The sequence below is a fragment of the Anticarsia gemmatalis genome, chromosome 12, assembly GCF_050436995.1.
Source record: "Anticarsia gemmatalis isolate Benzon Research Colony breed Stoneville strain chromosome 12, ilAntGemm2 primary, whole genome shotgun sequence".
Classification (NCBI taxonomy): domain Eukaryota; kingdom Metazoa; phylum Arthropoda; class Insecta; order Lepidoptera; family Erebidae; genus Anticarsia; species Anticarsia gemmatalis.
In genome coordinates, this window is record NC_134756.1 from 3,346,936 (window position 1) to 4,500,368 (window position 1,153,433).

Genomic DNA, 1,153,433 nt, shown 5'->3' on the forward strand with positions numbered 1-1,153,433 from the left:
TGGGCTTCACCAGAGAAAAAAATATAGTCATATTAAAACATATCAAATATTTACGTATAATGCAAATTATATGCTTTCTTCCACAGATGTACTGAAGCACAAAGTTTTCCTACTTCTAAATAATCGATTTTATACTTCTATCCCCACCGTCTTCTTAACGTCACCAGTAACTTATCTGCTTGGACATCTGTTCTTCCCTCAAGATACGCGACAATACACACGTTAGCCCTCTGAAACCATGCAAAAATAATACAAGCAAATACGTGTCCCGGTTTACAACACACAAGGAATTTTACCAATCCCATACAAAAGAGGAAAATTGCTCTAAAAATATCTAAAAATGGGTGTTAGAAAATTTATTCTCAATTTTTGATATTGCCATATTTATTGTGCTGTTTATTGCGTTGCCGTGTTTTACCAAAGCGTTTTTGAGAAGCCGTTTTCCTGTTACAATTCCTAGTATTGCTGAGAGCTAATTTTAAAAAGTGGCTGATTTGTAAAAAGGCATTTGACGCGGTAGGGTTGTAAAATGTCACTCCCGGTTTTTGTCAACTAAATGGTAAGCTTTTTCAAAGGCCTTTGACCAGTTTAACTTTTTGATTGCCGCTATACCGTATTACAATTCGCGTAGATCTACTTGTACGGAGTTTAAACAATATTGTTACTACAATGACTACTAATCATAATATCAATTAAATATGACCATTGAAATTCCACAAAGCCCCAAGTTAGTAATTTATACATAGCAAAAATAAGAGGAAGGCCCAAACAGAGGTGGCGAGATGATTTGTATGTGTTCCTAAATGGATTCCTACGGGATATGAATGAACGAAGAGACTGAAAATTTGAAGAAGAAAGCATTAAGGCATGTAATCCTAATTACATTTAATTTTATTAAAGAAGCTGCGATAGTAAGCTAACGTAAAATGGTATCAAATATTTTAGTAATAACGACTGCAAAATGCACTCATTAAAACCTTAAAACAAGTCTCACAATTACTTTATTCCATTTGCAATTATTTTCTTCATCCCATTACGCGAGGTCTCTCATTAAAACGCGATACTACAAGGTATGGAATTTCTGCTACTTCCTAGTAGTTGAGGGTCGAAAGTAATGGAATTTAAGGAAGAAGTGTCTTGAATATCTAAAACACAACGAATTTACATAATTTGCAATCGTTGTGAATACTGATTAAGGTGGTTTACACACGGCACCGCTGATCGCTGCGGTGTACGGTTAAGTAGACTGATGTTATATCGATATGATTACTAAGAATACTGTTGACGTCCCAAACACACGTACACCGCTTAACCGCGCGATCAAGCGGTATTCTCATCGCCCGCGCCCCTCTACGCTGCCGGCGGCGCCGCTACGTACTTTAGCGTCCATTCTTGCCAGTACTTACTTTTCTTTTTCGAGTGGTTAACTCTGTGTCAAATTGTTCAAGCCTCCCGAAGGCCTTTGACGTGGCTTAGCGACTGTTATTGTGGTAAATAACAACCAGGTAGTAAATAACGACTTTTTACGTGTCCTCCGAAGCACGGAGACGCCCATTTCAAATACTATTATGCGGACACCTATCTATGGAATGACCGCGTCAAGTATAATTTAAGCACAGATCGTTTACCGACTGGTGAGCGCGACTGGCTATGGGCGCTTCAAATTCTTGGTAGTATTTGTAATTGGCTGGCCGAAACCACGTTCAATCTACACGGGCGGACCCGCGCTTCAACCGCCTGACCGCGCGGATCCCCGTTAAGAAATCCACTTCAACCTTGCGATGGTGCCGCGTGTTAATATCCTAACAGGTTGCAGTACAAAGGGAGAAATGTAAGGCATTTACACAAATTACTTAGTTTGTTTGAACATCCAATTTGGTTTTATTGCGTTGAAGAAATCTTGTTGGGAAGTAACGTGATTCATCAGATAATCTGTGCGGTCTTACTTAGGAAAAGGACTGCATAAGCCACGCAAATTAAATGTTGTTAATTGAATTCTAATGTGCTCATATAATTTATACTTATGTTTGTTTTGACAGACTGGTTTGAAAGAAAAATAGGGTCCACGCGACGCAAGAGCAATTCTGTGAGCGAAAGTTGTCTTTTCAAAATAATAAAATTTAATATCTCTTACAGAATATGTATGTAATTCAAGCCACAATTTCAACAGGAAATAAAATGTCATATCTCTTTCGGGTTCCATTTAGTCTGTGGGCAAGTTGAATAGATTTCAATTAAACGGTTCTGACGTCCGCAGCCGTGCTGGTAATCACGGAGCAGGCTCTGAAACAATGAGTCGAGAACTTTTCAATACATATTGTGGACCGTAATAGCTGAACGTGAAATTGATATCTGTTGAAATACTTCGTCGAATTTCGGTCCTTGTTACTTTGTGGAAGGATTGTGGAATAGTGTTTTATTCGTGTATTATGAGTGAATGGAATGTACGCTTGTTCGTTTTATTTGGTAGCTCTTGCCCGTGACACTGTTCGCGAGGTCTATAGTTATATGCTCAATTACGCAGAGCTCCTGTTCTGGAATTTTTGAGATAAATACAATATTTTATCTCGGGCCTGATACTATTTCTTAAAATATTTGAAATCGGTTCTTTGTAAACTGATTTATAATTAGGTGAGCATGAAAAACAGACGGAAATACTGACTTTCACAATAATTAGTAGGAACAATTTGCGTTGCCAAATAAAGTAGAGGAAGTTATACCAGCAAAGAGTAGGTCTTTCAATAAAAAGTAGTCTTTATTTGGATCAAAATGTCATCAATAACAGATCAACGTTACAGCTCAGCTGTCTGTTTCATAACCATACAACTAATTACAACAAGAATATTGAAATGAATTAACGTCAGTTACTTGGGCTATGAACAACTACGACAATCTTCCACCTTAATATAATGCCTATATTTTGGCTGTTAGCCTATACCCGTAATAACCAGTATTCATAAATCGCGTGACCTATTTAAATAAACACAGGTTCGATCGCTCACGTTTAGAGTTCCCAATGGTGCCTATACTTTATTTAATCAATTTGCGTGACTCGATTACTTATCAATCTTAGATTAGATTGGAAAATAAGAATTTAATCAAATATATAGTTCAAGCACGCGGCTGAATGTCGTAAAAATATAACTTTTTATGAGTAAAATCTACTTGGAGGCAATCACGAATTATTTTCTACGCTGAAGACATGTTATTGAGTGACTTTTGTAAGAAATATTTGTTAAAGAGGCTATTTATTTCCACAACAAACCTAAATATGAAACTTAAAACAGTGTCGGCCTCCGTGGCACAGTAAGTCGCCATGTCACACTGCATTGGAAGATAGAGGCTTTCATTCCCACACAGAACCAATATTTGTTTCAGGTCTGGTTCTATTTTGTGTCCATTGTTTCTATATTAGTAAAGGTCTCCGCGGAATGACGAGTTGTCTTTTTAAAAATCAAGTCAGTGAGACTTTTCAAATTGAAAATTCCTCCTTAATAAATATAATTAATTTATATCAAAGAAATAAATACGGTCTCAAAATTTTAATACTAGTCATTATAATCCTAAAATCAATATTCAAGGAAACCTTTAAATAACTGACACGTATTTAAGTATGAATGAAACGAAATCAATCTTTCTTGAACTTATTTAAATAGGTTTTATAATTCATGGTTCAATCTGAAGAGTCAATAAGAAGTTCGCTTTTAATTTACCCCTTCCTTTAAAGTGTTCAAGGGCTGCTAACTGTTGGTTATGAAGAAAAATAGTACTATTTTAAGGAACAAAAATGTGTCTGCTTAATTAATATCACCGCCATTACAATGATTAATTTAAAAATAGCTAAAAAATTATTTGGTGTTTTGCTTCAGGTTCAACCTACTTTTTTAAGCTATAATAAGCTCTTTCACACGTCAAGTGAGTAAATGAGACAACACGACAAGTGGCTCGATTCTCTGCTGGCTGGATTTTGGTGCCAAAGAAAAACACCTGACCAATGATGTACCATAGCTATTGAAAGGTGGGACCAAATTTCAATTCTCCTTCAATAAATAAACGATTATTTTCTTAGTGAAATTTTTTGTGCATTTGTGTATTTTCATCCTTTAAAGAAATCTCAATAAAAAGAACAAAACTATTGCAACAGTGTAACATGAAATGGTGATTAAAATAGTGCAGCCATCCGGGGAAAAATACCGCAAAGAGTTGAGGCTGTGTACTGTGCACGCGAATGAAAAGTGCTCAAATGAAAAATTTTAACATGAGGGGAAACTTAAAAGAAACAATCCTCTTTTTCATTCTTTGACAGGATTTTATAGGATTTGACTGCAGAAATAAAAACTACTATAACTTATAGTTTTAATATTAAAAATCTATGCCACTGGTAACGAACGCGCAATTTTTTTAACTGTTTTCTTCACAATGTTTTTTATTCTATTAAAACCTCCTCTCTAAGGGAGGAACATAAGGACATTAAAGAATGTGTGGTATAAAGAATTATTCGGATTGGTCGGGTCGAGAATAAAATCGCCTAATGTGCTCCTAACAAGATTGTTAGCAAAACATTTGGCGATTCTTTTTTACTTAAATACTTAAGTAGATAAAAAATCGCCAAATGTTGTATGCCAATGTAGATAGCATAATCATTTTTAATATAAGTAGTATAGTGAATATCGTGAGGAAACCTTGCATGCCTAAATACATTTATTAAGGGCGTGCGGAGTCCCCGCACTTGGCCAGCGTGGTGGACTCATGGCCTTACCCCTCCCTCATTACGGGAGGAGACGCCTGCCCAGCAGTGGGACAATAATGGGTTAAATTTATTTTTATTTATAAAGTGAAAAGTAATTATGATTTTTAAAACATCAACTGCATAAGTCTCAACCCTATTTGAATCATGGGTCAACTGATTTAACTTGAGTCTGCAATTTTATTTACTCTTTAGCTCGTTTCTCGTGGTTCGCTGAGAGACCGGCCAACTTTTTGTTTCTTAAGATGAAACTACACTGCTTACTGAACTTTTGTAAAAGGAGATTGCGACTTGCACTCTGGAGTTAAATATTAACTATCGTAAAGTTTGATACAGGCCAACAAAGTGTATTAAAAAGAAAAAGAACAACCTACTCTAAATAAAAAAGTACAGTTACTAAGAGAACTAACGTGTTTTGGTTGAACATCAGCATTTTTTTAAAGCCGTAATTTAACTAACATTAGTCAGAATAAAATGAAAAGAAGCAAAGGTTTTTGTAAGGTTCCTTCTCCATTCAAAACAGCTATGCGTTTACAATAAGAATAACTTTTATTCTAGAATATATAAGTACAATATATGTATTTGTAGAGACAAACGAGGAAAGGTGTTTTATTATCCAAAACGACGCGAGATGTAAAACAGTTTGTACCAAAATTTCATCTTCAAGGAATTATTTTTGGCTATCAGAATTTAACTCTTAAACGAGTTTGAAGTTAGGCTTATTTTAAGTACATTGACTTATTGGAGCCACGTTTTCAGACACCTGATACAATTTAGCAAGTTTTGAAGGATTCCTGTTGCGTTGTTAGAAGTTCAAATGTAGACTATTTGAAATGAATCAACTGTACTTTCTACGTTATTACTGTTTTATGTATTCCGAAATATGTATATGTTGAGATGAAGATAGCTATTTTTACAGCAGTCTACGCTTACACAACGATAAAAACAAAAAGATTATACAACACACATTTCCAAAATAACTCGTCTAGTACCATAACTCCATAAATTGTCATTTATACGTAACTCACGTCCAAAACTCAGATTTAATTCTCAAATAACGACCGATGCAACACTCCCTTTCCCGGCTTAATTGGATTATACGGGATTAAAAGGCTCTGGACTGAAACGTGAATTTTCCATTTTTTTAGCCACCCAATCCTATGTCGACAAAGGGCTACAGTTTCAAACTACAAATCTGCTACTAACTGGATTAAAAGATAAGTTGAGTTTACGCTTTTTACCTTTTAAAACGGCAGCACGTTTTTAGTTTTATGTTTTGAGAATAATGTTGTTATTTAGTATCTGTGTACCTATCCTTGCTAGATTCTGATGCATACCTACCGTTGAATATGTCTGTGTATGTTGTTATAACTAAAATACAGTTTTAAGTTCGCTTGTTATCAGGCACCAGGAACTATAGATGAAATATGTATAAGCACACAGAAACGTGCATGCAATTAGGATAAATACTCCGCTAGCATGTAATTAGGATAAATAAATATTTTGAAAAAGGTATCAAATGTTTGACTCGAATATTTATACATCTTCATGCTACATATCATAAAAATGTGTTCAGCTGTTTTTCACGTTAAAGTGTAACCAACAGACTGACATACTTTTCCATTTCTTATATTAATTATTGATGTCTAACATGTTTCTTCACTCTGCCAATCAGATTTTCTTAGTATCTTGTTGTGGAAGGCATTGTCTTTCCCAATTGTTTAATGCTACAGAAAATTGTAACAAAAATCTTTGTAACCCATTATTTTTAAGAAGTATTGAATGAAAAATCCGTTCTGAAACCGTAACATGAACCTGCTAATTAAGTTAATTAAGGATTAGGGTCTCAAGAAAAAATAATTAATTTCCTTTTCAATAGCGCTCTTCAATGAAAAACGTCTTGTTTTATTTTAACGAGAAATTTTACATTCATATTGCGCCTGCAGGATTTAAAATATTGTACTAAAGGATTTTCGAAGATTTAGGTTTAATAAAAATAGTTGATGACTGTAAAGGAAGCATTCCTATACAGTCATCAATATTTTTTATGCTAAAAGGAAGCAAAGTTTTAATAATAATGTATTTTATTAAGATACATACCGATTAATTTAATTACGTGAAGTCGAATAACTTTAAAAAATATATTTCTATTTTAGTATTACATAAATCTCACATCATTTTTGCGCCAAAAGCTTTTTGCGAGATTTGGTTTTTTTACAACTTATGTCTTTGATAAAAATACAAAATAGTACTTTTTGATAAATACACTATCTTGCTTTTTGCATACCTATTTTTTTAGGGGTCAGTTCTGCTTTGTATGGCACAAGTGGCTGTGGACCGGAAAACGTGGCGTAATGAAAGGGATGTCTTTATTCCATAGCGGGTAGGTACAGTCTGATTAAATTGATACTGTGTTGGACCCTTCTCACATGAGGAAACGTTTCAAAATTTGATTAGATCGCCGTGCAACCAGAAATGTGATGCCCAGGATACCTAGCGATTGGTTTTTGATGCCCAATACCTTACTATAATTTTACTGGGCCACTAAAGAAGTATCTTTTACATAAAGTCAGACTTTTTCTCAAAGAGGAATGCTCAGACCAAAGAACACCACTTGCTGCAATCCTTACAAAGTTCTATTGCTTCATTTCGATCCATACATCAAGTCTTAGTTATCCAGGACCGCCAATTACGAGTACCTACCATTCTCCTGGTCATTTTGTATGGCCTCATTGATTATAAAAGGTGTAACTACATCTTATAATAGATGAGTAATAATGCGTACTTGCATCATCAAGTTCATATTTATAGAAAAAATATATAAATATGAACTTAAACATACCGCAAAAAGGCCGAAAAGCCTCCAAAATTTTTTGATTACATTTTTATCATACGTTACAAGAAAAATCAAATCAAATACATCATGAGCCCTATATTCGGTACAGAGACTCTGTATATTAAATTTCTCGGTACCGGTTTTCGGGACAATGGGTGCATACATAAGTAGGTTATTGTTGCCCTTTCGTATTTACATAATATTTTGTTCACGACCCGTTAATAATTATTTGTATGGATACAATAGAATAGAATCTGTTTATCTTTTTTCTGTTGCGAATATTTTTTCTATATTATTTTCTTGCAAACTTGCGTGCGTGACAGATCTTTAGAACAGTTCTCGAAGGTATGCCAAGTCCCCAACCCAGTATTGACCAGCGTGATGGACTCAATTCTCCCTCCTAGACCTCCCGTATTGCGGGAGGAGATCTTTCCCCAGCAATAAGACTTGATTTTTTTATTTACTTTCTCATATTATAAATTCTAAAGTAACTACCTGTCTCTCTCGTTCGTACCTAAACCACTAAACCGATTTGGATGAAATTGTACTGTTGTATTGTTGTACTTACATAGTTTGAGACGCGAAAAAAGACATAAGACAGTTCATATCACAAAAATCCGAGATCAGAAATGACTTATAACAGTAGCCAGTATTGAATAAAATCATCTCCCAATAGGCTAAATAGAGGTCCATAAGAATTTAAATGTATAGTATAGGTATAGTCGATTGGATAAAAGGCAAATGTAAGGTTTAAATGTAAAGCGATTCATTAACATACTCATTCTCGCAAGCGGATAATGTCGACTGTTCAAAATTAGTATTAGCATATCTAATTATGAGCTTTACTTACCTAATTTTACGTCTGGAAATGCTATGAATAGAATTAAGGTTCCAGATTATAGCAGCTAGAATATAATAGTCTGAGTACCTTTTGGAAAAATAATAGTTTCATCTTCTTTAACTCATTTAGAAAATAAATAACGGTAGAGAGAAGAATAACTTGGCCTTTCAAATCTTATCAAATAAATAAAAATGATTTATTGAGATACAGATTATACGATAAGTATTTTGATCAATTTTCGAATGCAGGTGAAGCCGTCGAATCAGTAGCTGAATTAACGCTGGTCTTCCAGATATTATAAAGCGTTTATTTATATTATAATCACACTGAAACCGACATTCTGCTCAGTTGGCTAGTTTCGATAAAATTGACCGCCCTGGGGGGCTATCACGTATTTCAGCTGATAACTATTTTAAAGACACTGTGCTGTACATTGTTATCTCGCTAAGAATATAGTGATCAACACGTTACGTCAAAGCAGCAATGTACTAAATAGTGACCATCAATTTGACATACACTAGCTGTCAACTGAGATACGTGATAACCGTGAGGGTATATGGTCGAATATCGGGTATGTAGGAGAACGACAGTATTTGAAAATAATCTTTCAGCGAAAGTTCTTCTTTAAAACGCGTTCGACGTCCCCCTTAACAAGATTCGTTGTATAACCACAATGAAAGCAGTTGTTATTGATGATGAGAAGATTAGTACGTTGATTAACGAGCTTCGATTTGCTTTAGCTCCAACCAGTATCCGTAGCCAACTAGTATAGCGTAGGCGAAAATAACTGCAACAAATAAAATTCATATATTTCTATTAAAACGTTAAAGCAAGCTAGTTGCGCTCACTGGACGGTAAACAATATAGTAAGAGATGCAAAGTGGTATTTAAGTTGAGTGTGCTTTGCAGGACACGTAAAAAGTCTGTCCTGCCACATCGGTTCTCATAAACGATCGATCGATTGATTATTTTAGTGTAAGACTACCCTAAGCTAACTAAATCCACCATAAATCCATTTAAAACTACATACAAGTGAACATCTGCCATCACTAAGTACAGAATATCCGTTTAGATAAATATTTCTATCTTCGGCATCCCTTTTTTCCGTTTCGATGACAATGTATCCTTTATTCACTAAGATTTATATATAATCCGCTCAGTCTGTGTGACCGTTGTCACAATTCAAGCAAATATATTCCCGTCTCAAAGAAATGTGAGATACAAAACATTTTATTATAGGTATCTTATAATATTTACTGGAGCGATAACACTCATATTTTTTATATAACTTTAATTTAGTTAGATTCGAACATTTTATTTAGGACTGTTTACTAATATTTTACACTATCTATTATTTATATTGTGTCTATTATTATCGGAACCCACACTTGGTCAGCGCGGTGGACTCAAGGATAACCCCTCCCTCATTTCAAGGGGAGACCTTGCCCAGCAGCAGGACACTAATGGGTTACATTTATTTATCCGTTCTATTTCACTATGGCGTTGTCGCAAGATCGGACAACAGACATGACTAATCTCCATACTTCACGTTTTAATAGAGATAATTAAATAAATTGAGCACTAAGGAAAGATTTATAAGTTTTTGTTCGTATTTTCAGATCAGATTCCACGCGGGCAGAACTGTGGGTAACAGCTAATCTGCTAAAAATGCTCTCGCAGTTGGTTCAGCGAAGATATTCTTTGAAATTCTTAAGAACATTTAAGCACTTTATTCCTGCCTGTCGGAGTGCATTTACCACGAACAGATTTTTCGTTTAGCTTAATTGAAATTTTCTTCGAAAGATATTTAAAGCTAGATTGTTTCAGATTAAGATAAAACCCCTGTCCAAAACTAAATACATTATCGTTGTTTTATAAGTACCGCCTTGTTGTAAGAGGTAGCTATACTAAAACAGAATTCAACTCATTATCATCAGCCTAGCTTTTCTTCTAACTATGTTGGAGTCGGTTTCCAGTCTAACCAAATGTAGACTGAATACCAGTATTTTACCAGTAAAACAGAATTTTTACAAAACATTAATAGTTGATTATCTAACACATTTGTATTATTTTTATTCAATAGGAGGCAATATACGTCACAACCTGCAGCATTCATTCAATCTAAATCCCCTTTACTCACTTTACTCCACTCCCTATATATTTTTAGTTTCTAGCTATCATTTTCAAATCACAACGAACATCAAACGCTCTTAACCTAGTTTACAATGTTCAGATTGCGTATAAATGCTAATTTACAGTAGCTTTGTGAGACGAGGCGCCGATTTAAACCTGAATTAACTGTAATTTACAGGTTTCGTTCCTATCTTGCTTATTCCAATTTGATAGAAATTCAGGAGGTCTACTCTAATTTGTATAAGAACGACAATTTGTTGAAATAGGAGCAATAATCACGATATCACTCTTGGTGAAAGGAAGTTTTAGAAAAATAATTTAGCTTTTCCTAAACCTACTAAAAATCCTTACACGTACGCGGATTTCTTCACAATAATGAGCTAGTACTATATAGTTACTACTATTTATATAGTATTTACAATGTGTGCATTTACTACTATTAGAACATGTAAACTCATAAACCTTTTTAATGTTCGGGGAACAGTGGTAGGCCTCCAGTTATCAGAATCGAGACGTTAGAATTAGAGCTTAATATTGGTATAAAATCAAGTAATTTTAAGCGTTACCGAACCGAAGAATGATTATATGACTAGTCTTACTCTAATCCACCAAAAAAATATAGTTCCCAAAAGTTTTTCGCATGGCTCAACGAATGTTATCTTTAACAAAAATTGGTACAAATTTATAATTATAACGTACTCTCTGAAGCACGAGCGAAACGCTCAGTTTAAATAACACTAACGGTCACCCATCAATGGAATATCCGCGCTTAATTAACCCGCTGATCGTTTACCAACCAGTGAGCGCAACTGACTATAAACGACTAATATATTCTATTAAAGTATACTTACAAAATAAAATGAGAGCGAATATGATAGCAAATATCCATCCAATGTTGAAGTTCGAAGAAGTATTGATGCACAATAGAATTAATACGTAGCATGAGCCTTGAAGCAACCACATTGTGGAAATCACCACCCAACTGAGAACCACTGAAGATTTTTGCTGTAACAAAAATGCTTTATTACATAAGCACATTGAATCACACCTTTTTCTAATGGGCAGAACCAAACGATGCCATTTGCTAGCATTCCTATAGTCTTATTTTGCTTCGTTGACGTTGATGCATTTTGTCATAAAGGTCCGCAAAATAACTGCCTCCGTGGCGCAGTGGTTTAGGTCGCCACGCCGCAACCATTGCGTCGGGAGGTCGTGGGTTCGATTCCCACACGGGACAATTATTTGTGCGATCCACAAATAATTGTTTAGGGTCTGGTTGTGCTTTGTGTCCGTAGTTTGATGTTTGTAAAAGTCCCCGCGACACAAGAGCAATTCTTATATCAAACCAATAAAAAATCACACAAAAATACTCACTTTCTTAATTCCCAAAAGGAACCACAAATTGACAAAGATCATGCAGATGCAGTAAACAGCGGCATTGATACTGAAGCTGTACACATGCAAGACGGTGGAGCTGCAGCCGCTGCAAGAGGCCACAGTGGTGCCCGAAGTGGAGTTGTCGCTAGGAGCTATGAGGGTACAGTTGATGCACTTCTGATAGACAAACAACTGGACGAGAAGAGCTGTTACGCAGACCACGTTGATGCACTGGAAATAGAAGAACGTATTGTTTGAATAAAATATTGTAAATTGAGGGAAAACCGCTACAGATAAGTAATTTTTGGAGTCGCTGTCATCCAGGGAATTACAATAAAGGTGTACTTTGGTTGAGCCTATATAGAATATACATGATGACCCATGGAAGTCTAGACAGCGGCGATGACTTTTTTATACTCTGATTTTTCTATGTAATACGCAATTGACATTGCACTCGGCCAATGTACACGACCGATTCGGATAAAATCAAAATCTTACACCATTTATTGCCGGTACTTACACACATAATAATGCCAATGCATTTTGCACCAGTTTGTAAAGGCAGTCCGAGGAAGCTCCTCGGTGCAATCCACTCTAAGAAAGACATTTAGATAATTTGTTTTAAACGTTCACATTTATTTACGTAAAATGGTTGTGCTAAAGCCAACCTGATTTAATGTCAATGATAGTTGCTAAAAAAACTATTTTGTGCATACATTTATATTATTAGATTTTTTTATATCGAAGTCTTCAAAAAGGCCAGATTCACCTCTTCTGCATATTGGTGCAATTTTGCCAGTTTTTATAGATGCTCTCATACGTGTATAAGTAATCCCATACTTTTTTACGTCTGAAAACTTTCGAATTTTAATGTTAACTTTTCTAATTACGGCAAACATACAATTTTGATATACATATTTGAAAAAGTAATATTTCCCAAGTGATTTTTAAATGTAATTAAGAATTAAATATTTGGCACGTTTTGACACACATTCGAAGTTCATTTTCAAAAACGAAAATATTGTACTACCCACCTTCTTAATATATTTCTTGAAGAAAGTAGTGTGTGCCCCGTGGGAAATTAAAAACTCAAACGGTATAAACTGAAAAGAAAATTACTTTGAAAAACGAGAAAATAGCATTCCAAGTAAAAAAACAATACATTTAAAATTACTTTGAGAGAGTAGGCGTTATAAATTCATTAATTTGAATTTTAGTCATTTTAAAACTGTATAGCAATATTTAATTGATCTCCCGTACAAAAGATATTTACTATTTTAATGTAAGCAAATCATTAATTTGTAGTTAATTTTTTTAACTCCTAAATCTCGAAAGATTTCCTGCAAAGGAATTTATTGAGTTTTTCGCTAAAATTTCATATTCTACACCCAAAGTTATTTATTTTGTCCAGTCGAAACCAACAAATCTCAACTTCAACATATTTAACATCGCCAAAGCTGTGATTCTAAATAAATAGTGCCTGATACGAACGTGTTGGCAACAGTCCAAACCAGATACCTGTTTCGTAAAGACAACGGTCTGCCTAACATCCTGTATAATTAGGTCATGCAAAGAGCTTGCAACCTAATATTATAATGCAACGGGTCTTATACGCGATTGAAAATTTAAAGGTTTGGATACCTTATTTGCTGCCCGACGTTTCGATCGCATTACAACGACCGTGGTCACGAGCTGACTGATGTGGCTGCTAAGCGTCGTCTTCTTGCGGCGCGAGTTTCGACGCCTACCCTCACTTGGTTTTCACTTAATGTAGATTGTTCGGAATTGTCGGTACTTCGACACACAACACTAACGACGTCTTTACACTGGCGCGTTACGTCATGCCGGCGACGGCTGCACTTGCTGATGACAGGATTCCACGTAGATGATAAACGGTATCCCTCTTCACGGTTGAAATTGGGATGTTTTTTGATTTCAACCGCTTCTCGTACTATCCTGGAGTAATAGTGACGATCTGTGGAGAGGACCCGGGGTTGATGTAGCTCGATCCAGTGATTGGTTCCTGCTTCCAACAAGTGCTCAGCTATCGCGGATTTGTTGACTTGCCGGTTCTTGACAGCTGCGATATGTTCCTTGACCCTTTCAGCTATTGTTCTTTTGGTCTGTCCGATGTATGAACTACCGCAGCTACAATCCACCTTGTAAACGCCAGGTGTCTGAAGAGGAATTACATCCTTTGGTGTGCGCAAATGGTTAGCTACTTTGGAGAACGGACTATATACAGTCTTTATGGAGTATTTCTTCAGTACTGTTCCAACTTTATCCGTTACTCCTTTTATGTAGGGCATAAAAGCTGGTACTCTGCTAACACCAGTCTGACATTCTTGCCTCTTCAGACGTCGTTCGGTTCTCCTGTATCCGTTTCGCTTAAGTACCTCCTGAACGTGTGAGAGTTCACCGTCTAGGTGTTCAGGGTCACAAAGGTCGTATGCTCTAGTTGTCAGCGAAGCCACCACGGATTGCAGGTGTCGCGGATGATGATGCGAATTCGCGTGGAGATACCTATCGGTGTGTGTCGGTTTTCGGTAAACAGTGTGGCCCAAGGTACCATCTGTTCTCACCTTTACTTCGACATCGAGAAAGGCCAACGATCTGTCTGTCTCCATTTCATATGTGAAGTTGATGTTAGTATGAATGGAGTTCAGGGTGTTCAACAGCCGTTCTACGTCCTGTTTATCTCCTCTCATGATACAATACACATCGTCGACATATCTTTTCCATAGCTTCACATTTGATGCCTGCATATCTATGGATTGCTCAAAATGTTCCATCCAGATGTTGGCCATAACCGGTGCCACTGGGCTACCCATGGCCACTCCGTCGATCTGGAGGTAGTATTGTCCACGATAGAGAAAGTAGTTACCTTCTAAACAGTTCTTCAGTAAAACGACGTACTCACTAGACAGACCGTTTTCCCTCAACTTCATCTCGACGACATCAAGACAGTCCTGTATGGGAACGTTGGTGAACAGTGACTCCACATCAAAACTCACCATAACCTCATCCGGTTCCACTCTCATGGTCTTGATGATATCGACAAAGTGACGAGAGTCCTTCACGAAGGATGCAGTCTTACCTGTTAACGGTTGCAGCACTGACGCGATGTGTTTCGCCAAATCATAGGTGGGAGAATCGATTTGACTCACTATAGGGCGCAGCGGTACACTCTCCTTATGTACTTTAGGCAAACCGTATAACTTAGGCGGCTGAACGCACTTGGGTCTTGCGAGACGTTGAAACACATCCTCCGCGAAAAGGTCTTCATGGTCCTTGATCAGTGAACGTATACGTTTCGTCACTCTGGCAGTAGGGTTATACGACACTGGTTTGTAAACCGAAGTGTCACTCAACAGATTCCGTATTCTTCTGTCATAGTCTTCTGAGTCCATTACTACGGTGGCGTTTCCTTTATCAGCCTTAAGCACTAAGATATCACGATTAGCCCGCAGTTTCGATAGTGCTTGACGCTCTTCCATAGTAACGTTCGATTTCGGCGGCTTGGATTTTCGTAGAATAACGGCAACATCCTGTCTAAGTGTATCCGCATCGTTAGACGGCACCTTGTTACGCGTTATTACTTCCTCAACACCACTTATGACATTTTCATACGGAATCCGGTTCGGAGTTACTGCGAAATTTAACCCCTTGCTCAGTACACTGTGTGTGGCATTATCAATCGGCGAACGTGACAAATTAATTACCGTATCACGCTGAGACGTGGCCGGTGTTCGGGTTGTACCGTTTACCTTCCCGCGACGGTTATATAATCTGTCAAACTTTGCATCGTGACGGGCAATGCACAAATCGTAAATACGAGATGCCTGGTTGTATGTTACACGATCACAAAGGTCAAAGTCACTTACTGATAATACCGCACTGCACTCCGTATGTAGGTCATAAAGTTCACTCACCACACTATTTACATTGTACCGACAATTCCGTATTAATTGTCTTAAGAGACGAACACTTGCATTTTGTAGAATTCCATCCGAGTGTGGAATGTCCTTACGCGGCTTGATACGCACTCCCGAGGGTACTAAGTCCGCGTCACGACACTTTACTAGAAACCTGAGCGATGTTTCCAAACGCACACGTTTTACTCGAAGGAATTCAAGATGTTTGATTTTTGTTACAAACTCCGGCCCGTAGCGGTTTGCAATTAATGTTTTTAAACTCTCGCGACTAGTACACATAATATTATAATGCAACGGGTCTTATACGCGATTGAAAATTTAAAGGTTTGGATACCTTATTTGCTGCCCGACGTTTCGATCGCATTACAACGACCGTGGTCACGAGCTGACTGATGTGGCTGCTAAGCGTCGTCTTCTTGCGGCGCGAGTTTCGACGCCTACCCTCACTTGGTTTTCACTTAATGTAGATTGTTCGGAATTGTCGGTACTTCGACACACAACACTAACGACGTCTTTACACTGGCGCGTTACGTCATGCCGGCGACGGCTGCACTTGCTGATGACAGGATTCCACGTAGATGATAAACGGTATCCCTCTTCACGGTTGAAATTGGGATGTTTTTTGATTTCAACCGCTTCTCGTACTATCCTGGAGTAATAGTGACGATCTGTGGAGAGGACCCGGGGTTGATGTAGCTCGATCCAGTGATTGGTTCCTGCTTCCAACAAGTGCTCAGCTATCGCGGATTTGTTGACTTGCCGGTTCTTGACAGCTGCGATATGTTCCTTGACCCTTTCAGCTATTGTTCTTTTGGTCTGTCCACGGTCGTTGTAATGCGATCGAAACGTCGGGCAGCAAATAAGGTATCCAAACCTTTAAATTTTCAATCGCGTATAAGACCCGTTGCATTATAATATTATGTGTACTAGTCGCGAGAGTTTAAAAACATTAATTAGCTTGCAACCTGTCATACTATAGTCAGACAACGTAGTGGAGAGCCTTGTAGGCAGGGTTCAACTGGCGGACCCTAAATTAAGCATTTAGAACGTCACCCGCAGACTTATGCTACAGACGATTTTCTGTTTGCTATGGCCATTTTGGACATAAACCTAAGTAACAATTATGCTTCAAGTAAACCGTGCATTCCAAGGCTCTCTACTAGTTGTCGGAAATTACAAACAAATTCGCGTCCACAATCCATTAATGCCCGGTTTTTGAGTACATTTAGCGGTAGTTTATCTATTCAATTGCGTTTTTTATATGAGTTTTAACGCTATTGACTAGATAAACTAACGTATTATCTCTGAAACCGGGGTTAAGTCCACTTATTTATACTCGGCTTCAATAAATGCGAAAATTTCATATTCCAGTTACTCCCACATGCATTTCATAAGCTCAAACTTCAATGGCTGACACAACCTACACGTGTAGATAAAAATAAAACAGTAATATACAAATCTTGTATATTCACCACTTTTGGAGAAAGGTCAGATATAACGAATGGTGGACAATGAGTTCACACTCCTGTTAGTACGTCCAGATTTTATGAAGGCACACTTGAAGATGTTGGGTCACTTTTATTATAGTGCCGAGTTTTGCGGACGAATTTGGGGCACAATAGTTAAGGAATTCGGTGTGGAATTTCATAATAGAGTTGGGTTAACTTGTAAATACTTGCCTCAGTCACTTCTCAATTTATACACCTCTACCGCCTTTGTATTTGATATTTAAAAATTATTAACAAAAATAGTTCTCTAAATTTCCGCTAGGGGCGCTGATCAATTTTTGCATTATAAAAAAAATCTGTGACTACTCAGTAGCCATGGTCGAGATTGGAATACTATTTCCTACAAAGGTTAGAAACGAGTAGCATAGTCACATTGCATTTTGTTAATACACAGCCCTGATGTTCGAAACTATTAAAACTCAATGTGATTCTTAGCTCGCACACGCAACGCTAATTGTTTAGGAAACAATAACCACCACAGATATTAAATAGACTAGATATGGCACTACACTTTACTATATCTGTCAATTTAATTTCCTTTTGAGAAGCTTACCTATAATTATTCAGAAGTGTTGAAATTGGTTATAAATAGTTTGAAACTTATAGTATAATATTATACTGTTCTCAGTAATGTGTAGTAGAAACATTTGCTTTTGGTTTCAAGCAGAAAAATTCCATTATGCTACTTTGCATGCACGATAGTTTTTGTAAGCTCCCTATTAAGGCCTTGCCTACTTCTTCTTACGAGAGGAGACCTGCGATTTATTACAGTCGGGCGGGTAGTATCGAGTAGTTTTACATTTAAAATGTACTGTAAAAAGAGTTCTTAGTGCGCCCGCTAGAGGCATTAAACAATATTTCAACCAAATTTATAGGTAGCTAGCCGGTAGTCAATAGTCAACAGTGGTAGAGTATCGCGCTACAGCGCTCGGTGGTGCATTTATAGCTTAATTTTATTATTTACAGTATATTTTATGACTCTCGTTTGCGGTATCTAGCGTGAACAAAACATCTGCGAATCAACTTTAATGATATGAAAACATTTTCACTCACCTGTCGTGAAAGCAAAAGCATCAGGATATTTGCATTCCATTACCCTCTGAAAATAATACCGTATTTGGTACACTTTTAAATAGCACCCAGATGGAAGTTTGTAATTTTCTTCAGCTAAATAGATTTGTAAATGGTCTTTGTTAGGGAATATCCGATAAGGATATCCTTTCGATAGGATTTAATGTAAAAAGTTCTTCTATCTGTTTGTACGACTGCTACTTGATGATTTTAATATGGATACTTTAGTTTGAACTAAAACAAAAACCATGGAAAGAATGCACCAGTATAAATATCACAAACCCGTGTTATTAGGATGATTACATTCACGATTTCGATTAAAAAATGTCGCAGAAAAAGTCTAGTTAGTAAGTTGCTTGAAAATACTTAACTACAGTCCTGGGAGCTTATTGAGTGTTCGAACACTATAAGGAACTGAATGAAGAAAATTAGCATTTTCTCTTTGTGAGTAAAGTTTCAGTTCACAATAAACCAGGTTTCAAAAGCTGTAGCGCAATTTACTTTCGACTAATTTACTATCGAGTATCAAGCCTTTTAAATTTAATATTTATTGAAAAGTAGTTCCTACCGCGCCCGCTAGAGGCGCTGATCAGATTTTCATACAATTTTTTTCTATAGTTGGTCGATATTGATGGGAAATCACCCTTCTTGAGAAAATAGATAGCCAAAAATGTAAACAACTGTACCATTATATAAATTGTTGTTTTTATTAAACCCTTAAACTTTGTAAAGCAACAGCCTTTTCGATAATATTTATACCTCATTAATAACGTTTGTTTAAACAGTACCTGCTATGGTTTAGTTACGCTACTTGATTCAAGAGGAGCGGTCGTTTTATTTATCATAATTATTTTAGACACTTTATGTAAAACTGATAATCACACATTTCGGGTAAGTGCTTGCAATTAACCTAGGACTCATTTATGTTTTGGCGCAGGTAACATACGATGTGCTAGCAAGCGGACTGCTGTAAATTGCATGCTGAAACGTCAAGAAAATTAAAATACATGTTTGTTTTAATTCCAGTGTAATATTAGGTAGTAATATCTCACGTGAAAGTTTACAATTGCAATTTCTTTACTGCTGGAAATCCAAAGGCTCCTTTGGATTTCCAGCCGTTTCAATAAGTATACTACGTCTGGTCATCCAGGAACACGACCAAGCCAAATATGGGTGAAATAAATCCCTCGAGGTCTTTTTCAAGATTTGCTCTACAAACAAAAATTAATAAATATTCAACTGGTTTTATGAGCATCATGCGAAGCGGTCAACGTCCGTACTCGTATTATTATATTTGCTAGGCCTTTGTTTAATGTTGAATCATCTGACCTGGAAAATTAATTACCATTTCGCGGGTAGAATTGTATTTCTGAAAAGTATTTTTTTTGTCAACAATGTAATTATAACTCTTTTTATTTATTTTTGTTTTTACGTTAAACCACAGATATAAATAGCCGTATAATTTGTACTCACAAAGATTTGATATCAAAATACTCATACATAGTCGACACATAGCTTACGTCATTTAATCAGGAAAAGCGTTAATTTATCAAATTAAGTGAGAAAAATAAATATCGTTAAATGAAAAAAGTCTACAAATCTTGCTATTTAAAAATCGAATTTAAGCGTACCTACATTTTGCTCTACTTTTTTATTTTTAAAATAAAAAGCTTATCGGAAAGCTTGTGGCTAGTTTGCAAAAAATCTGACTATTATTTGAATTAGCTCTGCATACAGGATATAAAATTCAACGTTTACAATTTTAGTTATAAATTACTAGTGATATATAGACTATATTCAGACATATTCTATTGCAATATCATCATTTATTTATTCATTTATTATCATTGCCCACCTATAATGTAGTATTTATATTATACCTACAAATCTACCGATTCTCAGCAGATCTATTTTCATATTCTGGGCACAACTTGGGAAACTTTCTGCACCATTTATTTTATGTTTTGGAACTAATCTTTGACATATTAGGTTCTACGCCATTCATTCAGGTTCAATTTACCGAAGGAAAATTTGTCTTTGGTCGGGTTTCATCGTAAAAATAGGCAAAGATATATTAATAGATATCGGTATTGATGATAAATGGTTCAAGACCGATTTTTCCATTGACAGAGATCTACGATACCTTAATTCGAGGCATCACTGAAGTTTTGTGATAATGTTTGAAAAATATGAAATTTAGGTTCGTGTCGTTATTATAATGATTACAATTACATTAAAAATACAGTAGCTTTTGCTTCTTCTCGCTATTTTATCTGCGGGAAAACGTCTCCTATAAACTATCTGTGTATCAAATTTCATCAAATTCCGTTGAGTTGTTTTAACGTTTGTTATGTTTAAATTTTTGTTACTCTATCAGTGTATTAAACATCCAAACTTTCGCATTTATAAGATAAGAAGCAATCGAGGCTAAGTAAATATAATAAAAACTAGAACTCGAGGCTAGTTCAAAATTTAAGACTCAAAACAGCAATATCAAACTTAGCAAAACAAAAGAATACATTACAAACCATACATTCTCACAACAAATTTTAAATTTCTCGCTTACAGCATATCTCTGAACAGTTTGAACTCAATTTCAAACTTCATCGCAACAATTTCTCAAGCAATATGAAATATTGTATCGTTGCTTTTGTTTACGTATCTTGTATCTTGTGTATGATATTGTAACAACAGATACAAATACATCAATTGTTTGAGAAACTTTAAACTCTTTATCAAGCTTTCTTTTTCAGTTCAAAAATTGGAGCTCTTTTAAACAACTGTGACACAAATTTACCTAAAGAAGAGAAAAATTAATTGATAACTGAGAGGCGATATCCTTCGTTTAACGACTATTGACAGCCGGCCAGCCATTGTCAATTTAGTGCGAAGAAATGATCAGCGTCCCTAGCGTCTTCTGCAAGAACTATTTTACTTTAAGTAATTAAATATCAAAATCTCGTTACTCAATAGTACCGACTGCAGGAAATTGCAATACAGATTAACTTCCATCCATAAAGAACAATACATCTTGAACTGTAAATAACTGCAAGGAATCTCTCAATTCTGAGGTAATAATGTGGGAGCCAATCAACGCAACGTTTAGAGTAGCATCACTTTACGATTGTGATGATCTAAGCAAGTATTGTGGAAAAGTGAACAGATTTGACCCGGTATGGAGGCAGACTGTATCTGGGTGCAAGATTCTTCAAGTTCTGAGGGATATGTATAAGTTCAAGTAAGTTCTTTTTTATTTTATTTAATACTAGCGGTATATTTAAGCGTTTTTCTTACGATAGGATTGTCTCTCTAGGGGTCCTATAATCACTGTTTTTTGGTGTATGGAATACATGTCAGTAGAGAAGCGGTCTTAAACAATTTCAATTCTAAATTACATCAAAAATATTTACTCACAAATTGTTCATAACGATCTTTGAAACTACGGTCTAATTTTATGTTTGTGCTGCCTTTACTTGGAAAGTTTAAATGAGAATTGAAGCGTAATTTGTCAAAATACCTAGGAGTATTTTACTACACGTTTAAAATAACAAAGGGTTATAAGAAGAAGTAATGTTACCTGGAAACCAATTATGCAAGGTCTGTTCAATGTCTTAAAATTTCCAATGAATATCGACATGGAAAAATTTGGCTACAAGAATCGCACGTTGTTCGCAACGTAGCAACAGGCAGTTAATTTAAAGAAACAATCATGTTGAAAAACGACTCCACTTCACTCGATCCTTTATTGAATCTTGAAAAATGAGAACACGTCAATACTTTGATTCGCGTTTTTAACTTTCTTGAAACACATTGAGAGCTTTAATCTTAAGACGATGTCCAGGATAGAGCGAAGTGGAGGAGAAAGACCAGGAAGGCTGACCCCACTACCATATGGGATTCATAACACGGAAGAGAGAGAGAGATTGAGAGCTTTAATCTGGTTCAAAAACTATTTTTTTATTAGTGCCGCAATTTGATACATCCTGTTTTTTTTAAATAACTGTGTACAAATATGTGCTTATTAGAAACGACAGAAGGAGGCCTGTGTCCAATAGTTGGTAGAAGAAGGTTTAATGATTATTAAAAGCGTATAATACATGTACACTATGTATATAAACAATTTTGTTTGTTAATAACACAATAACAGGTTATCTCCCATTGCAACATCACATTACAAAGTAAAGCCGTTCTATACAGACAGAACGTAATATTTTCCTATTTTGCAGCCCTCAATAGGTACTAATATATTTATTTCAGCGTCACCTACATCTACGAAGATAGTGGAATGAATTCGTCAGCTATAGGAGAGATAGGAAGGATAGCGTATTTCAATAATAAATCCATTGACATATACCTCAGGCCTATGAACTTTGGAGTTGAACATTTGAAACACTTTTGTCCAGTACATGCTGCTTATAATTGGAGGTAAGATTGTCGAGAAATATTTCCACAAATTGCACAGAATAAAATTGAATTAGACGATTTGAGTGTTCCTTCAGAATTCCATCATGTCACGATAGCCTTTTATAAATTTATGATTTTGTCCCTGACTCATAAATATCACGTAAAAAACTCGAGGCATTTTTTAAAATAAATATAAGGAATATGAGATTCACTTATCACGCTATTGACAAGCAAAACTATCTTTATACACTAAAAAAAAAATGGCAGACCCTTTGTCAATTATGCACTTTAGTACCCAGAGTTTGACGAGTCAAGGGTGCATAAATTGAAATAATAAGGCTGTGTCTTAGCCGGTATTAATATGCCAACATAATTCTTACTGATTCAATTCAACCTATTCATATTTAATGTATAACAGAATACGGGAATTAACGCGAACACGCATTTTACCTTAAAATGCCTAACGTTTCGGCGCAGGTTGCACTCGCCGTGGCCGCAGGCCGATACATGCAACGAAAGAGTTTAAAAGTTATTCATATTATGTTCAAATCAATCTAACCTATTTCAAAATATTTTCAACAATGTTAATTTCAGATTCGGCTTCATCCTTCGTCTTCAAGACGATATTCTGTACCGCATGTTCTACAGTAAGCCTTTCTCCCGCCCAGTCTGGAACTGTCTCTATTTCATAGCTTTTGTGGTCAGTGCATTGTTCTATGTGCTGAAGCGGTGGGAGTATAAGGTGATTGGAGGGTGGGAGTGCAGCTATGCATATGAGATTCTTATGGTTATTGGGGCTTATTGTCAGCATAGTAAGTATGGGTTACTCACTCATAGTTGTAAATTTTTTAAGAAAATGACTGCTGTATCGTGTACGTTATACAAAATAATAAGTAATGCACAAAAATAACAGCTAGAACTGTAACTATTACATGCAATATTCCTCATTATTATGAGATTTTTTGATAATGTGGCTAATCGAAAACAATAGTATCATGTTTCGTCTTTTTCGTGCTAAACCTAAGCTTAAGTTTGACAAAAAGATTTGATAAGATTTATAAGGTCTATTAGACGACTATAAAAACCAAAAGACTGTTTATATAGCGATACCTACTAAATTCATGCATGACTCCATGCAAAAAACGCAGTTTATCTAAAAATTATTTGCCGATCATACAAAAATGTAGCCAAACCGAGAGAAAGCTGAAAATGTTTCAAGATTTCCTCAATCTGTTGCATAATTTTAACCAAATTCCATCGTTCTGTAAGCACTCGTCTTATGCCAGACAAATACAAGATTAGCAAAACAAATTAGATACATAGATCCATTAAAATATGATTTACTTTCTGTCCGTGGTCGCCATTGTACATTTTACGAGCGCACTCAGAAGATAAGCAATGGTCTCACTTTATTGCTCTCCCAGACACTTGCAGACTTGCTTGGGCTAATGTAGCTTTATACAAAGTTAGTGTGCCTGTAGAGAATATGGATTTTAAGTGAAAGGAAGGAAACTAGTTTTGGTCCAAGAATTTTAATTTTGAAATACTTAGTATTTTCGTTTGCAGTAACAATACTTGACAATTACTAATTATAAGTAAAGTACGTTTTATAATAATGATAAAAAGTATTAATTGTATATTATTTAACATTGTAACAATATCCAGAGCGATACTTTGCATATCGTCATTCAATTTTCACCCCATATCCAAACAGTGGTCCCTGCAGTTGAAGTATAAAGAAGAAACTGATTTGATATCTATCTTAAGTGTCGGTATCAATGCTTCTAGATAAGTATAAAATAGCTAATCAGACGGGATTTTAACAGTTATTTTCATATACTTGATACTTCTTTATCTAGCTAATAAGTAAGTGACACTTATTCATAAGCTTTGGAACTGGATCTAAATCTTTTTTTTGTTTGCAGTACCACCAATAGACGCTACACTACCGTCTCGCAGAATCGCTTACTTTATATTCTTTCTATTCACTTACATTGTGTATACATTCTACACGTCCAACTTGCTCTCCCACCTTGTGAATGATAGGAACCAGGAAATAACACTGCGGGACTTAGCGTCAACCAGTATGGAGCGTGTTATTGTGAATTATATGACGCTTACAGTATCTGAAAATGTAAGTTGAAGACTACTACTTTTAGATTAAGTTTCAAAATGAATAATATGTAGGAGGTAAGTATATAAATTATTATTGAAGTTCGTTACTACGGGGTTGTAATTACCAGTAACATATGTATATTATAGAGCAATCCTCGAATTAGAATACAGATCAAAAATACTTTAAGATATCGTGTGTCACGCTACGGGCCTTTTAACTTTGAGTCTTTGAATATAATGTGCATACATGGCAATAACCAAGGGATGTTCTTGATAGTCTTTTTAGGGTTCCCTACCCAAAGTGTAAAACGGCAACCTATTTCTTAGACTGTACTTTTAGACGTTGTGTTCTTTTATCACCAGACTGGATCTAAACCTTGATAGTTAGATAATTTAAATTTCATAGATGATTTATAATGACGTAATATAGCCCTGAACAAAATTTTGCTGTCAGAGACAAAATAATGCAATGCCCGACGACCTTAACATTCAAATCGTTGCCATAAATATTTTATGCCGAGTTAATTTCTAGGTAAAATGGTCACGAACTTAGCGAAAAGCTTATGCAAATTTAACGTTATCTAATTTCCACGATCGTGTAGAGGAAGAAAATGTTTAAATTTCCATACAACGGTTCATGCTAATGAAACAAGGTCTTAGTAAATTTACTGGAACGTATTTGCACAAATATCGGACTTGTGTAAGTGTAACTCAGAGGAAATCACAAGTATGTGACACAGTTTACAAACATTTAATGATGAAGCTCTTCACGAAACTATTTTTCTGTAACATGTAGCGTGATTTTGTACAGTCGGTATTATCGAGTAACGAGAGTTTCACATTTAAATGTACGGCAAAAATAGTTCCTACAGCGCCCGCTAGAGGCTGATTCAGATTTCAGACATAATTTCTCGATAGCTAGCCGGTTATCGATAGTTGACAGTGGCAGAGAATTGCACTACTGTTTCGTATTGTCTTCATACTAAGTCTTGACATTCAAAATTATTGTTTTCAAAAATCTTTTCTCTTTATATACGCTAAGGGTGATGACAACTATTTTTTATGTAATTTTTTTCGATCGGAACTTGATAGTTGGTTCAATTCTCCAACTTTTTATTTACGATGTAAGTATTTGAAATTTCGAATGCCTATTCAATTAATAATGTTTGTAATCTTTCACAGGTGCCGACAAATAATCAAAACTACTCAAGAATAGTTGAGAGGCTTCGACAGTTGCGATCTGTTTCCATAGCCGAAGGAATAGAAGGAGTGAAGGCGGGAAAAATGGCCCTTCTGTCAGACTATACCAGCCTTTTTCCGTTTATAAAGAGATGTAAGTAGCTGCATTAGTTAATTTGTCCCTTACTAACGTTTTAACATTACCAGATAACTTTTACAAACTGATAATAAAAACATGGGATTGATTTTGTAGATTAGGAGTTACACATAATAATATTTTGAATGACCAGAACCTATTTATTTTTTTAATTTATTCCATCTTTTGGCTTTTTATCACTAACCTACCAGCGAGGTTTCCTCCTGGAAGCAGGAAAAGGTTAGAGTCTAATGTATTTCGGTAGAGAACCTTCGACAGCTTCCTTCGAAGGCGAATGCTCAGACCACCCCTCTATTACTCTAATTCTACACAATTATTTATACCTTTTAGTAACGAGTAGTAACATCAACACGAGCAAACAAAAACATATTTGATCCCTTTACACTAACCGTGTCATACATCAAAAGTAAATTGATATTTTCCGCATCCTTAAGTCTACACGAATAACACACTTTTTCCTTCCGGGTTCTGGCAATCACTCAATACTTATGCTTTGCTAGACGTGACCCGGGGCGTTACGCGCAGATTGCAGCAAAACATGCCGTGAAAAGTATGTCTCCACCAATCTCTTCAATATTATTCTGTTTTGATGTAATTAGGAAACAAACAAAAATAATTTTAGTATCGACAACGTTGATATGTTTTACTCTCATAATACTCATAATACTTTTCGACTTCATTAACAATTTCATTCACATGAAAATTATTTAATTATTTAAGAGCTATTTAATACTAGCTCCGCCCTAAAAAATATATCATGTCTATGAATTAAAACAAATCACTCTGCCAGTGAAAACCACATGAAAATAACCCCAATAATTTTTGAGCTGTATTGAAAACAGACCGACAGACGAGTTGGAGAACTCTTTTTATAATATATAGGTAGTGGTAGAATGACGGCAAACAACATAAAGATAATTGGAATGCCCATAATGGAGGGGGGAGGGGTAGAAAAACACTTGTGACGTAATAACAATAAAAGCAAAAACAAAATAAAACCGCTTCATGTTTTTGTTTTGCATATAAAGTTGTGAATCCACGGACATTTATTGCACGATGACAATTTTGTGGGATTCTGATTTGATTTTTAAGAGATTTCCTTTTTATTATCAAGCTCCTTTTGATTGGTTTTTCTTTTATTTATTTGAATACTGTACTTTTTGAATGTGCGAAATAATTTGATGAATAGGAACATGATGTTGCTTGTCATAATAGTTTGAAAACGGTTTTAAATGTGAGTTTGGATAAAATATGCAATGTTGTTTCTTTGTGTTTTTAGCCTTTAGCAGTCCTGAAATATGTGAGTTAACGTCGGTAGATTTATTTACAAACATCAAGAAGTATTTCTTCACTGCGAAGGAATTTCCTTACAGGGAACAATTTAAAATCGGGTAAGTGTGCCTTAGGAATATTTTTATTACTTATTTTATGTCCTAATCACCACACTTAGTCTCAGCGTTCGAACTTTTGATTCTTCAACACTGTAAAGAAAAGAAGCCACAAAGTAATGAGAAATATAGCCGAATATCAGCATACAGGTGTAACAATCTGTTTGGCGTTATCTAGTACCTAAGTAGCAACCATAATAAATCCGGGTAGAAACTATTTCCCTACAAATGAATATTCTGAATGAAATTTATAAAAATTCTCTTTAACTCAACAGATAAAATAGACTGGAATATGATTTGATAACAATTGCTGGCAACAATCAATCAACCCCTTAACCAAATTACAGGCGAAAATAACCTTGTGGTAAATAAATAATACATATTTTATTATACTTCGCAGTGCACTTCGGGCCAAAGAAACCGGTATATTCAGGCGCTTGAAGAAATCAGAATGGGAGGTTCCGTCTTGCGGCGCTCCACATTTAGTACAAACTCAATTCCTTCAGATATCTACCCCGGTACTCGTTTTATTTGGCACTTATATGCTCAGTGTTGTTATATTGGTTATAGAGAGGGTGTATTACCAGAGGACTAGGGTCTGGCCTTATGTTAATTGATTGTATTGTAGAGTTTGCGTGTGATATAGCCGTCCTTCTGGCGGGAGAGTCCCACATAACCTTGCACTCCACCCAGAGTGCAGGTGTAATGTGTATGCGTTAAAAAAGGGTTTGCGTGTGATTCTTTGATTTGTTGTCTTGCAATTTAATAAGTATTAAACAATATAAATAGGTATGTTTGCATGAAATAAAAAATAACTGTGATTAATTTGTTTTTTTATCTCCTTTTTCTTCCAATTTTAGTCACATATAATTTCAGTTCTAACAGGTAATATTATACCTTTAAGATCTATCTGTTTAAAAGATGTACTATTAACTTACATTGTTTAAAACAAATCAATTATATTTTGTACATATCCAGATAAGGTTGAACGCTTTATGGCTATATAAATAGTTTTTATTATAATTTAGTTTTTATTTATTTCACTCCCACTAGCGCCTACTGGGTTAATTTTTATTCATAATACAACGAAAAATATTTCCATTGAAGTAAATATAACTCTCCCTCGGGACCCGTAAATTATTAAGAATTAAAATTTTCTTAAAAGCAATAAAAATACTAAAATACTAGTAAAGCGTTGGTTCATAATCTTATCTTGAGTTCTTCGAAACACTCAAGTCCTCAGTGAATTGATAAGAAAATATGTTAATCCAAAAAACGTGGTCCGAATTTGTCTCAACCCAGTATTAAAAAAATAAAAATATTTGAAATGAAAAAGGCATTCCCGAAATTGTCGGCGGAAAGCTGGCGGTAAAAATGAAGGCTAGTGGCTAGTGAAAGATAATTAATTTGGAAATTTTTAACACACTATCATTACTAATCATTTTGTTTACAGACGTAGGCACAATACTAAACGATGTTAAATAAATTACAGCTATTTAAATCAGTGTCTTATTAATTTTTAAACTTTAATGTTTTTTTTTCTTTACTACGTAGGAATTTTAATTCGTTCTACTCATCTCAGCACGTATTACTGAGTAACTATTAAAGAATAAAAAAATAAGTAATTCGTTACGTTATTATTTTGAATTCTCGAAACTCAATCGTTTAATTTGTCAAATTGCTTCAGGTATTATTTTTCCATCTGCACGTGGATCTACATAATATATTATCGTTCAATGTAAAAATAATATCACCTTCAACAGCATCCCACCATTTCTTAAAAACCACACGTGTAAAAACGTAATATTTTGAAGATTTGGGGAAAAAATCTGGGAAATACTCCCCTCGTTATTTTTCTTGGGAAAATTTTGTTCCCTATATTTCTTGAAAACCAGTCTGAGTTTTTAACGATGCGTTAAAAGGGTTCTTTTGTTATGATTCTGGCCATTAGACTTTAGAATTTTGAAAGAAAAGTTGAGAAAAGGTAGGCTCACGGCTTCAGACTCGTGCGTGTTTCGTGCCTGTACCTATAGGTATAACTTGGTTTACCTGAGGTTTATATTTTGCATTTATTTGCATTTGATTCCTAGTTTTCTTAGTTATCAGGCTTAATACTTCATTTTTGACATCCTTCAAGCGACGATTCAATATAATTCTACGGTCACAAAGTTTTTCCAAAAAAAAAAAAACTAAAACATTGTTTAAACTTTCAAATAAGTATTTAGTACTATCATAGCATATAAAACTTGATGCATAACTTGATTCGTGTAGTCTGAAATTGCTACGTTTTTTTGTTTCAATATTATTTCTTTTTACTTCATAATTTGTAAGAAATTTCCGAAGAAGTAAAAGTGCTGTTCGTAACAGTTTTTACTTCTTGAAATAATAGTAAAAAGTTCCATTTTCTCCGAATACTCGTGAATTCAGTTTCCATAATATCGGTTTCTTTTTTAATAAAACGAACTTATAAAATATAATTAAATACAAGGAATACGAGGGAACTTCACAGACATTGGAACAATATTTCAGTTCCTAAATTACTTTTGTTCTTTATTAAAAAGTTAGTTGATAAAATTGTGTCTATTGTATAAATTATGCTTTCAATATGTTTCGTTTTTGTGTTACTACTTGCAAGTTTAGTTACTCTTTTTTTTAGTGCTGATAATATAAGTAAAATATCAAAAAAGTTAAATAATAAATTTAATGTTTTGTTTTTAAACCTTAAAGTATTACATAAAACTGCAATTTTTGACGAAACAGTTTTGAATTTCTGTAGACACGCACTGATTTTATTATATAATTATTTATTTACTAACATAATAAATTAAACCATCCCTTCAAAAAAAATAGAGACTTATAAATAAAAAAATCAAGTTCGACTAACCCTTTCTTTTAAATTTTACTATTCCTTTTGATCCAAAAATCTCTGTTGGGTCTCATAATGAAATAACAAGTACAAGTTTATATTATTATCATAATTCTATAAGGCCCTAATTTTATAAAATTTATTCCATATCATCTGGATTTCAGTGGAAAATTCCGATTGCCAATATTCGGTTGATATTGTCTTGCTCTACAAATAGACCGTTTTTATTGAATTCCTAATCGTAAGTCAACTTGGATATTGTTTTAAGAAAGTCAATCGGAAAAAGAGTTTCTGAACTATATGTTTTTATTCTGTCGGTGAACTTTGAAAAAGTCTGATGGAATATTCTAGGTCGACGTTAAATGTCTTGTTCCAGGAAATGTCTGAAAAACAAAAAGAATTTTATAAGAAAAGTACCGCAAGGACAAGTCTAAAGGAAATATTTTTTTTAAATTTAATAAGGATCTGCAAAATACAATTGTTTTGTTACTAACTTGAGCATGAAGGTGATAATAACATGTTGACAAGAAAGTATAACTAATAGTACCAAATATATCTTTCAACAAAGACGGGGATAGCAGTGTTTTAGTTACTTTTGAATTTATCGCATTAATTATTACTGTATTTTTCGAAAAGGAGATCAAAGTGTTTTGCTGACTATTTGATTTATCACATTAGTTTTTTTACGAGTAGCTTGTATTTAAACTCCAAAATCTTGGCTTGCAAATGTGACAGTTAATTGAACGCTACACTAAGGCGCTTTACTTTGGCATCTCCGCTGCGCATAAGTTCGTCGAAAGCCAACAATCAAAATAACAAATAACCGGCCAAGTAAGAGTCGTCTGGTTCCGTACGAAAAAATACGAAAAAAACCATGTTTATTTTATGGGGACACCCTTTAATATTATATTTTATTCATCGTTTGGCATTTGTTGTTATAGTGGCGACGGAAATACATAATTTCTGAAAATTTCAGCTTTCTACCTATGACGGTTTATGAGCTACTGCCTGGAGACAGATAGACAGACAACGAAGGCTTAATAATAGGGTTCCGTTTTACCCTTTGGGACCCTACAAAAACTTCAAATCAATCAAATAAAACTTCAAATCTAAGGTTAAATAAATATATTTCCATTCATCCACTGCCTGCAGAGCCCATGCCATACGGAGCAGAGTTCTTGGTAGTGAGGAAGTAGAAGCCAGGACCTCCGCCTTGAGACTCGATGCCCATGTATGAGATGTCGTTCTTTGAACAGGCGCCTTGACCAAACATTGTCCAGTTGTCGCATTTACGAGCTTAAAGAAAAAAAAATTGTTAAATAAATGAGATGGACTTGTAATAACAACTAAAGTATTTATAATGAGAAGTAAGCATATCAGTGTGGATGGTTACGGTTTAATTTGTAGTAAATCAGTAAATTATTTTATGAAGGTGTATCATTTCAATCGCCCATCATAATTATGATCGCAATTTAAAAGGTCGTTTTCAAAATTGAACAGAGTGAAATAAGGTCGATTACGATGCAGGGGTTGATTAAACATCCGTTCTATTTGAACCGTAATTTTATCCTTATCATATAAAGCTTTTCAAAACTTAAACAATTTCTGAAAATGTATTTTAAAATATACAAACGAATGAAATAACCATAGACCGTAACCAGAGCCAAAAAAAAACCAGGCACAAAAATCGATATACTATCTAATACTGTAAATTTTCCAGTGTCATATATTATTCCGCTATCAAAACACTATTCACACTGTACTCTCCACCAAAGATACGATAATATAAAATATCAGATAGGAACCTAATTTATTCCGACTTGCGATGGTCAAGGGTACCCATGAGAATTATGGCGGATCTCTGCTTGTATAGTTTATTTCTACCGCAGTAAACTAAATCTATGCGTTAAGTTACTGTTAGTAAGTAGAATATATTTCGCTTATCTTAAGCAAAGTTACTAGAGTCTAGGAGTATAGGAGATAAAAAACCGATTTGTAGAATCTGAGTAATGTATAATGATAAAGTTATGTCAATTACTTCCCCAAAATCAAGTACGAATATTTTTGTCTAAAAATAGAATACAATACTGTCAAGTGAAACCTCTGTATATCATATTTTGTATCGGACACACATTCAAATGAAGCATATTTATATCACAGTCACTTTAAATTACATTTCTGAAGGCACCTAAATATCCATGTTTACAAGTAAAAAAATCATATTATATACAGTTCCATCGGAAAATGGAGGACTTGATAAATATTGTTTTTATTAACAGAAACCAAATAAAGGGATGTAAAAAATAGATTATGGAAAACTACCGTTTTAATATAAATTGACTTGAAGCCATTTCACATTATATAAAATTTCTTTTATATTTTTATTTGAGGAAGTAATTTGGTGCGTTGTCATATCGCATGTTGCAGAAGACAGTGATGGATTGATCGTTCAGGTTTGTGCTGTCATAAATCTTTTGTTAGTAAATACTTTTTGATACCTACAATTTAGTTTATCTCTATATTGTTGAAACTGACAACGTTCCGTGGGGACAGCTGGGATTTATATTTATTCAGGAAACTTGGTCTGAATTTACAGTCGCCAACAAACGCTAATTTGAGTTTAGTTACTATCAAAATGCATTAAAAACAACATACATTCAACATTATGTAATATAGAATAAGAATAGCAAAAACTGCGGTTGATAGCATTATAACTCATTTGTGTTTATTTTGTCAGATAATCCCTTTTGCGCAACATTTTTTTTTTAATTACGTAGATATTAAAGTTTAAGATCCTTTTTTTGTACATAAATATTTTACCTGGAAAATGCTTGGGTGAATTGATAGATTCTGCAAAGTACTCCCAAGCTCGGCTGTGATCACAGAAAGAAATGTAGCACCCAGGCTGTGACGAACCTCCATTTGGGTAGAAATCTTTATGGCCTGCGAAATATATAAGACATGGAGAATAAACCAACATGATAAAGCGCGATTCTCTGGCGCTGTCGAGTATTCCGGCTAGCTATTGACAAATTTTGTATGGATACGTAATCAGTGCCCCTAGCGGTTGCCGAAGAAACTAACTAAATTACAATTTTAATGTCAAACTCGCAGTACCTATAGTGAAAAGTCTACACTACAAGTAGAAAATCTATAGAATTTTAACTTAACATTAAATTTGATACCGTTCGACTGTTTGGCATTCAGATTACCACACTAAATTAGTTTTAAAGTACGCTAAAGATGTTCTTGATATATTTTTAGCCACCCCTCCGATCATTTACATGGATTCCCGAATGAAATACTTGCCTCTACTCTCACTTCTCAGATAAGTATTCAAATTCTTCAATTTTATTCCACGAATTCATTCCAGAAAATTCCACTGTAGGTACTACGGATTTTAGGCATTTAAAGATCGTTAATCCTCCTTTAAAACAATGCCTGGTGGCTTTTATGACTTTTTCGATGGGAATTACAGGCTTACTGTGTCGGAGTACTTTGTCACTAAGAGTTGAAAGTAGGTACTCTTGGGCTGTGTAAATGGCGATTAAATCTATTATTTTCCCCGTAGCGACCACGGTTTTAAAGTAAAGTTCTTGGTTAAATAATAAAATAAGCCTAGCTGGGTCCGTTCATGAAATAAATTTTACGATCTACGTGGCTGAGTAATTTTTAACTGAGTCGCTGCTTGGACGATTATTTTCGAATCACTTAGAACTATATTATGACATACAGATTTTTAAGACGTGATTATTGTGTCGTATTCTTTTCGCAATACAAAATTTCGATCACGTAATCCCGCATCATCACCAAAATAATAAACAACAAAGTAGATATTACAACGATACAAAGAGTCATGATAATAATATTGTTAAGCAACAACCGTTAACATGTACCCCTATGGCCTGAAAAGCGGAATCCTAACTTTTCGGGCAAATAATGTTCGTATTGTCAAGCTAATCATGTTTAAGTGCAGAATAAAATTAGTAGAGGCATCACAGAAAGAGAGTTTTTTACCTACAGGTTCTTTAATGCCCAACATCCCAGCATTACTATGTATCACGTCGACATATTCAGCATCAGTCCTGTCCAGTCTCCCACTGGCACTCACGTTGCTGAAGCAAGGTCCTGCTGGATCTAAAGCTGTAATTCTTCCGAGGAGTTGACCTGTCAGTTCGTGGACTTTCTTGCCAGCTACTCCAGCTATATGGGACCCTAAGCTGTGACCGACGATGTAGATCTTTGAAGGGTCTTGGCCATCTGCAATGAGGGAATATATAATAACCATTAAAATCATCATTTTTGCGAATAGTTTAATTCGCAAACACCTGCAATAGGTTTACTTTGATGACGTTTCTGAGTCAAAATACGAGGGATGGAGATTATGCAATAGTTTTCTCTGATTAAAATCATTCACCTCGTATAATCTAAGCTGATAGGTTGGATTTAAGAGCATTTTAACTTAACTTACTTTTAACAAGATCACCCAGAAAAGACCCAAGCAGCTCTCCCATAAATCTGACATAAGTAGACGATCTGAAGTACTCCAGATTGATAATTTTCCTTCCATCAAGCGCAAAGATCTTGAGATCAGATTTCTTTAGCAGCACAGGAGCGAGACCATGGACCATCCATCCATCAGAGCTCTCCATAAAACCATGGATGAGAATGACAATCGTTTTAGCGTTAGCCATCAATCGATTGATGCGTTTGTTTGCTGTCAGATTGTACTTAACATTTCCATCTTCAGTTATCAGATCTATGTTTAATACTTCGTGAAAATTCGTTTTGTTCTTCTCTTGCATTTGTTCGTACGTTAGGCCGAAGAAGCTTTTGAAGGCTTCACCTGGAATTGATGATGTAAGAGGTTTAGTTTCATTTATTTCGGTGTGATTTTATAAAGGCTTGAAAAATTTGAGCTATTTGATAGCATAGTTTTATCTTTTTTTTTGTATAAGATACATATGTCAGTTTGTTAAGCCGGCAGAAAAATTCTTTTAAATTAATTCCGGAATGTTTACTATAAAAATATTTCGCTTTTATATTTATTTGTATTGAGTAAGTATATGAAATTTAGTTTTGTTTATTCATCTGTTGTAAATTGGTAAACGTGATATCGAAAATTGATAATCATCAAAATAAACAACTAACTGGTAGGCATTGTAAAGTTAACACGTTTTTCCTGTTGTACCTATGTGTTTCAGTTGTTCAAATACTATTTAGTAATATTTGGAATTTTTTTTCAATTGCGTTTCCTTTTCCATTTGTGTAAATATTGTTTCTAAAACAAAAACTAATTAATATTGAATTATAAAGTACGTGAGTACGTTTTAGGCTTAAAGAGATTTTAAAATGTATCGTTTGTTATTTAGATCGAATTGATGACTTTGCCTTTTTCTATGAATAGCTTAATAATAACGGTTCTATAAAATCAGATACTGAAACGTGCTCAGCTTTTAATTATAGAATATTGTTTGATAGTTTTTTTTCTTTCATGTCAATTTTCGTTTTAAGTTCATTCCATGTCAACAGAGTTTAATAAATTTTTGATAACTTCACGCGACACGAAATCAAAAATATCATTGAACAATAAACTCAGTAATTTAACTTTTTTGATAGCAATAAAAGTTTTGACCCAAGAGACTGACGCCAATATGTGGCTAGCAATTATTGAATTACTTTAATTCAACTTTTGTGATAAAAGTTTTAAATGCAGACTCCGCCGGGAAATCGAACACGCGGCCAGTGCCGGTCAGTAACAGATGAATTCTTGTAACTGGTGAAAACTAGTTATTTTTCTCGTAACTCTATTGTTTTAGAGAGCTAAAAGTTCTTGGGAAAAATACTTGAGGAAATGAAACATCGGCTTTGACTATAACCCTCATAAAAAGATTCCGAGTATAAAATCCCATGAGATACCTAAAAGTTATATTACTCATACACGTGCTTCCAAAACCGAAATATTTAGTTTTTTATCTTTTGCTTAAAATCGTTTTGAAATATGTACTAACTACATATTTATATGATATGAATAGGTAGTATCTAAATAATACTTAACTTATAATTCATATTCACGGCCTGTTACACATGCACAAACAATATACCGATTTATTTTGAAAAGTTATCAGCTAAATCGAAATTATTATGTACGTCTGTTTCATATCTCGGGACTACAGAGTCCCGGACATTTGGAAAGCGTGCTTGAGGCCGAAGCCAACACGTAGAGGCCCTTTTTAAACGGCTTTAAATCTTTCAATAATGTATTATTACTTATTATGAATATTTTGCGTCAAGATAGTACTTACGTACATAATATTAGGTCGGGGAAAAAGTCTTTTCGCATTATAGTATGTACGAACTTGTAATAAAAACATTCTCTACACAAAAAAGCTCGATATTTGGTTACTTCACGAGCTCACTGAAACAAACCTAATGAACCGTGTACTCATTTGTAATTCTTGAAGCCAAGGAGATTTTATTACAAGTTCATACATACTATAATGCGAAAAGACTTATTCCACGACCTAATATATTGAAGAAGAGAAGTTACGTTCACGAGGTTCGATCAGCAAGAATATAAGAAAGTACTCACATCTATTAGAGCCTGCGGCAACAACAGGGTGTATCATCGACATAGTTGCATCGAACAGTGAGTTCACGGAGAACTTAGCAGGACTGGGGTGAGGTAGGCTGGCTGCGTACAACCCTACCAGCAGGAGTAGACTGAAGAAGTGGAGAATCTCTATGTGTTGCGCTGGAAATTAATTGATTTAATGTTAAATATTGAACAAAAATTTTATATGAAATACTTTATATTATAGAAGAAAATTTTTTGAAGTGTTGGATACTCATAAGTTGTAAATATCGCTATACGGTCTACTGTCATTACGAGTCGAGACTAAGCATAATTATGTACGGAATATAGAAATTTTGATGCACCAATACCAATGCAACGTTTAGAATCCGACATACATTCAATTATGTGTACCTACATTATTGTGCATATAACATACCAACAAACATTTTCAGAATTTGATAAATTTTTCATTCATAGTTGCAATAAAGCGTGGAAACCTAATACCTTTCGTGGCTGTTAGGTAATATTGTGTTACGTAATCTGTCCACGAAAAATATCAAACGTTTTAGCACAATATCATTATTGTCCCTTGAACAAATACATTAGGTAAAAAATAACACATATTACAAAATAAAAATAACAATAAAAATACGGTAATTTATAATAAAACGTTAAATAAAATATTGTATGTACTTACTACTAATCATTTCAGTACACAAGAGGAAAATACTATTATAAAAAATATACCACACGAAATAATAACTATTGATGTGACTCCGACTACTAAATATAATGTAATAGGCCAATTTTTATTGTTCAGTGGCCATAAAATTATACTATCTTTAATAAAAATAATCTAGATTAATCGGTTTTTATATAACTAGTCTTCTGTAAGTGTAGTTATAAAAATAAATGATAAATCCTATGATTATAAAATGGTTTTACTAGGTGTCGTATGTGAGTATAGTGTACTTATGACTCTTGATGAAAAGATTGACTTCAATTTTCAAAAGACTTAAGTAATTAGGTAATCGTTTTTAGCCGCCAATTATCATATTATGTTGCACGAATCTCTACCACTTTCGGCTAGCTATCGATCGATTATTGTATAACAATCTGATTGTAATTTATTATTATGTATTAATAAAATACGAGCATTACGTGTTTGATATATTTATTGACAGAGAATGCCAAATCGTTATATGATTAATATATGGCATCTACCATAGAGTAGAAGGAGTTTAGGTGGAGTTGGTGGAGTTTAGGTTCACCACATTTATAAATAACGGAAATAAAATTATCCAAAAATATTTCTCAGAGGCCATTTTCTAGCATGTTCGAGTATCTAGTAGATTATCGATTTGCGATAGATAGAAATTTGATTTGTGCCTTAAGTTTATTTTGAAAGTTCTTTTTAATAGGTAGAACATTGTAATAATCAAAATCTTATTTTTAATAATATCAAGCGTTCGATTAATTGGCAACATTGTTATATAAAAAAATCCAGAAAACACTATGGCATAGTTTACATACCGAAATAATGCCAAAAAATTCTAAAGTCTTTCACTATTTTCAACTTTTTCCCATATTCACATACACCGTAGTCAGCACGTCAATGAGATGTTTATCTTGTCTGAACGCCTCACTTAGTTCCGCTAGCGTGATGCCATCGGTCGTTACGACACATTCCCCGGGACAACACATGTATATAGAACAAAGCCTATTCGATATCGACAGAAACATCGGCTATAAAAATGTATTGTTGATTCTGGAATAATTATTAGCCTGACTTAGTGCTCAGTGTTCAATATTTGTCAAACACAAACAAATTATTTCAATGGTTAAGGAAAATGTCGTTACGAAAAATTAGCATGACAATTTTTTTTAACGTATTTCTTGATGCAATGTCCCCAACTCACACTTGACTAGCGTTGTGGCCTCAAAGTCAAGTCGATCATTACTGAGGCTCTTGCCCCGATATGGGAAAAATATGGCAACATTTCTGTGCTGCGCTGAAAATTAAACTCCAAAAAGAAAAACATAGTTCATTATTTCCAAACCTTACCCTCTTACCGTACTTAGATCTGCAGTTTCATATTAATTGTATTGCAAATGTAAACAGTCGCCAAAAGGCCGGGGCACATACAATACCAGCAATGACTATCATATTTTGTAATGACCAATCACTCAAATCCACCTGAAGCACGATTCTCTACAATTAGAATCAACGAGTATTTGACATTTAAAATGTACTGCCAAAATTGTTTCTACGACGCCCACTAGAGGCGCTGATCCGACTGTCATACAATTTTTTTCGACAGCTAGTCGAGAGAGAGAGAGAGAGAGAATCGGGCTACTGTATACGTAACTTTCGCTTGTTACTTGTTACAACAACATCTCACTATTGAACTCTACCATGACCAAACAAATTAGTTTTCACAGGCCCTGTATTCATCTTCCATAATAATAACATTATTATCTAGTTATCCACATATTACATACACAAGCCGAAATGTAATCATCTCTTAATGCGTTTTTAATGAATGCATACAATTATTACAAAAGATTCTACTAACGGAAATAATTTCATGTTTGTCAACTAATATTTTGCAGTTTGACATTGGTTTATGTAATAAAGGTCTAGTTAGTCTGTAGTTATGATAACTTAAATCCAATTTTCAGCATTTATGATTAAGTACTTGATTAAACCAGCGTTTGCGTCTGCCTGGAAATGTATCTTGGATTAAAAGGAAACCTAGTTATAAGCTGCAAAATTTCGTTGAATTCCTATGAATAGTTTCTGCGTAAAAAACTTTTAAATGTTCATACATCCTTCCGAAAAAACTCTCACATTTATAGTATCAGTTAGTATATTATTAAAATATTGCAAGTAACAAGCTAGGCTTAATTTATCATTCGAACCCAATAAAAAAGTTCTAACAAAACATTTAAATACGTATTGAAAATGTAAAGTTACGTTGAAATAAAAAGACAATATCGATTCAGAAGACATTGCATAAAAGGACACATTGTCTTTCAAAATATACTTTATAGGCTACAAACGAGCTAACTAAAATACTTCTCGTGCCTCAGATTTCAAGAAACAAGAATCCGAATAATTTACATTACATACACATCTTTATTTCACATTTTAGAAGTTAATGCACAGTGTGAACAAATAATTAGGTACAGTAATTGATATTTTTATTTTAGCTGACCGACATTTGAGGTCAAATTAGACCATTACTATTTTAAACTCTAACGAGCAATTCTCATCTATTAACTTCATACACAAATTGAATTTGATCGAAATTTCTCGGAACAGCTCAATGTCTATTGCAGTTCCGAAACCACAACTAGCAGTAGTGCGAATTCGACGATCAATTTATATCTTCATGTCAATAAAGGCTGCCCGCTCAAGTGTGATACCCCGTTCTATTTCGAGCTTGGTGGCTTGACCTATATCTAAGAATTGAATCCTAGACGTTTTGCCATCAACGTCATAAGACTGAAAAGGGAAGATACGAGGTTATTTGAATGAACGTGCCTTGTATTATGGCTTTAACTTACATATTACATGGGACTGACATTGTATATGACAAAACGAGCATGTATTTCTTCCATCTCTACAAAGTATATATTAATAAGCAGAGTTATGTATGTAAGTCTGTTAAAATGAACTCTAATAACAATGAACCAATTATTATTTATTTATTATTAACTATTTTGGTACAAACATTTACACATATTCCTACAAAACCATTTTATAGTGTGACTGTAGGCGTCTCGAACTAAATTTATCTAAAAACACATGTAAAAAATACTAACTAACTACGTAATACTAACTAAATAATAAAGAGCTCTAATAATAAAATAATAATTAGTACAAAGTAATTAACAACGTTATGAATATCTACCCTGAATTTTCTGACGTTTCAAACAAGTTGCACTAGCTTGGTTGCAATATACTTGAAACAAAACGTCAAACATATGAAATAATTTATAGCATGATCACGTTTATCTTCATGTAATAGTTAACAATAGTCATGTAACACGGAACTTAGCAAGTAATTAAAACAACCATAAACATTTGTAATACAGTTGGTGAACAATCAACAAAAGACAATTACATCTATTTCGTAAATAGGCCTAATTAAAGGTGCCCATTCATACAAAGTCACACGTAAAACTGTTATCTTCAAATCAAGGCTTATATTTTTCCACGCACCTCGTAAATAACTTGAACTATTCAAGTAATTTGTACTCTGGTGAACAAAGTAAACTAGCTGACCCGCGCAAATTCGCTTGCGTCGCATAAGAGAGAATGGGTCATAATTTTTGCGGTTTTTGTAACATTTTTCCTTGTTACTTCTATCCTAATGGTTGTAGCGTAATGTTGTATAGCTTATAGCCTTCCTCAATAAACAGGCTATCCAATAAATAGTAACGATTTTTTTTATTTCGCATCGAGGTAGTTCCTAAGATGCTAGATGCTAAGATGCGTTCAAACAAACACACAAGCTCTACAATTTTATAATATTAGTACTGATTGTAATCTTGACAGCTGAGGGTCATGTACTCTTCAATTATATTGCAATATTCAATGTAGGTTTTTTCTTAGAAGTAGACGCAGAAAAAATAATAATTAGGAAGGCATATGTTTTTATTCAGATCGGAATTATGGACAAGGTTACATAGGTGAAGTTAGGTAAGACTTGGACTCAAAGTCTAACCATTCTCTAACTTCGGAAGGAGACCCTTGCCCAGCAGTGGGACAGGAATGGGTTAAAAAACCGACAGGAAGGTAGAATGTTCATGGTGTTGCTGTTAGTATTTTAACACAATGCATTTCTGTTCAAGTTTATAGAACTGATAATGATACCGTTTCTTATATACCATTAACAGATAAATTACAATTTAAAATGTCTATAGCAGCCATAGTAGTTGCAGTCATTATCCAGATACTATATTAGCTTGTATGTGCAAGATAATGAATTACGTTTGTTTATAAATGAATCTATATATTTTTGGAAATTGAGTTTATATAGAGAGTTTAAAAAAACAAATTTCAAAGTAAGCGTTCTGTTCGCGATTACCTTCTTCACATGCATTTTAAATCATGATGAACCCAACTATAAATTACATCGTTTGTCACAATACAAGCAATAATAAACGAGTGCTTGTAAATTATTACTTGACACATCACTTCATCAACGCTATGACGTATGTATACAGTACACTACTAATTTTCTAATCATAAGAAGTTCAAGAGCTAAGATGCAATTTTTATGGAGAGTAGATATTAAAAATAAGCCGTTCTGTATGAAATATAGACATTTCAGGGATTGATAGAAGCCTAATAATAATTTATTTATATTTCAAACCTGTTTCCAAGAAGACGAATTCTTACGAATCTTTTTTTCAAGGAACGCAGAACGCAAGGGTCTTTCCTTGAGTTGTCTCCGGGAATGATAGGGAGGTAAGAGACCTGTCATATAATTTTGGAAAAAATATAGCGTAATCTTTTTTTTGGATGAACATGATTATCTAACTCATGTAAATGTAAATATTTTTCTGATGATAACCGAAATGTAGACCAGTAATATAAAAAGTCTTCAAATTAAATAGGAATAAGGATGAGCAGTGATAGCCGAGTCAGCCGAGTGGTTTAGGCATGCATGTACTACGTAAATAGTCTATGAGGTATGAAATCAAGGCAACACACCAATTACTTTGCGAAGTTACGTGTGTATTACTAATAAAAATCACTTGTTTTTCCGATGGTGAAGGAAAATGTCGCGATGATAACTAGCCTAATGAAATTGTAACTGAGTAGCCATGTTAAAATAACCGCACGAGGAGATCTGCGTTAAAAACTAGATTGTTATCTTTACGCCATATGCTACTTTTGCTAGTAGGCTATAGTTTATTATGCGTGTTTAAAGAAGAAAACAATAAAAAATGCATATGTCATTGTTGTAGTACCTACGACTTAATATTTAATTATTTACACAGTTTGTAGTATTCTCCCTTTAATAATGTTATATCAACAATGACTAGGCAATTAAACTGCATACAATCGGCCCGATAAAAGGAAAAGCTGACTTTACTGGGTCATATCTTAATGTACTGGCGAAGCCGCTGCAACTAGCAACTTGAATATCTGAAGATTGTATTATCTAGGTAAGTGAACAAAAAAGTTTGGGGTTTGATTCCCGGCTCGGCAAAGTACTATTTTTATTTAACCCGTTACTGTCCCACTGCAGGGCAAGGGTCTCCTGCCAAGCCAGGGGTTAGGCCTTGAGTCCGCCACGCTGGCCAAGTACGGGTTGGGGACTTTGCATGCCCTCAATAAATATATTAAACAAATTTTAGGCATGCAAGGTTACCTCACGATGTTTTCCTTCACCGTTAGAGCAAGTGATAATTATTCCTAATAAACAAATAACTTGGAAAAGTCATTGGTGTGTCGCCTCGGGTTCGAACCTGCAACCACTTGCATGGGAGGTGCCAACTTTTTGCTATTGGTCGTTTTTAATTTATATAAGAAATATTACTCAATAGAAGCTCGAAGTTACAGTGCCCTATGTATGGCAATAGGCTCGCTCTCTATTACACGGGACAAATATTGTAAGCCAGCCAGAGATATGTATGTTTCATACAAATTTGCTTGTATGCAAGCTTATTTCATAAAATTATCGTTGACTATGTACATACATAATATAAATAAAAACGTTTACCGTTTTTATGACACAGCACTAATCTATAGGTACTAATGACATAATTCCGGCAAAAATACTTGAAGATTATAATGAGTATGTCTAATAGCAATGTCGTGAACTTAATTGATGTAAACTGGCTAAGTACTTTGCAGCTAAAATTATATAAATTACTACCAAGTATAGACCACTAAGGTAGTATAGGTTTACTGCATCCATACATAATTTTATAAGGTAATACTTAAATTTATTTAACTCTATCTGAATCTAGATATTTTCTACAAGTCCTGCAATGGCTAATGGTTGCGATACGCTTAGTATATTTTATTCATCGTGTGATGGTGGTGGAATATTTTCTCTAGATTTTCTGTACGTACACAATGTACTGTGGTTGATCAAAATATTATCATAATCACTACCGTAGTTATCTATATATTAATACATGAAGCAAAAACTTTGGACCCCTTTTTACGAAAAACGTGCGGACGCAGAAGTATGAAATTTGGCACACACATAGAGCACTGACAAAGACATAGAGTACTGCCTTATATGTTTGCTGAGGTCTTACTGAATGTCATAAATTTTGATATTAAATAACCTATAATTTGATTTAATTATTGTCGAATTTCGACTACGGGGCGACCACTAGTATTAATAAACATGTCGTACTTTCAATAAAGGGACAAAAAATGTGTGAAAACATTCGTCAAAATTACACCTGTTATCCTTTATATATGTATAATCAGAAGTGATGAAGTCGGAGGTAAGCCTTGAAATTAACCAAAGGCTCATCTCTCGGATATCTATGGTTACGTCAAAGGTCAGTCATGATGAACAATGGTGCCTAACCCATTGTCTCCAGCGATTAGATTCACGCGTTCAATATTATGTCGCCCTCCATTCATTGTGTACACAAGTGATAATAGTATATATGTAACAAATATTTACGCAATATTGTGCAATTAATACGTGATAAAATAGTGTTAAAAAATAACAAGATTGTTTTTTTTTTATTTATGATTTTAAGTCAACATGCTATGCTCGTTAAAAAATTGTAAGAGATTTTTTCTAGATTTCTCAAACACTAGATTTAACAATACCGTTACTTTTCACAGTTTTTTTGCGTACAGTATAGTACTTTTTTTTAAATGTACGTGAAATCCACACACTTCAAATCGCTAAAATAAGTCGTTAATGTAAAATAATAGTTTTTTGGAATGCTAAAGGTAACAACGCCCATGCAGTCTCGGATTAGTAAAATTTTTTGATTACGTGAGCATGAAAAAAATACTTGTTTTTTACCATTTTTAGCATATTATCAATGCATGCCTCATGTCAAATTTAAGAAAATTACTTCTACCAAATCGATACACCCGTATCAAATAAGTTGTTAATAAAATGAATTGTTATACTGTTTAAAATCCAACTATTTTTTTACAATTAAATTAATCTCCTTAGACATCTACTACGAGGCTTTCAAAAAAATCCCGCTAACTTTCATTAGCAGTTCCGAAAAAAACAAAAATGAAAGTCAAAACCAAGTAGTAATAAATTTAATAAAAAGAAATGACTGGCTCTCAATACCTCTTGTTTGTTTTTTATACGTTTCGTTCATACGTATAGAACATTATTCACTGTTAGATTAACGAGTTCTCAGTTACTGGTGATCGGTTTTCATAAAGTGACGTGTAGATGAACGTTGTGCCGTAGATTAGAAAGGAACGATATCTTTTTGTAAGCAGATTTGAAATTGGAATTGCACGTAAGATTTCTTTTTTTTTTATTTTTGGGATTTCAATTTTGGAGTTTTTTAATGTATATTTTTTCTGGATTTTTGTTTAAATCAATAAGTCTATTTCTTTAGTTATAGGCAGTACAAAAAAATATTAAATATTTTAATAAGACAAAATAGTTTAATAAAATATTAAATATGGTGCTTATTATAACATTATTAGCTGTTTTTATGTCAGTAAAAAAAAACTGTAAAATTCAAAACTTTGTGATTCTCTTTATAATACTTCCCCCTTTTTTCATAGATATGACAGAAAAAGCATTCAAATCAATTATTTATCAAGATTTATCAACAAATATTTTTTTATCAAGCGGATATTTGAGAAAACAGTGGATAGTACCTAATTAACTAAAACATTTGACATTATAAGATGGCCTATGGCCGTGATTTACTACAGAGTAGTTAAACGATCTCTGAATAGCACTATTTGTTAGAGGTCAACCACAATCCTTTAATTGCTCAATTACCTCCAAGATTTTTTAGAAAATTACACTAATGGCTTGTTTATTCACTTCTGAAAAAGTATCGGTTAGCTTATTAATAAGAATATTGGCAGATTTTTGCAAACACTGTTTGTTGCTTTATTAAAAAAAAACATATATTTCAGTCCAGTATTACGAATTTTACTTATAACTAAGACAACTCCACTAGGCCCAGCCTGTATCAGGGCTATCAGTATCAAAGCCTGTATCGGGCTATCTATTGGATAGGTTATCCCATACATTACATATCCATGCGTCGTCAAACTGGCCCTTAGTACAATATTAAAGCAAGCAAAGTTATTGTTTGTAGAATAACAACGTAATTTATACGTGCGTCACATAAAATATATCCACGAAATACGTCACAAAACAAAAACTCTACTATCCCGAACAAAATCAAAGGAATTACAAGGAAAACAACAACCGAAGAAATGTTCTACAAAATCGGGCGCCTTGAATGAAATTACTATACCAAGATGGCCGAATAAAACAATGTTAGCTAAACATTGAATGAATACGCAGAATACCCCACGTTCACCTTTGAATTCATTCATTCCGTCATTGTTTCCCAAGCGTGGGCCTGTAGCCGTCGGCTAGTTACCGTTCGTCCCACGGTTGGGTCTACAGACTCATAATTGGGAATTGCGCGTAAGCCCTAGGCTTGCATCTCTTTGAATTAGGTTACGTTCGTAGACGTATATTTAATAAAATACAAGTATAATTTGCTACGAATCCAGTACTAGGTATTTAGTTACGGCTACGAGTTTTCTTTGCGTAATTCATTTTCAATCTTGTGACGCAGGGAGTTTTGGAAATAGTAGCGTGAAATAAATTATTTTCAGATTACACAAACGAGTACTTGTTCTGTGTTGATATTGAATCTACTACGCATGCGCGCTATTGCAGCGGCATGTTTACTATTGCTCTAAAGTAAATTTTTGTTGTAACAGTTTTTTTTAACCCTTAATTATTACTTTTTTGCCTAATATTCGATATTGACATTTCTATTTATCTTTTATTTACTCATATTTTATTTAGGTAGGTACTTAATGTATATTTAACCTAAGTATAATAAGTTCTTTAAAGAGTGATAATACGACTAAGAATAGTTATTTAGAACAGTTCTTGAAGTTGTGCAAAGTCTCCAACCCGCACTTGACCAGCGTGGTGGACTCAACGCCTAACCCCTCCCTCATTACCGGAGGAGACCCTTGCCCAGCAGTGGGACATTAATGGGCTAAATTTATATTTATTTATTGCCTTTGCATGTTCACAAAGCAAGCAACCTACTGCTAATGCTTCCAAGCTTTACTTCAAGACTATTTTTGCACTGTATTTTTAACCAACAGATATTTAACAATTTCCTTATACTTCTTAAGATATAAATTCTATTTATATTGTGCCCACGTCAGTTTGTTTGCAATTTGACTTTGAACTACGTAACCTTATGTTGAGGCATAATTATTTATTAGTCGTGATATTATTATATTGTTAGATAATTATCTTCTTGTTTATTTAAAGCTTCTCACCCACTGGAGCTTTTGAAATGTCTGGTTTCGATCCCACGGTATATCGTGATCTATGTTTGTAACTTTGTTAATACAATTTAAGATTCATGCTATAAATGATGATTGTTATATTATGTTCTTGTAAGGTATTGACTTATTTTTATCTGCGATATAAAATTCCCTGTGGTCCAAAATGTCCTATGTCTAAGTTATAAACTGTGTGTACGAAATTTCGTCTAAATTCGTTCAGTATTTTTGATCCGATTGAGTGACGAACATGGTTACAAATATCAAGTTTCATTAGGTTTATTTCCCAAAAAATCCTCTTTTACCTAAATGATATTAAAATGATCGATAAGTTTGTATTTAGTTGCTATATTTATCGAAATAGAATTATCTCGATACGAAGGCTATACATTTTCGTGTACCTATTTAATATCCAAGCGGTAATTAAGTCCTATATAGTACATTACTGCAATACGACGAATGTAGTATATATACATAATGTATTACAGTGCAATGGGTTGAAGGTTTTAAAAAGCGTTGATGCATTCGGTGTGAGGTTATTTCTTGTTTTATTTTTTATGTGCTAATAATTGATCGATAACTCTTAGTCAGTTTTCAAAGGTCAATGCAGGTCTGCGTCGCAATAGTAGCATTTTTCCTCATCTATAAATTTTGTTTTAAGTAGGTATTGAAGGTACATTTTGTTGGTTCTTATTTTTTTAAATGGTTATCTTTTGTCATCCAGGTAATACTTACTGCATGAAAAATGGTGAAAATAAAGTTCAAAATCAACGGAAAAACATACGAAGGTAATATAAACATTCCTTACTTATTTAAATGGCAAAAATAATATACTTTTTACAAAACAAAGTCCTTTTCGAAATACTCGTATATTCGTAATAAAAAAGTAATAACGCGTTAAAAAAGAGTTTTTAACGACTTGAGCTAAAGTTTATTACTGGCCACATAGAAAACGGCAGGTTAAAGAAAACATAAAAAATATTTGCATTCATTTGTTTTTTTTTATTGCCGCCAAATTAGCTAAATAAAAAAAATATATAATGTAAATTAATTACGGGGTGCTCTGTTTTCGGAAAGCTCATTTGAGATTGTCTCTATCTATTGTTTTTTTATTCATTAAAAAAATGGTAAGTAGGTACAACAACTATTGACATATTTACTCGCCTATTGGCGAGACATAATAAATTGATAATATAGAATCATTATATTATTATATGACTTCAATTCTTATATAGAAAATGTTGGCAACTAAGTGTCAAATTCGAATCATGCGGAAGAAATATTCATATTAATCGAACTTTTATTTTCAGTGGGTGGCAAGTACGGTCCAGACGTATCATTGAACGAGTACATTCGCAATGTGGCTGAGCTCCGTGGTACAAAGGCTATGTGCCATGAAGGAGGCTGTGGCGCTTGCATCGTCACTGTCCGAGCTCCTATGCCACCTAACAATGCAATTAAGACGTTTGCTGTTAATTCTGTAAGTAGTTTATTGTTCATTGTCGTACATAAGGGACGAAATTTTTTAAGGTTTGTCTTTGTCATTGCGTCTTGTATTGAACGGATATAAAGATTCTACAGTTATACGGAACAGGTCAGATAGTCTTCTTCTGTCGTGTCAACGACTCACCATAATGCATAAATACAATAGTACATTTATTTATATACATAATGTACTTATACAGTTGTTGACCAGAACTTGGCGACTTCAATTGCATTATCCGTCGCCAAGTTAAGGTCTTCAGTTGTGCAGGTTGTGGGATAGTATGTACATTGGACAGTTGCAATTAATTTTGTACGGTAGCGTGATTCTCTACAGTCGGTACTATTGTAAACTGTACTATAAACATGGCTCTCACGTCATCCGCTAGGATCTCTGATCCGATTTTTATATAGAATTTCTCTATAGACAAACTTTTGTCGATAGTCGACATTGATAGAGAATAGCGCTACTGATTTGGTAATATTCAGCACTCTGAAGTGAAATTCGTTAGAATTAATTACATTCGTAGTAAAGGGTAGCTAAACGAGCCTTCAATTGCATATGAATTGTCGAATATAATATATCTTAAATCTTATTTATTTCCGCTTAATATTATGAAATCAACAACTAAGCCTAAGACCTCATAACCAATCTTACTAACTAAAGTTTTTGCAACATTACGTAATACGTAATTTCATTAAATCCTATAGATGTTGTGCAATAATGCAAAAAAAATAGACGAGCTTATAGCTAAATTAGCAGCCACTCATACCTATCTCAACATGATTAGGCACTTGATTCGAAAGTAAATGTAAACACCACATGATAAAAAGTGGCCTGAATATTGGTACCGCCTATTTTTGTATGACTGTTATAATAACTTGGCTGGTAACTTGTTAATTAATAGTTTAGTCACTTACTTTAAAGATTCCATATAAAAAGCACTAAATTATCACTTAGCCGCTGCAATCATGTTACCTGTAAATATGATAAACAACGTACGTCTTTGTAGCTTTATCAGTGTCCCGCGTTTTTATATTAATCTATGCTTGGTATTATTGACGATTATTCCGTTTATTTTTAGCAGATGCAGTCGTTATTACAACAAATTAAATTACTAGTAGGTTTCAATTCATAAACTACAAATCGGTACGTCATTCTGATTTCAATAACACAAACTTTGGGTACTGTAAATAAGCGTGTTTAATTTTTTCATAATTAATTCGTATCTAAAGTTGATGCATAAAGCCCTTTTTTAATTTAAATAAATATTACTACGTCAGAGAGCATACATATAAGCTTAGAAAACATCCCTTAAAAATCTTCACCCTCTTCCTTATCACATGTTTTTTGGGGTCATTAAACTTTGCCCGTAACCTTACAATTTGCTCTTTGAACCATACTACCCCTGTGTAACGTATGGAACATCTTCCGTTTTCCCGGAAACGGTAAATACTCGTAGAAAAAAGTGGCCATTGTCTCCTTCAAATGGCAGTTATGTATTAGGCTACTTTCCCACAAGTTCTTGGTAGTAAAGTGCGCGCGTTATAGTATTGATGGTATAACAATAATATTATTTTCATGTAGTCGACGTTAGGGCGAAGTCTACTGCATCTGGATAAGTTTTGGTTTTATGAAAGAAGACATTGTGGCAGATTTTCCCACACTTTTGCTGCACTTTGTATACAGAATAGTGAATGAATGACTCGCTAAGGAGAAATTGATCTTTGATTTCGTTAAAATTACTAATTACACAATACATAAGTTTACAAGTTTACCTATTGGAAGTTTCATCAACTAAACGTATACTAGTTTTCTATCAAAATAAATTCTAGATTAAAAGTCTTTGCTGCCTTACTAGGGTAGAACAAACTGTCCAATAAGAAAAGAGCATTAGTGAAATAATTTGTTACGGCGAAAAAGTGTACGAAAAATAAACCGACTAGTCTAAAAATAGCTACCATTAATCAAAACTAAGCCTTTCTTGACTTAGAATAATCTCAGCGAGTTTTCAGTTCAGATTTTTTTACGAAATTCTTCAAGAACTTGGTGACATTGTTGAAATGATAAGGGTAATCGTCTTGTGTTTTGGAAATCGTCGGTTGTCTGAAGGTTTTAGAATCACGCCCTAGGGAAAACAATGTTTTTTCATACAGACGTGTAGTTAATGGTTTAGTTCTAGTTGTCAATACATTTTTTTTGTTTATAAACAATCTGAAATTCAAGAGAAAATACCGACTATAGCGCAATTCTCTACCAATACCGACAACCGGCTAGCTATCGAAAAGTATTTTATGAAAATCTGATCAGCGCCTCACGTGGGCGCTGTAAAAAAAATTTGCAGTACATTTTGATATCAAACTCTCGATACCCGATCCTCCCTCCTGTTATAGTAGCCTCAGAATGTCTACTAACTAGTATCATCACAGAATTTAGTTTCGTTAACAATTTTTTTTCTGTTTTGTCATAGATTATGCCTGCTTTTGCGATAATGAAGATAACTCTCATGTAATGTACATTATATTATTATATTCTTACATTTCATGAGACTGTTACATGAGGCCGCTTTGTTGTTAGCTAGATCAGCTTCAATAATTCATTAATTTCAAAGTCATAGAAACTAAACAAACAGGATATATTGTTAGTAAAAAGTCAAGAACGTTCAACGTTTTTATCCACACAATATGTTTTTACGATTTGTTGTTTATTTGATTGCAACTAGTAAAAAGTTACCCTTGACCTTTGTACAATACACTAGTTATTCTATACTAGCTGACATGCGCAACTTTGCTTGCTTCACATATGAGAGAATGGGTCATAATTTTCCCCGTGTTTGTAACATTTTTTACTGGTACTCTGCTCCTATTAGTCATAGCGTGATGATATATAGCCTATAGCCTTCCTCGATAAATGGGCTATCTAATGCTGAAAGAATTTTTCAAATTGGACCAGTAGTTCCTGAGATTAGCGCATTCAAACAAACAAACAACTCTTCAGCTTTATAATATTAGTATAGATGTGGTAAAAATAATACCAAAGCCATTACCGAGAAAAGGAACATTGAATTTATCCAAAACTGTTATTCGATTTTTATACAAATGCTGCAGAACTCACAGTGAGAATAAACGAGGAGATTGTAGAATCTGTGCATTGGATGAATAAGATACGCAATCTTTATATCCATTTTGGGACGGCTATGATATGAAACATAATTATAAGTTGAAATATAACGCTTCTCCATTAGTTCGATTTAGTTATTTTAAGATTCTTGCTGTAATTTTATTTATTGCATAGGTTTTCTGACACTTAAACTGGGTAAAAAAGTTATATATGAGTGCTTCGAAATCAATTAATATACGTTTAACAATATACAAGTAGAATTTTATTTAAAAATACGCAATTTTTTTCACATGAATATGTAAAAAATACAGTTTATTCATCCAAATCCATACACCTTGATCGTATTATACGAGCGGAAAGGCGTTTTACAGACCGTCGTCACAATCAACACGTATAGGGATCGGGCTTACAAAAGATTAGGGAGCTATTTTTAGCTTGCCTCAAACGGGAATAACTTTGATACCTAACGATACAATTAATATTGTTGTATAGAGTATACATTAAATAATGTACACATCATTCAGAAAAATATAAAGGTAAAGTTTGTAATACATAAAGAACTCAATTTTAGTACTATAGTTATATAAAGATCTTATGAATTGTATGCGATGCTTACGTATCAAAGTTTTTGAGTGTAAAGATAATATTGCACAATATTTTTAAAACAATTTTTGCAAGATGTATGAATATGAATGAAGCAAACTAAGTTTGTACGGATCGTAGCAAGTGACGCCTATTGGTCTTTGTCAACCCTTATGGAAAAATGGCGTGATCATTATGTATGTATTATTTTCTAAATGCCACAATTATTTACAGTGCCTAGTATCAGTGCTATCCTGCCATGGCTGGGAGGTGACTACAGTGGAAGGGATTGGCAACAAGATCAAAGGCTACCACGACATTCAGACCAGACTGGCCAAGTTTAACGGCACCCAGTGTGGCTACTGCACTCCGGGATGGGTTATGAACATGTACAGGTAAAAGTTAATCATTTAAATTAATCGTAGGTACCAATAATATTGTTATGATACAAAAAGTATACTCCAGTACAACAGACATTGCAGCTTAGTTTGTTTCTTAAATAAAAACGGCAATACTAACAAAGGACTTTAAATAAATCTTCATGCTTAACGTTTTCTAATATTATTATCTGTACTAATATTATAAAGCTGAATACTATACTATACTAATATTATAAAGCTGAAGAGTTTGTTTGTTTGTTTGAACGCGCAAATCTCGGGAACTACTGGTCCGATTTGAAAAATTCTTTCAGTGTTAGATAGCCCATTTATCGATGAAGGCTATATACTAATATTATAAAGCTGGAGAGTTTGTTTGTTTGTTTGTTTGAACGCGCAAATCTCGGGAACTACTGGTTCGATTTGAAAAATTCTTTCAGTGTTAGATAGCCCATTTATCGAGGAAGGCTGTAGGCTATATGTCATCACGCTACGACCAATAGGAGCAGAGTACCAGTGAAAAATGTTACAAAAACGGGGAAAATTATGATTCTCTTATGTGACGCAAGCGAAGTTGCGCGGGTCAGCTAGTTATATATAAACGCAAAAGTAGACTAGCTCTCATGGTTAAACAAACAACAGATTTTAGTGAATTAGATATGGAAGTTAGAATTTGTCGACTTCTACGTAAACGAAGCCTACTAATATTTTATATTCAATGTTTTTCTTTTGCATCACAAAAACAAGTTCAATCGTTTATTAGATTAATAGTGTTATGAGTAGTTGTATTACAAAAACAGTTGAGAATTGCAACATGACGTGAAAAACATAGTAACAAAAAGCGCAACTATAAAAACTAATACTACTTACGTAATAGTAAAAATTTTGTACAAAAATATATAAAAAAATGGGCCGTCATTTCAATGCTCGAATTGAATATTTCAGATAAAGGGATGAACGGAAATGAAGTAAATTTATCTAGTATTCTAGTCTATTGGCCGAAAGTATTAGGATATTGGATTAGTCCCTCGTGAGGGAATCGTTTTAAGCAAACGGATACGCGTGTCACTCAATCAAATTATTATAATGTAAGTACTTATGTTAAAGTGTTATCGTAAGGTTTATGTAATAGACATGAGGTAAAGTCTAATGTTTTCTTTTATAACACAGCAAAAATAATTTATAGATTATATTATGATACGATTCAAAAATACTGAATGTTCTGTGAACGACTTCAGGGTTAAATTCTCGGGTAATTCAAAGTACTATCGGGTTAACTTCTCCTTAAGTAATAACTGCATAAACCAAGTAATATTGTAATAAACTCGTTCCAGTTTAATAAAATATATGATGTGGTATTAAATGTCCTTGCTTCAGCTTCGTGTGTTAAGAAGCGTGAGAAGCAAAATAAATAGGTATAGTACGATAAAAGATTATTTCACTATTATCAGTCTGATAAAAAGTGCCAAATTTTTCTTATAAGTATATATTTTTTTATTCTAATGAATGACTAAACTACTTGAAACGCCTGCAAAATAAGTTATACATTATAATTTTGGAACAGCTAGTATTCGCATTTTACTAGGCACCGCACTTCCAAATGTAGTGTAACTTGTTTTCTCTCATTAAAATCGAAAACTTATAATGATTACTAATTAAAACTGGACTCAGACTCCAAATATATACCTACAACAATTATATACTAAACTTTTAAATAAATAAATAACTAAAACGAACTACGAAAGTATTTTTAATCCTTTTTTCACGTTGAATCTTCCTTATGTAAGTAACTTAGAATTATCTTGACTAAACTAATCGTTTCGCAAATACATATAACATATTATTATATGCCCCGTGAGTCTTACGGATACTTTCAATGTATCAATGCTTGGTTCCTCCTACTGATCTAGGTCAAAAACATAAAAATCATTTTCCAAATCGTAAGTGTACCAAAAATATATTTCCTCACAACATTCACATAGTTTTAGTGCCAATAACTATCTACTATCGAATAACAAACGAGGTTTTGCTACAACACGACAATTTGTATCGGTTTTCCCTTTAGTAACGCGTTGAGAGCATACTAATAATTTACAATGTCATAAAAGTAAGAACTGTACCGAGTTTCCTATTCCCTAAGATACAATATTCAGAAATATGAATTTAGTGCCCAAAATTTCCTTTATAGTGAGCTTTTCTTCTTATTTGAACGTGAGAAGTGTAGGGAGAGTGGATAAGAATTTTTATTCTTCTTTTGAGGTTTAATAAAGTCTGATTCCGATAAACGAATATTTGAGTAAAACTTATATTACGTAATGTCACATTTTGTAATGGTTCTAATCGTTTAACATGTTTTGTTACAGGAGATAAATCTGTGTTCTTGGCTTGTCAATATTATCAACTATAAATACCTATATTTAGATTTACCTCACACGTTCAGCATACGTATAATTGTAAACAAAAAATATTATTGAATTAAAGTAGCAGGAGTCGGCAACGTCTACAACAAAATAGCAGTGATTACTCTTCCATTACCTTCCATGCAACGTTTTATAAAGTTCAGTAGTCTAACCATGAATGTGTAACAAACAAAAAAATAGACGTACGTATTTTGTATTTTTTTATTAGTATAGCATCTTGGTTATTTACTTTAGCGTACAATTACAAACATTTCACTTTAGTCCAATTAGTAATTCGGTCATTAGGTCATTTGATACAAAGCAAAACATGTTGTGACACTATCGCAATATGCTGATTTATTAAATAAACAACTTTCAACCTTATTACGGTATAGATAAGGCCCGAAATTCAATGTCCTTCATGAAGTATAAAAATATAATCTGTTCAGTCGTCACGTTTAAAACGCGCTGCCCGGCGCTGCTATTGGCCAGTTCATTGTCACGTGGTCATTAAATTAAAACTGGATTATCTTGGCAATTATGACATACACTGTTAATAAATTTCATATCAATCGATAGAGAATTTAATTTCCTATAAATATTCATACAATACTTACAAAGAAGAAGTACATAATTGTAGAAAACTCGGTAAAACAGATAAAGTTCTGAATCGCGCAAGCAGAGTTTTTACGTCACTTAGTGTATATAGAAATTTCGATGAGCGTTGGTCGGACATCTACGAGTTAGTCCGGCCCACGGCCTACGAACTGTCACACCGGACACCCACACATGCTATGGTGACACGGAACCACCACCCTAGCCTGTGATGTCAGGTCTAGTCCCTGACAGTCGTGGCGCCGTGGAAACCGGAAGAACTCTAGCTGGCCCGCTGGTGTACAACAGCGTTAACAAAAATATGTTATTAAATGAGACCGTTTGCTAAATTTTACAATTTTTTTATTGATATGTTCATACTTATTTAGTATCGTATTTTGAGATAACGAATGGTAAAAACAATCTTCTACACGATTTAGCCAATTAATATTATTTTTATATTTTGCTTTTTTATCTATATTATTTGTATATACACCACATTTTTTAAGTACCCAAGCTAAAAGCTTAGGTACTTTGAAAAATGTTGTAAATAATACATATATTGTTAATATTCTTTTAGTAAAATAAAAAAATACATATAAGTGCGTTTTATATAATACTTTTAGGCATTAATTTGTATAGGGTTAAATCTAGCTCACTTTTAATACAACCTCTTTATTCCAGTCTTTACCAATCGAAGAACAAAAACATGACATCAAAAGAGGTAGAAAATTCCTTCGCTGGAAATATGTGCCGGTGTACAGGATACAGACCTATAGCAGATGCGTTTAAAACATTTGCAAAAGACGCAGATGAAAGACTTTTGAACAAACTGGTTGACTTAGAAGATTTAGATATTATGAAGCCTTGTGGACTCGAGTGTGTTAACAAATGCACTCATAGAGACAAATGTTTCAATGATAATAAGATTGAAGGTGAATCGAGTAAGAGTGAGGAAGACAGTGATGAATTCATTCATGTGAATGAAGAACGAATGTTCATGGTTAAAGCTGACACTCACAAATGGTACAAGGCTTACAATTTAGCTGATGCTTTCAAAATTATGAGTCAGGGGAATTATAAATTGATTGCTGGAAATACAGGACAAGGTAAGTTTTGTCGTTCATATTAATATTTGTTCTGGAATAAACAAAATTTAGGATTCAATATTTCAACTAAGAATTTAGTGAAATACTTTGCCAACGATCTTCTACAAGATTCTTAGCATAAATCCTTCAAAAATATTTCACGATTTAGCATGGATTTAAATTTTATAGATAAAGTATTGTAGATTGTATTCATGATCTTTATCTTACCTCAATTTGATTACCCTAATGTGATTCACTAAAGACGGGAGTGCTTATATAATAAGAAGAATATTTTCTTTACTCTTAAACTTATTTACTTACTCGCAGGTGTATACCACGTAACAGAGTATCCTCCAAACGTAATAGACATATTCAACGTAGCTGAACTTAAAGGTTTCACAATAGATGTGAACCTGATTCTCGGAGCTGGTATGCCTTTATCTGAAATGATGGAACTGTTCATAAAACTATCGAATCAGAGAGAGGAGTTCGCGTATTTGAAGCAGCTATACGACCATATGGACTTGGTGGCACATATTCCTGTTAGAAACGTAAGTTGTTAAATTCATTTGGTAAATACGATATTATTGTCATATGATGATGTTAGTATACGCTCTCTTCTTTTCAAATAATGTCAAACGAAAAATCATATAAAATTTTGTTTTGCGTAGAAAATCATAGTTATCGATACAAACCCATACAAACAATATATTAGGATCTTGGGTAATCTATTCTGACTACCATTACTCCGGCCCACCCATATAACGTTAACTTTATAATAATTCAGGTAAGTAGGTAAGGTATCTATTCAGTAAACCACGTAGCGGAAGCTATTGCTCCGCATCGAACTGTTTGCTCTTGATAAGAACTAATTCACTATTATATTCTGCGATAAATGCTTGAAAAAGCCAATAACTATGAACGTGTAAACGAGTGAATCCGTCGTAAAAACTAATGATAATCGTGTGGATTATATTGACAACTATTATTATATTCATTTACATACATTACTAGTAGCTACGCAAAGTTTATGCTCGGGTGATAATAAAATTGACCGGTATATAAAGTTAAATCGAATCTGGGAAGGTTTCCGTAGTTCAGTAAAACAATTTTACGGCTAATGTGGAGTACATTTTAGCCGATAAACTTTTTCTATAAGGATATTTATTCTATTTAACAGTTTATGAAACTAAAAGTTTATATGATACAATTTCTTTTAAAATTCAAAATAACAATACTAACAAAATAACAAAACAGTATATTTTGGTTTGTTTTCTTCAAGTACGCCCAGTTTTCTTCCTCTTCGTAAGGAATATTATTTTAAAGAGCTTCCTCCAACCTTGTAGCAAATATAAGTTAATAGCTGTTTACAAAATGTAATACACATTTCACAAATAAATATTTACAGCTTGACTTTACTTAATTTCACCCGGAAACTTCTACGGGAACATTTGGCCAGGGTATTGTGGTTTTAACGCTTCAGCCAATTCTCGTGTTGAGTCCAATTTGTGCGGAAATTCTGGGACCGTTTAAATTTAACACTGAGAAAGTTTCAATCGTTCTCACCGTATGAAAATAATTTATAGTGTTTGTTTCGTGTTCTAGTTTAATATTATTCACTAGTTTTGGTGGAATTGCAGACATGTTTTTAGTATTGCGTTGAATTCGATAAATTAGTTTTTACTTGTGCCATTTGCATATGAAACATAAAGTAGTTCTCCACTTATAAATGTTTCTGTTTAGTAGTTAAGTGAGTTATGTTTTTGGTTTTGTAACCATCCATTACAATCCTTAACAGCCAAAAAATATGTTTAAAACTTATAAACCTAACTCAGTTCAAACATATTCAGCGCCTGTGAAAATTTTAATTGCAACTTTACCAACTGATTAAAATGGATTCTATCTTGCCGTCAGGCGCTGTAATTTTGCATAAACTATTTATTTAACTTTCAAAACAGACAAGTATAGAAAAGTTTTAATACTAAGCAAAACAATATAATACTTTATATTATAACCTAAAACAATTCGAAACGAACAAATTAGCATCTTCAATATCGTTGAATACAAAATAAATGGCTTCTACCTTCTACTATTCAGATTCGCACTTCTTAAATAAGCAAATTTGTCTACAAACAAGTGGCTAAATTAATGTATAAATAATATTGCTTGGCAGACTCTTGTCTTCAGTAAAACTAGGCAATGATTTAAAATTGCTTTCGCTGGTTTTGATTTGACAATTTTGTTAGAATACATTTGTAGTAGTGACCATACGCTTGGTAGACAACATTTGAACGATTGGTCGGTGGGTTCCGCTATGATGATATTGGGTCTAAACATTTCCACATTAAAAAAAACCCATAGAACCGTAAATAGTTATTTGTCAACAATATTGTTTTCATCTGATCTTTCTTAAAATTTTTTTTCCTCAGTAATTATATTATTCTAAAACACTTACTTAAGCAACACTTTAAAATGGGATAAACATCTTATTCGTTTTTACAGATTGGAACTATTGGAGGCAACCTGTTTCTTAAATACGCTAACAACGAGTTCCAGTCCGACGTATTCTTACTGTGTGAGACCGTTGGAGCCATGATAACTATTGGTAAGAGTCATAATAAAGTTATTCTTCTTTGTCTTTATATATTCACATATAATAGAGCATTTCTTACTTTTTCACTCACTTTAATTAATAATCAATCATGTATTTGGCTGTCATCGTCTCAATCTTACTTAGTATTGTTTCGTAAGAAAATGTGATATTTTAATAATGAAATGTTTATACAGCTGAAGGAGTGAATAGAGATAGAAGAATGACGATGCCCGAGTTCTTAAGGATTGACATGCGAGGAAGGGTTATAAAGAACATATTGTTGCCGCCTTTATCTCGGAACTGTGCTCTCAAAACTTACAAGGTAGGTTCTTATATTTTCATGAATAATTCATTTCCAAAATAACAAAATTACCTTTGTAATAAACATCTCACATGTTAACCACTTAAATAATAAAATTATATTACAGATTATGCCTCGGTCCCAAAACGCTCACGCGGTAGTCAACGCAGGCTTCCTCTTCAAATTCAGACCGAATTCAAACTTCTTAGAAAAAGTTAGGATCGTATATGGAAGCATTTCTCCATCGTTTATACACGCAAACAGAACTGAACAAATTTTGATTGGAAAAGACCCGTATACCGATGAAACCTTGCAACTCGCTTTGCAATCTTTGTATAGAGAAATTAATCCGGTAGAGGCTCCTCCTGAACCTTCGGCTGCTTATAGAAAAATGTTAGCAGTTGCGTTGTATTATAAGGTAAGTAAACATTTTGTCTTTTAGAATGCAATACTACGAATTTACGAAAGTCTTGTAATTTAAGGACAAGATTATGGAAGGCTGATTATTATATCTTTGGGGTCAATGTTGAGTCTTAATTGCTACAACTGTATTCTTTTATCAATATAATCAAAACGGGCAAATTCAAAGTAATAGCTATTTTTTTATCACCATACACAGGATCCAAGCAGTAACATATCTTATTTCCCAATTTCAGGCAATCCTAAGCCTCTGTCCTAGCAACAGAATGAATTCAACCTACAAATCTGGAGCTGAGGCGATAAAACGTAGCACATCCCATGGTACTCAGACCTTCGAGACAGACGTGAGTGTCTGGCCCCTGAACCAGCCGATACCGAAGCTGGAGGCTTTAGTCCAATGCAGTGGAGAAGCGACCTTCGCCAATGATCTCCCAGGACAGAATGATGAAGTCTTTGCTGCGTTTGTCACCGCTGATGTTGTTCCTGGCAGTGTGATCAAAGATTTTGATACTACTGAAGCTTTTGTAAGTAGAAACTTAACATATGTCAATAATGTTATACTTTTGTTATCTGCACCAGTGCGCAGTGCTGCAAAATGTTGAGTTTATTCATATAAAAAATCAGAGAGTCAGTTAAAGAGTCTTTGAGACATAAAACAAAAATCGTTAATATTGCATATAATGTCATTAGTTTTAAGTGGAAATCGAAGTTATTGCGATCCCACTATATAAAAGACCAACATTAATAAAATATTATTTACATTTCAGAAAATACCTGGAGTCATAGCATTTTACACAGCAAAAGATTTTCCCGGAGAGAACGTATTCACTCCGAACAACATTCCGTTCATGAGTGATAAAGAAGAAATACTCTGCGACAACAAAGTGAAATTCTACGGACAACCAGCTGCCATCATTGTAGCAGATAGGGACAAAACAGCAAACAAAGCGGCTAAGCTTGTCAAAATTGAATATTCTTCTATAAGTAGAAACAGACCTTTGATAACAATAGACCAGGTCTTGAGATCACCAGAAAAAAGTACAAGAGTACGAATGGATCAGACTGTAGAACCGACGGACATGGGGAATGATGTGAAAACTGTTGTGAAAGGAGAAATAACTATGGAGGAACAGTATCATTATTATATGGAACCTCAGACTTGTGTGACGAAGCCCAGTGAGGATGGTATGGAAGTGTATTCGTCGACTCAGTGGCTGGATCTGACGAATGTTGCTGTCGCTACGTGCTTGAAAGTTCCTGTAAATAGGTAAAGGAGCCAGTATATATTTTATATCATAATATTAAAATAAATAAAAAATATTATTGGACAACTCACACACGGTCATTTGATTCCAAACTAAGCAAAGCTTGTACTATGGTAACCAAATAACTGATAAACATACTTATATACTTCTAAATACATACTTATATAGATACATTAACATCTATTATCTATTATTAACATTCATTATTATCTCCATACATATTAGTTCACAGTTAGCCTTTCTGCGGCACCGAATCTTTACTTCCATGACCAAAATGGAAATAGAGGTTGATATATTTCATTTCCGAGTCACAGCAAATAGAATTTGGATTGGAAAGAAATTAGCGCCGGCACAGAGTCCGACAAAGCGCTTAGCAATAGAATCATAAACATTTATTTTACAAAGAACTCTATACTCATCATTATATGTCCACTCCTGGCGAACCTTCAAGACCTTTAAAGATACCTCAGTCAAGATTGTTTAAAACTGCTATTTGAGGAACAACACACTAAAATGTGTTTTTGCACCACTTCACTGCACTGCACACATCCACTTCAATTAAACCCTAGGTATCTTTTTGTTCCAGTATCACCGTAATAGTCCGTCGTTTAGGAGGTGCATACGGCGGCAAGATCTCCCGCGCCTCGCAGGTGGCCTGCTCATCTGCCTTAGTGACACATTTGCTCGGCAAAACTTGCAGAATGGTGCTACCTTTGATAGTTAATATGAAGTCTGTTGGAAAAAGAGTTCCTACTAAGTGTACTTTTGAGGTAAGTTTAATGGTATAATAGCTATTTATGTTCTTTCCACGTTCTAGAAAGGCTTCTGGTTGTTGGAGAAATAGCAGGTGTATTATCAGCATCATTACACTACCTTCATTGAGTGAACTAAAAGTTTAAATTATTATAATCGACACTTATCCAAAAAAAATACATTAACTTGTTTAAACAGTCTTTGAAAATCATAATACTGAGATATTTTTCATAGAAAAACAAGCCGATACATTTGCATATACACTGACAAATTGAAATTGGTGGAATAAAATAACGACTCCCTTCCCACCTATAAAAAGTTCCCACAAATAACACGGTATTACAGTTCCCATTTTCGAGGCGGAAGTAAGAATTGTTTCACAAGAATCTTTACGTGCAAAGAAAAACTTTGGAATATTTCTATTGCCTATGATTCAAATCATAATGTGCATGGAATCTGAAAATTATTTCCTTCCGTGTTTCAATCCTTATGAAGATTTTAATAAATTGTATGCATATGAAGTTTTATTTTGAGCTCAGTTCGTGCCATACTTATTTTTAATTGGAATTCTCAATTGTTCTTGAAATTTGGGGTATCCAAATTAAAATATTGAAATTAACTAAGTTCAATAACAGTTATAAAAAACAGATCTTTCAAATAGAATCATGTGACATTATTATATTTTTCAATTAAAAAACTTACAGCTATTTTTAATTATGTATTACGGAAAATTGCCTAAATTCTAATAAAATCTTGATAATTTTACTACAAGATAGCATATAATTTCACATGCCCAATAATAACCGATACTAAATGAAAAAAATCATACTCCAGGTAGCTTCAGACGCTCAAGGTGAGATTCAGTACTTGAAGAACACGTTCTACCAGGACGCAGGGTGTTCCTACAACGAGTGCCTCACGCCTCTGTCTGTGATGCACTCACACAACTGCTATGACTCCAAGAGATGGTACATCCAAGCTAATAGCGTGCTTACTGATAAATATTCTAATACCTGGTGCAGAGCTCCTTGTAAGTATATCTTTTTATTTTATGGTTAGAATAGTAGGTAGGTATCGTAAACCTAAAAAGTCTCATAGCATTTAAAACCCGTTGGCAATTTTGTATCATGTTTACAAACCGCGATAGTTTGAACACTTTAACTATTCTTTCTAGTTTGGGATGTGGGTAATTGATCACATTGCTTCATCGATTTTTATTGAATTTGTCTGAGCTTTATTGATCTGAAACGACATGCAAATAAGCATTACGTAAATACGGGTTCGGGAAACTATACATTCATAAAGCTGCTCGGACACTCAGTTCTGCTAAACTAGACCGTACCTTTACCGCAAAACGTTACAATCGAATCTATTATATTATTCCAATCAACCTACTTATTTTGATTTACAGATTTCCATTATTTATTAAATACATCATGCTCAATACCAATATTTCCAAGTGTGGCAAAGTCCCGATAAATAATTTTAAATGTATATAGGTTACTTGTGATATCAATATTTGCATGCTTAGAAGTTTGGTTCGTAAATATGCGAGTATTGGGGACAAAGGGCCAAAAATACCCAAACGCTTAAAATAAATTAGCTTTGGAATTTCAATATTCAAACCAATGTAGGTCAACAAGCTCCAATGGTGTAGATATAGTTTAAACAAGCCTTAAATATGCACGAATTCTATTGTTGAAATATTCGGATCGATTCAATCCATAGCAGGTAGAATTTCCAGTGAAATCAATTGAATCACTCAAGCGAATTAATCTAAGGTTGACTATGGACCGCTTTCAAACTCATTGTTTTGTTGTTATTGATAAATATACGAAGGGATTATTACATGGCCGTAAATTTTGAAACGTAAATATTGATCTTTTGAATCATCCAGTTTACGCTTTGCTTACTAGGAAATTAGCCGTATTATAGTAGGGCTGCTGAATTATTACCGATTTGACACATGACAAAATGACAATACTAGTGAAGTGACTGAACCAGTGACCCTAATATCATTTTGGAACAGTTTGTTTTTAAATATTCTAGTATAGAGTGTAATTAAATAAAATCAAAACCAATAATAGTTAAAGACACAAGTTCTTCATTAGGTGGAGTATCCTTGATGAAATAAAATAAATATCCATATTCCTTATTCCTATATTCCATCAATATTCCTTGAAATAAAAATCATACCTATTCCAATGAATTCGGACCGAATACTTTTAGGCACATCACTATGAAAACTAGACGCACGAATCCGCACGATGTAACTTTGTACAAGCGCGCCAAAGAACAAAAAATAAATGTTTTCATATTACTTACAAACTGTTTTAAGTTTTGAAACAGTGTTTATTGGAAAATGATATTTTGAGATAAAGTTTTATATTAAAGAGGTATTCTAAATCATTCGGCAAATGTGTCGCTCGTGCAAGGTTATATCGATTAATTTAAAGAATAATCTGTCAAATCGGTAATTACTCAGCGGCCGTACTATAGTTAACAATATTGCCCATTTGGTAGGGGTAAGCATGAGCTATTGACAAAGAAAACGTGGTAAGGGCCAAGTTATGTTGGGAGTATATTCGTTATAGATAAACACAAATCACAATTATTTTTCCAGTTTCGGCCGAAGGCGTAGCCATGACAGAATACATGATGGAGAAACTAGCATTTACTCTAAGAAAAGACCCAATAGAAGTACGTCTCATGAACATGGCAAAAGAAAACAATCCGATACCAGAAATGATAACACAGATAAGAAAAGACGCGAATTTTGACGAGAGGAGGCAACAAGTACGAGAATTTAACAGAAACAATCGATGGAGGAAGCGTGCTATAAAACTGATTCCACTAACAGTTGATATATTCTATACTGGGAACTTCAATTCTCTGATATCTATCTATCACGGTGATGGTTCAGTGACTATCACTCATGCTGGTATCGAGATGGGTCAAGGTATTAATACGAAAGCTGCTCAAGTTTGTGCATACATGCTAGGCATACCTTTAGACAAGATCAGTGTGAAACCAAGTAGCAGTGTCACTTCACCAAATGCTATAGTAACTGGTGGGAGTATTGGGAGTGAATGTGTAGTGTTTGCTACTATGAAAGCTTGTGAGATTTTGAATAAGAGACTTCAACCTATTAGAGATAAAATGGGCAAGCCTGCATGGGATGATCTTATTTCTGAAGCTTTCGCCGGCGGAGTAGACCTACATGCAAGTTACATGTTTTCAAATCTGACTGATGGTAAACCCTACGATGTGTATGCTATAGGCATTCTAGAATTGGAAATAGATGTGTTGACTGGCAACCATGACGTTAGAAGAGTTGATATTCTTGAAGATACTGGAAGGAGTTTGAGTCCTGAAATTGATGTTGCACAGGTAAAATTTGTTTTTTTTTTAATTTTGTGATTTTGAAATCTTGATATCGGTTTATTTTATGTCTTTAACTGTATAGGGAGTTTTTTTTCAACTATGAGTTCTTTACATAATTAATCCTAATTTTTTTGTAACATAATAATATAAAACTTTGTCTGGAGATAATACTCAGGTACAACTGTGATATTTATATCCTGAAACATTTTTTTTATTTGCACATAGGCAACATGATATCATGACTTCAGAAAAAACAAAAAAAAATACAACTAATGTAAAAATATCCATAGTTCCTCGATTTGCGTTTAGCTTTAATAAAATAAAATTGATAACAGTTTAGTCCCAAATCTTTTCTCTTAGCATAACGAGTTCCTAATCGATTCACCGATAATTGTGTTCTTCAGATTGAAGGAGCGTTTATCATGGGTCTTGGATACTGGACTTCGGAGAAACTGGTCTATGATGGTGCTACTGGGAAGCTGTTGACTGATAGAACTTGGACTTATAAGATTCCGGGCATTAAGGATATTCCAGCTGACATGAGGATTTACTTCAAACGTGGATCTAGGAACCAATCTGGAGTGCTACAGTCAAAAGGTATGAATGATATTTAACATTTACTGTGTTAATATGTAGAAAACTAAGTAGTTAATCCTTGTCTTAACTTTCTTACTGGCACGTGTCTTTCAAACTTGATTGAAAGTGACAAATGTTCAATGCTTTGTGGGGACTAACTACTCGTTTAAAGGGTTCCTCATCGTACATTTGACTTCGTCCGTGGTCACTACACCACTATTACATATAAATAGGTTGTGGGTTCGATTTCCACTTAACGCAAATATCAAAAAAATGGTTTGTTTTTCGAATCTGGCTCCGTTTTTTGTATGTTTGTAAAATCCTTGCGATACAAAATTGCTTAATGTAATTTATATGATGAATCATGTCAATATACTAAATATTTCTTGGATACAGCGCGCACATAATATTTTTCAGTACATATAAGATTTTGTAGGCACATAATTTATACGGCCTAGATTAATGTACTATCTGATAAATGTGTTTATATTTAGATCATAACCACGATCATAATACGAGCAAACATAAACAGTCTTATGTACCGTAATAATTGCATAGATTCGTCCTTCATAAAGTAGAAAGTCCCTTTATTCTCCCTTTAGACAGTCAGATTATGCTCAAAGCACTTTTCTATTATAACTTCCAGAATATAAGCACTACTCACTTTATAGGATAAGCCTGCCTTTATTAACATAATCCTTGTTAAGTAATATTTATTAAATTTAATATCGCTCTACTGAATAGACTTGTAACGAATATTATATTATGAAGCTAGAAGTAAGAGATATTAATGAAACTAACTTCACAAACTAAAATACTTAACAAAGATTTGTAGGAGGAACAAATTAGAAAATGTGATAGATTTATGAACTATCTTTTTTGTAATTTTGATTTATAAATAGTAAGTGTTTCTTTTCTTTGGTACTTAATTGATGTTTCAAATAAAAGAATATTAAACTACCTCTGCAACCTGGGAGGTATTGTATACGACTGTTATTTACGAATCTCGTGTTCGTTTCTCGGGTCGGGCCAAGAGCTATTAATATTTTCTCATTTATATTAGACTAGTAGCCCGAAGTTAGATAAGCTGTATGATGTCATATTAATTTATAGTATTACTAAAACATTGTATTAATTGTTTCATAGAATCTTAGTGTTTTGAGACCTAAATTGTGACTGTTACTTACTTTTAAACTGCCACTATTTCAGTAAATTAACCAATAAAGCAGCCTAACTAATATACTTTTTTAATTCTTAGTATTGATTTTGAAATAAAAATATTGGTCTAATATTGAAAATGTAAATAAAATTTTCTTCACGATTAAATTGGTTTGAGCCGCCTTCCACATTTTGAGAATCTATTAAACGAAATCGCTGGTCGACGAAAAAATTAGATTACTTTTTTACGACATTAGAGTTTGGAAGTAATCAATGTTTATATTATTTGAAGTGAATTTTAATGAAACCCCATAATCTTAATATCATTATTTTCATACTAGCGTACGACAGACGGTTAGTGTAGATGAGAGTATGTCATTATAAAATTAGAGATTTTTGTTTGATTTGTTTAATAAAAGTAAAGCGTACGAATATGTAACGAATTCGGTTTTTATTGGTAAATAAATAAGCTTTTTTTAATATCACTTGATAAGCAATACAAAGTCTTTGAAATATAGACGTGCCTTTTAATTAGGGTGAACATGAAAAGGACTTCATTTTTTGATATATATAATACATATTTCAAAGACGTTAGGTTTAGGTCTGTTACGATATACGCTATTTTAGATGTCGTATTGAGATACGATTTATGGTTCTACAGCAAAGTTATTTTTTCAATTTGCAGCAACGGGTGAGCCATCGTTCTGTCTCTCTACGGTATTCATGCATGCAGTCAGAGACGCGCTCCGCTCCGCTCGCATGGACGCCGGATATGACGACGATTGGTTTGATATAGGTAATATACAATCAACTTTATCATTCATTCTTATTATCTAATATATAAAATTGTCGCGTCACAGTTTTCGTTACCGTACTCCTCCGAAACGGCTTGACCGATTCTCATGAAACTTTGTGAGCATATTGAGTAGGTCTAAGAATCGGCCAACATCTATTTTTCATGCCCCTAAGTGACACTTTTTTTTAAATTTTATGGCAAAACAACGTTTGCCGGGTCAGCTAGTTTGCTTATAAATTTAAGACACCATCTATAAAGATGTTTAAGTATGTGTATCTAGTATACTCAGTATATTAGTTAAGCCATGTCAAAAGCCTTTTACGCTGAGTAACCCACTAACGGCACGGTAAAACAAAACAAAATAAAAAATATGTCAAAAATAAGTTAATATAAACTAATTTTTGACATATTTTTTATTTTGTTTAAAATAAGGTCTCTAAAGATATTACAAATGTCTGTAGAATATTAAGTAAGGCATAATACAATTAACATTTAATTTCATCTATTTCTTATAATAATATAATACTGCTAGATTAAACACTTAATGAATTATAACACTTTGTTTAGAGAAAATAATTAAATTTAGACTAAATCCTCTGAAGTCTTAGGATTAGTAAGATAATTTCAACAAGAATGTATTGTTCTATGTTTAAGCTATAATTATTGTTTTATATTTATTGTTTCAGAACATCCTTGCACCGTTGAGAACATATTCATGGCGGCCGGACACAAACTCGAACATTTCACATTGAAATAGAAATAAGTGTTAAATGTACTTAGGTTATAAGAATTACAATAATTAACAGAACTTAGATAACAATAAAGATTACTATAATAAAGCAGATCCTTTAAAATAATTAAAACTATTATCTTTGAACTGCAAATGACTGATAGCAAAGTTGGCTGGAGAGTATCGTCGGCTTAAAACTGTTCTACTTTTATCATCAGATTTTTTTCTCGGTGGTATTTTAAAGTTATGAATGTGACAAGCGCTACATCATAAAAAAATCAATTAAAAAATGAAATTCTTAGTGCGGGAGTGGTCTTTTTAGTCAAAAATTGCAGATAGATCCTGTAATTTGATAGCATACCTATTATTACATGCTTAGTCGCGAGTTAAGAAAGGATAAAAGCGCGTGTAATGTTATAAATAAAGATAAAACAAACATATCAACTTCAAACCACAGTGAAGTCTTCCCTTCTAAGTTTAGTCGTTTAATATAACTCCTATAGTAATATCAGCGAGTAATTTATAGCGACAAGTACGCCATAAATAGGGTCAATGCATGAAATATTGCCGAGTTGATACAAAATGATGTTTACGTGTACAAAGATATATTGAGCCCTACCTTTTACGTTGTCAATATCGAAATGTAAAACAAATAGGTGATATTTTTGATGTTGAATTTGTTGCCAACATCGAGATGGTTTTTGAAAACCATAAAATACGTTGTCCATTTTAATAAAAACATAAAAATTGATCACATTTAAAAGAAATACAACAATTTTTATGATACATTTTTGAAAATAATATATCAATGTGCCACCGGGTAAAAGTAGCCTACGTGTTAATCCAGGTTATATACTAACTTACTATGTGTGAACCCTACATAGCTAACCTATCATAATTCTTTCAGTAGTTATGAAATGTGGAGTAACAAACAACCATACTAACACTCAAACTTCTACATTTATAATACTAGTAAGAGACATACCTAATATAGATACATTGTAAAGATCCATCACTCAATTTAGACTTACCTAACGTACTCTAATGATCAGGTAAGTTCGATAGGTACTACATACATACATAAAAGCATATTGGTACGTACATACAATCCATAGCAACGAGCTCGAAAACCATATCCAAGACTATTATTAGACGCATGCATTAGTCTTAGTATTAAATCATTATCAAACGTTTAACACAGCATTTAACTTAGGATACAGTAATAAGAGTGCATGTAAAACAAAGATGTTATTACCGGCTGTCCCAAGGAAGTTAACAAATAACTATCCATTACTTACTCGTGTCATACTGTGTTGTGCAATCATACTGTGAATAAATGTTTCGTAATGTTTTGTAAATTTATGAAATACATGCAAATACTAGTATAAGTTGGAAGAAAAATTATAGTCTACATTATTTGATTGAAAAAACTATCGCATCCAATAGCTAGTTCTATCGATGGATACCACATTTTTGAAAGCAGAATGGCCCTGATTGGATCTCTTTTAGTGTCAAGTTTTTACAATCAATATATAAATAATCGTTAAATTATGTTTACAGATCAGTGCCAAAAAAATCTTTCAGGCATTTCCTACTTAAAGAATCTATGGCGTACCATCGTCAGATAGATACAGTTAGAAACACAAGCCATAGTTACTAAATAGTTTCAAGATTAATAAAGTACGTAAGAGCTATCGTGAGCCTTGAAAACAAAACACCTACAACAGTGTTATGTACTCTACCATAACCAAACTCATGGCAAAACTTTCACAGTGATAGGTGTCAAAATGTTACATTACCACAAGACAATTAATATGAAGACTTTAACACGATATTAATGAAAGTTCACAACTTGTTACTAAGTTCTCGTTAGTCCTAGATTCGAAGCTAACATAAAGGCATATGTAAAGCCTAAAACTTTGTTACAACTCTTCATTAAAATTTGCTTGAAACCTCGCTGTCTGAAACAAGTTGTGTAATGTTCACATAAGAATACGCTCTAGTATTTACAAGCGGCGTTTAAAGCCTCATGTGAAAAAGTTATTACTAAGTTTTTGTATTAAAAAAATACTACCAATTTCTGGGAGTCGGAGGGGTAAATACTGAATGTGTTAGTCAAATACCCAAGGTCTCCGGTCAAAGGACTTCCCCTCCTAACAGAGCCACGTAGGCTAGGGTGGTCCAAGCTAGTATGAAAAAAAATTTTTTTTTTTCGTGCTCCACAAGTCTCATTTTGTTCGATTGTTTATAAATCGGATATATACCAAAATTTAGCCTTCTACGACGATGTTTAGAGGTCGCTATGATTGGCCAAAAATTCGTCGAGTTCATACTAACTCTCAAACAAAAATTCAATTCCAGTATCACGAAAAACGAAGAACAAAAACAATATGTCTTATGTGTCGTCGATCTTCACCGAAAGAAGTATTCGGTAGCCTCAAAATCGAATATCCTGAAAATGATAATTTAAAATAAGGAATAATTTGCATAATCATAATAAAGCATTTACTTTATTTTCTGTCACATTGAAACTTGTAAGATCATTTATGTTCATTAAAAAGACATTTTACTAAAATCAGCGATTTGTCTTAATATAAAAATCGACAAATCATAGCGACCCCTAAATATTGTTTGATTGAGCTGAAATTTTTCATGTATGAGTTTAATGCCTGAACAAACAAAAATAACTATGTGGAGAATGAAATTAAATTTTAAAAAAAAATTTGGGCCACCCTAATAGGCCCATAGTAGATCCACAGTATTCCACAGGCTGTAAAGCCAGTGATAATAGTAATAGAATCGAAAATGTCAAAGTGAGTATTATGCCCTCACTTAAGTACTATTAAACTCATAGACAGCTGATTGGTTCCAATAAAACTAACCACTTATCGGATTGGAAGATATCATAGATTAACTTAAATGAGTAGTTGAAAACGATTCTAATCTAAACTTTTCTTTGCTAATGCTAGGAAAATTAATTTCAGGCTTGAGAAAGTTGGAACTTGCAAAAATAGCTTGACTAGACAAGGTCAAGAGTGTTGTTGAAAGTTTCTGACATGCCGGGGTCATAATATCAATACAACTGTCATTTCAATAACATTACGTTACGTAAAACTTACTATTTACTGTTATCTTCTCAAAGATTACAATCACTAAGCGAGTTAGACATATAACTAAGAGATTGTGCATACATTTTTTTTTTCAAAATCAAGCCTCAATCCAACCAGTGACGGTGCTCAAAAAAATACGGATTTTAATTGAAATAATACCGTCTTCAGTTTCATTCACAAATAATCAAAAATGAGAATATTGAATAGGTATTGCAACTATATTTCTATCTTAGAAAAAGTGCATTTCAATGCATAGTTCAAAGGCTAATAGACGGCATAAATTAAAAACATATTTTATCCATAAGTACTGTGAAATGCAGAATACATTATCTAGTTATACAGTGAACCATTAACGAAGGCTTAAGCTTTCCAAGTATGCTTTGACAAGAGTATGACGAGTCATTAAGCGGATTTGTCGTACTAGAGAATTATGACAGACGTTCATAGTATTTCCATTCTAAAAGAAAAAATACGTAGTTAAATTGCACTTTAAACCATTTTCCAACAAATTCCAAATTACGTGAAATCGTATATTGAATGTATTTTAACATAATCAATTTTCCATTCGATTTCAACTACTTACGTTATATATTTCTGAATAAAATATTTTTTTAAGCTACCTTTATCATTTATTATGATTTTGATTTGATTCAAATTTAAATCCCTCAAAGAATAATAAGTATATTTTATTATATTATTAAATTCTTTGGCCTCGAACGAAAGCTGCAATCATTAAATTTAAACTGAAATAGTCTATTCAAATAAAATGTCTTCATTCAAAGAAAAATCCTTTGTAAAGCACTTTAAATTTCAATCAAACTTAAGCACTTTAAATATGGGAATATTTACTTATAAGATTATTATTTTGTCTATTCGTCACTTTATTTAAACAGAAAACATATTTAAACGTAAATAAATTTAAACCTTGGCATTCTCAAATTTTAAATCAACTCAAATCATAATGAAAAGAATGCTTCTAGCATTTTCCTCATTTCAACACTTCGCAATCAAATTCATAATATTTCTATCTAACTAATGTCACAAAGCAAAGTTTCTAGGAAGACATACAATTAAGGTATTAACAACGTTCCCTTTTACGATCTCATATTCTTGCTAGGTGTTCAGACTAGGCTAATTATCTATGCTAAAGTATTCATTCAATTTAATAAGGTGCCGAAAACCTTTAGAACATTATTATTAAGAAGTCTAGACGGACAATATAAGTAGTTATGTATAGTTCTGACTTTTGGAATAAACCTTATAAAGATGTACTAGGTCAGACATAATTTAAGCATGAAAATACGTAAGAAATTTAAAAATATGATGTTGTTGAATGCATTTGTAGCGCAATGGTTAAGGTCACCACGCTGTTACCATTGCATCGGGAGGTCGTGGGTTCAATACCCACACTATTTGTGGACCGCACAAATAATTATTCGTGCGGTCCACAAATAGTTGTTTCGGGTCTGGTTGTACTTTGTGTCCGTTGCTGGTATATTTGATAAAGTCCCTTCGATACAAGAATAGAACCTAGAACGTTATCAAATTAAAGAAAAAAAAGAGTTTCCTTTAAGTACCTACGATAACGAAGTGAACTGTACTACGATAGCAGCTTTGAGCTGTCTTATATACAGGTAGCCTACCTTGTCTATATTTAAATATCACGATACTCAACAATGAAAGTCACTTCTACCACATTTAATAAAATGACATGCAACTTTGCATTATAATTCAATAAACTACACATTTCTATAATATCTCAATCCGATATAAAACAGCTTATTATGGTTTACCCTTGAAGACGTATGACCACGTCCTGTAACCAATACTTACTAATATTACTGAAAGGTGCTTATAAATTTAAGCATTCACTCTTAGGAAAATTGAGCAATCGCTGTTTTCTAGCACCGAACAAATTAATCAAATGGAATATTTATTACTAATAAATAAGATTAAAAAATAATAATATTCAAATGGAATTGTATTGGTACGAACATTTCGATTTTGCTAAAGCTGAAAGCTGAATGCTATTTCAAGAATTCATTATCCTATTGGTCGTCATAAAGAGTAAAAATGACAGATTTGAAAATACTTTAGTCGCTACCAGTTTTGTAAATTGAGGTGCAGGATGGTTACAATAACTTGACCAAAACAGAGTAGCTATTATTGTTGATTTCTAGAAATATTAACTTCGTTAATTTTACATAAGATCCTACAAACTCAGAGAAAAGCATTATCAAGAAAGAAACTCACCTTGCTTTTGCTTGACGTTTCTTTACAGCTTGTGATTCTAGTATGACACACTTGTCTAAGTTTAAAAGCCTTAAATATTTGCGAAAGGGCTTGTTGTACTTCAATGCTCTAGTTTACAATCGCCTTTACGTGGTGTTACATAGCAAGGTATGAAGTCGATAAAAATGCATGATTCAATCGACCGTCACGACACCTGCAAATTCACATCACTAAAAATACTGGAAATCTATACACCACCTGCTATTTTATTGCGTCGTTTTCTGCGAAAAGAAAAATATAGAATCGATTCGTTTTCCTTTAAGCTTCATAGTTAAGTTAGTTTCAAAAGTTTCTGGATTCTATGAATTTGCTCTGCATTCAACGTACTTTTCAACTTTGTTGCTGTGGTAAGTATTTGTATACTTCATAATCTTGGTATATTATTGTTTTAAGATTTTTTAAGGAATACTTGTTATAGCAATACAGTCGTTTATTAGGGGTACATAATTTCATTTTATTATCATTTGTCTGGTATGCAGAAGGTTAACTAACCGATACTCTCCATTTTCCTAAATTTTAAATAGAGGGCTATTTATTTCAAAAATCGCTAATTTTAAGTAGCTACACTTTATTAGCTGTATTTTAAAAGGTGATAGTTATGAACAAATTAAGGTTTTTTGTCATAAATGTTGTGTTGAGAGTTATACATATGTACATACTTAGGTACACACCGTTGTAATTTCTTTACCTATTCTAAAAATAAAACACAATTTGTGTTAATAATATCGTAAACTAAACGAAAGCGGAATCCATAATAAAAGTTGATTGAATTAAGAGGAAAGCAATTTGACTGAATCACAACAATTTTATATTGTAAATGTCACGTAATGTACCGGAAGTAATTATGTTTTATTTCATGAAATATTGAATTGTGAATGATTTTGGCTTCATTTCAATTTGTGATCTAAATACAAGAATCAATTTGTGTAATAAAGGTCTTGTTGAACAATCAAATTATTTTCTTTACGATTTGACTTACATTAAAACTCGCTTAAAGTACGGTAGTGCGCTTACAACCTTTTGATACCATTCAAATTTATCGATATCAAATACAAAATTGAATAAGCAAATATCTAGGCATCATGATTTAATTTCTGTACTGGCCAAACTGACTTATACAATCATTATAAAAGTAACGTTTAGTACTTGCCCTTTCTGTTCGACACACACTGTGCTAGGAGGCAATTCTATATACTTCTAAGTGTTGTAAAAAACAAAAATACATATCAGAAACAATCTTTTGCATTTTATTTAACACATCCATAACCTTACTTTCAACATATCAATGCTGCCTTCTAATCAAAATCAAATACAAAGAGCTGAGGTGTCATTAATTAGCTAATATATTATTAATCATTCAGTTAATCTTACCAAAAATAGCAATCTGAGAACAGAGAAATGTACTGATAAAAAAAAATGTAATTATATTACCAGTTGTTTGATCAAAATGGTTGATACGATTGGCACAAGTATCTGTCACATGACATACAGCAAGGGTGAATTCGTGTTATTTCTTGTTCAATGAGCAAAGGGTTGCAGATGGGAATTTAAAATGAATACCAATTGGTTCGAGATTACCAAAAACATGTGACCCGAAAGACATGTATTACTTTCCCATAGATGACATAAATCCGTATGAAACCTTTGGTTTTGATGAGGTTAAAAACATACGTATGAATTTATATACTTTCATATATTTATATTTTTTGTGGGGTTCTAACGAAGAAACCTACATTCACAATTCCATTATACGCAGTGATGATGTACTTCATAGATTTGACCTACTAATTTATAATTTTGTCGTTGCCATAGACCTGTAAATAAATAAATATTTTTACAAAACTCACACACGGTCATCTGATCCCAAACTAAGCAGATGACCGTGAGTGAGTTGTCCAAAAATGTTGTTGTTTTTTACTTATGTATTGAGAATCTGTCAAAATAATTCCTAAACTAACATAATCTAAGGATATTTTTTTTTTCAGAAGTCTTAGAGCAGTAAGTAACTACTCTAAAATCATTCAGCATTACAAAAAACATAGTCTTGTGACTTCTTTTACAATATGCAAATCTAAAGTGCAGTATAAAACTGCCGTCTCACCGCAAAAGTTCAGCATTTAATTCAAAGTGCACCTGCAGTAAACTTATTTAATAGGAGCTTTAAGATGTGTAAAGTTTTCAAACTTCAGCAAATTAATTTAAACTCTCTCAATCTCAGAGGCTACGACTGTTTGGATTCAACCACGGTTAGACACTAACAATTATTATGATAATGCAGTTCAGAGTTTCAGACCCTATGAAATAATACGGTCAAAACAAAATAATTGAAGACTTTTGAACAATAGCAAAAAGAGTTTATAAAACGTTATTAGGTGTGGTACACACTACGCACCTGTAGTAGTCGGCAAATATGATAATAAAATGATATATGATACTAGCTGACCCGCGCATCTTCTCTTGCGTCACATAAGAGAGAATGGGTCAGAATTTTCCACGTTTTTATAACACTTTTTACTGTTACTCTGCTCCTATTGGTCGTAGCGTGATGATATAAAATATGCTTTTTTTTTCACAAAAAATATTCTCAAAATTATTTATATCTCCTAATATAACGAAGTCGCGCTAAGGCATATCCGCCATTAAAACAGTTGCCATGACAACGGAATTTTGTTAATTCAATGTCATTATAAATTGATTATTCGCGACTTAGTTCGCCACCTGAATTTTCCCGGGAAATGGGTCATTTTCCCGGGGTAAAAAGTAGCCTATGTCCTTTCTCGGGTATCAAAATATCTCTATACCAAATTTCATGCAAATTGGTTCAGTAGTTTAGGCGTGATTGAGTAGCAGACAGACAGACAGACAGAGTTACTTTCGCATTTATAATATTAGTATGGATGATATATAAATAGATGACGAAAAATATCTTAAGCAAAGAAAGCACATTAAAAGCTTTAGCTTATGTATAGCTTTATATAATGTTTAGCTTTATATTATATAAGCTTTCAAGAAGTACGAAGTTTTCAAACAAACGATTGAAATCGTTTCTCTCATTTACCTCGTTGTGCAAATCTGCAGGTCCCGACAGGCGATCCGCAGTGCCTTCAGTTATGTGAGCAAAAAAAATGGATATTCATTAGTTTGAAAGCATGTATATTAAAGGTACATTAGCTAAGTTGTTAAAACAAATCTGATAAACAGAAATTATGTATAGCAGCCCTTACACAACGATGTCCGTTGACAGCCCTATACTTATTAAATTACATACTGCGATATTAAAACGTTCTGTATATTATACAGCAAAGGCAAAATTAACACTAAACACATACTGTTCATTACCTCAGAGTTACCTACAATTGGACTTATCATTATTTCCGCTAGAAAAACAACAATAACTTCTATTCTTCGTTTTCGTATCATATGAAATGATTATTAGTTGACAACGAACGGTGAGGTCGAATACATCTGTACATGGGTAAAAAAATATATTCGAATAGAGAACATCCTCCTTTTTAAAGTCGGTTAAATATGGCCAAAATTGTGTTCAAGATTAATGGGAAACAGTATGAAGGTATGTATTTACGACTCGATCCTAAAAAGTTAGATTTATTTATTTTTAGAAGAATTTTCAAAGATCTGAAGTTTATTTAATAACCTAATCTGTCTATAAGATAGTCTTTAAATTTACTCACGTCAAACGCTTAAAATAGCTCGCAATTGGTGTTATAATCTTACTCCTAAAATTATATAAAATGAATATTTATTTTCTGAAGAAATAGAAGACTAAAATTAAAGTAAAAGTCTATAAAGGTCAAGGAATGTGTAGTGAACCTTTCAAAATGTTGTAAAGACGAAAAATTTGTTTCTAAAGTAGAGAATAATAAGAACTCAAATTTTTTTTCTAAACTATTTACCTATAACGTATATATGTATGTATATTTAGCTCAAAAGTCGAGTTTACTTTGTTACTAATTATAATTATCATACGTGGCAAAAATCTCTTGGAACTGGTCGTTAGTCTGTAGAACTGTGATGGCGAGTCCATTAGTTCGATTACGCGGTAAGGCATAGTGATTTTGGTCTTTTCTAAATAGTATTAAAAAATATTTGTAATTAATATTATTACAATAATATAAATACAAATATTAATAATATTGCTATTATTAATATTTGTAATATTTGTATTTGTTTATTTGTTATTAGAAAGAAATTAGAAAATAAATAAAGATAAACGCTATTTAAAAAAAAAATGTTATTAGTAGTCCAGAGTTTAGTAACGAGCCCAGTATACAGCAATAAGTGTTGTAGTACATTGTACACATACTGTAACATTACCTGCACCTTCGGGTATAACAGGCGTAATGTATGACAAAAACTAAACACGATCAAAAATATTCTGTAGTTATTAGTTTTCAGCTTGGACTCTTTTTGTGTTCATAATAAGAAGTTCTTAAATAATAATTAATTGCAGCTGACGGTAAATTCGGTCCAGACGTATCATTGAACGAGTACATTCGCAATGTGGCAGAGCTCCGTGGTACGAAGGCTATGTGCCATGAAGGAGGCTGTGGCGCTTGCATCGTGGCTGTAAGAGCTGCACTACCACCTACCAATGAAGTTAAATTGTTTTCTGTCAATTCTGTAAGTTTGAACCTGTAGCTCGATTCTCTACTACTATCGACTACCGGCAATTGGCTACCCATCGAGATTTTTTGCATTAAAATCTGATGAGCGCCTCTGACGGGCGATGTAGGAACTATTTTGGCAGTACATTTTAAATGTCAAACTTTCGATACTCGATAGAAACGACAGTACAAAATCACGCTACTGCGCTGTATACTTTAATTAAAGTAAGCTGACAACAACAATTTTAAAAATTAGATGAACTAATAATATCCTTATTACCGTTGAATGAGTAAAACATAAACAAAATATTGGTAATTATAAAATTTTGTAGTATACGGGATTAACGTGAACATGCGACAGTTTAAAACTAATAATTTTGGCCATAATAAAAAATTACTTTTACATTGTATACTGCGGACGCGACATTAAAAACTACATATTTAAACCTCCCTATTTGCATGAAGATTATCCGTGCCTTTAAAAATAAAAGAGAACATTCTACGATTATTATAATCTACACAAAATACAAATGTTCAATTCTAATCACGTTATTTCAGTGTCTAGTATCAGTTTTATCTTGCCACGGCTGGGAGATAATAACGGTGGAAGGGGTTGGTAACAGACTCACCAGCTATCACGAGATACAAAGCAGATTAGCCAAGTTTAATGGCACTCAATGCGGGTACTGTACACCCGGCTGGATTATGAATATGTACAGGTAAACTGACAATATGACATCTATTCATACCATAGATATTTTGCATTATAGGCCAAAGATGTATTTATGAAACTGGCCAAACTTCTGTTTTTTTACAAAACCCCATAACCAATATCGAAGAAACCCGCGAATCACAATAGTTCGATTCTACAGAAAGGTTTTATATTGCAGCAATAAGTATTGAAATAATAAAAAAATACTTTAAATTACTTGTCTTTTCCAGTATTTACGAATCGAAAAAGAACAGCATAACACAAAACGAAATCGAGAATTCGTTTGCTGGAAACATTTGTAGGTGCACCGGCTACCGACCTATAGCAGATGCATTCAAAACATTTGCTAACAATCCTGACCAAGAACTAATTAATAAGCTCATTGATGTTGAAGACTTATCTGTCTTGAGGTCTTGTGGTAAAAGATGCAGTAAAAACTGTCATCATAAAGCTAAGAACGATAAAGAAACAAATATAAATAACGATAATTCTTGGTGTGTTATTGAGAGAAGTGATAATAAAATGATCGTAGTAGATTGCGGCAAAAGGAAATGGTTTAAAACTTATGTCTTAGATGACGTTTTTAAGATAATGAGCAAGAATAACGACTATAAATTGATTGCTGGGAATACAGGACAGGGTAAGATAATATTTTATACAAATACCTATTTTATTTACTTTTGATTTATATATAATCAAAAGTGATTATATATAAATCCAAAGCAATTTCACCCAGATATCTGAGGTTTGAGTCCATAGTTTATGAAGTCTATCCACCCACTAAAATAGCCGACCCGTCAATGCATGTATTCGGCTTAAAATGGGCAATATATTTCTCCAAATTGCTGACATGATTGCCTCTGTAATGAAGTCGTCAACATTTTTCAGCAAGTCGCGGATTTTGATGTATAAGATAATAATTGTTCTATTTTAGGTGTTTATCACGTCGATGACTATCCATTAAACGTGATAGACATTTTCAACGTATCTGAACTAAAAGGGCACACGTTAGATGTAAACCTAGTGCTCGGAGCTGGTATGCCTTTATCTGAGATGATGGAACTGTTTCTAAAAATATCATCTGAAAATGAAGATTTTGCTTATTTGAAAGCTTTTTATGATCATATGGATTTAGTTGCACATATACCTGTAAGAAACGTGAGTAAATGTTGCCATTAAATGACATTCTGCAGAAGAAAAAGTAAAAAGTCTAGAAATACTTGCAAATGACTTGTTTTCAGATTGGAACTATTGGTGGGAATTTATATCTGAAATACATGAACAATGATTTTCAGTCCGATTTGTTTCTTTTATTTGAAACTGTTGGTGCAATGATGACGATAGGTAAGTGATATAAGATTTAAGTACAAAACCCACTGTTTACAGTCTTCTTGTACTCATAATTATATGTAATGTGTTGCAGCTGAAAGTGTGATAGATATGAAAGCAGTGTCTTGCACAAATTTCTTGAAGACGGACATGAAGCGAAAAGTTATAATAAATATTATGTTGCCACCGTTATCTTCTAAGAACACAAAGATCAAGACGTACAAGGTATAAATAAAAGTAATAAAAAAGAATTAAAATAATAAAATTCAATACATGCGATAAAATATTTATCTTAATTTTTAGATTATGCCAAGATCACAAAACGCTCACGCCGTTGTCAACGCAGGTTTCTTATTTCGTTTCAAAAGAAATTCAAATCTCTTGGAAAAAGCTACAATAGTATACGGCAGTATATCACCGAAATTCGTTCATGCGACAAAAACTGAAGGAATTTTAGCCGGAAAAGATCCGTTTATAGACGAAACCCTACAGTTAGCTTTGAAAAGTTTAGATAAAGAGATTTCGCCCGAAGAAGCACCTCCAGAGCCCTCGGCTGCTTATAGAAAAATGTTGGCAATTTCCTTGTATTATAAGGTAAGAAAAAGTTTTCTAACTTCCGCCTTCTATGTGGATTACTTATAACGTAGAAATACCGAATTTTTCCAAGGATAGCAAAGTGATATTTGAAAATTCAGAGAAACGATGTAAGTCTAATTTAATTACTTATATTTAACAGAAAGTTTGTTTTCCTGTAGTATGCTTATTTTTACTGACTATAGTGTTTTGCGAATAATTGCTTGCTTTAACAATATTATTGGTAAATATTCAAAAGGAATAAGTCTATATCTAAAATGATGATAATCATTGAAAGGGCGTCACAGTAACATTTACAACACAGTTGGTTCGTGCGGTAGGTCTAGACGGCGATTAACTGAGTCAATAATAAATTTCCAGGCAATTTTAAATCTCTGTCCTGACGACAAAATAGATCCAAAGTTCAAATCTGGAGGCGAAGCAATAAAAAGACTGACTTCACGTGGCACTGAGACATACGACACAGACAAATCTGTGTGGCCTTTGAACCAACCCATACCGAAGATAGAAGCATTAGTACAATGTTCTGGTGAAGCGACCTTCAGTAACGACCTGCCGAGTCAGCCAGATGAAGTGTTCGCTGCTTTTGTTACGGCTGATGTTATAGCAGGCAGTGTCATTAGTGATTTTGATACTAGTGAAGCGTTTGTAAGTATTTAAAATGAATAAAATATGTTCATCTTATTAAACTAAGTGAGAGTAACATTGTAAAGTAAACACGAAAAAGAAAATTCTGTTTTAATTGAACGCCGTATCTGTAAATTGATAGTGTAAAGCGATCTGTCATCGGTGATCATCAGATTTCCGAGCATCATTACTCTACTAAGCATTCAATATTATTTTCTTCGTACGACCTGAGTCTTTTTCTACGATTCCAGAAACTACCCGGAGTACTAGCATTCTACACAGCCAAAGATATACCTGGTGATAATTCATTTACACCAGTCAATTGTACTCTCCTAAACTTCCACGAAGAAATACTATGTACCAAAGAAGTAAAATTTTACGGAGATCCTGCAGGCATAATAGTCGCAACTAGAGAAAAGATAGCCAACAAAGCTGCGAAACTTGTTAAAATTAATTACGAATCTATTGCCAAAAGTAAACCTTTACTTACTACAGAAGATGTATTGAAATCTTCAGAAAAAGATAAAAGAATAACTATGAATAGAACTATGAAGCCAGAAGAAGTGGGTAACGATGTGAAATACGTTGTCAACGGAGAGTTTAAACTTGAATCACAACATCATTTTTATATGGAACCACAGACTTGTGTCGTCAGACCCACTGAGGATGGCCTAGAAGTTATATCATCAACTCAGTGGCTCGATCTTACAAATGTAGCCATTGCTCAAAGCCTAAACGTTCCTGCAAATAGGTGCGTACAAAATAATAATTTTGGATAATGTAAATTCAACATTTTCCCAAACGGTAGAAACGTGAAATAACGCACATTGTGATAAAATGAAATGTTAATTGAATTCAATTAATATAATGAAGTGAATTGCTGGAAATTACGCTTTATTACATTATGAATCACATAATTATTCTCACGGCCGAAATTTAAGGAACATTTTTGTTTTCAGTGTAACTGTCGTTGTGAGACGAGTGGGAGGGGGGTATGGGGGGAAAATAACAAGGTCCTGTCAAATTGCATGTGCTACAGCCTTAGTAACACACCTTTTAGGCAGAACATGCAGATTCATAATGCCTTTAGAAACGAATATGAAAACTATTGGTAAACGACTGCCGACTAGTTGTAATTTTGAGGTAATGTCGCTAATTTGATAGTTATACTGCAATTTATTTATGATAATAGCTAGAAATTGCAAATGATGGGTATAATGCCTCAATTTGATCCGAGCAAATTAACTGTGAACGTGATGATCTCTTTGCATTGTGTCATTAAACCTTATTAGTCGGTACTCCAAATGAAAAAACTTTTTGCTAGCGATTCACACAATTAACTGAACTTACTCGTTCAATAGGTAACAGAATAAAACAAATCTATACTATATTGTGTTATAAATGCTTGTTTGTCATCTTTTAGTATCAAAATCGCTGTGCTTTAGTTTAAATAAAATATGGGATAAGTTTAAATAAAAATAACAAGAGAAGAGCACAGGCTTGTTTATAAAAATGTACATACTTATCACAAGATTTGAGACAGGTATTGAATTTCAGGTAGGTGTGAACGACGAGGGCGAGATACAATACCTAAAAAACATTATCTATCAAGAGAACGGATGTTCCTGGAACGAGTCTATGGGATACACAACAGTGAATCATTTTCGTAACTGCTATGACACGAAGAGATGGTACATAGAAGCTAACGCTGTGATGACTGATACAGCTTCGAATACTTGGTGTAGGGCACCTTGTAAGTATAAAAACATTTATTTTAATTGTCCCACTGCTGGGCAAGGGTATCCTGCCAAATGAGAGAGGGGTTAGGCCTTGAGACCACCACGCTGGCCAAGTGCAGGTTAGGGACTTTGCATGCCTTCAATAAGTGTCTTAAGCAGATTTTAGGCATAAAACCTTATCTACCGTAAAAATATAAAAACAGTCGTACATATTTCATTCTTTAGGTGCAGACAGAACTTATGCCATTAAATGCAGTAACGCACACAACGCGCAAAAAGTCCGGCGCGTTACTACATATAATTGCGTAAGTTCTATTTTCACAGACTAAAAAGTGCGTCACGGATAGTCTGTCATCTGCGTTGCACCTTCAACATTACATTTAGGAAAGCCAAATTAATATCAAAAAGATGAGGAACAAGACTCTCAAAACACAAAGACGTAAAAAAGACTAAAGACGCTTTGAAACTAGTATTTTCTATTCGTAGCCTTGTAAAATCATTAACATTGGTTTCAGCTTCAACTGAAGGTGTAGCAATGATAGAATACATAATGGAGAAAATAGCCCACAGAATAGGCAAGGACCCACTGCACGTGAGAAACGTTAACATGGTCAAAGAAGACAACCCAGTCCCAGACCTAATGCATCAACTCATGAAAGATTCAAATTACAACAACAGACTTGAAGAAGTCAAACAGTTCAACGAACAAAACCGCTGGAGAAAAAGGGGACTAAAAATTATACCAATGACTTACGATCTATTCTATATAGGTCCATACAATTCTCTTATATCGGTATATCACGGAGATGGATCAGTCATCATCACTCATGGAGGTATAGAAATGGGGCAAGGAATAAACACGAAAGCAGCTCAAGTATGTGCATACATGTTTGGTATTCCTGTCGAAAAGATAAGCGTAAAACCAAGTTCTAGTATCACTTCACCCAATTCCATGGCAACTGGCGCAAGTGTTGGTAGTGAATGTGTTTCATTTGCTACTATGAAAGCTTGTGAGATTATTCTAGAAAGACTAGCCCCTGTAAGAGAAATGATGAATAACCCGCCGTGGGAAGAATTGATTGAAAAGGCCTTTCAAATAGGCGTTGATTTACAAGCGTCTTATATGTATTCAGCTAAAGATGATGTTAAACCGTATGATATTTACGGAGCATGTGCTTTAGAAGTTGAAGTAGATATTTTGACAGGCAATTTGGATATAAGAAGAGTTGATCTACTTGAAGATACTGGAAGGAGTTTAAGTCCGAAAATTGATGTTGCTCAAGTAAGTATACACAATTTGAAAAACCATCACCACCGTCACATAATCACTATAAATTGTCTTTAACTCAAAGATAACTAAAGACAGCCTTTCTACTTAAATTACTTATGCCCAATTTCTGAGTTCATTTAGCGGTAGTTTATCTATTCAATAGCGTTTTTTTATACGAGTTATTACTCTATTGAATAGATAAACTATAGAAACTACCTCAGAAACCGGGGGTTAGACTTGAAAATAAAATTATTTTTCAGATAGAAGGAGCATTTGTTATGGGCATAGGATACTGGACATCTGAAAAATTAATGTATGACTCAGACACTGGCAAAATACTCACAGATCGCACTTGGACTTACAAACCACCAGGCATCAAGGACATACCAGCAGATTTCAGAGTATATTTTCGAAGAAATTCCAAGAACCCGTTCGGTGTTTTACAATCAAAAGGTGAGAAAGTTATTTAATTCTTAGTAGTATAATTCGAAGCTAAGGAACTTTGTTGAAATTTTAATATGCTACGAACGATAGATACTAAGCGCTTGGATTTAATTTTATTTTGTAAAATTATAACTTTATAAGCGAATCTCATAAATCAATCCACGGTTTAGAAACTTTATCCATCAGTATTTTGTTTTATTTTTAATGAGAAATACATGAAACTTTTGTTATTTAGTACAATCGTTTTTCTTTTACGTGTCATCGATATTAATTTACTTGAATAAAATCACGCCTTGTTCGGGGTATGCAGAGACCCAAGAACGCCACTTGGTACAATCCTTACAAACTTCCCTTACTTCATTCACATCCATACATCTTGCCAAGTAATTTTTTCATTCCCGCACTAAGAAATGCTTTTGTGTCACATACAAACAACGGACACACGGTACAACTAGACCCGAAACAACAATTTGTGTATATCACAAATAATTATTCTGTGTGGGAATTAAACCCACGACCTCCTGACGCAATGGTATCCGCGTGGCTCCCTTAACCACTGCGCCATGAAGGCAGTGGAGTATCAAATCGATAAATAATAGAGAATCAAATGTTATACTTACTTATCTCATCCTATTAACCTTGAATTATTATTTCTTTGTTCTCCACTACAAGCTGTCAGTGACTTTGAATTGTCTTTTCTCTAGCTACTGGTGAACCAGCTCTATGTCTCGCATCAGTCGTGACCCACGCTTTGAGAGAAGCTGTAAGAGCTGCTCGCTTGGATGCAGGCTACGAAGACCAGTGGGTGGATATACGTAAGATTCTTCATTTAAATACATACATATCTATACCTATATATAAAACTCAAAGGTGACTGACTGACTGACATTGTGATCTATCAACGCACAGCCCAAAACACAGGACGGATCGGGCTGAAATTTGGCATGTAGTAGATGTTATGACGTAGGCATCGACTAAGAAAAGATTTTGATCAATTTTACAGTCAAAGAGCATGAATCTCTGGACCATGCAATACATAATTTTTTTGACTACGCAAAGCGTGAGAAAATGAAAATGAACATATATCAACAATGAATAACATAGTATTTAAAAAAAAGTATTGTTGAGGTACTTACTCAATCATTTTCTATTTCAGAAAATCCGTGCACAGTGGAAAATATCTTCTCAGCCGTGGGACATAAAGTGGAACATTTTATCTTAAAATAATTACTCCAACACTGCGCCACTTCAGGTCATAAATTTTAATTAGGGTCTGTTAGAAACGTCTTAATAAAAGCTGAGCAATAAAAGTATTCTTGAAGATAACGAGAGAAACTATTTTTTTGCTTTTATTCCTGAAATCCTTTAGGTTTTATATTCGCCTACTTTTTGTGAGTCTTGTAGCGAATGCTGTATTATGTAACGGTTTAGATGATCATAGTAATAATGTTTAAGATAGCTGATTATCACGCATTTCACTATTTCAGAGTGGTCAAATTTAGAACAAGTTAAGCTACGCCGCAATACGCATACGCAAGCCTACTACTGCGTATTTTACATCATATTATTATATGTACTATCGAACCAACTGAATCATGACCCATTTTGCCGATAATTCGCTTGACACCGTCAAAACAGTAAAGCCCTTCTCCCATTACGATACGCCCGCGCGACTCTAGTCTCGGAGACTAGTCGCCACGAAGTATCTCACATACATTTGTATGGAGACTAAGGCCCTTCTCCCATTACGATACTTGTAGGGTACGATACTCGAGTATAATACTAGTTGGATACATGTTCGCTACCCGATGCTCGCATATTATGCAACTTAAAAGTTACTAAATTCATCATTTGTGCAAACTCGTTTTTTGTAGACTGACGTTATGACGTTATGTGAAGCTCTTGCAGTTTTTTTGTTTTATAGAAATAGAAGACGTCAACGCAAGAGTAGAAAATACTGGATTCATCCATATATTGAAAGAAACATAAATTGTAGAGTTTTTGTAGCCGCACAAGAACTACAACACGATGATAAGAAATTTTTATCTTTTTACCGAATGTCTAAAGAGTCTTGCATCTTGAGCCGTTTTCAATCTATACATATTATTATCTATAATATAAAAATGAATCGCAAAATGTGTTGGTAAGCGCATAACTCAACAACGCCTCGACCAATTTGGCCAAATCTTTTTTTTAAATGTTCGTTGAAGTTTAAGGATGGTTTTTACGGCGAGAAAAATTAGAATTATCGCTGGAAAAATCCTAAAAATAACCCTTTTCTTTTTCTCATACAAATGATTTGTAACTAAAACGTAGTCAATTTGAGCTTTATTGCTATGGTATAAAGTTCATATCAAAATTACATGCACTCACTGTTGTCTAAGCAATGTAGGTGTGTTCCTAAAGTCAAAGATCGTATCTGTCAAAACAATGTGCGTGTGTTCGTTGGAGCACAGAATACATAGTTGGAGGAGTTTAAATGTCGCGTTCCGAAACTCGCGTTTCTTTTGTATTAGTTTCGGCACGCGAGATAAAATGCATCAGTTTCCACGTCATTACATTAGTCAAACAAAAATCGCGTTACCAACAGTGTATTATTATTTTTAATATCCAAATTTTACGTAAACAAAATAATTCGTACGGCTTAAAAGGATTTGACTTCAAGTCATATCAAATTTAAAAAAAAAAAGTTGTCTGTGACCTAACCTATTGAGTTTGCTTTTGTCAACTAATACACGAAACAAATTCGTATATCGTGGTGACATTCAAAGCAATTATACAGCACATGAAAATGAAAAAGAGAAAATGGACAAAGAGTGTATTTTACAGCACAGAACGCAGTACAAAGAGCTGCTCAGCCACCATCTACTACATTAACCAGTTTTAGTTCAGGAGATTTTTTTTAAATACGTAGGCAAAAAAACATTTACAAATCTTTTTGACAGGACGAAGTCTGTCGGGTCAGCTAGAAAATGGACAAAGAGTGTATTTTACAGCACAGAACGCAGTACAAAGAGCTGCTCAGCCACCATTTACTACATTAACCAGTTTTTTTGAGACATGCCAAAACGATGATTTCGCACAAACATTGCTATATACTGAAATGCCAAAATATTATACCTGGAATCAATCCTCAAGGAGATTTATACGACGGAAACAAGGAAAACCAGTTCCAGGATATACAGATGTATATTCCACCGATGCGATTGGCCGGATTTATTCAGTACATCCAAGCAATGATGAATGTTTTTATTTACGACTGCTATTAGTCAATGTACGTGGCCCAACATCATTCCAACAGTTACGAACTATTGATGGTGAATTGTGCGGATCCTACAGAGAAGCCTGTCAACGTTTGCAATTGCTTGAAAATGACGCTCATTGGGATCAAACTCTCAATGATGCTGTAATATCATCACACGCTCATCAAATACGAACATTGTTTTCTATAATCATATCCACATGCTTCCCATCAAACCCAATTGATTTGTGGATCAAGTACAAAGATTATATGTGTGATGATATTTTGTATCAAATACGGAATAGAATGGGAAATCCAAATATACAAATCAGTGAAGAAATTTACAATGAAGCATTGATTTCAATTGAGAACATGTGCTTGATAATGTCAAACAAACTATTAATTCAATTAGGCCTGACCGCGCCCAATCGTCCAATGCATGATGCTTTTAACCAAGAGTTGCCTCGAGAAAAACTGTATGATCTCAACGCTTTGAAAGAATTAATTCAAACAAATCTTCCACTGTTAAATGAACAACAGAAGTATGTATTTGAAACTCTTATGAAAGTAACAAATAATGAAACTGGAGGGATTTACTTCTTAGATGCACCTGGTGGTACAGGAAAAACTTTTTTGATTTCATTAATATTAGCAACAATTCGCTCACAAAATAAAATTGCACTTGCACTCGCTTCGTCGGGAATCGCAGCAACTTTGCTTGAAGGTGGTCGAACAGCCCATTCAGCACTGAAATTGCCATTAAATATGCAAAGCAATGAAACTCCAACCTGCAACGTTTCGAAGAACTCTGCAATGGCAAAGGTTTTGCAGCAATGTAAATTGATTGTTTGGGATGACCGATTTGGTGGTGCAATGATTTTATTAGCAGGAGATTTTCGTCAAACATTGCCAGTGATTCCACGATCAACGCCAGCTGATGAACTCAATGCATGTCTAAAGTCCTCCAATTTGTGGAAACATGTTAAAGTACTACATTTAAGCAAGAATATGCGCGTCGAGTTGCAAAATGACCAATCTGGAAACATATTCTCTAAACAACTCATTGACATTGGTAATGGCAAATTTCCTATAGACATGTTGACTGGCTGCATTAACTTTCCTCAAAGTTTTTGTCAGTTAACTCAATCAAAAGATGAACTTATTCAAAAGGTGTTTCCAGATGTTTCTCAAAATTACAGAAACTATATACTGGCTGCAAAAAACATAGATGTAAATGAATTAAATTTCAAAATTCAAGAACAAATTACAGGCGAATTGAGGATATATAAATCAGTTGATTCGGCTACTAATCAAGATGATGTAGTCAACTATCCACCGGAATTTTTAAACTCGCTGGATTTGCCAGGATTGCCACCTCACAATCTTCAATTAAAGGTTGGATCGGTGGTTATAATGTTGCGAAATATCAACCAACCGCGTCTTTGCAACGGTACACGGTTAGCGATAAAAAAATTACTAAACAATGTGATAGAAGCAACTATACTCAAAGGAAAGTATGAAGGAGAAGATGTTCTCATACCGCGCATCCCAATGATTCCGACTGATGTGCCATTTGAGTTTAAACGACTACAGTTTCCAGTGCGGCTTGCTTTTGCTATGACTATAAACAAGTCCCAGGGGCAATCATTAAGTGTTTGTGGTATTAATCTAGAAAACCCATGTTTCTCACATGGTCAATTGTATGTTGCCTGTTCCCGTGTTGGAAAACCATCAGATTTGTTTATCTATGCGCCAGGTAATTAAACAAAAAACATCGTATACCACAAAGCACTACAATGATAATAATAATAATTATGATTCACATGATTAACAATAAAGCGATTACTTACTTTTAAATCCTTATATATGTTGTATTTAATTATTTTTTATTCACAACGTCCTATCACCAGGGTGGGTTCTGTTCAGGAGATTTTTTTTAAATACGTAGGCAAAAAAACATTTACAAATCTTTTTGACAGGACGAAGTCTGTCGGGTCAGCTAGTAGGTAATAAAATCGTAGGAAAGTCAAAACTGTAGATTGCATATTTTTTTATATTTTATCTCTTGGTTGACAGTCCTAAGCCTGTGTAAAGTATGAAGGTAAATCAAGGGATATTTTTGTCTACATTTATACAGTAACAAATAATGTATAAACTATAAAGCAGTTCTCAATTTCTCACAGTTTCTATAGCACCTAGGAGCTGTGAGGAACTGAGGAACTACCTATATTATCAAATGTTAGATTCTGTCAAACTTGAAACGTGGTGGAACTATATAGTTCCGCGAACATGTTTCCTGAACATAGTTCCAATTAGGAAATGAATGATTCCATGTTCAATCCGCTCCCGAACATGTTAAGCGCATGTCTACGCGAGACGCGACGCACAAGCGACCAACACGGCGGGTATCGCGAGACTAGTCGCGAACGCGTAGAATACCAGTATCGTAATGTGAGAGTCTCCATACAAATGTATGTGAGATACTTCGTGGCGACTAGTCTCCGAGACTAGAGTCGCGCGGGCGTATCGTAATGGGAGAAGGGCTGAGAATTTGAGAACAAAAAAACTGCAAGAGCTTCATCGTCACTGGAGTCGCTCGACATAACGTCAGTCTACAAAAAACGAGTTTGCACAAATGATGAATTTAGTAACTTTTAAGTTGCATAATATGCGAGCATCGGGTAGCGAACATGTATCCAACTAGTATTATACTCGAGTATCGTACCCTACAAGTATCGTAATGGGAGAAGGGCCTACCAGTATCGTAATGTGAGAGTCTCCATACAAATGTATGTGAGATACTTCGTGGCGACTAGTCTCCGAGACTAGAGTCGCGCGGGCGTATCGTAATGGGAGAAGGGCTTAAGAATTTCATCTCTATCGTCAAAGTTCCACTTAGGACATTTTAAACATGCACACGACTGTGTTATGATGTATCTACGACTACAGACAACTTTGACCTTTGTTATTACAGTACGAAGATACGTTTTCGATAAATCACTCTTAATTTGAATCTAGAATGTAAATAGTCTAAACTCTTTTCACTACGAAAAAACCTATTTGTGTCAAATGTCAAATAGGTAGCACGTCATTTAGAAATCTGTGAAACGATTAGGGTAACCACTATAGTCATTGCCCATCATACAGTGATTGCCAATGTTAAGGAATAATACGTTTATTTTAATATCTAAATTAACCAGTTCAAATTAATTGCGATATATGTCACTTTTAGAATATTGGTAACATTTTTAATTTATAGAACTCATGTCCGACGTTTGTGCGACAGGTGTGTAGTTCGAAAAGAAAAAGTAAGTTTGTTGCAATATTTATTAAGGATAACACATTTGAATTAACAGTATTCGCTAGTATTTCTGGTTTTTAAGTGTTTTATATTGAATTAGTATAAAGTTATTGAAACAAAGGACTGATGTTCTTTTAGAAAGAATATTTAAGTTACGTTTATAATAGAGTTTATGTCAATGTTTTACTAAATAAAGATACTATTGACCAAAATTGTGTATCAATTCCTTAACCGGGTAATAACTATGCTGGTTACCCTATATTATTTTAATTTTGATAGTTACATTATTTCCTATATTGTCCGAATAAACCATGTCCTGAGTGGGTATCGAACCCACTCCTGACGCATCGCAGTCGTAACATCAACCCACTAGGCCACGGAGCCTGTTGAAAACGGTAGCAAAGCATTATTGTATTGGCGCACAAAGATTTGTCGCAATAATGACAGATAACAAATTCATTACCAAGGAAACGTAGGTTCAAGCCAATTTCGACCTACGCATATATAGACGTGTTTTAGAAAATGAGCACATGGTGGGTCATGATTCAGTTTGTTCGATAGTACATACAAACACACGTAAAATCACGCCCATTTCCCAAGGGGTAGGTAAAGTCCAAAGAACGCCATTATCCCTTCTAATTTCTTGCGAATCATTAACACTCATACTAGCAATGGGCCAACATTTTATAAATCTTGTCATTTAGGAATTTGTTATTTACACAGAATACTTCTTGCCATTAATTATATCAGTAAAACTAATTTCTATTGGAATGAAAATGTTTACTTTTATAATAACTAAATAAACCAATTATTGTCTAGACATATAACACACGATTAAATAAATAGGACACGTTACATAAACCAATAAAATTGGGACAAATTACAATTTTTTTTTACCTTTCTAATATTATTTCTAAGAAACTATAATTTTTACTGTTAGGAATATAGCTGTCATTTTAAATAAAATCTTCAGAAAACGTATGCTTGTATTCCGTGCAAAGTACAAAAGAAGAATAACTCGTAAGCTGGACGGTATCTATATACTAATATTATAAAGCTAAAGAGTTTGTTTGTTTGATTGTTTGCTTGTTTGAACGCGCTAATCTCAGGAACTACTGGTCCGATTTGAAAAAATCTTTCACTGTTAGATAGCCCATTTATCGAGGAAGGCTATAATAATATATCATCATCATCATCATAAAAAAAAAAAAAACCTGCTACGACCATTAGGAGCGGAGTAGTAACGAAAAATGTTACAAAAACGGGGAAAATTATGACCCATTCTCTCTACGTGACGCAAGCGAAGTTGCGCGGGTCAGCTAGTACAAGTATAAAGTGCCGCGCGAGCCATAATATAAGACACATTTGTGTGCAGCACTAAAATAAATGTAGGCGCTTTGCATAAAACGGTAGTTGACTACCAGTCAAATCAGCAACTCTTTATGAAATGTCAAAAACACATTTTTGGTATAGAATTACAACATAGTGACGTCATAGTATTTTAATTCCGTTGGTATCAAATGAATACAATTGTTTCAGTCTGAAATAATTACAAATTCAACAATATTTACAAAAAAAATGAATGAACATTGTAAGGGTACAAGTTAAATATTTTTTCGTTAACTACCCAATTATCTTAAAATATGCCCTTTTTTCTGTTCACTAAAGAGCGCCACGTCCTTTAAAACACTATAGACACATTTAAATAAGTAAAAGTGTAAAATATTCAAGAGTTTTACTGGAACTAACTTAAGTTGTACTGTCGACTATAATTTTACTTACAAATTGTACCAGTGGGTGTTTTGATTACACCCTTTGACGCGTAGATATTTTAAAAAGATTTTTCTGTTTTAAATTTCTAATGAGATGTGCTATTAACCTGATTTGGTTAATCTAGTCGTAAATAAGTTTAAATGTAAAATAAATATTACAGAAATTCCTTTAATGTTATAGTTTTTTTTTATAAGTTCTTTCCGAGTAAATATAGGTATAAGACAGATTTCACGGACTTTTAATGAATAACCCTTGTTTTAAAAAAGATTGCAGGAAAGCGTTAGTTAAGGTGTAGCTAAGGGCCTAGGCATTGTGGAATTTTATGGGGGAGTACGATGTTCAACAGCGGAAATCTTTTGGCTGATGTAATATTGATGATGGGACCAATTTATATGAACCAGCCGAAAAAATCTCCCTAAAAAATCTATCCTAGAGAACCTTCAATGCACTTCTTCGATAGGTAGGTATATTTCTAACAGACATAAGTAAGTTACAGAACAATAGAAAGAACCCTGACTCAAGGTAAGTACTAAATAAGATATGAGTTGTAAAAACCGACAGTTAGTTTGAAAAAAACTTCAAAGTGAAAAAAATCATGGGCCATACTCGTCAGGTTATCGTTAACTTGACAGGATAATTTCATGGTTTACGAACACTCACACTTTTTTAAATAAAGGTGGTGTTCGGAGAATGCGATTTGTCGCAGGCGAAGTACAGGTTGTCGCATAATATAGCGTTGGTTAGTCGCAAAATATGACGGCCTTTTTGTTAAAAGGAACATTGCAGAAATTTAAAATATTACATTTCTATTTTAAAAATTAAAAACACACAGTTTCTATTACCGCAAATTCTTCACAGTATTCTTTTTACATGTTTTTACAAACGACCACTACAATTTAAAATAAATATCGTGAAAATACTAAAAAGCTACAAATTCTTCAGGTAATTAGAAAAAGTAAATTTCAACCAAAATGTTTTTTACTATAAATTTTAAACGGAGTTTTCAAAACAGATATTGTTAAAATTCAAGAAAAAAAGCTGCACTAATAGGCAATTCCTGAAATCTATTAAATAGAAGAAACTCAAGGTTTTATAAAATAATACCTCCTCGTTAGTTTGGAAGTCCAGACAGACAACTCAATTAGGTTTTATTCCAAACTGTTCTATTCAAAATATTTCGGAAAACTATTCTAAGTTACTTTAAAATAAGCAAATTGAATAGTGAAGAAGTATTAATCTTTATAAATAAAAATGAATCACCGATATGTATATACATATGTACGCGAATAACTTTTGAACAACTAAACCAAAGTAGATATTATTATTTTGATATGTTTGCAACTGTCAGGGCGATATTTTGTGAATTTTCTGATCGACGGGATCAAAATTCACAACACGGAAATGGAGTCGGAAGCCGGTCTACTAGTAAAAGTCGGTTAGAAACGTATATTTTATAACAAAATTCTATAAGTAGGAATAAATATATCCAACAATATAAGAGACAACTTCTTAAGTTCTAGGTTACACTACATGTTTTTTTTTAGAATGAGGGAAATAACGCGAACACGCATTTTTTACCTTGAAATGCCTGACGTTTCGACGCAGGTTACACTAATTGTGGTTGTAGGCTGACTGACAGCAAAATGCGTATCCACGTTAATTATTCCTGTATTCTATTATTTAATAAAGAAAACGGTTGTTCATTTATCTATATAAGTGTATATTTAGAAGTAATTAAGTATGTTTATCAGTTATTTGGTTATCATAGTACAAGCTCTGCTTAGTTTGGAATCAAATGACCGTGTGTAAGTCGTCCAAATTTTTTTTTTTATAAAGTTATATAAATATCATCGGAGCGTTCTATAAGTAACCTATACTTTATATTATAAATGCGAGAGTTTGGATGTGTAGTACTTACTGGATTAACTCACAGGATACTCACCTCCGAAACACCTTCCACGTCGACGGAACCGCGAGTAAAAGCTAGTGTACTTGTAATATTACGTAGTCATAAAATATTAAACTTTAAATTGTTATAATAACTATGCAGCTTGTAAAACGTAATGAGTGTCAGTATTGCATCTATTAATACAGCGAGTACTGTAGTTCAATCCTCTACAGTCGGTGCCGTCGAGTATCGAAAGTTTGACATTTAAAGTGTAATGCCAAAATAGTTTCTACGACGTCCGTTAGAGGAGCAGTACCTCGATTTTCTACCACTATCGACTACCGACTACCGGCAAGCTGACGGAATTTTGACATTTAAAATGTAGTACCAATATAGTTCCTACGACGTCCGTTAAAGGCGCTGAACCGATTGTCATACAAGATTTCCCGATAGCTAGCCGGTTTTGGATATTTGATAGTGGTAGAGAATTGAGCTACAGTAACCCACGGTTTCTGAGGCACACTTAGCGGTAGTTTATATTTTCTATAGCGGTGAAACTCATATAAAAAAACGCTATTAAATTGATAAACTACCGCTAAATGTACTCAGAACCCGGAGTAAGACTTTTATTCGTCGCGTCGGAACGACACCTTAAATTTGACGTCTGTCGATTGTCCCACAGTCGAGCAGGAGGTGTTGTTAGTACACTTGAATGACAAACTGGAATCGTACTAAAAACCTTTTCAGTACTTAAGCTTTGAATGCTTCAACTCAACAAATATTATAAATTGAAATCTTCTAGACTCGTCTGCCTGTATGTTTACAAGAGACTGACTTGCGTATAGATTGATTCCTAAGGAAAGTTTAAGTGTACAGTTATAAGTTTTCTTTTTGTAAAATAGCTTTTTAAGCCTAAGCGAAGCCGGAATGGATCGCTAGTTATGCATTGATACAGCGTGAATTGAAAATACATTTATCATAGCTTTTCGTGACGCTTGGGTAAAGTTGGTAATATGTGCTTTATTTGCATTATTTTCCCTTTTTATGCTTCTTACTTTGTAGTAGTCTAGTTTCTTATACAATTTTCATGAAATATTATGTTCTGTAATATGTAGATTTATTTAGGAGCTGGTACTCTTCTATAAATGGGACCCAAAAATGCTTAAAACAATTTTTGGATCCCATTCATAGAAGAGACCAATAACTAATGCCTAAAGGCCTTACTTCAAAAGGAAAGAAAGAACCGACACCTAATTAGTCGTCACGGACCAGTTTTTCCAGCGAGTGTACACCAGCCCGCCCACTGATTGAAAGCAGTGCAGCGCCGTAAGTATACTTCCGACCTTCTTCACCTACGGACTACACGTACGTACTTGACCATTATTTTATATAATACACTAACTGACCCGGCAAACCTTGCTTTGCCATAAAGATTATATTACAATGGGTATAAAATAGGGGTTGGTAATAAAAGGGTAAAAATTTAGGGATGTATGTTTATTTAATGCGACGCAATAGAAAAAAATTAAAAACAATTTTAATTTCTTACAACCTTTATCACTAAAGGGTAGGAAAAATAGATGTTGGCCGATTCTCAGACCTATTCAATATACTCTCAAAATTTCATGAGAATCAGTCAAGCCGTTTCGGAGGAGTACGGGAACGAGCATTGTGACATGATAATTTTATATTTAAGATAGACGCCGTCCCATTACTTGGCATAAGTAACCTCTCTATAGGAGAATTTATTTACGTTAATTAATATGATTGGTGTAATGCCGGGCAAAGATCTCTAACGCATTTAAGCTACAATTTTATTGGTAATCAAAGTTTTTTATACCTTCTAGAACTATGAAGATAATTCTGAATAGTAGTTAAAATAAATATGATTTATTTCCTTATTAGTTCTGTTTTATATAAATATGGCTATTTTACAGCAAACCAAATAATTCAAGAGGATAGAAATAAGTCAAGGCTATATAAAAATCTTTCTTATTGAATACCAATGTAAAATAAATAAAAGAGGATGATGCTGTCCCCAAAAGTCTGCTCAATATCCTGATCCGATTAGGGAATCGTGAAAATTCTAGACAAGACCTAGATAATTTTGAAACCCGATTAGATACTTCCAGGCTAAGAATTGCGCAATAAAATTAAATGTTTTTCAAACGTTTTCATTGTGATACCGACGCATTCTATACGCAATGTGCACTTCAAGTTAAACGTAAATAATATAAAATATTTGCTTACTTTCGGGTATAAATAACACCTTTCTAAACCCTACATTAAGGCCATTGATAAATCCTAACTAATAATAATTTATCTTATTTATTCTGAGACATAGATCTACATAAAGATACTTTATTGATACAAATCTTTATGATATAATTCCTAGGGCCCATATATCAGAGAGATATCATAAGACAAATCCTTGGTCTGTCATATCGCGTCCGCGCTATTTCTATGCCAAGACTGAATGTTACATAAGATATATAAAAGTAAACTAATAAAACAACAAAAGTAAGATTTATTACGAACATTTTTGGAAAACATATCCGCTCCTCTTCAGTGGTTTAATCCTATTGAAAAACGGCATTACAGCCTGTTTCATAATCAAAGAAACGCTTCTTATCTTTTTTATAAAATTAGAAGTGCATTTGACATCTGAAATAACTGGGAAAAATAATTCCTGCGCACCTAGCATATTGCATGCTAGGTACGCAGTAGCGCGAAATCTCCCTTCCGATATTTTTTTCGTAGAACTCGGTAGATGAGGTGGCTTAAAGTCTATATCATAGTATCAATTAGTTTAGCTTTATTATACAAACCGACCAAAAAAAAAAGATTTTACAATTATTGTAGTTCTTTTGCTTAGCTCATAACTATTTAGATTTGGAAATACGGCCTAAGTATAAAATTTGAGAAAAAGGGGAAATAATAGCTCTAAATTACCAATTTCAAACACCACGAGAAAATAATAACCGATAACCGAACTAAAATTATGTTTATTACCAATACCGACAATAAATTATACTAATATACCTACAATTCATTTATAATGGGCTTTTTGTTTCGTATTTCCCATTCAAATACACTGTACAAGTATTTACAGTCAACACAAATCATTCGTGACATAACAGGCCCTTGGGTTACATTACACCCCTTTTTGTGATTGCGCCATATTTGCACATTCAAATTAAGGTCTATTTATTGAGTTATAGTGGTACTATATTGTTCTTATAACAATGGTAAGGGAAGATGTAATGTCGAGTTGATTTAGGATACGTCTTGATGTTTTGTTGCGCGGAAAAGCGCATGAGTCGAAGGATTTCAGCTTGTGAAAATTTTACTGCCGTATGCAGAATCAATATTTATTTCAAAGATACTCAGAAGTACATATTTCTGTCGAAATTATGCTCGACAACATGATACTTAAGAATAACTTGAATGTTATTGCCCTAAGAAAAATGTTCTTATATTTTAGACTTTCAGAATGCCCAATATCTAACACAAGTCATATAAACATAGATCACTTGCGACAATCCACGGCAATTGGTAGAGAAAAAAATACAATGCATTACGAACCGGTGTATCTTAAAATCTAAATTAAACAACAAGACAGTAAGCCTGTTTTAAAAAAATACGTACAAACCCTTTTAAAGCTTAAACATACGAATAGGAGTAACTAATTAATAGAAGATTAAAAGCTTACTACAAGTACTTTCAATCTTTTTAAGTCTACATTTTATATTCACAAACGGCTAGAAGTAAAATCTACTTTTCTGTTTGAAATTAATTCAATTCTTGCCCGGAGGCGAGTAAAATTAAATCTAGAATATAAATGTTATTGTATCAAAACAGTTGGTACTAAAGATATATGGATGAAAAGACTACGTTAAGAAGAATTAAGTTGTAAAAAAGTACGTGAAACATACTAATCACAATTTTAGTTTGATGAGCAAAAACATAAATCTATAATTATTTCGTTAAACAGCATATGGTTCATATATAATAATATATATATGGATAGAAAAATCATACATTCCCTACTAATGCTAAATTAAAAGAATCATAAAAATGTGATAACGTTATAACAATCGAGATCGAACGATCGATAATGAGCGAGAGACTCCGAAAAAATGAGGTGACGAAGTTCGCACGTTTGTTATAGCCCGATTACAGATATATTTCTTACTCCAATAAAAATACTTTAAAAACTTAACAAAATTAAAAGCACTATAATTTTATGAAAAGTACACCGTATGCTGTAATAGTCGAAACCAAGGATAAAGTTGCACCTTCAAAAAGTCTTCAGCAAAAAGGAATAAATCGATGATTGATTGCCATGTTCATATTAGATTCTTTTTGCCGTGAACTTGTGAAGTCTAAGGTTAGCGTTTAAGTATAATGGCTATAAGCATCGTGTGAACACCCGCACACTTGCCATTCAGCCTATAATAAAGCTATCAGCGGCATAATTGATTAAAACCGCCCAGTTCAAAGAAATACTGCTAATTGATAACTTGTGACGGCAAGTTATGACATGATGAAAGGTTAAATGGTACTCAATATCTCTATTAACTTTAGCCTGCGACTTCCATGCAAAATATTTTAGAGAGTAAATGTACTCTACGTGTTAATCCAGTTTATAAAATGTCTATATCAGCTTAGCTTCGAAAATTACAGCCGGGACCCAATTCAACGTGCCTTCCGAAATAGGGAGGAGCTCGATAGGTATAAGATCGCCTATCCACAGAACAACCTCGGCAACCGTGGCTTATCATCAGAGATCGAACCGCTCGGCTGTTGTTAACTTAGTCACGAGCTCCGAGAATTTATAAACTATCTGTGTAGGTACTAAAATCTGTTTAACAGTATGTCATGATTGAGTAAGAAACATTCGGACTTTCGTATAAATATAAATACACTTTTACCCCCGTTCAAGGTTGTGCTTTTTTCTGTGTACATTGCAATTCGGCAGCTAAAAAGTAATAAACGTAGAATATTTAACAGGAATCTAAGTACAAAGAAGTTTCACTCATCAACATTTGTTTCAGTAACAACGGTCCATCATGTTGATGCCAAAGCCGTTGAAGTATGCCACAATATCTGGTGGAGTCGCTCTCTTCGGTCTTTTATTTGGATGGGTCCTGTTCCCAACTATATTGAAGAGTCAGCTGAAAAAGGTAAGAAAACTTGCACTTATTTAAGTGATGATAAACATAACGTTTTCCCGTACGGTTTTGTAGGTATTGCCTATATAATAGAGCGTCATATCGTGTAAAATAAGATATCTTCTTTACTTATTTTCTTAGTCTACCTGACTGCTTCTTCTTTAAGTAATCCTTGATAAAATAATACTAATTCGGCTCTCGTATGAGATTACAAATTCTCATGAAATATATTCATTCTTTTACGATTTTGCTTATTGTTCACTGTTCATGTCTAAAAACTTTGACCAATTTCGTTAAATTTTATGAAAATAACATCTTTATTCTACCAAAAATTTATGCAAAATACACACCGATCAACGTCAAAACTTTTTTCATACGAAAGTGCTCAAAGCAATGATCATTTCCCAAAGTTCACAAGTCGTATTAAGCCAAAACTATAGCAGGTTTCTAAGAATACGTGATTCTATCAAAATTGATAAAAAATGTCCAAACTATAACAAAAAGTAAATTTTCTCTTGTTTTAATATTCAGGGCTCTTTCAATTCAATTTTCTTTGAACAAAATGTATTTATTTTCCTTTGGAGTTTAGTTTTATCAATCTAAAGTAAAGAAGTGATTATATTTACATTATTATTTAATTCAAAAGCATTCTTTTAGAGTTAATTTTATTTGCTTTGGAAAAATGTAACTGCTTTTTATTATATCTTTTTTTATTTTAATATTGTTTTCGTGCATGTTCAGCCTTATGTAAAAAAACTTTGTCCAGAGATTAGTAATTTCGCTTTCATTTTTAAAAATATAAGTAGAGGACATGTACTCCATATTTTAAATATAATAATATTTGATTATAAATGGTCAATAACACACAATATCATGCACATGTTAACAATGTTATAATATTGAAAAGAACAGTGTAAATAGAAAAAAAAAATTCAACGTTATTTTAACCAAAACCACTTCGTATCCTAAAGCAAAACCTTTGTAGGCATAACAATATCTTTTCCGCTATGATTATTTTGCCTCGTGTCAGTGCGAACACTCCTTCAATTTCCGGATTTAACAGTGTGTTGGGATGCTACATAAATTGTTTTAAAACTTACATAATATTGTGAGAGACAACTATTTCAACGGCGTGGAACATTTAACAGATTTGAACACATAAAATGATGAACGACATAATACGTGTTAAATATATAAATACGTTACATAGATTTTTTACCATATAACTATCTAACCCAGCGACTTTCCTCCCATGTAATTTGGATAAAAATGAAAATCAAGTTCATCTTCTCACCTCATTATTTATCTGACTCTGGGTTTTCAACTATCGCTATGTTAAATTTCGTGCAAATCGGTTTAGTAGTTTACACGTAAAAGCACACACGTAACAGACACACAAACTTTTCATGCTTGTTAAAACTATTGGTTAAATATGTATTTGTAAATGTATCTATGCTGAAACAAACAACATTGGAAAAATCACAAGCTGTAGCTCGATTCTCGACTACTATCGATTACCGACCACCGGATTGTCTCCGACAAAGTTTGTATGAAAATCTAATCAGCGCCTCTGACGGGCGTCGTAGGAACTATTTTGGCAGTACATTTGAAATGTCAAACTTTCGATACTCGACAGTACCGACTGTACAGAATCGCGCTACAGTAACTATTACACAAACCTTCAGTCAAAACTCATTTCATTGATTAAGGTCAATTGTTCCTCAGGAAATGGCTCTATCTAAGAAAACGGACGTTCGCAAGATGTGGGAGAAGATTCCTTTTGCGTTAGACTTCAAGGTGTATCTGTTCAACTATACGAATTATGAAGAAGTACAGAAAGGTGCCATACCTATCGTAAAGGAAATCGGACCTTATTATTTTGAGTGAGTAGAAGTTTAATTTTTGATATTTAATTAATTATTAATTAGCCCAACCCGTAATTGGCCAGCGTGGTGGACTCAAGGCCTAACCCCTCCCTTATTACGGGAGGAGACCCTTGCCTAGCAGTGGGACAGAAATTGGTTAAATTTAATTATGATATTGAATAATATTTTAATATAATTAAAAATGAATTTTTATATGACGCTGAGAAATAATAAGAAATTTGTAATTTATGACCGATTTTTGAATAACGGCTATAATAAAAAATAATCTATACTAATATTATAAAGCTGAAGAGTTTGTTTGTTTGATTGTTTGTTTGTTTGAACGCGCTAATCTCAGGAACTATTGGTATGATTTGAGAAATTCTTTCAGTGTTAGATAGCTCATTTATTGAGGAAGGTATAGGCTATATAATATCACGCTACGGTCATTAGGAGCGGAGTAGCAACGAAAAATGTTATAAAAACGGGGAAAGTTTTGACCCATTCTCTTAGGTGACGCAAGTGAAGTTGCGTGGGTCAGCTAGTCTTAAATACGTACCAACTAAAGTTTCGAGGCAACATTTTTAAAATACAAGAATGGTACCGAAGATAATTTTCTACGATAGATCGTTAGTTGACATACCTGTCATAGGTACAAATTCAATGCACCAAACTTGCATAGCATACGAGTAGCTCTTATAAGTTTAGCAAATACATAGCGCATGTGTAAACGCGCTTCAGTAAAAAGTCCTAAAGCATATTTTTAACAAAGAGTATTGAAATACTTTCTTTAAACTGAAAACGTAAAAAGATTCAATTATTTCGTAAATAACGGACAAGTAACTTAATTACTATTTTCTTGAGCCTACTTTATAGGTATAATTACAAGCCTACTTATTAGGAAACTAATTTCCAACGACATTATCAATTATGAATCCAAATTACCCTGTAATTATAGAAATGATTACAAAAGCCTTTTTTGATTGTTTTTTGCCGCATGTCTTTTTTTAAACTATTTTAACAGAGAATAAACTTTACGTGATTAATATTGACTTTGACTTAAACATAACTTGCAAGATTTCTGTGTGTGATGTCTTGCTAACAAACACCGGGATTGGTGAAACTTAACTTGATAAAGTACATTGAATTTCATAGAATGCTATGTCAAAGAGAATTTTTATTAGTTCATATTATTACCTTCATAATATCACGCCCGTTATACTCGAAGGTGAAGGCGAAATGTATGTGTATGAAATACACACTTTTCGCCATAAATATTGTAGACTCGGTGTGCGAGGATACGAGCCTTTTGCTATATACCAGTCACGTTACCAAACTTCGACTATTGAAAATATTTTAATACACATCAGAAAAGCCCAATAGCACTTTGACCAACCGGGGACCCGACTTCGTGATCAGACGTAGATAGTTCATCTCATGCACTAACAACAAACCTTAAGCCATCATATTCTACACGAGTCTCTCAAATGGTAGACTACATAGAAGTTCTAGTTTTTTCAGTCCGTAGCCGAGGCTAAATCATTCCACACCTCGTTTCTCTCCTGCATTATTAAAGGAACCAATGAACCGTGTAATAAATCCCAACATCTCATCTTAGGGTACAGTCAGCGGCAAAAATGTATACACAGTTCCACATTTTTTATCAAAATACTAACGTACTTGTGTTTCTCTGATCGCGTTTATCGTATATTCAGTCTCGTATACACAGTTTCGAAGTTAGTAAGAAGAAATAGTTACCTATTTTTGGTTACAGATCTTTGAATATTGTTAACGATCGGTCCAGATATTTAATTGTAAACCGTCACGGACAGATAGACTTGCCTTTTTAATATTAGTATGAATACAGTAATATTTAAAAACTTCTTAAAATAATTTCAATCCAAAAATGTTTTTGATTCAACTGATTGTTTTATAAAATCAATTAAACAATTTTCTATCTGTATACCTAATACACAATGGATGTATTCGATTATAAAGCTGCATTTGAAAGTAAGATTTTATACCTTTTTAAGCTAATGACTGTACAATGTACATTCGATGTTGATTTTTCTCACAATTTTGGGTATTCCGCTCCTTTCCCTCAAGTATTTCGTGGAAACAACGTGCGTAGTAATTTAAAACATAATATCATGAACCTTTTGTATGAAGATAAGAAAAGATAATATTATCATTACAAATTTGTTTCAAACATCTGAAACGCTAATAAAGAATACTTTGGAAAGTACTCCAAATATTTTGGATAAAACGTATTAGCATTCTCAAAAGCTTCATCTCTCTTTCATCCAGTTATAAGAATGGTTTAGTTGGTAACTTATGAGAATATTATTACTACTATTCAAGTAAAATTAAATCAAATTTATAGTTTATTTGTCGCTATTAACTGGCATAATTAATCTCTATAATGTCATTAAAAAAATAATTCGAAAGCAATCAATCTGTGTCATGACAGATGCATAAGGTGGCTAGGCCTGTATCACTAAGTGTAGTATAAACATAGAATCAACTTGGTGTGGTGTCAACAATTTGTTACAAACATAAGCATTTTCAAAAACCCTCCACTCCCTAATAAGACCTTAAATTTAGTAGACCTATAACAGCTCCATACAAACACGCAAAACCTTTAAACAAACACCGTGCGAACTGTACACGTGTACCTATCGCCTTGATATTTCAAACCAAGGTAAATATTCCCTTGTATTTTGCAACACCGTATAATCATCGCGAAAACAACAAAAGATTTTTATTTCCTTTCTATTGAATTATTTATTTAATCAATATGGACGCCACAGCCCTTGCAGTTAGCTTGTTAAATTACAGTTTTGTTGTATCTCTCTTTAATTAAAGGATTGTAGTTGTTTGCTAGTCAATAGTTAAATTACTTATTTTTACTTAAGCTTGTTAAATTATAGTTTTGTGTGGACTTTGCATTCTTTAATCAAAGGATTGTATCAGGATTGTAGTTTTTTAACTTAAATGAATGGTTATTTTTAACTGAACTACTTGTTAATCTTTTTACTTTACTGTACTTAGTAAAATTAGTGGGATATTATGAAACGGCTGATATTTTGTTCTTGTGGGTGTATTTTATCTTTAAGAATAATTACGATTTACGCGGAGGTAGAGATTATAGAACGCTACTTTCTACTTACTATTTTGAACTAAACAAGTATTTTGCCGTTGCCTATATTTATTTGCATTAGGAACTTGTATACATATTTTCTATTTAGTAATACCTGAAGAGTGTGAAAAGACGTATCATTATAAGGAAAAAATAATTTGAAAACACCCTCCCTAAAATGAAATATTGAATGAGCGGTCCTTAATGAAGTAAATGCTATTCAAATGAGACTCACGGTCTGCCGAATTTAATTTGTTAAACGAGCCATTAAAACACCCAGCGGGTATGCATCAATGAAATTCTTTATTGAAAGCCTATGGTTTTGGTGTACATTATTATTTTAATGACAAATTAACGTGTTGGCGGCATTCATGGAACGACGGCTTTTATGGAAATATTTATAGTAAAAACAAAGCTTGCACAGTTTGATTTATTTGTTGTTATTTCGATTCTTTTTAATTTCGACAATACTAGGATGTGTTTTTATGGTTTTGAAGACTTCAACTAAATTACTTTCATTTTTGTTTGCATAATAATCAGGAAAAGATTTTAGCAAAAAAAATATTTGCAAAAAAAGCAATGCACACTAGGAACAAATTCGGTGCTTGGTATTTTTTTTTTTTAATAACCCATATCTGTCCCACTGCAGGGCAAGGGTCTCCTCCCAAACGAGGGGGAGGGGTTAGGCCTTGAGTCCACAAGCCAAGTGCGGGTGGGGGACTTTGCATGCCCTCAATAAATGTATTAAAGAAATTTTAGGCATGCAAGGTTTCCTCACGATGTTTTCCTTCACCGTTAGAGCAAGTGATAATTATTTCTAATACACACATAACTTCGAAAAGTCATTGGTGTGTTGCCTCGGATTCGAACCTGCGACCACTTGCGTGGGAGGTGCCAACTTAAACCATTCGGCTATCACTGCTCACTATTGCTATATACATATATGCTGCTTGGTATAAATAAATGTATTCTTTTTCTTAGAGAATGGAAGGAGAAGGTAGAAGTAGAAGACCACGATGAAGACGACACTATCACTTACAAGAAACTAGACGTGTTCTACTTCAGAGAAGACTTGTCAGGTCCTGGACTGACTGGTGAAGAGGTGATCGTTATGCCTCATATGTTCATGGTGGTAAGTTAGAACAGTTCTTCCTTATTACAAATGTAATTACAGAGACGCTAATATGTCTGCCAGTGGAGTTGGCAAAAAATACACTAGGTAATTTCTACATTGACCTTGAATTTTATCATCTCTGTACCTGAAGGCAAGTCTATTACCACATTTCCAAAATGACTATTATTGGGCATATATTTTAACATTTTTAGTAAGAAATTCAAATAGAAAGAATTTTTTTGTCATTTAGAATGTACTGCCAAAATAGTTTCTACGACGTCCAACAGAGGCGCAGATCAGAATTTCATACAAAATTTCTCGATGACAAGCCGATTGTCGGTAGTCGATAGTAGTAGAGAATCAAGCTACATCAGTCAAGTTTAAGGAATTAACACACAAGTTAATTGTATTAAACATCATTTTAAATATATATTTCTTATCAGGGTATGGCTGTAGCCGTATCTCGTGACAAGCCAGTGATGCTGAACGTCGTCGGAAAAGCACTGAACGGACTCTTCGACACACCCAAGGATCTGTTTCTAAGAGTCAAAGCTCTGGACATTTTGTTCCGGGGCATTATTATCAATTGTGCAAGAACTGAGTTCGCTCCCAAAGCAGTCTGTACCCAGTTGAAGAAGGAACCTGTTAGTGGATTGGTGTTTGAACCTAATAACCAGATTAGGTTCTCGCTTTTTGGAACTGTAAGGGAGTATCAATGTATCATTCATTTGTTAAGTGATAACGCCAAAAATCTTTTTATTCAGGCATTTTTTTATTGACAGACCTTCTGAACAAAATGAGCATCATAACAAAATCAAAGAATTGCTTTTTTTCCCCTTCGTTTAATAACTTGTTATAAAGGCAGGTTTTAGGTATCACTTTCTTCTTCAAGTTTATATTTTTAAACGAGTTCTTAATTTTTTAATATAGTCTTTTTGTGTACCTATTATGAGAATGCAGTGACTGTGAGAAAGAACAAAGCTTGTTCTTAAGTAGCGCTATCAAAATAATATTAAAAAAATGGTCCTTGCCTTCCAGCGTAACAACACAATAGACCCTCACGTGGTGACCGTTAAGAGAGGTAAAAAGAACGTGATGGAAGTAGGCTCTGTGATCGCAGTAGACGGCAACCCAGAGCAGACCATCTGGAGAGAACACTGCAATAACTATGAAGGGACTGACGGTACCGTGTTTCCTCCGTTCTTGAAGGAGACTGATAGACTGCAGTCTTTCTCCGGAGATTTATGCAGGTATGTAGATAAAAAAAAACGTTAGGCCACCATTTCTTTCAGTTGTTTTTCTGTGCCTAATATCTATAATTTAATGTATTTTGAGCATGCAACTGTGTCTGTAATACATTCTTTATATCCTAACTAGCTTTCGAAGCTATGATATTATAATTGTTTTAATTTTTCCTTTGAGCCGATAATCTTACTAGCACGTTACTGGGAATTATGACGTCATCGGATCATGTTTTACCTTTAAATAAGTTAAGCTTGCTACACACATATTCGGTTCGGCAATATTTATCGAACAAAAAATACCGACTTTACTCAGTTGTTCAGCTTGTGCCGATTGGGTTCATTTACTCTAGACATATGCGGTTTGCCACCTGGTTAGGACCATTGATGCCGAACGGTATATATGTGTAGCAAGCCCAACTAAACATTACTAGCAGAAGTTACTACCACTACCGTGTTATAGAATGGCACGTGTATGTACGACGGTCGTCCTCCAAAAATACATTCTAGAAGCATGTATGGTGTAGTCCCAATTAACTTAGCTACAAGTTTGATCTTCAAACTACAACTAAAGATACGGTGAAATAAAGCCTACCTGTGGTACGATTTCCTGTACAAATTGTAAGTCGGTCAAAATATATCAGGCGCAGTTCGCATGAACAATTTCGTTCACACAATTTTAAACGTCAAACACTCGCAAGACTGGACACAAGCGCGATACTATAGATTATCTTAGGTAGAGTTTGACATTTTAAATGTACTAAATAATAGTTTCTACGGCACTCGCTAGAGGCGCTGAATAAGTTTTCAAAATTTCTCTTCAGCTACGCGGTTGTCAATAGTCAATAGTAGAAAAAATTTGCGCTACTGTATTTCGCGAAAAATACTAATTTGTAGAGGTTACTTTACGTCATTGATACTATGTGGGTGTTAAAACAATAGTCTGTAAAATATTGTTAAAATAATTAGAAAATTGGAAGGTACAATGTTCTTCACGTAATTAATTAGGTGCCTATTGTTTTCCTTACTTGGTATCGAAATTGGTAGTATCTTTAGATTTAATTAAAATAATGAACACAGTTTTTTCTGTCAAAGTAGATCAGACACGGCAGGTATAGATATTTTTTTTAAAAGTTTCTTCACTTTTATATTTTGAACTCAACTCAAATTTATAAGCAAAACTATTTTTATTGAAGGTATCCCTTTTTTACCAAGTAATTCTAGCAATAATTATTGTCCGCTCATCCATCACAGACTTAACTTTTCGACCAATTTACAAGCTGACTCACATTTCTCTCGTCAGAACTTTCAGGCCCTGGTATCAAAAGAAAACCTCCTACCGCGGGATCAAGACAAACAGATACATTGCCAACATCGGTGACTTAGCCAACGACCCAGAGTTACAGTGTCTCTGCGATGCACCAGACAAATGCCCTCCGAAAGGCCTCATGGACATGAACAAATGCATCAAAGCTCCGATGTATGCGTCCATGCCACATTTCTTGGACTCCGATCCTGCATTACTTGAGAACGTAAAAGGACTCAGTCCGGATGTGGAACAACATGGGATTGAGATTGATTTTGAACCGGTATTTAAGACATTTTTATTCATATTATTATTCTGGACTAACATGATACCCAACCCGCACTTGGCCAGTGTGATGGACTCATGGCTTAACCCCTCCCTCATTGCGGGAGTACACCCAGCAGTGGGATATCAAAGGGTTAAATTTATTTATTATTTATTTAAAACATATTTTCAAAGAAGGACTGTGATTTTGCTGTAATATATAAATTTTTCATCAGTAAATAATAGAAAGACTTTATTATATACATGTATCTGGAAACTTGTCTTTTAGTATAAATAATTACGATACCTTGTTCATAACAAATAATATGACGACCTCTTTATGTGTCTTTTTCAGATAACCGGCACCCCAATGGTAGCAAAACAACGAGTGCAATTCAATATACAGCTAATTCAAACTGATAAGATTGAACTTTTCAAACAGTTTCCCAATACTATTGCACCCTTATTTTGGATCGAAGAAGTAAGTAGCCGAACTTCAAAGATTTTTTTCTGTGTATAAAAGTAGGAAGAAAATCCCAGTTGTCACCCCGGGCTGGCAGTTTAGAGGGAACAACTGGAGAATATACCATTTTTTGACGCGAACACAAAAATAGCCCATACAATATGACCTTTAGCTTCACATGTATTATTCGCCATATGAAGTAAAAATAACATCAATATTTAATTATTTTCCACATAAAAATAAAATCCACTGCAATATTCACTAACTTTATTAATAAAACTCTACTAACTAGTTTAAAAAAGGGTAAAAAAATCCACGAACTACTAACACAATTCACAGGTCGCTTCGCCGTGGCGGAATTAAATTAAACAAAATGTTCCACGATATAACATAGGTGCGCTTTGATGTCACATAAAGCTTTTTTAAGCCACCAACCACGTTATGTTTTACTCAGCACTAATTGCTTTTATACATGAATTGAATTTTAATGAATCATTAAGTTCCCACACTGGTGATACAAATCCCGTTAATGACAACATTTTGATGAAATAAAGCCGTCATATTTAAATTTATAAAATTATTTTGCCAATGAGTTGAGTTCCTGTTGATACAAATTCAGCGGAGATTTTTGTTCATATGTTTGCCTTAGACGTTTAGACATTTTTACTAATTTCTTTCCTTTCCTTCAAAGCTTTGCCTAAAACATTATTCAATGTTAAGTGACGCTCTGATTTTTTTTTACCTCAACCATACTTATTGCATATTAAAATTTATCGTAGTAGCATGTATGTGTTAACTGCACATTGGCGCAGTGGTTTAAGCGGTCACCTCGCCGCAACAACCGTAGCGCCGCGTGTGGTGGGTTCGAATCCCACCCGGGACAAATCTTTGTGTGATGAGCACGAGTATTTGTTCTGAGCCTGGACGTCAATTTATCTATATAAGTATGTATTTAGAAGTATATAAGTATGTTTATCAGTTATTTGGTTACCATAGTACAAGCTCTGCTTAGTTTGGAATCAAATGACCGTGTGTGAAGTTGTCCAACGATATTTATTTATTTATTTATTTATTTATTGCGATAAATAAGACATGATACTTAAAAGTTCCTTTAAGTTGATGGATATTAATGTCATTCCAACAGAAATATAAAGGTTTAAAAAGTAGGCACTTGCATATTTGAACTCTTTTTCATCCATCAATAAAATAATCTTCTACCTGCAACACCAACCAAACCACGTGATGACAGTCGTCAAAAGGCATAAGAATCAGAAAGCGTGTGTTATTTTTTTAATTCCCAGGGTCTTGCCCTCAACAAAACCTTCGTGAACATGCTGAAGCATCAGCTCTTTATACCTAAACGTGTTGTGGGAGTGCTTCGCTGGTGGATGGTCTCTTTCGGCAGTCTGGGTGTCTTGATCGGCATCGTCTTTCATTTCAGAAGTAAGATATCTTTTCATTGCTTGCAAAAAATTTGCGGCAAGAAAATTATCCTATATTTTAGAAAATATTTTTTTTATCGTATTCAATATAGTACAGTAGCTCGATTCTCTACTACCATTGATTGCCGATAACCGGCTAGCTATCGATTTTTTTTTTATGACATGCGGTTCAACACCTCGAGCTGGCGTCGTAGAAACTATTTTGGCAGTACATTTTAAATGTCAAACTCTCGATACTCGATGATTCCTTTTGTAAAGAATCGGGCTACAGCACTTTTGTTTATTCGATACAATAACACATCTTTTACATTTGTTTTCTGTTGAAAATAGTTATCTACGTCCCTTCCTCAAAATCTGTCACCCTGAAATGTAAATTTTATCTAAATGGGAAAGAAAAGCAAATAAACACACTTCCAGACTTTCCACAAATATCAATTTCAAACTTAGCAACACTTTAGTTTCTTCAACACGAAAACAAACATAAACTGACTAAAGTGTTTAATTATAGGTAAAACTCGTCTTTAAACCTACCTAGTAGACTCCCTATCCAATTAGATGCATTAGAAATAACCCATTTCCCCTTCCTTAGACGACATTATGCGTCTGGCTGTTTCTGGAGACACGAAGGTCACGAAAGTAACTCCCGAAGACGAACAGCAGCAAAAGGACGTAAGCGTCATTGGAAAAGTTGAAGAGCCAGCTAAAGTGAACATGTAATCCACTATCAGACGACTCTTAGGATTCATGATCACTTTGAGTCGTCGTTACGCGGTAGTGCGAGGCGGAATGTGGCTGCAAGTCTATAGGTACCTAGTCAGACGAAGAGGGGCTTAAATGCTTTTAGTGGTTATAGAAATATGGACGCTAATGTGTACGATTAAGAATCAATATTAGTTGCACCTCCTAAAAAATCTAGTGACTTAAAATAATTTATTTGAGAAGTATTTTAATTACCTTAGTATTATGTTTCATTAGGTAATTTAGTTTTTAGTTGTAAAGATGATTATTTTGAAGAGATAGAATAGTTTGAATACGTTATGTTAAATTGTTTTTGTATTCTGTTCTCTTATTAATGTAGTATTTTGTCTGTTAATACATTTTGTTCATGTTGTAACAATAATCTAAGTAATCAGACTAGTTATTACTATTACTATTTATATTCTAGTTTCTAGGTTTCTATTTAAGGTTGCTTTATTTAAAACCTGCTCTGATAGAATATTAGTCAATCAATTCCTTAGTTTTAAGCAACGCACAGAATTATTTCTTACTGTAACTGTTATGTTAAGCTTATTTAAACGCTCTACGATAATTTTACCTCTTAAATTAGATGTTCATTATGCTTAATAGTTTTGTCATACTCAAAGAAAAATCCTATTACTGTGCACATGTATTGTGTAGATATTAGAAATAATAAACTTCTAGGTTAGAAACTGCGTTTCATTTACCCGTTTAAACTTGCGGTATGATTCTCTACGATTATAAACAAATCAAAAACCGGCTAGTCATCAAGACATTTTCTATGAAAATCTCATCAGCGCCTCTAGCGGGTATCGTAGAAACTATATTGCAGTACATTTCAAATGTCAGACTCTCGAAACTCGCTAGCACTGGTTGAAAAAAAATGCGCTGCTGCTGTACAGAATTTTTGAGACCCGGATATCAAGCCAAACTGCATGTAAATATATTTTTTGACGTAAAGAAACAATACAAGAACAGTTCATAGTCTTTATTTTAAATTAAAACTAACATAAGTTATATAGATGAGCAATCACATATTTAATATAACTTACACATTAACTTTACTTTACACTTATATATTTACAAACTTTACATAAACCCAACTTAATATACATAATAATATTGGTAACAAACGGTAACTTTTATTACGGTGGTCAATTTTTCAAAAAGAAAAATTTTACACATATCACATTTTGTCAGTACAGTCAATAGCAAAAATAAATATACTCGGTCGCACTTTCAAACAAATTTATTTAATGGTTTCTATAAGTCAGCAATTAATACAGAGATCTTGAAATGACTTTGAATTTAAAAAACATTTTTTAAACACTATTTCTATTGATTAAAAATGCATTTGAAAATGTGACACTGGAGAAATATTTTTAACACTTTGACTGTACATATTTTACGTTATTTGTTGTTTTTGAATAAATATATACCCTGAAATATTCAGACTTCGCAATTATTAAAAAATTTAGACTTTCAGTAAGTATATTCCCTTTTAGGCTTCAATTCATTAACAATTTTAATGGTAGTCCAGTATCATATTTTTTATTTATTATTAGGTACTAAACTCTGATTACTCAATATCTCTTTGTCTACACCACGTCTTTCAAAGACTTGGTTATTATTATCACTGGGCTTAGATATAAAACTACATACTAACTGCTAAATACTTAAAATATCTCAGCAGTCAAAAAAAAATTATCAATCAAATTTTTACAGTCAATTTCTTTAAGTTATGGAAAGTCACCTTTTCAATAACTGTTCTTAAGCTTACTTCACACATATTCAGTTCGGCACGTTTGATTCGGCAATTTTTAACAAACAACATAATCGACTTGAAGCAATTACTGCACTTGTTCGGCTTGTGTTTAGAATAGAATCCTTCGGGTCTGATGGTCATAATTCGGTTTAAGGATCAGGCGCGGCGATGTCGAGTGGCATTACTCCCGAACATTCAACGTTTAATGCTGAACCAAATATAAACATGTGTGTAGAAAGCCCTACTTCGACTAATTCATTTCCATAACAAATATTTATTCATTTTAATTTCCTTTTAAATCGCATATCACTGTACATACTAAAACAATTTTATCACCAATTATTACAAATTCTTCTTTGATATCGTAGCTTGACTCAACAAATTTGAATTCAACAAATTGTTAGAACTGCCGAACAATTTCTTCAACTGCTTCCTCTGTACATAACTCACTAGTCTATTGAAACTTAACCTTAAGACGTACGACATAAGAGCGTAAATGATTAGCAGTGTACTTACGACTAAAAGGATTGCATCAAGGCAGTAATATTGGAAGAAGTTCAAGTCTTTTGCGGGAGACTGGAGATGATAAGCTCCTTTGTGTCTAATGACGTACTCTGTCCAATAAATAGCTCTTTCAAGAGGAGTTTCTTTCTGGTCTCTAAGTAAAACCTGTCTTTTCTTAACTTCAGTCTTGTATCTCGGTTCTCGGATTACTTCTTGAATGGCTTTGTATAAACTGTCTGAGTTGAGATGTCTTAGGTCCAGTTTTTTGGCGTAACCGTCGATTTCTGCTTTGGCCGCGTTGACGTCATGGTCGCAGAAGACCGGGATGCTGACGATGGGGACGCCGTGGTAGACCGTCTCGAACATGCTGAGAAGACCTCCGTGTGTGATGAATGCTTTAATTTTGGGATGGCCTGGAACAAACATAAAGAACATAAGAACCAGTACACTTTTATATTAAAATAATAACTATATTATTTAAATATCCATTAAATTTTGATGTAAGCTTAAAGTTAACAGTATTGCGAGACCTGTACATATTGAACACTTAAGTTAACCTATTACGATAACTGTAGTAGTAAACAAAGGAGAATACATTTTCAATAATCTAGTGAAAATAACACACATTTAAATAAACATATTATTATAATTAAAACCCAACCACAAGTTTCCACACGATGAAAAACACACATAAATCCATTAAAACGTTAATCTGTCTCTAAAATATTCTAAAGTCTATTAAGACCTAGACACTAGACTGTAAACTATTTCGTAAAGCTTAGGCTTCCATTACTCGCTGTGTAAGTTGAGTCTATTACCACCAACTTTGAAAAAGCATTATGCTTAGTTTGTATTATTAGATTGCATTTAAGCCATGCGCTTAGTGGTTAAAGGAAAAATATTAAACTGTTTAATTTACCTAATCAGAGCATCTCTGAAATAAATAATATTAGTTTTTTACAATTGCAGTTTGTAGAATACGTTTATTCCTCTTAATGAACGTATGAACAGAGTGATTGTTAAAGAGTCAATGGTATTTAAAGAACAAAAATTTAACAACATCAGAATATTCTCTCCTTTAACATCTAAAAGTGACTTAAAAAATATTCGATATAAAATCGAATGCCTCCTCAGGATATGAAAAAAAACATTTGCTTTCTTAATTTCTTCGTATTTTATTATTTCCTCGTACGAATTTCTATTATACCAGCACTACGTCGCACTGATTACAGTTAAAACAAAGAAATAATTTCCGATTTATAATTTCCGTGTTCCTCTTTAAACCTTTCTAAACCTTTTGTTATCTGTATACCTTTATACACATACAGTAGAATAAATAGGAGCCTATATAAAGGGCTATATTATCTACAAACTAGCAAAGATAAGCGTCTAACACGATACAAACATTTCACATTAGGTAAGGTTTAATTTCCATCCGTTCAGAGGGTTCAGAACAGAATTTAGGTACAGTCAGCTCCAAAAGGCGCTTCACAACTTAAAATGTGCGGAACCTCTTTGTAAAAAAAAAAATATATTGGGTCGGGGAAAAAATCTTTTCGCATTATCAAGAACATACTTCAAGAACCACAAGTACACGGTTCATTAGGTTTCTTTCAGTGAGCTCGTGAGGTACCCAAATATCGAGTTTTTTTGTGTAGAGAAAAGATTTTATTATAAGTTCATATATACTATAATGCGAAAAGACTTTTTCCCCAAACTAATTAATACCAGAACAAAAATAGGTAGAATATAGAGAATCGAACATTTTAATTAATGGCAAATGTTTTCTTGATGGAATAATGTGTTTGCTTCAGAATATAGGGTTTCAAAAGATTGAGTACGCTCCGCGACTTTTGGAGCTGACTGTACAAATGCTTAGTAATCCTTGGAATAATTATTGTAGTATTCAAAGGTTGTTTCATTAACATTGACGTCTAGACTAATGCAGCTCACAAACAATGATTGAGAGAGAATATTCAAAGGATTTGAACAGTCTGCAGTATTCATATTGCAATTATGAGTTACTGAAGTATAAACACTTATCTATATTAGTTATTGTATCAAAAATAAAGATTTACCCTCTTATTCATGAACACACAATAAACCTATTTTAGTTCAAAAGCGAATATAATGTGTTTTCTCTTTTTCATTTAAGAGTGAAAGAAACAAAACGCTTTTTAGGCCTTTCATAACTTCATATATTTTATGAATAAAAGGATATATTTGTTACTTATTTTAAACGGGGATTTAAAAATGACAGTACGACACTTGAACAGTGTCGCTTTATAAACGACTGTTAGGTCCGCTTGGAAAGAATTGCGGTGCGCGATAGCGAGGTCTATTGCGCTTCGATTGCTCGATTTATAGATCAATCTACTGACTCTACGTACAGTTTGCTTTTCAAAATATCTTCTTGTGTTCAACTTATATCAAAATCAATGCGTATCATTACATCATAAACTACTAGGGGCCGCCCGCGACATCGTCCGCGTGGAAACCCCTCCCGTGTAAATCCCGATCCCTCGGGAACTGCGGTATAAAAAGTAGCCCATTCCAGGTCTTTTCCTACATATATACCAAATTTCATCGTAATCGGTTCAGTAATATTTGCGTGAAAGAGTAACAAACATCTATACATACATACGTACATACATTCTCACAAACTTTCGCATTTGTAATATTAGTAGGATTTTTTGTAATAAACTGTTATATTTTCCTTTATATAAAATGCAATAGGTACCTATGTAGTTAACATTGTTTTCTCATAGCAGGATTTCATAATCCACCTTAATATTGTTACGTTAACTAGAACATGTAATACGTGTTAATGTTTGTAGTAATTATCTCATTACAACAGTCTAAACAGATTTTATCAACATAATAATATCCGTCCTGTTACACCGCTCTATTCAGCTTATACAATCTGAAGCTTGCTTGTTTAAAACCTTCCTTTTAACCGACTTCAATAAAGAGAAGGTTTTCAAGTCGATCGTATTTTTCAATAAAAACTGACTGTTTTCTTACGCATTGACATAGATTTCCCTGGAGAAATAACAAGATAGTATATTTTAAAATCTATGAATAAACACCGAAACTTAAATCGTAGACATGGGGAAAGGTTGAAAATAAAGCCAAGACATGGGGACACGCCAAAAAAATAACAGACTAAAAGTCTTGCACGAACCGTACAATCTGTTGGTCTGACAAGTGGCGTACACGCAACACAATGAATAGATAAGATAATCTTAGAATTCAAGGTATGGAATTGACATATATTTTATTAATCTACGAGAAAGACATTAATATTATTTATTTCTTTTTCTATTCAACTATCATTTTAATCACTTCTCTAGCCAATTATTCCATATATAATTAAATATGCATAAACTATCTAGCAACGCAATTCATTTTCAACCAAACCAATCGTAACAAAGAACTCTTACCAAGCAAATCCTGCTGGGGCAGCCATTTATAAAGTCTAATATTCGAAGGTATATCAGTCATGTTTTGCTCCGCGTCTTGCTTCCACAGCACTCGTTGAGGCAGTCTTCCTAACGCTTCGACGAACAGGCGGTGAGCAGCTAGAGGCATGTTGGTCGTTCTTACTGAGGAACCCATGGAGACGTATACGAAACCCGTCTCGCCGGCGCCGGAGATCCATTCCTCAATTTCCTGGAATTTGTAAAGATTTCTGTTTAGTAAGGCTAAATGTATGAGCTCTAAATCTAAATTTATGTAAATAAATATTAATCACCAAAATGTAAGTACGCGCATACCTTTTGAACAGCTAACCTAATTTGGATAATATTTTTAAATGTAAATAAAATTTGTAAATGTCGGGACAAGGTTTGTATGAGATCGGTTAGCAATCGAAAAAATCATTAATATACAAATATATCTTATCAATATATTTTGGACAGCTTACAGTCACTCAATAAAAATAAAAATTAATTAAAAGTTATAGTTAATATCAAAAATTAAATCTTGTATGTCCAATTTCGCTTTTTATACTCGACTTAATTAAAGGTCAAAAGAGTTCGAACAAGTTAAAAGTTCACTCGAATATTAAATGTAAAGCCATACAAGAATAACAACATGTCAGCCATCAGAAAGAGAAATTTCGCATCTGACATGAAAGTTAACGAATAAACTTATAAAACACATTACTCAGAAGAGTTAAGTAGGTACCTCCAGGCATCGAATTCAGGATGACTCACTCACTCAAGTCTTCCCTCCCGGAGGACATTTTCAACTATGTTACTTTGAAATTTGATACATGGACGGATTAGACTCGAAACACGTGTAACTGTCCTTCAAGTTCTAAGAATATTGTCCTAATTATTTCGATAGAAAACTGTTAAATACATTAATTAAAGTGGACATTAATTAGTTCCTTTATACATAATCTTCATGATAACAAAATGATTTAATCCTTATTCTACTAATTTTACGTTAAATTTCGAATAATACAGAAGCAAAACCCGAACAAAAATACGTCTAATTGGTATTTGCAATATAAAAAAATGGGATACATTATACTAATTGTACGACATTGCTTTCCTGTAAAGCCAAGAGAACAAAACAAAAAATACTGTAAAATGTTGTTCAAAATAAGCTACAGATTTGGCCTCAATTAAATAACTATGAAAAATACTCACAGGATCCAAAATCTTCGGCTCCCGACAATGTATACAGGCGACCTCCGCTACATTGGGCAAATAGGGCCTGGGATACGACACAGAATAATGTCCATTCTGTAGTATAAAACTGACATTCTTCGCCATATCGTAGACATGAGGCACTTGGGGGCCGAAGTTTCTTCTTAAAACACTCTGAAGTAACTGCATACTGACAGCATGGACGGCTGAACTTCCAATTTGAATTAAAGTATTCAAAGTTCTGTCAATCAGTCCCATGTTATCAGTAAAGCCATATCCGAAGAAAGGCGTGACAGAATAAGGTGTGGGTGATCCGGATATACTGAAGGCTGATGAGTAAAAGCCTACAGTGTTGATGTACATGAAGGGAACTTTGAATTTGTGAGCTATTCCCAATGCGCACTCAGGATATGCGCCGTCTAGGACGATAAGATCGAAGCTCCTTCCGGATCTTAGGAAGGATCTCGTCTCCGGGTCGCTTAGGAAGGCGTCACAAGCCTGTGGACAAACAAGATTTATTCATATTATTTATTTTATATATCGGTCGGGTAAAAAGTCTTTTCGTATTATAGTATGTATGAACTTGTAATAAAATCTCTTTGGTTTCAAGAATAACAAATGAGTACACGGCTTATTAGGTTTCTTTCAGTGAACTTGGAGGTACCCAAATATCGAGCTTGTTTGTGTACAGAAAAGATTTTATTACAAGTTCACACATTCTGTAATGCGAAAAGATTTTTTCCCCGACCTAATGTTTGGAAAACTTACAGATAACACATTCATGCATAATTCTAAACAGTAGAAGACGCTATTATCTAATTTTACAAATACTAGATTTGAAAAACAGAAGGCACTAGAAAGTATTATCAGGGTAAATTAAGTAGATTTCCTAAATGGAATGTCATTCGATAGCCGATAATATTCGAAGCAACAAACATTGTCTCTAATTGATCTATTGGAATAACCAATCCTTTTATTGCTTGACTTTGCTATTGCACACCAGATATCGCTTTGTAGGTTGATCTCAATTATTACTTGTTTAAACATTTATTTTAAAATATTTTTTAATGTAGAAATTAGCATTTTGTTAGCGGTAAAGGTGCTTAGAACGCTAACGCCAGTATACTTTACACTTCTTAACACAAATCTTTGACTAATTTACGAAACCTACGTAACTAGGTGAAGTATTGTTAAGTAATACTACCAAAGAAACTCCATGTTCCGCTAAGTTCACGCAAAATTACCTAATAATAAGTATTATCATAAATAAACAAGTTTCTTAATAAAACCCTGTAATAAGACTAAACAAAGCACCTTATGAAAAGGTTGAAATATCTTTAACATTAATTAAACATAAGCAGGGATATTAATTAGTAGGCAGATTTGTATAAGCTGTATTTATCTCGTTGAAGTCCTAATTACATGAATCTTTAAAGGAAATCGTATCGTAATCCTTTTAGATACTATCATAATTAAACGTTGTTTTCTCTCAAACAAAAGGATTTATTCCTTCTGATAAAATTTATGACTCTTTACATAGAAAATTTTGTGAGGTGATTAAATAAGTAAATAGTACCAAAGGTGAATTAAAAAAATGTCCTTTATATTACGTTTTATGGTACTATTTGTTAACACATGTTTTTAAGTTTATTACGGTCTGACACATGAACTATTATTATATTTAAAAAAATAGCACGATTAAATGGCTTTTGATATTGTTGCACCTGTAGATTTGACGGAATCATCTCAAAGTCGCAAGTCAGTTTACCAATAACGTATGATTTTAAATAAAAAAAAAACTATTCTAAAAAGCTTTAATCTCTACGAAATGGTCGTCTTGATAGCACTTTCAATACACATCTCGTGATTGAACTGCGTCTTGCTGTCCACTTTTCATCTTAATCTGTAAATCCCTTGCCATTTGGTTGAGAGGTGCATGTTCCTAACCTATAACCGTAGAGATACATCAAGTGCGTTCAACCACGGTGAGATGAAAGGCCCTGCCTTCGCAACATAACTCCGGATTACTACCCACAGATGATATTTCTAGGAAGTATTTCGCTTTATCGAAAAATGCAAATTTCGAAAATACTGTTCATCCGAATTTACGTACACGCATCCGCATGTAAAAGTTAATAAAAATGCAAAAATTCGCTGAATAATGCAACAAAATTACGGGGTGATAGGTTTATGGACAGAAATTATACCAGATTCCTTTGGAAGTATTTAAGAGCGTCACGAAAAAATCTCACACACTTCCTTATCTTTTTATTAAACTAAACCTAATACATCGACAGCGCTGTGACTTATTAACTTAATGCAATAACTACCGCTGTTCTGCAACCTAATACATTTTTTCAATCTCTGTGTTTAACAGCGCGGTTAAAGGTTTACATAATATCGTCTTCGTATCGAAAATATAAATGAAAAATACTTTTACTACATGAAATAACTACGTACAAAATATTTTCAAGACGACATTGTCATTAGCTAATCTATAGCTCGCTCTGAATTATTTAATAGAAATGTCTCACTGAAACCTACAATCGCGAAGAAACAACAAAAAAACGTCTAACTTCAAGTACCTCATAACCATATCTGACGATATCCTGCAACGTCAGCTGGATCTCTCCCCTCATCCTCGCGCCGACCAGGTCGAAGGACATGAACTGTCGCACGTAGGAGACCAGACCCTCGGGCGCTATCTCCTCCATGCCGGGCACGTGGAAGTCTGCTGGGAATGCACTGATGAATGTTATGTTGTGGCCTCTGGAACAAGACAATGGAATTAGTGAGCAATTGATATAATTATGTAACTTCTTCTTTTCGTATGGTTAGTGGTCAACTTATTGTCAATGTTGTTCAAGCCGCCCGAAGACCTTTGACATGGCTTTACGACTGTTATCTTAATAGACAACAACCGGCTTTCTACGACGACTTTTTACGTGCCCTCCGAAGCACGGAGCCCAGTTCAAATACAACTATGTGATTAGCGACTGATATAGAAATAATAACATTTATTCGACCTTAGTTCTGTTTTTACGGCAAGCGGATCATATCGAAGCAGTTATGATCTCTCCTGAATACATTGCCTTTCGTTATTTAAACTGAGAATATTGGATGAAATCCTCAAGAACAATTATTTGGCATGCATCGTATATTGAGCACCCAGCACAATATGACAAAGAATCCTTTTTCACCTGACTCCTGTCTATAAAATCTCCTACAATGCTTAGACGTCGTTTAATAAATGTATAAATAGTCTGATTGATTTATGGAGGTTTGAACTTACCTCCTAATAAGTCCCCTGGAGAGTTCCCAGAAGGGCATCTTATGTGACTTGGTGCCGCCCATAGTGATCATGAGGATGTCGCTGCCGCACGCCGACGCAGCCAGCAGGATCGGCAGGCACAGGTACGGCCATCGCGACCTATGCTGATAACAAAAATATACCATTTAGTAAAACAATCCTTTCTACATTAGAGTAAGATTTTTAAACTAAGTATTAGGTATTCTTAGTTAACATTCCCGTCGGTAAATAATTTATGGGTTAAGCCGCCTATGGTACGGACATTTATTGGATGGTTAGGCGTTTAATGATTTTTCAGCATAAGGTCTGTTTTAGGAAGCCACTTGATAATGCGGTTCTGGATAATTGTAAGCAAAGATTTTTCTGGATTTCTCTCACATCAAAATTGGCAAATAATTAATTTTATTTCGCTCTACAAACATATAAACAACAGACAGAGTACAATCAGAATTGAACCATTCTAAATCGATAGTTCTCTTACAACCAATATTTCAGTAACTAGTATGTTTCTATCCATATTTTATACAAGCTCTGCCTTCCTAGAATCAAGCAAGATCTTAGTAATTTCAATAAAAGCTATAGACATGATGTTCTTAGAAACATCACAGTCTGTTCATTACTATTTGCAGTTCAATTTCTAATTGGGTATGACTTTAACGTTCTGTGTATTGCAAATACAATACAATTGAAACGTTGCGATTGTTCAAGTCCTTTATTGGAGCTAATAACATAGGACAAATCAAACAATTTCAACATTTCTCAAGAGGTATTTTACAGAAAACCAAGTTCTGCCCTCGACGGCATCATCGCATACAAGTTTCTACGGAACTAAGTATTTCTTATTTCATGTTAATCAAAGGTATAATAGATAAGGCTATTAACTATTTACATATTCGAATCCATAAGATTAAGTTCGTAAAATATTTTTCTGTTAGACTAGTTTCTGCCTGTGACAGCATTTACGCCAAAGAATTTCCTTAGATATCCTATGCGCTAATCCTGGGTATAAACTATCTGTGTTTCATTAAACCAAACATAATTAAACTTTCACATTCTAATGTTAGTAAAATATCGAACAAAATAAAGGTCAATTACTCTAAAATGTTTATAAACTCGTTACGTCATCATTGCCACAACGTGGACACGTAATAATGTAAACAATTTTCTAATAGATTTCTTTAGTATTGGTTCATAGTACGCGTATCAATATTGATCAAATTGGCCAACAGTAACAAAGTAAGATTGCTATTACGAGTACCTACTATGTAGGTATTATCTATTGTATGGTACGAGAATGTACTTATATTATCTATACTTCTATACTAATATTATAAAGCTGAAGAGTTTGTTTGTTTGTAACGCGCTAATCTCAGGAACTACTGATCCGATTTGAAAAATTCTTTCAATGTTAGATAACCCATTTATTGAGAAAGGCTATGGGCTATAAGTACATCATCACGCTACGACCTATAGGATCGGAGTAGCAACGACAAATGTTACAAAAACGGGGATAATTATAATGCATTCTCTGTTATGTTAGGTAAACGAAGAAGCGCGGGTCAGCTAGTATTATCTATGTTTTTTTATGTAGTATTGAAAGTACATAAAATGTGTTACAAGCTATTGCTGAATTCCTTCTTAGAGTTACCAATGATTAATATCCACGTTACTTACCCCCGGTTTCTGAGGTACATTTAATGGTAGTTTATCTATTCAATAGCGTTAAAACTCATATAAAAAAAACGCTATTGAATAGATAAACTACCGCTAAATGTACTGAGAAACCGGAGGTTAAACATTTTGCCGATAGTCCGTCAGCAAAATAGCATCGCATATAAGTAAGTACAAGAAAATGCCTATAAAGTACCCCTCAATGGTTCGTGAGTAGGTAACACAGTATACACATGTAAAAACAGCATCAAACATGTAATTATGTCATGAACAACAATTGTTCTCACGCTATCAACATACGCATAACATAAAACTATTCAAGAAATTAGAAAATGTCTACCCTTGAACTTGGCCAAGATTACAAAACACACATTCTATTGTCGTTCAAGATTATTGTACTCAAATATTTATTCAGTCTTTGATGTTTGTTTCTCGTTCTTGTAGTCGCTATTTGGTTCCTATTTATTTATATTTCTGTTCCTGTATGTTATAGACTCTCTATTTTAGGCAATTACGGCTTTTCTATTACATTCTTATGTCGTCAATAAGATTTTAAATGTTTTTTTCATTGATACCTATTATTATATGAACACGTCTATTAGCATTTTTCTCGCACATATTAGGAAAAACTACACTTTAATTGCCGTTGTGGGTAAAAATAATGTCGTCTTTATTAACCTTCTAATTTTAAATATTTGCGAGATATTATTTATCCTTGTGACAAGATATAATTATATGGATGTGAATTGGCGTGGCGTTCTCTGATCTCTGCCTGCCCGTATTGGGAGAAGGCGTGATTTTATTTATGTTCTATAAATATTAGTTACCAGCAATTATTTCTAAAAAGATCCCAATTAAAAATACGAGAGTTGTTAGTAAATAAGTTTAGAAATATTAGCAGGAAGTTACTCAAGTGTGATCCAATGTGGCTGGTGTCGCAAGTGGTATGCGGTGAAATGATCACTTGCTCACTTGTTACATACTTGCTATTTATTACGACACGGCCTGTTTACTATATACTAATAGATTTGGTTAGATTTTTGGATAGTATCTATACTAATATTATAAAGCTGAAGAGTTTGTTTGTTTGAACGCGCTAATCTCAAAAACTACTGGTCCGATTTGAAAAATTATTTCAGTTTTAGATAGTCCATTTATCGAGAAAGGCTATAGGCTATATATCATCACGCTACGACCAATAGGAGCAGAGTAGCCATAAAAAATGTTACAGAAACGGGGAAAATTTTGACCCATTCTCTCATATGTGACGCAAGCGAAGTTGCGCGAATGTTATAATATACAGTGTAACTTTATATAAAATGTATAATTAGGAGGTAAACCAGGGACTCAGATTTAAGCTTTAACTATTTTGCTATAACTATCTAACTTTTATACAACGGCAATTACGTAAATAAAAGAAACAAGTACCAAATAATTCACAGGTATATTGACGTAAATAATTATTATACGTCAATTATACAGGTTCATGAATAAACATGCACCTTAGTCATAACTTTAATTGCATCAACACACTGACCACTAACCCGAAGTTTAAAGAACAAACGACTATCACAACACGCCCGTGATGATACATACATTAAGCGTTAAGATATGCAGTTACAAAATGTCATATGTTTCATTATAAATGCATAAGACATGTGCCGTTTTCGATATTGCATATTCAGAGAGGTTTATTGTAGGTTTGAATAAAACAAAAGTAGAAATAACTCTTCTATTGATGGTATATTGGACTCCCACGGAGAAGGTACGAATTCTAAACCAAGGCACGCACTTCCCATTTTCTGAAATTATGGAAAGGTACTTATTTATCGACTCGTGCTTGAGCACTAAAATAAATGATTTCCCTGATAGTTTTCTGTAAGTGATATTCATTTTCAGATGGAGTTCGCAAAATTGGCCAAGCAAAGTTTTAGATATCATCGGAGTTTTCCCACCCATGTTTAAAACCAAGCAGTGTCGCTTGCAATTCAACAGTATAAAAAAAGGTTACCTATTCATTAAGATCAAAATATATATAATCGGTGGTCCTGTAAGACGAAATGTATGTATAAGAATAAGGCAAGGGAAGTTTGTAAGGATCATACCAAGTGGCATTCTTTCGTCTGCACCATGTGGGGAAACGCCGTGATTCGGCGTAGGTATGTTTGTTTCTATCAAAATAACTGATGTTTTGGCAAATTTTAGTTCTAGCACAAGAAAGAAGGACAAGCATTACCGTAACTCGGATAAAAGTAAAAAAAAAACTGTATTTAATGGCGCATCTCAGGGATAAACGGTTGTAATTCATTCTTACGTTTTATGTAATATCAATGAAAGTACATGTAGCATCTGACCTTTGTCTCATAGGTCAATAACCTAGGCCTAGACCGGTTGTTCAAAACTTGAAGTGCAGGCCGAGAGGATAATCTTGTGGTTATGAAGCTCAGCTATTAAGCTATTGAGTTGCACTTCGACCGCAAGTGTTTAACTTTGAAGTGGTTACTTGTGGATAATAATAGAACTAGTAATTCGCTTGTCGTGTTTCAGTGTTGCATCTGTGTTTATTAGTACATAGCCTTGTGATTTGATACTGCAAATAATTAGGGATTTGTCTGTTTTTTTTTTTGACAGACAGTCTCTCATAATATGCCTATAAACGTGACCTAGAACATTTCCCTTTATTTTTGTTAACACGTTCTAACATATTTTAATTGACTTTTGCTTGAGATTTCGGCGCTTGTTTGAACTGACCTCAGTTACGCTCATTAGTAACTAAACCCCATCTAATTTAGTCCAATATAAATAAGATTTTAGTTCTTCAGATAGGAACTACTTATAATAATTTTCCAGTTCATGAAATATTTTATCTAATTTGTGTCTGATTAAGTGATTTCTTTATATTGCAAAATTTTCTAAGAAATGATTGAAATTATTATTAGTAGTTCCCGTACTAATAATAATTTATCTAATAATTACCTTTACTACTAATAAGATAAAATATTTTTCCCTCAGTCATTTCTTAGAAAATTTTGCAATATAAAGAAATCAGGAGAGAATAACTATATCAGAAAATCTTGCTTATTCTTCAGATCTTAAATCAAAATTTACTAGTGTAATATCTCCAAAAAATACATATTAACGTTGACTCGAACTATAAGTGCTTACTATCTACTGCTTGATAACTGATACGTACACTTGTTCTATAGTAACAGTTATACGAACAGTATGACACGCGACAACAGCTGTTATGGTAATATCGAATAATAACATTAGTTACGCCGTCACAAACAATTATCATTTCACAACGCTTGTCATACGATATTCAATTTCAAGGATTATTAGTAAGCTTAGGTGAAAATTGTAATAGATACCAAATGTGTGGGTAATCGACTGCATGTTATTGCAATCCAGTACATTGTAACGTTTGAAAGAGTTTGCGATTAGGGACTTGTATGAATAAAGAGTAATGCTTTCAGCGTATCAAATAACTATCGACTATCACTTTAATTTGATAAATAAATAAATAAAGTGACTCTTGGACTGATTGGGAACATCTTCACATTGGTGTAATGATCCAAAAAAATGGGTGAATTAGTTAGAAAATCTTTGGTATTCAATCCATCTATGCAAATTAGGTTGCCTACCACAAATAAATTGCAATTCTGGAACTTATCAAAAAAAAATATTTTGACAAATTGTATTGATATTTTAAGCCCAAACTTCAAAATATCAACCGAAACTAAACCTAAAATAAAATATTTTGGAAACCACACAAAAAAAACTTGATGTACTTTATCATACATAGTAATAATTTATTTTGAAGTGAAAGTGGTAAGATGACGGATGATATACGGTTATTAAGTCGTATCTTTGTACAGACGGTTTATTTTAATAAGTAACATGTTTTTTTTATACTCCAACAACTTAGTAAAGAATCTTATACGCGATGTTCGCGGCTGGCAGAGATATACAACACTTAGAACCAGGCTCAGAGCAGATACTCGTGCTCACCACACTAATATTTGTCCTTGGTGGGACTCGAACCCACGCGGCGCCGGCGTTATGGTTATTGCGGCGAGGTGACCAAGTTAACCACTTCGCCAAACGTGCAGTCAAATATTTTTTATTTTACTTTATTTATTATTAAGGACAACATACACAAATAAACAGATCACAAACATTATTTACAATAATTATTGGTATGTGCTTTTTTATTTACAAATTACCACTGCATGCAAAGAGACAGTGTCATCTAAAAGTAATATTACTTGGACGGGGAAAAAGTCTCATAAAACTCGATATTTGGGTGCCTCACAAGCTTATTGAAAGAAACCTAATGTACCGTATATTTGTGATTCTTGAAGCCAAAGAGATTTTATTATAAGTTCATACATACTATAATGCGAAAAGACTTTTTTCCCCGACCTAATACTTTTTTATAAAACAATAAATTGCCGAAATATAGTAATACTAATTCCTTTTGGAAACATCAATTATAACATAAACTGCTTATAAAAGCTCAATCAATCGATCAATTCTACTAACATCTACTAACATTATGACGTAATCAACATAAGGTTATTATAGAAAGTGGGTAGAGTTCACGTTGCACTTCCTAAGTTGACATAACGTTAGCAAGTGCTTAGTTGCACGTAACACGTCTAGACTAACCTTTAGTACTGTCATTGTGAATAATAAATCGTAATACTAAATGTGGTAATTAATTTTATTTATTATTATTTAATTTTTAGTTTTGTTGTTAATATTTATTATTTTCTTTTAAATTCCCTGATTATTGTTTGTTTAGTTATTTAAGTATGTCATGTTAGTCAATAAGAGCGCATTCTCGCCGTTAAACTAATAAGTTTGGCGAGTATAAACTAGTTACTAGATTAAGGTAAATTTTAAAAGTACAATAAAACAAATAAATAAATACTGGTAATTTATAATTTAGTATAATTTGCTTGACGTTTCAGCTCTGTGATACCACTTCTGAAGCGCGTTTTTCTACAGTCAAAATTTAAAATGCAACGCGCATTCCTACGCTATTGGTGCCAATTGGAGTTAACAAAAGTTTTCGATAGCTTGTCGTCTAAATATTTAGAAGCTTTTGATGTTAAAAACTAATGAGCACCTCTCGCTTATTTTGCAAGTACTATGTTTTTCAAGTAGTTTTATATGTAAAATGCTTGATAGATGATAAATACTGACTATAGAAAATCGCGCTGCTGCACAGTAGAGTCATAATTATCTCATGGTTAGACTACATTATTTTTTTTATAAATATTTTCTAGCAAACCAAAATTAAATAACTACTTACAGGTAATTTTGCTGTCAAAATGTAATCCACTCTTATTTTTAAAACCATAAATAATTATCAACAAAATACATGAAAGTTCTATGCTGTTCTCATTAAACTTAACTTTCCCACGTAATCGAAAATGATATATTCAACATCTACCTACGATTGAACTACATATAGTACCCTTTTAAACAGTATTCATAAAACAACCTTTTGATAAAATTATTTAAATATCTTTTCACAAGGTTTATTTCTATGGAAACGAATGGTAAATCCTTTACATTAAGTTTTATAAAAGGTACCTTATATGTTTATGTCTAGTTTTAGCCTTAGGTCTTAGCTTATAAAATTAGCCTATAAAAGAGACTAATATTTTAGGCACTCATGTCTGATTTTTAGATACTTAATTTTACTGTGTACTGTATTTTTTCAACATACGTTTTTCATTTTCATTCGCTCTAACGGGCGCCGCAGAAACTATTTTTTCAGATAATTTGTAAATTTTGAAATGTCGAACCCTCGGTACTTGAAAATGCCGACTCTAGAGAATCGCGTGACTGAAATCAGACCAACAAAATCTTGTTTTCTATGTTGTCGAAATTTTACACTTAAAAAAAAATATATGTACATACAAAAGTATGTTCATATTATAATTTGATCACAAACTGATTGTTCTTTTATAAAGGAAGAAAATAAGCTTCATAGCCCTTAAATTTTCTACAAACATAACTATAACTATCACATTCTCAAACTAATTTCCACCAATTAAAACTATTAAACGACTTATCTTCAATTAATCTTTAACCACCGCCAATTAAATCTCAAGCACGGTTCTATACAAATAACATAGACTACCTTCACTATGTTACCTCAGCGATCTGTCACTGGATAATCTCGTTACGGTACGTCGAAGCAGAGAGGATTAGTTAGCGCCCAGCCTTTAAGCTTTCACAGTTCACTCCAATAGAACCTAACAAGAACTGGATCAAAGGACAGTTTCATACAGCTCGTTTTGTTTTTCGATAGTGTGTCTATTAAAGGTAGTGAAGGTACGAGTGGCTATGAGATTTTGCAGTGTAACGGTTTATAGAGTCTGTTTTACTGTCGTCATATGAATTGAGAAATACGTAACGTGTTTTGACAGATAATGTACAAAGAATTATGTTAAAAACATTGGTATTACTCCTAATAATTTCTTACTGAAAATAATTTCTTTAGTCTATCTAGGTATTGGAAAGGATACAATCAATCATATTCCCTGTTATAATAGCTTTCATCTAAATGCAAAATCATTTGGATTGCTGAAACACTAAACTTTAAAAGTTATTATTATTTGTTACAGTTAAGTCAACAAGCTAAAAGATTTATACGAGTATGGTACTTAGAAAGAAGGTAGTGTTGAGAACACCTCAAGTTTTTCACCAAACAATATAAATGTGAACCTAAACCTCTACAAAATATTATGTAGATCATATTCAGAGCAACGGAACCACATTATGCTTGTAGGTTAAGTACATTCTAAGCTAAAAATATCTTCGTTTACTAAAGGGAACATGCCTGCGATCAACACATTTCACCATTTTCAGGGCATACGAAATCTCAATAACAATAAGGCACTTCCATCTAGGGCATAAATGTATGGAAAATATTATGTTAATAAGGCTTTACGATATATTTCTCGATCGTTTTGTGTGATAACCTGACGTGAATGTGAGTGAATTGATAAGGGAGTCTCGTTGTATAGACTTACTCTTACCCGCCACTCCGTCCGTATTGACTTTATTTATATTGGCTTATGTTATATTACTGTAACGTATCAGGTACAGGGCAATAAACCACCATCATTCTGTCGCCAGAGTACCCACGTCACGTCACGTACAAAACCACAGCCAATAACTAGTGTTTGAATAGCTAATATATTATTTTGGTACATAAGCTACAATAGGAGCAAGTTTCATCAAAATCTGTTCGGCAGTTTTTGTGTGATTGAGTAACAAACATCCAAACTTTCGAATTGATACCATCTATACGTAGAACAAAATCAGTTCCCCTGAATAGGGCGAAATAAGGTTTGAAAATGATGGTCTTTATATTGCAAGGTATACGAAACCCTTGCGTAACGTTTACTTCATGGGAAATGATATGAATCTATACTGATATAGGTCTCCCATAATATGGGGTAGAATATGAGGTGTGCATGGCACGGTAAAAGAGAATCATAATAATACCTATTATATTGTACGAGGTACATATGTTTTCACTACGCGAATAGTAAATTAGATACAGACCTATGTTGTCCCATTTTCTTCCAGTTATTTATTCGGCCGATAAAAAAATGGTAGCATATTAAATACTAGTATTATGTTTGAGTGTCTTTCTTCTACATAATATCGCAAGGCAAATAATAGCCAAATAAACATAGCACCAAACGTCGAAAAAAAGTGCGATGTATTGCGTTTCGACAATTATATGAGATTATAAAAAATATTTACAACGATAACACTTTTCCATTCACATATTATTTGTAAAGATAAATCTATTAAGAAAAGCTATAGGCATTATCTAATTTGTATTACAGTTAGGGATTGCAATCCGGTATCATTTTCAATCCGGCCGGATTTTACCGGATTAACGCCAATCCGGCCGGATCCGGTCGGATCCGGCCGGATTAGAGACTGCTTAGTGCTTATACATAGTTCGCCATTTTTGATGAATGGAAGGTATGGGCAAATGTATTTGAGGGTAAATGTACTTTGATTTTAAAAAAATAATAGATATAAAACATTTTATCATAAAGAATAATATCATCTTTAATTATAACATTTTAGTATTCATTGAAATAAAGAAATTGAGTTAAAACTACATATTCTATATAATTAATTATCAGTCTTAGTTATTAATGTAATTATCTGTAAGTACTTACTACCTCTAGACTAGAGCAATAATAACTTTATATTTTTTGGATTTTACTAAACGAAAAAATGAAACGATTTTAAATAAGAGAACAATCAGTTTAATTATAGACAACAATCAAAAACATGATAATTAGTTTATGAGACTTAAGAATCAAACATTTCTAATATGATTTTATAAAATCAACTTTAGTCATTCATAGAAAAAGCATTTATTTGCTGCAGTGCAGTGTCAAGTTCAAGTACTTGAATCAGTAAAACAATAGTTTTTGTGTCTGAAAAAAAGATCTAAGGTAACATAATATTGATAGTTCTATCCCCTAATCTGCTTCTGATGAAACTACAGATATGACCCGTGGCTGAGAAGGCTCTTTCTGCCTTAGAATATGATATTATGGATTATCTTTTCGCGATTTTGAGGTTTACCGGATCCGGCACCGGATCCGTTGCGTCAGTGCCGGATCCGGTAGGTCTAGAAACACGCCGGATCCGCCGGATCCCCGGATCCGCCGGACCGGATTGCAGTCCCTAATTACAGTTTTCTCAATAGTAGTGAGTGGTATAAAACAAGCTCGCCTTATATTACACTAGCTGACCCGCGCAACTTCGCTTGCGTCACATAAAAGAATCATAATTTTCCCCGGTTTTGTAACATGTTTCACTGGTACTCTGCTCCTATTAGTCGTAGCGTGATGATATATAGCCTATTGCCTTCCTCGATAAATGGGCTATCTAATCGGCTATTTTTTCTAATCGGACCAGTAGTTCCGCAGATAAGCGCGTTCAAACAAACAAACAAACCATCAAAGAAACTCTTCAGCTTTATAATATTAGTATAGATAGGACTAACTTGACAAAACGAGGGTGTATTTCACTGACCTCTGCCTACACCGTAAGTCATAACAAGCGTATCGTTATGTATATATATGTAAATGTGTAAGAATGAACTACACAAACAGACAAACACGTCACATAAAGCACATCGCTACATTTTTAACCGATGACCTCAAATGTCAAAGCAACTATTTACTTTAACGATTACTTCATACAATTTGCGTCCAAACGACTGTATGCTAATGTAAAACAAATAATTGAGTTCATTGAACTCCTAAGCACTGATTGTATTAATTACTTAGAAGCTTATTAACGCGTAGAATGTGACGGTAATGTAATAAAACGAGTAATTAGAGTAACATTGTGTTTTGATAAAGGGTATATGATTGCTGCTCGAATCTATGTTTAGTATCCTACTAATATTACAAATTCGAAAGTTTGTGACAATGTATGGATTTTTGTTACTCTTTCACGCAAATACTACCGAACCAATTACGATGAAATTTAGTAAATAGGTAGCTAAGACCCAGAATAACACATAGGCTATCCCGGAGTTCCCGAGGGAACGGGATTTACACGGGAAGGGTTTCCACGCAGACGAAGTCGCGGGCGGCCTCTAGTATTTTATAAGTAAAACCACGCCTTGTACTAAGGGAGGTATGCAGAGATCGAATAATGTAAACCAACCTTTAGCCAACTTCCTTTAAGGAAAGCATAAATGTTAACAACAAAATACATGTAAGAAATTAGACAAATTGTTGTTAAAATTATTTTATTACATTCATAGGTACAAACTTGCTTCATTCAGAAGCATTAAGCTCTTATCTAAACCGCATAGAGCTTGCATTTTTAAAAATATTGTAAGACTATTAGCCTGGATCTTCAACCCATACCCAAGCTGAAATTCATCAAAATAAGCGGTTTAGTTGCGAAGATGAAACAGATGAACAGTCTTTCAAAGAACATCTTCTAAAAATATTAATACTATAGTCTCATCGTACCCTTTGCAAAATACAGGCATATATTTACGTAATGCTATAATATGATAATGTGTTGGATGTAGCGTATTTTCTTTCAAACATTCATAATGATATCTCGAAGAAACCTTTGAGACGCTTCATTCTTAAGAATTCATGCTTAAATATTTGTGTTGTGTTTCGAAATTCATATGAAAATGACTCTCAACATGTCTTCTGCGAAGAATTAGACAGGCATACAATAAAATGTTATTCGAGGAATCATTGTGACAGTTTTTTATTGGTTGTGAGATCTTGAAAACTTAACAAAAAAAATATTTGTATTTAAATTACACACCAATTTTGTTCTACGTATTAGCCTAGTGTTTTATACCTAACGATGACATGATAGTAACTAGTAAGTAGTATGTTGTGATATAATATGGGTAAAGCGCTAGATGAATGTGACATTCATCCACCTTTTACCCATAATTTACAATCATGTTATTATGTCAACGCCTTTCTTACTTGAGAATCGAATTAATGATATGATCCGTCGATCGTATCATTAATTCGATTCTCAAGTAAAAAAACTAGAATTAGAATAAGAATTATTTTATTTTGCTTAACTACTTCACCGTGAGTTGGGAGAAACTTGTTACCAGTCTACTTGTTTGCTTATTTTATGCAGTAATTTGAATGGCAGCGGAAATAGCGAGCATTGTTACCTTTGTGATGGACTATCAAAAGGTTTCGATGTGCGTTTCAAAGTGGAGAAAGTTTCAGATGACATTAGTTCCCATTCAATCTCCATAGACGACGTATGAAAGTAGAACTACCGAATTACAAATTGTATTATTGTTATTTGACGACAACAGTGATTGAAAGCCTTTTTGTGTAGTCTTAAAACTTTGTAAAAATACTTTGTAAAAAGTTTACGAAATAATATATTTTGAATTTCAATTTGAAGTTAGTGATTTAAAAGAAAAACCTACAATATTAGCTACTCGATAAAAACTTAAAAACATTAAGTATTTGGCTTATTTGTGAATAGAAAGTCGCTAAGCTGCAGCAGTTGTAAAAATACCTAAGCAGTTTTGCCAGAGGATGCAGCTTCTAAGTGCGCATGGGTCCATTTTACTGTCGTATTCTTTCTAAACGAAGTATAACGCAACGATTAGAACCTATTTTTTTGCAGTTCCATATATGTCCGTACGGCCCACATGCGTTAGAGGGATATGCGTGATAGGTAAGTAAGGGTGTACCATTCCATAACGATGTATAGCTAAGACAATGCAATCTATTCAAGATACATTATTTTCTTTCTATATTTAAACAGTATAACGTCATACCCACCCAAAGTCTGACTAATTACGTTGTTTGTAAACTGATAGATTAGCATTAGAATAAGTCATACATGTTCCATACAAATGTATGAGTTTATGAGATCGTTAGCGACCGCCGTGTATGGGAGACCACCACCATTAAGCTATTGTTCGAGCGAGGAATTCATAGTACTTCCTTATATATAATAGTATTATTTGAAGTGTAATGAAATGTTGAATGCATTTTGTTTATGTATCTACATACATACATATATTGAATTGCAGTGAACTGCGTTCTATCTCGCAATGCGTGTGGTGATCGTACATAGTTCTTCTTTTTTTTTTTGATAATGTTATGTACGGAAAATTTATTCTTAATATTTAGGATTACTTGTTTTTTAAACAAAATACTTAATACTCCTTATCGTGATTCAACTTGGCATGTCTAAAAGCTGTTTAATACAGCAATACATTCTTAAATTCACGAACAGTGCACGCATTTATCAGCTTCACTTGCGGTCTAGTTACCTTGATTATTATTTCCAAAAATGAAAATATCTAGTATGGTAATAATAAGAAATAATGTAGCTTTTTCTAGCTAAAGCGTTATTGGAATTAGTTAGAAACATTGCAGTACCTCAAAACACCTTCACCCGATATTTCTTTCGTACATTTTTCCACGAAACGTCGACAGAGTTGTACCAAAAATAACATTTTGCATTATATTATCCGCGAATCTTAAAAGATTAAAGTAATAACCAAAACCAACTGATGTGTATATCAAAGAACGTATTAAAACATTAATTTTGAACACATTTTGAAGATGAACATTACTTTGAGATACAGATGAATACTGTTTATCCACCTCATTAACGACAAAAGGGAAATACTAATAGCTATTTGAAGAAGCTTGCACTCACCAGTAGGTTTATGATCAGTGAATTAAGCAAGCCTGTAGCAAATCTCTCTACCCCCGCTTTCTGAGTAACTTTAACGGTAGTTTATCTATTCAATAGTGTCAAAACTCATACAAAAAAAATGCTATTGAATAGATAAACTACCGCTAAATGTACCTCAGAAACCGGGGGCTAGTATTTTAACTAAGTTTCTCTGTGTTTGGTAAGGCAGTCCTCGGGGGCTATTGTGTATTTCAGTTGACAACCGTTTGATAGGTACTATTCTGTACATTGTTTCCTTCCTTAGATTATAGTCATCAACACGTAACGTTACAGCAGCAATGTACTGAAGTGACAATCAATATGACGTACACTAGTTTTCAACTGAAATACGTGATACGCGTACTGGACTGAAATTGAAATATTAGTGATCATTTTAGGGACCCTGTCAATACTCTTTGGAATGGAATTGTACTTTTATAGAATGTTAGGCCATCAGAAAAACATCTACTAAAAAAAATTGATAATAAAATCTGGATAGAGAAGTTTGCAGGCTTACTTTTGACAGAACCGATTTCAGTTGAATCAGATTCAAGGTATTGTCAAATTTCCAACTAGCATATGATTGAACGCTGATTTAAAGTGAAACTAATTGGATTTTTTGATTTGATTATTTAATTTTAAACCAGTGTTTAATCACGCGATAGTTTTGAATTTAAAAGTATGATTTGACATGAGCTCGAATCTACTACAATCGAATTCGAATTTGATTCTGTTGAAGCCCACCAGTTATCAGATAACACCTATTATTTGTATCTAGATCAAAACATCAATATTAATCAGACAAAATCTTTAATTAAAACTAACTTAACTACTTAAATTTTTGACTCTCTTTGACACAATAATTAATCTCATGAGATAAAAAGGACTCAAAAGTAAACTCGAAAATTTGCCGAATCCGAAACCATTTTTATTTTTTGAAAAACTGGTGTCCTTAAGGTCAAGCGAATGCAATACAGGTTTAATTCTCACTCATTAATGCTTATCAAGGGCAGGTTTAATAAATGTTGCGCAAACTCAGCTATTTTGAGTACAATCTGATATTTACAATCAGTTTTTTTCAACTTTCCTTTTGTGGCACAAATGTTGTGTATTTTGAGCGTATTCAGGTTGTTTTATATAACAGTTTAATATGTAAATCGTATGATAAAGTGATTATAGTTTCACTTGACAAGTTGTCATAATTATATGACCGACAAAGATATTTACAAATCCAAATATCGTAAAATCTTAGCTCTTTTTAATCAATCCAATCACTATTAACACACAAACTTTTGTACGTGTATTAAGAACTGGTAGAACTCAATTGAGAATACACCACCCCTTACCTAATTTAAATATACCTATTCTCAGAAAAATTTTACTTTCTATCCAAAGAAAGAAAGTGCTTATTGACTGCTAATAACTTAAGTGAAGTAAATAGTATCAAAATAGTTTTTATTTCGTACATAAGCTACGTATAGATTAATTCATATTGATTTAAAAGAGAGAGAGTTTTATTTCGATATCATCCGAAAAACAAAACAAAATCTACAATCGACATAACACGTAACGACAATCATTTGTTATCCGAAAACTGTATCTTTTTAAACTGGAATATTCGCGATTTGATATTATCTAAATATGGTCGCTACGTGCTCTCGTATCTCTGAAGGATTTTCCTAAACGCTTACCGACATTTTCACGAGTTTTCACTGTGTAAGGCTTTATTTTCTTCACATATTCGTACTTTGTCATCGAAACTGGGGGAACTATTAAGGAGGTAAGTTTTTGAAGATATTTAGATAAAAAGGCAGGGATAAAAACCTTTCTTGTTAAGTTTAAGGCTAAACGATTGAACTCTCGTCAACTGAGATGGACTTTAACGTTCCATTTGAAGAACGGAAAAGCTTAAAACTTAGATGTGATTCTTAGTAGCTATTTCATAGATAAAAGGCCGCTATATCATTTATCGTATTTGCCCATTACTAATTAGGAGGTGCTGTTGTCGCAAACGTTACTAGTAGTATTTACTTAGATATTGAAATATTTCAAAACATCTTAACGTTTCTTAACTAAGCGTTTTCTTCTACACACATGAATATTTTCTAAGAAAATAAGGAAATGTTTGAAACAGCTTCTAAGCTGTGTTTGTATTTACGTATTCGCCTTATTACAGGAATAATTAGCTATCAGTTTAATAATAGACTTTACTAACACATAACCAAATAACAATATTATACAGAGTACAAGCTTATAACAGTTTCAATCACTACGAGATTGCGCCACGCTCCAAAGAAATGTCTCCGCCAATAATTTGCAAAGTAAGCCTTTAAAAGGTGGCTCGGTGCATCCAGTATGTTATAATTTACGCTACATCAATTTGGTCAGTCAGTCTACTGACATCAGATAAGATAAACTTGTAAGAACCATGCAACACTTACACAGCTGAAGACGCACGTTTGTATATTTTTGTCCAAACATCAAAACTTGTAAAATCTTTAAGGATTACTTACAGGTCTGGTCAATATAATTAAAATCAATACCTAGAAATGTGCCCAATATCCAAACAGAAAATATTTTATAAAAATGAAACATCAAAATCGAGTCATGCCATAATCTGACTGCTCGAAATAATACAAGCTTGCCACCTATAAGCCGTGTAGTAACAGAACCGCAGTCCAAACAAACTAAAACTAGGTCTACTGGCAGTTTCCTGTATCGATTGAATAACGGACCGGTTGAGAATATCTTCCTAACGTTACGTGAACGCTCTCTCGGACCACTTACATTACGTACACTGTATTGTTTGTGTTTTGTGTGTATACTGATATACTGATATCAAACCTTATGTGGGTGCTTGTGGAAGTTTCAATGAATTGCAATCGTAGTTTGAGCAAATATGGGGATGAGGTATCGTAATAATGCAGTTTTCTTATTTGTGATTGGTTCTCTTGATTGATATTAGTCTAGCAGTATAAGCATTTTTAAGCGACTTTAGTGTTTGAATTCGTTTTTTCTTTCGGAAGCCTGTAGGTATGCCTCTATTACTATACCTCTATATATGTATATACAATATTGTGGAAGCCTGTAGGTATGCCTAATATTACTGTAAATCTATTATCTGTAATCTAATCTACGCATTTCGCGTAGAATTATGAAAAACTTTTATGACTTAATCGATTTTGTTAATAAACACTGAGGATAAACATTAATTTTGATAGAGCGAAGTAGAGGAGAAAGATTAGGAAGGCTGACCCCACTATGGAATCTAGATCTACCTAGACTTTACCAAGTAAAAGTTGAATAAGTCCAGTTACCAAAATTAGGATTTCAGTGCAGATGTCTCGGTATCAATTTCGTGTTACACACTCCACTTCTAGCGAAGCAATGTGAATAATTGCTGTCAGCTTTAAGCAATTATTTAAATTATTTAGTTTCTACTAAATTTATGAATAAAATGTTCGTATACCAAACCTTTTTTAATGTTGGTTGTTCGAAATATTTTAAAGTCATCGGATTTTTTGTTGTTGATCTAAAACCTTTTCTCGGTCTACCCACGCATTCCGTTTCAATTATTTATTATTTTTGCGCAAAAAAGGTACTTAAACCTGTCTCACAAGGAATTCAAAATAACAAATTCATGATGATTCATCTATTTCTTTCTTTTGTCTTTTGTTTTACTTTTGTCAGAATGTATAAACAGGCGTAATGTATTCATGTTTTTAAGTTTATGAAATGTACACTTTTAAAACTGAAGTGCTCTTTTGCAAGTTTGTTTGAACAAATTCAAATTATTTTTATTTGCAGAAAATATGGTACAAGAGTTGGTTATCAAAACAATACAGTATCACATATTTTGTCATTAAGACATGCAAATATTAGGCATTAAACATTATATAAAACTTAAACTTAAATTAAATATATTCTAAACATTTGAAACTTATTTTTTATACATATAACACCTACACAAATCGAGGGTATAAAGAATAATATTTTTCCTTACAAAGTGTTAGTAAAATGGTAAGATTGAGTGGCGTATTTCTTTAGAAAATCATTTATAGAGTAGAAACATTCCTGTACCAGCCATTTGTGCAGTGAAATACAAAATTTATTATACGGTAATTCCGTTATACTTTTTGATATAGAATTATATATTAATGGCGCCATATATACACAACTATGTCGGATCATTTCAAGTCTGGGCACTGGTAATTTTAAATATGAATGCGTGACTGTTCGTTTATTGTTGTTATTTTTCACTTCAAAAAGGTGAGTGTTATATTTTACAAATTTAGCTGTTTCATAAATATAAATACTAGGTACTGTTAAAAGATTGTGTGTTTTAAATATAGGCTTACAAGATTCATGCCATTCCAAGTTAAATATTGCACGTACACATTTCTTTTGTGCTACAAATATCCTTGTACTATCTATTGAATGTCCCCACACAACTATACAATAGCGAATTATAGAACAAACATATGCATGATAAGCCATCAGTGAAGCATGCATGGAAGTGGTTTCTTTTACTTTTTTCAATGCGAAGACAAATTTGTTAATTTTCTTACAGATGCTGGCAATGTGTTCAGTCCATTTTAAGTGTTGGTCGATAATAATACCCAAGAATGTAGTACTTTGTAATTGATTGATATTTTGATTATTGTATGTTATATTTAGCTCTTTGTTGCTACTTTTTTGTGTTTTGAAGTTAATTATGTTAGTTTTTCCTATGTTAATTTTTAAATTATTTAAGTCTAACCATGTTATTATATCTTTTAATGCATTATTAATATTAGTTTCAAATTTTTCTTCATCTTTGGAAGTGATGATTATTGAGGTATCATCCGCAAACAAGATCGCAATAATCTATAAAAATACAAGCCAGGTTTTGAAACCAATTAGATAAGGCGAATAAAAAAAGGGAAATGACTGCAAAAGAAAGGGGATAATGGTGAGCAAGGGGGTTAGCTTTTGCCCAACAACAAAACGCCGCAAGGTAGCAATATCTGTACCAATAAAATTGCAACAATAAAATAGTGTAAAGGACTACAGAGGCCCTTAGACCCTTGAAAGTAGAGGAATCACCGTAAACGCAAGTTAAACTGCAGGACCCATCTACATCTGTTGTTAAAGTCTGATTAAATTAAATAAGGAAAAATGAAATAATAACAAATTTCATGTGTTGTTTCACGCATGTAATGTGTTATACGTGGGACCAATCCCCTGAGGGCCAGCGCTGAGAAACCTTCACGAGCCTCGTGCTCGCCGACGTCATTGATATCAAAATGAAAAATATTTAAGAATTCCTACGAAAAGATTTGTGGAACACGTGTATTAACACCTCATATGTCGCAAAATTTAGTTCTTTTCTTGTGACATCACAAACCCTTGAGTTTCTGATTAGTCCGTTGTTACACTAATTATAAGACGTAAGTAAGCTGGCGAACCCTTGAAAATATTTAGAAATTCAACATAATTCGGAAACTGTATCTGCAACCTTTGAATTGCTAGTTCTTCTCGTCATCGTTAGAACTAAAGAGTCTGATTAAATTAAAACGTTATCCTGACTGACGCAAAAATGCTTTAAATTCTAACACTCCATAAGAACTGTATTAACAAACACAACCTTAATTAAGGTCTGAGTGCATTATACACTCAAAATGTTTACCTCCAAAAAAACAAAATTATCAACAAAACTACTCAACAAAGTTTCGCACAGGAACATAAACAACGTCGTTTTTACCAAATCGTTGGACCTTAAGACTTAACAAGGCTATGACAGTTCAAGACTAACCGGTAAGAATTGACATGGCTGGCAGTTAATTTTAACTGACGTTTAAATTATGAGAAAGTTTGGAGACCATCATTGATGATGTTAATGTGCTACTGTTCACGCCTTATCAATGGGGGAGGTTAAGGTCAAGGATGACCTCAAGATCACCACGAGAGATCATAAAATATTTCGGTAGTGAGTTTCTGAGTACATTTAGTAGGTTTTCTATTCAATAGTGTTTTTTATATGATTTTAAACGCTATTGAATAGATAAACTATCGCTAAATGTACCTCAAAAACCGGGGGTAAGTCTATATTACAGTAGAATTTGTGTATCGATTTCTTCGTTTCCAAACATAGCAGATAGATTGCTATTTTAAATTATAACGACAAAATGATCTATAGTTATCTATTTCTCTTTGAAAAACACAACTTTAGAGTTGAGTAATATTATATCGTAACCATAATTTCAGATGGATTACTATTCATTAATGGATTTTAGAAAACGAAATAACGATAAACTAGGCAAAGATAGATTACGCTTTTCTTTAGTAAGTACATATTGGATGGATAGCGTATTGAAAACGAGCGTTAGTTAGTTTAGTGACTGTTAAATTTATTAGTAGTTTCTGAAGTATCAAAAACACGAGAATTATTTAAACGAACAATCCTCATGCAAACTATATTTTTCTTCACAACTAATTACACTGAATTCAAATTCCTCCTTCAAACCTCTGTTATCAGTTACAAAAGGACTTAAAATCAAGAATTAGCGACTGTTCTCAACAGTCTAAGGACATTTTAAAAGCACAGATTACGTCAGTCGTATACCTATTAATAATTTAGTAGATATTTATAAGGCGAGATTACGCTAATGACCGAAGCTAATTTGGCAATTTGTTATGTTAATGGCTGCGAATAAAAAAGAAAATATTTATGTCCTTAACATTCTACCTTCCGTTTGTCCTTATGTACTCTGAATGCAGGAAAAGGACGCTAGCCATGATATTTTTTATTCACATTTTTGCACAAAAGGTGTTTCAAATAGGCATTGTGGATATAACTTTATCACATTAAAGCCACATTTTTGGGATTTTCCTTCCTAAAACTAATTGAATTTCTTTAGAGTAAAAAACAATACACATTCATGCAAGAGCACACTGTCACCAACAATATTTCGACGTTTACGTTGCGTTATGATCGCATTTCTACGGCGTTGTCACTGCGTTCGCGTTACGAAGACTTTTGTCGCGAACAATGCTGACAAAAAAACTCTTACGTGAACGGGTCCTAAGAGGTTTCATTGCGACAATCTACAGTAATACCACAAACACATAACTATTACCCGAGTTTAAATTCGCAAACATCAACGCTTAATGAATGCAATTTATCATTAAACTAGAAAGTGAGTTTTTATCGCTGCTCCACTCACCACTTTCTATCTTTTTCTTTTATTATGAAGAGGTAAGGGACAAAAATAGACTACTAGGTGAAATTCCGTAGTGTGATACAAAAGTTGCGTGTGTTATGTAATACGCAATTGTCGGTTACTAGGAAAAGTTATTACGCATATCGGGCGCAGACATTGTTTACCTTTCTTTTTCCTATTATGGGTGGGGTACCGGTTATGGGCTTTACGCGATTTACGTCACAAATGCCTTATGACATTATGAACATACAAAATACTTACGATAGTAACTGAGATATATCCAAGCACATCTATAATGTAACAAGTTAATTCAGTAGAGCAATGCTCTACAGACCGTACCGTCGAGTATCGAGAGTTTGACATTTAAATTGTACTGCCAAAATAGTTCTTACAGAGCCCGGTAGAGGCGCTATAGAGATGTTCGTGTTAAATTTCTCGATAACTAGCCGGATGCCGGTAATCGATAGTAATAAAGAATCGAGCTGCAGTTAATTCCTTTTACCTGAACACACAGAATATTTAAAGTGCTTAATTTAATATCAAGGTGCCAAACGCAGACCGTTATACACTTACAAAGTGATCAAAGCGTAAAATTTAATCCCCAAAAAAAGTACTTAAAATAATATTTTTACAGTAACCATTAAGATATTTCAATTAAAATACTACGGAGCGTAGGCATCGAAATGTTAATTACTTTCTCTTGTAATTAATGCAAAAATATTACTGGTGGCTAGCGGGATAATTAATATATACCGAGAATACAAACAAATATACAGTGAGCTAAATACCTAGTTCTGAAAGTTGAAAGAAAGATATTTTATAATGAATTGTACGTATGTGTATGATGTAGGGTATAAAGTAGCTCTTAAAACGCATATTAACAAATTATATTGAAACTTGATTATTTTTCGAAGGTAGAACATTCTCATTATTCTGAGAAAAGTTTCAGTACAGTTTCGTTGCAGGCAATAGTCGGGGGAATACCAAAATTATGTCCTTGCTTGTATGTTTGTAAAACCCCGCGACACAAGAGCAATTCTTAGTGTGGGAATAGTCTTAAAAAAAAGTTACAGTCGTTTTCTAGCAATATAACATAATATGCACGAATGTGCATGAAGCAAGTTGTGTAAATATGAATGACAGAAGTTAGTAAGTATTGTACCAAGTGGCGTTCTCTGGTCTATGCATACCCCTAAGGGAAAAAGGCATGATTTTATGCATATACGTATACTGCATTCCCGCTATCGCTCATGACTTAGATTCAATAAGTAATAACCATCAATAAAAGTACTTTACAACTATCATTACTGTACTGTGATACGATCATTCAATCGTTTATTTCCTCTACTTTCCATTAAATCTTAGAATTGAAGTTAAAATATGTCATAGTGATATTCAATTTGCAAGATCGTAATATTATTCACTTAAATTATTTTTACTTTCTAATCAATCGGAAATAGATAAAAAAGATAACTCCGGCACTAAAAATTGCTCTAGTGTGGATGGTACTTTAAGAAACATGCAAACAACGGACGCAAAGTACAACCAGACCAGAAAAACAACTATTTGTGGATACACAAATAATTATTCCGTCTGGGAATCCAACCCACGACCTCCCGATGCAATGGTGGCGGATTAACTACTGCGCCAAGGAGGCAGTCAAATAAACAAGATAAGTAACTCGAATTATTTTAGCAACACGGTTAAAAACTACACTAGAACCTTCCGCGAGAAACACTTCATGTATCCATACTAATATTATAAATGTGAAAGTAACTCTGTCTGTCTGCTACTTAATCACGCCTAAACTACTGAACCAATAGATTATAAGTTTATCGCGAACTGAAATAGACAGTGTACTGAAAAGTCTTTATTTTATAAAACCTAGTAATAATTCAAAATCTGACTGACAAAAATAGATCGACCTATATAAAAGCTAAAAAATGATCTTATAAAGTAATAGGATCGCTTTAGGAAACCTTTGGTAAGTCGTGCAGAAAGTTTGTTCTAGGAACAGAATTAGTCTTCAAAGAATCCTGTTTACTGCGACTAATAATATTCTGTACATACTTATAAAGAAAGTGCCGTTCTAATAAAGTATTTAATTTGCCTGTATTTAGTTATTTTAATTAAAAGATTGTAGGTATTTAAAATAAAGGTTTTTTTTAATTTATCAAATTTTATAAAGCTTACACCCGAATTCAGAAAGTCCTTATATTTTTAAGCTGTGTTTTTTAAATGCGCCACTTTCAGGGTTTTTCTATAAAATTTTACCTAAAGCATATCTATAAAGTCTAAACGGTACATTCAAATATACCTTTACACTTGTTAAGAATAGTGCAGGCAGCGATTTTAAGATTGACACGACAGTCATTTAGAAATACAAACCCAATTTTTTCAAAAACTTCTTCACACGAACAAAGCCGTAAACAAAAGCTGGTATCCTACAATAATATATCAGAGGGTTTACGCACAGAATAAAAACGTAAAAGCCAGTTCCGACAGTTCATCAAGTAAGATTTTCACAAATCCTTCAGAAGGTTCCCGGAATCTTCTCCGGGTATATACCCACGTGCAAACAGCTGTAATATTAACTATGTAAATATTTGCGACAAGGATACAACAGGAAGCTTTGTTATATACACGACAATCTTATCCGGTTTGCGTACTTTGGTAAGTACGTAATGGGTAACTGTAGCGTGACTTGTATTTATTACTGAATTTAATGTAAAGTAAGTATAGTTGGTTTGATAGCGTATCAAATATAGCGTTTTTACTGTAAACTAACCGTAAATATTTTTGTTTTAAGATGATGGTGTAGGAATCTGTTCTAATAAGTCTCTTATAATAAAAATACATCTATGTTTTTGCAATATAATTTGAATGATGACAGAAAATGATATCAAGAAATAATGCTACAATTATGTTCCTTAAAGTCTTAAGAAAGGAAATCTTGTGGATATCAATCATACTGAAGGGTAAATAGTTGGTTAAACAATAACTAAATCGTTCTTGGACTTCATTTATCGCTATCTTAAACAAAACTCAAAACACCACATAAAATTACACTAAACACTAGTATCTCACTCAAGAATTCTTTAAAGCATCTTGTAATTAGCTAATCTAATAGCAACAGACATAATTAATTCGTGGCCTCACGTCCAGTTCCTTACTAAATTAACACTAATATTGGCCTAGGTATTACATCATAATCACTTCGACAAGAAACCTGTTCTTTTGATTAATATTTGTAATGACAACGTAGTCTTTAAACTTGATTAGGAAGATGTAGAATTTAATATAGTGTTATGACAGTGTTTTAAATTGTATACGCATTACCATCTTTTTTGAAGTTCGGTACCCAAAGGGTAAAACGGGACTCTATTACTAAGCCTCCGCTGTCTGTTTGTCTCTACACAGTATCTCATAAAACGTGATAGCTATAAAGCTGAAATTTTCACAAATAATGTATTTCCTTTGCCTCTATAACAACATATATATAAGAACCCTACGAACGGAATCCTTCGTACGCGAGTCCGACTCGCACTTGGCCGGTTTTTTATCGTATGATTAGTGAAAGACCTTTCACATGACTTAACACCAATGCTATCTTAGTTGAGGAATACAAATACTCTCAGAAGTTTAAATAAAAAAAAAGTTATAAATGCATAGAAATCAAGAGTGTCAGAAAAATCTCTTTTCTTGAATAAATAATGTCTTGTCCTAAAGCATGAATTAGAATAACTGATAAAATAACCACGAAAATGGAGCATCGTTAAAAACAAGGTTTAGTATAAGCTATTTGCTTTCCTTTAAGCGAAAACATTCCTCAGTACCGTCATTCTTTAACCACGATTTAAAGGCCTGACCTAGGCCGGATTGCAAGGGTCAGTATCTCTAGGGGCACCGTAGCAAATACAAATAAATATATAAACACATCGGAACCGCACGTGTTTTGGATTTAATTTTAAATTATTCCGAGATACACTAAAGTTCGGAATGCATAGTTTACCTACTGATTTCTCAGGGATCATTCTATTGAATATAAATTTTGAGTTGTCATTGAACCTTGCTATATTTATATCTATACTAATATTATAAAGCTGAAGAGTTTGTTTGTTTGTTTGTTTGTTTGTTTGAACGCGCTAATCTCGAGAACTACTGGTCCTATTTGAAAAATTATTTCAGTGTTAGATAGCCCATTTATCGAGGAAGGCTATAGGCTATATATCATCACGCTACGACCAATAGGAGCAGAGTAACAGTGAAAATTGTTACAACAACGGGGAAAATTATAATTATCTTAAGTGACGCCAGCGAAGTTGCGCGGGTCAGCTAGTATTTTATAAAAGTTATAATGTCACTATTGCGTATTGTAGTATTCACAACGCATGAGTTATTTTAGAGCTGAGTTGAAGATCTTTTTAATTCATTTCTTGAGGGCATGAAAAATCTTTTGGCAATATGGGCAAGGGTCTCCTCCCGAAATGGTGAGGGGTTAGGCATTAAGTCTACCACGCTGGCCAAGAGCGGGACTTTACATGCCCTCAAGAAATTCATCAAAATATATATTTGAACACATAATTTCTTTAATAATAAAAACTCCATTACCCAGCATTATTATCGTATTTACCACTTTTACATCGCTTCGATTTCCTCACAACACATTATTGTTTTATTACACAGTACACAATGTTTGTTTCCGTGATACATTTCCCGCTACATATAATATCTATAATATACAACTGTCACCTGTCACACGCATTTCTTACACCGGAAGTTTGACAATTTCAACGTAATTTGATGGATTATAATAGTAATATACTAGTTTGATATAATACTAACGGCCGTCCGTGATTTCGTCCGCGTGGACTTCAGTTTTCCTGTTTTTTATTTCTGCTCCACTCCTGTTTGTCACAGCGAGGGGATATATGGGCTATAAGCCTTCCTCGATGAATGGGAAATTCAATTTGATTTTCTTTTTTTATTTGAATCAGCAGTTCCTCAGATAAACGCGTTCAGACAAACAATCTCTTTGGCTTTAACGATTTTAAACTGTCGCGACTTGTACACATAATATTATAATGTAACGTGTCTTAATCGCGATTGAAAATTAAAGGTTAGAATACCTTATATGTTCCGAACAATGTACACTCAGTGAAAACCAAGTGAGGGTAGGCATCGAAACTCGGGCCGCAAGGAGACGACGCTTAGCAGCCACATCAGTCAGCTCGTGACCACGGTCGTTGTAATGCGATCGAAACGTCGGGTGAACATATAAGGTATTCTAACCTCTAATTTTCAATCGCGATTAAGACCCGTTACATTATAATATAATCTCTTTGGCTTTAAATCCTTATAAGTATAGATTTGGAAAGCTATTGTTACCATTACAACATAGTAAAAAAGTTTCGTATGTTAAATTGTACATAAAAAATGCAATTATGACTCTAGCCGTAAATGCCACAAGGAAAGCCTTTAAAATAAAGTCAACCATTAATCATTAGTCGTGTAATTGCATCAAATTTATGAAGACAAGAGCCCCATTTCCACAGATATATTGCAAATGAACTGTTTACAACGATAAATTGCTTTCCATTGCTTCACCACTCAACAATAGACCAAAACAAATTAGTTCTGACGCCACAATGAAACAAAAAGTTACTGACCTACGATAATTCGTATTTTGTTTTCATAATAAGTAACATTAGGTTTTGACTTATGCCGATCTGGTAATTTCTTCGGGTCCGAACGCTGCAATCCGGTTTTTATTTAGACGCGGCGTTTTTCCTACACATTTTCACTAAGAATTATTGCTCTTGTGTCGCGGGGACTTTTACAAACATACAAACAACGGACACAAAGTACAATCAGACCCCAAACAATTATTTGTGGATCGCACAAATAATTGTCCCGTGTGGGAATCGAACCCACGACTTCCCGACGCAGTGATCGCGGCGTGGCGACATAAACCACTGCGCCATGGAGGCAATCAAGTTCATTCATCTACATTAATATATTAGATTTTACCGAACGCCTGGGCAGATTCATGTTGAACCAAATATGTTTGCAAGCCACATACAAAATGACAGATTACTTATTTCAAAACATATTACGAGTTATTGTATTAGAAAGTGTTTGCTAATAACTGCAGTACCGAGTGTTGTCTTTAACTTAAATTATGGTCAATTACTGTACATTTCAATTAGTCGGCCAGACACCAGGATTTCTCACGAACTCTAATTTTAACACTTTCTACTGCCCGTTCGGTTGTGTAAAGAATAATTACTGCAGCTTAAACGCTTAAAATGTTTCTGTATTTAATTTGATATAAACTTTGGACATCACGCGAAACAGATGTTTGTGTGGTGTCGGTTCTTTGGATGGATGTAAATTTATCTATAACTTTTTTAACCATGCTTGTACAATTTAAAAGTAAGAAACTAATTAATTATTTTTAAATGTCAATCTTAATATTTGTTTTTTATGTATGGTCTGAACCTTCCGACTGACAGCTCCTTTAAATTATGTCACGGAGCAGCATACGCCTTCCACGGTACCTACGCTTCTTCTATGTTGGAATATATAAAAACAATTTAAATGTTCAGTGAATATGATTCCCGGACGTTGGCCCATCTTCCAAGAGTAAAACCTCATCGACTCGTACTATATTTTTTTTTGCAAATCCAATTTCAATTCATGTGAAACCACGTGGGTTAACTAGTCGAATTTACTATAGCTCGGACTATATAAACAATATCGAGGAAGCTATCTTAATAAATCTGATACGAAGCAAGTAAGGAAGTAATCGCCATGGCTCCACGGTTCAGTCACGGTAAGAGTCTACGTGTAGAAAGTGTTTAATTACGAATTATGAGCCGTGTCAATTGATGGAAGACAACAGTACTCTGTTTCATTGGCTTTATGATCCGTTGCATACAGGAACAATGACAAAATAATAAATATTTTTCAAAAGTGGGAATGTCAAATTATTCATTAAATCTAATATATAAAATTCTCGCGTCACAGTTTTCGTTACCGTACTCCTCCGAAACGGCTTGACCGATTCTCATGAAACTTTGTGAGCATATTGAGTAGGTCTGAGAATCGGCCAACATCTATTTTTGATGCCCCTAAGTGACACTTTTTTTTATAGCAAAACAACGTTTGCCGGGTCAGCTAGTATCTTTAGAATATTGGCTATGATTTTTAACGAAGGCAATAGATTACATCAATGTATTAAGTAGAAAAGTAACACAATCCCACGTTTTATAGAAATTTAATTAGCTCCCTAACTCTAATAGTTTTCTTTTGTATATAAAAATTTGTAAAAACTAAATACCTACTTAGTAACAGGCGCCTAATTCTACTTCCTTTTTGTACCAATAAACTAATTAGAATTGATTTATCATTGATCTGTCAATCAAGAAAGCTTATTTATAACAAAACGTACTGTCATGCATTGCGTAAGTATTGTATGAAAACTCACGGTGACGTATCCAGAATCCGTATAAATGTGTCACTGTAAATACATTTATTTAGCTACCTCCTACGCTCTTTTGTCAGGACACAATGTGTATTTAATTACGATGAATGAGATAAATTGATTAAGCAATCTAAATATACTTTTACTAGATGTCGTAAAAGAATTTCAATGTCACCTTACCGGAAAAATCTTTCTTGCGAAATAAAACTTCACCTAGAAAGTAATTGACTAACAATATGAACAAACAATATAATATAGTATCTATTGTATGTAGCTTCCTGAAATATCGTATCGTGTAATTCTTTTGCACCATAACCTAACGATAAAAAATACCGATGAGCGAATGTAGAGAAAAGTGAAATGCATTCAATATTCAAACTCAACAAAAGCCTAAAGACACAACAATAACATAAAAAGCTTAAGGAAATTGCTTCCGAAATAAAATAACCATGAACTTCATACAGTTCATACGACGTTTTCGAAGTACACACATTAACGCGAGCCAAAATTACCTATCCATTGTCACTCTCGTTCCATAGCCTACGTAAGACACCGACCATGACCGAGAGATAGTGAGAGTAAAAAAATATATATAAACCACTTTCGCTACACCTTTCAACATAATACAAACTTTATCACCCAATAATTAAAGATTAAAATTCCTTGGATTAACACCATCCGGATATCCTACAACTGATATCCTAAATTATACCTTAATTTAATCGTGTTTAGAGTGGTTTTTCTCGAGCAGGAAGTGTTTATTGTATAACCGATACAGTTGTCTGATCTTAACGATATTAAAAATTATGCTGATGGTCAAGTTATATCACGCGATGTGTGATTACGTTTAGCGAGCTTGCCTTTGATTGTTACTAGCAAAATAGACGAGATGTATTGTACGGAAGAGTATCAAAGATTCAACGAATGTAAGATTTTTGGTTTGCTCTTTTAGCATAAAAACATATAAAAAAATCACTTTCTTTGAAAACGCAAAGTTCTTTCTAATACACTCTTACTCGTGACTTTGTCACCTTTAAAGGATTTCTGGAAAACTTGAAGTTATTCTGTGAGTATTTTACTTCAAAATGTTGAAATATTTTTGAAAGGAATATGCCTAGCTTTCGTGTTTCTATTGATAAAACATATTTTTATCCGATTTGCTTGAAGAATGAAAGTTTATATCTTTATTATCCATACTAATATTATAAATGCGAAAGTAACTCTGTCTGTCTGTCTGTCTGTCTGTCTGTCTGTCTGTCTGTCTGTCTGCTACTCAATCACGCCTAAACTACTGAACCAATTTGCATGAAATTTGGTATGGAGATATTTTGATACTCGAGAAAGGACATAGGCTACTTTTTACCCCGGGAAAATGACGCATTTCCCGGGAAAATTCAGGTGGCGAACGAAGTCGCGAATAATCAATATTATAATGACACCGAATTAACAAAATTCAGTTGTCATGGCAACTGTTTTAATGGCGGATATGCCTTAGCACGATTTCGTTATATTAAGAGATATAAATAATTTTGAGAATATCTTTCGTGAAAAAAAAAGCATATGTTATATCATCACGCTACGACCAATAGGAGCAGAGTAACAGTAAAAAGTGTTACAAAAACGTTTGTAACACTCTCTCCCAATTCTGACCCATTCTCTCTTATGTGACGCAAGCGAAGTTGCGCGGGTCAGCTAGTAATATATAGTTATTATTTCATGTATTTATTGACGAGTAACATTCCGCTAAAAGAATACAATGTGTTAATAAAATTATATAGTTTCTTAACACATAAAGTTTTCGATACAATCGTAAAACAAACAAACCATTCTTATATCTAACATTATGATTAAAAACGTGCTTGGCCATCGATTTGTCTTTTTAACAATGTATTAAAACTTTACTTTATGATCAATAAAAAACTGAATCAATAATTATGTTTCAAGTAATTAATAAATATTGAACACTTAGTAACACTAACTAGTGGGAAAATACTAATAGTCTGTAAACAATTAGTGAGGTTAAGGTGGCTTTTCAAGGTCAAACCTTGGATGGAATACCGGTCAGTGTTATTTACAGCTGTTTTAAGGTGCAACAGTGCGCTAGGATTATGATACATTTTTAAAAGATTCCACGTTCAGTGTATTCGGAAACTATCTTTTGATTTTCTACAATACTTTTAATTGCGATAAAAAAGACCGAAGAAGAAAATTACCGCCTATTGCTGGGCATGGATTTCCTTCTAGATTGAATTAGGGACTGACAAAGGGAGGATTTGTGACTTCGCATGCGTTCTAAATGTGTCATTAATGTTTTGGTGAGGCAAAAGAGTAAATAAAAACGACCAAATTTTTTACATCTTCAAAACAGTTTCTACAAAAACATAACACATTACCTCACAAAAAAGAACTTATTTCTAACATTTCTAAGAAAACCAGCCATGAAACGTGTAGAGCCAAATTGACATACAAGTTAGTAGTCAATAAAGTTTTATACACAGGGTTATTGAAATGAGACGTTGTGCGAATTGGCTGGAAATAAAATGCTAGCTTTTATTCCCTCTTCCAGTCGTTTAGGTCGTTCCTATGAGCTCTTGATGTACTAATAAATAATGTATGTAGATCTATCGTGTAAGGTAGGTTTGTTTGTAAGAGGTTTTCTTTGATACTACTGAACAGATTTTTGAAATCGTTTTATGGATCATAGCTGACCCGCGCAACTTCGCTTGCGTCACATAAGAGAGAATGGGTCAAAATTTTCCCCGTTTTTGTAACATTTTTTACTCGTACTCTGCTTTTATTGATCGTAGCATGATGATATATAACCTATAGCCTTCCTCGATAAATGGGCTATCTAACACTGAAAGAATTTTTCAAATCGGACCAGTAGTTCCTGAGATTAGCGCGTTCAAACAAACAAACCAAGAAACAAACTCTTCAGCTTTATGATATTAGTATAGATGTATCGTAATTTTATTGTTTTAAAGTAATCATACGAAAGTAACTAATGCTAATAATTGCTGCATTAGACTTCAAATGACTTTAAAAATATATTAAAGTATTGTAGACAAACATAGCACACTTTTTACTAAGGTAATAAAAAAAAGCCTATGCAAATGAAAACAGCAGTTTTTGACAATTCTTGATCACAAGAGCAAGTCCAATACAAAATTGACTTTTTTCTAAGCCTAGAATTGCGAAAGGTTGTTAAAAGCCAGGCAAAAACGCAGGCAGAAATTAGTGTTTTCAATAGTGTTGAAGTTTATCTGTTCTTATTAGTCCCAAGTTGTCGGTAATCGACTGTACTGAATTATTTCACCTAAGAGAAGACTGAACTTTATTGCGATTGGATAATAAGTACACTTATATATTTTAGTAGGAGAATATAACAATAAGTATTTCGTAAAGTATTTTGGTTCTATTTTTTTTATTATTAGTAGAATAATATTATTCTTTCAGAAAGTCAACAAGTGTTTGTCTGTGTATGGTAAATCTCGTACGGACGATTTTGATATTGTTATTAATATTATTTAAACATTATTGTGAGTTCGAGTCCCACTTCAGGAAAATATTTATCAGAAATCTTTGAATGCATTCTTTTCATATTTCTAAATCAAGCCTTCGTCATTTACGATCTTTAAAAAAAAAAAATTACGTTCCTATTCCTAAAAATTAAGTATAAAAATAAAATTAATTTCTTAATAAACCATTTCAATCGCAATGCTTTGATCAATGCATAAATATTTTCCGTTCAACAGATTTCTGTTCATTCATTGCATTCAAATCGTTTTAAACAAGTTCCGCTAAAATGCATTCAGTTACGATTAAGTTTTGCACGAATAAGGAAACTGAAGCATTTAGAAAGAATGACTTGTAAGGTCATTGAACTTGAACTGTCAACTTATTTTCTTTTAACAATGACAGTTTAACAAAAGCACAATAGCAGCTGCATTGAAAATCTTCTACCATCATTCTTATATTGTTCCCTAAAAGTAGCATTTGCGTCTCTACCTACCTCCTCAGGTAAGTTTTAATCATTTATTTTACTATTATTATGAGACTGTATCATCCTACTGCTGGGCAAAAGTCTCCCCAATAGCTCCTCCTTGTCTGTATCTATTATGATGTGATTTTGTAAAAAAAACTAGCCTTTATACATTATGTTATGCAGGTTTATGACGTTTTTGAAATACCACGGCTTGTAATACACTTATATAAGTGTTAGTATTATGTATTAGTAATAGTGTATTAGTAAATTTTTACCGCATAAGACTTGTTGTGCATATCAGAACAAGTCAAATGCGGTGAAAATAAGTTACGATACTTTATTTATTACCCGATGTTTCGATCGAGTTACATTCAAACTGTACTAGTTTTGTTAAGAATAATAGTCTATTAGAAGTATACTTGTATAGCTAGTTATAAAACTATGTCCGTTTGTCCGTTTACCTTGCAACCTTGACCCAAGTTCCTAAGAGAGTAATAAAACATTAATGTTGATTGTTTCTCAACAAAGTAGGATAAGACAGATTAATTAAAACGGACATTAAGTGGCGATCCTTAACTTTACAGACGAACCTTCGAGAGATTAACTGATTATTTAGTTAATTATTTATTTTATGTATTTAGAAAGAAAGAGAGAGATAGAGAGAGAGAGAGAGTACTACAGTTTTCCCTCCAGAAGATCCAGAGGATAGTCCAAGACAAGATGGGAAAGTATAGCGCCAAAAGACATAAGCAAGGTTACCGAAGACGATGTCCAGGATAGACGAAGTGGAAGAGAAAGATAAGGAAGACTACCATTAGGGATAGAGAGAGAGAGAGAGAGAATTGTATTATATTAATTTACTTTACATTTTGAGCACTTGCTTGTGGGCTCAAGGCCTAATCCCTTCCTCCACCGTTTCCTCCTCTGAGGAAACCCGTACCCAGCAGTAGAACATGAATGGGTTTTATTTATTTGTTGTTTTTTTTTATTTTACCTCTAAAACGCTATGTGGCAGTTATATTCAATCTATAATTATAATAATACGACCTTTTGTTACCGTAAAAGTAGTATCCAATTAATATTTTTACTAAGAAATGTTTAATCGGAAATATCAATCACGTTTTCCGCATTTCATTTCAACAAACCGAAATCAATCCGACCTCAGTTGTAACAGGAAAAAATAATTAGAACAATTTGCAATCAATACAGTTCCTTAATTTTTATCCTTATGTCTTCCGAGCGTAAGACATTATGTGCTAGTATGTTATAAGCACCTATTGTGATGTTGATAAATAATAGAATAATGAGCCATTTTGGCGCCAAATAGATTTATGACGAGGAAGCTTTGTTATTGTTTTTTTTTTCTTTGATGACACGAGCTAAGGTCAATGTTGTGTTTATGGAAAGAGTTTTGTACTTGAAATTGTTTTTGGTAAGTAAGAAATGAAACTAGGAAGTTTAGTATAACTATGTGCTTTGTCCAAATTCTCTTCTACCTTTTTTGTAGGTCCCCTCACAATATTCACAAAATACTATAGAGTCAGTAATTCTTCTGAATTTAATATTTTATTATTATTTAGTAAATTAAACGAGAGACAAAAATAAAGTTGGATCTAACATTTCACCAATTAAAGAAAACGAAATAAGTGTCACAAAAACTGGCAGGAAACACGTAGAAAACTTTTTTAAATTATTTATAATTATATATATTTAGATTTTCTAACATTAAATACGAGTGTTTGTTTTAAATTAGTTTATATTTTGTGCCTACCATCTCTCAAAGTTATATTAAATTACCTATACAGAATTAAACATACTGACAAAACTTTTCTAATGAATTTAAAGGCGTAGGAGGCTTTCATAAGTATAAATAGATTATATATAACTCAAACATATTATAAACTTCCATATTAAGTTAATAATATCAGATACCGAAAAGTTAAAAATAGAAACAATCTAATTTTAAAATTAAACGCGCCAAAATATTTAACGTCAATATTATGTTTTTTTTCTTAATGGCATCGGAAAATCATTCATACAAATTCATACAAATAGACAAACTAAAATTAGAACTTACCATTTTTCCAGTTGATTGTTGTAAACGTAACAATATTTATAATGCACAATATCACTAAACTCACTAAATCAACGGTCATTCACTTTAATTCACAACACTGTCTGATTCGAATGCACCGAATGGTCTCACTTCCTCGCCTTTGCCTGCAAAAAAAAATCGCGAGTTAGTGAAAGTGAGTGTCTGTTTGGTTTTTGCCCCGTTCTGAGATGATTTCGATAGCAACCGATAGTTTTGGTGGGTTATTGGTAAATGATTAAGTTGACGGTCTACTGGTCACGTTATGTAAATGTTTTGCAACATTTCTGTTTCTGGTTGGCAATGGTGGCTGTTTGAAAGTTCACGTGGTTTAAAAAATAAACACCTTTTTTATAGCTAAAGCGGCGGTTTTGTGTTTTCATGCCTTGTTTGGTTTTAATGCCGTTTGAGTGAGTAATCATGATGTTTTTCGCTTATTAGTGTCGCATTTCATGAAGTGATTAATTGAAGCTGATTAGAAACTCGGACTTATAACAATGATAATGTTTTATTTTTATAGCAGAACTTTTCATTTTATTTGTCAAATTTTTTTTTGGTATTTATTTTTTTTTACTTTTCTTATGACAGTCGTGATTGAATAGACAGAATCGCACGGATCTTCATTGAAAATTAACATTTGACAGACAATTTCATGTCGCAGATCAGAAACAGTTAAAATCATAAAGTCGAAAGCCAAAAAGGTATACATTGACTCAAAGACTGATGTCGCTACTTTGTTACTTAAATAACCTAAAAAAAACATACATAGATAACGTGTTTCAACTTGCTCTTTTATGCAAAGAAAATAGTCAAGTCTACAATCTCATGTAAATATGCAAATGACTTTACCACGAGCGTACTTTAAAAGCTTTACACAAAGACCACCTCAACTTAATTTATAAAACCTAGGACAACACTGTCTTTAATGTAAATTTCTAGACTGCCATCTACAATAGTGATAGCGACACAAAAACTTACTTTAGAGAATAAACAATTTATAAACATTCTCTTTGCACTGAAACGGAATATGAAAATGTCTCAGACTATTTTCATGGTTCTTTATCGTCAACTCTGTAAAAAGTTTTCGTGTAAAAAGTCTCGTTATTGCTTTATTTTTTTATTTTTCTAGTAGGTAAAGGTAGGGATTTATACAGCCAGGATTTTATCACGTACAGCCGCTAGCCGTAAACCCAGACTAGTGATCAGCAAAAAGTTTAGTGTTTTCTCGGAATCAATACGTATGAGAACCATTAGGACAGCTCAAAATATTCCCTAAATAAAATTTTATTTTCTCTTTTATCATACTCTTGAGAAATCTTTTAATGGCGGGTATTGTTAAAAAGTACAAACTAGTAACTTTAGATTTTGCTGTTTGTGACCAAAGAAAAATTCCATTATATAAATACCAATAGTTTGTTGTTAAGGACTAGACAACAAACTAGGTAAATTGTTAGGCATAGAGCGAAAATATATTTACAAATATAACATCACTAGCTGACTCGGCCAACTTCGCTTGCGTCACATAAGAGAGAATGGATCTTAATTTTCCCGGTTTTGTAACATTTTTTACTGGTACTTTGCTCCTATTGGTCGTAGCGTGATGATAAATGGGCTATCTAGTATCTAACACTGAAAGAAGTTTTAAAATCGGACCAGTAGTTCTGGAGATTAGCGCGTTCAAACAAACAAACTCTTCAGCTTTATAATATTAGTATAGATGAGCATCATTCCCATACATAAGTTTTGTCACCTCATTGCACGGTATAAGTCGTCATACATTTATGTTATCCTTATAAATCCAAATAATTGTATCTGACTGCTAATCGATATCACGCAGTTTTGCGTCGTACACTTATAGGAAAGCGATTGTTATTACGAGCCTGCGACTCATCGACTATCATGGTAGTAAAGCGAACATCGACCCGCCGAATTGCGAGTAAACCTTAGCGTGTACAGGAAACGTTAACCAATGTATTCTCCCATTATTCTAATGAAGTTTATTGATTAATATAAAATTATACGCATACTACATATATACAAAAGTTTAGGTCAAGTTATCTTTGTGTAAACAGAAGAGCCATACTCTACCTCTATCAACTATCAATAAATCTTCTAGCTATCGAAAAATGGTCATGAAAATCAGATCAGGAGCTATTTTAACTATACTAAACTTCAAAAGATTTTTTTAAATTAATTTATAGATTGGCTGGCTCCTTTACACAAGTTAAGTTGTTACTTAAAATACTTATATTAATAAACAAAAAGGTAGAGCAACAAGCGGATATAATAATTATATCCCTAAAACAAATGCTGTCAGCTTTTATCCTACACAGTAACTTCATAAAAATACGACGTTGTTTCAATTTCATATAGTTCGAGTTGCTAGGAAAGTTTGTGATTAGTTACAAAGCCAACCAATCAACACTCGTTGTTTCGCGTCTAAACGTCAAAAAACAAAAAAAGAACAATGTTACGTAACAATATTTTATTACTTTAAAAAGTTTTTATGTCAGCCAGCGTCATCCTCTTTCGTTTGCGTAACTTAATCCTTACATTATGGCTATAAAACTTTTTTAACGTTCCGTGTCTGGGTAGCGGCGGATTGTTTTTGTTTTTTTGGCGCTAATTTGCTTTCTACTGTCTTTTGGTTTGCTTTGTTGTTGCTAAACGAATTATGGAATAGTAACGTGAGTTTATTTTATAAAGTTTTATCCTGATGTTTCTAGTTTCCTTTTCAGTGCTTACTATTGCGTATTTTGTTTAGCCTAATAAAGAAATTCTAAGAAATCTAATAACCAACAGTCGAAGGCCTAGATTCCTTTGGCTTGATTTCATTTTAAAACTTTAAAAAGGAAATTTTGTAAAGGCCACGTTAAGAATTACTTAACTAAAAGCCCTCGTAGAAGAAGAATACCCTCCCTCAATTATCGACATGATGGTATAATAATAAGTACGCGTAAAACAATAAAAAGTGAGAAACAATTCAAATACACTTATGACGTTTAGTATAAGTATAACAAAAGTATTGCTGTAAAAAGGGATATACGCATTTATTATTGACGTTTACACTTAGAACCGACATTAGCATCCACAATCGGCATAATTGATCCTAATTCTTAAGTGCTCAGATTTGTGGGAGCTTTTAGCCCTCTAACCTGATATTAACAGGCCTTGAATCCCATAAATCTATACTAATATTATAAAGTTGAAGAGTTTGTTTGTTTGTTTGAACGTGCTAATCTCAGGAACTACTGGTTCGAATTGAAAAATAATTTTGTGTTGAATAGACGATTTATCGAGGAAGGCTTAAGGCTATATAACGTCACGCTACGGCCATTAGGAGCGGAGTAGCAACGAAAAATGTTACAAAAACCGGGAAATTTCTCTCTTATGTGACGCGAGCGAAGTTGCGCGGGTCAGCTAGTTTAGTACTATTTGTAAACCGTAAATAGAAGGCACATGTGAAAAAAGGATAAGTAATAAATAGTTTTTTCATAATAAAACACGATCTGGTTTTCTTTTTTGGACTATTCTAAAAAAAGAAAAGCTAAATTTAGACGTATCGAAAGTTATGAATAAGATAATATAGTCGATACAATTGACTGGACTGTACTTACTAGGATTTGTGAAACAGAAAAATAGAATTTGTGACAAAATTCTGTTATGAATTTATTTATGCTCTTGCCTTTTATAGTAAACTAGCGGCTATATTCTTTCGCTAAAGTTCTTAGTCGATAAGAACATATGATTACATCTTGCAAGATGCAATTTTTCTGCCTCCCTATCTCACTACGAGGTCTGTCTGCTTACTTCTTTGATAAACGTTTTCGTATTACGATAATATTTTAACAACTCTACTAACTTTAATGAATAATATTATATATCCAATATGTAATACAGATACATAATCAACATACAACACCACAAAATTATCGCTCGCTCTTTAAAAACACGAACGTACGAAACACGTACGAAGAAATTGATCTTAACAGTAATCTGAAACGAAATTCGGGACCTAAAATTACCCGTTACATTTTACCACTACATGTAATTTTAATTCGTCAAGGCAATGTAACACGGTCAAGGAGTCGTCGTACATTTTACTGGGATTATAAACGTAGAGGCGAGCCACTTTCCCCTGTCGCTTGCCAAAAAATAACGATATATATGATTGAGGACAGGGTCCCCTTAATTCGCTTGGATTAACTACTTTGTTTTATAGGTATGACTAATTTGACGCTTTTTGTGTTAATAAAACAACACTGCGATTCTGTAAAACTATCGAGTACCGACAACCGGCCAGTCATCGAGAAATTTTGTAAGAAAATCTGATCAGCACCTTTGACGGGCATTGTAGGAACTATTTTGGCAGCCAAAATTTCGATACTCGATGGTACTGACTATGCAGAATCGCGCTACAGGTTACTTGTTTTGAATCACTTTTCTGCCAATTATTGTCATGTAAATAATCATGCAATATAAGCTGTATGTCTTTAATAATAGTCTTTGAGACGACTGTGACATGATAAAAAATATTGTTGTTTAATTTCATATAAATTATTTTACTCATTTTAAGCTTATACTGTGGCGTAATCTTCATCCCCCGCTAAACAATGGTCGATATAAAATTCAGTCAATCACAATTATTTAATCAATAAAGTCACACAATTTACAGCTTGGCTCACTATTTATCAAGATTCGCTATCAAATAAAAACATTCAATATAATCTCCCTACAATTTCCTTATGTTCAAACTAATAAATAAATACTAATAGGCACGTATTAAATTGTGCCTTTCTATAACATTCTTGTATGAGTACCTACTCTATAAGCTTACGTTACGCAAACCTTTACACTATGAGTGACATCGATTGCCTAACGTAATCGCCATTTTCTAAATAAGTTTGAAAACAAACGTCAATATGACATCATAATATCTTGAAAAGTTTATGTCAATTTCTTAAGAAATCTGCTGCTACATTTCGGCCATTTTATTTTCGTTTATTTAGGATTTTTCTATGATGATAATGCGTATGACTTTATTTTGTTTTGCAAGTTCATGGCCGCCGAGAGTTTAACTCAACAACATAATAGAGCTGTATTATTTTCATCTTTATGTCCTTAGTACATTATTCTGTGGTAAAATTTACAGTTTACAGAGTTAAATTAAATCAAATCATTCATTAGTTTAGGACAAATGCTAACACTTATGATAGTCAATGATACAGAGAGTGAATTTACCGACAGTTCGGAAGGTAGGGCCAATTAGAGGGACTGACAAGATACTCTAGGCCACTAATATTTTTAATCTCCAAATGGTCTTAACAAACCGTTACATAGCTACACCCTACTTTGTGACCCTAATAATTTACTACTAGGTCAGGATAGAAAGTGAGTAATTAATAAGACCCATTTAAGTTCATGCAGAGTTTACAACGATATCAATCCATATCCTTTCGTTAATAATTTTTTTCCTATCAAAACCAAAACAGAAATGTCTCATAACTGCAGAAAACTAAATAAGAAAGAATGTACAATGAATTAAACAGCCAGTATCACGCTACCAAAATTGAATATCATAAAAAGAACTAAACACAAAATGTCACTTTAATTCTACTTTCAAATTCAGAGGCCGAGATAATTTCACAGCTGTTTAAGAGTTTTTGATAAACGTACAATGAAAGATGGCGTCTCTTTCTCGTTTAACTTAGTTTCTAGAGTGAAACAAGTTATAACTGAGATATAAGGAAGGCCGAACAGTTTAAAAACTTCGCAACGCATATTTTGTATAGAAATCGTTTTGGATCTTTGCCAAGTATTTAAAAGAAACTGAGAATTAGGCAATTTGATGTCGTAATGTAACTTTTTTTGGTAGAGATTAACTTAATTTCCTTCTACGGTAATATAATTATAATTCAACTGCCTGCGATTTAGATCCACCAAAAAGATTACTAGGTAGATTTTTAGACATTCCATATATTCATACAGGTTGTAAATTATCTGTGCGCTATATTTTACCTTAATAGGTTCGGTCGTTTGTGCGTGAAAGAGTAACAAACAAGCAAACAAACTTTCGCGTTTATAATATTACTAGGATTATAGATTGATTGTAGCGATTGTTTCACTCTTATTTCCTCAAAGTATCATGTGACATAAATTCAAATTACTTCATTAGATATTCAAGTGAAATTATGTTGCCAAAAGTCACGCTCAAGACCTTGCAAAACGATGTGGATCAGAACCTCCTTATTATCATACGAATGATTTATTTATAGACTTTTACTATCAACAGTGATTTAAATATATCATAATATACATTTATATAAGAAAAAAGAAAGAAACATGATTAAGGAGCAAAGAGACGGCACGGCATTATACATTTTATCAACACTTTTTTTTATTATTTTAAACATGGTATAAATACTTTTTCGTTAAGTGCCAAGGCAAAATATCTTCATACCACACTTCATATACACACTAAGCATAATACTGCCAAGGGTATTGTATTATACTCCAGGTATTACAGGGTTGTGGAGGTCCGATAGGCAGTCGCTCCATGTAAAATACTAGTATTCAGCTTCAACCGGTGAGTCTGGAAGCCGACTCTAACATAGTTGGAAGAAAGGCTAGCCTGATGATGGTTATGAATGAGTCTGTCACAGGCCGTATACAAAAAAGTAGGCTTAAAAATATCAAATTTCTCTTTCCGAAATTAGCATAGACAAGCTATCAAAAATTTGAGTAGCAACTTAACAGCGGTCACGAGAATACATCGCGAAATGAGTTAATCAAATTCGTCAATCTCCATATAATCTCCACACCTAACATACTTTCACGCAACTCGATAGTGAACTCACGATGTGTGTAAACAAACGTAATACTCTGACAATTTAGTAGCCTTGGGTTTTACAATTTGTCTAGCTTATCCTACTAATATTATAAATGCGAAAGTTTGCGAGCATAGATGGTTGACTGGAAAAAATTTTTCACGAAAAATTTTCTGGATAGATTAGGATGAAACTTTACAGTAATATAGGTTTTTACATCAGAATAACATATAGGCTTCAATACAAAATATGCCCCGGGCAAGAGCTGGTATCTGACAGTTATGTGTACTTTTAGAATAAACTAGCTGCATCAAACAGGCAAACGCAGCGTGGGACGTCCTCTCACAAGATGGAAAGATGACCTGAGGAGGGTCGCAGGTGGATACAGGCCGCATCAGATCAGTCACTCTAGAAATCTATGGGGGAGGCCTATGTTCAGCAGTGGACGTCCCACGGCTGAGGTGACGATAATGATGATAATCAAACAGGCCAACATTAGGTGGATAAGCCTGCATATCATAAATGTTGCAAATTCAGAATTTTGTATACCTTCGGCAACTGCGAATCTTGCATACAAGGCTCTTTACTAAGGTGTTGGAGTATAAAACATAGGTAACTGGTTATATTACGTGAGAACCAGTGATAGCGGTCACGCGAGCTCGGAAACTGTGTTAAATATGTATAAAAATATTAAATTTCCTAATGCAAATTTTTGTTGTTGTATAATTTTGATATACTGGTTTTACACGTAACCAAGTGATTCGACTTACTTTTGAATCTCTCTATAGGATCTCGACTTTGTATTTTATTTTAGACAGTGTTGTTTGTGGTTAAGGTTGAGGAGTAGGTACTAGATTACTGAAAGACGAGTAACAAACTTGTGACAAGTTAACCTTACATTCCATTTCTTAGCACATCTGCAAATTCAAACTATTGGTAATATTATAAAAGCGAAAGTTTGTGCGTCTGTTATGCTTTTACATCGAATCTGCTTGACAGATTTTGATGAAATATAGCATTGATGTATTGAAGACCCGAGGTTAAACTTAAGTTACTTCTTAAAATCTTCCCCTTAGCGATTTAAAATAGGGGTTGAAATTGTGTTGCAAGCGAAGCTGCCACCTTCATAATCAGCTTTGAAAATATCAACGTATTTAAGGAAATATAACATAATTTATTATAACGCTTACAAAGGCATTCAACATTGTTAGATATCAAAGACAAACTTTTAATTAATCCGATATAAACCTTTATAAATGTAATATTACGATTGTTCTCCTGTGCCGCCATTATCCGTCTGTAATGACTATTACAATTTAATGTAATTTATCACGAATTTAAATGCCTTGCTGCTGTATTTTGGCATTGTAGATAATTATAATTAGCTTAATACAATTCAACATTAATTTGTCGCTTTTAAGCTACATACTATCGAAAGTTTAAACGATTTTTTAAAACAAATAAATATCATTTCACTCTTGAACTTTTTTTTTAACCAAATGCTCTATGTGGGGGTTTAATCATCTGCAATAGAAGTATTCTGGCCAATGATGATGATGATGTGTAACACAAGAAGGTATTTATTTATTAAATTTTAGGATCCCTTTTACGGGACTGTGTAAAATAAACTTGTAATTGTATAACTATGTCAAATTTTACGGATGGAGATTCCATTCTGTTTTCTTTATAGAGCTAGAATGTTTTTAAAAACAAGCCTATGAAACTTATCAAACGAATCTTAAAAACATGTTAAAAAATAAACATAATAAAAAATCAAAACGTGATAAGTATTAATTAGCACATTTAAAAAACCTTGACACCAACCTGATCGTTCAAAGCGATCGCTAAGTGAACCTCTAATATTTAGACACACATACTTTCTTACATTTGTATAAGAAATATTTGAAAATTCACAACTTTACAATGAATAGGCATATAAGCTTATATTCTTAACAATCAAAATTAGGTGAAGTAAGGCCACATACACTAGCAACAGGTAGCAAATATTACGTTTACCAAAAAAATAGGTTTTTTGCTTTCGTATGGTTTGTGGTCAACCTATTGTCAAAGTTGTTCACGACATCCAAAGTTCTTTGACATGACTTAACGACTGCTACGAATAAACAACTCCTAAAACCGAGTTTAATGTTTAATCGTAAGAATGGAGCATCAACTTCCATTCTTAAGGGAAACCTGCTTACGTAATAGCCACGCCCACACAAAACTTATTATTTACTGATTATTTATTATATTAGTTAAGTAATATAGAATGTTGCGCCTCCGTTGCGCAGTGGCGTAGGTCGCCACGCTACCATTGCTTCGGGAGGTCGTGGGTTCCATTCCCACACGGAACAATTATTTGTGCGATCCACAAATAATTGTTTCGGGTCTGGTTCTTGTACTTTGTGTCCGTTGTTTGTTTGTAAAAATGCCCGTGACACAAGAGCAATATTAAATGCAGGAGTTGTGTTTACCAAGAAAAATCTTGCGGATTTCAAAGCTATCTGCTTCACTTCTTTATAACCCAGTTATTTCTTTCAAATCACAAATCGCACGTGTTGCCCGCATCAACACGTGAATTTTACTACGACATATCATATTCTGTGATAATCAGTTGCGAAAAGACTTCAACACTACGTTACATCATTAACACCAAGTAAATAAAATGTTTTGGCTTATACATCAGGGAAATCTCGACGATAAATACAATAGTATATATTCCTAAGTGTTTGTAAACGTTAGAAAGTAACTTAATGATTACAGTAAAATCTTTTCATCGTTACATTACGTTATTGGCAATATAGCAATTAGGTTTATTCAGATGATGTATGGAGAATCTTTGTATTTTAGGGTTTATTGCTTTTGCTAATTAGTTAAATAGAGTTTTTTTTCTTATGTATGAACACAGTTTTCATATAGATTTTCGTCCGAGAACAGAAAATTATGTAACAACAATCATATAACCGGGTTATGCCAATAATATGTTCAAACTATATTCTAAAGTTCCCTAGTGGAAAGCAAACTAAAGTTGCTGTATTAATATCGTTCCTATTAACAGGTCTTCGTTAAACTTCCACGTAAATGTTATCTAATTCAAAGATGCTGTTGTATTTATAGAATTTCCTGCAACTACTATCTATAAGAGGTTTATAAATAGCGTAGAACTGCAGGATCTACCTACATATTTCTAAGTTAGTGGGTGTTTCAGGAACTAGTGCATAAAACTGGCAATCAATGGTTTCTGGGGTCCTGAGAATAAATTATAAATAAATTTTAGTGGAAAATTCTTAGTAGCAGCCTATATGTTATTATTATGTTAAATAGATAATAGTCTCTAATAGACTTGCCAGAATGCAAGAGTTTCAAACAAACTCATTATATTATTTTTAGCACATTCATATATAGAATTGCTTACTAGCTTAGTATGAGAGAGTAACTCTTAATAATCGTTGCTTTTAAATAATGATTATTCACATGAGTGAGTACTAAAATGACAAAGTTAGTAATTTGATAGATATTAGTAAGTCAAAACTCCCTTTTTTGTATCCTAATTGTCAACCATTACTATCCATCTATACTAATCTATACTAATATTATAAAGCTGGAGAGTTTGTTTGTTTGTTTGAACGCGCTAATCTCAGGAACCACTGGCCCGATTTGAAAAATTCTTTCAATGTTAGATAGTATATCATCACGCTACGACCAATAGGAGCTGAGTACCAGTAAAAAATGTTACAAAAACCGGGATAATTATGACCCATTCTCTCTTATGTGACGCTAGCGAAGTTGCGCGGGTCAGCTAGTCGTTTTATAATGATGTCTTGAAATTAAAATTTCAAGTACTTAGACGTGAACAAGGAACCGCTTTACTCATTGCTCAAGATCCGTGCCTCAGACGGCACATATAGCTTCAACCGTAACTTTAAAACGACTCGAGAAATATGCATGTATTCTCGATCATGTTTACACATAACAAGCGAACATCGTGGCGAAATATATTACGTATGAGATTTTATCTATAAACTTGCTTTTGCCCGCGACTTCATCCGCGTGTAAAGATTTCCCGTAGTAAAAAGTATCTTGTGTGTGAATCAAGGTTAATTTAAATCAATCGAAAATCCAAGAAGATTATACAAACTTTCGCCCCCTATTTTATCCCGTTAGGGGTAGAATTCATCAATATCCTTTCTTAGCGGATGCTTACGTCATAACATCCACCTGCATGCCAAATTGTAGCCCGATCCGTTCAGTGGTTTGAGCTGTGCGTTGACAAATCACTATGTCAGTCAGTCAGTCACCTTTGAGTTTTATATAAGATAGATTGCAGAAATTAGTTCTCAACTTACTGAGAAATTATCTCGAGGTGTTACGAACGACTACCGAGAAATTCAGTTCATATTCTGAATATTGCGTTTTACCTGTTACTGAGAAGTAGTGTGTGCTCATAATATCTCAAAGGACATGTATTTTCGAAGAACACTTACTGCATGAACGTATTGTAGAGGCAATATTGCGACTTCTAGTTCAGATGGTATACTCTTCAGAAATTGACATACACGTACTCAAAATTCTCTGTTCGATTGTGGCACTTACTTTTTTTCTACAACTTAGCCAATGGTTCCCAAACTGTGTTTGACCACCAGTGGTCCGCGGATTTCAAAATATGGTCCGCGAATGATTTTAAAATTTTAAATTTTCCGTATGATTATTACACTTTATTTTTATTATACCTATGTACATAGTGGTCCCTGTCAACAAGAATAATATAAATGTGGTCCCCGACTAAGAAAAGGTTGGGAGCCCCTGTTAAGCATATTCTTACCTCGTCACTCACGTTTTGTGAGACGTAATTACGACGATTTTAATTCTTTACGATCAATTCAATAATAGACTATACACACATGTTCCATTTCCGAGAATCAGGTCGTTTCCTACCGATTGATAGGTTTGGTCGAAATCTTCGTATGTTGATGTTACGATGGTGTCGTTTCCTACGGCATTAGCCAATTAAGTAATTATGTCATATTACCGAAATGTAGTAGTCATCACTCGTTTACTACGAAACTACTAACTTGTTTCGGCACTTATGTACGTAACATGAGGTCAGTGTGACTTGACATTATTAGTGTCAACTTTGTTTACTCAATAAAAGCACGTTTACAAGAAATTGTTGCTCACACGTTGAAATACTCGCAAAGATTTTGAGTTTTCTTACTTCTAGAGTGCAAAATATTACAAGATTCTACTGATATTTTAATTAAAACGCTCCTTTTTCTTATTTACTAGCTGACCCGCGCAACTTCGCTTGCGTCACAGAGAGAATGGGTCATAATTTTCCCCGTTTTTGTAACATGTTTTACTGTTACTCTGCTCCCATTGGTCGTAGCGTGATGATATATAGCCCATAGCCTTCCTCGATAAATGGGCTATCTAACACTGAAATATTTTTTCAAATTGGATCAGTAGTTCCTGAGATTAGCGCGTTCAAACAAACAAACAAACTCTTCAGCTTTATAATATTAGTATAGATATGGCTTTATAGCATCTGCATTAAGAAATAAACAGTTTGGATTTAACCACAACTATACCAAGAACGAATTACCGCAGATAAACCAAGTCGAAAGTTGTCAAAAATTATAGTAATAAACCACTATGATGGTTAATTCAGCCCAAATACAGTAACGTACGACAATTTTGACTTAATGTAGACCACAAAGTACCAGAATTTTAAGCCTTTCAAAGTAGCTAGCAAAAAACAAAAACATACCGCTTATTACACGACAAACTGAGACAGACACACCTCTTTTAAAGCCTAGTGCCCACTATCGACACGAATGGCATACCTTAAGACGCTCTGCTATGCTTCACAGTGGCAGTCTTCAGATTTATTGCTTTAGCATACTCAGGACGCCTACACTACAAAGGTCTTCGGTATCGTAAGGCATACCTGAGGATGTCTCAGTATACTCCGGAGGTCCTCGATAGCGTACGTTGTCAAAAGGATGTGTTGTTATCTTTTGCTTTACCTAGGGATAGCTGCCCCCTATATACCTAGGGAGTACTTTGCTAATAAAGTTACGACTTTTCTCTTTATAAGCTTGCACTTTTATTAATTCTGTGATTGAAGCTAGAGCATAATTAAGCATACCTCGTCTTGACTCCTCAACGATAATTGGTGTCTGGGACTAAGTATGCCAAAGGATTGCTTGACATACCTTGCCGCAAGTGGACGCCGAGCTTAAGGCACGCAGCCAAAAGTTCAGATTGGCCGTGATAGGGCTTTAGAAAGGCCACGGGAACAAGATCATAAATACAGCAGCCTGTTGTACTAAAGCACTGGTTACGTAATAATATTGTTTTATATGTTACTATGTATATATTATTTTGTCTGTTGCCAGCTGGTGGTTTTACTTTCAGTAAGGTTTTAAGAACGTGTTGTATTCGTGGTTACAGATTTAAAATTACATAACGCGTAACGTTCTTCACTGCAAATTTTGGCTTGGCAATTTTTGGTAATTATTAATTTTTTAAGATTTAGGTTTTAAGGATACATTAAAAAACATTCCCGGCATATTTTATACCAATATTTTATTATACCTAAACGGAACTTGGGCTCGATAAATACGTAGATGAATTTATATGTAGAATTTACAAATAACTTGTAACATTTGCAGAGCTGACTACTTTTTCAGTTAGAAATATTTATGTTGTGTTTATTGTTCGTCTGGACTTCAGTTATCTTCGTTTATTACTTTACGAAGAATTCGCTCGATTTTTGTTCGCGAATTCATGGCAAAATAAATATTATATCGGACACAACTAATAGACTTAAGCACTAAGTTCAATATTGACATTTATTTTAAGTAATTACGAAATAATCTCGTTTTACCGACGCGTGTTCATTCACGTGGGTTTGTTTGAGTTTATTGTTTGTTCTGTTCTTCTATAAAGATAATTTCGTCCATTCATAGAATGTTACTAAGCTAGAATTCGGCGATGTAAACTACTACTTCACTTGCAGTCACGGCTGATATTAATGTGTGATAACTTTATTGAAATTATTATCTAGGCATCATCAAAATATTAATAAAATAAAATTGACAATAGCTCCAAATTTTTTTTCAGGCACTATATTTTTGGTGTCGATCGATCAAATATCATTGCATCCATAATTTTAGCTACACGTCACCAGTAGGAATTACAAACCACATTTTGTTTGTTGACAATATCTCAACATTAGCAACGAATAAATATTTCGATTCTAACCAGTTACGTACACAATTCTTACTGGCTCAAATAATTTATACGATTCTCGAGTATTACCACACAATTCTCTTCCTACCGACGAAAATGGACCATAGCATCAATAATCTCTGTCATACTTAATAATACAGAGGCAATTTCAAGAATTGTACCTTGCGATACACCACAGCCGTTTTTTGTCTTACGTGAGGGAAATTTGTGAAGAAAACCGACTCCTAAGGGATCTTAGAATATCTTGGGTCCTTTTCAACGGCTGAGTTTCGCTTGTCACGTCTTTTTCAAAAATACTTCTTGGCATAACAAGTTTGTTACTGCTTGAATTTTAGGTATTTGGATGATAACAAAATGTTTCACAAATCATAGTAAATCTTACCAATATTAAAGTGCAAAAGCTTGGATGTTTGGACAGTTGTTTCTTACTCGATCACGCCAAAACGACTGAATGAATTTTGATGAAATTTGGTACACAGATAGTTTATTATCTAAATTAACACATAAAACAGGACCTGTAAGGCTTTATCATCGGGAAATCTTTTTAAGTGGACTAGGTACGAACAGAAACTAGCTTGTTATATCAGAGTGTAGACATCTGTGATTTGGATCGTAGTTCTCTTGACACATTTATATTTGCAATCATTCATATATTAGTTCGAGTACGTCAATGTTAAATGATGTTTTAGTTATTTGCTGCATTCAATCTCTGTTCGAAATTGCTTGTTCTAGTAACTGTATCCATTCTACATTGCGTTCTAAGTTTGATTGAAATCGCGTGCTTCATCGACTTGCTATTAGTATACCGAAACACGCACCAGTATCCGTCTATACATATTGTCTATGTATATTTATGTTTGTAGTTTGTACCGAAATTACATCTATGCAGCGAAAAGTGCCGAAAGCATTATTTGTTCGCGCTAACGCTGCCTCGATTGCTCATCTAATGTGAGTGCCGGATTGTACTTAATCTTGGATTGAATTCAAAGTGTTAGTGGATTTTTTGGTAGTTAATATTTATTACCTTACTATTACACAGTTGTTTAGGAAGTTCTCGGATTATCTGTAGTATAATAACATCAAGCTGAAGAGTTTCTTTGATTGAATCGCTATCGCATTCATCGCATAATCGCAATCTGAGGTACTTGAGGTTCTAATTGAAAAATAATATTCAATATTCTGGCTATTGTGGAAGGGTGCTGGCTGTATAAGATCATTCTACGGCTAATAAACGGCAACCAGAAATAAAAAATGTTGTAAAAACGGAAAAACTAAAGTGCCTACGAAGTCGCGGGCGACTACTAGTATCATATAAATGCTAAATTCGGACGTCGACAATAATATATGATTCTCGAATTCGATGGATTTCCAAAATAGTTTGACCGTTATTATTACACTTTAAAACACATTCCGAGCTAGCGAAACTAAAAACAATTTCATAAAACCGAAAATACTTTATACGGGTACAATATCGAAAATTTCAATATAAAACTGTGGAGTCAACAATTTAAATGTTTCCGATATTAAAACGTGGAGTATTGAAATGGATACTGATATTACGGCTTGCCGTCCGAGTTCCGATACATTCTGCTTCACGTGTTCCGGTAATAAGGAAGCGATACTACCGGCCATTCATAACGCCTTAGTAGTATTTCTTTTAACAATTTCTGACGTGAAGAAACATTTTGTTTTAATAGTAGTTTATGTAGCGTAAAATGTGTAATTATTTTTTGTGACATACTTTACATAGGCAATGAAAATTCAAGGTGATTTCTAACCACTAAGTAGTGACAACTGAGATATTGATAAATTTTGTAAGAGAATCTGATCGATGCCTCGAGCGTATTTAGAAAGAACTTTATTTTGGTAATTTTCAATTAATGTCAAACTTAATGTATAATAGAATACGGGAATTAACGCGAACACGCATTTTACCTTAAAATGCCTAAAAAATATGAGGGTGGATGGACATTCGTCCGCCTCATATACACGAAGTCCTGTCATCGCTGCTCCAGTCTGCCTGGGACCACGGCGAGTGCAACCTGCGCCGAAACGTTAGGCATTTTAAGGTAAAATGCGTGTTCGCGTTAATTCCCGTATTCTATTATACATTAAACATGCAACGCGAGAGTTTAAAAGTTATAATGTCAAACTTTCTTGACTATACTTGACTATATATTCTGTTATGAGGTGCACAACAGAATAGATAGGTACTATCGAACCAACTGATTCATGACCCATTTTGCCGATAATTCGTTTGACACCGTCAAAACAGTAAGAATTTCGTCTCTATCGTCAAAGTTGCACTTAGGACATTTTAAACATGCATACGACTGTGTTATGATGTATCTACGACTACGTACAACTTTGACCTTTGTTATTACAGTGCGTTTTCGAGATACGTTTTCGATAAATCACTCTTAATTTGAATGTAGATTGTAAGTAGTCTAAACTCTTTTCACTACCAAAAAACCTATTTGTGTCAAATATCAAATAGCACGTCATTTAGAAATCTGTGAAACGATTAGGGTAACCATTACAGTCATTGCCCATCATACAGTGATTGCCAATGTTAAGGAATAATACTTTTATTTTAATTTCTAAAGTAACCAGTTCAAATAAATTGCGATATATGTCATTTTTAGAATATTGGTAACATTTTTAATTTATAGAACTCATGTCCGACGTTTGCGCGACAGGCGTGTAGTTCGAAAAGAAAAAGTAAAAGTTTGTTGCAATATTTGTTAAGGATAACACATTTGAATTAACAGTATTCGCTAGTTTTTATAGTTTTTAAGTGTTTTATATTGAATTAGTATAAAGTTATTGAAACAAAGGACTGATGTTCTTTTAGAAAGAATATTTAAGTTGCGTTTATAATAGAGTTTATGTCAATGTTTTACTAAATAAAGACACTATTGACCAAAATTGTGTATCAATTCCTTAACCGGGTAATAACTATGCTGGTTACCCTATATTATTTAATTTTTATAGTTACATTATTTCCTATAATGGCCGAATAAACCATGCCCTGAGTGGGTATCGAACCCACTCCTGACGCGTCGCAGTCGTAACATCAACCCACTACGCCACGGAGCCTGTTGAAAACGGCAGCAAAGCATTATTGTATTGGCGCACAAAGATTTGTCGCAATAATGACAGATAACAAATTCATTACCAAGGAAACGAAGGTTCAAGCCAATTTCGACCTACGCGTATATAGACGCGTTTTAGAAAATGAGCACATGGTGGGTCATGATTCAGTTTGTTCGATAGTACATGTATTGTGTTTTTATAGCGTACGTTCTGTAAAATACTAAGCATTTTACTTCCAAAGAAAAAGCACTTTCTTTTAAAAATGTATTCACATATGAGCTGTGGTATGTAGATTATGAGATCCAAATTCCATGAGGCGATTTCATTAGTAGGTAGCTGTTATTAAAGCTAATATAGGATTGCAATCACAAACTAGCCTAGAAGAATATGACTTTACTATTAAATAATGTGTATCGTGCTGTAACTATAACTACTAAAATTAAAACCGTATAACAAGTATGCAGCCTGTAATATACTTAATAGAATAATTTACAAGTCTTCTTAAAATAAGTGGCGTTTTAGTTGTAAAAAGGTTTCAAATGTTTTACTTAAACGGACACGATTTCTATTTTCAAGGCATATGTAATTCTATAATAGGTCATTTAGTTCTTATACTAGTATTTTATTACAGTTTTAAAAACATGCAATTAAGAATTGCGTGTATATCATTACTCATCATTATGTACGTTATAGTAATAATGTGGAGATACTTTTGTACCTGTGTGGTCGATTTCTTAACGAAAATTTGCGTGTTATACAATTATGTTATCCTTTGTTTATTAATGTTGTTTACTATGTATATGGTGTTATACTAATATACTTATACTACCTGACGAGGAATACCCACGAAAGTTTTGGTTTTGAAGATTTCTGCTTTTCTTGCCTCAAAAATTGACAGATTAAGCCCAAAATTTTTTTTCTCACCTTTAATTTGCAAAGTTCACCCTTCGTATCGAAAATTCGTATTGTGTTATGTATGTATCATACATAAGTATACATTTTTATTTTAACAATATACTATTTCCGAACGATACTTTAGTGAACAGCTAATATACATATATCTCAAAATCTCAATAATCAGCCACGCTATAACAACAATACTCACTCAATTTAAAAGATAGTAACTTACGTTTTGAACTTTTCAATAAAACTTATGACTTTTACGATTTTCACCTGTGATTTTTACAGCCAGTGTTTCCCAACAAACCTTTAAATTGCAAAGTAAAAGCATAATTCGTCAAAGATTATCTAGGACAGATTGTGTTGAAACGTAGGTAAATAGTCACTGTGATTTGAAACAATTTGGCAATTTGAAACTAACTTCAAGGTTTAAGATTTAGATCTTAGTTTTATTTTGAGCTAGACTTTACCGCATTTAATTGTCGTAACGGTTTGTCAAGATCAATTAGAGCCGCGGTAAATTATTAGGTGTCTTAAGATTTTGGAAGCGTGAAAACTCTAATTTTTAAGGTTAAATGTCTATTTTTAGTGACATAAATTTTAATTTTTGTTTTCTAAAACACTATCTTGATTTTTCTTTAGTGATGAATTAGCAATTGAAATAGGTTCCTATTGTTATACACTCAGCGGCAGAAAAAGTGGCCCAAAGTGAAACTACGATAAAACTTTTTATCATAACAATACATGGTTATTATTTTGGCTATAACTATTAGTTAAACAGTTTATACACAAGTTTAGTTATAATTTACACTAAATAGTCGTAATTTTTTATCAAAAATGGGAAAAAATAAAAAATACAGGTTTTTTCGTAATCGTTTATTAAAAGTTTTCGCAAAAATCTAATTCTGCACCAAAGAAAAAATCAAGTTTATACCGCGTGTTAACTTCTCTAGCATTTATGGTGACCTGCATGCGTTCTGGCATGCTTTGGAGGATGTTTTAATTACTTCTTGAAGAATTTTATCCCACACTCTGACTAGAGCGGATCTTAGCTCACCAAGTGATTCTGGTGGGTTGGGCAGTGCACGTACACTGTTTTTTAGCATGTGCCAGACATGTTCTACGGGGCTGATGTCTGAGCTACGAGCAGGCTAAGCCAGTTTTTGAATCCCGATATCAGCAAGGTACGACTCCACAACGCGGGCGCTACGAGCGCGCGCATTAAACTGCATTAGAGTTAATCCTCCCGACCAATGAAATCCATAAGTGGTACAACATGGTCTTGGAGGATTTCTTCAATGTACTTGGCTGCTGTTAGGCTCTGATCTACGATGACAAGCTCCGTACGTGCCTCCAAACATACACCTCCCCACACCATAACAGACCCACCTTTGTAACTGACCGTCTGACGTGTTGTGTTGGGAAGAAACCGTTCTTAGTGGCGCTTGTACACTCTCTCACGACCATTTGGTGCTCTTAATGCTATTCAGCACTCATAGGTAAACAAGAACTTGCTCCATTGGTCGATGGACCAATTCACATGTTTACGAGCAAATCGTAATCGCGCAACTTGATGGTGTCTCTCGAGTTCTGGTACTCGGGCTGGTCTTCCTGCCCGTAAATTACGTTCTCTTATCCTTTGCCTTATCTTCCGTTCACTAAGAATGACTCCGCGTTCCGCTTGAAGCCTCTAGTGAATCTCAAACGCTGTCGGAAAGCTGTTTCTCAACACCTCGAGGTTAACAAATCGGTCATCTCTTGCGGATGTACATCGTGTTCGTCCACTTCCTGGTCGCCGCGTGTAGAGAACAGTCTCACGATACCTCCTAATCGCAGACCTTATAGTGGTACGCGATACATTGAAAAATGCAGCCACCTCTCAATGGTAATGGCCCTGATCGGACAACAAGACCACCTAAGCCACTTGTTCAGCAGTAAGTGGCATCTTCAAATCTTTTCTAAAATCTAAATAGACCAGTCATCAATAAAAATCATACAAAAAATCGTTTCCGTGCAGCAATATTTCAAAATACAGAATTCAACTGACCTCTCGAATCATCACCGAATTCAGTTCTAACACACATTGTTAGAAAAAGTCATCCGTCACTTAAATTAATCTCAAATTAAACACTTTATAACACTAAACAGATCACTTCGCAACTACTTACAACAATATATCTTTCATATATTACTTAATTTGTTTACAAATTCAGGATAAGCGCTTGGGCCACTTTTTCTGCCGCTGAGTGTATTTGTAAGAGGTTTAGAAATCATCATGTAATAAGATCAAGTGATGTTTTAATTGCGTGACTGAAGGTCTTAGTTTCTTACGTAGATTTCATCCTAAATTTTATAATATTTTTTATAAAACGATATAACTTTTTGGATATTATCACAAAGTTATTTATTATTTATTTTTTAGTAGATTGAACTTCTTTTGAAAAATGTTGTAAATAATACACATTGTAAAAACTTGTATATTATTATTACCTTTTTACCAACCGAGAACGGTTACTATTACTTATTTCTTACTAAAAACCATATTTAAATCCTAAATTGTTATTATAAAGATACCCAAAAAAATGCACTCAAAACTACTTCATTTTGTATTAAAAAACGTCTCAACTCTCAAAAACTTACCTTCACAAAATAAAAATCCAGTTTCAAAAATCACAAAAACCGTTAACAAAATCGACGTTCAATATTTAAGATTCGAGTAGCGACGCGTGCGCGTGCATTGAACGCGCGTATTCGCAACTGACAGTGCCCTACCACGTTCTACGGGCACCCCTCTACGAAGCCTACGTTATGATCACGTTGTAGTACTAGATGAATGTAATTCTTTAGACTGTTTGTCTGCTCATAGCCTATCTTTACTCAAATACTGATCAAATACTTATGTTGGGCTTCCTAATCTGTCTTTCGGTATTCTTATCTTTAGCATATCTCATATAATTATTTATTCTATGTTTTTAAATAACTCGTTTCTGTCCTACTGCAGGGCAAGGGTCTCCATCCAAACGAGGGGGAAGGATTAGGCCTTGAGTCCACCAACTGGCCAAGTGCGGGTGGGGACTTCCTCATATTATTATAATGATCTATTCATTGACAGTGACTGTTACCCTGTTTATAAAAAAATATTCACTGAATTAGCGCTGAGCAATCTGCGGAGGTCAGTTTTTGAATTACTGAACTCGACTGCTGCTAAACTATACTTAAGTACGAGCGAGTCTTCAAGAAAGAGATTAAAAAAAACTAGTCTGAATGACTTACAAATAAATAATGCGACTTTATCAGAATCGACAAAATCTTTATACAGTGCGTTTTTTTTAGAAAATACTTATCATATTCTATATTTTCGAATATTTCCATAACCTTGGTCTTATTTTTAACTAGCCAAACCGAGTAGGTATTCGGCGAAATTATGAGATTATCAGTAAGTAACCAACTCCCAGAGCCAAAAAATAAGGAGCACAATTGTCGTTAAAAGCACATTTTTCACTTACGTAAAGACTATAATTAAAGTATACCGTTTCGGATATTGAAAGGTCTTTCGGACGATAAATTACGCCGCCACATGTAAGTAATTACATACATATAATGTCAAAACCATGTGGTACATGTATGTGCAATTATATTTCAATTTTTAAGAAACTGGTGTAAAAATATGAAAGTACTTAATGACAGCTAATATGAAAGTGTTTAAGAATCATAAAGTCTATAAAACAGAAGTATACAGATGTGATTGCAAATTAAAATAATTGTGGTGAAAATCTCGAAAATACTTTTAATACATTTTTAACTAAGATAAAGCACGTACAGTAATATTTTACAATGTGTATTGACAACAGAAAGGTATAACTTAAGTATTAGCTTTCCTTGCAAAACAAGTGTTCAAAACATCAACACTTTTCGGAGTCATTGTGTTTGTTACTTACCTACAAGTAATTATCACTCAAGGTAATAATGAAGACGGATTCACATGTGTTTTATGTCAAATTTCTTTGAGGAACTCTATGTCCTCACCCTGCACTTAAACTCTATATTAACACTAAAAGCCATACACCTAAAGCCTAAACCCTTAGGTAACCCCTCTTTTACTCAGACAGTTATAGGCCTAACTTACTTTTTTTTACTGTTACTGTCTGCAATATTAACATCTTACTTATTATCTGCCATTAAATACAAATCTTTATGAACCAAATTGCTACCAGGTGTGCGGACTTTGGTCATGTTGGGTTATTCATACAAATATCTTCATTTGCTTGCATTTATACCACTAAATGGAATTCCAATAATACGGATAGATTGACGAATTACCCAGACAATTTGCATGAGCATTGCCACGCGACCACACGTATTTATTCGGAGTTTATGGTTATATAGCGCCTATAAACTAAATGCAATGGTGAATTTAATTCTAGCCACACACGTTGCATCTTAAAATAAAGCTATACACAACTTTACTCGTATGTATGATCATCTGACGGAAGGCTGTTTTATACTATAGGCTATAGGCCGATGAGCCTCAAAGAGGCAGTGCAGGTGGAGGGCATTATAGAGTCTTTCAGGTCCCAGAGCCTTTCCGTTCACGCACCAAATGGTTGGCTACCGGGATGGTTTTTAGTGTAAAAACACCACATATCCCAACATTTCACCCCAAAGAAAGCTGGGCCTCTGAAGGGATTTCTCCCCGCGGAAAAAAAAAGCTGTAGCCCGATAAAATATTCTTATAATTCATATCTTTTTCCATTATATTGGATAAAAATATAGGTATTGTAATGCTGAATAAATGTAAGTAGATATGTGCATTCTGAAAACTTAATTAAAATTAAAGATAACTTTCTTCAACTGCACATTTCAATTTCTACTTTTATATCGCTATACTTAATATTCATACAATGCTGAATATTTAATTATTTTACATGAAGAAAAATAATATAATAAACATCGGGTTTGTTAAACGAAATACAAAATAAAAACCACCGGCCAACGACCTCGTCTAGACTGATAAGAGCAAAAGTACTTTAAAGACTTCTTTACATCAACAGATAAAAGTGTCAGCTTTGTAAAATTACAAATATTATTGAAATTGCTTTTGTACCTTTGTAAAATATTCTAATTTGTTTCTCGAAGGATCAAACTGTCGGCGAACTGGAGATTCTTTGCTTCGTGACTATTTACTTACTTAGGTGCCCACTTACTCCCAGTTGAATGACTTGTGGCGCTTCGACTTTTCATTATTAATTATCTGTATCGTTAAAGCATTTTCTACTTATTAGATAGCTCTAGAAAGCTAATCTAGCCTTCAGTATTAAGTTGATTGAAACGTAATCTTCGAATTCGAACCCTAAAAATTCGAACGTTTAGCAACTAAGGTTAGCCTTTTTAGACCTGTAATTTGATTCTCTACCACTATCGGCAACCGGCTATATATCTGAAGAAATTTGGTATAAAATCTGATCAGCGCCTCTCACGGACGACGTAGGAACTATTTTCACGATACTTTTTAAATGTCAAGCTTTCGATACTCAAAAGAACCGAATGTAGAGAATAGCGCTGAACTAGCGCTATACTTACTGTAATACTTCAGATTAAAATTAAAAAGCTAACAAACGTAACGCAACACAAACGTAGTCTTAGCAGCGTATACGATTAGTTTCGTAAGTTTTCAAAGTTAGTCTGTTTTCAAATAATATGCTGAAATTAGGAACAGTGTCTCAATCAGCGTCAAGGCTGTCCTCTTAAACTTAATTACCTGTTAGTTTCAATTATTGAATTTCAAAATCTTTGTCCTGAATTTCGCATTAACAAACTTATTGTCAATAGCGCCACCTAAATAATATAAAGAATTCTATTTTTTACATAAAAAAACCTGATGTCATAAGAATGTGATTTTTATGGGCGTAATTAGAATGTAAATAGCACATAAGCTAAATATTGATCTTAAGATTATATACTCAACAAAGGTGGCAAATCAACCACAAGTCACGCTCTACCAGCCAGAACGGTCTCATGTCGTCAACCTAAAGATCCATGAACACCCTAAATCAAAGTTACGTTACCGAGGCATATGTTATTGCTGGAAGAGAAATACTTCCGTAAGGTACGATGGTACATATTTTGCTGTCAGAAGTCAAGTGAATAAGATTTGAAACTTATAGTGGTACCAGGTGATAGTATATGTATTATGTTTCTTAATTTTCCAGACTGTGTTTATGTCATCAATTGAGCTGTTTACAAATTCAAATCTAAAATTTTTACACATCTTGTTATAGAAAACCTTAAACTGTCTTTCTACACACTTCAACTCACTACCTACTTACATGATATCTTTACTATCGTCTATGAAAAATATTCTAATACTATAAATAACAGTACCGCATCGTCTGCACTCTAACGTACAAGTCACGTCCATACAAAGGTCTATTTTATTTTATAGTCAAACCTTCAAACGCTAGACTGATTTATTGAGTCAGACCCGAAGTTTGACAGTACACAGTACGTGTATGAGGTCTCAATTGGATATTTTGAGTATTTGAATTGTTATTTAATTTAACTTATACTAAACTTAAACATTTACTTTACAATAACAATATTAAACGGGTACCTACTTAAGTTTTAAGGTTTTCTATCGAGAAATCACCGGTTCGAGTGCTACACATTACATTAGCTTAACTAGACTGAGATAAGCAGTATTGTTTGCTATTGTGTAACATACAGATGCTAGTAACTCTTATTCATAAAAATATATTATTATGAAATTATGAAAGGCTTATACAGTGTTTTGTTTCTTTCACTCCTTAGCGAAATGAAAAAAAGAAAACATATTACAGTAACTTTTTTACTAAAACAGGTTTATAGTGTGTTTATGAATAAGAGGAAAAGAATATATAATAAATAAATAAATAAATAAATAATAGTATAAACTTAAGTTACTGTTACTGTTTTAACTACCAATATAACTTACCGCACTGACACGCAACCGTGGTACCTACCTAGTTAAACAACCATAAATTTGATAATCAGTCCAAAACTTTACAATTATAGTAGACAATTTCGTTAAATAATGGCACAATTTACCTCCATTTTCCAGTATAAAGATGATATCGCTAACATTATATTGCATTATTATAATATGTAGAAATAGAGGTTGCATTGCCTACAATAATAATATTGCTCAATGCGTACATACGGTGGAAAACTACCTCGTATAGAGTTTCTTGACATTTTCCGTATACACGCAATCACGAATATTATGGATTATGGAATAAGGTATATGGAACATACGGTGAGGTATCGCAATATGAATTAATACATAGGTATAGGCAGAGACCAAAGAACGCCTTTTGGAACGATCCTTCTTATCTTATCTTATCTTAGGGGTGGGGGTGCCAGTTAATGCCTGGCTGACACTTCGACCATTCCTGATCCTTTGTGTCACCCCCTCCTTTGCTACTCTAGACGTTGGAGGGCAGGGCAAAACTTATCAGTTTTGCTATGCACCCCACCGGAAGCAGCCTAGAAGATCCATTCTTTTTCTTCCTAAAGCATCACACTCGCACAGTATGTGTTTCATGGTTTCTCCTTCTTCATTGCAGTGCCTGCATTTAGGGTCATCTACGGCTCCTATCTTATTTAACATGTAGTTCGTGCCGTAGTGTCCTGTGAAAGCACCAAGTATTTTCTTGATGCTGTCTTTGCTGAGGTTTATTAGTTTATTACTCCAGCTTTTGGTACGATCCTTACAATCATCCCTAGCTTAACTCACATGCATCATCTTGTCACAAAGGACCGCCGGTTTTTGCAAGACATACACGATTCATTAATGCTGATTATGTTCATAAGTTTAACTGGTACAAAAGTGAAGGAATGTATCTTGATGATACCTTGCAGGCTTTACTTTAGAGTTAGAGTTCTTTAAATTTTTCTTCAGGAATTGTTTAAAGAACTCTCATTGTACTTACAATGTCACTCACACTTCGTCAGTGACAAAGTAACGAACTTTATGCTTAACCTTTCTCATTACGGGAGGCCATCACCTTAAGTCGTAACCATAAACATCTACCAGTATTTAACCAGTGCATAAATAAGGAAAATCCGTCATATTAGCCGCTTAATACCGTTAGTTAATAGCACATAACCGCACATTACTATCGTTAGCGATACGATGTGTTGTAAGCTTACCACAACGATTACTGCCACGGGTCACAGCTCACGGATCAAGCACAGCCCTGCCCATCTTTGGTTATATTTGTATGCAATTTCTTGATTCCAACACTGTGCCTGCTTCAGATACAATTTCTTTGTATGTATGTGTTTCTATTGGTGGATCCAAGATTTTAATACTTATGAATTACTCTGCACTGGGATTATGGGAAAAAGATGCGAATTGGATGATTTTCGGTAAGGCATAAGTGATTTTGACTGCTTCTTTATTTTGGTAACACACAATTCTTACTACTACTATTACGACTTACTTCTCCACATAAATCTATATAAATTGTGCGTATCAAAGCTTTCTATTAAACTATCAAACTATACTTATAGATAACTTCAATTCTCCTTAGTTGAACTTACGCCAGCTTTCGCCAGTTCATTATTGTTACACATCAACACAAATATTTAATTTTCTCTTGCGGTTGATATTATAATTTTATTTTATTGCTCACACAACTTGAATATTTCGCACAACTTGAAGTCCCTCATACAAAAAGACATTCGTGCAAATGAACCCAATTTCTTTTGCAATCTAATTAAAAAATTACACGTACCTAAATGTATCACAAATTCTACTGGAGATATCATTATTATTCTAAAACTAGCTGACCCGTAGTACCTACTTAGTACCGCCTAATAATAGCCAGATTTATTGATTTTCTTTTTCTGATTTTTTTATTTTTTTTCTCCGTAAGAACCATCCTCGTATTTCAAAGGATGTTATCTATACTAATCTATACTAATATTATAAAGCTGAAGAGTTTGTTTGTTTGTTTGTTTGAACGCGCTAATCTCAGGAACTACTGGTCCGATTTGAAAAATTCTTTCAGTGTTAGATAGCCCATTTATCGAGGAAGGCTATAGGCTATATTTCATCACGCTACGGCCAATAGGAGCGGAGTAGCAACGAAAAATGTTACAAAAACGGGGAAAATTTTGACCCGTTCTCTCTTATGTGACGCAAGTGAAGTTGCGCGGGTCAGCTAGTAAAAAATACTTAATCTGCGACATCGCCATACATCGGTAACATAGTAGGTAAATAGCATTTAAACAGTAGCATATTTAAGACTAAGGGCGCGTTCCCACTATGTCGTAACGATTAATTTATCGTTGGACGACTGTCGTCTCTAGCTGTTCCCATTATAACATTTGTTTGTCGTCAAAAAAAAATATCGTTTAGTGACTGTCGTATCTAGCCGTCCCCACTGTCACGATAATCTGTCGTCACTGCAAAAAATGTCGTAGACGACAGTAAGTCGTGTCGTTCTATATGTAAACACCTCCATTTAAACATTAAGCCACGACACTTAAAACTACACGATAATTATCTGTCGTCACGACATAACGGGAACGCGCCCTAAAGAGGGCTTTTGTAAACATGTAGATACTACACATTGTATATGTAATGTATATTAGCTGACCCGCGCAACTTCGCTTGCGTTACATAAGCGTTAAAATTTTTCCCCTTTTTTGTAACATTTTTACTGGCACTCTGCTCCTATTGGTAGTAGCGTTATGATATATAGCCTATAACCTTCCTCGATAAATGGACTATCTAACACAGAAATAATTTCTCAAATCGGACCAGTAGTTCCTGAGATTAGCGCGTCCAAACAAACAAACAAACAAACTCTTCAGCTTTATAATATTAGTATAGATAATTTTCCCCGTTTTTGTAACATTTTTACTGGCACTCTGCTCCTATTGGTAGTAGCGTTATGATATATAGCCTATAACCTTCCTCGATAAATGGGCTATCTAACACTGAAAGAATTTTTCAAATCGGACCAGTAGTTCCTGTGATTAGCGCGTTCAAACAAACAATCAAACAAACAAACTCTTCGGCTTTATAATATTAGTATAGATATCACCTACTAATTATGCCCCAAGGCACATTACAATGTTATTTACTTTACCCTGCAATTGCTTGAGAGTTATAGATTGTTGAGCCGAAGTCTGGTGTATAGAAATAGTATCGACACGAATAAAAAACAGGCATAATCTTCATAAAATAAACTTCAATATATTTTTTTTAAATTATAATGACTTTCGTATTACATACAAAAAAGGTAATGTTATACTAAACAGATAAAGTTAAAATATAGTTATTTAATTTCATTTGACTTGTAAAACATATATTATATTAATAACATATTTGAAATGAAAATTTAATTTATATTTCCTAATTCATCAACGTAAATTGGTAAATTTAAGCGGTCACCTCGCCGCGACAACCGTAGCGCCGCGTGTGGTGGGTTCGAATCCCACCCGGGACATATCTTTGTGTGATGAGCACGAGTATATGTCCTGAGCCTGGTTGTGAATTTATCTATATAAGTATGTATTTAGAAGTATATAAGTATGTTTATCAGTTATTTGGTTACCATAGTACAAGCTCTGCTTAGTTTGGAATCAAATGACCGTGTGTGAATTGTCCCACTATATAAAAAAAAAAAAAAAAAAAAAAAAAAAAAAAAAATAGAATTTATGTACAGACACCTGAATAAGTACTTTAAAAATAAGAATGTAGTAGATACTTCAACAAAAATTGGTATTAACGCAAGAATTTATATGTACGTATGGTAAGTTAGTTTTTTTTAATATAATCTATGTAAAATATGAAACAATAAAGAGATCGTTATTAAGTATAGAAATTACGGTGACTTTTCGAATAAACTTTAAGCCTATTTAAATTATCTTGACTGGGTTACTTTCGCATTTCATTTATGGCCTGGGAGACCAATGATATTGCACAAAGTATATCCTTGTAACACTTGACTATTTCGATAAAAAAAATACATTTAATTTTATACTTCAAAACCTGTGTGCAATTCATAGGGGCCTTAACCCATATTTCTGCAAAACTTTAGGTACATGTAAATACTAAAGATGAACTTCTTATTACAAAACACAGAACAACGCCTTGTAACAAGGGTAGGCATAAAACGAAATCTTCAACAAGTACTTAAAATAATCGGACTTTCAGTATTACTAAGTTCATATTGATTTGTTGGTACATTTGTTGTTTCTATTGTTCCGGCTTGTCTGTCGATCTTGTTTTCGCGTTTAATTGCTAAGTAATGTTCTGTTATGTGCTGTCGTAGCTCTATCTTCAGTCTAAAACTTTGGTCGCAGTTCTCACACCTGTGGAAATAAAAATATATACCTATTATTTTATAATGGCTTTACAAAACAAAACAAAGTTAACTTAGTAACTAAGCTTTATTGAGTCTAAAACCACAGTTTCTTAGAAAATTAAACATAAACCTAAAAGAGACGTAGACAAGGAGTGCAGTGACGGAACGAAAGGACGTCGTTACGTTGGTCACACTACGTCTCTGGTATCTTTGAATCGCTTTGTTTATATATTATATCAAGAGCAAAGAGCAAGAGCAATAGGTTTATAAAATATAATATATCCTTAGTTACAGACAAAGTTACTGGTTCACAAGATTACCACGCCCTTACCATTGCGCAGAGAAGTCAGATTCGATCTCACATAGAACTAATAGCTACAAAATTACCTCAACAATATTAAATCTGTGATGCAAGACTAACATACTCAGTACAAAATTATTTTTATACTGAGAAAGTTATATTGCTAAAAGTAATGACTTTTAACAAAATACTCCGTTATGTATGTATGCAATACTTACTTGTACATATTATTTCCTAGATGCGTTCTCTTATGTTTGACTAAACCACCGCTCTGTGTAAATGCTCGATCGCAGATATCACAACGATACGGCTTCTCACCCGTATGACTCCTGAAGTGACGCTTCAAATGATTCTTGTCTGAAAACCTCGAATTGTAATATTAAAATAATGAGTATGTTTGTTATTTTAAAGAGTCATTTAGAGTGTATTTTTGCTTATAACTTCTTACTTTCATGATCAAGCTAATGTCATTGTTTCAGCCATGAAGAGTAATTTCACTTGGCTTAATGGCTTTGACATGTCTGCAATTCTAACCGCAGGCATGTCAAAGCTACTCACCAGACATTTATCTATAAAATATCTGTTCTAAAGGTTGCTTATCCTATATTTTTGACTACTGACACAGCTGGCTATGAAAACGTCAAATTGCTACCACAAAAACTAAGCAAACTAGACAAACATAGCCAGTAATTGCCATCATTATTTGAAACTAACAATGCCTTCCTTATGCCTTATGTCTAATTGTTTAAACATTTATTTAGGTGCATATCTCAGTCCTAATACTTACTTCATATTACATACATCACACTGATGTGGTTTCAGACCTAAGTGTGAGAACTTGTGTTTCTCCAAAGAGCTGCGTTTGCGGAATGAACTATTGCACTGTTCACAAGTGAAGGCTTTCTCTCCTGTGTGCGTCATACTATGTGATTTTAACTCGCCTGGAATTAGAAATATAATTTATTATTAGCTTTTATATTCGATAGTATTATTATTTAACTAAATATTATTGTATGCCTAATTTATTTTAAGCATGATTTGAAAACTGCAATACAACTTCATTTAGAAATTAATTTTGTAACAAATGTCAACAAAGTCTTAAATCCCAGGTGCCTCTTATTATATGTTATGCACATTACATTCATTAAGATATTGATGGTTTTTTATGATAAATCTTATTTATTTATCATGATACCTGTTCCATAAATAAAGTATAAACAAACAGCTCTAAATAATTAAATACAAATTCTTAAATACAACAAAATCTTACTCACCTTTACTGACAAACTTTCCAGGACACAAATTACATTCAAACAACTTCAACCCAGCATGCCGTTTCATATGTTGATTCAAATTCGTACTAGATTCAAAAGTCTTTCCACAAGTCGGACACAAATACGGTCTCTCTCTAGCATGTAACAACATATGGTTCTTCAATGTCCTTACATGGCTAAAGAACCTTAAGCATATTGGACAACGATGTTTCTTAACACCATTGTGTTTATTCATATGGTCTGCTAAAGAACTCTCTGTAGGGTAACCTTTTGAACATACCGTACATTTAAACGGTCGGTTTACCCCATGAGTAAGTTCATGACGTTTCAAATGGCTTACTTTCTTAAATATTCTGCCACAAATCTTGCATGACAGTACTCTGTCTTTGGCTGTGTGTCTCTTTTGGTGAGCTGATAAAGAATTTATTGATTTAAAAGGTAAGGAACAAATTTCACATACTATATTTGGGATGTTATTTACTTCATTTGTTACGGTTTCTAGACTTGAATCTTGGTTGTGTTTAGCTAAATGTTTAGTATACTCATATTGGTCTTTGAATGTTACAGTACAAACACTACAGTTGTACGTCTCCTTATGCAGTTGTATGTGCCGCTCATAATTGGATTGCTTCCTAAACTTTCTATGGCATATTTCACATTCTAATTTCAAAGTGTTTTTGGAATGTTTCTTTGTATTATTATTTTCTACGATTTCTGTGTCCGTTTCCAACTTTACTGGTACTTCGTATTTGTATTCACTGCCATTATCGTCAGTATCATTGTAGTTATTGAGTTCTTCTTTGACATCTAAATAATTTAAATCCGTTAATGTCTCTCGTAGCTTTGAATCTACATTTAAGGCAACTTGTTTAAAGTTATGAAAGCTCACTAAGCAGTTGAAACACTTGCTGCATATTTTCTTTGGTAGATGGTCATCTAATAGGACCTGGAATAGGATAAATCAAGACACATAATCAAAAGAATAAAAGGGTCTTTTGTAATAGCAAAATAAATTCTACAATCATTTTCTTAGGAACAATGTTTTGACCATGAAGTAAGATTTTAATCAAAACACTCTCATAACACTTAATAAAATATTTAAAAAGATATTGTGATATCTTGATATACATTATGTATTATTAATTTTGTATTAATTTAGCGCAATCTATTTACTAAGTTAGTAAGTCTACCAAACCAACCAAACTACCAATGTTAGTAGTGAAAAACTGTACGTAAAGGAACTCTTACCTGTATTGTAGTATAAGCGGTCAACATTTCAGCAATTTCTAATAAATCTTTACCGGAATTATCCAAAATATCATACATTTCATTTGACCCATCGTCCAGGCAAGTGCGGCACCGACTATCAAAGTTCTTTACACTGGTATCCATTGAGGTTATATAGAACTATTTATAGAGTTTACAATTATTTTATTAAATCATGAAGTTACTTTCTACGTATTAGTCTCAAAAGTTTCAAACTTATTTTGAGATTTTTACGTGCAAAGTTATAAACAAACAGTTGACAATTTGACATGACAAGTGACAATTGACTGTTGACATAACACTGAACCGAGCAAAGACAAGAACTCTATAAAACTAAAGAAAAGTCCTTCGTAAATATTTTGAAATTATTTTATTTGGCCTGTCTAATAGGTACGCATTTTGAGATTAAGTTAATTAAGTAAAAGATCTCTGTCGGAAAAATCTAGTTATTACCTAAGAATCATAGCAAAATAGTAGCTCAAATTCATAAGAGCCAAGCTGAGAAAAAATAAATCAAGACCATTGAGAACAGATAAGAATATGTTAAGTCAATGTCAATACTGTCAGTCTGTCACTCACCTTGCGGTCAAACTTCAGTTCACCTGTCAATTCTTTAAGTTCAGCTTGTGTAATCACTTTAAAATTTACGCGTGTATATTTTTTTAAATTATACGCGAAGTAGAATAAAATAACTGTAAGTGGTGTTATTTTAATTTAGCGGTAAGTGTCTTTTATTGTTTAACATATATATCTAGAGGTCGTGATTTATAGAAATAATAATACTTTGTAATTTAATACCTGCGCAATTATTTTGAGTAGGTATAATTTTTCGGTCATGATTTAACATTATTGTTTAATGTTTACTTCCAACAATTGTATTTTTAAGCAATTTATCTGATATATTTTCGAAAAGTGCTTACTTTAAGAATACCGGGTTTTTTAATACTTTAAGTAAATACCTCTTGAAAAATACATTTTAAGTACGTACCTACCTAGGTACCTACAGAATTTTAATTGAATATGAAAAATAATGCTCTGCCTTCGTACTAAATTACTTTGTCTCTTAATTTTCAAAATTTATTTAGAAAGAAGGTAGTTTAAGTGAATTTACTGCCTAGTACTTGCATTAAAATAATATTTTATCACATTCAATTATTGTTAAAGTGTACCTACAATCAAATTTATAAAAGTTTATCAAATCAGATGTAACTCCAATAAGAAACACACTACCTTCAAAGGGTCTTGAACATCCTTGAAAACTTAATCATTTAAATTAACACACACAATAAACATACATACACCAACCATATAAGGTCTAAATTCCATTGCATGATAGTGTATTACTGTGGTTAAAAGTGTGCGAGAGTAGACACAGATAATAAATAAAATACTGACTGCAACTGCCAGTGTTTGTTTAATTGTAAGTAGACCAAGGTCTGTAAGTTTTATTGAGCCTATGTGGTACTTTTACCTTTACCTTAAAAAATCATTCATACAGTCTTTGATAGAATTAAGAATTTGATTTGTTTTTGATTTGATTGTCTGTTTAACAGTAACATTTTTATCTTGTGAATTGTTTATAAATAATAGTACCTACCTATGTTTTTACATTTGCTATTTAATTATATTCCCAGTATGCTCATTAATACTCTGAATTCTTTTATGTAATTATAGATACAATGTACTGAATGTACTTACCCACAATAAATATTATGCATTGAATTTACATGATCAATTAGGACACATTTATTTTTCAACTAAAATCTAAGTTAATCCAAAATTACTTTCCTATTTTTTTGCTCATAAAATACCTATTACCTACATGACTTGTAAAGTTGATTGACTAATATTTATTGGGTAATCAAAAACAATAACATACATCAAAAGTAAAATAGAAAAAAACACTTTAAAAATATAATATTATTCTTTACTCATAACATTATAGTATCCCTCCCTCTCCCTAGCCTAGCCGTAGGTCATTTCGCGTCCTACCTAATAAATTTTCGGCATCTGCGTACGCGCAATCTATACCTATAACTACAAAACTTATCAAACAAACAAATCAATCTTACTATTTCTGTTCATAACATTTGTATATCATTTACATACTCATTATGCAGGGCATATGTGTACAGTTAGTTAGTGCAGTAGCTGTAGGCCAAAATTACGCCGCAATGCATGACTACATAATTTTATAGCCGTATGTATATGTAACCTTGGCTTGCCCTTGCTTTTGTGGTGGTATTTGCTTAAATTATGGTATAATTAATTATTGATATACTTGCAATGAAACTACCTAGTGTCGTATGTGTAGCATAGAATAGCTCTTTATTTGAGACGTTTGGTTTATTAGTAGTCTAAACTTTAAACTGTATACTAAAACTAGTAAATAAATAAACTGAAAACCGACAGACGCTGGTCACGGCAATCGCACATAAACGGTTCCACTTCGCACGGGAGCTGATTAATATTGTAATAGCAATTTTAATAGGCATAACTTTAATGAAAGATTCCAGGATCCACTATTCGTCGCCTATTCAGCTTAAAAATTTCTGAGGGATAGACGAAAGGGCTTACGCAAAAACCTTGGTAATGGGGTCCTATTTGGGCACTGAACTTGCCGAAATGTCAAACTTCAGCGTATTATTCGATTATAATTCTGTCTAGTATTGAAAACGAACGCAATTAATTTATGAACCGTCTATTCATGTAGGTACCGTGACGATGTTTATCAACAATGTATTGTGTTAGTTAAACCAAAAACTAGATTTAATTAGGCACTCGATCGATTAGTTTAATAGTCGAAATTGGCAGTATTAGGTGTCGTTTGAATTGTCATAAATACTTTTTTATATCCTAAAGTATTCTAAACTGTTTACCAAGTCTCGTGATTTTTTCATAAATGATTACGGGCAGGATGCCAGATCATGGTAAATTATCAAGATGTTTAGAATTTTTCATCGAGACATCCAAATAATATCGTTATGTTTATGTAACATATAACATTATACGCATAGTTGGTCATAGACAGTTTTGAGATCTTTTCGTTTAAATAACTAGGTGCTGTCTACAGAATATTAAAAACATATTCCCATTTTCGCTATCATCTATTCGAAAAATGACCGAATGACTTTCCTTTCGTACACGAGAGAAATAAAGATGAAATGTTTTCTATGTAAATCTACTTCTGTATGAATACTCATTGCAGGAGTCCAGAATGACATCCAGAACGAAAGGCATTGATATAGGTTGGCCGAAAACTAAGCTACCTTCAAATCCATTCTAACGATCTATAGCTACTAATACTTATTTCTGGCATCGCGAACGCGACACACCTCATGCAAACAAAAAAGAAGTAAACTTGGGACTGTTCAGAAACTGCTAAATAGCAATTAACTACTTTGTGTTCACAACTAAAGGGCGATTATAATAAAAGAAAGCTCTATTGCCAAACTTTACACATGTCTGATGTCCCTACAGAAATACATTCATGCATCCACATGTGATCGTGACTTGTATGTGTACGTTTTTCTATATTTAACCCCATTCTCTTGGCACTGTCCTCGGCAATAACATTCTTTTAATACTCCCATAAGATTCTTCAATGAAAATGCTCTGAAATTAGAATTAAATGCATCCTATTTTGATAATCAAGTGACAATATTGGCACCGTAGTAGCTTTTATACTCATTTATGCAGCAGACATGTGTAGGTGATCCTGTAATCGGCTCACGTAATAATGATTTATGGTAAATACAACGATTAATCTAATTCTATAGTAGTTCGTCTAGTCCTCTAGTAAGTCAATGTAATTATTAGCCAGCTATGACTAACATTGTGTTGGTAACTTACACCTTTATAAGTGAAAAAACGGTAGCTGACGTTTCCTTCTGTAAGTACCTTAGTTCTGTATGTCGGCTAGCAAAGTTGCGTTGACGATGTTGTATAAAGAACTAGAAATAGCATCCCTTAATAGAGATAGATAATAATAAATCTTAGCAAACATAACTTCCATTTCCACCCAACACCACCAAATATGTCAACCGATTAGAAAGTTAGTTTCAGCAGTTTTCAGTAGCACGTCTAAGTTTGACGTGATCACGCTCTAAGTGTCCAATTACGTAACAGATAAAAGCCAGCAGCTTATTGCCATTGAACCTAACTGATAAGCCTCATTAGAGGTCGGTGTGACCTGTCGGTATAGTTTCACAAAACCACACAAATCTTTAGTTGCGTGCCGGCCTCCGGATCGTGCGGACGTATCAGTCTTCCACACATTTGTTTATATTTCGGTTGCGTTTCTCTAAAGGTAATTTGTTTTTTTACTACTTTTTTATTCCTTCCTTCATTTTATTTTTATGACCTGTTTTATTAGACTTTGTGAAAATAAAACAAATTGTTACATATGTTTCTTATGACCTTCGTCCATTAGTATCATTCAAAGTTATCTTATACATGAGAACGGGTCGTAGTAATTGCTCCTCTAATTATACATATCATCGTGTGTATTCAAGTGCATATTATTTAGTTAATGGAAAACTGTCCTACATTACACACTTCGATTCATTTGTAAAGGTTAATTTTCGTAATCGAGTAATGCAATTTTAAGTGACCAGTTTTGAATGAACCTTTGACTCATAAAGGCATTTCGTGATGCTTATCAGAGTGTAGAACCTCTACGCGTTAAAAAAAACAGTTTTCTCCTATGGTTCTGAAAAAGAAGCGTTTGTTCATATTTTAAATTGTTTCAGCCAGTTTTTTTTTGTCTTACATCTTCATAACTTCCTGTTTTTTAACTGACAATCAAAAGGTCATATTCGTCCCTTGAGCCTTTATAAACAATATTTGTGATAAACAAACAGATTACGTATGTTATCTTTATTTGATAATGTGCGTGTCCTCGTGGCGATGTTCAAAGAGGTTAAAGTCCGTAAGTAACCGGTATCTTATGCAGTTACCGGTTTTTTGGGAAATTAAAACTTGTTTTTTATAGCTGAAAGTAACTGGACTGGTATTTAATTAAATAATATATTTACATTATTTTTTTGTCGGATTATAAATTTCGCTCATAACGGGAATAAAATTACTGAAATGAACATTAGATCCTAGTAATTTGTTAGATGCTTATCAAAACAATTTAGTAATGAAAGATTCTCTCGCCTCCGTCGAAATCTATTATTATTTTTTGTATTTCCAGTTTCAGGTTTATTTTTATTTTTACCTAGGTCTTTTGCAAAATACTGATAAAAACAGCAGACGACAGGGTTTGTTTTTATTTGGTCGCCTCGGTGATTATCTCCGAGCTCATCAAAACAGACGAAATAAAAAACTAAAAATATTATGTAAAATCATAAAACTCGTTCTTTGATCATTTTGCATAATGTCAACAAACAGGTACGGGTTCAACGGCCGCCGTTGGCACTGACTGTTGCCAAACAACCACACATTCAAATAAAGATTTTATTCTAATAACATCTTCAAACTAGAGCCAAAGTAACCCGTTGTTTTTTACAGGCTGAAACCAACTGTTGTTGTTGCAACGTTACCGTTTATGAGAAAAAAAAAGTAAATAACATCAACTTTTGTTTTTTTAATTTAAAGAAATAGATATTTGCCGCCAAATTAGCTGTCAAAAATATTTAGTACTTACCTATAAGGTGTGCGGAGAAAACTGAAAGATTTTAACAATCACATTAAGGAAAAGTTTGGATAAAAGAAATATTTCGTTTTTATAGAACTAAAGTGACTATCAGCTTAAACTAAGAATTCAAAGTAGGTCATCGTACCTACTAGAAACTAAAACTTCTTAATTAGACATAGTCGTATTAGTAAACTATGTTTATTAAATCTAATAATTTGAGTTATTAGTCCAAAAGTCCTTGAGTCTACGGCTTCACGTCTAGACCAGTATTGTAAAGATTTAGTACAATTTCAGCAACTATTGATCGTCCAAAGAGGTTGCGCATGTAAACTCGAACGCGATACGTAATCGGTCATGCAAATATTTTTCTGTACTCTGTACCTACGATCTGCGATCAAATATTGTTACGTTTTATCGCAATGTCGTTTGTTTATTTAAATAACCATTTATTTATCTTTTTAAATCTTGGAGAAAATGGCGTTTAAATTACATCAGTCATTTACGAGTGCAAAAAAGCCTAGTCGAGGGACTTTCGCAAATAATACTGGAGATCTCATTTGATAAAATGTGGTATTTCATGATTAAGTATTTATTTTGTGAATAATAAATATACTTAAGTCACCTTTAATACAAAAAAAAACTAAATTGAAATCACTGCATCTCTTCGGGAGTTATAATGCCACAGACAGACATGCCAAACTTATACTTACTTACACCCCTCTTTTTGCGTCGGGGGTTAAAAATAAAGGTAAATTAAATTGAGTTCTTGTCTCACTTTTGGGTGGGTAATAAGTTCCCCTCCCAGCATGAGTCAGAGAGAAAGAGAGAAAATAATTTTCTTGTGAACATTTTAAATTAAAACAAAAACTATATTCGTATATATTCGTATTACGTGAATAAAACTTTATCTACTTGTATAAATAGGTTTCATCTGTTAACTTTAGTGCAAAGATTTTGTTGGTCCATTTAAAAGGTCATTGACACTAGTGTCCGCTGGAGTGCGAATAGGCTCACTCGCAACCGGCAAATAACTGAGTTAACACTATGAGTCGTTAACGTACCTAGCACACAATAGAAATTCCGGAAAAGCGGTTTCATAAACCATCATCTTTACCTATGGTTATCTTTATATTTTACCTAGTAGCATTGAAAGCTTGGTGCCGGCTTTTTTCGTGTCATCTTCTTCAGGGGAACATAATTTCATTTCTATATTTTACAATTAGTCAGTCATCATTCAGTTATAATTATTATGTGTCGAGTCAAATTATGCCTCAAAGAGTTTGGAAAATTGAGTACTGAATATTACTTTTCATTTTGTTAAACTGCCGCTAGTGTTATCTATACTAATATTAAAAAGCTGAAGAGTTTGTTTGTTTGAACGCGCTAATATCAGGAACTTCTGATCCGATTTGAAAAATTCTTTCAATGTTAGATAGTCTATTTATCGAGGAAGGCTATTATAGGCTATAAATCGTCACGTTACAAAAACGGGGAAAATTATGACCCATTCTCTCTTGTGACGCAAGCGAAGTTGCGCGGGTCAGCTAGTTTATAATACAATTATTTTAACTGTGGACTTTATACCCATTGTGGACATCACTATCGGAGCACATTCTTGCCCAATTATAAAAAAATAATGATAAGAAGACCTACACAAGATGAGTGACATGGCAGTATACAAATTAATCACAAAACTGAATGGTTTCATTTCATTGCCTGAAACCAATGAAACAATCGTAGGAAGCCTGTACAATGCTATCTGTATCAAGCAGTTTGTGTACAGTGATTCTTTTAACTGGAACAGTTAGGAGAGTAGTGTAAAATCTTTTATGTTTCTTGCTAAACTTATGCTTTAGTACCAATGCCAAAGCTAATTCATCTAAGGCTGAAAATTAGGATTGCTGCTTCTAATCTAAATCGGAAATCTAAGATTCAAGAATACGCTTTATTGAGCCGTAAAGAAAATTGTCTTTGAAAGCAAGTAAAATGTTTTTACTAGAAAACATCAGTTACGACTATAGTCTCAAAAGCCGCAACACAAGAAGCTGGCCATTTTAACATAATTTTGAAAACTATTTCTGATATTAGCAAAATACATTCCAGTCCATCAAAATGTGACCACTTTAACTTCGTCCAAGTGGTTTTTGCAATAGTTCTATAAAACCTCATGCTGTACAATTTAAAACAACACACTGTATACCGCAATGTGATTTGTTAGCCAGTATATAGGTTTATTGACATCCAGATAAGCGTGGAATGTATTGTACCTGTGCTTATCAATGGCGGAGTGATATGAAACTGTTTGTTTTCTATTACATTTCATTTTTAATTAAATTTACAAGTGATACTTGATATTCATTAAGTATTTATTGATTTTTGAAATAGAAAAAACGGTATATTCTAGACTAACGTAGTTTTTGTTTTTAATATTACAACAATTTTTGCCCGTGACGTTAATTGCATAAAAAGTTAATCCGGAGGGCCAACTATGGTCCGTGGAAACAAAACTTCGTCACATACTGACGGCAATATCTGGTAAGCTTGCCCTATATAATTGTTACCCTCTTATTCTGAAGTTATGAAGGGCTTATAAAGAGTTTTGTTTCTTTCACTCCTTAGCGAAATGAAAAAGAGAAAACATATTTTAGTAGTTTTTTTGACTAAAATAGGTTTATAGTGGGTTTATGAATAAGAGGGTTGTAATATAGTTCAACATTTTATAACAGATCGAATTGTCATAAGAAACAAACGAAATTTCGACAAATATTAGTTTTTTGTTGATTGTAGTAAGGCATCCGGGTACTTATAAGCTTTCTGTATCAAATTTTACCAAATCTAGTCTGTAGCTGTCTTGTAGTTTAACTTTCTGCATTTGTCACTTGTAGGATATTTTACGAAACAAATTAGACTCACATCTGTATAATTTAGTAAACATTTGCGCAAACGCCGTCTGCGGTACACGTGTTACACAAAAATTACATTCTTATAATATAATACATTCTTAACAAAAAACATATAAATTTCCTTTAGTATGAATGTTTCAACACACACAGTGTACTTATTTACTTATGTCGATGTTTTTATTAATTTCCTTTGTTTCCCAATTAAATTAAAACGGATATATACCTAGGTATGAAATATACACATATGTTTTTATCAGAAAACAGAAAATTGGTTGTTTACTTTTTTGCCGACTAATTATACAAGTTTTCAGCCGTTATAATTATTGATCATGATCCATATCGTTTTGCAATTGTGTCAATATGCACAATTTACTTTATGAATGCATCTAGCTGATTAAAATACTCGGCACTAACTCTATTTGCCCACTAGAAACGAATACGAATTCTCATAGCTTGTCGCGGAATAACAGGTGTTAACTGATATTTGATATACCAGATAATTACATTATTGATGATAATTTATCATAATTATGTACGATAATAAAAATAAAGCAATGTGTTATTTTACTGAACTAGGTATCTTTTGGAAGACTAAGAAATTGTTAATTTGTATAGCGCCGACAGAAAGTGCCAATAACACATAATATTATGACGGATAACAATGGCCTGACACAAAACTGAAACCCAAAAAAATACAACAAACACAACATAACAACATATTGTCAAAATTTTAATCAACCATAACAGAGCAATAGACGTCAAACGTCAGTCAGTAAGCTTTTCTAAATGATGCGGAACAAACCCATTTGTAATCTTCACTCGAATCGATGTACCATACATTACATGCATCCGGCAGTACATGCAGGCAGATCATAGGACCGCTGTATTGTTTTCTTGCGCTGATTGATGCACTTATCCTATTATCGCAGCTGTGGACAGCTCTATAAATGGAACGAGGTGTTGCGTGATTTATATTAAAATGACTAGTGGTAGGTACATACTGATTGATCTACGATTTCATAGATTTGAGTAAATAACCATTCTCGCATTTTCATAGCCACATTTCTCACAATTGTTGTTTCACACAATTCTCGTAGCCACAAACTGCGGCTTTATATTTATGAGCTTTTGGAAAAAGAGTTTATGATCTTTCAGCTTTTTCCCGTAGGTAACCGTTAATAATAGCCATGATAGAAAAAGTCTTCCTGCCTTACACAGGCATTAAAATTGTTCTCTTTTTCTTGTAAACCATTTTTTGAATTTGTAATTACGAAGATTACCCCCAATAATAATCTCTACAAACAAACAATCGATTAGTAGATAGTAAAAAATTAAGATTAATGAAGATAATAGTAGATAATAATTAAATTATCATTGCATATTTAAAAAGATACAAACGGTATCTTTTTTTGTTAACACATGGACTACTGCAAATTCATGATGATTCGGCAAGAACTATGAAAATAATATAAGATAAAAAAGATAATTTAATTATCATTGCGTAAGTGATGCTAATGAATGTAGGCAGGTGCTTTTTTATGACTGTATGAAAAAAAAAATTCGTTATTACTTTCGTGGCCATCAAAAAAATTATAACAAGACTATAGTCTTTCTACATCTTCGCCATTATCCCAGAAGAACTCCACCAGAGAACACTTATGGCCCAAAAATTATTCAAGTTCCATCTTCAGAAAGGGATAAAGGCTATATAGCTATCTCTTTCTCATCTTAAAATTTAGACCGCTATAAGTTGTTCAAACTGTTTTATGACAATAAATAAACAAACATACACGTTGCTTAGGTAATTCATTCTTCAACTTGAGATGGCAAGTTAAATCTACATAATAATAACAATAGTAGTTACTAGTTAGTTTTCTCAGTTCTCTTGTGCTCTGTATTTATTAACATAATTATGCGCTCATACAAAAACATTAGAGTGAAGCGTGATTCAAATCGTGATGGGACTTATATGTATGTAGAGAACGTGTTTGTACAGCTACAAACAAAAAACATTTTATCATCGAACTATTATACTACTAAACTGCGTGTTTCGGTAGGCAAAATTGTGGGTATTTTCAAAGATTTTTGACAGTCGTTACCACAGTTCTGACCAGCAGTCAGAAGCTTGAAAGTCTAACAACCCGTCAAACAAGGGCTAGCGTATTATAACCCAGGTAACTGGGGTGTGGAGGTCCGATAGGCAGGCGCTCCATGTAAAATAATGGTATTCAGCGGCACCCGCTGAGGCTGGAAGCCGACTCCAACATAGTTGGAAGAAAAAATAGGCTGATGAATATTATACTGCTAAAATATTAATTAAAACTTAAAAAAACAAAAATGACAGCTTCTATTGGATTCTGTTTCATATTTTATTTTTCGTCCGCTCTGCAAGTATTCGTGTTTTTCTAACTATTCGAGCAAAACATCCAAACAAAACGTTTTAGAACCAAAATAATATCCTTTTATTTTACATAAAAACTATAGATTTTTTGCTAATCTTGCTATTATGGCATTATGGTGATACGTTGGTCGTCTTAAAGATCAGATTTGCTTGAACAAATCGTTGTTTTTGAAGGCCATTTGCTACTTCCATTATATGTGTGCTGTTTTTTCATAGTGTCTTGTTATAGCGCACCTAATTTGCTTAGACTGGCCGGCTTATACTGCGACGATAAACAAAACAACAGCTCATATTAGGATTTATTTTTGATCTCGGTGCTTGCTTGGTTGTACATGAAAATGATCAGATCGCAAAAATTTCGAACAAGTTAGATGGTTTTTTTTTATGTACATATTAAAATAATCTTTTTCTACTTCGTATTACTACCACGATTTAAGTCGTTATGATGGTACTGGCCCCTTGACTGTGAAGGAGGGGTAGGTACAGGGGTTCGTTTCTACGTTATTTTGGACATCACCAAAGTCTGCTTTAAGAGCTCCCTGGCGTTTTGTACTGCAGAAATATATGTACTTAGGCCTTACCTCCAAGAGGCTGAAAAACTTGATTTTGAAAACACCAAAAGAAAGATAAAGTACTGCAGCCAGGAAGTAAACGTTATCATTCAAGATGTTCTAATCATGTAAGGGCAAAGATCACGAATGCTTATATGATGATCAGTTGCTATCGGTTACATATATGACCTACATCGTATGACGTCTTCAGGTCACAGAAACATTGTAATGAACCCATTAGTATTCTATTTTAGCATTTATTCCAGCCAATTTGCTTTCAATTATTGCCACGAAGGTTTACGTGCTCATAATGCTAAGTTTTTTAGTCATTCATTCACGCTTATATTGCAGGTTATGTAAGGTTCAATGACCTTATAATATCCTCAGACTAAAACAATATGTGAGGTAACAATACCTTGAAACATTTTAAAGATTCGATAATTTTGGGGATTGACTAAATTTGGGACACCTTTTGTACAAATTACTTTAAATCATAATTATGGAAGCAGACCCAGGAATAAGTTTAATATTGTTCCAGTACTGAACTAAAATATACGAAAACATGCTTTTTCTCATGATATTAGCTATAGGATTATAGCCTGAGACCTAAATGCAACCAAAAAACACAATATTTTTCCCATTTAGTGGTAATATTTTTCCCAATCTTCTGGGATCTTTTTAGCAGTACTAGCCCAGATTCACTTAGTTAAACTTCTGCATATAACATTATTGTTGTATTATGTACATCTTAAAAACTTAAAGGATTTGATAGAGATCATCTAAAACTTAAGATAAACATCACAAAATAAAATCAAATAAAACATGCGATGAAGTAATGTCCACTCCACTTAGATCAACTTTGTTTATTATACAGTAAAATAAACTTAATAGAATGTTATCCAAAGGTGATTCCTCAATGTCAATGAGGTCGATTCGGTCGTTTGTGTCACCAATGGATTGCTAACAACTTAGATTGTGCATTTTCTATAATCCGTTTACTTGGTCAAGGTGCTTAAAGATTAATGTGATATACCTAACTAGAAAGGGACCTATTCTTTTCTTAATTACTATTTAATTATTTGTCAATTACTTATATAATCAGCATTATAATGATTAAAATGTTTTTTTTTTTCTATAGAAAGACCATTTTTTATTAAAAATACCGAAGCTGCATAAAATGCACTTTTTTGTATATTTTTATTTACCAAATCCTTCATACATTGACTAGTCTTCGTTATTTATTGTCTTGTAGTAAAAAACGCGATTATTTTTTATTTTTGGTAGACATCTAGTCAGCAGCAAGCCGGCAACAGTTGTGTTTTTCGGTATAATCTCTTTATATTTCCGAAATTAACAGCGAAACTCTCTTAAAAAAAGGATTTCATTTTTGTTCCTAATAGAGGCAGTTATAACGAGAATAATAAGATCAAAGTGCATAATATACTCCCACCACAGATTTAGTAGGAAATCAAAGTTTGCAACAACAATTCTCTGTAAATACAAACATGGCTATTGTTCAAAGGTGTAAAGGCATTACATTAGTCTTAAATTTACCGTATAGGGGAAAATATTTACGACTATGAGTGTATTTTTTTGGGCCTGCATAGCGTCACTGGTAATTTAAGCGCGGGAGAAGACATTTAGGTAACAAAATGGACCCAAAATATATTTGTCTTTATCTATCAACCTTGCCTTTCTTCCAACGTTGTTGCCGTCAGCTTCCAATCCCACCATACCTTCATGATTCCATAATGATGGATACCAGTATCTTACATGGAGCTACTGCCTATCGGACTTCCACAGCCCAGTTACCTGGGTTATAACTCAGGCAACTGGGTTACGATACTCCTCGATATGAATGCTTGTCAGACTTTTCTGGATACTGGTAACGTACGGCAAAGATGTTTATGCATATTAAGTGCATTTTTCTATACAACTATTTATATATTTTATATGTTAGTTTATAAATTGTTACGCGTGCACTCTGTAATTTACAGCGTATTCTAAGCCAATTAACTCTTGTTGAACAAATTGACATTGCTATTTATGCAGTGCACTATTCATAGCGACTAATAATAAACACGTTTATCATCTATCATTTATCACTATAACATATCGATATGTCACTTATCAATAATATGCATGTATTGATAGACTAGTTGCACTTACTGGTCGGTAGATGATTATTGAAGATAGCAAATGGTTGCAGCAGTTCCATATGCTCAATTGTACATAAGAGGCAGAAAAGTTAAACTGCCAAGATTGATCTTTCCCAATGTCAAAAGATCCCTAAGTCCAAAGTAATCCCTGTAACAAATCCATGACTGAATACAATTATTATCAACGCTACTGAACTACAAAAAGACCTTTTAATAAGTACTGGTGATAAAAAAAACTACATTTATTGTGACAAGAGCTCCTCTAACAGACGTGAGTGAATTTGTTCAAAAAGCTATTTTAGCTTGTGTTGAGGACACAGTCGGGGGTCTTAACAATTTCTAAACATTGCTGACCACTTATGTATTAAGTGCACGAAAGTAAAACTGTCTAAAAAGGAAACTATGTTACTTTTCACCCACGACACTACTTATTTCAAGTATTTGTACGTAGGTACCTGTTTTTACAATGTATTTTTCTTTTTGTTCCAGATATAAACCGAAACGCCGACAGTGCAACCGAAACGAGAAGTAAATCTAGTCATTTTTTACAAAATAATTAAACAATGAAATAAACCGCTGTGTTATTAAAGTAGTTTAAGATTGTACTTATTTTATTCGGTTATAAGTTTGTTAGTTAAGTGCAAACATGCAGATCTTGAAGGCTCGTTTCGCTCTCAGAGCGAGTGCCAGCCAGTTCCAAGCATGGAGCAACGCGAGGACACGACCTGCATCTTCGGTGAGTTACTCATACATTTAATCTTATAATTAGTATTATACGTATTATCACATCTCTGATCAACTTTCCCTACTTTTAATCTCGGAAAATAGTTTAGAGACAGTTAACACAGTCCCGTTTTTAGAAAATAAAAATGTTAAGAGACATTTTTATTTTGACAGGTCTAAAATACAAAATGTAATCAGGGACAAAACTATATTATTTGATGTGTAGTGCAGGTAGTTGGATTAGAGATCAGAGCCGCATAGTTACCATAATTTTAAAATTCTGATCACATTAATTCATAACCACTGTAGGTCAAACCTGCAATAGCTTGACAACATACCATCAATAAGACGGCCTTACATAATATCCTGTATAAATGAATACATTTTATCACCATTGTTATTTTTCTAAAAATGTTAGAAAATAACAAGTGTGCTTAAACATGCGTGAAATAGAAAATCTATAATTTCCTCATGAATAGTAAAATGGATTTTACGCACGTGCTTCGAATAGCAACCGTAAAATTATGAAAACTATTAACTTATTGGTCTTGGTCAACTTTGTAGTAGTCGATCTAATCGGTTAAAAACTGTTATTACTAAGATAACATTAATTAACAAATGAGTAAACCAACTATTACAGATCTAGCATACTCAGATTTATATAGGGCCGACTGTTCTAGTCAGACTCATAAATGTTAGAAAAAAATTTCGCGTTTTTGACAAATACATGAATGTAGTTCAAGCATTTTTAACCCTCGGTTTCTGAGGTACATTTAACGGTAGGTTATCTATTCTATAGCGTTTAAACGTATAAAGTTATAGTTGTTTATTTACTTACCTTTAGCGTTCTACTGTTATACCTAGGGCAGAGTGTCCTAAGGACAGATTAACACAGTCTTCGCCAGTAGCATCTCAGTAACATAAAAAATCCTACAACAATATTTCTTCAAAGATTGCCGGACCACATTTTATTGTAGTGCATTGATAAAACCATTATCTGATCAAGTATTTGTTAATCCTATCATCTTTCAAGATAAGCTGTCAAACTTTGACTGAGTGCTATCTAACTATCCTTCAACGAGTACGTTTGTACGATAAATTGTTTACCAACTCGTTTCTCAAAAGTTTGCCGGCGAGATCTGCTCTCTTCTACCCGCCCGCGTCACTTGTTCCTTTGATTTTCTACTGTTACAGAGATTGTGACGTCACCAAGCCACCGGCATATGTCTTTCGAACGTGTAGAATTATTGTATTGTACACAACATTATCTTATCGTACAATTACTCAGCTTATTTGTTGTAATAAATAAAGTCTGTTAATCCTTTTGGATTGTCGAGTTTGATAAATTATTTGTTTAGGCATTGCATAGCATACTTTTGAGCGTCGCGTGGTTAGTAAATTACCCTCGTGCGGTTAAACTGTGTGCAATTTTCCTACGGACTTCGGACTGTACACAAATTCATGTGTTATTCACATAAACCGCAAGCAAACATATTAGGACACTAGCTGACCCGCGCAACTTCGCTTGCGTCACATAAGAGAGAATGGGTCAAAATTTTTCCCGTTTTCGTAACATTTTTTACTGTTTCTCTGCTCCTATTGGTCGCAGCGTGATGATATATAGCCTATAACCTTCCTCGATAAATGGACTATCTAACACTGAAAGAATTTTTCAAATCGGACCAGTAGTTCCTGAGATTAGCGCGTTCAAACAAACAAACAAACAAACAAACTCTTCAGCTTTATAATATTAGTATAGATTAGTATAGATAAGACTATAATGCATAATACCATTGTGGGCTATGGACTCACATGATTTTGGCTTTTTCACTATGCCATAATAACTGCGTCAAGCCCCAAAAACTTGGATTCGTACTGTGATTAGGTACGGCTCGAATAAGAAAAGTATGCTTACCTAAGTGATCTTAAAGACTGCAAGCTCTGAGCCATCTGAGGGCTACACACAGTACACACTCTACTCAATACAGTCTACCTAATACACACTGGCTCTTCCTGACTCTTTTCAAGCTGATGCTTAAAGGTTTGTGTTGTTAGGAGTTGGTTCATTAAATGAACTTCATTTCCGATGTCAACTTGTAGTGCGATAGGTAAACATCCAATCGTGGTCCCTCAGTATACAAAATCCAACCGCTTTATCACCTCAACTTGCGCTGTTTTAATTCCCGAAATAAACGCAATGTAGCCATCGTTTAAATTTTCACGAACATTATATTATAATCTTCGTTCTTCTGACATCATATCGATATCCTAGTAAACAGAACACGCCCCCGTTTGTTTATCGTTGGGCATTTCACAAATCACACCTACTTGACACTATTTATGACAATACCAAGTAATGATGAAACACGGGAAATAACTGGCAATCAAGGCAAGGCGCCGTTGAGGAAAAACATTGATTTTAAGTGTTTGAAATATTTGTTTTATTAGTTTACTGTTTGTAATTAGTATAGTCTGAAGAAGAATCTAGGTTAATGGTTTTTAATAACTAGCTGCTACTGAAACTCTTGCGCTAAATGTTTTCGGTATTTTTAGATTATTCTACGCCATTTATAGTATCAAAATAAGTTTTAAACGAGATTATAAACTTCCTACGAACTATGTGCTAACAACCAAGTTGCACTTTTCCTAAAACATTGAAAATATTTTTTGTATTGATTTCAAATATACCTATGATATTGTAGTCCTCCTCGTGATCTGTCTCTAGACATTTATCTATGCAACGTTTCCCCGTTCGAAACTAATTAACACATAATTCGTTTTTAAATAATAACAGGACTAAGTTATTAAATCAAAGTAAAAAACGGTTTGAACAAGTATCATTGTTGTTATGATGGATAAGTTCTTGTTAAATTTGACCAAACTTGCATAATTCATTTATCAGTATTCTGTGACTTATACGTACGTATGACGATTCAAATATAAAACAAGAAAATCCGTGTTTTTAATAAGATTAAGTTAAAATAACTTTTTTGTATTGAAATGTAAACATTTTCACAATTGTATCAGTTACGTACGTAATACAATAACTCGATAACAGTTATCAGGAGTGATGTAAAAAGATGTGCCAATATTACTATGTTTGTGTGTACGAAGTAATCTACAAAACCGCTAGACCGATACTGATGAAATTTTGCCGGTGATAAGCGCTGATGAGAATATGTAAACATACTGTTCGAATTAATTAAATCAGAGTTACTATTAATTCAAAATAAATTATGGTGAGTTGTAAATTGAAAGTGTTGTAATATATATTAATATGCGATAGTAATCATGCTAACAATGTCTATGTCAAATAGCCACAAGCTGAGTGATGCATTTCTACTATATCTAAATAACGTAGATTTTCCAAAATCACTCGGGATAGGAGGAAAATGAATGTTAATCCAGCTTATTACTAAACTGTATTCCAAATGTCAAAAAAATCAATGAGTAGTAGTTTTTGTTTGAAAGAGTAACAAAACATACATACATTCATTAGGTATATCCTTAGAAAATTTTGCTACTTAAGGCGGGTCCACGAACACACCCTTTTTCCCTTAACAAATGTCATCATTACGTTTTATCATAGTAATAGTATAATCATCATTATATTAGATAAACAATATCGCAAGGATTCATCTTTTCACTTATCGTATTTGGCATCTTCATAACAAACCTGTTGTTTGATGCTATCGCTGTGTTTGTGAACGAAAATAGTTCACTCTGTGAATTGTTTACCTTTTGTTGTTTACTCAGAGTCAAATAAATTTACTTTGACTGCCAAATTATTCCTTTGTAAAGGGGTCTTTTGGAAAGAAAATTAGTCTGTGTTTGATCTGGAATTTAACACTTTTAATCTCGAGTTTTTCAACAAAACTGCGTATTGTTGAATAATTTGAGAGGCAGACAGAATTTGGCACTTATCTAATCATGTACAGATAAACAGACCTTTAATATCTAATTATAAAATTCTCGCGTCACAGTTTTCGTTACCGTACTCCTCCGAAACGGCTTGACCGATTCTCATTAAACTATGTGAGCATATTGAGTAGGTCTGAGAATCGGCCAACATCTATTTTTCATGCCCCTAAGTGACACTTTTTTTTAATTTTTATGGCAAAACAACGTTTGCCGGGTCAGCTAGTAATATTATATTTATTTATGATGGGTTCTAGTTTTGACCGTACGTTTGAGTTGCCCTTTTATTAAGGTACACTCTTGCTGTAGTTAGCGGCGACAGACTGGCTCAATTACATTACAGACTCTTAAGTAATTCATTATGAATGTATCGTCGGATAAAACAAGGAGCTGATTATACGATCTCTATCAAAGTACAATAACCGATAGATGAGCGTTTGATCGTCGCGTTGGCCTAGGGCTGACAAACACAACAAAATGTATGGCAATGTGGTATGGCAAGTTTAAAAAGAAAGACAACTCTCGCACTGAGAATTGCTCGTGTAGCGGGGACGTTTTACAAACAACGGACACCAAGTACACACAGACCCGTAAACAATTATCTGTGTGTGGGAATCGAAGCCACGACAACCGAACGCAATGGTAGTGGCGTGGCCATCTTACCCACTACGCCACCGAGACAGTAAAAAAAATAAAACTACTACACGAATTATCGTTAATTCTGAATGAAACACTTATTTAATTTTCACATGTTGCGTATGCAATTTACTGACCAGGGGGGCTATCACGTATCTCAGTTGTCAAATATTTGAAAGACACTACCCTGTACATTGTTTTCTCCCTTAGAATACTGTGGTTAGCACGTTACGTCAAAGCAGCAATGTACTGAATAATGACCATCAATGTGACGTACACTAGCTGTCAACTGAGATACGTGATAAGCCCGCAGGACCAGTTTTTGTAAACTCATCGATTTATCTACATGTTCATAATTCATTGTCAAATAAGTCAAAAGCCTGCACTATCATAACTTGCAAATATTTGGCTTAACAAAGACCGGCTTTATCTAGCTACCAGCGGCTACTGGCAACCCTATCTATATCAACGATTCATAGTTCACTAAATGTTGATAACCGATAAACAATGTGCGAATTTATGTTTATTACTGTACCTACTTATATTATATCTAAACTTTACCGTACTAATATTATAAATGCGAAAGTTTGGATGTTTGTCACTCAATGTCGCCAAAACTACTGAACGGATTTTCATAGGCAGATTAATTTATTACCTTTGATTTCCGGAAAATCTTTTAATGAGGGCAAAGTCGCGTACAAACGCCTGTTGAACATAGTAAAGTTTCGATGTTTGGATATATGTTTGTTACTACATCACGCTAAAACTTCTGAACGGATTTTGATAGAACTTAGCAGGGTTGTAGCTTATGTTCCAGCACAACATAGACTATAGAAATATTAATTGTTGCCTGTTATTTTGACCGTGACAAATCAGATAAGTATATACTATACTATAAGTATATACTATACTTATCTCAGGGTGTGTCAATTTATTCGTAAGTCCGAAGTTGTAAACGAAAATATGTTATCAAATAAACACAAATAATCCTTATGATAAGCATTGTTTGTGTGTTAAGGACAATGTCCGTGGACTTTGATGTTATCCTCAAAAACTAATAACTAATACATAGTGTGTAGGTAACAGAAAAATTCAACGTTTGCGTGTGCAAAATTTGTGTCCGGTATGGGTATCGAGTAGCTACACTAAATTGAATGATATTATTCTATAACCTTTACTAAAATTCTGAAAACCAACTAATAGGTAAGCTAACGAAAAGGCTAAATGGTGTCGAGTGTACATAGCTAAGGACATTAATTGAAACGATATAATCTAATTACCATGTTTAAAAAGTTGTAGAACTTACTAATAAGAAAATCAAACAGTATAATAATATTATATGTAGGTAGGTGTGTGTCGTTGACCGCAGAATATTTAGCAAATCATTTTGGATTTGTCCAAAACATCCTCAAAGTTGTCGATAGGTATATTTTTATTTCCATTTCGACCGTTATCCTACTCCTCTTGATTTAAGTAAAAACAATATAGGTACCTACACTGTGGTAGAAGTTCTAAGTTATTAGTTTTACACAAACTGCGTTTTTCCATCTTAATTCCACTACTCATTTTATTTATCTACCAATCATTTCAGTTTTCTATCTACGGTAAATTTTAGCGTGTCAAAGCAAAAATAATCTTTCGTCTAAGTGATGTTATTTCTCTAAACCATATTCTATCTTGTTCCAGGACTCGAAGGTGGAATACAAGCCGATCAGGAGCGTGCTGGTGGCCAACAGAGGAGAGATCGCGATCAGAGTGTTCCGAGCATGTACCGAGCTGGGCATCCGGTCCGTCGCCATTTACAGCGAACAGGACAAATTGCAGATGCACAGGTAAACTATGTAGAACTACTAATATTTATTCGTTGACTTATAAAATAAACGTGTATGGAAAATCAATCCCGAAGAGGAATGAAGTGAGAAAAGTCGGTTATAATAACGTCAGCCACATCTTTTGACAGCATGTTTACGAGAAAGAAAACATGCTGTGCCGACTACACTTAATTTGTGATAGAGACAAGGCAAAGAAAAAGAAAACATCTGAAAGACTGATGTCATTGAACCATTACTCCTAAAAATGCTTTCCTAAAAGGATTACCCCCAAAGGGTTATGAACCGGATTTTGCATAAAATAAGTGGTTTTATGTTAATTTGCAGATCAGAGCCTTAGTTAATAAAATATTTTTCTTGTAACAATGAAGCCTTTTCAAAAAGTAGTGTGACTTCATATTTTATTTGTTTCTTCAACAAACTACTTAATAATTACATAGCATAACGCCCTGGAGATAAAATACCTTAAGTAAAGCAGAGCACATCGTTCATCTAAATTGCGTATTAGTTTTATAATGAAATAGTCTACGTAAGAATTGTGTTCCTTCGAGCGTTTCTAAGAACTTCGCCAGATGAGGGTACAAAGACCTGCTTTGAAAGGTTTTTATTTTATTCATTCGTTATTGAAAAAAAAGAAGAGTGTTGAATGAAAATTATTATCTGTACGTATACTTTCCTTAGAAATCACTGCGTTGAAGCATTAAACGTAGATACCTTTCCGATACAGATAGTTATATTACGTCTTTTCAATTACCTCCTACTAAACTCCTGGTTGCAATTTAAAACTAGAGCGAAAATCTCATATCTATCGTAGTACTTATTGGCCGACGATATCAAATAAACACCATATAAATTAATGTCATAGAGTTCTTAATTTTTCTTCCTATGTTTATAAATGCATACCAATGTTTGTTTACAGACAAAAGGCTGATGAATCATACATGGTCGGTAAAGGATTACCTCCAGTTGAAGCGTACCTCAGCATTCCAGAAATCATCAGAGTAGCTAAAGAAAATGACGTCGACGCCGTGCATCCTGGTTATGGTCTATTGTCTGAAAGGTAAGAAATCTATCTATTACCTACCTAATTAAACTATAAGTAACACGGGGGGATACGGTAAGAACGAATGCGGTGCCAATGCCAAAAGCTGAAATATAAAGAAGAACTTTAAACTATTGTGCTCTAGGATGGCCAAACGTCAAAATTCTATTTACCAAATGCGTAGACCAGTTATTGGAGAGTCGCAGCGAAGACATGTTTCTACTTCGATAATCATTAACTTCCAAAATAATTTTCGTAGTGACACATAGTATATCGTTTTGTTGCTTAGATTCGTCTCAATAAAAAGTTTTATTTAAGAATTTAGTGACTAATATTTTGTTATTCTTTCAGGTCAGACTTCGCACAAGCCATCATCAATGCGGGTCTCAGATTCATCGGTCCGTCTCCCTTCGTGGTACAACAGATGGGTGACAAAGTTGCCGCCAGGAAGGCTGCTATTGAAGCTAGTAAGTTACTCTTATTTTCAAACAAAGAAAAAGGGCATTTAGAACTTTTCTTATATTTTTATTTACTGTATGATTAATAGTTAACCTGGTGTCAAAGTTCTTCAAGTTTCGACTTTTTAAATAGTTTTACACGGTCACCCATCTCTGGAATGTACACGCAAAAGCTCCTTAACATCCTGATCCTTTACCAACCGACGAGCGCAAGGATCTATGAACGTTTTAAAACGTCTTTACTTATGATAAAATACTGAAATGTAATTTTCTTATAGAGGTGCCAATCGTCCCCGGTACTGACGGACCGGTGACGACGAAAGAAGAGGCTATGGAATTCTGCAAACAACATGGTCTTCCAGTTATATTCAAGGTAAACTATATTTTAAAATAAATGTTTTTTTTTTTATATAAAATATGTAATAATGATCATTTCGAAGTTATGAGCTAGTCACAATAAATTTTCTACGGGATTTTATATCATACAGTCTACTTACAAAGACCATATCTTCTAGACTGTCCCCAAGTCCCTGAAGTCTAGTTCAATGTTTCGCTTGTGGTTATAGAAGGTTATTCCAACTAATAGGTACCATACGACATTCTCTATCACATATATATGATATAACGCCTTTTTCCCATAGCGGTAGGCCAAACGTACGTAACAAATAACGTACGATCCTTACAAACTCCCTTTGCCTCACTCACATCCATACATTACATTCTCTATTTTTCTATTTACTTTTGTAACAATATATAATTTCTTTATGTCTAGGCTGCGTACGGCGGTGGCGGTCGCGGTATGCGTGTGGTGCGTGAGATGAGTGAGGTGGAGTCATCGTTCGAGCGCGCCTCGTCTGAAGCGCTGGGTGCTTTCGGCAACGGCTCCATGTTCATTGAGAGGTTTATTGAACGACCGAGACATATTGAAGTGCAGCTGTTGGGTAAGTTAAATGTACTATTATTGAAGTTGAAAGAGATTTCTTCTAGATTCGTTCTTCTAGAGTTTGGCTAAACAGTCACCTACAGAAGTTTTTAAAAAGTAAACGGTCTTAATCTGAGGTGATAATACTACAGTAATAATTAATTCCAATTTCCAATATTTAGTTCCAATCATTGTTAAATTATTGATCACTTTAAAATTGAACTTACAATAAGTATCAATCAAAGGATAAATAATTCTGTTCTTCTGAACTTTTGTTTTTATTTTAAATCTTCTCAGTCCGTTAGAGCACTCCATGACCTTCTTAAGTGCTATAAAAAAACGAATAACGCTTCAAATTAAATAAGTATTGATATCTTAAAATATTTCTAATTACAGGTGACAAGGCCGGTAATGTAGTACACTTGTACGAACGTGACTGTTCCGTACAGAGACGGCACCAGAAAGTCGTGGAGATTGCTCCTGCACCACACTTGGCTCCCGAGGTAAGGGTTTCTATTTGATCTTAAAGTCATACAAAAACCATTAGAGGCGATGCAGTGAAAACTCGTTATTCAGCTAAAAACCTAAAAATCTTTTATATTAAAATATATTATAATTTCTATTTGTACAGCTTTTCTTTGTGGAAATAGAAAGTATGGGTCTAAAACACATTTCGGGTGGTACGTAGTTCTCAGTAAGCCACCATATAGAGTAGCTGTTTCATAAACATATTTATATTCTGACTCGATTTCTCAGTCTTCAACACAATAAAATTTTAACAAAACCTGTTGAGTTTATAGGAATCACCAATATTGAATGAAGTTTGTAACCTAATCCATTCCTTAATTGTTTACAGACGAGACAAAAGATGGTGGACTGTGCGGTACATCTAGCGAAACACGTGGGCTATGAGAACGCTGGTACCGTGGAGTTCTTGCTCGATGACAAAGGCAACTTTTTCTTCATTGAAGTTAATGCTAGGTATGTACAATTGTAGATATAAACAATCCAAGCTGGATTAAAAAAGTGCTGAGTAGTGTAAGCGGTTCATTAGACTGCTTTTTCGTTATTTTTTTTATATCATAACGATTTAATAAAACATATTATATACAAATTTTGGATTTGTGGGTATTTGCGAATTTACGCTGTAAACTGACACGCATTACAAAGTGGTTTGTACAAAAAAAGATCAAAATATTTTATGCGAAATGGTCCTCTAAAAGTCACCATATTACCTACATGTACCAATATGTTTCTTTTACAAATTAGCGGTCGCTGTTATATTCCTACACCAGTAATTAAATCACAATATCTCTTTAAATGGCTCTTAATTACAAAAAATCTAAATGCAATCGAAAAAGGCATATAAATTACAACATTTTCAAACTATTTATCCCTCTCCCAGGTTACAAGTAGAACACACAATCACAGAGGAAGTAACAGGCATAGATCTAGTACAGTCTCAGATCCGGGTGGCTGAAGGTATGACGCTGCCGGAGATGGGACTGACGCAAGACAAGATCAACGCGCAAGGGTACGCGATACAGTGCCGAGTTACTACTGAGGACCCCGCTAATAACTTCCAGCCGAGTACCGGCAGGATTGAGGTGTTCAGGTAATTTACACTTTATATTCATGGTTGTTAAGTTTATAGTAGTGTGGTACTGTAATTATTGGAAGGTGTTGTTTTTTTCTTTCTTAATCGGGTAGAAGTTGAAAGTTAGTAAATAATGGCTTGAGTGGCAATTCTGTGCCATCATCGAGATTTTGAATATAGAAAAATGCGCTTCTGGTGTAAACACCTCATATTTGAAGGAACTTTTAAATCTCGAAACCAAAGAAGGAATGGAAACCAAGGAATTATTTTAACATTATTCACTAGCGTTAAAATAAATTTTGTGATATATTATGCAAAAAAAAAAACTAAAACACGTGTATGTGTTCTAAAAACATATAATATTCTTTTAGATCTGGTGAGGGTATGGGTATTCGTCTCGACTCTGCTTCCACATATGCTGGCGCTGTCATCTCTCCGTACTACGACTCGCTTCTCGTTAAGGCAAGTATTTATTTAACAATACAATAAGTTCTAAAGCTGACGTTATTTAGAATTTGAGAAAATATTTTATGTTTAAAAAGGTTAATAATAACCACTTGCACTCAAAGGTAAACGATTGGTTTAAGTAAGCAATCTTTACTGCGTGTAGTTTTTAGATGGACGACCCCTTATTAGTAACGCAAATACTACTTAGAAGATATTGAATCCCTAAAAGTGGAATGGAAGAAATGCAAAATACTTTTCGATTATTATTACTACAATATTTCAGTTATATCAACTTTTGAAGTGGCTTAAACAATTTTTTCGGTAGTTTAACAAGGACTACTTATAATAATAAGAATTATTATGTCAACTTGCAATTTTTTAGGTTATCTCGCACGCACACGATCTGCCATCGTCAGCCGCTAAAATGAACCGTGCGCTGCGTGAATTCCGTATCCGTGGTGTGAAGACTAACATTCCATTCCTGCTCAACGTATTGGAGAACCAGAAGTTCCTTAATGGTAAGAATTCGTTTAAATTAATACGTTTTCATATTCATCAAAGCAAGAAGATAATGTAGTAAATAAAACCCGTAATTATTGCAATAATAATTGCATTGCCATTGCGGGGCAGTTTAAGTTTAAAATGTCAATTTTTGACTTCATAACTCATAAGTGGAGGAGCCAATTTTGCTTTGTGTGTGTCTATGTTGGGGTGTTACCAAATCAATTAAACAACGGTTGAACAAAGGTCAACCGACCTTTCAGTTTTATACACCGCACGACATTGGATGGACATTGGATGCAAAAAAATACTAATCATTGACTGCATTTTACTTGGACAGGTGCCGTAGACACATACTTCATCGACGAGAACCCACAACTTTTCATGTTCAAGGCTTCCCAAAACCGTGCCCAAAAGATTCTCAACTACTTAGGACAGGTCATTGTGAATGGCCCTGCAACACCTTTGGCCACTAAAATACCGCCTGCAGACGTCAAACCTTATATCCCACCTGTACCACTGGGTAAGTTGTATTACAATTTATTGGAGTCTGTGTATAGGTTGTGCTACATTTTAGGTACCCTCCGTATTTCGTAACGATGAAAAATTCATGTTGATGTTTATAAGAGGAGTGATTCTGTAACAAAATATGGGACTTCTCAATCGATGTGCTTTAAAAAGCTTGCATGATTGTGTTCGTCAATCAATTGCAATTAATAAAACTGGCAATTATTAACACTATATGGCAACACTTAACACATAAATAATCTGTGGATCCCAGTTTTTTAGGAGCTCAATGGAGGATGAAATTTTACAGGCGTTGTTTTAAACATGAAATAAAAAGGCGAATTTATTTTTTACAGTCAAACGACATGGGTATGGTAGGTTTTGAAATGTTTAAGATCTTCTAATTTTTATTTTGCAATTTTATGTATTTGCAATATATCTATTAGTACAGCTTTCGCCTCTAATACACTATTATGATAATTAAACTATATTATTATGTGTACGCAGTATTTTATGTTAGAACAATATTGTGTGTGATTTCGATGCTTATTTAACTTTAATAACCCGCTTTTTCGTACTCTTTGGGATACTATAGCCATTCAAAATGTTATTCAGTTATTAGCTTTCGAAATATCCTGGTTATATTGCACTGAAAAGTACCAAAAAACGTACAAAAGTTATATAAGTTTCGAAATATTACTACCAAGCTTTTCCTTCCAAATAATAATTGGGAACACGACTCATGCCATTGGAGCACGGGATATCGAAACAAAATAAATTCTATGTTAATAATTTATATACATTATGACTAAAATTTCATACTTCACCTTCAAAATTATGGTAAAAAAATTACCGTTCTATGTTAAATCCTGTATTGAAACTCACAGGAGTAGTACAATCGATGTTTTTTTTTCTCTTTTTTTGGAATTCATGCCATTTTTTTTATTTAATTTGCACGTCATGCATTCCCGCACTTTCATTATTCACTTAACATATTTTTCAGACCTTTCCCCAGAGGCTATTAAACGACAAGAACTAACAGGGGAAAATACAGGTGAGGTTATTTTTTAAATTTATTTATCGATTTTTTTAAGCTTTTTTTTCCGAAACGGTAGCGGTTTTTTTCAAATTGTTCTAATATACAAATGTGATTAATAATTTTTATATTTATGTCCGCTTTTTATTTGTTCTGGTAACAAAATATTTTATTTATTTATTTCAATTTAAATTACGATGACGACGAAATAATAATATGACGCAACGGTCGTAAAGTCTAGCTTTAAGTTTTTGATAGACGAGTGCTAGTTTTTTTAGAATAAATTAGTTTAGACTGAAAAAATACACATTCTTAACTGAATTCTGAAAGTGACCCTAACTAAAGGCTTTTAACAAAAATACTAAAAGATCAGTATCTCCACATACATTTTAACTTTTGGATTTACAATTAATTCATAAACCAATGTGTTGAATAAAATTCTAACAAATTAAAATTTGTTGCCTTTGCATGTTGCATTACATGTCGCAACAAAGTCGAAAACAAAACTTTTCATTGGATTTAACCCATACCCCCCAAAACCAGTTGCCCATTTTACTAAGAATAATTCAATTTAGGATACTAATTAGTTCCTTACTAGTGGAAAAGGGTTCCCCCGGGGACTGGGGAGACAGGCTAGGGCTTCGAGCTTACCGCTCTAGTTGTATGTGGGTACTAAGAAGCCAATCACAAACACGGAATTACAAATTTTATTGTACCCAACACTTAAACGCGAAAGACAAATTTAAGTAAATTAATTCGCGTGAAAAACTTACAACGTATTTGGGTATCAATTTTTACTTAACCAAAATCACAATATATCACTCCAATCACTCGCTTAACCCCATTTCACCGCTGAATCTATAACAAAGGATTAATTTACAGCCGTACAACCACCAAGAGGTTTCAAGCAGATTCTAAACGAGGGAGGACCTGAGGCTTTCGCTAAAGCAGTCCGTCAGAACAAGGGTCTACTTCTCATGGACACTACTTACAGAGATGCTCACCAGTCCCTGTTAGCTACCAGGGTTAGGACCCATGATCTGCTGGCTGTGAGCCCGTATGTGGCACATAACTTTAGTAACCTGTATTCGCTGGAGAACTGGGGAGGAGCTACTTTTGATGTTGCTTTGAGGTGAGCAAGGATTTCTTCTTTTTATAAAAAGTAAATTAATAAATTGAAGATGAGAAACATGTCAGTGATAGGATAAATACATGTTATTTTCATGTATTTGTCCTATCACTGACATGTTTTTGTGTTCAAAATATATTTTTATTAATGGTAAAAACTAATCATGTTGATATATGAAGAAAAGATATTAAAATCTACAACTATTTTTTCTAGACATAAAAACAAAAGAATCACAGAACAACATTATTGCATGACATCAGACTATAGAAGTAATAAAAAACTTACATTTTGTATAAAGAACGCACGTATACGCACATTAGACGTATACGCAAATACGTATACCCACGTATCCGTAATACGTAACACAAAATACTTATTTATTTATACTCATTGTAGGTTCTTGCACGAGTGCCCATGGGAGCGGCTCCGCGACATGCGTGCGATGATCCCCAACATCCCGTTCCAGATGTTGTTGCGTGGCGCCAACGCGGTCGGATACACCAACTACCCTGACAATGTTGTCTTCAAGTTCTGTGATATGGCTGTGAGTATACGAGTTTATTGTACCTGTACCTAATGAAATAATCTCTGTAGGACGGGTGGTATGTAAGCGATTATCAATCAGTGTCTAGGATTTGACTTCCAATTTAGGCAGTTTCTAAATTTTGTACGTGTATTCTTGAGAGAGCATTATTAAGAATATTAACTTATGTAAATGAATGATTATCAGTCAATCATTTTATTTCCTGGGTAAATGCGGGACTTATACGTGGAAAAAAATCTGTGAGTTACGAATAATGTCTAGAAAACACAGTACCGGCTTTATGTCAATATGATAGTAAGGGACGTATTATGAGAGACACAAACAGATTGATTATAGTGTTGTTAAAGAGCGTATGTACGAGCGTTAACACACTTCGTGTACGCCATAAAATTTAAATTTAATAATATTTATCTCAAAATATGTGTAACTCTTTCTCATCTTAGGTACAAGCCGGTATGGACGTCTTCCGTGTGTTCGACTCACTGAACTACCTGCCCAACTTGATCCTCGGTATGGAAGCCGCTGGCAAGGCCGGTGGTGTCGTCGAAGCCGCTATCTCTTACACCGGCGATGTGTCAGACCCTAACAAGAAGAAGTACGACCTCAAATACTACACCAACTTGGCTGATGAGCTGGTGAAGGCTGGTACCCATGTGCTCGGAATTAAAGATATGGCTGGATTGTTGAAGCCTCAGGCTGCTAAGTAAGTTATTTCGAATTGTGTTATTAAATATTATTTGGCACACAGGTACCCATTCTTTAGTCGTATTAAGGTGTCCTCTTTGACTTTGCTGGATATTTTTATACTTCCATAAAACTTATTTTATTAGTAATATGACGGCGTCCTCCGTGGCGCAGTGGTTAAGGTAGTCACTACCAGTGCATCGAGAGGTCGTGGGTTCGATTCCTACACGGAATAAATATTTGCGCGATCTACAAATAGCTGTTTAAAAAAAAGGGAATGATTCTGTCATTACATTTTTTTAAATAATTAATTAAAGTTACGTATACAAGTTTTGTGTCCCATCTTAAATTTTATTTTAAAGAGATAAATATTTAAGCAAAAGTAAGGTGATATACAAAACTGACCAAGATAAAAAAGTCAACTTTCTAGTACTATCTAAGTATCTACCTCATGTAATAATACATTTTCCCTTAAACTGCATCAAGATCACATTTTAATTCACTTACTTACCTTTAACAATTTGTCAGGATGTTAATCAGCGCGATCCGCGACAAGCACCCGGACGTGCCCATCCACGTGCACACGCACGACACGTCGGGCGCCGGCGTGGCCGCCATGCTGGCGTGCGCCGAGGCCGGGGCTGACGTCGTGGACGTCGCCGTCGACTCCATGTCGGGGCTCACCAGTCAGCCCAGCATGGGAGCGCTCGTCGCTTCGCTGCAAGGAACTAAGTTGGATACTAGTGAGTACGAATTAATAATATAATTTTTGGAGTGATTTAAATAGTAGAAGACAGTACATGAGTTGTTGTTAGTTACATCTTATTGAAAAATGTATGCAAGTTTAAGGTTCTTTGATGCTAAGGTGGCTAAACAAAAGCTCGCATGAATTATGATTATACTTAAATGAGCTTGAAAATTAAATTTATACTTTATAATTTACAGCTTATTTTGCTACTTTACAATACAATGCATAGTAAATAAATAAATAAATAATTACATTGCTACGTTACTCAACATCATGCAACGAATACGTTTACGTACAACACAAACATAATTAGCAGGACTCTGAAATATTTTATCAATTTATAACTATTAAGTAACCGAATTAACTTTAATACAATGGAGATTTTCATAAGATAATGATACTTTTGGATTTAATTTTAAAACTACATTTTGTCTATCAAGTGTTAAAAATACGTTAAACACACTAAAATCCTCTATTTTCCACAGACATTCCCCTCCAGAAAGTATCAGAATACTCGGCCTACTGGGAGCAGGCACGTACCCTGTACGGTCCGTTCGAAGCCACGGCCACCATGAAGTCGGGCAACGCGGACGTGTACCTCAACGAGATCCCCGGAGGACAGTACACTAATCTACAGTTCCAGGCGTTCTCGCTCGGACTGGGCAGCCAGTTTGAAGAGGTTAAGAAGGCTTACAGGTAAACATCCAGTCATAATGCATCAGATCTTTAAAAGATATTTTTTTTTGTGAAACTTACCTTATTACTATTCTATCTCGTGGCTTTATGAAATAAGGTGCCAGAACACACAAAACTGCTGTTAAGTGTTTTATTTAATTTTAGGTACCAGTGACTCTAAGTTTTTTCGTTTTATAGACAGTAAACCTTTAAATATTATTGATATCACAAAATTTTCATCACTACATAGTATAAAACAAAGTCGCCCATTTTGTCTGTAGTCCCTTCGTATGCATAAAACTTTAAAACTACGCAACGGATTTTGATGCGGTTTTCACTAATAGAAAGAGTATTTTCTCCGACAGGTTTTTATATATAATTGAAATACATTGAAACTATATTAGCTGAGTTATAGCGATTTATGTCCAAGAAGTCAGAAAAAAAATCTAATTGAAGATTGCATTTGTGCGTGCGCCGCTTATACCGTTGGATACAAGTAAGAACAATGTATAGCAAAAACATTGGTCTTTATTAGTTCTACAAAAAAGTCCGCGATGACATATATCCAGCTTTTTTATTTAAGTCACAAAAACTACTTTTCTGTATTAAAAAAACATTTAATTCGTTGGGTGATGTTTAACTGGTGATATAACCAATAATACATATATCCTTATCAAAATAAGTAAGTTCATCATCACGAGCATTTAATTTAGATTATTTTTGCAGTTTACAGTGTGTTATTTAGACATATAGTTTAGGAGATATCACGATATTAGTATTGCGGCACGGTACGGGCCGGCCACGGCGGCGGGGGCAGCGTCCCTATAAATAGCTTTGTTTGAAACCGTATAGTAATGTAGTAGCTACCTTTGTTTTAGCCGAATGGAGTATGTTTCTTATGATATTAAAACTAATGGAGGTTTGTAGGTAAATTGTAAAGGTCGATAGAAATATGGAATTTATAAGGTTATAAAAAAGTGTTATTTGAAAGAAAAATCTGGAGAAAAAATAATCATGTTTTGAATCAAATTCATTAAATAAAAAAAAATCGAATGCGTATCTATACTAATATTATAAAGCTGAAGAGTTTTTTTGTTTGATTGTTTGTTTGTTTGTTTGAACGTGCTAATCTCGGGAACTACTGGTCCGATTTGGAAAATTCTTTCAGTGTTAGATAGCCCATTTATCGAGGAAGACTATAGGCTATATATCATCACGCTACGGCCAATAGGAGCAGAGTACCAGTGAAAAATGTTACAAAAACGGGGAAAATTATGATTCTCTAATGTGACGCAAGCGAAGTTGCGCGGGTCAGCTAATATATTTGCTATATGCCTTTACAAAGCTAATTAGGTTTTAAAAACAATATCTAAGCAAGGTTTCCTTGACGTTTCGGTCGATTTTCTCATGATCATTATAATAATGCAATGTATCTAATAGTTGAACTGCATTTATCTCTGACAATTTTAGAACACCATCTTCAACGTACTAAAATATCTTTCTTTATTTTCTAGGGAAGCCAACTTACTCCTGGGCGACATCATCAAGGTGACTCCATCCTCGAAGGTGGTGGGTGACCTGGCGCAGTTCATGGTGCAGAACAAGCTCACGGCTGATGACATCCGCGAGAGGGCTGAGGACCTGTCCTTCCCCAAGTCTGTGGTGGAATACCTGCAGGGAGCTATCGGAATACCTTATGGAGGCTTCCCTGAACCACTCAGGTAAATAGAATAGATTTTTGATTGACGCTACATTTAACGATAAACTTGTTTTAGACAGAAGAAGTAAATTGACATTATTTGTTTCGTCAACTTACGATAGAGTTTTTTTTTTGTCTTTCGATTGAGTTACTATAATTACTCAATGACGTAGGTAAGTACTATCAAATAAAGTATAAGGATTTTATTAGGTTCTCCTGAGTATGAAATTAATTAATCTCAGCCATCGTACATATATTTACAACTATTAACATTACCCAACTACAGGAAAAGCATTATGTCATTTTAAATAACAAAGCGCCTTATATATCAATATTTGTTTTTTCTAGATCTCAAGTGCTGAAGGACATGCCAAGAATCGAGGACAGACCCGGCAAGCAACTGCCTCCACTAGACTTCGACAAACTAAAGAATGATCTGGTTGAGACCTACCCTGGCGTAAGTAAAACATTTATTTCCCTTGAGAAGAGTGAGGGATTAACTAATATATTCTAAACCTTAACTCGTTATAATTTAATGTAAGAACCATAAAGTAAAAAACCGTTTATTGTGAATTTTATGTCGCCAATTTTTTTTTTATTATTTTCCAATTATTGCACTGGGTGCCATTATTATTGCAATTCTACAAATTCTTAATGTCATTATCATTAATAGCTTAATGGGCTACATTCTTAGTTCAACTACACTTATAACGTATAATTAAAAGTACTTACTAAAGTTTAAATTATTATTTTCTCTCGTTACAGCTATCAGACCAAGACGTTATGTCTGCAGCTATGTACCCACAAGTGGCAAACGACTTCTTCCGCATCCGCGACAAGTACGGACCTGTCAAACATCTCGACACCAAGACCTTCTTAGTCGGACCCTCGGTAAGTATTAGATACTATTAAGTACTTCACTTTTAAACGTAATATTTAAGAGAATCACTTCATAAGCAGATAACGGCGCGGCGGCGGCGGTTCTAGCTTCTGATATTTTATACCATATTTTTAATGGAACTATATTTCCATCGTCAGATAATTTTATGCAAACAAATGTTATGATTATTGTAAAACACATCAAAGCATTGTACAAAGCCAGTCAATGACAGAATAAAATAGTAGTCCGTAGTCCGTAACAAAATGATCAGCAAATCGGACATAAAAATAGAGAATAAAATTACAACAATTTTGTGGCATAATTAAATATGAATTCGCCAAGTGCGAGTTTAATTTAAAAGGTGATGCTGTTTTCTCAAGGACATTTTGTTCATTGATTTTAAATATTGTCTATAGTCTCTGGAAACTGTAGCTAATGTTAATTGTAATTTCCAGGTTGGCGACACGATAGAAGTAAAGATCGAGCGCGGAAAGACGCTGGACATCAAGACCCTGGCCATCTCTGAGGAGATGACCGCGGCGGGAGAACGCGAGGTGTTCTTCGAACTTAACGGACAGCTGCGCTCTGTGTTCATTCGCGATGAGAACGCTAGCAAGGTAATACAAATAAAATATAATTATAATGTTCATGATACAACTAAAAAAAATATTGTTACGTGCTTTGCAGAGCAGTAGAATAGTATTTAACCATAGGCTTTAACAAACACGGTTGTAGGCTGTAAAAACAATAAAGTTGCAACCGGATATTATAATGTCGTATAATTGCGTTATAAAACCTCTTTCTCTTTTGCTGATTTTCTATTACATTCGCTATTCAATATTTATTTTCTAGGAAATGAAAATCCACCCTAAGGCTGTGAAGGGTGACAAGAACCAAGTTGGAGCGCCCATGCCCGGAACTGTACTTAGTAAGTATTCCTTTTATTCACTTATCTTTAAAAATATTTCTTACATTCTCGCAACATTTAAACTGGTCAAAATTAAATGAAAAATTTACTGATTTAAAAAAAAATCCACTAATTTCTACTATTCTCATCTTAGTCCAAATAATTCGCTTATTCCCGTTTATCAAGGCGAAGATTATAGAATTTTAAAAATAAAAGCTCTCATTCTTAAAATATATCTTTACGCATGTAAAGTTCTCGATTACAAAAAGTGTTTTCTCTTTCCAGCAATCAAAGTGAAAGAAGGCGACAAAGTAGAGAAAGGCCAGCCCATCGCGGTCCTATCAGCGATGAAGATGGAGATGATCGTCCAGGCGCCTAAAGCGGGCACCGTCTCCTCCGTGTCCATCACCAACGGACAGAAGCTCGAGGGCGACGACCTGATCTGTACCATTGAAGACTAGATGTAAGCAACAACGGGATTTTGTTTATTATGACTATAGGTACACGTGCACGGGCGTATACGCAAGCTGTGCAAATGTTTGTGTAATTTTGAAAAGGGCGTATGTTATATGAAGAAGATGGATGATATATTACCTGTTGGAATTAAGCTCTATTGTCTCCCAAATATCATTGTTTGAGAAGAAATTTGTTTGTTTACAAGCTCATAAAGTGTTGTTATGAAAATAAAAATGTGACAGTTTAGTGAAGAATTTGGGAACATTTGTAAGTTTGATGTTTGCCGTGACAGTGCGTTAGTTTTCCTCATGGTCATAATAAATTATAATTCCCGTGAATCTGTCAAAACGTGATAAGACTTTTATTATTCGGCACAAAAATATTTTAATTTTTTTAATTTGTTACAATCGAGCAATTTTGTTATTTAAGTAATTTTAATAATACGTGAGATTTTATTGTGAATGTTTTTGTTGAATCAAAAATATTGAGGATTTTTTAAAAGACATTTTATTACGAATCGGTTATATTAATTTGTAAATATGTGATAATATAACACTATATGATAGTGTCAATTTCAAGTGACTTAAATTCGCATCACAGTACAAAAAGTGAATGAAAAATTAGATTATAACGGTCAAAAGAACACTCAAATAAGATTTGCCGTCTCTTTCTTTTATCAAGAAATAGAAAAGGAAAGTCTTTGGGTAAATGACCCTTAGCATAATATGGAAATGTATCGATAATCGAATAGCTGTATAAGTTATGAAATATATGATATTTAAGTGTGAGATGGAGTTGTTACGTGAATGCATTATCAGGGTTTAATGTTAGAAGCTTCGCAGGGATACATTATGCAAAGATTTTTTTACCTTCCGGATAGGTACAGGGTCTCAAGTAATTGCAATTTTTTTAATCACCTGTTTTGTTGAATGCTTATAGCATACCGACTTTATAATTATTGATCATAACATAATTTTTAGTTTCAAAATAAAAAAAAAAAAAATCTATGTCTGAAAACTAATCCGAAGAAATGTTGGTACTATTATGCCTTATTTCTTAATATAAAACTTTGTGTATGTATAATGTTTATCTGCGAAGCGTTAGGAAGGTATACAGTCATCACAATATGGTGACCCTTCATTTGGCCATTTGAGCTTGCAGTAGTAGTACCTCATAACATATGAGTAATTATTGCGTGAAATAGTCAAGTGAATTCTCACCATTATTCCTATTGGTTTGTACCTGTGAAAGTTTAACTTATTGTTTTTTTTATATTTGCTTTATCGTAAAACGATTCGTGTGTACGGTGCTCATTTGTTATTCATTTTATTGTTAATTCTCCATCACTTTGTTTTTATAAAATAAAATTATTTTTATTTCTTATCCTGTTTTGTTTTTTTTTTCTCTCTCTAAGACTGAATTGGTGATATTATATTGAAGAGATTTGGAAAGTAAGGGTTTGGTGTGAGACACTTATATGAATATATTTCTGAAAAATTACAACTTATTTTATAGAAATTGGTGTATTTACATCAGTAGTAAAGAGTAGTACCTAGTAACTATTTCTAGGTGTTTGGTGAGAATCAGACCAACTTAAAATTCCTTTCGGTAGTAAATTATTGAACACTTCTTATTGTATCGTGTACAATGTGTATGTGTTATCACAATAAATATTATTTCCATGTTATTATTATTTTAGTCTGTTTTTTAACACCTAATGATCATATTTACGTGTTCTATCTATCCTATGGTATGTTTAAGACAGTAACTTGAAAGTTATTCATAATGATAACGTATTTTTATTATGGTATCTTCTTCAACCATAGTCGAATGGGCCTTCTTGGTCTCTCTAAAGGATAGTAATCTTATGAAACTTTAAGCACTTACTTATCCTAATTCCATGTATTTTCAAAAAGGTGTTACAATAAAACCAAATATATAATTCAAAAGTATATTCTTGTATTAATCCATAATACAATAATTCGCCCCAATATTAACATTGATTCATATTCTACAAATAACTTTATATAACGTTAGAAACGATACAATTACTTCCACGATAATATATTACAACTAAATAGTCTTGAAACTTCGATTTTATTAAGACGAGTTCGAAACACCCTTACACATAGATAAAACCTTATAGACGAAAGAATTGAATAATTTTGTTGTTGTTGCTTTTAATAGAAATCCTTTTCCTCCTTTTGGCTTTGCACGTTCGCTGCCCCCGACGCGTATATGCGTCTTACGAAACGCACATACGCGTCGGGGGGCAGCGAACGTGTTAACGCCTTTATGAATATTATATGAGATTTGAATAAGTGGCAAATTAAACATATTTCAATACAGGTTCGGAGCTAATTGCTAATTTCATGATGCTTGTAGGGTCTGCATTTGGCTTGCAAAGTGCACATTCTATTGATTTACGCAATTGTTTCCATGTACATTTCGTTGTTCATAACTTCTTTTAATTCAATCCTTTCGTCTATAAAGTGTAAACACAAAAGACTTATGGCATCAATTTACCTCAATATGCACTTTGGCAACCCATTTTGTTTCGTTACAAATAATTGAAGAGTAATCTGGGTTTCATACATTTTGACTACTGGAAACATCTCAATGCCCTTATTTAACTTTTCGTATTCGTATTTTCTCAAACGCCAATTGGATATTTCAATGGATACATACAGAAACATCTAAATCTTTTCAAATCGTGTACAAATTGCTTACAAATGTTAAAACAGTTTACATGTGAAAATGTCTTATTTTCTACGTATTTTAAATATAGTTACAAATATTTTATTAACATGGCTAAATCTCTTAACAATATAGGATTGTGTAGGTTAGAAACAAAACAGCAGCGCGATTCTCTACAGTCCGTACTATATACTGAAAGTTTGACACTTAAAATGTACACCTTAAATAATTCTTATGACGCCCGCTAGAGGCGCTGATCAGATTTTCATACAATATTTCTCGACAACCAGCCTTTTGTCGATTATCAATAGTGGTAGAGAATTGCGCTACAGTTTTGAGTTACTACATGACAAAGGGATACGAAAATAATGGATCAAAATAAATATGTTGTATTGATAAGATTTGGGATTATTTTTAGAACAGGGACTGTTTCAAAACAGTTACAGTTTCTTAGATAGAAATGATGGGGAGTCTTAAAATCTATTTTTTATATTTAGGTAAACTGTGTTTTAAATTACGATTATCATTTATCAAAATCATGTTGTTTGTTAGTGAATATTTACAGTAATTGGAACATTACATATACATTCTGAATTATATTATATTTCAAGTATCAAGACAGTTGTATTTTTTACACGGGCAACATCGTTATGCAAAATCGTATGTCACTATTTGCTGCAAATAATCATATACCTACTAAATTCAATACACATTTGTTGTTAAAAGTAAAAGGGTTTATTTCAGTACACCCCTTACTGCAATTACAAAAGGACAATGTTATATAATTACTGTTATGTATGCACATTTGTAGTTAATATAATTAAACCATATTTACTACAAAAAAAAAGTAAAAAAGATGTACATATTTCAGTACACTTTTGACTACATTTACAGATATAAGAGTCGTTAAGTTCAAAGAGGTTTGATGCTTAAAAACCGTTGTTTAAAATGCACTGTAATTATGCCAAATGAATATTGTAAAATTATGCCATTTTGTTGCATATTGCGACAAAGTTACCGTATCTTAGAACATTTTAAAACTACCTACATTATTACAAACTTTATATTTCCGAATAATTTGAATGCGAGACATTACAATTACAATATACCAATATTAGCTCACTAGAGCTTAGATCCCCGACCAGCGGGATTTAAATCGAAATTTAGATAATAATTATTATTAGGCTGGCAATACATACCAAGTTTTCTGTGGATTTAGTAACTCCAATAACATAATATGTATTGTTATCGTTTTAGAATCAAATACATAGCTAGGCAATTCCATGCCTCTAAGCGGTTAGATGAATTCTGGCCAGTATCGTGGTACACCTCTAACCGGTTAGATAAATTCTGACCAGTTTCGCGGCACGCCTCTAGCCGGTTAGTTACTTCCTGACCAGCTTATGCCATAAATATCGGAGAACTTATTCAATAGATAAAGTGACAACGAATGTATAAAACATCAGACATTTTTTTTCCTGATGAGCTATCCAGTACTTATTCAGAAGTTGTGGCCATAAAAATTAACTGAAATACCAGTGAAGGAATTAGACGTCTTTTTGCGAAATCGCGAATCAAACAATTGGGGGTTGGTCCCTAAACTAAAACTTATACTTAAATATAAAATAAACACCTTTAAGAATAAAACACGAAGTAATTAAAGCCATTAATAACTAAATTAAAGAGAGGAATGAGCAAATAAGAAGATATGTAACTTAATTATTATCTACGCGAGACGTTTATTATAAAAGTTAGGTGCAGAAGTATCAGTCGAGGGGATTGGAGTATCTTCATAACTGTCCAGAGATTAAGATTTAAGATACTTTAAAATTTTAATCATTTATACCAGCTTATGATATGAGCTATGAGCTTCTAGTAACTCAAATTAGGCCCTGTTTCCAAAGGCAGAGACCAAAGAACGTCCTTATAATTGCGAAGTTAATTACATATTTATAGTAGGTATTTAATGTCGAGACTGTATTGAGATTGTATTCATTCAGCGTAATAATGTATATTAACAGGTGCATTTAGCTTAATCTCTGTACAGATATTGACATTCAACTTTTTGTTGTATTGTTTTACAAAACCAAAGATATTTTTTTTTTACGACAACATTATATTATTATTACTATCGCATTTATAAAGTTTATAGACTGAGCACTAATTTTTCCATCGTCAAAATAAATCGCAGAATAATTTATCGTTTAGGTGGACGTCAAACCACATATCTCAAATCTAGTAATATGACAATCGAACAAACAGCCGTAATGGAAAATAGAAAAGACAAACAAAACACGCTCAACATGTTTTTAGAAAATTCATACGAAGTACTAGTGGGACGAAATTACATTAAACTTATATACTAATATGCGTCTTACATACTAGCGCTTGTTTAACCCACAATCGCTAGTATTTCAATGCCTTTATACAAATCACACACTTATTTCACGATATTGATGTTACAAAAAAAGTAATAATATAAAAAAATCTTATTAACTTACTCGAACAGCTTTTCTGTAGGATTTTACGTATTTAAAAGATTGTCTGCCAACAATATCATATCTACAAACGCTAAATATATTAATATTTTATTCCAAAAATACATTAGAGCCTGTTCAACAAAATATGTAGATAGCTACTGTCAGATATAATCGTGCTAACTACAGTTTAACCGCTTAGAAAGCCTCGAATATAAGATGGCGGAGGTATACAAAATCCAGAATGCTGCTGGTAGTGGCTGTTTGATACAATAACTTATTTTGAATATACTCATAAATATAAATGAAAATGCAGATAAATCGCGCATGCCAAGGCTCTCAACTAATTTGTCGGGCTATAGTTTCCTTGTTTCTTCGAAATAACAGGCTTTAATTAACCAAGCAAGTTTATCAAACCTGTGTCTGGAGATATGATATTGAAACCGACTTTCAGAGGACATCTTATAGGGAATAGTAATAAAACATTCTGGACTGAAACACATCACTTAAATAACACTGTTTGCACACTTCAACACTTTAATCCTATATTGCTTGTGTGCACACTTATACACTCACACATTCACAATAAAGTTCAATGACCTCAGTCAATTTCCCCTGGATGTAATAATGACTTATCAACCACATGGGAGAAGGTTTCCACTAGATCATGTGGGATCATGTCAGATTGTCTTTGCGGTACATCCTGTGACTCTTCAAGGTCGTTTATGGAGTTCACAGAGTTCTGATCGCTTAGAGAAAGGCTGGTATCTGTTTCGTCGCCATAGCAACGCCGTTTGTGATCCGATGGAAAGTTGTGGTAGGAATGTTCTACGCGTATAGCTTGCATTGTATTCCTGAAAATGTAAAATAGGAATTGTTATTTTTGTTTTAAAATAGTTTTAGTTCTTTTTGGGTTAGCTGTTATTGTTTGGGGAGTAAATTTTCTTGGAACTCTCTAAGAAATAATTAATGATTAATTTTGTAAAGTTTAATTCTGGGATTGGGAAAGATTTATTGTAGGAATAGTAATTGTGAGATGAATAGATAAAGAAACATTTTGTTACTAGCACTCCACAACGACTTGGTTTGAAAAACAGTTAATAATAATTCAAATTAAGATTTGCTTTACTTCTAACTTATTTATGCTTACAGTTTTGATTAAATGGACATTTTTTATATATTTTTTCAGTAATTACCTACCCAGACTGAATGTTAGCATTACTATAACATGAATGTACTAATTAAATCAGAAAATGTGTAAGAATAAACAAACCTACATTCAGATAATTACTACAATAAGTTTTAATTTGATAACTGAAGTGTATTACGCACATTACGATTTGTTTACATTGATATCAGTGCTATCTTATCATTTTAATGGCATAGAAACAGCATCACGTGTGACCTTTTACTTTGTGAGAAATATTTTAAAACGTGAATAATTTATTTTCTTTTAAATAAGAAAGAAATTATAGTTATAATATCCTCCTGGGTAACAACAACGATCGTCGACTATGACTAGAGACTAAATAGTAATTAAATCCAAAGCTTTAGTATACATTTTGATCACTTAAACAAATAATTACAAAAGTATACTCAATTAGTTCGTTAAAAAACCATATTTATGTAATAAGGTATCTTTAATTATAATTTTATTATTCATAAATTTTCCTCTTGAAAGGAATTCTAGTATTAACCTTATATGGATGCGACGAGGTAATGCGTTTTATACTGTTACGCATTACGCCTACGTGCCATTCGTTGTGCTTTATTGAATGAGACATCATTAAAACCCTTTCGTCATAATAATATTTGTATGTATTATGATATTATGTCCTACCTTAACAGGATAGAACAACAGGGAGGCGCTCATAGCCAGTTGTGCTCACCGGTCAGTAAACGATCTGTGGCTTAAGCAACCGTTGGCGCGGTCATTCCATAGATGGGTGACCGCATAGTGGTATTTGAACTGAGCGTCTCCGTGCTTCGGAGGGCACGTAAAAAGTTGGTCCCGGTTGTTGTCAATTAAGATAACAGTCGTTAAGCCATGTCAAAGGCCTTTCGGGCGGCTTGAACAACTTTGACACCAGGTTGACCACTAACCATACGATAGAATAGAATAGAACCTTAACAGGTATATGGAGAAAACAGTCAATCGTATTAAAAAGTTGATTCATAAGGTTGAACTGTTTGTCATTTGTTTACTCGTAAACTTCTGATGAACACGACTTATACAGAATATCTGGCAAAGAGACGTAATGGAGTGCTAGTTCATGAATATAGATATGAATTGCTTATAAAAACATTCAATGAATGGTTAATAACATACAATTATAAATAAAAAGCGAGTTAATTGGTAAATACACATACCTATTGCAAATAAAATGGGTATAATCACCTGGTTTTCCTCAAAACAGGTCGACCCATTTCCACTTGCAGTTCTAGAGAATACAACTTCGCTAATGACTCGAGCTTCTCCTTTTCCTCAGGGTCGTGGAAACTTGGCAGTTTTAATTCAGTCTGGCAAGAGTCCTGGAGAAATTTTGACAGCTGTTCGTTTGCAGCACTAAGTATTAAAAACCCCGGCCTTTCATTCCTTATTCTTCTACAGCCAGCCCTTATCTCTCTCACTTCGGTAACGACCGCGTTCCCCATCGAATGCTCGCTATAATAATGATCGCTCTGCGGCGACTTTTCACTCAAGTTTAAATCACTCGACGATGTTTTTTGTAACGAAAAATTTGTTCGCGGCGTCTGGTTAAACGACTCATCCTGTTGAGCCGATTTCTCCTGAAACGCCTGAAATGACTGAAAAAACGACTCGTTAGCGTTTTGTCCGGACACACCAGCGTTTTTTATGTCGCTGAAACTGCTGAAGGAGGAATGGGGCTGGAGTATATCTCTGTTCTCCTTACATATAATTTCTTCCTCGACGTCGACTACTGTTTTCGAGTCTGACATCATAGCATCATCATCGTTTCCCGAATCTACTTTAGGTCGTTTCTTCTTGAATCTATTTTTGCAACTTGCCCATCCACTTTTGACCAGTGATTTCTCCTTTTTCAAGCGTTTTGGAGGCGGCATATTACTTGTGGACTTTGGAGAATTATTATTCACAGTTTTGGAAGTTTTAAAGGTGAGACTCTTGTTGAACACTTTGAGTTCTTCGATACCAGGCCAGTCTGTCAGTTCGTCATCTCCTTCACGATCACTATCATTCGTGACTACTCCATCTGAATCGCTACTGCTTAGCGAGCTAGATTCGTTGCCAGCACAGTCCATTCCACTGTTAGAATCGTCAAACTGCAGCGGATTCCTTAAAGAACTCTGTGGATGGGTCTTATTTAACATCTTGAACTTCCTATGGTATTTACTGTCGAAGCAATTCTTGCCAGACCCTGAAGGATTGAAAAACGGTGGGAGATCTGTGGCTATTTTGTACCCGGTCATTTTGGAGAGGGTGGGAGTGCCATTTTTTGAGGATTTGTATACGAAATTGAAGCTTGAACTGCCTGGTAAAGAAGGGGTGTTGGTGATAGTTGCTGGTTTGGCTCCTTCAGCATTCTGCGACTTAAGTACAATTTTCCCTGGTTGTATTACAAGCTCTTTCTTAGGCAGGTCCGTGTCATATTTTCTCGACTTAAAGTCTGTTTTAGAGAAGTAAGCTGATTTGGATGAGCAGCCCCCGCTGAAGGAACGCTCCCTCATTTCACAACCATCCCCCTTGTCCCGATGTGACCATTTCCTTTTGCCGCAGAACGCGTTTCTGAAAAAGCAACTATTTGCACACGTAATATTAGTAGTTGCATTCAATTGTACACATTTTTGTTGGGAAAGTATTTTTGAACGATTATTATTACGGATTGCTCTCGTCCAGCAAGATTCATGTGTTTCTTCAAAGGCGTGTTAAGTAAGTTGACGCAGTGCCTACTAGTTAATAAGGTGGCTGCGAAATCGCTAAGTGACGTGAGTTCGATTTCAACAAGGAAATACTACATGTTTCGGTTAGTAGATTATTTTACTGTGTGTCTGTAATTTACATATTATGTTTTGCTTTTACTTTTCCAGTAATAAAATGTATTTTTAAAAGTTTAATTTCAATTCTAAACAGACGAATACTCTCGATTTTGTTGCTTTCTTACAATTTTAAGTTATTCCGTGAAAGAGCGTCGATTATATCACGATGATTCAGCCGCTGCGTTTCCGACGAAACGAAAGTATTCTCAATAACAATGAACACAATACTGGGAACTATATTCATACAACAGTTCTCAAATGGAGACATAAACAAAAACATATTATGTTAGGTATATGAACTACTTTGTATTTAAAACCTTTATTGAAGGCCGGCTGATAAAAAAACTAGATTAAGACCAAAATAACACACTTAGTATCTGATAATATTGTTTTTAACAAGGAATCATTCCTGTAGATAACTTTCAAACATTACAGTTCAAGAACTCAAAATCTCGAAAGCGAACTCACAATAAAGTATAACACTTTTTTAAAGGCAATAAGGAAAATTAAATTGTGTCTTACTGGACGTTAAGTATAATCAGAATGGAAATATCTATCTGAGGATCACTATTTGCGAGGAAATCGAACCTATGCGCCCTTCACTAAATATTAAAGAGGCGAATATTTCAACCACAGCGCCACAAACATTACGACACACAAAAGTTTTCAATATCGAAAATTAAAGTCTATGCCTTAATATAAGAATGTAAACTCACCCTTCAGGTTTCAAATGTGTTTTGTGCTTGTTCACGTGGATCATCGGAGACAAGACTTGACCCTGAATGATTATCGTAGCGGGCAGTGCGTTCGGCTGTAAACAAAATATACACAAACATTATTAAAATACTCTAGAAACTTAAAACTCAGAAATATTTTTCAGGTAAATGCAAGATTTTTGAGAAAATAAAACGGTTAAATTTGATTTCTGCATAAAATCAATTTTAAGGAAATCGAAACTACAAATTAATTTAGCCGAACTGGCAGAATACTTTACTTTGACAATCATAAGTGAATGCAATTGACCTAGACGAATAAATAAATACCTAGTTCGATTTATTTATTTTTATTTAGAAGATTACAGGATATGAACAATTAAAGAATACACCCAAGTCATATTTGAGAATATTAAAAATATTATTTTTCGATTTTTAATTAGTACAAGTATTTTTCACGATCGAATTGTTTAACAAAACTATGAACTGGATAGACATTATTTTTCGCAAAGTTAAACAGTAGTCGTGTTAAAAGGACACAAAGACAAGGTTAGCAAAAGGACATTCCCGGGCCTAATCGACGATGTCCTTCAGACCTTCGGAAAGGTTAACCTGCAAACTGTATTGCGGATTATTATACAAATGAGGAGATAGGTAAGCGTCTGCAATGAACTAACTAATTTTCGTTCGTGTGTGTTTATTATTTATGTACTTAAGACAAAATTTTTAGTGACGTTGTATTATTAGGTGTAGGCAGTACTGTATCGATACATTTACTTTTCAACAAATATGTTTCACATTTTCATTGAATAAAGAGAAAGTTTGTGTAATACGAATAAGGTAAAAATGTCTGGGATGTTTATGTTAGAGAATTTTCAACTGGTAATCTAATGCTCACACCAAAAGTTATGTGCGTATATACTGCATATAATACGAATAAATTCTCCATTCCCTCAATCTCAAACCCTAATGTGACAATAGAATTTCTTGACAAAAATATCAGGAATAACTGTTAGCACCAGCCGGGGATTCGAACCCTGCACGTCAGTTGCATACACAACCAATACGATACAGAAACATTAAAAATAAATAATTGGTCTGTATAAGTAGGTACGAATGCAATAAATACATAAGTTTATAAAAATAGGCATAAAACACTATACTTTTTTATCAAGGCTAAGGTTCAGTGTTTCTTATGTAAGAGATAAAAAACAGATAAGTACATCTGCACGTGTTACGTTATATTATTTGTTTTTACGTAGTTTTTAGGGTTCCATACCCATAGGGTAAAAACCGGACAATATTACTGTGACTTCGATGTCTGTATGTCTGTCATCAGGCTGTATCTCATGAACTATGATAGTAAGATAGTTGAAATTGTCACAGATAATGTATTCATGTTGTCACTATAACAAATACAAAAAAAAACAGAATAAACTAAATATTAAAGAAGGTTCCCAATGTTTTTTTGCCATTTTTATAAATAATGGTATAGTAGCCTTCGTGCGCGACTCCATCTTGCACTTGGTCAGTTTTTATAGTTCGTATAACAATTACAGCTGATTACTTAATTAAATATTTAATTAATACAACTTGCAGTAATATGGAAAGCGTGAGAGATGCGATTTCTTGCTATCCATTATTACATATTAATTACAAGTCATTATAAACATGAATAGTGGAATTTAGCAGCGAGATTTCATTAACTATATAAGACGACCAATTTTAAAATGTTTCCATACTTATTCTTGATTAAATTATTTTTATTCAAATGAAAAAACTTGTAACTTGAAATCATCGTAAATTAATAAAAAATAAGACAAACTTCTAAACTCTCAAACGAACATATAAACTTAAAAAAACTAATAGTTTAAATCATGCTAAAACTCATAAACATATGAAAAATCTTTAAAAACTCACCTCAGTAGTAACACTTAAGATCTCCACAGGAGGCGATCTCTTCCCATCTGCATATTCCACGGGCATTTTCTTATACTTTCGTTTCCTCCTAGCATTGGCCGGTCGTGTCGGTGAGAAGTTTTCATTAAATGAGTCCGATTCAAAGTTGCCAATCTGACAGTAATGCCTGGATTTAAGACTGGACTTGTGCAGATTGAGGTGTGGATCATCTGAGTCAGATAACGGCTGGGTGATGAGCGGAGCTTGCGGTGGACTGCTGGAACTGCCATCTTCGACCAGGCTTACTGTGACGGCAGCTGCTGTGAAAATTTGAGGGATCTCAGGACCATATTATATGGATTTTTAATTCATTTTTCACTTAGCGTGCAAGTGAAAAACTAATAGGCATAGGCTTGCTTAGGAGACATAGCTTAGGGGAGTTTTTAAATGTGACTAGTTCTATAATTCTTTTTATTTTATTTCTCACTATGTTGTAGGCCAAGATAGTGTTTTAATGACTTTGGCAAGTTTTTTGTAACAAAACCTTCAAATATGTATTGTAATAATACTACATTGAGATGTACATTAGGACTTCCAAACCATTCCTCATGTTAAGAAAATAAAACTTTACCCTCTGCCTCTGAAGTTGTAAATTTGACTGAAGTTAATTTTAATTACACATAATAAAAATTTAAAGTGTTTTATTTTTTATAAACCTGTAGTAAAAATATTACAAGTTTCTAACTGTTGCGTTTCTTACATCATTTGTATGGTTGGCTCATTTGCAGTTAACTAATCATATTAGCACTTTCACTGCTGAAAACAATATTGACTGTAGTAATGTAACAACATAATTGAATGTCTATAGTTACATTACAAATGAATAAACTTCAGTAGTCGCGTACAGACAGACCAAGCAGTCTTGCGAGGCAATATCTCGGTCCCACTCATTTCGATCAGAAAGAAAAGAGACCTAGATATGCTTGATCAGTCAGTACGCACCTATTCAGTTTAGTTTTAATAAGAATCCAGCAAATCAAATAAAAATAAGTGAAGCCTGCATTGTTCTAATATAATATATTATGTTTTCAGTCTGAAAAGAACCTGTATACTTGTATAGTGGCATAAAACTCATCAGTCTTTCATTTTATCTGCATATCTGCCTGCTATGCACCTATGTGATGATATTTCTTTTTTTCATTAGGGTAATAAAAATCCCATCTTGATATAGTAAAATAGAGTGAAATTATCATTGAATTACACAGTCCATATTTCAGAATAGGTACTATGTAATACACTTATTAATGGTAATGAAGTTTTGAATTTCAAAACAGTTTATTATTAAGTCAGTAATGATATGCTTGAATAAAGTATTTATGTCGCACCAAAGTACATATAGGTATAAATGTATGTAAATTTGTGAATTAATTTCTGGAAGACTTTAGATTTTGCACAAAACCTTGGCAAGAATTCAAATGTTTGACACATTTTTAAAATAAATCTATTGGATCAGAAACTAATTGCTCGGAGAACATTTATAGCAAACAACAATGAGTCCTAAATATTTATGTTTTTATTTCGATCTCCAATGATTAAGAGGCTATTTTAAAATGCAGATTTTTGTGCTGCTTTATTTACCCACTCATCCTTGTATTAATAGTCCAATGGATTTAGTGAATCATACCTGTGCTTTAGGATGTAAGAAGGGTAAGTAATATTTTTCTAAGCATGGAAAATCATTAACTTAGTCACGGAAACACAAGCAGGGTTTTTTTATGATTCATTAAATGACAGTCCTCAACATGCCAGCAACAACCAAAAAGACCATTTAACACTAAATCATATCATACTGAAGGCTATTTTGTCAATACTAGCATGAATTAAATAATTGTGGTAATTTTAATAGTAAGTGCAACACTAACGCAGGTTTCCAGCAGACCTGGTCCGTCTGCGGAGCCCCAGCTTCCTCCTCTCCTGCCGTCCGCAGTTACTCTCCTCTAGAGCCAGGTTTAAGTCATGCGAGAGTCTCTCCATGATCACTAATGACCCTGCACTGATCTCATCGTTCTCGTACTTTGATCTAGAACATACGATGCACCGGCACACTAACTTTACGCCACTTTGTCTTATTTGACCTACTTCCCACTGCCCTTTCACTAATACCAACAATTAATCACATTTACAAATACCAAGCACTAAATATCACCTCTAATCAAAACAGAAACTTGTGTCACAGGACAACAACAAAAACTACTTTACATTTCGCAAGTTCTTCCTGAAACTAACGGAATGTTTATTTTTAATATTAATAGACACGTTCACAGTAAAACACTTTCTATAGTGCAAGTACTAAACACAGAATTTCAGTCAATTAAAATTATAACATCAACTTTCTTTTATCGAATTTTTTGCAGTGCATGATTTTGACAAAAAATAATAATATCGCATTCACGACACGATGAATGAATGGAATTAATTACCCTGACTGGTCTTTCCACAGATATAATAATGTAACTATAATATAGCAACGAAGAGTGAACTAAACTACATATGTGCACCTCACGTAAAAAAAAATTAATAACCAATTATGCAAGGCTTACAAGCTGTTTTTATAAGTAAATGTTATTTTTATATTATTTTAATATCACTTTAAATAGGAATTGGTAGGTATTTCATGTTTAATTATTTATGTTAATTTGAACTGACATGAAAACATTTAATGGAGGGATCTGGAACGCCAACCAAAATAACCGTTGTGCTTGTAGATGCAGTTGTCAATTTTTGCGCCAATTTCGTTATTATTTTTTTGTGTTTATTCGCTTTGATCTTGTGTTTTGCACGTGAAACTTTTATCTCGAATATCACAAAACGTATTGGGAATAAGGTAATGTAAAGAATTGTTGATTTCGTCGTGTAATTTTAATATACAGCACTAACGATAGTGTCTTCGGTACGCTTGCTTTTTAGCGAAACTTATTTTACAAATTTTAGAGAAAAATAGTAATAATCATATGCAAACGTCTCTATTTACATAACTGCTTTGCGTTCACGAGCTTTTACTTACGATAAACTGTGTACTTATGTTGTAACGAACGTTATAACGATCAATGAAAGCTGATACACAACTCGGCTTATTGTTTACTAATACTTGATTGATCGGTATTATTTTTAGTCATGCAGCTGAAGGTCGAATAGTAATACGTAATAACAGAGCTTTAGTCGTTGTTGTGACTTCATAAAATAGTCAGAAAGTTATTAAAATTATTCATTCTAGCGCCAATGGAGGGCGCGGTGACACCAGACGGGGGGCGGCGTACCCGCGCTGCACTCGCTGAGATCCCGGTGCGGCTCGATCGTCTACGTGTCACCCCTCTGCAGCCCGTCACTAACTTGAGAGAAAGGTCTCCAGCACTGCCTGCTGGTTACCTCAGTCCTGCGCCGTCTCCTGACGAACTGCTGATCCAGCAGAGAGGTATAATGCCCTACTATTTGCTCTTAAAAACTTAAAAGCTTCTGAAGATAGATGTGTGAATGTTCATAACATAATATTGCTGGCAGAATTTTAACACATAGCCCTGCAAGTATTTAATACTTGTAATTTTTCCCTGCAACTGTGTTGGTGTGAAAAAAATCTGGGGGTAAGAGTACCTTACATGTTAATATAAGTAATGAGATATATTTCAACAAATCTATTCAGAACATGCATAGATACATCAATCTTCGCAAACTTTGGCATTTATATTATTTGTAGCATGTTGTCAGATAGAAGGAATGCTAATACAAGCTTAATATTGCATTTAGACATGAAAATAAACCAGTCTGTTTTGTTTCTTGACCTATAGATGACAAATACCAGTTCTATTTTCTATAGAACAAGTTTGTTAGTGGCTCTTAAGAGTCACTAAATTGAATAACATGTTTAAATTATGTAGATTTTTATTTGAGATTTTGCACAGTTGCAAATTGAGAGTAAAATTACCAGACATCTTTGAATATCCTATAATGAACTGATCCTACTTTAAATTAAACATTTCATATAAAATAATTTTATATATTGGTATTTAAATTCCTGATATTGTAATCTGAGCAAATCAAACTCAATTAAAATGTACTTAAATATACCATAAGGGACTACAGTGAACAACTTATCACATGTAATTATTCAAAATCCCTTTAGTTGGGTTTAAGGCTCTTTTGGGGTGTTTTAAATAAATCTCTTGGATTTTGTGTATGAAAAAATACCTGATTTGGTTTCAAAAGTTTTAGTTTTACTGGTATATATCTTTATGCAAAGACCCTCAGACATCCAACGTCTTTTTTGCCTTGTTCTTTTACTTTCAAGTGAAAATTTAATTTTTAGGCCGCAAAAGACTGCCAGTGACATGGTCACCAGACATCGAACTGAAGAGGAACTCTTCATTTCATTCTACTGTCCGCACTCCGCCGAAAGACAACTCACCTCTCAAACTCGGAGTCACCCTCCGTTCTACGCCGCGTAAGCGCCTTCTACTCGACACAGAGCGTATACCACTTACTCCCGAAAAAATCGACTTTGGCGACATCACTACACCACAAAAATTCAAAATCACAAGCCCTGTAAAAAGTACTCCTCCCATCAAAAGATCAAAGATCGAAAGGACTTTGAATTCAGAGTTCAAAGGACCTATTGATGCCGCTCTCAAAGGTCTAAGCCCCACACAACTCATCAACATCATAAAATCAATTACATACAAGCACCCTGAAGTGGAACAGGAGCTTAGGAATGAAATGCCGATGCCTGACTTGACTCCACTTGAGGAGAGGTTGTGTTACTTGAAGAGTAACATTTTCAAAAGCTTGCCTACATCTCGTTTGACATCTAAAACTGATTCTTCCGCGTTTTCAAGGGTTTCTACGCATTTAGCTGCATTTAAAAAGTGTGTAATTGAACAGGGTAAGCTACTGGTTGAATCACAGCACTGGGAGTCAGTTCTCCAATATGTTTTCCTAGCTTGGAACTATGTGAAGGCTACTCCTGTGTGGGATAATCAACCACATAATGCACAACGAAAACAATGTTTTAAGGCCTTAACAACTTTCTGCCTGACTGCTTTGAAGAAAGGTAATTTGGCTAAAGATGTGTTGGCTGATGTACAAGACAAATTGCAAGGGATGATTGCAGACAGTGATGAAATTCAGTCTTGTTTGAAGTTCATTCAAGGCCAGTTACAAATGTAACATTTTCTATCATAATGTTAGTTTGTTTTTCTTAGTTTAGGCTAAAGTTGTAGATTCTATAATTGTTATAAGACTGATAAAGATATGCACATGTTGAAAACGATTATATCACGGTATTTTTCTTCTGCTTAACTGTTTTTATAAAAAAAATCTGAATTGAATCAACTGATGTCAATATTTCATCCAAAAAATGTTTTTTAACTAGTTTTAACTCAAATGTCTTTCAGTTTTTTTATTTGCAAACGAATGAAATTGTACAAAGCTTAACTTTTTGCATCTTTCCCTATCAAATATCTATTTTAATTTAGTATATTATAATTTTCCACAAGGTTATTTTGAAGACAATTATGGAATCTAATTATTTTTTAGTTAATGCCTCATTTTGTTAGATTGTAAGTTGCAATCTTTCGATTTATTTTAATTGTAATTTTCAATTAAATGTATCTACTTATTTAGTATAATTGTTCTTTGATATTCAAAATATGTATTCCCAGTAATAAAAGTGCCTCATTGCATTTAAGAAAATATTTTTGATATGAAATATGAAATGTTTATCATTTTATTCATCTTTCTTTAGTTTTAACTTAGTTCAATAAAGGAATGATTTTTGTTTTACTTTGGTAAAATTGAAAAGAATCAGATGTGTTTATTTTTCTATTAAATAAGTATTTTTATAGAATGTTTGTCTTCCATAATGTTATGGAAAGCTTTGATTCTTTTCAATAAAGCTGTGAAAATACCAAAGTAATTTTAATGTAAGTGTATAAGTATCTACTTTTAATGTAATTTTTGTGTTTAATATTTTGTCATTTACAAATTCAAAATATTCACTAATTGTGTAATTTAAGAATGGTTTGTAATCAATATCACAATATACATACACTTTAAAAACCCAGTTCAATTTGTTGCAATTTGAGTGATGATATGATGTTCCAATGATATATCAAGGAATCCTGTATTATTATTAATAGAAAAAGTAGCCACAAAATTAAAAAAATCCTTGTGATCATTGGTTTTTTTTCGTTATGACTGGATTTCTTAGTGACTAAGAACATTCACTATTGTGCCTTAAGCTCTCGCTGGTGATTGACAAAATATCACTTGATATTGTTAGGCTTAATAAATGCATTTTGTAATATTTATTTGGTTTTATTTCGTACATGATCAAAAATGGCGTCACTAATTTTGAACATAAAAGTAACTTGGTGAATTATGATAATTATGTTGAGACCTAAATCTTTTCCAAGACTAGTTAAATTAGTTGTTTACTAACATGTTTAATAAGTAGGTAGGTACTTACCTTACCCCTAATTACTGGTAATTAGAATATAATTTAAAATTAGTAGATACTTTGTTATTTAAACCTACCACCAACGTAATTCGTCTGTGTTAGGATATTCCTTAATGACTGTAGATTATCTGTATCAATTAACTAATATCCCAAAAAAAAAAGAGTGAATTAGCTAATTACTCTTAGATTTCGGTATAAATAAACCGTGATTTATTTTTTAAGTCAGTTGCAATTTGGTAGTCAACTAGTGCAGTAAGAGGCTCTCTGAAAATTTCCTAGCTCCCAACTTTAAAAAATTAAAAAGTTAACAAAAGCAAAATGGAAGAAGTAATTTATTACATTTCTGTCGAGCTCCTAAATAATGTCAACGGCAAGAAAGTGGGCGTAACTCGTAAAGGTGAGAACAATCGATTAAATTTTTAATAAAGGCGCTTGTTCATTAATTTTTAAACAAATTAAAATTGATTATAATAAAAAAATGCATAATAAAACATAATTTAGAGGAGTAGGTAATATTTTTGAACACGCATTCTGCATGTCAACGTAATCTTTATTTCAACTGATTAATAAAATTATGCACAGTTATTATTTTTCGTCATTGTGTTATTTGTCCAATAAATATTTTAATATAATATTGCGTAGATTTGTGTATTATCTACCTATAAAATTATTTGTTTTATCTATTTGGCAGATATAAAAGCGACACCATTTGTGAGAAAGATGGAGTTCCTTACTCCCGATAGTCCGGATTCCGAATCTGAATCCTGCGTTCGACCAGCTCATAACGCAGAAGAGGATAACCAGGACGGGACGCCAAAAATGCATCGCAAAAAAGGCGTTGATTTTCCAACAAGCAGGCGGATTAATTTTGATTTAAATGAAAACGAAAACAATTGAACGGATATTTATGAATTTCGGAACTAAATAGTTCATAGAAATATGGAATTTGTCAAACAAACATTTCGGCATCAGCACAAGATAATGATGCCACCGATGACCGAAGTAATGATTGTAAATAATGTAAAATTAATTTGTCAACTTCCTAGTTCACATAACTTAGGTATCTGCGCGGACATAATATTTCGAATTGAAGCGCGCCATTTTGGCGCCATTTCTAAACTTCCTTAATGTGAGATGATATAACGGAAGCAGTGCGTATTGTTTCTATTAATTTGTAGAATAAGATTTGTTATCGTTTGATTTGATTTATAAATAATTGGTAAAGTGTTATGTTGTTGGACTTTAATTGTCTTTAGTTTATCTTCTAAGTAGTTACTTAAAAGCTAATTACCCCTACCTATAGCATGTCAATGATTAATATTGTTTTGAATAAACCTGATTACAAATAAAAATACTTATTTTTAAAATAAAGCTTGTTCTTATTTTTTGTACCTGAATATTATAAACTAACGATGTGGGTTAAGTTCTTACTACTGTACCGAAAGAGCCTCAACCAAGTAGGTATACATTATAATAGGTACCTACCTACTTACTACATTACATTAACATTATACTTATTTATATCCCATTTTTCTAGATATAGTAGGTACCTACTTAGATGTTGTAAAAAAATAAGGTACCGGTCGATAGTTCGATAAATTATTTATTTATTATTATCACAACAAGCCGGTACCTATGTAAATAGGCTATCGTGTTGTTTCGAGTAGACATAGCTCACGTATTTTTTCTAGGGGAGGGAGAGACCAAAGAGCCCCACTTTGTAAGAACCTTACAAACTTCCCTTGTCTTATTCACATCAATACACCTTTTCGTACAGGATCGCCGTTTACGAGTACTACGCATCTGATATTTCTACAAGCCATCGCTGACGTAGCTACACAACACTGGGACCTATAGATATGAATGCTAAGGAGAACATTTCATCAAAGATCAAGATTGTCCTGAAAAATTTTAAGGTGAGTGTCTCTTTCCAAAATCAAAATCAAATCATTTATTCATTTAGGTCAAATATTGACACTTATGATAGTCGTTTCAATTACTGAATCTATCACTAGCTCGGAAAGGGGATAGAGCCTGATGAGAAGAGCTAGCAAGAAATTCACGGCCACTCTTTTCAATCGCCAAAAGTTTTACAATGTGCTTGATACAATAATTGAACATTCCCTATTTGGTATCGAGTCTGCACATTATACAAATACTTATTTATTATGTTCATTGTTTTTTCTTTTTCATCTAATAAAATAAATTCCAGTAATATAGTTCTGATAATATGAATAGGTCTTAAAAAGTGCAAGTCATATTTATTGTTTCAGCTGGCATTGATGTACCTACGTGGTGCAAATTATTTTGACGTAAATATTTCTTGCTCATAACAATATCTGGATAAATTACTGAAAGTATTTATGGTTATTAACATATGTAAAAGTTAGTCTGCCAAACAACAAAACAAAACACCTGTGTGCATAATTTTTTTGGAACTTGCCTTAAATGACGGCGTATAAAAATGTGTTGCCGTTTAAATTAACATGTAATTAAGTAATAATGGTCCCAGAGAGCCTAGCCTTTCTTCTCACTATGGGACTAGGGTCGGCTTCCAGTTTTACCGAATAAAGCTGTAGGTATACTTACCAGTATTTTACATTAAGCGACGGTCTATCGGACCTCCACAACCTAGTTAGGTACCAACCTGGGTTATAACACGATTCTCTTTATTAAGACTGGTTGTCAGACTCCCAAGCATCTGATTACTGGTCTTACCAAGGGGAAGGGGACTCCGTGGCGCAGTGGTTTAGGTCGCCATGCCGCTACAATTGCGTCGGGAGGTCGTTAGTTCGATTCCCATACGGAACAATTGTTTGTACGATCCACAAATAAATTTGTTAGCGATTCTGCTGCGACTGCATGTCTACTTAGATTCTAGGTAGATATATTGCATGAAAATTTATGGGTGCCAAGTAGCGCCTCTAAGGGCTTTCTCGAGCCTCTTTAAGACGTACTGAGTAGGAAATTGCTTCTCTGATGTTTTCAGTAAATTATGGTTATGACATATACCTAAACTTCTTGCAAATAACACAGTGATGATGCACTACTTATTTATTGCGTTCAAGCAACTGTTGGCAAAATTGTAACATCATTGTGTATATTTTTATGAATTTAGTGAGTTCCAATATCAATATCTTCTCTTATATACCTAAATCTCCAACTGTTTAAATTATTTATCTAGGTATTACTTAACAGTTTTTTGTTATTATTAATTAGTTTATTGCATAAAAGTTGTTTAGTACTTTCTAGATTTATGTAACTAAAAATGTATGTGCGTTACTTGTTTAGTTAAGGGCATTGCTACTGCATAAGTAGGTATGTACTAAAATACTTTATGGGTTTGTTGTTAGTTTTGGGCACATCAGTTAGTTCGGTATATCTTATCTAAGATAACGACACTTTTTCCCGACGATGGAGCTTATCCTGGGCTAAGAACCTACATACTATACATATTATTATGTATACAATACAAAGGAAGGAACTACTATCCGCTACGTCTGTAAGCTACGTAATGTGTAAGCTCTACCTACCCATCTCTACTTGATAGATATGCGTGCGTTGTAAGGTGTTGAAATATCCAGCCGTATGGAAATATGGGTAGATGCTGAGATTAAGAGTTTTATAAGTTGCTAAAGACTGTATCCCGACATCTCTTTGTTGCGTAGGATTATGGAAACTAAATAAAGTTCATGCAACCTTTCAATAAGCGTCTTAAGTCCACATGCACGTTAAAAGCGTAGGGTAGAACTGAACACCTCCTTCCTTGTTTGTAGGTTAGTTGTTAGTTTTAATTGTTTTTGGTCTAGATAGGTATCTTCTAAAAGTAATCAACTTAAATAGTTTACCCTCCTTGTTCTACTAGTGCCTACATTTAATACTTTTTTGGTTCACAGAATCAATGGCATACGTGACTTTCGGCTGTGACGTAGATGCTGTGCTTCAAATAAAACAGATGTTCCATCGAACGATTGAATATTGTTGCGACGGTTTCCATAAGTGCAAGTCATGACTACTGTTGAGTTTACTGTAAACGGGACAAAATGTACAGGTGAGATTTCAACAATTAAGAAGAAAATTGTGCTATCTTTTGATTTATTGAGAGATAAATGAGAACTTGTTTTTGAAATCGCGTGGCGGCAATTTTATGTGACAACGAAGTACGTATTCGCAATAGGTACAAAGTAGATTCAGGATCAGAAGAAGTATTAAAAAATATATATATATTTAACTCTTCACCAGCCGGTAAATGATTAGCTTAGAAGAATACTAGATACTACCCGCGACATCATCGCCGCGACGCGACATCCGCGTGAAAAGATTTCCCAGGGGTAAAAAGTATCCTGTGTAAATCCAGGTTATAAACTATCTGTGAACTCGTCCAATCCGTACAGCAGTTCTCACAAAGTTTCGCAATTATAGGATTGTAGGATAGGATCTCTCTGTCTGTCGTAGCTACCCTTATCGGTTATTAATTTATTTGTAAAAGAAAACTAATCATAGTATGTTCTAGGACTGGAGTAACAGGGTTAATTTTTCTTTCATTCTTAAGGATCGTGAATAGGATGTTATTGATAACAGCAGTGCGTGAATCAGTGTGTTACAAGTTAAGTGCATTCAACTTCAGTCAAACTGTTGCACAATGCATTGTGATATAATCATTAAAGCCTAAAAGTATTCTTATGTTTTTCTCAGTAATTAAACATTTTATGAAACTGCATAATGCTTAAATTGCCTGATGTTTTATTCAACAGCGGATTTTCATTCGTGTGAAATTGAGATTTGCTTGTGGTTTAAGTGTCTGGTTTCGATATTTTGATTTAGAGCCCCATACAATATTTTAAATATAATTAAAGGCCTTGAGTTAATTACAGCAGCAAAATTCTGGTTTGGGATATTGTGTATCTTGAAGAAGTGAGATAAAGGACTCTTAGGCATGCATATTTTCATCACGAGGTTTTGCGTCGCAGAAAAAAAATATACGTATAATACCTATTATACATACGTATATAATGTTCCTATATTGTTTTGTTACTTAGGACCTACTCAATTGACGCGAATTGTCATGGCATTTATTCGCTGATTTGCGCGCTATAATATCAATTAGATATACCTGACTGAGTCACGTTTTACAGAAAAGTTCCTTCACTCGATATGATTGTCTTTTCTTAATTTTGAACAATAAGTGGACAGCTGTATTCTTGAATGTTTTATTAAGTGAGACGTGGTGTGCAAAACACCAATATCAGCAACTGTTATGACGAAATGTGAGCTGTTCGATTTAACAACATTTCAACGTCAAAAAAAACTAATTTAATTCAGTTTACGCGAACAGAAAATGTTATATTAAAATTCTTTAGAAATGTCAAAACATCCTCTTCAAATTACTTTTACTGAAAACCTAATTTTAAGTAATACTACGCTACATGTTGTAGAATTCCTTCATAAGATTGACATTTAAGATTGATTTCATACTTCAGTAAATAATCAATTTAGCGCTCAATATTTTGTTCCACGGGGTACCTAATTGCAGAAACGGGCTAAGTTGAAATCTTTCAAATCGCAACGTGAAAGGCAATCCTTTTAGAAACTCTTTTCCAAAAACACTACATAGGTTCCCTATTCATAAGACTATTGAGTAGGTATTGAGTTTGTCGAGCAAAGGAAATGTTCCTAGTCTAATAAATACGTTCCGTAGGTACGACAATTAAATATTCTTTATCATTGACACAGTCATAAAATTATATGCAATAACGTCACATCTAAGTAATGTCTGAAAATGCCATTTCATTTCGTTCATGCACTCAGTAAATAAACAAAACAAATGAGAGGCTCGAAACATACCTACGTCAAAACTTTAGTCATTCAGTCAGGCAGAAGGCTTTGCAAGTGATAGACATGGCGTGTAAGATCGAGTTCACTGTTAACGGACAGAAATGTAGAGGTAGGAAATCTATTTATTTCAAATCTGTGTTATCTGTTGTCAATTTAGAACCTCTTCCTGTTTAATTAGACACCGGCAGCCTTTTTTCACAAAATATGACGAACGCATACCTATTTAAAATTTGAAAATTGAATTAGGGCTTAAAAAATATAGGTTTTTATTTTTATTTCCAGCCAGACGACATAATGGATTGATCAACTATTCTAGATTTATGAGATAGTTTATTAATAACACAGTCTGTTTATTTATGCGAATGTTTTCTTTTTAATTCGACTCTTCATTGTTAAGAGATCTGTGGGCGTATTTTTTTACAATTTTAAGATTTTAGGTTGCTAGAAATTAACGAGATACAATTATTACAATATGATACCTGCCTAGATAAGCAAGCACGTAATACCTTTATTAAAAGTAAACCTAAAATATATCGCTTACGAGCATCGTATTCAGGTGTTCAGTCTTTGGGTACACATCCCTTGTAGAAAAAAGTCTTTGTATGATGTACCTATGTAAAAAATTTAAAGATGAAACATGGACGTTAGATACTGGCCACGACTTTGTCTATGTATATCAGCCGTGGCTTTTAAATCTTAGATTACAAGTTATCTAATATAGAAATTATATATCTGGTAGCTATCGACAACGCTTTTGCGTGATTTAATGGTAAACATACAAACTTTAGTATGGATAATGGTATAAATGTACAATTTACCACTAAGTTTTTATAACACATTTAAAAGTTTAAACACATTAACTTTTTACATATCAATAAAAATCTTTATTAGTTGCCTCTGACCTTTATGCTCAAGCAATTAAAAAAAAAACTAATATCTATTTAGACGTTCCATTTACGAGGGAACGCTGTTTTCCTGTTTCATTTTAGTTTAACACTTTTTATTTGGCTTTTAATGCAATATTTAATGTCTCCTTAAATACATCTAGTGATAATGTCGTAACAATATTGCAAATATTTGCAACGGCATTAACAGTATTAATTTCGTGTGCATTTAGCTTTACTTATCTTGAAATGTGCTTTTCGTGAAAACCATTAGGTAAACTATTTTTATATTTTTGTTATCATTGAGTGCATTACTTACAAGTGTATTTATATCAAAAGGTAATATTTACGATTTCTTAAATCTTTTATCTATGTTCTTATCTTTTACCTAAGGCCTATAAACTACGTGATTTTAATGGCCGCCGGCGCCGGTCGGTTTTACCAATTCAGAATAAGTATCATAATGTTGTTCATTGCTGTCACACTTAAAACTACTTTATCTGTCAGATAGGATATCCGACACTTGTCTAAGCTGTGGAACTGGCCCTTAGTCAGCCAAACACAACGCATGTCACAGATTTCACATGAACTCATCAAATCATTTCATTCAACTTTTGCAACATAATTGGCTTAGTAAATAGCGAAAAATGCATACACAATCCGTAGGACGATTACTAAACAACCCACTGTTCATTAAGTTGTTACCTTAGGTTTGTTATGGCATGCATTTACTATGTACTTATGGCATAACTATGGGTATATTGTTGTTATGTATTATGATGTTCTTGTCAGACGTAAGTACTAACATTTATTATATGGGAATTGTTCTGCACGGGTACGTAATCGTATTTTCAGCTAGATTGTTAGATATTTATTTTACAGACTAACTGTGGCGTAACCACAGTCTCGTTGGTCCATGGCTCTTTGGGTCTTTGTGACTCTCACAGATTAGGGGCCTTCTCTCTAGGGGCTCGGAAAATCAACTCGAATTTGCCTTCAGTTATGTCACTACGTTTCTTTAGTAGTCCAGTACCTCGATTCTCTACCACTATCGAAAAAATTAAATGTTGTAAGTATAACAATCGGTTCAGCGCCTCTAGTGGAAGTCGTAGAAACTTTTTGCAGTACATTTTAAATGTCAAACTCTCGATTCACGAAAGTGTCGAATGTACAGAATCGTGCTATAGAATGGTTGATACTATCGTCATATTATATCACTATATTCAATTATGCACGATCCCCGTATAACTTAGGTATAGTTTACTGTTTACAAAATAGATTATAGATAAAGTCGGAAGATTGCAGCTCTTGTTTGTTTAAATTACAGGCTGTAAGTTTTATTAGTTCAAGAGCAGAGATAAAACAACTGCACTAATACCTACTTAGCTTAAGTACAAACATAATCTATCTTTTGCGTATTACCTATCTACATCTACGGCTCACTGACGGCTCGTTTCAATGCCGTACCTACTGTTTTCACTTATGATGTACCAGCTACCTATAAGCCTAGGTAGATTATGAACTTTAAAAGGTTTTAATAGATGTAACACTAACTAGAATAGATTTCCATCTCTTACTAACGATAGGTAATACTGAAACAGGCCATAAAATGAGGTCGGGAATTGCCGTAATATCACTCGTTTAATTATTTTGTAACTTTAATAACACCCTCGCAAAACCAAATGAATTGTTTATGTATGATTTATACTCGTCATCAGCTTGGGTCTGGAAATTAACCTACGGGTATAAAAATAGATTGTTGATTTTCTTACATTTTGTATCAACATCTTGACTTTATTCTTTTGTTCAACAGCGGACGACTCCCTGCCTCGAGACACGAGTCTGAACGCGTACCTGCGGTACACGCTGGGTCTGACGGGCACGAAGGCGATGTGTCATGAAGGAGGCTGTGGCTCTTGTATCGTCATGGTGCGCGCTAAACGTTGCACCAGTGGACAAGTTGAGGTCTTCTCTGTAAATTCGGTAAGTGATGGAAATTTATGATAGTCTGGTGAAAAAACTACGACGCCATTGAGAGTTCATTATTTATTCAAAATAATATGATTTGGCAGACTCTGCAATTATTTGTAAAATTATGGTTCCTAGAGAACAAGACTACGTATTCCGGTAGTCTCTTTGAATATCTGTATACACAAAAAGTTAAACTTTCGAATAACTTGCCAGCTATACTTAAGTTTCAAAAGCGCCTTACAAAATTATCATGGAATCCATTCAGAATGAATACAACTATTATAGGTTCTTCTTAGGTTGCTCGCGGCTAGCTACCAAAAAAATAATCCTAACGCAATTCTTCCTTCTTCTAGTGCCTAGTGCTGGTATTCTCATGCCATGGTTGGGAGATCACGACGGTGGAAGGAGTGGGCAACCGCAAGGACGGGTACAGTGAGGTGCAGAAGCGTCTGGTGGCGTTCAACGGCACTCAGTGTGGATACTGTACTCCGGGATGGGTGATGCATTTGTCCAGGTAAGAAATACTTTTATGTTTTTGATTAACTTTTATTTTATATTGCTGGATACAATTGTCTGTGTGACAAATGTTAAAGATATTTCAATTGAGCAAATTAACAATATGATATCATTTTTTCTTCATTTTGTGTCGAAATTAAAGCATGCGATTATTTTATTTTGTGTTAAAAATGCATTGTATGTTCCACTTTTTTAATGATAATTATTACGTTGTCGAGCGATAATGCTTTTTATTTATTGACGTAGTCTGGTTTTCAAAATAATTACTGTAATATCAACTACCTACGTAGGTACTTAATATGTAAATATATAATTGCTAGTGCAACAATATAATTTTCTATATCCTTAAATGTAGATTAAGCTATTTCGAATAATTAATAGAAAGCAAATGATAGCATACTTTATTATTTTCAATACAAACTTTCACATTCAGTAAACAAAATGGTTCTCAAATCGCAAATAGTCAGGTATATTCTTCCTTTCCAGTTTAAGAGACAAAAACCTCACAATGGAGGAACTAGAAAAGTCTTTTGCCTGCAACACATGCAGATGTACAGGCTTCAGACCAATCATGGAGACAATCCATTCATTTGCCACCGACGCTACCCCAGAACTTTGTCAGAAAGTCCGTGATATCGAAGAACTAAGCTTATGTGCGAAGAACCCCGGCAAAATCTGCGATAGAAAGTGTTCTATCAAGAGTGAGGGTAGTGACTGGAGTGTGATTGAAGAGGCTAGAGCTGAGAAATCCATCGCTTTGGACTTTGGAAAGTATAAGTTCTTCAAAGTGTTCGATCAGCCTGAAATATTTGATATCTTGAACAAACATGGCGTTGATTCTTATATGTTTGTAGATGGAAATACTGGAAAAGGTAAGGCAAGAAAAAGTCTAGTACACTAGGTCCAGATTAAATCATAATGACACACAGCCAAATAATAATTACATAATTCAATGCATTACATGCATCTAAATTATCGTTTTGTTCATCTTCTTCTTCATATTTATTTCAATACTAGTCATATCCAAGTCATCTTGGATCTGACTAACGTTTGTTCGAACTGATATTGCGGAAAAGCTACTACTCCACAGATCAATACATTTAAGATTCAGTTTCCTTTAATTTTTCACTCATGTTTAAGGTATCGTCGAAAACTTTGAATACCCCAGAATATTGATAGACATCAGTGAAGTAAAGTCCCTAAAGACCGTTGAATTTGACCAGAATATGGTTCTGGGTGCTAATGTGTCCTTGGAAGATGCCATGAAGATCTTCAAAGAGACAGCTAAGACTAAGAGCGAATTCGCTTATTTGGCTGAGTTCGTGAAACATATTGAAGTGGTTGCTAACATGCCTGTTAGAAAGGTTGGTATAATAATCGATTTTATTAGAAAATTTTAGTTTAGGCTGTCCAACTGCTTACAAACGGCTTCTTCCCGTTGCATTGGGTTACACGTAGGCTAAATACGAGTTGGAGACTGCATGAGGATCTTCAAGAACTGGTAATTTGCAAATCATCATACCGGAACGGTTATTATTTTGTCATTTAATTTCACTTTTTCATTTCAAAGTTTTCATTCACAGATTGGTTCAATAGCTGGTAATCTAATGTACAAGCGAGCTGTACCTACCTACCACTCAGATTTGTTCCTCATTCTTGAATGCGTTGGCGCCGTCGTTACTGTTCGTAAGTAGCCTTTAAACTTGATACCTAAATTCCTTTGAAACTCATTTAGCAGCTGGTTGTATCATAAACTTGATTTAGCTTGAATCGTTTGTTTTTTCGAAGAAAGAGACATTTGCGTCGATTTCCTTTAATTTTTGAGTCTGTACTAAAGTTAGTAGTGCTTCTCTAAAACGGTTTCTTGTTTTCTTTCCAAAGGTAACAGCCAAGGACAGATGACAACTTTGAAATTAACGGAATTCCTCAATTATGACATGATGGGTAGTCTAATGGTGAATATTGAAATTCCACCGCTAAGTAGCTCACATTACTACAGGAGTTATAAGGTATTATTTTTATATTATCTATCTTAGAGAAAAACACAAAATTTTATAAAATATTTTGTAGTACGTAAATTTTCTTTTGTGCAATTTTTTATTTAAAAAAATAGCATTATCTTGTTTTCTAATAATGCACTCGTATATATTTCAAATAATCCTACTTTAATTTTTTTTTTAAAAAGATAAAACATTTTACTAAATACGACCACGAAAATTTTACACGTGCAATTTTTCTGTTATACATATTTTCAACACCTTATATTATGACGTCATTTCAGATTATGCCGCGAAACCAAAACGCATTAGCCGTGGTAAACGCGGCTTTCTTAGTCGAACTAAATGCTAACAATGAGATCGTAAGTGCCCGCATAGTGTACGGGAATATAGACCCTAAGTTCATCCACGCTACTAATTTGGAGAATTTCTTGATTGGCAAGAATGTGTTCAATGATGATGTTCTTCAACAAGCTATTAAGGTGTTGGATGATGAGCTGATCGCTATTGAGATAGCTGGTGAACAGAGCCCAGCTGCTAGGAAGAAGTTGGGACTTGGATTGTTTTATAAGGTAAGGAGTTGCTATCAGTTTTCAAAATCGAAAATTATACGTAGATAAATGAAAACTTCGGTTATCTTCATCAAACAGTTTTTTGTCGGATTAATAGGTATACACACATTATGTTTAAAATATTATGTAGTGACCTTAAATTTTATATTCTACATGTTTGTTAACCGTTGATAAAGCTCGGCAACTGTTTTTGACGACAATATTACATACTTACCCATTTCTGAATTTACATTTTCTTTTTACATATTTTTCTAAATATCGTCAACGGTAACAGCATATATTTTTAAAGTCACCATCCTAATAATAATCTATTCATATCCTTTTCTAAATAACCGATCAAAAACCATTATTATTTCATTTACAGCACTACAACAATTTTTAACCAACAATTTAATCTCCACAGTTCATCCTCAACATCTGCCCAACCGGCATAGCACTAAGCAAGTACACTTCTGGAGGAGAACTGGTCAATCGTACAGTTTCTAAAGGAACTCCGGACTTCCAATCAGACCCATCACTATATCCGTTAAACCAGCCGATATCTAAGCTGGAGGCTGAAATCCAGGCGGCTGGAGAGGCGAGGTTCGTGAACGACCTCCCCGCACACCCTGGACAAGTGTTCGGTGCTTTTGTACTCTCCACTGTACATGGAGGAGAAGTTGATACTATTGATGTTGATGATATTATGGTAAGTGGATTCTCTTTAATACTTACTACATTTGTTTGAAAACCTTCCAATTGAGACACGTTGTCTCCACTTATAAAGTTAGTGTAGTGTAGTAGTGTAGTTAGCTAGGTACATATTTTGTTTTTCATTCATTAGGTTGTTTGAGTGGAATTCATTAAGAGCTTTTGAATTAAGGCCCTTTATCTCCTGGCTCCACATTTCGTTGATTTTATCATAGCTTTTTCGCATTTTAAGATTTTTATATCCCGTTAGGGGCATTTATTGTCACTACATTACTTGGTATAACGCCGATGGTCCGTTGCGACGCATCGTCCAAGCCGAGCCGATGCGAATGGAATTAATAACACCCGGTCCTTATTTCGCAGACATAAAGGCTTTTTAACCCACGTTAGCTGACACCACGTCGATAAATGTGGGGAGGATCTCCCCACATTATTTTATCGACGTGGAATTATTGTCCCACTGCCGGGCATAGGTCTCACCCGAAAGAAGAAAGGGTTAGGCCCTGAGTCCACCACGCTGGCCATGTCCGAGTGTTCATTTAAGTTTTAACATGCATATTTCTTAATTAGAAAGTTTTTGAACTACTAACACATATTACGTTGCTCAATCATTTTAGATACTTTTTTGCGTCTAGATCCATTAGAACGTCAAGTTTTTATGAAATCATTCTCAAATCAAAAAATCTTTATTAGTATGCAATCCGTTAGGCAAGTTATTTTATTTTGGATCGCAATATCATGACTTGAAGAAGCATGTTTCAAAATTTCTTATGCAATCATAACCTGACCTAATTCAGTAGTTTTATCTAAACCTAGCGTCTTCCCGTGACTTCGTTTACGTACTTCGAAAAAGTGTCATATAAATAAAATGTTAGTAGTGTTTTTATTTATGAATTTATTAAAGAGATTCTCTATCCCGAGACCTTTTACAAACTAGAAATGAAGGACATCAATAATTATTATAACTGCCGAGATTCAAAGAATTCTCGGGGCAACTATTTTTCCGATGAAGACCTCGTGCAGTTAATTATTAGTTATCGATAATATCGACATTTTAACTTATTATTAAAGAGACACAGGAAAAAATACTCCAATGACTTGCATTTTAAAAGTACATTACGCAAAAACGTGTCGATATAATTTATTCATTCTGTATAAATGACGAATAAAAGAATAGCAGCTGTTAAAACTCCATGAAAACGAAATAAATTGCCATATCTATTGTATTAATTCTTTATTTTCTCTCAAACATATGGTTTTTAGTCTCAAAAACTTTTGAAGGAAAATTAGTTGCCTTCAGGAATTTTGCGATTGATTCTGCATTAATATTTCCAATATTTCATCGGAAAAACTGCAACTAAAATACTTTTTCCGTCTCTCTTTGTTAAAAACTAGATTATAAGTCAAGTAACTAAGTGAGTTAGTGTTAGATGTACCTACTGGTAATTTTTCTATCTCTTATTTTTTCATACGTTTTTCTTTTCGTATTCTGCCTGTTACTATAAATACGCAAATTTATTTGGGTTGAAAGGATAGATGTATAATAATTGCTACTCCGTCACACAAAACATCTGCGTCGATTTTGATGAAATTAACCACTCAGACTTTTTACTCTTGGATGCAGTCGCCAGTTCAATTAGTTCGAGTTAGTTCCTATAAATGGAAAGTATTTCGTGTTCCCAAAATGTGCCATGACAAGGCACTATTTATAAATTAGATACTTGGTTTAATTAGTGACCACCTTTTCAAACACTGCTGTTAACAAAGTCATTCCAATTTTCCACGCAATTGAATCAACATGTAGGTACTTAAAAACATAATTGTTATTATAATATTGTGACCTCTCTATGTACTTAGTTCCAAAAATAGTAAATAAATAGTTGAGTTATACTTTATGGTTGATACACAAAACTTGAATCCTAAACACATTCGAGACACAAAGTGTGTTAACATCCTACAAATATTTTAAGCGTAAGAATTTGTGACCACGTTTGTTATTCTTTCATGCAAAAACCAATATACTAATTTACACATCGGAATAAACTCGTGCTACTGTTTTTGAAAATCACGGCTCATTTATTTCACTCTAATTTGAAGCGTGTAGAGCTGTTGCTCCACACGCTTCATATTAGAGGATTGGAGCTGTTTCTCCACACATTGCACGCACGAAAAATCTAGTTCCTCATGGTCGACTCGAGGCCTAACCCTTTCTCATTCCGGCAGGAGACCTTTGCCCTGTTGCGGGACAAGCCTAAAATTGATTTTCTGTTTTTTTTTTTATTTTAGTCGATAGAAGGCGTTCTAGCCATATTCACGGCGAAAGACATTCCCGGCGTAAATTCCTTCGCCTTCCCAGGAATTCAACTACAAACTGCTGAGGAAGAAATCCTAGCAACTAAAATCCGTTTCTACGGTCAACCTATCGCTATACTTGTAGCAACGTCTGAAAGGCTCGCTGCAAACTGTGCTAAGAAAGTTAAAGTGACTTATAAAAATGTTAGTACTGTGGCTCCAGTGTTAACAATTGACGCAGCTAAGAAAGATAGTAGTAGGTACATACCTGGAGATGCAAAAATTGAGCCAAAAACTAGAGGCACTGATGTGAAGAAAGTGATCAAAGGTGTGTTCGAAATGGGAGCTCAGTACCATTATTATTTGGAGCCAATGAGCTGTGTTGTCGTACCAGTAGATAATACCCTTGAAGTATATGATTCTACTCAATGGATGGATTTGGTGCAGATTGCTGTGGCGCGATCTTTGGCTATTCATGAAAGCGAGTAAGTAAAAACATTAATTACTTTAATATTAATACATGTTAAATAAAGTTTTTCATATTTTACCTTCTTGAAACACGCTAAGAATTAAATGTTTCATTTCATTATCTCTAGTTAATTCCGAAAAGGAAGGAAATAACGTGTCTGTTCAATACAAAAGATTGAAATCCATTGATTATGTTTGAAAGCTTGAAAAACGTCGCGTGCAAAAAGTTTTACTGTGTGATTCAGGACTGTTATATCTCTCGAATTTAGCACTACGAGGACGACATGGTCGCTTCTTATAGGTACCAAGTCCTCTCTGAATAGAATACAGATTTTAAATAAATAAAATATCTCAAATAATTTCTAGTCAACACTGCTAGATGGCGGGCGTAGTAATTTATTATAACTAAACTAGTGCCCTTCTTTAATTTCTTAGCCTATTCATATTTAATTTCTTAGCCTAATCATACTTCAATATTCCAGGGTGGTAGTAAAAGTCCGTCGTATCGGAGGTGGTTTCGGCGGTAAGATCAGTCGTAACGCACAATGTGCCACTGCCTGTGCCTTGGTGGCTAAGAAGATGGACCGTCCGTGCAGGATGATCCTACCGCTGCAGACCAACTTGACTATGGCTGGCAGGAGATACCCGGCTCAATGTGAATACGAGGTAAATACTTGTGTGTACTATGTTATTATTTACTACACGCTCAGACCCTTACACGGAGTCACAAACAATTTTTGGGTGAGGCTTCCTTTGACACGTAATATCACAGATAAGTAAATAGTGGTTGGATAACCTATTCGTTAGAAAAGTGACAACGAATGTATGGAAACCACTGTCAAAATTATACCAGTATTTCCATTATCGAATTTCGCCAACCGGCTAGCGATCGAGAAATTACCTTCGAAACTAATTTTCAGTACATCTTAAAGATCAAAGCTTTGATACTCGATAGTACCGACTGTAGGAAAGTGCTTTTACTGGAAAAATATCCCATAAACCGCTGTAGTCTGAACTTGTTAATGTTTTTCAAGGTGGGTGTAGACGACAACGGTAAGATCCAATACTTAGACGCGATGATGGTAGAAGACTCTGGTTGTACGAGCAACGAGAGTATCCTGGACTTCACGGCCGGCGGGTTCGCTAACTGCTACAACACTGAGACCTGGAGCCTCAAGACTGCCAATGTTATCACTGACCTACCCTCCAACACCTTCGCTAGGGCACCAGGTAATTTATATGTCTGAATGTGCTATTCGAAAAGGTAATTGAAATGACTGCATTAGTGATAGCCACATTCATAATGTGGAAATAGGAACATCCGCAAAAACCACAGATTATTTTGCATTGCAACTTTACGATTCTATTACGTCTTATATCATTCAGAATATCCTAGTAAAGAGAATATGTATTTACAGGAACTTGTGAAGGCATCACGAGCATTGAACATATAATGGCTCACATTGCACACGATTTGGGAAAAGATCCAGGCGACGTCAGGGCACAGAACATGAGAACTGAAGACAATGACCTTCCCGAACTCATCGAAGTTCTAAAGAAAGACTGCAACCACGCAGCCCGCGTCAAAGAAGTGGAAAACTTCAACAAAAGCAACAGATGGATGAAGAAAGCCATTTCTGTGAACGTCATGTGCTTCCCTGTAGTCTTTTACGGGAACTATTCAGCTCTAGTAAGCGTGTACCGAGGTGATGGTACCGTCACTGTGTCCACAGGAGGTATAGAAATGGGACAAGGCATCAATACCAAAGCGGCCCAAGTCTGTGCTTACGAATTGGGAATTCCTTTAGAATCAGTCAAAGTTGTTCCTCATTACTCCTTTGTGTCTGCGAATAACGTGTTCTCTGGCTCCAGTATTACTACTGAGAGTGTTTGCTATTCGATCATCAAGGCTTGTGAGACATTGAAGTCAAGATTAGCTCCGGTCCGAAGAGATATGCCAACAGCTACTTGGAAAGAAATCATTAAAAAGGCTGGAGACGATGAAATAGATCTATGTGCGTTGTACATGATGGCTGATACTGATCCAGCTCTGAAGGGCTACAGTGCGTTTGCTGTGTCGATTGTAGAAGTCCAAATGGATATTTTGACTGGAAGGTTCCAGATTCTAAAGGCAAATATTTTGGAGGATGTCGGTGTTAGCGCTAATCCTAAGTTGGATGTTGGGCAGGTGAGTCTTGAGTCTTTTATTGTATTTTTTTGTAGGATACTCCACCAGTCCTCCAGAACCATTTTACGTAGTAGAGAGACAGAAGCTCAGTATATCTTAAATATTATTTGAACTTCGGAAAAATTCTCAAATCTCATGATCAACTGAGACTATTATACGTTGGTATCTCCCATTATTAAAGTAACTTAACACAATTTCTATAAAAATATCATCCTCTATGTATTAATTTCACATCGCATTTACAAAATACGCATACAAAACTTTAATTAAAAATGTATGGTCGCACTATTTGCACTCTAAACGATTTCTCCTTTTATTTGCAAGGTGGAAGGTGCTTACATCCAAGGTGTGGGCTACTTCACATGTGAGGCCCTGCACTACGACAAGCAGACCGGCAAGCTGTTGTCTAACCGCTCGCTCAACTACCACGTACCGCTCTGTCTGGACATACCTATAGACTTCACAGTTAAACTACGGTATAACCATAAGAACGAAAATGGAGTGCTCGGCTCTAAGAGTGAGTATTTTAAGCAGTATTCTAGTTTTTAGTCGCTAAATAACGTCTGCACATGGCAAGAAAAAAATCATTGCTGACCTTCGCTGCCATACCCCTGTGAATATCAATATAAAATAAGTACTCTTTAAAATTATCCTCTCTAAATTTTAATGGTTAAATTAACTATAAACACTCTACATACCTTTAGTCCAACATTGCTTAAATCAAAAAAAAAATTTTTTTTGCTCTATCAAAGTTTTGGATCTCGTACAATGAACTGTGAAGGCAGTCAGGGATCGAATTCCTACGTTAAAACAAATAAATTATTTTGTAGATAGACTCAATCTACTTTTTGATTTCAGCTTGCGGTGAGATGGGTATCTGTTCGTCCCACGGTGTATTACACGCTCTAAGATCTTGTATCATGGAGTCCAGGAAAGATTCGGGATACGATGACGAATGGCTTTATATGGGTGAGTAGTTTTATATTCTTTCAATATCATGCAAAGATTACAAAATAAATAAGAAATAATTTGATTCAAAAGAAAATCGATTTCGATCTGCGTATAAATATTTTCTAACTGACTTCATATTTTTCTAATTTTGTTATGTAGCTTAAACATTTTAAATTAAAAATCGTTATCGTATTTGCCAAAAAAATTGGATTTATTTTATCTATTCTATTTTTTTTTAATAATTTGACTTCTAGGCAATATACCATTTACAAAATCGATCTTATAATGTTTAGAATAACACATAATATATCTGTGTTTGTTTACAGAGGTACCGTTCGAGACTGAAGTGATACTGAAAGCATTAAACGTGAAGCTTGAAGAGTTCGTGTTGACCAAATAGATTGATTGTAACGAAGATATATTGTGATAGAAAAGTATGATACATACTTTTAAACGACATTGTAGGTTTTCTGTGTAACTCTATATTGATAGCAAGATCCGTTAATATAGCAATTGCTGCAAAATTGCGAAGAACATGCTAGGTATCTTCTTATTAGCTAAATCTTCTTCAACGGAAAAGAAAAATCGTTGTTTCGTATATAACTACAATTTCTTTTGAACCGTGGTATAAGAATAGGAATGCTTATCCGATACTGCTTGTCGGGTGTTCATTTATTCGTTTCGATTTTTCTGACCAAAAGATATAAGGCTGTATTAACAATTGTTCTTTTATATATTTCTATCACAGTTTACATAACTACTTGTAAATTATTTGCTATCAAATATAGACACAGTAAACCTAAATTTTAAGCACGTTGCTCGCAAAAACGCGTTTTTCTTCAGTTACTTTTTCTTCCTTTAAATGAAGATGTATTGTATCACTCTCTTCCTAAAAAATATTTGGAATCAATTGACAGAAGCATACTTAAATAATTTTATATTTGGGTATGGTATTCTATAGATATACAGATTTTTTTAAACATTTGGTGCTAATTCCCATTTCTGTTTTTTTTTTGGTTAGTGGCAATGGTCGCTATGTATTGTGCCTGGGATTTTTTAACGCGCGTGCGTAGTTACGAAATTATAAAGACATTATGTTACTTAAAAAAAAGGCATTTTGAAAAATAGCGTGTAGCGGCTCTAGCTAAGGGCGTATAACTAAGTAAATAAGTGAAATTGTGTTTTGCCGGTTTATTTTAACCTCATATAAATTAGTAACCGCGGAAAATTAACTTGCGCACTTTTTACCTCTGTTCAAATAAAATACATTTAATTTGTTTTTTTTTTTCACTTGTATTCGGGGCTTATTTCTTTTTTTAACTTTTAATGGATTTGGATGATTGTTTTTGGCTTGCGTTATTGTTTGAATATTATTATTAATAAAGTTTGTGATCATATTGTTATTTAGTTGTAAGTTTAACATTGTATTATTTTTATAAGTGTTTACAATTAAATGATTTATACTGATAATTAAATCTTATAATAAGGAACCTTCGGTTTTTGCTTATCACCAGAAATTATTGCTAAGTCCATATACGACACTTGGCCAGCGTCCAAAGACCCTTTCCTGTCAGTGGGGCAGTAATGGGTTAAATGAAATAAGCCGGATCTTGGAAGTTACTGTAAATGACATTAATGCTATGAAATAAAACTCATTTAAACTGGAAAATCAATAGTGATCACGGAGATGAGTGCTCTTACAGACGGTTATATAATTTCATAGGAAGGGCTCCGAAATACATTGTTGAACTTTTTTGCCCATTACTGTTTCACGGCTACGAGATACTCCTTTATAAGAGAAATGTTAGCATGAAATTCACAATTAATATATTACACAAAATATATTATAAAAAGAGAATTGTTTTAGTATCTGTCCAATTATAAAATAATAGAAAAATGCTACAAAATGAAACGAAAGGTCTGAACGTAAAGCCGTATAGAGTACCCGTATCGTCAAAATTATTGGTGTCAGTCGTAGCTAGATAATTATAATTGCATATAATTATGTATTTTGTAATACATAAACCTACTTTAGCTGAACAATCTACTATTAGTAAACCATAAAGATTATATCTATAGCTGCAATAGATTACTATTTTTTTACTAGACTGGAACTTTGTTTTGTTTACATATTACAGTATATTTTTCAGCGCACAATGTTTCTACAGGCGTTTTCTTTACGTCGATTTCAGTGCTATAAATTTTATAATTTCAGCAATTTTGAACATTTTATATTATCGTATTGTAATTGGTTCTGCTAGTGTCAAATTTGTTCAAGCCTTTGACATGGCTAAACAATTTTCGTAGTCCATCACCTTACAGCTTACCTCACTTGAGCGCAACTGGCTATAGGCGCATCAATTCATCTATATTATTAATATAATAAAGCTGAAGAGTTTGTTTGTTTGTTTGTTTGTTTATTTGTTTGTTTGAACGCGCTAATCTCAGGAACTACTGGTCCGATTTGAAAAATTCTTTCAGTGTTAGATAGTCCATTTATCGAGGAAGGCTATAGGCTATATAACATCACGCTACGGTCATTAGGAGCGGAGTAGCAACGAAAAATGTTACAAAAACGGGGAAAATTTTGACCCCTTCTCTTAGGTGACGCAAGCGAAGTTGCGCGGGTCAGCTAGTAATTTCTATTAGTAAAGAAAAAAAAACAAATTTATGGTAAACTAGCTGACCCGCGCAACTTCGCTTGCGTCACATAAGAGAGAATTATGGGTCAGAATTTTCCACGTAACACTTTTTTCTGTTACTCTGCTCCTATTGGTGGTAGCGAGATGATATAATTTTTTTTTTTCACGAAAAGTATTCTCAGTATTATTTATATCTTTTAATATAACTAAGTCGCGCTAAGGCATATCCGCCATTAAAACGGTTGCCATGACAACGGAATTTTGTTAATTCAATGTCATTATAATATTGATTATTCGCGACTTCGATCGCCACCTGAGTTTTCCCGGGAAATGCGTCATTTTCCCGGGGTAAAAAGTAGCCTATGTCCTTTCTCGGGTATCAAAGTATCTCCATACCAAATTTCATGCAAATTGGTTCAGTAGTTTAGGCGTGATTGAGTAGCAGACAGACAGACAGACAGACAGACAGACAGACAGAGTTACTTTCGCATTTATAATATTAGTATGGATCGCTTGTTTAGACGGGCTATTTACCATCACTATCAAACCTAAATTAATTTATTATTAGACTATTAAAGAATTGGAAAGTATAGACTCCGTTTATAAATAGTTTTACAATCATGACACACAAGGGAAGCATAAAAAGAATTTATTCCAAAACAACAGTATTTAGATAACTCAAATACTTTTTCGGAGTGGTAGTCAAACAAAAGACGTGACGGCAGCGCTCAGTACCTACCTGGTATCAATATAACAACGTGAAAAATCACTGAAGTTTAGAAAGTTTCCCCTAATGTATTAACGTAACGTTACGTTTACTATGAAAGCCAGTAAACCAAACTGTTGTTATAAATATCACACTGTTAAACTCGACAGACACCTAAATTTTATTTCTTCTTATAATTACTCGGGAACTTTTTGGTCCTATTTCAGATTCATACCGAGTCCTTTGATCCACACGACCAATGTAGCAGAGGAATGAGAGTTTAGAATGCTAAATGCTAAGATTATTTATTTCCTAAGGTTTATAGTCTTAAAAGTTGTTCGATCGATTTCGCCGTTTGTTATGTTGTACTATAAGATGCATCAAGTGAATGCAAGTAGCATTCACTCGATGCATCTGATAGGTGACTGTCAAAAAATGCTTTATACTATGTAAATTGACTGCGTGTTACTTTCAAACAGAAGGGTAATTAATGCTTATATGACGCTTGACACGATGCTTCGTAATAAATGTAGTGTTATCAGTACATTAGTACTTTGGTGACAGTGCCTTAAACAGCTAGTCATGTCTCTAATAGAATTTACCGTCAACGGGGAAAAATGTACAGGTGAGATTGGCAATTTAAAACATCTATTTTTTTTCTTTATGTAGATTAATTTATACATATATTTACTTCGATAAATTACTGATCTGAACATTTAAGGACCCATTTATAGTCTTAATATTATAACAGATCATTTTATTCTTGTTCTCATCAAAGCTGCCTCGATAATGTGTATTGTTTTGGCATATTTTTTCTGTATTAGCAAGATCATCTCATTCTTCAACGTGTAAGCGAATCTTGGAACAAATTCCCGAAGCATGAAATTGTTGCATATAATTATAGGTTTTTCTCTCCAAACTTACCTTACATCCTCTACAACAGGGATCTTCTAGTGGACGCTTTGAAATACTTAGGGAACTGGAGATGAACAATTGGGGCAAAATATATTGCATGTTTATTAATTCAATGATTATTTTGTTAAGTGGACAACTGTCTGCCTCGAGACACGAGTCTGAACGCGTACCTGCGCTACACGCTGGGTCTGACGGGCACGAAGGCGATGTGCCATGAGGGAGGATGTGGCTCTTGTATCGTCATGGTGCGCGCTAAACGATATACCAGCTCCAAAATTGAAACATTTTCAGTCAACTCGGTAAGAATATAATATCTATAACACACTTAAAAATCAATAAATATCACCTTTTCTTAACCAAACCTAATTTCAAGAACTTTAGTCATCTCGTAGACAACATAGCTTCATGCCCAATCTTAGTACCCACAATTTGAATAATCCAACCCACAATTTGAATCAATTAATATTCAATGTACCTATGTTTTATTTAATATTTCATCGAGCTGTTCATTCTTTACCGGAGGCAAGTCAATAATAAGATAATAGATCAGAAAGGAGAATACCAATATATCCTTCAGAATTAAGATAATTATAGCCGATTGATCTAATGCGGTTTTACAATGTCTGTTCCTCTAGTGTTTAGTGCTGGTATTCTCATGTCATGGGTGGGAGATCACGACGGTGGAAGGAGTGGGCAACCGCAAGGACGGATACAGTGAGGTGCAGAAGCGTCTGGTGGCGTTCAACGGCACTCAGTGTGGATACTGTACTCCGGGATGGGTGATGCAGTTGACGAGGTAAGTGATCCCTCCTTTCTGAGTTTAAAGTGGAAGAAATCGCAAAACAGCATATTTTTTTTATTAAACACCAGATAAGTTGGTTTAAGCTCTTTCATTTCTTTATTTAGGTATATTGTCATCAAAATTTAAGTATCTTTCTTTAAGACACAAAGTAGAACGGTTTTTTAGGAGCAGCAGCTTATTAATTCATTCAATTCCAAAAAAAATGTTTAAAAAAATTTTACGGACATTAATCGACATAGGTAGGTAAAAGTAGTAGTAGTAAGCCTGTTTTTACCTTATACTAAGGATAAGTTGAGATATCACATGGAATTATATCTATCAGATGGGATACTTATGACACTTGCTAGCTCTGTAATTTGTCCTAAAGCTAATTAAAAATATTTCTTGCAGTTTGCAAGACAAGAATCTAACGATGGCGGAACTTGAGAAGTCTTTCGCCAGCAACACATGCAGGTGTACTGGCTTCAGACCTATCGTGGAGACAATCCACTCATTTGGTTGCGACGCTACTCCAGAACTGTGTCAAAAAGTTAGAGAAATCGAAGATATAGGAAAATGTAATAGGAAAGAAAACGGGTCTTGTGAAAGGAGATGTTCAATCCAAAGTGAAAACAGTGATTGGAGTGTTATTGAAGATATAAAAGCTGATAGTACCATTGCTCTGAACTTCGGCAAGTACAAGTTCTTCAAAGTGAGCGAACAGGCTGAAATATTTGATATCTTGGATAAACATGGCGTCGATTCTTATATGTTTGTGGATGGAAATACTGGGAAAGGTAAGTTAAAAGTGCATTGCTTATTTTTACAGTCGTTCCTATAATGAGGTTTTAAAATAAATATCATTATTTGGTTATCTCTGTTCACTACGAAGCATAGACCACGATCCATTTACGCAGTTTAAGAATCAATCAAATAAAAATCAATCCTATGCCTACTTATGTTCTTGGTGTTTTTCCACAAATGTTTATATTTATGTAAGTACTTACCTACAAGATACGAAAAGGCTATAAATACAACTACACATAATTTAGGTACAATGCTTGAAATTAGTCTATGTAAAAGTAACAGGAAAAACTATTAATTATTTCAAATTACATACCTGACAGGAAATAGAGGGCTGCTATTCTGATAACGTTTATATAAGTGCCTAATAAATATTCAATAATTAATCTAACCTACTAAACGAATATGCTGTAAAATTTATTTTAGTATCAATTATACAATGTTTACTTGAATATAAATAAGAATATAATGTGAAAATGGCTTTCCAACCGATTTTTTTAAAGTATAATAATATCGATTGCTTCTTGAGATTATTAACATATTATTACTTAGATGGAACAGACATTAATTGTTTCGTCTGCGTGATTTTCTCGACATTAATTCTGTCCAAAATTGTGGAGCTTTCGTTGCAAACTTTATATTTAACTGCATTATGAACTGCATATTGAAATTCGTTAGAATATTAATGAAGATGCCTTTTTAATTTATATGATTTTTTTATTATTCTAGGTATAGTTGAGACATTCGAATATCCTCGAGTTCTGATAGACATAAGCGGAGTATCGTCTCTCAAGAGTTACAAATACGATCAGAATTTAGTAATTGGTGCTAACGTGTCGTTAGAGGATGCTATCAAGATATTCAAGGAGGCTTCGAAGAATAAGAGCGAATTCGCTTACTTGTCTGAGTTTGTAAAACATGTGGAGCTCGTCGCTAATGTGCCTGTTCGAAAGGTTGGTAATGTAAAGAAACATTAAATTAATTTCATCTGATTAGTACAGTCATGAGCATCCTCTCGACTTGATGTTCGACTTTGTTTCTTTAGTGTACATAAAGTATATTCTATTTCGTACCCTTCATGATTTGACAGTATGTTATCCATATACCTACTCAACCGAAACTTAAGCACAGGTGCCATCGTACTTAAAACATGCTCTTCGAAGCACTTCTGCTTCCATACTTACTCAAGACACAGAATTTCTTATGAGAAAATCTCGTGATTTCTCAACTCGACCCATCGATGTTTGAAGTTAATTTGAAGTTATTTGTTCTTGTTAAATCCGTTAATATTCTAAGTTTTCTCCCAGATCGGCTCCATAGCTGGTAATTTAATGTACAGACGAGCTGTACCAACATATCAATCAGATCTGTTTCTGTTATTGGAATCTGTTGGAGCAACCATTACTGTCCGTAAGTACACCGTCATAGACTAATTGTATGATGAAATTATATTTATATATTTATTTATTTTGTTGTTGCTTGTTTTTTCGTTATTTATTCCTTGGCGTTGTCATGGGAAATGTGAAAGTAATTATAATTTGAGAAATATATCTAGGTATAATTGAAATATATGAATCACGTGAAATTGTTTCGAATTTCACGCGAGCGTGATTCTTGAGACGAGTACTTAATAGATTACTGTTCCTATTCGTGTAATCAAGACGTTATTAATGTTTCCCGACCGGAAGAAAACTTCTTCTTTTCTGACTCCAAGGAACACGTTATGGGAATAAGATCTAACGTTTTGTATGCCTTTTTAGGAGGTTCAAGAGGAAGGAAAACGATACTGAAAGTCCGTGAGCTCCTCCGTTATGACATGACGGGTAAACTGATGCTGAATGTGGAACTACCTCCTATGAGTGACAAGCATGTGTTCAGGAGTTATAAGGTATTCATAACCGCCAATAATAAAACAGATTACTTAATTTTCTCACTTTTAGCTATCAGACCTATTAGTTAGTTTTATGTTTAAGAATCAAAATAATATAGTTCTGTAGCTATTGAGAATTTCAGCAGTCTAGCGTCATAATGGAGGATATTCTCTCATTCTTCTTATTGTAAGTAAATAAGCTATAAGTTCCAAAACCTTATGTGGCTAGCTCGTTTCTACGAAACTTAAACTGTATTTGGTACAGAAGTTTCATCGGCTTCATGATTTCAGATAATGCCGCGAAACCAAAACGCGCTGGCGATCGTCAACGCTGCATTTTTGTTCAAAATCAAAACTAGGAGAGGACAAAAAATAATAGATGATGTCAGCATAGTATACGGCAATATTGATCCTAATTTCATACACGCCTCGAAGACTGAGAAGTTCTTAGACGGAAAGAATGTATTTTCTGACGATGTTCTTCAGAAAGCTATCAAAGTACTGAGATCTGAATTACAGCCTGTTGAAATACCTGGAGAACCGTCTATCGAGTGCAGGAAGAAGTTGGCACTTGGATTGTTTTATAAGGTTAGAATGTAGTTTATAGACAAAGCGAATACTGTTTCTCAAAACCAATTTAAGTTCTAGAGGATTTTTCTTCAGTTTTGGAAACTCTTTTGCATTTTTTTCTGCTCTATCTGCTGCGTTTCCAGTGTTGAGTATTGAATCAGTTTCTTCTTTCAGGATGCTCTTGCAATTATGTTTTTTTTCTTTTTATATTACAGACCATCATAAACCTCTCCCCACCGGGTACAGTCTTAAGCAAATACGTTTCTGGTGGCGAAATCTTTAACCGCCCAGTGTCATCTGGAAAACCAGACTTCCAGACTCATCCAGAACTATTTCCATTGAACCAGCCGATATCAAAGCTGGAAGCTGATATCCAGGCGGCTGGAGAGGCGAAGTTTGTGAACGACTTGCCCGCACAGCCAGGACAAGTTTTCGGTGCGTTTGTACTCTCCACTGTACATAGTGGAGAAGTCGATACCATTGATGTAGACGATGTTATGGTGAGTATCTTTTTTTAAAATTGTTATTGTCTTCCACCGATACTTGGGCGGTCAGTTTCATCTAGACTTTCCAAATATGCAAGAGTTTGTTCTAAGTGTCCAAGTGTGCGCAGAGTGTAGAAGTACACACTGTTTTTTCGCACGCTCATAACTCTGTAAGACATTCCTAGCGACCGGTAACCGGTCATAAGGAACATCGGCGGCTTTACGTAGTCTCTGAGACCAGAGGTCTGGCTACATCAACTTCCTAACGCCCGTAGATAGGAATTATTGTTGCAGTCTTCCGGCCATTCTCTGAATTTCTTGTCAGAATAATCAGTCTGATTGTTCACGAGTTCATAATAATGACGTGCCTCCAAATATGATCGCTATTTCTGTCAAGAACATTGTTACAAGAGACAATGCAGATTTTAAAAATACCCAACTAGCATGACTTAGCATTTTTTATTAATGTTTATTTAGAAACACATTTGGAACAAAATTAACGTGACATACTTTTATTGTTGATATTCGTAGAAACAGATGCTTCTGAAAAATAACCATGACTTACGATTTTTTATTACTATCTAAAACATCTGTTTGAAGATAAACACAGCTCGAATTGTTATAAATTGAAACATTTTGGATAATAGTAGCTTGATGTAGTAATGACTATGATAATAATGTTTGCGTACTAAAATTATACGTTACTATTTTTAGGCAATAGAAGGAGTAGTAGCTCTATACACAGCTAAAGATATACCTGGCGTGAACTCATTCACTTTACCTGGATTTCAATTAGAAACAGCTGATGAGGAAATTCTCGCATCAAAAATCTTATTCTATGGTCAACCTATAGCTATAGTTGTGGCTCAATCTGAAAGATTGGCTGCAAACGTAGCTAAAAAAGTTAAAGTAACGTACAAAAATGTTAGCAAAAGACCACCAGTTTTGACTATTGATGAAGCAAAGAAAGATAGCAAAAGATACATAGTATCGCCTAATAAAATTGAACCAAAATCTCGAGGGACTGATGTAAAGAAAGTGATCAAAGGAGTGTACGATATAGAGGCGCAGTATCATTATTACATGGAGCCGTTAAGTTGTGTGGTGGTGCCGGTGGATGAAATGCTTGAAGTCTATGATTCGACACAGTGGATGGATTTGACACAAGCTTGCGTTGCACGGTCTTTGGGTATCCAGGAGAGCGAGTAGGTTTCCATAGATGTTTTTCAATTTAAGCTTCATGTGTAACAGCTGTGTTCTTATGCGGAACTAGTTTTTTTCCGTAGCACGTGTTATGAAAACTGTTTACATATTCGAATAGCATGCACTCAACACGTGCCTCTTTTATTGACTGAGCGCGGTAACAACACGGATATATTCGAAAATCTTTCAGTAAATGAAGAAAATCTGACTGATCAAATTATTTCCTCAGGTCAGCGGCTTTTAGTACTTGTATACCTGACTTTACTGCTAGCATATTTAAATCAATGAGTATTAAATATGTTCCATCAAACAACCCTTTCTTTCGTTGTTTTTAAAACTATAATCCCGCACTAAGAATTGCTCTTGTGACTCGGAGACTATAAAAAACATAATATACCTATAACGAGCACAAAGTACAAGAAGTTTCTTATATTTTCCAGGGTAATGGTAAAACTTCGTCGTGTCGGCGGTGCCTTCGGAGGTAAAGTGAGTCGTAACGTGCAAGTGGCAACTGCCTGTGCTCTGGTCGCCAAGAAACTGAATGTGGCATGTAGATTCATACTGCCACTGCAAACTAACTTGACTATCGCGGGGAGAAGACTGCCAACCCAGTGTGATTATGAGGTGAGATTACATTGATATGCTAATAGGAGGTTGATTTCTGATAATAGTATTGATGTTAATCGAAAGGATTTTCCTTCTCTCTCATCTGTGGGATGACAAAATTAAACACATCCCCTCGTCTGTGGCGACCGGCTCCCGGTCGCTCCACAGACAGGGGTTCTAAAGGGTATTTATTTCATTCTTATAAAAATTTCTCAGACTTGACATAAAAAACATATATTTTTTTCATAATATAATAGGTTGGAGTGGACGACAATGGTAAAATTCAATACATGGACGCCACAATCCTTGAAGACAAGGGCTGTTCGAGCAACGAGAGTATTTTGGAGTTTACCGTTGCCAGTTTCCCTAGCTGTTACAATTCAGATTCTTGGTCACTGAAGGCTGTCGACGTACTCACTGATTTACCAGCTAATACTTACGCTAGAGCTCCAGGTACCGTGTTTGACATACATATTCAGTTGATATTCCGGAGCAATATGACATGTATGGTTTAAATGTGTATATTCAATGTAAAATGTTATTTTCAGGCACTTGCGAGGCTATCTCATGCATTGAACATATTATGGCTCACATCGCACACGTTGTCAACAAAGATCCAATCGAAGTACGCAAACTAAACATGAGAACGGAGGACAATGACATACCAGAACTAATCGAGGTGTTGAAAAAAGACGCCAAACACGCTGAGAGACTCCAGGCGGTTGAAAATTTTAACAAAAATAATAGATGGATGAAGAGAGCTATCACTGTAAATGTCATGCTTTTCCCAGTTTTCTATTATGGGAATTATTCGGCTCTTGTCAGTATTTATCGAGGAGACGGTACAGTCACTCTCTGTACTGGTGGAATAGAGATGGGACAGGGAGTCAATACGAAAGCGGCTCAAGTTTGTGCTTATACATTAGGAGTTCCATTAGAATATGTGAAACTTACTCCGTATTACTCCTTCGTGGCTGCGAATAACGTATTTTCTGGATCTAGTATAACAACTGAGAGTGTTTGTTATTCGATTATAAAGGCTTGTGAGCAGATTAAGGAGAGATTGGCTCCAGTGAAGGAAAGAATGCCGACGGCAAGTTGGGAAGAACTTATAAAGGCAGCTGGTGAAGAGCAAATAGAACTGACAAGTCTGTACATGATGCAGGACACTGACCCAGCTTTGAAAGGATACAGTGCGTTTGCTGTGTCAATCATAGAGACCGAATTAGATGTGCTGACTGGGAGATTCCAGATTTTAAGAGCAGATGTTTTGGAAGATGTGGGTGTCAGTGCCAATCCCAAGTTAGATGTTGGGCAGGTAAGTTTCTACATTCTTCGCTACTTGGTACCTTATTTTATGAGGTACTGTCAGCCAGTTTTATATATTCATTGACAAGCGATGGGTGATTTAAGCAAATTCTGATGCGAACCAAGAAAAAGAAGGTATGTTTTTGAATGTATAATTATATGTATTGTTTCAAGGTGGAAGGTGCGTACGTGCAAGCGTTAGGTTACTACACGTGCGAGAAGTTCCACTATGACAAAGAGACGGGGAGACTGCTGTCCAATCGTTCACTAAACTACCACGTACCTCTGGCTCTGGATATTCCTATTGAGTTTAACGTCAAGTTGAGGTACAACTACAAGAACCCTAACGGAGTATTGGGAGCTAAGAGTAAGTAAAACAGGATTTTTGTTGGAGATATTGCTGAGATTAGTAATACATTGTTTTTATGTTGCACGAAAAAGGATCTATCTTATGGACGATGGGCCTAAACAACGGCGAAAGTGGTCATCGCGATACTTATAGATTGTAGCCCTGGCTTATTTTTGAAATATTCTTATAACACAAAAGTGTACCGAGCTTGCATTCTCACATTACGAGAAACGCCCTATACGATACTAATGCCTATTTATTTATTTATTTATTTATTTTCTATTATTTCCAGCATGCGGTGAGATGGGTATATGTTCTGGGCACGGAGTCACACATGCACTGAGAGCCTGCATCTTGGAGTCGAGAAAGGAATCTGGTTATGATATTACCGACTGGGATTATATTCGTAAGTTTTGCAAAGAATTCACTGCCGCGAAATTAATCGCAATTAAAAAAACATTTCTTTTTAACAAGCAGATTTACATTAATGTGATATTTTTTAAATATTTTTTTGCAGCGGTTCCGTATGACACTGAAGTGATATTGAAGGCGCTATGCGTGAAAGAAGAAGAGTTCCTGTTGTCTAAATAATCGTTGAATTGATACTTTGTTTTATTCTATCATCATTTTGTTAAACTGTTACTGTTTATTGTTGGGTTTAAATTGGTTATTGTTTTTATTTTATTCTACATTTCTTCATCTGTTACTTTTATTTGTTTTGTTACCTTCTTGTTTTGTTTTTACTACAGTTAAACTGTAAGGCCTTCCTCACATTGGGCGTGTACGTTTCTCGAGCGCGTGTAAAGCATGGGTGCCGCGTTTTCATCGCGAGTGCGCTGCATGAGCTTTGCGTTTTCATGTCCTGAGGCGTATGTAGAGACCGCATGATCGCCCGAAAAACGTGCACGGTTAATTCTGCCGTCGTAAATGTAAACACAGTAACTTAAGTTACTGTGTTTATAGTTTGTTTAGTTCTTTGGAATCAGGAGACCGCGGGCTATTTGAGAAAGTTTTCGGTTTGTTTGTACGATGGATATTTACCGAAATACATTAAATAAAAACACAGTATTTTTACAAAAAAAAACATTTTTTTTAATAAAAAATACAGTATCTGTGTTATTTTAAATTAAATAACAGTATCTCACTACTAACTGTGTTTTTTAACGTGAATAGATTTTAATTTTACTTTTTTTGCTTGATTATAACACGGCTTCTTCAGTTACTGTGATTGCGTATAAAATATTGTTCAAAGATAAACAACAAATACTTGAATAAATCACAGTATCTCATTTACTGTATTACTGATTTTCTACGTATTTCTAAGAAACATAGTTATAACACAGTATGTACATACTTACTGTGTCGTAATTCCCCTAATGTTAATATCTTTACAAAGTTACAACACAGTAATAGGTAAAACTTGGTTACAACACAGTAACCGTTGAGTTACCGTGTTGTAACTTAAAAAAGAAAAAAATATTATATTATTACCCTAGCTTAAAACACATTATCTAATTTTATTATTTATACAATAATAATATACTAGATATATAATACAGAATCAAAGATTTAACTATATACTAACATTAAAAGTTGCATGAAATAATATACAATAATTAGTATCTTCATGAGAGCAAAAATTAACCATTAAACTTCAACCGCGTTTTTCTCAAAACGCATATTTTGAAGTTACTGTGTTTAGATTTACGACGGCAGAATTTGAGGTCAGCTATATTAACTTTTTAATGCTTATTTTCTGATGCTTTTTTCTCTATTGTACTGAATATGCATAATTCTGTTGTCGAAGGAAATAAATATATTGACTCGTTACGCTTAAATGTTTGTCTATATTTTTATACCTAGAAGGTTTTTCAATGTTTTTATATATAAAAATCTATTACTTAGTAATTTTAGTTTACTCCCACATCAGCAATCTAGCGCTGCGCGTCAAAACAATAGTATGAATATTGAATACAGATGAAATTTGTTGAAATAGTCACATACTACCTGAAAACATTTTACAGCTAATATATTTACTGTAGGCGTTTTTGTATTGTAATACATGGTAACATTGAACCATCCAAAACATCCGGGACGGATTTTTGATGGTTTATCAAACTTAATTTTTACTATGTCTTCAATATTGACCATTGAACCAGATCTGAATTTACCTATTGTATGTAGACTACACGGATATTTGATGTAGCGTGGTAATCAATCCCCTCGGACATCGGTAGCGAGGTATAAAAACTTGTGTAAGATAGACGAATTAATTCCCAATGTATCGGAGGACATTTGTTTAGTTCTAGGTCACAACATTGTGTTGCGTTTCCGCATCGCTAATATTAAGACTATGAGAAAAGTAAGCTTTACAACACTGCCTTGCCATAGATTAATAAATAGTTACTCGTACTTGCGTTGCGTCGACGCATCGCAACATTACAACGGTGTCACACAATAATACAAGATTCATAGACAAGTGACGCAAAATTTAGCGATGCTCCGACGCAATGCAGTATTGTGCACTTACCTACTTGGTGCATCTTAAAAAATACTGCAGAGTGCATTTTTTTTCTATATAAATTAATAGCATTTTACTTTCAAACGGAAGAGTAATAATATGTTGGCGCGATGTTTCGTCAAGTATGAGGTGTTATCAGTTAATTAGTACTTTGGTGACAGTGCTAGTCATGTCTCTAATAGAATTTACCGTCAACGGGAAAAAACGTACAGGTGAGATTTGATATTTAAATTATATAGGTTTTTTTCTTCTATGTGGGTAGATTTATCATTATAATTTATCCAAATGTAGGTAATGGTTTGAATAATAAGTGTTTGAACTGAATATTCTAGCTACTTGCAGGGTAGTTGAAAAAGTTTAGACAGTTAAAACATTCAAAATCTATTTAGGATTTTTTAACAGTCCATTTTACCATGCGTATGGATTTTAATTAAGGAGAACGTTATTTTATTTTTGTACACGCTAAACTTCATTTCTATGGTGTATTGTTTTGCCCAGTTTGTACGGTATTTGAGAATACCATCTCAATTTTTCCGGGACAAAAACACGTATGGAAAGTAATTATCGTAATTTACCCATTGTTAGAATTTACCTAGGGATCTGGAGATCAGGATCAGGGATTAAACTATAGTACTGGTAAGGTAAACAAATCTATCCTTATTTTGTTAAGTGGACAATTGTCTGCCTCGAGACACGAGTCTGAACGCGTACCTGCGCTACACGCTGGGTCTGACGGGCACGAAGGTGATGTGCCATGAAGGAGGATGTGGCTCTTGTCATGGTGCGCGCTAAACGTTGCACCAGTGGACAAGTTGAGGTCTTCTCTGTAAACTCGGTAAGTAGACCATTTTTCAATTATACATACTCATTTTCTTAAGCTGTGCAATCACTGTGTTGGAATCGGAGCGCACGGACCATAAAGATCTGTCATTGTATTTATTTATTGTATATCCCTATGAAACTACAAAACAACAAATCCTTACCGTTCGTATGCTCTGATTATGAGTATGATTAAAATATGAATCCATAATATCCTCCTCTTCCTCTGCTCTTTTCAAATGATGGAAAAAAATTCGTTGGAAAATCTTGACCTGAATGAATCTATACTGAAAAATATTTATCTACTTGATTGACTTGATATTGTATTAATGTATTGTAATATTTTTCTACAGTGTCTAGTACTAGTATTCTCCTGTCATGGGTGGGATATTGCGACAGTGGAAGGAGTGTGCAACCGCAAGGACGGATACAGTGAGGTGCAGAAGCGTTTGGTGGCGTTCAACGGTACTCAGTGTGGATACTGTACTCCGGGATGGGTGATGCAGTTGACGAGGTAAAAAGGTCTTGATGACCATTCTTCATTTATTGAAGAAAGAGTCGTGATATAACAATATTTTGTTATGTTTATCATAGTTCAGTTTCCACATTTTTATCATAATTTAAATAGATATCTCTTTATTACAAAAAAGTAGAGTAATAGATTAATGGTGACCATAAAACTAATTTGCTAAAACACTTAAAAAAACACGTTCCCATAAAAATGTTTGTGACAAAATTCAAGACAAATTATCTAAAGTAGTAAAATAACAAATAGCAAGAATTTTTTATTCTCTTTTTTATTTGTTGTTTCTGACATACTTTTATCCAAAACTTACAAATTGCAGTTTGCAAGACAAGAATCTAACGATGGCGGAACTTGAGAAGTCTTTCGCCAGCAACACATGCAGGTGTACTGGCTTCAGACCTATCGTGGAGACGATCCACTCATTTGGATGTGACGCTACTCCAGAACTGTGTCAAAAAGTTAGAGAAATCGAAGATTTAGGGAAGTGTAGAAAAGAAAACGGGTCTTGCGGAAGAAAATGTTCCATTCAGAGTGAGAGCAGTGATTGGAGCGTTATTGAAGATATAAAAGCTGATAGTACTATTGCTCTGAACTTCGGCAAGTACAAGTTCTTCAAAGTGAGCGAACAGGCTGAAATATTTGATATCTTGGACAAACATGGCGTCGATTCTTATATGTTTGTGGATGGAAATACTGGGAAAGGTAAGTTACAAACTATTAACAACACCAATATTTTTCTTAGACAAAATTTGTAGACTAGTCTAAGGTTTTGCAGTGTTTGTTACAATTGTAATTGGACAGGTAAGCTACACGCTCTTCATTCTTTGGTATTTTCTTTCAAGACACGCTACTAAGCAGTACCGAACATTGATTAGTCAGAGATCTTACTCAACCTCAAGACTTAAGAAACTTTTGCAGCAGCCTTAAAGATGTTTGTAGAATGTTTTGCAAGGCTCGTTTAAATTCTGTTTATTGTGAGGAACTAAAGTAACATTTATAAAATAAAAAACGTATTAAAGAACTCCCATAGCATTTATGACTTTGACAGATGAACATATGCACATATTTTTACCAAGCGATTGTGTTTCAAGATGGAAGGTGCATACGTGCAAGCGTTAGGTTACTACACGTGCGAGAAGTTCCACTATGACAAAGAGACGGGGAGACTGCTGTCCAATCGTTCACTGAACTACCACGTACCTCTGGCTCTGGATATTCCTATTGAGTTTAACGTCAAGTTGAGGTACAACTACAAGAACCCTAACGGGGTGTTAGGAGCTAAGAGTAAGTTTTGCAAAATTAACAGTATTTTTAGATATCCGTCTGAGATAAGATGGACGTTGTTCTCGTGCTTTGCTGTGAAGGTACTATTTAATTAAGCAGTGGCGAAAGTCGTAGCCATGTTGCGTATCGAAGTCACGAGTGTTGCTTATTTTCTAAATATTCTTACACAAGATTTCAGTGCGATTCATCTTCGTAAAGTGCAAAAATAAGTGGATTTGTAGGCAGAGCGTAAGAAAGTCGCCGGCTCAAAATATAGATAAAGACTTATATAAACTGTAATTTATTTCCAGCATGCGGTGAGATGGGTATTTGTTTGGGACACGGTGTCACACATGCACTGAGAGCCTGCATCTTGGAGTCGAGGAAGGAATCTGGATACGACATCACCAAGTGGGATTATATTCGTAAGATTTATTTTTTATTTATTTGTTTTTACAATAGAAGGACACGTGCGCATACATTCTAGACTTTATTTTTTTTTAATAAAAAAATTAACTTCTTCTACAGTCCAGGGTAACTGATTCATAGCATAGGGCTTAAAATTTTCAAAAAATTAATATTTATATTTTGTTTAGTTAAATAATATTCAAAAAAATTCGATAGCAGTGATAGCCGAGTGGTATAAGTTGGTACCTCCCACGCAAGTGGTCGCAGGTTCGAACCCGAGGCAACACACTAATGACTTTTCGAAGTTATGTGTGTATTAGAAATAATTATCACATGCTCCAACGGTGAAGGAAAACATCGTGAGGAAACCTTGCATGCCTAAAATTTGTTTGATACATTTATTGAGGGCATGCAAAGTCCCCAACCCGTACTTGGCCAGCGTGGTGGACTCAAGGCCTAAACCCTCCCTCATTACGGGAGGAGACCCTTGCCCAGCAGTGGGACAGTAATGGGTTAAATTTATTTTATTATTTTATAAATAATATTATTAAAAAAATCTTTCAGCGATTCCATGTGACAGAAGTAATACTGAAGGCGCTATGCGTGAAGGAAGAAGAGTTCCTTTTGTCTAAATAATCTCTTCTAATAATTCTTTTGCTCGTGTATTCAGACGACGCAAAAAGACGTTGTTCGGCTTGTGCCGATCGGGTTCGTCTACACAACATCTACTACGGGTTTTCCGCCTAGCTAGGCCGATTAATGCAGAGTCGTATATGTGTGTAGATAGCCTTACTTATTCTTTGTTTGTTATTTTTATACTTAATCTATTATCTAATGCTTGTTTTCTGATGAAATTTGTAAAATACTGGAAATATTTACGCATAAACAAGGTTTTTAATGGTGTTGAAGAAATGAAAGTATTATTCAGTAATACAAGTTTATTCCCGCATCATCAAACAAAAAAATCATCTAAATACATATAAAATAATCCAAATTAGGCCTCAAATTAGTTCGGATTAGGCCATCACAACAAAATAAGGACTCGTCAAAAATAATTTCAAAATAAACAACCGATTGTAAATTACAATAAATACTTATAAAATAATCTCTTAGAAATAAAATCGTAGCCAACTGTGACATCTTTACTTTGTCATAGTAACTTTACCTATACATTATATAATTACAAATACGTTTACTTTAAATCATAAAGTGACTAAACCAAAACTTTTATTTAAAAGATATAACTAACGTTAAATTATACATTAACCAAATACAAATATGAGTAACAATACTTATATTTTTCAGTTGGTAAAGTTAATATGGCTAAGTAAAGATGCCACAGTTGTCCTTACTAATGTAAAATATACAATATTCTATACATAATGTCAACAGTAAGTGTTATGCAAAAAGTGCAATTGAAATGTTGTATTATTCATAATTTATCACTAAATAGCTGTCTAAGGGACACGCGATTTTAGCCTTTATATAAATACCCTTTTATTATGCATTTTTATTTCTATTTACGGACCGATAAGGGCTATAATCGCAGGGCCTAGAACGATTCTTCGTCAAAATTAGGACATTTTTGTGCTTTTAAATCCATGTTTTGACTATAAGGATCGATTCTAGGCCGTGGTTTGAACCGTCCGTCCGGATAGATCGGCCATGGAAGCGAATTGGTCAAAATAATACATTTTTACGTTTGTTTTATAATACATGTTAGCTTCTATTGTTACATCTACGATTTATAAAACTACCTCTATATTTAGTTGCCGTTTTTTGTAGCTGATTTACAATTAGCCCGTCCATCGCTTTGTGTTTTATGACAATAAAGAAGGGATTTAAATAAAGAAATACATATTATATCTATCATATTATCATTTTCTATTGAAGTCACATAAATATCGTATATGGAAAAAAAATGACGGGTTATTTTAAAGAATAGTTTACCCTCCTTTATTGCACAAAACACAGCAAATAAAGATCACATAATAAGCTGGTAACGTAAAATCTTTGAATTATTATCAAAAATGGTAGAAATCTATCAAAGCTAATCGAGTATAAAATTATATATTAAAAGGTTTATTTCAGAGTTCCGTGTTGATAGACTAGGAAGAGACAGAACATAGAAAAATGCTGTTGAAAGAAAGGAAAAAAGAATATTTTAAATAAGCTTTTATATTAGGCATTATCTACCTTGTTTACTAGGATTAAAGGTTTGTGTGAGAAGTGGATTCACGTCAATATAATGGGTCGGAATCGAACCCACGACCTCTCGATCGTTTTAGTCAAAGGTAGTCGTACTAATTGCGTCTCATTATAAAATATTATTTTTAAAAATTAAAGTGATTCAAACACGAAACTCCAAAACAAGAGAGGCCAAAGAATATACAAAATATACCCTATTTACAATATGTATTAAATTGTATTAAAATGCCCACATTATGTAACTACATGTACAGTACGGGTATGTACCCAAGATCTTTTATATTACACTGTCAAAATATTGTCCAAAAGTGGACAAGGTACAGTTAGACAGCCTTTCATCATAACTATTTCTGTATCTTTGTATGATTGATTTTAATGAGCTAAATAATATGAGAGAGGAATTCAATGCGACCAAAGCATTATTTACTATACTTATGTAAAGTGTTAGGTTGTCTTCGTGGAAACGCGACATTGTCGTGAATTTTAAGACATATACAACAAATAGTCTTAGTCTCTTAAATTAGCCTTGTATCCGTCGTTCTTGTAATTTATATAATAACATTTGAAGCATGATTTGCGTACACGTATACATACGTGTACGTACAATAGTCGTATACACAATACTGGTCTTTGTGACTGTTAAGTGCTGTGTATTTCGTAAATAGGATCAAGTCTGTATTATTATAGAAATAAGTATATTAACTTTAACAAACTGTTGCAACCTTGCATACTTAAATAGTTTTTGCAGGTATGCAAAGTCTACAACCTGTATTTGGCCGCGTGGTGAATTAAATATTACAGGAGGGGAGACAGTAGTGCGAAAAATTTGTATTTTTGATTTGTTTTGGTTGGGTATTGTTTGAAAGGCTGTCTTTATCTAGTTGTATGTGAAATGTATTTTAAAATGTTATATAATACTGTTAATGTATATTTGGCTAATATACAGCACGTGTACTTAGTACTACTTAGTCATAAGTAACGATTGACAGTGTAATATTATACAATTAGCACGATGTTAGAACACGTTTAGTTATTTGACTGATAACAATTGAATAAATACTATTTTTCATTGAGATTCATATACCCTGACATTTGTAGATTATGAGGAAAAAAATGTAATGAAGAAACTCTACAAAATGTTTGTTCTTTCTACTTCACTGTTATAAAACTCGATCGAGATTATATGATGGGGCATAAAATAAAAAGTTATTGAATCTTCCACGAAACAGTGTTTTTGCGCACCAAAGAACTTAAAATGTAGATCAAAGAAATATCGTCTTTAAAATTCGGTTCGTAAAGTCCAACATTACTTAATAATTCTGTTGTTATCAGCCAAATAACGTATTAAGATTCGTTGACGGTCTTAAATATAATTCAGTCCATTAGTTTTATCACCCTAAAGACATTCAGAATTACCAATTAATTAATTGAACTGCAAAACTGACAACAGTAAATAAAGAAATACCCCCATAAATCATTCTGTCCCGCTTACTCTTACTGATTTTTTATAGGAGGAAAGAGACAGAATGAGGGGGGATTTATAAATGTAGAAATAATTCTGGCAGAAAATATTGGCACTATATAGAACCTTGTTTTGAATGTAGAATAAATTAATAATATAAAGTAGTCTGTCCACATACGTTCGATCTATTCTAAGGTGAGATTCACACTATCGCATTACGTGTCGTATTACACTTTGAGATACGGTTACACTTGCGTTCTTTGAATTTATTTATTAATGCCGAAAATTAGTTTTATCTAAAATAATTGATTGGTGTTACAATAGACATTGTAAAACGGCTAATCGTAATAGATAAATAAGTACAATTTGCTTTACTACATTTTAAACAGATTTAATGAGAAGCAAATCCGTCTCTAAAAACTATCTTGAATGAGGATTATGTCTTTGAAATGAAATATTAAAGAGAATAGATAATTGCTTGTCCGTATTGTATCTTGTTTCTTTAAAGTTATTTTGAACGCTACATATGCAGAGATTCAGTTCATTTTCCCTCAATCAACCTAATATTCTTGAAAAAGGTAGAAAATTGAAAATAAATGAAAATATGAAATATCAGCAATAATAAATGTAAAAACGGGAAACCTCAAGTCAACGCAGGCAAAGCTGCGGGCGGAAAACGCAAGTGTAATCATACAGCAACATCAGTCGTTTGTAAAACAGATCTACCTCCACTATAATAAGTATAAAACATTAGAATCGTGTGGGCGTCGTGCCCTTATTATGCTAAATGGACTCCCTAACAATACAGGGGCAGATAAATGTATGTAGTTTATATACAAGATGGTGTTATATAAAAATAAAACTGTTTCTTTTGTGCTGTTACAATTGACGTGGAAAATTGGTGGTGCCGATTTTGTTGCTAAACTAAACATGTTTCATTGCGTTTTTTTTAAAGGAAAGTGGTAGTTGTTTGGACAGTCAATATAATTGACGTTGTTGACGAAGCTGTTAAGAATATTCGGACTTTATAAGTAAATTGAAATACTTTGTACGAAGATTATGAAGTAAAGTATATTTTGAATTACCTCTTTTGTCATTTTTAATGCAATATTTAACTTTAGTGTGGTTTTGTAACAAAATCGGTACTTTTCAGAGAAAATATTATACAATTAATGATCCGAGAATTACACGGCATATCTACAAAACATTTATCATTCCCTGTATACTATATACATAGCTACATGTATAAAATTGGCATAGACTGCGTACAAACATCGATACACGCATAACATTCACACATAGTTGTATACAAGTTAAGCCAAAAATTCACTAAATATAGCAACCATTAAAAATCGAAATAATACGCTGAAAAATAAATTATAAACTATTCAGTAAAATCTATATTTAAAAAGCCAATTAAAATAGGCTGAATCGTACGCTACAAAATATGAGGTATATTATTATTTCGTTTAATTCTCATCGTCTTAAATATTTGGTGGAATGCTATCACTTTTAAAACGGGGCCATTTATTCTCTATCCATAAGTTACTGACGCGACCGTTTTGAAAATTAAAACATGTCTGAACAAATAATAATAATCATCCTTGCTCGAGTCTTATCAGGCAAACTTTACCACCTTCGTTATTCGTCACAAAAATCAAAAAATTGTACATCTTTAAAATAAATTAAAATTCTGATGATATCAATCGATGATATTATAATACATCAATGAAGAAAAAATATACACACCTCGATTGCCATCACCTTCAAATATAAAAACGATTGCTTTACTTTCCACCTTATCTCTTAAATCCAATCAATTCTCTTAAAACATTTTGTAATATAGCATCAATGATTTAAAAGATAATTCGCCATTTATTATACACGAACGAAACTGTAATAATTTTCCGAAACAGTCGCGTAACAGCACTTCATTCACATTCACTAAACAATCCATACTAAAAGTCTTTGAACATTCACAATCACGCAACACCACTATCCTGGGTGTGACTTCTTTTCTTCTCGCTTCTGTGATGATCTGGCGTCGACTTTAATATATCAGGTTGTCCGTGAGACAATACTCTCGCTTCGACATGTTGGTTGAAGGTCGAAGTGTGAGAACTTAGAGTAAGGGTCGCGTTTCTATCGGAACCTAAAGTCATTGTTGTAGCGTGGGAGTTTAATGTGTTATGTCCTGTTGTATGATGTGTGTGATGAGACTGTGACAACTGGTGTGTGTGTGGGAGGGTTGAGGGGCTGGAGTGAGGCAACGTGGAGGTCGGCTTGCGGATAGAGCGGTGACTCCCGTTCCGTGTGAGGGAGTTCATTTGAGGAGTGCCCGTGCCGCCCGGACGGAGGAGCGCGTTCTTGTAGTCCGCTATTAGATGAGTTAGCTCGGCCATCTGGAAGTTAAATGTTAATTTAGTTTAATATATTTTGATACAACAATGGCATTTGATATTTAAATCTAGGTGTAAATGTACTGTAAACGTTTTTTGTTGTTATTATAACTTACTTTCGGCTTATTGAGACTGATCAACATCTTGTGTACTGGACTCGCTGCATCGTCACCGTCGATCAACATCATTAGATCATCCTAAAACAAACATTTAATTAAATACCCCATTCATAAAAATTGTTAACTTAATAATAATAAATCAAAATTACTGGTGAGTTGAACATTTGTACCCTTCACCACTTATGTAGGAAAGAAATGCGGTTACCCTACAGCTCATAAAGTGTAGAATATTGAGTGCCTTCTTACCTGCAAACCACCGAATAATCCTATGGAGGTAAGCGCGTATCTTCCTATAACGGCCATGGAGGCGAGTTCCAGCACCGTCACACCCTCTTCCGATACTGCCAGCCACACCATCGATAGATCTGGTTGTTTTATCTGAAATAAACACATAATATATTCAGTTGTCATTCGTCATCAGATAAGATCATTCTAGCCTAAGAGATTTTTCGACCTAATATATTGAAACTGTAAACAAAATTGATTTACTTTTTAACCGACTTAAATAATGACGGAGGTTCATTTTGACTATATGCCTGTTTTCCTTTATTGTTTCTTCGTATAAGAACCTTCGTCTGAAAATTTACTAGCCAAATCGCCCATCATTCTGTTTTACAACACATTTATCATGAATGAATAAGTAATATGTGTAGATATAATTAAAATATATAATTATTTTGTATTGTAATGCTATTCTGAAGATTATAACTCACCCTAGCTTGGAACAGGGTAGCACCAAAGAAAGGCCATTTCCTCGTACAATTGAGGTATATTCTCACACAGTCAGCCGTACTACGTCCCTTCAGCGCAATCCATTTTGATCGCAGCTTCTCTTCCACATCCCTGGGAAATAAAAAAAAATTAATGAAGTCCTTTTATAGCTACTGTATTAAGTTATCGTGGTTTAGACTTCTCCGTTACAACAAAACTTAAAAACGTTTTTTTTACAAAGTTATTAGCAAGTTTTGACAGTAATCATATTATTGTACGTAAAATTACATATTATTAGCTAAAACTCTTCGAAAATTATTCGATACTTGTTAATTTCTACAGCTAAGCTAAAAGAAAATGCTGAGCAGTCGGAAAATTTTCTAGCAAATGACGAAACGTGGGTGTATTATATACACTTCGGCTTATACTTGCGGGTACGACAGGGGTATAGCCCATATAATATAAGTAGGTCTGTCTCACCTTAATTCATCATTGCTAAGTCCAGCCCTATATCTGTAGGGATAGAACCGGTGTGCGAGCGGCTGGTTGTGTTGTGAGTTGTTCGGTGAGTAGTCGCCCATGTCCAGCTGTGCCATCAGCGCACCCAGCTCTGCTGCTAGCTCGCGGGTCACCGGGAAACGACCTGCTACCACTGTGGGGGAAAAACCGTATTAACGAATGGATCAGGTACATAACACTTATGATTAGCCTTTTTGTCATATTTAGGGGTCGGAAAGAACACTAATTTATGAACGAATACTATAACACTTATGATTAAGAGTCCTCTTGTTATATTTAAGTGTCAGTTAGGTAATGGTTTGTGTGTCAACTTATAATAAAGAAAATTATTAAGGTGACCCATTATTATAAGTTTAGGTTAGCAACTCATACTCATTTGTGATAAGGAGATTGAATTTTAGGTACGGCTGGAAAAGTTTAAAAGATCCGAAATAATCGAAACTTCGATTTCTTGAAAGAAACAAGGGAGATGACATAGGGGTTTTTTATCAAATCAGTTACGTACTTTTAGAAAATACTTAGATAAAATAGAAAAACGGAAATTCATATCAATAGTGACAAGACACTTTTGTGGGCAATAATAAATTATTGTTAATAATTGTCAGTGGAAACAACATACCTTGTTGATTAACTTGGTAGCAAAGCAATAACCTCTCCTTGTCAGTCTCGGTCCTCACAGAGTTCTTGAAGTACAGTCTATTTCTATACGTGAGGCGAATCACTCGCGAGTTCTCGAACTTGCCCGACCCTTTCTCTCTGAGTGCCGTCTCCCATTTTGATATTACGTCGCACAACTGCAAATAAAAATACATAAATGATAATAACTTTAAAACAATAATTGTTTATGTTTCTACTACCAAGTTACTGGTAGAGGACAGTGTGAATAGCAAGTAGAATAAGTAAATGTATTTAACGTTGCATCTAAAAAGTATATTTTATGTATATTATCATAATCATCTAATAAGTTATTTTTTCGTTGGAAGTTGGATAGTAAATAAAAAGTTCATTATTATTAGGGTATGTATTATTTAACACTTAATTAATAAATAATAATTTGCATCATAAAAAACTATGCTGAATTTTAACAAGACATAAAACAGGAAACCTTTTTGCCAATGCATTTCTAATGTTTTTTTAAATAAGTAATACAAACATGACTAGTATTTTTAATAAAAAATCTTAAGTATATGTATACTACGTACCTTCTTATCAGGCTTAATATTAAGTTCTAAATCTTTCTCTATGGGGTCGTCACTGAACAACGCGAAGCCAGACGCGGCAGATTCTCTGCACCCGAGCTCCGTGCTTAATGTTGATAGGAATTCTTCTACTGTTGTTGAACCGTCGAAGCTTATGACCTGGAAAGAACATTTTAATTATAAAAACTGTATTTTTTTACTTAGATATTGTTGCACTTAGGTTGAAGAGGTAGGAACATCATTTGCAATTAGATTAAAATATTATTATTACCAATCTTATCGCTGACACTCTTTTCAGACTATTGTCATAAAAAATACTTCTTGTTATTATACTACATAAGAAAATGGTTTTCTATACTTCATTATGTTACGGAACTCAGGTCCTAACCTTAGATCTACCACAGTAAGTTATTTCAATGTTATTAATCAATTTTAATTAAATCATAACCATTTCCTACAGAAATTAGGAAGTAGGTAGACATTTAATTTCAAAGACTGAAAATAAATAGACACAAAAATAAAGCAAAATAATCGTATATAGTCAACAAACCTGGTAAGTATTATTGAGCATATGCACAGGAATAGCGTGCGGTAGACAGTGATGGTACGGATTCTTGAGCAGTATGGACAACACCTCCATCCTCGAGGGCTTGTCCTCCCGCCCTCCGTTGCGTATTGTACGCTCTAACGCGCGCGAACAGTAAATCGCGTATTTACCGCATTCCGTCCTGCAAGAAAGATGTTTTGTTTAATGTTGGATATATTATATAGTATAGATCTCTAGAAAAATAATTTATTTTATGACGATAGAAATATTAAAAGCATAAAAATACAGATTTTTATGTTTTATAAAATTATAGACATTAAAAAATATATATCAAATTAGGTATCATTCATGAATGAAATATTCATATTTTAATTACAAACATGAAAATGGAAAAAAAAAGGACGATAATGGCCAAAGCAAGAGTAAGAAGAATTTGATAACGTTAATAAGCAGCATCCGAATATGACCAAAAATATAATTAATTGATAGCCTTATACGAGCCCTTTACTGATGCGATTGACTGGGCACTATCATAAAACGAGTAGATCACGAAATAGTCTGGAAGTTAACAAAAGATACTCACTTAGAATCCGCATGTCTGCTCAAATGCAGCTTCAAATACCATAGCAGTCTATTATTCCTCGGTACAAACAAGCTGACGGCGAGCGCGAGCAGCTGCCAGCCTTGTACGAAGCTGTACGTCGGCGGGTTACTCTTGCAGTCCACTGAGAGAAGCGGCGCCTGGAAACATGGCTGCGATGGTAGAAAATAATACATGTTGTACGAACCAACCGTTTGTTACTTACGTTACTTAAACGTATATGGGTGGTTTTGATGAGATTTGTTTAGGCTGTCCTCGATTTTTTGTGAAGTGATATCGAACAAAGAGTTTTATTAAATAAAGGCATTCATTCTAAGATGAACTAGAGTTAACGAAATAAATGACTTTCGGTAACTCTCGGTAGCAATTTGCTGTGCCAGAATTTCTCTAGAGAGTACTGTTGGTGGTAGGCGAAGGTGGTCCAGCAAGAATAACCGGGCGGTATGACATAACCGGAGTCTTAACTTAGAGAGTTGGATATCCTATGAAAAACATTTCCCTCGAAAAATTTCGATAAATTAAAGATTTTGGTACGACAAAGTTCAAAGTACTCGTAATACTCTTACAATAAAATTTTGTTTATGACAATGTAGATAGAGTTGTACGAACGATATCGTTTTTTTTAAAAGAAAACGTATACGTGTTCGTATACTCAAATGCAGTGATGCACTCGCGTGAATGTAGTTTACATATTTTTACGTAAATCGAGAACAGCCTTTATGTTAATACCCTTACCTACCAAAGTATTTGTAGTTATTACCTTGCTTTTCTCATATGCTACTGTTAATACATGACAAAGACTTAGACAATGTTACAGTATTGTGTAAATTATTACTGGCTTCAGGAATATGCTAGCTACGTGCAGACGTCACTTTGTGGCAAGCGATATTAATCACAATGACTAAATACTGTGTATATTACCTACTTATTAAACACAGCTTGTTTCAGCTTCTCCAATATTTCATACATTTTTGGAACAGTTCTATAATTTGCATTTTATTATAGCTTGAATAATATGCATTCAATTTCAAAATGCAATTCTAACTAATATCAAAGAAAGTCATCTATACAGACTTTATACTAAAAATACTCATCAGCGATTTCTACAGTTTTTTTTCGTCTATGCGTATTAAGTATCTTTTACTAACAATACGGACTTATATACTTGTGCTGAGCGTACAGAGTGCCCACAGTAATTTTGCCGACTCATAAGAATCAAGATAACATTTGAAACGGCAAAATTTTGTGCCGCGTCAATACTGTTTGATAGTTTTACTGACTGTAAACTGAAGTTAAAAGTTAGTCCTCGACATGTCAAATTTAAATGACGATTGAGGGCCCAACTGACACCAAGAATGGAAGTTTGAGGATAACTTGCTGATTAAAGTCGTATTTACTGTGATATGTGCGTCAAATGTAGTGACGTTTTAACGTGCCAAACTGAAAGTATACGTCAAGATAACGTTCTAACACGTGAATATAGTGACGTAACGTTCTGTCGTGTGAAGTTTCGTATCGTGTCGTGGTGCGGCGGGTGACAGTTACCTGTATGGAGGAGGGCGAGCCGGCGGCGTGGGGCGGCGCGTCGCTCTTGTTGTCGCCGCCCACGGACGCGGCGCCCGTGTCGCACGTGAACAACGACTGAGTCGCGCACAGTAGCAGTTGCTGTACAAATGAAATGTTGGTAGGGGATGCGCTCGCTACTGCCCTTATGACGTTCTGATATTGAGACTATTGTACTGATACTGGGCGGTGTTCGGGGCTAGCTAATGTGTTGTCCCATATAGTTGTGGTGACTTATAAAGATAGGGTGTGGTTTGATTTTGTTGGATAATATAGTACATACAATAGTGTTGGTTATACATTAAGGGGTAATATAATAATAAACATAGTGTAGTGTAATATATAAACAAATATATATGTATATCTATAAATATGAAGTATATTGTTATGTTTTGTATAAGATATTTATAATAACTTCTTAGATGGAATTGTAAATTGACATCGAGTAAGTCCCCATGTAGCTTAAGTAAAACATGAGCATTTCTCTCTTACACTTTAATTTTTCTATTATCATTTGGCATATATTGAGCGCGTATTTGTGCAACCCGCACCCTTAAAGCATTGCAGCAGAGCACAGTAAAAAAACTCAATTAAATGTCTACCCAGAATATTGCAATTTGTGATTCACTTTTTACCAACACCACCTATTGACTTCCCAAAACAAAAATTTTATTGCAAATACATTAACGGTCTTTATTGGCTATTTAGTTTCAATTCAAAAACCACTATATGAACAGTTTTTTGCTTTTAAAATTGATGACTGATGTAATTTGCGACTTATGGCATCAGTTGTTAGTCTTTAAAGAAAAAATAGGTAGTCACTTTATTTTAATTGATTCATCTTCAATTAAATCAATTCAGCAAAATATTAGGTCGAGCTATAACATGTAGTATAATTTTGAACAATTTAAAATCAGTAATTATAACACCCGTACAGTAATCCAACTCTTTACGAGAACCTAATTTAAGATTTTGAAGTTGTTTGTTTTAAAATTACAATAACTAAATTAGTGCTTGTGCAAAAATCCCCGTGTGTTTGTGCTATTATATACCGTAATGCCTAGTAGATAAGGGTGTATTTCCCAGTGTCGTAGATATAATATATACAGTGTATAACAATGTACAGTGTGTAATACGGATTGATTGCATAATGTGCTATTTGTAAAAACTATCATAAGCCGAAAATGAACTGACTTACTCTTAAAATTTTACTGGTACTCTGACAAATGCAAATATATTTGTAATTGAAATACTAATACATATTATGTCGCAGTCAATTACAAGTTATTCTGAATTAATGGATTTAAAAACGTTAAAATTGTATAAAATATTATATTATCATTTCACATTATGCAATCACATCACCACTTAAACCTAATTATTCCTACATACTTACCATCAAATAAGGATAAATGAATACTATACTATATTGATATATATGGGTAACAGACTAAAAAACTTGCAACATCAACCTTTCCATACAAAGGAGATCAACAGTGCGAAGGAACTAGCTATGATAGATATGAATGATAGATAAACGAAATAAAAAAACTTCATTCCCTAAATCTATGGGACCGGGGACCAACATTCTCGGAAGAAAAATAAAAAAAAACGGGGAAAAATTTACACCAACATTCCATTTGAAATTTTGCAACGTAACAACACTTTTTTTGTTGTGGCAACATTTTTTTTGTTTAAAAATCGAACGTAATGTTGCCAGAACTGAACGGATCAAATTGGAATAGAAACTTTTTTGATGCCGTGTTTTAAATTTTGTCGCAAATTGTATGCTTTCGCATTCTTTTTGTTTTCGCATATATTCCAATGAAGCCAATATAATTGTATATACACAATACATAATTCCAAATTGATCGACCACGACACTAAGCTTTCTTACAGCGACACACAAAGCTTTATACTATCACAACAATGGTTTGTTAGTGTATATTTACATTTCAACGCAAAATAAATAGTATTATTTTGAAGCTTTGTTATTTTATATTGTGCTCTTCTTATAGCCCCCTTCTAATATGTGAAGTTTGTCGATGTTGATGGATATGATATTTTTGGACACAATTTTATTAATTAAGTTATTTTAGGTCTCTTTGAAAGCAACCTGTTAACGCTAGTTCGGTATTTCATGGGTAATTTTTTTTTAACACGTATTCATAAGACTATGGCTAGTTCTCATAGAGCTAGGCAAAGGCTAAGGAGCCCAGAAATATCTCGTTTCTATTCAAACTTATTTAAATAATCGGACTGTAATTTCAGTCCCATTTTTTTCTTGTTATTTAATGCTTTTTTGATTTACCCATTAACCATCAACATAGTAAGAAAAAGTGCTTTGGTGCAGAAGTAAGTGTCACACCAAATAGAACCTTATCACTAAACCATTAGAGCACAATATTCTATATCTACATTAACTAATGCGATATATCCAAGTGAATGAAATCCATGAGTAAATGATGTCATATGAGAAAAGCATCGAAGCGATCGCCCGAAAGCTCTGCCTTGCGAATATAAAGCGAAATTTTAGAAGTTAGTATACATTTTGATATAGATAACTGGAAAATATTGTCACTATAAAGTAATATTTACTATAAGTAACTTATAGTCATGTACTTTTCAGTTCCTAGCGCTTCAAATCAATGCCTTCTAGCAACTGAAGAAGTAGATAGATTTTGTTTCCTTTTGTTTGTCAATCATAATGAATTTGATTTGAAAACTTAGGAGTTCATAGTCAAAAATATGTTTTAAACCTATATGAATTGAGTCTGGATATTCAAATAACTAAACAAATTATCTTAATACTATTGAAACAGTATATTTATGTCAAAATGTATACAAACAGAAGCTTTATATTCATCAAACGTATTTTTTCATAAACAAAATAAACGTTTGGGGGAAACTCTTAATTCCTTCGTTGTTCACATCAAAAGCCATGCTTATAACTTTATTAAAAGTATTAAATTTAATACTAGCTTTAATTGTATTATTGTTAACGGCAAAACAAAACAATATATTGATGTACTCTTTGTATATAAAAATGTTGATTTTGAAACTTTTTACACGGTCAAAAAGTTTAATATATAATAGGATACGGGAATTAACGCGAACACGCGTTTTACACTCACCGAAATGTAATTTCGAGGTACAATGCGTGTTCGTTAATTCCCGTATTCTATCATATATTAAACATGCAACGCGAAATTTTAAAAAATAAATTTACTGTCAAAAAATATTGGAGAACGAAATTTTTGTATTAGTTTATTTGCTACTGCATTACACAATGAGTACATCATTAGGTGTTTTAGATGACAGACCTTAAGCGCGAACACATAAAGATTACAGCAGCACGATTCTGTACAGTCAGAATTATCGAGTCCCGAGATTTTGCCACTTAAAATGTACTTTAAAAATTGTTCTTTTGGCACCCGCTAGAGGCGCTGATCAGATTTTCATACAAAATAATTCGATAGCTAGCCGGTTGTCGGTAGTCGATAGTGGTAGAGAATCGCGCTACTGTTCTTTATAAAACAGTTATTAGCGATATTCATTTGTTTTAAATATGCACATGTTGTTCTGTCATCTGTTTAACCTTAGAACTATTACACACTGTAGAAACATGTCGGGCAACTCACTTAATCTATTCGAATAGTCAATTAAACGTCCGAATGATCATTGCTTATACAATAGATATTTTTTATATTCGAAACTAGTTGCCCTACAAGTTGACAGTGCATAACAGAGCTTAGAATTACGAGAATCACAATTGATATAAGAACAAAACTATATTTTATATGTACATAGAATATTATTACATTTTGATATATCAATTGCAATTCTCAAAGAATTATAGTGAATTTACACAGATGCATACATTAATTGTACATCCCGTGTACGAATCTGTATAGAATCCACTTTTAAAGTAATTTTTATGGTTTGCAGTTTGAGTAAAGATATTTCAAATTTTATTTTAAATTGACCACAAACTGAAATAATATTAACTGTAGTTCTACAAAATAATCAACGAAAACAATATATTTCGTTGAAATTACGTTTGTTTCAAAATGTAATTACGAAATTTCGTTTCCAAAAACAGGTAGGTCTATAAATTGTGACGTAAAGACTTACATACGAGATTCGTTTTAGCTGATTAGGTGAATTTATGATTAGATACTAACAAAACGTACTTTTTTAGTTTATCTATGTGACCCTGACTTTGAAAATTAAAACGTTCCCTTGAAATTGTGCTATCAGCAATGTCGTGTTTTTGACATTGATAATTAAAATTTGATCTTGAAATTCATGGCCACGATTTGCTTAACATTACTCGCAATGCTAAATTAAAAATAATAAAATTATTTTTAATCTCAGAAGGATTTTACATTGACTCCCACCGAGGTCAGTATTCAGCACTGAAATTAAAATTACAACTCCAATCACTTCCTGATTGTTATAAAATTCAACCTTAGTGAATGACATCGAAAATATTTTCAATGTCGACCTCCAAACTGATACAAAATCCTTCAAAATTCGACCTTACCTTGGAAAAGTGGCCTTAGAAGTAAGGACGTGACCTTCGATTTGACCTTAGCATTGAACGTGACCGTGAGTTCACCTTGACCATGAAACAAGTGGCCTTTGCGATACGCAGTTTTATCATTGATAATTTTGGCGGTTGCGGAAGGCAAAATGTACTAGTGTTTTACAAGTTGATTACGTTTCTGTGACGTCATATGACGCGTGAACGTTCGGTTTGATTCGTTTGTTTTTTTGGTTGAAATACTTCCTGAATATTTATTTTTATGATTTGGAGTCAGAATGTGATATTTGTAACGAAAATGAACACGGAATTTACATATAGTACTTATATTTTTACATTAAATACAAAATTACTCTATTCTCGAGTGTGTAATGGGTAAGCTGACGGCCATATTTTTCAAATTATTTTTAAAGATGTTTTAAGTCTGCCTGTTAACTAATTGTACCGTTCGATAAACATACTTCGAGTATAATTGTTAAAGATTCTTTATACAAGACACGGATCCACATTTCGATATAATTACAGTTGTAAATAATAGTTCTATACAATACACGGATCTACGTTCTACTATTCTCACTAACCAATAAAATATTTACATACATTAAAGAAAAAGTATATGTTATACTTATCATAAACAACACTAAACTCATCACTCAAACAGCAAACCACAAAACGGCACAAAACACGAAAGAAAAATATAAAACCTATAAACTTACATTCTTAAGCTTGGCTGCCTTAACGTTTAGCTTAGCATGGCGGGCGGGTGGGGGGCGTACCTGCACGCCGTGCTTGGAGTGCGTGACGGGCGACACCTGGCGCGCCAGCACGGAGCACAGCTCGTCCTGCAGCTCGCCCACCTCCAGGCACTGCGCCAGCGCGTTCTGCGCCAGCACCACGTGGTAGTCGATGCCGGCCTGCTCCACGCACACCGACATGAACAGTTGCACGCACTGCAATACAACACAAATACTATTATTAAACCTAACAAGAACAAGTATAAGGAAATCGAGATAGTACAGAAATGTATTTCCTGTCGAACGCATTCCCGCTACAACCAGTGTTACAAGCATGTTACATTAACCACTACACAGTCTGTCTTCAGGACTAACCTATTAGCGCGCGTTCCCTCTAAACTACTTACTGTTGTAACGATCGAAATCGAGTCATTCTATATGTGCACACCTTCATTTAAACATATAAGCAAAGCAACGACACTTAAAACTACACGATTATCTGACGTCACGACATATCGCGCCCTTACCCTGGTTTATACATCCCTGGTCTTTTACAGGTGTGTCTCATTCTAAATCAATACGCAAATTCAAAAAAGAAAAATTAAGAGTATTTCAAAGTTTGATTCTTTATCTTTTCTCACCTTAAATAGTTTTAATGCTTCGGCCTGTAAAGCCTCTGAGTTGAGCGAAGTGAGAGGCGATGTCGGATTTTCTTTAGAATATAATAGCGTCGGGTGCCTCCATAGAACACAATCTGAAAATAAATAAAACATGTACCAGATTATAAAATTAGTAAAAAGCCCGCAGTATGTCATGTTAAAAAAGTCATATGCGTAAGCAGTTAGCATAAAACTTCAACATATCCATTCGTTTTCCATAGCTATTATTTGTCTTGTGTATATCTTAAAACTGGTAATACGAAATGGTTCATGCCGAATTCTTCTTCATCGTATCTTCCCCGTATAAATAAGTACAAGTTTAATCTGTCATTATAATGTGTTATACGTTGGTAAATAAAAGACAAACAGGATTTTCGACAATTTTATTTTCTCTACAGATTTCAGCGTGTCCGTGTGAACTATGACAAAATAGATCAGAAATAACTAACTGACTACAATCCTATCAAAATATTAACGTGAACTTTAACAACATCTACACAATAAATATTTTTTATTTATTTATTAGCTACTATTAAACCTTTTACATTGCGTGACTTCTACTCTTTATCTTACATAAAAACTAAGGTGATCATATTTCACTACCAAAAACAATAAATATCAACACATATTACATCAACACTACTTCAAAAGCACTCCATTATCAACCACATAGTCGACACCAGTAATGCTGATCGCTTTATCACTCGCAAGAAACAGTACCAAATGGCCAACATCTTCCGGCTCGCCAACTTTATTCAAAGGAGCGGCGGAATTGAAGCATTCCCACGGAGTCTCATCTCCAGCATTTAATAGAACATCAGTTTTAACAGGCCCTGGACTTATATTGTTAACTCGAACACCGTATTTAGCCAATTCCAAAGCTGCCCCTTTAGTAAAATTATCTACTCCTGCTTTAGTTATCCCATAAGCAGATAACTTCGGTACTGCAACTGTTTTGCCAGCAATACTTGATATGTTTACAATATTTCCTTTCGTTTCAATCAAATGAGGTGCGGCTAAGCGAGTTATATTAAATAACGCTCGAAGATTCGTGTTCATTAGTTCATCAAATACTTCGAGAACATTCTCGTCTAGTATGCTCTCGTATCTGACTATGCCTGCGTTGTTGACTAACACGTCGATTTTACCGAATGTGTTGATCGTTTCGTCAATAATCCTTTTAGCTTCGTCTTCGTTGGTAATATCAGCTTTAATGATCAAAGGATCTTCGCATTCTGAAGCGACTTGGTTCAGTTTAACTCCGTTCCTTCCGATAAGGACCACATTTGCTCCTTCTTGGGAGAAAAGTTTCGCTGTTGCCGCTCCTATACCAGAACTAGCTCCAGTAACTATTACCACTTTATTTGAGAAACTCATATTTTTGTCTTAATAATTACTTCTTGAAGAATAAGTGTTTGTATTTGACTAAGGTCTATAGTGTACTGAAATTTCTATAATAATTTTCGTTCCTTTTATACCCCTATATACGACCTCTAACATTATTTCAACTTATTGAAGGACTATCAAGTTCCCATGTTAATTATTAATGTCCACGTGAATTCGACATTAGGAGTAAAAGTTCTTTTGGTATATAATTTTCTGTTTGACTTTTTCACGCCCCTAAATATTAGTTTTGAGGACATAGAAGGACGTGACGAGGTGACATTTAAAAAGTATGTAAAATAAGTACATAATATATCTATGATACTTAACAATCAATACTTTCAAGTATGGGTCATCAAGTATCCGGTCTTTCAAACACAGTTTTACTCTCTAAGACAAGTTATTTATAGTGTAAGTACTTCCATTACATCTAACAGTTCACAAATATGTTTACGTGATCACGCAAAAACGGGCATACGAGTTTACTTTTAATTTGCTTTGCCGTCTAGTTAAAAAAATATGTGAAAGCAATTCAGCGATGGTTCTATGTGGATACACACTTTTATTCTATTATCAATCTTGTTAATAGATTCCGCTTCACCAATTTGAAATGATTTTTAAAAAACTTAATCTTATATAGAACCTACCCTTTGCCCTACCTTATTAGCAGCCACTGATTAGCCAAAGTGTACAAACTACAACAATAATTTTCGCAATTTTACGTGTAAAAATGCATAGATAAGTGGCTTAGTATACTTACTAGGATCCCCATCAGTCTCCATAAGTTTCTGCACAAGTTGTTCAAAGTGCGTGCCCTGACTGAGGCCGCCGCCGCTCACCACGGTCAGGTGATACAGCCACGAGTCTTTGTCCGCCTTGCTCTCGAAGAGCAAGTACGTGGGGCCCTGGAAGTTGGATGTTACACGGTTATTACATTACATGTTTAGAAAATACTCACATTTCGAGGGTATAGTGCTAGAACCCAATAAGTATAAAATTGGTGACAAGCCTTTTTGTGTTTAGTTGTGGACAAGCACATGCACTTTATTGGGTTATAACTTCAAGTAATTTGCTTTGCACTGTGAAATTTACTTATTTGATTACACTACTAAAAAGAGCGCAAAATACGCATCAAGATGTATAAATAACTTTTGCTATATTTTTTGTCACTTGGGTTTTAGCACTATAGCCTCGATATATATTTTATGAAAGGGTGTTCGTCTTCAAATACGTTAAAGAAAAACATCATAAGTAAAACATGCCTTGGAGTTTTTAAATTATACTTAACCTAAAAAAAATACTTTAATAGGATATTAGAAATTTATGGAGAGGGTTTAAATTTTATAGACTTTTGAAGTTAGTTATTTAGAGAATATGAATACAATTAAAACAATTTTTTTTTCATAAAAAGTGCGCACTGCACATATTCAGTATTCATGCAAAGTTAAAATCAGATTTGGGAGTGATTTCGTAATCAGTACTTTTAAATCCACACGAAGTAGGTTGTGACTTCGGTTACTGATTAATAATGACTAATTAACTAATTTTTCCAACTAGTATCAAATTTCTAGTATTAATTTTCACATGCTTTCTTAACACCTTAAAGAAGTATTCGGTTTTTTAACATGCTTTTAAAACATCGTGTTGCGCAAAATCTATACCTATAGTGACTATATCTAAGTGCATTCACGTTCACAGTTCTATTAGTATGTTGTTGATCACTGACCCCAGTTACCTGGTGTTGCGGATAGATGGCGACAGTGAGGTGGTTCCGCGTATCATCGTTCTTCTCTTCTGAGTCTGAATCTGATACGTGTTCTACGTCTTCTACCCGAGCGTCTCGCATGTTTATTTGGCCGGTTGGGTTCTGTGGGACAAATATAACGTTAGTTATTGCTTTTGCTATTTGTGTTATTTTGGGCTGCGATATAACAATAGGCTAATGTCAAAGTTTCTCAAGTGAAAAGTTCGTAACAATTGAAATGAAAATTGATTAAAGTGCTAAGTCCCATGTAAAGGTAGTGAGAGCTTTTGTCGTTTATCGGGCTCGCACCAAACACTTAAATTCCAATTAGGGTAAATCCAAAATCTCTCTGTCTGGTCTAGGAATGAAACCGGGCCCATAAACAGTTGCATACCACCACTCAGACCACACTACATGCTTGGTATCTTTACTTATATCGTTATTGTCCAAATTCTAACAAACCGAAAGCTACTGTACTGTATTTTTAATGAAATTTTATACTGATGCATTAATCGTTGGCACTGGGACTATCAAAATAACATATTACATTAGAAATAAAAACGTGTGTTACCTGATCTCCCGGTGACTTGAAGTAGAGGAACATTTTGCCGATAAGCACGCACCAGCTCTTCTTAGCGTGTCCATTCTTCACTTTGGTCAGCCAGCCTTGTATCGTAGGCTTGTTGTCTTCCTTGCTTAGTAACAGTTTTGTCGCGTTTCGCCTTTGTACGTTCTGAAATGATAAATAAATTTTAATTGTGCAACTGGATTTATTGTATAAAACATTATTGTAAAAATTATATTATTATCGCAAAGGCGAGGCGTGGGTGTATTTCATGCACATTTGTTTAAACTTTCGGACATAGTAGGCGTGATATTATGTATGTATCTACGCAAATAAGTAGGTTTTATGTAAAGTTATGGGTTAAGTAGTCCTATTCTTTCCCTTTTTAAAAATCATGTGAACAGCTGACACTAACTACAAAAAGGACTGTTTCTGGATCATACAAATATTTGTTTGGGAATTTAATCATCGACCCCTGCAAACACGGCACCACAGCGAATACAAACCTAATTTAAGAAGACACCACCTATCTGTTTTCAAGACGATGTTTTTATTCGTATTGTATTTAATGAACTACCCGACTATTCTTAAAAGAATATTGTTACATATTGTTATTTGACAAAAATATGGAAATACAACTAAAATAAATATTATTCAACACACAAATTGACCTGTTTATTCATTTAAAATGTATGTAGCTGAAGGACTTTCTAACTACGCAGTAAACTAGAGTAATTATCACTTTTATTTGAATATTTCATAAGTCTAATTGCTAGTTAATTGTCAGTTGCGTACAAGACAACATAGCTGTCTATTTAGATTCAATTTAATATTTTAAAGTTGACCAACCAAAAAGCTAACTTGTTATTAAGCGGAAAGTTTTAAGCAACCACTTTAAAGAAAGGCATGTATGTATTACTTTATTGGAGCAGAAGTCGAAAATATTCAGTGACACTTAGTCCAACTCGAGGATCGAACCCAAGAGCTTGTGTTCAAGAATCGTATACACTACCGCTCAAATCACACATAAAGTCACTAAAAAGGTTGTCTTATCAAATTCGAGAAAAGATATTCAAGAATTTGTTATTAAACAATTATTTTTACAAGTGGTCGAAGACCATCATAAATTTATACTCATTAACATATTATGTTCGAACATTTGACCATAGAGTATGTATGCGTGCAACACATACTTGTGTTTGTGTGTCAAATGCATGGTAGTGTGTGTAATGTTTTATTTATTGATTTAATGTAGGAACTTTATGAGCATTCTTATTGAAAAATATAGACGTTCTGTACTTCTTCTACATATAAACTACAAGTTGTGCCAAATTTCATACTTCACTGTCCGCGCAATTTTCTCTTCACGTACTAATAAGTATATATGACTTCCGTACCTGTAAAACTCTAATCCAATCCTCCATAGTGGCGATGCTATCAGCGGTGAGGTAATAAGTCCTGCTGCCGGTGAATATTTCAAACGTAGCCGCTCCCTCGTTCCTGGATATCTTGCAAGCCTCGCCTAAGCCGATCTGACCTTGCGGCTTGCGATTCACTTCCGATTGTGACTTCCAGTACGACAGGGTGCCGTTTTTGAGGACAAACCTGTTAAGGAGAAAATGGAGAGGTTATTAAGGCAATATACTGTTATAATTTTATTTAATTATTATAGAGTGGCAGTCTGTTATTTTTTGAGGAAATTATTATCAATCGAGATGTTAGATATTGTACCAAATCGAGATTTATCAAAAATATGTTTTGTCCTTAGTGCAGTAAAGACAAGAAATGGTACTGTAATTGAGTTTTGTATTAATTTTTTGTATTGCGATAGTCGATTATTTTTAAATGATTTTGCGAAAAAATATTTAATTCGCCAACTGATATTTAGTCCGGGCAACCCATTCATTGTAAACAATTAACACAAATAAATAAACAGGTTTTTTAATGTAAACTAAGCTTACCTTATCCACAGAATTAACAATGAAACAAAGTCTATTTAGAAGAATAACCACTAGTTATCTAGAAGATATACACGTGTATCTTAGTCCAAAGTTAAAATCAAACTAATCTCAGTGTTCACATTATAGTTCTTTGTTCAATCTAATACAATGGGTCGAATCGTTATAAGATTCCATAATACTAATCGCTATTTTAATTTAAATAAGGATAATTTAATTACCACATTGTTTATTAAACATAGAGATGCTTTGATGAGGAATCGTAAACAAATATCTTTCGTATTTCGCCTTATGAAAGCAGATTTACGAAATAGGGAATATCGGGAAAGAGCGCTCTAGAAAGATCTATGTAGACTGTATAGATGTTCCTTCTTTTAAAAGCTTAGGTGCGTAGTTACTCGTAATTAAGCATTTACTAAAGTATGTATGAAAGAAAATATTGCAAAAGTATTTAGAGTCCTAGTAAGTGGTGTTTGTTGGCACAAATCACATTGAGGACAAGGGAAGATTTTATCTATATATAAAACAGCCTAGGTTATGAATCATCTACACAGTTATAATAATCTTAAGTTAAAGTAATTCATCACAAGTATGGTTACTAAATGACCCCTATATTTTGAAATACCTATTGCCATTTTAATATACAAAGTCTGTACATTATATTGAACATTAGCCATTCATTGGTATAAGAATATTTGGCGTATATGGAAAAGTATATTGATTTTGGCCTGTTGTTGTTTGTCGTATGGTTAGTGGTCAACCTAGTGTCAAAGTTGTTCAAGCCGCCCGAAAAGGCCTTTGACATGGCTTAACGACTGTTATCTAAGTAGACAACAGCCAGGACCGACTTTTTACATGCCCTCCGAAGCAAGTTCAAATACCACTATGCGGTCACCCATCTACGGTATGACCGCGCCAACGGTTGCTTAACCCACAGATCGTTTACCGTTCGGTGGGCGTAACTGGCTATGGGCGCCTCAGATTTTGGCCTAAAAAGCAAAAGCTTAAAGATCTTTGGATATGAGCTCAACCGGCCAGATATATATTCATACCATCGTTTCCTCCAAGTCTTAAGCTTCCCCCCCAGCTTGGCGAGGTGTCCGCTCTTCTCCAAGGCGTCATGTCGTCGCGGCGAGTCCGTGGCGGGCGGCGCGCGGCACAGCGACGCCAGCGAGGGGGACGCCGTGCTGTCGCACGACACCGCGTCCGGCGGGATCGCGTAGTCGTCCGACATGCCCGACTCGAACGATGTGTCTGAGATAATGAGGATATTAAAATTAAATAATATACCTAATAATTATAACCCATTAATTTGTCACTGCCGATCAAAGGTCTGGCAGAGAGCGGGGTTAGGCCGTGAGTCTACCACGCTGGCTAAGTGCGGGTTGAAGAGAAATAAGGATGGAACGACTATATTATGGTTTTAACACAATTTAATTTTCAAATTCACAATTCATTATTCACAAACAGTTCTAAAGTACTACACTTTAGACCTGTTTCTGAATTTATACAAAAGAGCTGTGTACTTGTACAAACTAAAATGAAATTTTCAATCAGATCAGTAGAAGAATATTTTATTCTTTTTGCAGAAATTTACAAGAATTTTATTGATTTATTTGATCTAATAAATGTTGTTTAAAATGTTTAAATTATTAGTAAAATTGGTTAACTAAGAAGAGTAAAATAGAGGCCTTGGCAAAGCATTATCATTGGCTTGTTTATGAAATCACAATTGAAAAATATCACACATTAATAGACGGCCCGATAGACCCTACTTCATTAAGTCTTGAACCTTACAAATTATATCACAAAACAATATAAAGTCTCACCTCTAGTTTTACTCTGTTTACTAGGCGAGCCGCTACTAGACCGTTTCGCCGGCGACAAACTGGAACTGGTCTTCACACTCTTGGAAGGACTACTGGCACTGAGGCTGGTGTCTGAAGAACTACACTGGCCGTTAGCACTGTTGGTCAGTACTAGGCCGTTGGATGTCTGCTGTATCGACGCGGGGAGCACACTCGTAAGGTTCACGTTGTTGATTGGCATTTGGTTTGATGTTTGGCCGCCTGTGAGAAAAAAATATAAAAGTAAATTAGCTTTATATTTGGCATCTACACATTCTATACGTACGGCTTTCACATTTTGTAGAGTAATTAAACCAAAAACTATAAAATTACGTTATATTTCCTGCGATCAGTAGCGCGATTCTCTTCAGTCGGTATCGAAAGTTTCACATGTACAATGTACTGCTCAAATATCGTTATATTTTCATACCAAACTTCTCGATAGTAAGCCGGTTGCTGCTTGCATATAATAAGTTCAATAAAATTTCCCTGTTTCGTTTGATAAAAAATTTAAAGCGTTACTTGCTTTTTAAATGTTATAATCATAAGCACAATATTTTAGATATGATGATAACAAAATAAAGATTTGCTGAGGTTTACTTAAAACATAAACAAAATTAATTTAATATTTAGACCGACACTTTTAAAAATATAGATGATTTGATGATGGAAAAGAGTATAAATTATATTTGCGTTAAATTGATAGATCGTGTAATACACTTACCAAACACAGGGTTAACAAGTTGATGGTGCGGCGTGTTGTGGACGGTGACGCCCATGGACTCCTCGCCGTCCGAGGAGTCGTCCGACGAGTCGCCCGTGAACGGCATCGATCTTATCTGACTAGCGCGCTGGCAACACATTACACACTGTTAGTATAATTATTGATATACATACTAATGTAGCATAATATGTCCGACTGTTCAATTTTCACGACTAGTCGGTTTGTCAACATCGGCATAGCCACATCGAAGATTAATGAGAAAAAACGAATTATTTTTATAGTTACATACAGTTCCATCCTTGTCTTTTTTGTAATTTGACAATATTAACTATGAAGCAAACTCTCGATAGATCTGAACATCAAAAAAGTCCAATGTACATGGTGTTTATCAATAAAGTAAATCTCTATATAGTGCTACCAGCCTGTTCAGGCAAAACTACTTTTGACTGACTTTGCTAGTCTATAGTAGTTTTGACTGGTTAAGAGTATTAACTGTAACATATACGCCCTGTGAATTTAAAGTCATTTTAGAAACAACTTTTTTGAACTAGACTTAAAATATAAAAAAATAGTTGTTTACCCCTTTGACAGTGGCGTAAACGGGGACGGATATATCCTGGTAGCTGGTGGACTCATGCATGGGTCGTGGACAAGGCGGTGGACTTAGTTCCTCCTCTACCGACTGTTGGAGTCCGTCGTCTGCCACCTGCGCAAAAAATAATCATAAACTTGGTGAAATCTTTGAATAAAATATACTAAAGTAACGCGAGAGGCATTATCACTCGATCGTTTGTTCATAAGATAGATACTATTGGAGTACGACAATCCTGTTCTTTGGATAATTTTCAATCTTAACAATTTTGTTAAGTGAGTCTTTTTAAAAATAATATTAATCCTTACCTGCCTCGGATTTATGAAGAGTTAAAGCATGTGTTCAATTCAAAATCACAGTGTTACTTTTTGGCACATTGAGACGCTCAGCTCGATTTTTTTAAATTATTTTAGTGTATAAAGTAAAAGGTAATAATGACCTGGTAGATCTTGGCCTCCCAGCTGGGGAAGCGGTGCAGCGGCGGCGTGGGCGGGCGCGGCTGCTCGGAGGCCGAGCTGTCGCCCGTGGACGAGCCGCCGCGGCTGTTGCCCTGCACGATCACGTGCACGCCGCCCTGCCACGCCGGCGTGCGCTCTACACATACAAACGAATCATTATCAGATTACTTTTTCTTTACAACTGTGTTAGAGTCGGCTTCCAGTCTCACCGGCTGCAGCTAAATATCAGTATTTAACATGGAGCGACTGCCTATCGGACCTTCACAACCGAGTTACCTGGATAGCACGATACCCACCGGTAAGACCGGTTGTCAAGAGTGTGATACTGGTACCGACTGGCAAAACATATAAATAAATACGTGTTATGTATTACGTCTCTTTAATAGGCATGGCTCAATCTATATAAGTTCGTATTCGTTCTTATTTATTCTAATTCGTATCAGTCTATTAGAAGACGTAACACGCGATCAGCCTGCTAGCTAGCCAATTATTGAGGACTTTTCTACTACAAAGTAATAGTAAGGGCTGCTGACAAAGTTGACTGAAAACAGCTAACGAACAAAAAAATAATGCATTTTTTGCCTTAAATGTACAAATATAATAAGTATAAACAAACCTCTGCTTGGTGTATAAATTTCAGCGTAATCATGCGTGGTATCACCGTCAGTTGATGTGTTTGGCGTCGTTGGTAGCACCACTAAGTTCTCTACAGCAGACTGGAACACAACAGCAAAAAAGTTAATAATAGGAACTGTTCACAATTATTTGTGATCTCACTACTGTTGATATTTTGATTGCCAGGATATAGCGAAGTAAAGTTGACATTTATTTAACCATGGTGCTCATAATAATATGTAGGTATAAGCGGAGGATTGTGATCAAAATGTTGTTGTCTTCATAAATTAATTAAAACTATACAGCTAATAGTTATAGATATTTTATCCCCTTGGAGGTCAATTTAAAATCCTTTCTTAGCGGATGCCTACGTCATAACATCTACTGGCATGCCAAATTTCAGCCCAATCCGTCCGGTGGTTTGGGCTGTGCGTTGTGGACTATGATAGTTACCATTTGAGTTGTATATATATTGAGATAAGTTGCTAGTTTTTACATAACATCTCTAAATTTGTTTGTCCCAAACCCGCACTTGGTCAGCGTGGTGGACTCAAGGCCTAACCCCTCCCTCATTACAGGAGGAGACCCTTGCCCAGCAGTGGGACAGTAATGGGTTAAGTTTATAATTTATTTATTTTATGAATGAAGAATGCTTACAGCTAAATCATCAGCCAATAAACTGGCAGTGGTCCTCTCATCCATGGTTCTGTTCATAGTGGTTAGTCCCGGGGGGTTGGCAGCGTTCACGTTGTTCGCTATGTTGGTAGCGCCGATGGACAAGTTGCGGCGGTGTCTCACCGGCGTGCTGTAGTGTGGCTCTGATGAATTTATTGGTAGCTGTCGAGAAAAATAGCGCATTAGATAGATGTAGAATTATTTATTTTTAAATAAAATAAATAAATAACAATTATTTTAATTTATTTTTAAATACCAGATATCTTTTCAAATACATACTCGATATTTTTTAATAGTAGGTATGTTAGTAATTAATGCTTTATAAATGGAATAAAACATATAATTTTGTGTCATAGAGTTGTTTTATTATAGGAAACATACTGAAGGATGCTTTTTTTGTCTTTAAGGGATAGAAACGCATCTACAGTAAGAATGAGTTGAGAAATTTTGAATTACAATTTAAGTGAAGATGTGCTTCACTTTCTTAGTACTGTGGCAGCTTCTTCTAATGTATAATTTACTTCAGAAGTCTCTATAATTATGACAACAATGAAATGTATGGAGTATGGATATATTTATTTTTATGACTTAATATATGCCTATATTAACGTTTTTGCGTTTTGTTAATATATGCCTATATTAACCAAACGCAAATTAAACTTTAATGCTTCTTAACTTAATTATGTGCACAACTAAAGCTTTGACATCCTGTGCTGAAAATGAATGAAACAATATCTAAAGCTATATACACTTTTTAAATGGCTATAAATTAACTCCTTTGATTTTATCTTGAAGCTAAATCATACTAAGACATATAAAAAAAAATGGTGCAAAATGACAAAAATTTTAATCATTTTCTATGTTCAGGAAAATAGAGGGCATTAATATCCACAGAAACTACATAATCACCTAGTAATTAATACACTGTACTACTACTATGCACAGTCCGGATTTGAAAATACTTGAAAGAGGCGAGCCCTACTACAAAATAGTGTAATAACAAGAGATTATCAGACACAAGACCAGTACTAAATCCTTTGCAGAAACCTAAAATCTATTCCGTCAACAAAGAACAACAAAAAGCTGCTAACACATGAAAAAAGAGTGCTGAAAAATAAAACAATAAGGTCACTTTAGCCTAAACATGTAAGCCCTATCGGCATCTCTACCTGTGGCCCTTCAAGGCTCTCTGAACGTCGTCGGTTGCTAGCCAAGAGGCTGGACGCGGCTCGAGGCGAGCCGTCATCCGTCCTCACTTCTAGTGAGAGGCTCGCTCGAGTTGGTAGGAACTGGGGAGTTAATTGGGCACAGTAGTAATAATCCTAGCATTTACTACAGGTAATTTAATAGATCACATTTACTGTTTTGGTATAATATTTTGGGTTTCAAATGTTCTTTCAGAAAATAGAGCTTGTGTATAATAAATGTTGTATAGATAACAAAATAACTTTGTCCCACAAGAGTAAACCGTAATTTAGTTTTATATTTTTTGAGATTGTTTTGATTGAAACATAACCACAAGACTTGGTTGTCTGTGTGCTTAGTAAGAATATGTTCTAAATAATTGGTTCTATTTGAGTTCCATATATTAAATACTTTTTAATTTTGTTTGTTATGCCAATGATGACTTTCCTGTCATTGGGTAAAAAATAAAGATGCATATTCCAATTAAAATAATGAATTTATGATTAATGTGTAATGTTTTTACATTCAAGCTCTATAATGTAAAGCTTTACAGTTACATGTCATCAAATTCAGAGCATACTGGCATTTAAATGCACAACAACTCAACTGAAATGAGATGCTTTGAAGTCTATGCAAATAGCAATGTTAAGAACCATTTGAAATGTTATATGGTATTCAAATTTTTTTTTTGTTGCTGATTCATTACCAAGATTTTTGGAAACACAACATTTTCTTATCTTTCTTTTTAGTCATACCACATATTGATATTTATAATAATTTGAATATTAGAATGCAAAGTTGGCAATAGCAATTTGCCAATGTGGTGGGGCAAGGCTTAGCCCCTTGCCCAATAGAAGGACATTAATGGGTGAAATTTATTTTATTTTTAATTAGAATGTTAATAAGAATAAATAGTGATTGTTTTAAATACTTACAGTACAATTCCTGCTACCCTGAGCAGCTATATGGTTCCTTAATAACTCTAGTTGTTGGTTACACCGGTCATTCTGTTCCCGTAGCAACTGGTTCTGTTGTTCCAGCTCTCGGAGCTTGTTGGTCACCCACTCTTTGATGCGGGCCGCCTTCGCTTCCACCTGCTTCGCGTCCTGGAGTCTTAAGTTCTTCTGAAAAACAATTATGTAAGTTAAATTCGAATATTTTTTAAAATATGTAAGTATTGGTGAACGGTTTTATTGTAAGAGGACAGTTTTTAACGTTAGCCCCAACGTATTAATTGAATAGTTCAAAGCAATAAATTTAATAGGTACATTATATTGTTTCTGCGGTTATTGGGAATGTGCACAAAACAAACACCGAGATAAGTTGTCACAACTTACACAGGTATTTCTCTGATTTTACAGATTTACTGTATTAAAATATACTACAATTTGGAACTACTGAAATATAATTTTATTAACAAAACTGAAGGTAGGTAGTAATGAATATTAGAACGTCATTATTTATGTAAGAAAAATATTTAAAATACCTGCATCTCGTACTAGTTACAACTTTCCAATTTTGTATCACAGAACACCATTTTTCTAACTTGAATAATATATCGCAGTATACCAATTGACACAGTAATGCGTTGAATGACACAAAACATATTTTAATTTCACTTTTTCATTCATTATTTTAGTTAAAATTACAAAAACACAAATTGTTTACATTACTTTTCTACTCTACGTCAGTATCAGTATGACATTTCATTGAGTAGTCAATTGAGTTCCCAAACCAATTTCAAGTCTATGGTAAAGTTTAAAAACCGGTTGTGACGAAGTAATGTTGCGTTCGTTCGTATTTATTTAGCCTACTTAAAAAAGGAGGTTATAGCTATTTCGGTCGAACACACCTATTTTATACTTATTTGTGACTCGATAGGAAATAAATAATAATAATATTTACACATTGCGCAAGTATCATTTAAGAAAATTACGAAATATTAAACTGTTTTTGATGAGTAGGTACGTTTCTCAAAATATTTCGAAATGTAGTATCGTGCGTTTTTGTCGTGGTATCCGGTATTTTCTAATTACCTGTTCTTCTATCTGGCCTTCCAGCCGCGAGATGGCTCTGGGTGCACCGTCAGTGCCCGCTGGCCATTCGCACAGCCGCTGCTCCATGGCGCGGACCTGAAACAATAAAATAAAAATATTTAGATTTAAAAATATACCAAATTACTAGTAACTTCTTAATTAGCTTAAACACAATAATATATTGAAAACTTTTTAAATACAGAGATTTGGATATTATTATTACTTCAGTCTCAAGTGCTTTAAAAGAACGCAGACTCGCTTTATTTAAACACCAATAAATTCGAAGCAAATAAAACTATAGAAAACCGTCTGACTGACCGTTAAAAACGTATGAAAATAAGTTAAAAAGTAAACATACACATTGCAACAAGCGATGCAACTCAAAATAGTATTTCAACCCAGCATAAGCGGCTTATGTTTAAGCTGTCGTCACAATAAAACCAACCACACTGTGCCGCAACTACAGGGCCGGTACAAAACCACTAGATTTAAAACCAAGTCGGGCATGTTGCAACTGTGTTCAGACAGATAAGTATCAAAGCATTGTGGTGACAAGCTTCATAGCGCGGCTAACCACATTAACTCTGATATACTCGGTATAGTTTATTCATCATTGCACAATACTGTCCAGTCAATTCACTTGCGATTTTATCTATTCTGTGCAGGTAAAGCTTATTAACACGTTTCATTTGACTAACAAACACGCTTTTCCATTGATTGAGCTGTAAAATTGATACAGATATGATGAATTTCATCAAAAATTAATTATTCCAGCGCAAATTTCAATCAACCATTAATATTGACACGATCAAAATCAAACAGTATAAATCTCTATTTGTAAATAAAGCTAGATACACATAAACGCTGCACGCGCGTTCACGTTTCAATGGACATATTAATCCAATCACGAAGTAGGGATTAACTGGAATTAGTTTGAATTGAAACAACGGTTATCCGATACGGACAGGATTATCAACACCTCACCCTTATTCAACAGCCATCGATATGGATATTGATTAAGTTTTTGGTGTTAAGTAACTTTATCAGTTTCATTAACCCCTCTGCTGAGGTGACTTTACTGTTAAGATATGACCGTGGTGGAAACAGACGCCATTTAAGTAGGTAGGTACATGTCCTAGTTATTTTCTGATTTTAGTTCACATAATGTTGGAAACAATATTTAGCTGAACTAAAACCAGAAATTATGGTTATGCCGGAAAAGAAAAGATATTTCTCTGTTTCACGTAATAATAATGGATGATTTATCATTTTATGAACAAGCGGTCCATCTCATTATCGTCGTAAAGTCAAGCATTACAATCTAAAGAGCAAAGATATCGTAATATATGATTTTGATAGTCAAAATACACAAGCGCGTGTATTAGTAAATAACATTCCGATGGCTTCGTCTTAGTATTTCGACGCTGAATCATCGAAGCAACTACAGTTTACAGTCCATAATCCTTATTACACACGTCGATGTAGGTACACCGTTTCCGCTGTTATAAAACATGTGAGATGCTTTTTACTGCCCAGTAAAATAGTACGTTGACCCTGATTTATTCACTGTACCTTGATGATATATTATATTATCCCTTATATCAGCACTTAAGAAGTCGAAAGGATTTAGAAACTTGCAATATACAGCCATTGTTTTGAGAAAGTCAATGCATGTTTGGTAACGCCCTGTAGTTTTACAATAGACGCTAGGAAGAACAAAGAAAGGTGAGCCGGCGGGTGAAGGATACGCCCAGGAATAGCTCGCATTAATCACAAACGCTATAATTTGCCTGACTCACGACAAGAGGGGACGCTACGAATATCGGGAACTTTCTAAATCGGGTAACACTCAGACTGTGGACGATGAAAAATAAGCAGTAGTTAGCACTTGTGATGAGCTACATCAAGTGCCGACGGAACAGAACAGAGATTGATTTAAAATAAAATGCACAAATATTAGAGCCGTTTCTATTTTGGTTTCGATTACTTTCGATGTGCCTGATTTATCCATGTTATTATGTTAACATATAAATATCTACAAGTAGATTTTATGTAGTTTTGTGCTGCACTACCCATATTTTGATTGATATCAGACTTCAAGCATTAAGGGTGAGTTTGTCTCTTCATAAGCTTCCAGCTGTGAACTCTAAGTAAGTAGTTTTAACACACAACTCGTTCATTATTACACTCTGTCTTATTAAACTTAGTATGAATTGCAGCAACTAACTTCCTTGTTTATTCAGTCTCAACCGGTAGTTAATTTCGTAATGACTTTGTTAGGAAACATGTAATAAAGGCGAGGTGTTGAATTAGTGTTAATTGCTGCCCATTTGTGGGCAGTAATCGTTTAAAATAAATCTATCGCCCACTATAAAACTTGTTTGAGTATGTGCACTACTGTTCGTTCATATTTATCTATGTGGGACAAACTTTTTGGTATCAATAAAGGCCAATTATGGAAGCCGTCTTAAAGAAAATGTCATAAAATAATTTCAGTAATAATAATACTGTGATGGATTTACCATAAGTTTATAAAAAAAGTTAATAAACTTGTAAGCTGTTGTAAAACAATTTTCAGGGTTAAAATTAGTCAAGTGTCGCCGCCCTGTGATTTACGATTTGAAAATAACTCTGCACTGAACGCATCAGTAAACGGCACCGGATGAGCCGGAATCGCACAGTGTGTTATAAACCCTATTTTTGTTTCGTCGTCTTTTTATTGAATTAATCGATAGAGTATACCATTCTGAGGATTAGAGTAAAACTCCGGGCTCGCTAAGACTTGTACTTTTTTCGTTATTCAGTGTCAAAGTTCCGGAATATCCGACTATTGAAAAACGAAAAAAAATTAATTACAATTTAACGGAAGTACTTATTCCAGAATTTATTTATTCTATCGAAAGAAGATATAATAGCCGACCATTCCACCAATTCCTGAAGCTTTAGCATGAATAGGTCGAGAGATATGAATTTTTTTCTCATTTTTCGTTTTTATTTTTTTATTCATCTAAACCACCGTAGTAGGTGGTCATTCCTACATCAAAAAAATGCTAATACTTTCTTTTATTTGCAGTATTATTTCTAAAACCTAACTCGCTGGTTTCCAGGAGATATTTGAAATTTTAAATTTTACTTAGGGTTGTCACTTTCGAGTATCCGAAAATTATATAAGATTATAAACCTTTATTTGAAAAAAAAAGTTAAGACAAGCCCCCCGGCCGTAGTTCTGCACGACGTACCTCAGTCACGCCTTACTGAGGTTGTTGAAGTGCAGAGTAAGGTTGCGGTATTAAGGTTGACTGGCGCTCAGTCCCCTAAAATTGTTCCAACTCCAGATGGAACAACCATTTATTTTGCTTTTTAGAAAAAAAATCAACAAATATAATTATATAATATGTGTATATATTATAATAAATAAATTGTTGACGAAAATAATTTTATCATATTTTTTAAATAAAAAATCGACACAATTGATGTACATACATGATAAAATTTGATTTAAAATTATAGATAGGTATATAATTCATGTAGATATATAAAATACATTAAAAATTATTCTTAAAATTGTTATACCACAAAAATGACAATAAAATTGATCTTAAAAAAAGTTGTTGTAAATCATAAAATAATATGAAATTCATTTAAAAAGTAATTGTAAAATTAAATAAATTAACTAAAAATATTTTGAAAAAAAAACAAAATGTGGTAATAGTACTTATGTTGAATGTTGATTTATAGGTATACTTATGAGATATCGGAAAGGATTTTCTTTCATTTACTATAAGTTGAGTCTTTAGAGTTAGAATTTATAGACAGATTCCAAATAAATGTATCAATCAACATCATACCAATTTCTTAATTTGTTTTTAATTTCCTTTATAAAATTACCCAATCTTTGCCATTTAAAGCCACAAAATTATGATATCTTGTTATGGTCGTGATATTAAAGGTAAAACTTTATAAAAATAAATTTATTAAATTTTGATTGAAGTGGCAGCCCTATGTGCGGATATTTCGGATATTACTAAACTTTCAAATATCTCCTGGAAACCAGCGAGTTAGGTTTTAGAAATAATACTGCAAATAAAAGAAAGTATTAGCAATTTTTTGATGTAGGAATGACCACCTACTACGGTGGTTTAGATGAATAAAAAAATAAAAACGAAAAATGAGAAAAAAATTCATATCTCTCGACCTATTCATGCTAAAGCTTCAGGAATTGGTGGAATGGTCGGCTATTATATCTTCTTTCGATAGAATAAATAAATTCTGGAATAAGTACTTCCGTTAAATTGTAATTAATTTTTTTTCGTTTTTCAATAGTCGGATATTCCGGAACTTTGACACTGAATAACGAAAAAAGTACAAGTCTTAGCGAGCCCGGAGTTTTACTCTAATCCTCAGAATGGTATACTCTATCGATTAATTCAATAAAAAGACGACGAAACAAAAATAGGGTTTATAACACACTGTGAATCGTTTTCTTTCTTTTTAATAAGTAAATTCCGAAACAAATATTTATTTTATTTCGTTTTCGGGAAAACATTTTATACTAAAATCGTTTTAGGTTTTATAACAATGTAAATTCCTGTAGGTAAGAGCCTATCGTAAAACAATGTTTTATGTTTTTCTACTAATGTATCTTGAAAAACAATACTCTGAAATGAGCGCGTAAAAATGTAGCAGCTGAAAAAAGAAGAAAAGAATAAACTTTGCTCGTTGAATAAATTACTTTAAGCACTTCTCCATTTTGTTTTCTAGTTAAAGAAGGGAAAAGTTAAATTAAACTAGGAATAGAGATAAAGAATATTGCTTATTTATAGTGGAAATATTGCTCACAGTGCTGTTAACCTATAAATTAATTGCAGTTAGTGGATTTTAGAATGGCTTGATAATGTCAAGGTGTGGAACTCGTACCTATCGGGCGGGGACTTAGTCAACTTGTGCAAATTATGAATATTGAATCCTGGTAGGTAGGTACTTATTTATGAATATTCATTATAAGACTGGATAGCTACGGATACATACGCCAACGCGAGGAAAATTGACAACCTTAACTTAATGAAATGGCTATATTCGTAGGCAATGACTTAAATGCTGCTTTTTAGAATTACTAATAGGTTAACCTAGTTACTAAAAGTCGTATGACCATTACGTAATGACGAATTTTGTACACTACCTGTAAAGTAAAATCATAAGACATCCAAATCATCTTGAAAAGGATGGCGAAGTTCCCCAAAATTCCACTGCCATCTTCGAAGCAAGCTAAGGTTGCAGTAGCTAAAATCTATGGAAATAGTTCTCCTAGACTCATTGAAAAAGTCACTAGACTAAGTAAAGGCCACTCTATTTCCAGCTAAATCGCTTTACAACGTACTGAATCGCCGATCAACAGTCCAGATCGGCAATACTTAACGATAAGTACGTACTTATAGATAAAGTAACCAAGAGAACGTTACCTGGGAAAATTCAGTTCATTTCGTTACAGAGTCCAATATTGATTGTATGGAATATAGGGTAGGTATTTGGAAATAGATCTTTGTGTCTAATAGTTTCATTTTAGCTTAACCTGATGACCTGATTTAAAGAGTTCACAGTCGCTATTTCAATATTTCTGTTTTAAAATACCTACCTAAATTGTATCGGTTTTAGTCTTAATATGGATAGACGTTGCCTTGTGTATTACGACAAATCTTATTCAATAGTTTACCAAATTAGTTTATTCAGCGTCAGATAACAGTTAGTTAGTTAAATTTCCTGCTAGCTAATAAATATTTTGTTAGAAAATTAGGTAGGTTTCTCAAATTATTTTATTTCAGCAAATTCTTCGAATATAGTTTCTATTGTTTATGTGGATAAAGGATCTTTGAATAATACCAACCATGGGTATCTGAATGATACAATATCGAATACTAATTCAAATCAGTGGCCAAAATATTATTCACTACTTAAGCACTACTCACTCAACCATTATTAGTATTTCCCTACTAGTTTTCGTTACTTTTCTCAGTACAAAAATTCAAAGCGAGTGAAGCTATATTCGTCCACACTTTGCGAACTAAATCAGCTGATTCAGCGCACCATAAACCACTCTTTTTAAGTGTCAGTTGCCACAATAATCACATGTTTGTTAGTGTACCATCACAATCAATTGCTCCCGACGCGATCCATTTGCCGACGAGAATAGATCAAAAGTCGTTACGTCGACGTATCGGGATCGGTATAGTTTGTGAGTCTTGTGACTGAACATCCGGAGTTCATAGAATTTGAAGATTTTTGGAACTAACTAAGTGGGTGGTAATAAAAGTCTGGAGCAATTTATTGTTCCTGGGATCCAATTAAAGGAGGGGAATAGTGTTTATTTACTTCATCGCCGTATGGTCATTTAAGTATTTAAGTCTGCTTTAGTCTACCACAATTTATGTTGTGGGGTAGATCACAATGGATGCGCTATGTACAGTTTCATGTGGCTGTCTGTAGGTACAGTAGCGATCGACTCATTAATTTTCAGTCAGCAAGTACATTTTTTTGTAGTAGTATGCAGCAATCCTAGTCATAGTCTAGTTATTCGTACGAAGATTTATAAAGAGCTGTTGAGTTCGCATTCTTAGGCGAATGCGGACTCTAGTGTGGTATTAATGAAGTTTTATTACATTCTGCACTTGATTAGCGTCTACTTAAAAGTGATCTGTAATGCTCATAGTAATTCAAAATATTTATAAATATCGATTTCTCGGTAAACAAATTTCACAAATACATATTTGAAAGTTTATCTGTTTCTCGGTAAACAAATATAAAACACATCTTATTCTTAAGAGAACATCGGTATTGGCTCTGGATTGATTTCATATCGCGTCTTGTCAAGCGTGAAAGTGGTTTCCTCCTTCAATCACTTGATTTGATCAATCTCACTGCCAATACTGTTTAGAAATAAATTACCTATCATTATTTTGAGGGAATGTCGATTTTATGATAAGAAACGAAAGATGTCGAATATGTAATGTGATTACATTAATACAGCAATTAATCATAATTATTATTTATATTAAATGAGTTCAAGACGTTAAAACACCTAGCAAAATGTCGAAAATGTAAATTATCGGTAAGTATTTTTTTCATTTTGTGGATGACAGGATAAAAAATATTGCCGTACAGCAAAGTAATCAAGGCACCTTACAGAGGTGGTTATCATAGGACATGTTATTTCTTTTTCAATCACAGCCAACACACAATTAAAAAAGGTATCTGTATATTCCGAGCAAGCGACTTCTTAATGGTACTCGTACGTAACTTCTTAGTGTCTCCTTTCACAGACAACTTCTACAGCTCTTCCTTCGATATGTCAAAACTTTTAACACCAAAATTTAACGTTCAAACTAACTATCTGCAAGTGGAAAGTTTGCACATTCGTAATTAGCTTCACATAGGGGTGAAGTCTGGGTATGCGAGACCGCAGTGCAGGCTAATAATAAATTATTAACTATGGAGACCCCGTAAATCTTAGCTTGTGACATCGTTTTTGCATTAGAAACTTGAGTCTTGCACACTAAGGAATTAGGTGGTTAGGAACTTTTCGTAGAGATAATGTATGATATAGTAAATTGTGTGAAACTACTAGGGTTTTGAATAATTGTTGAAGATTCTTTTTTTTAGTAATTCGTCTTTGTAGTTTTAGATCTGGTTGCGTCGTCGTGAAGTAAGGTATCTTCGCGAACTTGTATTACACATGTGTTTTCCAAATGATTGTGTGGTAAACTTTCTATTTATTTTGATCCCAACATTAATTTATTACTTAATGTCTCATGGGAGACAAACTTAAGTACAAACATTCAATGACGATTTTAACTTTTAGTATTTATGAAGACTCAAATAACTAATTTCGTGATGGAAAAATCGACCTAAGTCTATAAGAATAACCAATAAATAAATCGTGGATTCGTTAGAAGACATAGACAATTAGACATTGTACAGGAATAGAGTGGGTGTTCCCATTAAGTTGTCGATACTGCATCCATTTGAGATAATTGTATCAACACGTGATGCAGTCCAGTGGGCGGTACTTAGAGAATGTAGTTAGAGACAAGCTGGTATTGGAATTCTGATTTAGTAGGTATTTAGTTATTATTAGATAAATGCCGGTAGTATCGATCGTAAGTAGACTAGTAATTGGGGAAAAATACATAATTAAAATTTTCTGACACTTTTTTCTGCAATTTGGTAATAAGTTTTATAAATACAAATAAGATGTATTTTTATATTACTTTATAATAACATTTGATAAAAAACTTTTAAATAAGTCAGACTGCAGCAATTATCTTGGTTATTAGCATTGATATAAATAATTTTAAAACAATAGACCACCCTGAAATCGTAAGCAAAATGCAATAAAGCTTAATTTTTGTTTTGTGCTAGGTTTAACTTGTAGAACTTTATTCATAAACAAAGAAATATTCCACCAAAAAACACTCAAAGAACATTCGCTACTAAAAAGTAAAAAAAAGCTTAGAATAACTTAAACTCAACTTAAAAATTACACTACCCACCTTGAGCCATAATTATTTCGTCGAAAAACATCAGTCCAGAAAAAAATAGCATCTTCGAAATTAAACACAAACAATTTTTAATTCACACACACAATAGAACTTATAATGGAGAATGTTAACAAATTTTGATTTTTAGCACTCCTTATTCTTTGTTAAAAATAAAAAATACTAGTGAAAGAATTACTTCGATATCTCAATTAGTTTCCGATTTATAAGTAAAACAAGTTGTAACCGCACGACGCTCGCTCTCGGGGACGGTGTGACGTCACTCTACACTTGCTCAGTGTGGCTCACACAGTTCGCTTGCGGTCGCACGCTCGTTGCGTTGAAATTATACCTAAATACTTTTAAAAATGTTCAATTCAAATACTAGGAAACCATATGTTGTGCCTAAATGTAATTAAATTTTATGTAGGTAAGTATATAAGTAATAATAATTAACTTAATCTTATAATGAAACAATTTCTAACCGGATTGATCGCGAATTTATTAATTTTACAGTGGCAGGAAAAATGTAAAATCAATAAGTACGCGATTATTTCGATTAAAAATCGTTTCTTTATAATATGCGTGATCGTGAATATCTAACTTAGCTGACTCTCGCAACTTTGCTTGCGTCACATAAGAGAGAATGGGTCAAAATTTTCCCCGTTTTTGTAACATTTAATTGGTACTCTGCTCCTATTCGTTGTAGCGTAATGATATATAGCCTATAGCCTTCCTCGATAAATGGACTATCTAACAGTGAAAGTTTTACAATAGTTCCTGAGATTAGCGCGTCCAAACAAACTAACTCTTCAGCTTTCTAATATTCTAGTATAGATATTACAAATATGTATAATATACTAGAGGCCGCCCGCGACTTCGTCTCCATGGAAACCCTTCCCGTGTAAATCCCGATCCCTCGGGAACTCTGGGATAAAAAGTAGCCTATGTGTTATTCTGGGCCTTCAGTTACCTATATACCAAATGTCATCGTAATCGGTTCAGTCACATTTGCGTGAAAGAGTAACAAACATCCATACATACATACAAACATCAATACATACGTATATATATATATATATACATATATATACATACATACCTATATACATACATTAAATATTTAATTAAATATTCAATATTGCTGGACGATACAGAGCTTGTACAATGGTAACCAAATAACTGATAAACATACTCATATACTTCTCAATATATAGATAAATTGACAACCAGAACAGATACTCGTGCTCATCACACAAAGATTTGTCCCGGATGGGATTCAAAACCTCCACACGCGGCGCTACGGTTATTGCGGCGAGGTGACCGCTTAAACCACTGCGCCAAACGTACGGAGTAAATAGTACAAATAAATAAATAGTACATACATACATGCATACATTCTCACAAACTTTCGCATTTATAATAATAAAAAGGATTTCGGAGGCAACAAAATCTCTATTCGTTGATAAATAATGCGCAACCATTATTTTCATCTATTTTAGGTAGATTATCCGATTTCCCTTTTTCAAATCCTTCATCCACTTTATTAATTGAATAATATTTACTATTACTACACTATAAATGTAATAAGCGGACGCAAACACAACAAAATACTACGCAAGTTATTACACCAACAACAACGGTTGGCAACTTAATACTAAGCGGGACGCGGCCCGAGCGGCGCAAGTATAGTATGACGTCACAACCACTCACGCCGCCGTTAGCGGGACTCGAATTTTTTCGAAACTTTGAATGCTTATAAAATCAAAACTATTTGGTATTTTTGACTGAAACAAAAACTAGTCTATATGTATACACACAGGCTATACTGTGTCAAAATTTAAAGCGATTTGGCAAACCTAGTAACATTCTCCATTAAGGGGAGTTCACACTTTTACGGAATAATTCCCAAAGGAATGCTCATTTACGGTTTATTTTATGTTTAATAGGAATGCGAGCGCGGCGTGTACGCTCGATGCGGCGCGGAAGCGAACTAACTGAGGCGAGGATATCCTACAGGACGTGCCGCGTATACATTATGAGAATCGATATTTACATAGTGCTTTTAATATTCAAATGTCAGTCGTTAATAGGATACTAATTGGTGGATGTGATGTGTATCCGGTTTATTGTATTGATGTATGCAGTTATTGATTCTTGTTTAATTTTGCATGCCAAAATAAATGCGGTATAGTAAAATTTTGTGTAATAATCACATAATCAGCAATATTATCTGTAAATTGATTAAAATAGAGTATTAGTAATTGAGACTGCAATTCAGTGTATAATATCCGGGCATTGATATATTGATAAGTTGAAAACCGATAAAAAAAAACATAAATTTACGATTTTGTCCACCGGAACAGACTATAAAAAAGCTACACATTCCTCTCCCTTTTGTTTACATGATCCCTACTGTCAGATATGTCGCTTGAATGTCTCACGCTATTTTTACGCCACACATAAATATCAGCCGGTGAATCAAGTGTATTACTTCGTCAAAGAAGTCCAAAGTTAGACGGAGAGTGCTCAAGTCGCATACCAATCGTTTCTGAACGGGGACTAATCCGCGCTCTATGAATTTCTAATTTCGAATAATATTATTATTCCCGGTATTAACGTATCGCACTGGAATAGTGTATTTTGAGCTTTAGCTTTCGAATTTGGAATATAGCATTTATGAAGTCTATTATTATAGAGATGCCTAATACCATTTTGTTGATCAGAAAACGGTTTTATCAGGATTAAGCAAATTAATACATTTCTTATAACCGGTTTCTAAAGTACATTTAGCCGTAGTTTATCTGTTCAATAGTGTTTAAGCTGATATCACAGTTTGATCAGATAAACTACCGCTAAGTGTGCCTCAGAAACCGAAGGTTAATCATATTTTTATAATAAGTTAAGGGATAATATTTACACTTCAGAGATTCCAGTACCTATTTTGGGTCTAACTTTCCAGAACCAGTCCCAGCGGACAGTAAATAATACTTAACAGAATTCCAATTAGGAAATGTCTTCAGTAATTTTGGTAGTTCAAGGAATTAGTGGAAACAGAGTTACAATTACTATATCAAGTAATTGGTGGGAGCAATCAGGTTGATTGGATGACATTCAGACAATAAATGAAATTGGTTTGGTGAAGTTAACCCGGCACAATTGAGTTCAAATGTTATCGATGAGAACTGAATTGAAGATCTTTACGACGATTTCATTTTCAATATCGTATGATAGTGTGATATGTTTATTGGTAGTTTAATGTGTTGCGGCTGTTTTAGGATATATAACCTGAAGATAATTTTTAAAAAGGTAAAAATAATAGAAAAAAAGGATAACAAATAAGTTACTGGTAAAAATACGATATGGATGAAAATAGCATAGTTTTATTGCAAGTTCAGCGGTTTTATTAAAAGTTCTAAAACGGATACAAGCAATAACATTTTCAGTGATCATAAACATTAGAAAAGTGGCAATCAAATTCAAAATCCTTTACATTGCTAATGTTTTCACATAGTCTATGGTACCCGACACCAACATGTCATCTTATTACCATGAACAAAGCGTATTATTTTATCACATTTAATGGCGTCGTAAATTATAAAGCACAAGCTTCAAGATCCACCCTTTGCTTGTTTAAATACATAATTACGTATGTAAGTTGTAAACAACGTATTTCTAATTATAATAATTGTCGTTTTAAAATGGAAACATGTTGAGGCTTTATCAAAGACGTTTAATATTTAAATTATATGTAAGCTGTGTGTAGGCGGTGCTTGAGTTCGTATTGTTGGTATTTAGTTGCTTCATTATGTTAACAAGGTGGTTAGATGATTAATTTGATAACTAAATCAAGGAAAATCTATGAAGATATGAGGAATATTATATTTTGAAGAATTCCGCGTGCTTATGTCTAACAATAAAATAACTTAGAAATCCTTATTACTTACCGAGCTGTCGGCAATATCAAGCCAAATTATGTCGTTTCTCCTAAGTTATGAAAGTCCCTATCGCCATTAGCCAGCTCCAAACCCTAATCTAGTAATTAAACAATCTTAATTAAACTTTGCTAAATTATTACCATTTAGGACTTCAAAAACTTTCATAATCCAAACCGCGGAAACCACTTCAAATAAAATTGTAGATTTCAAGATCTTTATTGCAAGCCATAAAGACAAAAAGACATTTAATTTTAGGAACTAACATGGCCGCCAGTTGCCATAAAGTGCAACCCAATAAACGTTCTAACACGAGCATAAATCAAACAAGATTAAAAAGGAAGACTCAAGAATGGCCGCAACAAAAGTTCTACGATTTTATTGCATTGCGTCGCGACACTCCACACAGATATAAATATATAGCAGTAAATATTATATACGATGAGATATACAGGGTGTAAATGACAGCTAACCGAAAACTTTACTGGTAAGTTTGTGACACTGTATGCGCGAAATTTACTCCAACGATATTTCTCGGAAATGATTGGTTCCCGAGTTAGTCATTTTTGAGCGTTCAATGTATAGTGACCAACGCGATGTATCTCCGCGCATGCCTACGAGATTTCTGGCGGCGGCGGCGCGCTGAGCGACGACATGTCGCGACGCGTCGTAGGTACATACGCGTACCACCACGTCTATGCGCTCACTAGTATGCAACGCTATCATTAGATAACAATCTTATGTATCGTTTATGGTATCGTAAGTAGGCCCGTATGTTACAATAGCTCATAGTAAAATTGTAAGTAGGTAGGTACCTACTTGGCTTACGTGAAATCAAACAATAATAGCAAAACGTAACCAATAATAAGGAAGTGCTAAAACAAATTGTTATCAATGTCTATCAACACGCAAATACCTGGTGTATGGCGAGAGTTTGAGTACCTTTGGATCCGGACGTACAGGTGCAGAGCACGCCGTGCACTTCCACGTGCTTCACCATACATAACACATCAACATTTCTTCCTATTTACGAACACAACTGCACTTTGAAAACAATAACAACAAAAATAATAACAATAAAAACACTAACAACTCAAAACCGGAACAATAACAAGTAATAATAAACAGCAGTTCACACACGACACGACGAATAGGACATAACGAACGACACCGGTGAAGAGCTTCCGTCTTCCGCGAGCGAATTGCTCGAACTATCGATCAAAGAGAGCCGCCGGCGCGGGCGCCTCTCCGCTCACTCGCGCCGCCCCTCGCCCGCGCCACCCGCTCCCTCCGCGCCGTCCACGCGCGCGCCGCCGATTGGGTGACGAGCGACGAGTTAGGATCCCAGCGAGAGATTAGATTCAATAAAATATTGATGTGGCATTACTATTTTTACTTGTCACAGTTGTTACTGGTTGCATTGTAGTTTTATTCAAATACCAAATAACATTACAAACATTATTGATGTAAGTTTAAAAAACTTTGATATTTATAACATAAAATCAGCTTAAAGTAAATAAAATAAACACGAAACGTTTATTTAATTAAACCATAAAAAATGTAGGTACATAACAATGATAACAATCAATATCCATTAATATTCTTATCAGAGAAACTAACTTATCATAATTCATAATCCCCGGAGAATTACTTAGCATCCATTTTGCCGCATCCCATCTATGTAACATCCACGCGCGGTCGCGGCGTCACGCGTCACTACGGCCATCTACTTTTCGAGTCGCACCGCGCTTGTATGAAGTATGAATGAGCGTGTAAATATCGAATAGAATTTTGCAAGAACAAATGGAACAAAGCGACAATACATGTTAAATTGTTTATTAGAGATTTTTATAGCGCTAAAGAATATCAATAGGATTTTTTGTTGTTCTGTATGTATTTGTACGTGTAATAATAAGATATCACACATTTTAAATCTTATGAATTTACCTTTTATCGGAGAGCGGGATAATGTAATTTTCATTTTTAACATAGAACAAATACTAAGTAACGCTGCATACTAGTGAGTGTGAGGTTGACAGCTGTGTGCGTAATCGTGTCTGTGTGGCGCGCGTAGGTACGCGGCGTGACGTCGACCGTCGCGGCCGCCGGCCGCCGCCGGCGCGGTGTCGTTGGCCGAACAGCTGATAGCGAATTTATACGTTGTTTTAATCCATTGCTGTTTTTTGTGAAAAACAGTAATATGACGGTTTTTTTTTTCATATTCATGTTGCATTGTGTAGTATTAACGAAATAATACCAGAAAAAATAAAAAAAAACGCATAAAAAATCGGAAAAATCAAGAAAAAACCGATGAAAATTTTCAACGCCATAAGCACCAGAATCGTGTCTAAAGTCATTTTTTTTCGTTTTCGGTAGGCTGTCGTTTACACCCTGTATAGGAACACCATGACGAATCTTGGACGTGATCCAGAACCCGAGGACAAGTCTTCAAGGCAAACGTAGCCTTGAAAACATAGACCAATAGGATCTTGTGCCAAGCGCGGAATTGGGAAGCGGAATTCGACTTTTTATGTCTCTGAAGGAATTGCGGATTTTACATTGTTCTTTCAAACTTCAACCATGTTGTACAGGACAAAAGAGATTACTACACAAAAAAGACAAGCTTTATGTTGAAAAGCCATCTTGTAGGTTGTAGGTTTTGCAAAGTTTAATGGCTAATCCAAGCAATTCAAAAGAAGTTGAATTAGTGAAGGAAGAAATACTGTAATGAAATGATGGAACTTTAAATACTTCATGGCAAGTAATCAGTAAGTACGGTATATATATTGTATAGTAAAAAATATGGCTTTAATATCATTGACACTATACTTATGACTGTATACTTTCGATGCATAATAGATATTTAATTATGTGTACATTGGTTTGATAAACGAGGTACTTATCGATCGATACGCGTGTTTCTAAGATCCCATTTTATGGTTACAGTTATCTACCTTTAAAAGGCTTTTAAGGAATAAGTACGCCTTTAACGTTAACCAAGGTAAGGGCTGCCGAGTTAATCTAAAGAGTTATGTTCAGCAGAATCGTCTAAAAATCTGCTGCTTTTAATCCGCCAAGATATAAGACCGGTATGTTACCTCATCGTCCACAATTTTCTTCTCGAACTACGTTGGACAGATTACGTACGTGATGTAGATTAAAAAGACATATCCAAAGGGATATTTCAGTCGATAAACTATCAATTTCTCGTTGGAAACTTTCCAGCGTGGGTAATCTGGAGCGCCGTGAATGCGACAGTATTCTTCCGATGCACTTTGAGATACCTTGGTACTGCTAGTTTACTTGCAAATAGTTTGCTTTGAATCACAAATAGTAATGCGGCAGTCCGTAGTCCGACTTGGCGCCGTCTTAGGTAGAAGCTAGGTTCGTTACTTAGTAAGTTTGGTCATAATTTGTGGTGGCTATTCGAGCATCCACAACGATCTAGAACTGTTTGAATAGTATTATTATCTCGGATCAAAATTATACAAGGATATTAACGAACATAATAATTAGCTCCTTTGAAAGCGATTGACTTATAGTTCACAGATTTAAAATTTATATGTCCAGTCAAAGTCAACCCTAGTGTATTTTATTGTATTTAACAGCAATATCAATAGTCAAAGTCAAAGTCAAAGTCAAATATTTTTATTTCATAAACTTTAACAAGTATTTGAAATCGTCAAAATATTTTTTATCTACCAATAAATTCTGGGTTTCTTTTACAATTTTAACAATGGCTTTCGTAACTAAATAAAGTGAACTCCGCTATCATAATAATTACTGTTGAAAAGCAAGACCAATGAGTAAGAAAATCCAAAAAATAAAAAATTCTAAATGTTTGCAAATCCCGCAACCACTCACCGAGACCAGAAAGGTGGGTAGTTCCATTTCTAACATGCTTTCAGATATTTAATAGCACATTTGTAACCACAGAGCACACTAAAGGCTGCAGTTAGTGACGCACGAGTGGCTCTCACGAATCGATAGCGTAGCCATAGAGATAGAGCGAAGTGTATTAGTCCGAATGAACGGACATTGTGCATGGCCAGTGGAATGAGGTGATGGAACCAGTGAAAGGGCTAGTTGCATGTACCCTACATGGACATGACCATAAGCTCTTGACACATATCGATATCTATATGGTAATAGGTCGGGTGTTCTTTGGATGTGGTTAAGTATAACATTTTTTTGAAACAAGTTGAACAGCTTTGTTATGTTAATTATAGATTAGACGATATGACGTGTTCCGATTTAAGACACGAGCATGATCTCGGTAATGTTCAGTCAAAAGATAAAAGACAAGCATTAACTGGGTAGCGTCTTTCAACTAAAATTGGTAAAGAGTACACTGAGAAATATAAATATGCATATAAGGAACTGCTAAGTTTTGCTCATGACTGACGTCAAAGAAGTCGACAAAAGTATCGTGTGAAAAATCATAAGTGTCTGATATACGAAAATATGCTATTAGTAAGTTCATGCATTAGTCACTATTTCCGACTATTTAAAATAAAGGTGTGCTATTTTGCATATTCCATATGAATCACTGGTTAAATCCATATTCTATGATAGATTGACGACGAAAGGTGTGGTCCCCATTGAAGAAACAATAATAAGTATTTTTAAGAAACAATATAAAAATATAATAACTCAGCAGTGTTACTTAAATAGTATAAGGTGTTATTAGTAACATAATTAATACCTACAACGTAATCAAAACCAAATAAGAAACAGGTCGATCTCATTAAAACTGGCTTTTTCTTCACCAAACAGTTTATACCAAGAAAATCAATACTTCCAAATTAAACGTAGCGTGTTCGTTCCCACATTTGAAAGTACAAATCACTTTAATTTAAGATTCAGAGCCAGAATTGCCGTAAAAAACATATATCACGGCAAATGAGCCGTAAAAGTCTGGCAGTCCGGATTTCTCCGACATTACCGAGAGATCTAGTTTCCTATTTGAAAAACAATATCTACGAAGAAACTTGCCAACGTTTCCTCAAAGGGTCAAGGTTGCCCTGGATATTATCCAAAAGTATATTCCACCAACTAGTTTTTGTCCACGACCCATATAAGAACTCAATTCATTACAATATTTGGGGCAAAATATCGATTAGTGAGTCAAAGTCAACCCTTAAAAGTAGGGTAGGGTATGTTGCACCCTCTTTGTACCGCTGACTCATGTGGAGGGATCTTATTTAATCTATAATGATCTGTTACGCAATTTTCGACTTTATGCAATCGAAATAGGAGAATAGATGAAAGACGCACATGTTGCGAATGCAGTGTTTTTTTTATTGAGGACGCAAGGCGGTCAAATATTTGGCCATTAGCTTGATGAAAGAAAATATTCCGCTGATTTTATTAGGGAACTGTGTCCGAGTTAGTAATTAAACGGTTATTAAAAGTACGTACTAAGTTAATTAAGAAGGGTAAGATCTGAATTAATAAACATGGCATACTTTGAGTGCTGTGTTTGTCAATATTATCGGAGGATTTTTGTGTCTTAACAAAAGTAACTGCAGAAAACCAAAGCTTTTTGCATTAGATTGAAATTCATTAGTTCCTAAAATATTCCTATCAATAGAAATGGATCCTAAAGATAATGGGCAAGGAATCCATATCAAACGTTAACAAAATAATAAAATAGTGAAATCAAAGATAAACCAATCCGTTTCGAGCTCAGATAGACTCTGTCTTATAAGAATTTAAGATTTTTTTTTTATTCATATTGCTCTTACTTGCCAGTCTTTAGAGAAGAGTTTTACCTTAAAAAAAAACCTGATTATACTACGTTGACTTCTAACATATTATACGCAAGCCTTAGATATTACAGGTAGCCTTTTAACATGATAACATATATAAGTAAGCTCTAGATATACCGTATTTTATCCGGTCAAGTTCTCCACATAAAGAGTTAGTTTACACTCAGTAAACAGGAGGGCAGCCACCGGAGAAATTTAATTAAAACTACCTCCCCATAGGAACGAGCATCGCACGGTTTATCGAGACTAGAAAATGTTGGATAAACTGAGGAAAATACCTATCAGTATTGAAGGGATATATTGATTGAAAACGTAGGCGTAACGTTAACCCTATTAGGCTCTATAGTTATTTAAAACGGCTTTTCTTTTACAAAAGATTGCGCAGCATTAGCTGTATCTATTTAAATTTAGGTGGAAAGATATGAAATAAATTGTTCAACTCATAAAACATGACTGTTAGTAAGTGCTATTTTGATTGCTCTAGGTTTAGTGGTAGTTTAGTTACTACCTTTTGTTAAAGTTTCAGTTAGTTAGGACTTAAGTGGTAAGTTAGGTGGAGTCATGAAAAGTCTTTGATATTATTAGCAGTTAGGTAGCAGTTAATGTTGTTCTTGAACATCACAATATTGTTTAAATTCTTAGGCTCAATAATGATACATCAATAATTGTATGTTAGAGTAATTAATTGTTAGTGTCCACTAAGTTTTCTCCACATAAATAGCCAATATATTATTATAGACAAATTGTATTAAAACATTTCAAGGCTCAAGTTTTCTACAAAATATTGTAAGTATAACGTGTAAGAAACATCGTGCGAAACGGTCACGTGTTAATAAAATATGTATGAGAATACGCCAAACTTGAAAATAAGGGTCAATATGGGACATGCGTGTGGCCCTCCAAGTATGGAGACGTGACACTGTACATGTTATATCCAATTCATACGGAATATGTTATGTTTTTGCTGACACTTTCGTATTTCTGTATCGATACCAAATGCGTAGTTTTAAGAAACAGATATACATAATGTACATAAAATCACGCCTTCTTCCCATAGATGATGAATAAATATCTTATACGAAATAACTTTGTACAACAGATTTTCGATTGATGGTAAAAGGATAAACGGGTTTGTAAATAAATATAAAAACTATTACTATGCGTTCAAAACGTTTTAAAGGATTTAAAAACATTTTTATTCAGGGATGTTATAAAAGAACGACTAATACAATTTCATAGCATTTTTTTTTGCAGACGGCAAAGTTCTCATACGTACGTACTAGTAAGCTCCAAAAATTGTAACAGTTATTATAATTTTAAGTATCATGAACACCCAAGAAGCGAGAGCAATAAAAATATTAATAAAAAAATGTCTTCCTCTCATATTTAAATGCGTCTAATCAACACAATCTCGAGTTGAATTCAAAGGAGCCGTATTAAGATGAACTGCTGTGCGTTATGGAGACGCACGAGTGATGATATTCAGGGCTGCCACTTGGTAGCGGGTTGCACAATAACTACACGACATATAAAAACCGTAGCTGTAATAAAAAAAAACAGAATCTATGGATAGTCTTCAAGAATTTAGCGCGATTTTGTACAGCCGGTACTTTTGAGCATCGAGAGCTTAACATTTAAAATGTGCTGTAAAAATAGTTTCTACGATGCCCGTTAGAGGCGTTGAACCAATTGTCATTCAACATTTTTCGATGGCTAGCCGGTTGTCGGTAGTCGATAGTGGTAGAGAATTGCTGTACAGAACTAATATGTATTGATAGTTAATGAAAATACCTGTATGATTGAATAGTACAGAGCTTAACATGAAGGTCAAGAATGGGCTTAGTCCAGCGATAAACATCAACATTGTTAATTTAGTTGAAATGACAGTTTTGCGTACAAACCTCTAGAGTTAAATGTAAACAAAACTGACTTAAAAATCATCATTTATCCAGAAAAATAATCGGAACAAAACATAGGAAAGTTTCATTTGCAAAAACCCATTACAGATGCAAATTCCTTGTTGTATATTGTTGCGTGAAAATTGCATTGCTGTGAAAACGCATACAAGCAGGATTACAACCCATTTGAAAACGAAATGGAAAACTTGCATGCACTGTTATATTGTAATGAGTTTGTATGGAAAGTAGATTGTATGGTTTTTAAAAACCTAACCAAAACAAAAACGATACCAGTATAAGTTAACGAGTTAACGACTGAGGTATACTATACATACGTATAGCTGGGGATGAGCGAGTAACCAAAAATACTTTTTTAGAAACTAAACTAACTTATTTTTGCTCTGATTTTCATTACACGTGGGGCGTATGTAAACGTATATTTGACTCTGTTTGTATTTCCTACTTAAATTAATAAATCTTCCTAAGCTATGATTAATAATACAGGTGATTCATTCAAATCCAAATCCCCTTTATAACACACTAGTAATCTGCTCCTACTGGTCGTAGCGTGATGATGGTCTATACAACACAAAAATAACTTTTCAATTTGAACCAGTAGTTCCTGAGATTAGCACGTCCATGCAGACAAACTCTTCAGCTTTATAATATTAGGAAAGATTTTGAAGAGATATCATGTTTTGTCGTTGCGTGTAGTCGGCACAAAGGAGAAAAAAGAAGATTAGATATAGATTAGGACTAGAAGATTAAAACAGCAACTCATATTTCATATTTATGAACATCGTTCAGCCCTGCGGTCACGCATGAGCAACGTCCGCGAAGATATAAAGCGTCCCTTCACGTGACAGCGACAGTGGCGCCACCTAGTCGAACACGCTCATAATATTAGAATAAGTACTTAGCGTCACGCTGCTCACTTCAAGCACTTTACACTGTTTTACTATTACCATGCGATTAGAACGATAGAAGTTTAAGCTTTTTATGTTAACACACTCTATATTAGATTGTAGCTGCTTCTGTGGTTTTAGTAGTAGTGTATACGACTGTTGATCACGGGTTCGGTTCCCGGGTCAGGTAAAGTGCTATCGGGTTTTTCCGATTTCTCTTAGAGTATACTGAAGTAGTGCGGAGTTTTGGTAAAGTAACGAGTCCGGTTTATGGCAATAGGCTTGCTCTATATTACATGAGACTATAAATTACGCAACTTGAGTATGAATGGTGATGAATGTATGTTAACTATATTATTAATGAAGCAAATCGATACTCTTAAAGACCTAAGTCTTCAATATTAAACCAGAAACAATTTTCCCATAGTACCTAATATTAATTTGAATTTGATGAAATTTGAATCAATTCAATTGAAATTTATTTTTTCTATTATATTTGATCCCTATCAAAGATTAATAATTTAAGATAGATACCTCTACGTTTCCGACAACTAAGATATTAAGTTGAAACTAGATTGATTAGGCAAAACTACACTGCTTATTACTTTAACACTAATATTTACCAATGTTCAGGAATATCATAAACGGCATACATTCATCTACTTGTAATGTTTTCATTGTCCCACAGCGGCACGGATGCGAGTAATCGGAGCGTGTCATAAGACAGGACAATTGTCACATTGAACCCGTTCAACCAATTGTTATTTGCAATCGTTACGATTCACTGCATTTTATTTATTTTGATATGCCACGTGTGATAAAAAGAGAGACTGTATGACCACAAAGTTATGGTAAAACTTCCATATCAGTACAAACTTTAAGCTCAAGTTCGCCATCAAAAGCTATCTCGACTGAATCCATTGTTTAAAATGCGCTGTACGAAAAATTGAAAAGCTCAAACGCACTGAAAATAGGAGAGAAGACAAAGATTTAGAAAATTTCAATACCCAAAATTTGCCATTGAATACAACCAAAAAGCCTATGTGTGTTCAACAAGCAAACATTTATTCAGTACGAACGTTATTTTCCTATTGAAAAGCTTAAACGAATGCAGAGTTTAACCAGCGCTAGGTAAGCGTCGTGTTAGGAACAAAAAAGGGTTAGAAAAATAGTAGAGATATTAATTTTATGTCAAGAATTCTATATAAAAATTGCTTCTAGGGCTTTATGTTTTAACTGTACATCCAACTACTAACTACAATCTACATTGAAGTTTAGAGCCGCCTCTTCCTTCATATTTCTACAGTTTCCCAACAAAGGCAAACATCGCAACAGGTAATAACATCTGTAAATAGTTCGTCCATTACTCATGTTCCTTTGAGACTTTATTTATTTGATTAGCTCGGGAGCATGAAACACGTTCTAATATTATTCGCAAAGCGGTGGCCACATAAATAATACTCGCGAGAGGATAACAAGCGTTAACTGGTGAATAAACTTGTACAACATGTTTACGGATATGTCTGTAAGACTTTCCTTGTGAAGGTATTAGTGTTTATTAAGCGTTTACATAATACGTAATACATAGGAATTTATAAAGAGGAGAGAAGAAGAGAACTGCCTTTGACAATTTCACAAAATTTAGTACTTAATATTGCGAGATGTTTTTTTTAATCAATTGCAAGTTACGTTTCGTAACTACAGTCGTTAGCACCGATAATTTTTAAAATAAATTATACATAGGTATATAATAAAATAGGTACCTATATAATAAAAGATACACAACATACATAACAATGAAGAAACAAAAGAAAAAGAAAATTTGAAAGGTAAATTAACACTAGGTACGGAAATATCTAGGAACAAATCATAGTTATTTAGTGTTGTCTTTTTATGATACATCATCGAACAACGGCTAATACCAACATTTTCAGCACTCCTTAGTAGGAGGTTTTTTTGTACAGAGCTTTTAGTAAGTTCTGTACAAAACTAAGCGAAGGAAATGTACTGTATTTTTCAGGCCTTTTCAGGAGGCTTCTACAACTGTAATACAAGTAATAAACACAGTTGTAGTAAGTTTGAGAGACACGCTCGTTCAGTGTTTCAGTTTCAGCTCAACTCTCCGGTTATTAGTTGGTACAAGTTTCGAGATTACTGGACTTTGCACGTACTAGTTGTTATGGCTAAGTGATTTCGAGTAATAGTTATAGTATTTGTATCGTTTATGAGTTATAACGGAATGTAATTCCTATAATAGCTATCAGGTAAGAAGTTAAGAAAGGATTTTAGTTTTGAAAATTATCTTGGTACTATTTTTTTATCAGGTTTCGAGGAGTGATACGTGTCTTTCAGAAACTAAATGAAAAAGGGCATTATTCAACCAAAAACACGGTTATCATATATAACTACATACTTATTTTTAACCAATTGAACATTTTAAAATTCTTAAATGATAACAAGAGACCCTCTTCAAAATTGTCTTGTATAAACGCAAACTTTTTCAGTGTAGTTTGAATATCTAACTAACTTTAACGCAAATAGCTAAACAAAATAGGCATTCATTATTTTCGCATAACAATAGTAACTTATTTACAGTTGTTTACAGAGACGAAGCCAGACAAGCAGAGACAGAGGGTTCTCGTGATACCTACACATCTCTTGTTTGAGAACTCTGCTATTTTAGGCATCCTCAGCCGGGGAGACCAACAGACTGACAGCTCGTAATTGTGTGGCGGCCAACATAGGTGGGAATTTAATATTAACGGACATCGCACATACTGGCTGTTGAAGTTTTACTACTAGTTAAAAGTAAAGTTTGAAGAATGTTTATTGAGTTTTTATTGCATTTTACTTGATATTTAGGTGATTTTTTAGACAAATCCACATTGCTACGTATTTTTAGTTGTTTCATGAAAGCGAAAGAATCTTGCACACATATTTTACCCTTCACGAAGAAACTATTAACTGAAATAATTTTAAAAGAAAATATTTTTTCCTGACCTAATATTTACCTGTACTTTTTGTGTATACATGTGATTAGGCAGACGTAAGTTTCCTTTATAATTCATAATAAAAATTGGTCTACAGAAAGATACTCAATACTACTTCTACTCAAGAACCATGTTAATATCCTCACACAATCATTTAAACCCCAAACTGCAGAATTGCAAGCAATACGGTCGAGCGCAGTCAGATTTCACTGAAAATATCGTGTGCAAACTGAAAAAAGACGTTTAAAAGCCGAGCAAGCGGACTGAAAAAGCCTTCAGTATTTAAACTTGGTCCCAACTGTAAACATAGACTTGTTACGACTAGTCTCCTTCGTTTTGTCTGGTTACTTGTTAGTAGGCAAACTTGTTCAAATTGCTGTGGGAATTTCGAGAGTCTACGTCTTAGTAAAATTTGTTTTTTTATTGCTTGTGTTGGAGTGATTAACGGTATAAAGGGTTTTCTTTTTCACTTATATATTATTCATTTCTGTTATTAATGTGACTTATTCACATTAACAAGTAATAACACAAGTAATCCTAAATAACGTAATATTTTCCTAACGAGATATTTTGATTAAGAGCATAATATTAAAAAAGTCCAAAACCAATTTATTTTACTGACCTTACCAGTAGCTACTGAAAATGATATAATAATTCTACTTGCACTGAAAAAATATTTTTTCGTACTATAGACTTCAGAAACAAAGCATTTCAAGCTATACAGATCAAGGATTGAAAAACCTTTTGATCTACTAACTGACAGCCTTAAAGCACAAAAATAACATTTTCATATTATTTAAAAACATGAAACGGACATCCTAATTCAAAAGTTCAAATTGTTCTACAACTACCTTCTTAAAAATAAAACATGACAAGCAAGAGAAAATTAGAATAAAAAATAAAACGTGTATATTATAGCGGCCAGTTACAGTCGCTCGTTAAGCTAGCTTTAATGAGCGGCGTCAGGATGGGTGACCAATAAAACAACGGTAAACACGTGTCTTAACTGACTAACTTAGGAATAGGACAGACTAGTTTCTAGAGAATAAACAGAGGTTAGTTTATATGGCGAGTTCTCTATTTTAATAGTGGTAAAGCGGTGATATTGCGAGGTCTCTATTTTTATAGCTGTATCATTAAATAGTTTAGCAACTAGGAAATTTTCTCGAATATTATATTTTTGTTAGCTTCTTAACCAATAAATAATACTGCTAACTTGAATGCCCGAATCGTCAAGGGATCTAATCATTAAAGTTATTGACGCTTCAGTGGAACTTAAAATATTATAGAAATAATGAGCTGTAGTTGAAAGTTTACACCAGGCTTTGAATTCAAGTCTGTTGTATAAAATTTTTCGCCAATTTATAATAACTATATTGATGGATTAACTCATTGATACAATCTTCAGAATGAGATAAAATAAATATCAAACTAACAAAGCGCAATATGACAAATTCGCAAATACAGTAAATCAAATAAACCAGTGTGTACTAGTATTAAAAGAGGCAAAAAACACAGGAGCTACGGTCTGGCGCGTGTCCAAATACAGGCGTAGTTCAACCAGATACCGGTGGACATAGTGGACTTATGTATTGGGAAATTGAACGTAATTGTTCAAATCCTGGGACCTATTTTATCCGACAACTTAGTACAGTTTTAAAAGCGTCGGTGTCGGAGGCATAGTAAATTTAGTACCTGATAACATAATTTTCCCATACAACATAATAGACTTATGCAGTGCTCGGTTGCCTGTTTGCTACGGCTACCTGTTTATCGACACACATCGAAATCTCCTTTATACTGTAGATAAATCCAAGGCTCTCGAGGCTACTAGGCTGTCGGATTATAGTCGTTTTTAAAATCTTAAGATTTCATTTCAAATGTAAATGTTGCAAGCGAAAATCTGTGATGAGTATTTGATGACTGAAGACTATTATTGTCTGATGATTAAACTTGCTCAGGAATTGATAAATTTTAAAGCTGGTAAAAGAGAGCAACATCTATAAAATACAATGAAAATGAGATTGGGAAAAAGGATTTACATAACTAATACTATTTTAAGATAGGTAATATATAAGTACATTAAGTAACCCTGTCTGTCAACTATCTTATGTGTCAGAGTTAGGCACTCCTAACTGTGGTATTAGATGGAAATTACATTATTTAGGTTACCTTTAAAGGTTAACTGATTTTTTATCGAGACGAGCAACACAACGAACCATTAAGTACGTAAATGATTTTGTCGCTACATCATAAAAATTGATTATGATAAAGATAGCACCAGCGAATTAACATTTAGGATTAAGCGCCATCACAATGTTAGGTCCCTTCTTTCATACATTATATAATACCTACCTATTTACTTATAGACGTGCGTACACATGAGTCGGTAAATAATATTATTATATGGATTAAAATCCCGCACAGCATTTGTTTCAGAACAAGATGGAGTTTTAAACGACGCTTCAATAACAACGGCGCTCGAACAGCACCTCATTTGTCAGAGGATGAGAGGTTTGACAGGAAAATGGAAAATCCCACTTAATTCATATAAAGTGCTCTGCTTTATTTCCCTTGAAATTAGTTTGTTTGACGAATACTTTACAATATTTCAGTTCTAAGCGATGAAGTTTAGGAAATATTTTATGGTAATGTTGGGGTGGTTAGATAGTTTTCTCTTAAGGAACATTTGTTCTTTTAGTTTAAAAAAATATTGGTGCCTGCTCAGTGCTCAAAATTCGACGTAACCGTACCGTAATTTTTTTAACCTGTTTTTCGCTGCTTTTCTTTCTATAGACGGTTTTTTACCAACCAACAACATTTGTCAGACTTCTTCGTGCGACTTGTCCTAACGGTACAAAGGTGTTCCTACACGTATTAATCTTATCTATTTGTGATCGAAAATTATATCTACTAATAATATACATAATATCTGGCCTATACAATAATCCACATTGTAACCAGTAAAGCTGAGAACAGTATACCAGATTAATGTCCCTCAGACAAGATACCTTAGAAGATTATGCCAAGACTGTACTAATTTATTGTCAAAGTAAGACCAACTCAAAGAAAGAAAGCCTAAAAAAATTCCCAAGTAATTTATATATGTTTCGTAATTTGTTTGACTTCCACAAATATGTACATAATCCAAATACCAAAGTAAATATCAACCGCCAATCAGTCCACTCATCGCGACCTTTGTCTAACCCGAACGAATACAAACTGCTTCATATATTATTCAACAAATGTACCAGATATAATCGCTTGCTTCGTTCAATTACGGTTGTAAAATCTATTTTAATATGTAAAACAAGTTTTGAGTAAAATTGTGAGATTTTACGATAGTAGATAATACCAAAATTGTACAACACAACGACACACAATATAGCACTTTCTGTAATAGCTTATAGATCATAGTGAAAATATTAAGACATATTTACTTATATTATCGTGAAAACTAATCGGCATGCTACACGTCTTTACAGAGAATTGACATTGACAAAAAATAGTATTTTCTTACATAGCTATTTCAAATAATAACTTAATTAAAACAGCCACTCACAGTACCTAGAACATACAGTTTTTTGGAAGAAAGAAATAATACGAAACTGTATGTCAATAGAAACAAAAATAAGTTTTACCTTAGACAGTCGAACTAGTCATTTAGTTTTACCTAATTCTACTATAACCTTAAATACTGATACACACAACGCAGGTTACATTCTAATTCAACGCCAAACAATCAATCAACATGAAGCTACCATATCCCATACCTTGCGGTCATGTGGTCAATCAATAATTAATTTAGTCGTACCAAATAAGCTTTAACCGCATATCAGTGGTTAATTCTACCTGTCCGATTTCGACCGATTGTCTATCACTACAGCTGACGGACCACGAATATTAAACGTTAAAACTACAAAGGAAACGATACGACACGTTCCGAAGACGTTTTCGGACGTGATTTCCTGTTGCGCAATGTACAAGAAATGTTTTTGAAGAATTGTGTTATTTAGGGAGTTTTTGATGCTACCAAAATAATGGTGGTAGTTTTGGGAAATGATTTTGATAAGACCATGTTAGTAATAAATACGAATGGAGAGCATGGAACTAAAGTTTGCCAAATTCTGATTTAGCCTGTTTTGCAAAGGGCTTTCTCTCTCAATTGCTCTATCGGCAACAAGTTCTGATCAGTCAGAAGTAAGTTTAATAATTCGTTAAATGGATTCACATGAATTCAATTTATAACATTTGGAACTCTTTTCGAAACTGCAAAATATTCGATACAATTTTTTCGAATAGTTACCCTCATAACCATTAGTACTACTTCTTCCAGAATCTGGTTTAAATCAGTTCAAGGAGTTGACATTTCTACGCAATCCTAATCAAATATTCTGACACAGAGATGGTGTGGATAGCAGATAGCACATAACATCATGTTTCAGCCTGTCAAGCTATCATCACGAGTTTAACCCTCGTCAGGAACCTGAGGCAATTGACCTAAGTGGATCTGACGTGGCCGACAAGCACAGACTTCTAAAACATATACCGACATGAGAGAATGTGTAATTAAACGTATAAAATTGTTAGTATTAAAAGATTCTGCCGGCGACTTTTTTCGTGTAAAAAGATTTCCCGGGGTATAATGTATCCCATGTGTGAATCCAGGCTATAAGCTAGAGTGTACCAAATTTCATTAAAATCCGGTAAGTAGTTTTTCGTGAAACACATCCATCCATACTTATAAACTTTCGAATTGATAATGTTAGTAGAACAATGGAAAGAATCTCTTGTGCCTACGTTAAAGTTTAAGAAAGTAATTAAATAATGTAATTGTAGGTTGTTTTAAGAATCGACGACAAGTAGCCTTCGGAGATGATAGGAACAGTCTATAAGGACTATATCAGTGTAAAATGTTCTGACTTCAATGCAGAAGATGAGTAGGTTAACGATATTAAATAATCTTTCGTAAGCCTATCGAGCAAAATCTGTGATCATTTAAATTCAGCCTACGTAAACTAAGAACTTCAGCCTAAAAGGTTTACTGGATTTTAATGCAAAATCTATTTTGAGTGAGAGAGAAAATAATAAAAAATGTATTAGAGAAGCATCTGGGCCCGATGGCCGATGTTTGGAAATGTATGTAAATGCGCAATGCGTCATACGAGGCGCACAAGCTCATGAATTATGGAGATCTCCACCTTAGGGCCGGTGTCCTGGTGATGATTGCTTAGAAGTACTGTTTTGCAAGCGTTTGAGAAAAAAAGGCAACTTTTATTTTATTCTAAAGACATCCTAAGCGGAACAGCCAAGAAGTTACAACAATTAAAGAAAGAAAGCTAATGAAATTAACAAAATATAATGGTTTAAATATAACATCCAAAATGTATCTGTAACACGAATCTCTACAATTTGAACCATTGAGTATCGAGAGATTGACATTTGAAACGTATTGCCAAAATAGTATCTATGACGTCCGCTAGGAGGTGCTGAACGAATGGTCATACAAAATTGTTCGTTATCTAGGTTCGCATCGCGGGTCTGGTACCTGAATATGAAGTTAATATATTGCACGATGTCTTAAGCATTAGATACCTACTTCCTGTTTTATACATACCTAATTAGTATTTAAAATGTAAGTGAGTTCGGTTCTCCTTTTTTAAGTTAAAACTGCAAAAGCAAAAACCTAGCCCGTGTAATCTATTATTAAGTTCATAGCAACTATAAACTTTATCGGTACAAATTCCCAAACCCCATGTGTTCCACAAAAGGTCCTCAAGCCCCTCATACCTCTCAAGTCTCTGAGCAAGGTTTTACGTTACAGATATTTATGCGGCCAGCCCTGGCGGGCAGACGATATTGCAGACGCCTTTGTGTTTACTACTGATAGCTTTATGGCTTATATTGTTTATATTTACCTAGTTTTATCTACTAGTTTATAGTGTTTTGGTGTAATTTTGAAGAAGCAACGCTTTGAAACTATTTTTTATATCGTTTCCTTTTCAGGTTAGAGTCTTAGCAAATCTCTATAAGGAGACGTAAGCTTGTCGGACTGTATGACTTAAATTTTTATGTAATACCAAACAAAAACAATAATTTATGAAGGGTTTCGTATTGGAGTCGAAGATACAAGATAGCAAAATAGCCCATTATAAAAAAGCTTTAATAGGCTATTGGAATGGAAAAAAAATCTCTTAGTTTATGAAATGATAGAAGAACAAAGTAGTGACAGAACTTCGTATTTCTCAACATTTTGAACTCACAAGACCTAGGAGCAATTTCCTTGAATTCACTCAACAAAGCAAGTCTCCATTTAAGCTTTGCTGTTCAAATATTTAATCCCTACTTGCTCCAGTTTAGTTCAGCTGATGCTGCAGTCTAAAACGTTAGATAATAGTAAAAGCATGAATAATGTCGTACACTACAATGAAGTAGAGGACCGAAATACTGCAGGTCTGTGTTAGAAGATGAATGCTGAAGTATGCTTGCTCTAAACTTGTGAAAGATTCAAACGGGTAAATTGTATAGGTGTAACATACACCTATACAATTTACCAGTTTGAATCTTGCATAAAGGTGATATAAGACAAGCTTAATATATAAGAGTAAGACGTTCGTGTTATGAAACTGAAACCCAGAACGTTATTTAATGAAAAATATTTGAACGCAATTACAAGATTTCTAAACGTGTTGGAATTTAAGATAGATAATTAACACAAATTAGGTAATGAAGAATTGTACTATTGCGTTTATCAAGCCATCATCTAAACTAAAATATATGTATTGAACACATTACTATTTCATTGGAAGTGTTTTTAAGAAATCGTAATAAAAACACCTCGAACTACCCACACACATGTATTGTACGCACTGATGTCACAGCTGGATGGGTTAATCCAATGAACATCATAACACCTAAGGTAAGGTCCTTGCTGAAAAACCAATTACACTCAGCACCGTTTGCCGTAAAAAGTCCCAATACCCGTGTCCCACTGACCTCAGATTTTTTAAATCTGATTTTTAAAGGTGTAGCTGTATCAAGACCATACTCTTGCATTTAAAAAGTAATCTAAGCTGAACTTTTCACGTTACCTGCTAAGATTTCTGAGACAAAGAAGTTGTACTTCTTTTATTAAATCATAAATAATCCTAATCAAAACATAGTACTTTTCTACCTGAATAACTGTACTGTATGCTCACGCTATGTTAGAGCTTGACCCTTGCAATGAACATCATAGCCAGTATAGCCACCTAACCTAAGGTCCTTACAGTAAAACCAATTACACTCAGTACCGTTTCACGTAAAACGTCACAATACCCGTGTCCCACTGACCTCGGCTCCTCACAGGACCACCTTCATAGCTTACTCTGATATGTGAAGGCACAAGGGGCTACTAACAATACCACCTTAAGGCTCTTCCCACCGTAAATGCCGGTAATATCGCGTCTTGTGGCATGTTCATAATGGTGTTGGCGAAAAATGGACGACAGTATGAGTTGTAGAGGAGAATGTGATATGAAGAGTGCAGTTTTATTTATTTAAAGATTATTTATGAAAAGTTAATTTTGTTTCAGGTATGTATTAAAATGAAAGGCAGGTGACTTGATATTTAGCTTTCATCCTGCATTGAGATATTGAATCTTAATCATTGCTGAACCCACTAAGTTATTCATATCGAAGACTCTTTGTTTTCTTACTAAACATAGAACTTGCAAGGTTTCCCTCATACATGCGTATAGGCATGTACACGATTTACGTACGTAAATAAATCTCAATCCAATCACTTTCCTCCAACTCATTCAATCAAAACAAATACAAGGAAAGCATAGAAACCGCAAACAAATCTAACTCGTTTAACTCGCACTTGCGAAATCCGATCCATTAATCGAAAGCCATTTCACCTCTCCAATGTTTAAAACCGCTATAAAATCACGCCTTCAATTAGTTTTGTGGGGAGAAGTGCAAAATAAAAGTGTCTTATCGTTCAACCAGCAGTTTGAGAGCTAGGGATCCGCCGACTGATCTAGCAACTAATCTAGCAACAGATCCGCAATGCCATCCGTCTGGACGGGGTTATTGCACTCAGTGAGTCATGCCCGTTTGCAACTACTACGGAATTGTACGAAACTACGAACAGTACTTCGCGTGTGTGAGTTAGTAGTGAGTTTACGATGGAACTTGCTCTTCAACAAAATACTACGTCGCCTTACATAGTAATTGTGGGTGTCGAAACATCTCATACTAGACATTCGGCTTTACTAGTTTACTAGGGTTTTAGGTGAGAGCTACGAGTCTTTTATAGAGTAACTTTTGCGACAGTTTACAACACATCCCTACGAAAAAGAAAAAGGTTTTTGTTTTAAACAAAGAAGTATAAAGAAAACTAGATCTACGTGTAACTACGCAATTTTGGTAGAACTAGTAGTATCCCTTTCTAATCCTTCAAGCTTAGCTTAAAAGCACTCAAGCACTGAGATGTTTAAAAAAACGTGTTTTTCGTACCACTGTACTAGAGAGATCGTAACAAAAATTGTTAGCAGAATTATACGAGTGAAAAGTATAAACTAAATGGCGATTGATTAAAGTGTTTGTTCATTTATAATCGATAAACTTTATTGTTTACATCCTACAATTTTATATCGCAAAATGTTCGAGAAAATATACTAAAGAAACTTAATTAAAACGCAACTGAAACAATAAATACAGAGCCTTATTGTTCTATTGTTCATATTCGCGAAGTTTGCCTTTGAAACTTTTTCAAGTACAGTTTGATACAGCAGTAAAAAGCAAGTGGGTTTCCCTTCCGCATTCGAGTATTTCCGAAGTATTTCCAATATCACTTAGTTGATGTTTACGCGGCGTTGTTTTTAACAATAGCTGGCATAGATGGATTGGCTATCATTCTAGACAGACTCGACGTATATTCCCTCGTTCGAGTAAAGAGTGCTTGTTTTTAGGAGGAAATGATCAATTTTGATAAGATGTTATGGCTTTGTTTGTTAATTAACTAAAGATTTTGAGTGTTTTACTAATTAATTTAGTAACATGTCCAAGATTTTCCGTTTTTTATGGTTTGCACAGCAGAACATATAGACAGATCATAAATTGAAAGAGATATGGTAATACGAAAACTTTTTACGTAGTTGATGTTGCTATATTTGCTACGATAAAAAAGTAAATAATCATGTATTTGTCTAAAGAATGTTTCTAGAAGAAAATACCAACGAGATACTTTTTTATATGCGACATAAGTACATAAAAACACCCACACGCAGTACCGGGTCAGTAATGGGTTACTGACTTATGTTTATACTTACACAAAAGGTTTAAAAAGCTTCCGATTTTTTTCAATTTGTGTGACGTTGCGTGACCAGAATTTTGCGTGTTTTAACAAATAATTAGCATATCTACACAGTTGAGCCCAGACAGGTAACAACGACCAAAATATTTTGATCTTTTGACAACTTTAAAGTGTACTATCAGAAAGATCTAGTTAAACTAGACAGTTCTAAATTGATTAAAATATAAAATGAAAACTGCTTTTGTTAAGCATACATTTGCGTTAGCGAAGCAATAAATTGTTAACATTGTGTACTCGTTATGTTCAAAACAATTAATTAGAGGTACTTAATCATATTTAGGGCTGAAGAGGTTAAGTGAAATAATGAGATTATAAAGCCTACTAATATCTTTTTAATGGAAATAAAAGGGACGAAATAATGGCCCTAAAACATTACGTTATCTACTACTTTACCGTTCTCTTGGCATTCCCACGAAACCCGGAACATTTTTATTAGGAATTCCTCAAGCAGCATTTTAGCGGCATAGTAGGGCAAAGTTCAAAGATGGCGCGAAACGCACCGCGCATGCGTATCGTACCGAACAGCTGAGTGGCGGCCATGTTGAATCCTACACTCATGTGCTTCACTATTACTACCAACCTTTTTATTTCACGGTTCTAGTACTTTTTCAATATCAATCTTTACTATGGCGAATTGAATTGCTATAGTGAAAAATTCGGATGATAACTTCATTCATGTTTACGAATAAAACGATACAGGGACTGAATATAAAACCAATGTCTTGAAGATGATTACACATACCATAATATTGCTTAGAATATGTACTAGCAATATTCAAGCACAAAACATTTTTCAGTATCTATTATTTGTAGTAAACAAATCGAGTTTAATTAACCAAAAGTATTCGTTCATTACTTAAATGTAGGTAAAGCTCTACCTCATTATAAATTGAAGAGCAATCGATTTTCGATTTCTAATTTGTCTAAGTGGTAATTCTGGCTACTAACGAGGGAAACAGATTATATTAGTAGTGACTTTGGAATACAACAAGCATTACCTTTGCCTTTATGAAAAAAATACAGAATAAACAATTGAAAATCTGACAGTTTATTTTTTTAATAATTTGAACACATTACTGGCAAAGGCATAAAGAGTATTGTCGCCGTTTTTTATTATGAAAATACTTAAACTGTTTTATGGTTGTCTGGAATGATAAAAACATGCGGTACTTACGGGTGGTTGCTATGAATTAGATGGATCTGTTTTCTTCATAGATTGTCCACGTTTTTCAGCGAACTCTGCGCTCAGTCTGTGAGCCTTCAACGTATTAGGCTTCGACATATTAACACTATCACTAACCCGCAAAACAACGAGTATCAAAATTGACGCTTGGCTTTTAAAAAATAAACACTTTTTACTTAAAATACACACGCAAAGCCACACTACGTTCGTTGTTACACTTAGGCTTGAATACGTCTTATATCACAATGAATACGATATACCAGAACACACTTTTAGCAGCGAAAAGCGATGCTTTCTTATCTAGAACACAAATAAATTAATAAAGAGCTCCTATTGATCAAAAGTATTTTCTATATACGCAATCGTAACGTTAACGCGCGCGTACCTTCGTGCTTATCGTTCTGTTTCATAAACACAACGTCGACTTGAAAGTCGCGATAAAAAGACGGATTTAATTTACGTTTAGTATAATATTAAACTGTTAAAATAATAAGGAGAAATTGTTATGTATATACAGGTATCGGGACGAAGTTGTGGAGTACCGTGGCTTGGTGTATTGTAGTGAAGTTGGCCGCTGTTAGGACGCATGCGCGCGAGGGTCGCCATTGAAGACTTTTCTATTGTTGCCATAGCCAGACTTTTGATATAAAAAAAAGTTGTATAAACCTGACGTGTGTGATTTAATCAATTTGTATTTTATTGCGACGGTGTAAAGTTTAATTTAAATTGTTGAGTTAGAAAGCCAGTGTTATTGGGGTGCGGACCGCATGGGGTAGATATCGGTAGGGTTATTATGTCATACGCTGTTTTGTAGTATAGAGATTTGTATCGAATACATTTGATAATGCTGACGATAAGCTTTTGATGGATCGACCGTTGGAAATTGCACAATTCTAAATTACGTATGGAGAATTTTACGAACAGTTTAAATTGGGACAAATATAAAAAAACTGCGTAGAAATTGCTATAGACCAGAAGTAAATCAATAACACTTAGCTATTACGTGAAAACCTAAACTGATTTGGTACTTATTAAGACTTATAACATCTTATGTATAATAGAGTCGGTAAAGTAACACGTAAAATAATTGCAACTAAGGGGTTTATTTTGTAAAGTGGCGCAATTGCTTCTTAACAATTTTTGCGAACAAGTTTCATGTAAAAATAAAATCTTGCAACAGGCAACATGATTTGCTTGAGAAAAAACACTGTCTCTTTATAAACATTAATAGTTTGAACAAATAAACCTCCATACCGACTCCTTTTCGCCCTATAGTTCGTTTTACCTAGGCTATACCTATAGAATTTTTATCACAATAAAAGTTATGCCTTAGGCACCTGCGTTCTAGCAATAGAAATTGTCTTTGAATTGTCGTGTAACCCTATTACAGTGATTCTCAAACATAAAGTATTATTCAGTGACAATGTTAGTTATGCATTTCACAACTAATTCTTTACAGCGGTATTCTTTACACGTACAAATACATATTTAACTACAGAGTAAAAATAGCAATTCAAGTCACATTGCTATGAAGATGTAGATGTATGTTAAAATATTTTTAATACCCACACTATTACGCATAGGTATACTATACTTAAATCGTTTTTGGCTATACAGGCCATGCGCGGCTATAAATTTCGTATGCGTATAGGTTTAAACACCAGTATTGAACATATCTACTGGTGTTTTAACTATTTTAAATAGCTTTATAACTGAATGGAGTATCTTTTAGGGAAACTAAAAAGGTTGACAACCAATGTCCTACAGGTGTAACAAATCTATACAGAGAAATTGATATGATAGCAAAACGTAAAAGAAATACGATATCGCCGGTGTGACGTGAACGGGAAAATGGAAATAAAAATACAAAAGCTGTGCTTTATCTTTTATCACGTCCGTGAAGCGAATGCAGCCTTAGGGCGTAAATAGCGTTTACTCAGTTTTAGACATTATTATAAAATACTAGCTGACCCGCGCATCTTTGCTTGCGTCACATAAGAGAGAATGGGTCAAATTTTTCACCGTTTTTGTAACATTTTTTATTGCTACTCTGCTCCTTTTGGTTGTAGCGTAATGATATAAAGCCTTATAGCCTTCCTCAATAAATGGACTATCTAACACTGAAATAATTTTTCAAATCGGACGAGCAGTTCCTGGGATTAGCGCGTTCAAACAAACATACAAACAAACTCTTCAGCTTTATAATATTAGTATAGATGTTTTCTATGCGGAAATTCACGCTACACTCAGTTGTATTGTGATATGGCGTGCAATAAACGTGCTGTAGGACTGTTAGTTAGTGTAATGCTTACGATGATATACTTTACATTTGATGCAAGTAAAACTCTATTAACCTGCTTATGTTGCTTTAACATTCTAGTCTTAACCCTTAACAAAAACGTCTTAACCTTTATAAGCTACCTTTCTAAGAGCTTACTTTAAAAAGTAGACATAAAAATAAGAAGTTCAAACAATAACTCTATATATATCAAATACCAATAAAACAACTCACAGATCAAAGGGTGATCAAAACAAAACACAATAAAACATCGCCAGCGATTTTGCACCGTAGCGATAAAATGTAGCTTCGTGTTCCAACCGTTCCCTCGCGAGTCGTCACTCTGCACTTCTCTTAGGATTGTGATCACGTACAGACACTAAGCTTTACTTGTTAACATGATTCTGTGCCAACTTTGGAGAATAAACACAATTTTTATGATATCGGTGAATTTTTTAGGTAAATACAGAGTTTACTTTATAGGCTTTTCTTTAAGAAACCTACACGATCAAAGTAAGGTTAAGAAATGTGTTCCTAGGTACCTACAACTTTTTTAGCTGAAGGCTATTTAGGAGTTTTTTGTCTTAAAAAGTTTTCTCCATACAGTTTACAAACACATGAAAAATCATACGTCTAGAAAGTTTGTTAGTGTTTTATCGTTGTGTAAACATTGACTGTAAGCGTATAGTATATTAAGGAAGCATTACTATTCATCATTTCCAAGTAAAAAAAAAATACTCAGTGACTTTCATTAGTAACAACTCTACTTCAAAGCTTTCCTTGTATTGCCTACTTACATCTCCGAATATAAATTATATTCTTAAGTTTCAACTACGTAATTACAAGTCAACAACATATATCAAATCGTCTTCAAAAACCTAATTTTCTTTTCAATATTACACACAACAAAAAAAAAAAATAAAACAAACAAACAGAGCTAAATCCTGCACACATAACTCACACATAATCCTATATTAATGAAATCTTACGCTTAAATTGCATCTTGTTGAACAAATAACGAGGATGACTCATAACGGCGCGGTGAAAATCAATAGCGGGCATCCCCCGCGTCATCTATACACACTTGTGTACTCTACTGTGTATTGTGTACTTGTGTACTGTGTATTGTGTACTGTACAGCTTTCGCACTGCAGTACCGTTGGGAAAGGAGCCAGGAATTATTTTTAAGTAGTCATTTTGTTGCTGATAAATTTTAATGATATTTTTTCGTGTTAAAGTTAGGTAGGTGTAGAACTTTTTCAGGAAATATAAATTATTGTAGTGTTTTTGCTTAAATTATAAACAAAACTTATCAATTCTGATAGTTTCACTGGAACTGAAATCGTATAATCTGAGCTATTTTGAAAGAACAATAAATTAAAAATTAAAGTCACTGTAATAACTATTCGAATTTCCTTAATTGAATATGAAAGAAAATAGCATTATTGTTTACCATTCATCTTTTTATTACATTTCAGCCCAAAAGTTAACATCACCTATTCTTGAATTAAACATATACTATTTTGTATTGTCTATCTCACACTAGAAAGATTCCCGCTTACTATCATCATAACTAAAACACCAAAAAAGCGTCAACATCATCCCCATTTTAAACACCGTCACGCAAACAGTACTACGAATAAAACCATCACCTAAACCGTTATGTGCTCCTAGTACTCCCCTCGTAACAGCGCCGATATTTCTCTGTCAGCGATTGTCAGGCGTGTATTCCAACAAATGTGCCATACACCCTCAGTTTTATGACAAGGACGATCAAATGACGCCATTTAAACAATTCATATCAGCCTCAGGGCGAAGGATATGCAGGAAATACGGTTAGACTCGTTTTTATAAGATTCTTCTATTAAAAACGAGCAACTTGGTTAATATTATTGGGTTATGGTGTGTTATGGGACTTATGGGAGCTACTATTTTTATATTTGAGAGTTTTTAGCAGTTGTCTGCAGCAAAATAGGTACATAAATACAGATTGCCGAATAAAGAAACAAATTATTCAATAGAAAAAGTTATTACGTGACAGATAAATTTTAAAAATGCTACAGTGATTGTAAAACTTCCAACTTAACTCTCTAATATTTAATAAGAGAGTTTAATATCACGTTTAAAACTTCAGAATAATACACAAAATTAAAATTATATTACTGTTTTAACCACTTTTATTTTAAAGCTGTTTAATTAACAATCATATTCGTACTTAATTTCACCTCCAGACAAAAACGTTCATTATTTACACAAAACAAACCTAAATAAAGTAATTGAATGTACTTCTATACTAAATGACCAATAAAGCCTTTATTTCGACGGTCGAAATGGTAATTATACCTCGAAAACGCCGTAACATGTCGGATCGTACTGATATTAATTAATTTATTAAGTACCAGTATCGTTTAATTAATATTTCTCGGCGGTTTCATATCGGAAACCAATTTTGTGTGTCCATTGGACTGTAACGTAAGCTGAAAGTAATTAAGTAAAATACTTATAAATTGGGAGGTTTAATTTTGAGAATTTTGTTCTTATCGGCAGAGGTATCGGTAGCTTATTGGTTTTCAAACCTATTAGAATATTAGAAGATGTAATTAATACATAATATATGACAGAAAGGTTCAGTCGTACATAGGTATATTTATTTTATAACACTATTTAAACTTGAACATGTTTAAATAGTCCCAGTACGAAAGTAGAACTCTACTTTTCTACTGGCTGACTGAGTTTGTAGAGGCGAATATTAGTTCCGATTTTTTTATGTTAAGTAGCTATAGGCTACTTTTGTAAAAGTTCAAAAGCTTATGAATGAATAAAATTATAGAACTAAACCCAAATACGGTACTCCTAGCACGATAATAGCGTCATTATCGCCGCGTAATAATCGACTTCAAAACTTTCTCCGAAAATAATCTTCAAATTTTCTTATGACGTACTTTCCCTGCGTCATTATCCAAACAAAATCAGGGCGTAGAAAATCTATCTACAATACACAGGGTTGTCCCACAATGACGAAGGTCTATGTCAAACAAAAGCTGCCAGCGCAACATGGCCAAAATTAATGGAACGTTTTTGCTGACCCTACTGACTTGCAACTCTACGAAGGGGAGAATCTATTTGTGAGATAAAAACCCGTTTTTATTGGAAAACTGGGTTCTAGGGTTTAAAGAGGATTTTCTATTTGTTGATTGATTGAGCCTGTAATCTGTGTAGGGCTTTAACTTTTAAATTTATTTTTAACTGAGTACGACTTACCGAATATAATTTAAATTGGTATTATTTCAAGAGTATTATTTACACAATACCTAAGTTTCAGTTCAGGTTTTTTTTAATTACCCTATACACCATAGTGTATAAATACTTCTTTAAAATATTACAGGAAACCGATTCTTGTTCGTTTCATAAATACTTAGAATAGTATTAGTTATATTTACCTTATCCTCCGCCTCCTCCGCCCTGCCCTCGGCTTCCAGGACCCTCTGCTCAAGCTCCGAGAGCTGAAACAATACAAAAAATATTATTATTATCATACAAAGAATAAAATTTAAATATTTCCTGAAAACATCAAAACGATACACGTAACGCCATCTATTGGACAAGTAACGCAAACACCCGCACCTCTGTCGTCACGGGAGAGCTCCACCCAAACTCAAACCATTTTCCTCAGCTCATTTACTACGTAACTCAACAACCACCCGCTAGATGTCGCTGTCCCACCAAGCGTACTTTATTGAACCACGTGGTGTGGGTTACGAAATATAAGTTGTCCGTATATCCAGCTATTTATCAGGGAGGTTGTAGAAAAGGTATTATTGTTATGTAAGAGCGAGTTTCGTGCGGTTTGTGAGGCGCGGGGGCGGCGAATCGGCTCGTGAAAGGGTGTACGCTACTTGCAAAATGTTATAGCTGTGATATATGTTCGTAAGACACGATTTGGATTGTATTTGAAAGGTTTATTTCACTGCGGCTATGAATATGGCCGATCCTTTAAGGACGCGAAAATTTTATTATAACTCCGATAATCATATTTGTATGATCCACAAATAACATGGGAGTTAAATTTATTTGCATTTTACGTAACATAATACCATACATAACATGTTGGAAGTTTCTATATTTACCACGCAAATCATTATTTCATTTTAATCATTTTTTTTATTACAACTCTAATACCTAATATTACAATGAAACTGACAATAACATAATAAATAGTGTACACAGCATTGTCCGTTGTTATCTGAGATAGCTGGCTCGTGAGATTAGTCGCAGCGTTAGTAGTTAGCAATACAACTAATGCGCTTATAGAACACATGCTTGTATTAGTACGTACTAACTACTTAGTAACATATGTACTGGTGACTAAAGAAACAATATGTCTTGATAGATTCGACACGCGACTTTGTCTGCGTGAAAATATTTTCAAGAGTAAAACAGTATCTTGTGCTAATCTAGTGCCCTTAGATTATAGTGATTAGTACGTTACGTCAAAGCAGCAATGTACTGAATAGTGACATAGATTTGACGTATACTAGCTGTCAACTGAGATACGTGATAAGCCCGCAGGTTATACTATAGGGGTACCACATTTAAATCCGTTCTGTAGTTCTTGAACTTTCGCATTTATAATACTAGCCTCTGCCCGCGACTTCGTCCGCGTGAAAATACTTCAGGCTACCCGGTACACAAAGTATCCTATGTGTCAATCTAGATTAATAACTATCTAATAATATACCTAGCCTATGCATATGATAATAATAATATTTTTTTCGTTTCATACACGTGTCATACATAAAGAATTCCAGAAATTTTCATTTTGTGATATTATAAACTTCCAATGAAAACAATATTTACTCAGTGGAAATTTTTTGTTTTCCATATTTTTCTGTAAAAACGAATTACAGATTTCCAGGAAAGCTGTTGTTTTTTCCTACATTGGATTAATCTGAATAAATAGTATTGGTTTTTAAACGAATATTTGACTTTATTGAATCAGGATCAAACATTTTTCAGAAATTTGCTAAATTATTAATTTACAAGTTAACAGTAAATCCTCGTGTAAAATTAACAAACAAACAAATTGAAATGTTATAGAAAACAGAACAGTTTTCACATCGCAATAAAATGCAAAATTGAATAAAAGCCAATATTATATAACAAATTATAAATTTAATAAAAGCGATTTGGACAAAAATAGATAAATATTTTATAGGTGTATTAGAAGAACTGCAAGTCTTTTAAACAAACTAAACCTTTTTGAAAAAATTCTAACCCATTTATGATATAACTTCATAATCTTTTGGCGACTGAAAAGAGTGGCCGTGAGTTTTTTGCTAGTTCTTCTCATAAGGCTCTATCCCCTTACCGAGCTAGTGGTAGATTCAATGTGTCAATATTTGACCTAAATGAATAAATGATATGATTTTATTAATAATTCTACAGTATATGGATAAAGTTCTAATGTTCATAGGTTCTAAGAAATAGTAGGTCACCTAAAGTAATCGGATTACTGAGGTAGACCTAGATCACAGCGAATATGGAATTACATACGAATTATACATACCGGGTGTCTGTTCAATTATTTATTTGAATATTATACTTCTGTATTTGTCTAATATCGTTGGTTGACTACTCTAGTGTTTGCGGCTTTCGGTCTTGGGTACGATTCTGAGATATAAGTTCCGTTGATTTTAATGTAGGTGTGTATTTGATAAAATCTTTTAAGGACTTGAATCGCCATATTTTTATAGTATTTGTGATCTTCTTTTTTTCCAAAAGTACCATCCTTCATCTGCATAATTTCCGATGCATAGAACAAAATGTTTTGACATTTTAGGATGCCTTTGGCTTTCTTGAATTAGATGTGAAATAATAAATCCTTAAGGGTTGATATATCAGAAATCCTATCTCACGCTTCAACAGTAACGTTTGTTATTTCTAAGCAATTGAAAGATAACTGCAAATAAAACTATCCAATGCGGCGATAGCCTTACGGAACTACATAAATCTATTTGATTTGAACGTTCAATCAAAACCCAGTAAACAAGCAAAGCCTAATTACCATTTACTGATATTACGGTACTATGTCAATAGACCTTTTCCTCCAATGTTTATGACTTCAAACACTAGTTTCGCCCGTGACAGCGCCTGAAGTCACATATCAACACTAAATCGCCGTAATGGTATACCACGCTTACGAACAACCAGACAACTTGACCTGTATTTACCAACTATTGTATTTGCTAAAGAGGTCTAGTTAATCTGGACAATGTGTATTTATTGCTCAATAATATGACACATTCGGGTCAGAGTCTTTGACAAGTACTTGAGAAGTAATGTCAGTATTATTGACGTATGCTCTGTATCAGGGTGGAATGGTGTGTTTATGAGTTTTGAGTTCGGGTTCCCTTCGATATCTTGAATGTATGAAATTTATGACGGTGTGCGAGACTAATTGATTCTGTTTCTGTTAAGTTTTGGTTGATGTTGCAGTTCAGTTTTGAAGATGTAAAATTGTGTTGGGTATGATAGCGCAATTTGCTTCACTTGGCATTATACAGAAGTAAGCGTTAGACATTTAAAATTACTTGATAAAATTATGCTAGAGGGCGATTTTTCATACAAATATCGGTAACTACTCGGTTGTCGATAGTCGTTAGAAAGAAATCACGCATCATATCTTAGCAAGGATCTGATTTATAAGCTTGATAAAACACATTGTTTACTGGAAGATTCGAAGCCATATTATTATTGAAAGGAAATGTAGAAACACGCTGTTATAAACATTATTTTCTAAACAAATCTTTGACTAAACCAACAGTAAGACCTTTACTAAGAAAGCTCTTAATTACTTTGATTCTGAATAAATTATATTATCTTTCTTTGGCCTAGGTTTCTTTGATCTCTATTCTTAATTACAGTCTAATTAACTGATCAAACACAAAAAAACGGAATTACTTACAAAATTATGTTGTGTTACATCTAACAATACTCGTGGTGATTAAAAAGGTTACGCCGTAGCCCCTTTACTCGTGGGTTCAATTCCGATACGACACAATAACAATTTACAAGTTGTTTCAGGTCTGGTTACATCAGTTTGTTGTTTGTATGTTTGTAAATGTCCTGGCGACACTACAAAAGATGAAGTGCGGAAGTTAAGTTTAAAAAAATACATATTAGGTCGGGAAGAAAGTCTTTTCGCATTATAGTATGTATTAACTTGTAATAAAATATTTTCTCTACACAAAAAAGCTCGATATTTGGGTACTTCACGAGCTCACTGAAAGAAACCTAATGAACCGTGTACTCATTTGTGATTCTTGAAGCCAAAGAGATTTTATGTTCAAGTTCATACATACTATGCGAAAAGACTTTTTCCCCGACCTATTATAAAAGGACTCGCTATAAAAGTCGTTTTTGTCAAAGCCTTAAATAAAGTTCAACGACCTTAAACTGTAAATTTAAAGTGAGCAACGATCAAAACAGGGATCATTTTCCCATTTCATACACTGCCAAACAAAATATCGGTTTATGTCGACCAATTTCTTGGTTCAAAGCCTTCGAAAAGGAAGGCTCCAGTGCAAACTTATGAGGTTCGACATCAAATACCAAGTTAAACGCATCGATGCATCAAATCAAAGTGATGGGAACGAATTATGAGTTGGTATTAAGATATATGTTGTTATGAGGTATGGAGTTGATATTAATGTTTGACTGGCTTTCAAAGATGTTTCTGTGGATCCTTAGGAATATGATAAACAAATACTTTATATTATGTGTAATTTTGTGGGGGATAATTTTCAGTCATATTTTTATGTACGGGGCCTCGTGATACTTAAAAAGATAGTAGTATTTTATTCACAATTTAACATAAATATCTGATCAGCACACCAGGCGAATGCCGTAGAAACAAATTCTTTAGAACATTTTAAATGTCAAACTCCCGATACTTGGTAGAACCGATAAGAAAATTGCGCAACTAGTAAAATATAAATATGTGGAGGTAATAATGAACTCATGTGCTCTGAGAAACCACTAAGTAAGAGCCTTAAAAAACTTTAGGAAACAAAATGCTAATATTTTTCTTTAATAAAAAATTACTCAAGCCGTTCCTTTCATCATCGGTAACTACTTTTACTCCATCAAACATTTAGCCGTCATACTTCCATCCGAATTCATTTTGTCCGAGCACCCTTTCGTTTGAAACTCACTGTAACTTGGAGTGAAGCCGGTGGCCAGCAATTTTCTGCATCACATCACTTGTTGAAGATTTCAACTGTGAATTGTGAATATTTCCAACAGACTGGGCCTTTGAAGTGTTTCGGTACGGAAACGGTGAGCATTATGTACTCATCCGTCCATAGTTTTTGGAAATTACAACTGCGAGTGAATTACTGGGATATTTTGAGTTAATTCTACAATTGAAGTTACTTTATTGTGGTAATTCCGTTGCCTTTTCGTCGAGGAAAACAGACGTGTCTACGATTTATAGACTTTTACATTTGGTTGTTTTTTATAAATTTGTAATATGATTAACGTCTCAAGCGTATTATACAAGAAAAAAATTATCAAGTTATTTTCAATTTCAATGGCTATTAGATAGTACGGAGTGAGTGAAATTGTGCTACTCTATTGTATCCACAAAATAAATAATAATCGTTTCGGGTTTGGTTGTACTTTGTGTCCGTTGTTTTGTATGTTTATAAAAGTCCCCGCGATACAAGAGCAATTCTTAGTGCGGGAGTTTTCTTTATAAAGAGGTAAGGAAGAAGGAAATATATCATTATGTTGAAATGATTGCCCTATAAAACAATGAACCACCAATGATTTACCTAACAACAGTACTTCAACAATTACCACCACAATTCACTACTGCATTTATTATGCGCGCTATACGCTAACAGCATCAAATATGACTAATACATGAACCATCGCATCAGCAAATCAAACCAAATCCCAGATGAAGCCAATCATTAACCATTACTAATCAGTTTAAATTCACGGCCAACGCGCCCAGTGATAAAGTAATTATCGCCTACACAATTAGGCTTGTAGCCATCAATCATAGCTGTAAATTATTATTACGGGCTTCGATTATGAGGAACGCCCCTAAAACGATTAAGGTTAGGACAGTTTGAAGAACGCTAGAAAGTAAAATTTTAGATTCTAGGTTTTTTTCATAACATTATTTCTTTCGTGACAAGGTAAAATCGATTTGTTCATTATTGATAAATACATCTTTAGAATAATTTCGGAGTGACTTTATGTTTAAAGTAACTATGAAAAGAAAGTAAAAGGTAAGGTATAGACAGCGTCTTGTGGCTGTGGTACCTAACATGCATATAATATTGCTTTGAACTTTTTAGCAGTTGTAAATGATATCATATTATGCTGTCTATAAGTTGCGATAAAATTAAGTTCCAGAAACTGCCAACCAGTAAATAAAAAATCCGCAGGACTATCTTCTGACTTTGTCCTGCCTTGTTGGCACAGACATCTCATAAATCATGTACCAATTCCAATCTAAGCACTTAAACATCTATTACGTACAAACATCTTATTTCACCGCAATAAACGGTGGGCGCCGCAAGACGTCCGCTCGGTGCGGTGGCCGAGCAATAAATGATCCCAAAGGTGCAGCGAGACACGGTCGCGCTCAAATATTAACAAACTACCCGCTTTATGGCGATTCAAATGTACCCGTTTATTGCTCCTCTTGCGAGATTCTACGAATGATGGCCACTATTCTCAAGATATATTTCTGATTTTGTTAAAAGTGTTTGTGCCTGTTTAGTTTGTGTACTGAAATTTGAATAGTAAGAATTTATATTTGTTGGGTAACTTTGATAAACATTTTACAGAAACAATCTTCTATATACTTCAATTTTTTTTGAGTTCGTCCTTAATCTAAATCAAGTGAAAATAATTTAAAATGATTAATTAGCTTGAACCTCTTCTGAATAGTAAGAATTTATATTTGTTATTGTCTTGCTTTGATTAAACATTTCACAGAAAAGTCTTTTTCATACTACGACATTTTTTTTGAGTTCACACGTCTGAAATCGAAATCAAGTGAAAATATTTTAAAATGATAAATTAGCTTGGAAGTCTCCACAATCTTAATTATTGGTTATCTTTTGTTAATTGCTATACTTATCGGTTAAAAAATAAAAAACGAGAACAAAAAAATTAGATGTTTGAAAGGAAATGACGTAATAGGGAAATGTAACTGCCATGGTTAAACAGTAAGCACGCTATTCTACCAGCGGTTGTCACTTTAAAAAACTTCTTCCTACAAAATGTCCAAGTTCGATTAGGTATTTGATCGTAAAAACTAGTGTGGAACCGCAACTTCACCTAAAACGAGTCCCGGCTAAGACAAACTTTGCATTTTAAGGTCTATCTAAATCTTAGTGATTTTAAAGTTTTGATGGCAATCGGCTTCCGGGAAGTTAGTCGTTATAAAAGCCATGTTGAGGGCGAAAAGTTAGGGTTATGCTTTGTCGACGATTCTGGTCGTTGCCAGTTCTAAAATGTGTAATGTTAGAAAAAGTTATGCAGTGTTGGTTAGTTTTTGATATAAGAGGGTAACTTGCATGTGTTTTTGTCGTCACTTCTCCTGTATGGGTAGCTTCATATGATACAACTTATTTTAGCTAAATAAGTTATATATAGCAGTGAGTATACTAATATTGTGTTTTACAACGTGTAAGAAGTCATTAAAATCAATTGAAATTGGTGCAATTCAGTCTCTCTCATAATCGCTAGAATTAATTATTGAAACTACATATCATACTGACGCAAGACAGTTTCAGCTCACGCTCAGATCATGTAATTGCTACCCAAAATGCAAATAAAAACACTTCAGATGCCTACCAACAAAATCCCTATAAAGTAGCACAATCTACAAGTAAGAAGTATCATAATTTTTTTCAAACTACACACAAAGTCTTCAAATCCTTTAGATCTCAAAAATAGATTCCAAGAGTTAGTCAAACTTATAAAAGGCGTATAGTTTTCAAAAAAATCCAAGTCGAGTATTTAAACAGCAGTCTCGGGAGTGAAACTTTTTCATACTGTCTCCAAAACGATTTTATTTTTATTTTACGCGTGCCGAGACCAAGTTCCAGCAACTTTTAAAGTTGGCAAACTTCTTTGTGATTAAGTTACAAAAAGAAATGGATCTATTTCCTAAGTTGCGGGCTTGCGAGCGGAATTCCTGGATTTTTGGTTACTCCACGATTTTTGAAGAACAATTTGTGAAGAAATATTTTCACAAGTTCGTTCCGGTGGGTAATAGAATTGAATTTATGGTATCGCTTTCGGCCATTCCGTGATGTAGGTTAGTTCTTGTGTTGTAAGAATTGAAATATAAATTTCAGGAGCCGTATTTTAGTTTTACCTGTTCTTTTAGGTCACAGAGGTTAGTTTCGATTTAGGCTGAGGTAACAAAATCGATTTAAGTCTTCAGTTTGAGTTTAGCTTTAGCTTTAACATGCTTTATTCTTATCGGGCAAATAAGAAAGGTGGAACTCTTTCAGAATAATAGTTTCGACTCACTGTAAAGTCTGTTTTATTAAGTCAACTAACTAAATAACGTGGTAAATTAAACCGTAAATTGTCGTCAAATCCAACCAGAGCCAACACGTGAATTTTAACAGAAAGTTTCTTCAGAATGTGTTACATATGGGTGCAGCTCGTTGGGAAATGAAGCTTGCAATCGTCAGTCGACACATACACTGCGTAATTAGACGTAACAAACGCTACGAATACTCGCTCTCTCGTTCCACACTCCTCTGAACTCCGCATTACGCTATACTCCGCAGTGTTCCGCTGTTCCGCGTAATTCCGCGTAACTCCACCACCTCGAGTGTCGGACTCCCGACTTTGCTAAATAGAATTTACTTTTTGAATTTGAATTTATAAAGTTGGAATTCCCCGGAATACGTTTTGTTTCTCCGGATAATTGAAACGTCACGTTTATTTGGAATTGTATTTTTTGGGGCGTTTGCTCTTTTTGCGTTCATAAATTTATGGAAGGTCAGCTAAATGTAATGAAAGCTTTAAGTAAAAATGTGAAGCGTTCTTTCGGTATGACAAGTTGAGGGATTTGTTTTTGTCTTGTTATACAATTTTAGGGGACATAAAAATATTTTACAAATCATTTGCAAATACATACATATATCTATCTATATCTGCATTCTACAGCTATGTAAACGACATAAAATATAGAAACTTCCTTGAGCAAACTGTGTTAAATAAACTAGTTTGATTATTCGGACCACTGCAAACAATGAATGTTAATAAAAGAAAATGGTTTCAACCTAAATTGACTATCAACTATCAACCAATGGCTAACGAGTCGCAAGTAATGCGAAAAGTACGAATATGCACATAATGCTGCTTGCGGATATTCACAACACTATAACCCAACATGCAGCATTCCCAGCACTCAACAGTTTCTAAACGAGCTAATTTAACTATCAGTGCACCTGACATTCTATTTACGCCGACCGAGCTTTCAAAACTTATATGAAAGTGCAAGCCAGTGCAACTGACATAATAACCCGGCTAAGTTCAAGTTACACGAGATTATAGCAGGCATTATTAACGCGGGAACCTCCCGAACTTGTTCGGATAAACTTTATAAAATCACTTTAGTTTCGTTTACACCTGTGCGAGGATAATGACAGTTTGAAGTCTGTTTTGTACGTGTTAAAGTATCACTTTGCTTCTGTACCTAAGATGTAGATATTTTTACGATTTATACAACGAAGTTTAGTAATTTAGATCTAAAAAAAGTAGGTCTCGGAGTAGCATTTACAGATCATTACAGCCATTTTTTCGCAGGCAAGTCTACTTATTGACTTATTGTTGCAAGTTTCTAACGGGTATTTTCTTATCTCCTTCATTAATTATTAGTTACATAACAACTAGGTAACAATCAATATCGAATGTGTAGGTACTGTCCCTGTTTGTAATTTCAAAATTGATTTTAACATTTTTATGTATTTTCAGAATAAAGGCGCTGTATTAAACAGACAACCGGCAGCTGCATAAATTTAAAGGTCACTGGTGTTCTAAATTCTGGATTTTCGAGACTTCCGCTAGCTGTGAAACTTGCATGCAATGCTGTCTACTAAGTTGTAGTTCTATACTAACAATATATGGTTCTCATTGTACAGAACATTAGCAGGAAATATGTTTATGACAGTAGTTGTTACAGGCGTTAATGTGCCCCTTGATTTACAACTAAGTGTTTCATATTAAAGCGATTCTTCTTATTTTATTGTACAGAACGACGTTTATGAGGAATATGAGTAAGTGACTGCTTTATCTAGATTGTAAAGTAAATTAAGTATTTGGGTATTAGTCCGCTATTATTACTGTAACCTGAATATTTTTTTCTCATACAAACACATACATCATAAAATTACGCCTTCTTTCCATAGGGGTAGGCAGAGACCAGGGAAATAGTAACAGAATATTTTTACATACTATAAAATACAAGATTATGACGTCATAATCTAGTAAACAAAAATTTTGTTTGAAATCAAATTAGTGTTTTATTAATTGTTGCTATCATAATTTATAGTGATATTATTTGTATGTTATAGTAATGAGCACAAGCTATTTATGTTATTGATTTCAGCATTATGAACGTCTTTACCGTGACAAACTATTTTCTTCTGTATTACTGTCATTAATTTGTTTATTGAGTCTCGGCCATTTATTACCTCAACAAAAGCACTCTTTTCAAAAATATTTTTTGAACTGATGCCCTACAATCTTAGAAAAATCTCTCGCATATTTACAAACTTGACACAATGAATAATTTAGAATGTATTTAAATATAAGCAAGACGGGCGGGTCGGGCGTATTCAATGAGTTCAGAATGTTGTGATCGAGTTAGCTCCCCCACTGAAGGAAAACATGTTTCATATTTTCAATGGCTTTGTACGATCGTACCTGACACATGTGTGTCAGCTGATAAATGTATGTACAGTCATGAGCAAGAATATGTACACATTCATATTCCTAAAGACGTATTTGAGACTAAAGACATCACATATTTTTTTTTGCTTTTGTATTGCAAATCATTCTATTTCGTGTTAATGTCGCACAGACCATGATTGGAGAGCAATTTATCAAGCAATCCAAAATACAGTGCGTGCTCTCTTTAAATCTCTTCTAAATATAAGATAACAATAAAAATATCGAATGATATTTTATATTTTGATGGTAAATAAATAGCTTCCGTAAGATGAGAACAAATAGCTGTATACTGTTATATTATTAGTCTCATTTTGATCAGAAAATGTAACATTGTATACATATTTTTGCTCATTACTGTAGGTGCATGTATGCAGACGATATATCAAATATGTTTTGGAAGAAAATATGTAACGTTTTGTATGTGTTGTTGGTTACATAATATGTGTATACTTAGTATGAAAATTGTTAGGATTTTACTTGAGAAATATAACATTCGATGATACGGATGTGAATTTATTTTGATCACTGTACGTTCTTGTTAGTTGCATAGTGTATAGTCAAATAGAAGATTTTAAAGTTTTAGTTTGAAAAGTTGTTTTAGACATGTAATAGTTTCCGTTAAATGTTTCGGAACGTATTTACAAACCCTTTTAATACTGTAAAAGTGGAACTGTCAAACTAGAAAAGCAAAACCCTGAAGCTATGGTTGCCAATAGTATTAAAACAATTGATTATATAATACTGAAATACATACCTCACGTCTGTTATACCCGTAGGTTTAGTCATAGTGCATGAAATATGTGTATATGCGTTTTATCTATACTAATATTATAAAGCTGTAGAGTTTGTTTGTTTGTTTGAATGCGCTAATCTCAGGAACTACTGGTCCGATTTGAAAATTTATTTCAGTGTTAGATAGCCCAATCAATAAGGAAGGTTTTGCAAAATTCTGACCCATTCTCTCTTATGTGACGCAAGCGAAGTTGCGCGGGTCAGCTATCATTAACAATGTTAGTTCAGGTGAGCTGAAATAGATGGCCACATTAGGGGCACATTTTTAATTGCATTTTCCTCAATAATTAATGAATGAAGCAACAAAAGAGCAGTAACGAATGTATACGGGTAACAAGCGGCATCAGTGAAACTATTACGTCACGGACGCGTGTCGCCGCCGACATCTTTGCATGATTGATGCTGCGTCACACGACGTCTGCTCAGGGCTGCCCGGATCTCATCAACGAACTTATTTAATTACTATTTAACCTTCCATGGTTAAAAGTTGTTTAACATGTTTCTTTAGGACATAGAAAGTTGCGAAGACGCACTTGGCAAGGTTGGTAGAGTTAAGACCTTACCCATATCTCATTTGAGAAGATACCCTTGCCCAAAAGTGGGACAACAACGCGTTACAAAAATTATGTTGCTACTAGGTGTACTGTAATTTGGTGTTGAACTGACGACAAAAGAAGTTTTCTACTCGACGTGTATTTTTATTCTGATACGCTTATTTTGTGGTTCGTACGTAGCAGGCACATAGGCAAATTGGGGCTGAATGCCTGAAATTAATAGATTATAAGTTAATCCAACGTCTTAGATTTTTTTGTTGAAAATATTACAGGAGTAAATTAATTATATTCGTAACAACTAGTCCCTAACTCAAAACATATCCTATCAACGTATCTCATAACAATAGAATCCACATCAATGACGAAAACCTCACGAAGTGGGACAACAAACACATAACAGTCACAGCAAATACACATCACATTTCTCTTTAGCGCCAACCCTACATAGCGGCATTCAACAAAAGCAGCAACGGGCTTTTAATAAATTATTCTACGGGACCCAGTGCAGCTTTCAGAGCGGGTTTGAGCGAATTTAGCCTCGTATCCATTTATTACGGGACCCTTTCGAGATTCATCCAACACAACTGATTTTTAAGGAAATACTAAAGTCGAACGCTTTGACGTTTTTATTCTGTAGCTCGATTCTTTAATACTGTGGAGTAACGACAACCGCCTTGTCATCGAGAAATTTTGTATGAAAATCTGATCAACTCTAATGGGCGTCGTTAGATAGAACTATTTTGACAGTAGATTCTAAATGTCAAACTTTCGATAAGTACTCGACAGTACAGATTATACAGAATTGCGCTACTGTCGCGCGATTCTCTACAGTTGGTACTGTCGAGTATCGAAAATTTGACACTTAAATTGTACTACCAAAATAACTCCTGAGACGTCCGCTAGAGGCGCTGATGAGATTTTCATACAAAATTTCTCGGTGACAGGCGAGTTGTCGGTAGTCGATAGTAGTAGAGAATCGAGCTACAGGGGTCTTTATTAAACGTATTTGGTGATCGTTCGATTTGAACCTGACTGATTTCCGGTTTTCTAAATTTATTTGAGTGATCTTGCTTATTGGTTATGGTTTAAGGAATTTTTATTATGAAGTGTTTATTCGTGGATAAACTTGTGAGAGGCTTTGAATTGTGAATGTATGTGTTTATGTGTGAGATGTGACATGCGTTTATGAGGGGTGCTGAGTCTCGTGAGTAGGGTTGAAAGTACCTGTTACTTGTTTGAAAACTATTGTTTATATATTTGTAACCTATATATATTATATATTGGCTTAGCCTTTGTTCCAAACTTTGTTGGAGTCGGCTTCCAGTCTCACCGGATGCAGCTGGATACCATTGTTTTACATGGAGCGACTGCCTATCTGACCTCCTCAACCCATACCTGGGTTATAACACGATACCCTTCGGTAAGACTGGTTGTCAGACTTTCAAGCTTCTGACTACTGTTAACGACTGTCAAAGATCTTCGTAAATGACAGCCGGGACCCACAATTTAACGTGCCTTCCGAAACACGGAGAAACTCGATATGTATAAGATGGTCACCCATCCACAGAACAACCTCGGCAAGCATAGCTTAACCTCAGAGATCGATCCGCGCGGCTGTTGTTAACTAAGCCACGAGCTCCTACCATTGCACCGACGATATGATGTTTAGAAATTCTCTTACCCCCGGTTTATGAGATACATTTAGCGATAGTTAATCTATTCAATAGCGTTTAAATTCATATAAAAAACGCTATTGAATAGATAAAGTACCGCTAAATGTACCCAGAAACCGGGGGTTAGCAGATCATTTGTTAATTAATTCTGAAAAACAAAAGAAAAATGTTGTTGTTTTAATTTTGATTTAAAGATCCATATTATGTATCAACAATGAGTTTAACAAAATCCCGAAAAGAAAAACGTAAATAAAAATCTCCTTAAGCCAAAATATATACTAACACCATTGCGCGTTGGTAGAATAAAACCACACAAAACAAAGAAAAATCTAAATAAAGAAAAATCCATATCCAATTTGAGATCTAAACCGTAGTTTCCATATTTCCATCGGTACAAAAACCACAAACCCAGTTACATTCGGACCAGTCGTGTGGTCCACTCGATGTAAAAAGTCCAATATGGCGCGGACCGCCAATCAACGCTCGTTTCCATCATGTCATGCGGATTGTGCTGGACTAGGCACCTTCTATCTGTGGTACGACAATTAAAAGAAGACTGTCTTTCATGGTTTTATGGTGTATGCTTGAAATATGTTAGTTTACTTCTTATAATGCACTAGCTGACCTGCGCAACTTCGCTTGCGTCACATAAGAGAATCATAATTTTCCCCGTTTTTGTAACATTTTTTCACTGCTACTCTGCTCCTATATTGGTCGTAGCGTAATGATATATAGCCTATAACCTTCCTCCATACATGGACTATCTAACATTGAAAGAATTTTTCAAATCAGACCAGTAGTTCCTGAGATTAGCGCGTTCAAACAAACAAACAAACAAACAAACTCTTCAGCTTTATAATATTAAAAAGTATAGATTTAAGTGTTCAACATTTTAATTCAATAGTTGTTCTTTAACTAATAGGTAATTTAATACATCATTATTGTTGATTTCGTAGGCAGAGATTGTAGTTAAAGTAGGTACTAAGTAGAGTGGGGTCGGTGTGACGTGTTATGCTGACGATACCCTAGTTACAGCCCACGGCGCCACTTATCGTGAAGCGTCCCTACTGGTCACGTCGGGCGTTGCGACAATAGTCGGAAGAATCAGAGCCCTCGGCCTTAAAGTCGCCTTAGAAAAATCCGAGGCCATAGCCTTCCATGGGCCTCGAAATGCGCCGCCAGCCGGGGCGCACATAGTTGTTGGTGGAGTTATCATCGGCATTAGCGGGGCGATGCGGTATCTCGGCATCGTCCTGGACAGCCGGTGGAGCTTCAAAGAGCACTTTCGGCGCTTAGCGCCTCGGTTGATCGGCGCTGCAGGAGCCTTGGGGCGTCTACTCCCGAATATCGGGGGGCCAGGTGGCGCCTGTCGTCGGCTCTACACAGGTGTAGTAAAATCAATGGCCCTTTACGGCGCTCCCATTTGGGCTGATGCGCTGCGCCGCGAAAATGTTGCGATCTTGCGGAGGCCACAGCGCGTCCTCGCCATCAGGGCCGTAAGGGGCTACGCAACTGTGTCTTTTGAAGCGGCATGCGTCCTCGCGGGGACTCCTCCGTGGGATCTGGAAGCCAAAGTCTTGGCGAACGTTTATCGCCAGACAGTGGAGGCTAGATCCCGGGGGACCGGTCCGGAGCCGGAGGCCATTGCACGGTGGAGACAAGAGTCTAGCCGTGATGTCTTCCGGACCTGGACTGAGCGGCTGGAGGAACCGAGCGCCGGGGTGTTAACCATCGGCGCCATTCGGCCGGTCCTTGTCGAGTGGACGAGTAGAGGGCACGGTGTCATCACCTATTGCCTTACACAGGTCCTTAGCGGTCACGGCTGCTTCGGCCGATACCTGTGGAAGGTGGCACGGAGGGAGCCGACGGCAGAGTGCCATCATTGCGGCGCAGTGGAAGACACGGCAGCGCACACGCTTTCGGAGTGTGCGGCGTGGACTGAACCGAGGGCGCGCCTCGTTGCGGTGGTGGGCGCCGATTTATCGCTGCCGGCGGTCGTCAGGGCCATGGTTTGCGACGCCTCGGCATGGAGGGCGATGATCACCTTCAGTCAGGAAGTGATGTCGCGGAAGGAGGAGGCCGAGAGGGCGCGCGAGGTTGATCCCCTCGCCGCCCAGATGCGTCGCCGCCGGGTAGGTCGTCGGCGGCTGGCGCACGATCGGCGCATTCCCCCTTAGTGAGGACCTTTGGGCGGCGGTTACGGGGACACCGCCGTCCAGTTAATAGGTCCTCTCGAGGGTTGCTGATGGGCTGTTGTGTCCGGCCTATCGGCATGTGGAAATAGGGTGCTTTGGGCAGCCTCTGTGAGGGACCCCTAAATTGGGGTATCCGCGTGGCGTGCGGCTTGCGGTACATGCTTTGGCAGTTATCCCGCCGCACGCCGCCACAAGCGGCCGTGAGGATACACGTGGAGGTACTAAGTAGAGTAGTGTAGTAAGCCTGAGGTTTTGCGATTATATCGTAAAATTCTTTACATTTTGTAACATATTAATAGGCTCGTGCCTATTAGAGCAATAGTATTTTTTTGTAAATATACCAAATATAAACAATTTGAGGATTTTTCGTAGTTTGCCCTGTGATCAAATTATTTGAATTTAATTCAAAAACGTAATATTTTGAAACTGAGTACATAGACCCAAAATAACACGTAACATTAGCGAAAACTTATCATGCTTTATTGTTCTACTTATTGTTGATCCGCATATATTTTGGGACGCGAACCATCATGGTAAAACAACAACCATTGCAACGGACTTTAAAATTCTTCGTCAACCACATCATAGTCCCATGGGGGTAGTCCTCAAGAAATACTGATAACTGTGCCTTAATCTTGAAAGTTAAACGATTTAAACGTGTGTAGGGGGCGAAGAAGGGGGGGAAGGGGGCGAGGGTAGGGGGCGGCTCATTCTGAAGATGTACGTCGGTGTAATGATGCTTGAAGTTGAGTGTAAGGCAGTAGTTTTAACGTAGCTGCTGATGTTGAGAATGTTAAGTTGTGAGAGGAACGCGATTACGATTTGGATGGAAACTGTTCAGTATGTTTAGTTGGAAACACCCAATCTGCGGTTAAATTAACGTACATAAGTCAAAACCGCGTATGGTACATGTAATAATCATACAAAAATATAAAGCCACAAATAAAATACAATGTCACCTAACTATATCAATAGAAATTTAAGTAGTAAAATATTAAAATAAATTTGCAAAAAAATTAGTAATCAATCAAAACTGTAATTTGCAAAGGAAAAAGCAGTAAATTATTAATGAGAAATATCTACAAAAAGGTACAGTAATAATGACTTTTTATTGTAATTATTTTGGTGAAATATGCTCTACAAACGTATTCGCTGACTCTTATAACCTATCGTAGACCTCAATTAATTACGTTGAAAAATTATGAAACGAACCATACTAAGTGCATTTTAAAACACTAGTCTTAAACAGAATAACTACCGAACTAAAACTAAACGTACAGAACATATTACTAACTTTACTTAGTACATAAAAAGTAAGTAGTATCGTAAAAATCTTTCTCAAAGACCTCGGTGCACCGGATTCTAATATCGGAAACCGTACTCGCTTTATGCGGTTATGAAAACTAAAGGAAAATGCATCAACGCGAGGAACAACGTAAAAACGGATTATTGAAGTTTTTATTAAGAAAGAAAATGCAGGATTTTCAGCTTATTTCGTGGTGATGTTTTTAAATATTTGTAACGATTATTAGTAGAAAAGATTATTAGATTGCTTAACTGCGCGCGTAGCTAAAGAACATACTTTTTTTTAGCAAATATGACCTACATAATACAAGGTAACTTTTAACTGAACTTTACTTATGCATTTGAATATGAAGGCTTGCTAACAATAGTATTTCGTTTGCTTGTAAGAAACAATGGATGAATGTTTAAAGGCAAATATTTTAAACTTAACATTTTCGTTTACCACTTGCGGAATAGGAGTTTTCCATGGGAGGATAAACTACACAATAAGAGTGATATACCTGCATTTTTGTAAATAATGCATTATTGAATTATTATTTAGTTAGGTTATTACGAAGACAACCAAAAGCAAAATGGAGGACAAAGTTTGCGAGTTACTGGTTTATAAAACAAAACACACTCGCAAGTCAGTCACACACAGTTTCCACACAAGCATTGTTAATTAAAAAGTATAAACACAACGTGAAATTAAAAGAAAAAAATGAACAAGAATGCGTACAAAATCCGTAATTTTGTGCAAAGAATAACGGTTTTAAGTGTAGTGCGGGAGTTTTGCACTTATTTTAATCTTCCGTACAATGCCAGCTTAAATAACAGGAGGGTGGAATGTACTGTTAGGAAAATACCGAATTTTAACACAGAAATTCAGTGGAGCGTGAATGCTGGCCTTCTGTATGAGACGTGTTATCTTACTAGTGTATTGTGGAACAAAGTATGGTGTTAGCGAAATGGTTCGTGGAAATAGCAGTACTATGGGAATTTAGATGTATAAGTATTTGATAAGACATTTGACAAAGGATAAAGAGCGTGAATTTGTATATTGAGTATTTACTTTATGATGCACAATATATGTTGTAGTTCTAGGCAAACTGTAGAAGTCTATGTGTTGAAAAAAGCTAGTGGAAAGCTAAATAAATACTGCAAGTATTACAACGTTGAACAAATTGACTAAAACAAAAACAAAGGCTATCAAAGCGGCCTTTTAACATACACAGATAATAAAATTTATTCCATTCATTCCAGGATTTTATTTCGCGTGTCCACTCAGCCTTTTCTAACTGAATAAATCCGGTGTACGAATTACGAGAAAAAAAAAAGTTTGATCACCGGACACAATCCATCCCGGAGTTTTAAAATTCCGTTTTTTAATCTAGACACAAATGGGTTTTTAACCAGTCGGTGGGAGCAAACAGTAGACAATTGCAAACGTTATACGGACGTTTTTGAATGCCATTTCTGTGCCTCATATGGTGCGACTTTTTTGTGCGTTTTTTTAGTCGTACGTTCGCGGACACCACGACAATTTATTCACTGAGACGTATCTCGTTGCCTCCGCAGGGTTTTTGCCCCGGAGCCGTGTTTAAATAATCGTTTGTTCTCCTTTGTTTTTTACGTATATCGCTGAGCATTTGTCAGTGCTGATCGGAAGGTTTTTATCATGTGCGACCGTAGTTTTAGTTCCGTCAAAATACGTAAAGCGAAGCTTCTGAAAAGCTGGGTGGGTGGTGGTAGCATTGAAACGATACAAATATGATGTTATTGCAATTCTTCACTATTATTTGCCTAAAAAAAAATTACATACATTAACTAATTATGAACGAGTGATTAAATAACATGATAACGTTAATAACATTACGGAAAACTATATTTTGTCGTCGATCTATTACTAATACCTAACTAATGCACTTATGAAAAATTCACATGGTAAATATTTCATTTAAAAATGAGGGATGCCCTTGCTCAGCAGTGGGATAGTGTAGGCTTAAAAAAATATGATACCTACATCAAAATAATCTTGTCTCGTTTACACAAACCGTCTTCATTAGAGCAAACACAACCATTACCAAAAAAGGCTATACTATATGATATTTACTTATACAGCCTCACCTTATTTACCCGTAGGCAACATAGTAACATCAAAGTGAACGTTGAATATTTACAAGGGCTGTATGAAAGAAAATGTAGGCAGTACCAGGTGGTTATCATCCCACGCAATTTGTTAGAGTCAACTGAAAAAGATCGGTTGCCATGACAACGAGTTAAAGTGTAAATTCAGTTTTTTTTCCTTAACCGATGGTAACTCATTTATGATTACTTTGTCAAGCGTTTCTGTATATTTCCTCTAAATTTGGAGAATTTTATTAATAGCCAACAAAATTAAAATAGTGAAGACCTAACGTGGGTTGGTGTAGAAACTCTTGTCCCAAGGTGATGATGCTTAGCAGCCATATCAGTCATGACCAAGACCAATATTGTAAATTGGTCGATCGGAACTAACAGCCAGACCTGGGATTTCGAATTAATCAAAACCTTGTTTTTTTTTTGTTTAGCTTCGTGGCGATCCAAAATATACCCATCAAAAAATATTTTAAATCGCACGTTTTCGACTGCTAAGCAACCTTATTCAAACAAAAAACAAAGTTGAGTTAAAATTATTATCACTCATTTTGTCAGTCAAATAAAAATAAACTTTGTTGACAGGATGACAAGTCATTTTACTCGTTGATGCTTGGTTGATCTGAGATCTTTCAATGGACGAGGAAACCCTTGCCCAGGATTAGTACAGCAGGAAACATACCCATTTTTATTAAAGCATTCTTATATGCTAGAAGAAAATGTTATCTTAAAATACTTTCTTGAATATACAAGACTATGTTAAGTAGGTAAGTAATGTTAATGCATGCGTGTATCTTCACAGGCAAAAGCATTAAAAATATAGAAGAAAAGCACTTTAAAAAAATATACTGCAGAAACCTAAGAAAAAAGTGTGGTCGCTGCAGTTGGAATGCGAATCTCATGTGAGAAATCTTTTTGAGCGTAATAAAATCTAAAAAACAATATGTAAATCTTACCTTTCCGTACCTATCAATTTTATATTGTAGTTCAATTTAATCATTTCATATTAATTTTCATCCATTTTTTATTCTTCATATACCTGTCTGGACTATACCTTCTCTTATAAACTGCATAAATTACGTGATTTTTCTGTTAACATGGCCTTATTTTGCTCTTTGTTTACTATAAAAAACATTAAACACATTCTCAAACGATTACACTCGTACAAACACACGAGGCAATTCTAACCCGTGACAGCGCGTGGCCAACATTAGGCCAAGCCATTACTGTCAATACCATCATCCTGGCTGACCATTTGTCACCGGCAGCCACGCCTCTGCCGTGTCCGCACTTTCCAAGGATTATACCGCTCTCAGCCGGATTTTCTGACGGCTTTTTGAATTCTACCGGAAATTGAAGTTGGGAAAATTTTTGGCTTTTGAATTCGATGGGGATAGGATTTTGTGGCTAATTCGGTGGGGCTGTTAGATTTTAAGTTATCTCTTTTTATGTCTAACCAGACATTAAGCTTTTTTACCGTTCATGAAAAAGTGCCTAGAAAGTTTTTACTTGTAGCCATATAAAAGTTATAATCTTTTAAGAATCGCTAAATGAATTACAAGATTTCTCCATTGAAAACCTACACTAAAAAAATCATACGAAAAACTTCACCTGCACACCTAATTTTGGAACAAAAAATTGCAAAAATAAACAGCCTGTTAATATCTAAAATACAAACGAGATTATGTCGAAAACAACTTAATATTGCCGTCAAAGTTGAGATAAAAATTGCGTTATGACAAAAATACGCAGGTGGTTGACGAGGCAGGGAAGCCAGTTTGACCCACTTTTCAACTAATTCATTTTGTAGCCCGTAGACAACTTTGACGAAATATAAAGTGTTTAAGCCACGAAGCGTATGCAGGGTTGAGAATTTACATTTATTTTAAGTTACGGATCTATTTTCGTTTACGCATATGCATGTTTGTGAAAGTCATTGTGAAGGGACTGTACATAAGCTACTATATTAGTGAACTTCATGTAATTTGTTTTGGTTTATTTTCGGATAGTCCTTCGTGTAAATACGGCAATATATTTATTGAGAATACTGCAGAAAAATAGAAAAAAATCCTTATTTTGTTCCATATTTTTCACATCTGCACACGCATACTTCCTACTTCTAGCATGAGATTCAAACACTTCATTAAAATATCCACCAAACAAATCAATAATGATCTCTAAGTCAGCAGTGAACCGATGGCCTATAAACAAAAACTTTTCCCCTGATAATAATAAGGTTATTAAAAGCATCGCCATTTTAATTTATCGACGTGAAACTCGAGACAAGTTGGAAGACATCAGCGTAGCTTACAAAGTGCTTATTCGTTAACTTCAACTAAGTAAAGGTGGTCATTTTTTAAGCGCTTGAAGCGTTTTTCTTAAGCGCTTATCGACACCTGAGCATTTTAGGGTTATGTAAGATCGGTGTTTGTGAATATAATTTTATTGGGCGAAAATTTAAATTATGTTCAGTGTGTGATTAGCTTTATATTAATCTCTTAGATCTACTGCAATATTTGTAATTTTCTGGCTAGATAGCGGAGTCAGTCAAGTGATATCGTTGTGTGGAATTCCACATTCAGCAAAAATACGGCAGGGGTGTATAAAATGCTGGACGTATTCGATGCATCTCAATCTGCCTATACTTGCGAGTTTGCTGTTACTAAACAATTAAATTACTAAAATTTTGATTAGAAGTGTATTCGCTAAATAAGATGACTTAATTTCGTTACCATCATTCCTCAGACGAGATCAAATTGAATCATTATTGACTGTTCAACTGATTTATAATAAGTGATGCATACTAACCCAACCCAAATAAAGTGCTACAAAATAAACGACAACTGCGAACAATCTAGAACAAAATATATGCATCATACCCTTAAGCTGAAAGTGCGCAATTTTCAGCGGGTGTGTAAGAAATATCGGCCCTTGTTTTTATCAAGCGTTGTCGACCAAGTTGGTACAGGAAAATTCCCAAGTTTGTACTCAAGCAATATTTTCTTATGTGCTTTTATATTTGAGGCGATTCATTTAATTTGAGGAAACTTTAGAAGCATTTTATTGATGATAATGTGTATAATGATGATGTTTATATAAATTATAATCGTATTTAGTTTTTTTACTAATACTTAGTAGAGTAACACAGAAATTGTAATGTAATTAGTATTGATGGTATACATTTAAATCAACTTGAAAATTAGTGAACGCGAAAAGTAATACTTTTCATAAACGCTAAAGTTGGTGACCCATCGTCTCGTATAATTCGTGAAAATTCCGTATTTTGAATGCGTTTTATACAAAAATTGCTTTATGTTAAAGGAGTTTATACAGTTAAGTTTTAAAATGAACTTTGTTCTTTAAAAATAAAGACAAGACGTCTTTATTTTTAAAGAACAAAGTTAGCGTTATTTCCTTCCATAACGACTAAAAAGGACGAGATAAATATTTAACAAAATTGATTTCCTGGGGCAGGAGTCACCCTTCATGATTCTCTTTATTTTTTGTGGATCATAACAAAAATATGTTTTTCAAAAGGGATCCAAGGTTCCAATGTTTTGTCGAGGGATGTATTAAGTGGGTACAGGTACTGTTCCCGGGTTTGTTATTGTAAGAAAGAATAGTTAAGGAGTACGAAGATTGGTTTATTATTTTTTGACTATGGTGGTCAAAATATATTATGTTAAGATAAATTGGTGAAATATTTTTTTGTTGTCTAATTTTGTGGTAATTGGATGATGCAATTCATTCGTTCAAGACAAGGTTTTAGGACCTACTAGTCTTGCTTATACGATTTGTCGATAAAAATCATTTTGTAGTCTATTATCTATTGGGTACCAATACAAACAATAAATATATTGTCTAACAAACAACTTTTACATATTTTAAAGTTATCAAACCGCGTCAAATCAACCATCACCTAAAAAATATTCCAACCGTAGATACCAAGTTACAATACTCAAATTAATAAATTTTACCATTACAGGCACAGACAATTCGAATAAAATCCTATCACCTGAACCTTCATAACCCTTAAACCATTGGAATAAATCTGACAATACTCGCATACTAATCGTTCCGGCGCGATACCATAAACTTTAATTAATCAATACTATAGGATCGAGGGGTCCCATGCAAATGTACATGGAAATGGGTGGAAGAGCCATACATTCCATACAACATAAGCTCCAATTAAAACGTAGAGATCACGATAGCAGATACGTTAAAGCTGAACGATGTTTTTAATCTGCAACAAATTGATTGGAAGGCTTTTTCTGCGTATTTTAGTATAAAATGAATGCGGAAATGTATTGGAGTTATTAGCATGTAATGTATGCGTCGGCATATTGCAGGTTTTAAACGCTTTATGTTTAGAAATGAAAATATATTACTATAATACCTAGTAACGGGTGGGTTTTAAATGTTTTCATATTGTGGGGAAATACTAAGCGGTCTAGTTACTGCTTTTTGCATTTACATAAAAATATAAGAGCTGTACAGCTGTAGATAGTTTTAGATAAGCATGTGTTATACGTAGATATCTTCGTAGCAGTCGACGGACGTTTTATATAACGGATAGAATCGTGATAAAAAACAAACAAAATGTCATCGAATACTCGTTTTCTTTATAATAGTTGACCTACAGATCTCCCTAACTTCGGGAAGGAAATGTACTAAGATAAGTATTACTTAAGTCCAATATACTGACTTCGTATAAATTTCAAGAACTGTACTAGGTTAATTGTAACCGTATAGACGACTGTTCACAGAAAACGTAGCACTGCGGGCATATCAATATAAGTATTATAAATACAATAAATATTCCCATGAATAGGAATACAACAAGAACAATAACACTCATTGGGAATTTATAATTAGCTATAATTTGGCAGCACAATAGCACATTATACATTAACACGTGCGATGCAGGTGTTCAATAAGCGATTATTCCAAGTATTCGAATTTAGCATAATAATAATAGGAACATTATGCTAAATATTATTATGCATTGGAACGGAACTTACTAAACTTTTGTATTTAAAATTAACAAACGTGATATCTTATATGCGATTTTAGTTTTGAATCATTCTATTATTACAGTCAGAAATGTTTTATTCCTAGGAACATGGGTGTATTTACAATTACAAATACAAAAATGTATTTCATACACTTTGCCTATACATTCGAGTATCTATAGCAGGCGTGTTATTATGAATGTATTTGTGTGTACTATGTTCATCAAAATAATCGTTATTAATATAATTTAAAGTGTAATATATGAGGAAAGGAAGTTTTTAAGGATCACACCAAGTGGCGTTCTCTGATCTCTGCCTACCCCTATGGGAAGAAGACGTGATTTTATGTTGTATGTATGTATGATGTCTCTTTTCTTGACCTCTCTATGAAACAGACTCACAAAAAATCTATTGTATAGTTAACAAACACACAGTCAATATGTTAAAAACTAAATTATATTCTGGTGGCATACATAAGGTACAAGCATAAACATTAAAATGAAATTTATTAGAAGCAAACGTTGCCAAGAAACAGAGAAGTATATTCATACGCTATCATTCTCCATAACTCGCACCTATGCATTAAAAATATGTTCGCAATAAAAGACACCAAGCTATAGTCCAATAACTTGGTAAAGAGTCTTATAGGCAAGGTTCACTGCTGACGGAGGTATGCAAAATTCAGAATTAGGAACAATAATGACCCGTAAATCTTATGCAATCAGCTACATGTGGGTGTGTGCGGTGGCCTATTTAATACAATTAATTCATTTTAGAAATACACAGAAATATTTATAACTACCTGGCTCGAGTTCTGTGGGTAGTACAACATATGTATCCCGTTGATTCAATTTTTATGAGAATTTAGATCCCATACAAACTTTGTCTAGACAGTTACCAACATTTAGTAACAAAAATATCAAAGTTATTTGGTTTAGTTGTTCACATATATACATTTGAGTGTAAAAATTTTATTTATACATATAATCTAGTGCATGCATACCAAGGCTTTCTACTAACTTATCAGACTACAATACGTTATTAAAATGCATATCCTATTTCAAACGTTCACGACCACGTCTCACGAATAAATCCAAGCCTCCAATTCTTTATACAAAGAAATGTGAGATTTCAACGTGAAAATTGTTACGTTGAAAATTAGGCGAATAGATAGAACGTGTCTTGGTTTTATGCGAATCGTAATATATGGGATGTTGCTGCAGGCGACAGGTTAAATTGTCGTACGATTTTTTTGTCGGGACGATAAGTTTTTCTTTTGTTTTTAAAACAATGGTTTACTTATGTAAGTGGGTTATTTGTTTAATTGTAATGGCTTTTTTATATCGGTTTGTTCTTGTCTTTACTTAGAATAACAACTAAATGTAGAAGCTTACAATTTTATGACCGATTAAACACAATTTTCTATGTTTGAACTAAACGCCTTAGAATGCACGAATTTTCTTGATTATAATAAAAAAATATATGTATTTCCAAAATAAAGTAGTTGTATCAGACAGCTGTAGCCTGCGGGTGACTTATGTTCTAAGTTTCGAATTTTGTATACTTCCGACAGCCTCTCTACTACGTTAATGAACTATTATAGTATATTCTTCGAAACACTAAAAGTTTAAAAGTAAAGATAGAAAACTGTGAAAAACATATTCAGTCTTAAAAAAGGTTCGAAGCAAGTTTCATTCTATTGAATAAACAATTCGCCTTTCAAGCAAGCTGTCAGAAACTGCACAGTAGAATATATTCAACAAGTATTTACTAGAAAATAAAAATACAGACAATAGATTTTAACGTTAAATGTTGAGAACAGACGCAGAAATCTGTGAACCGGATTAAAATCCGTAGAGAGTTTACATCGAGACATGACCACTACTATTGGTTTTAGTCTAGGTTAAGAATTTTATATTTAAGGCGAAATTTGTACTATAACGAATTTATTAAGCTTTCCTATAAACTACTAACTTAGATAGCTGGTTTAGATTATACAGACTGCCAATTACAAGCTTTCGCATTTTATTTACGCATAATGCCCAAGAAATATTTTTTCAATGTTATGCTTGTTGAGCAATATTTATACTGTAGATGTGAGTCTGCCATTAATAAAAAGACTTTGCGGCACAATGATAATTATTCGGATATTGGCTTTAATTGAAAATAGCTTAAAGTATTGGATAGCAAAACCAAAACTTGTATGTTATGAATACAATACAGCAGTAGAAATAAGTAATAAATATGAATTATGATCGAATGCGAGTTATTACCCACCATCTTTAATGTTTAATTTATGCTGCGCTAAAAAGGTTTTCGTAAGTTTTATTTTCGAGCAACTTGTCCAAGTTTCAAGTTATCTCAAGCGAGTTCTTAGCCGTTAGTAGTGGATGAACGGAAGATTATTCACCTATGAATTTTTCATCGTTACTCTGACGCGGCACATGTAAACCTTTTATATACATTTGCTTTTGAAATGGGTTTATAAAAAAGGCCTTTGAGAAAATTTTATTTTGCAAGTGTACATAATAATGTGGTTTCTAAAAACGCTAAGATTTTAACCTTTGAAGACAACGTTAATCTTAATGTCATTTTATTTTTGGTTTATGATTTATATGGGCTTTACTTTGATCTGCAAAACCTCGGTTAAATCACAGATAGAATTTATTTTTATTACTAGGTAATTTTAAGTTATACCCGTTATTGACGAATACAGTTAAATCAAAGTAATGTTACCAAATACTACCTAATCTTCGAAGGTCATCTACGAAGGAAACTAAATACTGATTTTAATGCACATTTTTCATTCAAATAAAGGCCTAGTCGGCGAAAAAATGATAGTATTTATTGTTAAAATTAATGAAAAGAAACTGCTAATAAAAATCAGAAAGCAAAATCATCTAGGATAAAGCCGTAAGTGTAACACACGCGATATGAAAGGTTTTACTCGTTTCACCCATTTTACTGCACTTTTTACTATAGCCCGTTTATTATAAACTTTATGATCACATAAAGCATAAAATAATGGCGTATTTTTATAACCAGGTGCAGTAAAACACCTTTTATGTTGGTGATAACATCGATATTGAGCATTTGCCGTGGATATCACATTAAAGAACGGATTAAAAGGCCCGATCAGCATTCGCTACGAATCTTAATGATTTTCAGTTTGTGTGCGCGCGGCTTTATAATTGTTTTCTTTTTATTGGGTTCGGTTTAGTAGTGGTTTTATTGTTTGACCCAAATATTAGGGCTTGTTGTTGTTATGGAATTATGCAACAGGGTACGTTAGGGAGTGGGAGTGGTAGTAAATTAGTGGAAACTTTTGTCTTTAGAAACAATAACCCTTTTCTAAACATCCTTATTTTTGCGACGAAAAAAGATACGAATATTTCATACGTCAATTGCTTTGAATTAAATATAATTTCAGTATAGTTCTTATGAACTTTTTACTTATATAAACAAACACTCATTAGCTAATCAAGAAAAAAATAAGTAAGCTAAGTTTCAGTCTTATGTAAAAATTACGCAGACAATCAAACCCATGACGGCAGCTATTGTAATAGTAAATCTACAATCTTTACACTATTGAGCCACTTTATAAAATTTACAAAAAAAAAAACTTTATAACCAACTTATTTAACACAAACGCAGCACTTAACCCAATAAAGTGACAATCTAAGACAATCTAACTAGTTTGAACAAAGACTTTGATTCACAGCACTAATGCAGTTTTATTAAACTTCAGATAGCCACTTAGACGTCGTCACTTAAACTTGTACAACTTTGTCTCTCAAGGGGTAAGATATTGATATGTACTGCGCCTCGAGGGATGCAGGGATGAATTTAATCTTAATAATTTAAAATATCTATGGGGTATTGAAATATCAATAGGCGATTTCAAAGTGCCGAGTAACAATAGTATTATAATATAGAGTGAAGCATTCTCTTTATATAGAATTTGAACAAAAGGGACTTTGATTGTAGTTATTACGAGTGCGGAAACGCCACAACGAAATATTTTTCTTCACTCTTAATATTTACCATTACTTACTGTATCTAAACAGAGGTAGTCTTAAAATTGATTTGAGATTTTTGCAGGAAAGGCATTCGTGACCTTTGTATGATATTTGTTGAAATGGTAAAACCACTACAGATTTGATTCTCATACCAAAATTTGTATGTTTTCCACACAGTAATTTCGCGTCCGTTGAGCTTTGTGTCTGCTTAAACAATCAACATTTTATATGTAGTCCATAGAACATATATGGACTACATATAACATTTTGAATGATGAAATTAATTAAAATTAAATCACGCCTTCTTCCCATAGGGGTAGGCAGAGACCCGAGATCGATACTTGGTACGATCTACAACTTACTTTACTTCATTCACATAATATATGAATGCAGTAAAATTTCATATGAAAATATTATCGCGATATAGCAAAAATAACTACCTACTAACCAATAACGATAACACATCAGGAAAGATTCTAAAGCATTACCAAACACTTACAAGTACATTATCTTTGAAATAAAACCAAACGGGAGCTAAAGTCCAAGTTCCCTAATAAACAAACCCATTGCATTGTGCATTCAGAGCACACAGGGTCTGCTTGAAAATTTTCACCTATTTCCAACAAAATAGATTTTCAGTGGAGCACTGAAGACAAACAGTGTTAGTGCTAGTTTTGAGGCTTTCGTTTTAAGAATTAGTGTCTGAAACAATTTAGGAGTACTTTTTGTTTGTAAGAATATATGTGAATTGAGATAAAATTTGAAATGTAATTTTTTATAAAATACCAATTTCCTGCTTAAAATTTAACCGTTATGAAACCAAGAAATTAAAGAATACGACATGACTGCGTGTAATTCGTTATTTATTGTGGCTACAGATATATATGATTTGGTCTTAATTTGACATACATAAATGAAGCAATTTACAGAATTTAAAAATGTTTAAGATCATGCATGTTACTTAATCTTTACTATTTTTATCAAAATATGGTCACAACATCGCTTCCATTCAAGAAGCTTTTAGAGATACTGATGTACTTAAGTATTTTCACCAACTTATAAAAGCAGAAAAACACTTTCCTAATAATAGTTTTCACACTAAATGATTATCGCCTCGCAAAAGCCGCCCCAATCCCTAACACTAATGGACCCTTTCATTGTCAATCCCTTCAAAACCTCAAGCCAGCATTTTCCCCATATAAAGCAAAAATAATCCCATAAAAAGCTTCAGGAAATGACATAAGAGAGGCCAATGGAGACACTCAAGCGAACGTGCGGAGGACACAATTTAATAATGAGACTATACTATTTTTCTTTTACAGGAAAAACGTCTTTAAAGTGCCTGTAATTAAATAACAGAATGGAGTGATAATGTCGTTAGGTGCCGACAAGAATTAGTAAGTGCAATACGATAGTGTTGGAAGATCGCTTTTTTATTCCGTGTGATATCCTATCTTTTATTTTTACGTTTTTTATTAGTCTTGTAAAAGGAAACATACATACTATGTTATAGCTCATGGTTTTGCGAATTAATTTGAGAAACTTTTAAAATGAGCGATTTAGGTATTTATATTATTTATATTATAAATGAACACTTTCATTTGCTAATGTAAAAAGATAAGACAGCATGTTATACTCACGCTGATAATAAATAACTACTGCTTATAAATCTTACCAAGCTCCCAACAAGCTGCAGCATGATCATACCTGAAACAATAAAAATATATTATAAGTTTTTAGTCAAAGTATTAATTGTTGCACGGGATCATTATTTCGTTCTTGGATAACTTGAACTTACATTACCTAACTTATCCAATAAGCAGCTTTAAAGATAAATTAAATGCGAGTTTATCAAAAAGAACAGGAAAGTCATAAGAAATGTTTAACATACGAACATGTGAGTACATATTTCGAAAAATATAAAAAAATATTTCAAATATAAAATGTACACAGTAGAAGCACAACCCTATAATTGAATAAGCTCTGATTGGCTAGTTCATATCACGTTCGATGACGTCATGTCCGGTCTCGTCACGTGGTCAATTTCCGTTCCAATATCCTATGCAGTCGTGTTTCATTTGAGATACGTCGCCGGACCGGATCGGACGTCTTGCCTAAACGTAATTTATTGATCGAATTCAATTATGTAAAATGGTTTAGTGTTTTGTTTAAATTTTGTTTTAAAGTATTTCTTCTGGATTCAAGGCAATAGCTGTTCCTATGATGACCATAAATTAAGTTACCTGTCGTCAGTTGAAATCTAAAGGGTAATGATGTCTTTGTATTTCTGGACTTTTCGGCTTAATACTTTGGCTTCCGTCTAGTGATCGTTAATATAGCTATCTGTAGCTAACCTAAATTTGTTAATCATAGGCAAAATAAACAAATTCTTCCAGTCCGTCAAAAATCGTGACACTATCTTATTTCATACTAATGTAGTTTGTTTGTAACATACTAAAATTATTGAACCGATGTTGATGAAATTTGGTACACAGTTTATAACATGGAATTAGACATGGAATGCTTTTTACATCGGGAAATCCCTTCACTAACACAAAGTTGCAGGCAAAAACTTATCAGTTTCAAATATTGGGAAAAGCAAAATAACTCTATCATAACAATAACTTAAGTTCTCTGTGAATAATAATCAGCTAGTTACAGGTAATACAATACACGTGTAAAGCTCGGAGAACAGCTATTAAACGTCACTTTGGACGTGAACTGCCTAACTATACAACATTGGAGCACATTCATCAAATCACTGTCTACGTGGTTGTTGTTATTGTTATTTGAATATAATTGGAGGGAGTATTGACCTCGGTACAACTTACTTTACTCACTTGACTCGGTACTTGTTATAGCAATTTTGCTTTTGTTGAACTTTATTTTTATTATTTTCTGGAGATATACATATATACATAAGAAAATGTATAGGTACATAAATCGACCTTTTCCCGTAAAGGCAAGCAAAGACTACGAACAATAAAGTATTAAGAATATTACGGTTTTAGATAACGATGTGTGAAGGTCAAAGGGATGTACATGAAGTATATCGCCATCAAAAGGATCAGAATATAATAATAGCAATAAATTTAACTGTATATTATTTTGTCACGCATAATTTTGTTGCCTCCCACATCTTCCACACACTGGCGGAAAGCAAACTTTCCTTCATATTTAAATTTTACAAAGATCAGCACACAACCTCTCAGTCATTACAGTTATATATTTCCATAGATTATTTCCCAAGCTAAGGATTATACCCAAAACTCCAATAACGATTACATCAAAGGTAAAACGACAAAGCTTATATTTCAAACGAGTTTTACGGAAAACTCACAACATTAATCGGAGAAAAATCCTTTCCACGAGTAGTCACTTCTGTGGACACATGATCCTTTCATTGAATTTATTTTGTAGAAACTATTAAATTATGAAACAAGAAATAAAATTAGGTAACTATGTATGTTATTATTGTATTCGAATCCACATTCCCGAATACGCGATATTTTTGCACGATTTCGCCTATCGTACTGAAAAAACACACACACGGCGATTCTCTACAGTCGGTACTGTCGAGTATCGAAAGTTTGATATTTAAAATGTACTGCAAAAATAGTTCCCACGACGCCCGTTCGAGGCGCTGATCAGATTTTAATACAACATTTCTAGATAGTTAGCCGGTTGCCATATTCATAGCCAAACCACTGAAAACTCGACATAAATGAAACACCTAACGTATACCTTAATAAATACTCATAAGCACGTTACCGCGTCTATTCATGATATATTCCTGCTATAGCATTACCAGTAATAAAACCGTTTTAATAGCGATAGCGATTAGAAAACTCGCATAATAGTGGCTAGCACGAAAGTACAGTCCACGCCAAAAATATGTACTCATTGTCACATTTTCAATTGCATTTTTTTGTATGAAATTATTAATTAAATTACTATTATTGATGTTCAAATAATAGGCAGTAATTGTAAAATTACTTTAAAGTTAATATACAGTATAATCCGGCAACTTCGTAGAACGCCTTAGCAGTCACTATTAATCAAGATTATTAACAATGCTAAGCCACGTCAAAGGCCTTTCGGGCGGCCTGAAGAACTTTGACACTAGGTTGACCACTAACCTTACGATAAGAAGAAGATTAACGTGCTATGTTTTCAATGAAATAAAGTAGATGTAACAAACAGACCACCCTAAGTTGCATAAGTTTATGGGTCACTAATGTTCTTCATTTCGAATTTTATATTCCTTTAACAATCGCAAACCTTGCATACAAAGATTTGTACTTAGTCTACTTTACTGTACTTTTGTCTAATAAAGACTATAGTAATTTTATTATTTGCATGAGTAAAAATGCCTCCAAAAACGTGATAGTGTACACATATTTTTCACGTTGACTGTACTTTAAAAGCCGAGCCGTTATGACACGTGATTGGCGACGCAATTGTGATGCCATTGACGTTACCTTTCATTATCCAGTTTTGTTTCAAGCTTCGATTAGGTTGCAATGAAATGTCCATGGAATAGACTAGGTTATCATCGTTTAGTCGGGTTAGAGGGGCTATTTTGAGTCTGGAAATTGAAAATTGGAAATCATTTGGGATTTTGGTTTTAAGTACAGATTGTTTAGGTTTATACACAAATGCATGTAATGCTGCGATTTTGGTTTCAATACAGATTTTCATATTGTAGCTTTTATATGAATTTTGTTTTTAATTTTCAGAATTATAGATAAATTATGATAATTGAATGAGGAAATTCTACGAAACTCTAAAAATACTGACTATATTACTATTTGCACAATACTTAACCTTACTTTTCTGAATAGTACTTATGTATACTACTAGGCAAATGTCTCGTTCTTCCCTTCTCAAGTAATATAGAGATACATTTGATGGTTGAGAATACTCAAGAGATTATTTATGCAGACGAAGTCGAGAGTAAAAGCCAATACTGGAACAAAGGTCGTAGACGGTGTCACCATAAAAACCAAACCAAAGTCAAAGAGAATATTACTCTCTATAGATAACTTATACAATATACATACATTTGTCATTGAAAGTACTTGTGAAAGTCTTAAAGGAGAGAACATTATGATTTTTTTATTACTTGCAATAGTTATTCACGGTACATTGAGCATCTATTAATTTTATTGGTATTTTTTTATGGGGAGATGGAGCCAGAAAATTATGCTTAGAAAGTTGGTAAGTTTTCTCGAATGATGAAAATCTTGGCTCGGCACATTACCTTGTCTAGATGTTATTCATCTTTATTCATAGAAGAAAAAATAATTGGTATGATAATTGACATAAAAGTCTTTATTAAGCTCGCGTCCGACGCAGTCGGAATCGAAGCGTGCGGACCGTAAGAATCTGTTTTTTCGTATTAATTTCTATGGCGCCGAAATGTCTATCCAGTCTACACAGTAGGTCCCATAGAAATAAATGTAAAACAACCAAGCCTTGCGGTCCGTGCGTGATTCCTACGCAGAAGACGCGCAGCCATACTTTCATCTTGTTCATCACCATAATTGGCCTGTATTCTTCTTTTGCAGATGATTAAGGTGACGTCACGTACAATTAATGCACTTTTGCTCGTGGCTCAAAAGGCCTATGAGGGAGTGGCAACCGCGACCACATTTACGACAGATGAAAGTGCCAGAGGAAGATGAGGTGTTGAATCTTCAAGCAACACCAGAATGCAGGACTTTCTCCGACTCATGATTATAAAACACGCAAATCAATAGAAAATTCAATCACCCTTTCGAATGGAGGCCATTAAAAACTTTATTTAAGCCCCATTATTCGTTCGGTGTCGATAAATTAATTGAATTTGCCGTCGGAAAACTTTATTATTAAGCTAAAGTTTCATAACTTGAACGTAAGTCAAGAAATCTTTACAAAGCGATTGATTCGTATTGTTGTTTAGAAGTTGACTGAACGGTCTAATGAGCCGTGATCAAATCGCTTTGTGAGTTTTTAATGCGAATGTGTTGTTGTATTTGAGTTTACATTAAATGAGGAAATTATTAGGCTGCTTAGAAAAATAAACTTACGAGAACATTAAAAAAATAAAAACTTACGAGAATATTGTATGTCGTTTTTGAAACTTGAAATTGTAAGTAGTTCTCTTAAACTTATAAAATAAAGAGCTTTAAAATACTGATTCTAGACGAGTACTGGAGATAGTTAGTTCAAAGAACAACCTGGGCGCTTGTTACAAGAATCGCAAATTCAGAAGACAAACTATATTGACTTCATATTATACAACGCGTGTGAAACTTGGACAGATAGCTAGTTGAATTTCTGCTTAGTTAAAATAACCATTATGTTTACCTAGCAAAACAGCCTTCTTATATCCTAAATGTGTCTACTTTCAATGTCATTACCAAAATGTCTCCCGAAATAGTACAATTACTTCGTACCATATAAACTAATTATCAGTAATATCGCTTACGAATTAGGCCGGCTATTAGCGCGTCAGATGCAATAATTGTCACGCTAATGTCCGTGGTCGATCGCTTACTGCAGTTTATAGATCGGCTAATTAATATTGCCACTATCTGTTATGTGGTTAACTGAATTTTACGTTATTGAAGTTTAGTTTAGGTTTAAATATATATCGATGAGAAATAGGAAGAAACAGTAGGGTCACTTAAAAAAGTTAAATTACAGATGGAAGTTTTAACTCGATCATAGCGATATTTCATAAAACGGAACTACCTTACATTTTAAATTTGTAATATCTTGATAAAAATAATTCTCGGAACAAACACTAGGGGTGGTGATTCGTTTAGATATAGAATAGATAGTCGATAGAAGAAGAAAATGTTATTATTTTTCGTTATAATAGTAATCGTAAATAAGTAGGTTAAACATACATATATGCATGTCATTAAGTCTAGCCTTTTCTTCATGTGATTAATATGGATCATAAGAAATTTCACCTTAATGGATCCATGTTAGATTTTGACCCATCCCTTTCTTAATTTTCAAATCAAAAACACTTCAAATTAGATATTATGATAATAAAAGAACTATAATTAGAAAAGTTGGCAAGCATCCGCCATGTCTGAAAGTTTCCAAAGCACCTGGGTCCCAGCGATTCATCATCTTAACACGGTTATAGTTTGTGATGAATGATGGCGTAATTAGCCAATTGATGGGTTCATGCCCCATTGGGTAAACAAAGTGATTATGAAGTAATTCTGTAGAGAATACGCTTGTTTATTATTAAGTTACTTATAAAATTCTCCCAGCTGGTGTTCATGTTAATGGGTGATAATATTAAGTTGTCTCAATTTTAATAATTAATTGAATATTTTTTGTAAAGAGCGAAGTGGAGGAGAACGATCAGGAAGGCTGACATCATATAGGATTCAAAGCATGGAAAAGAGAGAGAGAGAAAGAGAGAGGATTGCACATTTTTTGTCCTTTGGATATATGTCGGTTAAACTGAAAAGCTTGCAATTTCAACTTGAGTAATTGTTCAGTTTTCAAGAGTTTGCTCATACTATACACTCAAAATATCGCTTCACATATCTTAATTTTATTTTATCAGGAAAACGTTGCAGATTATAAACATACTCATAAATTACATACGTATTCATAACTTGGTTTAAGGCTCACAAGCACATATTTTATCTAAACTACAACTTTATTATCTTCACAAAATCTAGCGTTAAAAGTCATTAAATTACACAAATATGGATATCATTTAATAATGTATCTTTTACGTACAAAAAACAACACAATCAAAATTAATAAACTACATTAAACTTCAATCCCAAGGCACTATTATGAATTCTCAACAAAAGCTGAGAACGTAGTGTAGAACAGTGCAATTTTATAAGGTACCTAGTTAATTAACCCTGTCACTACACCGGGTATTTCCAACCCGTTGCAATTTCCTCTATAATCTCCGTGGACGTTAGACACTGTAGGGTTGACGTACATTTTTTATAATATGTTACGTTAGAGGATTAGGGAATACGTTTTCGAAAGCAAATTTTTGTACTTCATGGTTCATTTTGATGCAATTATATATGCAATAATAGCGTTTCTGCGCCTGTGTTTTTTATCTTTCTGTTGATGCACTGTGCTTAAAATATGTTGAACAAAATGGCTAAATGCATGTTATATGTAAAGGATTGGATCAAGAAAAAAGTTTACATTATCGTACTGGATTGATATGCACAAATACGAACCCAGCTTACACTTACACTACTTTTCTGAAATACTGAAATTGAATAGGACTCCTGTCTACACCAAATAAAATTTAGTAATATTTATTGTAATTACCCTTTAAACACCGAAATCAATCAACGTATGGGTAAAATAGTAAAAAAAACGCGAGGTCGACAGCCCTACAATCGTACTGAAAGCTGATTACATACGTGTAGCAGGATTCGTTTGAATAAAGGATTAATTTAATGAAAACTTTCGAATAAATTACGTGTAAAACTTTTTGTTACATATTCGGGTTAAATTGAACGTATTCAGTTCCGATAAATGTATTGTGTTATTAAAATACCTGGAAATATTACATTTCTGAATATATTTAATAATAGTAAAAAGGGTATTTCAGTAACAATGTGGAATTGGGAAGTTTCGAGTGTATTTCGAGAGATCAAAATGATGTGTTTGATGTTTCATTAATTAAATGTATCGATATTGTACGTTTGTTTTGATATGGATTCCTGTACTCGTTATTGTATAGCTTGTTAATCATACTTTACAGCAATACATTAAATAAAACAGGAAAAAATACTGTAGTGACAAAAAAAAAATATCGTAAAATCTATTCTAATATTATAAATGTGCTGGGTTGTGGAGGTCCGATAGGCAGTCGCTCCATGTAAAATGTTGGTATTCACCTGCATCCGGTGAAACTGGAAACCAAACCACAGTTGAAAGAAAGTTTAGGCTGATCGATTGATAGTATCTCAGTTCCGATTCTACAGCTAAACCGCTGAATTGTTTTTTTAAATAGCATTGAGCTAGTGTAAGACACAATAATCATCAAAACAATATAAACAAAGCAAGGGGCCAAGAAAAATATGAATATAGCCGCAAATACAATGTAACTTACCACCCCATAGTACATTAATAAATGTCCAACTATCCAGTACAACCCTTTTGAAGGACATCACAGATAAGATCTGCTTCATTAAGTTCTTCCAGCCCCCTACATTCTTGTGTTGTAAATCACTAAATACCGTCCCCTTATGTTTCAAATGAATATGCAATTCAAAAAGGGCATATCTCATATTACATTGCATAAAACATATTCCGTTTTTGTTATAATGTATTTAAGTATTCGTGATTGCAAAAAAAGTAGACTTTAATTAAAGTAATATGGTATTTCTTTTTATGCCAATTAGCGTTCTTTAGTCACTGTCATACCCTACGGGGAACAAGGCGTGATTTTATGGTATGTACTTATGTGTGTATGTTTAAGAAATGCATTTCAAAAATGGCTTATCTCACATTTCAAAGACATTAAACATGCAATTTCAAAACCGTACGTTCTTAAATTGCATATTGAATTATTCATGCTCAATTTATTATGGAGCTTTTTAATAAACACTTAAATCGGAGCATAATAAGAAGATCAAAAGCAAAGCAGTTATTAAATTGATATTAATATTTAATGCAGATATTCACCGTTTTATACGTTAAACCAATTTTGGTGATCAAAGAACATAGGAGGGTGGAGATTGTTGCAAAGAACTTGGCTGTTTTCACTTCGTTATATTTTATTCCATTTGCATTTTATGCTTTATTTTGTTACGGTGTATTTTTCACCTAAGCCTTATAACCTAAGCGGGATAGCAAACATTAAATAAATAAAAAGACCCATTACTGTCTCACTGTTGGGCAAGGATCTGCACTACGATGGTAAAGTGAGAAGTGGGAGCATTTGAGTTGTTTGACATTACTTTTTTTCTTTTTTTAACCCCTTACTGTCCCAGTGCAGGGCAAGGGTCTCCTCCCTTAATGACGGAGGAGTTAGGCCTTGAGTCCACCAGGCTGGCCTAGTGCGGCTCAATAAATGTATTAAACAAATTTTAGAGCTATTCGACACTCGGTGGCGAAATGCAATCGACCTGCGTATTCAAGTAAAAATTTTAACTTTTTAAGTCCATCAAAGATTATTTATTGCAGAATACTTTTCTTCAATCCATTTGTGTTTTGGGCTTTTCTTGACAAATTAAAATGTAATTTGGATCACTGGTTCTTAGATTAACCTGAATAACATAAAAATAAATAGGTGGGTGTATTTCCCATTTGTTTTTATCAGAGATGGTTTGACCTAATTCTGTCAAGTCTAGTGTGGGAGCGCGAATGGAAAAAATACGACAATAAAAATTAATGTAACGGCTACAAACAAAGGTATTTTGTGCTCTATTTTTTACTTTGAATTGCAGTTTGTGCACTAAAACGTTGGCTTTTAGAGCCATAAAGTTGAACCCGTCACAAGTAATTAGTTTATGTGTGTGGTGGAATATTTGAAACTATTTCGTATTTTGATGCTGTGTGACGGCTAACAACTGAATGGAATAACGCGTAGAGCGTGCCGTAAATTAGATTATATAGTGAAAGTAATTCGGTTATTTAGCATTCAACTTCAAATCTATGATTGTAATGTATGGCGTATTGTTTTGTTTGAAAACTTCTTTTATTAACCAACTTAAATGAAAATAGGAGGCTGTAAATTCGTCGCGAATTTGTATTTCAGTGTTAAGTTGTGCACGGAATCAATAATTTAAAAATAAATTTCTAAAATGAAGCCACCAAGGACCCGGATAAAATATGAAACGCAAGATGCAAAGCTTAACCGGTAACCGGGTAAGCCGGGCAAGTAGAACCGGGTCGCCGTCGTGCCTCGCATAATATTAGCAATACAAGGATTAAAGCCTTAGCGAACGTTTCACGGCACTGCTATATTATTTGTCATTGTTGATTGTCGACGTGTGTTCTAATCCGGAATTATTCCAATTATACGAATCAGCATTCGAGGGTTAAGATTTTGAATCGGTTCTTTGAAGTTAATGAGACTGAGGCTTATGGAAGAGGAAATTTAATTCAAGCTGTTTATTTATAAGATATATTTATTTATTAATTTTTTTTATATTATTTATAGTTACGCATTCAATAAATAAATAATGAATATTTTTCTAGACATTAAATAAAAGTTGACTGGTATCATGCTATGTATGGGCCATTATTTGACTCAGACGGATTCCGATGTCCTCGTGGACTTGCAAGAACCTTGATATCTATTCTCAGATGGGATAATGTTTACAGGAAATTATTTTACATAAACAGCAAGTAATTTGATGAGAGGAAAATGTTGAATCGCCTTTTCTTGTGAAAGAGAATCATTATAGGAACACACAATTTTGTGATCTGAAAATAAAACCATACGGTAAGACATCAATGGTAAATTATCCTAATACAATACCAAATTCATAATCTGTTGAAATTACAACGATTTCTGAGTGGTTCATATGCACAGGCACAAGCCCATTGTCCAAAAATAAAACCAAAAGACAAACACAGACATCAAACACTTCATAACTTTAACACTTTTAAAAACAAACTCTACAAAAAACACGCATTTTATTTACCGATTCACTTTACCAAAAACATTTAAACGAACAGGCGTGTATCAACATCAAAAGCTGTATGCAATACACTTGAAAATTCCATCCGATGACTGACTACAAAGATAAATGCCCGCCGCTAATACGCGCTAAACGCTAATAAATCAATACTAGCCCGGTCATTACGCGCCCGGATCAAAATCCGGATATACCGCGCTCGTGCACCCGAGCCTCAAGCTTTGATAAAACGTGAAATTACCACGCGAATTTTCGGATACTGACGCTGATATTTTTTTGGTATATGTGCGGTTTTTTCGTAAAGTGTAGTACTCGCTTTCGCGGATTTTGTTTGTTCGTTTCTACAAAAAAGTAGTAGAGATTTTTTAATCAATATGTGATGTATTTAATTCAGTGAAGCTATAATGTTATCATCGAGATAATATTTTTTACTTGTTTGTGTTAGAAGCGTGAAGAAGTTGGTATATTGTTTCAGACTGTACATAGAATAAAGTATGTCTCTGCTAAACGGATTGTGAACAGTAAAAAAAAAGTCTCCTGTTTACATAACATAAAATAAGAAATTTTTTCAGACTTTCAGACCATATTTACAGTGACCGTGACATTGAGAATAGTTTCAGATTACTTAACGTACTTAAAAACCTTACAAAAAATATTCATCAAAGGTCGGGTAACTAGATTTTTTTCATGTTTACCTTTGTCACAGTAATTTACATTCATCCCGACAAGACTATAGTAATATGTTGCTTTAAAGGATATACGTTATAGGCTTAGTACACTTTTATTTCCCGTCCATCAATAGTGTAAACTTCACACTTCTATCAGAAAAATAAATCAAAAGTCCCAAAAAATATTCTAACAAAGCCGCGTGCGAAAGTATCAAAGAAGCATATCACATCCAAAATAATACGAACATATGAAAGGGTCTTAATTGCAATATGTAAATGTCGCGCGTAATACGTAAGGCAAGGCGGGTACGAGTCGTCACCTCGAAAGTAGGCCAGTCGGGGGCCAAAGACACAGGGCACGTTTGTTTAGTTATCTTTGAGGCTTAACATGTATCAATCAATGTTGCGCCCCGAGGGAGCCATTGAGGTCTCGTGAAAGGTTGCGGAATAAAGTTGTTGCCATTTACTTTTGAATGTAAAATGGTTTGAATGTTTAATTTATGTTTAGTATGATAGTTGTCGATTGTCAAATGTCAATACCGTTTAGGGCGCTCTTAGACTAGATAGATTATATTAGAGACTTAGAATAGATGATTTATGTCACGCATCATTTTTAACAATTTTGATACAAGATGATGTTCAATTTTATTGTAAAAGCCTATTGCCTCATAGTTATGCAGGTCTAGGGGCGTTCTAGCATGAAGATAAATTAATTATTGTATTATTATGGATGAATTAGGTCAAATGGCGACTGACTGGCAGACGCCTGCTCCCTTCGCTTACACGAGGTTTTGGTTCGGTTCACAAGGAACAAAGATGAAATTTGAGATCATTATAAGTCGTCATTTCGGGTCTGATTAAACTATTTGTCAGATTATAAATTTATCTTATAGTAAGTTTGAAAAATCTACCGTAAGAGACAGATTCTAGTGTTTGATATACAAACTAATCTCACAACTCATAAAGATTAACATGTTTTACATACACACTCTTGATTGAGTACCTCAAGAAAAACATAATTCAAAATGTTCCCATATCTCAAATGAAACAAAATTATTTATTCCATTAATCATAAAGGAAATGTAAATAAGTCGTTCGACACAGACTGAGAGAATTAAATTACTTAAACGGTTCAATGTGACAGGGTTATCAAACATCGTGTGCCGGTCAAAATGGCGTCACTTCTTTGAAGCACGTTCCGCTCATTTTAATTTATGGAACAAGCGATTAATATTCTTATTTAATGTTTTATTGTTTATTGCCGGTAATTCTTCTCATATGTAATAGTTTTCTGCATCAGTTTTAGTATACCTAAGCATGGTAAAATACTTGAAATGATAATCATTTTTAAGAACTTTTTTGAGACACAATCTTTGGCTGTGAAACTGACAAACATTGTCAAACATAGACATTAATATTGACAAACATTGTGTTGTTTTGCTTGAATTGTAATCATTTCTAAACCTTACCACTATTGCTTAACTTCATTGATCGAACTCTGCCCACCACTCCGTCACGGACCCCAAGCTCAAATGATTAATCATCCCAATTAATTACCACGTTGAATTATAACAAAAGAATCCCTCATAATTTAAAGGGTGGAAAGATTAAGATTAACCCTATATCTTCACCTTGCCCGGATTTAACCGGGTGTCGTTCGACGTGCGACGAATACATTATCGGCTGTTTCCGCTTCCGGACCGACTTTTATCCGGATATCCGCGCACATGATTATCCGCGTTTTCTGGTTACTTCGTAATTTGATCGCGTAAGGATTTTAATCTTTGTGATTGATCAATCGCTTTGACTGTGACGTTTTTATAAAGAAAGTTTTGTAGAAAGGAGTTTTTCGTGGAAATGGTTGGTTATTCGGTGTCGAATTGAATAATAAGGAAGGAAAATTGTAATCATTCTTTTTTAACACTTATTTAGGAAACACGTTAAAGCAGTGAGACTACTTCTTGGAACTTTCATTTTACGCTCCAATAATTATAGATAAATTCAACATTTACTTTTATAATTTTTTTTTTCATTACTTTCCAGAAGAGTTACTGTTTTAGTCTTCGGTTTGAAATTATATATTCTTGATGAAATGACAATAATAATTAGAGACAAGAGTCCTTGAATTAACAATTTTCACTACAAAGACTCACTATCTATAAATAAATAAAAAAATCTTATCACTATCTATACTAATACTAATATTATAAAGCTGAAGAGTTTGTTTGTTTGTTTGTTTGTTTGAACGCGCTTATCTCAGGAACTATTCGACCGATTTGAATAATTATTTCAATGTTAGATAGCCCATTTATCGACTATACGCTATATATCATCACGCTACAACCAATAGGGGCAGAGTAGCAATGAAAAATGTTATAAAAACGGGGGAAAATTTGACTCATTCTCTCTTATGTGACGCAAGCAAAGTTGCGCGAGTCAGCTAGTCTGACATCAGACATAAAAATATTTCTACCAACACGAATTCAAGCTGGATTTCCAAAAGCTATCTGGAGTAAGCGTATACTGGATACAGTGGAGACAGTTAGCAACCACATTAACGTTTCAGTGGCGGTTGGTTTGATTTGCATCTGCACTGAGGTTTGGTTGCAAGCCATCATTTGCGGCTGGACCTCTTAGACCAGGATACCAGCCGTAAAGGGTTAGCTGCAATTTTGGACTGCGGTATTTGTACTGCACGTACAATTATTTAGTCTTATAAAATATTTATATAATAATTACTTTGCTAAGAATTTAGAAGAACATCTTAAAATTGTTCCGGCTTTTAAGAGACAAATATGTATTATTGTCTTCAAATAGCCACAACAATGCGAAGAAGATGATAGTAGTATTGAAACAAAAAATTACAAACACCTTTTTTGGTTTGTTAATTTGTGGGTGTATTTACCGATTATTACCGTAATTATTGACCGAATTTTCAAAGATCTGTACGTCATTGTCAAGATAACTAAAAGAAGGACTAGGCTGATGATGATACTATAGTTATGATTGAGGCCTTCTAAAGACTCAAATTTTTACAAAAGATTATACACAGACTGTACCTACTGTTTGTTGTAAGTATAGTGACGACCTTACAGAGAAATGCCTTCGAAACATCACGAGTGATGTTGCAGGATTTAAAATCTGAATTATTTTTATTCTCCATTGTTTGCAAGTGATACTCTGCATTTACCAGGAATAAAACGACACAATATTTAGTATTAGAATCTCTATATTGCATACTGAAATTTCAGTTGCAAATGACAGGAATGAACCGTCGGCCGTCTGACCACAACCTGCGGCCAGAACTCTGCCTCCAATAGTTTATGTGACAAACCGTGGCACACACGTTATAGCCCCTACATACAGCTCTAACCAGAAATGGAGTGAAATTCACTTATTGAATGGTGGACCGCTTTTAGAATAAATGGTTTAAAATAGAGTATTTTTATGGTGTGGATATCGAGGTGCTGTGATTTTGTGTTTCAATATAGTTTAGAAATTTTTGAGTAATATATTAGTATTTTAACTAAATTGTTAAAGTTGTTCTGTATTTTACACTTGGTATAGTTAAACTCAACTATTGTCAAAATTATTGCATACTTCTACTACTCTGGTATCAAAGATTTATCTGTTTATAATTCTGTGACTTATCGTGCCATTTTCTTAGTGCTATAGTCGTGAAAAAAGGTAAATTAGTCATCACATATTTCACACAACACTATGTTTTTTAAAACACAAAGGATGAACAAGGCGCGGTTAAAGCTAGAGGCATTATCTCTCAATCTCCCTTAGGATACCAAGCTTTATCTTACCAAAATGTACATCTACTCAAACCATATTGCAATCAGTCATAATACGACAATATACAATCCCAATATCTCTCACAGATGGCAGCAGTCAGTTTAACCGAACATTATGACGTCATAACCTCCGAATGTACGATTCAAATCAACAGTGCTCGACAGTACTCGAACTGTCTGCTCATAATTCCTATCAATATAAACCTAGATACACTCGAGCACATTCCCATGCGAAATCAGTACAAGCACAAACACAAGTGGTTTCACGACCTAGGTACAGTCACGTACAGGCTGCGTTACGCATCGTATCGAGTATCGACAAATACATAAATATGTAAGGTGTTATGTGCAGTCTATGTTCCGATAGGTGTGTAGTGAATCGATCAGTGACTTTGTCACACCTATGATCGGCTTGTGTAATGTAGTGTTCTGATTGAAAGTCAAATGTATTAACTATTGTATGAAATGATAGTCGAGAATGTTTCATATCGATGATAAAGCTTTTTAATACTGGAAGTAATCTAAGCTATCGTTCTTATAGTGGTAAAGAAATCCGTTGCAGTGGTTTTCAAGGCCGTTGCATGCATATTGTTGCATAACTAACTCTAAGTTACAACACTGCAACCAATACGTTAGTCCAAGTCTAGTAAAGACGGAGTAGCAAAGATTTTCTACCTTTTGACCATTGTCAAAAGAAAACGATCACCAAAATCATAAGTCACACGTCAGCGTCAAACGGTCATAGTGTGCTATTCTGGAGTACAAATTCACTAAAAAATATCTCCCTGTATAATCCTAAAAGCAGAGCAGCTTAAATTCATTAAGACTTTCTCAAAATATCTAGCCAAGAGAATCTTAAGCAGTAATCTGCCATCAAGGTGGAGAACTAAAAGTCTTAATCCTAGTGTTCGTGAAGTAAATGATTGGAGTTAAAGCCGGCAATCAGAGCATCCTTGGAGCCGACGTTTAACGTCCACCGTCCGCAGGCACCTGTAAAATATTGCTGTGGATGCCTGAATTGTGGTCGGGTGGAAGGGATAAGAGGTGAACGAGAGCGATTGCACTGCAACTTCACTCAAGTAAACAAACGATTGGACAAATGTTGAATTGGGTATTAGTTGAAAAGATATTCAGTATTTATATTGTACCGAATGACGTTCCATCCTCACTTAAAACGGTTTTCGTGGCATGTTTGTTGTATATCCATATCAAGATTCAGACATGTAGGGTTTAAAATAGGTTTGAAAATATATTAATCTCTGTACACAAATCATAGATTTCTTTATGTAATAGCAAAAAAATGCAAACTCATATTGAAACTAAAACAGTAGGTACCTTTTGCTTCTTCAATAAAAAGCCTGTGAGGTTTTCATCCTTGTACTGAAATAATACAGCACACTCTACACAAATAAACCCAAAACTGCAGTCTCCACATCAATATAATAATCGCCTATCTCTCATGTCTCCCACCAGCTCCCAAGGTGCGCCTTTCGTCGGCTGGCGAAGCAACGACTAGAGCTTCCAAATCGGCCGATTTATTTGTGTTCCGAACGTCGACAAGTGTAAAATTTAACTTGAAAACGTTTTACTGCCCCATTGGAAGTAGATAAAATAGTTTCGTATGGTAAATACTCCTGTGCTATGGGATTGAGCAGACGTGAGCAAAGTTACTGAAAAGTGAATGGGATTTGCGCATTCTTTTTGTTTGACTTTTCGGTAGCCAATTGCGGAGAAACTGTGGAGTGAGTTGCAAAGGGAATTGGAATGGTCCTGTAGTCCTCCTGATTGGCAAATCAACCAAACGTTTTGCAACAGTTTGGAAATTGGAATGTTTATAATTTTTGTTGTATATTAAACTAGACCTGTACTCATGTTCTGGATATAATATTTTCTACAAAATGATTATTAATTCAAAAACGTATTTAAAAAACTTAGTTCATTTACAGTCGTATGTGTAGATTAGGATTTGGGTACATTTAAACAGACCAATTCTAATTATTTATTTATTCAATTTAATTGATTTTAAAGCCTTTTCAGCATAACACGTGATTGGTCACTAAGTAATATAATTACGGCGCTTATTCCAATTGAATTCATTTATCATTCATTCATTCATCCTCCAGACGTATTACTTCCAATAACATTAAAAAAAATATTTTTTTTTTTTTTTTATATAAAAAGACAAATATAATAGACTCTATTAAGTAAAACCTACGTATTCTCAGTAATCTCTCAAGTTACATATTTTATTACATATAAAATCCATATTAATATATTAAATGGAAGTCTTAATAAGCCCTGTAAAAGCTGAAAGGGTTCAATGACCTTTAGGCAAAGACTTCATCACTTATTCTAACCTTAAAACGTCTTAAAATAATAAATTAATTGTCCGTGTAAGTCACTCAAGTTAGCTATGTTAATGTACTGGGTTGTAGGCTTTTATTATGTAAGATAAGTACCTTACATACTTAAATATTATTTAAGATAAGATAGGGTGTTAGGTTGGGTTGTTAGGGTGTATAGTTATTGCTAAGGAAATTGATGCGCCGTGGATAATGTATTTGTATACTACTAGCAGCTGTAGATTGGATTCTTTAGTAAAAAAAAAGGAATGATCTATTAGGATAAAATTTATAAAAATTCTTCAATATTTTGGCTTTTTTTTGCAATTTGGCGTTTCCTTAAATAATACCGAAAAAGACACAATCGTGTCATTTCAAGTAAATAACGGCCCATGCAATCTAATTCAAATATCATGAAAACTCCTAGAATTATTGTATTTACATATATCCCGTTTGGTATTAGACAATATAAATAAGGTATAACCTACTTATAAAGCGAAATCTAGTACTTAGACATCTTGTTTCAAAGAAAGAGACAGTACTATCTTATCAACTTCTATCTCGCTCTAACAAGCTGACAATGAACGTTTCAACATTTCCCAGGTATCGGTTATGTAACGGGTAGAATTGGATCAGTAGTTCGCGCAAAGTCTAGCTTCCAAGAAAACGTATTTTATAGTTTCAAAGGAAATTAAATCCGTTCGAGTCTCTTTTTGGAAAAGGAGTCATTTTATTTTAATTAATATTGGAATTTTCCGATGGTTGAATGTAGAAAGAGTTTGGTATAGAAGTAAATAATTCTTGCGTTACCTATGTTATGAAATAATTAAACAGTTATATTTATTTTTATATTGTTTTAACTTCATTCATATGAAGTTAAAGCAAAATAAAAAAAGTTTAATCTTAATTTGTTCAGTAGATTTAGTTTTTATTAGAACATAGAAATAAATGTCTAGGTTTGGTAATCAGATTGGGCAAAGCAGAGATATTTTTTGCTAAGTAATGCTTGCACTAGCAGTACGATAAATATAATGTATCAATAATATTTTTTTGGTGAATTGGGCTATATGTATGTACAGTTTAAAACTAATTTAAACAAGCAAAAAACTTAGTCTTCTAAACTATATGAGTATTAAATTTTCGTCCTGAAAACATATCGAATAAAACTAAATCATTTGACGTAAACAATGTTTGTAAACAATGGTATTAATTATTCATAACTCGCTAACATATAAATTAGCACGATGATTGGTAATACGTTAAACAAATACTTATTGTCATGTCACTCATTAATTTGTTTGCTTACAAAAGTTTGAACAGATAATAATTTATAGCAATCTAGCAGATTCCCCGGATCCGCTCGCGTTCAAACTGCCATCACATATTAAAAGCTTTAAGGGTAAATTTTTGAAAAAATAAAGAACCTGCGTTTGATTGCGGGTCTTCAAATACCTCGGTTTAACAGTTTAGTCGTAAGATTGAAAAAAGACAGACAGAAAAAAACACATTTAAAACATCGTGATGTTTCATTAATAATATCTTGACTGATTTCGTTGAATTTAGCTTGAAAATACTTAAAGACAGGGGATCAAACAAATGTTATTTTGTTAAAAATCATATAAAATATTGTTTTTATTCTGCGCATGGTCAGTTCCTACTTAAATACATAGAAACGATAACATTTAAGTTTATTCGGAGATGAAACCAGAAGCTTTTAATGTGCTTTCACCAGAAGAAAATGTAGTTTTATTTTTATGATCTTTTGATAGCGTTCGGTACTTAAATCTAGGTTTTATTATAGTTATAAGCTTTTATAGTTTATGGTTCGACAATAATGTGTCTATTCAAACACGAGAAAATGCTATACTGAGATGGGAGACATTATAGAGGGAATTTTGCGGACATATTACTACTTATACTGGTACATATACCTCAGCATACATCATATTTTGACGTTTTAATATTGATAAAGATATTATATATTCCATTGATATTGACAACTTAATCGTTTATTTATTTATGTCAAATGTTGACACTCACGTTTTTGACAGTCACTACAATCAGTTAATCTACCTATTACGGTGTCCATTCTTATAAGAAGAGCTAGAAAGAAACTCACTGCCTCTTTTCATTCGTCAAATTGTTGAGACAATAATTGATCATACTATAACATCGGAAACATCATTATGGATTAACGATTTCTGGCAATATGAAATATTTGACAATCATTTCTTACGCTCTAGTTACATATTAATCAATCAAAAGTAAAGACATCATAAAGTCCGTCCATTCATAACTAACTATCCAAGTACAATTAAAAGCAGCGCGAGTCGGTTGGACAAATGCACTACAAATACACCCACACAAATGGAGAAAGTTCCCCTTACGTAAACTATTTAATAAGGCGAGCGTTCAACTTGCTTGTACTTCTGTGTTCATACTGTTTATAACGTAGCTTTGAAGCATAGCGGCGTATACACGAAAATACGATTTCTTTAGATATTTCCGGTTCTTCTCTTAATATATTTTATCATTTTTACAAATATTGGTTAACTATGGTGAGTTGTTACACTTAACAATGCAATATAGATGTCCGAAACGATTCTTTAACTCGATAAAACTGGCCGATTAAATTTTGATTACGTCTCGTTTGAATTATGTTTTGTCAAACTTACGCTTTGATATGCTCGAATGCAATATTTTCAAACTATCAAGATAGCGTACTTAATTTCCATTCCTTACCAATCACAAACATACCAACTATCTAATTAATGTTCAAACAACATACTAGTTTGCAATATAATGGGTAGGTATATTTTTTTTTTCTGCGCCTCCAAAAAAGTAAACATTTTGCAGATACGCCTTTACAGTTCGGAGCCCGCGATATATTTTTTCCTTCTAACTGCAATCTTGCGTGTGGTGCTCACATTAATCGGTTTTAACGCCAGCCACGCGTTTTCACTCGATTTATACAACCCCTAAGAACTGCATTGCAGGGCGGTATATTATAGTATTTTAGTGCGGCCGGAAGGCATGGATATCTAAATATGCGGTGAAAATGAAGGCTCTAACTCATGTAACAAAAACTACTAGACTTTTATGGGCGATAGTTTAGCATCGTGTATTTGGAACATGTGTTATTGTCTAGTCTGATATTGAAATATTTATATGAGTAGTATCTTATACCCGCGACTCCGCCATCAGAAAAATATATTTTTAGGAAGTAACCTTCCATAGGTCCTACGTAGACGTCCTAAGTAGAAGTAACGTCAAAAAATGCTTTCATAATAATATGTTTATTACAAACACTTACATACAACTAAGCGTGTTAAGTACGGATCCCTAACCAATACCGACGACGCAGCAAGAATATACTTATTTACCGCAAACATACAATCTAAGGCCGGAAACGCCGACACAGCAGAACTGCAGCCCGATGACGTCCGTTTGGGAATCAATCGCCGAATTAGCAAATTAATTTTAATGTATTAATATGAATAAATTGTCATTCCATATTCTCGCATCGAATAGGTTTCACTATAAAATTGTAACTGTAATTTTCTTTTTATTAAATTAATTATAAGTAACTTTGGTTTTTTTTCGAACCTTCGGCTGCAGTTTACGTAATTGGCGCAGTCGGTAGGATTCTCGCGGGCCGGTTCGCGAGCGGTTAGAAGCATCTTATATCGATAATTCGCGTTCGCGTGTCGCCCGGGCGGCTTTCAAGCCACGGTACGAGAATCCAGAATCTACGAAGCTGCAGCGCCGAGTGGAGAATCCAGACTTCGATTCACGGAGAAGAACCAGAGATGATTTATTATATGTAAGTACACTTGAATCTTTCTCGTGTTGCTTCCTGTCTTATCCTAATAATTTCCAAGATTTTCCGCCCCGGAAAATTTCATTCCCGGGATCCTGCATCGCGTCAGGCTCGCCGGCATATAGTAGATAGTTATAGAGAGTTAGATAGTGAATTAGATTTTAATTTGAGTAGTTTATTTCAATTAAAAATGCCGTACGACCCGGACGTAATCTATAAGGCACTTCGCCTTGTTCCAGAGTTCGACGGTAATCATAATGTATTGACGAGATTTATTAATATTTGTGATCGAATTGTAACTCAATACGCTAGCGCCGAGCCAGGCAGCGAGTTAGGCAATCTATGTTTATTAAATGGTATTTTAAATAAAATCACGGGTTCCGCCGCATCCACTATTAATGCGAACGGTATCCCAGAGACTTGGGCAGGCATTAGAGCAGCTCTTATTAATAATTTTTCAGACCAGAGAGACGAAACAGCTTTATATAACGACCTTTCGTTAGCTACACAAGGTAATAAGTCCCCTCAGGAATTTTACGATCATTGTCAAACCTTGTTTAGTACAATAATGACATATGTGACTTTACATGAGACCTTACAGACAACTATCGACGCTAAACGAACACTTTATAGGAAAGTAGCTATGCAGGCTTTTGTACGTGGTTTAAAAGAACCCTTGGGATCGCGTATACGATGCATGCGTCCGGAAACTATAGAAAAGGCTCTTGAATATGTGCAGGAGGAATTAAATATTATGTACTTGCAACAGCGTAATGATACCGTAAAATCTCATAGTACACCCAAGTCTGCTACGCCCTTCAATGTACCGTTAAACACGCAAAGTGTCCCGCGACCTCCCGTACCTAATTGGCCAGCCCCTATGGCACAGCGCCCTCATCAGCCTCCAAACCAAGCTTTTAGATTCAATATGCCTAACCAACAACATAACCGTTTTCCTACAAGAACACAGCAAATGTTCCGCGCACAGCCAACTAACTATCACCCCCAGAGTAATATGTTTAGACTACAACCCAGGAATAACGCCCCACAAAATGCTGGTGCGAAACCCATGAGCGGCGTTCAACATTTTACTCCTAGAGCGTTACCTATGTCAGGTCATGATTGGCGACAATCTGGTAACCCGCCACCTAATAATTATTTTAAAACACGCGAAGTAAATGTAAATGAATTTGCGTTACCCGATAATGCCTATTATTCTGACGAGTATTACTGTGAGCCGGAATATGATTGTTATACAGACTTTAATGACTTTAATAACTCTTACGACTATGACTATAATACTAACATGACTTATAGCGATACACCTTATCATAACCAAGTGGTACATGACATGGAGCCACAACCAGGGCCCAGCCACGCAGGACAGAGCCAGGATTTTCGCTCAGACAGGATATCAAAAGAGCAAGGATAGATATAAATTTGCAAACACAAAGACAGTTACCGTATATAGAAATTGCTTGTCCCCCCTTAAAATTCTTAATAGATACTGGCGCGAATCAGTCCTTTATAAGCCCCGAGGCCGTACAAAATTTTTACCGCGATTACCCACTAAACTATGACCCTTTTGAAGTGACGAACATTCATGGTGTTAGTAGAAGCGACCATTCTATAACATTACCATGCTTTAAAGAATTTAACGAGAATGATGAAGTTAAACTATTTGTATATCGTTTTCACGATTATTTTGATGGCTTAATAGGTTTAGATATATTATCCAAATGGGAAGCCAATATAAATTTGAAGGATTTTAAATTAATTACACGAAACGCAACCAATCATATTAAATTATATAATTCCCGTAATGTCAACTTATATGAGGACATCATACCCGCTAAAAGTTCTAAAATTATTAAAATACCAATTAACGCCCCAGATGGTGAAGTTATAATAGACGAACAAATATTTTGCAGTTGTATTTTACATCAATGTCTTACTACCGTAGTTAATGGTCGAGGCTATGTAGAAATAGAAAACCCAACATCCAATGACATAATATTTTATTTAGATCAGCCCGCTGGTGCAGATATATTCAACATTAAGTGCACGCAGACCGATAATTCTAACCGTATAAACGATGTGCTATCCCGATTGCGTACAGATCATCTTAATGAGGAGGAAAAAGCTAATCTCCTAACATTGTGTAGTCGCTATGCGGATGTATTCTATATCGACGGCGAACCATTGACTTTTACAAACAAAATTAAACATAGAATCCGTACAACAGACGAGGTACCAGTATATACCAAAAGCTATCGATATCCCTTCGTTCATAGACAAGAAGTTAGAGACCAAATTTCAAAAATGTTACAGCAGGGTATAATTAGACCTTCTGACTCTGCCTGGAGCTCACCCATTTGGGTTGTACCCAAGAAAATGGATGCTTCTGGTAAACAAAAGTGGCGTCTCGTAGTGGACTTCCGTAAATTGAATGAAAAGACAATAGACGACAAATACCCCATACCAAACATTACTGACGTCCTGGACAAGTTAGGAAGGTGCCAGTACTTCACGACCCTAGATTTAGCAAGTGGGTTTTACCAGGTTGAAATGGACCCACAGGACATACCCAAGACAGCCTTTAATGTAGAGCATGGGCACTTCGAATTTTTACGAATGCCCATGGGTTTGAAGAATTCCCCATCGACTTTTCAAAGAGTCATGGACAATGTTCTAAGAGGCCTCCAGAATAGCATTTGCCTAGTATATCTTGATGACATCATCGTGTTCAGCTCCTCGCTCCAGGAACACCTGGAAAACCTGGAAAGAGTATTCCAAAGACTTAGAGAATCTAACTTCAAAATTCAGATGGACAAATCGGAATTCCTTAAGTTAGAAACAGCCTACCTTGGACATATAATTAGTAGGGACGGTATTATGCCCAATCCCGATAAAATTTCTGCCATCCAGAAGTATCCTATACCAAACTCCCCAAAAGAAATAAAACAATTTTTAGGCCTTCTCGGTTATTACCGAAAATTCATCCCAGATTTCGCACGTATTACAAAGCCTCTTACACTTTGTCTTAAGAAAGGTAATAAAGTAATTCATAGCCCCGAATATATAGATTCTTTTAATAAATGTAAAACATTGCTTACTAATGATCCTATTCTTCAGTACCCCGACTTTAATAGAGAATTTAACCTTACAACAGACGCCTCAAATGTTGCTATTGGAGCAGTGTTATCTCAGGGACCCATAGGGTCTGACAAACCAGTTTGTTACGCGTCTCGCACTCTAAACGACAGCGAATTAAATTACAGCACAATTGAAAAGGAGTTGTTAGCCATTGTGTGGGCCACGAAGTATTTCAGACCATATTTATTTGGTAGAAAATTTAAAATATTAACTGACCATAGACCGTTGCAATGGATGATGAACTTAAAAGAACCGAACTCACGACTGACAAGATGGCGACTTAAACTCAGTGAATATGACTTTACCGTAATTTATAAGAAAGGAAAGTTTAACACTAACGCTGATGCTCTTTCACGCATAGAGATCCATAACAACGAGACTGACGAAATTAACTCAGTAATTGACAGCATCAAAGAGTTAGCTTCAATGATAAATAACACCTCACAACCATCAATCCAACGTGCCAACTCCTCGACTGACATTTTTAATACTAACGATGAACACCCCAGAGAAGATTCCAATCAAATAGTTATACCAGCTAACCTGACAAAATCATCAACTGACACCATACATACTAGTAACGAACACCCCATTTTAGAAGTTCCTATTACCGATGAGCCTCTTAACAAGTTTCATAGACAAATTCACATTACCGTAGTTGGAGATATAAAACGAAAGCCGATAGTAGTCAAACCGTTTGAGGGCTATATAAGAACAGCAATTCAGGTTTCAGAATTAAATTTAGAATCAGATATCATTAACGCTGTGAAAGAGTATGTTAACCCTAAGGTTAAGACGGCCTTACTGATAAACCCACCTTTAGCTTTGTACTCAATAATACCTATTATACAGGATAAGTTCAAAAGCTCTTCCCTTAAACTAGTATTGACTAAAACTGAATTAGAGAATGTTAAAGAATACCTACGACAACAAGATATCATTAAACACTACCACGATGGTAAAACTAATCACCGTGGTATCAACGAATGTTACCTAGCTCTTTCACGAAAATACTACTGGCCAAAAATGAAAGAACAGATTGCTAAATTTATTAACGAATGTACCATCTGCGGTCAGGCTAAATATGATAGAAATCCAATCAGGCCATACTTTAACATAGTACCACCAGCTACAAAACCATTAGAGATTATTCACATGGACCTATTCACGGTTGATTCTGAAAAATATGTAACATTTATTGATGTTTTTACGAAATACGGTCAGGCATACCACTTACGAGACGGTACGGCAGTAAGTATAATTCAGGCACTTTTAAAATTTTGCACCCACCATGGACTGCCCATGATTATTATTACTGACAATGGCACAGAATTTACGAACCAATTGTTCTCCGAGTTCACGCGTATTCATAAAATTGACCATCATAAAACTTTACCCCATAGCCCAAATGATAATGGCAACATAGAACGTTTTCATTCAACACTATTGGAACATATAAGAATTCTTAAATTACAAAATAAATCTGAACCAGTAGTAAATCTCATACCATACGCCATTATAGCTTATAACAGCTCTATCCATAGCTTTACTAAGTGCAGACCGTTCGACTTACTGAATGGACATTTTGACCCAAGAGACCCAATTAACATTGACTTTACTGAGCATATTTTACAGCAGTACGCGCAGAATCATAGGGAACAGATGAAACGGGTATATGATTTAATTAACGCATCCTCTCTCTCTGATCGTACAGCTCTAATTGAAAATAGGAATAAATCCCGTGAGCCTGAAGTAGAATACGTACCACAGCAACAAGTTTTTATTAAAAATCCCCTAGCTAGTCGTCAGAAAGTCGCGCCACGCTACACGCAGGATACAGTTCTAGCCGATCTACCAATCCACATTTATACCTCCAAAAAACGCGGCCCTATTGCCAAATCGCGTCTAAAGCGAGTACCTAAAGGGAACCAATTGTTACAGGAGTCTGCTACTACTGATAATACCGGCGACACATCCTCAGGACATAAGACTTGAGACATTAGCTGATGGACCAGGATTATTGCCATATAAACTAGGACCAACCAGATTAACAACCCATTACCATTCCTTTATACAATTTATACAGCTTACAGACATTGAAGACAAAATAGACTCTGTACAGATTCAACTTGGGACGTTTAAGACTAAACTTGATAGAGGAACATACGCTATCTTTGAATATCAAATAGATTATCTTACAAATAAACTGAATAGGGTACTAGATCGCGTGAAATCACTGGAACCTGTAAGGGTTAAAAGAGGTCTGATAGATAGCTTAGGGTCAGTAATCAAAAGTGTTACTGGTAATTTAGATTATCAAGACGCTGTAAGGTACGATGAAGCCATTAGAACTTTACAGGAAAACGACAATAAGGTAGTTTCTGAATTCAATAACCATATTAGTTTATGTAAAGAATGGATGTCTCAACACAACACTGTCCTAGAACAATTAGTATTAAATCAGGAAAAAATTAACGCATCCTTACAATTACTCTTAGAGAGAGATGCCCTTAAAGATTATAACTTAGTAAGGTTCATTAAGTTTTCCCAAGCCTTAGGTATAATAACTAATAATGTAGAAGATATTATGTTAGAAATAATTAGAATAGAGAATATTTTAGCGTTTATACATGCATCTAGTACACACCACTCTATGATAGATATTGAAATCTTAAAATCTATGGTTAGTAAATTAAGATCTTTGTACAACCAAGATCAAATAATAAATTTAGAGTTACGAGAGTACTATGATCTGATTAAGCCAGGTTCATATTTTGTTGAGAAAAGAATAGTTATAGTTTATAATTTCCCTATAGTTTTACATGATATTTACGATTTATATAAATTATCCATTGTCCCTAATGAAAATCAATTAGCCCTTATACCTCCTACTCCTTATATAGCAACAACCGAGAAATCATTCGTGTACATAGAGGCTGAATGCCCGAAGTACAGCAGCATATATCTCTGTGAGAAGAAGATAAGTCATCAAGTCCGGACAGATCCCGATTGTATCCAGGAACTCATCATCCGACAAAACCTAAGGACCAGCTGCCAATTGACCAAAATCATACTATCTAAAGAAGCAATAGAGAAAATGGACGACCAGCATTATGTACTTTCCCTACCACAACCTACCAAAGTACAATTAACGTGTGGCAGAAGAGACTACAATACGCTGCAAGGAAGTTATCTGGCTACTATCCCTGTGAATTGCTACATACAAACTCCAGAATTCACCATAGTCAATGACGGAAATGAGATAAAGGGTCAACCACTAAAACTCTCAAAGATTCCTTATGAAGATCTCAACAAGACAGCTGTTTTTGCTCATATTGGATCCAGATCAATAAATCTAGAAGAACTTCACAGCATCCAGAATAAAGTTATACTTGAAAAACCCGTACAAATAAACGAGACTCAGTCGTCTGTCATACATCATACAACGATACCACTCTATACCATTGTAATATGTGCAGCCGCCATCATCATATTCATACTAAGCCGCAAATACAAATGTTGGAATCTCTGTTCAAGAAACAAAGAAAATCAGCAAACTCTCCAGATCCATACTTATGAAGAAGTGACCAAGAAACACAAAGAGGTCCCAGCAACATTTTCTCTTAATATGACAAAATAGTTGCTGTTCTGCGGATGGAGGTGTTAAGTACGGATCCCTAACCAATACCGACGACGCAGCAAGAATATACTTATTTACCGCAAACATACAATCTAAGGCCGGAAACGCCGACACAGCAGAACTGCAGCCCGATGACGTCCGTTTGGGAATCAATCGCCGAATTAGCAAATTAATTTTAATGTATTAATATGAATAAATTGTCATTCCATATTCTCGCATCGAATAGGTTTCACTATAAAATTGTAACTGTAATTTTCTTTTTATTAAATTAATTATAAGTAACTTTGGTTTTTTTTCGAACCTTCGGCTGCAGTTTACGTAATTAGCGTATCTCATGTATTATTTAATGAAATAGTGATTCCCGAGTGATCGCTACGATAACTAATGTAATTTATGTAATTTACATTGTTCGAATGTTGTCATCGCTTGTCAAAAATATTGGACTACTAACATAGCTTTATTAATCCCTTGAGGTAAAAGACTAATGGTAACGTTATTAAAAACGAACAATAGAATTAAAACAACGTTTCACTAATTCTATGTTCAAGTACCTAACTCCGTAGTACAATATGATTCAATGCGATGATTTTTATTATATTATAAAGCCACTACTGGTCGCTACATTGTATCTAACTCTAAACTTTAGTTCTCTTACAAGAATATCCAAGAAACAATGCGGTACTGTGTAAATACAAAATTAAAACAAACAGTAACTACGCCATTTCTTATAACGATACCCTTTACTATTGCCTACCGAGCCGTTTTGAACGAAATCTATGAGCCTTTTGCAACGCAAATAATGTTTAATACTAAGCTAAACTTCAGTGGGGAGCTTAAGTTTAAGCTCCAAAGTGGCTCTGAAGGCGTTGTCTTAAGTTTTTACAACCAGCCAGCTTAAAATCTTCGTTAGTCTTTAAATAAAAATGAGAAGGACTTGGACGTCTTTGCCCGCGTCCGTCAAAGTCTCTTAACAATTAAAAAGTTGTTTTTATGTTGGTATTAAAACTGAATTGATTGCGTGCTTTACTTCTGTTGATGTTTTCTTAACGCTGTTAAGATGGTCGTATAAAAGTTTATAAGATTTAAAATGTGCAAAATTAATAAGTGACAGATGGTTACAACTTTCAACTTAGAGTATTCACAAACTGTAAATTAATTGCAAATTGGTTTTTACAACGCAAAAACCTTCCTGTATTCTTAGCGGCTACAAATATTTATGTTAAATTAAGTCGAAGATCATAAGTTCGATTTCCGAATCTGTGGAAGTGCTTTCTTTAACCAGTAGCTATCCCAATGCTGGACAACCACTTTCCAAACGCATAGAATATGTATGTACAATTAAGTGTTAAAATAATAAAAAGTTATGAGGTAGCAAACAAAAAAAAAGATACAGTCAGATTGAGAACCTCCTCCTTTTTCTGAAGTCGGTTAAAAAGCAAATTAATTAAGTAACTACCCATATAGGAATTATGTCTTAAACTCATATGAAATGCAATCGTAAAGAAAGTTACAAATAATCGGCAGCAATATATAGTTTCACTACATATACGTATTCGTTTCAAATGTCTATGTTTCACAGTTGGAAGGCATCCTCTTTTATAGCAAGAGTTAATGTTGCTTGAAAATGTCGATTAGATCTCCTGTATTGAATGACTATTATGTATCGTTCCCGTTGTTTTTATTGCTCCAGCGATATAAAGGATAGATCGGTAGAAAATGCTTTATTTTTATTATGATACTAAGCGATTGGACCGTATACAGACCAGAAATTAAAGCGATTTGTTTTTTATTATTCAGCAGTTTTACAGACTACGTTTTACTTGCTTTTGTCCGCATCAATATATTTCCCGAGGTGGAAAGTATGTATGTGTTAATCCAGGTTGTAAACTAACTGTTCATCTCTCAAATCCTTCTAGTTTTGGTGTGAAACATCCATACTTTCGCATGTACAATATTAATATGGAAGTATAAAGGCCCAAACAAAAAAAGCATATAGTAAAGAAATCAACAGTACTTCTTTGTTGTTTACCATCTGTCAGAGGACATCCCTTGAACAATAATCCCTAAAGCATCCAAACATCATCATTTACAAACAAAAGACGCTCCAATTCATTTAGCAAAAGGCTCATTCATCAGCGCTTCAAAAATTCACCGCATACAAGTAAAACAGGTGAGGTTTACAATAACAGCCGTTACACAAATGAATAAATAATCGACTTTTCGAATTTCACCCAAATCTTTGAACGTAACGAGTTGAGAAAACAAATAAAGGCCTCGAAAACTTATTATGTAAGCAATAAATAATATAGCAGGTACCCTCGCGAGCTTCAAGTTTTAATACCAGTGCGTTGACGACAGAGGGCGCAGTGCTTTGTTGTATGTGAATTTATAATTTTTTGTGTGAATGTGTCAATGGAATGTGGAAGGCTTTTGTATAGTAAATCTAAAATGTGTTTCCTTTTATAAATGTACGGTTTTAGAGGTTAAAAGGTCATTGACCTGACAACAGTAAATGTTACCGTGTCCTATAAAACATGCCGATTATTCAACTTTGTTTTAAAGACAATAAATCTTTTGGATGACTGTAGTGTTTCAACTTTTTTTAACAACGTCTAAACATTTATAAACTATTGATTGAAACTTACTGCCTACTTACAAAAATTCAGGTATGTGTTTGATGTAAGATACAGCATGATTCTTTCTTCAAGACGCTAAACGCGGGGTTGTCATCACAAAGAGAGTGTTGCGGTTGTAAAGTACACAACGATAACTACAACAATATCGCAATTTTATTTACTACATGCATATTACATGTGTTTTATGGGTCAAAGTTTTATATAATGCTTTTTAAAAATATTTATTCAAAGAAACCTTAGAATTTTCTTTATATTACGTGTGTATTTTCCAGATAATATATTGACAACTTCAGTGATAATCACAAACATTTATACAGCACAATTACCTTAAACAAATGGATTAAAGTACTAGAATGTTTTATTTTTGATTGACAATGATCTGGTTACATAATTCAATCAACACACAACAATCCACAAAGCTAATTAAAAATAACACCCAACCACAAATCATCCATACAATATTTATGACCAAAATGGCGACGATTCGAATAACTTTTAATTATTAATTAACAAAAACTAACAGGGATTATCGATAAATAAATTTAATATTCAAACGAATAGTGAAATCAATTGAATCAAACTCGTTCTGATTTATGATAATGCCATTAATATGGAATCGAAACAATTGCGTGCAATAATGATGCGTCTGGGTATTTGTGGGCAATTTCCCATGAAGGTGAATGCTTTTGGCTGTTTTGTATAGCTTTATTAATAGCTAGTTTATGTACGCATATATGAATAAAAAGTTTAACGTGGAATCTAGAATTTTTAAGTAAAAGTCATACTTTAACTTGCACCATGGACATCGCAGCGTTTCTCTCCCACTGCGAGTTCTTTCTGCCCTGTGCTACTCGTGTTTGTTTCTCTACATCCAGAAGTTTTTCATGCATTTCATCAAATCTACTATGAGGTATTGTCTACGACTGTACAGTCTATGATCTAAGATACATAGTTACTTTGGATGCCACGACAACTTAACCTTAATGTAATTCTTCCGAAGAGTTAATTTGAATTGGAATTATCTGCTATGCTTTCGACAATGAAACGATTATTAGATTGAGTGCAATTAAGTGTGTTGAGTTAATTAGGTGATGATATTTTGTACAAAATATAACACAAGTATTCTTCAATTTAATTACATCTTGATTACATCATATCACGGATGTTTTCCTCCAATTTGAGGCGAGGACTTTTATCACCCCCACTTTTCATTAGTGACCCACTTAAGTATAAATTAATAAAAAGTAATTTGTGGTTTCCTTCATAATTTTTCAACATTGTCGTCTTCCGTGAACGCTGCGGGGTATTCCCATGGCTTTTCATGTGTTAACGCACCCCGCTATTAATTTTTAATTTTCATTTTACGACCTTTTTAATGACGTTCGTATTTTGTTAAAAAAATACATAAGTAGGATTTGTTGTTTATAATTTTGGACTCTCAAGTTGAGAAGAAAAATGTGTCGAAGTTCGAACAAGCCGGAATACCTTTTATAAAGCACAATCATTATTAGAAAATCTGTCTAGCTAACAGATTACATGACTAATTATATTGATAAAATGATGACTCCTAATAATTATATTTCTTGTTCGAAAGCATTATGTTTGCAACATTTGGAACAACTTTGGAACAATCTGTCAATTGACAATCACCGTACAATTTCTTATTTCTAAGAACTTATACTCGTTCTACGAATACAGTTGTATTTTAGCGTGAAAGTTAAAAACTTCCAATTGACTAAACGATAGCATTCTCTATAACTGAACCATAAAGCTACAAACAGCAGACAGTGCAGACGACATGATTTCATAGAAAAAGTCCAAAAAAGTACTTTGAAAAAGTAAAAAACAGCTCAAAAACGCTGCCTCGAGCGCTTTTCGTCACCGCGCGATATTTTTCATTTACCTACGTGCGTCGTGCATAACGTTTTTTCGTTTCGTTGAGCCTAGATGTGAAGGATTTATAGATAGATACCAGATTGGTCAGATTTTTTCCGGCGCAATATTTTTGTGCACCACTTTGGATATTAAAAAAGAAATTTGATTGGCTTCTGTTGTGGGTATAGAAAGTTTGTACAATCTGAAAAGCCTTTAAGCTTTGACGGTGTTGTTAGTTGATTGAATTGTAAAACAACGGGTTCTCCCAGACAGATGAGATTGGATGGTTTCTCTGAAAGCTTCGACCAGGAATAATTGATGCAACACAATTGACACAACTAAAATGACCAATACCGTTGGTGAGAGGTGAGGCGCAGGACCGATGGCTCTCGAAGACACGGAGGATTTCAATATACACATATTTCTTTAATTAATACTTTATGCTTGCGAAAGCACGGAAGTCTACAATATATATTTGAATATTTTAATGAATGTCGCAGCAACCACATTGAAATAGGTTTTGCATACCAGAAAAGACAACAATTTGTTTAATCTACAAAAAACAGTCATGAATATGGCTGTACAAAATTTGTACGTATGTAAAACCAGCTACACAGAAATTATACTCAATTTCTGAAACTGCTAAAAAAACATAACTAACGTTAGAGAAATCCCGTCTCAACTGAATCAACAATCTCCATTGTGATACTGAACAAACACCACTTACTTAAGCTAAAGACCAGATGTTATTAGTTTATAGGTAAGCTAGCGTGCTCTATCGACCCCAGTTCAAGACCTAAGCAAATATATCCCAAGGCTAAACGCAAACCCGTCTACGAACAGTCGAGTAATTAATAAACGTGTAAATACACTGGTTTAATTAATTCGACGTAGGTAGCCCGTCACTTGTGAGGGATGGATTTGTTGTTATTTTATGTTAGTAGTTTAGTGTGTTTCAGTTTTTGCAGGAAAAGTTTCATGATTTTATTAGCATATAACTATTAAAGCAATGAATGTACAAATAGAATCATAATATCTGAAAATATTAGACATTTTAGTGTTGGAATTTAGTAGGCAGCGGTGAATGACAACGAAACACTTTCCTGAATGTTCTTGTTACACAATTCCCGTTCCCAGCTCCATTAAACGAATGAGCTTGCATTCTATGCACCAAAAAACTGCGTCAACCAGAATGAAAAAGTAAATACAAAACTGCAACTTGAGATTTTTAAACACTGCATTTTAGACGCATAAACCTTTCAAAGTATCCGGCAACGTCCGAAAAACGTTCGTGTAATATCTTAGAAATAAAATTTCGAATGTGCTGAAACGGAAAACAACGTAAGACGTGCACTTAACATAAGTTTCCTTACCTTACGAAGCATTTCCTCGAGCGAATCCATGTCGACGGGGGCAGGCTCCCCGCCCGCGCTGCCGCTTACACCGTTATTATTGTTCGTCATAGGTGAGCCGCACCCCACCGCTCGACAACACTCCCGTACATGTGAATTACACTTATGTAGACCGCCACTTTATAGTCGATATGTTTTATTTTTAAATTCGTAGCATGTAGTTCGCACTTCGTATTGTTTGAGTAAATGTTTGGCTTACACTAAAGGTACAAACACAATAGGTTTATAGACTAGAATATGTTGGGAAGACAGTTTTTCTGAAAGAATTATTTTACGAAGAGTCTGTTAATATTTTGCGGCTGACATATACGTAATTGGGTAGCGTACTCTAGGTAAATTGTTGCGATATAACCCGAGGCTTATTTTGTTCTATTTTTTTGTTGTGAAATGGGGATGTATTCGTATACTTGGTACTTTCATATCGCTTATACACTTAAAATAAACTAGAGAAAAGTAACGCAAGAGATGTTATATTTTCGCTAGTTTGTCACTAATCAATTCTCGATAACCTCTTTACAGTTCATCAAACCTCTAGATCAAAAGATTATAACTAAATTCTTTGCTATCGAGATAACTAAACAGCAAGGCCATAACACTACTCAATAGAAGAAACTTAACGCAGTATTCTTAACGAATTGACCTCAACTTTATCGCAAACGTATTCAGAAAAACGTTCCCATTAAATGGCCCGTGTATTTTCGAGAAAAGAAACACATTCTCCAAAGGAACTATTCTGAAGATAAACATTTGAGATGTGTATTCAGAGACCATTGTAATAATTTATTGCACAGAGCCCGCTTAGTGCGGCCAACTAAAGAATTTAAAGCGACATTATGTCAACAGCGTGGAGTAAAGAAACCTACATTATTTTACAAGAGAATACTTCGACGGTCCCTACGTACAAAAAGACATGTCAAAAACCGAGGTTTACAGGAGAGCATATTTTGTATTCAAACCGCCTTAGAAATAATTCTATGTGCAATTATAAATATTTGGAGGAGCTCGTGGCTTAGTTAACAACAGCCGCGCGGATCGATCTCTAAGGTTAAGCCATGCTTGCCGAGGTTGATTTGTGGATGGGTGACCATCTTATACATATCGAGTTCCTCCGTGTTTCGGAAGGCACGTTAAATTGTGGGTCCCGGCTGTCAATTTCGAAGATCTTTGACAGTCGTTAACAGTAGTCAGAAGCTTGAAAGTCTGACAACCAGTCTTACCGAAAGGTATCGTGTTATCCCAGGAAACTGGGTTGCGGAGGTCAGATAGGCAGTCGCTCCATGTAAAACACTGATATTCAGCTGCATCCGGTGAGACTGGAAGCCGACTCCAACATAGCTTGGAAGAAAGGCTAAGCTGATATATATATATAATATATATAATTATAAATATTTTATTTCTATAATGTCTTATGAGATTTAGGAACTTTAGAATGGTATATATACATATTTATTTATTTTATATCTTCCTGGAAAAATTGATAGGTGACTGTTTCTACGGTGATATTAAAATAAAAGCATGTCAGACAAGTATAAGATATCTTTTTATACGCAGGAAAGAAGAAAACAGTATCTGAAATAGAATTTACATTAAATGTTTTATGAAAACGTATATTTATGTTATTGTTTTCAAACGAATACATTAAACTTCTTTAGATCGCCACCCATGGATATGAATATACATCAACGTACACATATCACTTTATACGCGGCTTCATTAGGATATAAATATATCTCTCGTACAGTATACAAAGACATGTCCATAACTAAAATTTATCAGGTTTGTGTTTTATTAATTAAAGAAGGATTATAATAATCTGAGCATCATTTATTGCTATATATCAATCTTCTTACACCTTAACAATAGGATTTATTTAGACTGATTCATCTTATTACTCTCAAACTTTGTTTAATAGTTCGTCTTAATAACAGGAAAAAAACAAGTTTAAACTTAACAACTTTCATTGTCAGTATCCTATGCCTCAGTGCTACGCTTAAGGTTTCTATAGAAGTCATTATTTTATTAGGAATAATCAGTGAATAACATAAACCTATCAGGTCTTTATATTTCACATCAGTGTAGTAGTATTAGTTCTTGTTCCTTCTTTTTCCTCCCTCTAGTCAATTTCAAATTATTACCATAGTTTAGTTTACTGTAGTACTTACTTAAATTCAATCATGTCTGGATTATTACCTCCTTTAACTTCTCTTATCTTATTCTAAGAAATGTTCAATAAATTTGTATCTTTAATCCAATTTTTAGTAACTAGCAAAGCTAAAAATCCAACACTTTGTCTTGGTTCAGTTCTACGACTCTAGGGTGGGCTATTCTATTTTGCCCAGCGAACTAGTGTGTACCATTCACCTGTCGTGTAAATGAGTTTTTTTTTGCTGTTTGCTCTATTCAACCGCTTACACTATCTGCCTAGTTCTGAGTGTGTCCGCTTTCCAGGAATCTGTGGCACACATTTACCTTAAATGCTTACCTACATACAAATATATAAATAACTATAAATAAAAAGGTAAAATACCCCGGTTTACACAATTTTTGTTTTTTATAGATTGCCTAGTTAGGTTAAGCCATTCGAATATTTCCACCATCAACTTTCTCATCATACGAAGCTATTTGAGACCCCATCCGAGTAAATTCCCTCACTTTCAAACCCCAACAACTTTTTAACGGCTCAAACGATTTTCATCAAACATGTCTAAGAAAACTCGCACATAAGTAACCTTTAATGATACCACAGACAAACAGACAGACACACATACAGACAGACAGATAGACACGTCAAACTTATAAAACCCCTCTTTTTGCGTCGGGGGTTAAAAAGACAATGCAGTTGAGATTCTGACTAGCACAGTCGTCTGACCAGAATCTAAAATATTTTACGCCATTTTTAACCTTATTGTTAACCAAACAAAACAAACAACTAGCCACTTCATTGGCGCCACGTTTAACAACTGTCTCATCCCACATGTAACATGTAGGTTTCTGTAACCCAGATTAAAAAGCTGTAAAATTATAATCCGATGTTTTTTTTTTGTAAGACACTAATACATTATAAGTACACTAATTTCGGCGTGTACAGTGTTATTTTTTGGAAATCAAATATCGCTGTGCAAATATCAGAAGGATTCGATTCGTTAAATATTTCACTGCGCGGACAAGAATCGACACGATTTGTTCGGGAATTGCCGTGAATGAAGTTAAGTCTGACAAGACCGCACTCGCACCGAGTAACGCGCATTTTAAAACACCGTATAAAACGATAACTACAGATATCCGCATCTACGACACTTATTCGTTGTAATTACGATACATATTCTCATATACGACTTGTAGTTTAAGTAAAATACAACATATTTAAGAAAAATAAATATATAGGTATGTGTATAAAGACAATCTTAAGCCATAAATGCAATAAAAAAAAATTGCCCCTTTTGACATGTCTTTATGTACGTAGGGGCCGTCGACTTTTTGATATAAATTTCTACCGGAGAGCTGTTTTTTTAAGGTAAAATTATTAAGGTTGCTCGACATTCTTGTTTCGTGATGAAGAGTTTAATTAACTCTTTTTAAATGTGTGTGGAAATATTATTATAGAGTTTATTATATTTTTTTAAGAAGGAAATGTTCAAGACAGTGTTAAAGGCTGATAGATATGAGTACTAGAATAAAACCTATTCTCCCAGCCTCATTTCGGCATTGAGGCAATCATGATGATTTTTATATTTTTCAGATTCTTTGGTAAAATGATACTCAGACCATAGGACTAAAATATCATGATTCCAAACATCATCGATTGCAGTCTAATATTAAACATTTGACCTGAGTCTTATGGGTTAAGAAGGTTGCAAATTTAATACTGTTTTAAACTATGGGAATATTTAATAAAAATAAACAATTAATTTCGAACAGTTTCGAAAAATGATATCTGTAAATGCACACTTGAACAACCTGCTACGACGCTGTTGAATTCACTAATTTCATTAACCCAGAACATTCTTCATAATTAAAACCAAATATTAATCAAACATTTCATTAGATCACAAATTGATAACAAATCGTCCCTAAACAAAAATATCTGGGATAGGGGTCGGTTGCTGCACAAACAGAGATAGCAGGACCGACTGTACAGACAATGTGTGACTATGCATATGATTAGAGACTCACATCGAGTTATGTTATTCGTATTGGAAATATACAGGTAAGTATAATATAGTATGGGAAAGATTTACGATTTGAAAATTGATCGTATTATTTGACTGCTTTATTTTAGTTTATTTATCATGGATCAAGAAACAGTAATAATTCGAGGGATGTTTAAAGGTCTTATTGGCTTTTAGTGTACGCGTTATTTTTTCATTATATTAAAATAATTATATTTTTAATAATATTTAATTACGCTACGCTAGCCAATGGCATTTAAGTTTTTCATAATGTTAGCTGACAAATTCGGTCTGTAAGGTAAATGAATGCATCCGAAACTAAAAGCAGATACAAAGCAATCGATAAAAAATATATTTTTATAAATCGTACCTAATGAGCTATCTCTCAAATGAACAAGATCATAATTTAAAATTAATCATATATTATACTAGCTGACCCGCGCAACTTCGCTTGCGTCACATAAGAGAGAAAGGGTAATATTTTTCCCCGTTTTTGTAACATTTTTCACTGCTACTCTGCTCCTATTGGTCGTAGCGTAATGATATATAGCCTATAACCTTTCTCGATACATGGACTATCTAACATTGAAAGAATTTTTCAAATCGGACCAGTAGTTCCTGAGATTAGCGCGTTCAAACAAACAAAGAAACTCTTCAGCTTTATAATATTAGTATAGATTATCTATTCTTTCATACATCATCAATTTAATTAACAATATACAGGCGAAACATTCAAACGAATATTTGCCATTCCCACACACGTATAGATTAGTCAAATAGTCGGGAACGAACAATGAGTGGCGGTGGGTTTTAATTAAATTTTAGAAGCGCCCCGTATTAGGTAAACATCAGCGTTCGGGCCATAGACAAAGATTGATAGATGGGTATATTGATATAAAGCGAGGTTTACACTGTTGTGTGACTGATATATTCTGAGATAAATAGGAGATCATAAAATATGTATAACTCATTCAATTTGAAAGAGGTTATTTATATTTGTATTTTTTAGAAAAAAAAATAAACAAAATGTGGAACTCTGTTAAATACAAATTACAGCATAATTTATGTATCTTTGCAACACATTTATGTTAAAGTAGACATAAAAATATTTACAGGAAATTTAGACACATTTACAAACTTTATTTTAAAGTTATAGGTAACTTAAAACTACACTCCGTTAATTCATTACTTACGCCTTCTATTTTCCCTTGCACAGCTTTCTTCAGTGTAAACTAGCCCTTACAGTAACCTCCAGACGTTTTACTAATGAAATCGAAGTGTTTGCTTGAAATTCATAGTTTTCAATAAAGCCATGATATTTATTGAATTACAGCTCAAACCTTATGATAAAACAATTTGAAATGCTTTGCTTTTCAATTAAATAGAAAATACTGAAGATTTTGTGAAAATACGAGTAAAATTTAGACGCTAGAATGTATAATGGTGCTCTAGTGCCACAGTTTGGTTTGATAGAGTGGATTCATTTATTTACCTAAAAAGTAATATGGAAATGTTGTTTGTAAGGATCGTACCAAGTGGCATTCTCCAGTCTCTGCCTACCGTTATGGGAAGGTATGATATTATGTATGTATGTATTTTGACTGCCTCCGTGGCGCAGTGGTTTTAGGTCGCCGTCGTCGGTTCGATTCCCAAAAATAATTGTTTTGGGTCTAGTCGTGCTTTGTGTCCGTTGTTTGTATGTTTGTAAAAGTCCCGGCGACACAAGAGGAACTCTTAATGCTGGAGTTGTCTTTACATAAAATAATGCAATAATAAATCCATACTAATATTATAAATGCGAAACTAACTCTGTCTGTCTGTCTGTTATTCAATCGCGCCCAAACTACTGAACCAATTTGCATGAAATTTGGTAAGGAGATATTTTGATACCCGAGAAAGGACATAGGCTACTTTTTACCCCGGGAAAATGACGCATAATGGGAAAATTAAGGTGGCGGACGATGTCGCGGGTAAAAGCTAGTAATTTATAATAATTAATATTGAATTGCAATTTATGTATGTGTCTGTGAGCCATACAGAGCTATGTATCGGTTCTATGTGCACAATAACTAGCGTCTTGAATACAAACCTGCATTGAAATGTGTTTACATTAAGCAGATCAGACAGTCTTACTGGCCACATGTAAACTGCGCTGAGGGATTACTACAACGGACACACAACTGTGTTTACCTCACTTCTCTTTGTTTACACTGAGTAAAGTAGCTGAAACCTTCCTTATTTACCGACTTCAGAAGAGGAGGACGTTCTCATTGCGACTATATGTTTTTTTCGTGACACCATTAATTTTTTGCAATTAAAATATTATTCACTGCAAATTATCATTATTTGGTTTGGTTTAATTACCTTCTACAATGGAATCTATAATTTGTAAAAAATAAATAAAAAATTGTAAAAATGGTTATTGGTTATATGTGTACAATAACTAGCGTCTTGAATACAAACCTGCATTGAAATGTGTTTACAGTAAACAGATCAGACAGTCTTACTGGCCACATGTAAACTGCGCTGAGGGATTACTACAACGGACACACAACTGTGTTTACCTCACTTCTCCTTGTTTACATTGAGTAAAGTAGCTAAAACCTTCCTTATTTACCGACTTCTAAAAAGGAGGAGGTTCTCAATGCGATTGTATGTTTTTTGGTGACAATATTTTGTTTTTTTTCATTAAAATATTTGCTGCAAATTGTCGTGATCGGGTTTGGTTTAATTACCTTCTACAATGGAATCTATAATTTGTAAAAAATAAATTAAAATTTGTAAAAATGGTTATTGGTTATATGTGTACAATAACTAGCGTCTTGAATACAAACCTGCATTGAAATGTTTTTACAGTAAACAGATCAGACAGTCTTACTGGCCACATGTAAACTGCGCTGAGGGATTACTACAACGGACACACAACTGTGTTTACCTCACTTCTCCCTGTTTACATTGAGTAAAGTAGCTAAAACCTTCCCTATTAACCGATTTCAGAGAAGGAGGAGGTTTTCAATGCGATTGTGTTTTTTTGGTGACAATATTTTCATTTTTAGTATCGAAATATATATAAAATATTCACTGCAAATTATCATCATTTGGTTTGGTTTAGTTACCTTCTACAATGGAATCTATAATTTGTAAAAAATAAATTAAAAATTGTAAAAATGGTTATTGGTTATATGTGCACAATACCTAGCGTATTGAATACAAACCTGCATTGAAATGTGTTTACACTAAGCAGATCAGACAGTCTTACTGGCCACATGTAATCTGAAGGAAGGGATTACTACAACGGACACACAACTGTGTTTACCTCACTTCTCTTTGTTTACATTGAGTAAAGTAGCTAAAACCTTCCTTATTAACCGACTTCAAAAAAGGAGGAGGTTCTCAATGTGATTGTGTTTTTTTTGTGACACCATTTTCATTTTTTGTATTGAAATGTTTACTGCAAATTGTCATCATCGTTTGGTTTGGTTTAATTAATTACTTTCTACATTTGGTATTTAAGTACATATCTAAAATTTGTAAAAAGCAAAATGTTGTAGAAAATGTATATCGTAGCCCCCCTCCCTCTGGTGTCCCCACTTGGTCACCAGGTTTGTTAAATTGACAAAAAAAATCGAATTTATTTTAATTAATATTCTCTAAAAGTTTCCGTGACATATTTCAACAATATGTATCCCCACAACTAATGAAGTAAGCTAAGCTAAAAGCTAGCTAATTGCCAGCGTAAATAAGCTGTTAAGCTGTTAACCTAAGCGAAGCCAGCTTAGCCTGAAATATGGCTGAAGATTTATCTGGCCGGAATGGGCCAGTTTGTTGCACAGCCTTTTTTTAGCTTGCATAAAATTGCCTTACTTTTGGAAAAAATACCAAACGATTCGACAATATCTGCTTTAAAAGTAACAAAGTCAGGTTGATTATAAATACCACATTGGTAAATACTTATATAACTGGAATTTGAATGTAAAATGTTTGTGTGTATAAATGTTGGCAAAATTATGTAACAGTTTCTCCAGGACACAACACTAAACTTACTTGATGATGCAATTGACTACTAAATATTAATACTGCTTTCATGTACTTACTTACAAAGATTTGTCACAAGAACCGACTACCTACCTAAGGAAAACTATTGTAAGTAACCTATCAACCGATTTTAAGGTCATAGTTAAGTTACCTATCTATTTTTAATTGGTTGAGGACCTACAGCTATAAGCATAGTAATGAACACTCTCAATTGATTTATTTAACAAAAAATTCAAGAACGACAAATGAGCTTTTTACTAGATATATATACCTGTTAAGAATAGATTAGCAACAAAAAAATATCAGTCAAATCTCCATATTGCCTTTAATAAAATCAATATGAAAACAAAAAGGCTATTAATATTAAAGTATGTAGATTGTAGCGTTATCATACGACATCGTGAGTGGAGTGAATCTCAGGTGTTTGCCTAGGATAATTCTGTTTGCGCTACCTTACGGCGCGGGTAAGGGAGTAACGTTACAGATATTGTATGGATGTTTCATGGGAAATATGATGGGATGGTAATGTATATATACGTTGATGGAGTAACTTTATTAATAATGTTTGGTTTTTATCGCTTGGGAGGTAATAATGAAATATCGATGAAATTAGAAAGTAGGACGTAATTTAATCTGTATGTACTCTTGTGCTTTTATGTTTTGGACAGAACTCTTATGTTTTGTGATACATTTAAATAAAGCAGTGCGCGTCAAGAGTATTTAAAAGGGAGAATTAGTAAAATATCAAAGAGAAAAGAGTGGTAAAGCTTCGAAAAAGAACGGAATTGCAGACATAGAATTGATTACATCCCTTTTTAGTCGTTTTCGTGAAAGTTTTTAAAAGCTATCATTTCACTACTACTTACTTATAATGAGAGATATGACCAGCACTTCATGTAATTTGAAAATATCTTGCCAAAACCAATAAAATATTACTCAATATTCGACATTGACAAAACCTTTTGTTCAATAACTTAGTAACAAAAAAATAACATCTATTACTACGATTATTCTCATTAAAACTAACTCTGAAGGTCAAAAATAACAAGTATTATGAGGTCGATTACACATCGAGTGGGTACAAAACATGTTTATACTTTTACGTGGGTACTATCAAACGTTATTACACTGACACGATAGCGAAACAATACAAATTGATTTGTTACTTTTTGGTATTTTATTTGTGTTTGATGAACTATTTTTGTGAAAGTGAGTCATGATATGATTTGGAGCTCTAGTAAATAAAATAATAAATATATAATAAGCCATGTCAAAGGCTTTCGGGCGGCTTGAACAACTTTGACACTAGGTTGACCACTAACCATACGACGAAGGAATGATAGGAGCTATGTGACGTTAATGTATAAATTAGGGACTATCGACCATTTGCTGGTGAACTAATCTGGAAATTTTAAAGACACGAGAACAGAATCACGGTTATTCATAACTGTTTTATAAAGTAGAAGGTTTACTAAAGAGTCAAAACTGTTATGAAATACTCATAATTCTTCTTATGACTCCTTTAAGTTTCAACGTAAAATGTTGGTTACGTATGTGTTTTAGATACATAGATGAGTCTACGTATGAATGAACGTAATTATTCTTTAGTCTCTGCCTACCCCTACAGAAAAATGCGTGATTTTATGTATTTACATATTTACATTGCAAATAGCCTACAATATTACCTTGTCTTTCTGCTGCAGCAGTAAACTTAATCTTACTTCATAATGCACGCTCACATTAATACCCTGTCTCCATTCCCATCACTATACAGACATTATTCGTGTCATAAAAGGACAATGTATTACAATGTTACACAGTATATAACAACGGGTGCTTCCTAGTGCGTCCCGCGGGGTAATACAGGGCTAGTGCCAAGTGTCAATGACCGCGCGTACTTTGTATGTGCCGCAATGTACGATGTCGTGTGTGATTTTAGTACTATAGAAGAATAAAGTTTAAAGTTTTGGGTAAATATTTACCCTCTTATTCATAAACACACTATAAACTTATTTCAGTTAAAAAGCTTCTATAATATGTTTTCTCTTTTTCATTTCGCTAAGGAGTGAAAAAAACAAAACAATTTATAAACCTTTAATATAATATTTTTATGAAGGGATAGTATTTGTAAAACTTTATAATAATAGTTTAGAGGGATACTAAAGTTTGTTAATTTGTACATATTATCGGATTCATTTATTAAAGTCTGTTTAAATTTAACCCATCGATGTCCCACTGCTGGGCAAGGATCTCCTCCCGTAATGAGGGACGGGTTAGGCTTTCAGTCCACCATGCTGGACAATTGCTGGTTGGGGACTTCGCATGCCCTCTAGAACTGTATTTCTTTCTGTTACCAAAACTTATTTGTCTATGATTTATGCTTAAACATAAAAATAATGTATTATCACAAAACTCCAAATGAAGAACGTTCTTATGTTGATTTAAAGCTCTGTATTACTAGTGTTAAAAGTAGTAAAACATTTTGTTAACAAACCGATTTTATTTATTCAAATTGTAACATTTATTTGATACCCATGTTGATACTGACCCCGTTTAACACCTAAAAATGTTAGCTGCATGGCTTTGGTAAATATTTGTTCACCAATGTCAGGTCCAGTCAGATTCAAATAAAAGGCTGCAAAAAAGTGTCTATAGTGAATATTTTTAGGATCGTTTAAAATTACGATTTGGAAATTAAACCAAACTATTAACCTGCCTCTGTAACAAATATTGGAAGTTTTTAGAATCGTTCTAAGTGGCATTCTTTAGTAGAGACCAAAGAATCACGTTTTCCGATAAAGGTGTGATTATATGTATGGATTTACTAAATAATATTTGTCGGAAATTAGTTAAACCTGGCGGAACGCAGGTTAATTCATATACTTCTGCCTACATCTTCGGGTTAAACAGGTTGTTGTGTAGCAGGTTTTGTTATGCATTTTTGGCTTTTTAATCAGCATTTAAAAAAAAATCTCTGCTTCGTCCTATATTGATCGTCGCTTGGTTAGTGATAAAACCTAATAACACATATTTGGTTTTGTCCTCTGCAGTCTACATACGCTACTTTACGATCAAGTTCAAATGTAACTCACACTAAACAATGAATTAAAGCGATCCAGTTACATCCGACATTCCAACGAGTTTCCGTCAAATGTCAGCTCTTAACGAGGAAACGTGACGTTTTGAACTAACTATTGTCAGTTAACTGAAGGACAATGACATAAGTGCCAAGTCTCGTGTGGTAAGGACAATGGATACAAGGTGACTATTGTCACACTTTGAGGGAACATGTTTTTGGGATGATAGTATTATTTTTCCATGTTAAATGCAGACCACTGCGGGTTTAGAGATTGATGAAGTAAGCGAATAATAGATCGTATTAAACTTGTATGAAGGCAAAGACCTGCACTTAAATTGGTAACGCGTTGACCCTTGTCGCCTCGCTTACGAAAGGTATTGGTAAATAAAAAAATATTCTGCGACCTTGTTCCTAGAATATTTTTAGCCTATGTTTGTTTCCAGTCCTCGATTGTGCTAAATTTAATCAAAATCGTAGCCGCGTATTACCCGTGAGAGCGAGACAAACAGACTGGCTTTCACATTTACAATATTTAAGTAGAATTACACGTACGAGTCCTATATTAGGAGATTAAATTACGGATTCACGGCAAAGAACAAATTTTTAGATAACCCAAAACGTCTTACCACCTAAGTAGTAACAAAAACATTAGAATATTATTAATAGTATACAATTAGTAGGCCAAGGATTCGTACCACGCGTTATGCTAAGCATCGTAACTGCAAGTCAACCGGTCGTTGAGTCCATTCATAAACCTTTCAATTCATTCAACTACACCTACACAAGGTTTGCCACTGTGTTCCATGTAAAGCTAAGCTACAAACTATAAATTGCGTATTGTTTGAATATGTGATATAATTAATACGAGGTCTTGAGCGTTTTTGGAATAGTAATTTGTTGATAAGTTACAAAAAACGATAAAAATCGTTTTTTGTACTTAAGCTTTTCTCTATTTTTGTGTTTCATTAATTCAGTATTTATATAAAACCATAAAACACATAATACATGGCTCTAAAACATGATTTTTTAAATCATTACCTATTCAACTTTCCTAGTGAGGAACGTAGATTTCGTCATTTTTAAATTGGATTTAACATTAAAAAAAATAAATAAAGCCGTCTGTTTCTTCATTTTTATTAGGATATATATTTCTATAATATAGCAACCGACGAAAAGAGCGGCTAGTTAAAAAACTTCTTTACCAAATCGAAGTCTTCAACGCACTAACCGAGGCCAGAATTTGCTTCGTTCGGACTTCACTGCGGTCAAACTTTCAAGCTACGCTCGCTAAATGATAGTTTATCCTTTATTGGAGGCTCGCCGCATGGAGTGGAGGCCGGCGTCGAACGCTTTCCATTTGCCATTCCTATAGCGTACTCGCCGTCTACCCGTGTTATGTAATTATGTATTTATGTCTCTGTGAGTGGGATTGACGGGAAAGATTGGCGAGTGACGACCGTGTGCTTTAATTGAGATGTTAAGCAATTTCCTATGATGCATTTATTTATGTGGTTTTCATAGGTTGGGATATTTTGAGTCATAAATTACCTGACTTCTTGTGCATACCTATATGTATGTATCTAATGGCTGTTTTAAAAGGTTACCGAAACATTGTCAGTAAAAATGTAGTCTTGGTAAAAACTTTATTTCGTACAATAATCTACTTTTTAATCCTAGCTCAATGGTATACTTATTTTGTTTTGTTCTATTTTCTAACAATCATCCTATATAGTTAAATCGATTTATCTTCAATACGTTCGTTTAAATAAAACTAAAGACACACAAATGATATTATCAATGATTGATCACTCCAACTTAATAATGACGTCAAACGAAGCGTACATTCAGTGACGGCCAACATTTTTAAACAACTATAGCATTTTTAATGAAAAACTATTGATTTTAATCATTTTGTATAGACATCAATGACGTCTATTCACTTTTTGAAAAGAGACTCATATTCAAATAAAGGCTGTTATCAGTTTCTTTTTCACTTGAACGTTAAACATTATTTCCTAAAACAAAACCTATTATCAAAACTATTACAGTTGCTTCAAACCAATCACTTTACTTAAACGTTGTTCTAACACCTATTATTTCAAATGTTTTTGTTGCATAAAGACAAATCACTTTACTTAAAGGCTGTTCTTAAAACTTATTTTAAACATATATTCTTCCTAAATAACCGGCAAGTTATATCAGTACAGTCTAAAGGCAGTGTATCTAAAAATAATCTAATTGTAAAGACGGGGAGACACGTGCATTACGCCCGACGACTGTTAAACAACTGATTGTAGGCAACAGACTTGAGTAAATGATTAGCAGTCAGTGTACACAGGATATTATGTAGCCGCATCCGTCGCTACAGCTTGTATTATTCATTGATGGTTCGCTTATGATTTATCTTGGAACTATCAAGGTGTGACTTTGAGATTGTTAAATGAATATTGTAGTTCGGAATCGAAATTGTATTTTGTTATTTGGATGATATTTTACTTTTTTAAAAAACGGTGTTGCTTTCACATTAAGAGCACGAATTAGTGTGTTCGTGAAAAATGACAGTGCTTTTTAAATTTTAATCGTGATCAAGACAGTCTTATTAAACTAAGATACTATACTGACTACTATTGTTCTCTTCCAAAAATAATCGGTAATATCTTTTAAGTTAGTAAGCATTCACAAAAATCACACAACAAATTATTGAAGACTGTTTTTTTCAAGCACTAGATTACCAACGGCTTCTAACCACATGTAGCTTTCAGAAACCTCACAAACTAATACCTCATCTCTTCATCGGATCTGTTATTCTAAGTGTACGTTAACAAGAAACCTCAGAAGCAAACAGCACAAACTATCTCCTACAAGTGTTCGGTGTAACGCAGACAAGTTTACAACACTAATTCTCTAGCTTGCAAATTAAACGCAACAAATATTAGCTTTCATCGAGAAGATACAAGTTTTGACATGTTTTGAAAAACAATACCTATTGTATCGATACAAACTAGAAAGTAAAACCGGACTATGAGTATATACCTCTATACTACAAAAATTGGTAAAAGAATAAGGTCGTGTATTATTGTCTTTTATCTGCTATTATATCCAAGAGTATGTATATATTGTATATCCTGAATATGATTTAAGTACATTGTCAAATTAAGTGTCACAGTGTAAAAATGAACAAACTGTTATGGAATGAGAAACTTATTTACTTTCACGAAGATCTTAAATCCTTACTTTATTTATTACTTCCCTAATAATTTCCAAAATGTATCACAGAAGTTAGACTTATTAATTAATCTTCTCATTACATTAACGTATCTTTAACAAAACCTTTTTTATTATTATTTTTTTAACCATCAATGTCCCGCTTCTGGGCAAGTCTCCTCCTGTAATGAGGGAGGAGTTGACCTTGAGTCCACCACGCTGGCCAAGTGCGGGTTGGAACAAATCTTTGAATGTTATAAATTCTGTCAGTACAAAAGCAAGACACTCATATAATAATTCGGCGCGAGAATCAGATTCTAAATAAATAAAGCTAGTTGCAAACTGCAAGGAGCTGAAACTTGGTGCAATTAATGTACGCGAACGAAGAAGTTTCGCGGAACTACCTGCGACTTGCAAACGAAATAATAATAGTTTCGTATATTAGCTTACGTATGAATGGGAGAATGGAAGTGTTTTGGTAGAGGTACCTACTTTAGTTCTAAGTTATATGTGTGATACGAGTGTGTGTTGCTTTGCATCTGTTTACGAAGTTGCCTGTATGGTAGGTTTAAACTAAGTTACCTTATTAATAAGGCTAAGTATACTATTTTGTGATATGTAAATACGTTTTATTCATCACAAAATAGTATATCTATGTCTAGTACTCGAAGTTTTGTAACCCTAAAAATCGTTTTGTCCATAATCTTCTTTTAAATTTATTTTCTGTCTCACTGCTGGACAAGGGTTTTCGACCGAAACAGGCAGAAAAAATATATTGAAAGTAAATCTTTACAAAGAAAATGTACAACTGTGATATCTTAAAGCACCATTACAAGCAAAGCGAATAGCACTTAAACAATACAAAAGTCTCAGATTATAGCGATACCAAAATAAATTTCGTTTGTACCAAATTGAGCACAAATATTCTCATTATTTACAATTCCTCCGCTACATTAGTTCGCTATTTAAATCCATGAAAACGCTCCATTTCACCGCAAATACCCATCGTCCATTTTACAGTTTCGACCAATTTATTTCTCACACAAATGCTCTTAATTGTGTACAGATTATTCTGTATATATGTTTGAACATTACAATTTGACAGGCCCTCATTTTCAGAATCGTGAAAACAAAAGTCCACCTACAATGGCTGTGGTCTCGATTTTCATGAAACGTCGAGCTGAAATCGTCAAACGAAAATGTGGGTATTTCAAAGAAATTTTTGAACAATGCTTGGACTGCGTTCGAATGGGACCTACTATGAGCTGGTACAATCGTTTTAATTCTACGTGACGTTTGTATTTGTGTAGTGAAGTTGGAACTTGAATGCTCTTTTTGCCTATTTCAATATTTGAGTACAGAATTTAAGTATTAATTCAATCAAATATCGCGGATAGAGAACCCTTATGAATAATTAAACTACGTGGTTTATTTATTTAAATGAAAACTTCTTTCACTGATATAAAAACGAGTTTAAAACTGCAATCAAAAGTCGTTTAGCCAAGTTTTAATCGAGCATAAACGACAAAAGAAAATGCAAAAATATTCTATATCGTAGTTTTAACCCAGACCTTCGATGCTATTAACACAAGACGTCGTACTAATGTCGACTGATGGTCACCCCATTTCTCAAATCAATAGAGCAATTACTCCACATTGTTCTCCCATCGAACCTCTCGTATATATCAAAATATATCTTTGTTGACAATGTCATGGTCACCTTTGCTAAGAAGCCTTTAGAGAGAGAGGATCTTGCTCTACGATTTAGTGAGACAGTTGGTTATTTGCGTTTGTGTATTGGCATGTTTTATAGTTCTGCACCTAAAATTCGTATTGTAAGTCAATGCAGTCATAAATGACCAATACGCGAGCTTTGATGTTTAAAGTCTTACCAAAAGGTTATTATTTAAAGGACTGAAAATAGGGTTCAATGGGAACTTAAAACGATACTTATTATGTTATATTGAGAATTCATATTATCTAATTGTATATAGTGAATAACTTGACAGTATGGTAACAGTCCAAGAGAGCTTTATACTACCGCAACAAAAAAGTGCGACACAAAGGCACAAATTACATATTATTATGTATTATTTTACCCTTATTTACTGAGTACACTTCATCAATTTGACATGTGTAAAACTCAGGTATTACATGCAACAGAAGTGTAACAGACAGTGAATTTTAAATCGAGTAACCGAATAAAATTCTCGAACTACAAAAGCGTTTTTAAATACGTCGATATTTAACATTTGTACTTCGAGAATTTTCCCAATAGTAGGCCCCGTTGAGAGAAATGTTTAAATTGAAACATTCCATTGTTATCACGGTCGTTTTTGTACGTCTGTCGTGCAAGCGTCAGTACGCGTACGATATAGCAGGTAAATGTATAGTGGACCAATTAAAAGTTGTGTACGGAGAGATTTTTACACGTAAACCGATGGACAGTTGGGGATTTTGTTGGCGTTTTTATGCTCAAATGAAACATGAATTCTGTCTGGATGATATGAATGTTTCTCGTAGTTTTTGAGTAATTGCTTTTGTAGACAAATTGTGTGCTTTACTTTATATGATAAATAATATATGCCCATTATTGTACCAATGCTGGGTACCTTTCTCTCGGGAGAGAATCTTTGTGGTCACCACCGGCACTAACTTAATTAATTTATTGGCAATTATAGAGAAGAGTTTTCATTTTCTTATACCACATTCGAGTACTTTCCACAAATCACACATATGTCTACTACTTAGCCAAAAAAACTAAAAAACGAATAGCGAGTTCATTTCTAAATACTTTTACTAACTGCTACGGTTGCCATCATATTTTCACAGTTATTCCGTTACTCTTATCCACAACACCAAAAACATTTAGTAAAATATAACTTCTCATCATAAAATACGCAAATGTAACCACAAAATGAAACTTTAAACTCCCAATATTGAATGCAAAGTCACGATCCGAGCGTTGTATGAACTGATTAATTACTTAGACCGACCCACGACGCCGCTCGTCTAGACTTCAAATAAAAAATGCCTACATGTTTCATGAAATTGTTACAATATGGGGTTAAGAAATAGGCTTTTAAGGCTTAATAGAGTAATTTATTACTTCAAAGTGCATGTAATCAGCATGTTGTTTAAGTCATGCAACGTTGAAGTCATAATAATATTAGGTTGGAATTATAATGTCTCTTTTTCTATAGACAATCTTTTGCTTTAGGAATATTTTGCCGTGACGATATTAGAAACATAAAAGTCACGATAAGTATCAAGCAAATGTACTCATGAAAGAATCATCTCTTTATATTATGATACGTAAGCAGTAGTTACAGTATTACCCAAATAGAGCCCTCGTGTGTGTTAATTTGTAAAAGGTATTTTCTGAAAACAAAACATATCTTTATCTCCGTACAAAAAATATGAGCTTTAGAATTAATTAAATCAGAATTATAACTAAACATAAACCCAATACTAATCCAGTATGTATCAGAAATCAACTTATAGGAATCCTTTCCAAGAACCAAAATCAAAGGTAAACTCATACGTAAGTTGTTCAATCGATGTTCTCAGTAGGTGAGTGACATATGTATATATGAGCCACAGTTCAGGTGCCCCATTGTGTACGGGAACGACGTCACTACGTCAAGATTGTACGAGAGCCTTTAGATTACTATGTACTATGTTCAGGAGTATATTCTGTCGTATATTGATAAAGTATGTCAGAAGGAGTGAGCAGTGAAATGGCTAACTATGATATGTCTTGTCTTTAGAATTTGTCATTAGATTATTGACAGTTTATATTTTGACGAGGTTTCCCGTGATTTTGTTCGTGTGAAAAGCTTTTGCAAGTTTATATGGGTATCCTATGTGTTAATCCAGGTTATAAACTATCTGTCTAACAAATGTAATCAAACTCTCTTGAGTAGTTTTGATGTGATTGAAAAATAAACATATATCCTGCATCCAAAACATTACGATTATAATTTTACATAATAATATTAACACATATTTATTCGAAAGTTTTCAAAAATTATAATAAGGTTAAAACTAATAAATAAAGGCTCTATTTATATCAAGTAGCCGTTAAAGGGGTTCATACTTTGATGAACCTATCACTAAATATTGAAACATTCAGGCAATCTGCTTCACAAACTAAAACCTTTTTTACATAATTCAAAACCACTAATCAGAACTGCGTGTCCTACAACATACAAGTTGTTATTTCCATTACACGTTGTTTTTTATTTACGAAACTTTATAAAACATATTTCAACATGCCAAAATAATTAATGATGGCTGCGTTATAATTAATTTTAGCGGTCACTGGGAGAGGCAAATGAAGTGGTATATTAATGTATAGAGTTGCCACTCTACAATATTATGTTAAGGTTTTAATTTTTCCACTGTTTAAAAGTAACAATAAATACCTTTGCACTGATTCGAATTACTTCAACACTACAAACAACTACAAATTGACGTTTTGGTATTTACCCCGTTAAATTTGCTAAACTATTATAAATATTATTATAATTTAACTTAATCCTGATTCTGATTTAGAAATAACACCAGAATATAAATTCTAATTTAAAAAAAAAACATCACTATTTACAATCAACTTACGACCACGGCTAGGCATGTCCCATAAACTACGGTAAAATAATATGATAGATAATAATTGTTTATGTAATAAAGACATAATATGCTAAACAGATTCACATGGAACTGCTAAGAAACCATCACTTATTATAACTATGTTAATGTATTTCTTAATGCGTCACAACATTTATATTACGATTGTAAAAATATTTCGATAAATAACGCTAATAGTGCAGTTAAATAATTATTAAAAGCTATCAGATCTATAATATTATACTAGCCTTCAAGCATATAAAGACAACAAAATATTAAAGAAAGAACATTATAAATCACAATTTTGAAAATGCAACTAGTTTTATTAGAAAAACCTACCATTTTCGAATCAAATTAAAATCTAACAATAAAATCGTATGACATGATAAATTATAAAAACAAACTACACTGTTACAGTATTTATATTTATGAAAACCGATTATGACGTCAGAGATTTGCAACACAAAACCTCAACAGGACAGCAAACGATCAGATTTAATGCGATGGTTGTCTTGTGGCAATCACGATGGTATTTAACGGTAAAGGTTATGGCCTTCCATTGTCTGGACAGTACGGTTACCATTTTATGCTTTATCGATATTTTACTGCCATCCCCATTTTATTTTATTTTGAACTCAATTTTACGATTGCCATCCTCAATTTCACAGAAATGTATTTTTATTGTTTATTTTCGCATGACAAAAATATTTATAAGTAATTTATTTATTGAATTTTTCGCAAACAATATAAGGTTTAACATCCCGGTATATCGCTCCAAATAGCACGTAATCCCAACACTATTATACCAGCCATAAAATATTAACAGACTACTCAAACACTTAATAAACATTCATCTAAAACTGTTCATAAATCACATCAATCAAAACAATTCTAAAACCCTATGAATTCCTTGCACAACTCGTAAACCAATCTTTGTCCCTATCCCAACGTGATATTTGCATAGCCTTAACGACATCTATGTTTCATAGCTGACCCTAGTACGTACCGTTACATCTCACAGTCACACTACACAAACGTAGTAAACACACGAAAAAACTCAAAAAAAAATGCCGACACTCAAAATTTCACGTCACAAGAATCACCCAGACCAAATTCAAACACGTCAACTGTAATTAAAACACCTTTGAAATTTCTGAAAAAAGGTGGAAAAATTCTCGCGAGAAAAATGTTGTGCACCCCGTCGAGCGTAGCACGGGACGCGCGTCTACGCGGTCGGAGGCCGCGGCACTGACTGATCCGTCGTTACTATAGCAGCCGCCGGCTACGGGCCGCGCGGCCGTAGAGGCGCTACGACGTAGCTACGGCTATATTATGATTGCGTTGCGGACGTGCAAAGTCATGTTTCGTATACAACGCGTATGGTTTTATGGTTTTAAAGTTTTCTGTCCTATCTTTGGTGAATTGTGTTTGTTAAAGGGCTTTGACCTTTCGTGATATTAACCTGCTTACTACACAGTCGAAGATATTCATTATACTTTCTAATATGAATGTTACTAGTAGAATTGCAATCATTATTGGGTTCATTTTTATGTAAAAAATTATCAAGGCATGTAAAACAATTACATACAAAATTAAATAAGTACACGCTATTGTATACAGTAAAGGCTTTTGGATCATATATAAATAACTTAATTGATCCTAATACTTCTATACTTAGGTGAATGTTAACACTCTGTTTCTTTAATCATTAGTATACAACTAATTAGACTCAGGGTCGCAAATTAATAGCGCAGTGGGTGTGACGTAGGCGTTATAGCAATCGTGCACATTATAAATCAACGTTTGAATAAGCACAACTTTAATATTAGTACGTATAACAAAATGTAATTTGTTGCAATACATTAATTAAAGTCCTAATGTAAGAATGTATTGATCGATATATGAATTCGGAAAACTATGCTATTTTTACTTATCTATAGATACATTTATTAATATCAGAGTCATAATGTCATAGAATAATGGTATACTTATACTCTCAATATTGTTAGTTAATTCGTTGTTTTATTTTTGAATAGATACGTATATTTTTAAAAGATCAAGTTTACTTGCTCTTAAATAGGTAAACATACAACATTATTACGAAATAGCCGGAAGTTATTATCTTCGAGATGAACGGGCAGTAAATAATATAAGCATCATCTAGCGATATACAAATCAGGCAGAAAACCTTCGATCCTGGGCCTGATCGCCTCAGATGTGGTGACAAATTGCTTCTGCATTAATCATGAGTACACCACACAAGTAAGGGGCAGAAGTATCAATTTGGTCTTGTAGAGTGCTAGTTATTTTATAGTTGTTATAGCATAATAATCTATGTATTTTTTAACTGTTTCTAACCTACTGCAGGGGTCTCCTCCCGAACGAGGGAGAAGGGAGGGTTTGGGTCGGTTAAGTCTATTATATCAATCTAAAAATCTCCAAATAATGTGCATCTGGAAAATTTTGAGTTCCATATTAGAGTAATAGGTTTGTACTTACACGACTTTATTTGATTTTCAAAGTTGTTAAACTGGATAGGACTATGACCGTACCTGTAACAATACAATACACATCAGTACACGACTAAATATCCTTACATATAACATTGTAAATCATATTTGCATTAAACAAGTGTCTTATAGGAAAATACATAAAAAGTATGAACAAAATAGACAATACAAATAGGTAAGATTACCGATCAATATCACCCATCGATAATAATTATTGTAAAACACAAACATTTTTTTTTGTAAAACACTTATAAATAAATTATATTAATTATCTGGTACGAACTTGATTTATTTTAAAATTAAGCTTGAATTAAAATCTCAGCATTTCTTATACTACTGAAACTTTTCTGTCAAAGACTTTTAGTCCGTAATTCAAAGTCGGTCGTAATTCTAACCGCATGTCATATACGCTAATAGTGTTCAGGACCAATAAGAAGCTTTACTAAGAAATTCATTATCAAAGGGTTGAAGGGATTAGGAAGGGGTGCGGCCAATGTTGGGTCAAATGTTAATGATTTGTACTGACCAATGTTTGACAGAATGCCATCGACAGTTGTGTATTATTAATTCTTGTTAGTGAGACTGGATTGGAGTCTTTAGTGAAAGAGGGAGCAAGTAATGCCTTTCATATAGTGGCGGATTTATACCTGCATATGTAGGTACTAACTTGTTTTACAGAAAATCTTGGCAAAATAGTTTTAGAATGTTAACATTGTTTTTGGAGTCTCTTTAAGTTATCGCAGTACACGTTTTTTATCTTGAAGATGTCTCTTATTAGTATCAACGTTTTTATCTCGTAAATGTATTTATGTTTTATTTGAAAAGGAAAAGCGATATGACGGATTGATAATGCACACATTCTCTTATTATTATAAAACACTTTGTTTTTCTGTATATACTTTTGAAAGGAAATTCTCTACGGCAATTCGGATTTAGGATACCCCCCATTAGTGGCAATATACTCGTCCCTATTTCCTGCCTGTCACCCTGCTTAACCTCTTTCAAAGGTAGCGTTATATTGCTTAAGCAGGCAACATGGACAGTTGGAACAAAAGTAGGAAGAACTTAGCCCGGCGGAGGGAAAACGTCATATCATAAAAAAATGCATATCTTAACGTAAAAATAAAAAAATCAACCCATTAATGTACCACTGCTGGGTAAGGGTCTCCACCCGTCATGAGGGAGTGGTTATGCCATGAGTCCACCAAGCTCTTAAAGTAATGCCTTGTAAAATAAAAAAAAGAATTACAAAAGCCTACATTTTTACCAAATTTTTGCTGGCGCCTAAAAATGTACGTCAGAAATTCCCACGAAAGTTCACGGTTACATATCAAGCTATTTTTCAACTGAGTCATAGTAATGCAAGTGTCTAGCGCCTACTACCTGATTATTCAATAATCGTACTAACATATTAACCTCTAAACATATACACTGGAAAATACACCACATTTATACACCCATAGAGTCGAAATTACAAAAGTCTTCTTCTCAAAATTATGTTATCAACCTCGAAATGTATACAAGGTGATTTGTATCATAACATAAAGAGATAAAGTTGAAATTTGTTTGACAGTGTTGTAGTGTAACTATGAATGAGCATTCAAATGCGCCCACGCACGGATTAGGCGGAGGCCTTGAGTACGCTTTGCAACATTTAGAAATGTGCTTTATGGTATAATAAATAATTATTGGGCACATTTATTGACAGGTAAACGCTTTATATGTAAATCAACTATCTGTAAATACCTTAGATATTTCATGGTATTGTGCAGTCAAATAGTACCTACATTAAAATATGATAGCCATATCTTTACCGCAAGCGGTATAAACCATAGTTCAAGTGATTCTCAATAAATCATCAAACGCTTTATTTTGCCAGTGCAAAATAAAGTTGATTATTGTTGATATATCAGTATATATCAACAATAATCAACATATATTCTCTGCTTGTTTTAGGGTATTGATAGGGATTTTCAGTTCGGCGCTTTGAAGAACTGTTTATGATTCTCCTAACTATACATGTATATGATAAAGCAAGTGTTCAATTGTTCATACATACTATTATGACCTCATATCTTTAGCTCTGAACCGTGATATCGTTCAAATATCGCAAAACGAATAACATAGAGCCATTACATTAAATTAAAAAGTAACCTTAGTTACTGAAATAAAAGTGAACGAATAATGTACCTATACTAAAAAAGGAATGCTACAAATCTTCCGATTTTAGTAACACTAAAACTAAAATAACAGAGAATACTTTAACAAAAAACCAATTTTACAATTCTAGTATTAAACCAGCTCCGTAACTATCCAACAAAATCTGCATTTTAACGCTCAGACTGCACATTTGAGAAATAAAAATTAATTTGATGAGAACACTCGTGTGCAATCAGTTTTATTGCATGTTCCATTTTATAGTCTTGTTTTACAAAAGTAATAGAGAATCTGGTTGTAATATAAAGTCCAAGTTATTAATGTATTTCTGAAGGAAATAATACTGGAAAAATTACGATATTTATTTACCATCCAAGGACGTTTTTTTTTATTATAAATTTGTACCTATATTTATTTTCTTTTACTTCTTACTAATATTATAAATGTGAGATTTTGTTGATGGATGTTTATTACTCGCTCTCGCAAAGACTAATAATAATCGAATTTCAATGATATTTTAGAACACACATAGTTAATAACCTGGATTGACACAAATGATCCTTTTAACACCAAATAATGTTTTCACTAAATAATGTCACAGAAGCTAGTTTGAAGATATACATTGCAAAATCAAGATACATTGCAGTTTTGGGCCACAATTTTTCTTATAATGAATAACTATTTTTTTGTTACAAATAGATAGCACTTGCTCTATACTGTGTTGTTTAGCGTATTTCGTTTGAGCTTTACATTATGCTCATCAATTAAATTGAGCTTTCAAATTACATAGCAAACACAAATTTTAATGTATCAACATTTCATTGTATCAATCGTAAATTAATAAACTAACTGTATCCAAACGCAAAGGCATTCCGACATACAGCCCATTAAATTAATTAATAACCCAGTCCTTCCATATTAACAGTTTCATAGACAAACGACATACCAAGATAACAAACACCAATCAAGCAAGAACCAGCCTTATGTACAAAGTAATAAGGACCAATGTGATGGTAAATGACTTGGTATGTATTACCAAAGGTTGGCCGGCCACCAAACCAGTGCTTTCAAGCTTCAGTATTTGTGGAAAAATGTACGGACATCAATAATTAATATTTATGAACAAGTTACTATATTTTATTACATTTTGCTTGTATTAGTTAATGGCATCGGTAGTTTTATGTTGAATTCTTTTAGCAAAATTCTCTACTGTCGGTATTATTAAGAATTGAGAGTTTGACATGTCAAATGTACTTCAAAAATAGTTCCTTCAAACAAGAGGCGTTAACAAGATTTTCATACAAAATTTCTCAATAGCTAGCCGTTTGTCGATAGTGGTAGAGCATTGCGGTACCTAGCGATAGTTTTTTGTTTTTAGAATGAGTTTCCAGTTTAGGTCTGATTTTTAAAGAGTGTGGTTAGATTTGATATCAGAAATTTGATAAAGAATGAGAATTTTCATTTTTATTTAAAAATGTAAATCTATTTGATATCTGATCTAACCGCAATAAGCAAGTAAACGTACTTATCGCACCCAAAATGTTGACTAAAATCTTATTTTACGGTCAAAAACAGAAATTTTATGAAAAAATTCACAAATTTTGTTCTAAAAACATCGATCAAATTACATTTTCGTCACAAAATGTTCGGCGCAGCTAAGCGAGTAAATACTTTCCTTTTATCTTTACCAGTTCATTTTAATAATATACCAATTTAAAAAAATATTTTGGACAAAAGCCGTCGTCGGTCCTTTGCGCCCCGCATCGCGTGGTTGCTAGGCAACCGCACGAACAAGCAAATTTTCTAATTCTACCCCTTGATAGGGATTCGTTCAGATGTAGCAAATAAGTTAGACACTTGTATATCTATGTAACCACAATTTGTGTTTATGTATGTGCTGAATTCATCTACTTTTAAAGCCCGCGTTTATATATTTCCCGCGTAGAATTTCACCCCTTTCGGAGGGAATTTCCAAAAATCATAAATTTGTTAGTGCTTCTCTACATTTCCCAAGAAATATTCAAACAACTTTCCACTTTCTTTGCTCTTTAGATTCGGCTGTGCGTTGTCCATTAGTCAGTCAGTAATGGAAGATTTTAAATATATTGATTACGTCTTTGTTACACGAAGAACTGAAGTAGTGTAATAATAATCTGACAAAGAATTTAATTAGCTTTATCGAAAATTCGATACCCATGTGGGTGAGATGGGAAACTTTCTTTGACCTTCAAAATGTCAGCCAAAAAAAGGTCATAAAGTAGGTAGATCAATTTCCTAATTTCATCACTTAAGAGTATTACGATATTACGTCATTATTCACAGTCAGATTATGATCAAATTTCTGTTTGACTTTGAAGTATCATATCTTCGAAATGGTGAGGCCTATTTTAAGTTGAATAGTACTAACATGTCAGCGAGCATTTCAATACAGATGCCTATATCGTTTGTACCACGGTCTGCCTAACACCCTGTATACAAAAATTACATAACATTGATAAGTAGATTAAGTAGTTTCTTTAACCCAGTGGTTGACTAGCAGAGAATGCTTTGATGCATTAATTATTCCGCCTACCATGGTTCATACCACAGTATAATATATTAAATAACACATACATACAGCAAAATATATTAAATAAATGACATTCTAAAGGTCACTCATATTTACCAAATCAACACATTTCCAACAAAATACAACACAGAACGTTGCTTGGTTGTTAGTTTGCGAGCGATCAACAGCAAGCCTGTACAATCTGCGTCTAAGCACACATGAATAATAGAATATGTTCGAAACACTCCGATTATGCGCAAGTTGCCAGATTAAGCTAATATACCTAATACTGGAGGGAAGCTGACTCCCTCTTGCCTTATTGGAGAAACTGCGAGCAAATAATGGTACAAGTTATAGACTGAACATTGTATGACGAGGTTTGTAATGACAATAAACTATAATAAACAAATTCTACTCCAGAAATAAAAGATGGGTTTTGTCTCAACTTCATCACGTTGGCTAATCGATGTTCTTCGATATTATAATTTAATAAGTGTACCGAATGATACCTTATGAAAAAACTAAAATGAATTTGAATTTTGAAGAATAAATTATAATATATCGATAGCAAGCAAGATTTATTCCTTTGTTTATCCCCTTTTTGCTTCCTTAATTTCTTGTTGTTTGCTAATAGGTACTAAGTAACCAATTTATAAAATACCACCTTATTTCGTAGAATAAACGAAATACATAGCAAATAACGAAATATATATAGATAATCATTTAAATCCCCGTAAAATACAAAAAATCGTTATATCAAAATTAAATTTCGTCCACTCAACCACGGAGCACTTCAAACGGGTAATATTTTAAAGTTTGCCAACGGGGTGTAGCCAGTACAGTGTACAGGCAATTAGCCAGGCGCTAGGGTACCTATTAACCACTTAGCTCCATCTGCACACAGATTAAAACACTGTGATAGCGCTTTAATTGGACCAACTTTCCTTGTTATTGGCGTATTTTGTTTCGAAAATATAGATTTTATATTTAATGGACTAAGTATAATAATGTTTCGGAAACTTTCTAATACTATCCCTAGGCAACGGAATAAAATGACTTTATTTTGATATAAAAAAAAAAACTAGCTATTAGATACTTAAATCAAAGTTTCGTTTGTAAAATAATCGAACTTTACAGAAAATTGTACTACTATATTGAAAAAAATTACAATAATTAAGTAAAAAGTACAAAAAAATCCAAAAAAGTGTTTCTAGCAGAGCGTGGTTTCGATCCACGGACCTCTGGGTTATGGGCCCAGCACGCTTCCACTGCGCCACTCTGCTCTTGGTCTACGCGTCGAAATTACCGTTCACTTGCCGGCAGAGATATTTCTAGTGCGCATGCGGGTGACGTCACGTCGCGCCGTTTTACAACAGTATTACATCAGCCGTTTGAACGATAATGAACTTTGCTTTGGCTTGGTATAGAAGGTTTATTTTTAGATGTTCCTTACAGTACTGTGTTACAACGTTACTTGTATTGTCTGTTTATGTAACGTTTGCGAAATATACTTTTAGCAAACAATATAAAAAAGTATGAAAATTTAGTGGAAATATGAGTGAGAGTTTTTATGTGGAATACAACTAATACAAGATATGTTTTTAAAAAAGAAGAGAAACAGCTGCTTATAGTACTATAAGAAACTACTTAAGTTATGTGTCCATATTTTATCTAATATCAAAAGATAAATACTGATAACAGAAAATTCAAAACGCTTATAGCTCGATAATATTCATTCAAAATTTCATTTTACCGTGCTTTTAATAGTAAAAGGTTAGACCTTTACTTAACGAATGCCCTAAATTGTTTAATGATCGTAAAATAGCCAGTTCCTTTGCTTGAACTTGGCTTGACACACTGCCACGTGTCTAAATAAATTGTAAACCCTATCATTGCAAACATTTGTGTGAAAAACAAACACGTGAGGGTTAAGTACGGAGCGTGACACGTTGTTTTGTGCCAGCGTCGCCGTCACTTCAGTTAGAAACCTTTATACAATATAGAGACAAAAACATATTTTGTTATATTGCAATTCTTTAACTAGACAGATAAAGATATTTTTCATATTTTAAAGCAGATTTTTTATACACGCGTAAGTGGGATCTAGCGGTAGTAGCAGAAGAATAAAAAAAATATAGAAATATAAACAGTTTATTTCCATAAATAGTACAAAGTTACACGGGATAAGCCTGATCTTGATAAATCTATATCTTTATATATATAATTCTTCTGTGAGTGTGTATGTCACTGAACTTCTCTTAAACGACTGGACCGATTTTGATGATTTTTTTTGTGTGTGTTCAAGGGGATCTGAGAATGGTTTAGATTTACAATTATGTCCGCTGGAGAATGTTTTTTTATTTAATTTTTATGGCAAAACAACGTTTGCCGGGAAAGCTAGTTAAAATATAAATATACAGTGTTTGTTATATTGTCAGTATAAATACACAGTTCAGAGAGAATTGTAATGTACGATGTACAGTTGTACACTTACAATGATATCCAGACCCATTTTTTCTGACAGTCTGATATAGCATTCTTAAAATCATTCGTGGTTCCTTCTCCAATACCCCATCCTCACACCAGGATGCATTGTATCAAAGTAATGTATCCAAAATTAAAGTGGCCGCCCAATTTCCGGGGTAAAAACATCAGGACCTGTCCTGCCCACCCCCTTCGTGTAATGGTGTGAAGATTTATCTAACGTTACATGGAATTTTAATGTAACTGGCCAACATAGCGGATATAAGGAAAAATGTGACAATAATGGCTTTGGGCTGTTTGTTAATTACTGAGGAAAAAGAGTTCTGTTCACTTGTTTGGGTTTCTTTTGGAACATATGTGGGTATTTTGATAATATTATGTAATTATCAATATAAGCATATTCCGTTTTATACATTTAATGTTTGTAACAAGATGGCACAGTAAGAACATGTAGAATTACGATATTGTATTTCAATATTCAATTGTTGATTTTTTAGGCTATGTTTTATCCTTATCGATGAGTATTGCGACATAATATTAGTCCCTAATCGGATTTTTTTTTACGAAAATGAATAGCGACATAAAAAGCCCACGCCAATATCTAAAGTAATTCATTCTATTCGGAATATAGTAAATCAAATTATCTACTATGAGTACCTACATATACGTATTATTTACTTTACAACAATAAATTATTAAATCATACTAAAATAATACCGACATAAAACCAACTGCATACAAAAACAACAAAGCGAAACAGCGAACAACACACACGTTTCAATAATGCAAACATACAAACAAACAGATACGAGAACAAAACCGATTTCACCTGAACCAGCAGAATTATTAATTACTCAGCTGTCATAGACATACCATTGTATGAACATCTGATGAACCGATACTAATTCCTAAATGACCACACCCGTCCCCTCATTTTCACTTCATTTCTCCTGTCAATTTCAGCCATAGAATAACCAATTTAATCTGACCCCGTTGAGGCGCTCATAGCCAGTGGTGCTCACCGGTCGGTTAACGATCTGTGGGTTAAGCAACCGTTGGCGCGGTCATTCTATAGATGGGTGACAGCATAGTGGTATTTGAACGGAGCGTCTCCGTGCTTCGGGCACGTATAAAGTCGGCCCCGGTTGTTTGCAATTAAGATAACAGTCGTTAAGCCTTTAAAGGCCTTTCGGGTGGCTTAAACAACTTTGACACTAGGTTGACTACTAATAATACGATAGACAGATAGATCTAATCCTATTCCACTTCAATCTTAAGCAATACCTTTTTATTAAACTACTTAGACTCCATAGCCAAGGGTCTATAAATATTGGCCAGTTAGCAGTAATAGCTAGTATAAGTTGAGCTCTAAGTGAGCTGAGGTTATATGATAATGACATTGATAAAGATTATCTGAAGTGTCTTGTTAAATTGGTTGTTCAGTCAGTGGTTCGGAAACTCATGATAATGTACTTGAATTATGGAGTTTAATCCTAGTATTTAATGTAATAAATTCTGTTAGTTCCATATTTTCTATACAACTTTATAATGAAGCATTTAATATTGTTTTCGGTTTGAATAGTTTAGTATTAAAATGGTGTCTTTGATACAAATAATATTCGTATTTTGTATTCATATTAGTAGGTAATATTTGTATATTTACGCTTGTTATTTCATTGTTGAAATAACAAGCGTAGTCAGCACAACACTTTTTACTTCATATAAAAACAGATATTTTACCATGACATATTAATTTATTACGATTTTATTTCGGGACTTAAATGTAATTTTCTTAAACGTTCAAAATATCCATAAATAGATATATTTAGGTCAAATTTTCCAAATAAATTCATCGACCTCCCTTTGCCTAACCCAACAAAGCCGAATTTTCATCTGCCACCAGCCACATTTATTTCTTTCCCACAAAATACCAAATCCTGAAATTCCGCGCAAATGGTAAACAGGCTGGCCGAGCCGCATTTACATAACTCTCAATTACATTTGGATTTAAAATGGCCGCCACGTGCGTGAAATAGAAATAAAAAAAATATCGGCGCGATGCGTGCACAGAACGACCGCACAGGATATAAACTTTTATGATTTTTGTGCATTTCTGTTAAGGTGAGTACATATTAAAACATTTATTTGTAATGAAACGATCTTGCAAATGTACGTCGTAAGCCGCGGTGTGCGATCGTTTAACATAAAGACTTACAGGGTGTTTTTTCTTTGACGAAATATTGCACGTAAACTGTATCTTTCAAAGAATTCAATATTGGAATAGTTATCAGTATACCAGATTACTGGATGTACATTTAACACTAGTGTGTTAGCAGAAACATAGTAGTAAGTACAACCTTAGCAATATTTAGATATTCTTACTGAATTTTGGAATTAATGAAGTCAGTATTTGAGTACTCGTAAGCGTCTAGAATTTCAGCAATCTACTCAATACTCCTTTTATAAAAAGCTGAAATTGTGACTGCTTAGATCAGCTTTAAATTTGTATATGAGTATTACTGTGTATTCACCTTAACGCCGTTAGCAGTACGGGGAATGAATGGTGGCCATTGATGATACTTTTTATACGGTTAGCCAAGTTTTTATGGACGTTTTAGGGAAATGAAACAACACGATAACTTGGATCGAAGTTTAGTAATTGAAACCGTTTTTATTGTTAACTTTTTAATGTGGTTGCTATTAAAAGTGAAAATAGCAGTAAAATATGTTTTGGCTGGTTCTTTTCATATTGTCTAAATGAAAATTTGATTTCATCGAGAACATTTTTTGTTATTATCTATCGTTGCGAACCAAATTAAACTGTTAATTTTTATTGTTGTTATTGAATCTCCTATATATATAAAAAATATTTTAAAAACTAATATATTATTTTACCTTTACGTGAAAAAATATCAGTACTAAACAATAGCTTTTAAATTTACCAAAAAGTAATGATTGAACCTGACATATATTGACTATTATAGTGTAAAAAGAATACGCCATACATTAAATTGTACAGTAAATTTCATTTCATAACACAAACTGACAAACACGAAATTTACAATTGTAAATTTTATTCACTACACAAAACCAATTGAACTAAAATATTTACCCGACCACGCAGTAAATCACTTTGGTAGTACAATCGTTTTGCTGTCCAAATTTGTATGTAACGTGGTGCCCTAGGCACCTGGGGGATAGCTAACTAAATTAGCATATTGATTGTTTACCTACGTGTTCGGCTGTGTTGGCAAGTGTGGCTGCACCCTTAGAGACCACAACACAAATATGATCAATGCTTAAGACAATACGGTTTAATTATTTAAGATGTATGTGATTATGGACTGGGTTGGTTGTTGAATAGAGTCTTTGTTTGTTTGCATACAATGATGAATATGTTATTGCAGATTGACTCTTAAGGAACACACTTCCAGAAAGTCAAGCCTAGATTTCGATAAGCATTTATACGGATAACGAGTTACTTTCGCTAAATTATGAGGATTAAAAAAATGAAAAGGTCTGTTTTCATTAAAACGTCCCTGCGTAATTTGTAACGGGAGAATAGAGTTATGTAATACTTACTAGTTGAAAGATTAAGGTTTAAGTCACATACGAAAACAAAAGGAGACAAAAACGTCATATTTCTAACCGTGTTCACTTTTCTAAGACAGTAACTTCAAAACCTACCAGCTAATGTACAAGCCTAACAAACTCATTTATTTATAACAAGACACTACGTAAAACTTCGATAAACTTAAGAGACTTAAATTTATTTTCATCAAAACATCGTGCACAAAACACCTCAGTCCCGATCAATTTTTCCGTGAACATTGTAAAAGTCGCCATTATCTGGCAAGCGCTTAAAGCGCCATCTCTAACAAGTTGCCACTAATGGAGGTGTCATGTTTCCCTCTCGAATTATGTCGTCCCACTTACTTTCACTATTGTATTATAAAACGGTTTTTATTGATTATTTATTGGTACAATGGCTGAGGTACTTATAAATAATAGCAAGGCTAGCAAATTATTAAAATAACGTAGTTCACTTAAGTGTTTCATATAGACAGACTCCTGCTAATATATGCTTTTGATGGCCACGTATTTGCTCAAAACTAACATTTTAAACTAAAACTGTTCCTAAAATCTCCCGACGTTTTGGGACAGTTAGCATTTCGATTGATCACTTCAAAAACTATAAGTATATACTCTGTTAAGCGATATAAATCTGGCTAGACACAGAAACCTAAAAAAATACAAGAACTATTTATGTAGGTCTCATATTTATACAAATTCCAAGGCCTTTTTTCAGCTGAAACCTTGATTTGTTTCAGTAATAAACACGTCTAGACTGCCTACACGCAACAAAACATCGACAGAATTGAAATCCCGCGCGACCACTGAATCACAATTCAAACATGGCCGGCAGCAACTCATCAAAACTTTTCTTATGCATTACTGAAAAACGAACAAACATACCGGTGAAATATGTTCTATTGGAATAGCAACTAAAGTTATACTTTATGTTTTTGAACTATAGTCATATTGCTGTTGCGCAAACTATCTTACATTTAAGTAATGATTGAGGATATTCTTTGATCTTTGATTGATTGTAAGTATGCAAGGATAAGTAAACCTAAGGCATACTTCTGAAATCTACAAGACTGAATAAATAGACAGATTAATTGTCTCAATACGTAGTATTACGTAGTTTAGTTTAAATAAAAAATAAATTAGTAAAAATACTGAGAGAGGGAAACTCCTAAAAGGACACGTATACCACCATATATCTTATCAATGCTGTAGTCCAATAAATCAGATAATTTTAGTACTCGTAGCCTATTACAACAAAATGTCTATGTCAAATAGTAGTTGACGATCTTAAGTCTTTACTTAGTCTTATGGAAAGTTTCAGTGCGTTAAAAGCCTGCTACGACAAGGCAGGTGACTAGACAAGCCTTACTTCAGCACAGGGGTGATTTTCTAAGTGTTTGTTGTCAGCCACGGAGTGGATTACGTGCCCTGAGATAGTACGTATCTGTAAACTTATGACAATAAAGTTTTGAGATGAGAAGTAGTTAAAAGATCATCATCTTGAGCTGAAATAGTCTACATGCTAAATGTGTATTCTTTGACAACACACACAATAAACTATTCAAGTCAATTTAGTTTAAAATTTATAAGTATTTACAATTTTTACAACCTAAGAAGTACACTCATGAAAAATGACAGCAGAATACTACCAACGAAAAGAGAGGTAGCTGCAGACTTCAAATAAAACTATAAAGAATAAACTCTGTCAATTTAATAGAAGGTATCAACACCCAAACCATACGCACAGACAGACAGACAGACAAAAACACATCAACCCATTCACATTTTCACAAACAGACAAAAACACCCAAAAGTGATCGAGCTGTTTGTTTTCTCTTTGACTGTACTGCATATCCATATTTCCATTAAAATAGTCGTGAATAAAACAAGAGTGTCTGGTTATTGCGTCTGGGCTACCGTGGCCCCACCGCTGGGCAATAACTCAACCGTAGAAATGCAATTAGCGGGTTAGGTGATAACACCTCCCTCATATATCATTTTCAGGATAAAACCTGTACTAGTTTGTAATTAATGAATGATTTATAATGTGTGGGAATTTGTAGTGCTGTGAGTGGACGATATTGAAAATAGTTTATGAAAAATTTGTTTGGTGATGGAATTGACAGTAGGTAATAATGAAGGTTAATTTTAAAGAGTGCAGTTTTAGGACTCATGATGTATGTCATGTAGTTTTATTGTTTAAAAAAGAATCTATGTCTCCTATGAAGCGTGCTATTTTATTGATATAAGAAAATTAAATTCATATTGGATCTTGTCGAGTTCTCTTTATGTTTCAATCCGGATTTTTAGAGTCATTTACTGTACACTTCCACCTCAGAATAATAACAGCCGATTTAAATGACCGTAGTTAAGTAAAAAATAGTCCCATACTTTAAAAAACTTGACCTCAAAATAAAGTGACCTATTCACCCTTAAAGTCCCTAAAGACATTCAACCCACTTATCAAGTAGACATAAGTTCAACAATAACATTCAAATATGTGTATCTCAAATACAAACAGAAGTTTTGAATAGAAATCACTTGACCGAGGGTATAAAGTATTTCATGACAATAAATACGGCTACTGGGGAACGGTCAGTGGTGCGACTGAATATATTAGGAGCGTTGGTGAATTTTTCAAAGAGAATTTCGTAGAATAAAGACAGGAGGTTTTGAGCTAGCTAGTTCAAAATATTTATATTAATACCGTGTAGAAAATCAATTAGTATAATATTTATATAAATATTATTAGTATATTTTTATTCTTTGCGTCAACTGAACCAGTTTTTTTTTCTGTCTTAATCTAATGGTTTGTCATGTTCGATTCGCAGACGGCAAAATTATATTTCTATTTCGGACGACTAACCTAAATGTTAACTCCTATTTCGTTAATTATTTAGAAGGTCTAACATGACCTACAGGAATTTATGTAGAATTAGATAAACAACGATTCTCGTTAAACTTACTTACTCTCGAACGTTGATTTTGTAATTAATAACGAGGCGAACGAATTAATATACTTCTCTTATATAGTCATAGCTAGATTAAGTGACAAACATGCTTGCGGAACTAATAAAATTGAAAATCTAGCAGCGTAGAAAAAAATCATACTTAGGATCGATTATTCATTTTTTATAGGTATAACAAAACTTAGTTTACTATCTAATACTTAACCCATAATATTTGGAATATCCAGCATAAACTCACGAAGACGATGCAGCAATACGTATGCACTTCTCTCACAATACATAAAACTATACGATAAAGGTGTGCACTCAAATTGCTGTGATATCGTTAAAACGATCTGTGTGTTCAGTCTGATCTATTGCGCTGTTTGTACCTACTCACTGTATATAAACGTATTTAATGTTAGTTGATTTAATACGGTATAATATAACAGAAGCTTTAGTGAATGATTTATATTGAAGGCATAGTTTAAAACATTATTTGATGAATCTATATAATTGACTATTTGACTTAAACAGTACATTACGTCTTTTTCAGAAGTTGTTTTACTTAACAAATGAACTAGAACAGAATGTATAATAAGTTTACTTGAAAGACACTGGCCTAGTCTAGATTGGAATATATGAAAATCCATGGACACAAAGAATTTTAAAATTTTGTTTCATCTAGCTGAGTGGAAAGTGACACCTACAAAAAGTAAAGTACAAAAATAATCAAAAATGCTGGACATACGCCCACATTTTAGAGGCACATATTTTAGCGGTAGTTTATCTATTCAAACTATAATTTTTATAATAATACGAGCTTTAACGCAATTGAATAGATAAACTATCGCTAAATGTAGCTCAGAAGCCGGGGGTTAGACTACTAAAGTGTCGGATACAACAATAGGGATGTTTAGTGATAGGCTTCCTCTATTTTATATGAACATCATGGACGTCAAAACACGGAATTTGTATACAGCGACTCAGTTTTGTTTATAATATAGTCGCAAGTGGTTTGTGACAGTCCTGCAATTTATTTTTCTCAGCATATAAAATAATACAAAACCAACATCATTAATATAAATATCGAATACATAACTTGAGATTGACTAAACACTAATTTACCGTCGAGTAGGAAGTTCTACGAATACAAGTCAGTTCATGAATACAAATACAAATGCCAAGGACGATTGTTAATCCACTCATATCTATACAATCCGAATTAATTTTTTCATAACCAAAGTATTATTGGCTCTGAATTTCGTTGTAAATGTATTGTGGCGTAATATTTTTATGATGTTAGTAATCTGCAACGCTATTCTCCACTCTACAGTCGGTGCCATCACATGGCTATACAGAGTTTGACGTTTAAAATGTACCGCAAAAATAGTACCTTCGACGCCCGTTAGGAGCGCTGATCAGGTCATCACATAAAATACATATATAGATAACTAGCCGGTTGTCGGAAGACGATTCTCATCCACTAGTTAGTGATTCTGCTAGCTAGTGAGTACTTAAAGAATCTACCCTGTAACGGCTGTTCCTGTTACGCCGCGTCGCCGCATCAGCTGTGTATGTAACTGTTGTACAAAAGTCTCAGATTTGAGTTTTGATTTGAGTCACAGCTATATCTCTGAGTTTTTCAACCCGGATTTTCAGAGTTATTTAGTGTAAACTTCCGCCTCAGACCAATAAAAGAATGTCTTAGTGAGTGCTTGGTACATGCAAGTGAACAACACAGTGTACGGAGCACTATAATTCTTTGAGCGCATGTGTCTGACTTGTGAGTGACCTCTTTTCAGTGGATATAAAATACCATCTCACGGGGCTATTTTAGTGATAGAGAAAGCACCTGATTAGTGTGTATAGTGTAGTGTGAGCTGGGATACTATAATACCTATACTGGCTTTCGCGTAGTTGGCTAGTTTCAAAGAAACTGGTTGCCGTGGCCGAATATTAGCCAGAAAGACATTACTTTGGGTAAAAGGACCTTTTGTTAAAGCGACGTTCAAGAGGAGTGTTGTACTCATACGGTCCTAAGTAATCACTTCGGTAAGATTGTTCAGCGTCTCTTTACAGAACAAGACATGATTATTTCGTACAAGATTCCTTTAATGATAATCCGTGGAAGTAACAAGACCTTACTAATTTGTCGTAGCGGACGGAAATTTAGTTTAAGGTTCTACGTAAATTCTGTATCCTTACTGCACTGAATGACCGCGAAGGCGGACTTAATGGTACGAGTACTCGTCGTAGACGTTCTCGTAGACAATGCGTAGCACAATGCTACCTTACTTTTAAAATCACCGTCGCTGTTTAATTTTTTGCGTTTAATTTAGAAATGCAAAACCTTAGTTGCAACTACAAATTAATTTAAGCAGTCAGGTGAACTATTAGATAGAAAATATCCGATGCATAACTGTCTTTCGGTAGATAAGAGGTCTTCTCTCGTTGTGATAGATTTGTTTTATGTATTATTAACGACAAATAAAACAAAATTATCACCTGGTTATTGAAAAATATTTTCTCATAACTTTTAAACTCTCGCGTTGCATGTTTAATGTATAATAGAATAAAATTAAAACTTAAAATGCCTAATTTTGCCGAAACGTTAGGCATTTTAAGGTAAAATGCGTGTTCGCGTTAGTTCCCGTATTCTATTATACATTGAATATTTTCTCTAAAGTACTATATCATTAGTACCAAATTACATACAATAGCTATCTTTGTTTCAACAACCTCTCTCAATACAAAGCCATCTCCATAACTACATACTACGCACATACAGTAAGCGTACATTATTGCTCAGTGGTACATAAACAGCGTTGAAGCAGTATGTAATGCTGCATTATTACGATGCAGTGGTTATGAACATCTCGATAACATCTAGGATATGGGGGTAAGACGTGGTTTAAGGAACTATACAAATAACTATATATATTATAATACAGTAGAGGTGATTATTAATTTAATTTATTTTATTTTATGTGCAAAGTACTCGTAACCGGCGGTGATGTATGGATGGAAAAGGGGCAAGGACAGCTTGCAAGGATCGTACCAAGTGGCGTTCTTTGCCTACCCCATTTGGAAAAAGGAGTGATTTTGTGTATTCAATTTATTTTATGCCTAAATTACTGAAAAGCGTATGATTTAATTCAAGTCTAATTATATTATTATTGAAATGCAACATGTGTTTGATCCTGATTCTTTGTCTCCATGCTAAAAGTTATTAAAAACGGTCCATTTGCCTTTTCAATACTAAAGCCTAGTTTTCGCTATTCCTGGATAAGTACTAGATAGATTATCAGATACAATTTTACAGTAATTGTTTTCATACATTTCCTGTCAATTTATCTAGCAGATAGTTTATCTGCACTTACTCTTGAATCGTGAAACTGGCCCTATTTGATTTGCATTGTTCTTGACATATGACTTCAAGCAGCACTGCTTGAGAACGCATAGGGGCGTAGTCTTTAGACTCCATTTGTTTGGGACAATGCACAAGGGATAGGGGTGCTTTTCAATACCGTAAACTACTGACACGATTCCTATAAACAATATTGCACAGTAAATAACACTCAACAAGAATATACTTACAACTGTTTTTGATATTAAACTTTCCGAAAGACTGCCTTCAACTGAATCAAAACAACTAAATCTGGTTAAACTACCCAAAATACAGTAGCCCGATTCTTTACTACTATCGAGTATCCACATACGGATAGCTATCGAAAAATGTCAAATTAAAAACTTATCAGCGCCTCTAGTGGACGTCGTAGAAACAATTTTTGCCGTACATTTTAAATGTCAAAATCCCGATATTCGATGGTTCCATTGTAGAGAATCGCGCTTACACTGTTAAATACACACATACTCTTAGGTATTTCGAACTAAGCTATAATATAGGACTAATATCAACAGTATCATTAAAATCACAGCAATTTCCGTTTAACAAATAAAAGCGAGCTCTATTCTATCTTCATATTACGTTCACGCTCAGTCGATCATTATCCGATTGCAGTTCACAATATCAACAAGATACTAATATCTTCACAATTAATAACAAAACAATGCACTAACGAACCGAACCATATTGAAGTCTGCAAGACAAGTAACAAACGCACAAAACGTCTTAACACTCACCAACAGTCATACAATAATCAACTCTAAACCGTACACATAAAGTGCATATTTAATACATATGTATATGAAATTGTCGGATATTGTAAGTCAACTAATCGTCTACCAAAACGTCTTAACACTTCAACAACAGTCATACAAATATTAACTCTATCTCATAGATGTAAAGTGCATTTTCAATTGATGTGTTGTCAGATATTAAGATGGTAAATTACGAGGTATATGAAAGGGTATGGAGGAGAAATCACGGGTGGGTAGGTTTCAATTGATAGTGTTCGTGGTTCGTGTCTAGTTCGATGTACGTGTTGAAAATTGTGTCTGTTCGTCTGTGGTCTGATATGGCTTTTGTAAGGTACGTTACTTGGAGGTGGAAACAAAGGGTATGTAGCTAAATGAAGAGCATAATAAACTGATTACCAATAAGTCTTTGAACATTTATTTTAAATATGACAGGTTGTATACAAAAAACGGGTTTCACTTTTTGTATTATCTTCCTATCATTGTCGTGTGATAAAAAAATCGAATTCAATTGTAAAAGGGAATAAATATACCTACATCAAAAGTAGTATTCAAATATTGTTGAATTGTTTACTTTTTGCAATCATTCTTTCGTACAACATATAACATATTAAGCAATAACGGAAAAAATATAAGTTTAAGTAGTTCCTTGTAGTTTTATGTCATCAAAGTTTACTTCAATACCTACACCTACTACACTTTTGACCAACTGCCTGTACTACACCAATGTCCCATACCGCAATAAACTGCAGGCAACAAAACAAAAAAATATTGCTCTACAAAACCCACAAATACAGCGATCACAAACATTTTCAACCAACAAACAATCTACGGAGAAAAACGTCTGATACATCATTACACAATCCCATTGACTCCATATACTTCCAATGGGACAAAAACCCATAGATATTTGAAGACAAAAGCCACGGTTGTAAGGAACGTTCCCCATTTAGCCATAACTTCGTAGCATCGGTTTGGTACATTATCTTATGTGCACACCTCATTACGTCGGAGTCGCAACGCACCTGCTGCCAAATGTTTGTTTCTCAGATAGGGCGTGACGTCATAAGGAAATGGGGGTGTTAAACAATTTTGAAGAGATTTTTGGTTCTTATTAATTTTATTAAATATATTTTTTATATTATGACGCTTTTACTTTAATATTTAATTATGATTTTTTTTTTGGGTGTATAATAGTCATTTTATTTTAGGTGTAAATATTTTTTTGAATAATATTAATCAGTAAAAATGTAAATAATAAGATTTTTTTGAAATAGTAAAATTTTTAATTTGTCAGTTTTATGGTAAAGTTATTTAATGCTGTTTTCCCATAATTCAAACTACTATACTTGAAATAAAATATCTAGGCTGCAGTCTATCCTGAAAACAGTTTAAAATATTGAAAATATTTTATGGGGGTGAGCTAGAAATCTGAACTACCTTTGTGTTCAAAGTTAGTATGGAGGAAAGAAAAATATTTTCAATAATATATTATTTCAAATGGAGCAATTTGTTTTCATGAGAACGCATTATAATAGATATGTTATTTTTACGCTACTTTCCAATAGTTGTGAAAAGATTTTCCGAGGTAAAAAATATTTTATGTGTCGATTAAAGTAATAAACTATCTGTGTACTAAATTTCAACCAAATTCGTCAGGTAGTTTTTTCGTGAAAGAGTAACAAATCCCATTACGTTAGTAACAAGTCCCATTTTTAATATTAGAGGGATATTAGGTAAAATAAATACATAAATATCATTGGACAACTCACACACGGTCATTTGATTCCAAACTAAGCAGAGCTTGTACTATGGTAACCAAATAACTGATAAACATACTTATATACTTCTAAATACATACTTATATAGATAAATTGACATAGGTTTACTCATAAAATAATAAAATATTAGGCTTTACCTATATCTGTTAAAAAATAAAGTTCATTCAAATATAATTTCAATAAAATACATCACAAGCAAGTCCCTAAAGCTCTATATACTAACAAAAGCCTATATTTCACGATCCATTTACTTCATCAGCATCACGTTAAGCCACATTACACCCCAATATCGTTTAAACTCCCAAACGTTATCAATAAGTGATCAGCCATACGTATAACCATTCCAATCCTGTCTACACAATCAATCATAAGAGTTACTACTCTTCTGAGAGTAGGCTAAATAAAGTATTAAAAAGACATTAGGAACAAAAAGTTTTGTGAAAACTCACACTGCATTGTGCGTATATAGGATTGAATATACGCGTGTTTTTGTAAAACATTCAACATCAACATGTACACAAATGTTTTGTGTTCCTAAACTTCAAAATAAGTAGTTTTTAAATTACCCTTGCCTATTTTCAGGCGTACAAAATCAAGAATCATTTCGATCTACTATTGGGCCTTTCATAATAAATATCAAAGATCAAAGGTCTGTTGGCTGAAATACATTATGTCCAAGTAATAAATAAGTACTTACGCTAAGATTTTTTGCAAAGTCTACCTACACGTTTTTGCGACTTTTGTTTTCCAGCTTCCATAAAAAGGACCATAATTCTTTCGAGCATAAAGTATCCTAAATTCAAAGAAGTTTATTGACCCATCGTGTTTGTTAAACATTAAAGTTGAATGTTTTTTGTTGAATGTTTCGCACAAAACACGACGGAGACACGGCTTACCAAAAACCTTTGAATAGAACTAACGATCCGTGTACCACAGTATTGAAAATTTATTCTAAGTACGCGAGGGCGTTTGATGGTAACTTATGATACTGCTTTTGAGACAACACCACCAGTTTAAGATGACCTCCCGATTTCTTAACAAATACACCTTTCAGTTCTCAAAAGGATTTAAGGGAAGAGGGTGGGAGCTCGTGATAAAATGGTCGGTTTTGAAGGTGGTACCTCCAATAAATGTTGTACAAGATATGTTGTGTGTACAATGTTATTTTTTGGACTGTAAACGAGAGTTTATTTTATGATGGTGTTAACATAAGATGTAGACGGAATTTTTGAATGTTCGTATGAATTGTATGGAAATGTTCGTGCAATTCATTCTGAATGGCGCGGAAAAACTATGGGGATGTTAAGCGGTTTTATGGGGACAAAATTTGAATTTCGTTTATTCTTAATATTATGAAAATGCGTATTAAAGAAGATACGAAAAATACTTTATATAAAAAGAGTTTTGTCTGCTTAATAATAATGTTATTTCAACATCAAACAATGAATAGAATTCTGAATATTACAATAACATGGGTACTAAGTTATTTGATATTATTATCTAAGTAAATCCCATCTGCTAAGAGCAATAGAGAATATCCAATAATGTGAAATGTTCACGAAATACCTTTTTTGCGAGTACTTATATTTCTATAGATTATATTAATAAATTCTTGAGCCCGGCTCCGATTTTTCGCGGAGAAATCAAATTCAAGTTATCGGAGATATATTGAGAGTCAGTCGCTCCATGTAAAACACTGGTATTCAGCTGCATCCGGTGAGACTGGAAGCCGACTCCAACATAGTTTGGAACAAAGGCTAAGCGAATATATATACTTTATGTAAGTTACTGATCATGAGAAACGTGGACTAAATAACAATGAAATTAGATATTACTTTTACCAATATATTATTTTTTCGCTCAGTCTTTTACTTGCCGAACCAAACATATACTTAGTAAGAGAGAAAAAGTGTAAGCATGGACTTATCAGTTAAAATATCGCAATTTATATAAATTTAACATAGTTGCAAAATCAGCGTATCATCTTAAACACTTCCATCGAGTCAAAACAAGTAAAATTTCAGAATTTGCCATTTCATTCTCACCTCGGACAATGGGCCCGCAAAATTCCGAACAATCTCGGCTATACACTCGTACAATGAGTCTACAGGGTCGGATTAAGTGTGGCCCAGCGAACGCATTCTACAAGGCAAGGCTCGCTATGATTTATGATGGATGCTGGGCCCTGGATTCGACATATTTTTCGCATTACTCGAGCGAAAGGAAAAGCGATGGCGCGATGCAGTGACGCATGTTGATTTCCAGATTCCTTTTTCACGTGAAATTGTGGGTGGGAATGTTTATGGGACATATTTTTGTGAAATTCGAGATTTTTTTCTTTATTTTAATGTTGATTGTTGGGAAGAAAATAAGATGTAATGAAGTGAAATCGATCATTATCTTTCGTTAATAATAATATTCAGCTGAATGCAAAGCTATATAAATCTTGTCAATGGATAAAGTTTAATCTCAAGTTATTGCAACTCTTTAAAATAATAATATTAACAAGATATTTATTGTAAAACATTCTGTCCATTATTCTTTTATAACCTTCTCAATTTCCCCCATTGTTTGTCAACAAATTAATTCAATAGAGATCGTCGTTAATTTTTAAGACTGGTCACCCCGACCTGTCGTTGCCATCGCACAAAAATTACCCGCGACCCGTGGTAATTAAATTTGTTACGTTTCACGTTGCGTTTCCAACGAAATTAGAAAACTTGAATTGCTATTTTACGAATTCTTTACGTTTGAAACATCTGTAATAATATTTTGTGAATAAGTTTCTTCAAGTGCTCGGCACGCTTTGGAATTTGGAATTTTCGATTCGACGTCAAAAGTCGAAAGTTAGTTTGAAACGGATTTATAATTGTAGTTCAGAGAATGTATCATTCGCAGACGAATGAATTTGAAGAGTATTGACGTTTATAAAATGGAAGAATTTATTTTAAATCAAATTTTAATCGGTAGACTCGTTTCATCGGAATCCAACTTAACTATGCTCGCAAACCATTAGAAAAATAAGGTCTACAATTTATATTTAGTCTTCGTCGCTTGCGACGTGAATTCACTTGAAAAAATCATATTATTATGATTTTGCCGGTCGTATTAGTCAAAAGCCCATGCTTGCGCTGCTCACAAAGGTAGTCAATCGAATGATTAGTTAACTCAATTTATTGGACACAGAGACAGAACCTTGCATATATTTATTTTATTGATCATAATAATATATTATGTCGGGGAGAAAGTCTTTTCGCATTATACTATGTATGAACTCGTAATAAAATCTCTTTGGCTTCAAGAATCACAAATGAGTACACGGTTCATTGGGTTTCTTTAAGTGAGCTCGTGAGGTATCCAAATATCGAGCCTTTTTGTGTAGAGAAAAGATTTTATTACAAGTTCATACATACTATAATACGAAAAGACTTTTTCCCCGACCTAATATTAACTTTAAAAATCCACATACAATGTGTAGCATCCGTAAACAGTCTATGATATTGTTTGGTCAAATATCTTCTACACAAAGTATCGTTAACTTCATACTACAAAGTAGCAGTTGAATATTATTTCAAATTGTGTAATATAAAATATAAAATGTTAGATAAAGATGAAAGTTTATTGCATATTCCATCTTTATTCGTCAGTAACTTTATAGTTAGCGGAACTGCAAATGGTGATCTTTGTGAATTCAATTTGTCAATTTTATATGCTGAATGAAAACGGGTTGATCTTGACTGCAGTGGTTCATACTTAAAGTTAGGTGTATATTTTACTAATCTTTTCACCTCCGCGCTTTTCGTATATAATATTGCTCTTGCGTGGTGGACTCAAGGAACCACTACGTCATTCCAAGAGAAGACCCTTGCCCAGCAGTAGGACATTAATGGGTTAAATTATTTATTATATTGCTCTTTATCAAAGGAATAATCTATCCATCAGCGGGCATGATAAATACTGGAATAGTAAACTTGATACAACAGATACAACATTAGAATCTTCTTTATCGAGCACAGTTAAGACAAATAAATACAAAAATATAAAATCACAATCACCTGAATAATATTTTTGTATCGTAGAATAAATACTAAATTCCCAACCATCAAACAACAAAGAAAAATCGCAACGGAAAACTGCACAACACACAAAGGTAGCAACGTAACAAAACTCCATATAAGCATGAGAGAACTCATATCGAACAATACATTACAGGAATGTTCTGATCTACCCTTCATTTTGACTTCACAAAGACCAAACACACTGCATAATCAACCTTATTTACTAGAAAATAAAGTACAAATTAACTTGAAGTTTTTGGTATTTTAAGGTCGAATAAAGCAGTTATTTGAGGTAGTTGAGTTGCCGGTCAGTTTTCAATGGTTCATATGTTCGAAGTGGTTAATGAAAGCCGTGGAGGGCCTTTGGTACCTGTTGCGATTCGTTAACCGTTTGAATCGAACGGTTATTGTTCTAAACTGTTACTATTGAGATGGGAGTTCCCTTTATGAGTATTAGAGACAATGTATGACAGGTTTGTTTACGTGTTGAACTGTTTTATCAAATTATTCAGAGTTATAATGCTATGTTTATCCAACAGAAAGAGAATATATCGCTCGTAAAATTAAATTAAAAGTTCAAAGTAGTTTTGAAGGTAAAATACGTGTTCGCGCTAATTCCCATATTATATTATATAAGAAATATTCAAACCGAATGTTTAGAAGTTCTAATTTAAAAATTTTACTCCCAGACCCATTTTTATCTTTATGTTCCGTCACAATATTGCAAATGCTTTCTTAAACATAAAAAATTATGTCAGAAATCAAATATCCACCCACCATTTTTATAACCAAAACACCACATCAACTCTCCGTATTTATGTCCAAATTAACTAACCAATACTCTCAAGTAACAGAAAAATCCTCGGCAACAAGAAGCGAACAAGTAAATAGTTGAACTTATAACAAGGAGGTAACGGGGACGTTAACTGACCAAACTTCGTAATGAGATATACCCTACAGGGAGGATTTACGACCGTATGTTTGCAAATAAACTGTATTCGAGGTGAGGGGTTTATTAACTAAGATTTTGTTAAGCCGAGTTAAAGGCTTTGACATTTGATGGAGTGACGAAGGATTATTATCTTGCTTCCTTTAGCGGGGTCTTTTGGTCTTCCAGATAATTCGGGGGTATTGATAATTATAATAGCCTCAAGCCGACAACTCGACGAAAGATCAACTAATGTACCTTCGAATCGTAGACACAGTGGTAAAATAAAATATTTTTTCTCCCACGGCGCCACGAATACTGCCTGTGTAATTTGACACACTTCATAATTTAGTAAAACACAATGCTATACCATTGCGAAAACCGTTGCTATTCATTAAACGATTCGAAAAAAATGGAAACAAATAAAACCATAAGACGCGGTGTACCCCAGCTTACGGCTTCATCCTTAAAGCCACCATAGTCGAGACCAAAATCAGTTCACCACATGGTAAATAGAAGCCTACATGCTTTTCCATAATTAGACCTCCAATATCAAAATAATAATCAGTTTAATAGATCCCATTATTTCATTTGATTCATAATGCTTAATAGCTTTTCTCTGTTTCAAAATAGCAATTATCTAACACTAATGATGTTTCCATTGTTTCGTAAATTAGACGAATTTCATTTCGCTTTGTGTATGAATTAATATTCTATCACTAATATACGAGGCTGGAACATTGTTTTGTTGTAAATTAAACTGCGACCGACATGTTGATTGCATTTTAAATGAGTTCGAACATTTCAGTTGTAACGCTTTCTGTGCATTTTAGAAACTAATTTTGGTTTCATTTGCAGTTTGTAGTTAGATTCAAATCTGATGTGTGTAATTACAATGTTTACAGCTTTAGTTTTATACTGTGCGCTGAGGTTATTATATAAAACAAAAATAACTCGGCAGTGGGCATGAAAAGGCAATGGGAAATCGACACGATAATTTTCCCAATCTAGACACAATAGAAACGGAATTTAATGTTCTATAACTATCAAAACAAGTCCAAAATAGTTAACATCATAAATTCTATTAATATCACAACAATTCTCAATAAGAAATCCTTAAAACCAAGTCACAATGGGACCCCTACACCGTCCCTACGAGGTAAATCTCAGTTGTGATTAAGTGTGTATTCCTTGAGATGCATTAGTGAGGGGAGCCGGGACTCAAGAGTTTACTTACAGCTGTTTGTATATGTATATATGTGTATGTAGTGGTCAGTATGTTTGTGATTCTTGTTATTTAGACAAAGACCGTATTTACTCGGCGAGGATTACGCTTCGTTGAGACATGTGACAACGGGTTACGGATGAATTTGTAAGTATATGTCCCGTGCATTTGTCAATTCTATGCATCGTGTGGTTGGGTATAGAAAACATTTTGGTTTTTGTTCTTTTCTTTGATTCATATGAAAATCATTATGCTTAATAGAACCCTAAAGAAGGTGTCATTTTAATAAGCCTTTTTGAACTGAACGAATCTGTTTTTTACCCATTACAAGCCCACTACTGACTCTCAATGGTCTTCTTCCAAATGAATGAGGGGTTGACTTGAGTTTAACAAGCGAATGAGCTGTCCTAGTGCAGGTTGGCGACTAGATGAATAGACTATGGAAAAATCTAACACAGAATAAAAAAAATACTTGCAAACACGACAACCTAGATTTTGCTTTTCCCTTGATTCTACAATGACTCTAATATAAGTATATTAGAGTCATTGTCAGGGTCATTAGCAACATCAAATGAATGACAGAACTTCAATGTATTGTGCGATTTTGAATACACATACAAACATTTCTGCTCTATATATGTATATAAATCTCTGTATATATAAATATCATATAAATCTCTGTCTAGTTCAAACAAGACAACAAGTATAAATCATTAAGTTTCATCTCAGTGAAAGTGTCAGAACAAAGTTCATATACATATCATCAGAGATAACGCTAAAGCGGTTTAAACAATGATTAAGTTATGCAAACTATTGTAGCCTAACCAAGTTAGGTAAAATATCGAATGTATCTGATCTTGTTGTATAAATACCGGTAGTTTAGGCTTTTTATACAAATGAAAAACTGTTTGCGCAGTTCTTCAAAAAAAGGATTTGATTTCTTAACAGAACAACAATCTATCACAAACATTTTGTTTACCGATAAATCTAGGGCTAAAGTTTAATTTAAACTACTCATATTATATTTCTTTGTTTTTATTATATTCCTAAGTTTATGTTAGACAAGCACAAATACAAAATTAGTTTTTAGAACAAGCCTGACAAGACACATTGAGCTATGAATAGCAATAAAAGCAATATATAACCCAACATCACATCCACCAAAAAGGATACAGAACTAAGCAGTATTGTACCTAATTCCGCGCCTACATCTCTAAGTACAGCCGACGCCATTAGTATCTGTCGACCTCGTAAGACCAAGTTATTGATATTTGTGCCATGATAAATCGCGTTGCAAACACGTGTTTGTGCGGACACAGCTAAAATATCGACGATCATGTAAACGGCCCGATGTTTTTGTGAAACACCCACGATATTTATATGTCACTGTAACCTATTTTTTGAGGGCGATTTACCCTTTTCAGCCCTGTGTTTGTATAGCTGGGTCACAAATTGTCTTACATTATGGTGAGAAAATGGGAAACACACCAAGCTTTGAAATGAAAAAGGGAATAGGAATTTTGGACCATCACAAAAGACAAAGAAGAAGAAAATATTTGAAATCAGGGCTGCTATTAGTAGCAAATCCTGCGGTCCTAGTAGGCATAACGAATCTTTTTTGTCTTTGCTCCCGGTGACTATTGAATACTGGCTATTGACGACTAAAAAAAACAAAGCCCAGGGTTACTCTCATTCTTTTCCTTTATGTTCTAGAAGCAATTCTAGAAACAAACAAAAGGCAGTCTAAGGGCCCTATTTATGTTCGAGAAGCAATTAAAAGACAGTCCTAAGATCCTAAGGAAATATCTATAAACGATGTCGCCCTTTCCAAATACCTATCAGGAATTAAAGAGAAACTTAAGACCAATTGATGACGACACTAAAGTATTTTTACGTACCTATTTGCCTATATAGGTCTTTAAACAAAACACTAAAATCTGCTCTCATTGAGTTTGTATTTTCCCGCATTGCGACATTGTTTTTTTATATCCATTATGTCTTTGTGCATGTCATTGTACAAACAAATTAGTCAAAATGTCAGACTGGCGACATTTTCGTAGCGCACTTGCTTTTAATAATTAATTCTGACTAACTATGTTATCGTGGGGGATTTGAATAAATGAAATATTACTGCTCTTTACTAAGTAGTGATATAAACGTATGTCGCAGATAATAATTATATTTTTGTATAAGAAAATTCGTGGCGGATTATGGTACAGGACAAACAGATTAGGAAACAAAGAAAGGAGGCCATTGCCTTTAAAATTCGGTAAATTATACATTCGTTTAACAACAAAGCCAATCTATCTATAGTACAATTTTACTTTGAAGTTGATTTCTTTGGAAGAATTTATTGTTTATTTTGTTAAAATGATAGACTTTTTTTGCCGTTGACGTCAGATTCCACCCTTTATCTACTTTGGAAGAAGACCTCTCCTACATTTGATACAAATAGCATTCCAAAACAGAAAACTACAATTTTAAAACAGTATCATTTCTTAGCGACACTATGAATTTAAACAAGAACATCTTAGAGTGGCACTTTACACTTTCCACCTTGTAATTGGATATCCTCTTCACCCTTTGACAGGTTAAGTTGTTAATTATGTGCCGTTTTATGTAATGGCGTCTGCAGTCTGCCTCACAGCGGCCGGTGGAATGAAGGCATTAAACTTGTAATTGCCAGGTCTTTATCCTACTAATATAATAAATGTTTAAGTTTAGATATGTGGATAGAACGCACATATTTGGTTCGACAGACAGCAGTTTTTATCGAAAAACAGAGCCGGTTTGACTCATTTGTTCGGCTTGTGCCGATTGGATTTGAAATTTGGCATCGTAGAAGGCTTCTTTAGGAAAATTTGGAAGCAAACTTCACCGTTGAAAAACTATCATTTGAAATATTATAGTTGACTTTAAACATGCCCATTTCTTTCCATTCAAGCAATGATCAACCTGTACACAAATAGTTTCTAACCTGGATTAACTCAGAACACACTTTACGCAGGGAAACCTTTTCACGCAAACGAATTCGTTAGCGAAAGCTAGCTTATTCTCAATACTTAGAATTACGTTTGCTTATAAACACAAAATATGGTCCTTTAGTCTCGTTCAATATCATAGTAACAAAATATTGCATAACAAACTAGGATGGCAACACATCGGTGGAAATGGCAAAGTTTAAATGCAATTGTACGATATCAGGTCATAACGTGTTTACGTAAAACAAACGTATTAAAGTTGGTCGTTGTTCGCGTGGTCAAATGGACTGAACAAATGTGCTGTTTCTGTTCAGTTTACCTCTTACTTTATAGGTATTTGAAATTTTAATACACGAACTTGCAGTGAGAGAGATGATAGATTCAAACAAAGCTCGATTTGCATTACGTTTGTTTTTCATAGTTGCTTTATTTGGTTATTAGATGCTCTTTTGTCTTTAACTTAAATTGAGTGGTTTTAGATTAATTCTTTATATTATATTCTCAACTGATAATACTACGTGTTCACATTAGAATGTATAAGTTACTAAATGTGATTTTATACTGTAATTTGAGTGTATGTATAGTGTCCAAGCACTATAAAAAAATCTGCAAAACAAATTCAAATTTAAGTTATACAACCGTTGTCGCCACAAATGCATTTCATTTTCAATTCCCCCGTCGTTAAGACCATAAATTAAGAAATTACAAATGTAAACAGCTTTAACCATTAAATACCTGGGATATGGCGTGTCGCATGCAAACTATGCAATGGTATGCTAAAAACTAAGAATAAGGTAGACGATTTATTTAGACGTCGTCGGTTCTTATATTGTGGGTAGTGCACGAGCTTTGTGCTTCCAAATAAACTATTTTTAATGTTGTTCGTGTAATAAATGTGCCAGGAAGGTTTTTGGAATTTGTATAGAATGTTTTGTGGGTCATTGACCTGATCAGAACTAGGGATTCTTTATGTAATGAACATGGAATATTTACCGGGGTTTTCAGTTAAATAACTATGTTAAAATCAGGCGTATAAGCTTGTCAAAGAAATGCTTAAATGAAATATCAAAAAGTATACATATTCATATTAGTGATTTAAGTTTTTAATGTTAATATATTATAAATGTTTCCCCTTCTATGGTACTAATAATTCAAAATGTTACATTTACTTCTATTTCATTTGGTACCCGTACTTTGAAGAAAGAAGTATCTTAAACAGAAATACTTTTTTTTTCCAGTTTTCTAGAATCTAAGCCATAGCAAAAACAACTCTCTTTCTTCGACAGCTCATTTCTTATCAAACATGAACAGGAAATCACGGTACGGCAACCCTTTGTTAATTAATATATCGGAAGCTACAATATTAAGGAGGTATCTCACAATAGATAATCCACCGAGCGTGGCGGTTATAACAATGTCCCTTAGGACGATGAATTTCACCCGCATTTAGGTTAAAATGTAATGCTGAAGAGGCTAGGAACGAAGGTTTTTAGACTTATAATGAATATAGACTGGTAGACTGGTCTTATGCCTCTTTCTCATTCTGAAAGATAAAAAAGAATTAAATAAGATACTACATTGCATGCTCTGATCTAATTTTAAGTTTTGATTAATCCGCAAACAATGGTGCGGATCATGTGTTTGTTAAACGTTAATTTTAGGATTTTATGTAGGTACCACTCTTACATTATGATTGTTAATTGTTCCTAAATAAATAAATGAAAGAGACCAATGGCTAGCAGTGAAACACTATCTTCAAACATTTTGCCTTACGAGTTTATGATATAAATACTGGATAACCACGAACACGTATATTTCCTATAAACCCTATAAATGTAGGACATTTTGGCGCAGGTTACATTAGACAGGGACACCAAGTATCAGAATGATTTATTAATTACTAACGAAGGCGCTTCCCATTTTGATATGAAACCGTCAAAGTTCTCCCTCATCAGTATGTCTATTTAAAAAGCTTACAGCGTATTGTAAAATTGACATAATAAAAAAAGTAACGCAGCGTTCTCCAGGTCAAACCCTGGCTGAGGCTGTTTAATAAAACTCGAATATCCTTCATCGCCTCGGAGAGCACGCTTAGTTTCCAGTCTCGTATTATATTTCTCACAGCTCTTAGTTTTCTGAGAACCAAGAAAGTAAGTAAACTGTAATGTTTTAATTGCCATCCCTGAACAAACTTAGTACTTCGAATTAAAATAATAAGAAAAACATTAATTAAAACTGCTCATTGGACTGTGATAGCCAACTGGCTGGAAAAAGATAACTTAAATAATAAACGAACTAAATTTAATAAATATAACATTAATTTCTAACGATCTGATTCTATTGACTTAAGTTTATCATTTTCTCGTTTCAAATTAATATTAATGAATACTAGAAAAACAATCTTAACACGAGACTACGAAATGTGCCTTTGAAGTTCACGGGCTACTTACTTTAATAGTTATTATTAATTTAATACATTTACTTATTTTATTACAAGAAATGATTTCTAGCTGCCAAGTTATCTTCAATAAAATATAAATTTTATAAGTTAAGTTAATCACGCGAGTAATCGTATATTATACGAGTGTATCAAAAAAGAGGGTATTTTTGATACCTACCTTTCTGAATTAGCGCAAGCAAAATAACTTTGTTACTTAAACTTGTGATGAGTGAGAGATGAGACACTCAGACTGAAAGAGAATTTTCCTAGAATTCTGGATCCACTGTTGTTGTATTATAACTCCTTTTAAAAAGTAAATCAGACTCTCCAAGAAATAAAAACGTGTAAGTAATTAGTAATAAAAAGAAAATGAATTCACTTTAGATATACACGAAAATATCGATTCTATCATCAAACATATAGCCCAGGGATCTTATAAATCCATTCTAAAATCCGTAACCAAGTTTTCACCAATCATATTCCAAGCACAAACAATAAAATAAATTCTCCATTCTTAAAAGCCTTAAAAAGCTAAGAATCAAGGCACACAAAGGCACGCGTAAGGAACACAATAATTGGAGCATGATGTATATAATAACAGGCATGGCGGCTCTTTGTGGAGCGAAATTAAAGGCTCCACGTTACCATGGCAACGGGACGGACGACTGTCTCGAGACGGTTGATGTTTTTGACGAAATGTGGGGGGATTTTCTAGGGAATGCTTTGAGTTTAGAATAGAACGTTTGAAGCTTTAGTTACCGTGATGTTGACCACTTGACTTTTCTATGACTGAGTATTCTGACTTACGGACGAATAGATTTGGTATCGTTTGATGTTTACCTGTAACCAAAGAGATACGAATTATTAGTTAATATTTCAGTAATGGATTCAGAGGGGCAATTCCCTACTGCTATCGGCTAGCTATAACCGCCCCCAGCGTGTACTTTAGAAACAATTTTTTAGCACAATTGTAAAATATACTTGATTCATAATACCTTGTTACTACCAATTTTCTGGATATTATAAAACATACACGATTGCCTAAGTTTTTAAATAAATATCTTGTATTTCAAATAAAACTCAAGAATTCTATTAAGACGAACACAAAATTCAATTTCGAACAAAAATTCATGACCATAATTTTCTCAGCATGATATACATGAGAAAAAACTGCGAACAAACACCTCAACAATTACGCAAGACACAATAAAGACTACAAAGCACCGTTCAAACTATCTGAAGCAAGAATTATGACGGACTATCACGATACTTGAAACTTATTCTTGCTCCCCCAATGATAGTTAATTAAAAGAACTATTGTTGCACCTTGCAGGCAATTCATAACAAATGTCAAGCGTTAATGGCAAGACTTTGAAAGAACAGCGGTCCAACTGAGAAACTCCCCAGATAATTGGTTTTTACTTAGACTGCGTTGAGGTGGATAAGAAATGTTCGGTGTTATTGAGAAGAGTTCAGAAGAGGATTAGAATGTTGATTTTTTTTTTCGTGGATGGTATTTTAAAGTAAGTTATTGGAAAATAAGTCTAGTAGTAGGTAATGACAATAGGCAACAAAAAATTAAATACAGTAATGACAATCATTTTTTTTGGTGTTTTTAAAAAGTCAACAATGACAATAGGCTAGACCCCATTTGTCAACGACGAAATGTGGTCGTATTCCATAAACCTCTGTCTAAAAATGTTAATGTAACAGGCATGATTGTATGTAATAAAAAATCACGCATCAAAAAAAATATGTATACAAAAAAGTAATGAACCAACATAAAAAGTAATCAAACATCAGATAATCGAACATCAGAAAATTAACTAACCCGAACCAAACATAATCGAAACAAAATATTTAGACAGATTTTAAAACAAATTGATGTGAACTCCATCAGAGTACAATAAACAGCCTTTGGGTACAAAATAGACGTTATAACGTGTGTTACATTAATATAGAATAAACAGCGGTTTCATAAAAGCAGTTCACGCGTTTATTAAATTATTCACTGCATGCGGTACCTTATTATTCACTTAACTTAATATCGGTTAAATAAATACGTTTACAATAATGATATTTTAGTGATTTTAGATAAATACTAGCTAATGTAGGTACCCGGCTCTGTTCAGACAAAACGTATCATATCCTATTATAGCTGGATTTTGGAAATAGACTTTGGCGATATATTTTGATTCCGCATATTGACCTCAAATTTTTACATGCATATTGACTTCAAATTTTGGTAATTTGACATTAGATAACATTTTGTTGGAAATTATTTTATTTTATGAAGTTACTCCATTCCATTCCAAGGATTCCATTTAAATTATTCATGGAAATAAAAAAAATACTAGCTTTTGACATTTGCTTTCACCTGGGCTTTAAATATTCAATATTCCATTTGTTTATTTCAAAGTAAAAAATAAATCCAGGGTTTTTATCATTCACAGTTGAGCACTATAAAACATTTATTTAACGTGAGATAAAATTTGTTACAGCACCTCTCACAATTTCAACTCGCCCAATACACATTTTTATAAATATTTTTTCTACATATACGGCAATAAATGTACACACGATGAACATTTTGCGTATTTGTATGTAAAGGAGTAATCTCCGAAACCACTAAACGAATTGAAAAAAACCATTTAAAAGGCACACACATGACAAATGCACAAGGGCTATACTGCAGTTTAGACACTGCTTATACAAAACTGAGGAGCGCTGCTAATATAACTGATCTAGAAAACTAAAACAGGCATATGACAAACGATAGCGCAATTCTCTACAGCCGGTACTGTCGAGTATCGAAAGTTTGACATTTAAATGTACAAGCAGAATAGTTTCTACGACGCCCGTTAGCGGCACTGATCAGATTTTGCATATAAAATTTCTCGATGGCTAGCCGGTTGTCGGTAGTCGATAGTGGTAAAGAATCGAACTACTGTATGTGAAGTTAAGTTATAACTAATTTACAAAGGATTAAGCATTGCCATTCAACGTGGCATTGCTGCCAGCATTCTGGGTACGTTACCGGTCGACGGTGGAGAGGAGAAATACTACGACGCGTGGCGTGGCGAATATTTAATTATTATAGTTTAATTTGTTTTTTATCTCTATAAATATGTACAATTGAATTCATTTGTGGCTGTAGATATAGTTTGTGTTTTATTCTGACAATCTGCAAACCTCAAGCGGGCCCTTACTGATATATTATAATAGTCTTGTCCAGTCCAGTCCGCTCTATTCCGTGTACATCTTGAGTCTTTGAAGCACAAACGTTACCGTTAATTGAATGCATCGATGATGTACTTTCAGTTCAACGTTGCGGTTATTGTTTCTCTTACGTTGACGTTTTATAGAACGTTCTGTGGTTTTAGTACTACTTTGTTAGAGAGTCACTTGCAACTTGGTAGTAATGTTTTGTAATGAGAAATATAGCAATATGTAGTTCAGTATTCTTACGTCAATACGTAGGGACAATTCCCTGGTAAATATATACACAAAAAATCCAATAAGGATGGGAAAAAGTATTTATGTCGTAAATTTCATAAGGTCGGCAAGGTCGGTAATGGTCGATTTGACAGTATTTTTCGGACAAAAGAAACAACTCGGAGCAACTATTGCACTTTTTCGGCTTGTGCCGGTGATTCATCTGGCCTATCATCATTAGATTCGGCAGTATTTTTAAAAGGTAAAAGCCGACCCGTAACTACTACAACATTAGGTTTTGACTTATGCCAATCGGGTAGTCTCATCGGGTCTGATCGTCACAAGTCGGTTTTCATTTAGCCGCAGCGATGGTGAGCAGCAGTTTTCTCGAACGTTCATCGACACATTATTATTAGATTTTACCGTCCGGTAATGTGTGTAACAAGACTTGTAATTACAATGATTTTTGCAAATGACGAAAGTAGAATAAATAGACCTTAATCACTTTTTCATTAACACTACAAAGGTATTAAATAGGACCAAACAAACAAATAATCTATTAGTACAAATCCGTATCTCTTATCGTTATAATCTTCGTTCGCTTACATTTGTACAACACAATAGAACACTACACAAGCGAGGATAAATACTATGTGGTACTACGTGGAAGATAATTTTAAGGAACCGTCCTTCGAAAATACTCATATGTAGCTTTAAATTTTACTACGCGACAGTGTATTACTCAATACAAATATACTTGCTGAATTGTGGAGCCATTATATTTTGGTGCAAATATTGCAAAGAGTACAAACTCCTTGTCATGGCATTTAAATTTAGTTGTATAGATTTGCTCATTAGGTATTTCAATAACCATCCTAAGGATGACTAAACAAACTCTAAGACGCGTTGAGTTCACTTACACTACAATTGAACGAACTTTTTATATTATGAACCTTATTTGCACTTCAACCAAAATATAATGTTTGTGCCATAACTCTGTTTGTCCACTGCGTAAGTTTTCACAGGCTTCCTTCATTTAATTTTCACATCCGTAATTCAGTTTAAAATCGTGTGAAAGACTGGTTAATACAATTAAATCGTTACATACAAGTTTCATGAAAACGGAAGCCGTTGTACCGGATGTGTCGCGCGCCGGCGATACACCGGATGTGGCGGCCATATTGTACGACATGACATCTGGCGGGAGTTATAGATTTTATTATGGTGTTCATTAAATCATTGTATTTACAAAAGAAGGATTATTGTTTCGAAACGTTCAAAGTTATTGCTTCAAAATATTATTATATTCGGAATTTATAACAAATATATTTGATTCCATCGATAATGTAAGTAGTCGGTAGTCTATTGGGATATCTAGAACTATCAAAATCAATACTAATATTTCAATAAAACAAATGATAATGTTTTGTATCTGTTGGTTTGATTGTCTTTCTTTCACTCTGAAAGTGCACGGCCGATTTGGTTATAACCTTACAAAACTGGTAGAACCGCAAGTGTAGCTAACTCGGATTCAGAATGATAACTAAACTAATAATACATAGTTGAACCTATTTGTTTGTTATAAACTTTTTAAAATAAAATGTACGTAGGTAATATGTTTCGTAAATTACGCACACTTTACATTCTCATTTCTAACTCTCAAATTACTTCATCAGAAAAATTATTTATTCAACACCTTTGCTTTTAGCAGAAGCGTTTTGAACTAAAACAACGTGAACTAATTCCTTGAAGCAAGAGCAAGACATATGCAAGACATCTTCATTAGACATTGTGTTATCTTGCGTTCATTTGTCGCGGATCTCTTGAATACATTGTATGTCTGTGTGTTTCTTTGTTTATATAGAACAGCACCGCAATTTCCTACTCTCGTGAGTATTGAGTAATTACAGTTTGAAGTTGAAAATTTGTTGTAAAATATAGTTTTTGCGGTACACGTTGTGACTCTGGTCATTTTATGTGCAAAATTTGGTGATAGCTACTCTGTTATTAATTGTAAGTAAGACAAAGGTAAGTTAATTTGTAGGATTCGCCCAAAATGAGACGAAATTTAATTTACTTATGGTGTGGTAATGCAGTCATGTAAGGAAACCGTTCCTATATGGAATGATCTCTTTCATCTTTTTTCAACTAGAGCCGGACAACTGACAAAGAAAGAAATATGTCTGACGTAGGTATCAAACCAAAAAATAACTTATTTCGAATACTACAATAAAAAAATATATATTATCGTGGAAACAGTGGCATAATCTCTCCCTACATCGTGAAAGGTTAGAATTTGAAAGCGTTTTGACTATCTGCAAAACAATGTAAGTGATTATTCGAAATCGGTTAAGCAAAATCGCAAGCATCAACGTCGAATTACAGGAAAACCCGAGCGCGTATACTAGTTGTTCATTACATTACTTTTGTCATAAGGCATGACGTCACATGAATTTGAATTAACCTCGGCTTTTTCATTACTGGCTAATGTGACTATATATATGTATGTATGTATGTTTATTGTGTTGTATGTGGGTTAATACATGTATGATGGAAGTAGGTTAGTAAGGAGATTTGTATAAAGGTGCAGTTTGTATGGAATAGGTCGGATTTTTTTTGTTTGATGTTTTGTGTTGATGAAAGTTCTTTGTTTTTGTTCTAGAGTAATTTTTGAGCGCTAAATTACCGGTAAAGGTCTTGGAATGATATAGTCAAACGTTTAAACATATTATGACGTTTTACATAGATACATACATACATATTATACAATATGATGCCCTTTTCCCATAGGCACAGACTGAAGACGTTTAACAAACTTTGATAAATAATTAATTAAAATATTATTTAAACATTAAAAAAAAATCTGCAATAAATTATTTAAAAAAATATAATTATATAAGGAAAAAAATAAACTTGTTACATTAAACTCAATAAAAAAACACATTCTTTACTCAAGAGTACAAAAATGCGTCAATCCTTGATAGTTTTGCTTACAACAATCAACGCGAATACGTAGCAGTTTTTGAACTCAACGATCACTCCCTTGGGGACGCAATACATGTCCTGCTATCTAACTAATGTGACAAGACAAAACATATGGACAGACAGCAATGGGCGACGAAACAAGCTATTTATTCTTCAATGGCATTGACGAATATTTATTTCTTTTATCCTTGCTTTTAGCAAGAAGATGGTTAAATTTTTAAGGCAAGTTTTACATAATTTTATAGTTCTTTTTAAGGTTTATTTTTTTGTTTATTCATTCTATACAACAGAAATTCAACTAATATGTATACGTAATCCTACTAAAACTAAATTAAACTATAAAAATAATGCGTTACCAGTACACAATGATGACAAGAAATACTATGACGCATTACGCACTCCCTTTTGTATAATTAAATATTGTTTAAAATTTAATTAATATTTAATGGATTTTTTATTTATCTTATAATTTCTTCGAAGCTATATGATGAAGGAAAAATCAGATGCTACCTAATAAAGCTAGTACCTACGTTTTTACGAACCCATGTTCTATAAATCTTTACTTCTCTATTAAATATTTATCATAAAATGGATCAAAGCTGCAACCAGTAAGCATTTGGTTTCAATAAACATCATACAAATACAATCTACAACAGAAAGGTCATTAACCGCGAACGAATTCCTTGAATCGTCTGTAAACAAATACCCGCAAGAAACTTCGTCACAGAAACAAGGGAAGCCGATTGTTCTAAGCTCTTTGCATTCGGCACGATGGCCTACTTCGAGTTCTCAATATACCGTATTCCAGTTTTGAACGAGAAGTCTAAAACATCGGCGGACGAAGTAAAAAGCCGCGTATATGTAACCGAAATGTCGACTGCATTGCCCTTACCATTGTCGAAAACTTTTAAGGCAATGAGCGAGACTTATGTAGGTACTTAACTAATGTGAAAATATAGAAAATGTGTTTAACTTATTATATTACCTTCTTCCTGTGCGTGTGTGCCTTAATATTATGTGTGTGTTTTTTGTCAATGTAAACAATATTTTCTTTCTAAAGGGCGAAAAATCTATCTTCGAACGAAATAATGCGTCTTTTTCTAAAATGTAATTATAACTGCTTGATGACGAACTCAAAAATTTAAGTGGTAGTCAACATTTTTACATCAATCTAGCCATTAAAATTATATTGAATAAATAAGTGTCCGTAAAACAAATTGACTACGAGTATTAAGACCCTTTTACGTAGAAAATCTACTATAATCCCTCAGAGCCTTTAATGAATTCAGCGAATAGAAGCCGTGTATTCGTAGAATTCATTAAACGTTCCTGTTATTTCTCAAAGAAAATGCATATAATAGCTGAGCTTTTCAACAACTAAGTCCTCTACAAAGCTGTTGAAACATGAGTACGCTTACCATTCCTAGCACAGAGTTGTTTTATTCGACTAGTTGTGTAATCCTTCTTAAAGGAGTGTTTTATGCTATAAAATGAGAAACTACAGAGTTTTTACTACAACATACTAGATTTAATACGTACAAAAGGATTTTATAAGAAGTTTTGTAATAATCTTCATAATTTTCCTTAGTTTTGTTACTTCAGATTTATGTTTTGTACTCCAAAAATTCACGACGCCGTATGACCAACGTACCTATAAAGGTACCTTAAATAAAAACGAATAGGTCATCTTAAGCAATACAAGACAAAAAACGGCCTTACTTTATCAAGTTAGTGAGAACGATATCATGCATTAAATAAGTGAGTTTCAATCGAGAACTCATAGTACCCCACCACTAAGACTCGTACGGATCCAAGAATTTTATCTAGGTTACGTTCGAACGTACTTTAAGTAATATGAGAAGTTTGAAAGAAACTAATACGGGGATTGAAGTGATATATCTTAGTTTACATTTTGTATTCATTTGATCCAAGTTTTAACTTTTATGGAACGTTCCATATATAAGGATGTTACGATATTTTTATTCAGGAGGAAATTGGCATGGATTTCAGTTCGGCTTTTAGTGGAAATGCTTATTCGGCTTGCTTTCAAAAATGTATTTGTAAAATTTTCCGTAAATGGTAATTGGTAGGCCACCATTTTCCAAACTGCTATACCTACTGATCTGAGAATACAAAATATGTTTTAACACCTCATCTACCTTCAAAAGTTTTTTTAACTAGAAACTGTCAGAACTTTACCATTTGAATTACGAATTTTGTGTACTTCGATATTCAATCCTCAAAGCGAGTGTGTGTTCATATCAGGTGGCCCTTCGAATATTGTCTAACTACGGAGGCACACTACACACCTTCATACACCCACGTCAGGCTTTCATCCACAGAGGTATTAAGTTCCATACAGAAAGGGACTCGAGAGCACTAAAAGCCAAATCTATAGTACCACCTTTGACCGCAACATGTAGCAATTTATCAGTGCCAATAGTAAACGACAATAAATCCGAATAATTCTAGAAAAAGTCGCAACAAGTTCGTATTGTGAAAGTTTTGTGAGCTTCCAGTGTGAATATTAATGGCACTTTCGGCACTAAGAGCTTGAAGCTTTTCAGGGGATTTGCGAAAAAGCTCGGTGTAAAATATCGCTGTACTGTAGAGGACGAAGAATTGAACTGTTTAATCCTGTGAAGAAGTGAACTGGTAAGGATCTGAGGGAAGCTTTTGACCATTCTTTTAGTAGTGATTTAGTGGCTATTGTTTGTGTAAAAGTTGTATGCAAATACTAGACTATTTTTTGTTCAATTATTTGGTCCTTATAGCTTAGAAATACTAGGGTACTTTTACTTTTTTGTAATCTTAAAATTATGACGATACGTTGAGATGAAAAATCATATGACGTCACAATGTGGTACATAACTTAATTTTTGCAATAAAGGTTTTTGCCCAAACAAATCATTTGTAGAAAAATTTAAGATTTAAGTATCCACGATAATTGCCTATCAAGCTATATTATCATAATAATTTGAATGCGCAAATAAACAGTCTCAATATAGTATATGAACAACTAACACAAAAAATAAAATAATATTTCTTTACCTTCATTTGACAGGTCTTGAAAGATACCAAACTTTATGTTGAAAGATCGTTTCGTGAGAAGGTATATCATTTCTGATAACTTCGCTGGAATATATCAGACGATATAAAGGGTTTCGTATCATATTGATACTTTTGTCGAAGAATATGTTGTGATTTTCTTATTGATGAGAAGTCGCTTATTTGTAAGAGATGTCTAAGAAATAATTATGTACAAATAGAAAGGACAGGCCGACAGTCTGATCATAATTATTCTGTTTGTTGTAAAGCAGTAATTATTTGTTTAAAGCAAAAATCACATTGGTATATTTTTCTTTGGTAAATAGGCGTGGGGTTCGTTAATATATTGACATATGAAAGAACTTAGTGTCTAACCGATAACAAGTATGTGCGATTGTTTTTAAAATAACTATTGATTGCATCTATTAATAAATAGTCGTTTAAAAAATATACTGATTTACAAGAATTCACTCGACATTTGCAAGCATCTTACAATAAGTTATATAATAAAATATGTATGTATATTATTTAAAACTGTTGAATGTACTCACATACTACACAAATAAAAACAAAAATAAGAAATAAAGTAAATAAACGTATACGAAGTCAAATACATTACAAACTAAGTCCAAAGTGTCAATCTTCACATCAACAAATCTGTTCTTCCTGCATTTTCCTTAAGACAATAGTACCGAGTCAGCGCAGATAGAGTTAATACGTTTAGGGTCCCAATCACGAGCGGTAGGGGTCCGTCTGTGCTCTAACCTCATGAAAATGTATCACAAAAATCAAGTAACCGCCTGCCAAGTCTCTTGTAATGGTTAGTGGCGTAATGCATGAGATGTCAGAGGATTAAATAGCGTTGATACTTTTGTTTTAATTTTTGAGAGTATGAATGTTCCGTAAAAGAATAGATATATCATTATCATATTATTGTATCTAAGAAATCCGCGCTAGGTATTTTTAAATGGCTTTTTGGGATGAAGAATGAAAAACGACTTAGAAATATAATTTCAATTTAATATAAAATCACAGTATTAAAGATGGGATATGATTCGCAACGTTCGACTTTGAGTTTTGCTCAAACCAATACGTAAATACTAGCCCATTGTAGTTTACTACTATGAAAAAGAGACTTTTAAAGACTGCGGACGACCTATACACAAAAGTTGACTGAAAAAACGTGTACATAGTAATAATTTATACTTAAATTATAATTAATTGCAGTTGCAACAATGACATCTTAATCATATTAATTGATATAAGCGAATAATACAGTAACGTTTCAGCCACATGTCTTAAACACACGTGTGAACTTGCACCATACTCTCAGCATAAATATTCAGTGTGGGGCGAAGATCTCTTATTAATGAAAAAGGGTCGCAAGGTATTTTAATTCAACTACGTGTGGCGTATAACGGACGTACTTACGGTCGAACTATACAGATGATAGTTTGTGCTGAGATTTTAGTACTACGTTCAGTGTTGTAAAATTTAGTTTCGTACTGGTTTGATGTTGTATTCAGTATCTATAGAATATTATCAGTATTAAAGTGTTTGTTTGTTCATCCTCCTTTTTCTTCAAACCAACTGTACTTTTTTGATAACATTTGGTAAGGCTGTCTTAGAAAAACAGCAAACGAAGCTGTTTTACTTAGAAATGTATTCGAATGCAGACATTACTAACGGCTAACTAATAAAAAAAAATTACCTTTAATTGGTAGCGTATTTAGTTTTATTGGTGGTAGCGTAGTTATTCTCAAGACAGTAATTATTAAATAAGCTTTTAAGCGGTCACGATGATTTTTTAGCACCTAGACTGTACGAAAATAGGGAATTTATTTGGCTGCACAACAGTAGTAAAGGCCATTGACCCTGAATATTCAAATAAAACCACTATCACAAACAAAATATTTCGAAACCGAGAACAGAAAAACAAACATACAAAAAAGTGTCAAGTCACCCAAAGAACCTTATTCTGTATAATATATCAATAATTTTCACACCACGACTCTCAGAAATGATTAACAGTGGCCTGGCATAGTTCAAACGTATTTTTGGCAGAGATTCCTTTATCTCGACAAAGATTCTTCATTTTATTTGCATACAAATACTCTTCTGTATCTCGATCGTAATTATTCTAAAAAAAATATGGGGAATAATGAAAGTAATATTTTTTGGTGGATTGAGGCAAATAATTTAAGTTTTATATCATTTTATTGTTGTTATTTATTGTTTTTGTGTAGACAGATAAATAATTCCTTTGCCCTTTGTGATAAATTTTAAGAAAAGCTAATTTTAGTTGGTAGTAGTTAAGAAAAACCTATATAAAAACTGCTCCTAAATGTATGTAAAGTCCCCAAACTCGTTCTTGGCCAGCGTAGTGGACGCAAGCCCTGCCCTCCCCCTTCGAAATTCTTGTCCAGCAGTAAGTTAATTATAGATTGTTTCTTTATTTTATTTAAGACATTATTTTGTCAAAGGATCTTGTGTTTACGTAGACAAAGTTAGCAACATTTCCTTTCCACTGAAAAACGAGAAACCAATCAACAAAAAACCTCATCAACATTCAACAAATTCAAACGAAACGGAGGCTTTAACTAAAAACAGCATTGTGCAGTAATCTCTGAACAATTGTTGTGAAAACAATAAGCATTGCTAAGCCTTCAATCCGCTTAGTGCTCGGTCGAGGCACAATGAGTACAAAAGATATCGATGATTTTACAGTCCAAGTGGGGATTAAATGTGATCGATTGACTGTTTCTGTTCCGATCAATATGGGTTTTGAACCAATTGAGGACAACGAATATTTGGCGTCATACGCGGCGCAGTGATTAAGTTGAGCGCCACGCCGTTACTGGTGCATCGAGAGGTCGAGGATTCAGTCACCACACGGAACAAATACATTTTTTAGACCAAAAAATCATTAAAAGTATTTTCGACTAGGTACAAATGTAAATATAATCCGGTGACATATACAACACCATTATATTTTTTTCTCTACGCTACTAAACGAAACGATCTTGAGCATGATATGAACTTTATCTTTATCTGAATCACTTATCAATGACTAACGTAGTTTTATAATATAATTATTATAAACAAATGCATAAAGTGCACTCAGGGTACTTCAAACTTTTATAAGACGGTTAGCACTATACATCTGTAGATAAATAAGTCATCACAGTCTTACAAAATGGATAATGTTTCAAATATTAAATGTATACTTGTGTGGAGTACTTAATTTTGTCTAAGCGCTTTTGTCTTAACAGGATCATCAGGATTAAACAGCTTAAAGATGAACCATTTGATTTAATACCAAACATATTACTGTAGCAAAAAATTAACATACTCACACAAATACTTAAATTGCATAAATATTTTTGCTTGTTTAGCAGGTGTATTTTATTAGCGCTCTTGTCGTCCCCTAAAAATATTCTTTGATTGTTATTCCGCTATAGAAGAGTGCTGAAATCTTGGAGAACAAAGTATGTTATTAAATAACACAACGCATACTGCAGAGATTCCATTCCAAACACTGATTATGTAGATGGCAAAACGATGTAGTACGAAATATACCATTTAGCTCTTTAAATAAACAGTTCCAATGTAAGAGTCTTCAAAGCTTTTGTGCTTAAATATACCGCTACTATATACTCCTCAGTCCGACGACGGTCATCTAAATAATTCACTCACTAAGCCGAACTGTACAACGAAATAGGCTTCAAGCCATCCCCAACAATTACCAGGGTTGAGTGTAAGGTCCAAACACTGTGTTAAATGTCCTCTAGGGTACCCTACTGGTACATTATCACCTATCATGTTTGACCCCCGGCCGTAATGTAAACACACCCTCAACAAGACTATTTATGAGACATGAGAGGTCAACATAAATTGGTCGTCTTATAAAATCTTACGAGAATTGTCACATACAATTGTGTGTTTTGTTGCTTCGTGATTAAGAGTCTGTTTTGATTAGCAGGCTGTGTAGTAAATCAAAAGGAAGTCGGTTAAATAAGGGCGTATGTACAGTATTAACGTAAGCTAGTTATTAAGTGCTTGGAAATTAATTAATTGGGCTATTTGAGGTACGGTTGCCATAGTGACTGAGTGATGTTATAAGCCTCATGAAACATCCCGGAAAAAAGACCATGTAATGACGGTTAGCCCCATTTAATTTTTAGATATATTGGACAGCCTTATGAGAAAAATAAAAAAAATACACAGCATATTTGTGCAGTCTACTTTTGCAAATAAAAATGATAATTTATGTTGAAATAGAATTTTCCATATCAAAACATGGCTTCTAAAAGCTTATAGACATTTAATACCCTTTACTGAAACTCTTCAAAATATGATTTATTCCGCCATTTCAAAACGTTTAAACAACTTCATCTTACAGATAACCTATAAAATCATCCTTACAATGTATTCCCAATACAAATACACAATCGAGGTCCAAATCAGAACACTATTAACTTCTCAAACCAAAGTACCTACTGAGATGCGATCGCCAATAATTCCAGTCGATTGCCAAAATACCGTTTATTCCTAAATTAACCTCGTACCGTCTCAGATTTCCCCCGGTAAATTTGCTTCAGGACAATAATCTTGTGAATGCAACGTCAGCAATATGAACAATGAAGCCCAACCACCAAACCCTGACCCCCAAAAACCTTCAAACATAGCAGAAATTACATTCAAAATTTGTTAGGCAGAGGTCAACTTATACTGGTGTTTTCCGGATTCCGAAGCGGCTATTAATATAGATTTTCGATTGGTCTGTCAATATGTAACGGCGTTTTGAGAATTCTGTCCCGTTGCTGTGATTCCTTACATTTTATTTGTGGGATATTAATGTTATATGGATGGGAAGGTAATAAAAATGACTGTAAAAGCTGCTTGAAGTGAAACGGAGCGTAGTAAACAATCAAGATTATTGTTAAGGACATTTTCTTGTTTTATGTAAGAGTTCTTAAAATGTGACATTTGGTTTTTTGTCGGGTCATAATTAAACACAAGTCACTCCGCCTGGCTCAAACTTCAAGAATAAGAAATATGTTGTAACCTGCGTGACATTTTAAAAGGCATTTTTGGAATAAGTGTACAAAACGCAATATTTTAAAAGAATAGTAGTTACCGAGACACCTATTTATAAAAATAAATAAGGCCAAAAATATCCTTTCCAAATTTTAACACAATCCCGACAAACGTCTATAAAACATAAGATTTCACTCGATGACAAGCAAAATCGTGGAACAAGACAATTTAATTAAAGCGAATATCTTCTAGTGAAATTCGCCAACATCACGCGAGTAAAGAAATCTACCTCTGACCATATATTTAAGCTTTCACTGAGCGGCAATAACAGTAAAGCGTCCTGAGGGAAAGCCAACACAGGACCGGATTTGAACGATTTAAAAGTACACGTGTGTATGAATTTAGTAACACCTCACGTTGAGACTTCATGGACTTGGTTATTTAGGTTTTAGTTTTTGATATCTTGTCTTATTTGTTAACACAATAATTGTAATATTATTATTAAAATTACGATTATAGTTCACTACTATGCAAAATTATATTTATCAAGTTGGTATTTGTCGGAGTTTAGAAATTGCGTAAGTATGGATCAAGGAGAAACACCGCCAAAGTCCTTATGTACACTGTCTACAGTACAGTACTAGTAATATTCAGTTCAGATTCTTGCGTGTCTACGACAGATACTCTTAGCAAAACTTGCTTGCATTATTTTTTGTGCACAAAATGCTTCTTTGTTAAACAGTTTGCTGTCAAAATCATCATCCATTAGAACGTCGTCAACAGAATCTTACAGCGATGTACGTTTTAAGACAAAACTACAAATATTAAATTATATAACCAAAAAATCAGTAAATTAAAACCGCCACACCGAAATAATTACTGCACTACTTTACACGGAACATAAAACGAGTACTTAATTCCTCACTCCCTCCCTGCTCTCACTTCGGTCGAGATTTAAGAAGATAGGTATTACCTACGGTACTCACACTCGAGTGTCTCTCTTTATGGACACCTTAATGTTCTGATAGAGTAAATGCGAAATGTTAATGAAAAGTTCTAGCGGAGTGGCAATGAGGTGGAAAATTGGAAACCGTGAATGCATGTGTTGGGTTTATTTAGGTCATGTGATACCGTGTGCAGTTTATTGGGAATACTGATTCCATAGGTGTTTTGATATTAGTTTGTTTAGCGAGTTTAAGGAGTGAAATGATGAATGAATGATTGTTCCTAAAGAATCATTTCAACTCATCTTAATAGAAGGGTTTTTTTTATATTCAAACATGCATTGTGGAGAAGAAATTAAAAAAATAAAAGTAGTTATTTACTTGGTTTAAGCACGCTTTAGTTTCGACGGAAAAATATTTTCAGTTGGTTTGTTTCATAGCTAAGATTAGTTAAATAAGTTCCAATTTGTACTTTATAAGGTTAATAATTTTATTGTATGATTATACAGTGTTACCTGAAAATGTATAAATTAAATGAGACCTTAATAGTTCTTTAGCTGATTCAGGTCACCGAATTATATTAGGCTTATTCTAAAGAGAGTAAATTAATATATGTTATTGTGCGAAAATTCACTATTTGTCAAAAAATGTTCCGATTCCATCAAACTCCATAAAATGAACAACAGAGTACCGTGACAATCAGATAAGTACATAGTATCGGACACAACGGCCCATTCGTATCGATATCGTATCGGTATTTGTACCGGCAAATTGTACCCATAACATCAATTGTTACGACATGAGAGCTTTTCAAGTAATGTGCCGTTTTGACAACGTTATATGACACACTTTATTAATTAAACTGTACCACGATGTTCTACAGTTAGCAGTATCGAGGGTTTGACATTTGAAATGTACTAACAAATTAGTTCCTACAGCACCCGCTAGAGGTGCTGATCAGATTTTTTATACAGATTTGTCGATAGCTAGTCGATAATCGATAATGGTAGAGAATCGAGGTAGAGTATAATAATGAGTTAAATGTCTATCTGTACTGTTGCAGTATATTTTAAATGTAAAAATCTCGATATTCGCTAGTACCAACTGTAAAGGAGACGAAATTGCTTAACTCAACTAGATTTAGCCGTTGCGATTAGTGTACATCACTCATATTTTTACCCATTTTCAATAAAAAAACACACAACAAACTTCTATCTAATCGCAAATGAAACTCATTATAAAGTTATACACAAGTCCTTTTCACAAGAATTCGCTATCCAATCCCCTATAAGTACTATCTATCAAGACAAGGCTCTTAAGCAATCAGCTTAGTAACTACGTAATGTAAAGCACTTTTCTCTATATTTTATGTTCCACTATTAGCGGAACCCTCGCGTCAAAGCCTTCGTTGGAAGCTCAGCGCATTACAGCCTTTACTAAGAAGATCCTTATTAATAGACGTAGACGACAACTGTAAGGATTTCGGACTGTTGAGTGACGGAGATGGAATATATTTTAATCCTGTTTGATGAAAAAAGAGGGGGATAGAAGATGTATTTTGAGATACGTGATAATGGTAACTAACATAATAATTATTGTGAAGAGAAATGAAAACGTAATATTGTATTTTGTTTTGCGACATAAAATACTAATAATTTAATTATTTTACGGAATAAGTAATGCAACCATTCTATTATTAACTTCAATTATTATTACAATATGCAATGATTCCTTCAGGTTGCATTTTTAACAATAATTTTAATATAGCAATTGTAAAGATATATCAAAATCTATTGAATTCATTAACTCAATAACATAATTTCCGATTTTTTTTGCACTAAATTAAATCGACATTTCTGATACGATATCAGTTAAATCAGCTTATAGCATATCAATTTATCAACTATTCGACGGCTACTTAAACAATAACATATTAGGCCAGCTTCTTGGAAGAAAGATCTCACAATTCAAACACAAAGCTTCAAAATAAAAATATCATTGGACATTAAGTGTGAGGTTTAAGCGTATTGTCGCAGGCTTTACTCCACGTTATAAGAGGGTAGAAGTAAGAATAGTTCCAAAGGATTATGGACGGAATTCAGCTTTATTTGTGACGTAGGGACTTTTTACCTTGGATTAAGTGTTAGAGGAATATTTTTTTGTAAATAGAGTATTTTGGTTGTTGATTTTGTTAAAGGTTTATATTATGTAAACCAGTTTTAGAATAACTTGAACATCTGGTGTCATCATCATCTTAGCCTTTCTTCCAACTATGTTGGAGTCGGCTTCTAGTCTCACGTGATGGAGCTGACTTAAGTATTTTAAATGGAGTGACTGCCCATCGGAGCTCTACAAGCAAGTAACCTGGTATTCACACAGTAAGTAACACGATTCCCATTGGTAAGACTGGTTGTCAGACTTTCAAGCTTCTGACTTAGTGACGACAGATTTGATGTAAATATTACTACATCAATTTATTACAACACATCATGGGCCTTAAAAGAGTATAAGCAGAACTTATCGATCAGTGGCTATTAGTGAGTAGGTATTAATTAGTATTTGGTCACAGCGGTTAAGAAAAACTTAGCAATAACTTTTGGCTCAACTACTTATTCGAACCAAGACCTATTTTTAGTTCTACTGCTGATACGCCACAGAGACACACAATATGAAATAAACAAGTATTTTTGAAAATAATCAGTAAGCATGTTTGCTTACTGAAAATGTATGAGAATATTCTAGCAAAGGATTTTTCTATGCTTTGCAGGGCTTATGGAAAACTGTTTCAAAGCCACATACAGCGATCATGAATTAAATATAGACTTAGAAACGGAAAACTGAAGACTTAAAAATCCTTTTAGCTATAATAGTATAAATCAGGAGCAAAGTAAAGTGGACATATCGGTAGCGCTATGTTAATTTAAAATAAAATCATTTTTGAGACCGAGTTTATTAAGTAACAATATTATTAAATAAAAGAAAATTCAGTGTTATGACCAACTTAACTGGGTTGAGGAGGTTCAATAGACATTTATGTAAAATGCTGATATCCAGCTGCATTTGGTAAGACTGGAAGCCGACTCGAACTTTAAAATAAAAAAAAGCTAGGCAAAATTTATACCAATCGTGACGTCCGTTTTTGCATACATACTTAACATATTAACCACATACTTAAATACTCTCGCATTTACAAAATTAGTAGTAAAGTCAGGCCTCTCAATTATGTATGTCAACAAAAATACAATTGTTAAGGCAACAATAACTTACTATGATAATCAAACAATCTTATCAACATGACACATAGCTCAAATTAAAGCATACCTGCACAAAAATACCGAAACATTTAAGATTGTAGATTAACTAAGCCATGCGTGTCCCGGCCCTAATTACCGAAAAATGTTAGCAATAACAAGTCAACGTCCGAATTGTACAGGAACACATTTTGTAGAATCAACCCTAAGCTACCCATTGACTGTGGTTTTTATTACTATGATATAGGGCTTGAATTTTTTTGGGAGTCCGTTAGAAGTGGAAGAAAGAGTAAAGTAATAGATTATTTATTATTTTTTTGTGTAACGCTTAGTGCACACGAACGGTAAAAACAATAAACACAGTAAAATAACACTGACTTGAAGGGCGCTTTTCTACCATTGTCTTAATGTAAAGTACTATATTATTCCTTACGTAGCATTACTGTGGAAATACAGTAGCATCGGGTGATTGCTATTCAGTAGTCATCTGAATCTTATTCCAAAATAAACTTTTTAACCGTTTGTAGAACTTTTTAATCTTCGGTCAAATTGACAATTGATAATACTAAAATATCACAAGCACAAAAATGAACATCAAACCGCACTTCTATTAGGACAACTTACGGGTGAACCCTAAAATGACAAATAGTAGCAAATCACACCAGTGCATGTGACTTCACAATAAATTGTACGAAAAAATTGTCGGAGGGTTACCAAAAGGCAATAATGTAACACAAAAACTCGGGCTAGGCTTCCAAGTTTTTCTCATTACTAAATTCAATACTGAAGGTAGGCGCGTGTATTATAAGGCGAATGATTTGTGGCTAAACGACTGCACGGGTACAAAGTATAATGGAATGATTTTTTTTTTTGCTTTTGTAGCTTTGTAACCCAATGGTTACAAAGATACAAAAGCAAAAAAAAAAATCAAAAAAAAAATTTAACCAATGTTAAAATTGGCTAAAGCTGAAAAGCAAGTAACTTTTATTCACAAACTTACTGATATTAAAAGTTTAAAACAAATTTTGAATCCCTTGATTATTAAACGTTATTTAAGAAGTGATACAACAGCACAGTTGAAAATATTACAATTCAGAATTACGGCAACAATTACGAGGTATTACATGACAACAAATTTAGTTGCTTACTCACAGCCCAATGCAAAGTCAGCCGGCAGATTTTCGGCCTAATACAAACACCCAAAAAAACTTCTAATTGCGTCGAAAGAAATATGGCATCGAGTTCATAGTAAAGAATTTATTTATTTGTTATAAATACTGTAAACGATGCTATCACAGTGATAAATGTGTCTACTTCGTAAATATATTAAACGCGTATTTATTGAAGCTTTTCATTTCGACTAGCCGTTTTTTATTACCGCTGCCTTGTTTATTAGAACGGTGTTAACGATTTGGGAAATAAATGGAAGCTGATATTCGATTGCGTAGAGTTCGTGGCTTAGTTAACGACAGCCGCGCGGATCTCTGAGGATAAGCCACCCTTGCCGAGGTTGTTCTGTAGATGGGTGACCATCTTACACATATCGAGTTCCTTCGTGTTTCGGAAGGCACGTTGAATTGTGGGTCACGGCCGTAATTTTCGAAGATCTTTGACAGTCGTTAACAGTAGTCAGAAGCTTGAAAGTTTGACAACCAGTCTTACCGAAGGGTAGTGTTAATACCTAAGTAACTGGGTTGTGGAGGTCAGATAGGCAGTTGCTCCATGTAAAACACTGGTATTTTGCTGCATCCGCTGAGACTGGAAGCCGAGTCCAACATAGTTTGAAAAAAGGTTAAGCTGATATACAATATATTCGATTGCCGTTACTAAAGATAATGATAAACAGCATGTAAAACGTATCAATATGGTCTAAATACTGGGACTCAAAGATACAGGCTTACCTACAGTGGAGTATTATTAAAATATATTTTATTATAGCATATCTAAATAATTTTTATATTTTCGCTTGTTTTGATTTTTTTTAAATACACACATAGGTACCTCCCATTAGTGCACGATCGTCAAAGTCGACGAGTGTACCTCGTGTCAGCCGTGTATTTTGCATTCAAGGCTCTCTACGAAGTTATAGGACTATATGTCTAGACGCAACAATCTTCTTTGTTTTACATTAATATTGTATTTCAAATATACAAAACTTATTAATTTTGTTTAAACAAATAAACACAGAATGTTTGATATAATTAAATGTATGCTTGAAGATTGAACGCCTTTGTTTGTCTTTTGTTTAGTTTGTAAATAAATTGTATTCTTGTCTTCATTATTCTTATTTAATATGAAAAATTACATTGTTGGGAAATAAAAGCAAGATTATTTGATATTTGACCTTGTCTATTAACCTTGTATAATCTTAAAATGTAACCCAATAGATAGAATATGTGCGTTTTAATAGTATATTCTATACACTACTAAGTTAAGTAAAACCTGCACAGACTTGACGCGGTGAAAACTAAGCTTAATGGTCTAAAATAGTAGGTCAGTAAAATTTATAAATAGGAAACATGTTTTTTCAGTCAATTTTTTTTTTTTCAATATTGATTATTTTCTTTCATGGCCTATCTTAGCCCACCTAGTATTTTACCAAGTCACAATGTACAAGGTCAAAATAACAAACTTTAGCGCGATTATTTACAGTCGATACTAACGAGCAACGAGACTTTGACATTTAAAATGTACTACAAGAATAGTTCTTACAGACCCCGCTACGGGCGCTGATCCGATTTTCAGACAAAATATTCTACACATTTATCATACAAATTCTTGATAGCTAGCGGTTGTCAATAGTTTAAAGTAATAGAAAATCGCGCTACAGAAAGGGCATTTTACAAAAAGCATGAAAAACACTGTCTGTAAACTAGCAATCAGTAGGACATGTACTCACGTTCGTCAGTACGTCACGGAGCTCAAAAATGAGTAGCGCTCAGGCGAGGGGATGAAACCAAACCCCCTATTACCATAATGAACGTCCGACGCTATAAAACTGCGATCGGAACATGGAGTTAAAGTTATAGTGTGACATAGCAACAGTGACTTGAAACTTTAGTTCATCCGTTCTTCTATTGTACGTGTAAATTGATGAACTAATATTATAAATGTGATGGTTAAGTGGGCCTATCTGTTACGCCTTCATGGTAAAACTACTGAACCAACTTCGATGAGCTTCAGAGTGAAGGATTGAATAATGTGACAAACATATGTTCTTTATGTGTTCCTAAATCACTAATTAAGTTGATGCTGTATCGAAATCTAAATACTCAATGCATCGGTTAAACTGTTTACCTGTGATAGACAAACAAACACAGTTACGCATTTATAAAACCAGTATTGATGAAGATAAGTACGATATTAGGAGCAACTAATTACACAAAAGAATCTACAAATACTACTTTTCCTATAAAAACTATCCCATCTAGTACCTTCCCATAGATCTATGGTGTACATACAGCATATTGATTGCAAGTGATTTCGTCAGACAACTCCTATCGCGACTCAATGGGATTTTTAATGGCATCCCCTTTCACTAGACCGGGATTGTTCCGCAAATATCTTGAAAGAAAGGAGAAGAAATTAACATAAGATGTATTTGTTTTAGAACAACATAAAAAAATAAACCTACTTGTTATTTTTGTAAAAAGTTTTGCCTTTCAAAAAAGAACTAAACTACAAATAATACAATTTACTGTATTTAGAGAATACTTTGGCTGTATTTGTGCCTTATATCATCAAAAGTATTCTCCTAATATTATCAACAACATTGAATTATTTTTTAAACACACTTCTTTGTTGGTGTTATAGAATAAAGTGTCCCATACAATTTAAATACCACTCTAAAATGGCACCTGATAAATTTAATGTTCATCTTTCCACTACATGTCAAGAAAAGATTTCAAGGATATGACGCTGAATTTCAGGAACAAAGGCTGAAAAACTTTATCAAAGGCAACTACGTCAAACTTTCTTATCAGACACACTGTCACCAATCTACATAAACACGATAATATTACCTTCCACTATTGTCCTACTTATCACCCCTTACATCCTAACATTCCCGGAATCGAACCCCCATCACGCACCTCAAGGCTGTCACCGATGCTAACTAGGTCAAAATGTTGAGCGAAAAATGTTTGCTGCTATTATTTGATCAATAGAAGCCGTTGCCTTGACGCTAAAGATTCCTTAAGAATAGCTTTTATTCTCTTTGCAACGTTTAAAGATGTATTTCTTTGAAGGTATATATTGTTATTTGGCTGTTTTCTTTTGTAAAATATACCATAACATCACGTTATGGTATTTTTAGTCGATTCGTATTGGACTCATAAAATTCGGCTTAGATTAGAAATTGTTCAAGTATTGTGGGATAACGTATTAACTAACGTAACGATTTCATTACCAGTTAAAGCAATAAAAGTAATCCAAGGGCCAAAACGAGACTTTGATCTCATACCCAAATATATTAGCGGGGGTCTATAAAATGCACTCACATTTCATCTTTAGTAGTCGTAGCTACTACAGAGAAAATTCAAACAGAAACTGCATTACGCAGTAACACCTTGCTCGTCTCGGCAATCAAGACATCAGACAGACCAAATAAATAAACAATCATAATAATAAAAATACCGTTTAATTATCATAAAATTCCCTCTTAAACGTATAACTTTAGGTCCAGTAACAAAACATTAATAAATTCCAAGGGCTCTATGTGAGTTATCTGATGAAATTCAGCGGCGTCATAAAACGCAGCCAAGAGCCGTTAGTTACAGATAACCTATTCTCTGTCCTCACCACAATGATGTTAGCGCGATATTAAACGTATAAAAGCTTTTATACTATTCTTGAAATGCATTTCTAAATGGTTAGTGAAATTATTATACTATAGAATATAAAGATGCAATGCATTAGTTTGGTGTTTAGTGGGAATATGATATAGATTTATGGGTAAATGAAGTGCGTGAAATATGTTTCGAATTATTTTTTCGAAAACTGTTTCAATTCTATTCTGAAAGTAGCTCAGAAGAGAGTTAGATTTATGGTCATGTGGGCATTTATAAAAAACCTTTGAGTGCAACCATTATTATGCAAAAAAAAACATAAGATTTATTTCAGTTCATTATCGTATCTTCAACTTTTAAAGTAGTTTCTCTCCATAGTCCATATTTCTGTATACTAGTTTATTCCTGTGTATTATTCCAAAAGCTGCCTTTAATTTAATCAAGAAAACACATTCCCAATCCAAATTCAAACAAAATTCACCAAACGTTCACAATTTCATAACATTCGCAAGTTATTTTCCTCATGATTTATACAAAACGTTAGCGTTATTTCAGACAAGCATGGTGAGTCAAGCCGTGGCGCCACATTAGTCAAGACTTGCTGAACGTCTAGCAAGTCTAGGACACAAACAGACGATATTTTGTTATGTGACATGTTATAAATTGCGATGTTTTAGGGTATTAGATCTGTTAGTAGAAATTGATGTATGATATTTATTACGTGAGTGTTTTATTTATTAGAATAAGCCTACGGCTTTGTTTGCGTGATCTTAACTAACGCAATGTATAAGCATAACTTGTACCTATCATGACTTATCAAAAAATTCTATTTAAATTACTAACATCAGTAGCGCGATTCTATCACTATTTAGTATCGACAATCAGTTAGCTATCGAGAATCTGATCAATGCCTCCAGTATTTTTGCAGTACATTTAAAATTTCAAACTCTCGATATTCGACAGTAGCTAGTGTAGAGAATCGGGTTACTGTACGTATTATTATTAACTGTAATCTCTCTTCCTGGCTATTCGTCCCATATGGTTGTGGGGTCAGCCTTCCTTACACTCTTCCTCCACTTCGCCCTATCCTTGACGTCGTCTTCCTCAACCTCACATGCCTTCATGTCTCGGCGCAACACTTCTGTCCACGTGGTCTTGGGTCTCCCTCTTGGTCTTTTTCCGGGGACGGACAGCTCCAGTACCTGGTTGCCAACGTAATCGGGTGGTCTCCTTTTAACATGTCCATACCATTTCATCCTGTTCTCTTGCAGTTTATCCGCGATATCCCGTACACCAAGGCTTCCTCGCATATTATTAACTGTAATGTACTGCTAAAATAATTCCCACAGAGTCCGTTAGAGGCGCTGAACAAAATTTCGCACAAACCTCGATAGCTAGCCGGTTGTCGGCAGTCGATAGTGGTAGAGAATCGAGCTACTAATATTGTTGACAATTAAATAGTTAGTTGTCAGGTCTAATCCTGAGTAAAATTAGTCGCCTTTCATTAGATTTGGCTCTCCATAATGGCTTGTTTTCTTGAATATATACGAGTATACGCATGGTGGTAAAATAGAACCTCACAACAACATCTAAGTCATTCTAGATGCTCAAAACTAGCTCAGCACAGCACAGACATCCTTGTCATGAACATAACCGATTGTCATACCATGTTAAGAGTCCTCTACCATTTCTACCGTACATCTCTTGACATAATCCTTATTGCTTCATACGACGCCCACTTACGTTCAAGTGATACCAATACCTCTCCGACATGTGAGCTGATGAATTGTATAGACGATCAATTTACCTGTAACAAGAAAATATACGATAATTATTTATAGAATATACTGTGATTTACATTATCATTATTGTATCTGTGAAAATTATCATAGTTATAAATTATATTTTGGAAAATACAATAACAGTAGTCTGTTAAGTAGATTTCGACACCTGTAGCTCGATTCTCTACTACTATCGACTCCGACAACCGACCTGTCATCGAAAAATTTTATATGAAAATATTATCGGCGCCTCCAACGGGCGTCGCAGGCACTATTTTGGCAGTACATTCTAAATGTCAAACTCTCGATACTCGACAGTACAGATTAAACAGAATTGCGCTACTGCCGTTGTGGAATTGTATAGGGGAGGCCAACACAGTCCAGAAATCTATAGATTGACGGTTTACATACTTCATACTTATTATTATAAAATAAATACAGGGCATATACTTCAACTATGAAAATTATCAACACCCATCAATAAAACGGAATACTCATGAAGACTCTTCAGAAAAAAAAATACGAACATCTTAATTTTATAATCTAATAATATAGAGTTTACCGAAAAAAATACCCCAGAAAACGTTATTAAGATATTAGGCCAGTTCCACACATTGCACCCCAAAACCTTCCACACCTTTCCATCCGAAACACTCACATAATCAAAATAAAAATATAACCTAATGTTATAACACTGTAATAGTGCATGTAAGGCGTAACTCCGTCGGCTCCATAAAGTAGATTAAATTTAAATTGTCAATTCGCTTTTACGACCGACAGCGGGTTTCGGCTGCGCCGTGTATGCGTTCGGTGTGAAGTATTTGCGTTATTTTGAAGCGTTTGTCAAAGTTGTGCACCTGGCTTTAGGAATTTGTTGGGACTTTATGCTGGGAGGTAGATTAGGTGCATAATTGAGATGGTCTATAAAGCTACTGCTGGATTAGACGCTTTTATGAATAAATTTTCTGAAATACTACCTATATGTCAAGGGAACTATTATAAAACAAAATACAATAATCCGAATTGGTCTGTCTTTCCTTCTCTGGTCTCTGCCTACCCCTACAGGAAAAAGGCGTGATTTTATGTATGGATGTCTGGTACAATACCTCCCTAACACCTAAATAAGACTAGGCGAAAAGAGAGCGATATTAAAAATATTTGTGTAAAAATTTCTCATCCGCACTTAAGAATAATTAAACCTAAAGGGGAAAAATATTGAATTGTAAACTTCCAAACAATAATCACATACATTTCTAAACAGGAATTGAAGAAAATTCGAAACAAACCTAAATAAGGCATAACTTTCAAACTCGCAATTCTATTGTCCAAATAAAATTTGCCGTCATTGTCTACATTAACCGGTAAATTCACACAACTGTGGCATAACCGTTGCCGTCGGTGTGATGTACGTCGAACGCGACAGCTCTCATTATTCACGATTGTGGAGTTTTGCATAACACCGTCCGGAGAAAAACAAAGTTTTGTACTCCCTCGTGACTTTCCTAGGATGTTTACCTTGCATTAGTGTATGCGAAGTGACGTTCATTTAGGAATTTAAGGTGAACGATATAGATGCAAGGGAATATTGAAGCAATCTGCATTTGGTTTGTAATTGGCTTAGAGTAGCTGTGTTTAAGTTTTACTGTAAGTAATTTTCAATTGTTTATTAGGTACATCTCATATATCGCATTGTAGTATGGTTCATAAATATTTAATACTAGCTGACCCGCGCAACTTCGCTTGCGTTACCTAAGAGAATGGGTCAAAATTTTCCCCGTTTTTGTAACATTTTTCGTTGCTACTCCGCTCCTAATGACCGTAGCGTGATGTTATATAGCCTATAGCCTTTCTCAATAAATGAGCTATCTAACACTGAAAGAATTTTTCAAATCGGATCAGTAGTTCCTGAGATTAGCGCGTTCAAACAAACAAACAAACAATCAAACAAACAAACTCTTCAGCTTTATAATATTAGTATAGATAAAAAAATATCAATGCGATGCTCTATTTTAGTAACCTAAAAATACGTAATTAATCTATACTAATATTATAAAGCTGAAGAGTTTGTTTGTTTGTTTGAACGCGCTAATCTCAGGAACTACTGGTCCGATTTAAAAAATTCTTTCAGTGTTAGATAGCCCATTTATCGAGGAAGGTTAAAGGCTATATATCATCACGCTACGGTCATTAGGAGCGGAGCAGAAACGGGAAAAAATTTGACTCATTCTCTTAGGTGACGCAAGCGAAGTTGCGCGGGTCAGCTATAAGTAATACTTAGTACTCAAAATTGCAAGAATAAAAGTAATTAGAAAGTGACTAACAATAGAAGCGGTCAGATGGACTAGTTAAGTAATTAACCAGATCCAAATCGCCTCCTAGCCGACTAAAATCCTATGTCCGTAGAATTTAAGGCCAGAAATTCCGCACATTATCCGGTAAATACGGGAATATTACGCACGTCACGAGCCTGACGAGATGACGACGTATGCAGAACGACAGTACTCATTATTCACAATTGTGTACCGTTGCATAATGCCATCCAACATGGCGTTGTAAATTGTAGATTTCCACATCACCCCAGTTCATGTTCGAATTATTAAGGGTTATAACTCTACGTCACTAAGTGAAATAAACTGTGCTTAAATATTGGGCGGTGTGACAGTTACGGAATATATAGGTGTGGTAAACACAGGAATGTACTCGCTATAACTTCTTAATAAACTGAAACTGCATGGAAATTGGATGGTAATGCATAATTCATTTTGATTATTGCAAACTTTTATTGTGAAGACTGAATATAGCTTTAAGGAACTGGTTTATCACTTACGTTGGATAGTTTGTTTCGTAGATCTTTATCTACTATCTAGATTATTTGATATAATGAGAAATATAATAAAATAAGTTCAGCGTAGCCTGAAAGTGGAACTGACAGGCAAACAGACAAAAATACTTTTGATTTAGGTACTGTCAAACTGTTGGGACAGCTGCTCCTACCGAAATGATCTTGGAGTCTGGTCGATCAAACTAAGTGCGAGTTGGGATCCAAAAACATCATATCATCACATACATACATAAAATCGGGCATTTTCATAGGGCAGGAAGACGCAGAGGCACAAAAGAATGCAACTTGCTACGATCTCTATAAACTTGCTTCATTCGCATCCACACATCTTGTCATACAGGACTATGAGTACTAAGCACCATATTTGCAGGACATCATCGGATACAATCTAATTTTATACTAATATTTCCTAATACAAAAACGACCACCAACATAACTAACTCAATCCAGCATTTGTAACTACGAAACTTAACAATAGTCAACCACGCCCTGACCATAAAAAAGCCCATCAACTGCCGTCAAAGCGACGTACAACTATAATATTAATGAAACAAAAACACAGCCGTTGTAACGACACTCCAGTGTAAAATTCAGTACAAACTGGACACGTTTGTGTCGTGTTGCTTGTATTAATACTACTAATTGTTAGCCGCATAAAAAATGCTGTTTGAGTTGTTCAATTTCGTGTCATGTCTGGCTCTAGATATGAATTATTTGTCTTAATTTGGCTACTGAATAATATGGTTTATAATAGTCCTTAAACGAAGAAAAAATTTAATAGGCGTTGCGCTTTCCAGTTAGCAATGGTGAAATAGAAACAGCTTTTGATGCGTCCTCGGATCTCGTAAAAAAAATCTCAAATCGGTTACAATCGTTTTTAACTAAGATCTTTAGAAAAGTCTTTAAACGAAATCCTTTTGCTCGCTTGAAGAATAACCACTTGGTTTCTTAATATTGGATAGCAACCTAACGACAGTAAACTAAATACAATAATTGACAAAGAAGAAAAATGGTCGAGCAAACAGAAAAGCCTTGATTTTCCGTAGTAACAACTTTTATCCGTTTAGTTCTTTTATAAGATTCATAACTTATAAAAGCCTACCATAAAAACAATATTTATTATCTCTTTATTAACCACAATAAATATAAAATTACGTCATAACTACGACCGCCTAAAAGCCTGCATACGTCACGAGTGTGACGTCATCACCCACTTACAGCACTTTTAATACGGCCGACTGTAATTCCTAAGTGACCGTTACATATTTAATAGAGCGAACGTTTTTTCAATGGCACATCTGGGACTGTGGGCAAGTGTGGGCAAGCGTGGGCATGAGTGGGCAAAAGTGGGCTTGGCTACGTAATATTAATGACGTGATTGCTGTAATGGGCGCGTTTCAGTGACAACTATTAGTCCTTTGTGTTTACTGACTATTTCATTATTGAAATTAAATTGTTTATATTTGTATCGTGTTGTTTTGTTTGTTTTTAATACGGAAATTGTATGTATTTTACGTGATTATAATTAAGCTCAAACTATCGAGTATCTGTGCTATATATAATAAGCAACGTACAATATTGATGAATTATTTTTTTTTCTGTCTCTAGTGTCAACTTTTAGCTAAGTAAATAAAAATTAATCAACTAAATAGTACGTACATTTTCTAACAATAAATTACTACCTAAAAATAATGTCATTGACCTATACAATTCGAGACACCTTTCATCTTTACCTAATTTGACAAAATACTAATTACATCAAAATAGTTTTATCAAAAGGAGAACCTTCATTTACCAAACTACCTAAGTTTAATTTATAGAGATTACGAAACTCCAAGTTAGTATTTAAATTTACTAAAATTCTAGGTCTCAAAGAAAAATGTAGAAGAATTTAGAACATCGATAAGGGCGAAGAAAGTCACGTTCATTAGTTCTGATAGCCATCTTTCAGTGCTAAAAGGAAACAGTTTCGGTCCTAAGTAAATTAAATAATACTTAGTTCTTAGATAACGAAGGCTGGAAATTTTAAGTTTGAATTTTTTTAGAAAAAGAAACCGATTTTTGTAAGGTTTCTTGAAAAATGTTTTAAAATAATGTTTTAAGGTTATGTAATTCATCGTGCTAATTTCAATAGAGAGAGAGATTTGATTTTCAGGCTGCTTTTTACAAGACAGTGACAAAAATAATGATCGACAGATATTTAAATTTCCTTAATGTTTATGAATGTCAATGAAACATAAAAATGGGGAAAATTAGAAGTGACGTTCTTTGGTCTCTGCTAACGCCCATGGACAAAGCTTGATTGTAAGCATAATATAATCATGTACGTCAAATTCTACCTTTCCATTTTAATTATCCTACGGTAGAGTTCACTAATACAAAATAAATAAAGATTAAAACTAAAAATGCTTTAAAAAGTCTTCCGACTAATTAGAAGCGGTGGGGATTTTAATTTACTAGCAACCTTTTACCTCTCAAAGAAACATTTTCAATGAGTGCCGTGACGCAGTTTCTCTTTACTTTATCGAAGGAAATATTGGAAAAATATTTTCAACAAAAACTCGATGGCCCCTAAAACCTCAAACAAGCTTAAAAAATCACATACGTCTTGCAAAACCAACATTCGGTTTTCATGTGTGGCCACAAAATATACGGGCACACTATCTTTCATTATTAATTTAGTGTAAAACTAATATTTTTTTAATTTTTGTGAGTAAAATATTTTTTAATTCTGTTTCTTGGCCCCTTTAACAATATGCCTTGCATAACGGATTATTTATCTGTTATTTAATCGAAATTTTACTTAGAATATGGTAATATCTCATTATCTGGTATATTGCAAGATATAAATAACCGTTGTAACTACTATAAAATTAAATGTTCATCAATTATTTCATATAATTTTCTTAAGTATAACTGAACAAACATCTGATTTTAGAACACCCATGCGCCTTACATCTTTTCATAACGATTTTTTTGGAATAACCGAATAAAAGCTTAATTCTGATTCACATTTTGCTCCTCATTTTTAAGACCCAAAATATCCGGCAAAAAACCTCGTGACAATGACACTGTTTTCCTTTAATTAACTGATTACAAAGAGCCCGATCATGAACGAATGTTAACAAAGCAACCCTAAGACGGACGGGCCTAAGATAACAATCTTCGTTTTAAACCTTTTTATTAATTAAATTTCTTCTCCCCCGCTTTTTTCGAGGCTTTCCACTTTCCAGAAAAAACCAGCCAAGCCTATGTCGTACTAACACACAAAGAGTGCCGTACAAAGTATAAAAGAACAGGAAAATTCATGTAAAGAATAAACTTTAACATATATTATATTCTGTTTTTAGTATTTGCTATTACAGCGGACCGAAACAGAGAGAAATAATTTGTAAAAAAAATGCTATCTAGCTACCACGATTCGTGACAAACAGACGGACCGGTGTCTGTGTCAGTCTTAGTAAAGAATCCCGTTTTTGTCCTTTGTATAAGGAACCCTAAAAAGCGTCCGTTAAAGAATAACGCCCGAAGGTGCTCAGTTTAATGGTGTTTGCTTTCAATAAGGGCTGCCATGTTTGCCTAGCGTGGGAAACTGCACCGGGACGTTTAGTGCTGCCCTCTGTTTTATACAATAATACGGAAAAACTAACAATGTTTTTTTTGTTCATACATGATAACATACTGCGTCCGAAGAGGGAAAAAAGGCTGCTTATTTTTTAGGATGTTTTCACGTCGCTACTAAGATTTTTAGAATCGAATGTGTTTTTGAAACGAATAAAGGAACAGAATTTATAGAAACTTATAATAAATTCGTATGTTTGTATATATTATTTATACTTCCTTTCCTTTTCCTAGTTTTATTCAATCGTCTTCGTATTGCTTTCGTATTACGGTTTCGCCAAGTACTTGTCATTTTAAACTATGAGCCATAATTAGTGCTCTCAAGTACGTTAAAATCCGATTTATTTTCCGCGTGGAATATTTCTATTAACTATCCCACAATGTGTGTCGTCATGAATCAATGATACCATTTAATTCTTACTAAAGAAAGGAATAAAATCACAACTAAATTTAGTTATATAATTATATTATAGTTCTGAAAGACAAATATTCTTCTATTCCACAAAACTAACCCCATTACTCGTTCCGTTTGTTTCCGAACAAGTCTTCCTACGTATCGAATTATTATAAATGGCTTAAGGCAATGTCAAACATATCCTCTGACGGAACATTTCTCTTGTTATCCTCTAAGGAATTCCTTTGAATATCCACACAATTTGAAATGATACTGAGAACAAAATACACAATGATGTTAAGATTATGTTTGCATGCTTTAATTGAAATATTCTTCACAATAAATTGGCTGTCTCTGTGACGTGAGCCGCTTGTACCTATATCCGACTGGTGGCCACGAGGTTCCAGCTTCGATATTCAGGTCGATACAGTACTATTAGAAGCGAAATACGGATGTATTTCATACACCTCTGTCGACAACTTCAGGTATAATAGATGTAATATTATGTACGTATTTGCAATAAAGCTCATATGATTGTAAGACACCATACGCAATTTTAAGAGAAGTTACAAGCATTAAAGGCAAAGCAATCAATAATCAATAATAATCTAATGAATATTTTGACTCTTAGTAGAATGTTCTAGAAACCTAAAGGTTTGCATGAAGGTACAAACTAACATAGTGAACTTATGTGATTCAGTATTTAATCGCCAGTTGGAGCAATATTCGTTACCTCGTCAAAATTGCGTGTGTACAAACTGCAACGGAGCGGTGTACAATATCAAAACTAGTGAACCAAATTCCACGAATACAGGTTTGCAAAACAACAGTGTATTCATCCACGGTTTCAAAGGTGAAATTATTAGGCCGAGTTTCATGGAAACCGAAATATGGACCTATTTCCTACACACGGTTCTAACTTCGAATCGAATATTAGACGTTTGACATCACGTGTCAAAATTTAGTTCTTTCAAAGTCCGCTTGGGGCGCTGATTAAATATTCACATAAAAATCATGATGTTTATTTAATAGCTAGCTTAATAGTGGTAGGAAATCACCCTTCTGGCAACGAAACAGTCTCAAAATCTACATTATTAACAATTGACGCAGTAAACTTCTTGAACAAATCTCAGCCGAATTTAATCTTAACTGAACTCAAGCTGAACAACTTCACTAATATAAGAAGACCAATTAATCAAGTAGGAAATCACGACGGCCGGAGTGAAACAAACATATTGCGAACTTTAGAATTATTAGCCGTTGCCGAATTTAAATCGAAATTGGCGAAGGGCGTAGTTATTGGGCCCGGGAGGATTTGAAAATTTGCAGCCCTCCGTTCAATGTTTATAGCGTTTAGTTGTACCTGCTTAGTTTAGAGTTTAATTGTGACTAATGTCTGTTTGATACTTTTGTTATGGAAATACGGTGGCCTACAACCCTTGGGTGCTGTTGAAAGGGACTTTAAGAGCAAATGCGAAGGTAAGTTTGCTTCATTATGTTGATGCATATAGTTGTGGAGTAGGAACAGAACATAATTGCGTTATGGCCTTGAAGACTGATACAAATGTTATCTAAATTTAAATGTTTAAACGTTGAACATACAACACAGATTAACTTTCTTTGGAAAGCTTCATAAACCGATGCCCAAACACTATTATTGACTTAACACAAATTTTGTTAACAAAAACAAACAGTCGACAATCAAATTGAATTGTCTGATTTGTTTAAAATTCCCTTTCAAGATAAGAAACGTTACAATCTAGGGCATAGAAACACTAATAAATCCACAGACTCCATACTCTCACAAAGGATGTGCTGAATCAAAATTTTACATGCAATCTACTATGCACGGCTCTTGCATGCATCTTCCTTGAATTTCCATAGCAAAAGCTTTATAACTTGCAGTTACAATCTTGTTTGTGCTTTGGATGCGGCAAACTGGATTGTGTTGAAGGTTTACTTAATCTTATACGCTTGTAATATTGAAAATTGTTGGCTGTTCAACTTATGCAGGGTTGAACGAGATTACAAGAGGGAAGTGATAGCGGGAGATAGATTTTTTTACGAAGTGGTTACGCTTGCTAATGAGTTATGAAACTATGAGGCGTTGTATTTTTAAAACAATCTAAAGGCTTTAGGACATTTTTTCCATGATGAGTTAGATATTAGGTTTATTACAAGTAAACTTTTAGCAACTAAAGCCTTTGTGTATTTGGAAACCTTTATTATATATTATTTGGAGTACATTTTTATGTACTCGTACCTTAAAATTTGCTTTTAACAACTTATATTCAAGTCCTCTATACATTCAGAAATATTCTAAAACCTAAAAAAACAAGACAATTTCTGAAAAGCTAACACAGCTTCTAAATTGTAAACTGGTTCCTCAAGTCTCAAATCCGCTTCATGCATTTATCAAGCATAATAAAACCAAAAAATCTTTTGGAAAACTTCCTATCAAAATTTCGTCTGATGTTCTTTCGACCATCCTTGTGTTACACTGTCGTCTCCTATAAAAAGACACTTTGACTGCTTTGAAGGGCATGTGATTGCAGCTTTATTGCAATTTCAAAGCATGCTTGTGCATGCCTCGCACCTGAATAAAAGCCTTGTGAAAGGTTTTACACAATTCAATTCGCCGTCGCCACGATATCAGTCTTGCAGGTGAATATTGTAGGTGTGGAAATGTGACTTTAGTAGAATGATGAAGGAAATATTGTTGCAGGCAGGATTCTGTTGAAAATGGGTAATTTTCAAAAATGGCTTTTAAAAAAAGCATTGTACTGTACCAACCCTAAGAACTTAAATTTTAAATAATACTAAAATGAAATTAAATATAATATGTTCGTTGAAAAGTTATTATTGAAAACAATCAGCCTTAGTAGTCTGGGATAAAATAAAAAATGCATTATTGCTTCAAACTTTCATTGATAGAATAACATGGTGTATATATTTTTACTAAGCTGTATTTTACTCACTAATAAATCAAACCAAAAGTATTTTTCATAAATAAAACTCATCAAAGTACACGAAAATCAACTCAAAGCCCTCTCAGATAATCTGCACTTTGCACAAAGACGGCGAGGTTTTCCTCTTTTTAACAGAATTCCAATGTTCTAATGTTTTCCGTGGAGGAATCAGTGTGATAGCTTGTGACGTAAACGCGATTTGCCGAGATAGGATCGCACAAACGAACCGTGTGTAGTTACCATCTAACTCCTGATATTATTTGCACGTGAGAGAATGTAAGCTAGTTTTATTTCATCACGTCCGTTGATCGTGAAAGGTGTGAGAGTATCAATAAATAAGAATCACTGTTTATCGATGTACGTCACTTTAAGTCACAATTATTTTAAAATTGTTCTTATTATTATGTCTCATCACACCAACATGGATTTTGTTTTTTTTTGTACAAGAAATAGTTAGTCATTCACGATTTTCATATTATACCAATTTAAAACCCGCAAATATCTTATGCAAAAATTTTAATTGAAAGAAGTCACACAGATTTATACCAATAGTGCTAAAATAAATTTGAAACCCGATTCTCTACCACTATCGAATATCGATAACCGGCTAGTTACCAACAAATATATGAAAATTATATCAGCACCTCTGGCGAACGCCGTAGAAACCAAAAATTAATCTCATTTAATTCACAAAGGCGGTTATATAATAATATTCGAACAGTGGCAAACTACATCTGTTCACGTAACGTAAGCTCAATACGTGGGCTAATGGAGGCTAAACCTGATTAACGGATATACGTCACACATACGTCACAGGGGGACGCGTTGACACTCTCATGTTATTATTTTAAGTGCTCAATTAATGTATACAACCCACTTATCACGGCTTTACTCGTGTTTATTCTATAATGTTTGCAAATTTTGTGTCTTTTGATTTGATTGAAGGGTGATTTTTCTATTGTCAAATAAATGATAGAAACAAATAAGAGGAGGAAATAAAATTCAAATATTGTCCATACTAATATTATCTAAAAAGTTTGTTTGCCTGTAACATGTATGTCTATAACTAGAGCGACGCTTCGGTTAAGTCACTGAACCTCGCCACAAAAAAAAAATTGCATGGAGATAGTTGAAGACTTTATGCCAAAAATTTGATGTATTTTTTAAATAAACCCTTACAGTATTTACTCAAATTCTATGGTTGCTTATAAGTTCCAACATGTCCCTAGCTTGCTTACGAGTACAATAGCTTTCATATTTCACTTGCGAACAAACCTCTTCCCACATCAATCACCTCGCACTCATTACACCTATTAAAAAACAAACGACCGTGCATCACTACACAGTACCTAAGCCCACCTGTTCACGCACTTTATACCGAGAACATTTCACCCCCTACTTTCACGCACTACATGTGAGTGATCTCTATGATTCGTGCCATCACAACACCTGCCGCCTCAAGTACCACATTTTTCATAACGTGACTTTGTTGTTGGGAAGTTTTGAGTATTATTTAATAGGGTGGGATAGAGCCTAAGGTAGGAGCTAACTTTTTAAGTCTAAGGGTCGATATTTAAGGATTTATAATCAATATGCACAGTTTTAGTAACTATCTTTTGTACCATATTTTTTGTGGATAAATGTTTTAGCATTAGTCAAATAAGATTTCTACAGTTTCGTTCGCCCGTAACTAACATTTAAAATTTTCAAAATGAACTTATATCTTGAAGGTATTTGCAAATATTGTAAGGGCTCCGTTCGGCCACAATTTTATAATGTTGCTTGCTAGCTTGCTGTTTAAAAGTACCCTGTGGGCTTGCACTTAAAGAGCTTAACCGAAAACAAATAAAATGTTTACTAGTTGCTTGATTGTAATAAAAGCTAGTTTCTATGATAACAAGAATATCTGCTATCACAAGTTTCTATCATAGGTTTACGATTTCGCTCAATTTTAAGGAACTTTACCTGGCAAACAGAACCATAACCAGCTATACCCCTAGTAATGTTCTGTAGAAAAAAGCCATAAAAACCAAACAAGCAAATCAATCTCTCATTTGTTCCCGCAAACTTTTTCATTGTTTCATTCATAGTAACATTTTACCCGCGGCGCGAGTCGTACATCAAGGGTGAACGATTTCTCCCATCAGACGGTAGGTACTGCATCCGCCCTATATTGAGTCATATTTCATGAACACAAGATGCATGGTACCGTCATGGGGTTTCTTTAAGGGAATTTAGTACAGACTTTCAATATAGACTTTTCTAATACTTACTTTCTACTACAGTTTTTGTAATATTACCTTTCATATTTTAAGCATATTTCAGTTTTTTACAGCAGTTACAAGCGATAAATGCAAAAGTACAAGTTTGAAATAAGTAAAAGAAAAATTACATTTGTTTTACATAATGTGCAAAAAACTTTGACGACATGAAAAATAATGACTTCTTACACTTATCGAATCGTATCGAGATTATGACATTTAGTCGATGACAACTCGATACTATCGAAATTTCTACGCAACGTTAACGCTATACTCCACACACTAAAACTACAATCTAAATACAATTGTAAACACGATCTATCTCAATATCAGTGCCGATCATCTATCTTCACCCCTCGCACACACGGCACCGGGCACACTCGTCTGTGTCTATACATCAACGTTGGTCACAATTATTGCTACCATCTGTTTATTTACACGCACAATTTGAAGTACATTACGCGTATACATTTCAAAGCACTTTTGAAAAGAGGAAAAAGAACGTTGGACTCACAATCCGACATTAATATACTACACTACACTTAACTAAATTCGCTATGTTTCTATTAATTAAACCATATTCATGAAACCCATAAAAAAACAAGGCATTAAGAGAATATCTATCTATCTGACGAAATCCTTTACAGAAATTGGTGCCATTTCAGTGTTTAAACTTGATTTTTACATCCAAAAACAACCACAAAACCACAATTTACCCAATAAAATCTCGTCTAAAAATCGCTCGTTCTCCCCCACACGTGGTCGTAAGTGGTAAGCGACTAAACATCGGAACGCATTACTTTATTAGGTGCGCAAACGTCGGTACATCCGTCAAAGTCAATGCAGCAGGGAGCGTTACAACCCATTTTACCGCAATTTGCAGTTGTCCCCTTGTGTACGCGGTGTTTGTTAGAGGAGGTAGCGATTTCGTGCTATACCTTTAAGTATGTAGTCAGAGATGTGTGTAAAGAACTGTATAATGTATCTCATTCAAAGTTGAGTATCTCATGCCGAAATTATGATTACATTCATAAAGTTCCAAATTGAAAGTAGTACAGTTAGCTCCAAAAGTAGCTGATCATACTCAATCTCTTGAAACCCTATATACTAAAGTGTGCACATTATTCCATGGTAAAAACATTTGTCATTGATTGAAATGTTTAATTCCAACTCATTCTACCTGATTTTTTTGTGGAATAATGAGCACACTTCAGTATATAGGGTTTCAAAAGATTGAGTATGATCAGCTACTTTTGGAGCTGACTGTACAAAATAAGATTTGACACTACCTTGACTTTGTGTTGCTTAAAAAAAATACCGAAATTCTGTGAAACTAAGCACAAAATTAAAACCTTACTAGTGGGATGATAACTTTAAAACAATTTTATTATACTTATACCAGAAACAGATTTCGAATATAGCGTGGTGGTACTTTTAGCAAGCAGAAGATTTTTATAAACATCAATTGAAAACAACAAAACAAGAAAAAACACTCATTGACCAAGAAAACTAGTAAATACAACGAAAAAACAGAAAATACATGCCCAAGAACATAATCCACTAATTACCCGCTAATATCTTATAACAAGCACCACAAACAACTGCAGCAAGGCTCTCCCTAGAGCTTCGAACCGCAACTCAGTGCAACGACGCCGGTGATTTGTCTCTACTCTACCCACGACGATTAAGAAATTGTCCTGCGGTACCTTACACTTACATTACATGAATTAGATTGATGGTGGAAGATATTTGGCAAGATCGCTTGTTTTATGGCGGGATCAGATAGATGTGCTTTTTGTGGGATTTTGTTTGAGTACTGATTATTTTTTTTAAGTTCTATTATGTATGTGGATAAGTATGATAATACCTTTTTAGAAGTTGCTGAGCTTGTATTTTGTCGATGTAATTTTTATCAATGGTGTCTTGACACAGGTGTTTTTCTCATATTTATAATCAGAATGGGTCTAAAATTAATTAGTAAAATTCGTGCAAGTTTTTAAAATATAGGGGCGGTGAAATATGTTTAGGCAGAAATATTGTTTAAATACTGGACTACAAAAGAAAATAATAATGTAATATTAATTTATTTTGTATCTATAATGCTTATTAATAATTTTTTGCACAATCTGTACTCCAACATGCTTAATAAAAAGTAGTGTAATATTTAAGCAATATTAAAAAAATACTAATAAATAAACACAGAAAAACATTTACCTATTATTATAAATACAAGTTAATATCCTCTTATTAAACTTATTTATACACCGGGAAGGCTATACTTCTAATGAAAATAGCGTCATAATCTCGGGGAAGTAATTTAAAACCAATTAACGCAAGCTATGATCCCGAAGAAACTAGACTTAATGGAAACCTTCCGGCTACCTCTATTAGTTTGAAAATATACCTACTTTCTTTGTTATTGAAGATATTATTCTATGAAAATAAATTTTGCAGAAGCTTTTTCTAACTCGGGATAAAATTTTAGTTGCATTTAAAAATAATGTTTGAAATATTGCACTAAAACGAGGAAAGGTTGCAAGTTTTTTTAAATTTGGTTTACATTAGATACTATAAACGAATGAAATAAACGAATACCTAATAAACACGATTATAAGCCGTATCTATAGCTATTTTTTTTTTGTTTTTTAGTAAAAATATTGAAGCTTAACCTTTTTCTCTTATCAGGAGGAGATCCACCTTGCTCAATAGTGGAACAATTGTGTTTTACATACACATATTCATTCTATCACACATTTCAACTTTACCCGTCAAGAAAAACAAACAGTATATTCGAAACAACCCCTTCCTGAACTAAATTCCACAACCCTTCCAAACCTTTTTAATCAACAAACCCCACCCGAAAAGCAGGCCGAAACAATGAACCGAAATCCCACTATCAAAGGAGGTATATTATCAAAAAAGGCCGCATTATCAAGTAGGCAGTACTTTTATCTGAGTCAATAAATCCGAGTCAGTCGCAAATTGCATCAGCCATCAATCTAAACGGTGTTATGTAGTTACCAACCCCACTGTGGGGATGCTTTTGTGGTGGGTTGCTAGTGGTAGCGACAAGCGGAGAGAACGGTGATAAGAATAGCGGGAAATGTTGTATACTGCTTGTAGAAAAATCTGCAGTTTTGTCTTTAAGGATTTTTTTATTAATCGGTCGTGAACTGGGCTTGAGACCGCGAAGGTTTGGTTACCACATAAGTTATGAGTAAGTAAGTTAGTTTGAAGTAAGCAATAACGGCAATCGAATCGTAGTTATTAAAACAAGTTTTTTTATCGGTTACTTTTGTATAAAATTGGACATTAAAGCACAGATGTAGTTAAATTATATATTATTTTCATTTTGTTCAAATAACTTGAGCAGTAACTCAAAAAAATCTGAATTGATCATTCAAGGTTCACTGAATTATCTATGTATAAAGATCTCTTTTCTTTACCATTTCTGTGTTTATTGATAGACAGACTAGAAAGCTTTGTTTGAATCCCATTTTAACACATCTACATTTTATATGTATATTTAGGTGAATACTACATTTTCATATTCATTCCTTTACTGTACCTTTACATAATCGCGTTATCTAACACCCCACCTCAAAGTCCCCCAGGCTAAAGACACACAGTATTTACACAGTTATTTCTCTTCGTTAGACCACGATTTGTCATGAATACTTTACAGATATTGTTTTTACATTGAGTGCTATCTATGAAGGAAGGGCGAGGGCTGCGGTTCCAAGGGTGAATTGATTGACGCAATTAGCGATATGAACGCTTAAATATGTGGTAAAATAAATATTGTTTTTGGAGGGAAATGTTCTAAATTGAGCAATTATTTTTAGGTGGTGAATGTGGGTGTAATTATTGTAATGGGGGGTGGAGGTGAACGATTTTGTAGGTGGGTAATGGAATTTTATTTCTGACGAGCTGCTGATTTTCTGTATTTTTAGGCTACTCTCGGAGGAAAAGCAGCCATGTTAGTAAGGGGCTCTAATAGTCTTATTCTATTAAACTTATAGAATTGCTTGATGAATGTTCAATGAAAGTATTTTTGACTTGTGAGATGTTACCTAATGCCGGTCTGCTAAGGAAAGAAGAATCTAGAAAACTACTCTAGTGTAGTCGCGATGATTAGATAAATATTAATAATGTTTTATTATTCCAATTTCCTAGAGTTCATTAACCTATATCTCATCTAATAGATTTTAAGGCCACATTCTAATAGACTGCTAACAAGGATGTTTGGAATTCCAACGTTTTAGATCGTAATTTAGTGGAAGGGTCAACAACCTAATATCCTTGTGAAACCAATTTTCCTTACATGCCTAACACGACTACCGAAAATGAAGAATGTTTGAATATCTATTATCTGTAGTATAATTTCTTTATAATAAACTTCAGTCTTTTCTGTACCACTCTTTCCTAGTCCTTGCCTAACATACTGTACTATGTCATGGATCTATTAAAAACAATACTACAGTCATTTAAAAAAACATTGAAGTATAATTGAATTAGAATACTGCATTAAATCAATTTATAATCTTTTTCTTTTCAATGTCAAATGTCATTAAATTTGCGTCAAAACTTCGCAAACATCAATAGAAACCTAAAACTTACTTTTATAAATATTTTAAAACTTTAAACTCCAACACAAAACTTTCATCTAAATTTTCCTAACGACTACCTTTATTGTCAACAGCCTTTTAAAAAACGAACACAACACAATGAAGAATGGCCCTATTCTGTACTCCCAAGTCGATACCACGGTGCACTTAGGTGCATCTTTGCCAATAAATAATTCAGCCGGAGAGATGGATCGCGTTAATAGGGGCTATCAGTCTCTTCGTATCGCGTAAATCGTCTGAACTTTCGATTGCACGGAATACGGACGCGGTGTTTTATAAAACGTTACAGGTAGGATTATTGTAGCGAATTATTGAGATATATTGTGCTTTACGAAGGAGGGCTGGTTTTGTTTTGTGAGGTCGTAGCTGTATAAACTATTTCATCTCAACTTTCTTAAAATGTAACGTTTTCACATGTAGAAATATATATTTAAAGTCCCCGATCTTTAATCTACAATCTAAATCTCTAAAGTGCACCTCTGCAATTTACCAATTCGATAGTTCTCTTTCATAAAATTGTGGTTTTGTTTAAAAATATAGGACAACACTATGTAGACGTCCCTTTTTTCAACGTAAGGTATTTATTTGTGAACATAAATGACTAATGCCTAAGTACAAAGTTAAAGTTTGTCAATTTGGAATTCCTAAACTAGACTGTCACTTAGCACAGAAAAGGAACTAAATAAGCAAAGAATTTAATCGCTCGCTACGGGTAAATACGCTTTTAAATTCTGGATATTAATAAGTTAGGGTTAAAAAACCAGCAATAACTTAACAAAAAATGCAATACCGTATTATATTAAAGAATATACAAAACAAACAGCTATAAGTGCAGCGCGCAGTCATCCCATAATCCTTTCTTTATTGAATTCCCTTAAGTTCCCGCCGGCCGCGGTATGCACCGTCTGCCAAGACTCCCGACTATTGCCCAAGCATTGCCCGAGTATTGCCCGCGTATTGCCGGCTATTGCCCACTATTGTACGCTAATACTCACCCCGACGTATGGGACTTTGTTTTGCAATTTTCAATGAAAAATGCAATATTGGTTTGGAAGGTATTTTAAATCCATATGAAAAATCGAATGTTTTTACATCTTATACCATATGAAAGTTCGAATGCAAACTTCGCTGATAGTTGTAGCAAACATTTACATGTATGAATGTACATATGTTTGTTTAAACCTCTATTCTTTGAAAGTCGTGTGAAATCTTGTTCGACTTGTCAATTAAGACTGTCAAAGTACAATTACACGACGAGACCTTCTGTCGGTTTCAACAACTTTCCTTGACACTGAGTTGACCACTAACCAGTCGAAATATAGACTCTAGATACTATATAAATATTATACGTATTCGTTTTAAGAGTAGCACTTAAACAATGTACTTGAAATCTTTTTCATAATTCTTTGTTTAATTTACTAGATCACTAACCTCACTGTAAGTCATTAAGACTATAGGTACATAGATATACTAAACACTTATACATAGCTATATTTAAATGTAAAAGTGAAATGGGAGGCTTCCGGCGACTGGGACCGCAATTAACTCGGCCCGCGGTCCCAGTTGACGGATAAATTTAATTTTAATATTTTTCTTCCGGCGACTGGGACCATCCATACATGAATACTGAAATATATCGTTCAAGCCAAAAACGGTACAGTCAGACGAAAAATTGTTTAAAGAAAAAAAATAAGTAATAAAATAAAAATTCGGTTGAATTAAAAAATATCATTTATTTATATCATTTGACATAAAAAAACTCCTTTGATCGCAGATCTTGGTATTTAAAATGTACGTATTCGAAACAAAATTAAACACATACAAACATCATGATAACTTAAAAACTTTAACAACAAGTGCGTAAATAACAAAATCAGCCTTAACAATCGTATATGATGAAAATATACATGAGAAAAATATAAAAATAAACTATACTATGTATTTATAATCAACGTACTATAAAACAATCACAGTCAACAATAACATTTAGTAAAAAAAATACAGTCATAATTTCACTTATCAGACTTAATGCTTCTTAGTTACTATTTAAAATATAAATCACAGCCAATATTCCTAATTATTAAAGATTTACCGTCCTAGAATCACAGAATCAGTTTTAATGATTTATACTTATGTTAGAATCAATCATCAGCGTAATTTCTCCAGAAAATGGCCAATACTTATTTTATGGTTAAGTAAGTCACTTACAGCACCGTTAATTGTTTTCATTTTTTCAATAGTTGACGGCTTCCTTTTTGATATTTTGATGCCGTCAGGATTTTTCAATGCTTCAGAATAATATCTAATATCTTTATTAAGTCCTTCCAGCAATTGAGCAATGTTTGGATTTGGTTTTATGTACTTTTTAATGTGACTGTTCCATTGCTCCACAGTATTATTGGTTTTATGTGGTTCTCCATAAGTGGTGAAAGTACCCGCGAATACTGAATTTTCAAGCCACGTTTGGACAAAGTAGTCATTAAACTTTGTAATTTCTGAACAAACGGGTGACTCTTCCATGACATACAACCAGCCATCATCGACCATATCCGGTGGGAGATGAGAAAGGGCCGAACAAAGTTGAACGTGCTTTTTTCCGATTTGAGACTTGTTCACGCCCAGTTCTTTCGCTTTACGCCACAAACTCCGATTGAAGTGAAAATAGCAACCTACTATTTTCACTCCTGGGAAAAAAATTTGAACCGCTTTTATTGACGATACTTCGAAGTCCATGGTCATTACAGCTGGCTCCCATTCGGGTATCTGGCTTTTTATCAGTTCAAACATAAGCTTGTACGTTGATGTTTTTTTATCAGGTAGAAGTGTATAAGCTACTGGAACAACATTTACGTGGTCTTCAGTACTTCCAACATCTGCATGTATGGTGTGAAGTTGATAAAACGACTTCATCGAAATTTTAAATGTGCCGTCAATGTAAAAGCGCTTGCAACTTTTGAAATATTTCTTCATCTCATCACTTGAAAATATGATCAAGCGCTTATTCGCTTCTTTGTAATCAGCTAACAACAATCTTTGGTACTTTTTTGGTATTTCAACCTGGCAAGCTTTGTGAAAAGTGATTCGTTTTGCTCCAATTGATTCATTTCTTTTCTTGTAGAGTCGCTTTTCTACGTTATGAAAATGTGGTAATTTAGAAACCAGTTGTATGCCCTTATCTTTAAGAATGTCCATATTTTTTTCAAAAATATGTGTAATGGGGATAGTTATATCTTTTTGGACGTCATTTAAACATATTTGCATTTGACGTTTCACTTGATTATTCGCCTCATCAATGGGTTCATGACAATGAGCAGTTTCATTTGATATACTCATCCCATCATCTTTTGTTTTTATCGTCGCATTGCAAACACCTTTTTTCGCACATCGCCACAGTTTTGAGCCATCTTTATTTTTTCTTTTAAGAGTATATTCATAGCCAGCTCTACACAAAAGTTCATGCCCTCTTTGTGTGACACCAATATAAAACAATTGTTGACCACGAGAAGTTGAACAGCTTCCTTCATCCATTTCGACAGATCTAAAATCAAGAAGATATTTCCGTTTTAGCGACGAATCAATAATATTTTTTTCACAATAACATTATGAATAGAAATATGATTTAACTAAAAAATATAACAATAAAGTAAATAGTTGCTGAAAATGTTTTTTGTGATATTAGAAACCAAGATATAAAGCAGTCAAACGTAAAATATTTGCAGCCACGTTGTTTAAGGAATACTTAAAGGGTCTTAAAATGTTTAATTAATATAAAGGTCATTTATTTAATATATTTGTCGTACATACCTGATGGTTAGGTGGTTTAATCAAGACACTGCACTCGTTAATTTTCACATCACATCACATTTCGCAACAAACATTCAGTACAGTGTCTAATAACTATCTAATATTACACTCTCCAATGCAAATCTTGGCTTTAAAGCGATAAGCTTCTCGATAGTGATTGGTTGAGCGAGTCGTCGGCTGATGCAAAATCGTTTTTTAAAACAAAAGGGGTGTATAACCTTGAAATCGACAGACAAAACAGACTAGAGTAAGAGAGAGATAGCATTACTATTCAACCCTTTTGTGCTTACCTGCCCGGTTAATGTATCCAAAAACGAATGGACAGGGGGACATATTATTATCTATACTTTTTAAATATCATTGACTATTAACTAAGTTTATGAAGTAAATTTAAGTTGTTCTATTTACTTTACGATGCGCTTGTAGGTATTTCTTTTTGAACCAAATAGGTTTTTCTATAAATATTACTTCAAACAATTTTTCGTCTGACTGTACCGTTTTTGGCTTGAACGATATATTTCAGTATTCATGTATGGATGGTCCCAGTCGCCGGAAGAAAAATATTAAAATTAAATTTATCCGTCAACTGGGACCGCGGGCCGAGTTGATTGCGGTCCCAGTCGCCGGAAGCCTCGAAATGGCGGCATAAGGGTCCCCTACAAAATTGGGACAATTAACTTTACCAATAAATTGACTCAACAAAACTTTCATCACATCAACGCACATCAGCAATTCATAATCCGACATAAGGGCGCGCACACACGCGCGACCCGCTCATTATGCGTAGTCACAGACAAACGATTAAACGCAGCCGCACGCGTGATGCTATGCGCAATTGTATATCGGTAATGACATACCGAATTTGAGCCTATAATATTTAATAGACTTAAAATAGTCGACCGTCTGCTGAATACTAATGTATGGACATTTGCTGTCTAACATTGCATTTGTTTTATGCAAATATGTGACGTTAATAAATTTCATATAATAAAGGGTTAGATAAATCTAATCAAATGTTTCGGCTATTGGCACTTTTTCTTTTAAGTAGCGGCTTTAATTGTAAAATTTAATTTTAATTCATGTGCAATGTAATATTATATGTAGTGCATAAATTATGGTTCAAAAATATCCATTTTCCGTTCTACAGAATTTTACTTTACAGCATCTTCTAATGGAGCACGTTCTCAATTTAGATGGTATGTTTGTCGATACTATAACATCCACTAGTATTCAGTTGCATACGGTGAGACTGGAAGCAGAATCTAACATATTTAGCAGAAAGGTTAGGCTGTTGAGTAACTATTACATTTGGACGTTTTCGGAACTAAATAACCCAATACCTTACTTACTCCGTTGGCTTAACGACCAATACCTATTAAGACAAATGAAAATAACACGTTATTTTGGTAAAATCACTGAAACATACTTAAAACTTACACTCAACATTCTAATACAAGTCTCTATCCACAAAACCACACTCAACTACAACTCAATTCACGCAAACATCTGTTCCATTCGTACATATTTCAACACGTCCTCATATTTCTGGAAGAATATCGTAAATAACAAATACGAAATCCTTCCCTCATCGAATCGAAGCTGTTTGATAAATAACTGAATTTTTCAAACTCCATAACTTTCACGAATTCGCGATGAGTTTAAAACGCGGGTAAATCTGCGAAACGAATCGAACGTTCTCGAAAGTTTTTGATGTACGTTGAGTTTGTGGAATAACTATCGACATACCTGTACGTTTGGTAGTGACATGTTCAATCACTTTTTGATCAGTTGAAATGCTTTTTTACTGTTTTGTTTGGGTGAATACGAATCGTACAGTGCATTCATTATTTTACAGTCATGAAAGTGTGCATATACAAGCTGATCAGATAAAGTTTGTTATCCAAAAACATATATTTGAGACTAAACCTTACTTAATACCTTGATGACTAAATACTAAATCACTATTAACGATATCTATTTGATTTTCAATACTTATGTTAATAGTATTTTTTTCTGTTTCTAATATTGTCTACAGTGGGGTCAAATGCACTAATCCTCTACTACTTATTTGATATAAGTACGAGTTTGATAGAAGTCACGCTTAATATACTTAAAAAAATGTCTAAAAACCTTACTAATTAAAATGTCAATCAATCAATGTTTTTCAGATAATAATAAAGCTAAGGATTATTACTAAGAAAAGATATTAAATGTCCAGTGATTAGATTTTTAGAAAGCTTTCGGTCTAGATGGATATTTGTGAGCTAGATTCATTAATCTTGATAAATTACTTCGCCCAGTAAACTTGTTTCAGCAAAAAAATTACATGATTTTGTACAGATTTAGTTTTGCCTATTTTATCATATTAGGTATGGAGATCTAAGTGAATAGACAGATGGTATAAGGACACCTAATTTTGTTTATAGAATATTAAACGCAAACCAATTCTACGTGTTCTCCAAGGCACGCAGGTCTACAATATCAACTTCTTGACTCCAGACAATCACGGAGAATTTTTGACGAAAAGGAACAACATTTGGGCCCAACCTTAATCCTACGACGTCACAAAGGCTGTAGGAACAGAGAACATAATAACAGAGCAGGAAACCTACTTAGGCACTTATCAAATTTTAATAATCCATGTCTTTTGATAACACTGCATACTAAAATAATTATCACTTGTGAACTCGTAGCGAGATTCTGTTCAATCGGTGCTAGTATCGAGAGTTTGGCATTTGAAACGTACTGCAAAAATAGTTCTTACAGCGAACGCTAGAGGCGCTAATAAAATTTTAATACAACATTTGTCATTATCTAGCCGGTTGACAATATTCGATAGTTATAGATAATCGCGCTACCGTACCATGCGACTATACCTCGCGTATATGCACTAGCAACCATCCTCGTAATATCAGAATACAAACACTAAAAGAACTCTAAACAGCCAATAACATCCCATTATAACTCCACAAAAGCCCTACAAGAAAATCGAACACGACTTCACACCCTTTAACCCTTAGGGCGTAACAAAATTGAATTCCGACCAACGTACTGCGTATAAACTATCACTAGGCGGTTATGCAAAGATGCTTGCCGTAATGACGCGTGCTGTTCGAATGTAATGAACGCCGTCTGTGTGTAAATGCCCTTATCATTGTAATGCATTGATTATATTGTTTTAGTATGAATATGCAGGGAGATACTTTGTAGTAATAGTATCTAGTAACAGTATCACCCTGTTACTACTCTACTTTACTAGTAGTAATACAAATGTAAGATGTCTGAAGTTTGAAGAATCAGGATTCATACTATCTTTTGTCATGGTCATGTATTTATCATAGAAATGGGTCGCATTTTATAGAGCAAAGAAAGCATGGTTATAAGTTGCTAATTAATTAGGCTTTAGTCTTTTATGTAGGTAAGTATGTCAATAAATATGTCTAACAAGTAGGTTGTCGAATAAGAACTAAATCTGCGATGTATATTATATCACACTAGCGGACCCGACAGACGTTGTCCTGTCTACACGTCTTTAATTTGAAAATTTTAGACTTTTTTTAGTAATCTAAACCATTCTCAGATCCCCTTGAACTCACACAAAAAATTTCATCAAAATCGGTCCAGTCGTTTAAGAGAAGTTCAGTGACATACACACTTACAGAAGAATTATATATATAAAAAACAGTCTCCTTGGTTACGAAACGAACTTCAACCTAAAATATATATTTCTATTCTATTTGTATGTTTGTTTATCATTATCCACCATTTAACTAGCTACATAACTTAACAGTGGTTTAAATACTATGATAATATTGATTGAATTTGTACAGAACCGTATAATGCTATAATGAAATTGGAATTAAATCAATCAATGCGAGTTCGTTAATACTTCGAGTAATTAATTCAACTCAGGAATGCGACAAAATAACGCGTTTGTTAAGTGATAATTAAGTTGCAGATAATTAAGAAAATTGTAATTGTCAGATATGGAACACTGATATAATTGTATCCATTATAAATAAAAGCTTTATTTTGACACTCATAAGTCTCTACTAATAAGTATTCAAGTATTTAATTACCACAGAAGGACCCTAGTACTATCACACAACCGAGTAGCTGTCGATAAATTTTGTATGAAAAGCTGATTAGCACCTCAACCCCATTTTACAACAACTATTTATTTAAACGCTTGCTATTCCGACAGTACGAAAATCACGATACAAATACAAATATTTTAAACTTCAATAGTTTCATACATTTTCCCAATTCAGGTATTGGGGCGATATCGTCATTGATGACTAAAATATTGTAAAATACTATAACATACATACATACATAAAAAATACATAACAACACGCCTTCCCAAAGGGGTGGGCGGGGACCAAAGGACACCATTTGATCCTTACAAATTTCCCTATTTCCTAGGCACTTCAAGGTAAAATGCGTGTACGCGTTAATTTCCGTATTCTATTACACATTAAACATGCAACGCGAGAGTTTAAAAGTTATTGTTCCCTAGCCTTATTCAGATCCATACATAACTACATAAAAATACAATTATTCATAGTATATACTATATAACAATTCAAAGAGCAGAAACAACGTAGTGCAATATCAAACGTTATTAGAGCAGAGAGCTGAGAAGCGTCGTGTCAGCTCTAATTGGTACAAAGGAAGATATTTCGCTTCGCTCTCCACGGTTCTGTGTACATGGGAATATTAATATACCTTGAAAGTTACTATTACAATGGAATATTCATAGAAAGCGGTAGTATTTGACTGTATGATGCATTTGAAAAGTGGATTTACAGATGAAAAAGTAGTTTACATAATACAAGTATGTACTTTTTGTAATAATTTGAAATGAATAGTTTGTTAATCATCTTAAACATGATATAATAAATAATAATAAATTTAACCCATTAATGTCCCACTGCTGGGCAAGGGTCTCCTCCCGTAATGAGGGAGGGGTTAGGCCTTGAGTCCACCACGCTGGCCAAATGCGGGTTGGGGACTTTGCATGCCTTCAATTAATGTATTAAACAAATTTTAGGCATCCAAGGTTTCCTCACGATGTTTTCCTTCACCGTTGGAGCATGTGATAATTATTTCTAATACACACATAACTTCGAAAAGTCATTGGTGTGTTGCCTCGGGTTCGAACCTGCGACCACTGGCGTGGGAGGTGTCAACTTATACCACTCGGCTATCACGGCTCACAATATGTTATTATGATATTATGTTATGTTTTTTGATTGTGCTCTTATTGGTAAGCGTGATTTATATGTTCGTAGAGTACCTAACACATGATTTTTCTGTGCCAATTATACTCTATTGATCAAATTCTAACAGACTACAGATACTCCGAGAATATTAAATTTATTAGTAGGACATATGATCGTTTTTATCGACACTGTAGTCATCTCGAACATTGGTGAAAAAGAATAGTTAATAACTCACTATTTCAACTTTAATCAATTTTCCAATTAAAAACCAAACCCATACAAAAACCAGTGAAACAAACTAGCAGTATAAAATTACAATACAAAGATCAAATAGAAACGGAAGATCTTTGTAAGTTGAACTGCCAACGAAATAGATTTCTATTCCGTTGCACTGAAACCTGAATATTTTCTCATTCCTTCGTTGAATTATTCTTTGAATTTGTAAGCTTTCAGTAATTTGAGACGCTAGTATTGCATCAGGTAGGACGGGCACGAACACTCTGAGCTGACGTACAATAACGGCTTGTTATTTGACGTGATATTATTGGAAATTGTGCTCTTTGTAAGAAAAAGACGCGTTTTCTTAGATGTAGTGGATAATGGTTCAACAAAATAATTGTTAGTTGGAACTCTTTCTTTATTTTTATGTAGAATCGAATTAATCAAACTCAAACACTACTGATTTAAAAAAAATTACATGTCTTTTTATGGAACCCATCTACGTTCAACTTAGTCCTCACAATTATGTTCGTACACTATACATAGATACTGCACATATACGTAAGTACGTAGCAATCAAATTTTAGAAAACGAAGGTTGAAAGAAAATATGTATGTATCTAAAAAATATCATTCTACATACAGTTTTGAAGCAACTAAGCGTGAAGATTTTAGTAGACAATATATTATTACGTAACACAATAGAAAAAAACAAACTAACTTTATTACGCTATCTTATTTCCCTACAAATACATGCAACAATTTAAACAAAATATTAATAAAAACATCAGCATTGCCACTAAACACATTGTATCCGATCTTCATTGAATACAATGTTCGTAACAATCGCACCGATTTGTATTCCCTCGCGGTACAAAAGCGTAGCCAGTTGCATTGAATTCTAAATATCATACTGTTTTTATTTCAAACTTATGAGATATTAACTGTTGATAGGAAATCAATTTGTTGTGTAGTTTTGTTTTGTTTTGGACGTTTTAACAGAAATATCTTTGAGTGAAATTGTGCAGTTAATTATTTGATATTTTTAAAAACTTCCACTGTTTCGAAAGGGACCTTTGTGCTCTCCTTAGAAACCATGTCATACACGTTTTTCATTTCATTGTTTTTAATTTCTTATTTTAGTTCTAAGAAATTTACGGTTTCTTTTATACCTATACTAATTAGACAATTCTCCGTGCTTGCAAACAATTTTTTAACTCGACTAAGCTGCATTTTGTATTCGACTAGTTTGCTCGATCGAGGAAAGTTTCAGGAAGCGAATAAAATAGCATATATAAGGCATAAGTTTTGCAGTCTCAAACATATTTTTTACTGGTTTCTATTAGATTAGTAAGAAATCGAGAGACATATTTCAAAAGGATTTCAACCCACTTTTTCATATATCAGAAGTGCTCCCAAAATAAAATTCTCCAAAAATTACTTAAAACATTATAGTATAAAGTCCCTTATATCTAAAGACACCTGTTCTAATAGAGGGAGGTTGAAAGCGGATCTACGCGTCAGGCTGTCACAGCGCAGACAGAGCCTCCGGCACTTAAATACAGACTTCAGACTTAGGCGACACGTGCACTGAGCTTAGTTGCGAATTTAAATGATAGATAAACTATTTAGGCATCATTAAAATTAAAATAGCATGCTGCGTGTTACAACACCTAGATATTTTGACAAATCTACAATTGAAATGCCAATTCAACAAACATAATATCAAATCATGAAAGAGGATTTTGATTTGTAAAATTTTTTTGAAAGAAACTAAACAAAAGGCATATTTAAAGATTGTCGTTCCGTATATTTTTTATGGAAACGCAAAGTACTTTTAAGTATTGGACTTAAGTTTGTAAGGAAACTATAAAGACATTAGACGGTTATGCAATATTATCATAAAATATTAACTTCCCAGATTCGTTTAGGTTTGTATCGGTGTAAGTTGACGTCGAAATTACTGTTGTTGTTAAAATTCAATAATATTTAAACAATATTTAGTTCATATTTAAATGAGAATTTAGTCATAGAAGCTCTGTGAACGCTGATCCTAGTACTCACAAGTTACTAGACATTTTGACAATCGTAGTTTTGTACTAAATACTGAAAGCACTTCGAATATTCCCCAGAGTAAGGCATAAAGCTCTTACCTAGAACCGTACCTTCACTAGAGTAGCTAATAGTCTTAAGTAAAAAATGTTTACTCAAAGAAAACAATCTACTGAAGTACAAGCTTATTCTAGCTTCTTTGCTTACTTTAAAAAATCTGTGTAAAAAACTACTTTTACGAAACACAGGATTAATCTATTGGTTTCTAATCTAGCATTATTAAGTGTTATACTTACTTGGTAAATAGTTTAGTTTATTTACTGCTTCATAACTCCAAGAATGCCGAATCTTGTACCGTATAGTATCGTAATAAAAAAAGAAAGCTGATGAACCCAAATTGTCATTTTAAATGTCCAATACCAAAAGGTCATGCAATGGTGATACAGTTCGAAGTAGAGAAACTCCTTCGAAAGCCTACGTATCTGAGAAATAGCGCTATAGATAAGACCAACGCCGAATTCCTTCAAAAGCAAGCAAATGACGTCACAACGCAGTAAACAACGTCAAGCGCACGGCACGTCTCTCAAGTTGACAGACGGAGCCCGCGGCGGCGAGATAACAGAACCTCCACGTACAACTACGCCACTAGCGACATCTAGCGATTGAGATGCGTTCAACAGATTACAAACTATGAACTTGATTAGTTAACTGCAGTTCGAGAATTTGGAAATTGTGTAGTTCGAATTGATAAGATTTAGTTGATCGTTATTTCTAATCTGCAGTCGATAAAGAAAGAGTCTCAAACTAGAGAGAAAATCGAAAAGGAATCTGATAATTTTCTGAAATTACAAAAGTAAATGAATTAGGACTTTTTATGAGATCAAAAGTTGATATCTGTTCCTAATAAAACCAAAAATCATTACTTTCATTAACGATAAAAACTATTCATAAACCTTTTCCCTACACAATACCTTCTTCAAGAATGAAAGTACAGGATACTAATCACCTACAAAACCTCCCCAAAAATCCCGAAAGGCATGATGTGTTGTCAAGGCTGCGAACTGGCAACTGCAATAGCATTAACTGAGAGCCACGTCCCCTCGAACCGGCCGACAGTTAGCGAAGCTCGTGTCGGAATTTTTAATTCAATTATGATAGCGATCATGTTTAATGACTGTCTTCTTATAGCACAACGTTTTTGCCCCTCCATTCAACCGTACCATTTCTTTTTTCAGCCACCCCTTAATGAAAAAAATTGTGATTCCCCGTTTTAATGTCTCGGAAAGATTGATAAATTTTCATAATTGTTTACGTGGAGATATTTGTACGTTTTGTTATCCAGTCAGCGTTGTGATGTTAAAGGATCCGATCTTTTGATACGACTTTAAATTGCTTTTGGTATAAATCCGATGAGTGGGTAAATAGGTATCAATACTTAATAGCAAATCAGGACTTCAACGTTCAGTTTTGTTTTGAAGTTAATTTCCTCATCCGTACTTCTACCTGTCAGCTAAATATTGAAGAATTATAGTTACTGTCAATAGCGCTTTTCAAAGTAGTTACTTAAAGGAAACTTTTTCCACAAATATAAATGAAAAAACAACAGTGCAAAATGAAATAGCCAACAGTAACTATTGCTGCTTAGTGTTGAAAAAAGAAAATCGAACATAAAAGCAGTATCCCAATAAAATAAAAACGTAATTTCAAAGTTAAACTTGGTTTTTACGAGTTGGCCGCAAAAATCCTATGGCGATAAATTTGTCAGCCGTGGCCCCAAACTTTCATGTTAATTCAATCAAACGCCCTGCCTGGCTCAAATTTGATGAAGGGAAACCTTCTTAGTGTGGTATTTTTTTTAATTTCCCGTAAAGCGAGAGGTTTTGCGGCCCAATTAGATTTTTTGCGGAAATTTTCGTTTGGTGCCTAATCGGCTTGGATTTAATTGTAAAAAGGCAAACGTAATGCTGGTTTGCTTAACAAATGTGAATTAGATTTTCTTTTTTTTTAAATACAGAGATTTTCCGACAAACGCACTGAGTATTATACCGTAAGTGTCAACAAATACTTTTGTTATAAAGATTAGAACTAAATATCACTAACAAGCGAAATAACCAAGCTTTGTTTATCTATAAAACACACAATAAAGTCAATTATCACCAAAGTTAATAGAATTTAATGCATCTAAAACTGCAAATTGAAGACATTATCATAGCTTTCCACCACGATTCTTTGTACTCACTGAAAAAAAAACCTTTTATCGTATTCCCCTTCAGCAAAAGCTGTAAAATATACGTTAGAAAAAACCTTCCATAGACTTGTTAATTTTCACATTAAAAGTCAGAAGCGGGAATTTTGTCAAACAAATGAACGTTATGACAAAGACTTCGGTGCAAGGGGACGACGTAATGTTTCATGTTTCTTGTTTATTAAAAGGCTTTTTTCTTTGCTATTGTTGAAGCTAGACAACATTTCTGTTAACGGGAATAAAGAGGTCGGATTGTCTTTCTTTTCAAATATTTTGAACTCGGAAATTCAGTCTCATAGTTATTATTCGCGTGTACAAAACGGATTTTGGAATTCCTGCTAGTTTTTTATTTCTTTAGGAGCAAGAAGTACTGCATAATATACTCTATAATGTGCTCATTCATTTTCGGTAAAAAAAAGGATAGCTACATGATAATCGAAACCTTTTGAATAGTTACATTAGCTACTCGGTACTCGATAGCGCTGAGACATCACCTCTCTGCTCTAAGCATTATTATCGAAATTTGAGCTTAATACACACTCTATTCGCAATCTAAAATGGCCACAGTCCCCTCCCATCAATAATGTCCACATTTACGATTATCGCGTGACTAAAACTATCAAATCAAATGTTTCCAGAACGAATTAAAGTAGTACAAAAATAACATGCTTCCGAGTCCTATAAAAGATTTCTAACCAATAAATTATTCCCGCCAAAAATAACTCGAACAACATAATTTAGAGAGAAAATAAATTACGACTAAAACTACAGTTATAGTCCAACAACTTAGTAGAGAGCCTTGTACGTGTTACTCGCGACTGACAAAGACAGACAAAATTCAGAATTAAGAACATTTGTCCCCACAGACTTATGGAGCTGACCGTGGCCTGTTTGAAAAAGCTTCTTTATTACAAAAATATGAATAAAAATCGAGGTAAATTGTGCATGCTTAGGCGCTCTACCAAGTTGTCGCACTATAGTAATATTCACGCGATATATCAGAGATGATTTATGATAAAAGAAGGAAGTTTACTTTTATAATTCGTATTTAAGAGTTCGAGGTGGCTTTGAAACAAATGTGTGCCATGTTTGAAATTTGTGTAGGCCTAAGAGTGCAACATATACTTTGCAACTTTAGATCCTAAAAATCTTCTTCTTTTGAAAAATCTTCTCTTTGTTTTTCGCTGGAATCAACGGTGTGCTTTAGAAATTCAATTAAGGCATTTCCAAAAAAAGATAAGTGAAAATTAAGTCCTTGTCATTTAAATATACTTTATATTTGACTGCCTCCGTGGCGCAGTGGTTTAGGTCGCCACGCTGATACCACTGCGTCGGGAGGTCGTGGGTTCGATTCCCACACGGAGCAATTATTTGTGCGATCCACAAATAATTGTTTCGGGTCTGGTTGTGCTTTGTGTCCGTTGTTTGTATGTTCGTAAAAGTCCCCGCGACACAAGAGCAATTCTTAGTGCGGGAGTTGTCTTTTAAAAAAAAAAATAAAAAAAAAATAAAAAAATAAAAAATAAATTTAGTACCTGTAGTAACGGCTAGGGGCGCTGGTCACGTTTTCAATTAAAATTTGTTGATAGTTAACTAGTTGTCGGTAGTCTATATAATAGTAGAGAGTCGCCAGCAATTTTATCAAGTGCCTAAAATAGTATCCTCCAAACCGCAGAATGCACTATCAACTTAGGATTAACCGCCATTTACCAAATAACCACAAATAACGACATAAAACTATCATAAAAACAAACTCAAAAACTCTTAAACAATACACTAGGAATCTTCCACATCTACAAAGTGTCATGAACACCGTTCATTAAACGCCAAGAAATTTGGTATTCCAATAGAGCAATAATCCGCTTGGCAGCTAATTGCTCTTGTGAGTGAAACGGCTGCCTTCTCAGGGTGTACCGATGGCCTGCTTCGTCACCTGCCTTCAAGGACCTTTGAGCTGAGATCCTTTGTGAGTTATACGGTAGGTGAATTTGTCTAAGAGCGTTCGTATTGTGCAGGTTAGTCAGTTGTGCAGAGGGATAAAGGTACCGTATGAAATAATTGATTGAGAAAATTCTTATGCTGGTAAAGTAACATTGTAGTGGAGAATGTTTTCAATTCAATATTTTCAATTGATCCATAATAGCACAATCGTGAAATTGCCACTAAAATTAAATAATGCTATGTAGGCACAGTTCAGTCTAGTTTTTCAAGATAACTTCTTTCTAATTTACGAGCATCAAATGTCAAATTTTCGTCAAGCAGTCGGAATAAGAAAGTGTACAAAAAAGCTGAGATGTCCTCCTTGCAGCATTTTCCCAATCCTCAATACATCAAAATTTAATCAATCAGCATCAACAATGATCACTTTATCATAACAAAGGAGAAACGCCATAATCTATTCAATCAAGCGCAAGCCGCAGCCACTAAGCTGAAAACCTTTTTTAACAAGATTACCGCTCCCAGACGGTCAGATCTGAACCCTTGGAGGCTTGCAACCAGGTTTTGTAGTAAATCTCTTAAAGTAAATATTGAATAATGCAATATCGCATTTTGAGTTTATTCTGATACTAAAATCCGATTATATGACTAGTGTGACAAATACTATTAAGTAATAACAATCATGTAGCTTGAGAAATAATATTAGACTTAAGAATGAATATGATAAAAGTGCGGATAGACTGTGGAATACGTAATTTCGATATATCGGGGGCTCTATATTAAGGTTCTTTAAAAGCATTATAAGAATTGAAGGCTTACTATGGTCGTTGTTGTTTGGTTATAAACTTTTCCTATTCTATTTTGTCGCAGTAGGCAATATTGGATAAGTGTTGTTGATGATAGTCTCTAGGTAATTTTTGGTGTGGTAGTTAGATTTTGCTTAATGAAATGAAGTCTGGGAAAACTTTGGTCGTAAAATGATAATCATTTAAAAACGTAACTTTACTTACGTATGTCACAAGTAAAAGTACAACTTAAACATGTACATCGAGTACCAACAGCCACAAAAAATATAAAAAGTATTTCAACCAACGAAATAAAATAATTTCATTTTTGTAACATTGAACCACGACATACTCCGAAACAAAAAATTAGCATAATAAAGCAATCTAATCGCGACTATGAGCCGAGTCAACTGTGTAACGGTCCGATAGTGTAACATTAATTACAAAAATACCACTTATGAGTAAATTTAGTTTATCGTGACAGCGGATATTTATTGTGAACGACACTAAATGGAAATTAAGTGAAAGTTTACTTAGATTTTCTATTCGTGTATTAGAATTTTTTCAGTTTTGTATACAATTTCATGTAAAATCGTGCTACGAATCACGATTGTTAGGTCGATGATGTTTTAGATTAATATTAAGATGATCATACTACTCTAAATAGAGCATTTCATACCAACTTTGGATGTGCGATTGTCAAGAGTGGATTGCATCAAGGATTCGCATCTATCGAGAAATTTTGTGAAGCTTACAAAATTTTTAATTTAAATTAACCTACATTTACAAGTACGTCCAAAGTCAATTAGGTACCGCATGGGATATTGTGGTAGCTATAAAAGGTAGCAAAGTGTATTTACTTAGTTTCATAACTACTACTATTTTAATAAACGGGCAGATGTTAAAATACCCATTAATAACTCCTCAATCAATCCACAATATTAAAAAGATTGATTTTCCAAAATAAGTGACGTCACGGTAATCCTAATGAACAAAGCAGATTCTCACACCTCACCCCGTCCAAAGGTAAACAAACGACTCACGACCCAATTCTCTAATCACCTGTACCCAAAACTAATAGTATGAAGTGTACCGAAATTCGACCAATATGCCGCGATACCCGTAGGTAATCGAAAAAGCATTAGCCGTAGTAATTAAGAGAGCACGTACACTAGGCGTATAAATTTGCATCGCCTGCGGTCGGCGTACACTCGGCAGCTGTGTTTTGGTGTCAATTTATAAGCTGTAGCGGGTTTGTTTGATGTGAAATATAAATTGATTGTGGTCATTAATTTATTAGAACTGTGTATGTTTTTACTCTTATTATACGGTTTATATTTTGTAATGGAAAATGCGGAATATAACCTCAAATATGAAAATCGATGCCAAACTATACTAAAATCTATATGCCTATAGGTAAAGTAAGAGAAATACAAGATAAAAAGACATATACATACGTAAATTTATCGTAAGAGATCCATTATGCATATTCGGTTATCACATAAAAGCAGGCTTGCAATACTTTAATATGTAAGTTTAATTTTAAAATATTATTTCACGGCGAGATCAAGGATTAACTGTAGTTACTGAGAGTAAAGGATTATAAAAATCTGTGGGTATTGTATAATTAAGAGAGCATATGCAGCCGCTCATTACATAAATTTGCATGCCCTGCGGTCAGTGAACAGTCGGCAGCTTTCTTTGTGGTGCAAAGTATAAGCACTAGCGGGAATATGACAGGAAAAACAAGTTTAACCAGACAAAGCGATTATGATCTTAAAGTTTTTAAACTATCGCAGTTAGTACACACAATACTAATTTGCAAAACAGGTACTAAAAGCGATGAGATAATAGTTATATACTTTGTTTTACTTTGGCAAAAACTGACAAAAACACGGTAAAGGCTGTCCATTTTTGTTGTTTTTACAAATATAGCGTCTACAATTCGTTTTTTAATTTTCCCGTTGAGATAATCCTCATTTAGAAACTACAGCAATTCTGACGGCTTGTTAAAAAATTTTACGAACCTGCATTCAAATTTAATATGAAATTCATAGCAATAAGCCATTAAAATGAATATACTGTACAGTTTATAACTTGTACCAAATAATCCGTATTTACTTACCGCCATACTTCAAATATTTTATCCGTAAATGAGCAAGGAAATCTGCAGATTTAAAACCGAAAAATATTTGCGTGCGATTTATATTGAATACACTGTATTTTCTCTTCTTAATGTCCGACCGAAATGGCGGTTGGACTTAACGAAATCGCATAATATACGAACACATTAAAATAATACCGAGATTTCTGTGTTTATTTATTGTCTACAGCAAAATTAACAATTTCTGGATAAGTAGCGGTTAGTACTTATCTACAATAATAATATTTATAATCTGGAAAGTAACCTATCACCTCATTTTTTTAAGCTTTGACCATAAATTGTATGTAAGTACTATTTCCTCGGGAAGCACAGGCTCACATCTAGCGTAGTGTAGACGTGAACTAAACATACAGCCAGAGCTACGAGCAATAACTAGTGTTATATTTTCTGCCTCCACGACTATATAACTAATTTCAACACCCAAGGAGACGAGTCGAGACAGATTCAATGTATCGAAAAAATCCGTAGACAAGATTCCTTTTTACATTAAGAGGAAATGCCGGCGCCGGGGTGAAAATCAAGGTAGGTTTCTACTAATTGATGTGCCCCTTCACAGACAGTTCGTAGACGTAGACGTCTTACTTGCGAAGAAACCCCTCAGGCACAAAGGAAAAATACAGCCTGGCTTACACCCGAGACTAACGAATGGAAACCTTTTATTGTCAATTTGTGAATTTATATAATTTTGGGTGGTTAGCGTAAAGCTTTTAATGTTTCGTTGTAATAGGCAAAATTTAGATATGTTTACTATAGTGATACTTCTTCTTAAAAACCGTGTATATGTATGTAGATATTTAGGTTTTACCACAGTTAAATACTACAATATTAGAACAGTGGATTTTTGCATTCCTTATCACTTCTTCAATAAAAAATATAGATAACTTTCAAGAATACTTGAAAGCGTCTTAGTTTAACATGTATTTTTAATACTTGAAAATCGGTATTAATATCCATTTGGATCAACAAGACTAGATTTTTCAACTTATGAAGCTGCTATATATATTATAGTAATAAATTATAAGACGCACTTGACTACTGAGTAAACTTATCACAAAGATAGAGTTCAACAAACTAAGAACTAACCAAAGCAAACCTCAAATCAAATTTACCACTAAAATAAAATAAAATCGAGAATTCGCTTCCATAAAATATGATCGAAGCACTGGATGTCATCCGTAATGGATTAACCTGCACATTCGACGGTGAAACTTTCAAGAGAACAGAATTATCTACATTACGTTAGGGTGACAATAAAATCGGGCTCCAGACGTCTGTGTGAAACGTGCACGGCGCAACGTTGTAGGCGACAGTGTAGTGACACTACCGTTTCAGTTTGGATAGGATATTGTTCTCAAAATATTTGAGGACAATTTGTTGTTAAATTAATTTGACTATTGGGATTAACCGCGACGTGAAGTTTAAAAGAACACATTAATTTTGCTCATAGTAAGAAGTTCTGAATTATTTTTTCTCATTTCTGGATTATGGAATGTTTATATCTTCATAGTAATAGCTTCCTTCCACCTGCTAAGTTAGAAGTAAAGTTAATGACGACGACGACATCTAAACTCCGTTAGTAAAACAACGTTTGCATAACTAAAACCCTGTTGGCCTATCATTATTGCTGACTAGAGTACTGATAAATTAGCAGCCTATCAATAGAAAACATTAATCGAAAGAAAATTTAGTTAATTAGTCAGTCTACGTAAAATCTATCAAAAACGTGTCTAATTATTTATCAAACATAATAATCTTCCTAACAATCGGTCCCAAATATGCTATAGTATCCCATGTCCCAACATATAATACATGTATATGCTGGGAGCATAGCATATACAAGAAGCGTCACAAAGACATTTAGACCGCAGGAGTACATAACACGTACGTGGTCACATTAGTTAGGTGGAACATCGGAACGATATCTATTCCATTTGCAGTATCTCCCGACCTGCAGATTTGATGGCCGTCGTGCAAGCGAATTTTGACTGAACACTTAGAAGGAAGTAAGTGGGAAAGATATGTTTATCTCCTTTTTGAAGATGTTTATGAGGTGTTTGGCGTTTGATAGCTTTAGATTTCGTTCCTTCAGTCATATTTCAAAGGATAGGATGCTTTATCAACTTATGAACATGCCGAGTATTTCTATATTCATACGGCTCGTGGCTTAGTTTACAACAGCCGAACGGATCGATCTCTGAGGTTAAGCTACGCTTGCCGAGGTTGTTCCGTGGATGGGTGACCATCTTATACATATCGAGTTCCTCCGTGTTTCGGAAGGCACGTTAAATTGTGGGTCCCAGCTGTCATTTTCGAAGATCTTTGACAGTCGTTAACAGTAGTCAGAAAGCTTGAAAGTCTGACAACCAGTCTTACCGAAGGGTATCGTGTTAATACCCAAGTAACTGGGTTGTGGAGGTCAGATAGGCAGTCGCTCCATGTAAAACACTGGTATCCAGCTGCATCCGGTAAGACTGGAAGCCGACTCCAACATAGTTTGGAACAAAGGCTAAGCGAATATATATATACGGCGAAAATTTAGTTTCTTCTTTACAAAATGTTTTCTAATGACCAATTTAGTGGTCATTATTTGTGAATCGGAAATGTATACGGAGAATTCTACTCATGTACAAAAGAATACCTATATTTTTAAAGATTCGTGGCCACTATTTTGTTATTTCTAAGATTTCTCTTTGCATGAAGCAAAGAAACATCTAAGGGTGCGTCCACATCTGGCGAACGTGCCGCGAATGTGCAGCTCGCAAGCCGTTTGCGAGCTGCGCGCGTGCAGTCACGGCAATAGTTTGGTGCGCCTCTTTAGCGCAACTCATACAAGGCTCGTATAAAGGCGAGCGCGCGGCGCGCGATCTGCGCGTACTCAATCCTCGCGCTTACAGTTCCATTTACTGGCTCAGTACTTTCGAAGATGTCGGACGACACTAGTGCTTTTAATATAATTGCTGCATCATTAGCTATTATATTACTGATAAAAAGGAAAAAAAAGAGACAACGGCGTTGGCGGGTAAGTAAGGGGTGCGGGGATTGAGACGCGGGTGGAAGGAAGACGCGAGCCGCTAGCGCGCCGCCCGCGCGCTGATCGCGTACGGCGCTTAGGTTGCGCGTGAACTGCGCGCGGGCGGCGCAGGAGCGGCGCTCGAACAAAATTGTACGCGCGCAGCTCGCAAACGGCTCGCGAGCTGCACATTCGCGGCACATTCGCCAGATGTGGACGCACCCTTCGAGGAATGTTATTAACTTCAAATCATTCAAGTTGACACACAAATAATATTTCGTCTTTAGGGACTTTAATATTACTTTCCACACCTACTTAAATACAAAAATAAACATAATTTCCGTCCCAATCAAAATTGCTTACGAAAAACTTACACCTACACAGAATTCGAAAATGATCTTTAAGAAAATACGCACTTTGGATCTTTCCAGAACCTTGTGACATTTGAAACGTGAAATGAAGTCTTAGATTTTAATTAAAACGTGGATTAAACACGTGACAGTATTACGAGTAAGCCGTTGAGTTGCGATCAATAAGTCCTGCGTTTTGTTAAGACCCTATCTTTGAAGGTAATGAGGAAACCTTTGAGGTGAACTCTGTTGATAGGAGTTACTTTGATAAATAAGCTTTGGGAAGCAATTAGATTGGAATATTTCCACTTCCTTCCTACTGCTGATTATTTTCTTAAATAGTAGATAAGCTGACGTAAGCTGCAGATTAGCAGTGGATCCAGAACTATTGTTTCAGAATTTTGAGATTGAAATATGAAATTTTTTGAAATTTTTAGTGTTACACTCGAATATAGTAAGAGAGTGATTTAACTAGAAGTGTTTTTGTATGAGCCCGCCGCCGCTGCTCGCTTTGGATTCGCTAGTATTTTAGGTTCATTATTCCGTATTTTCCAGATGTCCACTTCTCATTGTCGTTGATGATAGAAAATGAAAAGAAGATTTAGCAAATAGAACCCATGTCCCGCATCTTGAACAACAGGGCACAAGAAGAAGAAGAAGAACGAATAAAACATTTTACAATACATACATATATATTAGTCAAACTCTTTAGGGAAATTGATCCTTCCTACAATGAAAAAAACCTACTTAACTATTCATAGCACGTAAATATAAATCAAAAGAGCCTATACGTATGTTGATGGTCATCTTAGATAAAATATATGTTTTACAGCAACAGTTAGACGATTGATTTATCGGGACCTGGGCCCGACGTGATGGATTACTCTATAGAGATTTGCACAGAGCAATTTGTTGCTGAGGTGCTTAGTTCGTGTATTAAATGCCGATGTTTTAGGCGCTTCTTGGTAGAATACGTGTGGTTTACAGTATTTGCAGATTGTTTTAGTTTAGCTCTAACAATTAGGTTCAAATATTAAATCTATATTGATTTGTTTAAAATTGTACCCTCCAAAGCTTAGTTAATTTTATTTTGACTTATTTTTAAAACTTTTGTTTATTGGAAGACTTTAATTATAGGCATCCATTTGCCAACTATTCTATAAATGAAAATAACCAGCATTTAGCCTTACACTATACTCAAACATCAATATGATTCTTTAAATCTAGCATACAAATATGGCAACAGAAAAGTCAGATTTTAATAAAGACATTTCAAATTCATATTATGTAAAGAAATCGTTCTACCCATCTTAAATAAACTACTTCTTTTATTAACTGAATATCTAGTTCGAAGCGCGTATAAAACAATTCATTTGAAAAGAAAACACGGACTGAACCATACGAAGGTAATTTCTTTAAAACAATATGGCAGCTGTTTCACTATTATTCTTTCATTCACGGTGTAACTTCAAATGTAATTGTTTGAGAACGGTTCCCGCCAAGTTCAAAAAGAATACGATGTAGTTGAACAAGCCTTTTAAAGATGATTTGTTCTTTTTGATATGAAATGCAAGAGTTCATCTTTACACACCTCTAGCTTTTTTCTTTGGAATTTTAATGATCTTGAATTATAAGAAATATTCACATAAGAAAGAGGTACCTAACGATGTTTAATTACTTTAAAAAAACCAAGTGGACTCAAGGTTCAACTCCTCCCTCGCCCGGGAAACCCTTGCCCTGCAATGGGATGGGTTAAAAACGTAAACACTGTTCTGAATTGCGATTGTTGTAAGATTGTACAAATATTTTTTCCACGTATTACCATATTAGAAGAGTACAAAATAGAATACGATTTTTACACTAATTACATAACTCACGGTACATTTTCACCACCAACTTAAATGTCTCCCATTTCGAGAACATGTTCTTCCCCTTCAAGCATTTTACTTAAATACAAAATAACCAAAAAAGAAAAGAAAAATCAGTGCCAAATAACCGTAACTCAACAAATTCTTCAACATCCATAAAACCAAGTAGCCATTGCAAAAATGTCAGAACATTTCAGCGCTTGCACTAAGTGGCCATGCAACGCGATAAAGTATGCGTCAGGGAGATGTATAGCGTTTTTTGTAGTGAAATTCACCAGGGATTTCTCGCCAACTATGCTGCTAAAGGTTCCTACACCGATATCAGATTAAAGTAGAAGGATGGATCGCTACTGAGGTGAGAAAAGCGACTTTTTGTCAGTTTATACAACGTCCAATTTGTTGGAGGGTTTTGTGGAGAATGTTTTATATAGATACGTACTTACTACGTAATGTACACATTACTTTATGTATACAGTGGTGAATGCATGAACATGTCGCCAAGTATGATTGAGTACCGAGTAGAGACCGATGGCAATTTCTTGTGTTAAGACAAAGTTTAGGCTACTGTGAAATTCATACTAGACAGAGCTTCAGGATACGAACATTGGAAATAAGGCTCTAGAAACTTGTACGCTTCCCCCAATCAGCTGAAACGCAATGTTCCAAAACGAAATCGGTTCAGTTTCCTTTTACCAATACTTTCGGATACTTCAATATCATTTTAATCGGAAACCATTTTGACATTACGTCACAAGGTTTCGCAACGACATTTTTTTAACGTTTCCAATTCTAAATCGATCACCGTCGACTTAAATCGGTCCCGAGCCGTTCCCAGTTGTTGACAGTCGTTAAAACTTCACAAATTGCCTCAAACGACGTTTACGGAAATTCCCTTTACTTAATTAAAAGTTTCGAGTCTCAGGTCCATAAGTTTACAAGTCGCCTAACAAATTTGAATTGTTTGATTGTCATTTCGTTGCAAATAATTGTTTGAGCAGTTCAAGAGAAACTAAATGCAAATTGGTTCTTTGTCGTAGATGTCAAGTTGAAGGCAAAAATTCGATTGAACAGCTGTTGAGTTGGTAAGGAGTCGGCTGACGATTATGGCAATGTTTGTCATAAATAAACTTATAATACCAAGCTGGAAGTTTGACTCGTACAAAGTTGAAACAAAACATTCGTCTTGGTAATATAATTCTGTCACACAAAAGCCATTTAACGACGCAAATTTCGATACGTGAGTTGTCTACTTTAAATGGTTATATATCAACAGATACGGTCTACGAATTTTAGATCCATGTCTCAAATAAAACCTTTACACGAAAAAATCTTTCCTCCGTGACACTACAACATATTTATCTAAAATCGAAACGAACAAAACACCTACAAAATTCGAAATCCTTTGTCCCTCAAATGTACGGTGAAAAACTAATTTACCATGGAGTTATGACAAAAATCCAGGATACAAGCCTTTATCCGGGCTTAGTATACCATCGCTGGTACATTGTATACAGGGCGTATATGTTCATGTCAGTAAATCCCTTTTGTTTCCCGTTCATATCGGCTCTCATAGGCGACTGATTTTATGGCGTTTCATAGCTTGGCCAGTGACGTATGAAGGACTGTTTACAAGTCACTGGGCTCATGTAAGCCTAAGGGGAATGTGTAGTACATATTCGCGTTGGCAACTACATGCATGGCTGTGTTACGTTATTCGTGTTAGTTACGTGGATGTAACAGCTATGAATATAATATACGTTTGCATGTTCTTGAAGGGTTAAACAGCAGCACAATTTTGGAGATTGTATCATCGCCTACAGGCTTCTTTAGACGTATACAACATCATACCCTGCTTGCATATGTTTTCAATTTTAAAATGAATAGTCAAAATTCGTATTAAGAGGCGTGTATGTCATATATGTTTTCGCATTTTGAATATAATACCAAAACTTATTACATACATTTCAAATTTTTATTATTAACGTAATTTTATAGCCAAACTACATATGTAACTTATACTCAAAAGTGATTCAAGGAAAACGGATTAACCCAACTCATATCAACATATAAAACAAACATAAAAAACATATGCCCACAGACCAAAAGTCAAACCCATACCGTACCAAACGGTACAAAAATGTATGTTTACACACAAAACTACTACATATTTCATACAAAACCTTCTGAATCGATGAAAAATGTATCAACCATCTATCACATAGTCCTTTCTTGGTAAGTCAGCGGAACAAAAAGTTCCCGGGTGAATAACGTTGTGCGAAATTAAATCCCGGGGCTATAAAGAACAGATGACGTGGTACCGGTTAACTTCCCGGGATGGTCCGCGTTGTAATGCTTTTGCGGAACTTGCCGCACTTTTTTTCGGAAGAATGTATGTACTGAATCTAAATTGCTGGAAATGGGTGCTGTTTGATTGTTCAGCGTTTTTAGTATAGTTTGGGATTTTTATTTAAATATGTCTCAGTTCAAAAAAAAAATTTAATGTTTTGTTGTTCAAGTTTTTAAAGTCGGTCTCTGTTGATTCATCATTAATTAGTTTTTATTTAAACTGGCTCCAATTTTGTTCTTCACTGTAATGTTCCATTAAAATTAATGTTGAGTTAGAAAATATGCTTAGTAACTTTAAGGGCTGATTCTATTCTATCTGCATTCGTTTTATGTCATAACTACTATGATTATCACAAAAAAATAGTGTAAAATATACACTTAACTTAACTTATACGAAGGGCAATTTTGAAACATTCGGCGAATGTGCCGTAATGTCAAAAAAAAATTCATTGATCAATCGTATGACGATGGAAAAACAGCCCTGTGTAATAACTTTAAACTAATTGTAATTTGAGTAGCAATCTCTAACAACTAACTAACACAACAAACAAGATCATTGCCCTCAAATTCCATGAATAACATAATCAAGACCCGCCAATTATCGACACACAAATCAGTATCAATGCAGTATTAATAACCTGTCCATATTGAATTGACAACCAAGCACTTGCGACTAATTGTGACGCATCGAGACAAGCGTGAACGTCACCGTAATGACGTCATCGATATCTCCTTGTTAACTGTATATTAATTATGGTTAATCTTAGTACGGCTGTATTTATATATCGTAATCACCGGTTTGGTGTTGATAGTGTTTTATGGTGGCAAATGAGGGTTATTTTCTTGATATCGGGTACTAATTATGCCATCGCATTATTTCGCAATGCGACACTGGGCTTTTACACTACCATTATTTTTTGTTATGAAATTTTCGTAATGTAATACTGACTTTTTATAAAGCCACGACAGCATTGATTTGGAATTTAGTCATGGAAGTAAATAATTAAAAATAATAATTACGGAGCCAAAGGGATGCACATATTCACCGAAATATATAGTTACGAACGAAGCAGGACATAATATGTTTTCAGTTACCCTTAGGTATTTTTCATCACCACCATCCCCAGCCATATTCTATCCACTGATCACTATTGGCCTGCCTCTGCCTACTTACATAATTTCCTTTAAACAGCTTATTTTAACCTCCAAAATAATCCAATAACGTTTTCAGAAATTATAAGATGAAATATTTTTACCTTATCTCTCAGCATATCTCTGACCCTGGTCGCCTGGTGTCTGCTTCTATGCAGTTCTAGCTGCAGCTCCAGACACCGCTCCTGCCAGTTGATGGACCCCACCTCCGCCAGCTCGTACTCCAACGGGTCCAGGCGCGAGGAGTGCGCTATTGGCCTGGAGAAAAAGAAAATGTTAGAGATGATGGTGATATGATTAGAAAGAATGATGGCGATGATCAGATAGACTTCGATAAAATATTTGACAAAACTTAACGACATACTTTTTTATGAGTAGCCTAAAGTTACTTAGTAGGAGTAGGTACCTAGTTTCTATTTCTTTAAAGAAAGGTTGTGGCCGTATTAAGTTCGTTTAAGAAAGCTTGTTTATTTGCGGTGTGTTCATTTATATTATTTCTATTTAATTTTTCCCAAAAAAAAAGAGAAGATACAAGTATATTATGCATTGATATCTTTAATATCCATATTCTTATACTGACCTAGGGTCTACTCATGACCCAAAAATTTCAACCTACATGCTTGAGATTGCATGATCATATCATGAAATGCAATGGTGCAAACATAATCATGTGTAATAACGAAACTCAAAAGCGCATAATGTCATAAAATAAATATTAAAATTGGACAACACGTCTACATCAGTATTTATAGGCAACATGCTACATGAATTCGCTCCACGTAACCAATCTTCGTCCAAAAATGTGCAGAACACTCATAAATATTTCGCAGCCTCATTAATTTAAATGTACAATATTTCGCCCCACTATAAATACTTGAACGGGGTTTAAACAGTGCGCTAGCTTTTACAGGATTAATACGAACAAATGAGGTATTATTAATATTGAATGATTAATTTGCGAGCCCTCCAACGGACGGATTATCTGATGAGATCATCAGAATTGATCAAATTCAGTTAATGGATTTGTACACGGAGTTTCTGTATTGGAATTGGGATATCTGTAAGCGAAATGCTGTTGTAAATTTCGCAAGTAGCTGTCAAAAATAACAAAGACCGGGGGGCTAAACGGTAGCTCGATTTTCTACAACTATCGACTGCCGACAATCGGCTAGCTATCGAGAAATTTTACACGAAAATCTTTTTAGCGCCTCTACCGGGCTCCGTAAGAACTATTTTGGCAGTACATTTTAAATGTCAAACTCTCGATATTCGACAATACAGACTAAACAGAATTGCGCTACAGTTGGTATGTACGGTACGGTTTAGTCACTGAAATTTCATACGAGCGATAGTGAAATTACTGTAGGTATAACTATTCAGAGCTTGCATAGCACTTGTAATTAAGACATATGAAGCAAAATATATCTAAATAGTGGTTCGATTACAACACTATGAAAAAACTTTACAATTTCCGAGATTTCTAACTGATCGAAAGACAATTGTGGTAAGAGCAAGTCATCAATATAATATGAGCCGTCATTATAACTGTCAGTGGCCATAAAATCAATTACAACAGAACTGGACAGTGGACATGTCTATTGGACAGTTACATGACAAACGCTGGGTCGTGGTCACGAATACATCGCCTCGTCACGACTCCTCCATTTTGTACAAACAATACACCGCAATATGCAGTCATGATTATGACAATGTATTTGTAATGTTTGTATCAACACGATACAAATAAACTATTTGATGAATGTTCTTGTATTCTAACACTTTAAAATGACTGCCTCCGTGGCGCAGTGGTTTAGGTCGCCACGCCGATACCACTGCAACGGGAGGTCGTGGGTTCGATTCCCACACGGAGCAATTATTTGTGCGATCCACAAATAATTGCTTCGGGTCTGGTTGTGCTTTGTGTCCGTTGTTTGTATGTTTGTAAAAGTTCCCGCGACACAAGAGCAATTCTTAGTGCGAGAGTTGTCTTTTTAAAAAAATAAAAAAATAAAATAAAAAAATAAATCTTGTAGTTAAAATTGACGCTGGTTACACTGCCTAAGGTATCAGTTAACTTAGCAAAACCAATTTTGCCAGACCATGCCCTGTTTCTGAGGCACATTTAGCTGTAGTTTATCTATTCAAACTGTCATATTTATAAACACTTGAACCGATAAACTACCGCTAAATGTGCCTAAAAAACCGAGGGTTTTATAACCTCCAAATATCAGAAGGCTTATAAAATGGAATTTTGACAGTTGTATTCATTAATTTTCTTTCCTTCTATTTGATAGAAAGGTTATCTCACACTTATACATAAACTGTAAAAACATATATTTTTGCTGTAATATTTATCCAACAGTCAGTAGGTGTTTTCTTAAAGAAAAATCAGGTTAATTTTATTACATTTCCATTTTTTTTTTTATTTTATGTATTGAATGTCATCATAATGGTGGTGTCTTGCAAAAAGGTCAGATGCGTAGTACTCGTAAAAGACAGTCCTGTATGACAAGATGTATGGATGCGAATGAAGCAAAGGAAGTTTGTGAGGATAGTACCAAATGACGTTCTCTAGTCTACCCGTATGAGAAAAGAGGCTCGATTTTATATACAAACTAGCTTTTACCCGTGACTTCGTCCGCCACCTGAATTTTCCCATGGGAATGCGTCATTTTCCCGGGGTAAAAAGTAGCCTATGTCCTTTCTCTGGTATCAAAATATCTCCATACCGAATTTCATGCAAATTGGTTCACTAGTTTTGGGAGTGATTGAGTAACAGACAGACAGACAGAGTTACTTCCGCATTTATAATATTAGTATGGATGTATGTAATTAATGTCGTGTAATTAGTTATTTTGTATCGTGTTAAACCTATCCAGGTTTGTTTGCGATCACTAATTTCGTTTGATTTATTAACAAATCGAATATCCGAATAGCCAATCAGTTTGCCAATAACAAACGCCTACGTTATTATTGTATAGATTTATTTATTGCTATCACTGCGCGGACTATTAAGTGTTCTATATAAGTAGTTAAACCCTGCGGTTTTGCTCGCGTATATCTATCATCCTCCACTTCACCCACTTAGGTGTACATTTTTGAAAAAGTAGTATGTTTTATCCCGTCTTTAGTTATCCTCGTCAAAAAGAGTATTCTCTACTATTGACAGTTTGACATTTTAAATATACTGCAAAAATAGCTCCTGAGGCGCCCGCTGGTGGCGCTGATCAGATTTTCAAACAAAATTTCTCGGGCGCCAGCCCGTTCTCAACAGTCTCTAGTAGTCGAGAATGGTGCTACTGATTAAGCGCACCGAAAACGTACAAAATGTTGTATTTTTACATTAGACTATTAGAAAAACAACTGTGAAAATTGCATTTAATTTGCTTTTTCAACCAACTTTTAAACAAATATAATTCATTTTAATAGAGTCTTTCTCATTTATTTAGAAAAAAGTATTTCAGTAATTAATTTTTGTTACTTTCTCCATGCACCGTGCTCTGCCATTTTTGTGTACAGACAAGCATAACATATACCTGCTAAAATATATGAATATTTGCAACAATTTACAATAAATTACCTGCAATCTAAACCTAGCTTAAACTAGGTGCTGGTTTAAAACTAGTTATTAAGTGTAATTAATTCAGTTACATTCTAAAGTGACGGTTTAATTTCAGTTTTATTATCTAGTTATTTGGACTTGTTGATTGTGTATGTTTAATGCAAATAGTAGCTGTTATTAAGACTCTATTTTGAAGAGATTGAAACGTATTATATATAATATCTTTATTTTTGCTGATAATTATTAGCAATTATTTTATTTGACTGCTTAGAAAGTGTCACACACTATTTTAAGTTGTAATAATTTAATATAATTTGTTTGCCATCGACACGCTAAGAAGAAGACTGCTTCTGATCTGAATAGTACCTACAGCAAGCAACTGTTAATCTTGGGTTTTCGAGTTTGAGTTTCGAGTGCAGAAAAGTTGTAAAGCTTTTGCTTATCTTAATATTCTCAATAGTAACCCGTCGTTTAGCATCGTGTCTAGTATGGTAATAGTAAACTATATTAGGCGAAAAGCAGTTGTATTCTATAGACACCTGCCATTACCTATGAGTATAAAAGGCGTGATGATATAAAACGATTCTCCATTTCTTCAATTTGTCTCTTCATTGTAGTGATAGTAATGTTATTGAACTAAATAGTGCGACGATAAATCTATGTTGCGTTGATTAAACAGCTGAGCAAATATATATCGATTTCCATCTAGTATGTGTTGGAGAGGTCGCTCAATTATTTGCAATATTACGATCAAAGTTCAAATCTTCGCAACCAATTGATATACTTATATGTAAAAAAATGTAACAGGAGCTAGTTTAACGGATTATTGATAAGGCACTATCCCATAAAAAGAGTGACAGGCAATATTTTTTTTTTTTTTTTAAAGACAACTCCCGCACTAAGAATTGCTCTTGTGTCGCGGGGACTTTTACAAACATACAAACAACGGACACAAAGCACAACCAGACCCGAAACAATTATTTGTGGATCGCACAAATAATTGTCCCGTGTGGGAATCGAACCCACGACCTCCCGTTGCAGTGGTATCGGCGTGGCGACCTAAACCACTGCGCCACAGAGGCAGTCAAAATGAAAAAACTGTCAAAATTTAGAAATCGTGAATCTATCTATAAACCGTCTTTCTTTCTCAGTTAGTAGGCAACCCATAGACGATGTTCATGGCCTTTAACACAGCTAAGCGACTGTTGTGTGACAACAACCATGGTCTATTTTACCATGCTTTATGTGGCATTAAAACACTTATCTAAAATACCCCCCTATCTATGAAGTCTTCATGCCAAGGTTTGCTCAACTCAATGATTGTTTACAAATCAATGAACTCATGCTACTATGAAAGCCGTTGAAGACGAGTTTATAAAAGTAATTGGACAAGAATATGTCTGCAAAAATCTCAATGGATACAAGTTATGACCTTCATATTGTCTATTTACAGTGAACTAAAGCCTGTGTTATTAACCCTGCGCATGAGTGACTCTCCTAAAATAGGTCTCGAGTAATCAGCTGACACAAAACACACATTAGTCACTATCTGAAAGCTATTGTTATTTATACTGGACTCTAAAGAAGTGTCCCTTACTCTCGTATTGTTATGGACTTGAACTGATAATAATGAGTCATTGTGATTGTGGGTAGAATGACTCATAGAAAAATGGTAAATAAAACTTACCTAGGTGGCGGTGGCGGCGGATCTCGCGACCTCCTCGGCAACAGTCGGGGGCTGTTCGGCGTACTGGCCGAGTGACCCGCCCCGCTGTGGTCCGTAAACCTCGCCAGAGGGTCGAAGATCTGCGACAACCGCCGCGACCTCTCCTCAGACATTGTAACACTCACAAACACAAACACAACACTTAACAATTATATCATTTATATCACATTACGACTCCGCACTGTCACTGTTAAATCACAAATGACTATTTCGAACGGTCCGAATGATTCAAACTACGGAAGTGGTTATCGTGCGCCGCTGACAGATGGCGCTGTCTATGACGCGGGATTTGGCGCGCAATCCCAGCCGCCATGATGGTCCGTCTGATCTTTTTCACAGTTTAATTTGCTTTTGCGCCGCCGCCGCCGTATTTAGAACGCTGAAAAATAAATAATAAGTATCAGTTGACGTGTCATCGTTAGTCGGTGAGGTAAGGAATTAGGGAAGCCAATGCAATTAGCCATGGTTTGAGGAGACTTTGGATCGGTGTCAAAATAAAGTTGACAGTTTGTCGTTATCTAAACGACTTGTATTTGAATTAGTTTTCAACAGTCTATATATTGTGTTTCAAATTACGTGTCCAATTAAAAACAGGAAAGAGTATGTTTATTTTGCTTTGACTTTTGTTTCGAAAATATACGACCACAAAATTGAGTACCTTGACGACAGAATTTGAGATCTTAGTAACCATTATTACGTTTACGCAACGATCGTTCAGCCCACATTAAAAGAGTGAAAATAAAAAACAACATTACCTCACGTTGATCAGTTTTAACGATTCCTATAAAACTATTTTCGAGTGCATTAGCTTGGCATAAAACCGTAGGATATATATTTTTTATTCGCCTTACATTTGAATGTGTGTCGTAAAAATAATCTCCGCTTAATATTACGTAATTATAGTCCATTAACAGATTTTAAAAAAAACGTTGTGACGCAGTAAATGGTTCCGTATGACCGAAGACATTATTTAAAATCCGCATGAATCATAGTAATGAGTGCTTTCCTATTGTCTCAACAGGAATTTCTTTATAAGACTTGAACAAGACATTCGCTGCTTATTGTTTCATTTGAAATAACAAAACACAGCTGATAAGAGTATGCAAAAAACGCTTTTGTTTCATAGAATATTAACTTATGAATCACTAGTCACAAGATCATAACAGAAACCAAAACATAAAAGTCCGATTTATTATCATAATGCACATCTTTGACGGTGTACTCATAATTACGAACAACCTGTCAAAAATGTCAAAGTAATTGACCGAACAAAGGGAAAACAACGAAAAAATCACCGTTTAGTACTTCGCACTAAAAAAAACCCAAAAACAAAACAAATGACATCACATAATATTTTTACACTACAGCACACAAAAAGTACACACAACAAAAAATTAACATTTGACATCCGAACAAGAAAAAATAAAATAATCGATAATATAAGGTAAAATCTCAGACAGTTAGCAAGTTGTTATGCAGTGTACAGCGTGATGCAGACTAACTATCCAATAAATAAACAGACGTCTTTGATATTCAAAATTAGTTCAACTCACCGTCTCACCTGAGACAGTGGCTCTCAACATTTGATACGAGACATATTTTGAAAAATTAAAACGTGAATTATTTATTGAGGAATTTGTATGTATGTAGGTATAGGATATTGAATACTAAAATGTCATTAGGGTTTTTTAGGAATTTTATTAAGTCAAATTGTATTTATATACAAGCCGTAAATATACTAATACAATGAAATCAAGTACGTATTTTCAGCAGTAGAAACGCATTAAGTATAAAAATATCGAATGTACACATCTACTAAGCAATGGAATCGCATTAAATAAGGAAATATCTACACATACACAAACAAAACTTTCAACTATTTACCCCGGATACTATCCTTTAAAACATTCAACCAACCTTCATTATAATCCAACCAAAGCCACAGAACCTTTAACAAAATAAACATAACATTTCAATTACAAACATCAAACGAATCTGGTTGAAACCGGCTAAATAACTCATCAGAAATGACCTTCCCTTTGCATTCAAAGTAATAGCCTTAACAGGTGCATTTTCCTCTCACAAACCCCAACTCAAATATAATTTAATCCACTCAAACTTCAGCGAAATAATCTTCATTCATTCATTCACTCATTCACTAAAACATTCATATTTATTTTGAAGCGAAAACGCTTTGGGAAACTGCTAAAGAGTCAACATCTCATTTAAATGAGTGAGTAGACTACACAATATGGCTGCAAATATTATTATTTGTTTGTTTGTGTGTTTGTTATGAAGGTTAAATTGTTGAATAGATTTCAATGAGTAACGAGAAATTACAAGTGCTACATTATGACAAATGACAAATATTGTGTATGCCTTTAATACACTTGTATACAAACATTTACTTATAAGTGCAAATATTACTTTTTTCGACTGTTCAAAATTATTGCGAATAATTTAAATACCAAACAATTAACTAAAGTATATTTACAATATCGTCCGTGAAGAGACCATGATACTAATATAGGACACAATTATAATTGACAAAAGTGTGTAAATAAATTTTTACTAATGATTGTAATAAGCTAAGAACAATTCCTCGGAATAGTCTTCGAGAAAATTCAAATAACTCTTTCATAAACTTTTTACAAGTGTTTGAAATGGTTATAATATTTTTAAACTACCACCGTGTGAAACCATATATGAAGGTTTGCGTCTTCCTTCAATAATTTTCAAGTAAAGTTTGATACTCTTTCTCCCAAGCGAAGTCATGAGTAACATCAAGTATAATATCTATACAGAACACTCTTTATGCGGTAGTATTCAATAACGCGATACAAAAGATTTGTGTTTTGTGTCGCAGTGTACCGTGAATTATAGCAGGGGTCATATAAAAGCTTATTTTTATCCCCTACTGGTTATGAATGAGAATAAGTACTGCTATAGAAATTTTAAATTCAAATCTAGATAGTATCAAAAGACGAAGGACACACTGTATAGCTCTTTGTGTGGAATATAAACTGTTGTAAGTACTTAATATTTTGTGAACACAGCTGCTTTAGTGGGGTAAATGTAGTGGAAATGATCTTCACACGTGTTGGAAATTATTTAAATATTAGTTTCAAGCTCTACGATAAATTACTGAACATCATTTGTAGATCAATTTAACAAAATGACTTTGACTTTATAGCGTTCAGAATTGTATCTGCATTGGATTGGGACAAGATCGGCGAGCATTGCATAGACATTGAGAAGCCTATACTCGACGGTGGTAGAACTGGGTTGTAAAATGATGATGATTTTTTGTAAAGACTTAGCTATTTAATAGTATAGCTGTAAAACTAGTTTAATACTCTAGAGTGCTTAATAGTTCATAATATCTAATAAAAAACAAAACATTGCATAGCATAAGGCTTTAATAAGAATTCAATAGCTGCCCAATCAATGAATATACTGAATACCCTTGCTGTGTATACCCACTACGTGTTTAGTTTGTTTACAAACAAAAACAAATATTTAGTGTACGTGGTTTCAAAAACTAGGTTACGAACTCAATAAACAAACTCGTATGCTATTCATTCAAAAATAAAAATGTTCTCGTTTATTACGTTCAGAAAATTCGAACAAAACCATGAAAATATTTCGAAAAATAAACATCAAAACAAACAAAGTCACAATAAGATTTATTTGTCCACACCCCACCTGAGTTGGTCCTCAAGAAATCCGATAATGTTTATTACATAACAGTTGAACTGAAAAATTGCTAAGGAAACTGAAATTACAGGGTCACTGACCTGAAAATTGACGGCGCACCCCAAAACTCTACAGTTATATGCTTTGATTAATGTTATCAAACGTGTTATCTAGGGACACCCCTTAAATTGGGGTCAAACCCTTTTTTAGAAATTTGAGCCATCCGCGGAAATTTTTATCTATAGAATTATTTGTTTTAATTTAAAACGTTTTTGTTTTGACTCTAATTTGGAAAGTTAAAGCTTTCTACATTGTTTAAATATATGTTTCTACTTTGCTGAGTTTGTCGACCCTTTGGATACAATTGAAGTTGTTATTTTTGTTTACATTACGTTGCAAGGCTTTAGTGAGCCCAGAGGTCTTTAGAGAGATGTGAGGAAGTATTTTGTCTCATTTAGCTTTGATATTATCAACAAAGGCTCGTTGTGACTTTGTATTGTTTTGCGTTATACCTAGTAGACTTTTTGTTTGTGGATAGCCATAAGAATCGTCGTAACTTTTCATACCAAATCAGATACTTTTAATAGTATAAGTTGAGTAAGTTAGGTCCAGTAACAGACAAACCAAAGATACATTTTACTTTTAGCGTTTATCTATTAAGATGGTTCGCAGATGACGGGTAGCAAAGCTCTCTAGATGTTAACTGCAAGTGTCGGCTTGCAAGTAATACCGCGAGCAATGTTTACATTAATTTATTTTCAAGAAAGGTTTAAGTTTTCAGTCGACTGTATCAGTGTATATGATATCAAGAAGTTCTGAATGAGATTAAATATAATCAGCATGTGTCTAATAGTTAATACGTTCATTATTTTGTGATAGGAAAATAATCATAACCATACTTGTAAGAAAGTAGTGGATTTAACTTTGTATTAAGATACAAGTTAAAAAATCTCTAACCTAACCAAAATACCACTTTCTTAAAAAGCCTATTCATCTTAAAAACCTTTTCAAGCCACACGCCAAATCAAGTCGCACATAAGAAACATAATTATTAATTGTCACAAGGCATAACAAGCCGTAGCCAGAGCTTAGTTTGCCGAGCCAACAAACGCGGACAAACGCCAACACACGCCAACAAACGCTAGAACACGCCAACAAAAGCCAATGGCAGCCGGCGCCGTGGCTTACTGCGCGGCAGATTACACGGGATTTGGCTTGCACCTCACTGTACAAGTGTACAACTGTATTTGACTTACAAGACATGTGGCAAGGTGATTCATTTCATAGATCTGTTATAGTTAAGCAACTGTTGGTATTTCGGACAGAGACGTACCTAAGTAACGTTTGTGTCTTTATTTGGTTGTTATTTCGCCTAAGGTTCATGAGCTTACAGATGCTCACCGGTTTATTGAGAGGGCCTACTACTTTCGTAAAAAAAATCATGAAACAAGTCTAATTTACGTAATCTTATATCTTACACAAGTAAGATTTTTTACAAAAATGCCAAACTCATTATTAGCATTTAGACAGCACTTGATATAGACAGTATACGATCCAACAATATTATATTGCATGCTACCTTCGCAAAGTTTCATTTGTTACGCAAGATATTTTTTATTTTACACAAAATAATATTTACAATAATTATTGTTATTTTGCCAAAAGAAAAAGTTAAGGTACAGTTTTAAGAAATCTATTTGAATTGTTATTTTTTTAAAACGTAAACAAATATTCAACAAAATATCCCAGTAAACTACACAAAACATACTCAAGTTCTAAACAAACGCCTAACAAAAACGTAAACACAACACAACTATCTAACCAAATGATTACACGTAAACCCGCAAAGCCTCCGTCTGACTAATGACTGATGGCGACGACTCATTAGTGACACACTTTATACAAGAGTTTTGTTGAGGAAACCTCCACGTAGAGTGAGATGGGGAGAGGTTATGTGAAAGGGAAAGTGGATTTTCGTTGTACTTACTTACATTAGTATGATTACTAGATTTTTGCTCAAGATTATGTTTTTTTGGATGATAGACTTTTGCAAGACGCGTTTTGGCCACTCCATGGAAGAGAGGGGGTCATTTTATACATGTATTTCAAAAATCTTGGATCTCCACCTGAGATGCGAATTTCATCCTTAATTATCTTATTCGATTGGACCACTCGTGTCGCCAGAAAGCAAAAAAAATATTAAGATCTGCTTTGGCATGTAGTATACAGCTTAAGTGCGACTAGCTTCAATCTACCGAATTCAATCAAAATGTTTAGACAGGCCTCTTTACTCCCAGACATCATAAGTCCCCTTTTTTCATACATCACGCGAAGAAGGTAGTAGGTAAGTACTATAGTATAATACCATACAAATCCGAAGCACGTGTTTGAATTATCACCAAAATTTCACGACCAAAATGGAAGCCATCCAGAAACATAACTGCAGCTCCCGAAGCAGACAAAAGCAGACTAATAGCTTGCAATTATGACGGACAGCCATCAGAATAAGTGAACGTGCTACATATAGAGCTGTACATTGGTATAGTAGGCGTTTTTGTCGACTAACAGCCCTCATTAGAGAGGTACAATGTAGCTGTCATTACTACCTTTGTGCAGACGAGTGTTCGTTTTTTTATGCAATGTTTTAGATGAATTGTTCAGGTTGTTGGGTTTTCTGGTGCAAGGAGATTTTTGTAGGGTTGTGGTTTTTGTCGTTGTTCTTGGGATTTCTGTGGCGCGATTCTCTGCGTCGGTTCTATTGAGTATTAAGAGTTTGACATTAAAAATTTGTCGATAGCTAGCCAGTTGTCTTTGGTCGATCGTAGTAGTCAATCGTCCATCTGAACTGTATTGTAGATATGCTAAGTTTTAGCTTTGGTTACATAAAGTGAAAGTAAGAGGGTAATACTTTGTAGTGATCGTAGAAACGTTTAGTGTTAATGTTGAATACAATGCAACAATATGAAACTTGTTATGGATCAGTGAAATGCATTAAGATTTTTCCTTACAGATTATTGCGTAATCAAATATCAAAACTTCAATTTTCGGGCACAATTATAGGCGCTGGTAGGTCAAATTTTAAATAAGAAGTAACTCCACAAGATCGTTTCTAAATACCCATTTAATACCCATCCAATGCTCCACTAGAGCCTTAAGAACGAACACTAGAATCGCTTAAGGCACAAGAAGAATCAATTTAATACTAAAAGCTGGCACAGTGCCAAAGAAACGCTAATCAACGAAGACAAACTTCAAGTCGAGGAATTTTCAAACACTAATTTTCTCCTGATGTGCTATCTGCCTTAGATAGCAAAAAACCTTTGAACTACAGTTTAAGATAAGCGTTTTAAACTTCTCATTACTTTTTCTGATTTTATTTGTCACCTATCACTTGGACTTTGCAAACATCCAACACGAAGAACTAGCAGATTCAAAACAGCTATTTTGTAATTATTTTCGTAAGGGAATCGAATCTAGGACCGACATGCTATGTTGGTGCCATGTTCGGTGTATATATGCTATGCCATGTCAAAGAGTATATTGAAGAAAAGTGTGTAAGGATCATACCAAGGGGCGTTCGCTAGTCTCTGCCTACCCACGGGAAATGGGCGTGATTTGATGTACATATTTAAGAAAAAGAAAAGGAAAAAAAAATATTCAAAAGACGTGAACGAAAATACTATTTCGTTGTTGCAAAAAATTACCAACTGTAATGAAAAGTACCCTTTCTCATCAGTTTTAAGCAACCACACGTCCAAATGGTTTCTTAATGATGTTCGTTCGATATTTTTGAGCGGCCATTTATTTATAAGGTCAATCGCGTTATCGCAACGTGCTGGAGGTAAACGAGCCTCAGAGGGCGGGTGCAAGATGGCCGAATAAAGAAGCCCTTGTACACTTAGATAGGCTATTTTTTATGGTATAGCTTTTGAACATTTGAGTTTCATGGATATTAGCTACTATTAAACGGAGATTAACATTAGTACTCTAAAAAACATACATTCACTAATCTTAAAAGCGAGCTAGGTTTGGCTAAGTTTGGTATTGATAAGCTAGTTTCAGTGGAGTGTCATTATCAAAAGCAATTGTATCCGTTCATTATGTGTATAAACCATTTAAAGTACTATCGAAATTGACCGAATTTTAACAACAAAATTTTAGCAACAATATTAAAAGTGAGAAGGAACAATAAGGCATTTATATCCCTTACCCATTTGAACACATAACACTGACCAAAATTCTAAACTCTTTTATATTTTAAGCATCCTATATTATCGCTCTACCTGTATAACAAACCCCTAAGCAGGCTAACCGTATCGCGAGATATTTAGGCACCCCTAAAATTAGGGTAATCGATCCTTGGCGGGGTAAATGAGGAACAGTATTAAGGGAGCTGATAGCTTCATCGGCCATTTTTTAAGCCGTTTCGAGTGCTTTTAATGGTCTCACCTTGATATCAAGGGGTGTCTTAAAAATGCGATGATAAGTGATTTTATTATGGGGTTTATGAAAATATCAGTTAAGTATTTAAGGGTTTAAAGTAGCAGTTAAACGCACGTTTAAATATAATCAAGATTATCTGTATCTTTTTACGGAAGTATCTTAAATAAGCACCTGCTTGTATGACGTGTTAAATTTGTGTACAATCAAGTACAAACGCCTAAATCAAACTGTATATACCACGAGACAGCAAAAGAAAAGTTAAAATAACCTTGATACTCGTATTTCTTAAAATATATTACACATAGAAGCTTGTACTCCTCAGGTTTATTCATTATTTTTAGAATAGGAAAGTATTTATCATCCATTTCCAAACAAATTGACAGCAGAAAGTACAAATATAAAACAAATTGCGTTTAAGAAATCACTGTCAAACAAAAAGACAAACATATATCGCGTTAAAAGCACAATAAAAACAATCACTTAGATAGCAGAGAAATACCAAATCGTGTAGAAAAAAGGGGAAAGTAAAAATACCGGAGCAAGATTGACGAGTTCCCGATGGCTGTAACTGACGTAAGCAATTTAAACGGTTCCGTATCGGAACCGGCTATCATTCAAACAATAAACACAGATAAATCTCGCATTTTTCCCCATTTCAACGAAAATATGCAGATTTTTCTCCTAATTTAATACGGAACTCGATAAAAATATTCTTCGCATTTTTCTGTTCAATTTGTTTTGTACAAATATATTGGAATGATTTAAAAATACACGCGCAAATGCACCGAATAAATTGGCTTTATAAACAGTCCCTTAGTCATTGCTACTTTTACTAAGCGGAGACTTTACAAACATACAAATGGATACATAGTTCAACCAGACCCGACACAAGAATCTGCTGACAACACAAACATTTACTCCGTATGGGAAAGGAACTTACTACCCTTACTATTACCTGAACCACCATAACCCACCCTCCAAATACCTATTAAAACACGTGGTTACATTCTTTAACCTCATGAAAACAGTGTCATCATAATCTCGACATATTTTCACAAATTAACCTGTTGTTATGTATAAAATGTTACAAATCTGAGGTAGGGAACAAAGAAGGGTCAAGAATCTATGTGACCCTTAATTAAATATTTGGAAAGGGTCCGGCTGACCTGTGAATTAAACATTAGCAAGTGGTAAGGGGTCTCGGAGACAATGGATTGTACAGGTTTGCATATAGGATATGAATAATTATTGGATCAATTTCCCGATTCTAGAGTGGCTTATTATCATAATTAATAGGTAACTGAATACTGAGAGCTTATTATGTCGAAGTAAGTAGCTACGGAATATTGTTGCGGTCAGTCTTTTACAATAACCACGAGTTGATAGATATATGTTGATATAATATTTGAGTAGATATCATACATAAATACATCACTCAAGAAGCAAACAAAACCTCATTCTAAAAAAATATAATTATAAAATGAACGAAACGTGTTAACTCACGTGCATTTAGTTCTTCATTTTTTCGTTAGTGTTCTTCATTTGCATTTAAATCCTAATAACCTAATCCTAATCAATAAAATTAACCCCTAAGCAAATGCAAGTATACTAGCACTACATATAGAGAGAAAGAAACATCCTATTATATCGATCGAGAACTATACTTTGAAAGTTTGTTCCTAGCGTACCCTCAAAGCAAAATAAATGAGCGACAATATTATTTCAAGCCAAGCTTATTTTTATTCAACAATACCATATAACAGTAGAACTCCAAAAGAAATTTCCTTTACTCAAAGCGAGCACTCAAATCACAAGCTGCCCTTTATTAAAACCCATTTGATTTTCCATACAACGTTAATCCGGGTATCAATAGCGATTTGAAGCAAGGCGTCGATTTGGCACCGCGCCCGATATCCAGCACTTAGGTCATAGCGCTCACAATCTTAGCCCCGATGTTCCGATCTGATGAATATTAAGTAAAGGGGTTTGTGTATATTATTATATGGTGGTTTGGGAACTAGGTCATTTGGTTTAGTAGCAAACTTAAATATAATAAGGTGAATGAATAATGGGCTGATCTGTGCCGTTGTAAGTGTAAGTTTTAAATAGCGATTGTTTGATAATAATACCCAGCCCTCTAAGTGCTTACCGCCAAATATAGGTATCTGACAGTCCATTTCGTACTCACAATGGTATTGAAAAAAATGGCACAGCTAAATACTTCTTGTTTCTAAAATTTACATCAGTTGAATTTTTAAAACTACCTAGTTATTTATGTCTCTCCACTAGACTTTGTTTACTCTTTTTATATCCTCTTCCACATTAATAAGATTTTTTGTAATTTTATATTTTTTATCATTATCATAAAGGTACACTTAATCACACGAAACACTACAACAAACAGAAAATTGGCGGAAAACTTCACATACTTCAATAAACAAAACCTCTGAAAATCTACTACACTATATTGAAACACTAACAACATTTAAAAACAAACTGACCTCAGTTATATCACGCAATCTTGAACTAGACTACATTGCAAACGTTTCAGTGTGGGTTAAGAAGTAATAAACAAGCAGGTGAAGGCTGTACATAATTAATTGCACGTATGAAATAATGCAGCCGTAATGCACCGACCTTGCTTCTTTGTCGACCAACACTTAGTAGAAACGTAATATTTTCGAAGTTTATTTTTGTACTAGCTGACCCGCGCAACTTCACTTGCGTCACATAAGAGAGAATGGGTCATAACTTGCGCCGTTTTTGTCACATTTTGTACTGGTACTCTGCTCCTATTGGTAGTAGCATGGTGATATATAGCCTATAACCTTACTTGATAAGTGGGCTATCTAACGCTGAAAGAATTTTTCAAATCGGGCCCGTAGTTCCTGAGATAAGCGCGTTCAAACAAGCAAACAAACTCTTCAGCTTTATAATATTAGTATAGATGGCAATGCTGTTTAGTAAGAAAAACATAAATTTACATCTATGTTTATTACGCTTGTTTGTTTGTAATCCATTCATGACACAGCTTAACCGATTTGAATGAATTTGACAGGGTGGTAGATTATATTCCGAGAAGAAAAAATAAATAAAAAACGCGACAGAATCCGTTTGGCTTAGCTAGTAACGTTATATTATATTAGTAAAATAATATTGTAAGTCTCATTATGTTATAGTTTGGCATTTACATTTATACTCGCAAACATCACACACACTGAAATATTCTTTAACAATTACATAAGTTACTTTTGTTTATCTTATTGCATCAGTCTCATCACACATCCAGAGTTTCAACTGAAAACTATACCACAATACAAAATCACTTACAACAACTCTAGTAGCTTAATCTCAACTTAATAAACACACGTGCACACACACAAACACACACACACACACACACACACACACACACACACACAAAAAGACACACAAACACACGCACACACACAAACAAACACAACAATCTTCAAATAACCGCACGCACACGGAAACAATATTCTATCACACATACGTCCAACTCACACATAAGTAACCTTTACACATATCGTACCTTTAGTGGAATAAAGGCGTTAGCGACTTGATTTAGATTCAATGTTAAGTCCTTCTTCTTCTGAAGATGCGATATACACACACTACCACATTCTAACCCTGATACTGCGCTCAAAATCCAAAAGGCAGATTTTAATTACCGCCAGTGCCGTAGGGCGTACTATTGTGCCTTTGTGCCTACCTCTGTTTGTGAAACAACTGAAATTCGCTTTAGACAACCGAATTTATTAACTGTCTTTTGAGCCTGATATGAGGTTTTTGTTGAAAGAATATTGGAAAAGAGTTTTTTATATGCTGTATAGAGTTGGGACGGCAGACGTTTTATTTTTTGATAGGTCAATATCAAACTGAATTTTCAATCAACAAGATTCTAAATTTTTTACGTGTATTTGTTTGTTTGTTTGACCTTTTGTCATGAAAATGGCCAAATTTTAATCGATTATGGAATACGAAAGGTTTAAATATTTCGGGAGAAATATTTAAACCTTTTTTTCTCGGGTGTAATGTAGAGGTAGTTATATCACCATAAAGTCTATTTTCATTATTACGATTAAACTCAAACGACGACTATAATAAATGACCTAAAAATGCTTAACTCTATTAAATACTCATACCTATATAAATTCATTTAAATAAATTGAATGTTCATACAAACCAATTGTAACAATATGGAAATTTATTACAATAAAACTTAACTATAAGTAACTTTTAAAAACTAAACTAAACTAGAAATAATTTAAAAAAACAAAATATTTACAATTATACAATATATTTACAATATAAAATATGGATACAATATTAGTTTAAACTGGTGATATCGGTAAACGCATAATTATTACAAACAGAGGCTCATTGCAATAATATTATTTACATAGCGCATCGAATGATCCAGGACTAATGATATTAATATTGAAATATAGACTAAACGTACTTAATACTAACAAAATAGAGCAAAATTTTGTACCAATATTATTTGCAGATATAATTGATATTAACATAAACATTCAGTTTTAATTAAATTTTGTTCCACTTTTCAGCCTATTTATTAAACTAGGATATCTTTAACTGAAATATTCCTATTTCAACACCTACTTTTTTAGCATCCTAAACTATAAGAAAAATGCAAAATTTACGTTTATTGCGCTAAAAAATCGCTTAAGAGGTCTACCAATTTAAAGGAGAAACACACTTCACACGAAATTTCACGCCTGTTTTACCCCAAGGTACAGGCAGAGGTGTGTGAAATACACCCAACGTTTTGCTAGGAACAATGTTAGTCCCATGTAATATGTCGAGTCTTTTACCATCAACAGACTTTCATACTACAGAATTACAGAACATTTATAATCTATAGATTTCAACAATCGATTCAAAAACCACTACAAATAATGACTGTTCAATTTGTATTTTATATTTCAATTGCATGAAATAATTGTGGATAAAAATCCTCTGGAAACCGCAAAGCAGTGCTGGGTTAACGAAATTTATACTCGCCCGGTGGTGACGAATGAACAGCGTGACTCCGCGCCAAAATTGTTATTTACTATGCAGTTGTTTCATGTACTGGGGGCAAGAATAATGCATGTTCGGTGTATTTTTTTATATGGAAATTGAAATTAACGTAGGAACAGAATTATTTGGAATTTTGTGGGGTTAGAGACTAGAGTTTAGTGTATAAAGGTGTCAAAACTTGTTATGACATTTTTCAAAGGTCTTCCGAAGTAGCAGGACCTTTAAAAAATGCTTTTGCTAAGCGTTTGTAAATTTTAGGCGTAAGTCACACTTGGTCTTCTCAGTATCCAAAAGAGGGCCCAAAAACAAGATGGGGAACTCTAGTGAAAAAAGGCTTGAGTGAGTGTGAGATTTCCGAAGACGATGTCCAAGATAGAGCGAAATGGAGGAGAGAGATTAGAAAGGCTGCCCCACTACCATATGGGACCAAAAAGAGAGAGATTATCTAGAGCTTTGATTGTTGAATTTATTTTACATTACGTTATTAAATAAAACCGAAAATCTCAAGATTCATTTCATTCCAACGCCAGACATATGGGCCTTTAAACAGAATGCCACAGCTGGTCAAGAACATTTCCACATGGCTACTATTCTGTTCGATGTAACGTAACTTAATGCACGCGTATCTTAATTTCAAACTCATCATTTCCTTACTAAAAGCACTACACAAGGAAAACAAAACGCGACCGCAGCCTTACTCGTAGTTGCCGAGTATCGGCACAGCGCCCCCTGGCGGCTGGTCGTAATTACGTTTGTATTTAACTTTCATTTGCGCTCAGTACGTAGCGTCACTACGCCGGCACTGTAAATAACGCTTGCATGTAAAACTACCTAGTTTGATTTACACTTATTGATTTAATTACGTGTTTGTTTGTTTGTATGTTTGTTGATGGAACTTGGTGGCGCTTTTATTTGCGATGGCCTGTAAGTCCATGTGTTGTCAGCTACTTTTTACTGCTAAAAGGGTTTTTTTATGTTTAGCCATCCAATAGTTCATGTACAAGACAATCTTAAGACCTAATCTAATAATTAACGTAGGAACGAATAATGGTAACATTAGTAAAAACAAAATTACTTTTTGGTCGACTACGTAATCAATAATCCTGGAATGACAATCTAAATTTCTTGAGCAAGAGAAAATTTAAAAATTTATTACATCATGTTTATTTTTAACCGACTTCGAAAAAGAAGGAGGTTCTCAATTCGAATGTATTTTGTTTTTTATTCTCAAACAAATCCAACTGCTGAAGCTGTCCTCATTTCGCTGAAAACTCTCCCTTTTTACACGGCTTGAATTATTTCAGTCGCCGATATTAATGGGTCGTATTGTAAAATAAATCACAGTCCACATTATACACTGGTTTATTATTTTTACTAGTAAAACCGATAAAACGCGCCAAGTAATTAGGGTCAGTACACATTGGTTCCGTGAATTCGCTCAGTAAAAGTTAATTTGGCAGACGAGTGGAATTAAGCACCGTTTACAATGTCCGTGGCGCCATGATTGATGAGGGTGCGTGACATTGTATGGCTATGAAACTAGCGACGGCTGGAGCGAGAGCGGAGAGGAAAGGAACTAACGTGTTTAGATTACTGCAGACTCAGACAATATTTTGTCCCAAATATGTTTTTATTGTATTTAGGACTTGTTTGTAAAGCCTTTAACCTAAGAACTAAACAGTTGAAAAGTGGTAACTTGTTAACCCTATGCAAACTTTTAAAGACACCTACGGCCAGTTATTTATAGAACTGTATTTTCTCCGCATTATAGAGAGAGGCTAAATTATATCAGATTATTCTTATATATTTAGCACTACAACTATCCGGATATGCTCTCCGGAAATGGTGACTACCACTCAATAAAGCTTCTACTGAAACCCCATTATTAAAAATTTGCGACATCAGAGCTCTAAATCGCTTATTTCATGGCCTCCAGCTAAAACGGGCGATAAACGCTCACGTTAAAGTTTACGACGAGCGCGTTTGACAGCCTGCCTGTCACTCGATAACATCATATAAACAAAATTCGCGACTGATTGAATTCGCCTTTGTTCGTCACTCACTCCCTGTTATAACATTGAAACTTTCGCGTTGTATCACCGAAATGTCATGCAAACCTAGGTAGTACTATCAGTATATGTAGGTTATTAGAGAAGGTATTTCCAAGCACTGGGGTTATAATTGTGAAATTTAGCGCAACACAGTCAAGTTTCCTGAAGTTATCGGTTCTTAAGTAGTCCTTCATTTTATACATTAGCAAAAGATGTAAAAAAAAGTGCAAACACGGCTGCTTGATATCTTGATCTGTGGTTATTAATAGTAATCTGTTAAATAAACATTCAGATAGTACAATGAAGATAAATTACTTGGAGGATGAAATAAAATCATTTCAAATATACAATCATTCCTCAAAGAAAAATAATCTATATTTGCGTTCCGTCGTACACAATATAAATTTACCGGTAGCGAATAATAAACACGCGAACAAAATTATAAAATTAGAAATCCATTAACCTGGCCAGTATCAAAATATCCAGACGATAATAAATTACTAAAATTAGGAATCGACTAAAATACTGTGTAGTCGATTTGAAGCCGGAAACAGATTTGGGTTAGCCGAGCGCCGACGGACGCAAACGATCTTTATTGTAACGGATATTCTGCAATCGAAATTTAAAATGGCTACGAATAATGTTGGGACGTCCGAATGAGATCCGGTGTCAATCGATTATACATTATTTACAATCGACTATTTAAATTTGTTGCTCAATCGTATATAATTTTTATAACCTAGTGCCTGACACAAGCCGTGAAGAAACGGCTTACATTTTGACAGAAATGATTTTTGTTCCGGACATTTTATATTAGGCAGAATTTATAGTCCGAGACTGATTATGTGTTTGACAATGCCATTAAGACTAAAAAACAAATAAAAATATACAGTGATTATGAATCGCGTCACGGGCATTGTACCGACAGAGAATAATCAGCACTTGTAATTTATTTTCTAATAATCTCACTAAATGCGTCCATCAAAAATATCCCTCTTAAAATAAGAAGAGCTGATTTCATCGAATAAAGTGACTGAAATGAATCACGCTCCTATTAGAGCAGACAGCATCATCTATCCACATAATGACTGCACTCTCAATAAATAATTTACTAAAAATATCTACTTATTACCCAGTTGCGCACTTTGATCACTCAGACTCAATTGGGTGTCATTAATCTACGTACTGTGCTATCATTTGTAACCAAAAATATATTAGTCAACTAGCTTCTGCCGGCAACTTTGTCCGCGTGTAATAATTTCCCGGAGAAAAAAGTAATTTGTTAATTACGGAGGGATATTGGGTACCTCCATTGACAACTATTTGATAGCCACTATTCTTCACATTGTTTTTAAATAAAATAATTATTTTTAATTACTTACGTCAAAGCAGCTATGTGTTGCATAGTGGCTATCAAACTGATGTGCATTAGAAGTCAACTGAAATACACAAAACGCATGCAGGTATCAACCTATCTATAAACTCAATTTAATCACGTTCCGTTCAGCACCTTGGCACTATCGAGTACCAAATATATAAATACAGTAACAAGCATACAAACGTTCGCATTTATTATATTAGTATAGAAGTATAGATAAATGTAGGCGTCTTCTGAATAAAAGAATATCAAAAGCTGAATGAATCGGATTTAGTACTGGGATATTCTGAGCAGAGTTTGGAAATGTGCCCAATAGATGGCAATAGCGTGACACAACAGTGACGTGTGTGTTTTCTAATACTTCTAATAGGTACTCGATTAGATCATGTTTATCATCTCAATAATATTTTTTGCCGAAATAAAAAAAAGGTGATTTAAAAACAAAGATAGTGATTTGCATTTGTCCTTTGTGGTTCTCCAATAAAAAAAATTATTTCATCGCAAACCTAAACCAAAATGTTGAAACTACCACTGCCGAATCCGAATAAGCTTTGAATTTTTGAACCCGAGACCTCACGACCAGCAGTCGTACCCACTACCTACTGCGCCACAGAGGCAGTCTCATAAATAACAACAATAACTTGAGGTAGGTGTTTTGTGAATGCAGCCACTTACAAATATCTCAGGAGTATAATAAACTTGAAGCCGTAAAGTATCATCTTGAGAGATATTGCGGGATGTTTTAAACGAGAAAAATTATTACTTCACCGAGACTAATATTACTTGTTTTATGAATTGCCTCGTAATCGATGTGCTTTGTTCGTATTTTTTATTTATGATGTTATATACGAGTAGCAGCAATAATATTACGTAGGTGTTCAGATTAGGTGTTCATATTCCTTATTTTTTACTTCTTGGTTATGACAGTTGGATCGTTCCTGAAGTGCAATGATGACTTTCAATAATACGTACGTACGTAAAGAAAGTTATTTTCTTTTGTTCTTTTATAGAACAACGCTAATCAGTAGTAGCCAGTACTTATAAACGATTAAAATAAAATTAACTCAATCTCACTGCAGGGCAAGGGTCTCCTAACAAACGAGGGGAAGAGTTAGGCCTTGAAACAAATTTGAGGCATGCAAGGTGTCCTTACGTTCACCGTTTGAGTTTATCTTGAATCAATTATCAATTTCTAAATTCACATGTGAAGATTGGCGTGGTAACACGATCGTGATTAACAATTACTCCTCTGTTGTTATTAAGACAACTTTGTGATAGTCTAAAACTGTAAATAAGCTCTTGTATTGGCGAAATTAATTTCAAAGTTCATGTAAGAGGAAAAGGAAAACACACGCGAGGAACATATTCGTAGGAGAAGAAACACAAAACAATGAAGTTAAGTTAACATTTCTTACAATGTAATTACACGTCTAATCCAAAGATAATATCTACAACATCGCCTGAAGCTTCAAACAGTATACATCCTTATGTACTTTACTTAGTTTCAAGCAGGAGGTTTACTTTCAAGCCGACGAAGAACGAGTATCCGGTGAAATCTTGAAAATCCATTATCAAGACTCAATTTTTTTCTAGTCTGTTTACTTCTGGCTAAGGATCTTATGCCAAACGACGGAGGAGTTAGGCCTTGAGTCCACCACGCTAGCCAAACGTGGGTGGTGAATTTGGTATCCCCTCAAGGAACGTCTTTAAGAACTTTTAAGCATGCGAGGTTTTATCACGATGCTTTCCTTCATCGTTAGAACTAGTGATAATTGTGTCTTATACACACACATCATCGAAAACTCTTTAGTGTGTTCAGTGTTGCCTCGAGAGCTACCAGTGCCTACACTCGGTACTACTAAATCGCCTTCGTATTGAGTACCTGACATTTAAAACTATTACACGAACGCTTTTTTATCAAAATACGCCTAAGACGTTGAACAATTTTCTATATTTTCTCTACAGCTATTGGTAACTCGATAGTTACAGAAAATCGCCTCTATATTACGAAGTTTTTCGGAACACACTTAACAAGGTAACAGGCTGTATAAAATCTGTTCATTGGGCCGGCCTCGGTGGTCATGTGAAAAATTAAACGATCTTTCGACGCGCCGTCACCTACGTGAAAGCGTGTGTTAAATCAATATTTTTAAATGCCCTGTGGCATTCCCGCTTGTTCCATACATTTTCTTTGTTCGCAAAATTCTTTTTGCAAAAATATGTTGCCGACATATTGTTGAAACGTTCATATTTGTTACGTGAAATGGTTTTTTTTTTTTGTTTATGTTTAAGTTTCTCGTATTTTGTTACAAATATTTAATGTTTACCTTTTGTTCCGAAGTTGAATAATTGGTTCCTTCATGATTGGTTTTCTCATTGTTCTTGGCTTTCATACCTACATAAATACTCTTGGTAATATACATAACAAAACAAAACCAATATTAATCAAAATCCAATAATTTATACTCATGATAGTCAATGATACAGAGAGGTAGTCTACAGTTTGGAAGGTAGAACGAGGCAAGGAACTCTAGGCTACTCTTTTTAATCAAGCACTAGATTTTAAAAATCTATCAAAAACAATTAAATGTTGCAGTCTTAAAGTTTCATAGAATTTCTGACATTAATTCAGGTTTCTCAATAAACTTCGTTTTATAATGGGCAGACTCCCCCTTTCAAAGTAAGCAGCCGATTTAATCCCACATCGCTCGAGCTATAAATTTTACTAAAACCAAATTCAGGTTTTCAAGATGAATAAGTAAGAAAGGTTTTAACGGTAATGGATAACTTATAAGTGTTTACTCTCTCAAGTATTCTTAAGTCTAGGGTATAGCCACATAGAGCTACGAATAAAAGTCTAGTAAGGCTGTGCTATAATTTTGCTATAAAAATATTGAGAAAGGCATCAAATTTAAATCTAAAACTTTGGTTTGTAAAGTAGAGCAAATATACTTGTCACTCACAGATCTCAAAATCTTTTACCTTGAAATTATTAGCATCACTTGTAGGCTACATCAACAAAACTAATAAAATATCGGCCGACAAAAATCAAAATATATATGAGTATAAGTAAGACGAACAATGCTTCATTATTTTAAAGTGCCAAAAATACTTGATAACGCTTCGACTCGTAAAATCTCTAAAAATTATGTTATTATTTTCTATAACATTTCTCTATTTATAAACCGTCTAAAATTATATTCGCCCATATTAGCCAAAAATATACTTAGACTATTTTGTACTAATATTCAGTATAAAATATTTTCATTATCATACAACAATAATATAATCTACATTTACCACAACCTTAACTAAAGTACGAAGCCTATTTACACAGCTTTCAGTAATTTCAGTTAGGTCGCAAACTAACGCAAAGAATATAAATAATTTATGTCCTAAGTAGAAATCTATTCAGGATCGCTTCAATATTGAAAGTTAAACGTTTGAAATTCAGTCTGGGCTTGACTTAAGACTTAAATTAAGTTGCAACTTCGATTCAATTAGTTCGGAGTTTTATTTTTCAGTACTTAAAGTGAATTAAAATGTTAAATGGCTTCTTGAAAAGGCTTTTGAGGATCAAGTGCCTTTAATAAAAGAGTGAGATATTTATTGAAAAAAGGTTAATAAACTCAATTATATTATTACCATAGTACAAGCTTTTGCTTAGTTTGGAATCAAATGATCGCGTGTGAGTTGTCCAATGATATATATATATATATATTATATACATACTAGCGGACCCGACAGACGTTGTCCTGTCTAATAAATAAAAAAATATTTGAAAAAACATTGTCAACAAAAACAAAATTTTGAATCAAAACCATTCTCAGATCCCCTTGAACACACACAAAAAATTTCATCAAAATCGGTCCAGTCGTTTAAGAGAAGTTCAGTGACATACACACTTACAGAAGAATTATATATATAAAGATATATCATTTTTTTTAATATAGATCGATAGTTCGGAACAATTACATGTTAGAAATCAATAAATTATGATAACTAGTGGTCGCCCAGCAGTCGAAATTAAACTTTAATGAATTTAAATAACAAGTTATTTAATATCAAAAAATATGACATTCAGTAAAAGGATTCTGACTAACTGAACTTAAAAATGATTGAAACAAACTGAATCATAAAATGGTTCTACAAAATCAACAATTTTGAATACGTAACTTAAATTTGACTTGCGTATTTTAACTATAAACTTTATCAATGTTCCCCACCTGGGTCTGAACCTAATAAAAATCAGTAAATGCTAATAGAACAATGTTGTTCAGAACGTTCAGTTAAACGCAGCGTAATCCTGTCTGAGTGGAGATTAACTGTCAGCTTGTGTGATTAGTACTCACTCCTCAATATACCTGTGTGTAGATAAAATTGCGCTTGAATTTTGAAGTTAATGGCTATTTTAACAGGTATTAAGGCCGTTATTTTGTACTTTAAACATTATTTCAAGTGTATTATTTCATGGGTATGTGAGGTATATAGCTTAAGGCCCTTATTTTCTTATTTAAGCGACTATTCCAAAAGTTTAGTTTTACGTTGGTATGTGAGGATATTTTTTTATTTTTTGTATGTTATTTCAGTTAAGCTCATGAACATAGTTAAAGAGTTAAAAATGTATTTACGTTTGTATGTTTACTACTTGAAATCCTTCTAAACATGTATGGATGATTGGATGGATTCTTCGTCGTATAATTAATTACAATATTATCAAAACGTATATTTACTTTTGCTGCCAATAAGGTTAAAGTTCATTAAACTATTTAGATTTACTTAGACCGATGTAATCAGACTTTGAATCTAAGAAGGATAAATCTTCAATTCTCACCCAACCATTTTTCACAATGCAATTTCAGTCACCCAATGTAGTGACAAATTAAACACATTTTTTATCTTTACACCGCTACAAATTACAGTAACCACTGCACTATTAACAACTTTCATCGAAAATGTCGAATTTTACGTCGTAAATGTTGCATGCAGTAAAATTATATAGCAGAGATAAAAACTAGTGAACTGGGTCAAACACTAATGTGTTCACCACTCAACAACAGTTTACGATGACAAGATATTAATGTGGAAAACTTTTACGATATATTATACGATAAGAAAATTTCAGTTGATAGTTTTTTATGCTGTAAAGGTTGACAGAATGCAACAGAGCGGGAGGGCCAAAAAGAGATGACGAGATAAATTAGACTTTCATACTAATAGTTCAAATCAAATAGCTTAAGACAGAGATGTGTGGAAAAACGGAAGGTCCTTTGCCCTGCAGAGGGACAATTTGGGGTGATAATAAATAGTAAAAGTAAGTTTTTCGAGTATTCGAAAGTATGTTTGTGCTTTTAGTTGCATATCCATGCTCTCTTAAAACCATGTCCTTAACGAGATAAATACGAGAATAATATATTAATACCTGCCAAGTAAAATTTGCTGGTCGCGGATGAAAGGAAGAAAAGGGAAAGGTCTAGATGTAGTATTGTAACGTTCTTATTTCTATTCCTATGAAACATTTTAGCAAAGAGGTTTAAAAATGGAACATCAATGAATATGTAAACATAATTTCGCAATTCAAATATATTTTCTTTTTAAACGATATAAATAAAGCAACAAAACATATCAGCCAGCAATTTCCTCTACAAATCATTCAGCAAAACGGCCGTGACAAAGAAAAAAAATGCTATAACGAACAATAGAAATTAGCATGTCTATTTAGGGCTGTTTAATTTATTAGGGGTGGGCGAGGGGGTTCGTAAACGGGACTCGTAAAGCCGGCTTTTAGGTGATATTGCGCAATACTGGATAGCTGAATGTTGGAAAGAATAATCTTGAGATGTTCTTACAGTACTTATTATAGTATTTAGAGGAGATAAGGAATTGTACATATCTTTAGTAGAAGTTTTACAAACAAATTGAGTCTCTGAAAGTTGCGAAAAATGTAGAAGGTACCTTATTGCAAAGGTATTTAAATAACAGAAAGAAAAAAAAAAAATTAAAAACTGTAACATCTATCGTTTTGGGAATACCAGGATCTTATACAATTAGTTAATTGCAATAACAAGTAGAAACAAACCATACCCAAGGTTCGAAAAAAAGCAGAAATTACGTTGTTACTTTTAACGACTCACGTTACAACATTATAGCAGACAGTTAATTATCGTTATTTAGTGTTATTGGGAACCGCTATAACTGTCACTCACTTGTACCTTTAATTACTCTTACAGCCAAAGAAACGCATAGAATAGGTACCATACAGATGAATAGAATGTACACATACATTCACAAATTAAATCATCAAGAGAACAATCTCTTGATGATGATACTTGAAAGATTGTAAGCATACAAATGCTTACAATCTTTCGAGTGCCAATCTTATGCTATATATGAAATTATTCGAAAAAAAAATTATGTCACATTTTTTTTTACTATGTCCAACCGAAGCTGTGCACGTTAAACACAAAATATATATTTGTATTTTCGTTTCATATTAACGTTTAAAATAGGACCTAAAAATAAAAAGTTTCATATCTTAAATTTCGGTTTTATATTTTAATAAGTACTTATATACATTTTTTTATTATCCAAAGTTGTTATTTGCGTAAATAAGCAAAACTACGACATCAAAAGTAACTATAACGAAAAATAACACTAACTTTTTATTGTAAACTATATAGTTACGGGAGATACCATCTGCTTATCCACAGTTAAGATCCTAATAACTAAGTTAGGAGTCGAGTATTAACAGTGAAAGAATATACTGCTTTTTATAACGTTATGTTCAGAGCCCGTATGTATTCTGACATGCTTTTTTTTATTTATTGTTCATTAGAAAATACTATACAATCCTAATTAAATAACACAAATACAGAAATTCGCCTCTTATAAGGGGGCAGGCAGAGCTCAAACTAGGCCGTCTCTTACGAACCCTTAAAACTTTAATTTACTTACCCCCGGTTACTGAGGTACATTTAGCGGTAGTTTATCTGTTCAATAGCGTTTAAACTCATATAAAAAAAACGCTATTGAATAGTTACAAGAAGTACATACCTAACATTTTTGAAAGACATCATCAATGTTATATATGACTTTCTGAATATAGTCGTTCAACTACAATTTAAGGTTAAGTTTATATACAAAGACATGCTTATTGAAATCTATTTTAAATTATGTAATAATGTGCTGAAATTATTTATATCTACGAAATCAATCAACTGGTCAAAATAACTAACAAAACAAAACTGCTTTCAATAACAAGAAATATATTATCGGTCCGACATTACGAAAATATATACATTTATCCATAAAAATGGGGGTGATTTGTAATGTGAAAGGTCAGAGAGTCATTTCATTCATATTTCACGGCCGATATTGGTCTAGACGTACTAAATCTTGCCCTCATATGTTTTGTCATGTTCATTCAAATCACGCAATATTACAGAACTTCAAATAGCCTATTTACTTTAAGCTTGACGTAGCCTTATTCCTTTGAATACGTGAGCAATAATACTTGTTTTGCAAAAAAAATATGTTTTATCTTAGGCTATTATTGTCTTTCTGAAATTATGCCTAACGGCTTTTACATATAACTGAAGAATTTATTCAATTATTCATAAATTAAATTAGAATTTAGCAAATCGTTTGATTTATATGGCAATACTTATTTGTTTTATTTATGGCAATCCTCAACTCATCTTAAAGCATAGTATAAATCTTTATATTAAACTAGATTCTGTAAAACATTATCAGTGAACCAAATTTGATTAAAATCCATCCAGCTGTTTTTTCTTGAAAGATAAACAAACATTCATACATCCATCCTGACAAACTTTCACCTTTATAATATAAGTACGATTAAAATTATAATTTCAAGAGCATTTATTGCATGACACTTATAAACTGCCTGCCTATAAACAATTGTCACATTCGAATAGAAAAAAAAAACAAATTAAGAACAGAACGCCAATAAACTCGCAAAAAAAAATACCGCGTAAATTCATTTGACAGTGTCGCAGTACTATTTCAGTTCCAAGGCTGCTTTAGTACCGCATAGTGGCGTCCTATTAATTAGTGTCATCTCTAACAAGGTGAAAGCCTGCGCCGCAATGTATTGTGATGTTTTTTGCGACATCCTGACCTACATATGTCTGTGCGGGTATTACGATGTTATCCCAAAGGACGTAGATATATGTACCACTAGTTGGTAGTTTCATTTTTTTGTTTGAAGGAGGTAACAATATTACGGAGTAATCAAAATTGTTTTGATCATAATTGGATAAGCTAATCATTAAAAGCTTTTATAATTACAAAAGTCTACGTTTATAGTAAGGTTTCAATATTAACGGCTCTATAATTTGTTTGAAACGGAATCGAATGAGACAATGCGACTGAAGAAAGAAACACGGAAATTACCTTAGTACCTTTAAAACTTTGAAATTGTTTACCGTATGAATTTTCGTAGCTAATTTTAACTGAATCATTCATTGCAATAATAACATATGTATATGTTACTGTAAAAGCCCGGACTGTGGTAAATCCTAAGATTTTCCGGTAAAACCTAAGATTTACCAACTCTCAATGGTAAAAGTCCGAACAAGCCGGAGTTTAAAAACTATGTTACGATATATAAAAAAATCCTCCTTCATAACTATATTTATAACTATTTCACAGTATAGTTATATACTGTGACATAGTTATAGAGAAGGAGTTTTGGGCAAAGCGACATGGGTAGGTTAGGTTAGAAGGCTAAGGTGGGAGCGAGCGAAGCGAAGCTCCCACCTTAGCCTTCGTGGTTATTTTTTTTTAACCACCCAGAAGGAGGAGCCCCGCAAAGCGGGGCTCCGGCGACATCTCGATATCATCAAGTAAATCTTAGGTTATACCGGAAAATCTTAGGATTAACCATCGTTCGGGCTTTTACAGTAACATATATACGAAAAGAGATCGCATCCAGTTGACTAGCGTGGTGGTCTAATCATAACTCCTTCCTCATTCTGGAGGAAGACCCTTGCCTGGCAGTGGGTCAGTAACGAGTGAAATTTATCCATAAATACGTACAGAGCAGATTATATCTTTAAAATAGTATTCAAATAATTGACACTTAATCGGCAGAAGACGTCACAGACAAAACATAGTTCATACGCGATCAAGTAATAAGACAATATTCCAATTTCCTATCAAAGATCAAAAGTTATAATCACGGATATTAACAACAGATCGAAATAACAATATTCCTTGACGAATTAATTTGTGACGTAATATCCTGAAACTATCCTTTGATGTCAAATTGTATATTAATGATCGTTTATGTTCGCCTTTCAGCCTTTAATTGAATTCGTCGGCATTATATAATCGATATAATCGTTCACATTATGTAATGTTTATCGAGTGTTAATGGATTACTTCAAATACATTTTTGAAGCGACTCTATAAGCTACGTAAAAAAGATTTTTTAGCAGGCGTATTTCCTAGACTGCCGTTTTGGTTAAACTATCGCGACATCGCAAGTTAGAGCTCTGGTTCGGGCAAAGACATGTGTTTTTTTATCACTTTCTGTTACAATTTCCATGTGATATAATAGAAATAGGCTCCCTCCCTGTTATAGACTACGTCGGGTGAACAAATAAGGTATCCTAACCTTCAATTTTCAATCGCGTTTAAGACCCGTTGCATTATAATATTATACTAACACTATAATTAGCAGAATGCGAGTTTTTTATTTAATGTCTTAACCATCACGTATATAGCATGCGTGATGCTATGCAAGATAAATATAAGTTTTTGTTCTGTATTTTAATTTGCAAAACATAGAAATATGTAGTATAAACAAAATAAAGTTCCGAATTTGGCAAAGTCCTCACACTGTACAAATTGAATGGTTCGATCGAGTGAGTAAAGAGTGAATAGAAAAGAGGTGAGTCTTCGACTTGTTTTGATTCATTTGCGGCCGTGTTTTAGATTGAAAGCTTTGAATAGCAGTGAGACGGAAACGTCAAATGTTTACTAACGTTTTCGTAGACGAGAAGTTTGATTTTAAAATGTTTATTCACCCGTGAGTAAAATAGTCTGTATGTATGTTAGAATATTAAGAAAAATTGTTGATCATATTTGAAAGAAATATTATAATAATAAATAAATTTAACCCATTAAAGTCCCACTGCTGGGCAAGGGTCTCCTCCCGTAATGAGGGAGGGGTTAGGCCTTGAGTCCACCACGCTGGCCAAGTGCGGGTTGGGGACTTTGCATGCCCTCAATAAATGTATTAAACTAATTTTAGGCATGCAAGGTTTCCTCACGATGTTTTCCTTCACCGTTGGAGCATGTGATAATTATTTCTAATACACACATAACTCCGAAAAGTCATTGGTGTGTTGCCTCGGGTTCGAACCTGCGACCACTTGCGTGGGAGGTGACAACTTATACCACTCGGCTATCACTGCTATATTATTTATATTACCTTTCCTTAATATTTTAGCACATGTTTTTCATTTGCTCGATAACTATGATGTAGTAAAACTAATTACAACGTTGTTAATCAGCCTCCGTTGCAAGAACTGTGATGCGGAAACAACCTTTAAATTTTGTACTTCATACTTTCAGAACTTTAATATAACTCATTACACATATCCTTTCCTCACAATGAAGCCATCACTCTAAATGCAAATGAACGAACATCCCACAATTTCAGCAGAACTTAATTTCAGCCGGCTTTACATCACTTACCTTTTTTAATTGCCCGTAAAACCGAAGTGCATTTTTCTACTAGTATGAAAGGCTTCCTAATTAAAATTCCGACTTTCCCCTACCCCTGGGGGGTTGGCTAGTAGGGGGGGAGTCGAAGGAAACTATTTTCCAGGTTGGCGTCGTATTTTCACTTGATAAGATCTCGACATGATTATTTATGCGACCATTAGGGGAGGTTACCCCATCGATATGGGTCTTTATACGCGGTCTGAGTACTATTGACCACAGTGGTGGTTGGATTTATATTGTGGGGTGTATCGTGGTTTTGTTTGATTGAATTTCAATAGCAGGTACGGGCTGGTGAAATTGGGTGAAACAATTTGCAGATTAAATGAGCTTACAGGATTCAATTCAAGGACAAGATGGAAGTCAGATCGTCTTTGATAATAATATATTATGCAGAAACTAAGTTTTTATTTCTCATTACAAAAACGTTGATAATTTAATCACTGTATATATATAGTATATAAAAACAGTTATTGTAATAGTTACTGTTAACTTATTACTAACGTGCTAAAAGTGCGATAAGTCGCCAATGAATAAAATAAATCCAACTTGATAAGGTCTTCTAAATTCAAATCTTATTTCTTATTATTAAATGCAGACGAATTGCGAAAGGTGTCACTTTAACCAACTAAATATACTATAGTAAAACCATCAGACACTATCGAGGTTTGTTTATTTAATATAATGTATAGTTTTTTCTATAGCAATTTATACGAACACACGCACTTTTGTAGGTAACAGTACATAGGCCGTGAGAGTCAGATAAGTTTTTCAGTTCATTCAGTAAGTGGCCCGTGAAGCGATTTATAGTGTCTTAACTGTTCGTCCGATAGTTCGTTTGAAAGGGAAACCTTACTGTTTACTAAACAAAACTATATGGAGCTACTTAGTACCTGCTTTAGTAGTACCTTTTTATTGGCTTGTTTTAACAAGTTATGGGGCCGATTTTATTTTGTTTTTTTACTAGGTTCACTAGTGATTTGTTTGTTTTCGTAATAAAAGTTATGTATTCTTTGTTATAACCTCGATTTTGCTTGAGGTTTTAGCACAGCTAGGTGATTGACTCAAGCATACTTTTTAATATACTTACTGTTATTAAATATAGAGTTCTTGACATATGTTACGCAAAAATTAACAGTTATGCCAGTTTGGATAATTACTATTTTGAAATCGGGGTCTACCAAAATATAACTAAGTTTTTCTACAGAAATCTATCATTTCAACCCGGAGTTCTATAACTTATTTCATAGAAATTAAAAGAAGACGAACATCACACTTGATTATAAAATAACGATTTAACGATTCGATTTAATCGAGTACAAACTATTCAAGAAAATAAAAACCACAATGTAAACCAAAACTAATGTAAAACTAAATAGCCTAGTGGTTGAAGACATAAAGACTTGTTCAGTGAACAGCAGTGAACGATGTAGAGACCTAGACATCAAATATTTGTGAACTCCACACGTAAAAGTGTGAAACAGCCAGTAAGAGCTGTGGAGCCGTGAGCTTTATTTATTTTACAACCGATTCCAACTTACTTTCAAAGACTATTTACTTCTGAATGTGAATGTTTTTCCGAACGAATGTCCAATTTAACGAATGAGCCAAACCCTTAAGAAATGAAGTAAACTGTTATTATTGTGAGACCTCAATCAGTGAAATGAGATACTATCAATATGATTATTAGAGGAAGGTATGTCTGTTATGCTATCATGGCTAAATTAAGATGAAATTTAACAGGAAGAGAGTTGAAGACCCGAATTCAAGCAAAGGCTGCTTTTAGTCCAGAAAAGTAATTGGAAAATCAGCTCAGTACGAAAAAAAATCTAAATTACATGCAAGCTAAGCCATGCGGGTTAGTTAGTGTTTATATATATTGCATATATGCATAAAACATATTGCATGGAGTATACAAAAGCACATAAAGTAAGCACTTGGTATTATTTACCAATTGCAAATTTGTTTTTTATAGGTGACCTATAAACGAAACCAGCTCACAAATACCTACTAAATACGTATTTTAACCAACATACACCGATGTTTATTGATGTTTGAAACAAAACCTTTGTGAAACGATGTTCAGTGCAATTTCAATAGCTAGAGACCGATAGCGATATTATGCGCTACTAAATCTCTATGCTTCCAACTCACCTATACTTTGATGCAGTGGCTATCAACATTTTTACTGTGAGAGAATAGTTAGCTGACACTGCCATCTTGTGCTCGACAACTTACTGGATAATTAAAAAAAACAGCCATAACCACCTTATAAACCAGCCGTGCTTATAGCGATTATTAGTGTGGACTATTAATAACAATGCGGATTACAGTATTGAAAATTGGAAAACTTAAGTAATCTATATGTAATTAAATACTATTCTAATGTTTTTTCCGTAAAATGAAAACAGCCTATAACTATTATCATGTCCTATAAGGATTTAAATAAAAAGCTTTTTTTATTTGTTTATTTTTATTATAATCCTAGCAAAAATAGCCAATTAATTATTTTATATCACAAATCCACGATCCAAAATGTTTAGCACCGCTGTTCTAACCCTATGATGAAGGTGGGCGGTCTGTGAGACCCGTGCAAATGAGCGCCCGAGCGCGCCTGACGAATGCACGACATTTGTTTGAAGCTCGTTTGTTAACCCGCCACCGCGCGTGGAATTACCTACATTACGCTCGCGCGATCAACTCTATTAAATTGGTCTTTCCGGCCCCCGGGCTGTGGATTTTTTGTTCGTTAAGTGCCGATATTTTGTGCAGCGATATTACAGTAGCGGAAATTGTATACTGTCAATTTAGTTAAACGTTAAATGCAAATGAATATTTTATGAACAAAGCAGCCAGATTTAGTAGATGTTTTGACGAAACTGTAGTACTTGCGTAACCCCACATACACATTTTTGTAAACTTTTTTGAAAATTGATTATCTTTTTTTATAAATGTGACTGGTCTTTGCTTTGGTGAAATTTGATTACTGTTATGTATTTAGTAGCACCCGCAAAGTTAAGCCCAATCCATTGACAGTGCCATATAGGACAATATAGGTACATATCGACGGTCCCTACGTACAATAACCTAATTGCAAAACGCAAATTTTACAGGAGAGCGGTTTGAAGTTTCAATTTACATTGGAAGTGTTGTAGTTCTGGGGTTTGTCGAGTGTTGATTTAGGGTAGAATTAAAGCATTTTTACTAATTTTTTTTAATCAATCGAAAGTATATGACAACCGGAAGGTCACGGAAACAAAAAAGACAAATCCCCTAAGTACCACTTGAGGGAATGTACGTAGGGACCGTCGATATGCACATGCATACATAGACTCATAAACACATTCCTCTTCTTTGCTTCCCGCAGTCGGGTAAAAAGTAAAGAAGGAGAGGAGAACACACAAAATGACAGTCAATTAACTCAAAAATCATTTTTCACATAAAATCGAAGCATCTGACCAATCTTATATCGGCAATAATTTCCTTCGGGAAATGGTTTTAGTGAACGTCTTTTAAGTCTGAGTTCACAACGTTTTCATCGAGCGCACTCATAATAATAGATATCGTATTGAGGAGCTCATAGTCAGTTGCACTCATTCATCGGTGAACGTTCAGTGAGTTGAAAACCTCAGTTCGGTCGTTTGAATGACCGCTCGTAGATATGATGTCTGCTAAGAATTTTGCATTTGAAATAGTAAAAGGGTTATTATTTATTTTGCCATGCAAATATGTGTATCATAAAGTGCCGAGGTTTCGTTTTCATTGGTAATTCTTAAGCTTTATAATTTAATTGTTAGTGTTTAGGTCACGACCTGTCTAAAAGGTCCAAAATTACAACATTGGTCAACTCAGATAAAGATAAGTTAGTTTAGTGGAATCAAATCTTCTTTTTAATGTCTACTTTAAGGCCTAGTTTCACCACTAGATATCTACCATATACATATATGTAGATCATCAAGACCTTATTTTAACAGCTGATATCATACATTTACTGTTATTGTAAGTAACAGACATGTGATCCGGTATTTATTAATAAGGTGTAAAACTGGACCTTAATTTAGATCATACTTTTAAAGGAAATCACAATTTAAAAGCAGAACAAGTACATATACCGTTTAAAAATACTTTTAGAAAATAAGACCTCGTAATTTCACTGCAATTGTTTGTAAGACATGAGGAATGGAAGGTGGCAGGTGCAAGTGAATTGCAGGTTATTCCCAGGAGTGCTACAGCGAAATTATTACATATTACATAAAGAATACCTCACAGCACTAAACCAGTTTATATGGAGAGTACTCACGGAACACTGCTTTATGATAACTACTGTTAATTATACTTGGAATACTTTGAAAAGCGGGAAATAGTAGCTTTTAAGGGGTTGCTATAAAATGGTTAATATTTGCATTATGAATGTGATACATACACGATCCTTTAGGTCTTTCCACATATTCTTGCTTAGTTTGGAATCAAATTACTGTGTGAGTTGTTCAATTCTACTTATATTTATTAATTTAAATGCACTTCACAACTATTTAAACAATATAGTTTACTTGTCACTTTTATATCACTGTTTTCATCCAAATAAACACCACACTTATGTATATTCTATACAAATTACATACACTTCAAAGAAAAGTTTAAAACAAATACTATTACACGATTTTTCCTAAATACCATTTCACAATCACTAACGGGTAACTGAGAGTAAATAATGCAATCACTCGGTATAGTACTGAGTGAAAGAGACAGCGATATACAAAGCGGACTGACCGATTATAACCCTCTACAGCGATGTGCAATATTTACCAGCGGTCACTATGTAGTTATATTACTTTCATCACACACAAACACACTCACGATTCTATATTGCCAGTAATAAAACTAGAATCTAAAATTTAGTAAGTAATATTTTAAACACGAAAATGTGTGAAAATTTTTATCACTGTTCACTACTACTTCTTCACGACTGTTAAACGCAATAACGACAGGACGGATTTTTATAAAATACGGGACAAGAATACCTTTAAGCCCATGTTAACACCTTGTATACTTTTAATCTCGAAAAATTGGTCTACGTGTGAAGTTACGGGTAAAAGTAAACAACAAATACGTCAGCTCAGGTAAAACACTTGACCACATAGTACTGACAAGTCAATGACCTCATTGCATTCTCTCATTATGCTTGCACAAAAATAATGGCCGCTGCTGTGGGCGGCAGACCGTAGAGCCTAACTAGCTTACTTTTTCTAAATAATGAGTTAACTCTTACATTAGTAACTGTTCACACGTCGTTATTACAACTGACTGTTAAACATTTATATAAAATAAAACTATAATTATACATTTCTTTATTTTGACCTATATTTACCAACGATTTCGTTACGATTGATGCCGTTTTCCAGTGATGGGCCATTTTTAAATACATAATGAGTTAAAGATCCGTAGCAATTTCGACAAAAAGATCGAACTTCAGAGGCGAAATAACAATAGCCAGAATGCAGTGGATCCGAAATAATCAATCCCTCTGGAAGCAATAAGAGTGGCTTGACCAGCATCTTAAGCATTGCACCGTAATAATATAATTATGCACTGTTTAGTAATAACATTATTTTTACCTACAACTTGTTCGCACAAGTATTGTGAATTATGTCATTTAGTACTATTTTTCTAAGCTTGCCATTGACAGATTAATTAACTTATCAAGAAACACAATAAACACAATACAAAGTCAACATTCTAAGTAAAAAATCTAACACGACGTTAAAAACCGGCTGCGACACGAAGACGAACGAAGGCGTAATTCAAACGGAATCTGCGGCGAATCCAATTTAGGGAATTGAATGGATGAATGAGAACAAGAGTGTTTTATACAACAAAACATCAGAGATTCATTACGATTCCGCGTATCTAATCACCAGTCAGACGCAGACTGCGCTGAGTAATAGAAAATACGAAACGTTAGGAATAAATAGATGTGGCAACAATAATATAATTTTTTTAACATCCCTTTTTTATTTAGTGCTACAGCAGGTAATCTAGAGACTGGGCCAAATGTTACATACCGAATACGTTATCAAATATGCTGTAGAACATCAGCCTAGCCTTTCTTCCAACTACGCTGAAGTCGGCTTCCAGTTTCACCCGTTGCAGCTTGTCGGATCTCCAAAACCCAATTACCTGGGTACAATACCTCTTGGTAAGACTGCTTGTCGGACTTTTAGGCTTTTGGCTACTGATATCAAAATATGATGTACAGTTTCTCAAAATAGTTTAATCCAAATTAGTCGTTGTAATTCTGAAACTAATCTGCGCCTCAGAATATATGAACCTAGATCAAGCAGTGAGGCAGTACGTATATTTAATAATGAAATAAACTCTTTGATGTTTATCGTGGTTTGTGTAATTAATTATTATTAAAACATGACACTTTTTTGTTAAAATACATGAATATAATATATCGTGTTCATCTTCCCTCTTTCATACAACTGATACGATAACTTCCACTCAATTAAGTACTAACAGCAAACTCGAACAAGCAGAAGTAAATCCATTTTAATTATCTCACCGCATCCATCTGATTTGCCGTTCTTTAAAAGAAACAAAAGGAGCATTCAAGTGAACTCTAGGGAGTGAACGAACGAATGAATGAATGAATTGAAATATCAACGCACAATACCGATCCGTGATTTTGAGATTTGCGCACACCGCTTCGCTCGAGTACCACTCGCGGCGAGAGGGTTAATAGAATTATTTAAATGTAATGTTAAATTTATTAAGAGATGCCGTTTATGCGGGATACTTTTGGGTGTGAGAAGTTCCTCAGCTGTGAAGGGTTAAGTTGACTCGCGGTATAATGCACAGATAAAAGATAAAAAGTTAAATTCTTTAAAAGAACATAATATTGTTTACATCTAAATACAGAAGAAATAAGCAATGAGGGGGAGTTTAGGAGCAGTTATACCTAATAAATGCCCAATAAACCCACTTGTCTATTACGCTTTAATAAAAGTAGCATAATTATTTCTTAGTTTTTCATTAATTGATCACTTTATATTACTATCTGAGTATCTTACATCAAGTAGGTAGCAATGTTTTGCAAATTTTTAAAATATGATCCACACTTCATATAGCAGCAATGAAAGTCCAAATAAAATACGAAATCCACATAAAAACGCCTAATAAATATAATATCTGAAGTACCAATAAAATGCAAGAACCATACAAAAATACTTATAAACATAATAAAAATACCATCAAATATACATAAATACACTCAAACACCAAAATATACATTCAAATACTTTATGAAACGTGTATTAAGAGAGCGCAAAGAATGCGGTACATAAAACACATCGTAAAACATCGGTACTGTAGTAAAATATACAGATTTGAATATATTTAAGCCATCTCGGTGCTTTTTTGTATATATTTCTCGATAATACATCAATACGTTCCTTTTATGTTTCTTTTTGTTGAAATAGTATTGATTTCATCGGATTAGTTTGGCTTTTTGTGCTACTAGTTTTTGTCTACAATTGCGTTCGCGTGAACTATACTTTTATAGTCTTTCGGTTACTCTAGTGCTTAAGCTATAACACTGTCAAGTTTCATCAATATCCGCTCAGTAGTTTTGGCAAAATTAAGTAACAAGAAAGTAAAAAAGTGTGAAAGTTTGAAGTCCTTCCAGATATTTAAACTTGAGCATTTATAATATTTTGCATTTTGCTATTATTATGTAATATTATATAAGTTTTTTAATTTACTTAATACCAGCCAATAACCGATTCCCTCAACCAATTCATGCAGGAATAGAACCTACATTTTCCACGCTCCTTGGAAATAACGTGGTGGTCACCGTAACCACTGTTCTACAGACCATGGCAAATGACAGCAGAGTAACTTTACAATTCACTATCTAACATTACGACGCTGTGTTCCAAAACCTTCAAAAGAAATCTACCTACTAACTATAGAGCCTAAAATACCCAAAATAAAAATCCTTATTATCTAAAACCGGGCACAATAAACTAAAGCGGTCTATTCATACCATTAGAAGCACGCTACAGAAAAAAATACTTTAATTATATCCAATGTTCCGGTGCGGTCACAAATAACCGAAAAATGACTAAAATACCGATAAACTCGCTTTCATATCTAGATATTGCCCACAAATTACGGTAATTGTTTTGTGTTAATAACTTCGTGGCATGCTAACTTCTACAGTAGGTTTCTGTTGAATTATGTCATTTGCGCTTGAAGGGGCTTAAAGGTTCAAAATGTATAAAGAAATTAAGGTGTGTCTTGCTGTGAATTACCTTTTTACAGATCAGTATTAAAGGTGCTCATAGCCAGTAGCGTTCACCGGTTCGTAAACGATCTGTGGGTTAAGCAACCAATGGCGCGGTCAGCCCATAGATGGGTCGCTTAGTGATATTTGAGCTTGGTTTCTTCGTGCTTCAGAAGGCACGTTAAGATCATACGACAGCCGGCAAACCATATCAAAGTCCTATCGCGTGGCTAGAACAGTTATAAAAGGTAGGTAGCTAAGCTACTAACTAAGCTAAAAAGTTAGTATTTTTTTTTTAAGTTAAATCAATTATGAACTATTGTCTACATAAAAAACTGTATAATTTTATCAGGGAGGTGAATTTCATGTACATTTCTATGAATACTGGGAATTGATCGTAAAGAGCGGTGAATATTTCTCTGAATAGGAGAACTGAGGTTGCTCAAACAATTTCTAGGTAGCTGTGAAACTATCAGGGAGTTCCTAGGAACTTGATGCATGAATTGCACTGGTTCAATGGATTTAATCCCTTTGACACGTGTTCCTCGCAATTATCAAAGCATTTATGTATCTAACTATAAATTAACTAAACTAAAATAATACATTTATTGTGATCCAAAAATGAATTAAGGATAAGGCGAAAAGGTATCTTAATATGTAGCACGGATTGTCTGCTGTTATAAATGAGATGAATGTTACTCTTCCATCCCAAACTACTGAACTGATTTTTATAGGCATATAGATAATTTATAAGTTATCTTATCCACGCAATATTCGTTTTAAATTAAAAAAAGTTATTCACACGGACGAATTTGTCAATAGAAACTAGTCTTCAACAATTCAAGCATTTGCTGAAACGTAAACACTAGGTTATCTACAGCTATATACATTACACAAAAGAAATACAGACTAAATACAAACAAACAATAAATAATAAGTCGTAACCAAACATGCATGTAAATATTTGAATACATTAAAACTTCAGAAACGCAACTAGCATTCCCCGGCATTAAGGAGTTTTACTTATTAAACTGAAACTGAACGAAACTGCGATAATAAATATTTCGGGGCGTCTTAGGAAGTAAAATATAGACAACAATTAATTTAATTCAAGGCATGCTACTGAGGCGGAACGGTCACGCGAGACTAAGGGATTACTATCGGTTCTCGAATACAACTCACCTAAATATAGAGGAATTACAGAATAATGTGATTGCACATCAAAATAATATACCCGAAAATCTCTATTTTAACTCGTAACAACAAACTAACCATTTGACTTTTATAACTGCGTGCTGTGCCTTCCTTTTTCCTACCTACCTCTGCGGGAGGAAGGCGTGTTTTTTATGTATATACTAGCTGACCCGGCAAACGTTGTTTTGCCATAAAAAATAAATAAAAAAACATTGTCCAGCGGAGAAAATTGTGAATCTAAACCATTCTCAGATCCCCTTGAACACACAAAATTTCATCAAAATCGGTCCAGTCGTTTAAGAGGAGTTCACACACTTACAGAAGAATTATATATATAAAGATGTATGTACTGTGCCTTACAGTAAACGAAACCTCTAAACAATTGCTCACCAATTTTCAAAAAGTAGTATTTTTATTCTTCTACTGAATTATTTTACAAAAGAAAAGGGAAAATTAGCAATGATCAGACAGACGTTGTACTAGCGACAATGCTAAAACCAGTTGCAGTCAACTCACTTTCAATTTCAAATCGAGTTCTCATAGTACCCATCAGCGACTTATCTGGAAATTAAAACTTTGCCGGGTAACAAAACAATTTGAATGTCAATGCGGACAAAATGGCCGCCAGCGTTTCCACGGTTAACACAGGGTCATTATTGTTAACATGAGTTCGTAACACTGTTACATGACAGTACTGAAACAGATTTTACTGAATTTTCTTTACTAATATCTAATGCCAGCTTTTATGTCAAATTTGATGGTGGAAGATTTATGTTTGCTTATACGACATAATTTACATAAATTTAACCCATAACTGTACCACTGCTGGGCAAGGGTCTCTTAACGGAATAAGGAGGGGTTCAAGTCCAATGCGTAGGCCAAGTGCAACTTGAGGACTTTGTAATCGATCAAAAACTATGTTAAATAACTCTGGTATGCAAAAATTACATCACGATGAATTTCTTCACCGTTGAAACAATTGATAATAATTTCTAATACACACAGATTTTTTTTTCTAGTTAAGTACTATACTAAATTTATTCAGCATTTACTTCTAAAATGGTTTTAACGTAGTTGAATAAGAATAGAATATTCTTGCCACCTGCAATTTCAGTCAAATTAAATTTTATAGCCCCAGCTAAGAATCGAATCTAAGGTAGTACCAGGGGGGTTCCACTCCGCAGAGTAGGTATGATCGGCCGCCGGGCCGCATATGCGGCCTATCTCAGTAGGTTGCCACTCGGCGCGCTCGCTGGCCGCGTCGCGCGATTTAGTGCTAGCTACACTTATCTATTTTCTTAACCTGTTTTCTGTTTAAATAAAAAAAATGTCAACTAAACAACAAAAATCCCGTAAAAAAGCTAAAAGATACTGTAGTGTTTATGTGTGAACAAAGACAATACGGAATCGAAAATATCATAATAATATAATAAATATATAAATATCATTTTTTAATATCGTCGGCGCAATCCACGGAATACCTATTAAAAAAGTGGCGGCGGCCAATCGTTCGTTCTATTCGCTTCTTTGATTTTACCTATAGTAAAGTTATGTTAGTAAAGCTACCTATATTTATTTAATGGTCAGACAGCAATACAATTATAATTTTATTTTATAATGGTTAATGGATTTTTCAGACACTATTAGGAACAGATTAACATGTTTTGAAGTATTGTATTTGCATAGGTACACACTGTTCTCTTTATTGATTTCTTTTAATATTTATATCGACTAGTGATAACCCTGTGTTCCGGCGGTGAAACCGGAGACGCGCGGCGATACCCAATGGAGTATGAACGCTCGCGCAGCGCGATAAGTTTCAATTTCGTGTGGCAGTCGTTAGTGTAGGTAATTTTTTATGCCTAAACTTCACTTTTGTTCGGAAGTGGACCTTCTGTACGGTAGTACTATTACTTATTCTGTGGTAGTACTTACTAAGCTGAAATTTTCAGAGGCTTTCCAATAATCAAATAATTCAACAGGTGGACAAAGCAAACTGAAAACTTCGATTCAAATTCTGTAAATAATCTATTTTCATCAAATAACGGATAGGAAAAAATCTTGGCATGTTTCAATGTGAAAAAAGAGAAAGGAAATGCCAGTCTACATTGCTAACTGGATTCGAGAACAATTGGATTAAGTACACCTTTATCTTTAACTAGCTTTTGCTTGCGATTCGCCCGCGGGGTAAAAATCCTATGTGTTAATCCAGGTATGGGTAAGGGTATACAGTATCCGTAAGCCACATGTTATAAAATGCGCTTCATAGTTCTTTACGTGAAAAAGTAAGAAACATATACCTATCTTCACAAAATTTCGTATGACATTAGTGGATATTAAGATGCTTTTCCCTAGATTGACAACGCAACACAACAGTAATGAAAAATTGTCTCTAAACCAGTCCTCACAGAAATGGTATTTACAAACAGTATAAATTAACACAATGCACAAAATTCCCAGTTGATTGTTTTTAGCACCTAAAAACATAGTAGACTAGTACTAAGAATATCTTTTAAAAAACCTATCTTTACATAGAACCATTGCAATCTCTTCTTGTAAACCACACATACACGTACCACGTAATTAACATCCCACACCGAGATCCTATCGTATATTACCGAGTGCAATAAACACTGGTGTTCCACCACTGCACTCCGCCTATATAATCCTTACATACACAGCGATGTATACACTGCTTCTCGGATATGCAGCAATAATTATAGCGTCGTAGTAGCGATGTATGAGATGATATCGGCTTAGAACTGAGACTGTTAATGAAGTGCGGAGATAACTAACGAATAATGATTCATGTTTGTTTTGTTTATGAAGCTATTGTACTCTTACATTTGTAGGTTATGTGCAAAAGGTTTTGAACGTGAAGAAATAGCTCAGATTGCCATAGACGAATGTATATGTTGTGGGGCTCTAAGATATTTTTCTTTTTAATTTTGATTTTGACGAAAACTTTTAACGCTTGGCTGGATAGTTGATTCCTTAACATCAAATTTGTGCTCAAATAAAGATACAAAATTGGTATAAAATGATCTGACTTCTCAAAGAAGTTTGAATTATAATCAAAATTCACTTATATGTAACGCTTTACTCAACCTTTCTTTTGGAATGATTATGTGGAATTTCGCTAATAAGTCTCTATAACCAGTATTCAATCTGCTCAATTTTCATAAGCAAATAAATATATTTTGTGTGTTCTCCAGTCTACAGATTTAGTTAACCAAGATGCAAACAATATAAGAATTTGTCAGTGAAAGTAAATCGTGAACAATTAATTAATAAATATTACACACTTAATTAACTTAATTCTCATAAAATCTTTGAAAGTTAAAACCACTATTTAATCATACAAGTTCCGAAGCTGCAAGCAAAGGCCATTGAGTGCGAGTCGCAACTCGAAAGTCGGTAGACTTTCATTGTTACCAACTCGAACGAACTTACAAGTCGAACTATAGAGTCGGTAGTCGGTAGTCGAGAGTCGGTTTCACAACTCGTGTAGACTTAGTGATTTATGCATGTTTGAACTTTCAATGGGAGTATATTGCTTTTGTGATGTGTAAAAAGTAATGTTTGAAAGTTTAATGTGTTTGTTAAGTAGCTAAGTTGCTTTGAGTTACTTGGAATCGTTTGAGATAACTATTGAGGTTTGAAATAAGTTTGCAAGATGGTACTTTTAAGCAAGAATGACTACGACTTATAAAACATAGATTTAAGACATTTTGTAAGTGTTGTAAGTATGGTAGAGTCTTTGAGGAGAAGGGGTACAAATTATGACAAAAAGTGTAGGAGAATCAGAATCAATTAGTGTACTATACTATAGCAGTTATTCAGAGATAAACTGTTATTTTGAAAATGCCATCTTTCTCTTTAAACTTTTTTCGTCGTCTTAACGTCTCGCCTATTTATAGAACGTTATAATTCTGATTTATACTATCATTAGAGATTGGTCGTCGCGTATGAAAAACGCCGAAGGATACGACCTATTCTCAATCTGTCTATAAGAAAGCAAGTAAAAAAAAAAACCAGGACTAATAAATAAAGCCAAGTATTAGCCAGACTAATGAGACGGATACACATTATACACAATCGTACAATTGAAAGAGGGAACAGTGCATTGTATTGTATTGTGATAGTAATCATGGAACGCCCTAAGCGCTCCGCTGTACTGCGGTCTAGTAATTTAGACGCAAGAAGGGGCGCAGAGACGTATACCACAATAGGCAGACAAATCAAAAAGAAAGCTATGTTACAACGATATGTATGAAAGAAAAGTCCTTAGGGCTTACCGGCTTACTATATTTATCGAAAAGGTAAATACGTTGAAATAATGTCTGCTTCTTATCGCAATTCTATCTGTCATAAAATGTCAGTCGAACAATATAATTATCCGATACTGTCTACAAAGTGTCAAAATAAAATAGAAAAATAAACGAACACTTTCAACATTTTGAGATATTTCGTTTTCACGAACTATATAGTACGCACTCTGTATTAGAGGGGCGATTTCCTACTACTATTGACTATCGTCAACCGATAGCAATAAAACAAAGTTGTATGAAAATCAATCAGCGCCTCTAGCTGAAACATTTGGAACTATTTTTGCAGTCGATTTTAAATGTCAAATTCTCGATAGTCGATTGTACCGACTGTAATCGCGCTTCTGAATTAAAGGATGATAAATGAATAAATTCTGATAGTCATTTGTTTTAAGTATTTGCTCCTGTGCGTAAATCACTGGTTTAACACAATACATCATTGCGAAAATGCTTTATTTGTTTTACAGATACTACATATTAGTAATGAAATACTGAAAACACAATGTTTTATATTTGTTTTCAAATAAATAATGTTGTATTTCAACGTACATTAACAGCATTGCTCTATTTGAACACGAATGAAATGTAAAAAACAGTTGTTTGTGCGAAGCTCCTTTTGTATGTCCAAGCAAAGTTGAAAAGTTCAACCGAAACGAAATACTTTAAATCAAAATTGCATTAATTCAACAAAAAGGATTATCTAATTGAATCGCAAACGAGTTTGGAAAGAATTCTTTCCTTTCGAATTAATATCCTTTAACGTAGGAGAGAACGGACAAAGTTGCGGACAAAGGCGTTCATATCACTCACATTTTATCTTTAATGGTGTAAATAGAGTTGCCATGGTGGAATCTTGAGCTGTGGGGAAAGTTTCAGTAATTATTTGGCGGTAAATAATAGAAAAACTGGGACAATTATTCCGTTTAGTTGAAAGGGTGTTACTTTCTGCAATGTCGGTAGGAATTAGGAATTGCAACTTTTGGTGAATGAAGTTTAAGTTTGAAATAGTCACATTAGACACAATTAACTTAAATTAATGTTCTTGAAATTTTAAGAGAATCTTAGGTTCTTTGTCCGTTTCATTTAAGGATAATAGTTTGTAAACCAGATCAAATGTCGGAAATGAAAAAAAGAAATCCTTAACAGCCTAATTTTAGAAGCTACTCGAAAGCTATGTTTTATATGACTATTATTTTATTTCAGAATATTTCAGAATTATATATAACTTCAGAAGTATACCTACTCATATAAATATAAGTAGGTATACTTATAGAACTTATTAATTTTCAAGAAGAATCATAACAAGCATCATATCAATAACAAGCAAAATAAAGAGAGAGGCCACATAAAAGACGTATAACAAACATATAAGAAATTTTAAATTTTTTTGCTTCAAGTTTCCTTATAAACTTGAATTGTTATCATTCCTTGTTTATAACAGAAACCGCTCAACAATCCTAAAATGGCACAGATTAAATGTTTTAATGTTTCTTGAAAACTTTTGATTTGTTTTCTGTTTACACATACACATAAGCAGATGTTTCGAGGTTCGTACTTAAAGTGGTAATTTAAAGTTACGTTTGTGTTAAAACGTCTTAGAATATTAAACTTGTGTTTGGAGCATGGATTATAATGTTATTGGAAACAATCCAAACTAAACGCACGTGAAAATTTTATACTGTTACGTAATTTTTTGGTATTTACCTACTTATAAACAATATTGTAAATTAAAGTTAAGTTGCTTTGAAAGACTTACAAATTAGTAAAGTTAGACTCGAGTCTCGTCGAATTTATATAAAAATAACCTTAAAACCATTTAAACAATTTATTTGCTCACTAATAAATATGGGTAAATACAGGTGGTTAATATTAAACATTAATTGTGGCCGCATATTCACCATTGCTGGCATGTGAGACATATATTACATTATTATAATATAATTTAATTTATATCAGCATTATTAATCTTTATTATTTTTTTTACATCATTATCATATTATTATTTCTATATATTATCATTATCATTTACAGTTTCGTAGCGTGCCCCTTTAATGTGTAGAAATAGGCTAGCTTACTACATTTGAAATAATTTTGTAAATGGCGAAACGTGTGTGTTTATCATACATCACCTACATCTTCAGGTATAAAAAACCACAAAAAATACATGTTTCTTCTACAACATAAACAAAAACTTCAAAAACATTAACTACACATAGAACGCCTGTTAAAAAAACTCAAGCAATTAACCAAAATATCTAACAGATAAGGGATGCTGTGATAACACGCCTGTCGTCCTGGACCATCCATCTTTGTCTCTCACGCCTTATCTCGAAGGACGGCCACTCTTTCACCTTTCTTTTTATTACCGCTGCTGATAACATTTTTCGGGGTATTTTTTTTTGTTTTTTTTTCTACTGAGTGACGTTTTATTTTTTACTAGCTGACCCGCGCAACTTCGCTTGCGTCACCTAAGAGAATGTGTCAAAATTTTCCCCGTTTTTGTAACATTTTTCGTTGCTACTTCGCTCCTAATGACCATAGCGTGATGTTATATAGCCTAAAGCCTTCCTCGATAAATGGGCTATCTAACACCGAAAGAATTTTTCAAATCGGACCAGTAGTTCCTGAGATTAGCGCGTTCAAACAAACAAACAAACAAACAAACAAACAAACAAACAAACAAACTCTTCAGCTTTATAATATTAGTATAGATATAGTAGTGTAGTAAACAAAAAAAATGAAGAAAGTAATGTGACAGTTTCAAGTTATGTCAGGCTATGTAGAAATTAAATGTGATATTTAAAAAACAATGGCCTTTGAAAAGAGATCTTGAATTTCTTGTCGTTTTGTCACATGAGTTTCTACGTTTCTGATACGAAAGTATTCAAAGTTACTAAAGAAATTCACACATTTTACGACTGCTTCTAAAACCTTCTGTACTTAGCGATAGAAAAAAATTGTTAAAAGAAAATGGTTTTCATAAAGGCTATAACATAAACATGTTATTATTACACATTAGTACCGTTTTCTTTTTTTCATATTAGCCACAAATACAACAAACTGTCTGTCTCTACAATTAAACAACTCTACCATACAACATAAAATCAGGACTCATAACTCCACGGTATTACTTTCCCCATAAAGTACATATATCTAACTTAAATGTGGTATTTTGTCTGTTATCTCTACATCCGTATCCGCTCTTAATTACCTCCCATTACGAATCCGATAAAATAGCCCCATGGTTTGTTTTATTTAAATGCAAACATTTGCACGCAAATATTTGTCCAATGTCAAAATATATCGCTTCATTTAAATTGGGAAATAATATTTGAATACGGTTTTAATTTTGTTTCAATTACCTATGATAAATAGGTAAAACGTAACAATATGATACCTCAAACAAATACTGACGTCAAACATGGAAGAGGAAACTTCGGTTATACAAAATGATATTAGTCAGAAAATACCACTACGGTAAATTTAACTATCGTAATTTAAGTCAAAATCGATAAACTCTTAACTATTACCTTATCTATAAACCTTTTTAACCATACACCTTTCTTTTGACGAATCATTTTCCAGTTCAGTATTACAGTTGACAACTATTTGAAAGTCACTATGCTGTACGTTGTTTTCTCCCTTAGATCATAGTGATAAACACGTTACGTCAAAGCAGCAATGTACTGAATATCGACTATCAATTTGACACACACTAGGATCAACAGAGATACGTGATAAGCCCGTAGAACACTAAAAGAGCTGTCTTTTAGTGATCCAACAGGATTGTGTGCTGACACATTATGTTAGAACCGAAAGTGTATTGTGATATATCCAGATTAAAGGTTGTAATATATGTTTGTCATGTAGTTAGGTACTAAAGACATAGGAAAATACACCTTCCTACTTTAACAAAGCAAAAAGACAAACAAACACATTTCTCAAATCCCATTATTAATATTGAAATGAAAAAAACTCGTAAAATTCGCACAAACAAGAGCGGTGGAAGTTTAAAACGTATAAAAACAAAAGCCGACCGACCAAGTTGGATGCAGACGTATAGTCGAAGTTGGTCCAACTTGCTGGAATGATAAACAAAGGCAAAAAACCTGTATGTAAAGCAGTTTGTGGTGCAATACCAGCTGCCTTGGGAACACTTCAAAACTACGGCTAGGAAGGTCTATCTATCATCGAGAGGGTAAATTAAAACATTTAGGTACTACAAAAGACTTATGAAGCAGATTATTTTGCCCTGTGGAGCTGCTAGAATGCTTTCTTAATCAGGCAAGTGCAGTAGCAAAAGTGTAGGTATCATATGCGCACGTAGTTGCTTCTCTTCTAGATTTCTGACTAAATATCTAGTCAAATCAAAGCATTCAAAATACAATGTATTGCCTGCAAATGATTTGTAGTTTCAATGAATTATGACAATCAGTGTTGATTACAGTTGACTTACAACATATTTACTAGTTTTCAGCAAAATCTCATCTATAATTTGCACTCGAGACCGCAATTATGATCTAGAAAGCAGTACAGATTGGCTGTAAGTTACTCCTAACAAGCTCATGAAAGGCGAAATCCTGTGAGAAAGTTCTAACCAATAAATCACCAAAAATAAAGTTTGTATGATGAACATAGCTAAAATATCCACTAACATTACCACCTCACGTCCACAAGCGGGCAATAGTTGAGTCTATAAATCAGAAAAACTACCATTCAGCCTCGAATGTATGAAGTTTCACCGCTGAACAAAACAACAAAACTAATAATTGTTGGTATTCTCCCACCAGTTCCCGTCACGGTAAATAATGTTCCAACTATACGGAGAAAAGATTTACTACCAACAGGCTCTTTTACTTTCACGAGGACTTACTATGAAACTACTTAAGGAAATTCGAAAAATACACAGCCATTTTAGCAAATAAAAAACTGCAGCATTCGTTGCAACAATTCAACGCAGATGGAAAGAACAAACAAGCCTTCCGTTCGTAATAAACGTAACTTCATTTCGCTATACAAAAATGAATTCATAAAATGTCCAAATGCAATAAACAGAACAACAAAGTGAAACAGGAACTTCGGAAACTGAAACGTACCATTTCAGCTTTGACAGCGAACAAAGGAATTTCATGAGAACCACTCAAACAACACAATGCCAACTATTTTCACTGTTAGACACATTCCCGGCTGAAGGAACGCTCGAACACACCCCAAATGAAGTAAACATAAAATGATGTTTCGTACGCAAATCCGACTGACTCAATTACACTTCCCCCCATTAATTCAAAGGTCTTCAAATTTTACAACCGTCCTTAACAATTTCGTTTTATTAAAATACACAAGCATTATATGGTTCCCGTCGAATAGCGAAATAAAATTTTAATTCTATCCGTTTTACATTCGGAAACAGAGATTTTTACGATTTTTCATTAAATGGACTATTTTTATCGACTCGCCAATCAACGGTTGAGCAGTTCAGCCTGAAATAAACGGAACAGGAGAGTTTATGAGTCGTATTTTTTGCAAGTAAGCCTTGTCCCATCTGATAGTTGAAAAATTTAATTAAAACCTGGTTCTAGATAACGCAACGAATCTGAGATTCGGAGTAAAAATATTATGGGCGGCTTTAAAAAGCATTTCAAATTAAGTTTTCCGGGCGTGCGCTTATCTGTTTTTTGCTGGATTTACTTCCTCTTCTATGGACACCGCTGAAACTGTTTTTAATCTGGGGTCCTTTTATTTAAAATCTTTGGGTCAGAGTAATTACTTGTTTGCAGTTTTATATCTACGAGATTTACGGCCATTCTAATGACGGCGAGGACCCTTTGGTTCGCTAGATCTTTGTGATATAATATTATGTAGAACGCTATTATTTCGTTGCCGGTAACAAAGGGAAGTACGAGTTGAAACGTCTGAAGTTTATTCACAATTGTGAAGACAATAAAGTCTTTATTGTAAAAGACATGGAAATGTACATTCGGAATAGACTCGTAAACAATTAAAGTTCTCAACAGGACGGATTGTTTTGTCATTAATTTGAATTCACTAAAGCGAGTAATTTAAACACCGTGAGATAATAATGCTACCGTGAATATTATGAGACTGAGTTTTGGAAACAACTGAACTTAGTATTTAGTGTTTTCAGAGAAATGTTTGCGTTTAAATAATGTTTGTATAAAGTGTGTCTGCTTTCACGAGAATTTCTCAAATCACTTAATTTTGCTGGGGCTTTATTATTCTGTAGCAGTCTTTTGTTATTCTAGTGTTATTAAAACCCCCAAACGTTTAAAATAAATGAAATTGAATCAAAACATTTTGCTAACAATTAATAGACTAAAGGATTTTGCAATAGTCCATTTTCCTTACTACAAATTCGTTTTACCTTTTAAAAGAATTATATTTTTACGATTTTACTTCTCAAGTAACATTACAAAGAAACTTGTAACCAGACATTTCACAGATCTCTATAAATTCTAATAAATCAAGTGAACCACGGACTTCAATAAGATATATTGCCGCCGAAAATTCTGCAATACATCAAGACAAACCAGATGCCCTTCAATGAGAGCCATCACTCTATACCGAGCAGGCATTGATGCCCCATGAACGGGAAACGTCAATTAAAATATTCACTGTGGCACGGATCACCAGAAGCGCGATTGTCTAAAGTCGGTACTATGAAAGATCGAAAGTATGACAGTTAAAATGCGCTGCAAAATAGTTCCTACGGCGCTCACTAGAGGCGCTGATATTTTTTTCATAAAAAAAATTACCTATAGCTAGCTATCGTTAGTCGACAGTAGTAAGAAATGGAACTGACAGAGATGTGTCACGACAATATTGAATATCAAATTTAAATTTAAATTAATTATATTCCGAAATACAATCATTTTTGAACTACTTTCAGGTTTACCTACTGAACACTCGCATACTTAATTTTTTTAAGGAACTATTTTACGTAAAAAAATATTAAAATACATAGTACTATCTTTCATATCTACATACAAACGATACGAGAAATACATGAACAGTTTGTCAAACATTCTCTCCAATACTACAAAACAGACTCCAGAAACCAGTGATCACGGCCAATTATTCCAAATTCCAGAACATTCCACGATAGGCGCGAGCAACGACAGCCGTGAATTCAAGTGCAAATCCCTCAAAAGCCAAGTTGGCTTGCATTAATCACAGTGAGTAGACGATAACCGCAAGGCGTGCAGAAATTGCCGCACTTAAAATAATTTAAGTCCTACCCACAAAACTTGGGCTATAAAGTACCGAGGACAAAGTCTCGGGAACATTTTTCATTATACCGGTTGAATTTTCTCGCCAATTTTCGCTGTAAACAATTATAAGATGTGTCCGGTTGTACTAATTACTTTCTTGCTCCTTTTGTTTCCAGTTTTTAGTTATTGTCTTCTATTTTTGTTGGTGCAGTGTTGATAAAAACTTTTAAGGCTATGGTAATTCTTGTTAACTAGTACGAAACCTTTTTTGTACATTAAGAAGTTTAATCATCACCTAATTAGATTTAAGTCTAATGTATGTTAAGATTAGAAAAAAAAAACATTTTACGACCGACCGAGATTTGAGAAACAAACAAATGAGCAATTATAATAAAAAAGTAATTTTTAGCAGATCTTACAAACATTAAAGAAAAGTAATAACCACGACCGTGGATAACAAAAAAATATTACATTCTCATTCTCGCACAAACCAATGCACTCGTTTACATTAAAACCAAACAAAATTCCCGACAAACAAAGACGTACAATTATCCCTCAATTAGATCTCGCAACGGAAAAGAAGGATCACAAAACGAACAATGAAACTCACATTTATTAGAAAACATTAAAAACAAACGGAGTGTTTGAGAAAGTAGGAAGGAAACTCCAGACAAAGGTAGGAAATGAAGGTTTAAAATGAAAACAAAAAGATCCCTCGCACTGAGTAACTGTAGTGGAAAGATTTTCATCCCGTCTCTACTTAGGGGAGAATTAAAACAATCTAGGTATTTGTATTACTTACGGAGAAAACATCCCGTTGCACCCATCTGAAACAAGATAAATAGGAATATTATTTAAAGTGTATATACACAAGGATTGAATGTACATTTTAATACGGTTGTTTGCATTATGGCATGCTTTATTCCATCTTCTATTTCTACTAGCTAGAGATTTTATTTGCCCTGACTAGTGTTCTTTTTAAGCTAACAAAAAATGCTTTAATATGTTTAAGCGTTCAGAGATTTGATGTTCCATATGCACTTAAAAACAAAATACACACAATTGACCGGTAAACGCTTGCAACTTAGTTAAAATAGTTCCATCCAACGTCAACAATGTTAATAACCTGAACTCAATCGTTTCATAAAAGCAGCCATTCGAACAATTCTCATTTCAGAATCAGCATGTAAATTAATATAAACGGAACAATATCGGAATTAGAACAATTTTACATAACGAAGCACGGCGTGGAGTCGACGAATTATACAAATGAATACAATTTGGTCGAAAACGGACGACTCAATCTGTTACAATTATTTGCATGGAAATTAGACAAGTTTATCATATTGTCGGTTGTTAATAACGACCTCTTGTGATAGACTTTACACTGTTTAATTGCTTCGTATTGAACGATTTGATGTTATGAAGCACTTTTAAAGAAGACCAAGAAAAATAATATTTTTTTGTTGGTTAAAATTGACAAGAAAAAAACTACATAGTGAGCCAAATGTATGAAACCAGTTGCACCCAAAAAGTGAAATTGTATCACTATTGATTGACCTTTTTAATGAGTATCATCATTGCATTAACTAGTCATATTTTCGAATTCAAGAAAAAAAAATATTCAATGTATATTTTGTTTCCTTTTTGTTTGTAGCTAGTCGTTTCAGTAGATACTAAACGCAATGTACAGTTAAACGAAACCCTTATACACAGCTAAAGACACAAATGAAGCTTTTGAGATTCATAAACCACACGAAAATTTGTTTGAGCTGGCAAATAGACACAACAGACGGTAACGGTAACACAGCTTTGTGTTTACAACTCATTCTTCATCTAACACAGTATGAAGTCAAGGTTTATTTCTACTAAGACTCATCACACATGCCTACAAATCTCTTCAACGTGGTAATTTCTCAAATCTCAGACAATTGGAGAAATCCTTCAAGCAGTGGCACCAAATTTCAGCCTAAACCAGGCTTTGGCGAGCGTTCGCGAAGTGTCATTAGTTAAAATTACTGAACTCCTGATATCGCTCCCTGGGAAGCTGTTGACAAAGTTTACGAAAGGGCCCAGGATTACCCTTTTGCTTGTGGTCTAAGTTGAAAGATGTAGCGGTGGATTACGCCTCCTAACTAATTGCAAATTAATTAAGTTACAAAAACGTGTTGTCATGGTACCAGGACCATTTTTATCTATTTTCAATAGAAAATGTTTGCTCTTGTGGTTACTATTTTCTCATAATCATAATTTTTTGTATTTTTAGTTTTATAAACTTTGATCCTACACAATATTTTGTTCTTTTCCGTTTGCCACGAATAAATTTTATAAAATGTTCAAATCCGTGTAGCCAAAGATACTAACATTTAGAGAAGTCACTCTTGCAATAATCGCGTTCTCAACTACCGAATCGCTACCTCTCCTATCTTATACCACGGAATTATTCATAGCAAGAGCCCGTTGCTTCCCTTCATACACAAGTACAATATTTTAATTATTCTAGACTACACGGCTAAAGTTGTGCTGTTACAGTAATTATTAAGTTCTGGCCTCGGTCTGCAAGTATTTATGATATATTTATTTGTGCTAAGGGATCCATGGGCACGTACACGCAGTCATTTTGAACAAGGGACATAAAAGTGTTAAATTTTGGAAGAGTTTTATTTGAGGCCTGACTAACTACGAAGAAGATACCATCGCTTGTTTAGTAGATTCAAGGCCTGTAGCGTGATTCTGAATGAAGATGGTACTATCAAGTAATAAGTGTTGACATTTAAGTTTCACTGTAAAAATAGTATTAGCAACACCTGCAAGAGGCACTGACCAGATTTTTATACGAAATTTCTCGTTAGCTAGCCCGTTTTAGATAGTTTATATAGTCATAGAGATTCGTACTACTGATTCCTCTCTCATTCCAGGTGATTCCTTTCTCATTCTTCAGCAGTGGGAGAGTAATGGGTTAAATCTACTACTAACAACATAAATGGATCATCTTTTCAAAAGTTATCTAGTCAGGCAGAAACACTTCATTCAAGTTTAATATAACGGAATGGCATAATCCTTACGCAAAACTTATTTTTTTGCAAATCCTTTACAATGGAATATTCTAGTTAAAAAGAATATACTTAACTCCAGCCTTGAACTCTACATGTGGTCGCAAGAATCCAAGTTCATGACCCTATTAATCAAACAATTGATCAATCTATAGACATTCATAGACGCATATCAATTGCAAATATTATAACTAATTGGAGATGAGAATCTACTAAGCAATAGACATGATAAATATAAAAGAAAACGCGTCTGATGTAAGAAAATTATATCCTTGAATTCAAGGTTATAATGTTACGAAAACGACACCTCGTTTTCCCTGTTTTGTAGGATAAAGACTAAACACAAGCACGCATCGGCAATGAAAAGGATCCTTCGGCAAGCACACACTGTTTAAAATTATGCCTTGGTACGCTTGAGGACTCCTCACCACCCCTAAGGGCGTTGCAGCTTGCAAAGCCGCAAGATAGTTCATCTTGCCGATATCGCTGATGGGCACTTAGCTTTACTAAGAAACCCTAGTCCAAATGTTTATATTTTATTCGTATTAAATGACAGTACTTATAAGGCAAACCTTCTATTAAATATTGTCAAATGCATTTAATCTCTGCAATAATAGAGATCACAACCATAATATAATGTAGATCGCTCATCAAACTCATATCGCGAAACTTATTTAGGGGCAAATATCGAGGGCTGTAAAAACTAAAGGGTCCGTACATAAGTCCCGGCTTCACGTTTACGAGTTGGGGACACAATTTAAATTGTATATTAGATCGTGTATCGTTAAGACCACTGTCCACTTGTATACGATGAAGTAAAGACAAGACATGGATGTTGAGCTCTTAAGTAAAACTACAGTAAATATGTACTGCGACTGTGTAGAAGCGCTATTTAGTTGTAATAAGATGGTTGCTTAGCAATCGGAAAAATTCGACTTTTGTCGTGTGTAAAGTGTGTTATTGGCGGCATAAAGCGAGAATCGCCACTAAGCAAAATTTAATAAATAACTAATAACTTTTGTATGGAAAGCCGATCTGAATCTCTAGCGCATTTCACAAGAAACTTTAAATGCTATAAACCCTCACTATTCGATTGTACTTCGATACAGAAAAAAAACGCTACAAAAAATCGTTAATCTGTACTATTAACTACCGGGAACCAAAAAGTTATCAACAAATTTTCTGGTCTAAAAATCTAATCAGCGCCTCTACCAGACTCCGTAAGAACTATTTTGTCAGTACATTTTAAATGTCACACTCTCGATACTGGACATACCGACTGTAGAGAATGGCGCTACGGTACCATTAAGCGACTTTCGCTCAAGTGTAAAAACAACTTTATATTCCAACGAAAGGGATCCGCGAAAAATAAAAAACTTTATATAGGGATCGGATTGCATGGCGGAAATTGTGTGAATATCGACAGAGTCGCGTAAATATGGTATATTTTGTATCGACCACAATGTCCCTAAGTTGTTCACAGTTTGACCTTTTGTTCGGGACAATGTAAGCGCTTTACTTTTGTTTTTTCATACAAGTTGCTTTAATATTTGTTTCGTTTTCAGTTTGTGGCTTGTGTTTATTTTTGTATAACCAATTTTGACAATACATAAGGCTATAATATCGGAGGAGCGGAATAAGTATCGATTAGCTTATTCTGTGGAATTTTAAGTTTAGATCATACGTTTGCTTTATTAATACTATGTGTCACTTTCAAGTGATGAAACCGATTCAAAATCTACAACATTACTTTTTAAAGATATGTTTCATGAATTCGATGTTGTACTAAATTCTCAGTTAAAATACTTTTAGGTGAATGAATACATCTAATCTAGTAATGAACTGTCTTTATAATAATCACATTTAAATCTATACTAATCTATACTTTATAATATTATAAAGCTGAAGAGTTTGTTTGTTTGTTTGATTGTTTGTTTGTTTGTTTGTTTGAACGCGCTAATCTCAGATACTACTGGTCCGATTTAAAAAAATCTTTCAGTGTTAGATAGCCCATTTATCGAGGAAGGTTATAGGCTATATATCATTACGCTACGACCAATAGGAGCAGAGTACCAGTAAAAAAAAAATAAAAAACGGGGAAAATTATGACTCATTCTCTCTTATGTGACGCAAGCGAAGTTGCGCGGGTCAGCTAGTTTTTAATACAAGGGATAATTATATTACGTTCTTATATTTATAGCACGTCTTTTTAAACAAATAATACTATTCAAGAACCTGAAACTCCTGCGAAGAAGGTCTCAGATGTACTTAATTTACAATCACAACTTAAATATAATGGCAAATAGTATCCGATTGCCAATGAGGAAGTCGGCGTAATAGTATTTACCGTCACCTAACACTGGTAAGGTAACTAAAGGTAATTCTCATTTTCATTACAAACTGAAAGCACCACGGGTGTAATTTAAACAATATTACTAAACAAACACTTCGACGAGTCAAACTAAATTGCCACTTTAATACCGAAAAGCAAAATATGCTAAATCTTACAGTTCAACTACTGACACATTTGAAAGTAAATAGAATATATCGTAATTCTCATACAAACAACAATTATCATAGTAGGTAACCCTAGGCAAAGACAAAATCATCGTCATCAATTTCATAAATAATTAATAAACATACTCGTATTAATAACTCTAAAACTCGAAACATTCGAAAACAGTGTTCAATTCCGAACAGCTAAAGACTCTCGAATTAATTCCTTCGAACACAACAATCAATAATTTTTCATCAAAAACAAATAAATTATTGATGGCAATTTAAGATGGCGGATATTACGTCACAGCCACGTCCGCCGGAAGCCCTCCGGGGGCCAAAACGCCGAAGGTCCTTAAGGCAGGGGGTCACTAATGCTTGCCAAGACCATTATAGAAACCTTTTGGTGGAAGTTAATAGCTCTCACTGAAAGGACAAACGGGTACGAGGCAAAAGTTGTGGAAGAATATAAAATATGTTGCGGCGTCGTACATAAACATCGTGTGGAGAATTTATAAAGGCTATTGAAGTATAGTTTGACTGACATATTGAGTTCCTTAAGCAAATTTACCTACGTTTAGTTAGTCCGATAAATGTTAATCAGTAAGTACCAACCTGTCATCGATAAATTTTGTATGAAATTTTGATCAGCGCCTCTGATAGGCGTCGTAGAAACTTTTTTGGCAGTACATTCTAAATGTCAAAAGGTGTGATAGCTTGCCGGTTGTCGGTAGTCGATAGTGGCAGAGAATCGAAGTACAGATTGCACAGTTAACTATATTGGACCATTAAAGCATTAAAACAAAAATAATTCGCCCAAAAACAGTTCATAAAAGCTCATCATTTAAATAGCATTTAAACCATCTCTAAAACTAAAAAACTGCAATTCATTGAGCCATTTTTTATACATATTTATTTTTGTTCAAATTAATTTTTAAAATAACAATTTAGGTATCATTTAGTATTCTCAAACGAAAGTCGCAACATTAAGCTAAATAGTTAAATACTCATTTACGCATATTTTAACATAATTAATTATCAAAAACTAAGTTTAATTTCAAAATTTTCAACTAACTGTCTCGAATAAAATCGCTCACATCGCAAAAGGCTAAGTAAATTACGGTGCAACTTGTATTTTCTTTCCATTCATATCTAAGGAGGGAACATAACGGCTGAGTTATATGAATAGCTGCAATAATGAACTCATCAACGTCTTGTTTGTTCAAATATATCATTTTGTATTATATTATTTGTGTTGGGGGACTGAGGAATAAAAAGAAATGCGAAAGAAACGGCTACAATGATGAGTAACTTTATTTAGTTTATTCTCTGTAATATTAAAAGGCTTTTCTTACAACAAACATAATTTTTTTGGTTAAGATTAGGTGGTATGTCTTTACGGAGTCTAATAACTACCGTATCTTTTAAAAATCTTTTTTAAAGTTTGTTAATGAAGTTTAGGTTATTGATTAATCGCATTATTCCGTTTGGGAGACCACACACTAGCTGCATCTGGCTTACGAGCTTAAAAACGGCAAGCGCGATTAACATAATATTCAAAATCGTAATTTATTTACAGAACAGTCTTTGCTTTCAATTCCATATTTTTTTTCATTTTATATTACGTCACACTTAACGATATCATCTCCTACGTCAATACAACGCATTAAGAGTTGTTTATTCAATGTCAGTGAGGTAGTTATATTTTGGTATATTTATAGCTATAATTTAGATGTTAAAACGAAATCATTTTACTGCTAAACATACCTAAAATAGAATCTCTATATTGAAAAGTAAAGCTCGACTGTCAATTTGTGCAAATATTTACAATGGGATATGAAAAAAAATCGTCATATCTAGAGAGTTGGTGATAATGAAAATGGATACAAGTAGTAGGTACGTTACTGTTTTGCCTCAAAAATTTCCATAGCCAGAAATTTTAATAATTATGTAAGTAGTCTAGCCTTACTTCCAAGTAGGTTGCATACAAACCTAAGAGCCAGTTTCACAACTGATGTATAAGTTTGTGATAACGTATCTAACAGATAATGAGTCAATGTATGAGAAAATCTTTGAAAATTCAAGTTAATACTCTACACAAATGGTGAAACCAGCCTAAAAACTTTTAGGGAAACCCCGCGACATTTTATATGTACTACAAAATTTTATATAACATACATAATATTGGTCACCGTGTAAATTGTCAATACCAAATTGTCGGCATTAAACCGAAACGGTAGTAAACACATATGTACATTATTTGTTATTACATAAATATATGTACCAGTGACAATCATATTGTCATTATATATTTTTCCTGTAAATTAGGGATCGACTGGGGTATAAAAGAGAGATGTTTTTCACGCCAGTCAATGCGTTATAGCCCTTTGAAGTAAACCAACGTTCAAATTTCAGCATGATGAAGCAAAGTCTGGTTATCTGTTTAGTGGTGTTGCTGGCTACTAGTGTGAGTAAATTATATATATTTCAAGTTTTATAGTTGTGCATGAGCTTATAGGCAATACTTTCTGATCGAAATATCATCACCATACACGAATACATAGAGGTACTAAGGAACCTCGTCAATTACTTGTTAAGAAATATTTTCTATTTCTATTGAATTTTTCCTTTTCAGAGTATGCAGCAACAAGCCGGTACGGGAGCCGGTAAGTTTAACATGATAATATACTTTTCACAGTCATTTAAAGCATAAGTAGTAATGTTTTACTAACTGGGCATACATTTTATTTTCAGGTTTTGGATTTAGTACTGGTGGGAGTGTTGGAGGTAAAGTTTTCTAATATAAATATTGGTAGGATCTAGATTTAACGAAAATATAATGTTCATCGCATTAGAAGACTTTTCAATTGCATAGTACTTTGACAAAAATTTGTGCTTAAATTACTGCACTACCTATTCTTCGAATGAACACTGCGCTATTTACACTTTCAAGGTTTGTCATGTAAACCGATTGTTAGGCTAAGTGTCGAAAAATACCTATTTCTTTATTAATACGTGTCTCTTATCTCTCTTATTTATTTACTTATAATTTCGAAGGCGTTTAATTTTAACAGATTTTTAGGCTATGAATGAGAGATGCATATCCTGCATGTTTTTTTCAGGTACAGCTGGCGGTAGTGGCGCAGGAATCGGTGCTAATGCAGGGTTCAGTGTTGGGGCCAACGCTGGCATGAACGCACAAACTACTGGGATGCCTGCTACTGGGAAATAACCGCAATTTATCTTGCAGATGAGAAAATTTGGATGGAGCTGATTTTGACCCACTTGCTGTATTATTTAAGGAATAATGATAAAGTTATATTATTCACGTAAAGATTTGTTTTCTTTTACTTACGATTATACTACATGCAAAAAAATACTAACCTATAAATCAAGTAAGCCTTATTGGAACACTTTATTGGTAACATTGAAGTTATAATGTAGTTACTACAGTTCAGACTTGTTCAGACTCAAGGGGTGTTGAGATATATCCACATAACATTTGCATCGCCTTAAAGAACTAAACTAAAGATTTGAAACTGACCATTTAATTTTAATCATTTTGTACCACGATGATATTTTCATACACTCTTGCAATACACTACACATGACAGTCACACACACACAAAAATCTTTTCAGCACTTTTAATTTCCTATCACTTCACTCAGTCTTTCACGCCACACTCACACTACCAAATAGCCCAAACAAACATTACCACAATTCACTAAAAAAACAAGCACCAATAAAGAAACGATTTCAACAAAATATTCAATTTCAAAAGCATTATACTAACAGTATTTGTATCAAGAGATGTACTAAACGGTACACGGGAGGACATTTCAATAAAAACCGCTTCAATTGTGTCCATACTCGTGTCACGTGGACTATCAGGGGTAATCAACCTTTTATTGCTAGATACTATTTATTGAACCCGCATTGCATGTGACAGGATGTCATTTGTGTTCGTCAAGTGTATTTGCATTGAAATTATTTTTATCTTTTGATTATATAAGATAGATAATATTTTTATAGTTTGATGATTTGCATAACCATTAGGTTATACAAAAAATAACTCTATGATAATGATATAATAATTTAGTTAACATTATTTCCATTTTTCAGTAACTGAAAGTGCATCTACAACTTTTTAGATAACGAGATGACTTTAAAGTTAACCAAAATGTTATCAAGTAGAAAAAACATACTATCAACAGCAGTTTGGAATTACTGTAACGAGATATTTACCCTATTTCTTCGACTTGAAATACGTACAATACAGGTTTAGTTTTCCAGTCCTTCACTAGAGTTCTATTAATTATTGATCTCAATATTAAACTTTATCATTTTTATTTTGCTTTTCACACATCTTTACATCACATTTTATAACGTGCATGCCCGCAGGTTGAGCATCCCTGATCAATGCGAATAGTGGTGTTACTCTATAATAGAATACGTGTTGCGGTTAGTGTACCTATGTTTTGTAATAATGGCAATGCAATGTGTTTTTATTTTTATTGATATGTAGTGAAAATGTTCTGTAACGCGATTTTCTATAGACATTACTATCGAAAAAATCAAACGGATGGCAAATTAGGATGGAAAATAGTTCTTGCTAAAAACGCTAGGGGTGCTGATTTTCTAGCTGAGTGTAAATACTTTGTTTACAATTCTACATATCTAGATATGATGATTCGTCAGGTATATACTACTATCGAATTATATGTAAATTGTAGATCAAAACTTGAGAGAAGAATAAAACTTCGATTACATAATACATAATGAGTTTAAAGAAAAGCTAATAATAAATTTAGATTTGCTACTTGTACTAACTCTTCCTTAAAAAAATAATTCTCTTATATCAAGCAACTCTTTTGAAACGCTTCCTTAAGGATACAATACAAAAGCAAATATAAAGAAAGATAGAGAAAAGAAAGGAAAGACTTCATTAGCAGCTAAAACTACAATGAAAGCAAAGTGCAATCTATATGCAAACTTCTTTGATACTATTTAAATGCTTTCTAGGAAATACATTTTCTTTTTAAAGTTATTAAATGAGATGAAATCTGCTTTGAGTAGATTATAATTCGATTAGATGTTTTATTCCACGCTGTGTTTTAAATATTTTCTTTTAGATTCGTTTTATTATTAAATGAGTAGTATTAGACAATTACTAACTTTTAAATAAATGTCGTGTAAGCTCAGCTAAGACAGTTAGTACCTAAGTATATCACTACGAAATCATCACTATTTTGTTGTTTTTTACCGATATTTTATTCTGAAATTAAACTTTTTTATTATTTTGTAGCGCATAAATCGTTATCATCGTTCACCTTCCAGAAAGTCTATTTAAGTTATATTGCAATTGACAACTTTTATTATTAGTAGTTGATTTTACTGTAACTTTTTCGGTAGAGATAGTCCAACGTTGTATTAAAAACTGCATTTATAAACGAGTAAGCTAACTTATTCCACCACTAGCGCAACTCTCGCAAAACTTCAAGATAAACATTTTCATAAAACGTTTATTAATAATTAACAAAGGCTGCTTAAAGACAACAAAGTTTGTTAGTTTCGCTTTAAGTTGTAGAGAAATTAATCGACTTAGAGTTAGGTATACAGCCGGGAACGAACTTGGGAATAATAGTTTGTATTTTGTATTAGCCGGCACACGACACCGCAATACTTTGAAAGTAAACTGATAAAAGTATCTTGCGAGTTCAGTATACTTTGCGCTCTAAGTTTTATAAATTCCTTGTGACTTATGCACCTGCTATAATATTTAATGTGCTTATAGTATGTTTATGTTTTGAAAAGTTTTATTTCCTCAATTTAAACTATGTTATATCGAAGTTAACCACCACATCGATAAATATCATAGATCCTTTGATGTACAGTGTAGTTTGTCCTACAGGCACTGGTGTTCCAAAATGTCGGTTAGTATTAATTTTTTGTAACAATTGAAACCTTGTAAACGCAAATCAAGAACATCTAATTCCATATATAATTCCTTACTGTAAATGCCTTGAAGTGCGATAAATTTAAAATTATAAATTCCATTCTTTAGCAAACCTCGTTGGTAACAAAAAAAACATTTTCGATGAAACATTAATATAGAAACATTTTACAACAGTGTTTTTAAAAAATGTCTCACGAAATATGTCCACATATTGTCTTCGGGGCATCAGCCGTTATCTCCGTGTCTGTTATCTGTTCTGTCATGTCCGCTCATCCCACGTCGACACGTCACTGAAGGACAGTCGCCGTCATGTTGATAAATAACGGAGGCTTTAGATCAAGAAGGTTTGGAAAATATGTACTTGTTTGTGTTGTAAATGTAAATTGTATTGTGGTCAAGATATAAATATCAAGTGAAATAAACTTTCGAGTTATAATAATAATAATAATTTCTCTTTATCTCTCTCTCTCCCTAAGAGTTTAGTTATATGAATTTTGCCTGATAGAATGTTTGATTTTTAATCAAAGGAAAATCAGCAAAACTATAAATACTTATTAGATAAATGCGTTTATAATATATGTGAGAAACATTTTGGCGCATTTAACAACAAACATTTGGCGCATTTAACAATAACAACTTTTGCATTACAGTCACTCACATAAATAATAATTTTCAAAATTAAAAAAAAACTCATAAGTACTTATAAAAGTTCAAGTAATTATTTTGCCACCATCACCACCAGCCATTATACCCAAATAAAAAACAGCATTTAATTAAAAAACGCCATATCCCCCAAAAATTTAACCACTTGGCCAAAATTCAAATATAATTAAAGTCCTGTTAAATACGTGTGCCACCCCCTAATACGGGGTGCGAGCAATTTGAACGGATTTTGTGAAAAGGTCCACTTAATATATTGTTGCGAAAAAGGGAAAAGTTGACTAAGTAACACCGGATTAGGCGAGGTAAAGAATGGCTTTGAAATTCATCAATACTTACAGGGATTTTGTTGTATCAGTATTTTTTTATTTTGAAATTGGGTATTATATGGTATCATAGAAAACATTGTCGTCACCAGCTTTTATTGGTACAGTTCTATGTAAAGTAAAAATTAAGAAAGTTAGTTTTGACAATATTTGATTAACAGCGTTTCATCTAAATAAATAAATAAATGAATTCATTTTAGAATGAAAACATAATTTCTATAATTCTGACCTAATAAATACTGCTAAGACCCATATAAATGTAGACTAGTTGGGAAAGGAAACCATACACTCGTAAAACAGTAACAGCACCGTACAGCGTACATAGACCTTTAAAGCCTCCAAAACTAAATCCATAGATAGTGACATACCAAACAATCACTCAGCCCTATCAATACTGAGTGAAAGATTTACGACTTTCGAAAATCAGGTGTTTTTTCCAAAATCATAAAACGTAGCCTCTAGAAACTTTGTATGTGACGAAAGGGGCACTTACAAGGGTTATCTGTGTCACAATACGGCAGATAAAGGGCTCCACCTCGGCTTTGGGGTAGCAACGCATCAAAAATGCCAGACGATGATAACGTATCATTGAGACGGCCGAACAACCAAACTAACACTCGTAAACTTGCTCTACATGAAAATGCAGTGGGCTTTGTGTGTGTAGACGAGCAACTGTTGCGACACTTTTGTTCCTAGCGACAGTTTTTAGTTACAGACACGAATAACGACTAATATGTTAAATGAATTAGACACGATGGTTTGGGATAGCCCAAAAGTGATATTTTATAAGGCATATTGGCTTCGGAGTGATTAGTTAATAAAGTAAGTAGATAAGATTAAATTCACAACAAAGTTACATTTTGCAATAGTTATTATATTTTTTTGGAGCTCGAAAACCGTATCGTGCATCTACTACATTCATACAGCAAATGCACTTACTACATTCAACTCCACCAGTAATATTAGCTTTTTAAACCGGAAAAGCACCTTATCAACTACACTATAACTTGTCTCACAACAAAAGTGGTTCATCCCAGTTGCCCGTCTGTTGTATTTTTTTACAATCTTTATCATTACACATTCTGACTCCCACCCATCAAATGGGCGAGACCCCTATAAATAAGCTACGGGGCCTCCAGATTGCCGGGTTATAAATGAAAGGGTGCAGGAAATTAGGGTTTTTTACTACGGAACCCTAAGTCGGTAGCGTGTCGCTGGCGCAGTAAACAATTTTTCATACCGTGAAAAAGGCTGTATGGCTATATTGAGTAAATAGGCTTTATTTTGGATGATGGAATATTTTTTTATGGGGGCCCATAGTAACTGATTACGGCGACATAAGGCGGGTCGGGAAATATCTTTTTTTCGTAATAAGGAAGGCAATCAGACGTAAATCCTTTGAGGTGGCGGATCATTTAGTAGTTTGAAGGGGTAGAACGTCTGCTGGTGTGACTGTGTGATACAAGGTGTTTGATAAGCTTTGTTTTATACTCAAAAGGGTTAAGATACCGGGCAACATTTTTTGAGACGGTTCTAAATGAACTTGACTGGTTTGTTTTGATGCTTTTACTTTGCTGAAAATTCAAGAAAATAATATAATAGCCAAAATCGTAAATGTCATTTCTATCTAATTGTAAAAAAGTTATCAGTCAGGCCTTACAGAAAGACCACCGATATTTACTGTTGCCTACTGCTAATTATTGAATTAATGAAACACCTAAGCCAGCACACTGCAAACACAAGCTTCAAGAAGTTCCTTAGCCACAGACACAAAAAAATCTTCAAAATACTTACTTACTTTTTAATTACAGTTTCACAAACTCCTACACATCTCAAACTCACTTACAACTCCATCATAACCAAGAATAAACAAAACTGAACATCCCATACAAAATCCAATGTACATCTATCACATAATAATATCATACGTATGTATGTATGTATGTACTTAAACACTATGAACCAAGTCCCATCGCGCCAAGTTCAGCGTCTCGGGCGCAGCGATGCATTAATTAATTCATAATTAATACTAGCGAGAAGTAAATACTGCACTTTCAACCGTTTATTTATGTTGAAAACTTTGCGATCTTTTGAAAGTCAGCATTCAACAAATAAGCTAAGTTAAACTATTGTAAGGAATGCTTATTATGCTGAAGTAAACGGCTTTCAAATTCTAGTGTTTGAGTAGTGACTGACTAAGGAAGTGAGTTTGATACCTAACGTAGTAGATGTATTATTTGTATGGTGCAAAAACAGTTGTTTCGTGTGAGCTTCTGACCATTGATTTTATGTGTGTAAAGGTCTTCGCTACAAGGATACTTTGCAAAGGTACCCTTTTTAATGAATCACGAAAAAATCAATATACATTAAGATACTAGGAGGTGATAATCTCTTTATTTTCGTGAAACCTTCTTCTATTTGATCTTTTAAAAGAACGCTTCTTAACAAGGCATTCTCCTCCCAAACACCCAAGAACCAAAACAAACATTCCTTTTTAACAACAACTTAGAACACTCGTTGACAAGTAAAACAAAGTACAGCTTAATCACCGTGCATACATTACAAGCGCTAAGTAAGTAACTTATCGGCTATCTGTCCTTCCCTTGACACGTTTTAAAAGGGGAGCAGAGGCATCGTACTAGGAGGACTCCGGCTACCAAACCTTTGAACACATACAGACGAAATTACACTGTAAAATGAAGGCTATAAGGTTGATTTTGGTTAATAAGGGTGGTAAATTTTTGTCAAGTGTCAGTGAATTCCCCGGTTCAAAATGAAGTCCCGCTAGTGAAATGTTCTCTAATAATGAACTATGACCTCTGGTACGTAATCTACGGACCTTCTGCGGAACAAGTTTAAATTGCATCGTTCGGACTAATTTGAACGTGTCACGGAATGGACAACGCATGTTAATTACTTGTTTTATTTATATCATCTCGCTCCGTCCCTTGCAGGGGATGACTTGATTAGGTTAATTGTTATTAAGTAGATTTCGGAAAATTTACCTGGATTTTCATAATGAAGTTGCCGGTACTTTTACCGTGTAATTTTCTGAAACTGTTTTACTAAATTCTGCAATTTTCTTTGTATGAAATATATCTGCAGGTTAATGATTTGGATAAAATTAGTGTCCAAAATCCACGCAAAAGTTTAAAAAACGCAAAAACTCCACATAATCTAGACAAACGGCCCAAGTTGAGGCAAATTCATTTTCTACACAATTTCAAGAAAAACTAATTAGCATTCGCAACTTTGAAATATTTTAATCCAAAAGATCCTAAGATGGATTTGGAATTAACTTAATTTTCGCAGAAAAATGAAAGGCTGGATTTTTTAAAACCTCCTACAATTTTTTTTGGTAAAAAATCCAAATTACAACTCCAGCTGAAATTAATCACACAAGGGATGAGTAAACCCTGAAAATGTTCTATGACGATAACAAATGCTTGTCTCGAAGCTTTCAAAACCGGTGCAGTCATAGCATTCGTATACGAAATATCAGATATAGCAATATAATATAATATTCAATACTAAATAGTTCGCCATTAGAAGCAATAGCCCCTCCGAAAACAGCAACAACCGTCCCAACAAATCAACAAAGAACTCCTTTAACTTCCCAAACGCTAAATAAAAACCTTTACATTCAAGAAACATGTTCAAATTATACGTTATCTGTAGCACGTTTTATTTCAAACATGTCAACACTGATACCGATGCCCGCATCAATACAGCTCGACTCAAACCCAATTTCTCACACTACATATTACATTACCTGTCAAAACATCTACAAACAACACGCGCTGGCTGTAACGTGTCCTGAATTTACACGCTCAAACACGATGCTCTTAATGTTGGCATTTTTAGAAATATTATTGGAAGTGTTTCTTAGGTCGTGGGTAATGGTCATTTTGGTGGTGTTTAAGTCTATGTGCCGGGAATTCTGGTCTAAGTATTCAATTGTTTTGTAAGCTATAAGTGGGGTTGAGAGATGAAATGGTTGAAAACCTGCGTAAATATAAAATAATATACTCGTACTTCACAGTGAGTGCTCACTTTGACCTCCTTTTTACAACATCAACCGCTCTGAACTCGCCCAAATAAACACTACTTATTCGTGAAAAAAGCAAAGTAAACAAAAACGAAGGGACTACATCAATATTCCTCAATTTCCACATCGGAACGCCTGAAATACGGCTTGCAAGTATTTCTATCTATCATTCTCATGAACTTCGCGAAACAGGGACCGCGGGACCATCCATTACAGACAGTCTGCTGTGCACTCGAGAGCCAATCGGAAATTCAATTTCCGATATGATACGATCCGCTAAGAGATTGCTGAAATACGATAGCACCGCTCACCGATACACGTTGAACATAAACGATCTCCACCCGCCTGATAAACCGAGCTGCCGCTGTTCCTTAACAAAGGCACAGAATAAAACTATCGCATTTGCATAATTTGGTATTTCTTGATGCACAAAATGAAAATTCTAGAATACAGGTTCGTGTTATTACTGCTTCAAATTTAATAATACATGACGACGGATTCGACGTCGGAGTCACTTTCAGACTCGCTTTGTTCTTTGATGCTCATAACGTTAGATAATTTCCCCACGTACATGGAAACGATCTCTGGCCTCTTTATTTTTCTAGACGGGCCTGCTTCTGCTCGACTTCTAGATGTCGAAGATCTTAAAACGTACCGTTTACAAATCCCTTTCTTTAGTTTGCTTCCACTTTGACTTAAGTTTTGAATTTGGGTTTTACTTGAATATAACGACCGTACGTACTGGCCCATCGGACAAAACTGCTTGTTTGATAATTCATTGATTTTCAAAGGCTGAGCCTTCCTCGGTTCTGTTTTACGATGACTGTGAGGATGACTTGACTCTTCTGCCAATGGTGGTACTTTACCAGCGATTATAGCCTTCATGGTTTGTCTAAAACAATATTAAGAATAATTTAGAATAACTCTACAATTTTCTTTACCCTACCTTCTAGATAAAAAATACTAAAAATGTATCCGTTCTTCTACAGGCAGGTGTAAAGCTGACCTAAATGTAATAATTAGTTTTTACCTGACTGCGTCTGCAGAATTGAATTCCATGGGTTGCAGGTCGTTCATGTTATCGAATGTGTGATCATCTTTCAAAGCGGCGCCTTTCGATGTAGTGGCCTGATCATCTTCGGCTAGTTGTTTGTATTCAAACCTGTGCTCAGTATTATTTGTCTCCCTGCCGTCAGAATTTTCCATTAAAGCGTGGAAATAAAAACCGAAAGAAATATTTTGACTTTACACCGTATTTCAGCACAAGTCGCAAAACATGAAATGTCAGCTCGACATTCGTGTTGTAAACTTTTTGGAGTGAAACAAGTCATAACTAAAAAGGCTTTTAATCCCATCTCATTACATAGCGGGTACAAGCTCGACGACGCGAAGCTCAGCTGCTATACTACACCCTTCGTTAGCCAAAACAATTCACAATTCTTTAAGGATTTAATACAAATAAGACGAGATGAATCTCCATTACTCCCGTCTAGACGAGAAGACAAAGAAAAATGTCGCATTCAGAATTTAATTAATCAAAATCTGACGCCGTACTTAGGTATATCCAAATACATAATTCAAGTGAAGTTAAGGAGAAACTTGGATGAAGTAGCGTACCTACTGTGGAACATTTCATTGCGGCAGGTTACGACACACTGGGGAACGATGCTTAATAAGCTTTATAATTTAACACAAATTCACCCCGCCTTGGAACAACACGAAGACTTATTAGTGGCAGAAATTCTGCAGTACGAAATTAGCTGTAGGTTTACGATATGGCGGCCGGCAGCCCCGACACGCTTCACTGGATTTCTTGGTATTGACCCGAATGTTCTTATTCCGAAAGATAAAGCTGGATCTGGCATCGGAAAAATCAAGAAAAATTAAAGAACGTGCTCTCAAAGAGAACTAGAACGGTGGCCATTGTAGAAAATGGAAATAGAACGTCTATTTGCAAAAATGAAACGAAAATTTTAGATTGAAGTGACAAAGAGCTGTGAGAAAGAAAGCCGCAGGCGAACGAAGTAGCGAGCTAGTAGCTCATTGGAGTATTTTCTTGCGAGGCTGTCCACAATGTCTCGCATCTGTGTCGCCCATTCTCATAATGGAATGGCCTGTTTATCCGGACCCGAGTTTTAGTTCCAGTTAATAGTTTAGATATAAAAACTAAGTGTATAGCTGTCTTTTGTCTTCCAGTTTGTCTATTTTGTTTCGATACAATAGATTTTTGTGTACCTAATCGAATTGACTATTTCGCTTAGCCGTGCATAGCCTTTCTAAGTTATGCCTAATCTCTTCAAATTTCTAACAGCAAAGCAATCAGAATAATCTTGTACTATGTACACGTGCATACTACAAGATAGATACACACCTATCTCCCTTGGGTATCGTGTTGCACAACTAAGACGTTTACCTAATAAAGCACGGCAGTATTATGTAGTGTGATTATGTTATAATAGTAATGATACTCAAATAACTTTCCTAAGAAACATTTCTAATTAAATCAAATCAGTTATTCGTTGAAAAGTAACACTTTAAAGTAGGTTTTAATCCCTAAGTCGATTTTAATACATTTTCTACAATCTAGTAAGGCGCCCAGTAAGTAAAAGATTATACTTTTACAAGTATTTTTTTTCACAGCAGTCTCGAGTTTTAAAATCTAGAAGTACCTTCGTCCTTCATATTCCGTACTTTTCATTAATGACTTATTTTGCTACCGAACGATTAGAAGTGAACTCATACAAAGGATATGCTCAACCTAACCAATTCTCTTCACTTCTGATATGGAGAACCCCATAACTCTTAATTCCAGTAATACGTCACAGTGTCGCTGTATCGAGTAAGTAGTTGGCGATAATTTAGCGTTTCACCGGCGATAGTTGAGCGTGGCGCCACTTATTGCACTCAGCCATTGCGTCCGTAGCTCAGTTGGTTTATTGGTAGCATTGTAATAAACCGAGATTTACTACGGGGTTAATGTAGATGTATGGAAGTGGGTATAGAAATTGTGGAACGCTTATGACGGAGTTTATGTTAAGAGTTCCTATGTTTTGGGTACAAAAAGAGAACTATTAAAAATAATTGTGTAGTGATATTCAATAATTACTGCCTGAGTAGATAGTCAAGTAAATAAAACGAAGTCTTTCAACCAGCCTGTTTAATCACAATACACAGAGCAATATTTAAACGATTCATATGCAGGCACATTATAAGCATATGAATCGTAACTCAAGAAATATAAATAGATCTACAACGACTTACAATTGTCCTTTATGATACCCTACTAAGTTAAAAAAGGGAATGTACAGGTTATAGATATCTATCTGTACCTTTTACTAAAATCGTTTCAGGAATTTCAGGTTCCTTGTACACAAAACCAGGGCTAAAGTTGTCTGTACTAAGCCTGGGCTCAGATGTGGGACTAAATTGACTCGTACTGGTTGTCTGAACAACGGATTTATTGACCTTAGAATATTTTCTACGGAACTTTAGAAATCTTATACTTTATAGAAAAGGCTGCTTATTTATATATTGTATTATTACTGATTTCTTAAGTAAATCTTTGCCTTTATATAAATGGCCCAAAACCGGTTTAAAAATAAAGTACCTTAATATTTGATCACGTGTATTCTAATAGTAAAGTTATGTATAAGTTTACAGTTTTAATACAAAAAAAAAATAGTTTTAACTTGTAGAACAAAAATCTAACAATCTTACTCCAGCATTTGCAGTCCAGAAATATTCCTTTACTTAACAACTCGTACTACAGTACCTAGTAAAACAAAGATTATAACATAATATATCTAAAACATCATTAATTGTACTTGCTTTAACAACTTGTTAGCCCTTTGACCGACAACCCTTATCTTTTGACTGACCCTTTCCACTGAAGTTCCATTTTATAGAGAGACTTGAAAATTACAGCGCTGAAAGGACCGTGTAATGTTACCAGTATTACTGTATATATGTGTTTAGCTAAAGAATGTTCAGGATTATTCTTTAGAGAGCTTTAGTAACTCTAGTCTTCTATATCAGAATCATTTTGGGTATAAATAAGGTTAAAAATAGTTAGCTATGTAGATGTTGGTAGCGTGAAACTATTCTTTGATTATATTATTATATGTAAAATCTATAACACTATAAAAGACTATATATAAATAAAATCGAAAGGTTGCTCTATTCTATAATAGGTCTAATTTATTGTGCAAATTACGATCAAACATCTAAATGGTTGATCGAACTTTGCACTATTTCATCAAAGGGATATTGCCTAATCTTCACTTAACTAGTAACAGTAATATAAACACGAGCATGGTGGGTATTAATTATATTATACAAAAACTAACTAAAATTAAACATTGACAAATGGACATTTTTCCCAATACAATTTCAACAACTACCTAATTATTTTTCATCATCCAAAACGAACCTTCCATCATTAGTAAACGTCATTAGTCGTCGTGGTCCACCGCTGTTTATTCATTTCACTTATCTGAACAATCGCGGTACTCACTCATTAGCCGGGAGACTCCCGTGCCTCTCCATCATGGCAAGCACTTTTGTCTCCTAATAGCCTGTTCTGTTGCGCAATAACTATGAAATGTTTGGTGATTTCTCTTAACGAGCTTGTCTTCACATTTTGGAAGAACATCAGGAATCTTACTAATATTGTAAATGCGAAAGTTTGTGAGGATGGGTGGGTGTATGTATAGAACCTAGGTATTTTATAACTTAGATAAACATACGATACTTTTTACCACGGAAAATCTTTCAATGCGTAGTAGGTGCGGACGGAAGTTAGCCCTTGTAATAAAGTTACTATTACATGTACATATATTATATAAATCCCATTAGAACATAACAACGTTATGATTGAGTTGAGAATACATGAAATTAACTACAAACCCGCTAAATATATTAAAGAAAGATTAGCCAACAATGAAAATAGCAGCTACAAATTCCATCTTTGTTGCTACTTCAATAGAAATAAAAACGAGTATATCGAAGCAATTTCTTTCACAAAAATTAATTAAGTTTCTAGCACTCTTCAAGTCTTTATGAAAGACATGTCCACCACATTTGTCACAATACGCTCGAACAAAACAAGAGCGAAATCAAAGACGAACAAATTCACCATTGAAGAGTATAAATTGGAACCAACTATCCGCACGCCTTTACACGAATATGATACCTAAAACTATTGCAGCAAAGTATAAAATCGTTGAAATGCTATCGGTTATCAGATATCGCGGGAAGAAAATCTTGGGGCGTTGGAAGACTCCATCTCTCGTATTTACTTTGGAGACAAAGATAAAAGCGTTCGTCCGAAGGATTTATACAATGGGTGTTTGAAGTCCGCAAAGATAGCATTGGAAATATTAAAATGTAAATCTAGAATCTGGTCTGCATTCTTTAAGTGCCTGGATGAATGATTTATGAGGCATTATTTGAAAGCTCTGTGAATTAGGTACTGTAGTACTAGCTGTAGGCAACTTACATGAAAAAAGGCTATTGGAATGTCCTAAGCAATTAGATCTATGTATTCGCTTACGAAATAGAACAAAATACTTTTTTAAGTGCGGCTTCAGAATTCATAACACATATTCCTCATATTCACATCAACCGCACCATAATGCAAGCTCCTAATTTCAGATTCAAGCCATGGATTTAAAATCGTTCAAAAATTCCCCACACACACAGACACAGAATAATGGTGGTGCCCTCAAATCCATTGACAAGTTTCTATGAAAGCGTTTAAATCATATCGCACAATAGATCCCGGGAATGCATTGAAAGCCAACAGAAGCCATAATGTCGTGTTCCGTATAAATAGTTCAATAAAACCTCCCATTTTAATATCGAAAAGTAATTTTATTTCTGAATGGCTGAAGGAAAATAATTTATAAATCGAAAATTATCCAGAAAAAGCTTAATAGCTAATATTTTTTTGAAAATAATTTCAACATCAGGCAATAATCTTTTTCTTATCATTTTTTACGTATACATACCAAAAATCAGGCGTACTTATTCACCTCTGATCCAAATATCCTGCGTCTTTGAATAAAATCCTTGCCACTCATATTTTCGCATTAATAATATTAAAAGGATAAGCAAAGGATGTTAGAAAAGGGCTTCGGAGCAAAATTGGAGCAAAGCGAATAGAAACTCAAGTTGTATGGGAGTATTCAGTAAATGATGTGATTTCAGTAGGCGTGAACCTGAAGCAGTTTATTTTGATGTACCTGAGAGCTCTTCAGAAGAAATTGAGGTGAAAGCTTCGAATGATGGACCATTTTTGTATAACGTATCTGAAGGAGGTGAACAACTCATTCAAACTCACAAAGTTGGTTATTTATTATGAAAAGGATAACTATGAAACTCAAACCTACGCAAAAATTATCCGTTTTGCGAATCTATCTGTATTATCTTAGCCTGTGGTTGTTTTGTTATGTCAATATTAAATATAAGACAACTCCCGCACTAAGAATTGCTCTTGTGTCGCGAGGACTTTTACAAACATACTAACGACGGACGCAAAGCACAACCAGACCCGAAACAATTATTTGTGGATCGCACAAATAATTACTACGTGTGGAAATCGAACCTACGACCTATCGACGCAGAAGTATCGGCGTGGCGACCAAAACCACTGCGCCACGGAGGCTGTCAAATGGTGGTTTTGTCAACCATCTTCACAATTTCGATCTAATATACGTAGAAATGGTCCAAAAAACACACAAGTGAAATGGCAAAAAGTGCTCGTAAATAAAACACGCTCCCGTAAATACAGATCTTCCCAAAACATTAAGACAAATGTAGAAGAAAACGGGCTACAAATAAACAATAAGAAACTAGTTAATAGAGTCTTAAGGGAGTGACCAGGACAAAGCGTCTAAATGGTTTTGTAGTGAAACAATTCAGTGGACACCTGGGTCCCAATGCGAGAGGGACCGACCTAATACAGTTAGAATGGGATTACCAAGACTTGTTATATGAAGGATAAGTAAAGGAATCAATTTGGAATTCTATAAAACAAAGACAGTTTTATAACTTCTCAGTCTCTCACGTTTATTTCTAGAATTTAAATGTTAAGCTGATTTTATCGGTAGTTTTAAAGGTTAACATGAATGTTTGATATGGATCTCGCCAAATATGATTTGATGATAACATCGATTATAAGTCTAGGTATTATAAAATGCAATTTGATAACATGCAACGCTAATAAAATATGTGAACGTGATGAACTATACGACTAAAATTTTAATCGATTTACGTCGTTCACCTGACAATAACTCACAAGATTCAGAAGTCCCAGTATTATGATAGTTGTATAAATATTCCCAGCGCAGACACTTTTTCTTTTGCCACTATTTATTTTCTGTAGCAAAATATTATAATATCCGTGATCCTGTCAGCTATTCTATCTCATTTGGGAAAGTTACTGCTATACTTACCATAAATAAGGATAATCGTGTAGTCATTTCCATCTATGAGCTTGTTTAGTGCTGCTAAATCCGCTTTTGCTTGTATTTCGATTTGGAGAAGGCAAAACGTCGAATAAGTATATCGCCGCTAAAAATAACTACAACGAAACTGGGTTCTGGATAAACGAAAGTTTGTATGCTTTTACCTAATTGTACAACATTCTGTTTGTCGGGAAACAACACTAAATAAAAGAGCAGGGAAGTGTAGTAGCTGCTATTGTTTCAGTTCACATTGTGTTGCTCTGACCTCTGACATTTACTCCAGTTATTTCATTTCCCACTGACGCAGTTGCCGCATTTAACAATAACCCTTCTACACAAATAGGCAAGTTCAAAGGCGCGTTAGTTTGCGGAGCAGGTTAGCCCATCTACAGCGGGCAACAACGGCTAACAATAATTCATATCGCACAAAGCAACGGTCTGAATTAATCTCGGAGGTTCCCCAGGGCACAGACGGCAACAGACAAGGCGATTCAATTTGAATAGGAAAAAACCGAGGTCCGGTCCATAATAGACAGTAATTTAGACGTAGTTGGACTGAGAAAACTTATTTTATTTTTATTGAAAACGATTCTTTTGTATTTTTAGTTGGATTGTTCGAGCTTACTGGGCCTTCTGTTCGTTTTGTAGTTGGTGATAGAATTTTTAGATGAATTCTGATCGATTGGGTTTAGTTATTGATAGCTTTTCGTATGTATAAACGTTTTCAAGCGAAACATTTTGAAACAGAATGCTTTGGTGGGAGTTTACACATGAAATTTTGATATTATGGACAACATACTACGTCGTATTTCTGCAATGGTCGTTGCGTAGTATAAATCGGGGCTTTGTCGAAAATACAAATGGTTTTTATAAAGTTTCCAGACTTAAAACACTTTCCCTGTATTTTCTCGTTCACACTTGCTTCACTTGAGAGCTGAGAGTTCACAAGTGCGTCGTGAAGAATGTAGACTTCTTTCTGAGGCGACACTATAAAACATTTATGTGTGTAGGTCATGGCTGAGCCGCACAAGTTTGCTGCACGACGACACTCCACATTGGATTTAGAAACTCATAGCAGAAAATGTCTGGCACAAAAAAATCACAAATATATTTGTGTATAGGTAGTATTTGTTTTTGTATAGGTAATCAATACGACAAAACTTCAGTATTAAATACACCCATACCTTTCTACCTACTTTATTAAGACCAGCTATAATAAATTGGTCAAGTAAAGTATGGTTAAGCAATAAACAAAGCTTCCAAATGCAGTAAAATAACGCCATTCAATAGTTTTATTAATATAATTCGCCTTTAAATATAAAAAAAAGAAATATTTCTATTAAACTTTAGAATTCTAATATAGTCTACAATCTTACTGTAACTCTTACTACAACTAAACACATTACGATCTTCTACAAAACAACTCGTAGAAACATCTCAGTTGGTATTAAAAGCACTATTTATTTACCCGATAGACGGGGTGGTAAAGCAAAATAAAATCTCGACGTAACAGGGTAAAACCCCATGGGGTGTGCTTAATTAAATATGGCCACGATTGAAACCTCGTGCCCTGAGAATCCAATATTTCTTCCGCGTTTTTCCTCTGGTCTGCTACGTATAAGTGACTAACAGTGAGAGGAGGAATGAATAAACTTTAGACGATTGTATTTAATGTGATAGAAGCAAGTGTTTGTAAGAATTTTAGTTAAAATTTACGGCAGCTTTATAGAAATAATTAGCAGAGAATGTCGCTGTTCATCCTAGCAATAATACTCAAGTCAATTAAATACATCGATATCGATGCACCTACTTAATCCACATTTCTTTTAGGAATTCTAATAAAACCTAGAGAACAGACTTTAAATGTAAAAATCAAAGTCTTAAACCTGTGTCTTCATTATCCCAAAAATGATTCGTAACGATTTAAAAGTCATTTCAAACAGACACTAAAAAGACAAGACATTCAGATTCTAGACTAAATTAAATTTTTCTCCAAAATTTCGTCTACCATCTCTTCTCACTTCATTATTCCCAAAAACTAGGAGCAATAAACTTATCACATTTCACATTGAAAAATGTAAAGTAACTTCATTAACACACTGTTGGCTTCGCTCTACCCCACAGAAACTCGTTACGAGAGCATTTGACGAACATTTTTCGTATATAAAAAGCTGCGTTGACGTTTCTTTATTAAAAATTCAAATACTAGGATAAAGCTTCAGCCCTCCGAGGCCCGTAAGTGATCTCCAAGATCATGATTGAACATTTTATATTCACTACGAGGTTCCTGTAACGAGAGAATTATTTTACCGACGACGTAATTATGGGGAACTTTCAGTAAATTAGTTCAGACGTTTAGTTTCACGAGGTTAAGTGCTGGGAACAGCTTTGTGGATAATAAAATGTGGGGAATGTGTGAATGGAAAGTATATTTTATTTAATGAGTGTTCACAAGTACTTTTTAGTTTGATTACGACGTATCTGATATGGAATGACATAAAATGAAAGTTGTTGTTTTGTATTTAGCAGCAACTTTCCTAAGGTTAACTTTAAGGACGTAGAAGAAAATACTAAATGTGAACTCGAAAACGCCGGCGTGAAAAGACGCAAAAGAATTTTTCAGAAATTGTAAATCTTTGATAATTAAAGATTCGTCTAAGAAAGAAATTGCCCTAAATTAATGGGGGAAGCGGTCTTTGAAACATTTTATTTAATAAGACTTTGTGCAGCCCTTCGTACATAATTGTAAATTAATTGCGTTCTCAGGAAAAAGGGACCTTCTAATGGCTAATTAGGCAAACGATAAATATATTTTGAACAGGAGGCCTCGCAGTTTCTTTGCAGTGTGCTTTTTGAATTATAATATCCCTTATTAATATACATCATAGGGAATAAAGTGCTTGGAACGGCCGTAACTTCTGTTTAAACATAATAGAAAACAAATTCTCTAAGCAATCACAACCGCTCCAAAGAACACTGGGCTTAAGTTGCGCAAAGTAAGTTACAAAGTACCCTAGTATCGATAAATTAGAAAGTCAACAAATAAGTCCGAAAAACAAAACACAACACCGATTCAAACAAAAAACAAATTCAATGAAACGAAACAAAACGGTCTTTAAAATTTTGTATTCAATGCGGAGCGTAAACAACAATTAATGGAGAGTGGTCCACGTTAGCCAACGGAGCCGGTGACTGGACTCCACCGAGGTCCAGTGTAAAACTTTAATCACCGCTTAATTAAAGTCGAGCCACTCGCACGTGACTGTTGTTCAGCTCTCCACATGTACCAGATACCCTCAGCGGGAGATTCAAGATTGCACAACGGAAAAGTGGGTAATAAATTCTCTGTACTTTATCCCTTATAAAACATAATAGCAAACATGTTTTATTTATTACGGTTCCTCGAGGTAATTTCAAAGGCTTTTATAAGCAACAGTTTTATATTAAAAAGAATGCAATGGGTAAACAAAGATTAATAAAGTGGTCCCACGTTGGGCGCGAACAACGCACGGTCGGAGTGGATTCCACTGAAGTCCGGCGTAGAACTTTAATCACCGCTTAATTAAAGTGGAGTGGTTCGCACGTGGCCGCCGCTCAGCTCCGTGCATGTTTAAGATACCGTCTCAGCAGGAAGCTCAAGAATGCTCAACAACACTAAGAAGTGAGAAGTGAATGCGAACTACTTTACTGCCGCATTTGTTCACTAAAGAACATAACATTGATAGGATGTTTTTCTCATAACACTTATTTGAATTTAGATAGAAAAAATACTTTTATAACAAAACAGTCCAACCCAAACCGCTTCAAAATCAAAAAGATAATAAATCCACACGCTATGGCACTTGAAATAAAATGGCATTCACTTGCGAGCCTGCGCCGAAAATGTACGTGCATCCCAAAAGTGATTTATACCCGCCTAAATAAATAAACGTATATCAGAAGAAAACGTTACACACGAAACATATGAAGATAGTTGAAGACAGTAATTTTACGCATTATATAACCCGTCCCAGGGCAAAGATGTGGACATTCGTCATCCGACTTCGGAGCGCGGCGGACCTGCGCCATGTTCCCTTATTTTGAAAGGACGGATAAACTTGTATCCGCTTACAGATTTATTTTCCGCACATAAATTATACTCGGGCCTCGATTTATATGTTTTTGTCAAGTTATAAATTCTATAACATTCGCTACATGTGACACTTTACACAATCACAGTCAAAAGTAATATTTCTTATGATGTTGAACAATACATTTGTAGGTCCCATGTCGGGGCGCCATTTGCGAGTAATACGTGAAAGCTATAAAGTGAGCCAAGTCACATGTGAAAATGTGACTTGCATAATGTTACGTTCACTGCCCATAAATTCCGTTTAATTAAAAACGTGACTGTACAAAAAAGACCTACTAATCCACATTCTGTTTAAATAGTACCATTGTTTGCGTTATCCAACCTTTTCTTTTGAAGTAACATACGTGGAAAGCCTTATGGAATAAGATATTTTTGACACGATCCGGGTACATGTTACAAGTCACGTTTGCGTTCGTATCAAAGATAAAATATATTATTTCAAAATAACGCGTAACGACATATCGACACGTAACATAAAGGGCGGGCGTTTCTTTGAAAACACAAAGCTCAGTCACAAGCCCTTTGCTCTCAACTCGCAAACTATTTGAATTCCCTCCCCAACTAGATGCCATCTCTTTATCGAAACAACGCCATGACACGGGACAATGATACATATTTATCTAATAATATTTATTGCCTCCATGAAAAAGTGCTGCGATTTCCTCGTCGTCTTTCCTATTTAAAGTTGGATGTTTTATGGATGACGGGTTTTGAAATGTGATCTGCTAACCACAGTTATGGAAACTAAAGGGATGACGATGTGGAAAACTTTGACCGAGCGATTCAAAGTTTCTCTCTGAAATCAAATCAGCAAAAAACAGTAGACATGAACATAAGGGGCTGCAATTCTTTTAGTATATAAGTATGAAATCTTCATAGATAGACACTATCGGGGGACCAACAAAGCTCAAATTTGTTTGCACAAGATTGGTCGTACAGCATACGTTTATCACAGGCAGCAAGGGTTTATCGTGCGAAGGGGCCAGTTAGGCCCATATCACATAGAAATTTGTCCTGTGACGAGATATTATCAAAAAACTGGAACCCTTCTACGGACAGCGGTTCGATCAACCGGCTCGTTTATCAAAAAATGGGAAAAGGCAGTCGCCGAGTAAAATTGGTTGGCCTTTTAAAGGCAGATCCTTCGATGAATTTATTATGCTACCTAAATGTGTCACCCGCATACTCACGGGCGATACAAAAATAATGTGTACATTGACAAATAGGATAATGTGGGCTCTAGAAAAAGAAATTTATTGAAACAGTTTAAAAGAAAAGGTAGAGATAAAAATTTTATATTTATTGCATACAAGTGACAACGTTTGTTTACTGATTACGTATTACCTATATTAAGTAACGAGCCCTCTTATTACCCAGCAAGATAATAGAAAGCCGGGGTATGAAGGGTGCTAAGTTGACAAAGTGAAATACTTAATAAAGATACGTATTTCTCTCAAAATCTACCGCGGGAAGCATAAGGACAGAACTATAAACACAATTCTAAGAAAATCCAAAGGTATTGTCGCCACGTGCAAACGAGTGTAGCTGTATTATCTAGGTAGCTAGTAACCACAGACAGTTGGTTGGATCCTCTAATAGGACGCAGCTGGCGCGATGGCGTCTCCAAGAAACAGGTACATTCTACAGGTCACGAACAATACTTGTTATTATTTTGTTGCATTTGCGACAATAGCCAGAGCCAGCCGTTTTCAAATAGAAATAACAATGTGGTTATACTTTTTGCTATATTTTTTTTACAGCGTAATGTAATAGTCGTAAACGAATTAGTAAAGTAAAATTTCACTTTTGAAATCTAAGTAGGTACATAATATTGCAGTTACACAGGGCCTATTCACACACACTGGCCAGTTTCAATGAAACTGACCGCCGTAGCCGTATATCGGCTAGGAGGACATTATTATTATTCACACACAGCTATTTAATTAACACGTCAAAGTAACATTTTTAATTTAGACCTGACTAACTATTTGTAAAATTCTCAATATTTTTTTCGTACATTGAAGTTCGCATATAACAAGACTAAGTGACTACAAAAATATTTCCAAAATGCTCCTAGCCGCCATTCAAAAGAAGCACCAGAGCAGAGATATCAACTCAATATCAAACCACAATGAACTCCCTATACCCGTCACAGTAGTCGTCGTCAAACAAAGGCAGCAAGTACCTGCGACTACAGGCGGGAAGCAGGTGGCCCTCTCGATGTATTACTCGTGAACAGATGTGCGACCGGCTTTTTAACTGCCCACCGTACTTTTATACGCATATCCTTATACGACGGATAGCTTGTACGTTGAAGTATATTGATGGTTGAGCGAAAATTACGAATTAAGTCCTCGTGTTATAGATTCCAAAAAAAATATTTTGTATTATATTGAGTTCTAAATGAAAAGTTATCAATGCTATTTACGTTGTAAGGCATTTTCGCCGTAGGGCACCAGTATCGGTTTTGATTTAACGATTGCCTCAAAATACTAAAAAAACTGTGTGTATAATATCAATTTCATAAAATAAACCATAATAAGCAAGAAATCCCGTACTCGTTGGTTACGGTATCGAATGCTGCATAAAAAAGACGCTACTTTTAACAGCTTATATTTAACTACATTAGAAGTTCTAGTAACGAAAGTGATACGAAATCGCCCTCTCAAAAAAACTCAAAGGAAAACCTCTTAAGTCGATTAAGAATTCCGTTTACAAAATTCGAATTGCAGCTTTTCAAAGGTCATTAATTATTCAATGATTTGAAATAGCCTCGCTATAAGGAATGTTGTTTAAACAACCAATTATGGACGTGTCACAGTAACGCTCCCTGGGTGACACCTTTGTACTTAATGTTGATATTAATTCAGGAATAATGGTTATTAGTTCTCGGCTGGCTGTCATATTAGCATAAGTAATCTGATTTGAGATCGGGATTACGGAAGAAAATGTTGAGTGTACTGTTTTTATTTGTACTTGATAACTGACCCATTTTTCTGACCGATAAACCCGAACTTCTATAGGATTGAATCCCAAAAATCTTCGTTGTAAATTTTATGATATGTGTAATTGATTAGATGAATTTTAAATAATATTTTGTAAATAGCTGTTTTCTCCTTAATTTCCAGTACATGTCAATGAAGATTAATATAATAGATCGATCATGGTAGGTTTGGCACAGGACAGACGGATTTGGAAGGAAAGAGGGGATACGGTTGCCCAGCAGTGGAACACATCAGGGGCACATAAAAAAAACATATCAATGGCAAATATTTTTTTTAATTAACCAAAATTTAATTTACAGAAAAATTTGAATAGGTGACGAAAACGTCACGTGAGAGCCGCGAGACGTGTGTGTGAATCACCGTTTCCTCCGCGTATTATTATTGCACACAAGCCCTAAATCTAAAGATAACGCGCTACAACGACGTGGGAGGGCCATCAAAATCCCTTTCTATGTTTAAAATAAAAATTTAACCCTAAAAGCAGTTTCATTTTATGAAGGTTCTTTATGCCCCGCGGCATCGTAGATGCATTTATTTGTTCTTATAAAATTGTTATTACCTCGTTTCACAATTTCGTACTTTCTTTTCACCGGCGGTTTATATTAAGTCGGTCGGATGTTCGGCATTAAACTTTGCGGGTTCCTTTAATACTGCACGAGCTCCTACATTTTTAAAATATACGTCTCTGAATTTACCTCGCTTGGTTTTGCTTTAGTTTGTCTTCTACTAGAAAATAGCTCCGTTCAGTTGTGTTTAATATTGCCAACAATTTACTTGTTTTTGTTACAACTACAGATGTGGAAATTATAGCACCAAACTAAGTTATTTTAATACTGGAGAGAAATAATAAATATTTTGAGATGAAAAAGATTAATTTACCCCGAAGGATTTACCTCTCGAGGTAAAACCTTAGAGGTAAATTAAATCTAAGATTAGATCAGAATCTCATGCGGTTCTGAATAATAAAAGATGTGCGGCTTTTCCTCAAACGTGTTGACACAACGAATACTTGGAGTGAATGACAACGTTGAATATTTTGAAGAAACCAAATATTTATGGCTTTTTATGCACTCTTCTACGTAATAAATTAAATGTTCGTTTGTTAATTAAATATACTGTAAAGATCAAGCAACCACTGATAGCAGAGCACTAGGTTTTCATTATAATTAGATTGATTTTCAGCTCATATTAAGCTTTAGACAATATCGTAGGCCAGAATACTTTAAGTTTTGGGTTTGACTTAACTAAGGTTTGATATTTAACAATATTACAATGTAATGTAGTAGTTAGTAGCTTTGAATAAGTTATTCACGAAAAACATACAAACCTACATAAAATCACACCTTTTTGCTTTAGGGATAGATTACCAGAGAAAGCCACTTAGTATCCTTACAAACTGCCCTTGCTTCGTTCACATCCCTACATGTTGTCATTGACGAAATCTAAGATATATTAAAGCCAGTATTATTCTAAATTCGTATAAAAGCACTATAACAGTAGATCATTTGATAGCAGAGCAGCAAACACTCGGCATTTGTAGCCGACAGCTCTGACGACACTCAAAATGTAATATGTCGCTCTCGGGACTTGAACGAACGCTACAATTGTCAACATTTTTGTGTTTACGCTCTCACATTTTGAACTTTTTAGGTGAAACGTTACATCTTACGATTTAAAAGAAACATTTGTTAGACTATTCCTTCAGATTCTTAATTTTTAGAATCGTTAGTTTATTTATGACTTGTTTTAATAATAATTTTAGGGTAATTTAATGTTTTAAAGTTTTTTGTAACTAATGTGTTTATTTTTTTTAATTAGAGTGGAATAAAGGTGTGTATTGAAACTGTAAGTTTGTTAATCTCATAATAATCTTAGAATCGGAACCGTAAAAAGTTAATTCACTGATCGATTTGTATGTCGGTAAACTTCTCTGCGTCACGACTTGAATGTAGATTCCTAAAACGTTAATCTATTTTATGAACAGTAAGTACTGTACTCAGATACTTGCTTCCACACTAATGAAGCCTACAGTTTAGCCGAAAAAACTGCAATAAACCAACAACATACAAGTGCCTCTTTACAGTAGTAATATACGCAAAGAAACAATCGATTGTCAGATGCAATAAAAGCTTGCAAACACATTCGATACCAAATACCACTCACAAAGGAAACGGACACAATTCCAAAGTAAAAATTCCCGACGTTCAAATAAAATATATACGAATTTCTCAAGTTAAAATTCTTTCCTTTAAACTCGATAGACATTTCATAAATATTGGGAACAAAAGATGCTTTTAAGATCTTCGTTCGCGGTTCGTTGCTTCAGTAGTATTTCGAAATAAATGTTTATTGTGGACATTTAAGTTGGTGCTTATTTTTCAGTATCAGGACTTTAGACAGCCAGTTAAGAATCTTTTAGTCAGATAAAGTTAAAACGATGCAGCTCGTTGGCAATTTTAAACATCTCAATATCAGACGTAAATAATGTTCTGATCGTATCGATTTGTCTCAATCTAAATGCCTTACCTGATATTGTTATATAATTAAACGTTTTACAAACAAAATGTAACCCAATTTTCAGAAATAACATTTAGAATATAGAAGTAAAACGCCTACAAGTTCTATTTATATCAGAACAACTTACCAGGCTTTACACGAAATAAATTTACTTTGAAGGTATAGTGTTGTACTAAATTGCTTATAACAAGATAACGATCTAGATTTTAAATTCATCTAATAAAATAAACTAAAATGTGTGCAGTAAACTATAAAACAATTCTACCTCGGCGTGAAAAAATTGTGTGATGATGAACCAAAGCTAATAGTGCGGAACCAATGATCATTTAATTGGATTATGCATACTGGATTCTAACACGCGTGTTTTTTCGTTCTATTCAATTAAACGCATAAAAAGACCATAAAATCATCATTCAAGCATGTTATCATACAGCAGACAGATCCGATAAATCACACAACTATTACGCCAATTACGCAACGGTCAGGCTTCCCTTAATCCGTATGGTCGGTCCCAAGTTAGAAAAAGGGCTCAGAAGCGACCCAACTTATACTCAGCCTCTCCCATGATTCAAATTGATTTATGCCCACCGATAAGCAGATCGAAAACTTTCCCAACTAACCATTTTCGGAAGCCTCGGCTCACACGGACTCGGAAAAACTATTGTTTCACTCTTCACAGTTGCGTAACGCCGAGTGCTATTGTAATAAGTTATTGGCGGAAGGATTTGTGGCTATAAGTTAGCCGCGCACGGTGCCCTGATTCCACTGATATTGATCTCTCCGGCGGACGCTCGTTCCGACGACGGAAGAAAAACGATCACAGTTTAACGAAAGGGAACACCAGAATCTAATTACGCTCTCCTTCTTTACTTTTCAACGTCCTTCGTAAACAATTTAGCTTAACATATTAATTAATGGATCAATCTATTAAGAAAGTGATTCACTTAAAACTTGAAACACTCGTACACAAAATAAGAACAAAACCGGTTCAATGAAATATATTTCTGTTATAACAAGGCACATTACAAGGGTAGAATGAAATGAATATCCGTCAAAATGTAGTAGCCATTTCGCCACAAATGCGCCCCCATCCATCATAGGTAATCGGAAACGATCATTGCAAAAATGAGTATAATTTACTGTGAGCTTCGCATTTTACAGTCGACCCAAATTGCTGCCATTACATGCTACATGACACTGCGGTACACCATAACGACTGTCCATTTTGTCCCGAACGTTTTTTGTACCCAATGATCCTGCAACTATCGTTATTTTCCCTTCTATGTGACTTTCCTGGTCTTCTTAAGAGGAGGTCCAGTCAATAATTTCTCGTCCCTTCGTCGTTTTTTTACGGGTATGGGCGCGATACATTTCATGGAACTCCCGATAACGATCCTCTCCATCACTCGGTACTGCTTCTCCGAAATAGGCCTTAATACGGCAAAACTTACACCCAGCGCTTTACCCTTCAATAGATCGTCTCTCAGTGTACTGTTATCGCAGAGGCGGGTTTTTAAGTACTTGAGGAGATTCTCTAGGTCTAAGTTGTTCAGCCTGACCAGAGCGGCGATGGCTATTTTATCGTGATCTTCGGAGTCTTTCATTTCTACTTCGAGTTTTATATCACTATCACCAGATGGATAAATTATCTCCTGTAGCTGGAAACGATTTGGGCCAGCGCCTACCATCAAAGCACACCTAAAGTTGTTCTGTCGACCGACTATTGAGTTCAACCAGTTGGAGTTTCGTTCAAGGGCGCCAAGTAAGAAAGTAATAAAATCACCCACTTCTTTCTGTTTTTTGTACGAAGCTATTGCAGCGAGGGCTACCTCCGGTGGTTCAACTACTTTTTCTCCAAGTTCTCGGGGTTTCTTGATCGGAGGTCGTTTGGTAGCCATAGTAACTGAAAGCCGCTTAAGAAAGCCAACAACTCCTTTACATATATTTTGCACACGTTTAGTTCGCGAACGGAGAATTTTGACGTTTTGTGATGAAAATTGGGTCGAAAAATGTTTTGGGGGTTATTTTTCTATTTCTTTGTGGAGACTTGTGCCATTTTTAGAGAGTGGCCAGTTATATTTTTCCTTTTATTTTTCTGCCAGCAAAAAGTTTACATCTGTCAACAAGATGCGTGAAGAAAAATAACACGAGATAAAACCTATATAGAGAAGTAATATACAATAACATTTGAAAAATAATTTTATATTATAAACAAAATAGTTTTATGTGCAATATCATAAATCTCAATTCTTACAAGGCAATCGTTCGCCTACACTGGCCGCCTACTAATCTTCCCACCGTTACTTTGCTACCGTTATAATAAGCGTAGGTTGGAATACGTAACCTAGATAATGCTGATAATTACTTTATTTAAATGGCGCAGTAAAATATACCCAAAACTGGAAGCAATCGTGAAGCAAGACAGAAACTGTTATTTGATTCTCACAAAGAATTGGAATAGTGGAACAGAATGGATGTGGCTAGCGTGACCGGGAAGAGGCTTAAATACTACTTGTGTGTGAATGACCTGCACATACATGAATGATGTGTGATACAGTCCTTTTCTTATTCAATGAATTGTCGGGTGAATCAGTTAAATTTATCTACTCATAGCAAATTTTTATGAACTATCTAGATACAAACTTTTATAATGCTGTTTTTCACAGACCAATTGATTTTACGATGGCATACATACCCCAATATAAAAGGCAGCACTGTCTCAAGAAGCATTGAGTCGAAATATATCAAATACTTCTTAATTCTCCAAAAAGATTTTATTACTAAAGAAATATTCCATTCTTTTACACTACACCAAGACTATATGCATAAATCTCAGCTAAAAATCTTTTTTCCTCATTAAAAGTATCTAGTGAAGTAGTTACAAAGGTTGATATAGAGAACAATAAAAATTACGACATATAACGAACTAATTCACACTTTGATTTAAAATCTTCATTCTATGTATGAGAGTATAAAACTGTGTGCGTTTAGGTGTTTGTTTATTACCTTATAGTTGCAAACGTGAAGTGCGTTGACCTCGCATGTATACAATATGTACAGTCATAATAGAAGTACATACCTGTATATACAGATTTATAAACATACGGGCATAATGAGCATATTATCAATATACAGTTGCCTTTTTTGTGCGATTTTGAAGTACCTACCTACTTTACGACCGTTTGTATCATCTACAAATACTGTTTTTTGGTAGTTTTGGTTTCAAATAAAAGATGAGTGTTAGTAACAAGTGTCTAAAAAGAACAGTATCTATTAGAACAGTTCTTGTTTTGTCGAATAGCTTCGATAGCATGTTATTAATGAAAACCACAAGAGCACCTGGCTTATATTTTTATTTATTCTGAATTTAATTCCAGATTTTTAAGTTTCATCTCCTGATATTGTTAAAAAAAACGTGTAAGTACGGTTTATGATGCTCCATCAGATCGAAGAACGTCGAATCACAGACTTCATTTTATTTTTAATGTTGTTCGATTTGATATGAATGACAAAGAAGCTCCAATAGATAGAGTGGGAGTAGTCTAATTAGATAACAATTAATAGCGAATATATCAAACAATAAACGAAGCTAGTGAACCAATAAACTTATTGATAACAAAGTAGGTCTTTCAAGTAGAACCAATCATCGAAACCAAGCACCCCGCATTACAAAGATGACGCACTTATTTCTGCTATAAGCGATAAAGTTCTTAAAACACTTAAGTCCGAGCTACCTGCAATGATCTCGTGTGTTATGAAGACTGAACTATCCTCGATTAAGAAGGATCTTTTAGAGTTTCGCCAATCAGTTGATTTTTTGAGCACCATGCATGACGAAACAAAGAATATGGTAGAAACTCTAGTCAAGGACAATGCATTGTTGTGTAAAGAAAACAGCACCCTAAAAACCACTGTAGCTGAATTATCTGATCGACTTTGCAATCTCGAACAACATTTACGAGAAAACAATCTGGAGATCCAAGGCGTACCCGAACACCATAATGAAAATTTACCAAGTCTTATCCATCAGTGTTCTAAAGTCATAGGTCACGACTTGAAGGACGGTGATATAGTGAAGTGCACTAGAGTGGCAAAATTGAACAAGGAGAGCAGGTATCCACGCACCATTATCGCCAAGTTTAGCTGTGTAAGAAAGCGTGACGAGTTTTACTCTGCGGTGCACAGATATAATAAATCGAACCCTACAAATAAACTTAATAGTGGCCTACTGGGAATTGGAGGTGAAAGGGTACCGGTTTACGTGTCAGAGCATTTATCTCCATCTAATAAGTCATTGCATGCAGCAGCGCGCAAGAAGGCGAAAGAACAAGGATATAAGTTTGTTTGGGTGAAAAATGGACGGATATTTGTAAGAAAAACAATTGAGAGCAATTACATATTAATTAAAAGTAAAGAGAGTCTTAATCTCATATGTTAAACTTTAATTTTATGTCTTACAAATGTGTCTGGAACATAAGTATTAAATAACACGCTGATGAATAATCTTTCAATATACTATCAAAACATCAGAGGTATGAAAAGCAAAACAATTGACATATATAATACTATCTTAAGTAATAACTTTGACATAATTTGCCTGTGCGAGACTTGGCTTGATGAAACGATACTGTCTTCTGAATTGTTTGATGATAGGTACTGTGTAGTGCGCAGAGATCGAGACGCCAGGTTTCGGGCTAGGTACGGTAAGAGTCATGGTGGTGGTGTACTTGTCGCTTATTCAAGAAATCTTCAAGTTTCAATTAAAAATGAATGGTTTTCTGAGTACTTAGAGGATTTATGGGTACAAATTAGGATTAACAGATCTTGTATTGTAAATTTATGCGTTGCCTATCTGCCTGAATACTTGCCTACGGATGTCGTTTGTAAGCATTTCACCAAATGCCACACCATATTCAGTAGTTTACCGGGTCAAGTGAACTGTGTTCTGGGCGATTACAATCTCAGAGACGTCATTTGGTCGGATGAAACAGGATGCCCTTTAAATTGTAATTGTGAAAGGTCTAGAGCATTACTTGACCTTTTCAACTCGACAGTGATACGACAACTCAATTTTATAAAAAACTGCAGTAATCGGATACTTGACTTAGTTTTTACTGATTTCCCTGATTTACTGAGTGTGACGCCTGCACTGCCCATTAGTCGCGTTGACTTGCATCATCCGCCTTTTGAAATTGTATTGAGAACTAGTATCTCAATACTGACCCATAATAAATCCCTTAATAAATTAAACTATCGTAAAACAAATTATGAGAGTTGTAATAGAGACCTGGAAGATATTGACTGGGAGAAACACGCATCGCAACTGGGATGTAACGACTTTGTTCAATTTTTTTATAATAAAATCTATTCAATGATTGAAAAATATACCCCCACAACAAAATTTTCTAATAACAGCTATCCCACTTGGTTCTCGAAGGATTTAATTAGGTTATTGGCATCTAAACATAAAGCCCATAAAAAATTTAAGCGTTACAGAAATCCGAGAGATTACGACATGTTTTCTTTACTTAGAGCTCGAGTTAAGATCGTCATTAATCAATGCTTTAAGACATATATTGAGCGAATTGAATGTGATCTTAAGGTCAATATAAAAGCTTTTTGGCGATACACTAAAAGTAAACGAGTCACCAACAGTATCCCATGTAGCGTGTATTATAAAGATAACGTTTCTAACACGGGTAGTGATATTGTCAACCTATTTGCTGAGTATTTTTCATCGGTATATTACCCTAATACAGCTACAAATTACCGTCCCAACTTTCAAGCATCGACCTATGCCATTAGTCAGTTGCATATAACAGATCATGACATATTACAAAAGTTAAAAAATGTGGATCTTACAAAAAACGGTGGCTTTGACGGTATACCGCCTATCTTTATACGATTGTGCGCAACTAAGCTTGTAACACCGCTATCAATTATATACAACAAATCCCTTCAAGAAGGAATTTTTCCGGAGTTATGGAAGGTTGCTAAGATCACTCCAGTTTATAAATCGGGTGATAAGAGTAACGTATCTAATTATAGACCGATCTGTATACTCAACTGGTTTGCAAAAATATTCGAGGGCTTTGTTTATAGGCATATATATAGTCACTTCACTCACTTATTGAATCCGCGTCAACATGGGTTTATCACGGGAAGATCAACTAACTCGAACCTGCTGTGTTATACAACTTATATATGTGAATCTTTTAATTACAAACAGCAAGTAGACTCTATATATACAGATTTTTCAAAAGCATTTGATCGTGTAGATCATGTTGCTCTTCTTTCGAAGGCCCATCATGTCGGAATACATGGAAATTTGTATAGGTGGATAAAATCATACCTATCAAACCGAACTCAACTTGTTGCGCTTAGTGGGTACGAATCTATACCATTTTTGGCAACTTCAGGCGTCCCACAAGGCTCAAATTTAGGGCCATTACTGTTCTTGATATTCGTCAATGACTTACTCAGTAAAATTGACAGTGAATGTTTAGCCTACGCTGATGACATTAAAATTTTTAGACGTATTGCCGATCACCGAGACTGTGAAGCACTCCAGTCAGATATCAATACGGTATCTAAATGGTGTGACGAGAACTATATGTCATTAAATATAAAGAAATGTCAGGTTATATCATTCACTAAAGCCAAAACACCAATCAAATACAATTATAATATCAATGGCATAATAATGGAGAGAGTAAGGGAGGTTCGTGACTTGGGGGTAATCTTTGACTCAGACATGTCATTTAGACCACATTATGATCACGTATGCAATAGAGCCAACCGCATGTTATCCTTCGTACTTCGGAATTCAAAACCGTTTAGGCATACTAGTTCACTTATAACGCTATACTATGCTTTAGTCAGAAGTATCATTGAGTACTGCTCATCAGTGTGGGCTCCGATATACAAAACACATATAGAACGTATAGAGGCTATACAAAGGCGGTTTGTGAGAGCTCTTTGCTTGAAATGCGGCCTAAGACGTAAGATACCTGAGTACGAGGCACGACTTCAGTACTTTAACATGGTCGGATTGGATAGAAGGAGATGGATGAGCGACATGTCTACACTATTTAAAATCGTGAATGGTTCATTTAATGCAACTCTCCTGAGTCAGTTACACTTCAAGGTACCTACTCGATCTGTGCGTACTCCGCAGCTGTTTCGAATACCACCGTGTAATAATAATGTGTCTCAAAATAATGCACTATTTAGAATGTGTAGGCAGTTTAACGATATTTGTTCTCATGTTGATATATTTGTTAACAGTCACAGTAGATTCATGGAATTATTGCGCAATTTGAATAAATCTTAACATGTTTTTAATATACCCACGATAAATACGTTAGCAAAAATTGTAACTATGTCTTTTTAATTTTCATGTAAACACTCAAACACACTCACGTCATTGAAACTGTATAAATTTTGAATTTTGTGTACAGTAGTAATTGGAGTGCAGATTTAAAATGTCATGTTAATGTGTTGCTTAAGTCCTACCTAGTCTGTATTCTGTAACTGTACCTTGTTATAAATAAATAAATAAATAAATCTATTTCTACAGCTCAAATAATATCACTCGAATAGGACTAGCACTAGAATAATATCATAGTTCTAAAAAATGATACTCAATCAACATTTTATTGTAAAGGGCTGTTCTATCACAGAAATCTCAATTGGATTTGGAGTAAAACAGAAATCTGTGACCTACTGTAACTGACTATGGATCTTTTCATCATTATCATCATCTACAGCTTGCCTCTGCCCATTCAAGGCACATTGATAAGCCTTCTTCCGTATACACCTGTAATCCAGCACCCATTCTTTACCATTGCTGACTAACAATAATCTTTTAGAACTAAGTGAGATACAGATGTGAATGATACAAGAAAGTATGCAAGAATCGTACCAAGTCGCGAAATCATACAGAACATAACTAGTTGTCATAATATTGTCACAACAACCAATAAAATAACATGATCTAGGTATAAGAAACTTACAATAAATTAAAAGAAATCCGTGTTTGAATCATCTTCGATGAGCGTGAGCAAAAAAACCAGTTGTTTTTTGCTAATGTCTACTAAATATTGTGTCTGCTGTATAGAAACATCGATGATCTAAGATTAAATCACTTGCGTCTGTTTTGGAGTGCAAATGTCCTCATTAATATTTATGTAGCACGACAATAGATTGCAGAGACTTAGAGAATACATTTCTGAGTATTTTGGCGTAGGAGAATACCTACATGGTCTTTTTTGGTGTGATTTAGAAAGATTATGGATGCTTTAGTTTAATTTGTTTTTAACGCGATTTAAAGATAAAGAATGTATCAAGATATCTTTATTGTTCCTTGTTTAATTAATGTCGTGTTGTGATATACAATCGGCAAATAAACATGTAACAATCATCTGCATAATGTTATTGATAAATCAGTAATGTTTATAAATTGATCACGAATATCCTTCTTAAACCAATACAGGCATGACTATAGAGATCAGAACTTCTTGTGGCTAGTGCTAAAATTACACCTTTATGTTCCCAAAACAGCACTCATTCAATAATATCTCTGAACAAAATATGTTACGAAGATTTACAAATTAACGATTTACCGTCGTTAAATGTGTTTTTTACGAGGAACATTAATACACAATTGACACAGAAGATGGTACCTACATAGGTGGGCCTTAAACTTAATCTTGGGAGTGCACACACAACAGATTAGAAATACAAACCCCTGTGAATCTCTGCATAAACAATATGAGGGAAATGGACTATGTCCCAAATCCCATACCCCAAACCATCAAACGTCAATTAAGTGGCAGTACATTTCAAACTGTCGAATTAGCACTCCCATGGTTACACTAGCTTTATCAATCTGCAGACTGTAAGATGCATGCGGTTCATCTAGCCTATATGAGTAAACGATCTTGCACTGATAGCTATGTCAAAACATGTAGGTACAGTATACAACTATGTATAATAATTTAAGGGCCAGTTTCACAGTTTCTATAAATAGCTGATGTCAGATAACCTACTTGCTAAATGTAATGACAGTAAATGTAGGTAAATAACCTATGTAAAAAAAACTGTCAAAAGAGAATACGTCTAGGACCAAAGTTAACAGATATTAAAAACGTCAGTATATTGCAGCATAGGGCTCCAAAACTATATGTCTAAGTGTTAATTTAAGAAAAAAGACCAAGTAACACTTTGTTAGCCTCGATTTCTTGATCATTAGGTAAAGACTGAGTGCTTACTATGCTTAGTTTCCTATTAAAATACCGGTTTAACATGGAACCAAGCACTGGTTTAATAACCCATATGACATATTAAAATGGGTTCTTAAAGTCGTTCTTCCAAGATTATACAAGTATTACTACGTATCCAACACTGATAAAGAAGACTACAAGTTTTCTCACGATGTCTTCGCCGTTAAATGATATAGTTTTTACTAATTGTGAAATGTATTCTGTTCACACGTATAGTGTTCAGCGTTATGCTAATGATGTGTTTTTATGGGTTCTATGACTTATGGTAATTTCCTTCTACATTCCGTTGACAATGGTGTTAGTTTTTACACGTTGAAGAAGACATTCGTTTTTAAAATATACCTTACGCCGTATTTTGTTGAAAACAACTAAACTTAGGATAGCTACGAGTGACATCGTCAGACGATTAGAGGCAAACTTGTTTTTTATTTATCTATTCATTTATTGTTTGTATTAAAAGCAACACCTTCTTACTTAATAAGAACCTACATTCTACCTACTAGGTAGGTAGTGTAGGTACCTACCTACATCTAACAACGTTAATTTAGGGCCAATTAAACGGAGCCGGAATAGAATTGTTCAATTACAGTTCTTATTATAGGTTGTACCTACCTACCTACTTATCAACATAATAATGTACACGTGCTATATACACCTACCTATATGATGCATTTTATGTACGATAGCAGTGTACATTAGCAGGTGGCACAAGTAGGTACCTAAGTACTACCGGGTGCGACGGAGCGACAAGTGCAGATATCAATTTTCAACATAATAAGTGGGGTAGGCTCGCATCGACACGCCAATGCCCTTTGTAATCAAAAGAGCAAACGCTTTACTCCCATTCATCAGAAATAAACAATACGATAATGTAATCTCAAAGAAAACAACCAACTTAATTACAAGCAACGATACGGTTCCCAAAAACTTGAAATTTTATAGATACGCTTCAAATAATCAGCTGGCTGTCAATAAATCTAATATTCAACCTTATTACACAAGTCATAGGGGTGATAAGGCTCACGACCCAACTTCGACTTATTTTTTATTTTACATCGTTAAACCCGTAACTATAAATTAGCTAATCAAACAGAACATTCGTGCGGAAACATCGCGGTCGGTGCAGAAAAAAATTACTAACGCGAGAAATTGCCTTTCAAAGGGAAATAGCGAACGATCTCGCGCCGCGTATCGAGGTCAAACAATATAAGTATATAGAACGTTCGAACGCAGGCATGAGCCAAATAGGTTAGGTCTAACATCGTCAAAACAATATAACTTACCGAAAACACCATTCACATCCAATAGCTACCTATTCCGTTACAAGATTCGCTTCAACGGTCGTCGGCAATGCTGTCACTTACGCACACACACACAAATACACCGTAGTAAACGTCATAACCAACGTTTACATCGTTAATTACACTATTTGGCGATGTTTTCCAACATTGCCAACAATATATCACATGTAGAACAACTTTAACTTGCACATATAATCGTCACATATCACAAAATGTTGGTGGATCATAGAAAAAACGTAATTTTTAGGCAAAGACAGACCTAATCACCACTCCTTTTCTCTCACGGATTTCTGTGATAGCGAACAGCTGCGGCGTGTGTTGTACCAAAACAAATACCAGTAACGACATCTAGGGAAAATTAGTAAACAACTAAAGTAAAAGTAAACCTACTTCGCCTTCCCGCGGGTGTCAGTTTTGCTGGTGACATCCTAGATGGCGCTGTATCGACTCACGGTTTAATTAAACAAAAAATAGTGGGCTGTTTTTATTAAATCAATATAATAATAAATTGGCGATTTTAAAATTAAGTATTTTCTTGACTATTTTGACATAATACAACATTTACGACAAAAGAAATTAATTCAATATTCATCGACCATGATGATGAGCAAGTTTATTCTTAATTAAAATATAATAAAGCAAATAAAAATACAAATCAATGATGGAAATATTTCAAAAAGATAGCTCCGCCGTAACAGTGTATGACACTGCCGTGACCAGGATTCGAACCTGGGTTACTACGGCCACAACGTAGGGTCCTAACCACTAGACGATCACGGCTATCGGAGCGGGTGATCAAATGGCTGAAATTAATAACAATAATCGTTTACGACATTTTATTGTACACTATAAGATAAATATAATTAGAATATAGATAAATCCCACATTTACTAAAATGGCATCGTTATAAATTGCGTTGCTTGACTTATTAATAAATAGGTACTCTTATAAATGTCTTTACTCATATAAATGTTATTTTATCGAATCTTACGAGTAAAGATTCGAATAGCACCTTGACAAAAAGCACCTAGCCTAGTCCACGAAGGACACCAATAAATATGTTTTTGGTAGGTGCTAATCGAAGGAATGCTACTCTAGATAGACTACATACCTCAAAATATCATTTATACCAAATATTAAAATTATATATTTATTTTGCAGATCAGCCTTCCCAGTAAAATGTAAAGTTCACCCATTTATTAATATTATCTCATAATGCTCAATAATCTATACTTATAATAATGAATTATATTGTTATTTAATTTATTATCAGAGAATGCAGTAATGCTATAACTACCTATATAGGTAATATAATACCTACACAACTTACCTGGTTGTAAACAACCTGCTACAGATGTAAATAGATATCATTTTATAATCTAACTAAAATCAGGGCTCAGTAATAAAAAATAAGGAATACATAATGTAATGGAAATCAATTTATTTCATTAAATACTTATAGATAATAGACTATTGAGTCTTAAAACTAAATACATATAGAATATATAGCTATATTTTATATACATACTTATACTACCTACTAAAATATATACCAGTAGTATACTTGTAGGCTGTAGCATAGACATTTTTATATTTACAACATTGGCAAAAATAATATGCTGCTTAGTATACATACAATAGGGTACTTGACTACCACCCAAATTAGCTTTTTAGAAAGCTTTTGTCGAAAAGACATTTTAGGATAGAATTACATGATGACGTCACAAGTATCGTGTCTGTTGAGATAATAATATGTACAGTAATTTCAATTTCAACATTATTTGCGAAAAATTTATGTTTTGGATAAACCATTTACGAATAACCCAGTCAACTACTCTATTAGAATTAGGGTATTCCACAATATCACTAATATACTTAGAAATAAGCAATGAGAAATTGTACTACTATATAATACAATCTACTCTTCAAATTTAGTTAAGATAAAACCAATTTAGAATCTGTGTTTGTTCATCCACCTTCATTGTCATTGCGGTTCAAATATCTCTGTATACTAGGAGTCAATGTTTCCAGAACATTCACCATTCTACCAAATATATTAATAAGTTGATCATTTTGCTTTATTCGCGCCATTTCACGCTCATGAGCCATCTTTTCTCTCTCTCTTTCAAATTCAAAATATCTATCTGTCACATCTTTAATTTCGTCATTTAAATGTTTTTTTCTTTTGCTAGATGTTCGGGAAGATGAACTGTCTGATGCGTAGGATGATGCTGTAGATTTCCTGCGATGTGATGTGGTTCCATTGACTGCACAGAAATATTGTGGAGCTGGTGAAAGTGTTCTTTGTATTGGATCTGGTTCAATTTCCTCCTGAAAATAGAGACAACATCTCATCATTATTATTACACATTTATAGTTTGAGATTTTCTAACATTCTTTCCCATCTCAAGCGAGAATATATTAATAGCATAATCATATAAATCTTGTACTGCTACTTTTCATTGTAAGGATTGTCCCAAGTGGCATTATTTGATCTTCTTCTTCTACTATGGGAAATAAGGCGTAATAGTATGTATGTATGTACTTTTCACTGTATGTATTAATAAACTTCAGAAACACACAAACCTTAAATGTAATTTCATTATTATCATCATCGGATTCACACCCTATTTTGACTCCATTTTGATCCCTTAATAGTTTCATGAGCCTTTTTTCTAATTCCGTTAGTTCAGCACCTTCACCTTCCTTGTGCCTTTTTGCTTTTCTTTTCGTATTATTTTTAAGATCACTCCAAGTCTGCAAATATAAAATATTAATTATTTAGATGACAAAACTTTAAACAGCAATATGAAATAAATTGAACTGCAATGAGATACTTACTTTACGCCATTTTTCCAGTGGCCTAGATTGGCCCCTAGATTTATTTAACAATTCAGCTAGTTCAAGCCATTTCTGAAGATTGTCTAGCCGACCTTGGGATCCTGGTGGTGGCTTGCTTATATCTCCATTCCTGAAAGCAAATAAAAAATATTTTAAGTATTTGCACAATTTAAAGCAACACAAATGGCAATAATCCAACCCAAGCTGAACTTATATCATAGCTTTGAATGGGTATACATATTTGTTTTAAAAAGTTTATTTTCCAGAAAATCATTCATAGAGCCATTCTGGATTACATTCCTACTGCCCACATATAACTACCAACATTTTTGATCACAGACTGTGGGCTTCGATTTATATTCAGCCTGATCCATACCACATTATTGTAAGCGCTCAGATCGCACGCGCCCGATCACATTCAGTAGCGGTTGGCTAAGACGTGACGGGCGTTATCAAAAGTTAGTTATAGAGCGAGCTATCTACGATCCCGGATCATGGAGCAAGAATCAAATGATACAAGATAGATTGTTTGGTGTGCATCCATTTATCACTGAGCGGTTATTGCAACATTTGTTTATTGTTTGATGCCAGAAACGCTACTCAATTTCGGAAAGAAAATAGTTACTTACTGTTCCATGAAATCCAGCATTATTTCGAACTGCGCATGAATTCCCCGTTTATCCCTCATTTTGGTTAAAAAGTAGTGCCGGTGCAGCTCAGTTTATTAATTTTCTTTTTCAAGCATTTAAATAAAATAATATTCTTGTATCTGTCAAAAAAATTTGGATGTTTCTGAAACGTCAGTGTCAGTAAATGTCAGTGACTTTTTTTATTGCATTGGCAACATTCATCTTCAGCAATGAAAATTAACAATAAATTATAATACAATATTATTGCATTGTATCTACTTAGTGACTTGGTCCTTCTACTCATCTTCCATCCAGAATTCCAGGCGCAGGATTTGCCAACGAACCGCAGAGAGCAGGATACTGTGTATAAGACTTGTATGTAGTGTTAGAAACGCAACACTGCCTTCCAAAACCACAATACTTTTTATTTATCTCTTATCCCAACAGAGATGCCTTTCTGTTGTCCACGTTCACTTTGTCCAAGAATTCGGTGTTACAGCTAGATAGGCATCTAAATTATTTAACCCTATCTAAATTTTGTCGACTGTCGCATACAAAGACATGACGCATTTGGTTTATGGGAATTAATATTGTTTCTTTATAGAAACTTAATTTGAATAGTCATCTAGTCTAGTTGTCACACTCGGTGACAAATCTATGATCAAAACGTTAAGCCATCAACTCGGCGCCTCGTTGTGTTAGTAAGTGTGGTTTGGTTCGATTGTTAAAAGACTATTCACCAACCATAGTCGAGTAGGTGTGTATTTTTAAAAAGCAATTTAAGTCTACTTTGAGACTGCTATGAAGCGGCTCGATGTTACGTATTTGGTCTATTAGGTAAGTCTATTCAATAATTTGATAACATGGTCTAGAGGACATAGCCTTGGAAGATAGATGACAAGACTAATTAATATTTCTGCATGCACATAATAGTAGTCTTTACCTATTTTATTTAAAAAACAGTGTTGTTATGGCATATCCTCACTGAAGATTCAATATATAGCCAAAGTGCCATTGCCTATGTGCTATACAAGACTAAAGAAATGCTGTGAATAAATCTTGTTTGAACTGACAGCACCTGAAGTGAATATACTGCTGTTTTAAGAATTGTGGGATACTTACCTTAAGGGTTTACGCACAAGACGGTTATCAAGGAGTAAAGCTAAGGATATACCGAAGCATAATAAATCATGGCGCCACTTCTCTTGACGTTGCTGGCGACATCTGTCGCAGGGCACGTTATCACCTAGTGTATCCTTGGCCTTATAAAGATATTTCATCGCCAACAAATCCGTCATGTGCGCAAGCCTTATCTCTTCTGTATTCATAGAATGACTTAGTAGAAAGAAGCGAAGTTATAGGTAAATAAAAGTAAAACCATCAATTGCTATCGTTTATTGATTTAAAATACAAAACTTAGTGACATAAAGCTCTATCCTTTTATTGTTACAGTGCCTGCGAACTGACAATCCAATAGGAAATAAACATTTTAGCTCATCGCGTCGCGCACCACCACATGCCAACTCACACATTCCATATAATCCCATACTGTCACAGTACAAATAAATAGTATAGTATATTACATACTCAAGCGCAAACACCTAGGGCCATCCTTGAGTAATGGATTTAGTTAGAGCTATATTCAAATAGGTTGGTGTTTTACGTGTTCTTTATCACTTAACATCCAGACTAGTTTGTCATATATAAACATTGTCACGGCAGATTTCCGGTGATTGTACCACAACAAGGCTCGTCACAAAACAAAATAACGTTGTCCTAAGTTATAATGTGTGTTACAGTGAGTAAACCATATAACTGTTTATTATACGGTGGATACAGCGTCTATTTTAGCATATTTATCGAGTTAAAAGGAACTAAACATTAAAACAATATAATAATGTATATTACAATTAGGTACACTTGATGAACACAATTTTATAATTTTTTACATACATTTGGAAACCTGTCCGTTGAATTACTTCGTTTATTGCTCTATCATAATCATTATCAAATTAAACGTGTAATCCCATACTTATTCCTTATACTCTTTCTAACAACCCTATATCTCATGAAGCAGAAAAGTATTACAGTAAATATTATACAGATATTTGAAAAATTTATAGTACAGAACAGCGAGATTAGAAATAGATTCAAATCTACAATGAAATGAAAGTGATAGCACATATTATTAGATAAATTAACGATAGAAAAATACTTTAATGCTTCATGTTTACGAATAGCTGTACCATACATGTTCGTTTTAAAATAAATCCATTTAGGAAGGTATTTTTTTATAAAAATTCGCAATAATACTTTGCGATAAGAAATAATTTGCTATCAGTTGCAATTCGTCTTACAGCTGCTTTATTCTGACCAAAAGCCACCTCAGTCAATTTTTAACTAAAAATAATTTAACATAAAAATTTCACTATATCACGACATGATCAGAATAAAGAAGCATAGTTCCAGGACCGCTACTAACAAGCTTTTTCAAGTCAATGGACATTTTTATACATATACATAGTGTAGATATCTACAATTTGAGATACATCACCCACATCCCCTCCCCAAACGCGTATTTGCTAACCTTTATATAGAACGAGTGCCACGCGCACCCACGTTCTGTGAATCTTAAAATGCAATTTAAGATTGTCATGAATAAAAGTCAACAAATAATAACCAAATATTATCCATGTAATATTTTGATTATATTAATATCGTGCGACCAAAAAGTCGTTAATTAGTAGCGGGCCTTACACATAAAAAGTTCCGGCACAATAAGGCAGTGATTCAGTGTATGCTATACAAAATATCTCCGTTTAGAAAGTTTCAACCAGTCTGTTGCAATGAGGTTAGTCTATTGTAGATTCAAATCCAAAAAGGTTGAACAAGTCAGTAATTCAATTTATTAACTCTTATCTGAAATACCCAAAATTTTTTATATATGATTCAACATTCTCGTAACCTACAAGTACATTTTGTGTTTTATAGAATTACCTATACACTATTCTCTGTTTTACACATCGTCTGAATACCAATGGGTCAAAGTAACCTATACGCGTTAAAACAAACACTTGAGACTTAATCACAAGCATTATACAATGGAAATAAAACATTTACACATTATACAACAACTGTGAAATGCGAGGGCATAGTTTTAATTAAATCATTTAAGTATGTGTGTACAATACATAAGTGTGTCGAGTCGAATCAATTTGTGCATTAACAAAAATACTTAATCTATTTCTTCGTTTGTATAAACAAATTCTCATTGGCCCTTTGAATTTCAGTCATCAGTTGCCGACACTTTAAGAATATAAAGCTTGCGATAATTAAAACCGAACGAAAGCCTAACTAGCATAGATCGTAACTAAACTATAGATTATCCAGTTTATGTCGCAGTCTGTATCGATTAGTCGGTTTCCTAATTTTATATACAATATTTATTTTCTACCATATTGCGTCCTTGATATGCATCGCGTAACAATAAAAAAACCTAGCTCTCATGCCCTCGATGCGTCCGGATGCGGTGAACGGGATCGTCGGCGATCGCACGGAACGTTCTCTAAGTACTGTCGGGTGAAGCGATCGAGAAACGAATAATACAAATACACGGTACAACGTAACAAATCGTCACCATAATATTTCTTTACAGTCAGACTTATCGTATTAAATAAAAATATAGAATCATAAATATCGGATTCAGTCCAGGAGCGCGCGGACGCGGGGCGCGGGGCGCGGGGGCTAGTGGATGGCCACGGGGCTGTGGCACACGGCGGCCAGCAGCTCGTCGTCGCGCCGCACGGCCTCCACCTCCATGCGCTCGGCGCCCGGCGCGCCCGCCCACAGCCGCGCGCCCGCGCCCGCGCCCGCCGCGCCCGCCGCGCCCGCGCTCGCCGCCGCGCCGCCGCCGCCCGCTGCAACACAACCGCGCGTCAGTACATCAGCACCACGGTGAGTGGAACCTCGGTAACACAGATCAGCGTCTCTAAAAGAAGCTTACGATTTGGCGACGAAAAACCACACTTATTCATCCCGCGTTTCCCATTTTTTGTGTTACGGAGATTCCACGGTAACTAGAATATTACCACCCCTATATGGGCGTGCGCATTATGCGCATAACATTCTTACGAACTATAGAAAAAAGACATTGAACAGTTCATGACCAAATGAAACGGTTGGTGTCGCTATAAAGCAGAAATAAACACATTTAGAGGAATCGTGTAAAACAACAATATCTAGAAATAGAAAATATAAAATACATGTAAAATGGAACATATACATAATATAATTTGGAACCTGCAACCATAGTTTATCGACAACACAACTATACTTAAGATATTAACAGTTTAGAAATTTGTGTAATGCAAATTGGTGAGTAATTGTTTTTATTTTCCTTCAGACATTTACATCTTAAATTGGTTTAGTTTTTCTTCCGACGATTAAGTATAAGGAGAGGTAAACAACTGTAGTTTTATAGTTCGAAATATAAAGAGGTTAAGTATAACAAAGTCGATAAACAAGGCGGCAGTGTGCACGTACACATAAAAGCCATGCGTGATACAACGAGCATGCTACGGGGGCGTTACGTATAAACATTCCTAGTACATAGTTTGCAGACCTGACATGTAATCGTTAGGCACTACTGAGGCGGGGCTAGTGTCGCGGGCCGGGGCCGCCGGACCGCTCTAGTCATCGCGGATCCGACGGGCCATCTGCCACAATGCCAACGTTAATCTTTCATCGAACGGTTACAGCGGCCATGTATAAACGTCTTAACGTCTTCGTCTTACTTACATATAGTATAATTCACAAGTAAATATGAAACACAAAACTGTAAGTTAACAGTCATATTGATGCTACAAACATAGATACAAAATTACATTGATTTATCAGTACAGTAGGAATCTGTTCTGTATAGCAATATTATGCTAAAAGAACATCCAAAACTGCTTTCATATTCTTCAATGGTCTGCCTATAAGTAACTAGTGTATGTTGGTAGATAAATACATTTAAATACATAATCCTTCGTTAAAAGCTCGTACAATATTTGTTTAATTTGTTTCCAAATGAAATGATGAAGCGATTTATGTTAGCAAATAACACGACACAAGCTTGAAATGACCATGTTAGACTTATACTAGATGACAATATTAGACACAGATGACTGTAGACAAATGTTACTTCCACAATATTACAATAAATGTATTAATATCCAAAGCACCATTATTAATGTGAGATCATATACATGACAATCAATTCACCTCTTACTTTTACATCTACAAGTTATTTGACACTGTATGCTTATTGCTTATTCTTAAATAATTATTTACAGTTATCAATTCCACAGTCAGAGTATAATTATTTGTTACATATCTGACGTTTTACTTACACAGACTAAGAAACGAATAGAAGAGACATTGAAACTTGACATAATTTGGTCCGATAAACCCTGATACAATGGTGTAAATGAGTAAGTACCCACTCCCAAGGATGATGTGATAGTAATATGTGTTTTGTAATAGAACTAACCGTGTTGGTGATGCGACTGCGCTTGCTGCGTATTCGTGGACTCGTCAGCGGTCCTCTTGAAGAAATTGTGTTGAAGCGCGTAGTACGGCGTCACACGCTGTTTGGGGTCGTACTCCAACATACGGAGAATTAGGTCCTGAAAGAACAAATATGTTTATACCAACATTTGATCGCTAAGGTGAACTTTTATAAGGGATACCGACAGTCCAGGGATACTACATTTGAACATTCTCTATTCTACATACCTACCTAATCGCAGCTTTATAGAATTCCAGCTTAATCTAGATCAGTTTTAGAGGAATTAATTACTCATCCCTCCCATGAATTTTGCCCGCTCCGTACAGAGCTTCTCTAACTTTGCTGCCCGAGCACCTACATCATAAAATTTGAGTTGAAATTTCGCTAGTTTTATGGGACTGAAGTAATATGACCAGAAATAATCTACGAAAGTAATCTCTCTGCTATACTTTCACTAACTAATGAATCGATTACGTTGAAAATTGGTAGGGTGACTGCTTACATACTTAAGAAGAGCATGCCTTTGCCGACCACAGGTTCTTTTGGAAAATGGTCGAAGGGTCACATACCTTAAATTTGAGATAATCTGAGACGGAGTGTCCGGGTTCCCCGCGACGCCGCGCGGCGGGCCCTCCGCCCTCCACGCCCAGTATGTCGTGTAGCCGCCGCGTGCCCGGCGCGCGGTACTTCCTGTAACCGCTGCACACATCAATGTATATGTCAAGTATCGTGTTAAAGCCATACAACCTTATAAACTAATGAATACAGGCAAAAAATTGGAACAGTCTTCCTTCATCATCATGCATAAAGTATTTTCAAGTAGCAATGAATTTTAATGATTAAGTCGAAACGTAATTGAAGGAAACCTACAAATCTCCATATCTAAGATACCTTTAAGATTATTGTTTGACTGAATTTGAAAATGATGAATAATATTTATCAAATTTTGTCAGTTTAAATAGTTACCTTCCGTCCTTTCCATTGACTTTCTTTAATACATAACCACCGCCTTCTGACGCTGGTAATTTGTCAAAGAATTTTCTCGTTTTGTGTGCCTGTGAAAAGAAAACCAATTATTACAGATACCTAACTAAAAAAGATCTCAGGTTTTAGTCAATGGAGTCCATGTTATTGTCAAATTATAAACAATATAACAAATACTAATAATGACCTCCTGTGACCAGAGTAGGATTAGACGTGTCTAGGTTTTTCACACTTTAGTAACTATACTGCACCTAGCCTTGGTCGGAAAAGACACTTAAATACAAAAATAAGAGCAATTAGAAGATTATTTGGAGGTAAATAATGTATGTTGTACAAACCGTATCTAATAAATGAACAGGCGGCATGCCGAGAACCTCGACAATTTTGTTCATTTGGTCGACCTCATTGGCGCCACTGAACAGCGGCTCGCCGGTGTGCATCTCCACGAGTATGCAGCCCAGCGACCACATGTCTATCGCGAGGTCGTAAGGCACGCCCAACAATACTTCAGGCGAACGGTAAAACCTCGACTGTATGTATTGGTATATCTGAAATATTACATAACATTGTTAGAAATAAAGTACCTACAAATAGATTGACTGCGACTGTAAACATAAAGAAAGAAGACTTACGGCCAGTTTCTTTATCAAAAGTAACAGCCAAAGTATAGGGGGTAAACTAAAAACGACAGTCAAATTCGTTTCTTCACGAATTTACTCATAGTTTTATGAAGAAACAGATTTGCCTTTACTACACCAAAGTTAAGAAAAGGTCAATGGCTTTAGCAGTTACTTTAGATATGTATGAAGAAACTGTCCGTAAGAAATGAATTACTTTAAAAAATCTAGTAATTTAAGTTCAGCTAGGAATATAAAGATAAGTGCGCGGACGCATCTGTTCCTAGTTTTATCATCAGCACGTTTGTGGTGTAATTTGCGTTATGGAGAAGAAAGTGTCTCCAACTATTCATACGGAATAAACTATAATATTTATATACTGATGCAACAATTCCTAAACATGCTTAGAATAATAGAAATACTAATATCCATACGACAGGAGTGATACAGCTAAACGGCACGTTTTGATAAAATATTTTGAAGTCACGCAATCGCCGCTGTAACTAGCGAAAATATAAAGCAATGCTCACAAAACATTTACCTACTACATTATTATCAATTGTTTATCACCTCAAAAGTGGAAAAATGTGGTTTAAGGTGGTTCAGTTTGATTAGATCATGTGATTTTAATGATGAAATCACCAAATTTGTTTCATAAGAATCACTAAGAATATTAGAAATGAAATATTTTTCTTATTCTTCAATTTGGAGAAACATGGACATAAGCTTCAAGTCATTTAAATGGAAAATAACATAAGTCAATGTAAACAATGAATCACAACTGCAATACAAAAAACAGAACAATTAAAAGTTGACCCCAACTTCCACATAACTTTCCTATCTCTTGTTTACGAGAAAAACCCACTGACATTCTTATAAATATATTGCATCATAATACAGTTTTGTTGCTCCACAACGAGAAAAGAAATGGATACAATAATAAATAATTTGTCATCAAAATATCAACAAAATTGACACATATTTTCCTACAAATAACATCAAATTAATAAAGAAATAGGCGTCGAAATGTTAGTAAGATAAGAGGGGTCAAGTCCAAACTATGACCTCAATTGAATCACTCAATAGATAAAAGGAAGCAAATTTGTTTTACTAACACAATTTTACTAAAAATAGTTATTTGTGTAGGATGCAAAAATAGCTTATTATGCTAAAATAAGTTGTATCCGGATAACAACTAATATATTATTTTGACGGTAATATTTACAAAATCTTAATTAATGCTCATTAAGATATTATTATAGTGAATACGGTCATGAATGAATGTGTTTATCTGTGTGTATGTTTATGTTTATCTGTGTGGTAGTAATAAGGTTTGTGTACAATTGGTATCATTATGTTGCGCAACATATTGTTATATCTCCAGTATTGTTCTGAAACTTTTTAAGCAAAACTAAATTAGGTAGCTTATTGGTTTAACCCAATGAATTTAGTTCATCGTTTGTACGATAGTTATGTTGCTTTCAACGATCATCAAATTAATAATTGTAAGGTTTTTACCACACAATTATTTTAAAAAGCGAACTTTATCCCACGATCATTTCAAGCTAATCAGAGATCTAATCGGTCTTGCTTGTTTCATTATTTATAGTTACTCAAACTTTCAAGTTAGGGATAAAGTTCGTATTTTATTTACTACTGAAATCATTTCTTGACTCTGCAAATGAACATAATTCAATGTTTCCTAGTGCATACAAAGCTTTAAGAGTTAAGTACAGTGAGTGAGACGCACACAGCGATAACCCCGACCTCTTCCACTATTGAATCACACCAGGCCGATGTGATTTATCTGAGCAATTAGCGTGTGAGGGAATCGACTCTATAAATTGGGAGAATCTCACCGAGTGCACTGGGAACTTTCAACTATGAACGTTAGGGAGTGCAATAGAAATCGTTTAATGACGTTAAAGCGTTATTGTTAGGAAATATATTATTATACATTTTACAGTTCGTTGAATTACTCCAAATGTTTATAAGTGTGCAATTTCAGTTATCGGTATATTAGATGAGTTTCTATGCAATGGGTGTACGATACTTAAGTACGTAATATTATAATCTCAAGACGCACATTTAATTAATTATATCTAATTGACCTGTCACTTATAAATAAACCAATTAATTATTCTAAAACCAACAATTTTCCTTGAGATAAAACTGAGTTAGAATATTTCCTATCGTAATTTAAATAGCTACAAAACCCTAAAAGGGATTATCTTCAGAACAACACATTTCGCCACTGGCGAAATCAACTCATTTAATTAGATTTTTCAGAAAACACGTCTACACCACAAACTGAGCTGTCTAAATAAATAAAATGTAACAAAAGCTGACATTTCAAAGGGCGACTTCAAAGTTAATTAAACCGTAGAAAAAAGAAAACTAATGACATATACATTTTGAATGAGACGCGATGTAATCTAGTGGAGAAAATATAGAAGTGTTAGATATAAAGTGCCACCGGCACAGACTTACCCTTTGACCTAGCTGACACGAGCTCCCAAAGTCCACTATTTTAATGGCTGACCTCTTCGGGTTGCATAGTAGTATATTCTCGGGTTTAAGATCACAGTGAATTATATTTAGTTCTGGAATACAAAAGAGAGTGGCATTAGTATTAGCGATAAGGGCGAAACTCATCAAGATTTTGCGAACAATAGAATTCAGGGACATCCGTGCGTTATAAAACGGGACTTCTAATAGTGTGGTGGTCGTTTCGTTAGAGAATTATTTAATGGGTCCCCGTTTTATAGTTTCCTTATAGAAGTAATTAAGTTCACATATATTTATTGTGTATTGTAGTAGATACGATACTATCATTCCGCTTAATGTCTCCATTCAGTTAAATGAATTACCCATTACTTTTGGACCGGTGAAATAGAACATGCTTTAATTGGCGCCATTATTTTTAGAAAACAGTCAATGCATGAAGTTATACTTTTTCTATGTAAGATATTTCTTTGGTAACTTGTTGTGGCATAATATTTATCGAAACACTTGTTATCAATATCAACTTGACGAGGTAATCGACTGATAAATCTGCTAGGTGAAGATGGGGTTGAATGAGTAATCATATCTATCCACATAATATTATTCTCAGTGGCACTTAAGTTTAAATAATTATCAAATATTTAGAATTTAAACAGACAAATCATTTTTTTATTATTATTTCAACGGTTGTCTTGTAAGAAATCTTCAAATGTTATTACGATATACTTATTTATAGCAATACTAGTGCCAATTGAAAAAAAAATGAAGAGAATTTGAGCTATAGGCATTGTAAATCAACATGATGTGGCAACATCACGCTACGACCAATAGAAGCAGAGAACCAGTAAAAAATGTTACAAGAACTGGGAAAATTATGACCCCCTCTCTAATGTGACGCAAGCGAAGTTGCGCGGGTCAGCCGGAGCTACTATAATAATGTAGTTAAATGACGTTTATAATAATACTGACCAGGTTGACTAAGGAACAATAGCGCGGTGCACAGCTGTTGCGCGAACTTGCGCGTAAGGTTGAGCGACACCCCTCTAAAGTTGGTGTTACGCAGCAGGTCGTACAGGTTGTATGACAACAGCTCGAACACTAGGCACAGGTGGTTCCGCCACATAAAGTGACATTTCAGTTTCACTGGAATCACAAAACACAATTGTTAGAGTAACAAACAAGTAAAAATCAGTAATTATTAAGGCAAGAGTCTTAAGACCCGTCCGTAACAACTATCTTAAAGAAAATTTTTCTGTATCGACTAATTATAAGCCCGTCCTTTTTTCACCGGAATATAAGCTATTAGGACCGGCTTTAGAGGAGCTTTAGAAGGATAACATAAACTACAAACACTTAAAATAGTGTCCTAATCATCTGAGTAAAATTAAAGTTTTATGATGAAATAAAGAGAGGTTTATGTCATAGTGTTTATAGAATGAAACAATCTAAGGCAGTATGTTAATCCTAATAATTAAGTAAACATTTCAAGGTGAATCCACTACCTTGATTCTAAGTTAAAATCAGTTATTTCAAACAAACCAGAAATGTAGTAAAATTTAATGGAAATATAAAAAAAAAAGAGAAAATGTTCAAACAACTTAATGAAAATATTTACTTATCCTTGTGGAAGCGTTTTATTTAACTGTGTAATAAACTTACCTATATAATACTTATTTTCAGGATCCGCTCTGTTCATCATTTTTAGTAACTTGACTTCTATTTGTGCCTGGTTTAGGAAGGGTTTCTTATTCTTAATTATTTTAATCGCTACTTGACACTGCTCCTCGTGGTCATACGCTTTCACAACCTGAAACACAATGATATCATATTAATACTCTAAAATAGACTATAATAATCGTACTACTGTAACATTATTGGGTCCGAATACAATAAAGGAATAATATGCCTATATCATATCATCAGATATCTAGGATGAATCCCTTAGCCCACGCTAGGGTTTCAAAGCGGCGTTTAGTGCTCCAATGAATAGAAACTCATTAAGTACCATAATCCAACTGTAAGTATCCAAGTACTGATAACACACAATAATTACAACAATGTGTTCTATGAATCATGTGTGTACTCAAACTAAAGTGCGATCATTAGTATGCTGCATGTATTTTTTCTAAGAACACATAAAATGCACCTGATAACTCATACATTTCAATGGAACTCACTTCAATATATCTTAAACAAACCAATATTTATTACGAACAAAGTTCACTCAGTAGAAATATCAGTGTTTATAGAAATTGTATTACTAATGCCTTCTAGGTATTGGCGGTATTATCCAATAGTTTTTCTCCGTCGGCTATTATGTTCTAATAATTAATTCTCTCTAGAGTCTATAAATATCTTGGGTTAGCAAGTCCGGAGCAATTTCACACTTGCGCTGCGGGTCGGCAAAAACTAAACGGCCATAAAGGTACTTAATACAACTTTGCTAATAAACAACTAATTGAGCCGGTTTATTTGTAGATTAATCTGTATTATCCTTGCTCTTACAGATTTGTTTACAACACTTTTTGGTAACCGATTTATAAGAGTATGTTTAATCATGTATACATTTATATCATTGAAGTAAACTTTCTTTGACTTGGACTGGACTTCATTGACTTTTACGGTTTTGGAGTAATGAACCAAGAAACTTTCCGAAACTCTTTTTGGAGCGCACAAATGACTAACGCATTGGGGAAGTTTGCCTATTAAATCCTTAACCTCAAAAGTTGAGTCATACAAACATTCTAAGAGGCGGCTACTACAACTCCTGGAAGAACCTTTCGTGTCTCTTATCGTAACTGCATTCTCTGGGGACAATATTTGTGTATGTAAAGTAAGAATATTACCTGTCCAAAAGACCCCTTCCCAATCGGCGAGGAGATCTCATACCGGTCGAGAAACTTCTCGCCCTGTTTGATAATGTAGTCATGGTTATCATCATCGTAACCATCATTATATAACTTCCGCTCCTTTTTGTGCGAGCCATCCTCGCCCAGGTACTGTTGCGCTCTCCGCTTTTTCTTCGCGTAATATACCTGGAACAAGTAATGATGTTATTAGAATTGTGCAGAAGATTCAGCTTGAGAGGTGTCATTATCTTTGTTAGATCTGGAATGGTATTAAATAATGTACTAAGTTTCCCGAAAAGCAATCGTAGGTTTAGGCAGAAAAGTAAAGTTAAAGTATACTTTTGAATAAGGTAGTGTATGTGAGAAAACTAAATAAAGTTCCGTTCAAAGTTGTCACTTTTCGTAATTTGGCAAAATAATGTTGTTTGGCCACTGTTCCTAAATGCAAACGAAAGCTGTGCTGCAGTTGGTTATGAGTAAAGATAAGTACTACAGATACGGTTGCCATAATACCGCATACTTCGGCGTTTACTCACGTGAAGTCCACGCCCAATTCTGATGGCAAATCTTCGATAGAATGCATTCATTTTCACATTGAACAAGTAAACAGGTGACCAATATCATCTTTTCTACGTAATATCCAAAAACAAGTAAGTCACTATGAAAAACAGTCTTAGCGTCACGAATAATTAGATTCAAAGGTCACCTCATTGTCATTCGATGAAGATTTGTTATTTCCCAGCTTTTTAGCAATTTCTTTTATTTGTTGTAATATGAAAAACGAATTGATTTTTTGTTATAGATTTTGGTTGCTATAGCCCTCGGGACAGCCGAGCGGCTGACAGTTTTTTCAATTGTACGTCACGGATGTCAAATAGTAATTTTTATGTTTTTTCTACTACTAACTTTGGTTGTATTGAGGTTGGAAAGTTGGATTTTTGTTGCTATTTTTTTGTGCAAAATTATAACTGTGCAGTTAATTTACCGACGGCGTTAATTTTCTAGGACATGTATTATTATATTTGGTGAAATATAATGGACTAGGTAATAACTTTGTATGCTAGAAATCCTAAACAGTGCACAATGAACGGATCGCATGCGTTATAGGAAATGAAGAGTAGACGAACGCGGGAATTCTCGGCTGACGGACGTTGACCCAAATATGCGGTTGACATTGATCGACGACGGGTCGCGATATGCTTATATAAAACATTTGTACCGACTGCCGACCGATGACGACGACGTACCGAACGCATGGATTTGGGACTAGGAAGTTCATTGCTACCGATATTTTTTACGAGGTACCGCGAGACTCGCTTCAAATATGACTCATTGTTTTGCGACTGCCCGCGACTTTGGGAACTCTGTGGAAATATAATATATTTTAAGTTGGAAAAGTTTCGATCGGCCGGCGACGCTTGTTGAGCTGTGATATACAAACGGGTGACGCGGTGTTTATGTTCACCGTGAAAAGCCCATGCGTCAATACGCGTCACATGACCCATAATGATATAGTGTTCAGAAGCTGGTATTACGTAACGCGGAAGCATGACATAGCAATAATATTGGCGAGTGCATAGCATTCGCATCGTGGCGGTACGGAAGTGTCGCATATCGACGCGGCCAAACGATAACCCAAATTTCTGACAGCGACCTACATATTACATTGTATGTTTTACAGGCGACCGAGCGCGCCCCAACAACTGGCAAGGCTTCGTGCAACCGCACACTTATCTGTTCGACTTAACTATTTGTTTGTTGACCGATGTCAAGTCGCATTGTTTGATTTGTATCGTCCGTCAAAATTGTTTACCACGAAGTGCGAAGAAGTTTGTGAAATTTTGTGATTGACTTATTTGAAAAGAGATGGCAGTCGAACTTTTCGTTCGTTTTGGATAAAGAGGTATAGCTGGTGATGTTTAGGATAGCGATGCATGGAGACAAATGCTGATGTTGGTGTGAGGATGGTGTGGTGAGTCAGGCCAGTGACCGCGGCACGTGGCCGCGAGATGAGCGCGTCGGGCCGGGGAGAGACGGCGCGCGGCGGCTGTCATTGATTTTCCCCGTTTCCCCCCTACCCCGAGCCTGGCTCCCTCCCCACCGCGTCTCACCCACTTCCAGCGCCCGATAACGAGGTTAACGGGCGACGTGAGCGTCTCCTAAACTTTAATTATACCCGTACACCCGTCGTGCATGTTTAACCCGGCCTCTATTCAGCGTTTTGTTTGCAGCGCACCTGATAGCGAGACGTGATCCACTATTCGGTCGTCTGTTAACTATCTAATGAACGTGGCCGGAGATGGAAACGCGAAGAGCACAACTTCCACAACCTGTAGGTAGGAAGTTGTCGTAGCAAACCGAGCCCGATTCAAATCTAACTACGTCTTAACTCATAAGCGTGGCGCGACACCAACTAAATGGATGTATTGTAAACAATACGGAAACTCATCCACTGTTTATCTCAATAGGTGTGTGTATAGCGAAAATGATACGTTAGCTGGTAGGAAATATGACAAGTTTTGCGAGATAATATTCTGTTAATCCGGACGAGGTGAATAATACAGAAACGTGTCTACCCACGCCCGGGTTCCTTTGACACAACGTTTGCCTTGTAATGTTGACAAAATTTGAACATAAAATGTAAATATTATGACAATATTTATATTGCTCCGGATGAAATATTGAAGAATTGTTCTTGCCTAACCTGATTTATGAGACTTCGAAATATTGTTTTCTTCTTTTCTTTTAGGGGAAGTAAGGAAGTGAGTTTAGTTAAGAATAAGGTTAATTACAATATTATTTAAGGACATACGTTGTACATAAAGATATACATCGTATACGTAATCCAAATTACGTGGAAATAATCCTATTTCTTATAGGAAAAATAAGATGACACATATTTTACTTAATCAATAAAAAATACCCATGTGCTTTGAAGACTTATGGCATGATGAGGCCTTTGTAGTATGGGGGCACTGAACATTTTACAACGATACAAAGCAGTACTGGATGAATACCAGTGATTTGAGAAACAACCACTGCTTTTTCAAAAGCGTTCTATCTTATTTGCATCTATTTCTTTTAAAACAATTAAAATGTTTCTTAACAACAACTTCCACAAAGAAATGGGTTCGTTGGACTTGATAGCAACAAAATACATTTGGCATCGGTCGCCTTTATAAAAATACCGATGTATATGACTCAGTCGATGAAAGTAACTAAATCTATTTTATAAACACAAGCTCGTTTCATGATTAGATAACTGAACTGAATGACACAATTTAAGTCATAATAAAACGAAATCTACGGATTAAAGTATCATTGACATTGCTCGTAACAGTTGTTTGTTCCTTGCTTTTTACATTCGTCAAAATACAGCCTACTTACAATTTATTAAAATATCTTTGGTATCTTTTACATTAACGGACTGCTTGAATTGAAACATGGACTGATCTTTTTCCATCTGAGTTTCAAGAAATATTGGTGTGTTCTATTTACTGATTTTGATCTAAACCATGGACATTGATTTGCTCACTATTAAGGGTCACGTGTCAGCGTAATTTCCATCATGTTACTAATATCTCTTTCACCATATTACACTCTAGTGTAATACTTCTAAGTAATAGAGTATCTAGTAGGTACATAAAAGGTTGGCCAGTCCATAGAGCAGTACCATCCATATCGTGTATGAACAAATACATGGTCTTCGTCTGACCACGTCCTTGATGTGTGAATAGTCCTTAAATGTTCTTAATCTACTGGATGTCAAAATAGGGCAATGAACGTAACAAAAAGAATATGATTCTTTTAGTTTTGTTACAAAGCGTGGGCGGCTCAAGGTTCGCTTGAGCCCACAGCCACATAATATTCATAATAGCAATGTATCATTTCGTGGAATTAACGTTAAAAATAATAGATATACACTATAATTACTAGTTGTATAAATAAAAAAAACCTCTTCAAGTTCATTCTGATACATTTTTCTGTTAGTAATTTACTGCGGCCGAAACACTTCCTGAAGAAATGCGTAATTACTTGACTTTTTATTGTTTACTTTAAAAATACCAAAATACGTTCGATCTTTGGCACAGCAAAATATTGCACTGTCTCTTCTAGTGCATGTATCTACTATGTATTGTAAATGTTGTAGTTTTTCGACGTTATTCGGTTACAGTTGGGTGGCAATGAGAAGTGACAGCGCGGCGCACCGCTGCGTATCCTAATTATTCTTCATGCACTTCCTGGAGAGTTGGAGACACGATGTAGAGGGTGGCTTTGATTTAATATTGTCGAACTTTTATGTCATGTCGATAAACGATCACTGGGGTTTGTTTTACGACCGCTGTTATGTATTGTTTATGGGAAAATTTGAATTCTGGGGATATTTTGTTTGTTGTGCTAATCAATCATCGTGTTTATGACGTAAACGATTTCTTTGTGAACGTTTGACATGGTTTGAGTAAAACTTAAATTGAAATATTAAACCACAGAGCTTCGTAAAGTAATTATTTCTTGGTACCGAGAGAGTGATTGAAATCCTGACAACTGTGGACACAAAATACAGCGATTGATCCTTATTTACGGTTTATCCGTTTCCGAGAATCCGAAATACGTATAATGAATGTATGTGTCCTTTAAATTTGTGAGCACTGAAAAGTGGAGTAATTTTCCTTCTGTGAAATGAGCCGCCCACTCTCTCTGCAGGACGCTGTTGCCATGTGAAATGTAACGTTAAAATGTTTCCTAATGAAAATGTACTACTCCAACAGTATTCTTTTGATACGGACCTAACGTCTCCAAATAATATTTTTGCTATAAGAAATAGTATTTCGTAAATATGACATAGTAATAACTCTAAATCATATCTATACTTCTTTAATAGTGTATGGTGGAAGGGAATATTATTGTCTCATTCGAAAACCTCCTTAGGAACATAAAATAAGCAATGTATCACACAATTGAATAGGTCAAGATGTTTAAAAGTGCGCGCGTTGTGTGGCAATCATGCCAAAACGGGCGCATTTATGATGGCATTGCAATTCTATGCCATTTTTATTGCATGTATTTATTGTGTGTTTGGAGGGATGTTGGCATCACAACTCTACATTTTATTTATACGCATTGCGCCGTGACGTCACAATGATATCATCCGAATGCACCCGATGATGTAATGCTTCCATCATCGTTGTATCAATTGCAGTATCAAGTTATTCTGGTTATTTAACATAAAATATGTGGCTGTCTTACTTTGAATAAATAGCTACTTCTAATAGATCAACTTCTTTAGTTTATTTTTCTTATGATTCCGGTTGAGTTATGTGTAGCTGCCTGCTTGTGCCAAGTCGTTGATTGCTTTTGATATTGGCAAGAAAAAAATTATGAATGTTGAATAAAATATTACAGACATACGTACATTTTCTTGTATGTAATTTCATCAAAATGCGGAATCTAAAATAATACTGTTACTGAGTGAAGATCTGCCTTATCTAGAGACGGATTTTGTGTGCATTTGTATGTTCTCTCAGACTCGTATGAAGTGTAAACCCATAAAGAGCGGTAATGAAACTTTTTCTCGCGAAAAATAAAATTAAACCGGTTACCCACCGTGGCGGAAAGCTGAAGATCGCAACGGAATCCCGAAAAAGAGAATTCGCCGTATGCTAATTAATTTTTCATAGTCCCGCCGACGACACCGCGGTGATATGCAAATGAGAATTCGTCGCGCATTAGGTACTCTGGTTTACAACTTATCACGTCGTCGAGTATCAATTAAAGCGTCGGAACTGCGCAACTTTACATCATTAACACCATAAAAAGACAGTTATTGCGAGAAAATTTGTGCAATCAATTAGGAGTTTTAAGAGGGGTCGGGGGTGTATGCGTGCAGAGTGCAGCGACGACCGACTGGGCGGGGGTGTGCGGGGGCCGGCGCGCGCATCTGTGTGCATTCGGCATATTTACCCCGATAGTGGGCGGGCGGGTTCACTGACCCGACCCAATGCAAGGCCCGCGTACGTAGGCCGCCGCGACGCACACGCCGGGGCCCGTTTCATTAGTGCCACCGCACACCACACACACGCGCAAAAAAGCTAACACTGTGCGTCAAGTGGGCACGCACGCTTTTTTAATCATCTGTCGGATTACGCGACCGGCGAAAAATCCAACAGGTACTTGTCTAAGGTTTTAGACGATGTAGTGCTTAGGACTAATGTGCCCGTAATACGCTGGAGGTGTGGGTCAAAAGCGTCGAGGACCTACCAAAGTTTCGGTCGTCGCCAGAGCCATATCGATCTCGTGTTTATTTCCAACTCGGTACCGGTCTAGATAACTGATTTAAAATTTATAACAAACTAAAATGGCTGTGAGATCGATAATTGAAAACAACGACGTCAAATCTCTCTATTCTAAGACGTACACCTCACGATAATGAGAGTACTAAGTACAAAATATGGGTAGTATGTGTAGAGCGCGTATATCATAGTTTACATAGCAATCGGAACGGCGTAAACACACACACACCCCCACACGAAACGTCATAATTGCACCGCAGCATTCATAAATCCAGCGGTTAGACAGACACATTCAGGGCTGTAAACTATAAACCGAGGTATACTTATGCAAAACCACCCTTGCAGTCGGCGGATCGGCGAATGCAATACCATAACCTACCGCAAGCGTTCCCCTCGTCGAGGCAGGTCCGGGCAGACGCCTTTGATGGGGCATTACCATAATAACCGAGCTAACAGATACTATTCATTAATAAATAACATGCATCGAACGTATTTATTATGTTTACACATCGTTGATAAACAAATACACACTTGGAATTTTAACGGTCACGTTTGATTTAATTACTAACTTTCTGAGTAATGATATGGACATTAATAGGTCTGATAACATGTAGGGAGCTCATATTTTGTGTGTGCACCCAAACATTTCGATAACGACTCAGAAAGCTCTTAAGTACGTCTACATGTTAGACCTCTCTCTCGAGACGGAGTCATAAATCATAATGCAACTGTAATATTGCAACATTTGAGAAATTTGCAAAGCACAATTTGTAGTAAAATTAAGCTCTTGAACACATACATTTAATCTGTCTTTATAATTTGCACTAAAGTACATATTTGTAAACTGCAAAACTCCTATTTTATTATAAGATCTTCTTACATCTCATACAAGAATGTAATGATACAAAATAATAATAAGAGGATATCAAAGATGAACCCAAAAAAAATATCTTACTGAACAATATTGCTAGTTGACTCTGGCGTCGTCTAATTGTCTACCTTTATATAATTTTAACTCATTATACCTCCCTACTTTAAAAGATTTTTATGTTTCCTCGTTGCCAAGATAAAGTTGTATAAGAACTCTAAAAGGTAATCAATCATCATAATATTAAAAAGAGACTTAACATTGCTTCGAAGATTTCAGGCGAAGTAAAAGCGAAAGTGAGTTTGTTTATTTATTTACGTTATTTGTTTACATCGATAACATTGAATGAACGTATTTTTAAGAATCAGCTGTCCGTATCCCGACGAACTACACGTAATACCCGAAACAATGCCTGTGTTTCCTGGAACCGTGTTTATACAGAAATGTATGCAGGCCATACGACAGACAGTGTTTCACACATTTATAACACGTATGCAGAAACTACGCTACGTAGATGGCCCTATACACAATTTTCCCAACATAAAGTTACGAGTAAAAAAATATTGGTTAAACAAAAAATAATGTTATTTTTATTTTCTTGAATCGACGTAAACACGATTGACGCAATTCACGACTGCAACTCTACAATCGAATTTCAATCTGCATCTGTTTTCCAACGCGATGACGTCAGCATTATATGACGAAAAGCTGCGCGTGGGCATGAATAATTTTATTAAATTAAAGGTCGGAATCGATTTTAAAAGCATCTTGTTCAAATGCATAAATACTTTCTCATGTATCATGTTAAATATTTTTTGTTGTTGTAGAATAATCGTTGAAAAAAGCAATCATATTTATATAACACATTTTAATTTCTCATTGTTTTTTTCTGAGTATGCATTATTCACACACTTCAACTTGGTTGTTATTAACATAAAAAAATACGAATCATTTGGGAACGCTAGCTTATTTTCAATTTCAAAAGAGTCTAACTCTTGACAAATTTTACTTACTTAATACAATTACAGGCTTAAGAGAATAGCTTGAGACTAGTCTCAGAAATTCTTAATCTGTAGATCAAAAATTCATGAGAAGAAAGGTATAGTTATATAAATGCAACTTACTGGACTTACTCTGTAGAATATTTCAACAAATACCGAGGGTAGCAATGTAAAGAGGCTACATTCGCAAATTGACATGGCTTACTCCACAATACTCGTAATTTCGCAAAGCTTCCAGAGCCGTAATACAATTTGTGTAATGACTTAATTTGTTAGAAATTAACTCAATCTTCAAGCATGTTTTGATCAAAGTCATTTCATCTGACAATTTAGTAGCGGCCATTAAATTTTCAACGATCGGATGCACCTTTGCATGCATTAAGCTAAAGTAAGCAATTTGTATTATCGTCAGGCATGTTGGTATATTAAATGGTGATTAGCAATGAAAACGATGCATAATCCCGAGGACCTACCGCAACACGACCTGCCTTATCTCATAGGTCAGGGATCGTTGAACTAAATAATGTAATAGTGCGTACACTGTTATATATTTTTTTAGTTCAAGTAGCGCTTTATAATGTGCACGATGCTTAACATGTAGTGAATGTGGGCGGTCTACGTCGATAAAGGTTGTAACGCAAATAGCTCGGACTAGAATAGAATGCATTTTTCTAGATTATGTTACGTACTATACTAGTGACATTGGAGTAAATGCTGGTACGTGGATTCTTTTATTAGTTTAGTTTAAATTTGTTTTAATGATTCATAGCGAAGTGCAGATTGTAAGTTATTTTGAAAACTAGAATTTGATATTATATTTGAATTGTTATTTTTATTTCGTTGCAAATTTTGGGACATTATTCAGTAAGCTGCAACTAGCAGCATAACAGACAAACGTTTTTTTTGATGACTGCATCTATGGCTATGCGTACAAATGACCAAAAATCTAACGGAATGATGTGATAGCCAGAAAGTCTAGTAAGTCTGTAAAATGGCCGAGGTAAACGTTCAGTTCGTTTCAGCCACCACTAAGACAAAATATATATCATTGTATGCATTGAAATCATCGAAGATAGAGTTACGAATGTTTGTCGTATCTGGTTGTAGTGGCGTAGTAACAGTTAGTTGAGTTAACAATGCCAAGATTCCAGAACTAGCAAGCAACATCGATTCATCCTGTGTTGTGATGAGAAACAAACAAACAGCTACGGACTACTCAAGTTTAGCTGTTCAGGTGCTGAAAGTAATAAATCAGTCGTTGTCGCATACGCCCACGCCCGGGCCACATTAGATGAAATTTTCGCGACAATCCGTCACACAACTATGCAAGAATAAGAGCGCCCCATTAAAAATCATACGCGTTTAAAAAGCCCGCCCTCAGCGCGCGCCGGCACTTCAAAGTTTGACCTCGCAATTACTAAAATTGGTTTGATTTACCATTTTAATTGTAACAAAAAGCTTATTTTTTCCAACGGCGTGGACGGCGGAGGCGTCGTTGTAATCTCGACCGAGTGACTTTCGGCCGGAGGGTCCATTAGGGATCGGCGGGAGGACGTCGGGCTCGTGTCGGGGATCGGAATTTTGAGCTGTGGCGTCATGTCGTTAAGGCGTAGTTTCTGTCGGAGGTGTTCGGTAGGCGCGAGAGGAGAGCACTCGAGGTCGGATGCTGAGTGCGGGGGTGTCGGGGTGGCGCGGGGGGAGAGTGGGACAAAATCGATATCGTCGGGCGGCGCGCGACGTCTTGCGCCCCGGCCCTCCCGCCCCTCTAATGAATGAGAGCGAGCATAGTCATCTCTGCGGATGGCGGCTCCGGCGATACGGCACGCCGCCGCCGCCGACGTTGACTAGACTCGGCTGCGCTCCCGATCCAATGTATTGCTGCCCGCCACGATAACGAACCGAACACTGATCAACCCCGCACACACTGCAGCTGCAATTTTATACAGCTTTAAGCTATTTTGTACGCTCTTTTTTGTATCGAACAAACGAGTTCGGATTCTTTCTATAGCCATTATATCTAAATGCATGACATAGCTTTTACATCCAGCTGTTCGTCGATTTGTCGAACATGGTACGATACAAACGCTTTCCATGGACCGTATGTTTGCAACAAGGCAAGGGATTTAGACCTTTCCAGTTACATAACAAGAAAGTCAGAATTATTATGAACTGTACAGTAGAGAATCTCGGAAGTTGGAAATGAAGTTTTGAAACAAATTTAAAAGCGACGATTTTGTCAGAAAGAGACCGAAGATTAAATAAAGTTGTATGAAAGTTTACAGCATTCCTAACGTCCATTACGGGTGACGCTAGATTTATTAACACGAAAGATTATATTGGGGACATATTGCAACAAAACCAAATAACACATTAAAGATTCTGTTGCAAATTGGTTAATATATCAGCAGCCGTCGGTACCTTAATATTTTCACTCCCACTCTGATATTAAAGATGTGGGTGTTACTAAGGACCACGCAAAATATTAATCAAATACCACCTACCACTTTTGAACTATTTTTACATAGATTTAATAAACATTTTTTAGCAACAAATGTAGCTGGAGGGGACTTAAAATAACAGTTCTCAATCAAGTAATTGGCCTGCTGAGCAATTCAAATATATTTTTATTCAAAGGAAACCAATTTATAATATAACCAGAGGGTATTTAAGCAAAACCATAGCCGAACAAATATAATTATATAATATTATTCTTAGCCATAATATCAAAGTAAAAACCATGAATAAAGGGGTGTTTTCACTGCGTAGCTAGAGTATTTTCTTTAAGCTTAATCTAAGCTCAGGGTAGTTAATACTTATAGTAATTAGTATCGTCTGGCATTGTTTTGCCAAATACAGCATTGAAATTTCAACAAAAAAATGAGAAACAGAAAAAGTATTGCTTGGGGTAACTTCCGAAACTATGGAAACAAGACTAAGCCTTGTTAAAGGACCAGTGTTTGGGCCAATTTCTGCTTATATTGTTTTTTACCAAAGTTAATTTATTTATCTCCCCTTTTTCGTTAAGAGTTCCCAAGAGAGAGAAAGCAGGAAGACTATAATGTGCTTATTGTTGTCAAAATCTGAGGCAATGTGCTTATTGTAGACAAAACTCTACTAAAGAAATACAGTCCATCAAAATTCCATATGCCATGAAGTCTGTTAGACACAGTGTGACCGTCCTAACAGTTTTATTAATAGCATCCAGACGTCGCCTCAACAGCTGAGTCTCGTCGCGAATGGCGACTAATGGTGATGATCATAATGTAAGGGGTATACTTTGCTAGACTACTAAGTGTGTCGAATTGTATTAGATGTCTGACATGCATCGTCTAAAGAACTCGGTGTAAGAACGTCAATATGAAATATTATTAATAAATAACGATGAAACCAGTGAATGTGCCTATGAAGAGATTTTACTGAATCAAACTTAAAACACCACCTAGTAACAGTGGTTTTATACCTCTGTGATCTTGTAATAGTAACCATATTATTTCAGTCACAATCAAATCAAAATCTTAATGTAGAACAAACATACAAAAACGACATTCAATCTACTTAGATTACGTCTCTACATAAGTTCTATATAATACTAGACTACATAGTCTACAGCGTTATTCTTAGTTGATGGACAAAGTTATAAAAAAGCAATGATCTAACCTCATTATTATTACACAGATGATATTCCAGATGTTCATGGCCTAGTAATGTTGTATACAGGAAGTATACATACCTACGACGTTGATGTTAGTGGTGGTTTGTGTGACTAACAACTACATAATACGAGTGTGTCTACGTCTTTGAGACTATGACGACCTTTAGTCATAACATAATGAACATGTGTGTCATCTAGCATAATAAGGTTAAATGAAGGTTTAATTACTGACTAATCGACTTTGGGAACAATTGAAAAATAATCCCAGGTAAATGTTTGAAGTCATATAATTCGCGCCGTTTAATTTTGTGTGTCGGAATATAGTCACAAGCCGCTGCGCAGAAGCAGACCGCAAAAAATGGAATAGAAAGACACCGCAGTCGTTAGCCCCCTTACTCTTCTCACCTATGTATGTCTCTAGTATTTTTAAATTTGTACATACAAAGTTAAATGACGTGTACTATAATAAGGTTAACGTATAAAAATATACCATGACTTATTTAACAAAGTCAAAAAACAATAGCTATAGGACAGTGGAGTTCACATTCACCTACCTCAGGAGAAATACATACTACATAGGCGTTTGTTATGTAAAGCAAGTAAATAAGACTTCTATTTAAAAATTCTAATCTCGTTTTTCGACTCATTGTTTGTCAGATCTTTTTACAAATCTGTTATTATTTATAACAATCAAACAAAGTGAACTAAATATAGCCTCATCTCTTAAGTCTCAACTTTAAAATGTTTCAAAGTTTTTTTGTACTGTTAAAACTTCTCAGGTAACTTTATAAAAGTGTTGATCAATAATAATATTCTTTAAAGTCTACATAATAAATTGTATTATCAACTGGATCCTAATAGTCAATCTGAGATAGCATCATTTATAAACCTGGACAAAGTTCCCGAAGAAAAGCTATTCAAACTATTCTCGGGTAAAAGAGGAAAGGAATCAAGTTCCCGATAGACAGGTCATTCCAGACTGCATCAAGTAGAACAGATAAGAAATGGCTAGGTCTAACTGGGTCAACAAGACCTGGGCCGAACGTCTGCGTCGCACCTGTATGTACTGACGTATTACGTATACACTGGCATGTAAACAAAATGCGACAATTCGCTCACCGTTCTAGGTTACATATGCATCGCACTCGACGTCTGTTTGACCTAATTTATCGGTTCGTTGGCTTGTGTATCAACTTTTTGCCAATGTATCTAAGAGTCAAAACTTGTTTGCGGTTGTGTTTGTTGACATTTTTGGGACGTTTCTGTTTGGCGATTGTCAACAATGAGCCAAATCACTACTCTTCGTTTTTCACGTGTTTTGTTGCTCCAATAAGTTCAATGAGTTGAAGTCAAAAGAGGATTTCACATTATATACAATATCGTTTTAGAACGACAAACGTAAATACTAGCTTCTATGCAACCAGTAATAGCTCATTCGATTTTAATTACAATAAAAAAATAAACAACGGAGCAAGTTTGTTGTAGATAAGGCATGTTATTAAACTGATGCCGATACACGTGTATACACAATGGGTCGAACATTGGGTATCTCAAATGTGCAGTAAAGGTACGGATGATATGGCACGGTGTCACTGCGCTTGTTTACGCAACGTGATCTCCGCCCTTGAGGTCACAGATTGCGATAGATTCCGATAAAGGCACGTGAACGGTCCGAGACGGTCACACGGACGCATCGTGAGCACATGTCAAAACATTGCGGCATTAAACGTCAATCGATATTATATTGATTATCAGATAAAAATTGAGTTTCCTACAAGTTTTACACAATGCCGTGACGTCAACACGACGAGAGGCAAACACAATAAACGACGATAACGACAACACAGTTGTACACACCTGTGTGTATTGTAAATACAATTATAGAATAATTGCCAATAGAAATCGCTACATTATTACTGGTACATTGAACTAATTAGAAATTCACAAATGTCAAAGTCTTTACTTAAAAACGTAGTTAGTTCAGTTAACTAACAAATAATAAACATGAAAACAATCGCGTAATGCGTCCAAGCAAAGCGTCTGTTGCTTACCGAACGCATCATAGTGACGGCGCGGAGAGATTGCCACCGGAGCGTGTCGGCCAGAGTCCTGAACAGGGTGCCGGTGGACCTCTCCCCTTTGCGCACCATCGTCCCGTCTTCACGCACGGCTGGTGGGTCACTGCACCACTGCTCACTCGCTTACAAGCCAAACAGTTTACAAGCCACTCGTTGCACTCAGTCCACACTCGCCTTGACAGTTTTAAACGCAAGGCTAGACGTAGAAATTCATCCGACACTTGACTCCACACGGTGCGCGAGGCCCTTGTTAATGCGAATTGTATTTTCAGCGGTTAAAATATGCGAGAACAAATATATTGATGTAGCAACCGCAATAATCGGCTGCGAGGACACGACTGGCTCGTTATCGCTGCTATACCTATTCTCCAGCTCAAGTAGACGATTCCGCATACGTGAATAAAGACCGACCTCGTTGTTTTGGTCAGTTGACGCGCGTCCCACATGCGCCACTTCGGGAGTCTACGCGAATTTTTCACGTCAACACACTTAAGAGGCCGGAAATTTTGGTGGTATAAAAATATACGTTTATAGGCGAGTTGAACGCAAAGTTGCATTTTTTACTGGGTCAGTTCCATGACTCAGGTGCATTGTGGAATTCCTAATTATAATGTTGTTGAATTAAGCAATTTTTTTACAAGGTTTATTCCTTCAAATGTCTAAACAAAGTGAGTATACTTGAAGGAATGTAATGAGTTATCGACCTCGACGGCCTTAACAAGTCAATGTATTGGAATTGTAGCAATTATCGCGTCATACACGATATAAAATAGCTCCCAACAGCTCATTAATCGTATCATGTGAGGGTTTAGTGTAAGCAATTTTATTCCTTGGTGGTATTAGCATGGGATTGTTTATTCTATGAGCGAGTGGTTATAATTAGCCGGGCGCCGGGATCGTGGCAGGAGTCCAGGTCGATCACTCGGGTAATATAACGGGTCCACACTATATCGGGTGGTCGGTCGTTGACAGGGGCATTTTTCCGGAATCACAAACGATCCACATTCCGCGGAGGTGAAGTCGGCGAAAAAAACAAAAGATTAACAAGATAAATCGCACAAAATTGCAACGAGTCGGCTTCGATACACATCTTGACGGTTCGTTTAAAGTTTTTTTAAAACTGCAATATTGTATTTCGTTTTTAATTTATCTTAATTCAGTATCCCTGCTATAAAGCAAATTGTTTGAGATTATCTTCCCTTTAATATTTCCGCCGTAGTAACTTTACCGAGATGTTTAATAAACACAATTTAATTATGCGGGAAAATCTAACAAGCAAAGGTCGAACTATGGTATTCTCAGAACACAGGTTAGTTTATAGAATCTTGTACCTTTGTGAGGGTATAAGGAGGTATTTTCTACATACATTTTGTCGATTACGCGGAGTAGGCGTAACCGATGAATAATATTCTGGTGGAGTGGCTCCTAACGTTTGCTAATAGGGAATTGAATTCCGAGAATTCTTGCCGTCTTTTGTGCTGCGTCTCCTCTCGTCTCTATAATATAGTCATTTTGATTGTTATCATCAAAGCATATTCTAATTACCTTCATCTCGAATGGTTTGTTGCTTGTTGATTAAATAAGTGATATCTTTATGGGATTAACTTAATGGGGCAGACGTGGATTATTCATAAAATGTCTAAATACTGATAAAACACATGATTGATAATAAATATAAAATTTTTATATTTATTTTATCACCAAAAAGTGACACGCTTGACCTAATTCTTTTGGCAAATCAAAACATAAGATATCGTAATTTCTTATCAAACACGAATTCCTATCTGGTTATCGTTATGATGTCTGCACTACTAAAGCGAGCCTCAATCTAGATATTTGTACAATTTATGGGTTTTCGAGAGCAGTGATAGCCGAGTGGTATAAGTTGTCATCTCCCACGCAAGTGGTCGCAGGTTCGAACCCGAGGCAACACACCAATGACTTTTCGGAGTTATGTGTGTATTAGAAATAATTATCACATGCTCCAACGGTGAAGGAAAACATCGTGAGGAAACCTTGCATGCCTAAAATTTGTTTAATACATTTATTGAGGGCATGCAAAGTCCCCAACCCGCACTTGGCCAGCGTGGTGGACTCAAGGCCTAACCCCTGCCTCATTACGGGAGGAGACCCTTGCCCAGCAGTGGGACATTAATGGGTTAAATTTATTATTAAATTTATTTATTATGGGTTCTCAGAATCAACAATATTGACTGCTAACAATAACCAGTGATTGGTTTCCGTTAAAACTAACAAATCACAACAAATTGAAACGGAAACGTCCATATCAAGTAATCTCGTGCGGTTTTCTCTTTGTCCAATCGGCTACATAAACATAAACAAACGTTAGATACGTACCTATGAACAAACACACGTACCTACATAAATAAAGGAAATGCATAAGAGAGGCGACGCCTCGTCGCAACTGAGCATCCCAACCATTTCTAGATAGAGCACGCAGTTTAGAGAATTTCATTTCATCCGCTTCAGATTAAACGGAATCCAATTTTCATTGCGGTACCGATTACATGTATGATGCACATCACATACCTTTGCATCATCAAAATTGTGTTGTTCTTAATACTTCGTCGGAAGTCGTTTCACGTGAATGCGATATGAAATATGTTTGATGCTTTATTATTGATTGACCACACGAATTGAGTAGGCATTTCACATGTAAAGTATGTAGTTTGGTTTTAAATGATTGTGAGAATATTTAATAACCGATATTTGGCGGTGTTGTGTCAAAAAAATATTTGTTTCAGTGACATCGCGTGTGTGTATTGGCGTGTACAAATAAGGAAACACATTAAACGTCGTACGGGTGGTCAGAGGGCGTAGGGCTGAGACAAGGTGTGCGTGCTACGTAATTAACGTCTAAACATTCGGAGATATTTTGCTACGTTAGCGTAGCACGTAGCGCTGGACATCTGTCAGACCGTGTAGCAGCATCAAACAGTAAAAATACAAAGAAATAAATTAGTTTTTCTTAGCCTCGTTCATTAATTTCATCAATTTATACGATTGGAGTAAATTCCCAATAAGAACATCAAGGTTAACAGTATTACTTACACATTTACTAATGGTTTTTATTGACGCGTAATATAACGTCTGAAATGTGTACGCAATTTTAATTTTTGATAAGCACTACGGCTAGATATTTAAATCACAAAGCAAATTACGTTTTACGGAAGAGATAACTAAGGTATAAATAAAATAATATTAATAGCGTCTATCACTCATTATCGGTGGTTTCTACACGGAAAATTATTTAATTATAATAAAACAATAATAAGTTAATTACTATACCATTTAATCGTTTGATGTGCAATATCTGTGATGTATAATAAATATTATTTATAGCTCTCTGGGTGGATATATCATATAGCAAGAAGGTGTCCAGTCGTTTAATTCTGCTTCTGACTAAGAAAGTTGGTAGGAATGGTTGCGGTTTGATGACACTGCCTATTGAGCTGTTGCCACAAAATTCTAGGCAGTAAAAAAGCCAAGACTTAACCCCGGTTGCTAAGGTACATTTAGCGTTTAAACTCATATAAAAAACAATTTGAATAGATGAACTACCGTCAAATGTGCCTCAGAAACCGGGCATTAATAAAGTAATGCGAATCTACGAAACACATACTCTATTCTACAAATGTTTAATCTCTACAAAACGTCATCGGTAAAAGTGCCATAATTACTGAACAGTCTTAGAACCTCATGTTCTTATGTAGGTCGATGCTTTATTTACTATTATGATACAGCGAAGTAACCGTGTTATATAAATAAAATGTTAAAACAATAAATACCAGTCTACATAGTCAGCTATTATTGCACGGTCGTATTGTTATTGCAGTTATTACACAATATGAACATTACAGTATTATTACGCAACGGTGTGACAGGCGTCCGCTAATAACTGCCTAATCAATTTCAGTTAGATCAAAGTCCACAGATTGAATACTACAGATTGCTTTGACGATATCTTTGTCTTGGTAGTTAGGCATTTTATAGATTTACACGTTTCAGTACAAATATAGGTAATTTTGACTAGCTTAGTTACTATTTTCTTCCCAAATGCAAATATTTAGTTTCAATATTAATGCTAGATTTACTTATATAACTTTTCTAAAAATTCCGTAGTAAAAATTGATGGTATGATTTTTTATAGGTATCTTATGCTTAGCAAAGTTGACGTTTTTTGACTAACTATAGTAATTTATTCAATAATTAACATCATTTGATTCTTATTGGTTGAGTCAAACAAAACCTTGAACTGTAAAAAACCTATTGAGTTAGCAACAAATGACATGTGTTTTACGTAAATCAAACTACATTACTTAACCGCAAGAACGGGCGATTGTTTTATTAAATACAAAATAAAAATATAGTTCAAGTTCATGTAGCGTACTTTCCGTTTTTATTATGAAAACAAATTGAGTACGTACAGTTATATGGTGAAATGTGCACAAGAGAGCTGTGGTGGTACACAAACAGACCTCACATCAAGTGCTTACTGAAGCCGGGAGGGGTCCAATCATTACCGGGCCATTTATTCGCCAAATTGCCTCCATCGATAACCGTTCGCGGGTCGCGACGCCGCGAATAATTTCCATTATTTCCTTTATTCGAAGCCCGACGCCCTCCGGCTGTGTTGACGAAGAAAACCCAGTTGTTGTCAAGTAAACACATTGAGATTTGTTGCTATTGCTATTATGTACACTCTTTTTTTATCGAGCCTACGAAAATGTCAAGTCGATATCTTGTAAATAACGTACGATTTATTTCTGTAACGCTATTATCTTAAGGTCGCGTCAGAAAATATTCACATGAGTTAATAATATATTATTAATAGATTTTCACTATCAAGGAATCTAGATTTTTATAATTGCTATTGCTCGTTGTTTGGTAGAATGGCAATGGAGACCGAATGCCAAGAACATACAGAATGGTGCTGTGATTCGTATAGGCCGCAGGCGATCGGTTCACGTGACAGCAGCGAGATACCATCTCGGCTTTAATAGAGTTCTTCGCTGCACTCAATCATTGCCTCTGTTAGTTTGCAATTGAGGCGCAGACAGACGCGATTTACGAAGTTAAATCCGTTTATCAAGCCTCCATAACATGTGAAAAGCAGAAAAAGCATTTCGTCAAAAGGATTATGAATATATGAAACCATCTAACAAGGTTCGGGTGCTCGTATAAGATTATCTAAATATAATCAAATGTATCGGCCGCTTCGACAATAGGCAACAAAATGAATCATTGCAATAACAAGATTCGGACATCCAAGTCTTGTCTCCCCGAAACGGGTCGTCCACCCTTTGGCAAGTAATCGAGCGAGGACGATATCGGTCAATAAATCCACCGATTTGCAGTACAACGTACAATTCGAGCTATTAGCCGATAGATTGCCTTCAGGCAAGACGCTGGTAAATTCCTCAGTGACGGATGCCACAGTGCAGCCGGCCTTCAGGCCATGCTCCAAAATAGAAATGCAAATATCTAGTCATTACCTATATGTTAATTAAATTACTGTTTAATTATAATAAATGACGCAATATACAGAACATAAAAAAATACGAAATATTTTTATGCCGCCCCTTCAAAATATTAGAATTACTTAAACTCAATTATTTGTGGTCAAACAAACTTAATATAACTGCATGTTATTCGACATCGATACTATAGATTAAGATAAGTTGATCAATAGTTTTGTTTTGATTGTGGTTAATAATGATACCTGTGATATCTGTCACAGATAAAGATTAGTTGTGTTCTAGTAATCGTATCGTAACGTCAGCACTCAGCAACCGGGCCGCTAATAAACATAGGCGCGTCGTGAACCCGCCGACTGTTCTGATAAAGGCGTCTGAATGTCAACGCACCCGCCGGTCACCTTGAGCCGACGAACCACTCAAGTGAACGAGAGAATTTTGGCCAATGTCATACTATCTTATCGTAATTTAGCTACGGCGATGAGGTTAAACAGGGAACCTGTGCGCGGGTGTATTCACTCTATCAGTCGAACGTATCGAGCCTTGTTGATGCGCTTGAGCAATGTATTTAAAAGTAACAACAACGCTGTCTAAGAGTGTAAGCAGGTAGTATTTTGGTAACAAAGACGGTAATACCGAAGATAAGAGAAGCATTCAAAAACATTTTAATATACTGAATGTAGAAGACTAACTATCAATAGAGAACCTTCACAGTATTTTCATGTATTATCCGACTCTAATAAGCACTACGAAACAGCTGTTCCTATTGCTATTTGTTACGTTTATTTGCATAAGTTAGGTTAGTAACAGTATGTATACGTAGTACGGTATAGAAACAACAGACCAGCATGTGGCCGATTATGTGTATTCGCGACCGCGTCATGATTAACGTCGCCGCGACCAGACTGTCGACATACGTAATAGTATAATTAAATGTCACCGGCACTCTCTGTTACCGGGTTCATACTACGATCGTGCCAAAAATAAGCGAGTGTTCCATTGTCGCCGCACTGTAAGTTTCACGCCAATTACATTGTAAGAAAAGACCTCGCAACTATGCAAAAGTGAAACTTAAACCGCTACCCACCAGGGGTGAAATTAAAACTTAATGTATGTATTCCACTTTGAAAGTTTCGTGCTTTTGACACTTGGCAATGAGATTCCCAATTGTTTGACAATGTTGACATCTTGCAAAAAATAAATTTAGAATACAAAGGTTACGAATTGACGTGGTTCGAAGACGTCGATCTCGCAATCGTTGATTTAGCTTGATGCATCTCAGGTGCCAATGAGGCTGCTCCAGTTTTGTGGCTCGGATCGATGTCGACGCGCCGAAATAGCTCCCGCGGCCGCTCAGAATACACCCGCAAGGTCGCTAGCCGACCTGTGCCCTCTTTATGACCCATCGTGTGTATCACAATGCCTTTGAGATTGGCGTGCACTTTTGCTTAATTATTTGATGATGAGTTTCGAAGACTGAGTTTGAAAACAACACGTCCACAGACTGATTAAATCGGTTCAACTTTTCATAATGGTCGGCGAGTGTTTGAAGTTGAAGTATACCGTTAATTAATTCATTTTTACGGTTATTATATCGCAACATATTTAGTCAGTGAACTGTACCGTGTATCAAATTTAAACGTTTATAATGCACTCGACGCCACGACGATATGCAATTTGTCAGCGGAAGGGTACGTGAAAGTTTCCATTGGCGACGTTACAAGACCAAAAAAGTGCATAAGGGGGCCGGAACTTGGCCGCGCGAATCGTGTCAACTGTTGCCGAACTTGACTAACAAGTGCAACTTGGCAGATTGTTAACTCAAGAATTTAACACTCATTAAGCTGAAGGACGTCTTCCTCTAAGGGTAAGAAGAGGTATGATAAGTCAGCTGCTCTAATATTTTACATATTTGTTTTAGATCGTCACGTCGGTCAAACAGACAAGACTTTTTTCCAGTCTTCAGTCCATTAAAACAGTAATGAGGTCAGCGAGGAACAAAAATATATTGTAACGTGAAATGAGAGATGTCAACACATGAGAGTACATTTATTTAGGAACTATAAAGTTTAATACCACTTCTTTCATTATATTACTAAATATTACTTTAGAAAAGAATTAATAGTTTATTTTGCACGTATAAATAAATATTATTATGACTTAAAGAAACTGCACGAAAGAAAGTGACAAGAATGTATAGGTGTTGCAAAATAATCTCTTGGCAACGCCAATGCCACGAAATGCTCAGACTTTTAAGTGAAATTTACGTTTAAACATTCATGATCTGTTAGTAAATTATTATTGAAATTCGAGCAAAAAGCGTAACAACATAATTATAGTTATCGCATAAAATAGCTATTTTATTAACAGTTTCAAAAGTTTGGCCAATTTTTAAGTGGCTAGCGACACATTAATGGTTACAAAGACGACGTCTTACAGATGCATATAAATTACTCTTACATTTTTTAGGTAGGTCAACATCACAGTTACTCACTGTCTAGCCGCAGGAACGATAATAATTATAAGAAAAACAAACAGTTGTTGTCATTGGTAGGCACACGACATGAGTGGAGCAGGCGCTAAACTGATAATTCTTTATTTAGATTTGCGTGTTGAGCGCGGAGAGTGGTCTTCTATATAAAACTAATTTGGTGCGTATTTTTAGAGTAAAATGTATGACTCACGGGAGTTTGCGTTGGTGAAATTAGAATAGTAGACGCAGCATGCGTCGATGTAGGCCTTTAAAAATGATAATCGCGCGATTTAAATTCTGCTGTAATGTGTGTTGTCTGGCTTAGCATGCAAAAAGCTTGTGGTAACCCCTTGTATAATGATGTATCTGGTCGGGTAGGTGCGCAGACGAAGACAACTGGAGCGTTGCGGCGCCAGCGGCTACCGCGCGTCAGCTCGGCGACCGGCGCGCGCGCATTGTTCCACTACTGCTTTGCCGCTAACTTTATTATGACGTTTTGAAATTCAAATTGCATATTGCAAATGCATTTTTATAAAGTGTAACGTACACTCGTCTCGTGTGAGGTAAGTAGTTGTAATTGATTGCGCTATAAATCATGCGCGCCAACTTCCTACCTCGTTTATATGAAAAAACATGTAAGTATAATGAAACATTAAACAGATTGCATTGGTTGATTCCGATATTTATTCATTCATAAAAGATCATATTGATTTCATTAGGAGCCAATGTTCTAACATTTCGGATCACATTTTGTTGACAGGTTTTAAATTTAAAAAAGGTGGATTGGTAACGTTTCGGAATTCCCCAATTACTCAAAATACCAAAGTTAGATCACATAACATGATTAGCGTCCAATGCATAGGGGGTTTTATTCCTCACCACGCTACCGAGTCCATCAAATAGATCGGGGTTCGCGATACGGTCTCAAAATAGTCGTTCGGTAGTGTACGCCCGTGTTTCGCATTACGATATTGGCCTTCCCATCAATTTTATTCGAATAGAGACCTGAGTTTGTCGCAACACGGATGCATTTTTGCTTATTGATGACGTCACACCTTGCACAAATCTTTAATTCCAATAATACAAAATTATTTGTGTCATGTTCTAAGAAACGCTTTGCAATTGCAATTCCCAACAAAACCAGTGCATTGCAAAACTCGAGTCTACGAATTGATATTAACGATTTCTTTGAACTATGATATAATAAAACTGAACGGTCAAATATCACGCGAGCTATACAAAAAAACGTAGACAAAACGAGATTCGTTTTTAATACAAACATAAAACGAGTTGTCAATGTAAGGATATCAACAAATACAGTGCGATCCAAAAAGACAATGGCAAACAATTCATATTTTAATCGGAATTGATCACATTAATCGGTCATCTACGCTATAACACTTAGAAATACTTCCCTTAATGTGTATTTGTGCTAAAGTAAGTTTTTTATGAATCCTGAAGGTAATTTAAGGTAAGCGTAGTATCTTTTTAAAAACTTTTAACACTCACAGTCAACAACAATTTCTCTGAATCGTAGAAAATGTACGACATTAAAGATAGTTATTGACATGGACAACAGAGTATGCTTTAACATTAACATAAATATGTTGAAACATGAAAATTTAAATTTAATTAGCGTGATGTCAGCCGTTTTAATGTCGCCTATTAATAGCGTACGACACCGGACACAATCAGTTGGAAACAAAATGTATAAAAATACATTATTGACATAAATTACTTGGCGTATATCGCGAGTTTTATTAGGCATTTGTATATGTAAAGTGTTGTATATACGTATCGCAGTCCATCGCAATATTGGGCCATCAATCTCCGGGCCAAGATAATGGTGCCGGCGATGTAATAGTTCCTTGACCGGCTGATTGAAATATCTAACAGCGGCCCGCCACGTGACATCCACAGCCAAAATAATCTCATCTCATATCATCAGCTGAATCGATGCAATCCTATTTAAAATACAGGACGGATTAAAAATGCTGAGGGACTACCGTAAACTGCGTAATGACTTTCGTGTTGCTTTTAAGGGATCAAAGGGAAACTCGACTAAATAGAATTTTGTTGCGTTTGTGAGTGTGTGCTGTGAATAGTCTTCAATTTTACGATTTTTATTTAGTATGTATGGTATAAAACATGTTTTCCTGAGTATTTAGTATGAAATATAAATAAAAAAAAACATCAGGCACTGGTTAACAACAACCAAACATCAACCTAATTTTAAATTTGGAATCAATATCGGACAAATAGAGTCTATGACGTATTCGTGGGGTTCATTACTGATTTATGATAATTGGCTTTAATAAAATCGAGTGGCTTCTGTGGAGGAGTCTACGGCGTAACGCCGAGGTATCGCTGAATTGGAACAAATGCGTGGCCATTTGTAGTTATAGTAATCAGCTTTATCTTTAATTAAAAGCCAAACGTTGGAAAAGCCCAAAGGGGAAGCTTAGTACATTTTTGAAATAGGTTTTAGTTTATAAATAATTCCATGGTTCATAGTTACGTGTCGATGTCGTAAATAAATGACTTTGTCGGTAGTATCCAGTTGCGTGTCTTACCTGAAACAAACAAAAATGTTTTATTAATACAGTGTTTTTTATTTTGACGTATAAAACTGTGAAGAATGGGTTGGCGGCCGAAGCGGGATCGATACGAGATCGCCGGGCGGATCATGCAAGTCATTCGGGTCGTCAACATCGACGCGGTTTGACGTACCCGACACCATAATGACGTATACTGTATATAAAGCTGCTATTATTTGGGATCAACTTCACGTTGAAAGATTTTTTCCACGATAAATTAATGTTTTGTTACGAATTCCGTTGTGAATCATCCGAGCTGTGATGTGATGTAATTTTTGTTTATTTCTAGGTCCGCGCGTCGATGTTTTTGTCTTGATGTAAAATAACCCCGCGCCATGGGACCGTCATAAATATGAATGTGTCTAAAGCCGCGTTTAGATCATACTTGAAGTCCGCTGAATGTATTTTTATATTATTGTTAGGCAATTCAATGTTCGTGATCTCAAGTGTCTCAATGAGACGCACACAGATCTCTGTTAGATCAACATATCTTTCGCTTTTCCTGACAGATTGCCAACTTGCCGAACCTTTTGTTTATTTTCTAAATAGAACAGTAGGTATATAACTGTTGCACTCTCGTGATCTTTTTTTTTACAATAGCGAACGCCGTGGGAGTAATCCGCTTGAGTCTAACAAGATAACTTATACGCATATTTTAGATGATAAATCACATAACAACGATGACGCAGCCGCTAATGACGCAACAAGACAAGGCATTAGTGACGAAAGTACGTATCGGCAACAAACAACAATAAAACAGAAAACCGCTCTAACATCAATTCATCACCGTCAACCTTTTGTAAACGTTACAGCTCGTAAAGTTTATACAACAAAACATTGACCGGCAACATAAAAGCACGTACGTAGTTTATTTACACACACCGTCACACGTGGGCCGATAAATACTATGCCAAATTGCATGAGTCCCGTCGATTATCCCAACGGCCTCTCTGCATGTGGCCCCGTAGGCCCGCGCGTGCACCCTATCTTATGGAATTGTCTAATTTATCACCAGAGATTTATGTAGGCAGCGACGCGCCCGCATACATTGTGTACACAGCTTATATTGGTTCCATTATAATATAAACTTATGCGAGGGATAGTCCTGGTCAACGACAATGAGAAAGTTATTACTGGAATTGTCACGTGGACACGCTTTGTCGCCCCGCTCAATACACGGCCTGTTTAATTATACTAATGCATTAAATATTACTATAAGCTTCCACATGTTTTTGCTTGTGAGCACTTTATTAAATCCCGTCAAAGGTCAAGATAACGACTGCACACAGTTTCTTTTGCATGTTCCGGCATGCACGGATGGTTTATTCATCAGTTTGAATATTAACTCTTTATACGATGCCAGCGATACGGTATTGAATTTGAATTTCGTATGGATTAGCGGTCGTGATCATATGCACTAGATAAGTTATAATCATGCATTGCATTATTTTTCTCGTGGTTGATCATATGGTACAAACAATAAAGGAAATGGCCCACTAACAATAAATGTAAGTGAATGCACCATTACATCCTCTCAATCTTGTACAGAATAATAATTTCAGACACGTTTCATGTGATGCTCGTGTGACCTCAATATTTGCGAGTATGACAACGTTTTTTAGTACGTAATTACGACCTCTAATAAAATCCACTACATCAAAGTTCAATATTGCCGACAAGATCACAGACATGTCAATTCGTCGCCGTTAAGCCTACACGCGACATTTTATTTTCCTCAACGAAATAAGTCCATATAATAAGGTTTTATATCTGGCCATACACTCAATCAAGTCGGGCTCATCAAATCGAAATGAGTGCTTGTCTCCGCAGTAGGGTAACGGGCAGCAAACACGCGTGTAGCAACCGATCGGTCTCCGGTCTTCACTATCTCTCACCAATTATTTAGTGACATATATAACTACACAACTGCTGAACACTGAGAAACTATAGATTACATGAAGTATCGCATATTTCCTAAAAGCATTTGTGTCATTTATTCTAGAATTTGATTCAAATCTATTTTGGCGTTTATATTAAGTTTTTCCGTAACAAATGTAACTGAACACAACGGATACAAATAGATTTACTGAATAATATAGCCCAAGATTCGTATTATTTACTTTGACCGGAACCTCATTATAACAATAAACAGGCTTAATATCGTTTCCTTAGAAAATTAATATCGATAAACATTTATTATATCCAGAGCCGGTCCTTGTTGTGGACCTAAGGGCTCCCTCAGCGCTTCCGCTCGGATGGTACACAAACACGTTTTAAATTATCACAAGCAAAGATTGTGGGAAAGAAAACGTTATTGCGGGAGACACGCCTTGGGCGATCCGGCGGCGCAAACTTCGCACCAACACAATATCATCGCTAACTGGGAAAACTTGAGCGCAACTACTAAATATCCGCGTTTTATGTTAACTGTCGACTGCCTCAAGCGCTGCCGATATTCATCGATCTAAGATGTTTCCCATTATAAAAAAAAACATTTAGCTCCCTCTTTACCTGCTCATATCTCATAACGTGAATTGATACGTAGTCACTTTTGATATAGGTACTAACAATGTTTTTTTATTCTTACAATGACAAAGAAAACTAAGATTCATTAGTGAAACAAAAATAACTGTACGGGGGATCCGTAGTAGCCGCTAGACTCGCCATTTAGATGCGATGCAAGTCGTCTATTTATAAACTTTTGCATCAAATTAAAATAGAATACTAAAGTTAGAATCTGTTAGCTTGGCGTGAGACCTATGAGCCGTAACGGTGGCCTTTAAAAACGGTCGTTTTTCTCATATTAACATACAGGAACTAATTATGGATATCGACAAATTATAAAAAAGTGTGGATTGGATTATAATTTCGAAGTCGAAGAGATAAATAACACAAAGGAATTAATATGCAAGACCAACGGAATAAAAATCCAATGAATGTTTTATTAGATAGGGTTGAATACCTTGTTATTTATAATGTTCAATTTAAGATTTTATTAATTCGAATTTGATTTAATATTTAGCATTCGAACCGTGAGTTATATTGGTGAATTGTTTGGCACATTGTCCACCCACGGATCATTTTGACCGACAAGCGGACGACACCGGTGACCACATTCTGGGCCGATTGAGTAACGCCTGGCAAAACATTCGAATTGAGCGGTAGGTGCTCGATCCAAGTACACCATTTAGGTGCTGTTACTGCACAACTGCCAAATTGTTAAAAACATTCAGTTATATTATGCCTTTCATAACGAATGGTACCCTATGAATATAACAATAACATATACAATAAGAAAATGATTTTAATGAAACAATAGTAGGGATTTAGAGGAATAAATAGTTGAGACATAACGTCGTTAAAACCAGATCGTGTCTGGAGCGAAAGTTGCATCGGCTCAAATCAGATGCAGACAAGAGAAATCCAAGCGAAGTACACTCGATACAGGTCTGTTCCCGTAACAACCGCAACCGTCGAGCGACAATTAGCACTCGTTGTAAATGTCACGCAAACGTCTCTTCGAAAGTCTTCGATGTCGTACCGAGTGCACTTCTAATAGTTTCACTAAAGACGCCGACGTCCTTTAAAATGCATTTTTATATTCATCCTGGAAATGGGTCAGGGAAAAGTATTAGATGAAGCTGTAACTCGACGCGAACTGTGCAGCGATTGTTTTTTGCATATTTATGCCGACTAGTTCTATTGCTAAGATCAAGTTTTTAAGTTATGGCCGTGCAATAAGATCGTTTAACATTTTTTTTGCTTTATGAGTATATTTCATTCCATTGCTGAGGAGCTTCCTTCATCACTATTCAAAGCTTCCTACTAATTTCATAATATAGCTCTAAGATAGCCAGGATTTCAACAGCGACATTCACCTTCAGGCACCCACGTGCCAACTTGTGTCCAGTTTTCAACTCTCATGTCCTGTTTTATACTACCACTATACCTTGACTGCCTTGGTGGAACACTAAGTGATGCCAATTATTCCCAACTGTTTAAAGTAGTAATAATAATTCATATACAAAGTAAAGTTATTTTTGCCACCCTGTTTTAATCATAGAACGTGACGTTCGATTGCTCGTTACAGAAAAGATTCTTAGTTTTATAAAACCTTAATCAACGATACCATAAGCTTTCAATATTATTAAAAGAAAATAAATCAAAGCAAAGACTTGAAGCCCAGTCTAGTCCGGAACTTCTACCGAAAGCAACTTATAATTTGATTAAAACTACGCAATTTTTCTCTCTTAGTAAAACTTTGCGGCAGTTAGTCTAGCGGTGAGGCGAGGTCCAACATTTCCACAAACTTTGTGCATTTATTACGATTACGACAACAAAATTACACATCACTACCGTTGCATACGGCGGATGGAAATAGTATATTGTAACTGAACATTGTACCCATCCGAGTTGAGTAGCTTTAGGGGCAAACTGTCGTGACAAGTAAGGAGCTATTTCTGTCTGTCTACATCCCGTTTCGGAACATTAGCATACACCGAACCGGGTATAAATAAAGGCACTAAATATAAATAAAGGTACGGAGCGGGCGACGTTTAGCACTTCTCATCTGTTTTTGGGGTTCAATAACATAAATCGTGAAAAAGCAGCCATTGTTAAAAGCCCTACAATGGACATTTAATGTTGTTGTTTTTAAAGCTATAGAAACGAAGGGTTTGATTGGCTTTTTAACAAGTTTGATACGATATAAATGATTGCGCTCTCTGTGTAAAACATGTTTTCCCCGGGTGGTTGTGCGCCGAAAGATGTGTAACATCGAAGTCTTTATTGCGAATGTCGCCGTTTCGCGCTCGATCTGTTTTTTATTTATGTTCATTTCGGGGAGAACACACCTGTTGGTTAATTTATGTGGAAACGTGTATTGAATACTTATCGGGCGCGCATTGCTGGTTTACACATACACCGACGGCGAATAAAGGCTTCACACATAATTTGGGCCAGTTACCCAAACATCGCCATGAGTTTAGCACCAACAAATATTTTTGAGATAAAATGTAAACATGATTCTTACAAACTTGTCATTGAAGCATGGTTTGTTAAGTTAAGTGACAATAGGCAAAACGTAAGCGAACCTACATATAATAGCTGATCTGAATTTATCATAGTTGAATACCATAACTGTGAAATAAAACTGGCTTAAGCGGCAACATTCCGCGGTAACCTCCCACAGCCGCCAACTATTGCTTACTTTTACACCGCACGCTTCTGAAAACATACGCGTAGCCGGCGTAGCAACATCCGTACCAGTGTAACCACTACCTAACTCCTTTGAGGCGCGCTCCTTTAACGGGGTAATTTTATAAACCGGGGAACAATGTCGTGCCCGGGGCGGACGCGGGTCACTTCGAGACTTTATTGACGACATGTTTACGACCGCCCTCTGATATCGCCCGCAAAATAAATTTCTCCAACAAATGCACTTGTTTGACGATCGCTTGTTTAACGATATTAGTATTTTAATAACTTATGTCCTGCTTGTATTTCTTGTATTTTCATAAGGGAAACTATAATTGAAGGGTTTAACTTGTGCAGTCAAGGAACCAACTCTTAACTGTAAGATTACTGTTATTCTATGCGTAGAATTCGTAACTTTGTATAATTTCAAAGAAAACCATTCCTTGTACCGCTTTGGACATCTATATTCTATAGGCCTCAGGCGGTACAGGCTTTTCATATAGAAATAATGCACGCTTCCGAAAAGGGAAACGAAATTATCACGGACCACGCAGATCGCGCAAAGATATGATACAAACGTGAACAACGAAACTTGTCACACCCTGTGCCGAGAAGGGAACAACTTTGGAACATTGAAAGAACTATCGAAAACAATCGAGTAGTTATCGAGATTACCTCAACAAACAAAACAAACTTTCTCTTTTTATAATATCGGTAAGATTCGTATTGCGAAAAGGGTCTGCAACACGTTCTATTCTTTGTGTTCCTAAAGTTGTTATCGTATTATTTGTTGATGTAATATTTCGAAAAGTTGAGAGCTACTTTCAAGGTAGAGCGGGTATCGTGTTCGTCATTCCTAGTGTTTAGGTCAAACCTTTTGAATGGTCAGTTGGAATGTGTCCACGGCCGAGTACATACACACCGGTGGTGGTCACGAGTGCGCGTTTATTGCTCGCTTTATTGGAAAACATGCTTCCGCGTTCCTTGGCACGAGAAATACCGTTACGTATTTGCATAATGCTTCGACAAATGTATTGCCTTCTACTCATCTCTGTTACTAATGAACAATACGTTAGATAATATAATTGTTTTAAGTAAAATGAATGGAACTATAGTAAGACAACAAGCGATTATGTAGAAAGCATATGAATGTTTTCGCTAATTAGTGTGCGACAGCCTACGTTTTCAATACATATTATTGTGATAAAGGACTCTGTAACTTGACAGACACACAGACAACAACTGCGCCCATAACGTAAACACATAACCGTACAGTGTATGCAATAACGCATATCTATATTAATATTAAAAGGATACAGATATTTCAAAACTAGTTCATAGTGTGGGAAAAAAAGGTTTCTTGAAAGCATGCTACTAAAAGATACGTCTTCACATGCTTTCTGTTTGGCATTTTCTGTATTTGTAATAAGGATATTTGCAATTTCATCAGGCTTTCAGTAATTTCCCAAGTTTATATAGCTTCTTGGAATACGTCTGCGTGACAATGAATGAAGCCGTTACCAAAACACATGAGAACTAAAAAGAAACAATAGAAAGAGGTAAAATAACTATGATTAAACAATCATTACCCACTGCCTATTAAACCTAGTTACAGTCACGTGTCCTAAAGTAAAATTAACCATCACAATTAAATGTTTCTGATCTTTACAACATCTTATTGGCCAGTTACGGCTTTCGAGTTGTAATTGAACTTATATTTATTAAAATAACAAGCTCTTAACCCTTTTAGTTACCTGAATAATCAACACCTTTTCGTTATTTAGTAGATAATTAAGTATAAATATATAGTCGAATTCTCGTCGGTGCTTAGTACACGAGTCCCATGAATAAATGAATAATGGCGGTCGAACAGAACATGCTCGCGGCATACCAATTTGTCCCTGGGATGCTAATAACACGACGCTCGCATTTTTCACCAGACCACCTCCTGTCTAAGATCTTTCTTCATCGGAAGTAGAAATATAGCTACAAATTAATAGAGCAAGCAACGGAAGTCGTCGGTCGCGTTTCGAGCCACAACCTTGTTAACTATCTTGAAAATAAATCGCATTAGCCAGTCGAAAAAATCGTAGGAGGCGTGAACGCATCGAAAGAGCTCTTTATAATCCAATAAGCGGAACTGGTGCGACGGCCGGCACGCGGCCCCCTAGATTCCTATTCCATTAGGTGTCGCCGCGGCGCGCAATTTGCAAATGAAAACAACTTATTGAAATTCTTTCCCGGCCCGCGTGTCGGGCACACCGAGCTAGAAGCATCTGCGATATTCGAGATGGCATCGAGCTCACACTAAAATTCTCAACCTCTGCGGGTTTACTCACTACTAATTTATTCCCAAGTATTTCTACTCTATGGAGGCAGGAAATCTTTAAGGCGGAATATATTTATGACTAAATAGAAAATGGATTGGTAGATAAAATGTATACCGACTGCTAAAGACGAGGAAAATTATACTGTCAAATAACTGTTTACACTAATCATTTCCTGTATATTGAAATTGTATTCTGACAGCGTAATTCAAACCTTAAATCGCACAAGGAAGGAAATTTAAATCACAGAGTGAGGCCTTGACGGATACAAGCCGGCAAATTAAAGGAATAACACTTATGTACCTGCGTCGAGGTGAAAAATTGCCCAAGTAACCACATAATTCGTCAAGTCGGAACATATTACGGTCAAACTATAAACGAGGAGACTTAAAAAGGCAAAAAGGGGGCCGCCGCCGTCCAATCATGTGCGGTATTTTGCATAAATTACAGTGCTGCAGTGAACGGGTTGGATTTCTGAAAAATAAACGGGCGTAAAATAAGCCTCAGTGGCCGAATGCAAATAACACCATTATATGCTAATGCGATGTGCGTAATCCCTACCGTTTGTTTCGTGCTTGTAACAGGCCTTCCCGAATACGCATTCCAGAAATATCAACCCAACTTCCTTAACCTCTCCATAATGTATGTATGTAATTCAGTATATATTATATGACGACACAGGTGTCTATACATTATACGACGGTGTTGCGTGAATCTAGTAAATAAACATGATAGTCGAAGTTGATTAGAACATAGCATAAACAATCATTTACATGACGTCCAAAATAACAAAAAGAAGCGCAATTGTCGTAAAAATGGCCTCACATACCTAGGTTTTGCGCGTAAAGCCACTAGAATAATTTAATGGTTTAAATGACGTTATTTTACCATTAGTATATTTTGTAAAAAGTTAACTACCTACTTGTATAACGTATTCATAATCAGGTATGGTTTTTTACATCAACACAAAACGTTTTATCGACCCGTTAACTAAAATCGGCAAGAGGTTGTTAAAGTCAAAATTAGTAGGCGTCTAGACGAGGGCGACTTGACCGCGGTCCGACCTAATGTTTCAGCAATCACATTGATATAGTGCGCGAACGGTCAAACAAGTACCACTGTCGGCTTGTTACGGCCATTATAGCCCGATCTATTCGCGATAAATAGAGGTAGACGTTTACACGCCCACAAATCGCCGACAAAGGGTTAGAAATTCGAAACTCCTATTTTAATATATAACAGAATTATTGTTGCTAAGCAGTTAAGCTCGATCGCAAAGTCACTCGTTAACCGATTGTTTTTATTCCTCGAACTCGAAGGCATTAAAGCGTTTTTGGTGGCTAAAGAATGTATTGCAACATGTTGAAGTGGCGGCATTAGTCGAAGCATTTCCGAGGGCAGGAACGCCGCGGTGGGGCGCAATTACCCCGAATATAACCCCTATAAAACGAGAGCGATTATACCGTTACACGTTTAGCATCGAGACATTGGGTGTACTCGAAAACCCTCCGTGGAAAATATACGTGCATGCGCCGAGGATACCTAGTCGGCAGTCGTAAAACAGTTATAATAGGCGCAGTGCGGAAACACAGCTTTATGGGGTCCCTGAAACACGTAACATGCGCACTGAATCGATTATCGTATGGTTATTCTGGTATTTGAGACGGGTCACGGAACAAAAAAATATTTATGAACCATAAAACAAGGTACATACCAACGTTACAAGCATTGATCAAATACATTGGCGTCGAATACGTCGTACGAAAGAGGCTCGTGAAACTCATCGGCTACAATCGAAGACAATTGAAATGAGAACAGTACGATCAAAAAGAACTTCCTTTGAAGTCGCTAAAAAAGAAATGACCAAGTGCAAATTCTCTTGGGGTACCAAAATTTTATTACTAAGTATTTTAGCAATAATTTATATAAAAAATATATCAAATGAGTAAAAAATTCTGCGAATTGAATTTTGTGTAAATAAATACAATGAAATATTTATAGGTCAAAATTTTAACAAATCGACGGCATGAAACTGAAACTGAAGAATTAGGTATGAAATTGAGAGTGTGCACGTAGTTTTATTTATTTTCCAGTAAAATTTAGGTCAACGAAACGTGTGAAACTTATAGAAAACGGCGAAATATAATTTGTGATTATTATTTAAATTAATTTAAAATTCTGTTCATATGGTCATTTAGGTTCATTAGTCAGCGTTTATAACATAGATTTTTTCAGTATTGTAATCGTTTGAAAAGTAAGTCGTTTATTGTGCAAGCCCACCATGATCATTAAATACATTAGTTCAATATGAAATCGTCTAAATAAGTCCGTTACTCAGATATGGGTGAGATGTTTGTATGAGAAAAGTCTAGTTGCGATGACTAAGCAACTTTTGATTCACAAGACATCGACGTAGATGAGGCCAGCCAGACGTTGGGAAATTGCATCGGGCAATCGGAGTGTCGCAAAAAATATCAATTTGCGTTGGGTAGATTCAATTGTCCGCAGGCGGAGGAAACGCGTGAAACATAAGAAGCTAATTTCCTCTGGGATGAAGTTCGCCTCGGGAAATCCTTGTCTATGGACGTGAACGTCAATGAACACGGACATTAGCGACGACTTTGTTTTTGTTTACGTGTATGTCCTCGACGAGTTTGCTGACTGCCTGACTTGTTACATACATTTATTATACATAAAACATTATATGTAGTACAGAGTTGTTTTTTGTAAGACTATTAAAATATAAATCTGGCAATAATTGGATATAAAAAATAAGCAATGAAACTAAAATCAGATTAACGGATTAAAATGATTGAATTAAAACATAAATTAATGAATTCGTTGTGTAGGTACCCAATAGTCATTATGCGCGCGTATAAACCCAGATCGCAAATTTATTGCGTAATAAATCAAAGGCTTGAGTTTAAGAGGTTGCTAAATATAATTGTCGAAAGAATCAAAGAAGCGTCGTGTGTAAAAGCGCGGGTAAAATTTCCGCTGCGTTTTTTTTTTCTCTTCAATAACCCTCCGCGGGCCGCGTGTGCGGCGCGTGTCTGCGGCGCCAAAGCACGTCTTGAACGATCAGAAGGGAGCGGAGGCAGTCGCGTGTGCATAATGTAGGGCCGAGTGCCGGCGGCGTCCCCCGCGGCGCCGGCGTCAACGACCCGAGCGAGTCAAGGACGCGCAGCGCCCGCCCAGTGACAGAGACGCGCCGCGGACGAAACACCGATAAAACCGCTGTTATCCGCACGTAATAGCTTACATGTAGCCTGTGATAAATTTAATATTCACATAAAAAATGGCGAATTATAGAAACGTGGAAAACGTTCCGATCAATGTGTTCGTCGTAAATTTTATATTAGTTGTAACAATAACATTAAAATCTTATAAAAGTTCCATTTGTATGGGGACAAGGTTTTACCATAAAACAACTGTTTTCGACACAGTTTTAGTAGCAATTCGTAGAGACCTTCATTTTCTGAAAAAGTCTTGAATACCTTAACCGTGTTGGCATTGTTAGTTATCTGTCGTTATCATAATGTTTTCTTTAGAACGATTTACATTTAGAATACCGATACGATAATACGACACGTGCTAATAGAGAGGGATTAGCTCAACACCAACAACATTAACTTACATGTTTTCTAGCAGCATTGATTGTTGTTGAATAATTGAAATAAGTGGTGATTACGATGCAGAAAATGAATTGATCTGGCACCTGTGTCCCGATGTCAACGCACTTTTAATATATCCTGTTTGTCTATAAATATACCGATGAGCGAATTCGTTGGGGCCCGAAGTAGGTGTCGCATGACTATCGCATCCACTCCATTCTTTTTTTGCATGTAATGCACTTTACAGTCAACACAAGTACATTTTATACATAGCAGAACAAACATCGAAATTGCGTAGCTATTCATATTTTCTAAACGTCAATATTGTTACCATTGTGTTACTATTACGACATCGTTTATAACAAGTGCTGTGGATCGTAGCAACAACACTCAAAATAAACACAAACCGCAGACATTTTAAATACCTACACATAATTTTGTTTTCATATGTGGGAAGGATTTCCCAGTATCGTGTATTCAGGTTGCCCTATATTTCATTCAGTGCACATCTATTCTGGACGATACACTTGGCAGAGATATCAAAAGGCCTAGAAACTAAGGGAATCCGTATTGAATTAACGTACAAACAAGAAAAGCGTTTTAGATGTTATCTATCGTCTGCAGCAGATAGTTAAGAATGTCTATCAACAATTAATATCGGGTAAAATCTTAAAAGGTTCTTGTCTGTCGATCTAGGATTGCAGTCTAAAGTTAGGTAGTTTCAAGTCAGTTCAAGAGTGACTAATTTGATTAGGCAATACCGAATGCAAGAGCTTGTAAATACGAGTATTATGAAATAATACGTAGTGTTGTTTGCATTGTGTAATTCACGCTAATAATCTTGTTATTGCCGAAAATCTCTAACTTACAGTATAACCCGATCAGAGCCGGATTGTATTCCCTAAATGTAGCGTAATCTATTGCTGAACAAAGCAGCAACATAAATTACAATTACAAAAGTCAACGCTCAAACTAGTTTCCCGCATAAAATACAACTAGCAAATAAATATAGTTTCGATGGCGATACATTTAGGGGCCTACTTAGCGGCTAATTGTGCCAATAAGGCGAGAAGGGCGAGTAATACGGTTTTTTTGCCAGTCACGCGAGAAGTGTGAATACTGTGTGGAGTGTGACAAGTGAGGGCCAATTTGGGTCGGGTGCGAGTGTTTGCCCACTGGACGGCTGGGCCGGCCCCACTTAGTCGCCGCTCGCACACTTACACACCTAAGATTTAAAACTATGCTTGCTTAGCTAGGTTCTTACTAGGTTTCAGTGAACATAAAGCGTTTACTTTCTTGGTACAGTTATTGGTATTAGGTATATCTTACATGTAATTTCTAAAATGATGTGAGTGTTTGTACAGTTATTTACGAATGAAGATAATATATATTATGCTCGTGAGTAAATTTACTGCCGATATTAAACCTATGCCAATTCACAACTGATAAAGCCTATCTTCGAAGAGGAAAACATACCAAACATACACGTGTACAATGAAAAAATTATATTAGGTATACTAATTTGGGTTTTTCCGACATAAAGTGTACGTGATCAACGTATATTTTTCCTGGTTATTTTAGGCTCGATTGCCTCAAATGCGTTCAGTTCGCCGATATAGGGTTAGTTTTTCAAACAATGTTAAAAAAACCTCCGGTTTTGTTTTTTATACCAATTAACTGAGGCGTTAATTTACACAAAGACGAAATAGAGAGAGAAGCCCTATGTGTACTTGAATATCAAATGACAAGAAACCGTGACATGTTACCCTATTTTGGTGATGATAAACGATACTATGCTAGAATCCAAAGTTTCCTAACCTTTTATAAAAAAATAATAAATATTATGAAATTCCATAGAGAACATAATTCAATGATCTACATAGACGTTACAGTTTTCATTTATCATCTAGGTTGAAGCCTACGGCGTCCGTCAGCTCGCTTACGTGTTTGGGAACACTCGCGAAATGCTACTTACATATCCGCGAAATCTTAAGTTTAAGTGACTTCTTGTATACGTGAGCGGGATTCAAGGGAGATACTGACGACATGTTGAGAAACGATGGTAAACTCGGTAGCATTACAAGTGTTCACGGTCGAACTTAACTTATCGAACGTATTGTGACGTACGAGTATTGTATTCATGTAAATCTCACTTATGTAACAAAGTGATGTATTTCAGCATTACTTCTTCTCTTTTTATTCCATTGTTCATATTTTTAATCGTCCACTCTATCAGTGTTATCGGTGTTTCAGTTGCTGTAAGTGCTCATAAAAAGTATCCTAAAGTGTTGAGTCATGGTCCGAATTGCAGTTAGGTTTAGTGGTTCTTATAATGACTGTTCTAATAATCGATATAAATATGTTATCCGTTGTTACCAACTGTCAAATATTCAGTCGCGGGTAAATATTAAAGTAATAAATATATTTCAAATTACAACTTCAACTTGATCTCTCACATAACTCATGCAAAAAACTGACAAGTTTATCAAACAATTTCACGCAATAAATTTCAAAAGCATAAACGTCAAGCAATTGATAATTTGATACACTTCACCATTCAGATAAGCGTGCTCATTGAAAGCTCAAATCAACATGTCAAAACAGTATTTACAATAAGATTTAAAAGTCATAAAGCGAGATTGTGGCCCTAAACTACAATAGGTAAAGCGCATCGAGTCAATTGTGGGTCGTAACGATAATAAAATACATCGTCTCAACGAGAACGAGAGACGGTTGCTCCTTCGACACAAGTATGAGCGGACATAACAGGACCAAATTACATTGCGGAGTATAACAGCTTTGATTGGCTGTTAAACAAAAGTCAAAACAATATTCTATAAAACTTAGCAAATTAAGCCATCTTTTAATCTATGGGAATGAGTGGAGCAAACTGAAAATGCAAACAAGAGGTTTGACGTAATCTCCGTTTAATGAAGCAGTACAAATCTTTAGTCAAGCTCATGCAAGATACTGGACAGAAAATAAAAGATTAGACATTAACTGTAAGTGCTTAGTCAAACATAATATTGTTGCATCAGGCCGTATTATTCAAATGCTCTCGCCGCAATCACTTCCACAGTAATTGTTCCTTCAAGCGATTGTGAGCATGATTTTGATTAAATTATTGGTTCTACGTACCGGGTTCAGGACAAATAAAACATAAACTGTTGTTACGTAGAGTTGTTGACTTTTAGTACATGGTGACATCAACATGTGCAACGGTTATACATTGTAGTCGCACGGTTATTTAGTCATTTGTCGTGAGTACATGCCCTTAATTGTGTACAATGTTTTACGTGACACGATTATTTTCACATAAACATGTAATAATGTAATTCGAAATTATTGCGGGCATTTTTTTAAAAAGGGCTTATTGCTGCAATTATATTTCGAGTTTACACTGTTAAACAATGGATGTTATAGTACATTAAAACGAAGTTTATTTTACTTCCTACTTGGTTTTTTGTGAGCACTTTAATGACTTTAAATATTATGTTGTTACTTGTTGCTATGTGGTATAAACAAACGTACAATATAACTAAATAAACATAAAGTATTAACGTCTGAAAGACTGAAAGAAAAATAGTTTTTTTTTTACTTCGTAGTCTATTAAAGTACTCCATGGTTCCATTCGCAAAAGCTATAATTAGTCAATATTCAAGTGTTAGTGAATGTATGTCCACAATGCAATCAACATCAATGGCCAAGCCCAATCAAAGATAGATAAGACAATTTCCACGCGAGCGAATTAATGTAAATATTTAATAGGACGAAATAGTGGTACAATTAGACCAGTCGCAGTTGTTAGATGGTATGAGGTTGTATTAACAAAAGGGCTGACTACAGGACGACAAGGGTTTTTAAAGCAAAAGTACAGGTTTCTTACAATCTTGCGACAGATCATAGATTTCGGAAATGCTGTTTTGAAATATTGCCCCGAAAGTTACAAAGAGCCACAATCTGCGATACTAACACATTATAATTGAATTAGTAACATTATATAGTTTTCCTATTCCGTTGTTAATGACTCCGATAATGTAAACTAGCCAATATAAAAACAAACCTTTCAGACAGTTATATTTTTAACAGGCATTTAAAATTCAAACCGGCAAAAGCGCTAATCACAACACGGCAGCCCCGCAGCCCTAACGAGGGACATTTTGCAACGATTACATGCGATATACTTATTACAGGGCAGGTGAAACGAAAAACATTGTAATTCTTTGATTAACAAATTGTTCTGAGAACTGCATACAAGGGTTTTAGTAGAGAATTTTATGGGGCATTCCTCGCTAAACGGCCGCAGTAATTATGTCAAGTTATTATCGTATTTTGTGTTATGTTTTTAATGTGGTGCAGATGCTTCAGCGTTAAGTGATACTGAATCAGGTTTATGTGACGATGATATTATATAGGTATAAATATTAAGAACTCAGATCAGTAAATGTTTGAAAAATTGAGTTGGACGTAAATAAAGATAACTTTATGATGATCTAATTATTAGGTATAACAGTTCGCTAACATAATTGTTAAGAATTCAGAATTGAAATTGATTTAAGAATGATAGTGCAATATTCAAATGCTATTTACGTATAAAAGCAAAGGTGTAAAGGACATCAAAGTTCATTATTCTTGGAAAAAAAATCGTCAGATATATTTTTAGAATTTACTCATCGGAAACATGAGTCAATCATTTCTTGGAAAATGAAAATGACGTAATAAAAGAAAAGAGTAGGTACTAAGAAAATTATATGAAAAATAGTACAATGACGTTATCAGAAGTATTTTGATAATCGTCAATAATAATAAATATCCGATATGTTATATTATGTTGAGTGCGGGAAATGGATTAAATTTATTATTGCACATGGGCGCCAGTTTATCGCATAATTAAGATCTTAACATAAAATAACTACTGGTGCATAAAAACACCTATTACGTTGATATGTTTGTTTATGTGTTCATATTTTAATGACACAGTATAGGTTTAGTTAAATAAGGCTGAACAATATTATAAATTCGAACGCTATTTTGCTAACAATTGAGATTGCGCCATAGAAAACTCAGTTCCGTCATTTTTCCATAGTGATGTTGGTGACGCAAAATAATGATAAACATATATAATAACACGTATTTCTTTAGTAAATAAAGCTGTTTTTGCGTCAACGATAACGATATCATGAAAGTTAACAAAAAACCAACAACCTTTTCTCTAAACTGAAAAGATAAGATAAGGAAATTAAAGCATTTTTTTTAAAGAACATTTCAGGCGCCGTCAGTGCATCTATGCTCAAACCTTTAGAAACGTGTAGCGTGACGGCACATAACAAACTCATTATTACTGTACAGTTACGGCGTCCGAAACGTACTAATTCAATAACCGTCGCCGGTTTCGCCCCAATAATTCGTAAACTATGGCAATTAGCCACGATCAAATACTTAATATTTATTTAAATTTTACAGCCCAAACCATAAGTTTCGTGTACAGTAGAATAAGCCGGTCACGCCATCACTGCCATGGTTGGCGTTGGCGCCGCGACTGGGGATTCCCGACAATAGGTATTTGTATTACAACTTGCACGTGCAATTCACTGCGACTCTATAAAAATGTTTACTACGTGGTACATTTATAACCAACCGCTGTTAACTTCGGGGCATAAATGTGAACATATTTATTTATATCTCGTCTTCACGTCAAGACCGGTCCGCAAAGCTGCTCACTTTTAAGGGAAGCTCTTTTATGTTTATATTTAGCTTCTTACCAATAAAATTACCAGGAAAATTACTGCAATCACCCTTCAGTATAAAGGAGTAAATAAAGGTCGAACTCTCCCACGCTCCAATCAGTTCGACATCACAGATGTAGGAGGCGTTGTATATCATAAATTTCCAGTAATTTTCTTTCTAAGAAAACCTTGACATTCTTGTAAAACAAAAGTACATACAATGTAAGACGGTTGCTAAGCGCAGTCGGTCGCGGTAATAGTGGTAGAATGCGCCCCAATTCGTCAGGCTCCCGCGCGCGTCCAGGATAGATTGATAATGACCGAGTACGGATAAAATAACACCTAGCTTTATACCCAACGACTAACATCTACTATGCTGCTGCACTGCAATGTTTGTACTGCTTTGTAACAATACATCTGCAGGGGCAAGAATGAGAATTTACTGTGTTTACTACCATATTTGTTCTACTAACAATTGGGGCACTCTAGACAATGCACATTTAGTAATATATCTGCAACATAGTAATTTACATTCTAACCCTAAAACATGCTGATTAAAACATTCTCACCGAAACCAGTTTTGGTACATATGAGAAGATTCATCACTTCCATTCACACGGTCGAGACGCGAGCGGCGCACCAAACCAGTTTCATAGAGACAGGTGTCCCACCGCCACCAGGCCTATCGCACCAGCGTTTTTTGTTTATTTTCCTTTATAATTGCGGCCTTAAGCGTGCCGTCCGCGGCATCTTAACTCATCAACTCTTCACTCAATGACAAGTTTAATTATCAGGAATCGTCTATTTGACGCTATCGATTTCGTTTCCATGACAGTCTGACCATTTACGGAATAAAAACTACCGTTAATGATTGTTTTGTACGTCATGTGCTCTTTTTAGATGGTACATTGATGAATTTAACAAGCAGCAGCCAAGCAAAAATGAAGTTTTCAAGTTAATTAGATGTGCCGTGAAGCAAACAGAAACAAACGCTTGTATATAGAATATATATATAGAAATACATTTACAAAAGCCACATACATAAATGTTTCGTACACTGCGCGTTTGAAAGCGTTCATTGTTTTATAATAATATATGAAATTAATTACATTTTCTAGTAGCACTACGCGTAGGAATTGCTAGGTGGCACGTAATTTCCCGGGGGCGGTTTGACGAACGGCGGATACCAGCACAAGGCAGGAGCGGGAAGCGAATAACTTTGCATACGAGCAACCACTAAATTTCAATACAGCGCAAGCCTTGTAGATAACAATTTATAGTATATCGGCTACATTCTCACAGTTTCTAAGAAGGTACAGTTTTCGCTACAACTTGTTACTTATGGTAACGTCATCATCGACGTGGGAAATTCAACGTGTAACGTCGGGACATATTCAAAGTGTTTACATTGTTATGAAGACAGATAGAGACGGGATCGGAAACGTCGATATTATCGTGACGGCAGGAATGCGAGCACAGGTATTGTATGGCGAATATCGAATCTAGAGACCACTGCATAAGTGGAACGTGAAACAGATCATGCACTTTCAGAAGTCTCTCAGTTCACACGGAGTAATGTAAATATAATTTTACGCAGACTGTTTGCATTAACATGTCAATGACTATTTCCGGAGCTGGCATTTATGCAACCATCAGCGGAATAACTATGAATGAATACCAGTCTTTACAAGGTTGTTCAATGTCCATCCTCTCTAATTCAAAAATAATGATTGAATTATATGCAGCTCTAGGTCGACCGGTGTTATCAACTGCGGTTTTGAGAGAATATTGCAGTTGTCAGCTTATCAAGTAAACAATGTTTGCGCCATAGTGCTGCGATATATTTATTTATCAATGAGTAAATATATGTCTTATCATCGACCTGTTACCTGGTAAGGTTTGCCTTGACGTCTGCGGATAGATAAGTAATGAACTAGTTTCCATAAGTGATAAGATTAATTTTGGCGCCAAGTAGTTTTTCTACTGAATCATTATGTACACGTGTAAAATTTACTAGTCCACAACAATATTATTATAAGTATGTCAAAGACGAATTTTTCAACAAGAGGCTTAGAAAATGAAATATTGTAACTATTGCGCAAAGGCTGCTTTGAATAACAGTAACAAACAATATCATAAACATGTTTTGTGCTGAATACGTAACAAAAAATATTTTTGTGAATTGCAATAAAAATATTATGATGAATAAAACAAGATACAATTCCATATTTCGGCACATAGCACAGTATTTAATCATCGTATTGAGCTAATTAAATTAACAATACCATTGTAATTAATGCATGCTTTTAGCCCTTATCGAAATTTATAAAGTGCGGTATGGGCTGTCTATTTTTGCCTCCATTTTGGCGTATATTTTAGTGGGTCACCGTGTTTAAACAGTCAGTGTTGTGTACAGTAAACATATCTATAAATAGAGCCGGCGAGTACACCTGCACCGAACACGAAGTAAACTCGTGATGCAATAAAAATCGTTATCACAAAGATACTGTGAGTAATCGGGAAAACATTCAAGTTTTTTTCGTGGTATTTATTCATTTCTTATCATAACACACTCGTTATGTATTTATTTATTTAGTATATAATTTGGTTTTATGTTTGCGTCACGCGGAAAAACCTCTTTGACCTAAGTAATTCGATAATTCATCAGAGTACAGTCAAAAGTGTCAAAATTGATTGAGTTATGTAGTAGAGACTTTGGAAAATTAATGGCTTTTCTTTGTTCTTGTGTCTAGTAACCACTCAGGTGCTGAGAGGCGTTTTTGTCCGACACCTTTGAATAGGTTACCTAGTTTTTATACCATAATAGACCTTTATACGAAAATAATGTTCTCTAGAGCCGCATTTTTGCCGTAATAGGGTTTTTCGTTCGAGTGGCTATAGTATATTTTTTTGCCGAACCCGAAATCTGTTTAGTCTATTTATATTGCCTTAAGCATTTTGTTCTATATTCATACAAAGTGCCCATGACGTTCATTGACTGGAAGACTGAAAACTATTTGGATTGCTTGTAAAATAACGATTTATCAGTATTAATTATTAACTATAAGTTTCAAACAACAACTAAAAAAGCCATAAATAATTAGGGGAAATGCAACACGAGCTAAACCGCAGTGCAAATGTGATTCCTACGAATACAAATATTTTCCTTAGCAACAACTTTCCTGGTTACAATATTGGCTGTATGACGTAAATTACATTAAAATTTAACAAAGAGAGGTAAAATCGTGTTCATAACAAGATCCAGAATGTTATTTATCCTGCTTTTCAAAATAAACTGTGGCTATGTATAATTATATGTAATAACAACAGTTCAATGATTAATCAAAAGTAAAAGCAAGTGTGGTATTCTTCTGCTAGTGTTGATGGCACGAGTGAGATCCTATCAGCTTAATGTATTGACGTGAACAGCGGTCTTGTCTGTATTTATTAGCGGAGTACGCGTGCAGGTGGAAAAGCATGTGGCTAACAGGGATCGGATATGAATTGAGAATTTACTGGTATAAAAACTATAGAATTTAATAAGTTATCAATCGGCGAACTAAAATCTTTATAATAAAGCACTAGAGATTTATTAGGAGAAGGCTCAAAAGTGTACTTCTGTAGGGAAAATTACGTAGATAAATAATATAAGAGGAAAAAGTAAAGAAATATAAGCCGCACTTCGATAAGCACCACATTGACCCAAATATTTTAATTGATAGTACAATTCATGTCGCGAAGGAAGGTTGCTTGGAATGTTAGTTTTATTCAGCTTATCACACTTTCATAGTAAACATCGCTAAGCTCTACGATACCAAAAGTGCAGCAAAGTATTAAAAATAAAAACAGTAGTTGGAGTGCCGGTTTTGCACAAACACAGACGGGCGCCGGTAATCCACTTAGTGATTATTTTATAATGTCTACTTCTGTAATCAACAAGATTAAACTTCAATGTTCGCCGGAGTCCAGTGCGAAGTGACGACGAAACAAGGAGTGGCGCTAGCCGATAGTCGATAAAAATCGGTGACTCACGTTCTTCAATGATGTATGTATTATTTTATCAAGGCGGTATCGAGATAAAACGGCTAGAATTATCCTTAAAGGAATTTTGATATCAGCGCGACGCAGTGATAAAGCGTTATGGCAACAGGTTGTCGTCAACTGTTATTTTGTTTGGTGATAAATTTTATCAACATACGACATAATGTATTTCTAAGGAAACGTTCGTTGTAGTAAACAAGTACGAATACAATGTACATTCTACATGTACACACTTTAACATTTTCGAATCAAAATTTTCGTACACCCTTCCAGAGGAGGTTAAGCTATTAAATATGTATACGGGTTGATGCGGAAGAATTTTAGATTTTTCCTTGTTGATTTATGTTCTTTTGAGAGACCTTTAACTACTACGCATCTCGAATAACCCTATGAAGGTTTAATACATATAATCTTCATACAAAGTAAATTTACACTCACGTTTACTGAATGAATTGAAGGCATCAGCTTTATGTACATACCTGGAAGAAAAAAATAAATATTAATTTATGCACTTTTACATCATTACAAACCATGATCGATTTTTAAGAATTACAGGCCTTCCTGAGTACAAAATACATGTTAGGAACCAACATACGCCATACCCGCACCCTTGTTATTACGTTGAATATTAAATAAGTATAGACCTATGTACATATTACTTCAGAGTAAATTTAGCGGGGGTTCCATTTTTCCTTTCATAGTTCAGAAGCAATAGAGGCGTTTTGTGAAATATTAACGGGCTGCCCTGCTCTCAGCGGTTTCGTGTTTAATTTACAAGTCGCAATAACGTAACTATTCTAAAATATCAAATAACCGTGTCAAGGGCGATACAGTAATTAATAAATATAATAATAATTAGTGATATGATAATGCAAGCGTTATTAAAATGTCGCGAAGAAACTGCCGCATCAGTATTACGAATCAAAAATTTACTTCAAAATAGACGTTGATAACTATTTTTAACCGGTTCCTTTAATATTAGTAGTTAAATATGCGAAGATATAATAAGAACTCATTCATCAGCCTCGTTTCTACGAAATGGATACGTCATCCTTATCCTTACAATGCCTATCCTTAAGTTTGAGAGCTTGAGGCAGGCTTCCGTCCTTGTCACTCCAATGAGATGCGAAATGTGAGCGAAAAGGTCAGCCAATTTTTCGGTACGAATTCGAAGAAATTTTATAGTTGTGAAATCATTTACGAAACCAAGGAAAAGTAAAAAAATATTAAGGAGAGCCTTCGTAATTAACTTAACTACAAAATTAGTGAACTCTAAGGAATATTACTGGCTTTGCCTTGGGATAACTTCATACATATAGGGAAAGGACTTGCGATGGCGACTTAATCTAATAAATGCTCGTAAAAAAGTGTAAGAATTTGTTCATATCGTACATCCGGTAAGTGTAGTGTATACGTTGGTATTATACAAAAGACATTAATAATGTATCGTTTGAGGTTAACCGTCCAAAGGTCATGTTTGGGCCAGACAAATCTCCATTAAAAGCGACCCAGCTAAAGGTCACGCTTTTGGCTTTCATCGCACATAATTACGACTTGATCCCATGTCCTCGAGCGTTGCGAAATACATCTGAAACGTGAACATTGCTCAAATAATGCTTCAGAATCAGACGAACAGAACTCTAGCGACTTAACGAAAACAAAGGCTACTTTATAACAATAGACTATTTCATCAGATTTTTTTTAGCTTTTTGTCTGAGTAACTGAAGTGTATCCAGACTCCTAAATTTAGCCATAAATAATGGTTACAGTTTAATAACACAGTCAAAGAGTCTACACCGTTTTACATTGTCAAAATTCTAGTCTTCCACAATGAACTCTGTAACAAATAAACGCAAACAACAAGTAATCGGAACCTTAGAACTACAAGATCAGCATTAACTTACACTACTTTTTCTATTTCTTGTACCGTAATAGCAAATAGCTCGTGGAAATATTGCCGTAACAACCCAACTGCGAGTATTCATGGAGTCATTATGATGAAAAACAGGTACAATCCTGTATCAAATTATTAGTTACTCTAGCTCGGGGTGGTCTATTATTAGCTTCTACAATTTATTACGATGCAATTAAATCTATTTATAGCGCTAGAAAACATGCTCTTTATGTAGTAGCACCTGTCATGTGTTAATATAACGAAGACAAGTGAGTTTGTTTTTATCGTAATAATGAGAAAAATTGAAAACATCAGGATTTTGATTAGTTATGGATATTTTATAGCATTACGTGTTACATAAGTGACTGATCAATGTTACTAAAATCGTATTCTAAAACATCGAGCGAATATTTATTTATTTATCATTTTTGTCTAACGTTCAACCAATTTCATAACAAAATAAAATTGTTAAATTTTAGTTGACTTTTTTACTCGTGAAACCACTCCAAACATCAATGTTTAACAAGAAGCTAATTTCCTTCCAGGCAAAAACTAAATTTTTTGTTCATTCCTAAGTAAGAAAAGATCCATTTTTTATAGCACCTGTTTGATATCTTGACCTAACTATCTTCCATTCAAGCAGACAACGTAGTGTAGTTAAAACAGTTACAACAGTGCGCTTACATAGATCATTTGCATATCTTAGCTATTGAGTAGTCTAGACTTTGTTGGAATTAGTGTTCAACGAACTGAGACATGTCTGATTTACGAGACGGTTAAATTGCTGCCAAGATGCATAGCGAATTTGTGGAAAAAAGTAAACGGACAATGTTTGTTAAAACTTACTATAAAAGCCGCGGTTCATATGACTTTGAACCGGATTATATGACAACACAAACAACAATTAAAGATATCTATCAAACTACAAGCATTTAAAAGTAGTAGTAAAATTGTTTGTTTGAATATTTAAAGTAATCACGGGAACTGCTGGACCGAATCCAAAAGTTGTCTAATCGTTAGTTAGAAACGTACTTTATGTTGAATAACAAAAGCTATTTCATCAGATTAAAGACAGATGATGTCACGATATATTAACACCCACGAACACTATAAGAAGAAAAAAGTATTACTTTACTTTGATGTTATAAGTTTTGTATTTTTGCAACCTACGTGCGTCCAGCCACATAATGAAGAACAAGGTTTTACTAAGGAACAGGCCTGTAGGCTGGCCAAGTAGGTGGTAAACGAGCTGTATATAAAGATATACCACACAAATAGTATTTACTTGACCTGTTAAACTTGAAATAAAAAAAATACAGACTGATAAGCAGATTTGTTGCCTGAGGAAAAATGTTTCATAATACATTAGAACAATAAATTAGGAGAAGTAAATAAATACCTATTATAGTAACAAAAATATAACTGAGCTCATTAGGATTATTAACAGTATAAATACACATAATGTCCGCAATCAATACAGACGTCATAAAATAAGAGTTATCAGAGCAGAAATAATATTCAGAATAATAATTTTAGGAAGGATATTACTTACAAAGCAAACGACAAAAACAAAAATAATGAACTGTTTGTATGGAAAATACGTCCAGATAAAATGTAGAACAGAAACAAACATCGTACGTACTTATTGTGTATGTCAATCACATTGATGTATTTACAACCTCATTTCTCTCTTGCGGAAAACGAGGTGCGCGCATTTTCTATAAGGACGCATAAATAAAGATTTTAGCGGAAGCTTGTAATAAAACCCATTTCCAAAGATATGGCTGTGAAATACAATTTATTAGACGGCCAATATCTCATAAGGTTTGTTTGATTACGGGTAGCTACCGGGACGGGTATAGCCAAGAACAAATGCGGGAGAAAACACATAAAAACGTATTAAAAAGTTGTATAAAAAATTTACTACAGGGTGTTTGAGGTAATATTACGTTTGTAGAGCTTGTAAATAAAGAGAAAGGGTCAGAAGTGGTAATAAACGTTTTTTATAGTAAATTTACGTTGGAAATAATGTCAACAATAATACAATCGGAACTGATAAGTCTATGTGGGCATTCGCGACCGGTTCATAAATAAACACCCCACACAGTTCTTGGTAATCAAACCGCAGTATTATCAGACCCTGTGGGGTTTTTTTTAATTCCCCGAAACCATTAACGGCAGCAAACCCTAAGTCAGTTTGGTTTTCCGCAAACGTATAATCGAGAACGGAAATAAATTTATTGATACGCTGTATAAAGGTCAGACCTGTTATTAATCATTATTCGGTTTGTGAATATAAAAATAAAATATTTGAAAATAGCTAATTATTTATTTATAAAGACGATTGAATTCCTGGCAAACTAATTTACTTATTAAAAGATACATTTTGGTTGGAGGTATAATAATATAATCGACATGTAAATTAAGAAACAATCATTCAATATTATGTATAAAAGATTTTCAGAATAAACAAATGTTGTCCAGAAAAAAAATCTGTGAAGCCGCCTATACACATCTGGTTATTCCACCCAAAGAATAAAACAAATAAATAAAATGTCAAACATCCCAAGTTATTCTTATAAAAGATTACAAACAAATAGCTAACATTGAATACATCAGAAAGTTCGTAACACGGAAAACGTATTGAAATTTCTCTTTAAATTATACGGTGGCAGGGAAAAACAAACACACGTTTCTATAAATAAGCTCAAGTCAAAGCAAAGTTATATTCTAACGATCTTCAAGTTATAAATAGGAAAGATGAATTAATTACGTCATTACAAAAATTACGTACATCCAATGATGGTATATAACTGTTATTAATACTGTGCGTTGTGACTTAATGCATAGTAATTTGTACGGGGAGCTCGGAGTTTCAACATCAGTACAATCTTCGAACAAAACTATCAATTACAAGACTTCTATTTACATAAATGTAAAAAGATTATGACTAAATCTGTACAATAATGGATTTAATTATTAGTTAACTTTCTGGCTAATTTAAAAAGGTTTCTTTTAGATTCTGAGTAATATCATCGTATGATATAAACTTAAGTCTGTACCTAAGTCTGGTCAATTTGGATGCTAATAATGTGTCATTAGTGTGATTATGTGTATCCCAAAAAAAATTAAGACATCTAGAGCCGAATGTAAACGCTAGCAAGCAACTAAAAACGTAACAGTAGTCTCCTACCAATCACAATCAGCTACTTGTTCCGCTGTAACTGAAGTGTGTAGAAATAATGAGGCATTGCCAACGTCACCAACGTCGAGTGCATGACGCAAATTCATGGAATCGGAAGCTAAGCCTACATTTGCGTCCCACGCACGACCACCGACACGTGAAATAGGCTTAGATGACGACAAATAAAATGACGAACCGAATATCAACCCTAAAATAACCCTATTACGTACGTAATACATAATCAATCATATTTTTTTGCCTATTTATCTTTTATAAATAACTGTTACCATAGAATGGTAACCCATGGCAACGCCTACGCATCTCGAGAATCTCGTGTCTCAATTCTGATAGGTATAGACAAGGTAAAGTATTTTTAACTCAGCTCTGACATCTATTTACATCGGTAAAGGCGTCCTTGAAAAGTTAAGGGTGGGCGGACGTTTATGAAGTAAAAGGTTGTAGTGGCCAACACTAAAATATACTACCAGTCTGGAATATTAAGCTATATTTCACGAGAATATATGCATAGTTTATGTTTTTAGATAGCTTTATAGTTGGCCATCACCGCTAAAAACATAGCATATTAAACAAAACAAAAACCTAGAAAGAAAACTCTCAGGGCGACAGGTGACGGAACAACTAACCGCTAATTTACAGACCACCCGAGAAGACGTCGATGTAGGTCATACTGTTAACGCCAACGTTTTAATCATATCTCGACCTATTTTACTTTCCTCAAAATACATTTAAACCCTAGAATAAAGGAACAAGAAAATACTCTACACTATAATCTGCAAGCCACGAAATCGAATTTAATGATTAATTGGTCTATTTTAATTTGCGATACAGTCTGGCCGTCGGAGTTAATCGGTGTCGGTGCAGGAAAGAAGTAAAAATATTCCAAGTTTTAAAAGTATAAAAGCAATCTTCGCTGACTGTACGGGGCGTTTTCATCGGCACCGAACAGGTAAAAAGTAGCGAATTGAGAACAATTCTACTGGCAGCGGCGACCACCCAGCTTGGACAATCTAGGACGCGATGTTCTACCCGTGTACAGATCATGACAAAACGGTTATTGCAATTCCATATTTAATTATACCATGAATATGAATTTGACAGGTCAGAAAATGAATAACGGGAAACAAAAAGAAATTAGTTGAAATTTTAACGTTACTTAGCATTTTTTTGTTAATTGCTACGATGTTAAAATTAAGACAACGTTTGAGCATTGAATTTTGAATGAGATCATAAATAACGAAACTATTATATTATGTATTCGCTTTTCAGTACCTAAGGTAACTAACTGTCTTGCTGTGCACTGATTAAGTCTCATAATGAAGTTCGTTTGCGATGCCGTTTTAATTACACTGAGCGGTAAGAACAGCAATGGTTTCGTCTTAAAAAAAATACAAAAATACACTGTTATCGCTACATCAAAGTATCGCGATCTCTTAAAAATAATACTTCTCGCATTATCAAGAAACAGTAAAGAAAATACGTAGTATAAACTGTATAACAGATCATTATTGACCACTTAGGTCAGCGGCAAACATTCTCAACAGGCCAACGCCCCACCGTGCGTCTCGGCAGTGGCAGCCGAATATCGGCCCAACACAAAGCGACGCAAGTCACAATACCGCGTGGCGTTACTCCAGATAGTTGGATCGCCCATCCTATACACTGCGCTTCAATGCAGTTCCCGGAATGCATCGGTCTTCTTTGCAATATTTTTGTGTTATGGCGAGCCAATTTGGCGCACATTTTTTCCTGGTAGTTACGCCGTATATCAAATAAAGCGACCTTTTGAATATAATAGCTAAGGGTTGTTGAATAGATGTTTAGTATTCAAGGTTCTTTTTGGGCCAGGTAATCCTTTCAGGTGCGATGATTTGTAGTAGTTTCTCGAAAGATGTTTATGATCATACCTGGCCCCCGAAAACGGCAACGACCATGAGGTTATTAAACTTGTTTTTGTTACCTCTTCACAGACACAATATTCGAAATTCGCTATACGAATATACATATATTTAAATGCTCATCATAGTGTTGGAAGAATACTCACTTACGGTTTAAGTTTATAGTGAGCAAATATTAAAAAAGACTGATTGTTTTTACAGCAACTGCAGTTTATGCACGTTCGCGAGGAAACATTATCTTTGAATACTTCAGTTTACATCAAGTATATATTTAGGTACTAATAAGTAATCTTAGTTAATTACGCTTATAATTCGTTGTTATTAACGAATATGTTTGCCAGAGCATAATAAGGAGAAATTACTTATAATTGGAAAGCAAGATTCGAGCTGCCACTGAAGTAATAAGTGGCCAACGATTTATAAACAACTAGCGGTAGGAATATGTTTTGTTTTGTCATTAATTGCCTAACGAAAGTAAGCCGTGCACAAAATACGGTTTGACGATGCGTGAAACGTTTTCAGAGGAGTGACGTGCGAAGGAGTCGTAAAGTAACAGCTCAACTAACTTTCTCACGTTTGACAATGTGAGCCACTCTTTCGTCAACTCGTCGTAAATCTTCCACGCACTTATCGACTCACAACTTTCCGCCTTTATACTATACTGAGTACCTATATAAAACACTAAGTGCTCTCGGTTAAGTGCGAATGTACTAAATATATTTTTTTTAATGCTACAGTTTAATTAGGAATCAATTAACTAAGGGCTTGTGTCAATAACAATGGCTAAATAGCCGAAAACTGAAGGCGTGTGATGCCGAATGGCCGAAACCTTGTTGTGCATCGCGGATGTCGACACGGTGGCACGCGGCGTTATTCGTCATAAAAGCGAAGCTGCTAATGAGCAAAGTTTCCAGTTCCCGTTTGTGTCGCCGCACGCTTGTACAGTTACCAGACGTCCACTAGCTTATTGTGGGATTGTTGTAACGTATTGTGGCGAAACTTTATTAGCCTCAACGATTTAGCTCAATGTTAATTAACATACAAATTGCATAATTATAAATATATACTACTATGACAATATTTTCTAATTTCTATTAGCTTGCATGCACCTATTGTACATAAATTACGTGGCGTTAAGCAAAAGAACATTTCTCTTAAAGTAATCAATTAAAAACAACAAGCCATTGAAGCAAAAGATACGGATGTTTTGGAATGTGAACACTATTAAAGAAAGTTACGAAATTAAATTAATGATGCAGAGATCATATCATGTGGGCGTGAAGCTAAACAAAATCAAGGTTATCATTTTCTTATAACGTGCCACAATATCGCCTGAGCTTCGAGGTACACGTGATTCAGATTTTAAGGAACAAAGAATAAAAAATAACAAATTTTACTTATTCTCCGCAGGCAAAATTAGCAAGTAGAACAGTAAGATTTGAGTAATATATGAAATGTCCTAGGCATTTTGCAAAGCATGGAGTCTCTACAGTTTGTTGATCTACATGATGCGTGCAGCGCTTTTCATCTTGTGCAATTAGCTAGTCGGAAGACACCTGTACAGAGAAATCTATGCGTATTCTCGGATATGTGGAAACCTTGCCGGGCCTTGACATGAATGCTAAATGGTTTTCTTAACTTTTGATTGCTTGATTTCCACGGTTAATATTGTCGAAAACAAACCCTGCTAAATATAAGACAGAAATGAAAACGAGGTGACCTTAAACGATAACGAAGCTACGCTGAAACGATTACACGCACATCTAGGGAGCGAAACCGTAAGCGCATGCCACGGCCGGCCGACACGAATATTTCACTTATTTTGCATACTAACAAGCAACGGTCCCGCGCAGGCGCGACAGGTTGCGTCACCGGCCGTTGCGCAATCCACTCACGCGCATGGAGACTGCCATTCATCCGGCCGCGTCGCTTGGTAACAGACTAGATTCGCAAGATCTAGAGCCACGCTTCCGACAATGTCATTAATCTATTGTGTGACGCAGAAATTTTATTGGCTCGGCTAAATGGTGTGTCGGAACCGAGGTGCTTGGCAACAAAGGATTTGCCAACGATAATAAATGCCACTTGTTATGATAAATAATATCGACTTACGAATAGTGCAGCTGCATTTTATTACTAACACAAAATTATTTTTGCGCCGAGGCAAATCTTACAGAATGTTATAGTTAGACGCTCTAAAATAAAATATAACGATTATTCAGTGATATAAAAGCTCATTCTCATATCTTATGCGTTTGCGGTATCGCAATGTTGACAGTTTTAATATGCAAGATAAAACGACAATCGTATCACACGCAAAGTGGAAACAGAAAAGCTAGAGAGGAAACGCGGTCACAAATAAAAAAGTAGCAATGTCCATTCATAAAAGATTAGTGCGTACCACATTTCTATCGAACTTTCGCGCGATAACAGACCGGATGTTTGGTCATGTGTGGCATTGTTCACACACACTCATTCGCTATACTAAGATTAAATACACAATAACAAATAGTTCAATCGACCGTATAAGTAAGTCTGTTCCTATTCTGGACTGATGATTTCCTTGCTATTATAACTTCCGTTTTTAATTAGCGAATAGCTTGTTAATATAATTGAGGATGTCAAATAAAAAGACGTTATATAAATCATTTTGTGATATCCAACAGCAAAGGCGCTTAAACAATACGCCCTTTGGGTTTAAATGTCAAGCGGTAATTGAGTTGAGCTAGTGCCGGGTAATAATGACACCTACCGGATGTCTGACTGCACGTAAATTGTTTTGTTGCCAACTAAATAATTTGATAATATTATTATACACCAGCCGGATGCAGACGCCGGCACAGAATGCTAATTGTCAGTTATCGAAATTGGTAAAAACCAGTTGCTCGATCAACAAACGTAATTATGAGGATAATTCCAAGCACTCAGTTGGTGTTACGCTTCACAACAAATAAATGTGGTTTTTATGTGAACATAATTTTGTATTCAGATCACTAACAGGAAGCTTGAAGAGGAAGGAATTTTTCCTGTACGGAGGTACTGTGTAGTTTTTTTCTCAACTCAATTTGGGATACCTCTGTTACCTTTGCTTAAACTTCTATGTTGATCTTGCGAGACATACTTTGTGTTAGCGTAAACTTTTAGAGGGGTTCTGCTATAATGTTCTTTTACTTATACGCTGAAATAACATACTATTCCAAGAAACATGTAAATTCACGGTAGCCCGAGTGATTTTTATCGTTCATTGCTCTGACCGCTAACGATTGCAAAGGTGATCTCTATATCGGAACGGATGTTTGCATAAATAGATAGCAAGTTCGTGCAATTAGTGCAGCCATTCGACTTTGGTCGGGCACAGAAGTCATTAAAATAATTCTGCAAAATTTCAATAGAATTAATTATACCAAAAATATACACATTGTTTGAAAATCATTAGACGAGGCGGGTTATTGTATAGTGAGAATTAACGCTGAAGCTTTTGGTATTTTGAATGCAACGTCATCGTCCGACCTGTGAGGCTTGGTACTAATCTAGTTAAGTGCAAAACGCGCATCATCAAGTTATCACGGACTACGTCAGCGCGAAAACGAGAGTGGGTGGTTATCGGCAGCGGCGCCCGCGACTCTCCACGTCATGTCGCACTCACGCCGCGTCCGTCAATTACGTCAAAACTTGCGTAAGCCTACATTTCATAGAACGGATTGTTTATCGAAACAATTCTTCATCATTACATCATTTACAATCTTAACACTTGAGACTGTCTGACAATGGCTTCGGTCCGAGTCAAAGTTTTGAGCACCTAGACACGTGTAATATGTTACATTACCAGCATTGCTATTTACCAATGTAAACAGAATTTCTATAAAACAATGGTGTCACTACTGGTCCAAATACATATGTTTTTAAAGAATACCTTGAAATGACCTTTTCCTGGATTTACTGTTTTCACAGCTTCCGTCCATTTTACAGCAGTAACAAGCGTTTCTTTTTATTGACAAAACCATTTAAGGTTTTGACGAATCTGTGACACGCAAGTTAGGGAATTAAGAGGTAATCATTCGGCTCCGGCATATAATCGCTTCAAGTACGACTCTAATGACAAGGACGCTACGAAATCTGCGGACGCATTCGCCTGTTGCGGACATAGAGCTACGAAACGACAACATTGAGTGATGGATACGACAAACGTTAAATACCACTTCCTACTGTCAGCTCTACCAATAACGCGGTGGTATAATCATACTAAATAGCTATCATTATCGAATTGGTACATAGTTAATTGGCAGGAAAACAATGCTGTAACTAAGTAGACACAGTATGCCTACATTTAAAGTATGTTTTTCCTGCTCAGTTATTCTGGCAATGATGTTTCGTCATTGTTTCAGCTGAATAACAATTATGTAAGTGTGTGACCGAATCAGTTCCGTCAGCTTTCGCGGACAAGTAGTATAACAACATGCCATATCCGAATAGTCCATTCGTATCTGTTTGAGATCAGCAATGAGTCACTTGAGGCCATTGCTACATCAGCTGACTCATTGAGCGGCGGCACTGGCGAATGGGAATGGGAAATCCATTGTTTCGGTGTCCTTAAATCTAGTCTGTCTCGGTACGGAGAACAACCCTATCTCATACTCATCTTAACCCGTATCTAAACCTCCCAAGTGTCTTTGTTTTGTATATAGAGTAAATTCTACCACCAATATTGAAGACAATTACAAAAGCCACAAACAGGGAAATCTGGAATCCATTATCAAACATAAAATAATCTTCTACACTAAATTAATCAATAGGGTAAAACGTCCTATTTTTTAAGGACCAATTTATGTTCTACATTTGATAGGTTACAGTTGAAATCATATGGTAACACCATTTGTGTATCCAGTTTTTTCCGGTTGGGTAAACCCGTGTGACACATCCGCAATCCCACGCGATTACGGCTAGGTCAAACCTATTTTCGTATTTAACACTGGTCGGAACTGCAATGTATTGCGTTATACTTGTTGTAAGTAACAAAGCCATAATTGTAAAAGGGCTTTGTTAGCCAATAAAAAAATACATTTAATTCTAACAGAAGAATGAAATTAAGTTCAAGTCAGAAGTATGTAAGTTTATATACTTTAATATGTACATTGGCTCCCTTCACTTTTACTTGGAATATACTGTTGTTATTCTATATTTATTAACATGTCTGGAAATGCACATAATATGGATATTGCGAGGGCACTCGTTAAAAGTGTTTTACAGGTATTTTGATATAGCTACGCACCAAGGCACTAGAGCTTCATTTCTATTAAATTCATAGGTCTATTTTAGCCAAACAATATTTTTCAGGCTTTACTCCGAGTCGGTTAAAACAACCCCCGGGGCTAACAACACAACCACTTGACAGCAAAAAGTGCACAAATATCTTTATAGTTGTAAAACAATTTGCTTTGATGACCACAGCGCCGTTTCACGACTAGACAGACCATAAACAGTCTAGACAAAGTGGGACGCATCTTTATTCAAGGAGTTCGGATAAGGAGTTACGTCTGAAATTGTTAATTGAAAATTCCTATGTTTGTCGAGGTACATCAAAGTCAGCTGTTAGACAATGCAAGGTGCGGTGGAGCTGTGAATCAGAGACTGGCATCAGCTGATTCATTCGTCGGGTAAGCGGCCTTGCATGCACTGACTGTGAGAATGAATACACAAGTAACGTTAATCACCTACTTGACTGAAGGATATTTCGAGGTAAATATGAAGTAATAACTCTCATACATAACGAGTAATTAGTATTTTTACATGTACGGGTGGAAAATCAAGTTATTCTTTCGAGTTTATGAACATAAATGTAATACATCACTTAAACGTCGGCAAACCGTCAGACGATTTCTCTCGGTGATAATATTCTCGCCTCAAGAATGAAAATGAAACGTACAATTAACAATGATGAATGAAAGTCAGTAAGTTTGAATGTGCGATAACTGTTGCCGATCAAGTTTCGGAAACAAGGTGACATCAATGACCTGAAGGTGACCCGCACTTGAGTAATATAATAGTTTGATGAACCCGCGACTGTTTAGTTACTTGTTGGCTTTTCCACTTGACTTATTATTATTAAAATGTATTGAAATCTATGCGCAAAAATAATATTATACAACTATTTTAGTTGTTAGGTCCGTAAATGATCTGAGATATTTTCATGACGAATAATAATATGATACTATATTCTGAAATAGCACGTCATGTCTTCTTAAGTGCTTACAGTGAAACCAGTTTCTCAATGACAGAGTACGTTGTATAAATCGAACAAAAACCAATGAAACATAGCCTAGATGCGGTCGACGTAAAAACACTCGTTTTAAAAAGAAATATAAAAACAAAAAGTAAAAAGATGAAGCGTATTTACCCCCACCGGGGTGGGCAATAGAGGCAGCCGCCAACTAATTGCGAAAAACGAGATTAACGCTCACTGTACAGGCACTAAACGAGGATGGCTCTGTTTACCACCCCAGTTTCATTCCTTTTACAACACCACTAATAGACTTATTTTATTAGGGAGAAACGCCGAGATAACATTTATATTAGCAACTAAGTAATCATCGTTAAATCAACACTATTAAATGTGCTCATGCTCACTGATGTCCTAGCTAGACTGTCTCAAGTTAGTAATCAAAATAGAGTGCTTGGTCGGATACTATATTCAGTCTGGCTATTACCTACGAGTGTGACGACTGAGCCGTGATACGAGTATGTCTATAAAACGTCTTCTTGTTTACCTTTGAAAGGGCATTTATTTCATATTAACTTAAAATTGGCTTATTTGTTATCACAGTGAGGTTAACGACACAACATTTTGATGCAAGTTTTCATAGATGCAAAAAGTACCTTCACGCTAAATGACTGAAGACAGGACAATACGGCAATATTTCATACTCGAAGATATTTACGACCAAAACAAACAATACATATCAATAGTTTGTGTTGTAACCTCAAACACTGGTAAAACGGTGTGCAGGCTGCAGTTACATGAGACGACTGCGAGCGAGTAGAAAACAGAGGTGGCTAATTGCCGGTAACCGTACAAACGTGATTACTGCCAGTGCATCCGTGTACGCTACGTACATAACAGATAATATGTCCGTGCATTATGTCTTCTTTTCTTGTAAACCCAAAACGAAATAGAAAATTCCGTTAACCGTTACCGTGAAAATCACGAGTATCCTGTCCTGAGAAAAAGAAAATGAATGGTAAAGGTGAAAAAAAGTGTAACAAATCTTAGACCAAACAATAAGCAAACAATGTTTTATACAACTTTTGTTACAAATGAGACTAGACTCTAGATAGGTTTAGGGCCGATCCTTCCCTGACACAATCCAATTACTAAACAGGACTTGTTCAACAAGCTATACATCAGGAAAAGCGTGGTGCACACCACAGTATTTTAAAACAAAAACTTCGGAAGAAAATCTTAGAGCGACGGATCGCTTTAAAAGCGATTTATATTGAACCAACCTCGCTCTACTTATGACGGGGTCGTGGGAGGGTTAAAGATAGGGTAGAATAAAAAGTATTGTATTTTCGTGAATCTGATTCCACGCACAATGCCGCCAAGATGTCTCTTATAAGCCGAGGATCAGCAACAGTGACCCAAGAAAACAAGAGTCATGACGTTTTGCAAATCCTATGGTTATCACAACTAGCTTAGCAACAGTAGCTAATTTAATCAGAAGTAGATTGAACACTGTACCTTCGTGTTACAGTTAATATTAGTAGCGCAGGCTTAAATAAGAAAAGTCCAGGACAAAAGACATCGATGTAAAGTGTATAATTATTATTGTATGCCTTACATGAAAAGAAATAAATTATTAGTTTAGAAATAACATAATAAAATTATGCAGTGGATAGACAGCGACTAATGTGGATGATATTCCAAGCAATAGTCCCACTAATGAATACGTCAATCTGAAAAGAGAAGCTTTGACGTGCACTCCAACTTTGAATTGTTTTTTGAGACACCAGAAACACTACAATACACAAAACTTCGGAAACGAAGTGCTGGATTATTCATGACATATGGCTATTTAAGGAAAAATACGTAGACTCATCTATGTTTACGTCTGTATAATAAAGTACAGCCGTTTACAATTTCCGGGATTTTATTCGATCACTTAAATTGATGGTTCTATTTTAAGATCAATGATTTATTAACGCTGCTATAAAACTATAAAGCAAGAAGCGATAGAGTTTATATACTAAATAAAATTGTTATTTCATAATCCACGTTAGTTAAATACAAATCAGTGAAATTAGGGTATGATTGTGTTAAAGCCCCAATGTCCTTATCGACGGCTGTCTCCAAATAAAGGTAGTAATTAGTAAGTATGGCGCGAAAATTAAGGAGTCCTTCTTGTTCTCGAGACAAAAATCCAAAATTAGCGGCGAGTGGCAGCACAATAATATCCAACAAACTTAGAAATTAATTAAGGCAGGACAAATTATATTTCTCACAAAATTGAATGAAGACATTATTTCGGGGTGAAATAAAAGCTGGCGGGTTGTTTTCAAATGTTAATTTCTTGAGGAACGTTATAATTGTTCGTGTTATCTTATTTTTGTATGGAAACGTTTACGCGACGGAGAAACAATCGATTGGTTTTTAATAAGGCCACGTGGAACCACGGCTGACGGCCAACTTGCGACTTAATTATTGAAACCTTACATTCGGATGTTTTTGTGTTATTTGTTATAACATGTTATTTATTCCACCATATGATATTAAAAGCTACAATTTATTTCAATTTACCTTGTGTAAATCGCAGAAAATTATGGCGTTGAATTTGTATCTTTAATTATGAATGTATCTTCACATATTAATCTTCGCTCTTCCTGCTTGATAAATTTTATGATAGTAGGTTTTTATAGCAATTTGAAGAATTATGACGATCATAACATAATGGGTTTGCGTATTGCATGCCAGACAATAATTTGAAAACCAACAATTTTATTGATGTTCTTGTAGAGTAACGATGGAAGTGTCTTAACAGTCCTGGCATGAAAGTGCGAACAAAACTGAAGTATGCGTCGCATCGGATCAGTATCCAGTGCACGCAAGTGTGTAATAAGTCATAAAGTTACTTAATCGTCTCCTTGAAACACTTTATTATCAGACGGGTTATGGGCGCGACACACATTTCACAGTAAACACCGGTAACTTACTCTACACATGTAGGGACTTTAGTTTTTAACACATACAGTTGAACCGACACGCCTGTTGTATTCATGTGAATAATAAACTATGTATTTGCCCTAGCATTATTGTACTGTGAACAGAACAGGTGTGTTTCTTATTTTATACTTTTTCTTTCATATACTCGTAATATGTTTCGTTTGGCATTTGCGTTGCAATTATATTGATCGGCTTTAAAAGTTAAGATGAATCCAATTCGTCTTAACGTTTAAAGGAGGTTTCGAGGGTCTGTGACCTGAATTTTCTTTTGTATTCTAAACTTTACGACTCTTTTAGCATATGTATGGGTATTTAACACTGGAACCGTTAAGTGAAACATTGTGTAATCGATCACTTAGACTTGCCGAACATTCATGAAAGAAAATAACGGCCGACGATTCATTAATTAAACAAAGCGGCTACAGTCGGCGGTGACAAGCCGCGTCCCCATTCCCGCGAAAGTTTCAATACTTCGCTATTGGGGTTATCTGTGACAAGGTTGTAAGCAGAGGACCACCTGAGAAACGACGCAAACGTAAACGTGAACGTTTCCGAGTAAATCGTGAACAATGACCAGCTTCATGAGATCTCTGTGTGTTTATTGTGTACAATAATAAACTAGTTACCGAGGCAGCTCTAAACAAGCCGGCCGATAATGAAGGTTGAGCGATGTCAAGTAAATTTTAACACGCAATTAGTAACCCGCCGGACACCTTGGCACCGATCGACTGGGTGGTTCAGGGACGCGTGGCCGCAACCACCCGGCAAAATTCCGCCATACATACAACCGCACAGCAACCGAGGGTTAAGTTTGGACACGATATTTCGGGGGAGGTCGCGAATAGTTTTATTGTTTGATGCTTAACGCGCTTTTTTCCTACAAATGTCGATCATTGTTTTTCTGCACGCAATCGGATGGTTACGTACAGTAAAGATAGGATATAAGCTGATGTTTAATTTATAGTCCTAATTTCTTTCAATCTGAAAACCATCTACGTAATTGCCGTAACAGTTTGCTTCTTGGGGTGGCTTGTGAAACAAGTACGGAATAACACGGAAATGGATACAATTACGTTAATTAAAATGAAGCAATCGCAGTTTCAATTATAACATTTTTTCAATACTACATCCAGGTTCTAACAAAAATATTGAAAGATTTAACATATACATTCTATAATCTGGTGTGGAATAGATGTACTTATTTGTCGCTAAGCGGTCGAGTCAGTGTGCGTTGCCAAAGCGTTTTGTACGCTACGTCTTAATCTTAGTGAGCTCAATTTGGCAGTAGGGCGGCGTTGTATCTTGTGGATGGAAAACCGTGCGAGTTTCCAAGAGTAGGTAGACCGCACCCCGCCCTGTCGGCGCCGGCAGCCGTGTACAATAATCCGGGTGGCAACAGAGCGAGTGTGACGTCGCGCACTCACCTTGACTCACTTTAGTTGGCCCGTTTGCATTACACTGTTTGCTTGACGTGTACTCGTGATTAGTCTAGAGAAAGAGGCTTGCATATGTTTATTAGATACCGCAATATATCATCTCACAATTAAACAGTATGTCGCTGCATCTCCGATTAATCTTATCAAGGATACCACTGATAAATTTTCGAGCACATAACCGTAGAATCCAATGCAGACAACAAGATTTGAAGTAAATTAATAGAACACTTTCTTGTGAAACTAGCAGCGCTATGAATGGGCGATATCGCAATTAATTGCGAGCAGATAACTCAAACAGCTGATGCTCTGCCATTCGTGTCGTACCAACACGATAATATTCATGGGGCGAAAGCGTGCTCGTGACGCAGAGTTTTTACACAAATTCCATGTGCGTACATATGGGATTTTGTTACACTACACATGTTTATTACTAAATCTACGTCTCTGCAATATTTACTCGGCATTATCACTATATAAGACATATCAGAATTTTATCTGTCTTATTATGATGATTGGTTTTCTAAGATCGGAGTTTTTTTCTGTTGCAACTCATACGAATGAAGTATTTCATTTGATAAAATATCGATTGAGGGAACGAAGAAATTATTGTACATCTAATCGTGTCTCGGTCTAGACTGTCGATAAGGATAAAAAAGGCGACCGCAGCGGTTAACTGATCTGTGAGATTTCGATCTGAGAACGGTGGCTATCTCCTTGACTCGTTTCGTATTGGCATCGGCGGGTCGGCGTGTTGCGAAATTCGCCCACAGGCCGCAGGCGTTAGTCATTGTCGCCTATTGCATCCAGTGCAGGCAGACAGGCGTTGCTTCACACCGCGTTATATGCTCCATTTGAGACTATATTGATGAGGTATTGTATGCGGTTAGGTAACATGCACACGGTCTTTACAGTGTTCATATATTAGATAGACGCCTCTTAATATAATACTAAAACATATTTTCCCAAGTGTGTCATACGAAGGATATAAATAAAAACTGTATACTTATTTATTCCGCAATAGTTTTGGCAGGTAGCTAATTAGTGTTAAAAAATATGCTTCAGTGTTTATCAGGTCAACACGAGTTTCACTGAACAAATGTACAAATCTATTGTCCGTCAGCGGAATGCAAAAAACATGACGCAATTGGGTCATTCGAAACCAATAACTTCGCCGGCGTAACCGCAATGTGATATTAATAGACAACTACAGACAGACCGACACTGATTATTCAAGATTACTTACTGCTTTACGCCTGTCAATATTCATTTCTTAGCCTAATTAAAAGATCATTAGTAGAGATTCTGAGAAGAGAATTACAAGGAAGTAAATAAAGAAGTAAACCAATTTTAGTACACAATTTCGCAGAGGAAGCAAAAACCAATTATTGTTTTAATAGATTTATCAACAGATGTCGGAAAATCTCAATAGATAGTTTCTGATAAAACGATGATGGGAAGTGACGTAGGCTTAGACCAAATAACTGTTACGAGAGCGTCAGAGCTGGCCTTAAATTGATCAGTTAGCATCAGCACATTGGAATTTCTTTGTTTACGCGATATTGACAGCGTAACACAAGCGGCTGAATTTAGCACAAGTGCAAGCATTAACTAATAGCACTTTATGCCTAGCTAAACCGTTGTTGATGGTTAGCGAGCTTTTTGGAGGAAATTAACGAAGGTTTATACCCCATACAAAGAAAAATAAAACAAGCAAGGCTCCCAAATTTATTTCCAAAAAGGTATCAATTAATTCTGTGACAAAACTTAAACATTTTTTGAAAATTGAACAACACTTGTAAAGTTCGAAGAAATATTTACTTTATCCCTGTTAAGCTCAAGCAAGTCAGATTCAAAAGCCGGTACACCTTCAACTCCCACACAATGCATCACAACTGTTCCCTGGCATAGCGCCATGTAAACACACCACCAAATAGGGCAATGACCACCTTACAAACGCAAATAGAATCTTTTCTATTAATAATCGCGTCCGAAAATAAATAGAAAGAGGGGAGACACCACGTGTCTCTCGTATACTAAGATTAATTGCCTACCGCTCCAGTATGCTTGTAGCAAATGTTCCGAAATGGATTATAAAAGTTCTGTACAAAAATCTGGAAGTAATTACACAAACACATTGAATTTTTAATTAGTGATGACTGTGTTTTCCGTTTAGAATAAATCAACGTCCAGTTTTTTTCTGTCTGACAGCCAAAGTTCAAGATTGACGTAAAACAATCTTATCTGGCTGTTCCTTTGTCATTGGATTAAATAAAAATAAAACTGTTCGAGATCCAGGAGCAAACAAGATTTGTTAAATTTATTTTTAGACTTAAAGCTTCTGTTTACATGGCTCCGTAAATAGAACGTTTTATCCTAAAACGACTTGTGATTGTTTTGATTTGATGTTGCGTGGTGTTCGCTGTTTTTGGAGGGGTAAACGAATTCATCCTAATGGAGTCGATTAAGCCCAAACAAAAAAAGAGTTACGCAAGTATTTTTGATCAGCTCGATATGACAAGGATGTTGATTATTTATTTTCAGCCATGTACAACTCATTGTGCAATACTGATCAATAAAACAACATTGGACGAATCAACACTACATAAACACTGAGATGGTCTAATATAATGTGGCCGTTACCTAACAATTATAAAATTGACAGCGATGGTAAACATACAAAGGACTATGATCACTATCTTAATTTTCAACCATTTTTATGGTAAGAAATATGGTGTGCATTGCGTACGTCAGTGATAAGCGTTTTCCTTTAATGGAATTCCACACAAAGACAGAAGAAGCATCTTTTAAAACAATATTAGAAAACAATTTCCACTACGTCAAACTTTCCACGTTTGTCGGGTGGCGTCATTTGTGGCTCGTGTACGAGGAAAACTGTGACGCAGCGTTTATTGCGCCGAGACTTCGAGACCAGCGCTACCACGCCGCAGTGAAAATTAAAAGCCCCTAGTCACGTCTCGACTTTGCTCCCAATCAGTCGAGACTCGAGACGATCAGAGCCAGGGACTCGCTAGATCTGTTTATAGTAGAATTCAAATGACAGTCTATCGTCTGATCGCTCCGACTAATTGGGCATAACATCGATGAGTAGGGGCTTTTAACATACACGTGACTGTAAAGGTCATGCAGACTTGAGCTACAACGTATGCGCCGTAAACAAGACATTGATGGCGAAAGAAATCATATGCGTAGCAAGAAAATCGTTTTTAGAACGCAACCAGTTGCGCAGTGCGGTCACAGCATGATAGAGTTCCAAACACGAGCACTTTTCAAGTACAAAGACACACTGCACTTCGAGTTACCAAATTCAATGTTAGTAATAATAGCTACAAAAATCGATATTTAGGCAGGCCGTACGATATTTGTGTAACAGTGTACATTTAGAAGGGATGAGAATAGATAGCAATACAATTATTTTCAATGTGAAAATACGTATGGTAGCAGAATTAACCCGGTCACCGCTTCATTGAAGAGTACAGTCAGTAGTTCATTGAGAATTTTTTATTTACGATGCAATAAATCTGCTCCCACGCGACCCGGCCGCCTCCTAGCAACGGTTCGCCCACCGGCATCGAAAAAGGTCGGAACTGACAACGCGTGGTATGTACCTATAACGCCTCCTTTGTGGTATGTTGCAACAAATCGCTTTCAAAACAGTAACAACTACCAATGAACGCACGAAAACCGTCATGCATGTTCGGAATATTCAGTGTATTATAAATAACAACGGTTTAAAAATGAAAACATGATGCAAGGCTGATGAGCAATTTCCGCATACGACATGTAAACAATAATTACGAAAGTACTCGCAGTTTAATAGCTTCGAGCGAGAATCAACAATGGCGGTTGCATATATGGTGCGGAGTAAGTAAATTAATAACCGCAGATGACACCGGTTAATTCCGGATTAATCGAACAATCGGATGTTATTCGATGCGATGATCGATTGTTATTCGACGTTCCATCGAGTAATGTACATGTGACATAGTTGGATATAACATTTAAATCAGGCGTTGCTGGCTAAAAAGTTTCTTCCACTCTTTATCATCGAAACCGATGTAAAATACTTTATAGATAAGTGGGTATGTGTAATTAATTAAAGGTACATATATTATGGTTTTCGTGTTTACTCACCTCGTTTATGTGTTTGTAGGTTTTGATGAGGTCTACGCTGAGTTTCCGTAGCGGTGCTGTCGAGGGGTCTCGAAAGTGATGTGGTATTCGGGCCTGCATAGCCTGGGCAAGCGAGAAATATTGATTTATAATTGACAAAAACATAAAAGCGGACAACAAGCAATAACAAGCTAAGGACATTCAGGCGGTTAGGTTATTGCTACACTACAAAACAAAGCAAAGGAGTTTGGACTCACACTGATGGATAATGAAAATGAAATTAAACGATACGGTGTTTACAACGCAACAACATAAAAGGTATTAAATGTATAAAATAATAAAGGATTATCATAACATTGGTGAAGCTAAACAAGAGACGCACATAGACGTCTTAATACACGAGACGGTTTGTATAAACATCTATTCAATAATAATTACGTTGAACAATTGGTTCACACCTGAGGCGAGCCTACAATATCCCTAGCGCAATCAATGTCAGTAATAACCATAGATTACTCCAGCCAGATTATTCTATAGATTACCCGGGGACTATTAACGTCACAGAGCGAACCCGTCGATCGCAAATATCTGTCATTATCTAACAAAATTTGTATTGAAACGTGTTACCTCTGACACAATAGGAAGGAAACCCAATATTTTCGCGCGAGAAGCAGTAGTCGGGCACATTTATTAATTAACCCAGTCTAGACGAGGGGTATCTATCGATCGCTGGCTGTACGTATTCAACGCTAACTAAATACATCAGTAGCATTTGAGTGAAAGAGAACTTAGTTGTTGTAGGTAATTAGTGGCACTTTACTGACTAATTTATTTACTTGCGCGTAATGTCTAGACGCGCGTGGTTAATGGCTCTTTTAATAAAACAATAGGTGTGGCGCGCGGAGGTCACGGGTTTAAGAAACTTTTAGTATTGCACATGCGGGTGCAGTGTTGTATCCCATCATCTTTAGGAGGTACAACGGGCCACTTTACCGACTGACCAAGCCTTCTAACTGTTGAATTTGATAAGGACGTTAGTCCTGCTGAGCAAACTGCCTCGTGCATCATTTACCTGGGCGGGGGTATGGTAGCAGCAGAAAGCTCGGGGGTCGCGCACAGAGGCGCTCACCTGAATGTCTGATGGCGCGCTCATCGACGCCAGCTGGTCTTCCGCCACCAGTCTGCCGTACAGCGGCACGTGCCGCCTCTCGCCGCCAGCGGCCTCCGGCATGCCGCCGCCAACCACGCCCACTGCAACAAATAAACACAAATTAGCAAAGTAAGTAATCATCTTAACAGGCAATCATAAAAAACATACGTCTTGTGGTCTATTTAATACCGTCTCTTGTACATTTGGTACCATAATTAAACACAATTTATAATAATATATTTTCTGCCCAATAAAACTTCGCATGACATTTCTTGTAGTAAACGCAAACGCTATATTTGGCCGTTATAGGGACGCTGCCCCCGCCGCCGCGGCCGGCCCGTACCGTGCCGCAATACTAATATCGTGATATCTCCTAAACTATATGTCTAAATAACACACTGTAAACTGCAAAAATAATCTAAATTAAATGCTCGTGATGATGAACTTACTTATTTTGATAAGGATATATGTATTATTGGTTATATCACCAGTTAAACATCACCCAACGAATTAAATGTTTTTTTAATACAGAAAAGTAGTTTTTGTGACTTAAATAAAAAAGCTGGATATATGTCATCGCGAACTTTTTTGTAGAACTAATAAAGACCAATGTTTTTGCTATACATTGTTCTTACTTGTATCCAACGGTATAAGCGGCGCACGCACAAATGCAATCTTCAATTAGATTTTTTTTCTGACTTCTTGGACATAAATCGCTATAACTCAGCTAATATAGTTTCAATGTATTTCAATTATATATAAAAACCTGTCGGAGAAAATACTCTTTCTATTAGTGAAAACCGCATCAAAATCCGTTGCGTAGTTTTAAAGTTTTATGCATACGAAGGGACTACAGACAAAATGGGCGACTTTGTTTTATACTATGTAGTGATATTTTCTGCCCAATAAAACTTCGCATGACATTTCTTGTAGTAAACGCAAACGCTATCCGATCCTAAAAGAATAAAATGACGTGCCTTAAAAGTCCAAAACAGTATCCGGTACCTACCTACTCCTACCTAGGTACCATATATAAAACGTAACGCGTTTGTAACATAGTCATTCATCTGCCACGGACTTTGCACCTAGTACATTTTGGGATATGATTGTGATTTCAGTGCAGATGGATGCCGGAACAATATATTAATCAATAACCGTCACGCCGGTAATCCTGTGTGGGGGAGCCTCGGAACGGGTAAACACAGGTTTACCGATGTATGACAACATTTCGACGATGTTGGTTTTTGAATCCCGACAGACGTGGGGGTGAAACTGTCGGCATTATAGGGCTTAGTTCTAGTCCCGGACAATAACTGGGAAATTTCACGAGGCAACTTTAAAATATTTAAAATATGCTCGAAAAAAACTTGGCAATTATAATTAGGTGGGCAGGTACTTAAATGACTGTCTACAAATATAATTTAGGCGCTGAAAATGACTATTAGGTATACGGGGGTGATTAATAATTATGAAAAGCGTATTTGTACATCTTAGAAATTAGAACGTCCTTACTGAGCCAAATTCGTATAATATTTTTTCGTATCAATTGAATACTAAAAACGTCAACAACAACAATAAAAATATAATAAGCTAAAACCGTTCACGCACATCTAGTGATAATTTGTTGAAAACGAGTTACTAAACTTAGTCATTATCAGACGAATAGACGGCGCGGGCGGCGCATCTCAATCAATATAATATCGTAATAGCTCAAATGGCCGTGTGAACATGCCTCGTTCACCTGATCACCGCCCACTTGGTGCCGGATCCAAATACTTTATACGTTTATTAGAGGTGAATGAATCATTCCGGCAATAACTTGTTTCGCGGACTAAGGACTACGTCATCTACATGCGTTTATGGAGATTCGGTGGAAACAGATATTGTTTGCGATATGAGCACATATTTATTGATTGTGAGTATGACTCGACATGGGTGTTACTGCAAATTGATGGTCGAAATCAAATGTGTCACATCCGCAAATCACAATAGCTCGTTATGACTCATAGTACAGATTCTTGTAAGTATGGTTATTTTAGATCAGAAAAAATAACCATGAACAAACAATAGCGTTGATCAACGAGATTGCTTCATATTAGATCAGGACACAGTGTTTGTATAGAAGTACCTACCTACCTATAAATCGTTATTTTCTTAGCTATAAGCAAGTAGGTATCACGGTACTGTAGGTAATAATAAGTACAATGGCTTCAAAAATGTATTGTAGATCACAGGACAGAGAGCTACTGTAAATTGCATTTGCGCGACAAACACACCCCGCTAACTCCACAGCACGCAAAGTACCAGTTGGTCTACTACTACTCTCAGACAGAACATTTTGGTCTTTACCTACACGATATGCTATCTAGTTCAAAGTTCATAGCATATTAAGTTGTTTGTAAGAGCCTTGGTTGGTTCCACAAAAGCCGTAGAACAAGTCGCTAAGTATCGCAACGTCGAAGTTCTCACATCGCAATGTCCTCTCGGGGATGCTCCGACATGTCTCAAACCTGCGATGGGATCGTTGTCATCTCATTTTCTTGCTTTTGGGTTATAAAATATTCAGACATCCCTTAAAATATTCAGAAAAGCTGTTACATTTTGTTAGAAGATTGCATTTGTGCAGACTTGTTAAGTGGACTTTTAAACTTTTATAATTGTTTGAGAATGGAATACGGAAATAAATACAATGTTACTCTCTCCAGGATTTAACAACTCGAGAACAACTTCACACAAATTACGTGACTAATTCGAGTCTTAATGGCCGTAAATTTCGATCATCGCCGTCTTCTCGCAATAAAAAATTCATTTCAACCCGTAAAATTAAATCACCCAGTAAAATAAAACCCCATAAAACAAATTGTCCCTCAGCTAAGTTCGGTCGGCAATGTAGAAACGAAGGGGATTTTAATCAACTTCTGTTTAAAATGTTACTACTATTAAGTTGGATTCGTTTTAACATGTACTCCAAGGTGTGAGTGTGAACTTTATCGTGTTCAATCCAGAGGTCGCAGACAAGTTAATTTAGTCTTATTTATGTACCGTCTGGTACGACGTGACATTTCATAATAAAACACCGACGTTCGAGGCTCGCTAGCGACTTTTGCAGAGCGAAAAGTTTGTTGAACGTCTCGCAAGTTCTCATTACGTTACGTACACAGGTATCTATTTAAATTGGACCTAATTTTTGATGCCATTTCGTTTTATAGAAGCAACAGGTGTCAGGTATACAAGAGGTTTTAAGTAATAAAAAAGTTGTGTTTAAACACAATATTATAATTATTTCCCACAACAAGTAAATTTTGCAACTCACAGAAGTAGAAAGTATGATGTGAGTTACACTTTTAATATGGGCACTGTCCTATTCCGTTATAGGGTACTAGTAACTTTTTTTTATCATCTCGAGTATTTCTAATAAAAGATTGCATACGAAGAATCTTACAATCAAACAAATGCAACGTCAACATTGGTAGCCTATCAGGCCTATTATCAAGTACGTATGCGCACGCGCATACGATGTGTTATCGTCACTCACACATGTAACCCCAACGAGTATGCAACTGCGTAGTTTATTGTGAAACGTACTGTAGTGTGCAAAAAACATTTTGCGAGTTCGCTTTTTATTTAACAATTCGCAAATATAAACATGTTTATTTTTTATTAAAACTGTTGTTCGCACGGAGATTCAGTACTGGTGCATACGTTGTTTGCTAACAATACGATGATTGGACACAAATTGTTCAGGTGAATGTTTCTGTTTTATATACGTTTATTGTTTAACAGTTAAGCGGGGGATTTTTGTCCGATATCTCTACGCACCTTTTTTTAAAATATTTAAGACATCAATTAACAAAGTATAATTCATTGCAGTTAAAAAAAACACAACTCAAAGCAGGCAATTTCTACTCAACAAACATATTGTGATCCAATTTATTTCTTTATTTCGAAACGAACAGAAATGCGTTGTGCTTATAAGTTAAAATTCTGCCTACCAATAACGCATTAGATGTTACTCTGTAACTGCCAACACTACATTTTTGTTAAAATGCATCTTCTTAAGGGCAACACAAACGCTAAACCAATAATATACTCGTGGCATACATAAATATGTTAAAATTATCTACATCCGGATAACTCTCCGGACGCTCAGATGAATGGATGTACGACGCCGCTCCGATTGAAAATCAGGCCGCATCCGCCTATTAGCATTATAAACATTCTTACTAGTTCCGTACAAACCGAACGAACATCTGACAAACCAGTGCACATTTATGAATGGACAGTGGACACTCTTTTCATTTTACAGATACATTAATAAAATTCGATACATCCCATCCGCTACGCTTTCTTTACAGGCCAATTTTTCAATTTGATTATCTGCCAATGACAAAATGCAGTGATGCCGTTTCCCTTTCATGCCACAGGCGATAAATACATTAGGACTATACGACAATTCGGCGTAGAAAGGCGGCATGCGGCGAAAGCGCACGCGATTTCTGTAGCTGAGCTGCGACTATAGGAGATATTATAACTAGTTTGCATTTAAACTGCGCAGTAAAAGCGACCAGGGTATGTAGACCTCTGCGACAAGGTCGGGCTCCCCCTTGGAGTTCTCAATTTGGTAGTGTAAAGGGAGGTGTGGGTAACGATGTATGACGAAGGTATCGGGCCGACGAACGGCGGAGACGCGCTGCTACGTCATCGGTGTGGTGTGCGAGCCATTTGGAACCGGCCGCGGTGCCGGCCGACAACCTGTGGTAGCTATGTCAGGAATGTGACTAGCCTCCGGTAAATTGGCGTGGGAGGTGCAAGATACCAACGTTCGCTGTTTACAATCCGCAATTGCAATTTTCGTTCTTAATTAATTTAACATCACATGTTTACGTATTTACCAATTAAACTGCATTTATTGTTCTCTTATTAACATTAGATTACTTATAAATTCCTGAACTCACTAATTTCCTCGGCTAGTTTCGTTTATATTAACATTTCTAGAAAAAACGTCTTCGGTAACAACATACCTACATACATAGCCGGTTAAAAATTTTAGCATAAATAAATAGTATTAGACTGTTATAGTTTATTACCCTCCATATCAATCAAAGGTTATCAATATCGTGATTATTGTAATAGTAGCACGATCTTTTGTGTTTCTACTACATGGGCCAATTTGTCGAGGGTATAGTAATAACTTTAATTTAATAGAATTAAGCACAAGGTCGTATTAAAACCATGACATGGAAGTTTAAGTAAAATGTATGGTCGATCGTAGTTCGATGTAACTGCGCAGTTCTCGAGTATAGACTTCGAGGAATCCATTAAGGCGATCTCCTTGACGCATTACTGGTGGCATTGCCACTCGGGGAACTATTGAACGATAACATTGTGAAACTTACTATTGCCAGTGTCGTTTTCTAAATAAATGGACATCACTACACAACACTTATCAAATAGTAAACAACACTACACAAACAAATATAATCACAAAATTAACTTTTTAAGTCACAAAGCACCACTTGTCTAAACCGAACATCGTAAGAAATCATTGTCCGCACTGGACGCAAACAAGGGAATGCGTTCATCGTATTATTTCTACGTGTAAATAGTGATACATAGTTTATTTCGGCGTGGATGAGCACAAAACGTAGTCGTTAAACAATCAATGTGTCGGTGAGCTGTGGGCCGGCATCGTCGTCGGCGCGTCCTTGCCCGCGTCACCCGTGTTATTGTTGTGAAACAATGTTTATACACGTGGCGGTGTTGATGCGCACTTCGCGTCTCCGTCGATAAGGACGCTATGTCGGCACGGCCAGCCCGCCACAACTAACGCGCGAAACCAATGCTTGCTAGTAATAACCGAACGGAAGGCCACGTGATTCAGATGACAAACGCGTCGGTAAACTATACACCGACCGATACAGCCATGCTTAACCATCTGTGATTTACTATCAAATCTCCATGTCAGGACGTTAAATGATTACTTACGAGTCGATGTTAATGTTAAATGACGTCGTAATTGTACTGTCGTCATTAAAATTTTGCGTGATTACATTTTGTCACTTGTTAGTCCAAAAAATTGAAGAAGTAGTAGTAGTAACTAGTAAGTAGATATACTTATTAGGTAAATCTGTCTGTGGTCTCTATTCAAACACTTCACAGTATAGCAATATCCTACCAAAGTCTTTGAAGCATTAGGGGGAAAAGCGCAGGACCCGCACCTCGAACAGTCATATGCATAAAACTACACGAATTCCTTTTTTCTCGGCTGCTGCCAGCCACGCAATTTCTCCGATTGTATGCAAATCCTCGGCGCAAACAAAGAATGAAAAAGCACCGACGCAGACGTTCGCTCCATCCCACCTGTGTCCTCCCATCGCGTCCGTCTGAGCTGCGGGCAAACTAGCGACCGTTGCGACGCAATCCAACCGAGAGCCGCACCGTAAACAACCACGATATTATTCCTGAATAGATCTCATCTCTTTACATATCGACCGCCACCGTCTTGTCGAGCACGCTTTTATTAGCCGTCTTCAACTAGTGAATTATTCAGCGGGTATTCTATTAAGCACTTAGGCAGAAGAATAATGCATCTAGTAGATTTTCATAGTGGCAGGGTCGGCGAGCGCGTCGCATAAACATCACCTTGGCCCGAACGGCGCTCGGCCCAAGTGGAAAATAGAATCGAATGCATCAGAATGTGACCCATTTAATGAAGTGTACGATAACAAATAGTCTCGGTATGTGTGTACAAACTTTATTAATTTATATCGTTACATATTCATAGAGTATCATTCTCATTAGTAAACAATGATAAACACGGCAGTTGTCATGTATTCGCGATTGTATTATCAAACTTTGGCATGTAGTGTAAACGAGCGGTTTATTGACTGTTAAGTAAAAGAATACATAAAATGATTATGATTAGGTTTGCTTACGTCACATAAACGTGGTACCGATTACGCTGTTGTTGGGGAGCCTCAATTTGTGGAATTAAAATGTTATTCTAGAAACTTCGCAAATTATAATTTATTACAGAACTACTCAGGTGTGTTGCGCGTGTGTATGGGGGACATTAATAAAGATACCGGGTTATGCTGGATTACAAATTTATTTTTAAATTTTTGTAAGATACTATTACCCATCCTAGTGTAAATAAATTAAGTTAAGTACCTAACTACAAATATTATGCAACATATTTGAAAGATCGATTCTATTATTACTATTCGATTATAAATAGATACCTATTTATTTGACAAAAAGTTCGTTGACAATGAATAAACTTCTCAAAAAATATCTAAGCACGAAGGTCGAAAGGATGTCATTAATAAAAATATCGCGCGCGCTGTGTGGTGTCACGGCGACAACACGTCACCGGGTGGCACGCGGCGGCGACGTCTTCGGCGGCGGCGTTGAGGCAAGCGCGGTGCAGATGGTAGCATGCGAGGCCCGCGAGGCCACAGGACGGGTCCAAGGCAGGTTTAACGGCCGGCCGCCCGCCTGTCTGGCCGTTCACCCGGGGCCCGCGCGGGGGCGAAACGTGCGCGAAAACACCGCGCCCGCGCCGTTATCGCCGCACGCTCCGACTACACATAGCCAAACGTTTTCCTTTGTCGTGTTATCTCTTTCTGTTTCTTAATGGAAGTACAGGACGCAGCGCAAACGCGCTGAGTGTGAACACAACACTACAATACGTAGATACAAGGAAGCGATACACGATTGTGTATCTTATCTAGTTTGAGCTAGACATTGGCGCGGATTGGACCCTAAAATTTGTATTTTTTACGAAACATTTGACGGTAATGTAATGCCACGTGTACTTTAACATACCTATGAGGAAGTAACGAATATCTAAAGCTTTAGTAGTTAATTGCCCATCAACACACTTGTGAGTAATAAAATAGGTACCAATAAGAGCACGAACGTAAGTATGGTCAAAAATATTGTTGTTGTTATGCGAGGTTTTTCAATACAAGACAATGTTAAGTATATTACAGCTACGCGTGACGTCGAATGATGCTGAGTACTGCATTAAAGACTTGAGTCCGCTTGCTTAACATCTAAACGTCAGTTACCGCCATTCTTCTCATCATATAACGGAATAAGATGCAAATACATAGGTAACTAGGTATCTAGTTTAATTAAAATAAATATTTTTAAATCAATTAACTTTTACCAAAAAATTACTTACTTAATTAACGTGCATTAAGTATGTGCTATTGAGATGAACAGTTGCTTAAGCAGTTCAAATGAATATTTGCCAGTTATCGATGGTTTATTTTCATGACCGGGTTAATATTGAATGAAGGTTTCTTTTCCTAAATCCCAACAATTCACTGAGCACGATATGCACAATTTGAATGTCAAACAAGATAAAGATTGTCGAAAAACAGTAACACCGATTACAGTCAACTGAACATTAATAACTTTCGACTCAACGAGACCGCGTTCCGTCCTCAACTTTGTTTTGGTATCAGGTACCAACCTACATGTCATAATAATATGACACAAGCCTATGTTTGTCTCTTTGTACACCATAAACCTTCTATTGGTTTACTAGAAAAAAAATACATTAACAAAAAATATAAAATAGACATATACGCGAACATGCATATTTTTAATTATTTTTTAGTCTGACTGTCGATTTGGCGCAGTAAATAGGCACAATCGACTAAGTATTTTTTATGAAAAATGTACTAGTATCTCAAGGCACTGTCGCAAACCATTGTCCAACGTCCAGCATCCTAACTCGAGCGAGATAAGTGTGTCGCTCTAGATTGTGCAGGCGGCCACCGTTGCGACGATGATGTGCAAAAACTCAGCGGTCAACGACGCTGGGGCCCGATGGGGATGCGCCACACCACCAAAACGGGCTCAGACATTATTCATTGTTCGTATTAACCTACACGATCATTAAACGACATCTGACGCAATACACTTCCTACCTACATATTATATTTTATTGTTAGAAGCAAATTAATGCAATCTTATATGGATTGTACTGAAAGAAAGAAGTGATTGAAAGGGGTTGATCCACAAAACAAATAAAGATTATGATGATAAGGTTGAAGATAGGTTTATAATTTACAGCAAACCCATTTCACCTGTGATATATAGGGAGACTTAATTAAATGTCCAAGACAATCCAGAAGTTGGATACTTTCTGATACCCATTAAATGACCATCAATTTAGTTTGGTCTTGAAAGGTCTCGAGCAGGAAGTCGCACTAAGGGCAATGAACACGCGAGTGTGAAGGTCGCAAAAATAAATAACTACGTATTACATTTGCTGTCGGATAAACTGATAATATTATAGCAACTACGGAGTCGAGGGTTGCCTTATAACATTCAAGTCTCTGTATCTGTGTAATTAAACTAAACAAACCAGCAATTATCAAATTAATACAACACAGTAAATATTATATTGTTTATCTGTATATCGACGCAGTACTTTTTAAATAAAAACTAAAAATTATATTATCGGAGTACCTAGACAGTTTAACCAAAAACTAACAGACGCCACACATTCATCGCGTTACCGTTAAGTCTTGATGCTTTCCATACTCATTCAATTATTAAAATAACAGCACCGTTGGACGCGCAAAAACCTTAGCAGCCGGTCGATGACACCAAGGGGCACTTTAGGGCTGACTCCGACACACTTCGTCAACTTCGTACCAACTTATAAAAATACTTAATTTATTTTCCTTATTTGAAAAAAGTAAGCAGAATTTGGTGTGATTTGCGGGTTTACAAAATACTTTCGGATCTTGCGTTATTGAATTCGAATACTTTCTAAATAGCATCATTGACGTGTGTTGCAATTAAATCTTGTTTAATGATTATGAGGAAGATTTTACAATTTTAAGTTTGGATGTGTTCAAGAGACAAAGCCAATTCAATTAAATTAAGAATAGATTGTTGGTACCTAAGCAGGTAATGAAAGTTTAGACACAAAATATAATATGTCTGGCGATCACTGGCTCATTGGAGAAATCTTTCCTATTTGCATAGGTACCTGAATGCCCACACAGATATTAGCCCACGCTACCCACGTATTGTCCTCGCCTTTATTAATAACTACCCCGACTCGATTGTTATTGAACTTTGTTATTTAAAGAGAGCGTATTGACAAGAATATTTAAAAATTCGCGCAATTAAATCTATTTTTTGTACTAGAACTATTAACACGTGTATCGTGATAATGATTGACACAATATTTGTTCAGGAAATCGTTTTAAAGGTACTTTGTTATGACTTTGGAACTCATTAAAACGTGTCGTTCTCTTGAGTTTAATGTTACTTTATTACGACTTCTGACCCAAGAAATTTCTAATTATTCGAGACAATTTCACCCGCACAATGCGTACTTGCGTACAGACAATTTTGGTGGGGAACGATAAATCGTCGTTCCGCATTCCGATGTGAAATTCATTCACGGGTCGTAACGAAGTCGTCTAGACTGTGTGTCGGAGAAAGGTGACCATTCACCGGCCGGCTTGACTCGCGAGGCGGACCGACTCCGCTCCCACAGACGTGTAAGTAACTGGTTAGTAATCGACTACGTTATCATGTGAACACATTACATTTTTTATGGATTTTCGTACAGCTTCAAGATACCGTTCGATTTGACTTTTTGAACGCAAAGTTGCGTTCAAAAAGTCAAATCGAACGGTAAACCTACTTAGGTACCTGCAACTTAATTTGCAAGATTTATTGAACCATTCTTGATCACTATAGTATTCTATAGTGAAAGTTAGAATCTGACTTTGTTGTCGAATCTAAATAATTATCTTTGTCGCGTTTAGAGTAAAATCAAATACGGATTACTATTCAGAATAGAATAAATACAAGATAAGTTAGTACCGAAAGAGACCACGGCTAAAGGCCATAGTTTTATTGAATGTGTATGTCAACATAGCGGTAATATATTCCCATAATACGGCAAACAACAAGGCGGTATCGGCACAAACAAAGTACAAAACTAAATAATGTAAGTCTTGTAAGCGACCACTTTCCAAACAACACGATATCATCTACATGACGGCGGTGCACGAGCGTTTGGTTTTAATGACAGCGCACCGTGAGGCCAGCATCCGCGTAGCAACAGCTTTCAGACAGTGAATGAAAGTTGATCGCGGCGGAAAAAATGCGAGACCGCCGATGGTTCCGGCACAAACGACCGCCGTAAATATTTGGCACTCGGATCCCGAGCCGCGGCCCGACCGCCGCATTACAATTTTCATCGACGTTTCAGTACCCTAGAATTTTTAAAATACATTGTAGCTCTGTCCACTTTTCTTTTTATAATGTTTCTGTCGTGAGGCGAATTCGCTTTTTTCTAATTTATTCTACTAAAATTTTGTTTCCTCAAACACTGAGATGAATTAGCATGTTTTATTTCGCATTTATGAATGTTAAATAAGTTTTTACCGAATTCGTATGAAGCCTTCATCCTTATCCTTATAAGTGAGGAAGATTGCACATTTAGCGCGCTGCTTCCGAGGAAATCCTTGATGATTATTTACACAGAACGTTCAACCGTAAACAGTGCAAATAGCTGCCAAGGTGGTCAGTCACCTAGTTTTTTTTGTTATTTTCTACGTAAAGCTCGTATACACAATACAGCGATGAAATATTGCGAATTATTGTGTATTATTGCACTTTAATTTACTAGTATATTAGCGAAATGTATACTGTGAACGTATAACATAATCCAACTAAGAGATTAGGTATGTCAGTATTGGTTTGTATAGAAATAAGATTTTATGCATAAATAAATATACTTTAGAAGACCTGAATTTTAGCCTTTCGGCTCAGGTATCTTAGTAACTTTATTGGGACAACCGGTTATGTTATGACGTCAGGTACTAAGAAATAAAAGTTGATATTTATAATGACTGTATTTCGCAAATGATATAGTCACCTAATCTAAAATCAGGGTAGTCTGTCCCGGATTTCACAGAAACTGGGTATTAAGAGCAGTCTTTGTGTTATTTAGAACTGGCAAATGCAACGATCTCCAGTACAGTGCCAAAAGCGTGGGAGGTGAGAGTCGTCGGGCATCACCACCGGAAAATCGAATAAAATATAGGTGTAGCCCGACTTAAAACGACTCATCAGTTTAACAAACTGCTGTTGGAACACTTACAGAGATTATTACTGTATTACATTAATCATTTTATTTGTTTAAGTGGATATTATTGTTATTGACGTTCCCCAACGTGTGTCAATAGTAAGAACGACGAGGTGGCTGATTTACTGAAACGATATGCGGGATCGATATGGAATTGCTGAAATCTTAGGCAAGAATGGTGTTATCTAATAAAAACGTCAATGCAAGCACCCATCTGCGAGGGTCGAACACAGAATTAGGTTAAAGGTTGGGGAGGTCGACGCCGCGCGTTAAACAGTTTTAGGGTCGCGGCTATATGGACCGATCATAATTCACCTCCAAAATAAACTACAAATTATGTCATAAAACAATCTTCTATATAAAACAATTGCATTGCTTGGTTAATGCAGTGCCACTTGATGCAGTTGTATATAAACCTGAACATGTTATTTGCTGCTCCTTGTTTGTGTCAAATGATTGATGGATGTTCTAGTACTTCTGAGATTTTAAGACCACATTTTAGAATAATTTCATATAAATATTTACCTTGGCATTTCTTGTGGTGAAATAATTACTAAATTAACTATTTTACATGATTACATTACATAAAATATGATAGATGCTGGCTCCACATGTCAGGGTTTGTTCTAAATACTAATTAGTTAATGGTATGAGATAATTTTGGGAATCTAATCAACTGTATATGATTGAAGCAGTGCACCTCATCTGTGTGCTAGTGGAAAATCAGGTCAAAGGGATATGGGGCAAGTTGTACTTATATCCTACAGGTGAAACACAGAGGGCTGTGTGCATTCAACAATGTACACCTATAGGCTTTAATCACCTGCATTTGTTTAGCCTGATGTACCATTAAAGGAGGTCATGGCATGGAAAATTGTATTATGTCCAATGAAACAAGGGCCCCATGTGATTTGATTCACTTGAACTGTTTCAGGGTAGGGTAGGGTGAGATCAAAAGAGACTGTGATAAGGAGGTTTAAGTGAATAGTTGCATGGAAGTAGGGCACACTGTTACATAGCAACTATACTGGAGGCAATACTTAGTAAGTCAGGCATATAAGTTGGAATTTTGGAATATTGTGTGAATATCTAACTTTCTCTAACAAATGCAATGAAAATGATACAAGGAAAATAATTACATATTCTTAACTTATCTGTAGTTCTACCAACAAGCTTCTACAGGTTTGATATGAGTTTTTAAGGTAGTGTTTACATAAACAAAAATACCATGTGCAAAAATTGCAAGGGTTGTTTTCTTGGCAGTGTTTGGGGATAGGTGCCTACTGACTACTATCTTATCTGTGTGTGGAATGTGCAAAACAAACTATGGACCTGAGGATATTAGAAATTGTTTACTATGATACAGGGTGGTCAAGTAGTTGGTGGAGATCACTGCTATGAAAGCATTATTCTTATACTAGATACTTACACTTGCTTTTGGCATTCTCATCCATGAGCATGTTGAAATGGTGGTGGCGGTTCCACGCAGCCATTTTGCCTTCGTGAGGAGCCCCGAGAAGCACCAGGGCCGCCCCGGCGGGCCCAACTCCGTCTAGGGGCTCCAGTGTCCTCAGCGCACTACAACTTTGTCACACACTCATAACCCAAGGAACATAGCTATCACACACTCGCGCTCAAAACGCCGTCGCCCCGGACGGCGGTGTCATCGGCGCCGACGCGCGGCGCACATGCCTTGCACTTCCGCTCCACGCACTTATGCACACGCGGGTAAACAAGCACGATCAAAACGGCACCGAGCGGTGATTCACCTCTAACGCCCGTCGCGCGCTCCGCACTGCAGGCGGACTGTAGCGGCGCCCGCGAGCCGCAACCGACTGACACCCAAACACTCGTCCCGTGTCACGTGTGCGCTATGTGCAGCGCACCCACCGACAACACTATCCCGCACAAATAAATTCACACTTGATTGCAAATCACCGTCCAATATTAACGACGAATTAATAAATTCCACGAAACGCCACGGGAGTGAGCAAGACGCGCGACGCGGTTTCCCTTCGCCGATCCGATCCTCACTGCTCCAAATCGAACTCGCGAACAAAATAATAACAAATGTGCATGAGATGCTCGCTATAATACGTGCACGTGGGTTGCGTCACAGACAGGACTGACAAAATATTATGAAATCACATTTGCCGATCAGAATGTTTCAGAAATTACGACGGAATACCTCTGAATGCAGACAGTTGATGGCCAGCTAACGAATATAAAATTTTATGAAATACGAACTTCACTGTCGCACTCACAAGTAACCGAGTGATAGACTGATCAAAAGTTTGAGCAGTCTAATTACAACACCATCAACTACACTATTTGTAAACAAAACACAGCCCGTAATACATTCAGAAAATAACAGTTTGGAACTGTAAACGCGAACGCGTTGATCAAGCGCGACAAATAGGACAAAACATGGCAGACTCGAAAAGCACACGAATCTTGTCTGTGGTCGTTTTATTTTTAAGAGCTATGGTTCTACACAGAAGATTATAAATATAGTTTTTAGCGAGCTATTTCCTTATTTCATTAGGTTTCCTTATAGAACACACATACTACCTTTATGATCATTAATGTATAGTTTAATTGAATTTGTATACAGTTAATTTAGTCAGTAGTAAAGAATTAAACATTCATTATCCTACCCACATATCCAAGACAGTTTGCGTGTAATGGAACGAAAACGGCTTGGACCATAGACAGTAGACAAGGGCAGTGTTGTAGCTAAAAAAATACTCCATACTACTAAAACTAAATCTTACCATTGTTTTTTATTATAAAACTATACCAGAATGATTTATTATATATCTCGCCGGTAAAATATGTTGTAGTAAAAGTTTTATGAATATTCTAAGATTCGTATTTTGTTACACACTCTTAGAAAGTCGACCTACGACATCTGATGCCGCATAAATAGATTCAGTTCAGTAGGTATACATAAAAGGTACCTACCTACAACTTGAAACGTTCCGTCAGACATACTTTTGTTCATCTTCGAGATATTAAATTAATCAAAAGCATTCACCTGTTTTTATTTTGCAATAATACATAAACATATGTAATAGTTAAAGCACAATAGTCTAGTTAGTTATATTTATTTTTATTTAAAGATGCTTATTAAGAAAGTAATTGCCTTATTTACGTTAAATTACGTAGGATTCAATTTTCTTTTATCAGTTTAGGTTACATGTGTTTTTAGTTATTCACTGCAATAATATTACATTGTTCAATAAGCATTGCAGTTTGTTATCCATCCAAATATGGCTTTATAAAAAGGAGAAACTATAAAATAGATTCTTACAAAAATAACAGAATCAGACAGTATTAAAGCCTCATAATACTACCTACCTACTCTCAATTTTCACCCTTAGAATTTATAAGTTATCGATTCAATTCATTTCATGTAAAATATCTTTTGTTTCTTAATGTGATGCTGGCAACATTTTTCGTTCTCTCTGGATTAATGGAAAGTGTGGTCTGTATTCGTGTTATTTTTCATCAAATTTATTACATTTTCCTATAATTAAGCTTTAAAATAATATTGCAATTAACCTAAGAAGGTTTGTGACGACTATTGTAATATTGTTGGTTGGAAACATTCTTGAAAATCTCTGAGATTGAGAAGTCCAGACGAGACAGGTTTGGTTGTGATAGTGACGCTTTGTGCGTAATATCCTTTCACCATTCAACCAAATCCGCAATCACACGACATCAATCACTACAGGAAACCCATCAAAATGCCTAAAAACGGGAGCAGAATACGGAACTTCAAGAATAATGAACATTTTGGTGAGTAAATAAGTTATCGTAAACTATATTTTCCCAATTTACGCGAGTATCTTCTTTGTAGTCATCAATGTTTTTGTCTAAATATATGTGTTCGATGTCGTCATACCTACTTGTGTTAGGAGTAATATGTAAAAATCTGAATCTGATATATTGTCAAAGCGTTATTGAAAGAAAATATAAAAAACCAATAAATTCTCTAATGTTTTTCAATTTTATTACAGAGCATGATGACCGCGCGCACAACACAAGGCGTGTTAGTTTCAAGCCTGGCACTCACAAAGGCAAAAATAAATGGACCAAGCCAATGTTGATTATGGATGATCTTGATATCGACATGACAGGATCTGGAGGTCAGCATATGAGACCGAAAGGTAACTTCAGAGGTCGTGGAGGTCGCATGAATTCACCTGCGCCTAGATCGCATGGAATGGCTAAGAAGAGGTTTGTTGCGGGAGTCCTGCCTTGGTATCAGATCATTATACCTTATGGAGCGAAACATGAGAAAGATGTGGTTCTCCGAGCATTGCTGAGTTACGTATCACCTGATGTGTTTATTCCTCACTATTACAAGATCAATGGCAATGCTGCTGTCTTCTATGTTGATGATGTTAAATTGGCTGAGAAATTGTTCAATGCGGACAGGAAGATTATCATGTCCGATGGTTTCAAGCTGATGGTGATTGTCAGAAATGCGGTTCCAAATGTGGTTGTTGATGCTGATATGAAGGAGAAAATGAAGTTGACTATGGCTAAGAGATACAATGCTGCCACAAAAGCATTGGATTTGACCAAATTCCATGCAGATCCAGGTATGTTTATTATATATTACTGCTATGTATAATTACCTTTTATCTTATTGTATGTATTTATTTGTACTGTGTCCCCACAACGCAAGAGCTATTCTTAGTGTGGGAGTTGTTTTTTATACTTTTCATTTAGAATACATTTAGTTTTATGTGTATGTGATACATAGAAGACAGATGATTTTTTAAAATGAGTTTAAACTCTATTGAATAGATAAACTACCGTTAAACATACTCAAAAACTGGGCATTAGAGAATGTAAAAATGCTGAATTATCGGATTAAACTTATTGTGTTATTATAGAACTAGATTTTTGATTGAGATCTTCTTGAATTATTGCAACATTACCAAGATCTTGTATATTGTCATACTTTTTAAATTGTATTTCTGCTGTGTATAGGATTTCTTAATACATTTTCCTGTTATTTTGTTGGTCAATGTATTGCATAATGTTTTTATACAGCGGTGAGTCATGGGTTTTACACAGTATATTATGTTTTCTTGTTTGGTGTTTCAATTGAGAATTGAAACCTTAAGAATGTCTGTTTCTATATTTGTATTAAAATGATTTTTTTTATTAGGAATACAAATTAATACTGTATGAGTACTGCATAATCTGCATATGAACAAGTTATTAGAAAAATTTTGTCATTCAGCCAAAAAATCCATGAAGCTGAGACTATAAACTAAAAATATTATTATATTATATGTAATAATATCTATCTTTTGTATGGTTAGTGGTCAACCTAGTGTCAAAGTTGTTCAAGCCGCCTGAAAAGCTTTGACATGGCTTAACAATATTATATGTATAATATTGTTGATACTTTAATAACATACATATTCTTATTTCAGATCTATCAGATATTTTCTGCGCACTATTCCGTCCGGCTATCATGTTAGCTGCGATTGACATCATTGCTGAGAACATCCCTGATTTAGAAGCCCTGAACCTCAATGATAACAAGCTGCATGGCATTGAGCATCTGAAGGCTTTAGCCAACAAGTTGAAGAGCTTGAAGATTTTGTACATGGGAGATAATAGGGTAAGTTGAGAATTCTAATTAAATGCAAATGTCTCTGTCTCTAATCAGCCTACCATATTTTATCAAAAGCTATTCAGTAGGTTATTGATGAAAGACTAACAAACATATACTCCTTCTAACACTGCACCATTTCCTCACAAGCTTTTATATTTGTATTAATAGGAACATAAAAAAGGTGTGATATTACATCTGTATGTAGTAGACTAAGTGCAGATATGTCTTCAGCTAGCAGTAGTTTACAAAATGTCACAGTTGTTATTTTGTTTCTTGCATATTGGTGCCTTTAGGAATTGCCTCTACACTACAACAGGTTTGAAACACCTGTTCACATATAGCTGTGAAGGGCTGTGACTTGTATAAATAAATGTACTCAAAACAGATGTGCCTATAATATACTGTTGTGCTATTTATACTATTATGTTATATTTTATTTATAGAATATAATATGACTTTTCATTGACCTTGGATATACTCAACAAGTAAATCTTAGTTAATATAAGGTGCATTAGGGTAAGTCCAAATGAAAGGCAAGGTTTGGATTTCTGCAATTATTCTTAAACCCACAAATGTTCTTGTAATAAAATCATTTGCCTAGGGACTGTTGATAAAGATGGTTACTAAGTTGACAAATCTGCTGCATTTGGTACTAATTTTAACTGCCGAGACTTTCCTAGGTTCTGGACTAACCATAACACACTGAAATATTATCAAACATGTTTCCTTTTCTCCCATAGATTCCATTCATCGGTTCCCTGGAAGCCCTGAAGGCCCTTCCCCTGGTGGAGCTGTACCTCAAAGGCAATCCATTGGTGAACAGGTTTCAGGACCACGAAATATATGTCAGGTAGCATTTGTAATATCATACTATTGGTTGAAAGCCTTTTACGTACTTTAGTACTGTAATTTTCTATCTCACGGTTCGAGATATCATGTCAATAACTTGTTTTGAGTTTGAGATGTGAGAAATGTTTCATTTGTATAAATATGTTGATTAAATATTTAATTATTTATGTATAGCACTTATATACTGTACAAATAGGAGCAAAACTTATCAAACTATCATTTAACTGGGGTATCTTTGAGTCTAGTTGGGTTATTTTATTATTATAAAACATACGGTCGTGTTTTTTTATAACAATATAAATTTATTAATTTAGTTGTATTAATCACTGTGCATCAGTAACATGACATTGATAACTAGGAAAAAAATCATCCTCAATCAACTTTGCTTAAAATAGAGCCATATTCTTCACTTTAATTATTCTGGGACAATACTTTATCAAATATATAATTCAGTAATAGATCTTGATTTCATGAAATTATTAACAATTCTATGAACTATTAAAAGTGTTTGCTCCTGTTTTTTTATTATATTTCAGAATCCGCGCTATTGCCGTTTCCTGAACCTAGGTCTTCCTAGGTCGAAGGCACGGTTGCGCCAAATTAAATATACATGATATTTACATTATTTGTGTGTACAAGAAACATGTTTGCAAGATGCTTTGAGAATTATTTCAGAATATATGGATTTTAGTGCATGTCCTTATCAAACTTTTTGCTTTTTATGTAACAGTCCTTTAAAAATTCGTTTTGAATGTGAATATACTTTACTTTGCAGTCCTTTATTTTGCATTCTTCTGAAAATGTATTCTATGTCGATATTTTCTTAGGCAGGAAAGCAATATTCCATTTCAGTGCATTGTCTAAATTAAATATTAACAAACATAAAATGCAATTCTCTCAGCAACTTGCATTCAAGTTTTTATAATGAAAAATTAGAGTCATTTGGTTCCACATTCCTCATTAGAAAATCTGATCATACCATGCATGTTTACTAATATATATCTAAATAGACTCTCAAATTTGACGTTGTGAAAGATGTTTCATTATTTTATTCAGTTATTTTCTGAGCTTTTATTGTATTATGATATTTAAGTGATTTTTTAGGCTAGTATACTAGATATGTAGGAGGTAGCGATATGTGCGTGACAAACAATTGTACCAATAGATTGCTTATATATAAAATTCTACCTGAGTTATTCAATACTATTGGACGACGTTATTTTTGCGCACCAACTCGCTACCTCGCACATATTATCTAGTGCAACTAGCCTTAAGCAAATATGATGCTTGTCAAATGTCTATTTTCACTGCAGCAATAGGATAAAATGACCAAATTTTTATTACATATTGAGTCTTAATACTAGACTCATGTAAGAAGAAGTATCATCATACAATAAACAGCTTAGATGACTTTCCGAAAAGAAAATGCTTTAAAATATTATTTTATGTAAAAATATTTGTGTTACCGTCAATGTTCAACATTGCCACAAGAATGGCAACTGTTGTATCAAATGCTTATGATTCAAAATATTTTGTCTTTTTTGGGATTGTGATTTTCCTAAGAAATTAAAATATCTATTCTTGTTGAATATTGAAGGTATCTAAGTAACAAATCAAATATTTTAAAATAAATTACTGAATTTTATGAAACATCTACTCATCTCTGGTAATGGAATTGAAAATATCTGTGATTCTGACATCTTTGAATTTAATTATTTAATCTCGCCACTAAGTTCAGTATGTCGTCTATTAAAAAATATATGGAGGAAGTACATTGGCTTGCTGTTATGTTCAAACTAATTCAGTCTTATTGCTTTATTTGATTTATCAGTGCACAAGTCTGTCTGTTTTTGTCAAAATGTTGACTTAATATTTATTTTATTGATAAACCAAATATTGTAATAAGACAGAATAAGTTTGAACAATGAGACAAAATTTTCAAATGAACCAAAAATAACCAGAGAAACTTTTTAGATATACCCACAAGATGTATCTTTTTAATCTAGCCATAAGTACTACAACAGTTTTGGGTCAATAAACTGTTTTTCATGCAATCAGTAATACTGATTGACTCTAGAAACTTTCTCTGGTTTGTTTGGAAAACTTATACAGGGTGTAATGGAAACGCTTCCGAAAACAAAAACTGATGATAGTGGAAGGGATTTTGTAAACGATGCCATTAAAACAATTCGAGAAATACGTTGTAATTTTTTCTTGTATCATCAGCATTGCATACTATAGTAAAACTATTTTGCGAAAACATGTATGTTTACGCAAAGTGTTTTTTTACTCCTTCGTTTATTCTTCAGAAAAAGCAATGCGGTTTTTAATGCCATCGGTTTCAAAATCCCTGCCACTGTCACAATTCTTTGTTTTTGGAAACGTTTCTCTTACAAGTATAACTTAGAAAAAGTCGTGACGTCATACTGGACAAGTCTTAGTAATCAAGAGGCATACCAGAGTTTAGGGTTGCAGATATTTTCATGATAAATACAGTCTGAAATGATAAATTTCACACTGTATGATACTGAAACTAACCTGTGAAGTGAGTTTCAGAAGGATTGCTATATCACATGTGTTGCCATGTTGTTTGTTGTCTCCAGCGATGTGCGGAAGAAGTTCCCTAAGCTGACCAAATTGGTGAGTTTTATTACTACTTGCAGAAGTATTATTAGCTCTATATCTTGTGTTATAAAATAATGTGTGTTTTTGACGACGATGACGGGTAGGTTTTTGCAGATATTATAACACTGCCTCTCAAATAAGAATTGACATAAATTACGATCAAGTCAAACATATTTATCTTGATTTTGTTTAACCACAGTGTACTCTTGTAATAAAAACATGAATTCAACAATGTAATGTGAAAGTTAAATGAAATATTAAAGTAGAATACTAAACGATATTTGTATTTCAAATTAACACAATCAAAAGAATGTTTATTATTATTTATTTGTATTGAGATTTCACGGCTCCCAGTCTGTTAAAAATACAATAAGACCGTAATAAACAACACAATAGTAGAATAAACACGAATTACCCTTTAGGACGGAGTGGACCTGCCCCCAGCCATCGGCTTCGACGTACAAGAAGATGTAACCCTGCCTCCACGTCAACAGTCATTCCTCGTAGACCCGGCCGGTCAGAACTTAGTCCGGGACTTCCTAACGCAATACTTTGCGATATTTGACGGGGAGTCCCGGCAACAGTTGCTTGAAGCTTACCATGAACATGCAACTATGTCTATGGCTGCTAATTACTTGAGCAATGATAATAGAAATGCACCTACACAGAGGTAAGTCTGATTTAGAATTATTCTTGTATAGATAATTGCTTTGTAGTAGGTCGTACCAAGCCCTAAATAATTCTGATGTCATCATTAATGACAAGTTTAAGACAAAATAAAGGTACAATCTGAAGTTGACCAAGTATAGAGTACATTTTGTTCGAATATTGTCGTACTTACCTCACATTGTTTTTGTTTTAGACAAATATGTAGTCAATAAATAACAAGACAACGTCTAAAATCAAAAAAAGTCTATATCTATACATATAATAAATTACTTCTACATCTACATCTGCGATCTTTTTGCTATTTCTACACTGGGCCATATATGTTTGGGACATATAGTTTCTACATGGTTACACAAAGTATTATTTCTACAACTTGTATATCTATTTCAGATTAAACGCCTACATCTCGAACAGTCGCAATTTGATTCGCATCACGGAGCGCGAGTCTAGACGCAGATACTTGCGCAGTGGCAGACTGCAGGTCGTCTCGTTCTTATCCGACCTGCCGAAGACCACGCACGACCTGCTTGGTTTCGCCGTGGATTTACTCGTGTTCACTGTAAGTTTATAACATTAATATGGATATTAAATTTTAATATTACTAAATGTATTATTGTAAGACAAAATCTCCGGAATCTTTGTCTGACTGTCTGTTAGTCATAAATCCAAAAACTACTACAATAATTTTTATTTGGTTTTCACAAAATAATGCTAATTTGTTGTTTAGGATAGTTCATTAAAGTTTTGTGTGAATTGGCAGTCTGCCGTTCCGCCAGTTATAACTTACTAGTCACGCCAAAGCTATGTCAAAGGCCTTTGGGCGGCTTGAACAACTTTGACACTAGGTTGACCACTAACCAGACGATAAGATGAAGATGACTTACTAGTGATAGTCATTCTGAGAACTGGGAAAACTAAAGCCAACCATAACTTTTTTCCTCCAGCCCACGATGATAGTACTGTCAATGAACGGCGTATACAAGGAGACCACCACCAGCGGCAACCCGACGCGTGCCTTCCATCGCACCTTCGTGATCGTGCCCAATGCCGGTGGTGGCTTCTGCATCATCAATGATATGTTATTCGTCACCAATACTACTAAAGAACAGGTAAGGAAAAACATCCTTAGAAATATTAACTAATATTTCTATGACAAAAACCGCTTGGTTTTTCTCTTAGAATATTCAATAGTAGCCCAGAGTTTGGTAGTTTACCCATTATACAGCAATCGTCGTCTTTCGGCCTCCATTACCTGAGGCTAACTAAAAGTAAATGGTGATGAGTGGGTTTATTTCATACGCCTCTGTCAGCAACTTCGGGTGTATCAGGTGTGATGTGATACATAAAAGAACTTAATATACATACACACATACAATTTGATGCTTAACTCTGTTATTATTTTATTTACCATTTAATCTAATTCTACAGGAAGACAAAGCCTTCTCATCGGGTGCGGTAGAGCCGGCGCCAGTGGCCGCACAGCCCGTAGCTCAAGCGCCGCCAGCCGCGCCCGCCGGTCAAGACGCGGAAGCGCAGAAGATGATGCTCGCTGCACTCAGCCAACAGACCGGCATGAACGAGCATTGGAGTATCAAGTGAGTATTACAATATGTACTTACATTACTTATTTATTTTTGAATATACTGTATCATGTGTACGTCGGCACCAAATTAATTTTGTAATAACCTTAGTGTCTTGTATAAAGTAATCTTCACATGTAGTAACTATACTTTTCTGGTTTACTTATTGCTGGAACAATTATTTTTTACCCACTGCTTTTTTGGCTCGTGGCTCCTGCAATGCGTTATTTTTATCAGAGTTACCTGTTATAAAGTAAAGAAGAAAACAAATCATTAAATAGAATATTATAACACATCTACTACGTCTATATAATGTTATGCCAAAAAACGACAGCTTTACAAAATGTGTACTCACGATCTTTTTTACTTTCTTTCAGCTGCCTACAAGAAACCGGTTGGGACTTCCAAAGGGCGTTATTCGTCTTCAACCAGCTAAATTCAGAAGGGAAAATTCCGCCGACTGCGTTCGTCAAGTGAACAATTAGCAAGTAGTTATTGGGCTGTGCCGTCTGTACATATTAGAATAAAATAAAGAAGAAGAAGAATTAACTTGTGAAGAAGCGTGAATGGGAAATGTGATGTTATTCAGGGAGAGTGAATGACCTCTTGGAAACAAGAAGATTTTAATGATTTAGAAGTTGCAGTGTTTTTGAGTCACTAGAAATGTGTTTCTTTTGTACACTGAAGTATAAGAAATACTTTATTTGATAATGCATGAAGAAACGAAGACCAGAAAGCAATAAAAATAGAACTTAACTACATAAGAATTAAGCTTAGCAAGTAAGCTTGCACATAGAAAAGAGAAATCTTCGAATATGAAACTACAGTTGATTTGGCATCTCCTGATTGTGCTACTCATTTGTACAATCAAATGTCCTGTCTATGTCTATTGCACGATGCATGCTGGATAAGGAAGACCCCTCAAATGTTTATAACATTATAACCTTTGACCTAAACAGTATTCGTTTGAAGCTGTTTTATTATACCGAGTGGTAGATAGATGGTTATATGTGCATTGAGGCAATCTTTTAAAGCTTTATCCAGTTTAGAATGTTACCTTATAGAAGATCTACAGAAGAATCCCGGAATCCAATTAGATTAATTTATTTATAGTTTTATTTATACAATATTGTCAAAAAAAAAAGAATATGATGTTCCTAAAACAAAAAATACTTGATATTATTTTGATACTTGATTGTAATTAATTTTCACGATTGTGGTAGAGACAAGTATCTTATTAGTTTTGTTCTTTTGTCTTAGTAATGATTATAAATGTTACAATCTTTTACAAATCATTACTAAAGTTCGTACATAATATTAACTTAGAACATTTTATTGTTAAAGTTTAAGTTGGTGTTTAATAGTAGTCATTGTATGTCCATGTTTAAATCTTTTAATATTGTCAATCATATTATAATCATATATCTCGTAATAATCTTTCATTGTAGACATAATACGCAACAAAAAAAAAATAGTATTATGTCCGCAATGTTTTGCATTTTTAACTATTCAAAAGATTTTTTGTTTTCACTGCCTTTACTCGAGAAAATGTTAAAAAAGAAAATTATTTCACTCGATAATTCGAATTAATATTGTACATAGTCTGTTTTTATTATTATTGTTTTAGTATTGGGTTGCGTCGGGTCGCAGTGGTGGATGCACGGCTAAGATTTCACAGAAAAACGGCTGGTTAAAACTGTGCCTATGCAATGTTGGGTTTGTGGAAACCACATTGTGTTGAGCTTTGTGCGTTCGTCAAGAGACGGCGCCGAGCGATCTGTGGCGGAACCCCTCGGGCGTCCGTAGTGGGCTAGCCACAGCGTGAGAGATGTGATTGTGACGTAATACGGCACTCTTGTACTGAGCCGCGTGTTTGTGAACTGCCACGCGCCCCCTGCGACCCGCGGGCGGGGACTAGGGCTTACGTATAGACCTAATGTTAAGACTGTTACTATTAAAGTAAATAAATCTTACGTTTTTCAATGAATTACTGCAGTTTCATTTTTACTTGACCACCTGTATATTAAGACAGGACTCCCATGCTAAAGCGCACTTATCAGCTTTACTTTTTGTCGATTGCAACTTATTAAATAGAGGTTTGTAATGACATAGCAACATATAGTAGTATATATCGTATCAGTGAAAACTTTTAATTGGCCTTAATCCTTTATATTGTATTTACTGTATGTATGTATGCTAGCTGTAAGTTTTCCTAATTTGTAAAATAAAATAATAAAATAAATAATATTTGAACATGCTAATACAAAACCAATTCGTACAAAACACGTAGTAAATTAATGCAAAAACAGGTGGCGACCATGCGATAGATTGATGGATGGACCCGAACGTGTCGAGAGCATAAAAAACCAAAATTGATTTGACTTCTCAATAAAAATTTTATTATTAACATAATGAATTGCAAACCTTTGTAAAGATACATTTATCTAACGGGAGAATCCCTTTTTAGGTATTATTATAATCAAATGCTTTATTGGAGCTTGGGGCCTTATTATAAAGTTAAGTAGGTCAAAGGTATTCCCCTGAGTAAATATACATGCTACTATCGTGCTTTCAATCAACTTTGTGTGGTAGGTACAGAAAGAGGAAAATATCTGTGTCTTGCTTAACAGGTTTCAATAAAAATAATGTTTATTTACCAATTACATATCCACTTAAACGTCCATTGTGTTAATTTTCTTTTTATCATAATATTGCTCGCTTTTTACGATGGTAACAAGTAAAATAAAATTTGGCGCTATCGTAAACGAAAAGGAGCATTCTTGAATATAAAACGATTTTAGTACCCTTGGTTTGTTCAAGTAAAGTTGGTAATAATATCTATCTATTACAGACACGTTGAAATATGAATATGTAGGTTTTAGACAGATATTAGGTGCCTTTACACAGACGCTCTATCGAGTGTGAAACAACAATCGCGCGTAAAAAAGCGTGCGTAGTAAAGGCACAGAATAATAAGTACTAAAGTAGTAAAGGGTTAGAAAGGGTCTTGAACACCCTTCAAGCGCAAAAGAGCGTGTGTGTAAAGGCACCTATTAACTGTGATGCATGGTTTTAGGAACCCATATGACATACTAAAATAGCTAAGAAAACTTCCGGCCAGGATCATTGCTTGCTTGCGAGATGTTTTTATTAAACTTTATACGGGGAATACCCTTAAAAACAAAGTGTGATGACGTATGCCCTTGTTTAGCCACTTTATCCCGCCATTCAAATCACATGCGAGACACTAATCCATCGTAAAGTAAGTACTTAATATGTTGTTATCTGTGACGCGATAACGAACTAATCTGTTTTGCGAAAATGTAAACATCGTATAGTTAAAATTAGTGCGTCAATCTGTTCCTATGAGCTAGGTTTTAAAGATTAAACAGTAAAAAATGTTTGTAATGATAAAATGCAAGAACTCAGCGAAAAAATGAGTAAGTTATGGTTTGTTTGTCCGATTTTTTGAGTGATGGTATCCTTAGCTATTACGGCCAAATATTGAAAGACTTCGCCGGGAAAATAAATAATGTAACGTGGTTAAAAACTGGTATCAAAAAGATTATCTACAGTCAATGCAATAAATTTTATGTGCCTATTAATACTTTTGGAAAATGAGTAGGTAAGACGTAGGTGTATCGTTATCCGAATACTTAGGTACATACCCTTTTTATTCTTTGAGTACCTAGATCTTTTCAAAGAATCGTTACTAATAAAAAAGATTTATATTTATTTTTCACACATCCTAACGTTCATTAAGATATGCTATCGTTTTTTATAGTTGCAATGTTCAGACACATGAAATGTTTACATAAGTACGCCATAGTTAAAATATTTTGAAGGCTCCTCATATTTTCATGATAAAATTTAGGTCAAGATTTACAAATAACGCGTTTGACGTCAAATATTTGAGATAAACAATGTTGGCTAATGTTTTAAATTTTTTGAATCACAAACATTGTTCATTCCGAGTTGACATCTTTAATACAGTTTCAATAACTTACCTCTGGTAGAGGCGGTATATCGACTAACGTTAGTGACCATTGGTCATAGATATTCGATGATTGTAGATTAAATTGATTATGTTTTTTGTATGCAATTGTGTTACAACTGTTAGCAAATCATATTTCACAAAAGATCTTTCTTATCTTACATGACTTGTAACATTATGGTCATTAGTAGCCAGTTTAATTTAGGTTCATTAATATTCTTACACATCTGGCGATTTCTTCAAGAAAATGATTGGTAACATTTTGTTATGTCTATCCTATTATGTAAGACAAACTGGGAGTTTTACTAGGTTAACGAAGAGTTGTAGTTATAGTACTAATTAGGTATTTGTTTTAATAAATCAGTATTTTAAATATAACAGACAGAAATACTATACTCATCACAACTAAAATACCTACTATACTAAACTTGTGACGTCACTAAGTTAGTCTTTATTAAAAAAAGTATTTTTTATATCTAATAGAGTAATATAAAATTTTCTATTGAACTATAATCACGACAAAGGTAGTAAAAGCAAGTGTTCACCGTGCGTAAGTAAAATATGTGTGATGTTCATAAGCGTATGAAATTCTGAGAAAGAAAAATCTTCCGTCGTCGTTGTGTCGCCTCCGGTGCTATTGTTTGACATAGATAAACGAGACTAACGGTGACACTGTTTTACGTTAAATTAAATACTTTAATCAGTAGAGATAAGGCTCAAATTGTAGTTTTGAGGTAAAAATTAAGAGCAAGTACGTGTTACTGTGTCTGGGTAACGTAGACGTATATGTGGCGGAAATGTTTTTTACTAGGTAGAGATCAATTACCGCTTTGTAGAAAGACGATGACGATGCTCCTAAAAAATTAAAGATTATGAAGAATCACGCCACTGTCTAGGTAGGTCACTGACGGCATGTAAAAACTCTTATAATACTGCCTTTATGATAAAGGTAGGTTTTGATTTATTCATGTTGAAAATGAATGTTAGCCAAATAAGTTACTATCGGGTAAGACTCTCTCAAATAATAAGTAATTTAAGATTTTGGGGACAATTAAAATTCACACGCCAGAATAAGTGCTTGTTCACGTTGGAACTCGCGGGCGCGGTGGCGGTCGCGAGCGCGGGGACGTGGCGATTTGTGTTCACGTTGGCTGCCAGGCGGGCGTTTGGCTCAAACTGGTTCAAACTGGTTGATCTTACTTGACATCGCGAGTGAATCGCGCCCGCCACCGCTAGTTCGACGTGAACACACACGAACATCTTCAAGCGTTTGATATTGGCGCGAGCGCGCCACGCGGGCCGCGCGCGACGCCCCGCTAGCTCGCCCGCGACTTAGACCGCGCGAACGGTTTGTACGTGAACACTTCGGTACATCGCCATATGTTTGATATTTCGCGACCGCGCCCGCCACCGCGCCCGCGAGTCAACGTGAATGAGCACTAAGTTAGAATACATGGCAATTTCTGACAGAATAGACTTTAAACTATAAATATTTTAAATAACCATACACATACACCTGTAGTTCAATAGCTCTATTAATAAAACCGCAAGTAAACCCGCGGCTAAAGGATAAACGAGCTCGGATCAACCGTTTCCTGTAAATATTTGAAACAGGGAATACCCGTGACGCGGGTCTGTATTAAATATTCCTCAATCTCTCTCCCTCTTGTTAAAATGTAAGGTTAACAATAAATATATATGTACAGTGTACACACTACTGACTGCTTTGTTTATAGGTTTTTGTAGAGAGTAGGTAAACTCTGGTGTTAGGTACCTAGTTATAACCTTCCTGTTTTCCCTTCAACTACCTTCGAAACCGAGGGGTGACTAACTACATAGATTAACCCCAGAGCATTTTGCAATTTGTGTATTATTTTGTATTGTATTGGCTCACCCTGTCACATCATGACATCACACATTTAAGCATAATTAATCACCCTAATAGACTTTAGTTACATTATTTGAAGTCTAGCGATGGTTTACAACGTAGGTACTAGATATTTCCTTGAATTTGATAATCATCCTACCACATTATTATTACTATCAGGTCTACATAACACAACTCTACATTAAAACCATGCTGCAAACTTGTGAAGAGCGTTTATAAGTAAACACATATTTAAAAGTAATAATAACGTCTAAATATTTATATAAATTATGTTATACTTGTTATTCTGATTACAATTATATTTACTTACGAATAGACCATGCTACAGACGTAATAATTAAACACCTTCCTGTTTTCCCTTTACCTATCTATAGGTGCTAATGTACTCAATGAAAAGTAAGATTGACGTTATCTAACATTTCATAACACTGTTTACTTTGTGTAATTACATTACCTGTATTTACTCGTACCGTAGTTTAACTGTACCGCAAAGAGATGCATTTCATTTGTTTTGTATGACGCAATACAATATTATGTTTCTCATTTATTTGTATGGGGGAATATACCGAGAAAGATTGCGTTTATTACTTTAGGGATTTCGAAAGGTTTACCTGCTTTATACACAAGCAAAAGGAGGAGGTAAAAATTTAAGATCACACGGTTTCGGGATGAGTAAGAATATATTATAAAAAGCACTGCCAAAGGACCGGTGACGTTACTAACGTGATGATTTGAAAGTGGTGACCAAGTGCGTGAATGGTCTAAGTTTAGGACATGTATTGACTTGAGGATTGTACACAAAGTCTCTATAAGTGATCAAATTCAAAAAGAGGTTATCAATAGAGAACCAAAGAAATAGGCGTAGCGTAAGATTAAGCGTTTTTTATATGAGTTTAAACGCTATTGAATAGATAAAATACCGCTAAATGTACTCAGAAACCGGGGTAAGAAGGAAACTGTTGGAATAGCGGAGGAGAGAGCATGTTTTACCATCGTACTTACACATCAGTACCTTTAAGAAAATGTCTGATGAATGATCTTCAACTTTCGGAATTTAGTTTTGCCATTCGTAGTCACTTTTTAAACGTTCAATTCCCGACACTTCTTGCCATCTCATTCAACAGTGCATTGACGTTTCAAGATAATATTAAATACCTGAAAGTTAACATTATGAATGTAAACAAACATTAAGTAATCAAATAACATTATGTGGCTTATCAACAGAAACATTTACGTACATTGATAACAATACATTTGATGTTCTGAAAGGATAATAAATGTAATTTATGATGAAACGAGGAAGACTGTTAAAAAGTATTTTAAACGCCTGTTAATATTTGGTACCTTACCTAAAAACTAAATATTTGGTATTATTAGGTACCCCACTGTGTGATGCGAAGGAGTGTAATGTGTTTTTGTTTAAACGCAAATCCATATAATCACAAAAAGAAATATTAAAAGTCAAACAAACTAACACCTTAGGTACATAAGTCTCTACCTGATAATAGTTGTTTACCAAAAATTTAACAATAAAAAAGAAGCATAACAGTCTCAAAATTCGATAAATTTTTGGAATCAATATTTTCAAACCGCAAAAGAAATAATAAGGTTTCAAAAAAATATGACCTCAATTCTGATTGTTGCTAGTGGATTCGAAAATATTTTCCTTAATTTCTGCACCAGCTAATTCAAGCTTTATGTTTATGATCAATAGCTGATCCGCGCAACTTCGCTTGCGTCACATAAGAGAGAATGGGTCATATTTTTCCCCGTTTTTGTAACATTTTTCACTGCTACTCTGCTCCTATTGGTGGTAGCGTAATGATATATAGCCTATAACCTTCCTCGATACATGGACTATCTAACATTGAAAGAATTTTTCAAATCGGACCAGTAGTTCCTGAGATTAGCGCGTTCAAACAAACAAACAAACAAACAAACAAACAATCAAACAAACAAACAAACTCTTCAGCTTTATAATATTAGTATAGATCATTGAAAAATATAGTTAGAAGGTTTTACAGACGTCATAAATGACGTTAATTCAAAACCAAAATACCTACTTCAGGTATCGTGCAAAATATTGTCTTCGGGGATGACACAAAACGAACCCAAATTACAATCGGAGCCGGAAAAAGACTAAAAGGAATTAGGAAACAATAAGTGTCGCGACGAAAAATAATCGATGTTTTTCGATTTTTTTTCTTAACTACTGAAACACGATAAAATGACGGAAACATCATTAAATATATTTGCGTTCCTTTAAATTGAAAGACAATTCTCTATTTGATAACAAAACTATTAAACAGTTTTGGAATGAGAACGTCGAGCCGTGAGACCTTGGCCCATACCAATCTAAGGTACCCTATTAACTAATGTTTCAATTTATTTAAAGTACCAACTTGAAAGTACTATAAAAAAGTTGTAGTAGCAAACTTTCCTACCTATTACTAACTAAAATTGGTTTAATCAAGCTGTCACAGCGAATGGCTACCGGGTAATTATGGTCGCCAATAAATCATTGTAATTACTTAATTGAAGTTGTTTATAAAAAGAAAATATTTGTTTATCAGCACCTCATAAGTCTTCAGTTTGAATGGAAAGTGGAAATCCAATGAATCTCAAGTCTGGGAAAATCTATCTACTTATATTACATTAGTTTTCCGAAATTCTAATTACCGTAGTATATCCTGCGAATTTTTGCAGTTGTGGCTATTGACTAGGGAGCTCTTGACATTTCAAATTCGTTAAAGAAAATAGTCTTGTGACAGACGTTAGGGGCGCTGATCACTGTTCCTTACAAAAGTCGATAGTTAGCCGGTTCTCGGTGTCCCACGGTTGGGCAAAGGTCCTTCTCTTAATCTTTAGTTATCAGGCAATACAATATCGTGTAATAATAAATTCCAATAAAATAAAATGAAGCATTCATTTTCATAATAAGTACGTAGTTGTTTTAAATCAACTAATATCAAGTCAAATCAAGTGTTTAGTACTGATGGCTGATACGATAAAACTTATTATCTTATCGGACCGACAAATTAACATATCACTCAAGAGCTGGGTTAAATGATAAATAGGAACCTGAATGTGAGGCTTCTCTGTGGCCATTTATTTTAATATTATTTAACATACGAGCATATATGTAACATTTCGTCAAATTCGTAGAATTTTTTTAAAGCGCTTGTGTAAGTAGCACTTTCTCGCTTCTTGTTTTGGGTAGGTTTACTAGGCTCTATTTGTATTTAGGCTGGTTACTCAGCGGTTAGGGACGCATGCGAGACGCGTACTTGTCTTCCGAAAAGCCGTGGAAAGTGAGCTTAGAAAGGGCACATAGAATTTTTAGAGGTTGTGTTTTGAAACAAGAAATCGGTAAGTTTAATTTTAGGGAATTTAACTTACATAATTTAAGTAATCATACGAGAAACTGGTTTTCTCGTCAAGTGACCGAATGCAGGTAAATAATGTAATATAAGAAACGACAATAAAAGCCTCCTATTAGTTACCTATTTATAATAGTCGAAAAATAAATGGGACCTACAAGTAAAAAAACAAAACCACGTACAAAATCCACCGGTACATATAATCAAGTGTACAAGCAACGGTAAGGTAAAGTAAGCAAAATAAACAAGTTTTTACTTCACATAGCATTCATTAAGCTCATCTAATACTTAGTTCCCGTTACATCACGTGCGTTACTCCGAGCCAAGTCCGTAGACCGTGTTTGAAATTGTATGTGCATCTGCAGCGTGATTTTCTATACTATCTGTCTGTTGAGTTGAGCTATCTAGATATACATATTTGTTTTAAAATTGATTTGTAGCACGATTATTAAAACTAGTAACTAAATATATATGAAGTTGGGTTTACTTGACAGTTAAACCTACCTAAATAAAAAAAGTTTCTTACAACATGTGCTGGCCATTCTCATATTAACTTTAACTTGAAAAGTTTTGTGTTGATAAACTATAACTATACTAACTGAGAAATTATTGATAGCGGCTATCAATAGTGATAAGAAATTTCGCGAAGTTTTAGGCGAATTTAAAAATTACTAATTTATTGAGAATGTCGCAAGTAAGGTTTGTATCGCAGCTGTCAGGGATCGTAACGAGTGACGTTCTTTGGTCTCTGTCTACTCCATTGGAAAAAGGCGTGATTTGATGTATGACTATGTATGTACTAATTTACGTCAAGTAATGGTCCAGTACATGTTAGTTATGAAGACGATACGATAGTGCCGTGAGTAAGAAACTACATTGCACCAGATGATTACAATTGTATTATGTAAGAGTATTGTCTTACAAAAATAATTGTATGCGTGTAATCTTTGTAATACTTGGATGGATCGTGAGTAATAAAAACTGTTTAATGAGATGTGGATTTTTTTGTAATAGACTATTGCAAAAAAACGACATTGTAATATATTTTATTAACAAAGACATCTTGCATGTTACATGTGCTTAAAATTAGCATTATCGCGGGAAAATATAGTCATAGAAACGACAAACGTAAAGTATAGTTAACGTCTGACAATTATTTTTAGATAATAATATCAAACATTCCATGAGACTCAACTCGCCTTCGCTTCTCCTCCGTGAACAAAAATATTGTCTCAATAATTTCAGTATTGATCTGTGGTAAGACTAATTTTCAGCGCCTGGATTTGATTTCATAAAAAAGTAGAGAGCATTAGTTAATCACTCTCATCTTTTTGATAATAATTATGGAACAGATAAGGATCAGACTTCTATTATTTTGAAATAACACTTTCTATAAAATACTGAATTAATATTTTTTATACGAAGTTTAAAAATATTGTTGAAGACATCTAAATAAATAAAATTGTTTTGGTAAGGTTTATTATTATCACAGGTTTGTCCCTGGCCTAATACCAGACTTAACCATACTACTACTGAGATCCTTTAACAAACATACAAAAAATATCTTTTAAATAAACAATGCTCATTGTTTAAGACTCTTACATTCAGTGAACAGCGTAAATTGTAAGATGAGTGACAGACTGACAGTTCAATATGGGATTCTACTTCGTAATGCAGTGCAACGACTCTTAGTAACTTATTTAGGATTTGTCTGCAGTAGCGCAATTCTCTACAATCGGTACTGTCGAGTATCTACAGTTTGACATTTAAAATGTACTGCCAAAATAGTTCTTACAGAGCCGGTAGAGGCGCTAAACAGATCTTCGTGTAAAAATTCTCTATAGCTAGCCGGTTGTCGTTAGTCGATAGTAGTAGAGAATTGAGCTAATGTTAGTTATTCAGTTACTTTACGTTTACCAATAATTTTATGAGATGTTTCGCCTTCGTATATTGTCTCCGTAGCCCAGTCTGCTTTCGTACTCTAGCCAAGGTTTCAACCTGAATATCGATCTACTTTTTGTTAGTACGATTTTTTGTGAACCACCTATTTGGACCTTCTACTTTGAGGATGCAATTAGGACTTTTTTGACATAATATATATTTTTGTTTTCCTTATGTCACAATTTGGACTGCTGGTATTCATCAACCAGTCGAACGTAATTGACTAGTTGGTTACTCCTGGTCTATGTGAATAGACTTTTGCTACCGTGGTCCTTGATTCCATACCGTTTTAGTATGTTGTGATACCGTTGCTCGTTGCGTTAGGCATTTGTGTAAGTGTCGGTGTATATTATCATAATAATATTATGACAAACAATGAGGAATTCCCAAAAAATCTAAATAATGTAGAAAAGAAATTCCGTCCAGATGTGGGTATTTCGTGTTACTCAATAGAGCTAATAGACAGTTAAGGAAGTACAATCAACACCTCAGGGTAATTTCGAAAACCGGTATGATAAAGCAAAAATTTGCTTTTTTTCCTGTACAGTTTTCTGATGATTAAATGAAATAGGTATTCATGAGAAGAAATTCTCTTTACCTACGTGCCGCCCTCCACGCAAAGGGCAAAGACCACGCCACATTCATCATAAGTCCCACAAGATTCATAAGTTCTGACGTCAATGCATAATCGATTCGATGCATGCCTAACAAGTTTAAGGTGATCTTTCGCAATAGTTTGTGGTTTTACTTCGAAGACATGAAAACTAAAGGTTAATGATGACAATAAAGGAGACGGGTCAGGGAAGTTTCAATTGCAACATTAGTTTGACAGCGGGTATTTTTTTTTTACAATTTGGTAAGGCGCGGGGCGGCGCCGGCGTCACAATCAAAACGTATTGATTTATTTTGTTGTGCCTCTTTTTAGAGACATTTAAAATTATATTTTAGTTACTGCCTATTTCAAAACTTAGGAAATAGTTTAGTCAACTATTCGGCGGATAAAGTGTGTAAAAACCACTATTAACATTTATCCTGATAAGTTAATCAAAACTGTTTTGAAAGTTGCGTAACCGGGGCTTAAATTTTTCCGGATACCTACACACTTTAAGGTAAATTGAAAAAAACTAAATTGGAATTTCAAACCAAACTATACGTATAGATAGTCGACTAAATAAATAAATTATGTCAGTGTTCTTTACAATTTTTTGTAGTACTCTTTTTACGTGTACTATCAAATTCGATTAGTTGGTAGGCACAGCGGCGTGTTTTTGTTGTAAGTTGTTACAATTTTCACGGCTGACGGCCGAGTCATCGACCGCGGCGTCGCTCCCTGCAAGACTGCAACAATCATCTACACACGTTCATGTTTGTTAAACATACTAATATACTACGTTTTGTTTCACAAAATATTATGTAAAGGTGTATTGTGCATTATACTGCAATATTACTTATAGCTAGGTAACAAGATCTTTAAACTTCAAGTAAAGATTCGAATATAAAGTTTATTATAAGGTACAAAATGTGTTTAGATGCTTAATCTCATCTGCCTCGATTGAGTAAAACCGGTGCAGCGTTTTTGCTAACAATTTATAAAAGCAAAGTGTACTAAAACTCCAAAATAACTAAGTATCTCGATGTGCAAAGCAAAAAGATTTCACATAAATTCCGAATTAGCCACAAACTTCACCTGCATTTATCTTTGTCTAAAAATATCCGTTAATTACTTTCTAATTTTGAATCTTTGCAGTTCCTGTCTAACACCTGCACAAGTAAATTTATTATTACTCCAGGTTTCAAATAAATTTCAGCAATTCCTAGAAAGATTTAAACATAGACTAGACGAATATTTGATCGGTTACACACCACATGGCCAAGGTTGCGATCGGAAACAATTTCTTTATAAAATGTTTTTCTCCATAATTTGCGTATAAGATAATTGAAGCAAAACAAAGTGTTATGACCTAGAAATTATGCGAAGCTTTAGATCGTCGACACGCTCAAGTCGCTCAATATATGTACGTCAGGCTGGCCCGGCCCCATGGAATTTAATAATGAGATTGTTATCAATCCAATGTACCCGGGTATACTAATATATGTAACAGCTTCATTTTCAATGTAACTCTTTTTAAAAGAAATTACGTGCACTTCTTAGTGGCCGGGCCAGCCTGACGTTTTCAGCCCGGCCACCTTGTTTCCCACTAATCTACAAAAAATACTGGCAATATTGTGCTACAGATGAAATGTACCCTATAATTTATGCATATGTAACACAAAATCTAATCCTAAAATGCAATAGCATACGAAATATTAGCGGTTGCAGGTGGCCGGGCTGAAATTATTTCGTTAATATAAAACAGTAAAACTGCAACACCTACCAAAAACTAATACCAGTACATAATGAGATATAGAGATATAGAATACATGTAACGCTTTCATTTTAAATTATAATACATATTTAGAAAGAATAATCACTTGAAATTATATTTCAGCCCGGCCACCTAAAAGCGGTAATATTCCCTAAAATCTTATGCCAATTTGTACAGTAAAACCTGATACAGCTATGAAATGAAAGTTACATTCGTTTCGTTTTAGTCGTATACCTTTAAGCCTTCTGTTTGACTAGATTATCAAAATCTGAGAAACTTGCCGAAGAGTGACTATCATTTATTAACTAATTTCAGGACATTTGGTTTGTTGAGTGAAACAAAATGCGTTACTATGATATTTTTATTAATAAACTAAGTAGTATAAATCACACATAATAATTGTTGGATACATAATACCTAAACCTATATATATTTTCTCCGTTTTTGGCTTCACAACATAACCATACAAAGATAATAGTTCACAGACGCTACCACCGATTTTTAGACGGCGCCTGTGTCGCGTCCCAACCTAAGTCGTAAGATATTTTCCCCGAGTAGACAGAATAGATGCGCAAGAGCCGTGTGTTTTTTTTTTAGTTTTTTGAATTTAAAGTTTTCAAAACTTTAAATTCAAAGTTGATGTAAAAATCATTATGAAAATCTGTGATTTTTTACCAAGGTATAATAAGTATTTAACCAAAAATTATCTTCTAATATTCTGAATGAATGAATGTTCGATGTTAAGGTAATATTGATATTACTATAATTTTTTGATAACTGTGTTATTATCAATGTGTAACCTTTTTTTACATTATTTATAATTAACAATTGTTATAGTACCTAATTAATATAAGTACAAATGTTGTCTTACTAATTTCAAAAATGATTATTAAAAAAATATGACAATTACCAATTTTGTTTCACTCAACAAACCAAATGTCCTGAAATTAGTTAATAAATGATAGTCACTCTTCGGCAAGTTTCTCAGATTTTGATAATCTAGTCAAACAGAAGGCTTAAAGGTATACGACTAAAACGAAACGAATGTAACTTTCATTTCATAGCTGTATCAGGTTTTACTGTACAAATTGGCATAAGATTTTAGGGAATATTACCGCTTTTAGGTGGCCGGGCTGAAATATAATTTCAAGTGATTATTCTTTCTAAATATGTATTATAATTTAAAATGAAAGCGTTACATGTATTCTATATCTCTATATCTCATTATGTACTGGTATTAGTTTTTGGTAGGTGTTGCAGTTTTACTGATTTATATTAACGAAATAATTTCAGCCCGGCCACCTGCAACCGCTAATATTTCGTATGCTATTGCATTTTAGGATTCGATTTTGTGTTACATATGCATAAATTATAGGGTACATTTCATCTGTAGCACAATATTGCCAGTATTTTTTGTAGATTAGTGGGAAACAAGGTGGCCGGGCTGAAAACGTCAGGCTGGCCCGGCCACTAAGAAGTCCACGTAATTTCTTTTAAAAAGAGTTACATTGAAAATGAAGGTGTTACATATATTAGTATACCCGGGTACATTGGATTGATAACAATCTCATTATTAAATTCCATGGGGCCGGGCCAGCCTGACGTACATCTCAATATTGATACGTTCAATCAACGTCAGCGGAGTGGTGTGCGGACTGTGCGGGCGCCTTTACTCGCTTTTACCTTACTGCATTATCTAGATTCACTTATCTGAGCAACAGACTGCGAATGTGTGTGGAGTAGTCGGTGAGCGCAACCGGTGGTCGACGGTCGTGGATTGCTCCACAGTTGATAGTTTTCTCAAGTGTTTGGTGTTGTGTACAGTGTTAACGGTACGAAGTCGTCATCGAACAGGTAATTGCTTGACCCTTTATCGTATGTTCTGTCAAGATTTACCGATGAAATCGTTACGCCGATTTTATTCCCGTTTCGATACCGGTTTTCGCGGTACGCTATTGTTTTCGTGTGTTGTTCTACATTTTGATTGTGATGTGGGTACGTTTTATGAGAAGTGTTATTTACATTTTTTGAACTATAATTCTCTTAGCCTCAAAAACTTTAGAAATTATTACTGTAAATGTCTGCGAAGTGGTTTACATTCCGTCACGACACAGCACTGTCGAAAATAACAAACATTTGGTTCATTACGCTACCTATAATTCTGTTTACCTTATTCCATTTCATCCTAAAATTTCCATGTTCTAATTGATTAGTTGACCGATACATGAGTAAATTTAAATTTCAAATGAGTTCTACATTCCGGCTGCGATTCTTTAAATAAACCTAACTTTTAGCAGTTGTTTACTCGAATTCTTGAAGCAAAAGGCTTGAAGAACAGCGGTAACGGAAGATACTGACTGTGGGAAACGTATAACAAGTAAAGGAAGTAGTATGAAAGTTAGTTTTTTGTTGACAGTTTACTAGGAACCATGAATATGCATATTCATTGATACGTAACTAATTTAATGCGTAATTTCTCTACGATTATCTTCGCTAGTAAACAGTTTGGTCCTTTTAGTAAACTGTTACAAGGTGCTTTAGGTGTAGATTAAAGTTATTGCTATTTGTGAAGGTTTAGTGCAGTTTAGAACTTTAGAGTACTTGCCTGTGTTATGCGTTTTCAATGGCGAATTGGAATAACGTGTTTTTCCATGTTTCTGTTACATACACCATGAATACAGGTTGTTAATTTAGCCTCTTAATTAGGCTGCCGAAATATTCGGCGCTGATATTAGATAGTTAAATAAGAGTAACTGGTCTCGAAAGATTATAATATTTCTTATCGTTTCTGTTTGTCATTACATATTATCTAACTTACAACATGTTTTTCTGTAGTCGGAAACTAAGTTCGAAGTCTCCTAGCTAATCAAATCACCCATTTAAGATAACAATGCACCTAATTTTCGTCACATAAAAATAAAAAAAACACACAAAAAGACTCCATACAACTAAAGCCTTCCAAAGATCAATGTCCAATTCCCCACAATCAGCTTAACGAACATAATTTTAACAATAAACTTAATTTTAGTTACTAAAAAGCAATTTTAAGTAAAAAATGAAATCTATTTTTAGTTTGCCAAGCACGTAGGTTTCGGTTAAACGTTATGGTCCAGCAAAAACGCTCTAGATGGCAATCTCGGATGACGAACGAAAGAGCGTTAACCTGCAAACACTCGATGTCATCCCTCGATGTCATGACGCGGACGTGCGTGACAGCGTGACTTACCATTGAAATTCTTGCCAGTTTTTGCTCTAAGTGACGATACTAAGGTGATCGATCGATGTCTAAAAAATATGTAAATTAGATTAATTGGGTACAATGTATAATGTTAACTGGCAACTGTACTTTGGCTCTCAATTAAATCAATAATACACGACCAGATTGATATCCGATTCATAAATAAATTATTAGATACATTAAACTAATTTCAAAATAATACACGACCAGATTAAGATCCGATTCATAGAAAAAATAAGAGATACATTAAACTAATTTCAATATTCAACTAACAGGTTACGACGTAACAATAGTTAAGGATACAGCAAAAAAGCTAGACTATCTTTTATTGCTCAATGATGTTGTATTAATCTTTCATACCAACTTGAAATCAAGAAATAAAATAATACATGTGCTCAGTAATTGGACAGTACATTAGTGCATTTATTTATCATCCCACTGTGAAACACAGTGATCCTATCGGAATGAGAATTTTTACCACAGTATACCCTATTTTGATTTTTTGTTAGATACTTTTGCTTGTGGAATACATTCTATCTTTTTTATCAGTCAATTACGTAAAGATACACACAGTTATCCTACCATAGGAACTAGAAAATTCAACCTTTAAACTAACATTACTTACGTTCACATGAACCTTATTTAACATGACACAAATCTAAAATGACAAATTATCCGTGAAAAAGAAATGACGTTGACATTTGAGGGTTTAGCTAAATTATAATGTCCGTTTCAAGTCTCGTGATGTCCACAATAGTGTTCAGATTAGGTCATCAGCTCATACTGAATGGATCCACATGTCATGCTATAGTATTTATTTACCGAGCGTACTTCCACATAGCAACTGATACGTGCAATTTTGTATTACGTGTTTATGTGTGTTTTCTAATTTTGAATTGTATATTATGGCTATTATCCTGCCAGCTCCTGTTAAAATTGCGCAAGTTTATTATGCAGATATTTTTTATACAAAAACTATTGAATGGGTGTGTATGAAATCTTCATCACATTATAGTTTAAAATTAGGGACAGATTCCCAGTTCGGGACTCTGATGGAAGAATGTCATTTTTTCGGTCACATAGATGCCTGTATAAATGTTGTAATTTAGTTACGTGCTCTAGTAAAATGATGAATATAAGTTGCGAATTGCAAAGCAGAAACCAATTTACACTACTTTTGATGTATAATGTATTTAAAATGTATTGTTAACACACATTTAATTCACATAATAAAAAAGTGTTTTAGTAACAATTACATATAATGTTTGCAATTTTTCGACACAAGACAATCTCATTCAAGCTCGTCTTTGTATTAGATTAAACAATTTTGATAATTAGTAACGTTAAATATATTATCTCAAAGGATTGCTGTTACTCACATACTTACCTAGTTTTATGACAATTAGAAAGATACTTATCTCTATTATATTTAATGTTGTGGAAAATTGCACGAGTCCCACGATGGTTTTATCTTACACAATGCAGATGGGACATTGAACAAAGATCAGAAAAAATATCTTAATTATTGTTACTAGCGGACTGCTATGATATTAACCCAGGTTAGTTAAAGCTAATTTGCAGAAACACATATTCGTACTAATATAAAATATATTCATCTAGTACACTGTGCCTTTTTATTTAAGATTTTGTTTATTTTTCGGCTGGCATGTTATGTCATTGTATACCGTCACGAGAATTAACGCGAACACGCATTCTACCTTAGAATGCCTGACGTTTCGGCGCAGGTTACACTGACCGTGTTCACAGGCTGACCAATGCGTGTTTGCGTTAATGCCTGTATCCTACTGTGTAATAAGATATACATATTTATAGAAGTATTCTTTATTTAGCCCCTTCAGTATCAGCTTCTCATTTCCTATAGTTTAAGGTGCCAAAAAATATTGGTGCTGAAAGAATCTTTTTCTTAGGATTTGTTACCACCTACTTATTTATACGCATTTCATGTTGTTGTCTATTTTATTTTATTCTTTTTTTTCTCTCATAATAATATTAGCGGGTAAAAAATGTCGGAGAATTTAAGACGATATAAAATTGTAATGTCTCGTGTTTCATACCGATTTCTAATCTTGAAACTTTAATTAATTGGCTTACAGCATCGAATAGATAAATTGATTTCAGACATGAGAAGCGTCTGCCAATTTTATACAATATACAATATCTTAACATGTTATACGAATGAAAGCCGGTCTTGTCTCTTCTGGATTCGTTTATGGCTATGTTGCCGGTTAGCTTAATCAGTGGAATACGGAGTTCACCTCTATACACTATACATATATCAGATAAGTTATCCATAAGTCACGAAACGAGACAGGTAGCCGCCGCGTATGTTCGAGATAAACTTATACATAACTAAACGGATTTACATGCGGTTTTCATTGATAGACATAGTGGAGTGAGAAGGTTTACTTTAGTAATGTAAATCATTTACTTTAAGTTCAATCTAAAATGGGTTGGAAGTTAATGGATAGTTTTGTTGCAGATGTAGAAAAACGTATATTCGAAATTAATCAACACTGGACCTGACGAAAAACGTGAACTTTTCAGTAAAAAAGTAAATTACAAGCTGTTTCTCTAAGCACATGTAAAATCACGCAATTTTGTAAAGCTAAAGCGGTTTTAAATCAGAAATAATAATTTTAGACAAAAACATAACTTGTTTGCTTTTTGCTACTAAAATTCTTGAAAGAATTATGGACTAAATTTAGTTTGACGTCATGCAATATCACCTTTTAAATTTGATAAAGATGTGACACGGCTATTAGTGTTATAAAGTATTCATATTTTTAGAAACTATGTAGTTTAAATCTTTGAGTGTCGCTAAGCAGACCTTCCACGCGTATAGCATATGTATAAAGGTACGGTATTGTTTTATCCAACGATTCGACCGAGTAACAGCGATTATAAAAAGTTATGTCAGGTCTTTTAATTTTGGGCAAGTGCAGAGTAATATTATGCTACAAGTGAAAACAAACAAACATTTCACATGGCAGATTATCTCTCGGTAACGGTAAGGCTTGAATTTTAAATGCAAATTCAGAATTAATAACTGACCATTGTTGATTGGGGCTCACACGGCAATCAATGTTCTAGTATTTACCCGTGGCACTAGAAGAATAAAAATCTTTCAGAATTTCAGTCTTTTACTCTCGCAAAAACGTGGATTCGGCGAAAGGTGTGAATTTAATATACCTTACTGAGATTTAATAACCTACACCGAGTTTTTTCATTTTCAATCATTTTCCAAAAGATTCTGTATTCAAAGAATGAAGTATGAATAACTTTACCTATAGCAACATAATACAATATTTACCAGTAATACAATACAGTTTACTACTCTCTCACAATCACTATCAGCACATCCATAACTTGCGGATTAACACCACAATAAAGCGTTAGATAAAAACAGTGATTGTTATCTGACAGAAGCTTCGGGAAAACAAAAAAATATTGCTATCAATGTCAAAGTTATGTACTGAATAAAACAGTTTATTATACTTTTGTAGTAGGGATGCAAACGATAAATTGATGTTTGCAAAAACTAGTGAAGTAAATATCGCTGGTTGAGACTTCGACGTTTTACAAAAGAAAGGCCTATACTCAGGCACTTACAAACGATCGGAATGACGATAGGAATGTGACAATGTGTAAGTGCGAGTGAGAGATTCCGATAAAATTACATGACTTAGTTCGCACGTTTGAAATTGCTCGAGTATAGTGCGATTCTCCACCATTACCTCCTATAAACAACCGGCTAGCTATCGCGAAATTTTGTTTGAAAATCGAATAATCGCCTCTAGCGGACGTAGTAGGAACTATTTTTGCAGTACATATAATTGTCAAACTATACCGACTGCGGATAATCGCGCTGCTGTCCAAACTTATTTGAGCGAAGGACCTTCGTTTGCTTTTATGTGAAATTTAAAACCGGCAACTGTTTTTCTGAAATCATAGATGTCTTCTTTTACAGTAATTTCATCTGATACAGAGTTGTATCGATACATCGATGATTTCATAATGAAGTTTGAAATCTCTAGTTAACAGTGGTCACTGCGGTCACCGGATTGCGTGGGTCTTCATAAATTTATGTTTTTAAATTGCGTTTATCTCTCCGGTTTCACCTAGATATTTCCAGGCTTTGATAGTGAGCTGGTTTATTTGATTTGATTTGATTTATTGCTGTGGGAAGGATTTGGTTAAAGCCAGAGCTACGCAGTGACTTATTAAGTGAGTGTTTCAGGTAGATCTATTTTAAAATTATGGCTTCTGAACAACTTAAAAGAGACCTATTTGCTAAGGAAATTTAAAAGTAGTACTTTTATGATTAAAACTTCTAAAACGAATGCCGGCTATAATTGCCTTGACCGGTCACCGGATCCATCTGATTTAGTGAAAACGTCGAAAATTTTGGAAGCTTTAATTCTTACTAGCTGACCCGCGCAACTTCGCTTGCGTCACATAAGAGAGAATGGGTCAGAATTTTCCACGTTTTTGTAACACTTTTTACTGTTACTCTGCTCCTATTGGTCGTAGCGTGATGATATAAAATATGCTTTTTTTTTCACGAAAAATACTCTCAAAATGAGTCACACCAGCACATCAAAATATGACTATTAAACATACTGCATTAAATTTGTGTACTTATGCTGATAATAATAGTTTTTGTTTTATCAAAATCGGGTCAAAATTACCGAAGTTACAGCGTTATAAAGTTTCACTGCATTTTTAAATTTGCGTTGCTTCGCGCGCTATGCGCTGACGTCACGCCGCTACAGACACGCTAGTTCGACTGCGGGTGATGCGGAGTTTTGACTTGAAAAGTGATTTACATTTAATATTTAAAGAGTCTGTGTATGTGTATGTGTTATAAATTTAATCATCGTGTTTTTTGTAAAATAAGCCTCCACTAAGATATCCTCGATCTCGATCGCCACGCACACAATCATCAACTAGACCCAGGTAAAGAAAGTTGAACTTGTATACTACTAGTAATATTATTGTGTGTAGTTAACAATAAAATTGAAAGTTTGTTACAACTGGCATTACAAATAATGAGTGTTACGTACCTACCAAGTGTAAATTTGGAAAACATAGTTTTAATATAATATTATAAAAAAAAAATTGTCACCCTGCCTCTGATTTTAGTCAGGTTGATGGCTATCATATGAACGCATGAATCTACTCTGTAGGATGTCTCATATGATTGGGTGTGTAATGAGAACTTTTAATTAAACAATTTAATTTTGATATTATTAGATTTAATAAACATGAGTTCTTTTTTTTAAAACAAAAAACCAACGCCAACTCAACCGCCGCGCTCGGCTCGCCGCCGCCTGTGAGGTCATTGAACTGCTCATTAAATAGTACCTATCCACTGTTTAGTAGAAGTTCATTGCTAGCTAGGTATGAACATGATATGGCATCTTGATCTTGAGGAAGTGTTCAAAAGGCAATAAACTTCTATTTAACATTTGCGCTTGACAGTATCTGAACCGGGCTTTAAGTTTTAGATTAGGTGTCTCTTGCAAAAATATAAAACAGTTTAGGTACATAGTACAGAAAAAAACATTTTTTGGGGTGTTTTTTCACTGGACTTAGTACACATAGGAACAATACAATATTTTCTAACCATTTTGTTTGTCCACTATAAGCAAAACAAATTATTTAAAGCGAAACCGCGAGAGACAACGAGCCTATGTAGGTATCGGCAAGTACTAACGAAATAGCAGTGTCGTGAGATGACGTCACACGTCCGTGCGGCCGCTTCGCCGGAGTTTGGCGCGAAGGCCATACTTTGACGTTTAATATCTCGGTCATTTTTGAAGATACGAAAAAAATAAAAACAGATTTTTTATCCTTGAAGTACCTAGTTTTTAAATATGCTCATAACAAAAATCATTGGTGTGACTCATTATTTATATATATTAATATAACGAAATCGCGCTAAGGCATATCCGCCATTAAAACAGTTGCCATGACAACGGAATTTTGTTATTTCAGTGTCATTATAATATTGATTATACGCGACTCCGTTCGCCATCTGAATTTTCCCGGGAAATGCGTCATTTTCCCGGGGTAAAAAGTAGCCTATGTCCTTTCTCGGCTATCAAAATATCTCCATACCAAATTTCATGCAAATTGGTTCGGTAGTTTAGGCGTGATTGAGTAGCAGACAGACAGACAGACAGACAGACAGACAGACAGAGTTACTTTCGCATTTATAATATTAGTATGGATTACAAATAAGCTGGCTTTCGGCTTTCCTGCCTCAAAATAAACATATTATTAATTCCAACTAAACAATCTGATTTTAAAACTTTCCTACATTTGCTACTTAGTTACTTTATATGTGTTTCAACTGCTACAGATACCTTCTATAATCACCATGAACTGTAAAATTATAACCGAAACATATTCATAACTAAGACATTTCCTAAGTATAGCTCATTAGCAGCTAAGTGGTTAAGTCAAAATGATACTCATTTCACTAATAATTTTGCGGCACACACTTTCCATTAACCAGGTGCGGTGAAAATCGTTTAGAAACGCCTAGACGTAAAGGTCACTTGCCTAAACAATGTAACTCATTGAAATATAAATAGAAAGACTTATTTTTACCGAAATTTTAAATGTTTTAAGACTTTGCGAGTATGGCTTAATGATTAATCTTATTCATTTACTTACTATTTTCGTGGTTTTGTAATACTGTTACTTCTTTTAGTTTCCTGAATTCTAAATTAAAGTATTCTTTCAATTTCAGTCTTTACGAATATATGAAATCTTCAAAACTTTTTGAAGCGATCATTGTAACAGAAATGCGGGAGAAATATAGCCTGATACTCAAAACCCACACCCAGTTCTTTATTTTTTTCTACCATATAAAATGTATCCTAGTTTAAGTTTGTAGTGTTTAAGTTTCTAGTGTAAGTAAAGTTTCATATCGTCGTATTAATTTACGTTGTTTACCTTTTGGTGCCTTTTCTTACGGACAAATTAACAAGTTCTTTGTCTTGATACATTATTACTTAAGTAAAAAAGTTTTCAGTTACCGAAGTTATCATCAGGACATCTAATTAGAGTTATACCTGAAATTCCTGCATTACATTATTATGAGATTAAACCTGTTTAAGTAATTAATAACAGTACGTTTTACGAAGAAGTTTACTCACGCAATAGAAAACTGGTTGTCTAGATTCTAGTTATATGTAAAAATGTAACTTGTTAATTGCATATTAAGTGGATAATCGATCTATTTTTTTCTGCTACAGCATTAAATTGTAAATATAGATACTAGCTTCTGCACGTGAATTCGTTACTATTAACATATTTCTCGGGGTAAAAATCTATAATATTATATTAATCCAGGCTATGAACTATCTGTGTACTAAACTTCATCGAAATTGGTTCAGAAGTTTCTGCACAAAAGAGAAACAAACATACATAAAAAAATTCAAATAATATTTAAACTTCCTGATTTCACATCTTTCTTAGACAAACAAGCGTAAAAATGATTTCCGTTATAATAAATAAGAAAAATATCAAGGTAGATTTTCATTCTTGAACTACCCTGAAACGTCTACGACAACGTATAGATTCGTATTTTAACGTATTTTATTACATTTTTGCATATAACATGTATTTTCTAATAAATAATGCATTTTTGGATCCGTTATCATTGATTTTTGTAATTTGATCTTATTTTCTGAATAAAATGATACTAAATAATAACAACCTCGTGCTTGCATTTCATTAATATTTATGAATTGCAAACTAATGTGGTTATGACTATGTTAGGTAATAAATAATTATTATTTTTGTTAGGCATACATACATAATTAGGCACACACGTCATGTTTTTTGATATCTCTACTAAAAACATTATTTATTCGGTTTACTTGTTTAATTAATTAATTATTTGAAAGATAGTTACCAATTCTCCAGCCAACTTTATTAGGTTCATGATCGATCGTTTTATCAAATAAATTCTAAGTTTTATAATCCTTTAGCACGATTCTGTTCAGGCGGTACTTTCTGTGTCTTTTCGTGTATCGGTAATCGGTAGTTTGACATTTAAAATATACTGCCAAAATAGCTTCTACAACACCCGCTGCTGAACCGATTGTTATACAAAAGTTTTCGATAGCTAGCCGTTTGTCGTTAGTCGATAGTAGTAGAGAATCACGGTACTGCATACGTAACGTAAACGTTGACGACAAAGAACAAGCACAAAAACAAACCATAATCGGAAAAAACTGTTACATTGTCCGGTTGCCTAACGAAAAAACCTCAATAATTGACTACGGTAACTTTCAAATGATAATTAAATTATTAATGGAAGATAACAGGCACGTACGGAAGTATATCGATGTAGACGAGGTGGTCGTTGCGTGACGATACAGCGAGGAACTGTATGGTAACTACGGAACATAAGTCTTCCGTAGCAAATTTACTTTTAAATACAAAATTGTATGTTGCCGGATGGGTCACGATGTTCGCTGAAAGTTTTTGATGGGTTCACTTTCGTCTGTTCCGCTTGTTGCGTTGATGCATTTAGTTTCCTTTTTGAGGATCAGTAATAAACGAAATTTGACCTAACTACTATGTAATTTATGTATATTTTCATTTGTTAAACATGCGTTATAATTTCCACGGCTGGAAAATAAATATAAGATCCTTCAATTTATCGATTGTTGAGCAAAGGTCTGTCAAATTAGCTGGCCAAACGCAACACAGGTGATTTATTACTTAAATATTCATAACCACGAAGACTAATTTTTGCTGGACGTCTGATACATTACTTTAACACAGTTTTGTCACGATTACAATAAGAAATTAATTAACATATGAAATCCCTCGCGTGATTCGTTTCTTTTTTCGTACAATATCGTGCGCGTTGAGAATTCGCGGAAAAGTTTTCGTCGTGTGAGAGTTGACAGAACAATAAATCTTATTATCTGAACATGCGAGATGTTATCTTTGTTTAGACACGTTAAACGGGACACGTGGTGTTATAATTATGACGTGCTTCATTTATTCTTGTTCTTATGTATAGTGACATGGGTGATTTTCTACTTCTATCGATATGGAAAACCGGCTAGTTATCGACAAATTTTGTATGAAAATCTGATCAATGCTCCTAGCGGATGCCGTAAGTTCAATAAATTACAAAAATGCCAAACTACATACTTGATGGCACCGACTGTAGAAAAATCATCGTTCTACAAACCTCCAGATTTTTCTTTAAGTATTTTTTAAATGTGAATCGCTATCAAGTCGACAGTACCGACGACATTACTACGTACAAAATCTCGTTACAGGTAAATTGGCTCCTTGGTTTTGTTGCTAACCTTGTTTATACTTTTTGGGATTAAAAATTGCGTCATTTAATGTATATGACGCAGGACAACCGGTTTAACTTTAGTGCATCTTCGTGTTTTATGGAATCTTGTATTAAATCGCTGCAGCCTTTGTAGATGCATCGAATGATGTTGCTGAATTTATTTAAAGAACCATGACCTTGCTTTATTATGTGAGATTTAAAAGATGTTGAAAAAAACACTGTCTTACACATTTCCAAGTTCATAAAGAAGCCTTTCATTTTGCACGAGACATAATGCCAGTATTATGTCTGTCATAGAGCAATATGAACAAAGAAAGAAAGAGAAAGAAAGAAGAAAGTTTATTTAGTGAAACCAGCACAGAAACACACAAGAAAGATTTATAGTAGGTACAACAAGATATAAAATGGTTGAGGATGTGTCTCACGGCTGTACCAAATAGGTACCCAGATCAGCTTAATGTGAAGCAGCATAAAAAATTGACGCTGATTTTCATCTTGACCTTAAGAAATCTTATAATCTTACTCTTATCTTTGAATATTATTAGGTTTCGTTTAATTCCGTCTGAGACTAGGAGAAAATTCTACGAGTTATAGTGCGCAAAAACTGCAACTACAAAGCAGATTTGAGATCAAACTGGTGAGTGATACAACGTTATAGCAGGAATTGTGTTCATCCGTTTAGTTAGCAGTTATCTTCAATTGAGCTCTGGTTTCGTAAGCGACAAATTGGCCGGCCAGACGCTTCGAGATTGCGCTTAACTTGATACACTAAGTGTATGCAATCGAGTGACTCGAGTATCTGATGGGGCACGTTTTCTTAAGTCAAGGACTGGCAAATAAAATGGTTGATGAGGAATTTATTGTTCATTTTGACAATGAATATTATAATTTTTTACACAGAAACATATTTATTCTCCCATAGGGGTAGGCAGAGAACGCCACCTAGTACGATCGTTCGAAAGTGGCCTTTGCTTCACTCACATCTTGACATTGTTTCGTGCTTTTTTAATTTTTTGTCCAAAAACAGACTTTTTTCTGTTTTGAATTGTAATGGGACCGTACGATATGTGATTATGTATGGATGAGAATAGGAGTATTTCGGAATAAAAGCAATGAAGAAAAAGAAAGGTAAATTTCATATATGATAATGGACGAATATACAAAAGAAATAAATTGCAATTGAATACATCCCTCTTTTACTTAAGTCGGTTAAGCAGCCTCGTGCTAAGTTCAATGAACGTAATCACAGCGCATGTTACGCTTATTAGGTAAACTTATTTATATTTTAGGCGCCATTTATTGCGTTTAGACGTAAATTTATTGGTTTTGACGTCAAACTTCTTTGTATTGTGACGTCAGAGCATTTTGGATAATCCGATGCGGTTTTTCAACAAGGTTTTTGGACTAATTATAATCAATTCTTAGTAATTTTAAACCAGAACAATAATTGCAGTGTTTACACGTAAAATTGTTTATCAAAATTTATAAATAGCTGGTTAAATTATTTGTTTGGTTTATATAATTATAATTTTAATTTTTAAATTTACACGCTTAATATACCCGAAAAGTGAAGGCAGAACCGTATGTATTATACCCACGCAATTTCCAATGTTAGTCCTATGTAATAAGCGACGAGATAAATAACACATCCGGGCTACCATGGAAGGCTTTTAAAAAAAATGGGGAAAAGCTCAATAAAGCTATCCATGACCGGGGAATAGAATTGAAGGCTGCTCGATTGGCAGCCGCGCCATAGTGTATCTACCAATGCCGAGACCAGAAGTAGTCATATAATTAAGTGTTCGATATAAAACAGTTATATTATCTACAGGAAGCTTAAGTGTCGTTAACGGGACTCAAAAAAGCATGAGAACGGACACAGTGTCCTCAGTATGTTAGCTTAATGACAGTGCTGCGAGATATATTTGTTTATTGATGTTATTGGAGCACTCATAAGTGCGATTTTTCGATTTCATTAACAAAAAACTGTCCACAAAAAGCATACTCGGGCTAAGAATTGAGTTTCTTTTGCAGTGTAGATATACAATTAGGGGGTATTTATACGAATTTGTGTTTACAAAACGATTCGCGATTCCCTATGTAAATCAATCTAAAATTGATCAACAGTTTTGTATGACGTTTTTTATAGCTATACCTACATTTTAAGTAGGAACAAATAACTTTAGTCGAATAAAAATTTAATACATTAGTTGCAGTTGCATGTGTACTTTAACTCAGATTCGATACATAATATCACGCCAGATTTTATACGAAACAGTATTAACATTGCAACTGACGTAAAAAATGTCAATTGTCACTCTGTGCTTACACTTCTATGACACGGATAAATGTTACAAGTTTCCCATAAAGATATCATCATTATTGTGTGTCATGAAATGATATTGTTTCCGATGCTATGAATCAGTTATTGACACTTACACTCATCTTATCCAATAGTAACTAGCAGGTAAACTTTGGATTTACTCGTTTTTATGTTGATTAGTTAGCTTTCGTAGGTAGACTATAATCTTCGTCATAGATTATATTGTTATCAATTTAATATTTTTACAAATTTCATTGTCATGCCAGTACCGCAGAGTATAACTTTAGGAATTCGGGGCAAATTCGATAGAAAAATTAAATATAAAAGTATAAAATATGTAGTAAGTAGTTTGTAGTACTAGCACAACTTCACTGTAAAATTAATTGTAGAATTTAAACAGTATCAGAAAATTTAAAGATCCCTCTCTTTTTCAAACTCACCTTATTTAAACATAATATATTAGTACTTTTAAACAAAAAAACGATTTTTTTATCAGATGAATGTATTGATTATAATAATAATATGAGAGATACGTCATTATAATTCTTCACTAACGTTGCTTGTCAAGTTACTATGATGATTGAGTTCCAGTTTTATGCTTAATGGAGCGTCGGCACAGGAAACGTCAGTCGGATATTGTAAGTGTAAGGGAAATGCTATTTAAACTAAACTAATTGATATAATAAAGATTATAGTTTAACTATCAATTTACAGTTCGTAATGTTTTATATGAAGCCGTAACGATTATTTGTCCGGTGATTATAGTATTATATTAATAATGCATTTTATGAAATATTTATAATTGTCGATTTGATTCGGTAGCAGTTTATTGCTCAATATTATTATTTGTTTTATGATTGATTTATTTATTCTGCGGGCCAGACATACATATATTATTTGGTTAATCATAATTCGTAACATATGTTCATATCTATTATATTACTATGGACTAGCTCTTGCCAGTAGTTTTACATGCGTTAAGTGTCGGAACATAAGCTCAAGATGCATGTTTGCATTGCAAAATTTCAACCTAATCTGCAGTTTAGTCGCGAAAGCGTAACGTAGGTTTCTTGTACAATTATAATATTAGTTTGGACTAGGTTTGTAGACATGACTGAAACTCGTGTGGAGCTTGCCTTTGAACCAGTTAAAAACTACTTTCGTCTAGAGTATGTGGACACAATTGTCGAGTTAGTACTGTGGAGTGGTAAATGGAAAACTGTATACTTTATACCTACTATTATTTATTTACCTATATACTGCCGTTTAAGCTGCTTGGAAATCTTTGACATGACATAAACCGACGGCCATGGCGATGGGTAAGCTTATTTGTTTTATACAGTTATTTTACCTAAAAACCTTTGCAACTTTTGCACATAAACATTATTTTTAAATCACCTTATCTATTAAAAAAAATATAATCAAAACATAGCAACCGACGCGGTAAGCGACTTTACTTTATACTATGTAGTGATTAATTTGGCTCGTTCTCCTTGTAAATTATAAGTTAACTTGTAAATAATTTCTCCTTGTAAGGAATAGAAAAGGCTAGTAGGTAGGTAGTGAGCCGCACTTACTGCCAATAAACACTATATTTTAACCAACTCATATTTTACTTCAGCCTCAACCACTGTCCGATTGCTTGCATTTCACAGAGGTCAAGAACATAATTATAAACATTAAACATTTCGTACAGCGTTGAAGCCTGACATCCATTCTACATTACAAGGTCGGGTCAAAGACATAATAGTATTGCTCAGACCCAAACTAGTTCTGCGCGTGCAAATATTTTGATAATAAATAGCTTCGATCATATTTACTGTTATAAAAAATAGTCGTAAAAAGAAGTTGTACAAATATTTTGGAAGGTGAGATGGATACCTACTTGATTCTTTATTTTTATGCATATTTGGTTTTAATAATATGTTTTATTAAAGATAAATAATTTGAGGAACCATTCTTGTCTAGAACACTTGCCCTGGTTTGGGAAAGTATCGGGTTAAAAAATATTTATTTTATTGCCAGAAGCTGATTACCTGGTAACTTAAAAAATATGTATGTCATTCTGACGTTAGCACATTTTAAGAAAATATGAATTAATAAATATTTGCGCTTAAACATTTTTAATGCAGGCAAACTGGTTCCTTATGGGCAAAATAAAAAAAATATCAAATTCCAAATATAAAACCGACCGTTACATTTCCGAATGGTCGGAGCTGAATAATGCACGACTCTTGCTATGACGTCAATGCAATTATGGCGGGCTCAGATAAGGGGTCCTTCGGCAAACTGCACTTGTGAAGGTATATCTACTGCTATAGGTACATTGGGTTTCTTTATTCTAAGAGAAGTCAACATTTTAAGTCTGAGTCTTTGTTAAAAGATATTGTATTTTCTAATCAAATAAGAACCACAATAAAATGACTATTTTTGTTCTAACAATGAAGGAAATTACCGAGAGCGAACCGAAAATGCTTTATGTTTTTTGCATCGGTCCTGAAGTCAATATACATCATGTGTGAGAGTTTGAATATCCATCTTCCGAAGACTCCAGATTCTCTGTGATTGATCTTTAAGACCCGAATCCATAAGTAAGGGACAGGCGGCTTTTAATGAGTAAATTGACGGACAGAAATTAAGAAATTCATGATTCTAGATACTTAAACATTTGACCAATTATTTGGAGCACCGCGGCTTCGGATGCTTTTCCTATTAAATAGTTATAGATGCAATTATGACCGACTCACTATACGAATGATTAAATCAAGTGGAATGTAGGAAATCTTCAAGGACTTAGATTGAGGAAATAGGTCCACGAAAGAACTGATTCATTGTCGCCTAAATAGAATTATGACGAGAGGAATAGATTACTGTTGAAATCATTAGATAAGTATTCGTCGTTATAGATGGGTATTTTGTGGAAACATACTCTTCTTGATGAAAGTTTCAAGATGTAAAAGGTTTGGTCCAGAATACGATTCAAAACTAGGCAAAATGTTTGTTTTTTTATTGATAAGAAAAAAACCTCTTTAGAAAAAAAAATGTGTGCAGAAAATATTCTATAGGCACACTTATAATCCAATCGGGACTCATACTCACAATAACCAGGTATTAAAAATTTCCTACGGCAACTGTCTCTACCAAACATGCTTCCAATATTATTCGAAGAATGATTTTTATCCGCAAACTACGTAGAGTATCGAGTAAATGTAGAGCAATCAAGAGTATGACATAACATATCGTGCGTTAGAGTTATGACTTATTGCACCTAACGGTTATATAAAAGTATGCAATGAAAATATCGAACAATTCGATAGAGTCACGAGACTCTTAATGATATGTATGCAGACTTACCCCCGGTTTCTGACTACATTTAGCGGTAGTTTATCTATTCAATAGCGTTTTTTTTATATGAGTTTTGACACTATTGAATAGATAAACTACCGCTAAATGTACCTCAAAAACCGGGGGTTAATGATATGCAGTTGCACTGAGTTGTACTCTACTCACTGTATAAAGGCGCGTACATAGGGTAACATTAGCGTGTCTGAATTATTTTTTATCGTTAGCAAATGTGCGTAATAGAGGTAGATTACTTTAAAAGGAAAATGGGCAGGTTTTTGCTCTTCCGCAGTGGGATATTAAAAAGTATTTAGAAATGAAATTGTAGTTATTTGCATGGGTTAAGATAATAGGTCAGCTATATTTATTTTTTACGAACAAAAGAGAGTAGAGTAGCACACAAGAAAATTTTGGGTTCCGCGTTGGATGAAAAATTTAAAGGGAGTAAACATTTCAAATTCTATCATTAATTGTGTTATCGTATTGTGTTTTAATATAGAAATAGGGATTATTATATAATTTATACGTAATCAGTTAATATAACGTAACATATACCATACATATATTTTTCTAATGGGGGTATTCCACCACTTTAGTGCAAATATGATGACTAAAATTAAAAACCCTTGTTGAATAAATATTGTTTTATCAGTACACTCATATTTAATACCCACCATTATCAGAAACAATAGATTTTATAAACACTTCAGTTAAGTATATAGAAATATATGCTTTACATGAATATAGTAAAACACTTGATATACTAAGAAGGTGATTGTTGAATTGATGTTTATGTTTCTAAAAAGTCACTATTACCAACGTTCGATACAAATATGCTCCGTAATCAAATATGGTATAGGCCATAGGGCGACAGATTTATTCGAATATGAAGATAACTCAATTCCCAACTTCAAGGTGCTCATTAGAAAGATTTTTACTCGATCGAGTCATCAATTCGAGTAAAACTTACGGCTTGATCGAGTTAAACTAGAGAGGAGGTTTTATTTGCATAGTAACTCACGAAAATAGATTTTAGGATTATCATATACCTACCTAATAAATTATATATGTGAAAGTCTCACTTTACGAATGCTGCGGTGCATATTTAGGTATAATCTTAGATGATGACTTAATACCTACGTCATACCTGTACCAAATTAAGGATTACATAACGATTATTAGAAAAAAAAAGTTGTGGCATTTAAAGGTCGCTTCTATTTTATTATCTTAGCCATCTTCTATGACGTATGAATAAAAGAAAACACGTTATGTTGTAATTTTCTAAGAAAACTCTGTTGACATTTCCGAGCTATTTTTGTCAGACATTTTTATTGTTATGGTCTTGCACATTACTTACTCGTTAGTGTTGTAAACCAGTCTAGTCAGAATTCGCAGAATTACTGAAGGAGCTTTTTTGTTATACTCAGAAATGGAGCAAAAGATTATCTTGTGCGAATAATCTTGGACAAAAAACATCACGATTACAATATAAAGTTTATTGGATGGTTAATAAAAGTATACAACCATGTGTTTGTGATTCGTATTTTATTCTAATTTTATACCATTATCTTACATGTAGCGGGAGACCTACAACGTCTATATAATACGTCTTATCTTATTTGGACATTTCACTCACAATAATCTTATTCCAAACTAAGCGGAGCTTGTAATATGGTAACATGAAAACTGATGAGCATACTTAGGTATATAGTTCTAAATAATGATGTGTTTAAAGAGTTAGTTAAGTAAAAGAAGTTTCTAGGATCTCAAGTAGTGTAATTCAGTATTGTCCTACAGCCTGTAAAAATATTTGGTTCAAAGTGTTAATTTATGTGTAGGCACGTAGATAGGAGTACATAATATAACAAATGGTATCTGAACTCTTCGTCATTAAACTCTATTAATTAAAAATTAAATCGTAACGGTCACTGCATTCATGGCTTTGTTTAACAAATGTAAACAATGAAAGCGACCAATGACACTTTATTTACTGGAAAGTCTTTATCAAACGCGATAAAAATAATTATATTTAAGCTTTTACGTCATATAATTAATGCACTAACGAGATGACGTCTAAACTAATATTTTTATAACAATTATAAAATATTGTAAGCACTTTAGTATACGTTTCGCTTTAAAATTTACAGTACTATATCTTTTATTTGTTATTTGAGAATGCAAGACTTTTACTGTTCACTTGATTTTGAGATTATAGTATACATTTTTCAGTAACGGTAAAGAAAATTTCTTTCAAGCCTGAAAATTCTATAAACAGTTTGTAAATTGATGCAGAGTCGAAACTGAATAAGCGCGATAGCCTTAAACCTAACTATCCCTCTTCGACTGAGAGTAGAGTTGGCACTAGTAGGCAATGAAATAATATTGGGTATGATTCTGTCAATCTAGCTGATTGTATAGAATTAACAGAATAATCTGTACTATAAAGGTTACTTTTTATCTTGTCTTATACCCGGCTGGGAGTCTGTATTTTTAAATCTCATTCCAATAGTAGTTTATGAGACTATTCTTTAAAATCTCACTATAAAGTCTCATAATGATGTATGTATTAATTAATTACAGGCTTATCAGGCGCTCGGACTATCACAGTCGGATGACTGAAGTTACATAGCACACTGATAAGGGTTGTAAATAAACGTTTACAATGCAAATTAGACTTAAATTATGGTAACAATAAAAGCTATTTTTGGGTGTTATGTGTTGAGGCTCCGTGGAATGTTTTACTAGTAACATTCCATGTAGTCAGTTCCGTGTGTGGTTTATTCAATTGTAATTTATGTTTTCCAGAATCTAGGATGTGATTCATGTTTTAGAAACTGTAGAATAAGCCTACTAGATTCATGATTTTTGCTTCGTGTTATGTATGTGTATGAATAAAGCAGGTTCTATTTGCTTGTTTTTCTCAGAATATGATCTTTCAGCTTAGACATGTGGCATAAAATAAGTAGATTAGAATATTATGTATTGTATGAGAACACTGGGTCTAAAGTTGTAAAGTAATATATAAATAAATAAACACGTATGGGAACTATTTGAAGAAAGTTTTCTACGCGTTCTTTGTTATTACGAAATTTCGTACACTATTTACCTTACAGAAAACAGCATACAGTCTTCCATTTTCTATGATTTACTTGTTTAGAATAATAAAATAAATTAAATCCGGTAGTAAAAATAATCGACTAACAATTAACCGTTTAATTTTTTATTGGATTACAAAAGTGCAATTAATTTGCTTATTTTAAAAGCCATTTATTTAATAACGGAAAGCAATTTGCCATTTCTGATAAATACAATTAGCTAATGTTTTACGTTTAAGTAAATTGGAAACTCTCGAGGCTAGAGGAAATATAAAAAAACACAACACGGCCACATTTCATAATGATCACCTTCGTACACTATAAATGCTTCAAATTATTGTTTTGCCAAATTATGTGTACTTATTATAGGGTAATTTGATAGGAGTGCGTAAGCATTTTAATGTTATCTTTTTAAGGAAAATATTATTTCAAGTTTTTCGTATTGAAAACAAAATTACGCTTGGAAAATTTTTGAGTACATATAATATTACTAAAGTAATGTTGCTTTTATATTCCGAAGATTACAAGTAACAAATTCTACATTTATATTTGTACGTACATACATAATATCACGCCTGTTTTACCGATACGGGTATAGGCAGAGGTTTATGAGATACGCTCACGTTTCCCCATGAAATGTTAGTCTAAAGCAATAGGGTGCAAGCATATTGGCATATACAAACACAGTTTAGTAAATTTAGTTTTAATATACTATCGAGTTTGAGACATTGACAATTAAATTGTACTGAATAAAAGTACCCACGGCGCCCGCTAGGGCGTTTATAAAATTTTCATACGAATTTTCTCGATAGCTAGCCTGTTGTCGATAGTGGTAGAGAATCGCGCTACAGTTTCTTGCTTGCTAGTGTAATGTTGATTCTCATCTCAGATTTCGCATGATTTCAATTCAGGAGTCCTGTTATCAAACACCATGTGTCACTTCCTACGTGCTATGACATTAAAACAATAAGCTTTGTTTTGATACGTTGTTCAATGAAATGACACTTTGTTATGGAAGAAAAATATCAGTTTCCCAAGACATTATATTTTTTAACTAGCTGACTCGCGCAACTTCGCTTGCGTCACATAAGAGAGAATGGGTCATAATTTTCTCCGTTTTTGTAACATTTTTTACTTGTACTCTGCTCCTATTGGTCGTAGCGTGAAGATATATAGCCTATAGCCTTCCTCGATAAATGGGCTAACTAACACTGAAAGATTTTTTTCAAGTCGGAACAGTAGTTCCTGAGATTAGCGCGTTCAAACAAACAATCAAACAAACAAACTCTTCAGCTTTATATTATTAGTATAGATGTAACTATACTGTATAATATGTAAGGCATTGTATTTCTATGTTATTTACTTTTATTAGTTTTGTCTTTAAAGTGCATTAAGATTTAATTAATTTTTAGATAGTTAAATGAATATCACGCTCACTATTATCATTAGATAATGTGTAATTAGATATTAACTAGCTGATTGGCGTGGTTTCGTTCGCGTGAGTCTAGACTACGGGCTCTCTCAAGGCTTTCATTGACAAATGTATTCTGTGTTAGTCTGGTGTCTAAATTTTAATACTGAAAAGTTGAATCGAAATCAGTTTCTTGCAGTAATAAGTGCACTGTGTTGTTCTTCATTTATAAGAGTAATTTCTATTATAGTAAATTTAGCAATAGTGCTTTCTTTGACAGTTATTTACTTTTGAAATATAACTACATACTTCCCTGTCTTTGTTAGAAATTATGAAGCGACTATGAAGATTACCTGTGACTATCACGTAACTAATTGAAATCTTTTATTTTATCAGAATGAGTCTTACAAAAGTTACAGATATAATAAAATGTGAAAGTCTGTCTGTCCGTATTTGTATCTTTTACATTTCACTGAATATATTTTGATGAAACTTAGCATGGAGGGTTGAAGGCCTGAGAAAGAACATTGGCGATATCTTATTAATCTTCTATCTTACTAATATTATAAATGCGTCAGTTTTAAAGTTTAAGGGTCTCAGCACACATATGGGATCGGAAAGGGATCGTCACCGTATCGCCTCGAGCCGTTCAGAATGGTTTGTATTAAACTCCCTACTGCAACGCACACTAATCGGAATAATAACGTAATCGCCTCGCCTCGGAACAGGCTCCGAACTTGAATTCCCGCGCTTACGGCTCATCGTCCCCGCGCTTACGTTTCTCCGTCCCCGCGCTTATGTCTCTCCGTACCCGAGCTCACATCTCTTCGTCCACCCTTTCCCCTTTCCCCTCCCGCGACTTGCCTGCTAAAGACGCCGCCATTCGCAAGGAGTCAGCCAGGGGGCGGCGAGGCGTAAGCGCGGTGTCGCCTAGCCGTAGCCGAGTTGACGTACAGGCGCTGCTGATACGCTTTCGTTACGTGCATACGGTAGGTTGACGCCTGGTTGACAGCGAGGCGAAAGGCGTTACGGTTACGATCCCTTTCCGATCCCATATGTGTGCTGAGACCTTTAATGTGTGTTTTGTAGATCAATCACGCCAAAACGACTGAACGGATTTTGATGAAATTTGATACACGCACAATTTGCAATCTGGATTGACACATATGATACCTTTTACCCTGAGATTATTTCCCAAATTAAACACGTATAGTGCAGCACGGGTCAACAATACAATAAGTTTCAATAATTAAGTGCAAACACTTTCTAGTACATTCTAATGTGGGAAAAGTTAATTTATTATGCACAGTTACTTTTGCGATAAGCAACACTATTCTCTTAGTAGCGTCACGGTTTCTAATCTGTTTAATGTCTCTGAAAATTTGTCATACGAAGATAACCTCTATTACAAGGCCTTAAGGTTGGAAAAAAATAATTGTTACCGATACATACGTTAGAGTGATAATTGTAAGTTAAGTCGTACGTGTGATTTAGTATGCGGTTTATGAAGGAACTGCACTCAGTAAGAATAATGCTGTCTATAGTCTGACAACTTTGTAGAGAGCGTTTGCATGTACGGTTTATCTAGATTATAATTAACAATGTTGTATATTTCTTAGATAGCTGTATAAGGCTGCCTGTCCACCGAAGCGGAGCGAGGCTGCGGTGCGGAGAAACGGATGAATACTAACCAATAAGAGTGCACAAAATCTCCTCTCCTCGTGAGCGGTTCTCTCCGATTGGTTAATATTTCTCCGTTTCTCCGCACCGCAGCCTTGCTCCGCTTCGGTGGACAGGCAGCCTAAAACAGGCCACTGTCACCCGCATAAAACTAATCACCAGTTTAGCCTATCTTCCAACTTTGTTGGAGTCGGCTTCCAGTCTCACGGGATGCAAGTGGATACCAGTACTTCACATGGAGCGATTACCCATCGGATCTCCACAACCCAGTTTCCTTGGTTGCACCATACGGTGTTATAACCAAAGTAACTGGGTTCGTAAGACTTCGGTAAGACTGGTTGTAAGACTTTCAAGCTTCTGACCGCTGTTAACGATTGTCAAAGATCTTAAGCAGGTCAATTATTATGTTCCCAATTCTGAATTTAGTGTACCTCTGTCAGTCGTGAACCTTGCGTACAAGGCTTTCTATCTATTAGGTTGTTGGATTATAATAGTAAATGTGCAATCTTTTATGATGTGGACAGAGAAAATTTATTGCGATTAAATTGCTTTAGAAAACTATGTAGGTGGTTTAAAGTATTTCAGTTTTAGTGGCGTTATAAATTTTCATTTTACGGTTTCCTGACGGGCTTTAGTGACCATAACGTTTGGAAACTTAACGCTTCCGAGTTAATTAATTTATCGTAGTTTTTGTCACTTTTAAAATCCTTAAATTAACACTGTTGCGAAATTTTGCAAGTTTTGAGTTCTTTAAAACAGTTTTTGAAGAGTTACTAAGTAACCAGATCTTGGCGTGATGGACTCAAGGCGTAATGCTTCTCCCATTCCGATTTCCGATAGGTAATCTCTTTCCAGTAGTGAAACAGTGGATCATGATTTCACTAATGAGTAATAATAAATGATCTGATGACTTCTAGTAGTCATGGAGATGAACATCTCGTATTTTTTAATGACCCGTTGAAATAGGTCAATCAGGACGACTGACGTAAGGCTTTTGGGCGGCTTTAAGAACTACAATACTTATAAACAGGCCCTTGATATATTTTAAAAGATACTAAACATACCTTCGAATAATATGTTTATACTAGAAGCCACCCGCTACTTCGTCCGCATGGAAACCCTTCCAGTACATACACACAAACGTACGCATTTATAATATTAGTACGATGATTCTCCTAGTCATCGTTCTACATATTAAAATGTTTACATTCAAGGAGGTCCTTAACCTGTATTGTGCAACATCGTACAAACATTACAATCACAAAACAATTGAAATATATTTAAATACTAGAAATGTTTTCAAACGATCGTCCTTCGCTTGTTTTCGTCTGAAACATGAATCAACATAATTTAACCTTGCTATGAATACATACATAGTATTTTTAACGGAATTTATTTTCTAAAAATACTTGTATGATGTGATACTTTTTCTTTCATTCCGTAGATTTAAAAAGTAGTTTATTTGAAATTTAATAAAAAATCGTACAATTTATTTATCTATTAATTACTTATGGTTGTCAAATCTAGAGTCAGTGAGGGTTGATGGTTGAGACAATGAAAAGGACTTTGCAATAATAGTATTTTAAGAATAAACGATTTTTACGTGCAGTGTGATAGTGTGATTGTAAAATCGGGTCAAGAGTAATTAGATTCTCTTTTTGGAAAATTGCTATGAAGATGGTTATTTTGCCTTTTAAACAAAAATACCAGGCACTGATGCCCGGTTTCTAAATTTAGATGTATTCTTTTGAGTCAGCTTCCTGATGCTGTGTGAAACTAAAAGTATGATTGAAAAAAGGTTATAGCAGTCGTTGTATTATTTCACGTCACAGTAATAATTTATTAAATAATTTGACAACACAACTATCACTTACTCTCGGTTTCTGGGGTACATTTAGCGGTAGTTTATCTCTTCAATAGCGTTTTTACATATATAAAAAAACGCTATTGCATATATACTGATTGAAAAAAGGTTATAACGACTGCTATAACCTTTTTTCAATCATACTTTTAGTTTGACACAGCATCAGGAAGCTGACTCACTACCCTACAAAGAATACATCTAAATGGTTCAACGTAATAAATTAATCAGCGCTATACCGAGATCCATTTAATGAGTAATATACAATGGACATATTCTTCTTTGTATTTATAGTACATATTTGTATTGCAGTTGTATTTATTGAGAATTATACAAGCATTTACCGCGTACTTCTTATCACTTCAGTATTTATTTGTAGTAAACTTTGACAGCTTTGAATAGAGTTTAAGAGGGATGATTTTTTTATTATTAATACATAATTAGAGCAGTGATAGCCGAGTGGTTTAAGTTGGCACCTCCCACTCTAGTGGTCGCAGGTTCGAATCCGAGGAAACACATCAATGACTTTTCGAAGTTATGTGTGTATTAGAAATAATTATCACATGTTCCAACGGTGAAGGAAAACATCGTGAGGAAACCTTGCATGCCTAAAAATTTGTTTAATACATTTATTGAGGGCATGCAAAGTCCTCAACCCGCACTTGGCCAGCGTGGTGGACTCAAGGCCTAACTCCTCCCTCATTACGGGAGGAGACCCTTGCCCAGCAGTGGGACAGTAATGAGTTACATTTATTTTTATTTATTTATATAATACATAATTGTTATGTATTTATAAGGGGGGTATAACCGAGGTAACTGAGTTGTGGATGTCTGATAGGTAGTTCGGTGAGGCTGGAAGCCAACTCCAACGTTGGTACAAAGGCTAGGCTGACGATGATTGTTTTATGTTTCTTTAGTTTTTACAGCATTTTCCCATAATAATATTTTTCTATGAGACATTACATTTTTTTGGATTTCTTTTATATATGAATATACACTATTGCATAAAAAATATCAGTTTTGCGGTTTAAGGTGCGGTATTTTAAAATAATACAGTTTGCTACTGAAATTTGTGTCAAAATAAAAATGATAAACCATTTAGATTTTTTTTATTTAATGGAAATCCGTTATAATTCCCAGTTATTGATAGCTAATTACTTGCTAATTCCACTAAATTGATACAAATTCCCAACTAATTGGTATTAGGTGTATGACGCAAAGTTTTTGCGGTTTTACCGTCATTGAAGTCGCATGTAAATTATATCTAAACCACAATGAGGTTATATCCTATATGGTTTTACTTTCTAGTTACGTAATATTGGGGATTGAGTGAATAACCGAGCCACTAACGAAAAAAGAAAATTTTGTTAGTAATGCGTAATCTTGAAACACATTACAACAAGAACATATTACAAAATGGGATCAGCAGGATCCGATTTTGTAATATGTTATTAATTGATAGGAATATTTGATATTAGTTGTCTTATACTCCGAAAACTGCTCGTATTTTTTTCACTAGACGAAGGAAACTCCTAAAAATCATAAACATGATACTTAGCGACACACCAGTATAAAAACAAATTAATATTCTATAATAAACATGCAACGCGAAATTAAAAAAAGACTTTTCTGATTTCAGTCGGATTCTGATTTCAGTCAGTCAATCTTCCATTATTTCCATCGCTAGTCTTACGAGTTTTCACTCACACCACGCTATTACCTAATTCAATTGTCTTCAGCGATACTTGTCTTTGCACATAGTGTCCTCAATCCGTCAAATTGCGAGCGTTATCGTCTAATTTAGTCTTATCAGTTAACTAGGCCGACAGGTCCTCTTACAAGCTTTCCACACCGTCGCCCAAGCGTGCGAGTTACATAGATTTTAACTAACTAATTGTTGTATATTGAAATCGTAAAAAGTATGTGCGAAGTAACTAAAAGGAAGGTGGAATAGCGATTGTGAGCCCGAAAGTTGAGCGTAGGGCAACAATTCGTAAGGTGAATGCAAGTAGACAGTCTAAAACCTTGGAGAAGTCGTGGAAAAAAAATTCAGCTGTAAAACTAGGCTTACGATACTTATGTCTTTATTTTACATCAGTACTATAAGGCTAGGTTCACGGCTAAGCCTGCAGAACTGGTTATATATTCATGAGGCTTGAATTATGATAAGCTATATGTCTGTAAAAAATTTCTCAAGATATACTTGAGAATTTCCCATGAAATATTAACCATTCCAGCCGCACGAATGTTTGTTTGGAAAATTAATACAGAGAGATGATTATCTACCACTGTAGACAACCTATTAATTATAGACGAATGTATAAAAAACTGTCCAGCGCTCCTAGTGTATTCCGCAAGAACTATTTTCTTCAAGTGATTTTTAATCTTAAACGTTTGCTAATCCGTATCTATCGAACAATGTCAACTGCTGATAATCGCGCTCATTTTAAAACTATAAAACAGTTTGTAAATAACAAATGTTATAAGATCATTGAACTGGTTTTCTCAAAGGATACAACAGGATATGTTTTTTAGAACGATATTATAATAAAAAAACACCGTGCAATATTGTGATAATAACAGCAAACGAATACAAGCTTTTTACATCCTATATTGTTTACAGACTTAGAAAATAATGTAATAGTCTAACACTATCTAAGTTCTAGGAAGCAATTACTAAATGGATCTAGAAAAGTAATGGCTTTGCTTATAACTCAAGGTTCGCATATTCACCCGCATAAGATGTGAAATTGATATTGTTTGAGAGAATGTTGTGTGGTTACTTATTTCTATCCAGTTCTATTTATGACTCCGTACTTGTGGACTATATTTCTAATAGACTGAGGTGTTTTAGTACATAAGCTACAATACTGCCGAGTTTTATCAAAATCCGTTCACAACATAAGTAAGTCACAAATGTTCGTGCAAATATCGAATTCTTATTCCTTAACTTATTTTGTTTAGGCATTTAATTTCTGAAGCCCTTGTTATTTTGTTTAGAAGCCTATTAGGATCAAAAGGAATTGACTTGTAAACAAGGCGGATGGCGATGGTATAGGATATTGAGAATTTAGAACATATGTGACCTCCAAGCGTATACAGCTGACTGTAGTAGCCTGTTTGATACAGTAACTTTTTTTTAAATACACAGTTTTTTTAATTATTATCTCTATACATTGTGCATGCCAAGGATCTCTACTAAGTTACTGAACTGTAGTGAGCAACCTGGTCAAAATCGTCTGTGGCTTTTCGGCACCTACACCACCATTTTTGTAGCATCACTCATGCATCACGCACGCGCAAATGTCAATATTAGCATATTATTCAGATAAGAGGATTAGAACCTTATGTCAACATATCAAACAAAACTGTCAATGTAATCAATATTTTTTTATAAAAGCCGCGCCTTTTTACGCACCGGCCGTTAACAAAAATCTCAAGTGTTTACCCATGTAAAAAAAAGTATGGAAGGACATTGTAACAATAGTAGGCGTTCTAGTGCGTGCGTCAATGTAATAGTTTAATTAATTTATGTGTACGGGATATTGTGAGTGTAACTAATTTACTGTTATTAGACTTAGTAGTAAGGAAAACAATGTTTAACTATTTAACAAACAATACTTTTTTTGTGAGTAAATTAAAATAAAAAACCAACCGAAGATAAAAAACATGAATTTTACATATATACATTTTTAAAATAGACCATTTTACTTAGAGAGGCCATCAACTATTGAGTAGATAGTAAACAGGATTTCTCGTTTGGAAAACTGTACAGCGCTCCTAGCGTATTCGGATGGAACTATTTTTTTAATTTAATTTATAATTTCTAACCGAATGTTAAACCTATGTTCTTCATAAAAAAATCGTTAACTGTACTGTGTCTGTTTCTTTCATTTGGTTAGCAAGGATTTATGATGATATTTGTAAAGATAACCAATTACTTCATTAATAAACATACATATACGATAACGCCTGTCTTTTGCAGATTGCAATCTCAGTTTAAAAAAGCGCATAGGTGATCCTTTATTACCATAACGATACGTCTTTTTGTTTCTAAAACATCATATAATCACCACAGTCATAAGGAACAGTTAAACTGAGTTGATCGGTGTCGTGTAATGCGGGACAATTGCTGGCGTTGTCTAAATTAAGCTATTTTGGTGCGTGTCGTATTGCCCTTACACGAAGCAAGGCTGACTTTGACGTCACACGGATAGAGCACGTTGCGCTATAAAAAGATGGATACGGTAGTTGCGTTTTATTTATTTTTCTTTATTTGGGTAAAGAAATAATATCATAATGCAATACAATTATATGTCGAGATGGTATGGCCATACGATGTTTAAGTTTCAGTGGAGTTTCAATATACATATTATCTATTACTACGGCTAAATAGTTGTTGAAATAGTTGAATAAGTTGAGAATTATATTATTTATTTAATAACATCTTGTAGTGTATTCCGACTGTTGATGACGGGGTCTCGTGTTCGGTTCCCGGGTCGGACAAAGTGCTAATGGTCTCTTCTAATTTCGGCTCTTTTCTAAAGGCTCGCCATAATATAGTACTTAATACAACGCAGTATAAACGCAACTATAAACGTAGGTGTATTTCATATTTTTCTGCCTGCGCCTTAGGGAATAGGCGTGATATTTTGTATGAATCTATGTAGTTATAATTAGGTGTACAAGTCGGGAGTAGTATACATTATATAATTAGTTATATACTTAACATTTTTGTAGGTAGTTCGTTTTTATGTGTTGTTTCATTTAACTTTACTTAGATTATGTGTGTGTAAAAATAATTGTATTACTTACAGAAGATTTTTTCTGCTAAAATTCAAATTTGATTACTATTAAGATTGAATAAGTAGAAGTAATTACTGTAATTATGAGTAATTAATCATTTGTACTTAAATGAAATAAGGTTTTTATAACAGTTGCCGTTTTTGCAATATTTTTCTTTTCGTTGGAATATTTTAATATATAAATGACAAAGACAAATACAATATTCTTGAAAATATTTATTTAAAATGTTTCTATGATTTCTTATAAGTTATTCTTAAATTGAAAATAATAGTCTTCATATACGTATAGACTTCATAATGTAGAATTTTAAAATTAAATAATATTATTATAAACGTTTGACCAAAGAGCACGGAAAACCAATAAAAAATTTCTAAATTTTTACATTTAAAACTTATAGACAGATAGAGCAGTGATAGCCGAGTGGTATAGGTTGACACCTCCCACGCAAGTGGTCGCAGGTTCGAAACCGAGGCAACACACCAATGACTTTTCGAAGTTATGTGTGTATTAGAAATAATTATCACACGCTCCAACGGTGAAGGAAAACATCTTGAAGAAACCTTGCTTGCCTAAAAAATTGATTAAAAACATTTATTGAGGGCATGCAAAGTCCCCAACCCGCACTTGGCCAGCGTGGTGGATTTAAGGCCTAACCCCTCCCTCATTACGGGAGGAGACCCTTGCCCACTAGTGGGACATTAAAGGGTTAAATTTATTATTATTATTATTATTTATAAAACTTATAGATAAAAAAACTACTCCTAACTGAAAATTAACTATGTAGACAAAGGTATATTTATGCGTTTCTAAGATTACTTTAGTGTACTAACATGGGTAATTCTATTTCGTTTATGAATCCAGACTCATATCCACGTGGCACAGTAGTTTCACAAAACACTATCATATGTTGATCATAATAAACAAACAATATCCTTGGGCTAGATTTCGCGTCAGTCAATAATTATGACGTCACAATAGTACTTGAACTATTTGGCCAAATTTTGGACAAATATCCCGTATTTCCTGGTTCAATAAATAATGCATGTAAATGTGTTGCATATTTTAACATTAAATTAGTTCAAATTGCGATTTTCGAAAAAAAATCTAGGATTCTTTTGTTTCACAGTTTATGTTTAAGTGTCACGTAAACTATTTGCAAGATAAAATGACAGTAACTGTTTAAGTTCAAACTCAAATCAATAAGTAATAATTCAACTCTATATTTTTTAACATTAAATAAGACGTAATTCAGTCACCCATCAGCTACATATAATATTCAGTCTTGAAGCTTCATAAACCTCTTCCAATATACCAGAACATTCTTATACCTCTATGTATGCTCTCCAAAGCTGTATCACACCGTAAAGGTTTCTACCCACGTGCGCACCGGTCCCATAGATTAGCGTAAATACAGAGTACTAACATAAGATGCGCATGCGCGTACACGCAACATACATTACAATTAGATACTGCTACTGTTTTACGCTAGGGTCGACTTATAGTATTAGATAGACTCCCTGCTAATAATTCAGGACCAATTCAGGAGAATCAGTTATGGGCGCAACGCGAGATGTATTCCATACCCCTCGGTATAGATCTTTGGATATATCAGTCGTGATATTAATTATGTATGTAAAATAAATGAACTTTAATTCAACTGTAAAAAAAATACTCCCTTTTTTTAATCCCTTAAGACTCTCTCTCTCGTCCATGTCATGTATCCCATATGGTAGTGGGGTCAGCCTTCCTGGTCTTTCCCTTCTACTTCGCTCTGTCCTGGACATTGTCTTCGGAAACCTCACACTCACTCATGTCTTTCTGTTCTACAGTTTCTCATCTAGTTTTGGGCCGTCCTCTGGATCTACGATCGGGGAGGGAAAGTGTAGTGTGTGTGTAGTGGTTTGTTGCATCCTTAAGACTCATCAGCTAAATATAATGTTCTGTCTTGAAGCTTCAGAGAACCTTCTTTTACCTCTATGTATAAACTCCAAAGCTGACAAATCATGAAGGTTTCTACCCACGAGCGCACCGGTCCCATAGATTAGCGTAAATACAGAGTAATAAGACATGATATGCGCATACGCGTACACACAACATACATCACAATTAGTTATTGCTACTGTTTTGTATGCGATAAACACAAACTATACGGTTGTTATGGAATATTTTATAAAGAATTAATGGCTATGGAGATTTTGAATTGTTGTCTTTTATGTTATCTTAATATGGAAATTGTAATGATGTTTGCGATTCCGACTAACCGACTTCAAAAACAGGAGGTTCTCTATTCATCCGTATTTTTTGTTTGTTAACTCATAACTGTTTAATTGGTTTACCGATTTTGATGATATTTTTTCCCTATGTCTAAACTAACTAGGTTTAGTTATACCTTTCGAGAAATATTAGAATGACAGTTTTTCTTGAAATCGTATTACGCAATTTGAAAACATATTACGCACAAAAGACTAATTTGCGTTTTGGATATTAAATAGATCACCTATATCTAAACAACAGCATTGAGTTTATAAAACTTAATTGTTTTTCGGAACCTAAACAAGACAAACACGACAAAAAAGCATTGACACATGTGTATATCATTTTGTAATGTACTGCAGACAACTGTATCATCGGAACCGATTACTGTACAATCTAAATTGTTCGTTACATCATTCTTTGTGCTTCTCACTTACCGATAATTGGTTTAATTATGTGTGAGAACCATTCTCAGGAACGACTTTGTCAAACTGCGTAGTAATTTAGTGTTTTCACAGGAAAAAAACGTCACGTCAGTAAATTAATTGTGTATCATTGTTCTACATAAATAGCGTTATTGGAATAACTTCGTTGGAAATTGTAGGTTTCCCTGTTTATGTACAGCTGTCGGCGTATATGCAGAGATGCTGATGTTTTTCACAGACAGTATTTTTAAATAAGCATAACTTATATGATGACTAATATAAATGTTAAATTCTTAAAATGGTGACTCATTTTACCCAAGTTGAAATTGAAATACGTGCGAGTTCTAACTTTATAAATAAATAAATAAAAATAAATTTAACCCATTAATGTCTAAAAATGTCTGAAAATCTAAACAGCTTTGCCTTGTAATAAAATGTTTACATTCAGTCACATCATAAATATGTAACTACTAACTACATAATATCAATAATATTGCTACAGACAATGACTCAAAGTATTGTGTTTAGATTTTTATGAAACTTAACATTGCCTATATATTTTTGATTCATCAACACGGTCACATATTATAGAACTCGACTCTACTTATGCCGTATTAAACTAAATTCGTTTAGTGGTATGTGACACCGCAAAATAGGTACTGATTGTTATTGTTTAGGTAAATGCATTATTTTGTACAAGCTTTATCGCAACTGCATATTAAACGGGGTTTCACAGATTTTCATGGATTTTCCAAACATAAATACAATAAAGTAAAAACATTTCCTTGTAACCTGTTATTGTTACACAAGGATACTTATGTTATTGTTTTTGTCATGACTGCTTAATATTGTTTATTTTTTATCAGTAAAGAACCAGTGGTTGATAAAATATTAATAATTGGACTAAACTTCTTGATGTGCGCGATTCTGATTTATTGTTAGATGTACCGCGTATTTGACTCCGAAACTTGAACTATTTCTTTGCTAAATATTATAAAAAAAGATCAGCGGTTTACCCGTGAATGCTTAATTAGTAGACATATGTACATACATATAATCACGCCTTCTCTCCATAGGGGCGCCATTTGGTATGATCGTTACAAATTTCGCTTGCTTCATTCACATCCATACATCTTACATAATTAGCAAACTTTTACGTAATAAATAGGCGGCAGAAAAGGCTGGAGATAGAATTCTATGAAATGTTATCTAAACTACATACATAGGTACGTACTACGCAATTACGAGGAATGAACCCTTATATCAGAATCCCACACTTTAGTTCTCGTTAACTTTTAGTTTCTTTACAAAAGTGAAATTTCTAAGAAAAGAGTAGATACATCTTTGCTTCTTTTCTTCTACAATGTGCTTGGATCTAAAATTCTTCTACAATGTACTAATGTAAATCTTAGTATTGCATATCCGTCTGTCACTACATTTTCACAATTTACATAAATATGCAGAAACTATACGTTACAGTGTAGATAAAAGATCACAAAAACTGATAACAGATATCTATTGAATAACAATGTCATATACGAATGTGCAACTATTTAATGTAAGGAAGTCTATTTTTCTATACAATGGTATTTTCAATGTTCGTGACATTTCTTTCAGAAGATTGTTTGTCTAGGTCGGTAGGTTACTCGTGGTTGTAAAGTATTTTTAACCCTGTTATACCCAAGAAATGAAGAGTCAGAAATATGAACAATTGTTCACAGTAACCCACCCGACAGTATAAAATGGGCTGTATTTACAAATTACAAAAAGTTCTCTGTTGTCAATGTTGCTGATATTTAATAGGGGAGAGACTATTGCTAAATTGGAAACGAATATCCTAATCAGCTAAGAAAACATTTTAAAATAAAATTGGGAGCCATTTGTTAAGTCGTGGAAAAAGTCTTTTCGTATTATAGTATGTATAAACTTGTATTAAAATCTCTTTGGCTTTAATAATCACAAATGAGTACACGGTTCATTAGGTTTCTTTCAGTGAGTTCGTGAGGTACCCAAATATCGAGCTTTTTTGTGTAGAGAAAAGATTTTATTATAAGTTAACCGACCTCATATTTTTTTTGCTCGATAATAGTGTCTCAGAAGAGGTTTAGTCTTCCTACTATTGTTGATTGCTCTACCTAAGTTGATGTATGCACTATCCACTAATTTCTGTTTCTAAGTTGCATTTAGATGATCATATCTTCATGTTCTTAAGTGTTTTGGCATGTGTTCATAATTAAACTCTTAAGTAATTTCACAGCGTCGTTAGTAATTACATCATTAACATCTGTAGAAACAAAGCTATCTAGGTATTAATTATTAGTTGTTTAGATCCACTAACATTTTTGCAACTGTGTTATTTCCATCAGTCGTTTTTTGTGTGTGAGCGGACCCTAAAGATAGAAAATAAAAGATTTTTGAACCGTCCTCAAAGATACGCAATGTCCAACCAACTAGCTTTTAATTTTGCCAATTGTAGTGTACTAAAGTATGTATATCCCACCTCTCATTGAGGAAGAAGAAATTAACCCCTTAATTTACCATTATAGTTTTCTAAATTTACTAGCTGTCTCGCGCAACTTAGCTTGCGTCACATAAAAGAGAATGAGTCAAATTTTTTTACCCGATTTTGTAACATTTTGTACTGGTACTCTGCTCCTATTGGTCAAAGCGTGATGATATATAGCCTTCCTCGATAAATTGGCTAACTGACACTGAAAGTTTTTTTGAAATCGTACCAGTAGTTCCTGAGATTAGTGCGTTCAAACAAACAAACTCTTCAACTTTATAATATTAGTATAGATTCATTTATTTATCTTTCTCCTCTCTATTCTTTTAAAGGCAGTGATTTTATTTTGAGTGTTAATACCCCACGGCTTGCACCCAAGGTCTTTGTTCATAAGTAGTAAATATAAATGTATTTGTACTGCGTACGAGAATATTAAACTGATGTTATGATGGAAACTTTTATTTGTAGTTCGCACGTGTGTTTAATGGTCGTGTTATACGACGTATGGAATAAGTCTATGGTGTGTTGAGGAGGTTTTTTAAGTATTTTTTTAAAATATTACTTTGGTTTTGAATACAACCAGCTAAATGCGCTACTCCCGAATATAGTAATCTGATGATGAAAAAAATGCTTTTGGTAAATTTGAAGCAAGTTCTCTAAGAATATTAGAGTCAAAAATAATAAAACTCTTTTCAGTGTTGAATAAATATTAAATTTATACAATCCTGAAGCAATCTAATCTCAGTTTCACATTCAAAGCCGACGTTGACGTAATAGTCGAAGTGATAAAACATTTTTTTAACCACATTGTTAAAATATTATTATCAACATCCTGCTGTAAACGTGTGTCCTAAACGTTATTTATTTTGTTTCAGATAAGGCTGAAATGTACAATTATTGAAACGTTTTTCGAGTACCAGTTAATTTAGAACAAGGTCAGTAGTTTGTAATTAACAAACCGACGAATTTATTTCATCAGACCATCAATGTACCGCATCCATAAAACGTTACCATTCCTAACTTACATATTTTTCATAAAAGGCCACAAGGTCGACAATGTGTGCATCGGATATCGCGTTGTAGTAATATGAGTAGTAAAACTATTCTAATTAATTCATGCATTCAGTTTCAATGTGCGTAAATACATATTGCGCGTGTAGAAAAAATATATTAAACTTTTGTTTACGTATGTTGCAGTAAAAATGCCGCGACTAGAGAAACCGGCGCCAGAAGACTTCCGGCGTGTATTGCGCGAAAAAGCGCTGAGCCACAGCCTGTTCTACTTGAAGCTGAGCGCGGGAGTAGCGCCGGAGCACGCGCGGGAACCGGCGCAAGCGCAGCCGCACGCGACGCGCAGTACCAACGGCAGTGCGGGCGCGCGCGCGCCGCCGACTGGCCGCGTCACCCGTCAGGCACAACCGCGCGTCTCCGAGCTCTTGCGTCGTTTCGAACCCGCTCCGATGCAGTACCTCCGGCCACCACGTACCTCTTCGCCGCCCGAAGATATCTCATCCTCTGATGACGACGACCGAGCCGCCGTCAGACGTCGCAGCCGCGATCTGAGCGACGACTCCGCTGTTGAACTAGAGACACGTTTACGAAGACACTCACATCCTCGCGACATCACGCCCCCACCGGACGCGATGTCGCCCAGACGAGAGAGGACATTGATCGAAGCCCATGTGGTGGAACTGGGGCGAAGGAGCAGCGAGGGTTGCGAGATCAGAGGGAGATGTGTGAGGACGCCCAGCGTGGTGGTGAGCGACTATTCGGATGGAGTGGCGGTCGGTGCTACAGAGGAGGAGGTGGACTGGCTGAGGTCCAGGTCTTTGTCTGCTGACTCTGCGTGTTCTTCATGCTCCACGTTGTCCAGTCGCGATGATGAAGAGTTCGAGTCACCGACGATGCCTAAAAAGGTAAGTTTTTATATCAGCTTATTTCTTTATGTACTGCTTATTTGTCACATTGGGATTACGATGTATAAAGATACATTTAAACCAAACTATGTTTTATAAATCTGTAGAAGAGTCGGTTTTGATTTATTCAGAATAACAGGACAACGTCTTTAATTAATTACTTCGGATCATTCACGTACAAAACTGTAGAGCGTAGATAAAAAAGTTATATTAATGACTTCGTTAATTTGTGATTTATATTATAGCGTATTATTAATATTGAGGTCATTAAATTATTATAGTGAGAAAAATATTATTATGCTTAGACAGATTTAGGAATGTTTTTTCATATTTTGACATTTATTGTCTATATTTTTTTTATACGTAGGTATATATAACGGTAGTTTGAACAGTCTTTGGTATTTAATAATTTTCAAATAAATCGTAAAAGGACATTCAAGGTAAATGGGAATGGAGTCATTATTCAGGATTATTTTATTGCGGTCGCAACGTGCCTTTTTCAGTTTTCCTTATTTGACGAACTAACCTTCATGTGACGTCATACATTCTTTATGTTTGGTGATTAACCTGTAAATATTGGGTTTGATGGGTTTGACAAAATAGCTGCAATATTGACTGTAGGTGCTAAAAAATTGTTCAAAGCTACTATATTATTATGTACAAATGTTACATTTTAAAGCTTAATAACGGTACATCGCTAGATGTCATATAAATTTTGAACCACTTATATTGGAATTAGTGACAGAAAAACTATTTATGTTTTCAATCGTCGCTAGAAATCAAAATATCTATAATATTTCTTATATACAATTTTACATAATTATATTGACGCGATGCAAACCTGTTTACTGTTTTCGTATTACGTCAAATTAATATTGGATTACAATTTATCAACAGCGCTCACAGCCAGTTGCGCTCACTGGTCGGTAAACGATCTGCGAGTTAAGCAACCGTTGGCGCGGTCAATCCATAGATGGGTGACCGCATAGTGGCATTTGAGCTGGGCGTCTCCGTGCTTCGGAGGGCACGTAAAAAGTCGGTCCCAGCTGCTATCTACTAAGATAACAGTCGTTAAGCCATGTCAAAGGCCTTCGGGCGGCTTGAACAACTTTGACACTAGGTTGACCACTAACCATACGATAAGAATAAGAAAGAAAGAACAGTTTTATACGTAACACTATTACAATCTTTTAATTACCATCTACCAAGTCATATAAATGATTGAACGGTCTCACGTACACGAAAAATATGAAGACTTAAACCTTCAAAGTTATAATAAGGTTGAAAAAGTGAAACACAATCTTTTTTTTGATCTGCGAAGTTCGTCAATTGGACCTAAAAGCAAATTTCCTGATAGGTATATTTAATTATTCTTACATTGACAACGACCTCTGTTCATTGATGACTTCTAACACGGTCTATTCGTTATCTTAATCTAATCCATATTCAACAAAATTACTATGTTTATATATTTAATCTTTATTTTTAATTGCTTGTATTTAATTTGCATACGTAAATTGCTATAGAAGCCCAGAATGGAAACGAAATAATTTGATTACTGATTTCAAATCGGGTGTTAGATTTTGGTAAGGTTGAAAATAATCGGGAAATAATGTAGCTAAAATATGCATTTACATGGAAGAAAGAAACGTTTATTATATCAGACGAATCAAGTGATTTCCTGGTATAAAGAGAATGAGTCTTGGCTTTAGATATTTATTAAGAAAGGTATTAAAAAACAACTTAAAGCTAAGTAATAGTGAATCAGATTTAAAGCATTCAGTTTCTTAGAATTTTAGGTATACATTACATTTTGTTAGCTTGTATATGTTTCTTTTAACTTTGAATTAAATATCATCATCACAACTTTTCAATTTATTGTTCTTTCTTATAAATTATGATGGATTGATTCCTGGTTAATAGGATTTATCAAAAAGTCTTTTAATGCAATTCTGCGTATTTTCCAAAATAAAAGTATGTTTCCTTTCAGTTAATTAATGTGTATCTTCAATATTTTAAGTAGTTTCGATCCATGGCCTATAATTTTTTTTCACTCTATATAATATAATCATCATCATCGTTGTTACCCGGGATATCATTTCAACCAGATAGAGATTAATTGCTCTATATCATTGTTTGACTCTTCATATCGTATAATCCGTGGGTTTCTTGATACGTGTTCGTTATTTGTATGTGAAACGGATGTGGGCATCCGTCATTTACGTGTCCAATGTTATTGTACGGGGTAACTGGAGCGGGAACATATTAGTTACACCACTACGTTGGCAATTGTGTTATTGTTTACCGAATGTACCGACGACAGATTTTTGGAAGTTTATACAAAAACGACTATGAAAAGTTATACGACGAAATTCTCTATTTGCGTTAAGGCATTTTTTATTTTATTACTTTTATATGTTATGTTGTTATTGTGTTGTTACGTATAAGGTGTAATAAGGTTAGCATATTTTTATGTACAAAAACCTTTTAAAAAACTATAAATAGTTATAAAAAGAAAAAAATAGGACGATATTTCTCTATAATTGTTTGATACGATTAAGTGTTGGTTAGTTTAACAAGACGAATCATGACAGTTTTTTATAAATTTTCTGCAACATTTTCCATCAGATAATAATAATTATTCAGACACTCATCCGTTAACCGGGAAACTGGCTATTAATGGAAGGTAGGGATCGTACCAAGTGACGGTCTCTGGTGTTTGCCCATAAATATAGGAAGGAGGCGTAATTTTATGTATGTGTGTGTTCTTATACATGTACATATGTATATTTGCGCAAAAGCATGTGGTCTCGGTTGCGGTATGAAATGCGAATACCTAAATAGCGAATAATTTTACGTAACGCAGTTCCTAGTTCAATGTACAGCGTTGAATCAGCTGTCATTTCAATTGCCTACTTCCATATGTGGTGCTTAACCCATACTGATGTTTCCTTTTTTACTCTTCAAATAAATCTTCTGATTATGGGATGTCTCTCATTATGTTCAACAAGCGTAATAGCACGAAATAAGCGTGCAAAATTTACCAGTTTCAAGGCTAGGTCAAATATTATCCTACATTTTCGATTCTAGCTTTTTTATGACATTGGACTACTCGCACACGGTCATTTGATTCCAAACTAAGTAGGGCTTGTGATAACCAAATAACTAATAAATATACTTATGTACTTATAAATACCTACCTCTACTTATACATATAGATAATTAACAACAAGGCAGAAGAGATACTCGTGCTCATCACACAAACATTTGTCCCGGGTAGGATTCGAACCCACCACACGCGATACAGGTATTGGGGCGAGGTGTCCACTTGAACCACTGCGAAAATCATTACTTCGTTTACTAAAGTGTTTAAGTCAATTACTTGTATTTAGTTTATTTATTAGAAACACGGTAATAAGTTTATTATAGTTTCGTATTCTTGTTCAAATTTCAGTTGAAATTAACGGTACATATTGTTATAAGGGTAATTTTGTTAATGGTGTTCTTCAAGGCTCGACTCTGGGGCCATTGTTATAACAACCAATAAGAACTAATGTCGAAACATTATGAAGTTTTCGTGGAAAATCTTATTTTCTACATTCATTTATATTAGTTTTGGTAGTTAAATAATACGTTAAATATAAGAAGTTGTTTTAAAATAGTTGAACTAAATTGACCAGTTGTAATTTTGTTCTAGTTTTCAACTTCTCAGTGAATAATAGTCGTGATGGCTTTAATAATATCGTCACGACTTTGTAATACTTTGAAACGTTATAATAATTTTTTGTAGGCATATTATTAATTTAGTTTTTCTATAGTAGTGAATATTGTTCCTGTTTTTTTTAAATAAAAAGCTTTGTTGTTCCTTGTAGACACAACACACTTTAAGTAAAACAAGCGGCTTCCGAACCGGCTTAGCCCGGCTTAAAAAAGCTTTTTTCAAAAAACGTTTACAATTTTACTCTTGAATCACTCTACCTGCTATAAAATGCCACCAAAATCTTTTGCGTGGTTAACAGATCTAAGCATACAGAGAGACAGACAGTGGTTGTTTTATACTATCTCTCCTATTCATAAACACGCTATAAACCTATATAAGTTAAAAGCTACTATAATATGTTTTCTCTTTTTCATTTTGCTAAGGAGTGAAAGAAACAACACACTTTATGAGCCTTTCATAACTTTATATATTTTTATGAATAAGAGGGTTAGTAGTTATATAACAGGCTAATTTATCTTCTGTTTTAAAAGCCCTTAAACTAAATATAAATAACTACTTCTTCTTATCGTATGGTTAGTGGTCAACCTAGTGTCAAAGTTGTTCAAGCCGCCCGAAGGCCTTTGACGTGGCTTAACGACTGTTATCTTAATTGACAACAACCGGGACCGACTTTTTACGTGCCCTCCGAAGCACGGAGACGCCCAGCTCAAATACCACTATGCGGTCACCCATCTATGGAATGACCGCGCCAAGGTTTGCTTAACCCACAGATCGTTTACCGACCGGTGAGCGCAACTGGCTATGGGCGCCCTTAATAACTACTTATACAAAGGAATTTGAGATTATAAATATTCTTTAAAGTAGCGAAATTCGCGAAAACTAAATATGTTCTCGTAAAGGATCGTATAATGAGCAAAAACGTGTAATAATGATACGTACTTACGTCAGAGTAATAAGAATTCTAATCGTTTTTGGATAATTTATTAAATCAAACGCTAATGGTTGGTTGCTAAGTACCTATTTAGTTTCTACGTTACTTACAATTTTAGTTTCACGAAATTCAAATACACAATTAGGTCTGTTTCTTTTGTTTACTTTTAAACTAACTTCGAGATACTTTACTTATAGCATCACGTCTACATACCCAAAGGTAAGCAGAGGTATTAATCACCCATATTTCGGATTTATAATATTAGTCCCATGTCACATATTGTCGTTTAAGTTCTACCACCTAAGTAATTTTTAGCAACTTCAGGAGAGACTATTTCAATTTCGCCTTTTTATTCTCTAGCCAATGATATCAAAATGTCGAAACTGCTAATAAAATTACTTACGTGGTGATAGAACTTAAACGACGATATTGGACATATAACTAAACTTCGGGCTACGATTGAGAAATTCTTAAACACCGTCATGTCCAGACCACAAAGTCATGTAGCATCATATAACTTCAACATGCACATCGAATTACAAAGCTCATGTACTTCGCCATATAAATTTGTATCACCAAGCATTTATTGCAGAGGACACTCCTACGAGTGTATAAGCCACTAGCTGACCCGCGCAACTTCGCTTGCGTCACATAATAGAGTCATAATTTTCCCCATTTTTGTAACATTTTTCACTGGTACTCTGCTCCTATTGGTCGTAGCGTGATGATATATAGCCTATAGCCTTCCTCGATAAAAGGGCTATCTAACACTGATTACTAATTTTTCAAATGGGACCAGTAGTTCCTGAGATTAGCGCGTTCAAACAAACAAACAAACAAATTCTTCAGCTTTTTAATATTAGTATAGATGTATCGAGTTCAGCTTGTCACAGAACATCTCACGGACGTTAGTGACGTCAAAGAACGGGTGTTCAAATATCATATGGGATTGACCCCAGGACGGAATGTTTGACTTCCAAAATTAGCCACCAGGAGGTCGTTATTTGCGGTCCCTTACTGATAAGTCTTTTTTTAGATTCGGTATTTTTCCAACTGTTACATTACGAAAACATTTATTTAATTTCTTCTTTTGAAGGGTCTGATTATATTATTATTTGTAGAGGGTGTTTATGGTTCGAGGAGGACGTTGAGGGTGTATGTATTGTTAAGTCTACTTTTAGATTAGGTAATTTTCCAACAAATATTATGAAAAATATATTAAAGGGCAGTTTCACAGCTAATTAATAACTATCAGATAACCTATTTGGTGGATAAATAACAGAAAGTGTATGTCTTGTATTTGACAGCGTCTATATAATTTTGAAGGTATTTCTGATGGCTTTATCGTCTTTTTTTTGAAATCACGATCACCAGTTTAAGTCTACGATAAAAATCATTTAATTTAGATAACAATTAAAATAAAGCATGAAGAACTAAACAGCGTTGAAATGCTTCTTTAAAGTAAGATTCATTTCAAGGATTTTGTTTACTTGTTCAATTAAATGACATTCTAAGTCCTGATTCCTAATGAAGAGGAAGTTTACGTTAATTTAATTAACAACGGTTCATTTGATTGGCATGAAATTGCAATCAAACTACCTTAGCTTACTGTCAACAACTATAAAACAGACGGTTCGCTCTTATAACTTAAGTCTGGACTAAATTAGTGTCATATTAAGAAAGGGAAATATTAAAAATAGTCTCGTTTTCAATAAAATAACCACGTTTTGATGCCCCGACAGTTCAAGCTCATATAATTTTCTGCAGTTTATTATACTGGTTCATTCGTATGTAGGTATGTATTTATATTAACATATTATCAACTTCATTAAATATACGTTCTTGAATCCATTAATACAACATCGAACAATGACGTCGCTTCTTAAGTGTTTATATCAAAGGTTATAAAATTCACATTAAAGTCTACTCTTGCCTTCTGACGTAGATGATATAAAGAATATAAGCCAATGTGAATGTGTTTGTAAACGAGATCGAACAATAAATACATTTAATAATATAATAGTGATTTATTTCAGGCGAAATACCCATATTTTGTTTACATGACATAATTATATAACATGGATATAACTACTAACTAGCTAAACTAAGATTTTACTATTATTATGGTTAAAGATAAAGATAAAGATATTTTATTTCGTAAAAACATGTGTATATACAGACAGGCTATAAGGCTTGCATGCAAGATGTACAAAATAGAGAAAGTGCGACATGTTTCGCCAACAATGGCATACAAAAGTTTTTAGGTAAGTATAACATTATTTTTGACTGCAACACAAAATTAATAACATTACATTACATTACAAAAAATAATAGTCTTCTTCTTATCGTATGGTTAGTGGTCAACCTAGTGTCAAAGTTGTTCAAGCCGCCCGAAGGCCTTTGACATGGCTTAACGACTGTTATCTTAGTAGACAACAACCGGGACCGACTTTTTACGTGCCCTCCGAAGCACGGAGACGCCCAGCTCAAATACCACTATGCGGTCACCCATCTATAGAATGACCGCGCCTACGGTTGCTTCACCCACAGATCGTTGTAAGACCGTAGAAAGCAACTGGCTATGGGCGCCTCAAAATAAATAGTAACAATAGCTTAGGTCATACTTTTAACATATATTTCCTTCAATAAAACAAATAATATTTCTAGTCTATGTCATTAATTAAATTAATAATTGAAAAATGTGAATAAATGAAATGGTTAATAAATTTAACCTATTAATGTTCCATTTCTGGGCAAGGGTCTCTTCCGGTAATGAGGTATAGGTTAGGCCTAGAGTGCACCACGCTGGCCAAGTGTGGATTAGGGACTTTGCATATCTTCAAGAATTGTTCTAAAGACCTCTCAGACATGCAAGGTTGCATCACGATGTTTTGTCTTACCGTTAGAACAAGTGACAATACACTACTACAAATAAATATTTTTAATAGACACTTAACTCCGAAAAGTCATTGGTGTTTCGGATTCGAACCATCGTCCACTGCTCACTGATCGAACAATAGGATCACTAGAAAGATTCTCTACAGTCAGTACTGTCGACTATCGAAAGACTGACATTTAAAATGTACTGCCAAAATAGTTCTTACGACGCCCGTTAGAGGCGCTGATCAGATTTGAATACATTTCGTGATGACTAGCCGTAGGTAGTCGATAGTAGTAGAGAATCGAGCTGCAGTATAAATCGCTCATCGTAAGCAAAAACTAACATGTTATTAGTTGCAAATAAATAGTTGATTGTTACGTGGGTATGTAAGGAACAATGCCTTGTTATGGTTGTGTCGTTTTCCGTCGGTAGTAAACTGATAGTTTTAATTTTTTTTATACACTCGTCCCCACCCATCATTGACGTCAATCAACCGGTTGCGCTTTGCATGTGTGCGTGATGTTTCAGTGTGTGCTCAGGGTTGTCGTTCAAATCGACTTTTATAGTATGAAAAATTTAACAAAATGAGGCATATTGACACAATGGCTAGTTGACTGGTTTAACGAAAACATATTAAATTTGTACTTGTAAAAGGTTCACCTAAAATGCTCAGGCTACGTATTTTTGAACGACTGAATCATGTTATTGAGCACTAATTTGATAGCAACGAATTTACGAGCCTGTGACGTCATTACACCGTATTTCAATACTGAATTGTGTTTTTGACATTTCATAAAGAGTAACAGATTTGACAGGCAGTCAAGTACCCAATTGTATCATTAAGGTGCAGCGCAGACGACAGACTATCCGTGACGCACTGTTTAGTCTGTGTGTAGAAATGCACACAACGCGTGTGCGTTACTACATATAATTGCAAAGGTTCTATTTTCACAGACTAAAAAGTGCGTCACGGATAGTCTGTCGTCTGCGCTGCACCTAGTGCTCATTTATAGTAAACTATAAGTCTTTATTTATAGCGTAGTGTTAACCTACAGAGGTATTTATTGTAGCTTTAATTAATACATGGAAGTATTAGTCACGGTTACATACGTCATACCGTAACAATATTACACTGTAATTACTGGCGGACTTATATCAAAGGAAAATGGAAGTTTACTATTGAAGGAAATAATTTATTTTAATATGACTACCTCCGCGGCGCAATTAGTATTGTATGCGACTGCCTTACCGATGTTTTAGGTTCGATAGTATATTTTTTTATTTTAGAGCCCGTAGTTTGGTGACATATCCGGTAAATGAGTAAAAGCTCTCCTATTACACGGGACTAACATTATAAATGCTGAAACGTCAGTGTATTTCGTACACCTCTGCATACACCTTCGGTTATATAATATAGGCATGATGATATAAATATTATATATTAATAATAGTTAGTAGTACCTAAGTTTAAGTATGTAGAGTATAGAAGCTAAATAAGTACTTAATACTGGGAAGATTTTATCCGCCGACAGCCCTGGAAGGATTGAGCAAGTGTCAAATCGCTTGAATCCGTATACACATGCGTCTATATAAGTAGTTAAATTTTTGCATGTGTGTGTGAGTGCATGCCTCTGAGCATGCATTCGTTCGATTATTCTCTTCTTTCCTTGTTAGGCACGTTTCGTTGTTATGGTCTGAATACCACCATAGCTTAGAATTAATTTCAATTAACAATAGTGGTACTGGTATTCCTTTTATTGCATATTTTCATTCAGATATAAATGGTAAAGAAACAATGATTATTGTTAAAAATTATTTGTTGATGTTTTTTTTTATTGTTGTACACATACTTACTCATTATCGTGTTTGTTTAATGACGCCTAATAGTATGGGTGTTCAAAAAAGTGGTCATTGATAAAATAATGAAGAACTTTTGTAATAAAAAATTAACAGAGTAATACTAGGTATTTTTATTTAATTTATTTCCATAGTTTATGGGTTTTGTGTCTGTAGTAATATAATATTTTGCAATACAGGTCAATTATACTACGCGTTACCTTAATTGCAATAACTGCTATAATTGAAAAATGCTCATATCAATTTTACTACTGAATTTTTTTGTTACCAAGGAAACAAAATCTAACAAATATTACATTGCAAAAATATAAAACCTCTTCAATACTTATCGGTAAAAAAAATCTTACTAGGTAGACAAAGGCTTTAATAAGAGATAAGCCTGATGACTGCGCAATACGTTACAAGTTCCTTGAGGCTGTCAAAAAGCAATTACTTGTTATTTCCTCATTCTTCGATCTCGCCTCTTTGTTTTTGAGAGAAAATTGCATGGCTAAAGATCAAGGAGAGTTACTTTTCTTGAAAAGTAGATTCACTTTGATGATACAAGCTTTTAAATATTATATTGGAGCCTCCTTCTTTTAACATTCGGTTGTTTTTTTTATTTTACTAAAAGAATATTTACAATATATTATATAATTTTATTTTTTTACAAAATGAGCTTTTTAGATATAAATAGATAAAATCGAAAACAAAATTATTTTTTTTTCATTTTGTTCAACTATTTATTAGACTTAATCTGGAAAAGTTAAGTTATTTTATCAAATACAATGCCTACAGAAATATTTTTTTATACATTTGCTGTCAAAAAGGTTATATGAGACATAATTAGAAGTCGGGAAAATGGGTTTTTAATCCGTCATATTAAATGTTTCACCGGTGTTTTCAAGACATTTTAATTGCGGTGTCGGGGTTGATCCTAAAGCTAAAGACATCATTGGGCAGACCTAATATATATTCTGTTGGAGATTTAAATGACTCTTTACATATACATTTAATAATAATTAGATATATTTGACTAAAAGCATTTGCAGTATTCGTAATAATTTCAACAGAAGATATTTAATTGGACGTATTTTACTCATTGCAGTTTGTGTTTGTTTGTCTGTGTCCTTGTTTTTAAGGTGAAGAGTTTCCTGAAAATGTTTATTGTTGCGATGATGCAAGTTAGAACAAAATAATTTAGTTTTCCCGGCGTATTTGCAATATACCACTACCTTATACAGACAAATATATTGCATATTTATAACACTGGCCTATTGCTGACACAATCCTTGAGATTGCATTAACGCAACCACTCGTAAATATTAGGTCGCGGAAAAAGTCTTTTCGCATTGTAATATGTATGAACTTGTAATAAAATCTCTCTGGCTTCAAGAATCACAAATGAGTACACGGTTCATTAGGTTTCTTTCGATGAGCTCGTTAGGGTAGAGAAAATATTTTATTACAAGTTCATACATACTATAATGCGAAAAGACTTTTTCCCCGATCTAATATTATTATAATCCATTAACATTCTTGAACATTGTTACTAAAATATGTCCTTTTTAAAACAGGTCGCTCAGGACTCTTTCTGACCCTTGCTTACTTTATTTTCGAGTTAAATTTAAAAGTAAAATTCCTTGTTCCAGATGATAAACGCTGATTGAGGGCCCGGTTGACTCTTGAGCGATCTGCGGGCGCCGGGCAACGAGGAGCACAACTGGATCTAACTTGAATCTTTGCGACACTTACCCCCGGTTTCTAAGTAAATTTTTTGTATGAGCTTTAACGCTATTGAATAGATAAACTACCGCTAAATAAACCTCAGAAACCGGGGGTTAAAGCTTCTAATGTGTAGACTACTTCTACTGACAGTTACTTCTTTACTTTGATTGAGGGAGCTAGCAGCGTGAACCATAAACTTTTGATACTTTAAACATTGAACGCGAGGTGCCAGCTTATTATATAATAATTTTGCCAAACAATCGTTCTCAAATGAATATCTAGCTAGTTTAATAGCCATATTTTCGGGTAAATAGATACTATATGTGGCTAAGTTGGCACACTAAAATGGGGTAGCTAAAAATATATATGTGTGTTGTGTGCATCAGCCACAATACTGTCGAACAGAAAAACATTTAATAAAAGAGTTTCACGTTGCTAGCATCTGTTCAAGAACTATCCACTTTACGCATGTGATTTGAATGTTGAATGAAAAAACAGTTTTTACACGATTTGATAACTGTTTGTGTATGTTTGTGTTGTGAGTATATTGGCAATTATTTCCTAAGTTAAGACTTTCTAGAGATCCTAATTTTATTATAAAACATGTTATTTATATGACATGTTTCGTTAAAGGTTGTTTTGAGTGAAACAGTATTTATTTTAATTTCAACTCGAGTACTGACGCTGGTTGTTGATTTTTGGAATTTTTTAAACCTTTTCGTTTAAAATATGGTTTTGATTTGTGAGACTTTTTATGAATAAGTAAATGGTTGAGTAGTTGTGTATGTAACAAAAAAATATTATACAGTTTTAATAATATATTAAGATCATAAATATTAGTTTATAATATCTCAATCAATAGTTTTTGGAATAATATTATTATCAATAAGAGGCCACAGTTTAATAAAAAACTATAATATATTTAAAGCGTGAATAAAAAAGGTCTTTTTAAAAAATTAGGAATTCGAAATTTATTTATTCGTTTTTGGATATTACGGGCAAGACTTGTATATTACAGCTCCTTAATAAAATGTTGAAATGTAGAGAAAAAATATACTTATACCAAATAAATATTTAATTAAGTATATTATATTACTGTTATTATCTGTTAAAGTAATTGTATATTTAAACATCTAGCTATTATTATAAGTTTAAAAAGTTGTATACTTTTGAGGCTATTTAAAAAATATTGTAGAATTTAGAAGTACGAGGATAAAATTTTAACTTGAAAATTTTTGGTTCTTGTTTCTGAAGAGATTGTGGCTTTTAAGAAAAACTTAAGATATTTTCTAATCCAAAATATTAAAATAAAGATGATTGGGAAATACAATTAAATTAGATAATAAAATTGTTCTTCATAAGAAATACGATTATATTATAAATATAATCATACAAAACTGTTTTATAATGTTATAATTACTCGAGGCGGTAATATAATTATCTTGTTTCTGAATTTCCAAATATTTGCAATAATTCGATTGTTAAAGAAACTCTTATGAAAATTATAGCAATATCACATCAATGATTTATTAATGATTCTCATAATTTTAAAAGTTTTTATTTTAAGTTATTATACCTTATATAATGATTATTATTTACCGTAAAAGTATTACGAATTAGAGTAGAATTGTGTGTTTTTTTCCTTTATCCTATAATTTTGTAATTTCCAGCACAATCAAGAATAACAAAGAATAACAACATATCATTTTTTAGATTTTAATTTTTATCTAATATTGTATTTCTTTTAGTGATATCATTTATACCAAAATAATAAAACATCTTGCCTTATGAGATTATTAAATATTAATAATTTTCTTGATTAATATAATAATAAAATTATTATTGCACTTTACATTCCATGTTTTTTGTTTTATAATAATTATATTTTGACGTTAAATAAATTCTGTATTATATTATATGAATAAAATTTCATGAGCTGCTATTTTTGGTTGAGAAATAAAATAAAATAGTTTAAGATAGTTATTATTATATAATGTGAATTCTGAATAAAATTTATTTATTGTTTATTTGATTCATTATTTTATTTTACTTAATATATGTATTTGTGATTGTTTGTGATCGTACTTATATGTATACCTTAACAATTTGAAAGATTTTGAAAGAAACTTTTCAAAGTTTTCTTCCTATAGTGCTATACAGAAACATAACGACTACTAACTTTATTGTAACAGATATTATATAAAAGAAAATAAGCTCTACTGCCTACCATGGACACATATAATTACCTAGAATTTCTTGAAAGAAAATAAAAAAGAACAATATTAAATCTAACTTTAGACCTAGCTTCTCCTAGAATTTCGTGATAGCCTGGTTTTTAAATTACACACTACTGACACTACACAGAAGATATAGTATTACTGTTTATTCCACGCCACATGTCCAGAAAATCGTTTAAGTAGAGCTTGTCTAGTTTCAACCCAAACAGGAAGAAGGTTACGATTTCTACTGCATAATTCCTAGCTCTATATAAAATTAACCTAACTTCTATTAATAATTACATAGTTAGGTAATTTAATTAAATTCAGTATATTATTAATGCACTAAAATAATAAGTATACGATACCGATAGCACATATATATTGGATTGTTTTATTTCAATTAGCTCCTTTCAAACCCGTCTAATGACGTCAATGATTAATAATATTTACTGTTTTACATAAATAACTGAATAATATTATACGAAGTAGGTAGAACGGGTAGGTACGGACAATTTATTGTCTGAATTAATTTTGTAGGTACTTTCGAAATGATGTATTTTAGTATTATACAAAAATAGCATTTGAAGTAAATAAGAAATATTTTCGTAATTAGCTAGTTTTTATTATTGACTTCAAATGCTATTTTTGGTTTTTATAATAGGCCTATCAGTGACATTGACCAAAATGTAAGGCGACAGAATTTGTAAAACTATGTTTATTTTAAATAATGTTGGTTGTAGGTACTTGTTTCAAATTGTTTACCAGACATAAGTGAAAATATGCAACAAACAAAATACCTACCAAAGCCCTTATGTTAACGAATGCCCTTTGATAAAACATATCCATAAATCTACGTCTAAACTCACGAATTAGGTCATTGCGGAACGAATAAAAAAAGTAAGCATACGATAATAAATCTTTGTCCAAAGATTATAAAGTTCAAAATCGTTTACAGATGATAAAAACTAATTTCCTTTGTTCGAAAGCCCTTTCCACACAATGACATAACGCATGCGCGGATGACGCGCGCACTGACCTCGACTTCAGCACGTGGGAACATTAGCCGTCTCGCTCTAACACCAGCTTAACCAATGGGGTAATTTGGAAAAATACAATAAATATAATATATCTGTCTCTTTTTGTCACGAGTTTTCTTTTTATATGGCCTTAACATATAAAATTAAGAGGTAAATAATATTTGAGTTGCGAGGATTCTGTCAAATCTTCTGCTGCCGTTAAATTTACGTTATTATTCGTTTATTATCGGGGAAATAAGCTATGTCGAGAAGGAATTACGGAGTTACTAATTTGTACAAGAATTCAAAGAATGCGTGTGGCATTTCCTTTTCGTAAGAAGGCAGGAAAAATATTGAGTGGCAGATAATAATTCGATAGGTAATCCTTGGAGAGACCGCTAGGGTATTGGAATGGGGCCTTGACATTTTTGTGTGAAGAGCCACTGAGATAGATTGTGGTTAAAATATTTTTATTAAATTCTCTTCTGTTATTTTAAGCTCTTTTTAAAGCTTTCGCTGGATGTATTACTAGGTGTCGGTGTCGGTCAAATAATTGAACTGAAACTAAGTCGAACGGCTTCCTTATTCGTCACCAAAATGAAATTAATCAAAACAAACATTAATTTAGTTTAGTATACTATTACTAACAACTTATTAACTCAGTGAGCGAACTAATCAGCGGCAAATTGTATGCATGTCAATTTTTCTATAAATTTACGTCATTGAACAAATAATTTGTAACTGTTCCGCGATTGACTGCATAAATTTGCGTCGTTTGTATTGTTATACAAACAATGGAGGCGTTTGCATCGATATAGCCGTTACATCATATTATGAGATGTAATTACATGACTATGACGTACTAATGTATTGCTTATTTGTACTAGTTTGTGGTTGCAGTGAAAAATATAGTATTAAAACTAGAATACTACTTTTTCTACTTCTCTTCAAACAACAAGAGTTTCCATAGTCCAGTCACTTGTCCATGTAATTTGACGACTCATGATAATTTAATTTGTAACAGAAAAATTGTGTGAGTTACTAATATTATCTATTCAACGAGTTTGATCAGAGATTCGTCATGTTTTCCCAACGAATAATATATAATCATCTTCCGATAATTTAATCTTGAGACCGTCAAATTCTTATGTAGAGCCCGTATAGATTTTTTTTAGGTCTCTCTATGACTAACCTCGGATGCTCTGCATTCTCTCGCATTAATTCATTCAAGTTTTTCCCGGACTTTGCTGCAGGTATTTCAATGTAGGTAGGTACGTATATTTTATCTTTACCAGTTTTTTTGGTCATAAAACTGACATGAATGGTCTATATTTTGTACCTCTGTTTAACAAAGCTCTTTTGCTTTCTTCACTCGCTGCAAACTTTCTTAGATTTTGTACATAAAGCAATTGTGTCTTGAAATCCAAGTACAGCTTCATCGTGTAAAATAGATTACAGTACTTAATCCACACAATGAAATGAATAACACTGCAATATGTAGATGTTTTGATTTGATAGAGAATGTGATTCAACGTCCATTGACGCACGAGACTGGATTAGTTATCCATCTCGCAGCTGTGTTGTTTCAATACCTAACGTGTAGTGTTTCATTCAGCGATTATGTTATAAAAACTGTAATTTTTCTTTCAAGAGCAGTGATAACCGTGTTGGTTAAGCATGCACCTTTCCCATGCATATGCACCCAAGTCGATAGTTCGAACCCGCAACACACCAATGTATTTTCGAAGTTATGTGGGTATTAGAATTAATGTCGCTCGCTCTAACGGTGAAGGAAAACATTCTGATGCAACCTTGCATGCCTGAGAGTTCTTTAACACACAGCACTTGGCCAGCGTGGTGAACTCAAGGTAGGTCTAATTCCTTCCTCATTTTGAGAGGACACCCTTGACCAGCAGTGGGACACTTTCCCGTATTGGTATAGTTAGAGATTTGACGGTTACCAAGGAATAAGAGTACCTTTATAATCGATTTGCAGTAGCTTTAGTTAGCGACTCTACCAAGAAGCAGAGTTGAACAATATTGTACAATAGTCAAGCTGCTAAAATGTTTTTTACTTGGCTTTGATAATTAAGAATTTCGCTTCGATTAGTTTTAAGCCTTTAAAAATCGTAGTGCCTTTCCTTAAAAACCATCGCCTTATAATTATATTGCGTGTCTGTGTATCTGGACATTATTTTAGCAGGCGCTATTGATTCAGCAAAATGGCTGAGCGCCTGATACTTAGTACTTATGAGCAACACGTTGTCTTGTGATAGTTGTCTGTTTTTATACAGGCGCTTGCGTCTTGTTATCAGACTGTTTGCGTTAAATTTATATTTTGGATTACTTTAAAAATTTTCGTCAACTTATCAAGGTGATCTGCAGAGGACTAAATTGACGACTCAATAATAAAATAATTTACAACAGAGTTATCAGTTATCACTTTTTATTCTGCTCTACTGCTGCTAACGTATGCATAACAAATGTAAGTGTAATAGTGAGTTTAGCAGACTTTCAGTATATTTTTTCCTTTTAAATACAATCGAATGAAGAAATTGTAGAAAACGTCGTTGAAAAAAATAACTTCAAATAATTATTGTATGTCCATTTTTCATGTTGTCGTAACGTTATAAACGTTTTATTATACAGTAATATAATATTTATTTCATATATCAGGCTCATATCTAAATAGAATGGTTTAATAAATCAAAAACAATATTAATGTGTCTCAGTCACATTTATTTGTCCTCGCATTATGACAGCCGTATTATATCGTCAATCGTTAAAACTTTATCAAGCTATTAGTATCCTTCAAGTAATTCAACCAGTTCATAGATATTAATACCAATGTAAACATTTATGAACAATTCTCTCAATATAGATAAAGTATGAATATTAATAGTATTTTTTATTTCCTTATCGTAACATGGAGAACAAATTGAACGTTTAAAAATTAGCACATTTACACACACCCTTCTGAATAACGTAACCATTCTTGATCGGATACAAATAATTTTAAACTTATTACTTATTTACGCTTTACTTTTTAATTCGACAAAGTTCTAACTGAACTCTAGATAAAGTGCAGTTAGAACCTTTTCTAAATGAATTCGCTGTAGAGAAAATCTAGAGAATTTTTGTCGTATATCTTATTAGGCGAAGAGCGTGCGTCTAGAATACCAATGATGGATGTTATGTGAATATCGGTGGAAGTGAGTCGATATTGAGTCGGTATTAAGTCGGTAGTGAGTCGGTATGAAACAATATTGGTTGCGGGAGATATATGAGGTGTCAATGCGTGATTTATTTGCGTGCCTCCGTCGATGTCGGGTGCGCATGAGAACTGCTAATATAGTGTGGAAAGAGAATTTATTTATTTAATAACAAATGTCTAACGTTCCTTTAAATGTTGTGTGGAATATACTAAAAATAAATATTTTTTGATATAGAAGATCTTCTAGATCGCAACAACAAATAAATAATGCTGATCAATATTCTTAGATACAGATAATAATATCCGCCCTTTCGTAACGCCACAACTCCCCTTGTTTACACCTAGCTTGGGGTGTGTCAATAAAGCACTTCCCTATCATTGATCCAAATATTATGTATATTTTTTAATCGGCTACATAATTATTCATATAAAACAATTTTGTACCATAGGAAAATAATGCTAAGTTTTTAATACATATTTATAAATTACTATTGAATATGTAATAATAATAAATAAGTTCATATTCCATGTTAAGTTAGCTCTAAGTAAGTGCAGAGTACTTTGCGGCGTCGAGTAGCGTCTACATTATATAATATGAAGCAATTTTGTAGATAATTTCTAAAAAAAGTGTTGATCAATCCGGCTCAAAAAGAGTATGATTTCACGGTGAACTCTATATAAAGAAACTAGTTAAAACATCGTAGAGTTGTTTGACAATTTAATAAAACAGGGGCATAAGTTTTACTGTGGTTAACGCGATTATAAAAGTAATAATTTACACCTAGCGACCACACCGTCCAAACATTTATTGTTTTCTGCTTTTAAATAAATACAAAAAAAGAATAAAATTTAGGATAATCGAGTACATACGGAACGTTTTGTGTGAACAACTGATTAACACTCCAGTGAATACTGTGAAAACTATATTTGTTAGTATTTTTAAGTATTGGATGTTGACTATTTGAGAGAACCGAATGTAGAAGAGTATGCATACGTACTCAAGATCACGCCTTTTTCTCACACAAAGGTAGTCCGAGACCAAAGAACGAGAGTAATAGCAATTCCTTTAGTTTTCTGTATTTTTTAGGACCGTCAAGAAAACATCTGTAAATAATTGCCTTCTTTTAGTTGATTGTCATAAACATAAAGTTTTCAAAAGCGTATTTCAGATATGAATTGATTAAGTTCGTCGGATATCTCAAAGTCTTTCCACCCATGTATTATCTCAACACTACAATCTCCAAGAACGATGAGAATGCAACGAAACCCTTTTATTTAATTCACTCGGGCTCTCTTTCATTCTTAAAGCGAATTGATAGCAGGTAATGAGAGGGCAATTGAATTAAATTGGCTGCCATTAAAACGTCATTAAAATGATTCCTTCACATAAAATGCATTATCTTCGAATGGATTGATGTGCGAGAATGTGGTGTGGCTTTTGAGACTTCAATTAAGGTTCAAACTTTTGTTTCTATTGGAAATCAGATAATACTGTCAAAAGGTCAGATGTATAGTACTTGCAACAGGAGTCCGGCAAATCCCATCTTATTTTTTAATGTAGTTGTTTTAATTGAGAAAACGTATGCATGTTTTATTTACAGTTTTGTACAATACTACGGATCAAATGTTCAATTGCGTAAATTTATAGCAATTGTGAGTTGTTCTCACTGACTTTTTCTTACTGAACTGTTATTATGAAGCTAACTAAATTTCGTTGAGAGTTGGGAGTTTTACATATAAATGGTTTGCAACCACTGGAGGACTTTAATTGATTATTGATTTCCTATTAGAATAACAATTCATAAAAAGAGACAAATAAACTTCTGTTTAAATATACTTCCTTATATATAACATTTCTTATCTACACAATCTTAAAAATATCGACCTTTACGTAACGGACTTTTACGCGAGCAATCCTATCGACATTCGCTAGTTGAGTGTTACCGTCGTTAGAGGGCTAGCTTAGCACATTCTATACATTTTTCAATGAATAAGCATTCCCACAAACCTCACGAAGTCACGAAGCTGATTTGTGCAAGCAACAACTGGACCACAAAACTTTTTATAAACGCTCTAATCAGATGATTCTTAATCCCAAAACAAGTTTGCACTGTTGAATACATCAATCCTTGTTACACTAAGTAAAGAATCGCTGACAAAAAAATACCTCATAACTAGGCCTTTAAAAGAGGACAAAATAACTTGTCGGAAGTGGTAAATATTGTTAATGAATCGATTACGATCAAGCAGTATGTCAACTCGAGCACTAATTGAGATCATCGATCAAACTTCGATTTACTGTTACACTTTTAAACAACATGACACAAAATTGGCTGTCGTTTCACGTCCCTATTCGCCAAAAACACACCGTCCCGTCTCGAGTTATCTCAAATCATGAATTAATACATCGGTTCAGGCTGTGGGGCGAGTCGTGCAAGTCACAACACCACCTACATTACATCGCCAGTAGTTGTACAACCCGTGAACCGCTTACACGCATTCGATTTACGCGATAATCGAATTCGGATTTAATTTTCGATTTTAGTGATGTGTAAATAAATCGAGTTGAAGTGCATGGATCCGATTCGGTGACAGTGCTCGTTAATGATCGGATCGAGTGTCAGTGGATCGACTGTGGCGGTGTAGTGTTACATTTTAATGCAGATTGACGTAATGCAAGTTTGTGATATGTGAAGTAACTGTAAGCCGGCGGCAGAAGTTGCGGTATTTATTGTCATAACTTCTCGCAATTTATGACTGAAACTAAGCGTACATTTTAAAATAATTATATAAAATTAAACATTGCTTGCAGCAAGCTATCTATCCTTATAAAAACTGACCATTTATTTGTATTATTATCAGATAATCTTTGAACAAAAGTTGTTTCAAGGATTAAATAACAATACTTCCCAAAACACATTAAAATTACATTTCCTACAGATCAATGTCCAATCTAATTGTTTACGTCAAACAAACAATATCTTTTGAATCACGGCCGCAGCTTGTCCAGTTTCGAGAATGATTTGATTGAAGTAATCTTTGAATCGATCTTCACGCACTCAGTGACGTTAATTGCCAGAACAGCTTATCGATAACACATCTCGATTATCGATGCATCGATACCGAAACTAGCTCGATTGTCGAGTGTGAATTAGATGAATGGCATTTTAATTCAGTGACGTAAAATATCTATTATATTTTGTATTGCAAATTTAATATAAAGATTTAAATAAAAAGCTGTCACGAATACTAAAATTTATTAGCAATATAGACATTAAGAAAAAACTATGTAAATGAAGAGTAACAGAAATATCGCCTAGAGCTTATTTATTAATTTAATTACATTTCTACATGAATAAGAAAATACTCCGTTATTATTCTCCTTTTTTATTATCATGAAGAGCCTTTACGTATTTCAACTAACTAATCGGTATTAAAGTTAAGTTAATTTAATATACCGCGGTAAAATACACTGTCTCGTCTGACAGTATATTAATAAAATACAATTTTAAGTATAAAATGCAATATTTTCATAAAGAAAATAATTCAATTTAATATCAGCAAGGAATTGGATTTAATGGAAAAAGATTTACTTATTTTGCTTTTTTATTTAATTTATTAAAAAGAACGGTAGAATCACGCACTAAAATAAACACATGACTTATTATTAAGGGAATCTAGAAACTAATACAAGCGTTACTGCCGTTAAACATGCGCTTAAAATATTTTTCCTCAAAATAATTGGAAATTGAATAATATTTCAGAGCATTATCCTTTAATATTTATACACTGGAATAAAATAATGTTACTAGTGCTGTCCTTGACTGAACTAAAATAAAATCAAAATTACATAATGTTTTATACAATACAGGGTTTAATATTTTGAGATCTTTAACTGGGCAATTTTTTTAACACCAGAAAAAAACATATTACGTATAATTATGACGTAGGCAGCATAGAACTGTTTAGTTTGTTTTTTTTCGCGATAGAAAAATATCCCTAAATATAATTATATAAAACTTACAATTCATAAGTCTCCTTCGTTGTTTCGTTCGTATTCGTATTCGTAGCAATACATAAGAAAAGGTAGAGACGATAAGTCGATAAGTACCTAATCAATCGTGTTTTTATTTGCAATGTTTGTAACAGTGGTCTGAGTCTTTAGAGTCGCCTTCAGGTATTTTTCCGAGGATTTTGATTAACTATAAATCTGATTTTCAAAAGCCCTTCAATATATGTATGTAGACGCTTAGATTTTTATTCTTTACAGAAAATATCGTTATATATACAAGTTCAAAATCCATACTACCACAAACCATCTGAAATATTCAGTTTGTTTTCAAAGCTTTGATTTACGTCATTAAACATAATATACAATGAGGTAACATGGCGGTATCAACATAAACACACGAACATGGTAAGCACATGTCTTAACGGCGATGACATGTATATGAGGAACATAAGGACAAGGGGACTTAAGAATTCTGCTTATTAGCTCTTAGTATAAAAATCAATGTTTTATTTCTTGGTTGCTTAATCTAGAATTCAGTGCACAGATCATGTTGGTGATGTTTTGCGAAAAGAACTTACCTTTGTGTAGTTTTCGTAATCGGCGGTCCCGTATGACAAGATGTGCGAAACAGCAGGGATGTTTGTAGGGATCGTAGCAAGTGGCGTTTTTTGCTCTCCGCCTATCTCTTTGGGAAAAAGGTGTAATTTTATGTATGTATTAAACAGGCTAACAATAATAATATAATATAAATTATAATTCACTTACAGAGTTCTTTTAGGTTAGTTAACCGTGTGAAATATGCCTATGTATTTATAATTCAGAAGAAGAGTCTATATGGTGAAAAAAAAAAAATCTTGGGACTTTATGCTGAATTCTCCCAAAATATAAAATGATATTAAAACGATTTAAGAATCCATTATGGTCTATTAGACGCCTTGGTAGAAACGATGATAATATCATAGTCCGAAATCCCCACATAGAGCTTTAAATTCGCATTTTTTCTGAAGTAAAAAACGTAGAATTAAATTATTTGACAGTAAATGAATTCAAATAGTATGTCGTTTTGCAGTAAGGGAGGGTAATTATCGTGATCATGATCGTGAGCCCATAGGTCAGACATTAATATCGCAGCAATTGGACCGTGAATAACATTATTTACTATCTAAATATTCTCAGCTTTCAGGCAACATATTTTTCGTTTTTCTTTAGATAAGAATAATGTTTTAAAGTCACTTTGTTACTATAATTTTACATTGTATTAAAAAAAAAAAATATGTATTATTGTGACAAGAACGCAACTAAATTGCTTGCGTCTTCTATTTTAGTGATAAACCAACGTAAACGAAGCATTACCTCTGTCTGATATTTTGAATTTCGTAATCTCAAAATGTCTACTTTTCAAAGTTCTCGGAAGGCTTTATAAAACAAGTCAAGCGGCATGATCAATAACATTTCATTCATTCGTACAATTTTTCACATCCGCTTGACAGATGAATACCTTTTATCTTAATCACAAAGTTCACTCTCTTATTAAAATCAATTTTTAAATCAACATCACGTGTTAAATTAATCCAATATTTTCCTCATAACCTCTAATCTACAAACACCGATCCGTATAATTACTTATCTTGACCCAATAACATCTGCGAAAAAGCACACTCGGTTGAACTGAGGTATAACGTTTATAAATCATATGCAGAATTAATGAGTCGGCCGTACAGTACGACACTTACACGATTTTATTTAGAGCTGTATTTGTAAGCGTGAGCTTTGATATCAATGTTTATGACTGTGAAGTGCTGTAGAGACGATGTATGGAGTAAGAAAATAAATTTAATGTTCGTGTATTATTTTTTAAATTTGTTACAGAAAAGTTGTCTTGCGTATGTCTCTTCGTGGTCGAAAAGGTACTATATTGTACGAACTGTGAAAATGATTAAGAATTGCGAATAAAATATTGTTGTTTCCAAAGTTAGTTTAATCACTACATTGTTTTACTACTACTTTAGGCAAAATATTTATGATTAAGCTATGAATAAGGGGCGTTTCTATTTAATCAAAAGTTTACGTTCGTATCTGATGCGATTACAAAAGTTCATGCATTTCCCGACGCAAAAAATGCACGCGTGTAAGGTTAAGTTCTAAATTTCTTGAATTCGTCAACATTATCTTGGTAATGCCTGCTAAAGATATGTCAAGCACTTATAAAATATGTGTGACATTATGAAAAAACTTGTAAAAACGTAAACAAAATAATCTGCAAATTACCAAAAAGAGACATTCCGAAATCTTATCAAGTGCCGAATAAATTTTACTAAAACCGGCTTTCGATAGTGATCTTTGAAACAACAAGTTGAATTAAGAAATATTCTTTGTTGGAAGCCGACGGGGTAAGTGAAGCATGGTGTTAAAGTGTAGGATTGTAAGCCTCACAGATTCCGTCGGTACATATTATATGGTACAGTCGGCTTTATCATAGATCGTTCGTTACAAGCCGTTGGAGTGCACGTAGCTCACACACGCCAATTTGAAGCCGTACTCACGAATTTATGCGTCTGTCCAACAGAATTATATTGTGGAGAAGTATTTATTGCATACGTAAAGGAGTCATGTTTCTACGAATTTGGTATCATTTGGACATTGTTTTAGATTGATTTGTGAGCTTGAAAGTTCGTTTCTCTGAAGAGTTGCTGAATTTGAGTTGAATAATTGACATTTCGTTTTGAACTTTCGAGAGTTATTACTTCAGAGGATCTTTCGAGGATTGTTAATTCAAATGATATTTATTTATTCATAATAAAGATTATAATTTCGTAAAAAAATTACCTTGCCCTACAGTCTAGAAATTGATTAAAAATTTCATACGCATTAATTTCAATTTACTTTTAAAATCTTCTTTGAAGAGGCGTCAGACATTTTTTTACTTCCTCTAACACCACAAAGGTATGAAAACATCCGTGTTTATTTGCGATGTTGTATACACGATGTATGGGTGGAATAAATTATAAAACAATTGTTCAGTTGTGTCACAGTACTCACAGATGAAACAATGAATCTGGGCGTATTCAATGTTATGTCGATTTTATCGTACATACTGCATTATTTATGAGCAGAGCGTCTTTTTGTTGGGCAAATTCTTCCCTGTGTGATGTTTTAATCTAAACCAATCGACCCGCGAGCTAGTCGGCAGTAACCGAACACCGGTCTACGGTCCAGAGGACTGGTGATAAACTAAATAAATAAATGATACGGCAAAAAAAGCTTTTGAATGTCGGATTAATTTCAAAAGTTTCAAATTACTTAGATGTTGCTTACTTATTGCATTGCTAAGAACAATAATTTACCTTAATCAGAAAACTTTATTCGGGAATAATTTGGTTTTCTTTTTGTTACATTTATTTACTTACTACTTACTTACTCCGTTGGCTCAACGACCCAAAATGTGTCTTGGCCTCCGACACAAGAGAACGCCACTTTGCCCGATCTTTGGCCACTTCTTGCCAATCCTCGGCTTGAAGCTCATTATCATTAATTATTTTTGTTACATTTATATTTATTAAAACTTTATGTTATATATGCCTAAATAATTTTCATAAAGATTTAATTTCATTTCCATTTATCGTCCTGAAATTGATAAAATGTTACATTGTCAAGAATTATTAAAATTTCAATCTCTGATAATTATTCACTTTCATTGCAATATAGTAATCAATTTAATCAAACAATCTTAACAGCAAATAACACGTACTTATATCATTATGTCGATGGAATAATGTAAGTGTCTGTTGCTCTAACATTTAACATCATTTAGTTCGTCACGTGTCAATGAGAAGTGTCTGTCTGTCCGTTTGTTTAACATGCGAGGTGAAGCGCGGAATGTCTAACCTTTCTTAGATGAGGATCTTCAAAAAGTCTAGTCTAAATGTCATGGGTTTTACGAAGATACTCTTTAAGAGGAAAGAAAAAGAATCATATCCTGAAAATAGGATGAGTTTGAGGCCGTTGTAGATATTTGCGCTTACTGATTAGCAAGTTAACCAACCTTAATACGGATATTCTATAGATGGGTGGCCGCAATGTCGTATTTGAACTGAACGTCTCCGTGCTTCAAAGGGCACGTTTTAAGTCGGTCCCTCTAATGGTCGTTAAGTCGTCGTTTCAAAGACCTTCGAACGATTTGAACAATTTTAACACTAGGTTGATTGCCGACCGACTGTATGATGAATGAATAAAATTATAATTTTATAGAAATTAATTCATTGACGTACTTGTAGTGCTCATCTTTCACCTAAATATTATACGATAGTAAATAAATACACCTAAATATAGATTCAGAACAAAAACATCAATGAACTGAGGGTTATTGCTCCATAGAGTTTTGTTCAGGTCATGATTGACGTCACGCATTATGCGCAGGAGTCGATTTACATGATCAGTATACTGCGCTTTCTGTATAAAGGTTATATGGATGGATTTTTGCAGGAAAAAATGATTTTTTTTCTGTGAAGGAATCGTGATCTTGGAAAAATAGTAAATTTTTATGATTTTGTTCAACAAATGCGTGCAAAATTAAAAAGTTTAATTCAATTGGACAGCAACAGAAACTGAAATAAAAAAAATATTAAGACGTGAGAAATTTGGCAAACAATGACTAATACTTCTTTACATCTTATTTTGTGACAATTGCAATTGGTGAATTTTAAATAATATTAAGAACACACAAAGTTGTTCCCGACCCTAGATTCAAACTCCATACCGGCTGCACGATTTTAGCGGGTTATCCATTGACAAACTAAGTAACAAATTCTCATAGCCACCAAAGTTATCTAATAACTATCCCAGTAGTAAAGTTGTATAGAAAGTATTAACACAGTACATTAATGTAGTAATATCATAAAAATGGTTATAGGGAGTGTCATTTGTCACATTGGATATGATTGATTGCAGTCATTCACCATATTTGGTATCAACTGTATATGTTGTAAAGTAGACTATTCGTGTAATATTTTTGTTAAAAGACGGTCTCTTGGCAACTAAAGTCTTGTAGTTAGAAGAGATAGTTGTAGTTAAGAATTAATTATAATAATTTCACCACTTCGTGCAGCGGTCATGAGTTCGACTCTCACGAGAGAACAATACTAAATATGGTCTAAAATAATTAGATTCGATTTTTCTGGCTCTTGCCTTCTTCTTCATTTATACTTTAGTAGTAGTTTATAAAATAACATAGTTGTTATTTTTACATACGACCAAAAATATTACTTATTTATATGATAAATTCAAAATACGCAGCAGGAACTGCGATATAAAATATTTGCGATGCCTCTTATAATTCAAGAAATAAATATTTTTTTGTAATATTATAAGTCAATTTTGGTGTTAAGTGAGACGTTTAACAGAATGATTTATAATACTCGTTCATGAAATTATAATGCCATTTTTGGTTTTAATAACTGAAGTAATTGTATGATGATATTCTGACGACGTTTTTAAATTGTGGTGAATGAAATATTTACTTAAGATGTTTATAATTATTTGCAACCTTCACCAGTTTATTAAGGTTTCGAGTTCTGATAGAATATCCATACTAATATTATAAATGCGAAAGTAACTCTGTCTGTCTGTCTGTCTGTCTGTCTGCTACTCAATCACGCCTAAACTACTGAACCAATTTGCGTGAAATTTGGTATGGGGATAATTTGATACCCGAGAAAGGACATAGGCTATATATCATCACGCTACGACCAAAAGGAGCAGAGTACCAGTACTTAATGTTACAAAAACGGAGAAAAATTTCACCCATTCTTTCTTATTAGACGCAAGCGAAGTTGCGCGGGTCAGCTAGTAAGAAATACTGTAAGTGTGGTAAATGAACTATTAATACAACGTTCTTCAATTTATTGTATTGTTTGTTAGTAAAATTAGGCATTAAGTTTCTTTGTGCATTGTGCACTAGATAGAACTTTTTAAACTGCGCATTCGTCATGCAGTAGAACGTTCGGACTTTATCAAATAAAAAAAGTAAAAACAAAAAATCATTGTTCCTCCGTTTCTGCAATGTTTTCATGCGATACTGCAGCTTTATTAAAATGCAACACAGTACATTGTATATTTTATCAATAAATATTTATACCTTTATTAGTAACGAAACGGCAACAATTTACAAAATAAATTAAGAGAATGGAAAATAGAATTATATAGGAATGAGGTTAATGACCACATACAGTAACACTATCAGTTAATTTACCATATATGGCGAATATGGTTTAAAACAAGTTGGGTTAAATTTTGCGTACACCTGAATTGTTTTTATAGGCTGACAACTTACTAGGTAGCGAGCTTTGCTTTGCTTATGCACGATTTGTCTAGAATAATAATTAACAATTCTGTAAAAGCTGTTGTCGTGAGAAGAAACGGCAAGAAACGCGTGTTAATTTTTAAAATACTTAGGCAATCGGCAACCGAATAAGCCTGCGGGTCACACACACATACATACATAAAATCGCGCTTACTACTCACAGGGGTTCACAGAGACCAGAGAGTGCGGGTCACTGGTGTTCTATATCATGATTTTTTCAACCTAAGTCGCACACCCTGCATATATGGCTTTCTACTAAGTTGTTGCACTATAATGCACTTTTATAGTTCATGTAGTTCAATAGATAGTAATTATAAGTGCACTTATAATTAATCAGTTATTAAGCACGACTAGTCTATGTTTGCTGTTTTAATAAATTAGATATTAATTGCAGTGGCTATATTAAATTGTGTACATTTATTCAGAGGGTCAAAGCTCATAATTATTTTATTGAAACCTTTGAAAGCTTCTAAAGGATATACCTCCAAATTGCAATTGTTTTAGTGTATATTTTTATAGTGAACTAAAGAAAAAATACAGAGTACCTATAAAATAGCTACGTCATGCAAAAATAAGTATTTTTAAATTATTAAGTTATTAGTGTTTTTATTTTTGATCACTTTATTAAACTTTATAATTATTGTTATTTCGAGGCGCCCATAGCCAGTTGCGCTCACCGGTCGGTAAACGATCTGTGGGTTAAGCGATCCTTGGTCACTCCATAGATGGGTGACCGCATAGCGGTATTTGAACTGGGCGTCTCCGTGCTTCGCAGGGCACGTAAAAAGTCGGTCCCGGTTGTTATCTACAACGATAACAGTCGTTAAGCCATGTCAAAGGCCTTCGGGCGGCTTAAACAACTTTGACACTAGGTTGACCACTAACCATACGACAAGAAGACAAGAAGAATTGTTATTTCAAAAAGGTTAACCGTGTAAACCGTTTTGAGTTTAGTATGAAGTTAGATCAGAATTGTATTTCATAAATAAAAATAAGTAAGCACCACAAACTCGCATGTTTGTTGATTTATTTATTCTCCATTCCGAAGATTTACGAAAGGCCCAGCGGGAGATCGAATCGACTTTCAACATATCGTGATGTTTTACTCGAGTACGTCGGTCTTTCACACGAATAAGCATTTAATACAAGCACCCAATAACAACAAGATAAAATAAAAGGAAGAATTATATTTGTAACGATAGCAGTGATAGCCGAGTGGTATAAGTTGACACCTCCCACGCATGTGGTCGCAGGTTCGAACCCGAGGCAACACACGAATGACTTTTCGAAGTAATGTGTGTATTAGGAATAATTATCACATGCTCCAACGGTGAAGGAAAACATCGTGAGGAAACCTTGCATGCCTAAAAATTTGTTTAAAACATTTATTGAGGGCATGCAAAGTCCCCAACCCGCACTTGGCCAGCGTGGTGGACTCAAGGCCTAACCCCTCCCTCATTACGGGAGGACACCCTTTCCCAGCAGTGGGACATTAATGGGTTAAATTTATTTATTTATGTGTCACCAATATGTGATTTTATCGGACTGTCGACAGTAAAATTAATAAATTTTAACTCACTAATGTCCTGTAGTTCTTTCTGTGTTCTCCTGGTATTAGGGTGTTCAGTCCATCATGGCTTAGGGGACTGTTGGGGACTTTGTATGCCCCTAGAATTGTTTTAAAATTTACTATATTTTCTTTTTCTTTTATCGTTAGAGCAAGAGATAGTGAATTTCTTTTAAAATGAATATTTTTGTAAGTATCCTCATGGAATTATAGTCTTCAGTCCATCACGGCCAAGTAATGGTTGGGGACATTGTAAACTTTGAAGAACTATTCTTAAATTTACGATATATTTTTGTTTAATGGTTAGAGCAAGAGATAATTAAATTCTTTTGAAAAAAATATTTCTTTTTTAACATCCTGCAAGCGCAGATTAATTTATCACAAAATGTCGACAGTTACTCTGTAGTGGTTGAGAAACGAAAATCTCAAAGCATTATCACCTATTCTATTTACGTACCCGTATTTCATTCCCGTCTTATCCCAGATATGATCTTGAAGAAACATGTCTTCGAAGGAAATATCTTCGTTAAAATTCTCAGGACATTGTATCGATAGTACGATTTACTCGTGTTTCTTATTGAGCTGACATTTGTAAAAGGTTACGAACTTTTGCTTGTTACCATTACTTTGTTGAACAGGTGCGTGTAAAGGGTTTATTTTAGAATTTCTTTGCCGAAGAATCCTTACAATATTAGCTCATCCTCTATAAATAATATTATAAAGCTGAAGAGTTTGTTTGTTTGTTTGTTTGTTTGTTTGTTTGAACGCGCTAATCTCAGGAACTACTGGTCCGATTTGAAAAATTCTTTCAGTGTTAGATAGTCCATTTATCGAGGAAGGTATATATCATCACGCTACTACCAATAGGAGCAGAGTACCAGTGAAAATGTTACAAAAACGGGGAAAATTTTTAACGCTTATGTGACGCAAGCGAAGTTGCGCGGGTCAGCTAGTCCTCTATAAATACGAAAATAAGTCGAAAAGTTCGCTGTAACGGCAAAATTAGTTGATTTGTTATTTGCCAAGATTATAGTTTATTTATATTAAAGCTACATAAATATTTTTAATAAATCACAAACGTTAATATAGAGAAAGGTCTAATTTTGCTTGTTGATGTGCAGTTCGGTCTTTTATTTACAAAAGCAAATAGATAACTAGCAATTATTATAAATAAGGATATAAGGAGTTGCTATTAATTTAATTTACTCTTAGGGCGTTGTGGCTATAAGAAATTGAACATTTATTGTTATAGTCCAGTAAATTGTCTAAACATGGCAGCCAATAAAGAATCTTCGTCGCTACGCTTTATGTCGTGAAAAAAATATGTAGTTACATACTTACGTGATTATATTTCTTAGGATAAGACTAAGTACACACAATTAAATAACACTTCAGTATCTTTGTCTAGGAGAACAACTCAGTACCTAATAGAAGGATAAGTCTTGGGTGATGTCATGCAACACGCTCTTTGATCGTCATATCTAAACAAACCAACTGAAAAATATAATTGACGGATACTGGTTAAATAAAAGTATTATAATAAAAAAGTCAGTGCTTAAATAATCGTGAACTAATTGTTATTAGCATTTACCTGATTAATTTATACAATTCCACAATACGAAATTACTTTTTGTGACTTAGTATTTTATTTTTAAAAGCTTCAATATGGATTAACTTAAAGGGCGTTATACCATAAGTTATCAATTATACTCTTAGCCTTAGCTCGGCACTCCAAGTATCCATGTCGTCCACATTCAGACAAAAAGCGAATACCTAGAAATTACCTACAATTAATTTATTTTCCACAAGCCGCTAGCTGTATGAGATTCCGACACATTTAGCCTTTACATACCAATAAGTCTCCTATTGCGATGGCCAAGAAAAAATACATGGAAAATGAATCAATAATTAAGTTCAGAACAATTAATCTACACAAGTATCTACCCGCAATTTTGTCCGCGTTACAAGATATCCAGGGGTAAAAAATATCCATCAACTCATAGGACATTTTTAAGGCTAAACACTGTGTACCAATTCCATTAAAGTCCGTTCGGTAGTATTTGCTTGAATAAAAACAAACAAGATGCATACATACATACATACAGACATACATCCGGTTTCAGAAACATTAGCATTTCTAATATTAGTCAGATTTACAGCGTCATGCCCGTAATACGTAAAAGTATACATATTATCATGTGCAGGAGATACAATCGCGTATCGTCATTTAGAATGTAAGACCTAGGCAACATGGGACGAGTCTGTTGCCTTACCCGGGGCGCGTTACCAAGCTCCGGACTACTTTTGAGAATAAATCTTTACAGCACTCTGCCCAACCCGTGAATTGAACCCAAAATTTCGTGATCAGCAATCGTATACTCCACAAAACTCAGAGTCAGTCAATTAAGAACAGTTGTTACCAAGAAGTTATGAATAAGGGCTTTCATACTACTTATCAATGCACAAACAACTTGTAATGTACGATTTCGATTTAATTGATAATGAATTTTATTGCCCCGAGTTAAGGTGTATTTTTCTGCAGCAAACATTCTGATTGAATGTGGGTGTCAAAAAACAATTCGATGGTGAAATGTAAGTTTCAAAATGGAAATGCTGAATGATGGTCAAGTAACTGTCAGGTCAATCAAAAGAAAAGAGTACACAGTTATAAATTGATCTCAATAAAGAAAGTACTGGTTCTCTCTTCATCATCATCATACAAAGGTTGACTATAATCACTGCAGAGAATAAGAATATTTTTGTATCCAGAAAATTCTATTTAAAAATCCGATTTTGTTATCGAGTACTTTCAGCTCTGTGTTTTTAAACGATTTTTTTCAAAGAGGATTACATCTTGTAACGTTTACTTCTTACATAAATAACTATTTAAATTGGATAAAAATTGAAATGGTCTGATTTTTCACCAATTACTGCCAATTACCAATAACAACCAGGAATCTTCGCCGGCTTTCATACGCAATTACGGGACCCTAAAAACGGAATTCCGTGCGCGTAACACTCGGAACACATGAGCAATAATGCCAATCGTGCGCAGTTTTCACTTGATCAATGCACTGATAAATATAAAACGGCTTACAAAAAACTTTTGACGAAAACTGAAGCCGTACGACTATCTCTTTAGCGTTAATTAGCGAATCGCTCGATAATGTTTCGTTGGCCTTTAGCGAATGTTCAGATACATATCGAACGGTTTTCCCACGATATTTTTTATGAAGTGTCACATTCATATCTATGACGTCATTGTTTTGGTAAGAAGTCGCGAATTGCTGATATCAAATACATACTACAGTTTGTTATATGGAGAGGATATTGGATAATAATTATTGCTTTTTATTAGCGATATAATCAATTAAGAATCTTTAAAAAGCACCATTAAAACATATTATCGTTAAATAAATTACGTTAACATTTATTAATATCTGATATACACTTTAAGACGTTACCCACTCTATGTAAGAAAAGACTTTATTCCAATAGTCAAATCGAATAAATCGCCACCTTTTTTCTATAATAAATACGTATTCTATTACCGAACCGAATATAGTAAAAATCTTTTCTAATACACATATTAGGAACATCAGGCAATTTACAATCGCCGCATACCCACAAGCCGTAACCGGCTTACTCTAACATTTAAAACACTAACTTTAAATTACAAAATAAAGCTATCAGGACAAATATGGTTACAATATAACATAAAACTATCCTTCTAAGGTGTATCAATAAATTTGTCTGGTAAGAAACTGGACAAATTGTTAGAATTACACGTTAAATGAATATTAATGTATGGGCGGGACTTAAAGTCCCGATTTGGGCTGTTTAGCCGTGAGGCGGAGTTTGTAGTATAAACGTTTACGGCTAATAACCGTGTAATTTTATTTACTGTTAAAGGGTATTTAATGATGTCAAAAAAAAGGGGATTTTGTAGGACTAGGAGCTATTGTGTACCTCATTTGACAACCGTTTGATAGCCACTGTTCTGTACTGTGTTATATCAAAGCTGCAATGTGCAATATAGAGGCTATCAAATTGACGTAGGTACTGGAGTTGTCAACTGAGATTCATAATAATATTATGCTGGCCGCTGGGCAAGAAGTTCTTGTTTTCATTTTCGCTTGCTACACATCGGCTTGTTGCTATATTCAGGCACATAAAGATATGTAGATGGCGAACTAAACCAAGAGAGGATATAATTTTACATTAGATTAAATTAATGGTAGATGATTGTTTTTGCTTTTTTATTAAGTGCAAAGGTCGTAGTGTAGCGTCAAATAACACGCGGTCACGTGAATTTTATTATGGTGTTACTTTTAACACAATCGTAAGAAATTGCTAAATATACGAATTTACGTCTTTGACAACATTGTTTAGATTGTTGAAATAACTTTGTAGCATTTTAATTCATGAAACGAAGAAATAATATCTTTTCAGTGATGGCTGTTTAGAATGTTTAGCAGTCGATATAAAACGTATTTAAAATATTTTTTAGAATTAGGTACCTTAATAATGCCGTTAATTTAGTATTGTTGGCGGAAAGCCGGGATCAGTCCAACTAAGCAAAACAAAAGAACATATCTATGATAGACGACCAATTGACAGTTACACTGAACCTATAATTTTCTTCTCGTTTATGACGTTAGTCGATAATGAGTAATGGCTCATTGTTATGTTGCCTTTACTACGTAAGTGAGTTAGAAAATCGTATCAATTGATAAAGATAAGTATTTAATTACGAGGAAACATTTTTTTAAATTATCGTTTATTGTTCAGAGATTGAAAGATTACCTAGTAATTAATAGTAGAGCGCTGTCACAAACATTTTGATCCTGTTGAATTCGCTTAGGCTAACGTTTTGAATTTTATTCGGATGCATATTAAATTGAATTATGAGCCAATAATTGTGTACCTACTGATCTTACTGCAAAATAACAGAAATAATTGTTTTTGCCGAACCAATTGGAACCAAAATTATATACAGATTTTTACTCTCATTGGAAAACTGTTTATAAATTGAAAAGATAGTGATTTATTCTCTTCAAAATTACAGTATAATGTATAAACAATAAATTTTACAATAACGATAAAACACGATCTGTATTTTTATGTATTGTAGTAATAAATCGTATGAGATAGTATCAACAATATGTGTTATTTACTTAAGATTTATGTTCCGCCGCTGTCATGTTATCACTTACTGGCTGTTTTATACGATACAAAAACAATTTGTAAAGATTTCGAGTACCAATTATTGAAATTCGATATCACTTGACGATACCCCATATTTTATTGCGCGTTCCAAAAAACATAAATATTTATTTCGCAGGTAAGAAGACCACTTACTTAACAATTTAAATCAGTAGAAGACCTCAGTATCATGGAATTGTGTGTATAGAAAAAAAACTAAAATATTTTATTGAAAATAATTCTGCTACAATATCCACACATTGTCTTGACGTCTATGCTAGCCGAAGCTGTGTTACAGATGTCAGTGTCTTCATCCTTATTTAAGAACATGACATTATTTTGGCATAAAACAAAAAAAGTAGGTATTAAGAAAATAAAACCATAACTATAAACTTAATCAAAAAGAAAGCCTTGTATACATCTATATGACACTGTGTATCGACTTACAGTCTTCTGGAAGACGGTAAAGAAGCTGTACTGGACTTTACTGCTCTACCAAACTGTGCATCCCCTCGCTACCGGCTTTCCCGCTCCTTTATAGCGAGATGGCTTGTTAGGACTTTGTCAGGCCAACGGCAGGTCAACCCGGGTCATACGTGGTTTCAATTCGAACACTACCGTCCATCAGTCCTCTTACAGTGCTGACCAGTCCATTGCCTAATATAATGCACTGGCCGCCCGTGACTTCGTCCGCGTGGAAATCCTTCCCGTGTAAATCCCGATGCCTCGGTAACTCCGAGATAAAAAGTAGCCTATGTTTTATTCTGGATCTTCAGCTACCTATATACTAAATTTCACCGTAATCGGTTCAGTAGTATTTGCGTGAAAGAGTAACAAACATCCATACATACATACATTCTCAAAAACTTTCGCATTTATAATATTAGTAGGATAATATTTACAAATTCGCTACATTATGCACGAGTCTAGGACATGTAGTATTTAATATACTAAACACGATCAACCTACATATTCAGAACAGTTATCATTTTACATCACTATCTAGTGATCAATTAATAAATTAATTGCAGGTTATAAATTCAAGTAGTTTTGCGTAGGCTGGTGTTCTAGTATATAGTTTCACAATCACTGTATGTATGTAATAATAATGTAATTCATTTATGGGTTACCATAATATGGACTATTGGCCTGAAGCCCTACCACCCCTTAGCATACTTTCAAAGCTTGGTGATCGCCTGATAATTGATTACACTAGAGCTACCTATGTAGACGATTTTTTTTAAGTAGGTTTCTTTAGTAATAAATTATAGGTTGGGGACGACTCTTTCTAACTGCACGTTTGGCGCAGTGGTTTAAGCGGTCACCTCGCCGCAATAGCCGTAGCGCCGCGTGTGGTGGGTTCAAATCCCTCCCGGGACAAATCTTTGTGTGATTAGCACGAGTATTTGTTCTGAGCCTGGATGTCAAATTATCTATATAAGTATGTATTTAGAAGTATATAAGTATGTTTATCAGTTATTTGGTTACCATAGTACAAGCTTTGCTTAAATGCAAATGACCGTGTGTGAGTTGTCCAATAATATTTATTTATTTATTTTATTTCTTAGTGTCGTGGGTAATTTACCTAAAGTTAAGGAGATTTTATTGCTCAATTAACGTGAGCATTAACTGTAATATTCAACCGGCGGGCTGGCAATTCATTAATAGACCCTCCGTAGATGCAAAAACAAGCAATTTTTCTGTTATGTAACACTGGGTAATAAACTGAGTAGTTTTCGTCCAGTATGTACAATATGTATGGCCGTAAATAGTCGTAGATCAGTGGAGGAATGTTTTTTCCCATGCGTGCGGTTATGGATAAACAAGTTGCCAATGATTTGTTATGTTGTCTTTGTGATCGTTTGGGAATGCAGGGCTGGTAGACCTTTAAAAGTTTAGCTTGCGGTCAAGACGAAATAAACTCGGAAATAATGCGACTGAAAAGGATAGTAATCAATCTTATTTTCCTTACTTCATTATGTCTTTTGTAAAAAAATATTAATCGAGTATATTATTACTTCTGAAAATATAAGTCGAACTAACGGTCCCCGTGCACAGCGTTACAGAAGAGCATTATTCGTAGTGAGTAGATAATTTCTGCTACTTAGGTACATACCTACGTTTATAATAACACGCCTTTTTCTCTTAGGGGTAGGCATATATACCAAATAACGCCACTTGGTAGGATCCTTACAAACTTCTTACAAATAATAAATTTAATCCATTAATGTCCCACTGCTGGGCAAGGGTCTCCTCCCGTAATGAGGGAGGAGTTAGGCCTTGAGTCCACCACGCTGGCCAAGTGCGGGTTGGGGACTTTGCATGCCCTTAATAAATGTTTTAAACAAATTTTTAGGCATGCAAGGTTTCCTCACGATGTTTTCCTTTACCGTTGGAGCATGTGATAATTATTTCTAGTACACACATAACTTCGAAAAGTCATTCGTGTGTTGCCTCGGGTTCGAACCTGCGACCACTTGCGTGGGAGGTGTCAACTTATACCACTCTCGGCTATCACTGCTCTTACAAATACTACATTTTAAAAGATTTATATTATTAATTTCCCTGTGTCTATATTTATTTTTGATTGAACATGTACAGATACGCACTGATTTATGCCTAACTTGCACCATCAATAAAGTTTAAACAAATTAAAATTTACGATATAATTGTCGGCCATGATGGATAGTTAGTGCGAGCTAGCGATTGAAAGAGATTATGACAAATAGCAGGTAGCTATCGTTCATCTAAAGCACTGAGCAATTATATTAATGTTCTCGTTATATGTTTGTTTGTATGCCGATTTACAGGTTGTATTAAGCGACCGTTTGACAGAAAATTTGGAGTTCCGCATGTGTGTATGTATTTTTGTGAGCTAGAGAGACCGTCTGCAAAAATATACGCCTCGGTGTAAGGACCTCTCATTTGTCGTTGGTTGAAGGTCAATTTAAGTTAAAGTAGGAATAATAACTTCACCATTATTTAGGTCAATAACATATCCCAATGATACCAGAATCTGTTCCTACAAAACTCAGATTCAAATTGTATTTCGTGTACCTATTTGAAAACGATCTATTAATGTTATTAATTCAGTTTACAAAAGTCAAACAAGTTATTGGATACATTAATTTGGTTGACAGGATATAATACAATATTTTTCTTAAAGATTTTCACAATTAAAATTGTATTACGAGCAACGTGAGAGCGAAAACTCTTGAAAGTTTCCACTTATCACTACCATTATCTCATTACTACCAATTATCCATACATTTTATTTAACTCCAGTATGACTTATCTTACACGCAAAGAACTCATAAACAAACCTCATCTTACAACTACCAATTAAACTATTACACTTATACCGAACCCATTCGTCTGGAGTATTTAATTTCAGTTCTTGTTCCAATGATGAATGTGTTCTACCCAAAATTAATTAGTTTAATGTATATGAGTACAGATAAGGTAATGTATACTGTTGTTTGAAGGCTAAGAGCCAGTGAACGAGAAAATACAGACATTGTTTTGTGAGAGTTCTGTTGTCTGCCTCTGAAACTCATCATCACATCACAAAAAAAAGGTTTCGCCAATCGGGAATGGAGATAAGACTAATAAAAATATATAAAATGGAGTTTCCTTCTTTTTTCTAAAATAACTAAAAACTCAGTTGGTTTAAAAAGCTCGAGTTCGTCAGCATAAAAAAATGATATCTGCCATAACGGCAATAATTGAAACTTCGCAGAAGCCCATCAGTCTGCGTGTAGGGTATACATTGACAAGCTTTTATACGACGGTAAGCTGCAATACAATTGCATCGTGTTTATTGACTTTTATGAAGGTTTGTCGTTCGCGGGCTCTTGTTCTATAAAGAGTAGTATAGCCTCCGGGTGGGTAGCAGGCACACCGTTACAAAAAACTGGAGTTTAAACAGTAGTTATGTGATAATTGTTGTGTAAATAGTTTGTAACAAGGCCTTAATGGAGTGGCTTTAAGTGATCTTGTTGCTTTTTGATTGATCGGTTACGTCGTACGCTGTTTATGTCCACTACGATATAGAAGCTTTAATTTTATGCAATGTCCTTGCGATTATTACACTTGCTTTTTTAGAAATTAGAGCCTATTACTTGAGGGAAGCGCTCCAAATTGTCAGGAGATGATCAGAAAATAATAATATTTGGATTATAGAAAAACTAGCCGGCTCTTCTCGCGTACGTGTCACTCTTTCAGTCGCTTTGTTTGACCCGGTTCTTCAACAATCTCCACATTTGCGTAAAAATGTTCAAAAATATTTTAGCATTTAGACTATGAGTAGGATTAGCAGAATATTTTTTTCTTGCAGGAGACCAATGAATAACAAACCAAAAAATTATCTTTTGCTTTTGACCCTTTAGCTAAAGTTTAAGATCTAGCCTTCAACTTAGGTTTGTAGAGCAATCTGCGACCTCTGTATTATAAGTTCATAACTGTCAAGCTTCATCACCTCACTTGTAATTACACAAAATGCCAACATTTCATCACTATCTCTGATTACAATAATTCACCTTTTGATAAACGATTTAACTCAATAATGAGGTAGGAAGTTTACAGAACATTTAAGATAACTGGGTGTCAGACACGAACAATATCTTAATAAACGTTTATATACACTCAAATTAACTATAATAAACATCAAAATGAAGTTTTTAAACGTAATTATTACCTGTTAAATGTAATTGGGTATCCTTAATCCGATTTTTATGAGTTTTACGATTCAATGTGACATTTTAAATGTCAGTATGTACATTTAATTTTACGATTGACGTGAACTTTTGTGTGTTATTTACTTTCTCTGTTTAACATGTGAGCTGGTGGGCTTTAAATCAAAGCTGAGATAAGGTATGCCATCGATTTTATTTATAATTTGTTTTTACGAGGTTGTAGATAAGTGCGATGAAACCTGGCTTTCCTAATGTTATGTAAAATAATCAAAAGTTATTGCGTTCGATACGTTATTAGATGTGCAAATCATGACAAGATGTGTAAAAGCACAAGTCTGTAAATATTGTGATTTTCTTGCTCTCGAATTATTTAAATAAATGCGATTGAATAAACTCAAATCATTACCGAGTACCGTGAGGCGCCCATAGCCAGTTGCGCTCACCGGTCGGTAAACGATCTGTGGGTTAAGCAACCATTGGCGCGGTCATTCCGTAGATGGGTGACCGCATAGTCGTATTTGAACTGGGCGTCTCCGTGCTTCGGAGGGCACGTTAAAAGTCGGTCCCGGTTGTTGTCTACTAAGATAACAGTCGTTAAGCCACGTCAAAGGCCTCTCGGGCGGCTTGAACAACTTTGACACTAGGTTGACCACTAACCATACGACAAACAACAACATTACCGAGTTGCCGCTGAAAAGTTTCTTACAAGCCCTTGATGTTGTTGATTCATTGTGTTAAATATCGATGATGCACAGTCTACTTTTTCCAACCGGTTGTGAGCTTACAACTACTGGCCCATCGAGATAAACAGTAATTACTTCGATCATTGGTCATTACTAAAATAAACATAAAACCAAATTAATCTTTCAATAAATATTTGAAACCAATTAACGAGGTCACATTAGAAAGCCTTAATTAAAGTAATCAATTCTACACAAGCATCATAATATTTTACGTTGTCGCAGTAATTACATCATTTACACCGAATAAATGAAAACTGGTTTAGATATAATTAGGCGTGATTAATGATCGCTAGCGCCCCGGCACGACGGTGTGAGTAGCGACCGACGCCGACGTGTAAAGGACTTTGTAATATTGCGTAATGTAAGAAAAATGCAAAAAATAACTTAATTGCTTTACTTTCAATTATATTTGTAAACAACAAGGTTTTAATTCATGATGAAACTGAATTAATGTTCACGGTTTCTTATTCTTATGAAGTTCTTAAGAAAATCGGTCGTATGTTTGAGTTTACATATATTATTGCAGTTACTGGTAGTCTCAACTGTTATTTATATTCTGATAGGGCGGATCGGGACATAAGGAGAAAGACAAACAAAACAATCATACGGAAAAAAACAACGAAATAATAATATATCGATCGAAATCTGGATCACCATTTTCAGTTATACACCAGTTAAGTCAAATTAATTCAGACATTATTGGAGAAATCATGATAGCACTATAGTTATTACTCGTTAAATTTATTGACCTTTCTAAGAAATACCAAAATTATAGTCCTCAGAAAACCAACAAGCGCAGTACATTTTATATTTGCAGTGCATTTTTTAAATTACTCCATTCGATTTACGAGTCGATTCTTAAAATCGTTATGCTCGCGGTGGGTATGTCAATTTGAAATCAATTTATTACTTGGCCGTCATTTCGGTTCAGCGAATTATAAAGATCTTGATTCCTTTCATGTACTAAGTAATGATCTTGCTCATTCCGATGGTTTATAAATTCGCAAGTCAGCTTGTTCGATATTGCATAAAGAAAAATAAATATGCACTGCGTTGCGCTTTTATATTTTTTTAAAAAAGTATTCCCTGAAAAATATTATTATTCTCTATAATTTTACTTTAGTTTATTATAAGAAAATTATAATCCAAGCCGCTCTTTTAAGGTGTTGCGCGTCTATAATTCTTTAGTCGAGTAATCGCGTCGATTCGCAAAACGATTACGCCCGAGGCAATATCGATTTAATCGTCACTTATTTACTGCTCGTTTATACTCAATTCGAGAAATTGTAATTGAATAAGACGAAATGAAACGCGTTTTAATTATTTATTAATTGAATAATGAAGGGTTTTTACCCAAGAACCTATGTAGTTTAACTGCACATTTGGCGCAGTGATTAATGTGGTTATCTCGTCGCAAAACCGCCAAGTGTGGTGGGCTCTAATCCCATCCGAAACAATTTTTTGTGTGATACACGAGTATATTTTGTTCTAAACCTAGTTGTTATTGTATCCAAATAAGTACGTATTTAGAAGTATTTTTGTATGTTTATCGGTTATTTTGTTACCATAGTACAAGCTCCGTTTTTTAGCAGATCGTGTGTGAATTGTCTAATGATATTAAGTTGATATTAAAGATTTTTAATAAAATAAAGATTTTTGATTTAGTTTCATTCGAGATAATTAGAATAATCGTATTATTTGTAATAGTTTCCGGACAGGATACATTAAAATGGAAGCTTGAGACATTACAAAGTTTAAGCTGTAATTATGTACATAAAGATTGTTATAAAACAAGTGAGATGAATACATTATTGCCAATTATTCGCCATCTTTCAATCTTTTATTTTTATGATGGTGAAATTATAGGTCTCGGGAGGAAGCGAGTAAAGCCTGCTTTCGTTCTAAGAGCCTCATTTTTACACGCGATGAAAAAAAAAACAGAAGACTTTTCTTCTTCATTTCTTATTCTATGAATATAGTAATACGATAGAATAACATATTGAAATGCATTCCTTTATTTTTAACTTATTTCAGATTATATAGAGGAAAGTTGGTGTTTTATTTTTTAGACCCTCGCTTGTTCAAATAAAATAGAGATTTAATCTGAACAGGGAAAGTTTAAACGTCACGGTGTCTTTAAGTTGTATGTTTTGTTTTGGCGTTTAACGTTTTTCAACAAAATAAATATAACCGTTACTTGCTATCATGTTTTGATAGGTTTGATAGATGACTGTGTTAAAAATAAATATCATAGAGATATTTATTTTTAAATATTTCGTACCAATACGTCCACATCCTAAATTAACTGGTTCGCAAGTGTGTCACAGCCGAAACTGAGTGCGAATTATGGCACATCTAATTAAAGTTAATTAAGTGTTTTATAGCTTGTCTCAACCGACCACGGTACAAGGTGTAAAATTATATGATCTTTTATGAGTCTCGTATGGGACTTAATAAGTAAGATTTTAGCCCGTTTATGAAATGATGGTATGAATGAAATTTGAGTTTTTAAGGAAAGATGGGCTGTTGTTGCTTTTTACCATTCAAAGATAAAATAAGTAAAGTGCCTCCTTTTTTAAATTCGGTTAATAAGACAGTCTTAGTTAGGCTATATAGCTTTGTACTTTTTCATTACAGTATTCATTAGTTTCATTAAAGTTTTGAGTATATTTAAAGTTCATTACGTACTATCATGTTTTAAAGAAAAAATATATTTTTAATTTTTTATTAATTATAAGTTAATTATATATATATATCTGTAATTACCCGATAACTAAAAGCAATTAAGATTACGTTCAATCGAGACCACTAAAATATAATTAAAATGCAATAAAAGTTATTGGAAAAGCAATATTTACCAATATGCCCCAAAAAGGTGTTATTCACTTAATTAGGGTTTAAATTCTTAACGAGTCAATTAAACCGTACTTATCGCAGATATATATTTAATCCAATTCACAGGTGTACTTTGTCGTTAAAAACCGCCATTCAATATCCAATCAGAAAGTAATAAACTGACAAAATAAATAAATTCTCCTTATAGGGAACAGAAGGCCTACTATGTTTCTTCAATTCGAAGTTTCGAGAACAATTTCGTAATTCGACTTCATTTTCTTCGCCACTTTATTCGATTAAAATCATGTGTCAAAGTAGATTTTTGGTTTTGTGTATACGAGAATTAGGAGGTTTAGAAGATTTAAATACATTACAAATCAACATAAAATAACGCTTTCTTACTATAGGTATAGACAGAGACCAGAAAATGTCAAACAAATAATTTCGATACAAATAAAATGGTACGAAACGCACGTAACTTCGTGAAAAAGTTTAATTTTTCGATAAATGTAATGACGATGATCTATCTGATCTATTTTGGCCATGGCGACCACTTCTAATCCTAATCAGATTAGCTCTGAAGCTTCGTACAGGTTTAGCCAAATGTTGTAGCCAAATTCTGCAGAAAACTCACGTGACAAGGTTAAATTATAGTAGGCCTCTTGTCTCCAGTGGTGTATATTTTTCGCTTTAGTATTTCTCCCTCGGTGGTCTTGTCGTTCAATGAATTGATGTCGATTTTAATGTGTTACGTGATATGAAAATGTTTTGATTAAGAATAATATTCCAATTTGTATTCCAAAGGGACAGTTTTTTGTGAACGCGTAAAGAATTCTTGGGAAAATATCGTTAAATTGTGCCTGTGTTATGCATATTAATGGTTGATTAGTCTTTTGAGTCATAGTGTAAAAAATGGTGTAACAATAGGCAGTCTGTAAGGATTTTTATGAGAAGGCACTTATAAAAAATAAATTTGATACTATTGGTCTAGTTTTATTATTGGACTACCCTGGATGATTTTATGTTGCAGATATCAGCGGTGTGAATTTGATTATAAAGATGAAATATTTTTACAAAATTACCAAACACCAAAAGCGTCTTGCCGTAATTGTTTTGGTTTGTGCCAATCGGATTAATCTACACATATTTTGTTTTGCCGCCCGCCTAGGCCGATTAATGTCGAACTGAATATGTGTGTAGCAAGATTTACTCAATATTTCATAGAAACAGTTCTATAGTAACAAATATGTAGATCCACTTTACGATAGGCTTCTAATATCACATGTAAATATTACGAGTATTAACTTCAAAGTCCATATTCCCACACAAACTTTCGCAATGCCTATACCCCGCGCCATTTATTTTATTGTCCAGTCCAGTCTGATCAACATACTTGCAAAGGCAATAACTAATATATTTGTGTGACGGGCTACATTTTGCTAAGCTCTATTCAAAGTTCTTTATACTAGACGATACGCTACCGTGACGACACCGAGATTTTTCTTTGTTTGACGGACTGTTTCGGGCTAAAAGCAAAGCTTCAGATTGTTTTTCATGATTTCGCGTCGACTAATATAACTTCGCAGTGTAGTTTTCGTAAATATACAATGTACATTATTTTTTTATTCAAAGATTTATATCTTTTGTTTACCATAACAAACAATAGGGTTTACTGCTATTGTCGAAAAATGCCCTGCTTGTTTTTGCAGATGAAATCAAATGTCACTCGTAGAGACCTTTTTAATAGTTTCGCCAATATTAGGTGTATTTGGAGCCTATCATATACTATTCTTTATTCTAAGGGCATTATCCTTGAGGAATAAGTTTTGATTAGTACTTGATGTCGTTGTCGTATCGCCATCGTGTCGTCTAAAATAAAAGCGATCACCTAGGCTGCAATTCATCGTTATAACCCGTTTGATATATTACCGTATTGCGTCCAATGAATACATGAATATGTTTGTTCACATTTCATATTTATCGCTTTCAATGTGTAAAATCTAAATATAATGCGTTAGTTCTGTGTTTTGCTAAGTGGTTTATCTTAGTATACTGTATTGGGTTAGGTAAAGGTTTGTATTAAGCAATGGACCTTTAAAAGTGTGCACAGGATTAGTAAAGGATTATATTGTGATGTTTTGAATGTCTATGTTAATTTTTGTATGTTATATTGATTTATTTTAAATAATTATTAGGAGTATGTTTATATGATTGCAAACTTTGGGGTTTTCAGGGTCTCTAAGTCATTATCAAATAGGCATATATCCTTTTTATGTAGAACTTCCAGCTGTTTGTTTTCCGATAGTGGCAATATACTTCTTCTATAGTGCGGCCGTTTATCAGTTCTACTAAAATGTGTAACTTAATTTCCAGCCGCTCTATCCGTTGTCTTCCAAGGGCTCCAGTAAGAGCAATTTTTATTCTGGAATTCTAGAATCATTAGGTCCGGGGTCAATATCATGTGGGGCTTGTTGAAATTGAGAAATCGTTCTTCCGATAACTTATGGTATATCTTTATTAATACTATACGCAATAACGAAAACAGTAACATGCACCTGTGGTCCACATAATCTTTGTTGCCATCACATTGTTTCATCTCCATTAACAGTAAATAAATGTAAACATACGAGTTTTTTCCTCAAAATGCCGCTGATTCAATGGAAGTTGAATTAACGAAATAATGTCGATGTTTCTCGGTAAAGCTTAATTAACCGCGTGTGCGCTGGGCTGGCTGTGCGTTTCCTCTAATTAAAGATGTTTGTTTGTTTTTGTATTTACTGTTTAAATAACGATATGGGGGTTTACTGATTAACATATGTTATTTGCACGACTCTTCCGTGAAAAGTAAATGACATTATTTTGCAAAGGAGCTTTGGTATGTGAATGAGGCGAGGAAAGTTTGTAAGGATCGCATCAAGTGGCGATCTTTGGTCTCTGTCTTTCCCTATGGGAAAAAGGGCTGGATATTATGTGTGCATTATTAGAGTATATAGTGTAGTATAATTCGTCTAATTATAGAGGAGCTCGTGGCTTAGTTAACAACAGCCGCCCGGATCGATCTCTGAGGTTAAGCCATGCTTGCCGAGGTTGATTTGTGGATGGGTGACCATCTTACACAAATCGAGTTCCCCCGTGTTTCGGAAGGCACGTTAAATTATGGGTCCCGGCTGTCATTTTCGCAGATCTTTGACAATCGTTAACAGTAGTCAGAAGCTTGAAAGTCTGACGACCAGTCTTACCGAAGGGTATCGTGTTATCCCAGTTAGCTGGGTTGTGGAGGTCAGATAGGCAGTCGCTCCATGTAAAACACTGGTATTCAGCAGCAGCCGGTGAGATTGGATGCCGACTCCAACATAGCTTGGAAGAAAGGCTAAGCTAATCTTTATATATCTCTTCTGTAAGTGTGTATGTCACTGAACTTCTCTTAAACGACTGGACCGATTTTGATGAAATTTTTTGTGTGTGTTCAAGGGGATCTGAGAATGGTTTAAATTCACAATTTTGTCCGCTGGACAATGTTTTTTTGACGTGTAGACAGGACAACGTCTGTCGGGTCCGCTAGTATATATAATATATATACATATATAGTGTAGTATAATTGCTTTTCAATAAGGAACGTATAAAAAAATCAGTTTGCACTGTCTCTGTTTTAACTACTTACTCTGAAGCATTCGAATCAGACACAATAATACTTTGTATTTACTATATAGTATTAAGCCATTTTCTGTGCGGAAAGGTAAAACCTGAAGGCTTACGTTTTCAATCATTGCTCTTATTTTACGCTATTTTGAGCTAGTAAGATATTTTTAGAAGCTTAAAGAACGTCTATGTGTAGCGGCGTTTGAAGCTCTTCTTATTTTTGCTTTAAATCTAAAACGAAAGCAATTAAGTTGTACATTTGCAATATTTACATACTGATTTAGTTTCGTAAATCGATTTGTAAACGTCAGAAGTAGATTAATTTGTTTTTTTTTTGCTGCACATATGCTATCCTCTATATTTCAACACGATACTTAATTACATTTGATTCGGTTGTAAATTAATTATTACTAGAAAGCGTGAAATAATAATTTATCAAAACAAATTGAAATGGTATCGATAGGATGTTCTTGAGGTCACGAAGTAACCGGGGTTATGCGGTTACACGAATGGACTATCTAAATTTTATTTTAACTCTGATTTCGGGGTATTTAAAGTATTAAAAATCACTATCTATCTTTCTGCCTCGTGTTTTATATAACTCATAGACCCATTGATGGGCCTGATTTGAGAGAGTGGTTAGGCCTTGAGTCCACCTCGCTGGTAAAAGGAGAGTTAGTAACTTTGTATACCTACCCTTAAGAAATGTATCAAACATTTCACAAGCAAGCAACCTTTTAGCTTGCAAGGTTTTATCACGATGTTTTCCTTCACCGTTCAAACTAGTGATGATTATTTCTAACGACCGCTTCTTGACATAATTCCTAACTAATCAGTGTTTTCTATCTTCCGATATTCATTGCTCTCTCAAATCACTTAGACCCAATATGATATTACACCAATCTAGTCCACTCAACCACATTATATACAAGATAGTTACGTGCACCTATAACTTACGTCACAGTTCGTACAAATTGCTCGGCGTATCGTGTGAAACATGGTACAGTGTCGTTCGCTTATCTCGTCTAATCTTAGCTTCTAGGGGCATCGATCTTACTGATATGGGCATTATAACATAGCAAAAAGTGGATAGGTTATTGCTGTTATTTTTTTTTTTTTTCGTTTGTTTATAGTTCAATTACTTCACATAAGTTCATAAGTAGATAGTGTTATAACAGATTTTTATATAATTGATGTTATTGTTTTGTAACTATGTTGTTTTTATACAAAATTAAGTGAAAACTGCTGAATTTAATGTCAATTATTGCTGTTATTTGATTGTAGGAAATTGGGTTTAATTCTGTTTATGCGTGTTTTGATTTTATTTGAGATGATAGCGCCATTGAATTTACCTTAGAGCTAATTTCAAAATAATGATGACTAAATTAGTGTTTGTAATTTTTCGGCTAGATGCTTGTGGTATTTACTTCTTTATTTTTTTAAGAATGAATGAGATGAAACATATTTATTCATGGAGATAATTTTATCGAAGAAATCATAGAATTAGTATCAATTGAAATAAGTGTTATTATTATAGCCGTAACTATATCTAGAACACTTTTATATTTCGCAAACATCACATGTTAAGTCAAGTTAACGTCAAATTAAAGGCTACGTTCATTTTGATAACAAACTCTACTTTTAATTTTCTGTAATTTTATCAATAAGTTTTCCTCCTCACCATTAAATGACATACAAATATACATACCAAGAGTGTTATAATATTAATAAAGTCAGTGTAACACCATGTAAACATTCTGCCATGTACCGTTACACACTAGGCGTTACAATTACCATGAGCCGATGAACAGATCACATAGATGCATATGGACGGCCGCCCGCTGCGAGCTGAGAGGCGTAACGTGCAAAACATGAGGTTTACTATAAAAAATATGTATGGGTTAGCTTGTCTGTCTGTTTTTTTGTGAGGTGGTTTTAGTAGGGATTAGTAAAATATTTGTTTTTCTTCAATATGCTTTTGATAACAAAATGTTTGTGATTCCTCAATAGATATGGTGAGCGTTGGATTTGTATTTTATGTGTTTAAAGTTTTAATCTTGGGTACTTATAATTCTGAAATATGAAACAAATTTGTTATCATTACGTTAAGTATGTTGACAATGCCAATTTACTCATCCCGATGCAATGGAAAATATAATAATTGTCATTGAACTCATGTCACTTTTAAAACTCTAAAGAGTAGGAAAACAAAATGTCACGCAATTATTACAATAGTGACACAAAATATGCCTCTGCCTAGGTCTTTGTATAATTTCTGCAGAAATCAATATGCAACTATCTTCCTTACTCCTTCAAAAATATTATTCACTGCTTCTTTTTAGAACTATAGCGTGTGAATATCATAAATCGTTTTTGTAAGAAATTGTCTCACTTTAAAGGAAAGTTTTCGATTATCATATTAACGGAAAGCCTTTATTCAAATACGAGTGTACCCATAAGGCAAGCTAGTTTTAAAATGAAAGAATGATTACACGACAGTGGAATTACCCGTTACATAGCTTAGATATTTCACTTTATGGATAGTATTAATGGTTTGACTATAAACGGAGGTTACGGGCGTCGGTTAGACTATTAAATATTCTATAGCACTTGAATGATGGGCAGTTAGTTCTTGTTGAAGATAGGTGCCAATAATATACCTTAGATAGGATTCTTTGGCCTATGGAAAAGAATATTATGGATTTATTTTTAAACTATCGCAATGTGAAAGCGTGGTGGTATAATGCTCGAAACGTCACAAAGTAAACAGGTATCGTTGTATTATAACATTAGGAGCTAAAATAGGCTATAAAATAAATAACGTGGTTCCAAATAAGTACACATGTAGGTGCATAGGTCCCTACTGGAGTAAAAAAAGGAAAGAAATTAACAAAGATCGTATTGAAAACGTGATTTTTTAATTTTATCCTTATTCCTTTGGGAACAGGCCCTGCTATGGTATTCTGTAAAGTGTCACTTAACCAACTAGATATTTTACCGTGAATTCAAAACATTATATTTCAGATTTTTTTTAAGGTTTAAGAATACCTACCAACCAAATTTGGTACCTAGGCAACATGTGTTATCTATCTAAATAGACCTATCCCTAGTTCAGAGTGCCCTGACCGTAAGACGATTATAGTTATTTGCCCCAAGTTGTGAGTGGAATTAAATACTAGCTTTTTCCTATAAAGATACTTTGACTATATTTAGCTGAGCAATAAATATTTTACTTAGCGCAGCAAGTTTTTGCGGCAAAACCACAAATATCCTGAATGTGCGAAAAAATTACCCTTTGACCAACGAGAGGATTTTGTTGTGTCTTATTTTTAGAAATTCTATACTTGTGGGGAGATTTTATTATGAATTCTAACAGATTTTCATATTTTGACTCACCAGTTTTATTGTAACTGGCCACCGCCATTCCTTATGAAACTGTAAAAACGTGGAAGTCAAAGGAGAACATCAACATTTTAGGCCTTTTTTAAGTGCCAGCCAAATAAAAATAATGGTATATACCGATACAGCCTGAATGATTTCCTTTGTAGCTGAAATAGTGGATCTCTACATTATTATCAACATATGTATATTACTTATATATATACTAATTATATATATAAAGGGACCATAACCCTCAAGTATTTTGTAACTAAGGGATAATCTCCGGAACCACTGAAAGACCAGAAATCAAGAAAAAAAGTTTACCGTTTGAAAGGTAAATTAAGTACATATAACCGTTCTACATAAGCTATATTATGTTTGCAAAAAGCTAACCCGGGTAAAGCAGGGGCATGCGACTAGTAAAGAAATATGAGTATTTATCATAAGTTTCAATGTAATTGTCTCATATTTGTGATTGAGTTATTTTTCTCACAAAGTTTCCGTATTGGTTGTTCAAGTATTTCCATTCACATATAATTACAATTTAATAGCTCGACATTTTCTACGCTGTGACATCTGTTGGCTTGTTGAAAGGAAATTCTTTCTGAACCTGTTGGGAACTGGCGTTTGTGTGTTAATATTGTAGGCTGTGGCCTCGATACTGTTGATAAATATTTTTAAAGTATGGTTTTGTGTGCGGAATTGAGCGCTTAATCAATGTTCTTAGGAATGAGGAAAATTACGACCGTTGCTTTATAGAAAAAAAATAAAAATTGAAATGCATTTTCTGTGAGACGAACATTCTAGCGTTGTGATCAGGAATGAGTTATTAGAAAGCTATGAAAATTAAAAGCGCACCCTAATTAAATACACTTAGGTTCATCGGGCCCTAAGTACATAGTCTTACGAAACCTTAAGTAATCGTCATATTTAGGTTTTTTCTAATTTCTACCGGAATATTTTCAATGGCAGCCAGCAGTTTCTAAAAGTTTCCAGTACATTGCAACTAGCAATAGACTCGCACATGAAACTATCATTGTCAATTTCCAAACGCGGGAATATTTTTTACAACCTCTGTTTACATGTTCGGGCATAACAAGTGTGATGATTATAAATTAAAACACAAGTAAATATCGAGTAGTGTCACGCAGTCCTGCGCAGGCGCAGGTGTGGCGACGAGTTGCTCGAAGGCTACATCTTATGTGTGCAGAATTACTAATAACCTCCTGCTTGCAACTGATTTGTAAACAAACGAAACTTAGCAGCTTTCGTACTAAAGGAGCAACTTTACGTTACGTAATATGTCCGCGCGTATCGTGATGACGTATGACGGGAGAACTTTGCGCTCGTTATAATAGAGACGAATTTTAGGCATTATCCATACTAATATTATAAATGCGAAAGTAACTCTGTCTGTCTGTTACTCAATCACGCCTAAACTACTGAACCAATTTGCATGAAATTTGGTATGGGGATATTTTGATACCCGAGAAAGGACATAGGCTACTTTTTACCCCGGGAAAATGACGTATGCCTATGGAAAAAATCAGGTGGCGGACGAAGTCGCGGCTAAAAGCTAGTAAGATTATATTATTAAATTGTACTAAACGCTTTTTCGTTTTCTTGTTGCTAGGGTTCTGTAATAGTTTATCTAAGAAATATAAAAAAAAAGTCTTGTTATTATGATATGTTTTATGAAAAAATATTTTAATGATAGAGACTCCTTTGCAATAACATGGTAGAGTTTTAAGTATTCTTTATTCCAACTTTTGATTTCTAATAAAATAAGATAATAAGTCTTACTAGAACAAGCAAAAATGTTACGCTTATTTACAGTCATAGCCACTATTAGCTCTACATCAATAAAACGAACATAAAATAAAATTCACAGCACATTCGACACACCAACAGTATAAAATAGACAACCAATTTACTCTGATCTCGGAAGTTATGACAATAACCGTATATTAAAGTGCTAAGTGATGCGGGCGACGAAGATGACGTCATCGCACTGCCGGAGCGCGACTCCGCCCCTCACTAGGACCTCATCGTCCGAACTGACATGTCCTATTTCGCCGGACCTCTCAAGACGCGCGTTATCGCCCGACCTTGCCTTGAACTTTTCCCGCCATAGGCCATTATCGCCCGATGTGTTAGACCGCTGTAGACCTCTATCGCCGGATTTCGCGCGTCGTTCCCGTTCTCCAGCGAGACCAAGGTCTTTGATGGAGTCGTTACTTGTGGCGAAGATGGAAGCTCTGAGTACGGGCAAGTTGGTACGGACTGATTCCATGGATAGTTGCAGTAGTTTCGGGTCAATGTCCTCGCTGCCTAGTGATGTGTGCCGCTGTGATGATTGTCTGCTCGGAATTGTGGATTTTTATATGCCCAGCCCTAATGCTGATGTCAATAAAACGCTGAAAAAGGTAAGTTTGTCTAACTAAGTGCCTACTAACTATGTTGTGTATTAAATTGTTTATAGTTTTAGTTTCTTCGGTTTATAGGTTACATGATTACATTATTTCAGAAAACAATCATTTATTTAATTATTAACAACCTATAATCTAAGAAGCAACAATTAAAATTCGTCGTAGATTTGTATTTACTGATTTGTATGTACCTACTTGTAACTTCTATTAATAACTCTGTGGTTTGTGATGTCTATAAGATAGGGGCTCTCAAACAAGTTTTTAGAAAGCTTCTAACACATGTAATATCTAGGATACACTAGCTAGTCGTAAGTGCGAAATTATTAAAGCACTTATGATAAGTGCTTGCACATAACCTCTTATTTGTTTGTAAACATTCCGCTTGCAATAAAACGATAAGCTTTGAACGTAAAGAACTTGTAACGCCATCTAGTTATCGTGACTGTAATTACTAAATGATCCATTCAAAGTCAACTTTGCGCGTCAACTGGCCTAACTTAATTAGTTTATGCGCGTATTCATAGATGGCGTTACACGTCTTTTAAGTTTATAGTGAGAGTAGAGTTTGGTAGAGTTGTACGTAACGAATGAGATAAATATTTATTTTGTTAGGAATAATATTCTATTTTTCTTAATATTTTGAATTAAATTTGAGTTAACTAGTTTAAGACTAAATTGCAGCTACAATATGAATGGTAAACGACAAAATAAAAAAAAATCGAGGCAAATAATTTTTAAGTTCCTCTCGCAAATTTTACGACCATAGCAAAAGAAACCATTTCATTAAATCCACTCTCTACACTATGTTTTATTAAGCAAAAGATCTAAAATTTCAAATAGAAAACATTACAATGAATTTCAATAAAATCAGCGTACATCTCATTACAATTCGTGAATGGACATACAATATTGTTATAGACATTTTACGTCAGACGGACGTCAAACCCCATATCTGGATGCAGAGTCATCAGTTAGAGTACTTGCCTACATACTTAATTACTTAACACTATGTGAGGATAGTTCGTTGGCGAAAAATTTTCCACTTCTTATTACCCATGATAAAAGTTTCTGAAGACGCTTAGCAACCAAAACAAAATTCAGACTAATTTGAATAGACTTTTGGTTTTCTAGTCTTGATCTTTGTTTATATGTATGTGTGACGCAAGTAGACTTTTGTTTTGAAATCAAGCAGCTAAAGACTTGGCACAAATATGTTTTTTTTTAATTTGTGTAAACTTTGTGAAAGTGGTAGAGAAAAAAGCATTAGCATTATCTACTCGATTTCGACAGGAAACAATTTAGATTAATCTTTCTGTATATGATTTACCAAATCCTCAAGTGTGTGGTTTTTTTTCTTCTTTCATCAAGTTGAATGTGAAAAAGGGTGCCCTGCTTCATCCCATAATACAATCCTGTTTGATGAACTACTTTGCCATAAAGTACTATGTATTAAAATAGTGGAAATATGGAAAGGTAAGGTAGAAAGATTAAATAGAGCTATGTTTAAACAATTCTGGCTCATAAGAACCATAAATATATTTACAATGAAGGATGCTTCGTGTCTGTAGAATTGAAGATATTTTAACAACATCTAGACCACCCACGAAACAAATAAACAAACAAACAACACAAACAGTCATGTCTTAACCAAATAAAAATATAAATGAATAATTACTTAATCATACAATACGTTTCCTGCTCCGTCTTAAAGGGCTTTTAATTAAATCATGTGATTCATAATGAGGTTGTATTGACGTAATTATATTCTAATTATAAAGATAGGTACTTAATGTCGGGCAATAACCTGTTGAAAAAAAATGTACAAGTTTAGCAGCGTCTTGTTTAATTGAAATTATTGACAGGTATTCTACGTCATACGGTTAGCTTTGATAAGTATGGTTGGTTGTTCCAGAATATTTTTTATTTGGTTATCCGTCAACCGACTTCCAGATCCGCCCAGTGCAAAACAATTCAACTCCAGATATGAGTGGTTGAAATGACGTAAATATAACCGCAAAATTTAATTTCCTTGAAAATAAATCAGCCATAATCAGTTTTTAAAGGGTTAAAAATCATTATTTTGAAAGAGGTGATTTCTAATTTCGTATTAATCATTACAAAATTATGACTTGAATTATAATTATATTGTTAAATGTCTGTTTGTTTGTTCTACTTCACATAGAACCCGCTAAAATGATAGAACTGAAATTTAGGTAGGTGATACATTTTATCCCATGGAAATGCATAGCCTTTTCCACGTCGACGAAGCATGGAAAAGCTAGCTTATGAAATGATGAGTCATATTCATTAACAAAGTAAAGAATGTATTGACGCAGGTGAATGACAATACATTTCTCTCATTTCCTTTAGTTCATTAATATGTAATTAATATTTGAGCACGTTTTGCAGTCTGTCGTCTGTCTATGCATTCTTGGAAGGTAACAATAATGACAGCATAGGTGTTCAACATGTATATTTTCTTAGAAGTTAAGCTAAGGCGTGGGATAAAACCACGATTTTGTAGGTTGAACTTATTTTAGGAATGTTTAAAATGAAAAATAGGATTCTTAATTTTAGGCTCGTGCTAATTGACTCCTATCAATTTTCAAGCACGGTTTAAAGAACCCATGCCACGTACAAAATCAGCTTCGTAAAACCATACCCAACTAGCACACAAGCGCTATAACAAGCTGTACAATGGCCGGTTAAAGGATTTTTATAACGCCTTAGGCTCCTTGGTAAGAAGTATAGTGGTTCTATAAGCGGCTACAGATCTCTTGTAGCGTCAAATAGGCCCATACTGTCCAGCTTATAGCTCGACATTGGATCTACAGTGGTCGTAAATAGTAATTATAATAGTACGTAGTATAGTAGTAATACAGGAGCGCTAAAATAAGATGAAGGTGGTATAATCGCGCTACAAGAGCTTTTTCGCAGCTTCGTGGCGCTTACCAGCTGTTGTACAGAGGTGGTTAGCGCCACGAGCGTTCGAAAAAGCTCTTGCAGCGCGATTATACCACCTTTACCTTATTTTAGCGCTACTGTGTAACGGTTATAAATGCTAACGCTCTAAATTAGTAATATAGTAGGTTTATTATGGTGTAAACTAAATATATTTTTTTAAAATGAATCATCAGTGACAAATGAGGAGACATTTTATTTTTACGGATTGGATTATTAAAATAACAAGTAGTCTATCGCTTTTATTTCTTTGTGTACGTGATATGAAAGTGCGAGTTCAAGTTTGCTGTCAATATATATGTATATTATCGTCAATATTTTCATGCGCCCTCAAAATATTCAGTTTGAAGTGCAAAAATTATATAGATATGTGGATTTGGAAATTGTATTTTGAACATAAATAAGACTTTGAGGGTTACAGATAATTTAATTAGGGTTATAGGTAATAAAAAATGATTTTAATTATGTTAACGTTACCAGGCTATAGATTTATATGATCTTCAAAAGATCGTAATAACCTCAAAAAATATGTTTACCAAATGCTATAATGGCGTCTCGATCAAGCAGCTCTCAGAGTTGGTTACATCTGCTCTAGCGCCTTAAGCTGTACAAAGGCTCTAGTGTTTGCTGTTGTAGACCTCAAGGTTTTGCAGTTGTGGCATAGGAGTGCTTCAATATAACTGTTTTGGTCACACACCAGCATTTTACTCGTACTTTTAGGGGTCAGTCGTTGAATATTAAAATAGTTTGAAAATGTTTTTTATTTTATTTTATTTTATTTTATTTTATTTTATTTTATTTTATTTTATTTTATTTTATTTTATTTTATTTTATTTTATTTTATTTTATTTTATTTTATTTTATTTTATTTTATTTTATTTTATTTTATTTTATTTTATTTTATTTTATTTTATTTTATTTTATTTTATTTTATTTTATTTTATTTTATTTTATTTTATTTTATTTTATTTTATTTTATTTTATTTTATTTTATTTTATTTTATTTTATTTTATTTTATTTTATTTTATTTTATTTTATTTTATTTTATTTTATTTTATTTTATTTTATTTTATTTTATTTTATTTTATTTTATTTTATTTTATTTTATTTTATTTTATTTTATTTTATTTTATTTTATTTTATTTTATTTTATTTTATTTTATTTTATTTTATTTTATTTTATTTTATTTTATTTTATTTTATTTTATTTTATTTTATTTTATTTTATTTTATTTTATTTTATTTTATTTTATTTTATTTTATTTTATTTTTTTTTTTCTTTAAAAACAGTTGACAGACTGAACCACCACTGCACCTATGTAAATATATTATGATAATAATTTTAAGCTTTAGTATAAAGGTATATTACTCGGTTATAGCGCTTTAGGTGCTTAACATAATTCTGTAATCCCCATGGCTGTAAAAATGTTTCGAATGATACCTTATACATCTATTTGCCGTACAGAAGCCATATAAATATCTGATATAACGCTCAAGGCGCTATTAAAGACCTACGCAACTCTTTTATAGATGAGTAATACACTAGCCCTAAAAAAATCTGTTATAGAACCTAAGGCATTACAAAAAGCTTATTTACGCTCTTGAGCGCTATAAGCGCAACGCATAACTCCGTTTAAACTCCTTTATCTCCTAAAGTCCCCTTATACAGTTAACGGTGTTATAGAAGATTCCATTAACTCAGTTATACTTCCCTAGGCTGTCTAGCGATGCAATTACATGCTCATATATCACTATAAGTCATTAGTTTCCTACTAAACGGCTACTGTCCCGCCTAGCTGTTAAAGGGTTTTTTAAATAGCTAGTATACAACTTATAGAGAATTGTACAGCATTTGAACGACTCTTATGCAACTATCAGGCTGTATAACGACTGTATAAGCAGCTTGTGTGCTAGTTGGGTAGTCTATTATTAACGAACCTAACCTTCCTAAGCTACATCATGATGCCTGGAGGATATAGAATGTAGTCTTAGAGTCTATAGATAATGATCGGGACATTGTTATATCGTACGATCCATCAAATGAAGCTATTTCTTGATTCTCTAATTCATAACAGTACCTAAGAATTTTGAAAACCTCTGTAAATAAACAAAATATTGTAAGCAAAATTAGCTTCTATTTTTTGAGAAATGGATAAAATTCCATCGTTTTAAGGAGATCAAATCTAAAATTCCCGACTACCACAACTAACCATCTGTTCATAGACTCCATTCATAAAAGAATTCCCTTGCATAGTGCACGGTCCAGTTCCGTGACGTCATCGGACACGGTTCGAATGCTCGGTCGTGTCGTGCGTCACAGTGACGTCACAACTCTCTTTAAGGCTTTCTTTTATATCTGAACGTGCTCGGAGGCAGGTTGAAACGCATTGTATGCGCGACGCGACAGCTGTGAATGTCGGTCCGGGATGCGATTTATTACCGACATAGTTTACATATTTTGTTTTAGGTATGTTGAGTACCGGTACTATTGAGTGGATTTGTAGACTGTAGTTATGTGCATACTTAAGTAAGAGTTATGTAGAATGTAGGTGACGGTAGACTGCCAAATGTAGCTGGACGCAGTGCGATAGTCCAAATGCAAAATCTGTCTTTTGTAAGACGTAATTAAAAACAAATATGTAAAGCTTAGAGTTTTATCAGGTCAACTGGTTATTAACTTTAAGTCAGTCTCTTTTGCGATCTAAATAAATTGTATTAGTATAAGATGCTCGCACCTGGATAAAACTTGTAAAGACCCCTTGCAATTTAGTCACACCTGCCAACATATTAAAAATGTTAAAAATAACACAAAAAAAAAACTTCAATATGGATGTAGAAACCCGCGCTTTTAAATATAAATGTGCATTTACATTCAGCTGCACCCAGCAAGGACATTAATCAACTGTCAACTCTTCAAAGCACTTCTCCCTTGTCCATCCATCAAGCATTCTGACGTCATAGCTTCGAATACCAGGCTGCTGACGTCACGAGCCCGTCAGAACACCCTTTAAGGCTCACTGCTGTTCCATTTTTGGTACAGAAATATCAACTGATATACGTGATGAAAGTCAGGACAGCACAATGGAATTCGAAGTAAGGATGTCGTTTGTTAAACTGGACATTTTGTTGGTCGGAAGTCGGTATTGATGGGTCTTTGGACATGCCGATTTGTAGTACAATGTAGCTTGTTTATGGGGACTTTGTGATGTGATTTTTAATGTATAAAAAAAAAGTTATATTCGGATTTTTTGGCCTTCGTTTATTGTTCTTCTATTTTGTTCGTTGTTCTACTCTTTAACACCTTGTTCTTTTCTGTTTCTATTTCTCCATGTTTTGTGTCCTCATATTGCTTTCGTTTAGACTGTCGATCTGTACTAGACTCTCTTGGGTCTTATGATAGTTAGCTGGACATCGCTCTTTATAAACAATTCTCGCCAATGTGATTATTGCTACGGCTAAGAACGAAGATTCACTTATTTTACATAGAAAGTACATTCGGAAATTCTGCCACGTTGTAACAAAATAATTGACAGGGTAACACAGTGTAATCATAAATTTACGAAATTTCGTATGCCATCCTAATGATTAAACATTATTATGCTCTATATTTACCCTTAGTTACATATTTAACTGCTACTTAAAATAGAATATGAGCAATATCTAATTTTAGTAACCATTACCGTATGACTTACTAAGTGATGTCACTAATACCGTCTCAATTACTAATATGAACTGCTATTAACATATTTCTGACTGCCATATGGACGCAGAAGATTTATAACTTTGACCTAGGCAATAAAATATCGAATTAGGTACCTGTAATGAAGCCTATCTAAGTACCTGCCAAAATCGTCTACCTGACACAAACATGTGGGTGACTTGATTTCGGCAACTCTTTACTTGTAAAGAATCGTAGTGGCGAATTGTTGACACCTTGTTGTTGTTTTATTGTACGAGGTAACAGTTACCGCATACTAGGTTGTAGAGGTCCGATAAGCTGTCGCTCCCTGTAAAATACTGGTATTCATCTGCATCTAGTGAGACAAGAAGCCTACTCCAACATAGTTGAAAAAAAGGCTAGGCTGATTTTAGGTTATTTTTACTTTTAGAAAAAGAAATTACTCCTAGGCTCTCGAATTCGGTTAAATGACTGTGCACATGTGAGCAAGAAAACCAACGCTATATACACGACAACATTCAAAGCCGTATACATTATTTAAAATTTCATTGAACTGTCAGATTTGACAGTTACCTATCCTAACAATTCGCTTTCCATATTTTAATATATTTGAAGAAATATCCATGTTTTTTAACCTTGGTTTTCTAAAATCCATTGACGATAGTTTTGGTATGACATCATTCGGCATTGTCAATCCTTGCAACGTTTCATGCGACATATAACCTCAAAATAACAATGGGGATTTAGTAATAAATGAGTTATGTAAATTAAGATGCGTATAAATAACTTATTTTAAAATACTAGTGTCTAAAAATAACTGTGTATGTAATAGTGGGAAGTGACTAAGTTTAGATTGATTTAAATTTATTTTATTAATATTATTTATTAATCTTAGTCCCAGAGCTATCTTTTTTTGTTAATAACACAGATTTCCACATTAATAAACTGCTTAAGCTTGTATTTCATGGAATGAAATGGTTTCAAACATAGATAAACTCGAAATCGCGATTCTCTACCATTATCGACTGCTGACAACTAGGTAACAAGAAATCTATACTAATATTATAAAGCTGAAGAGTTTGTTTGAACGCGCTCAGGAACTACGGGTCCGATTTGAAAAAATATTTCAGTGTTAGATAGCCCATTTATCGAGAAAGGCTATACATACATAAATATATCATCACGCTACGACTAATAGGAGCAGATTGCCAGTAAAAAATGTTACATAAACGGGGAAAATTATGACCCATTCTCTCTTATGTGACGCAAGCGAAGTTGTGCGGGTCAGCTAGTTTTGTATAAATCTGATGAGCGCTTTTAGCGGGCACTGTTAGTACTATTTTGTCCGTTCATTTGAAATGTCAAATTGTCGATAGGTACTCAATAGTAATGACTGCCCACATTCGCGTTACTGAGCTTACCTCGTTATAAGGGTAGATTGAGTTTAGTCCAATGCAATGGAGGAATTATATGTTAATGAGGAGTAATATTAGTAGTTAATAATGTATTTATTTCCAAAACCCACATATTTAAAAATACTTAAGAATGAATGTGAATCACGATTCGCGGTCTCAAATTGGTTTCGACTATAAATTTAAATAATTCGTTCTTCCAATATTTCGTGACATTTGCACTTAAAATTATTAGAAATCAATTTCTGTATGTAAATGTTGCGGTTTTGTTCAGCTTAATAAAGACGAATTAAATTAATAAATATAAAAATAAAACAGAAAATAATATGTAACTCATTAAATTATGGCGTTGTCCTAAATGGCTAAGAATCGTTCGAGCAAATGCAGTTTTGTTGCCAAGGAGATTAAATTCATATAATTAATTCGTAGAAACCGCACAGGTACTGGAATGTTACTCTTAACGCGACATATTATTAGCTCTAAATATCTTTTATGATCTTGTGCCAATTAGGAAGATACTCTAAACTTTGGAAATACCCAAACGTCCATATTCCACTCAGGTATGTGTAATTTAATTTCATTAAATACTAGCTCGTTTAATATAATTTACGTGTTTCGAGGGACTTTACTATAGACCACAAACAAAAAATCGAATTGAACCAAAATAGCTCTCTGTCTACTGTAACGCGATTCTCTACCAATATTGACAATCGACAACCGTCTAGCTTTGGAGAAATTCTGCATGAAAATCTTATCAGCACCTCTAGCGGGCGTCCTAGGTACTATTTATGCAGTACATTTTTAAATGTCAAACTCCCGAAACTCGATAATACTGACCGATTTTCTGAATTGATCATCTTCTCTGAAATATTGACTTTTTTATATGCGTCAGTCTATTGTTAGAAAGGAAAGCTATAATTACAATTGAAAAATGTAAATTAAAATTAATTAGTCAAACCTTGATTATTTCAAACCTTTATTTATTAAAGTAGCACAACAATATTAACTGACGTCAATACGGAGTTTAGTTTAATGACAAAAAATATAGCAATAATAAATAATAGTATGTTTACGTTATAATAATGATAGGGCTTTTAGTGGGGGTAGTTTATTGAAATTTCGGTTTTTTATCATGTTTTCATAAGCGTTCTTGTGTTCTTTGGTGACACTGATTTGTTTTCTTATGTTTCTTGTTACCTAAACGGGTACTGATAGGAAATATATCTACGACAAAAATATGAAACTATTTATTGCTATTGTTATTCAATTTGATGAGCTTAGTACTACCCACTGATAGGTAGGGAAACTAGTCATAAGTCTTCATTATTAGGAATGTCAAAAAATAAAAGGCAAAAACTTGAATTACCAAAACGAAAAACTAAATTATATTGCTACAAAAAGAAGAAATAATGTTCAAATATCTGGTTTGGTGTGTAATAAAAAGGGGCTTGAAAATTTATTGTGACGTACTGGAAAAGGGTTTGTGAGATTAGGGGAACCACATAATAGATTTATTTAAACTTCTCATAAATATTTTATTTTATTTCGTAGAATTTTATTTTCCAAGACGAATATTCTAATCGGAAATTTTACGCAGACGATAAACTATACATTCGATAGATTAATCTTAATATTTTTTTAATTATTCATACAATTTGCGTCTTAAACAAAACATCAATAAACTGCCGGCAATCACTGCCTAGGCTGTTTCAATCAGCATCTGTATAAAAAAAATCCCCTAGCGTTGATTTTCCTGCAGCATTTTGGACCGTACAAAAAAATTGTATTGAATAAATATCTAAATTAGTCAATAAATAACATTTGACAGGTTAATTTTGTTTTGTTAACATTCAGAATAGAATCTAGTGTATTCATAATACCAAAACGAGTTTTAACTATGCCTTATGCCTGTTTTTTTGCCTAATGTCTTAGATTGACGGCATACATAAAAAACACGGTGTTAAAAACAAGATAATCTTTGAAAAAAATACTGGCATAATACCTCGATCTACGCACAATGAAGGTTTAAAAAATAGTCAATAAATTTTTCGCTTGACAGTCTGATTTTGTTTTGTTCAAGATAATTGATTAACGGACTATTGTTTTGTATTTTTAATTAGAATACCTTTTTTGTAAGATGTTTTCTCTTTGGAGAATGTCAGAATTCCGACGTGGTGTTTTTTTCTATTTAAATTTTAATTGATTCCTAATTAGTCTATGCTTGTTATTTTCTGAATAGATAATGCCATCAAAAACATTCTGTAAAAACCTCAAGTCTCGCCGTAAAAAGTTGTGAGATCTATTTAATACCAAGTCGATTAATCTATTTAGTCTCTACTAAAAGGACCTTCTGTCTTAAGTTATTACGTATGTTATTATCATGCCAATTTAAAAAAAAACCTTTAAAACAAATAGACCGACCTGGCCATCGCATGATTTGATTAGTAGTATGTATCACACTACACAGCACGACGAGAAGTTAATGCTCCTGAAATGTTAATGGCGAATTTGTGTTTTCTTGCGATGACCAAGTCGATCTATTTGTTTTAAAGGTATTTTTTTTTAAATTGGCATGATAATAACATACGTAATAACTTAAGACAGAAGGTCCTTTAAGTAGAGACTAAATAGATTAATCGACTTGGTATTAAATAGATCTCACAACTTTTTACGGCGAGACTTGAGGTTTTTACAGAATGTTTTTGATGGCATCTCACTTCTTTTTGTAGAGCGAACATAAGTCCAATTTGTATGGAAAGACGTTATTTTTTCATAATTCAACATATTTTCCTATGAGAATGTTGTTCAGTTTCATGGGCTAAACACCCTTACCCACCCTATACCCCCTCCCGTTATGCCTCATATAGTATGTACCTAGTTACACCTATTTATTTTATTTTCTACAGTAATAATAATTCATTAACTGCAAATGTAACCTTGTAATCTTATACATTTATATGGGATTACAAAGTTATTGTTGCAGTTGGTGTATTTAGAAAACTGGACCGAAATTAGAAAATATTAGATTTTTCCCATGATTAAGACACTAAACCCTATTTGTATTCTAAATTTTAAGCTTCTAAGTCTGCTAGAAGTACCTTAGACTTTTGATGATCGGTGAGTCAGTGAGTCAGTGAATCAGTGAGTGACAAAATTCAAAATTTTAACAAGTTGTCATTCTTAAACTACTGGTTCAAATTGACTGAAATTTTAAATATACCGTATTTATACAATGACTGATTAGTTGCTGAAAATCCAGGCTTCTTGTTTTATCCACAACGAAATTATAGGGGTGTCAAAAATAGCCCGAATTGCTTCGAGAAAAGGATGTTACGGCCGTGCCGCTTTTTCTTTGCTCGACTTGCGGGGGCACTTCCGTGCCCCCAGATGTTACAAACAAGAAAAAGAATAGCGCGTTATTGCAATTTTGTTAAACATTTTTATTTTTATTACTTATGTACTTACATTTGACCTAAAAGAGAAATAAAATGAAAATGATATTATTACTACATAGTTAACTCCTTAAAATAATATCGGTCATAATGAAGACAACCGTTTATACTACCAACAATATTTTTCACAATAAAATTTAATTATTTCTTCAAAACAATGTGTGTGATTTGAGTTAAGCAGGAGTAGTTTGTAAGGAAAGCAAGCAGGACTTTAGCCTACCTCTATGGGAAAAAGGCGTGATTTTATGTAAATATGAAACAATTTCACAAGTTTTACTTTTAGTACCGATATTTTCACATACAAAAGTAATACCGATTCAAGGCTCAGTTCAGCACGCATTGAGTACATAGGTATGTGCGTCACAACGGCGCTGCCTCCGTTTTCATTTAGTACAAAGCCGCTAAAAAGGTTAAGTGAAAAAAATGCCAGTGGGCGAAGCGTTTTTGCGTTGTTACACTGTTGTTGTAAACAGCAATTTGTTATAGTTCAACAACTTAGTAGGAAGCCTTGTATGCAAGGTTCGCGACTGACGAAGGTACACTTATGCAGCTAACGGTGGCCTGCCTGATACTGCTACTTTATTTTGGAAATACACAAAATTATTGATTAAAATCTAAATAAATCGTTTAATTTTAAGTTACTCTACTAAGTTGTTGGATTATAGTTCATTGAGTGCTCGTTTATACTCACTCAGCTTTATTTTTGAAGGTATAGGTATAACCTTTTGGCTTGCGTTTTTCTTTGTAGTTGATTTAACTAGCTTCACTTCAAACTAGTCTTCGGAATTTTTACATGTATATTTCATCGATAGATATAATATGATCCCTAACCCTCATTTGGCAGCGTAAGAAATTAAAAGCTTAACCCGTCCTTAGTTTCGGGAGAAGACCCTTGCCCAGTAATGGACAATAATAAATAGGTTCTAAAAAACATACGTAAACATTGATAAATAGTTATTTTTATATTCTTAAATTCAAATCGCTCATTTTAATACATTACACGGAATATTGATGACACAGACGAAATTTACAAATTACATTTGAATTGTAAAAACAGGTATTTCTATTCCAAATTAAATAAAACTACGTCATTACTGCTACAATATAAAGAATTGTAGACGGGAAATACTCAAATCTAGATTTTTTTCCACAATTTCTGCCTAGTGGATGAATAATTCGCGTATTTTTAGTTTAGTCATAAATAGTCTTAGTAGGTCAATGTTACTATAGGGTGCAAGGCCTTTGGGTCAAAACAATGTCATTTCAGGTCAAAACAAGGACGGGGTCAAATCCCGTGCAAATAGGACAGTTACTAAGAAACAGATACTAATGTTTTTTACCGAATCCATTCAATAATTTTGTCTTTGAAGTATTTTGGACGGAAGTAGGTAGATAACATATTTTCCTGTTATTTAAGACTTTGTATCTTTTATGCGAAACTTAAACTTTTATTTTACCTGGTAAGGTATTTTTATTTATTGCGTCATAGTGATTGATCTAGATTTCATTGATGGGTTAAAGTAAGAAACTATTTGGAGTTCGAAATTAATGATAACGATTGAGTTTAATAAAATTATCAAGCTTGTTTATAAATTTTATCTATGATTTAGTTTATTGTTGCAATAAAATGTTACTTTAACTGTTGAACTTATTTGTTTCTTTTTTAACATAATTATATTATATGAACTCAAGGCCAAATCCTTCCGCTGTATAAGAACAAAATTATATTTTTCGGACTCTGATGTCAAAAGTATTTATTACAACTTTTTATTTTTTTAATCACCACAAATGTTCTTACTGAATAGCTATGCATTCTTCACTAAGTTTAATCTACTTTTTCCCTATCATTGTAACTTTAAACATCTATACTAATATTATAAAGCTGAAGAGTTTGTTTGTTTGTTTGAACGCGTTAATCTCAGGAACTACTGGTCCGATTTGAAAAAATCTTTCAGTGTTAGATAGCCCATTTATTGAGGAAGGCTATAGGCTATATAACATCACGCTACGACCAATAGGAGCGGAGTACCAGTGAAAAATGTAACAAAAACGGGGAAAATTATGTTTCTCTTATGTGACGCAAGCGAAGTTGCGCGGGTCAGCTATGAATAATAAACTGCCAGAATGCAAGCGGATTTTCCTTAAAAAAAACCCAAAAAAATCGTAATATCTTTACTACTTCTATGGAAGTTAACCTTTTGTTTAAGGTCTTGACGTAGTGTTACTTCACGAAGGATTCAATTAATGAATCAAAGCACGTCATTAAAAACATGCATTTTTAGCAAATTTGGCCTGGATGGAATTGATAGCCGAGTAGTGCATGTATGCATTTAGTCGATAATTCAAACCCAAGGCAACATACCATTAACTTTTCGAAGTTCTAAATGTGTTCTATGAGAATTAATAGCCCTTGTTATAACGGTGAAAACGAAGTGATGAAATATAGCATGAGTGAGAGTTCTTTAAATATTTTTTGAATGTTATGTCCCCAATCCGTCAGCCAGCGTGGTGGTCTCAAAGTCTAACACTTCTCGCATTTCAGAGTGAGACCCCTGCCCAGCAGATGAACCGTAATAGAGTCATTATATTGAAGGACTTTTAAAGAAATCATTATTGTTAGTATAATAACAGTGCAAATTGGTCCGTGGTGTAATAAAACCTAGTAATTCAAACAGACAGAAACAACTACTAACTTTTTTACAACCTATTATGAATTTCAAAAAGCAATTGCATTGTAAAATAAGTGTACTAATGCAATACATTTGCGCAGTAATTGACGTAACAGGGTTTATTTACATCGTTATATAATATTATGCCAATAGTCAAGAGCTTCGACCCTCCGTCTTTCAGCAATGTTAATATAGGCGTCGAAGAATGCAATCGAAATCCCACCGCCAGAAAGAGATAGCCATATACAAACCGTATAGCGCTATCCTTGTCTGACCATAGAACTTGAATCGCTTAACATGTCAGAGTATAGACCTAGGTTTCATTTGAACGTCATTAGACGTTTTGAATTATGGATTTTGTATCCCTATTTGTGATTCAAAAGATGTATTTTTACTTTTATAAGTGTATCGTATAGTTTATATTAGAATATTATGTTTTATTCCAATATTATTGTAATCGTATGATGATTTCGCGGTTGAAAGATCTCAGTTGTCTAACCTGTCATACTTATAATAAACTTCATTTTGGCAGACAGTTTGACTGAAGCTGTGCGATTTATCACGCATTCCTGTATAAGTATACACTGCATTTTAAACAGTCGTTAACCCTAATCGTGTGTCAGAACTCTATGGAAAGTTCTCTACAAAGCGTAAGCCCGAGAGAAAGATTACGTTGCGAATAGTTTACCCAGTATTTTGTATAAAGACTATAAAGTAATGACACGGTTTTGATCTAGTTCTTCGTGTCAATTATTGTGTTCGGCTGTTTGCCTTAAGTTCTGACAGTGTAAGCAATCGAAGACGTAAGCCTTTACCAATGAATTAGTTCTTATGTGCTCAATTTATATTAATACCATCATCTATGCATCCTAACCACTATATTAAACTGCACGTTTGGCGCAGTGGTGTGGTGGATTAGAATCCTACCCGGGACAAATATTTGTGTGATGGGCACAAGTATCTTTTCTGTTCTGAGTCTGGTCGTAAATTTATCGATATATCAGTTATCTGGTAACCCTAGTACTCTGCTTAGTCTGGAATCAGATTATCGTGTGTGTTGTTAATTGATACACGTCAGGTATTTTCCGGGATCGTTCATGTCTGAGAGCTCTTGGTAAAGTCCCACCACAAGATTTATTCTTAGTCCACAAGATGTCATTAAAAACCCAAAAGGGATAAAAGTGGTATTATCTCATCAGATTTCCTAACAATGGATCAACTAATAGTCTGGGAAGTAACGTGTTCTGATCGCTGTATCGCATGTTCATAATGATATCGACTGTAGAAAAACTAATTCGTTTTATCTGATCAGCTAAAAATAGCTTTTGGTACACGCCATTGTAGTTACGTCATTATTATTTTAAGTCTCTCTTTTATTATACCTATTTGTTATAGATTGGCTGTGTTACCAATAAACGTCGCGCGTGTATGCATTAATTAGTTATACAGTGTTTTGTCACTTTCAATTAATTTTGAAACTGTACATGAGTGAAAAATGTTAAACAGTGTATAATTATAGTTCGTAGGATGTAAATTAGAAAGGTAGAGCGTCTATAAAATTGTTTATTCTCTAGCTAATTGTTAAATATATGGTTGCTATGCTACATAAGTTCTATCAGTTGTTTCTTCCAATATTTTTTTTTACTCTAACACTGCAACTCTTGTTTATTATATTTAATACTATTGCTTTTTTTCGTTTCCGTATTTAGTTTCGTTGATTCATTTTTGATACCTGCAGTCCCTGAATTTTGATTATTAAGCAGTAGTGGTCCGACCGCAACTGCTTATTAAATCATTATGATGGTCTACGGTCCGGTTCCTTCACAAACCACTATGACGCAGGAGACCATTTCAAAGAATTGAATGAAATTGGTGATGAAATGCCAAGTCATTTTACGCATGTAGAATAATCATATAACACGTTCACATGTGGTTTGCCGCTACAACTCATTCGTTTGAGCCCCACTCTCGTTCAATTCGTACTAGTGCTATTTCCTACTATTATCGACTATCGACAATCGACAAGGTATCGTAATTTCTATATGAAAAGTAGTTCCTACTGCACGGGCGCTTATCAAAGCGCCCGTGTACGGGTGCAGTAGGAACAATTTTTGCAGTATATTTTCAAATGTCAATCCGGTGATACTCGATAGAACCATCTATAGAAGATCATATTACTGTAGCGCGATTCTCTACAGTTGCTATACCTAATCGAGTAACGAGAGTATGACATTTGAAATGTAGTACATAAGTAAAGAACTGTTAGAAGCCAATTTTCATACAAAATTTCCCGATACGTAGCCGGTTGTTGATAGTCGATAATGGTAAAGAATCACGCTGCTGAATACCGGCAAACTGATCAGAAACTTTACGAATAGCTCCTAGACATTGTGGTCGAGTTTTATGAATCTACTTTCAAGATTTACATATACAGAATAGTAATTTAACCACAAAATGTCAACTCAATAAAGAAATCAAAGGAAATGATTCTTAAAAAACCCCGATGGCGTTAAAAAAAACCCGTGCGTGTTTTAATAAGATTAATAAAACTGGTCTGGAACTACAGGAAAATGCTTGGTAAAAGTAATCTAAATATCTACTTAATTACAGATATAAGTTACAGTCGTATAATTTGTAATGGGTATTATTCCTGATCATCATGAAATAAATTATACAGACGTACATAATATGCATGTTTTATCCAAATTTGTATGAAGAGGTGTAACATATTCACGTGTCGCCATTAACAATGTTAGTTCCATCTAATAGGGGGCAAGCCTGTTGCCAAATATCAGACAAGTTACCGAGCTGCGGGCTCTTATAGACAAAACTAATTTTCTTTTTATATCCTAATAAATAGATGTAAAATTGTGGAAAGATTAACTCGAACGAAGAATATTTATTTTAAAAAGATGATTATTTAAGTCAGGGGGTCGAGTCCGGCTGACCGAACATAAGAAACAACGAGTATTTGAGTCAACCAATAACAAACTCCGTACTTGTTGCGTCCCTTTGAAAATAAGATGATTTTGCAACCCCAATCAAAAGCTTTTACGTACCACCCCTTTGCAAAATGGAAGGCGGATTCTCAGTTATTAGAAAGGGTGGCGGCAACAGATAGTCTTTGACGGCTTGACCGCCCTGCTAGCTTTGATGCACGCAGTATGTACTGTATTATACATAAAAGTTAGTAAGTTATTTCAAAATAGGATTATTATACAGCCTGAATTTATACATTAGTTCATTTTTTAAATACACAAATTATTTATATACTTACATAAGATCACCATACCACTTCATGTATGAAATACAGCCACGTTTTTCCAAACTTACTATTGCATATAGAGAACTCGGGAATCAAACTCGAAAACTGGCGATAAGCAGTCGTATATACTACCACCCATACTACAGAGACACGCCGTATTTTGTAAATACTTTCGCAATTCATAATACCCAGTGATTTCCACCACAAAGGTTTGATCAATCGTAATCAATGCGTCATGATTTCATTAAAGGATGTGGAATGGGAATTGAAGGCGGATGGGAGTGGTGTATGACGTCACAAAACCAATTATGGAGTATACAAATAGACACAATTTTAATATAATTTAGTTCATTGGAACCGTATTGGTATAGAGGAAAGATTGAACCGTATTACACAATGGCGATGACATAGCATGTACTTAAATGATTGTGTTACCAAGTGACTTTACAGTTATGAAATACGGAATTGGCATCTTTTAATCTATATAGTTGATACGATTTTCTATGTTGCCAATGTTCTGATGAAATAATGTTTTTTTACAGGTAAGGGACTCTTATTACGAAATCAAAGACGACAATTAACGCTGAGCGGTATGTAACTATAAATGAATATCATTATGTTTACTTAGATAATCTAACACAACCTGACAAAGTTACAACCCGCAGCCTTGTTCGTGGGCATCCTCTATTTCATCTTATAGAAGATAATTGTTGAAAGGTATAATCTTGCACTATTCTCGTACTGAATTTCACCAAGATCGTTTCAACGGTTTAGTCATCAAAAGGCAATGTTCGCTTCAAATTGCTGTCTAACTTAAGCATTTAAAAAAATATTTTGAATTTTTCTGACAGACCGTAACGAAACACGTTAAATACTTAACTTTTGTGTTCCATCAAAATGTACCCAACACCTATTTAAACGTTGTAACTACCGTACAATGACGTCACGGTACATTAAATATTTATGAACAAAAAACTTCCTGACGATGATACTTTTTGTAAATTGTTTATTGATTTATCACAAGTTATATGTGATAAATAATGGTTTAAGGGTACGTTTCACCATTGAGAACAAGGCGTAATAAAATAAAATGCAATGAGCCTGGACTCTTTTCGAAGAGGTCGTAAATGTAAGTGAATTTTAATACTTCCGCGAATTTACAAGTGTCTGTTACATTGTAACGTATTGATTGATACTTTGTTTTTTTAAGTTCCGGAAGAAAGAGAGAAATTTAAGAAAACGCTGACTAATATCTTCTATAATAATATGATGATATTTGTGACTATTCATCACTATGAAGGATTCATGCCCAGCAGTAGGATAATAATAGGTTAATAAAAAAAACAATCCTAACGCTCTTGAATTGAGTTAGGAATTCATACATTATTAGGAATGAAACGTAAAATGCGGTGATTTACTGTTATTAAGTCTTTAGTTCTATAGAGGCGCCTGTGGCTTAGTTAACAACAGACGTGCGGACCGATCACTGAGGTTAAACTACGCTTGCCGAGGTTGTTCTCTGGATGGGTGACCATCTTATACATATCGAGTTTCTCCGTGTTTTGGAAGGCACGTTAAATTGTGGGTCCCAGCCGTTAATTTTCAGAGATCTTTGACGGTCGTTAACAGTAGTCAGAAGCTTGAAAGTCTGACAACCAGTCTTACCGAAGGGTATCGTGCTATAACCCAGGTAACTAGGTTGTGGAGGTCAGGTAAAACATTAGTATTCAGCTGCATCCGGTGAGACTGGAAGCCGACTCCAACATGGTTTGGAAAAAAGGTTAAGCTGATATAAGTATTTAGCTCTATATTTGATATCACTGCAGGAACTGTGCAGTCACTAAAATCATAATTCTATTAGCTAAAACTTGTAGAAATACTAAAATGGCTAAGAGTATCAGTAAAGAAAAATTATTAGAAAAACAGAAACCATACATAAACTTGAGATATTATTAGCTGGATTGGCATTAATTATAATATTATTGCGTCGTCATATTATTCCGCACCTAAAAAACGGGTTTTAAATAAAAATAAATAATACATAGCAAGCAGTGCATTATAATTCAAAATATTTGTATGAAAAAATAACTGTGCTTTAAAAATTCATACAAGTTACCTGCTATCGAAATGATGTCGTAAAAAATTACAAATATGTATTTTTATATCTTATTTTTGTTACTTTCAATAAATAATTTTGACAACTAATGACCTATTGTGTACGAACAAGTGACCTTTTAAATACGGGACAAAATATTGACAAGTGTCCACCGAAACTGTTCTACTTGTTACGTGAAAGTTTTTTATTGAATCGGCTCAAGTGACAATTTAAGTTTGTTTTCAATATGTATTATTCATTTGTAACGTTAATATAATTTAAACCTACGTAAAAAACACACACATTTTCAAAACTTATGATCTATTGACTATTAATTGCCCTCTATAATTAAGTGTATAGTCTGTTTTATAATTAAATTTAAGATAGAGTCTCTTAGTAATTTAATTATAGCGACAAAAATATACCTATTAATATACCATATTGATATTTAAAAAAAATGTCTCAAAGGATTATAATTAGTTGCCCATTGAGAGTACCTATCAGTCAAATAATGAAACGTAATTCAATTCTCGTGCTTGAAACTAATACTCTTTCTACAATAAATATAAAATCGAGAAACGCTCTCATAAAAGTGGTACAAAAAATTGTCTGACATTAATTTATAAGGCAATGTTTTTATATTTTGTTCAATTGTAACTGGTTTACACAATTAAATCATTTATTAATCTAAACTTCTATGAATTAACGGTAGTACCTTAGTTGCCTTGCATTAGTTCGCAAGGTAGAGCTAATGAAAATAGCTGAAACATTTTATAGACCACTCGTTTTAATCTAAATACTATTAGTGATACTGGTCAATATAGGCGTGTTCTTAATTCTTAAATAAGTATCCGGTTTTAATTAAGCAAAAAAAGAACATGTGCCTAAAATAGAACTAACTTTACAATTCATATCCCATGTGATGGCGCGTAGATTGTATCACAAAACATTTTTTTTTTACTCGTTAACCACAAATAGTTTTTAGTTATTATCAATTAAATCACTAGTCATCGTGAGTATGGTAATTGAATTATAATATTATTTATGACGACAAATGAAGCCTCAGTAAGGCTGTTGATGTGTGACTTTACACCTATATACTTAGGCGTTATTATACAGGACTACAGCTTACCTTTCTCCCCAAGGCATTTACTATCTCCTCGCAGAATTTCATGAAAATGCATTCGCGTGACACAATAACAAACATTCATCAACCTTTACAAACTTCGACATTTTTAACATGTGTTGGAGTCCTATTGAAATAAGTGCTATCTTTTCAGACCAATATAAATTGTAAAGTTAACACTGATTTAATTAAATATGCATTTTTACTAAATTGTACATATTCAGCTAGCTAGCCGTCAATCGTAGGGCACTGACAATCTAAATAATATTTGTTAAAATGATCTCTTTTTCAACCCCTTCATTTCATTTAGTAAAATGTTTGAATTTAAGTACACGTCAAAAGAAATGCAGTACATAACAGTTTAATATCTAAAGATCTTTTTCAAATGCACTCTAAAAATCTTTATGCCGATGACGTTACATAAATATATAGGAAAAAACTATAATTTTTCTCATGAGAAAAATATTTAAATGTAGTTAGATTATAATACTTAACTATAACTACGTCATAGTAATAAATATAGGAATGCACTTCCTAAGAATGAATATATTATTATGACGTTTATCGCAAATTACATCGTAATCGGTGCAGGATTTTTGTGAAATGCTGTCACATTCTATGATTTCACACATTTTTTTTTCTTTGCAACTATGAGTAGGCCTCAGCTGAAAACTTTATCAGAACCCTAAACATTGAGAATGAATCCTGAAACTGATAAACGGTTTTTCAGCGACATTGATGCAAGCAAGCGTTTAAGGGACTATTAAACTCTTTTGATAATTTCTGGTACCTGATATTCAGAAATTGTAAAGCGATCCTTTATGCAAATATCATATGGGCGATGACGATTAGGTATCTGTTTATCATTTTTAAATCTACTGTATGGCTACAAAAGCCTTTACACCAATTCTTTCAGTCAGCATTCGATCAATCATTCGTTTGTTTTTAAAGTTCTCTTCGCAATCATTGTCCAGTATCAGTAACCGTCCGTTAATTAGAGCACTTGAAGCACTTGTTTACATAATTATTATCGCATTAACATTGTGTTGTACTTTGTCTGATAATGACCGTTAAAATTAGACCGAACAAGATTTGGCAAAAACAAGTTATATGACTCAGTTAGGAAACAATCTGCAATTTATTTCCTACGGCAAATAAACCGACTCATTAGACCACATGTGCTAGCCCAACACTCAATTCATTACACACGTAACAGTATATCAGGAGAACAGAATGTTTTCACACGAACTTTAATAGCCCATTACTTATAAATTAAACCTATAAGGATATACCTATATATAGACAAATAGGAAATATTAATTAAGAACTGTACTGCAATTGACGTCATCAAATAGAACATTACAAATTGCAACACTATGTACTAGCATTTTTATATTGGAGTCACGCACAAGGCTCTGGTGATTTCTAAATGAACGGCGGGTGTTGGGCTATCACCCGCATATCTTGTTCATCGACGTCGGCGCAGTATTTGGTAGAGCGTGGTTCAGTCGCGCGCGCGCGCTGCGTGAAGCCTACCGCGCCGGGTCACAGCGCATGCGCAGTGCACAACACGCTCGCACGTACGTCGCCCGCGTACCTCGCGCTCACGTACAACGCCAACAGAGTGACTATCAGTGTGACCTTGCATAAAAATGTCGTTACCCTGTCATCCAAACACCGGGAGACAGCACGTGAAGTGACACCTCATAATAATGCCTGAGTGCACGGAACAGTTTACATTCACCATTCCCATTATTCGTTACACCATGGACTCTGAGGACAGGCCTACTGACGCGGAGAGGCAGCAGCTCACCAAGAAGATGTCGTTGCTGCCGCCCGTCAAGATAGAGACTCCGGACAGCGGGAGACCTGGTAGGCGGTCATCTGAACCTAATAGGTACTACATACCACCGCAGTGCAACAACAGGTTGTCTCCGAGGAGTGCCAGGAAACGTGATTCGAGGAAGAATTCCAAGTCTAACATCAAAGATGACTCTCCAACGAAGGAGAGTTTTGGACCAAAACCGTGTAATTGTGAGGACTGTAGGGCGTCTAGTCCGTTGCCACCAGGTTATGGACCGCAGACCTTGTCTCCTGGTTACGACCAGATGAAGATGTCATTGTTGGAAGTGCCGTGGAACGAGGATTACACGGAGGCATCCAGTGACGACCTCAGCTCGGAGTGGGATTCCGATGTTCCAGAGCCGACTCCACCTAAGGTAATTTACCTCGATCTGTTCTATGTACAACGTGTTAACTTTATACACGTACACGTTGCTGTATTTATTATAACTACGTAGTTCTTCGAAGTCAACGTGTAATTATTCGCTCCAAAGTTTAAACACTTACATTTGGGAAAACAATTGTGTGTCATTAACATTAACGTCATTGTTTTATTTTCTGAATTAATTATAATACTACTTCATGAATTCTGACTTATAAAAACGTTGACGGAAAACAGGTTTCACTGTTTTTAATAATAATTATCAGCCACAATAGTTCAAGGCGCGTTCCTATTCGCCATTACCCTGAATAAAATACCGATTATAATTAAGATATTAATCTTGCATTCCAGTGCTTATATGTCAGTACAGCTATAACGATAATGGCTAATTGTCTTGACTATACTTTTGAAAGTATCAATGAAGCCAATAATGCTATTGATATGATAACAGACGTTCGCGAAACAATTGAATAGGTAATTAACATTGAACATTGAATTGCAAATTCGCATACGAAAACAGACTTTGTAATTTTGTATGAGGGGCCAGTATTTTTTCCCATCTTGAAAACATGAATATGTAGAGTTGTTATTTGAGGAAAATGTTGCGAAATTAACTAAATAAAAACGTGAATATTTTTGAACACCAGTCCAGATGAACGTGGAACACTTTCCGTATTTAAAGGGAGATTGCCGCATTTATTCATTATAATCATGATGTGAATAAAAATGTATAAGTTACCGGTTTTGATCCGACTTTGACCTGATTCGCAACGTACCCAAGATCATTTAATTCTAAATTTAGATTCTACCAAATTACCATCGAGTAGTTTGCGGCCTGCCCAGTTTTTTAAACTACGAAACAAAGATCTAGAAAGATTTATAGCAATAAGGTTTATTCCATTGAATTCTCATTGCGCTGGTTAAAAATCATTTCAAAGGCATTAATGAAAGAGTTATGTTGTAAAATTTTATGATTCATGACATTTATGCGACCACAAATACATTAATGTTTTAGTATACGATCGTTATTTTCAAACGCTTTAGTTCTGAATACCTACTCTCAGTTGACTCGAGTTGATATTTCATATTTTAAAACGATAACATGATATATTTTAAAATCCTTTTATCACCTTCATCCTGGCCAATGACATGAGTTTTAATACATATTTGAGGGTAAGCTTTGTGTTGTTTACATCCTCAATCATTCACAAACAAATACCTTTATCAATTTCGTTAAAATTATGAGCTTCTATCACAATTATAAGTACATCAAATCTCGCTTCTGATTTTGAAACCGGTTTAGCCTCTTTGGTGTTTTGTTTCAAAGTTATAATTAAAATAACTTCTCATTCAATATCAAATTAGCCGCCATATAAAATTATATCTTATTTTTTATAAGCTTTTGCTTTTTTTATACGTCTTTGCGTACTAGTATTATGTAAAGGCTATGTTTATTTAAAGGTAGGTAGAGTATTCAAAACAGATTTATTGAATTGACAACTTCTTTAACAAGAAGATCTGCTTCTGCTCTGAGTAATATAAGACGCTTTTTATCTCGATATCTCGATATCTCGATATGTGTCATGTGATAAGGCATTAAGTCCTCCTGTAAACTTTTTATAAAAGATAAATATTTTGCTATAACAACAAAATCTTTCTGCAAATCTTTCAATACAACGTCTTTACAGCCTAGGTTTTATATTAAAGCTACTATCATCTGAAATTCACGTGTTACGATCGTGTCATCCCACTTATCTTGAAACGAGACAAATGGAATCACATGAGCAATTTTAAGAGTTTACTGAGTATCAAACGTTGTAGGTGTGTGTAAATATGTCAACGATTTTATTAACTTTTATTTGAGTAGACTTCAACGCCCACTATTCAATATGAGACTGCCATTTGTATTTAGCTATCCCGGCTTGAGTGCAATTTGGCTCATATTTTTATCTTGTGACTTACTACATATCTGTGTGTAATATGGGTTAAAAACGGCATTGCGGAGTTGATTTTTGGACTACCTTTCATTGAACCATCTCCATTTTCTATGCTAGTTCTCGGCAAGATCGGTAAAGTGGTTTAGACGTGAAGATATTATGAGTGAGGCTTTCGTTTCCTACTTATTATATTAGTATATAAGAAAGGTCCTGTCCTTAGCCTGGTTTAGTGTCACACTGTTGGTCAAAAGCCTCTCCCTTTTCCTTCCAAATCACCCTATCGACGGCAAGATCCGAACAGTCACAGCTAGTTTATTTCAAATTGATGATCACTATTGAATACATTGCTGCCTTGACGTAACGTATTAATCACTATAATCTAAGGAAGAAAGCAATGTTCAGCATGCTGGCTTCCAAATAGTTGTCAACTGAGATACGTGATCGAGTGTCATCCGTGATACCAGGTCATCTTGACATTTTCGTTTTCGGCATTATACCAATCCAATAGTAGGTACCTAATTTCAAATCTCTACCTCTTGAGATATATTCGAAAAATCATATCTCCACCGAAATTTTCGAATTTTTTGCAGTTGATTTTGATATTCAAATGTCTTTGTGGTTACGTACCAAGTGTAATTTAAACACATGATATTTGTGCTGCAAAAAACTTCTTTAAACAGGTATATCCTGTCTAGTCTGTGATTGTTAGAATGTGGGTTTGATTTAGTATACCTAGTTGTTTAAGCTAGGTTGCGGTTAGGTTGACTTTTTGCCCCCTAATTTTATGCTCGGAAATTCTTTTAAGTTTCACATATTCATCTATTTAATAATCTATACTAATATTATAAAGCTGAAGAGTTTGTTTGTTTGATTGTTTGTTTGTTTGTTTGTTTGAACGCGCTAATCTCAGGAACTACTGGTCCGATTTGAAAAATTCTTTCAGTGTTAGATAGTCCATTTATCGAGGAAGGCTATAGGCTATATAACATCCCGCTACAGTCATTAGGAGCGGAGTAGCAACGAAAAATGTTACAAAAACGGGGAAAATTTTGACTCATTCTCTTAAGTGACGCAAGCGAAGTTGCGCGGGTCAGCTAGTTTATTAATAAAAAGAGCTCATAATAAAAAAGCAATAATAATTCTGTATATACGTCTTAAGTTTTGAATAGCATTTTATTTGTGCTACAAAACAACGTTTTCTCAGATATGCAAGTTTATGTGCAGGTTTTCTCAAATATCTTTTTTAGTTCTGATAGCTGTCTTTTAGATTTACTTCACACGTTCGGTTCAGCAATATTTATCGAAAAACAAAACGGATTCACGATTCACTTGTCCGGCTTGTGCTGATTGGGTTTATTTGCATGTATTCGGTTTTGCCGCCCGGCTAAGCCGATCAATACCAAACCGAATATATGTGAAACAATCCTTGCAGTCAAAAATCTGACAGCATATCTCTAAATAATATTATAAATACAATAAAAGTTAATTATCAAACAAATACGCAACAGCAAGTCAAATTTCTGTATACGTATTGTTGCTACCTTTTCAATCAAAAATGTCATTGATAAGCGCTGTCTCAACAAGTTATACAAAATAACCGTTACTTGTACTAGTTGCTTTCATACATTGTTGTTCATGTGAGTGAATGAACGAGTAATGGGAGAGGCCATTCAAGTACATTTGTTTGTGTATTAGGTACTACAAACTGTTTGTCCCATCAATGAAGATTATCCGGTCACTGTTTCGTAAATTAGGGCTGTAGTTTGACAAGCAATTCAAGTTCCGATGTCTGAGAGGGATAGCGCTATATAGATCTTATAGCCATCTCTCTCATGATAGAAGTTGGATAGCTACTGTGCAGTTTGTTTCAGATTACTGTAACGACAAACAATTATAAGTGAAATCCATACTTTACTTTGTACTCTATTTTACACTGCGATACGAGGACCTTATGAGGTTTGAGAACTACTATTTATGAAGGGTTTCCGTATTTCATGATTACTTTACTGCTGAGCGAAGTGTAGAGAAATAATGCGGTACAAAGCATAGAATAGGTTAAAGTATAGTAAACATACTACCCTAAAAAAAATACCGTTCTTAGATTTTGGACTTATAGATGAAGATAAATATAAAAAGGTAATTCTAACGTAGTACCTGCTCCTTTTTGGAGTTGATAAAAAGAGTAACAAAACCATTGCAGATTTTGTAAACAAACAGTACATAAACAATAAAGAAACTCATCAATGTATACTATATTATACGTATATATCGCTTATATTATTATTGTATACAGGCGGTGTACAAAAACAGTAATGACTTTAATCAGCGCCACGTCATCAATTATAATAGCTGACGTCACTACCATTATGTTAATATCGTTATTCTATGTTATTACCGCATTTAATAACGCAGTTTGTTTATGTATTGTGTACTTATAATATTAATGCGAAAGTTTGAAATTATATATGAATGTTGGTACGGTTTCACGCAAAGTAGAAAGTACTGAATGGATTTGGTTGAAATACGGTAGTCGGATAGTTGGTAATCTCTATGAAGCACCTATTAATATTTATAAGTATTTGTTTAGCAATATACTATTCATATATTATGATCTTACAGAAAATTTGCCAAAAAAAAGCTATTTGTGTAAAATAACATAATGCTAAAATTACTGCAAAAACCCAGCATTACTAACTTGATATCACTACAAACTGCAGCGCCATATAACATTGAAATAGTAGAGTCACAGTTACTGTTAAAATTATTATTCACGTTATATACATTGACCATTACAATATATTATATGTTCTCTCAGTGGTCAAGAGCAGGTACACATTGAACATCATCATATACATAATACATACATAATATTAAAAATATATAACTACAGTATTAAAACAATTGCCCGTCACGTACAAATCTACGCATTTGTTTTGATTCTTCAACATCGGCACGTCGGGCAATATGCCCTTGACCTCCTTGAAAGATATCACTTATAATTATCCTTGAGCCCTTCAAAGGCAATAATAATAAAGATAAATGGCAATAAACACATAAATAATTTGAGTTCAGTTGTACTTTACGATCGGTAAAGTATTTGTACGATAACCTTCAAGCAGTAGTGGAATAAGTACCGGGAGTCTGTCAAACAAATCGATGTATTGGTCTTAGTTCTTTAAATGTACGGTTAATAAAACGTAGGATCTGTTATAGTTTTCGATTTAAGCCTTACTATATAAAGGCTAATATCACAATAGTTAATTCTAAGAGTTTCAGGCCTGCCACTGTTTACTTCATTTTTAGTGAGAGAAACAACGAAAATTAGAGCGAAACTCAATAATGGCATAGATTATCTGCTTCTTTACCGATAGATGCTATTTGCAATATTTTATATTCATTACGACGCCGCACACTAACTTCTTTTAGCATAGTGCGTGCTACAATATTCGGTAGAAGTTTCGATGAAAAAATCAAATATTCTTTTTTTTTTTTTTTTTATCTTAAAAAAGACAACTCCCGCACTAAGAATTGCTCTTGTGTCGCGGGGACTTTTACAAACATACAAACAACGGACACAAAGCACAACCAGACCCGAAGCAATTATTTGTGGATCGCACAAATAATTGCTCCGTGTGGGAATCGAACCCACGACCTCCCGTTGCAGTGGTATCGGCGTGGCGACCTAAACCACTGCGCCACGGAGGCAGTTCTAATTTTTTATTTACTTTTTTAACTAAAAGTCAAATGAATGACATAATGTTTTAAATTAATGACTAAGCCTGATTAGTGATTAAAATAAATGTTAATTATTTTAAATACAACGATGACGTATTGATTACATCTATTGATAATGTTGATGACGTCAATCAATTAGGTATTGTAATGATAAAAATGGCATTTACATCGGTGGAAAACGTCAAAAAAGTGTTTGAACAATTGTTATCGTTATGCAAAGAAATTTTAAAATGTTAGTTATGTAGAGACATGCCTTTAGTGCAATAATGAGACGATAAAATATCGATATATTTACAGCGAGATTTCATCAAAAGTCGTTTAAATAATACTACTAGTTAAAACATTAGCCCTAGTTATAATAAAATAGGACTCAATGCCTACGTCCTCCCTCATTCCGGGAGGAGACCTTTGCCCAGCAGTGGGTCATTAGTGGGTTGCATTTATCTATACTAATATTATAAAGCTGAAGAGTTTGTTTGTTTGTTTGTTTGTTTAATTGTTTGTTTGTTTGAACGCGCTAATCTCAGGAACTACTGGTCCGATTTGGAAAATTCTTTCACTGTTAGATAGCCCATTTATCGAGGAAGGCTATAGGCTATATATCATCACTACTCGCTACGACCAATATGAGCAGAGTATTAGTAAAAAGTGTTATAAAAACGGGGAAAATTGGGATCCATTCTCTCTTTTGTGACGCAAGCGAAGTTGCGCGGGTCAGCTAGTTTTTTATAAAATAAAGTCTCAAACTCAAAATCTATTCAAAGGATTTTCCGACAGTTCTCGGCAATACAAAATTTGATATTTGAGGAACATTTAAGTTTGTAAAGGTTAACCGGTGTAACCACGGCAGCGGGACCAGTGCGGGTTTTGTATATTTATAAGAAAGTTTGATTACGATAGTCTTCAGGAATGTATTTCTAAATCCACAGTCAACAGTTTACAACGTAAGCAAATGTGTTCCACGTGTAATGTGTGTATGCAATGTGCAGCTTTGTAAGTAATTGAGATAAATTATATCAACACCTATCTAACTACATAACATCTTTAATTCGTAGTCAGTTTGATAGATTTTCCTAAATTCTCGAGTATCCATTCAAAGATATACACGATCACAATAATGTAAGTTTAAATCAAGTCTAGATTTTTGATCTATCGTGTAAGATTATGAAATTATTACTCGTAAAAAATCCTTTTCCAATTTTATTTAATTAAATGTTGACATATACAATGAATTAAAATACGTTATTTAGTATTTTTTTATAATTGACACCATATTAATCAAGCTAATAAAAATACAAAACGAGCAATGCCTGTTTGTCTGTGACGCTTTAACATCAAAATGACTTATGCGTTTCAATTCTCAGACCTGATCTATACTAATATACTAATACTAATACCAATATACTAATACTAATACTAATATACTAATACTAATACTAATATACTAATACTAATATACTAATAATATTATAAAGCTGAAGAGTTTGTTTGTTTGTTTGAACGCGCTAATATCAGGAACTATTGGTCCAATTTTAAAAATTCTTCCAGTGTTAGATAGCCCATTTATCGAGGAAGGTTATAGGCTATATATCATCACGCTACGACCAATAGGAGCAGAGTACCAGTAGAAAATGTTACAAAAACGGGGAAAATCTTGATTCTCTCTTATGTGACGCAAGCGAAGTTGCGCGGGTCAGCTAGTTATTAATATATATTTTACTATATATATATTTCTTTAGAAAATTGCCAGCAAATCTACATTCTTCTACTTATAATGCCACCTCTTTTGAATAAAGAAAAAATGTCCTCATGACATTTACTTGAATAATCTTCTAAAATAAAACGCAACATACAAGACCACAAGACTGATTAAAAGATCTTATCTCGTTCAGCGACATTCAATTGTTCGCATCTTCCTACAGTCATTAATTCACATGCCACTGGTGGTTACAGATAATATCTAAACCTGTTTATTGTAGCGGTTTTAGAATTCAAAATTGATAAGTCTTATGTCTATATATCTTGGTATATAGTTTGGTCATGTAGGAGAATAAGAGGCGCCCGCACAGTTGCATTGTTCAGAAAATTGAACATCGAAATCTCAGATCTCTATGAAAACGTTTTCGATGCTCAACTTTCTCTGTAATTAATCAGTCATAGATCCAATACTCAACATATTATCTTCTCGTCCTTTCAAATGCAAACAAGTTAAAGAAAAACGTAATTTAAAAACAATGAATTATCAAACATTACAGATATTTGGAATTCTCTTTATGATATCGTTTCTGTAAGTCAATTTTGAACATCAAATGTGTTATTCAGCAAATAAACTATCATTGATTCTAATTTTCAATGCTTCATGGTTGAAAAACGTCTTAATATTTGATGGATTTAATCATCATCATTGACTGATTTAAAATCGAAATGCTTTATTACTGGAAAAATTATAATTGATTCTAATTTTGTACTTCAAAGGTGTTCGAAGCGTTACCATTAATGCCTTGAAGTAATAGCCTCGTTACAGTTTCGCAAAGGCGAAGTTAAACAGCGGAAAGTATAAAGTACAATAATGTATGATTGTGTATGTAATTCTCTGTTAGCTTAGAGATCTCATACAGTTGATACAGATCTCGACTCCGCCCCTCATTGTGATACAAGGACGGAATAATTAAACCCGATATAATAAATTAAAGCATATAGTTAATAATACTTGGTTAAAACTGACTTGGCAAAGAGTTTGCCAGCAGACTAGAGTGTCGTCGCCTGAAAACGATATAATTTTCTCTCTATCTATGGTAATGTATGTGACATTCGATCGCTGCCATTTTTTTTCTACTTTGATAATGAAATAAATTATTTTTGGTCGAAACATCATCTTCTAGAATATTTAATAACATCTTTATACACCGGCGTCAAGACTTAACTTTAGACGAATACTTTGCCCCGAACAGTTTGTTGTTGTCTGTTCTTAATTGCTGATAATTTGCTGCAAACTTTTTGCCATGTCAGAATTACGGCTTTTTTGTTATTAAAGATAGTTCGTAGCTATTCATCTCCTTATACCTAAATATCACGTGAATGCGTCATGATAGCGTGTAGAAGGATTTCTTTATAATTGTAATTAATTATAGGTTTTGATGAAAAGGAATGTTAAAGAATGGTTACATCATTCAATTTAAAAAAAGATTTTCTTATTACGAAAAACTAGCTTTAGTTGAGGTTGGTGTAATTTCCACTTGAAGTCTTTTAGACATGAAAAGAAATGATGAAAAAATGTGCTTAGTCTTTTGACATTAAGTCCCGGTTTAACAACTTTTGTACAAGTATTGGTTGGCTTTTCAAGTGAAATGTTGACAGCTTTTTTCATATATTTGCTGTCAGTTTATCTATTGAATAAGTTCTCGGTTACTTATAATTATGCCGTGAAACTGGCGCTTAGTACCGTAGAATGGGGTTACTTTAGGAAAATTTGGGGTGAATTTGATTATAGAAATAAGTAAATTGTTCGCATAAATATTTTTTTTCCATTTTAAAGTAAACCCTGTATTCAAAAGTAACCCCGTTCTACCGTACTAAGAACTAAAACCATGTATATCTCTCTCTTTTACTCATTTGATATTTATATCTACAGAGAAAATACATTTTTGTAAGTCATAGCAAATCGTGTTTCATAAAGCTAATTTATAGTAAAAAAAAACAGCCAAAACCATTCCCTAGTATATCTTTTTTAGCTTGAGATAAAACAACGCACAAAGCCCATCTAAAATTAGTTCATCGTAAACAACGTTTAAAAGAAATAGTTACCATAAACTAGTACTAAATAAACTAAACTACACTAACAATGTACTGACTTTTAAAACCAATTAACTTTTATATACCACAGCATTTACACACTTGATAAAAACCAGAACACAATACGTCATATTGCTAAACATTCGAGAAAATGTTTCGAAGAAGAAAGGCGTAAGGTGTGCTAATTTTAAGATCACTTACTACCTTTTATCAATGAAAATACAATGCTCATTCTGGAGAAGGAAATTCTATTCTTAATATAAAAAGAGCGTAAGATCTTTTCGCTTCATGATCACTTAAGACTTTCTATCAATTGAAACCTAACAAACCGCTCGCGTTTCTGCTGATGTCTGAAATACGTTCAGCGGAAAAACTACATAAAGCGAATTGAATATAAATCTACTTAAGTCTTTTTGGCTTTATAGACTCCCACGTCAATGTGTTAGAAGTATGACCCAGACTTCCTCGTTGGACTATAGCTATTATCCTGATGTCACTGGTTGTTATTCTATTTCTGGAGCACGCACCTAGCTCATGATCAGGTGGAGGGCTTGTATGACGTCTATCATAGGGACTGCCTAAGGGGGGGACTAGTAATACTTGTATGAGTCGGTGTATGAACTGTTGATAATTTAGTAATATAAAATATATTTTGTAGAGAAATAGTAATAGATTAACGCAGTGTCACAATTTTTGAAAAAATACAGTAGTCAGTAGTCTTGCCAGTATCTATGTCTGATCGGGCATCTCAAACTCCTCGCTATAAAAATTCTCATCCAAATCGGTTCAGTTGTTTAGTCGTGAACGTGTTAAAGGACAGAGTTTTGTGTTCATATTATGGGTATGCATTGTTTACCTTAATGAAATACTCTTATTCATAAATGTCCTCTAAGACAATTAAATCATTTCTAATAAGGACGTTTGTACCGAAGAAAACAATGACATATTGCGCAAAACGCCAATAACTAAAGATGAGGTCATAAAGACTATAAAAATACGTATTTACACATAACTTTACAAACAAAAGATATTGATTACGCCATTCATTTTCTAGTGAAACAATTGCTATAGATTTATACTGACACTAAATGATCCACGCGGCCTTTCTCGCGTTCAACTTTTCATCCCCAAATCCAGCTCTTTTCGGGTTGATTTTTGACAATAAAGTAACTTAACTTTTGTCATAGGTTTTCTAACTAATTTTCAGCAAAATTTCATGAAAATCGGTTCAATGGTTTATGTGTAAAATCGCAACGAACCGACAAATTATAGTTGCCACATTTTTTATTGATTTAATACATTACGTATTAAGAAAGCCGTGGTGCGTAATGTTTGGTAAATAATCGTATGATTTACGTTGTTTTATATAAATAAATAGTTATAATACGTAGACGAGAGCTGTATGACCTAAGACGTTAGTTTCAAGGTTAAGCGATATTTGCACAGCCGATTGTTTAGATTAACGGCTCTTAAACAACATTAATCTTTCTTTGTTTATAAAAAAACCACGCCTATCTGAGCATACTTTGGGAATGAAATATTGTTAGTAAGAAAGGTTTTTAGAATATTGTCGATGCTAAGAAAAAGTACGCTTCTATTGATAAATAGTGCCATAAAGCTCGATTTTATTTATTAGCTATCGATAATGTGTGTATGAAAATCTTATTAGCGCCCATATCGTATGTTGAAAGTACTATTTCTTTAAAACAAAAAGTCAAAAACTCTACGGATCTTTGGTATCATCGAGTATAGAAAAGAGTCTAAAAATATACCTAAGCACGTATAAATTAACGTATTTAGAGCATTTGCAAATGTATATGAGTTTCTTGGTTCATAACTTTATAAGTACTTATTATTTACCATATAATTTATCGTAAGAGCGGTAATAGGGTACTGAAGGTACAATATCAGGTGCAAATATCATGCTACGTAAGCCACTAGACTATTACTAACATTGTTATAAGTGTGTATTAGTACTTGTAATCGACGGTCATATAAGACAAGATGTATGAATATCGATAAAGCAATGGTTATGTACAACTCAATCAGGGGTTCCCAACCTTTTCTTAGTCCGGGACCACTTTTATATTATTCTTGTTAGCAGGAACCACTATGTGAGTATATTAAAAATGAAGTGTAATAATCATCCTGAAAAAAATAAATTTCAAATTCATTCGCGGACCATATTTTGGCTTCCACGGACCACTGATGGTCCGCGGAACACAGGCTGGGAACCACTGAACCAGATGTATGAATGTGAATAAAGCAAAGAGTTTGTAGAGAACGCATTTAGTGATACTCTTAGTTTCAGATTCACTGCCAGTGATCAGTGTAGGGATCCTACACTGATCACTGGCAGTGAATTTGGTAGATAAAATGACAGCAAATGTATTCAAACTACAAGAAAGCAAAAGAAGTTTGAAAGGATCGCAGCACGTAACGATTTTCGAGCCAGTTTCGCAGCTTACGAATGTTTTGGATAAACTTCCAACTAATTAACTAACCGATACTTATTCAGGAGAGGTTTAACCGGGGCTTAGTCTGCATGATAATCCAGCGTGTTATGCTACCACCTGTCTAAGTTTATCTAAATTCAGAAATTTCAAATTCATCCATTCATACAAACTTTTGCATTCAATTATGTAAGTAGAATTATTTCGTCATTATTTATGATTTATTAACATTGAACCTTATCATTCGCAATTATTTATCAGGTACATAATACCAACGTTTTACTGTACTTTGCACGATTTGCTGAAACCGTTTCACGTGGATAAATCAATTACTAGTTAATTAAATGTAATTGCGTACTTTATGTATAATAAGGACATTAGAGGTAATAAAGGTAATGAAGATCGATAAATTGTACTAATTAAATAGAATTATCGACATACAAGCCTATGACGCGAGTCTGCTTGTAGTCACAAAATACCATCATACATTCATAACTTTAAAGGTATTTTGTAAAAAAAATCGAGCAATTTAAGGTTTGTTATATCAATAGATCAATACTATTATTTTTACAGAAAAATACTTTTTGTCGAATGATTGTGACGCGAATAGCCTCCAATTTGTTGAAATATTGTAATGCATATATTACAGCTGTAATTAACTTACAGAGTCTTTTAATTGCATACAAAACTATTCCATTAAGCATCTCTTTTATTGAATTACAACATGCTTATTTTATTCTGCTTACTTAAAAGTACGAATTAAAAGGATATACGTACATTTTTTTAAAAATAGCTTGGAGTTTTAGTTAAGACCGCTCTAGGACAAAAATGGATTAATATCACATTTCAATCTTGATTACACAAAATACAGACCAATGTACTTTTGTATACATAATAATCGCACGGGTTATGGTTTAGAATGGATGTAAGTCTGTCAAGTTTACGTTGACAGACTTACATCCGTGAACTGCGACCACGGATATTAGATATAATATCTTAAAGTAGGTATATTATGTATAAGTGTTTAAATTATATGTTTATAATAAAGTATAATGTAATATATTTAAGACATTGTAAAAGATAGACAACTGACGAATACTAGTTTTAAAGGTTAGCAAAGTTTTACGTAGTAAAAATGGAAATTGTGGACTCACTCCCCTTTGGGAACTTTTACTGCTATACTAATTAGTAATAACCGCCGCGTAAGCCCAAACTTACTCCTGTGTTGGATCAAAAGAAAAATTACATCTTTGACATACACAAAAAATGACATATAATATCACAGATAATCCAATCCGTACCAACATCCCTTTAAGTAAATTGCTGCAAAATTTACACAAGCAGGCGTATAATATAGTTAAACGACATTTATCCCAACTGACACAGCAGTTTATCGCACTACAATTAACTAAAACGTGGCATTGCATGACAGGCTGTAAATTTTCGTATATTTGCCTTATAACAACAAAATTACCTGTTTCAAAACAATAATAGACACTCACGCGGCATCACAATGGATGGATACATGTCCAATTAAAATTGTCACGAAATATGACGATGATGTCGACTCCACCCACGTGGATGTAGGATGCGAGTTGAAGGCCGCTCCATTGTAGTTTTTTGTTCGTATATCTGTGGTATGCTTGGAACTGAGTATTTTGATGTATGGGCCGTTTTTAGATGTAATTTGTTTATTTGGCTAGCGGTCGATAGATTAGCTATATTGGTTTGAACTTAGTGTAAAGTTGTTGAAATAAGGATACTTGATAGCTTCTATTTATAGTTGATCTATCTATCGTAGAAGAGAAGTTTGGTAGAAAGTAAATTATAGATATATGATAGCTTTATGCATCTGAAAGTTGCCTGTAATCGTTCATCGATGTTTGGTGATCTTAAAAATCGAGTTAAATGCGGATTATGACGGCATCGAAACATCAGTGGCTTAGATATTATAACAAACCTACCATTGCCCCGCCTCCAAACCTGGCTTAGGGCTTAATAGCCCCGGGCCAGCCCATACCATAATAATATAACACGTTTTACATCACGACATGATTAATTGGTAAAAAAAACTTCATACTAAATTGATTCCGACCCCAAAAATTACCATCTATTCATAAATGAGTATCTTTCTGTCAATGACTCAACATTCCGACATAAAAATGCTCAGCAGTGCTGAACTGCTGGTGAGAACTGCTCAGGAGGCACTCGTGGCTAGTTGCACTCACCGGTCGATAAACAATCATTGGGTTAAGCAACGTTGGCGCGGACATTTCATAGATGGGTGGCCGCATAGTGGTATTTGAACTGAGCGTCTCCATGCTTCGGAGTTAAAAGTCGGTCCCGGTTGTTATCAATAAGATAACAGTCGTTAAGCCAAGTCAAAGGCCTTCGGGCGGCTTGAACAACATTGACACTAGGTTGACCACTGACCATACGACAAATAATAATACTGCTCAGCACAGTTTGTAGATTCCGAAATATTTAATAACATATTTTTCGGGTTTAGATTACTACTTACTCATGCCTGCTGAATATTTTAAATACATATTTTGAAAGTATCATGTGCTGAGTGCGCTTTTCAATAGGACCCTCGAATTGCACTAAGACGGCATATTCTAAGGAACTTATTTATATTTCAAATGTATGTTATTTACGTAAACGAGAAACGAATGTATCAACTTTAAGTTTTTACTACATAACGATCTAAAGTTCTCTTGCAACCGGATAAGCGGTTTTTGCGTCTTTTCTTGCAACAATATTAAACTAGATGTGTCTAATATAAATATTATGATCTACAGCCTGTACTTTGTTGTAGGTTTGTAAACTTACGTCGTTGTGTAGTCTAGCTGGTCATGTTGGTGTGGAAACTAAGGCGACGTTTGTTTCACATCATTCTATATCATTGTAAGTTCTCGTAAATGTTATCTATACTAATCTATACTCATTTTATAAAGCTGAAGAGTTTGTTTGTTTGTTTGAACGCGCTTATCTCAGGACCTACTGGTCCGATTTGAATATCATAACGCTACGACCAATAGGAGCAGAGTAGCAATAAAAAATGTTACAAAAACGGGTAATATTTTGACCCATTCTCTCTTATGTGACGCAAGCGAAGTTGCGCGGGTCAGCTAGTCTCTAATACATTAGAATATTGGACGTTTCGCCGCAGTTTCATTGGCCGTGGTCGCAAGTGTAAAATGCATTTTCGCGTTGATTCCCGTATTCTATGTGTATAATACATATTATGCAACGTGAAAATTTAGAAACAATTCTAAATCTGCGTTTATAAGAACTTGTTTGCGACTGAAGTTTTAAACGTAACCTTTATAAAAACGAATAATTAGGTACTATTCTTCTTCCGAAAGTCTACACATTCATCTTTTAATTTTAAAAAAATACGATTTTTTAATGCTTTTAAGGTCAAAGACGAAAACTGAGTTGCTACGACGCAAATGAAAAGCAGTGTCGATATTTATGTTTATTTTTCCTACATTCTCAGACACTGCGTCATTATTTGTTACACAAAATAATTAGAACGCATTCTATTTAAATTGTACTCGAGACACAAATTATGCAACGGCCGTCTGCTATGATAACCTTTTCGGTTTGTCTGACTATGTCGACTATCAACAAACACACGCAAATATCAACCTTACGCCTTAGAAATAAGACTATTTTATATATTGGTGAAAAAAGTGGGAATTTTCCAATTATTATGATATTTACCAGCATTCTTGAACCCTGTTATGTTGATTGTATTTTGTGGCTATTTATAAAGTATCGTTTGATAAAACTTGTTACTATTCACAAATTAGAAGAATATAGAAACGGTAATAAAATTAATGATAAACTAATTAAGAACAGGATCTGGCTAATTTGATATTTGAATCTGACTAGAAGTTAACTGTAGAATGAGCGAAGACGGGACCGAACGCACCAAACTAGGTACTCAAAGGGCTCCAAAGGATACGACTGGAGACAACACAAAGAGACGGCGAGTTAAGAGAAGAGACGACGCAAAAAAAGATTTAGGCTTAATAAACAATGGATAGAATAAAAGATAACTACATAATATTATAACCAATTTATTCGAGCACAGGCCTTCTAACTTCTAAGATACAATAACCTTTTGAATGTAAATCCTTTTGCTCTGGGATGGACTGATTGTGTTTCGAAACGAACCTTGCCGCTCTAAAATTGATCACCAATTTCTAGCTAAAATGAGTAGGTAGCACATTTTGAACGTCATAAGGACTTATATGGGGCTCGATAATCCGAATCTTAAAAACTCACTTGCTTTAAAATTGCACATCGTTCAAAGATTTCGAAATAAATAAAATTGGAATTGACAATCGTTGAGCATGTGCGTCAAGTACAAAAAAAAAATAGGTACCTACGCTAATAGTCAATAAATGTAAATTTTTTTAGAGACTAATTTCAGCGCTTTGACGTATTTTTGGTAACTTTGTAGCACGATCCTTTGCCTTGTTTCTTAGCTATATGTATGAAAACATGATCATCGCCTCTAGCAGTTGCCGTGGAAACTATTTTTTAAGTACATTTTTAATGTAAGATTCTCAATACTGGATAGAACTGATTATAGAAAATAGCACTACTAGGTACTGTGTCACAGATTGAAACCATTTTTCGACTAAAGTCACTTCGTAAAGGTAGATGACAAAAGACTCACTCCATATTTCATAGGACTAACATTATAAACGGCATACGTATTTGACGTAACGATATTTGATAAACATCTGCCTGCACTTTCTTTGCTTTGTACTAATTGTAACCGAAGTTTGAATTACATAGTAACATACTGATATGGTCTCGCATCACGCCTAGAACTCGTGTCAATGTTGTCAATAAGATATCACGGAGCTTATCACATACCACTGGTGTTAAGAACCAAGGAAATGTTTACTAATAACTGGCTACTATCACTGCGCCGTCACTCGGCCGTGGCGAGAGGTCAGTGTAAAAACATCCCTTTATTTATTATTATAATAGGTAAGATTTAATATATGTATCTTAGGGTTTGTAACTTTTACAATGGAGGATAAAATTTATATATAGATTTTCACCTAATAATTACCACAATCGATTCCTGACCACTAACGACCATAAAAGCCAGAAAAGTTCAAGTTAAAATATACCCAATGGATTTTCATTCAGTTTTCGCCGATAGATAGATAGACTTCCGGAGAAGGTTTTAGTGTATAATTTGAAACGTTTAACCCAGGAGATGCCGGGGTCAACCGTAAAACATCTACTTAAATTGACGAAAGTACTAATCCAGAAATCAATTTAGATACATGATTGTTATCAAACCTGGAAATTGTTAGCAAACCTTCGTAAAAACATAGTGCTGATTTGACTAATATCACATTTTCTTTTAAAAGTTATAGCTATTTTTAATCAAATCATAGTCTGTCGGTTATCGCCGCAATAACCAGGGCAGTACCGATCAGAATCCAATACTAAAATAAATTTATTAATCCCGGGATATAAACACACATTTAACTGGAATTAATTAAATTCTCAGCAGTAATTATTAATGATTTATAACTAATTGATTACACAAACAATTATAATATGTGACATAAATACGTCTATTCAATTTTCCCCTTTAATATTCTTGAGAAATAAGGTAAAGTTTATAATAACAAACACCATGTTTGGCTAAAGACTTGAACTTGAAATTATTTTAAAACTACAGAATTACTAATTCATTTTATAGTTCATCGAATTAGTCAGTTTTAAATCAATGGTGCCTACTGTTTTATGGTTTCGGCAAATCTGGACGCGTAATTAGAGGACAATGTCAATGTCAATTTTAAACCTATATTATATTTCGACCGAATCGATGTTTTTGGTGTTTCACTGATAAACTGAAATACTTATTTAATGCAGAAGATAATTCTGAAAAATATTTCCTATTATCTGAGTAGGGAAGTCCAAGTATTTAGCTCTTATTCTTTAAAACGCGAGGCAACACACCAATGACTTTTCGAAGTTATGTGTGTATTAGAAATAATTATCACATGCTCCAACGGTGAAGGAAAACATCGTGAGGAAACCTTGCATGCCTAAAATTTGTTTAAAAACATTTATTGAGGACATGCAAAGTCCCCAACCCGCACTTGGCCAGCGTGGTGGACTCAAGGCCTAACCCCTCCCTCATTACGGGAGGGAGACCCTTGCCCAGCAGTGGGACATTAATGGGTTAAATTTTATTCTTTAAAAAAAAAACATCTGTTGAATACTAAAAACGTGTCATTAAGAGTAAAAGCTATACTCTCGTATAAATATTACTACATTTAGAAACACAAACACGATGTACGGAGACCCAGTTTACAGAGCAATCGTAAACTCTATGTAAAGTAGGTGTATTGACTGTGGTATTAGACGATCTCGATTTGCACATTGTAGGGTGAACTTACCAGTTATCGGATTAAATGTGAAGAATATACACGATATTTCTTCGTATTAACAAAAAATAAAAGTGTTACTTTCATTTCTAAAAATGCAAACGATAATTCAGTTTGAGTAATACCTAATAACGACGTAAATCATTGATAGACTTTCAAGCTTCTGACTACTGGTAACGATTGTCAAAGACAATCTTTGAAAATGACCGCTAGGACCCTCAATTGAACGTGCCGAAACACAGAGAAACTCGAATGGTTACCCATCCCAAAATAACCTCGGCAAACGTGGCTTAACCTGAGAGATCAATCCGCGTGTAAATAACTAAGCAACGAGCTAAAATGTTGATAACAAAATACAAAAATGATCACGAGAACAATACTACAAGTCGCTTTCTCAACTCTCCGTAATCGTTTTGTCACGATTCCCTCACTTTCTCAATCCATGTACTGGCCAATTCACCCTACTAAAGTCATTATTTTCACCATACAAGGTACAGTTATGCGCGCACTATCTTAACTGCACTTAATTCCTCTATAAACGGCTATTATCTGCGATTGCTATCATCTACACTATTTCTATGGTAAATAGCTTGGCATTCTTTAGTAAAACGATCTATTATAGTATTCAGATTAATACATTTTATTAGTATTCATAGAGTACCTTCATTAGGTGTTACTGCTCAACAGGTTTTCTGTTTGAATGAGTTAAGGACTTATTCCACCAAGCTGTCTACCCGTGCGAGATGAATGAATGTGGTGCTTGTGTGAATTTTATACAAAAAAGTAAGATAGAGTTTGCTATTTGCGAATAAAACAAAACTTTGGGTATGGATTTTTCAGTAATAAAGCTGATTAAATTAACTGCAATACTGGTTCTCGGAGTGAAACATGAAGTAATGTAAAAACTATGGGATAATATATTATAACATACCTATTTAACATATTATATCATAAACGGGAAATATTAAATCTGTAAGACATTTGTAATCATTTTGTGAATAATTTTATTTCTTCACATTGATAATGATATTCAATGAGTATTCTGAGTCACCGGCAGACAAATATTAACAAATGCGGTTAAAACGATTCCGAGTATTAGTTGCGAAATTCTTTGAAACATTCGATCTCGCGCATCACAATTAACGTCATAAATAGTTTTGTTCAAAGGATTAAAGATTCCATTACGTAGGTAATTATTATGACTAGTATTTCCGAGTATGTTTTTAATACTATCTCTAAAAGTCTTCGCATCGACTGGATCCGCGCATTCGAGAATATAGGATCGAAGGAAAGAAAACTCGTAATTACAATTGATTACAATTGGTTTGATTAGAATTGGAAAACAGAAATCGTAAACTAAAAGATTTTCTTTCACAATACACTAACATGTATTGTGGTCACATGGAAACTAAAAGTAGTTGCCTACTATAAAACGTGCTACGATTCTTATGAATAAGACATTGACTCGAGATTCCATAAGCACATTTGAGCAGATGTCAGAATTTAAAACGTCTGAAACACAAGACTGGCCACTGACGAAATCGGAAATGAATAATTCCGTTACATTATGAAAATGGGAACACTTGAAATATGCAGACGATGACGTCATAGCCGTGACGTATTTACAAACGGCCGGTGTGTTAGCGCTTTCACAACTTTCCATTTTAATGGCGGCGTCGATAATTTTTCTTATCCCTTAATAATTGCGCGTTAAGATTCAAGTTTATGTATGTGGGTGTCTTGAATGAAAAAAGCTTGATAAAAAGGTGCTCTGACGCAAATCTTGAGCAACAGGCCATTGACATAGGGCAGAAAGAAACGTGTCTGCTGTCAAAAGGTTCTTGTAACTTTTTTATGCGGTTTTGGCGCTTAATTAATAAATGTAGAAATCATTTCATTGTGGAGTCTCAATTCATTATAATTAAGGTGTATAAAAACATTTTTTTGCCAGCTCTTCTCATTGGTACTTCCTGCCGAACTGGCGGTAATTTTACCTTCTGCATTTAACTATTGTACCTGACAGAAATAAACAAATGATTTGATTTTGATTCAAATTCGAGTTTCTTCAAAAAATAAATTGCGAAAAATGTATTTGTACAAGACTAATGTTGTTAGGTAATGTGTGAAAAGCACGAATTATATATTTTAATATATTCATATCGTTGTATAAGGTAAAGTAAATAGCATTTTAAATTGACTGATGACTGTTGAGGAAATAGAAGCAGACGGATCAAATATCAACAATGTCTGTGATGGGATAACAAGAATTTTATAAACGCCATAACATTGACTAATAACACAAAGTTCAGAGAGAATTCATGGAATAAATCAAATTCAGTTTCAATCTTCCATGACGCGAGTATCCTGTTGAACTATGACGAATAATATGTCATTGTTGATGGATTTTAACCGCAGATGTAGTCATGTAGTCATCAATACATTCGACGTTGTTTTATTTAATCGTAATGCGTGGCAGTGTAAATTAAGTATAGTGGATGATTCATTAATTACACATAGATGCAAAAAAAATATAAATGTATGTCTATTGGTAAAGATATTTATTTTGGGGTTTCAAATGTGTATGTATTTCGTTGATTATATGAATAGAACACTATAACTTACATATATTGGTGAAATTAACGTCATGAATAAATATAATATAAAACACAGTTCACATAAATATGTATACTCTATAGCTTATGCATCTGACACGTTCATTGTTTGAGACCAATTTTCTCCCTACTTTCGTATCGAAATTAATTCCTTCAAAATCCGCTAGGGGCGCTGACGGGAAAGTCTTGGTAGGCTACTCGAAAGTTTCACCGTCTTCAACATATTTGTGCAGGTCTATGTGTGGTCTGTATGTTATTACTTGTGAATTTTATGATTGGCATAACAGATACCTGAGATTTACATGCGAAAACGTCACATTACGTGACCAAAGAAGGATCTCCGCTTCGTGATGACAATATTAGTAGGCGATAAAATGTTCAAATTGATTCTATTTTAGGAGAGTCAAAATAAGGAAATTCGATCATTTTCATAACAAATTCAAGTAAATATTTTTTTGTTAATTATGACCAATCCGCACTTGGCCAGCGTGGTAGACTCAAGGCCTAACCCCACCCCTCGTTTGGGAGGAGACCTTGCAGTGAGACAGTAATGGATTAAAAAATTACTACAATTTGTAAAAAAATATTGAACCATTACCTAATAATGTAGGTACTAATGCATTATTTTCTATCGAACTATAAACGACTTCATTCGTCATCAAATAGTTAGCATATATAAAAATACTACTAACTTTCGCTGTTACCACGCGAAATTATTCAAATAAAACAAAGAACATCGCGTGTATTGATCCATGTGACATTATTTTAAAATCGCATAAAATATTATTATTTATTGAGGTTGTGCGCGTATGACCATCTTCTGTTTATTTGGGTCGTTTGGACACGTGAGGTGCATAGTATGGACGATATGACGAACATTGCGACAGATTGAGGCCGTTGACATGACACGGGTGAAAATGGCCGGAAAAATTACAAATTTTGGACTCTTCTTTCGTATATATTACGTACAATAAACGTGACTTAAGACGTTTAGTAGAGTTTTTAACTTCGCGATAGTTCTATCCATAGAAAGTTCTATCGCTGCATAAAGTTAATCATATTTAAATGATATGTTTGTAAAACCTTTAAATCTGTATTTGATAATAATTAGTATCAATTATTGACTCAATAAAGAGTGTTGTAGAAGTTTCCGAATTCTATTTATTATTGCATGTGTTGTGGATATGATATTATATGTTAATGTCAAAGGTAAAAACAGAGAAGCATTATGAGATTTGAAGAACATTAGTACAAGTAATAACAATCGCAATAAATGTTTTATTACAATGGAAATCATCATTTCATTCCTTTTAGGTATCATTTTATGAACGGGACTGGCTAGCAATAGCCCAGAGATCAAAAATTCAAGACTTCAGGATTAGCATTCGTCAACTGCGAAAAAATCAATGCAGTAAAAAATTACAAAAATATTCTTTAGATTAAATTTTCCACTTGACAGTTAGCGTATTCAATTATGGCTACTATTCGTTTTACGTCAGCAATTTTTTTGCTTTTAAGCGATTTAGAACACTTCCGTACACATTGTTTTTACGTTTAGGCGAGACACGCACTCAGAGATTTTCACGGCAAAAAAATGTGCTCCATTATGTCGCATCGCAGTTTTGTGACAAAGGATTGCGAATTGTGTGGACGAGTACAAAGATAAATATTATCAGTAAGGAATAGGTGTTCTAAACTACGTTGTATGACTAGAAGATTTTTTTTGTTATATTGACTCAGCCAATTTTCTTTTATATTATACTCATGGCATATACTACGATAGTTCAGTTGCATTTTGTTAGTAACAGGTCCTTAGAAATAATGAAGTCATCAAGACAGTGGTCGTTAATTGCGATACGACATGATGCCGTCGCGATTTTTGCCAACCGGTGTAAATATACAGCGTGTTTAGCCTTACACTTACATTGTTGAACAAAAGAGTACCCAACTCACGTCTCTCGTATTATTCAAGTCAGTAAAGGAAAAAGAAAATACGTTAATGCTCAATGGATGTCAGAGAAACGTGACTTTTCCAGTCATGGAAACATCTTATTGTGATAAGTGTTTACTAATGTTTGTTTGTAAGTCAATTGTTATATACGAACATGTATGTGTAACTGTGACGAGTGGAAAAATAGCATAAATTTAAAATAGTGTATGTACACTTACGCCCTTTTTGCTCTATGTTTCAAAGTTTAATGTTCTTGTTTTTCTTTTCAGGTAAATTGACGTGATCTGTAAGAGTAGCGGTTAAAATTATACGTAATTTAATGCCGGATGCATAAGAAAGTAATAACTCGTGCATATATGTATATGTATATCCTAATTAATTAACTACATAGCTTTAACAATGTTGAATATAAAAATATATAATTTATATAAGGTCAGAGTGACATATTCTGCCTATGGGGTAACATGTAACCGTGTATTTCATCATCATCATCATCATCTCAGCCGGGAATCGTCCACTGCTGGACAAAGGCCTCCCCCATCGAGCGCCAATAGGACCGGTCCTGGGCCGCCCTCATCCATCGGACACACCGTGTATTTAAAATTATATATTTATAATAATTGAGTTGCAGCGTTTGTAGAATTGTCGGTTAAACAGCAGACTTACTACCTACCTACTTACATACCTTTACATATTTTTACCGACCACTCTGACTTTTAGTAAATAAATAATATAATTTTCTAAAAATACTAAATAATTTCCAGCGCTTTGAACTTTATTTGCTCTAGTTTATACCCGGAACGTTTACGGTAGTTTGCGTATAACATTATAACATGACAACCGGATGAGACTGTCAGAGAGGCCCTACTAAAATACAACACAAAAAAGCCTTGTTACTTCAAAATTATTTTATATCTTTTATCTTGATAACGTATTATGTTAAGATATTAAGATAATTTCCTTGTCACTTCATACTGTACATTATTACTTGGCATTTGGTATTAAACTTTTGCGCCAAGAAAATAAATACTTCTTTAATTTCGCCGTAAGTCTAATTATACGAAATGTCATGTAATAAAAAATGTTGTTCTCATATTATAACATGAGTTGAGTGTCATGAAATAATTATGTTTATGTACTGTGACGTTATATTTAATTAAATAATCTTTATTATTGAGCTCCTTTATGTAATTGTGACTGCTGGCATTTAAAGTTTGACTTGCTATGAAAATCGGATTAAAAAGTTTTATATTATGAAAAGATCGGTAAATAAATGACGCAATGACAATAAAATTATAGTAATATCCACAATGCTTAATATTTTTTTGTTGTTAAATTTGGATGTAAGCGAGTGTTCCTATTTTGGTAAAATTAATGCAAATATACGTCAAGATCTGATTAATTAATGTTTAAATATATCTGCAAGGTTAATGTCTTAATCATTCAATTAATGATTGACTTAATTCCAATAACTTAATTAACTGACACACATAATATCGAAAAAAAATATTTACTTCAAAACAGGCATCTAGATCAACCCAGGGTTGGGACGGACACAGAAATTAATTATCAAATTGACAAATCTGATCTGAATCACATAAGGAGATACGAATTAATTATGAAACTGACACATCTGCCGAACACAAGATTTGCACTTCGATTCTCGGGATAGGCAAATAGTACTATAGTAAATAAATTATAATAAAATGCTTATATGTATCTATACAACTGTACAGAAATTACGAGACAAGAATCAGATGTGCAAGTAAATGAAGCGAGAGAAATAATTAAGGATCCTACTGTTCTCTGGTCTTTGCACACCCTTATAGGAAAAAGGCGTGACTTAATGTACTATGTACAATTGTACAAAAAATATTTAGTAGTTTTTTCCTTATATACTTATGTTTTCCTATTTGACTGACACGAGAGTATACATATTATTATACTGTACAAAATAAACACAGCAGTGCAATTAAAGTTATCACAAGTACTACTGCAATTAGCTTGCGAGTCACGTTTAGTCGCGGTCGATATAGACACGCGTCGAGGTGGTCCGAGATATTAGCTATACCATTTTTGTGCTCGACAGTACGTGAGGTGTCTCGCTTAATTATACCCATGTGTGCGTAATCGTTCTGTGTATGTGTGTTTATGAATATGGAGATTTGGATAGTCGGGCACGAAAGTGATTTTGTTTTTTTTTTTACCCATGACTGTACCATTGCTGGACACTGGTCTCCTTCCGAATGAGAGAGTGGATAGGCAACAAAGTACGGGTTGGGGACTAAGCGTGCTCTAAAGATATGTGTTAAAGAATTTTCAGTCATGATTTTGATTAACTCATTCAAAATTGTGTATTGAGGATTATGTAAAATAGTTTTAGATTGTTGTCAATACCTATACATATTTATGTGCTGTTGTATTCATAAGCTCGTGAGATTCGAGTGAAATATTTGTAGAAAGGCACTTACAAGTAAATTTGGAAAGAGGTAAGCATTCTTCTTAAAAAAAATGCCTGTGGATTGCAAATGCCTACTTTTAACATCAATTGCTGCAAATACTTCACAACATAGAAATTGACTAACTAAAAGAAATGGAAAGTATAAACAAGTGTTTGAATGGCTCACGCTCAATGAAGTACAGTCAGATAATAGTGTAGGATAACAGTTGACGTCATGTACACTCACGAACAATGGTGAAAATAATTATACCGCCATTATGTACGATAGTTAACAACTGACGAACTGTCTGGTTACTGCAGGAATGTACTTATAGATTGATTTTACAGATAAACAAGTCTTTGTTTTAGATACGTAAACAAAATGTAGGAAGTTATGAAAAAGGTACTGGCTGTACAATATTTTCGCATGTCTTGTTTTTTTTCTCGGTAATCGTAAAAAAATCTAATTTTTTTTCGTTCAGAAAGATGTCTTTTGTAGTTTTTAATTAAGACACTAAAGTGAGCTTTGCATAAAATTTGCACAATTACTTATGTATATACGTACCGTCCACTTATTTTGTACTTATATAAAGCCAGGCCTTTTTCAAAATTACCTATTTAATATATACTTCGTGTAAATATCACATCTATATAGTTTAGTAGCTGTTGAACCAAAAACCAGGTAACCAAAAAATTAAAGACCCCAAGCTATGATTATGACCATGACTCTGCTAAGTAGACTAAGTACTTACTAGCCAGTCTGCCATTTTACGAGACGGTCAAGATAAAAACCAGTGATAGTACTATCATAATACATAGACGGCGCCCTTTTTTTTTTTCTTTTTTTGTTAACTCGGTTAATGCATGAAATTGCATCCCCAGCGCCCGGGGGAGCGCTGGGGTATGTGGGGCTCTCCGAACCAGAAGGGCTAGGCCTACCCACTAAACCACCGAGGTGTTGCCTCCTCCTCGCCGCATGGTGCCGAGGTCACGGGAACGCTTTTAAGCACACATCCGCAACCCCGACGCGGCCGTCCACACGTGGACTCCTCTACAGTGTGGGACGACACCCCAACACACGGGTACCGTCCCCCCACTATGCCCCCTTGTGCAATGGCCAGCAAACTCCCCCGAGTTCGCCAGCCAGGGGGCCTTCGGAAGCCGGGACAGGCCACGCGCAGATGCGCAGCATGTCCCGGCCGCCGGCGGCGGAAGATGTGTAGGCCGCCGCCACCTCCTCTCCGACCAACGAGCCCGAGAGCGAGATCCCAACGCTCCCGGGCCCTACGGTCCCACCACCAGCCGCCATGGGTTAAGAGCCGGGTCCGACCGCCGGACCCCCGGCTCCCCACGGCAGCCCCACCGTTGCCGCATCTCGCGGTACGGCCCCGCCCAGTCGCGGAGGATGGGATACATCCCTTCTTCCGCGACTAGCCCCTCCAAAACCGGCCAGACTGAGTCCACTCAGTCCAGCCGGCCGGCCGCTTTTGGTCCCCCGGGCTACAACGGTACCACCCAGACGGGGAAGCGGCCTCTCCTCCATCAGCCGCCATGGGTTAAGAGCCGGGTCCGACCGCCCGACCCCCGGCTCCCCACGGCAGCCCCACCGTTGCCGCATCTCGCGGTACGGCCCCGCCCAGTTGCGGAGGATGGGATACATCCCTTCCTCCGCGACTAGCCTCTCCAAAACCGGCCAGACTGAGTCCACTCAGCCCAGCCGGCCGGCCGCTTTTGGTCCCCCGGGCTACAACGGTACCACCCAGACGGGGAAGCGGCCTCTCCTCCATCAGCCGCCATGGGTTAAGAGCCGGGTCCGACCGCCCGACCCCCGGCTCCCCACGGCAGCCCCACCGTTGCCGCATCTCGCGGTACGGCCCCGCCCAGTTGCGGAGGATGGGATACATCCCTTCCTCCGCGACTAGCCTCTCCAAAACCGGCCAGACTGAGTCCACTCAGCCCAGCCGGCCGGCCGCTTTTGGTCCCCCGGGCTACAACGGTACCACCCAGACGGGGAAGCGGCCTCTCCTCCATCAGCCGCCATGGGTTAAGAGCCGGGTCCGACCGCCCGACCCCCGGCTCCCCACGGCAGCCCCACCGTTGCCGCATCTCGCGGTACGGCCCCGCCCAGTCGCGGAGCATAGGGATGAACTACCTCCCTTCCTCCGCGACTAGCCTCTCCTAAACCGGCCAGGCTTACGTCGCCTAGGCCCAGCCGGCCGGCCGCTTTGGTCCCCGGGGCTACAGCGGTACCACCCAGACGGGGAAGCGGCCTCTCCACTGGGTCCCTCTTGGTTCACCGCAACCGAATCCGCGGACTCAAGGTTGCGGCTACTAAGCCCCCCCACCACAGCAAGGTGGAGACCCGTCGGGGGGGACATAGACGGCGCCCTAGTCTTACACTTGGGAAAAACATGAATTAGTCTTGTGTCCCCATTTGGTAAGAATAAGTGGGGAATGTACGTCATCCCAATATTGCAGATGCTTACTCATTGATGGACTTAAATTACTAAGATAGAAATTATGTAGGATTCAAGAATGTGTTGATAAATTTTAGTCGTGAAATGAGAAGCCGTTTGTTAATTTGTTATTTCTTTTTCGTAAATTCATTATATCACGTCTGTTATAACCGAAACTGTAGAGGTGTATGAAATACACCCACGTTTCGTCATTCACATTATTTCTTATATATGATAACTATATATTTAGAATTTTAAGCGCACATAATGTTGTCCGTACTTGAACTAAGACTGAGTTTTTTATTATTGTTTTAAGATATGACTAGATACTATTTAAAAATGAACAGTGTCTTACTTATCTTCGCCCCTTGTCAGTTAATTCACACAGGAACTGTCGGCAACTCAAAATAAAAATCGTTTGAACACAGTGGACGAGAAATAGATCCAAAAATAACCCCCGGTTTCTGAGGTACATTTAGCGGTAGTTTATCTAATCAAAAGCGTTTTTTTTGTATGAGTTTCAACGCTATTGAATAGATAAACTGCCGCTAAATGTACCCCAGTAACCGGGGGTAAATGATGCTCTATCGTAGTGCGTATTCATTTTATAATTAATCTGCGTTCGTACTAACTTCATTATGAATATCATAACTTTTAAACTCTCGCGTTGCATGTTTAATGTATAATAGAATGCGGGAATTAACGCGAACACGCATTATACCTTAAAATGCCTAATGTTTTGCGCAGGTTGCACACGCCGTGGTCGCAGGTTGACTGGAACAGCGTATTTAATTATGAATACATGCAATATCAATAAAATTATGAACTATTATAATTTTATTCCTATTTATACATTTTCATTAACATTCCCATTGTACAGTTACACGTGTAAAAAAATAATAATTTGTCGTGTTAAAGGCTAACTTTTAACCTAGAAATTGTCAGCATCTATGACGTCAATACTTAGAATCAAAGTCAAGTTATATTTTTAACCACTACATATTCATATTTCGGTTAAATATCAATTCCTTAATAAATCATACTTTAAATAAAAATTAATAAAAATAATTCTAAATTATCATAAGCAATTTCTATGCAACTTTGAATAAAACCTAGAAAACTAGTTAATATTTATTTTATTTGATAACGCATAAAGACTGACCATGTCAAAAGTATTGAATTAATATGACATAATGTAGGATTATAAAAAATATATTCAAGACGAGAGACAAGAAGTTAAATTTTATTATAACAGTATAACTTTCGACGTTTTCCGGTAACATTAAATTAGTTTGTCTCATTAGTATCTATTATACTACTTAATACAAGGACCACTAAATGCCAAAGGATAATATCTTTTTGTTCCTTTTTCGCAATAAAATTCTTATATAATATTTAACTGAGCTTGGCATATAGCGCGATACTATACAGTCGGTACTATCGAGTATCGAGAGTTTGACATTGAAAATGTACTGCAATAATAGTCTTCACGGCGCCCGCTAGAGGCACTGTCAGGATCTTCATACAACATTTTTCGACTGTCCGGTTGTAGATAGTCATAGTAGCAGAGAATATCGCTACTGGTTTAAAATATATAATACCTTTTAACCCGGAAAACCTATCTACGCGAAGTTAAAATTTATCTTTTAAAGCAAATTAAACTTCAATAAACTGTTATCAGTCAGGTTAAAGGTTCACGTTACTATTGAAGTACATTTGTAATAGATACGGAACTAATACTACAAATACTACTGTGACCGTTGGACCTGACTAAAGTACTGTCTTTTATATCGTCATATTCTTATCAATGCCTTTTGACATCCACGTATTGATTATATTTATAGTATTTTTTTAAAGTAATTAACCAGGTTAGTTAGCACTTAATCTTCACTGTCCCATTATCGACTAACGACAACCGGCTAGCTATAAAACAAAATGTATGACAATCGGTTCAGTGCCTCTAGCGGGCGGCGTAAAAACTATTTTTCGAGTAGATTTAAATGTCAAACTCTCGATACTCGATGTTTCAACTGTAGAGAATCGTGCTACAGGTATCAAGCAAAGATAAAGAAAGTAATGTGGAAAATAAGAACAACGAGAAGTAGTTCTAAATTATTTGTTTATCATATTTCATGAAAATCCGTTCAGTAGTTTTTACGTGAAGGAGTATCAAACATACACAATAATATAAGTATAGTAACAGTACTGAGGTTTTTCCAAAATTTTAAACAAATGCATAAATATTTTAGATTAGGTATTGTACCTAATCATTATTTTGGTATCACATCCTTTTATAATATCGACCACCAAACATCCACGGGATGTGGTGCAGACCAAACTTTGGGAATACCAAAAAAATCAACAATGTTTTTCCTAAAATGTGTATCGGTATTAAATTTTATCAAAATGTAGGCACTACAGTATTGTTTTACCTATAATACTGTAAACGACTGGCTTAATATGGATAGCAATACATAGGAATTACATAGGTATAAGGGTAGTAGTTGGTTCGTAATATTTTTGTAATTTTCTTTTATGAATAAATATAGTTATACTATTATATTTTTCATGAGAAAACAGTGCCTGCCCCATGCTTAATCTATACTTATATTCTAGTGCAATTATCTGCCTGTCCGTCAGTTACGTTGTAAAAGAAAACTATCAGACCGATTTTACATTATGAAATTAACATAGAGATATTTGAACACAATAGGCTAGGCTACGTTTTATTTTACCCAAAATACTCAAAAAACGGGAACGTAATCCAAGAGCAGCGCACTTACATATTTTATGTAGAGATCGTGAGTTGAACATTTAAAATGTACTGAATGCAGAAATAGTGCCCACGGCGCCAGATAGAGGCGCTGATAAAACTTTCAAACTACTAGAAATATTTCCCTATAGCCTAAAAAAGCGTCGGCTGTCCTGTAGCACAATGTATAGTGATCGTGTAGCGACTGATAGTATAGTGTTCAATATACTATTAAATACTATTACCACACCCGTATCTAAAATTTTAAACGCACCTATTAAAGCGGTCTCTAAAAAATACCTTAATACGAACATGTTCAGTTTAAAGTATGTAACGTTCAAAGTTCCAATAAATCTTGTGATTAATTGTATCACGTTCCGAGCCTTATTTAGGAAGATAATCGACTCTATTCATTTTTTGTTATGTTATTTGAACGGCTGTTGGCTTACGGTTTAATCGGTGTTAACTCCGGTATCTTTTTGAGATGAATGTTTGTAATTTGATTTGTAATTACAAAAGTAACGTAGATGATAGGTTTTCGATTTAATTTAAAAAATTAAGCTTGCGTTTATGGTCGTAAAACTGATAATGGTAGCCAATATAAATATGATTCATATTATTATAAATTAATTTATTAAATAATTTGGTATACGATGAAGAGTTTAATGCGTCTCTACCACTCACTTTTATTAGATTGATATCATTATATACTTAGTTTTTACAGGCCCAAAATCATTTGGCTCTACCTTAAATAGAGTAAAAGTGTTTTTTATTTTATTTTATTTAAGAAAAATATTATATTAAATCAATAATCTTAAACGTTAGGTCAAAAATATATTGTTTTTAATCAAAATTTATTATATTAGTGATAGGTAAAGCCAAGGAAATTATTTAAATACCTTAAATTCAAGGCTCATGTATGTAAGTGGCGAAGTAAATGTTCCACTAGTATATATTTCAACTAAACTAAGATAAATTCTCCACCGAGCTGAACTGCTGATTAAAACATATATTTCTAGTTGAACGCTGGGCATTTGACAGCTTTAGTAAAATATGTTGTGTTCGGACTTATTTATACGAACGTAAATACCAGAACGGTTTTCTTAGTCTGTTGTACTTTTGAATCTGGTTTGCGATCGCTGATATTTAAGTTTTACATCTAAATTCTAAAATGTTGCATTGTATGTGGTATTCATGTTTTAGTCTAATAAGTTGACTTTTTTATTTTATCTATTGACAAGTTTCGTCATGGTTTAGCACTTTAGCAGACGATTTCAAGGGACGATGAGTTTAAAAGCGTTTTTATAAAAAGGAGAGGAGAACTTAGGTCGTTACAGTTCTATCTCCAACTAGAATTTAATTAATTCTGTTTAATATTTATACCGTAACGAACAGAAAGACGAACAGACTTTCGAATCTACATTAGTAAATATTGCTTAGTATGGTCATAATATTTATTTGACTTTGGTATACTAATATACTTAATAATATTTTAAATTATGCAAAAGGAAAACCAGTTTTAAGTTGGAATAAATACTGGAATTTCTCACTTACTAATTTAGACTTTGAGGTTTATAAGTGTAAATATTTGACCTAAATGAAAACAAATTATGTGATTTTGATACACAATACGCAATCCTAACATTACTTGCTATCGATATATTAAACAAAAAGCTTTATTAAGTATTTATAAGTTATTATATTTTGTATCTATTATGACAATCTTGGCCTGTGTTTTGCTGTAGCCAGTGTTATATAGTTAATCTGTAAAGGTATTTTACGGTGCGCCAATTTAAGGCATTAAATGTACTGTACGACTTAGCAACCATACATTACTAAATATAAATATCTCGACTCTTTTTCAAGTCTCGCCTTAACCTCCCTAAAAGCAACGGGCTTGTTTCTTTTGTTACTATTTCTTTGGTCTTTCTGAATTCATTAGGAATATTTCACGAAAAATCTTCTCTAACCCATTTTTTGAGGCCATGCAAAGTCCTTAACCCATATTTTGAAAACGTGGTGGACTCAAGGTCTCGTTCGGGAGTAGAATAGTAAACCCTTGCCTAGCAGTGGGACAGCCATGGGTAACAAAAATAACAATTGTGTTTCAAAAATTGCTGTCACGACTAATCGTCCATCCAATTTTACCTTTATATCTTTTAATTCACTCCCAGTCTAGACAGATAAAGCCGATTATAATCTAGTAAATATAAATACACGGCGGCAACTACATTCCTGTGCAGTCAACATAACGCGGCGCATACTTGATACGAATTACTTAGGTTCGATACCCGTGTTGTGTAACCAATGATTGGAAACTTGAGAAAGACTTTATCAATGATCGTCTGATGTTATCTGATTTATTACTGGAATATTCTATTTGATATGCTTCTTGGAAGTGGTGGGTCTAGAATACAGACAGTTAAAATGAGTGTTTTAGTACGGCGAATATAAGTACTGAAGCATTTTGAAAGATAAGTTCTTCGTGGCCGTTTCTTTTTAAAAGAAAATATTTATTACGAAAATTTGGATAATTGGATGGATGTTTGTTACTTATGTATAACAACAGAACGAATGTTGAAATTTGGTATGCAAATAGCTTATATTTTTTATGTAAACTTGAATTAGCACATAGATTATTTTTCATCAACATAGATTTCGCCCGAAATCGTTTCAATCGGACGAATTTGTCGACAGAAGCTAATTTTAAATTAGATTTCGTAGTTTTTGGTTCTTTCAAAAGCCTTCTTTAAATAAACATCGCTTATCCACGTTACTGCATTAATAGTGTAACTGTATTAATTTATTTCTATTCGGTGACTTCACAGTTGTTTTATTTTCCTCTCATTAGGTTCAATGGCCATATTTATTTTCCTTATACTACAATAGCCATCGGGGATTTTGTTGTATTTTTTATAGATGTCGTTTCCTATTGAATTATAAATATTGACTATAACGGTTTATACTATAGGATATTTAGATATAAGAAGAGATTAAAGAATGCTCTTTGCTACTATTTTTTTTAACTGCTGAATGTTTTGCAGAATTTTACGAAAGCTATTGCGAATGTTTTCTCTTTTTTGTGAAACTTTTTACACTAGGTTAAAGCTACTTTCCCATTTCCGAAATGTTTATATGGGGACTCATGTTTTAATTACCAAACATAATTTTATTTATTTATTCAACCTTACAACTATTTTTACAGGTTATCTCCAATACAATAGTGTAGGTACATTATAATAATTAACTTTATATAATAATTCTTTATCCACAAAAATCAAGCAAATCGGCAATCAGCTATGTGTAGGTATATTACATACTACCTAGGGTTTAACATTTAAAATATATTGCAAATATAGTTCCTACAGCAGCTGCTAGAGGCTGATCACATTTTGATACAAACTTTTTTGATATCTAGCCACTTTTTGATAGTCGAATGTGGCAAAGAATTACGCTCAAGTTCAGACATGACATTGTGACAAACATAGAATCAACGTTACAATACCAAAGTAATGATTAATGCAGATACAATAATTTTCTGATATGTCTGTCTGTTCAAAGGTTCTATACGTAATGAAATGATTAATGTTTATTTGTTTACGTAATACTAACGTAGGTTATTTGTGGTTTATTGTAACCTCAGACAGCCCCTCCAGTAATTTGTCAATAACTTTCCATTCATTTATATAGCAAGTCATAATACAATTACGTTTAGATGGCCAATGACGGTACTGTAAAATACAGTCAATTATTTTTTTGATCGTTTTTACTAGTTCTTACGTCAAGTACGTCTTCTCTGACCTGTTGTGCGATTCTGTACAGTCTTTCCCATCGAGTATCGAAACTTTGACATTTAAAATGTACTGCCAAAATAGTTCCTGCGACGCCCGTTAGCGGCGCTGGTCTTATTTTCATTCAAAATATCTCGATAGTTAGCTAGTTGGCGATAGTCGAGAGTGGCAGCGGTAGAGAATAGCGTTACTGGATAAGAGTAGAGTAAATGTAGGTACAACAGAGATTATAATTATAATGAGCTATAAATATATTTAGGTCTAGACGATTTATTTACTAATTGAAGACAGTAGGTATATCTGTTTTATTACGAACTACGCGTCGAGTAATTGCATATTGTTTAAAGAACAATGCAATATACAATAACGTAGTATTTGAAGCAAAACAGGGAAGATAAGCTTGTTTACTTTGAATATAATTGTTTAATCGTTAATGAAGGAAACTAGTAACAAAACAGTAACATAGAAACAAAACATATGTGTTATTTAAATATTATTGAATCGATGATATCATGAGAATAGGCCGTCGGAGAGATCAATCAAGATCCACTGACCATATGCCTCTCCGAAGGCTTATTCTAAGCAAGTTAAGCAGTCCACGAAGTTTCCAGCCGTGGGCGGCAGCAGCTGCTTAGTAGGTATTTGCGATGAACGTTTTTTTGCCTTGAGGGTGCGTTTAATACTGATAGCCGTTTATGCAAGTAATATGACAGTCGCTAAGCCATGTCTAGCCGCTCGAACAAGTCACTATCTCATATAGCCCATCAAAGTTGTACATAAATTTGATTGTACAAACAAACAATGTATCCAAAGTTTGTTGATAAATATCGACAATTATGTTTTTTGTAACAGATTATATTTTACGAATTCCCCAGTTCTGTTAAACTTGATAAAAACACTACGCATCAACGGTTTTTCAAGTAATTAAATCATTAAAATCAATAATTACTACTAAATAACACTCTAAAACTTCATTCATATTTACTACAAAAAGGATTGACAATCTCGCAAACTTCGTCAATAAATCAGTCAATCGCGTGAACATTGACAGTTGCAAATGACAGTTTGGCGGCACCTTTACCCAGTTTGTCCGTGTCGTACATTTTACGTTCATAGTACGGTCATGTCGTTCATACATAATATGTGTTCCAATGAACCGTTGTGTGTCATCGAATCCCGCGCACTTGCTTACCTCGCGCTAGTTGTCGGGTCAACGAACTTTACTCTTACTTATATCGACACACAATCTCTTCTCTCCTTTATCAATACTACCTTGGGAGAAACTAAGACAGTTTTTATTCGGCACTCTACTTTGTCCTTAGTGTAGTTTTTAGGTCTTACGAAAATTTTCAAACTTTCGTTTTTGTAGTAGCATTGTTTGAAAGGTTTCGAAATGTCGGTATTGTTTTACACTTCGTATTGTTGTTTTTGTGTTCTCAAAAAGAACACAAAAAGTTGAACATTTTAATGGTTTTTACAAGATATTTTTCTTGCTAGTTATTTTGACTTTTTTGCAGACATTAATAAATCAATTTGGTGTTGCATCACCTCCAAGTGTCGATTGGAATTGGTGGAACCTGTTTACAATGGTTATTAACATTAATTGGAGCAAAAACTCGGCCTTGTGTGCGCAAATGTTAAAATTACAACTTGCAACGAAGTCGATAGAATGTGCCTCCGTTTTTATTGAATTAATATGCAGTTTTAAACGAAAGGATTCAAAGAGTTTTAAAATACATAGTTATTCTTATCATTTACCTAGAAGAAAGGATACTGAATTTAACAATGCTACAAATATTCATAAAGATTGTAAGGCGGTTGGTAACGCTTTTAAGCTAAAAGTACTCAAAAGATTTTGCGGTATTATGCGAAAAGATAGATTATAACTAGGATTAACACTTAGAGCACTTTTTAACCCGGAAAATGTTTCCATATTGACGAATTCGCGAGTGGAAATTAGAAGTAGAACATTTTCCAAATATTTCTTCTATTTTTTTCTATAAGTGCCGTATTTCACAACCACTTGAAATAATGTACACAATGAGGTAACGTATGTTAATTTTAATTAGTTCGCTTGTTGTTATTCAGACAGTACAAAGGATGACATTCGATTCGTTTCGCGACATTTCGTAATACGTGACTTACAAACAGATGTTTTAACTTTTCTCGGTTTCTGTGAACAGATTATACTAGTAATTATTTCATTTATTTTAAAAGTAGTTTCTAGAAATGTTGTTTACAATTTTAGTTAAATGTTTAAGGCTGCAGAATGCAAAAGCGAATGCATGATAATAGCGGGATTTTAGGATTTGATTGTCATTGGATTATCATATAACTGGAACAATTTAGTTTTGTTATCTAAAATAGTGGTTTCGGGTGTAGCCCTATATAGTGTTTTTCTTTGAAAAAACGAAAGAAAGTAATTATTACTTATTTTGTATATTTATACGTATGGCTATTTTTCTTCAGATTTAATTTTCATTGAATTATCATATGGAACAGATTTACTATCACATTTTTGCATTTAATATAGTATAGTATAGGCATATTGTTATGGATTTCATGATAAAAATCCCGCCCCTGCCACGCCTCCTATTATCACAGTGACGTTATCAGTAACTAATTAAATAATACCTAAGTATTGTTTCATAATGTTCTTTCTTTGTTATCTCCGTGCGCAAAATATGTAGCAATCAATTTGTTATTGTATAGTTATTTTTACACATTTCCAAGTTTCCTTTCTTACGCAATCCTACTGATATTATGAATGCGAAAGTTTGTGAGGAGTATGTTTGTTACTTTTTCATGAAAAAACTACGGACGGATTTTAATGAAATTTGGTGGTGTGATAGCTTATAACCTTTATTAACACATCGTATACTTTTTACCCCGGTATTTTTTTTAAGACGGACAAAGTAGTGTGCATCAGCTCGTTATATTATAATTTGTAGGTACCTACAATGTTATCTTAGTTTAATAAAATGTTTTACACTTGTTTCTATACAAGAATAACTTAGGTTCTTTATTTTTGTAGTAGTCTTTTAGTTTTATTATTCGATTAGCATTTTCGGTCAGTAAATTTATCTTGTTTAATGAAAAAATTAAAATATGCGGTTTTAATTCGCTTGTAATATCAAACTTATTTAAATAAATAACACAAAAAAGTCACATTATTTAATAATATTATGTAAGTTTTAAACACGAATAATAATTGACACCTATTTATAGGAATAGTTCGACCGATATAAAACTTACGTACAAAATATTTTAAGATAATAGTATACTTAGATTATATTATTGGTGCGAAAATGTTTTTATTCATCCACGTTTACGTTTCAACATCACTACCGATTTGAGTAACATGCTAAAGTTGTAGGACAAACAAAACATATAGATACTAATAGATAGCTATAAGAAAAAAAGCAGAAAAAATGGTTAGCGAAGGCATAAACTTGTAAGTAATATATAGTTATTTAAATAGCATAGCAACACAATAATCAAAACATATCAATTTCTCAATTACAATTGAAACATTGTCACTCAGTTAACGAGGATTGACGTCATAGTTGCCCCAGTTTCAACTAAGTAAGTATGGTTCTGTGTAAACAGCATTGTTGGCCCAAATCCTCTGACGTCTGACTAAACAAAGCTTGACAATGCTCCTGGTTATATATAATATAACCTTGGCTTAGACCAGTTCTGGTACATGAGCACTAATAGTTTGCTTTGAATGAGTAATTTATTAGTTGTGTTTAAATAGTCTTGTTTGTTCAAAGGATAGTTAAACGCCGTGAAATTTGTTTCATGTCAAACAGACAAATATTACATACCTATTCTAACTTGAACCAATTTCAAAAGTTAAACTGTTTGTTAGATTGGTTTGAAATTTGCTATTATATCTGGATCTCTTTTTATGTCCATTCTCGTTAAGTCAGGTGGGTAAGTTAATGTCATCCAAAACCGAAAGCGGGAAAGGAGAATGGCCAAATATTCCTTATTAAGACATAGGCCTTATTTGGGTTCCCCACCTTATGATACATAGCATTTTCATCAAAATTTTCGAGAAATATTATATTCATAATAATCATGTTTGCGACTGCATTAGTGTAGTAATACTGATGTTATAAGCAAATCTGCGTATACCTAGGAACTATAAACTGCACGGTAGTAGCCTCTCATAGTTCTGCCCTCCAAGTAATGACGTTCTACCAAAACCTTGACACCAGTGTGCGTCACAAACCAGAGAACAAAGACTGCTATTTTCAAATGTACGTAGAACTTAGTAATTATTTAATTTTCTACATTATAAGGCAACAATGAAAAAATACAGTGAATCTCGAAAGTAACTACTATCGAGTATTGAAAGTTTGGCATTTAAAATTTACTTCAAAAATAGTTCTTACGGCGCTCGCTAGTGGCTGATTTTCATATAAAGTTTCTCGATAGCTAGCCGGTTGTCGATAGTCGATAATTTATATAGTTTTGTTCGAAATATGAAATCGATAATAACTTAAGTCAGCAATTTATAACTTTGTCCGTTATAGTTTAAAATGGCGCCGGTAAATGTGACAGTTTCGTGTCAAAAAACATATTTATTAGCTAGTTCTCAGTTTAGTAACAGACTTCTGGTTTTTCAACCTGCTTTGTAATTTAAAATTTATTGAGGTATAATAGATAATTTTGTAATGCAATAAACGTTGCTTTAAAGACGTAATTCGTAGCTTTATAAATACTCGTTTAACATAAAGTATACATTAAGTATGTTATTGTAAGTCAATGTATACTTAACTGAACGAATGCTATAATTTCACTGAATTAAAACTTTAAAATACCAACCAGTTTATTATCGAATTTAAAAGAAAATAGGTGAACAGAAACTTATGATAATGATCTTTAATTGTAAGTAGTGCAAAGCACATAATAATTAAACGAATCGATTATATAATTAATTTATATTCTGACGGTCACCGCCTTGGCATACATTCTCCCAATTAACTATGTATTTTAAATATTGAATTACTTTTTACAAGTATTCGATACAGAAATGTTACGAACTTGAAGGATTTTGGAAAGTTTCAAATCTGTAAACCATTAATTATTTCGTTTAAGTACTTACATAATGGTACTGTTACATCAGTATCAGATGAAATACGACATTTCTTTTCATTTTTATTATCTTGTTTCAATACCCTATCTTTAGTATGTTCTAAAACTATCCGTAAGACTATTAAATACACGATACAACCTATAACTTATTTAAAATAAAGTAAAAAGTCACATATTTATATACACCCAAGACTAAAAACTTAATTGATTAGTTGTCGATGTATTTGTCATGGTTTCCGAATACCAATTTATAAAATCGAAGAATAAATACACCAAATTCATTGAGAGTCGAATATCTGTGATGATCTCCAAATTCTTATTATATAATTAATCGCCACCAAAATAAAAGTTGTAGCAAAATATCTTGGTAGTTATCTGCAAAGCTACAAGTACAAAAACTGCTAAGATACATGTAGAAAAACTGCCAAGCTACATCTACAAAAACGGTACAAACCGTTGAAACAAAGGTATAAATTATGGATGCAACAAAGCGCATGCGCATGTACTTTTTGCAGAAATAACTGAACTATATCCTACTACTGTTCTTGTAGTAAATTGACACCGAGCTATTCGGTTCGATGCGCACGAGTGCTGTTCAATATATACTTTTTACGCGCTAATTTCCGGACGCCATTGACGTCATTGAAACTGCAATAGATATTTTTTTGCTACTCATTGAAATTGTAGCAAGGTTGTGTTGATGCAGAGAAATGCATGTTATTGTTATTATTCTTATACCTTTGTACTAATAATCTCGTTTTTGTTTTCAGGTAAATTAAAGCTAAAGTGTGCAGTACCTAGACTTTTAAATCTGTAAGTAATAGAATACGTTTTAGAAATGTCACGATGGACTTAATTGGTTTTATTATAATAAGTTTTTTAGTATAATAAGCAAGCGTTCGATAAAAGTTGTTTATATTTTTAAAATGCCAAACAATATTTAAAAGACTTTTGTTAAAACATATATCAAATCGGTATAACAAAATTTGTGACCTTTTTAAAATTACATCAATTTTATAACCCATTATTTTTTGAGAAGATATATTATAAATCAGGCAAATCAACGATGTTGTCTGTGGAACCAGAGGTCGAACTTAATAAGCGATATATAAGTCCTAATATATTACATTATGATTAGTCGTTTTAGCCACCATATCAGATTAGACTTTCTTCCAACTATGTTGGAGTCGGCTTCCAGTCTCACTAGATTCAGCTGAATACCAGTATTTCACATGGAGTGACTACCTATCAAACCTCCACAATCCATCAAACACGATACCCCTCGGTTAGACTGGTTGTCAGACTTTCAAGATTCAAACTACTGTTAACGACTGTCAAAGGTCTTTCAAAATGTCAGCCAGGACCCACAATTTATTATCATTAGTCGTTTCAACCACTCCTTCCTCCAAACTAAGAGCTATTACTAAGACTACACTTCAACAAGCTATCAAACATTTAGAAACACTTAATTTCCATGTTTTTTAACATATTAGGCAAGTGAGTGACAAGTTGTAACCTATAAATGTCATTAAGCGTACGGTTGGCCAACTAAGTAGTAGTGTATATTACCATATGCTAGTGAAATGTGGAATTGCCTTAGTTAACAACGTTTAGCAGATATCACTCAACAAAAAATACGGGAAGAAAAAGTAAAAGTTTCGTAATTGTGCAATTTGCTTTTAATTTATACGAAAATGTATGAAAATAGATCCGTAAAATGATAATTATATTTGTAGAATTTTCCGCGAATTAGATTTTATATTAGTAAAAAATATGTTTTGAATTAAACAGGTTCGGTCGAAGACCAACTTAGGAGTAGGGAAGTAATTTTGAAAACCGTTCCAATGTTACATATCACACACAAATATCACATAAAAATGAAATGTTAAATTATAGAAAATACAATGAGACATAAACATCCTTTTTGAAGTCGGAAAATATTTAAATTCCAAAATTACATATCTATGTCATGTTAAAACCATTCATGTCACGTGCCTAATATGAAATATCGTTGAAGGGAATTAAAAATGTAATTAATTGAAAGAGATATTTGTGGTTTGCATTGACGTCAAACATAAAACGGTTATTGTCTTTTCCTACAGTAGTAGTGAATATTAAATACATACTACACAATTGTAAGTGAAAATTCCAATTTTAACTTATTTATATAAAACGGCTTACTTGTGAAAGCCAAGTTTTATTGATAGCCAAGTCGTTGCATGCGCCTAACTCGCAAGTGGTCGATGGTTCGTACCCGAGGCAACACAACAATGACTTTTCGAAGTTATGTGTGTGCCTTTCAGACGGCTTAAAAATTGGTGATAGGCTGACCATTAACCAAAAGTAAAACAAATAAATTTGCGTTATTATTTTAATTTATAAACCACTTGAATACATTTCTTAACAAGCCTTTATTAGGCATATATAGATTATTTATATACAAAGTCTATCTAACTACGTCAACCACAATACATTTGTAAACTATGATAATATTTATTGAAATTTAGGACAGACACGTTTTCTGGTTACCAGGAACTTAATTTTCCTGTAAAACTAGAATATTTTAATAATTTATTTGAGGCCAAATATAGAATATACGTCACAGTCACGTTTCAATTTACGGAAACCGAGATAAAACCTAAAATAATTGTAAAGATAAGCATAAATATAATGAACTAGCTGACCCGCGCAACTTCGCTTGCGTCACCTAAGAGAATGGGTCAAAATTTTCCCCGTTTTTGTAACATTTTTCGTTGCTACTCCGCTCCTAATGACCGTAGCGTGATGTTATATAGCCTATAGCCTTCCTCGATAAATGGGCTATCTAACACTGAAATAATTTTTCAAATCGGACCAGTAGTTCCTGAGATTAGCGCGTTCAAACAAACAAACAAACAAACAAACAAACAAACTCTTCAGCTTTATTATATTAGTATAGATTTTGTTATACATGCTAAATTTAATGAACTATTAGGTATTAATAAAATTAGATTATTACAACGACCGATGTCTGTCTGAATATTTTAAAATTGCCTATTTACTAAAAAAAGTGTTCACTAAATTCGTTTATTATTTATTCGTTAGTAATTAGTTAGTTAGGAAGTAGTTTTCCACGTATGTGTAAGCTATTACAACAATGCCTAAAAAAGTTAATTCTTATGACAATGCCTAAAGAGAAATCGCATAATCACGACTAAATTGTTAAACTGATTTTTATGAAACTGATGTATGAGATAGTTGAAAATTCGGGATTGACACAAGCTGGTTAAAACACCGAGTGGTTAAGTAGCGGATCGCTGCATACAGTGACATCTCATGGATCAAGCGCCGAACCACGGACCCGCATGACGTCACAAATCCTGAATCGCGCTATCAAAGTTTGCACTGCGATTGACTATAATATAAACAAGTTTCCGACTAGAACAGTTGGGCAGCCTAGGCTCACCAGGCATGATCACCTCGCCTGGTCAGAGGAACCTCCCTTTGTGTTGGAGGAACATGATCACCTCGTTCCTCCACAGATACGCCGAAAATAATAAGTGGGATTTTTAAAGACCAAGCTCGGGATAATTCCGTTGGTTTTTACCATACATTAAACTTCAAATATACGTAACGTAATTTCCATCTGATAGGCTCGATTGCCTGAGGTTAAATTTGTATGGAAATTAGATTAAAATTATCAGTTTCCTTCATATAATATTTCCATTGTCGTTCATTTGGCACGTTCCCTGAAATCCCAGATCGATTCATTACTATTGTTTAAAGTAACAATATTTCAGTTTGTTCATGAATTTATGAATTATTTGTCTCGTTGATTAATCTATCTTCAAAATGGTTTTCGAAAACACTTTATCATAATATTTTTATGATTTGTTATAAGGTTCGATCGAGTGTACGGTACCGCTTGACGAAAATATTAATATAGATAAATCAGATAGTACAAATATCAGATACTAATCTATCATCTGTAAATATGTAATTACGATTTAGAATAAACTACACATAATATTAGCAAACTTACGATGTCAAACTCGTCTTAATGCCAAACGGGTTGTGAATTGAAACTTAGGTCAGGGACGCACTGAGCGGCTCTACTACATATAATTACGACATGTTTTATATTCTGTACACTTACTTACAAGTTTTCGTACAGTAGCTATATAGAAAAAGATCTAGCTGTCTGCTTGTGACATAGAATAAAAAATGTAGAGCTTGCTAGTCATTTTGACACTATTTAATTTAAGTATAATTGGCGATAAGAGGGATATCATTTTCATGAACATTAATGATGCTTTCAATTTAATTTGCATTTGTCTTCTATCATACTGAAGAATGCAACGATACTTAAACACTGATAAAATTAACTTTTGAACCGTTGTTCTAAAAGTCTACACAAAATAAATATTAAGATAACTCGTTCTTTATGATTCTTTTCTATCAATTTGGGAGGAGACCCTTGCCTAGCAGAAGGACAGTATAATTAAAAAAAAAATCTTGAGTAGTGTTAACTTTTATCCCAAGATTTTTAAAGATAATGCTTTTTCAGTGCGAGTGAAGTCATAGGCAAAGACACATAGAATGTCAATGCATCATGTCCGTATGTCCTTTAGCAAATATGTCAAGAACAGAGGGATTCGCATTGTTAAAGTTTTCCCGTTAGATTAGCTAGAGGCTCGGAGGTCATTGTCGTTACTTATTCTTTATTATAATAATGTAGAGAATAAATAATCTTCGTTATGACGACATTTGAAACACTTCCGGTGGATAACTGGTAGTTTGCGGAGTACAGGTTAAATTACATGTCAATCCTTGTAATATAATAAACAAGCGGCGACCCGAGACTTTGTCTATGTGGACTTTAGTTTCTAGTTTTGATTAACTTTTTATTGCTGCTCTACTCCTACTTGTTAAAGCGTGATTTTATATACCTTATAGCTTTCCTCAATAAATGCACGTTTTCACACAAAAATCTGAGATTAGTATAGAAGAGATGTATAAGTTTGTATTGCTTAAAATATTTCTTATACTCTGTAACGCAACCACTACATAAGATTTCGTTTATATTACTGACACAGTCAGTCTTTAACCTGTACTAATATACAGGATACTTTTCACCCCAAAAAATGTTGCCACGCGGCTATATCTGCGAGTTACTAAACAAATTTTAAACTTCAAACTTTCCTTCAATCATTTATATAAAATGTAATTTAAATAAAATATATTCTCCAAAATACATATATCCTGAACTATATGTAATTCAATCAACCTAGAGTATGAACTTTCCTCTATAGTCGAACTTTAGACCCATAACGCAAAAGTTATAACCATGAAACAGGTTTCTCAAAGTCCCCTGAACAAATACGTCAATATTAGAAATGTTATTTTATTTTTATTTCGATTGGAATTTGGAATTTTGGAGTTTGTACCTTGTAGGTGTTATCACTTTTGCTCTTATTATTTTTATGAGAGGCTACTGACGTATTTGAATTCTTAAATGCAACTTTAAGTTACCTATTTTTTATAACTGAGTCATAATTTTAAGTGTTCTTTTACCCGAGAGAGAAATGTGCTAAGTATTTTATTTATATTAATTTCTGTTTAATGTAAATGTAAATATGTAACGTGGCCTTCCCTATAGACAAGACATGAGATAGACCAACACAGGGTCAAACATATACAAATCCACCCTGCACTGTGATCGAGAAAATTAGGTTGACAATTTATCACCTCAATATGAAGGCACATTTTACGAAAATTATTTCAAGCAATAAAAATTGAATATTTCTAGTTATTTTAATGTTTTATTTCCTCTCCTCTTTTTTAATACATTTGTGCATACATAATAGACAGGTCATAAGGTTATAAAAATATGGTTTACAGGGAAATTACGTTATGTAAAAATAGAACCAACTAAAGATATAAGGAACAATTATTTCCAGGAATGAATAGCGTTATAATGACGCAAATCATTTATTCTATAGGAATGTTTTATAGGGAAAAGGGGAGCCATGGCGGCTGACGTCATCGGATTCTAGAAAATTATGGCTTATATGTATTAATAGGTTTTATACATTTAAACGGTATATAAATATCGATAATTTGTTTTATAAAGTCCTAAAATCTACATGAAGACGGCCATCGCAGACGCGGCAGACAGGGTGATGTGGAAGGGTAGGGGGAGGCCTTTGCCGTGGAACACTCAATTAGGCTAAGGAAAAAAAACTAATCTAAAATAATAGATTTAAGTTGCAACTGCCAACACTACAAAAAAAAAGAAACATTTTTAATGCACCAAAATGTGTACTAATAACTGAATAGTTATTTTTTGTTTAAATATACTTTATTTATAGAGGAAGATATTCTTAAACATTTTTTTTTCTATAAAAATCCGTCAAAATAATTTCTCTAACATATTTGTAAAGACATCTATACTAATATTATAAAGCTAAAGAGTTTGTTTGTTTGTTTGAACGCGCTAATCTCGGGAACTACTGGTCCGATTTGAAAAATTCTTTCAGTCTTAGATAGACCATTTATCGAGGAAGGCTATAGGCTATATAACATCACGCTTGGGTCATAAGGAGCGGAGTACCAACGAAAAATGTTACAAAAACGGGGAAAATTTTGACCCATTCTCTTAGGTGACGCGAGCGAAGTTGCACGGGTCAGCTAGTTTAATATAATCTTGAAAATACTACTTACCTTGAAAATAAAACCGTTTGAATCAGGGTGTAAAATCTTATTGGATTGGATTATGATAATTAATTGAAATTATTATTTAATTAATATGCTACATGTGTTTTATGGGTTTATGGTAATTATAACACAAATGGACATATCAATTATAGATAAAGATTAAACATCAACACACTAATGAAGGCAGTATTACAAATAAATTCATTTATAAATGATAATATTCCACTTAAAATATATTTTATCGTCAGAATAACCCTATATAGACAAATATTAATTGCACATTAATATATTTTAAATAATCCGTCTAAAATATTATATCCGTTTAAAGTTTTCCTTAGTTCCTATCTATTTAAACAAACTTTAAATTTTTTTCGTGGGTAAAAAAAAACACATTTAAAAAGGGCATTAAGATATGCCAGGGGGCAAATTCCGTTTAGCCATTTTCGCTTAATTTTGTTGCAAGGGTCCAAATATAAATCACATTTAAGGTTAAAACCCAGGCATAGTGGGTATTTTGAGCTATTCTGTACCAAAAACCCTTTACCGCCAAACACTAAATATGTATTTAGTTATTAATAACTAAAATATTGCTGCCGTGAACTGTTAGAAAACGTATCTACGAGTTTGTCACAATAGTAATAAGTAAGCAGTTTAGAATTTTCTTCGTCGGGGACCCTAGACAACCCGAACCCGTACAACACTACAACCCGCACCAGCAACCCATTAGTAGGTGTTCCATATAGAGTTACAAAGGTTAAGGTTTCATACTATAGACAAAAAAACTTTGATAATGATGGAATAGGATCGACAGGATAAACCAAATGTAAAAAACAAATAAGAAATTCCAGAACGCTATCCAAACAGCAGTTAAAAACGAACCATACTAAATATGAATGGTCAATATCATAAAGATATTTCACACTAAATCATCCGATATTCAAATCGAATTCGTTCTTGACATTTCATCGACATAATATCATTGTGTGAATCGAATTAAGGCCTAAGCGCCAAGGTCTGCTCGAACTAATGTAATTGATCAATTTGTGTAGAACGGCATGCGTCTGCGCACCCATTGTTTCTATTTAAGGACCGGAAACTACGATCAATAGACTCTGGTAGTTTGTTTTGGAAAGAATTTTATTATTGTGAACCCCGTGACTTTTGTTTTTTTGGTAGTTGTACAGTTACAAGCAAATATATGTCTACACTGTCACACACTTTTGATCGGTGATTTTTTGTATGAAAATATCAATTGGATTTAGACGGCCTCCGTGGCGCAGACGTAATGGTGGTCGCCACGCCACTACCATTGCGGCTGGAGTTCGTGGGACGATTCCCATACTGGACAAAGAGCAAGACATCAAAATTAAAACTTAGAAGTTATTAAACATTGATAAAAATGGTATTGAAAATGAGAAGGCATTCAAAAGCATGAATATGTATGTACTAGCTCTAGAACAGTTCTGGTCTATCGGCGAAGTTTTAACCGTGGTTAAAGAGTATCATATTTTTTTCCACTTCTAATGAGGGTCGTTGGTGACTCTTTAGAAACTACTATTTTACAAAAACACAGTAGGGTTTTGGGTGTACTGTAAGTCATCCTATTGTCTTCATATTGTGGTAGTTACTTCTTTCCTAGTGACTAGCCTCTTGGAAAGTATTGACGTGGGTAATAGTGGTTATATAATTGTCCCACTTAAGGTATCGTCTGAGTGTTCGTGGGGTATTCCAGAAGGGAAATGAATAGGAAAGTACTTCTAGGAAATATGACTATGTGTAAAATTGTAAATATCCTACAGTATCGTAAGTTATGAGGATGTTTGTTGGTTTAGTACTCTTATAAGCAAAAACTACTGGATGGATTTTGTTGAAATTTACGTATAGATAATTTATAACTTGGGTTAACATTGGATACTTTGTGCCTCGATATATTTTCAATTAAAGTATTTTTTTATGGTCGTACTTATTTTTAAAATAGGCTTTTTATTATGCAGGTTCATGTTTATTTACATTTTAATCGCGTAGTATCTGTCTACTAGTGGTTAATATTATATTATTAGCAAAGTCACCTTGTGTGTAAGTTAATATAATATTATAGTAATGGATAATAATATGAGTTATATTTAGCATTAGACATTAATTGTCCTTCATATTGATAAAGAAGCGAATGTATAGTATAGTTCACAATTGAATGAAACATATCATTTACATTAAGAATGCGCAGTTTTGTCACTTTCGTACTATTAGTGCTACACATTTTTTAGCAATTAAAGAGTTCTGCTGAACCGTATTATACCCTACTTAATAGTATCAACAACTTTTAAACCCATTCATACAATAAATTTAAACTTTAAAAAATATTTTACATCTGACTTCTGTATAAATGTCTCAGTAACTTTATTCATCTTGGTCGATTTTACATACATTAACCGTCAAATTTTCATAAATATTCCTTGACTAAATGTTAAATTTATTATTATGTTGACATACATTATCGTATCTCATATGAACATAACTAAAGACTGCAACTCGTCACATAATTTCGAGACATCTTCCGCCTACAACATCCTCACGATCTCGGTAAATGGTTGTGTCAACAGTACATAGCTCTCACTACTTAGCAGATGCGTTTTGTCAAAGACTTCTCGTGCGTCACCAGCGCTCTTGACATAATAGCATCTGCTCACTTCCCTAGCCACGTGACCCTTCCATCTCACTCACACCGCCTTAAAAGGACAGAGAAAGCACTACAAATTAGTGAGGTTATACAAATATTTGAACAAGAATTCACATAGCTGTGTGCTTTTCTTATAAAATTTCATTAGCAGTGGTGTTTTTATAACAATTATATCGTAATAAAACACGTTTAGAGTTTATGTATGTTAATCGCGAGTTTTTTGTTGTTTACAGATTATGTAATAAAAAGTTCGATAGTCTTTGTAAGCTATTAAATAAATCGATGTTAAGTTGAAGTGTCCTTACAAGTGGTTTTTTCTTTTCAATTTTGTTTCTCGGCAAAACGTGAAAATATTTATAAGTACGTTTTATTTATTAAGACGTAAAATGCTTTACGCTTTTATATTCGCTATTATGAATTACAATTGCATACTGATCACGCTTATGATGAAATCGCAACCTTCATATTTACATTGTAGTAGTGATATTTTCACTCTTGTTGTCAAGAGATAATAACAAAAGAAAATCGTTGAGAAACTCAACAGAGGAACGCAACAAATTCCGAAACTGTTTAAGTGTAATAAGTACTAATAAGTATTCAAAAAATGTGGATATAGCCCTAGATAAAAAAAAGGTGTAACATACATAAAATATTTAATAGAACAAATAATTTTAGCAAGAAATGTTTCATAAGCTGTTTATAGTAAAACATTGTTGAGTGTGAAAATTATATTTTTATGCACCCTATTAGGGGTGCCTTGAAAAGCCTCTCAAACAATAACATCTTAATTAATGATCACTTCAATGAATACAAAATAACAACGCTCACGTAACTGTCAACAATGATGGTTTCAAACCGGTATCGTGTGAAAATTACGAGTCGTTGATAAACTTGGCATTTGTTAAACAATATTAACATGTTATGTTTAATTAATATATTCTTTTAGCGTGAGAAAATGTTGCAATCTCTTGAGAGCGAGCTTCTTCAACGGATTTTAAGGATATTATTTATTAATAACGCACTTCCGACATTAATAAATGATGAAATTTAATTTTTTTTTTTTAAACTCTTACGTTGTATGCTTTTAATGGCTCTCCAATGGGTAATGCACAAATATACTAATGTAAATTATGTATGCGCATAACTCGTAAACTAAATTGGAAAGTTTTTTTAATATCGTCATATAACTGTTAATACAAGATTTGTATGGGATCGATGGGATAAAAACTTCCCGATGGAATTGCTGAAAAAAGGGTCCGCTAGTTATTTATATAATCATAATCCAATCATTTTGGTCAAATGCTGACACTTATGACTGAAAGCACGGCAAGTGAATTTACCGCATCATATTATCTAAATCCTAAAACGTGATTTTTATACCTCGAATAATGTAACCTGAACAGATTTTTATCTAATATAGTATAAAAGATCTGTGAACAGAAAAAACGAAGTAATAAATGCACCACTAGCCACATTATGCTTGTCAAGTCAGACTAGAATGACAAATGAGTGCAAGATCATGATAATTACATAACAGGTGTCTGTCAGTGTGACAGTTCCGTTATGTCATAGAATACCTAATGTACACTCTTAGACAAAATTATACGACCTGAGTCTGAACCTATGAATTAAGGAAATTGATAAAAAAAATGGGAGTTTGGGAGATACGGTTCGAGGTCGTGCGAGTAAAATTCTGACATTAAGCATTTGATATTTTTACGCACTCACTAAGACTCACACTAAATTGACACCCAAATAGACATATTTAATAAAAAACTATTCACTTAAAAAACGCATCTAACAGTGAACAATTATTAGGTATACAACAGCCATAAAACTAATATACAACAAGTAAGTAGCACAAGGACATTTGTGCATGTATTTAGCCCAAAATTATTTCAGTCATCCAAGATACAACCTAGACAAAGTAGCTTAACCTTTTAACCTTCGTGACCGACACATGCCCGATCACGATCATTTCATTAACATCGTTATATTCAAATCAATAACTGCACAAAGTCTCTAACAATGTATTTATTCAGTCCAGTTCCTCCCGACTCATAAATATTATTTTCATGACGTCAAACAATTGAATGCCATTTCCTTACACAAATCGCCTTGATTCGAACACATATTTACTATACTTATTATAATATTGATCTATGCTAATCATAGTTAATTAGTTCCATAATAATAATGGTGGGAAAATAATATTCTAATGAAGCGGACGCGCTTCCTTAAATTATAATAAAATATGTGAGAAAATATATGGAAGTCAAAGTCGCCGATCGACATTTTAGCATTACTATACAAAATGTCAGTGACCGAACAAAATCATAAAATAAAAAAGGCAAACGAAGTAAAAGAGAAAATCATGTGTTTTAATTTTTTTTACCCATGACTGTCCTACTGCTGAAAAGTCATTGGTGTGTTACTGTGTTGCTTCGGGTTCAAATCATGACCACTTGCGTGGGAGTAACTTGTACCACTCGGCTATCACTGTTTCTAATTATGCTTGTTTCTAATAATGTATGCTAAATATATTTACATAGCATGAACTTAAAACATACGAACCTACACATAATAATATGAAATTTATCAAAAAATATAAGGGGTTGTTTTACGAAAAATATTAATTTTAACCCATGACTCAAAAAGTCAAAAGAATTGAATTAGGTGTTGTCATTTTATTCTAAGAAATCGTGTCTTATAATCTCGTAGCTTAAAAGAGTTAATGCTATTCGTTGATTTCTTTACTTATGCGTAAGCCAGATCATGGTGTGTACGGGTTTTTCTGCTTGACATTTCTCGGTACCTACTCTATACATGGCCAAGACAATAGGCTTAGTGATATAAGGAACCATCTATTACTACCTATGTTTGGGAGTGATATACTCCCATATTGTGCACTAGGAAACTACGCGACGCAATAAAGTATTCAAGCAGAGAATTTTTTATTGCAAAAAATTCAAATGAATCATTCGAAATATATTCTCATCTTTCCGACCCCTTTTTCTATCGATTACTATTAAAGTCCCTTGACGTCAAGTTACTAATATAGTCATAGCCACATTTCTTTAGAAAAATTACACATAATTTCTTGGTTCCTTGTAAAACTACGACTACGACCAGTCAATGGTGAATACGTCACGAGGGGCAGTGACGTGACGTCATTTCTTACAAATCCAATACGCCGATAGGTTTATCATATGCCGATAGGAATTGGGAAATGCAATGAATCATCTGGGGATCCCGAATCATGATGCGTATTATCACACGTCGGCTTGTTGATGACGATAGAGTACACAGGAATCAATTACGTTGTGCTTTACACCGAATATTTAATTTTGTTGTGAGGAAAATTGGAGTGCGTAATTGTGGTCCTTGAATTACCCACCTGTAATGTCAACAGGATAGAAAGCTCTCTTTAATACCACGCACTGGTTATCGGGACCACTTTCCTTCTTTGCTCCCAACTGGAACGATAACTACACACAAAATATGATCCTACAAAATTTTCGGCTTTTATTATCGTTGGGAAAATCACGCAAAAGAAAAAAATAGGTTTAAATATAGCGTATCACGAATTGATATATTCTAGCCAACATTTTATATTATAGAGATGATTTAAAGCTGTTTTTTTTGTTTAATTAGACACAATTACCAAGATTTTGTAGCCATTTTGAAAACATGGCGTTCTTAAAAGTAAGTTGTTCAAAATTGGCCTAGAACATTCTGCAATGAAACCATTGACACTTGTACAACGAACTCGAAATCAATTATTTTCGTTAATTATCGAGAAAAACAGTGTACAATAGAGCACAATAGTGTTTCCCAATGTCAAATCAATTGACAAAACGTGGCTTATTGGCCATGACATCAAAGACAATGATCCAATCTGAATCTTAACCACAAAAAGGATGTATTAAGGAGAATTATTGACCTCTTACCGGTGACCGGTGAGATGTTGACCAATCACGAGTGTTCAAAGTTTCCTTGTGATGTCAATGGCATCTAAAGTCTATTGGCTTTAATGATAGGCTTATTGATGAACAGTCAGAATTTTTGCTAGGGGATAAAAAGTTGATGGATACACGGGGTCATTTGGTACACTACGTGTGTGCTACGTTATATTTTATAGCCTTGTTTTGATGCCGTAGTAAGGGTTTTTTGTTTTTATCTAAGTTAAATTTGAAAGTAAGTAGTAAACAGTGTTTTATCCTAGTTTTTTCAAAGGTAACTCTAATAAGATAAGATTTTTATATGAAATTGTTTTGTTTTACGGGAATTAACTATTAGTCAATGACCTTCCAGAATAATTGCCCCAGCAAATCACGTACTCTTAAATTCGTATAGGTTTTTATAACTCGGTAAAAAAGTACGATTAATAACTGGTTGTTTTTGAAGCAAAAAGGAACATCTTGTAGAAAATACATTCCCAATTTGCTAATATTTTAATTACCAGTTCCGTTTAAACAGTAATAAGGACGTAATCAAAATATTTTCATCCAAGTGTATAATTAAATGCAATTAACACACCTCCGATGGCCTTATTCGCTAATCCTTTAATTAAAAATAATAAAAATGTTGCAAAAACTGCAAATTAATTTGCGTCGAAAGAACTAATGACGAACTTAGTATCAATGTTTATAACTAAAAACTTCTTACGTAGAATTTGATGTAAATATTTTGTTCGGAAGTTGACTCAAATGTTCGTAGGATGGGTATCCCTGGATTTTTTGCGTGAGCAGACGATGGAATTTACAACATATGCTTTGTATTATTATTTTACCGGATAAGATTCTAGTGACTTGTAGAAATATAATAAGTGAGATATATTATTACTGTAAAATATGAGTTCCGTTTCGTTTCAATAAAAAATAGAACTTTCATTTATTGAACAGTACCACATAGTTTTTATTAACGCGAAATTTTACTAAAACTGAAAGTTAAATTCATTATTTTACAACGGTATTAATTTACTTCTTGTTACTATTGTGCCATAACTGTTAAAATAAATATGGTCATTTATATTATTTTTAGGTATTCTCTTGACTACAGTAGTTAAGCCAAGAAAGGCCCTTTTACAATTTGTTTAATTTCACTGATATTACAGCTACTTATTGTTATTTGTACATTTCCTTGCCTCTGCAACTGATTCTAAATATTCAATTTCGAAAAGTGACACCATAAAAGGCCATAATTTTTGAAATAGCATATTTATTAATAAAGTCTATAATAAAATACATGATCGCCATATTTTCACTAGTAATTGTGGTTGTACGTAAGCTAAAGGTGACGCGAACTGTATCGGTGTTGCGAAAGTAATGCGTATGTTCAACTCAGCAGTTTCCTTCACCGTAATACAAAGTGATACATGAATGACGTTCATTACTACGCAAGTTTTTTTATGCGTTTTTATTAATTACTGTTTGTGTATAGGTCATAGTGACTGTTTTTGTGGCACGGACGGTTCTATTGAATGCTCACCAGAGTGTTTCCGGGGTCGATTCCCAGTCGGAAAAATTACTATTGGTCTTTTCGCACATAATATCACGCCTGTGAGACCGGAAGGTGAAGGTAAAAATGTATGAAAAGACCCGCGTTTCGCCATCGACAATATTATCCCAATGTAATACAAGACGAGCCTATTGCCATATTACGATTGGTCTTTTCCTAATTTATATTATGTTGATTACTCTGAAATCTAAATAGTTTGGTAACGTGCCCGGTATATATCAATAGGCTCGCTACTTACAATGGCCCTAACATTGTTAATTGCGAAGCGAGGGATGTTATATACACCTTAGCCTACACCTTCGTATATAGCAGGCATGATATTCAGTATGTATGTACCTATGTATGTACATGAATGACGTTTATAACTACGCAAGTTTTTATTAATTACTATAAGTAGGTCAAAGTGTTTAAATAAATAAACTGCCTTATATGGTCATAACTTCATAAGTTGAATGACAAAGGGCTTTCGTTACTTTGTTGTTCACTACTTTTACTTTTTTTATTAATTATCGTTGACACTTTGACACTAAAGAAAGTCATGTGACGTCAATACGGCACAGTTACTTGATTTAAAATATAATCCATCATCATTAGCCAACTTTACGTTTGCGAATCTGAAATGACCATTATTTAAAAAAATGGCAAGGAAACAATTTTGTTCTACGGGAGCTTACATATCATTTGATTTAGGTTTTTGGCTTTGTTATTTAGTGTTACAACAGCAATAGAAATACACCATCTGCGAAAATTCAACTATCTAACTAATAACTATCACGGTTAATGAGATATAGCCTGGTGGCAGACAAACAGCGTACTCTCAGTCATAGGGTCCTGTTATTACCCTTTTGATGTTGAACCCTGAAAATGAAAAATAACTAACCCATCGAAAACTAATTCAATCCCTTCAACACTTACACCAAGACTTCAACTAAAACAAGACGTAAGTTAGCTTTTATTAATATGCACTTAAGCCTTTCTTCCACTCAGCTTCGAAACTTGCACTGTCACTGAACCACGCAATTCCATTACCCAGCTCGTTCATCATACAACAAATCCTTCCGTCTCATAAGAATATGTGCATAAAAATAAACAGAATAATTGTTTTCCTCCCACTTCAAATGAATGAGATATAATTTTATCATTCCGACATCCTTTGCGTCCACACCCACAGCTTCAGTTAATCAAGATGCCTTACTTGGTACAGTTATATACAAAAATATGTGTATATTGTCGCATTTTTAATCGTAATTTTTTGTTTGAAAATACCTAATAACTAGAAGCCGCCCGCGACGTCGTCCGCGTAGAGATCCTTCCCGTGAAAACGCAGGGATAAACAGTAGCTTATGTGTTATTCTGGGTCTTCAGCTACCTACATATAAAATTTCATCGTAATCGGTTCAATAGTATTTGCGTGAAAGAATAACATCCATACATATTCACAAGCTTTTGTATTTAACGCGCAGTGGTTGTGAAATTACTTAAAAATTATATGCAGTAGTAATTTTGATATGTACATTGATAAAAAAAATTGTCTTGAAAATGTGACAGTATACATATTTCTGACACTGACTGTACAGCAATGAGAAAATCAGCGGAATTACATAGACTCATATATCACTTCAGAAAAACGATTCATTTTAATTGTTCTTTAATTAATCGTGTGATATTTCTTAGTTTTATTATAGTTCTAGAAGTTCTGGAACAAATTGTGGAATATGTGTCATTGAGACACATTTATCAGCCGTTTAACGAAGAAGTCTAGATTTTTTTGTCACGTGAACAGCATTATCCATGACTAAAGGGTTTTCGGTATAGAAAAAGAAGGAAACAAAAACGATATAGTTATTCTGTAAGTTCTACTATGACTAAATAAGAAGGTACCTATTTAAATAGGTACATGCCAAAACATTAATCATTTAACAAACCTACGAAACCAGAAACCCATATGATCTGTATTTAAATTGTTAAAGAACTATCGTAAAAAATAAAATTCACGAGCCTTGGAAATCACAATATAATGTGTTTCCCTCAAGGTCATTGAAAACGAAAATTTGGGATCAATACAGCCATAAAACTTGATATCAAACGAGGCAGTACAATCCGTCGCTCATCGATTTAACAAAAACACAACTTTATTGTAACCACTTAAGATTACGTTTCCTGCATTCGATGAAAGTTCACAATATGCACATATATAATTAGTGCAATGAACTTCATTAATTCCGTTGCGTCAATATCTACAAAGAAGCGCCGAAATTCCGAGCAAAGGTTTTTGGTACTGCACCACGCGATTTCCGCAAAACTGAATTTTATAGATGTACGTAATATTGACGTCATATTATGGTCGGTGCGGTCTATAGTTTTATACGGTGTTCGTGTGAGTCAGTATTGATAAATGTGTGAGGTTTATATTGTCGTAGTCGTTGGTTGCCTATCCAGTGCGTTCGGTGTTCCGACCCGCGAAACATTCGCTTCGAGTCCTTGCGAACTAACAGTCGTGTTTCAAGTTTTGTGTTGTGAGTGACTTGTGTTCGAAACAATGTATTCAGCTAATATTTGTGTCACCATTGAGGATTTTATGGATGTCGTGTTCTGCGCATACATCCACAATCATAAAAAGGTTTGTGTTTAATTTAATTTCCGATCAAAAAAAATATTTGAACTTAACTTTATTGAAATTAATTTTAAATTAAATTTTATAATAATATTTCTAAGCATACAGTTGCATTAGTTAAATACAAGGTTGGCTAGATACAATTTTATCATAAAACATGGATTTGTAGACATTAAACATGATTTCATTCAGCATTTCCATAACATATGCATTAACAAAATGCAAACAAGCTTATATTTTGTTATCATTTACATCTAGACATTTTTTTGTTATCATTATTTCCTTGTGAGCTGTTATCAGATGTTATCATAACGAGATGAACGTATACGGAAGATTCATCTTATCATTATTATCATTATTTAAGTTTTACAACCATAATATGGTATGCAAAGCTTCCTGATTTGAGAACGTCAAACACTGATAACAGCTCTTGAGTTGACTGTAGCTTTAATAAGCAGTGATATAAAACTTTACTATATAGCGTTTAGTCCTTTTATTGCTGACTGGGTTTTATACAAAACACATAGTTTCTAGCACTGATCAGTGCTTTGTACCTCAGGTTAATGAAGGTTCACGTATTTTCAAGCATAGGGTAAACTTGAAATATTGTCATAATACTATTTTTACTGTCTGTCTTTAGTGAGTCTCCTTGTTGTAGTTCAAGAGTTTTAGATTTTAATTCATCTGTCTGTAGTAGTTCATTTATTAATGCTTTTCAGTGCATGGTTGTAGATAACTTTTACAGTCATGTTCTCAACGTCAAGACTGCCATACATTTTGCTTACCATCTTTAATATGATAGTTTTGACAATTACCATACCTCTTTTTTAAAAATAACACTGACTGTCTTAGAGTTTGAACTTAACATTGTAGGCTTAATAATTTTCACACAAGTGTTATTATTAATTATGGTCTAAATAAAACCCTTTGGCATTACGTCAGTTGTTTTGTTGTTTATTAATAACAATTAGTACATGGAATCGTTATCAATATTGGTTTCAACTAATTAAGCACCTATTTTACCCTTTATGTGGTACAGTTTTAATTAGGTACCTGTGAATAAGGAAATAATATACTTTGTTAAATTATGTTACCCTAAAGTTAAATATCATTCAAACAGCGCATGATAGTTATCAAAATATATATTTATTTGTACAGGTTTACATATTAATCGCATGTATATAACCAAAAGAGAATTTGTACATAAACGTTATGTTTTTTACATTCAAATGTTATACATTATGAAAAGTACTGGCTGATAACACTATTTACTATTGATGGATACAATTCTTATCGCTGAATAATAAGCACATAAAGGGAACAAATAAATAAGTCTGATTGAATTCCATGTGAACTTAATTAATACGTTTTCTCTGTAAAATATGCTAATTCATAAGTTAATTAAAAACTGAAACTGTTGCAAAGAAATTCTAAAGTTAGTTTTCCTGGTAAACTTATTCAATAATTTTCCAAAACGTAATCACTGGGAATACTCAACAATGTATAATTACAAACCGTTATTCTTTTAATCTTGAGTCATATGTCTCCTTACCTCAGTAAGGCAATCGTACGTGACCATTTGATATGACGAAACATATCTCTTGCGATACCCACGTCATAATATTCTGCAAATTATAAAATTATGTCGTAGAAACGTACTGGCAGCAAAAGTTTCATAATTACTATATTAGATAAAAAAGAAAAATATTATGTCATCGTAGTATGTTTATCTTTTAATGACATAATATTTGGAGGAAACAAAATCCGATTCAGAGTTACTTTTAGATAGGTATAAGTTTAAAATTTTAGGAATAAATAACAATATTTATATATTTTTGTAATGTAGTGCCAGTATATGGTTTTAATTAAAGAAACACGATTGAAATTCACATATTTTGCGTTGCATGATTATTAAAATCATATAATATCATACGGAAGTTACTGCGAACATGCATTTTTCCTTAGAACCTTACAGTTTTAACTTGACGTTTCGGTACAGCTTACACTGACAGTGGTCGCACGCTAATTCTCGTGTATAAAAATTGTATAATAAAAACCCGTAATAAAATTGTCCCCAACCCGCACTTAGCCAGCGTGGTGGAATCAAGGCCTAAACCCTCCCTAATTACGGGAGGAGACCCTTGCCCAGCAGTGGGACAGTAATGGGTTAAATTTATTAATAAGATTGCAAACAAATAAGGCATTTTAAAAAAGCAGGCTGAAGGTGAAAGATATTTACAGGGGCTTGTCACGATACACAGTACAATAGTATTTTCTATAGGGTTTTTGCTACAATTTTCCTTTAATTAACGCACAGTCATCTAGGTACTTATAAGTAGTTATTTTTATAGATGATTGTGATTACTATAGGCAGGAAAATATGTATAATATAGTTTATTACGTATTTGTATGACCTACGGTTAAAACAACCAGTTTTTTGTTCGTACCTAAAGGAAAATAAGTTCTTTAAAGTAATGAAATGACGTACTTGGTTCAATTGAAGTTGTATGAGGACGGAAAAAGAATTTGTAGTCCCGAAATTCCCGAGTAGCCGATAAATTCTACGAAATACTATATACGATTGAGTTTCCTTATATTTAACATGTACTTTACCAACGTCATAACTAGCAGTAGGTTAAAGTCTTGGTTTAACTTAAATATTTAGTATGAACAGTACCTAAACTGTTCCTAGTAAATGAAGCGGTAATATGTTCTATACAAAATTATGATGATCCTGTATAGAACATCATCATGTTTCCTCTGCCTACAGACACCTAAGAAATTGCAACAAGCGTTGTGATAAAACTATCAAGTACCTTTCAATTACGAAACCAATGAGAAAAAACGACTTATGCTATTTGCAATTAAATAAATCTTCGAAATACGATACTTACAGGTCCTCATCTTGTCCTTTTCTTTAGCAATTTTTGAACATATTTTTCTTATTTTTCCAGCAATCTGAAAGATGGCGTAAACTCCGCAACATTGTCCAGTGGACGCCATTCTTCCAAACCTACAAGAAGCAGCGGTACCCCTGGATTCAGCTCGCTGGTCACCAGGGCAACTTCAAGGCTGGACCTGATCAGGGAACTATCCTGAAGAAATTGTGCCCCCAAGAAGAGAAATGCTTTCAGGTAAACTTTAAGCCTAGTTTTTTCTATGTCGTAAGACAGACATATAGCAAAATATTTTTCATTTTCGTGTGTCTGGAAAAATTGTTGCTTTTTTGTCAAGATTCGGACATTTTTAACTTAATCTGGGACAGTTTTAATCGCGTGGTAATATGTCATAGTTGACAAGACAGCTGCTGGTAGCATTTTGTAGCAAAGAGGGCGGAAAACTACTTAATACTTACTTTAACAAAGCCATGTACAACTAAGTTTCGCAGAAAATCCAAGGTTGTTCTAAGTTCTCACAATTTTAATTGCGACAATAATTACACATACTTAGCTTTGCCATTATTAAAGAACATGATTCATTGAATTGTTAGTAAAGACGTCCGTAATTGGATGTAACCAAATTTTTAGTGACTTATTTTTTCTAAACATTGTGGTTAAAAGTCAACAACCGAAGAAATAATGTAAGGACTGGCCGGTAAAAAACTAGTTCAAAAAAAGAATGAATTGTAAAAACAAAATAGTAACGTTCTTGGTTTGAACATTTGAATAATTGAAAATATAGCAAACAGAGTCATTAAGGTTTAAGCAAAAAGTTTGTTATTATTATTTCAAATTAGAAAAAAATGGCAAACCACTTTTGAATTCTTTAGTTTTTTATATAGTAAAATAACTTTTTTACATTCATAGGCTACGCTTTTTACTGTTATTTAATGGATTAGATGACGCCATGAAATTATTCTATGGAATTCATAACGCGACCGCAAATTATGGTGCTATAACTCATAAGGCTTATGGTGAAGTCATTACATACTGGGTACCGTTACGTCATTCGTCTGAAACACAGTTTGTAATTTTCCTTTAGGATAAAAACCAAGTAAAATGTGTAGGTACCTTCAGAACACTTTCAATATAGCAAAAATCATTTAATTCACCTATTGCACCCCAAAGTCAAGAAATTCGACAATTATTGAAAATATTTCCGTCTCTTTCATATACATGTCATCAGAAAGAGATAAACATATATTTTCTGTTAGCTTAGTTTTACCTGCAGTTTGTACTTCTATCATATTATGCAATTTACAAGTACTATTATCTAATGCAAGTGCAGCTAATGGTAGTGTAACATTTCAACAAGGATTTAATATCGTGTGTAAATAGCTTTTATCCTCATAACCGATATAACTGCTACATACTGTTATTACATATACAACCTAGGTAATGCGCAGTAACTGTATACAAGTAAAAAATGACCTTATAGCTTTCAAAATAAGGTTCAAATTAATTGTTAATATGGACAAAAACATATTAACATTAAACAGGGATTTTTTTGTTACGGTTCATTTATTATTTTTCCTGTACAAACCGCAGACTGTCATGTATTCCTCAAAGGACTTAACACATTTAGCTTTGAAACAAAATTAACGCATTCAGCCGATTTCATTTAACGTTAATAATACATTTCGAATAATCCTCAATCAAAATCTAAGGATAGTACCACATCTATCGATCTTCAATAAAGTCGATCAACCGATTCGATTCGACCATCGACAGATAAGTGTGGTAACACCCTAAGATGTCAATGCTCTTATCCAAAATAGTATCGACTTGTATTCAAATAAGGCGTGTGACAAATACTAGTCATAAAAATGACAGTTTCATTCCAATATTCTAAACATTGATATGGAAATTAATAACGTCAGTTTTCAGCGACTGACGTCATTGGTGTCGACAGCGCCATCTATATTTTAACATCGAAGGTTGTACATGGCCATTTTAGATCCGAACAATGACGTTTCGTAATGAATTGTACCAAATTCGGTTTATGATAATAATGTGTTTTAATAACAATTAAGAATAACCAAATACAGATAAAGTTTGACGTCAGTAGACGTGTGGTTGATGTGCTTAGCGTCAGTGATGACATTACAACGGATTTTTTCATATGATAAAGATTGTTTTTAACGTTTTGCAAGTAATTGTTATTATTTCATGAAAACTGAAATCCAATACGCACCAAAGTGAGTAAGCGTTGTTTTTTGGGCATTTCCTAATTTGCATCAAACCGCAGTACACCCAGTATATTAACTTAGTCAGTAAGTGGGATGCATTAGTCAATAAATCGAACCATAAATGACTTTATATTTTGCAAAAATACCAAATAGATTCCAATCTATACTTAAACAAGAATATAAAGAATCTGCCGCCTTAAAGACATCTCGATACAGTCTCAAAAATTGAATTGTAAAACCCACGTGGAGCGTTTAAAATGAATACATTTGTTCGCTGTATACAAACCTGACTGGTAAAACAGTTCTGACGTTCGCCGGTGTAGGTCAACGTTCAGTAAACGCTTACCGATTGTTTAGATGATAATCACCCACGTCATGTCTAAGGAAAATATACGGTCAAAGTACCTAAGAGTTTAAAACGTTACAATCTATCCACGTGGCTATCTATCGTTACGCATCTAAGATAGATAGCGATCTGTTGACCTCCCGAAGTTAAACATGCGTAGAGTATCAGATAATAATAATCTTACAAAGACTAATTGTCGGCTCGTGCTGCCTATAAATTGTAATAGCAAATCTAGATAAGAATGTCGTCATTGTATTAACAAGAATTTTCTTTGTTTTCAGTATCTGATGAAAGACATCCTCCGACCATTCGTACCTGAGTACAAGGGACAAGTCACATGCGAAGATGGAGAACGTATCCTTTTTACAATAAACTACAAATAACAACATAAATATCTAATATTAGTACCTCATAAATGAATATGAAGTATAAGTACCTACGTAAACTTAGGTACTTGCATCTAATGTTGCAATGGTAACAAAAAAATATGATTCACGATAGAAACGACCCATTCACCCTTGGCTTGTCAACCGTGACGATTCAAACAAGAAAAGATCTAAAATATCTGTAAAAAATCAATTATTTTCCGATTCAACCGATTATTCCCATGAAGCATCAATGCTGAGCTTTATTTGTGAGTCACTTGTACGACCTGTGCAAATTGACAAGTCATGATAGCAAAAACATTTGCAATGCAAGTCAAAAAATGTATCCAGAGATATTTTTCTTCGAATTGTTTACAATCTCTTCTATCTATAAAGTATTTTGTTTCCTTAACCAAGCACTTACACAGTGTATTTACAACTACAAGATCTGCTCAGCGATTTCGACAGCCCGTGCGTCATGGACTGCAAAATTGGAGTCAGGACGTACTTGGAGGAAGAACTCGCAAAAGCCAAGGAGAAGACAAAGTTGAGAAAAGTAAGTACTAAACAAAATCAATATGATTATCATACACACTTCTGTACCCACTGCTGAGTATAGGCCTCTCATTGTGTTGATAACAAAATTACTCTTGTTATTACGATGTTTGGAATTAAATAACGTTTAAAGAGGGTTTTCAAAATTCCTGCTTCCTGTTATCATCAAATTCAAATGAATTCCTTTTATTGATAGCATCAGAATTCAATTTCTGTTGTATCGTTTTAAAATCTTTCTAATCGTATATTTTCCTGTTTTCGAATACAACAACAAAGAGTTGTTTACAAGGAACTGTTGCGCTTTATAAAAACAGGATTCTAAAAATATTACAGTGTTTTTACACCGATTACGTTTAAGTAGCATTTGTATATTGAAAACAGATTTTAACGATATTCTGTATAAAGTTATATTTACGTCACAAACGCGTCATTTGTTGTGGCTGTCGTGTAAGTGCATCATTAGCGGTTGCAGTTAATAGATACTAATAACTTTACGTGAATTAGGTTCCCTTCACTTTTGTTCTGAATCATGGTTTGTTATCCTTATTTGCCCTGAATTTATGATGACATAAGAACTTGTAAAATATTTGATTCTTCAAATTCATCCCTGTCAGTTTTTCTTTATGAAAACAACTCAAAACATAAAATAAATGACCCTATCAGTTTCGTCATCATCGTTTGACAAGACGTTTTTTAATTCTAAATATATATTTTTTATTCTTGCGCAGTGAAGGTCCTTATACAAAAACTTATCTTGTTCAACGCTGACTTTCATAATATCAGTTCACCGCCACGGTTCATTGCTTATCCCACAATGTCAGAGTGTGTCTGGCTGATAAACTCGTCTTAATGATCTGCCTGCGTCAATCGTATCAAGTACCATAAGCGTAATTATGTTACAAACTAGTTATGAAAATAGCCTCACTCATTCAAAAGATATTTTTGTAATTGAGTCTTGTTTATATTCTATAGTTATAGATTGTAGAAACTGTGTTAACAATCTTGTAATGTTTCATAAGGTCGTCTGCATTGACGTCACGGCTTGTGCTAGAACAAAGTGTCATTGTATTCTATTGTAAAGTCCCTTTCTAACGTTTAATTACTTGTGATGTTTGAAAACAATTACTTTTATACTAGCCAGACATTTTGACTCAATGACTAGGTTTTTAAAACAGCAAATATATTAAAACCAAATTCTAACAAATGTTTTTCTTTGTTTTCAGGATATGTATGAAAAGATGATCCAGATAGACCCAAAGGCGCCCACTGATGAAGAGCACAGGAGTAAAGGCGTGACCAAGCCACGGTACATGATATGGAGGGAAACTATAAGTTCCACTTCCACCCTCGGCTTCAGAATAGACGGCGTCAAGAAGGCCGATGGCACCAGCTCCAAAGACTTCAAGACGACCAAGACGAGGGATCAAATTGCTGAAGCTTTCAAAGACTTCATCAACAATTTCCCTAATGCAGCGGTAAGTTTCACTATCATTTAACAACATAACATTATTGTACTGTAAATATAAATAAATTTTGCCAAGATTCAAATAATATCCTGTAAATCATGTATTGATCAGAAAATATTGGATATTACTCTTATCACCAATTTATACGCATTATAAATTCAAGTACTTTCCATGTTTGTTCTATAATAATCTTTTATATTTATTTTTCTAGCCGAGATACTTAGAAAGACTGAAGAGCATCAGAGCAACGCTGCAGGAGTCACCATTCTTCAGAAGCCACGAACTTATCGGCAGCTCCCTGCTCTTCGTCCACGACAAGAGGCGCGCTTCCATCTGGATGATCGACTTCGCTAAGACTGTCCCTGTTCCTGACAACGTCAACATTGACCACAACTCCGCATGGAAAGTCGGGAACCACGAAGACGGCTACCTCATCGGCCTAAACAACTTAATATCAATCTTTGAATCCCTCATCAAAGATGACAACGGGAATATAGACCAGTGCTATTCCAACGTTAGTTTAGATAAAAACGTTCGGAAAGATAGCTTCGATACTTGAAGTATCGCCTGAGACAATCTCGTGAGAATTGACTGTACACCGTGGTGTTGTACTGTTATGCATTCGCAGTAGTGTTACTGCATTGTACAGATCTGACGGCTTGTTTATGCGACGTCCAAACGATGAGCAATATGGAATAATTGCTTCAGAGTAAGCGATACGATGAAATGCCACACGACGTAATGTCGCTTTGGATATTGACGCGTTGTTCAAACTTGGACATCGCAAAAACAGGTCGAATGACGCGATTATTCCGATCGTATACTTTCACAACTACGTACCTACCTTTGTTTATACTTTTGTAAATAATCCATAGTATTATAATTATAAATAATTGTATTACTGCTAAGTTTAAAATACTCAATATTAGCGTTAGGTTTGGGCACCACCAATAGTGTTAATGTTTTTGTGTCAACTACATTTATAATATTAGGTTATTTGAGTACCTATTAACGTAAACTAAAATTGATCAATTGTAGAACAAAAGTTGCTAGAGTAAAAGAACTGAGAGACAAGTAATTCCAAGGAGACAATGTGAAAAAATCGTGTTACCATATTTTTGAAATAAAATATAGACTGGATATCAGATAAAACTGTAATAGCTATGAAATAGGTATTTATTTTGTTTTAAGTACACTATATTAGTGTAATGACTTTGCTATTTTTAGTACGATAATATTAGTGTATACCAATATTTAAGTCTAAAGAACATCTGAAGGTACTAAATAAAATAATATCTTGTCATTCCTGTGTTTCTTTTTTACATTTCACCTGTAAATAAGTATGAATTTGACCCATAACTGCGCCACTGGGCCACTGCGTCAAAGGGAATTGAATGTTATGCTTTATCTTTAGAACAGTTTAACTCTATACAATACCTTCCTTATAGAAATGGATGGAAAATTAACGTATCTATTTAAATGTAAATTCTAATTGTCCAGTCACAGAAACCTATCTTAAAAAGTAACTTTAAATCTGCATAAATGTAATGTAAATGATTCTGGTCTTATATCTTTAATTTAAAACTATCTCATCCCTGTGAAGATAAATTTAAAAAAATACGATTACCATGAGTGCAAGTTAATAAGTAACTCTCCATTCAGTGACCTGATGGGCAAAATTAAATGCATTCATATACACCCTTCACCTATCACGCGATAATTATTTTATAAATCGTAAGTCTCAGGCAGCCCAATACTTGTAGGTATAGAGGACAGACGACTTTGTGGTTACTATCTCATCATCATCATCTCTTAGCCTTTCTCCCAAACTATGTTGGAGTCGGCTTCCAGTCTCACCATGCAGCTGAATACCAGTATTTTACATGTTACTATTTCACAATTCAGTTTCCTATTTATCTATATATCTAATTACTATCTCATAATAACTATAAATATATTCCCATACTTAACTGAGCGGCAACACACATAACTGCGACTATTCAGACTATTTCAGGCGTTCAATACTAAATACCACATAATTGCCTTATATTCAATAAAATAAAATAAAGCCACCATAAAATATTGGACGGTTTATATTTATCATTAATTTATACTTACTCTAAATAATTTATAAATTAAATAATTATTCTACAATTCTCTAAAAAGGCACTTGGGTTACGTATTGTCTTTGTCTTTGAAGTTGTCTACAACAATATCAGTTAGACTGCATCGTCTGGAATCACTCTCTTCATTATTGCTGGCGTTTTCTCTACGAGAGATGCGAGAGAAAAGTCTTGGTACTGGTCCCGTACTGGACCGACCAGGTTCCCCTGGCGCAGGAGAATATCTTCTTATACGAGGCTTGGACACCTCTCCTTCAGTTGGCGTTTCTGAATATGGCGGAGGCGGCTGCTGCAACATCGTCATACGATTTTCTCTTGAAGCAGTTGCAGTTGGTAGCTGTAATTCTGCACCAGCTACCACAGTTGCTAATGTAGGAGTGAACTGTGGAGCAGCAGCCCTAGCAGACACTCTCCTCCGTCTCGGACCAGAGTCATCTGAACGTCTTTTAGCTTCTTCCAGTCCATCTCTACTAGGTGGTGTCGGTATACTGAAATCGAGTCTCCCGGACCCACTTCTCCTCGATGTGCTAGGATTGTTGTCAGTAATGTAATCCATTAGTCCTGAAGGCTCGCCTGCGTTACCATATGGCCCTTGAGCAGCGGTTTCTAAAACTGCTAACGCTCTCAGAAGATCAGCCACGCTTGTGTTTTCTAGAACTTCAACTTGCTCCGACTCGGGCAGGTTTGAAATGTTAACATCGGGGTCGAACAAACTACGGCGACCGTGCTTTGTTTTATTTTTGTATTTCTCCAACTCATTCGAAAACTGGCTGCGCTCTTCAAATGAACGATTACGACCTTGCCTTTTCTGTTTATTAAATTGTTTGATGGTAGCCTCTAAATCCCCTGAATTTTCATTCGGAGAACTGTCTTTACGTTGTTTACCGAACGACGGGAATAAACTACTGCGTCCAGCACGTGTTTTATTTTTGTAATCAACAAGTTCATCTGAACTCTCGGGCATAACCTCATCATCATTTTTCTTAGATCTACCAAAAGTAGGGAACAAGCTCAATCGTCCTTTCTTCGTTCGATTCTGATATTTTTGTACTTCCTCTTCATCTACTGTATCTTCATCATTACTCGTAAGGCCACTAAAATCAAATTTGGGGAAAATGCTTCGTCTACCTTTCTTAGTACTCTCTTTATAACGCGCTGCGTCATCATCAGGGTCGCTAAAATCAAATGTAGGAAAGATACTATGACGACCTGATTTAGTCCTCTCCTTATAAGCCCTAGCATCTTCGTCTTCGCTAAAATCAAACGTAGGGAAAATACTGTGTCTTTTGGTCTTTTGATACGATCTAGCGGCAGCCGCGTCTTCATCTTCTGAAAAGTCGAATGATGGGAAAATGCTGTGCCGGCCACGGCTGGTCCTTTCTAAATACCCACTTGGGCCACTATCATTGTCTTCACTAAAATCGAACGACGGGAAAATGCTGTGTCTTCCCTTTTTCGTTTTTTCTTTATAGGCATCTGCTTCGTTCTTTTCTTCGGAGCCAAAGTTGAATGAAGGGAATATGCTTCCTCGCCTGGGCTTAGTACCACCAGCATTCTCATTAATCGCTTGTGGTCCAACAATTTTGCTTTTCATCGAACTCTTAATGAACTCAGTGGGAGTTTCACTGGAACTAGGTTTTCTAAAGAAGAACCTTGTAATAATATTTTGAGGCACCACGCTTTCCTCTGGTTTGGACGGTAAAGATAATTTTCCACTTCTTAAGTTTGCTTCTTTTCTGAATTTCTCAGCAGATTCTCCATTAGTCCAAGTATATTCATTATAGGTTTCTTGCGGTACAGGCTCTTTCTTATAATTAGGTACAGCCACACTAAGCGCTCTCGTCCTATGGATACGGTCTTTTCCTATACTGAACATAGGAGGCCTTTCATTTGCCAAGATATGCTCATCGTCGAAGAGATGTACACCTTTGTCTTTCTGGGCCGCATTCTGCTGTTCTAATCCTCCTAGTACATTTACCACTCTTGCTAACAATTCAGCAGGCTTTACGATAGCTGAAGCAGTAAATGTCTTTTCTTTATCAATTCCAAGTAAATCAGTATCAGATTGTATACGAAGCATGTCTTTTGCGGTAATTTGAATGTTTTCTGAATTCGCTCGCTTTCTTTTATACACTGGGAATCGAGGCTCGACGTCATAGGTGAAGATTGGACAACTTTTACTTCTGGGTATGGTCGGGAAAGATTCTACGTATACAGGCTGAAATAAGAAAATAGTTTGATTTAGAATATAAATAAAAAGGACCATTAAGTCCAATCAGAACATGTCACTATTAAACTTCTATTAATTTATAATAAATAACTAAACAAAATATAAAATGCAGGTGAACCAAAATGAGATACTCGAGTTAGTTCTTGATTGAAGTATCCAATAAGTTATCAGATGGAATTATGACACGTTTTCACAGGTACTGTCACTTTGTCTGACAATTAGGTAATCTACCATAAATAAGTGATAAATAAGCTGTAGTCTTTAAAATTATTTGTAAAGTAGATGATAAAAACCTCACCTTTATCTTAATCAAGTTAGCTTCATTGATAATCTTCCTCAAGGCCGAGAGATCTTTCGTGAATCCCTGTAGAATCCTATTTTGTGTGTTTTTGATCTGACAGGCAAACTTTTGCTCAATTCTATGGATACGCTCGGATCTCATACCACTGGTTATAAAACCGAGCAACATTACTATGTAACCGAGGCCAAAGGTGATCCAAACGATGAGGAAGATTTGATAAGCGCAGAAGTAGCCGTACTTGAAACCATTGTTCACCGTCCCTGGAAAAAGGTAAAAAAATAATGTAAAGAGCTTGTGTCAGCTACAGTAGCGTAATTCTGTATAGTCTGTACTGTCGAGTATCGAGGGTTTTAAAATGTGCTGCCAAAATAGTTCTTACGGAGCCCGGTAGAGGCGCTAAACAGATTTTCGTGTAAAATTTCTCGATAACTAGCCGGTTATCAGTAGTCGATAGTAGTAGAGAATCGAGTTACAGTAAAATATTTTTATGTCAATATTATATCTGGTACCCCCAAGAACATAAGGAAAACTAAACATGTTTAAATTTACATCAGTGTCCAAAAATGTATGTGTAAAAGTTTAGAGAGGTTCTGTATTTTCTTTTAACGAATACAAAGTCAATACCAAATATTTTTTTTATGGAGTATTCTCCGTAAAAAAAATATTATATACCAAAGATATTTCTTTGGTACGTTAAAATGAAAATCCAATATTTGGAAAGGCTAAAACAAGTCTTACCTGCGACCAAATCTCCAAAACCGATAGTAGTGAGAGTCACAAAGGCATAATAGATAGACGCAACGTAATCCCACCCTTCAAACACAACAAAGATGCAGGCAGGTAGAAAGATGAAGAACAGGAAACCAGGAACCAGGTACAGGAAGATCTGGCCCAACATGCCAAGATTTGTGAAGTGGTAGCCAAGGTTGTGGGCACGTTTTTCGTTACGTTTCTTGTATTTACGGTACACTGAGATGAGCTGGAAATAAATAGTTATTTTTTTTAAAACAGTTCGTGTAATAATCTCTGAATTTATAAATTCAGTATTATAAGATTAAGATTCTTTAAATGGCAAGTTTGGAGTAGTAATTAATAAATGGTTCCTAGCAGAAATGGAATATTTCTTTACAGTTTTTGCTATAGTTAGAGATCAGGCGTTTGCGACTGGTGTAAAAGAAAATATCGAATATTAGTTTATTTTGGTAGTTTGTATTTGAGTTCAAAAATACCTGTTATTAAATAAGTATTACTTTGTACTCCAAGGAATACATACCTGCATACCAAAGTATTCACCAAGGTTGGCAAGCAAGATACCATTGATAGGTATACCGAAAAGACCGTAGAATATCATCAGAATTCTTCCCAAGTGTGTCGTTGGAGCCAAATTGCCGTAACCTGAAAGTCAAACACATTGACTGTATTAACAAAAAAGAGACCAAAATAATAACGGGGCGGGTCGTATTGCTCACAAAATGGACTTTGAACTTGCTTTAAATCACATTATTGAAGATGTAATCGTATCATACTGTCCAATCAAGTCTATCGTTTCGCGAGATTCAGATCAATTAGAACTTGCTTTATTTTCCATGTCATAATAGAATACTCAGTAGCTATCCTTCATAGCTGTGTACAAATCAATATGACTATTACGAAAGGTTTCAGAATGCGAACAATGAGAGGCTAGTTACAAATGATGTGATAGATAATGAACCAGGAAAGTAACTATAGAAATAAGGCTGGCCACATATTTGCTATTATGACGCCAGTAGCACGATTCTCTACAATTAGAACCATCGAGTATCAAGAGTTTGACATTTAAAATGTGCTGCAAAAATAGTTTATACAATGTCCGCTAGAGGCGCTGATCAGATTGTCATACAATTTTTCGGTAGCTTGCCGGTAGTCGGTAGCTGATAGTGGTAAGAAATCGCGACACGATGTCTGTCGTTCGATGTATTGCGTTTAAGAAGTAGGTATGTAACAATTATTAGACGTATTTTGAGAGTTCCTGTCATTGGCTAGTCCAGAATGATGGTTGTGGGAGACATGACTTGGCTTCAGGTATATATGTCCTAGGTATTGTGTGAAAAAGGGTTGTTCCTTGAGTCACCTAGGTCTTTATCTATTGGGCCTGCTAGTGTATATGCAAGGTGGTTCATGTCAAACGACCGTTATCGAGTAATCGTGATAAACACTTTCTAGCGGTTAACAATAGCCAGTGAGCAAACAGCCTATTATATAGGTATTGTAATCAATACTAAATACATAGTTTAGTTGCAAAACCTTATAATTGGCATTGAATCATTACGTACTAATAAACTATGATGTTGTTTGTTCAAGATCTATTGTTAGATGCAGTTTTAGTACCTCTTGGTATATAAGTACTTATTGTTTTTTTCTTAAGACAACTCCTGCTCTAGGAATAGCTCTTGTGTTGCTTGGACTTTTTACAAACATACAAACAACGAATAATTTGTGAATCGCACAAAAAAATTGTTTCGTGTAGGAATCGAACCCACGACCTCTCGATGCACTGGTACTGGCGGGTTGGCTACAATAACCACTGCGCCACGGAGGCCCACAAAAAAATTTATATTATTTTGACCACACCTGAGCAAATTATTGATACCTATAATATCACGCCTGTTATACCAGAAGGTGTAGACTGAAGTGTATGAAAATACACTCACGTTACGCCATTACCAATGTAGTCCCATGAAAAGGGGCGTGTCTATAGCCATATACCGGGCACGTCACCAAACTCCGGGCTACTATTGAGAAATATTTTAATAAAGACTAATAGTACTTAACCTGGGGGCCTATCACGTATCTTAGTTGACAGCCATTTGAAAGCTACTATGCTGTCCATTGTTTTCTCCCTTAGATTATAGTGATTAGTACGTTACGTCAAAGCAGCAATGTACTGAATAGTGACCAGATCCGGGAATAAAACTTGAGATCATGATTAGCAGATGGAAGTTTGTTGTTCTATTTCATCTATACTGCTATATTTATTTTTTATATTTTAATTAATCTAACTTACCAATAGTACTGACGACAGTGTACGAAAAGAAGAAGGAGTGATAAAAGTCCCATCTATACGGCGGCTCATTATCTTCTGTTGTGTCGTTGAAAAATGGCTTCCCGCAGTAGTCCGACAGCTTCCTAATGATCGAATCTTGACCCACATCGTCACTCGGCACGTAATTTTTGTATAACAAATCTGAAATAAAACAAAATCATTCGTTATTATAGTTATTTATTGATTTGCAGTTTCTCAAGTTTCGAGGTATCCGAAGTATTAATTCATCGATTTTATTAATTGAATCCCGGGAAAATATTTGGGCAATGAGTATCTGTTCTGAGCCAGGTTGTCAATTTATCTTTGTAAGTATGTATTAAGAAATATATTAGTATTCGATTACCATAGTACAAGCTCTGCTTAGTTTGGAATCAAATGATCGTGTTGTCAGTTGTCAACTATATTAAGATTTATCTACAAAATCAAATACACATGCAGGATATTACAAACTCCTACAAGTCGTGATTGTTAACTTTAAAATTTATCACTATAAATAATCAACGAGGCTATTAAAACGGCTACAAAATACACATATTGTTACCGGACATCGTGACACTCTTGTTAAGCGGAACATTTCAAACATTGTTCTACAACAGACATTTAGACGTTTTCTCCTAACAACATAATCACGAAAAAATATATAGGGCATTAATTAGGCGGTTAACCAGCTTTTTACAAATGACAATTTTACGGGCGGATTAACACAAATTAGATGTTTTTATACCCAATTGTGTGGTTTTCGAGTAGTATTGATTAGAGCTGGTAAAAAGTACGGGAGCGCTGCCCGCCGTCACCGTCGTTGTGACAAAAAACATGGTGATTGAATTACGTATGAATGAAAGACAGTGTTCTTGACTTCACTAAACGATTTGAGGTTAAATAGCGCGAAGAAATGGTTCAATTTGTTCCTTACTTGAAGTTTAAGCCGTGAAACCCCAACAACAACTGCTATTTACGATCTCTTATGCAAAGGTAAAGATAAGCTGTCGATTTGCGTATTGCTTCTATTATGCAAAACAGGAATTCAATATAACAGGGCTACAAATTGAAACGTCAAACATACTCGTATACCTGATTAATCTGAATCCCACAAATCCTGTGGCTACGGAAGCCATTTGTGGTTGCACACAGTAGTCCATTCAACCTATCTAATAATGGGTTTGAAAAGGCGCGGCCCATCATTGTCGTTGATTATCATTAAACAGACATAAAGCAGATTTACGATGGTACCAGATTCAATGGGACCATTACACTATGTTATTCGAAGGCCATTGCCAAGATCGGTGCAAAGAACGATTAATTGATTTTAAATACGCATTAACTTTGCCGGTATATAGAAATTTGTACGGATTCATGACTAATGTCATCACCTAGTAAGAGATTCTTAAATAAATAAACATGATTATCTTGCATCCGATAAAGGATAATACGACTAAAGATGTTGACCGAAATAGTGGGCTTCGTGAGAACCCGATGGAAGGAGATCTTTGCTCAACAGTGGGACAGAATAGAATGCTAATGAAAAAACCGCTCATCCTGATAAAAAAAAAACCACTGTGCCTCTTACAAACTTCTTGTAGAAGAGGATTGCGCTCATAACACTCAATCATTTAACAAATAACAACGGGCACAGATTTAGACCACATCCGAGTAACTCTTTACAGATCTCCCTTTTATTGAAAAACGGATAGATAAACCTAATAATAATTGATAATAGTTAGCTGTCATCATCATACTTAAGATATGCAACATGCCTTCTTCCCATGTAGACAGAGACTAATAATAATCATTTAAGAGTGAAGTACTTCTATAACCTTCTCTAAACAGTGACAAATCATCATTACGGGTCATTAAGGTGAATTGATGATGATTATTTTGATGTTATCAATTAGTAGACGATTAGATCTTACATGTTTTTATGGCCTACATAAAGGGTTGATCTGTACTATAAATAAATGATCAGTTATTTTTAAGTTTGCTTAAAAAAATACTGAGCACAGTGATTGTGTAATAACTTTGTAGTCAACATACAGTAGTAATATTATTGTTGATCAAAATGCTTTTGAAAAATGTGACAGTGTATACATACCTAAGTAACTATCTTTGGCCCGAACCGTACCGAAATTCTTAAACCTACTATACGTACTGCTATTAAGGTACCTGTACCTCGATTCTCTACCACTATCGACTACCGACAACCGGCTAGCTGTCGCAATTTTGACATTTAGAATGTACTGCCAAAATGTTTCCTACGACACCCGTCAGAGGCGCTGATCAGATTATCATACAAAATTTGTCGATGACAGGTCGGTTGTCGGTAGTCGATAGTAGTAGAGAATCGAGCTACTGAAGTCTTAATCCCGGTTTTCACCGCAAGCAGAACAGACCCATTAATGACTTCGTTGAACTCGCAAGTGCGAACTGAACACCTTAAAATTCCATTTTGGTGGAAATGCAAGTATGCCGTTTGCGCTTATGAGTTCGACGAAGTAATTGATGGATTATTTCCGCTTGCCGTGGAAACCGGGCTTTAAGACAACAAAAATGGTTCAACGCCTCTACTTGGATTTGAACATTTGGATTAAGATCACGTTTCAAATGTCTGATTCAAATAGTAAGCCAGATAACATCACGGATCATGTTTTGCAATTTAGTAACTTTGTCAACTTTATTGATGTTTAGAATTAGCACCGAATTACGCAAATTAGGCAGTGTGCTTTCATTGTACACTGTGGCGAATTGGCAATGTTGCACGCGAATCAGCCGTCGAGCGCGTGTAACGGCTAAGATTTGGTCAAAATACTTATAGTTAATTGGTCCGCATTTTCATGTTTGCAAAGAATTTTGCTCACGTTAACACATTTTATTAGCAAATGTTTACAAGTAACATACACTGACGTTGAACTTCAATTACGAAATTAGTTTAATTCCTGTAGTTCGGTTTAATAAAAGTGATTTTAATGTACTGATGATATATACGACTGACTAAAGATACATTTACCCAAATGGTCGCGGATTCGAACCTAGGCTAAATACCTATCTATAAATTGTTTTAACGGTAAATCTAACTATTGTGATGAACCCTTGGATGTCTAACGGATCTAAAAAAAGTTTTTGAATAGACACAACGTCACCAAACCACATTTGTAGCGTAGCGAACTCTAGGCCTAACTTTTTCTTATTCCCTTGCTCAGTAGACGGTAGAACAAGTTTTAACTTTTGTAATTCACCCTTAGATGATGCTTAAGTGGTACAATAACAGCTTCATATAACAGGAAGATACTTATAATTGTTAATACCGTTGACCTTTAATTGTCGCGTGAATAATGTTATCATTACAAGTATTTTATCGATATCAATTGCATATTGAAATAACATATGTACGGAATGTGAAGTTCAAAATACTTGAGAGTGCTTGATTTTAGAGGACTATATTCCGTCAACACATTGTCTTAACAAAGTTGTGTGTTCAAATAATTACCTCCCCCTCCAAATTTCGTACGAAACCAGCCTTATTTACAGAGTTTTTTAGACCCTTATAAACAAATTTTGTAAAACAAAAATGTTTTAAAATAAGGGATATTATAGTCAGCTAAAAACGTATCTATTCATCTTGAAACGATAGGCCACCGATACCCCACGCCGAAACGTCAATCATGGTAAAAATGCAATAGAAATATTATAATAATTATATAACGCGCAATGTTTAAAATATACCTATTGTTTTCTTACTTTAATTCCTATCAAAAATATATTTACATCAACCAACTATTGGTCTATTAAACGTAATTTTCCTTTAACTAATCAAAACTTATTTGTGTTTCAGACTTACAGGTATTTCTACATTCGATCGTAAAGTTGTTTAATATCAAAGACAATAAGATAAATATCAATAATTATTACTAAATATCGATAAAATAGTCATCTTTACGTGTAATAAACGTTTATAATTATACCTTTATAGGCGTTTAATACCTAGATAAGAGGACTGATTGTAAGGCAATGAGATTGACACAGAAATCAACTAGCCCTGCATGGTAATCGTGTGTTTTATATGTAAAGGGCGCGTTTACATTGATTTTGAATGCAAATCCGATATTTTGCATTCCGTTTGAGACTAGGAAAGTCCTAATGATCTCACAATCTTATGAGTTTAATTGGTTCCGGATGTATGTGTTATTTATCATTGATTTCTATCAATCTAATATTTAACTGAACTAGTTAGAAACCAAATGACAGTATTTGTGCTGTATATTGTTTTACAGGTTATTATAATAACAAATGAATAATACATGGTTCTATCCTCAGGTAATCTATTTCACGGAATATTTTTTAACTTACACCGCAATAGGTATATTCAAAAATTTATCATATATTTTGCTAGATTGAATTTGGTAGACAATGAAAAAATGCGCTCTAAATATTACAAATTAAACGTAAGTATAAAGGAACGGTACTCATAGACCCGATACATTATCCTTCTTAATATTGTATGTAAATGCGAAAGTTTGTAAAGATGGATGGATGTATGTATGTGTTTCTTACTCTATCTCGTAAAAACTACAGGACGGATTTTAATGAAATTTGGTACACTAATCGCTAATAACCCGTATTAACACATATACCTACTTGTTACCCCGGGAAATCTATTCACGAAGTCACGGGCAGAAGTTATATAGTTAGTCAATAACCTGTATTTTTTCCTTATACCTCCCTGTAAGACAGTTATTAATAGATCTTATATTGCACAAACATTTGCGTGATGTATAGTATATACGTGTTATAGATGTTACATAGTTACACAACGGGAAAACGTACTAATTATCACATCAGCCATGAATTAAGGTGTAAAATGGTTTATCAGTTATAATAAATCGTTATTATTTGCCCATATTTGTGACATACTTGTTTGTGAGTCGTGAATACCCTGTTGTGGTGTTATTGTGACGGTTTATGGCCTTAAACACCTTTGAGAGGGAATATGTATAGATGTTCGAATATTAGGGCTTTAACGTTTTTGTAAAGGAATTAGCGAAGAATCGTTTGATGTTATGATAAATTTGCTTTGAATATTAAAATTGGTCGTTAGATGTTTATTTATTAAAACAATATGTTTTATTATTCACTGTTTTAAATAAACATAGCTAGTGAAAGGGTTTATATATTTTTTCATTTTAGAAGAAAATGTCATTACACACACATATTAAGGTTATGAATATGGTTTAATAATTCATAACCTTAATATAATAATGTGTAATAACATTAATTATGGTTTAATAATACATTTTTTACAATTTTCGTAGTTACTTTAATAATTGTTTCTCAATTAAATAATGCGTACTAAAGCCTTTGCGAACTTAAAAAAAACAACAAGAGGCGGTATTAAATTAGCTTTTTGGGAAGCTTACTTTTTAGGTCTTAAATTTTTTAATTCAGGCCAGCAGTATAATAAAAATTTCCAACGTGTATTTAGGTTAATTAAAGGTAAGTTGATCTAATCAGAGGATAATGTACGGGGAATAACAATTTACTACATTCGTGACGCGACAAATGTTTAAAGAAAATCTGTCGCAATTATTTGTCACTGGACGTAAAGTACTAAAGCAAATGGAAGAAAACGAGCTCTAGATAATTCTCATATTCGGTCTAAACTAGACTGTATTTGTAGTATCGTTATCGTCACTCTTATTACATTATCACTATGGAGAGATAGAGTCGGAGAAATGATTCGTTGACATTAAAGACATTAAATATTAGGTCGGAGAAAAAGTCTTTTCGCATTATAGTATGTATGAACTTGTAATAAAATCTCTTTGGCTTCGAGAATCACAAATGAGTACACGGTTCATTAGGTTTCTTTCTGTGAGCTCGTGAGGTACCCAAATATCGAGTTGTTTTTGTGTAGAGAAAAGATTTTGTTACAAGTTCATACATACTATAATACGAAAAGACTTTTTCCGCGACCTAATAATACAAACTGATAAATCCTGTGATGAAGAAGAATTATGAAACATTGGCAGTCTTGGGTGAACAATATAGGCGAAGACGAATTACGATGGATTTTCAACAGCATGAAACGTTGCGTACAAATAATTTAGCTTCTGTGAATTGTGTTAGTTGTTTTCGGCGAATATGCAAAAAAAAGATATCTATTCGAATTACACCCTCTTGGCTTGCTTCAGTCAAGTACATATAAAATTACACTTTCTTGGCTTTCCTCAATCAATAGGTACACATAGGAACACAATTTTTTTTTAAGAATAATTAACGTTGCCATTCTAAATGTTTACTAGTAGTTTCGATTAATAGTCAAATACCCAACTATTAGTCATGTCTGTTTGTTTGTCCTGATGAGTTGAGCGCAAAACCGAAGAACAAAACGTAAATTATGACGATATAAAAGGAGAAACAATCGAACGTTTGCTTTCTGTTTCTTACTTTCGATCGAACTTATACGGGTCACTTATAACACAGAAAAGCTATGAATTCAATTTCTAAACCTCATCAAACAATCATCAACCTAGCCATTTTTCCAACTATGTTGGAGTCGGCTCCTAGTCTCACCGGATACAGCTGGATACCAGTGTTTTAAATAGAACAACTGCCTGCAAACAACTTCCACAACCCAGTTACCTGGGTACAGGATACTCTTCGGTAAGACTGGTTGTCGGACTTTCAAGCTTCTGACTACTGTTAACGACTGTCAAAGATCTTTGAAAATGATAGACGGGAAGGATTTATTTTCCTCTTTTTAAATAAATAAATATATTTCCAGTATGTAACTAATTTGTACATGGAATATAGAGTTATCACATATTATTATTTGACATCTTTGGCTACTTATTACTGGAGATTAAGGGACCATACACAGACAGTATTTTCCAAAAGGAACCAACATATACGAATAAGAATGCATAGAACAAATATACCACATAAAAAATCAGAATCTTCAAATGACGCCATACCGTTCGGCAAGAATGACAGACGACAAAGTCTAATTGAAGGATAATTTTCAGATCACGGCGTGTTATTTGCTGAGGCCTTCGACTGTTTACTCACTCGATGTCACATGAATACACCCAATGGTAAACTTATTATAACGTTATTGGCTCGGCTACCTGTCTCGGGGCTAAGGTTTTCTGCTGAAGTTCAGGTCATGTGAGATTAACGAAGGCTCTTGTTGAGATAATTTTTTGTTTGCGGTTTTAAGTGAACTGTTTGTTATAGTTTTGATGAAATACTGATTACTGATTGCTATCTGCATTAATGCAGATAGCAATCTAGACAACAACGTTTTTTGACTACACTGAGTTATCTGCAATCTGCATAGCGACAAGTATACTAAACTTCATTATGCTTTTCTACAAAAATGTAATGTATACGTAAATTTTAAGAAAAATATTTGCATGCACAGGGCAGTTTCTTCTAAAATATGTACACAGTTCGTTTTCGTAGCCGAGATTGGATACAAAGTTGGGGTAATAACAATAACCTAATTAATACAAGTACTACACAAACACTTTTCTAATACACTATCTGAGTCAATCGAACTGCGGGGGAAGTCCAGATAAAGTCATACGATTGAATCAACCTGATGAATCGTGACCATGAGCATCCAAAGACACTGACCATTAAGTGACCGATTAGAGTGCCGCGGTTAAGTCCCGCAATTATAGTACATGAAATATCATATACTTACCGTGCCGGAAAACAATTTGGAAGAATCCTTAAAATATCCTTAAAAGGATATTTTTTCAATTTAAGAACAATTAACGAAATAAATTCCTTTGGAATTTATTAAAGTTATTTAGACACTCTTTAAAGGAAGGAAGGCCCAGAAAGAGATGACGAGATGAGTTGGACTCTCATACTAAAGATTGGTATCAAATAGCTTTATGCAGAGATAGATGGAAAGTGGAAAGGGAGGCCTCTGCCCTGCCGCGGGACAATATGGGCTAACAAAAATAATAAAGACGGTACGCTTTTAAGGTATAATTCTAAAATGTTATATCAACTTTGCACATCACCTATAAGGTAAAAAAATACCGAATGTAGTTAATACCATTTGTTTGTGAATAAAAATAATAAAACAGGTAGTCACAATGTGACATCTGATCAACTAAATGTACACTTTAAGGAAATGTGAGATACGAATTCTGGTCATGTCGATTTCGAGAACCGGCATATCAATCGCCATTTTGAGATGCCTCGGTAACCTACATATTTGCATTTTGTTAAAACCCAGTGAGCTATTTTTCATGTCGTTTTTCATGACTTACAAGATTCCTCGGAATGTGGAATGACCAGTACTTTAACTACTTCGCATTTTGTTTCATTTTTAGAGGCATAAATTAAAAATTTAAGAGATAGTTATATTGTTACGAGTAGATAGTACTGTACTTACAAGTGTAAGTTAAAGGAATTTTTATACATTAAAAATTTCACACAAATAATACTTGAACCAAGATCTGCTACAACATCTCGTTTCATAAAAAATACTAGTATTCTTCTAAACAGAAAAATTAATACACATCACGATTTACCATTTACCGTAAATGACCATAATAACAGTATATCAAGCTTCCATTTTCCTTCACCATAACTAACTAACGAAGAATAAAGACCCACAATACATTCAAATCACTACCAAAATCTTGACCTGTGACTTTAAAAAGCATCTAAAAGAACAATAATGAATGCCCTTGTGGTTTGGATGGTAGTGCATACGACTGCTATCACAAGGTCCGAGATTAAACTCCCGGGCTCTTTTTTTCTGATTTATATTAGACTATTATGAAAAAAATCCCGGAGTTTAGTAACGTGGCTGGTTTATAGCCTCCTATTTATTACATGTGACTAATTTTGTTAAAGGCGAAACTTGGGTATGTTTTATCCACTATTGTTTCCACATTCAGGTATGAAGTGATAATACTTATGTGTGTATGCAATAGATCAAATAACACGACAGTTGTTTGAGGAAATTCGTCTTTCATCAAAGATTCTGGGGCCGCCAGAGGACACTACCTGACCGGCCTCATGTCTTTTGTTTTTCCTCATTCCTCACTCGGCTGCAGAATTCTAATGTGAAAAACGGCCAGACACATTGATGTATGTAATGCATTAGGAAATTGTAAGGAACCTTCTTTTATGATGTCGGATGTTGCGATTTTTTTCAAGGCTTCTTAGAATTTATGTCCGAACATAAAATTCGGAGTTTGGTTTTGTATTCTATGAGTAACGTTGATTCTGGTTTGAAAAGGTTATCTGTTAGGTGAGTCTAGGCAGACAATAAATAAGTCTAAGTTTGTTTTTTTACGAATTGAAAAACAAAAGCGCTCTATTCATAAAATATTTAGAGAATATTCTAGAGAATAAAACACACTAAAGATTTACAAAAAAAAACTTTTCCGACTTGTTGACATTTTAAATTGCCTCCATTTTAACCTGTATTTATAAAGTAAATCAATCAATTTTCATATAATAACTTAATTAAAAACATCTAATATGTAAGTATGTGTGCAATACAAAAAGTTGATTGAATAAAATAAGCATTGAGAGACAGATAAAATGTGGCTGTATCCTAATATGGTAACTTTGTGCTAGGTTACAGGTTAATAGGTAGAAAAACTAGGACCTACAGTTTTTTATTACAACCAGCAAGAGCCAAGGGAAATTCAACCATATGAAAGGAGCTTAAAGCTGAATATCGTTTGCCAATGATGTTCCATGCAGTGCCTTTAGAATTACTCGGTTTGGGCTTGTAAATGGACGCAAGAAAACTAATAAGTATTAAACTAAACGGTCGGTCCTTCAAGCAATATACATTTAAAAATTCCGTTTATTTTTTTTATTCTAAAGAGGACAACCAAAAGCCATACTGTATGTTTAAATTTACCATCTTTTCTGAGAACGACACGAATACTTTTTTTACGAAGTTTGGCAAATATTATTTGAGATTATCTTAACTTTTTTATGTTTTATTAAACGGGAGTAAAATACATCAAAACTATAGTTATAGTTTTGATGTATATTGTTGTATTCAAGTAAAATTTCTTATGAAAAATTACATCACTATTCCATAGATTAAAATTATGCAGACTTTATGATTGTAACATTCGAATAAATGGGTCAATGAACTGAACTTTGGTACCGTAATCAAAATTTAGGGAACATTTTAAACCTAAAATAAGTGAAGTATTTTGAAGTAAACTGGTTTGAAGACGTTCTTTCCTCATACGGGTTACAAAGGTATTTGTATTCCGACTTTTATTAATACGACTAAGTAAAATATTTTGTCATGTAATACCTTTATACAACGTGTTACAGGAAAACCATTTTATAGGTCATTCTTGAGTTATTAACTGACACCATCTTCCAATGAGTCCAGTTTGAAAAACTTGATGTTGTCCAGTTTGCAATGATTTTTTAACCTATCGCGGCTTGTACACATAGTACTTACTATGCCGGGGACCAAGACCGATGTAAGCCACTCGAAACGTCGAGTAACAAATAAGGTATACCTTTGAAATTCTCATCTCATCTCGATCCTTTTAGCAATTTAGTATGCAGGTATTATGATAATACGTGGTTTGACACTTAATCAAGTAATTTCAATAAGCCTTTCGGGAAAAAGCCTGCAGGCCTGCCTTCTGCAGAAATACTGCTATTTAAATGACCTGTGGTTCAACTAAACCAATTATGAGTCTACCCCACATTTCTGTTTAACCCCGTAGGATAGGTGTAATGTAAATCAAGTAATACAACTAAGACCAGTTTGTTACAAGTGTGCCGCTCATGACCGACTTGTAATTTTAAGGCAATCTTGTTTTGGTACATATAAACATTTGTTTATTCCCCTATATTATCTAACTTCAGTAATTTAGAACTAAAATACTTAGGAAACATATCAGTCATAATTTTACCTACGGTAAAGTCACGGGAGCATTGCTACATGATGACATAGGTATCAAACCGCCTCTATTATGCACTGGAGCTATTCTTGGGGGGTGCTGGCTGGTCCAAAGACAAAAAGATTTAAGTAACGTCTATCTTTTTTCTTTTTTTTTGTAAAGGGCAGTACATTAAAAGTTGAGTACCAGAGGTACACCCTATATGTGTTATCTATGTTAAATTCACCGCTATCTTTTTACTGAGCATCGTTTATTAATATATTAAATAATAATCGGATAACAATTTCTACAACGCTAGACCACGAATCCTATGATCAACAGTTGCATATTATTTGCTATTGTTTGGACAATAGGGACCGGTATGTTAATTTTAAATCAGAATGTAGTTTTTAATACTAGTTTTGGTAACAACATACATAAAAATCTTGCAACTTTATTAAAGACTAGCTGACCCGCGCAACTTCGCTTGCGTCACCTAAGAGAATGGGTCAAAATGTTCCCCGTATTTGTAACATTTTTCGTTGCTACTCCGCTCCTAATAACCGTAGCGTGATGTTATATAGCCTATAGCCTTCCTCGATAAATGGGATATCTAACACTGAAATAATTCTTAAAATCGGACCAGTAGTTCCCGAGATTAGCGCGTTCAAACAAACAATCAAACAAACAAACTCTTCAGCTTTATAATATTAGTATAGAAGATAGTCTAATAAAAACAAGTTTATTCGAAGCCACTGTCGCTGTATTAAAATTTTAAGTCATCACTATCTATTGATAGTGATGACTTAAAATTTTAATACAACATATTGATGTTGTACTATTTATTAATAGTACAACATCAATATGTTCAAGTGATTCATTACATCTCTTCAATAATATAAATGTTCTAATTATTCCCATTACGTACGTCTGAGGAGTCTTACATGATAGTTCCTAGAACTGAGTTATTAAAAACATGCTAGGTATAACATATGTACATGAAATCGAACTATTGTAAGTTCATAGCAATCTTATCTTACTAATATTACAAATACAAAATTTTGTATGTTTAGATAGATGTTTGCTAAATCACAGGAAAATTATTGAACAGACTCTTTGGCAATTTGACACACAGACAGTTTATTACTTGTATGAAATAGGATACTTAAAAAAACCTACGATTTCTTCTTTTTGCGGACGAAATCACAATCCGAAGCTTGCTGAAAATATTTTCATATTAACACAATGGCGCCACAAACATCCGCATTAACAAACTATTAAAACATGAAATATTGTCAATCATACTAATTTACAACCTCTATTCTAACATCACTTATGGAAAAAACAAACTATCTCACTAATTGTTATGACAGTACTCCTAATTTGCTGCAGGAAAATAAGACTTAATTACTTAACAATTAAAGGACACATTTGCTTAAACATGATGATGGTCTTAACGATTCGCACGTCATAAGCATTGTCCTGTACTACAAAACTAATTATTGGCAATTCATTAAATGGTTTGGACACGATGAAAATGATTATTGCACGGTCGTAACTAATTGTTCGTACGAGTTCAAATAATGCGTGCTAATTTATGTCGAATATGGTTCTCGATGCAATGTGACTTAGTGATGAGATCCAGTAGTTATCACTGGGAAAGCTTGAGGCGCTTAATAGTTTTTGAAAATGTTTTTCGCAATAGCCTTTACTCTTAATGGGAAGAAATAAGAATAATTGGCGACATAAATTTAATGGTTAACAAATTCGTTAAGATTAAATTTCAGGACGGCCATCTACTCGCGTTTACATAATATGTTTTATAATGCGAACCTTCTGAAAGTACCTAATGACTAAATAAGTAGTTCTAATTTACCGTTGCTATGTGTTGTCATTTTGTATATCGTTGTCATCATCATCAACTCGTTCGATGATATTTATGTTAACTTAGTACATTCTGGCTCTGGAAGGTTATGTATACTGACTTACAGGATTGAGAATCTAAATGTATAATGTGGTCTCAACGTTGATTCCGAGGTCGGTCAACTATATAATATATCAGCTTAGCCTTTCTTCCAAGCTATGTTGGAGTCGGCTTCCAGTCTCACCGGATGCAGCTGAATATCAGTGTTTTACATGGAGCGACTGCCTATCTGACCTCCGCAACCCAGTTACCTGGGATAACACGATACCCTTCGGTAAGACTGGTTGTCAGACTTTCAAGCTTCTGACTACTGTTAACGACTGTCAAAGATGTTCGAAACATTCAAGCAGTTCAGTGACATGCCCGGTAAAGCGCCCCCTATTTTTTGGGACTAACTTTGTTAATGGCGAAAGGCGGGTTTATTTCATTTTCAATTACATAAAAGACAAGCAGGTAAATACATACATTTTATCTTTACGTTGTTATTTCAATAGCTTTCACGTTAAACAAGAATGTATGTAGGTTTTTTCTTCTATAAATAGCTCAGCGATTAGCCAATTGTTCTATTGTCGAAGCATTCATTTAGAATCCATTGACACGTTATAGTTGAGACACTGTTTCACAATGTTTTTCAGTAGTTTTTATACTTTATTTGTTTATATATTGACAAGAGAAAATAAATTACTAATTTCAAAATAGTGTTGAAATAACAAAAGGAAGACTGCTAGCAATTATTTTTTTTGCCCGCATTAGGTTTTAGATCGCGCCGTTATTCCATTTTTACTTCGTAGAGTGTCAGTTAAATTGGCTGACAAAGTTAATTATATTTAAATTTTATATCAAACCCTTCAAAATCAAATTAAAATCGTTTATTATTAATTTTTTTTCTTTTAGCACCGTTTATCGTTTATTCATTGTGAATCACTTCGTCTATTGGTGAAAACCATAAATATTGATGAAAACCGTATGAAAATCCGTTGAGCAGTTTTTGAGTTAGTTGCGAACAGAACAGACAGAGATGGTAGAGGACTTTATTTTCTATCATAATGCAGTCATAATATCTTTCTTCACGTTGCCATCAATGACGTACTTTTTCAGGACACAAGAGGTACTCAACAAAAGTGATTTTACACTTGACAATCAACGTTGAAAACAAATAATTTTCCATGTAACACTGTCTATCGATAAACTTGATGAGGAAAACAATCTTATAAGCAAATGTAATGAGTTAAACGCTGACATGAAATATTCACTACAATGAGGTAAGTGACGATTGTTCGCCGATAATTATGAGATATTGTTGCTGGCTGATATTTATTTATTTACATGGGTAAATTTCCAAGCCTTTCCAAGATCTTTAGTCTCTGCATACCCCTATTGGAAAGTTGATTTTATTTGTATCGTAGGTATGCAATGTTTTTTTTCACGATATTCAGTGTTACGAAAAACTTCGGAAGCTTTCAGGCTAAATTGTTTTTAATTTCAGGTCCATTTCAGCCTGATATTGCAGTTCTATTTCAAACAATGATGATATAGGTAGATACATATTTTATTTCAAAATCGGCCCTTCTACAATGTCAATTATAGGCTATCGTATTCCATCGAGTTGTATTCGAGCTAATGTCAAAATCGTATCTCTAAATGCCAAAGCTTTAAATCCAATTAGAATTCGATTTTTAGGAGCCAGCTAGCTGTTTATAACCAACGTTAATGAAAGTTAAAGAACTAGCTAAGATTACCTAATTCTCTACAAATCAAATACTAGTTTTCAACCCAACATATTTCTACCAAATGCGGCTTCAAGCGGCGCTTTGACATTAATTTTATCTCAACTGGCTTCTCGATTTATTCTCTTTGGTTTTTCTGCAAAAGGATCCTTTCATAGTATTTGTATATAGGTATATAACATTATTTATCTTGTCCGTTTAGCCCACGCAAAATTTATAATGCATTGTTATCTTTGTTGCATCCTGAGGCGTAAAAAGATGATAAACAATCGGATTTTAATAAGTTGAATTATTGTTTGAGTCGCCATAAGTTGGAAAAATAACTTATAAAAATATGCCAGCCAAGTAGTTATACTTTTTTCTGATCGATACTTTTTGTCCGATCGATAATATCGATTATCGATCAACTCCTATCGATGGGTACCTACTGTGTACTAAAACTACTTAACGGGATAATTTCACATATAAATTAAACATTAAACGTAAATAGTCGTACTATTTAACTTACTATCAATCAATCCTAGACGAGCCGTCTTGGTTATAATTCCAGAAATAAACGTGGAAGTATCTAGAAAAGTAATGTTAGAACAAAATTATAAACAAATAATAAAACGCATGTAAACTTAGTATGTTTCTTGTTTCGCTTCCGCTCAATTAAAGCTCTACTAATATTATAAATGAGATTGTCTGTGTGTATGTTCCAGATTAACGCAAAAACAGCTAAAGCATTCGGATAAATTCTAATAACATAAAAATAAATGAGTGGAGTATTGTACGATCTTATGCCAAAACGGCAAAATCATTTTGTAACTGTCAAAGTGATGTGTTCTTAAGTATGCGGAAGAATATGAGCAATGAAAAAAAAACAAGGTAGGCGCCACCATGTGCATAGGCTAGTATAAAATAAAATCTCCACACCATGGGAATTAAAGCGAAAACAGTAATTGTGTGTAGGAAAAAAGATAATAAAAAAGATTATTAGTCTCGTGAACTTTTATTAGTAACACGATATTTCTGTTTGTGTGTCATTCTTGTCTATAACATTTGACTAATTTGCTCTTCTACAAGAACAAATTTTAGAAAGTCCTGCTAGCCAATATTTGGCTACGATGGTTTCCACATTTTAATTAAATAAGAAACTATTGTGTATCAGCTTGAACTCATTCGTATCGGATTCGACCTTATGGAAAGTAAAGAAAGAAAGAATAAAGTTTATTTAGTAGAACCAGCACAGAGACACACAGAAAAGATACATAGTACATCACAATATAAAATGGTTGAGGATGTGTCTCACGGCTGTAGCAAATAGGTACTCAGATCAACTTAATGTCAAGTACAATAAGTTCTTGACGCTGGTTTTCATCTGGGTCCTTTGCGCCCAATCGTATTCTATACGTATGGAAAAATCTAATTAGTCTTCTTAAAAAAACACCGTACTAAGGTATATATGCGTTTGTTTTTTACGCTGCCCTGTCGGGCGGCCAAGATACCGCTGAAATAATGTAGTGAAGATCCGTCTCCACTACATTATTTCAGATCCGTCTGAGGGAGCTTCAAGCCGGGGATTGGCAAGAAGTGGCCAAAGATCGGGCAAAGTGGCGTTCTCTCGTGTCGGAGGCCAAGACACATTTTGGGTCGTTGAGCCAACGGAGTAGGTAAGTATTCGTTTGTTTGGAGTGTAAGAATACGATTTGACACAAGCTCGACTCCGACACAATGGGATTCGTATTCGAGTGTCGGGAGTAATCCAGCAGTTCATAAATTTTCTTTTAAACGGTGTTGTTGTTTAATTGTATTTGTTTGCGCGGGCGCATGTTATTAAAACCAAACATGACTGGTACAATTCAAGTTGTTAGTGGATCCACGCGAATTCTTTACTAATGTTTATAAGCATTTGTTGCCCACGTGCATTTAACCAGGCGCACTTTCATGATTCGCTAAAGAGATTATTTTTTTAGATGCGATTTCTATTTTTACTTCTTATCGCTTTCTGTAATATAATGTACTAGCTTTGCCCGCAACTGCTTTCTTTTCGATATTTTAAGGGGAAAATCTATCACCCCGTCATATTTTTTCCCAAATACGTTCTGCCGTTTTGTAGCAAACAGAGCAGACTTTGTCTTTCGTGTACATGTAATTTTTTTTACGGTTCATTTGAAATAAGACACACTCACTCTCAATTTTAATATGGGCTATAAACCTGATTTGGAAAACTCAACACAGTTTAGTAAATAAACTGTAGTGAGCTTTTAATTTATTATATTTAGTAAACCGAAAAGAGGGAAACGCTTAATTTACCATCTAAATATTAAAACAAATCACTTGCAATCCCATATCTAAGAAGGTCAAAACGCTAGTCCGATGACCCATAACGAACTGCTTTAAATTTATTTCTGTTAGCAACACTTCTTTCTTTGTATTTTTTTTAATTCACGGCTCACGTTCGAAATTTAAATGGATTGAGGAAAATAGTCCGTTTAGTATTCGCGGGTCTGTCCTTATGCAAATGGCGGTGTCCAAATGTGCAATTTGTATGTGATTTTGTACACGATAGTTCAGAGTTACGTGTCAAGATGAGCTAGTAGCGAGACAAAAGATCTTATCTCTATAACTTTATTAGGATGTCTCAGTACCTACTCTCAGATAAGTCAAGAATATTATTCCGAGCTAAGCATATGCTTTTATTTTCAAAGGTTATTTGCATTACAAAAGGTGACTTTAATAGAATCAGATTTGCTGCTGTTGCCGATATGCTATCAATGGGCAGATTTGCCTATCTTCAGTTGAATTTTGACAAGTCTTCGATACAAACTGTGTCAGGATTTAACTGGAGATAACTAAATCTACTTATTTCATTAAAATGATTATTTCGTGATTTAAAAAAATGGCGTAAAGGGATAGTGAATAATATAATGGAATAATATATACATAAATAATTGTTATCGTAGCAGTTAAACTGTTGATTTGTCATCACATATTTAGTATTCAAATCGATCATTATCCTGGTGTGACATACAACAATAACTTTATATTTAGCCATTGAAAACTATTTAACTTCACAAATAATTTTAAAGATACCAACAATACCTCATTCTGCAACTTTGTTATAACTGTAACATAGATTGTCTAGATTGTGACAACTATCTAACAATCTTAAGAGGACCGTTTTGGCTATCTCCTGCCCGACGTGGAAATATTTCCTGGGGAAATCCCATGTGTTAATACTGTTAAACCTAGTTATAAACTAGTTATGTATCAAACTTTCATAACCTTTTAGTAGGTAGTTTTAGCGTGTAAGGTACTTAACAAATATCCTGAGTCTTTACAAAAACTGGCATTAGTACTTAATTTTAAGTTAAGTATAAAGAAAACTGTTTTGAATACACATTATTTTTCTATCATAGAAGGAAAAAGATTATAAAATGAATTATATTACAATAATATGAACTTGTTTACACCGATTTAAATGTCTTTCTCCAATCTTTATTTATTTGGCAGCTCTTTTTTTTTATTCAGATTTTGACATAATCTTTACCTTATTAGTAGGTTAAACCACGAAAGTGTTCAAAACATATCGGGTTTCCCCATACAACTTGAAATTCGGAAAAAGCTATAAATTTGTTATTAAACATTAATCTGGACAGTTATATGCGTTTAAGTAAATATACAGGAAAGGTTTATTTCGATTTCAGATTTAGCTCTATAATACTTTGCTATAAAACAGTAATGATTTATAATAGAAGCGAATATCGAAGTAAGTGTAAGTGTATAATCTCATCGAACAAAGATGGATGGCTTTATATTCGTTTCAACGCTATTGAATACATAAACTACCGCTAAATGTACCTCAGAAACCGGGGGCGGGGTTCCGTAAAGGATAATATGATCATGAAAAGAGCAAAAATAAAGCTAAAACAGGTTCCGACCACACCTATCGTGGGATAAGGTCAAGGCAATAATAATGATGTTTATACTTTGTCAATATAGTTCTTTTTTTGGTATACTCCCAGTTGTCCCCTCGATCACTGGGGATAACCGGGAATAAAAGTAGGAAGAAAATTCCCAGTTGTCACAACTGAGAATACACCCTTTTTTTCAAGGAGACATTTTTTCATAAGATGCTCGATATTGGGGTGAGGTTTTGCCAGAATTTAGCAATTAGTGTCCCCCTCGGCTACGACCATCAAAACTCTTCAAAGAAACTTTGGTAGTGCAAGTTTCATTACTGAACTTTTCGAAGTACATCTCTCAGAAAACCGACTTTCCCCTGACACTTGACTCGTTTTGGCGATATAATTACTAAGGTAAGTCTCAATATTTATTCTTTACAAAAGGTCTAATGTCGTCCTAAGTACATGAGAGTTCGCGTATCCGTGCGAATGTAGATGACCGCAATGACAATGACGAAGGTCCGATATGATAGTCAAAGGTAACACTCGATGCACGTTGCATCTCAATCGAACGACCGAAGCAATTATTACACAAGTTTTTTACTAAGTCTCGTGGATGAAAACAATGGAATGACACATTAACTAAGAACAGAAGCGTGAGCGGAGATAGTTTCAAATGAAGACCTATATTCTTACTTTATAATACAATGTGGGTAAACAAGCTAAGATGAATGCTGGTTTTTATTGTACCGTAAATACAAAGAATGTTAGAAATGCCGTATTTTGAAACAAAGTTGTTTTATATTTTTATCCATGAATATCTAATTATCTATTCTTCTTTTGTAGATACTAGATATATCTAGGTTTTAATGGCCGATGAGGAGAAATCAGCGGAAAAATAACTTTAAATTTCTTTCTTGGTCTCTGACTATCTCCACATAAAATATCAGTCTATGTTTAAATGTAAGAAGAACAAACAAAACACACATTCGCTTTTATAATATCAGTTATAATAGTTTTATAAACTAACGGTGAAACCCATTCTAAGACCACACCATATTAGTGTTACTATTATTTACACGTAGTTTTTGGATGTTTGCCTTTATATCTAGCAATTTTTTCCCAAAAGTGATTGATTATTTCCAAATATTTATACATTTGAGAATATCAGTTTTATGATTGATTAAGTAACTCGAATAGAGCTTTTCAAAGCTAATCTGCGTAGCTAGCAACGCTTGATATGGCTGTTATTCTAGAACACGCATATGAGTTTTTATACTTTTCTTGATACAGTATACAGGATTAGGTCATTTCGATTTTTTTTTTCTTCTCTGAATAACATTGTTCTACTCTAACATAGACACCGATTGCAATTCCACATGACATTTTCAACGTCATCTTGATCGCATATCTATCCGTCAATTTAGGTACTCATTACACATATTTATACACATGATAATATGATTAATAGTTTTTTAAACCGGTGCCGATGCTATCAATTCAATGTATTTTACGAATTCCACTCATAACAGGAATATGCATACCCGTTTTGATATTATTATGTTGATCTGTTTCGTATTCTCGCTAACAAACACAAGTATAACTAGAAAAATTCAATTTCTTGATCCGGCATTGAAATTTCTACGAATTTCTTATTTTAGAACTGGACAGTTTTCCATTTGCATCAGTGGGCGGGCTGTATTGATTATATTTAACGAGTTTACAAGACTTAACTGACATATTTATATTGTTAGAGTTTCAGATGATCTAGGTATTATAATTTAGCGTAATCCCTCAGTTGCAGAGAATATTCAGAATTTATGACTATCGCTGATAACGTACTAGGAAGGTTTTTAGTCTCAGAACAGTTTGAGATATTTTAAAAGTTAGTTACTTTTTTACATGTCAGTGTTGATGATTATCAGATAGCACCATTTATCTGCATCTAATTTTGAAAAGGACTCAAGTCTTATGTTTCTATAGTGTAAGATGTGCCATTTTCTAAATTGCATATACATTTAGTCAGTGAATAAGTAAAGGAAAAATTACTCTACATTTTCCAGTGAAAGCGTAATATATGGCATTAATTATACTCTATTATTAGATATGTATATTAAAATTAACTTTGTTCAATTTGTATTATCAGGAAAATTCGCGAAGAGCGCTTATCGAAATAGGCGAAGGAACTTCGTTCGTAGTTTTATTTAATTTAAATTTATATTGAGGATAAATATTTTTTACCGTAATGTAACGAAAATCGTTGATGAATATAAAAAAATATGAAACGTATTTAATATAAAGTTACGAATTATTACTATTTACAAAATACCGGTCCCTCAAATCTCTTTTTAGCATAATTTTATATAAAACTACTAAAACTTTGTTTATCATGAATTCAGCTCACGAAACGATGCTTCAATTTTACTTCTGCGGTGAAATGTAAACAAAATGTCAAACACTAATTATTTTTGTTATAAAAATAAAAAACATTCTCTGCCATCCACAATAAAAGATTTCTTGATACCGTTCATTAGGGAGGAATAAAATGACTTTGATTTATTGACTCAATAAATTAATTTAACGGTATATTTTTTATTAATTAATCGTTGTTCAATTTAACCATATTTTGTAATAATACTATGGGGTAATAAAACATTTTGTTTATTTTTTGCAATGTTTAGAATAGTTGTTGAGATAACACAGATATATGGAGTGGATCGATACTGTAAACATTTATGAAGTGCTTTGAAAATTGATTTATTTCACTTATCTGATTAACTAACTGGTCACTTTAAGAATATTGTTTTAAAATAAATCAACTATTAAGTTTCTTCGACCATAAATGTAATTAAAAACACATTTATTTATTTCTAGGTTCAATCTAAAACAGTTTATGATAACCGCAATATTTTTTACCTAGTACTTAACAAAGGTCTGATAAATTTTCATTCAATCAATCATTTATTTGTCTTTGCGTAACTTACTTTGAATTTCGGTTCTTTCTTCCCTGTCTAGTTGTCGTTGCTTTACCTCCAGGGGACTCTCAATGTGTACGAATATACTCGCTCCCACCAGCAGATACATAATGTGCAGCGCAAGCATGCACGTCAATTGCTTCTTGGACATCATCTTGACTAGCTTCTTCTTAAAACTTCTTCACAAAAATCCCAAACACTTCTTCACACTTAAATATCACAATTGTCTAAAAGTTAAAATAAGTTTCATAAAATCACAAATTGTTCGTAATCCATCTTGTCCAATAACGCGCCAATACTAACTGGAGCATCAGAAATCTTAGCGTCTCCAACTTTTGTGTAACACTGCTCAGGTGGTAACTGAGGGCTCTATCACACGAACTCTTGCTTAAGTACCACATGATAATAAGGTCTTCATTGATGATGATTGTGCACTGTCACTTGGTTTCCATAAAGGACCATTTTTGTTTGTGCATCGTAGAAAACAATAATTGTACTGCGACTTGAGATGTCACTTCCCGTTAGAGCGACGTTCGGCTCGAGCGCTCGGTGCGATAGAATGATTTTCCCGGCGCGCGCGCCTGCGAATCGTACGCCGACTGCTGTTACGTCCTTTTTTTATACGGCAAGCTCTAAATATTTGTGTGACAACGACACGAATTAACTCGTCGTAAAGGATAATATGTAAGGTTATTACCGACATAGTTATAGAGCGAGTGCTGACGCAGTGATAATGCTAACACGCCGAGGCGAAAGATTTCGTTTATAACCGGGGATTAGAGAGGATTCTGCGTTTGATAGTGAGAGTTACATCACTGGCTGATAGCGAATTCTTCCTTCGCGACCTTACTCGGCGCTGCTTAGGACGATTAATTAGGATTGCCGTTGTTGACGATAGAGCAAAACTATCGCGATAATTATAAAAATGTAAATATACAAAAATGATAACGTGAGTAAAATTACATAAAAATATCAAATTAGTCATTAAACAATTAGGAGTATTTTCGTCTGTATTTTTAGTCAAAGAAAGATTAGTTCAGAGGTTCACATGACGCGACGTAGTAGGGTTGGGTGACACATTGTGTAAAATCAATTGACGTTAGAGAGGTACTGCTTATTGTTGAAGTTGCTTAATATTTGACGTCACGAGTACTATCCTATTCACCTGTTTGTTGGGAACTGAGATGCGTGGCAAAGTACTTTTATTAGTAATATGGATCAAATTACAATAGGTTATAATTTCCCTATAGTTGTTATTGGAGGTTTAATTATAATAGGTTATGGTTTTAGTCATTTTCCCATTGCGTCTCTAGTCAGTGACGTATTTACTCATACTTAGGTAATATCTGTTCTACAACACGTAGACGATTGAGAGTTCCTATACGGTAAGTTCGAATTACCCATAAATTGAGTGTATGAGAACCAAAGTTTGTGACGTAAATATAAAACACTTGCACAAGGATTTCTTTACAAACAATATAAGGAGTAGTACCTCTCGTTAACGGTACTAATTAAAATTAGGATACATGTATGTACATATATGATTACAATGTACCTGCATTATTGTATTGGAGTAAACCTGTAAAAATATTTGTAAGGATGAATAAATAAATAAATGAATTATACAGCATCGATCGTCCTTGTATCTAAGTTCCCAAGATTTTGTAGGTCATCTTTAGCTCTTTTATAATGGTCTAATGATTATTTCTGGTCTGTGGTTAAATTCCAGGGTTGAAATATCAGCAAAGTACCGTTGGTATTTCCTAATTTAGCTTAGTAGGTATATTTTTAGTAATAGCCTAAAATTAGACAATATGCCCGGTAAAGGGTCGCCCCCTATTTCATGGAATATAATAGCGAAACGTGGTATTTTATACACCTTTGCCAACACTTTCGGGTTTAACAGGTGTGATATTATGTGTGTAAGAATGATTAGCCAATAAAACCGTGAGTTCACTCGTTGAGATATATGAACATCAATGAAGTAAAAGGTTTTGTGGTTCTGCAATAAAAACAATAAATTGTAGGTCTACTGCATGTATTTTTAGAATCGGTTCAATACTCCCAAAGATAAAATTAAAAGTTCTGCTAAAAATATAACAAATAAAGTGCTCAAGGCTCCGCAAGCGAGGAATGTTCCTTTTTTTATGACAAAAGAATTTGGTCTTTCCCGGCGACATTAACTATAACGACACCAAAACTAGTTTAAGGACCAGTCTTATGGCTTATGGATAAAGTATTCGACAGACAAAGTGACAGCAAATGTATTAAAACAACTGAAAATGCCTGATAAGCTAACCAATACTTATTCAAATTAAACAACGGCTGAGTAACTTGAATATAAATAATCTAGTTTATGGAGAAAAATTACGACGTAGCCAATATTTTTGTGGTCTTAAGCATTTGATAATAGCCGGTTTTCAAGTACTCTCTCTCATTCTATCTCTCTGTTCCATGGGGTCAGCCGTTTTAATGTTTAGTACTAAGATGATATATTGATTGCCTGAATCCTACAATGTTGGCTCACAGTTGTACTCAATAATCCGACAAATCTATATTTCTAAATGACATTAATTGTATGTGACTAATTACGTAACGAGGCCTAATTCTACAACATTTATGTATTACAAGGCTGGAACTACATTTAACATAGGTTTACCTATACGTAGGGAGGCTTCGACCAGTTTTATATCAAACAGATCAGAGGCATGTAAACTTTATCTATACAATTACGGGTAAGAATATGTACGTAAATATGCACTGTTATATTTTAAAATAAGTTTTCTGGCAAAATCTTAGCAAATGATACTCTTTAACCTGCCTTATTATAGCGATGTACTGACGAAAACTGCATAAATACCTGCTTTGTAGTTCTGGGGTATATCGGTTGCAGACCAATAAATGCGGCGAGGACTGTTTTATAAAATGTAGCGACTGTCTCGATCGGGTTATCGAACCCCGCACACACGGTGCATTACAAATTAATTAATTAGTAATAACGATGTTAATATAAACGATTATCACTATTCTATTTATTCAAAGTCTTTCCTCAGAATTAGTAACAGCGCTACAAACGGACTCGCATTTGTAATATTTTGTACGGATGGATTGGACAGTATTGGGTATACTCTTTTAAATGTGTATGTTTACTGTTCGGTGATTCTATACATATACATACATTTTTGCTCTCTTTCTATAATAGTAGTTACGACTTGATCGTGTCCTTAGTATTTTGATAATGATATGCGTAGATTACAATCAAAATAACGGGATGTACTTTGTAAATATTACGACACAGAGGAAATTTGTGCAAAAACATGACACTAGTTAACTAATTATGAAGAATTACAAGTTTATAAGGAAATATTAAGAATATTTGTGCTGATTTCATCACTTCAATTTATGCAAATAGAACAAGATTGTGTATGAATAACCACAATCGAGTTGTTTAGTTTTTTAGATAGTGTTTTCTTTATTGCTGATAAACATACATTCATGGTATGCAAACTTACCTACCACTATATGTGTCTGCCTTTAAATTAGTGTTTTACCCACGGTCTATGTATCTGATAATTAAGCAAGCTATTTCGTAATTTTTTTAATCTACAATATTTTATATAAATAGGTCCAGTATATAGTGTTAACTGCGTTTTTTATATAAAATTTTCTATTCTATACATAAAATCTCAGATCATCAGATAAAATAAAAGTTATGCTCAGAGCAAAATGATTTTTGTTTTATAACAATAAAATAAAATATATTTTAATATTCTTTTATCTGAAATCTCCAATGGCTATAAAATTATCAATAAAATTGGTAATAAATAATTCAAGGAAATTCAATTTGCCACTAAGTTCTTCTAAAACCTTTTCTCTTCAAAACCCACTGCAGAGAGGGAAAACCAATTATCTCTACCTACCATACTTTACAGCCGGTTTGATGTTTCAATAATACATATAATATACTATAATTACTATATCTTTATGATAGGAAACCCCTTATCCATCGATTTTGAGGAAAAAGGAAAAGTTATTTTCACACACCTGGGAACAAAGCTTGGACGTGTCACTACCCGAACAAGCGTAGGACGTACAGTCAGCCAAAAAAATCAGGCGCCGAAACGTTAGGCATTTTAAGATTAAATGTGTGTACATTAAACATGCAACGCGACAGTTAAAAAAATATAAAAAATATCTGAGTAAAGATTTAAAAAAAATCACTCTGTAAACTTTGTCACCCAAGAAAAATAAATAGAAAACGTAAGAGCAGGACTTTCTTGATACATACGCTGAAGTCAGAGGCAATTTGTAGATAATTGTATAATTGTTGAGTTACAATTAAAATTAAAAGTTTGGTTTAGACAATTAGCGGTCCGCCCCGGTTTCACCCGGTCTGAAAAGTTATTTTGCAAAAAATCCTTTACAACTTTTACACATAAACCTTACTCTTAAATGACCCTCTCTATTAAAAAAAAATCCGCATCAAAATCCGATGCGCAGTTTTATAGATCTAAGCATACATGCAGACATACAGATACAGGGACAGACGCGAGAAGCGACTTTGCTTTATACTATGTAGTGATGTCTTTATTGTAATTATATATCTACCTAGTAATGTAATTAACAATAGGTGTAGCTATAATCATTACACGATTGAATAGTAAATAAACATTCGTACATTAACCTTGTACTCTTAAGATCTCATGATAGAGAATAGGAATTTCTTTAAACACTAGCTAAAAAAATACAAAAACCCTAAAAATACCTATTACCCTGCAAAATCATGTGATGAGGAAAATATGAATCTTAGATACGGTCCAGTCGTTTTAAAGGATTCTCCCCAAAACAATATTGTTCACTAATATTCTTATTAAAAAACCTATATCTCTAAAAAGTTTTGTGCAACCAATAAAAATAAAATTGACCTTTATTGCTGATTAATATATAATTTATTCATGAGCTGGTCATATCACATCATATTATAATACAAAATCCCCTCGCTGCGTCTGTCTGCCTATTCTTGATAAACTTAAAGTCTACTGAACAGATTTTCATTCAGTTTTCACGAGTAGATAGAGAAAATTTCTCGAAGAAAGTTATAATACATAATTTGTTACGATTTTGTATAAAATAACACTTTTAAACCCGGTAAAAGCGAGGAGACATCTAGTGTTACAATAAATAAAAGTTTAAAACGTTGACGTGTTCAGCGACTTTTATTTCTGACTGTACTCTTACTGTTCCCACGAAAACAAGTTAATATATCAATGTGCATCGTCATTTGCTGTACCGATTAACCGTTAGAGTATCCTATGACGTCATCGACAGCGATACACATACGTAATCACGGATTTAGTGACGTAATTTTATATACCAACTTATTTCTTATTGGACTATTTTGTTCGGTACGATACGGGTGTGAATGAAGTGCTTTACTAAACATAATGCGATGTAATTGTTATGTGTGTCTCGAAAGCTCGAATAACTTGTTTTATTACAACTTCTAACATAATGTGAGTCTTCTCCTACAAACGACCCATTTTATCATAACTTTTTCTCTTTTTAGTTCAACAATAGCAGCTGGTTTTATATGTTCGTGAGTCATGTTAAGTTTGTTTCTAGAATCAAGTTTACTTATTTCTAACTTTGCCTAATCTACAAAACTCTTGCCTAAACTTCTTTGACACGGGAGCGCTATTGTTTAGCGCTCCCGTGTCAAAGAAGAACCCAGAAAAATAATTTGTATAAGGAACAGTTTGTATACAAAAGAAGTATTTGTTGGTGTGCTACACTAACTAGGCAATTTTTTTGTTAAATATCTGTTTCACTGTATTGTTTCTTTTAAATATAGATGAATTGAAGAGAGGCTAAGGAATAGAGTTCTCTAACCGGACCGTCTGCGAGTTAGAATTTCGCTATTCTATAAAACTGTTCTTATAGCACTGAATCATACAATATTCCTGCGCTTATTAAATCCACAGAATTATTCAAAAGACACTGCTATGAAGACCGAGTAGTTTGCTTGAGGTTGAAAACCTTCCACCACAAAAGTGGATAGTGTAAATATTTCTCAGTGAGATGTCATACCACCACATATAATGAAACCTCTGACTAAAACTAAAACCCTATTCTATTTGGTTGCGTTTAGAACCGCAATCACTGATTCAGTATTGCGTATGATAAAATCCCTGTACTAAAACGTGGGATGTCCTTGCTAGTACACGGTAAGGCGTGCGGAATCCAACGTTGGCAGGAAAAGCTCCCTTTTCCTCTTATAAGGAAAAGGTTAAGTAGGAAGAAGTAAGAATGATGCAGTACACTAAGTGCATTAGGTTAATGGCTGCATTATCATTTACGCCTTGGTAGAAAGATAATCGTTACTTATTCGCCGGTCTGTATTTTCCTTTGGAAAGTTCGCAGTAAGATATGATTTCATAACAAAATTGATATTATTATAATGCTGTCATCCCCTGCAAACAAATAAGGTATTCTAACCTTTAATTTTTAATCGCGTTTAAGATCCTTTGCATCAAAATATTGTGAGTACAAGTCGCTAGTTGTTATTCAAAAAGGCAATCGTAAATACAATAAATATCACTATTATTCGAAGAAACACATCTTGCATCAAAGATAAAAAGTCGTAAGTGAAGCAATCTGCGAATGTTTCACAGTGACGGGAGTAGTTTTGGTTACCGACTCCATAATCACGACGTTTATCTTCCTTTACATTAATTAGTATTTCTTTGGGTTCAACTAATAAGCACGAAGTTTGACGATTCCCAGAAACAATTACAGATACTTCTAAATAATATACAAACAAGTTACGACAATAACACCGATGCTATAAAACTATTGGACTGGATTCGGATCAATACAATAAATATTATGATTATTATTTAATAAAAGTGGTAAACTGGGAAGGTCAACATAGTTTAATAGAAACTAATAAATTATATTCTATCACAAATCAAAAGTAATTCCAAGATTGGACTTGCCTTCACGATCTATAATTATTGAATCCTACTTTTATTATGCACGCGAAAGTTTATGAGAACATGGATCATATTTTTTTTGTTATCCTTGCAAGCATTAACAGTATTTGGCAATCAGATAAAATAAAACTGGGATTAACCCATTACTGACCTTGTAGGTACTGGGCCAAGGGTATCCTCCCGAACGAGATAGGGGTTACGCCTATAGTCCATCGCGTTGACAAAATGCGAGTTGGGGACTTTGCATGACCCTAAAGAAATGTGCTAAAGAACTCTCAGGCATGCAAGGTTGCATCACGATGTTTTAATTCAACATTGGAACCAGTGATAATTATTTATCACGAAGGATAAGGTTTTATCACGAAGTTTTCTTTTTACGCTAGAAAGAGCGATAATTATTAACACATAGGATACTTTTTAACCTAAATATTTACACGCAGACGAATTTGAAAACAAAAGTTAGTCTTAAAATGTTAATTAAACCCAAAATGTAGTTAAAAGCATTTGTTTGTTTCGGAAACGGTTGTTTGCAACCATTGAAATGAACGCGAACATTTCCCGGACCTTTGTGATACTTTGTACTCGGAACATTATTAAATTTTATTCTAAAACCTAGCAGATAAGTGAATTACTATGTTAAAGTCGTTTAGAATAAGAATAGATTAATTCATACTCATTTAGGCGAATAACCTTAACTCACTAATATCTTTTAATGTCATTTTGGATACTCAATTATCCCAGTGAGATTTCATATTTGTGATTCCTAAGCAGAAATGGATCACTGTAATGAAGCCTTCATAGACCAGTAAGTATGAGAGATTTAGACTCTGCAACATATCCTCCATCTGGTTCTTTGATAGGAATTTTCGATGACCAAGAAGCTAATGAACTCTAGTCAGAGATAGTCAAATTGCAAGCCTTTGGCGTATCGAGTACTTTAAAAGAAGTAATGTGATACTTTCAGGAAATTAAGGAAGACTTAGCTAGTTTATAAACGCCTAGATACGGCACGCTTGATCAAATAGAGATTATGTACGGAATAGCTAACAAAACAAGTAGAAATATTTTTAACGAGATAAACTACAGATAACATTAATTTGTTTGTTTAGAGCTATCTTATTATAAATTACGTATTTATAACTCATGTTTTCTCCGTCTCATATAATATGTAATTATGTGCTTTATTGCGTGAACCTTGCCCGCTAGAAAAAAAAAAGAAACTAATTTCATTACCGTTAAATTTCCACAACGAATAATTACGAGATTTTTCATAGCACCAAAATAAATATTATTTATTCCATAAAGTTACGTTATTCCAGCTGTGGGGCACTAAAATTAACTTAAAAAATATTTTGTGACGATGGAAAAAATGACCCTGTGTGGAACAAAATAATAGTTAAAACCCCCATTACCTACTTGTGTGAATTTTTTCCAATATAGACTGGGTAATAGATACCCGTTTATAAAATGTTTTCTACATGTAGGTACTTAATACCAACATATCTCATACAATTAAATTTCATTAGGTACAATGTGATGCCGCAAATAAACCATGTTTAAACGTGCCTTCAAACGTTTGACGTTATTACTCATAGGTATAGATATAGGGAAAATGGAATATAAAACAGAGCAATATATCGCTTGATGTTTCCCGTAGCCTGATTTAAATTGCACCATAAGTGTCAACATTTAATTCGTTGGTAGGTTACTAAAAACCCATTAAGGTATCACTGCTGGGTCCTTGAGTCCACCAAGCTTGCCAGGTGCGGGTTGGGGACTTTGCATACGTTCAAGAACTGTTCTATAGAACTCTCAGGCATGCAAGGTTGCATCACGGAGTTTTCCTTCAACGTTGGAACCAGTGATAATTATTTCTAGTCCACACATAATTTCGAATAGTCATTGGTGTGTTGCTTCGGCTTCGAACCTGCAACCACTTGCGTGGGAGGTATCAACTTACACCACTCGGCTATCAATGTCGGTATGTTGTAGGTTGTAGGTACTTTGTTAATTAATTATGGAATGTATGTAAAATACTATCCTTATGAAATGTAGGGCTTTGAATGACTACTTGTTTTTGAATTATTTGTCTTCAATGAATTTATTTAGGTATATGATTGCAGGTACCCTATATATAGGCTGTTTATGTTAGGTAGAGTCATAGAGTGTGCATCGGCTTCACCACAAAATTTTCGAAAAATTTAGAGGAAGGAAAACCAAATTAATTAGTAGAACTATCGAAACTCTGGAAACTGTAAACACATAAAAGGAAAATAGATCAAAAATTAAAAGGTTATATTGTTTAAATGCAGAATTTATTTACAATATCGAAAAGGCTTATTTGCAGTACATACCTATGTATATAGGTATCATGCGAATGTGCCCTTTTTGAATGGGATATTCAAATTAGTTTCTATGCAATCATGAAAACATCGTAAGCTTATCGCATACTTGACCAGCAATTTTCCACACTTTTCCTAAACGTCTTATCACTGAAACCTTAAGATCAATGACCTTGAAACGCCAGTCCCTGATATAATGCTCTTCACTTAATGAGCGTCATTCACCACAAATATTTGCCGTCTCATCATAATCTACGACTAATCCTATCAAAGGATTACGGAAACAGTAAGAAAGCCTAGCCTATGCGTCATTTTGAAGGCGATTTGAAAGTCAATGCTTAATTCAGGTTTATTGGCAGCAATTTTGAGTTGTTGGTTATGAGCAGAGAATTGGGACAAGGGTCTTTCTAAGTATTATTTGCTTTTGCAGATAATAAAACAGATTATCTAGCATAGCACAGCCTATAGGTGAAACAAATACAGTCTTCTATTATAAGTAGGTATGAAACATGATAGGCATGGCAGTGGTCTTTACAAAATTTTGGACAGTAATTTATCACTCTTATTCAAATTTATTTTATCCCAGTCTATTTAACATTTTGGCACTGATTGCACACATCGTGGGTCAAGCTGTAAAGTTATTGTCAATCATCTTCATTAATGCAAGGAGTAAAATTACCCGTAGCAAAGATCGTAACTATCACACAGCTTCTAAGAAAGTACACTATCTTTCCATGTAATAGTCGGACCAGAGTCGGTTCGAACATTTCCTTTGACCTGGAGGACTATCACGTATCTCAGTTAACAACTAATATCACTATGGAGAAAACTATGTAAAGCACATTGTTTTTTCCCTAAGCGTATAGTGATTAACACGTTACGCCAAAACAGCAATGTATTACATAGCGACTATCAATATCAATAAGCCCGTTGGAGCCATTCAAAAGTGAATAGAAAGAATTCCTTAACAAGCAAATTTCGTTTTACCGGGGAATACAATTGTTGCATTAAGAAAACCACATTTTACTATGAGTTTTTCCCATAGACTCAGTGTTACGGTTTTCCAGTTTTAAAATCGTCGCCTTTGTGGGTATTTACAAGCGCGACAGTTATTCGATATTTGCAATAATATTGCAATCTTACGCATAGAAATAATTGGTGTTTGCTAGTGTTTGCGGTATTATCATGAGTGTCGTCAGTATTTTCAATCAGTATTGATAGCTGCCATGTCATTGTTATTTGTTATAGGTACATTATTTTCCGCTTATGATTAATATATTTATTGGTTAATACAGAGAATCCGCTTACATAAATAATATTAAAGTGTCACCTCCATCTGCTACTTACGCTGCAGAAAGTACACCACACAGGGGAGAGAAACTACTGTTGCAGGGTAGGTACAGTATTGTAGAACGAACTGATTAATCTTATCGTAGTAGTACCTAAGTGTCTACCTATAAATAAAATATTGAAATAAACAATTAAAGACTTATAGTGTTTGACAAAAAAAAATGAGTAGATAAGTCCTCCTTTCTACCTCTACTGATTAATATTTAGGAGAGCGATTTATAGTAAGTATTTATAGATTCACAACGTCAGTTAGTATTGGATTTTTGGCAATAAATCCAAGGATAACTTCGATTCATCCTATTTCCGTCAGAACATCATACAAACATCTCATGCAAGGTGAACGTTTAGTCCATTGTTTGCTAATTTTATAGGAAAGCTTGCAATGTCTACATAAACGACATCACGATTTCTTGAAGGTGGAAAGTTGAAGTTTAATACAGGTGCTGTTCCTATTACCAGGTTTTCCATACAGTAGTAGTTATTATATATACCTAATATAGTAAAGTGCATTAATAATATTGGAAGCGTTTCTTAATATAATATCTATTTCCATGCTCATATGCTTAGTTTTCCTGTATTGGCCCTGGGAATGATCTTAGATGAAGACTACTGCAATGAAGCAGGGCACTTCTCCTCTCCCGTTTTACAAGAATTCTTTTACAAACCATAATCCTGCTTTCGTTATGACGAAAACAGAGTTTAGGAGCCCATAAATATAATATTTGAAAACGACTTATGACGAAGAATTCGTTATTCTGCGACGCTGTGATGGACAAGATGTGATATGAGAAAATGAAGCTTATAAATTCTATATTCTATGGCATTCTATAAAGTACCTACTTACTCGGAAATATATGGATCCATCAATGACGGATTTTTGAGCAGTATCTTTGAATTCGCAGACCTTCGTAGGCTGACAGAAACTGTAAACACCTGGCACTAACTTGGCTTAAAAGATAATTCGCTATGAATATGATTGTTCGTTTGTTCGCCAAACAAAGTTATCAACGTTTGACCGAGAGACGAATATTTTATTTAGTAGACTGTATTTTGTTATGAGGTTAATGCCTTATGGCACGGTTTACGTTTTATCTCTTTATTTTGATCTTTTGATTTCATTTTCATTGTTTTGGAAGTCGAAAATAGACGGTGGATACTATTTTCTTATTTTATTACGTAGAGTAGCTTATTAAAATATCTTTATCTAGGTCAGTTTTTATTGTTTTCACGGTTTCTCAATATAAAGTAGATAAGTATAGTTACACATGTCGCAGAACATGTTCAATCTTTCGAAACCCTATATTTTGATTATTCTGAAGTATGTCCTCCATGTCCTTCTCCAAGCACATTCTCATATTATTATTGCATTAAATGCAAATATAAAGTTGTTAAGAGACTGTAGCTGTCTGTCCCTACCTATTTACCTGGATTTATATTTAGGGACTTAAGTGAATAGTGTTTAAAATTAATTAACTACGTTCAAAATACTTTGCTGATTTTCCTGTTTTCGAAGGCCTGTCCTCAGTGATTCACTGCCTAATTGGTAGGATACACTATTACAACTGTAATACTAAGTAGTTTGAATTAGATTAGATTAGTATTTACGATTTGTCGGACTAGATGACTACGCAGGTACCTACCTACATAAAATAGCAAATTAACAGAAAAAATAGGCATAGAGAGCTACGAAAATCGCTTAACAATTATTTCAGACTGTCATAATCTTTTCATTTCAAATTTTAAAATGTACATATACCTACCTGAACAAAATTAAGTGAAATACTTAGTTGGAATTAAGCTGAGGTAAAATCTATGTCAAATGTTTTTTTATAGACTTTTTCGCATGGTTAAAATAGGGTTTAGTAGCTGACTTACCCCCGGTTTCTGGGTATATTTAGCGTTAGTTTATCTATTCAATAGCGTTATCTATTCAATTTGTATGAGTTTAAACGCTATTGAATAGATAAACTACCGCTAAATGTGCTGAGAAACCGGTGGTGATTCTCAATGACAGCAACTAGCAACATTGTAAATTGTAGGCAATAAGTAGGTAGTTAAGTTTCCTCCTCATTTTCAGTACAAATAGGGATGTTTACAATTCAATAGGACAATAAGTAAGGACAATAAACTACGCGTATACTAATGACCAGGGCAATTAGAAGAATCTTTGACGTTATTACATTTACGCACCGTCCACGTAAAAGTGGACAGCTTTTAATGAGAAATACTATATTTAGATACAATAATTGGTATGACAAATGTCTATAACAAATATTGTTATGACACATTGACAGTGCTAATAGGTATCCTCGACGGAAAACAATTCAGTAGGTAACGACTGTAGTTAAGCCTAAGTCAATATTTATGCAGGTAACAAACAAGAAGAATTTTACAAGTAAGTATTGTGTTTTTCGGTCGGTTACATTTATCAAATTCAACAGTTTATGATCTGGCCTGAGTTTATCTTCGAAGCTCGAAACTATCTTTCATTTCAATAAAAAAAGTAATGACTTTCCTAACAACTTAATAGATCGGTGAGTGGCAGGCCATCCATAGCCATCAGGGATTTTAGAGGGCTTCAAAGTTAAGGGGAGAAAAAAAGTCTAATAACAACGATGTTCTATAGTCCGACAAAAAAAGAAATCCTTGCAGGTATGCGAAATTTTGATTTTTTAACATAAATGACCAGCAGACCAACGCAGCTAACAGTGGTCTATTAAGAGATACAGCTAATTTATTTAGGATAGACACATACCTAATTATTAATTTAGATAATTTCAATCAAGATAAGGTCACCTAGCAATGCTAAGTTGTCACAATATAGTTTAGCTGCTACTAGGTTTTATTTGCTTATTTGACTGCGACCTATTATGGTAGTCCGTCACTGAGTTGGGTTCCTTGAAAGTAAAAAGTGAATGATAAAACATAATGAAGACTAGCTGACCCGCGCAACTTCGCTTGCGTCACATAAGAAAGAATGGGTCAAGATTTACCCCGTTTTTGTAACATTTTTTATTGGTACTCTGCCCCTATTAGTCGTAGCGTGATGATATATAGCCAATAACCTTCCTCGATAAATGGGCTATCTATCACTGAAAGAATTTTTCAAATCGGACCAGTAGTTCCTGAGATTAGCGCGTTCAAACAAACAAACAAACTCTTCAGCTTTATAATATTAGTATAGATGATAAATTGCCTACAAAAATCCAAAAGGTACTTCATTTCTTAACTACTACGACTAACTCTATAATAACGTTAAAGTAAATTAAATAAGTATTATTTGTTTTATTGCATTCATAGTGTTTATATGTTGTTATTTATTTAATAATTCATTAACTATCATACATTTATAGCAATCGTTAACTGCTTAACAAGTTATTTAACATTATTTATAAAATGTAATTTCCAAGTATCGTCTGTCAATAAGATAGGTATAGATATAATTATAATCTATTTCGATACGATACTATCAAACATTGTAGGTACACATAATGTCTCAGTAGCGCGATTTTCTATCACTAATTACTAACGACTAACTATAACCGGCTAGCTATCGAGAAATTTGGTATTAAAATCTGATCAGCGCCCCCAGAGGGGGCCGTAGGAACTATTTTTGTAGAACATCTATAATGTCAAACTTTCGATTCTCGGTAGCACCGACTGTAGAAAATCGCGCTACATTAGCGTGATTCTTTACCACTAACGACTATCGATAACCGGCTAGTTATCGAGAAACTTTGCATGAAAGTCTGTTGAGCGCCTCTAGCGGGTGCTGTAGGAACTATTTTAGCAGTACATTTAAAATGCCAAACTCTCGGTACTCGATAGCGCCGATCATGGAGAATCGCGCCACTGCTGTAGTAGCGCTATCCTCTACCACTAACGACAATCAATAACATGCTAACTATCGAGCAATTTTGTATGACAATCTGATCAGCGCCTCTAGCGGGTGCCGTAAGAACTATTTTTACGTTACACCTTAAGTATCAAACTTTCGACGATCGATAGTAGATACTAACTGCACAGAATCGCTACAGTATTCAAATAAGTCTGTGACCTCAACATTGTAAATCAATGCCTTTCCGATCATCTTCCGATAACGTATTAGTATTCTATACGAGTACTTAATCACTTCACCGTAGTGCATTATTGCATGTATTTAGTTGACAAGTGACGTGATTGGTCACTTTATTTATTTGTTTACCTCTACGCGTGATATGCTAAATAAGGGTCTTTCTAACATCGATCACGTTTACTTATTGAAGGGTTATTGCAGAGATAAGGCGCTACCTTATTTTCAAAGTGTTGTTTAATTAAAATACCTCTACAAAAATTCAATACAAATGGCTATAATAGATAGGTATAAACTAATTAGTTAAAAATCAGTTTATCGAATATATCAAACACAATCTTCTGCCCGCGCTTTTTCCACTTGAAAATATTTCCCGAATGTCTGTCTAACCAATGTCGTCAAAACACGAGTAGTTTTGGCGTCATCGAGTAGCAATCATTTATTCCGCATTTACAATATCAGTACAGTACCTACAGAAATCTCTAATTAACTATAATAATATTACTGCCGGCAAATGTTTATGCACAACACAGCTGATTTTAAAAGTATTGCCTGCCTACCTACCGCCATCTATCGGTCATAGCTCGAGACTTCGTAGTGAAGAATATCTGCGATATACATCCCAGGTACATGCAATATTAATTAAGTAGGTACTCTGTGGGAATAATTTATTACGAAAATTATGTGCTTCATTTTATTAGTGTGACCGCTTTAGTCCCTAACGTTTTCCTTAGCACGACCAAAAACTTATTTTGTTAAATTCGCTGTAACTTATTTATTTTCAGGTTGGTTAAACTGTCTATCATTGATAAATAAAAATACATGAATAACAGTTGAAAACTTTTATTGAAAAATATATTTTAAATATAAATTATAGCAACTAACATTGTGACTGCATATTTTAACAAACAAATATTTACTCCTTAATTTATATAAGTACCAACAGAATATTAAAATTACTTGTACTTTGAGAAATAAATATTATTAAAACTGCGCATAAGTAAGCTTTTATAACTGGTTTTAAGAGTACATGTTAGTACTGCCCTTAATAACTATGAATTTGTGTTTTTTTGTTTTTTTTTTTATCCGATGAGCATGGGTGCCAGTTTGCCAGATGAATGTAGAGCCTTAACGTCAGTGCCGCCGCCCACGCAGTTGCCGTTGATGAAGACCTGGGGCACCTGAAAATTTAAAAAACATACATTATTATGGAAAATGATAAATCAGGATTAATAATAGACGAAAAATTAGGCTACAGAAAACAGAAAAGACTTTCTATTGCCCAGGTGGCTGTTACTGTAAGTTTCGTAACTAATACTGACAGTAAAATTGACATAACTAGTAATAACTACTCAAGAAGAAGAGTAAGGTCTAAAAATACATCTACGTAAATATTTATGAATGAGAAATATTTTGTGCCATTTACTTGCATGCTGGTGAGACATTATGGCCAAGCCAGTAACAAAGAATTCTCTAGGTTTTTAAAACCTTTGGTTCATATTTTCATAGCTACTGGTAGTTTCGAACACTGATGTAGACATGTACTCACTTTAAACTTAGAGGCTATTTTACTCAATGATATTGTGAATGAAACTGACAATATTATACTATTGGCTTATTCACAGGCTTACAAAAAAAATGCTATCTACCACATTGCATTATGATAATTTATGAATAACAACAAAATTTAACAATACATGAGTCTTATCAGTAAAAAATTATATAGTATACATGAAGTATGTAAAATGTATTGTATAATATACAAAATACACCACCAATTACTGTGACATGCAAAAGATTAGTGAAATAACAGTTTTGACTTCAATAAGTACCCTTCAGGTTTCCATACAAGTACGAGCCTATGTTTTATTTTACTTATCAGATGTATGCTTGAAACAAATATAACATGTTATTGTTTTATCTTATTATTGTAATGGTGATAAAAGAAAACCTCGCATACTTTGAGTTCTTAAATACATTTCTCGACAAAATGAAAAGATTCCAATTGCACATGGCCAGCATAGTAGACTCAAGGTCTAACCACTCCACTGTGGGACACTTGCCCAACAGTGGGAAATTAATAGGTTCATTAGTGTACTACAATTTTGGTTTAAACCCAAAAAATGAGAGCATGGTTATTGTTCAATGTTAAATAATATGGCGCAATGAAAATATCAAGTAAAATAGATAAGTTTGGTAAACCACATAACATTGATAAGAACCATGATTTAACTGATAGTTTAACTGTAACTGATAAACACTCCCATACATTTTATGAGGAAAACCTTCGGTAAACATATTTTAGACCCTGAATACGCATGAAATTTATAGCAGGAGAGAAGTTCAATAAAATAAAAGAAATCAATAAAATCTTTATCAAACAATATTAAGTGCATAAGGCACTCTTGACCTATATTTGGCCAGAGCAAACACCGCTAGCTGCAGTGAAACTGAAGTATTTCTAGAGATGAGCAACATTGAAAGTTTGTAAAATGTATAAATAAGACCATTATCTATTCTGTCAGCCTGTGATAACATAATTAAGAATGAGAATACACCATTTAGGTATTCAAAACTAGGAAATACATTTTTGTCACATTGGAAGACATGCCATTTACATTTTAACTGGGATATCAGAGATTTGTTGTATTTACTAAACATTTTTCTGCAATAAGTAAGTTCTGGAGTCCGTGAGAATATGATACATTTTTACTACATCATGGAATGACTAAGGTAACAATGATTTGGAGAGGAAAAAAATCACTTGGGGATATGTTTGAGGAGAATTCTAATTTCTAAATATAACTATGATTCATTGGGATATAAAGAGTATATTTTTGACCTTAGAAATGATTCATTTAGCTACCTAGGTAATCTTTTGTCCATAGAATGAGTTGTGAAAAATGATATAAAAATTGTAATAAAAAGGATAAGGAAGTAAGCAGTTTCCTTAATCCTCCTCCAAATATATTAACACTGTAAGTGTTGTTTACTTTAAGACAATAATAGTAAAAATAAACATAAATTAACAAATTGATAGAGTAAATGAGAAGACCGCAGTCCCATGTTAGATGATTATAAGCTCTAAGGTAGGTATATTGCATAATGTTTAGCAATGTTTTTAAACAATACTTTTTAATATTTTAGGTATTTCATAACATTGAGTAATACATACGCAATAATATAATTTTGGAACATTAAGTCAAAATTGAATTTTGGTGGTTACCACAATGTCAACATGTCAATTTTCTTTATATTCTACTACACAATGAATACTGATGCTGTCAATTAGCATAATTAGAAGGAATTATTTTGGAAACAAGGAAAACTACACAGTTAATATTTGTTTGCAAATGACTCATAAACCAAAATTGTAACTTACAGTCCTGAACCCAGTAATTTGGGCTAGGTTATCCTGGATTGATGCGCCATCGTCTCTCTCATCCAACTCGTAAACCTTAGCGGGCTGCTTCACTTGGGCAAACACCTGAAATTACATAAAAATACTGTTTAAAGTATCTACCGGTGACATGATTTATCAACGTATTGCCGAACTTTGATATTAGAGATTAGACCTAAGACAATAAAGATTAGAAATATATTTATTGCAGTAATATATGAATAGAGACTTTAAGGATATTCCGAGAAAAAATAATGAGTCATTCATGATCAAACATGAGTAAAAAGGAACGCTAAACTGGTAAATATAAAAAATATCCTTGAAAACAACTTACTTTTTTTGCCATGTCGCAGTAAGGGCAGTATGACTTCGAAAAAATCACAACTTTGTCTTTAGAAATAGCATCTTTGATGAATTGTTGAACATCTACAGCAGGACTCGCCATTTTGGAGGTACGAATGATTTTGGTGGACTGGGAACCCATGAACAAATTTTTATACTTTTTTTTCGAGGATTTGTGTCAAACGCGATATGTCAACTGTGTCAAGACTGACAGATACTGGGTCGTTTCGATTCGATGCTTGATATTTATTCAACATAGTTTATATACGTTTTCGTTTTTTGTTATGGCGTTGTAGACCATTTTATTAATAAAATATTATTAAATTTGCCTGCCATTCTAACCAAAATCTTAGTTTTTTATGTGCTTTGTTCTGCAGTATAATAATTATGAATTAAAATTTTATAGCGTAATATAATTATCTGCGTTGAATGGAATGTTGATCAGTTCAACGTTTTGTTGTAAGTTTTGCAGTGTTTGATAATATTTAATCAAAATAAGAAATACTTGTTTATTGATTTGATTTTAAATTAAAATAAATCAATTTTTCAAAAACTATTTTCGAAAACGAAAATAATCAGAATCACTGTGTGTGAGCTTGTTTAATAATAAGAAGAGGTCACTAAACGGATTTTGACAGTTCTGAACAAGACATTTGTAGGGACAAGTTGCATGCCCACGTCTTGTTCACGATTCGATTTTGTGATAATTTTGTAATTTCCCTATTCACTATCTCAATAACCTATAATATGGATTATCAAAGCAGGCAGTTAGCTGAAGATTTCTTCCTACGGGAGCCTGTGGACGCTCGGATACGGTAATAAAAACGTCTGTGTTATGAAAACTTTATTATCTTATTTTTTCCTGAAACAACCAATATACTTCAACAGAAAGCCTAAAAATGAGCCCGAAGAAGATCCTCATCCTAACCTTAAGGTGGAAATGCAAACTATTCGCCTCAATCCAGATTCTCAGAAGCTTGTTTTGGATACTCTCAGGTTTATTCATGGTCCAGATTTTAAACTTGGGAGTGCCAGCTTGTATAAAGTAAGTTGCCTATTTAACTAGAAAGGTACTTTTCTGGAATAAATCTTATTTTTTCTGTCATATTTTCGTCAAGGGATATGTCACACCCACATGTATTTGTTTTCATTAAATTGTGCAATTTTTATCTTTCATACTGTGGTGTAATATGATAGATTAAAAACAACAACATGTGATTGTATTTTTGATAACAACAGACAGGGAACAAATGGTTTTACCTACATTTTTATCTTTATCTTATTTTGTAGGACAAAGGTTCAAACTTGGGTAACCGCTACTGGATGGAAAGAGGAAACCTTATTGTACAAGGTGGATGTGATTATTCAATAACTAGCAAACCTGAGATAGAGACCTCAGAGGCAAGGCTTAGAGCATTTGCATTGGCTAAATTGGAGAAGTATGTATTATAAAACATGAATTTATATACCATTGGTCCCTACACATTAGTCAATATTATACAGGAATTTCTTTAAAGAATTAGTCAACAATCAATGCCAAACTACTCAGCTTATGATCTCTGTTGCTTGTCATTAGTCAAATTCCCTACCCAATACTTACCCATTAAAAATATACAGATTTTTTTTCTTTTCATGGATTGCCTTATTTTTTTAATGTTCAGGTATAACTTTCACAAAGTACACTGTGCAGAAGCATTAGAAGTTGCAGCAGAGAGTATAGACAAAGGACTTGAAATACTCTTTTTAAAATACTTCAAATTAGACCTGCAGGATAAACCAGAGGAAGTACCATCAAATGCAGAACTCCTTGAAATGCGAATGGACGAAAAAGCAGTTCTAGAGTCAATTTATGACACTAGTTTCAATATTAAAGATAATAATGTCTGGACTGTTAAATTAAACCTTGATTACATTACTAAAATGTATGTAAAAGAGGAAGTTGTCCGCAAGAAAACAAACTACAATAGTAGCTTGAAAACTAAACCGAAAGAAGTCTGCAAACTGTTTCTCAAAGGTCCTTGTAGATTTGGTGCTAAGTGTAAATTTCTACATGAAGTAAAAGAAGAAAAACCAGTGACCGATCACTTAGATACAAAAGATGATTTGAAAGTCACTTATGAATTAGAAGTACGGTTTCCTGAAGACACAGTATATCCATACCAACCACCGTTATTATTCTTTAAATCAGAAAACCGTACAGAAATAATCCCTCAACTAACGTTTCTAAAAGTGACCGCAAAATTGTTAGATGAAGCTAAAATACTAGCACAAGATGGTATACCAAGTATATACTCTTTAGTTGAATTATTGAACAATGAAGAAGATATAAAGAATTTCATACAATTTGATACTAGACAATTTCCCGATCCAGGGGACACATTGTTTCCGCAGTTAATAGAAAATTCCGATTTAAGTAAAGAGAATTTACCTTCCCATTATAAAAAAGGTGAGAATAAGGATCATAGGTCTAATATAAACTTCAAAGAGGTGCTTAGAGAAAATAAAGAGATAGCTAAACGGTGGACAGAGAAGCGTAGTAATGATAGGTATAATAGAATGATGGCTGCTAGAAGAAAATTGCCTGCTTGGCAGAAGAGAAACGAAATATTGAATACTATTAAAAAATCTCAGGTAAGTGTCATATGGTACTTAATTTTATCGAATTCGACAGTACAAATAACTTGGAGAATTAAGCTGCAGGACAAGAAAACAAGGTAATTTTTTCGACCATGTTTTATTGTTAGCTTAATTCTCCAAGTTATTTGTACTGTACACATGTAACTCAACTAAATATCGGAATAAATAATATAGCAATTCAGTTGAAAACATTAGATTTGCCCTAAATTCATTGATATTTTGATTGAATTATTAGTAAGAGTTAGTTTATTTGTTTGTTAATTTATTGCATTAAATTACAATATAAAATATAAAAAAAACCTAGAAGGTATTCCCAAACACTCCCTTATTACAAATTGATTACTTATATTGTGTAATTGATTGTAAAAATATATATTTATTGATAAAATTATTTTGAACACAGGAACAAACATAAATTATGTCATCATACCTATTCAAAGATAAGATATAGAGATACTAAGAATACTAACTACAAGTACAGAAATATAAAGATTACATTGTAGTAGATGTTTCAAGTGATTGTAGGATTATACTAAGATTTTATTAAAGGCTTAAACATAATGCTGAGGATGTTTACTTGATTATAAGATTTTAAGGATCAAAATTAATCTATAACGCAATATTTACTGTGCTATAAGATAGTGCATTTAATACCCATTTGACTGCAATTATCAAAAGGGAATTTCTCACGTTACGAATGCAAAATCATTGCCCTGTTTGAAGCACATTCTCTTATCTCTTACATTTTTTATTATAAAATATGTTCAAAACTCAATTGTCTTGTAAATTAGCCTGAAAAAAAATTTGTACCCACACTAATCTGCTCTTACCATCAGCAATTCAAAAATATTTAACTCTGAAATGACCTTCCAGTTGGATGATTATAGTCTAATGTTGTACATACATACATAATATCACGCCTGTTATACGCGAAGGTGTAGGTTGCTATAAATGTATGAAATTAACTCTCTTATCCCTTTTCCAGGTGGTAGTTATTAGTGGTGAAACAGGTTGTGGTAAAAGCACACAAGTTCCCCAATACATATTGGACAACTGGTTGGACAACTTCAACAAAGATGGTCCGGACCACGTCGAGATCGTGTGCACTCAGCCGAGACGAATATCAGCTATTGGTGTCGCTGATAGAGTGGCTGAAGAACGAGTGGAGAAGACTGGGCAGGTTGTGGGTTATCAGGTAAGCAATGACTTATGTATATTTTGTTGCTAGGCATGGCAAAGGCTAAGCTAGTTTCTGAGGTACATTTAGCGGTATTTTATCCCTCAATTGTATAACAAACTATTTTTTTATATGAGTTTAAACGCTATTGAATTGATAAATGTCCTCAGAACCGGAGTAAGTGACTCCGAAATATGTAAATTGTAAGGTTAGAGAATGCATTTGATTGACGTGGTGGAATCAAGGCTTAAACCCTCTCTTGTTACTCCTGAAGACCCGTCCTTAATAATGACGTAATTTAGTAGGTACCATTAAATGAATATTTTGTAATTGGGAGATCTTACGATCGTTCATATTTTATATATAGTGCACATAAAAAAATAAGTGGATCATAGAAATATTCTTCATGACGAAATATTTGTTAGCGTACTCACGTCGTACTATTAAAACAACAGTCAAATTCAAATTATTTTTTATTTCGTAAACTTCATACAAAGTATTTGAAATAGTCATGTATAATACAGTGTACTACTACGGTCGTCACTGCTGTGATACTTTATGTTTCATTCAACAAAGTGTATAACTAATTGCCGATGTAGTGAACTTAATATGCAAAAGTCTCAATTTATTTTTTTCCTTTTTCAGATAAGATTAGAAAGCAAAGTCTCCTCAAAAACTCGTCTATCATTTTGCACAACAGGTATTTTGCTCCGAAGGTTAGAATACGATCCTCAATTGAAATCAGTCACTCACATATTGGTAGATGAAGTCCACGAGAGGTCCGAGGAGAGTGACTTTCTGCTACTCATCTTGAGGGACCTTGTCAAAGTGAGGAAAGACTTGACCGTCATACTTATGAGTGCTACTTTAAATGCTGATTTGTTTTCGGAGTACTTCGATAATATACCAGTACTGGAAATACCAGGTATGTTAGCCATTCTATAAGGAGATAAATTTAGAGGAGGTAGTCCTATCTGCAAATAGTTATTATTCAGTCTAGTAATCACGTGACGGCAGTACATTTGTATGTATTTCGGTGTCTTAATTGTTCAACGTCTATACTATGTTGAGAACACCGGTTCTTGTCTGATCAACAATGTCAAGCAACATCCGGCGCGGTTAGTAGTTAGATGGATGACCGCCTAGAAATGCCGCGGTCTGACTGTTAGACTGTTAGACTTTTAATAAAAATAAGCAGATAACTTTTATTTTTAATCATTGTTCTTTTTTATTTTCAGGTAGAACATTCCCCGTAGAGCAATTGTTTTTGGAAGACATCATGGAAATGACAAATTATGTTTTAGAAGAAAACGGACCTTACGCAAGGAAAATTAAAAAAGGTACGTGATAATCCTACTTGCGATGTTACGCCATTTTATCGTTACCAGCCAATTAGCGCCAATTTACCGCTTTTAAATTCTAAAATCAGGCAACTAAATTCAGAAAAAAATTAACATGTAATTATGAAACTTGGTTAATTTTCAATTCGAGTTGTAATTAATTGCCGTGATTTTTATTTTTGTTAAACTCTATGTTCTATTCATATTTCCTAATAAATTGTAGGTGAAAAGAAGCAAGACCTGGAAACGGAACTGGAGACCTGTGACGTCAGAGCAGAGTCTAACGAACCGCCTAAAGTGTCGATACGAGATGACCATCTGAACATCAGTCAGATGGTAGCGCGGTACCCCAAGTGCAGTAAGACTACTTGCAAGAATATGTACCTTATGGATATGGAGAAGGTAAGCTGGTGACAGAAGGTTTACCGTATATAATCTTGAAAAGCGCTGGCGTGACGACCTAGATGCCTTTAATATTAATCGGACACGCATAACAGGAGATAGGGAGGGTTGGAAAAAAATGGGGGAGGCCTTTGCCCAGCAGTAAGACAGTACAGGCTAACATAAAAAAAAAACTTGAAATGCAAGAGGCAAATCTTGAAATGCAAGAGGCAATAAATTTTTAAAAATAAATTGACTTAAGTTTCTAAGAATAAATTAAATAGTTTAGGTAATCATTAGCTATCATAAACATTATGACTCATTTTTATTGTATAGTCTAACAGCTTTATATTTTAAGACCAATAAGTCGCAGAGGCCATTAGCGACTTTGAACACTTTTCAAATAATATGTTTACTTATTTAGAAAAATATATATTTATAGCATCATATATTATTATTACCAACGGCAATTTTCTATTGAACAAAACGGCAATTTTAAATCGACCGAGACAAATTTAATACTGTGAATTTTCGGTTCTTTCGACAGATAAACTTGGAGTTAATAGAGCACGTGCTCACGTACATAGTGAGTGGTGAGCACCGCTGGCCGCGGGAGGGCGCCATACTCATATTCCTGCCCGGTATCGCCGAGATCATGTCACTACACGACCAACTCGCTGAGAGCCATACTTTCAGTCCCAAGTAAGTGTTGTGACGTCACAAGTCATGTTTACCTAACCTTTTAAATTAAAACTTTTTCAATTAATTTCAGATTTTATATGTTTGATAACTGCGTAGTTACGCGCGAGGGTCATGAATATGTTTGCGTGTAATCACTTCTAAAAAAAAAATATGTTAACTAATTTGTATTTTTAGTAAGTTAGTTTTTTAATCATAAAGCATTGTTAAACTTGAAAGTTCCACTTGCTAAAATACAAGTTATGACAAATTATCTGGCCACAATAATCTGGCCATAATCTAACTGGACCAAAAACAGAAAACAAATCTTTATATCAATTTATATTCTATTATCTTTTTCTGACATTTATTTCCATTCTTCCCAGGACCGGTAACTACGTCTTAGTCCCGCTTCACTCAACATTATCCAGCGAGGAACAAGCGTCAGTGTTCAAGAAGCCAAGGCCGGGAGTTCGTAAGATAGTACTGTCTACCAACATAGCGGAGACATCCGTCACGATAGACGATTGTGTGTTCGTTATTGACTGCGGGAGAATGAAGGAGAAAAGGTAAAGGAATTGCGAGACCCTGCTTAATTGTGATTTCGCTTTAATGTAAAATCTATTCGATTCCTATACTTAAAGTTTCACAAGAGTTATATAGAAAGCCCATGTTTACGTTATTGTATAAAAGCAGCATTTATGACTTCAAAGCGTAAATGAATAAGGCTGCATATATTTACATAATTAGATATACCTATTTTTCCATGTCGTTACTATTATCAGGCCGTTATAAACGTCATAATCAAAAGAGTGGAATGAATGTGACAATGTGTAAGTACGAGCGAGAAACTCCGATAAAATAACATGACTTGGTTCGCACGTATGAAATGGCCCGAGTATAGTTAAAGTAGCATGTCTATAAGCAGTTGTCAAAAGCTAAAGTGCTCAAAATTTACGTTATCGTAGCATACATTACATTATTCTACCAATATAAATGAGGTATCCATTCTGCTTGAGGCAGATCTTGTTCCTGCTTCTCCTTTATTTGAGAAAATCGTATAGTTCTTGTAAAATTATCAATACATCATCTGCTAATGCTTATTCATATAAAATTACGTCTTTCTTCTAGATTCGACTCAAACCGCAACATGGAATCCCTCGACCTAGTATGGTGTTCGCGCGCCAACGCTAAACAACGCAAAGGTCGCGCCGGTCGAGTGATGCCCGGCGTTTGCGTGCATCTGTTCACGTCGCACCGCTTCCACCATCACATACTGGAACAACCCGTCCCTGAGATACATAGAGTGCCGTTAGAACAGCTTGTGTTGAAGATTAAGATACTGCCGCTGTTCCAAGATATGAGTATACATGAGGTTTTAGGTGAGTTTATGTTTTGATAAAAAAAATATGTTTAGGAGAAGGGATATTGTATGCGAGATCTACGAAATTATTTTTTAGCATTAACGTTTTTTAGATTATAAAAGATACACCTACCTTTGCAATATTTTTTATATAATCGTCGCGTTTTAAGATGCAAATAATTCAAGATACGCCAGTTATGAACTAAAATTATTTTAGTTTAATTAGGTTTACACACATACTAAATATATTATAATGTGCTACAACTTTGAGGATTTCTCGTTACACAGAAAAGTGTAGCACTATTTATTTAAGTTGCTACATATATGTAGAAGGTCTTCAAATAAAAAATATATTGTTGTCTTTCTTAGTTACTTGTACCAGTGTATTTTAAATGCAACCTGTCAAAAAAATAAAAATATTTTATTTACATTCTAGGTAAAACAGTAGAACCACCAACAAAACAGAACATAGACGGGGCACTCTCCCGGCTACAAGACGTCGGGGCGTTAGACAAAGGTTTCTGCCTCACCGCGCTCGGCAAGCACTTGGCCGCGCTCCCGGTGGACGTGCGGATCGGCAAGCTCATGCTGTTCGGAGCTATATTCTGTTGTGTGGACTCCGCGCTCACTATGGCAGCGTTTTTAAGTCATAAAAGTCCGTTTGTTGCGCCTTTTGGGAAGAAGGTAATATTTACTTCTATACTAATGATAATTATAAATACAGTACCGCGATTTTCTACTACTCTCTACTAATAACAACCAGTGAGATATCGAAAAATAATGATTACTAAATGTCATTAATAATTAATGTTTACTAAATGATTTTTTTATGCTTTTCAGGGTGAAGCAGATGCGAAACGAAGAGAATTCGCGTGTTCTAACAGTGACCAGTTAACAACGTTAAGAGCATACAGGGTAACTATACTTTTATTGAACTAATCTCTATTTTTCCTTTTTGGATTAGGCAAAGTTTAGGACTCATAAATTTGCGTACTCTTTCCAATTAATAAAAAAAATGTTGTGTCGTGATAAAAAAGATTTTTGTTTTCCAATCATTTTATTTAATTTTTAAAGCAAATACACAATGATCCTAAATTGATAAGTTACATAAAATAAATTATAAACAAACTACATTTACTATTAAAATAAAATGTTCAATTATATTACTCAGAAATGGCAGCAAGCAATGAAGAGCAGTACGCACGCGGCGCTAGTGTTTGCTAGCGAGAACTTCCTCTCTCACAAGACATTACTCATGTTGGCTGACATCAAACACCAGCTGTTAGGACTCCTAGCATCTATTGGGTTCGTGCCAGACATGCCCGCGCTCAGGAAAAAGATGAGGAAGGATTCCGTCGCTAATTTTACTGGAGAAGAGGTGTGTATTCTTTTTTTATGATTTTAGACAATGTCTGGTTCAATACTGGTGTCTACAAGTAACGCCATCTAGCGAATAAAAGCAGATATGATTTGAGTTGCGTAAGAAAAAATATTGAATTTGCGATTTATTCGCTACATTTGTTGCTGACTTTTCTCTTTGCTCCTAATGAGTGCTTAGTATGTGGTTATTAGTATTTGATGTAAATTTGTATTCCAGTTAAACAGCAACGGAAATAACGATAAGCTGCTGGCGGCTATTTTGTGTGCAGCTTTATATCCAAATGTTGTGAAGGTAAGTCGTTTTACCATCTCCAAACGTTAATATTTATTTAAAACATCAGATGACTCTAGGATTCGATTCCCGAGTTGTGAAAAGTTGAACAATGGTTTGGTTTATCTTATGTCCAGAATTTGATTTCATGCGCGGTATTTGGCAACATATTCGCTTTGACATAGGTCTAAGTACATCATTATGGTGAAAAGTTAGTAGATTTCGATGCACCACTGCTCTGTGTATAACTCTCAGAGTTTGTAATTTTAAACACTTGTATTATTTCTTCCAGGTGTTAACTCCAGAGAAATCATTTCACATGCAAGCCGGCGGCGCGATCCCCCGGCAGCCGACGCCCGACGAGCTCAAGTTCAAGACCAAGAGCGATGGCTACGTGGCGCTACACCCCTCCTCTGTCAACTCCACTATAGGATACTTTAGCAGCCCTTACTTGGTGTACCAGGAGAAAGTGAGTAGAAAATAATAAAATCGTTATAAGATATTGTGCATATATTTTAATGTAAGGAAAAATTGCTTAAGATCAAGGGTCATTGTTGAGAGAGTATTGTAATGACGTAAATATAATATGTTAAAATCTTTAGATTTTTTAAGTAGTTTTGTTATCTACTGCCTGGTTTATAGCCACCACTATGTTAAATTACACCCGAATCCGTTCAGCTGTTTGGTTGTAAACGCGTAACTTACAGACTTAATAGTACTTACCGTAACTTTTGATTTGTAAGGTCGTTCTCATGAATAAGGAAATCTTTTTCTAACTTCGTTATTTTCAGGTGAAAACTAGCCGTGTGTTTATCAGGGAATGTTCAATGGTGCCTCAACTACCTCTGGTTTTGTTCTCCGGTAAGCAAGCTTACAAAAAGCTTATAAATCATAAACCCTTATGATTTCTGTCAATTTACTCTAGGCATTATTTCTCGTAATATCCGATGGTTATTTTCAGGTTGTAATCTGTCCGTGGAGTTGCACAACGGAACATTTATCGTGTCATTAGAAGATGGCTGGATTATGTTCCAAGTTGAAAAACACGAAGTAAGTAACATTTTATTATTTTAAAATACTCATCATAAGTGTTACTATTTTTTTTATTTTAGTTAATATTATTTATTTGTAATACTGGCCTCTCATGTCGAGAATGTGTATGCTAAACGCCAAAAAATATTCGAACACTAATTTACTTTTTAACCTACTTCAAAAAATGAGGAGTTTCTCAATTTGACTCTTTTCTTTTGTTTTCAGGTTGCAGAAATGCTAAAAACAATACGAGTGGAACTAATAAACCTGTTAGAAGAAAAGATCAACGACCCTTCCCTAAACCTCTTACATTACGAGAAAGGCAACAGAATTATAAAAACTATCGTGCAAATCGTTACTAAAGATTAATACAACAACACACACTATCCATATACATCAGCCGCGAGTAGTCACTGAGTATTTGTTATAAGTTTAGTCTCAGTAAATAAACTATAAATAAACGTGCAAAATCTCACGTACAAACACATATTAACAATGCCTACTTGTCTTTATTTATTTTATTTTCTCCGGCGTACGTGAAGCGATAGTACGCGGCCGATTCGGCGTAGGAGAAAATTACGCCTCTTAAACAAAAGGTCGCATTACTTCAGTAGCGAAATCTGTAAGTTTTAGTCATCATTATTTGCTTTTAAATCTTAGGGTTCTGCTTCAATCAACTGTCAATGAATCATTTTTCGACTTCCATCAAGCTTTTGTCGTCAGTAAATTGTTTCGATAAACGATCGATTGATGAAGTACTTTTTGAAAATGTAGATATCGCGGGCGCTTAATTTTCGTTATGAGGAAAGGACGTGTCAATTCTGACCGTACTATTCTGTGCTAATACTTTTTAATGATAGTCTAGAAAAATTGTCGTCGTTATAATGTTGTGTTAGGTATGAACGGAGTTTTAAATATTGTGCCTTTCTTTGCACGTATTTTTCTCATTAATATTATACTTATGTTTTTGTAAATGTTGCACATTATAAAACTTCATTTAGGATTTTCTCGGTGCTTTTTGGTTCCTATATTTTGAATGAAAATAATGGATACTTTGAGATTGTAAAGGAAATTGAAACAACTAATGAATTTATGGATTAGTGCAATTATATATTTAGGAATATCATTTTTTATTTATTGTCTGTTTTATATTTAAATCTCTTCCAGTGTTGTTGAAAGAAGTAAAGTAATAGATTAATTTTACTGTCCTATAAAAAGTGAAATAAAAATCTTTGTTGATTAATTTTCCCGTAGCCGGATAAGCAGGGGTTCACAGTATTATTAAATAATGCTACTTATGACATTATATTTCAATCTTACTCTGATAAAGCTTTATGTAAAAATGATCTACTGTAGTTTAAGTATGTACAAAATATTTATAAATAATATCACCTATATAATCGCATCTTAATGCAATAGATGTTTAGATAATTTTATACATATAAATCACTTTTTTGTACGAATAAAATAATAGTTAATGTAACATAGTTACCAATAAATTTTATAGCAGTGATTACTTTTTGTGATAGCGCCATCTATACTTTATACAAGACAACGCCGCGCACACACGGCCAATATTAGTGTTATAAACACATTAATAGATGGGGTTAGTGGCGGCTTAAGTTGTGATCTCTTTAGAAAAATATAAACACGGATCATTTAGAGCCAATACTAAAAATAGTTTTAATATTACATGTAATTTATGGGCTTAATCGTGACCTTTTTCCTTACCATACTGTCCCATTGTTGGGCAAAGGCTTCTTCCAGACTCCATAACAATAATTCAATGAAGTTGAAACTATTATTCCTTTGTTATAAGAACGATTAAAGCAATATTTCTGTTAAAATTGAAATGCTAAAATATCAGATCTGGGTACTGTGATTCTGTCAATTGTTAAATTGTGTTTATGTCAATGATACAAATAAATGTATAATTAAATTTTGTAGTATAATGTATTGGGTTTTAGATTTGATATTGACAATAAGTACACCATGTTTAAAGTTCAGTCAGAGATAAATATAGCACGCTTTGTAGTTTATTTTGTCGTTCGTTAGTGACCATTATGTTGTTAATATTGTATATAAATCAATTTTAAAATGCCGCAGGACGAACCCTCTAAAAAAATGTATCCTTTAACGTAAAAATTATATTTCTGATTTGTATTTAAACTCTTCGACTGGGCTGCAAATAGACGAATTATTATTTATTAAAAAAACTGTATGTGAATAAAAAAATATTTTAAAAGAAATCTTTTGTTTTTTTTATTACTTACTAGCTGACTGCGGGGCCCTGCTCGCGTGCAATTGCTGCTATGTACACACTCTATCTGTTTCTTCACCAACCAAATTGGCCGAGCCAATGACGAGTTTTGCGCTTAACAAAAACGCCGGCTATGAAAGTATAAAATATAAGTATACTGCAAGTTTTATGAAAGATATTATAAGTAAAGATTCTTTCGATATTAAAAGTATACAAAAGCAAATAATAAATGGAATAAAATAACCAAACAAAAATGGAAAATAGCTTTATAATAAACATCAAAACCACAAAGGATTGAATAACCTGCCGCCGACGCACACAAATCACATAATGGCCACGTAAACCGAAAAATATTGACACTATCAATCATTTAGCCAACATTGTTCGGCCACACGAACTCTGTCCCTTGCAAACAAGCTTGGTAATATTTCACCAAGGTAGAAAAAGGTATTCGCGGCCGATTCCAATAGTGCGTAACTGCGTGCCGTCCCTTAGTCGTAAAACGCACGTGTTTTAGCCCTGTTACATGTGTACTTTAAACACAGTTTCGGGTAGGACCGTCCGAATTTTAGCGACATGCGAGGGTGGACATGCTTTGATAAATCTCTTGAGTTTATTTTGTGTGTTAGTTTTGGGGGACGAATATAAGCTGTTTACTTTGTTAAGCTTTTGATTTTTGTAACTTTGCTTAAATTTTCTAAATCTCATGTGTGTGGCGAACTTAGCTTCGAATTTGAGTGGGTAATCACTGAAATATTTATTTTAATATTATTTATCGGATATAAGTTTCGTAGTGAGATCAAATCTTTATTTTATTGGCATGGTGCTGCTATGTGTTGACGAATAGCTGTCATTAATTTATGTGTAATATCGAATTATAGATGACGCTTTTATATTCTAATTAGATTGCAATTAGACTTTGGGGCGCTAAAATGTCGCTTTTTTTCTTTGAACAACTTAGTTTTTCATTATTACATAGGTACTTCATTTCACTATGCGAACTGGGGTCTATTGTTCATTATTCATAGTGTTCTGCAATTTCCTGAGAAACCGAAAGAATGACAATTCAGAACTTTAACTTTTGCCCTACGTATAGGCCAAAGTTACCTACAAAAAGTTAATATGTATATCACACTTTTTTATCCCTTTCTGTATGCTTCAATTTCTTGCATCCATATCCACAAAGTCCTCACGGTAAGATGTCCCTACATTTGCAATCGCGTCACGTCGCGGCCGGCGTGTAATTGCCGCCATTTACCGTCCCGCGGACCCGCGCGTCTGCCCTCCACCTTACCAATATGTTGTCAACTACTTTCTACTGAGTTTGTAGTTTCTATCACGTATGGCAAGGGAGTATAGGTGGAAGTTAAAGTACATATTTTAATGAGAATTTGTTTTGGATTGTTAAACATTTTAAGCATATGAACTTTAAAATTCTGACTTCCTAGCTCTTCATATTTTAAGAAAAGTTCAAAGGGCAATCAATAATTGTAGGGTGGAGGGTGTTGTGTGGGCTGGACAACAATGCTACATAGATATATCTACCTGATCATACGGCATAAAAAAGGATTAGATGGGTATAACTCTATATTGATTTATAAGAGTACTGAAGTAAGCAGGTAGTTTGTCTGTTAAACTTATCCCAGATATATAATTCTGCAAAATTCTTAGCACCTCATTCTAGGTTCCTTTAAAATTGATAAATCTAGAAATCAATGCCAATATGTTCTAAAATGTAGGTGACAAATTGGATCAAATCTTCTTCCACTTAGTCTTTACCCTCCCCTCCCTCAGTGTCGACCCTCCATACCTAGTATTGCGATAATAAACATAAACTTTATTATAATCCTTACAATAAACTGTGGGTCTTGATAAATTTGACGTCTTTTCACGAAAGACGCGAATTCACGCGAAATTCCAGCGCGGCAGCGGTGTAGTCTGAAGTTCGATTCTCGTACTTTGCATACTTCTCGTACTTATTACGACATCTAAGTACCTATTTTGTTGGTAAAAATGGTTAATGTATCAGTTTACATTTCTTAAGCTTAATTAATTGATAACAAGTAAGAATACGACAGTCAAAGCACGAAATAAATACGAGAAAGAGAGTAAAACTTCGGCAAAAAAGTTACTGAACTATTTTCCCCGTACCTACAGCAATCTTTAGCGCCCCTCACCAATTTATCAGCATAAGATTGCCACACAAACATAGAGGTACCTCCGCAAAAACGTCTACCAAACGTTATTATCAACCGGTCCGCTGATTCCATTCACCCGAGGCCGAATAAATCAACGCGAAAGCCGAAAGCCGACAATAAATTTGAGCCCAATCCTGGTCATCGGCGACCCAAAAGGCGTTTTAGCGTTAACCCAGGGACGGACCTTTCCGCTAAATAAATCCCTTATCTGCATACGGCAAACCTTTCTAGGGTCCAGCTTAATAAATTCAGGTTGGGCCGCCCGAAGTTTTGTGTTGGAGATGTATAGAGCTGTGAGTATAAAATTCATTTGTTTTTAGAAATAAGAAGTATAGATTTTATTCTGATGTTTTGAGTCTCACATCTAACTCGCGTCTTCATCATGAAGTAATCATATTATTCGATAATATGTATTAATTAAAATATATTATTTGATAATGTTTTTGCGTTGGTTTTCTCCTTTGAAATGTATTTTTTCTAAGGTAAAACCAAAATTAAAGACTTTGTATTCGTATAACAGAGCAATCTACACAAGATCGTTCTGTTATACGAATACAGTGTGCCATTACTGTTTGTATCGTCAGATCTTTGCAGTTGGCAACATATCGCGGCATACTATTCACACATATTCCTAGTAAATTAATTACCGGTTTCATTTCTATACTTGTATAAAGATAACTCAATCATGAAATATTTCATATAGACAGAAAGACAAATCATAATGTCCTAACAAAGTAAAATATTAGCGGTATCTTCATCTCTATCGCCATAGTTTCGGCCTGCTCATTTGGAAGGCGGCCGAGCGGGTGTGCGCCCAAATCAATAGTAATTCCGTGGGTAATCCCTCGGCCCACTGAAAAATATATAACTTTATATAATACACCTATGTATGTAGATTGTGGAATTAAATTAGATACGACTTGAGTTATTTATGTGCCCGGAATTAGAATGTTTGAATATGCGTTTCTGTGAACAAAAATCTTTGTCTTTTTTACAAACTTCAATTTACAGTTAATATCGTTTTGATGTTTCAATATCAAGCAATTGTCTAGAACATCATTTTCGAAATATAGCAGCGTATTGTATTAGTAGAGTCAGTCTTCAGAGCACTACGCTATCGACATCCTATGTTATACCGTGTCAGTTTTTTTATAAAACATTATTCGATATTAATGGTTTACTATATTTTGATTTTAGTGATGTTTTGGTTCCAAAACAAGCTAACCTTCTTTATAAAATAATATTAGAAAGTTAAATGGATGAGCTGAAAAATTATTATCTTATTATTGTTAAGTATTATGAAATTCTAAAATATTTAACCGTCTCCTTTTTAGTAGTCCGTGCTAGCGAACAAAATAATAATAATATTTTGTGAACCAACTAGTTCGTGCAAAAACTCCCAAACGAAACTAAAAGGGTTAGTTCCCCTTCCAAAACATTTTTTGTCTTACTCTCACAACTAAATAAATGCATTATCCATCTCTTTTCAACATTGACCGCTTGACCATTGGCTGATAAAATGGGTTCACTCACACAAACATATTTGGGTGGAATGTTTGTGTGTGTGTTTACGTGTTTTGTGTATATTATAAGAGTAGTGGGCGGAGGAAAAAATATAATAGGTAGGTAGAAATATTATTTGGTAGGGTTAAAAAAGTTATAGGTACCAATCTTTATGGTAAAATTGCAAGACTTCTTCGTAACTGTTTCATAGAGGTGTCGTGTAGAAAATAGGTTGGAATTAAATAATACTGTATTGAATAATATACTGCTGAGAGTGTAAGGGTCAAAAAGTGCAAAATAATGATTAACTTCCTCACAGTTATAGCACCTAAGTGTTAACAAACACTTTTTTGTGAACTTTACCAAAAGAAATGAATATCTACTCCAATAGCTTTTAGCTATCAACTTTTAGATGAGGCACAAACATGATTATGTCTTTTAAAAGAAACATACTTAAGTACACAACATAATCCAATGTTTATCATCATCATAGTTCATACTTGATGTGTGATATAACAGTAACACAAGGCATAATGTTTGTTTGCGTTATCAGTAACGCAAAGGGTCGGTTAGGTCTCTAATTGTTCCGGAGACCTTGAGCCAAATAGACAGCAAAATCTAGCTTTACATTTTAAGACACTTTTTGACTAGCGCAAAAAGAAACACAGACTGAAACGAAATCCAATTCCATTATGTTTTTATTTGTTCTTTTTTATCATAAGTAATGTGCGAAACAAGTATAATACTTAAATACTCATTGTTTTCAGGAATCAAACCAAATGCTACGCGTGCCGTGGTGAAATCACCATTTTCAGTCGTAACTACTACTAATTAATGGCACGCACGAAATTATCATAACTAATGGTTAAAAGCTCCTCAAGCATCTGCAGCATTGACTTGGATACTGGACTGAATACTTAACTTAAGTATTCATTCGTGGTTTTAGCAGAATATGTTATTAGAAATTTCGTTAAGTATAGAGTTTCGTTCTATATCCAATGAAATCATAATTCTATTCCATCAAACAAGATGACCAGAAACCGTAATAATAAACATGTATATCTACAATATAATGTTTCGTTATCAGCGTATAGGCCGGAGGTCCTCAACTGTCCGGGCCCGACCTAAAACTTTAGGGTGTACTAAGGACAGTTTAAAGTGATAAAACAGATTTGGTCCCACTACGGCTGCGAATATAACTGGATATTATGTCGTTGTTGGGAAGGGACGCTAATGTGGCTTTAGAATTAAACCAGGATTCGTGATGTAAAGCTTTCATAATGTTGGAAAGACAGAATATTCTTCAGTCAGTATTTTTGTAAATTTTCTGCAATGCACTAGGTATACAAATTGCACGTACAAGGAAAATAAAATTTGGCCTATCATCGTCTGCTTTATACAGGACAATACCGATTTTTATACAAAATGAGAGAGAGGTTAGGCTTTAAGTGCTTAAATAAGGCTCTTGATGTTATTTTGATGATAATTTCGTTCATTTTGATAATTTGGTGTTGTCATATTAACCCAGAGAGAGAGGCACGTTAAGCCTAAAAGAAAATGTACTCGGCCCTTTAAATTGCAGTAAGTATCCGAAACGGGCAACAACCATTGTACACAGTTTTTATGATGCAAAACTTGCAATAGTGTCTATGTCTTAAAAGGCAACATAGATTGTCAAATTCCAATTGATCAAAAAATTTTATAGTAACTGATTGCTTTCTATTGGAACAGTATCTCTCATATGTCATATACACACGGTGCTAATTCCGACCTCAAATGCCAGCTCAGTAGCATTAACTCCGGCCGGACTAAGAAGGTTTACGTTAAGTTGATTACAAAGGATAATGTATAAAATGGGTGAGTGTAGCGATTTATTAAGTGGAAGTCTCTGAACCTCACGTGCTTAGGATCAGCTTGTTAAATGTGCGGACGACAATCTCTATTGGAACAGAGAAAATTGTAGAGTCGACGGCGTTTTGATTCTTGGATTCGCATTTCATATTTACTGAGAATAATTGCATCGTTTTGAGAATAGAGAATAATACCATTGGTTTAAGAACAGAAACCAACTTCGTTGCATTGGAAAGTATGTTTTTTTCAGCAGATTGTCAAAGCTTAGCAAACGCAATTGTATGTAACCGGAATACCATAGTTTGGAATACAGATTAGTCAAGAAGCACATTGACTTAAAAAATTAAATATAAAACTATGACTTCAGCCAACTTTCTTGACACGACGAAATAATATGGTTTTACGGTTAGTTTTAATGTTTCACTTATTTCTTCCAATACCAGTAGGTATTCAAGTGTGGCAGAAAAATAATATATTTTACTATATCACCAAATCTTTGCAGCACAAACATCTACTCATTGTTCTTACAACGCTTTCTATTTCCCGAGTCCGCGGCGCGTGTTTGGTCACTGCCTGAGATGTATATATGGCGTCTTTAACTGTACCTTCAGGGCTGTCCAATAACCCACGTAGGGGTTTTATTGCTGTATAACAGTATGGTACAAGTTGCACGGCTTTAAAGTCCATTGTTTAGTTCCACGGCAACCCTAGGCTATATTGTTGAGTATTCAGTTAATTTTGGTTAGATATCATAAAAAATATGAATACTTATTTAGTACACCATATACTTTTTAGATCAGTGTATGATCTTTATGAAACTAAACTGACCTGTCATCTAAATAAGCCATTGTTTAAAAAGTGGAACCCAGAAACTCCATCAAGTTACCCAATAGTGTTATTTTACTCTGTAGAAGTGTACTAAAAGATTCAGTCAAATCTCCCCACATGACTTTTTTGCAACTGACCTATCATCCATTGGTCTAAAGATCTCTTTTATAAAGAATCACTAAATAACAAGGGCCCTATTATAACCAGTAGAAGATCAAAACTGTATCAGATCAAATAGATTCTTTCAAATCTCCCCACATGACCTTTTTGATCTAAAAATGACCTATCATCCCAAAAATCAATTGGTCAAAAGATCTCTTTATTCATAAATATTGACCAATAACAAGGACCCTGTTATTTACAGCACAAGATCAAAACTGTATCAAATAGATTCTTTCAAATATCCCTAAGTGACCTTTTTGATCTCAAACTGACCTATCATCTCATTGACCATTTTATTTACAAAAAGACCATTCAGTTATTCTATTAGGGGGCTTTTGTAAACTGGACAAGATCAAAAGTGGATCATAGGGATGCTGATCTCAAACCAGTTTTGGATACTGGTTGGTCCACAAGCACAGGTGAAATGAATATGTAACTATGAAGGGTGAATAATCAATTAAGTTAACATTAAAAAGCTGAAGAAATGATATTCCCTAAACAGGCTTATTTCAAAAACCACTGCCATTATTTCTTTATAGGAAGTTACGTTATGTCCAAATGTAGCAGCTATTTTTGTTAGTGCATTGAGAAATTTGCAATTGTCAAATATCAAATATTCGTAAAACTTGAAAGCACAGATTTTATCTATTACCTATTATGATACGGGAATTAACGAGATCATGGATTTAACCTTTGTTAACTTGACGTTTTAGCGCATAATATACTGACTACAATAGAAATCTGACGCTCAATTTTATCCAACTTTTTAATCCGTACTAATATTATAAATGTGAAAGTAGCTCTGTCTGTCTGCTACTCAATCACGCCTAAACTACTGAAACAATTTGCATGAAATTTGGTATATTTAATGACGGATATGCCTTAGCGCAACTTCGTTACATATATTAAGAGATATAAATAATTTTGAGAATATTTTTCGTGAAAAAAAGCATATTTTGTATAACCACGCTACGACCAATAGAAGCAGAGTAACAGTAAAAAGTGTTACAAAAACGTGGAAAATTCTGACCCATTCTCTCTTATGTGACGCAAGCGAAGTTGCGCGGGTCAGCAGTTTGTACAGAATTATCGAAACCAATAAGAAGAAATCGTACTTTTCAGCTTTTCATTCATTTCTGAAACAAATACACTAAATAAAAGTATACTTATCACTTTACAAATATCAACCTGTAGGTTCCAAAAAACAGTTTCCACTGTCCACGTTTTAAAAAGGTGAGATCAAAATTGTAACAGGGGATGCTGCGGGGTCAATGGTCAATAGATCAATTTACATATTTAGGGTTTTTTAATACGTTTATTGAGTAAAAAGGGGAAACAAATTAATATTAATGTGATGATTCGATTTAATAGGCGTTGTTAATTGTGACACGTATATGGGTGTTTCGGGGAGACTAGTTAGAAGGGCAGTTTATTTTTATTAAATAAAATTGTTACATAAGGTTTTAAGTAATGTGCATCTTTCGCACTAATTTCGGACTTGGTTATATCAGAGTATTTTGTCTTTAACAGAATAAAAATAAAAAATAGTGCCAAGTAAACATACTTTTACAAATAAATAAAATAAAAGAATTCATTTTTACTCCTTTTCAGTTCTCTTTTATGAATACCAAAGTAGCTTTATTCATTTATAAATTTTTATTTTCGTGGTACGTATTAAAAGTAACCAGTAGTCGATATATTGAAACAACTACTAACACAACTTGCACAGAATTAAATCACAATAATATCCTAATTTACTCACGTAACTTAAGTTTTGTCTGCATCCTTACCATATCGAACATAAAGTTGTTTCTTTTTCTACAAAGATGCCATAGTACAAAGTATTATGTGCAAACCCTGTTCACCAAAGGCTAGATAAGTAACGGGAGAGTCGGGAGAGCCTCGCCACTGTCTTGATGTAATACATTTGTAACGTGCAGATGTAAACATAGACAACGCCGGCTCCATTCAACACCCTGTATAGCAATTTCCCTTCGCATATGGGGTTGTCGTACTGAAATGGTTACAATTTGTTCTGATTACACCTATTTGTGTTTCGTTAATAGTGTTTAGACTGTATCATTTTTAAGTTAGCAGTATTTATATTTATTTATTTAGCAAAGAAACAGGCCTAAATTAAGTAGTGCATAGTAAACTTAATTATACTTAGGTACCGACATAATATCGCCCTTTTGTAAGGTTTTTTTAAGGTCTGGACGAAATAACGTCACTTGCTACGATCCCTGGAAATTTCTTCTTCTTTATATTAGTACAACATAGACATTGAGGTCCAAATAAATCTGTACACAAATGATTGTGGCACTATTTTGATGAAGACCTTTTATAAGACAGACTTAATAGGATTGACGGCGTTAACAGCAAGTTTATGTCAGTAAGTAAAGGAAAAGCTAGGAATTATAATAAACGAAAAAAAGTATAGTTTAGTATATGATAATACCAAAATAAGGCAAATTGTACGTTAAAGTTTTTATTCCACTATAATTGACTATAGGTACATAGTATTTGCTATAAATACGTTTAACATACAAACAAATTACCGGCCGTTTCGTCAAACAATACCGTTGTAAACGATACTTGTACGTAAATTAATGGTTGAATCGCCGTGAGCCGAACGGGCGATAATTCAGCCCTCACTAACCTGCGACCTCGCCCTAAACTGTTACACTATCGCTATGTAATAGTATTATTTACTATGAATATAGGCCAAATTATAAATGTAGGTCTTCTGTATTTACTTTACTACCATGGCAATCTAATCTTCACTAAAGTACTTTTCTCTTTCAGGCTTTATCGTTGTATGATCGACCAAGGCTGGCCAGAAACAATAGTGCTAATAACTAAAAGAATTTGTTAAAGGCGTTTCTAAACGGGCCATATTTTCCTGCAATATGTGGCTGCAACATAGTGGCCGGACATATTGCGAGCAACTCCAGCCATACTACGCAATATTGCAGCAATGTTTCAGACATATAGCCACACATTTTTGATATTGCAGCGAATGGCCGATATTGTTTTGATAGGTTGCCGGACGATCGCTGAGCTACCGATTTTACTGCAATGTTGCCCGGCCAGCTTTATTGTTGTTTCAGTCGCTCACTCTTGTTATGATATAGTGCATCCTTTTCTACGCGATTTATATTTATTTTATCATTTATTATTCAATTTTTTATCAAGCATTAATTCTTGACATAAATTGTCTAATGTTTTACGCCTATTGGCGTAAGGTCGAATCCACTGTCTCTGCTTTTTCCTTTTTGATTTTTCTCGTAAAACGATATAGGCTGCTGTGACGAGTGTCGCAGAAGCCTATATACCTACATGGAAGATTTCGTCGCCTATTTAAGTAAGGTCGAATCCACTGTCTCTGCTTTTGCCTTTTTGATTTTTCTTGTAAAACAATATAGGCTGCTGCGACGAGTGTGATTTCGTCAGCCATTATTGCCGGTTTGTGTGGCCCGTTTAGGAGTCTGCATCATGCTCCATACTATTGACAGACATATTGCAACACATGGCTCGGCCATAGATTGCTCGGCCATCGTTGCAATAAAATATTTTTGTGATGGCCGAGCAATAAGTAGCCAATAGTGCAGCCACATATTGCAGGAAAATATGGCCCGTTTAGAAGCGCCTTTATGAAAATATCACGACTAAAGAGATAGATGCACACTGTCTGGAAAAGTAAGATAAATATTAGATCATTGCGTTAATCTCCATAATACACAAGATATTTGTCTTCAGTTCCGAGTTCCAATTCAGGTTCTGATTATAGTTTTCGTATGAGTAACAATCAAGTTTACATTGCTCACAATGCTCAGGAAAGTGCGAAGTGAACATAATTTTTCATGACTATTTATTCAATTAGAATTCATCACACTTCAAACTAAAAACCACAACTACAAGTCAGCTGTACAAGAATTTACATACACAATTTATATCGTTCTACATAAAAAAGCGTTGCTGTCAAATCCACCGGTTCGAAGGTCTACCAATAACTCATGAGATCATGAATCTTAAACTAGGCCGGCAAATAAAAAGTGCGGCGAGTCCCCTCGCCCCGGCTGAATTATGAAAATACCGATAAATATCTGAAACAGTCTCCTATATATCAACATTTATGTGTCGCTAATAAAATGATGTATTACATCGTGTAATAAGCTTTTTAAGGTTGATTTTTATAATATTTTTTGGTCAGTATTTTTCTTCGATGTGCTAAATAGTGATGTTTCCAGAGAAACAAAATAGTTTAATTAATTAGCCGATCAATCCGATAGATAAAAGGTCACTAAAAATATGATCAATCAGAAAGGTAAAAAGGTCACTTAGAAAATGTTTAAGTTGCGGAGTACGATATAGTAGTATCTTCCTATAAAATGTACCACACGGTAACGTCTTGCGACTATTCAATACACTGATCTGGTCTCTAACTAAAAACACAAAGACAACAAATTAAGGAAGTAAGAAGTAATATATCAAATGAAATAAGGTCTTTGTCAAACACAGATTTTCGAAAAAGAAGCAGTTTATTGTTGTATACGTATAAGAAAAATATCATAGAACAGTCAGACAAAGAGAACTACGTTTCTTTCAAATTCTTAGCTAAGCCAGTAATGAATATATTTCGTATGAACGTTCAAATCTGATCTCAGACAATCTCCACGTAGCAACATAACAGCTATTACTAGTACATTATGTATTGTGCACACGTATCTACGAATATCATAAAAAATATTATCAGAACGAACATATTATGTCCAAATCTTTTGCGAAGCTTACGGGGGTGTATCGAGGGGGTTGTCGATGTAAGCCGAGAGCCACGGAGTTCGAATATCAGTAGTAATGGTATTATTTTTAGGAATATATGAAATATATACTATAGTAACAGAACAGACTTGTGTTTCTATGTAAATATAATTTGGTTATCTAGTACATAATTCGTTTGATGATTGTACCATTCATCATGATGTTATTAAGAGGACTTTTTATCTGAGGGACATATAACTTCTTTGTTATATTCAGCATGAACTCTGACTATCCAAAGGTGCGGTTTTCTATTACTATCGGCTACCAACAACCGGCTTATTTTCGTAAAATTTCGCATGAAAATCTTATCCGCGCCCCTAGCGAGCACCGTAAGAACTATTTCTAAAGTATATTTTAAATGTCAAGCTCTCATAATAATCGATAGGGCCGACTGTAGAGAATCGCATTACAGTATCTCTAAGTTGTCCTTAGTATAAAGATTTGCTAAGAAATGTGCTATGGTGTGAGAAATTCTTGGAAATAATATCATGAAGTAAGATTTCCGTCTCATTTTTATTTCAATACTCATATTGCCTAGATGAAGAAAATACCTCTATATTTCGCATAGCATCTTAAACCCTGATTAAGATCACTGTACTGTCATTAATGAATTGACACCTAAACATAATGGTTATAACATTGCTCTATAACATGAATTCAGTTTTTCCTATCATACCTTTGTTGTTGTCTTATGTCTTTGTGTGTTATACTTAGTAAAAAACTCTATAATTTCCTGAAAATATTACACCATTTTAACAAAGTTTCAAACGTAAATACATTTTCATCTTCAAAATGTCGTGTTTCCATCATCATTTTTACATAACATCATCAAAGCTGGGAACATTTTTTTCAGAGCGGCGTGATATAACCTAGCCTAGTCAGAGGGTGGTTTGAATCAAGAGATATCATAATAGGGCGGCGGAGGTGGATCTCTGTCGGTGCTGCTTCTATTTTTATTTGCGACTACCACGAGGTGGGACGAATGTGGAGGGAAACGGTGTAAGTTGTACAAAGATCTTTTTGTAGTAAATATTTAATAGTAAGTTAAAACTAGAGTACCTATAGGCTAAGTAACTGGTCTAATTGATGTTACAGCTGGGTAAACATCAGTTAGTAGTTCAAATTGTAATTTAAAAAAAAACTGTCCTCTAAATGTAGTATTATAGAATAAAATTACGTTCAGTTGTTGTTGTTTTCAGCATATTGACTCAATAGAATTTTGTGGAGCAAAGCTTTTCACAACACAATTACATATTAATTAATATAGGAAGCTATACTTTAAAAAAAGTTAGACTATTCACAAAATGTAGTTACTTATAAAATCACAGTTTCGACAACACGAATATCGTAAATCTGGAGTTGTGCCGGTGCGTTTCACGGGCGTTGTGGAGAGCTCGCATTATTACCGATAAGTATATGGGGCGGTGTGCTCCAGTGTGGATTTTGAATAATATATTATTTTCTTATGTAAAATGCCCGATTACTACCATCCCAGAGATTTTTGCGGCGGCACAAAGGAAAGCTCCTTTATGGCACTTTATACGTTTTTGTTCTTAAATTTTTGTTATTTCACGTACGCGAGCCACTCGCGTGGGCTCGCGAAATGAAAAAACTTTTTGTGTTCCAACATAATACGTGCAAATCTTATTTTGTATCAATTTTTTATTACATGCTCCATTAGGCATTAGGTTGTTTCTTTAGATTGCTTAGATTAGTAGAAATAGAAAGACATTTTAATTTCTTTGACTTGTCAGATCCTATCAATTAAAAGCAATGAATTTGCGGCAAGCTGAAGCAACGGTAGCGTAAAAAGTAGTGTATTATTTTATTATCAGAAGCCAGCCAGGACGGAGAGACGGCAATATCACCGTATATAGATTCGATTTTCTACGTGAATTCGTTTGACGGCCTTCATAATGCGACATATAAAACTGGGGACTTACGGACCCCGAAACCAATTTCGGGTTATGACCCGACGACTCTCTGATAATATTCTCGGGTTATTAGGTACGGATAGGAGTTTTTACTATGGCTATTTTTTCCGCCGACGTTGGATTATTGGAACCGGTTTACGAGCTGGTGTTCTCTATGCTTTCTTGCGGGCTTACATTTGTTTTATGACGTCATCTATCCCCGATACTCGGCGGGACAGTAGTTTATTTGTTCCGACAGAATTTTACTCATAAACTTTTGGTCTGCGGCTTTAATTCTAGTTGGGTTTTATTATAGATAGAACTGGTTGGATATATTTAGATTTCCTGGTGTACTGTTTTAGAGTAAACGAAACATGAATAACACTGTTCTTTGGTAGCCTTTATTTAAACAAACAAGGATTATATTATTACTTAAACTATAACTACTTATACTAAAACTATAACTGTTGAACTAGTTTTAAAAAAGGGTTTGACTTTGACACAATGTTGATACAATTGCACTATTTAACGGGTCCAGTCATTAGTAAAAAACTTAAAGCACAAAAATAGCGCGCCAAACAATTTCAGCGAGAATTTTTTTGAAAAGTTAATCATAATTTTAAGATCAAAATCTGTCGCTACAACAAACATTATACATCCAATAACCTCCGTTATATTAATTTCTCAGGTGTTCGTGTTTGGTAAGTTTACCCTGTAACCCTCGAATGTTCGATGGGTCACGTCCCACGTACGAAGCAAGCGAAGTAAGCGTAGTAAGCGTCACTGGATGTTTCACGTTGTAAAGAATATGAGCTTTTACTTATATAAGTAGAACGTGATCTGATGCTAAACGTTCGATGATGTTACCAACTTATCTATATTTGTTTCGTACGCGTTTTAGGGTTATGTGGGCGAATAAAAGTGTATTCGTATTGATAGGTGTATTTGTATTGTCTTTTGTTTTATTTTTGTTGTTTTTTTTTGGAGTGTTTGTTTTGTTTATGCTGGTTTGGTCTGAATGCATGCATTTCGTTTTCGTTGCACATAATTCTACGATAAACGGTTTTTGTTTTAGAATTAGTTCCAAAATAAGTACATTTTGCAATTTAGATTTACCTTCACTTTTATAACTATGTTCTTCGTATTTTGGGGATAAAACAACGAAAAAATAAGTAACATTGATAAATATATATTTATTTTCAACATCTCCCGCAAAAAAGAGTCAAATCATAGCCAGCAAACTCTATAAACAAAATTCAAAATTAGATGACAAAAAACACAATAAAATTACACTACCAAAAATATTTCAAAAGATCTCCAAATCCCAGCTAATCCTATCTCAATTTCATCATACAAAAACAAAATCTCCGCCCATACATACATGTATGAAACAGACGCGTACTTTATTAAAACACACTCTATATTCAAAACGCATCACCGACACTATCACAAATAATATTGCCCCCGAAGATGCATTGGAAAAGAAATGTATCAGAAAATGTATAAAAAAGCTGTATTGTGAGCTTTAGGCGATGTAGAGTTTGACTAGATGCGGCATAGCGTAGAGCGTATTTGTACTGTCGCGACAGTGACGGTCGGAACTGTGAACTTGGTTAGGTTTGTTGCTTGTGACCGAATGAGGTATTCGTGCAGATACAGTGTAGGCCAGAGAAGCGTAGGAAGTTGATTGGGTTCGGACGTGGCGTTTATTAGATAGACTTTTTGTCGCTTAGGTACGCATCTTCATCTTACGTTTTTTCTATCTGGCTTTTGCTTTATATAACAGGAAGTGACTTGGTGCGTCGGTAGCGTGACTACTGACGCGGTATATTGCTGACGAAAAACTGCTTTGGCTACGCGTGATTCAATAATTGTTTAATAATGATTGTATGAAATTAATGTAAAACATCTCATATTGCACTCCTCTTATTGACTCGTTATATTTCGCTAGTAAAAGTTCAATTTCGTTACGATCTTTTTAGAGAGCACCATCGGCGTTGAGCTCAGTTTCACGTACCACTTCCAGCTGTCTCTACACAGTAACAAATGTATGTAGGCGTGTGCTGGCGACCGTGTGATTCTTGGAGGGAGATACGGGATTTTTCAAACATATACACCGGCCCGGCTCCGCTTGTCCGAGGGGGAGGCGGCTAGACTCTCGACTTTTAAATGGTGATATGTTTAGATCATATCTCGCAAATAATTCATATTTTTGGCTTTATTTGTACAAGGTTAACATTTTAGGGTTGGGTTATTTTTGTTTTAGATTTTTTTACTAGGATACGAGAATTTGCGTCACTGCTGTGTGCAAATTTAAATGTTCTTAATGTTAAATGTTCTGTTTTTCAAGTAATTTTTAGAAATATATTTTTATGGCTATATCAAACATCTGAATTTAATCAATTATGTTACCAAAATAGCTCTTATATAAAGCAATGAAATGCCAAAGATAAATAATATAGATCTAACAAATAATATCCTTTTACACACGAACGTAAAACGTATTTCCAATAAAGTCTAAGTACCTTTGAAACCCACTCACATCTAACTAATTCACATACATCAAAAGACATGCACATTGTACTCTCGACATAAGGAGCGCATTTAATATTACAATTACATAGCCGCCCCACGTTGGGCGCCAACCGTTTCGAATCACCGAAATGCTCCGTTCGGACGATTTTTTACATTCAATTATAAGTGACCCTCCTCTATATAAATTGGTCTGTCTCCCTAATAAATGATATCTGGGTAACAACACGGTGTGGGAGGACCCAGTGATGAATTGTCCTCAGAATGTGATTGGCGATTGCTACCATTGTCCTGTTTTTTTCAAAATGGTGATTTTTCAAGTAGTTTTGGATTTGTTTCGGAAATTCTCAATGCAATGTTCTCGTTACAGTCCCCTGTGCGATCGAAAAGCTGATTGATTATATATATTTCTAAAATTCTACAGTTTAGATTTACGGTTAACTTTGAATGATTTCACAAATCGCGTTAAAGGCATCAGAAAAGTCAACACTGAGAGAGACGCTTTCCCTCGAGTTATACTATTTATAATACCTTTCCCACATTATGCGTAGGTGTAAATTAAGATCAAACGTCAAACCTAACCTTCAAAATATTACCGCTGACGTCACACAAAAAAATGAGCCCGATCCGAGCAGCATTTTTTATACACTTTCAGCATTTCTAAATCCTCTCTATAGGGTCGGCTAACTCCATCTCGGGGGTAAGGGATTATTGGAAGAAAGCGAGGCTACGTTCTGGAGCCACTCGCCATTGTCAATGAGATCGCATATGGCGCGATCGTATTAAATATTCACCACTCGCTGAGATATGAAACAGAATGTTTACAATATAGTTTTGATTTAGGGTGGACGGAGATAAGTTTGGACGTTTAAATTGTGTGCGCGGAGATAAGAATGGTTCTATCTGTGGGAAATGTGTGTGTGTGTCTTAATCCTAGAAGTCCCTATTACTTTTTATGTCATCAAATAATAGTTGTTCTTGTTATTAAGATTTTGTATTGGTAATTATATCGGAAAACCACAAGCTAATAAAAATGTATTATTAGCTTGTGGTCATCAGATAAATTATGTTTGTCAACTTTACTTTCGTGTAGGATTGCAACAGTTTTTTAATTAGTTTAGCTGCGTGGCGATCCTAGCTTGATACCTAATATTGCCAATAATAAAGTACTAAATAAAAAAAATCAAGTCGCATTTTTTCAACTACTAAGCAACCAAATGGAAACAAAAGCCCAATTACAACAACTCTTCAATATTAAACTCTACAATATAAACAATGCAAATTCATAAAACAGTAAATCTATCTCAATAGCACAGTCCCATTCATTTCTCCTACTAATTCTAAACCAAACATAATTCCAAACACATTGCATCTACTCCTTTCACGTCAGTATGCAAACTAAAAAAAAGCTTCCACCTTTTATCACAAGAGTTCACATTCATTACAGACCACACACTTATCCCGCATCCATCCGTTGGGTGAATATGGTTCAATGGAACGCTTTTTTTATTCAAAATAAGTCCTTAAAAAAAGCATGCCACCCCAGAAGCCAAATGGCCCAGAATTTGTTTAAATTGTCACGTACAGACACCGCGTGGTTACACAATCCGATAGCGGCGGTTCTAAAAGTTTTATTAATCAACCGTTATATTCAATTTACTATGTAATTTAAGCTGTTTTTGGAAACATACGTACGTAAATATTTAGTGTGATGACTATTAAGGTTAAAATTTTATACCTTAAATTAAAAACCTAGAAAAGCAATTAAAACGATATTATGGTTTGATAGCTATATAACACTTTCATATTCATAGTTTTGAATAAATTTATTCGTGGTTGTATTTATACCATAGAAGTCACCACCTAAAAATTGCCACCTATAAATACTAAGCTTCAAAATTTAAAACACTTGAAACATACGTTATTCCGACTTTAAACTTTAAATTTTAATTACTTGCAAATTTCAGTTTGAGAACCACATCACTACATAGACATACGTTGAAGGGTTAAAAATGCATCGTAGTCGCATAAAAAATCCACTGTACAGATATCGGATTTTAAATTTTAAAATGTGCATTGTATTGTTACGGGGTTCGGAAATCGATTGGTCCCAGCGACAAAGGGTTAACCATTAATAATAAAAAAAACCCATTGATTTTAGACCCAACATACTGCGAGACTCGTCAGTTAATTTTGAAATAAATGGAACGGAATGCAACGTCGTAATTAAGTTTGAAGTTTGAGTTTTATCGGTGTCTGGGGTTTATCTTGTGTTGAAAGTTTGTTGCAATTTGTGCTGTGGTCAGTCACTATTCGTACACTGTTGAAGCTGTCAATAAACCGCTTTTGTTCGTGATTTTTCTTATTTGGTATATCAAACTTAAACAAATTATTATTACTGTAGCAGTGTAGCTTTTCAGTCGAACTACTATGCTCTTATTTTTTATAGCAGGTCAATGGACTAGTACACATTTTAAGCGACCTTGTTATAAATAGCTATTAACATTTTTACGGCTGAAACAATAATTTATCTAAGCAGGGTTTGATAATATACAACGAAATTACATAACACACTTAAGTTTCTTAATAAGTGATTTCTACTTCAAGACTACGAGAGACGTATAGCACTTTATTATTACACCTACGTCTAAAGTAGAGACGCTGTAGTATTTTCTCTCCGTCCTTTTTTTACCAATCGATCATCACAGTGGTCGGTCATCAACCCTTTACTATATACTACATAATAGACCGCACATATTCATAAAATTGAAGTAGGTACGTAAATAATTAAACGTACAATGATTGTCCGTGAATGCGTGCGCGCCGCCCACTGTGCATTAATTTAGACGCCGCGGGTCGGTAATGGACTCCTATGGCGTTAACAGGTAAGGGGTAAACTGGGGTAAACAATTAAATGTATGTGCGCAAACAAATATTGTTTTCAGAACATTTTTGAACTCGGTAAGTACTCTACCAATAACTTAAAGAGTCTTTAGCTGTAGTCCACAAAGCTGCAAGGGAAAACAATCAGTATTTGTACCTTTGTAAAGGTTTTAGAAATTATCAGGAATTGAATCGGCTATGTTTGGGTAATAGCAGTCTATGTAGGCACTGCTGACTGCTTTAAGAAAGGCAGTTTAGTCTAGGTTTCGTGAAAAAGCAGCAGGTAGCAGAATACAACACCGAGGAAAAAGGCAATCACAAGTTTAGCAAATAAGATTTGTCGAAAACATTTTGTCCATAAAAATGTTTACCTTCAAATATACTTAACTATAGGATTAACATTAAGTCCACCTCGGTAGTATATTTTTCGTACGCAACATAATACACACGACGAAATTACAAGTCACCGTCCTGGCGACAACCCTACATTCGAACATCCTACCATGTCACAACACACTGACGCAAGAACCCGCAATACACAACATACATTGACGCTTTTGATTGAAGTTTTGGTAAAAGATTTCTAACAAAGTCGTCAATGTAGGTGGTCGAGAGTGATGTGGCCGACTAATTTTGTATTGAGTTCGTTCAAGGTTTGGAGTTCTTATTGTATCCAACATTGCGGAACCATTAATCAGTCTGTGCCAGAATCATCAATATAGCATTACAGAGGATACGTCCAAGTATTCGATTCGATATTCTATGTATCGATTATGTATCGGTAATTCGATTATGCCAACTCGCATTGTGAAGAGGTTGTTCATCATCTTGAAAATGCTGTTGTCATGTTCGGTACTTCATATAACATTATGAATTGGGTCACTTTGGGAATATTTATTACAACGCGGTATAGGCACATTTTGTATCAATTTGCAGAGTTAGGAAGAGCCATGGATAAGCACACTGGTATAATTATAAATAATTATTAAATGTATATCCCAACAGTAGTTTTTAATGTTTTCAAGAAAGAAATGGTGCACCATTTTTATTCATTTCCCTAGTTTTACACCTCAGTATTTATAGGATTGACTTTTGAACAATATGTAAATAAAACATTTAAGTACCTTTAAAATTAATGGATACGTTCTTCTTTTCAATACAGTGTAGGTTGTGTACATCTTTTAAAAGACTACCACTCCACAAATCATGTAAAATCCCAACAACTCAGAAAATTGCTTCTAAAATAGATCAAAGGTTACAATAAAACTACCGAGAATTCGCCACACTCGTTGCTATCCTGTGAATATTAAATACATTATACATTTTCCAATATTGGGTACGTAGGTGGATTAAAACCATATCAATAACGATCGAATGAGCTGAGCTTTGAGCGCTCGCCCATATCATATTAGCTTACGATATTTCCTTCAATATCTTTTACAAGAACAATAATGGTTGGCTGTTTTAGAGAAAGTTTTGTAGTTTTATGATTAAATGTGGTACCTTAATAATTATGCTTTTTATTTAGCAAAAATGTTCGTGATACAGATTTTAGCTATGTGTGCTATCGTATTTTTCACCATGACATAGTACGCCACTAAAGTATTGAAAAATATCTCCTTAAAGTTGAGTTTGTGTGTTCAAATTGTTTGACAAAATGCTTCAACGTGGAAAATATCTTGCTTTCTTAAATTTGCATAGAAATCCCGAAAACTTATTGTAGTATTTTTTTGTATAAGGCGTTTTTGGAATCCATGACTAATAAAATTAAATCCATAATCCTTTTCGCGCTCCATAATAAATTAATTTAATAAAGATCCTAGTAAAACCTCACATACTACACATATATGAAAGAGGAAGCGATATAAAAAGCGTGAGCGAGTGTTGAGCGACGTTTCTCGTTGGAACAGAGCGTCCGGCGGGCATTAGTCATCCTTGTTGAGAGGTATCCTATGGGAAATTACGTGCGGGGCCGCCGCGACCGCGCCGCTGCCGACGGCTTGAAACATGTAGCTCTCTTGTATTGGTTTTTAGTTTAGGGTTAATATGTGAAATGCGGAGTTGGACGGAAAATTGTTTACTGTAATTTACGAGAGTTATAACGGGTAGTGTTCATTATTAGTTTGTCTTTTTTGAATGACTTGCATGGTATGGTGCGAGATGTATGCGTTATAAAATGATAAAACAAAAGTCTGCCTAAGGATTGTTCATTATCAGTTTTATCATAATATCCTTTCTCATCGAGCGTGCAAATATTAGGATTCCTTCTATAACTGGCAACAGGCAAAATTAATATAAGTAACTTTGAGTGAGGAAAACTCCATCAAAACAGACAGGAGGTAAAACAAAGAACTACAATTTAACCCAACATGTGTATAAAGCCTTACTTAAAAAACAAGCAAAAAAACATCCGCAAAACGGTACCCACAAACCTAATCAACCGTTATCCATTTTCTCTGGAGTAACGGCGAATGTACAGAACTCTCACACATGTCAGATCAGGTGCTAAAAAGACAACATCCCCGTTAGACATCTAATACGATTCCGCAATTTTTCCCACACGCACACAAAGGGTTAAAGCCGACCTAAGAGGATATCTAATTTCCCTTGAAAGCAAAATTGGCGTAACATTGGTAGTTGTTTTTTTTTCAACCCTTTTCGACAAAGGTGTCGTTTTTTTGTCGGAGCGTAAAGAAAAGGCGGTTAGTTTATATCCGGTACGACGTATGGAGGGTTGACCGTTCTCAATGAGTATTAATTATTTGGAGTGGTTTCCGATTGACGTGGATTGTGGGTGTAAGAATAAGAATGTAAGGCGGTTTCGTTTGATTAATCTGAGACCGTTTTTAGTTTGAGACGAGAATAGTTTTGTGTGCTGGATTAATTGAATAATTGTATTGTTTGTAAGGATGTCGTTGGTACTGTGTTTTAGAATAATGCGGTCGTTAAGAAATCCAAGTAAAAATTAGAATAAGTTTAAATTTTAAATCTTGTGTTGGCTAAGTAATTGTAATATGTAACTTCAAATATTGTAAGAGCTACATATTGATTCTTATTGCTGTAGCAACAATTGCTTTAACTTAACGGATAAAATTAAATGTAACTTATAAGAAACTAATTATGTCTCAACATAGTACCAAAGTTACCTTCACATCTATATTATATCTTCCCTATTAAAAATATCAATTTCTTACACACAAAAGTACCGTGAACAATCCGTTGCCCAAATTAAAATTGAAACATTATTAATTTCCACACATCATCAACTAGTGAGATTCTATCAAAAATATGGCGTCAGAGATAATTTCACGCGAATTACTTAACATCTGCCATCACCTGACATTTGTCTAACCCTATTACTGCCTTTCTTACGGTCCTTTCGGCCCCGGATATAAAAGGGTTCTTTTGTCTATTAACAGTTAACCAGGTGCAGTTTTTGTGTCTTCCGAGTTCTCACGAGATTCGCAGGCGAAGGGTTAAGATGCAACTGTTTGCATTGTTAGTGGAGGGTTAGAAGTCAATGATGTGTTGCGTGATATGGATCTTTTTTAAGGGTTTTAAAAGTTTAATAACGTAATATTTTATAAGTGCAAGTAGTATGGCATTGTTTAACCATATGTGATCAAAAAAGTATTTTCTCTCCTTTATCACGAAATAATATTGTAACTAAAGTCAGGCCGTTACAAACGTACGAGCTACGTCATAATCAAAATAATGAAATAAATGTGACAATGTGTAAGTGTGAGCGAGAGAATCCAATAAAATAACATTACTTACTTCACACGTTTGAAATGGCCCGAGTATAGTCGTAGTATTGTGGAATGTATTCAAAAATATGTCCCTATCTATTTAGGTACCTATATGACTTCTACTGAAATATAAACTTTAATGGCTACTATAGTCCAAATGCGACTATGGGACTGCTGATCACCAAGTTCTAGTGTCGATTTTCGAGGTAAGCAAGGAACATAATGTGTCACTTATACTGAAAATCTTTCCTTAGAATTGTTAATTGTATCCATTACATACGACTCACATAAAACTGTGTCAATACACAAAAATGTTACACAAATATGAAAATATAAACTAAAAGCATCTATTTCTAATGTAAATACATTTATAAAGCAAATTGTTATATCAAAATATTATTTGCACAATCCAGTTTGTTGAAGCATCACAAATAAGTTATCATAACTTGTTATAACGCTGCGAAAGAAAAAATATGTTCGTGTTTGTTCGCCCTCAAATGTACAAAACTAGCTTACAGATTATTATGTAGACGCGACGTACTGACTTTACATTGATACAGAGCATTTTTTAAATACATATACTGACATATGTATATCTGGGGTTGTAATCAAATCTTGTTCGCTACTTTTCTGTTAAAATGCACGAAATAAGGACGTTTTTATGATATTTCAAGAGGCAGTGAACGTATAGTCATCTACAAAACCAGGATTTTTACCATACAAATTAACAAAACCTGCTTACTGCTGCTCACTGCTCACAAACAAATCACTGCTGAACTTATGCTTGCTAGGCTTATGCCTAAACCTTTCGGTCGCTAGCTGTATCTAGCCTTACCTACTTCTAAGAATCTTAGGAACAAAAACCTACTTTATCCTACTACATTTTTATAATAAATTGAGAATTTACCAAAATATTAACTTCTTACTTCACAAAACAATAATTTTAAATGGAACAAAATAAATTTATTTCAACCCTTGACAAAATTCTTCCCTGAGTCACACCACTCGTAGGCAGCATACAAAACATATTCAGCACAAAGTCCAGACAGTCAATCACGCACGGTCGTCGCTCCTTCAGCTCGCTCCGTCTACCGGAATAAAAGCCTCGCATGACCTGCACACGAAGACACTTATTACTTTCACATCTACATACATTCTTACAAATTATACGATTTTACGTAAAAACAGAAGGTAAGTTATGTTCTTTAGTAGGTTATGGATGAAGTTAGTAGGGGTGAATGTTTTGCATCGAGGATTTTTTCGATTGGTAAAAGTTTCGGTAGATATTTATTATAGTGTTTTGAAATTAAGTTTTAATCTTGTTTGAATCCAAGTTCACCGCGTCAGTCAGTTTATGATCGTGTGCATCGATTTGATTGGCTTACCACAATATTGTTTTCTACTTTTATTGCAAGTACAATAAAATATGCAATAAAAAAGTATTTAAAGCATTTAGTACCTACTAAATATGTTCTAAAAAAATCGAACTCCTACAAATTACAACTCTTCACGTAGTAGGTTCTTTAAATCATTGTAGGTGTTTGAAGAGACCCATTTTCAGTGAGAGATGAGTCACTAGATACTATAATACTGTATAAAAATTAACTCATAGCATCTTATCAAAGATACGTTCTTAAAACCATGATATAGGTACCTGGGAAGGTGCTCTGCTATAATCTTGGAACAACATTTATATGAAAAAGAATAGTATTTATCTACAAAGATTTTTTGTCACAGAAATAGAACTAAGCCATTGAAACAACTAGCCCAGAAAATTCCTAAGTAGAGCTATTTATCGTTAAGAAACACGATAGCCAAAGCAAGTTGTTTGCCAATCCACAAATGCTATTTGCCGTGCCGAATCCGTCGGCCAATGGTAGTGTCACGTTACGACGTTATACAAATAAACCTAAATGTTTGTTTGTGCAACGAAAACCTATGTCTGGCGACGACATCTCGATTGCGTATGGTTATAATGTATACAAGCGCGAAATATAATGTTACTTGTGAATAAAAATATTCTTTAAACCTTTATAGAGGTTTAAGTCTAGTTTTACAGATTTTAACTGTCAGATAAGCTACCGCTAAATAAAATGACGATAAATGTAAAAAAACTACTGTCGCAATTCTAATTGACTAGTTGTCCAACAGATATTTGGAGTTGTGAAATTGGGCCTTAGCCTCATAACTTAAAAGTGGCGAAACTGGGCTTTCCTCTCATAGTAAAGTTACCAGTCGTATTAAAATAAATTGGTCCGATTTGAGAATACAATTTGAGATACAGAATAGACTTAATTTGATCAAATTGAGTGGACCGAATTAGGAGTACATTGTTTTTTTTACAGTCAAGGAGTTTCCCTTCGTTTGTCCCAAATCGGAATTTGATAAATTATCGCTATAAATAATATAGGACATAATAAAATACGGAATCTATTAACTTGTTTACTTAAAATGAATGGAAACTGTACAAGAAATACGAAGCACTAACATGTGTATATCACTTCTATAACAAGCCTCGCCGATAAAATGTGCAAATAGAGAAACTACAAAAACCCAAATATATACGAATAGGAAGCCATATTTTCCGCCGATATCCACCCCGGCAGCCGTGCGTCCGAAAAAATAGTAGATAATCTAACTTTTTCTAACGCCCCTGATCCTATAGGCCAACCAACGTATCTTGAACCACGAAACCCCACGCAAATGTTTGAAATGTTACAAAGAACTGATCAGTCTCATAGTTCTGCTTTGACTGGCCATGTTTCTCGGGGGCGTTTGGTAGGGAAACAGCAGCAAATCATTACTGACAGTTGACCAAACGGGGTGTGCGCCCCTAAAATATGTATGAGGCTACGAAATGCCTGTTATGGTGTCCGAATGTTGATAAGCCAAGTATCGGGTAAGATTGGATGCCAATAATAGGGGACGCAAGGGTGAATTAGGATTTGTCGCGATTTTTTTCGGCTCGAAAATTGCTTGGATTCTGAGGGTCGGAATTTTTGATGATCATGAATATTGTATTTCGATTTTCTTTTATTTGTAGGTGCCAGAATATATCTTGGGTAATGCATTATAGATCTGTTCTTAAATGGGTGCTGTGTAACAGGGTAATAAAAGTCATAAAATAAAATTACTCTCATTGTCATAGTTAAGCCATCGCAATTTTAAATCCCAACAGAGAACAGTCAGTCAGTCAGACAGAACAGTCTTCTAAAGACACGAGGATACCTTACAAGAATATATCAGCATTATAAATCAGTGGCAAATGTTTAGTTAACTCGTAAGCCGTGGGAACTCACTGAACAATAAAAACACTAAATCAAAACAAATATCGGTCTCCACAAACGTCATTGTTGCCACAACAAAGTGTCTAAATCCTTTTAAATCCGAGAAATAGGATTTTATAAAAAAAAGTTTCTAAAAAAAGTTTCTAAAAAAATTGCACTCGTTGACTCCGCCGAATGTTACAATGGTCTAAAAAAAATAGTTCCGAGTGTCGGTAGTGGTGTAAGCTGCCAGTTACAAAATACAATCGATTGTGATATTTTTTTTTGTTAAATATTTTTGAAAATAGATTTTTGAGTGTTGCATCGGATTTAGAGTTGACATTTTGTTTTATTATTATTGGTTATTGTTTATACTTTAAATTGTGTTAGGTCAGTAAATAGAAGTAAAAGTAAATGTAATATTTTCTTTGCAATTCTGTCAGTATCAAAATTTTATTTTTTCCTCTCATTATATCGTGTATATTTTGTATGGTTTTAGTATAGTTAAAATCCTTAAGTGTTATTTATATAAATTGCAAATATTTAAAGCTGATTTCACATTTTATGAATTAAAATTATACAGTATACCAAAAGCACACGGAAAAAAAAACAAGCAAATCTATTTTAAATCCATAAGCACTATAATTCGCGAATCATAAAAACTAAATAGGTTAAATTCTCCCACTGGATCATGACACGGCAATAAATTAACCGTCATTAATAGCGAAAAACATTTCAAAACGCCAAAATACTGAACCCTATCAATTACTGAACGAAAAAAAATGGCCCTGTATCTATAAACCTATACAAATATAATTAGTGTTGTTCAAAATAATATATCACAAATATTTTTACCCCAAAACACGTCATTTTGAGTCAGTTTCCCTCGTTTTTGTATTTTTTTGCCATAGAGAATGTTTTTATGGTGTCAAGGGCTATTGGCGCGAAATTGTTTGAACACAGCGTTCTCATGACCCTTGCCACCTTTCCGATAATTGTGTGCTCTATTTGTTTAATTGCCTTAATAATTCGTTATCGAAACAATTAATTTGTATTGATTTTTTGTACGAATTTGTATTAGAAAGAATTATCTCTCGCTCTGACTGTGAAGGGAAACATCGTGACAAAAGCTTGCATACCTAAAATTTGTTTAATATATGTCTTGAGGGCATGCAAAGTTTACACTAGGCCAGCGTGGTGGACACAAGGTCTAACCCCTCCCTCGTTCGGCAGGAGACCCTTGCCCAGTAGTGGGACAGTAATGGTTTCAAATCAATTAGTTCGATAAAATGTTAACTTACTTGTTACATGAAGTTTTCAAGCCCTTTATTTTAATGCAAACTGCACAAGCGACGCTTTATGTATGCTCTGGCTCAAATACTATTGCATTTTAATTCTGTCATTACAAAACCCGTATCATAACTAGCTCCAAAGCGCAATACGATATCTTACAAATACCGAATATTCCATAGACAAACCCTTCCACTGACAATAGGGACTTAACCCTTCCAACGTTCACTCTACTTTTATTATTTTATTAATTTGAATGTTGCAATTTTGCGTATACCTGATCTATGATAATAGGGTTGGCCGCTATTCAATTTTTGCATAGAGGGTTCCATTTTATAATGCAAAGCTGAGGCAGATGCGAGCTTAGTTCCTTTATGGATATTAATGAAATAGTGATACGAGGAATACTTAGCGGGTATGATTATAATGTGGGATATACCGATGCTCGGATACGTTGCATTTCGCGTTGAATACATTTTAAAATATTACATTGCTGATATTTTACTGCTGTAAATGCATACGTTGCAATTGCTATATATACTTCAAGTTAAGTCTTTAATGTCTGTATGGGCACTTATTTCTAATGAAATACAAATTATTAATATTTAATAGATATACATAAGAAAATCAAGAATTTGAACAACATGTTTCTCCTTTTTGACGTCGGCAAAAATACAAAAACAATTAGGTACTTGATCTTACCCATAGCACACTTTTCTATAATTACAATAAGAGGTGTATTGTGAATATTGTGATTCAATAAACTATATCAGATATATCCCGGCCTGGTTTACTAACCGAATAGAAGTACCTCTTCACTTATCTTTAGATCAAAAATCTGCATAATAAAGGTAAATTAGGCGAATAATTCGAGTGCAGTAGTGGCACACGTCAAGTACGAAATTACCTTTGAATATAATCTAACATCTACTGCGAGGGCTCTTGACAAATTATCGAATTCTTTGTTGAGTAGAGCTTTGCGAAACTAGCCGACAGCCTTGAAGAACCTACCTAACTTAAAAAAGTATAAGCACGATAAAATAGTATAAGGATATGTTTATTAATTACGATCTTTTTATAGGTTTGCTAAAGTATGTCATGTCTGGTGAATATAAAAAATAAAGACCAGTTTCACAACTCACAAGTACAACTTATAAGTTTATGATAGATTATCTGAAATATCTATCATTTTGATAGTAAATACTTTTTAAGCTAACCAGTACTTATGTTGTGGGCCGTATGAATGCAGTGTCATTTGATTTTTATTATTTTTATTTTTGCAAAAAAGTTACCAAACAGCAAACATAGGGTTAAAGATCATAATTTTTAAACATCAATCGATTACGCTTCAATTCAAATATCGAACGTATATTGCAACTGTTATACAAACTGATTTATGGCCAGAGACAAAGTTGAAAGCGATTTTTTTTTCTTAAATATTTGTGTTCGGTTCGGGTGTTTTATTTGCGTCAAAATTTTAGCGAAGGGTTGCGAAAAAGGGTTATTACTATTATTAGAAAAATAAGTTAGTGTATTGTATTGTGTACAGTGTAATGAATTATTGGGTCGGGACGTTTCAGGTACATTGAGTATCATGTGAAGGGTTAGTTTGTGCAAAAGATGACAGTATAGTTTCACACGTGAAAGTGTAGTCAGGTAGAAACGATGTTGTGCAAAATTTTAGTGTTAACGGTGCTCTGTTTGTGAACGTATATATATGAGACATGATTTTGATGTAAATGTTTGACGAGAAGTTCATTTTAGAAATGGCTGTAAAATCTAGACACCCTAAGGTAAGTCTAAAGTTATTTCAAGACGTTTAATAAGATGCACGTTTTTGTAAAAGAAATTAAATAGAAAATTATGTTGAATATTCCGACTGACGCGCCATAATTGTGTTTTCACACCGAGTAGTAGAACAAAAATCCTACGATAATAAAAATTTGCATATACCAGACATATTATTTTACAATCAAAGTCGGAACTAAGTCCTGTCCCGAAACGTTGGTTCTTTGTCTTGATAAAAGCCACAATACCTCCGAAAGGCTGCACTTTCTTTAACATCGTTATAAGAAAATACGTTACAACAAAATTAATTTAGCGCCTCATATTAACACGTGAACAACCTCAAGCTAACCCCAAATACGTCTCGCTTCTTTTGTGAGCCCTTTAACCCACTAATAATAATTACACCTTTTGTGAGTTAACCCTTTAACGCGCCGGTAATTCTTAAACCCCGCTACCTGACCCCCGGGTCTACCTTACTTCCTGATTCATTCCTTTAGTAAACCGTCTCGAGTGTGCGTGTGCGCAGATCGATCGAATTATTCGAATATAAAATCGATATCGCTTTAGATGCAGTTGGTGATTTAAAATGTGTGATAGAGTTGTGTTGTGTATTGTTTTTGAGACGGTGAGTTCATTATTGAAATTGTGATTGTTTACTTTTGGTGTTTAATGAATTAGATATTAAAGATATAGCAAGGAAATAGTCAATGTACGCGTAAACTCAAATACTAATAAGATAGAACTTGTTCCAATGTCATAATGTTTGTTCCCTTGTTTGCTATGATACGCATTTTTAATAAACCATCAAATTTTCCGGTCGACTTTCCTTATTACCCTTCGTATGTGAGTAGCATAATTTTATTCATACAATACGATATAACAAACAACAAGTCGTTACGTACGTCAGCAGTTCCCGGAGACAATAAAAGGAGGCTGGACTCGAAGCACGAATGTCCTCGTACGAATCCACGAAGGATGATACGCTGTTATTTCCAACATATTCCAATATATTATTTTTTATTGCCCTCCCTGGCCGGGGAGGCAGGGGGAAGTGGCGTCATGCGTGATATTTGATATAAAGTCGGAACTCAACTTCGTTATGCGATATTCTTTTTTTCAAAGGACAATCAAATGGTTCGGCAGAGACGTTACATATTTTTGAGGAGATGGCTGGATATTTTTCTCGAGTTGCTCGGATAGGTCCAATTATTCCACGACATGCGAACGTTCGCGATGTTAGTTTGTTAACGTAGTTATTTGTGGCGTAAACATTGCTACTTGTTCGAATAATACGAACACGGCATTGTTAATTTTACTTTACATGTTTTGTATGGATTTTATTAAGAAAAGCTCTTGTTAGCTTCTAAAGATTATTTTATTTAGTTCAGATATACCTAATACTTTCTACCAAAACGGTTGGAAATAAAACAATTCGTCGTGAATCAAATAAATTAATGGCTATTACTGCAATAATTTTTATTTTAACAAAAACAAAACAGTTAATTACAATAAAATTAAGATCATAATTTGCCAAGCTTATATTTCCAAATAAAATCTTTCACTCAGCACTATTCTCCACAAAATCGGACATTTGCTCGGGGGTTGTCGGCCATGTCGTGCAAATAAAATCGGTAGTAAATAACAGAGGGGTGTAGAGTGAGGGTGGCGGTCAGTTCCCCCCGCTGGACCCGCCCCCAGGGGGCTAACGGTCACATGCCCCCCCGCCCGCGGTGTAGGGTTGAGAGGATTTGTAGCATGTCGGTAAATTAGGACGTGGAATTTGCTAGAGAAATTCATACGAATATTTTAGAAACGTTAATAAAATAAAATACATTTTATAAGCTAGAACGTACTAATTAATCAGAAAGTATTTTATTTTGTATTTATTTGACACGCAGTCAGTGCCATTTTAAATACTACTGTTTGCAATTTAATTCCTTAAATACTAATGTCTATCTTTCAGACCTTTTATAACTAAACAAATTATTATTAATAACTTGATTCAAAGTTAATTTAATATTTCTTGTCATTGATAGTTTGTAAGAGAATTAGGTCAGACCTTCGAAAGACTTGAACAACTTTGATACAAGGATAGCCTTTGCACACGAGAGAAACAAAGTAATGGAATTATTTATAACTCGTGTAAAAACACACAACCTTAAACAAAAATTAAGCAAACACCTGATAAATATTATTAAAATATTTAATATGAACAGGTTGGCAACACTTGCAATTAGCAGACAAGATGGCCGTCTTGTAAATTATGAGACAAAAATGTAAAATAGCTCTACGAGTTTTAGGTCTCAACTGTTTACAAAAAAAGATTAACAAATCTTAAAGACCGTATTATAACTTTGAAAGGAAATCAGTACTTTGATGAGATGAATATCTACATGTCACAAAGCTTTATTAATCAATGTACATAATTGTCTGTAGCGCAACAAATATTGCCTTGTCCGGTATTAGAACGTCTTAAAAATGTTTTTGGTGTTTTAAAAACAGCAGCGATATTTTAATACACTCGTAACTTGATATAAATCCTCATCCTCGTCAATTTCAGGGGATAATTAACACCATAATTATGTCGTAAACAAAAATATTCTTCGTAAAAAAACCTCTGGTACGGATTAAGGTATTTTCATTAAGTTATATTTAGTAACATGTTCTACAATACTCAGGTATCAACAAAGATTAAAACAGAATATATGAATACACCCTAACACGCACACATGCACAACTTAAGTACATTAAGTCGGTGTGGTGAACCTAAACTCCACCTAAACTCCTTCTACTCTATGGTAGATGCCATATATTAATCATATAACGATTTGGCATTCTCTGTCAATAAATATATCAAACACGTAATGCTCGTATTTTATTAATACATAATATTGGCGACGAGGAAAAACTGAACCTAAATGGAAAAGCTACGTAAAAAACGGAGCACCCTACGTGGGATGCTCACCAGACTCGATACCTACATCGAGCAGAGGGCGACGATGTCTGACGAGGACATCACCGCTCGCTCCGCAGCCTTGAAGGACACCATAACAGCACTGCGAGAGTTACAAGAGAAGATAGAAAACAAAACCATAGATGATAACGATGAAACAGCGTATTTACACGAACAAAATTACGGCTACGAATTCGAAGAACTTCACACTATTTTAGTATCAAAACTTTTAACAAAAAAAAACATTATTCAAGGTCAGCGACAGGAAGATCAACATAGAATATACCAATACCATAAGATTATACCAAAAATACAATTTAATCCTTTACATGAATCAGAAACGTTCAATAACTTTAAAAAACGTCTGGAAGTGTACTTTAGACTTAATGAAATTACTGAGCCCCACATGAAGACAAATATTCTTCTGTCTACATTATCACCAGAACTCCATGAAAAATTATGTGATTTAATAGCACCAGACGAACCATTGAATAAGACATTTAACGAAATTACTGAAACACTTGACGACTACTTAGACCCAAAACCTAGCAAATGGGTTCTACAACATAAATTTATATCGAGAACTCAAAAATCGGATGAAACAGTAGCGCAATACGCCGCAGATTTAAAAAAGCTCACTACCAACTGCGAATTTAAATGTCAACACTGCCAGAAAAACATTTCAGAAAGCTTTTTATCTCTTCAACTCATAAGAGGATTGAAAGATAGCGACGCACGTACAAAAATTTTACAAGACCGAACAGTATGTACATTTAAACACCTGACACAGATTGCAACATCTATTGAAATGAGTAAAGCAGAAAATACATCAATGCTTCCGAATGAACAACCAAGTAGTGACAATATCAATAAAATTTCCACTGATTCCTACAATAATTCAAAAAAATCTCCTTTTAGAGGAATCACACCAAGAGATTTAAAAGGGAAATGTTTCCGCTGTGGTTTAAATCACGAAACCAAGAAATGTAGCGCTATAAACATAACATGCTATAAATGCAAGAAGGTCGGACACTTAGCTAGTGTGTGTCTACAACGGCGCTCAGATGCGAAGCCCAGTAAGACTACACCGGATATAAATCAATTAAACGACTCAGCGATAAGCGATGATGATGAATGGAATGATATTAATGTTATATCTGGTGAAACATCCGAAAAATACATGATAACGGTACACATTGAACATGCTAAGATGAAAATGGAATTTGACACTGGAGCCACACTTACTTCTATGTCATTACGAGACTACAGAAAATTGAAAATCGGCAAAAGAATCTTTAAAACTAATATAAAACTCAAAACATATACCGGCGAAGTAATCGAACCTGCAGGTGTTGCATACGTTCAATGCAGATGCCAAGGAAAAGAATTCCACGGTAAATTATACATCATCAACAACAACGTTGACCCCGTTTTTGGCCGGAGTTGGATGAAAGAACTCGAAACTCTAAATTTAGCAGATATAAAAACTTTACAGCAATCAGAAAATCTAGAATTAGACCAGCTTTTGGAACTTTACAAGACATCAGTATTTCGATCCGACTTAGGCGAAATACCCAATTACAGAGGACACCTAAATCTACAAGAAAACACAAGACCAATTTTTATCAAACCACGTAGAATACCGTACGCTTTAAAAACCAAAGTGGATGAAGAGATCGAGCGACTATGCAAACAGGGTGTCATCACGAAAGTCGACCACTCTGATTGGGGTACTCCAGTGGTACCAGTTGTCAAACCGAATGGGAGTATCCGATTGTGCGCTGATTATAAAGTTACACTAAATAAAGTCATACAAGATGAACAATATCCAATACCTATGATAGAAGATATATTTGCAGAGATGAACGGAGGTAAACTATTCTGTACACTCGACATCACCCAGGCATATCTCAACATGACAATGGATGAAGAAAGCGCAATGCTACAAACACTAAGTACGCATCGAGGCACTTTTAAGGTGAACCGCCTAATGTTCGGCGTTAAGGTCGCGCCGAGCCTTTGGCAGAAATTTATGGATAAACTCCTTCAAGATCTCGAAGGTGTAAAATGTTTCTTTGATGACATCATCATTCAAGGCATCAACAAAGAACAATTACTACTGAGACTTAAGCTCGTGTTAGACAAACTAAAAGAAAGTAACCTACGAGTAAACAAAAATAAGTGCCATTTTTTCAAAACAAGCATCGACTATTTGGGACACACTATCGACAAAGAAGGTCTACACAAAAACAGAGAAAAGATTAACGCAATAATTAAAACAGAACGCCCAGTCAACACTGCAGAATTGAGGACATTTCTTGGAATGGCAAATTTTTACAACAAATTTATACCCAACCTATCATCGATCACGAATCCACTGAACAACTTACTCAAGAAAGAATCTAGTTTTCGATGGTCTACAGAATGCGAACAGAGCTTTATACACATTAAAAAAGAAATTCTAAGCGAAAGAGTACTTATACATTTTGATCCCAAGAGGCCCTTGGTTCTTGCAACAGACGCATCTCCACTGGGAATCGGAGCAGTACTATCACATAGACTCCCAGATGGATCAGAAAGACCGATAGCATTCGCTTCCAGAACACTATCGGATAGCGAGAAGAAGTACAGCCAAATTGACAAAGAAGCTACTGCCATATACTGGGGATTGAAGAAGTTCTTTTATTATTGTTACGGTAGAAAATTTATCCTAGTGACAGACCATAAACCACTGACAATAATTTTCCACCCACATCAAACGTTACCAGCAATGAGTACAATGCGATTATTCCACTACGCTCATTTCTTATCTGGATTTGACTACAACATTGAATACAGAACTTCGCCTAACAACTCAAATGCAGATTACCTATCCAGGTTCCCAGTAGAAAACACAAAGGCAAACAAAATGGACCAGAATTACAGCTTTCAACTTCAACAAATACATACCATTGATGTCAACCCAAATATCATAGCGAAAGAGACAAGTATTGATTCCGATTATACACCATTAGTACTCGCATTACAAACTGGCCGATCACTTAAAACGCTCGGTTACAATGATAATGAATTTACTTTACAAGATGGATGTATACTAAGAGGAACGCGAGTCTTAATCCCAAAAACATTACGCGAACGAGTGCTGGACGAACTACACCTCGGTCACCCGGGCATTGTGAAAATGAAGCTACTGGCCCGCAGTTTTGTATACTGGAAAGGAATTGACAATGATATCGAAACAAAAGTTAAGTCCTGTAGAACATGTAGATTACTGTGCGTGGTGGCGCCACTGAGCACGACACTTAGCATTAAGTTTAAGAATTGTTATGTTATTTTCTAATATACGACTGATTGTATTTTTATAAGGTAGATAATAAGACAAGAATTGTAAATATATATATTTTATTTAAGAAATTGTACAGAAATACACTAAAAATTGTTAATTAATGTAAGCGGCTCTCGTCGCAGTCAAGTTTCCTAGTACTTAAGCTTTTGTCCAAAATGTCTTACTGGAATCCTATTGGCTAAAATGCGGGGATTCTAATTGGTCCATTTTTATCGGCCAATAAGAGGGCCTACATTTATTTTGAGGATTTTGTATAAATATGGTGGCCATTTGTACTAGCAACACAGTCCACAGCTAGCATCGAAACAATAAGGATCTGAAAATAAACTTTCTTCAAACCGCAAGAAGCCTTCTTATTTACCGGCACAGCATAATGTACCCAGTACATTAAATGGTCCTTCGAGCCGGATACAGGAAGAAAACATTGAAGAAAGAAGCCTGAACATTATTGAAGAAAGGATCCTGAATAACAGTGAAGAAACAAGCCTGAAGCATTATCGAAGAAAGGATCCTGAAAAACAGTGAAGAAACAAGCCTGAAGCATTATCGAAGAAAGGATCCTGAAAACATTGAAGAAAGAAGCCTGAACATTATCGAAGAAAGGATCCTGAAAAACATTGAAGAAAGAATCCTGAAAAATAGTGAAGAAAGAAATTATTAAAACTGAAGATAGAAACGTGAACAAAACGAAAACATGCCGACTACGCGTTCAGAAGGAAAGGGGCGCAAGACGACCGCACAAACACCGTCGTCGTCCGAGGGCACGGCCAGCACCTCGGCGACCGGTGCTACCACCGAGGCTACGGGCACCAGCGTCACAGGAACGACCGACAACACAGAGAACACAGCAGCCACCACATCGGTCACCGCGACGACAGCGCCCTCGGGACGAGCCTCGGCACCGCTTGCGCCACCAACAGACGAAACACCTTCGGTAACCGCCTCAACAGCACCGACGCTCCGGATGGACGCCGCGTGTATGCAGCCGCCTGGCGGGAGGACGGACCCTCTTCCGAACCGCAATAAGGAAACTACGAAACCAGGTGAGACAGTGACAGTGCAAAGGAAAGTGAACATTAGTGTGCAACCGAACAAACCACAGTGCCCCTCCCCCCCGCCAGTGCTAAGGGCGCAAGGGGGATCAACCGCGAGTCGTGTTAAAGCTATTAAAATCGCAAAAGCGCGGGAAGAGTTGTTACGCTTACAAGTGGAGTTGGCTACCGCGCGCTTAGCCGTCCTAGAGACTGAGGACTCAGATGAAGAACAAGAAGAGATATCCGTGTGTACGAAAGAGGAAGTGAACGAAAGGGTTGACAGCTGGCTAGAGAGGCAAAACACGCAACCAATCTTGGCGATCACAAACGAACCACATCAGCCGGAAGAGCCGTCAGTTATAAGAACCACTATGCAGGGAGATCAACATCAGTCGCACGGGACTCTCACACCGGCGGGAGCTCGACAGGACTTCAAGGAACTTGCGGAGGCCATAACGTCAGCAGTGAGAGCGGGTCAACGACCTAAGTTCATCGAACTACCTATTTTCAATGGTTCGTATCAAGATTGGCTACCTTTTCGCGCCGCTTACTATGAAACGGAAAGTGTGTATAGTACAGTAGAAAACATAAACCGCCTGAGAAGAAATCTTAAAGGAAAAGCCAGGGAAGCAGTTGAGGGTCTGCTTATCACCGACGCTCACCCATCCGAGATAATGCAAGCACTCGAATCTCGATTTGGACGACCAGAGTCAATAGCGATGATGCAAATGGAAGCGCTACGAGTTTTACCACGTCTCACAGAATCGCCCCGCGACATATGTATATTCGCCACGAAAATCTCCAATATCGTCGCTACATTAAAAACCTTAAGCTGTATCAACTACATGTACAACCCGGAAGTGAGCAAGACAATAGTGGACAAGCTGACGCCTACCCTGCGATACAGATTCTTCGACTTCGCCGCCGCGGAACCCAAAGAAGACCCAGACTTGATGAAGTTAGACAAGTTCCTGAGAAGAGAATCAACGCTATGCAGTCCTTACGCGCTACCTGAGCAAATATCAACACAACCGCCGTTCACCGCACAGAAGAGGCCACAGAGAGTTCACAACGTCACGGAAAAACCGTACACACCGAGATGTCCGGTATGCGAACAAACAGGACACTTGGTGACAGAATGTGGACGTTTTAAGAAGATGAATGAAGATGAACGATGGGACATAGCCAAGGCCAAACGACTCTGCTTTCGATGTTTGAGATATAGGAAAGTTACTCACCGTTGTGCTACGAAACAATGCGGCGTGAACGACTGTAAATACACTCATCACGCGCTTCTACACTGTAACAAGAAAGAAGATAAGAAAGAGTCCGAAGCGTCGGAAATCATCACCTCTACGTGGACGCCTAGAAAGAAACAGTCTTTCTTAAAAATCATACCAGTGCAAGTAGAAGGTTCTACAGGTCTAATTAACACCTTCGCGTTAATGGACGACGGCTCTACAGTGACCCTGATCGACAACGACCTAGCCAAGCAAATAGGAGCGACAGGACCCGTCGACCCGTTGAAAATACAGACAATTAGTGACGTCAAAACGTCAGAAATAGCCTCTAGAAGAGTCACATTCTCGATTAGAGGTATGAACGGCTTTGAAGACAGAATACAGGCTCGTACAGTAAGAAACTTCCAAGTATCGTCGCAACGCGTATCTAGGGAACACATCAAGGCGTGTCAACATCTGAGGGACATACAGGGAGAGTTGACATATGAAGACGTGAAGCCGAAGTTACTGATCGGACAAGACAACTGGCATCTCCTACTGACATCGGACATAAGGAAAGGAAACAAAGACCAACCTGTGGCATCTCTCACGTCACTAGGTTGGGTACTCCATGGCAGTTTGCTGAAGCACAAAACCCAGAGCATCGACTTCGTATCTCATATGACCGAAACAAATGAAGACCACATAGAAACCTTAGTCAAGCAGTACTTCGAGATGGACGCGATCTGCCTGAACCCCAAGAGACCTAGATCAGACCCAGAGGAACAAGCTCTTCGAATCCTAGACAACACTACGAAAAAGACTGAAGATGGAAGGTATGAAACAAGTCTGTTATGGCGTAAAGAAGACTACAACTTACCCAACAACTACGAGAACTCCTTGAAGCGTCTACACAACATCGAGAAGAAGATCGATCGAGATCAAGTTTTGAAGACGAAGTACAAGGAACAGATGGAAGCACTCGTACAGAAGGGATACGCAGAACCTGCACCTCGAGAAACAACACCCGGTAAAACCTGGTACTTACCACACTTCGCGGTCATCAACCCCATGAAGCCAGAGAAGTTACGAGTGGTACACGACGCAGCAGCCAAGACGAAGGGAGTGTCTCTCAACGACATGTTACTCAAAGGTCCGGACCTCCTACAGTCTCTACCAGGCGTCGTGATGAAGTTCAGACAACATGCTATAGCCGTCACAGCCGACATCAAGGAAATGTTCATGCAAGTGCAACTACGAGTTCAAGATAGAGATGCGCTACGTTACCTATGGCGAGGAGATAGAAGAGACGACAATCCCCCCGAAGAGTACAGAATGAAGTCACTAATATTCGGCGCGTCGAGCTCACCATCAACAGCGATCTACGTCAAAAACTTGAACGCGAAACAATACGAAGTGTCAAACCCAGAAGCAGCGTTAGCCATCAAGAACAAGCATTACGTGGACGACTACTTGGACAGTTTCGAAACATTGGAAGACGCTATACGTATAACAAAGGACGTGCGACAAATCCATCAAAACGCAAGCTTCGAGTTGAAACAATGGAAGTCGAACTCACCCTCACTATTAGCCGCATTAGGAGAACAAGAACAAAGGGAAGATCTCGAGTTATATACGTCGACAGAAACCACAGAACGAGTGTTGGGAGTCATATGGAAGATCACTACAGACGAATTAACGTTCAATCTCAACTTGGCGAGAATTGAACCGCCACTACTGAAAAGGAAGACGCCGACGAAGAGGGAAGCACTCAAGATCGTTATGTCTCTATTCGACCCACTAGGACTCGCATCACCGGTGACTATCAAGGCGAAACAAATACTACAAGAAGTCTGGCGCAGAGGAACGGGCTGGGATGCTGAAATACAAGAGGATCTCGCAGAGGAATGGAAGATATGGATGGAACATCTACAAAGACTTCGAGACGTGACCATACCACGGAGATACCTCGGCTACAGCGATGCGACTAAGCTTCAGCTTCATGTCTTCACCGACGCGAGCGAGTCTGCCTACTCAGCGGTCCTATATTGGCGAACGGAGACGCCGAACGGGGACGTAGCAGTGTCACTCATCATGGCTAAGGCGAAGGTAGCACCTCTCAAACTAACGTCGATACCCCGCTTAGAACTACAAGCAGCAGTGATGGGAACCAGAATAGCTGAAACAGTCATAGAAGAACATGAGAAGAAACCCGACAAGAGAGTATTTTGGACAGATAGTCGAACAGTGTTAACTTGGATACGAACGGGATCAAGATCATACAAACCCTTCGTAGCTCACCGTTTAGCAGCGATTGAAGAGAGTACAAAGGTAAACGAATGGCGTTGGATACCAACCAAGATGAACGTAGCCGACGACGCCACTCGAGACGTACCTGTTGCCTTCGACAAGCATCACCGATGGTACAAAGGTCCTGACTTCCTGCTCACCGATGAAGAACTTTGGCCAACAGAGAAGCACAACGAGAAGACGGAAGATTCGACAGAAGAGAAGGTACACCTCACACGCCACAAGGAAGATCTGAAACTAAGTCAAGGTTTACCCGATGTATCACGCTTCTCAGACTGGAATCGACTTCGATACACAACAGCGAGAGTTCTACAGTTCATTCAACTGTGTAGAAACAGGACGGATAACGTCAACTACAAGAGGACAATAAGAAACACAGTGAAGGACCCGAACTGGAATCAAACAACGAAGAGAGAAGTGGTCAAGAAAGCAACTTCCTTACGCAGCTACGACAAGATTATCCCGGTAACAGCTGAAACACTCAAGAAAGCAGAAGAACTTCTCATGTGTGCATCGCAAGTAGAAGCCTTCGCAACAGACATAGAAGACTTAAAAGACAACAAACCGATCAACAAAGAAAGCCGTCTACATCACCTAAGCGTCGAGCTAACCAACGACGTCATCAGACTCAGGAGCCGAATCGACGCGATAGGAGCAGCCAACGAAGCCATCAAAAGCCCTATGGTGTTAGACGGAAACCATCCGACCGTAAAGTTGTGGGTCAACTCAGTACATCGACAGTTACATCACGCCGGAGTTGAAGCTACAGTGAACGAGTGCAGACAACAATACTGGGTCATACGCATTCGTCCAGTGACCCGAGCTATACTGAAGAGATGCCTGTTTTGTAGAATGAAGACTCAAGTACCGCCACACCCAAGGACCGGAGACCTGCCAGCCTGTCGCCTCGCGCATCATCGACGACCCTTCACGTATACAGGCGTGGACTACTTCGGACCTCTCTCGGTAGCTGTTGGCAGAACAAGACAGAAGAGATACGTCGCAATCTTCACGTGCCTCACCACACGAGCTGTACATCTAGAAATAGCGGGTTCACTCACAACCGACTCCGCTATTATGGCGCTACGCAGGATGATCGCGCGACGTGGGTGTCCAACAGAAATCTGGTCGGACAACGGTACCAACCTGAAGGGAGCAGACAAGGAACTCAGACAAGCAATCGACGCAGGGACATCACAGGAAGCAGCGAAGAGGACAATCTCCTGGCGCTACATACCCCCCGGTGCACCATTCATGGGCGGCGCATGGGAGAGATTAGTGAGGTCAGTCAAAGTGGCCCTCACAGCGACACTGCACGAGCGAAACCCTACGGAGGAAGTCCTGTCTACTCTACTTAGCGAAGCCGAGTACACCGTGAATAGCCGACCGCTGACTCACGTATCAGTTAGCGCAGAAGACCCTGAAGCTCTCACGCCCAACCACTTCCTATTGGGCGGACCCGGCCGAGTACCACAACCCGGTACATTCACAGAACGAGACGAACTTTCAACATCAAAATGGCGAGCAGCGCAACGACTAGCCGACGTTTTCTGGACGCGGTGGCTGAGAGAATATCTACCGGAACTTCAAAACCGGCGGGAGCCCCACGGACGCGGACCTGCGGTACGAGTCGACGACCTAGTGCAGGTCGTTGACCCCAACCTGCCACGCAACATCTGGCTACGAGGACGTGTGACAGCTGTCTACCCAGGCCCGGACAACGTCGTGAGGACCGTGGACATCCTGACCAAAGGAGGAGTTCTTCGCCGACCCGTCCGCAAGCTGGTGATACTGCCGCTCAGGGGAGACGACGCACCCGCACCGACAGAAGATGCGACGACCTCGCACGGCGGGAGAGATGTGCGTGGTGGCGCCACTGAGCACGACACTTAGCATTAAGTTTAAGAATTGTTATGTTATTTTCTAATATACGACTGATTGTATTTTTATAAGGTAGATAATAAGACAAGAATTGTAAATATATATATTTTATTTAAGAAATTGTACAGAAATACACTAAAAATTGTTAATTAATGTAAGCGGCTCTCGTCGCAGTCAAGTTTCCTAGTACTTAAGCTTTTGTCCAAAATGTCTTACTGGAATCCTATTGGCTAAAATGCGGGGATTCTAATTGGTCCATTTTTATCGGCCAATAAGAGGGCCTACATTTATTTTGAGGATTTTGTATAAATATGGTGGCCATTTGTACTAGCAACACAGTCCACAGCTAGCATCGAAACAATAAGGATCTGAAAATAAACTTTCTTCAAACCGCAAGAAGCCTTCTTATTTACCGGCACAGCATAATGTACCCAGTACAATTACAACAAAATGAACCAGAGAAAGCACCACTACACCACTGGGAACACCCAAAGGGCCCCTGGCAAAGGCTTCATATTGATTTTGCCGGACCTGTTTACGGATACTATCTTTTAATAGTTGTAGACGCATTTTCGAAATGGACAGAGATTATACCTACTAAATCAACGACAAGCTCTTGGTGCATCCAAAAATTGAAAGAACTATTTTGCACCTATGGAACACCTCTACTCCTTGTCTCAGACAATGGCCGACAATTCGTATCGGGAGAGTTCGAAAAATTTCTAAAAGACTGTATGATTTCGCACAAAACCTCTGCTCCATACCACCCTGCAACCAATGGACAAGCTGAACGATACGTACAAACAGTCAAGAGAATCTTACGAAGCTTAGAGGGAGAAAGGGGTAATCTTCAAGAGAAACTTGTCATGGTAAAAACTCGCCTCAGACGGACACCAAACTTGAATGGTCAGACACCTTATCAGTTAATGTTTGGAAGAGAAGTTCGAACAGCATTACACTGCATGTTTAGAAACACCCATAAAAAAACTACATCAAAACATCAAGAGATCAAGGTCAGACAGTTGGAAGTCGGCGAACGAGTACAGGCCCGTGACTACACGAGTGCTAAGCACCATTGGCAGTTTGGTACTATCACAAGACGTCTAGGCCGACTTCATTATGAGATCCGCACCGACAACGGCGATGTCTGGCGCCGACACCTCAACCAGGTGTTGGCTGCATCTTATATTCAGCAGAACAGCTAAGAGGTTAGGAGGGGAGAAATGTGGTGAACCTAAACTCCACCTAAACTCCTTCTACTCTATGGTAGATGCCATATATTAATCATATAACGATTTGGCATTCTCTGTCAATAAATATATCAAACACGTAATGCTCGTATTTTATTAATACATAATAGTCGGCTATCCGAGACACGGGGTGGACGGGAACAAATGTCGCGGTCAGTAACCCCCCATACCACCCTCCGTAGACCCGCTACGCCATGAAAGCGTAGCCGCTACAACTGCTACGAACCTAATATAATTTTATACTGTTATTATTTGTAACGGTGAAATTATATTGTATGAATTTCAGTATTGCTGAATACATTTTCAGTTAGTGTTTTAGTTTTTGTTAGGACTCAATTTCCTAATATTCAGTTAGTACGTTTCGTTCTAATTCATTCTTTATTTTTGATTTTGCTCTTTGCAAATAACTTAATTATTTACAAATTGAAGACATTACAAAAGTAGGTTACATTGAAGATGAATGCCTAATTATAAATAATTTTAACCATCAATACAAGATATAACAGAGAAGACGAAGTCTTCTGAAAGAAAGGGACAAAACATAGTCAAATTAAATCCTATAACCAAACAAAAATGCAAAAAAATGTAAATTAATTACAAAAAATCAGCCCGGCTAATACAAGAAAAGGGTAAAAACATTCCAAAGCAAAGATAAATCCCCGAAACCCAATTTATTAGAATATGGAAAGGGGAGGAATCAATTAGAGCGAACACAGATTTCAAATTTCCAACTGGCCAAATGGCCAATAAAGGCAAATGGTGCGATAGTATATTCGTGTATACATGTCTAGCGTATCTTGATACTTTAGTCATTAGAACAATGTTCTTTTATTCTTCGACACAACAGGTCGTGTTATGTTGGTCGTCTATATGTAAGTTTATGGGGCTATTAGCATGTTTGCTGGGCATCCATTTTTGCTAACACCGTGTTTTGGACGTTTCTCTTATTGGTTCTGTTATATAAGAGTTGTGTTACATCGTCTCTTTGTTTTATTGAGTAATAAGATTAAAACGGTATGGGGCACTTTGACTTATTTTCGTGGGGGTTTTTTATGATGTTCGTTTAGTAGCCGTTGTGTGAATTTTGTAAGATAAAATGTTTGTTGTGTTCCTTGTACCAGGTACTCCCATAAATATTCTTGCAAGTGATCTAAGAACGAGAAATTCATCTTTTAATAGTTAGAAAAATATAATTTAGTAGCAGTGTTTGTTTAGATATTTAATCTAATTTAATAACTACTGTTTGTCAAGAAGAAAGTAAAGTAAAATATGTCCAATATTACTGTGTCCAGCCCCTCCGAAGTTATTTTTATTTATTCCTAATAGCAAGAAAGCTTACCATAATAATGTTTGTTGGTTGTAGAAAATATTGCCGAAATTTTTCTTTTTTAGTTTGATGAAAGAAGAACACATCATACACAATCTCACTAACTAATGAATTGACAAAAACTAAATCAAAACTGCACAATAATTTCACTTATCAACAGTAATAATGTAAACACTCAAATATTTCATATTTCACAATAATAATGCACATATAAATAAAACTATATTACAAGTACAGTCTGTCGACAATATTGGCCAGAGCCAGCATTCGTTTCGCGAGCCATTGATCTCCGAAACTAAGTTCCGAATGAAATATGAACTGTACACATACTGTAGTTTGTTCCGATTCAGATATACATATGTTACTGTCGAAAATCAGACGTGGACTGTGGACTATTTGTATAGAAGTCAGTTTGATTTTAGTATAGTTCGATTTGATAGTTTATATCTAAAAAAGGCTTGAATTGGTTGGTTACCACAGTACAAGCTCTGCTTAAGTTTGGAATCAAATGACCGTGTGTGAGTTGTCCAATTATATTTATTTATTTAATTATGTGGTCAGTGCTATTTAAATCGGCTGTCGGTCTTTAAGCGAAAAGTTGATGGTCTTTTTTTCTGTTTTGGTTACTGAAAAAATGAGTACTGCATCTATTTCTATCTTGAATGCTGTAATTGCTCGACTAGTTTTTTTTTACTTATATTTTAGACCAGTGAGCAAATAGCTATTCGAAGACAGTAAAGTAAATAAGAAGTAAATGTAACTGGTAAGGGATAAAGAAGAATCCTTGTATACGTCTGTACTGATACTAACAAAACTTTCTTATAAGCAATATTCATAAATCCTCTTTGACTTATTAGTCTTTTCTAATACTAGTCTTCTATCTCTACAATTTACAGCTGAATAGCATCTTAGATGAATCAACAACACGCTGACCAACTATAGCACGATTATAAACTTCTGATATTACTATGTTGCCTTGGCCTTTCAGAACTTAGCAATGACAGTATTCTATGATGTAACTAAGGCAAAGAAAGTTTATGATATACGCACTCCGGAGTAACAGTCCAGAAAAGAGACCAACGATCTACTACTTCAGGGCTATAATGTTGAATACGACCACCCATCTAACATCTGTCCGCACTAAGGTTGCTTAACCTATCTTATCGATTGTTTTCCACATCCACCTGTCTGCCACGAGCCCTTCCCTCATAAATCCAAATAACTACCTCATATCCTAGAGACTCTAAGCCGTCTTTAAATAACATCAAATCCTGTATTTTCTTTTACAAAACGATACACAAGTTACCGTAGCTTATATTTATTGTATGTATGTCGGAGTAATCGTCGGTCACCATCGCAACCATAGCCTGGCAACGCCGTATTAGGCTATATAGCTATAGCTATAAGGCTTGATTTCCCCTGACAAAAGTACAACAGATACAAATAGCCGACCGACCGGAGATCGTGGAAAACTGGATGTGAACTCATAGATGAGTGAATTTATTTCCTGTATACATTTTCCCTTTTCATCATGTTTTGATATTGTGTTATTTTAATTTCTATGACTTAAACTTCATTTTCATTACTGTGCTTACAATTTACGAATCTAACGGGATTGTTAAGGTTGAAATTAGAAATAAGCCAAACTGAAGAAGATAATGTTGTATGTAATTAAATTGATTCTCGGATTAAGCTTAATGATTAACCTTAAACCCAACTAAGTAGTTTGGAAACCAGTGGCAATGTAATAGCAAAACTATACTTTTTGCAATGTCTAACACAGACATCCTCTTTAAAAAGTTAAAAAACATTCTGTATTAAAAATAAAAATCAAAGACGAGGTCCAATTTGTTATAACATTTAGTCATAGTTCTGATCATAATACACTGTAAATTGCGTAGCCTAGATTATTGTATAATCACTGTGTGCACAGCACTGATTTTTACTTAAATCTAAATGTCATTCGTTACCACATCTAGCAAGATTAGAGCCACGTCATGAAAGGTAGTGGGACAGTTAATATATTTGAAGTAAGGTAGAAAAAGGGTTCTTGTGCTACCTTTGTGCGGGGATGCCCTTTAGTGGGATCTAATAAAACCTTGTTACGGCCAGAGGGATACCAATCCCAATATTGAAAGTGTACTTTTACATGATACGGAATTTAGGGACTTCTTTCTGATATTAAATCGGGAAAATCTTTTTACTATAATGTTTTGAGATAACGTAATATCATGTTGGTACTATTATGATTTCTCGGAAATTGCTTTCGCGTAAATATATTGGGTATGTTCGTGTATTAAGGCTTTTTTATGTGAAGAGTGGGTTTTTAATATGTTCGCTTCAAATACCATGGTGTGGGCGGTTTTGTTTTGTGTAGTTTGATATTTTATTAACGTAGGTACTACAGTTTTATGTTACTGTAATTAAAAGTTCGTTAAAAAGTAAATCTAGATTTTGATTTTGACAATCGTATTATACGTTTGTATGCCACATGTAACTGTTGTTCTAATTATGATAAAATTAACAGTAATTAATCAAATACTGTTTCCTTTACACTTCAAGTTTTTATTTAATTCAGAAAAAAGTATTACGGAAACTTTAAAACACGTATATCTCCTATAATATTTTTCTTCGTATGAAATATTTTTTAATACTTAATACTATTAGGATTAAAATTGATCACGGATTAATCAAATATATAAATTTGATTCCTGAAAACCAAACAAATCTAACTCTAACATATTCAATTATAATTATCACATATTAAGTAACATGTCAAACTTTCAATACTCAATTCAAAACCCCAAAACCATAATACACTCTTACTAAAAATTACTTAACAAAAAAGTTTCCCATCTCACTTTATAAACTTTCCCATATAAGTGACAAAGCCTTGTAGGCTGTAACATAGTTGCAACAAAGCGTCGCAGGTATGACGCATGCGCCGGCTCGTGGCCGACACTACCTGACCGCGGCCGGACACTGATCAATATTAAAGTCCGAGGGAGGATGCCGGGGGATGTCTGTTTGTCTGTTACAGTTTTATAGAGATGATAATACCGCGTTTTAATTTTTATTATATTAAGTTTATTTGTATAAAGCATTCTGAAATAAAATCAGCTACTGTCCAATTCCTGGATTGTTCCCTAATTACGTAAGGAAGGTCGTAGACACTACGCTAGTTTAACTTTAGTTTCGGGGGTTTGAATCGTTGCAGTAACTGAGTAGAAAAACTCTTACGCATGCCAAGTTTTGTTGGAGTTCCTTAATAGTTGAAGCAAGTGATGAGGATAAATAAAACTTAAGTTTTCAAACATAACGTAAATTTATAACTTTTAAATTTTAAGAGTCGCTTGTATAGTGTGGTGAGCATAATGACAGTTGAGTTCTTTCCCTTCGAATTCCGAAGATTACAATTAAAAGGTGCAGTAAACTGTTGGCAGCACTGACAATTTTGTCGGAACACAACATAAAAATATACTAAAGCTAAGTTTTAGCTAAGACTTTAGAGCCAGTAGCCATAAACTATTAGATTACGGGAACTGTAATAACAACACCGGTTCTTAACTCTATCCAAGTAAAAGCACACAAATAAAAAAGAAACCAAAACCACAACTTAAAACCAAAAATGGTATTCTCATCTCTATAAAGCTCCGTCTTAACTCACCTTTCTGCGGACACTACGGGGGAGGGTCCAAGAGAAATGACGACCCTTAACTAAAACACACACATATACACGCACGGCGATCTCACTCACACACTCTCACATTCCTTTCACTTTACACGCGCTTTTAATTGTGTACACTGTAACCGTTATGCATGTGTGCGTGTAAGACGAGGGTGTTTGCGTCTGTGTGGGTGTCCAGTTTCCGCGCGCCTGGTTTCACTAATTTAATTAGAGGTACAAAAAGATTAAGGCCTGGAGGACGCAAGCATTAGAAACTGCTTTTGTTGAGGTCTTTTGTAATATGTAGTTGTGGGTGTAGCTGTACTATACAGTGTAGTGGTGTGCCTTTAGTTAGTAGACTATGAATTTGAAAGTTTTGCTGTTGGGAGAATTGATAGTATTGATTTTTGTGGAATAGGAATGGATTATGATGATTGATAAGATGTCTTATAAGTTATTTGTAGTGATTTTGTAGAAATTAAATTTGTAATTATATTTGGAAAGTTTGGCTTTGTTATTGACATTGATCAAAACTGGTATTGATCATTTTTTAATATTTTTTTTTGTCTGCCACAGCAATGGCCGCTTTTATCATTGTTCAAAAAAAAAAATGGGCTTTCTAAATTGTACATCTGTTTTTAAGAAAGACTTACGAAAGACAAAGAAAATCGATTTTTTAAAGCTTTCCTGGAGGATAAATTTTTAAAACATTATTTTTTTAACTTTGTGTGCAACTTTTAACTGTGTGTGAAGTATTTTTGGTAGACTATTCTTACCGAACGATATTCGTAGAAACGAAACTACAAAGAAACTTAACTGTTCTCAAGTTTAGTCTCACCTCGGTATTTACAGTGAAAAGTTAAGTTTTCTTTTACAAAATCTTAAAAAATATTTTTACTATTTCAACAAAACAAATATACATACAGAATATAGCATTGTTTTTACCAAATCTTCACTCGTAAATTAAGCCAATTCCGATAAGCCATAAATCGAACTTTTTTATTTATTTTTTTACTAGTTTACGTAACGACACACGAACTAAAAGCTTCATACGGGATTACTTACAAGTGCCGTGTACAAATCATAAAGATAAACACATAAAATATACAGCCAAGATAGGTTATAGGGATTTGAGAGAACGTCTTGAACACTACACCTTGTTTGCCTTCAAAACAGTGGGCCATTGCCGATACCACGATTCCGTCGAATATAAAAAGTAAGACGATAGCTTACCGAAGAAATTTATACTTTTGGATATTCGAAATATGTTCTACTAACCAGTTAACATTGACCTCCCACCCTTCCCGCTGTGGTATAGAAATCAGACGGTAAAGAGACATTTGGTACGCGTATGAGGTATCAAGTAACGTTGGATAACTGAATACAGAGTATATCGTATAAATTCAGCCCACGGGTAAATATAACCGTGGTAGTCTCTGGGTTGTTTTCACATAATAGAGCCATTTTCTTTTGTTTTTGTTACGTTGCTCGCGTCTCGTTATAGGTACGCAGACAATGAAAACAAAAGAGCGGTGTCTTATTTCGGGTTTTTACTTTCGCATTTTGATAGTATATTTTATGATATTATGTGGTGTGTTTTCTGAATGTTAAAGAAATATATGTTTAAGGTGTGCGATAAATGTTTGGTGCGGATCATCGAAGTTATTGTCTCAAAGACTAAGACGAGAGACAAAGCCAACAAAACAAACTTGTTATCAAAAATATATTTTTATATTTCTAAATGGTCATTCAAAAAATAAAAGAGTACCAAAAATAGAAATCTTGATTATCGAATACATCGAGATGTTTCAATTCACTATCGTATGTCTTCATGTTATCCCTCAAGTAATATTTTTACCAAAACATTACACCATACAAATCTGCAACCTCATTTCAATATTCAAAAATGCACGTTGCAGAACTCATTCATTTTTCCTCGTATCTGTACTACCTATCCTATAGTACATTCGCGTACTAACAGCATTCCAACCAGTCCGGCCAGCGAAATGGTCGCGACTGTACCCACCATTGGAGACGACTGGAATTTAGTTCCATTCAGTTACCGTTTCCTCTCTAGCCTTTGCCAGCTGCTTTGGGTAGAGTGACATTGGGTTTATTGGTAATTGGGATCGTTGATTAAAAACTATGTAATTTCCGACAAAAATGATTATACTTAAGAACATTTCAAGTGCAACAGCTACTGCTATATGGGCTTAATTAAAGAAGGCTCTGATCTTATAGTGGACGGGGACATCAATGGGTAAATTTTTTTTCTTACAGTTGTATTCATATTTAACTTAAATGCAAGTGTATATGCGCTTATAGGTATATTCTGTGACACGAATAGTTCTAAAAAATATCACACATATATGTTTATATGCCTAGATCTTTAAGCCGAGAATATTTATTTTTAAAAGAATGAGTTAAAAGCTGCCATAGTATTTTTTTTAGTCACATACACTTATTATTCTAATAATCATAATGTAAAGCATGACTAGCTTATGACTAAATGGCTATGCTTATCTATCTACAAGCAGCATAGCACTCGTGATCGCTGTGTAGAGTATTTATACTTTTATCCATAGATGACGACAGAACAAACAGATACATTTAAATATTAATAACACCTACAATATCATTTACTACATAACTTTGAAGTAAAAGTTGTCTCTCGGTTTCCGGAAGGCTGGCGACAGTGGCTATCGGAAACTTGGTAAAATACAGCGCAACTTGTTACCGGTCGGTTTCGGCACAAATTCGCAATATTGCACATTCTGCACGCTATGCTTTTACAAATTTTCAACTAACTGTTACATTGGTAATTGTTTGTTACTGAGGCCGTGGAACGTGTGGCTTGTATGCTTGGCTAGCTAAGTGTTTTAATAGTGGCCAGTATTTTACGTTTAAAAATATGAAAGCATTTAGCTACTAGCTTTACCTTTACGACTATTATGCACCGCTTTTTGAAAGTGTTATAGAAAATTATTTTCAATAACGAGTAACGGTAATGTCATTATGTTTGTTATTCGTTAACGCTAACGTTAATGTAATTATATGTTAATGTTATTATATTTTTTTATACATTCCGTTAACTTTTAAAGACGAAGACGAACTTTTAACGACGCGTGTCTTGAAATCAATAATTAGGTAACTCAAATTTTGTTTCCATGTAAATCACCAGCTCTTTTTTCTGTCTCAAATAATAACAACCACACAGCGATATTTAAAATACAATGAAATATAAATACAAACACTCATAGCGAGGTCCCTGGAAGGTCCTAGTGACCCTCATCACCGCTATCGGGCTACGTCCAGGGTGACACCGCCCCGCAGAAACGCTGAAGTTATCTGCAAACCTTTTTCAATGTTGCGTAATCTGGGCAGGTTGTAAATGTATGTGTCTTGGCCGAAACTATAGCTATGTGATTAAAAAAGATAAGTAAAAAAAATAATATAATTGTTTAAAATCCAAATGTCAAAACTTTTTAAACAAAGAACGAAGCAATGGTCAACAAAAAGTAAGCTTCTTTTTTTGGCTTTAGATACAAAGCTGTGTTCACTGTTAATTATTCTTAACGAAATATAATATTGCTTACCTATGCACCGAAAACTCTGCACGCGCTCACGCAAAAAATGCAACAAAAAATAACAAAAAAGGGTGTTGGGTGGACCCCTGTACCACCCCGCCGCCCACTGGCCCCCTCTCATATCTCTGCACTCGCCAATGTTAATCTGTGTATTTAACAAACGTAATTTGTACTACCATTTCCCACACTAAAATGTATTTTATTACTAGCCGGTAGAGTCCAATTTGCCAATCGTATTTTCCTGGATTTGTTCGCAAAGGACTTTTCCAAAACAGCAGACAGCTAGGGGAGTGAGGTCTACCCACCTAAAAACGTGGAAACACTGATGAATGTCCCCCATTAGATGTTATTTATTTAGAATGTGGTCGAGAAAGGGACTCAGCCGTTTAAGTTTACCTAAAGTTTACTTAGGACCGAGTGTATTGGGTTAAACTGAAGACGTTTTCAGTACTTGAGATAAATTACGCACAGTTATAGGGGTCCAGTTTTTCGGCTTTCGACTTATGATGGTATTTTATCATGACGATGTGGGAATGACTGGTGTAGGTGTCGAGTTGTTTGTTTGGGGTGAAAACCTTTGACTGTAATTTATTTGTTTCCATTATATGTACTCTTAACGCTCGGGGTGTTTTAGACCGAGCCCCGTATTTGTGGGTTACTTACCGGTTAATATATGGGACGTACAGTGCTTGCATTTCTTTCTTTTTTCTTGAAAACAAAAACCCTCAACTATCTCAGTAGGAGTTTCACTAAAACTGGGAACCTCATTAATCTTACGACTGGCCGTGCCTTTACTAAGTGTTCTCGTTTCATACTCGCCTTCGTTTAGATTCTTCTCGTAATTTATACATCCGGGGTACGTATAATTTATAAGAATAAATTTCTTTTTTGGGTCTTAATTACGGCTATTATTTAACAGTCTGCAGATTGCATAGCTATAAGACAATGGTGGTTTTTGACCACAATTTGAAACATAGCAGTTAACTGTCTCCAATATTGTCTCGTCAATTTTAAATGAATTAGTATGTTGCGTTACATATCAAAATTAAAATTTATTCAGGTGATCATTTATAGGCGGCGGAGTGGGGAGTAAGTTGTATTGCTAATGCTCCTACGATAAAAATGTTTAATTCTGGAATGTATTCTAGTCTTGATTTCAATTGTCTTGAGACAATTAGAACCAGTAATTGGTTGTATAGGTACTGTATTTATACAAGTTCAGTTACTGTACTTACTGTAATAAGTGTTTAGTTAAAGTCCAATACATAAGCAACAAGTAAATCACCAACATTTAAACTAAACCACATATTTCGACAAAAAAACATTAGACATCGAGAACAAATAGTAGTGGTGGTCAGACAAGCGGCACGTAGCGATCTGTCTGTGTGTCAATAGGTAACTAATGGTAGTGGACTGATGCTCCCGTCTTTAAACTGTATTTATACTCGGTTAGATAGCGGCTGTGATGATTAATACTGCTGCAAGGGTTTTTGTATGAAGTGAATGGAAGATGCAATAATTGAGGGACAAAGACTATACACAGTTATACACTATTTATAGTGTAGTTGAAACTCACGATATTAAATAAAGACCTTTGTAAGCAAAACGATCAAGACGTAATCGTTTATTCTTGCATTGGCGTTATGGCTCCACCGATTTAGGTATTGAGATCATCACCATATTTATAGATATACTTCGGGAAATTTTATAATAGGTAAATCGTAACTCTCTAATTATACCATTGTCAATTCTGGAAAGGAATTGGCTGATAACTAAAGATCCTCGTATTCTAAATCTATGTTAAAATTGAAGGACCGTTTTATTCGAATATGAAGTAAATTCATTGATACTAAACTTTGTGAAATTATAAGCATACTCATTGGCTTACGTCCAATATTTTTATGAAGTAAGTACAGAAAGGAATAGCTTAAATGTTTATAACTAACGTACCTTAACTGACCAACTTGTAACTCTACCTAGTGCCCATTTTTCAAACCGTTTTCTCTTTTTTATAGTCCAATTTTTTCAATTTATAATCAAAATTGTTGAAGATTTTCTTATATATCCCTTGTAACAGTAATCTCCTAGCAAAGTCTAAGTAAACTTCTTTATGCATAATATTTTCTACCACAATTTTACTAACATATTTAGAATAAAATTCTAGACCGTACAAAGCTCGTGGTAATCCGATTCTAATACATTTTGCAATAAAATATAAATGAGTGTGTACATAACATATACATATGTTGATATTATGTCGTATTCGTGTCTAATGTATACTATTTTTAATACATCTACCTATCAACTCGCATTATGGACGACTGAACAGGGAGAGTTAGCAGAATAAAACTTTTGAAGAGTTTTTCGCGGTATTATAATTTTCAATATTTTTCATTCGTTGTAATTAATTTCGTCTGTATCAACGGACCTGTTAATCTTTCAATTACTTACTTATATAAAATAACCAATAACCAAAATATAATGCATTTTCGAATAGAGAACAGTTTTCATTGATAAAGATATAATATGCCCTTTATGATATTTTTTTTGGTCATATTTACTTAATAACTTTCAAAGTATATTCACAGAGTATCTACGTCAATAAATAAGAATGAGACAAGATCGTTATTATTAATCAATCACAGTCAATCGTTGAACCCATGTATAGACAATCTAACCTTCAAAATAGTTTTGTAAACTGCAATAACTTTAACTTTAGTGTACAAAGTTGTATGATTGATGAAATTAACTAACATACTAAGAAATAAGAAAAAATATGAAAATACGTTATGTGAAATACATTATGTGAAATACGTTATGTGAAATACGTTATGTGAAAATACGTTATGTGAAAATACGTTATGTGAAAATAAATAGTTAAAAATAAAAAATATGTCGCTTTTGCAAGGCATCCATGATCTTCCTATTTGTTTAAAACTATTTTCTAATCTCTATATGATAAAAAAAAAGGCAAAACTACGTGCAATAGGTACTTTTTAACTTCCCAGCATGTTGATTAATGAAAATATTGTTTAATAACAATATTTTAGAACACAAAAATCTGAAACTTTTTGATTGTTTTGGTACAGACAAAAACGTAATTGCACTCAAACCTGAAGAAATTATAAAACAAAATCAATTGTACGAATACTCACCTTAGATTTAGTCTGCCAACGGTCCTGAACTCACCGTCCCCGGCAAATGTTGTGGTGAATTTCATATTTTTGTAAGTATCTACTTCGTATGTTTATTCTCCATGTGTTTCGGTTCACATGGAATTTTCTTGATTTTTTATGCTTTCATAGGCATTATGTATGATGCTTGAAGAGCTCTCTGCTCTCGGAATATCATATTATACCACTTTGGGCTGAGTCATTTAGTTTTTTTGCACTAGCGTTGGTTGATGTGCGAGGTAGGTTTTATGGATACTGTTCGAAAGTTTTGTGGCAATTCATTAGGGATGATAAGGTATAATATCGCATGTCACTGTGCAGTAGATAAAATCTTTGTGAGTAAATTAAAACTAAAAATAAATTTCTACTTCAGTAAACGACGAATTCTTTTATTATACTTAACTACTTAAGTCCTAAAGACATTTGCTGGGCTTTTCAGCATAAAATTGTCTTTGATAAACCCAACCCTACCCGTTTTGAACACCAAAACTAGGTCCACTCGACGTGTAGAAATAGTAATCTGATAAAGTTATAAACAACCGCTTATAGGTATGAACTTGTAAAATCAATGAAACGTTATAACTGAAATCTAAAATTTTAAGTGTTTATTATTTACCAAACTTGTGAACAAACATGTAACCAAATAAAATTACTTTCGTCCATAATTCACTCGCCTTCTAACAGCTTTTAAATCTCTTTGCCAATTGTCTCCATTGCCGATTACTTATTTTGAAAAATGACCTCTAAACTCCACAAGACCCCTGGATTTAGTTATCCCGAATGTCATTTCACCCCTTCTTAAACAAAACCTGGCTCTGAAGCGAACGGATTGCCGCGTACATTGTCTAAACAATTCTAAGTGATCGAACTACTTTCGAAAACGACACAACTGCAAAACCCAATCCGCAATTTTAAACCTTCTGAAACAGAAAATTGAACCAACTTTCCCTCGGGAGCAACAAAGTTCTGCTTTTAAAATTTCATATTTTTGAAGTCGAAAAGATTTAAAAGAACTTTTGTGTCGTAAACCAATTTCAGTTTAGTGCGAAATGTAATAGAGTTCACAATTATTTGATTGCGCTCACTTTAAAACGTCCGATGAAGCAGTTTTTTTGCAATATGCTAAAGTAGCTTAAACGGTTGCAATTTGGCAGACGAATTTGGAACTTAGTAACTTTAAATTAGAGCGTAGATTGGACTTGAACTTGTTAAAGAATTTATACATTTGCTTAGGGCAACCTCGCCAGTTGTCGGTCCATAACAAAACACATAAATTAAGTGCTCAATAATAAATGGAAATGTCCCTTGCAGAGGACAGGGCATTAGGGCGGGATTATGAGGAATGTGGCCCTCCGAGCTCCTGTTTCTGGACGACCGAACGGTATTAGTTGCTACACAAATGAAGAGCTCTTTGGCAATCACTTATTCTAGTCATTTAAAATGTTAGAATTTTCATCAAGTTTCATTTATCACGACAAAATAAACTAAATAATATGACCACTAAATTTTATTAAAGTATAATTTTTCCCCAAATCGTGTCCAGTCCCAAACAAATAAATCACTGTATATTTAACTTTATCCATTACACCGAGAAAATAAATCGTTTAATATCTGTTTCATCCCATTTACAAATCTATTGTTGTACCACAAAAACAGGTATTTAACACGCGTCCGAGAGAACCACAAAAGGTTTATTTAGGGAGACAAATCTGTCACAAGAACTGGTCTTTTGTGGTCAATAAGTGGTCAAATATATGGCCCGTGTCTTATTATGGGATGAATACCTGTATCTAAAGGACAAAAGGTATGTTTATCTGACACTTTTGAACATCCGAGGTCCATTTATTCGATGTTCGTTGCGCGTGGCGTAGGGTGGTTCCCTACTGGACTGACTGGTCAGCACGCGACAGGGGTGAAACCGGTCGGCCATTGGTCAGTGAAGGGGATGGCGAGGGAGAATGGATGCTTAATGGTCATTGGTTGGAACGGGCACCAGGTGCAAATTTCGCGAAATAATGTTTGGAAAGTGAATGATTTTGAGTTGGAAATTAAAATGTAGCTTTGAGATATAATGTAATTTTAATAGAAAACCGGTAACGAGGGTATGGTAAGAAGGGAAAAAGATCTTTTTTTTAATTTACTCTAGTGATTTTGGCTGTATATTAGCTAAACTCCTTTTAATGTATAGTTAATTATTGCAATTTTAGAGTTAATATTTTGTGCATACGATTTAATATTATAATTCACGTGAACTATTCTAAACTAAAATGAAATTTGATTTCAAAATCCACCGTAACCCACAATAAAATAGCACACATTACAAATATTAACCCAAGCTTTATATCAAAACGTTTCCATTTTGCTTTACAATATTAAAAAGAGACATTTTCACATTACATTTTATATTCTGTAGTGACGTAATTGCCACGGACGGATGCAAGCGGGTGTGCGTTCAAAAATCTGTTTGAAATTTAATATGTAGCAAATTGTTAGGAGATATGCATCATATGTATCATGTGCATGCGTGCATGCACTCGACCGTGATACGGAGAAAATGCTACATGATTTTCTGTATTAGATTGTAGTTCCATATTGGAGTTATGTTGGTAGGTGCGAGTGTAGAAGAGACGTTACTGTTATGGAAAATTATGTATTATGATGTAAACAGTTTGTTTTAATAGTGTAAATGGAATCGAAACACAAAAATAAATCTTTAAATGTCTAAATGTCTAAACCTTTAATTTTGATGTTGACGTTGGCTAGATTAGTTTAAGTTTAGAGCGGATTTGATGCCTGATCTAGAAACTAACAGTGAGTGACTGCCAATTAAATCTACTGCTGTGCAGTAATGATACTACTGTATATTGTCATTACTAGGCAACTACAATCAAACTACAGTGAAATAAAATAATTAGAAATCAGCTTACAGTAAAGATTTTTGACCCTGTTAATTAAATATCCGAATACATAGCTCATTTGTTCCACGAGTTGGCAATCACAGACGAAACAAAAATGACCTTACACTCCAACTAAAAAAGACATCCCACAAGGAAACAATATCAAAAGTCGTCAACTTGTATGGATATTACAACACTTTCGATACACCATCTCATTCGGTCGGCTCACTAAATTACAATTTGAAGGGTCGTTTTGGGAACAAAAAACATTTATATCAATGGCGGGCCGGTTCTAAATTTTACTAGTCATTGACAGGCCGTAAGAGGCGGGGCTAGGCCCCAGGAGGCTCGTTTTGCTATAGATGTGGAGTAAGTAGATAAGAATACTGGAGATGCCCCAAGACTTGCTGTCGCGGTTAAGGAACTCTATAGCGCTGTTAGCGACAGTTATAGCTGATACAATTTCTTCTTAGCTACGATTTACAGTTGATGAAAATTCATAGATTATGATTTTATTGACGTGTCTTGTCTCTACAGTTTGAAAATATAGTTACTTCGCTATAACTATATAATATCACTACTCAAACTTTTAGCGTTCTGACAAATGATGGTGCTGCCCAATACAGTTTGTTAACAAAGCTTTGTCACACTCTTCAAAATTAAATTACCTATGCGCCTAGCACACTAATGGTATTTGAAATCAATTGTAACATACACAAATGACAGCATCGATAACATTTGAATCAAATTATTACAAGTACTCTAAAACGTTTTATTTCCTCATTATCTGATATGATTCTATAGTGATCACGTCAGTTCAAATATACCCAAAGAAAAATAATCGAAGTTGTTGCTTCATCTCTATGCAGTTCCTCAGAGGGTCAAAGGTAAAGTTTTCGGCCGGCGGCCGCAGGGGACTGCTCGGGGTTCGAACCCGGGATAAAACTCCGCGTAATTCTCACGTACCCACCCCAGCGTTTGTCAGTCGGGCTCTGGCGCACAATATGTTTGTTTATACCAATGTCTCATTACAGTAATGTGTTGTACCTTGTTTATTGGTTTCACGTATTTTATAGGGTGTTACTCTGTTACTGTATGAAATTTTATGTTCTTCGTTGAGTCGTTTTATTTGTCCTCTTATTGTGTGTGATTCTTACTAGATAGTACACAAAACTGCAGATGAAGCAAAGAAAGTAGGAAAAGTTACTGTTAAAAAAACTTCCATTAACGTTTTATTTATTAAAGGTACGATACATTTGACTTTACAATTTTTGGAAAGCTATTCTCACTTTATAATGACATAAAACATGTGCAGTCTTGAAACCACAATTTAGTAAAGTCGACTTATCTTCAGCTGCTGGCCGGTAAAAGTAAACAAAAAATCGAATTCAAAAAATAAAATTCTATAGAATCATTGATCGCTGTGGAGGCTTCATAATCCTATTTTTCATTTTAATACACATGCAAGAAATAGTCAGAATTTCTAAAATAGAACTAGCATTCAACCCTAAAACGGTCGTAGGTAAAACTTTACAAATGTCAAGCTTTAAAACAACGATACGTTGGTAAAGTCAAGGCCCACGTTCAAATATTTACATTGACTTAGGTTAACCCTTGCGCGGCGAGCTCCGTCCATCAGGCGTGGGCCTCGCGGGACCGGCCAGGTAACTACCATAGGAGTAAGAAGATTAGAGGCTTACTTTGTACCGGCTTTCAAAGAAATTTGCCTTATTTGTGATTAAGGAAACTAATAGGAATGTCTGTTTAGTAGTTTGAGTAATAAAGTTTTTTGTTTTGTTCGTAGATGGAGAGCAGAATTCGACCAGGATGAAGAAAAGAGAAAAATAAACGGAACACGGTCCTAAACTGTTGAAATGGATAAAATAATTATCATGGTTGGTATAATTTTGCAAAATAATTATTCAAAAATACACATTATATTATGCAAACCTGTATAAATTAGTTTTCTTTGGATGTATTCTCATTAAAATAAAACTCGTCTATTACGCTAGCTCGTTAATAATATTGGATAGGCGTGTAGCTAAAATGACAACTTCAAACATCGTGCATTATGAAATGTAAAACATCATAATATGTTTACTAGAACCAAGAAATGTCAAAGAAACTATCAAGAAGAACTATATTTTCCAAGAAAACCATCCGTATCTAGCATTCCCAAGTCTACGTAGTCCGTTCCGGGGGTCATCCGAGCAACCCGCAATAAAATATGCGCGGCAGGACGGCAAGATGTAAAAATGTTGTTTTTAGGGCTCTCCTCAATAATGTATCCTTTAGGAAACGTTAAGTGCTGTTTGCCTTTACCTATGTATGTTTATAGGCGACCCGAGCACCTCTTTTATAAGTAATGCGACTCTTTATTGTATATAAAATTTGTAAGTACACTTTAATTTTTGTTGCTGGACACGTTATGTTCAAGAATTACTCGTGTTATGGTATATTAAGTTAATGTACTTTTTAATAATAAAGTTAATGCGATCTCTTTGAGGTTATTACGTTAGTTTACTGCTGTCATTATTTAATTTATAGATAGAGAGCTTCGGTATTTTCAATACCTGATCGAGGTAATAAAAATGTCAGTTTCTGAATTTTCTATCTGCAATATTTTGCGTGGAAACTATGACTACACCTTCTGCCTACATTCCCTATAAGTAACTCTAACGAAAGATTAAACAGGACACACCAAAATTTATGTAAAAACAATAAACCCAAATCGCGCGTAAAATAAGTAGGCACACAAATAAACCGGCACAAAAATACATGTACCGTTCAACGTAACTCAGTGAACTATCGGTTAACATTCACTATCAATAAAGTACGAGCCGATGGGCAAAGGGCGTCGGTGATCGATGGAACTTCTAATTTATACTCAAAGCCCTAAGGCCGTATCGATTACGCGCGCTAACTTTGCCGGGCCTGATGTACCGAAGCGCGTTGCTTTTTGCAAAATTTCGCCAGTTGTCTCTCGAGGGTTAACTCGGTTCGGTTGATAGTTCGAAAATTAAATTTTTAGATGCGTGGGAAAGATTTATTGGAATTTCCTGGAATGGTGAGCGCTTTAGATCGATGGCTGTCGGCACAAAATGAAAAGTGCTGGTTTGGTACGACAACTGAAGAATTTATTGTTTCTTTAAAAAATTGTAAAAAAAATACTTTATATCAATATAATTCATTTCATAGTAAGATTGTATTCACAGCAATCAATCGAAACTGCAAGAAATATTAGCAAGGTATAACCCACATTCTGTGACTGTGTTTTCACCACATCCTGTAATTTCAAAATCTCCTTAAAATTTTACTGCCTTCATTATTTAAATTAAAACTTTAGCTTTTAATTAAAATTTGAAAGCGTTATTCTGTTTAGAGAGTACATGAGGAATATCATAAGATACCTGTACTCAGCTAGCTGTAGAATATCTGAAGGCATCGTAAGGGTTATATTATTTACACTTCAACGGTTTCAAGGATCGTAATATGAAACTTTATTAACTGGATATCGCTTCCTATGTTTACATACCTACATATTATGTACCACTTACGGGATCAATATTTTAATAATGCAAATAGGAAAGGTTGTGATATTAAGAAGAACTAAATATAGTGTTAGGTGTTTTCAATTATCATGAAATCCTTAGAAATTCTAACAATTTACAGCATTTGAATGTAAATAAAATCCTGTAGAGATGAATTCAGGAAGAGAGGGTACTATGGAGTCTACCCAAAAACTTGATTTAAAGCTAGCCGAGCAGGTGAGCCGTATCTTTTTATCATTGTTTGAGCCTGGTGTCACCACTTCCGAATAAGTACTGGGTAGCTTACCATCTAGAATTATGACAGATTTTTGCTGTCACTTTATTATTTGGATCGGTTATCCGAAAGAAATAGTTTCCAACCAGCTCTGACCCTAGGTTTCTGAGTACATTTAGCGGTAGTTTACTTATTCAATAGCGTTTAAACTGATATAAATAAAAACTACCGCTAAATGTACCTCAGAAACCGGGGGTAAGTATACTTAATTAAGAGTAGACTAAACGTTCATTCTTTATCCGAACTTTCAGCACCTTTATCCAAAACATTACTACATACCGGTACCACTAAAACCACATACAATAAGCCTTCACATACTTAATATTTCATAATCAAATTACTGAAACTTGCCAAAGAATCGAGGGTACTTGAACTAACGCATCTCATGATGGGATAACTCACAGTTGGTTAAGCAAGGGTCATCCCACGGGTGGACCCCGGATTACGGCTAAGACTAATTGCTTATATTTAAGTACCTGTGTATCAAGAATGGGTAAATATTGAATGTTAGTGATTTCATTGTTTAGTTGTAGAAGACGTGTGTTTTTAATAAGGTATAAAGTAGAATGAGTCAAAAGTCGCTTTAAAAATGATCTACAGGGTTTTTAAAATTGGTAATAGTTAATGCAATGATGATTTATTTATTGTTAAGTTATTGAAGATGTTCATGTTTGTAATATTAATAAGTAGAATGGGAAATAAAAAGTCTTTCTATAGATAATCTCCAAAGCTTTTAAAATTGGCAATAAATTACTAGTGTACTCGTATATAACACGTTCCCCAAAAAAATAATTTAATATTGTTATATTTTTATCGTACAGTGACGTGTATTATTTCTAAATCCGATATGTACGTTAATTCTGGAAGGTAAAGAAAGATTAAACAATTTTAAGTCGTTATTGTTTGCAAATCTAAAAGTGAATTTATTGTTATTGTGTGTATTTTCTAAATATGCAACATTTAGTTCCATTTCTTTCCTCTTTCTACTTCCACATTATTTGACTAAGCTCTACTCTTTTTTACCTGCAAAATAATGCATTTTGCACCTCAAATGTATTATAAAACGCAGTAGTACTCAGTTATAGTTGAATCGAAGGAGGTCGGTCATCTAGGGGCTCACTCGGGAGCCTCGTGCGATACACGATTAATTAGGGAATAGGGGATACGTGTGGTCGGTGATGCGACAGGTACTATCAACAACACAAGCGTTAGAAGAGGAAAACTCCCACAAAAACAAGTAAAGGGTACTTACAACTGTTGTGGTACTTACAACAGGTGTCCGCCAATATTACTTTTATTGATTGCTCTATAACCATTCTATGAATATGCTAGCTCCGCCCTTATTTTTTTAAAGTTTGACCAACACAAGAGCGGACTCCTTACATTATAACAATAAATCTGCCGAATTCAGTTTTAAAGAGTCTTTGACTATATTATGGTCATTTGCTTCTTATCAAATCGGTTTCACTTTCGTTTCTAAAACCACAGAACACAGATCTTTACAAAGTCTACTTTACTTCTACATGTCCCGATAATTAAGTTTAAAGAATTATAATATGGAATTACATTATGATGATAAATTGAACCGCGACCAATCATTCGACGGTTTCAATTCCTAATTAATATTTAATCACAACACTTGAGTGCCTAGCAGTACTTGTCAGTACAGTATTCGTCCAGTGGCAGTATAACTGAATTACCTATCATTTTGATTGAACGTTTGAGAGCCTCAGGAGGCTCTATTAGATCGAACCTCTATTTACCCGACATGTTAGAGAAGACACTTTTACGTAGTTAGCCTTTGATTTACAACTCGTTATTGGATTATTTTGTTTGGATATTTGATTTGTTTGGTAATTTCCTTTATAGATAGTCTGACAGTAGCAAAGTATGGTACACGTGTTGCGATTATATGGATAGAATGAATTGAGTTCTATTACTTGTATAAACCGACTCCAGCATCATTTGGAAGAATGTATCTGGAGAATATCGTTTTCGTCTATAAAATATAACCTTTATTTAATATTCTTTTATTGTTGCCATGGTTAATAGTAATATAAGGTGTCATTTGGTCGTGTCTTAGCGTAATACGCGCAGATGACTGTTTCTGTAAGCAGCAGAAGTTCATTGGTAAAGTTATCTTCCTTGTTATTTCATTTTTTTACAATACTTTTGTACAATATAACTGTTGCTGTTCGTTTAAACAGTAAGGGGTAGTTGTCTTTTGGTAGAAAATGTACTAACTTGATTCAACTATTATTTTACCCTGCGATTGAATGGGTAGAGAAAAAATTTGGCTATTCCTATATTGCTTATAACTATTATATCTTGTCAATTTTCTCCTCCTTAAAAAACAAAACAGAATTCGACCCACATTTTCGCGATCTCCCTCCAAAATTCCATCCGAAAATATTTAGTTACACAAGAGGGCAGGTATTACACAATACAATATACAAATGTATCGCTGAAATAAGGGTCTTTGGGCACAATACACGTCTTAAACAAATATAAGAAGACTGTGGCCGGTGACCTTTGTCCCTTCTGTGTCTGTGTGCGTAAGGGACACGCTGTACGGACACACGCACACTAAGATAACGTTGTATTTGCAAATGTGACCCTGTAGAGACATGAATGTTTTAGAGTAGCTCTTGAAATTATTGTTAGTTAGGAAAGTACGTTTTGGTGTATAATGTTTATTTAAAAGTGGTTTAGAATATTAGAGGCTGACTGTTCATAATGTTTTCTGATATTTTTTACTGAAACGTGATAATTTTTCAATGCTTTTAAATGCTTATTAGGTAAAGTAAATAAAAAAATAATTGATTTCATCCTAAGGTAAACTATTTTACATGGCCCTAAACTGCATTATTTTGTCAAAAATAGTTAGCGAATTGGCAACCACGATATAGCCTGCAGAGAAAAAGATTAGACTTATGGCTATTACTGGCTCTACCCGGCAGCTTCAACTGCATTCAGTTACGGTCTAAAAGTTTAACATGATTCAAGTAGCTAATTCTGTCAAATAGACACAAAAATATTCTTGATATTCAATTTAATTTCGGAAATTTTCAGAGCAATAACGGCTAACGTTTTACTTGTCAACTAACTAATTCTCAAAAAAAAATAATCAGATATGGAGTTACAATATAAAAATAATGTTAGCAAAATATACTAGCGTCTATACTAAAAGTTTAGTGAGACTATCGTGTAAGCCCGTTAGGCCGGGCCACCTTCCGATACAATAACGGGCCGCGAACCCTTTCTTCTGCTGGTGCCGCTTATAAATTGCGGTGTCCGACTGTTTGTACGCAATATTGCACTGCTTGTTTACTAAACATCGATTTTCTAACAAACTTATGTATGTTTTGTAGATAGAAAGACTTGTGAACCGTTGATTGGTGAAGATTTAAACATGGTTTTTTGTTAACTCAACAGTTGAACGTTCTATATTAAAACAGGCGAAAGATTACTCACCCCCGGTTTCTGAATACATTTAGCGGTAGTTTATCTATTCAATAGCGTTTTTTATATGAGATTAAACGCTATTAAATAAATAAACTCTCGCTAAGTAAGTCCTTATAGTTAAGTAAAAGTAATGCTTGAATTTCTGGAATATCTATCGCTGCTATAACATAGTTTTAAATCATTGGACAACTCACACACGGTCATTTGATTCCAAACTAAGCAGAGCTTGTACTATGGTAACCAAATAACTGATAAACATACTTATATATTTTTAAATACATACTTATATAGACAAATTGACATCCAGGCTCAGAACAAATACTCGTGCTCATCACACAAAGATTTGTCCCGGGTGGGATTCGAACCCACCACACGCGGCGCTACGGTTGTTGCGGCGAGGTGACCGCTTAAACCACTGCGCCAATGTAAGTATGGCATTAAGATTCAGTTTAACGATATTCTTTATAATTTACGTTATTCACATTGTCAAATGAATTGCCATAATCCCGAGGGAATGATTGTAGCTAAAATATCAGTTATAATGTCAGTGAAAGAAAACATTCCGATGGAATTTTACTTGGCAAAAAGAGTAACCTCAGTGAGTTGAAACTCTCATAAAACACACCTATGTTCCTGTGTTATTAATTGTTGTAAATTAAGTAGTTTGGCTCTTTTCTTAACTTATAATATAACTAGCTTTAACCCGCGATTCCGTCCACCATCTGAATTTTCCCATGGGAATGCGTCATTTTCCCGGGGTAAAAAGTAACCTATGTCCTTTCTTGGGTATCAAAATATCTCCATACCAAATTTCATGCAAATTGGTTCAGTAGTTTAGGCGTGATTGAAACAGACAGACAGACAGAGTTACTTTCACATTTATAATATTAGTATGGATATGATAAAACTAATATATTCAGATGCGTGTGTGTCGAATCTCAATAAAAACTGTAGAGTGTACCGTGTTATTTGTACAGAGGACCGGGACACGGGACCTCTTTCATTTCCTCCACACGAGCACGAGACATACAGTGCCTATGGATTTAAATGTATTATTTTTTTACCTTTGGATTGAGTAAATAAAACCTCGAAAGTCTAAATTGTAAAAACATATCAAATTACCAAAGGCGCGATGAAATTGATAAGGAATTGTATTGTTTCCTTTTATTTTAGTTAATTTTAAATAGTTAAATTGATATAACGGCTTTTTGTATTTACTAAAATAAATAATACATTATCGTATTTATTTACTTTAGAAGCCCGAAAGTGCAATACATACTAATGAAACAACATAGGCTGAACGTTTGAGTCAAACGTCATTGTCGCAATCATTTAGATTATTCGATTTATTACCATTATTATTAGGTCAAATTCAAAATATACAGGCATTACTAACTTCGCGATTCAATATAGAAATATAGTATAGAGAATTGGTCAGCAACATCAAATGAAAAGCCAAATTAAAACATGATTTCAATAAGTTTCAAAGTTCAAAGTATCTCAAGCAAAATGTTTCATACTGTCTTTGGGTCATCTTCAAAGTGTTACGTCAGTTTGGGGTCCAAACAAGTAAGCGAGCAAGTTAACTAATTTAATCGTAGCGAAAAGCTTTGCGATATCTGTGCGTAATGTATGCATAACGGATGTACCCCTTCGTGCCGCCTTTGAGAGGGAGAGTAGACTTGCTATTTGGAAATTTTGCACGCGAATTTTTGCACTAGTGTTAGTAACTGAAATTATAGAACCATGATAGGACAGATGTGTTCTAGAATCTCCTTGGGAATGCGTGTGTAATATGTTGCTTCTAATGAACACCTACAGATTGTTTTAAAAAAGACTGCCCATGTATTACTTGGAATTTTCTTGAGAGAAAGTAAGCTGAAAACGAGACCAAAAAAAGTAATTAAATTACTTCAAGCTGGTAATTTACTATTAGAATTAGACAAGATTGATAAAAAGGCGCGCGGTTAATGTTACTTATTTCTTGTATTCTTCTTCTATTAAAACTTGGGACTAAAATAAAGGAAACATTTAAAATAAATCATTACACATTTTTAATCTAAATAAAGGCAATATTTTCGATAATTACACTTTTTTAATAGAGCACTGTTAGTAAATAAAACAGACAAAATATTTACCAACACGCTTCTTCCAAACGACTCTCCCGCTCGACTGGTTAGCATCGTTCAAACGCAGCACAAGCCGGCCCTTGCGGGCAGTCCTCCCTAGCTGTGGGCAGTACACCCTCTAAACAACCTTGGCCAACAAAAAACATTACAACTACCTTCCACACACAAAGCAAATACAACTCTACGCTCTTCTTTTAAAGTCTATTTTCCTTTGTTTATTGTTTTGTGGGCAGTGGATGTAAGGGGGCTGTCAAATCGACCCATGGCTACTGTACACCGATTGTGTAGTTTTGATTTCTATTTCGTATGTTTGAGTTGAGAATATTAGGCGAATTTCGGTTATTGGGTAACTCTCCTATGAATAAAGTATATGAAAGTTTACTCACTGAATAAAATATGATACCTTCGTTTTTAAATTGGTAATTGATTTAATATGGCTGCGTTATTATGTAAATATTACTGGTTAAATATGTAGGTAGGAGGGATGGTTGTTTTAGTTTGAAAGAATAGTAGTGTGGGAAAAAGAAAAATATTTTGCATGTGGGACGTGAAAGAAAATTTACTTGTTAAGAACCAGGGGTGTATGAATATAAGGAGATTCTATTTACATCAAGTACTTATTTCCTGAAGACATTAATTTATCATTTCGCTATGCTATTTTTGGGGCCTTTAGTTCATAATATGTTGACCATAAAAAACAACCATTACAAAGGTTCAATCCAATTTTCTTTCATAAAATATAAATGAAATAACACCAATAGATAAAATAAATTTACTGCCTATACTTTTTTCGGCCCATACTTATACCGATTCTCCTTAAATCGTGCCAAATATTTTTACCAACAATATTATGAAAACAAGCTAAAACCAAAGCCAAATTATTACACAACAAGTGGTTCGAAACACAAACCAATATAATAACATAAACATCAACTTTACATACACTTCCACTAACTACATACACTATACACTGCCATACACTAATATGTATACCTTCTTCAAACATGACACATTTCACTAAATTACGGGGACATGAAACTAGAAATTGCTTTGTATTTTACCCTTTTTTTGTAGCGTGACAGTGACAGTGTTTGCACGTAGCCAGCAACGGGCTGAAGAAATGCCCCCTCATGTGTACACGTTAACTTGGCTACATTTCACGTTTGGTGTAGGTTATGAGGTCCTGAAATGTTTAAAGCTGATAATCACTGCTGCTTTACGTTTGAGCGTTCAATTTCTGGAAAACACTCTTATCGAGGTCAATTTAAAAGTTCACCACAACTATTGCGAAATTAATAAATTATTAAATCATGTATGAAATGCAGGGTTTAAATAAATAAGTTAAGGAAAGTTGTGTAATTCTATTAGTTTAGACTAAAATCGAAAATATACAGAAAGACCGTACTATGTTGCTCAAAGATCACTTAAGTCTACTTGTCTTGCATTTATTTGCAAATGTTTAAATTAAAGCGTGTCGCTTTAACTTTAATATTAAAAAGAATACCAAAATACCTTTGTCTCTAATATACCTATTAAAACTTAACATAATATTTAGCCGTGACATATGATTGAAAATCGTCTCAGTTTCCATTACACTCATCAATAAATATTCTAATAAGAGATTCTTATTAGCTGATTTAACCCGCTACCGCTCATACCTCGCGTCTTGGTCGGCGCGGGCCTCCGGGGCGTCCGTGACAGCGTGACGCGGGTCCAGCGCGGTCCGAAATAGATATTTCGCCGACTGTCGCGTTATTTGTGGCTTCACCCTCACAATTATGTACATGACGCTGTGTTTTGTAACGTTTTTGTTAGTTTTGCTTATATTATGGTTTGTTTTAAAATATTTTTTTTTAGTTAAGTTAAGTATTTTTTTTAGTACCGGGCATAACTGTATTCTAAAATACTACTCAGTAGATCAAATAGATGGCCCGTTTATGAGAGAATTTATCATAATTTATTTTTAAAGACAATCTATACACTATACCTACACATATACCTACCTATACATTTATGTATGTTATGGCAGTAGCCTCAAGGATAAGAAGGAACCAGTAACAAAATTAACAATTTAAACAAAGTTAATATTGAAATATCATTGTAATTTTTATAAGTAAACTTAATCTTTAGTAGTTTAGTAAACAAAATTGTTACAAAGAAGTACATATTCAATTATTTTGAATAATATTGATTTATTTAAAAGACACATTGTTAAAAGTATTTAATAAATAAAAAAACACAACCTAAAATTCTCATCTGCTGGCTGTAAATATTTTGTTTATTATTTATATGTAAAGAGTAAAATACGCAAAGAAGTCTTTATTTTCAAAATTATTACAACTTTATCTATTCAAGAATCACAAACTAAGTATAAAAATCGCAAAGTTGGGAGAGAGAAGCAATCTAATAAGAATATTTTCAGCGCCATCTATCGTCGAGTAGCACACAACTAAAGTTTCAAGCTTCCCTCGCTTACTGAATGCATTGTCATAGAGGTCGCTAGTTTACTAAGTGGAAAGCTTTAGCCCAGTGCTACGAAAACTTCGCTTGTGTTTGAAAATTTTCTTTAAACAGAAAATAAGTAACTTAATTTATTATTTTATTTATATCTACTTAAGTAATTTGATACGTAGCAAGGTTATTCGTGGATATTATATGTTTTAATAAGTTTAGACAATTCATGGTGTCTTGCTTAATTATTTAATTTTATTCATGCTTATTTTAATATGTACAACTTTTAAACTCCTTTTCCAGTTTAAACCCTTTTGTATATAATATCCACAATAACTTAAAAAAATATAACTCATTAAGAAATTGAAAAAGCATACTTACAATAAGCCCTAAAATGTTATGAAACACCAGCATAATAATTGAAAAAAATAAACAAGAAAAAACTACAAACCAAAAAAGCCGCAATAAATTCTAACCAAAGCAATTCACACGATCCTTCGCAGAAACAAAACGTTCGTAGCTCCAGACACCTTATTTAAAAGTTGTACTTCCTAGTGAAAGTACTACGCGCTCTGTGAAAAATGCAACGAACTTCTACCGAGAGTGAAAGTGGACTCAAGACTTTACAGCCTTTAAACCTTGTTTCAAGCGCTCCAAGTTGATGCCAGCGCTTTTTTAAAACGCAAATTGTTTTAGAGTTTGAATTGTTAAGCGTTTTTTTCGCTTAAACTTTAGTGATTGTGAACTTTGTTTTATAAATCTATTTGTGGATTTGTTGCGTTGATACTTTTTTTTATTGTCTGTGTTTTTGAAGTTAGTAAGGTGTGTTCATTAACAGTTAGTTTAAGCTTACGGGATTAATTATTATTTACAGGCTGATGATTGTATTTCAATATAATTTTCGTCAATGTGTAGTAATTATGATAAAACAAATACATAAAATCATGTCTTATTCTCATAGGGGTAGGCAGAGACCAAAGGATACCACTTGGTACGATCCTTATAAACTTCTCTTGCCTTATTCACATCCATACATCTTGTCATACAAGACCGCCGGTTACGAGTACTACGCACCTGACCCTTTTTCAGTACATTGTCGATAATAAAATAATTATTTCTTATGCTTAATTAAAATCTCTTTTAGTACTCATACGAATAAATTCAAACAAAGAAAAATAATAAAAAACTTAATCTTTCATTACGGGAGAAAAACCTTGCACTGCTGTGGGACATGAATGGGCTAAATTTATCTATTTATTATTATAATAATAATTAGTTCATTAATTATTAGTAATCTACTTTACTTCCAGGTTCCCTGAACTGACGCTAAGTCCGTGCAATACCTAGTATTTGCTATTGACTCTAATAATAGAACATGTAAGTGCTCTTATTAGAAATAGAGCAAGCTGTTCTAATTAGCTTTCATATTGGTATTGCCTTCCAATGGGAAGTTTAAGTCCACTTGTAAAATTATATTATAATAAAAATAAAATAATAAATTTAACCCATTACTGTCCCACTGCTGGGCAAGGGTCTCCTCCCGTAATGAGGGAGGGGTTAGGCCTTGAGTCAATGGTGAAGGAAAAATTATATATATTATATGTATGATAATAATATTACAGCATAACTTTATGTTTCTTTTCTTCTTCAGTTTTCTGCCTGTACTGTCTGTTACTTCGTAGCAGTTATCGTTTAATTTTTTTATTCAGCTTTTATTTTCGGTCAGTGGCTGACAATGTCTCATTTAATTATTAAAATAGTCAAAGCAACCGAAGAACTTTTTTGAAACTTAAATGAAAATCATTACGTTTGAAATCGTTAAAACAAAAAAAACCCGTACAGATTTATCTTTGATAACTATTAACGTAAACTATGATTATAAGTATTCAAACTTAATGTAGTTTTAACGACCCATAACTAGAAACAAAATTTAGTCCTCAAGCACAATTTAAAAACAAAAAAAAGCCTTCCTCGTCTGGAACATCCTGAAACAAAATAAATCAACACAGACGTTAATAAATTAAATATAAAACAGCAAATCAATATGGAATTCAACTAAGAAACAAATTTCCCTCTGGCCGCAGCCTAGACTAGTCAATTTCCTCAAAAACTCGTTTATACGGTTGTTAAAATGGGCGGTGCATTGACGGTGGGGCCCATATCCGGCGCTGATTGAGTTTAGGTGTGATTGATCAACGGTGGCCGGGATTGCTGCGATTGACTGTACGGCGAACGTGTTATCTTGTTACACGTATACATGTGTGTTTTGCTTGGAATTTCGGAAAATTATATAGTTTTGTGTCGGGTTTAATGGGCTACTTAATAATTATGTACTTTTGTATAGAGGATATGAACTTGTTCAATATTTTTTTAACCCGTGACGGTTACGATGCTGGATGACTAAATAGCAAATAATAAATGAATATTTTTGGGAAATTCCCACAGTATCAATTGATTCCATGATAATGAAACAACTGATAAACATTAATATTTACGTATGTGAATACATTTTTAGATTTTCTCCATGTTTGGATATTTTTTTATTTAAGTCTACGAACTACAGTGGCGCACTTTTACACTTGTTCAATACTTTAGAAAGAACGGTGTGTTTAGTACCTTAATTAAAAAAGGAGAAAGTCTTAATACATGAAGCCTATCCTATGTTGATTAATATTCAGCACGCGTATGTATGTCGGGGTATATGAATTGAACGGCAATTTGTGCTAGTCTAGAAGTTTACTTCGTTGGTCCAGGCAATTTGAGCAAACACGACATGGAAGTGTTTACCCGTGTCCGCTTCATATTCTTATTGGATTGCAGATAATTTGAAATGATTATTAGAAAATATTTATAAACTAATGGACTTGTCTTATAGGATTTAATTTATTTATATTAATTATTTTATAGCGGTGTTGGTTACGTTATGCTATTTCATAAAGTTTATTGTTACAGCTTTTCTTAAATTGTGTAATTAAAACGTCAAATGTTTTTAAAGACCATGTATCGGATAATAATTGCAATCTAAACTTATCTCTAAAGGCGTTCGAAATGAAATACATGAGAGTAAAAAAAGAGGCAAACCTCACAATAGTAAAGCGATATAGTAAGGCAATTATTTAAGAATTTAAAATATACTACATTTTTCACATCACATATTGTAATACCTACATGAATTGTAACTTGCAAACAAAAATATAACTTAAACAAAATATTATTCCCTACAAATATTTGCCCTCAGACATTCTGTTAGGAAATGGAACCCGCCTATTTTAACTAAGTTCTTAGTCCGGTTACGAGTAGGCTGTCCCAACCTTCGCGATGAAAATATTTACAAATCTAATACCAGTAGGCGCTACCCTTTAGGAACCCTAAGGGATGGTTTCTATTTTAAGTCATCAGTATTTTGTTTGAGAAATAATAGAGCGAAAATAACAGTATATTTTGGTATTTTTCGTTTTTAATTGTTACGTTTTGTTGACATTACTTTCACAGTTATGCGTTGCACGATTACTATTTTATATTATATGGGAGATGACACCATTATGCATCAATTCAATGACCACAGTCAGGCCCTTCGTAAAGTACGAAATGCTATGCATTTCGTACTTTACAAACTTTTCGTAATTTGAAAATAAATAAGAAGCACATAAATAACACATTATTAAAACCCCATTTTTAAACTAAACTTTGTGTCTCCTGAATGAAAAGAAAAATAATTTTAAATAAAAATATTAGTAGTGAGTAAAAACACCAAACAACTATAAAAAAATATATGTATCTTTTATCACCAGATTTCCCGAGTAAACCATCTTATATTAAAAGACACAATAACTTAAATTATATTTAACACAATTATCAACAAAAACAAGTAAGGAAACTGTATAAAAATATAAACAGTTGTGTCCATATTTCACCAATGAGTTTTCTTTGTAGAGTGTAAGTAGTTGGCGTCTCATTATTTCTGCTCCTTCATGTGTAACCGTCGTACACTTTACATAAGAGAATATCTTTGTGTTCACATTATTTTTGGTATATTTACCATGTTTTTGAATAGCTCCTTGTTACAACTAGGTTATGTTTCGTGATATAGTGTTTGTTGAATAATAGTTTGTTTTTAAACATGTGCTATAAAAACCGGACTACGTTTTTGCCGCAGATATTTTTTGAAGAACGTCGAAGTACGGGGTTTTATTGTATATAGTACATTTTTGTATTACTACTTATTATTTTATTATGCTTTAATTTGTTTAACTTTTGAAACTCTATTGGTTAAAAAAGTGGTTGGTGTGTCGTATAAAAGTCTGACTACGTTATGGTATTGATTTTTATTATAACTAAATAAGAAAAGCGTAGTCCTATTTTAAAATCTGTGCATGAATTTATTTTTATATTACTTACCGTTATTTCGAAGCAGCTTTTCAGTATTTTTATATTATAATATACTTGTTTACAATATACTTATTTGACATGCTGAGTGTTTAAACTTAGGTTCAAACTTTAAAACTAATTATATAACGTCCAACGATATCTAAGGCCGTGTTTGATATTAAAATACACCTGTAAAAATACTGCTCTAGGCTGGTCTGTCTGGTAAACACGGGCTGTCAATGGACGACAAATCCTTCGGGGTACAAAACTTATAGCAGATGAATATCATTAAGATTTATTCTAAAAATCCAAATAGTTTTTTTTGTATTTGTCTTATTCATGACCCTGAGTAAGCGGACACTACCGACCCTTTCTTCATATATACATACATACAAAATGCATGTTTTCCACCCAAAACTTCGACATGTATTGTAATAGGACACAATGGTCCTTTCCGTCCCTAAAATACTCGTCGGGGGTGGGTAGAAAGAGAACAATCGAGAGAGAGGGACGCAAGACAATGGATGGACATTAATGGCGTCATCCATTGTTCAAACTGATGCAATTATTTCAAATATTTTTAGTATATAAGGGTCCGAAGTGAATGCAAAGTGCAGCAGCCATAGTCCTAATTAAAAAAGGGCATATCTCACATTACAAAGACAGCAGACATGTGCCGTTTTGAAACTGCGTGTTAAACCGATCGATGTCCGAGAGAACATAATTGGCGAATATTTTTAATTAGTATGTGGACTATAATGATGTTAGTGCTGCATCGATGACGGTCATAACTCATAACACTTATTTTGTTTACGATGCTTTACGGGAAATATCGCAGTGTTCATTCAATATTTTAATAGCATTTTTTCAAAAATAGGAGGTGATTTTAGAAAACAAATCGGTAGGCTGTGAAAATAAATCGTTTTAACTAATCTTTAACTATCTCCATGCAAAAATTTAACGTAATTTGCTCTGCGGTTAAGTCGTGAAAACGTAAGAGGACGACAGATACAGTTTTAATATTAATGCATTTAGTACGAATGAGCTCTTGAGGATTTTTTTCAGGCTACAATAGCTGTATTTCTTGACAAAACCCTTGAACGCGCAGAACTTACATTTTCCTTTATACCCACGTCATAAAAACATACAAATCAAAATCTCATCTTACAAATTTTCCTCAACCAAAATAATTTGCAAACTGCACCGAACATAAAGGTACACCCACACTTACTAATACTATAAATAGTCTTGTCCCGACATGATTAATGTAGGGTGTGCCCGTGATGGAGGTGTTATACGAACATAATTTTATACCGAGTGAAGAAAACTTGAGTGATGGGGGTAACCCTACGCTTGCGTGGTCTACGTCGTGTTATGTTTTAATTAATTTGGCTTGGATTTTCAAAAATAATGGCCATTTTTGGTGGCTGTTGAGTGCAAGAGGTTTGGCGAATCATCGTGATAGTAATGATGAAAATAATGCATTCATTTTCCGAAGAATATTTTTAATGAACAATATGAATAGACGATAATTAAAAAAGTACATATACGGTTAAATTGATTTGTTTTCTCAATTTAATTAAAATTAAATGAAGCGGTTGGGTGCAATCTTTTTGCAGCGAGAAACAGATAATAATTAAGTAATGCTTTTATTGGTGAAAACTCTCAGTCTAGAATTTAGCTATGTTAAAGCTTTTATAACACTAACATCTCATTTTTGCGAAAAATCTTTGAATTAGATGGTGTTTCAGGATAGACAGGAAAAAAAAGAAATGAGACTGAGCCTGGCTCAACATAATTATTTGTTACTGTAGCAAACAGTATTAATCGTTAATTCATAATCAAATTCGGATCATTCATACACATAAAGGGCTGAGCGATGATAAGTATCAGGAATGTCATTCGGAAAATTCAGAGTCGGTTTCATTGTAAATTAGTAATCTGCATTATTTAACGTTTTTCAACAACGGCTTCACAAACATCGATACGGTAATCACATTTACCAACAATCAACACATAATACATAAAAGCGTCACATAAGTGCGGATTAATTAACAAAAAGCCTTGTCTCCCCGTCGAGATTGCGGGCGGGGGCGTTCCGGCCGCTCAATGATTAACGAGCGACCGTTCCGCCGCGTATCGCATGATTAATATGTAACTACGCATTGTGCGTAGTGTACGCATCAGTGTGGGCGTACCTTAATGTTTGGCAAAAAACTTGCTTTATGTAGTCAAAGGGTATGTGTTAATAGATACTGCTGGAAATAGCTGAAATTATTGATTGGATATCAATAGTTGATACGGTTTGAAATAATCAATATATCTCTGCTTTTCAATTGGTCAATGATCATGATTGTTCTCATATAATAGCAGTCGTCAACTGGTCTGGTGGTCTTGATAAAAATTCTTATAATTTCTTATTCAGGATATAAAAATATTATATTGTCAATCGCTTAGGCGTAGGTACCTAGTAAGTTAGATCGCAGTTTTGAATATGATTTTTTTATTTAGTAGCATTATAATGGCCTTGTGTGTATTAAAATTCTTCCAGAAAACAACAAAATTAAATCTTAACATTACCACATCGTCCAAAACGCAAAAGCCAAAAAAACACAAGCATAAAACCAAAAAACGAGTTAAAAACGTTCCAACTGAACTGCCAACATAAAAATAAAAAAGGAAACTAGGAAATGTGAATACCAGACTACGATTGCACCCCTAATTCGTTCACATACCTTTCTAGACGGTAAAGGGGGGGACTTTCCACCCCCCAAGGAATTTCGGCCTGCCACATTCCGCTTGGTCATTCTTTGAGTCATAATTTTCAACGTCACATGTCTGGCATGTAGAATTGTTTTTGTTCCTCGCTGAGAATGCGTTGGGCTATTTTATTTAAGTGTGTATGTGTTGAAATTCTGGGGTAATGTGGGGTTGAAAATGTAAATGTTTCTGAGATAGGTGTGAATAAATGAATTACTCTTGGTTTAGTTTAGTTTTGTTAAATAAAATATTTTATAATCAGAAGATTTGAGTCAGATCTCATGTGATATGCGTATGTTTTCGAAGGCAATCTAATCATTTTCGGATATTTTTTGATATATTTGGCCAGCTTATCCTCGTCCATAAGCAGCGCAAGTGACGCTGACTCGTTTTATTGGAAGGTTAATAAAGAGTAAAGTAATTTTTATTTACGCCTACTTTTATTTTTGTTTCAGAATCGAGTGGAGTTATTGGAGTAAACAGTTAAGAAGATCAAAACTACGAAGTAAATGGAATGCCTTAAACAGAATATAGGTAACAAACATTAGGAATAAATAGTACCTAATACAACATGCAGAAACAAAGTACAGTACCTAGTTGAAGAACGCGTGTATAATCTTTGAATCTTAAGTTGTAACTAATAAACTAAAAATCACCAAAAAAATTAAAAGAAACATTATTTTGCAGTCACTGTTGCACTTTACTAATAATATTATATTGACCGGCTATGGCGATTAATTCCCAAACTACACCAAGAACGTATAAACGTGTATCCATAATAAGAAAAACAAGACCTTTATCATTGAGAAAAAGAAAAACTAACATTAACACATTCCAAATCATCAACCAACAAGACAAATATTCTAATAAGAACCAAATTCACACAGAAACTGACCGGCCAGTTCTCTATCAGTATAACATAAAGGAGGAGAGTGGGGTGGCGCCACCCCTCGTGTTAATAGTACTCCGCTCATGGAATTTTGATGATCACTATTCTGCATGGTCATTGCCGTTTTCACAATTTCAGTCTTACCCCGCACTAAGGGTAGATGTGTGGAGAGAGATTCTGGTTAAAATTATTTTTAAGGTGTTTAAGAAGTCTTTGTTCACCTCGTGAACCACTTGACCACTTCAATTCAAATCTTTTATTTCAGACAATTTACGTCAGAAATAATGGAATAAATATTGTCAGCTAGATGGCTGTAGACTGCAGTAACTCAGTACTTGTAACTTGCAGTAGTAGGTTACATGTTGTAATTGAGGTAGTGCCTAAAATTAAATTCCTTTCGAGATATTACGACAGAACAAAATATAAGTTTTTTGAAAATGTAATTTTACGCAATCCATATTTGGTTGAAAAATATAAAACTTTGAAAAATAGTTAACTGACTTTGTTTCTTTTTCTTTTTAAGGACTTAATTATTTTAAAGTTGGATATATTTTTAGCAGAACAAATTAAGATTTAGTTAAAGTATTTGAGTTAAGTATGTACCTAGGTATCTATTTTAATTTAATTTTCTTAGAAAGTTTTAATTCAGATTCTATCTCCATACATTTATCAGAAGATATGCGCAGAATGTGGACGTACACTTGATATTTTACGGGACTCGTTTTAAGACGCATTAACACTTAAATAAATAATTGTGTTTTGTAATTACATACACGTTTATAATACTTTACGCCCCATATGATTTATAATTCTTAATTAAATTTATTTTGTTCATATTATGTATTTCATTATAGTTTTTTCCGTTAGAGGTGTCAATTTGAACTTAGTAAGGTTACAGTAAATAATATAGTTGGGAGAAATTAAATTAGAAATCTGAAAACAAATGTAAAATAATTGTTGCTAAAAAAGATATATTTTCTTTATTTGCTACTTAACAATTTTCCACCTGTCACTATTAATAAAAACTCTCAGTAATATTAATATTTACTCAATGAAAAAAATATTAAAACAAAAATTACTCTTATTATTTGATAAATATCCGGCTGGTACAAAATAACAAGTGAAGGATTGCCAGAAGGCAGTGGCGGTCCTTTATTTATTTCCTGCAAATAATTTAGCTCAGTCGGCAAATTTCTGAAATTCTCTCAAAGAGCATTACGTTTCCGCATTGTCGGGGAACAAACAGAATGGCGGTAACATTCGGCCAGACTAATTACATTAAAATCACCAACAGCGCCGTACTAAATCACTGTACCTATTATGTACTCGCCGAGGTCTCATCCGTGCTGCCGTCCGTACACCCGCCACGGACAAATGTATAAATATTCTAAATATACTGAAATTCTACCCTCCCAAATTGTCATACAACTACCGAACGCCTCACACGCGAAACTCAACTTTATTATCTGATTTCTAAGTTTGAATTTGTTTGTAGTGTGTGTGATGTAATGACGTTTTATACGTGGTAGGGACAGTCCTTACAATCCTTTCTGTTAAACTATTCTCTTTGAATAATTGCCGCATGGACCTGAAGGGTTAGAGCGTATTCATGCTCAGTCCCACCATTGTGGTTAGGGCCCACGGTACCTAGTCGTTTGTGTGTGTGCGTCCGTGTGTCTGCACTGGACAATGTGCATACATGCTCACCGATGGGTGAATGTCTACTCACATGATTAATTGGGTATTTGGGTATCGGGTCCCGATAAAACTCATGTTTATGTACTTTTAATGGTTTGAATGTGAGGTGGGTCTGTTGATGGTGACCTTTTTGATGGCTACGTAAATAATTATAGGATTTTTACATGATTCTACTTTGTACTCTCTTTGTTGAAATGTTGCACAGTTCTTTTTGATTTCGGTTTTATGATACGTAATAAAAAATGTTCTAATTATGTTGTTAGAAAGACTGCTTGAGTCGTCGAGTCTACTTAGTCAGACATATTGGTAGACAAGTAAACTCGACGAGTCCATTGAAAACTTGACAGTGAACTTAGGCGTGCATAGCCAGCACTATTAATAAAATGCTTTGATTTTGTGGTAAATAGTGGTGACCATTTTGTTCCTATCATCAGTTAAAACTCACCGAATGACAAAATACAGTGATTTTGTCTTACATTTACCTCGAGTTAACGATCAAACCGCACACGTACTTACATAGTATTACAGTAGTGTTATAGAATCACGTAGTCCGAGCCAAAACTACCAGTTAAATGGGACTTGAGCTATAATTGTAATGAATGTACGCAAGTTTGTTTTGGCTACGAACCATCTGCCCCGAGGGTATCCACTACCCAACTGTCTCTGATATGCCAGATTAATTTATATGGATTGGGGGTTTGGCTTAATGGGCCTTATGGATGAACTATTTTTTGGTGACTAATGTTTCCTTATGACAAAACTGGGTTGAAAACGAAGAAATCTACAACAAAAAGTAACTACATAAGACACTGTCAGCTCAAATAAAATGACATAAAGTACTTGATAAGTAAAGACGTGTACAATTCCTTTCCAGCAGTCGGCCAAGACTGTTTGATATTATGTTGAACACTAACTAGACTGATAATAAAAGAAAATTATCAATCAATCTAAATTACTTCAAAAAAGAACCCTGACCATCAAACATCGAGAAAAAATATACAGTCAAAAAAAAGGGCAAAACGGTATCTTTTTCTAAATGGTTAAATTTTAATGAGAACACCCTAAAAAAAGTGACCACATAATGTATCAATTTCACCACCAATAAAAATTAACCCTTCAACAATCTCTACCCTACATCCCATACACTTAAATCTCACAAAGGTACAAATGTCATCTCATTCTCACCTCTGACCCTTTGACCACATGCCCAGCATCCCTATTACCATTTGACCTGTATCAATACTGTGTGGACCGGTTCGGGATTCATCTCATGAATATCTTCTATAGAAAAGTGTGAGGTCAAAATGTTAACATGATGGTTGAAAGGGGAGTTTATTGAGTAATTTTGTTGTTTAGTTACTGTTGACAGAATAACAACAAATAATATTATAATAGCATTTTACCTTGAAATACCTAAAATTTCGGCGCAGGTTGCACTTGCCGTGGTCGCAGGCTGACTGCATTTCAAGGTAAAATGCGTGTTTTTGTAATTCCTGTATTCTATTACATAATAATCACGCAACGCGAAAGTTTAAAAGTATATAAAGTATAATAACAGCAAATAACTTGATAAACAAAACAATATAATATATGAAGGAATATATTATCTTGGCAAAATTACTTTTATCGAAGTAGATAACAGTCATTTTGCCAAGTTCTCTGCTCTCTGCCTACCCCTATATGGAAACAAGGCGTGATTTTGTGTATGTTAGAGTAATTATACTTATAGAATGAGTCACAAAGTTATAGAATCTATACTAATATTATAAAGCTGAAGAGTTTGTTTGTTTGTTTGATTGTTTGTTTGTTTGTTTGTTTGAACGCGCTAATCTCAGGAACTACTGGTCCGATTTGAAAAATTCTTTCAGTGTTAGATAGTCCATTTATCGAGGAAGGTTATAGGCTATATATCATCACGCTACTACCAATTGGAGCAGAGTGCCAGTGAAAAATGTTACAAAAACGGGGAAAATTTTTAACACTTATGTAACGCAAGCGAAGTTGCGCGGGTCAGCTAGTAATAAATAAAATCCTATAAAAATAACTCATAATAATATCAAATGCGAATGAGAAAGAGAAATATCTCTAAAAGTGGGTGGCAATTTTTTATTTGCGTTCCTTATTTATTAGAAATTTTAAATTAAATGGGTCAAGTACGTATAAATTTATCAGAAGCATGTACAAAAATAGTCTATAATCTGAAAACACGTGCGTCTACACAACAACGGCTAGACGAAAAATACTTACAAGTGTCTTTTAGAGAACAAAGAACTAAATGATGAAAATATCTTATCGAATTCACTATCGTTTTGCATGAGTTTTGCAATACCATATCTTTAACAAGAGATAGGCCTAACGAAGTTTAGTTCCTACCAATAAAAAATATCCATACCAATACTATAAAGTCTATCTATATATATGTTACGCTTTTACGACTTCACCGCTGTATCGACTAAGATGTAAATCAGACAAGCTACTGATTTGTTTAGTTATCTACTTGAACCAAAGAATATTCATACTAACAATATAATTTTAAATAACAAACCATCTATTTGCTTCGATTTCACTGAACCACTAACTCGACTATGGTGTAGTGATCAGGCAGGCTTCTTCTATAAAAACGAGACGCTAACGCCACTCGAGTCAATAACTTATTTATAATAACAGGAACTTGGATATGCGCATGAAACTTTCTTACACGTGTTAATACAAGTTCTAAGCATTGTATAACATTTTGAAACGTAAAATACTAAAATTGGTAAAGAATGAAGAGTTGGTAAAAATGATATATCATAATTTTCTTTTTTCATATGTGCAAAGTGCGATTCTCTGCTACTTTCGACTATAGATATCCGGCTAGCACTCGAGAAATTTGTAAACCATAATCTGAACCTTAGCGAACGCCGCGCGCGATATCCGATATCCGATATCGCGTTTTCGATATCCGATAGTACTGACTGTCAAAAACGCACTCTGTATAAAAAAAAACATTCGTAAAACTGCTCACACGTAGATATTTATACTTATAATTACTACTTATACTTATGATATCATTCTCATCTGGTAGATATCGAGGCAGAGGCCGTTAATATCCCCAGTCACTAATTGCAAAAAGAAAACAAGTCTAACAGGTTATAAGTACGGGATAAAAATGTCTGGGTATTTTTCACCGGGTAATGGCGGGGTAGACCGTTTGAGGGCCAGGGCTGGAGTGCGACTGGAATGTCAGAAAATACTTGTAAAGATTTTTGTACTCGTAGTAGTGGTCATTTTTGTTTTGTTAGTTTTGTGGTTAAATAATATTAATTTGGTTGTCTTTTTTGTTTTAAAAGATGTTGCTACGTGATCTTTTAGTACGGTAATATGATTCGTTACAATATATGTTAAGAAACTTTGTTTCATTAATATTACTTCTAGCAACTATCCAATTTAGAAGCAACTCCAAAGTAATTTAACCTCACCAAAATACATCTATAACTCCCACTCCGTCAGAAAGTTCAACATCAAAATCATAACTCCATCATCAAATACCGTTACACGTGAAATCACCGCAAAAACTTGATCGCAAATCAATAGAAACAGAACTAGAACTAAAGACCGCTAACCAAACCGAACACTTGTACCAACTTTGCAACTCCAACAATTCATTCCCAAGTTCGGCCCTGCGCATTGGCCGAACGAACCCTTTGGTCCCCCCCTCCCTCCCCGCTCGCCAGCCCGCGCGCCGCCCGCCGCCCCCCCTAGTTTCCGAATTAATTGCAATCAAAAGGAAGGACACGAGTGTAGTCCACCCCTAACTTGGTGTGCCATGTTGAAAATTTGCCCGACGATTGCGCCTGTGTGCGAAAATCTTCGCATGTGTTCTATAGTCCGCATATCCATATTTGTGCATGTGTGTGCGTGAATTTGCACGCAATGGCGTACGGACACCCGTTCGTATCTGAATATAGATCTCGGTACAAGTTGGTAAACAAGTTAGTCCTTGCAACGAGAAACCTGAAAAGTGTTGAGTCACGTTTTTTTACGAAATCTCGAGACGGCTGCGAACTTTTTCAAGGGATACTTTTGGCTTGATTTTTTATCCTTATCTTAAGAAGATTATCTTAAGGCGATAAAAATGTATTTTTTTTCTTACTTATAAATAATATCGAGGTCACAATTTTGAAAGGGGTTAGGTAAAAATGAGATGATTTCAAAAATTGTAAATACTACTTGGTGGCATGTTCTCCTTTCGACTAAGTATATCAGATACATTTTATTGTATTTTTAACTCAAGTGGGCGAGTGAAGAAACAAACCCAGTACAGTCAGCAACCACTAAACGTAAGAAGCACTCGACTCGCCAACAAAGGTTATAACAAGCCCTACTTTTCAATACAACAATTCTTAGAAGCATCTGGAGATCGCAAATTAGCAGCGTTCCTTGAACGCTAAGTTTGTTCGAGCACCGACATAGATGCATTGACGCGTACAAACGTATAGATAAAGTATCGATATTAACCGGCTAGCAGGGTACCATTAGCAAATATCGAGAAACCGTATACACCTCTCATATACGATTCTCTGAAACTACATTAATATTTCAGAGTCGGGCCAAGTTTGGGGTCCTTTCTAAACAGCCCTTGGTCTTCCAAAGTTATTCCAACTTTGTTTCAAAGTTTGAGAAGCTTTTGGTGGGGTGTGTAAAGATTACTGTAGGGAGGGACCTTATCTTAGTTTTGTGTTAGTTTGATAATGAAACTTGTTGTGTTAAAAATTTTGCCCCGGGCGCTAAATGGGGTGATAGAGGAGTTTACTTGTTTTTGGATTTTTTTCTATTTTTAGTAGTTTTTTAAAAACTTGAATTGTTAATTACCTTTAGATAATTCAGTGGCTAAGGTGTACTATAGGTATTTAGGGAAACCTCGTGGGTTCCATTGTTTGTTCGAAGTCTGTGTGTTTGGCGTTTCCTGCCGGAATCGCTTTATATAAAGCATTTTGTTAGTCATTTTGGTATTTTTAAGGAAAATTATACCTTTGAATTGAAAAATAATACTTAATTGTAATCGAATATAAATTATTATTAATTTTTAATAAGTATAAAAACGCCCTTTACTAGTAACTCAGTCTTAACAATGTAGCGCGTAAAATATCTTATTACAATTTCAACCATTAAAAATAGTTACTTAACGGCATTCATTTCAAAAACGAATTCGTACATTCAGCAAGCAATCTAATATTCAAACCAATCACACAACACTAAATAATCTACAATCGCCCCTTCATAGGTAATAAATCTATGTACTAATACATAAACAAAGTGTATTGTTATCAGAGGCAATAATAGAACATATTGTACCGATGTTATCTTTCAACTCGTTGAACATAGCAAAACGGTGATACCACTCGCAAGAGCCACTAGCTTTCATTGTAGAGACACTGTGATGTGCTTAATTTTTGGGATTCGTTCTATTAATAAACATGGCCGAGGAATTTTTGTTTTCATATCAATTCTGCAGAAATTTTGAATACTTTCTTAACCACAGTCATTATAGAGGATACCATGTTTGCTTCCAAAGTGATTAATTTTTTTTAGAGGGCTTCCCTTTGTTTATTTTATTTCAAGATATTTTCCGCAAGACTTTGTAGGTATTGACCGATTTGGATTAACAGAAGATTATATTGTTGAAATCAAGAATAGGAATAGCAATGTCGATTAGTTTGTTTTGCGTACTCATACTTATTGAAGTAAAAAAATCTTGCTAAAAAAATAAGGGTTGTACCGAACTTGAACTTTTGAATTGAATCATGAGTGATTTTAAGAAAGTATAACTTATCTAACTTTTTATTTACAATATTGTACTTTTGATGTAAAACAAAAAACCTACGATAGTCAGTAAGAAATCTCTACACAGAACAAAACAACTTTACCGCCAGCAACAACAAATCACAATCCCAACTCCCAATTACCCATGGCTACCCTACCACTTAGGAATACGTGGCAAAGTCGAGGAGCCAACGAGATTTTGACCAATTTATAGCGTGCCAAGTGGAAAGATAAGCTAATACGGCTTAGACGCGGGGCCTTTGTATTGGAAAACTAATTTTGCATAAACTAAATGTAAGGGAGCGCATTGTAGCGTACTAATGCGACACTCGACAGGTACTCTTGTATCACATGTTCAAGATGATTATTTTGATATTTGAGAAGGTGCTTTGAGCAATTATGATCTGATTAATGCGATGTCTCGAGCCATTCTAAATTAGGATCGGTGCTATGAGGACGCGCATCGAATTAGCTCCTTGTGTAAAAGAAAAAATAATTTGTCCAGCAAGGCTTGACGAACTTCGATATGGAATCGCGTATCGTACAAAAAGCATATGGAGTTTACTTTGCTTATACTTACATTTTTGGTCGTGTGGTCTGGGTTTATGATGAGCGATATGGATTGGATTAAAATTGGATAAATTGAATTTTATCGGAATTTGGACTCCAAGTCGTCACTAAAGACATACTGATATAAAGTTCTGTGGATGAGAATAGCCTCGTCATTATTTTTTCTTCATTACTCATAAAACCCGTTAGATGTATGTAAAATATTGAAGTTTTTGTTAAAAATTGTGATTTGAAACTTTCCCATAAGTATGTTTCATATTAATTTTATATGATCATCATCATATTCCCCCACAGTATCAATTTACAGTCCTCATATATATTCAGAGGTTCATTTCATTCAACTATCACCATTCTTAGCATATCAAACGGCAAATATCGTTGAAATTAAACGGAACCTTTTCAACATACCTTAGTTTACATAGCGCATACTAATGACTAAGGCACGCGACGACCACGAGGGGTGACCAGTAAGGGACGAAATTTTCCTAAAGGGTTTACCCTAAAACTGGGGCCGAACGCGATAATTAATGCTTTAAAACGACTGTGTTTTAACATAGACACACAAAGAAATATAAGCTTTATTTTGTGTGTGATAAAGCTGAGATTTGTAAATGTTGTATAGGCACATTTGGTCCAATTTTATAGTGTAGGGTGGCAAATAATAAGAGGTTTTGGGTACATGCAAAGTTCGGAGTTGTTGATGAATGACACTCGGAGGACCCATTGCCCTTCGAATGTTTTAAGTGGGTAGGATAAGAAATGTCGGATATCCAGTGAAATATTTCCAGTTAACCGTGTAGGTAGTTATTTTGTTTGTTTATGTTGATTTTCGTATAATTAATACGTGAAGTTCGTGTATTAGTCTTTGATGAGCGGCTGGAGAGTTCTCGTTCCTGTGATGTTTTCTGTGGATGAAACTTTATGAATTATTTATGTGTTACTTAATGTTCTTGTGAACATATATTATACAAATACACTCGTGTATGATGGAAATGTTTTTATAAGGCTAAGGATTTTTGGAGGTAGGGAAGATGAATGATTTTTTCTCCGCAAATTGGTAATTTTATATTTTTACTTGAAATAATTATTAAGAGAACCTTGAACCTTTCTAGCTTACTACTAGTATCAGTAAAATAGTGCTAATGTTTTCAATCCAATCTATGGAGTATAGAGTACAAATGCATATCTTAGGCAACGTAAGAAATATTATAACTATAGTCTTAATAATACAATAGACACGGGACTTTTTAAAAGTATTTTTTATGGTTATGAATAAATTTCATGTTAGACCAAAGCTATTAATGACACCTCCCAAAAAATTTTACCAAATGTCTACGTCAGAAAAGATTCTCCTAAAAATATATTTACCTATTATTCGTCTAATATTTAACACGTAAATTTCCACCCCCATCTCGTGAATGACTTGCACGTCGATCGCCATATGCTGAGGGTGGATTGGCAACGCTAATTATCAGCCCCTTCTATGACGTCATACACTAATGGCCTGCGATCGGACGCGCTCGAATGTGAAACGCGAGATGTAGATGAGTTGGTTCTAAGATGGGGTTAAAAGAAACGATAGTTTTGTGGAAAGAAAAGAGGTTTACTTGGGCCTATAACTACGATTTCTTCCAAACCCTTGTTTAATATATTAATAGTTATTCAAAATGAAACGCAACGGATAGAAGAATGATTTGAGACGATTTTCTTCTCTTTGCCATTGAATTAGTAACGAAATTAGTTTACTTGTTTTGACTTGTAAAAGGTTACATTTTGTTGTAACTAGTAGTTTTTTTTTAACCAATTACTGTCCCACTTCTGGGCAAAGGTCTCCTCCCGAACGACGGAGGGCTTAGAGTCCATCATATATAAAAATTTATATTGAATAGTGAGAATTCAAATAAAGTAAAAGTATGTATTGGTAATGATTATTAATTTAGTTTGCTGAAATAAAATAATGAATACAATAGAAAATAGTTAAATTACTTTACTGTCACGCCATATAGGTACTTTCAAAACGTCAACAATTTACGTGTTATAATAATTACTAAGCAGCTTTAAATCTGTATAAATAGTTTCACACAGCCCACTATAGGTAAATGATTACGAGAGGCTCTACGGCTCTCAAAGAGCTACATACAAGAATATCGATATCAAAGATAGAGCCTCATTAGCGAGCCACGGTAGGCGTACTCTGTTATAATGTAGAGTCGTTCTGATGTTATCATGTATGGGAATTTAAGGCTTTTGCTATAAATATCACCTTAATTTAGGTTCGTATTTTTTTGTATGATATGTAGAGTAAAATAACGCTTACGTAATAAAGGACGTCTCAAGTTATGTTTTAAAATACTTAAGAAGTAATAAGTTGGATATTCTGTAATTACATTTTTGCAAATACTTGTTTAAAATTATTATGTTTATTATTTTGAAATAACATACATAATTTAACACCAGTTTTGTTGGTGCGGGGATCTATGCATGATTTTAATTAATATATTTTCATTCATTGAATGATAATTAAAAAAGTAGTTAAAAATAACACTAAGCATATTTAAGTATAAGAAAGTTTTCTTTTAATTTCTTGGTCGTTAGCTGAAATGAAAATGGCTTAAACTATTTTAGTACCCAGTCCTTCAAAGATAACTCCCACTATAATGTCTTAAAACAACCAACTGCTGAACAACAATATATTCGCAATAACGCATTTATCACCAACAATATACTTCTATCATTAAACACACGCATTACGCCTTTGAATCATCTTTATATGAAACTATGAAAACATAATGACCATACGTCACCTCGTAAAATACCTACCAAAACAATGGAAGCCCGCGACAGAAATTAATATATCATTATGTCAGACCCATGTACTGTACTCACGCTTTCTGTCTCACTCATTCACGTGTAATTTGTATGTTCTATCCCTCTCTTGGGCGGAAAGTTTGGTATGAATACGCGAATCTCTCCCGTGATTGGGATTTGTTAATCTTCGCGGCTGAAACTGCTGAAGTTAAAATTCTAATGTGCTACTATATGCCTCTGGGTAGTGTTTGAGATGTTTGTGCTGAATTTATGTGTGTAACTTTAGTGGAGAATTATGGAGACGTTTTAATGATATGCGTAATATAGATTAATATTTGTGCGTTAATAACTATTATGAATAGTAATAATAGTTTGTTAGTCTAGTTTTATGGCAATGTCCCGATCTACGGTAAAACATAAAGCATTTCTTTTGTTTTTTTTTAACTTAAAGCTATTTAATTTTATGATTCTTTACTCTAATATTTACAAACCGTTTGTAAATATTTGCGTTAATCGCCAACATTAAAATTAATTTTATTTATTTCTTCGAGAAGATATTGTAAGTATCTTGTCTAGTGACATTTGCTAGTTACAAGTAAATACCACTTCGTAATACGATCATTATAAATAATTACTAAGTCTTATCTGAATACAATTACAAATCTCCCAAAACAACAAATCACAGAAACAAACAAAAATCTCAGCTCAAAAATGTCAATTTCCTCCATAAAAATCTTTGTCTACACTAATACGCTAATGCCTACCGGCTGTATAAAAACGAGGGCAATGATAGTGCGTTCTCCAGCTTTGCCGCTACGCTCTTCACATCACAGGCTAATTTACACGGAGCCGCTACAAAGAAAAATACGCTAATTAAAAAGAGGCGACACAAAGTGTCATAGCAAACGGAAAAGTCTGGAAGCCCGGCTTGTTGTGGAGCTAGTTTGTGCTTTTGGTTCGTATTGATGCGGCTTTGTTTGTCGTAGTGTGGGCTAGAGATGTCTGTGGCGATGTAAGTGATGCTTTGATTTTTTGGTTGCTTTCTTAGATGATTAGTGGTGAATTCGTTTTGTATTTTTTTGTAATATTTTAAATAAAAAATCATGAATAATTGTAAATACTGTTGCAATTTAATACTAAATACTCAGTTAAATAAAATAATTTTAATACCTCAACGCTCTACTACAGACATAGGGTCTTTTTCTGGATCGAGTAATCAATAAGTCAACAAACATTTTTATTTAGCTTCAACAATAAATTCATTAGTCTTAACTTCACTTTATTTAACAAACGATTGATAACTAGCGTTCTTCTAGTAATAACGTTCACTTTTCTAAATGTGCAAAGTTCGAGAAACCTGTGTTAAAAATAATAATAAGCCGAAGAAAACCTCAGACAAAAAACCCAGTCAAAATAAACCATCCCATTCATTCTCAACCAAATAAAAAAATGAAAGCGACATCATTCTTCCCATAATTTTATACAAAACTTTACAATGTATTGTAGTAACAAGGAACGAACAACACGACATTTACAAGGCCCGTACGATCTTTGAAGGAAATGACGCGAAGGAAAGACTGTAATGAGCTGATTCGAGTGCATTGAAGGCAAGCCATGTTCGTAAGCCACAAAAGCCTCGGGGCCTTTCAAAGGAAAAATGATGCAACGTTAGTGTAGTGACGTAACGTAAATGTGTAGGTTGGAACGTAATTGGTTTTCTTGATACGATGATTGGATTATGAGTTGGAGAAAAAAATGACTGCTTTTCTTGTTACAATGTTAGACGGTTGCTTGGAGCGTGTTCTTTTTTAAGGTTTTTGTAGAATCATTGCAAGATTGAAGTGAAATTAAGTATTTGTTACCAAACGCTTTATGGCTTTTTTAAATATTATGTGATATCTAAGTGTAAAGCACTGCGATTTACACACAGTCAATATTATATTCGTTGAAAATGTGTATTATAGCAATATCCATAGAATCAACAAATTAGACCACGAGAAACGTATCTGCCACGTTTATAAATATGTGGTAACAATATGGTGGAATGAACAAAAGTTGATTTAGAGAATACACTCATCTTTTTTAAGTCTTCTATATGAAACGGCTAAAATATAACAATCTCATTATTCATTTAATTTTATTTATAGCCTATTTTAAAGATGGACACTAGCCAAATTCTCAGCGCATCTAAATCTAAACTAAAACCTATTCTTATTCTAAACCTCGTCCCAGTCTCTTAGATATAAGCAAAAAGTGTAATACTAAAAAGATTTTATGTTTGTTCCAGATCTGTGTATCGACTACGTGAAGAGTGGAGCCATCAAGAATTAAAAGCCTTTTAATGACAGCTCGCTTCGTTGGTCTGCACTATGTAGCAAGAAACCAGCAGAAAAAAATAAATTTATTGAAATATAATTTTATGTGTTAATTTATTTGCTTAATAATAATTAAGAAACATTCTCATAAATAGGTACTATTTCATTTGTTTAAAATAGACAACTTTATTTGTTTAAAATAGACAACTCCCGCACTAAGAATTGCTCTTGTGTCGTGGGGACTTTTACAAACATACAAACAACGGACACAAAGCACAACCAGAACCGAAACAATTATTTGTGGATCGCACAAATAATTGCTCCGTGTGGGAATCGAAACCACTGCGCCACGAAGGCAGTCTAAGGTAACGTAGGTAATTTGTAAAATCCACAAGTCTAATGCATGCTTTGTGGAACTGCCATTATGAATAAAATCACAATATTTACATGACTCACTTTCCTCAGATGCTTAGACATTTTCTTAGAATTAAACGCAAATATAAACTTTTTTAAATCTCTAATATCCTATAACTATATAAGCATTTTTTTAAAACATTCAAACTCGATCGACTACTAAATGTCAATAACATGCATCTGCATTGATACTGGCTAGCGACGACTATTCGATGGTTGTCGTTAAGTAGAAATAATAGCCTGACCCTTCATCATCTTCATCAACATCAACTTGTACCAATCCCTATCACTAAATACAGAAAACTACTAAGTCAATATATTTTGCAAAACTGTCAGCACATTGCATAAACTCGTCTCGCTTAAGTGCTGTTCGCTTCTTAAAACCATAGGTGGTTTTATCGAACGGTGAACGTAGCGACAGGTTCCGACCTATTGTTCCACTCGTTTCACTCAAATATTTAAGTGTACTCGCCTCCGTTTGTTTTTTGTTTGATCAAAATATGGACTTTGTTTCCCGTTTAGAGATTTTTTGTCGAAAACCTTTAAGCTAGATTCATTGGGATTCAAGTGCCTACGTGAATTGAAAATAGAGAGTGTAATCCGCTTTGTTTTTGCGCGTTTGTTTTTTAAAATAGAAACGGAAAACATATTTTGGTTTGAGTTGAGGACATGATTCAATCGCCTCTTTGTACACAATGGAGATAAAAAATATGATGTTACCTGTGCTAGTTTAGGTAATTTTTCGGGTTTCAGTGTAATATTAATAATAATAGCAAACGCTATGTATTCCCCGCACATAACCTGCAATCCGCTTCAAAATAATGTAGTGTCTAAGACTTCGTTCAGAGCATAAACGGTTGTAGCTCTTTACTTCGTACTCCTTACTAGTAATATAGAAAAATCGAAAAGCTGAGGTGCATTATGCCAATCAGGATTTATTTAAGCAGCACTAAGCCTACAAGTAAGTCGTGACTAATATTATGTTCGCGATGTTTAATCAGTATAGGAATCGAGACTCAAGCACCCAGTTTTGAAGTGACAGTTTTCTTAATCCGACTAAATATACTTTTATAAGCTAAGATTCTTCCAAGTCCAATATGTCTTTATTATACATAGTTCTTAGTGGTGGAAGTATAAACGTGTATGTGCTTTTAACTGCGTATAAAACAAAGTTGCCCACACCCTGGGGTGTCGTAGAGACCACTAAAGGATTATGTTAAATGAATGGGCAGCACTATCCACCTGTGAAAATGTGATATATGACTGACTATTATAATTGCATTGTTGTTTTACTAATGGTTTTTATTGCAGCTACCTTAGATTTAGATAAAGCCTAATGATAGATACTTATTTATGATGCTAGAATTTAAAAGATTCGCTGAAACAATGTGTTCTTTTATTATGTCGACTAAGAAGAAATTATGTATTTCCCTTCAAGTATGTTCTTTTTTGGTTGTTGTGCATATAATTATAATGTAACAGAAAGGGTTACATTATTTTCATGCGGGATGCATAGACAAAGTCTGTGATTTTATGAATATAAATGATACGTCGGAATCATCAAGGAATGTAAGGTTTTGGGTATACATACAGTACAGTATTTGGTTTTAAGAGCATTTATTACTGTTATAAATCTGTTGTTTTTATTTACTTATAACCTCCTTTAATTTTAAAAACTGTTTTAAATTTTTTTTAAATAAACAATATTTTGTGTGATAAAACCCTTTAAAGTGCACTATCTAAACATGAAGGCAAACTTGCTAATTATGGTTTCGAATCAAAAGGCTATCGGAACAATTGCAATCGTTGTGGTAATTGGCACATCGGGGCACAACGTGACTCCCGAGAGGTAGGGTAAAAGTGGCGATAAAGGCCCACAATAGTGGAAAAAAGTGGCAATTCCCGACCACTCGGTGTTGCCAGCACTAATTAAGGTGTCGCAATATCGCACGGAGTGTGACGATAGATTTATTAGGGATCTATGGGTATTTGTTAAAGCCTTGTGGGCATGACATAGTAAAGATGACGTTTAAATATTAATATATTAGTATAATAATAGGTAGGTACACCGAAACTGACATCAAAACAGCTAAAGAAACATTGCTAACAAAAAAAGTATGCTACTCACTGCCCTAATAAATATTAGAAATATAAATAAATGCTCAAAATCTAACCATTTTATTATTTATCTCGTTATAAAACAAAATAGAATAGACTTTTTTAGAAACCTAAACATTTTATTTTACAGGTATCAAATCCACAATAATTTATTTTAAACGGGAGGAAGTTCTCAATTCAGCCGATTTTGTTTCAATATAGATCGTTTAAAACAAACTTAAATTAATCATTTAATATACGGAACCGTTATGTTATTAGTTCTCTCAACTGCATTCTTTCCGGTTGTATCAGTATGAAAGCTTACTAATTGGTAATTTACAGTGTTCGACGAGAGTCCTTATTGGCTTTACTAGTTGCTGGCTTTACCATTGTATTGTGCGTGCTACAAATACAATTTATAGTTTGATTTTGTATTTGTTTTCTCGTTTATTGAGGAGTATATTAATAGTGTTATTTAAAAGATAGAAAACTACGCAATAATGTTATGATGCAATGGGTCTTACACACGATTGAAAATCAAAGGTTAAGATATTTTATTTGTTTACCCGCAGTTATCGTTTCACTACGCAATATTAAGCAATTAAGCTGTTCGTTTCCGTCTAAATAAATCAAATAGTATTGTCTAAAAATACTCAAAATAAAAGATAAAATATTCCAAAGCTGAACTATCTACTTTAATTCCATTCCGTGCCATATTTAAAGAAAAAACACGTTAGTGACTAATTTCATACCATTGATTTGTTTTTTAAACACAAACATAACTGTTTGTATTACTACTTCATATTTTGGTTACCATAATGAAATTATAAATGAACCAATTTATTTCAGCAAATATAACCCATTTCACACAAGCTCTCCTACAGAAAAACACATCATTACTTTTTACCCACATCGAGTTCCTAGATTAAATTAATCAGCACTGTTTCAGAGCATATGGTCCCAGGTGTTTGTCCCATGTTCGTCGAAGCCGAACTGATCGAACAAAGCGATAGAATTGGCTAAGGACAGACGTATCAGCCCATTACTATGCAATTTTGATGATTGGATAGTTTGATTGAGTAAAGTGTCTGGGCAGAGATTTAAACATTGACGGGTTAAGCCTGAGTGATAGGATTAGAAGGTGATGTGTTCCCAATTTTCTAGTGATTATTCGTTCCAGTTTTCAAGAAAAAAGTTTAAAGAAGAATTTAGTCACATGGCGTTTTTAAACAACAGACGGGATCAAGATTTTGGAAGAATATAAAATTAAAATTGCTGTGTATTTTTCTGTGCTCCATTATTTTATATTATACAACAATTATATAAAAATATGTAATTGTATGAACAATATTTCGATACACACCTACGCAGAAGTGTTTGCTATTTTGTTATTTCAGCATTTGTGTACGAATAATGTACTTATGTCTACACTCACTGCTACGAATGCTACGCGAAGCATCTACAGTGAGACGTAGGCGACAAGACTTGTAATTGTTAATATAGTATCAGCTATAGCTTACTGATAAGTAAATCAAGAGAACTTTAAAAACATTACTTTTCTGTTAAAGGCCCTTGCTATTATAACAAAACTGTCAAAAAATCATAAATAAAAATAATCCATTTATAAAATAATCGAATAAAAATCTATCAACACAGCCATCAACATCCATTACTTTCAACTTTCGACAATTTGTTAATATTAACCCTACAACAATAGGGCCGGTCCCGCACGCCCGCTGTTGACAAAACTGTATTACCGAAAATGGACAATATTGGCCCAAAACGGGTCATATTATGTTCATAAACCACCGCGCAGTTGGCCGTGGAACACAAAAGAATGATCTAGTTGCTATGACCCTTTACAATGTGACAATAGAAACTAGAAATTCCTGTTTAAGGGATTTTTAAATGAAATGGGTTTTTGAATGGACGGCACGAGTTTTGTATTAGTCTGGTAATTTTATTTAATATGCTTTTTTTTAAATAGAATGTAGAGAGTAAAATATCTAAATAAATGAATCTACGAAATGTATGTACGCGCATAACTTGGGAACGACTAAACCAATTTTTTTTTTCATGTGTTTGTAATTGTAAGGAAAAAGTTTGTATGTATCCAAACTCAAACGGGACTAAGATCGACGGGATAGACTTGTACTTTATACCCGGACAAAGTCGGGTCAGTCAGCTAGTTTTGTATAAATGTTCTATGATTTCTATGAATTGGATAGAGGTGAAGTTTTCTAATACCATGAAAACATCGTATTCCTAGAATATATTTTACTTAGAAAGAGCCAATTATAGCTAATTTTGTACAAGCTACAGTTATACAAATATATACCTACTAGAATATTTGTATACTAATTACTTTCTGAGAATTTTTTAAGCATGTAAACTTCTCTATACCTGAACCTACAGTATTTGTCAATTTTATACACACGTCACCCCATTAAGTTAAAGAGAGTTCCAAGTACCACGTCAGCTCAAATCTCAAGTAACGCATAAAAAATGTAAAATTAGAAAAAAAGGTAAAAAACAATGGCGACATTCGTCGAGGCTGCAGCTCCGTCCGTCTAGCTCTCCGAACAATAGTGACCTATTGTACGCCGTCCATTTTAAATGAACAAAATGGCGCTCGAACTCAAACAGCGAACACTGGGATTTGAAACAATGCTTCTCTAATCCCTGTGAAGGGTTAAATGTATGCGATTGGTCAACGTGCCCCCACGGACGACTTACTTTTGTTAGTTCGTTCGTGTTTGTGTGTGTGTGTGTTTGTGTGTGCGTGCCGCGAACTTTTCGCGTTAATGTCGTCATGAGCGATTTGTGTGCGTAGAATGGCTTTTATGTTAGTACGTGGTGTTTTGGCGCCGTGAACAGTAAAATGGTTAGAATGTACTCCGTGTATATTAACTTTTATTGGATGTAGTGTAAAAGTTTTTGATGAAGAGATAAAATATTGGTTTAAATACCTGTATGTTTTACAACTGCTGAATAGAATACGTAACTTGTTAAGAAATTCGAAACATCTTTATTTAGAAAAAAGAAATCGTAAACATCTTGAGGGCAAGGTCTTTTTTTAGAAGAAAGAACCTTCTATTCTCCGCCTATCATATCTTCATATTGAAGTAACAAATAGTCTGTGTTACAAAGTTCAAGACCTCAGCAACAACACAACGAATCAACGAAATCAACAATTTCTCACTCTGAGCTGACCTACTGAAACAAAAGCGTATACATAAAAACAAACGACGTTCAACATATCACGGAGGACAATTCATCGAAGCCGTCATGCGTGACAGCCAGAAACGCAATCAAAACTTCCTCGGGGTACATTGTACCCGCCTACGTCCCACTTTTCTCCGAAGACTATTATTTGAATGTCTTTCAACCCGTGAGAAGGGTCTAACCGTCTCACACCCAACCCCCGCGTGTGCTCGCCTGATAATGTAATTAAAACAACACCTTTATTCCGAGTAGTCACATTTTGTAACGAGTTTTAGTTTGATATGTGGCGACATCTTTCGGGGATTTCTTGTAAACTTAATCTGTGTGCGGTTGTTTGAATTAGAAGGTCTAATCTGTGTATGTTAGAGGGTTGTGTAACAAACTTACTGCTGAATCAGTTCTTGGTATTATTTGTCGTATATTAGCACTCGAAATTGACGTTAAAACTGACCTATAAAAATTCTTGTACACACAAATATATTCTTATAGGGACATTCCTGGGCTGTCCCTATACCAAGAATCAATTTAGCGCGAGAAATCTTGCACAGAATTATATGACTGAACACTATTAAAAATCTTTAGACTCGATGACAGAACTGTTGTTTAAATGGGTTAGCCATTTAAACAAGAGACAAAAAAATGAAACGTAAACATTTTTCTTTTAATTACTCAACCAAAAAAATGAAACTACAAAACCGCCCACAAGCGTAGTGAATAAGAAAAACACACATTAACCTCCAGACGTTCAAAACATAATCCCTATAAAGAAACAAAGGACTGTCGCACATTTAAGTCGACGACGAAGATTTCCAAAGCGAATTCGCGAGAGGCGAAATTTTCGGGGTAACATTATACCCCTACATTAGGGCTAAGTGATACCGTCACATTTGTTGGATTAATTCATCATCTGAATTGCCGTGGCCAGACTGATGGCCCGGAACGCCCGCTCTCCCCCCCTCCTAGGGGGTGAAAGGGGGTACGCTTACGTACAGATAACTTTTCCCCTCTGTTACGTATGGTGTTTTAATTATGTGTTGTTTTTGGTGCTGTTTTTGTGAATTAAATATGTTGAAAGTTTTGTAGGCTGGCTTATTATTTATTGACTTTTACCTAACTCATTATTCTCTTCATAAAATCGCGTCAGTTTCTCAAGAGAGAGCGCCGAAACTACGAAAACGAAAAGCTTTGGGGAACAATCTACACGGCAATATTTTTTCTGTCATTTATATTCAGATATTTGTCTCAATTCTTGAGTCTATATTATGAGTGTTCTTTACTAAACACCTAACTAACTAACTAACCAACAAATAACGTACACCAAAACATTTTTTCAAGACAATAGCAGATCTTTAAGAAATGTCATAATCTTTTCCATAACACTCAAGCAACTTCTTTCACCTACAAACAAAACTTAAATCACAAGCGAAGAATAAAGTTTAGCTAAAGTGGTAATCAGCGCTTGTAGCGCTTAGCTCGCCGATGCCCTTTTGCCCCCCGAATTAGACCCCCTTTCCCCCTAAACTCCCTCCTCTACAGGACAACGTAAGGATAAATGGGAGGGCTGGCTCTTCTGGTTAAGTGTAGATTTTCCGAATGCGGTGTTGATGACGGCTCCATAGTGAGGGGATATTGTCGATAAATTCTTTTAAGCTTTGTTTTGGTTTTGAGTAGTATGATGTTCTGGTACTGATATTTATGTGTACAGGCTATTTCTAGTTAATCATGATTGTTATTTAGAAATAAATTAATTTTAAACAAGCAGGCATGGAGTCAAGATCCATTAATTTATTCGAATTTATTCTACTTCTTCTAGAAAGTAAAAATGTGGTGACTTATTCATTAACTGCTTCGTATAATTCATTTACATTTTTAAGAGGTTTATAGCACAAATACATTAAAAGTATTTAGCATATTGCTAAACCGATTAAGGCGCATAAGAGAGTGTTGACCACCTTTATAAACCTCCTACCAACAATTTTACAAATGCATCTACGAAAAAACTATCGACATTATCGACAACACGTTCACATCTCTATAACAGCAGTCCCCGAGACCGTTGGACAGCGAGTTGTAAATACTCGTGTAAAATTGTCCACATTCCCCCTCTAGCTTTTGTTATATATTTCTTTGTTATTTACCTCCCCCACGCTACCTGATGTACGGCTATGCGCAATTATATCCGTAATGTATGTTCAACAATAATTATATGACACTTGGATTCTTTTTTGATTTTGTTCTTACGTCATTCTAGCTTTTTCATGTTGTTTCTTTGCTTTTAAATTTTTGTTGTTTAAACTTGTTTAGATTTGAGTTTACGCAATTATATCCCTAGATGTATGTTCAACAATAATTATATGACACTTGGATTCTTTTTTGATTTTGTTCTTACGTGTTGCTTTTTCATTTTGTTACTTTCCTTTTAATTTTTTGTTTTAGTTGATTTGTTACACAGTTTAGTTCAGATTTATTATATGAGTTTGTATTGATATAGTAGCTATTTGTCGGAGCAAGAAATTGTAGCTTTAGAAGCAATTGTGGTATCTGAAAGGCAGTGTAGCGGAAAATCGGTAATGTGCAAATATAACATTTAATATTTCACGTAACCTGTATATGATTTACTGTTTTGATCAATCATAGAGAAAAGATAAAGATATTTGTAACTTGTATTCAGTATTTTAGTATCATAATGTCTTTAGGGTTTATGTTTTCAGCGCCAGAACCTTTTTACGTTAGGAAATCTTAAATTATTTGTTCAAAAGTACTCTCTGATTACGGAAGTCTTTGGCCCTACACGGGATAGTTATTTGGGATGACAGGTACTAACAACATTATTCATTTATTTATGTCTAGACTTTAAAAACAAAAATCCTTGTCTCCACATCCTAACCCTTCACAGATAGGTGATGGTATTAGTATGTAGCGACAAAAGACTTAACCCTAAAAAGCGAGGGGGTGCAGGCGGCAGTCCGCGGCGTCGTTACGCACGAGCCGCGCGGGTTAATTGCTAAGCACAAATGAGTGAGCTGCTGAGCCGGCCGACACCTGATGCGGGACGACTTACACTAAACAATGTTACTATTTTAACACTAGAGATTTAGAAACTATGTAATAATTATTTTTAATAAAAATATGAAGTCAAATATGCTTTATTGCATAAACTTTTATAGTATAGATAGTAGATAGTAGTATAGATAGTATTTTTTATCTACCACCGTTTCGGAAAAGCTGATGTTCGTGAAAAGAATCAGTAAGAAACTCACGGATATTGCTTCTGTTAAAATAACAGGAATAATTTTAGATTTAAAAGTTATTAAGAATATAAGCTAACATTAGCTGCAATTTTGGTGTAAGTTGTAACAGAAAAAACATTTAGTTTTTGGTTAGTCTATGTCAGTATTTGAAACTACAGTTTATTTATTATTTTAAATTAATATCTGTACTTGAAACCATATAAGACCAATGCTTTAGATCTGAAAAATATTTTCACGCAAGCAACACAGGTATTGAGCAATATTAACAAAGACTGAAATGTTTATGCATATTTTTACTTTTGGAAATACTCCTTAAATGTATAAGCAGGTTTAAAAACTACAGTTTAAGATAATAGAAAATTATGAATATTTAGTATATAGGTCAAAATAATAACGGTTAGCTGCCCTAAACATAAAATTAGAACAAAATCAAGTCATTATCCTCGCAGTGTTTAGTGCACGTCGCACCTTACAACAAAACGTCTCCCTTTCACCTTCTACTTTCGCTTGGATAATCTTATTTTTACTTCAGCCAACGTGCTATAATCCTTCTAACGAATGCAATAAGGTCCAAACTCCAACGACAAACGAACAGGAGTTAAAATGTATTACCTTTTATTGTGATCCTCAACAGGGATTAAGAGAGAGCGCGGTTTTGAATTTTGATTCGGATTGTAGCGCTCAACTTGGCCATTCAAATTAGACCTCTCACGGATTATTTGTTGGCCCTTTTCTAATCTGATCATAGAGGGAGATAGGGGGGAGGGGTAGGTCAAGTTATATTGGTTTATTCGTAACTATGCACACCTATTTTGCCTATTGCTTTGATTACATTCTACGGAATGGTCTTTAATGAAGATTTTGAATGTTGGAGGCGTGGTTTGTGATGTTTAGAGACTTAAGCAGCACTGTTATTGTGTATTTTGTACAATTTCAAGTGAGTATGATCTTTTGTGATTACTGTTTAGCCCGCTAGAGGGTTAGTATTTTATGTAAGACGACTAAGTCTGATAGTGTTGTTACAAAGTTGACTGTAATTGTATACTGAGGATTAGAAACTAGATCGTCGTTTGAATAATGTTATGTGTATTATATTTTGTAAGTGTGTCAGGGCAAAATAATTTTACGAAAACTGTACAGCTTAACAGTTGCTGAGTAGTGAGTAAAATATTGTCGGACTTGGGAATCAAACCGGAATTACAAGCCGTTCTATTACTTGTAAGAACATACTTCTCTAAACGAATTGTTTGTTTATAACCATTCGCCGAATCTCTTCGTTTTATATTTCTCAATAGTAGTTATAATTTATTACTGACTGCATTATACAGTAATTTGCTTTATATTTATCTTAAAAGTAGCATATACCTTTTTTTTCAGTTTTTTGTTTGAGAGATGATTTCATATTTACCCTGAGTGAAATATGGCATCTCTTCCTCGAGACTTAGTTAAAAAATTAAAAATTAGTCCAGAAACTTGTAACTTATATACCTTCAACGTTCATAACTTAACCGGTTATACCGTCGCGTGGTCTGTATGACCAGTTATTAGGGCGTTTTAACCCTTTCACAACCCCCGGTACAAAGTGACCTCTTCGACCCATTTCCCCGTTTTTCTAAATCCAACCCTCCGTCGCGTGTTTGTGGGGTAAAAAACGTTATTTTCTCATAATAATAAAGTTTTTATTATTTATTGTGAAACATATGTCCTCGCCAGTTATTTTTATTGATAGTGTTGATGGCTGATAAATTATTAGTTTAGAATTGGTGTATTGATGTTTTAGGGTTAAGGGTTTGAGAGAAATGTGTTGTTTGGGTAATAATGTTGTTAGCAGTCCTTGTTCATTATTATTACTACGAATAATATAGGTTAAAGAAATTAAAACATATTTTTACTTTTTGTTTAATTTTAATAAATTATGTGCAGTCTTAATTTTAGTTACCGTGATCATAATGATGATATTATGAAGATTTTCCCATAAGGATAGAGGCCAGAAAATTAAAAGTATTATTATCAAATTTATTTCGTTTAGAAAGTTAAGTTTCATAGAATTTAGATTACTGAACACATACGCCACCGTAGACTACATCACACCAAATCAACTGTTTTTCTTTAATGCAATTAAAGTACGAGATACAAATAGTTAACAAAAGTTACGTTACTCGTACTCAACTTGTATTTGTGCATATTACCCGTAATAAAATTATTAAACTATTTATTTAAAAAATCACTTGGTGGACACAAAAATCTGGTAGCACAAGACTGAATTATATTTTTGCAAGTTATGTGCTGGTGATCAAAAACCCTTACTGCCCATATGTCTATTTTACAAAGAATAACACTATAAATTGAATTTATGAATGCAAACTAGAAACTTGTTTTACAACTGGACCCTACACTTGCGAAATGCATTGCAAAAAAATTGCATTGTTCAAAATGGCAGATGGTTTGTGTTATAATTGTGATATTATTATAATCTGGACTTTCTAACGGTCATTTTTAATATTTGATATAAAAAATAAGAGAGGCAGGAGATGAATGAAAAATATTGATTTTGCTTTTTAAATAATAAATAAAAAAAAAATCTAGTTGCATTAATAAATATAATTCTAAAAATAGATTTTTAAGTAAGGTACGGTTTTTTTATTATATCAATTCTATAAAAACCTTGCTCTTAGCTATTCTAAGCATTCCTTTATTGATATAAGCTTGATAAATATCTAGACAAGCACATAACACACAAGTATTATAAATTAACGGATTGTGAGTATTTTTATTCTACCGTGAGTTTTTTTATTAATTAAATGTGTTCAGAAAAAGTAATATTGATAACTATTTAATAAGAATTGTGACATTTGATTCTAATCTTAAGTTATACGAGACTGCAACTAATTATTATGACTTAAGCCCTACTATTATTTTATTCTTTATTACTCAATTAAGAATGAAAACAAATTTAACTTTACTTTATCGATCACTAACACCAATTACGAATTTAAAAACGACTAACCTCGAAAAAACATCAACACAACTTTTACATAAAATAAAACTACACAATCGATCAATAATGAGAATGTCCCCAATTCTGACCGCTGTCCACACGGTGGGCGGGGCCACTGGTCACTGAGCCCACTTGTGATTGGTCAGTGAGTGGACGCGTGCACTCGTTGATAACCGGTCAGTGCGAGAGGGGTTATTCTCATATAAGCTGGGTCCAGTTGGAATGTTTCATTGGGATATTTTTTAGCTTATTAGATTGTAGTATTTTGTTTTGTTGTGGATTCTTATAGGATTTATAATAACGTTTTTAATTAAAATATAGGATAGCATTATCATATTATCCTACTACCTCCGTGGCGCAGTGGTTTAGGTCACCACGCCGATACCACTGCGTCGGGAGGTCGTGGGTTCGATTCCCACACGGAGCAATTATTTGTGCGATCCACAAATAATTGTTTCGGGTCTGGTTGTGCTTTGTGTCCATTGTTTGTATGTTTGTAAAAGTCCCCGCGACACAAGAGCAATTCTTAGTGCTGGAGTTGTCTTTTTCAAAAAGAAAAAGAAAAGAATTATAGTTTGTCCACAGTTAGGCAATTGGGGAAACGTGTTACAGATACTAGAGCTCAAGTACAAGAAAACTAACCATAATATAGAGCAAATTAATAGTTTGAAATCATTTAATATAATAGCAAGATCTACTCATTTTTAGCTTCAATAATAATAATTTTAACAATTCCAATTAAACATACGTAAGTGTGGCACTGACTTTATTTTAGTTTGTTTCTTGTTAGAAGAAACTGTCAAATAAATTTAATTTTATATTTACTCGATTTAGTAACACAAAAGCAAATTACTTCATTTAAATGAAAGTAACATCCACCTACATTTTCTGTTGCTATTTGTTTTGTCACATATAAAGAAAACATGTAGTATGATGAAAAAATATATTTTTTTCTATTTAATTAAACCTGCTATGAATTTATAATTTATTTTATTAATTATTAAATTCCCTCCTCAATTACTTGACAAGCGAAATTTGTTTTACAATTTCATAAAAAATAAAATCTTTGAATTTGGAAAAAATATGTTTTAAAATGAAAATTATAGATTTTATTGAGGTACCTGCATCGCTTTGACACTTTAATTAACAGATAAGTTATCTGCCACTCTCATATAAACTGTGAAACTGATATTTTTTTATTGTTGTTCATTCAAAAGTCATCGAAATATATCTCATATCTACACATTACAAATGTATTCCACTGCAATACAAAGTAGGTACAAACAAGTGAATAAAACATAGGTACGTACAAAGTTAGCAGCGCTATTAAGACGGAGTACCTGTGGTCAGCCCCCAGAGACACTCACGTAGATAAAACTTGTACCACCATCTGGAACATTTCGACTGCATTCGTTAATAAATAAATACATTTCTTGGCCAGAATTATTTAATATAAAACCATTTCTTAACTTATATTTCTTAACTACTTTATCGTTTTAATACACTAAGTGCTCATTCACGTTGACTCGCGGGCGCGGTGGCGGGCGCGGTCGCGAAATATCAAACATATGGCGATGTACCGAAGTGTTCACGTACAAACCGTTCGCGCGGTCTAAGTCGCGGGCGAGCTAGCGGCGTCGCGCGCGGCCCGCGTGGCGGGCTCGCGCCAATATCAAACAAGTGAAGATGTTCGTGTGTGTTCACGTCGAACTAGCGGTGGCGGGCGCGATGTCAAGTAAGATCAACCAGTTTGAGCCAGTTTGAGCCAAACGCCCGCCTGGCGGCCAACGTGAACACAAATCGCCACGTCCCCGCGACCGCGCCCGCCACCGCGCCCGCGAGTTCCAACGTGAACAAGCACTAAGACATCTATTGTCACAAAAATAAGCAAAGAGCGTTACATGCAAGGTTCGTGACTGGCAGAGGCGTACAAAATGTTGAATTTAAAACATCAGTGATCTTATAGCTATTTCAAAAAGTTAGTAGATAGCAGTGCATGCATGGCTCGCGGTTGGTAAAGTTGTACAAATGTTACCATTTAAAACGTCCGTGACAGTGACAGGCATATATATACATATATGCATCTGACGATAGCCTGTTTAATTCAGGTACCTACTTAATTTTAAAAATGTACAAAATTATTACCGTGATAAATACTATAACTCCTCCCTCATTTAAAAAACAAAGTCAATTTTTTACTTTATAGTGTAGAGTAGATTAAACCCAGAAGCAAATGTTTTTTTTTTTGATGTATGTGTAAATGTGTTCACATAAATATTATTAAAAAAACAATAATTGTAATCAGTATGAATTAAAAAGAATGCGTGCATCAATACCCATGTGATATAACATTTGATTATTAAAACCAATTTTGACTCTAACTGTACGTTGAAGCATTTAATTATTATATACAACATACAATAATTTAGAAAATTTAAGCAGTGGTGCCATCTATAGAGTAAGTTTACTTAGATGATCCTGCCATCTATTGGAATTTCATAGAACTCGGAGCAGAAATCGATAAGCGTTGCAAATTATCTTTATTTGACTAGATATTTTTCTGATTGGAATTATAATCGATTATTTAATCGATTCCAATTACTTTTGGTAGGATCGAATCAATTTGGCCGGTCTACACATAAATCAAGCAAACTAAATTTTCCGTTTGTAAAAGTTATTTGTTAAAGCTGAAAAACAACAACAAAAATATTAAACGACTTTTTAAAATAAAATTAAATAATTATTTACTTTAAATTAAATTCTCTAACACTAGAATGTAATAATGTTGAACTATTTTTGCCTTAACTTTTTACTCCACGGACTTTCTAGCATTTCCTACATACTTAATAAGAGTGTTTAATAATTATAACAATATATATAAACTTACTATTGCACTCATGCAACAAAATAAATCACAACAGTGCAATATTTATTTCATGCCAAGCCAGAAATACGGCTCACATTGTCGCTACTCGACGATAGATGGCGGTAGAAGCACGCTGGTAGATTATTGTAACTTTCACGCAAGTTTAACGAAGTTTGAAATAAGGAGAGAGAAAAAGATTACAAGTACAAACTTAACGTTATACTTACGACATTATTTGATTTATCTGTTTAATACAAACAAATAAGATATAGAACTAGAATATTATTGTTTTACGAATACTGAAAACTGAATCTTGTAAACATTTTACCAAACAAGTTTTGATTGAGTAGCACATTCTGCAAATATTATAATATTTTTAATGATTTATTTTTTGATTTCGGCTTATCTTTAAATATTGTTTTTTTATTATGATTGGTATATTTACTCACATTAATTGTATCTTAGAGCTCGACAGACTATTCTTTTATTATAACATAAGTTATATTTTACCCTTTAAAATAGAGTTCTGATTTAGAATAAATGTCTATTTAATTTTGTTTAATGTATCTCCGAACTTGTCAATTTTATATTTTCATTCCCAAAAACCCTAAACGAGTACAAATACTGTTAACTTATACTTTACGGTAAAATGTCATAATTACACGTAGAGAAATCGTAGTCGTTGTTACCATTGATAATTATTATTTCACTTCGAAACCAGCTGGTAAGTGGTATTGCTATAAACTTACCTTGGTGTAGATTTTTTAAAGTGTATCTAAATAAATTCCTATCTTCAAATATGTAGTTCGGTCCTAAAATAACGAAACGTTTTGATTAAACCTTAAAAAGTTTAAAACATCGTTTGACTGTTTTGTTCATTGGGATTCAGAGAGTAAGCATCCTGTTTTTGAAACCCACAATATGTATTACTCGTACCCATGTAGTAGTACTCGTATAATTTTAATGTTAAATAAACATAAAATCCAGTTCATAAGGTTTAAATAATTATATTTGATACTAGTTTATGGCTTCAGCCTAATTCGTCTAATTTGACATACTACGGTACATGATGTTTACTTACTTTTGCTCTTAATATAACGAAGAAGGAATTCATATTCAGGATCACCACTTTTTCAATGCTATGATTTAACAAAAGGAATCAATTCAAAATCTGTGATTTTACGTAGGTGTGGATGTGAATGAAGCAAGAGAAGTTTCTAAGGATCGTACCAATTGGTGTTCTCTGGCCTCTGCCTGCCCCTATGGGAGAAAGCCGTGATTTGTTAACTTTATTTATTATCACAACTTTATAATTTTTGTGATTGAAATACATATAGAATATATACTTGCCTGATTTCAAATACACTGTTAGCGCGCCTAGTATAGTGGAGATCAAGAAATGAATATTCTAGCTTATTAACCTCACGTTACAAAAGAAAAGTACGGAAATTAAGTTCTAAACGTGCCTCCTTTTTGTCTTCAAAGTCGAAAAGGTAAAGCATCTGCCGAATATATCAAATGTTGCATCGACTCCGCAATTAACTATGTTTCTATTAGTAAATGCGAAATGAATCGTTATCACCACAAATATAACCAGCAAAAATTCTGCCCTCTTATCATTCAAATCTTATAATTTCAGTATACGCACATCTCTATCTGCTTAGTTAATACTTACCATGCAACGATATTCACGGTATAGCCAGGCATATAGGCGCATTACACCCGATGATTTGCAATCTTGCATCAAGATGGCAGAAGTTTAAGGCCGCTGCCCAGCACTGGCATGACGCAGGCTAGCAGTAACAGTAATACCTCTCTTACCCTAAAGACCTTCCTACGCTACCGAAGGCAAGAGATCTATCGTAAAATAATAATATTCGATGACGTATCGTGAGTCTCTTATTATCATTCTGTTTCTATTCGTTACATATAAAAATATATGCATGGCCATTCGTTGCGAATACCTCAAACTCTATGACCAAACATAAATAAATTGGTATCATATACAAACTATTTCACCTTTCACAGAACGGTAGCAGTCTCCAATAGAGTCGTTTTCTTTCGAAGAAATCTCCTTAGGTATAGTGCTTGAATTTTCTAAATATAAGATTCTACGTTTTCTATAAATTGTTTTTCACATCATCATCACATTTTCTCAAACTTGATATTATCATTTAAACGCGATACAATGATTTGAATTGACTAACAGCTTTAATACAATTTTTATTACAAACCTTTGTTACGTTCACTTCCTAGCTTTTCATCATGTTTCAGCATCAATAAGCAAAATATAGTGTCGTGTTGAGGTTTCATATTGAGAAAATTAAAATAAAATAGTTCCTTAATAAATTCATTTATTGTTGCGTTTTTTCTCCATCTTATGATCTACCAAGTTGATCTAGGCACTGATTTTATCATAGTATACATATTTAGCTGTAGTATATAAGTGTAGTGGGGTTGTGAGTTCAGTTCTCTCACTAGAAACAAATATTTGTATAATTAAGGAACGAATTGTTGAAATTTATCAATTTCAAATACAAAAATTAATTATACAATATCTAGACATTGTATTTGTATTTGTGTACTGGATTGCTTAGGTCAGTGTGACATAAGCAATAATTATAAAAGTAACGTTCTTTTAGAGTTACGTTCTCTGTTCGACACATGATTTGCTAGGAAACAGATCTTTTTATTTCCAAGTGTTGTAAAGAACAAATATAGTGAGTTTGGTTGAAACATGAACTTTTGCATTTCATTTTAGAACATCCACAACCCAATTTGCAACACAAATTGCAAATTCCTAATCAATGTCATTTGTATTTGTAAGTCTACAATAAGACGTAATCATTGAAACTGTCCAAAATATAATGCTTCGTAGAATTAAAATTGTTGATACTAAAGTTCATTTATTTGAACTTTTTGTATTGTGTACCTCAAAGCCGGTTTCATCTCTTATGGGTAAGCTATACAATGGATAAATTATCAGAAGAAGTATTTAAAAAGTTAATAAGTTAGGTGTCCACAGGTGATGAAGCCGGATTTATTCAATTACCAGGTAAAATCAAACAACACAATTGATTAACAAATCGTGGATATTTATTGAAATAAAAATAATAAAAATGAAAAATAATAAAAACAGTTCATCTTTCACGTAGTTACACAATAAAATTTGTCTTAGTTTTTTCTCTATTTTGTCTCCAATCGTCGTCCTGTCCATTTGCTTCACACATTTATTATGAGATTATGTAACAATTTAATCGAAAAAATAATCACAATTTTAAAATTTTACAATCTAACATTGTCTAAAGTTACCAACCACACAACGAAATCTTGATAACATTAATTGGTTCTGACTGTACAATTTTGATACACTTTTAAAGGTAATGTCATGAGATTACATAAAAATATTTTTACCAAGCAACCATTATGACATTTAATTTATAAAATAATTGCTTGAAAAAATATTTTTATTTCACAAATGGGTGTTGGCGAAATTGCAAGGGCCCGTTGAGACGGCATTATTAAACATTATGTAGAACATTGTCCGTGTAAACATCGTCTGAAGAGGCCCTACACATCGAGGAGACAGATATGGACGACAAAATGTTTCTATTATAATTTACTTATAATTATCTAATATAAATTCTATTATAATTTACATTAAGTACGTATACTGAAAGATTTCACGCTTGGACTAATTTAGGTACGATTGAAATTCAAGGACAAATCATTAAAACAAAACTGGAATATTGTTCAGTCTTAATAAAATAACTAGCTTCCACAAAATATAATAGCACATGAACGTATATCCATCTCACAGTGATTGTATTGAATAATTTAATCGCTAAGAAACATACAAGTACCGCGATACGAATAACACCTACCATTAATCGATTCCAATTTCGCTTTCTACAATGCTTAAATAAATTATCGATTACAGGAAACTCACCGTTTTCTCACCAAATTTTGTTATAATCCTTGAAATGACCCTCTATAAATATGAACATCAATAGGTAGGTACTCGATTTACACAAATAAACTTACATCAAATATTTACACAAGTTTGTTTATCTAGGATAGGAAACATTTCGCTTATTATTGTACACGATATACTAAAATTACGAAACAACTTACTCGTCAAACACATACTACATCAAACTATGAAGATCCTAGAAAATACTGGAAAGAATTCTAATTTAATTGACACTATACAGCTTAATAATAGAGTTATTTAAATCAACATAGCTAACTTTGGCATTGGTTTCCACATTTTTCTATAAATAAAAAAACATGTCAAAACAAGATCGAAAGTGTAACATAAAACCGCTGACATACCTACAGCCTCCGAACTAAACAAAATGATAGACAACTAACATCAACGAAGTAACGGTAATCAACACTGTTCAGTACGAGAAGGATATGTCACTTACATTACAGTAACTAAATTAATGCCCTTCGGTGCTTACTTTTGGGCTCATATTGCAGTGCGTATAAACAATAATTTCGCCAATTCAATTCTTAAGACTAGAAATTGAACAAAGATCGGTCCGACTCCACGCGGCGCGCTGTTCCGAACTTTCTGGTGTAGTTGCGGAACGCACCGAACACGTGATCAGTGGAGTGACCTTAGAAGATCTGGCTGGGCGGCGCGGGCGGTGGCAGGCGGAGCCCACCCCACGGGTAGAGTCACGAAGCCTCGTCACGGCACGCGTTAGAGTCATCGGATAGAGCTAAGGGAGCACCATTACTTTGATTCACAACACACTTCCGCATGTGCTTCTCTAGCGTCGACGGTACTGAGAACGGCATCTCACAGAACCTGCAACGGTACACGTCCTTACCGAGTCGTCCGTGCGTCTTCATGTGCCGCGTGAGTTTGGAGCTTTGAGCGCACGCATATGAGCACAGTTCACATTTGTAAGGTTTCTCGCCGGTATGTGACCGCCGATGTACGGTAAGATTCGAGCAATTCTTGAATACTTTTCCGCAGAACTCGCACGTATCGTTGCGACGTCCATCTTTGGATTTCAAGAGAGGATTTTGCAATAGCCCATTACCACTGTTTTTGAGACCGTCGAATATATTGTCAGGCGGTCGCTGCGCATGTAAGGTTGGCAGCCACCATCCTTCGCCTCTATCCATATCCAATTTTATGCGTTTAGAAGCTTCGAAAGGATTCTCAAAAGGGTTGAATAGAGGATGCGGTTGTGGTGGCATCTTGGCAAATTCCTCTTTTAGACGTAACGCTGCCGTTGGCGGCATGCCATTCGGTTTGTCACTAGGTGGACCGTTATTGTTGTCTCTATCCTTGGCTAATTGCCATTTCAGCGAGTTTCCAGATTCTTGCAAAGCTTGTTTGAAAGCCTCGCTGTACTGAGCAATGTTTGACAATCCGAACTTGTCCATTAACTCGCCGACAACGGATGCAGTCGGTGGGTTGCTTGGTAAAGCAGGCGTCTGTTTACGCGGAGGTGCAGACGGAGCACTGCTGTTTGAAACGGTTAGATCTTCCGCTTCTTCGACATCATCGACATCTTCATTTTCTTCTTCCTCCTCACCATCTAGTTCCTCATCTTCCAAGTCATCATCGGAATCATCTTCACCTGTATCACCCCCTGACTCACCATCTTCGGCATTCGCGTCAGGTGCTCTATGAATCTTCATGTGCCTTTTTAATTTCGACGCTTTCTCGAAAGCCTCGTCGCACTCGGTGCATTTAAAAGGTTTCTCACCAGTATGGGAACGTCGGTGTACAATCAGGTTATTTTCAAATCGGAATTTCTTTCCACAGAACTCGCAGGAATGAATAGCTTCATCAGTATTGCGCTTGACGGGTGGCGTCGACGATGGGCGCTCTGAAGGCGGCGCGTCGGCCGTCAGTGGTTCAGTGCGCCGTTCGGGTGATGTCGAACTGTGCGGCCTCGTCGCTTCACGAGGCGTGTCCACCGTTCCGGGTCCGGCGCCCGCCGGTGGAGTCTGGCCGACTCGGGAGGGCGACGGGGAAGCGAACGGAGGAGAATGCTTCCTGGGGCTAGGAGAGCTCGAATTGCCTGTGGCCGCCCCTGGACTGGTCGTACCGGCCAGTTGCCGCAAGCGCTGCGAGTAAAAATCCAGCTGGGGTTCCAATGAAAGAGGTTGGGAGACAGGTGGGGCCCTGTCTCGGCTGGATATCGACGTAGGTATTACAGGTGGTCTGTCCGCCGGGGAAGGGAATGCTTGGTGAGGTGGCAGAGAGTTAGCTGCTACAGCAGCCGCTGCCGCCGCCAAGTTGAGACCATGGTGGCGAAACTGCTCAGAAACGAGCTGTTCCATTCGAAATCGATGGTCATGGTGGTTGGGGCGCGCAAAGAGCGGCGCCGGTGGTACAGAGGGATGAGCCAGCGGCGGTAGACTGCCGGGCAGAGGCATCCTCAATAAACCACCAACACCGAACGGTGAGTGCATGTCCGGTGGTGGCAGTAGTGGGTGATGGCGCAAGGTGGGCGGTGGGAGTGGCGCACCAGTGGACGAGCACCCGGAGCTCGAGGAGGAGGTGCTGGACGTCGAGTGGTTTTGTTTGTTGGGCTGCTGCTGCGGCAGAGCCTCAACATAGATCTTGACACCGTGCACATGTTGCACGTGTTGGAGCAGCCTCCACGCCGAGTGCACGCGAGCCTTGCACGTCGAGCACACATAGTTGCTTGGTTCTGTGGACAACGAGAAAAACATGTTAAAGTACACATTCAAGTGATCGGCACGGAGATGTAAATGCTTCACGATGGAAGATTTACAGCAATATTAACACGGGCAAAGTGTCTAGTAATAGCTCTCACATTTCGTAGTGTTGGGCCTAGGGTGGGCGCGTGGTGTGCATGTTAAACAGTGTAAGGTCCAAGGGTTCGCGGCGCAGCGGTGAGTGATCGCCCCTCCGTGTCCCGCGTGATTCATGCACCTCTAAAATCTTATGAAATATACGCGGGTTCGGATCACGTACGCACGCGCGGGTTAAGACTGTTGATATTGAAATCTATGTATGTAACACTAGCCCGCTAAGGGAAAAATGAATAGAGGCTTTTTTTATTAAACGGAAGCTTAGTTGCCCTCATTTGAATATGGGCAAAAAAGTGCTAGCAACGCGTGTCATTTCATATCTCATATTGAACTTGGCGAGTAGAGATTGGAATACGTGTATGTGTTATGGAATTGATTCATGGTCTCGCATGAAGCGTGGTGTAGCCTAATTTATGTGTTCCGCTCTGAAGATGGTGATGTGGTCAAGGCGCGTCCAGTCGCTCCTTGTAATTTGATGGCTCATTGTTAACCCGAGACACATTTTATTGTGGAGACAATCACGTCTCAGCGATCACGTAGGGAAGTGCACGCTCGGTGAGACACTCGATATTTTTTTAAGTTTATTTTTAATCAATGATGAATGACTTCTATAAAACTTTAATTCGTTTAGTTCGTATTTTAATATAATACTCCAATATAGACGTTATATAGTACTATCCTATAATTTTAAAGATTGCTTTTAGTTTTTGTAGTTTAATTCATCGAGTTAGACTGCATCCGCACAATAGAACGAACTGAACAAAATTAATGACATTATCTTAACATAAATACAGTCTTGCATATAACCTTCGAGGCAAAACATAGGACACAAATGACGTCACCACGTCTGGCTAGTTTAATACCTAGTATATTGTTAATACCTATTGAGTACAAAGAGTATCGTGTAGTATTTATGTTCGTCACTAGAGGTGGGCGCGGCACGATAAGCGATCTCCACTGTTAAGACGATTATTGAAATGTAACGGTCAGATTGTGACCGACCGGAAAGATGGTTGGTACAGGCTGTTCACAATATTGATCGTCTAACTTTGATACATTGGTACATATTCTTCGTTTATTTTATTAGTAAGTTAAAATTAAACAAACAAGTATAACGTGTATAAAAACATTTTAAAATACGATTCAACTTTAATTGTTATTGGTATTGTTAGCAGGTACCTATGTTTTCTTTCGTCAGAGTACTTATTTTATCTTCCATGAAATTCATCACTAGAGACGTAATCCAACATAATAATTTCACCGAAGTGTAAGTTTCAATGGCACTTATGTTCTAATCCATACTATCCTATATTTATAGGGAATGTACTGTAAAGTTCAACGTAAGAAAAAAATAGTGTTAAAATGAATAAGAGCAGCTTACAATAATTGAAGAAATTTTAGAGAGAAGAAATCTCTGTCAAGACGATACAGTTGTCTTAACATCACGCTGTATATGAATTTATCGCGATATCAATATTGTGACCTTTTTGTAAGGGGCATTGTTCATTGTGTTGAGTTTTGGTCATCATACGGTACCGAACTCATAGCAACAGACAAATTGAAATCGTAATCCTTTTTCGTGATTTATAAACATATAAACCTCCTACTATTTTTAACCCGTCCGTAAAACTGAATACTTCATTATTTATTTTACTATAATAATGTGGATCAGTAAAAGTAGTAAACTACTACGAGCAGTGTTAATTACTCCAAAACGTAAAGTACAAATTGGGGTAATAAACTGCAAAAACGCATTTCAGCGTTAAAGTTTAAAAAGTATGAATAACACGGGCACAAAACTAAAGTAGATACTTCAAAGCTAAAAAAAATCGGTACAAATAACTCATTTTTTCTTTTTAGCTATCTTTGAATACCATACTATCAATATACGACTTCCCAAACTAGAACAATCTCTTTCAAAATATTCTACAATAACACAGGTCAAACGTCTTGCTAACCATACGTATACAAGTAGGGCCAAAAAAACTACCAAAACAGCTCCAATTCGATTGACACAGGATTACAGAGATTACCAAACGTTTCTAATTTTCAATCGCACTCGATAACCATCCGTGGTCAATGTGTGGTTGATAATTAATTGTGGTCGGGCTTGTATTTGGGTGGTCGGCTTAAACGGTACTAGTTCGCGATTCTATGACATGTGACTGTATGTAGGCTTTGTAGGACTTAATTTGATATGTCATACGGTTTTTGAATGATTGATTGATTGTTAGAAGACAGTCTAAATCAAATAAATGTACTACTGACTTCAGTTACTGCTTTAAATACTTTTTAACAACTGTTTATTCTTCCAATATGTATCATGGTTTAATAAAAAAATATTGTCTTTTTGGAGTAACTTTAGTTCCCATGTTATCACGGAAAACTAAACTAGACTTTATTACTTTAAAGAAAGCAGTAACAAAAATAGTCAATAAAGATTTTTTTAAAGACTGTATTGATTCTCTCCTCCCATATCATGTTTTGACAAAAATTGTATAATGTGTATCTTTTAGATAGGCATATTACGAGAATACAAGTTTTCACCGAAAACTAAACTAGACGTTATTGTACCTCTACTAAAGAAAGCTGTAATGAAAATAGTTTATACTAAAATGACTGTTCGAGCAAGACCATTTAGATTCTCATTTTTGCTTGAAAATACGCTCCACAACGGTTGAGAAAACAAATATACTTAATACAATATCAATCATAATAATCTATTCTCGATATCAATAACTATCAAAACGACACAACACATCAGACATTATCCGGCCAGCCTCAGGTTATCCGGACACGTAAAAAAATGTTTAACGACCGTTTCGATTTCAAAAGGCAATCGTTGATTACCGAGCATTGTGTGGGCCAGGAGCCACTGGGAGTGAAATTTTTAAACACGGGGGTCTATGGGGCCCCTAGGGTGGACCCCCCACCCCCGTGGGGGGGACCGCTTAGCTCCGGGAAAGCGTATCCGGTTGTCGTGGCCGCTCGGCATCGTAATTTATGTATGTGTGCATTTCTTTTCGGTAATTTTTATGGTATTTGATGAATTGGGTTGTGTTTTTGGTTTATTGAAATTGTAAAGGATTTTTTCTTGTGAATATTTTTTTTGCGCTGTGATTGTTTTTTAAATTGAACGTTGATGGTTTTAGGTGTAGGGATGTTACTGTTAAGTCAAGGTAGTTAATTGTTTGTTAGCCATTTGCAATCAATACTAGCTATCGAGTATAATACAAATCACGGAATAATATTTCCAGTAAACTTCGAAAATTATTATGTTATTATAATAGTAATAATAATTAAAACATTTAATAGTCACTCTACAATAAAACCGCGCTGATATTCATGAAAATTTTAAAGCGAAATAAAACTTGAAGTGAAAATGCGAAATTCCGTCGGCCCATATAGAACATTCCTCGACCGGAAGCCGCCAGCGCTGCTTCCGGCGACGACAACAGTTGTTCGCACCCCAGCGCCTCTCGCGGACACCACTAGAAACTACAGACAACCACCCGACTGTACACTACAGTGTTGTTTACTCACTTATACGAGTTGTGTTCGTAGTTTATATGAGTGTGTAGGTATATTGCAGATGACAACTTTCAAAGTAAATATATTAGTATTTTGAAAAATATCTTTCATAATCAAGTTTGACTCTAAACTTGATTATGAAAGATATTTTAGAGGAGACAATCTCTAAAAACTAACACTTAATATTTAAAATCCTTTTTTAGTTTACTCATTAATTTTAAAAACTTAACCTTAATATTTTTAATAGAAAATATCAACCAATAATTTAATTAATCCAACACCCTATATCTAAACTAAAATTCAAAACTCAAATACCAAGTCAGTAAAAAAAAATGTTTATTAAAAAAATGCGTTCTATATTTTGAATCTATGCGAAATCTGAAATAAGAACGGCGTACCAGTGAGACTCGCCATCGACTTGTTATGCGGCGGATGTCCGTCGCGCCGCTGCGCTGAATGACCGCCTTCCCCTTCCGCCCGCGCACCTCTAACCCCCCCTAGTCCCCTACTGGAATAGTCCATACTGCTAGCGATCAGCGGGTAATGAGGCCTTACACCGGTAGTTCGAATTATAATCTTTTTTTTTCGAAATAAATAATATGGCCATAAAATTTAAAATTCAATGTTCGAATTATGTATAAGATGCTTATGAAGTTTATATTCGGTAGTTCGAAATAAATATTCAGGTGATATTCAAAAATGTATATAGGAATTACGGAAAAAATAATTCTGTGAGATAAACTTTAACTTCTGAGTTTTTTGCGGTATTTGAATTTGTCTTTGTTGTCTTTGATTTATGTTTATTTATTTATAAATTGAAATATGTACGTATAATATTCACAAGAGATTTGAACACTTATTTATTTCTCGATTTTACTTGTTTATATTTTTTGTTTAATCTCTATCCGCTATCAATGAAACCTAATCCTTACGCTAGTGCGAAGTTATAACCCCGAATGGTGCAAATTGTGACCCATAACTGGAAGACATGTTGTTGTTTGCGAAGAAAAATAAAATTTCTAAAACGGAACATTTCTTGGCCAAAACTGCTACTGGCCAAGTACAATAAATGTTTTGCTTTTAATTTAGTCACAGTTAACAAATATTATTCTCGTCCCTTTTTAAAATAAACTATACTACTATTTAAATGCGAAAGTTTTTTCTTTTTTCTTTTTTTCTTTTTTTTTTTAAAGACAACTCCCGCACTAAGAATTGCTCTTGTGTCGCGGGGACTTTTACAAACATACAAACAACGGACACAAAGCACAACCAGACCCGAAACAATTATTTGTGGATCGCACAAATAATTGTCCCGTGTGGGAATCGAACCCACGACCTCCCGTTGCAGTGGTATCGGCGTGGCGACCTAAACCACTGCGCCACAGAGGCAGTGAATCGATGTTCGTGACTTCATCATGTCAAAACTACTGAACTAATTTTGATGAAACTTGACACACAGATAGCTTAAACCCTAGATTAACTCATTACATAGATAATTTTCAAAAGCGGACGTATTCGTAGTAGAAGCTAGTTATCAATATATTTTATACTAAAGATACGTTACAGGAAAAAGGTTATTTAAAGATAATAAGCGGAAAAAGGCTCAATGTTTGTATCTATATTATCTGTCTGAGATAAGTAAGAAACAAAGATCGAATATTTTCATCGTCATTATTGATAAGATATATCAATTGATCGGTTGCTTTACCGATTATTTACTTCGTTGTTCAAAGGATTTAAATTATTATCTATTTTTGGGAGTATCTTATTTGTAAGCAAATAATATGCTTAAGAAGTCACGTATCTGATTATGTAATTGACCAAATCACGGGTGCGGGAGTGCCCCCGCCAAGACGATTATTGATTTATTTTTTACGATTTTATCGAAGTGTGGGATGATATTTACAAGATTATAAGAAGATACATAAGCGTATTATTGCTCAATATTTATTATAGTATAGCCTGTAATTTTCCGGAATATATTATACGCTCACTTTGCAATTTTTTTATCAAATAGATCCAGATGTTTTGTATCAAGTGAAGGACAAACCGACAAACACTTTTACACTTATAATGTTAGCGTGGATACTGGTAATATTTTAATTGTTTGTTTTGTAAAATAATACTCAATTCGTATAGGTAATTAAAACTGTGACGCAACTCAATGATGTCTGGGTCACAATTCAGAAGGACGCAACTGAAAAAATAATTTGTGACTTATTGTTTAAACATATTCGAATTGACCGATTTGACCGGCGACAGCTACACAAGTGTTTTGCAAATAACAAAAGGATGTTGGATACAAAAAGTGACCCCGACCTCCACTCATTACCACGACTATTAATATTCGTATGAAAAACTGAAAATTCATTTGTGTTTTTCAAATTTTCAACTCAAGAATTAGTTTTTGTTTCTTTTCAGATACACAGCTCTTGTTTTTTTTTATTATTTGTTTAAACAGTATAGAATTAATGACATTTCTTACAGGATTGGTTGCATAATTATTCATTATCAACGTGGCGCGATGTTTGTTTGTTTTATCGAAATTATCAAGTACAATATGATGTCTACAATAAATGCCTAATTAGTACATAAAGATAGTACATATAGCTGTCAGCATGACGCGTATCGCCGCGCCCGCCGCCGCCACGCCGCTAAAACGCTGATTTTTGTAAACAATGTAAACTATCGCGTTACTCCACAAATTGTTGGTTCGCGCCCAAACAGTTACGCCTTTATGTAAGTAGAGCTAACTTTACGATATAATCGTCGGAATTTTGTAAGCGAATATTCTTTTTATTTCATCATTTTTGTAATGGTTTTATAGAAAAATAGGTAATCGACGGCTGTAAAAGTAATTTAAAGAGTATATCTATGTTCTGTCTTATTATCTTAAAGAGTAAAATTTGAATAGCAAGCTGATCTGCGTTCCAAGTTCCATGAGATTTATTTTTATCAACTCTACCTTTTTGGAACTAGCTAGTCAGCATGTGAAATAATTGTAACTTAGACTGTCCTAATATCCCAATATTTAACCTGAATAATATAATCCGTCAACAATCTAAAAGATTCACTTGAAATAACTTCATTTCATTCAATATCAGAACCATAACACCCCGTTTCCATCTAACATCACGTAAACTCAAAAATCAAGACACAAAATGTGACAAAATTTCGTCCCCAACACGTTGTGTGGGGCTATTTTAAACTCATAATAACTTGTCGACACATGTGCGCCGACCATTACCACATATTACAAAAAAATGTTGGAAAAACAATAAAATGCTAGAGGGGACTTCTAAGTGGACGCGGTTTAAAATTGATTTCAGCGCACCGATGCGTTTAAGTGCCGTGTATTGGAATAAATTATACAATGTTGACTGTTTACGTTAATGTTACTATAGGATTGCTTGAGATGTCTTGATTTTGGAGACTATCTGGTTGGGACAAAGTTAAAAACCAATTGTTTGACTGATTAGATTAGAAAATTACGAAATAGAACGTCTTAGAAAAGTGTCTACTATTGTATGTGGAGTAAACACTATAATAATAATAATAATTGGTACCTACATCGTATTGCTACGTATGCGCCACATGATGACGCTTTACTGCTACCGCGCGACATAGCTCAACTAATTAACCATATCAGACCCTAGATATGTAGGTACAGCTTTGATCAATCGAAACACAAATTTTAATTAACGAATTCCTCCAACGGTCACTGGCAACCCCTCACAACAACCACAAAGCAACTATGACAGCTATTCAATTGCAAACTGCACCTGCCACATACAACATTACATTATAAAATAAACAACACACATATCTAAATGTACGAATCTATCAAAAGTAAACCAAAAACGGTCGAGAGGCAATCTATCATAAAATAAATCTATGATATATTTACACACAGTGAATGCATTATCACCATTCCTAAATCAGCTATCAACGGACTCTTTTCACTAAAAGGGTGAGGTTCACTATAGAAAAGGTTGACCCCTCATAAAGACTTATCACCTCATATACAAAATAAGGTTCTACTAATCCAAAAAGCCACGAACAAAATGCAAATCTACACATTCGGCGTAGAGATCAAATTTCAATGGACACAAGCCAGCAGATGGGATCTCGTCAAAGTTAGCGGTAGTTTTTTCACAACAATCTCCTCTCGGACTTAACTTACGTTATCTCGCCCACGAACGTCGCAAGGAATAGAAACCCGCACGTACATAATAAGGACGATATTTCTAAAGAAATTTAAATTCGCCCGCAAAGGTCCCCAAGATAGGATTAAAGATTGGGCGCCGAGATGGCCCTTTTGTGGTCGACCCTTAAGAAAACATGTCTTGATATGGAAATATCTCGGACGGGAGTTAATCGAGGAATCATTTGCGGGGGCGATCATTTATCAGAAGTACCGTCTATGAATGCATAATTAGGCCACAGATAGAGCAGAGCCGGCTGTCCGTTTGAACCTCATTGTTGACGTTTATTTCGCGCGAGTGGGCAAGTAAAAAGCCCGCAGTTGTTTGGTCCGCGCCGTACCGACTGACCGTTTTGAGGTGCGCCAGACCGTGCATGTCGAGTTTAAAAGGATAATTTTTATCTGGGGGTCCTGGAGAAATCGATATAGATATCATTGTTCACGACGCGCACCGGTGAGCTCTGAACAAGCTGGTGAGCGAGATAAAAAGAGTTAATAATAATAGCTCATGTCAAAACATGCGGATTACCAGATAACCGGTTTTTAGGGGAAGTAATGACCTACTTTACTGTAATAAAAATAAGAGCAAAATAAAATTTTTGTAATGCAGCCGCGACACGGAATACGGAAAACGTATCCTCACACCGACAATCCTTCATTAAATTGTAAACCAAACAAAAGAGTCCAAACACTGGACCCGATCCACACTTGATACAATATTTGTTTTGATACAAACAAGTGACGGCCATCGGTTCACCAGTGTTTTGTGATGGTAATGACTGTGGCGACGCTTTGTGGACACAGATTCCATGACTCGACGCAGTTTCTTTGTCAAACGACACCTGAACGATATAGATAAAAGTTCTTGAAGAACCTTGTACGTACTTTGTGTTCAAGAACTGCTCTGAATACATTCACAAACCTACGCGCTGAAAGGACACGCGATAGGCACGAGACAAACTTCCCCTCACATTTAACAAAGTCGCAGACGTCATGTCTAAAATTAAAACCCACTTATTCCAAACCCGCCACTTAGCCACCTTCCCGGTTATACAAAAACTAAAAATATCCACGAGCATTGTGTCACGCTTAAAGGAGTTCCATAGGTCACGGCGAACGCATGAGCGTGTACCACGTGTCAGGAACACGCCAAACATTTTTTATCTTTGAAAAAATTATAAAAGACCGTTTCTAACAATGGGACCTCGGTAGCATCTTTGACAATTATAATATCGTAGTCATCGCAGCATAGAGAGATATAAATACCGCTAGATGTACAGCGACATTGAACTCAAGGTACAATGGGTGAAGGATGAATATTGAATGAATGGTTTATAAAACATGAGCTGTTTAAGTATTGTTGCGCATACGGTTAACGTAAGGGTCATCACAAAAGCCAGATGACAACAATACGCGTGCGTCAATCGTGTGCTCATGCAAATAATTTTTTTCTCCTAAATCATCCCCTTTATCTGTCTGTATTGCGATGGGGTTAATTAATATGTACGGAATAATACAATTAAAATTAAGATCCCTTTTTAAGTTGGCACGAGGTCGCGACTTACTGTCACCATTAGAATTATGTCCTTGTTTTGACAATAACCTTCCGTTATGAATGCGGTTTTAAAAGTCGAGTGGATTTATGAGTTGGCTCTTTTGTTTCTGCTTATCAATATAATAGATAGCTATATTTCATTGTGATGGGTGCCCTCATAGTATATTGAAAATGGTTGGTTTGACAGCTCAGTTAGAAGGGGTTAATATGAACGTTTAGGATAAACGCAATAATCCGAAACAACTGGTGCTGAAGCAAAACCTGTTATTGACACATCGGCAGCGCAATACCGGTCTGTATACAGAGAACTAATAACGTCACATTCAATGTCCAGATATAAGAATGACGTATGTATTGTCTAACGATGTTATCTGCACCTATATCTGGCAATCGGATGATATTTTTATCATCGCCTTAAATAACACACTAGAATGTTTTCGTCTTGGTTATCAACAAGATTAGTTGTCGATTGCTGATTGTTGCTATATAAGGACAATTTTCGTACGAAAATAGTTGATAGGAGGTAGAGATAGATGTAAGCCGTTTAGTTTACGAGGCTATCAATGATTTGAATGAATTCGTATTAAATATTGGCAAGTCATCAATAAAAAGCAATGCAATAATTTCGCTTCTGTTTTTCAATTTTTGCGATAAGTAGTTACAAAACAGTAATTGTAGTTTGCGTCAACTTTTTCCTCCTTTGTAAGTTGCACGATTTCGTAAAGCAGTTGACAGAATGCGGGTCGAAAATTTTGAACGGTGCACAATTTTCGGGTTTTAAGTAAGGCTTTGTTGTGCAACGGGTTTAATACAAAAGTGTCAAATGACAGCACATCTGGCCTCACAAAGGGTTAGTCTCGGATAGATTATTTCTCGAACCACCCTCACAAGATTGCTCGCTTATACAGATGTTCGAAGCAACCTCCGCTTTTATTTATTCTACGTTTTATTGAAACGGTTTAAGGATTAGTGAAGTGATTTTTTAGATTAACCGTTATTTTAAGATGGGGAAGGGCTTATTTTTATAGTGTATTATATTTAGAATAGAATTTTAGATAAAAGAGGTGTTGAACTGACTGGTTGTTGATATGATAATAAAATGTTAGATATTAGTTTCTATCGATATTTTTTTCTGAAGATACATTTAACCAAAAATGATGTGTGATATATTTGAGTACAAAAACGAAGCATCCTGTTACTACCGTCAGGATTATTATCCCAATCCGAAATGTATGGCGTAGCGATGACGCGGCACAAATACCATGATTGTCCAACATTGTCATTGTGCAACATCTTGCGTGACAAACACGTAAAGATAAAACTGTCTCCAAAGAATCCTTTGAAGCCGAATCATTAATATAATAAACATCTGACCGTCATGCTCGTGACGTAGATACAAAAAAAGCTGAAATTTGTCAAACACGTGTCCTTTCCGATTTGGGTTATGAAATGTTTGGTTCGTTGACTCATAAAGAGTAAGTTTCTTAGGAAAACTGGTCACTGCAAAGACATGTATTCGGTGAACGACTGAACAATGTGTGTTAGAATTTGTTATTTCGTTACCAAGTGATGAGTAAATGTTATACCTAGGCAACCTTATCTTGTTCTATGATAATGAATATAGAAAAACGCATATTACTGATATGAAATAATATAGTAGACTATTTCTAAAGAGAAACCGATGAATGTTTTTGTCTGACACGATCATTAAATTGCGTCGCAAATGACATCTAATTGCGGTTAGACCCCTATTTTACCAGAACCCTGTGGTTTTTACACGATAAAAATTATATAATTAACACCCTAGGCCCGGCAAAGACACTACAAAACATTATAATTACATTTGAGCAGAAAGACGGACTACAAAATGCATTTGTGAAAAAAGACACTTACCACTATGCATAGTATTAGATTCAGCATCAGCAACTTCGGTCCTGGACTTCTTTACGTCCTCGGGAGACCCTGAGGTGTCCATATGCTCTTGCTTGATCTTAGGCTTGATGTCCACATCAGGAGAACTCGACGGCATAGGGGACGTAGACGCCCGCCTTTTAGGTGTCGAAGTTTCCGTATCACCTATGGAGAAAACCGCAAATCTTTACTAATATTATAAAGCTGAAGAGTTTGTTTGTTTGTTTGAACACGCTAATCTCAGGAACTACTGGTCCGATTTGAAAAATTATTTAAGTGTTAGTTAGCCCATTTCGCTACAACCAATAGGAGCAGATTCCCAGTGAAAAAAATTACACAAACGGGGATAATTTTGACCCATTCTCTCTTACGTGACGCAAGCGAAGTTGCGCGAGTCAGCTACTTTATTTATATTTATTTACATTCTATAGATTAATGATCTTAAACTATTAGCTGTAACGTTAAAACAGCGAAACGAAGAAAGAGATATTTCCCGTTATCCTGAACTTTAAATCCAGCCTAAATAAACTGTCCGGTTCTTTGTTCAAATGAAACCTATTGCTAGCAAGCCACAAGTTAAATTTCGCATCGCTCGCGTTACTGTTATTGTCCGGAGTCATCGCTTAGTCGTTGTAATATCTAGGCTTACGAATCTACACAGTACACGAAACTTTTGTAGAGTTTTTAATGAAGTGGATAATAAAATATTGAAGTTGTAAGACGATTTTGTTTCGAGGAATATTTGAAACTATATTATATAAATCTGTTGCTATAACTAATAATTCTTTGACCACCGCTACCGTCGATATTCCATCAAAATAAATGGCTTGATAAGATTACTTCGCTTGCCTGTCTTTGTAAAAATTGATGTCTATCTCACTTATTTTAGGTCAACGGCGAAAGCCAAAAATTTATTGGTTTAAAAGAGATAGAATATTGTTAGCATATTTATTCGTACCGTCTAGTAGTCGCTTAGGAGTGCTTGAGGCTCCTCCATCTTCCAGTAGGTCTGGAGGTGCAATGGAGGGACTGGCAAGGGGAGGGGTATGTACCCTGCTGCTAGGAGGCCTTCTCGCCGTAAGGAGTGACGGCCTCCTTGCGCTGCTACTCCCGCTTGACACTTGGCCAGGCCTTGAGCCATCTTCTTGATCGGAGTTTGGACCTGTGATAAAAATATACGTGAGATATAAGATACGTATTATGTTATTTTCAAACGCGATAAGATTGTAAAATAGAGTCTATTCATGTAATACTGCCGTCATGAATGAATCATTATCTGTTTGTAAGTGCTTGTATTAAAAATTATCTATATTTTTCGAAATTATTCACTATCACGTTACGTGGGTATAGGTAAAGCAGACGATTAAGGTTTATGTAACTCTTCAATAGAACACATTGAATATGCTGTCGGCTTTTTTTAAAACTTGCAGCAAAATTATAATAGAACAAGTTGGTTAATTAAAGTTTTGTACAGCTTTCAAGTGTTCCGTATTTCTAACTAACGTCTGTTTTCCCCTCCACGTCACTGTCTTTTACTTACCAGCACTGTAACAGTGGTAGGACGTGAGGTCCTTGTCACACGAGGAGACCTTGTGCTGGATGAAGCGGACGATGTCAGCGAGGGCGAAGGCCCTGCGACAAGCGCCGCATGTCAGGGTATCGGCCGGCACTCCAGGTGTTGGTGAGCCGCCGCCTTCTGCCGCGCTGTCCGCATCCGCTGGTGAAAGAAAGAACGGTTAAAAATATAGGTAGAGTTTGCTGAAGAAGAAATGGGGAAAGACGATTATTTTGATTTTGGAGAGCGTAGTTATTTAGAAATTAAGAATCAAAACACGGAACCTGGTGGAGATTTCGATAGTGTAAGTGACATAATAAAATAGTTGATTATGAATGACTTGGTCTAAGTGGACAATATTTGCAGTAGTAGTAGATTATAATTGTTTTGTCAGTATGACTAATGTATTGTTGAGGCTATTTTAGTCCAACTAATCTGATTTGATTGGCTTATTTGATAAATAATGATCTGTGATTAATGGCGATCATATCAGTTTAATGTTATTGGCTAAATAAATAATTCGCTATTGGCGGTCGGTTTTCCCACTGGACAGTTTTAAATTTGCATTAAAAGCATGACTATATTGCCTCCTCACAATATTTTCATTTCTGTATGTTCGCGATTATTTAGAATTTTCACCAATACTGATGTATGAAAAAATATTTGATCTATCAAAAGTTTCGCATTATTTTTAATTGTTGCGAATTATCTTAAAAGTAGCAAACAGATGTAAAAAAAACATTTAACTCAACCCTTCAAAAGTTAAACGTGACACGATTTAAAAAGAGTATGAATACCGCTTATTATGAGATGTTTCACAACATTCGTGCAACATATGGCAATGACACTTTCTTTCAATCATAAGTGTTAAATAACACTTAATTATTGGTTGTAACAGTCACGGTGTTTGAGGTGTCAGTTGTAGGGTTGACCGCTTATCTTGCTACAAAGGGCCGTAATAACCGTCTTGCGGTCCGTCTAAGAGGGTTCCTTCTTTGTTGCAACAAGAAAGTTAATCGATTTTTTTTGTTGACAGATGTTAAATCATATTTTGGATACTTTTTGGATTGTGTATTAATTATTTTACCTTGCAAAGAGGCATAACGAAGAAAGACTATTGATACTAGGGCTCAATCACTATGTAAAGAAATCCAAAGGTTTTGAAATCTTGGTCATTTATAAATATCTACTTTTTAACCGACTTCAAAAAAAGGAGGAAGTTCTCAATCCGACCTGACTTTTTTTAATATCTTCCGTACCTACTTTATATGAATGACTTTTATAATATTTTAAGGTTAATGTTCAATTTAAATCGTGAGATATGCTACGACAAAATGTTAAGTTGTAGTTGCGGAAATGTAAAAGGTTGCGTACAATATCTTATGTTAGCCGGATCAAGGTATCAGTTCAAGTTTTTTCAATGTCATTATAGCGGATATATAAATAAAATAATCATCAACATATTATACAAACACATGACGCCATTTCCATTTAATTAAACATATATTGTTTATTTAGAAAACTGAATAAATTGACGTAAAAAAAGACTTCATAGGTTCATATTATAGCATGGACCTTTTAACTTATGATCTTTTAAATATTTTATTGTACTGTAGCAAATCCAGAAATACTACTTTTTTAAGAATTAAAATCATGGTTAGAGTGAAGTCATTTAATTGTGGTAGCCATATTTACATTACAAATGCCGCTCATAAGAAGGGCTGCTTACCCCAAAAACGCAAGCACATACGTAATTAACTCTTTGTATTAATTGACATTTCTACATAAATAGAGCGAGTAAGACGCTAACGCCTTATATTATAAAGGCGCTTTCACAAGACCCGCACAATTGGTCGCTCGGTCGGCACATCAAAGCTGTTCGCGAGCTAATTTCACATAAGTACTGTGTACACGCCCTTACATTCCGTGCCTCTTGTTATTATTATTTCTCCTTCAATTTCTTTGTACTGTATAATGTCTATAGGGGTTGTATTGCATTGTAACCCGAGTACTAAATTAATATAACGTAAAAAAACTTAGAGATTCGACGCGCTTTGTTTGTATACCGTACCTAGTTTGTTTAGGGGGTTATATTATGTAAATGTTTCGTGTAGTGTTAATTTTTTAAAGGTGGCTCGTGGCAAATGGAGGCACTTCCTCAGGAAGCGAGGAAGGAAGGTGGCTTTGATTCCTGTGCCTGTTTAAACATTTTAGTTTTTGACACGTGCGACAGTTTAATTGGCCGTGATCATTGTAAAAAAGTAATGCATTAGACTGAAGCATTATACCACCTTTTTTTTTCTACAGTACGACTCTTGCATTAAAGGCCATGTATGATACATCTAAAACATGAATACTTTGATTTACTAATAAAAGTATAAAAGAGATGAAAACACACTTCATTATTACATATGCAAAATATTTGTACAAAACAACCAAGTAATTAACGCGATAACATCATCACACGATAAACATAAACCATACAACATCCTGTATAAACCTCCCACATAAATACCTAATACACACATAACACAAGTTTACCTATACAATCAAAACCCTATCAATTTACGGTGGAACTTATCTACACAGTGGGTCAACGGAGTCACATTCGGACATAACGTTTAGCCACACCCACCGCACGCGACTGGACAGTGGTCACCGTTCACCACACATGCGCTGTGTGGACAAAAATTTTACACCCACGTAAATATTTGATTCACACGTTTAAGTGATTTATGACTATCTTTGTGAGGGTGGCGCTCCAGTTTGTAACGATTTGGATTGGGTTTGAAATCGAGGGATTACACAGTTTTAATGTATTATTAATTATTTGTGTATTATATAATAGAGAAGGTTTGTATGTGTCATTCATTGTAGTTTCATTATTATCAATCCGATAATACAAGGAAAACTATTATTGCAATAGTTTCATTCAGTAACTCAATGGCGATACAAAAACTCGTACAATTCAAACCAATCACAGTATCCTCAATTAAAAAACAAGGCAAGAGTGAAATCAATTATTCAAATACCAAAACCAATATGAGAGGCGCGTGCATTTTATTTCTGTTTTATTGAAAAGTGGCGTCTAACCAAGGACAGTCGCCTCAGGTGACGAGAAGGGAGCCACCCTCCGAAAGGACTGAGAGACCGAAAAGTTTAAATTAGCTCGTTACTACACACGGCGTAACATGCCAGTTATATCTCGACATTTGTTTTTTCACAGAAAAGGTCACGCCGCGCAGCCAGAAGTAACTTCTGTGTTACCAAAGTTCCTACTTGGCCGTTCGTTGCATTAATTATTAATTACATTTTGTCCCAACCGCCGCGAATTGTACCACTGTGTTAATTTGTGAAACGCCTCTAACGGCACTCCGAAACTTTGAATGTACTTTTAAAATTTTGGTTTATTTATGATTGGTGTGACGTTGGTTCCTATTCGTGCATGTGTGATGTTTTGGGACAAAAAATATGTCTAACTTTGACATAGCTCTGACCACCGTGTCCAATATTAATTGGCAGGGGATCGTGGACCCTATCAATTGTGTATAGAAATCGTGCGTTTTTCACGACAATAAATCGAAAATAAAAATAATAAGAATGGATATCAAATGTTGCGGGGGTGTTTATTGTTGTAATGTTATTATGATTTTGGTTTTGGGACGTTTGGGTGTGGCAATCGTTCTAATATTGAATATTATTTTTGAAGTAGTGATGCTTAGCGTCAGTAATAATACGGTACTAAAACGTTACGTTTAAACTTATCAAAAGTTATTTAGTTTATGATTTGTGCTAAACTTGTATGTAATTCGATAATTTTATTGCGGTGTTTTAGCCGTGCTTAACCCTCACAGGAAAGCGTGGATTGTCAAAAACTTTTCATTTTCTTTTTACGTTTTCTGTTTTCTTTGCCAACTTATGAATGCCAAAGAATTTTGACATCGGCCTCTTTGACAGCTACTTTATTCAAAGGCTGAGTTGTCGGAAATGGACATACAGCACAAAAGCCTATTGAAAATACCCTGTGTCGGCAAATTGAGATTTAGAGCTTGTTTTAATTTGTTTGAACGCTTTTTGTTCATAGACGCTGGACACTTGTGGGATTCCAATTTATTTTTGTACTTTTTAAACTTTATTTAGACTACACGTGTAAACTCTTGAACGTTTCATTAGTAGCTGAGAGACTTAATATGATTAGATATTATTGTTTATTTGTAAGTTCTATTCATAGAAACTTGAACATAATACCAAGTAAATATAATTAGTAACAATGGTACTGGTTTTCATCCTTATTTTTCTGTAAACATTTTCCTCTGAAATGCCAAAAATGTTCCAGTAATTACGAACTAGCGAGAGCACATAGTAGCATATTGGAAACACGCCCATACAGCCAGTTTAGCCTCGCCATTCACGTCAGAAGGCGGGTTGTGTCAACAGCGTGCTAATGACGTCACTTCTCTCAACATGGCCACTCCGCAACCCTTGCTTTTTTACCTATAATTACACTTAGCTGATGGAGGGGAGAATTCCGCGTTATGTACTTCAAATTGGCATATACATTGTGTTAAGTATGTACTATAAGTTGGTCAATTGAATGCTTTCATCCAACGCGAACTCCACGCTACAAGAGTCTTTTTCGCTCAAAACATTAAATAGCTTATAAGTAATGGCTTCCAATATACGCAACATCGTTATAACAAGTAATAAACGTAAAACACAATCAGAAACGCCTAATATAAAACACCTAGCATCTATCAGATTAAAGGGCCTACCTATAAAATAGGATTACCTCTTAAGGGGACGGTTCTCGCCCACCGATAGCTAATCAAATTATCCGACGTAATTCCGAGCGACAAAAACGGCTGATTATCTTCATCTTGTTGTTTTTTTTCTCTCGACCCAAGGGAGCTAAAGGGATCACTGTCCAATGCTGAAATTTTTATTTTTTTCTTCAGAAAAGTGTCGTGTTTTATTCGTTTCTTATTTGAATAGTCTGAGCGAAATTAATAATATTTTTCCCACATTTTTTAGTATTGTAACAGTGTTCAGTACAATCCGTGCCAAAAGTTTTACATTTTAGGTTTACTTTTAAGATTCCATCTAGAATAATACTCTTTGATTTACAAGCCCCCATTTGGGTCATCGCGGCAAAAAAGATTGTTTATCAATACCTTTTTACATAGCACAGGTAAATAAGTTTCCCTCGGGGTGACAACACGAAAAAATAGCGGCCACGACGGTGGCTGATCAAATTAAGGCCGGGTCAGTAATCGTGTTACTGATACCCAATACTGGGCGGAATATTCGAAATAACTGGAGAAAAACAGAGGCCTCCTGTGTATTGGCCTCTTCGTTAGAGGGATTTGAATTTTTTTCTCTTTTTTTCGCTTTAGGTGTGTAACACGATTCTCCGCCTGGGGAGTGGAATGGACAGCCCTTAATAGAAAAATGTTGGTTATAAAAATTGATAATGAAAATTTATACTGTCAATTTTTCTGATGCGGTGTCAATGTCTGGTAAAACTATACCTTATTGATTGAAAATTTAATTGAAAATTATTGCAATCATATAATAAATACTTATGTAATTACTTTACTTATCTAAACGACGAAAATGAAAAGTAAATGATCAGCTTATAGATAAAAAAGCTACGTCTCTTTCCTGTACATTATTTGAATACAAGCCTAAACATTCCGAAATATTGGCACACCAGTAGGAAAACTAAACTAATTCACGAATAAACCTATAAGCTTCATCGTAAAATATATGAGTCGTAGAAGAACAGTGCCAACCGAACCCTTACGAACGGGGGAAGAGTACGTTCTTCCTGAAGATATTTGTCACGGCACGAGTGTCAATAAAAACGCCACACCGGACTGTCTGCCACTACACTGAAATGGACTAGTGAAGGCGAACACATATCGATAATTCGATACACAAATATCGACAGATAAAAGTAGATTACGATGTAAAAACAATGTTTTCATTTCCATCCAAATTATGAGTGTGCGTTTTATTATCGAACGTTGATAATTTAATGAAAACAATTATCTGCATTGGTATTTACACGTGCCCGGAAAGTAAAACAAGATAGTGTTATTTCGATTAGGTACAAATTTCGGTCAATCATATTTTAGTTTTGAAACGTATAACTGGAATATTTTTACAACCAGACAAATTAAGAAAATATTCTCTACCGTCCTCTTTTCGTTTTCTTATACCTAAAAGTATGCTACCTTTCTCTTTTTTACAAAGGAGAAATGTATAAGTATGTCTCATAATATCGATATCGATAATTCCCAACACTGTAGCGATACCCGTTAAAGCGGACACTTAACCCCTAATCCTTAGCGCGGCAGTTTTATCTCGAGCCGGGCATTTATGGCAAAAATCTTAATTCCAGCACGGCACTGTCGTTAACTGCCGGCCACTAATTATTGCTGCCGACTGTATTTATTACTTCAAGTGCGTCTATACTTAGCTTTCTTTACTTATTAGTTAGAGCAGACTAGATATCGAGTCAAGATTTAGTTCCAAAGGATAAAACTATGCATTTTATGAAGATAGTGACATTATTTTAGCCGTGTAATAAGAGATATTAGTAATTTCGATAGCAGTTTTCTTTATAAAAGAGAATAAACATTAACTAATAAAATTATTACACTAAATGTTTTCGCCGACGAAAAACAAACCGAATCCATATGCAGAATAAGAAATATAGTTTTTCCTAAAGCAATAAAAGTGGGGTCATAAAGCTTCGTCCGGTCGGGACGGCTGCCAGTATTGGCTAGCTCTATATTGCACTTTTGTAAGCAAAATTTTGTTTTTAAACAACAATAAAATATACTTATGAAAAAGATAAAAGTAATGTTACTCAAATATAGAGTTATTCAACTTTCAAAACATGCAATTACATCGTAATCATAAACATTTTCATTTAGAATATGTAAATATCTTGTCCAAAACATTTTTTTTTCTATAACATGCAAAGCAAAAAAAATACCCCATAAATATTTTCTTACAAGAATCCAGTGTCCTAAAAAAATACGTCTACTATCCAAAGCAACGCCAGCCATCTCGTATATTAAGCATAGTGACATTCACATCTCCATTAAACGAACATATATACTTGAAATAAAACAAAGATCTTGAAATAACTGAAATAAGCCTTCGTCTATTACCCGCGGAGTCATTATTTTGACATACAGCCTCCGAGCGGGGTATTTGCGGTCAATGCGGCAGACGAATGCAGTTTTATTTGAAATATACATTTAAATATCGCTTTATGTTGATATAGTGTGGACTTTTAAGAAATGAATGGTCAATTTATTTTTTGGAGAACAATTTTACACGATACTGCTGAATTAAAACCACTACAGCACTACATTTGAATAGGATAAAGTATAAAAGTGACCTAAAATATCTAGTTTTGGCACAAATTTACACGACAAATGATAGATCTGACGATCCAAACCGCAAGACTAATAGGCAGCCTTATCTCTATTTAGCCAGCAATCAATCTAATCTCGGCGTAATACCCAAATTAAATCATATCAATTTATATAGCCCATATAACTCAGGGCCAATCTATACGCAGGGAGATATACACTATAACGCTCAGTCCACTTACGCACTCATTTATATGTTAATGTGAACGGCATCCGATTCGTTCAGATTCATATACAGATATCTTTCGGGGACAGATATCATTTTCACTGCCTTATTACTTTCCAATTTGTCTTCAGTATTGGTTATTGCCCCGTTTATTGCTCCCTGCACAATCTCTATTAACTCGAGTCCCACAATCACATAAACAAAACGATCCAAGTTGGAAAATTTAGGAAGCGAAAATACCTTTGCGTCTTAAGTCGATGCCAGAGTCGAAAAATCTTGACTTACTCCTCGATGATAAATCCATTGTTGTTCTTTGAGCACTGATTCACTGTGAGTGTCCCAAAATAAACCAAGTCCAAGCGTCGTAACTCAAAACTGAACAAGCTTCAACTTAAAACTAAACTAAGTCCAATGTACACTGACCACTGCACCAAGATGCTCGAAGTCATAAAGCATGTGATCATCTTCGCAGATGAACACAGACTGACTGGCTACCTCTATAAAATTCGAGTCCCGAAATTTTAATGAAAAAAGATCCCCCAAAGTGCCAGGTAAAAAAATTCCCGTATCAAAACCGCCGTTTCCTAGTGACCCCGATCGCTCTCCCATCCCTTTGTTAGGCTCCTTTTATTTATAATAGTACATTTTTTTCACACACGGCACCCCTAATAACGTGTGAGCAAAAATATGCGTAATCGTTCGCAGCACCAAAGTATGGGGTCTCGAATCTCGAGTCCGTATAGAAAAAACACAACTGTCCCCTATTTGAATGGCAAAAAGTGCATGTCATTGCAAAAATGGTATTAGTGGATGAATATGATTTTGCACAGATCAGAATGGATGGATGACTTATAATTGTGTCGCGTTATATTTAGCATGAATTATTGGTTTGACGTGGTTTTTGTGATGTTCTCTATGAGCGCACGGATCGGTGTCCGCATCACTCTGTGGGTAACAACTATTAACGACAATTTCTCTGACATTTTCATAAAGGTAATACGCCTACGAATCACTAGGACGATATAAACCCCTACATAAAAGAGTAAATTTTACTTTGTGCTTGTTGTTATTAAAATAAGGGATAAAGAAGAATTTTATAATACGAAATAATATTTAGTGATTTTTGAACAAAAAAATATTTAAAATCTAATGTCTCGGCTAGCGACCCCATTTTTGGTTACTAAAATAAAAGTTCTTAAAACTACACAAGAATGATTCAAATCATACAATCTGATAGCTTTAGCTATCTCTTCCGTTTCTTTATCTTATAAGGCACAATTTTATCAAGAGAATATCTCTCAGATTTAGCGAAAGACAAAAGTAATAATAAAATTACGACAATCGAATTTAGCGGCCAAAGCAGACTGACCCCACGACATAATGTTTGCTATTTCTAGGTAAACAAACATGGAAGATTGACGTGGAGTGTACATCTGGTAGGCTGACGCAAATAATGGGGGATAAATAATATAATTTGATTTTCGTGCGACAAATTGCGCGTGATGTTTCGGACAGAAATATTTTTTGCTAAACGCTCTAGATTAAACATTGCGTTGTTTGTTATGATTTTTTCGATCATTATTCTAGTTGCATGAAGTGTGATGCTGTATGATTAGGATTCCCGACATTTTTGTCAAATCTATGACGGAGTTTGAGAATATGATGACGATTTAAAGTTGAACTACAACCGCAATTTACCGATCTAATCCAAAAAAATAGAATCATTTAACATCCCAAAATACAAAAACCGTTTACGAATCCAAAAAACACGATCAACAAAGGCGATCTCATTTAAATCTCATATTCATATCCCGATATTCCAATATCAAACAAAAAAATCGTGACGGAAGAACAAAAACGTATACTGTTACCGTTGTCCGAGATTCGGATTTTCGGGTGAACTTACCTGTTGTCGGCCGTGTGAAAACGGAACAGGTGTTTGCGGTCCGTCTTCCGTCCGACCCGGTAATTATAGAATGGACAATAGCGGCGCGTGATGCGCGGGAGTGTTCTCCTCCGCGGTCGCTCGTACATCCCGATGAACGTCTTTTGTGAGTTACTGTTCTGATTGTGAATTTTTCAAAAACGTTGATAGGTTTTGTTGGTTGTTTAATGTGGTTAGCTTTTCTAAAGAGCTTATTATATTTTCAAAAGTTTTATTCTTCTACACAATACGCAATTTGCCTAAATTCATTGCTTAAAGATGCAAATGCTTACAATTATTATTTTGTTCGTGAAAAATTACTGACTTTTATTTCTGCTTTTACTGATCGATCAAATTGCAATGCTTTCGACTGCATCAATGAAACAGACCTGTGCAAATCAAACGGAAGGACCGCATCATCTATCATTAAGCAAAAAAATATTTCCCACAAATGTGCTCTGATTCTGGTCAAAGCGCACATTGTGGGCAGTATTGTCAAGTGTTTGGATGACGGACGCCGAAAGGATTGGATGACACCTTTGGATTGAAAAAATCGTGACAGCGTGGGATCGAAGAACAGCCGCAAATATGATGAAATGGAATGTTAGTGTCTTGGAGAGCTTGCTTATTGGAAATATGAATTATTGATAATTACAATGAAAATGTAATTAGGTTAGTTGTTAGGTGTGATTAAAAAAAGGGATACGTTAAGTGAGCGAATTTTGTAATTAATACGAATACTAGTGGACATGTACTTAAGAAAGATGACACTATTCTGAAACAATGTTTGCAACTGTAACGGACGTATCTACAGAGGTTTACTGTCGTACCTCCATCGTACGGAACTATAAAAGTGTAAGACCGATAAGAAATCATTGCGTGCATGTTACACTAAGATTTCTTCCATCATAAAAACTGTACAGGTCTAGACTCATTGAACTTATTCTCTCATAATTTACTCTACATCCAACCAGTGTACAAAGACCTGTAATATCTAGTGTATCGTCCCCATTGTCATGTGAGTTGGTTAGGTAGAGGGAGGGGTCGCGTGTCAAGTTAAATTGGTGTATTCTACGGGTAAGGTACATTGATGAAACCAATTATTCGTGGCGTGAATTTAATGGTTCGCTTCGTTCTTGTCACAGAGTTGTTTGGATATAGAGGTGTTCTAATTTATTTTGTTTTAGAATTTATATTTTATAGTTACAAATAATAACTATTACGATTAAAATGAGTAGTCTTTGAGCTGTAATTCAAAATTATGTAGATTTTATATTGTATCAAACTATACTAACGCATATTTAATTGAGTTTTATATCTCACACCTATGAAACATAAAAGTTAATGGCTTAATAAACAATTTGAAGTAAACAGGTTAACTGAAACAATTAGCTTACTTTGTATTCATACATTTATAATGTTTTAGAGAGACAATAGGCGATGTTGGCTCGCACGCAGGTCACTCGGCGGTTATCTCGCGATCGGTAAGAAAGCCGATCTGTGGCCGACGTCAAATTTATCGGTCTGTTCGCCTCTGCGTTTACTGTTACTTGCTTTGTCTGTGGCACCGTGCATCTTTGGGTGCGGTTTCCCTTGATGTGTATTATGTTTTGTAGTATTTTCTAGTTCTAATTTAAGAGAAGTGTGACGAAAATTTTTAGCAGTATTAAAAATAACCTTATTTTGTCGACGATTGTATAATTTTGTAGATTTATCGACTGTAAATCTAAGCATGTCATAATAATGTAGAGTCCTCTCCCCCTCCTAGACTCCTAGTCGTGTTTGTGTAAAAACTACTTTCTACCAACGTACAATCATAGACAAAGCGCAAAAAATAGTATATCCACGCGAACCTTCTCATTTCACATGACCTCAATTAAGCAGTCATCATTCAAACGGATGTAAGTGCATAATCTCAAGTCGGGTCATCGCGTTAACAAGGCGAGCGGTCACGAGCTGCCCGGTATGGGAAAGCTCCCAGCATACAAATGCAGATACGACCTTATGACGGTAGAGCTTGGGTAACCGGAAATGCAGTATTGCGCCGACACCTACGTGTGACGCCAGATGGCGGTAGTGATTGCTAAAAAGGCTGTTACTCGATTTATATTGACAATTTTACTAGAAATTTTGTTATTGATAATTTTTTGGAAGTTTAAAGTAACATAGATGATTGAGAATTTCAAAATGAGAACTAATGTCAAGCAGAGCCGTTCCGAATGGCAAAAGCTTATGACTGTAAGTTAAATTTTTTGTTCTGTTTTATTTTGTATTATATTTATTCGTGGTTCATAAAACTCCTTACTCAGTTGAGTCCGTTAACAATATCTCCTTATCGAAACGTGCTAAACATTAATAGTATTTAGTTAAAGGGCTATCTGTAATAAATCTGAGAGAACGCCCACGCCGCACACGTGATGACTAGAACAATACCCAACACGCTGTACAACACAATATAAATCATAAACGTTACATCGAACTATCATCTTTCACTCCTTTAGTTGTGTGTCTTATGATTTTTAACACCCACTTTATCTTAACAATAAGGTTTAGACATTGCAACATACTGCCGCCGATGAGTTAAGCGCTATAGACCTGTCTGTCGTTTTATTACTCTGTGGTAGATTGAGTGGTACAATTTTGTATTTGATGATCGTATTTAAACTGCAACCATTTCCCACATTCTTAATTGAAATGTTAAATCAAAAAAATATTTGTCTATTTTAAAAAATGTTTTTTCTTTTAAGTTTGCGCGATTGTTGATTTGTATTAAAAAAATAACAAAAACATCAATTTAAACCACAAAAACATCTACGATCAAGTTTTATTCAACAACATAATGCTATGGTCTATTAAAGACCTGTCCAAGCCGTCTAAGCCGTATGGCGAATAAAAAATAAATTCGTAGATTTTAAACTGACGAATCAAAAGGTATTGGACAATGGTCACGAAGGAATCATTCATTCGCCGACAGTTCCCGATGAATTGATGCGAGGGATCAGGTAAATTCTGACACGTAGCAATCTTCCCTTCAATCAAACTTTAGTTTAGTACCTGCGAACTCATATGACACGCAACGAAAACAAGCTCGCTTTACTATCAAATGTAATGATGATTTAGAAAATATATTCTTAGGCTTTGTTAATCTTACTTTCCCTTTAAGATAGTATTCTAGATTATCAGCAGTATCATGCAATATCCGCCCAAAGGAAGCCGGGTCACTAGTAGGTAATACCTATGAATTTAAATTATCAACACGTGCGTCCGATTTGATTACACTGATAATTTTGATGATTTCAGAATTGATATGAATAAAAACACGTATAATTACATTTCGGATCATCTGTCCGTATCCGTTTGTATTCATAATTCCAGAAATAACGCTACTGTTGAAAGAAAATAGAGCAAGGATTGTAAAAAAAGAAGAAAGTGACACTTGTAAGCCCTTTTCTATTAAAATTGATGAAAGGGTGTCACATAATGATGCACAATAGTTATTTTGCCTTCGGATACCAACCCTATTCCGTATTGTTAATATTATCGGCGATCCGACTCATGTGGGTGCGGACTGAGCCTGTTTTGCCAAAAAAAATCTTTTGACCAATTGTTTGTCAAAGGCAGGAATAGAATTTTTTGTCAAGGTGTTTATCGAAGTTTGACCATGGGAAAATATTGAAGATTCAGGTGCCTCTATCGAATTTTGATGCATTGTCAACCTGTTGTTCGGATCCGTTCGATAAAATCTCGCTGTTTTTGTTTAGATTTTGATATTTTCCTCGTATTAATGATTGTGTTTTTGATCGAGACGCTAAACGCTCCGGTGTAAAAGGTTCTTTGTTAAGTCTTTAATCTAAATAAAGCGAACACCTACCAAACTTTAAATCGTCTAACGTTGAAAGGCCGACAATAACAAATTGGTATCAAAGCCTGACAAAGATGGACTCTTGAGAAACTGTCCACCCACTCCCTGACTATTGATCGTGGTCTGCTCACAATAAATTAATACTTGTTATGAACATTTTTTATTCCATTGTGTCTTAGTTCTGTATTTATTTTAAGCCCGTAATAGAGTCTAATGGGCGGACATTGGTCAAAGGAGATTTAGTTTAGAAAACCGAATTGAAGATGAATAGCGACTCCAAAGCATTATGTCTTATCTTGTGACTTGATTACATTATTAGAAATGAATGAAATCGAGTTTGAGGCTAAGAAATAAAAGTGAAAGACGTTTAAAATGTTTTGATATTTAAAATTTATACTTCGTCCTACAATCCTTTTGGGATTAACAATTACAATAATATGACGATCATAATCGATATTCTAAATATTATTCTTAAAAAAAGATACACAATACAGATTACTTGTACAAGATAAGTCAGTTTGAAGTGTTGTAGGAGAATTATCTGACTGACTCATCAATATGTTGTAGATTACGCCTAAGTTCCCGACAAAAAATCTAATGTTTGGGCTACTGTTGTTATTGTTTGTAACCAGATTTGTATTGTTGCTTGTATTAATCCTTTTCTCTGGGAAAGGATTGTTTGTAAAAACAGCTACGGTTTCTGGAGAGGGCACACCGTTTATCTTAAAAAAAAAAACAATAAGTATGTTTGCGTTTATCGTTGATAGATCTTTCAACAGTGTGAACATTATTTGAAGCCACAACTGTGGTAAGTTCAAAAAATTCATTACATTTAGTTTCATCTTTTTGCTTGAATAAAATACATTTTTCATTTTTTAAATGTTGATTATCATATCGGGAATGCCTCCAACGTTGTTCTGCGCTGTTTAATGGGACCGGACTAATAAATCCAATTTAAATGTTACCAGGACCTCCGCTGACATAACATATGTAAATCCATACGTCTTTATCTTCAGAATCACAAACACAAAACGCCGTTCGATGCGCTCAGAAAAAAAAGAATGAAATCAAGCCGGTCCAGTTGGAAATTCAAAACGGGTGGCCGTCCGCACAATCATTATTCTAAATAAGAAAATTAACTTCATTCCCACAATTTAAATATGTTGCGAAATAAATTATCTGATGTGGCTTTCTCTTATCCTGCTCTAATGGACGTGGGACGTCAATTGCTAAAATATGTTGTCTTGACGAATTCAATTTATTGGTACAAGTGGTTGGAGATGGGAATTCTTTCCCACGGCTGTGGTTTGCGTGGATGCATTATTGAGCGCGTACAATTCACATAGGTGATCGGACGCATTAGCATATTTTAATTATTATACATTGACCATAAAACCTAAGTAAACAAGGCGGTAATAAAGGTTATTAATGACGTGAGAAAGGTTGCTTGACCATTAAAGTAATTAATAAAAATATTATGATAATTAAAAACGTTCAAAAGTAGATTGTCTTATGTGTCGGTTTGCAATTTTTCCCATCGTATCGCCGTGTGTGAAGATACAAGGATTAAAGTCGTACAATAATTCCTGACCAAGGATCAAGATTGAGAGTTCCGTTTGTAAATGCGATGCTTCGATATTCGCTTAATGAAGACATATTGAATCGCTAAGCGGCAAAGGACAAGATATAGGCAATGTTTAAATTGACGTGCGGCCCTTTTATGCCGCATCCGTTCAGTTTTGTATCAAACACAATGGCAAATAAATGAAACAATTAAACAAAAACATCCAACCAATAAAAAAGAAAATCGAGGATATCGAATCATTTATTAATATGAAAGAGAATTTTAAAAACATGTGAGACCCTTTTTACAAATGAAAACAATTTTATTAATGAGCATGTAGCGATATTCGAACAAAACAAAACAATACCAATTAAAAAGTCTACGGAGGACACAAAACCCATATCAATTAGTGACAAGCGCGAAGTAAAAACAAAACGGTACCTCTGTTAATGTTTTATTTAGACCTCGGTCGGGCACGGTACGAAAGTTAACTTGGATTTTTAAAAGTTTGTTCAAAAGTTACGCTCGCGGTATCCCCCGTCTGTCTGGCCTCGCACCTGATAAAGTAATTTTACGATTCCCTAATTCACACTTTTGAGGAGGGTTTTAAAAAGCCAGAAGGTTTTTGCCCCTGGACATAATTGGGATTGCGTTAAAACTTGACGACCTTTTAAATTTTTAATTTTGCGATACCTCGGCGATTCGCTAAGATAATGCGACTTTTTACGTGATGTCTGTTGTGACAGATACAAGTGCTGTGTTATAGAAATCGGCTTAGCTAAAATTTTACCATCGATAATTACTGGTTTCGTACAAGCATACATACATGCATGAAAGACCACATAATGGCATCCAATTTCATGTACGTGCAAAGGGGGTTCCTTTGTTAGTTACAACAAAACCCGAGTACCTCCAACTTCTTGCTTTCAAAATAAGAACAAACGTGTCATCGACGAAATGACGCGTGTCGACCAATCGGGCGCGACGGCCGCAGACGTCGGTGACGTCACGGTGCCACCGACCAATCGGATTCGCCCGTCGCCTCCGGTCACTTTGGACTAATTGCCCATGTGTGCGATAACGCTAGTTTTGAGAGGAATCCGTGCGCGAGAGTCGACAGCCGACGCAGGCGCATATATTACAAAGGAACGATTTTGTACACTCTATTCTGGCCATAAATTGTAATTTGAAGAGATTTTACTTATTTCTACAAACATCACAAAGGTGATTGATGGCTTGTTAACGGACATATTTATTACTCGTTCTCGGCAAACAAAGAAAATATAACAGTTACATGGTGTAATTTTAGTAGTGACATAGCTGAATATGTAAAAATAGAGTCTGTTAATTATGAAACCGTGTTGTAAAATCAAATAAGGGTAACATGCTGTCTAAATAAAATGTAGCGTTTATACAATATAGAAATTGTAATGAAAAAGAAATAAAAACGGCAACGATGAGAGTAGCTGGCGGTCCAGAATTACAAATTCACTGGTCATCCCATTGTGAATTAAGTAAAGCATGGGAAAGATCATAAGATGCTTACACTTTTGCTTATAATTTTTAATTAATACACCTAACCGTTGGATAGTGGGAAACAATTGTAGAAACAATGGAAAAGGCATGTGTATTCAGAAAACAGTTTCTAATGTTTAATGTTACTATTTTTAATTGGCTTATAAAATTTTACTGAGCGTTTTTACAAGTTTGCATTAGTTTCATCTTTAGACATTGTAGGATATGATTTATAAGTAGATTAAATTGACACCTGTGTTCATAGTATAAATTGTTGCATTTATGTTCTAGAAGCTAATAAAACAAGAAATACTGGCCATAAATTAATTATACCTTGCAATTTCATACATTGTATCCATATCGCTGACCTTAGAAATCTTGGTAAGGTTACAACAGGTGATATAATTAGGGCTATATTAGCATTTGAAATTGTATAAATATGAGTGACTAATAATAAGGACGTAGTTTTCTTTATTAATTACAAATAAACTTTTGCAACTTTGTCATGAAAACTATGGTCAGTCAATAATTTTGTGACATTAAATTTTATTTTAAACGTGTCTGATATTTTGTCAGCATTTCATCGTTAAAATTGATCTACATAAATATTGTCATTTTAATTTTCTATAGAAAAGTGTCCAATCGCCTCGAGACGAGGTAGATGTCGTATGAATATTTCAACGGGGCTACTCAGTAAAGTCTTTTCATGTTTCCCTTTCGGACATGTGATGACCACGGACGTAGTGTCAATATTGCCACAAGCTCCGGTATTAAGTAGCTCGTTGCCTGAATGAATAGAGTCTCGCCGGCTCTCGCATATTGTGCATGTGGACTGTCTGTTTATTTAGATGATGTTTTGTGGAACGTTGCATGCAACGGAGAACGGACACAACCATACAATTATTTAAAAGTTCTGAATATTTGAAAAATTTGGTGAAAAAGAAATATTTTTGAGCGGTAGTAAAATAAATGTAGAGCATGAAAATATTTACGGCCAATTTAATTTTCAAAACTTTACCATCGAAACAACTTTTTAAGAACAAATAAAATTCTTGTAAGAATTTTTGGATAATTAAAAATCTGTGACTTACCTTGCGCGATGCGTACAGCTGGCATCTTAATTCTCATCTTGATTTGGTCACCTATTTTTATTTCTTCAACAACTTCTTTTATCCCGTGAAATCTTTATCTTAATATCTTGCTATCTGACAACAGTTCTTAGCTCACTTCACACGTGCCGCCGTCGGTCCAGCGGCTTATCGTCCTATTTCTAAAACGTTTTTGATAACGGAGGACGAGTTATCACAAATCCCCCCTTGAATGTCCGACGGTAAACATCAATTGTAATTTTAGTCATCTTTGTAATTTCTTCATGGTGCACAAATTGATATTCAACTAGTTGTAATCTTACTTTTTCCTTTTCATGTTGTGGTGAATCAGTTCACACGTCAGCCGAATGTTTGCTCGCCAAAATCGACTGGTCATAAAGAGGGCCTTATCAACACTTGAATGAGCGTCTCAGTGCCCTATCTAATCTATCCGCACCTAGTGGCGATCCTACGATTCGGTAAACGATTCATTTGGTCACACTCCATTTAATAGCATCTGTTTAAACTTCTTCACTTTTCAGTCCGAACAAACAAATTTTCAGTCACTGTCCGTTTTACAAATTTTAATAAAATTGTTCCAACGAAAATTTTGCATTTATTCTTCAAAATAAACGACGATAAAATCAAACCGAAACGAAATTATTAGAAAATTTTAAATGTTGTCTGGTGTTTACGATATATCGAAGTAGCGTCTCGCGATCAAGCACGTCGCGCGTGCGAAGCAGTGCGAGGCAGGTGCGCGGCCGGCCGCCCGCTCTCGCCCGATGTCCGAGAGCGTCTGTCCTGTGTCCCTTTGCGCGAGGGCTCCGCGGCCTCCGCATGTCCACGACTCGCGCTGTCTCGCTCGGCCGGCCGACGACGGCGCGTGCGAGTCCATACGAAGTGGCCAGGGGTTACTCGCGGTCGCCGCTGCCTCGGCTGCTCGACAGAGATCGTGTCACGCGTGCTCTATCCTCGGAGGCGTGGGTGCGAGTGAGACAGGCATAAATCATAAGTGCCGTGCGTCAGTGTGCGTGCGCGGGTGGGGCGAAGATGCAGCGCGTACAAAAGAAAAGGGATAATATTTGCTTGCATATTTCATGACTCGATTAGGAGATGGAATTTTTAATTGAATGGACCCGAGCGCGGTCAGTCTACGGTTTCAAGGCGGTTTTAAAAATTAAGAACCAGTATAAAAGGGAATTATAAAGTTTTCTTTTGTTTTACTTTGTAAGATGTTATTCTATGATCCGTGGAGTAGAAATAAAAAAGCTTTATATCTTTTCTTTTACAGACTGCATTTAATTAAGACGTGTAATGCTTTTATCTCTTAAAAACATGTTACATTCATTATTTTGTGGCTTCATACATTTACGATAGCGATGTTAGCTTTTTCTACGCTACCATTGAGGAAACAATACTCGAGCGTAGCAACGTGCTACGTTCGCTACGCGCTCGTAGCACGTTGTAGCGTAAATTGAAAGAAAAACTATAGTTACATATTTTTTACTGCACAAACAAGTATGCTAGACTGATAACCAATATTCTGGAATTTTAATGAATTATCAAATTTTATAACAAAATCGTGTAAATAGAATCAATGCAAAGCTCTAAAGAAAATATTCTAATTTAAACGAAACCGTTTTAAGCATTTATTCAATTGTCCATATAAACTTTTAAATTCAAATATAAAAGAGAGCGCTCAAATAAAACTACATTACCGAAAAATTCAACAAAGCGCAACACGTAAAGCTAGATGTTCACTCTCGCCACAAGTTTCGCGGCACATTTTTTTCCCTCGCCGCCGTTATTTTACTTAAGACGGCGAGGAACTTATCTCGGTCGGTCCTTGACTTTAATAAGTTTTATGAGTGTCAGTCGGGACTTAACTGGCGCGAGAACGGGCGTCGAAAAAGAACTTTTTCATAATTGTTTCCCGACTGAGTCGCGAACTTCCCGGGACGTTCGATTATTGAAATTTCAAATTGTTCTAAGTGATTGATTGTTTATTGATTTCGTTATTTTTGTTGTTTGTTTTGCGGTGAATGACGTATTGTTTTTATTTTGTTTACTAATTATTGCAGCTTGCATTTGAATAGTCGTTGTATTAATTAACTATATTATTTGAACCTAAGTTTTAATATGGACAAAGATGTTTTTCAATAAATAAAAATAAAACTTGATATTTAATTTCCCACGCCTTGATAATTATGCATTTTTATACAAGTTCTATATTATGTTTAACAGACCATTTGTATTGTAACGACTATGATTTTTATATTATTTCACAATCTGCACCCGGCCTAACAGCTCCAATCGCTTGACCAAACACACCGTGATAGGCTGTTGAAAAACCTTTTAAAAATCGTGGTCACTAAATGTCCAGCGGCATAGAACCTCCACGATCTCGCCATCCCTTTCTAATTGTCACATACGGACCGCGTTAATAGAGACAACTAAAGGGTTGTCCGTTTTCTCGAGTGGAAATCTGGATATAATGACCGATGTATGTCTATCTCGTTCATATGTAGGGGTGTGTGGGTGTGTGGAAAGGGATGGTGATGTACGCGCGTATAGTTGTGACGTGTGGGGTGAGTTTTCACGACGCTACTCGACGCTAGGCGGCGTGGAAAACTGTGTAGCGCGAATTTGGGTTCGTTTGTAGGTTGAAAATGTGTTTGCGAAGGCTTCAGTTTATAACAAAGATTTCTGCCGTCGACACGCTGCGATTTTATTGTTGCCTATTGTTTTATTCTAGCTGACGTGTTATGTCATCATCTATTTAGTGCAGTTTCATTAAACATGTTTTTTTTATTTAAATTGATAAATAGCAGCACTTTAGAGTTAAAATAGCCCATACGAAACATATCACTGTGTAAGAGTTACTTACATTCATAGTAAAATCAGGTTACTAAATTGTTTCCTTCTTCCAAATATCAGTAACAATACTTTCCCTGCATTTCTTATTTTTCCCAAGGCACCTTAATTTAGTACCTATTTCCACCATGTCACCTATTTACTTGAAAGAAATCATCAAAACGTCCTAATTATCAAAATTCAAGCGTTTTAGTAAGTTGTAACCATCTAATACTTTTTGCATCCTTAACTGTAGCGTTCTATAATTGAACATTTCAACGGATACTTTTTTCTATATTCCTCTAAGACAGATGTGGGACAGGATACAGAAAATTGCTCAATTTGAAACACGTAACGTTATACCGAAGTATCGAGTTTACTTATTTGTGTTGACGTCCGATTTTTTATTTGACTGCGACATGTGACTTGGAATGGTAAAGGTTGTGTGTGATACGAAACTCTGCATCCTAACCTCTTTTTTCCGTAGGAATAATTTATTGGCAGGATAATAAGATATAATAAGGCCCATCACGAGGTATGGTATTAACCCTGCAATTTTGTTTTGGATAAGAAATTAACGTTGTCAATGACTTTACATAGTTTAGAATATGGTGCTCTTGTTTACTGTACAACCGTCAAAAGGTGTAGAATTAAGTTGGCATCTTTACGATACCATAATCAAAATCATATGAACATACATCACAATAAACATTTTGCACCGCTCATGCTCTCAAAATACTGAATTGCTTAAAAGCAACGCATTATTCAGAAAAAACTCAAATCAAATCCGATCTCAATCCAAGCTTACAAACATAGAGAACCTGAAAAAATATACTTCATAATAATTGAAAGGTAGTCATAAATTATTTCCTCAATTATCGGTGAGCAAGAGGACCGTTTCTTGGGGGACCAGTTCTAAAATAGATTGAGAGTCACACGGGTCCCTCCGAGAGCAGATTGAAACACGTGTGTCCGAGGGAAGGGAATGCAGACAGTTCCGAAAGTTGGATTTGAGATGTAGGGGAAAGAGCTGTAAAATTTTAAGTATATTTTAATGGAAGTTTGTGCGTTCCAAAGCATGCAAGCTTAACAAAATTACTATCTATCGAGCCATGTTTGTCTGCGAGCAAATTATATGATTTTAAGTAGGTATAATACTTTTTGGACTATTTCAAGCAGTAGGTATTGTAAGCGTATTATAATCACGAAATGTGGATGAACCTATTAAAAATATTCCATAAGAATATGCCTGAGTTAGGTAATTACCGTTGCAAACAGTATTACCGCAATTAACTTCTAGCGTTGGATTCAAAATAAACTTTGAAAATATAAGTCTCTTACCCCCGGTTTCTGAAGCACATTTAGCGATAGTTTATCATTTAAACTCATATAAAAAAACGCTGTTGAATAGAAAAACTACCGCTAAATGTACTCAGAAACGCTCAATGTAAATCGATTTTTGTTGTCTCTTGGAAAATAACCGCAGATAAAATAAAAAAAATATATAATTTTCGCGTCATACTTCCCAGTATTACATTTTGTTTGTTGACGTCCAAAATCGTCTGTCCGTGACCGTTTTAAATATAAAGTCTGTACAGGACCCACCCCAACATCGGTCTATTTTTGTCGCGGACAACCAAACCCACTTATTGGGTGAACTTCTAATTTTAACATTTATTGAGCCGCACTTAATTTTATTTGACACTTTTTGAGCAGTAGGATTTATACCTTCGGGCTTCGAAGTATCTATCGCTATAAAATTTTAAATTGTCGTTGGCCATTCACATAAGTAATTAAGTTCAAGTTATTGTCAGGTGTCTTGTAGACTTGATAAGTGCTCTATTAAACTTGTAGTAGGGTTTATGATAATTACTTCGACTAAAACATATAAGAAACAGAATATATCGCACACCATAAATAATATATTTTAAGTAAACGAACTACCATCAAAATGTAGATTACATAGATATAAGTATTGCACGCATATTGTAAGCGACCATGTCCTATTTTTTTCTCTATCTTGCTCAACTTACTGGCCATAATCAAAAGATGTCAAATTTAGTAAATTGTCCACAATATGTTTGAAAAAAAAAATGCTACGAGAAAGATACCCGTACATTTTTAAACCTGTACACAGCACCACAATAAGAAGCACCCCGTAAATCCTGCGCAGGCTCAAGACTGTCTTAGTCTTGAGCCTGCGCAGGATTTACTATATAATGTCTATTATCAGTGATTTAGACACAGTGTTGTTGTTATAAGGTTGTTTATGAACGTGCGACTCTAATTAGGATAAATGTCTGAGGTGTGAACGCGCCTACGAAGGTACACCTAATCAACTGCCGAGCCAAATAAGTCAACGGGTTTTTGTACTAGTGATGGAAGAATGTCGATGAAATATGAATGCTGCGAAAAAAGTCTGCTAAAAAGGGAGCCAAATTTATATTGAACTAGCTGACCCGCGCAACTTCGCTTGCGTCACCTAAGAGAATGGGTCAAAATTTTCCCCGTTTTTGTAACATTTTTCGTTGCTACTCCGCTCTTAATAACCGTAGCGTGATGTTATATAGCCTATAGCCTTCCTCGATAAATGGGCTATCTAACACTGAAAGAATTTTTCAAATCGGACCAGTAGTTCCTGAGATTAGCGCGTTCAAACAAACAAACAAACAAACAAACAAACAAACAAACAAACAAACTCTTCAGCTTTATAATATTATATAGTATAGATTTATTCATAATATTAAGAAACATGTTTATCAATATCATAACTGTTTGCTCCGGATTTTGGTTATAAAGTGAACAAAAAATTACAATAATCAAGTAGAAATACGTATTTAGTTATTGCAATTACTTTGAGCTATAGTAGTTTTAGTTGAATTTTTTAATTTACGTTAATCCTTCAATATTAAGACTACGGTTAGAAGCATAATCAGCTTAAGCTACTATTACGCAAAGTCGAAAATATTATGAATATCTGTGTTGGTCCATCTATCGACAAGCGAGAGTCGCATCACTAAAGGCGTGTTTAGCTCAGTAGCTGGTAAGCACTAACTGCAGCCCGCCAACGTGGCGATAAATTCAGAGGAGGCTTCACATTCATTCACGAGACGCGCTTCTGTGACCTTTGTGCTCACAATTAGCGACTAACTTTCAAATTAGCCACGTGTCTCAGACTGTTATAGTACACTTTTTATTATACTACGAGTAAAATTTACGAGAAAATATTATACAATGTTACACACACAAGTAAAAGCATGTTCAATGTGTAAAACTAGACTTATTTTATAGTCTATGGGACCAGTTTTAAGAAAAATTAAAAACAAGGTTTTTGGTAAACTAAAACTGATAAAAGATATTCTTCTTAATGAACAATGAAGAATCGGAAGGTTTATTTTCAAGTAAGAACAATTGGAAGAAGAAAGTGATAAGCAGATTTAGAGGTTAAATTGTTATTTTTGTCAATTGCATCGCGTATAATTTGTGCTGTGTGCTCCTGGCTATTTGTTTAATCTAACAATCTAATTTACACAAGCGAAATTTTCGGTTGTGTAAATTAAAAGATGGATCTACCGGGCATCTGATTAACCGCTATACATTATAAGAACCTTCCACAACCAACTATTTTCTAGTATATAACATTTTATATTTAAATAAATACTCGGCTGGATCAAAGGTTATCGGGAATCAAATGTCAACCGTACCTTTAGCAAACTGAGATCGAATTATTTTAGCTTTAAATAACGGTTTATGATTGTGAGGTAAGAAATAATAAATGATGACTGCAAAGGGCTTTGTTATCTCATTGATATTGTAAAATCTAGATATGTAATAGCCCGAAGGTTTGACGTATGTAGGCTCTGAGTATCAAGGTTTTGTTAACTAGCGGTGAAAATTAATATAAAGTTACGCCTATATCAATATTTGATATCTTCACATTTTTACGCAAATGCAAAAACATTAATTGTAACTTTATAAACATGTATGTCGTCTTTTTGTTACACTGCTGCACTGTTGCGATTGAATCAAATTTTGATCGTATTTAGTTAGCATTGAGATAATTTGAGACACAGGATCAACTGTTTTTTTTTTCAAACTACTCGTGAGCCTTGTCGTTCAGCTGGTACTTCATACTTTGTATGAACTTTTTCTTAATTGTTACACTCATAATCAGGTATCTATGCTTATCACTGCTTCCTATATTGTTTAATTTAAGTCTTTACCAAGGAGCCACGGCCGTCTGTTTAAGATTTCGTGTGCTAATAGGCCTAGATAGTAAATATTTCAATGTGATGGATGAGTAACCGTGTAGAATCGTACCACAGCCGCGTGGGAGACTGCAGACGTAACGAGCACTGTTTATGAGTGCTAATGCTTCCGAAATCTTACTTTTGGTGCAAAATTTACTATTCAAGATTTATTTGATGCAATTTCTATGAGTTTTATTAGATTTCCTAGTTAAATCTATACTAATATTATAAAGCTGAAGAGTTTGTTTGTTTGTTTGTTTGTTTGAACGCGCTAATCTCGGGAACTACTGGTCCGATTTGAAAAATTTTTTCTTTCATTGTTAGATAGCCCATTTATCGAGGAAGGCTATAGGCTATATATCATCACGCTACAACTAATAGGAGCGGAGTACCAGTGAAAAATGTTACAAAAACGGGGAAAATTATGATTCTCTTATGTGACGCATGCGAAGTTGCGCGGGTCAGCTAGTTAATAATAATAAGGTAACATAAAAGACAGACAAAACTTATATAATTTAAATGTTATTAACTTCGCTGGTCTCTACCTACCCTTATAGGAAGAGGGCGTGATTTTATGTATGTAAGTATGTATAAACAATATTTTCTATGTCCAATACCATCAAAGAAATCTAATGAAAATTCTAATTTTATTATCTTTTTTCATTAATTCCGATCACATAAAAATTAATCTATCAGTTACAATAACAGACGTTCCAATACACAACAATTTATTTTCACTTTTAAACTAAACATTGCATAACACAACTAATCATCGCAATTTCATCAAAAAAACGCCGTTGGCATCCAAAATACACAACATATATCATTCTAACCCCTTCGGGGATACCATTAGGCCACTCATTACGGCACTATATTAATCAGTTTTTCGCCTTCAATCCCCGCTAGTACGGTTGGCTAACCGTGAGCCACAGTACAGACGCCCACGCATCAAAACCTTAGAATATTCTCACAACATTACTCATCAATTGCAACACTCAATAACTTGCGTTTGTTAATAAGCGAGCTTCATACAAAGAAGCGATTTGCATGTCTGTTGCGTAATACTTAGATTAATTTTGGAGGATGTGGGTTGATGTTATCGGGGTTTCTTGGTGGCTGTAGTTTTTTGACGGAATTAAATCTATAATATATTAACTTACGTAAACTATTGACAGTTATTATTTGATGGTTGGCACGAAAAGTCCGAAGATTGTGACCGATAGCGGAGCTTGGAGATGATTTTTGTCCAAAAATGGGACAGTATAATAATATGTCAGAAAAAAATTACACCTGTAAATTAGTTCTTTACAGACGAACGTGGTAGAAAACCGTTCAAAATAATTTGTTTACGTCGAGAGTAAAATCTTAAGCTAATATGGAATAATTAATCAGTGAAGTCTACTTACTATTGATACACAAAAACACTATTTCACATTTTCGGTAGTTTATATCGATAGTTTTACCGTAGTTGTTAGTTTTATTTAAACAACGCATGTTTAAAGTCCTTTTTCTGAACGGCCAGTAATAAAAACTTGACATACTGCCCAAGGCTTTCACTAACCACCAAATTTCGTGATCGGAAACCGTAACTATTGAGGACTTACTTTTTAAAATGGTTTCCAATAAAATTTAACAATACGATAAACAATCGAGAAGCCCGTTTTCAAGCATCCATATTTTAGACTAAGCTTTACTTAATATTACTTTTGAAAAAACAAAGAAAATAAATAAATCTAGATAGAAAACTTGCGATGACGGATTTAAGCAAAAAATTGTACATATCCTAAGTTTAGTAAATTGAGTAAAAAACTAGAAGAGACAGAAAAAGCAACATAGTACTATATGAATTGGAAGTTGCCCTATGGAGTTCCTAAATGTAGGTATAATGTGAATAAAGCCAGGAAAGTTTGGAGCTTAGCAAGTGGAGTTCTCTTGCCTCTACCTTCTTCTAATTGTAGCAGCAATGATTTCATGTATGCATGTCAATATAGAACAGAATTCAGAAACAAATTTTTAAAATACTGAAAAATAATACTTCATAAGCAAGCATCGCCACAGCGTGCACTAGTTTATACTATAAGTAAATTAATAGTTACAAAGTTAACATATTTTATGTGGGTTCAGTACAATCAACATTGTGTAGAAATGAGTACCATCCTATTAGATGACTTACTATTGAAGAGAGGAATTTGGTATTCAACCGAGATTTGAACTTTGAGTCTTGATAGGAATCTGGCTACCGGCTCTTTACTTGACTTTTAATGGTGTTATGGAAGACTAAGGGGTATTTCTAAATGAGATTTTTAGATAGTGGTCATAGTTCTTGCTATTTGTGTAAATCTGGTTGCGTAACATGTTTATCGTCGATGTTACAAACTTGCTACTTTTTTGTTTATTGCTTGTTATATTTTATAACAAAAATGTGATTTTTTAATTATGATTCCTTGTAATTGTAAAGTATTTAAAGCTGAATGTTTACTGATTGGTTTATAGAATTGATTCTTAGTCTATCTCTTATGTATTGTTAATAATTTTAATGGAATTACCAAAGTCTTGAGTGTCATCGGGCTCCGGAGAAGTAAGACTTTTTGGAATTGACTCGTCTCCAGCTCCGACCCTCGGTGCAGCCATAATTCTTCTAAGTTCTTTGAAGGGCTTTTTCGTGAGTTCAGAGTATGCAAACACTACTAAAAGCTTGTACAACAAAATAGATAGTTCTATTTTTAGATATGTTCAGAGATGTCTATCACAGAGTGCTATATCGTCCAATAGACGTCACTGGATTTTAAAATTAAGTCAATTTGACATAAAGAGGTACAATAACTAGGATAAGCAATATAAAACTCAAAAAAGGTCGTAATGACTATTTGTTTCGGTGACCCAAAGTTAGTTGGTGGTTGCTACGAATTATTTAATCTAAAAAGACTAAAAGATTGATGATCATTGATATAGTTAGCGCAAATCTAAGGCTAATAAAACTAATTTGTGCAAGTGATAAGAGTCGTAAAGATGCAATCGCAATTGCAGATCAAAAACTTGCGCTACCATGTCCAAAACAAGTCCATACGAAAATTGGACAAAAACATTTTTTTTTTCAATATACTCGTGTTATCAGCAGGGGCTACTCGTAAAAACAAAAGCGCGTTAGACAATGGCGGGGCCGAACATTGAGCGCGTGCCACATTGTGTGGGCGATACGCAAGCGATAGTATCGGCTACCCTTTACTTTTAATGCTTATTTTTTGTACTTATACAAATTTAGTAAGGGCAAAGATTAGTACTGTTATGGCAGAAAAGATTCGAAGTTCAGGTACCTATGCGGGAGTTTTATTTAGACATTTTTATACTGTTTTTGACATTGACCACGTATTTTTTCTGTTCAACAATAAAGTAAGTAATAATGCGGTAAGTCCAATTTCTGAGTATTTATTATTACCTCTTTGAAATAAAAAAAAGAGTTATAGAACAAACTTTATGTCCACTGTCTGAAATATTATTGTTCTGATTTATACTTAGTCATTTTCGTTTCACGTGCAACTAGGTTGGTAGTAGTTGAAACTATTAAGCCTATAACCAATGTTTATGCGGCCCTAACAAAAGTAAAGTAACTTTTTATTTAGCGTTTCTGAATGATAAAGCATAGAGCAGACGTGACTAGAAAAGCTTAACCTTTACCTAGTTTTAGACAGTTAAGTAGAAAGCTATCATATCGTTGCCGTTGTAAGTAATATTTAAACTCTTCAAACGAGTAAGAACTCAGTAGATGTTTTTTTTTGTTTGGGTTAGTGATAAAAATATGGACAGAATGAGTTATTAATTAAAATTATACACACGAATGTTTTCCTCAGTGTCTCATGAAAGTCATATCTGTTCTTACAAACCTACTTCCTAATCTATCATCTTTGTTATTAAGTATTTCACATAATTTACGCGACACATTTACCGAAATAAAAATAGTTCAAGACCATTAACATTAACGGCCTCAAACAATTTATATTTTGGAAATTTGAAATTATTCTTTTTTTAATCTAATCACGGAATCAGCCAGTACCCTCATTGGCGGGTGGTGGTGGCTGGCACGAGGTATTGACCGCCGTCCTACCCACTCAGGTCACTTCGTTCAGGTGGAATACTACCATAAAAATTCAACTACCCATTCAAATACTCTTTGTTTCACCTACGTTTGTTAAGAATACTTGAATTTATTATTCGTCACGTCAAAGGGCAAGATTTTTAATTTATGTTTGAATGTTTTGCATTTTAAGTATTTGTTTGAAATGTGTGATACGCCCCGGATGTTTGAAGCAAATTATTAATGAGTCTAACTAAAGCGTACAGCTTCGCTTGCATACACAGTTTCATCCCGTTTTGGTGAGCTGAGCTTATGTTAAGACTCGGGATCTTCAGCTACCTTTTTGCTAAATTTAATCAAAATCAGTTAAGTAGATGACCTTTGAAAGCGTTACAGACATACTTATAAGTATAGTAGTATTAATAAATACGTATGCATGAATATTGTTCCATACATTTATATACCAATCTATATACCATCAAGCTATGACGTAGAAATCCGTGTCCTTGACTACAATGTTGTTCATGTCCAAAGCAACGTGTCGCAGACTTATGGCTATTGGCACCCTAACCAAGACGGTGATAGGTGTACGGTACCAACTGGCACCACATATTGACCGGCTAAAGTCCACACCGTCAAGGGTGAACGGACATCACCATCGATTGGCAGGTGTAGATGTAATTAGTTTTGGATATTTCGTATAATTGCTGAGCTTTGTCCCTCCAGGGTGTATTTGTTTCGGCAATTATGAACAAGTGATGTCCAAATGGTATGTTATTTAAGACGTTTATGGAAATGACAAGTTCGTAAAATGTTGAATTATGCTTTCGTGTTGATGTTATCTTAAAAATAACCAATGGTCTTTCAATATACCGTAAGTAGATACAATATTCTACGCGTCGTTTAGACAGATTATAATATGCTCTTCATCATCACTGTTCATAACTCTATTTCAGTAAATTGTTTTAAGACTATTATTCAAACGGCCAGTGGTCTCTATATTTAAATATATTTTTCTAAAATATCTTCACAATATGCCTCTTGTTAGCACACGTCTAAACCTCGCAATCATTAAAACACACGGAAACAAAGGCAATACTGTCAAACAAAAACAGTAGTCGTTAACGTCATGAGTGTCAATCACAACTGACCTTTGACCTCTGACCTCTGGTCAAGTTCGATTCCTAATTCATTCCTGATGATCCAAGGTCAAGGTGAGGTGAGATGAAGCCTAGAATTTACATACAAATACCCGTATTGAATAATGACCATCCGTTCAGAAGGGGTCAACTTTTTGTCGTAAATATATTAGACGTGAAACACACGTCAGTCTTAATGTAAGGCGTTAGAGTTCAAAATTGTATGCTCCGTTTTTATTTCTAGAAGGTATAATTGTCAGCAGTTATCTTTGTTGGGAATGTTTTCAAGAATTCCGGACAAAACGTCGCTTCAAGTTTAAAATGTTGATGTAATTTTTGTTTTGTTTTTACGAAATAAGTTGGACTTTTAATAATAACATTTACGTTTATATCATCATTTCTTTCGTCGGCTTCAGTAATCTTTTATTCTTGAGACTTTTTTTTTAAACTGGAGGAAGAATGACTTTGCGAATTTTTGTACCTATTTGATACTTCACACTTCCATTCACAGCTGTCATTGAGTCCTACTATTCACATATGCAACTCGACACATCGTTATCTCAAGATCAACTATCGCCGATCGATACTCAAATGTCTTATTATCATACAAAATAACTCCCATAGAGAGAACAGACAGAATTAATATGACAATTACATGCCGATTCGGATTTGAATGAGCCCAATAGCATTATTAGCGTTAAGAGCTCCATTGTACCCCGCCGGGTAAAGTAAATATTTTGACAAAAGTCCGTTGCGCTATATTGAGTTACTTAAAGGACAATTGGCACATGAATAGTGACAAAATGGGCTTCTGAAAAAATATTGACAAAAAATGTGTCACTCTTTGGAGAGACGACTGAAGACACAGACTGTAAGACATTAGGATTGCTTAAATTCCTCTGTGATTGTAAATTTTAAAATAATTGACCTATTTAGTAGCAAACATATTGTAAAAGAGACACCAGACTTTACAAATTTTATATTGGTGAAGCGAAATGCCTAACATAACACCAATAACGAAATGAGGACACAGACAGCCTTCACTTAAAACCTTTGATCAATTGCCAAAATTGCAATACGTTGTACAAACAGGAGAAAGTGTCATAAAAATTGGTAGTGACCACAAAATTACTACCATTTTACTTTGACCTCTTGCTTCTTTTTCAAAATTAAACGAATATTTAAGTACAAAGGGTCTTATTAAAATTGTCATTGAATCTTGAAGCAGTCGAAGCGTTAAGGATTTCGAGGACACGAAATAATAATTTACACGCATCTGTTTCTCGGTCAATTAATGTTTCTACTCGAAAATCATTTTAAAATGCAACTTAAAATTGCTTAAAAATATAGTTATATTCGCGCCAAATTGTGCCTGTTGAGGACAGATTAAAAAGGGTAGCACAGATAATCCTAAAATGCCAGGATATTTACAAAGTTCGAATTATAAAACAATGGGCACGCGGGCCGAATCGCAAATGACTGGCTGGTGTGGGCCGGCCATGTGGGTTGGAGGTCATGTGCGTTTTAAATTTAAATTTTGAATTTGGATTCCCCTTTCATTGCGCTTTGTAATTTTGTAATTATTTTGTCAGAGTTGATGATGATCAATTAATTTTAAGGTAAGTCTAAATACGTGCATAAATTATTCGTGCAAATAAACCTTGCCAACAATTGTGGCTCATAGGATTATCTTTGAAAAGTTTTCTTTTGCAATTAGTAAGTCCAAATCAAAATAATATCTATTTATCATATTCTGGTGTCTGTTCCAGAATAGAAAGTAAGCAGCTTATCTTATGGGTAAGCCAGAAATAGGAAAGTAATAATTGATATGTTTTCAATTCAAAAAATATTTTTACACCCAGAACCCTGGTCCCACAAGGTTGTAAAATCCAACTGCTAAAAAGAGTTAAGAATAGCCATTTTATTTTCCAATTGTTATCATAAGTATTGTCTCAACAGCTGACTGTATTCAATAAAGAAATTTATTCGAACAAAACGTCTTTATCCCCACAATGACTTACTTGCACAGTGGGCAGTGTATTATATTTGTGGATAAAGGATATAAATGCAATGGATTCAATAATGACATGAGGTGCGGTCCGTGTCAAACAATGATGGCAACAATCCCACTTTCGCGGTTCAACCAAATGTTGTCGTGCGGTCACGGGGTAAAAAACCTATGGAGACTTCATCCTAAAAAAAATCATAACAATCTTGATCATGGCTCTCAATAATCTCTAACTGTATAACCCGCACTTGACCAGCGTGAAGGCCTAACCTCACCCGCATTTGGGAGGAGACCCTTGCCCAGCAGTGCAACAGCGATGGGTAAAAAAACTGTATAAATACTTAACCTCATCAAACAGATGGAAGGCAATGAATTCTGCATATTGACATCTCCATCTTCGTCTGGTGGGGCTTATGTCTTCTAATTTAACGGTCTTCAGATACGAAGAGAGCTCATTCCGAACGTCTAATTGTGAAGTACTTTTACACTGTTGCTAAAACCGGTATAGAAAAAACAGATTCACCATTACAAATTCCTTGTACTTACAATATACCTTCATTCCTAAACTATAGCAAAAATTATAAAGAAAATGAACACTACTCCACAAATCCGTTGTCCCGCTCAAGGCAAATTATCCTCGGACACGGCAAGTATACGTTTTGCATTGTCAATAGAGTGATTACCACACACGGTATCCTTGACAGACGGTCGACACACGACCATTCCAATTCTCTGTACATTTATGTACACATGTATAGCCCTATAGGTTTTGTTTGATATAAAGGTCTGCCGTCTGTTATTTAGGATTTTATCATTTTGAAGCTTTTTCTAACCCCCGGTTTTCAATAGCGTTTAAACTCATATAAAAACGCTATTAAATAGATAAACTACCGAAAATTTACTCAGGAACCGGGAATTAGTCATATTTAGGTATATTATAATTACATGTTGAACTTAAAAGTTTGAAGGCAGATGTGATTTTATTAATCTCTAATTTGCCTGATTGTAAGACAATAATTTATTGTACTTTAAACTTTAAGCGTGTTATTTTAGAGCTTCGATGCGAACGAGAAGGCTGAAGGATATTGAAGACTTATACTCTATCGTGTATCGTGTTATTGTTTCATAATATATAAATAATGTTTTATAAACATTCCTTTACCTCTTCTTTAGCAAGGATCACTTCTTGGAGTGAGGTTTACTCGAACCTTTCTGGTCTGGCTGCTGACAGACTGGGGAATCGAAACTTTGCATAATATAAAAACTGTGTTACAGAACAATCAGGCATACTAGATTTCATGATGGTTTTCTACACCATAAAATGTGTCTATCTTTCGTTGAAAAATTCTTCTCAGGCATGCGAGGTTTCATCTTATTTATTTTTCATCATCCAAATGTGTCCAATTAGCTTTGAAGAACTTATAATGCTTTTGTTGAAAGGTACTTTCCTAAACAAAACTGAGGTCAGATGTTAAAATGGCTATCTGTACCTGTGGTTTCTTTTACACACAGTTCTAACGTGAGCATTGCTGCGGTCTCTGTTCATGTAGATTAAGTATTTAGGTAATGGTCAGTTCAGTTCACCTGTTGTGCGGTTCTTTGCCAATTGACGACATATGGTATAAATTACTTCATTGTGTGTCTTTGGGCAGCATACGTTTGATAGGAATGAGTGACTGTAACTGTAGTTAGTTTTGGGATAGAAAATAAAATGCTGTTATTCGTCAAATGTTTAGCTGTATAAGTTCGAGGTGCAATAGAGATACCAATAATTGTACTTTTATCACCTGAGGGGCAATTTATCGTATCGTAAGTTGACAACTATTTGGTAGCCATATGCAGTACGTAGTTATATCCCTAAAATTATGGTGATTTACGTTACGTCAGAGCTGCAATGTACTGCATAGTAGTTATCAAATGGACGTTATAGACAGTTATAGTGTACTGTATTCTGCTATTTTTGTTAAAGAAATAAGACATATTGTGCTAATATAAATTAATTTTATAGGTATGTGTCGAAGAAGTTACGTATAAAGATCATTGTAACTAAATGTGCCAGCTTCAACAACAGCCATAATAAAAGCAGTATAAAAATAAATACTAACATCACAAAGGTACAGTTACTTACAAAAGTAAAAACCATTAAAAACACTTTCAATTACGCTCATTTAGTACAGTCGGGCACAAAACAAAAAGTCGAGATAAATCATAAGTTGCCACAATGGCTGTGGTCGACGGATAATTGGTTTTGTCTATTTATAATGAGAGGTAAATGGCATGTAATTAATGACAGCTCGTGATGAGCGGTGGATAGCTTTGTGGTTGTGCTCTGCCCACTGGCTGCGTAGGATAGTAAGTTGCTTCGAGTAAGCTACGGTACAGGTGAATGGAGAAGCTTTTAGAAATTTTGAGCATGCTACTATTTTTTTAGAAAGCATTCTACGACTATTAACATGAGGTTAGGTTAGTGCAAAATGGAGAAACTGTAACTTAACAATGGTCATAATATTGTGGAAATCTTGAAAGGAGTTTTTATTTTTTCTTAAGAATTTTAATGGCGAACATGTAATATGTACTTAAA

The 1,153,433-nt window shown here is 34.4% G+C and overlaps 25 protein-coding genes, 1 long non-coding RNA gene, 2 other non-coding genes and 1 pseudogene across 63 annotated transcripts; 14 read left to right on the top strand and 15 right to left on the bottom strand.

Moving 5' to 3' along the window:
- Positions 1 to 21,525: 21,525 nt before the first annotated feature.
- Positions 21,526 to 28,308, top strand: LOC142977375 (ionotropic receptor 75a-like). Its single transcript, XM_076121254.1, has 7 exons — positions 21,526 to 21,686; positions 22,706 to 22,873; positions 23,447 to 23,664; positions 24,778 to 24,986; positions 26,150 to 26,300; positions 27,583 to 27,694; positions 28,092 to 28,308. The coding sequence occupies exons 1-7, from the start codon at positions 21,526 to 21,528 to the stop codon at positions 28,306 to 28,308; spliced, it is 1,236 nt and encodes a 411-aa protein (XP_075977369.1).
- Positions 28,309 to 31,692: 3,384 nt separating this feature from the next.
- LOC142977246 (lipase member I-like) lies at positions 31,693 to 38,297 on the bottom strand. The gene is made up of 6 exons (XM_076121021.1): positions 37,832 to 38,297; positions 37,150 to 37,311; positions 35,029 to 35,403; positions 34,575 to 34,817; positions 33,378 to 33,500; positions 31,693 to 31,853 (listed from the first exon to the last, which is right to left on the bottom strand). Exons 1-6 carry the CDS (start codon positions 37,839 to 37,841, stop codon positions 31,693 to 31,695), a joined length of 1,074 nt encoding a protein of 357 aa, XP_075977136.1. The 5' UTR covers positions 37,842 to 38,297.
- A 7,202-nt stretch (positions 38,298 to 45,499) lies between these two features.
- LOC142977092 (xanthine dehydrogenase-like) lies at positions 45,500 to 73,816 on the top strand. The gene is made up of 17 exons (XM_076120803.1): positions 45,500 to 45,615; positions 48,387 to 48,450; positions 48,973 to 49,142; positions 53,082 to 53,242; positions 56,902 to 57,326; positions 57,633 to 57,856; positions 59,808 to 59,910; positions 60,093 to 60,220; positions 60,327 to 60,617; positions 60,856 to 61,143; positions 61,387 to 61,886; positions 62,471 to 62,654; positions 63,472 to 63,667; positions 65,261 to 66,027; positions 66,426 to 66,618; positions 68,441 to 68,551; positions 69,238 to 73,816. The coding sequence occupies exons 2-17, from the start codon at positions 48,408 to 48,410 to the stop codon at positions 69,306 to 69,308; spliced, it is 3,855 nt and encodes a 1,284-aa protein (XP_075976918.1). The 5' UTR covers positions 45,500 to 45,615; positions 48,387 to 48,407; the 3' UTR covers positions 69,309 to 73,816.
- Positions 73,817 to 78,080: 4,264 nt separating this feature from the next.
- Positions 78,081 to 87,346, top strand: LOC142976982 (xanthine dehydrogenase-like). Its single transcript, XM_076120634.1, has 16 exons — positions 78,081 to 78,254; positions 79,155 to 79,324; positions 79,867 to 80,027; positions 80,251 to 80,660; positions 80,955 to 81,178; positions 81,262 to 81,364; positions 81,444 to 81,574; positions 81,653 to 81,943; positions 82,304 to 82,591; positions 82,822 to 83,321; positions 83,530 to 83,713; positions 84,128 to 84,323; positions 84,825 to 85,591; positions 85,840 to 86,032; positions 86,728 to 86,838; positions 87,180 to 87,346. Exons 1-16 carry the CDS (start codon positions 78,212 to 78,214, stop codon positions 87,248 to 87,250), a joined length of 3,843 nt encoding a protein of 1,280 aa, XP_075976749.1. The 5' UTR covers positions 78,081 to 78,211; the 3' UTR covers positions 87,251 to 87,346.
- Positions 87,347 to 97,561: 10,215 nt separating this feature from the next.
- Positions 97,562 to 113,658, top strand: LOC142977175 (sensory neuron membrane protein 1-like). Of its 2 annotated transcripts, none has more exons than XM_076120915.1 (10): positions 97,562 to 97,591; positions 101,284 to 101,412; positions 103,126 to 103,283; positions 107,386 to 107,536; positions 107,962 to 108,219; positions 108,557 to 108,768; positions 110,063 to 110,348; positions 110,685 to 110,810; positions 112,094 to 112,235; positions 112,824 to 113,658. In XM_076120915.1, exons 2-10 carry the CDS (start codon positions 101,299 to 101,301, stop codon positions 112,949 to 112,951), a joined length of 1,575 nt encoding a protein of 524 aa, XP_075977030.1. In that variant the 5' UTR covers positions 97,562 to 97,591; positions 101,284 to 101,298; the 3' UTR covers positions 112,952 to 113,658. The 2 variants fall into 2 exon arrangements, with proteins under 2 accessions (XP_075977030.1, XP_075977031.1); XM_076120916.1 differs by having other exon boundaries at positions 112,743 to 112,883.
- A 287-nt stretch (positions 113,659 to 113,945) lies between these two features.
- On the bottom strand, positions 113,946 to 178,783 carry Ugt50B3 (UDP-glycosyltransferase family 50 member B3). Its single transcript, XM_076120952.1, has 7 exons — positions 178,630 to 178,783; positions 157,898 to 158,040; positions 123,192 to 123,334; positions 122,485 to 122,668; positions 119,900 to 120,397; positions 118,685 to 118,913; positions 113,946 to 115,654 (listed from the first exon to the last, which is right to left on the bottom strand). Exons 2-7 carry the CDS (start codon positions 157,898 to 157,900, stop codon positions 115,080 to 115,082), a joined length of 1,632 nt encoding a protein of 543 aa, XP_075977067.1. The 5' UTR covers positions 157,901 to 158,040; positions 178,630 to 178,783; the 3' UTR covers positions 113,946 to 115,079.
- Positions 178,784 to 186,061: 7,278 nt separating this feature from the next.
- On the bottom strand, positions 186,062 to 190,450 carry LOC142977024 (uncharacterized). Of its 2 annotated transcripts, none has more exons than XM_076120690.1 (5): positions 190,170 to 190,450; positions 188,922 to 189,867; positions 188,435 to 188,588; positions 187,866 to 188,012; positions 186,062 to 187,353 (listed from the first exon to the last, which is right to left on the bottom strand). In XM_076120690.1, the coding sequence occupies exons 1-5, from the start codon at positions 190,311 to 190,313 to the stop codon at positions 187,164 to 187,166; spliced, it is 1,581 nt and encodes a 526-aa protein (XP_075976805.1). In that variant the 5' UTR covers positions 190,314 to 190,450; the 3' UTR covers positions 186,062 to 187,163. The 2 variants fall into 2 exon arrangements, 1 of the variants encoding a protein (XP_075976805.1); XR_012959686.1 differs by having other exon boundaries at positions 187,214 to 187,353; positions 187,866 to 188,004.
- A 321-nt stretch (positions 190,451 to 190,771) lies between these two features.
- On the top strand, positions 190,772 to 226,563 carry PCB (Pyruvate carboxylase). Of its 4 annotated transcripts, none has more exons than XM_076120985.1 (25): positions 190,772 to 190,907; positions 204,332 to 204,578; positions 210,806 to 210,951; positions 211,868 to 212,008; positions 212,342 to 212,457; positions 212,727 to 212,821; positions 213,221 to 213,389; positions 213,767 to 213,873; positions 214,227 to 214,351; positions 214,776 to 214,985; positions 215,339 to 215,429; positions 215,797 to 215,932; positions 216,256 to 216,438; positions 217,426 to 217,476; positions 218,341 to 218,590; positions 218,984 to 219,131; positions 219,575 to 219,834; positions 220,344 to 220,558; positions 221,049 to 221,259; positions 222,753 to 222,959; positions 223,286 to 223,394; positions 223,703 to 223,828; positions 224,273 to 224,434; positions 224,670 to 224,745; positions 225,010 to 226,563. In XM_076120985.1, the coding sequence occupies exons 2-25, from the start codon at positions 204,489 to 204,491 to the stop codon at positions 225,183 to 225,185; spliced, it is 3,600 nt and encodes a 1,199-aa protein (XP_075977100.1). In that variant the 5' UTR covers positions 190,772 to 190,907; positions 204,332 to 204,488; the 3' UTR covers positions 225,186 to 226,563. The 4 variants fall into 4 exon arrangements, with proteins under 4 accessions (XP_075977100.1, XP_075977101.1, XP_075977099.1 ...); XM_076120986.1 differs by lacking the exons at positions 190,772 to 190,907; positions 217,426 to 217,476 and adding exons at positions 194,364 to 194,496; positions 216,779 to 216,796; XM_076120984.1 differs by lacking the exon at positions 190,772 to 190,907 and adding an exon at positions 194,364 to 194,496.
- Positions 226,564 to 227,117: 554 nt separating this feature from the next.
- Positions 227,118 to 239,446, bottom strand: LOC142977221 (uncharacterized). Of its 3 annotated transcripts, none has more exons than XM_076120990.1 (5): positions 238,906 to 239,446; positions 237,005 to 237,300; positions 235,088 to 235,182; positions 232,753 to 234,132; positions 227,118 to 231,208 (listed from the first exon to the last, which is right to left on the bottom strand). In XM_076120990.1, exons 1-5 carry the CDS (start codon positions 239,015 to 239,017, stop codon positions 230,956 to 230,958), a joined length of 2,136 nt encoding a protein of 711 aa, XP_075977105.1. In that variant the 5' UTR covers positions 239,018 to 239,446; the 3' UTR covers positions 227,118 to 230,955. The 3 variants fall into 3 exon arrangements, with proteins under 3 accessions (XP_075977105.1, XP_075977103.1, XP_075977106.1); XM_076120988.1 differs by having other exon boundaries at positions 237,005 to 237,303; XM_076120991.1 differs by having other exon boundaries at positions 231,072 to 231,208; positions 232,725 to 234,132; positions 237,005 to 237,303.
- A 268-nt stretch (positions 239,447 to 239,714) lies between these two features.
- LOC142977240 (uncharacterized) lies at positions 239,715 to 243,338 on the top strand. Its single transcript, XM_076121015.1, has 3 exons — positions 239,715 to 239,867; positions 240,258 to 240,455; positions 241,344 to 243,338. The coding sequence occupies exons 2-3, from the start codon at positions 240,263 to 240,265 to the stop codon at positions 242,198 to 242,200; spliced, it is 1,050 nt and encodes a 349-aa protein (XP_075977130.1). The 5' UTR covers positions 239,715 to 239,867; positions 240,258 to 240,262; the 3' UTR covers positions 242,201 to 243,338.
- A 4,066-nt stretch (positions 243,339 to 247,404) lies between these two features.
- LOC142976939 (uncharacterized) lies at positions 247,405 to 263,345 on the top strand. 2 transcript variants are annotated; one of them, XM_076120556.1, is made up of 16 exons: positions 247,405 to 247,542; positions 252,024 to 252,193; positions 252,535 to 252,695; positions 253,184 to 253,569; positions 253,838 to 254,061; positions 254,281 to 254,383; positions 254,579 to 254,706; positions 254,979 to 255,266; positions 255,670 to 255,954; positions 258,243 to 258,733; positions 259,199 to 259,382; positions 259,751 to 259,946; positions 260,135 to 260,904; positions 261,229 to 261,421; positions 261,763 to 261,873; positions 262,182 to 263,345. In XM_076120556.1, exons 1-16 carry the CDS (start codon positions 247,500 to 247,502, stop codon positions 262,253 to 262,255), a joined length of 3,807 nt encoding a protein of 1,268 aa, XP_075976671.1. In that variant the 5' UTR covers positions 247,405 to 247,499; the 3' UTR covers positions 262,256 to 263,345. The 2 variants fall into 2 exon arrangements, with proteins under 2 accessions (XP_075976671.1, XP_075976670.1); XM_076120555.1 differs by lacking the exon at positions 247,405 to 247,542 and adding an exon at positions 249,364 to 249,435.
- Positions 263,346 to 265,767: 2,422 nt separating this feature from the next.
- Positions 265,768 to 275,653, top strand: LOC142976940 (uncharacterized). The gene is made up of 16 exons (XM_076120557.1): positions 265,768 to 265,828; positions 266,248 to 266,417; positions 266,754 to 266,914; positions 267,311 to 267,696; positions 268,433 to 268,656; positions 269,011 to 269,113; positions 269,464 to 269,591; positions 269,865 to 270,161; positions 270,359 to 270,643; positions 271,343 to 271,833; positions 272,272 to 272,455; positions 272,695 to 272,890; positions 272,986 to 273,755; positions 273,920 to 274,112; positions 274,387 to 274,500; positions 274,612 to 275,653. The coding sequence occupies exons 1-16, from the start codon at positions 265,786 to 265,788 to the stop codon at positions 274,683 to 274,685; spliced, it is 3,819 nt and encodes a 1,272-aa protein (XP_075976672.1). The 5' UTR covers positions 265,768 to 265,785; the 3' UTR covers positions 274,686 to 275,653.
- Positions 275,654 to 277,179: 1,526 nt separating this feature from the next.
- On the top strand, positions 277,180 to 280,391 carry LOC142977242 (uncharacterized; annotated as a pseudogene).
- Positions 280,392 to 280,554: 163 nt separating this feature from the next.
- On the bottom strand, positions 280,555 to 634,484 carry LOC142977085 (uncharacterized protein CG43867). 16 transcript variants are annotated; one of them, XM_076120790.1, is made up of 31 exons: positions 634,195 to 634,484; positions 590,770 to 590,794; positions 541,507 to 541,924; positions 536,362 to 536,515; positions 350,970 to 351,032; positions 310,681 to 310,776; positions 309,580 to 309,768; positions 308,629 to 308,748; positions 307,442 to 307,621; positions 306,786 to 306,885; positions 306,151 to 306,305; positions 305,700 to 305,825; positions 305,120 to 305,246; positions 304,378 to 304,617; positions 303,601 to 303,802; positions 301,988 to 302,195; positions 300,597 to 300,758; positions 300,017 to 300,148; positions 299,042 to 299,186; positions 296,881 to 296,993; positions 296,282 to 296,455; positions 290,942 to 291,061; positions 289,379 to 289,536; positions 288,799 to 288,976; positions 288,252 to 288,407; positions 287,669 to 287,843; positions 287,011 to 287,182; positions 286,533 to 286,662; positions 286,066 to 286,197; positions 285,817 to 285,897; positions 280,555 to 285,703 (listed from the first exon to the last, which is right to left on the bottom strand). In XM_076120790.1, the coding sequence occupies exons 3-31, from the start codon at positions 541,656 to 541,658 to the stop codon at positions 285,284 to 285,286; spliced, it is 4,560 nt and encodes a 1,519-aa protein (XP_075976905.1). In that variant the 5' UTR covers positions 541,659 to 541,924; positions 590,770 to 590,794; positions 634,195 to 634,484; the 3' UTR covers positions 280,555 to 285,283. The 16 variants fall into 16 exon arrangements, with proteins under 16 accessions (XP_075976905.1, XP_075976902.1, XP_075976900.1 ...); XM_076120787.1 differs by having other exon boundaries at positions 296,222 to 296,455; XM_076120785.1 differs by having other exon boundaries at positions 289,379 to 289,548; positions 296,222 to 296,455.
- On the bottom strand, positions 297,281 to 298,310 carry LOC142977088 (3-oxoacyl-[acyl-carrier-protein] reductase FabG-like). Its single transcript, XM_076120799.1, has one exon. The coding sequence runs from the start codon at positions 298,273 to 298,275 to the stop codon at positions 297,538 to 297,540; it is 738 nt and encodes a 245-aa protein (XP_075976914.1). The 5' UTR covers positions 298,276 to 298,310; the 3' UTR covers positions 297,281 to 297,537.
- On the bottom strand, positions 441,729 to 441,800 carry TRNAM-CAU (transfer RNA methionine (anticodon CAU)). Its single transcript has one exon. It is a non-coding gene; the product is annotated as a tRNA-Met (tRNA).
- Positions 606,980 to 607,751, bottom strand: LOC142976864 (uncharacterized). The gene is made up of 2 exons (XM_076120424.1): positions 607,538 to 607,751; positions 606,980 to 607,399 (listed from the first exon to the last, which is right to left on the bottom strand). The coding sequence occupies exons 1-2, from the start codon at positions 607,711 to 607,713 to the stop codon at positions 606,985 to 606,987; spliced, it is 591 nt and encodes a 196-aa protein (XP_075976539.1). The 5' UTR covers positions 607,714 to 607,751; the 3' UTR covers positions 606,980 to 606,984.
- LOC142977307 (uncharacterized) lies at positions 624,610 to 625,690 on the bottom strand. The gene has a single exon (XM_076121124.1). It carries the CDS (start codon positions 625,523 to 625,525, stop codon positions 624,908 to 624,910), a length of 618 nt encoding a protein of 205 aa, XP_075977239.1. The 5' UTR covers positions 625,526 to 625,690; the 3' UTR covers positions 624,610 to 624,907.
- Positions 634,485 to 634,920: 436 nt separating the features above from the next.
- TRNAH-GUG (transfer RNA histidin (anticodon GUG)) lies at positions 634,921 to 634,992 on the bottom strand. Its single transcript has one exon. It is a non-coding gene; the product is annotated as a tRNA-His (tRNA).
- Positions 634,993 to 635,647: 655 nt separating this feature from the next.
- Positions 635,648 to 637,849, bottom strand: LOC142977061 (uncharacterized). Its single transcript, XM_076120750.1, has 4 exons — positions 637,683 to 637,849; positions 637,054 to 637,183; positions 636,799 to 636,969; positions 635,648 to 636,543 (listed from the first exon to the last, which is right to left on the bottom strand). Exons 1-4 carry the CDS (start codon positions 637,739 to 637,741, stop codon positions 636,181 to 636,183), a joined length of 723 nt encoding a protein of 240 aa, XP_075976865.1. The 5' UTR covers positions 637,742 to 637,849; the 3' UTR covers positions 635,648 to 636,180.
- Positions 637,850 to 639,062: 1,213 nt separating this feature from the next.
- mnb (minibrain) lies at positions 639,063 to 733,055 on the bottom strand. 8 transcript variants are annotated; one of them, XM_076120415.1, is made up of 12 exons: positions 732,037 to 733,055; positions 718,397 to 718,575; positions 717,346 to 717,447; positions 650,186 to 650,374; positions 648,999 to 649,146; positions 648,309 to 648,482; positions 647,325 to 647,437; positions 644,556 to 644,765; positions 644,200 to 644,288; positions 643,803 to 643,923; positions 643,216 to 643,351; positions 639,063 to 641,599 (listed from the first exon to the last, which is right to left on the bottom strand). In XM_076120415.1, the coding sequence occupies exons 1-12, from the start codon at positions 732,098 to 732,100 to the stop codon at positions 641,427 to 641,429; spliced, it is 1,698 nt and encodes a 565-aa protein (XP_075976530.1). In that variant the 5' UTR covers positions 732,101 to 733,055; the 3' UTR covers positions 639,063 to 641,426. The 8 variants fall into 8 exon arrangements, with proteins under 8 accessions (XP_075976530.1, XP_075976533.1, XP_075976532.1 ...); XM_076120418.1 differs by having other exon boundaries at positions 718,454 to 718,575; positions 732,037 to 733,054; XM_076120417.1 differs by having other exon boundaries at positions 643,803 to 643,932; positions 718,454 to 718,575; positions 732,037 to 733,054.
- A 1,004-nt stretch (positions 733,056 to 734,059) lies between these two features.
- sbr (nuclear RNA export factor small bristles) lies at positions 734,060 to 743,958 on the top strand. The gene is made up of 10 exons (XM_076120534.1): positions 734,060 to 734,408; positions 734,630 to 735,217; positions 736,064 to 736,254; positions 736,989 to 737,098; positions 739,701 to 739,737; positions 740,145 to 740,392; positions 740,782 to 740,950; positions 741,336 to 741,500; positions 741,820 to 741,986; positions 742,349 to 743,958. The coding sequence occupies exons 1-10, from the start codon at positions 734,357 to 734,359 to the stop codon at positions 742,446 to 742,448; spliced, it is 1,827 nt and encodes a 608-aa protein (XP_075976649.1). The 5' UTR covers positions 734,060 to 734,356; the 3' UTR covers positions 742,449 to 743,958.
- Positions 743,959 to 757,232: 13,274 nt separating this feature from the next.
- IP3K2 (Inositol 1,4,5-triphosphate kinase 2) lies at positions 757,233 to 935,176 on the top strand. 6 transcript variants are annotated; one of them, XM_076121294.1, is made up of 8 exons: positions 757,233 to 757,394; positions 792,714 to 792,773; positions 793,036 to 793,754; positions 928,968 to 929,147; positions 931,769 to 931,841; positions 932,281 to 932,408; positions 933,631 to 933,882; positions 934,085 to 935,176. In XM_076121294.1, the coding sequence occupies exons 3-8, from the start codon at positions 793,041 to 793,043 to the stop codon at positions 934,430 to 934,432; spliced, it is 1,695 nt and encodes a 564-aa protein (XP_075977409.1). In that variant the 5' UTR covers positions 757,233 to 757,394; positions 792,714 to 792,773; positions 793,036 to 793,040; the 3' UTR covers positions 934,433 to 935,176. The 6 variants fall into 6 exon arrangements, with proteins under 6 accessions (XP_075977409.1, XP_075977411.1, XP_075977413.1 ...); XM_076121296.1 differs by lacking the exons at positions 757,233 to 757,394; positions 792,714 to 792,773; positions 793,036 to 793,754 and adding exons at positions 813,761 to 814,024; positions 845,626 to 846,160; XM_076121298.1 differs by lacking the exons at positions 757,233 to 757,394; positions 792,714 to 792,773; positions 793,036 to 793,754 and adding exons at positions 813,761 to 814,024; positions 845,646 to 846,160.
- A 780-nt stretch (positions 935,177 to 935,956) lies between these two features.
- Positions 935,957 to 963,615, bottom strand: Ork1 (open rectifier K[+] channel 1). The gene is made up of 6 exons (XM_076120898.1): positions 963,024 to 963,615; positions 941,571 to 941,750; positions 939,801 to 939,922; positions 939,266 to 939,506; positions 938,525 to 938,787; positions 935,957 to 938,214 (listed from the first exon to the last, which is right to left on the bottom strand). Exons 1-6 carry the CDS (start codon positions 963,166 to 963,168, stop codon positions 936,049 to 936,051), a joined length of 3,117 nt encoding a protein of 1,038 aa, XP_075977013.1. The 5' UTR covers positions 963,169 to 963,615; the 3' UTR covers positions 935,957 to 936,048.
- A 14,982-nt stretch (positions 963,616 to 978,597) lies between these two features.
- On the bottom strand, positions 978,598 to 981,711 carry LOC142977243 (uncharacterized). The gene is made up of 3 exons (XM_076121018.1): positions 981,505 to 981,711; positions 981,153 to 981,257; positions 978,598 to 978,951 (listed from the first exon to the last, which is right to left on the bottom strand). Exons 1-3 carry the CDS (start codon positions 981,652 to 981,654, stop codon positions 978,853 to 978,855), a joined length of 354 nt encoding a protein of 117 aa, XP_075977133.1. The 5' UTR covers positions 981,655 to 981,711; the 3' UTR covers positions 978,598 to 978,852.
- A 465-nt stretch (positions 981,712 to 982,176) lies between these two features.
- On the top strand, positions 982,177 to 992,232 carry LOC142977127 (putative ATP-dependent RNA helicase DHX57). Its single transcript, XM_076120855.1, has 19 exons — positions 982,177 to 982,327; positions 982,401 to 982,557; positions 982,803 to 982,951; positions 983,174 to 984,143; positions 985,135 to 985,344; positions 985,972 to 986,251; positions 986,565 to 986,666; positions 986,890 to 987,068; positions 987,595 to 987,749; positions 988,112 to 988,294; positions 988,857 to 989,107; positions 989,525 to 989,772; positions 989,929 to 990,003; positions 990,260 to 990,466; positions 990,686 to 990,760; positions 991,032 to 991,208; positions 991,531 to 991,600; positions 991,701 to 991,789; positions 991,997 to 992,232. The coding sequence occupies exons 1-19, from the start codon at positions 982,260 to 982,262 to the stop codon at positions 992,138 to 992,140; spliced, it is 3,789 nt and encodes a 1,262-aa protein (XP_075976970.1). The 5' UTR covers positions 982,177 to 982,259; the 3' UTR covers positions 992,141 to 992,232.
- Positions 992,233 to 1,029,193: 36,961 nt separating this feature from the next.
- On the top strand, positions 1,029,194 to 1,035,571 carry LOC142977376 (uncharacterized). Its single transcript, XM_076121255.1, has one exon. The coding sequence runs from the start codon at positions 1,029,809 to 1,029,811 to the stop codon at positions 1,035,569 to 1,035,571; it is 5,763 nt and encodes a 1,920-aa protein (XP_075977370.1). The 5' UTR covers positions 1,029,194 to 1,029,808.
- A 17,701-nt stretch (positions 1,035,572 to 1,053,272) lies between these two features.
- Positions 1,053,273 to 1,084,614, top strand: LOC142977115 (uncharacterized). The gene is made up of 3 exons (XR_012959690.1): positions 1,053,273 to 1,053,355; positions 1,070,914 to 1,070,992; positions 1,084,516 to 1,084,614. It is a non-coding gene; the product is annotated as an uncharacterized LOC142977115 (long non-coding RNA).
- Positions 1,084,615 to 1,102,468: 17,854 nt separating this feature from the next.
- Positions 1,102,469 to 1,137,508, bottom strand: Cph (BCL11 transcription factor chronophage). Its single transcript, XM_076120685.1, has 5 exons — positions 1,136,531 to 1,137,508; positions 1,118,946 to 1,119,122; positions 1,118,364 to 1,118,567; positions 1,117,388 to 1,117,570; positions 1,102,469 to 1,106,080 (listed from the first exon to the last, which is right to left on the bottom strand). Exons 1-5 carry the CDS (start codon positions 1,136,565 to 1,136,567, stop codon positions 1,104,081 to 1,104,083), a joined length of 2,601 nt encoding a protein of 866 aa, XP_075976800.1. The 5' UTR covers positions 1,136,568 to 1,137,508; the 3' UTR covers positions 1,102,469 to 1,104,080.
- Positions 1,137,509 to 1,153,433: the final 15,925 nt, after the last annotated feature.

Coding starts and splice junctions, on each gene's coding strand:
- LOC142977375 (XM_076121254.1), top strand. CDS start 21,526: ATGTGGGAGCCAATCAACGCAACGTTTAGAGTAGCATCACTTTACGAT. Junction 23,665..24,777: donor TGGGGCTTATTGTCAGCATA/GTAAGTATGGGT, acceptor TTTTGTTTGCAG/TACCACCAATAGACGCTACA. Junction 26,301..27,582: donor TTTTCCGTTTATAAAGAGAT/GTAAGTAGCTGC, acceptor TTGTGTTTTTAG/CCTTTAGCAGTCCTGAAATA.
- LOC142977246 (XM_076121021.1), bottom strand. Junction 35,404..37,149: donor TGCCGCAGGCTCTAATAGAT/GTGAGTACTTTC, acceptor CATCAATTCCAG/GTGAAGCCTTCAAAAGCTTC. Junction 31,854..33,377: donor TTCACCCAAGCATTTTCCAG/GTAAAATATTTA, acceptor TTTTTCTTTAAG/CTCGTAAATGCGACAACTGG.
- LOC142977092 (XM_076120803.1), top strand. CDS start 48,408: ATGGTGAAAATAAAGTTCAAAATCAACGGAAAAACATACGAAG. Junction 60,618..60,855: donor CAGTTGCGTTGTATTATAAG/GTAAGTAAACAT, acceptor TCCCAATTTCAG/GCAATCCTAAGCCTCTGTCC. Junction 61,887..62,470: donor TTGAAAGTTCCTGTAAATAG/GTAAAGGAGCCA, acceptor TTTTTGTTCCAG/TATCACCGTAATAGTCCGTC.
- LOC142976982 (XM_076120634.1), top strand. CDS start 78,212: ATGGCCAAAATTGTGTTCAAGATTAATGGGAAACAGTATGAAG. Junction 81,575..81,652: donor CAAAGATCAAGACGTACAAG/GTATAAATAAAA, acceptor CTTAATTTTTAG/ATTATGCCAAGATCACAAAA. Junction 81,944..82,303: donor CAATTTCCTTGTATTATAAG/GTAAGAAAAAGT, acceptor ATAAATTTCCAG/GCAATTTTAAATCTCTGTCC.
- LOC142977175 (XM_076120915.1), top strand. CDS start 101,299: ATGTTGATGCCAAAGCCGTTGAAGTATGCCACAATATCTGGTGGAGTC. Junction 110,349..110,684: donor TTGAGATTGATTTTGAACCG/GTATTTAAGACA, acceptor TGTCTTTTTCAG/ATAACCGGCACCCCAATGGT. Junction 110,811..112,093: donor CCTTATTTTGGATCGAAGAA/GTAAGTAGCCGA, acceptor TTTAATTCCCAG/GGTCTTGCCCTCAACAAAAC.
- Ugt50B3 (XM_076120952.1), bottom strand. Junction 118,914..119,899: donor AGCCGAAGATTTTGGATCCT/GTGAGTATTTTT, acceptor TACAAATTCCAG/GAAATTGAGGAATGGATCTC. Junction 115,655..118,684: donor GCCCCAGCAGGATTTGCTTG/GTAAGAGTTCTT, acceptor TGTTTGTTCCAG/GCCATCCCAAAATTAAAGCA.
- LOC142977024 (XM_076120690.1), bottom strand. CDS start 190,313: ATGGATACCAGTGTAAAGAACTTTGATAGTCGGTGCCGCACTTGCCTG. Junction 188,013..188,434: donor TGTGATGTATGTAATATGAA/GTAAGTATTAGG, acceptor TTACAATTCGAG/GTTTTCAGACAAGAATCATT. Junction 187,354..187,865: donor CTAGGAAATAATATGTACAA/GTAAGTATTGCA, acceptor TTATTTCCACAG/GTGTGAGAACTGCGACCAAA.
- PCB (XM_076120985.1), top strand. CDS start 204,489: ATGCAGATCTTGAAGGCTCGTTTCGCTCTCAGAGCGAGTGCCAGCCAG. Junction 216,439..217,425: donor TATCCCACCTGTACCACTGG/GTAAGTTGTATT, acceptor CATATTTTTCAG/ACCTTTCCCCAGAGGCTATT. Junction 221,260..222,752: donor GAGGTTAAGAAGGCTTACAG/GTAAACATCCAG, acceptor TTTATTTTCTAG/GGAAGCCAACTTACTCCTGG.
- LOC142977221 (XM_076120988.1), bottom strand. CDS start 239,017: ATGGAGAGACTCTCGCATGACTTAAACCTGGCTCTAGAGGAGAGTAAC. Junction 234,133..235,087: donor ACACATTTGAAACCTGAAGG/GTGAGTTTACAT, acceptor GTGTGCAAATAG/TTGCTTTTTCAGAAACGCGT. Junction 231,209..232,752: donor CCTGTTTTGAGGAAAACCAG/GTGATTATACCC, acceptor TTACATTTTCAG/GAATACAATGCAAGCTATAC.
- LOC142977240 (XM_076121015.1), top strand. CDS start 240,263: ATGGAGGGCGCGGTGACACCAGACGGGGGGCGGCGTACCCGCGCTGCA. Junction 240,456..241,343: donor ACTGCTGATCCAGCAGAGAG/GTATAATGCCCT, acceptor TTTAATTTTTAG/GCCGCAAAAGACTGCCAGTG.
- LOC142976939 (XM_076120555.1), top strand. CDS start 249,390: ATGGCGTGTAAGATCGAGTTCACTGTTAACGGACAGAAATGTAGAG. Junction 254,062..254,280: donor CTAACATGCCTGTTAGAAAG/GTTGGTATAATA, acceptor TTTCATTCACAG/ATTGGTTCAATAGCTGGTAA. Junction 259,383..259,750: donor CGGCTCAATGTGAATACGAG/GTAAATACTTGT, acceptor ATGTTTTTCAAG/GTGGGTGTAGACGACAACGG.
- LOC142976940 (XM_076120557.1), top strand. CDS start 265,786: ATGTCTCTAATAGAATTTACCGTCAACGGGGAAAAATGTACAG. Junction 266,418..266,753: donor AAACATTTTCAGTCAACTCG/GTAAGAATATAA, acceptor CTGTTCCTCTAG/TGTTTAGTGCTGGTATTCTC. Junction 272,891..272,985: donor TACTTACGCTAGAGCTCCAG/GTACCGTGTTTG, acceptor TGTTATTTTCAG/GCACTTGCGAGGCTATCTCA.
- LOC142977088 (XM_076120799.1), bottom strand. CDS start 298,275: ATGAGTTTCTCAAATAAAGTGGTAATAGTTACTGGAGCTAGTTCTGGT.
- LOC142977085 (XM_076120781.1), bottom strand. CDS start 541,658: ATGTCTGAGGAGAGGTCGCGGCGGTTGTCGCAGATCTTCGACCCTCTG. Junction 300,759..301,987: donor ATTGGATTAGAGTTTTACAG/GTACGGAAGTCA, acceptor TTATCATTTCAG/AACGTACAAAGGCGAAACGC. Junction 287,183..287,668: donor CTACCAAGTTAATCAACAAG/GTATGTTGTTTC, acceptor TTTCCCCCACAG/TGGTAGCAGGTCGTTTCCCG.
- LOC142976864 (XM_076120424.1), bottom strand. CDS start 607,713: ATGGAAAATTCTGACGGCAGGGAGACAAATAATACTGAGCACAGGTTT. Junction 607,400..607,537: donor AATTCTGCAGACGCAGTCAG/GTAAAAACTAAT, acceptor ATATTGTTTTAG/ACAAACCATGAAGGCTATAA.
- LOC142977307 (XM_076121124.1), bottom strand. CDS start 625,525: ATGGCTACCAAACGACCTCCGATCAAGAAACCCCGAGAACTTGGAGAA.
- LOC142977061 (XM_076120750.1), bottom strand. CDS start 637,741: ATGAGGGATAAACGGGGAATTCATGCGCAGTTCGAAATAATGCTGGAT. Junction 636,970..637,053: donor CACTGGAAAAATGGCGTAAA/GTAAGTATCTCA, acceptor TTATATTTGCAG/ACTTGGAGTGATCTTAAAAA. Junction 636,544..636,798: donor ATAATGAAATTACATTTAAG/GTTTGTGTGTTT, acceptor CTCTATTTTCAG/GAGGAAATTGAACCAGATCC.
- mnb (XM_076120414.1), bottom strand. CDS start 732,100: ATGGCTGCGTGGAACCGCCACCACCATTTCAACATGCTCATGGATGAG. Junction 718,576..732,036: donor TGAGAATGCCAAAAGCAAGT/GTAAGTATCTAG, acceptor TATTTGTTGCAG/TGGGCGTGGTTGGCGGCGGC. Junction 644,289..644,555: donor CTGTTCATTTATTAGATACG/GTTTGTACAACA, acceptor TTCTTTTCACAG/GCACACAAAACGAGAAAATT.
- sbr (XM_076120534.1), top strand. CDS start 734,357: ATGCCTAAAAACGGGAGCAGAATACGGAACTTCAAGAATAATGAACAT. Junction 734,409..734,629: donor CAAGAATAATGAACATTTTG/GTGAGTAAATAA, acceptor ATTTTATTACAG/AGCATGATGACCGCGCGCAC. Junction 736,255..736,988: donor TGTACATGGGAGATAATAGG/GTAAGTTGAGAA, acceptor TTTCTCCCATAG/ATTCCATTCATCGGTTCCCT.
- IP3K2 (XM_076121294.1), top strand. CDS start 793,041: ATGCCGCGACTAGAGAAACCGGCGCCAGAAGACTTCCGGCGTGTATTG. Junction 793,755..928,967: donor CACCGACGATGCCTAAAAAG/GTAAGTTTTTAT, acceptor TTATTTTTCCAG/CAATCTGAAAGATGGCGTAA. Junction 933,883..934,084: donor ACAATTTCCCTAATGCAGCG/GTAAGTTTCACT, acceptor TTATTTTTCTAG/CCGAGATACTTAGAAAGACT.
- Ork1 (XM_076120898.1), bottom strand. CDS start 963,168: ATGATGTCCAAGAAGCAATTGACGTGCATGCTTGCGCTGCACATTATG. Junction 939,923..941,570: donor CACTGTCGTCAGTACTATTG/GTAAGTTAGATT, acceptor TTTGACTTTCAG/GTTACGGCAATTTGGCTCCA. Junction 938,215..938,524: donor CTAACTTGATTAAGATAAAG/GTGAGGTTTTTA, acceptor TTCTTATTTCAG/CCTGTATACGTAGAATCTTT.
- LOC142977243 (XM_076121018.1), bottom strand. CDS start 981,654: ATGGGTTCCCAGTCCACCAAAATCATTCGTACCTCCAAAATGGCGAGT. Junction 981,258..981,504: donor ACTGCGACATGGCAAAAAAA/GTAAGTTGTTTT, acceptor ATGTAATTTCAG/GTGTTTGCCCAAGTGAAGCA. Junction 978,952..981,152: donor AAATTACTGGGTTCAGGACT/GTAAGTTACAAT, acceptor TTAAATTTTCAG/GTGCCCCAGGTCTTCATCAA.
- LOC142977127 (XM_076120855.1), top strand. CDS start 982,260: ATGGATTATCAAAGCAGGCAGTTAGCTGAAGATTTCTTCCTACGGGAG. Junction 982,952..983,173: donor GCATTGGCTAAATTGGAGAA/GTATGTATTATA, acceptor TTTAATGTTCAG/GTATAACTTTCACAAAGTAC. Junction 987,069..987,594: donor ACCTTATGGATATGGAGAAG/GTAAGCTGGTGA, acceptor TTCTTTCGACAG/ATAAACTTGGAGTTAATAGA.
- LOC142977376 (XM_076121255.1), top strand. CDS start 1,029,809: ATGCCGACTACGCGTTCAGAAGGAAAGGGGCGCAAGACGACCGCACAA.
- Cph (XM_076120685.1), bottom strand. CDS start 1,136,567: ATGAGAATTAAGATGCCAGCTGTACGCATCGCGCAAG. Junction 1,119,123..1,136,530: donor AGCTGTACGCATCGCGCAAG/GTAAGTCACAGA, acceptor TTCTTTCACCAG/CGGATGCGGACAGCGCGGCA. Junction 1,117,571..1,118,363: donor TCCTAAGCGACTACTAGACG/GTACGAATAAAT, acceptor TTTTCTCCATAG/GTGATACGGAAACTTCGACA.